At 33.9% G+C, this 1,128,786-nt stretch overlaps 45 protein-coding genes, 4 long non-coding RNA genes, 5 other non-coding genes and 2 pseudogenes across 72 annotated transcripts; 33 read left to right on the top strand and 23 right to left on the bottom strand.

Annotated features, from left to right (window-relative positions):
* Window positions 1–32,315: 32,315 nt before the first annotated feature.
* On the bottom strand, window positions 32,316–84,199 carry LOC149910652 (homeobox protein aristaless-like). Its single transcript, XM_090108246.1, has 5 exons — window positions 83,705–84,199; window positions 40,008–40,275; window positions 38,623–38,668; window positions 33,750–33,943; window positions 32,316–33,360 (listed from the first exon to the last, which is right to left on the bottom strand). Exons 1-5 carry the CDS (start codon window positions 83,889–83,891, stop codon window positions 33,045–33,047), a joined length of 1,011 nt encoding a protein of 336 aa, XP_089964372.1. The 5' UTR covers window positions 83,892–84,199; the 3' UTR covers window positions 32,316–33,044.
* A 24,280-nt stretch (window positions 84,200–108,479) lies between these two features.
* On the bottom strand, window positions 108,480–124,395 carry LOC149910651 (homeobox protein aristaless-like). The gene is made up of 5 exons (XM_090108236.1): window positions 124,214–124,395; window positions 114,214–114,407; window positions 113,777–113,822; window positions 109,492–109,685; window positions 108,480–109,120 (listed from the first exon to the last, which is right to left on the bottom strand). Exons 2-5 carry the CDS (start codon window positions 114,402–114,404, stop codon window positions 108,760–108,762), a joined length of 792 nt encoding a protein of 263 aa, XP_089964362.1. The 5' UTR covers window positions 114,405–114,407; window positions 124,214–124,395; the 3' UTR covers window positions 108,480–108,759.
* An 11,749-nt stretch (window positions 124,396–136,144) lies between these two features.
* Window positions 136,145–136,263, top strand: LOC149910650 (5S ribosomal RNA). The gene has a single exon (XR_016458251.1). It is a non-coding gene; the product is annotated as a 5S ribosomal RNA (ribosomal RNA).
* A 3,350-nt stretch (window positions 136,264–139,613) lies between these two features.
* On the top strand, window positions 139,614–143,127 carry LOC149910649 (uncharacterized). Its single transcript, XM_090108804.1, has 2 exons — window positions 139,614–141,074; window positions 142,890–143,127. Exons 1-2 carry the CDS (start codon window positions 139,614–139,616, stop codon window positions 142,902–142,904), a joined length of 1,476 nt encoding a protein of 491 aa, XP_089964930.1. The 3' UTR covers window positions 142,905–143,127.
* Window positions 143,128–143,227: 100 nt separating this feature from the next.
* On the top strand, window positions 143,228–143,346 carry LOC149910648 (5S ribosomal RNA). The gene has a single exon (XR_016458245.1). It is a non-coding gene; the product is annotated as a 5S ribosomal RNA (ribosomal RNA).
* Window positions 143,347–143,821: 475 nt separating this feature from the next.
* On the top strand, window positions 143,822–143,895 carry TRNAT-AGU (transfer RNA threonine (anticodon AGU)). Its single transcript has one exon. It is a non-coding gene; the product is annotated as a tRNA-Thr (tRNA).
* A 17,015-nt stretch (window positions 143,896–160,910) lies between these two features.
* On the bottom strand, window positions 160,911–208,258 carry Lrch (Leucine-rich-repeats and calponin homology domain protein). The gene is made up of 11 exons (XM_090115916.1): window positions 208,029–208,258; window positions 188,286–188,430; window positions 171,932–172,164; window positions 171,357–171,493; window positions 169,517–169,760; window positions 168,419–168,557; window positions 167,271–167,336; window positions 165,707–166,346; window positions 164,723–164,860; window positions 163,935–164,012; window positions 160,911–163,656 (listed from the first exon to the last, which is right to left on the bottom strand). The coding sequence occupies exons 1-11, from the start codon at window positions 208,216–208,218 to the stop codon at window positions 163,117–163,119; spliced, it is 2,550 nt and encodes an 849-aa protein (XP_089972042.1). The 5' UTR covers window positions 208,219–208,258; the 3' UTR covers window positions 160,911–163,116.
* Window positions 169,003–169,075, top strand: TRNAK-UUU (transfer RNA lysine (anticodon UUU)). The gene has a single exon. It is a non-coding gene; the product is annotated as a tRNA-Lys (tRNA).
* On the top strand, window positions 186,997–188,259 carry LOC149910645 (uncharacterized). The gene is made up of 2 exons (XM_090115906.1): window positions 186,997–187,244; window positions 187,641–188,259. Exons 1-2 carry the CDS (start codon window positions 187,064–187,066, stop codon window positions 188,153–188,155), a joined length of 696 nt encoding a protein of 231 aa, XP_089972032.1. The 5' UTR covers window positions 186,997–187,063; the 3' UTR covers window positions 188,156–188,259.
* On the top strand, window positions 192,665–193,786 carry LOC149910644 (cAMP-dependent protein kinase catalytic subunit 1 pseudogene; annotated as a pseudogene).
* A 932-nt stretch (window positions 208,259–209,190) lies between the features above and the next one.
* mEFG1 (mitochondrial translation elongation factor G 1) lies at window positions 209,191–216,277 on the top strand. 2 transcript variants are annotated; one of them, XR_016458115.1, is made up of 11 exons: window positions 209,191–209,397; window positions 209,613–209,759; window positions 209,954–210,273; window positions 210,546–210,784; window positions 211,017–211,396; window positions 211,659–211,897; window positions 212,700–212,861; window positions 214,077–214,195; window positions 214,772–214,984; window positions 215,256–215,607; window positions 216,057–216,277. XR_016458115.1 is itself a non-coding variant. In XM_090115770.1 (11 exons), exons 1-11 carry the CDS (start codon window positions 209,323–209,325, stop codon window positions 216,196–216,198), a joined length of 2,238 nt encoding a protein of 745 aa, XP_089971896.1. In that variant the 5' UTR covers window positions 209,191–209,322; the 3' UTR covers window positions 216,199–216,277. The 2 variants fall into 2 exon arrangements, 1 of the variants encoding a protein (XP_089971896.1); XM_090115770.1 differs by having other exon boundaries at window positions 215,256–215,457.
* Window positions 216,278–220,137: 3,860 nt separating this feature from the next.
* Window positions 220,138–262,612, bottom strand: Ndae1 (Na[+]-driven anion exchanger 1). The gene is made up of 13 exons (XM_090115759.1): window positions 262,419–262,612; window positions 239,486–239,584; window positions 228,836–228,943; window positions 225,721–226,215; window positions 225,228–225,302; window positions 223,688–224,754; window positions 223,451–223,603; window positions 223,223–223,372; window positions 222,478–223,143; window positions 222,158–222,400; window positions 221,617–221,822; window positions 221,059–221,155; window positions 220,138–220,574 (listed from the first exon to the last, which is right to left on the bottom strand). The coding sequence occupies exons 2-13, from the start codon at window positions 239,574–239,576 to the stop codon at window positions 220,488–220,490; spliced, it is 3,438 nt and encodes a 1,145-aa protein (XP_089971885.1). The 5' UTR covers window positions 239,577–239,584; window positions 262,419–262,612; the 3' UTR covers window positions 220,138–220,487.
* A 7,179-nt stretch (window positions 262,613–269,791) lies between these two features.
* On the top strand, window positions 269,792–271,076 carry Wnt4 (Wnt oncogene analog 4). The gene is made up of 2 exons (XM_090109688.1): window positions 269,792–269,865; window positions 270,131–271,076. The coding sequence occupies exons 1-2, from the start codon at window positions 269,792–269,794 to the stop codon at window positions 271,074–271,076; spliced, it is 1,020 nt and encodes a 339-aa protein (XP_089965814.1).
* A 24,479-nt stretch (window positions 271,077–295,555) lies between these two features.
* On the top strand, window positions 295,556–313,250 carry wg (Wnt family member 1 wingless). Its single transcript, XM_090115745.1, has 4 exons — window positions 295,556–295,692; window positions 300,316–300,578; window positions 309,778–310,076; window positions 310,831–313,250. The coding sequence occupies exons 1-4, from the start codon at window positions 295,604–295,606 to the stop codon at window positions 311,356–311,358; spliced, it is 1,179 nt and encodes a 392-aa protein (XP_089971871.1). The 5' UTR covers window positions 295,556–295,603; the 3' UTR covers window positions 311,359–313,250.
* A 1,824-nt stretch (window positions 313,251–315,074) lies between these two features.
* On the top strand, window positions 315,075–317,273 carry LOC149910638 (uncharacterized). The gene is made up of 6 exons (XM_090108220.1): window positions 315,075–315,138; window positions 315,721–315,906; window positions 316,043–316,227; window positions 316,298–316,439; window positions 316,511–316,644; window positions 316,710–317,273. Exons 1-6 carry the CDS (start codon window positions 315,075–315,077, stop codon window positions 317,271–317,273), a joined length of 1,275 nt encoding a protein of 424 aa, XP_089964346.1.
* Window positions 317,274–317,287: 14 nt separating this feature from the next.
* Wnt6 (Wnt oncogene analog 6) lies at window positions 317,288–351,896 on the bottom strand. The gene is made up of 6 exons (XM_090108214.1): window positions 351,656–351,896; window positions 330,803–331,023; window positions 318,741–318,847; window positions 318,378–318,584; window positions 317,932–318,072; window positions 317,288–317,661 (listed from the first exon to the last, which is right to left on the bottom strand). The coding sequence occupies exons 1-6, from the start codon at window positions 351,715–351,717 to the stop codon at window positions 317,341–317,343; spliced, it is 1,059 nt and encodes a 352-aa protein (XP_089964340.1). The 5' UTR covers window positions 351,718–351,896; the 3' UTR covers window positions 317,288–317,340.
* An 8,286-nt stretch (window positions 351,897–360,182) lies between these two features.
* Window positions 360,183–360,253, bottom strand: TRNAG-CCC (transfer RNA glycine (anticodon CCC)). The gene has a single exon. It is a non-coding gene; the product is annotated as a tRNA-Gly (tRNA).
* Window positions 360,254–375,920: 15,667 nt separating this feature from the next.
* On the top strand, window positions 375,921–402,715 carry Wnt10 (Wnt oncogene analog 10). Its single transcript, XM_090108207.1, has 6 exons — window positions 375,921–376,532; window positions 382,560–382,795; window positions 392,854–393,143; window positions 401,358–401,489; window positions 401,812–401,933; window positions 402,241–402,715. The coding sequence occupies exons 1-6, from the start codon at window positions 376,438–376,440 to the stop codon at window positions 402,473–402,475; spliced, it is 1,110 nt and encodes a 369-aa protein (XP_089964333.1). The 5' UTR covers window positions 375,921–376,437; the 3' UTR covers window positions 402,476–402,715.
* Window positions 402,716–406,029: 3,314 nt separating this feature from the next.
* ninaC (STKc_myosinIII_N_like and MYSc_Myo21 domain-containing protein ninaC) lies at window positions 406,030–415,479 on the top strand. Its single transcript, XM_090109576.1, has 16 exons — window positions 406,030–406,320; window positions 406,420–406,524; window positions 407,796–408,175; window positions 408,263–408,353; window positions 408,755–409,036; window positions 409,121–409,509; window positions 410,283–410,834; window positions 410,915–411,207; window positions 411,282–411,574; window positions 411,724–412,004; window positions 412,205–412,354; window positions 412,439–412,542; window positions 412,970–413,038; window positions 413,235–413,422; window positions 413,654–413,850; window positions 414,071–415,479. Exons 1-16 carry the CDS (start codon window positions 406,030–406,032, stop codon window positions 414,813–414,815), a joined length of 4,410 nt encoding a protein of 1,469 aa, XP_089965702.1. The 3' UTR covers window positions 414,816–415,479.
* Window positions 415,480–417,790: 2,311 nt separating this feature from the next.
* On the bottom strand, window positions 417,791–421,157 carry LOC149910633 (uncharacterized). The gene is made up of 6 exons (XM_090115882.1): window positions 420,905–421,157; window positions 420,602–420,811; window positions 420,362–420,508; window positions 419,811–420,165; window positions 418,679–418,793; window positions 417,791–418,161 (listed from the first exon to the last, which is right to left on the bottom strand). The coding sequence occupies exons 1-6, from the start codon at window positions 421,085–421,087 to the stop codon at window positions 417,942–417,944; spliced, it is 1,230 nt and encodes a 409-aa protein (XP_089972008.1). The 5' UTR covers window positions 421,088–421,157; the 3' UTR covers window positions 417,791–417,941.
* A 2,299-nt stretch (window positions 421,158–423,456) lies between these two features.
* Window positions 423,457–426,555, top strand: LOC149910632 (lipase 3-like). The gene is made up of 5 exons (XM_090115872.1): window positions 423,457–423,628; window positions 424,734–424,932; window positions 425,097–425,458; window positions 425,873–426,031; window positions 426,149–426,555. The coding sequence occupies exons 1-5, from the start codon at window positions 423,488–423,490 to the stop codon at window positions 426,527–426,529; spliced, it is 1,242 nt and encodes a 413-aa protein (XP_089971998.1). The 5' UTR covers window positions 423,457–423,487; the 3' UTR covers window positions 426,530–426,555.
* Window positions 426,556–426,606: 51 nt separating this feature from the next.
* Window positions 426,607–429,229, bottom strand: LOC149910631 (uncharacterized). Its single transcript, XM_090115865.1, has 6 exons — window positions 429,008–429,229; window positions 428,240–428,362; window positions 427,378–428,148; window positions 427,091–427,211; window positions 426,783–426,955; window positions 426,607–426,624 (listed from the first exon to the last, which is right to left on the bottom strand). The coding sequence occupies exons 1-6, from the start codon at window positions 429,227–429,229 to the stop codon at window positions 426,607–426,609; spliced, it is 1,428 nt and encodes a 475-aa protein (XP_089971991.1).
* Window positions 429,230–429,676: 447 nt separating this feature from the next.
* Window positions 429,677–441,869, top strand: LOC149910630 (uncharacterized). Its single transcript, XM_090109566.1, has 20 exons — window positions 429,677–430,024; window positions 430,102–430,143; window positions 430,218–430,250; window positions 430,325–430,348; window positions 430,425–430,448; window positions 430,906–430,929; window positions 431,126–431,225; window positions 433,271–433,356; window positions 433,431–433,550; window positions 433,626–434,493; window positions 434,568–434,744; window positions 434,820–436,276; window positions 436,346–436,474; window positions 436,573–436,774; window positions 437,015–439,698; window positions 439,820–440,083; window positions 440,162–440,309; window positions 440,562–440,697; window positions 441,098–441,221; window positions 441,562–441,869. The coding sequence occupies exons 1-20, from the start codon at window positions 429,677–429,679 to the stop codon at window positions 441,679–441,681; spliced, it is 7,110 nt and encodes a 2,369-aa protein (XP_089965692.1). The 3' UTR covers window positions 441,682–441,869.
* A 304-nt stretch (window positions 441,870–442,173) lies between these two features.
* On the bottom strand, window positions 442,174–447,515 carry LOC149910629 (integrin beta-PS-like). 2 transcript variants are annotated; one of them, XM_090115854.1, is made up of 8 exons: window positions 447,425–447,515; window positions 445,307–445,710; window positions 444,734–445,232; window positions 444,330–444,658; window positions 444,108–444,218; window positions 443,286–443,490; window positions 442,730–443,123; window positions 442,174–442,491 (listed from the first exon to the last, which is right to left on the bottom strand). In XM_090115854.1, the coding sequence occupies exons 2-8, from the start codon at window positions 445,606–445,608 to the stop codon at window positions 442,280–442,282; spliced, it is 2,052 nt and encodes a 683-aa protein (XP_089971980.1). In that variant the 5' UTR covers window positions 445,609–445,710; window positions 447,425–447,515; the 3' UTR covers window positions 442,174–442,279. The 2 variants fall into 2 exon arrangements, with proteins under 2 accessions (XP_089971980.1, XP_089971972.1); XM_090115846.1 differs by lacking the exon at window positions 447,425–447,515 and adding an exon at window positions 445,868–446,002.
* On the top strand, window positions 446,199–449,910 carry LOC149910628 (integrin beta pat-3-like). The gene is made up of 8 exons (XM_090115834.1): window positions 446,199–446,356; window positions 446,737–447,131; window positions 447,215–447,710; window positions 447,791–448,131; window positions 448,272–448,409; window positions 448,600–448,774; window positions 449,135–449,522; window positions 449,602–449,910. Exons 1-8 carry the CDS (start codon window positions 446,213–446,215, stop codon window positions 449,820–449,822), a joined length of 2,298 nt encoding a protein of 765 aa, XP_089971960.1. The 5' UTR covers window positions 446,199–446,212; the 3' UTR covers window positions 449,823–449,910.
* Window positions 449,911–452,226: 2,316 nt separating this feature from the next.
* On the top strand, window positions 452,227–488,630 carry LOC149910627 (integrin beta-6-like). Its single transcript, XM_090115735.1, has 7 exons — window positions 452,227–452,539; window positions 468,490–468,675; window positions 469,535–469,836; window positions 471,087–471,165; window positions 471,485–471,872; window positions 476,192–476,403; window positions 487,274–488,630. Exons 1-6 carry the CDS (start codon window positions 452,393–452,395, stop codon window positions 476,398–476,400), a joined length of 1,311 nt encoding a protein of 436 aa, XP_089971861.1. The 5' UTR covers window positions 452,227–452,392; the 3' UTR covers window positions 476,401–476,403; window positions 487,274–488,630.
* Window positions 488,631–492,542: 3,912 nt separating this feature from the next.
* GckIII (Germinal centre kinase III) lies at window positions 492,543–584,709 on the bottom strand. 7 transcript variants are annotated; one of them, XR_016458104.1, is made up of 13 exons: window positions 567,258–568,450; window positions 561,876–562,100; window positions 513,683–513,899; window positions 505,542–505,834; window positions 505,109–505,254; window positions 504,378–504,586; window positions 503,820–503,935; window positions 503,112–503,291; window positions 501,379–501,474; window positions 500,516–500,626; window positions 499,851–499,918; window positions 495,359–495,513; window positions 492,543–495,262 (listed from the first exon to the last, which is right to left on the bottom strand). XR_016458104.1 is itself a non-coding variant. In XM_090115660.1 (13 exons), exons 2-13 carry the CDS (start codon window positions 567,540–567,542, stop codon window positions 495,504–495,506), a joined length of 1,956 nt encoding a protein of 651 aa, XP_089971786.1. In that variant the 5' UTR covers window positions 567,543–567,667; window positions 567,983–568,450; the 3' UTR covers window positions 495,269–495,503. The 7 variants fall into 7 exon arrangements, 6 of the variants coding, with proteins under 6 accessions (XP_089971786.1, XP_089971788.1, XP_089971806.1 ...); XM_090115660.1 differs by lacking the exon at window positions 492,543–495,262 and having other exon boundaries at window positions 495,269–495,513; window positions 567,258–567,667; window positions 567,983–568,450; XM_090115662.1 differs by lacking the exon at window positions 492,543–495,262 and having other exon boundaries at window positions 495,269–495,513; window positions 567,258–567,667; window positions 567,992–568,450.
* Window positions 565,505–906,713, top strand: LOC149910613 (uncharacterized). Its single transcript, XR_016458112.1, has 4 exons — window positions 565,505–565,518; window positions 905,413–905,985; window positions 906,112–906,173; window positions 906,248–906,713. It is a non-coding gene; the product is annotated as an uncharacterized LOC149910613 (long non-coding RNA).
* Window positions 586,194–590,167, top strand: LOC149910625 (tubulin glycylase 3A-like). Of its 2 annotated transcripts, XM_090108197.1 has the most exons (10): window positions 586,194–586,390; window positions 586,490–586,686; window positions 586,805–586,980; window positions 587,063–587,503; window positions 588,056–588,267; window positions 588,335–588,425; window positions 588,503–588,673; window positions 588,756–589,009; window positions 589,090–589,430; window positions 589,517–589,695. In XM_090108197.1, the coding sequence occupies exons 1-10, from the start codon at window positions 586,267–586,269 to the stop codon at window positions 589,553–589,555; spliced, it is 2,046 nt and encodes a 681-aa protein (XP_089964323.1). In that variant the 5' UTR covers window positions 586,194–586,266; the 3' UTR covers window positions 589,556–589,695. The 2 variants fall into 2 exon arrangements, with proteins under 2 accessions (XP_089964323.1, XP_089964319.1); XM_090108193.1 differs by having other exon boundaries at window positions 589,090–590,167.
* LOC149910624 (tubulin glycylase 3A-like) lies at window positions 590,974–593,929 on the top strand. Its single transcript, XM_090108794.1, has 5 exons — window positions 590,974–591,012; window positions 591,104–591,196; window positions 591,322–592,438; window positions 592,520–593,035; window positions 593,106–593,929. The coding sequence occupies exons 1-5, from the start codon at window positions 590,974–590,976 to the stop codon at window positions 593,927–593,929; spliced, it is 2,589 nt and encodes an 862-aa protein (XP_089964920.1).
* Arglu1 (Arginine and glutamate rich 1) lies at window positions 595,041–599,748 on the top strand. Of its 2 annotated transcripts, none has more exons than XM_090115651.1 (6): window positions 595,041–595,287; window positions 595,368–595,524; window positions 595,638–595,838; window positions 596,677–596,760; window positions 597,934–598,260; window positions 599,633–599,748. In XM_090115651.1, the coding sequence occupies exons 1-5, from the start codon at window positions 595,127–595,129 to the stop codon at window positions 598,093–598,095; spliced, it is 765 nt and encodes a 254-aa protein (XP_089971777.1). In that variant the 5' UTR covers window positions 595,041–595,126; the 3' UTR covers window positions 598,096–598,260; window positions 599,633–599,748. The 2 variants fall into 2 exon arrangements, with proteins under 2 accessions (XP_089971777.1, XP_089971769.1); XM_090115643.1 differs by having other exon boundaries at window positions 595,368–595,533.
* Window positions 605,890–607,284, top strand: LOC149910622 (mannose-P-dolichol utilization defect 1 protein homolog). Its single transcript, XM_090108185.1, has 4 exons — window positions 605,890–606,180; window positions 606,265–606,463; window positions 606,570–606,774; window positions 606,988–607,284. Exons 1-4 carry the CDS (start codon window positions 606,093–606,095, stop codon window positions 607,237–607,239), a joined length of 744 nt encoding a protein of 247 aa, XP_089964311.1. The 5' UTR covers window positions 605,890–606,092; the 3' UTR covers window positions 607,240–607,284.
* On the bottom strand, window positions 608,160–623,763 carry LOC149910621 (uncharacterized). 4 transcript variants are annotated; one of them, XM_090115616.1, is made up of 19 exons: window positions 623,638–623,763; window positions 623,146–623,454; window positions 621,439–621,515; window positions 621,066–621,188; window positions 620,636–620,856; window positions 619,274–619,414; window positions 617,920–618,596; window positions 615,992–616,224; window positions 615,415–615,584; window positions 615,111–615,263; window positions 614,948–615,022; window positions 614,611–614,796; window positions 614,181–614,271; window positions 613,587–613,736; window positions 612,887–613,113; window positions 612,310–612,492; window positions 611,690–611,923; window positions 611,013–611,132; window positions 608,160–608,653 (listed from the first exon to the last, which is right to left on the bottom strand). In XM_090115616.1, the coding sequence occupies exons 2-19, from the start codon at window positions 623,444–623,446 to the stop codon at window positions 608,491–608,493; spliced, it is 3,525 nt and encodes a 1,174-aa protein (XP_089971742.1). In that variant the 5' UTR covers window positions 623,447–623,454; window positions 623,638–623,763; the 3' UTR covers window positions 608,160–608,490. The 4 variants fall into 4 exon arrangements, with proteins under 4 accessions (XP_089971742.1, XP_089971752.1, XP_089971748.1 ...); XM_090115626.1 differs by having other exon boundaries at window positions 615,992–616,215; XM_090115622.1 differs by having other exon boundaries at window positions 617,923–618,596.
* LOC149910618 (exocyst complex component 4-like) lies at window positions 626,290–657,904 on the top strand. Its single transcript, XM_090115604.1, has 7 exons — window positions 626,290–626,438; window positions 626,787–627,669; window positions 628,143–628,176; window positions 628,729–628,826; window positions 632,000–632,146; window positions 656,255–656,378; window positions 657,558–657,904. The coding sequence occupies exons 2-7, from the start codon at window positions 627,643–627,645 to the stop codon at window positions 657,689–657,691; spliced, it is 564 nt and encodes a 187-aa protein (XP_089971730.1). The 5' UTR covers window positions 626,290–626,438; window positions 626,787–627,642; the 3' UTR covers window positions 657,692–657,904.
* LOC149910620 (uncharacterized) lies at window positions 633,181–652,296 on the top strand. Of its 2 annotated transcripts, none has more exons than XM_090115585.1 (4): window positions 633,181–633,248; window positions 633,665–633,744; window positions 650,913–651,018; window positions 651,106–652,296. In XM_090115585.1, the coding sequence occupies exon 4, from the start codon at window positions 651,514–651,516 to the stop codon at window positions 652,288–652,290; it is 777 nt and encodes a 258-aa protein (XP_089971711.1). In that variant the 5' UTR covers window positions 633,181–633,248; window positions 633,665–633,744; window positions 650,913–651,018; window positions 651,106–651,513; the 3' UTR covers window positions 652,291–652,296. The 2 variants fall into 2 exon arrangements, with proteins under 2 accessions (XP_089971711.1, XP_089971720.1); XM_090115594.1 differs by having other exon boundaries at window positions 651,106–651,517.
* On the top strand, window positions 652,647–653,488 carry LOC149910619 (uncharacterized; annotated as a pseudogene).
* Window positions 727,235–728,692, top strand: LOC149910617 (uncharacterized). Its single transcript, XR_016457344.1, has 3 exons — window positions 727,235–727,531; window positions 727,863–728,107; window positions 728,595–728,692. It is a non-coding gene; the product is annotated as an uncharacterized LOC149910617 (long non-coding RNA).
* On the bottom strand, window positions 729,052–734,223 carry LOC149910616 (uncharacterized). The gene is made up of 3 exons (XM_090115567.1): window positions 734,102–734,223; window positions 733,681–733,898; window positions 729,052–733,311 (listed from the first exon to the last, which is right to left on the bottom strand). Exons 1-3 carry the CDS (start codon window positions 734,157–734,159, stop codon window positions 733,030–733,032), a joined length of 558 nt encoding a protein of 185 aa, XP_089971693.1. The 5' UTR covers window positions 734,160–734,223; the 3' UTR covers window positions 729,052–733,029.
* LOC149910615 (uncharacterized) lies at window positions 738,650–739,535 on the bottom strand. The gene is made up of 3 exons (XR_016458089.1): window positions 739,414–739,535; window positions 739,092–739,272; window positions 738,650–738,743 (listed from the first exon to the last, which is right to left on the bottom strand). It is a non-coding gene; the product is annotated as an uncharacterized LOC149910615 (long non-coding RNA).
* SoxN (SRY-box transcription factor soxNeuro) lies at window positions 860,991–862,885 on the top strand. The gene has a single exon (XM_090108165.1). It carries the CDS (start codon window positions 861,119–861,121, stop codon window positions 862,229–862,231), a length of 1,113 nt encoding a protein of 370 aa, XP_089964291.1. The 5' UTR covers window positions 860,991–861,118; the 3' UTR covers window positions 862,232–862,885.
* A 31,057-nt stretch (window positions 906,714–937,770) lies between the features above and the next one.
* LOC149910612 (uncharacterized) lies at window positions 937,771–939,410 on the bottom strand. The gene is made up of 4 exons (XM_090108154.1): window positions 939,285–939,410; window positions 938,859–939,023; window positions 938,158–938,287; window positions 937,771–937,924 (listed from the first exon to the last, which is right to left on the bottom strand). Exons 1-4 carry the CDS (start codon window positions 939,363–939,365, stop codon window positions 937,788–937,790), a joined length of 513 nt encoding a protein of 170 aa, XP_089964280.1. The 5' UTR covers window positions 939,366–939,410; the 3' UTR covers window positions 937,771–937,787.
* A 4,921-nt stretch (window positions 939,411–944,331) lies between these two features.
* On the top strand, window positions 944,332–947,364 carry Phb1 (prohibitin 1). Its single transcript, XM_090115549.1, has 5 exons — window positions 944,332–944,438; window positions 944,722–944,810; window positions 944,981–945,142; window positions 945,721–945,902; window positions 946,787–947,364. Exons 2-5 carry the CDS (start codon window positions 944,723–944,725, stop codon window positions 947,177–947,179), a joined length of 825 nt encoding a protein of 274 aa, XP_089971675.1. The 5' UTR covers window positions 944,332–944,438; window position 944,722; the 3' UTR covers window positions 947,180–947,364.
* A 90-nt stretch (window positions 947,365–947,454) lies between these two features.
* On the bottom strand, window positions 947,455–949,616 carry LOC149910610 (inactive peptidyl-prolyl cis-trans isomerase shutdown-like). Its single transcript, XM_090115538.1, has 4 exons — window positions 949,214–949,616; window positions 948,783–949,092; window positions 948,435–948,634; window positions 947,455–948,357 (listed from the first exon to the last, which is right to left on the bottom strand). The coding sequence occupies exons 1-4, from the start codon at window positions 949,267–949,269 to the stop codon at window positions 947,616–947,618; spliced, it is 1,308 nt and encodes a 435-aa protein (XP_089971664.1). The 5' UTR covers window positions 949,270–949,616; the 3' UTR covers window positions 947,455–947,615.
* A 1,176-nt stretch (window positions 949,617–950,792) lies between these two features.
* On the bottom strand, window positions 950,793–958,940 carry LOC149910609 (myosin-VIIa-like). Its single transcript, XM_090115528.1, has 11 exons — window positions 958,851–958,940; window positions 958,519–958,776; window positions 957,680–957,864; window positions 956,342–957,549; window positions 956,025–956,269; window positions 955,111–955,935; window positions 954,582–954,926; window positions 954,224–954,435; window positions 951,809–954,135; window positions 951,236–951,729; window positions 950,793–951,060 (listed from the first exon to the last, which is right to left on the bottom strand). Exons 1-11 carry the CDS (start codon window positions 958,872–958,874, stop codon window positions 950,860–950,862), a joined length of 6,324 nt encoding a protein of 2,107 aa, XP_089971654.1. The 5' UTR covers window positions 958,875–958,940; the 3' UTR covers window positions 950,793–950,859.
* Window positions 958,941–959,152: 212 nt separating this feature from the next.
* Rpn8 (regulatory particle non-ATPase 8) lies at window positions 959,153–960,721 on the bottom strand. Its single transcript, XM_090115519.1, has 2 exons — window positions 960,403–960,721; window positions 959,153–960,028 (listed from the first exon to the last, which is right to left on the bottom strand). The coding sequence occupies exons 1-2, from the start codon at window positions 960,575–960,577 to the stop codon at window positions 959,220–959,222; spliced, it is 984 nt and encodes a 327-aa protein (XP_089971645.1). The 5' UTR covers window positions 960,578–960,721; the 3' UTR covers window positions 959,153–959,219.
* Window positions 960,722–961,184: 463 nt separating this feature from the next.
* LOC149910607 (inosine triphosphate pyrophosphatase) lies at window positions 961,185–961,982 on the top strand. The gene has a single exon (XM_090115507.1). The coding sequence runs from the start codon at window positions 961,299–961,301 to the stop codon at window positions 961,875–961,877; it is 579 nt and encodes a 192-aa protein (XP_089971633.1). The 5' UTR covers window positions 961,185–961,298; the 3' UTR covers window positions 961,878–961,982.
* Window positions 961,903–968,814, bottom strand: atk (artichoke). Of its 5 annotated transcripts, none has more exons than XM_090115486.1 (5): window positions 968,684–968,766; window positions 968,587–968,644; window positions 966,187–966,378; window positions 963,495–966,118; window positions 961,903–963,414 (listed from the first exon to the last, which is right to left on the bottom strand). In XM_090115486.1, the coding sequence occupies exons 3-5, from the start codon at window positions 966,321–966,323 to the stop codon at window positions 961,919–961,921; spliced, it is 4,257 nt and encodes a 1,418-aa protein (XP_089971612.1). In that variant the 5' UTR covers window positions 966,324–966,378; window positions 968,587–968,644; window positions 968,684–968,766; the 3' UTR covers window positions 961,903–961,918. The 5 variants fall into 5 exon arrangements, with proteins under 5 accessions (XP_089971612.1, XP_089971617.1, XP_089971623.1 ...); XM_090115491.1 differs by having other exon boundaries at window positions 968,583–968,644; window positions 968,684–968,759; XM_090115497.1 differs by having other exon boundaries at window positions 968,572–968,814.
* Window positions 968,815–970,943: 2,129 nt separating this feature from the next.
* On the top strand, window positions 970,944–975,561 carry Tdh (L-threonine dehydrogenase). The gene is made up of 4 exons (XM_090115462.1): window positions 970,944–971,132; window positions 973,446–973,970; window positions 974,196–974,462; window positions 975,077–975,561. The coding sequence occupies exons 1-4, from the start codon at window positions 971,030–971,032 to the stop codon at window positions 975,211–975,213; spliced, it is 1,032 nt and encodes a 343-aa protein (XP_089971588.1). The 5' UTR covers window positions 970,944–971,029; the 3' UTR covers window positions 975,214–975,561.
* Window positions 975,562–977,905: 2,344 nt separating this feature from the next.
* On the bottom strand, window positions 977,906–986,807 carry Tmem18 (transmembrane protein 18). The gene is made up of 4 exons (XM_090115451.1): window positions 986,577–986,807; window positions 985,989–986,106; window positions 984,969–985,117; window positions 977,906–979,864 (listed from the first exon to the last, which is right to left on the bottom strand). The coding sequence occupies exons 1-4, from the start codon at window positions 986,631–986,633 to the stop codon at window positions 979,745–979,747; spliced, it is 444 nt and encodes a 147-aa protein (XP_089971577.1). The 5' UTR covers window positions 986,634–986,807; the 3' UTR covers window positions 977,906–979,744.
* A 483-nt stretch (window positions 986,808–987,290) lies between these two features.
* On the top strand, window positions 987,291–992,067 carry Glg1 (Golgi apparatus protein 1). The gene is made up of 7 exons (XM_090115428.1): window positions 987,291–988,285; window positions 988,395–990,094; window positions 990,176–990,323; window positions 990,414–990,637; window positions 991,209–991,392; window positions 991,662–991,768; window positions 991,851–992,067. The coding sequence occupies exons 1-7, from the start codon at window positions 987,532–987,534 to the stop codon at window positions 992,013–992,015; spliced, it is 3,282 nt and encodes a 1,093-aa protein (XP_089971554.1). The 5' UTR covers window positions 987,291–987,531; the 3' UTR covers window positions 992,016–992,067.
* Window positions 992,063–993,855, bottom strand: LOC149910602 (DNA primase large subunit-like). Its single transcript, XM_090115439.1, has 2 exons — window positions 992,562–993,855; window positions 992,063–992,328 (listed from the first exon to the last, which is right to left on the bottom strand). The coding sequence occupies exons 1-2, from the start codon at window positions 993,790–993,792 to the stop codon at window positions 992,087–992,089; spliced, it is 1,473 nt and encodes a 490-aa protein (XP_089971565.1). The 5' UTR covers window positions 993,793–993,855; the 3' UTR covers window positions 992,063–992,086.
* Window positions 993,856–996,082: 2,227 nt separating this feature from the next.
* LOC149910601 (uncharacterized) lies at window positions 996,083–996,622 on the top strand. Its single transcript, XR_016457337.1, has 2 exons — window positions 996,083–996,128; window positions 996,382–996,622. It is a non-coding gene; the product is annotated as an uncharacterized LOC149910601 (long non-coding RNA).
* Window positions 996,623–997,642: 1,020 nt separating this feature from the next.
* LOC149910600 (endoplasmic reticulum transmembrane helix translocase) lies at window positions 997,643–1,005,732 on the top strand. The gene is made up of 10 exons (XM_090115408.1): window positions 997,643–998,079; window positions 998,155–998,244; window positions 998,381–998,587; window positions 998,850–1,000,799; window positions 1,001,043–1,001,295; window positions 1,001,667–1,001,863; window positions 1,002,341–1,002,483; window positions 1,003,407–1,003,539; window positions 1,004,316–1,004,459; window positions 1,005,432–1,005,732. The coding sequence occupies exons 1-10, from the start codon at window positions 997,813–997,815 to the stop codon at window positions 1,005,540–1,005,542; spliced, it is 3,495 nt and encodes a 1,164-aa protein (XP_089971534.1). The 5' UTR covers window positions 997,643–997,812; the 3' UTR covers window positions 1,005,543–1,005,732.
* A 161-nt stretch (window positions 1,005,733–1,005,893) lies between these two features.
* On the bottom strand, window positions 1,005,894–1,007,234 carry LOC149910599 (uncharacterized). The gene is made up of 3 exons (XM_090115419.1): window positions 1,007,067–1,007,234; window positions 1,006,799–1,006,867; window positions 1,005,894–1,006,536 (listed from the first exon to the last, which is right to left on the bottom strand). Exons 1-3 carry the CDS (start codon window positions 1,007,082–1,007,084, stop codon window positions 1,006,057–1,006,059), a joined length of 567 nt encoding a protein of 188 aa, XP_089971545.1. The 5' UTR covers window positions 1,007,085–1,007,234; the 3' UTR covers window positions 1,005,894–1,006,056.
* A 7,815-nt stretch (window positions 1,007,235–1,015,049) lies between these two features.
* Window positions 1,015,050–1,104,293, bottom strand: LOC149910597 (LIM domain transcription factor LMO4). The gene is made up of 5 exons (XM_090115703.1): window positions 1,103,972–1,104,293; window positions 1,068,496–1,068,857; window positions 1,048,895–1,049,053; window positions 1,048,338–1,048,509; window positions 1,015,050–1,016,556 (listed from the first exon to the last, which is right to left on the bottom strand). Exons 2-4 carry the CDS (start codon window positions 1,068,783–1,068,785, stop codon window positions 1,048,380–1,048,382), a joined length of 579 nt encoding a protein of 192 aa, XP_089971829.1. The 5' UTR covers window positions 1,068,786–1,068,857; window positions 1,103,972–1,104,293; the 3' UTR covers window positions 1,015,050–1,016,556; window positions 1,048,338–1,048,379.
* On the bottom strand, window positions 1,076,531–1,077,313 carry LOC149910598 (uncharacterized). Its single transcript, XM_090109555.1, has one exon. The coding sequence runs from the start codon at window positions 1,077,311–1,077,313 to the stop codon at window positions 1,076,531–1,076,533; it is 783 nt and encodes a 260-aa protein (XP_089965681.1).
* Window positions 1,104,294–1,128,786: the final 24,493 nt, after the last annotated feature.

The raw sequence follows: 1,128,786 nt of genomic DNA, 5'->3' as shown, positions 1-1,128,786 counted from the left end.
TTACTATGGTGACACTCGTAATACTTGTAAATATTCTATAATTTTAAGGAAAAACGGCATTATTTCTAAAAAAAAATATTTTCCGATGAAATATTATTCCTTTATAAGTATAATTACAACTTGTGGAAGAATATCCGCAATGGGAATTGCTGAAACACACCATGTATACACTCATACGTCTCCAGAGCAACTGAACAGTGACGAATGCACGTGTCCCTTCGTCCAGCATACTCACCACAACTCACCATGGAATCCTGATATTTCATGAATGTCAAAAAACTGTTCTGAAATAGTGCTAAATAGTGCCCAAAGGAAAAAAATAGTGCTCTTGTACTTGCGAAGTTATAGCCATAGTTCGATGAGTATGCTGGACGAAGGTTTCGCCCAGCATACTCACCTCCGTCCGGAGAATCTGTATCCGCTTCAAACATAATTCATACTTCAAAAAATAGTTCCCAAATAGTGCCAAACGGTGCCCAAAAAGAAAAAACAGTGCTCGAATAACTTCGGAGTTACAGGCTTCGTTCAGTGAGTATGCTGGGCGTAGGTTCTACGCCCAGCATACTCACCTCAGTGCGCGAATATCGAACGAGCTATAGGAACAATTTACGTCTCAAAAAATTGTGCTTGAAATAGTGCCCAATATCAGTCCAATTTTTGCTTGACTTTTGACCTAGAAAACCATTAAATTTGATTGTAAACTTCTACTGTATACATTACATTGAGTACAGTCGAATACAATATTATTAACTTTCTTTCTAACAATTTTTGTCTTGTGTAAATTATTTGTTTTGTTATATTGTCTATGTAAGGGAGTATTTACTTTAGAATCGCAATATTATTAATTACACATTATTTTAATAATACTTTATAATAATATGATTAAGCCTTCGCGCGTCGCATGGGAGTTGGGACCCCGGTAGCTAGGAACAATGATTTTATATATTTGTCTAGATCACGGCGCTTGAAGGATTAAGATATCAAATGAAGTAAATCATGCATGAAAAATAAAGTTGCTGTTATTAATGCTTACATTACAACTGACAAAATTATTCAAAATAATCATTTTCCGGATCAAGGACGGTACCACAACGTTTACGGAATTGACCTGTATTCCTCATGTGATAAAGTTCAATATAGTGTGGCAGTAATGGATGCACGTACGGTCAATAGGTATGGGGCTTACGACGCGCGGCGCCCGCGACGCTAAACATTTTTTTATATGTATATTATATACAATATTAAAACTACAATTTTTTCTGTTTACATTGATTATATTATGAATGTTAACAAAAGCTGTGAACTAGTTAACTAGAATTCTGATTACTTTGGCCCTTTAAATAGTAATAAATAACGTAAGTAATTAAAAATGTTTTTTATTGCTAAACCTTTCATTGATGAAACTATTGGAAAGAGTTTTAAAAATTTGTATAACTATGTCACAGTACTAGTTTTGACTGGTTATAAGTTTTGCCTGCAACATATACTTATACAAAAAGAAACTGTATAATTTCCTTTTTACAATTTTTCAAGATATTAATTTTATTGGCTGCAAATGACTGTTTTTATTCAGACAAACACACAATGCAATGAAGTAATAGACTTCATTTACGCTTAAAGTTTCATTCATTTATTATTATTTATAAAATATATAATAATGCATTTAATCGAAAGTTTTTGACATGTGAGAAAATACCATAATTATTTCCAATAACATGAAGTCTACAATTAGAAAGTTTAATATTTTTGTCCAAAAACATGTGTCGACGACTGTACCCCATTTTACGTTAGTATGTAGAAGTTTACATTAAAATTTAATGGTTTTCTAAGTCAAAAGTCAAGCAAAAATTGGACTAAGTAATATTGGGCACTATTTCAAGTACAATTTTTTGAGACGTAAATTATACCTATAGCTCGTTCGATATTCGCGCACTGAGGTGAGTATGCTGGGCGTAGAACCTACGCCCAGCATACTCACTGAACGAAGCCTATAACTCCGAAGTTATTCGAGCACTGTTTTTTCTTTTTGGGCACCGTTTGGCACTATTTGGGAACTATTTTTTGAAGTATGAATTATGTTTGAAGCGTATACAGATTCTCCGGACGGAGGTGAGTATGCTGGGCGAAACCTTCGTCCAGCATACTCATCGAACTATGGCTATAACTTCGCAAGTACAAGAGCACTATTTTTTTCCTTTGGGCACTATTTAGCACTATTTCAGAACAGTTTTTTGACATTCATGAAATATCAGGATTCCATGGTGAGTTGTGGTGAGTATGCTGGACGAAGGGACACGAATGCACTGGTGATGTGCAAATCACCTGAGTGGCGACAAGGTCACGCACGCTTACGACTTCTAGTGTCTTGTTATTTAGATTTCTATGTATCTAATACACTGGAGATTGCACTATGACCATTAACTTGTCACAAGAAAATATAACCTTGAATGACGTCAGTGTTGTTTTTTGTCTCTTTCTGTGGGTGACCACACTGGTTTGTATATTCAGGATTTTTCGAAATAAAAAAAATATATAATAACGGCATTTTCATGTAGTACATTGACTGAATTCCACATAGGTCCCCCTGTGAAAACTGAAGCAATTTTTCATCCATTTTTTCTTCTAAAATACAAACACGCGTTTATTTGGTTAGGTTACAGCTTCAAGTCGAGTTTAGTGGAGCCGTTAACGAACATTCTTTATCGTTCGTTTTAACTTTTACTAAGCTAATCGCGCTCGGCGTTAAGGCTCTTAATAAATTTGTCTTGGTATTAAAAAAAAGCAAGGAACCATTGAGATAATATTACTATACGTATGGAGGAGACACCACGAACAAAATCTGTGCGCCATTTTTTTTGCTCTAACTAAGTTTTAAAAATTATTATCTAGTTAGGTTCTTACCGATGAAAGTTTCCTTTGCACATTTCCGTATTATTTGTATTACTTGTGCAATATCGTAACACACACGAAGGCATATTTCATGCGTTTCACTTTAAAACCATTAAAAAAACCGCTCAACATACGTCATGTGGCGTATGTTGAGCGGAACATAAGTGATGTAGGCGGTGTCGTCTCCATATATGTATATCTCAATGCAAGGAACAAAAAAAGTTAAACATCTTCGATCACTTCGCTCATTCTCATTGCCATAAATGAAAAAAAAGTCAAACCCTGAGGCGCGAATCCGAAACGTCAATCGAGGACCTTGCGTAATGTGTCTTTCGCCAAACAAATTATATTTTTATTAGCAATAAGCTTTTTGAGGCTTCAAAACTAAAAAATTAAAATAAAGACTTCAGCTTGATATATGTATTTTAATAAGTTAAGATTTTTTGCATTTTTTATAATCATTTGTATAACATAAGTCTACATATAACTAAATTAATAATAAAACGGCTATTAAATTACTTATACGCGATCCTTACTAACAGAGCCGTCAATTTATTCCATTTGTTGGGAATTCGCATCATTACCCTGTTCGAAAGCACGCCATAAATGACACCATTAAAATTCTTTTGAATGAACATAGGAAGTTGCTTTGTTTGTTTACAGCTGTCTAGGCTTGTATAATAACTTAATTAGACTTATTACATCTAATAACTCCGTAATAGAGCTTCGCTGCCTTTTTTCCCGCCAACCGTTGTTTAGTTAAGACCGACAAAGGATAATAACGATTACTGGGTTGTCCCTTGATTACCACAAATTGCTTAATCCTGGCCACTCTGTATCGCTTCTGGATAATTGCACGTAATATTCGGTTCTTGATTGAACTATATTTTTTGTATTTATTTAATATCCTTAACCTATGCGAGGGAAATATTAATTGAAAAAAATGTAAGCATGAGCAAATTGGTTTGAATCGAATGTCTGAATTTTATTATTATGTCTATTGACTAGAATAAAATATTTACCGTTGCGTTTAACAAGTATTTCAAATTATACCAATTATCCTAGAAATTAATAGATAATACCGTATGCTAATGCTAACTTCATATAATAAATATACCGTAAAATACTAAACATTAGCGTTAATTATTCGTCTCAGGCGTATATTGAGTGTTAAGTTAAATATAAGGTTTTAGCTAATGTGGTGGAAATAGCTGAGTTTCATTATCTTTATGTTAGATGTTAGTGTCAATCACGTTAACTACTTTTAAAGTTTCGAAACGTTTCTAAGGCTGTAACCGCTCTATATTTATTAACAACTAGTAATGCGTAAATTGAGACTAAGTGGTTGTGGTAATACGTGGTATTACAGTCACACCTACATACGGACTTTAAAGACACGTTCAATTACAGATACCTACCTACCATTATTAAAATTAAACTTGCTGGAGTTCAAAATACCCGAAGATTTGCTTTCCTAAATTATTGTTGTGTATTAACAAATTTAAACCATAAGTCTACTGTACATTTTAATATCTATTAGAATTACCATCTAATTAAGTCTAGGTAATACAAAAATGAATTTTATAAATCATTAATAAACACAAAAACCGGTTGGTACTAGTAGCATTCAGTGATGAAGCACCGAGAGGAGTTCAAAACAGGATATTCGATTAACAACCTCAAATAGCCCCTTTTTAATACCGTAAACGATATCTGCATCGTTTGAGATCGATATTTTTTGCAATCTTTGATGATACCTTAGTGGTTGTTGGTAATTTCATTATGCAAATGCAGCATAAAGTGTTGCCAGCCATAATCGTTCAAATTACAACCGCTACCAGAGACAAGTGGAGAAAATGGCGCCGCTAAAAAATGGCGGGAACCTGTAATGCGGCGTAAGTACAGCAATCAGTTGATATTGACGGGCTTAATAAGCGAATGTTTTTATGGTAATGGAAATTAGAGTGTAAGTGGGTATCCGAACAATATTATGTAAGATCATACCTGATCGAAAAAGAAAACTACATACAGCTATCATATGTACCTACTTACCTAGGTAATGAAAAAAAAACTACTCTCCAAAATAAACTTTCGAATAATTACAGATACAACATACAAGCAATGCAAACATTTTACATCATTTTTTTGCCAGTTAATAAAATAACAATTTGTGCATACCTATAGGTATTCAATTATGGTTACTTTACATTCTCAACATTATGAAAGAAGGTTCTAATTTCCCAAAATCTGAATTAGATGCTATTATGTGGACATAAAAAGGGACGTACGGAACACCTCGAATCAACAAGGCCTTCGATAACCGTCAGCGTGGAACGTCAGTAACTTGAAAATATTGGTTTTGGGGAATTTAATCAAAACAGCGCATAACACTTATTATATTCACCGGTTAATTTCAAATTTACGATAAAGGCAAGAATTGTCCGTATTTAAGCAAAAAGGAACCACCCAGCAAAAACGCACTTCTGAGATATCAAAGGATTTACAAAAACATTTGCAGCTCTGTCAGATGAAGTAAAATTAAAATTTATTTTATTTAAATTCATTGATAAATTACTTATTTAAGTATGTGTATATAAATTTGCTCTGAATATTCTTAAACTTTCTAGATAATTAAGAAAATGTGCATGTGGTTCCTTTTAACATTTATCAATTGATAGGTTTTCTCTTATACAAAAAGGAACCACATCCCAGGGATTTAATGATATAAATGAAACTATGTATTTATAATATCGTAATTAAAGCTTTAATTAATAAAATATATAAAATAATACTTATATAGGACGTTTATTCGACGTTATCATCAAATTGGATTTCGAAATCCACCGTGTCTAGTCCATCTATGTGGTCTTCTATTGCATCATCACTAATGAGACCGTTATAAAAACTGTGCATCTTGTGGAATGAGATGTAATATGGACTGAATATCGCTAGAAGGTGAAGAAAGCTTCTCCAGAGTTATCTTCTTCGTTATCTTCTGTAATAAAAAGAAAAAAGCTTTAAATCAAAACAATAAAGCCGCGTGGCTTTTATACGTAGGTAGGTATATGGCGACAGCAAAATATTATTAGTTCTTATAAAGCCGTGTCCCTACTAGACGACTAAGTATGTTGTATGTACATGCGCCATGTACAAAAAACTGGCTAAGTGCGAGTCGGACTCGCGCAACGAAGAGTTCCGTACCATTATACCGAGTTTTAAAATCAAACAAATAATTATATGCGCTGAATGATGTGGCTGAATGTACTGTACTGAATCTGAATCTAAACGTATTTTACCAAAATAGTATTTAGGTACCTAGATCATCGACAGTTATTTTTAAAACAGGGTTTAGACTTTAGTAGTTTCATCTTACAATGACAGATGAATCGTAACAAAATGACTCTTAATTCGACTCGCCTTCGTGAACAACGACATTGTCGTTAAAATACGTAAATCCACAGAGGATTCCTCTTGTACTTACTTAATGAACTATCTTCTTAAAATCACACCACAATCGGGAATGAATCAAAAGTGGATAAAGCGTACCTGCATCTCAGATTCAATAAGTACTTAAATGCATTAAATAAAACTACTTACCCGTTGTATCTTCATTATCTTCGGTGTTCGTCTCCAATGCTTTTCTTACCCATTGTTTGCTTATTTATTTATTACAAACATTTACACATTTAATTTTAAAGGTAATTAACAAAAACAATAGAACTTACTTCGCGGAGGAAAAAAACACCGTCACGTATTCGAACTACTTCGCTGAATATCACCTATATTGACAGATGTTCGACGTTTTACTTAAAAAAATTGGAGTTTTGCACTTTGAGCTATTTAAGTAATGAAATACGTTGTTTAAAGATGAGAAGAATTGTAACAAGTCAAGGCATTTGGTTCCATATAGCGATGATGGGTTTCAGAATGTTTTACAATATTTATTTATGCATAATAGAACCGAATGCTTGTGGTTTTATTTTGCAATAAAAAATTACAATTAAATTATGTATTTATTTTACGCAAAACCATACCACAGAAACCTGGTTCCATTTTGTGTATTAAAAATAATTGTTATTAATAGAAATATGTGTAATGTATAATGGTACCAAGTAGGTGTGGATCTGTTTTGTATAAAATGACATGATAGTTATATCGTTTATTTGTTTGAACAAAGCAGTCCCGTGGTGCTGTGGTTCGGTTTTGCTTAATATGGTATTATTCGTTGTTGCTGGTGGTTCCTTTCTGCTTTTAGTATACCTTGTTTCCAACGTAAAAATCATGTGGTTCTTGTTTGTATAAGAATTTAGACCACTTTTGGATGAGTATTCTTCAATAAAAGCAAAAAACGAAATTTGTCGAGTGGTTCCATTTTGCATAAATACGGACAATTATACTTAAAGCCGACGAGCGGGGTAATTTTGAAGATTGCAAGCGGCCGACGCTCGATTCTGTGAATTTTTTAATTAAATTACGAACCACCAGATGCGGCTGCATCTTATAATCCAGTCACCAGTGTGACCTTCAGTATTCATTTTATTGCCCTAGATTTTATTAACAAATACATTACAGTTTAAATGGATGCATATATAAACATGATAAGGATATGTTTTAAGCTCTTATGAAGTTGTTACGTAACTTGATGCTGAAATTTTCTGTATCGCCACAGTCGATGAAATTGAAAGGACATTATGGCAGTTGCTACAGAAATAACAAGAAATAATAAATTAAAATTATTTTATCAGTATATTTGCTGGGTGAATTAAGATTTCATTGTTTTAGATCAAACTAATTATTGTCGACTAAAAATTTAAAACATAGACTGCAAACTTTCTTACATAGAGCTAACATAGAGTGTAACTCAAGAGCGGGGCTGATGTTTTTTAAAAATAGAATTCGTTTCAATTCCATGATGATATTAAAACATTATGTAATTGTTAACAAAACAAAATGAGTAACAGTATTAGTAGGGCAATCCCGTAGTAATACGCGAACATAAATCTGTCTGGGTTCGGACTGGTGATAAGGAATTATCATCTCGGCTCATAACTCACGAAGAGTGCACATTCATTCTGTCTGATATTGTTACTGCCTTTCTTTGCTCTGGTGGCACTGGCTTTGCAAATAGTATTTTTTATGGTAAAATTCTAAATCAAAACCTGTTTAATGTTCCCAATTTTTAAATAATAACAGTAAACGTAAATGAGGAAAAGGGGAGAACTGTTAAGTCGTGGAAATAGCTTAGAATAGTTAAGTAGCTACAGATTATTTCATATTTTATCAACATTATATATATTTATTTTATATGTATACTTAGTTTATAGGTAGGACATACCTACGTTACGTTATATCTACATTTTAGACATAAGCGTAATGTTTTTATTACTTTACTTTTTGTACTTAAATTTGATAAAGCCTATGCGACGAATTTTTCGGAAAATAAACGAAAAATGAATTCTGATTAATAGATATAGATGTCAATTTTTAATTCTTCAATAAAGAGTTCAATTACATACATTAAAAATGCAAACAATATCATAATATTGACTGAATGAAATCCTTCAATAGATTTTGATATAAACGAGTAATATAAAGTCACCACGTGCAACATCCGACGGGCAACTGCATCTTCTGTGTAATTAGTGCCTCTTTTTATTAATTTAAAAGTTAAGATCGGTTATTCGATCTCCGAATACAATTGGCAATAAATCAATTATAGCGAACAGTTTGATTCATTCTTGCGATTTCGCCGTTTGTATGTTAATTACAAACTGGAGGTTTTTTTGCAGCAGATGGTCTTTCGCAGAGAGATTTCACTGAATACCGCGCATTCCTATATTTATAAACTGTCTTGATTGTCGACAGTAATTATCGGTTGATTCACCATTTTGTTAAGTTCAACGTATTATGTTGATGGAAAATTTGCAATTATATTAATTACAATGTTGAAACTTTTCAATCCACGTAGGTATCAATCATTTACGAAAGGTATCAAAATTCAATAACTGACTTCAAATGATTTTTTGTTCTTTTTATTTATTTCTTTTGGGTTTGGAGAAATGATTATAACAACGGCAGCTTATAGAGGTAGGTATATCTATACATATAATAAAATCGTAGGAAAGTCAAAACTGTACATTGAATATTTTTTTAAAAGAATACATAATCCATGATCTATAATCGTTACAGAAGCCAAAAACATAGTTTTTAGAATTTTTGTCTGTTTGTCTGTTTGTCTGTTTGTCTGTTTGTCTGTATGTTTGTCCAGGCTAATCTCGAAAAGTACTGCATAGATTGACTTCAAATTTTGCATGAATATTACTAACAGGTCGGGTGAGGCTTTTTTAAACATATTATCATGCTATCACCTCCGGGGGAGGAGCTGTGAACCTTTTTTTTTCTTACGTATTCCGTGTATTACGACAGCGTACAATCTAAAGACTCATGTTTAAATGTTGGTTTCGGGTAAGCGATGCTATTATCTAGCTTTACACAATAAAAACTATGTCATTTACGTAATTTGGGCAGCGAATCAGTTTAATGAATTTATTAGTATACAAATTTGAAACAGCGCCATCTATGAGATTTCGTAAAAATCAAATCAATTTACATGTTAACACTACTGAACACAATGTTAAAAATTAATAATTTAAATATAATTATGTTATGTTATTTATTTAACTCTTTAACCCATATCTTCCCTTCCCTATAAGGTGCGCTTATAATTCGTGTGAATATACTACATTATTAAAAGTGAGGGTAGATGTTTATTATTTTAAGTCAAACTAGACACCATTACAGTTAATCTAATATTGATTGTGTTCATTGGTTACATTTTTAAAAATCTTCGTGTTTTAAAAATTCGATAACGAGGCGGGACTCGAACCAGCATTCTTTAGTGGTCGAATTTTTTCTATTCTTTATAAATTTATTGTTTATGAATTTATACTTATTTATAAACAATAATACAAAAAGGTTACTTCGTTGATAATTATTATTCCTTCATCATTTACATGTTGTAAGTAAAAATATACTTTGACTGTTAATACTTTTGTTCAGTATTTACCTGTATGATTATTGCTTGGTAATTAATATATTTTCATGTCGTATACCTAATTAAAAACATAAGTTTGATGTGAAACTAGCTGGATTTATTTTTACACACTCACAGTCTTATATTTTGTGTTAATGTTAAAATAGTATTTATAGTGTAAATCATAATATTTTTTCACAATTAAAAATATTTCCTTTTTTTGATGGTGTTGGCATCGAATTAAACCGCGCTGTCGTTTCGTTCACAAAAAGTGAAGTTATGAGGACCGAATATGTAGCCGCCTCAACTTACGGAAACGAGAGTAACCTGCGTTGTCTGTTATTAGTTATTGTATAGTCGAATTTAACGTTACATGGAAATTGGCATCTAATTATATGAATAATACTTATATTAAATCTGTAGAGGTCAATTCTGTACATGAAATATATTTCCTAAATAACTATCACGAGGTGATTAGGGATCGACACTGACGCCAAAAATTTTTGTCCGTCTGTCTGTCTGTATAACCGATAAAGAAACAAAAACTACTCGACGGATTTAAACGAAACTTGGTACAATTATTAGTATGAAAGAAATGTTCTCCATATTATATAAAAAATATCTCCCGACATCATAATTAATGTCTATCTTTTATGGTTGAGCTTAGGAGTTCAAAGCTTTCTGATTATATTTGTCTACTAGCTGTGCCCGCGACTTCGTCCGCGTGGAATAGTGACTATGGGACCTATGACCATGGGCTCAGGGTGGGGCAACAATAATTTTTTTTTATTTTCATGCTTCCACTCCCACGCCCACTCCCAGGCCCACGCCAACGCCCACGCCCACTCCCCTTCACAATTGGTACCTACCAGATCAAAGCCAGGGTAAGCGCCCCACCCAGCCCCACCGTGGCTACGCCCATGCTGAATTACTACTTAACATACAATTATTGAGTAAATACGTACTACCATAAATAATTAAAAGAATTGTTATTAAAATTTCTTACTAAACTGAGCTAAAAAACTTACGTACCAACTTATTAAAGAAAATCAAGAAATGAAATGCCTAACCTATACCAAATAGTTACTACATAATATTGTAATTAAAAATTATGATTAGTATATAATATCGAAAATCAAAAAAGAAATGCCTATATAACTAATTCTACGTAAAATTTCTTTTAAATTATGTCATATTATTTTTTAGGAACCAGGGGGGGAGAGGAGCAAATTCTATTTCCTTCCTTTCTTAAATGGATGTTTTTAATAATGTATGGTGTAGCCACTGATCAGCTTAATCGATACTCAATTTTTATCAAATCCAGCAACAAATCCAAATTAGATGTTTCCTGTCTCACGCACGTAACTAAAGGCTGAAGAGAGAGAGAGGGAGCACGTAACTTAACCGTTTAGACGAAGAAAAGTGTATAGAAAAAGGAATAAATAATTTCATAAACTTCCCAACGATCTTTAAAAATAAATTATTATATCATTTTTTTCATTCCCACTTTTACCCCTATGTAGGTATAATAAGTGGATGAACCGATTTCGATACAATTTATCTAAGAACCAGCGTCGGAAAATATGCTGCCTAACAAAAAAAAGCCGCATCTAATTCGGTTTACCTGTTAGCCAGCTACGGTGCCATAGACAGACACACACACACACACAGAAATACATAGCAGTCAAACACATAACACCCGTCTTTTTGCGTCGGGGGTTAAAAATATAATACGACATAATAGGACATTTTGTGTGGAAAATTTACCTATTAGAAGTAACCATAATGTTAATTTGACCCCGCCCCCCCTACTACCTCAGCTTACCCCCAAACCCTTGGGGAATTTTGATATGATCATCTGGACATGTAAAGGAATAACTGTAGCGTATAACAGATAAATTACGTTTTATCGTACACTGTACAGTGTACAATAGAATGCCTTAGCAAATGTTCGCCGTGATTACTTATAAATTGTCATAACTTTTTTATTTATGAACCGATTGACATGAAATAAACACTAACTGTTAAATGAAGATTACCACAATACATTAGTGAAAACCGCATCTAAATCGGATAAGCCGTTTCTGAGATTAGCGTGCACAAACATACAGACAAACAGACAAAAAAATTTTTAACTACAGTTTTGGGTTCAAGATCGATTTAATAATAACACCTGCTAATTTTTTTCTACATATTTTCATTGTACAGACATCGCTTTTCCACAATTTTATTATATGTATTGATGATGATGATGATTGATGATTATAACACTCTCAGTCCGTTTTAACTTAATTTTTATTTACTCGCATCAGTGCCACCTAAAAAATCTTTATATCGAAATTCGAGCAAAGCTAAGAAAATGAGAAATAAGAGTTCTCAAGGATCGTTAGAGGTAAGAGGCTTACTATTGACCGAAAACAACATATTGTGTTATGCCGAGAACCTGAAACCGCTTCACAACGAGAATTGCGGCTCACAGCTGACCGCGAACGGCATGTACTATCCTGTGAGACCGAAACCTTCACTGAGAGGGTATAACGTCTCACAGCTGATCGCAAATGGCATATTTTATCTCGATAATCTGAAACTTTTATTCAATATGAAGACCAATTGACAAATGATAGGGTGCACCATAATATTATTCGATCTCTTGAAGATGAACATGAGCATAGGAGTAATTGTATTCTATGATAAGCAATGACTAGAGTAGGGACGCGAATATTACCATTATTTGAGACAAGATTATTTGAGACAAGTACGATTAATAAGTTTGTTTAATGAAAGATTAAGAATTGAAACTATTTGGTCTCTTGAAACGGACGAATAGCGAGAGGCCCGTCTTACTGTAGACAGATTTCGACAGTCTTAATGACTTAAGAGGTAAACATAGAAGATCAATCTACGAATTCGGTGGTGTGGTCCGACAAATATAAAAGTGGGTTTGCTTATAACCTCACAATTGATTACAGATCATCTTCTGTATAGGCGATATTAACGTAGTATGTTCTTTTTGTAATGCTTTAAAGAGGAGTAAGGAGTCGGCTTTCGTTTGAAGATGCACCAGAACCTTTGAAATCACTACTTTTAGAGGAACATGTGCAATCTAAACAGTTCTTAGACAATATTCGCCCTTATAGTAGTGCGTTTTAAATGATCCTTTGGTGCTCAACAATTATCAGAGGATCCTTTCATGCTTACTTTTAAGATACAAGGTCAAGTTTATCATTTGATAGGATCCCTTTTGCCTGAAGGCCAACCTAAGTTTCTTCAAATATATTTTGTATTCGACTACAACGTATAGTCGAATACAAGAAATCAATATTTCTCGAATTTAAAATATTACAATTTTTCCTACAGTTGGGCGACGAATGTATTTTCGCATAGTAACGGAGGGGAACTCGCGGGGGGTCAAGTGATGCGGGCCACGTACCACAAACATGCTTAGTTTGTTGTACCGAGCGCGAAAGAAAGTCATCGTGTTTTTAGTAAAATTACTATGTAAACTAACGTAATTTAATACTTAGGTACATATTATATAATGATGCGCTCAAACTGTTAATCTACATTTAATTTAGATTATTATTTGAATTACTAAGTAATGTAGAATTTAAATCAAATTCATGTTTTCCTCAGATTTTCGATGTCCTCCGATTTTAAGATTTTCTTATCAGAGTATTCAATTTTAATGTAGTTTATTTTTATAAGAGACAATTAAGAACATTCAAAAATAAAGTGTCACGTATTTTTTTTAAACGACGAATGACGAAAAACGACGTAATCACGGACGAAGTCGCGGGCAACAGCTAGTTGACAATAATCAGCATTTATGAAATCTCAAGTACGTACATTTTTTGGGCTTTTGGCTAAGTAAGTGTTTCAAAGATAAATTTTTCATAATAATGCAGTTCTTATATATGTTTCATACAACCCGATTTGAATAGGACGTCCCACAAATTGAAGTAAAGTTTTCATACATTTTTACGTAGTTATGTAAAAGAGATTAACAAGTGGTTATAAAAGGGTTACACAGGAGCAGATAAGTCAGCACTCTATAAGTTCTTGAAGAATAAAGGATGAGGGAGACCGAATAGTCTAGGAGCATGAGAAAGAATTTGTAACACTATCTAAAAAATTTTCTATCTATAGATTTTAGATTTTATCTTTAATTTTCTTATTCAAATTCTTATACATATTAAGATGTTGTAAATGACCTAATGGAAAAAATAAACTATAATGGAACAAATACTGTATGTGGTTATTCGTAATACGAATCTAAATAATTGTTGAATATGTAAATGTTGATGAAACTTAGGGACCACCCAAATTCATAAAAAAAACAATCATCAAAATCAATTCATAATTGGTTGAATAATCGTATAATACAAAAAAGGATTAGAGTCACAGTCCATTGGACCTTCTCAATAATGCAAAAAATAATATAAACATTGTTGGAATATACCTCCAATAAAGTTACCTCTTCGACTATATTATTATTATTTATTTTATAGCCTCGTGTTAAAAGCAATTTCGTTACTATGTTGGTTAAAAGATATTCTTGGGATGGGTTCCTTTCGATTTTAAGAAGCCAATTACACGTAGGTGTATGGTTCATTTTTCAATAATTTTTATGTTATTTTTAAGTACGTGTAATTTGTTCGAAGTTGACTTGTGTAGTTTTTAAGATGGTTACTGCATGTTTATTTTAATGGCAGAGGCTAATGAAGCGGTGAAAGATTCAATTCAAGAAATAGCACTTAATTATCAACACCATGTAAGTATTTGTTATGCATAATCAAAATTTTAGGAATCTAATCAAAATCCTAATCAAAATTATTTACAATATTATAGACAAATAAGAAAGTGTACGAAAGAGAAAACCTAGAAATCGGTACCAGTAAAACTACATAGATAATAGATATTAAACACAAAGATCATCCTAAAGTCTGTTTACCCATCGTTTTTCTTCTATATTTTAGTCGCGAAGTTTTTAATTTTTAGTAAGATTATGAAAATATTACTGTTTACCCCACAGGTTTCCCCATTCGTTTGATGCATTTATAAGTACTCGTTATATTCGTTTTATATATTATATCCCTGTCTTAATTATTAGGTAAATTATTCACATTGTGCAATTAATGTTAAGTGTAATTATTGCGCAGCAAGATTCAAAGTTTAATATGTAATCAGCATCCACCTTTATCAAACTTTGGCATTATTAAATAATTATATTAATTATTACGAACTTTGAGTTGTAACAGATAAATTTCAAATGTATAAGAATCTCGGTACAGTGATGTAGGCATGTATGCAATATCCACTCTACCAAGACCTCATGCCAAGAAGCCGTGAGAGTAACTTTTAATTACTTAATACCTGCATTCGTAATTCCCAAACCAAACAAACTCTCTTTCATTATGTGTCACAAATATCAATTAGTTGATTGAATTAAGATATGGAATTGCGATACGAAGTAAAAGAAAAAAAAACAGCCCGACGCTGCCAAGCTGAAATTTTAATTCCCACACTTATATGGCAAGTGTATATTTTAGCAGTTTACAAAAACTGAATCTGTTCCAAGCGCATTACATACATTGTGTTCGCGAACCACCGCCTATTAAACAATTTAGGACAATTAACTACCGGACTTTGTGCCTCATAATTATGTTTCATAACATGTTTCTACCACTATCATTATGCTCAAGTTCACTTTGCGCTAACGCACCTCTGGGCTTGTAATTGACACTGAATTTGTTTAAGATTGTCTTTTTTTCATATATTTTTTGTTACATTGTATTTGTTAATATTTGAAATGCATGTGTGGCGCATGTTTGTATATATCAACTACCTTTTTCTGTCTCTATTTGGATTTGATTTTCCGCAATGTTTTATAATAGTTTTTGACTTTCAATTTAACAGTTTTTTCATCAATCATTCATCTTAATATGTAATTAAATTCCCCTTGTATTATCATAGTATTTATATTATGATCTCGAATTTTGCCTGTAAGTTAATATGCTATAAGTCAACATTAAACACTATACTTACGTATGGGCTCTACCCAACGCTCTACCAAAATGGAGCATTTGTTTTCTGAATATACCATACCTATGTACCATACCTAATCTTATAATTTTTACGACTAGCATAGAATTTATAGACCCCGAAATAGCACTTAAAACGTCGATACTTCAAACGTAAAAATAGATGTTCGTTAAATCTATTGCTATTGAGATCGAATATGTACAATCTATTGGCACTAGGTACCTACAATATTGATCTTATAGGTGTACTGGACTTGATAAGTAAGTCACGTCAATAATTTCAATGAAAATGGACTAATTTGTTGAATTACCTATTGACAGACATGTAGATGCTGAGGTTAATGAACGGCGCATTAAATAAAGCATCATTACACTCGCTCCCATTCACTGCGGAATTATTTAAATGTCAGATAAATTGCTTTAACAGATCGAGAGCAGTAATAAGGTGTCCATGCAGGCTTAACCTATAATTTACTCTCGCATTCAATCACTGAGCTACACTTAAGGCGCGTCAAGTCAAAGAATAATTAAAGAGACGCACGGTTTGCTAAAGTTATGTTTAAATGTTTAAATTTGTCAAAGATTAAGGGAAAAGCTGTGGATCCTTATTTTATGTGTAATCTTGTAACAATTACCAAGTTATTTTACCGTGCTGTCTCTTCAGATTACAAAGAGAACGTACAAAACTAATCAAGTTTTGGATAGAGTTCAGAAATATTTATATTTAACTTAATTATTAAAAATAATTATAACTATTAAATATAACTATTTATTCGATTATCTTCTATAATGTTATGTAAACTAATTATACTGTCAAAGATACAACTTAATTTATATTGCGAAAGGCAATACCTATAACTCTACATTCTACACACATAAGATGATTCTTTGTCGTTGCTCAAACACATTTTTCATGTCCAACCCGTCATCATGTTGTGATAACTTAAAAGGCGGCAATCATAAGTCTATTAATAAATGCATTGAAAGGCGTCTTCTCGCTTTAATCAACATTCGTCAACGATTTAAAGATGGCCGCCGCTCATAAATGATGTTCGATGACACATACGGTAGATCAATTATTATAGGACGATTCTTCTTGGGACGATTATAACTATAACGTTTAGAGTACGTATTTTTAAAAATTATTATAATGTTTTTTAAGATTGAGAGAGTTTGGATCGTAATTAGGTTTTTCGTAAATTAATCGAAAATGAAAGCGATTCTCGACACCCATTTCATACACCGTTCTAAAACGCAAAAGATATATGCACAAATAGGGCGTATATAAATAAAACATCAAAAGTACAATGACAGCTTCACCAAGCAATCGCCTGCATAGCATCTCTGATTGTGAGTCTATAAAAACTAGACCAAATAGAAGCTCATTCTACGGAGCAGATAGAATACCCCAAGAGGTCTTTGTCATATAAATCGACGGATCGTATAAAAAGTAGAAGACATGATCTAATTTAATGGAGACTAATAAAGTCATCTGTATGTAATTACATTCGGGGCATGATTCTTGCATTGCTTTGTAACGTTTAACTGTAACTTAAATAACTTAATTGTGTTGCCGCTGAAAAGAAATGGGATTGATTAAGAGATACTTCTTAGATGCTTGTGATAGGTTTTAGAGGATAAAATTGAATGATAATAAATTTCGGAACGTGTTTGAAAGTCTTTGGAAAATCGAGTTAGATTTTACGGATCACGTAAAATCATTATTTGCGATAGTACATTGTACTGTCCAAAAAAGCAAGATCACGTAGAACTTACGAGTTCTGGGACAGTAACTGTGCCATTTTTAAGGATCACGTCGAGAGCCTAACCTTTTGTGTATTGATTTTTGTAGTAAAAACCCCAACTTAAGATCGATCACTGTTTATCAAAAGATCCAGGCCACGATTCGGCATTTTTTATTGCAAAGAGAATAATAATTAATGAAAGGCATACTAATTCTAAGACACGCTATCGTTCAGCAGCTAATTGCAGAAAACAACATTTAAACCGCGAAACGGACTATTTTCCAAACAGCCAGTACAACAAGAACCTTTGTTATGTATTATTGAGAGAAAGAATCGCGAGAAAATCGCGCGTTCAAAGGTCAGGTTGGATTGGTCGAAGTTTTCTGAACCCACTTGGGAGGTCTCTCGGTCACCTTACTAATTGAAAGTGTCAATCATTTTACAACGCAAATGAATGGGGTTTACAGGTTATCCGTCCATTTAAGCCTGATATCTGACTGTTTGAGTTTTATTTCTAATCTAAGGAGATATGCAGGGGTCAAGTTATTCTGGCGTGGAATGACAGATGCCTAGGGCGGGCCATCGCTCACCACGATAATAATATCGGCTTACACTGGACAGCAATAATCGTGGCACAGTTTTCCGGTAAATTATTACGTGTGGAGAAATCTATGTACCTAATGGCAAATTGAGCTGCCATGTTACTTTTTAACTACAAGGTAATTTAAGTGAAGTTTTTAGTTTATTTACGTGTAAGACATTAGTTGGTTTTACTGTTGTATTATTTATAATAAGTCACCTGTTTTACCTTAATTTCAGTATTACTTTTACATATTTTTAAAACATAGTAATATTTCGTATATCGTTTACATAAAAATGTTTTGCCTCTTTTCCCCTAAGAGAATAACAATGCTTATATTAAAAAGTGAATTTGATTTCGGCTTGCAGTCCACCTTCAAACAATATTTACATACAACAACCGATGGGTGGCGAAGGTAATAAATTATGTATGGGATGAAACGTCCAAGTGTGTTGTTATTATTAAATTTATATTAAATTTAAGAATTAGGAAAGAAATTGTATGTGTATTATTATATTTTTGCATTATTATGTGTTTATATTGTCCTCATAATGTTAATAAATTATTAGTAATACCTAAACAATGTATTAGGAGAATATTTACCTATAATTATGTTAGTACTGATAGTTTTTTTTAATATAAAAAGTTGTCAGTGAAAAAATATATAAGTATGTATTTATAATTCTGTTATTATAGATTCATCGTCAAGGATTATATTAAATATTGGAAATTTTATTATATTTCAAAGAATTAAAATTATCCAGAGTTCTTGAAAGATTTTTATGGTTTTATGTTGTTGTTATTCTTTATTATTTATTTTATTTTAACATCTTCATGTACTTGTTCAGTGATTAAATTGAAATAATATATTAGTTTAAATTTAAAGGTTCATCTATTTAAATATTTAAACAACGATAGGTATACATAATTATAAAAAAGTAGAGTTAAATAATAATTTAACGTTCACATTAAATTTCTTGTGTTAATATTTGAAATGAAGGTTGTTTTGCCGAGACATTATAATATAAATTTGATAGATCATGCATTTTAGTAAACATCTGCCTATTTTATAAAAAAATAGCACCTGCGAATCGTAATCGATTTTATATTAATAATTCTTTTGTGAGACACGTGAGGAAATAGACATCACGCTGAGAATGCGCGCCCTATCGCTGTTTTGTATTGATGTTATTATACGGGACTATTCTGAATATTAAAGATATACATATTTATTTATTTTAATAAGGTATTTTATTTGTAAAGAAATTCTGTTGATAGTGGAGGAATTTTTGTGAGTAGGTTTTGGTATCACCATATATAAAAGGGTGATAAAAACAAGGTAAAGGCTACAAGGTTACAACTTGTATGGACTATCGTTATTTTCTAAATTCCTAACCAAACCTAGCTCTTATCAATATACAAACACACAATAACCTAACAGCCCTAAATGCATAGGTAACTACTTTATGCCTATTGAACAAAATATGAAACAGACTTTGAAAAACTTATTTTTTTAACATAAATGACATCATAGATAAGTTCAATATCAATTTTCTTAAAGATCCACTGAGCAAATACAATTTCCAACTTATTGATTTACTGCCTTATTATTATTAAAAAATATAACCATCAGAATACGCCCATGCACATTGGTCCATTTTAATTTAAATGATAAATGTGTTTAATTCAATCAGTATGTTGCCATGTATAGTAGCCGATTATGAGATATGAAAAGACAAATCGTTTTTCATTATGTTTTATTGATTTAATTTATATTGAAATTTTATAGGAATATTCAATGATTGTTGGAAAGACGAATGTCAGACAAAATAGTATACTTGTTCTATTCGATCGATATTTATTTTACCTATCAATAATACCTACATGTTTAGTTAGTACCATGAACAAGCAACTAAGTACAGTGAAACAAGATTTTCAATATTGGACTGATGTTTATGGACTCAGCTGAAGCCTGAAACTCTGTGCTTTAATAATTTAAATATAAGAATTATTTACATTGAATACACTATTTACGATTATTACAGTATTTTCTAATACAAAATTTTCTTTCTCCGTTTCTTGCTAACCTTCAAATCTTGTCATACATATCCACATATATGCTCACAAAATATCATGTAACAAAAACAATAGCATGACCACGATTTGAGATATTATAGGCCCGGGTCCCAATAAATTATAGCGTTAATTATCTCGTGATCGGCGGCTCAAAGCGACCGGCGCGGGAGGCGCGGTGTTGATTTTCAGTTTATTTCATTAGATCGACGCCACGGGGCGTTCAGTCCGCCTCGATTGTGTAGAGTGACCATGCTTGCGGACTCTATTGGGACGAGAACATATGATTTTTGTGTATTTTGTAAATAAATGTTGCGGAGATATTGTTGGAGGTGTTCGAGTATTATAACTTAATTTCTAAGTATATAAGTTTAGTGCAAAGTTGTGTGATTAATTTTATGTCGTATATGCGAATGTATTAATCTGACAAACGAATAAATATACAAAATAAAGAATTTTAAATCTTTAATCTGTATCAATGCAATATGTGATAAATGAACCATACGATTATTTGTACAAAATCAACTGTATGATAATTGATAACAATCCAAATAAACTTGATTCGAAAAAAATATTTTATTCGACAAGGAAAATGTCATTTTAAGAAAACTTTACTCGGAATTAATTTCAACCCAACCTGACGGTACAAAAAGTACTGCCTAAATTTGGTCACCCGGTCATCTGCCGTAAAATTCACCTGCCCGTTTAAAAATGGTAAAATATAGTATTTATAATGAAGCGGCCTTTTCAATTTTCGGCTCGGCCCTTTATCGGCGTGACATCGGCCCTAATCACGCTCGTAGTTTGTTCCTGAACGATGTTTATTTTCTATTAATACCTTTTAATAGCATCTTTGATTGCCTTTCTTTTAGTAATTGAATTTTTCATATTATGGGACTTTCTATGTCAACAGGCATTATGTGTTGTGGGTATTTAAAATGGTTTACGTGGGATGTTTGTTCATTAAACGTAAACGTTTAGTGTTTTTTATTTGATGACATGAACTATAGGTTAAATATGCCCGAGGTTTTAAGTGTGGAAGATATAATAGTAGGTATGTGGTTTTGGATAGCTTTTCTTGATATACATAATATGCAAGAGTAACAAAAAGATTGTTTGAAAATTTGCCTTCATAAGAAAGAGACGGTTTTTGAATCAAGCTGAAGATTATTTACCGTTTAACTAATTTAAATCGTGAAACAACACACAGTTACCAAATTAATACTCAATTTTGAAACCTATCCACTGTAAAGAATGTGTTTTTTCATTACACACATTTCTAAGAGAAATCACAAGCAATCAAACATACGAATGCGATTACAATAGTCCGAGCAGATTGTGTACTTGTCAATCGTGTGGATGACGACTATATTGAGGTAATAATGGCGTATCACTAACGTACTTTTTGCGCCTCTGCTATAATAACTTTCTTTCCTGTCCGCTAATGTGTAAGGCTGATGGCAGACCTGACATGATGTGATTTTGCATATAAATATGCGTTTGTAAGCCACAGTCTTCTTGGTCTACATAGCTTAACGTTTAGCTACATAAATAATATGTAGAACCGAAATACATATAAGTAAAATTAAGATAAGGCTAAGTAGAGCTTAGTTTATGTTTATTGTTTATGTTTATTATTGCTTGAATTACGTAAAACCCAATTAAAAGGATGTAATTACCTATCTGCAGTGAATCTCAATAGAATTTTAAAACTGTTGTTTTTGTATGAATTACCTATTGATATCTTTAAGTGGGTACTTAATCCATAATTGCGAAATGTGAATACTTACATAAGTGCTATTAAACAATTGCAATTTTATTTGAAATCTAGTCATGCATAACATGGCTAGTCGGTTTATACCTTTATGTAATATAATTTACAACCGATCATTTCTCCCGGGGTATCTCACGTTTTTGTTGATTACATTTCTCTAATATTGCATTTAAAATGTATTGCATATTCTTTGATGCAAATAGACGGACTACAATCATACATATTACGATAAATAAATTACAAATCACGTCCACTAAATATGAAGAAGTCGGCGGCCGTTAGATGCACACAATAAATAGTTTCATAGATAATAACTGTATTCGGAATTAAATACAAATTGCATATTAGACATTAATGAAGGGAAATCTCACGAAATTAGCGAGGTTTTATGGTAACCAATAATATTGCACATGTATGCGAAGTCCTCTTATGTGCCGACTCTACAATGTAAGGTGAGGTAAAGTGATTGGCGATTGCACTTCATACTAAATAACTTAATACTAATTGTTTTTGTACCTACAATGAAGCTATTTTAGGTCATAACAGAACATCGTGTCAATATCAGGTAGACCTGTTTTTGTTTTGAAAATAATTAATCCATAAAAAAATTGGTTTTTACCAAACGGTCTGGAATGTATGATTTACATTTAAATATTTGTAGAATTAGATACAGACCATTGTAAAGTTTAGTCTGTAGGATGTGGTCACTGGTGATGAATAAATTTGAAGACTAAAAATAAGATCACACATTTCATGAGTCGGTTTCCGATGTAGAGAAACATGTAGATATTTAAGTACTATTCACTGTTATACTGTCGTTGGTTTATACTATACTACATACATATATACTATGTATAAGCTTCAGGGGTTGAGATAGATGGAAAAAACATGATAGACACATCTCACATTCGTTTCACAGATATAATATTATATTCTTAATGGGAATTAATCAGTTTTCTTTGATAACTAAAATAAAAATTTGATAAAAAATATATTACTATAGAGCATTTAGGTTTAGAGAGATATTTTTTTTCTAGTTTGAAGGTAGGTCATCTCAATATTCATACACGAATATGAATATTCTTTTTTCTACGTAACAATCGACTTTTAAATTAACATAAATTAATATAATTTAATCTTACCAAAAAATATAAAGGAGTTATTTAGTTAGTAAAAATCGTGGAATTTGCTACCCTTTCTCATTTAGTTTAACCTTGATCTCAGCTGGAGATATAATGAAATCAACAATTAATTATCCGCCCACTGAACCGTAGTAATTAGGTTAGTCAAGTTAGTTCAGAAAAAAACTAAAAATATGTAAAAACTGCATAAAAATATTGTTCCAAATACTTAAGTATATTTAACAAAATTACTATCATAATAATGGAAAGAACACATTGTTTAAAATGAAACGGTTTCCTTTTTAGTTATTTGCAAATAGGAAAATTTACATAGGTATACGTAATTTAAAAGTCACATTCGATTTCATAGCAATTATAAGTTTTATGATCAAATGGCATACTTAAAAATTAAAATTTATTTTTTACCATTGAATTGCATCATGCGATTTATGATTAAATGGTTATGTATAATTCCGTTTTGCTGTATGAGTATCTATAAATAATATTTATAAATAATATATTTTGAAAATTTTCAGTCAATTTTTATGTATAATTTTAACAATACATTAAATAACATAAACACGCAATATGCAAATGGACTAAACGCATTCTAGCTTGCACTATAATACAAAATTATACTTAAAGATATTAAAAATTAAAATATGTAAAGTGTGCTGTGTGTAGATATAGGTACCTACTAGGTATAGGTACACCATATTTTTTATCACTTTCTAATAAATTCTACATTTTATTTTACACAGAGCAATTTTATTTTAATTTTAATCTGTTGGTTAACTAATCTATGTCATTAATAATATTAAAATGTAATTAGCACAATCTAGAATAACTTATTTACTGTAGGGGTATTTGCTATATTACGTACGATAATAATTGTTTATGATAACATACTTTCATAACAAATAAGCGCTGCAACAATAAAAAATAGACAAACATACACGCTACGAATCTCGAATGCTACCCATCGAGTTAAGCTCATTTGTTACTGTTTAAAATGTTTTTTGTTTATAATAATCGCCGCTTTAATATGAGAAATGATATCCAATTTATTATTCCAATTTACGGCTCAAAACGTGTTTGAATAGACGTGTGATTTATGAGAGGGTGGCGCGTACATTATTACAAAATTAGTTTATCGAAAAATAACTGATTTCATTTGTTACCCTTTACGCTTTTTAGACTTGACGTTTCCCTTTTTGTACTGAATAGAGGGACTATTATTAAAATTTATAAATGTAATAATTTACCACTTGGTTTTGTTAATACGAACTTTTTATATGCAATTATCTTAGCAAATTCCTTAATATGAAATGAATGAAATGAAAATTCTTTATTGCTTATAAATAAATACAAATGCAAAAGCACACAACACATAATATAGAACAAGCAAAAGGCGGCCTTATCGCTAGGCAGCGATCTCTGCCAGGCAACCCTTAAAATATAGGAAAAACACAAAAGCAAAAAGTGGGTGAGCAAAAACAAGGCAATACGAATAAGGAAAACTAAATAAAATATTCTATTACACATATTACGTTATATTTAAATACACTATCTAAACATATATAAATAAAAATAAAAAATATATATATATAATATATATTATAAATATATATAATAAAAAATACATAAAAAATAAATAAATATCATGATAAAGTACATAAAATAAAATAATTACATAGTATAATATATTAATTATAATATAGGTATACTGTATATGTCATAATTATTATACGTACATATAGGTAATAGGTATAAATATAAACTGGACACATCTAGTTTAAGTAACACAATTATATAATTAACGAGACAGCTAAATTAGAACTAAGAAAGAGACATGAAATGATGTTTTACTAAAATTTTAAAAGAATTTAAGTTTTGGGCTCGTCTGACATTTATGGGAAGAGAATTCCACAATTGAACTGCACGAACAGCAAATGAGTTGTGGAAGAACTTAGTATTATGGGCCGGCATAAAAAGCAAGAGATTAGTGGAGGAGCGCAATGAGTTTACATATTTGAATTTCTCTCGAAGATAGCTTGGAGCTTTTGGATCAAACAACACACAGTACAGGAGATGAAGGACATGGGAGTTACGCCGCAGTCGGATAGGGAGCCATTGCAGCTTCTTTCGGTACTCAGAAACGTGATCATATTTTCTTAACCCAAATATAAATCGGATGCAGAGGTTTTGGAGTCTCTCAAGCCTATCCAACTGGGCTTCAGAAAGGTCAAGGTAGGTGACATCGGCGTAGTCGAGGTGGGATAGAAGAAGGGAATGAGCAAGCGCTAACTTTGTTGGAATGGGCAGAAGATTCCGTAGACGCCGCAAAGCACCTGCGGAAGCAAACAATTTCCTACTTACATTATTCAATTGAACATCCCAGGATAGTGTTTGATCGATGTATATGCCAAGATCTTTGACTTGTTTACTGTAGGGTATTAGAGTACCGCATAAACTGACCGGAGGAAGCGAAGCCCAGTCAACCTTCGCGATTACCGATGGGCTACCAACAATGATGACCTGCGTTTTTGATGGATTAACTTTCAAACCGAATTGGTTACTCCACTGTAGGACTGAACTCAGATCATTATTCATTGTTTGGATGGCATTCGGCAACTCAGCTAGGGATGACTGGGTATAGATTTGAACGTCGTCGGCATACATGTGGTAGAGAGAAGTTAAGGATTTTGAGATAGAATTGATGAAAATGGCGAAAAGGAGTGGAGACAAAACGCCACCTTGAGGAACTCCAGCTCGAATATCACACCATGACGAGGATACGTCATCACTGTGAATCCTTTGCTGACGTCCATATAAATAACTATGAAACCAATCAATACTAGTTGGAGATATGTTAAGGGAACGAAGCAGACTCACAAGGACATCGAAATCAACAGAGCTGAAAGCGTTACTAAAATCCAGCAACGTAAGCAATGTGAGCTGCTTGTTGTCCATGCCAAGTCTAATGTCATCAGTGACTTTAGTGAGAGCAGTAGTCGTACCATGACCTGGACGAAAACCGGACTGGAGAGGATTCAGCAAGTTATTTTTATTGAGAAAGGTGTTTAATTGGTGATGTACTAACTTTTCGAGGACTTTAGACAGGAATGGTAAAATGGAGATAGGACGGAAATCGGCAAAAGAGGAAGGGTTGCGTTTTTTCGGAAGAGGAATAATTTTAGCCTTTTTCCAAGAAGTGGGAAAGGTACCAGAGGAAACGGAATGGTTAAGAATATGGGTAATGACAGGAACAACTACATCGAGGATAGGAAGGATCATGCTACGACTTATGCAATCACTCCCGACGGCATTAGATGACAAAGACATAATATTCTTCTTAACATCACTACTAGAAAATTGATTAAGACAGAACGGAGGAAAATTAGGAGTTGGAATAGAGGAAAGAGTATTAAGAGTCGTAACTTTAGTAATGTTATCAAAGGGAGGAGTTTCAGCAAAATACTGATTAAGAAGTTCGATATTAAAATTTTTAAAATCTGTGTTAGGATCTTTAGAGCCAACTCCTAAGGTTTTTAAGAACTTCCAGACTTTAGCAGGGTCGCCGTTCTCGACCGACGAATGAATGTGGCGTCTTTGTGCATCTCTACAACATGTATTACAACGATTCCGAATCTTTGTGTACTTCTCCCTGTTCGCGTCGGTAATGTTCAGCTTCAGTTTAGTTTTAGCTTTAGACTTAAGATGTAAAAGTGACTTTAATTCATCAGTTAACCAAGGTGCAGGGAGGTGTTTGAGTTTAACAGGTCTCAATGGAGCATGCTTGTCATACAATTGTGTAACACGTGAGGTGAAGAGTTCAACCTTGGCATCGATATTGTGTTCAGAATAAACTACGGACCAGTCTATGTCTTGAGCATCACGACATAGTTGATCAACATCCATTCCAGCAAAGTTGCGTCGCAGGGAAATTTTGGATTTCAGTTTAGGAGGACGGATGTTGTAGGAAATATAGATAAGGTCGTGATGGGAAAAAGCATCGGCAGCAAATTGACCGTGCTTAAGGACGAGGTTAGGGGAGGAAACAATAATAAGGTCAAGGAGAGAGGGAGAGCAGTTAAGTAAATTATGGGTAGGATTTAAGGGAAGAAGGTGTAGGTTCGCTGACTCGACTGTAGAAAGGAGAGTCTTGGCTCGGGAATCATTTTTGATGATACAGGTATTAAAATCACCCATTATCAGGGAGTTTTCATAGATGGGAACATAATGATCGAGGATGGTTGAAAGGAGTGAAAGTAATTTATGGAAAGGGAAGGGCTATAAAAACACCAAGCAGGAGCTTAGAGTGATGCAAAGTAACCTCAATAATTAGATGCTCAGCAGCATCGGATGGCGGAGGCTGGGGGGACACGCTAATTATTTTGTAGGAGATTTGTGAGCTTAGATAGATCGCGACACCACCGCCAACTCTACCGATCCGATCGTTGCGTATTAGATTATAGCCAGGAAGGGAATAACAGGAGGAAGGAAGGCAGGGCTTGAGCCAAGACTCTGAGATAAGTATAGCGTGAATGTTGAGAGAATCAAAAGTTGTTAACAAATCGGGAAAGTGTGCAGGCACACTTTGCGCAAATTTTATAAAATTTAATACTTAACTTCCGCATCATAACTTTGGTATTTGCAAAATATAGAGTAGGTACCTACTTAATTTGTTGAAAATAAATGTTTGTTACTTTAGTCGATATGATTAATTCAATACCATATACTATGCTATCTTATCACTGAGTTCAATCATATTATGCTCAACCGAAATTTGAAAATTAATTTAAGAAAGTATTAATTTAACTTACTATTTTCGACACTTTTACATTATCTGCCAGTATCTCATCAGGCTCAAATATTAATTGACTAACTCAAAATTACTAATGACCAAAAACAATTTTCCAATTTACTTTTACCGGAGCTCGTTGAGAGCTTGAGATAAATCATTGTGGCGCTTCTTGATGCTTATTAGATGTAACTGTGATGGATCGATCGGAAGGACGGACGGACTGTAGCGATATGCGTAATACGGGTATATCATTTGGAAAGCTAGCTTGTTTAGATGTTGATAGTAATTATTTTTAACTTTTTAATTTAATTACCTGTATCTACGTTATTAATTATTTTATAGTCTTACCCCATTGGGTAAAATATCATTAAATATTTTATCTAAAAAGAAGTAGATAAATTATATAAATTATAGTGGTACGTCCAAATGTAGCTAATTAGCCACTACTTATTTCATTTGTCTCTTTATCACTCACGACAGTTTTATCATGCCATCTTATTTTGACGTCTAATCATGTGTGCGTGTGTGCAGTTTTTGAAGATCGAATGTTGTGTTATGTGACAATGATATTAGAAAAAATTGGTTGTCTAATTTGTTGAATTGAAGGCTTATAAATAATTAAAAGGTTACCTTATCAATTAGGTAACAACTATGAAACAATCTTAATTGTTTTTTTTTATTTTAATTATATGAAATATATGTAACTAGTACCTATGTCATTAACAATAATTGAACAATGTATAGTTCACCGGATATTATTTACAAATTAACAACACGAAAATCGATTTTAAAAATAATATAACCTTAACTCTCACTTATAACCTAAAACCTAAAGAAGATAAAGTCTTTATTTTTCCAAATTCTGTTTTGATTATACATTATAATTAATACTATCTCCAATCGAAGAACAAACAAATATTACAGTGAAATTGTTACTTTGTATAAATTAATTATTATGAATAGATATAACAATGCAAAACTCGTTAAAATTTATAGTGGTACCTACTAAATCTTTCACGCTCATAATAGGTTAATCGATCTTTCGAAACAATCGATAACTATCGAGTAATTTATTTTAACAAAGCCAGTTAAGCGTTTAACTCAAAATTTGCCGTAAAATGCGAAATTTAAATAAATACCGTGTGAATTTAATCGCTTCATTTGGTATTAGTTATATTTTTAATGGAGAAAATATTTTCTCATCGACTTTCTTTTGAAAGAAAAACTTATTTTACAAAAGTTTTGTCACTTTTACTTTTTTTTTAGTAAAATTTCCTTTGGCCTATTTTTTTTAAGATGAGGTTCAGTCTTTTGAGTAGCAAGTACCGAAAATCAAAATGTCATTTCTAGTTCTGTGTTCTTAGTACTTCGATAATAATTATAAGTACTAATATTAGACCACCCGAGTATGTATATCTACACTTAATTTTTTGCTTTCACCTTTACAAACGTCAGGAGTCACGACTCACGTTACACGAAGCGTTGCCAATTACCCGTGTTTATCGATCAAAGGGTAAATCATGAATAATCGATGTTTCATCTTGTTGGGGATATCGATTAATTATACGAATTGATAACCGCTGGGCGGGGCAACACTAACCTTACCCGTTTTAACTTTCATTCCGCCTCCACGAAGCCTCTTAACTCCTGGTCTTAAATGGTATCTGACGTTGTTAATTATAATTGCTGTTTTTATGTTATTATCAGTAAATATCCAAATTTAATTTAAAAGGAATGTAAGAATAAATCAATGTTTTAATAACCAAAAAAAATAATGGTTGTTAAGAATACGATTTATTATTTACTGCTTTGTGCGGTTACAATGTGCTTATATGGCAGATATGGCAGAATCAACGGTTTTCTGTGATTTAATGCAATGAGTATACTGATTGCTTCCTTAATTACAAACATTAAGCGAATTCGTAACATTAAATATCATCTTTTAACACACCCAGCGCTTATATCATAATATCTCTTCATGCTAAGACATTAGTTTTTGTATGAAATCTTACCCAACATACGTTTGACGTAATACAATGAAATAGCTCCCGCAAACAATAGCGAACTATTCTAAAAATAATGTTATAAAGTTTGCTTTCTTTAAAATTCACCATAAAATTCCTCTCCTAACATATTACAAAAACAAAATTGACGTTTCAGATACCACCTGTTTAATTATAAATCAAATAACCTCGGAGTTAATTAGAAGTCTTAGCTGCAGCCGCGCCTGTTTCACACGACCATCAAGATTTTAAAAAACATAAAATAGTTATTTTAGCTCAAAATTTATAATTAGATTTGGCGAACACACGCCTACGGCTTACCGGCGACCGTGCTCAAGGTGTGAGCTTTACGCTTACGCGCTTCTTATTTGTTTTTTATTGTACATTTGAATTGTATAAATGAAGGTTTAGTTTTAAAGTGTATCTCAATTCATTATCAATGATCCATACATTTTGATGAGGTAAGAATAAAAAGTAAATGAATGTTAAATACTTACATAAAATTTATCCTAAAGTAATTATTTTAGGGTTCATTTGAGTCTAACGGTTTATATGCAATAGATTTTAAATGATATTTTAAAATACTCAAATTTGGTGTAATCTTGTAAATTTGTTATTTAAAATTATTCATTTTTTTATTTGGGCACTATTTCTCAAATAAGTAATATATAAACGGAGAATTCTCATGACTTGTACCACATTCACACCGTAGCCAGAGGGCGGTTCCAGCAGATAACTTGGCCAGGATAAAAAACTTCATTTCAATAAAAATTAACTGCTTATTTATTTGTTTTATAAATTCCTAAATGTATACACATTCTGTTGTTATGAGTATAAATGAATTGGGTTTCTAAACTGTTCAAGAGTTTTAATAATTTTTAGTTTTATTTCAACCTTCAGGTACAACTTCCGAATAATTTATCATGCTCAAATAAAAGTATATAGAACCAATTCGAATCACAACTATTTCTCATTAAAATCGTTAGCTTAAAGCAACATTATAATTGAATTTTAGATTAATAACTCTTTTGAAATCAATCGAACCCACGCTCTTCCCACGAAGCTATGATGGGTAATTGAATTTCTTATTGGATTACATTTTAATTAGAAGTGATTATGTTATTAATGAGTGTCATAGATGTTGTATTGTCTATGTGATGGATAGAAGAATTGAACGGTGAGTTACTGGCCATACCGCGGGTCTGTCTGTGATTGATCACTGCCCTGCGGCGTTTGATGATCGCCGAAATTGCTTTGCAGGGCTGGATTTGAAACTGAGCTTTTAGGTTTTCTAAGACGATTGAAATTGGACTTCTGGATTAAAGTTTATTTGTGTGTGTGTGTAAATAATTATAATTTTGTTACATTGTATGCTTTTATTATATGTGTAGCTTTTTTTCAAATATAGAAGTGCAAATTATTAAAAATACTCTTTTGTAAAATGTATTCCTTTAAAAAGCTGTATTTTTAAACAACTGACTCTATACAACGGGATTATGTATTATAGTTATTCGTAAAATATGCAGATACTTACACGCTATGAGTCTCGTTACAGTCTATGTATAAATACGTTGCTGTGCTTTCTTAAAAAAAAAATATGACGACATATACACATTTTTCCATTAATCGAAATAACCATCACCGCGATAATACAGACAATATCAGCGATTTAATATGAAATTAAAATTTAATACTCCATATTTGTATGATATATCAAACAGAATGCGGCCCTGGCTGTTTCTCCCTTTAATTATCTACCATTTAGTGAGGACTCGAAAAGTTAATAGCTCCTCTTGATCACATTGAAATCAATGAAGTAGTTATGTAAATTAACAAATCGGATCAGCGGGGTTACATTAATCTTGTAATAACGCTCCAGTTTCTACTAATATATGCTATTAAATATTATGTAAATTTATAGGTTAGGTTGAGCGTTCACACACAAAAACGTTTGTGTCGATTTGGATGAAGTTAGTTATATGGAATTGTGGTTCAACAGCAACCTCATTTTATTTTTTGGAGCATTTCAGTTTCAAATGCTGTATTTTTATGTAGTTTAAATTGGTACGAAACTTACTATAAACTGTCATAGTATATTTTTAATTGTACTACGTTTTTTTTTTAATTTTGTCTCAGAAATATTAAAAAAGACAGACATTTCACTTCCATTAGACTTTTAAGTACAGGTATATGAGATATTGAAAGAATAATAATATCAACTTATAAGTGGTTTAAATAAAAGACACACAAAGCTTTAATTTTTTATTTCATACGGTTTAATGTATTTCATATAAAATAAAAACAAGACCATTTTTACACATAGTTTGTAATGTTTTACCATTTTGGAAACTCATGCGTTTCTTTGGTGCAAAAATATGAAACTCACAATAAATACATTGGCAAATCAATTTAAAATGAAATTATTACTACACAATATCAATGGTCCACAATACAATACAATTGTAATTATTCTAAACAAATACCATTGTCTATATCTCCCTTAGCACCTAATTATATACATCTATATTAAAACTAGAATAAATAACAGTAAGGCAAATAACTGGACGGATGAAGTAACTATATTAATTTTATTACAAAATAAAAACATCAATTTGTATACGATGTATTATTATTTGTATACAATTTGTATCGGTTTACACAGTCATAGCTCTATTAATTTCGAGGTATATAGTCAATTTATTACAAATAAGTAATTACAAAAAATAAATCCATAAACAATTAAGTTCTACTCAAAAACAATCAAACAAGTTTAAATACTGAAAAATAATTGGTCCCATTATTAGTATAGATAACACAAATGTAACGAATACAAAAATGTACAACATTTTACAACAAATAACCTATATTCTAAACTGTGTAAACCGACATGTGCGATCACCATATAAAATACAAAACAGCCCCAGATCACATGTATGCACCGAACGAACAAACAAAACCATTCGCTAATTGTACAAGGTTCAACTGATCATGTCAGTGTGGTGTCTCTGTCTAAGCATTTCGAGTCGTAGCTCATGTTCCCGGGCCGCCATTCGCAAGGCTGCAATGCTAGAACTCCTGCGTTCTACTTCTGGGGGATTTGGGGGGGATTCGCTGCCGGGGGATATGGGGGGAGAGACGGGGGGAGGTTCTGGGGAGTGACGAAGGGGAGCAGAGAGACCGGCTAGTAAGGAGTGGAAGGGGGGAGAGGATGTGTACATGGGAGCGCTGAATAGGGGAGGGCGAGAGAGGGGCGCGCTGAGGTACTGCGTGCCGAGCACTGGTGAGCCCGTGTAGCTGCTGAAAAAATAAGTTTATTAGACATTGTGATTTATAGTAAATTAATAATAATTAAAAGCTTTTAAAAGCTGAAGCTTTTGGCTTCTGAAGTAAATGCCATTGATTTATTTAGATTAGATAGAAATGACTTAAATTTAAAGATAAGTTTTTAAGCCAAAAATACTTTGCCTCAATATCCAATATGGATATTTATTTTAATTAAACTACAACATTCACCGTCACGATTTCATTAGTGAAATTAATGATTGATTGCTATCTCTAGCAATCTTTACATAATTATTAATATTTGAAAGCATTGATTTGTCTATATTAGATTAATTATATTCTCTACGCAATCATTTTGATATGTCCTACAATTTTCTCTATTATTTTCCATTTTTACTTACCGAAAAGACGCTAACGCATTGGCATCAAACGGTTTCCTGAAGCCAAAGCTGAGCTGCGAGAAGGGGTTAGGCATAGACGCGACCACAGAGGGCGGTGGGGCCGCTGCTCCCCCCAGGTACGGGTTGTAGGGGTGCGCTTGGGGCCCCACTTTCTCTTGTTTTCTCCATTTCGCGCGCCGGTTTTGAAACCAGACCTGTAAATGAGGGGAGAGAGGATTTAGTTGATATTGTTGTATCTTAGTTATTGTTGTATTTTTTAAATTCAGAATTTTTCTGTTGTTTGTCCGTTATTGGTTATTGTATGCAAAGTTGTGTTTAGAATAACAAATAATTAAGAATTCTTATTTACTCGCCTAAGATAAGAAATACTAAGACATAGTAAACTCTTATTAAATTTACAGTTTGAACAAGTTATAATAAACCAATTAAAAGAGCTAATCGGAGATTCTGGCATAACAATATTTTGAATCAAATTTATGGCAAATTTTTCTCTACCACCTACCAAACTTTACAATGTCCCTGCAATACACTTTGAGGCACATTGTCATTCAAACCACTTAAAAGTATTACGAGTTTTTATCCGTTTGATCCGGTTTAATTTCTTACTCATTCTGGCTGAATGTAGGAAGCAAAAACTACTGGAATTATTAAGCTTAATGAACGATCGGTAGAGCCCCCCGTTGATTGATTTTGCGATGCATTCGAGTTTAACAATCATTTACGGCCTACCGCCGTGTTTAAAATTCCAACTTCAGTTTTTGTTAAGTATTTAAATACAATTTATAATACCATCAATATCTGAACTAAAACACATAACAACTACATGTTCGTAATTTGTTCGTTCAAACGGTAACTTAACGGTAAGTAAATAATAATTCCAATATAGGTACTTTGTTATACTTCGATTAATGAATACGACTATTATCGATCTAAGTATAGTCAAATGCTATGTTTTCCATAATAAATGAATTGAAGCGTGTGTAGGTCACATAGCTTAATAGAAATGTAAATACAATAGAAATTATAACGCAACTTTTTGCTGAACTTTGAAGGTTACATTATAACCTCAAATATGCACTTGTACAGTAAATGCATCGTGCTAAGTACACTCCTGTTTAAAACATGAGTTTTGTTGTTGCAAAAAGCGCCAGACAACATGCCGTAATCATTATGTAAAATTTCATTTTATGGTGATTTAAATTAATTCACTTATGATAAATGTGCAAGTGTAAAAAATTCAGTACGTTTCTTTAAATGTCGACATAATTGATGCTATGTGGGGGAGCCGTGCGTTCGGCATTCTTGGGCTTTTGCTTTATATTGTACAAACTGATATTGTTCACTTAAGTAATAACAATGGGGTTTTAGGTTGTATCCTCACAGTATTTCCATCTATAAATTCTTGTTCAGGCTTGAAGAACTATAAAAAAATAAAAAAAGGATGAATTGGAACAGCTGTTCTTGTGTTTTGTGCTTAATAATACATCGACAGCATGAAATTCTTTACTAATTTATCGTGTACATTTGTACAGTAAGATATCAATTAGCTAGAGTTATCTAAAGTTAATAAAGAAACAACATCTTTGTTTATAAATGCAATTAAATTAATGTACCACACATTACATAATAAAAATAGCCCGTAATATCTGAAGTCATGGTCACCATCCGTCTATAGTTACGAATAGTTAGTTTTTCATGAGTCGGTGAATTTTAACGGCTCAATTTTGTACCGAGCATTTTTGAAATAAAGTCGCTTTTGGAACGCTGTTAATAACTTCATTATCGCGAACTGCGTAAGCACAGTATTACAATGTTATTTCCTACAGTAAGGAATCGCCTTTGATGTCGCGCGATGCCGCCGCCAGCGTAGGTACTTACACTGCCACACGAAAATACGCTAGGGTTGCAACAAATGGGAAATAAAACAATTGTGATTATTAATATTATGATGAAATCATTTATTCATATGTACATTCAAAATAATTGCAATTATTAAATCTGATGTAATTATTTGTTCATAAATATATAATTACAGATATTGCACTGCTAAATATTATTTACGTGGACACTTTATTTTTGGATGTTCTTAATTGTATATTATACCATTTAACTAAGTAATGCATTCGCATTGGGATGTACAATCTAATTAGAAAATAATGAGGACAACATATACATAGCTTTGATTTTAATTCAACAGATACAATTAATACAATCTTTCTGAAATATTGTTTCCTTCTGGGATTTCAATGTAGATTTACATCCGTAAACGCAACAGTTTTTGCGCGCCATAATGGAATATGTAAGTAACTATGTATAATAAAATTATTACACAAAAAATACGACTGCGTCGTCCTTTCGCGATAGTTAATGCAAACTCAGCGTGATTGCATTAAGCGGCTCGCGTCGCCCGACCCCCCGCCAGTTCCCCTCCGTTTCTCTGCACAAGTACATTCGTCGCCATACTGTAGGAAATATGGTAATACTGTGGCGTAAGTGTGTGTTGCGAATTAATTTCTCAAAATATCTAGCGTTTCTTTGAAATAATAACTGATTCTGAGCTGCTGTAATTGTTTCAATTAAAGTGTTTTAGCAGATCTTTAGTTTCGTTTGATGAGTGCCAATTAGTGCGAGTGATTTCTGTTCGTTGGAAACTAAAAAAGCGTTTACGAAGTTTACAAACGGTATGAAAGGTTTTTTCGACAAAAAAATTATGATTTCTATATTTTTTGTATTATCATTAGGTTTTGTTACGGGGCCGTATCGATGCTTGAAGTTAATAAATATTAATTTACAAAGAACGTAAATAAACTAGGCTAGAAGCAATTATCTAGTTTGTAGTTAGGTTCTTGTTTAATTTTTTTAATTTTAACAAAAAGTCTAAGTGAACAAGAGCATTTACTAACGCTTATTTTTTATTGAATAGAAGTCTACAAAGCATAGAAAATATACCTTCATAGCCGCATTTGTAACAGTAATGATAAAAACATTACGAGGGCGACATAAATTTATTACGCGTTATCAAATTTTAATGTTTCATTTTGTGTCCGTACAGCCTGCAGTACTATCTCCTTAATTTATTGCCGTGGATAGTGGACCAATTAGGTTTGGATTCAATACATATTTTTGAATTCTGTGTATTGAGACTGTTTTCATAGTAAACTTCATAGTTTTGATGATTATAAATGGTTTTCTTAAAAAAAAATAATGAACGGCTAATACACTTTGATCAATTATTATGAATTAATTTAAAAAAAGGTTATCAAAAACACAAATACATAGGAAATTAATAACTTTCGAAAATGAGGAGACTCCAAACCGGAATATCATCGAAGTATGGAATACCAACCAATATTTTTAGGTATAGAATAATGTATGAATATACCTTTATCTTGCTCTACATATAGATTGACAACAGTATCAGATGCTATAATGTATCAAAATTAGTTTAGGTACGTGAAGTAGATTTATAATTTATGTGTAACTATTATTTTTAGTAAGATTAAGTAAAGATATAATAGGAACATACAATATACCTAGAGTTAAAATAAAAAAATTTGGAAAATCCAAAAGTGCACGCCTCATAATTTTTTTTTAATAAATATTTATTAATTATTATTTTTGTTTATTTAATAACAATTAAACCACATCGAATCAGACCCTGAAAAATGAAAGGGTTCTATTCCTGAGCATACTCAAGCGTAAGAGAAAAAAAAAGACTCGATTAGTAAAGTATTTCGGTCGCTATCGTGTTAACAAGAAAAAGGATCCGCACATACAGACACACGGACGTCCAAGACAGAACTTTTTTAAACTGTTTTTTAACTAGTTTAAATAACAAAAATGACATCAAAAATATCATGAACGTTAAGAATAGTGTTTTTTCTTAATATGTGTGTGTATGTATTATCTTACAAGTGCAATGTATGATACATAAAGACATTTTAAGTTTGAAAAATCAGATGTTTTGCGCGAAGTGACAGTAGTACCCACCTCAACGCTTCGCTTATGAGGCGTGCAATTGATCTTTTTGTGAAGTCTGGTGTTCCCTTGTTTGGGGTATGTATTTAAGAAAATTAGGCGATCAGCCTTCGGTGTCTAGACCGAGATTTTTTAGTAGTATTTTTGTAGTGTCAAGTTAGATAATAAATCAAATATGTAGCGTTATTTAATAAATGTATTCAAATCAAACACAATTAATATGTTCAGAAATTGAATACGATTGCGAAAAAAACCGAGTTCCGCTGTTTGTAATAATATGGCGCTCTTATTAGAATAAATGTAATTAGTTTTTGCATTGATAAACGTAATTGCATAGTGTTTAATTGAAAAACTTATTGGAGCGTCAAATAATTTCCGTGAAAACAGTGTAGATCATAATAATTATATAGTTTTTATCTTTCCTAATGTCTACAGACATAATTAAGTCTGGAGGTCTGCCCTTCATTCGTTTTTCCAATATTTGAATAATTATATATTTAATTGTAACCTAGTGATTAAAAATATTAGTTATTTGGTATTGTGACAAAGATACGTTGATATTGAATGTTTATATTAAAATTTAAAGTATATATTTGTCACTTAATTAAAAAAAACAGTTTGTACCTAAAATCTACGAATATGGTATAAGATCAAATATGGTATATGGTATAATATTAGATCAAAGAGTGGAGGATTATAATGTAAACGGTCCTTTAGGTATGTGTTCAAGTTGTGAGAATTATATAAAAAAAGCCTTTTAAGGATTATAAAAATTTTCGGAAGAAGAAAGTCTTTAAGTTACTATGGAGATATATTCAAAGATCTTCTAAAGACAATGTTTCCAGTGCATACGTTATACGAATATCTACATATTGTAACAAGATGCATTTATTACCTGTATTCTTGCTTCTGTGAGACCGATCTTCATAGCCAGTTCTTCTCTGTAACAAAATGAATAGTATTATTCTTCATATTCAATATTCAAACGAGAAACAATTAACTGAAAACATTTTTAAGCTTTGTTATAAAACTTCTTTCAGTTCCAAATGTTGTAGGCAAATTGTAAATTATGCGCGTAATTTTTAATATGTATTAACATTGGAACTTGCCCAGAAAGTATTTTTGTTTGTTTGTTTGTTTGTTTGCCTATAATCTTTAACATAAGAGAAGCATAATTTAGCTAACATTATTACATACAAAAAAAGGCTTTAGAACAATAATTGTCTCAAGGCAAAAAGGAAAATACTAGAGTAATTTGAGATATAATACAGAAGATCAAGACAATCTCTTAGCCATAGCCCATAAGTAGGTAGTAAGTATTTCAATTTTCCTATATATTGTTGTATAGGAAATGCTTGAGAAGCCTTTTAAATATAAATACCTAATTATGTAGTTATTTAATTATTATCAGCCGCGTGCTTATGAGCAATTAAATAGCTTATTAAGATTATAATGAAAAATGTTTTTCTTATTCCCTTTTATATTAAATAAAAACAAGATTACGTCTAATTAAATTAACTATAATGATCGGTTGTTTTGCACTTTTTCTTATTTATATTTTATGTTTTTTATATACATAGGTACATATCCGTATATAGAGTATCAAAGAAAATGTAGCATGAAAAATAACTGATAGGATAATTGGTATCAAACGGACATCCTGTAATTGGTTTGATAGCTATCAACATCTGGCTAATTAAGTAATGAAATTAATGCTATGATAAGATATATTACCGTATTTATTTATATACCCAGGAAGTTTAGTACAAATTACCGTAATCTATCAATAATTAATCGAATTATCTTAATCTTGTTCAATTTACGCATTTCCGATATGACTTTACTATTGATAAAATATTGTGTTCTATCTTATCATGTTGGTTATGAAACAATAAGTAGCGGATGTTATTTATTATCTAGTTAAGGAAATGAGGATAAACAAAGGCTTTTGCAAATTGCTTTATCAGGGATTTGCGATGTGATAAATGTATTTTTAAATTTATAGTAAATATGAGGTAATCATATTAACTATGAATATCTATTAGATCCTGCGGTGAAAGATAAGGTTGATAGAAATAGAACAGCCATTTTATCTATGATATCATTTGGGAATCGAAATTAACTCTAGTATAATTGATCATTTAATATTTGTGATTTAGCTTAAATTTTGTGCATTTTATTATTACACGCTCTTATTAGTTATCTCTATAATATATTGTAGTTTAATATAGAAGTACCTTGAATGTAAACTAGCTTGTCAAGGATTCTTCGCAAACTCACCTCGTAAACACATCGGGATAATGCGTCCTGGAGAAAGCCTTTTCCAGCTCTTCCAATTGGAAGCTCGTGAAGGTAGTTCTGTATCTCCTCTGCTTGCGCTTTGGGGCGAAGTCGTCAGCGTCGTCACTGTCCGCGGAGCCCGGGGGCGGACGCTCTGACGGGGACTGGTCGGAGCGGTGTAACTCCGGCGTGGTTCTAGGAGAGTCGTCCTTTGTAAGCTCGGATATGCCCATGCTAGTGTACTTTTGGTACTCTTGTGCGTAGTAATCTGTGGAAGAGATTGTTAATTCTACTATAGGCAGTACAATGTTACAAAATGATTAGACGGAAGGAATGTATTCTGCGATATGAGTTGGTAGATTGATGCATTCTATATTTTTCTAACAGTGGTTTGAACGATCAGTAAATACTAAATATTAATATATAAGAGTAGTTTAATTTTGTCAAGATGAAGATTGTAGAGCACATTATATGGGTTGTGCGATCGATGTATTTTATATATTTCTTACTGATTGATTGATTGATTTATTTATTATTTATGTATTTATTGATTATTTATTTATTTATTGATTGGTGATATCACTGTTCTAAGAGTTGTTGTGTATTATGTTACTAAGAGTCGAATCAATGACATCCAGAAGTAACTATAACAGATGTGCATCCTAGACAATAAATATAGCACAATTTTTGAAGTAAAACTTCTTTACGCGCATTGTGACCAAAATTTCAAGGTCGCATCATAGCAATACCGTCACGTCATAAGTAATCCGACGATTTTGGTATCGTTGAATCTTGCGAAAGAAGTTTCACTTCTGGCACGTGTGCTCGTCACACACGCTCTTTTAGTAGATATCAAACCTATTTAAATGTTACATGAATGATGAAACCATGTTGGAATTTCAATTTAGATACCTTTTTTTTTTTTTAGTGGGGAAATCTTGCATAGATACCCACGGCCTCCAGGGAAGAAGGCCGTGGGTTATGTCGGATTCCTACCGACCAAAACCCCACTGTGTTAGATACCTACCTATATGATATCATATAATATTATGAATATACAATACGAAAATGATCAAGTCTATTTGTACCCGTAGTCCATACATTGTTTTCTTAAGACATTAATTAAGTGGTGTTCGTTTTTGTAGTCACAAACTGTATTACATTGTAACAGATAAAAAATATCAATTCCTTAACTTTGTAAAGCAATGACGTCTATCGTATCAGTATCGTGTTTAGCATCTATTATTCACAATGCAAATTCCGACCTCAGTTTCTCGTAATCAATCGACGTTTAATAAGTTAATGCTATTAACTTAATTACCGCTTGATTATAGTGTTGTCTTTAATTGGACCGTCATTACGGCTCCGAGAAAATAAGAAGAATGACAGACGTATGTGCTAGAATGTGCGTTAACGTATCCACGGCAAAAAGTGTTGCCATTTTCGATCGCTTTTTGTTGCCAGTTATAATAATTGAACGAAAATTAAAACTACTAACGAGTTATAAAGAAATAATTAAAATATCTCTTGGGAAGAGAAAAAAAGAACATCGTAAACAGATGGTTTAAAGAAGTTTGGAAAACCTAAGACCGGTCTGTTAAACTGTATATTTAAATTATTAAAGCTGCGAGCGGATGTCGTGAAATCTAATCTTATATATAAAAATGAATCGCAAAATGTGTTGGTAAGCGCATAACTCGAGAACGGCTGAACCGATTTCGATAGTTCTTTTTTTATTATATTCCTTGAAGTACGAGGATGGTTCTTATGTAGAGAAAACGTAAACATGTACCACGGGCGAAGCCGGGGCGGACCGCTAGTTACATATATTTTCGCCGAGTTATGAAGATCGCGTGTGATAATTTGACAAATTATTTAATTTAATTCGCAAATTGCTGATGCTTGCGGTGTGGGTGCAATTATGTAGATATATCAGGAATGCATCAGTGTTTACTTATTATAATATATTATTATTGTACACGAGGACCTAGTACAATAATAGCATATTAATAAGTGTGATAATATGAAGCTTATAAGAAAACTGTATTAATTATGCTAAATGTAAATAAAACCATTGTGATGTGTAAATAAATGTATCAACATTTTCTAGCTGCAGTTATAATAAACTAGATTTCCGCCCGCGGCTTCACCTGCGTTTTCAAAGGAAAGCCCGCATAGTTCCCGTATGATTTCCGGGATAAAACCTATCCTATGTGGTAATCCAAGTGACCCTCTATAAAGTATAAGTATGCTAAATTTAATTGCGTGAAAGAGTAACAAACATACACATACACATCCATCCTCACAAACTTTCGCATTTATAATATAAGTAGATATATCATAGATAGAGTGATAATTCTATTCAATGCTAACAATTATTATCTATATTTTGACAAAATGTGGTAATGAGGTAAGTAAATCTTCTGGGAAACATGAAGTTTATTAGGAACGTTCTTTGAACCGTATAAAATAATATTACGAGGCAGACCTTCTGGTTTTATAGAGTAGCAATGTTATAAATATAAGGTCTGAGGAATATTCCACTTGTTAAGAATTAATTGCAGAAAACTTGCTCAATACTAGAAATTTTAAGGTATCAGTTATGTAATTACATTCGTATTAATCGAAATTACTATTCACTAATTAAAGCAATAAATAATAATTTGCATAATTTGTGCGAGTCAAGTGTTTGATTGTAATTACAATATAATTCTCAAGAGTCACGAGAACGGAAGGATGTTTACGTAACACCTGATAATAATGGATATAATTTGATAATTATTTATTGGTAATTCGATGATAATTCCATTATCAGTTGTAAATAGATCAATTTTACCTCAAGCTATTATAGTACGGAAATGATAACCCCCCGAGTATTTATTATTTAGTATTTATATATCAAGTTTTATCTTTTGTTGATATGCTTTGGCTGTGTTAGATTAGAAAATAGTAGAATAAGTAATCCTGCCATACTATAATCCATACTAATATTATAAATGCGAAAGTAACTCTGTCTGTCTGTCTGTTACTCAATCACGCCTAAACTAATGAACCAATTTGCATGAAATTTGGTATGGAGATATTTTAATACCCGAGAAAGGACATAGGCTACTTTTTACTCCGGGACATAGGATAGGTTTTATCCCGGAAATCCCACGGTTTTTCTTTGACTGCGCAGGCGAAGCCGGGGGCGGAAAGCAAGTAATAATATACGTTATGGTTTAACCTTAAAACCCATACAGTCAAAAGGACAATTATATTGCACATCATGATTCGTAATTGAATAAATTAGTAAAACCACAAAGCGAGTAACGCAGAAATACGGGAAGGAAAATTTTAATGCAGAGGTTCCAGAACCTTAACTTAACCGATTATTAAGTATTAACTATTAATAATATCTATTGTTATAAAAATTGTCATCCAATACCTTTTCTGTAATATATTTATTTATTTATTTATTTATTCTTTATTGTACATAATATACCAAACATAAATAAGCTATTCTAAGATACAATGAAAACACACGGCACATACGTACTAAAAGGCGGCCTTATTGCTTAAAAGCAATCTCTTCCAGGCAACCCTGATTGGTAAGGAATGTATGCTAGAACGCGACTTGGCGCAAATTCAATTAATAAATTAAGCATTAAAATATAATTAATAAAAACAATATATACAATAATAACAATAAAAATAAAATAAAATAAGTATATAAATATAGTTACATTAATATATATTTTGTAAGTACATTAAACTAACTACTTATTATAACATTTATAAACAAGCAAAGTAAATAATATAGCCATCAAGTCTTAATAATTATAATATCAAACGTGAGATGACAGTGGGAATAAACATACATACTTATATGTACCTATTATGTACAAATGAAAAATCCATATTATATTGTTCATTCCATATTGATTGATCATGTCGATTGCAATGTTGATAAAATCTTTAAATATGACACATATCAGTATGTAATTTTTGCACAATTTTTCCTCATAAAAATATGTCGTTTCGCAATTTGTTTGTTTTCCTTCTCATATTTAATTGAAAATTATGTACTGTCGGGGATTCCTCAAAACTGTGTGACTAAGATTTACAACATCATAACAAATAAGTTTACTGAATCATCGATATACTTGTGAGTAATGAACATCTATATTTAAAACCAATTGTGTTTTATCAATTATTTACATTTGCATTCTGAAACGAATTGTTAATTAAATAAACTCTCTATTACAAAATGGATATTATCAGCAATTTTACAAGGTAGGTACGCAAAAATGTTTTGCAGATATCTTATCATTTATCACATTGTCAATTTCCTGTTTCCTTTTGTTAATATTGATAACGAATTGCAGCTAAAGTAATTTATGTTATTTTATGATTTTTATCAAGAATCGGTAATCCGCTCATTCATTTTTTAATCGACAGAATTTATGACATGAAAAATCGTTTTATCAAATTTTATTCATATAGGCTAAGATCCCACATCAGGATTAGTGCGTTCATAGTTTTTTGCTGAAACCAAAATTTTATGCATTGCGGCCAAATTCTCCTAATTATAAATATACATAAAATTTTGGATTTAGCAAAAAAAATATGAACGCACTAATCCTGCTGTGGGCTCTTGTACTAATACTCATTCGCAAAATATTATTAATGTGATAAGAATGCAAACCATAAACATAATATTATTAAGGAGTTAATTCATCAACTAGAATTTTATTTGTGACGCTTAAATTGCAGCATGCTGTTTGGTTCAGTTTTTAAAGGTCGCCAGATAAAATCGTGAGATCTCAATCAATATCATCATTGAATCTACATATTTGTTTCAAATATAGAAACGAAATATATATATTCAAGAACGATTATAGTCGGCCGCAAGATCATCTTTTTTGTATAAATTTTTACTGTTCTTCATAATTACCTATTAGTTAGGTAGGCTTTCCTTCCGCGGCTTCGCCCGCTTTTTCAAAAAAAAAAAAAACGCGCGTAGTTCCCGTTCCCGTGGGATTTCCAGGATAAAACCTTATATCTTATGATAAGATCTTATGTGTAAATCCAAAATAGCTATATAAGTGCTAAATTTCACTGTAATTACTAATTAGTTCGGTAGTATTTACGTGAAAGAGTAAGAAACATACATACAGACATACATAAGACATTCTCAACAATAAAATAAAACCTCAATGTTACACGAGCTAACGTATAAAAAATTGTTTCCAATTAAATTATAAATTCTCGAAACAATTACGTCTACAATTATGCATTATTTGTATAAAATGATTATTTCATTAAACAATTACACTTGGAGTTATGACCTATGATATGACATTTTGTATTCTCATATATAAATGAGTTTTACTTTGTTGCGCCACCATAATTTAAGGGTTTAATAAACCATAATAAAATCTTTATTACCCATGATTGCAGCTCAACTTGATTACCTACTTATATAATTCTCCGATGCAGAATGTAATGTAATTGAAATTATGTTAAATTAAAAATCGAGATCGGCAAAGGTTTTATTAAAAGAGTATAAACCTTATTTAAAAAATCAATTTGTTTCTAATTATTCTGTACTTACTTTATAAAATATGTAAAGTCTACTAGTATATAAGTTAACTAAACAATACTGGCTAAGTCTGGAGAGGAAGGCGTCGATCGTCTCTAGCACAGGTATGTTCCTAGTTGAGGCGATCGTCGTGTCTAATTTGTTTTGTATTTATGTATTGTTTCGAAATAAACGATTTTTATTTATTTATTTTATTTATATAATAAAATACACGTGCATTGGAAGGTCAAATAAAGAATAAAGTTGAATTGTTATCTCTTATTTGTGACATAAAATTCATATAAAATTGTGTTTATTGATAAATTCGATCAATTGTTTTTTGATTTGTTGCAGGGATCGAATTATTATATAGATATTACGATAATAATATATATATATGTTGCACTTCTAGCTAAACTTATTAAAAAAGGGTGAACTTAGACCGTTAATCACAAATGAGCCGCTGTATTACAACGATTGAAATTATTAACAAATAGCAATAATTTACATCGTAAATTATGCCTTAATAACATGGCAACTTATCTCGACCTAAGACATCTACTCTTACAAACATAATATTCAATTTTATAATTTCCTGTGTGTCGTAAGTTGTAGTAATAAAGTTCAAATTTCAACAATTGTTTCGTTTCGTATTTGCAAAAATAAGTTTGTTAATGTTAGCCATAAAACAAAAGGAATGATACGTGGAAGTTAATTACGTTCAGAAATGTAATTAGGTCTAATCAAATAACGTAATCTCTTTTTGTGCTTTTATCGTGTTAAAATTATTTTTTTATGTATGTTACTTTTTAATGGAAGCTCCTGTGAGAGTGAATGCTTAGAACGTAGTGAATTACTAAAAAGTAGCTTTATTAGCAAGATTCAATAAATCTATTGTTTGAAATGACAGCAACAAGCAAACAATTTTTCTGCATTATGATTAATTTAAACACACTTCCATTGTTATGGCATATTGAATGTATTGAGTTTTATAAGTATAAAAAGCACTCATTAATTCAACTGTATTATTATTGGAATGCCACTTTCCTTAATACCTACATGCCATTTTCAATAATATTATAATCAATACATCTTAGATACAATCATCGTATAAGAAATATTTTAATTCGTTTATTAAACACAACAAAGATTAACTTAAACAGATAGGTGTAATTAGGGCTGCAAAAATTTCCACAATGCAATTATAGATCATGTGAACGATAAGTTAATTTACGCATTGTAATATAAAAATAAAAGTCGCCAACCCTAACATAGGTACCGCAGGCTCTAGTCACGACTGACGTCGCATTTTTAATAAAATTACCCTATAAATTATTGCGTGTGCCTCGACATGAATGTTACTGTTTATTGACAGCACAATCAAGACTGTCTTAAGTTGTAATGTATAAATAGAATAATTACGTGCTAAGTGACCGGCGACAATAGAAACGTCGCGCTATCAATATATATCTGCAATATATAAATAACCCCATCAAAATTAACGGAGTCAATAATAATTACCATAAATTACAGCTATGACCGGTAATGTCGAGATAATGATGATAAGTTATAACATTCACAACACAATGAAATATAAGCATCGGATATAAAATTATGCGCATTGCATTCTAATTTGAAAGGAAAATTAATTCCAACGCGCGTCGTCGCATAAAATTGGAAAAATAACTGAATGGCATATTGTATATATATACATGGCTGCGGCGTTGGCCGGTTGATTTTATCTTCGACACTTATATGCGGGTATTGATCGAAATTTCTACGAATTTTATTAAATCATAATCAATGTTTCATTTTCGTTAACCTTGCTATAGCTTTTCCTAGAAAAGCAATCAACTCGCTGAATGTTTTAAATTTACATTAATTATTTATTTGTGGCGCAATTTTTATCAATCGCCAATGTGATAATTATTATCTAATGTTGGTACCAAAGAAAGTAATACATACTAATAATTTTACAAACTTTTTAAATGCAGAAAGTAATATTCTGGACTCTGGTAATAAATTAAAATTTTTATGTTTATTTAATTCTTTACGCTGTAGTGCGTTAACGGAAATTACATTATTCAACAGGATCCACAAAGTGGTAATAAATAAATCAAAAAATGAATTGATTAATAATTTCTTTTGCTATTTTATTGAAATGAAAAGTATTAAACAAATAGAGAATACGTTTACGAGTTCCTTTTTTTTATTCTTTATTAAACGAGCTTAATCACAAAATGAATCTTCATGTTTTGTGTAATGTTCATTGCTATTTATGTTTGGGCACAGGTAAGGGTCAGTGTTGAATGAAAAATGAACAATTTTATGTCGTAAAATAGTATTTTATGTGTATTAATTTTTAAGTCAACAAATAATCTTATAAAATAACGTTGCCTCACAAAATAAACACAAGTATTATAAGAATTACGAAGCAATATCCTTTATCATGTCAACGCGTATAAAAATGGCCATATCGCAATGTAAACAAACGTTAAATAATTATAAAAATATAATGTCCATAATGTGATGCGAATTGCGAACTATGACGCAGACATTTACGTGTTTCCAGTCAATAAAAAGAAGTCTCCCATACAAGAAGCAGCATTAATAGCAATTAATTTCTCAAACGCATATTCCGAACGGTTTCACATCTACTCGCGTTCCGGTTTCGTGCTAATGAACAATTATACAAACTATTATTTATATTTACACCGGCCGCGGCCGCGGTACGATCGATATTAGCAATTTTAAACAGACATTATATACACTCTCTCACGGATGCTACAACTACTGATAATTGTTAGCGCTGACAAGAAAAATAGGTGTCATTTTCTTAACGGTTCTCTTTATTGATGCAAAAACTTAATGCAAAGATGATCGTGCGTTTATTTCAATCTTCGTCTAATAACTAATTGTTATATGAGTTCTTGTGATATTGTAACGCAATGCGGTCGTTAACTTAATAAAAACTGCAAACTGCATTATACATTATTGTAATTCAATTGTTGTTTCTATTGACAATGTTGCTAATTGGTTATTTTTTTCCTTATTTGGAGTCACTCCACATTAAAGTGCGACAGCCTTTCCCTATACGTACTGTGTAACTTAAGAATTTACGAATTCACAAACAGGGATAAATATTAAATATTTACATATTATATTTGTTATTAGATAAAATAGAAATACTATTTGTTTACTGTACACAAAACTAATAATGTATAATGTAACTTCTAAGATGTTTTAATCACAAGCTAACTCTTTGTTATGCACACTCAATTTCACTCTATCTGATTCACACACACCTGACACTTCACATTACAAGACACCCCTCGGACTTTTTACTCCTCACTATATTACCATAAAACGAAGTTAAATACAATCGAAGTTACAAATCACACGCTACACTTGGCATTAGTATTTTTTCTATTACACTTTTTGTATTAATAATGAATTAATGAACGTTTTCTATCAGACAAATGACTCATATCTTATCAAAAGTATCTGAGATACTATGTATTAAATATCATCGTGATTTGGCACTTTTTTTGCAAAAAAAATTATCAGTAGGACTTTATAGCGATATGAAAACCCATAAATTACAACACATTTCAACATACTTTCTGTTATCAATTATGCGGCAATTTTTGGTCAATACAAACAAACAAATTCTTCAGCTTCAGCCATATTTTGTATATTATTACTTATAATATGATATATAAGTATGACATAATAATAAGTAAATATTTGTTTTACTTTTTACAAACAAATTAATCAAACAGTTCCAAACAAAACATCCCACATGCACAATTGCCTAAAAAAACTCATATTTACCCCCAGTAGCTGTATTTTGAAAAGAAAAACATTTCAAATCGAATACAACCGTTGCAGCCAACGGTTGAGCAATTAAAGTTAGTATAGCCGGCCCTTTCACTCGATTCGCAAGTACGAATTAGCAACGTGCGTCGGAGTGCGGGCGATAATTGCGTCCGACGCATGCGCACTGCGCACTGCGTACACATACAATTATAGTGTAAATGCAGCTTACGCGCGGAAGTTGTTAGAGATTCGAGCTATTTTAATGTTTCCTAACAATCTGTTCAAGGGTTCGGCTTACTAGAACCATTTTACCCTCATTTGGCTAGACTAGATCACAAGGTAATACGCTAAAAAGCTAGAAAGTCATTATGGGCTATAGTTAGGTTGAGCGTATTGTGTATTTTGAGAAGAAACAAATTCTATATATTATAAGTTAATACGATTCGTTCATGTATATATGACCTTCCTTTGTTTTTATTTGTGTGGTTATTGGATGATGTTTTTAAGCATGTATGAATTATTTTAAAATTAAAACTAGCCAAACAAGTCACATTTTGAACTTATTATAAAAATCACTGAATTATACATGTACCTACTTAGTACTTACCTAAAAATATAAATAAAGATTTTTATATATTTTCACTGAGTACAAGAGAACTCTATTCACTCTCTGCTAATTCATAATAATTATAGTTATGAGATTGATTATCATATTAAATTAGCTAAATTTTATTAGTCGGTGATCTAAATGTGCCAAATTTTATATTAAGTATAGTTTTGTCGAAAAAGAGCCCGCAAAAAGATAACAGCCCGCCTAATTTGAACTTATAATATTGGTATTTTGCAAGTACGCTAAGCTAGAGCTATTAGAATAATATTATGGAAAACCGATTCACGTTACCCTTGATTTAGAAAAGTAATAATATTATAATATTATTAATTGCCTGGTTTTATCGAATGTCGTTGAACAAGCGCTACCGTCCTTTTTGTGTCAGCTTAACTACCGACTCGGCTATCCATGTGAATGTTCATTTATTTATTTTAATTTAATGCAAGTACCTAACTAACTAATTAATCTACTTAGTACGACGTAAGTATGACATCAGGGAGGAAATCGACAGTAATTAGTTTATTTAATTTGCAATTAATGAACACAATTAGGTACTTCGTCATTTCCTTTTATTTATATAACTATTATTGGAATTTAATTTATGGGAAGATGAGTAAGGATACGTTGGTTGAAGTTGTTTTTCGGATTCATATTATATTTTAACAGGGTCATAGTGTTTTATTAAATTTAATATTTTTGTACGAATTTTTTGCCCCACTCATAATGCGTAGCAATAGAGATTGCTCTATAATCGAAAAATTTGTAAATATGAGAATAAATATATGTAATATTATATTGTTACATGGATTATTATAATTAATCCTGTTATATAGGGTGTCCCAACAAGAACGCAAGATTTAAATTTGGCGCCATTCGAAGTGTTATTGTTTGACATTTAAACAAGTGTTATTTTTTTTAGTAGAAGGTATAAGGTTATTAAAAATGAAACGCTAAACGAAGGATCAACGCATTCTCATTGTAAAATTTGTGTTTTACCAAAATGGTGAAAGTTTTGCGGCTACAGTACGCAAATTGCGATCAAGGAAATTGCGATCAGTAAAGAGATTAATGGAAAAATTTGCTGAAACTGGGTCTGTTAGTGATGTAAAGACAACAACGCGCCTTCGACCAGGTCGATCAACCGAAAATATCGCAGCTGTACGTGATGATGTCGCTCAAACTCCATCCATATCAATTCAACACCGAGCTCAAAAAATTGGTGTTTCCGAATCCACTATGACGCGAATTTTGACGAAAGATATGCATCTTGCATGCAGGAGGGGATGTACGGTTTCAACAAGACGGCGCCACATGTCATACAGCCAGAGAAACAATACAATTGCTGCATCAGTCATTTCCCAGTCGTGTTATTTCACGCTTTGGGGACCATAATTGGTCACCTAGATCATGCGCTTTAGGGTTTTTTTTTAAATCGATGGTTTATGCGACTAAGCCGACGACGACTCAAGCCTTAAACGACGAAATTGGACGCTGCATTAATGAAATACCGCAGCATTTATGTAAAACGGTCATTGAAAATTTCATTAAAAGATCGCGTATGTGCCAGCAAAGCCGCGGCGGCCATCTCCCTGATGTGTTGTTCCACACATAACCTCATCTTGTCTACTTTACGATATAATATAGTTTTCACGATTTTTTTTAAATATCTGCGTTTTATGTCAAATTTAAATCTTGCGTTCTTGTTGGGACACCCTATATATTACTGAATATATTTATTGGCCACTGTTGTTGATTCATAATGTGGATAGATAGATAAATAATGAATTAAAAACTGAAATGGTTGCTCTTTAGAAGTAAATGTCAATCGTCAATCACTATAAGCTTCTAGCTATCTATACTTAGAATAAGTAAGTATCTTACTTAGGTTCAGTAGTTCCTTAGATCAACAAGCACTAAATTGATTAATGATATTGGTAGTTAAGTAAAGGTCTGGTTTGGATAAGATAAAGTACATATAAACTTTACGGTACAAACTAATTGCTTATGTTAACAAGCTAATGTAAACCGGGGTTAAGTAAATAAGTTGTGATTATTTTATTTATAGCCTTGGGTTTTATTATTTGATGACTGGAATTAGTTTTACCGTCTTGGTCTACTGTTAAACTTTTATAATCACGTAGTGTTACATAATAAAGTGTCAATTAATTTATTCCTCTATTAATATAGGTACTTATAACTATGTAAATTTTAAAGTATTTTAAACAGTCACTTTCTATACTTCAGGAATTACATAGCTTGGAACATGATTTTTTAAATAACTTTCAGAAAAATAAAGTTTATTGTATTGTGACGTACCTGCGTATTTCCAAACTATACATAGCCAGAACGCAACCATAGGAAACTGCTCGTGTATACTTTGTAATGCTGTTTTTAAGTTTGTTATTACAAAATATACACGACTTTTGCGTACTGATCGTGTATACTTTGTAACGCGGATGCTTGCTTCTTCGTTCCAAACTATACACGATCAGTACGCAAAATATAACTAAATATACCTACTACACCACTTACGCTTGAGCGAAATAATAAATATATAGGCAATCAAAGACTTGTACAGCTATATCTATCTACTTTTATTCTTCTTGATTGATTCAGTAAAATATGGAATAAAAATATTATTAGGTGAGCTTACTTAAAAATAAATAGGTAACAGATATAAGGGTTAGGTTGGGTTAGGTTAGGTTCGTGTTTTTTTATAACTACACAAATATAGGAGCCCCGCGAAGCTGCTTCGCAACCGTCTTCTTCTGGACTTATTAGATTCTTTCATTTTAGCACTATTGTCAATTGTAAGTCGTGCAGTAGGTATATACGAAGACACAAGCATCCTCGATACAAAAAATATACGATCAGTACGTAACAATACATACACAATACACATGCATTTTAATAATAGATTTCAAAACAGCAATACAATAATATAAGCGCGAGCAATTTAAAGACGCCGCGCTTACTCCGAAACATACACGATTAGTCCGCATGCGTACTGGCGCTGTATATTTTGGAGCGCTATTCTTACTTACTTCACTACAAAGTATACGCGAGTATTTGCGTACTGCTGTTGTATATATTGGAAGAACTTTGTAAAAAGTTATTTCCAAACTATACGTGATTAGTTTCACACCATTGCGTACTGGCCTTGTATAGTTTGGAAAGACGCGACGTACCTACGAATGAAAATGTACCTAAAATTATAGTATCACTGTTTCGATAAAAATATTGAAAATCTAAATTATGCTTCTTTTGTTTTATGCAATCTATAAAAAGTTGCTCACGATTTGTCATTCGGATTTAATGTGACGGTTTGTTTTGATTAAGTTCAATTAAAGCGTAGGGTTAAGCGGATTACGGCGCACGAAAGGAGATGCAAGTAACAAGCGTCTTAATTCGCTACATCTACTGTGTTTATAGTATTAAATGCTTAATGCACCGGATATTAAATTTATTATTGATTATGTTATGGACCATAAAATTTTAATATGCTTTTTAATTATTTATAACCACATTTCCTACTTTTCGATATGTAGTGAGGATATTTTATAAGGGATAATTAAAAATAAAATTTTATTTGAATACCTATAGTCACATTTAATTAATACAATTTAAGATAAGTCGTAATTAAAAATTCTATACGCAAATACCTTTGCTGAATTGCGCATGCTTCTATTTGTTCCAGAATTCAACACAAAAAGTGAAAAATGTATTGTACAGCTTTTAAAACTTCGTGGAAGCTCATAACTTAACCGTAAACATTAAAATATTATCGTGCCTTTAACTACTCTTTGATAATTCCATAAAATTAAATCATTTAAGACCAAAGAAAAAAAGTCACTTGGCCTCACATATTTTATAGTAACAGTAATACCGAGCATGTTTATTAAATTACCTTTTAATGTAACTTAATTGAAAGCAAGCAAGTAATTTGCTAGCCTTCGGGCCAACTATTCAACATAGAGTAAGAACGGAACAGAACCGGCAGGATTCTTGATAAATACCCATAAAATAACTATTGATATTAGTACCTTTATGTTACGAATTAACGGTTGATGAAAATTATAGGCGAATGTCGTAATTAAATATCACACAAATAATGAATATCGTAAATGAATGGACATTAAATATGAAATTAATTAATGCGTTGAACTTTAAATGTGAATGGGCAACGTTGAATTGAATATATTTACGAAAGGACAATTTCTTTAGATTCTAGACTAGTAGCATGGAACTGCAGATTGAGGGGTAAATAAATTTAACAAATATCGTTATTTTATATTTTATCGCATTCTTATAAGGCCATGTCATTATCTAGTTGTTAACTTACTTAAAGGCAGCCCTAAACCAGCATCTGCTGGGCGGGACACGCGGTAGAGCCGTAACCGTTCCCACAGTTCCGTCCAAAACAGAGTGGTGTTTTAGTCGGTAGAAATCCGACATAACCACGGTTCCATCCCCGGAAGCCGGGGGTATCTAAGAAGATTTCCCCTCTATAAAAAAAGCCCTAAACCAAAATAAAGGTATGTGAAGGTACTCCTTTTAACATGTTATTGCCCGTGGGATTCCTTTCAAAACCTGTCCAGCCCTTTCAGAGATTACGCGGAACAAACCGATAGACAGAAAAAATGTTTTTTTGTTATGGATACCGAAATGACAGACGAATATATTTTGAATCATTTCTACCATTAGGTATATAGGAGTAATAATTAGTCATAAACTATTTTTAGTATTAAATTCAATTGGAATAATATAAAACTAAACGGTTTCACAAGCATATTAATGATTGATTAATTAATCTATGATAATTGTATTTTTGTCGTTTAAAAATAGACTTTATCTAGATTTTTTACTCTGCCATATGCTTAAAATTAAAAAAAAAGCTAATAACTTTTTTCTAGAACATTTTGATAAGGAAATACCGTTTCGATGTCGGAATGCCTTACAACCAAGTGTCTCTATGCATGCGACTATATTTTTACTTGAAAGAAATATCGCAGAAAAAAAAATCTGAAAATATCGGGGCGTAGGTATGGCTGATTTTGTAAAAATAAAGATTTTGTAAAATATAAAATTTCGTGGTACTGAAAACGTGTGAAAATTCTGTTGAAATATGTATATGTCTCAATGATAAACGGTAATCTTCATAGAACATCAACAAATACATAGAACAATTCAACTTGAAATTAAACGATTTTCCGTGCAGACTCTACCCACGAAGCTAGCTTAGCATTCAAAACGAATGAATTGTGTAAAAAGAAAAAAATAGATCGCGTTTTAAATTGTCTTTAATTAGTCTACTTTGTCACAGATTACGCAATTGTATCGCTGACAGATGGAAAGATTTACAACTCAATTAAATTTGGTTCAATTAAACCCCATTGCGGTATTGCACAGCGCTGTTATTAATCATTAAATTAATAAACATTTTATAAGGTATTGTCCCGGTAATTTATGGGCGACATTTAAGCGAACTGCATGATTGCTAGCCTTATTCATTACTCTTTTAGCCAGCGGCACAGTGGCCAATGTTAACAACTGTGTGTTCATATACCTTAACCTGACACTAAGTGTGGGTGTAAGTGCGTAGCGTAAGAGCTGGGGAAGTGCTTTTAAGTGTGTTTTATTTGCGACAATTTTATACATAGGTACATTTTTATAATTATCACAAATATGTGCTGTAATTATAATATGTGAGTGGTTTGTTGAAGTACATTGGTTTTGTGCATTGTACAAGCGATTTTTCTTATAATAATAATCAATAAAAATATGTATAATTAAAAGAAAACTATATTAATGACATAAATAACTCATTGAATACTTAACTCAAACTAAACTTTAATATAAATTGAAATACTTTTTTTTACAAAGCGACACAATATGTATATAATTAACACACATAAATTTTCAACTGATTACATCAATTGCGAAAGTCATGCGAGAATGCAGGCAATTCTTATTTATCACGAAAAAACAATTAAAACATCATTATTACATACCCCACTCTAACAATAAAGCAATAAAGATTTATCGGCTCTTATTCTAGTACCTACTTGAGGCATTACCGCGAAGTAGTTTATTTAATTAAACTAAGACAGCAATCAACGTGCCTTCCCAGCCAACGTACGAGGAACTCGACATCTGTCTTCTGCTGAATAGACTCCGGTACACGCGATACGGAGACGTGTAAAAATGCTTGTTATTGAGTATTCAGAGACTGTAATACGATAAAGTTTTGTTCCATTACGTTGTTAAAATACACCCTGTATAAAAAGTGTTTTTAAATCTGGTATAAATAGGATTATAGTCGGTTTCGAAGATATAAATATGTATGTCTACTTGCACCTGTATAATTTGAAAATCATAATTGCTGGTTACGTTAACCGCTTAAGTGATTACAAAATGTCACATAAATTATGCGTCAAAATGCACTTCCCTTTGATTTTGCATAATTAGGTGCATGCAAAGTTGTATAATGATCGACACACCCTTTCAATGTTGTAAAACGGCAAGTGACAAAATATGACCTGAAATGACAACAATTAGGGATATCTGCGCGTGCAAATGATGATCTTGAGAAAGAAACATAAAATTACGAAGACAAAGTTACAATACCAGTACAAAAATAACAAATTGAAGAAAAAAATACTGCAGAAAAAGTGATCTATTTTTTGGTCGTATTATAATGCCTTATTCGTATTACGCGTTTTAATATTAATACGGACACGAGCGCAAAATTGAACTGGAGTTATAAGGAATATTACGCCTCATATATTTTTTACCCGATCCCTCATATTATAACTGAACAATTCCGAACTGTCATTACCAATGTCGTTTATAGAGATGTTCATTTCTATTTCTTTCTTGTGGATATTGTTTTTGCGCAATGATCATTAGATGCCGCGTTTAGTGAAGATACTTATTTTCTTTTGTGCGACGTTCTTTTATAATGAAGTGATATTGACGAGGGATAGGATAGGAAAATACTAGACAAGTTGTTTACGTACATAAATAAATAAAATTAAGTCAATCTACACAGTTTTAAACAGTTAAACATTAATTTTGAAGAACTGAGAAAACCATCGCCTAAATAAAAAAATCCATCAAAACCTTTACAAACTTGAAGAATTTTGTAATGTTTTATCAAATATTTAAGCGTTCGTAGCATTGTATTATTAAAAGGCAGAACGAAATGAAGTAATTTATTCCATTTCTAACAAAAATAAATTAATCCTATAACAGAGTACGATTTATTATATTCTTCGCGGAATTGGTAACATCATTTCTACTACCAGTTTTTATCTCGTAAACCAGCCGCTGCTATACTGATTCAAACGAATTCACTTTTAAAAGGTCGGAACTCACGAAGCTTATTGATTTTAGTTGACGTTTGATTCCGTCTCTCTCAATATTAAACATCATCATCTAACAGGGTGGCAAATTGCTCCTTTTTCGATGCCTCGACTGTTTGCCTGACTGGAATTTATAACATGCGAAATCTCTAAGCTTGTAAAAAGTAAATTCCATTTAATTATGGACGATTTAAAAATCTGTGAACAATGCGAACGATCCTTTGAGGTTGCCAGCCGGTTTTTATTTATAACGAAACTAATTTTATAATTTCGTATTATTGAAATGCGAACTGGTTTACTGATAATAGTATGATGAATTGCGGAATTAATTGAGCGATTTTTAAATCAAATGTAAGTCCAAAATACGATGTTAATTAGACAGTATAGAAGTAAAATCCGCACAAAGTAAGCTAACTTATAAATAAATACTCGATCATTACGTTACTTTGATAGCACAATTTAATGATAAGTGATGAATAAATGATTACCAAGTAATGCTCAAAGGATTAATTCAATGTCATTCTGCGGTTATAATTAAATAAATAAGCGACTTTGTGCTGTATGAGAGCTATTAAGGTAATTATAATAATATTGCCAGATGTCAAAACAATTTTTTATTAAGAATGGACGAACAAAAAGGTTAATGGTAGCGCTAAATCTATATTGTACCTATAGAGTTGTAATTAATATAATATTCCTGCTGGTTCTGAAGTACACCGCAACTTCATACAATACTATAATTAAGACGGAAATTGTTTTAGCAGCTATTTTAATTGTTTAAGTAGTATAGTTTGATTTATATTGTATGTGAATTTCCCACACTTCAAATTTTATAACTTTATGGAACAGAAATTTAAAGAGTTAAGAATTGATTAGAATCTTCGTCGTTCTAGAAACGTCGTTCAAAAATTCGACTAAACTTAGTAGAAAATAATATGATGTGGGTTGAAGAAAACTTGGTGCTTTAGATCAATTTTTCGTAAATAACATAAAAGAGAGAAGGACAACATAACTAACCGTTAGTGTCAGTATTCGAATTTGTATAGAAATTACTATGTATCGCACAGTTATGTAATTTTCTGCTTATATCATGAGAATGTATTTTTGATTGACCACTGACCAGTCACCAAAAAACTTTTTTACACCACAATATATATCACCGACAAATAAAAATCTAAATATATCAACACGTCAACATCTATTTTGCCGAAGAGCGCTAAAATATTCCTACAAAGGTACATTAGGAACTCATATAGTTTAACTGTATTCGTCTTAATTTCCATATTATTGGTTGTTTAGTCAGCAGGCCATTGTCACGTATTTGCAATTAATACTGAGACGCGTCGCCGTCGAGGGCTGGCGTCACAAACGTAGATATTTGAAGATTTATTTCTCTCCATCGCTAAAAGGTTTGGGAGAGTCACCGCACGATAAGTAGTTAAGTATAATTAGTCGCCACGCGACCACCGGACGTGCTTTGATTTTGGTAGTATCGTATAATATTTATTTTTCAAATTACCGTTGTATACGAGCTTCATATCTTATGGCGCCGCCACTTGTGTCATATAATCATTTGCAGGAATATTTTAGTTGTCAGTAATTCAGATCCTACCTACTAAAATTTTTGAGATAACTTTGTAAACTGTTGATGTTGAATTTTGAAAGCAAATTTATCCATTTAAATGCGAGCGCGTGAATTTACATTAAATATCAGCAGGCTAATTTTCTTTTCAGTCTTAATTTCTACACACATCTTATTTATAAGTACCCTATCATTATCCTGTAGCTCATAATCAAATTATAACTTCAAAGAAGCAGAGCAAGAGGTCGATATAATGACATTACAATTAGCCGTCCCAAAAGATTCGGTCAAGAGCAGTGCGTGCCGACACGGCGACGTTGCGTGTTTGTAGCGGGCAGCGACAAAACTGTCATTCCTGAGACATACCCTGGGCCTCCGCGACCGAATCGCCTTTATCTTCGGCGCCTTCGACAAATTACGTCGGCTCCAAAAAGTCAACGAGCTTATCACAAAACGTTAGAGCGTGTGTTAGTTGCTTGTTCGTCGTTTCTTTTAATTTCGCCCGTATAGTTTTTGTTACGTCCTCATTTTAGGGTTATCTGGCTCGGTATGGCTGCGTGCCTCCGTCACATATTTTTGTCTGTTGCCCTTTTTGTAGCAATCTCAGCTCAGTTGTGAGTGCCCAAACATATTTAGTGATTATGGTTACCTACTCTTTTATGTTGCCTTCCAATATTTTATGTTCTTTCACATATCTAACTTTAATGATGGAGACAAAAAAATACAATGGTTTGTTTAATATTTCTTATTTTGTGTATATTATGATTTCAAATTTCTTACAATCTTGTCATACTGATGACAAACTCATTTTGTAAAATAAACCATAAAAAATAATAAATATAAACCTTTACTCATAAACAGTCGACTTTAGGTCGGAAAGTCAGGCAAATTATAAGTTTAAGGCGTATAAGCCCACAAAGAATCACACGTACTTAATACTGTTTTGATAAGAATAAGCAGTAGGTATCAGCCCATTATGTTCCTGCAGCGACACGGGCCCCCTATGAAGAATTGTAATAAACAGTATAAGTTAAACATATATCTATTCAAAACTTGGCTCCGCAGCTCAGCTTCATTGAAGATGAGATTTTAATGGGTATTTCTATTGTTTGCATCGTGTAGGAAGCTTCTTGGGATACCTGCCAGCTACCTACCAAAGTTTTTAGTGATCACTGATCATCGGTTCAAAACTTGTCAATAGCCGATCGGGCCCTAAAGAAAGAGAAGAACAAAACTAACTTCTACTCTAAGTGCGTATACTTACGACGTAGAAGTGGTGAATTACGAATATATTATTTGAAATTTACACAGGAAAAAGAAAATGAAACAGGGTAACTATTATTTACTTTTAATTTTATCAAAGTTACATTCAAATTGTAACCATATTTTCCTTCAATTTATCTACAGAAAACACACAAACGTATATACACCTGAAAATGTGTTGAGAACAGTTTACATAGTTACTAAATACCTATAGGAAGCTAATTACCTGGAAGATTAATTAAAATGATCAAAAGAACAAAATTCATATGTGTGTAAACGTAATTGATTTTTTAATTAGATGGCGAGACAGTAATTAACTTAATTGCAAATTTTACCTCATTTATTAAACCGTGTAAGCTTGGTTAAGTTGCCTTTTTGGTTTTATTAGCTATTGAATAACTTTTTATTGCAGTATATTTAAGCGATTACTTGTAGTAATAAACGATTGAGACATAAATGTTGTACTTAGCCGCAATAAATTCTTGACAGGTGCATAGTTAGAGCAGGCTCCAAGGAGATGTTCGTTTACAAAAATCGCGGACCTAAATCTGACTTCTGATATATATTGTATAGATCCCAGACATCCTATAGACAGATGTTGCCAACCAGTTTAGTGGTCCCCCTGCCCGCACCCCGGTAATTAAATATGGCATACAAAGAAAAAAATAAAAATTTCCAAAACATGCTGTGTGGGGTATCAAATGAAAGAGCTTATTGAGTAGATCACGAACATATAGCATACTATATACATTTCTTACACTTTTTCTAAGATTTTTTAGAAAATTTACGAAAATGGTCCATTTTTGAGTTAACTTTAAACCACTATAGATTGAAAACTCATGAATATATTTTTTAAATTATTATTTTAAATAATTAACAATAGTCCATTGTTTATGATTCAATAGTTCGTAATATAATATAAGTGAGCTATGTGGTGGATTTGATGAAAATAACTATATACTATATGAACTTGAAAATATACTCGCCATCTTTGAATGCTCCCCCCACTCCCCCATGCAACTATTTCACTGTACGAAATATTGAATCGTAAACAATGGACTATTGTTAATTATTTAAAATAATAATTTAAAAAATATATTCATGAGTTTTCAATCTATAGTGGTTTAAAGTTAACTCAAAAATGGACCATTTTCGTAAATTTTCTAAAAAATCTTAGAGAAAGTGTAAGAAATGTATATAGTATGCTATATATTCGTGATCTACTCAATAAGCTCTTTCATTTGATACCCCACACGGCATGTTTTGGAAATTTTTATTTTTTTCTTTGTATGCCATATTTAATTACCGGGGTGCGGGCAGGGGGACCACAAAACTGGTTGGCAACATCTGTCTATAGGATGTCTGGGATCTATACAATATATATCAGAAGTCAGATTTAGGTCCGCGATTTTTGCAAACGAAACTCCACTGAGAGTCCGGTCTAAGTATAGGTACACGTACACGAATTCAATTACGGGCTGTTCTTGAAACCACTTCCATCAAGATATGTTATTATTACAATTAATTAAATGTTTATGATAGTCAAAGGAGGAAGTATAGTATTGATTAAATATTTATTTAGCATTAGGTACCAAAGAGAATTCAATTAAACTCACCGAGGTTTTCCAAGCTATGCGTAACCAAGCATCTCATATAACAACTTTAGCACCCAATGTTAGATTTTATCTGATTCAATCTTCAATACTAAACACTAAATGAATTAAAATATCAATTAATTACAAGAAGAGAGGCGCGCGGGCTCGAGGCAGCACGTTCACAACTGGTTTGAAGAAGCAACTGCCGCGTGCTTCATCCATAATTCAAATAAAACATGGGTCCCAGACTCCGCCCCTGTGGCACACCAGCCAATAGCTCTACATCGGTCTAACTTTAAAACTCCGCCTGCTATAAATTAATTTCCCCTCCGCACTAAAAGTGTACTAGAGTAAAATTAGCCCTATTCAATAATCATTAAATAAATATGTGCCAACATTATTTATCCCAGTATGGTCGTCTCAGTCGAAAGCTGATCGTAATAGCTCGTGGGTGCCGATTGATTATTTGCAATATTCAATTAATAGTCTGCGTGGTTTTGAATACAACTTAACTGGTCTTTCAACTTCTGTATCTAATTTGTGAAGGGCTCGAGTAAGGAATTATAAATAATTATGTAGATTTGTATTGCAAAAAGTAATTAAAATTGTAAAAATGTCTAATCGAGTTCCTGAATCAGGCGCCCCATTTATATCTCTACAGTCTACTTGAAGTGATTGTTTTTTTAACTTCATAGGATAAATTAGAATTAGTCAAACGCCACGTTTATCAAACAGGAAATTCCACAAGTGTCATTGGATTATCTGTGCCAATATTTCGTAAAGGCGAAATGACATTACGATAAGGATTGTAGAGTGTGGACCGATCCGGGTTCAATGCCGTGACAGTCACGAGCTCGTCCACTTTACTTGTTAAGTACCTACCTTCTTGTTTATTTTATTTTTTGACCATTTTAACCTGATTTAATTATATCAGAGTTTTCTAGTCACAATTGGGACAAATCTTTGTTGGTATGGGCAATACTCTTGGTAACCCATCAGTAGCGTTATATAGTAGGTAATATGCGAAGATTACGTACCTACTTAATTTTAATCATGTTTTTCTTTATTTCTGTTTATTCAAAATAGATTTAACCAAAAACAAAAAGTTTTTTTTAAATCATTAATTATAAATAAATAATCAATGTGTACTCTCAGCGCAATTATACTATACGTAATTCAAGGTATAATAACATGACTTCTGTGGGTACATAACACCACCTTTATTAAAAAAATTACAGAGTATAGTAACTTATATCTATGTATATTAAAATATGAAATCAGTACATGAATACCATCCAACATTAGAAATCCAATAACATAAAAACTGACACTGCATATCTTTACCTTAAAGAATTAAAAAAGTAACAATCGTCTATTAGTACAAAGCATTAAGGTATTAAAGACATTTCCAGAATTTACGTATGCATAAGTTAGTTCAATTGTACAAAACCCCAAAGAGGAGTAGCTAATACTAATTACTTTCGCCAGAAAAATGTTGATACTTAAAAGGCGTTAACAAAAGAAATTCGGTAGGCAATTTTACCTGTTCGCTAAATCCGTCTTTGTGGACACTGATTCATGCTGAATGAATGTCTTTTTTGCTTTTAGTATTGTTTGTTGGCACAATTTGTCAGTTTGTTGTCCTTTTGAGGTTCAACCGCTAGACAGAGCAAAAAATAATGTCTTTCGGAAGTTGCTAATAAGAAGGCGCCTTCGGTAGTTTTTGGTCCTTAGTCGGCTGCGAATTACACTTCTTCGCACAAATATTTGACGCCCAAATTTAGCTTTTACGTCTATATGAATTTGGTTGGTATTGTGCTTAAAGTATTTTTTTAGACACGTGTCGGCATCGATAGAACAGTTCTTTCAAGATAATAATACGTTGAAATCAACACGTAGTGTGGTCCGGATGTTAACTCTGTCATCTAGATTAAGTTTTTATTTTTGTTTCCGATTTATTCGGTCTTGAACATGGCATTTAAAAATTAAAATTGACATTTATACATTCGTTGAAATCGAATTCAAAAAGCAATTGTGTTACAGCATCGGTAAATAAACTGTACTACTTTCACAATATAACGTTGATGTTTTTATTACGTGGAGGGACAGTCGTTAACTGCGTTGTAACACGAAATTAGTTCGAAACAATTACCCCGATAAACATCTCAATCTGACTTTTTATGTTATTCATCGTTAAAAATGATTAATTTCATCAATTTCCGTTTATGACATTAGCGGTTATTTGTTATTTTCAAATTAAGGTATGTGATAGTTTTCAGGATTAACTTATTTATAAATGTCTTTATTTTTAGGTGATAAACGATAAAACAAATATGTCAAAGTCAAACCCAAACATTTATTAACAACATTACTTTCAGTAGGGTATGTCTACATTCATGAATAGTAAAAATAGTTAAAGACGTTGTTTTTAGATAAACATATAAAAAGAAGGTATATAAATTGTTCGAAACAATAAAGCTCGCCCACTTATTTACATAAGACATTGTTACGCGTACTCGAAGTTTAAGTGAACCTAATGACGGCGAGGCAAGCGTCAAGCGTGACGCTGCGTTAGCGCACGCTTTTTACCCACCGCCTCTCTTCCCATCTCCGCTACCGTTCCACTAAACAAACGTCACGCAACAGCACCAAATCGATTCGGTCCGATCGCATCTCCATCGCATCATCAGCCCAATAATAGGAAATCACTTTTTACCACCGCCTCATATTGTTAACGAATCGACTATGAAATTATAGAGCCGATGCATTGTCTCCCTTCCGATCCCAGAAAATTCGCCCATCGAGGAGAAATGTGTTAACTCATAAATTCATTAACCCCGAATCAGTTCTGCTTTGTTTCTGTCGAACAACTTTGTCTACCAAATTGCCGTGTTCGAATCGTTTTCTGCGGTAACGGTATAACGCCACGGTGATTTGCTGAAAATTTAACGATTATATACAATCGATGCCATAATTGTTCGTCACGATGAAATGAGGCTATCGGTTTTTATGCACGCATAAATTTAAACAGTCGGGTGTTCCTAGTTTAGTTATTAATGAATTCTATTCAATTTTGATTGGAAATTGGAAATGGTATCGAATTTCGGTTTGTTGACCGAGGAGTTTAATGGATGTAAAATGGGAAATAAACGAGGAAAAAACAAAGATTGAGGACAGGAGGCAATTTAAACCGCCGTCCATTGACTGAGTGTAATGGAGCGGGGCGATCAGAGGTCTGCCACGAGCCAAACAGTCGGTGACGGGCAGCGGTTTCAAACACTTTTTGAATGGCAAATAAATTTAACTAGAATAGCATTATAAATAAGCACCTCAGACTTTAGTCAGTAATTATTTTGTAATATACATACAATATTATGATGAGTCATGAGTTCGATGACGATAAAGATTAACACCTATAGCTTAACCTTTTCTTTCAAGAGAACTAATTTAATTCATCACCGTAAGAAAGAAGAAGCTCAGTTATTTGTTCTTGCAAGCCAAGTATGCCATGTTTACGATACGACACGTCTATTAGTGTTCAATAGCCCTGCACTCGGATCACAATAAACGCAGTGGGACGTCAAATGGCGCTATTATTGGCAATAGTGAAAGAAATAAACCCCATTTGAGGTTTCCGCGATCCCATTGCTCTGCCTTTTTGTGCGCGCGCGCCGGATGTGGTCGAAGATGAATCAGACCAGTCTGAATCGACCTTTAATGTAAATATAATATCGACATAATTGCTTCGAATAATAACTTTATAATTTGCTTTAGAGTACGGGGAAGTTTAGATGTGTGGGAAATTTTGCTGAGGTCACGTGTGTGCGTTTTATCGACTTCCATCTCCGGCGATGCGATGGTGGAAATGAAAAAATAATTCTCTTTAATGGAAATAACCAATACAGATCTGATTTAATTACTGTTCAATGCGAATCTAAAAATAACGGTAAGCCTGTTCCAAATGTAAAAATTTTATAAAAGCGTCTATCAAAACATGGTGTGTAGTTTATATATTTTTAAAAAAGTTAATATATTGATCGTGTACGTAGCTGCAAATGTATCTGAAGAAAACACGCGTTACCTGTAATTACGACGCAATGAACTTTAAGCAAATTATTGCTTTACATTGTTTTGAAGAGTATGATGGTGGGTTTGTATGGTAAGGAGTCGTAAAACTTAATAAAATATTTGTTACAAACCTATTAATAAGAGCCATGTAGTTTTTAAAAGTGACGGTAATAATTTTTAATTTATTTTATTCATAGTTGCCAGTAAAAGGGTGTAATCACGCGATCATATTTTAACTTAAATAGTAGGTAGCTTCTACACATTAATAAATAATATTTACGCGCCAAATACGTACGAAATTAATGAAAAGGATTCTTTGTATATTATTTTGTTTGTTTCAAACCAGTTATTTTTAGGTTTTCGTATACTCTTAATGTCATACAATGTTATACCTACAGTCGAGATCACAGATATTGTATTTGTTTTTATATAATGATATGTTAATTTGCTGTTTATTTATATTCTTTAAAGTATCCTTGCTCTGGGCTTATATAAATGTAGATGCTGGGTTTGAGTGGGCGTCAATTCGCTCTTTCAAATCCAGTTTTTTATTTATACATACAAATTTGCAAGTAATAACTACCTACCTAAATGTATTTTACTACATTTGACAGCCAATTAGTGAAGTGGTTGGGAACATTCATTTTGCGGGTATGCGTACAATTGCCACTGTTTTCATGAGTCAGGGTCTTAATTTATTTAAACAGTAATATTAAAATATTGTAATTGCCAAACATTACCTGATGGATTTTTTAAAACTCTTTTATCATTAGAATTTTTTCTCTTTACAAAATAACATTGCCTCTATTTTTAAGGTCCCGCGTCATCTGGGGCAGAGCCGGGACAAGCAGCTAGCTTTTAATTATTTCGAGTTTTATGAATATTGCATACCTATATATTATTTAATTTGATATTTAGTTTATTTCAAATTTATAAGGATATTTATAAACTAATATATCACATTAACCCGTCCCCATCACGAATACGCATAGAAAACAAAACGACTCACTCAAATACTTAATGTTATGTTTTCGTGGAGAAAATTATCGTTCATTGAGCACCGCGTAACTGCTGATTGACGTGATTCGTACAAGTGCGTGTTTCAAACTTTGACCGACTTTGTAATACTTCTTTATTAGCATTGTGTCATTTAGACTTTGTAAACTTTTATTTCGCTTTTACTTTGAGTTTGTTTGATTAAACACGATTTAGGGCGTCAATTCTTGTATTTGGTTTGAGTAAACGAAGCATGACAATTCGGATTACAACTAGCTATGGGTTGATAAATACACTTTAAATTATCGTTTAACAATATTTGACTATGACTATACTTAGATACTGTTCAATACATACCTACATAGGTATAGTAGATTCTGGGTAGGTAAGTACGAATACACAAATTGCTTAATCCATAGAGTATAATTACCTAAATTGAGACGTAACCTAGTCAAAACCACCGTATTATGATTGTTTACCCTTCATAATCCATAAATAATTCCAACATTAACGACCAATGTCTAAAATTAGGTAATTTGGTAACATTAATCCAATAATGTCAGCGAATAGGCATATTACTTGATGAATGTTAGACAAATATTGTGGTTTAGACAAATTGACCATCAAATTTGATTGGATTGCTTCATTCGTTATTACTTTTGATCGTCTTTGATTGAGGAACATAAACGTTCAGAAACGATAATTAGATGGCATAATGAGGGACATGTGTGATTCAAATCATAATCAAAGTTAATATTTTCAAATGTTTTTCTTAATTGGAAAAATGTAAGGTTGGTATCTAGTTAAAAGAAAAATTTATATTCTGCAGATAAAAATTAACGATAACGTGGGTTCAAAATAGATTTGTTTTAGGGCCGATTTTTCAATGCTTGGATAAAACTTATTCGTCGAATAATGTATAAAACTACCATTTTAAAAACGTATTCTAATTGCCCGTATTTGACAGTTTACATGACATTATAATATTATCGTGTAATACTTTATTGGACGGATAAGTTTTATCCAAGCATTGAAAAATCGGCCCTTAAGAATATAAAATTCTTTCCACAAAAAGAAAATTGTTGCTTTATATAAAACTTATCTTTATTAGTCCTCTCTTTGACAACATCTTTAGCATCAGAAAGTAAAGAAGTACCCAGTCCTTTGCCTATATGTAAATAATGATGCTATCGATACATATTTACGACCATGATTCCTAAACTTATTATACTAAATACTTAAATAGATGATGTAAATACATTTTAAGAATACCTGACCGAAATAAAAACAAAAATCGATGCAGTGGAAGCGCGCCAAAAAAGCTGTACTCAAACAAAGCTAATTTGATCGCTCATCCTTTTTCAAAATCCACACGCATTTGGCGCGTTGACCTTACCCGTCGAACCCTTCAACGTTCGGAAACACGACAATAATTAGTTTAACATCAAGCCACACACGGTGACCGGCCAAATGAGTTTTTTTCCTCTACCTGCCAAATTGCTCGGGTATCGTGTATTAAAACAACATTAGTTGACGCTTATGTTTCGGTAACCGACGATTAGCAACTAGCCTTCCGTGCGCTTAGATGTCATTATGCGCTGATCTCTATCTAATAATATCGTCAGAAGGAAGCAAAGCAGTCATTTCTTTGGACAGTTTTTGTTTGACACATCTCTATGGTCTTGGGCTCTGTGTGGAAGTAAAAATCCAGTGTGTAGTCTGCATTGTATATCACAACTAGCATTAATTTATAGCTTTCGATTTATTATTGTTATCACTTAAAAATTGTGTCAAAAACAATTAACTACACTTTTTAAAAAATAATGAATTAGGTATTGTTGTAATTGTTTACTATAGTTTATAACACCTATCTTTTTTAATTAACTTTTTTGGTGTGTACCTGCTTTCATTATACTACATACCTACTTATTTAATAATATGAACAATTATTTTGAAAGCTTTCCAAAAGTAATATAAAATTGGTAATTACTGAAGATTTCAGCAAGGTAGCCACTAAAAAACTAAATATTATAATGTATTAGTAACCTCCTGAACGCACTTGTTACCTATAACACGAGTTGGATATATAGGTATGCGAAGTAATCATTGATTTAAAAAAGGGGATAAAAAAGGGAAGTGCCTATTTTCTTATTATTCATAAAAATGGTCAATGAAAATGAGTAAGTAAATATTAAATCAAGAGCAATTTGATTTATAGGGTAGGTAATAATCAACTTATACTAAGAAGTTAGACAACTATGAAGTTATCAGACACGTGGTTTTTTAAACGCACTGTTGTTAATATTAGCATTAATATTATGTTGAAAATGAAAGATCTATTTATAATTGTAATAAGAAACGGATTAATTCATATAATGGCACTATTAAGAAAGGTTCTTCACCTTTTCGCAGACATTAATTTTATAGAAAGACAACCTAGAAAACATACAAGCCGGCATAAATACTAAAAAAAGTAATTAGAAAACCTCATTCAATTATTTTCATTACAATTTAATTTATCATGTTTGGACTACATTTTTTTGTTGCGAGTACCGACAACTAATTTCAAAATAATTGACTTTTTTGTACAAAAACTCGCTGTTCTAGACATGAAATTGTTCCAATTGCATGTAATTGCGGTGATGTGTCAAAAAAGGGGTAAATTAGGTAGTGTGACGCGTTTATGATGAATTTGTAAATTGAATTTTATTATGGGGTATCGCATCGCCGGTGAGAAAGGACTGTTAGGTGCTTATTATTTAAATTACTTCACATCTGGTCCCTCGTGAATATTGAAACGATTTATTACAATAAGAAGTTTTTACAAGTATTTTTATTTTGTTCATAATAAAAACTTATTTGAATTTTTTAATACCTAAGCTTTTAAAATAAGAAACATACGTCTCATTGAGAATCAAAGAACAAACAGAAACTTGCAGTGTAGAGTCACAGATAATAATATAATACACAACTATGTAGAGTGAAAATTTAAATGGATAGAAATTAATCATTTTCTCCACGACTATCCTTAATGTTCAAAATAAAAAGGTATCTACTTATTATAATTTCTTCAATGCAAAAATAGCTAAAAAAATAAAACAGGTGTTAGAGACACAAACAACGGAAATGCTTGGGGTAAACAGAATCTATTTTGCTGCTTTCTATTTACACTAAGAATTTGTTTTATACATCCAATTATAAAGACCAGTGTAAGCTATTAATTATTTTCTACGAAAAGAAGCTAGGTACCATTTTAAAAAAAAAACAAGCAATTGATGTAAGTCGAAAATGATGAAACGTCAATATAATAATGACCCTTATTTACCTACATGTGGCCTCTAATTGCACCTTCATTAGTTCGCACAGTCGACACTAATTTTGTAAAATATTCCTAGAAACGTAACAGCAATCAGCAGATAGCGATCGAGTCAAAGTGACAATAATAAGATGTCGGTTGCCTACAAACGTGTGCCAAATCGTATTTTAATTAGCTAGATAAGACACGTCATTAGCTAGCAAATTACCTGCATAGCTGTTTGTTTTATTTCATTTTTCCTTATCTTTTAATGTTATATCTTGTCTGTAAAATTACCGGAACTTGAGGCGCGGTGTGAGTGCGAGCTAATGGCTTTTCATTTTTATGATGAACGAGGAACGAATTGTGCAGATCTTAATGATTCAGTAGGAAATTAATTTTTAACTGATGTGCATTTGCAACTAATGTGCAATGGTCTAATTAGTTTACTTACGTAGAGATTATATCGTTTGCGTAATGGTACCTAATGCATTTTTCAAGCGATTTTAAATAGGCTCATTTACATAAGATCCGAGCACGATTTTACCATTTTTGTTCTCGATTATTGGTATTCACGAGACCAATAAGGTCATCTTTATTATTCGTGTAGCTATCTAACCTATATCAAATTCTTTAGCGTCGTAAATACAAGATAATAACATTTTAATGACGTTTTAAAAGAGCTCAAACTGAAGGTGCGAAGGGTATGAGGAGACCAATAGGTCATAATTAATAATATGAATAATTCATAGTTATGCCTTAAATTATGACACCTGCATCAGAGAATACTAAGTATGCCTGCTCGCCGACTGTCTGACTTTATTATCACAATATGTCGATCCGTTATCTGATGGTTATTGTATGTACACATACGTATAATACTGTTTGTTACAGGCGTTGCGCAAAGTTTATTATATTTTTTGTTGTAGTCCATTGTTTATATTTAACTAGTAATTTATCTGATGTTTTGATTACATCTTAAGCAACTCAGCAACTGCTCAAAAGTAATTTGAAACTTTTTTTTAATAAATTACGTTGAAATTTACAATGTTGTAATTATGTTAAAATTTGTATCATTGTATTTATAGAATAAAAAAATTCGTCTCAGATATTATACGATACCTACTTACATAATATAATTTTAAATTATATAACATTAGCACGCCAAAGTAAGGCTGTATACATTTTAATTACGGAATTATAAAAGTATTAATTAGGTAGTCCGATGTTGTTAATTATTGGACTGGGAAAGCGAATGACGTCAGAGAAAAAGGCTGCTTATATAGGCTGTCATTATTGTTACGGTAAGATTCGTCATTATTATCTAAGTTTCGATAACCTAAAAATGTGTGGCATTCCAAAAGCCTAACCCGTAAGCCGTAGCATTCCAGTACCGTGTTTTCGATAAAGAAGAACAGGAGTCATGGATACTACCCGAGTGACATTATTTTTACGGGACACTAAATGTGTCCAATATCAGGGATCGGTAGTCCTATCCAAAAACCCTTGTTATTTGTCGTGTAGCCTTGCACAAACAAATTTATGTACCACCACGAATGTTTGTTTTGTGTCGGTTTTGTGACATGAAACATTAATGACACATTTATTATGTTTTGACGATAATATCTCATGAGCTTTCAGGTTTATGTGCTTAAGTAGAGTTTCTGTTGTTTTTTGTTACCGTCAGGAGTATAAATTTGTACCCATTTTTACGAAAATTACGCGGACGGAGGAGCATGAAATTTGGCACACTAACAGTTTAAATTTATGTAGGTAGAGTGGGAGTGTAGGATGGTAATATTGCTTTAAAATGATTAAATCTATAAAAAAATGCTTAACACGCACTAACATTGGGCACATTTTTTTTTTCGATTTTTAATGGTGAATTTTTTATTTTTAATAAATTGATAAATAATGCATAATTACTACCTTGTTTTCGTTATTTTCTTTCTTTCGTTACTCTGTCTATATTTCAGTAATCTATACCATTTTTCGCTAAGTATACAAAATTTATGTCATTTTAATAGATAATTACTTTTAATAACAAATCAAATATACAAATATATTATAAAACAATCCAACATCATACAAATATAAGACACAACATCCAACATTCCAACGGTTGCCTGTTGGAGATTGCTTATAAGCGATAAACTCGCATATTTTTCATGGTAAATGTGTGTGTGTGTGTGTCTTAAAATATAAAGTGTAATTATTGCATTGTAAATCAATAGGTCATGCGAGCGAAAAGTGAATTATGTGATGGGATTCAAATATCCCATATATTGTAAGTATAAAAGTGCTACAAAACCTACATAAGTTTGTTCTCTATTAAAATATTAATACGGAACCAAAAGCGAACATCATGTGACTGACTTTTATTTCTTCTTTTTCACGTCTGTGGGGCCGCGCGTGCGCCCTAATGGTCCACTGTGATAACTCTCACTTTTCGATTTTTTTATAACCACGTCACCCCTAACAAAGCACACATATCGCAAACAATAATAAGCTCTATCCTTAAAGGAATAAACGTGTCATTCCAACGCATAAATTTCGATGTAAATTCCAAATACGTACGTCATTTGTAAAGTTATCTGCACTTTATTTAGAGACAAGATTTGTGTACATAAAAGTTTATATTCTGGTCACATTCTTCGAATGTTTCGAATTTTTAACCATTAATTATTGAGTAATTGTAGAGGATTTAACGTTAAATGTAGAGGTTTAATTCTTTTGCTCTTTATTTAATCTTGTTAGGAACTTTTAGTCATTAGAAGGATAAGTTAATTACATAATACCTGAGATACTTGCACATGTTTACATGGGAAACTGTTATTCTGCTATATAAAGCGTTTAAAAAATGTTTGAAATGTAGCGATATTTTATGTGTAATTATAGCTATTCAGATAAATAAGATAAATAGAAGCTATTGCAAAAATGTTAATTATAAAATATTATCTTGTGTATTAATTATAGCTAAACAATTATAGTACACGAGTAAAGCTTTGATAATGTTATATGTGCATATTTGCAAATGTGCAATCATTATTATATGCAGTCAAACTTTATGAAAAAATAACAACGAAGCTCTACCTAAGTACACAAACAGTATGCATTTTTATGATGGTCAAACTTTATGAAAAAAATGCAAACTACGAATCTCTACTTAAGCGTAGGTACGAACAAAATGCATTTTTTAAATTAATTTGTACCCATTTCAATTATAATAATTATTTTAATATCGTTTTTAGGTACAGTTTACAGTTAGGTACCCATAAATATTGCTAAAACGAATTTCCTAATTATTTGTTCCTATATGTATATTTGTCTTATGAGGTTATAGTTTTTGTACGTCTTGTAAAAATAGGAGCAAAATAGGAGTTTGAATTGTTCCAGGTAAAAATACGAAAAAATTGTTTCCCAAGAATGGTTTTAGTCATAGAAATCTAAATAACAAGACACTAGAAGTCGTAAGCGTGCGTGACCTTGTCGCCACTCAGGTGATTTGCACATCACCAGTGCATTCGTCACTGTTCAGTTGCTCTGGAGACGTATGAGTGTTTACATGGTGTGTTTCAGCAATTCCCATTGCGGAAATTCTTCCACAAGTTGTAATTATACTTATAAAGGAATAATATTTCATCGGAAAATATTTTTTTTTAGAAAAAATGCCGTTTTTCCTTAAAATTATAGAATATTTACAAGTATTACGAGTGTCACCATAGTAATCGAAATAACAATGAATGACACAGTCGACCATTCTTATTATCACGTTTGTTCGTATTGGAGCAAAAAGTCTCATATACTTAGGGATGTTATTCTAAAATAAACCGTAAATTCGTGCGTTAGGATACATATTCAAAAGCTTAATTTAATAGTTAAGTTAGTTTTCACTAAAATCAAGCTGTCCAATAAAAGGCATAGTTTACTTGTGTGTGCTGTTTAGCTTTCGGTTTGAATGTGTTGATTTTGGCGACAGCGGTTTTCATACGAATTATGACATTACAGCACTTCTATGTGTCTTGTTATTTAGATTTCTATGGTTTTAGTGATTAGACGTGTCTGTGAAAGAAACGTCGATCGACTTGACTTATACAATGGTAATAATGTGCATATTTATTGGTTATGTATTATTCATCACCTGACATTGTTTACTAATTGAAAAGTATTGCATTATAGGGCAGAATTATTGCATCCAGTGTCTCTTTGTTACATCTTAAAAAATGCCCTCTAGATTCTAGAAGATTCTTGTACCTATGATGAAAAGCTTTCTTTGATTTAAACTGTTTGGTCGAAGATTATACATATTATTATGATTAACGAAAACGTTATTTTACGAGACCAATTTATTAGGTAATCGGTTATTTAATCTCTCATTGATATATTGTTTATTCTTTATACCATTGGCAATAGATTTTCACAATAATTATCCCTTTAAATTTATATCTTTTTATAGTATACCGTATAAAATATTTTATTTATGGATGAAATGTAAGTTAGTAGTCATGTAATCATGTTACGCGAAAGGGAATAGCATTTCACAATAATTGTTATGTTTGTGTTTAATTTACATTAAATTACAACCACTGGCCTTTGTAAATAAACTGACATATTAATGAGACTATTGACGTAGACATTAAAACATACGTTGGCTAATATTTCAATGCAATTCCTTTTCATAAGATCTTGAAAGTGAATAAGATATCAACATTCTGTATACCTAGAGTATTCATCTATTTGACGGTTGTAAATAAATTATCATAAATGTAAAATGTAAACTTTTTAAAAAGGTAAGTTGAAAAAAATATGTATTATTAAAAACTTTTTAGCTAGTTCGATTCTTGGTTTAGGCAATTTAATTTAGGAAAATCTCTATTTCTTTTTAAAACTTAAGGAATGTTTCCTTTCAGCAAAATTGCTATCTCCAGTATTTAAAGTACTTTCTCTCGATACGAGGGCACATGGAAAAATTCCACCCTGTATATAGTTATACACTTGGTATAGTTAGTTATACCCTGTATATACTCGACTTGGACTCTATTTTCTTTATTTCTATTGATAGATAATCAAGTGTGTAATTTTTGAGCTAAAATATGTTTTTATTTGCAGCCAAAAATTTAAACATTCCTAAAAAAACTGCATAATAAACAGTTTCTCATACTCTCAAAGACGGCAAAATACTATAATAATACGCTTAATACTTAATGAATAATGGGAGAATAGCTTTAAGTGTTGTTACATGCACGTCGGGTCCGTTTGGTAAAAATAATGTACTCGTTTGAATGCACCTGCGTACGAGAGGGTAATACTGTTTATTAATTAGTTTCGATGGCACGCGGAGGGAACATGAATATTACAATCAATGTTACGGGTAAATACTAAAATATGACTGATTATGAAGTTAACTGTAATTAGAAATGTGTCGTTAAGTCTATTGTTAACATTTTAACGGATAGAGTTTTGAAATACAGAGCGTTTTCTATTTATTTAGGATTTAATTTAAGGAAGAATTTTTTTTCGAAATAACTGCGTATGTAATTTAATTTTAAATCATAACACACGGAAAATAACAAATCTTGTGATTGGTATTTAACCTAAAAGAATAGTTCCTTCACAGCACTCAATTACATTGTCAGCTAAGAATTAAAAAAAGAATGAGGTCAAAATATTATAGAATTTATGATAAAATGTAGGTAGTAGGCATTCTCTTGAAACAAACTAATTAAATACCTATATGAATTGTAGAAAATTACAATAATCATCAAATTTAAATAAAAAAGGAGTCTCTAAGTAGGTATAATGCATAATTATAAATTCAAATTAACTTTACTTGCTGAATGTGATTACATGGTATGGATGGCGGACCGTATATATCATAAAATATGTCTAAAGTACACGTTCTGCGCGTAAATTGAGTGTGAAATATGAATAAATTAAAAATAAAATTACAATTAATTTTAAATGTCATACACTCTTTGAATCTAGACCATAAAAAGGAAAACGAAAAGTATATCTCGGCAGCGGGCAGCGCCGCGCCGCGGCCGCGGCCGCGCCACCCCTAATTACTTTTTAAATATCCGGGACATATAGGATAATACTACTTCATACGCTTTGCCTGTAACATGAATAAAAAAATTATATAAATTGTAAACTCCCAGCGCAATCCTAGACGGTTGAATGGCGTTATTGATTATGGCCATTTTAGAAATAGGTGCCTACATATTACGTATAATAATTAGCTAGTTGCATAAGAAATGTACAGAATTGAATTTTTTTTTTATTTAAGCTCTGATTTAGGTATGACTTTAAAAATTTTCCCACATAATGTGTACGTACATTAAAAACGTTTAAATGGTCATAATATCTATAGTAATTAAGTATGTGTATTGTCAATTGTGTAAGGTAAAGTTACCGATTGGGGTTTAAAAAATCTACTGTTATATCATAAATTATATTGTTTATTGATTACATTACGGAATTACAGTATAACGTTATAATATGCGTGTTTTCATAATTTTGCACAGGTGTTAATTTCCTTAGAAAGTTAGAATAAATTAAAGCGACAGGAACTTGGGTAATTTCACTTTAAGTATATGAGTTACAAAGGCCAGTAATAATTTATAATGGAAGGTATTATAAACTCCATATATGTATTTTCTGTATTAGTATCAGTAATTAATTGGTTTAATTTTCCGCGCGAAGGGACGATGTTTTGCAAGTCAATTTCTACAGCGAGCCTAGATCGACGCGATATGCTGCGTCTTAGTTTTTATAAGACTATTAATGTCATAAAATAATCGAATAAATTATACTTTGTAACGTACGCTGCGTTTTAATATTTATAAGCGTGCGTTTGCAGTATTGGTTCGCAGTCTGTAACGTATAAAACATAATTAAATATTAAAGCAGGGACATGTCAAATTTTATGAAGTGTCATTCTTCTAAAATTATTGCTTCATAAATCTTTTTTTTTGTAATACTTTATAGCCTAAATTTATATATTATTGCAGTTTCAATACCATAATAGACTGGGGTAGAAGCCTTTAAAAATAATGAAAAGATAAAAATATCACAGTCGGATGAAACCCATTAGAAAAGGACCCCTCCTTTTTTGTATGCATTTCCTGAGAACATTTACTATGGTGGTGTTTATTTTTTTTTACACCATATAAAATTAGAGATTTCAATGAATAAAAGGCATCCCAAGTTTTTGAAAAAAGCTGATATTTTGACGGGTGACTTTTCGATTGAAAATTAGGTTGTTTTTTTGGTATTAATTCAAAATAAGGCGAAAAAATAAATATTTTCAATCAAATAAATTACAGTATATTTGGGACATAATAAAGTAAGTTTTCATCAAATTTCGTATAAAAACAATAAATTTTGAAGTAGATAAAAATAAAAAACCAAAAACTTGGTTTTTTGAAATTTTCACCTAAATTTTGAGGTTATGTGAAAAAATTGTTAATACAAAAGTTGTAGATCCTTTTATTACCTACAACTTTGCCATTGAACTTTTTTCCGTAGGACTTGTAGTTTTGTCGGAAATCGAGAGAGACCATTTTTTTCTCTTAAAAGCTCCCCCCTCCCACTTCCTGAACTCGGATTGACCGTAATTAATTTTTCCTTACATTTTTATCATATTCCCTTCCTTTTCTAATGGGTTTCATCCGACTGCGATTTTTTTTTGTTTCAAAAATTATCTACTCTAGTCTATAAAGGTAATAATGGCAAATGCTTTTCGGGATGTGCCTATTTACAGAATACAGGCACTTAGCGTAGAAGGTCATAGGTACAATTAATTTTCAGTCAATTGGCAAAAGTGTCATAAAATTTTATGGTTAATGTAATAAAAATTCAATTAGCTGACGTAATGCTTTAAAAACCTATCGTCGTGAGTTGAGACACTGAAAAATTGCAGAAAAAAAACCTTTATTCTGTATATTGTTGTTAGGAATTTTTTTTTGACGTGACAACGTCTTATAATTCGAAAGAGCCGGCTGCATGCACGAAAAAAATTGGTGGTCTGTAAAGTTGCTCGCGTCGCTCTCGCTTGCACTTCAAGCCTTACATGGAACGCCTCAGAGCGAGGTAACGCCACATGAGTCATGTTTTTTCGTGCGTGCAGCCGGCACTATCGAATTATAAGACGTTGTCACGTCAAAAACATGACTCATGCGGCGTTACCTCGCTCTGAGGTGTTCCATGTAAGGCTTGAAGTGCAAGCGAGAGCGCGGAACGAACGACAAAGAAGCACAATCGGACGTTGTCACGTTCAACTATCGTCAGTAAACCGACTTTACAGACAACCATTTTTTTTTAATTGGAAAGATATAACCGTATCACCTTGACCAATTAAATAACTAAATTAAATTTTATTCTCTACTGATGATTATTGTAATATGACTACGATATCAGAATATTATACCTAGGTATTCAATGATAATTTTGTATAGAAAAAATGAAATGTGTTGATGACGAATTATCATTTCTGATTTTTTTAAATTGTCTAGAACACGAATAAAATAACAGGTTAAATAACAAAAAAAAATTATTTTAAAAAACCTTATGTAGGTACGTAATTTTATAATGTGATAGGTATTCCTATTTAAATATTCTTATTATGTAGATTCAGTGTCTCTTTATCGTATAATAGAAAGAGTAAAAAAGCTCTATAGAGTTCTTCTTATTAATCCTTTCGTTCCTTGATTGTTTTATTGTTTTTTAATTGTGTATAACTAACGCTTCTATCAGGAGCTTATAAAATAGAGCTTTATTGCAAGTTCGAAAGACACAGAAATTTAGTTTTTACACAAAAAGCTATATTTTAGCTGCAAATTGACATCCAACTGATAGTGTCGATATAATAGGTTTAATTTAAAAGCAAATAAGGTGATAAGATAGTTGAATTAAACATGTACATACATGCTAAATTCGAAGAACGTCAACAATTTAATAATTACTATTACTCGGCTGGACTCTTTGGCTCTCCGTAGAGATGTCGCATCTCTCTGCGTTTTTTACCGCATTTTCCACGGTGAATGCTCTGAAGAGCTGTTCGGTACAATACCAGCCGCCGAATTTCACCACCGAAGCGCACGCCACAAGCTCAAATTTCACCCACATCATCTCGATACTTGGCGTTCTTCCACCGTGCGTTTTAGGAGGCACTTCCTACCGCGCACTACTCCTCTGTGGAACGACCTTCCAAATTCGGCATTTCCCAAGGACTATAATTTAGAATACTTTAAGAAGAGAGCGTATTCCTCCCTCAAAGGCCGGCAACGCAACCACAATACTCCAGAGTCTGTGGTTGTTCATGGGCGGCGCCAATCATCGCTTTCTGTACGGTGACGCGCAAGCTCGTTTGCCGACTTATACATAAAAAAAAAAAAAAAAAAAAAAATTACTATTATGATAGCCCAAATGAGTGTAATGTTATAAAAACGATGACTCTACAAGACGTCAATTCGAATAGCAATTGCTTTTTAAATTAACCTTTGAATAAATTGCATTTTCTTAGGTGTCTAGAGTTCAAGTTACAACGTACAACTAGGTATGTAGAATTGTAGACGCTAGCTTAGTGAATGCTCAATAGAAACATGCAAATTCACCGTATAAATGTAACGAACAACAAAGCAATTACGTGCTAACATTTGTCGAGTAAAAAATATCAATTATTCGCAAATAAGACACAATGGGACATTATCATATAATTATTTGATGGTATGTGTTTGGTATGCGTTCGATTTTATAATGAGCATGCGTCTGGGGAATTTGATGTTTTAATTGTGAGAAAGTCTAACCGTGGCGTAACTCTTCCAATATAAATTAAAAAATGTTTGTTTGTATGCGTCTGCTAGTTGCTATAATTTATCTATGCACAGATAATAAACCTAATACGGTACTTACTTCTAACTTATATTCTGTTTATTTGAAATTTGGAAACTAGTTAGTAGTAAGGTATATTTCAAAGTAAATAAAATAAATAATACGTACTCGAATATGTCAAACATACTGGAGAACGGTTATTAACCCTCGATAAGTGTTCATTTATAGCTAAGATTGACCAAATTATACGTCATAACATGATCGGGTAATAGTGTAAAAAAACTTTGAAACATTGACAACAATTAAGAATAATTAAACAAAAATCCACTCAAGTGATTTGAACAATATCCAAATTAACATCGTATAAACCGACCAAATTTCCAAGCCTGTCACCTGTTCCCCTGATATTGTGTTAGCGTAATCGTTTGGTGTTCAATTTACCCCCGGAAGGCTCTTGTTAGGGTGTGACGTCACAGGCTGGTACGGACGGGGCGCAGACGATCAGTCTGCATTTTTAATTATGGCTTTATGTTGCTTATATAGCGGTTGTTAAGGGTTAGTTTCCTATGCAATTTGGAGGTCAGAGCTAGTTTATGTGAGCAATATAGTGGTAAAACAAAAGTGTTGTAAAATGGAGAAAATATTTGTTTTGTTTCCTACTTAAGGAATCATATTTACAGTAATAAAAGGTATTGAAACGTGAATAAAGCAATATATTATAGGAATATGCCACAGTAAAGTATTTTTATGGGTTCAAGCAGATCAGAAAATATAATTTTTTTTTTTATGTAGACGGTATTATAATTTGACTTTAAACAATTATTAAAACAGTAGGTATTGATTATGAAACTAGGAAGAATAATTTAAAACAAATTACAATAAAATATCCAGTCGTTTCAATTTATTTCAATAAACGTTTTATTGCTTGCGATATAAAATAATTAAATAGTAATCAACCTTTATTTTACATATGGAATAATCTACAACAATTATTATTGAAGTAACTACTAGAGTTAGGTAACAATTTAAACCTAATGGCAATTGAATTTCAAAGTAATTATATACAGATACGATAATTTTATATCTTTCAACTAGCTTTCCGCCCGCGATTTCGCCTGTTTTCAAAGAAAAACCCGCATAGTTCCCTTTCCCGTGGGGTTTCCGGGATAAAACCCATCCTATGTGATAATCCAAGTTACCCTCTATATGTATGTGCTGGATTTCATTGTAATCGGTTCAGTAGTATTTGCGTGCAAGAGTAACAAATACACACATACGTACATCCTCACAAAATTTCGCATTTATAATATTATACCTAGAAGGATACGACAGTTTTATCTTCCAGTAATTACCATAAAATCCTAACTATAGAAATGCAATAATGTATGTAATTGAAATTACATCTTTACATCTACAAAGTAAAATGGAAGTATATATGTTTAATCTATGGCGTCAATTATTTTAATATTATGAAATGTGATGCAAGGTTCCTAACTAATAACTGAGAAGTAAATGTAAAGTAAGTTACATTAAATATCGATTGCAATAAAGGGAAGCTTCCGTTATGTTTACTATTATGTATTTTTTTTTATTCGATTGTAAATATATATATATATGTATTTAATGTATGTATTATATTGTATTTAGGTACTTATTATGTAAATTTTATATTATTGTGTCTGTGTTATACCTATATTATGTTAGTACTTATATTATATATTTTTGCTAATTGCTCTGCCCTACTCCTTTCCTTTAATTTAATTTCTCTCCGTACGTCTGGTTGTCTGGAAGAAATCGCTGCATAGCGATAAGACCGCCAATTGTTTGTATGTATTCCCAGGTTAAGTTTTATTGTAACTTTCAACAGCAAGCAATAAAGAATTAATAAATAAATAAAATAAATAAGCTTCTAAACAAAACTATACACAATATGATTAAATTAAAATAAACAAGTAGGTAGGTACTTTGATTTAATTGTAGTTATATAAATTATAATTGGGAATTACTTTTCCTGCTCTAGGTATATAGAAATCCGTGACTATACATATATTACATAAGGTATTATTAAGTATGTATATCTAAAGAAATGGAAAACTACTAATACGTCCTCAATGTCAAAATAAAACCTAACTTTCAATTGTTCGTGTAACTACAATGGGATGAAATTAAAATAAATATTAAGGCTTGTCATAAACTTATTTTATACATAACACATTGTAATAATCACAAGTGATACTTTGTAAAATATTATTTGCATGCGTAGAGAATAATATTATATTGAACAATTTTTTGATGTGTAGGGCAGGGCTAAGGGCTTTCTATCATCTATGAACTTATACAAATTAATAAGTACCTAGTATTAGTTCAAAAATCATGTTTTTTACTGGTAATTAAACACTAAGTAAAGCTGAGTGCCATTGAGGAAATAACAACTTTACGAGCGATTTCAAAATATTTAATTACCTATTTATAGCAAGTTATGACACGGATAGAGCAGTTTATGAAGGGTTATAGGGATAATATTATAAAAATAAATGTCATTTTAAATTTAAACAAGGGAATAACTGTTTTACTTTATATGGGATCTTGTGCATAATTTGCATTTAGCATTATTTAGCACAACACTTGATACATTTGAGTTCCAAAATAAAGAGATTCCAAACGATATAAAAGAATATACCTACCTACAACCTAGGATTTAGGAAAAATGTTATTTTTACAAAAAAATAGTCCTACCTACCCTTACCTACCTACCTAGTTTGTGTGCGAAAATATTAGTGATTAAATAGGTATACATACAAAAACGCATTTTTTTCTATTTAACATAGTTACCTATTATAGATTCATGCAGCAAAGTAACAAATAAAAAAATCGACAAACTTAAGTTTTCAATGAAAAATGTAATTAAGAAAAGTACCTTCCTACGATAAATTTATTTCGCTTATCCAAAATATATTGGGAAATGTGAGACATATCTAGGTAACCATTATGTTTCTCTCCACGTGTACCTATTGTGTGAGACGAAGTACATAGGTACTAAGTACCTACCTATTTAAATAATATGATGAAATGTAGGTATTATCGTGCTTATCGTCTTAAATTTAAATACCTTGTTAATGGGTTAGGAATTAGGATAGCGCCAGTATCTATGAGCTATCAATATTTTATTTTCTCATTTGAATATGACAAAATAAAATAGGTATTTTTTTAATTGGTTTGCAAAACTAAGATTAAATGAAAAAACTCTTAATATTATGTAATACTTTCTTAACTCACCCTTCACCCTTTCTCATATGAAAAAATAAATGAAACAATAACTCAGGCCCCGGAATCACAGACACAATAGAAAATCTATTGTGTCGTGGACCGATCGGGCCGTTCGGGGCTCAATGGGTTAATAGGTAGGTACCTATAGGTTAAATATTTAATATAATTAGGTATGGTTTAGATACCTAATTCTTATCAAATCATATTTAGCTATCGCTTATTTGTAGTTTGGAATGGTGAAATCAAAGATTCCATATAAATCTATTGAAGGGTTTTGCAGATAGCCATGGAGGCAATTTTTTTTAAATACACATGTTAGGAGACAAAAAAACAGCTTAATAATAATAACATAATTCAACAAATTTGAGCATTGGCAATAAAAATATAATTTAAATCTGCTTATAAGTAATAAACAAAGAAATTTTTGTTTTTGCAAAAACGTACCTTCACTCACGTTCGCGGTGCCGTCGGCAGGCCGGTCATCTTCCCCGCCAACGAGGTTCCTTATGCTAAACGAACTGGTCTTCCTCGTGGACACTTCAGAAGCCATCCCAACCTCCCCGTTAACCTCACGGCACTCGCTCACTGTGACATTCACCCCATCGTTTTCCCGCCGTGTCGTCAAGTCCATTTTGATTTTTTGCACTGCTATTCCAAATTCGAAATTCGTATTTCTTTCTCTGCCACATTTTCACGCAATGGCCAGTTCGATATGGGAACTCATTTTTAAATGTCACAGATTAAAAAAAATATTGCATAAATAAAACGGACCTTCCGCACTGGTATTGTCATGCCAAAAATTTGTGAGCACTTTCAAATACAGAGTAATGTTTATATTATCATCGTGTTGATAAGATAAAATGAATTGTAAGGCACGTTTAAATTTCACGGTTGTTTAGCGTATTGCGATTGTATCAACGCGCGTTGAGTTTGCCGAGGTGAGCGCGACTGGTCCTCTTTCCTCCTCAGACATTACGATCGTGTGTTCCTCCCTACGCCCTCTGAGGCGGAGCGACCGCCTACTACACGCGTCATAAACGACTCTACACTGGGACTTGTCAAATACTAGAGTGCAAGTTTTTCACGCGGTTTGTTAATAGTCGTAATTGTTCTTATCATTTAAATGAAACTTATTTTTAACTAATAACATAATAAGCCTTACATACAGGTTTTAGCAAACATTGTGTTCGTGTATCGACAGTGCGACCATAATTTTTCTTCTGTTATTTATTTATGAACACGGTTTAACTTTTGTAATTAAATGTTGGATAATAAATTCTAATTTGATAATGTAGGTATTTATTGTATGGATAACAATTTTATTATGTGTACTTAATTACTGTGTTAATTTTTTGTAAACAAAAATTATCATATAAATATTCTGTCATACTCTTTTCCAACTACCCACATAGTATTTTTTTTTAATTTTTTTGAAAAAATAATTGAGAAATTATACCTAATTAGTATTTTATTCTTAGCATTTCCATTTTCTAGGTAGATAATAAATCAGGGTTGAATTTTGAATTTTACGCAAACTCAATAGCGGTTTCAGCACAGATTAGAGAATAGTTACTTCGTAACAGATAAGATTTCAGTTTAATTGTTGAATTTGAAATAATAGTTGGAAAATGGAAAGTAAGTAGGTAGCAGTCAGAACAATGACTAATGTGTTAAGTAAAATAACCAATAAATATGAGCACATTTATCATGATTTCAGCGCATAAATTGAGTTTTCAATGCATCAATGTAGAATTACCTCAGGGCTGAGAGCGAGTCTTGAGACTTGTTTAAATAACGGCTTTTTTATCGTCTTTTATTTATTAAATGTTGATTGAATTTATTGATGTAGGTATATTTAAGATAGAAATAAAAATGTATACATTTTGTAACAATTAATTTGAAGAAGAATTTTTAACATTTGTTTTTTAATATGTAGTTGATAAAAGCCAAAAGGTATGGTCGAAGGAAATTCTGTTTGGATTAACGTTTGATAAAATATAATTTTCAATAATTTTAAAATAATTAATTTCTTAATATGCTCCAAAAATGCTTCATTAAACAACCCTATAAAGCACAGACTACAAAACCAAAGAGCACAGAGTGGGCATAGACAGTAGAACATACCTAGTAGCCAATTCATGTAATGTCGCCAGGACCATAAATTCTAGTTAAACCTCAATTCCCACCTCACCCCGGGCTACGACTTAATTTATTATCTTATAACCGTTTGGCACAATGTTTATTTTGTAAAGACAATTGCAAATGTACTTGTTAAGATATTGTGATTTATATTTTAAAAGTGTGTACGTAGTTTCAAGATATAGTTAACTATTTTTAAAGGTTTATTTAGGAAAGAACTTCCTTATATACTGTACGATATATTTTATTTTGCTCCATCATACAAAGCCTACTTGTGGACGAACTCTGTGATGTACCTATGTAATATGAAGGTAACTGATTATTTTCTTTGGTAGGTCATGTAAGATCCCAAAACACGTGATGAACGAAATCGAGATTGTTTGATTTGTCCTTCAATCACTTTTATTAATAAACCATATTTTTTGTCATATATATTTTTATTCTTAGCAAAGAATTAATCAAACCAATCACATTATGCAATAAAATAATTGATATCATAAAAATAAAGTCTCGATCATAATAAATTCTAATTTAGAGTTCGTCTTGAATCGAATTTCGTCAAATTAAATTAACATAGACTATTAGCAATCAATATGAGTGTTTTTTGTAGTTGCCGCCATTAAGGCTTTCGGAATTATAATGTCTGTGTTATATAGGAACAGCGGGGCGCACAGGGGCAAAAACTGTACCATCTCGCTAAGGCAAGGAGCTGTCTTAATCTAGATATATCGAATGTTAGGCTTCCTGACCGCAAGTTGAACGAATATCGCATTAATAACTGTACGTGTGCGATTTTCATAGCCCATCACGTAACGTATTAAAATAGATTCTAGAATGTTCGTTGAATTGCGCTGACAAGGAAATATTGACACATGACATGTGTCAACGGCTTTGACATAAGCGTGTTTATATAACCACTCAAGTGCGGGAGCCATTTTGCAAAAATCGGGTCTTGTGCGAAACCGGCTCCCGGTGCCGCCGCAGTTGGGGTTTTTGGCGGTCCAATATTTTTTTAAAGTCGATTATCTCAGATTCCTTTATCAATAGCACATTTGCAAGTATATATGTATATTCATAGATAATAAAATAGTCTATGCCTTGTCAAAACATGGTAACATTTAAATAAATAAAAACAACTTGAGTCAAAGCAAATGTACCCTTGTAATTTTTGTTACATTTTGTCTGCTAATAAAAAATTAAAACAGCTGTTCAGTGAGATTTTAATATTTATTGATCCTTTGTTACACTCTTCTTACGAGAAAATAAGAACATCATACCCTCCCATACATTTTTTTTACACATTCCTTGTTTATTTTTTTGTACAAAAAACTACCTACTCAATGTGTCATGAAAAGTGGGCCACTTAAATCATGTGGTTATGTTGTTATCTTGATTTATAGCTAGCCTGTTCTTTCCTTAACATGTCATATAAGTTAGAAAGAGGAAGGTTATTAGACCGTTTTATAAAGCGAACGCAAAACCCACGACTGTTGATCGACCGGGAGCCGGTCGCAACGCACAAGCCCCTGAATGTGGATCGACCGGCTCCCGGTCGTTCAGCACTTGAGTGGATAAAGAGTATTTTCCCAAGGTTTTTTTAGGCTTGTTGACAATTCATCTAGTGCGCTTCGATGAATTTATAAAAATGTAGGTAGATAACAAAAAATCTAGCTACATGTACCTGTAATTTACTGTAAAAATGTATTCCAATCAAGAGGAGCGACTGATAATTCAAGAAATTGAGATAGAATTACTAGATATAACACAAATAGCCGAAATAGGTAGTTTATATACCCGCACAGAATAAGACATTATTATCAACGACATTTCTTCAAGCTTTCAGTGTGGGGTCACGTATCTCGACATATAAGGTAAGCATAGCTTATTGTTTAAAAAAATTAAGGCGCATTATACCAGTTAAAAATGAAATTAAATTTACATAACATTTATTTATATAACATTATCTTCAAAACTTTTGGGTGTCAGAATTCCATGAAATCTATTAACATGGCGCTTTGGAATTCGAAAGAAAAATCGTATTTTTTATCATGACGCAAAGGCACAAAGACAAATTACCATCCATCCATATGCTAACCATCTGTAAGATGACAGGTGACGTGTTTTCCCTAAATGTAAACCTTCCCGCCTAAAGTTTTTGTTAATCATCAGCAATGCATTAACATGATATATGACAACATCTTTAAGTGCAGTTAGTAAATGCTTTTTAAGTGCTCTTTTTATTCTCCATATACAATATATTATGTTACAATTTGAGGAATACAGCAGGTGGAGTTTATTGTTTATAACGTGTCAATTATAATGATTTATTGTACACTTTTAATAGCTAGAAGTTATTAATAATTACCTAGTATACATGGGATAACCAGATGTAGTTTTTGTTGACGATTAAATAGTTTTTTTTTTCATGTTTTTCTCTCAGCTTGTAAATATTTACACTTGCTTCTTGAGTCTTATAATATCGTACTTAATAGTTGTTTGTAATCCGAATCATTTTTGTAAGTTTCTATGTAAATCAATTATACCATTGAAACGACTGAGAAGCAATTCGACATATCTACCTACCTATTACAAATTAACCATCTTTTGGATTCTGTGTGTATGTTCTTACTTCTTTTTAACTTTACAGAAGAATTAATATAAATTGGTTAACGGTTAACCCTTCATTGAAGGTCATGTTTAGAATATTTTAAAAATCCCGTGCCGGTAAGAATAAAAAGATCTTATAAATTTGGAACTATTTATGGTTATGAAAGCTAATCTTATTTCTTCATTTTTTATTTACATGCGAAAGCACTACCACAACTAACCCAAGTTCGCGCGAAGCCTAGAGCAAATATTGTTCTCCCTACCGTTAATTAACAAATCAACAGCACGCTAATAGCCATCGGCCAATATTTGTGTAGCGATCGGCCATTCTCTACCAGTATAGAATAACGCTGGCGCCGGCGTTCACAAAGCGAGCGAACCAGCGGGGCGCCGATCTCAATTATACAACGCTACAAACTTATTCTATTTGTATGGTAATTTACTCATTACGAGATACAAAAAGGGTGGAGGGCTAAATCCGATTTATGAGTGGACGCCGAAAATCTTCACTAATGAAATGGCTTTCGGTAATAGTCGTTAGATTTTATTGTGAACGTGTGTGTCGTTTGTGTTTATTGAAAATATGGTTTATGATATTTTTTGAGGCTGTGTGAACCGAACAGTATCTACAAAGTTACGTGAAATATAGAATAAACAAATGTCCAGTTTAAAATAAATAATAATACCTATATGTACTAAAAGACCTGACCTTGATATCACAATTTCCCGAGATTTGAAAGAAAAAGGCAGATTATTTACTTCTTTATTTGTTTAGGACGACCACGCTTACGCTTTCCTTGGGGGTTCCAGTCTAAGGCTTGCCTTGGTATATGATCAGTTTCCCTTCGGAGCGTGTGGCCAATCCAGTTCCACTTGCGGCGTTTAATTTGCTGGTCAATCGCGATCTCACCACAGCGTACCCAAAGCTGGTCATTGGATATCGTCTCGGGCCAGTAGATACCGAGGATTTGACGAAGGCAGCGGTTCAGGAAAACCTGGATTTGCGAAGAGATGTTCTTTGTCACCTTCCACGTCTCGCAGGCATACAGCAACACGGTCTTGACATTGGATCGAAATAAAACAAACCTGGCGGCGGACAATCATAGACGAAGCCAAGAAAATCGGGAAAACCTGGAGCGAAATCAAAAGGGAAGCTCTCGATAGAAACGCCTGGCGGAGCACTGTGGATGCCCTCTGCCCCAGCTAGGGGACACAGGAACATAAGTCAAGTAAGTCATTTACTTCTTTGACGAATAAAAAAATTTGAAAAAAAAACCATTTTAATTCTACAACTTTACTCAACACACAGATTTATAATATTTACTTTCACATAGTTATAGGTACCTATTTGATATCTAAATATTCCAAGGCAGAAATCAAAGTCATCGTTCATATTTATTTCATGAAAGGCCGATTGAAGGAGCCGAGGTTTTTTGTCCTACCGTTGTTTGTTCATAAACTGATTGAAGTACCATTATGTCGGTAAATAGATTATAGTACATACCGCTTTGTAAGCGATACGCCGACAATTGTTTTTTGGAGATGCTTGGATTTTCTTGGTTTAATTTTCTTCTTAATCTATATAGAGCAGTACAGCATAGTATGTACTATGTACCTAGACACCTAGTACTCTGTACATTTATAGAGACGACGACGACTCTGTACATTTATAGGTCGATCAATTTCTGTTTTATGTATGTATTATGTGAAAATTTTAATGATTTGGAACGTAGTGGGACTAGCACCCGTGACAATCAATTTTATGGGTATTTTCACACAACAGAAAATGTCAACTTTAACAAACTGACCAGAACTTGAAAATTGGAAATTGGACAATATAATATATTATATATACCATACCTATACCTAGTATTTCAGATGTGGTAGGTAATAGAATCTTCCCCTATTCATGCGATTTTTGGCATATACCTAGTTTCACTCCTTTTCACTCAATTTATATAAATGTTAAACAAAATATTAATTTTATTACCTTCAAAATGTATTACAGAACCTCTGGAGGTGTAGTCCACAATTTCACGGCGCGTCTGCGCAAGCCGCAAGTCACTCTGAACCAATTTGCCTGCTTTGTTTCAAAGGACACCGCTCAGCGTAGAGCTGTTTAATTGAATCCATACTAATATTATAAATGCGAAAGTAACTCTGTCTGTCTGTCTGTTACTCAATCACGCCTAAACTACTGAACCAATTTTCATGAAATTTGGCATGGAGATATTTTGATACCCGAGAAAGGACATAGGCTACTTTTTATCCCGGGAAAATGACGCAATCCCGAAAATCCCACGGGAATGGGATCTATGCGGGTTTTTCTTTGACTGCGCGGGCGAAGCCGCGGACGGAAACCTAGTAGGTATTAAATAATTACTAATGTAATACGAAGTGCACGATTGTGAAGATTTGCAATTTGATACTTGGAAGTCGAATGTAATTGTTGGAACTCGGAAGCTTGGATATGTAATGTGAGTACTAACGATACACATTAAATAGATAATTTTATGAGTATTACTAACAAGTAAGTTCAAAAAATCAGTGTTGGTTAAAATTTCTTTAAATCTGCATGTTGTGCATGAATATACTTAATATATAAATAATATTGATATAACTATGATAGACATATCATCGTCTATCATACTCAATTTTTAAAAAACTAGGATATGCATCAACAATGTGCGATATGCCGTAAGATTTTTTAAAACAAACATAGATAACAATACCATCCTATTTACGATATTGCTATTTATGTATATTTTAAGAAATCCAATACTGAATCCAATATTGTTAATTTGGTGAATACTTCACCAAATTAACAAACAAATAATCTACCTATTTAAAACTATGATGTAAAATTCGTGCCAACAACTTTCATATTACAACACATAGACTTTAAATACACAAGCGTGTTTGTATATACTTATCTATATATAATACATAAGCGGCGGAGTAATTAAAATAAGATAAATGCGCTTTCGGGCGTGACAAGCTATTTAAGTAATTTATTATGTACTGTTTATTTAAATAGGATTCATTACGCATTCACTGATAAGAGGAACATTAATATTACTAGAGAGGTTTGAAGGCTTAACTGGTAGAGTAAATATTGAGTGCAGACTTTTTAGTGATTTAAAAATTATGTTTGTTGATTTGGATTGTTCTAATATGGTTATCATTATAATATAATTATTGCGAGATCGAGATTTTTTGACTCATTCGTATTGTCTTTTAATTATTTAATGCTCTGATAAGATTAGATAAATAAGTGGGAGATTTGGATACATAACTCCCGATACTATCGTTTTTCTGAAAATTGATCTGATTTAAATATCTAATAATAGATAATTCGTGTTGTAGACGGAATTACGTAGGTACAAAGTATCAGACAGATATAAATTAGCGACTGATAAATAAAAATAAAACTAAGATATCGTATTATAGTAAAATCATACAATGTGTTCACATTTACTTTTCTCATGAAGGCTTAATTTTTATTAATTTTATTCGCTACCTTTATTTCGACATAGTTTTCATTTAATATAACACGGGTACAGTCGGGTACAAGAGCGCTGTGTACACGCCCACTAATTCAATTTACATCGCTCTCGGTACCTGTACAGTCGTGTTAACATGTGCTTTTCTATTTATTATGTATTTTTAATTATTTTTGAATTATATGAAAATTAAGTTAACGTGAAAATGTAAAATAGTTATTAAATGTGTATAGTGTTTGAGTTTAATAATGATGTAGATTTTTAGATTATTAAATATTACAAAAAACAGAAGATGTAAGTCTTACCTATGGGTACATTATTTTTATTTTATTTTGAATTTCACCTGTTTAAGAATGGGGTCAAGTTTCCACAACTTAGAAAGTTCATATTCATTTCTATAATTATTATCTTTAAAAGAGTTTACTTTGGATTTATTTTGCAACTTATTTCCATTCCATACGTCCTTTTCGTTCGCGATTTTCTATGACTTCAACCAATTTGTTCTTAATCTATCGATATATTATCTACTCTTTATCTCTTTTTTCTGTGACTAATATGAGTATCTATTTGTCTCTTAAAAGTTATACATAATCAATTATAGTACATGTGCATTCGCTATCACGAGACACTTTCCTCCACGCCAGTACAATGTCAGAATTAATGAGCAGCGATGATTTGCAAAACAAGGAGTTTGTATGGGATATTAAATTTTGTAATTACGCTAACAGGCTCGGCCGCAATCTTATTCATTTGAGCTAATCGGCTGCCGACAGTAGCTGGATAGACTGTGGTTAATTAGTTTTCGAGCTGTTTGTTTAGGCAACTCTATTAATGGCAATTTCGGTGTGTGTGGATTTTATTTATGGCTTATAGGTTTATTTGGTTTTGCGGTCAGAGATGTCTTGAGGTTAAGAATATTAACTGTTTTTAATCTGTTTTGTCACTGACCTTTCCGTCACAAAAACGTAAAATAATATAATAGTCCATTGAAATGTTACATTTTTTAGGCCTGACCTTGCGTTTTTAAGAGCAAAAACAATCTACAAAAATGGTCTGATATAATTTCTTCGTAAACTTATAAAAAAAAGTTTTATTGAAAAATATAAACATCTCTAATTTCTGAACATTTTCGCTTATAACTTTTTAGAAACAAAAAACAAGTTGTTTGTTGACAAAAAGTTACTGAACCTAAGTTGTAGAGAATTTAATTTGAAACAAATAATGTTAAAATTGTTTTATTATCAGATAAATAGTTTAAGAGATATATCGTAAAAACCATTTCAACCGCTATTTTCAAGATGGCGGTCGTGGGACAAGGTTGGCGACCCCACAAACTTGGTGATAGCTTCACACTGACCCCCCCTACACATCAAAAAAATAAAATTGCGTCCTCTAAAAACGCAACCCCAAATGTAACTTTTCAATGGACTATAATAATTATACAACAAGGAACAAAACGCAAACTCTTTGTAAATGTGCGGATACGTTTTCGAGTTGTGAATTTAAACAAAATTTATCGATTTCTAGACAATGCATTAGGCCCTTTCCTAGGTATATTGTTTATTTTGGGTATGAATTAAACGGAAGAAATCCAGTTAATTATTGGAAAATGTCGGTCCTATTCATATATTTATTATTTCCCCTGAACTCCCCAATCTTACAAAGTTACAGGTTATAAATAAACATTCAGAAAATAGAAGTCCATCCCAGAAAAAGGTGGACATTCTACAATAATCGTATCAAAATGTAAAATGTAAATAAATTCCAGTTGCAAGAAACGTCAAGGACTTGATCCAAATTGAGTTATCTGAAGATCTTCATTAAGTTTTTGCCTCGGAAAGGGGTTGAATGTGGCCTCGTCATTCGATCCTCCATTTCTTTTGAGTTTGATAATTTAGAATACATTGAACTCGATTTATTTATTTTAGGTTTTTGTAATAAAACGTGATTTTAATTAAATATAAATTGAAAAGTTATATTTAATAAACTTAAAAATTTGTAGAAATTGTCTAGGAACCGATTTCACCAGTTGCATTTTTTTGGTAAAATTTATTGAATAATATGATTATATCATTATACAAATAAGTATATAATATATCATTTATACAAATAAGTCATAAACAATGACGTCATAAATGAAGTCATAAATATACAAATAAATCATAAACAATGCTAATTTTAAATTGTGTATTTGAACACATACAGTTAGTCCATTGAATAAAAAGTTCTAGAGTGCGTGAGTTAGTAACGTAAGATGTTTCTTCGGAAACATGTCAAGAGTCCCTAAGTAATAAACATACTAAAACCCCGGGCCACTAGGAGGAGCCCCGGAGTGGGGGGAGGGGGGAAATGGGTCCATTTTTTCATTTTTCGCTTAAATCTCAAAAACGGTACATGTTAGAGAAAAACTTTCAAGGAAAAGTTGAAAGGCCATAAAATTATCTACAAGTTGTAGCTGAATCATTTTTTCCTATATCCTACCGTTTCTGAGTTATACGCAGTAAAACATGATTTTGGCTCAAACAATTTCCACATCAATCGATCAAAAAATATTTCTTTCTTCCAAAAAACTCAAATGTGCAACTTGTGACTGGTACTGTTAGATTGCTCTTAATTAGGTCTATAATTGGTAAAATAAACACATTCCTCCATGGAAGCCTTTAGGAGGAATCGATTGTCAAAATATTATATTAGGGTAGTTTGAGTTACTGAACTTGATCATTTTATTTTTTTCTTCCAAAAAACTCAAAAGTGCAACTTGTGACCGGTACAGATAGATTGCTCATAATTGGGTCTATCATTGATAAAAATACCAGATTCCACCACGGAGGCGTTTACGGGGAATTGAATTTTATTAGGGTAGTTACGATACTTGAACTTTTTATTTTTTTTCTCCAAAAAAACTCAAAAGTGCAACTTGTGACCGATACTGATAGATTGCTCTTAATTAGGTCTATAATTGGTAAAATAAACACATTCCTCCATGGAAGCCTTTAGGAGGAATCGATTGTCAAAATACTATATTAGGAAAGTTTGAGTTACTGAACTTTATCTTTTTATTTTTTTCTTCCAAAAAACTCAAAAGTGCAACTTGTGACCGGTACTGATAGATTGCTCTTAATTAGGTCTATAATTGGTAAAATAAACACATTCCTCCATGGAAGCCTTTAGGAGGAATCGATTGTCAAAATATTATATTAGGGTAGTTTGAGTTACTGAACTTGATCTTTTTATTTTTTTCTTCCAAAAAACTCAAAAGTGCAACTTGTGACCAGTACAGATAGATTGCTCATAATAAGGTCTATCATTGATAAAAATACTAGATTCCACCACGGAGGCGTTTACGGGGAATTGAATTTTATTAGGGTAGATACGATACTTGAACTTTTTATTTTTTTTCTTCCAAAAAAACTCAAAAGTGCAACTTGTGACTGGTACCGATAGATTGCTCATAATTAGGTCTATCATTGATAAAAAAACCAGATTCCACCATGGAGGCGTTTAGGAGGTATTGAATTTTATTAGGGTAGTTACGATACATGAACTTTTTAACTAACTACCCTAATAAAATTCAATTCCCCGTAAACGCCTCCATGGTGGAATCTGGTATTTTTATCAATGATAGACCTAATTATGAGCAATCTATTTGTACCGATCACAAGTTGCACTTTTGAGCTTTTTGGAAGAAAAAAAATAAAAAGTTCATGTATCGTAACTACCCTGATAAAATTAAATTCCCCGTAAACACCTCCGTGGTGGAATCTGGTATTTTTAGCAATGATAGACCTAATTATGAGCAATCTATCTGTACCGGTCACAAGTTGCACTTTTGAGTTTTTTGGAAGAAAAAAATAAAAAGATCAAGTTCAGTAACTCAAACTGCCCTAATATAATATTTTGACAATCGATTCCTCCTAAAGGCTTCCATGGAGGAATGTGTTTATTTTACCAATTATAGACAAAATTAAGAGCAATCTATCAGTACCGGTCACAAGTTGCACATTTGAGTTTTTTGGAAGAAAGAAATATTTTTTGATCGATTGATGTGGAAATTGTTTGAGCCAAAATCTTGTTTTACTGCGTATAACTCAGAAACGGTAGGATATAGGAAAAAATGATTCAGGTACAACTTGTAGATAATTTTATGGCCTTTCAACTTTTCCTTGAAAGTTTTTCTCTAACATGTACCGTTTTTGAGATTTAAGCGAAAAATGAAAAAATGGACCCATTTCCCCCCTCCCCCCACTCCGGGGCTCCTCCTAGTGGCCTGGGGTTTTAGTATGTTTATTACCTAGGGACTCTTGACATGTTTCCGAAGAAACATCTTACGTTACTAACTCACGCACTCTAGACCCCCCTTGGAGGGACTCATTCAATGGACTAAGTTTGATATGCTAATAACATAAAATACGAGGTCAAAAACTTAGCCGGGGACTAATGGTAACCGCCGCAACCGCAGACTAATCGGGGCTTCAAACCACAAGCTTTTTGGCGATTTCCTAAATCATACTACAATGTGGGTTAACTGTCTCAATGTGAATAATCATTAGAACATTATAATGATGAGATGTAAATATTGTAGCATTTTAAAATCTCATTACAATATAATACATATTGGCTATATTAGTTCGTATTACAAAATAGAATTGTTAGAAAACTTGCGGGTGCGTATGTATCTACCTATACGTAGCGCACCATTTAGCGGTTAGTAATTTTATATTTATACTAGCGGTCCGCCCCGGCTTCGCCCGTGGTACATGGTTACGTTTTCTCTACATAAGAACCATCCTCGTACTTCAAGGAATATAATAAAAAAAGAATTATCGAAATCGGTTCAGCCGTTCTCGAGTTATGCGCTTACCAACACATTTTGTGATTCATTTTTATATATAAGAAGATCATCAATAATCTATATTTTCGCAGAAAATACCACAACAGTAATTACAGTATAAAAAAAACTACACAAATAACCCTAGTCATCTAATCCGATCATTTCAAATTATAGAAAGTAATTTGTATAGAAAGTTAAGTTTTTTATGAGTAATTATTAAAATTGCGTTGATCGGATGCTGAACGTGAAAAGTGTACCAATTTAGCAGATCATCGGTAATTGTGCTGGAACGATAGACAAATAGAATATCCAATTGCGGTTTTCTCACTGTCCTGTTGGTTTTGATTTCATGACTTGGAATTTAGAGCTGTAATAGTTTTCTATCAATAACTTTTTTAGATTTTTTGGGTCCTCATAATTAGTAACTTACTTCATATCTCCAGACTCCACCCTAACTAGGAATATTAAAAATGTTTCAATAAATAGGTAGGTAGGATACATATATTGTGATTCGGTGTTAACGAGTAGGAAACTTCTTTGTATTTTATTTCTGCCTGTACTTAGGATTTTCTCTTGCGACGCATGCGCGAAGTCATTTGATTTGAAATTGTGCCTCCTGAGCTCAGTAGGTAGCTATACTACCTACGCGCTCGTAGAATGACAACCCATTTTATTACTGCAGCCTATTAAATAACAGTCCTGGTTGATTCTTATAGATTTTGACTATATTTAGATTGCTCTAAACATAGTCAAAATCTAGACCTAGATACTAAAAGTAAGCGCTAAAATCAGTTTCAGTGTTTTGATTGTATATGTCTGTAAATAGCGTACAACGTTATTATTAATTATTCTTTTATTTAGAGAGCTAAGTCACAAAGCTATTATATATGTATGTCGTTGGCAAAATCTTGAGATTAAAATAAAAATATCAATCATTTGGTTTTTAAACAGAAAAACATTACGATACTCATAATAATATAATCAATTTCGAATAGTTGATCAAACATTTCGTACATGAATGTTCGATCACCTTGTTAAGATTATGATTACGCGATCTGTTACAATCGCACGCGACTTCCGCGCAACCACAATCATTTGCCGGCTAAATTGTTACCGACCATCGACCAGCGACCATCGACTAGCCATCAATGATGTTTGCTTTGTTCAAATCTTGATTGTCTGTGGTACTTGCGGTAATTTGTCTACTCTATAATACGCCCATATCGTAAAATGTTTACCTTCCAATTTTAAACATTCGAAAGCTTCTTTTTATTGCAAAATCGTGATGAATAATAACATTATATTTCACTGCAAATCAAATATACGTTATCTACTGAAGTCTAGACGCCATTTATATCGTCTGCCGAGACGTTCCAATTTCAAACGAATTCAAATCGTGTTCCTTTTAAATGTCATTTGTTTGTCGATTCGGCGCGTGCCCACTAATGGAAAGCTTTAACCAATCTTTGCTAAACGATTGCTTTGCGAAAAAAATGATAGGGTGCTATAAAACATACGCTCTATGTCATTTTAAACTTCAACGTATGAGTCATAGATTTCATTTTAGACTGTGGATGGAGACATTTAGGACTTTTCTGGAACATTTTCGATCGCGATATCAGTCAGTTTCGAGACTTCGAATACTTTTAACCTTTCATCGTTCGAAAGAGCGTCGAATTAAAACATTACATACATGTGTGCGATTTTAAAGTGTTTCTCGATTAATGACAATCGATTGGAAACCAATATTTTATGAAGGTACTCGTGTGTTGATAGTTTTCTATTATGAATTCAATCAACATAAATTAGTTTTAATTTGGCCGGCGGAATTCATGTCTGGGTTTTGTTGACCCAGCTTATTCCCGCTTCATTATGAGAAATATTTTTTGTTTGTATTAATTTAAAAACATACAGGCTATTCGATGTCGAAATAACCGGCATCAATTATAATTTATACTTTTGTTAGGTTTTAATTCAAACGTGAACTAATTGATGAAATTGTTTATTATAGCGCCGACTATTATACAAAATAGTTAAATATTATGATATTTAAATATTCTAAGAAACTTTTGGGGTGTAATGGCCGTATACCATCCAACGGCCAAAGCCAACCTCACCTGCTCGTGGTGCACCCTGCCGATCAACGGACGAGGCTCTGGCGACATTTTAGAGTGGTAGGACTACAGCTGCGTAAGATATTCTCTCGAAAATCGTATGCAGCATGAACTGGGCTGTAGTCCGTCCGGGGCGGTACCACTAACCCACGGGAAACCGGCGTAAAGCTTTCTTAGCGTTTCGCATAGGTGAGTGGGTCACACCGGATGCCCAATCCCCCCCCCCCTTCCCCTTTAAAACTATGGCAGCGGAATTTAAAGAACTATTACCCCAGGAGGGTACCAACACTGTCGGTGCTGGAGAATCCCTCCCTGAGCATCTTTGTTCAGGCTGCCCTGCGTATTCTGGGGTGGGCAAAATCCCGCTTGTTTCTCAAATCCGAGGCAACAAGAGCAAAAAGCTCAGCACATCCCCTTCCACGCACTGCGTGAATTTCTGCAACATTAGGGGCTTACACTCGAACATCAATGCCGTCCATTACCACCTTGAGACGGCGAAGCCGGCCTTGCTCTTCTTAACCGAAACGCAGATATCTTCCCCCTCCGACACATCTTATCTGAATTACCCAGGATTTACCCTGGAGCACAATTTTATTCCTCGCGCTGGTGTCTGCGCCTTCATTCGGAATGATATCTGCTTTCGACGCCTCGCTTGTCTTGAAGGTAGGGATCTATCCATCCTTTGGTTACGTGTGGACTGCGACGACCACCCTCGCGTCTATGCGTGCCTATACAGATCCCATAGCGGTAACGACGAAACCGACCGACTCATCGATCACATACAATTGACGGCTGACAATATGCTCAATCAGATTCCTTCAGCGGAAATCGTGGTCCTTGGTGACTTCAATGCGCACCATGTAGAATGGCTCAAGTCTCGCACAACAGACCACGCAGGGAAATCTGTTTACGACCTTGCTCTTGCCTATGGTCTTACCCAACTGGTAGCATCGCCCACGCGAATTCCCGATGTTGAGGACCATATGCCTTCCCTGTTGGACCTTCTGCTGACTTCCCATCCGGATAGCTATCAGGTCAATGTTGATGCCCCTTTAGGCTCCTCTGACCACTGCCTCGTACGGAGTGAAGTGCCAATCTTGCGCCTTTCACGGCTACTGAATAGTGGCCGCCGTCGCGTTTGGCACTACAAGTCAGCAGACTGGGACGAGATGCGCACCTTCTTTTCATCTTATCCCTGGGGCCGTGTTTGTTTCTCGGCAGAAGATCCTAGCATCTGTGCTGACTCTGTTGCTGATGTGATACTTCAGGGAATGGAATTGTTTATTCCAAACTCCGTTGTTCCCATCGGTGGCAAGTCCCAGCCCTGGTTTGGTCACTCTTGTAAAACGGCATCACGCCGAAAACAGGATTGTTACCAAGCCTGGGCCAATGCGCTTGTGTCTAGTGATCCAGACGCCCGTACTCTTAAGAGAGAACTTAACTCGGCCTCTAGGTCCTTCAAAAGAGCTATTGCAAGAGCTAAGTCTGAGCATATTGCAAAGCTTGGCGAGAAACTCGCCCGACTTCCTTCGGGAACACGAGCCTTTTGGGCACTCGCCAAAGCTGTGCAAGGAAACTTTTGTCGGCCGTCATTGCCATCTCTACGCATGGAGAATGACTTGTTGGCCCACACGGCGAAAGAGAAAGCTGATCTTCTTAGCTCCCTTTTCGCCGCTAACTCGACTTTGGATGACATGGGAAAATCACCACCTACCATCCCACGGTTTGAGGGCTCTATGCCGGACATCCGTTTCACCCAGAGCGCTGTGCGTAAAGCACTTTTCGCTCTAGACATCCACAAGTCGAGTGGACCCGACGGTATTCCTCCTGTTGTGTTGAAGATGTGTGCACCTGAGTTGGCGCCGGTTCTCACGCGACTTTTCCAGCACTCCTATTCCACAGGCGTCGTCCCGAACACATGGAAGACAGCTTTAGTACATCCCATCCCGAAAAAAGGCGATCGCTCGGATCCGTCCAACTATCGACCCATAGCCATCACTTCCTTGCTCTCCAAGATAATGGAAACCATTATCAATCGCCAGGTGCTCAAATATCTGGAAGAGCGACCGACAGTACGGTTGATTAGTGACCGACAGTACGGTTTCCGTCGTGGCCGGTCAGCTGGCGATCTTCTTGTATATTTGACTCACCGCTGGGCGTCAGCGATTGAGAGCAAGGGGGAAGGCTTAGCCGTCAGCTTGGACATAGCGAAAGCTTTCGATCGGGTATGGCACAAAGCGCTTCTTGCGAAGCTTCCTTCCTATGGGCTTCCTGAGAAATTTTGCCAGTGGGTTGCCAGTTTTCTCACAGAGCGTAGCATGAGTGTCGTAGTCGACGGTTCATGCTCCGATCCTAAGCCTGTGAATGCTGGTGTCCCACAAGGCTGCGTTCTGTCTCCCACTCTGTTTCTTCTGCATATCAATGATATGCTGCTAGACGGCAGCATTCATTGCTATGCAGACGACAGTACTGGTGATACAATATACACCGGCCACAGCAATATTTCTCAGGACCGCGTCATTGAGTGCCGGAACAACCTCGTGTCTTCAATAGAAACCTCCTTAGAAGAGGTATCTAACTGGGGCCGACGTAACTTAGTCCAATTCAACCCCAAGAAGACACAGGTCTGCGCGTTCACCGCAAAAAAGCTTCCCTTTGTCGTAACTCCTCGTTTTCAGGGTATTCCTCTCTCTGCCACAGCTAGCATCGGTATTCTTGGTCTCGAAATCTCGAGTAGCGTACAGTTCTCCTGTCATTTGGAAGGAAAGGCCAAATTGGCTTCACAGAAACTTGGTGTGCTCTGTCGAGCGGGGCAGTATTTCACGTCGCACCACCGCCTTATGCTTTATAAGGCGCAAGTTAGGCCGCACATGGAATACTGCTCCCACATCTGGGCCGGGGCACCTCAACAACACCTCCTTCCATTTGACCGTATTCAAAGGAGAGCAGTACGACTCGTTAACGAGCCAAGTCTTACCGATCGGCTTGATACTTTGGCGCTGCGAAGAGACGTCGCTTCACGGTGTGTTTTCTATCGCATCTACAATGGGGAGTGCTCTGAGGAGCTGTTTGGAACAATACCTGCCGCTGAGTTCCATCACCGTACTGCACGCCACAAACTCAGATACCACCCACACCACCTTGACTCCTGGCGATCGACAACTGCGCGCTTCAAAAGAAGCTTCTTTCCGCGCACAACGAGTTTATGGAACGAACTTCCTCATGCGGTGTTTCCAAACGGTTACGACTTAGGGACCTTCAAGAAAAGAGCGTACTCCTACCTTAAAGGCCGGCAACGCACTAACAATGTCCCCGGCATTGCTGGTGCCTATGGGCGACGCGGTGCACTTAACATCAGGTGACGCGTCTGCTCTGTTGCCTCCTCTTATATAAAAAAAAAAAAAAAAAAAAAAAAAAAAACCTTTGTTAAAAGTTCACATAAATAAAAAGTTAATCATGCGTATAAAGTAAAAACGAGCAATCGTAAACGGTGTCATAAAAAGAGATGCCATGTTGTAAGCTAAATAGAAATTAATTAAAAATAAACAGGAAATTTTGAAATCATCATAATCGTTCCCGTTTCTCATGGCCGGCCATATGTTATCATTAGTGTTAACGAGACGTTTACGATCCGATGTATCGACTACGAATATTAGACGAATATCGATTTTATTTAGGTGATATGGTTAATGTAAACGCCAACTTTGTTTCGTAATGAAAAGTTCATTTAAGGCATAAGACTGTATGTACATGGTATGTACCAATCTACGTGTCTTGACTTGGGTAATATTATATGTATTTTGTTTACTTATAGGAAAAAATATATCATAATCAGGTACCTACTTATTACATACTTTATGTAGTTTTAAAGATTAGGATAAAAATTCTTATCTTATAAATTTATAAAGAATAGAAAAATTCGATCACGAGGACACGAACCCGCATCCTTTCACGCCTATCCGGGGCGAACGCTTGACCAACTCAGCCACCCGAATTTTTTCTATTCTTTATAAATTTATAAGATAATAAGAATTTTTATAAAAGGGATTTTATCCTAATCTTTAAAACTACATAAAGTATGTAATAAGTACCTGATTATGGTCGTCTCGTGTGATCGAAATTCGAATCTCTTACTATGGTGAAAAAGCTCAAGTATTTTGAAATACTGCAAAAATTAAAAATGTTCTCAAATATGTATTTAGGTACTTTTATTGAATGTGATTTCCCAAAACTTAACATTGGAAAATGACATTTCAGAATTAGTCACTTTAAAGCTCTTCAAGCTTAATATTTGAGGATGGAGCTTAAGAAGATTTAGAATAACAGCTTAGCAAAATAAATTGATCTACTTTTAGCAGAAAAAAGTAATATAATATTTTTATCCGAAGCTCTCGGACTAGTTTATAGACATCCATCGGATCGATTAATTTCTATAAATGTAAATTCGCGGCGCGATCGTTTCACTAATCACTATATAGCGCCATAAACATTTTATGACATTATGTCGTAAATAATTTTACGATTAATTGGCACAAAGTACATTGTAACTAATGTTATTAGTTTTTAGCTTAATTGGATATTATTTATGTGCATATTTTAAAACTAATTTTGACTAATCAATTTAGGCACGGCTCATTAGCAGATTTGTATGGAAGATAATATTATATTTATTGTAATTTAGTATTGATTATTTTTTTTCCATATGAGTAGGTAATGTGGGAAGATAAAAAAAATTAAAATAACGAAATGCGTCAAATATCAAAATCATCATCATTCATTATTCATAGCAAATTTTAAGAAAATTTTATATTTATGGCGATTCATATCCATTATTAATGCTATTTTTAAGTATATTGAATTGATACTTGGTTTTAAAAACTTTGCAATCAATTTTAAATATAGATATTGTTGAATTATATGGTGTCAAGTTTTTATTTATTTTATAATCTTGATTCACAAAATTACCTCTTGGAAACAAAAGTACTTTTCGAAAACCTTGGATAGCCGATAGGTTTATGCGAAATGTGCTTAAATTCTCGAAATCAATGTTCTACATCCTTTCAGATACCTATTAGTATTAAGTATTGTAAATATGTATTGAAAAAAAATGACCAAGGAAACTGATACCTTACTAGTCTATTAAAATCCCTATATTAAGTGTAGTATATTAATATAATTTTAATGAAATTATTCCGACGTCGATTCTCGCCAACAAAACGTCTTTATTTCTTTGTATAATTTACGATGGGTAATAAACTCGTATACCTAAATATCGGTTAATAAAAGTTAGACAGAATATGAGAGAGCCTGTGTCTGACTTGCGCAGTAAAAATCCAATTTCACTAGTGATGTGCATTTATAAATCGACGTAATACTTTTTGCAATGTAGAGTTATTAGTATCTGTAACTTTTTCTGAGCCTATGAACGTCCGATTTGTTGATACGCATGCATTGTACCTACAGTGTACACACTTTAATTTTGTTTACTAAAAAACAAAATCGAAATATGATTAATCTTTTAACTGTTTAAACACATCTACATATTTCGGTAAACACTCGTTTTATAACAATTGATGGCTTTAATCAACGTTCAATAGCATTAAAGTATTTTAATATCATCTCTCGATATACCTTCAAGCTATTCGGGATTAGGCCTATAAAACATTCATCGAACAGTTAAACCAAAAGTATGCATGTTTAATATTCATAAATCTGTAATGCTTAATCAATTGTGATGAAGGCGATGAAATCCAATAGCTATAAGCTATATTCATCGAATGATGCTCCTCTGTAAACCCTATTGCTATCGTAATTTTACGAGGTGTGAGTGGTTTAAGAATTAAGGTTATTAAATATTTGAGAGAATTATCGATACCGTCCCATCACTAGCGATCTCAAAGACGATCGTGCCTCGTAAAATGTTATGATAACCATTATCATCACAAAAGACGCGTGTAATTGTTTGTCAAATAAATATTAATAAAAGTATGATGTTTATTAAATAAAATTTCAAAAATAACATGCTATTGGGTGTTGTGATATTATGAGCGTAAGCAAATTACGTACTATTTTGTCCTTCGTAAGTAAGATAAGTGTGGTTTGATATAAAATAAAAAATAAATGTTGACAATTTTTCTGTTCATTATTAGTTGTTTTAGTAGAATAATTTGTGATAAAATTAAAAAATTATGTTAATTATATGTTAATAATAAATGTAACGTTAAGGAATATACTTAAATAACAAAAAAAAAAAACTGCTAGTTTTCTATATAAAATAAAAAATAAATGTTGACAATTTTTCTGTTCATTATTAGTTGTTTTAGTAGAATAATTTGTGATAAAATTAAAAAATTATGTTAGTTATAACTTATATGTTAATAATAAATGTAACGCTAAACGTCTTAACTCTAAGGAATATAAATAAGAACAAAAAAACTGCTAGTTTTCTAATGAAATCATAGAACACTTTTTCAGTAGCAAACTTTACTACCTATAGATATTTGACATAGAATTTAAAAGAGGTCATAAGAGATCGTTTGAATTTAATCAAAAATAAAGCAATAAAAATGTCAACATAAACAACTAGCAATTTTATATTCCTATTTATATTTCATAAATCTTAGTCCTAAAATTGTTAAAAACGTTTAAAATAACATTTATTATTAACTGTGATTAACATATTGCACTAAATTACTATCCAGAAAACATTTACATATGTGTCAAATGTTTTATTGCAATTTTATAGGTCTAAATGATTTTTAGCATCGTTGAATCGAAAAGATTTTTTGAGTTTTGTCAAAATTAACGTAGTCGAAATTCGAAATTGTAGCATTTAGAAAATACCAAACAAAGGCAAAAATTTAATTCATATGAATATTGAGGTCTATATCATACAGAAAGCTGTTTTGTGATTATTTTTTCAAAACCGGTGAAATAATTAAAAAAAAAATGACTTGCTGATAGCACTAGTAGACTGTGGTGATAATATAAACATTAGTGGCATATCTATGATCTATGACTGATGATCTACGATTAGCAACTACATATGTCTATTATATACAGATCACTTAAAACGGATTTACCAATTTTCATCTTTGGTACATGATACATCGTGTAAAATAAAAACAAATAACTAAGAAACTAGTAGTTATTAAGTACCCCGTATTTACACGACCCCAAATTCGTCTGAGGTCGGAAGATCGTAATTATAGCACGTACTTATCCCTTCACCCGGCCTTGCATAGCATCTGTAATTCTGTAATTAGTGATTAGGTGGCCTGTGAGTCAGGGTAATGACTCATCGTGAAGATGTCTATATTGTTATAGGTAGTATGCGATGCTTGCTGAATAGATTTCACCCATACATCCTTAGCACTTACATTATAACCTGCATACTAACATAATAATATTGACAATATAGGCAGTGGTGTACCCAAGTAAGCAAGGGCTCAGCAAAATAACGTAATAGAGCCTCTTAAGAGCGCATATTCTATTTAACGCAAGTCAAAAACTCCGCGATCTATTACGATAGATCGCGGCTTGCGCTATCCTTTTACTATGAACAGCATAGGTCCACAGGAGAGCGCCGAGCAACATGTCCTCCCTCTGGAAAGGCTCGCTGCCGACTGATTTTAATCGGGTCGCGCGCAGTGTTTTATAGTACTTTAAAAAAAATTGTAGAAAAATAATAGAGGTACCTTAGTTGATTTTTTAAATTTTATCTTATAAGTAAGATATTCTTTTATTGCAATATGTATAAATTATCTATACTAATATTATAAAGAGGAAAAGTTTGTAAGTATGTATGTAAGTATGTATGTATGTATGTATGGTTTTCACGCAAAAACTACTGGACCGATTTCAAAAATTCTTTCACCATTAGAAAGCTGCATCTTTACTGAGCAACATAGGCTATATTGCATTTTCAAAAAAATTAGAGATCCTTACCAAAAATGCAATAATGTAACCCAAGGTGTAAAAAAATCCTCAATAAAACTTCTGTCATCGCGTGCGCTGCGGAATCTATTGAAGATAGAACAAAAAAATGTTCTACAGTATTATAGAATGGATCAATATCTACAAAAAAGTCCGCGATACCATATGTCCATCTTCAGTAGTTATGTTACTACAACAACTTTTTTACGTTTTCAAAGTAAATAGAAGTGCCGACAGTAATCAAACCATGTTATCCATACACATATATTAATCCTTATCCCATTAAATGATGTTTTATTACAGACTGTTTCAATACCAGCAAAATACTTTTTAAATGAAAAGAATTGGATATTCCATTCAAAAGATATAACGAATTTAAAAGTGTCAATCTACAGAAAATAGTAGGTATACTGTTCGAGCAGGCCGTAGTGCGGGGGTCACGGAGGAATTCTACCAATAAGCGTATTGACGGAACACAGTGGGGTTTTGGTCGGTAGGAATCCGACATAACCCACGGCCCCTCCCCTGGAGGCCGTGGGTATCTATGAAAGATTTCCCCACTAAAACAAAAAAAAAAAAGGCCGTAGTGCGGGACGGGAAAAAGGTGATTTTCATGTCCGACCTATAGTAGACTTTTCACTGTAAAGATATCGCTATCTATGCGGGTGAAACCGCAGGGCATTGCTAGTATTCAATAAAGTCAAATATCTTGGTGAAAATAATCATTTTGTCGACTATAATTTCTAAAAAAATTCACATTGTTCGGATTTTAATTTCGTAAGTTAGGAGTCCAAAATAAAAAAATCTTTTAACTAACTATTTTAATAAGGATTTTTGCAGTTAGTTAAAAATAATTGTGTGTTAGATCTGTCAGCAATTTCAGATATTTTTAGCTTCGAAATTGACACTAAAAGTGAAATCAAGTAATCATCGGCTCAGTTATCTTGATGGTATTCAGAAATACTGTATTAATTGAAAAAAACTCTTAACTAACTACATAGACAATAAAATTTCCTAAAATTATTAGTAATTCATATGTTTGTAAGATAAGTGGTTGATGGACAATCTGGTTTGAAAAATCACATATTTGAGCCAAACAGCGCACGGACCGCGTACACGGCCTTAACGAAAAATTAAAAAAAACCGCCATGACTACCTAAATTGCAATCTGTCATATATTTATTTTGAAAATGGGAGGAATATTCTAAACTTCGGTTCGGTCGAGATTTTCTGATAAGACTCGAGGGCCCCGTGAGCTTTAAGGCCCTAAGGCACTGCCCCACCAAACGCCTGGGTAAGGCCACTAAATATATAAATAGATTTACTAATAATTATAACTAACTTATCATTTGTTTTGTAAAAAGCAATTGATGTTTTGCATTTTGACAAATTTGGAAGTGTAGTGGGTAAAGCTTTACGGGTTTTTAAACATAATAGATGTATGCATAATGCATCTGCCCCTTACCCCAATTGGGGACATGGGACTTCACAAACATAGTAGAGTTTAATAATCCTGAAACCTCACATTTAAAATCATTCGAAGCAGGTTGATTTGCAGTATAGGTAATGAATTTTATTTATTAATTTATTATTTCATTAATTTATTCATAAGTCTTTTACCGACTCTACTATACTCGACTCTACTAAAGCCATCCTTCATTCAATTTAATTAAAACAAAATTAATAAAAAAAATCAAATGGAATTAGGACAAAAATTTAACCCCGGTTTAAATGAACACACAAAATAAACTAAAAATAGCTTTATTTGAAAATAACACAATTAAGTAAATTCACATTGGACGGATGCAATAATAATAAATTGATTTATAGATACTTAATAAAATTTAATACTTTAGCCTAGTTATTTACATTTCATGCTTACAATAATTCAATATAATACGTATAGGTAGGTTTTGTCAAGAATTTACAATATACCTACACACTGAAATAAAAACATATTTTCCTCATGTATAATGAAAAAATATTACAATATATTGTTGTGAAAGAGATATTTTTATTAGTTATCAAAAAATACTGGGAACTGATTGAAATAAACCAACTTTGTAAGTTTTTATTCTATTGAGCTACATTAAAAAATAATATAAATTAAAACTTAATTGTAACGGCTGTTTTTCATGTCAGTGCAAATAAATTGGTACCTCAATAGGATTTAAGGATAATAAACTGAAACTTTATTATTGTAGAGTACTGAAACAGGATAACATGAGCTGGCCAACTATATAAACAATCACATAAACAATAGTTCTACAAATGCCACATTTACAAAATTTAGAATTTTCATTAAGTCATAGCCACATATAAAGAGCACAGGCATTTGGACAGCTGCCACAAATAATACAATTTTACAACTTAACACATTAAATCAGCTCTCTGCCTTAACAACTCCAATCGTATTTCGTGTTCCCTGGCTGCCAGTCGCAGCGCATTTATACTAGAACTGGTTATGTCAACTGGTATCGACTCACTTCCAGGGGAAATAGGGGGAGAAATAGAAGGAGCAGGTGACGATCTTTCAGGAGATCTAGATGATGTCCTAGAATCGGATAGTTGAGGTTGTTCAGGGGACAGTCTTGGTGGTTCAGGTGCGGTTAGATTGGCGAATAGAGAGTGGAAGTGAGCGGGTGATGTAGCGTATAAGGGGGCTCCGAAGAGAGGCGGCCGGGATAGCGGGGGGAGGTACTGCGCTCCGAACAGCGGTGTGTTGGCGTACCTGAGGACAATAATAAAATATTACAAATAAAGCCGAAATGAGATTATATGAAAAATAAATAATAGACATGAATGTTAAATAATTTGTAAAAACACAGGTTAGTGACTTTGGACTAATAATAAGGTATCTTATTAACAATTATTGACCAAAAGTATGTGCTAATCCAGTATAATTAAAAAGTAACAATTTCATACATTTCAGGCCAGTTTTTGATGAATAAACACCCCTGACGAAAATTAATAATTGCCAATTGTTGTAATGTATCCTTAGATTAAGTATTATTGTAATGATTCTAAGAGCAATAAAGTATTAATAAATAAATAAATAAATAAATAATATGAATACATAAAAATAAAACATCTGCTCATTACCTAAACGAAACCAGTGCATTATCAAACGGCTTCCTCAAGCTGAAGCCGAGCTGTGAGAGCGGGTGCGGCGGCGGCGGGAGCGTGGTTGGCGCGGGCAACGGCTGCCCGCTGCCAAGGTACCCGCTATATGGATGCGCGTGTGGCCCCACCTTCTCTTGCTTGCGCCATTTCGCTCGCCGATTTTGGAACCACACCTGATGACAAGGCATGTGTAAAGCGACTGATCGTTGGAAAAAGTTTAAGGCCAGTTTCAGGAAGTCTCTGAAAGTCTCTAATCTCTATGCTTAAATTTTCGTGCCATGTTAAATGAAAAATAACAACGGGTCACCATGAAATTTGACTTTGTTTGCAAAGCATTAAATTTCGTAGTTTAGGTCGTAATTAGACGGAAAAAAAATATATGGCATGAAAAACTTTGCTTTTGTGCTTAGAAGACTGATTGAAGGAAATTTTTAAAAATCTCGGATTTTAATTTTTAATTGAAAATAAAACTATTGAAATAAAAATGTTTATTATTTTTATTGAGTTTTACTATCAAATTAGCTTACAGAAAAGTGGAAAATAACTTAAAAGTGCACACTTTTACTTTTTCTTTTATGTTCATAGCTACTTTCTCTCAATAAACCCCAAATATAGTCGCCCATCATGTTTTCATTGTATTGGCCTTGATAGCGTTGTTCAAAATTCATGATGTCCTGATGGAAACGTTCTCCTTGCTCTTCGGAATAGGATCCCACATTGTTTTTAAATTTATCCAAATGAGCATGCAGCATATGTACTTTGACATCCTGCAGCCCATGGCCTTAAAATTTGTAATTGGAATTTGCCTTACCTTCCAAACACCTTTTACAATATCTACAAGCAACATGTGGAGCCCATGGCTTATCTTGATTCCGTACAGGACAGTCAAAATATGCTTCATAGGCTTCACAGAGAACGTGAGATGTCTTTAGTTCATATTTCACGTCTCGAACTTTAATAAATTGACCACATATAAAACAAAATGCATCAGCATCGTATTTGCACTTTCGTGACGACATTTTAAGTTATTCTGGGCTTGTAAATAATACCTGATGGTTGTTTATCACTCGGGTGCCATCTAGCGGCACAGTGTAAACGTTAATATCCCACTCTCACCGCGCGGTTTTTTTAAAAAATTAAAATTTATGAAAAAATTGAAAAATTTATATTATTATTATAACTATCACAAAAGCAAACTTTATACCGAAAAAAGGTATTTTCTTTTCGTTTTTGTGCATTACTAACTGGAAAATAATAGTATAAACTTTAGGACAAAGAACGAAAATTTTTTTGTCGAGTCGTGTAATTTGAAGGACATATTCAGAGGTTTAAAAACTCAGAAAATAACTTTAAGATGAACTTTTATTAATGTAAGAAAAGCTTGTTGATAGGTCTTATATTTATGTAGGTATAATTAATGTTTTCAAAACGAAATGAAATAATATTTTAAAGAATTAGTTTTCCCGAATTTTGTTATGATTGGAATTCGAAAAATGATTTTTAAGACTTTGTTAATGATACCTACATCCTCGATTTAATTGCCTTAATAAATGACTTTAAGGCGTTTAGTCCCAGAAAAGATTAACAATATAATATTAATTTATACATATTTTTATGGTTAAGCCTTTAAAAAGTAATATTGAATCGAATACTGTACTGTATACTACATAACATTTTGTATGTTGCGACTTTAACGATAGTTTATATATTGGATTAAAACCAGTTGGACATCATAATCACGATAGATAGAGAAATTATAAACAGATTAATCTAGTCCCATAAAGCAATATCTTTATGGACACCGTTTAAACTCTCTTACGTGTCAACATAGTGATTAAAAACCGTTAAAATAGTTCTGCTATATAATTGAGACGTTATAAACCAATATGGCACATAATATTGCATTCTCTTCGAACGAGTACAGCGACCATGATTTCAGGCCGTAAACGGAAATTTATGGCTTTAATTATCTTTCAAACGGCCAGTTAATTACTTATCAAGAACTGAACGATTCTCCAGTTATATTGTTGGACATGTTTATTAAGTGTCATATTTCTTTACAATTTAATAATCATGGTTGTCAGTATAATCTTAAATAAACTTTTGTCACTTGAATATCTTAAGACCGAAACAATACGCTTTTGTAAACGCTTTAACATAGCAATTGCCAATTTGCTATAAATGATTTACCAAAAGCTACGTAATACTACTGGAATGTTATTGCTGAAAGTCTACAAATTCAGTTTATTGAAGAGTTAATAGTAAACGGGCATTGAACACTTAATAAATTATTATTATATGCTACTAGTACAGTATTGATCGAAACTGCACACTACTCTCATATAAAAACTAAGATCACCTTATTCATATACATTATACATTGTATACGTAATGACTTAATGAGACATTTGACTGCTCTTTAAATGGCGAATTTTCTAAGAACAAAGCGCACTTAAGTGGAAGGTATAATCATAATCGCATTTATGTGTAGGTAAAACAGAAAAACCTTGCCTTACTTTCATTATAATTATTTTAATGTCCGCTATTCGATTGTAATAGATGTGATTCACAAACCACAGTTTTCTCTGTGTTTTTATCATAAAGTCGTTAAGGTGTGCACTCAATATTATACAGTTTTAATGGGAATGTCCCTTTAATCAACGTTTAATGGGCACCTCATCACACAGTCATTAGTATGGACGTGAGAAAAATATTAACGTTTTAAACGTCTACAAATATTTTTTATTCCCTTTGTAATCGATCGTTATTGAGCTTTCTTGTATTAACGTCATAAATGAATATTGAAGTAATTTCTGTTTGGTCCGGGAGCCAGCAGCAGATTTTATGACCAAGTTCCTCTCAAGCGGTAATTAGTAAAATGCATCAAAGTATAGTATTATGAAGCCTCGTGAACGTCAGCTGGAGCTCGGTTGGGGGGAAGAGCGGTTGTAGCCTCCCGTATCAGCTGACGGTTTTTCCACCAAGATACAGCCAGCTGACATATATATTTATCCACAGTTACATATAAGCTATCATCAGGTAAATTTTTGTTTGAGAGGAAATAACGGAAAATAAATTTTTCTTTAAATTTAACTTTCATGTTCGAGACACCAGCTGACGTATAATACACCATGTTGTAACCAGCTGACTATTTTTTTTCGTTGAGATATTGGGTTAGCTACAATTTGACAAATTTTTAGCTGAGAGGAAATGAATGAATGAATGTATTTTTTTTCCTATGTGCGTGGGAGGCTACAACCGCTCACCCCCCCAACCGAGCGCCAGCTGACGTTCACGAGGCTTTATAATACTATACTCTGAGGCGTCTGACGAATTATCTCTTGAGAGGAAATAGTTAACCAAATTTGCACCTGGCTCCCTAACCATTCGTTATGAATGGGTTGTTATTTTGAATGAGTACTTGTGTATTCAGTAAAAACATTAAGTATATAATCAAGTAAGGAAGACACAATATCAATATAATATAATCTAGTTTTATGGTCCCTCCCATTTCCCCTCTTGATATATTTTAGGTAGGACAAAGTTATTTCATATCGAGTCGATAGAAAAGAGAAATCGAAGTACTTATAGGTAAGAAATATCCATTCCATGCTCTACCATTCTTATACCATATACAAAGAAGTATGTTTTTTGCGTTAATATTTCATGCTAAATGAAGTATTGTAATAAAGTATTGTATAAAAACTTCAGGTCATAAACTGATCATTGGTTAAAACACTATAACATGTTTCATATCAGAGCTGCTATCTATAAATCCAATAGAAAATAGCCAATAAATATGAACTGCATCCGCTTATATTGTCGGAATGCTAACTGCCTTTTACACCGCTATAAAAATTACTATATTAGCAAGTACAATGGCATAACAAAAACATTAACATGTCGGTAATATAGAGGCGAATCAAAGGCGGATAAAATTATTAGTTTTTACACAAATCCATATACGTCTTAAACGACTGTTACATTCGCTTGTTATTGAATTTTATCACGTGTTATGTTATTGCGTTTTTACTTTGAACAATTGAGACTATTGAGACTTTCTGGTTAAAACTTGGCCGGTTTTTAATCTGCGGTATTAAAATATTTTAAGTCAACTTATTAAATGAAAACGAATACCTATACCCAGTTTTCTTATCTGTTGCATGAATATTTAAAGTTCGCAAAGTAATTGAAATAGAAAAATTGTCCTAAAGCAATGTTCATGTTTAAAAAGTGAATATGGTGGTAATATTTTAACACTTACTTGGATTCTAGCTTCTGTAAGGCCGATTTTCAAAGCCAACTCCTCTCTATAACAAAGAAAAAATATTTAATAAACATTATATTTTTGAAATGGGCTGAAAGTAACGTAAGTTCACATTTTATGTTTACAGTTTGTATTAATCATGGTATCTAGAATAGGATTCCAAGTGAAGGTAGGTAAGTATCCAATTTTTCTAAGAACATTGTAACACCGAAGGTGTATTTAATCCGGAGCCTTAGCTTTTTTTTAATTACAACCCCGACAATGGAGCAGGAGATGATACTTGATAGTAGGTGATGGCCGCCCATAACATTTCACAGCATTAGGGAACACTGCGACCGTATTGCCGGCTTTAAGGAGGAAGAAGGCTTTTAAGATGAACCTTTGATGGTAAAGTAAATAAACTTTATAAAAATATTACTGTTTAAAATTTTCACCTAGTAAAAACATCCGGATAATGCGTCCTGCCGAACGCTTTCTCCAGTTCATCCAGCTGGTAGCTCGTGAAGGTGGTCCTGTATCTCCTCTGCTTGCGCCTGGGCAGGTCCTCGTCGTCCAGTCCGCTGCCGGAGCATGGCCGCTCAGGGTCATGGGGAGGCAGCTCGGTTAATTGTTCTGATACACCCATGGTCTGGAAGATTCGATTGGTTTAAGCGATTTTGTGATTTTTCGGTGAAAAGGGCACAGTCACAGTCTCAAATAATTTGGAAAATCCAAAAGTGCACGCCTCATAATTTTTTTTAATAAATATTTATTAATTATTATTTTTGTTTATTTAATAACAATTAAACCACATCGAATCAGACCCTGAAAAATGAAAGGGTTCTATTCCTGAGCATACTCAAGCGTAAGAGAAAAAAAAAGACTCGATTAGTAAAGTATTTCGGTCGCTATCGTGTTAACAAGAAAAAGGATCCGCACATACAGACACACGGACGTCCAAGACAGAACTTTTTTAAACTGTTTTTTAACTAGTTTAAATAACAAAAATGACATCAAAAATATCATGAACGTTAAAAATAGTGTTTTTTCTTAATATGTGTGTGTATGTATTATCTTACAAGTGCAATGTATGATACATAAAGACATTTTAAGTTTGAAAAATCAGATGTTTTGCGCGAAGTGACAGTAGTACCCACCTCAACGCTTCGCTTATGAGGCGTGCAATAATATAGGTACCTAATTATCTGGGGACGTTTAAGTTGCGTAAGTTTGGGATAGGTTAGGTTATTTAAGATTTAAGAGATAATTTAAAAGGCTATGTCACATAATATTACAGACTTAGTTTTTTAAGATAGATAAGTTGTGTAAATACCTACTGTAGTCTGTAGGTATGCATTCGTTTTTGAAATTAAATATTGGCTTGATAGACCGCAATGGAAAATTTTAATGTTTTGTTTTAATTACCTTTTTCATTTTAATTAATGCTGCAAATCGTTTGAATTTTTGATTAGGTACCTAAATTGGTGAAATGTTATAGAAACAGACTGTCCCTATTATCTACTATTTTTTTTATTAGTATGTTAATGAAAAACATTATCTAAATAGACCGTATTGAAAAAACTATTATTTAAATTATTGTAGCATGAACGTTTAAAAATTTTAAATTACCAAAATTAGTGGAATATCATAGAAATAACTGCATATCTTATAACTAGCTGCTCCGCGCGGTTTCACCCCCGTGGCTCCACCACTGTTGGTCGTAGCGTGATGATATATAGCCTATAACCTTCCTCGATAAACGGGCTATCTAACACCGAAATAATCTTTCAAATCGGACCAGTAGTTCCCGAGATTAGCGGGTTCAAACAAACAAACAAACAAACAAACTCTTCAGCTTTATAATATTAGTATTATAGATATTCGTTCTTTTTATTGGAATTGTTTCATTTTTTATTTTAATTGATATAACACATAGATAAAGTAGATATTTATCTAAAATTACCTACCCAATGAGTGGAATTTTATAGGAATACCTAAAATTCGATTTATTTTAATGGAAAATATTAATTAAATAGACCGGAATGAAATTGATTTCTTAACAATTTTTATTAATTAACCTAGTATAAACAGAGGCGGCGTAAGGCGTGGGCGACGTGGGCCACCGCCTACGGCCTCGCGGTACAAGGGGCCTCGCGCCTCAAATTTTTTTAAAGCGAGAATAAAATAAAATAAAAATAACTACGTTAAAAACAACCGACTTCAAAAACGGAAAAGCATAAAAAAAAAGATTTGATATTATTAATTACTACATATTATTTAGATGTGCTATTTACTAAAAAACTAAAAAGGTTTAATGTCGGTGCACGGGCTTAATACTAAGTGCTAATAGTCTAAGTGATAAGTTGAAAATGGCGAAAAATAGAGATAAGTCTCTGAAAAATACGTGCGATAGCTCATTTGATTCGGAATGACGTCTAGAAAAATGTATCGGAAATGTGTATTAGCACACAAAAAATTGCAAAAGTTATAAACAAATTAAGTTGCAAAAAAAAGGTATTTCGTTTTTTGTTAATAACTCCGAAATTATTAACATTTCAGAAATTTTGAAAAAAGATTCTTAAAGAGGAGGAAATTTACAACGAAAAACTCCCGACTCCCGGAATTCTATCTCCATTATTTATAATTTCAATTTAACGCTGAAAATAGGCCTCCGCGCGGCATTTTTAGGTAGCGCGCGCGGCTTCAAAACCGAGCACGTCACACTAATTATTTTTTTAAGGTATTAAATATTAATTTAAAAATTTAAAAAATGTTGTGTGGTTTTATGAAACCACGGTAAAAGTGAAACTGTTCGAACGGTTCCGAACACTGCTTTGTGTAGCGCATGTCGCGTGACGGTCTGGTCGCTGTCGTGATACACGCGACATGCGCTACACAGACCAAAAAGTTTGAGACGATGTAATAAAAGTTTCACTTTAAAAAATTATGGTGTATTCCGAACACTTCAAAGAATTTGCTCCCGTTGGAAATTTTACTTAAAGTTAATTTTTCAACAAATTAGACAAATGTTAACTAACGCAATTTTTTCGAACTTCCGTCCTTATTGCACATTAAAAAATGTTTAAATAATTGTCGTAATAATTTTTTAACTTGAACGAAAAATATTGGATTTCTAGTTTTTTGTTCAAGTTAAAAAAATATTATAAACAAAGTATTAAAATTAATTTTGCACGCCTCATAAGCGAAGCGTTGAGGTGGGTACTACTGTCACTTCGCGCAAAACATCTGATTTTTCAAACTTAAAATGTCTTTATGTATCATACATTGCACTTGTAAGATAATACATACACACACATATTAAGAAAAAACACTATTTTTAACGTTCATGATATTTTTGATGTCATTTTTGTTATTTAAACTAGTTAAAAAACAGTTTAAAAAAGTTCTGTCTTGGACGTCCGTGTGTCTGTATGTGCGGATCCTTTTTCTTGTTAACACGATAGCGACCGGAATACTTTACTAATCGAGTCTTTTTTTTTCTCTTACGCTTGAGTATGCTCAGGAATAGAACCCTTTCATTTTTCAGGGTCTGATTCGATGTGGTTTAATTGTTATTAAATAAATAAAAATAATAATTAATAAATATTTATTAAAAAAAAAATTATGAGGCGTGCACTTTTGGATTTTCCAAATTATTTTTAAACTTTTATGGCGCGATCTTGTTAAGTATATTTATTATTTATATGAAGGGAAAAATTTATACGAAAATTATTTAAACATTTTTTAATGTGCAATAAGGATGGAAGTTCGAAAAAATTGCGTTAGTTAACATTTGTCTAATTTGTTGAAAAATTAAGTTTAAGTAAAATTTCCAACGGGAGCAAATTCTTTGAAGTGTTCGGAATACACCATAATTTTTTTAAATTTTTAAATTAATATTTAATACCTTAAAAAAATAATTAGTGTGACGTGCTCAGTTTTGAAGCCGCGCGCGCTACCTAAAAATGCCGCGCGGAGGCCTATTTTCAGCGTTAAATTAAAATTATAAATAATGGAGATAGAATTCTGGGAGTCGGGAGTTTTTCGTTGGAAATTTCCTACTCTTTAAGAATCTTTTTTCAAAATTTCTGAAATGTTAATAATTTCGGAGTTATTAACAAAAAACGAAATACCTTATTTTTGCAACTTAATTTGTTTACAACTTTTGCAATTTTTTGTGTGCTAATAGGTACACATTTCCGATACATTTTTCTAGACGTCATTCCGAATCAAATGAGCTATCGCACGTATTTTTAAGAGACTTATCTCTATTTTTCGCCATTTTCAACTTATCACTTAGACTATTAGTGCTTGGCACCGATTTCAAACCTATTTAATAAATAGCACATCTGAATAATATGTAGTAATTAATAATATCAAATCTTTTAATTTTTTGCTTTTCCGTTTTTGAAGTCGGTTGTTCTTAACGTAGTTATTTTTAAAATAAAAAACTACATACTGGGCCTATCCGAATAAAATTTTTATGGGACCAAATCGACAACATTCTGCATCAAACAAAAAAAGAATCACGTAAATCGGTTCAGAACCCTCGGAGTAATCGGTGTACATACATACAAAAAAATATACCGGCCGAATTGATAACCTCCTCTTTTTTTTTTGAAGTCGGTTAAAAAAGATATAAATCAATTTTGTTGTGAAACATAGTTTCTTGGTCTGGCAACATTTGCTGCCGACCGACCAGAGTTCCAATGCCTTAATAAATTAAAAAAAAACAACCTGAGTGCTTACTACTTTCTTGACTAGGAAGACAACCAATCAAATCAAAGTACGCAATAAAAACTTGGCAGTGTTGTTTTTATTATTTTATAAAATCCGTCTTCAGGTCGCCATAGAACAGGGCCTCGCGAAATCTGTCTTGCCCACATCAAATTTAGGTCTTGCCCCGCCACTGAGTATAAACATTTAAATTGAAAAAATATCTAAATTAGTAAAATACTACAAATTATAATTCTTCCTTCATTGTTCTAAGACAATTATTGAACATTGTTTTTGTTCTAGGAAAGCTTCTTTCAAGCGTTGCATATTTTCCAATTGGTGTATAATGCACGTTTTAACTTTAATTTACCGATGACTGGTCACAATAAGACGGTAATAGACTAAATTCTATCAAGTGTTACGACACCTGTCGACGCAGCCATCTGTCGATACAAATTAACTTACCTATACTTTGTAAAATAAATGTTTTTGAGCACTAAAAAGGAATTGTTTCATTAAGTCTGTGTCTTGTTTTAATCTAGTACTTATATATATTACTTTGTAATGCATGTGAATTTCAATAAAATTTATTGTTGTGGATAATTTGTAAATGTATTGCTGTTTTTTAATATCTTATTTATTTATATAGATACCTATTCGATTAATGTATACCTACTGAGGTATATAGGTAATAAATCATAGGTTGTTTTTCACCGACTTACTAATAAACTTCTTGTTTTTAATATTTATAATTATTAATCACTTATAAAATTGCATTGCGCTGTTATTTGACTGCATAATTTTGTTTTTGGATTGCATATATTGTCTACAATGTATCGTCTACATTAAAAACAACGAATTGCGTGTGTTCTGTTCAATTTAACTATATTAGCATTAAAACCGGTACAACAAAAAATCATACGAAACAAAAACAGCAGTATCGAAGTTACCAGCCGTGATAAAAACTTGATTAAATTAAATAAAGTAATCAAGAAGTGTGTTTTGCCGGTTGGCTGGTTACATTTCTCATTTGCGTATTGGTCATTGATCCAATGTATCGAATGTCCTACTTCCTACTGACACAATAGTCTCCTGCAGTTGGCTAGTCTGAATCGAGATTGGTATTAAATCTGGTCAAAGGGACTTTTACTGTTATTATCTTTCTTTGTAAACTGACAAAACTTGATCCCCTTGAGGACGGTTATTGATATACAAATGCAAAATTATGAACACCAAAAAATGGTAATCATGTCACTATCATATTATTTAGCAAATTATTCAAATCTATTTCTGACCTACACTTGAAGACCAAAAAATCTATCTTTATATAGTCATTTCCTCAAACAAAACAAGTAAAACACTATAATGACATTTTTTTTTCAACAAAGTTGCGTAGAGTTCGTTTCCCTTGCCCGTACCGCTCCATTAACCAACTTTCCTTTGACAAAATCAATTAATTTCCGAAACTAACAATTAAAACTTAATTAAAATTGTAGGCATAGTTTAGATTAACTTATAATTACTAAACCATAAAGGCTATTTTGTTCACAAAGTACTACCAACCTATTATGAAAATAACATTTTTTGTTTTTATTATAATGGCTTTCTTTCTTATTTACCTATTGCTTATTTTAACAGGCAATTAGTTTGTTTATATAAGAAGTATCTATTCTTTGTCTTTTAAAAGAATGAGCATAATTATTATAACCCAATTAAAGGTGCTTTTGTAGAGTTGATATGTTTTTTTATTTATAAATTAATGAGTTTGGAAATTGTAATTTATTGTTTGAGTGTGACCCTCTGTTTCTATACTAAGTATGTACTTCTTAAGAACAGGATAAAGTGAAACGTCCTCGTTCGAATCCTGCTAAGCATTTACGGACGGTTAAAAAAGGTCTTGGTCTAACAGAACGGAAGGCTGATAACATCTTACATGCTTACGAAGAAAACGATCAGCGCATCGAATGTGAAATGCTTTTCTTAGAAATCTTGAGGAGAAGAGGAACTTTACGTTATAATTGGTAGAAAACAACATCCTATTTAAATAAAGGTTATCTAAAATGTAATGCCTTAGATACAACTTTGACTTCTGACTTAGCCTATAAGAAGATATTGACTATTGATACTTACAAACGTTCAAAATCTAAAGCACCTAGAGATCAAAAGATCTTCAGCATCTAAAGATTTGAATAGTACCATACTATTGTTCATCATTACCAGATATTTAAAAAAAAGTTGTTAATTCTAATTCCTAACGTATTTGCGAAAAGTCGAGAAAGTTCGAAAAATGTCCAGAGGAACCGCAAAAAGTTCTTAGATACGGAAAAATTCGCGCTAGCTAATTATGAGCAAATACGATACGTATTATCAGACAGGTTAATTTGAATTGTGCCATAAAGTTAATAACATTTTCAAGTAATTAATAATTTATTCAGATACAAGAGCCGTGCAGTTAGCGTTTTGCAATTAACTCCTAAGTCATAAATATTCGCCAACGTACAGACGTACATACTTCATTTCATACACGATTGCGCTTCAGAATTAAAAATAATGTCATGTGTTGGAAGTTGAAAAATTTATGTCTGGAACTTTGTGTATTTACCCAAATTTCTTAAGTCTTTGAAAAATATCAGATACCTAAGTTTAATAGAAATTGGCTTAATCTTTGCACGTGGAAATCGACCAAATTTTGGCTAAATAATAAATCTAGGATGATGTTAATCATAGATGTAAATATTATAGATAATTCAAATAAAATATCAGAAAATACTTTAAAAGCGCTTAGAATCTGCGGACCTACTTTCTTACCACTAGATACATAAAAAAGCTAATGCATACCTACTTAAACAAGGAATTATACTTCCGAGATAGAGAATAATCAGAAGCTTAAAAAATTTAAATCATGATTAAAACAACAAAAAACAAAATCTTCTTTACTCTACACCAATCTTAAATGCAAAAATTCCAGTTAAAAAAGCTCAGAACCAAACAAATTACGTTTTATGTTAATATAGAGCTGATTAATTCTAACATTGGAACTTTACTAGCTTTAAAAATGCGTAGAATAATGCGATTACTCATGCGTTAGTTATTTTATAGTATTTGTTGATACGCACGGCGCCTTCCCGGATTATACTTTATGTTCGTTCGTCCATTAGTCCGGAACAGATTATCAAATGTTTTGTCACCAGGCTCGTGACACATGAGTTATATCCCGTCTGAAAGTTTTAATGGTAAAGGTTCGGCTACTATTTTTAATTTATCATCATCAAACTAAGGTACCTACTTTGTCTTATGAATATTGGTAGTAAAATCTGAATTGCCGTTGGAATGTTTGGAAAGTACAATAAAACTGAATTACATGTGAATATCGTTCTTGGAGTTCAATGCCTTTGTTAAAAAAATACTTCGGAAAGTCGACAATGTAAATTTAACAAAAATATGTCAAATGCAAAATACCAATTAAATCGGCAATTATAAAATGGCATACCTACTTATTAAATGCGACAGTATTTTTCCTATTATTTACCTAAGTAATTACATACGATATTCCTTGGTACAGGAAACATTTGTTTTATCAATTTAGCAGACACGAATTAATAAAATTAACATATTAATAATATGTAATTATACGAAGGCAATGGAAATTGAACCCTAAGTAAAGGTCGTGTTATCAGCTAAGAGACAGGCATCAGTCACGGGTGACTCATCCACTTTCAGCTTATCTAAAGGTTTCAAATAATCCGAAACACCATTAACACCCGTCCTTACTAATGGACAAAAACATTTAATCCCTGAATTCTAAGAGTGCAAAAAGATTATATCGAGGAAAATATTATAAGTTTTAAACATGTTTTTCTTCAAGACAAAAAGATATGCAAACATAATACATATTAACCATGATGATCCCATTATAATCGGACCTAATACAATAATTGAAACAACATCGAATGCAGAACCCCACAAAATTGTATCAGATTACCAGATCAAATCAAACTTTAATATTACATTCAAAATTACGCCAATCATTAGCTGATATTAATCTCATACAAATCTACCCTAATTTCATCATCGAATAAATGAAACAAAAAATTTGATCACAATTAAAAATCGAGATATAAATCGTTCTGTAACCGACTTTCCTATTAAACACACCGCTAGTAGCCCAGAGTAGCGTGTAATGAGAAATCAGAATGTTAATTAAGATCTAATTAAGTCTAATACAATCAATGCTGCTCGCGTTCCGGAGGCTTCCGCAAGTCATCCAGTGGTTATCTAAACCAGCGCTACGAGACCCTTGACCTTCACGTATCTCTTTAAACAAAATCCAACCTATGCAACAACTGGATACATATACAGGGGCCACGCAAGCTGGTAACTTTAATCGAATTGAGATCGGCCAACCCTTTAGTAAAAAATTGGTTAGAATCACTCATTCGGGGAGCTATTGTGGTGCGAGAACTCAATTTAGTACACATTGTATTGTAAAACTACGTGAGATTGGTGTAAATAGTAATAAAGATATCACGTCGTATTAAAGGGAGATAAGTGAGATGTGTTATTTAATTTGAGATATAAAATCATAATTATTTTATTATCATTTTAATACAATTATATTATTACAATGACTATTCAAATTTTTTCATTATCGTGTGAAATAAAGTATACATTTTTCCTGTCTACCTATCAGTTAATTATCGCCAGCTATTATAATGGATAATAGCTGCCTTATCTTTGTCAAAATATTATCTAACTCCAGTGACTGTTTGTAAGGTGTCGCCTACACGGTTTTCTCCAGCAATAAAATATTTATTATCCAATATATCTACTGAAGCGTAAAATACAAATGTGTATTGTACATATTTATAAATAGATTTAACAGCGAGATGAATACTTACGTGGCTCAATAAAAGTCTAATAAAAAGGAGACCACTACAATGGCTCGATCTTTGTTGTTGACCCATACAGTAATCTAAAGAGCATTTATAGACCCCGAGATATGGACACAACGTACGGAGCTGAACATAATACAAGCTATAAACAAAATTAACAACACAAGGAACCCCGCTGATTTCAATTTTGGGTCTGACATCGGCCCTAATTCAATAAAGCAATAAAATTCACCTAATTATGCAAATGCTTTTAAAATATCGAATATTATACCTTTTCTGACTACAAAAATTATGATGGGTGCCGTCAAGTTAGCGTTGATTAATGGAAGCCGGTTCTTCCGTAATCAAAATAATGTCATTATAAAATTTAATTGTTGTTTATAATTAGAATAACTGCGGGGGGTTTGACGTAGTGTGTACTTAATATATTACCAATAAAATAATCTTAATTCATAATAATACGATACATATTTTACACCTTTTACCATAAATGGTTTGCCTAATATTTAAGAAATATATGAAATGATAGGTATTTCCTAAATAATATCTACAAAAATAAATTAAGAAAATATTACATCTACTTAAATTTTATAAATCAAGGACATGACCCCGACATGAATTTACAATCAAATGATTGATTACATGTGCGCCATTAATTAAAAGATAAAAATAATCGATAAAAATTTTATAGGATAAAATGAAATAATCCCCATACAAAAATAATAAATTAATGAAATAAACTATTTGATATTTTTGATAGTATTTAAATATCATAGTTATTAAAATAAAAATAAAAAATTAATAAAAAAAATTAACAATTATTAAAAAAATATTACTTATTACTCACATTAAATCACTTAAAATCAGCAGCAACAACTTAGTCCGCAATCAACAATTTATAAAATAAGTTCACACAACCTAAATAGGTGCGTCACAATTTACATGACACGTTACGAACACAACAAATTAATAAACTATGACACACCAACGCCTTCAATCGACTGGTTATGAATAAAGCGACTTGACTGCGATCACCTACGCACGAGTCAAAAATGAAGAATAAAAAATGTATCGGGCCCAAGCTCCGCCTTGCGGTACGCCCGACCAATAGCCGCGCTCAAATACATTGACAGTCGCGAGGGTGGGCTCGAATCGTTTGATACCAGTCCCAAGTTCGATACTGCTAATTGACTTTATCAACAAACTGACTTTACTGGCCACGGTCACGATATATGCGTTTGTCTGCCGCGTCGAAAGCCTAACTGCTACCCACTAGCAATGAAATTAAGTATCTACCAAGATTTTCTTGTAGCTTAATTTTTTGATGCAATAATTTTCACAGAGTCTTCAACAATCATTATAAAATGAATTAACCTATTATAAAATTAAAAATCTGTGTTCGACAAATTTTCGAACATTTTTTTGGACATATCTAATTATAAAATGAATGAGAAATATTATTTTAACTACATAGCAGTCATTGCTAATCATGTAAAAAAGAACAAGCAAATTACGCAAGTAATAACATATGAATAATAAACCGAGATAAAACTCTTGCTGTAAATTATACTAAACATTTCCCGCGCTCGCTCGAATTAGTCCGTATTTAATTTTGGGAAAATGTAAAAATAAACGTTTTTATTTGTGTAAATAACACAATAAAACCGTGGCCGTTATTAGGGGCACGATACAGCGCAAATTACAGAGATACGATCTTCGTCGCTGTAATTGTTATTTTGTGTCGTTAGTCGTCGATTGTGTAAATTCAGTTAGGGCATACATTTGTTCAATTCAATATATTATTATCAGAGTTCTGTTGGTAGAGTGTTGTTTTAATATTTGTTGGCAGTTACGTTTGTTAGGTTTAACAGATACCTAGGTAGTTCTGCATAAATGAATAATAATTCATAAAATATAATTGTCTTTATCAATCTACAAATTTGTACATTTAAACGAAATATTTTGAGTAAGCACCTACTGGCACCCTCTTTACAGTTCAAACATAATATAAATTCGAATACTGTATAGCTCCCTTACCAAATCTATCTCTTCTCCTTTTCTGGTTTAAACGTACACACAAATGACTTTTTGTTACATTAACATTTTCTCAAATTCATAATCAGACGGAACCCAAAACTTTTTCCCGCCTCTTAACTTGACACAAATTTCACCGCGCCGGAAACGGACGCGTTAGGGAAAAAATTACGCACTTCCCCACTTGCAGTTATTGCAATAAAGATAATAATTAGTTTACGAGTCCACAAACACTTCCGACACTCGTATTAAAAAAGTATTAAAATGTACGTGACATTTTGAAGATGGACAAGGTAGATTCTAATTTTATTGCTTTACAATAATAGCCCCTAAAATGATAGTAAGAAGAATGGTAATCGCTCATACCCTTTAATTTGTCGGCTAGACTATTGGTAACCAAAATCAATCAGTGTGTTATTATTTTTTTTAGATGTCCCAGTTCTCCGGATGTGACAATTGCTTCGTCGCCTACTTTGATAGATACTTAAAAAAATAACTAGGTCCAGCGTTAATATGCCTCTGTAACTACTAAATAGTATTAAATAGGTATGTCTGCTTTTTTTAAAAATAGAGTATCGAATTCTTATCTTTCATTTGGTTGGCTTCTCACAATGTGTTTATTTCTAGGTGTTAAATCACATTGAATCACAAAAAAACGTACATAATTTAACCGTTTATACCTACCATTACCTAGTAAGATGTTCATTAACATCTCAACTAAAAGATGGATTTACTTTTCTAACAAATATTTCACACTAAAGCAACAAACACACTTCACACTAAACACAAAGTAAACCAATAGGTACAACAGATGATTGGTGAAAGATTTGTAGGTACATTGCTTTTGTCTCAACAATTTTAAGCCTATGATTATATTTTAAGAAAAGTGCCACCAACAGAGCCGCGCAGTAACAACCGTCGCCCACGACCAGCCGCCGCAACGAAACAGTAACTCAATATTTGTAATAACATTAAATTGATCGACCACGCTTCGTCCTGCGGCCGTCACGATGTTCCCACTAACAAAGTTTACCCGCTTTTGTGTATCGAGCACAAAAAGCAAATCAAGTTACAGAGCAAAACAGATAAATCGACAAACAAATACCATTACCACGGCCATTTTCGACTGCCTTCCGCTCGTGATGATGTTTTTCAGGCCATCTCATGATGCTGTCACTAAAGTTGCTGTCGCTTCGCTGTACGTTTCATCCATCGCTTCTTTTGTTACTTCTTCCAACTACACTTATAAAGACAAGCAGCAATGTACATTCAAATTTGAAATATCCGTTATATTAGGCTGCGACGATGATGAGGGATTCAATTCTCGAGTTGTCTTTTTGGTTTGAGCTAAACAAACTGCGTCGTTGGCCTCAAATCGATTGGTCGCGCCGGATGGTGTACGGGAACGGAGGCGTGACACTGATACCGAAGATTCATTTCAAACAAATATTGATTTTAATTATTTACTTAAATGTTTACATAAGAAATTCTGTTATAATTTGGAGAGCCTTTCTTTTGAAAGGGTTTTCCTGCAATCAAGATTTTAATGGAATTGTTGGAAATGATAATTATTGCGCAACCATACGCAATTATTTGAACGCTGGTACATTATTGCATGATCCTTAATCAAGCAATAAAATGAATAAATAAAAAAGTACCATTTGTTTGCAAGGTGTCTATAATATATATATGTATTGAAGTTATTAGTTTCAAAGGAATCTAGAATATGGATAACATTTAGATATCTTATATACGTAAATTCAAATCCTAAACGACATTCAAAAGTAGGTATGCATACGAAAAGCTACTTATGAGTAAAATCTCTACGTTTTTTAATTTCATCCGAAAATTTTAAGATGAGCTATGACATGGTAACAAAATACCTCCTAAGACGCTGATATGAACAAAGATTATAGGCTTTAGGATACTATATCAATTAGTATTTCCGAAAAAGATAAATCTTTAATGAAAAATACGTAGGTAATACTTCTTGACACATATTACAATGGTTATAATACCTGCCTTCTTTGTTAAAGTTGGTAAGTAGATTGTCTTACAAAGGCTAACACCTTTCTAATTACAAAGTCTTTGTGTGAAAAGATTCCAGCTACTTAAATACTTACGTACTTTGTTAAAAACAAACCGAGCTTAAATTAAAGGTTGTTTTAATATGTTTTAAGTATTACATACATACCTGCTTCGTGAAATGGAGATTTTACATTTGAACTCTTTTTGTTATTGTCTATTGATTATTCACAACTACTATTTCGTAATCTTCGAAAGAACACATAACGCTCTTATCATAAGGATATTATTCATCTAATAGGTATAGGTAGATATGCCGTATGGTAGAAGACAAGCTTATTAAGTTTATACTTTGTTTGGTCTGCAACATGTGCTGTAACTTGCTGTAAGCTGTTGTAATATGGTCGAAGATATTATTATGTGATTTTTATAAATAACTAGCGGACCGCCTCGGCCTCGCTCGTGGTACATGTTTTCGTTATCTCTACAAGAACCATCCTCGTACTATTACAAAAGAAGAATTAACGAAATCGGTTCAGCCATTCTCGAGTTATGCGCTTACAAACACACTTGCGATTCATCTATATTCTATACTTATTTTATAAAGCTGAAGAGTTTGTTTGTTTGAAATCGCTAATCTCAGGAAATACTGGTCCGATTTGAAAAATTATTTCGGTGTTAGATACCTGTCGGCGCAACGACGATAAACGACTACCCTCACACTACTAAATAATTATAACTAGCTAAAGTTTACTTTGATCTTTTTAAATAAGTGGTTGATTCATTAATCAACCACTAATGAAATAATTAAATTAACGAAATAATTAATCTTTGTTAAAAATGATAAAAATTCATTGTAAAAATTCGAGTGGCAACACTCAAACTAATTCTTGTGAGTCATGGTTTACTTTAAATGCGATCGCCCGACGGCACAGAGCACATTCACTCGCCGGCCGTTGGAGCGTACGGAGCTCTCTCTAAAATTAGTAATTTCGACGTGGAATAAAAGGGCAGTAAAATACCTACGGGCGTTCTACTTCGAGTATGAGCGCCTGCTCTGATGATGGTGACGTCAGAATTGCTGACGTCACTCCTTTTAAAAATAGCCTTCGGGCCCTTCTCCCGTTATCAGAAGTGGGATAGAATTCAAGCTCTCTATTTTTAAAAATGTTAACGTTAACGTAGTTTTGTAACGGCATACTGGCGTTTGTGTTTTTTCGTGCGTTGTGTAAAGTAAAAGTTTATTACGTAACGGGAGTATAGTTCATCGAAGGAATAGAACGTGCTATCTGCGCCTCTCTTTGTGATAAGCATAAATCTACGAGAATCTACGAGAACCTTCGAGAATCTGCCTATGTCACAAATGAGTAGGTGTTGGTCGCATGATACGCGAACGGACTACCTCTGTCATGTGCGTCCTGTAAGGTCAGCGTGGCCGAGGCAGTGTGTTTTTGAAATCCCGAGATGAACTATCGTAGTGTTGTAATACGAGAAAAGGCGTACGAGGACGTACGATTGTCAATATGGCCGTGTTAGACTTAAAATCTACGAGAACCTTCGAGAACCTCCGAGAACCAACACAAAATACGCCGAGAATCTTTCTCTTCTTCTTTGTCGATTCACTCTTGGCAGAGTGGTCGTGGTCACGTTGAGACATCCACATCGGTAGTGGAGGCGGACACAGTTTTCCGCACGATCTCCCGCCATGTCTTCCTGTTACTAGACTGTCTGGTGCAGTCTGATACACAAATTCCTATAGCAGATTTCACTTGGTCGGTCCAGAGCATTGGTGACCTGCTTGGCATTGTTACAGACATTTACAACAAGGCTGGTGCAGAGCGCGCACCGCCTGTCAGTATGGCCGTGTCGGCGCAACGACGATAAACGACTACCCTCACACTACTAAATAATTATAACTAGCTAAAGTTTACTTTGATCTTTTTAAATAAGTGGTTGATTCATTAATCAACCACTAATGAAATAATTAAATTAACGAAATAATTAATCTTTGTTAAAAATGATAAAAATTCATTGTAAAAATTCGAGTGGCAACACTCAAACTAATTCTTGTGAGTCATGGTTTACTTTAAATGCGATCGCCCGACGGCACAGAGCACATTCACTCGCCGGCCGTTGGAGCGTACGGAGCTCTCTCTAAAATTAGTAATTTCGACGTGGAATAAAAGGGCAGTAAAATACCTACGGGCGTTCTACTTCGAGTATGAGCGCCTGCTCTGATGATGGTGACGTCAGAATTGCTGACGTCACTCCTTTTAAAAATAGCCTTCGGGCCCTTCTCCCGTTATACCCTATTCATCGAGGAAGGCTATCATCACGCTAAGACCAACAGAAGCTCGTGCGACAGAGCGCAGATAGTTTTTATAATATATGTGTAGCTACCAAAATACAAAGTAAATCATACCAACTTATATCAACAGATTATTGATAAAAAGTTTTAAATATTATAGGTATTAATAATTTTATAACCTTTTTGTTCTGATTTTTTCAGCTTACACGCTTACAATGTATAATAACCAAATGAAGTTATCGCTTACAAGGGGTCGTAAAATTGTCCCCACGAGCTTACAGTGATTTAGTAAGAGATATAAAACTTTATTGCTTCATTGCACTCAATGGCTAAATTAGTTTTAAATTTTAATACACCTTATTTGCCTCATATTATGTAATTTTGATGCACCACTATTACGTAGTACTTTAATGTAGTAATATTATAAAAAAATCACAAATTATTTTACGGTTTCTGGAAGAGTAGTGGATTAGAAATTAATAAATAGATGACTCATTGAGTTCTTTTCAACAGAATACTTATTTATGAAATATATTGTAAGAAAATCTTTAAAATATTTTTCTTTAATATTAAAATATTTGATGTGGATCACACAACAGAAGCTTTTTCTAAAGTCGAACAAACAAATTATTTCATAAATAAATAGGTACAGTAAAGACCTGTATTAAGAAATGTCTTAAATATTAAACTAGTAATAATTTGAAAGCATAAATCTACATGTAGATTGTAGATGCTAGAGCATCAAGATATAGGTAGAGGCTATAGAGCCTACGCCTACGCCTTCTCAAAAACGAATATATGCCAAAATAAGTATAGTAAATCATTTATTACATTATATAAAGAATGAACAAGTTCCTAATATTAATATATAAATAACCAGTTTATATAAGTGGACCATTCGTCACCCAGTTTCTTTCCGCGCCGCCGCCCACGCAGCGGATGTAGCAAGTCTTTAATAAATGACATTTCACGTAAATCCGGCAAGCAGTTTTAGTTTTGTATGCGATGTAGTTTCTCGCACAATTAACCTTATTTTTAGAATGAAAACTTTTCGACAGTAAGGTATATTATTTACAGTAACAAAGCAAGCGATTTTTATTAAAGTCTATAAGTGGACGTAAGAAATAACCTTTTTTACCTATTTCTTTAATTAAAACCAGAAAGAGACATACGAGTTTGAGACAGATTTCATGTTATATTAAATAATGTTATTCTTTATGATAAAGTTTAAAGTATGTACCTATTCAATGATCTATCGCTCCTAATTATTTTTTTACTTTCAATCATCTTAATCCGAATGCGAAAGAAAATCACTTTTGGTAATTTATTTCGCTACATTGCTATGCATTGTACTTTAGTCTGCTAAAGCAAATATTATATTACCAACTTCTTATTTACTTTTATAGAAAACGTATATATGTCGCCCCTATGACAATATGTATATGTTATCCAGCCGTATAGAGACAAAAGATACGTTCACACCGCGCTAAATATATTTCAAATTACAACAAAACTAGTGACCACCATTTATACATAATATAAAAATGTGTCATATTATCAGAATGAATATCAGCCATCAATCATACGTCTAAAGGGATTCGCCCACTTAGCTGTATTACCGTTTTATATAACCATAACTGTTTAGAAAGTCTAAATCGACTTTTAATTAGTGAGATAAGGGGCTCATTACACTGCCATTATTGTGACAAGTGCTTTTGTGTTTTACATTAGGGTTCCGTGTGCATATTTAATTTAATAAATATAATTATATTATATTACTAACGGTCCGCCCCGGCTTCGCCCGTGGTACATATTTACGTTTTCTCTACATAAAAACCATCCTCGTACTTCAAGGAATATAATAAAAAAAGAATTATCGAAATCGGTTCAGCCGTTCTCGAGTTATGCGCTTACCAACACATTTTGCGATTCATTTTTATATATAAAACTAGCAGTCCGCCCCGGCTTCGCCCGTGGTACATATTTACGTTTTCTCTACGTAAGAACCATCCTCGTACTTCAAGGAGTATAATAAAAAAAGAATTAACGAAATCGGTTCAGCCGTTCTCAAGTTATGCGCTTACCAACACATTTTGGGATTCATTTTTATATTATAGATTAATAAAAAGGAAAATATTCATCATTTGCATCACCATCATCAAATTTAGATAGGTACTGGCCTCCTATGTGAGAAAATACATTTCTTAAATTCACTACCTACTACTTTCAGTATTTTTAGTTCTTCAACAATTACAGCGAAAGCTCATATTAAAGAAGGTAGCGTATGCTCATACATTCATTCATTCTTTATGTGACAGATAAGGTTTAAATCCAGGATACATTTCAGGATGGATATTTATATCCACGAAAGGAAGAGTCGTTCAAATAAAATCATGAATGTTGGTTTTTCTTATAATATTTTTAACTTTCGTTGCATTTTTCCAATAGTTATAAACTTATAAACCAAAACTTAAAATGTCAATTACTTCACTTCTAGGAGCCATGCCCTTTATGTATTAGATAAATTACCTATATATTCATGAATTTATCTCAAATTTGACGATGAATAAGTGTACAGAACCGTCTCAAGATTCCCGTCTACAGATTATGTTACACGGAGAGCGTGACACCTCAGTAATGTTATTTTAACAGATGCTAATGCATTCCGCCTTTTGAAGCTTCCGTGGAAAATTGTTTAGTTCATTATTTTATAGCGATAGCAGATTTATGATTTGGTAGACTTTATTATATAACTACGTGTTGTTAGGAAAATTTCCAACTTACTCTACAATAGAGCTTTCATTGCAGTTATATTTTTAATATTTAAATTTTAAATTAATCATTATCTGCTGCGTAATAGATAAACAGTGCAAACTATTCATAATTTATATGTCACCTATTTCTTATCATTAAAACGACAATACACATAGGTATATACCTACAATACCCAAACTATATAACCTTGAATACCTCCTAGTAAACTAAATAATTGAAATTATAATAAAACAAGCCACATCGAATGTATAATTCATTTCTCGCAACAAGAATCAATAAAATATGATGCTAATTCAATGATTGGGCCCATTACCTACACTTAGGCATCCAGGGAATAGCACCAAATGATATGTTGGAGCAAGTCCCACGCCGTAATCTTACCAACACATTACGAGACAATTTTCACGGCTCGATAATTTAATATAATCCAAAGGAATAGAATTCGATAAAACGCGACTGCCAATCGATTCTCGCATCGGCCGTAATCGATTTCTTGCCATCACTATAACGTTAACAAAACAATGACTCTTAAATTGATGGAATAGGATTCAATTCGCGAAGTCTCTAGCCCGCCCGTAGAACATGGCTCCTATAGTGATGTAGATAGAGATGTCGATATTTTTAACAAAAATCGTGATTCGAATCATCGTATTGATCACGACGTTAAAGATTCCATTAGTTTGGATCGAGGATGGTTGTTTTGATTTCCAATTTGCGCTTGCACCGTTTGGGTGCTAAATAGAAGCACGTATATTATGGATACACTTTTGATTCGTATTGCGATTTTCGATTACAAATTGTATCGCTTTGAGCGTAATACTTCATGTAACTCCAATATTTGAAACGTGTGTGAAATTTTACGGCGTTCTTTCAAGGCGTGGAAAAATATAAGTGCTGCAGTCTGTGTGAATTGAGCGCCTTCTGGAAATAGGTATCTAAGTATGATCACAGCTGTTCACTGAATGAACGTAGATATGTATAATTTTAGAAACCAGTGGGTACATATAATAAGACTAAAGACACTTTGCAAGCGTGAATTTAAAATATAACATAATGATTAAATTCAAACAAAAAAAAATATACCCACACGCAAATTCTGAACCTTAAGTCCAATTATAAAATCGCAAGCCATAATTCACAATTATTAATACTTATTAGTTATTACAAAGCTAATTTGGACTTAATCACGATCGTAGTCGAAATCGATAAAGTCACGTACACGGCCCTAATGTTAGGGTTGTCTAATTCAAATGTGTAATTCCAACTCGTATTATTACTAAAATGGCCGTTTATGGCAGTCACATCCGCTTATGTTTTATATCTATAATGGATTTCAATTAGGTAATGGCGACAAGAATTCAGTGAATATCTACGAGTAGCTATTTATTTAACATTTTATCATATTATATAGATACCTACTATGTGCACCTGAAAATAAAGATAATATAGCAGCAAAGTAATGATAGATGAATGAACAAACATAAATTTATCTTATCTTCTACTTCAATTCCACGCAAATAGTCATATCAAGTTTGGTCATTTGGTGCAGTAAGTTTAGAGAGTAGGTAAAGTCTTAGCTAGTAGAAATATGATGCTGTGCCGCGCGGTTTCACACGCAGGCATTATTTCTATATCTTATGTGTTATTCTGATGTCCTATATTACTGTAAAGTTTCATCTAAAGCCGTCGGAGTACATTTTCTTGAAAGAGTAACAAACATCCCTCCATCTGTAGAAGGACTAGTTTTGCCGCGCGCGTTTCACCCGCGGAAAATCCCTCGAAACCGAAGGTATTATTAGCTACGCCGAAGGGCAAGCATTTCTATAAATTGTTTACTATTCTGGTATAGAAACTATTACAAGTATTATCAAAATCCGTTCAATGGTTTTCCCGTGAATTAGTAAGATAAAATAAGATAGGTACCTATAGTCTATAGATTATTGACTTTCTGGAGTTAAGATGTTTATCTTAACTCCAGAAAGTACACATTCCTTACTTCTGTTTTCTGAATTTGGTTTATCGTAGAAAGAATTTAAAGTCTTATTAAAGATCTTGCAATGTGTTCTTCTATACAGGGTGTCCCACTATTGGTATACTAAGCGCGAAGGGACTTGTAGTTTTGCATACACTGATCACGTAAAAAATACTTAAACAACAAAATTACGTCAAAAATTTTTTGCTAAATTTTTCCTGAAAATCCATGTTTTCTTCTCTAGCTTCGCGCAGCCGGTATATACCGCTTCTCTAATGTGAGCATTTTGTCTATGAAAACATAATATTAAACGATAGCTCATGTGCTGGTGACAAAGTTGGGCTTGTTATGGGTGTACACATAGAGTTTTAAGAATTCATCTACTTGAAAAAAAAATGCGTCTGGAATTTTTTAAGTATTTTTTACGTACTTAGCGTATGCAAATCTATAACCTCCTTTGTATACCAACAGTGGGACACCCTGTATAAATATTTTCGATTAGGTACGTAGGTAGGTAATTACTTTTTACTGAAACCCATAAAGTAAAGATAGCTAGATACCTACTAACAGATTCATACATTCAATTAATATAAATATAAAAAATACTATCTCTAATAAGTACACAAGGACAAAAATATTACAGAAGAAAAATAATTAGGTACATTCAAATAAAATTATAATCATTCATGTTTTTTATTTTTCATTAATATTAGGATTCCATTTTTTTATTATACATACGATCAATTACTCTACAATACTCAAAATATTGTAGAGTAATGATCGTAAAAAATTGTGAAATAAATTTTATCAACCTGTAGGCTGTAAGCATATAGATATTAATTTAAAAACTCACAAGTGAAGCAAAAACTGTTCTTGACCTTTATATAACACATTTAATTAAATAAGAATCGACAACGACACTTAACATTTAATTTTTAATGAATGATGGCTGATCCAATTTGCGGCATTGTTCTGAAAAGGTTCCGAATATATTCCAAAGTTTACACAATTGTTGATTTTAATTGTATGTAATTTTTACTAATTTAATGTCATGGTTACGAAAAACGTATATTTAACTTTATTATTTAAAAGAGAGGGTATAAAATACAAGGTATGTTCTATAATATTGATATTTTTTTCTATAACTTTGACATATATCAACCTTTTCGCAAAACAATGAAAAAATTGACACCGTAACGTTCTGATAGTAATTGTAAAATGCCACCAGACATAAGTATTACTAGCGGTCCGCCCCGGCTTCGCCCGTGGTAGTCTCTCCATAAGAACCATCCTCGTACTTCAAGGAATATTATAAAAAAAAGAATTAACGAAATCAGTTCAGCCGTTCTCGAGATAACTCATTTGGCGATTCATTTTTATTATTTAGAAGATAAATATGTCGCAGGTGATTTTTAATTTTTTAGATACCTACATATATAATTATATTGCATGCAATTTATTATCTAAGAAAGTACTTTTTGGCTTAGGATATTCTCCATATTACATACCTTATAGGTACTACTAAGGTTTAATCTGTAACACAATATGCTCTACGATAGATGAATTACACAACACACTTACACAGTTCACATACCAAAAAAATTATTGTAAGTACTTACGTGTTTTCATAAAAAAAACAAACTTTTATTTTCAGTTTAACTGTCGCCAACGTCCATACCACGTTGAATACACCGGTTCTCGTCTGATCACCGAAGTTAAGCAACGTCGGGCGCGGTCAGTACTTGGATGGGTGACCGCCTGGGAACACCGCGTGATGTTGGCATTTTGCAAGAATTTTATTGATTTTATTTTTAAATAAGTTGATACAAAATATGTTTTTGCTAATATTTCTGAAAGTTTATTTGCATTTAAAAACCATATTAAAGATTAAGCTGATTTTGTATGCAGATGAATATTATAGTCTTCTCTTATCAGGCAGCTAAATTCAGTTGTTCTTTATAAGTAACATTATTCACTTGAATGTATACGAAGTGTATCTAAACGTTATCAGTGGTAAATGAGACATGAAAGATAACAGACCTAGAGGGTCTTAATGAAACAAGGCACGCGAACCAATGTGTGTTAACTAGTTACTAAAACGTTATGGAAGCAAACGAACTAAAACAGATAATTTAGAATGATTTGATTTCAACAAGGAAAATAATTATTGGAAAAGACTTGTTGGTTGAAAAATTAAAAAATTCAAACACACTTCTTTAAATAACATTTTTTTAACACATCGCGCGTTTTTAAATAAAAAATAAAAATTATAAACCATTGTCTCCTTGCTTACAAGTTGCCAAATTTTGTTATTGTTCTCAACAAATAATAGTTTATAATAAATGTATCATAATATTATAAAAAATGAGCATACCTAGATACTTATAATATAATTTATCATTTTATGATTTCTTTTTCTTAGTAATCTTATATAAAATATGTAAGTTTAGACCTCATTCACACGAGAGCTTTTTTAACGTCCGTTAAAAAAGCGTCCAAATAGAACAAATGCATTCCCAAGTATATGTTCACACGTCAGCGCTTTTAAAGCGCGACGCTTTTTTATCGCGCAGTGTTCTATTTTCAACGCTCGGCGTTGGGCGTTAAATAAAATAGACCATAGGAAACTTCTTATGCTAGCTCTTCACTCTCGTCGAGGCTAGGCGAGGGAACGCGAGCACGAGAGTGTAGTCGGAGCCCTCGCGTCACATCGCCGTGCCTCGTCTCGCCTCGTCTGGTCTCCGCCTGGAGTCGGTTTTTTGGGCGCGAGTCAAAGGACGCGAGGCGCGAGAGCAGACGAGGCGAGATGCGGCGTCCACATTCTCGCGTTCAGTCAATCAGTATGCCACAAGACTTTTCGTTATCAATCAATATTTCGTTATCCACCATCGCCTTCTTCTCCAATGCTAACTAACTTTATAAAGTGTGATATACTTTAAAAAAATACTTTTATTGTAGTGATTAATTTTAATAAATTTTAATATAATTGTAATTGAATAAAATTTGCAATTTTAATAATAATTATTTGAATTCTGTATATAATTAATTACTCATTAAATTTTTATTATATCATATTTTTTTATAATTTGACGAATATAATTGTAATTTTAAATTTGTAATTGTAATACTTTTTTGGTTTACCTATATAATTAATTTTATTAAATTTCTTTAATTTTTTTTTAAACTAATATTTAAATTAATAAATTGACGAATTGTAATCGTAATTAACATTTTGAACGCTGTAATTTCCTGTAATTAGATGTGCAGAAGATCATGTACTTGGATTAGATGTAACGAATGGAATCTGTATCCTCTGTCGGAAATTCTAAAATAAATAAATAAATAAATAAAATTAATATACGCAAAGACGCATAGAGTTGCGGCTATTGTCACTTCAAGCACGTCCATTATGCTCGCGACACAGAGAGAACTGAACAAAGGCGAGAGTGAAGATGGATACAACCTCGTGTTGTCTCGCCTTGCTTAACCTCGCTAAACCTCGCCTCGCCTAACCTCGACGAGAGTGAAGAGCTAGCGTTACTATTATTCAGACGAGCGCTAAAAAAGCGCCGGCGCTGCGATCAGTATGCCGCACGCTCGCTCAGCGGTAGCACGTGTTTGTTGTGCTTATAATCATCAGAAAATCGATACGATGTCGTGGATTGTTGATCCCGAACTATTAATTATAGATGTGGAGTCTCGTCCGTTCCTGTATTCAAAATCGTTATAGACATTTGAAAATAATTAAAAAATTTCCGGGGTATTGCCTTAACTCTTCGTACAGTGTCACAAACTGCCCTTTTAAGTATCTCTGTTCATTCAGAGGATGTACCCAGAATGCCTTTTGTTTTCTTTTTCGTCTTTTAATAACACAAATCGCTAGTGCCAATCTTTCTTTCTTTCTTTCTTTCAAATATACCTAACATATAAAAATTAAAACAGTAGGTATTTTTATCATATTCCTTTAAGTAACATGTTTATCGATGACGAGTTTGAACAAATACCTAAGTAGGTACCTACAAGTGGTTTATTAAGAACAAACTTTCCGAGGAATTCTAAGCAAATATAATAATATAAATATCATAAAGATATTACGCAAATGACATTACGTAATTATTTTAGCAGAAACCATTTCCACGTCTTACTGAAGCGAGAGACGAGACATGAGTGATTTTAAAGCGTTAGTATGAACAACCACAGAGAGAACGTTTAAAAAGCGCCAACGCCGGGTTTTAACGCAACGCTTTTTTAACTCTCGTGCGAATGAGGTCTAAGACTTTGACTGTTTGATTGTTTGATTACTAAGTACATCATGTCTCGAAAACCCTAATTATTATCTTCTTAGTATAATTGCACTAATTTACTTAAATAAAAGGCATTAAAAGCAAATCTAATTTGTTTGCTGCATTACCGTGTGTTCTTTACTGCGGATTTGCATGTCCCAGTCACGGGTTAGATGCAATTAGTTTTATAGTCATAAGTCATGTTTGCTTTTTGTTAGTTATTTGTTAACTATTTAGTAATGTTTGATTTAACTTCATTAGAATAATAATTAGTTAAAACTTCAAAGTCGTTCTACGGCTCAGTTCTACGGTGATGTCATTAGATGAAGACTCCGTTCATTAATTTAAATAAAAAATATTTTATAAATTTTGAGATTCAAACAAGGCATCTATACGATAAAACAAATAGAAAAAAAAAACTAAAATAACTAATGTAACGGACAGTAATATGTATTATGTGTTCTGTGGTAACGGACGTGACGTCGCCTGTCACCCCCGTCAAGCCAAGCCGCCATGTTGACATCCCCTCCTGCCAGCCGCCATGCCACCGCCATGCCTACCAGCCAGCCACGCGGAGGGGATAAGCCTATATATTAGCTTGCCATTGCTAAACGTGGATCATTCTTGTTAAAACTTTCAAAATAAATAAGTGTGTCGTTACGCTGCAATTTTATTTTCTCCATTGCTTCACAAATCAGAAGCGGGATGAAACGACGTCGACCACAAGTTTGTCGACCTCCTGACGAATCAATGTCGGAGGAAGATGAGGGTACTTCTACACCGCCCGCACGGAAGTTGCTCAAGAAACTGCTGGAAAAAGAAGTAGTAAAGGCTTTACGCAACCTGGAAGATGACCCCCAAGCTAAATAAGTCAAAAGTCCATCGTGCTGCATCTTTAATCCCGGAATTTGACCCTGATAGTGAGGAATGCACGGTACAAGCATGGATTCGTAAAATTGACCAAATTGGGGAAATAAATGGATGGGACGATACAACTAAATCATTTTACCTACAAGATAAGCTGCGAGGTCAAGCAAAGAAGTGGTATAATCGTCTAGAGAACTACGATTACACGTGGGAACAATGGAAGGATATGCTATTGCGAGCATTTCCTCGATATCGCGATTATGGAAATATGCTTGAAGAATTACTACAAAGGAAGAAGCAACCTACAGAGACGATGACAAAATACTATCAAGATAAAATCGCCATGTGCTTCCGATGCAAGTTATCCGATAGCGCCAGCGTTTCCTGTATCATTCGTGGTCTGCCACTATCGCTACAACCTAACGCTCGAGCCTTCCAATGCCACACGCCAGGAGAGCTTTACGAAGGATTTTTATGTGCACTTGACGACTACCGTACTTTACCTATCGACACAAGGTTTCAAAAAAATTTGGTGAGTAGGCCATCTCACCTGGATAAAAAGTCAATGCCACCCAATGTCGAAACAGACCCGTGTCCGAGATGCAATAAAACTGGTCATTTACTGCGTGATTGCTCCCTACCTGACACACGTACATGTTATAAATGTGGAAATAAGGGACACATTGCTTCACGTTGTTCTACAATTGCCACGGAAAATAGAAGATCTATCTCAACCGACAACATAAAAGAAGTAAATGTACTACGCCCTTATAATGAAATATACAAAAAGGTCGTTAAAGTCGATGGCATCCACGTGAAAGCATACATTGATACCGGCAGTCAAGTTAACGTTTTAAACGAACAAGTATCGAACGCATTGTCATTGGATGTCAAACCGACGAGTGTCATTTTAAAAGGATTCTCCGGTGGACTCTCAACGAGTCGTGGAGAAGTCGAATTTCAATTAGAAATTGACGGTATAACCATGAAATGCCACGCCTACTTGTCTAGCATCAAAATGGCCGATGTTAATCTTTTAATCGGTCAGCCTGTCATCAACAGCGAAGGTATGACATTGACAGTTAGCAAAGGCATAATCAAATTTAATCGTACTCAAGATCCCAATCCCATTTGCGATATTGAGGCTATCGAAGACCATGATCGCTTTAAAGTCGTCACAGTCAACGAAGAGAGACTTCCACCTGGCTCTTCCATCATTCAAGTGCGGGTTCTCGGAAATAAGGTCGGCAACGATGCGGTTACACCGCCTCGGCATCATGAGCTGCAGGGAGTGGTCTACTCTCTTCCATCCACCCTGCTCACTGGTGAAGACGGGTACATCAAAGTCATCAACATGGGCTGCGAGGTTATCGTGTGGCCGCCGGGAGAGGTCCTAACCAGGGCTGAAAGCTGCCAGGAGTCTCCACTACAGCCAAATAGCCAGGTACTTACCCTTGCTTGCCATAGATTTGCCAATTATAATGCTAATAATAAAGCTTACTAGTGATCAGCCTATTTACCGCCAGCCTTATCGATTATCGCATAGCGAACAAGCAGTAGTTCAGCCTAAAGTGATTTATTAGATGCCGAGATTATCAAAGAGTCTGAATCTAGATATGCATCTCCGGTCATTTTAGTCAAAAAGAAAAACGGTGACAGTAGGATGTGTGTTGATAACCGTGCCTTAAATGCTATTACCGTAAAAGATAGATTTCCATTGCCAAACATAGACGATCAGGTTTCGAAATTAGCGGGCCACAATTAATATTTTACGAGTTTAGATATGGTTCAAGGCCATCATCAATAATTACGTGTTGTATACGTAGTATATTATTATTAGTCTGTGGTGTTAGTAATGAAGATACACACAAAACTGCATTCATAACACCTCAGGGTCATTTCGAGTACACTCGTATTCCATTCGGTTTAGCGAACGCGCCATCCGTTTTTATGCGGTTGATAAATAAAATAGTTGAATCTGTAGGTAGAACTAAAAATAATAATGTTAAAAACAAACATGGTAAACGTGAAATTTTGGCATTTCTGGACGATTTACTCTTACCCTCGAATGACGTTATGTCAGGCGATATTTTGCAAGCGGTACTTGTCAAACTTGAAGTAGAAAATTGAAAATTAAACATGAGTAGGTAAGTGTTCGTTCTTGCAAAATGAAATAACGTATTTAGGTCATAAAATATCGGCTAAGGGTATTCAACCGGGCGATTCAAAGTTATTAGCGGTGTCTCGTTTTCCAACACCGACCAATGTTCATAGTGTGCGTCAATTTATCAAGTTGTGTAGTTACTTTCGTAAGTTTATTTACAATTTTGCTATCATTGCCCGCCCTTTAACCGATTTAACTAAAAAGAAAGCTTCGTGGATATGGAGTAGTGATCAAAACAATAGTTTCGAACAATTAAAAAAGTGTTTGTGTTCCGAGCCTGTGTTAGCTTTGTACGATCCTGTGCTTTGTGTGTAAATTAGGAATAGCAGATTGATGGTACGTTGCGACCCGTTTTATATTTTAGTAGGGTGACAAGTAAAGAGGAAAGCATGTATCATAGTTATGAACTTGAAACTCTTGCCGTTGTAGAATCCTTGCGTCGTTTTCGCGTATATGTGTAGTAGAAAAAAAAGGTTAAGATTGTTACTGATTGTACAGCAGTCCGCGCTACGCTTACAAAACGTGACATTATACCACGTATCGCAAGGTGGTGGCTTTCTATACAAGATAACGATATAAGCGTAGAGTATAGGCCGGGGGAACGAATGAAACATGTAGATGCGTTAAGTAGACATCCAGTAGACACTATGAACGTGAATCGTCTCGAAGTAGCGGGTTGGTTTTATATGGTGCAATGTCAGGATACTAAAAGCGAGCGCTAGAATGAAACGTAACTTTGATAGGAAACGAAAATCCGCTCACATATATAAGAAGGGTGATTTATTGCTAACGCGTCAAGCACCTACTTGTTCAGCATCCAAAGTTAATACTAAACTTGACGACTTGCATTCCGGTCCTTATGTCGTAACGAAAGTATTGGGCAATGATAGGTACCAAATTAGAAGTATATAGGGTTTACGTGGGTATAAGAGTTTTAGTAGGTTAGTAGCTGCAGATTCGTTGAGGCCCTATAAAAGTATTGTTACAGTTTCTGATAGTGCTAGCAGTTCGGATGAGCAAATGGAAACCGAAGATCTTATTGATTTATTAGAGAGCTAATTATTTTTGTTGTTCCTGTGGGAACAACTGTTTCAGGATGGCCGAGTGTAACGGACAGTAATATGTATTATGTGTTCTGTGGTAACGGACGTGACGTCGCCTGTCACCCCCGTCAAGCCAAGCCGCCATGTTGACATCCCCTCCTGCCAGCCGCCATGCCACCGCCATGCCTACCAGCCAGCCACGCGGAGGGGATAAGCCTATATATTAGCTTGCCATTGCTAAACGTGGATCATTCTTGTTAAAACTTTCAAAATAAATAAGTGTGTCGTTACGCTGCAATTTTATTTTCTCCATTGCTTCACACTAAATTAAAAAAATAACATTATTTATTTCTTGCTTGTTATACAATACATTATTTCGAAATTTACTTCGCCAACGTCCATACCACGTTGAATACACCGGTTCTCGTCCGATCACCGAAGTTAAGCAACGTCGGGCGCGGTCAGTACTTGGATGGGTGACCGCCTGGGAACACCGCGTGACGTTGGCCTTTTGCTGTTTTTTTTTTAATAGTTTTTAACTTTTTTATAAATATTGAATTATTAAGATATGACTCAATTAACAAAGCAAACTAGGATAAAGTAGTTAAAAGTAAATCTAATTTGTTTGAAGATTGGCTGATGTAGACAAAGCTATTTACGTAAATTTATGGTTTCATCGCGTGATCAAACTTCTAAGATTTAAAGCCGCATTTCGAAATCACACGACTACATTATAATATTTTTTTCATTCTATAATGTTGAAAATTACTACATATTTCTTAATATAAAATATATTAATAAAATATTAATGCTAAGTATACTATGTATGTAATATGTTTATTGAAAAAGAAAATAATATATTGTTATAGATGCTCATTGGCGAAAATATTAAACAAGTAACAAAGATTCAAAACAAAATTGTAGATTTTTTATCAAAATCAACACGTATAACAAATGAAGAGCTATTTCAAACGGCCCCGCATCGGCACCGTGGCTTAGTTGGTTAAAGCGCCTGTCTAGTAAACAGGAGATCGTGAGTTCGAATCTCGCCGGCGCCTGATATTTTTATCCTTTTAACTATTTTATTTTTTAAAATTGTATGTAATTTTAATTTCAACCGATAATAGAACTTTAATCATTTGATTGCAAAGAAAAATATTACATCCAAATAAAATTAATTTTGTTTCAATCTAAAAAATAAATAAACCTGTCCAGTGTTCACTTAACTCAAAAGTTATGAATAGTATTTCCTTGGACAATCGTAGCCCATAACAATAACAAGGGTAATCAAAATAATAAATGGCGGCGGGGAGCGGATCGCTTTTTGTTTCCAATTATTTTTATTGGTGTTCTGTTAATTACATTCTTTAGCGAGAGCCGGCCGCGACCCGTAAGAACATTGAGGACCCTATTCTTAAATCATTCGATCATCATTAGAAAAATAACTAAATATATTATAATTTGTACGGAACCTTTCAAAAGTAAATTGTTTGATTTGACGAATTTCTTGACCAGTAATTAATGTATGCACCTTGAACTAAATTTGCAATTTTGCCGTAGGCGTTCTGCAACCTGCAGCTGTTCATAATAACATAAGTATATCTGTAATCATGATTAAAGCGTTAATTAATGATTCAACCTCTTTAATAAAATTATATCACCCTTAATATTATATAAAATATAAATAATTGGTAAAATTATAAAATTAGACTTAGAATTAGAGATTTTACTTACCTAAACCAACTTTATCTGTAGACCTAAAATCAAGATTCAAGTTTTTTTTCTAGTGGGGTTATTTTCCTAAGATACCCATGCCTCCTGAGGAAAGGGCCGTGGATTATGTCGGATTCCTACACACTGCTGACGGGATGCGATAACACTTCGTATTCTTCAATTTAAGTATCGCACGACACCACAATAGTGTACCCCATCGTCCGAGAATGCACTTAAAAGCGCCTGTTCGCAGTAACAAAGTAGAGTGTTATGTTTTTGCTAAGCATTTATTGATTGAGCTATACAGAGCCGCGAATTTTTATTGGCTTAATGAAAGCGGTGTCGGTAAAGGAATAAGCGGTTAGTTGTTAATGGCCGAGAGATGGTTATTTGAAACGATTAAAGGCAAAGCCAAGATTTCATGCTTGTTATATTTCGTTATACATAGGCTTATTATATGTATAGGAAGAAATATGGGAATGATATTCCTTACGATTAAGCTGATGCAAAGAAATCTATAAATGTGAAGAAAAGGTACGTACGTATTATGCGAAAACTACCTAAGGTACCTATTACCTATAGTGGAAATGGTGAGAAAATATGACTATGATAAGGATCATAATATCAAAAAAGCTAAATTGAAAATGTAAGAAGTTACCGTTTTGAGTGAAGTGGATTCAATTTCAGCGTGAGAAGATTTAACAAATTAATTCATAAATACCTAATAGGTATGTATAAATATGTATACTAAGTAGGTATATCTAGAAATTGTTTTTTTAGTATACGAATTTCACTTACACAAGTAAGTAGTAAGTAAGTACTATTTTTTTGGACAGGAATTTGATCTGTATTATTGAATACTAGCGGTCCGCCCCGGCTTCGCCCGTGGTACATGTTTACGTTTTCTCTACATAAGAACCATCCTCGTACTTCAAGGAATATAATAAAAAAAGAATTATCGAAATCGGTTCAGCCGTTCTCGAGTTATGCGCTTACCAACACATTTTGCGATTCATTTTTATATATAAAGATTTCGGAAATCCGATTTCAATTTTTAAACAGTCAATTTCAGATATCTACAGCCTGCTCTTTATTTACTTTACTTTTCGAGCTTTACCTATTCATTAAATAAAATGAGTAAAGCTCGAAAAGGGACTAATATTTAGATTCTGTTACCTATATCTCATGTCCTATTAACGTCATTAATTTGTTTTATCTCTCCACACAGTTAATGGTTTAATCATAAAGAGTAGACATGGCGCCAAACAAAGTTAATTACAAATAATAGTCTAATATAGCGTGTATAATCTGTGATATCCAATAATTCATAATTATCATTGCGAGCGCCTAACGAATGCGATTGGAGCTATTCCGGAGAATTTTATTAAGTGGCCGTGTAATTGGTTGTAATTAACATGTTTGTAGAAAAATCTGGAAATTATATCGATTATTTTGGGTTCCTTTTTTTCCTTCTGTGTAATCTAGCGCAGGAGTTACATATTCTGGTTTTGTTAAAATTTTGATATCCTCTATAGGTATGTGTGCTAAATTTCATTGTAATCGGTTCAGTAGTTTATGCGTGAAAACCATACATACATACAAACCTTTCCTCGTTAAATAATAAAAAGAGGAAAGGTTTGTATGTATGTATGTATGGTTAATAATATTATTAGTATAGATATACCTACCTAGAAAATATGTAAGTAGGTAAACAAGTTTAGAGTATTTTTTTCTAACAATATTCTTGGCGGAAGAGGCGAGTTCGAATCCCGCTTGCGCAATGAAGTGTTCGACCTTTTTCTATTCCTAAAAAAATTTAAACAATATTCTTGTTATTAAATTATAAGTAAAAAAATAGGTAGTTATATTTTATGTAAAATTTTATAAGTAGGTACATAAGTACTTAAACTTTAAAGTTTAAACCAAACAAGATAGATCACAATTCTAAAAAATATTAAGCGTTCCGCTTTCCTCTACACAGTCACAATAACATAACCAATAAAAGGATCATAAACAAATTTGTAACAATCAAATCGGTCGTAAAGCTCGATCTACGAAATTATATCACATCGGGAACACGGCCGCATTTTATTGCCTAATTTTCTTGATTTGTTTTGTCTAATGAGCGCTGTATGTTCCACTAACAATCGAAAAAAGCAACTTAAAACGGAAAAAAGACAAAGAATCAACCAATTTTTTACTCTATGTCAATGCTAATAAGATTCTATAACATTTTTGAAATAGCACACGAATTTTGTCGAACCTTATTATTAGTTTTATAGTCTCGTAATTGGATGAAACGCTTGCTTTGTTTCGGATGTCGGCTATTTAGATGTTTTCCCAATATCCATGTTGATATAAAATATAATGTGATTGTAATTTATTAATCATTCTTATTAAGCGAAGATGGTTTGACTTTGAGCGCACGAATAGATTTGTGTTCTTGATTATAATAATTTAAAATAGGAAAGTTTGATGTTTCGCTTGTTTCGACTAAATTATTATCTAAATATATATTATTTTATAAAATTACATAAACTATAGGTTGTGTTGGTACCTAACTATAAATGTAAGCTTTCCTAAACTTCAGTTTTGTATTTACACAATCACTTACACATAATTAATGTATTAATTACCAGAATATTAATTAGCCTGGGTATGAATTGATTGTCAATATGAGGGGCGGACAGCAGCGCGCCGCTCCGCCCAACGCCTACTGTGATTTACAAGGAATTATTGCGTAATAAAGTACAGTATAGAGCATTTTTTCTATTAATTAATATTAAGGGTGTTATTGATAAGGTAGGAGATAATTAACATCAAAGCTTTTTTCTGAAATCTAATAATATTTTTTTCTGAATAAAATTGCAGACTGTTCCGTCGCTTTCATGTGAAAAATTACCTACTTTTTCACATAAAAGCGTCTTAGGGAATAGGTATATATGTATAAGATATTATGGGAACATTTTAGGAATTATTTTGAAATACAAAATACAACAATTTTGAACATTTCAAAGCAAAATCTCTTCCACAAATAAGTACCTAACAACTAGGCACATCTAGGTATTTTTGAGCAAAGCACATGTTGTATTTTTACTTTGTTAATGTGCTAACTTCATAATTAGGTAGGTATTATAATATTATATTTGCTTATTAAATTTCTTTTCGATTCTTCATCTTTGTCCAGTGTTGCAATCGCTCTACATCTTGCAAAGATTCGCTTAACGAGGGTCTTATTAGCCAATTACCGGCTGTGGACAACCCGCGGAGAACGCCATTTTCAACAACCAATAATATATTGGATACTTATTTAATAACTGATATTCATGTGTTTCGCACTTGAGGGTATAACTTCGCTCGACGAAATCTAAAAGGAGTATTTTTTATTTAATTAATAGGTAGGTATACTAAGGTTAAACTACTTCATCGTAGACAGCTACTTGTAAAGATAATTAGAAATCAGTTTAGTAATTTCTAAGATAGAAGAGAAAAACTGTAATGTGTTTACATACCTACACCTAAGTACCTGTATATTAAATATGTTTTGAAACGAATTCTTACAATGGGTAAATACCTACAGTAAAGGTAAATATTTAGGTATTATTTTTTAGTGCTCTCTATGGAAAAATGTCTAAACTCTAAACTAATTAATCTAAAAATTTATTCCATTCCATTTTACTGTAAGTAATTTGACTACTAATTGAAATGTCCACAAATAAACGTTGTGTTTATTATAATTAATGTAGGTTGGGGCTAATTAATCCCATAGGTATCCAATTTTCGAATGATTCATACTTAAAGCTATAGGCTCTCTACATACCTAGTACCTCCTATTTAATCTAGTAATCAAATATGTACCAGAATTCTTGTATACCAAAATATAATTTTAACACATTTCCATATATAATAATGCAGTTCAAAACATACAATCTTAAATTGTAACATCGATACGCGTCAATTAGACACAAAACGAATGCTTTAAGCACCAACACAATAACTTAAGCTCGTACCCACAGAATAAGTTACTGTCGACGCCATTTTGTATTGAAATTCAAGCACAATATATTACGTTTGTTTGTTAAGTTAATTGCTAAATGGACTTCGTTATTCAGGCGCATATTTTATTAACTATCAGTGCTCGAGAGTCAAATAAATATCTTTGATTGTGAAAGATGTATCCGCTTTTCGGTTCCCTGAACGAAACGCCCGCGGCTGTTTATTTGAACAATATTTTTCAAAGTATTGAAACGTTTGAGGATTACGTTTTAAAGGTTTGGGTTGTCGATGTAATTAACGCTTTGTAAGTTATATTTAATTAGAACTCTACCTAGAGATCATGTTAATTCCTAGGTACATAGAGCTGACTGGAAGACTAGATATTTTATTTATGCCTTCAATTATTCAATAATATATATTCTTGTTTATTTTTAACATAATACTAACAGCCGCCGTTTGTGCGGAGGTTTTTCTGTAAGTCTGCAATGAGCCAAAGCACAAAATATCTACTTATTTAGGTTGGTATATTTTAAGTATCTTAACACAGCCTAATCTACTTACCTTAACATTAAAACTACTAGAAATTATTCCATAGTACGACGTTAAATGATCCTAATAAACACTAACACACTTCCTATACAAATAAACATTCGAGCATCCTATCAATCCGCCCGAGGCGAAGCAAGCAATTTAATTTATTTTCCGACTCTGACCGCCATTTGCATAAAACGTTAATAATTTATCCACATAAAAAATTAACCTCTTACCCCAAACTTAATTAGACTCCACTAAGAAAGGCATACTTAAACTTTAATTACTTACGAGTTTTATTCAGTTAATTTTGTTTTAGTGAACGTCATAAGTCAAGTTATCAATTAGTCAATCAGTATGATGGATGAACGTCGAATATTTTGGCAGTGAAGAAATAAAATGTACCTTCCTACGCGGGGCCCCGCTGTTCTACTAGCGTATTATGTTCGTAATTTATTTAAATTTATTTAAATCTTTTATTGAAACCTACAGCGATCATTCTCCTACACATGGATATAAGCTTCAAGTAGCCTGAACAATTTTGTAAAATAAAAGTAATTTTATAATATTTACATAGTTAGGTAACACTGACAATTTGTATTTTTTTAAATCTTTATTTCATTAAAAAACCAACATATTCCTAAATCCAATTTAAACGATTCGGTTGGTAACTCATTTCTCAGTATTTTGGACAAAATCCATTACAAATTATAATGAAAAATAGGCACGTTACATAATATATTAGACCGTATCCACACAACTAGAGTTGGTCAGCAACATAATTGGAAAGGCCCGAGGCTTCGTTTATTTATGCGCACCATACATCATCTGTTGAGACAAACAAACAATCACGCGCAAATACGTTTAATGTAATGATGTTTGTGATCACTTGTTGAGATGTTATATTTATGTTGATGTGTAAATTTTCTTTATCATTTAGAAGGTATTAGATATAGGTAAACTGTTTAGTGTTTAGGAATCACGTAGGAAGGTATTCTACAGGGTGTCCAACTATTGGTATACTAAGCGCGAAGAGACTTGTAGTTTAGCATACACTGATCACGTAAAAAATACTTAAACAACAAAATTACGTCAAAAATTTTTTGCTAAATATTTCCTGAAAATCCATGTTTTCTTCTCTTGCTTCGCGCAGCCGGCATATACCGCTTCGCTAATGTGAACATTTTGCCTATGAAAACATTAATCTTAAACCAACTCACGTGCTGGTGGTAAAGTTGGGCGGGTTGCTTGTTATGGGTGTACACATAGAGTTCTAAGAATTCATCTATTTGAAAAAAATGCGTCTGGAATTTTATAAGTATTTTTTACGAACTCAAGGTATGCAAAACTATAACCTTCTTTGAGCTTAGTATACCAACAGTGTGACACCCTGTATAATGGTAGAGACACTTTTATGATAATTGTAACGAGTGGTTTTATGTATTGGTAGTTGGTACCTAGTTGTACAAATTTAAACATTATTAGGCACTGCAAAATAAGCTGAATTTAAAAAAAAAGGAATTCTGATTAAGTCGACGAGTTATCGAGTATACCTAGTGATAGTGCTAGAGAATGCTCTACTTACAACCATATACCTACGGCTCTTGCTTGTTAAAAATGTAAACTACATATGTTAAAATATATTTATAGAAGATTTCCTCTTTCGTTTTCTCGACAGATTACGATCATCGATAAATGTAATATTAATTTAGTAATGGATTAGAATAAATACACATTACACAGGTCGCTCCAAGCCGCACCGCGTGACGCCGCGGTCTGCACCTTCCACCTACCTACTGAGAATTCTCACATTATAATCGTTTTATTGATAGGATTAGTATTATATTATCTGTAGTATTATTACTTATTGAACAAACCTTTTCTCGTCATAATAGAGAATGTTGATATGGCTCAATTTTTAATTGCGTTTATCAAAATACGATAGTGTTTCAATGTAGGTACCTAAAACAATAATTGCTAGATGAATTTCTGCTGATTGAATGATATGTTTTATTAGCGTAATAGCGTACACCTAATGCATTATGGTAAAATCTCTCCTCATTTATTTTATCTGCATAATTCAGGGATCTACAACATTACAGAATATTAATAATAGCGAGCAATAGTGACGTCATTAGGCAAAGCTCTACAATTACAAAATGGCAAAAAGTAGAGCAAATTAAATACTTACTTCGAATGTTTACAAGCAGATAACCAATGATAACGTTCAGTATGACTAACTCGAACTGTCATCTCAACAGCGTAAATCGTACTTATCGTTAGATTCAGTGAAATGTCCCATAAAGTGATAACATAATTGAATCGAACAGTGGTCTGCCCACGTATGGTAATTAGACAATTGCCTGCGTGGTGCGACGCCACGCTGGGTCCGTAAAGATAGTCCTACGATTCTATTAGGTCCAGTTAATATGGGTTTTGTTTTATATGGACGGTATCTATGCCTATAATAAAGACGAAGTATGAAGATTCAAGATATTCTATGTGGTGAGGTGCCAAAAATTGCACGGGTAAAGTTTTAAGAACGTTGTTTTTCAGGATGACTGGATAGAGCAAGGATTATAAATTTAAATAAAAATATAGTTAACTAACTATTCTAGGATTTTATTCTTACTATAAATTTACTTTTTTTATCAAGAAATAATAAAGAAATTCTTAAAATTCTATCACTTGTTTGTCACCTATGGATATAATGAAATATTTTCATAAATACTTCAAGAAAATGTCTTGTACCTAGGTATAATTGTACCAAGTTTCAGTATATCATAAATTATGATTGTCTTAAAAACCACAATATCATGGTCATAATCACATTGTTGTTTAGATTTCCTGTGAAATGTCTTTGAGAAAACTATCTAAGGACTGGCTTATCGTGACACAGATCTTCTGAATACACAATTGCTGCAATTTTATATGAAATATTATTAAGATTGTGTCGTAAAATAGGAACTAGACGACGAGGTAATAAAGTAGACAACGAATTAACAGTAAGATGTGTTAAGTTATTCATAGGTAAGTATTTCTTAAATAAGTTATGAATAGGTATGTTAATTGGTTATACGTAGCGAGAGCTACTTTGAAACTTGCATTATAATTTTATTAAGTAACTACATGGTCTACATCCCTAATTTTAAATACCTATAAATAAAAATCGTCGTGGGTCGTAACGTGTACATTAGGTACTCCTTAAATTAATACAACTTAACTATGTTTCCTTTTGTTGATACTTAAAATATTTAAATAAGTAATAAAACACGTAACAAACTTATTAATTAGCCATCGCAGCGTAAAGTTAAAGCAGCGATAATTGGCCTGTTTATTGCGCCTACCCACCTTTGCATCACCCCATTCAAACTAACCAATTTTCCGGTCGATTTACCAAAATACGTAGGTAGGTGCCCTCACGAAAACGCCACGGCAGGAACAAAAAGAAATCAACCTAACAGAACCTCATTGTGTATAATTAATTACTTGTAAACAAGGGCGATGATTTTACGAAAAGTAAATAATAATTGTAGAAAGCTAGCCGGTGTCGGAATAACAATGCTACTTGATTTTATGCTTTTTTTCTTGAATGGAGCAAGGTATTCATCAGAGCGATGTTTCCTTTGTGAACCAATGAATTGTTTGTTCCGTTGTGGGTTTATTTAATCACCTAAGGTGAAATAGAATTACCTAGTAGTTTGTTTGAGTAATATGTGCTTCATGAGGGTTTGTTAAGGAATATATTTGGACTGGAAACTTTTTCTTTATATGCTCTACAATTTATATGCCTATATAATTATTACCGAGTTTCAAGTTACTTTTTTTTAAACTCAACACATTTTATTATCAGCTTAATATGTTTTAAAAGTAGGTAATGGTGGTGGTTAATTAAAGTTAGCAAAATATTGCAATAGTTTATTTCTCAGTCTGAAAGCAACACTTCCTAGCACCAAATTTCTATAGGCGGCTTGTTCCTTGTCCATTGCTTTGAGTACCAGACTACCGCATTACCCATTATTTTCACAAATATCTCAGCATTTCTACAATTAAGACCATCTGTTAGTTCTGTTACATGCTTCTCACAATGAATAGTTGCTCCGTCTGGCGCCAGCCTAAGCCAAAGCAGGGCGGGGCCGCTAACTTGCTAGTCAGCTTCCAGCGATTAAGCGGGCACGCCTCGACATTCGACTATCGGAACAGAATTACCCGCAACTTTTTAATAAATTGAATTTTTTGTACGCCCGTTTCCGTATTAAGGTGCACGCGTTTTTTCTTTAACTAGCTCGTTGGTGTTTGATTTGAGGGTTCTATTAAAATATTATGTATAGAAGGGAAGTATCTAGTTACTATGTGCATTTTAATTTTCAGAGGATTGTAAAAATGGTGTATAATATTCTTATTTGGTTGGTGAGAGATACGTTTATTATATTATATGTAGGGACGCGCCACCCGTCCCGGTTACGCACGAATGCAGTGTTGCTCTACTATAATATTCTGCATGTTACATTTCTACATAATATAATTTTTTATTTTGAATGATTTAATTAAATATCAATCTCAAAATTGATGTGTTTCATTTCCATAAAAAATATACACTAGATAAACCAAGCCTTTATATTAAGCATATTAAAAAGTTATAGTATCAGCCTTCAAAGATTATAACGAAGACTTGAATGATTACATTCATGTGCTTGTTTTCATTTATGATTTTTCATGATTCATCATTCATGTAAGTATGTATGTATATTGTGCTGTAGCCAACCTATATCCCATATAGCCGCTGTATAACTAAATGGATCTTTTAAGGGTTTTGTAAATAAGTACAACATTTCAAAATTGTATAAGTATCTTTATTTGTATCTACATATAAACACGTGGGTACGATAAGAATTACACCATTCAAGACGAGTGCATTACGAATACATACAAGTCCGTTCCAGTCTTTGGCACAATCTCTTTGAAGACAAAGACTCCATCACTTCCTTTATAATTCCTAAATACTAGTTTATACACAACATATAATCAAATTCACAGGACATAAATATATTGATTATTATTTCGATATAATATGTTTCATTGCAACATAAAATTATTTTTGAATAATTTCGAACATAAATATATTGTCAGGCTCCTAAAAAGAAAAAACAAAAATTATAATTATTATAATGTTCAATAAAATATGCAACCAAAACTTTATCTATTCAGAAAAAGTAAAAAATACATCTAGCAAAATGTGAAGCCGACAAAAACTAAAGATATATATTATCTAAAGAAAATCATAATTAACATCACAACGTAAAAAGCACAATGTCATGGTAACAAACAAAATTTCGCATGAAAAAAATTACACCACATAAGTACATAGATAATACATTCTTATCTAAGTGCATATTACAATAATTATACTAAATAAAATAGAAATTATTAATCACAAAAATCGCATTACATAAAATACTTTACATCATATCCTTATAATAAGAATTGACTACATTAAAAATGACGAGAATCAAAATTATCCTACAAGTTTAAAGATCTATGAGTATTAAAAGATTTATCAAATCGGTGGTGAAGAAACTAGAAAATTTTGTGATTTAGAATGAGAATTAAAGACAAATATTTACATCACGTAATCGAAAATAATTAAATTTAACTAATAAATGTTTAAGTACGAGTAACTGTACGATATCTACATTACCATTTTGGGCGCCATTTTTTATCTGTGTCTACGCCGTAAGTGGCGCGAAAATATAAAGATTAACGTACACAGCCAAGATAATAATATAGGGTCAACCGGGGCAAATGCAACTATGGGGCTATGGCAACTAGTTATCATAACTAATTTATTAGAGTTGTTGTAATATATCGCCACCTATGATTCAATAACTCAACGACTAATAAATCTTACAAGTAATAGATGGTGCCACTACGATGAAAACTATTTGATTGATAGGCCATTGTGTCAAACCGCTATTTTGAAGTTGGTGTGCGTAAAAACAGGTGTCGAGTTTTACAGACAAAAAAATTGTTTAGGAGTGATTTTTTGCAGGTGTTTTTGATTGGACACGATTATCACAAGCCGTTAAGCATATTTCATTTATATTTTTAATGCGTTAGTTGACTCTATTTTGTGTTATTGATGCAGTTACATTTGCCTCATGAAAATTTAACTGTGGGGTTATTGCAACTGTGAGGTTAGTTACAATAGCCCCTTATATTTTTGTATGAAACTAAAAACACTAGTGATGTGACAGTGTCGATATTTTTAATTTATTATGTCCTTCTTGGTGGTCAAAATATACTTTCTTTATGATTAATTAAAGAAGAACCATCGATTATTTCTTCGATATTATACCCAGAGACGGGTTCATAAGTAAAATTCAAATTAGATAAAAAAAGCGTGGTTAAAGAATATAACTAAAAACGATAGGTAGGATAGTTCTGTGATTGTTCAAGTAATTTTTAGTAAACGGTTGATTAATTAATAAACGTATTTTGTTTGGTTTACGTTTTTAACAATATTTAACACAAAGAATATTATTTGTTCTGACCAAAAACTAAAATTGACTTAGTAGGTAGGGGCACTGTAATTTTTTTTTTGTTGCGATTTAAAGTGGTAAATCAAAGTACATGAGTTTTTCCTCTAAATAATGCGGCGCCATCTACGATCGCAACGTTATTGTAGCAATAGTTCCCTAATACCACAGACTAATAATAATATACTACGTATCTAATACACAATAGTACGATACAAATCACACGCAGAATAATAAAAAAATATCGATGAATAAGTTTTTTGCATTCCCCACACTAATTCTCTAACAAATAGTTGCATTTGCACCACAATCAGAAAAATAAGTTTTTTTCTGAAAACTAGTCCTTGCTACGCGGTAATACAGTTCAAAATCCTATGAATAACATGAAATCTCATAAATATATTCTATATTCGTTGTTTTATATGAAATAGAAGAAGAGCTATGGCAGTTAGTTGCATTTACCCCCGACTAGGGGTTAATGTAACTTTTTCTACCAATTTTAGGAAATATTCTCACTACCAGTTATTTATAAGACTACTGTATTGCTTGATTGGTTTAAAATAATCTTGAATAAATACAAAAAACAATAAATGGGTCAAATAAATGACCAAATATAAAAGGAGATAACTGTAATCGATCAAACTTGAAACTTGTTATTTTTTAGTTGCATTTGCCCCGGTTGACCCTACGGTTTATTAGTGTTATTATTTAAATAATGGTCAACGCTGACCAAAAATTACAAATTTGTAGGTAATTATCATAGTATGTTGTCAACACATTTTACTGCAATCGGTTTGGACAAAATCCATAACTTCCTAGTTAGTAAAACTACACAATATCTACGTAAGCTCGCAGACGCTGATCCCAATACTATGTTATTGTTATTGCCTTTCATTGAACTGTAAAATTACGAAACGTATCAGTTTTCTAGAAAACTTTAGAATAAAGTTCCCGTCGCCGTTCCCCTCTCACATCACTCGGGTAGTACGCTACAAACGGAGCTCGTTTTATTTATTTTAATTCATTTTAATGTTGGCTTTGTGGATTCTAAAAAGGTGTAGATGATCAATATTATATCTCATTAATATGATAGGTACATATTTCATTGCTGTCTAAAACAAAATATGTTCAATATCTTTACGTTTACTACCTATGTGTCCATTGCAAAAACAACTTATGAACCATTAAATCTAAGTAGGTACACCTTTTTAATCTTCCATTTCTTTCTTTATTATTTTTCCTATTTATTGTTATTTTATCCTCTTTTATTGATGTTTTTGCCACTTATAACAATTCCTACCGTTTTAAGGCATCTACGTGAGAGACATTACTGAATAACAGCTACGCAACGTGTGTAAATGTTCAAAAACGTCATTAAATTCGTGTGTGTTTCCTAATTGAAGCTAATAGCTACGCAACGATTAAAAATGAACAAGTGTATGTGCTTCTAAATTGTTTTAAATGATTACAACGAACAATCGATTTCGTATCACAATGTCGTGTCGTAAGATCATTTTCGAATTTTATTTTTTCCATTTTGTAACCCTTTATTTAATGGACCTAATTTCATAAAAAAACTAATGTTTTGGAAAAAAACGATCATTTCGCCTAATTCTTATGACGTTCCATAGTTACAACTTGTAACGCACTTCTCAATACAAATACATTGTATATAGATACAAAAATTGTGTAAAATATCACTACGTATAACCGGTGATTTTTAGAATTTTTTGTGCGTTCAATTTGCAGGCGCTAAGGTGCGATACCTTATATTTAAGGACTAATAATATGCTTTATAGAGCAGTTAATTTCAAAGTAACATCGTAATTTGTTACGTTTTTTATTATAATATAGTATTGCCAAACTATTAAATTCACCATTCGAACTAAAATTGCACCTATAATATTAATAATATTCTGAATCGATATACAATTCAATTTATGCTATAAAAGTATTGCTAATTTATTATTTAAATTTTACATGAAAAGCGTACCTACGTTGTTATATGTGCGAGTGAGATAGCATGGGTTCAAATGCTAATGTAGAAATGAGATGACATGAAAATGGTCAACGGTTAATGGAGTCCTAATTATGTAATAAAATATGTCCTAAAAATATAAACTTTAAGAATAATATGACACATGATTTAAAAGAACTAATTCAGTATTATTTTTACTTCTTATGCCTTCTATTTTTATAATACTACTAAAATTTTATTAGTAACATTGGACAGATGTTAGAAGAGTTATTATTTTTAATTTTCCTTATCAAATTTGGTTTAATTTGACTAGCTCTACTTCGATTATGAAAGTAGATTTATGGAAACAGATTGCAACATATAAACTGACATAAATTTATTAAAATTTATCTATATTTTTTTATTCATTTATCCATTATTCTCGTTTTATTTTTATATTTTGTTCTTTTCGCGTATTTCTCAAGTTCTACGAAGCCTTAAGAGCAAAAGAATAGACGAAGATAATTAATTATTATTATTACTAATAATTACAGGAACTATTCTAATTACCGATCTAAAACCGACATTTACGAATAAGGTAATTTATCCACAATATAGATATCGGCATATTATTCTGTAAGTTTAGTATGGTCACGCGACATGATAATTTTAAGTAAATTAAAATAATATAATATTTATCATCACATGAGAAACGAAAAATCCAATAATATTGCACATGAAAAAATATCAATTCATATGTAAGAGTATAGATACATATGAATACGAAGTGGAAAATCTTCCCTTACTTTATAGAGCTTTACCTTCACGTATCACAAATCAAAATTATACATAATATACATCGTAGAAATTAAAACCAAATTATCGAATGTCTGTTTCATATCAACACATACGAACATAGGATAAAGTTATTTGTAACGTCGACTGCTTTCCCTTATAGAAAGTCGAATTTCAACCACTACTCGACCACAGTAAACAGATACAAACAGTAGCGCAACTCCCTAAAAACGTTCAAAACGGCTCATTCACACTTACATACGTATCTGTAGTCAGTAGCTTGTTTTGTGTGGAGTTTCTAACTGTTCATATGTTTACTGTGACTCGATCCAACAATCACGCGACCAAACTAAAACCAGATTCTTCAATCAGAGTCTAGAGCAGGATATTAGATTCGGGTGCTAAAGCCAGTTTGCGCTAGGTGGGCGGAGTGGCCACTGGTATGGAGCTTGGTGAGAGAGCCTCCTTGATAACCGAATGTCTTCGTAATAATTCGGTTACTGTGATCGCCACTTGTACAGTTCCCTTGCCTTCTAGCACGTCCGCTGCGCAGCACATCAGCTTCTATAACAATGTTTTATGGTTATAAAAATTATAACGTTGAAGATTCTGTAAAAAATTGATGGTTATACGTATATAAATTTATAAAGAATAGAAAAAATTCGATCACGAGGCGGGACTCGAACCCGCACCATTCCGGTTATACGTCTTATAATCTTATATATAAAAATGAATCGCAAAATGTGTTGGTAAGCGCATAACTCGAGAACGGCTGAACCGATTTCGATAATTCTTTTTTTATTATATTCCTTGAAGTACGAGGATGGTTTTTATGTAGAGAAAACGTAAATATGTACCACGGGCGAAGCCGGGGCGGACCGCTAGTATCTTATAAGTTTGGTTATAAGACTGACTTATATCACAGCTAATATATATAGATAGCTAATCTTATAGTTAAATAGGCTGATTGTTAAGCTCTTAAAGGTGTGTAGGTCAAAATCAGAGAATATAGAAAAAAAATATCGTATTCCTACACAAATTATTTTTATATTGGTTTGTCTTATATGCAAGGAACATGCTTTTGTATAATTTGAATTAATAAAAATAAATTTTATTTTGTAAACAAGGGAAATAGAATAGATAAAATTCCAATTATTAATGAAATCTTATCAAACATCTGTATCATCATTTTTACTGTATACTGTCTACTGGTGATTTATAATTTCCTTAGGTAATCTTGTAGGACGGTAATTTTATTTTAACCCATTTAATTTGATATATATGTATCCAATTTTTAATCTATTGGTCATTAAAACCAAAGCGAATAATAAGGTCGATAAAAATAAAACAACAATTCGCAATAAGAAATGTAAATTTTAATTCGAGAAAAAAAACATTGTAAGTACATAAGAGACAACATACACTTTACAAAAATGAAAAAAGAAAATATTTCAAAACATACACCGAAGAAATCTCGAATAATTATAATATGAAATACAAATAACTTAAAATTTAATAAATAAAACAACGACAATTCAACGTTACACAAATAATTGCTTATTATAAATAGAATTGAATGAACGACTGGTTTTTATCGTAAATAGCAGAATCCATTAGAAGTAACAGTTATTATAAGTTTAGAAATAGTTTACGATAATGTTTTAGGTGTAGAAAACAGTCACAGGATGGATGTATGCAATAGGAAGACAATCTTCTTATAAAACTTCATATGTCGTTTTTGATCTCAATCTTAATGTAATGGTATATTGTTATTTGTCGTGTATATCAATTTATATAATTATATGAAAGAAATTATATGAAACTGATTACTTGAAACCAGTGTCTATAAAAAGTAACAATATATACTCCGAAAACATATTCAAGAATAGAATCAACACAAAGCTAAAGAAAAATAGATATATTATTTAAAACCAGTCATAAAATACACACCCAAGCACCAAACAAAAAAGAAGACAAAAATAATACAATCAGTAAGCATAAATTATTATTATATTATGTACTTTATATCTATGTAGTTGTATACAGAATATATTAAAATTGTACTTGTAATTTTAAAGCTCAAAAACATACAGACAAGCTTCGGAAAATCTTAGTATAAGAAAATAATATTCGTATTAATAAGGGCAAATATGAAAGGCGCAATTGAATTTTTGCAATATTATTTCATAAAGAAATCACTGCATTTATTACTATTGGATATTTACTCAGCAAAATTAAAAGAAGCACTCATTTTGAAACTAACTCATATGTAAACGAAGGTATTATTATAAAGTAAATAAAAAGTACAAGTCTACAGTCTTTGAATATAACATCTTTGGAATGCTCGTGACAATTTTAATATACAAACACATGAAACCTTTAGTAATTCCATAAATATATTATATAATGTAAATAAAGTATTATTCATTCAGTATTCAGTAAGACAAATCATTAAAAATGCTGTCTGTAGGGATTTTTGCTCTACAAAAAGTGGAGTAGAAGCTTCAAGCTATTTTGACTTATTTGATTTTTACTACGCCCCCATTCCTAAACATGTCATAATATGTCAAAATCACTTTTACTCCATATTTGTCAAGCAAAGGCTTTTGTATGCACCTACAGACTGGATTATACATCGTTTATTACTTTATGATTTCCAAAATTGCATTTAATACGAGCCTTTGTTTCATCGTCATAAAATCAGCATAATTATATTTGGTAATGATGCTTCATTTGCAAATACATAAAAATGAAACGAAACTTTTGGAAAATTTGTTCTGTCGAATTAAAATAATCGATTTTTTTCAATGCAGTTTGTCAAATAGCTGCTAATGTGTACAACCACTATGTTGAAAATTAGTTTTTAATACTCTAGGTTTAAATGCAATAAAAATTCTTAAATATTAAAAAATGTTAGTTGGCAATATTCGGTCTCCGATTGGCTTTTATTATTTATTACATTACATATTATAGTATATTATGTAATAAGTAGGTTAATTTTATAAATTAATAAAACGTGTCTTTTACAAATATTATTTCGAAAAGCCTCAAAATACAGTCTAATTATTATCACTACTCACTACTAAAACGACCGTTTACAGCATTTTCAGTACATTCTAAAACAATGTGAGTATTGCAGAATATTAAAATTGTTATATTTAGTGCATTGACCCACGAAATATATTGATTGTGGGAAGTATGAATTAAAAGTGACATTCCAATTTCTTATCGAACAAAGATTCATTTTCTTTAAAAAAATAAGTAAACTTTACCCAACAACTTTGACTCATTTTGACATATTTCTTGCATACCCAAAATTTGTTAAGTCAATGCGACTAAATTATACTGTAAAACGGTCCATAGTAAAACACTAATAAGTGCTTGCATCACATACAATAGATATGAATTCCATTAAGGCATACAATTCTTATTTAATAAGAAACATGTAACACATAAGTGGGCTTAATATTAAATGTATATAACACTTTTCGTCACTATGTTGAACGCACCAACATTTCATTATATGTTATTGTACTTTGGAAGTTATGATTTGTAGAGGATTTAAATAAACTTATGGCAATAATTTTAATATTTCGAATTAAGTAAGGTATGTGATAAAAATGGTAATGTTTCATAAATACGATTTATACCTTAAAACGGATTATTTGAAGGGCCAGCATATTTAATTGCAAAAATCGTATAAAATTGAACCAACGATATGTTTTAACTAGCATAAAATGTGCATCCTACGAATCGGCAGTAAAATTTAGAATATATTTCTTCAAAATTACCATTCGCATCTCATAGCTTGTAGATAAAACTTAATGTCTAACACCTATAACGTATAAAACCCTTAATTTTTAAAGTGCAATACTACAATGTGAATATAAATGCACCAAACCGTGTAAAGAACTCAAATTACATAATTCAAATGAGAAACAGCGTTGTACAAAGCACCATTGTCTTATCGTTATATGAACACTACCAGTAAAGTGATGTCTAAATGTTTCTATCAATTTAATCTGCTTTAGGAACTTTATTTGGCGTATTTTGATCCAATACCGGCGTTTTCTTAAGTGAATTACGTAATTGAAGTGTTGAAAAAGAACAACATAAATGTACACTTACACAATAAATTATGTCAACCAAAACTGAGATCCTTCGAAAATAAAATCAAGCAAACAAAACATTTTCCCGTAAACAATCAAAAAGCAATTTACACAAACGCAACACTATATCTACCGAAATGCCTGTATTAGGAATGAATCAAATATATCTTAAAACTATAACAGATGGTTAGTATAAAGATACAAATTTCAATGAGAAATATATTAAAAGACAAGCGTAAACAACATTTAGTTCATATCAGAAAATCCTCTACAGTGCCGACATTAATAATGTGCATAACCTTATTTAGCCAAAAACTACAATCGGAACATGTCAGTAAGTACCTAAAAGAACCTTAAAGCGCAAAAATGCAATATATTTCTAATAAATTCCATTCATACATTGTTTGAAAAAAAAAACAAAAAACAATCTAGCCACGATCGCATGATATGCTCCTAATACTGTCAAACCGAACTTAACTCGGGACAAAGTCCCTTTCAATGCAATACTAATCATTTCATCAGTCTCAACGATCAATTCTCAATAGCCTCACGTTAACGGATCACAGTTACACTGTTAATAAGGCAAATTTGTGACAATCGAAACATTACACAGCGAGACTATCCAAAAACCCTTATACTAAATTACAGAGGATAGATAATAAGAATAATAGTGGATACAATAAAGCTTCCGAGACACAGGACCGTGAAGAAAATTCGATTCTCAAATTCCTTGGCAGTCTCTCGGACTATCGCGTTCAAGTTGTCCTCAATGTCGAGGTTCATTTTGCCCCTGTCGTATCTCTGGAGATCTTCCTCTAACATGGCGACCGGAAAGTCGACTTCATCCGTGTCGTATATTTCCATATTCTCTCCTGTTAATAGACCTCCGCGTTTACAGAACGGCGTGACGAATTGTATCCTGTTGAACGCTTCTGGGTATGCGTCGTCTTCGTCCATTTCGTCGATGGTGTAATTAAAATTGGCTATATACCTGTCGTCGCTGTACCTCCTGTGGGGGGGCTCGTGCTCGTAGCTGAGGTGCAACGCGTCGGGGGGGTTATCCATGCGGTGCGCGTGTTCCAGGGCGGCGATCGTGTGCGAGAGAGGGACCAATGTACTGCCCCCGGCGCCCGGGAGCTCCGGGTGGTGGCACAGAATGTCCTCTGGCGAGCAGATCGCGTCCTGGAACACACGCCACCGGTCTCTTAGTTTATGTCATTTTGTCTCGATATTTTTTTTTTTTGTTGCGTACGGCACTCGATTTTACGATCCCGTTACGAATTCACGCGCGTATTATAAATATTTTTTTCGAACCGGGTTTATGGCTGAACACCGTATTCATAATTTTTCATTCGACGCGGTTTGTAAATCGATAAGTTTAAATAATTATAAAATGTTCGTAAAATAAAGAATAAAAAATGAGATAAAAATGAAAATGAAAACTAAAATGTATGCCTCACCTCTTCGACGCCAATCTTTCGACACGCCTCCAGGAAGTTGTCCACGTTTCTTCGACATCTCGCCATTGTAAGCTTCGGCTGAAAAGAAAAAAAAATATTATAAAAATGTACACGTTAATATAATATTTTCATATCAATCTATATTGTATATAAAAGAAAGTCGTGTTAGTTACTCCACTTATAACTCAAGAACGGCTGAACCGATTTAGCTGAAAATTGGCAGGGAGGTAGTTTAGAGCCAGGAGAAGGACATAAGATACTAAATATGTACAACATGAATTTTGGATTTGGTTTGTGCTATTAGTTACGAACATTTAACTAATACTTATGCCGTTAATATCTTAATAATATATTTTTTCCAGATGGACAAAATAATTATAGGTGTATTCGTAATTTTGCCATAATAATAGAGAACGCAACCATACATGTGATGTGTATGCATGCATGTTTATGTTTTCTTGCTAAAATCTCTGTATGTAAGATATTCACGCGTGGTACGTTTGTGTGTGCATGAGCGTGCGCATCTTTGCATGTGTTAAATGATGTGCGTACGAGTGTATGTTCGTGCGTGTGCATGAGATTACGCGTCTTGCACGTGTATTAATGACGTGTAGACGCTTGTGTTCGTGTGCCTGATCGTTTGCATTTTTTCATGTGTATCATGACGTGTAGACGTTTGTGTTTGTGAATGCATCTTTGCATGTGTTCCTGACGTGTAGACTCTTGCATACGTGTTTGCGTGTGTGTCATTTTTACATGTGTTCTGGCATGTACGTGCGTGTGTGTACCTGCGCGGGCGAGGGCACGTGCACGGAGGCGACAGCGCGCGGGCGCAGCTGGTTGGCGAGGTGGCACAGCACCACGCCGTCCGACAGCACCGGCGCCAGCTGCTCCGGCAGCGACATCTTGAGACGGCTCTCGATTATCTGCATCATTTAAAATAACATATTTATATTTTATTTATTTTTCAAAAAGAATAATATATTTTATAAATAAATTGACATGTTAAAAACCATAGAAATTTGTCCGGCATGCGATAGAATCTAACCACGACAACTTCGTTAAACAGCGCGCTCATGTGCTCGCGTCAAGTTATAGACGATTTTACTGTGTACACATATAGGTTGTTTAAAAAATACAATTTTTATTTTACTTTGACATTATTAATATTTATGTTCTTTTTAAAATTCAAATCGAGTTTATTTAATAATTTATATTATTATATACCTATTTCCATTGTTCCATTTAAATTCGCAATAAATTCAGTTTCGATCTATATATGTATAATGTAAAATTAATAAATTCCTTAGGTATGAAATTAGTTATAAACATGTTCGAACGAAAATGTCATTGTACTATACGTATGTTATCTATACTAATATTATAAAGCTGAAGAGTTTGTTTGTTTGAACGCACTAATCTCGGGAACTACTGGTCCGATTTGAAAAATTCTTTCGGTGTTAGATAGCCCATTTATCGAGGAAGGTTACAGGCTATATTTCATCACGCTACGGGCAACAGGAGTGGTCGAGCCACGGGGGTGAAACCGCGCGGAGCAGCTAGTAGTTAATATCATTAAAAATAATTGGATCACACATTACCATCCATAGCATTCAATTTAACAGTAAGTTATTAAATTTGTTTTGTTACTATAATCGATTCAGATAAGACTCTGGTTACTTAAAGAACTGGGTTGGTTAAGGAGACAATTTGGCAAAATAATTTTTTAAAATAACGTAACGTAAAACGTAATTAAAATAACTCAAACTCACCGTTCTCAACTGGTGCAACAGATCCGACTCTTCCTTTTGCTTATCGAACTCCCTCTTCATAGTGAAACTCAGCTTATCGGTCACCGCGTCCTTATTCCACGCCATTTTATTCGGCGGCTTCGCTCCACCACCTTTCAAATACGACACCGAGGTTGTTAACAATTTCGCGTCCCCATTCTGCCTGGGAATATTCGACTTATAGCCTAGCGTGTTGGTTGGAGATTTTGTAGGCGAAGTCGGTTTAGCGTACACAGTAGCGTCCGAACCGTTGACCCGCGTGTAGTCAACGTTCCCGTTAATTGGTGTGAATGTTTTGGCGACATTTCGAGACGGAACGACCTTTTGCACTGGCCGTTTATTTTCTTCTATTTTTTCAACACCGTTCTGGCTCTGAAACCTCCGCGGGGTCGAGTGGAGGAGGGGGGAGTTTGGCACGTTGGAATTATTGGGAGAGTTTGATGAAAGGGATCTATTGTATGATACGTTACTGTATCCGTTGACAGGCGAGCCGGACTTCTGGAAGTGCACGGGACTTTGGTTTTGGGATTGGGGCGAGGAGTCTAGTTCTGGGGAGGGCTGGTCGGTGCGGGGGCGGTACACGTCTTGCTGGCGTTGCTGTCTTAGGGCTTCTTTGTATTGTCTGGAAATTGATAAACGTTCTTATTATATTCTTGTTTACTATTTTTAATAGAAATAATTCAAGTTTAGTGTTTTAGTGCAGGATTGCGGTATTTTTTGTATTTTTTTATTGGCCAATGTGCAATCATATGAGTTTAAAGGTATTAAAATTTAACTCATAGTTAAGCGTGTGACGCTCCCGTACATTGCGTAATTAGTTACAATATGGTTATTTACAATAACATAAAACCAACTCTTAACATCTGTTCAGTTGTACGTTCACAAGATTGTACTGAAGCAAAGCACATTTACAAAGCCATACAGCGCAGTATATGTAAACGTAAGCGTGTTGTGTGTGTTTTGTCTTTATATTGGAGTTAATAAGTAAGTACTTTATATTCAATCGACATTGTAAAAACATAACAAGTAAACGTAGCAACATATACTGATCTACCTAAACAACGTAAGCATTTTATAGAGACAATAAATTATAGTTTGATAAACTTTCAGTTTTAATGTTTGGTGTTATTGTATTTTGCCGGCATTTGCTAAATACATTTAGGATAGTAAAAAATCTGCGTATATTTTAAATATTTAATTACATATTTCATAAAAATAAATAACAAATCCTACTAAATAAACCTTTACCTGTATATTCTCAAAACTACTCATCAAAATAATCAACCTAACTAATATCTACCTACCCAACAATCCTAACAAGCGATTCATCTCTTTCACTCTCAACCACCCGTTCCTAAGAGCGAAAGAGACAAACAGCTGATGCACAATTAGTAAGCACATAAACGCACAGCCTAACAAACCAGCGCATACTCCGCCCACATTAGTACCAACACATGCAACACATAGACGTTACATACATAACATACATATAGTTATATAATACGGTGCGTATGCGTGTGAGCGTCGTGCGCATGAGTGATTGTACCTGTACGTCTGTTGTTGTGCTAATTTACTCTTATCCTCGCCGTTCCCTTCGGGTGATATACGGACGCTGAAAGGGACAACACCGGGGTTAATATAAGGGGGGGGTGAATCCAGTAGGCCCTCGTACAATTCGCATTTGGTCATCAGCAACTCTTTTTATTTATATCGTCGCAGAGACGTCATTTATAATAACAGTTACAATACCACCGGTTAATTGCCGTTAATTACTCTTATACGCTGTGATTTAAAAAATCTGTTATACACTTTGAAATATGAGTCGCATTATTGATGTTTTTGCAATTGAATTTTACACGCAATCGATTCCATATTTTATAAACCAAATTATTAAAATCACAGACATACAACACATTTGTATTTGAAGTATATTGATTGATATAAGTTTATTGATTGATACTACGTTTCGATGAATATTAAAAAAAAAACGAAGAAAAAAATATTTTGTACGGGACCCTACTGTGCTTAATGAAGGGAGGATGAAGATGACATCTGATAACGACGGTAACTCAAACTCTTTACCTCTGCTCCCGTCAAAGGTGGAAAAATAAAAACAAATTAAATAAGCCAATGGTTCAATGTTACCCCATATCTAATAAAAAATAGAAAAACATAATATGTATAAAACCTCGCCAGTTAATTTATAAAATAAGTAAATAAAATATAAAATATAACAAATACTTTATAATGGTTATCAAAAACTACTCTCATATAGATTATAGAAATAATCCCAATTATATCTTATACATATTACAGTAGATAAAAATAAATCACATCATAACATCACCATCCTGTATAAATTCCAAATTCCCAAAAACCTAAATCTAAGCGTAAACAATATAAAATAACGCAATTAAGCAATAGGTATATTTTTACTCATATAATCCGTAAATAACTATTACAGTTATTTCATTAAACTCTTTTTAATTATTAAATCACAACCTATACTTTATATATTATACATTAAAAAATATACCTAATATTAAACCCTGACAGTACTACACACCTAACCTAAAAATGCACCTATCACATCATTATTTATCGCATCTGCAACGCAAAACTTCTTGAACATTCTAGAACGTTCCAGAACGTTCTAGAACGTTCCAGAACATTCTCGAACGTTCCCGTACTCACCCGGTGAGGATGGGCGTGAGGGGCGCGAGGGGGGACTCGCTGGACAGGGACTGCGCGCGGGATAGCGCCGCGCCTGGTGATAGTGTTGATGGCGTGCTTGGTGTCGACCGGCCTGACCCTCCACCCGCTTCGCCTCCCGCTAAAACAATAAAGTATTTTTTTTTTATTATTATTGAATAGATCCTAGAAATAGAAATCCCATACATATTCAATCTTTATTTAGGTTCAGGATCATCTAACATCTTAATACCTTCAGCCAATTTAGTCATTTGATACGGTAACGGTAAGTAACACTGATTTTACGTCATTAAATTGTTATTAGAAAATATTATATCAACCTAAAAAACATTTATGGATCATAATATTGTGTTAAATATGAAATTAAAACATTAAACAAATCCAGGAACTTTTGATAAAAATATTACCAGACCATACAATGTGTCGTTCAAAAGTTACACGAAAAAAATTGTAAAAAAAAACCATAAACAATTTTTATGCAGTCTGTATAAACATAAACATAACAAAATATGTATTTTCCGTGAAACTATTGATTTATAATACAAAATTTCGAAGACGTCATCATGGCCCGGATAGCTCAGTCGGTAGAGCATTGGACTTTTAATCCAAGGGTCCAGGGTTCAAGTCCCTGTTCGGGCGGCCAATATTTTTACTTTTTCTTTTTTATATTTTCATTTTTATATTTATTGCACGGTACTGTAATCATTATAATAATATATATTTCGGTTTTATATTTCTAATATATCGTATTTTTTAAACAATACATATTATTTCTTTAATCATTAAAATGTATGTACTTTTAGAAAAAGTATTACATATTTAAAAGTCACAGCACACATTAATAATTTTTTTAAGTTCAATGAAGTTAATGATTTTTTTAATATGCAGTTTTCATATCAAATCGGTCTTATTATAAAACTGACATAACCTTGATCCTTTTTAAAATGAATGAATCTGGTCCTTTATCTTGTCAATAACACAGTAGAACAAAATCAATTATTACTCAAAATCCTTGAAACTTATCTTCACACATTCACATTTTAACAAAATACCCTCAATTTATCAAATCTATTTACTCACCGTCATTCGACCACCTCTTATCCACGCCATCCGTACAATATCCGCTATCAACCACATGCCTGGGTTTATGCCTCAAGCAATCAATGGTGGCGTTACCAGACGTGATCTGCGCTTGTCCGGGCGAGTTGAAAGACGTATGTTTTGTGGAACGTCGGGTGTCATCCACCCGTCGGTGTGCTAGCGAGTCTTTATTCGCCATGTTCTCTAGGTATTTGAATATGTGCACGCGCCCGCGCATGCATATCTGTAATGTTTATAAGAGTTTTCATTGAGAATTTGGTCTACTCCGAAAGATTCTGCCGCTCTATCGGCCGAGCTTTTTCCAGCTAAGAAAGCTTTTATAAATTCATGGTTATTTTAGGTCGAGCCAATGATCTTTGCAACTGAACAGTCCTTTTAAGAAAAATATTTTCACACCAACACAACACAGTAACTAGAGAATAAGCTATTGCACGCCTCATAAGCGAAGCGTTGAGGTGGGTACTACCACATGAGTAGAAAGACGGAACAGAGACTAAGCTTCTTAAGAACGTGCAAAATTGTTACCTATTTTGGTAGGGTTGTCACAATAGGTTAAGACAAATTGAACAAAACATATTTTGTTAAATAGTTTTATAATTACACACAATTACATACATATTTACAAATGCGAAACTTGTAATAATAATGAAAGGTAAAAACACACCGTGTACAATTCTCTTCTTATTAAAAAAGGACCTAATAAAATAAACGCAAGTAAGTACTTACTTGAAAAAGTAATAATCAAAATATTTACTCACCTATTGTACTCCCTGGGATAGTTGAAGTATGATATATTTTTAGTTTTTCTAGTATTATTCATACACACAGTACAATAAACAACCATTTTTAACAATAAACAACCATTTTTAACAATAAAATATTACATTTTATATTAAAATATTCAAACTTGCAAGTTGCAACTAATAAAACAAACAACGTGCGTCGTATCAACCCTGAGACGGTCCTCTGCCTGTGCAAGCGCAAACCGGTTTTTTCCTAGAATCGCTGCGTACGCGACAAGCGGCCAGAGTCACACACACATGCCCCGCGTACTTGTAGTAGTGCAATCGATTCGCGCGTTTGTTCGAAGCTTAGTCTCTGTTCCGTCTTTCTACTCATGTGGTACTACTGTCACTTCGCGCAAAACATCTGATTTTTCAAACTTAAAATGTCTTTATGTATCATACATTGCACTTGTAAGATAATACATACACACACATATTAAGAAAAAACACTATTTTTAACGTTCATGATATTTTTGATGTCATTTTTGTTATTTAAACTAGTTAAAAAACAGTTTAAAAAAGTTCTGTCTTGGACGTCCGTGTGTCTGTATGTGCGGATCCTTTTTCTTGTTAACACGATAGCGACCGAAATACTTTACTAATCGAGTCTTTTTTTTTCTCTTACGCTTGAGTATGCTCAGGAATAGAACCCTTTCATTTTTCAGGGTCTGATTCGATGTGGTTTAATTGTTATTAAATAAACAAAAATAATAATTAATAAATATTTATTAAAAAAAAAAAATATGAGGCGTGCACTTTTGGATTTTCCAAATTATTTTGTTTTTTATCGTTTCTTTACCTATCAATTCAAATGGCGAACCTTATATTATACAGCCATTGATAAAGCCAATTAAAAATATACCAATAAATGCGATAACATTGACTTTATTTCCAGACTTCCTTGTAAAGAAGGCGGCCTATCGCACTGATAAAAATGAGGAGTATCTGCTAATATTTCTATTTCTGCAATTACTTTATCTTTGAAAGAACTTTAATTGGCTAAAATTTACATATAGTTTCTGAGATATACTTACAGTAGTAGGTGGTGAAACTAGCGGGTTATTATCCAGGTTTAACGTGACGATGGATGACATATTGCGCAGTTCCAGGGGCAGGGATGAGATACAGTTGCAGCTTACATCTAGGTGCTCTAGGCGGAGGTATGTGATTTCTGAAATATTTTTTTATTATTTTTATAATATAACCGTATCCGTAAATTAGTGTTAAAAGAACATTGAACATTGCATAGGTATTATAAATTAAACATTTGACATTTACGAAATAATACATATCAAATGACAGATTATATGTACAGATATACCTATTATTATATTATATTCGATATATATTCAAGCATTCAAACATATTTTAATGTATTATCAGATCGAACTGAGCGTGTCGTTCCACGCCTTGACTTTCGCTTAAATATCACCGAATATTCGGTATAGATTCAAGCAATCAATAAATGTACATTTCATTTCTCGTAAGTTGGAGTAATGTAAGGTAGGTAAGGTAGGTAGTAAGACGATTCATTTAAATTACATTGAACATTGCATTTCGACCAAACAAACATTATACCCCGATCAATTCCATTAGCAACAGAACTCACGCAGTGGCAACAATCCAAGTTGATTATTGCTCAGATCGAGACTCCTGAGGCCGGTGCAATCACCCAGCGTCATCGGCACCTGCGTCAGTCTGTTGTCCGACGCGTCCAGCTCGGCCAGCGTCGTCATCTTGCCGATCTCTTTGGGCAGACTGAGCAGCATGTTGTCCTGCACTAGAAGCACTTGTAGTGGCATCTGACATACTTCACGTGGTAGCTCCGTGAGCTGGTTTGAACTGGAATAGAGAAGTTCATTTGTGGATCAGACTTTTGTATTTTATGAGTCCGTATATATGATACTAAATAAGCAAACGCTTCTGCTTTGCTTCTATAATTAGGTACTCGTCTCATACGTATGCTCTACGTGTTTAAGAGTAAGTACCTACTCTTTCTATGGATTGTAGCTAAGATTGTATTGTATTAGAAATATTACCGTGAAAGAAGGTAGATATATGTATATAGAACTTGAAGAAATAAATCAAGTCTTCAATAAAACGGTAAATTAATGCAAGTTAAAAAAAAGTATTTGTTCGTGTAGTGCTTACACTATTTCAATATGAAGGAAAAATCTCAAGAGCCAACACTCGAGTGCAACTCTTTTACACGTCGAAGCGAGCTCTTGTAGTTACGGGCTATGAAGCCGATGAAAACATAAATACATGCACCTCATCAACACATCGCCAGCTATTTATAGTCCTGGAACCTAGTTTGAGATCGCGTGTTATGAGATCGAAGTGAGCGTAAATCGTTCCACGCCTTGTCTAGAGCGTTTACAGGGTTGCCTTTAATAAAAATAAGTTTATATCCTTGGCATTGATTCAATATAATTTTAAATACTGCAACAAAAATAAATACATAGTTATATCATCATAATATAACTGTAGACACTTAGAGAATTTATCATGGGAATACTGCGTTAATTTATTGAGCTTCCGCCCACGGCGTCGCTCACGTGCACTTCACGTAATTGTACAAAATTATTTACATCCCCCATTTCACTTAGATTTTTTTTCTTGACATAAGCATTAGAGTATATGTGTTATTTTCTAAAGTTATTTTGTTTCGGCCTGTTTTCTGACTCATGAAAGATCAATGAAAGATTTCTTCACTTATGAAGAATGATAAAATATGTCTTCATATTGAAATAGTAGAAGTTGAATATTTAACGAGAAGTGACAGCCCTGCGCGTAACGTAACGTTAAGAAAATATTATTATAACTAAACTACTCCATTAAAGCTTACTCTATATAGAAGAAACATTACTTAGTGTACTCATCTTAAAAAGCATGTAGCTAAAACTTCCTTACAGCAAACTATAGGAATACCTTATGTAAATACGTAAGATTTGATTTAGAGATACTCGTTTGAAACTACTCCTATTTTCAGATACCCTAGTTGTTTATTGTATGCATTAGACAATGCCGATGACATACATAATAGTTGATACCCATAGGAACTACTGTAAGTTGTAACCTTCTTTTTGCAGTCACTTTTAATTATGTCAGCTCACGCTAGTTGGTAGAGTTCCTAACACATAAGTGGCATACGTACCAAGTTCAATGCAGTTCAACGAATCAGTCAGTGATACAATCAACACGGGCATTGTCCAGTTTGTAAACAACATGGCCAAATAGCGAGTAACGGCTTTATGTGAAACATAAAAACGCTTTCACCGGCCGTGCGTTTATGCATTATGAATGTATGTAATAATAATAAAGTAGGATTTCATGGAATACGCTTCTACTATACATAATTTTATAGTCTTCCCAAAGGTTGTAAATGGAATTATTAACAGGGCGGGTGTTGGAGCTTTTTTATTAGTTTTAAGAAAGATGTAATATAATACCTGTATAAAAATTAAAAAGGTATATTCTAAACATGGTTAGCATAATTGTCTTCAGAGCTTAACAGTACTTAGAGGTAAGATGTTTACCATAATTGCTTTGACATGATCAGATGATTAGATATGCATGAAGCTTTCAAAAACGCGTAGGGTTTCATAAAGATGTTTTATGTCACCTAGTAGAGGTATATTATATAGAAGAATATTCGCAGGAATATTCTGTCCTCCAGACTCCAGTACACCTATTTCAATAAATACATTTTAACAGTAAAAATGGCTGTAAATTTAACATTTTTCACACACGCTTCTTGTACTTTTATACATTATTAGTTATTACATTACATTAAACAGTCGTTTAAACTGAAATAAGTTAATCATTTAGTGCACGTTCAGGCCATGCCATTTTATTGTTGTCTGAAACCCTATACATTATGTTCTCATCGAGCTTTAAGGTTAGCTTGTTCAGAACCTCTTCATCTGGAGGCTTCAGCCTTTGTTCAAATACTTAAGTTCTGTCTTTGTTCTATGGCATAGAATCTATGCCAATTGAAAGTCAACACAAATGCAATGAAGTGAAGAAATGGCATTTTTATTTTTATTCTTCTTGTTGTTGTTCCATCGATGTTATCAGTATATTTTTATGAAAAATTTCAATGATATTTCTACGTTAAATGCATCCATCACAATTGGAGTTTTATTTAGGGGTATTTTTCATTCAGTCTGTCCCGACACTAACTTCAAACTACTTTCTTTTAAAATACAAATTCATTACAAACTGCTCTACCGTCCATATTGACAACGATTGATGAAGCTACCACGATACATGATACCACGAAGTTTTACCGATATGTCTTTGGCATCACACGAACATCTGGATGCAGGCCGCCGGTGACCGGTCGTACTGGAAATCCTTGAGGGAGGCCTTTGTCCAGCAGTGGACGTCCCACGGCTGAAACGAACGAACGAACGAACGAACGATCACACGAACTGCTACATAAAGCTTAGTATAATACTACTTTTAAATCGATTAAACTTTGTAGCGATCTCGATGTCTTATACCGTTTTAATTCCATATATGGTACAGCTATGTACAAACGAGTGCCTATAAAGGAAATGTTCTCATCAACGCATCCGTAACAGTCATTAGGATACAATCAACGCCATACGTTTTTAATCGTAACAACAAAATCATTGATGTAAACTTAGACTGCGTGATATCAAATAACGTCTTTTAGAAACTATGTTGCCGCTCTGATAGAGTTACATGTTATTTATTACTTAATCATGGATTATTTCTAAAATTACATAATCTTTATAAGCTTAGCCCTTGGATACTTTAAATTCTGTTGAAAAATATTGCCAGGTCTCAAAGTAGCTATCCATATTTGTACATTTCAGAATAAAACCTGAACCACATTCTGAACCCAGTTTATAAAATTGCGATATATTGGTACTAGATCTACCTCCGGCTCTTTCAGATCAGCTAAATGGAAGTCTATTTCACGTGTATAAAACTAGTGTGGCTAGGGACAGGAGTTTTTGTTACGATACCATAGCGTCTAGACATTCTGCTTTGAAACTGGATTCAGTACCGGAGACAGGGATTAATAATAGACAGGAGGTCATTGGACGATGCATTTAAAGAAACATTTTCATACATTTCATCGTAGAAAAAAATAAACAAGTTTTAAGGAAAATAGTAGAACTACGAAATGTACGTAGGTCGTTTATCGTGTAAATAAACTTAGCCATTTAAAAAATAATCGACCTAAATGTATTGTAATTTTAAGATACAGTTTCCGCATTTTTATTGCTTACATAACCTCAGTAAATGGGTAAATTGAAGTAGCCCTGAAGATGAGCAAGTAGGCCATACATTGAAATCAAGGCTACAATACTATATGAGCGAGAAAACTGCTGTAGTTTTTCTTCTAGATTTTACTACAAGAATTTCTTTTTCAATCCTATTTAAAAGATTCCTTACTTATAATTGTGTTTTACAAGTATTAATACTTATTGCGCATTGTAATTTATGAACTGTGACATCTGAGAACGATTCCATATAATTAAATGCTTTACGAACTTATAGCAAGTCACCGTACATGGATCTCGACATGCGGTTTCACCGGTATGCTGAACTCAAGTTTGTCAACGGTCTCGGGTCTACTATGCGTTTTTATAAAAACAACTGTTTTTTATTTAATACGGTATTTAATAAAATAAAATTTGTTTTGAGCAAGGAACGAGTATTTATATCGGGACTTTTCTATGCCAAGGCAAAACTAAAATTTATCCTCGATTAATGTAAACGTTTCACGATTCGTCTGGAGTCTAGACTGAACACGCCTTGTTCATTTATACAATTAGCTAACGATATTAGATAAAATTCATCAAGGGTCTAATAAACTATTGCCATAAAGTGTTTAGGCAAATTTCCAATAATTCAGTTAAATTATAAGATTGATTATTATTATCCATTTGTTGATAGTATCTGAAAAGGTGATGAAAAGGTTTATACCTACACTAGCTTTCCACCCGCGGATTCATCCGCGCAGTCAAAGAAAAACCCGCAGTTCCCGTTCCCGTGGGATTTCCGGGATAAAACCTATCCTTTGTCCCGGGGTAAAAAGTAACCTATCCTTTCTCGGATATCAAAATATCTCCATACCAAATTTCATGAAAATTGGTTCAGTAGTTTAGGCGTGATTGAGTAACAGACACACAGACAGAGTTACTTTCGCATTTATAATATTATAGTATGGATTAATAGGAACAGATAAAAATTTGCAATCCCTATGGATAAAGTGTGACCACTAATACGACTTCAGTATATTTCTACAAGTACATATACATGGATGATACTCAAGTCGATACTCGATAATATGTTGGCAGCACACAGCGTGAGGTATACAGCATCCGCTCATTAACATGGAAGATATGTTGCTGTAATTACAGAGGCCAATAACACCTGCATCGTATTTATAAATATACTAACAAAAAACCTTTGAGTTTTACTTGATTGCATATTGGATACGCACTTACTACTTCATATGTATTAAAAATGGCGAAATTGATTACGAATTAATGACAGCTGTAAGCACCTTTAAAAGTCTGATTCAAAAAACATGTGCCATCATTATTAAATTTTAAATTACGTCTGACGTAACAGTGTAAACTGTAAACAAATAATATCTCATTCCAGAGAAGTTGGCACAGCAAACAATTTTCAGACGGTCGTGTAATTTTTAATTTTGTTTAGACGCAATGAAGGCGAGACTAGGCCATAACAAATGGGTAATTTTATCCACAACGTGTTTATTGAAGCGAGGGTCGATTGTAAACGAGGAATCTATTTTATGCCCGTTTCCCAGACATTACGCACTAATTAATTATTGTTTCACATTATATCATCAACTTATTTGTTATAAGAACATGACGCAAGTACGCGAATTCGATCTCTGTTGGATACATAACAGTTTCGAGTTGTTAAGAGCAAGTATGAAACTATTAAAACAAATAGAAACCAAAATACTCTGGAAGGCTTTGAATCAAACAGAATTGCTGCTTCGAAATTGAAATACTTTCGCTTGAATACTTTCGCAAATGATGGTACAAAAGGAAGCGACCCCAAAGCTATCTATTGATTTTCTTTACTCACATAATGATTCTGAAATATATTAGTGACCCCTGTTGCTGCCTATTAGTTTTTCCCCTCTAAAGTGCAAATTATATTCCCGTTCCTGCTGGGCGTTTCAAGGTCGATATAATATTGATTTATCTTTCACTGGGGGAACAGCGACACGTGTGGCTTAATTGCAAAAGATTAGTTGATAAGCATTAAGCATACGTCGTCATAATTATGGGCGAATTTTGGTAGCGTTTTTGTAACGGTTTAAGATTGTCATTACGAATGTGAGTTTCTTCTGGTTATGGTAGTCGGCTTTTAAAGACATGTTCATAGCCCTGAAGCAACAAACAGATTTGTTTTGAGACATATTTATTTAAATTGACCACATGAAGACCTATTATATTGGAATTGTTTCCTTTTGAAAAAGATTACTTTATATGAAATTTACCAAACGCAATTTTGTTCTACAAACAATAATGAGACCAAAAGTATCAAAAACAAACGAAGATACGGGACATGCACAGTCGCGAACAATACAACGGATGTAAACAACATTTTACTCTTCCTAATCTTGCGCAACACTTCGTTATAAGCGAGTAGGTAATTACCAATTATCATAATTATACCATTCTGCGTGAGCGAGTGTGAAATAACTTTCGTAACACACAAAATACAAAAATACACCTATTTTGTGGTTTTTGTGAAAATTGCGCGAATTCCCATTAATGCATCTGGCAGCTTTTGTTATTCTATGACGAGAGTTTTGTTCGATATGGTGTTTCGGTTCCACTAGCACTGTAGCCTATAGGCGTAGAGTGAGAATGAACCATAGAGGAGGCACTAAAATGACAAGTAATGCGTGAGAGAAATACACTTATGACTATAAAGCTAAGAGCAAGCGAGACAGAAACATTGTTTTTTGTTTCTCTCATGTTATGCGATTTCTTTTGTTGGGGACAAAGGCAGTTTGTCCCAAACAAGCGGCTACAGTCCATTGTTTTGCTAGTTTTCTGTTTTTTCTCGCTGTTATGTGACTTCAAAGTTTAATAAACATTGACAGTGATCTGTTTTAATCCGACTTTAAGTGAAAATATGGTGCGTTGTAGTGTGATTGGTTGTAAAAATCGGCCGGAACGAAGATTACCAAATATTACCTTTCACACGTAAGTAAACTTATTTGAAGTATATTGTTTTATAGAACTGGATATAGTTGATACATTTTCATTAACTCTAACGTGAAATTATCTACAAATATATAATATTTTCATCGAAATAGTCGTAAACATTTTTTTGTGTTATCCGACTAAATTACGAAGTGTTCTTGGCTCTTGCTGTTCAGGACGCCATTTGTTTTTACGTAGTTTCAAATTTATGGTATAATCATGTGATTAACATGAGGGATACCAGTACAGGGTAAAATTTTCCCCAAAATCGTGAAATGTTTTTTTTAATATTAAATGTTAATGTTTGTGTAAAGTTCGGTTCGGTTCGGTTTTCCGGTTCAGTTTTCCTCATTTGCATTGGTTTAAGTATTTTTTTTTCAATGTCGGTTTTTTTGTATATTCAAGGTTACGATGCACATCATAACGCTGAAGACTGCGAAGCTGGCCCTTCCACACGAGCTGCAGCTGCCACTGAAGGCAGCGAGGACGCTGCCCCGTCAGGAGAGGCCGTGTTGGAGTAAAATCCGCAAGGCCACCTCCCGCGCCTTCCTCACCGCGGTGCGGCGCGCTTTCGTCTGCTACTCGCGCGCACATTATCGCGGAACCTCTACCCATTTATTTCTACCGTCATTTTGCTGTTCATTTTCAAATAAATGTATTTCGTTTAATTTGCTTTTAATTTGAACTATTTCCAGTACTTTTTTATTATAAATAGGCACTAAAATGACAAGTAATGCGTGAGAGAAATACACTTATGACTATAAAGCTAAGTTTTTGATGTGAATATCAATTGAATACATTACAATATTTGCGTTCATGAGTAAAGGGGTTATAAGTTAAAAATAAAAATATTTTTTTTTATATAATGTAATAAAAAAAATTTGTCTTTCGTAATTATTCCCGTATCTGTTTTATAACATATTATTCTGTCTTCTGATTCAAATTCAATTTGAATTTGAATCAGAAGAAATAGCAATTAAAACCGCATATTCTGAAACTAGCAACTACTAGCAAGGGAATCACAACCTACAAGGTACTCCCCACGTCCTATAGCACAGACAAAGAAAAAATTGCTACAAGCAACATTTAAAGATACAACATAATAAAACAATTACCTAAGTTTGTTCGAAGCCCTCGGTGCGCGAGTCCGACTCGCACTTGACCTTTTTTGTCCTAATTTTACTGTATTTTCTATTATTATTTACCATTGATTGAAATGATATCTAAACTTTAGCCTTGTTTTTTTATAAAAAATATATGAACTGGGATATTTCGATATTTGTGGTTAATTGCGAGAAGTGTAAAAGCAAAAGTTGTAATAAATATTTTAAATACCTACAACTTTACCATTAAACTTTATTCCACAGTTATAGTTTTTTTTAATCCCGATCTCAGATCGATCGTAAATAACTTTTCCTCTAATTTTTGTTACGTATATTCTCTTCCGTTTGAAATTGATTTCATTGTTCTATAATATTACTTTTATGTTTCAAAAGTTAATAAAAAATCATGTTGAACAATATTACTTTGTTAATTTCAAAAGTTAATATTATATTGCCCGGCTATATATTTTATACCCGTGCGAAGCCGGAGCGGGCCGCTATGTTTTTATATACAACGTTCACAGTTTTTCTGTAGTGTATTTACTATTTAGTATCAGCATTGCACCCGTGCGAAGCCGGGGCGGGTCGCTAGTTAAGTTAATAAATAACAAAATCTTTTCAAATCTGTCTTTTTCTTCATAAACCTATCTTACAAAAAAATACCCAAACATTTATAGATATTTTGCCAGTTTTTCGGATAAAAAGTTTTTGTAATAGTTGGCAACATTGACGTAAGGATTCGCCATCTCGTTCGGGTATACGCCGATGTCGTCTCTATAGTTCATTCTCACTCTACGCCTATAGGAGAGCGGTAAAAACTAGCTCCATACAATTCGGCAGTTACGCAAACCGTCCATTGTAAAGTGACACGCGTGAACTACTTTCCGCCTGCATTTTATCACAACGTCCATGGTAACAATGACAACTCTTTCTATGGGTTAGTGTTATATTCCGAGTCAAATTAGGTAAATGGAATGATTGTATACAATTTTATACAGTTTTGCTACAACAATTTCTATTTTGTATATGAGATGAATAATTTTCTTTGTATTTAAATATAACAGGTTATCCTACTAGAGGAAAATGCCTCAATTCACTCCAGTTAAAACTACAACATTCAATTTGTTTTCGAAGAACCTTAAGTCTATACGACCATAACCATTACGACCGAGTATAATGTCACGGTGTACGCGTGCGCGTCGATGCGCACGCGCAACGCGTCGTTGGGGCGCTTTATGACTGTGTTTCGCCAACTCCATGAGCAATAATCGAGTTTTGATAGCTGAATATGGCTATTGTTTTCGTAACGCTTTCATTATATTGCTGGATATTTTCGATAATACTATAGTATCGTGCCTATAGGCACGATACCTGAGTGATTGACATCATTGGCATGATTCACAAGTTGCTTTCGGTAGAATAAACTTACAATACAGAAAATGATGTTGCAAAAACATAATATCGATTCGATAAGAATGTCTGAAAACATATCGTTATACCTTTACCACAAAATCTATTGTAATATCTCTAGAACTTTAGCAGATAGAAGGAAGTTCGATAATTGCAGGCGTACATACCCGGAAGTTGTTGTTAGCGTATGCTCAGCATCATACTATGCTCTATCTTTCAAATGAAACACACTCTAGCCTTATTCACAAAATCCCCAAAAACTTTACTCAGTATGATCCTTATTTCTCCTATGTACTTATTTCGAAACAAACCCAACTGCTCAATTACATAGGTAAGTCAATTAACGACGACAAATCGACGAAGCATATCTATCCACACGATACTAGCAAACAGTTACTATGGAAATAACACTTATCCTTGCAATGTGCACTTTACATAGAAACAAGCAGTTGTAGCCATCGTGATAACGAAAGCGTATAGCAATGGGAGATAGGCGGTTTTGTTTACATGCGTTAATCACCCCCCTAGCTTCCAGGAAGTGGACCACCCGCTGTCAATCAATACTGGAAACGAGGAATTAAAATATTTTTAACGTTGCAACTCGGTAGAGATTCCAATCCTGGTATGGAAGACCGTACACACTGAACAGATTTTATTTGAATATTTCTAGTTAGGAAGACGTTTGCATTTTGTGAATGCGTATGATATGATAAAAGATAAATTTTGAGATATTAGAGAGAGCCAATATACCAGGTTAGAGGACGAAAAATGTAGTAATTGGAGGAGGTAGTGACCTCCTCTACTTCTTTTTCCAGTCAATCAAGAAATATTTAGTCCCCGTCTTCTAGACTATATTGCAGCTCAAACTTTATTTTGGTTTTAGCTAGCTCTAAAATGTTTATCTTATCAATGTTGAAATAAAGAACATTGTGGGTGCACAAATTATAATAGTCAACTTATAAACAATGTAATTGCATCAAACTATGACGATAATCTAACATGACACTAATTTTGTAAGCCGCGCTTAACATCGATTACCTAACTATGCATTAGCATAAGTATAACAAAGTTTTTCTCAGCAGATAAGATGTTATGTAATTTATAACGCGCCAGACAGCACGTGTGTACACAGGCTTATAAAATTCCTTTTATGCAATGTTTAGGAAGTTATATCGAGTGTACACAACTCTTTATACGGGACCATGACACCACCGGTCGTTCACCCCGCCCACTGATCTTTATGCCGACCCACAAACGTGCTGCTATCAGACGACGTTACGTTGGTACGGCGACAATAGGTGTGAATATCATTTTAATAGAATGCGGATTATTACGAAATGGTTCGAAAATAGATTCTCTTAATGAATATTAGCCCGTCGCGGGTACAGAACTAGTACCCACCTACTGATCAATTAGTAAATTGAGGTGTGCCTGGAAACAGTTAGCTGTCTACCTTGAAAATGATATTAGCACTTAGCAGTGGCGTATGTTTTGCCCTAAAAGCAATAATGTGGCAACATACTTCCAGTATCAAACCTAACAATGGTAAAAAATAAATGATGTGTCTTTCTTGCTATAAAAGCTACGCGATCATTAGTTAAAATCTCGTTCATTACTGAAATCAAATGTATAGAAATAATATCAAAAATTGTCTACTCTACTTGGTTCTTACCGGAGAAACAGCATCATATTTGTATATGGGCAGATACTTATAGGGTTATCAGTAATTATATTCTGATCTGCGTGTGGCATTCAAGTATGTAGTCCGTTAAATTCCGTCATAAAGTGGGCTATTAAAAATAGCTGGGTGTTATATTCGTATCCCAAATTAACAGATGTGCGAGGCTTTATTTACAGAGTCGTTAAATAGATTTGGTAATTTATTTTATTATTGGTACACTTATGAACTAATAGAAAAATGTTGGTCCAAATGTATGGTACTGGTTAGGTTGGTAAGGCATATAGGCATAGGATATGCTTGGATATAACATTTACCTTATAATATGTAAGGACTTTCTTTAAGTTAAAACCAAGAAAAACTAGTATGACGTATATGATCATTCAACGTATTAAACTAATAAATCATCGTTAAAACAAACATTCATTCAATTCCACGATCTGCACCCCGCTTAACAAAACTAAGACAAACTCTGAATCAGACACACCAAGAAATACATCAGAAATGTAACAAACAATTTGTACCAACTGGAAACGACTCCCGGAGCAAAAAAAAACAACCGATACACAGGATCTTCTAACATAAAATCAACAATGAGTATCAGTTAAACATGTCATTGACTCGGGTAATTCGCAACCAGATGCCAATAGCGTCTCAATTCAGAAGCCAGTGGTACTCTCAGTTCAGTTATTTCCAACCATAAGTGCCATAATATCAAACAAGCAAAGGGCAACGTCTTTTGGAAACATTTTGTCTATTTATATTCGTGAATTTGGCGCCACGACATAATTAACGAGCAGGAGACGATGATTTTAAGGCAGCTTATCGGTTTGGTTGAAAGACTTTTCAGGCATATTTATGTTCTTTAATAGATTATGAAATTGAAAAAGTCTGACAGTGTGACAGATACTTTAAAGTTCTTCACCGTTAAAAGAAAGATTTGGCACCAAATTTATTTACCTGGAAATAAAAATCAAGCATCTGAATGAACTGAAGTTTTTTAGTTAGATTTTTTTTAATCTTAACAATGTACATCTTACATCTTAACAACAATCATTGCTAATCTGTTTAAGCATGTGCTTAATAAGATGAGATCATTGGCTAAAATTGTACTATCTATCAAAAATGTTATTGCAATTATGTAGGTCAACAGATTAGGCTTTGATCACGACAAAGATGAATTTGTATTTCAACTGAACCAAACATATTTTGTCTTGTATATACTTAGTTAGGAGTAACAATATTTCAAATAATAATAATATTACAATGCTTTACTAATTTTGTTTTGATAACCTTAATGACATCGTCGGTAAGGATGATATGGTAATGAAGTTGATTAGGTTTTATTTAAATTAACTTATTTAATAATTGTTATTTTGCAAACATATTAGACTACGAAGGAGATAATAGACAGATCACAGAACACAACAAGTCGTGTTATTGTACATTTTGAAAGGAGGCGGTTTCCTTAAAAACTAATACATATTCTGTTACAATAACCACATTGTGGACATTCGAAGGACCAAATAGAAACCGCGAAGTCTTATAAAGGAAGGAAATATCATTTTATATGAATTCTATCGAATGTTGTATAGGATTTATTATTATTCATCTTAGTTATTTCCCTATCTACCGAGTGGTAGAGTAAGGAATAACGTATGAAATACGTAATTCATTGATTAGGTACTTTATTTGCGTCTAACTATTGCAATATGTAAGTACCTACTGTAAAGTTTATACTTGTTTTGTCCCCCTAAAACTGTCATAACTTAAAACTACAAAATGAAAATTTAATACAATTTGAATGAAATGCTAACGCAGTTTCCTTTTAATTTGGTTCAGAGCTTAAATTCAATGGCACTTTCAGTTTCATTTCTATTTCAATACCACGAATAGGACTAAAAAAATCTCAATTAATTACTGCTATTTTTGTCATCTCCCATATCTAGGTCAAACTTATGTTATTCTATTTTTACACGCTTTATATTAGCTTCACCTGTATGTTTGTATGTTTGTAACCGACTTCTTTGGGCGCGATTTTGACCCACTTTAAACGGCCAGATTTCGTTCAAACTTTGTAGATTTATTGAGGACCAATGACAATACAATAATTTGATAAAATTATTCCATTTTTTGGTTCGGTTTCTATAAAAAGCGTGTTTTTTAGTTTTTTTAAACTATTATTATTATGACATCATTCCGATTACGTTACGTTGTTTGGCCATACTGAAGTTACCTATTTAAGCATTTCCTTTTGATAACTGTTATCGGTTATTTCAGATAGGTTTGCAATTTGTATAATCTCTTTAAATTTGCAGCCGACAAAGAATCATAAAAACAAATACTTATCAATGAGTACATTTGCTCCAACTGGTCATACGATTTACCTACCGAGTTGGTCGCTTTAACCGATGAAAGTTATCACTTATCTGCCCTAGCCTAATAATTTTATAGAAAGGAGGTTAAACTAACTGATATAGTGCATATCACTTGATTACGTTTTTTTTCCAGTCATAGGTACCACATACCGTTCTAAAACTAAAACTGCCGATGATCGCAAATCATGGGTAACGCCTTGGGGACGTCTTTGTCCATTGTCTTGTTTGAGGGGACACAATAGCCAATCGGCTAATCTATACATATAATAAATCTGTAGAAGGGTCAATTCTGTACATTGAAAATATTGAAAAAATAAATAGCAGGGGGTGTTACTGGATCGATACCTAACCCAAATATGTGATTAAAAAAATTTTTGTCTGTCTGTCTGTATGTGAAGACATCACGTGAAAACTAACGGTTCGATTTCGATGAAACTTGGTATAATTATACCTTATTATCCTGGGCGTAAAATAGGATACTTTTTATTCTGAAAAAATACGAAGAAAAAAAAATAATCTTAATTTTTCAGTTTTATCCATAGACGTTGTTCTGTAGAACAGCGAACACACGTTGGGTATTATTATAGGCCTAGCCGTATTTGAGTCCAATAGATATAAGATGTTACTGTCAGAGTTACTCAAAATGGAGAAATGCGAAGACCGACATCCGCGCGGACGGAGTCGCGGGCGGAAGCAAGTATATTATAAATTATAATATATGCTAAGGTACCATAGTTATGTTTACGTATCACAAAAAGCAATATGTACTTAAGAGATTAAATAGGGTATTTCGCATACTTTGTTATTACTTTTTATCTTATCTCGCGTGTTTTATTTTGATACCTGTGCTGTTTCAGATACATTTTCTTCGAAATATACCTACCTACGCTATGACTGCAAAATCCAAATGTATTGTTTAAGTAAATGGTTCCTATAAATTTGTATTTACGATTATATAACTACAGACCCTTGAACTTAATAGTATTTAGGTTAACGCCGATAAGAATTTAGGTTAGGTTATAAATTAAATTCTTACATGTATTCTACATGTAGGTTTGGGATAAGAATTAATTTATTTGTTCTGGTATAAAAGCTTCAATTCATCAGTATTCAGCGTATATTTTCAAAAGCTTTGTAATCAATGATTTGGTATACACAAACGGTCAAAAAAGTCACGTTCATACTTCATAGATTATACGAAACTACATTCAAAAGAACGGTGGTCGGTCATACAGAAGTTTAAAAAACTGCGTTCATAGCTGTTACGAAAAATAATTAAAACGAAGCATAACAAAAACGTCACACACAAAACGCCAAGTGTGTCGTTGACGCGCGGCGGCGACTCGCGATATCCCTTCTAGCCCGCCCGCCGCGCCGCACCCGTCGGCCGTCGCGATCGTTGTTCGCTCAGTTTCCATACATTTCGCACCACGCGGGACTTTGATTGTGCAACTTGACATGTTTTGATCATAATACATATTGTGAGACAATATTTGTAAGTTGAATTTGAAATTTTGTAAGAAGTTGAACGAATATAATTTACGTTGTGTTCAATATGTTCCCGGTTGTTATCGCATCAAAAATAATAATATTATGTACTTTTTTACACGATAAATTAAATTCCTACATAGAAGATTGGATTTAATTATTTTTTTTACAATAATTGACGCAGCATGTTATTTGTTAAAATATATATCTTTAATAAATAAGAAAAAATACTAATTTAAATATTATATAAGTATGTATCTATTAAAAACTTAAGCAATTTAAACGGGACAGTTCCCATCCAACTTAACGCGTGTACACCTCACCGCAAGCGGCCGCCATGATGGCAAGTAACCGCGCGTTCCCCCCGCCGCGGCCTGCCGCCTGCGCGTCAGTCGCCCGCCGGCCGCCGCGCGTACCCTGCATGCGTTCAGACGCCGCTAAACAATGCAATTCGAATACGAGCCCGAGACACTGATTGAGGCGGTGAAAAAACGCCCCGGCATATGGGACTTCGAGAACCGCGAGTACAGATCGAAAGCTGCGCGACACACGCTGTGGTTGGAGGTCGTGCGAGAGGTGGCCGGGAATGACGTCAACGTCACGAAGAGCGAGATGCGTGAGTTGGGTAAGCGACAATCACTGCGACTAGTTGCAAATCGGCGTGCCTAATCCTGTTTGTGGTACGGCAATGATATACATATTAAAAGTTTCAATGTTGTAGGTCCAACCGCATAGAATTATTAAGTACTTAATTTTTGTTCCATTGGATTTATAATGATTTTGGACTAGGCACATATTTACAAAATTATCTTTATCTTACTTTTTTGTTGTTGAATTGTTACAATCTAGGTCAAAAACGACTCGATCGTTTTTTTTTTTTTAATATTTTACCTTTAGATACTTCATCTTCGCCGATAAGCTATTCCATTGTATCTCTGGATCGAAGCCGGGGCAAGAGACTAGTAGTAGTAGTATTAGTCATTTAATAAATTAAAAAGTCTAATCGATGTTTTAATTTCAGAGCTTCAACTGCAAAAGAAATGGAAGAGTATACGCGACTGTTTTCAAAAATACATATCAAATCCGAACAGAACAAAAAAGCCGTACGTCTATTGTCGTCACTTAGAATTCCTGTTAAAAAATCAATCATTACCTTCCCGCGGCACGGGCGGGGGTAGCGACTCTGAAGAGGATCCGACTAAAAAGAAGGTATGGAGAAACGTGAAGAAATTAAAATTGACCAAAATGAGTTCAGATGAAGAAAACGACAATTATATGGACGATACACAATCCAACGACGGCATAGAGCTGGAAGTGACGCCATCGAAGCCAACTATAAACGAATTTGCATTCGCAAATGTCTCAGACATAGCCAATAAAAGTGAAAGCGAAGATCCAGACAAAATGTTCCTCTTATCATTACTGCCACATTTGAAAGCCGTTCCTGAAGAATTCCGCCTCAATGTGAAAATGGACATGATGCAAGTGTTGAGGAACGCTAGTTATCACATGGTGAACGATCATAAAATAATGTGAATTGTTATATTACATTTTGTACAGTAGTTATAAAGTGAACATTGAATTTGTAATACATACCGCCTTTAAAGGTATCAAACATTCCTTAATATAGAGTATACAATGTAAAAGTATTTTTATTTCGACTTACCTTAAATCTAAATATGTAAGCGACTGAAGGCCTCCAACGGCATCAGGTATACTCCTTATAATATTTTGTGAAAGTAATAACTTCTCTAAAAATATATATGTGGTCACTTCATCAGGCAATTCACAAAATCGGTTTTTTGATAAATCTGAAACAAACAAAAATCGTGATAAGTATATTGTTAGTCAATTTCATGTGTGATTATTTTTGTTAATAAATCACTAGCAAGACTCTTCGTTGACTTTTTGACAATTAAATAACCTTATTTCTCACTAGTGGTCCGCCCCGGCTTCGCCCGTGGTACATATTTCGCAATAAATGGTAGCCTATGTCCTTTTTCAGGTATCAAAATATCTTCATACCAAATTTCATGCAAATTGGTTCAGTAGTTTAGGGGTGATTGAGTAACAGACAGACAGACAGAGTTACTTTCGCATTTATAATATTAGTATGGATTAATTTGAAAGGTTGTCGATTATTTCTATGAGACCTGCTCCTGCCTCAAAGAAATACAAACAGTTTTTACTCCTAGTCATAAATAGCCCTATTGCGAAGAGTTACCAACTAAAGGCTTTGTCAGACAGGACGCGTACTTAGCGCGCGTCAGAGCGTTAAGTTGACGCCACGATATGACGCTAAGATGTGTTCTACTACCATCGTAGAATACCGTCAAACAGAGCGCCGGCGCTAGCAGTACGCAACGCTCTGTCGCGGCGTTAGAACGCTTTAACGTCGGGTGTTGTATTTTTTTACAAATTTTATTTTAGCGTCGGAGTTAATAGGCGTAAAATAATAATAAAATACTACATAATGACCGAAAATTTGATAGAATTGGTTAGAAAATATCCATGCTTATATAATACGAAGGATAGTTCATATAAACTATAAAGATATATCAATGAAGGCAAAATTGTGGGCACAAATCGGAGAAGAAATTAATGAAACTGGTAAGTAAAAAATTCTTCCGACTCCGGAGTTAATATCGCTGTACCTTGTTTTGTTCGTAAGTAATAATTATGTAAACAACATGCAGCTTTAATAATATCAATTGCTGTGTCCTAACGCGCGCTAAAGCGTTCTGTTTGACGAAGCCTCGCGCGACGTTAAAACAGGACGCTGTAGCGCTACTACGCAGTGCTAAAATACGCGTCCTATCTGACAAAGCCTTAACGCATCCACCCCGTAATAAATTTGCCGACATAATGTGCACACCTAAGGCGGTAGTAAAGGAATCACGAAATGGAACATTTCATTTTCGTAACGTACGAGAAACTAGGAGATAGCTTGCGCCGATTGCGTTTGTATACAAACAACTGCTAGATATTCTTACGCAAACCAGTCGATAGGTTCGTTGGCACCAAACGCTGAACGTCGGTGGTTAGATTATATTACTAAATCCACCGCAGCCACTTTGATTTGTGCGATCCGAGATAATTGCGTCAGAAAGGATCTCTATTACTGCTATTACCTAGTCGCTAGTTAGAGCGATAGTTTTATTAAAATATTCACTGGTCACTTCCATTAATGTGGATTATGCTCGTAAATTTTACACCTAAGTACCTAATGGTTTATGAACAAATCAATTTAGCAATATAGCATAGAAACAAAAGCTCTACATAATAGAGCTCTCTAATATAGCCTCAGTTAATAACACTATATGGGTGAATATACTACGGCTTTCAGGGCAGTAATTAAACAAGTTGGATTATAGAACTTCATAAATACTTGATACTTTCAAAGTTCTAGTTAAATGAACGCTTGAAGCGAGTAGGTATATGGCGAGGATAATCATAGAGAAGAGCACTTATAATAATTAATATGCGCGTTGGTTTCCGCTACATATCGAAATGCGGTCTATAAAGTTTGAGTCATGCTGTTTATTTGAGAATCTCGGCTAATAGGAACAATTCTTACGCCTAGATGACTTAAATATAAAAACTACGAATACTTAGACAGTATGGTACTTAAGCCGATGATGGCTATACAGTTTTTAAAGTTCATTGAAATTGTCGAGAAAAGATAGAATATTAAACTGCATTTTATGCTAACAGCCAGAAGAAAGTGCTTGAAAAATAATGTGCTACGACTCAGTGCTACAACCTACAACAGCTTAATAGTTGGATATTTATAACTCTTTTCATACTTGTTAAAATAAAATTGCTCTATACACATAGGTTACCGTTCAAAGGGGTTGCTTTTGCCCGATTAATTTCTGTTGCCTCCAGCTTATTTATGTTAAAGGTTATATAAAACAGATAAAGGCACGAGGGAGATCAATACGGGCCGTTATACGTGACTGACATTGCCACCATAAAGGTTACCTATATAAAGTAACTAATCTATATTACAAAATGACAGGCATAAAAGCTTTGTGCTATCTACTTTTAGTAAGGTCGTAATAATAAACTCCCCTAACAGATAAATATAAGCATAATTAAAACAAAAAGAGTGATATTCATAAATATTTTTTTCACGTTATATGTTTTAAACATGTTTCTCATTCAACATGTTCCTATCAATCACCCCAAACATCAACAAAATATAGTCAGTAGAAATAAAAGCATAATTTATTAAATTCTGGTAAAACCCCATTATGGTTGAAACAGTTTTGTCAAAAACTCTTTAATTAGCTTTGCCATTAAGGTCATATTTTTGCACCAGGGAATTTCATAAAAAACACGAAACTGGATTTCTATACTCAATATTAAAACGAGTTGCTATGAATTTTTTTACCGATGTTAATAAACGTCCTCGAAAAATAACCGCCACCACGTGGCATTAACGAGCGAGCTTTTTTAACTCTCAACAGTTGATTTCGCTCTTAGCCCCTGGTAGTGATTTATTAACTTATTCATACTTTGAATGGTGAGTATAATCGCCCCTCTCACAGCCTGGTAATTACAGCCTTTACGGCTATTCCTTATGGAATTCGCTGCTCCAGAATTACAGTAACTCTACGTTTTCAAAGGATATTTTTCCAGTATTCAAACATCAAAAGGATTCCGTAATAAAAGAAAACCGGATAGTGACACTGATAAAACTGTTACATTAAAATAATTTTCTCAGATTTTTTTAATAGGACATTATATACGAAGTTGATATACTATAGCTCTAGCTCATAGACAACATAATCATTTGGTACCCACAAAAGTTGAGACATTACAGATTACGACATACTTATAATACAACCGTCTTGCATTAGGAGTTGCGGTAATACACGATAAATATCAATGCGCCTGTCAGATGTGGTGCCAAGAGCTCCATTGCGGACTGCGGGACTGCTACAACCTTGACCGGCGATCGCGTGCAATCTTAACAATCAACTTAATATCTGCTGAATTGAATAGGTTGAAACTTTGCTAAAAGCTTTATAATAAGGTCATCTTTAAAATAGCACGTCCATATATATTTTCATTTTGTCTTCCACGTCATTTAGGTGAGTATTCCTATCTAGAGAGTTTTCTTGAAGTATTACTGTTTTATCCAAATTTTATTTCAAACTGAAGAGATTTGAAGGAATGTAAACTAAACTTTTTTCTAAAATAAAACCTATTTTAGTTCCAGCAAAATGTATTTATTATAAACAGTATTAATGTGGCATAAAGTGCCAATTATTTCAAGAATGTCGGACACGTCATGGAGTACGCGGTCGTATGCATCATCCATAGATTATGGTACCGACTTTATATTCGCTCATACAGTTGTAGAGCTAACGGTAGTATAACGTCAATGTTTATACTCATTCCTCTATTATCGACCTACTAACGTGACAGTTATAATTCATTGTCGTCAAAGAAATGAATCGTAATCACAGAATAGATATCGTAGCGGAACTTATGTCGAGATAAATGGTGTTAACATCGCATCGTTCTGTACTCGTTTATCTATATAGACTACGGAACTGAAGAAAATCAGGATACATTAAAATTTGAAGCATGTAAGTATAATTCAGATTTAATTTAAGAGACGTAAAATTTGAACTAGCTCTGATAACAGTACTATAAATAACAATTATAGAATAATTTTATTTCATACTTCAACTCAAAAGAATATTTCAGAATATTTCGCGGAACCGGCAAGTTTCACGTGTAGTCTGATCAATACATTAGTCGGGACGTCGACCAGCCGGCGCGGCATGGCGTGTCACCCCAAACACAGCTGATTCCACCACCCTCCGCCAGTGTATTCACCCCTCGCATCCACTCTTCAAGCCCTCGTGTACTTTCGATCTCAGCAAAATATACGTACAAAAGGCAAATCAAGATTCCCTTTTTCATTAATTTGCAGAAATCCTAATATTTGGGCAAATTAAACGATATTCGTCAATATTTTCATATCACCTCAAATCCAGTTGGCATTGAGCGAATGTCAAACTGTAAACAATGCAATTGAATAGAACGTATGTTATACAAGATAAGATGTCCTATAGAGCACTATCTCAGTCTTTGCCTTCTGATATACGCGATGGTTACACTGAACAGCAACAACAACAGTATACGAAATATTTAAAACAGTTACTAGGTGAATTTCAAGGACGATGGTGTAAGAAACCTCAATCTTCAATTAACTTTGGTGATCTCGATCACTTAAGAACTTTAGGTACTGGCGCATTCGGAAGAGTTGTTCTAGTGCGACACTCAAACACAAATAAATATTATGCTATGAAAGTGTTGGAAAAAGAAAAGGTAATAAAAATGAAACAGGTCGATCACACCCTGTACGAAAAGCGTATACTTGAAGCCATTAGATTTCCTTTTACTGTTTCAATGGAGAATTGTTTCAAGGACAACAGTTACATTTATTTTATAATGCCATTTGTCCCAGGTGGTGAAATGTTTACGCATCTTAGAAAAATGGGAAAATTTGAAGAACCTCTGGCGAAATTTTACGCGTGTCAGGTTGTACTGGCGTTGGAGTATCTGCATTTTTGCAATTTAGTCTATCGCGATTTAAAGCCTGAAAACATTTTGATTGATAAAACTGGTTATTTAAAAATAACCGATTTCGGTTTTTGTAAAATATTACAAGGTAGAACGTGGACACTGTGCGGCACGCCAGAATATCTTGCACCAGAATTGATTCTAAGTAAAGGTTATGGATTTTCCGTTGATTGGTGGTCATTTGGAGTTCTGTTGTTTGAAATGAGTGCTGGTTATCCTCCATTTTACGCAAGTGAACCAATGAAGACATATGAAAGAATTGTAGCTGGCAAATATAGATGTCCATCAGGTTTCAATACGGATTTACGAGATCTCATTCGCAACACGTTACAAGTCGACATAAGTAAACGATTTGGGGTGATGAAAAATGGAGTGATGGATTTTAAAAATCACAAATGGTTTAAGGGAATTGAATGGGAAGCAATTTTAAATTGCCGATGGCCAGCTCCATTCGTGCCTAAGTGTAAGCATTCAGGAGATTCAACGAACTTTGACCATTGCGATGAGGAGCCATTACAGCCGGCTTCATATTGTCGCTTTGAATCGGTGTTTATAGATTTTTAATTAGGCATTTTGTCATTCAACAGTTTAAATATAAAATAAAATTTATGATCACCTATTCGTTTTTCTGCCGTAAATTCTAATGTTCCAACAATTCTTCTTTTAGCTTATTTATAACAGTCATTGTTTATTCCTGACACGCAAACCTTGTCGATTTTAATGATGACAAAGGAAAACATCCTCTTCCATAATCGCTTATCTCCAAGGCTCTTCGTTTATTTTGTACCCGATTTGAATGTGTGATTGAGCACGTGCGTAGAGCTCCCCTCACGACATGCGCCGGCGCAAGGGACATTCACGCTGTGGGGCACACGACAACCATTTATTTTTAAACAACTGTCGAGAGGAACAAACAATTGTGTCAATAGAGTTAGTATCAATTTAAAGCACCTACCACTTTTGGATAGAATCTAGATTGCATTATGTATAAGTACCTACATGAATCTAAGTACACGTATATTTATAGTTTGTATTTATGTTGAGTGCATCTTTTAATAGGACGTATCAAGAATTAGCAAACAAACCAAAGCGAAATAGTAATCCTAATAGTATTTGACCTGAATATCATTGCTGTTGCCAAGATTAGCCCGGCTAATGAAATGTTTATTGCTCGCTTTTGAAGCGCAAAACTGACGTTTTGTTAATAATAATTCAAGCACAACAAAATGAGATAATAAATACACTATTGCCGAAATAACTTTCTCTTTTCGCTTGTGAAATTGCAGTTCCAGTCTTTCCATATTTTCAATTGATAAATACACATTGATGATGTAATACAATAGCTACTTTTTACTTGCATTGTAAGATAATCTTGTATCAAATTGCGACAATGGCATATCCGTGGTGGGAAAGGGTTGTTCGACAAAACCAAGCAAGTGTAACTAACGCAAAGGAAGCGTGGATCCGGTGCATTGACATAGCCTTGTAAACATTTTTTAAAACTATATTCCTAAAATAATAGCAATAGGTATATAACTAACAAGATAAACATGCCAAGATCTTTCCCGTTTAGACACACGATGCAAAATAATAACGCTATAAAGCATGCAAATATTTACTCGTCTTCTAGATCCCTATTTATTTTATAGCCTATAAAAGTGTAATAAGTGAAATGGGCGACGGCTATAATAATATCGGTATGGAATATAATGCCTTAATCATAATAAATATATTTTTAATTTATGCCCTCTAAGATTATCCCTAGGTCGTAGATCAAATAATTTTATTGTAAGAAATAAACTCGAATCACAGTGCAATATTTCAAATTTCAATTCCTTACTTGATAATTGTTATGTGAAATTCAGTACTATTAAGGCTGCAGTCTAGCAAAATTGCGTTTTCAACAAGTTATTTGACAATTTTTTCCCGGCTAATGAAATGATAAACTGAATTTTTTTTTCTTGTTTATCAATTAGTGTTATATACGCAATGCGCGTGAATTTTTTCACATTTGTAAAGTTACTTTATGTTACCTTAATCAGGCCTTCAAGATAAGTCTCTTTCCCCCAAAGACATTTCGAGCTAAGTTTGTGCACTCACTACGTTGCAACCGATTACAATTTACACAATCTGATCAGCACATTATTATCCTTATATAGTCGTTATTAAAAACTGCTGAATACAATTGCCGAAAAACTTATGATTTTCTTAATTAGAACGTTATAAATTCATTAAATTTCCCATTTTTTGCCTTACAAAATCTATTGATAAATACTGCTAAAACTTATTTTTTCCATTAATTTATTCGAGTTGGTTGAAGAGCAATGAGTATTAATCCTTTAAAAAATTTTTTTTTTAATTTTGATAATTCTTTAAATATTAAAAAAATATTTAAAATAATTAGGAAAAATCCTAGCGAATTTCTTTAGTCGCGCTCCTTGGGCCGGAGCGTTCTGACGTCTGCTCTACGCTCGATTTTCCTTCATACCGAAGTGAAAGTTGCTCTACTTCATTAAATTTAATATTTTTGTTAATTGATTATTTTTATCTTAGTTTTGTGCAAATATTCGTATTTTTAAACATTTGATTTCGATATGGAAAATAAACGAAAAAAATACGCGTGTAACTACATACTAGAAAAAAAATTATCTTCGAACATAAAGTTAATGAAACCAAATAGATTGCAAAGGTAACAATTTTTTGGCAACAATTTCTTTATTTTACGGGGTGTCAGTAAAGGGATGTATATTTCTTTAAAACTAAAGTAAGCTCATAAATTTTCTTATAATATAATTTTTTTGAAGTTCCAAAAATGTTTATTTTTAGTTTGAGAAATACGAAATATAATATAAACTTGTATTGAGAACTTGAACTTCCCAAGTTCATGCGAGGAAATCCCCATACGGGGAAAATGATTTGTTTACTCCAAAATTGATCCGAGGTTTTTTAATTTTTTCTTCTAGTCATTTTCAACGTAGCGGCATGTTGTTTGATTATTAATTTTGTAACTTAAATACAGGATGTTGGTTTTATATTCTGATCTTACAGACGCGCTGACAAATTTAGTCCGCCATTTCTAGTTTAGTCTACCAACTCTAAGTACCAATATTAAAACGAATGGATTATCATCACATCATCAAAACTCAGATGTAATGGAAGATCACAATAACATAGAAAATTCAGTGGGTGTTGAGAACTAAACAAACAGAAGTAACAGAGACGCGAAGAATAAAAAAAGAGGACGAAAACGATAATTCGTTGATGCTTTCCCTTTTCGACGTATTGTTAGGGTACATCACCAATCTGCAAAAAACAAAACTGATGATTCCCAATTGCTGATTAAAAATGAAAAACAAATAATCGACAACAGTGGTGAAAATTTGCTGATCACAATGAAACATCCTTCAGTAGTAGCAGATTTACTCATTTAAAATGTATCGGTGAACAGCGTAAAGGAGAGGAGGACAGGAAAACATTATGAATGTGGATGGTGGATTGTATACAGGGTGTAATCGATAAGTATGTGCAGGCGATTATGACGTTTTTATTGCAGGTATCAAAAAACTTAAAACTGATATCGAAATTACTTTACCTAATGAGCAAAATGACAATAATAACTTTTTAAAAGTATAACGAGAAATATCTAAAAAATTTACTTTATACACTCCCATATCAAAAAGGCAAAATGGGACTAGTAGAAGTTAAATGTCTAATTCCGGCAAAAGACATGAATGCGGAAGATGCGGTTAAAAAAAAATTTAATATTTGAAATACAATGCAAAAAATAACACTTTTGTCATAGATAAGAATCATGACTATTTTTTCCAAATTCAGGGACAACTAAACGTTGCAGAAGCAGAAGTCTGCTCATTTGCTGTTTGGACTGGAGTGAATCATTCGTTAAAAATAGAATATATAAAAAAGTATGTAACGTTTAGGCAAAATAAAATGATGGACCATTATCAAGATTTTACATAAATTGCCTACTGTCAGAATTGATTGATTCGAGACTTCAGCATTCGATGCCCATCAAGGACCCATCCTATATCATTCAAGCGATTGAAAAAAAAGAGATAAATCCAGTGCAACCGATAAAGCATCAGAATGCTAGCAAAAGATTTATTAGGTTTATCAATATAAATCTATATATTATACATAATATAATAAATCTGTAGAAGACGCGAAGACTGACATCCGCGCGGACGGAGTCGCGGGCGGAAGCTAGTCAGAAATAAATATCTTTTGTTTTCATTTGCGTATTTTTCTATTTTATAATTTTTTAACACAAACATTACATTTTTTTTATTATATACAAAATTTGTTTATCCGCTTTATTAGTTAAACTGAACAACTTTCACTAAGAAACTTAGGTCGAAAAAAATGTATAGAGTTATGCATTTTGTATGGAAAGCTTATTTTTTTTATATTTCGTCCAAATTTCTTTGTAAAAGTTGATCAGTTATATAAACATGAAGTTGAAGATATCAATAGAAAGTATTCGCAAATTTTGTGTACTGATAGAAAAAATCACCCGGTGTAATTTTCACGAAAATTGTTTCAAATTGTCATTTTTGGTACTTATTACGAATATTAAATTATACGAATGATTTAATTTTTAAAAATTAAGTGGAGCAACTTTCCCTTAGTACATTTGTATTATTTACATATAGTATGACAGGATGCATTTGTTTGCACTACTAGACCAAGCCCTTAAGTCACTGACTTTCAACAGTTGGCTCATAGATAAGTTTTGTGTGGGATTGATTTATTACAAGCGCTGTCCATAATTTACTGGTCAAAGTGGTTGCCATTTTATCAATCTGGGTTTGATTAACCAAATACGTGAATTATATACATTCAATCGGACAGGACCTTTATCGGATCGATGTCCCTATATGGCGCCAGAGGAACTTATCAATCTTGTCACAGACATATGCCAAGTGGGAACTGCAAAGGATACGAGTTATACAGTGTGGCATGGAGTATACAAATGAGGTGGAAGATTTACAGGCAGATTTTTATAACTTTATAGTCCTTTTCATTTAGGATGATTCCTGTGACACTTCATCGTGTTCCGAATTACGTATTTTATGTTTAAAAAGTCAAAATAATTTTAGTGCATAATATTTTTATTTTATGGCGGCATTAATACCAAAAATATAAAAATGAAACATCTTAAGCTTATAAATCAAAAACAGTATTGATTAGTTTAATATAATGAAAAATAAAATAAAATAACACAAAAATATAATACCTACGCAATTCGTGTACATGAAATGGATCGTTGAAAAATCATAGAGTTGGAAAATCATATAATCGGCGCCCATCTTGTGATCGTTTGTCAATCGAGTCAATCGTCTGTACGAGTACGTCAGCCTTGTATACAAGTTGCATTTTTATATTGATACTTTACGTGGTATTCTGTTATTTTTACTAATTGTTATTGTTGACTTTTTGTTGCTGTTGTTTGCTAAGCTTCCTTAGTTAATTGTTGGCGAAATGCCGAAAAAACTAATTTTGGTACTTTATTCAAATCGATTTCATTTCCATATAGAATATTATCGATTATCGGAAACAATTGATACGATTTCAGTAACCAACATCTCTACACGTGTCAAAAATCGATGTGTCACAGAAATCATCTTAGGTGGAAAGGACTATAGTATGTAGCGTATATGATGCAATGTACATACAACTACTGAATAATGAATTTAATTATGAAAAACAAATAAAACCATAAGTATATTAAAACATTACAACACGTACAGATATAGATAGGTAGTTAAACCGTATGTATCATCTTTATTAACTGAAGTCATAAAAGACAATTATTTTATAAGCTATGATAAAACTGTGGATCCCCGCATTTAGAATAGCTCAGATAAAATGCTACTTTAAATGATTCTACAATTAATGGCCATAAAATTGATCAAAGGTTGTTAGGAAGAACACAGTTTACACAGAACGAAATAAATCGTCAGTAGACCATTAACTAAGAAGAAGAAAATAACAATCATCCAAGTAGGCATGATAGGCACAAAGACTCAAGTGACTTCGTTGGTAATTGGTATGGTATTTGGTTACAAATAAAATATTAAATGAATTGACATCTCTCTGAAGCAGAGTGGTCCTCCTGAGTAGTAGCCAGTTCTTTCATGCCAGAAGATAAATTCATAAAGAAATGGGTCAGCGTGTCAATTAACTGTGCCAATTCAGTACAAAGAATGAGCATCGCGCTGTGCAATCGTTCATAATACAACAATATAACGAGGGTAGCACTCTTTAAGGCTTTTAAGTACTCAGCTGTTAAGAATATGGGTCAGTGGCTTTGCATCCATATGATCCAGTGAGTCGTACGGGGTGAGATGAGAGGGTCAGATTGGTACACATTATCTGAATTCACTATTCTACTATTTTTATGCAGATTTATGCACTGAGCGTAACGTATACTGAGCACAGCTGCGTGCTCAATTAACTCAGTATAAATAAAATACGGGGAAATTTACTAAGCCACTTACGACATTTAACGAATAAACTTTTCGGTACTTTTTTGTTATAAATTGATGTTATCACATACCATTTCTTGGTACTTAATTTTATTCGGTAGCATAAACAGTTGAAACGATATGGCAAAACGTTAACGTTAAGGCATACATATTTAAACCTAAATTTATTGAAACGAAAAGGCTAACTTTGAATGGGCAAACTTTTTAACATGTACAGTTAAATTAAAACTTTCTCACAATGTGTTTATTTTGCATATTTAATCCAGTTTAAATAAATTGAATTATACATTTTTTTACTCAATTTAACCATCATAATATAACATATAATATTCAGTAACAAAATACAAGCAACTCAATCCACATAACTACGAATTACGATACATAAACGAGTAAGTATGTGGCTGACGCAAATCGAAATGAAACCAATCCAATTTCCTTTCAATACCAATGTAATTCTCACGTTGATGTGAGTCTTATAACGGCTAGAAGCAGTATTTAATACTTGGTTACAGTTTTTGCTACTGAGCATGCACATCACCCATCAACTTGTGTGCCATAACTTCTTATTTACGATTCTCGTTAAACCAAAGCTTCAAATCATCTTTTGTTTTGCGAGAGATCGTGAAATTCGTGTTTTCTAATAGCACTAAACACTTTCACACGATCTCACATAAAACTGGAAAATTTCACGACACAACACTAACAAGATAGCCAATTTTTTTAGTCTGGAACATGCAAGGTACGTATGCAAATTTAAGAGGACACGACCAGACAAACCCGGCGCAAAGGAAACTTGGTGAGAGCATTTGATGCATACCAATTCGTTTCAATGAACGTACTAACCGACCGAATAAAAATGAAACCATTCAGTTGTATTGTCCTGGGATTCAACGTTATATAAGTTAAGTCGCACAATCATCAGTATTCTCAGTGTAGCTTCGATCCAACTGGAATAAAAATGACGTCCGCGCCTATTGTAATGTTGGCGTCGCTAAAAACATGGAGCCAAGAATTCAAGGTGCGATACAAGGTACCATTGAGTTGTTAATTATATAAACATCTAGCCTATATTCGATTAAAGGCCTTTGTTATAGCCCCCGTGGAAATTTGCCAACTGAAGCGGCGAAATGGAAATTTAAAAGGGTGTTATTTGTTTCGCTCGCTTTGCAACCTTATTAAAAATACATCGGCGGCACCTACACACTCTCCACAGAGGTCTGCATTTATAATTCAAAGAGGTCTGTAAAGCCTGACTTTTATAGCGTTGGTTATATTTGCACTTCCGTTGTGCTGTTATCATACTGAACGAAATCCAATAAAAAATGTATGCAAGGAAAAGAGAAAGTATAGTAACAAATAAAAATATGCTAATAAATTTTAATTTACATTTTCTGAATGAATATAGCAGTAATAAACATTATGCTAATGGATAGATTAAATCAATGTTGTCGAATATTATGTAAAACAATTTTGATTATAAATAATTTAGCGTGGGTATTGGACATCGGTTAGTAAAACGAATTTAAACGGTAACTAAGAGCTAGCGCGCACGAGCAACTTTGTCTCCGCAACTATTTTGTCTCTCCCATCAATTTGTATGGGGAGTTGCGTCGCTACGTGCGCGCACTTTCATACTAGCCCATGGGTGGAGAGACAAAATAGTTGCCGAGACAAAATAGTTGCGGAGACAAAGTTGCTCGTGCGCGCACTGTCTAATGCGACGGAACACTATCTGTTTACTTTTTTTTCCGGCACTCTTACATACCACGCCCATATCGAAACAGGTTATAGATACTTACCTGCATCGTGCCGTGTGAATGAAGATTTCTTAAAAATGTGTTACTCTGCCGCGCATTTAGATGTGTTCGATAGTACTTTGTTAATTAGATTGTCGTTTGGTAATTTAAATATAAAATGTAAAATAATAATTAAGTAAAATATAAACACAATTATCCTAAACGCTACCAAAAGTGTTAAAACATAAAAGTAAGATACTTCGCACATAATAATTCGCGAATGCAATACCTCCTGCAGTAAAGATCGAAGTGATTAGAAAACGCTTTGCCAAAAGACCACCAAAACTCCAGGAGAGAACAAGACCCCTGATTTCAACTAGAGCTTTATTTCAAAAGCCATAAGGTTGAATTTGTTTATGGGTTAATTAATTATATATTCAGTTATATTGCATGCAGTGGACTGGAATTGCTGGTACAATCGTCCCCCTATATCCGGAGTGTCGCAACGGCTCGGCGAGCACGTTTATGCACCTGTCGCCATCATTGTATGCTTTTCTATAGAAAAGTTAGCCAAGTATGGTACACGGCAACAAAGGCAAACAAAGTTTGTTAGTAAATCGTAATTCGTAACGTACTAGCGGCTCCGCCCTGGCGCCATAGCCTATAACTTATCACAGGTTAATCCTGTACGGAGATAAATTCGCCAAAATATTATGTTATAGTACACAAGGATAAGTCTTACCTAACGCCAAAAATAGTTGAAAGATGGAATTCTATGGAAATGCTCGAGGTTAACCTTAATAAATATTAAATACCGTAAAAATACGTTTCATCTTCCCCATACTTCTAAAATCAATTTAACGTGTTGCTTGGGTAAAATGAGAAGCTCTTTATTTTCAAGCATGACCTAACCTGCAACTTGCAAGTCCTTTCGTTCCTTTTAGCTGCTCATGAGGGAGATATCTAGATAACAGCGTGCTTGCTAATGTGACATGATTTAACCTTTGAGTGGTGGGAGGTTAAACGTATAAAATATAGACGTTTCTTTTGCTGAGTGCACCAACATCAGACACGAAGGGTGATCCCCTTTCCAAATACTTGACAAATGAGAGGTCCTTGGTGGTTTCCAGTCAGAATTAATTGTCAACATACTTCTTTAAAATATTTTTAGGGTAAATGTTATCACTTGGTGAATAATCTTTGTAAAACTGTTGCTACTATATTATCTAGTCTATACCCTTAAATTTTAACGGAAATGCAGAGAAATGAATTTAGTATCGTTACTTTCAAAGAAAGTTGAAATAAAAGAAGAAATAGATACTTTCTTTAAAGATTCATGGCTTTTTAAATTGAACAAATTTACATAAAAATATGGCGTAAAAGAATGTAGATTGTTATCAGTAGTGACTGCAGTGGCTTATAGTAATAATAAATTGGTCAGATGTAATTACAACATGGATTTAAATTTATAAATTATAATTTGTACACGTAGATAACGTGTAGAATGCTCATTCAGCTTTCGAGTAATTCAATTACGAATTATACGAGAAAGCCAGTTTCTCTACAAAGCGTAGGTTTGAAACAATAAATTCAACCATTCGTAAACATACCTACCCTCTTTACATGATAATATATTTAGAATAACAAAACTTTAGTATGTGTTTAAGCAAAAATACAGAGAGAATTAAATAATAAATTTAGATTTAAAGATTAGATTTTGAAATTATAGATGAAATATGGAAATTTTCAGTAGGTACACGAAGCAAGACAATTTTGAAGAAAATTGCACGTCACTCCGCAATATTTGGCGAATAAACAACAAATCTTAGAGCTTTATTGCATTATTTAAGATGGAGACGTCAACTTGAAGAGAAAGTGGACATGTTCAAGCGATTTCTGAATCTACAAATATACCTATTACTTGCAACCAATTTCTAAAAGCTAGCGTGATTTATTCCATCTAGATTCACAACCTTGATAGTGCATTCCAGTTATTTATTTATACACGATTCACCGCAATTTTATCATTTGAAACAAATAGATGTATTGTTGAGATTGCAATCGTCCTAAATAAATATCTACCAAATACCGCATTCAATCTCTTACTTAATTCAGTTACCTTAATGTTCATCTTCGATCATATATTTTTAAAAGAAAGTCGTGTTAGTTAGGTACGGTAGTAGTTACGGTTTTTACTTATAACTTATAAGTGGTGGTAATGGATTTTAATGAATATTATTTTCCTGTTCTTGTCGGAACTTTGATTAGACATTTTTATATCTCTTTCTCTTCGGCCCTTTTCTGGCCACTGCTGGGCACAGGCTATTCATGAAGCACGCTTTTTTTAATGTTTTATAGTATGTATTAGATTTTCAATGCAGATTTATAACAGCCTACATGTCTACTTTATCATAAAATTACTTTCTGAAAGATATTCAACTACTAAGTACCTACGGTTTAGATCGTCAAAAGATGTCTGATTGCGGCACTTGGAACACAAATGTATGGTGAAGTCATACTGAAACACTTCATTACAATTATATGAGTGCAATATTATGAAGTAATAGGTACTTTATTCTCATTTTATATAGCTTTGAAATTTGACAAAAACAACAATAGACCGGACCTTGTAGCCAGAAGATTGCAATCTTGGATAACATTGAGATCTCTAATAAGATATTGGCTGCATCCAATTGCACCAATTCCTTTATACTATATCTAGTCTATGTTAAGCAACATACTTTTTACCATATAGGTATACTGTAAGTGTACATACAGCAAGTAGCAGTAACATACATTTGTTTCCTTAGCTTCAACAAAGGCCTATCCTTTTTCCTCCTTCCCAGTCACAACAACAAAACACGCTGCGCAAATAAACGCATCTAACCCTCGTGTTATTGTATCTACCATTTGTAGCCACAGCCAGTAAAGAAAATTAAACACACTACGTCACGTAGTATAACATAAACATTCCCTAACGGTGCATTTACATCAAACGAACAGAGTTATAGCTAGAGCAAGAGCATTCTTTCGTGTTTCTTTTAGTGTAAACGAAAACTCGTATTCAGTGTTGTTCAATATTAGAACATTGTATGGAATCTTTTCGAAAGCACTAAGAACAACGAAATAATGCTCTACGTCTGTTTACACTCAAAGAATTTGACATAGTGGGTTTAGAATGAGCATTCGCTCGTTTGATGTAAATGCACCATAACAAAAACATAAGCACTTGTAACGTGGACTGTTTTAACAACTATCGGGATGACAAGCTATGAGTGAACACAGCTGGCTCCGAAGCGCTCATACGTGATGATTTATCGCCATAAGTGTGTTAACTATTTCATCTATGTGATATACAGCTATAATATATGTACATTTCAATACGTAATATTATGGAGTAAATTATCCATATATCAAGTTAATCTCGTAAATTTGCGTAGTTTTACTTCACACGCTAATAACAGTTTTGTCATTAAATTTAGAGGTACCTACTTATACTTCTTACCTAAATTCCTAATATCCAGGACATTAAAAAGTGCGCAGTTTTAGTAGGTTTACTAGGTATGTAAAAAAGAACTACCTATGTAATTGTTTTACAAATCAAAGTTAGGGCGTACCTACGTACAGTACAAATTATATGTATAGTTGAGAAGGGACTGGTACATTTTTTAAATCATTTAAAAGCTGTTGCACGTGAAAGCTCACTAAAATCTTCAGGATCGAAATAGCTTATCATTTCACAGTCAATTCACAGTTTATCGAACTTTACAGTCGAAGGAAAACTAACTTATTAAACCGACCTACGCGTTCTTTATGCAACTATAAAAATATACTGAAATAAAGTCTACTTTTTAACACCATACATGAGAGCTTTTTTCATATCATATTTAACATGAAATCTCTAAACTACGATTTCTTACCAACCAAGTATTTCTTATTTTCCACTCACAGGTGCCGATTCAATATGTCGCATCAATTCAAATGCGCGCGTGTCACATTCGCTCAAATATTTTCTATTCCAAATGTATGTAAACACGTTGAAAGAATCTGCATAATCTAGTACAATCACGACTATCATTCGTCACACAATCACATGCCTAAGGTGAAACACCTCCGCAGGCGCCTAATGTATACATACGCACACCACGTCACGTCAGAACTCAGACGGTAGCAAAACACGGCGAATTAAAAAGCTTTTTTAACGAACCGTTTCATTGCTTATTGTCGTAAAAATAAACTGCGAAATTTAACGGCTGATTGGTGTTAGGTGTTATTATTGAATTATAAGAAAACTTGATAAAAAAGGTTTGCAGCAACTTTCTTCATCATTGGCTATTATAACGAAGCTGAAGTTATTAGGTGGCATTATTAATTTTGTGAAAGAGCAAAATATGCTCTTTCTACTAATAAAACTAAAGGGATTAAATTGTCACACAATTTAATGTAGCAATAGAAAGCTATTTAGATTAGACTACACTAATCCTTATCAAACTAAATCAGTATTAAATCCATTTTATTATAATATGTAGTTTATCATAGATTTAATTTAATGAAATAAAGCTGTATTATCAATATTGACATACTCTCAATTATAAGTTGTACAAAAGCGTATCAATAAAAAAATTCTTCCGTTAACTTAAATAATATATGTGAGGTCCAGCCCCCCTAGCCAAGTGGCTTTCTGTTAGCGTAGCATTCAATAGAATAGACTACGAATGTATGAGATTGACGTAGGCTGTAGATAAACGTATCTACAGGTTACGTCAATCTCATACATTCATAGTCTATTCTATTGAACGCTACGCTAACAGAAAGCCACTTAACTAGGGGGGCTGAAAAGTTTGGACTCCAACCTTTCATTTGGAGATCCATGTCTTACGACAGTATTACGAAATAAAAACGAGATAAAGTTCCCAAAACACCAGGATACATTTGAAGTAAGAACAATACTTAAAAGTGATTAAGAATTTCCTTCCGATATTTATTGTCTCAGTCTTTCAATAACTTTAATATCAAACTACATGTATAACCAACAAAAAATCTACTGTGAGAATTCACAATTGAAACATTATTGTTATTTCCTATAGAATGATTGATATGAATACAGAAACACACCCATTGCAATTAATAGCACTATAGTTAGTCCATTTCCTACATTGTAAACAATCTTAATATAGTTGTTAATGTTTACAATTTTCATTATTTGCGTTCAATTCCATTATTATATTAGGTTACTTATCACAATCAGATTCATTGTTATTTATTTATTCATTCATTCATTGATTGTTCTGAACACAAGATATTAAACATAACAGAATGTTAATAATATATCATGAAACTTAAGCAAGACCATCATGCTACGATATTTAAAAGAATGAGGTCTTTTTAATGGTAGTGTAGTAATAAAATATGCCTGATATAGCTTCCACAATGGAGCTCTTTATAGTTTCAAAATGTCTTTGTCTCCAGGGATATGACAGTAACAACCCAGCTGTATTATGTGTCACCAAAAATAATTGGATGATGTGTTGTATATTATTTTAATGTAGTATGTATGCACATACTTCAATTAAAGACAAAATTCAATTTTCTAAAATAAAAACACACTCTTGAGTGCTTTTTTGGTTCTTGATAATGATTATTGTTATAAGGCTGAATTTAAATTACATATTTCTTCTTAATTAAAACTAATATCCAAATTAAATAAATGAAAAGTCATACCCCTGCCTGAAGCTAGAAGTAAAAGTTTGCTTTGCTCCTATTTTTTATGACTGAAAATTGTCTTTTGAAAATCAGCCTTCATTCCATTCTATAATATTAAATTATGTTACATAAAACTATAACGCGTAACATTTATTTAATACGGGCCTTGAACCTCATGGCTTCTGTTTTATAATGTATTATTTAGATGACCTTCATATTGGACACAATGAGGCACAAGAATAAATCTCATGTGCTCATATAGGTAGTTAGTTTACAATATTGTATGTTTGTATTTGCAATATTATATTAAATCAAAGGTTTTTTTTTGGGAGGAATTATGAATACTTACCAAATTTAATATAGGAAACAGAATCTTTTGAATAGTGAAGCCATATTGATAGAAAGGTTTAATATTCCTATAAGAATAGATGTGTTATTTGTCATAAATTGCCTACCGACTTAAATAAATTAATTATTGGAGTACTTCAACTTAAAGCGAATGTAAAATATCTATATTTCTCAGAATGTTTACGTTATATGTAACGATTGTTTTTGAATTTTTCATACAATAACTAACAAGTTAAAGTAACGAGTTACTGTAGAGATTGCAAATTCTTAAAATATTACTTTATAATATATTCGTAGTACTTATAAACATACAGTAGATGCAAAATTTCAAAATATCACGATCAAATCGATTTTACCACGCCGGACGCAGGTTCAAAAGCCGGTACATAAACAAAAGTGAATTAAATATTCACTCAGATAAACGATAAGATAACATAAATAACATCTGTGACAAAGTTTAATATATGAAATATTTATAAGTACGGTTTGACTTATTTATAAAAATCAACTTACCAGCAATAACTGTATCACTCAAGTCAAACTTCACTGGTTTGGGAAACTCCCGCAACTTACGTCCGCTCAATTTTAATTCACCACTTAAACAAGCGTCTTCCAAAATGCGTTCTAAGGATTTTGTTAACTGACTATGAATATTATTATGACCGTTCATATTTACACTCACATTTGGGCCTAACACGGCCATATTCTTTTTAAACTGAAACACAACTGACGTTATTCGTTTTTTTTTCACAGGGTCAGGAATACCAACATTCACAGCCAACATTAGTCTATGGACTTGAACATAGATTATATTACTAGGATACATAAATTGTTATGCCCGTAAGTATAATCTGTGCTATTGCAATACGTCACAGCAATACGTGAAATACACACTATTCAGAACTGAAACACAGGTGTGTGGGTGAAATCATCATGTAAATAATGATCTCAATCTGTAAAAAATCACATGTAATACCTATTAACAACTATTTATACATCATGATCACATTCCTTAGGCGATCTGCACACTGCGGGAGTGCAGATTTGCATCATCGTGCGGGTTTTTGCGCACTCACGCGCGTAGGTGCGTTTGTAGATTCACGCACGGCGGCTCTCATTTATTCGCCGTTCTCTGTGGTGGTCGTGCAATACTGAGCATCACGACGCGCGGCACTGCGGGTTCGGTGATCCATACCTTGCGTCTCGCCCTGCACCTACGCGTGTATGCGCGTGATCCGCATGAACGCGCGTGGTTGCATTTTCAGTGTGTTGGACTGTGCGTGTTTTCTATACAAACGGAGATACTTACAAGTAACGTTAAACACGCAGTCACGCAACATGCAGCGTGGTGGGGGGCAGTGTGAAGATCGCCTTAATCCTTCCTTTGTACTTTACATTGACTCTACTCAACTCTACTAGACTGACAAGTATTAAATTGTGAGAAAAGGGCTATACGTATACAATTAATATTCTCTGTCTATTTACACCTTTCTACATTATGATTATTTACCAAAATAATATAAATGTAGTATATACAGCTGCTTTATAGAAAAAAAATACAAGCGAAGGCAAAATATTTTTAAGTGACAACAATTGACATTGACACTGGCAAAAAGGCTTCACTCATTGTCTTATTTGAAAAAAAAAATATTTGACATTGACATACAAGTTGCGAGAAATGAGAATCGGGACGAGTTTTTAGGTTATAATTCGCGTCGGGATAAATCGGCATACAATATTTCTAGAATTTTTTATCCCTATTTATGTAATTTATACTGAATAACATAAAATCAACACACTTGATAAAATGACCGTGTTAAATATGTTACGAATAGGTCATTTAACAAAAATAGCAAAACAGTCGAGTGTATTACAAGTTCAGGTAAAATCAATTCATAGATTTTCTTTACGTAACTCATAAATGTAATAATTTATAGTTTTGTTACATATATTACAAGGTGTATTCTACATTTCTCTATCCCGAATGGATTTCACAATGATTATATGTTTAACGTATAGAAACTATTGCATTAGAATATGTGATGGTAAAATATTTTTATTTAACAGACCTTTAAAATGAAGTGAAATTGTTTACAGAATTATTCCTCACACGTTAAATATGCAGAACACAAGGCATTGGAAAAGATTAGAAATATTGGTATTTCGGCTCATATTGACTCAGGAAAAACCACACTTACAGAGCGAGTATTATTCTACACAGGCAGAATTGATCAAATGCATGAGGTTAGTATATATGACTGGATTAATTATTTTATCTATTGTTAACAGGTGCTTTCTACCAGTAGGTTATATTTGGAAAAAAAATCATCAATACTAAAATCTTATTGATTACAACTGATTGGGATTACATAAATAGTTTAAAATCATACCTCTCAAAATAGTTATCTACCAATTTAATTTATGTTATTTCATCAAAGGTAAAAGGCAAAGACAATGTCGGCGCTGTCATGGACTCAATGGAGTTAGAGAGGCAGCGGGGTATCACTATCCAGTCAGCAGCCACATACACAATATGGAAGGACCATAACATAAACATCATAGACACACCAGGTCACGTGGACTTCACAGTAGAGGTGGAAAGAGCGTTGCGAGTGTTGGACGGCGCTGTTCTTGTATTGTGCGCTGTAGGTGGTGTACAGAGTCAGACGCTCACTGTAAATAGGCAGATGAAGAGGTATAATGTACCGTGCCTCGCTTTTATTAATAAGCTGGATAGGTTGGGCGCTAATCCTGAGAGGTGAGTTTTGTATTTGAGTTTTTTTTTATTAATTTGTTGTTGAGAAAAGGAAGTTCCTTCCATTGAATAGTTCTATAAACAAGTTAACGTAAGTAAGTAAGTAACATTACAATTTTTATACAATTGAATTTTTTTAGCCTGTTTTTGCATTGATTATTTTATCATGCAGATTATTTGTTTAATGATTGTTAGAAAAAATTTAAAAAGTATATACATACTGTATTATAATAATATTGAATCCCAGAAAATGACATTGACTCAATTTTTTTTAGAGTTCTAAAACAAATGCGCACCAAAATGAATCACAATGCGGCATTCCTGCACCTACCAATAGGTTTGGAGAAAGATTGCCAAGGAATTATAGATCTTGTTGAGGAGAAGGCTATTTACTTTGATGGTGACTACGGTGAGATTGTGAGATGGGATGAGATCCCGAAAGATAGACGAGCGGAAGCAAGTGATAAGCGTCATGAGTTGATTGAACACTTGTCTAATGTTGATGAAAAACTTGGTAAGATTTTTGGAGATTTTTTAGAAAATTTGTAGAAAATCATTGAAGCTATTTTTTAATTTTATTGAATTATTCATCAATGAGGTTCTATTTGTCTTAGTCACAAGTTAAAAGCTCACACTTACAATGTGATAATTTCTGTATTTTTATTAATGATTTATATTATATTGGATTGAGAGTACAATTTAGGTCTAACACATATTCTAATCATTTACATATGTGTTGATTTCAGGGGAAATGTTCCTCGAAGAGAGAAAGCCAGTGATATCAGAACTAAAAGAGGCGATACGTCGCACGGCTCTCAAGAGAACATTCACACCAGTCCTAGTAGGCACTGCATTAAAGAACAAAGGTGTTCAGCCATTATTAGACGCTGTGTTAGACTATCTCCCGCACCCTGGGGAAGTAGAAAATACCGCTATAGTCGGGGAAAGGAAGGGAGACGAAGGGGATACTGTGATATTAGATCCTAAAAGAGATGGCTCAAAACCATTTGTCGGTTTGGCTTTTAAATTGGAGTTGAGCAAGTTCGGTCAATTGACGTATTTGAGGTGCTACCAAGGCATGTTGAAGCGGGGGGAGTATATTTATAATTCGAGGACTACTAAAAGGGTAAGTTCGAATTTACTCCAGTTTATTTGTTTAAAACTATTCTTTAAAACATTTGCAAAGTATGAAAAGTATGATTCATAAAAAAAGTACATTAGTATTCTTCATCGTTTTATATTATTTATTATCTATTTAACTATATATGACACACACTTTTTAAATGTTGGGATATGCATTTACGCAACCTATTAAATCTATTAAAATTTAAAATTATCAAAATATAAATATTTAAATATAATTTTTACAATAATTCTTAAAATTTCAGGTAAAAATCTCTCGCCTAGTGCGCATGCACTCAAATAACATGGAAGAAGTGACTGAAGTGCTCGCTGGCGATATTTTCGCGTTGTTCGGTGTAGATTGCGCGTCCGGAGACACGTTTGTTAACGACAGCAAGCTACAGTTGTCAATGGAATCTATACATATACCTGATCCGGTCGTCTCTATGTCGATAAAGCCAAAGAATAATAAGGATAGAGATAACTTTTCGAAGGCGGTCGCCAGGTGAATTTTGTTTTCATTTGCGTAGTGATATTTATTATCATTTATCATTTTATTATAAAATATAGTATTAAGATGAAGTAGATATAGCTGAAAATTATCCTAAGATAGAAAAAAAAATGTTCAAAAAAAAATTTTTGTGCACGTAGTTTTTGTTTTAACAATGTCTATTACATCTCACTTGTCAAATCCTACAAAAAATGTTTGAGGCTTAAAAATTTTTTATCTCTGTATTTTGTCACTCGCTATCTCTGTATAAGGCCATTCTCCCATTGCGATACACACAGGCGATTCAAGTATTCTGCAAGTATCGGAGACTAGTCGCCGCGGAATATCTCACATACATTGTACCGGGCGTAGTGTGCGAGCCTACATACAAATGTATGTGAGATACTCCGCGGCGACTAGTCTCCGAGACTTGCAGGATACTTGAATCTCTTGTGCGTATCGTAATGGGAGAATGGCCTTAATCCATAGAGTTACCATGTACTACGTACTAGAGAGGGCATCTCTAATGAACTATTTCTAACACGAGTTAGAGTCAATCGTCTCAAGCCATTTTTTTTGTTACATTGATTGGTTTTAATTGATAATTTAATTCATATTTTTTTAATAAGATAAACAATATTTATTTGTTACACTGATTGGTTTTAATTTATAGGTATAAAAGGCAGAATATCTACAAAGTGTCTACTGACTAGCGTGCCGGTGCCGCCGCCGCGCTTGTTACACAAATTTTGTTTGTGATGTCCTCTCTATATTATAATACTTCAATGCCTTAATCATACATTTTATTCAACCATAGATTTACAAAAGAGGATCCAACATTCCAATTCCGTTACGACGGTGACAACAAGGAAACAGTGGTCTCGGGTATGGGAGAGTTGCATTTGGAAATTTATGCGCAGAGAATGGAGAGAGAGTACAATTGTCCGGTTGAATTGGGCAAGCCTAAGGTCGCTTTTAGGTGAGGTTATTATTTAAAATACATACTTGTTGCATGATTTTTTTAAATATATTTTAAAGCATTTTAATGCTAGAAAAAACGAAAAATAGAAATGCAGGTTGCATGTTTTAGCAATAGAATAGTATATTAGAGTTTAATGAAATATGCAATAGTCATCTCTTCTTACCCTAAATATTTCTCTCTGTCAGGAGACAAGTATTATTTTGTTAACAAAATAATTTCTGCCAAGATGATATTTGATTTATTTATGATTTGTTTAATTCTGCATTTGTAAATTGCCCATAATACTGGCCATCCATTAATTACCATAAACCATGTTAGATATGTCGTGGTCATATCGTAGATTTGATCATTTCATGATATGAGTGGCCATTTCACGAAATGGTCGCATTTCATGAAATGGCCAACATGGTTTGATCAGATCGTTAAATCGTCAACGTTTCACGATATGGTCATCCACATTTGGGCAGATCGTATAAAATATATAAAGTCCATAAAACATTAAAAAATTCTGAATATTTTTAGCACTTGTTTATTGTCATATAAGTTAGTGCCACGGTAGTGGCCGGCGAATGCCAGAAGTGAATGGTTTTTGCAATAGAAAACATTTAGGTTAGGTTAGGTTAGACTTTAATAAAGAACGCACGAGCCGAGCGAGCAAAGCGAGCGTGCCGCGGTAGCGGCCGGCGAGTGCCAGAAGCGATTCGCTTTTAAAAAAAAGGAACAATTATAATAACATAGGATATATAAATATATTTATGTAAAGGATTTTAGACGCATTTTTTCCTCAATATAAGATATCCGCATTTTCCATAGTACTCGAACCTCTTCGTCGTAAATTATTTGCTATGACTTTCTTCATATTGTAATAAAACGAACTATGAAGTTTTAAATTGCGAATAATTAAATTTTTGCCAGCGGCCGCCATCTTATCACATAAACACAGCGCTTGCAGCGCCTCTACCAATAATTGTATGTAACTATTTTACGATATGATCAAATAATTTTGATCATTTCATGATAAAACCGCGCGTTTAGTTGGCCATATCGAGAAACGATTTCTTATCATTGATCTGCCCAAACCACATCATGATGTGGCCAATAGACATTCGAGCATTTCATGAAATGCGACCATTTCACGAAATGATCGATCATATCATGAAATGAGAAAACCTACGATATGGCCACGACAGATATATATTTATATTTTTACAGAGAAACAATGATGTCACCATGTTCGTTCGACTACTTGCACAAGAAACAATCAGGAGGTGCCGGTCAGTACGCTAGAGTTAGCGGCATTATGGAGCCGTTACCGCCACATCAGAATACATGTAAGTATGGGAAAAAGCTAAAGATAAGGCTAAAGATAGTCTATACTCTATAGGATCATTGTAATGTGTATAAGTTATGTTTGAGCAGTTGTTGCAAGTTTGAGTGTAGAAAAAGTGGTTAGAAGAATGAGGGTAGTTAGCGATTCTATCTGACAAGTGTAAATATGAAAGTATGGCGTATGAGTACACATAATACTAAAGATTTGACATTTTGAAAAAATAAAATAGATAAGTATTAAGTACTATCAAATTCTGAAAAATAAGAACATATTTACTAAAGTGGTGATTGGGCTGATTACGACTTATGTATACCCTTTCATCAGGGTTTTTGCATAAAAAATAATTTTTAAGTTTATGTATTAATTTTGAATTAAGTTAATTTCTAATATACTTATTGCTTTATATGGGTTTTCAAGAAAAGAGCTTATTTGTCCTTATGAAGCCGGCAAAGAAACAGTGACACCACCAGTATTTAGTGGGCGGTGGTCACTTAACATGAGATGTGATAACCGAACCGCTCTTTGCTTGCTCTGACATTATATAAAAAAATAATAATTAATAATCATTCAATTTCAGTACTAGAGTTCGTCGACGAAACAATAGGTACAAACGTGCCCAAGCAATTCGTGCCTGGCATTGAGAAAGGTTTCCTCGACACTTGCCAGAAGGGATATCTCTCGGGACACAAGGTGTCCGGTGTGAAGTTCCGGTTGCAAGATGGCGCCCATCATATCGTGGATTCTAGTGAATTGGCCTTCTTCTTGGCGGCCAAGGGGGCTGTGAAGGAAGGTATGTTTGATGGTCTGATATCTTATTTTTTTTTTTTAATTTATTGACAAGTTGAAATTTATCAACAACTTGAAAAAAAAAACGATATCCAGTATTGTAATGTAATTGTAATGTAATTAATGTATTTTGTCCATAAAATCAGCAGAAAATATTTTTTTGTTACGACGTAAATTTCTCAGCTACTCAAATAAATAGGAAAGTGTTAATTTTAAGTTTTTTTACCCCAGTAATTTTAGTTGCTATCATTAAATTAATATTCCCTTTCTTCCAGTATTCGACGACGGCGCGTGGCAAATCCTCGAACCTATAATGTTCGTCGAAGTGACTACACCAGACGAATTCCACGGCACAGTGATAGGGCAGCTGAACAAGCGCGGTGGTATCATTACGGGCACGGAGGGTGCAGAGGGATGGACCACTATATACGCGGAGGTGCCGCTCAACAACATGTTCGGGTATGCGGGGGAGTTGAGGTGAGTTGGAACACATATATTACTGTTCATAACGTTCGTCGAAGTGACGATAGTAAGCATCATCACCAGCACGGAGGGCGCGGAGGGATGGACCACTATATACGCGGAGGTGCCGCTCAACAACATGTTCGGGTATGCGGGGGAGTTGAGGTGAGTTGGAACACTTTGTAATTTATAATGTTCGTCGAAGTGACGACACCGGAGCCTAACAAAATGCTCTACAAAATATTCAGTTGTGCAGGGGAGTTGGAGAGGAGGAGAGGAGAGAAGGAACGCCTTAATTTATGTACATGGAATCTTCTTACTAATTTATATGATGTGCTTTTGAATGCACGCTCTGAATAACGCGTAATTCTAACTATGTACTTGCAATGGTACAGTGTTGCATTTTTATCATTATTTGAGTAATACAAGCCAACAATGCTTGGCTATGCAGAGAAAATGAACTAAGATGGACTCTTACTTCATTCTACTGTAACTACTTTTATTGATGATAGAAACACGTGTGAAATTTTGGTAAAAAAAAATGTTTTACGAGTTAAATTTTTTTTTTAGAATTTCAATAATTTTTCTTACATTTTTGTTAATTTTGTTTTCAGATCACAAACACAAGGCAAAGGTGAGTTCAGTATGGAGTACAGTCGCTACTCGCCGTGCTTGCCCGATGTACAAGAACAACTCATTAGGAAACATCAAGAGGAAATGGGCATTTTACCCGACCAAAAGAAAAAGAAGAATTAATGCCGCCTAGACCAATTAGGATAATTTATTTAAAGATATTGTATTAATGTTATTGTGTAATATACAGTTTTAAGATTTATTGTGGTTTTATTTCGTTGTCGATGGTGAAGTTATTTTTTTTTTATTTGTTTAGAGTTATTTATCTCGAAAATTACAAAAAACCATCTTCGTACCGAAAATATTAGCTCAGAAAAGCAGTAGGTACTATATTCGTGTTTTTAAATTGTATTATAATGAACGAAAAATGTACCTATTGAAAATAACATACAAAATGATTTATTTATTAAAAAAAAATTAATGTGTCTTCTCTGTAGCATTTTCTATCAATACGGTATTAGATTAGATAAATAAAACACCAAATACATTTATAAAAACATTTATTCTCAACACTCAAGATCAAAAAAATAAACGCGTAACAAACACATTCATCCAGGTACAATGATATTTAAACCGTAAACACACAAATCCAAATACGTATACAATACTTAAACTATTAAGCATACATAGAATGATACTTATTTCATGATTTATTTGGGAACATAGTGGCCTAAGAAATCATTATTATAGAAGGAAAATCGATTGTTAAGATAAACTTTAATCATGAATAATTTAATAGAAACCTTCACAGAAACTAAATCACAAATAGAAGTGACATGTCTTTTATTTTTTTGCAAACGTACAAAACATTAGGAAATGGTGTTTCCTTTCATGCTGAAATAGCAGTTACACCTTACATCAATAATGTCATTTTATTGAAGTGAAACTTCTTTATCGGGGTTGGAAAAAATGTAGTGTAACATTTTTTCGTCACGCGTGACATTTTTCCGTTACGCACCATCTTGTTCTTATCCCTACCACGCGTGACGTATTTCTGTCAAGATTAACCCGAGTCTCAGACATCTGGATACATTTTCCTAAATCTGTGTTTTTGTTGCCATGTTTGCGTAAACTCGGCTCTTAAACTCCCAATACTACTTAGTTACTAAAACGTGAATACACGACACAATATCTAGTACATTTAGATTATAAATTATAATAAAACTAATGGTGTTTCTCTATTGGCACTTGCTTACATGCCTACATAAACTAGTCGTTATTTCTAGACATTACCCATTCGGGTCGAAATAAATATCAAACTACTTAATAAAACATAATAGATTATATAACTAGCTATACAGAAACGGTAAATGGCTCATACATCGAGAAACGACATCAATGTTCACAATAATTATCATTAATTGCCTATTTTAATAATTGCTTACAAAGTTTGTGCCAATGTTTCAATTCTTAGTCTAGTACCATGGACTAATAGAATCTGTATTAGTCTATGCTAGTACTTAAAAAAAAATCAACAGTAATAATTCAATAAAATAGGACAACAACTAAGTGAAAAAATCTTCATGTGAATAGTGAACACAAAAAGCTTTAATTAACAAATTATAACAACGTATTATAACAAATTATATTAAAGTTACTTAATGAAAAAAATAACTACTTAGATACGACATAATTATATTAATTGAGGAGGTATTAAATGTAGGGTTGATGTACCACTAGTTGACCATTTAAGCGGTTTTATCTTTAGCTATATAATAAAAACGGGTTATTTGTTTTACGTTCAATGTTATTTTTGGGACACAGATAATTGAATAGTCACTGCAACTATTGTTCTTAGTATCAATTTGATAACCTTTATAGGTTTTATGAAAACTACTCTGAAAGTTACTTCTGCTAAAAACACCATTACCTGACCACTGATCACCAATATCTGACCATCATTGCTCTAAAAGTTGACCATTTTCAAAATGGACAAAATGTCCTTCTTCGAACATTAGTTTTGTTTAATAAATAAAAAAAGTCTGTACAGTGCGACACAAAAGAGATGAAAATAAATGAGGGCGCCACCGTCGCTCATATAGCAACACTGATACTGCGACGCAAGCGATCTTGATACTATAGAATAAAAATCCAAAAATCTATATATATAATCTAAAATAAATACCGCGATTTAAACCGTTATAATTGTTTCATTGTAGCAATAGTGTAAATTTAAGACAAAAATACATTAGTATTTTAATTGACCTACCTAGGTCAAATTTTACTTAAATGTATTTGGAATTAGTTATTTTATAAAAATCGGTCAAGTGCTTAGACTGCAGAGGCGCACATAGAATCAAACATACAAACAAACAAGCATACATGCAGCTCAAACACATTACCCTCTTTCTGGGTCCGTCGGGTAGAAAAAAACAAGGCGATTTGAAAACCACATATTTTTATTTTTTTTGTAGATAAATTTTGTACATTAATATAATTCATCAAAATCTAAATATTCTACTCCTTCAAAGGACTGATCATCACTCTGTTTCGAAGTACTGGCAAGAAGGTACGGGGCATCTTCAGTATCTGTAAATATGATACAGTAAATATGATTTTTTTTCTTATGGTTTGATTAATTAATAGATAGATAGCTGTATGAAAACAGTTATCACTATACTATGTAGTAAAATCTAAACTAGGTACTTTATTTGAGGCTGGTTGGATTGGATATAACTTCTTGACTCAAATTGTGCTGGTCGCACTATAAAAACTAGTTTTTGTTTACATACAAATAACCTCAAATTAAATTGCGAAAACGTAATAATCGCCATACATACATACATTAAACACTCGTCACTAATGGAATATTCTATTTTACGTAGTACTGAGCAAAAATAAATGGAATCTCACCGGTATATTCTGCTGTACGTTTGTAAACGTTTTCCAAATCAGTCAATAAATTTCCAGCTTGAAATTCGGACAAACACCGAATAAAAACTTTATACACCACATCACGGACACCGCTACGTTTAACCTTTTTCATGATGTGTCCTTTTTTATTTAAATTTCTTGTTCTAAATAACAATTTTATCTCAATAATTCTCCACTTCACGAAAAAAACAACAAATTTTTATTCAACTTGACAGCTACATTGCCAATTCAGGGTTGCCAGGTAATGAAAAACGAATTAGTTCCAAAATAATTAATTTCATCTCTTTTATGTCGTACTATATTTAAATTGAAGTTTTTTTTATTAAATGTTATATTCTATCAATAAAAGGATCTCTACGCCAACTTCAGTCTCCAATGTAGGTAGATTGCATGACAGGCGCAACTTTTCTAGTTTCGTGGTCCATACATCTCATAAAGTCTATTGCAGAAATGTTAAATGGATAAATTCCACACTGCCATGCGTTAAAGCTCTTCAGGTCTGTAGATAGGTTGATGAAATCAAACCACTTGGTCACGGAAATCAAGGGGTCAACTCAAGGTTAATAATATTCTCGGTCCCGAAACCTGACCAACTAAGTTCGGTACAAAATCTTAAGGTGGTCAGCTTTTGGAAATATGCAACATAAAGCTATGACTTAACTACGGCTTATATGGTTTGTTAAATTAGGTATAAGCACAAAACAAAGCAAGTCTTTCTTAACAAAATATAAAGAACCAAGAGCTGACCAAACTGGTCAACAATAGGCGAAAAGTTGTTTTCGTTGCTCCAAAAGATAACCAGGCCGCTAAAAATCATGAAAAACTGTTCATGCCAAAAATGAAGCTGAAAGTCTATAACAGAATGGTTTAACATTATGCCTATAACAAGAGATATAAAAAGTAATCGATTGCATTCAAGATTAATTAAGATTTTCCAATCAACTCCCGATAAAAATCTCTTAGTAAAAAATGTGATTACTTACGGGGCGCCACCTTCGTGTTGAAAGAATGTCAATATTTCTGACCAATGGCAGCAAGATTTGTTTTTTTTTTATAGATGATGTTGCTATACAGAAAAAAACAACAAACTATCATCTGGGGCTGCCGTATTTTCTTAATTGGCGCGTATATTTGAATTTCGGTCATGTATTGGCGCTTGGTCAGCTAGTGGTACACTGACCCTATCATAAAATTAATACGTCTACTCTATAATATTTAAAAATCTTAGTTTATGTACGTAGGTAGGTATAGTACAATTCTTAATGGATGCAATAAAAACGAACATATCAATATTTGATCTTATATTCTAAAGAGAATTTTGAATTTGGGACCATTTTAGTTCAGGACATTGGTAGGAAAATATCATTACATGAATTCCAGTAATTTGTAAAGATTAAAATTACTACAACATTGAACAACGAACACTTATTAAAAAAATAAAGACTTATACAATCTTGGGCTATGCACTATGCAGGTAATTGATCTCACACAAAATTGGTGTAGCTTATTGCCATTCTTTACAAATAATATCTAAGTAGTTAGACCGATGTCTCAGCAGATAAGTTTTTCTTGCATTCGCTTTTCCCGCTCAAACTCCAAGAATTTCTTCGCTTCAGAAGTTCGCTCTGTAATACAATTTCAATAAAAGAGAACACGATTAGATTAGTCGTGGACAGGTCTGATGACGACACAGACAAATTGCATGCAAAACAGCCAAGAAACATGCCAAAAAATCTACAAACAAATTTACGCGGCTAGGAATTAGGATAATCTAATAAGAATACATTGTACGAGTATAATAAGTTGATAATTAATAACGTCTAGGAATAATAAATCTAAAAATACAATCCTACAAAATAATTATCAAAATAGAAGATAATAATATTCATATAAAACTAGGTTTATATTGATGTGCTGATAAACGGGGCAGAGAGTTAAAAAGCACATAAACTAATTATTAGGTATTTGGACATAGAAAAATAAAATGAAAATTAAAAGAGATAATGCTTTGAAAGCCGATGCGTTTGCTCATGCTTGTGTGGGGTACCGTGTCATGCCGTCTCGTTGGTGCTACCGAGTCAATTAGAATTTCGTAACTTTGACGCACACCTTCATTGAGTCATCTTCCTCAACCTCGTCCATCGTGGAGAGACGCCTCTCGACCTCTGATTGGAAGTTCTTTGACATTAGCTTCTTGTGTTTGGTGCTAGAAATACAAAATACATAGGTATATTTACTAGTGGTCTGCCCCGGCTTCGCCCGTGGTACCTACATGTTTAAACTGTCCTATCTCTCAAGTTGGATCGAACTGCATATGGTGTGCGAATTTTATTATAATCGGTTAAGTGATTTAGGAGTCTATTGAGGACAAACATTGTGACACGGGATTTATATATATTAAGACTAGTGGTCCGCCCCGGCTTCGCCCGTGGTACCTACATGTTTAAACTATCCTATCTCTCAAGTTGGATCGAACTGCACATGGTGTGCGAATTTTATTGCAATCGGTTAAGTGGTTTAGGAGTCCATTGAGGACAAACATTGTGAAACGAGATTTATATATATTAAGAAGATATACAGAGCATATTCTTTGCAATTTTCGTTTAGATTTGTTGATTGTCATTCTTCTTTAAAAGAAGCATTTTAAATATTCTAGAATGAACTTACGACTTTTTCCCAGATTTGGCCTTTGAATTTCTCCCCTCATCGCATCCCTTGCTCAAATTACTGTTATTAACTTGCTTCCATATTCCAGTTTTATTCATTTCTTCAGAAATATTGATAGATGCCAGGGGTATGTTCATTATGTTCCCATTTATCAATGGGATTTGTAAATTCTCTTGATATTCAGGTGGATTGTTCTTGTTGTTGTCCTACAATTGAATAGCCTAAGAATTGTTTTGAGTAAGACATATTCTTAAATGATGTACCTTTTACTTGTGCATAATGCGCTACATGATAGTGTCGTGTATTTACAAAATTATACACAATTTTACATTAAATTTCTACAAACATGAATTGAGCGGGTACTGATCCAATAAAAAAAACACATCGAATTTACACATTTAAACATTGGCTTTATTTACAAAAAATAATTTGGGTACTAAAATACGTATGAGAACTACGTACGAACGATGACATAATCAAATTGCGTTGGATAAGCTTATTTCAGATGACAAAGGGTGAACAGTTTTGCATGCCATCCCACCTCTCCGTCACCAAGTTCCCGAAGCTCATCTTGATTCCTTTTCGTCATTTCAGGCATGACGTCATCTAGAATTTTAAGTTCTCTTCTCGTGAAGAATAAATCCAACGCCTTTCTGATACCTATCATCACAACTAACATAAGCGGGAACAAGATTGATGTTGAGGAAAAGGATTTTATCAACCAGAGGCAAATTAGGCAAGTCAGCTGTATAGCTGTGAATATATGTACGCGGCGGATTGGTACCTGAAAAATAAGACATTATCGTCAGTCATCGTAATTAAAAAAAAATAAAGGTCTATAGGAAATAGTATTATTCGTACCTGTCGAAGAAACATGTGATCCGGCTGATATTTTTGTGGCATAAACATGATCAAAATTCTATCAAAGAATTGAAGACCTTTGAGGGATGCAACACCCATGTAAAGGAAGACTCCGAACAGAACTGGCATAGGTATGTGTCGTAATACTGGTGTGAGTACAACGGAACAACCGATTGTCAAAAATATCAATATATGCGTGACCCTTTGTTCTCTTACTCCTAAGAATTGTGGCTTTTCACCTGGAGCAGCACATTCAGATTCAACTTTCAAGGAATTGACGTGGTTAATACTCAGGACAGTGGCCGCCACAAACCAGGGCAATCCCATGATCGAACATATTTGTATTAAAATAGCCAATACAAACAGATCTAGATGGTATCCACAGCCTTTCTTAAGTTTATTTTCTTTACGGTTAACGATAACTGCAGTGATCTGTTGATCCATAAATATCAGAATTGTCCCTAATAGTGCTGGTAAGATTGCGACAAGAGCGGACCAAATTGGATTGCCATTAAAAGGAGTGATCACCCATTGCCTCGATGGCAAAGTTGGTTTGAACTCAGATGGAACTTCAAGTTTTGGTGTTTTTACTCCAACTTTATAATCTAGGAAGGACATTGATAGAATAGCTATGATAACAGAAAAGTCACTTATAATTTGTCGAACCTAAAACAAACAGAATAATTATTAGTATGTTTAATTTCTGTGTAGGTATGTGATTAAATTGTATGATATTATTAGGTACCTTTGCTGGGAAAAACAATGAGTTCTTAAAGTCTTTCAAAATTATAGAAATTGCAAAAGTTCCGAGGAATAATATAATGGACATCAAAAATACATCTGGAACATATACTTTTGTATCGCATCCCCCGCCGGCAAGAGTACCATTATAGAACTGAAAAAAATTAATATTTTTTATATAATAGACGAGTAGTTATAACATGTGTCCATTGTTTGGAAAATAATTACTTACTTTACAAGACTCTTTATCAAGGGAGGTCCAATTAAATTGCTCAGGAACTCTTGAGTAATTGCTTGGTAAACAGTAACATTCATAATTGAGAATTTCATCAGGGCGTGTCTTTAGAGGGAATTTTTTCCCGATAGAAATAACATTCTCAACCGCCTGCAATTTTTTAAATTTATGGATTAATTATATCTATTCCTTTTATGCCTTTTAGTAAAATGTTGTATGTTTTGAAATGTTTACCTTGTAAATAAATATGAATGCAATTAGCGTGGCGAAATTTTCCTCAGTAAATCTGGTAATATAGCAAACAAATGCACTAGCATCAATTGCTACTAGTGTGATCAAAATAATAGTTGTCCAAGTACCGATGCAAAATCTAAATGACATATAGTTCCAACCGACTTGTTTACAGAATTCAAATACAATTGTTTCGAATACTAAAACAGGTCCCGTTGATCCTAAAATTGTCAAAGGTTGTCCTGAAAAAAAGCCATAACCCATTCCGCATACAAATCCGGAAACCAAGGATTCCATGGCTGCCATATTTTTGCCGGTCGCTTCGCCTAGAAGTCCCCCAAAAGTTATAATAGGTGATAAACAAGCAAAATACAAAAATATCCAGGACGCTATGCACTGTATTGCTAGAGCGTCTTTAAAGTCAGACCAATACCATGGCATTTTTCTTTTTAAATCATTTATTAAACCACCAAATAGTTTTCCACTTCGAGCTAAACCTGATTCTTCGCGTTGACGTTGTTCCTCCTCTTCTTCGTCAGGTTCTTCTTTTATATTATTATCAGTTGGCCGCTTACGAGGATCTTGAGATGGAATTGCTGCAGGAGGTTCAATTCTAATAGCGGGATCCCACTCGCCAGGTGGGAGAACTGTAACGGCGTCTAAAAACTCATCAATTCCTGCTAGTAAATGGTCACGTCTTTTTGCTCGATAAGCTACTTCGTGAAAGATCTCGTCTGACATTAAAGTAGCCATTGCCCTACCGATTTCATGAAAACTAGAATTACTATTGGGTGGACCTAGCAATACAAACATAAATCGCGTTGGTACTGGCACTTCCGTTAAATCTCCCATAATTGTTCCTGTTTTCAATCTAACAAACGCTGATAAGGTTTTTTCGAGGAAATCAACTTCGCCGACTAATATGTTGGAAGCTTCAGCGCCCGGTGGGATTTTGCGCATAAAGTGGGTATTACTTTTATGATTAACATCTCCATTCATTGTAACATCGTGATTATGTTGCATAGATGCACTGCTCGGACTTTTTACCATACCTTCATCGTGTGGTGCGCCTGAAAATAAATTAAACGTAAACTATCGTCTTTTATTGTATTGTGAACATGCGCAGTAGGTACCATAACAAGACTTATAAATCGATTTATATAGTGGTTAATTTATGTTGAAAACGTGTGATGGAATTGGAACAAAAGCATGGCCAAAATGATGATTGTAGTCAATTTGATAATAGTGAATAAATGATTTGATGGTGACATTTATGTGCATTATGTGATTGACTTCATAAATAATTATCATCTAGCAGTTATAAAGATGATGAAAATTTAGATTGATAAGCACGAGCAAAGCTTGTAATTTTGATGTGGCGAGAACACATTGATTTCACAACAACTATGAAAGTTAGCGTTTAGCCAAAAATAATATGGAGTAAAAACATATGTGTAAGGTACATAAAACATTAAGAGATACCAATTAATATAAAATAATAAAGTTTAGAGGAAGAAACATCAATAAAAATTTTAGCGGTTACCCGCAAGAGGGATGCCTAGGAAACGACCAATATCTCCTTTGTGAGATTGTCCACTGGTTGTACTGCCCTCTTCCACTGAAATATAATGCCATGTGATCGCAAAGGAAATCTCAATACGACGGAAATTGGAAATTTTGGTTGGGGTAGGTATATCATAATATATATACGAGTATACATAAAGATTACAGATACTTGGTGTTATGTAACTTAGGCTAGCCGAGTGCACGTGACTCACGCATTTTTACATAGCGTGTTTGGTGGAATTTGGTGCACTTTAATTGTTATACACTGAGCTGACCTGGGACAGCTAGATAGCAACCTCTTGTGTCACTCGCATGAAGAAGAGCAGTGTTAGGCGACGAGGTAGGCCCTCGACAGCTTTTTGAGCTACTTCTGACATCCCTTTCCTGTAAATCTGATAGGATATCGCCAAATATCCGAGTTCATTAAGAATAACGATTATTAATGTTTCAACCATACAAATAGTACTTACTTTTACACGAAGAATGGTTCCTTCCAATGTCGGCTAACGATCGAATCAACGGTAGCCTTGACATATTATTATGATGATGATGATGATTGCGTTTTTCGTGCTGATGTCTATGTCGTCTCAATAGAGCATCCTTAACTTTTTCCCTATTATCGTAGCCTAGAAATCCATCCATCACCATATTGTCTAACACATGTTCTGCTACTTGTTCTAATGAATTTGCTTCCATGTCAAGTATAACGGAACCGTTTAAAATGAGACTTCGTAGCTCGAACAGTGAGTGTAAAGATAGAGTGGCTACGTGTGGTTTTGACCATCTGTTGCCACCTTCTTCGACGTCTTCTTCGAACTTAATCCATCGTGCCGTTTCCTTCCATTCAAGTTCATCGCCGTCTTTTACAAGTTCTTCCATTTCGGAAAAAAGTGGATGGGATTCCATTGTGGAGTCATCGACATCTTCACCTAGAATAAACTGCACTCTTTGTGCTGGTGGTGTCACTGAAATATTGAATGATGATTACAAATAAATAATAGCAAAGACATCAGCTGTAATTTTGAACACAAAATATAAGAGAAACCAAAGAGAAATGAATGTCAGGTATTTTAAACGATAAAGAAAACAAACAAAATAATTTTTCAGTCAGTTCAATGTCTGTTCAATATATAATCCGTAAATGAGATCTACAGGAAGATGTTTTGTTCAATTAAAAATAACTGAAGACAGTAGGAAAATCGAATCTAGACGAGAACATGCTAAGTTTCTATGACATCTAATATCTAACCATGCTTGATATGGCATATGAATTGTTAAAGAGAAAATAAATTGAAACCGAAAATAATGAAATGGCTCGCGAATTTACATATTATCTTACATGTTTCTCCGTCATCCGTCACACTCAGCCTTCTAACGCGGGCCATTATCGCAGAGCCTACGAATCGAACATATTATGCATATGCGAAGAATATATGGAACTTAGAAATGTATGGAATACACTACTGTTTGATTATCTATCCAAACATTTGCCTGTTTAGTATCTATAGGGGGCGTGTTCGCTAATTGATTAATAGTTTATGATGAATATATTTTGTTTGTAACGACATAATTTAATATAGTCTGTTTATTGTATAATTAGTCAGTATTTTATAAATGTTCATAATGAATTATTACTAATACTTTTAATAATTACTAGCGGTCCGCCCCGGCTTCGCCCGTGGTACATGTTTACGTTTTCTCTACATAAGAACCATCCTCGTACTTCAAGGAATATAATAAAAAAAGAATTATCGAAATCGGTTCAGTCGTTCTCGAGTTATGCGCTTACCAACACATTTTGCGATTCATTTTTATTAATAAGAAGATTATGAAGCGAATATTCCGTATATTATAATTAGTATTTATAGTTCTAAACTACGGCTATAATGTCTAAAGGGTTCAAGATCAAAGTGATCATGGTTTGTAAGATGTAAAGGGTATTTCAGAAACTTGGCACCTTGTTAAAGCCTCACAAATACCTGCCGAGAAATAACTTTTGGAGTGTAATTTATACATAAGGTGCAAATTAAATCTAGGTTTAGATTTCACACTAAAGTGGAGATAAATCTCATTTTATCACATATTTTTATTATCAAGTTTCGTTTTTAAACACTTTATTTATATAGAAGTAGCTGAGCTTGAAAATAATTATGTATATCGCGTGTGGAAATAATGTTTTATAAATAGTAAAAATGTTGTAGGCATCGCTGTTCACGTTAATAAATTCTCACATATAATAACAATTTATCAGTTTATTTTTTTACTATTATTTTGTTCTTTTATATTTAAACGTAAGTATGTTGAAAAGGTGTATATGTATTAAAAAAAATTTCCTTTTTATTACGTCGCATAATATATAGTTAGTTACTAGTTAATAACATTTTATGAATATGATATTATTAAATCTATTTCTATAAGATTTCTATCAAACCTTAAGCGTTTATTATTGATATACTTGTTTAAAAGTTTATTAATAGGTATTTCATTTTAGACAATATTATTTTTAAATTAACCAAGACATATATAATATAACTTACCTATTATCTATAGTTAATAAATAATAATCAAATGAGTACTACATATTAGCATATAACAATAAGTCTATTCGGTTCATTAAGCGCATTCATGAATGCTTAGAGCTTATGAGCTTTGCTACAGCAATATATATGTCTATAAGCTATTTGCATCAGTAACTACCGTTTGTTTGTTCAGATTATATTTTGCATTGGATAATCTAAAAATACCTTGTTAATTTTCTATCTAGCTAGCCAGTGTGTTACGTTTTATTTCTTTTTATCTTCTTACATCTAATAAAACATTAGATTTTATTATTAGATAATAATAATTGAACAATTCATATTTTGTATCTAAATATTATTGTTACTATTTCCTATGATTTAAACACAAAATATGAGTGTTTTATTATGAACAATAGTGTTGATAGTAATTGATTCTTAAAGATTTACTTAACATTTGAAAACTCAACCTCTTTCGATACATCTGCTAAGATATGTACCAAAATGATTTCTCGAAAACAATGTTTTAGTAAATTAATTAAAAAAGTTTTCAAGGAGTCTAGACATCGTTTCATTTACATGTTTTTAGTGGTCGAAAAATTCCAATTTTTCCTTTAAGATTTAAATATTCAAACGGAGGTCTTACATCGTCTCCCAAGAGATAAGGGTCATGCATTTCAATGAAGGATCACTCGATCGCTCTCGTAAAAAACGAATGAAAAATATATTTTGCGTACAACTTGTAACTATGTGGTTTTTACTTTCGTACATTTTATCTAAAATCAGTTATCCCACTACAAAATTTATGCGGTGTAGATAAAATGTTTCCTTTTAATTTATATACTTTTTACTTTTGATGTTTAGAAAATAAATATTTAGCCGTTTAGATAATACACCTTTGTCCTTTACGTAGAGTTTTAATATTCTTATATTATTTACTAAATGAAAAAATAACGAACAAATTCAGTATTAAAAATATAAAGCTCTTGGGGTCCACCGTCCAATATACTTCATATTAAATAAGAACGAAACAGAAAGAAGGCATGCTATAACAACATAGTATACTTACTAGGTTTCTCAGGGTCCTTTTCAGTGCGATGGTGATGTTTGTGTTTCCTATGAGAGTGTCGGCGAGTCGGCACGTGAACTCCCACGAACACGGTGTGCGCCCGGTGACCTGTCAGGGACAATTCATTAATTAGACATACATTGACGCTATTATTAGACCAGTCACACAATACCGCCTGAAAATGCACATGACGTGTACTTCGAAAACATTTACGTGAGCGATACAGTCGCTTTATCGTTACACGTGCTGGATTTTGAACGGATTCTAGGAAAATAATTGAATTATGCGAACGGACATGGGATAATGGAAAATCGTTTTGTGAAACACAAATAAAGTAAGTTCCTGGTACATTCTTGTATCGTTTCAAGCTACATTTCTCGGAAATCCCTCGTCATTTGAAAAGTACACTGTACATAAACGTATCACGTGTATTGCATCCGTAACAGCACCATACCTATAATATGTAATAAAATAATAAACCTTTTTTGTAATTTTTAAATCGATCTCAAAGACTCCAAACCTAACAAAAAGTCTGATTTTGTGAACAGGCAACAGACAAATCATATTCTCTATTAAAGCAAATCAATAGATGCAACGTAACTGACCCAGTTTTATTCCATCATAAATTCATAAGAATAAATCGATTTAACACTTTTGATTTAACAAACTGACAGCAGCATTTAGGGGTAGCTTTAAATTTAGTGCCTCTAAGTGCTGGAATGACTTGCCACCACCGATCCGCAATAGCAACAATGTACTGGGCTTCAAAAACAAACTGAAGTCCCATTTGCTCTGCTTACAAAAAGGTTCTGAGGTCGGGGCTCCAAACACGTGACTCGGTACGGCTCTGGTAATCATTCTATTTGTAGTTGTTTTTTATTAATTATAATTATGATGTATCGCGTATTAGTATTGTATCTTCTTGTAGAATGTATTATTGTCTGTTACTTACATAATTCTTTATAATATATATATATATATATATATGTTTCCTATCTACTATATTATATTATTACTTTTATTTTTATTTTTATTTTTTCATAATATGTTCACTGCCACTGTCAGGATGTCAATGTGGTGTCCACTGAAAATCAGTGGAGAATCTAAGTGTCGTATAATGTCCTTAGATTCTCAAAGCACTGAGTGGATATTATCCATTTTGTGCCGTTGTAACTAGTTATAAGTTAATTTTATTTATTTTTTATTTATTTTTTATGTATTAATGTGCATCGGTACAAATAAATGTATTTTCTTTCTTTCTTTCTTCAAACTCAAATTTAACACATTTAACTGAAATCAGTATTAAATTAATAGCTAGAGTTCTACCATCAAATATTATAATTAAATAGACGATTTCACAGTCTAGAAATTGTTTGGACCACAAATATTTAACAAGAGATTTTCGCACCTATGCTAAAATTGTTTATTAAATATTCCATAGTTATAATTTGATTTTGTGGTCCTCCGTCTTTGTTGTCGCACGTCGGAAGGTCTTTATGGTGTTAACAACGGTGTTAGCTTTGATAATGGCCGTTTGGGAATATCATATTTTTAGTTAATTGGTCGGGCGGTCGTTAAATGTTATGCGTAGAAATGTTAAGAGAATAACAGTAATAACACGTAAGATATCGTGTAATTTATAACATCTAAATAAATTTAAATTATTATTTGTGTGTCTGAAATACTAGATCCCTAGTCAGATGAATCTAGTGATAAAAGATAAGAGCTACTTTAGCTACTATTTCATTGCATCCAAAATAAAGATAACTACGGTTAATCTATTCAAGGAAATATTTTCTTATCGTAATTCGTATTCTTGACTGAATTTGCCCGAAATGCTTCTTAGTATTTAAATTTTAATTAGTTGCCTATAGTTACTAAGAAGTCAAAATGTGATAAGCATTTGCTTGACTGATGTGCAAATATTCGCATCAAGTATTTCAATTCTTGCCAAACATTGCTCGCTTACTGCCAACAATAGCAACTAGGTATCAACTCAAAAATAGACATTAAAAGCATCGATTATAGCTACAGCTCATACGATTGTCTAGACTAGACTGTATTTGGTATTGATCGGAGCTGAAATCCGGTGTATTTTGGAAACTGTAATGGGCCCTCCTCACAATGGGCACCGATGGCCCAACAAATGATCGTCGATGTTTACCGCTTTTACTGCGATTATGAAAATACATCTACATCGAAGGCCGATCGTAGACATTTAGGTCCTCTACAGTATCGTTATTGCCTCTACTCGCCAAACGCTGCTCATTGTGTAGAGAGCCCATTAAAACGTTCCATTCAATTTAAACTGTTTTTGTTTTGTTCCAGTCTAAATGACATCCATACTAATATTATAAATGCGAAAGTAACTCTGTCTGTCTGTCTGTTACTCAATCACGCCTTAACTACTGAACCAATTTGCATGAAATTTGGTATATAGAGATACTTTGATACTCGAGAAAGGACATAGGATAGGTTTTATCCTGGAAATCCTACGGGAACGGGTTTTTCTTTGAAAACGTGGGCAAAGCCGCGGGCGGAAAGCTAGTTTAATAACTTTAGACCACTGAAATCGAAATATGAAAATAGAGTAGGTAACTAAACTAAACTCTGGAGACTGTGTCAATGTAAATCATAGATTCGTAAAATATTATTTCGATTTATAGCCTAACTAATACATAATCGTGATTATATTTTTATTGAAAAAATATACCTTTTCAAATTGTAGCGTTTGGATAGAGCTCATAAATAAAGCGATCATTTGTTATCGCAACAATCGGATAGAAGAAAATAACGTTCATTTCGGTACAATGTGTATTCCTTTGAACGTATATGTATTAGAAATGTAGGTAATAAAGTTAATATCAATAAAAACTAGAATAACAAAATAGATAGATTATGTTTATGGAGTATTATTTTATTGCTATAGTAGTTCTTAAGCTGTCGTTAACATGTTTGTCATGGCATTTTCATCCCTTAAGAAATAAGGGGATGAAAATGTCTCTCTCCCTCTCCAAGTACGTGTTCTTCAGAGTTTCAAGTGACGTAAGTCAAGAAAAAAAAAAACATGTAATAGCTAATTTTATAATTTATGGCACAATTCATGTTTGGTTTTTGAAATGGACTTATAAAATGAAGAAATGGAGGTATAATCATTTTTTCAACACAATATCTATACACATTCGTAGAACGTGAGAAAATTTAATGTAACATTAAATAATTTAAAGAAAGATCCCTTTATTGGCTATAATGTTGCCATCGCTACAATTCGTATTCGATTATTCAGCAGTATAATCGAATGCCTTTGCTCTACCACTAATCCTCTTTCGCCTTTAAATCACTTACACCTGACCTTGTAATACGGCTTCGTTGTTCACCTCACCGCATTTTTTATAGCTATTTATAATCTGTGGCAAGGTAGGATTTATAAACCTATCAGTATAATTAATTTTACTTAATACTTAATGCGAGTGCAATGTTAATAATTCAATTGATTCAAGAACAGAATTGAAGACGTTCAATATTGTTTCCTAAAACTTCAGGTACCTATTTATTATTAAACTTTAGTTTATTGAACAAAGTATCTACGTAATTAATCGTTAATTTGGATTTTATTTAAAAAAATAGAATTCTTTCGATCGTTAATTAATCTCTAAACTTCAAAAATTATTACTTATAGATACGAAGAGTTCAAGTTATTGACTTAAAATTTAAAAAGGACTGATATACAGGGTGTCCCACTGTTGGTATACTAAGCTCAAAGGAGGTTTGCATACGCTGAGTTCGTAAAAATACTTATGAAATTCCAGACGCATTTTTTTTCAAATAGATGAATTCTTAAAACTCTATTTGTACACCCATAACAAGCAGATCTTTAGGAAAAATTCAGCAAAAAATTTTTGACGTAATTTTGTTGTTTAAGTATTTTTTACGTGATCAGTGTATGCAAAACTAAAAGTCCATTCGCGCTTAGTATACCAGTTATGGGACACCCTGTATAACATATTAATCTGTTTCTATATATATATTTACATATTCCATCATTTCTTTGCACCTGACATCTAAAAGCCTCTACAAATGTATATTAGGTATTTTCTCGGTTTGATCCAGCTTATGAAATGAGCCTTTCAATATCAATTAATTAATCAACACCCGCCCATTTTAATCATCGCCTGATAAATTCAACTCAGAGGGTGTAAATCCTTTCCCAATCCAATGTTATAATGAAAGGATTTTGATGGAATATTTACTGTTCCCTAAATAGAAACCAATAAAATCGAATAGTTACAATCCGATTAATTGTGGAGAATTACCTATACGAGCATAATATATTGGTGTTAATTGGGAAGCCTTAATAAATCTTTGTACATATTATATTGTATTACGAATGACACAATTAGCATAATTATATACACGTGGCAGGAAATAACCTATTTGAACATAGGTTAAAAGCCTACGATGTAGCTGCTTTCAAGTGCCATCAATAGTCATTTAAACACTCGACCTTCAACGTTTTCTATAGCTAGATGAGCGAAAGATTATTCTCGAAGTTTATATTGTATGCCTGTATGGATTTAAAAGCACAACTCAAACCTAACTTTAAATGTCAGAGGTAAACAGCGTAACTTCTGTTCAAGTGGAGTTTATAACTTTGGTTCTAGTTATCTGGGTAATCTGTGTTTTATATGTTTCTTTAATATATCTGCGTATATTAAGCTAGCTAGTCGATCGCCTGGGCTAATGTTACTTTTTTGTAAGTTTTCTAAATCTATTATAGGTACTAATCCAGGAAATCCTATATAATCACTAAAAACCCCGTTTAACTTCAGTTAATAAATAAATAATCTATATAATATATAAAACTCAAAGGTGACTGATATAGTGATCTATCAACGCACAGCCCAAACCACTGGACGTATCGGGCTGAAATTTGGCATGCAGGTAGATGTTAGGACGTAGGCGTCCGCTAAGAAAGGATATTCCCGAAATTCTTGCAGAAACGGGGAATAACGGGGATGCACATACAAAGTCGTGGGCGGAAGCTAGTTATATATAATATGTAATTAATATCTATATATTGGTTGATTTATAATTGTTTAATCAGAGTATATTTTTAATCTTAATTCTTTGTAGGTATTTCTCAAATTAAAACCTAAGATATAAATTATTTTTCTGTAGCCGTCACGTAAATTACATCTGAGATAAAAAGAAACGGATAAGATAATGAAATTCTTTGTAGAAATAAAAATAATTTATTCTTGCTATTTTTTGAAGGTGAAAGTTCAATGTTGAGCCAATTTTATGAAATAGATTGACACGAATTTAAAGAGCATTGATCACTAATGTATTACGTAATATAAATTAATTTTCTACATTTTCGGGCCATTGAGAAAGTATTTCATTACACCATACTAATAAATCTACATATTTTTTTTGAAAATTGTCCTTTTTATTTGATATTTCTATTAGATCATGGTTTAGATGCCTTATATATATTTTTTAAATATTACGCTATATAATGTGTAAAAAACAGTTTTATAAAAAGCTCGAAAGAAATGAATTTAATTGAATAGGAATTTGTCGATGGATAATTCAATTAAAATATATGTATTTAAAAGATACTTTAAGCTCTTTGTGAATAAAACCCATCAGAAATTGAATAAAAGCCATCGAACAGTGCAATAGCGTTTCGATAATAAGAGCAATTAATTCGTTGGTTGTTGGCAGCTGTATGCCGTGAATTTTATATCAATAGCTCATAGAATATTCTTGTGGCTGCCACCTTTTAGTGGCAATTGCGATTTATTATGGAATAGAAAATGACTTCGTGTCTGTAAATGTAGAAAGTAAATGTGAAATAATAATGCTATGGTAATTTTAAATAAATAAATATGGTAATTAAAAAAAAAAATAGTATACTAGCGGTCCGCCCCGGTTTCGCTTGTGTTACATGTTTACGTATACCTCACCATAAGAACCTTCCTCATACTTCAAGGAATGTTATAAAAAAAGAATTAATGAAATCGGTTCAGCCGTTCTCGAGTTTTGCGTTACCAATACATTTGGTGATTTATTTTTATAATGTAGATCCATTAATAAACACTTTAATTCATCATAACTTGGTTTAATTTTGTTTATCATTTTTTGTCCAATTAAATTTTACGTTTTAAAAATACGATGTAAGAAAAATACGTACGTCTTTATAATAGCTCGATTTTTAAATGCAAATGCAATGATTAAGGTGATCAATTACTCCGCCTTTATTTACCAAAACCTCTGTATTCACTAATTGAAAGGCTCTAATGATTTCGGAATTCTATAGATCATTTTAATTCTTACCTCTTAGTTCTTAATTTATCAAATAAAAATATGTAGGTACATAATTGATTTATATTTTGATTCGGGATAAAAATATAGCAGATAATACAATACTTTAGATGTAGCCTTTGACACTCTATTAAAAATTGTAATCTTTAGAGAAAATTGAATTTGAGTAAATTGTTTAGGTGTTTTTGATTAAAATAGTAAACACACAAATCGAAATGTTGTTACGTTGTTCTGCGTAATACGTATTAACATAAAAAATTATATTATAAAGAGAAAAGATTGGACCTTTTGTTTGTGTGTTAACTATTTTAATCAAAAATACCTCAAAAAACATGAAGACATAATTAAGATACGTTCAGAAAAAAAATGATTAAAATAGATAATGAAAAACGTGTTATACTTCCAAGAGTTTTATATTAAAATGTGAGCGCTTTATTCACAAGGCTGCGTAGGTGTAAGCTTAGTTGTAAGCCTGAAGCGTAGTTCGATCATAATTCATACAGATATAGGTAGGTGCTTTTTAAATGTAATCAAAAACGTTAGGTTTTTTACTGCATATACATTTATACATTTCATTTTTTTTATTGATAACTAGCGGACCGCCCCGGCTTCGCCCGTGGTACATATTTACGTTTTCTCTACATAAAAACCATCCTCGTACTTCAAGGAATATAATAAAAAAAGAATTATCGAAATCGGTTCAGCCGTTCTCGAGTTATGCGCTTACCAACAAATTTTGCGATTCATTTTTATATATAAGAAGATTATGTAAAGTCAAGTCAAACTTTTGTTTGCGAACTTTTGTTTTTTACGAAAAAAGGTATGATATATTATAAGAAAGGATTTTAAACATTGACTCAATAAAATAACAGATAGTAGACTGTACTACGTTTACATTTTTTGTAACATTTCAAGCAGGATTAAAGGGGGATAGAAAATTTCATAATCTAGTGTCATTAAGTAAGAAAAAATGTATCACACAAGTCAATGAACGAAATGTCGTCCTAAATGTAACAATGTCGGTATCGATAATAGAATCACTCCATTCTCGGAGGATCCGAGCGTAAGTATTTGCGAAAACTCAATGTTTTGATTCAATTTTGTATATAGACTTAAGCCACTCTGTTTTCCGAAACAAATAAGATTATTCGAAATGCCCATACAAACATTACATTTGAGTTACATATTGTGCCCCGTGGTTTTACCCGCAGTACTCTGCTCCTGTTGGTCTTAGCGTGATGATAGCCTATAGCCTCCCTCGATAAATGGGCTATCTAAAACCGAAATAATTTTTCAAATCGGGCCAGTACCTAGTTCGTGAGATTAGCGCGTTCAAACAAACAAACTCTTCAGCTTTATCTATACTAATATTATAAAGAGGAAAAGTTTGTAAGTATGTATGTAAGTATGTATGTATGTATGGTTTTCACGCAAAAACTACTGGACCGATTTCAAAAATTCTTTCACCATTAGAAAGCTGCATCTTTACTGAGCAACATAGGCTATATTGCATTTTCAAAAAAATTAGAGATCCTTACCAAAAATGCAATAATGTAACCCAAGGTGTAAAAAAACCCTCAATAAAACTTCTGTCATCGCGTGCGCTGCGGAATCTATTGAAGATAGAACAAAAAAATGTTCTAAGGTATTATAGAATGGATCAATATCTACAAGAAAGTCCGCGATACCATATGACCATCTTCAGTAGTTATGTTACTACAACAACTTTTTTACGTTTTCAAAGTAAATAGAAGTGCCGACAGTAATCAAACCATGTTATCCATACACATATATTAATCCTTATCCCATTAAATGATGTTTTATTATAGACTGTTTCAATACCAGCAAAATACTTTTTAAATGAAAAGAATTGGATATTCCATTCAAAAGATATAACGAATTTTTAAAAGTGTCAATCTACAGAAAATAGTAGGTATACTGTTCGAGCAGGCCGTAGTGCGGGGGTCACGGAGGAATTCTACCAATATGCGTCTTGACGGAACACAGTGGGGTTTTCGTCGGTAGGAATCTGACATAACCCACGGCACATCCCCCGGAGGCCGTGGGTATCTATGAAAGATTTCCCCACTAAAACAAAAATAAAAGGCCGTAGTGCGGGACGGGGTAAAGGTGATTTTCATGTGATTAAAAATTAAACCTATAGTCCGACCTATAGTATACTTTTCACTGTAACGATATCGCTATCTATGCGGGTGAAACCGCAGGGCATTGCTAGTAGTTAATAAATTGATATTACAGGTATCTTCCTTTATGTCTGCTGCTGGCGGTGACTCAGATCGAATCACAGACAACGTTGGATCCTATAAACCAACAGTGGCTGGAAAGTTTTCTGAACACTCCAAGGCCAGTCCAGACCAAGTCTTTAGACCCCACAGGTATAAATAAAAAAAGCATTTATTTCAACACACAAACACACATAAATAAGTACAAGGTAAATTATAAAAATATAATCCATACTAATATTATAAATGCGAAAGTCCATACAATTTCGTGTAAATTGGTTCAGTAGTTTAGGCGTGATTGAGTAACAGACAGACAGACAGACAGAGTTACTTTCGCATTTATAATATTAGTATAGTATAGTATAGTAAAGTATGGATTATTGTATTTTCCCTTTATCTGTATTTTTAATTATTATTTTTCCTAAACTAACTGTATTTTATCCAAATGGTTGAACCTGTGGGTTGAACGTTGGAGAGCAAAGACAACCCTAAAAGAGATTATGATTTTTACCAAAGCAACCAAGGTAAGGCTTTTTCATAATAATAAATATAATTCGTGGCTAACAGAAACATAAATAAGACCAGTGAAACTTACATAAAATACGCTTATATTATGATAACGAACTAACATGAAAATACTTTAAATAATTAGTTTTTTCCTCTGTTAGATATTCATCATCAGCCCATACACAGAACACAGGCCTTCTATGTCATGACATGTCGGTTTCCTCATGATGTTTTCCTTCCCTCAAGGATAATATTTATTATTATATTATTATTGGTTACAGTCAAATCGGGTGACTGTATAACGAAAGATCAGCTACGAGGCCGGTGTGTGAAGCCGAGCGAGTGTGCAGACAAAGCGTCTGATGAAGAAATAGATCTGACCAAAATTGATGTATACAGGTGCATTACTATCTCATTAATATTATAAAGCTGAAGAGTTTGTTTGTTTCTTTAAACGTGCTAATCTCTCATCGCTAACTACTGGTCCGATTTGAAAAAATATTTTGGTGTTAGATAGCCCATTTATCAAGGAAGGCTATAGACTATTATATATCATCACTCTAATACCAACAGCACTACGGGTAAAACCGCGGGGCACAGCTAGTATATAATAATCATAAATGTAATGAAGCTTTTGGCCCACGACCTCGTTTGCGTATTTAAAGGAAATGCCCATAGCAATGAGATATTCCAATCCGGAAAAAGCAGCCTATATCAGTATGTCATGTATGTCATGTCTCCAGGCAAAAATAATCTTCTTATATATAAAAATGAATCGCAAAATGTGTTGGTAAGCGCATAACTCGAGAACGGCTGAACCGATTTCGATAATTCTTTTTTATTATATTCCTTGAAGTACGAGGATGGTTCTTATGTAGAGAAAACGTAAATATTATGTACCACGGGCGAAGCCGGGGCGGACCTCTAGTAATATTAGTAAAATAAAAAGGGCCAAAGGTCAACTCTAATATTTTGCTACATGCCCATAAACAGAATTCACTGAACAGATAATTGTAATAAATAAGGTTAATCACAATAGACAGGCCGTGGGCTGGCAATTACTGACGAAATCGTTTACGGTCTTTTGAATAAGTTTGTGGTAAATATAAATAAGCATTTTGTTTTTGATTAGCGACTAACTAAAATAAGATCATGTTATCTTGCCAATAAAACTGATTGGCAGCAATTATAATAATCCCTGACAGGTATTTTATTAGAGCGAACTCTTGAATTGATGAATTCAATTATTTGTTTGTAAATATCTCGCTTCCTTGTGGTTTCTCAGGAGACTATAAACCAAAATGAGAATTGTGAATATGGATTATTACTCTTTATATTTATAACGTTTATGTCGAAATATTAGAGACCTTCTTATAAATATCTGAGAAAATAAAACCGTACTAGTAACTCGAAATACTGCGGAGTTATTAATTTCTAAAATTATCTTCTGCATTTTTGTGGATAGACAGTTGAACTTTATCACTTTAATCAAATTGTAGAGCATGTGTTTTAAAATATATTTCACTAGGTACTTTTAAATAAAAAAACGAAAGTTAATACAAATAAGCCTTGCCTTCAAAGTCTTGTTCTGTGTAATCATGGTGGTTGTGCTTTCGCGCCGCGGGGTCCGGCGGGGGCTCGTCGTCGTCTGCTCTGGTGTCCATTGTTTTAACTGAAACAATAAAATAATATTAAAATATAGTTTATTTGTCAGTCACAATATGTTACGGCATATAAGTTTTAGTAGTTACCATTCATAAAGCAATTTAAAACGGACACAAAGTCTCAGAAGTTTGAATTATTTTTAGTACAATGTAGGTAATATATTATGTAAAGAAAGTATTGTAAATATTTTCTGGTCACAATATATTAAATGTTGTACCGTACTATATACCGTGTTTTAATCTTTAAACAACATGTATCTATGAAAATACTGTGTCGTAGGTCGTGTTTTACGTAAAGTTCTTTTACTAGAAACTTAGATTCGTAATAGTACCTAAGTATTAATTCGTATGTCTGTATATCTTGAATTTATTATCTGTGGTATATAATATGCTCTTTTAAAGATCCACATATAAATACGTAGATATGTATTTTAATCACTGATGTGTAAGATATGCGTTTGATGTTCTCGTTCTTAATAAGTGCGTAGAATGTGTATTAAGTATTTGGAAAGGGTTTTATTTTATACATTAAAATAACAGTTACTCATAAGATAGAATAGGTAGATAAAAGTGTTTTCATAAGACGGAGTTACCCGCAGAAATTATGTAATGACCGTGGCCTAGTCATTTGATTAAATTTAATTTCATTCTTATCTCTTTAAAGACATTAATTATTTCCTTTTATATTAAACTGTGATCATTCGATCAGAGTATAAAAGAGTAACTTCACTTTTTGGTAACCCGTAACACAAGTATTTTATACTTATCGCGGGCACCAGTCTCTCACAAATGTTAGTGTTAAGATATTATATAGATTAACAATGTATATATATTGTGCATTTGTGATGAGAAAATAAATAAAATTTAATTTAATTTAATTTAATTTTTAAATTCAGTCCTTCAGTAGCAAGAGCTTTTATTAAACCACGTTTATACAAAATAATTCAGTAATACGATAACACTGCGATAGCTTAATTAATATTTGGGCAATTAATAACCCTAGACCCAAACCAAGTCTTAGCAATATCTAAGATTTAGGTATAATAAATTATACTCTTAATTCTAAAGCCAGATGAATTTCAAGATAAACTCTAAACTTACGTTAATTAAGAAGGTACTAAATTAGCCCGTTTCATTAATTTTCTTCTTATTTTTATAGTGTTTTTTTAACAATGGTTTAACTTATATTGAAAATTATCAAGAGTCTACACTAAAGAAGAAGGTTTAAGAACCAATAAATTAACTCAAATTGTTATATCTCAATATTATAGACCGGGAGATACTGACACAAAATTTCGAGTCATTTGTAACAGGATGGCGGTTCTACAGGGTTCTTAGTACGCAATGACAAAAAGAAAAATGATGGTGTGAACGCTGGTACCGGTGGCTTAGTCGCGTGGGCGTTAGTCGAACTCATCGGAAAATAGTGAAAGTCAAACGATTTGTAACAGTATGGCACTTATTTCTCCTGTAAGTTTGAGGATCAACGAATATAAATACAAAATTTCAAAGATCTCGGTGTTGGAAATCTTCACTTATATAAATTAATAATAAATTTATTTTTCAAGTATGACAGCACTTTTTCCCCCTACTAGAAGTATGGCAAATATAATAATGGTCACATTTTATCAAATACTCTCCAAAAAGCCAAATGCAATACTGGTACAAAAAGATAGGCGAAATAAAAAAATTTTGCAGATTTTCGGCGGTATGGCGACCATTTGGAATCGTCCGAAGAGTATGGCATGGCGATTTTCGTAAATGGCTGCACGACGATGGTTACCTGTGCAAAAGTTAGCTTGGTACAAATGGTTGAATAATTGTTTTTTTTAAATCAACACATTCGCGTCGGTATGGCGGGCTGTAAGTCATACCGGAAAAGTATGGCATGACACTACCGCCTACTTCTTTTTTATGGGCTATCGGTAAATTCTAAAATTTTTGTGTTACAAATCGTTTGACTTTCGCTATTTTTCCGACGAGTTCGACTAACGCCCACGCGACTAACCCACCGGTACCAGCGTTCACACCATCATTTTTCTTTTTGTCATTGCGTACTAAGACCCCTGTAGAACCGCCATCCTGTTACAAATGACTCGAAATTTTGTGTCAGTATCTCCCGGTCTATTAGTCTTCACGATTGTCTAAAATAAGTAGATGACAGTTTTACATATAGTATGGGTATGGACTATGGATAGACTTATACTACGCAATAACGCAAATACATATAATTATAACATTTGCCAAATACATTTATGCTCATTTAGAAACAATAGTTCGCAGATTCACATGGACTGATGACGGCTTTATTCCTATTCAACCAGTGCTAAGTTAAACCAACCAGTAATAATACATAAACAATTACCTTAACCTCATGGAGAAATTGTCTAAGAGGCCCTAATCTAGATGGCTTTGAATTTACGTCACCTTTGATAGTAACTGAAGCCTTGCATGCGACTTACCGTGCAAACAATGTAAGGTAGATAAATGTCACGTCATTTATATAATGTCCAATAAGTCGGGTCCAAAGAGCGAGCAGCCTCGCGAGGCAATTACAGTACGAAACATCTAGGTCTCGCTCAGCCTATGTGCATGTGGCTCTGCCGATGAAAATGACAGCACTCGTCTATTTTTTCCTTGGCTTATGTGGTCGATCCGAGGTCGGAGACACGGTCATTGCGGACGCAGGGCCAACGAAAAGAACGTGTAGGTACTGTATTTTCCTTGGCCGAGCTACATCCACATTAACCGAGCCAAGTCCACACTGACCAAGCTACTTCGTTTAATTACTGCTTCGCGAGGCTGCTCGCTCTTTGGGGCCGCCTATTGGCTAACTATTATAATGTAGCTCATAGGTTTAATAATATTATATGATTTTATAGTCGCACGAGCGTAATGATATTCAAATTGGATTGCTATACGCAGTGTATTAAAATGTGAAATACTGACATCTATGTATTTAGAAACCAAACTTAATAAAAACTGATTAACGCTTTTATATAAAAGAAACAAAAACCTGTATCATTTATTCATTTATCATGACTGTTCAAAATTAGACTTAAATAAAACACTGTGATATAGCGTTGTGGCGATTGTGTGTTATAAAAATTGTTCCAGTAGTTTGGAGTTAAACTGGTATTTGATACAAATAAAAAAAATTACCTATATTCATCGTAGCACGTGTAGTTTTAGGTCTACATAAAAAAACTTCATTATCAAAACACATGCAAATGTATCCATTATTTCATTCAAAGGGAATCCGTGTAAAGCTTATTTGTTAACCGAAGTGAAAAAATCAGTGATTGGATGGAAATAGAGCGGAATCATCTATTTGCATGTCTGAAGCTCGTTAATTTGTAACGCGCTAAGGTATTCACGTGTGTACTGATAGATGTTTAATTAACAGCTACTTACATAATGGAAGAGATTTGTTTGTATTGGATTAACAAAAAATACGTTTATTTCGCCATTGCGAAAGTAGGAAGGTTTTTTTTTCGTGTGTATGTAAGTAATACTTCGCGTCGTAGCTTACACGGCTAGATGAGATTTAGCAACATATTTTTTCTAATTGATAGTGACATTAGGTACGGTACATACTATGTTTTTGAATACTGTATTTGTGATTTAGTCTTCATACATATTTCAAAATCCATCGATAATGAAAATTTCAAGTTTCAATTTTCAATGTATAGCCAGGGTTTATGTTATTTCACCTTCTGTTTGTTTAGACACTACTAAGGCATCTAAAATAAACTTGACTATAATTGAAACCAAGGCTTGCTGTGTAACCCCCAGGGGAACCGAAAACGTGGTTTTGTTCAAATACATGCAATTTCGAGTTTAATTGTGTTTGTGTATTTCTAATAAAAGCCGTATACTACACAGACAGTGGTTGATGCATGAGCGTAGAACCGAGGGTCCTGGGTTCGATTCCCGGTGGAGACGAACAAAAATGTCTCGGTCTGGCAGGACACGGAAGGCTGATCACCTACTTGTCCCTAAAGAAAATCAATCAGTGAAATAGATGTATGGATAATGCATCTGCCCCTTACCCCACTAGGGGACACGGGACTTCACTTTCACACACACTGTATGTGAAAGTGAAGTCCCGTGTATTCTAACTAGTATAGGAATATTTTCCTTTCATATTTAACCATAGTACTAGCTGTTAGCCTCAGCTTCGCCCATGTTGAACCGGTATAAAAAATAGACTGAATTGTAGCAAGCTTTCTATTCGTGAAATAATTTTCATGATCAGATCAGTTATTCGCAGATTATTCTCTACAAAATTTGTACTTACATACATTTAACACACTTACAATGCAATAAATATTTTATATGGATAGTATAGTACGTAGTTAATAGGTAATAACATAGGTACTGAAAATATTCTAGATAAATCCTATACAGAGAGAGAGGCTGTATTAAAAAAAATCCAATAGACATTTTGAATATTATACAACAGGTCGCTGGAGGGTCGGCATCGTCATGAATAAGTTAATAGCGTTTCTAAAATATCTGTAATCAGGTTACCCTAAAATTGACCTGTATTAAGTTTCTGTATTTTGTGGTAAATATAAACATTTATTGATCAAGTTACCTTGTAGCCATTTCACAATTATTATTTTGAGTGTCCATATGAAATCCACCACCTAACTACGATTCCATCATGTACTTATCACATTAACTAGCTTTCCGCGCGCGGCGTCGCCCGCTTTGTCTAAAACATAATAAATTATATACTAAAACCTGCCTATTGAATCACTCTATTAAAAAAAAAACCGTATCAAAATCCGTTGCGTAGTTTTAAAGATTTAAGCATACATAGGGACATAGGGACAGAGAAAGCGACTTTGTTTTATACTATGTAGTGAGTAGTGCAGATAATAGATATTATTATATATTATACATAAGAGCAAAGCTTTTTTAACAATTTTATTAGAGAATGGATTAATTTTCACTATAATATTAGTTATTATACAATACTACGTTACCTTTTAGAGCGTATTTAGACGTAAGAAAACATAAAAAAATATAACAAAAATATGCACATCCCACGATGTTTACTATGTAGTCATTAATCTTAAATGCTATTCAAAATCTACTTACAAAAACAATACACACATTTTAAATCCGAAGAAGCAAGGAAAAGCAATTTCTTCGCAGGACTGCGCTTACTCGGCTATTGTCACAATATGAAAGTATACAATGGTTCAGCTTCAACGGCTGCTAGAACGAGGCGTGTTATAGCCTATCACTGATAGGGCCTATTCATGTGAATGTGAACACATACAGTGATAAATAAAAAAAGCCGTACAGCAAAATAAAGATATTTGATTTGAAATATAAGTCATACTTATTTCGTTGTTTATAATGTAAGAATAAGGTAAGAATTATCTTAGGTACCAATGTATAAGAATTTCCGAGATACAGCCACAATATAGGAAAAAATATTGTAATACTGTCATACAAATCCGCCATCCATTCCGGGCATCCGCCCCGGAATGGCGCGAAAGGATGCGGGTTCGAGTCCCGCCTCATGATCGAATTTTTTATATTCTTTATAAATTTATACTGTGATACAGCTAAATTGGTAGTAGGTACCTACACAATTTTTTCTTACGATAAGTATAAAGTTTGTAACTTTCATGTTTTTACACAAATCGAATAAACATAGTGTTTTATGAACTTCGACTTTTGAAAAATAAAATACCTATCAAGGATTGACTTTTTCATCACATCGGTTTCATGTTGCCATCACGGTCACAGCGTCCAATTATGTTACAAATATGTAACTGACAGCTCTTTGATTTTTTGCAGATAGAGAACAATTTTGCACAAGTGGTTTTTGCTCTACCGAGAAATTTTACATTAATTCCTATAGAATGTGAATAAAATTCTTCCTAAGATTAAAGATTAAGAATTAGAAATTACGGACGAGAATTGCAAAATTAAGAACGCATTTCGGAGTGTTTTTAACGAGGTTACCATGGATTAGCTCTAGTTACCTAATGATTTTTAATTCTTTTTAAATCCATGCTAGAAGAGAAGAAATAAAATTTCATCGATACCAATTTGATGTGTAGGTTTATTTCTCACCCCTAAAAATAACAGTAAAATATTACATTTGAATTTTAGTATTAAATAAATACACAGAATAAAATGCTTATTAGTGAACGAAATTGTGCTAATTTTAGCGTCTTTTCTTCAGAAAATAAGATCCATATATTTACCGTAACTAATCTAACAAATTCGGTGAAGTTACAATGAGTTGTGAGGAAACTTATTTCATTACTTACTTTACAAGACAGTTTTTCCTGAGAACAAGATTTTTCCCTATTAAATGATCCAATTTTATTGTAATAATACTATAAGCTATTTTCTTTCCTAACTTATATTACTTCTTGCTAATATACTGAATATTTTATCTTATAAAATGTTTTATGATCGAAAGCATCAAACATCATTATAATTTAGTATTTACATATCCTACGATGTAAATACTAAATTATAACCTTACATCTAGGTAAAAGTATGGATGTAAAAATATTGCGGTTTATTTTTCTAAAAAAAAACAACTGAGAAACTAGTGATGATGGATTATAGACTTGAAATTGATATTATTGGTTTTATGGCATTCAAATGCTTTATAAATATAAATTTATAAAGACTAGAAGAAAATTATAAATTTAGATCATAGACTTTTTAAAGGAGTAGCTTGGAAAAATATGAACGTTTAAGCTATTTTTTCTTTGTTAACAAGCCCCAGGCTCCTAATCTTATATATAAAAATGAATCGCAAAATGTGTTGGTAAGCGCATAACTCGAGAACGGCTGAACCGATTTCGATAATTCTTTTTTTATTATATTCCTTGAAGTACGACGATGGTTTTTATGTAGAGAAAACGTAAATATGTACCACGGGCGAAGCCGGGGCGGACCGCTAGTTCAAAATATAATTATTTGTATTTCATATTATCAGGGTTTTGTACAATATTTATGTGAAACAGAGCAAATATGTTTTCAGATTATATTTATAGTCCCGGCAACCGTTCAGAATTTCATATGATTATTAAGTACACTTTAATAGCTTTCATTGTAATAGCTTTGCTGAACAAAATTCAAATGTGATATGATAATAAGATTGGCAATGAATTGGCATATTTATAGTTAATATTATAAATGAATGTTTATTACTATCACTACATATTTATTTATTTTATTTATTTATTTATATTTTTTTTTATATTATAAATCAAAGTCCCTGATCCGCGTCTATCCGTTTGCGATAAATTCAAAAACTGCATTATCGATTTTCATTCTGTTTTCACAAATGGATAGCGTGATTGTCATGGAAATTTTAAATATATTATTTGATAATGTTTAGTCTACATAGGCGAAGCTGCGCGCGGAAATCTAGAAATCTATATACATAATAAAAATGAATAGCTAAATGTGTTGGTAAGCGCAAAACTCGAGAACGGCTGAACCGCTTTCGTCATTCTTTTTATAGTATTCCTTGAAGTACGAGGATGGTTCTTATGGAGACAAAACGTTAACATGTACCACGGGCGAAGCCGGGGCGGACCGCTTGTTTATGATAAACATGAATGCAGAACCAACAGTGACAAATAGACATAAATTTTAAATTGATGCGCCAGAATTGACTAGGACACAAAACTTTGACAAATAAGGAAGCATTTATTTCGTTTACGTCTTCATTGTCGACAGTTTACGAGTACTTTATGGGACAAGAAGCCCTTATTAATGGCTTCCTACTTTAACTGGACACATTTTGTTGTTGACTGTCTATAAATGTTAGCGAAACTTTCCATAAAATAAATTGTATAGTTTAAAATGGGTCGAAAGGAGTCGAGTTGGTACATAGTACATACAAACACAAAAGCATAAAAACATACAGGTAAAACTATTAAACAGTTTTTAAAACGCCGTATTTTAAAATCATAGTGCAACTTAAGGTAAAATAATATTTTCTGAAAATTTTCTATTATACTACGTATATATTCGATTCATAAATATTCATAATAAAAGGCTTTTATAATTTTATAACCAGGCGTTCAAATAACATAGATATTTACCAGTTCCTTCACACAATTATTATTTGGCATGATTATAAAATATGATCTTACTCCCATGTCTCATTCAGCTTCTTTCCTATTATACATCCTTAAAGTGAACAAAGCCTTGAGCCATATAAAAAGGCGTTTTGCACTTACAAAGTGGACTTGATGCTTCTTGAAGTTGACTTAAACACTTTGGAAAACTGTTTTTACCACTTTTAAGGTCCTTCACACAAGGGCCTAAGTGTCAAAGTTTTAAGAGATGATTCTACGAGTTTTAAGTGTTAACGTTAAAAGAATTGAAATGGTTAATATCTTAGTAAAAAATTGTAAAAGCTAGTATGGTATATATTAGAAAATTTCGTGCGATTGCAATATTATTGTTGAAGGAGCGAAAAAAAACGAACATATTTATAAAGTAAAATTAATATTATGATAAAACAATATTTACGATGAAAAGATTCATTGCACAATCTTATTAATAAATATAAACCCTATATATTATAACCGGTGTTTAAGACTTATACCGGCATACGGGTATTTGTAAATAGACAAACTTCAAGCGCTAAACGCTTCAAACTTTAAACTAAACAAACATTATTGGTAGAAAAGCATTCTAATGTTAATAACAACAAGAGCCACGACAAAATCACTCAATTATTAGCAAAGCTTTTACGTAATGTAATTAGAGAATGTGTATTAAATTAGATCATTACTTGTTAGTTTTAGTAGCAAGGGAGGGTTCGCTAAATTTCATTTTCATCATGAGAGCGGGAATTACCTTTTTTAGTGGGAGACTGACCTACTTCAACACTTTACGACAACACTGGGCCTGGATTACTAATCAGGTTTAATCTTACATTTAATTAAAATTTGGTTTTTGTGTACTTAAGTCTAAGGTGCGGTAAGGTTTTGGTCTATTAAGTATATAATATTATGTATACACTGTGCTATGGTTTATAATACGATGTATACAGTGTACGTAAGAGTTTGTTGTTTCATATTTTACTTGTTTTTAACTTATGGAGTTGTATACATAGATCTTTATATGTACAATTATTTCATTTAGCGTCCTAATTTGTAAAAAATATTAGTTTCCAGCCGAGATTATAAGCTGAAAGCTGTAGGTACATTGAAGTTAACTTTAACTTATAATAAATATTAGGTATCTAATTTCACCTCCTACACATTATCTTTACTAGAGAATTAAAACAAATATCCTTAACTTTTAATCGTGAACTACAATATTTTAACAAAACAAACTTTATGATCTTTCATAATAAAGCCGACGCTAAGTTTTATTTTATTACTAACCAAATGCTTAAGGCTTTATGATGAATGTTAACAGGGAGATACGTAACGTTCCAATGTATAATGTAGAATAAACATCAACATCTTTATTATAAAGCTTATATGAAGAATAATAAAATATTTTTATGTGTTGGGCTTCTGACAGTTTTTCCCGGAAAAACGTTATTTAACTCTATCCTGCGCAATCTGTACCATAATGTATCAGTAAAAATATCGTTGTGCTCTACTAAACAGATAAACAATATCATTCATAATAATAGATTTGAAATCTTATCGCGAAAATGTTGCATCGTTGATGCTGTCATTTAAGTCATATTTTTACTATATTTGTAGTGCGAAGTTTTCTTGTTTTTTATTTTATATTTTCGTGTCCACCTCAACAGTAAGATAAATGCACATAAATTAAGGACAGTAAAAAAAGCCCGCTACGCTTTTATTTAAACTAATGTTAGTCAATGCACGTCTTATACACCCTATGAAAATTAATATGCTTGTACATAATATTATGCGTAAGATCTAAAATTGTTTTTATTCTAGCCATGTAACAACCACTGCCTAATCCTACTATATTTCTCGTGGGATTGGGACATTAAATTTTACGTGTGGTATTAATCGATATTCTTTCGAGCCAGTATTTATTTATTTATTTACAAAGGATAGCCAACAATTGTTAACACTATTTATAGACATACAAGGAATGAAGATGGTCAATCTATAATTGTGGATCGAACTCCGAACCTATCGACTCTATCGTAATGTTTAACCAAAAAGTATTAATCATATAGTTTCACTAGCTGCTCCGCGCGGTTTCACCCCCGTGGTTCCACTCCTGTTGGTCGTAGCGTGATGAAATATAGCCTATAACCTTTCTCGATAAAAGGGCTTTCTAACACAGAAAGAATTTTTCAAATCGGACCAGTAGTTCCCGAGATTAGCGCGTTCAAACAAACAAACTCTTCAGCTTTATAATATTAAGTATAGATGAAACAGAAATAGAAGTAATCATGTTGGTTAATGAATAAATGGCATTAGCAGGATTGATTCATTACAGTACCTACTGAGAAAATGGGCGATCTGTCTTCTATGATTTGTCACACTGTTGCTGTTATAAATAAATATGTTGTGGCAGTAACGTTATTTTCATAAAACATTTTATCTTCAGAATTATTCTTGACTTTATTTATATTTTCTGTATTCATCTATATGATGATTTGTTATGGACGCGGATGAAGACATATTGTTATTCTAAGATACATTGTATGTTTGTGGCATATTAATTAATAACACACTAGCTGTGCACCGGCTTCGCCTGTAGTATACGAATTGAATATTGGTCGTACAAACTCAGTAACCTTCGTGAGCTCATGTACGAACTTTACTGAAGATTATTATGAAAAAATGTACAGTTTACGATTCTATAAAGGACATACAGACAAACATTTATTATTTTGTAATATCGTGTTTTATAGTAATCGTTATCGTTTATTTATGTAGAACAATAGTTTATCTATGATACATCTGACATTACCCCAATGCTTCAAGCTGAGTACCTTTCAACAGACAGGTGGTTTTCTTTGTGTAACACAATAGCTTCCGAAGAGCCATCCACAGCAAACTGTTTAATAGAACAAATACTAACGATGTAACCTATCAACAGATTAGCTTGTAAAGCTTTGACTACAGCAATCTGTATGTATACTTGTTACTTAGGTACGGTCTATTTATTAATGAATTGCTGCTTTCCTAGTTGTGTGATGACTAGAACGTTAATTTATAGAGTAAAAACTTTTTACTTATCCATAGGTAATAGGTATGTTAATTATTTACTATTTTCCTAGTCATGCCGTAGATAGACAACGAATTTACTGATGTTTTTAATTTTTTTAGTATCCTTACATTTTGTAGGAGGTTAATACGGAATGAAAATTGAAGAAAATTTTCTCGGAAATATGGATAATTTCAGAAAACTTAACGAGTTTTTTTAACTTCGTGCGTTCATTTCGTGCGAAGATACATGGCCCGATCGACCAGTGTTAAATATAAATTTAAAGTAATCAGAGTTAATATAAAAAAGACTATTTTTAATTATCATTTGTAGTTATATTTCCCACATAAATTTTGAAAACAAAGTTACCTTTTAACCCGTTAATTAATTAAATAATTTACAAGCGACCTAAAATTCCATTAATTAATAATATTATATGGCAAGGTGTTTTTGCATTGTCTTATATTTATACGTAGTAACAGACTTATATGTATATTTTGGTTCGTATCTCTGCTCAAATTTTGTTATCTGCGGATGAATTTTATTAATTTTCAGAATTAATTAAATAGAAGGCTTGTTACAGGCAATTAGGCCAATGGACCTATTACGCTTTCTTCCAATTGTAATTGCGTGACCTTAGGTGCTAAATAACATCTAAAACCCAATTCTGTAACAAATAGAGAAAGGAGTAGAGCCTACATTTTTTCTTCGTACTATGGAAATTATTTACGAACTTTAGTTTCAACCAGTTTTAAATACCTATAACATAATTTAGTAAATAATCAAACGGATATCTAAAACTAAATAAAAATGCTAAATTACGGATTGTAAGTTTAGCTCTAATATTTATAAACCCATCGGGATTTTTGGCTCAATTATTAATTGAAACCCTTTATTACTAATCACTAGAGCAAACAAGTTTATTATAATATAGTAATAAAAATAAAAATAAAGCTTCCGTTCTCATTACCAAGTGGAAACAAATGAACGACAGCTTTGCGTCGCGAACAATGACTTTCTAGCTGAAGTGCATTCAACTGGAAGACAATATCGCTTAAAATCTTTTAAACACGTGTATCGTGTTTCCTTAATTATTTCAATATTTAGGGCAAATATATCTTAAAGGAGACAACCCTTAAACATATTTGCCCTAAATATATCATGAATATCCATGATGAAGTACAAGAAATAAATTTGTTTCATAAAACAGATTAACACTCCCGCATTTATACGAGTGTCATTACGGACTATTACATACAAAAATTCAACAAACTATCTTCTTACTGAGGTAGAAAATTATTATATTATGTACTGAATAGGTATTAGATATGGTATTCCTAGCCTTGAGAATATTTAATGTACATGCCTTAAAAGAGGCTTAAGATTTGCTCGTAAGATTTAAGCCAAGTTGAAATATCAAGATTTATCAATCTTCTTCATGAAGCGCTGTTATTTATACTACTTATAAATAATTAAAATTACACTTATATATAAGTTAATTCACGTTCACATTGCTTAAGTTTTCGTAATTTATTGGCAAGACATTCATAAAAAGTTACCCCTGTTTTTCGTTCTCAAAGCTGAAATATTCAAAATGTCTTTCGAGCTTGTATAAATATGAAAGTGTTGTAAATTTCAGCTCCTTAAGGCCATGGTTTTAATATAAAGCTAAAGTTCGTAGTAATATTATTAGTGCGAAAATCTTGTTTCCAAGTTGAACTTTGAAATGAAAATAGTTGAGATCCAAGGTCAATCATATTTATCAAAAATCGACCTAAAGCGTGAAATAGGGATATTACTTACATGTCTCACTCAATGTTCATTGAAGGTTTATAGCCAATTATTATCAAAAACTACTTTTAGATATTATGTACTTTTTAGCTTAAAATAATCTACGTAAACATACGTATCATACGTACACAGCAACAGTTTCTTAATATCTTATAAAATAAACGTCTATTCAAGGCAGTAGTGTAGATTGTTACTGGGAAATACAGCGGAAATAGGCACTTCAATCGAAAAGCCCGTAGCAATGTAGACACACGTAGCGCTACGTAGCTCGTAGCAGTCAATGTCAATTGAGTAAACGGAATTTTCTCATTAGGCGTGAGGGCAGTCTAATTATATATCTGTGCCCTTGTGAATGATGAAGCTAAAACGATGTGAAATTTAGAAAAAGAAAATCAATTTTATTAAAAAAATTAGAAGTTTTAATTAAAGTAAGACGGTACTGTCTCTATTTTTACGATTTTCAAAATACGTTTAGATAATATGTACTATATTATTACTGCTGTTGCCTGTTAGGTGTGTAAAAGGATTTCAGTTTTTTATTAATGTAAGATGAACGCAATTATTTCATGTGAAAAAACTATATGGTACTATGTGGTATTTCAATTGCCTCTTTTTAGATTCGTCTAATTTTTAAAGTGAAACTTTTATTACATCGTCTCAAACTTTTTGGTCTGTGTAGCGCATGTCGCGTGTATCGCGGCTGCCGAGTAGGTATACCTACTCGGCAGCCGCGATACACGCGACATGCGCTACACAAAGCAGTGTTCGGAACCGTTCGAACAGTTTCACTTTTACCGTGGTTTCATAAAACCACACAACATTTTTTAAGATTATTTAGAATAGCTTTTTTTTACTAAATCTACATACGCTTCATCTTCTAAAACCGAATAGATTTACTTTGTAAAATATCTTATAAGAACTTTCAAGACATCAGAAATGAGCAATTTAAAACCGTAATAAATAGTTATCTCCAAAGACAAAGGTCTCAGTAGAAACAAGTTGGGGAAAGCACTCAAGAATTCTTTGATGTGGCAAATTTGATTATTCCATTTCCTCGTAGTGAGAAATGTAGACCATGCTTAAAATTTTTGTGGTATTAAAATGAAGACAACTGTGGACTATAAATTGCAGGAAAACTTCGCATTTTCGTGAATTGTATAATTTTTTAACTGCTGCAAATCTATACTAATATTATAAAGAGGAAAGGTTTGTATGTATATGTATGGTTTTCACGCATAAACTACTGGACCGATTTTGATGAAATTTGGCACAGATAATCTGAAAGAACATAGGCTACCTTTTATTGCGAAATATGTATCACGGTCGAAGCCGGGGCGGACCGCTAGTACTTAATATTGTTACACTATAATTTTATGTTTTGGCATTTTTATGCTAGTATGACGTTACTATGTATGATATAATAATATGTACTTTCATACCTGTTAGTAAAAAACCGTTAAGAACGCTTTTTGAAGTGAAACTTCTTTATCGGGGTTGGACAATAATTTAGTGTAACATTTTTGCGTTACGCCGTACGCGTGACATTTTTGCGTTACGCCATACTCGTGACATTTTTAAGAAGTTTCACTTCTTACGTGTGTACTCTAGTACACGCATACATTTTTAATCTTTAGTACTTGCTACATGGTCTATTAAGTAGGTACTAAAATGTTGTATTCTTTGTTTTGTTATTGATCGAAAATATAAATTAATTTATTAAATGATAGATTGATTATTATTCAAAACGATGTTTCAATAACTTTACAGTGAACCCGGTTAAGGCACAGGTCCTTAGCTCGATTGCAAATTAATTTCGTATATTTAATTGAATTCATTATTGGCTCACTTTGACTTCTCTAGGGAATAATTTTAACTATTAGGATAGTATTGACCCTTATACTCGATATTAGGTTTGTTATTACATACATACTCACCACATTATTGCTCACATTATTGCTCACCAGTCTGGAATCCATCTTATCGATGTCACATAAAAAGACTTGAGTCTGTACAGAAAAAGTTTCTTTATCACTTACTTTTCATCAGCAAAAACTTAAATCTTTAAAATCATACGACCTCAGATTAAACTTTTTTAAAATGGAAAGTCTTAAACATCGGAGATGGATGGCAGATCAAATGTTGTTATATAAAATTGTTACAAATTCGTATATTTGTCCTAATCTTCTATCAAAAATTAATATAGCTGTTCCAAGGAGATACTCTAGGAAAACCAATGTATTTTTTGTCAAAAGATATAGAACCAATTTAGGCTTCAACAGCGTCATTGCTAGAGTTTGTCGGGAACATAATAGATTATTTAACAGCACTAAAGTTGACATCAACTTTCTTAGTTTGTTTGCATATAAAAGCGTTTTACATAAAAATTATACTGATGAGAATAATGTTTTCTGATTAGAATTTATACTACGATTAGAAGCTATAATTTGATACAACTCAAAAATGCATGTTGTATTTGCCTGTAATTGGACCTACATCTTGCTATGCATGCTAATTTATGTCACATACTCAAAATATATTATAAATATAAGATGTACATCTGTTGGCAAATCAAATAAATAAATAAATAAATACTCAAATAACTATACCCAAACTTAGACATTTTTCATTAAATAAGATGTCAGTAGCGTTTTTGAATCAAACTCAGTCAAACTGAGGTCAAACTACACAATAATAATTTGCGATACCAATTCGAACAGTATCTACCGAAATGCTGTACCTAGTTGCTTTTTAAAAACCATGTAAGCCGTACAGCTGTACAAATATTTGATCTTTTGCGTAGTTCTTTTCAACATTTATTAATTGATACAGATAATTTCAAAATAAGCTCTTATTCAGTTTGAAGATAAATGTAATAGTAATCTTTGAAACATTCTTTACAAATTTTACTTAATATGGACTTAAAAATAACTCCCTTATTTGACGGATAATCCTTCTCAATACTTTAGGTACATTTCAATAAAAAATATAATCTGAAAGTTAATTTAAAGACGGGAATCAAGTCACGTAGCGGCTCTCACCGGTGAGATACCTCTCTGAATATTCTTTCGAACACTTTCAGCTAAGGGTTCGTATTAATAAATTATTTATATTTATAAAATATACGTATAATATAATACTAGAATATAAATATAAACCTACACACTTATTATTATACCTAAAATAAAACGAACAGCTACACTATAAAAAAATATTGACAAAATATGAATGTTCAGAAAGCAGCCATGTTTATGCTGGGCGAAGCAGCTTGGTCACTGGTCAGTGTAGACGTGGCGGACCGAGAAAAATGGCAAATGCTTTTTTTTCAACCCAACGTAGAAAATGCTACGCGAAGCTGTTCTCTCTGAGTGGACCCGCCGAGTACAGATCGTCATTTTTTAGATAATTTTTAATTTGTATCAGACTTCCTTCTTTTCCTTTAACTTTATTTATTGTTAGAAATGCAATAACATACTTGAAATATGGTTAACACAACTCTTGAATGAATTTGATTTGGGTAAGGTTCAAACTCAATGGGTTTGGGATTCGAGGTGGGATTGTAAGGAAAAGTAAAAGGCCTCCTGTTATGTTATTTATTACACTTGTTTTGACTGGCATGAAAATATATGTTACAAGGCTGATCCTGAACAACTGCCACAGTGTAATATTTCTTAGGAATGAATTTATTTTCTCACGATAAAATATTATTTAAATACACAAAAAGGATTATGTTGTAATAATCGTAACTTTTGCAATTTATTAATATTTCAATGAATTGTGAGATATAGGGTATGTGCTCATATTATCTGTACCTGCTCTTTTAAAATTTATATTAGTTACCATGAAGCTGTAGCCGATTCGTTTTTTGTTGTAATGGCCTAACTTTAATTCGACACAAATTAAAACAGATAGTAAAAATGTTGTCAAAAATCTAATCAATGTTAGTTCACAGGTTTTTAAAGTTGTTTAATGAGGAGCACAAAAATACACGATAGCCGGAATTTGTAAGTATACATGTATCAAGAATAAAAAATCAAAAGCTTTATAAGGTACTAAGGTACTACTAACTAAGGTACTGCTCCGCGCGGTTTCACCCCCGTGGCTCCAATCCTGTTGGTCGTAGCGTGATGATATATAGCCTATAACCTTCCTCGATAAATGGGCTATCTAACACCGAAAGAATTTTTCAAATCGGACCAGTAGTTCCCGAGATTAGCGCGGTCAAACAAACAAACAAACTCTTCAGCTTTATAATATTAGTATATATGTTACCACAGAATACATAATAGTAGCTAAACGCGTATTACATTGTATACATATTAATTTCCACTTAGATCTTCGTGGTTGACTTTTTCAGGATTTTTTTAAGCCCTTTAAATTATTAAATATTTTAAAATTAGACTCAAGGCTTCTCAGTTGTATTTTTTATACACTATTTCTTATACCAAGGACATAAATTACACAATATAAATGTATATTTATGTCATCAGATAAGTAAGATAAAATAAAAACAGTGCTTGTTACGTGTATTGTGTATTTGTTCAATCAGCACTATTTGTTTGGTCTCTGAATAGTATAATTTATTCAAACGAACCGCAATCAACGTTTCATACGAAAATAGAAATATTCTTGTGATACACAGAAATTTTACTTGTATTTTCAACCGACTTGAAAAAGGAGGATGTTATCAATTCTCAGAGGTCACTACTGGGTGAACTGATTGTGATGATTTATTTTTTAAGCTAGTGCCTTTCGGTTGGTCAAATTTGAAAAAATGTTGTGTGGGATTATATTTTGAAGGCGGTTTAGTTTTAAACAAAATTGATATTGTATATCGTAGTTGATACATTTTCGGAGATATTTGGTTTTTAAAACACGTGTGATAGCGCCATTTTGTAGCTTTGCTTTTTTAGCTTAGCTTTTTTTTTTAATTTATTCGTATTATGTTATCTGTTAAACAAAAATAAATTGCTGGAATGTATGACTTCCGAATGACAGCTTAAAACGGGATATATTTTATTTCTGTTAGTTTTTATATTAAGAGGAATTTGTAGTATGAAACTTTGTTTTAGAATTGATTTGAATTGAATATGGAACAGAAATCCTAGGTGGATCCATGTCACACTGATAGTGTGAAATAAAAATAATTGCATTTTTGGTTTTAAAATCATATTTGCTTTCGTTTAAGTTTATAATAACATCACAGAACGAAGAAAGCAAAGTAAAAACATCAACAGATTCCCATCAATTATTGATAAACATATTATATGTTTATATGTATGGATTCTTCAAAGTATTAATGAAAGAGGACAAGTGAGTCTATTTCAAACAAATTAAGCTTCAGGAAAAGTATGCCAAAATAAAGAAAATTATAACACGCGACTGCCTCCATAATAATCCCAACAAAAGAGAAATATTTTCTTCTTCACTGAGTGTATAAATACTACCTTTGAAAATGGCTTTTGTTTTGAACAATAAATTGAAATACGATGGTAGTTGGTACGGTTTAAGTATTTTAAATCTCACTGTCTAATCGAATCCTGTTAATTAAAATATTCGAGAATGTTTGAGATGTATTCTAAATCATTGTTGGTTTTTCGAAATCTAGAAAATATTCATTTTGGGAAAGTGTAAAACCACGCGAACGCATAAGAACAACTTAATTTTTTCATTGAAGTCCAGTTGGATTTAAATCAAGCCGAATGAAATTCAGGACAACACACACTAGCTATCATTATTGACTTTTTTGTACCTACTATGTTTTTTTTCTGCCACATATCTTTACGTAAGAAGCAAAAATAAAACCTAATAACTTTAAAAGTAGCAAAACTTAAAAAAAATATCGATGTAGTTATTTGTTTTTTTGGTCACCCATCCTCGCATCGCAGGTTTTTTATAATTGTACCAATATAAAATATACAGTTACGCAATACTAGTTTTATAGACCCACCGTGTATTATAGTGATATAAAAGCCCATGTCCATATTGTTACACGCAAATATTTACCTTTTTTTTGGCTTCATTTTCGAGGTTACAGTGTATATAGACTTATCTTTTGTCTCGAAAGGCTTTTATGTAATCCTCGATCTGGTAAATGAATGAAAACAGCTTATGGAAGTAATGGTACACAGAATAATAAAAGAGTAACAGGTAATATTCAACAGGGGATGTCGCATAAATAATAAAAATGAAATACTAAAACAATAAGAAAATATAAACGACACTAATATTTTTCATGTCAAGTTTGATGAAGATATTAAAAGAAAAGTAAAGCCACAGCAAGCAAGTGCTTTGTTCTTTAAAAAGTATTATCATATTTTAGAAGACAGTCGTCGAGTTGCTTCGACGAATAGCCAAAGCATGTAAGATAAACCGCGACTCCTTGACCGCAAAACCGACGCGAACAAAGTCACAGACGTAGCCAGAAGCTTATAATCTTAGATTACAAAATAAAATACAGATGGAGCATGTCAATCATTCATCGCCCTTGTCAAAGAAAATACGAAATCAAAAACGAATACGAACCTCCGCTAGTGCTATAGCGATTTTAGTGTCATGCAATACGTCAAAATGGGTTTGATATTTTAGTAAAAAAATGCTGTCTTGTGATATTAAAACGCTGTAAAACTTGTTCTCGAAAACAAACAAAAAGATAAAACATCGTTTTACAGATTTTCTGTAGATTATTTGGCTTATTTATTTTTGTATACAAATAATAATTTTACAAATACGAAGGAATTCAAAACTTCAACGTATGCTGCCAGTATTTTGAAAATGAATTTGCCATTTTTAGGGGTAAAATGGTTAAAAGATCTTCGGGGTAGTGCTGTTGGATTTTTCGATCGTGAATGTGATTATTTGTATAGTGCAATAAAAGTTCATGGTCATTAGATTATTTTTAAAAGCATTATACCTACATTTTTTTGTTACTTTTATAAATAGCGTCGTTTTCGCTCGCGATTTAATTCATGTGAACTCCATGATGGATATGATGAAAATAAAATGTCCCGCATTCTCGACTAAAAACTACCGCTATTCCGCATACATATGTTTTGAAAAATAAAAACTTTTTTTAATATAATTTATTTAATAAAAATTGAATAAAATTATTTTGTCCATGTATAACTTTAGTAGATAGGTGCTTTATGTAACAAAATAATTTTTACAATATTATAAAATAATATCAAAAACCCGAATTTATATTAAAATAAAAATTAAAACATGACTGCTAATAATTTATGTAGCCTACGTCACTACCACCACAGCTACCTTCATAATTCAGATGATTGCAATGACAACTCACAAGTCACAACTCAAAATCGATCCAACAGTTTATACTGCAGGGCGTGTCAAAGAAATATTATACATACATACACTCGAAAAACATAACCCTCTTTCTTCCGTAGTCGGGCAAAAATTTGGGAAATTTTTCATTATCTGGTAACATAACACGCACACAGAAGCACCGTGTTCGTACAGTGCAGCGGCGAAATGACAGCACACATAGCTTTATGGAAATGACGATAAATCATTCGGTTTAGTTCGGCAACGCTCCATCTGCTTATAATATAAATTATTATTTTATTAACATAATATTAATTATTATTTAATTTTACATATTATCTTCAATCTCTGTAAGATATTCGAGTTTTGAATTTGAATTTATAAACAACTATCCGCACCTCACGGTTTCACCCGCGTGGTTCTGCTCCTGTTGGTCTTAGCGTGATGACTGATGATATATGTATAACCTTCCTCGATAAATAGGCTATCTAACACGGCAAGAATTTTTCAAATCGGACCGGTAGTTCCTGAGATTAGCGCGTTCAAACAAACCAAACTCTTCAGCTTTATTATATTAGTAGATATAGAAGTATAGTATAGATAAATCATTTTTTATATACGCCGTCACTTTTACTGCATATAAATGTAAAGTCGACTTCAAGAAGTGTGGACACAGAATTTTGTGCATTCACCGCTCGAGCTCGCCATATAGGATATTGGATTATCACATTATGCACAAACACGCTGCCCACAAGTGTCATGCAAGCAAGATGATCGTTTCATCTTCTTTTGTTCCTTGTTTCTCGAATAATTCTAGAATATTAGCTGTTGGTATTAAATACGAGTGTGTATGTTTTATTGTAATTAATTTATATGTTTAAAACTACCCAATCAAATTCAACCTAACCTTAACTCTAGTCGAACACGGACTACTTTTGTGTATAAATCAACCTCCTAAAGCTTGAAAAAGGGATTGAAAGTTTTTATTTTGTCCACAGGTCACCGCGAAACATAGCTAACACAACATAGTAAACGATATTTTAAGTAAAGAGCCACATTTATTTTATTATATTCTATTTAGCTATACATATTCTATGTTATATTTAGCACCAAATAAGAATGAAATTTAATCGTCCGAAATAGACCATTTATTTCACAGCTGGTTGTTGAAAATAGCGTATCGTGACTTTTGTCTAACGAATTAATGTTTTACATGTATAGATGTAATAACTATTTTATTAAGTACCTACTAGGTTTACTAACATTTATAACGAAAGTTCTGAATGTAGTGTTATTCTCGATCCGAATATCCTTTCCTAATCCATATTAGTTACATTATCTGTATCCATAAGGGCGACTATTGTGCAATCCATACTAATATTTTAAATGCGAAAGTAAGTCTGTCTGTCTGTCTGTTACTCAATCACGCCTAATGAAAATTTTCATGAAATTTGGTATGGCGATATTTTGATACCCGAGAAAGAAAGATAGACTACTTTTTATCCCGGGAAAAGGACGCAATCCCGGAAATCCCACGGGAATGGGAACTATGCAGGTTTTTCTTTGACTGCGCGAGCGAAGCTACGGGCGGAAACCTAGTTTATGTATATTTTTTTATGTTAAACTGTATATCTTTACTTTGGTGTGTACAATAAAACTTTAATTCATTCATTCATAATATCATCAAAATACATACTTCAGTTAACATTGATAACATTGCGAATTAATATTATGTTAATTAACTCAAGTTACCAAATATAGGTATCCGGAAAACGATCAATGGAAGAAGCCATGAATTTACATCATATGTATAATGTATCATATTATATACATTTGATATAAATTCGTGGAATGTATTATATACGGATTCTATAAATATGTTCGTTGATTTTGCTTAATGTGTAAATGTTAGATACGGTATTCATAAATAATATATTTTTGCTGAAAGTCAATAATAAGAAAAAACAAAAAACGCCACCAATCAAAGAAACAAAATAATTTCTAAAACTTTTTAACAAAGGTCTTCATAAAAATTCGTCTTAATTATTCATGAAAACTCCCGTAATTTAATTAAATTTAATGAGACAAAGAGAATTTTACTGTAAAATAAACGATTCTTTTGTTTTATTTCAGCCTGGGAGATGATGCTTATAATATTTTATATTATTAACTATACTGTAATAGATAACGTATGAAAAGTAAGTTCAAAATTATAGTACGTTACTTTTAATGTTAATATATTATATACTGTGATATTTCATTTGGTATTATTTATTTACTACATTTAAAATTTCTATAATACTTCCGATCAAGTAAGAATTATAACAGTGCGATCATAAACACTATTATAATAGGTAATATTTTGAAGAATTATGAAGACACAAGTTAAAATATGCTTGAACTATTATACGCTTTCAAATTTTAAAGCTGTAAAATATCATATATGAGAATTTCATCTCATTCAAAAATTAAAAAAATTAAACATGTACACCAGCTGAATAATATTACAAACATATACCTAATATATCAGAGAAATATTTAATTAAAGCGTATTTCCCTTTACAAACATGTGATTTATGTCTAATGGGTACATATACATTTTAAATAACTTACTGCTCTTGCCGGATCGCTCAGAGATTTCTCTGACCGAAATCACACATTCACTGGCGGTGGTGTATAAAAAAGTCCATTTCAGCTAACAATTCCCCAACACAACAGTACAATACAATGTAATATTAACGTATACACAGTAACACGGTGCCTTTCATACAAAATTAATTTAAAACTTGGATTTTTGAAAAGAGCGTCGCGTTGTAATGGTGCGCCTCGTCTGAGTCGAGAGGGTTGTTGTTGCGAACCACGCATGCGCTCAACTATCTCCGCTTTCCAACTACGTGCACAGAAATTTGTGCACGTTATAATGTACGTGGTTTTTATTGATAGGCAAACACAATAGAACACTGTGTGCACGCGAGATGTGGGTACGGAACGCAAAAATGGAGGTAAACTTGGATTATTCTAAAATCAGGCACGTTGTTATTCTATTCTGGACCTTCCTATTCATGGTTTTTCCTTATATCGATTGGATACCTATGTTTTTGTTTTATTTTTATGGCAACTTCCATAAATGGAATAATAAATTGGCATAGGTATGGGTAATCATTGACTTATTAATTATGGAATAATATGCCGGTAAAAAATATACTACTACCTACAAAAAATTTACTTTTTTTGTAAAAAACATCGAAGAAACTAGCTTGCATCAGGAATTATTCGTTCCAATCGACCACACTGATATAGCTGCTCATGACAGTAGGCATACATAATTCATTAACATGACCTGCTTTCTATCCACAATTTGTGAATAGAAATATCCTAAGTTAAGGAAAGGTCCCTCGGTTGTTTTCTGATATTAAATTCTTTCATATAAGTTATGTTATACGACAAAAACTACATTCTATGCTATTGTTACTTCCCAGGGAATTAAGTTTTATAAAAAATATATTTAATACTTAAGGTCAAATCTTTAGCATACTATAAGATACATAAAATTTGGGTTTTAGTTAAAAATATACTTTATATATATATAAAATATAAAAATATACTTTATAATATTTTATAGTGATTGCTTATTGGATAGGTCTGAATTCTGAAACGCTTTTTCTAAAATTTAAAGTGATCACAATTCTCAAACAATTCGGTTCAAATTACTGAAATTCTGTATCACCTATTTGTAATAGAAAGCAATATATTCGAAGGAAACACTACAAAGTCTCAATTGTCCTTGAGACTAAGATAAACGACAAGAGACACGCCTAAGGCTTTTAGCAAACGTAAAAATATTTTCTAATTTAATTGAATCGCTATTTCTAAAGACGATACTTATTTCTTGTGAAGAGCTTCCAAGAAATTCATTTGGGCTTCCCTTTATTTTGTTTTAGGTGTGTTTTTTAGGTCTTCAATCTTCAATTAACCTTTATATTTGAGGTAAAAATGATATAAAATACCAAGGTGTTATATCAGTAGGTATAGGTAATACTAGTAGTCAAACCTTGCTTTGTCGCTAAACTGAAAATATTTCGTAAAAATTCCGAACTTTATAATATTGATCTTGAATTTAAGATGTAGTTACACATTTTCAAAATTAGCTTCGAGTTCATGTCGTTATTGTTTTTTATGTTCAATTACCGATTGCGATTAGAACAAATGGATACCTTTTATTCAATAAAAATCGTTAAGCTAAGTCGAAGGTCTGAGGGTGACTTAATCGGCTGTATACACTGCTGTTGACCACTATTAACCAAACAATACTGAAAGTAAAATATTCTGTAAATAGAAAAAATACCGTGCTCCAGTGAATAATTAAATAATAAATGAAAAAAAATGAAAAAATGAATTTCTTTTTTGGACCAATTTTTACATGAGCCTAAAATATATAGACTGATTTTATTATACTATCATAAATTGATACGCCCATTAACTAGTTTGGAAACTGGCGGATTCTTTTTTATTGAAGCTGTTGTTGAATAAAATAAATACATTTATATTACGATTTACGTAGTAAACTCCTTTGAATTTAAATAAATACATTTTTATTTTATTATTTCAACGAACAGACGTAATTTCCTGTGGTTTTATAAAATTCATGTATATTATTTGTGATGAAATGAAGCAATAACACTTTTAAGGCTTGGAAAAAATGACAAAATAAATTATCTTTTGTATAATATTAGAAATAGAATTGTTTCTTTCTTTTCATGTAGTTTCTTTTTTTACCTCGGATCTAGGACCTCTAATTAATGAGTTCAATCTTATAAGTTAATGACTTTAAAATTATACTTAACTATTTTAAAAATATTCGACATCTGTTATCTGTATATTTTGTTTTATAGAACAAGCGTTAGTTTTATAGATTAGATTGCTCCATCAATATAAACTGTAGTGTTACCTGTAGGTACAAAATTCGCATTCAGTTAGACATCAGAAATTTAAATAAAAACCCAGACTTTTATATAGTACACTTCGTTTCACGATAGATTATTGCATTTGCACCTAATTCCGGGAACATTTTCATATAAAATCTACCTGAGATAGTTTATCTGCTAGACAATCTAGACAAGGGCATTGCCTGTCTAGCCAGGCTGGTTATCGACCAGGCTGGGTTCAGAAATGCAATAATGTCTGTTTCATTGTTAGCTACTAAATTTTGTTTATGTCCAAGTGTTGCCAGATTTGTTCACATTAATACATGTCCCGCAGAAGATATTTCAAAGCTATGGATATCTTATACATTCAAGACTGTAACTTATGAAGGCTGGTAGGCTTTTCTCAAAAGAGTGTGATTAAATATTTTATTGGCTGATAATAGCAATCAGTCAATTTATTGGCATCATGTGGTTCACAGAGCACGGTGTATGAAAGGTACGTTTATCAGTTATAAATGTGAAGTGAAAAATAGGAAACAATGAGATAATAGAAACAATCCAGTGGTTTCGAATAGATTTAGTCAGGGTCGACGTTTGAAACCGTATAGAAATAGGAACCCACGAAGCGACTCTGTAAGCTTACAACTTATGCCCAATTATAATAAAAATACCCCTATTTATCACAATAACACGTCCAAATAAGAAAAGATAGTACCTTTTCAATTTGTGGGTGCAAATTGTGAACGCTGAAAATTATCCATCAGGTACCTAATCTGTTCAAATGCCTTCTAAAAGGGAACTGGGAACTACAGAAACATATATTCCTATTCAATATTTACCTCTCATGAAATGTTCAATGGTTTGATAGAAATGGCGGCGTAAGGGTTTAATTTATGTTTTCCTTTTATATGTCTGAAAAACATGGCTAGCGGCTGCTACTTTAAGTGAGCAAGATACATGGGAAATATTTTGCTTGATTAAACGTATTGAAGGTGCCTATCTATAAAAGTAAAACGTATCGTTTGCTATAAATAATATTTTAATTTGTCATTATCTTAATATATATAAATCTCGTGTCACAATGTTTGTCCTCAATGGACTCCTAAACCACTTAACCGATTATAATAAAATTCGCACACCATGTGCAGTTCGATCCAACTTGAGAGATAGGATAGTTTAAGCATGTAGGTACCACGGGCGAAGCCGGGTCGGACCGCTAGTAGTCTTATAAAAATTACCACATATTATGTACAAAATACTGCAGCTTCAATACATACAGTATAAAACAAAGTCGCTTTCTCTGTCCCTACCCAACGGATTTTGATGCGGTTTTTTCAAACAGATAGATTCAAGAGGAAGGTTTTAGTAGTTTTTTAGTACATAACGAAATGAAATGAAATGAAATGAAATGAAATGAAATGATTTATTTTGCAAGACTTTAACTTATTAGGTTTTATATAAAGCGGGCGAAGCCGCGGGCTGGAATGTAGTACTTAATAATGAATATAATATAGTTTCCTAAATAAGTATTGCTGACTTTTGAAGGTTATCTTAACGTCTTTATTTCGGCAATGACCTACAAAGAACCCGCGAATAACCCCGTTTAATACCTATTATGATAACCGTCAATTGAATGTAAACACGCTACCCTTAAATAAATTCATTATAACTAATAAATATAACATGTACAAAACTATTATTCCTACTGGCTATCTGTTCACCCCTAACTCAATTGTTAATAGATAAATTACATCAACAATGTGCATTCAAAAAACAAACTCTAGGCTTTTCTAGGGTTCCGAACGTCAAAAGGAAAAACCCGGAACCGTTATTAGTAGGATCCAAGTAGGATCACATTGTTTTCCGTCTGTCTGACGGCCTGTCTGTCAAGACCCTTTTTTCTCCGGAAAGCGTGGAGGTATCAAGCTGAAATTTATATTGAATATTCAAGTCTACCGTCGCTCGAAGCTGTATTAAACTTATAAATGCAAATTTGCGAAAATTTTGACATTCGGAAGGGACTCAAAACTTACTGGGTACTCCGTGATAACAAAATCTTCAAATTAGGTTTAAGTCTTATAGTACAGATAAAAGAAAATTTATGAAAAGTAAACATTTACACTTTACAACATATATAAAACAGGTTTAAACAGAACCCTCTGTGCGCCAGCCCGACTCGCACTTGGCCGATTTATAGTAGTAATATTTTGAACACATAAAAATCAACCAATCAAACCGCCAATTTTCAATTTAACAATGCATCCATTACATGCCATCACAGATAATCTAATTCTGTTCTATGTCATCTACACTAATGTTTACGAGTAAAGAGTATAGACATGCGACGAAGGCACGACAAATTGTGTTAACCATAACATAACCTATTTGGCTATCCGCCAGGGTTGAATGACCCTTGGCTGGTTGCAACTTTGGTTTGGTATCGAACGGTTTGTACTTGGTGTGGTTTCGGCAGCTGTTGGTATGAGTTTTTCTTCTTAGTTTTGTTTGTCTGTGGGCGTGATCGGATTGTCATTTGTTATAGAAGTTATATTAGTTGAAAAAAATGTATAAGTATTAATTCATGTGATGTGTTGATTGTAGGTACAAACAAATTGTTTATAAGCAAAGCAACATAAATTGTTAGCCTTCATAATTTTAATGAGATTTTAATATAAATCAAAGTTTGTTAATTTGTCAATTCGGAGTTACCAAGGTTACCGTCCAATTTAAACTTTGATTAAATTTTATTGACGTTCAATTATTTTGCCAAGTAAAACAATAAGAAAAAAAAAAAAACAATTTAATTTGGAAAATTTGTTACACGTAAATGAAATAAATGTGTCTAAATGAAGAGTCATCAAGCTCGCTTATAGTGTCCAACATTTGAGGGTTCAATATTTACTCAGTCTAACAAACTTACTCCGATGTACGATGCGTTGGATTCGGCATATACAAACCGAGACATTAAAATTTCGGTTATACCAAATTAAAAATATTTGTATCAAAATTCCTATCTGTGTGTAGGAGCATTTCAAATCTAATGCTGTGGCAACATCTATATAAATTGTAATTAATATTCTAAAGAAGAAACAGAAGCGTACAGTGTGAAATGAAATTATTAAAAAATTATAATTTTAATTGTGTTTTATATTTATACTTCTAATAGATCTAATATTAATACAGAAAGCAAAAGCTTGAAAAATATATAGCTTATGATGTTCTGGTAAATAAGCTAAAGCGCTGTCAATCATCCTAATAATCCTTTCAGTTATACATTCAGTTTAAAAAAGCAACAAACATCTATCCACTATCAAAATCTTTCACGTTTATTATATGTATAAGTGGCATTTATTCTACCTTAAGAAATTATTTATCGACTTTGGTATTTTACCTCTAGTCTATAAATGTTGAAGGAAGTTCAATGAACAGATATATAAATAGATAAATAAATACCATATCCTACATTCACACATCGCCACAAATTGTGCGGATCAATACGCGGTCCCGGTACTCCGCCCGCGTATTCATCTGTGCCTAAGAGCTGAAAATCGACATATTTGCACATTAACCATAAAATTTACATCTCAACAGTAATTGCTAGAAAGTTCCAGAAAAGTTAGAGATTCTCAATTCGTATTATAATTCTTCACGGCAAAAATACAGCACCGATTTGGAAGACAAACATTGAATAACTATATTCTACTACTCAAACACGCGAAACCATGAGCAACAAATTGTTTTAAAATACACATGGTCCATGGATCACCTGGTGATCAACTTACGACCTTTTCACTCTCATCTGCGATCCACTGCACGATGAACGCATTTGATAAATCTGCGTTACAACTATGTTACAACTCTAAAAATAAAAAGATGGTGTCTTCTTTGAGACCGTCGTTTATTAACGATATGTATCGTCGTAACCAGTGGAGGCAACACTTAAAATTACACGTACAAGAGCCTAATGCTTTTTAATTAAAATATGATGGTATTATGAGCGGCTCTTTGATTCAAAATTACATAGTCGATTCTTCTAAACCGCTTTGGTAATTAATTATTGTATCTCTAATGACATAATCAGAGAAACCACATTAGCCAGAACAATATATAATATTTTGTATGTGTTATAGTGTTGGAAATGTGTCTTGTGAAATGGCCGTCTCTGGAATAGGTAAATATTGATATGGATTGAAGTAATTGTTAAGTGTATTAACTATATTTTCTTATATAGGATAGAACTCACAGATATTATGATCTATGATCTAAAATAATTTCAGTGTTAAAATATATTGTTTGGTTAAGGAAAACGTCAGCGAGGCATAATAGATGAGTAGAGATTTTAATGTTAAAAATAAAAGTTGGTGTTTACCTATAACAATATTAGTCTCTACATAATACATAACACACACGCACACACATTAATTGTATCTCACCGAAGGTTTTAATTCTTATCAATAAGTTATATGAAGTGTAAACGTAGCAAATTTTCAAACAATTTGCCAATGTACGCTCAATATTATCAACAATAGATAGCTGTTTTGAAATTAACTTTACCAGTTTATATCTGCTCAGCATATAAACTTGGCGAAAATTTGAACTTATTTTTCCACGACTCAGCAGAACTTGCAATACGTTTATTAAGAAATTGGAGTCACTAGGTTCTGTGCACTATTATCGCTATAAGATTGATCATTTCATCACCAAAAACGACTGACGATGTCTCTGAAAACCAAATGCTTTAATAATCATTTTAATTGAATTAAAAGTTTAAAAATACCTTATCAGCAAATCTTGAAATACCTAACGTAATATGTACTTACATTAAGTTAAAAATAGTAACTCCATTCAATATGGAATGCATGCGTTCGCTAGACTTATTGACTAATGTATGTACTTAATGATTTCTTAGTTTACTCATACCTTTTTTGGAAAGGTCCCACCCTCTGATTATCTATCGGTGACACCTTTGTCTCACTAACTATTAGTTCATTTAGTAATCGTTTTGTTGGCGGCGTCATTACTTTCAAGTCACTAATTATTTAATAATGTGATCGATTAATCATGTTTACTTCTAGTGTGATAACAGTTGTTGTGTATTTCACAGTTTCGTGTTTCGCGTTGCAAAATGTTCAAGGGTGAGGCTTTTGTAGTTGTATCTAATACCGTTTCCATTTATGCCGTGAGAATTATGTAGATACAATAAAAAATACAAATTGGGTTTAAACCCAATTTTAGCATAAGTTTACGCAGCAGTTGAAATAATATATCCTACAGTTTAGTCATTAGTGGATTGTACTATCCTTTTTATAGGATCAATTCTTAATAATTTAATGTAACCGATGAAACGCTGATACGATGACATTATTATTCTTATCAATAACGAAATTCTTACATTTTCAGAACAAAACCGGTACTCCAGAAAACTGTGGAAGCATTATTTATCGATAGATCTGATACAACATACCCCGGAACATGCCAAGTTTTTATATCATCAACGAAACAGACTAAAATTTGCAAACGGGAACCAAGCCTACCAAAAGTGTTGCAGACAGCAAAAGCACAGGCGATAAATGCTTGCATTGAAACGTTCCAATATGACCGATGGAATTGCTCTTTAGTCTTCAATAGAAAAGCTAATAAAAGTATTTTCAATAAGATATATAGAGAAACTGCCTTTATCCACGCTTTAATAGCAGCTTCTATAACTCATGCTGTCGCGAAAGGTTGCGCCTCGGGCGATATAACTAGATGTTCATGTATAGGAAGTTTCAAGAACGCGTCATGGCAAATAAAAGGATGCGGAGACGATTTCAAATATGGGAAGAAGTTGACGAAGAATTTTCTAGATCTGAAACACGCTGGGAACGATCAGATTGGCGAAATTCTGAAACAAGATGTTCACATAGGCATGGATGCGATTGGTGAACAATTAAAAGAGGTCTGCAAATGCCACGGTTTCTCTGGTTCGTGTACAACGAAAACTTGTTGGAAGAAATTAGCACCGTTCAACTCGGCGATGGGGATTTTAAAGAAACACTATCACCACGCGATTAAGAAGAAATTGGTAAACTATACGACGAAACGTGCTATAGCGCCAAAAGCAAGACGAAGATTGGAGAGAGATAGGAAGAATTTGCTGTATTTGCAGAAAACGCCTAATCTGTGTGTTAGTACGAAGGGCAGGGCTTGTAAAGACAGAAATAATTGTGCTACTTTATGTTGTGGAAGAGGCTTCGTGGTTACAAAAAGGTTTGTTCGTTCTAGATGTAGGTGTAAGATGGTCGATTGTTGTGTTGTTAAATGTGATACGTGCGTGGAAGAAGTAGAAAGTTTTACTTGTAAATAATGGTTAATATTTATTTACAATGTGGCAGATAGGTTTTGAGTCTAGGTGTTCAATGAGAAGTAAAACAAAAATGAATTTAAGAAAATATTATTAAAAAGGTTTTATTATGATAGTAAGCTTATTGTTACTAATATACAATGTGAAAAAAGGAATAGGAATCTGGATTTGTATGAGATATTGAATTAAAAAAGACTGTGATATAATAAGGATAAGGTTTGGAGGGAATATTACCTATCAAAGAGATTTTATTGAAGAACTAAGGAAATGTAATAAATTATTTTGTAACATATTATATATTATGCGCATGTAATAAATTATTTTTTAAAAGTATCGGTTATAAGATTATTATATTTTTCTGAAACATTATGCTTTTTATTTTATTCCAAAATAAGCTAACGACGCATGTTAAAATACATTAGTAATTCTATTTTAAACGTTTACGATAATAATTAACAAAAATTAACTTTATTTACACATCCCTATTTAAGTACTTTCAGTTCATTTATTTTCATACAATTTTAGGTGCTTTTTGCAGACTATATTTCACACTCATTAATAATAGCGCCATCTAGATAAATCTTAAAGAACTACAATCGCAACTGACAAGAATGTCTCGTCGTTTTTAATTTTCAAACAAGGTTTCAATAGTGATTTCAAGCTGTGATACTAGATGGCGCTGTAATAAAAAAAGTAAAATGGTCCTATTTTCTTCGTGATTGAGATGTTTGTTTGTATTATAATCAAATTGAAATTCCTGTTATTCAATGAAGACGTGCGTTTCGCGTGAATGCGGAGCATCGATGATAAGATCTAATGTTCCTTCGCGAAATTTTATATGCGTGAATTATCTTGTTATTTTGTTGCCTTGTAGTCAGAAGGACGTGTTTATGAAAAATAATATTACTTAGTAATACCTATTTGAATAGGTATTTTTTTTACGAACGCCTGCCATTAAAATAATTTATTTTCAAGTTTGATATAAATATGGTGGTAGATACATTTAATTAATTTTACAGGTATGAAAAGCTGCTTACTGTAGCTTCAGTTTATTTTTGTTCATGCCCGAGAAGCTACTAGAACATAATATTGTTTTATTATATTTTACTTAGACAAGTAAGTAGGTTTTTTTATTGCTACGAATAATAATTTTCATAACATTCTTAAATTTAATGTTATATCCGAGATAGTAAATATACACAAACATTAATTAATGTTCACCTAATTGTGAATTATACAAGAATTCGTATATTTTTTACAACCGTTTGTGTGCACAAACGAAATTCAAATATTTACTAAAAAATATTAAATGTAAAATAATCCCCAACCATTATTATTACATCTTAAAAAATTGCAAACTAAATATTCGCATCCGCGTGGGACTGGGCAAATTAATCAAAACGGGTCCGATTTACAAAAAACCTGGTCATAATGACTAATGAATACCACGGCCAGTGTATTACTGGCCTAAAGACCCAACATTATTATTATGACGCCTATAATTGACCCATAAACCATTAAGGCTGGCTCAGATTGTGGTTTGTTTTCGATGCCAACGCACATAATTATAGCGTTATTATTAAAAAGTTAAAAAACAGCAGCTTTGAGATTTATTTATTGAACTTTGGAACGGTACCAGTTGAAATCGAAGTTTGTTGGGTTTGTCGTTGTTCTCACTGTTTCGAGTTTCATGTGATAAAATGATTTTATTTTAGATGTTAGAAGGTACCTATGTTTTGAACTGACGTTCATTGGGATCTCTGAAAATAACATTTATGTACATACATAATACAATACACTGTAAAATTTATACGGTTAGCCTTCAGCTTATGGTATAATAGGTAGTAGTCAGTAGATATTTACTACAGTAATTTATTTTGTTATGCTTTTCTTTTAATCGATAAAACTTCCTGAAATATAATATCTCGAAAGAATACCTTTTCTATTTATAGGTATCTGATTCTTAATATACTTAGAATCGAGAACAAAATGAGTTCGAGTTACAATAGTAGTGTCTAAGTTGTGATGGCGAGCCGAGACAATGACTATAAAAATTATGTTATCCCGGCCAATTACAGACTATTATACAAAAGATTTTATTACTTAATGTAGTTTCTCACTGTTATACGAATGTTCGGTTTGTTGAATTGATTTTGTTTTAATTCAAATTCATTAGTTGATTATGACAGGAGTTTTATGCCTTTTATGGTAATGAGTCTTATGATCTTGCTGTGGAGTTTTGCGATTTAAATTTACTAGAAAATAATAATAAATTTGATATAGTGATGGTAATTATAGGTACCAAACAGTACCAAATAATAATGGGCTGATTCATAAGTGTTTCATAAGACAGATAATAAAATATGTAGTTTGAATCTTGAAGGCAACGACATCATTAACAATCGACAAATTAAAAAAGTAGCAAAACATAATGAGTACCTACTTACATTAGGTAGTTACTTATTTTATTTGACTATTTTACTTAACATAACCTTCTAAATAAATACCTAATACATGAATATGACGTCCACTGCGTTAATTGATTTTTAATGCTTTTAAGATACATCCAATAGATTCATTGTAGGTCCCTCAAAAATAGCTATTTAAAGATAATATCATTCATACGTTCACAATCCTTAAGCGAAAAGAAAGTCACAATTCCTTGCTTATAGATAACGCATTCCATTCGATGTATCGAATAAAAAATCGATTCGAACGGAAATCAAACGTCACGATCGATTATTAATGTACGCTTAAACCGATGAAGTTGTCGATAGGATGCATGAAAACGTTAACAAAATAAAAAGTTAAACACTACTTGTTGTTTTGTCCATCTGTCCTGAGTCTCGCTTAATTAATTATTTTAAATACGATATTATGCATATCGTAACACGCATCGATTAACTCGGAATTTCGGTTTATTTGTGATACAATTGTATCTGAGTTAGATACTAATGACATTTTTTAATCAACAGGTTCGTTATTCTTGTATTGAATAATCCTCTAAGATTTTTGATCAATTTTATTATAATCTTCTTAAAATGGACAAAAAACAATCTCGTGTCTTAATTCGAAGCTAATTCTTAATGTTTTTCTCGCATTAAAATTGATTAAAAAACATAGGTTGGTACTTCCAGTAAGTACCTAGAGCTTTTTAATATGTTTAAAAAACTCAAGATAACAATAGAGCATCTCACCAAAATGAATTGAGCATTCATTGTGATTCTTAAGTAGCATTACACCACCCACAATTTTTCTTAACTTACTAAATACTTAACCAAGTTTATTTAAATTATACAAACCTGCGCAATGCTTTGAAAGTGTACCCGAGTAATCTCTTAAATCAAGTGCTTACGAGTTTGTCCGAGGATTACAAAACAATGTCGTATTCATGGCAGAGTATTTAGTGAAAATCGACAATACGTTAACAGTCGACGTCACAGCTATAGATAATTAGGGTCCGAAACTGACGCTTTGCAATTTTTTCAGTAGTCAAAAGATTTAGCATCATTAACGAAGTCAGTGGATTGGAAAATTGGTCTCGTGAATGTAAGAGAGGGTTAATAACTTAAAATGCACAAATTGCAGCTTCTGGGAATTTTATTTGGGCTCCAGTTGGGTAACAATGAATTTTATGTATTTATTATGATCGTTATTTGCTGAATATCAATATAATATATGTATTTAATTATATAGGAACTGTATAAGGCCTTGTAGAAGTGTGCTTGAAAGCACATAAGTATACTTTACATTTAGATTATTATTTTGTAAATGAATGAGTTTAAGTTACTTACTTTGCTGATGATAATATATTTAGGTATATTATTATAATCAATAAAGCGTACTTTTAACACTGCTTAATTTTCATTAAACAATGAATATCTAAAAGCATTAACTATACAATAAATTTATCGAAGTTTCCACAAAGTTTTTGACATAAAAATAGCAGTTTGCAAAGTCCATTCACGAATACGTCAGAATGTTGAGCATAGGCGGTGTTACAAAAGATTACTATAAAACTCTACCAGAGCGAATCGTACCAATTATAATGGCTTTCGCATCTTTTACCTGATGTTAATCCTCGCACAATGTAGGGCTCAATATATGTATGTTTTTGTTTGTGATCCATTTTACAGTTATGGCTTTTCGTGGCTCGTGGACCATGATGCTGGAGATCGTCAGATCGGATTTTGTATGCTGGCGCCATATTGATTTATATTGAAGGATTTTGAAACTTCAGAATTTTAAACTTGTATGTTTTGTAATTATTCTATTATTGAATTCGAATATGGGTCAAAAAGATGACAATTTTACATAACAACGTATACGGATTAAAATAAAACCTGTGTATGTTACTTGTAATTTTCACGCGTTGAATGTTCTAAGGTATATGGTTGTGAAATATGACTGTTACTGATATATTTAGTCTGTTTTCTAATAAATCCTAAAACCTTGCTATAAAAAAAAATAGTACGTTATAAGTATTATTGCACTGGTACATAACTGAAACTTATCACTTAAGAATTGGCATATATAAAGAGAAAGGTTTCTGCATATTAATAAAATTAGAGCTTTTGAAAATAGTACTTTTAATTTGTAGTTCTATATTACAGTATACATACTTTAATGTTATTATAGAGGCGTTTTCAACTTTTTAATTAATTCTTGAGACGCGTGGATAATCAAGAACGAAGTCAGTCAAGTTCTATTAATGAATTAATCTCAACATTTGAAGCCAATAACTCATAACCCGTTGTATAATTGAATTACTCTTACTATGACGTGATAATCATGATAATCATGAAGCTGATGTCTCAATTAGACCTATTATAAGACATGTAACATCTGGTTGTGTTGTGATCTATGAATGAAACTTTTCATTGAAAAATTTTGAAGTGAAACTTCTTTAGGCGCGATAAGAGTAAAATTTCAAGGTCACGTCATGGCAATACCGTCACGTCATGGAGGCGACGATTATCAAAATCGTCAAAATCTTTGAATCTTGTCAAAGAAGTTTCACTTCTGACACGTATGCTTAGCACACACACTCTTTTTTATTATGACGTGTCATATTCTTACAATATAGGTACTCTAGCCTAGAACTTAAATAAAAAAAATATAAGTGTATTTACAATTAAAATTGTATACTTAATATTTTCAAGAAGCTTTCTACATTCTCCATAAGTATTTATTAAAATCAACAACCAGACGCCATGTGTGGTACAAAAACGTTATTTTAAAGTAAAACACCGTTTTTCCTTGCGCTACAATATTCTATAGTCTTTAATTATGTATGACACCGGCCCGGTTATGTATTATTTAACACGCTCCGTTTGGAGACATTTCTACAGGCACCCTTTTTTTTTTTTTTTTTTTTTTTTTTATAGTGGGGAAATCTTCTTAGATACCCCCGACTCCCGGGGATGGAGCCGTGGTTATGTCGGATTTCTACCGACTAAAACCCCACTCTGTTCCATCGCGCTGCTTTGGACGGAACTACGGGAACGGTTACGACTCTACCGCGTGTCCCGCCCAGCAGATGCCCGTTTCCAGGCCCACCACTAGAACCCCCCTCGCTGGCGGCTGCTGGAACGAAGGCTTACGCCACCAACGCGCAGACAATGGATCTTTCCCCGCTCCATCATCCGCGTTCCCCCGAACCCCCGACCCCATCACCGTCCGGCCGGAGGGTGCACGCCGGAAGGTCCTCCGATGTGTGAAATACACGTCGGGGGACCCTCCCGCGCACTTTTATAGAGATTAACCTCGCAGCCCCCACCTCACCAGAGGAGGCGGCCCTCGGTCCGGCCCCACGGACCGGATTACGAGTTGGCAGACGGCCGTTTTACAGCGGCCGCCGCCCCACACCTCTGCAGGAGTCTCCGCGCGTCATCACAATGACGCATCGGGATCCCGCCCTCCGCTGCACGGCGTGGCTTACTAAACCAGCGAGCCCGCCGCGCCGCGACCTCTGGCCGCCATCCACCGCCGCATAAAAGCCGGCTCCTCTCTGGCCCACAAACAGGACCTCTGCCGTCGGGTCAGTCGAGGCTTTCCAACCCCAACTGCCGTTCAGCGCCACCTTTGCCTAGTGGACACGGGGTCCGCCAAGCCACGACCTCTGGCCGCCATCCCACGCCGCACACAGCGGCCGCTGGGCCACACCTAGCCCTGGCCGTCGGGCCGGTCGAATCTCCCCGACTCTAAACCAGCCGTTCAGCCCCTCGCTGGTCCAATTTCGCTTCACTCAGAGGGCCATAACTCTGAGCTACTGAGCCCCTCCGCCGCGACAAGGCCTGGACCGTTGGGGGGTTCTACAGGCACCCTGCGGTTGTGTGGTGGAAGTGACAGCGATTTTAGAGGAAAGCGTATTTAGATGAAAAGCATTGGTATATGAACGAATAAATTACGCTAATTCATCAGACTTTAATTAAACATTAATAGATCAAGTACTTACTAACTTACTTAATAAGTGAAATATAAAGGTCATTTATACATAGGTACCTAGGTAATAGGTATATCTAGTCCATACATATATAGGTATTTCAGCCTGCACGTCTTTAATAAACAAAACAAACGTACTATTGCATTTATAATATTTTACTGCAAAGTCATTCGAATATTAAATATTTTATAGAAAGTGAATAAAATAAATTACTTAAAAACTTAATTTACGACTTTTTTATGGTACATAATAAATGCTAATAAATAGGTAATAATTACATAATGAACTCAATTTCTCGTCAATATTTTCTCGTCAATATTTTCTATAATTTAAATGGTGCACAAGAGAATGATTCTCATAACTTGAACCAAAGAAAGCTGCATATCTTAGCTTCCAGATTGACAGCAGGAACGGGTTACTATACTATACTGTTTTGTCAATCAAGTCGCGCAAGGGTTGGGCATGAATTTTTAGTTAATTCATTTCCTAGTATCACAACTCCATTGAGGCCATTGAAGAAGAAAATAAAAGAAAACACGTTTTATTCAATGATTATTTTTAAATAGGTACGTAGACTGTAGAGCTTGAATAAGTCATAACTTCTTATTTTTTACTTTTCATAGATTTGATAGTTATATTTTGATAGTAATAAATAATCATGATGGTTTTTTCTTATTAATAAAGTGTTTGATTCCAATTTTATACCATAAATTTTTAGTCTTTATAGACAGAATACAGATGCTTCGTATAAAGTTTCGAAAGCGCTCTCTCTATAAGTTACAGCTCAAACTTTAAATCATAAAAGCCAACATGACGCTTTTACGTCTTCTTAAATACCCTCAAATCAGTATTCACATTGAGTATTAGCATTCAAATCAGCAATAATCAAAAGCCTATACCCTTAATAAAATCCCAATAATAAACACATGAATGAAACTGCGTGTAGAGCGATTTGTATCAACATTACCGCGTATTAAACGCGACACTCGACTCCGGCGCAATCGTAAGATCTAGAACACACTAGATCGGTTAATTAACGCCTCTCTCACACCTCGCAATGATATATTTTATCAATAAATAACATGAAGTACGTCCGATTAAAGTTGCGTGCAAAATAAAATACGTTGCGGCGAGATATACATCAACACGGCATGAATGGTAAATTTTTTCGAAGTTACATTCTTTATTATAGATAGTGGATTATATTTAGAATATCATTTACTTTCGTTATTTGGCTGCGAGCTGATATGGAATTCTTGGGTACGGCATTTGTGGTGACTCTTTTTGAGATGTGAAAATTCTTCTGTTTTTGGGTAATTGGTCGATTGTGTTCGCTTCTGCTGTGAGTTAGTCAATTTGGTTTACAATGAAAATTACTGAAGGATCTATGCACATTTACAAAATTATAATATTGTTTCTCTGGATACTTAAAAATTGTATATCTATGTGTACCTTTTATCTTCAATGTACTAAAATACTTAGCTAGGAGTAAAGTAAATACTAGTCATTTTCAAGTGTCAATATTTTATAAGTAGGAGAGACAATTATTTGAAGGTGTGAAATAAATATTATTTTCAGATGGCCTTATGTGATACCGAGCGTTGGCAGCAAAAATTTAACATGATATCCGTATCAATTATAAGTGTAAAGTAAATGGATGTTTTATTATTTATTTACATTTAATTAAAATGTTGAGCTTGATCATATTGATCCTTGTATTGTGACGATGGATTAATGAGCACACATTACCTATAAGGTATTTTATGGAGTTTATTTTCTTCTTGATTATACACATTTTATATTTCTTCCAGATGTCTTTGACGTGACAACGTCGTTATAATTCGATAGAGCCGGCTGCACGCTCGAAAAAACATGACTCATGCGGCGTTACCTCGCTCTGAGGCGTTCCATGTAAGGCTTGAAGTGCAAGCGAGAGCGTGGAACGAGCGACAAAGAAGCACAATCGGACGTTGTCACGTTCAACTATCGCCAGTAAACCGACTTTACAGACAACCAATTTTTTTTTCTTGATCTAGGAAGATGAGACGAAGACAAATTTTCAATGAATTGGTATTAAATGAAAAATGTATTTGAAGTAGATATTATTATGTTGTGGCTTATTCTCGTAACGACTGCTCAATTAGAACTGTTTAATGTTAATATGGATTTCAACTCTTCTAATAACCAGAAAATAAAACTAACATTATCAATTATATCTTCATTACAGAAATCGTAGGTATATTCATCAATCAACAGCATTTTCTCACACTCTTTGTTATAAAGAAAAATGATGTATCCTCACTCTACTCTACAATTGTAACCCTGTACACTATGGCACTCGAATCGAACTTTCTAGTTAATTACCCCTTGAATTACGTAATAATGTTGGCGCCAAAGTAAAACCGTTGGGTTACCCTTTGTTCTAACGTTCATTCATCGGTATCCCATTAAGGCAATAAAATTTCATTCAAGTTTACCTGTCATGCGCTTCGTTGGTGGGAATTGAAATGCCGTAGTGCACATAGGTGGATAACATGCTGATTCCTGTAATGTTTTAAATGAATAGGCTCTAGTCTAGAGTCTAATGACGTCATTATGTACTTACATATAGCATTATAAAACGTCATTAAAATAACAACAATCTGGTACACATTTTGTAGGTACGTAGGTACATGAAAACAAACACAAAACCATATTCCCGGCCACCATGAAGCGCGAAACGTCCGAATCTAACACATTAATTTATTTATGTCAAGACAAGAATGAACAACACAAAAATAAATATGTAACCGACGCCCATTACGCGAAGGTACGCCTTAGAACACCTTTCGGGGTCCTTCGTGCCGGCGCTAGCTCTCACAAAGGTAACAAAGAGAAAAATAAGAAAAAAATATGTCTGTTCATTTGCGGTGCAAGGCAAGAGTAAGCGCGGACAAATGCATAGGTATATTATATATTTTAATATACTTGTAACCAACCTTGTAACTTTATATTTGAAGTATCTAATATAAGACGTATAAGAGTGATAATTAAATTAAATTACGAGGTAGTATGGATTTGAACTTTTCAAAACTTCAACAGTTTGTTGTGATTAAATATATAAATATTACTAAAGTACAAGTTGTAGTAATATTATTGAAGTTCAAATTTAATTTCTTAAAAGGATAAAATTGATACATATTACCTACATATTATAATACTGAACGTATAAATTGTTTAGCAACTATCACAGTTCTTAGGAACATTGATGACACCTTTTCATGCGTACAAAATCTTAAGTAAAATTTATATTGCTACTAGCGGTCCGCCCCGGCTTCGCCCGTGGTACCTACATGTTTAAACTATCCTATCTCTCAAGTTGGATCGAACTGCACATGGTGTGCGAATTTTATTATAATCGGTTAAGTGGTTTAGGAGTCCATTGAGGACAAACATTATGACACGAGATTTATAATATATATTAAGATAATTATATAATAATATAGATGTCGTGAATAATAAGTTACCATACAAGTAATGAAATATAGTTTTATTTTCTAACGCTATTTATTAAAAAGAAAATTTAGAAAAAGCTTAAGATTAAAAAAATACAATTTTCTACAAACGTCACCCGTACTTTTTCCAATCGCTTGCGCGTATCCCGAACACCACACAACGAGGCAATGGCGGGGCTTTAAAGAAAATTTGGATGAGTCTGGTGCGAGATTTTTTCAACCGTTCACGTGGGAGGTGGGATGTAATTGCCGAAATTCCTAATTTTTGACAATCAATGGACAGGATATTGCTATTATGATGTACCGAAACGATACCATCGTAAGTGGCGTGTTTTATAAAATATCAAGCGTTTTTGTTAGCTTTTTATCTTTTGACAGATTTGGATGTTTCACTTTGTTACTTTTTGAATTTGAAAAGGGTGGAATTTTATAAAATCATCTATGTATTCATAAAAAATAATACCTACATACAATTCGTATAATAGAAAATAGGTAGGTATATAGATCTGACTTATCGTGTAGGACCTAATATGCAATAAGATATCTGCCCCTGATGACTGATTTAGGTGTTGTTGAAAGCATTGAAACAGATACAATAAACACAATTAAATCTAAATCATCGCCACACTAAAATAAACTTACATTAACACTCGCCACAAAAACTTTCGACTTGAACCAATAAAATACATTTCATTCACCCCACAAAAACTATTCATAATTTACTGAACATAATAGAGGGCGGAACATTCCAGCATATTTGTACAATGGTTCCTTACAAACGAATCGTAATACATTAAATAATTTACACTGATTGTATCACCCGTCTCTGTTGGACCCACACGTTGAAATTGATGTTTTAATATCATCTTCTATCCCACTCTTTTAGGTGGTTATGAAAAGAGATACGTATATAAGGCTATTCTATGATTAGATTCGTTATTAATTGTTTGGCTGAAGGAATGTTTTGTGAAAAAATATCAGCCCTGTACGAAATAAAAGAAAACATCTCTGTTGTATTTAAAGCGATTGCTTAAAATAAGCGTTGTATTTTCAGGGTTTATGTATGAATGAGGCCTTCTTTATTTAGTTTTATAATTTTTGATTGAATAGATGCTTGATAAGATAGCATTAGAGCATGATAAGGTAGCATTGAATGATAGCATCTTTGAAACTGTCTCAGCTACAGCACAAAGGTTAGGGAAAATTTTGATTGCACCTAATCTACTAGTGTGTTAAAGATGCATTTCATCGTGTTCTCTTACAAAAGAATCCTCGTCATAGGAATGAAACACGAAAAATTTATTTACCACTTTGGTCAGAGTTTAGTATTTACACCCATTTTATAAAACAAAACAACATTCCTTAAACAAAGCGAAAACTACATCAAGTTTATCCCCAACATTATTGATTTCTGCCCATGAAAAATATGTCTTCACATTAAAAAAGCCAAACAAAAAGTGTTCCCATCCGAGAACCACGCCTCTATCCATTAATAACACGGTCGGTCCTTAAATATAACACTCATCTCACAGAATGTGGTGACTTTGTCGCGTAATTTGTTAAAATTGCTCCTTTTCGGAGCTATTGGCGAAATGAGTTAGCGATTATGACGCCCTGTGTGTTCGAAAGATTAATTATTATATGAATCATTTTGTAGTTTTTGACGACGGGATATCTTAACCTACCTGAGTCGTGGGAGGCGTGGAAGTAAGAAGCCTCCGTACGCATTCTAATTGGCTTTCTGATTTGAATTCTTACTGATGGATTGTTAACAAATAAAATATCATGCTATGTCCAATTGTGATGATGACTCGTATTTTATAATTTTTTTGGTGTCAAAAAATAACGCATAATTACCCAGTTTATTTTGTATTTTTTTAACGAAAAATAGCTTGATCTTGATCTATTTTTGGATAGAGCACGTCATGCTTAATGTTTAAAATTCATTAAATTTATCATACAGTATTTAGATTAGAAAAATATTTTTAAAAACCCTTTTTACCCTATATTCCGAAAATGTTTCTTAGATAAATGTTTTTTGAAACAATTTTATTTTACTCCTTTGTTACTTACTTCAATGCTTACTGTTTAAGGTCATAGTAACCAACCAGAATTCTATACGATGCTATACAGCATGCAACTAAACAAAGTACTATCTGACCATATGCCATTATCACCGCTAATCCGAGCCATTAAGGACGCTGTCACAAATCTGCGTTACTCAAATTTAGGTATCTTACGACGTAACTTTGTTCGCGGCAATATCACGCTCACGTAAACATAGCGCATTCCATTTTATAGACCATCTTCATACTTGATATTATTTTTAATTTTTGATATTATGTATTTTTATTGAAATTGATTCCAGAAGATTACTAGGAACTTTAAAAATTCATTTTGTTACTTTTATTAGTAGGTACGATCCTAATAAGTATGTTAGTATATTCAAACAACTTAAAAAAGTGTGACTATTTTACATCATTATTTCATTGAATAATAATCTATGAATTGTATACAATATCAAAGCTTTTTAAGAAATGTAGAATTATTATCATACATATGATGTTACCGGCACTGTATTAAATCCGGCATTGTATACAATTCTTAGTAAATGTATGTTATTCCGAAAAATAGTCGGAATGAAATAAATTATAGGTATTCGTCACATAACACATTACCTAGGATACTCTTAAATCTGAACTTTTCCTACGTAGCAAACACATTTGCAAGTGTGGGTAGTTTTTGGGGTAGCTATTAACCAATATGAGGTCAAAACTAAAATCCAAGATGGCGCCGACGAAAATTTTACATCTTTTCGTCATGGGTGTCATTTTCAAGGTTTTGGAGTAGCTCTTAACAAATATGAGGTCAAAACTAAAATCCAAGATGGCGCCGACGAAAATTTGACTTTTTTCGTGATGGGTGTCATTTTCATGGTTTTTGGGGTAGCTATTAACGAATATGAGGTTAAAACCAAAATCCAAGATGGCGCCGACGAAAATTTGACTTTTTTCGTGATGGGTGTCATTTTCATGGTTTTTGGGGTAGCTATTAACGAATATGAGGTTAAAACCAAAATCCAAGATGGCGCCGACGAAAATTTGACATCTTGTCGTCATAGGTGTAATTTTCTTAATAATAAAGAAGTAAACTAAAATAAAATAACAGATTTTCGTCGGCGCCATCTTGGATTTTATTTTTGACCTCATATTGGTTAATAGCTATGTTACGTATACCCCCAAAACCCAGTGGTCGGCGAACCACTCTCTGTATACGTACGAATTATGTATGTTATTTATTTCGCTCTGCTACCATTACTACAATAGTAATATCAAACCTAGATACATACCTGAGATTACCACGTTGCGTAGAACATAAACTGCACATAATATGTGGTGTGTCGGTCAGTCAAATGTTATAAAAACAATAGGGGCCCCTTGGGGAGGAAAAACTATATTTACGGGAATAATAGATAATAAAAGATAATGCAAAAGAGACAATCTAATGTGTAGGTACGTCACCACAGTACAGCAGCCATTGCCGTCGTCCTTCACTTGTCACATAAAACTCGCGGTCAGCGCGTGATTAATAATATCAATAAAAAGTATAATTAACAATTCCGCGGGCCGATTTTACTAATTTACTACGTATTCAGCACGTAAAACAATCGACGACACACTCCGATGCGCGCGTAAATAACTTCCGAGATGGCCGATAAAACACTAAATACACGACTTCACCCTAGCGGCGCGGTTGGCGGACACCGATAGACTCCTACAATTAATTAATGCGCACCCCGATTCATCGCCAATTGAACACATCGCGTTCCGCATCAGTGTGACCATTTAATTATTTTATCTATTCCGAACAAGCTACCCCAAAAACCATGAAAATGACACCCATCACGGAAAGATGTAAAATTTTCGTCGGCGCCATCTTGGATTTTATTTTTGACCTCATATTGGCTAATAGCTACCCCAAAAACCATGAAAATGACACCCATGACGAAAAGATGTAAAATTTTCGTCGGCGCCATCTTGGATTTTATTTTTGACCTCATATTAGTTAATAGCTACCCCAAAAACCATGAAAATGACACCCATGATGAAAAGATGTAAAATTTTCGTCGGCGCCATCTTGGATTTTATTTTTGACCTCATATTGGTTAATAGCCACCCCAAAAACCATGAAAATGACACCCATGACGAAAAGATGTAAAATTTTCGTCGGCGCCATCTTGGATTTTATTTTTGACCTCATATTGCGTAATATCCACCCCAAAAACCATGAAAATGACACCCATCACGGAAAGATGTAAAATTTTCGTCGGCGCCATCTTGGATTTTAGTTTTGACCTCATATTAGTTAATAGCTACCCCAAAAACCATGAAAATGACACCCATGATGAAAAGATGTAAAATTTTCGTCGGCGCCATCTTGGATTTTATTTTTGACCTCATATTGGTTAAAAGCTACCCCAAAAACCATGAAAATGACACCCATGACGAAAAGATGGCAAATTTTCGTCGGCGCCATTTTGGATTTAAGTTTTGTCAAATTGCTTTACCCCACCAATCCGTTCAACAACCCATAAAAAAAGAGGATCTCAGTCAACATAACATAATTATAAATTACAAATAACTGGAATATGAAACTTATACAGTTTACTCTTATAAAGTATCAAATATTTCAAATCACGAAAACGACAGTATACGCACAATAATCTTTTTCTAATTCGTTTTTATTTTTGGGACGAGGAGCGATACACCCGTCCTTCCAAGAGCGCTTCTGAGCGCGGTCTGACGACCCGCGAGAGCAAAATGTATGAGTAATCGACAAGTATTTTTAATTTAGCTTATAATTGAAATAAAATTTTGATTTATATACAAAAAAATTATCACAATCTATAAAGGACTATATATCCCTCAATAATTTATAGGTAAGAAGATAGATTAGGCTTTTAATTTTCTTAAAAGTGTACCGGTTTAGACCCCATTTTTTTGCATTTTATGCGATCATTGTGCTGGGAAAATCGTATTTCAGTGACAATTTTGTATGACGTCGTACAATTTTTATAAGATGATCGTAGAACTGAATATATTATCTTTAAATTAAGATATTACTTTGTTCTCACGTGTAAGTGCTTTGAGTTAAAATTGTACCGTAAAATAGCAGTTTTTGTTAAAAAACTGTTATAGCACCCTTAACATTTATTGCACCATTGAAGCATTCGCGAAGTTTACAAAACCATAAATAACTTTAACCCAAATATATGCAAAGACAATAGAGCCTAATCCTTTGTTTACACAATAGTTACGAAAATCCATTGCACTTGCGATTTCGGTATTCACAAAGATGTTTTCTAAGAAGCCTTATCAGTTAACATGTACACGATAATGACGCCAATTATTCTCCAAGGTGCAAGTGTCTACGTGTTTGGTTAAAAATTGTAAAAATCAAAAGGAGCTGGTAACCCGATCTATAAAGTTTACAACTTGCCTTACTGTTGAATAACTGTTCTGTTTTGGGTACTGGAAAGTACGTGAGGATTGGTAGCGAATGCTGCACTATTATGTTATTTAGAGAAACATATTGTTCTTTATTTGCTTATCAAGAAGAAGTTATATGCATGATTCAGCTGAATGAGTGTGCAAGCGTTCATTTAAAACCATTTCAATTGAAATGATCGAGTTTCTTTATGTGAAAATAAAAAATCTATCAATTCTGCATATTCTTTATTATATCTTTTCTTTACATATTATTCCTATAAATTGGAGACCTTGGGGATGTCTTTTCAGCATGTATCGTGTTGATTTGGATAGTAAATGCTCGTCCTAGTAGAGTATTTCAAAAATTTTGAAGAATTTTACAAAGGAAAGATTGCTTGTTCACATATTTGTAAAAAATATTGAATACATTTAAAAGAAGTTTTTCAGAAGTAACTCAGTTTATTACCCAGTATGTAGGTCGTATTCAACGACAGCTGCAAAATTTTCAGTAACGATGGTATTGTAGTCTAAAAGGATTAGCTAAGTACATTGTTTTGCTACAAAGAGGCCGGTGTTCCCATTACGACTTCGAGTGTAAACAAGAGATTCCTTATCAGATAAGGATTGTGAAATATAATGTATTTCACAGAGGCAAGGCACTTCCTCGTTGCACCTAAGTGATAATATTCATAGATAGTGGGTCAGTAATGTTCTTAGAAAGCGACACATTATTACCTTTGGTACAGTTATTTTTGTTTAGTTAAGTTTAGTTCTCCTTGATATTGTTTCTTCTTGTGTCTTAAGTTTATGTTTTATTTTTCAGTGTGCTATATAATTAAATACTATATAGATAATAAAGGGAAGTTCGACACAAAATGTTATTTAGATAAACAAACGTTTAAAAATGAAAAATGATAGAGCTAGTTTGCATCCAAATTATACGCTAAAATGTATCGTGATTAATCTAAATAACCTTTCACATACTTGCCATGATTTGGTTTAATTTTATTTCACTTTTTAAATAATTACAGATAATTTATACTCAAGACAACTTGTTCTTTTTCAACTAAAAAGTGTGGCATATAAACTATATCAATGTCAGCTCGTAATTTCACATGACCGCTGCAACTGGTTGCTGACGTTTTTATTAAAAAATGTAGTAAAAAGAAAGTGGCTTTAAATAAATGACCCTGTTATATTAATTTGCGTTACAATAATTTACTTAAAATTTCATTCTTTTGAGAGAAACTTCAAAATTAACCCAAGAAATCGAATTATTTCATCAAGGAATTGGAACATTGATCTGTGTGGTCTTATATTAATTTATATTATTTTAGTAAGATAAAAATAAAAGAATGTTCACGCAGCGGAAGTTTTCAACCAATCGACACGGACACAAGAATTCATCACGTTTTCTAAATAATATCGTCATTCTTTTTTGCTGTTAATTTAACAACTATTAATGCCTACCTAATTTCGGTTGTGGTCACGATAAAATCTTAATTTATGCGAGAAGTATCGGCTTGTGTGACTCCTGTAATGGATTTCGTTAATCGGAAATACCGCAGCGGTTTCCAGCGTTGGGTGGCATTCGAATGTAAAGATCACGCTAAATCGACTATAATTAAGACGTATTTATAAAAAATATCAAGACATAAATTTACATTTCGAGGTTAGATTTATTATATACCTACTAGCGGTCCGCCCCGGCTTCGCCCGTGGTACATATTTACGTTTTCTCTACGTAAGAACCATCCTCGTACTTCAAGGAATATAATACTTAAAAAAATAATTATCGAAATCAGTTCAGCCGTTCACACGTGATGCCGTGACAACGCGAAACGGGTTTCATTTATATATATACTAGCGGTCCGCCCCGGCTACGCCCGTGGTACCTACATGTTTAAACTATCCTATCTCTCAAGTTGGATCGAACTGCACATGGTGTGCGAATTTTATTATAATCGGTTAAGTGGTTTAGGAGTCCATTGAGGACAAACATTATGACACGAGATTTATATATATTAAGATATAATATATAGATTTTGAATTAAAATATAACATTTATTCTGAGTAGGTAGGCAAAAATGTTGCAAAAATAAAGGCAGTAAATATGTATATCATACAATAAACAACTTTAACCATAACTTTTCGCGCAGCCCAAACTATGTAACTGCAACAATATATCTAGCCTATAAATTAAAAAGCCACTAATTTAAAATCTGTATCAAAAAGATAATAAAATATAACATTTATTATAATTACTTAATAAGATAGCCCATAAAGATGTCATGTTGGCTATAAAACGTTTTGTTGACAAAATATTTACAAAATTTATCTATTTCGATCGAGCAGTTTAAAGTATATGGGGTAATAAATTAGTTGACTGGGCTATCTTAATTATATGTTCAGTTTTATCAAGCCTTTCCGGTAATAACACTATTTGCGGCGTTTATCATTAATTATTTTTCTTACATTAACGGCATTTAGTACAACGGTATATTTTTATGTTCCTACTAGCTAATTATTTATACGCACATAAGTAAGGAAATAGTAATTTTTAAGTATTTTATTGCGTGATATTAATATAAAGTAGTAATGTTATTTTTTGTTGAATCCATACTAATATTATAAAGCTGAAGAGTTTGTTTGTTTGAACGCGCTAATCTCGGGAACTACTGGTCCGATTTGAAAAATTCTTTCGGTGTTAGATAGCTCATTTATCAAAGAAGGCTATAGGCTATATTATATTATCACGCTACGACCAACAGGAGTGGAGCCACGGGGGTGAAACCGCGTGGAGCAGCTAGTTTAGTAAAAAACATGACATTTATTTTACGCCGAGAAATGATTTCTGAAGGTCTCTTTTTATACCAATTAATTCAGAAGAAATTTATTTTTTATTTGACATTGAGTATATTTTAAATTATTAATAATCCAATGTTATTAATAAACCACTTATATGATGACAGGAAGTTCGACCCCATACTTTTTGAGAGAGCTTCAGTTTGACAGGAGGGTTGAGCACTTGAGTTTGCTAAAAATAGAAAATATGCAAAATTGTTTTCGGAAATTTCTTATCAACATAACTTACATGCGTGTACACATTTTATATTTGAATATGGTCTTCAAATAATATTATAATTTTTATTGTTAAACAAAAATATCATCAATCAAGTAATTTTTATTTATTTATACTTTAATATATCTATTGATATCAGTGTAATGCAGCTTAATTCGAAGAAGCTCCAGTACCAAATCAAAAGCTCATATTATCCTATCGATAGTCAAATCACTCTAACATTGCTATAGACTTGATTAGAAATTCCTCTTTACAGATTATGAACTGACAATGATTGCGGGAGGTCGAACAACAAAAACCTACAAGCATCAATCGAAAACCTTGCGTAATCAATCCAATTTACTGTTTTAATAAGAGGATTAATATGACGTTCAGCCGTCTAGACTGATTAAAATCCATTCAAAAATGATTTTTTACGCGCCGCACTTTTTGTGGTCATGACTAAGGCTCGATATTAAAATGCTATTAGTATAAATGATAGTCAAGGGCGGCGATTTTATCGCTCCTAAATTTGAACAAGAATTTAGATGTCTCAATTTTTTGCGTGGTTCGGGTCAGATATTGTACCTGATTCGAAATGAATGGTTGTTGGTGTAAAATCTCACGGTGATTCCGATGAATTTGCTAATGATTAGCTAGGAAATGAGGCGCCTGTGGTCGCTGTAGTGATGAATATTGATATCAATCAATAGGCATGACGACAGTATCCATAAATGATCGAATTAGTGTTTTTAGGGGAAAATGTATAATAAATAAATTAAATATAGCGACTTAGAAATCTTAAAAACATTAAGATTAATGAGATTATCAATAAAATAAAACATTGAAATTCTGAAGTTCGCCATTTTGACTAAAACACGCGTGACGTCACGCATAAGTAAACAACTCACGTCAGATGTATTTTGTTGTTATGAATATGTTGAGAATACGCATTTTTATTTATTTTCTATTGTTTCACGTATGCTTTATCGACTCAGAACAGAAATATAATTGCGAATTCACGAATACATGGTTCGGGATTCTCCGCGCCAACTTTATACAATAATTTCTTATTATTTTTTCGCTTGAAATAATTACTAACACATTTTTGAGCATTATTTTTATGTGGATTCACACTGCAATACTGCACACCACTTATAAACTTTGTAATTCGTTTCTATAACACATATTAAATAAAGACTTTTTTAATTTTCTTCGCAATGCGTACAAATAAATACGTATTTACCAAAGTTTGACGTCACGCCTACGCCATGACACCTGCGAGCTGTTTTGGCACAGATATTAAATATTTTTTGAAAAATGGCTTTAATCTTCGTTAAATTTAAGTATATTACCGAAATATAGGGTTTTTCTTGTATAGTAAACGTATACACACATTATGGAAGAGAATTTCAAAATCTTTCGTCATGCCTATTGTAAGGTCAGTTTGGCAAAAAGTTGAGGTTGAGTGGATCTTTTTGCATTTGATATAATATGTATATGTAATATGATTATAGTATTAGTATCGTCACTTTTATGTTGGGAACATTGACTGAACAGTTTATATTTTATATGTATTTTTCTATTGATGGATTAAGTTTTTAGAGGTGATTTGCTGAACATAACAAGTTTGTCTTATTAATAAGTAGATAATATAGCATTTAGTTTTATAATTTTTTGTATTAAATATGATTCCCATCGTCCTTAAACCATGAAATAACGATCGGATTAAAAAGATGACATCGTATATTTTATGCTATTATTTGAGCACAAACTTGCTCCGTCATAGATAAATCATTACCCTAGTCCCTACCGAGTGTCGAATTTAGCGTTTCTTTAACAATTCCTATACAAAAATGAGCTACTAATACAGTTGTCATCATCATAAAACCCTTTCAAATTGATCGCGCTGGGAGGCGACCACACCGCTTTGAACTGCCAACCGCGTCTATCTGTAAACATAATAAAAATTATTACTTCCAGCAATAAACATACATTGAAAGGAGTATAATGTTATCCGGGAATACTTGCTCAGTAATACTCGACTGTATTATAAAACAATACGGTTTAAATTTGATCGTAGTGGTGGGGATCAGATAGGTCGTTCTAAAGGTAAGGTTTTATGGTATATTTGTTGCGTATTGTCTTAGAAGAGGGATTTTTGTTGAGATAAGCGAAGGATGGGAAAGTTGTGTGAATCACTTATAGTTTTTGGCAGTAAGCTGTTTGTTTTTCTTGGTAGAATGTTAGTTGGGACAATAGTTGGGCAAATAACGTCTCCGATTTCGTTTTCATAGCAATGTAAATATAATATCACAGTTTATTCTTTTCGTTTGGATGATGCGTGAGATTGATGTCTGACAGGAAATCGATATACATTGATTGGTATATAGGTAAGAGTATGAAGTTTTAATAAAATTAACAAAATAGATTATTCAACTTGTTACTACTTAGGTAGGAAGACTTCATGATATACTGGCATGCTTTTAAAAATAATACATCTTTTAGGCCATTCTCCCATTACGATACGCACAGGCGATTCAAGTATCCTGCAAGTCTCGGAGACTAGTCGCCGCGGTATCTCACATACATTTGTAATTTGTATGTAGGCTCGCACACTACGCTACCGGTACAATGTATGTGAGATATTCCGCGGCGACTAGTCTCCGCGACTTGCAGGATACTTGAATCGCCTGTGCGTATCGCAATGGGAGAAGGGCCTTAATTGCACATTTATGTGACAATTTAGTTTTTCTTTTTCAGGATGCTTCTTTTATTTGCACCTATACTTTCCTTTCTTGAAATTTATATTACACTATTAGTAACATGTACGAAAACGGAAAAAAACGATGATACTTTAGTCAGAGTAATAATAAAATAAAACAGAAATTAATCAAAGCGAGCTTTGAATAAAATTTTACGGTATCAGTTGGAGACTACACTTTAGAATCCATAGAATTTTTCGTAAGATCATTTGAACTTTAACTGTCCATTCATAAGGTTTAAAACTTATTGACGGCTGTTACAAAATAAATGCTTGTAATAATTGACACTTCTGTTTCACCAAACATTTAGCTAGCTTGCTTTTTTGTATTGAAATATGAACTTTATCGCGTTGCAATACAGTACATATTTCAATGAGCGTAACTTAAGTAGTGCTCAGAAGTGTAACTCTGGAATGTCATGGCAAATTATTGAGAATAAGTCCGTTAATTATTTCACTGCAGTCACAAAATGTTGTACATTATGATTGTTTCCTACTGTTCGGTTATTTAGAAACTTATAGGTATTGTTTATTGTTGTGAAGGTAGGAGTTAGATTCTGGTAGGGTAGGGTAAGGTATCAATGGACGCTCTCATTACAATTTTTATTATTTTCTTTTAGCTCATTGTTAAAGTTTATTGGCACATTATTGCAATTATCACTGTTGATTGATTATACAAAGACCTTAATTAGTCTTTAGATGGATAATGTAATAAATGTTTCGTATTGTAACTTAAGTTTGTTCTTTACTTCATAATGAAATAGATACCTAACCATTTTGGTTCGAATTTCTGGTTTCTGGTTTTTTTGTAGGTAATATTATTTAATAATTATTCATTATTTTATTAAATAAAAGCTCAAACGGTAAAAGTTTTGTGAGCTTGATCGCGAATATTTAATCGACTACTAGCTTATCAGCGAAGTGATAAAAAAGTATTTAATACACAACATAAGTATACACACTCCCAGCTTCCTCAGACATCTGTAGGAAACATGAAATAGCAATTAAGTCATAAATAACATATGTCAAATAGGAACATGTGTTTGAGCACGCGACATAGTTTTTGTGATTGTTTTTGTAATTTGAAATGTTGAAGTGTTACTTAACTTGAGTTCGATAAGATATTGAAACTGATTTTTTTCAAATGAAGGGATTTGAAAATGTGGGTCATGTCCTGGGTGGTTGTTTGTGAGAACACTATCTATTATACCTATTACCTATAGGTAACCTAAGAGAGAAGGAATACTTACAAAAGAGATCATAATAATTTAACATCAAATACCTACTACAGTTTTTAAACAAATACATTTATTTCATAATTACCTACAAAGTTCAATGGATATTGATGGACATAATACCTATGTAACCTAATTGAACATTTTGAAATTATTTATTATTTATTTGAAATTATTTTAGGAGCTTTTGTTATATTTAAAGTAACTTTTGTGACTGATAAACGGAGTTAGAGAGGAGAATGATGATAAAAGGAATGTGATTTCAATTATTGTAGATACCTATTCGGAAGGCGTGCATAAATTTTAGGAATTTATAGAAGAAGCGTGAACAACGCGTTGATGTCTTTTCTTTAGAACTACCACTCTCAACGATTATTTGAAAGCTTCCATGCAAAACCGCATATTATTCGTTTTGTATTCAGAAAAAAAAATATGAACAGTCAGAAATTTATTTACTACATGCATAATAAAATTTTCAATGAAATTTATGTAATCAAATTTATTTTTATAATAATTTTGTGTCAAATCATTCGAAACCGTCTTCTGTATAACAAATTAAAATATAACAAAAAATATAATTTTTTTATATTTCAAAATAAAATGCTTTATTAAAAAATCGTAAGGAACGCGCTACCCGCGCGCTTGGAGCACGTGTAGTGGCACTCGTGCGCAGTGAGCAAGCGTCCGGCGCTCTGATTGGTCGCCGCCGCCCCTCCTACTCGCGCGCAAGCCGCCCGCGCATTGCATACGAACAAATTCTGTAAGTGCAATGAATGATTTTAACTTAACCTTGATTGATTTAAATATTCGAATGCAAGAATATATGTGTGTCAAAATTATTATCTTTTCATTTTATTCAATACCTAGTAGAAACATGTTTTATATATTTTTATTTTTTTATAAATAATTTAATTGCAATCATTGCACGTATGTTATAAAATACAAACAGGTAGGTATATAAATAAGTAGGTATGTACTTAAAAATAATGTTACAAAATACAAACAATATATATTTTTTTTACTTAGATACTGTGATTAACGTTTGAACTTATTAAAACAACAAATAGAAAACTTAAAATTCAAAAACGAAAGTAACCAACCACATTCGCTCATAATTAAAAAAAAAATTAAGGCCTTTACTTACCCCGTTTCCATACCTTTAACGATAAAATATTAAATAAATATACCATACTTATAAGGAAGCGCACTTACTAGGTAATTCGCATACCCAGAACAACCCCTTAACAAACAGATATATAGAACAATGTAAGTTATTGCTCTATTGTGCTGTGCTCATAATGTATCTATTGTGAATAAGGTCAGAAAAGGTTATTCGCCATTTTTATGGTGCTGGATTCTACGTATTCGTGTTGTCGACTTTGTTAAAACATTACTTGTAGAAACAATCTTGCTAATATTTTGCTACCCCTTGTTATCAACCTCTTTTCAGATTCGTATAAAACACGTTCACATTTTTTAAAATAGTTTTTTATTAATGTAGTAAAATGAGGATGAGGAAAAGTAAGATTAAAAAAGTGTAATTTCAGAAATCGCGTAGTTATATTAATTATACTCTAAAATTAAAACAAAAAGAAAATTACTTAATTTTTTTTAATTATTCAAATTATATGCGTCATTTTAAAAATATATTTAAAATTAAATAATAAAGCTTCCTTATTAAAAGCTTAATTAAATAACAAACAGCTAATTCCATTTACAAGGTTCTAAAGTATCACCTAATAATATAAGAAAACGACTTACGACAAATTAAAAAAATGCCGTAACTATCTATAAACAATCGGTCGCATCGCTTTAATGAGCGGCGAACAAAGCTACTCATAATCCAATAGCATTATCTAACTGAATTGCATAACTCAATGACCGAGGTAAAAAAAGTGTGAGCGGGAACGGGCGGTGGCCGGCCGCAGGTAAACTCCCACCATGAGCGACCCCGCCTTGGCGACGTCGCCGGACGCTCGTCAGATCGAACCGTGCTGCGAACGATCGCGCTCATGTGAAGCCACGGGTCCGCCCATCGCAGAATGAAGTGTCTGTGCTTGTTTGTGCTGTTTCTGTGTTTGAGGTGCGAGGCCGGCAGCAAGCCGCGCAGGGGCCGCGGCAGCATGTGGTGGTGAGTGACGTCCTATGTTCCAATGTTTCGACGACGTGACATTGCACGTCAATGTCACTTGTGTTTATTAGTTTGTTGATGTCGCTGTTAGAATTAGTTTACGTGTTTATTGTGATTGTAAATCAACATTTGCATTAAAGTTAAACGATAAAATTGTGCGTACATTCCATCGCCAGATGTTAAAATATCTCCCATAATTAGCGGATCATTAACGAAGATATAAACAGAACCGCGTAAGATCGATAATTGCGCAGTAAAAGTTAATAACGAAATAAAATCCGTGTTCTACCAGCCGTATGAGTTACTGAGATGTTAAATGGTCGATACTAATCAATGGACGTACACTTGAATGTTGTAGTAATTCTTTAGTGAACGTTGAACTTATTATGGGTTTATTGCTTTACTTGGCTTTTAATAGTTCGACACAGATTGTTAAAATGATTAAAATATGTTGTAAGGAATTTTTTGTATTAAAATGTATAAAACTTGAAGTTAAAAATCTATAGCAATGTTAACTTGAATTACTTATTAATGAGAATATTGTACCTAGTTCCTAGTAATTAAAGTAGTAAGGTTCATAAAAAAATATCTACTTCAATCACGATATCTATTAGCTATAATAGACAACGAAATTAAAGTATAACAACATAATGCTTAATATAACTACCTAAATAATATTTTCATTAAAAATTACTAAGATAAAAGTAAAAGTTTATAAGTTAGCCAGACTGATGAGATGTCCCGTATGAGTGACAGGAGCGTCAAGTTATATTTGAATACACTATCAGTGTCTCTGGTATCTGTTGTGTATAATCTATCTCATAGAGTGAAGAATTAATAGAGTACCTAACATATTAAAAAAAACATAATTTGTAAAATTTAACAAGGATAATTCCTATAGAAGAACATATTCTGAAATTAAATCAAATGAGAATAAATTTATTTATTTATGCTTTATTGCTCTGAATAAATTACAAATTGAGACTTAGCCTAGAATATATTGTTACAAACGACGGCCTTGTAGCTAAATAGCGATTTCTTCCAGACACACAGAACATTTAATATTATTTAAAAATTAAACGTAAAATTTAAAAAGGATATCCAATACTTAAGTACTTAAAAAATAACATATTTAAATACATTTTGTAAACATTAATAAAAATAAAACATATAAATTTAATTACTGGTAACAACAATAAAAATAAGGTGTTACTTCATATCCGCGTTCATTAAAACAAAATAAAGTGCAAAGTAATTTACGAAGGGAACAGGGCGTAAACATTTTATTTACGGCTAATAAAATTAATCGCGTTTAACCATTAACGTATTTATGACTGAATTCTGATGCGATTTTTATCTTACTGCTTGTAAAAATTATGCAAACCCTTGAAGTAATACATATTCCATTATATTTAAAACAAACAAATTGTATTAATTTCATAAAAAATGATTATTTCATTATTATTTAATGGTTAAAGAAAATGTAATTTTGCTCATTTGATACGCATATCTGAGTATTATTTATTTATCAAGCGTTCTAATCAAAAATCGTATTGACTTCATATATGTATTTTAAACAGAATATAATAATAATGTTTACAAGTATTCAGGACTTGCGCCGGCCGTCGGCATCGCTTTATATATGAAGTTGTAAAATATTTGTAACTATTATTTATTATAATTTAAATGAGATTATAATATAGATCGAATGTAATTTAAATAATTATAACAAATATTTGATTATTTAAAGTTTTTATGGACTAATTAATAGTTCATAAATTATTGAGATTGACTTATTTATAAAACATTTTTGCATTCAACAAAATGGTATAAAATGAATGAAAGTGTTTTTTTCTAATATTAATTATTTATAATTAAAATTGTATTTAAATATTTTATTAATTAATAATAACGCATCTATAAAATTATAGATCTACAATATAACTTATCTCTTCCTATCATTTTGTTAACAAAAAGTGGCGCGTGCGCGTTACGCTGAACAAACATATACTTTTTTGTTATTAATTATTGTATAACTGAGATTTAATTCACAATTTACAAAACATAAATGTTCCTACCTATCTAAAAAATAAAAATTGTCTTTGCCGACGGAAAGATTTTGTACCTACTTAGTTATTGCTTACTGTTTTTTATTTTTATAATTTATGGTTTAAAATTTATATGTAGTTTATTCATTGCTTAGTAAAATAGTTTTTGCTTAATTCGATAATAATAATATAAGAGCCCTTTAAAGTAATTTACAAACATATACTTACCAAATCAATTTTACTATCTACTTCTTGTCATTTTCAACTGCTATAATTTCATCAATTTTTGTTCTTAGTCTCTAAGTATACAAAATGAATCTTTTTTTATAAATACATACCTATCTTATATGCTGTAGAAACTGTACTAAGAAATAACACCAACTCGGTATTATAGACGGTTGTAAATTTAAAAATAGTAATCAAATATTGAAATAATTTAGCAAAACACAGTTTGTAACCATAGCACGTACGTCATATTACATTACAATGGAAATCGTGTTGCGGATTATTTTGATAATACAACCATTGTAAGATGAACTTCATCTCAAGATATAATTCTCCGAGATAGGAACACGGTGACAGGTCACATTAGACTGGTAGAGAACTTGAAATTTTGACGCCTGCGATGGCAACAAATTAAATAATAAAAGCTTAATTTGTATTCAACGCGCGTGTCTCGAATCGCCAACACGCTGCAGACGTTTAAGAGGCAGTCTTGTCACAATTATCTTTTTGATGGTAGTTCTGTGTTATCGGAGTGATTAAGGGGGAATGTGATCCAAATTAATTACTTCATATAAAACGTTTGGATAAAAATATAATCAAAATATCCACTTGAATATGTAGAAACGACCAGCCAACGCTAAAGTACTTTGTTTGTTTATAAACCCTTAATTAATCATTAAATTGCCAAACCGACGATTATATATTTAAATGAATGCATCGTGTAGTAAGCTTGAAAGTATCAATTACTTACACAAGAAAGGTAACCGCTGTTAAACGAATAGCATTGCCATTGTCGGCTCGGTTAATTTATTCAAAACTTGGAAAAAGTGATGAATAAAGTAGCCGTGTACAACACGAGGTAATTAAGCATGAAACATTTAAACAAGTTGGCCGGCGAAAAACTAGTAACTGTAAACAGGTCACACCGTTCACTGAGCTATTGAATAAACGATTTCGTATCTAAAATATACTAATTAATCCACATCCAAATACGGATAACGAATGCTAAAAGAAGCAAAGAGAAATTTTAATTACCCAAGGCAAGAACTCGAAAAAATATTTGTTATTTTGACACATTCACACAGTCTTTATCACTGTCTAAACATTGCGTTTACCCGTGAAAGGTATTCATTATTTTTTCTTGAGGATCTCTGTTATATTTGATTTCCTACCAAAGTGACAAGTGTAGAGGACTTTACGCACGGATGGACAAATATGGATCCTTTGCTTTGTTTTTAGTTATGTCAATATGATCTCGCTGTAAGAACGGCCGCTCATCTTTCGTTTGTATTTTTCTGTTCAATTTTAAATTTACATACATCAACTAAAAGCTTGCTTATGCTATATATGCAATGTAATATTATAATATTAACATTTAAATTAACATTTAGAGATGTAAATACCTACATTACTAATTAATTAACCAATTTTACATGACATTAAATGGTACAGATGTTGTTTTTTTTTTTCGAGATGACATTAAATTACCGTTCTATGCGCTAAGAGCACTTCAATGTTGAAGAATGTATCCTAAAAACATATCATAGTTCTAAAACTCGAGCCGTACGAACCACAAATTCTCGGAGGAAACAGAATTTCCGACGAACACGTTCATATTTACGTAACACTTGACTACAAAGAAAGGTAAATATAATACGATTTCCAGCTCAGAGTGCACTACGTTTTTGTGAGACAAACCTTCATTATGTAATACTAAATACATACAAACATAGCTAGATATGAAACACGTAATGTGTATTGCGTGTTTGTGGATAGAATAAAAGAATCTGAGCGTGGGTGGCGAGCAATGGACGTTATATTCTATTTGAAAGCGATGTTTCGCATGTGTACGTATGCGGTGAGCCGGAGCGCGGTCAGGGCAGAGTCAATAGGTTGAGATGTGGATCGGCCCACTGTTTGTTCGCTTAGCCCTTGAGGATTAATGCGCGACGCAAATATTTATCTAAACGTCTGCGGATTGACAGTTCGGTCGTCAATTGTTTGTTGTCTTTGCCTTCCCAAATGAGCATTTCATTTTGAGTTGCACCCATTGCCTTAAGTGGCGTTCCGGTTTATTGGGATTATTTTTTTAGCGTTTCAGTGCATTTGGGGTGTTGTTTTTTGCATTGTTTTTAGATAACCGTTAAGCAACGTGAGCTTTTGTCTTGTTCTTGACTACTAATCTGCTGTTTTTTATGCGTTCAAGGAAGTTGATAGTTAAAACAATGTTTAATTAAATTCGTATACATAAACTACAATGTTAGTTGGAAACGTACCTATACCAACTATTCTAAGTATTTAGCAATTTCGATCTCGAAATCAACACACTAAGATCTATTTCCATTCGCAGGGGCATAGCAAAAGCGGGTGAACCGAACAATCTGTCCCCACTGTCACCTGGTGTGCTATACATGGACCCAGCGGTCCACGCCACATTACGACGAAAGCAGCGCCGCTTAGCGCGAGAGAACCCTGGTGTGCTAGCCGCAGTCGCCAAGGGAGCCAGCATGGCTGTCACCGAGTGCCAACACCAGTTCAAATATAGGAGATGGAACTGTTCCACGAGAAACTTTTTGAGAGGCAAAAATTTGTTCGGCAAAATCGTTGATAGAGGTGAGTCAAAAATTTCAAACCATTTTTATATATTGTATAGTTCACTTTGTAAAGATTTGTGCGTTTTATTCCCATAGATATAAATGTGTACCAACATAATCACACAATTTTTTCCAAATAAAATAAGATCCAAATTCCAAAGTAACTATCTACGTACAACAAATTCTAATTCGTAATTTTATTTCTATGTTATCATATCCATGAAGAACATAGTACCTACGTGGGGTATCACTACATAGTATAAAACAAAGTCGCTTTCCCTGTCCCTATGTCCCTATGTCCCTATGTCCCTTTGTACGCTTAAATCTTTGAAACTACGCAACGGATTTTGATGCGGTTTTTTTTAATAGATAGAGTGTTTCAAGAGGAAGGTTTATATGTATAATAACATCCATTAAATAGTGGAGAAGTACTGTTATTTTTGAGGTTTCTAATGTGATGGCGTAAAAAATTACATTATTTCCGCTTACATTGCAAACGCAGGCTGAACCCTACGAGTTTTATCAAAATAATGTACTAAGTATTATACACATTGAAAAGGTCTACAGAAAAGTCCGCGATGGTATATGTCTATCTCTTATGGATAACCCATAATAACTTTTTTTTGTCATTTACTTTTTACGACAAATAATCTAATTTTCGATGCGATTTTAACCAATACAGCATTAATTCTTAACCAATTAAATACCTTCAATACATTGTTCATTTAATATAGATCTATATGGCACTTTACACCGTATGATTTAAGTGAATATTTTCGAAGATATTACAGATTTAAAAATTGCGGGACGCAGCGTTTTCGGCGGTACCGGCCCGCGGGCTATCTATTTTATACCCGTGCGAAGCCGGAGCGGGCTGCTATGTTTTTATATACAACGTTCACAGTTTTTCTGTAGTATATTTAGTATCAGCATTGCACCCGTGCGAAGCCGGGGCGGGTCGCTAGTTTATAATATTTCGCAAGCGTAGACTCTAAATAAATCGCTGTTTCAATTTGTTTAACTAATTCTATTTCCTTTAAAGCGAAGTCGCACCATATTCGGATACTCAAACAACTAATGATGCAAGCCAAAAACTCAAAGTTTATAAATATTTATTATTACATAATATAAATATTAACCACAAAATGTCCTCAAGTATTTTAAAAGAATCATTATAGATTTTAATAAACAGAGAACTCGAATTCAATACGATTAAGATTTCAACAGCCGATTAACTAAATATCATTTGGATAACAATACTTAAAAGGTACTTATGGAGATCTTGACAAAACGACAGACGACAATATTGAGTATCATATAATTACGATCGCCTACCTACTGCAGAGCATATAACCCCAATAAACACAAAATTTTAGTTATATAAATTGTTTATTATGGACTTAATTAAGTATAAATTCTGATAAAGACTGACAAGTTAATGTCCGGACCCCGATTATCCTTTGCCAATATTAAATAAAAAACATAACAAAGAAACATAAATAGCGAATATAAGAACACGCGTCATTCGTTTGTCTCAATTTTGTCCTCACAAAAGGAACAAAACGTTTAAAATAACATAAGAAGATAAGCCGTAAATATCCCTGGCGATACTAAAGAACATAATATGAGACATTGAGACGTTTAAGTGAAGTAATCTCTTAAAAAATACGATCAAAACTGTATTTCAATGCAGAATTTGTTAAAAAACGTTGTACACAAAAAGGTTTGTATCTAAGCTAATCCCGGTTACAAAGAGTGGCTACAAATTAAGTGATATCTTTAGTTGGCAACCCTTTTAGAGATGTTATCTGCATTCACCGGGAGGGTAGCGCGTTGGGGGCACATATAAAGGGCTCATCAAGATAAAACATCCCGTATCGATTACACAAACGAATGACGTTCAAAATCCCGTTCGTGTATGGCTCTTTTTATTTTTAACTTCGAATTAGATAACTTTTTTATACTGGCAACTTTGATCTTAATAGACTCTTCGATTGATAGTTCGAATCATTCTAAAATCTTGCATTCCAAGACGTAAAAGATTGCTATTATCCATCAATAGCCATTTCATTCAATTACTTTGAATAGATGCGATTTTATCGATAGATACAAATCAGCAAATATATCCATTACCGTCAGAAAACCTGTTATACTACTAAATTCAGTGGGCACATACTAAATCTCAGACTTAATAACTCACTAGAGAAAGTCACATACATTTTATTTTGTATGGATAATGTTGTAATGGGTACGTTATAATAAAGAGGCGAGATTAAATTCATAAAAGGTGCACTTACGAAAATTAAAATGTTAACAACAAAAAGCTTTTTGCGTAAGATTTATTCGACATAGCGCGCTATTTATTGGTGATAAGGTTTAAAATTGTTGTGGCGTGTAGTTTTGGAACTGCATAAGTTATTTTGTAGCTTGAATCAGGACTGCCCTATCTCCGGTGTCCAATTTCGATGCTTTGTACGCGATACGCCTTATTATGAGCCTGCGAACTGCGAACATCTGGCTGGTACAACAAGACATTTAGCAAAAAACGGCTAGCATTGTAAATCAAATCTCGATCTTTCGATCTAATGTTATTTAAAACCAAAACAAACGCGAGTTGAATGAACGTAACGTTTTAGAAGGAAATGCATTTATCAGTACAAAAAAACGTTTCCCAGACATAGACCGGAGTTCAGCCTGCATTAAGGAGGTTATCTTCGGAATTAAGAGCATACGCAGCCGTATCTCGGTCTAATTCGATCTCATTTTGAATTCGGGGCGATATCGGGATGACTTAGGAAGCCGGGCGCCACGGTTATTGACCCTTGTCTCTTCTGTTAATGAAATGCGCAAACGCTTTCTGTAAATGATGTTTCTATTAACTCGCTCTTTGAACACAGTCCAGCGGTCGAGACGAGACACAGCGTCTGTTGCCACGACTTAAAAGCTTTCAAACGGAACAGATATCGTAATTTAAAGCGTACACATTTAAACAGCACGTTCATATTCGCTGTATGTGAATAATTATTCATAAATACATTAATAATCTATGAATACAAATTCGATATCAATCAGATCTATAAATAATTATGATAATATGGTCGCATGGAGGTCAATCGGAAACATACAAATTGATATTATGTCGCGTAGGCCACAAATATTTTGAACGTTCGTTTGGAAGATAATTGGTAACAAATAGCAATTAGATTTATATGTTTACACAACATTAATATTTTATCGATTGAAAAAAACGAGTCGGATCGAGCGCCGGAGGCAAGAATAGACCTGTTAGCTTCGAGAATGTACAGGTAAATCAAAAAGAATTGGACCCAAAGCGATTAGCTCCGTCTTATTTATGTAAGTAGAATAATGTAAATTGCTGAGACAGAACCAATTAAGGCGATAAAATTCATTAATACGAGACCAGCAATTACTCAGTTAGATAGTCTTTTTTTATTAGCCCAAGCGACGGACAGCGGGGCAAACGAATTAAATTATTATACCTCTGCCAATCATAAATCGAAACGCCTAGAGCATTTAAAATATTCAATATTTTTATTTGAAACCAAACGTAATACAAAAGATAAGAATAATTTTTCTAAATTAAAACGAGATATGGCGAGTATATGCGGACCACCGTCATGATAATTTAAGTCTATAAAAAGAGTAAGAGACGATACAAAATTTATGTTATATGCGTGTGCATTTAGAGAATATTACTTTATTAAGGGCAGCCAGGGCGGGCGATCATGCGGCCGGTGTTATGGCCGGCCGCAAATATCTCGCGATAAACCTTTTAATACATTGCAATTACGTTCATTTGAGAAAAACATAAAAACGCATGGCCGCACCGCGGGAGCTCGTCACAACGCTACTCATTAAACAATCGTAAATATGCGATTTCGTATCGCCACAGTCCATCCGATTCGCTGAATAGACTCTCCCCGTTATAATTACAGTCAGGGCTAACAAAGCCCCCCCAGACGGAACACGAATCATCGCTAATATACATGTCGACACGCCATTGATGAGTTGATGCGACATCTTCATCTCATTGTGGTGTAAACCTCAAGGATCGTATTAACACAAATGATGACGACGGTACAATAGTCCAGTTTTTATGTGACGGGTCATTGTTGACCCGAGAATAGAGAAATATATGGGACCGGGGTCCCGCAGGGAGGCCCCCTGTGGCGCGGTTTGGCGATGCGACTGTATCGCAACACGCTCCACGGAAGCCACGATTACACCTATCGATGCCCCTAATAGCAGGTAACTCGGCCAATAAAACGACCTCCACCAAACATTTCCTGTTTTAAGGTCTCGTACGCGGAGCCTTCGTCTCGTGGATTCCATCGCCGTGGGCGGATAAAACGTATAAAACCATATTAACCGAAAATAAAACGGATATAAAATTCCCTCGATGAAATATTTAATGCTCAATTAGATAAGCGTTTTGGGTTTTATGTTTTGTATTGTTTTCAATAACGATCGATTCGATGCCGGGTCTCATGCAGTTGTTCGCAAATAACGTTGTTTCTAGGGATGTAACGATACATGATTTTGCCGATACGATACCGATACCGATATTTGTGGTAATGTATCGGCGATACCGATACCGATATCGATGGCTTGGTAGAAAAATAAATAGTGAATTATACATAAAAAGTTACCAACATTTAACAGAGACAACTATTAATCGTATTCTTTTAAATAAAAATGCCAAATCAAAAAACAACAAAACCATTTATTTTAGTATTATTATTTTACAAAGTCAGTTAAACTTTAAGTTATACACATACAATCAGTACCTAATAAAAGCTTACTATTGGTAGAGTTTTTTCAGAAAACAAAGTGCGCACGCGCGGGCGGCCTCCTGCATCGTTCATTGGGCGCGGGTTTTTGAATTTTTTGATATCAAAAAAATTGGTTGTTTGTAAAGTAGGTTTACGATCGAGATGTTTACGTACGTGATGACATAATGCAGTGGCAGCGCTCGAGATGAAACGGGAGATCGGTCCGTCTCTCTCTCGTTATACCTGCGTTCGCGCTCGTGAGGTTTGGTGTGACACAAGTTTATGAACATGTCACCCGACTAAAACGATTTTTAAAACGTTATCACGTTAAAAATTAAAAAAATTCAAAATTATTTCTTTCTTTCCTTTACGTGACGTGATTGGAACACTCCTAGTAAGCAAATAAAATGCTTGTGTCAGGAGGTTCCGCTCTTCCTTAACACTATTACAGAAACAGAAATAAAACAATATGAATGAATACAATGCAAAAACATAAAAGAAAAGAAGGAATTTAATAAAAAAATATCGGTATCGGTTGATTTATTATCGGCGATACCGATATATCGGCTTGCCGATATATCGGCCGATATATCGGTATCGGTATCGGTATCGTTACATCCCTAGTTGTTTCATATAAAAGTTTAGTCTTTCAAAAGCGTCGTTCATTATTATCATCAGCGGACAGCTTGTTTTAAATCAAATTATTTTCGCTACTTTTTCTGTAGTATGGAAACAAATGTCTTTGTTCATTGTGTGAATGGGTAGACTGGTAGCGAGTGGAAGCTCGAAGTGCTTTGTGCCACTCACAATGAGTGATATATTGCTGCTCCGGAGTTTTGAATTGTCGCAGTGGCCACCGGTGCGCTGTTGTGAGGAAATTATCACCCTCAGATAGCATAACGAAAATGAATTATTGCTCTTTATTACTCTATTCAAACTGTTCTCCAAATTACTGTTAATTTACCCTTGTATGTAACGATTTACTAAACAAAAGCATAAATAATGTCACGATAATGTGCTACTAAGAACAAAAAACGAATATAGTAGCTTATAATGCAATAAAATAGTGGCATAATGCGCTCGTAAAATAAAAAGACACTGAATGAATGACTTCATTGCCCTTCTCTGATAGAACGATTTCTAAACCGGCAAAACATCGTATTATAAAACGCGGTGATTTATGGTTGTTTTGAGTAATTACGGCTCATCAAATTTGAATAATGCCACTTGCAATAAATAATAATGTGCAAGGAGCGCGACGCGGGAAACCGTCATAAGTCAATCCTTCAAATTAATCTTTTCGAAACACTTGGAAGTGATGGCTTAATGCGATGGAATATATTTAATTAGTACATTAATTTCGAATTATTTAATGGTCTGCTCTGTGAGGCCAGGTGTTCATCAAATGTCAACAGTGATTAAGTTTTATTTAACGCTCTCGCTCGGTTGGATTTACGATTTTTTGACTTTTATAAATCGTGAACGCCTCGCATTAACTGTCAATCGAGCAGGACGCATTATCGCTCGATGCTTGCGCTGTAAACCGCCTTCGGGATCATTTATTATCGACGCAGATAATCAACCGACAGCACTTTATTATCAGTTATAATAATAATTTACTTTTATAGATTCACATTACTCATGTCTGTTCTTATTTGACTGCGGTTTGATGGGGCTGGATTGTCTCAATAAAATAATACTGAGTCATTATAACGCATGTCTTACATAGACATAGATTCAGCGATTCCGGGCCTAATTATTATTTGCGTTTGGACATGAATAGTGCCAGATTATTTGGCCAGTTAATTAGCTGTATAGAATGAATTTGCATTTTATTTAATGCCGTGACTAATGCGTTCTCTCGAGCGAAGCCTTCTTACATCTGTCATAATTTTTCTACGTCGCGATTTATTCGCAATGCGACAATCGGCTTTTGTTGTCCCGAGAAATCGATGGTGGACGCCAGCGATATAAATTATTGAATTATTTATAGTTTTATATAAATATTTCGCGTCTTATTAGCGTAACAAAGAGTAGTCGAGACGTCGTCAGACGGGTTAGGCGTAGTGATTCACTCGCGGACCAATTAAAAATATTCCGGTTGCCGTTTAATTGGTTAATATTCCGTTATGTCATCAATAGATAAGTAAAAGTAGCGAATAAAAATCTCAGCGGGTGCACACATGTGGAGCCAGTCGCCAGATGTGTGGTGTGTGAAGACATGTAAGGCCCAGCACGTGGTAGATTCCACCTGGCGAAGGCGCCCCGCCGACAGACCTCCGATACACTGACTCATACCTCATATCCGTGTGTTTATCGCTTTATGATCCGATTGTAATCGTAGTCGATCGGTTTGTCTTCTAGAACCGATTACTTTGTTAACTTATTACTCGAAAATAGAAGATAGAAATACTAAGACAACTATTAATAGTACGTTAACGTTATTATTAGCTACACTAGAATCTCGAGACCCGTTGACCTATTGAAACGGATTTCGATTTCAAGTACATTTACAACTATCATCGGTTACTTCATACGCATTTATGACTGTTTTTTGCTCACTTTAATAGTCACAACCCACACGAATGTCCCACTTGCCAGTGAATGTAGTCAACTCATTACGTTGAACGTTGTTTAAATTAATGTCCTGCTATTGAATGACAAAATTGACATTAAAATTCCAAGTCCAACGTCCCAAGTAATTGCTGAATAAAATACTTTTCTGTTACATCCCAAATGGAAAGGCAAAAAGCGAATCGCGAACCTCAGCGTTGTGTTCAGGCTGAGCGTAATTTATATCTCCGAACGATGACAACTCAATAAAAAATGATTCCATTTGCTTATTGAGCCCTTAATAACGATCTTCGCTTGTTCCACATAATATTATAAATAACGAGAAATACGCGTCGTACTTTTTATTGCACAGCGTTTTTATGTACATGCGAGGTGGCCGGAAGCCCACCAGAGGAGATGTTTCATATCACGAATATTATGAGATGAATATTCAAATAGAATTGCTGTATCGAATTCGGTATTCATTAGTTGGTAAATTGTATTCATATTCATATTGCTCAGAAGTTAGTGAAGACATTACAGACAAACATGGGCAGTGTGGAGTGACATTAGATTGTAAATAAGTATGCGCACTGCGTGAATCTTTTGATGAGTCATGTTTGCTAGTCTATTTTTTGGTTATTAATTTAATATAAATCAACCAATTAATAAGCATCAGTCAAAGTATCAAAGTGACTTTTCTGAGATCGAAATTGAAATATAATGTATTGTGCATTGGTTGTATAAATAAATTTTTCTTTTAATTTTAAATGATTCCGGTTGTTGGACAAGGAATCATTGATAAAATAGTTAAATAGACACAAAATGTATTAGATAAGCAAATGAAGGAGAAATTTGAATAACAAGTTAGATGTCTGATGACACATTATATCATTTATGCAAATATAATATCATATAATAGAATAAATAAATTAAACGTATACCGTTCTGTCTATATTAATCGATGAAGAACTCAAATTTAATCGATGTTTAAGAAATTCGATGCGCGTCAAAATCGATTGTAATGACCAAATTTATAATCGCTCGGGTAGGTAAGTTTCCTTCTTTTATTTTCCATCGAGATATACTCTTTCTTTAATTGTATTTTATGAGTATTTGATTCTAATGCTGGACCATTAATTATTTATAGTATTCGATACGGAATATCGATTTATTCGTTCGAGATGAATGAATATTTCATCGATTATATTGTAATCATGTCTCAATTATAATTTCGGTTTTATATTTTGTACATAGTTACATGTTGTTGGAATAATATGTGTCACTTTGAAAATTGGATTGATTTTTTTTGATCAGTTATGATAACCTCATAGTTTTGTTTTAGAATAGAATGTGTTTTATTTATTTTATTTTCATAGAAGACTAACAACAACATCATTATAATAATATAAAGTAAAAACAATCTGCGTAATGCCATTCTGTGATCGTCGGGGTCTAATGCCCTTCCCACTGCAATTTGCTTGTTCGAATATTTTGGTTATTTTAATATCAAACATATTAATGTGATGAGAATTTTTTGTTCCTTTACCCCGAGCAGTAATAAAGTTTGATTAAAATATGGGACCCTCCGTTGTTGGGATGAATTAATTATACGAATACCAAACATATCTATGTGAAATACCATAAACTGTATATTCTTATTATCAAAACAATAATATTAAGACGAAAAAGAGACTCGCTACCTGCCTTTTACAGGTTTTTAGCAATCTACGTAATCTTTGGACACTTAAGAGTTGTTTCGTATAATATATTGCTTTTTAACAAAGAACGCTAATTGTAATGGCGCATAAAAATACGAAATATATTATATTTTTAAATTGTATATCTAAATATATGTTTTTGTTGTCCTAGGTTGTCGAGAGACTGCATTCATTTATGCGATCACGAGCGCTGGAGTGACACACGCAGTGTCACGCGCATGCGCGGAGGGTTCCATCGAGTCGTGTACGTGCGACTACTCGCACGTGGACCGCGCCCCGCACCGCTCCAGGGCGGCGGCAGCAGCCAACGTGCGGGTCTGGAAGTGGGGCGGCTGCAGCGACAACATCGGCTTCGGCTTCAAATTCAGCAGAGAGTTCGTCGACACCGGCGAGAGAGGCAAAACCCTCAGAGAGAAAATGAACCTTCACAACAACGAAGCCGGCAGAATGGTATGTATCTCGAATCACTCATCGGTCACTTACACTAGTCCATTAAACATCCAAGAAGCTGATGACGTATCATGTTTACATTAGCATTACGGGTGACGATCGTTCGTCAGCCACTTGACGTGTCGCTTATGACTAAAATTAATTATGCGCCGGATGGCTCAGCCCTGCGCAACAGGCACTCATTCGTTGCGCTCGGACATCTCCCTCCCACCGCACACCCACATTTGCATACCCACAATTCTTCCCAAAATTCATCAAAAGGGACATTTGGCGCCGCGAGCCACCCAAACGAATAATTAACTAAATTCCTGTCACGACGAACGAACTGGGTGTTCACCTGATGAATATTTACACCATTCTGACAATTGTTTAACACGTATTTGGATAATATCGTACGGCCACGCTGTTATCTACATGTGAAAGGCACAAAGAACTCTGTGTGCCCTATGAGATAGGAAAATATTTACTGTCTCCATCCTCGCGTCATTTATCTACATTCTGAGAATGATGAATGCCCATAGAGCATGATTTATGATCTGTCCACGCGTTGTGACGATCGGCCCACCTTCTATCGATTTGTAACAATTTGCTTGATCGTAAGATTCGATCGATGAAGTGAGCTTTTAACATCATCGATCACTCGCATCGACGCTTATCAAATGAGTCGATGATATTCGAACATTAATATGGATCCCTTTTATTTTTATCGATCCAATATAGAGACGAGCTAATTTTATTGTTTTTGTCCATACAGCACGTGCAAACGGAGATGCGTCAGGAATGCAAATGCCACGGTATGTCGGGGTCCTGCACGGTGAAAACGTGTTGGATGAGGCTGCCCAGTTTCCGCTCCGTCGGGGACGCGCTAAAAGACCGTTTCGACGGCGCATCGAGAGTGATGATGTCCAACACAGACTTGGAAGCGCCAGTGCAGCGGAACGACGCGGCGCCCCACAGAGTGCCGCGAAGGGATCGATATCGATTCCAATTGCGGCCGCACAATCCCGACCACAAATCACCGGGATCCAAGGACCTTGTGTACCTGGAATCATCGCCGGGCTTCTGCGAAAAGAACCCAAGGCTGGGCATTCCCGGCACGCACGGGCGTACCTGCAACGACACGAGTATCGGCGTCGACGGCTGCGACCTCATGTGTTGCGGGCGCGGCTACCGGACTGAGACTATGTTCGTCGTGGAACGGTGTAACTGCACGTTCCACTGGTGTTGTGAAGTTAAGTGCAAAATGTGTCGCACGGAAAAAGTGGTTCACACGTGTTTATAGACTCGCTGTTAATTAGTGAGAGACTATGTATCCAATCAGTGCCTCGGACTTCTTGTGAAGTATTTTGTATTGAGTTACGAACGGGAATCGTGTAATGATCACTTCCCATTTTGACTTATGTAAATATTTTTTAAACTGTTTATACAATTGAACAATGCTATTTATCTGGCGTGATATTAAAATGCTGTTACTCTTTAGAGTAATTTATTCAACTATTAAGTGTGAATGTGATCTAGTATTTTACACCGTTGTAGAGATACTAATAAGACCAGTTCAGGACGATTTATATAAGTCAAAGTCATCAATTTATAAATGTAACTGGATTTATTGGTTTCATTACACGGTGAAGCGTAATTTATTATTTATTTGATAAGGGACTTCTGTTATTAGAATTCACCCCAAGCGCGAATGTAAAGACTACTTTAAATGGTATTTCCTAATATCATTTCAAAGTTATATAAATTATATTGCAATTTTGTTATACTTCGAGTACAACATAAATAATTCCTGCCATCCCATTTAAAATTTCAATTTTATAGACGTTAGCGTTGGGTGTACGGTCACATTATCTGTTTTGAGGCTCGGGAGCGAAATTATCTTGTAATTAAAATTTTATATTAATTATTAAGTTGTTTTATGCAAATTGCACCTTTAATGCATTCGGATAAAGTGCCTTCTTGGGTGTTCACCTTCCGAGGCTGCTAGCTGTTCTTATCAGTGTATAAGTAGCACCATCGTAAAAGTGTCCCACATTACGAGATAAACGCTCTCGAGAATGTTAATTAAATATTAAAAGAATTAAATAATCAGTATTATACGTATAATATTGTATACGTGCTGCGGCCGATATTCGAAGATAAAGCTGCGCGTACAGTCCTGAGTCTTGACAGTTGTTATAGATTTTAAACAGTTGCTCGTGAGACAGTTGTTCTTTATTTATTAAAAGCATGTACAGATCGCTTTTATTGTATTTAATTAGGGTACGCAAACTGTTGATTTGGAATTACATACGTAACTTTCTAACCGTGCTACTGACTACCTCTGATAAAATATAACTACTAATTTATTCGACAGATTTAATAGAGCAAGTGCTAAACAGGTTTCCTTGATAATTTTGACAGGCCTCGTCAACAGTTTGCCAGTTGAAAATAGAGCTTTATTAGAGATATATCAACGTGAATGATATTTTCATACTATGTGATATAAAATAATTAACAAGTATTGCTAGGATAGGTCTTGTAATGTTACATTTGTATTATAATGAATTTAATGATAAAATAATTTCAGACCAGTTTTAAATTAAGGTATTTATTAAAGCTTTTGTTTTTGTAGGATTTTTCAATTGAAACGGTTGTGTTATTTGGAGTACTGTACAATGTACATATCTATATTTGGTAAAACGAACCTCGAATTTATAGGTATTTTAATGGATAGCTAAGACAGTGACAATAATTTTTTAAGTAGAAAAGTTTTGCTAATAAAAGACTGATGTATTTTCTATTGTTCCGTGCGATAAAGCTGTTTATTATTATTTATTTAAATGTGATAATGTAACTGAAGTATTATAAAATAGAATTGGATAGTAATATGAAATTAATTTGTTTCCATTACCACTTTTACAACCGACAGCTTTTTTTAATCATCTGCCAAAATAAAATTGTACTTACAAAATTTTAAGCATGTAAATAAAAATTTTATTCTTATTTTATTAAGTTATTTATGTGAATGTAGCATTTTAATTGTTAATATTAGTTTAATGCAATTAAAATCAGCTGAACTAAACTGAATCTCAATTCCTATTATTGTATAGTGAAATATTGTTGAAATTATTTCGTCCAGTGACCGTCTTGGGGTTGACGCATTATTATAATGCCAATTGTACATTAGTATCTATTTATGATTAAAATATTGATTAGTTGTTACTAAAAATATAAAATCAATCAAATATACCATTTTTTATTTCACCATTCATCTAATTTTTACACTTTGAATCTTATATAAATTTATCTTTCTTATATTTATTTATCTATCTTATATAAATTCATTAAATATTTTTGACATAGCTTTTATAAAAAAATTCATAAAACTATCAAGATTAATTTTATTTTTAATTTTTTACTAATTTCCATGAAAAATAGAAAGCCATAAACAAAAATTATTAACAGAAACAACACGCAGAGATCGATTCTGACAACATTATTACAAGCAATGACATATTATGGTCTTGAAATGTACAAGCCGAACCCATAACATTTATCTGCAAGCTACATGCTTGTTCCAGCGGCCATTAAAGGACTGTGATAAAATACACTACGTTTAGAATCGTGTAGACACAGCCTTAGTATTCATATGACTGAGTACTTATGAAGTTGCAAAAACGGCAATAGAATTTTCTGGATCTTATTCTAAATTTCTTTAAATATGTTCAAATTGAGTCCTGCTAGTGCTATAAACACGAAAGTTTGTATGTGTGTGTTGATTAATGTTTGTTGCTCTTTCACGCAATAATCTGTATGAAATTTGGTACTCAGATAAATCAATTATAATAGGGATAACAGTTACCACGCGTGTCACGCCGCCACTTCCAGTTCTAGTTCTTAATAATTATTATTGTTATCGTAATTCGGGTACCCATTACAGTACCTATTGGGATGTTGATTGATTTTTAAATATCATACTAAGCTACAAAAGATTATTTATTTAAGGTATTTAAATTCATCAAATTTGATGTCCTCCATAGATATTAGATACTAGCTGCTCCGCGCGGTTTCACCCCCGTGGCTCCACTCCTGTTGCCCGTAGCGTGATGAAATATAGCCTATAACCTTCCTCGATAAATGGGCTATCTAGTATCTAACACCGAAAGAATTTTTCAAATCGGACCAGTAGTTCCCGAGATTAGTGCGTTCAAACAAACAAACAAACAAACAAACTCTTCAGCTTTATTATATTAGTATTAGATATTAAATAGGTTTAAAGCTTATACCATAAATCAGTTTGGAACATATCGAAGTCATACTATTCCATATTTTGTTTTATTACGAACGCAACTATAGGGTTTTGATAGTGCAATTTTCTGAAACTGCTTTATTTCTAAATAGATGATGGTTATTTTTTAATGGAAATTGTATCTTAACCCGTAAACATAGGGTTGAAATTTGTAGGGATTGAACGTCGAAAGTGAAAAGTTTGTCGATCTTGGTGGTCGGCAGTGCCTCAAGCGTGTTCCCACGAGTATCGAGCGCAAGAGAAAATTTATGTTTACGAACTAAGAAATCTGTCATAAGAGATACGAATGGCGTGGCTGAATCTGAAACAGCGTGAATAATTTTTCACGCAGGACCTTGTATGTTGAAGTGGGTTGGATTTTTTGCGATTAATGCACTTTTTTTGTTCTATCGCTGTATTCATTTCTCTGTGGTCTGTGCTGGTTATATTACTTAAATCTGATAATCGTTTGATAAACATTTTTGTGTTTTGAAAATAATTTCAACATCAATGAGATTCTAAATAGCATACAAAAATGTTACAGTGTGTGAATACACACTGTAACAATAGAATTATTGGTATCGAATGGAAATAAAGAAATGCATTAGAGATAAAAATTCGTATATTGTAATTTTATTGGAGCATAAAATAAATCGCGAATCGATTTTATTGAAAAATAAAATAGGTACCTAGTTATTGATTTGAAAAATCAAATATTTTGTTCAAACATGAATCATCGGTCTGGTAGAATTTTCGGTGTTATCTTTGTCCTTTTTTATTCAATTCACAATAGTAAGTAATGTAACATTTACTAGTTACTTCTTGAATATATTTTGCACGCCTCATAAGCGAAGCGTTGAGGTGGGTACTACTGTCACTTCGCGCAAAACTTCTGATTTTTCAAACTTAAAATGTCTTTATGTATCATACATTGCACTTGTAAGATAATACATATACACACATATTAAGAAAAAACACTATTTTTAACATTCATGATATTTTTCATGTCATTTTTGTTATTTAAACTAGTTAAAAAACAGTTTAAAAAAGTTCTGTCTTGGACGTCCGTGTGTCTGTATGTGCGGAGGATTTTCTTGTTAACACGATAGCGACCGAAATACTTTACTAATCGAGTCTTTTTTTTTCTCTTACGCTTGAGTATGCTCAGGAATAGAACCCTTTCATTTTTCAGGGTCTGATTCGATGTGGTTTAATTGTTATTAAATAAACAAAAATAATAATTAATAAATAATTATTAAAAAAAAATTATGAGGCGTGCACTTTTGGATTTTCCAAACTATTTTAGATATATAGTTTAATGACGGTAATTTCAGAATTCTTCCTTTAATTTATGCTTACATGTATTTAATTCAGATTTCTACGTTCATGGAGCTATAACGCTTCTGAGACATTTAAGAAAGGGATCGGAAGAATTTAATCATGTTGACAAAGATGACAATATTGAAGAAGCCGGTTTTGATTTGGATCAAGATGAAATGAATAAATTCCACATTTGGCCTTTAGGAGTTATACCTTATTATATTGATGACTATTCCTTTGGTTGAGTATTCTTATATATCTTTTGTGAATAATTTTATACGAACATAAGTCAGATAATATGAGCATTGAGCATACGTCAGTTTGTCATCATCAATTTTAGAACAAGCTATGTTAATCAGTTACAATGTTTTTTCAGATAAAGTATTAAGGGACACAATTCGATCATTTTTGGACCACACAGGTCGAATAACTGGGTTGCGATTCCTGGAGTTGCTACAGCCACCAGAAGATGGCAGCCGATGGGTCTTCTTTATTAATCGTCAAGGTCTTTTAGGTTGTCAAGATCATCCTTTCAATAGTTTTACAAACGAAGGAGTACAGGTAAAACTATCTATAAAGAATAAACATTACTACAGTATCTTGTATCATTATATTCATAACTTTTTTTCAGAAAGTAGTATTAGGTTATGACTGTTTAAAAAGTGAAAACGGTATGGGGGAAATTATTTTATCTCTGGTAGGGGTACCTCCACAACACAATGCACCTAATAGAGATAATTTCATCAAAATTAAAAAAGATAACATTATGCCCGGTAAGATTTAATTTCAAATATTTTGAAGCGTCAGAACAATGACGTAAATATATAAAAAATATAATTTGCAGATAAGTTAAAATTGTTTAAAATATTGAGAGACGACGAGTGGCTTTTTCATGACATTGAGTACGATTTTAAAAGCGTTGGACATTATGATTCTCATAAGTATACACTGAATGGAGCAGCCACAATTTTGCCACAGGTAAATATAAAAGTGAGGTAAATCTATGAAATTTTAACTATAATTCAACATTGTAAATATTATAGGATGCTACATTGGACATGGAAATTGGACCTGGAAAGTGTTTCAGCTATAGAGATATCCAAAAAATTAAGATGTTATACAATTTTATTATATCAAAACATAAGGATAATGCGCATCTTCCTGAATGTCTTAAAATATTTTCACCAGGGCCCAAATTTAAGAGTTACAAACCAAAAAAGAAAGATGCAATAGCTCCAAGAAAGAAACCAAATAAATATTCAGGAATAAAAGATGAAGAGCCTGAAAAATTAGTTGACGTATCAGGTTCTAAAGAAACGAAGGATAAAAAGAAGTCTATTAAAAAAGAAGATACACAAGATGGAACGCTAGAAAACGTAAAACATGAATCTCATGAGGAGCACGACAAATCTCATGATGATTTAGAAAAAAATGGCAACACTGTACCAAGTGATAAAAATGAAGATAAAAATAGTGACCAATCAGATAAATTAAAAAGAGATAAGGATGATACTACACCACGGTCATTAAAATCAAAATATGATAAAAAAAACATAAAAAAGAATTTACTAGATCTATCTGATTACGCAACAGGAGAGGAGAATTAAAACGAATAAGTACATAGTTTGTTAAAATTATTTATTTAATTAACCATTTAATACATTATCTATCACATTATAAGCACGTTTGTATGTCACGTTTTACATAACATGTTTCACATATAACTTCGCAACACCATTTGAATTGACAATTACAATTTTCAGTCTCCCTAATTGTATTTTGTACATAACCTCTCCTACAGCATAGTTGATCGCAGCTGTCTGTGCCAGCTGAGCTAATATTACATTGGCGTCCTTGGGTGCCTAGAGATCCAGTCTTCAAATTTGGCATACAGAAGTCTGGCGATTCTTCAGAATATATAATATCCTTCTTGCCAGGCCGTTTTATGATTGGACTCTCTGGCATAAAGCTATCACCATCGTTGTTGGCGATTACCTGTTAAAATATCAGAACTGTAAATCTATTGATAAAAATTAAGTTATGTGTAGTGGTTGCTCACATTTCCGATTAAGATTTATGTCAAAATAGAAAATATTTTTATGCAAATATAAGCGGGACGTAATCTTCCACCGACAATAAAATTTTACAATCTGATAAGTTATAATAAAATTGTAATATTTTGAATTTTAAAAATATCGTTATCGCATTTAAATTCGTATACAGAAAACATTTCATTCTTATTTGTAAATATTTAATGTACTTTACCTTAGCAGCGCCTTCAAATTTGTCTCTTAACTTATCACCGACTTCTCTAAATGTTGGCATTCTCCACCAGCAAGTTCTGAGGGTGCAGGAACCTGACAAGCCATGGCACTTGCATTCTACCCTCATGTTGGCTTTGATTGCCTAAATAATAGAAATAGCAGTTAATAGTCATAGATAATTAAGTATGCTTGACACTTTTTGGTTTTGTTATAGCCATCTAGGTAACTGGATTCGATAAACGTCCGTTTATTAGATCCAGTTAACCGGTGATAACTAGATAATGTTAGTTTGGAGCAGATCGAAGAAGTAATATTTCTATATAGCATATTATTTCATAAATGGCAAATACTTTGTTAAATTTATTTGTGTGCATTACCGTCATCATTCATAATTTCTGCTACAGTTAAAACGACATCGAGAAACAAATTAACAAAATTCTTACTAACCAACCTCCCAGCGTTGTGATTATGGAGCTTTATAAGCGTTTTGATATCGCTTCGTTTTCTATATCTGCTGTCCATGAATTCCCTGGACTTTTGTAGACCGAAGCGAACATTGTCACTGCAGCCGCCCCACTGCCACCGGTCTGTTTGCGCTGGCGCAGGTGGGAGGGGTATCGTTGCTACGCGTCCACGACGAGGCTTTGGTACTTCCTGTTTATGGGAACATTCGATTTGTTATAAATTATAATTACTGCCACTTCTAATGCTCTAAACATAATAGGGAATCAGTGGTGATAGCTAAGAGGGAGTCAGATAAGATAGACAGATAAGATAGATAATAATTATCTTCGTGGATATATTGTTCACCTTTTCACACGAGCATTCGAGCAGTGATCCCGCCGTGCACGCTCTGGTGATAGCATAGGTGACACCGGCAGCTGTGATGGCATTCACGAACCCGGTCTCCCTGGTGTCTGTAACAAAAAATATTAGTCAGATTTCCATTTTTTTATAAACATAGTTGTTTACAACATATTACTTAAAATAATCCCTAGTATTTAGAATGTTGTAATTTATTTAGGTAGTAGGTAGAGTTTTCTCTCCCTTGAATATTTTTTCAAAAATTTTTATACCTCAAATATTAAAAAAAAAAAATATTTATAACCTGTATTAAGACTACATACCTAATATTAGTTTCAGAATAGAAACTGTGCGACAAAATTGAAACGAATTATTACTAGGTATTCCTAATAATTCGTTTCAATTTTAACCCCAATAGTGTTCTGTTAGACCTATATTCTATGAAATTGAATGTACATGATATTTCTATAGCATACTATTGGACTACAAAGTAAGGAGAAATATTATAGTTATTTAAAATTCACACTCAAGAAACAATGGAACCACAATTAAATATAACCATTGTCGTTCACTAAAATAAAGTTTAGTGTTACTTTGGCAGATTCGTTACGGTACCTAACTTAGGTTTTAAATGAATACTAACATAACATTACAATGTGAAGTTGTTGACCCAAAAATCAATATTCACACGGCCATAGTAATAAATAGAGATGGGCTTGACGAATTGCAGTTCGATACATAAAATATTTGAACATGTTACACGGTTCGTTAGTTACACTACTAGAGAGTAAGGATCATTTGACATGAAACTGTATGAGAATACATTTTTAGCAAGACTGGATACGAAATATGGACTAATTAATGATAATAATGAATAAATCGTTTAGTTAAAAACAGTTTAGCGAAGACAAACTGAGATCTCGATATTCATCAAACAAACGGTGCATATACTATCTAGTATTCATTGGTGTAAAGAAGTGTGAATTAAGTATTTTATATTACTAGACTACTTTTCTATTTCTAGTCTTTGTGGACAGCCGATCTTAAAGAAACAATTGAAGATAACATATTATAAGGTAATAATATACATATAATAACCTATTCAATATAAGTTAAATTCCAAAAATACAATATGGTCATTAGTAATCCAAAAAAATCTACAAATTGTTCTATTAATGTATTTCGCTCACAATTCTGTATTCGAACGGTCGTTACCACATAATTTACCATGACTAACCATTTAAAATCGTGTTTGCGGTTCTTAATTCTGTACTATCGCGGTTATAAAGATTAACTGACTAGACGGAGATTGGACCTGGACCATTTTTTTAATTGATTACCTACTGTCAAGACAATTTACGTGAATTTGCGTTTTTTGGAGATGCCCAACTTTTTATTTTTTTCGATTATGGTAACTAACTACCCAATATTTTGGGAATAAAAAATATTTTTAAATAATAATGGAATACGTGCCCACATACGTGCCCACGGGTACACACGAAAGTAATAAACATTGCTTCTTGGACTTTCTTCTATATGCGCAATAATTAACTGTAGGTATCTATTGTGGAAACAATGTATACCGATGTAGGCTGATTCATTGTTGCTCAAAAAAAGAAGAAGAAACAAATATTAAAAATTGTGTTCACATTTCAGTTCACATACGAGACAAGAAAATGTAAAAAAATGTAAAAAAGAAAATCTATTCCCAATTCAATATCATAAAATAGAAATGACACGCATAGGCGTCGTTACATTTATTAACAAATGGAAGTAATAAACAAAATTTTAAACCTATCTTAGGGCTCAACCGTTGGAGTGTTCATTAAATTGAGATTAGATAACTACGGGTTTACGCAATGCTACAGTTGACAGCAGATCGGCATCGCCTGCGCCTATCGATGCCATGCTAATTGGGCCTCATATACTCGAGGCCTCGTATCCTCGCATTCCACCATCCGTCCCCAAGATACAGAGAAATTTATTGCACAAACAATTTATATAATTGACGTGCGACAAAAAAGCGAGAGTGCACACCCATCAGACGCAGAATTCAAGCAGTAATTACAGCGCTTACCGCTGTAGTCTGCGATATTTCATGGGTATTTTTATCTTCGATTAAATTTCGCCCGGCATCGTCAAGGATGCGTCCTCCGCTGGAATTATGAAAGGAATGTCAATTTCGAAATATCTCGCTAGACATTTGGATGGTGGAAAAAGTTGAGGGGGGACGATGGGAACGGGAATGGCGCGGATGCCCGGCCCGTGGCCGACAAGTTTTAGGGAATTTCAAGAAGTTAACGTTAACAATTTACATGTTACTCTTCTTTTTATTTGGTATTATACGCTCGTTAAGCAATGTGGATTTTTTACAACACTAGAAGACGACAGTGTTTTAATATAAAACAAAAAAATCTGATATTACATTTTTGCCATCTAAAAAGTATTCGAGTTGCTTTAATTGAGCAGCGCTTAATAATTTATATAGACTGTGGGCAATAGCTGATTCACTTTATGAAATTCCTGTTCCAGCAGGAGGCGTCATTGTATTTTTTACGCTCAGTGCGATTCGCTGTCAATAGGACAGCGCGGTCGCGACACTCGACCGTCATTATAAATCTGTGGCGGTGAGCTCAGAGCGGAGCATTCCCCGCGAGCCTCCCGTGTTATGCACTGTAATTATCGCAAAACTCGACCCCGACTCACAAATATGTCGTTGGGAACGAGGGACATGACATTCTCATCACCAAACGCTAAGTTTTTTCTATCGTCTCCGCTCGTCGAGTATGCGGTGCCCTGAGACACTCCCACGACGTCCGTCTTCAATATTTGGCTGTTTACGACATTGCTTTTTGCGGGCGACACGAGCGCGCGGAATGCCGCTATTCGTGTCCGTCTGAATAATTCAGCGAAATTTTAAATCGATCAATAATCAATGGTTCGAATTGATTCACACTTGCGGGCTATACGGCTTCCATAATATCGGTTTTTGTAGCGTCAAAATACTTGGAGTCGTTCCAGCCGTGACATGCTGTCGATCAGGGCACGTGCTGAGGCGGCTTTTTGTACGTGTATTGTAAAATTATACTTTAAAAGACATGTGCTTGTTCATACATAATAATTGTTACCAGAGTTTACACTGAAATTATTTCGATAAAATAATGGTTATACATCAATTTTTTAAGAGTAGGTACCTATTTTTATAATTAATGAAATGAAAGTTTTTATTCTGCTGTGAAAATAATGAAATTTTCAAGAAAACATTAAATTACAACGAAAGTACAAATTATACACCTAAGCAAAAGTTGACAATGCATATCGATACTCCTTGACCAACATTTTGATTACAATTGTCATTACACCCAAAAATAAACATCGATAATATTTACTAACCAGAAAAAGCTTGATAAAATGTGAGTTTAAATTATATTATACAACATGGATCCAGTGATGATATTCCACTATTTTACTTTCGGAGTTGTTCTGTACATGTCAATATTTGATGAAAGGGGTCCTCCTTCACCGCACGAGTTGAAATTCTTTCAAGATCCAGATGATGAAGACGAGTGATAATGTTTATAATGATATTGTATGGTAAAATGTAAATTACATAAATTTATTTTAAAGGTATGGTCTATTTTCTAAATATCAGTTTGCCATAAACCCTGAAGGAAATGATAATAGAAGCATTTGGACATTTCCTGATACAGATGTTAGAGAGTGAGAGAGAACTTTAGTACCTGTGTGATATATTATACTTAAATAACTAAATAAAGTAACTACTTGTGAATGAATTAAGAAATTCTAATAATTGATTTTATAATTTAATTACAAGTATCCTTACCTTTCAATACCAATAAATATCATTTATTAAGCTAAACATTGTCGAAACTAAATATGGAGAACAATTTGTAAATCACATTCCAAATCCGATCATAATTCCAAATTCGCAAATGACTTGCAAAAACATACCTACCATGGATTAATAAAAACCCGCATTGTTTGATACCCTTTCACAATCATTAGGGGTCTGATAAATTTAAAGGACATCAGCGAAATAATTTCAAAAACAACATCCGCGATAGTAGCTGCAATCAGTATAAATGGACGCTAAAAACAAAGATTTAGGTCTCGCGACAGTTTCCTCTCGGATAAATTTTGATTTGTCCGTCGATGACGGCAGCCCAAACTTTTTTCCCGCCGACACGCAGTATGAATCACATGTAATTACCCTTAATAACCCGTTACAAGTTTCAGGGCTTTAATGATCGTATTTAAAAAGGTCCAATTACAACATTAATCAATTGCAATAGCGATATAAATTATATTGATATAAGCGGAGAGCGAATACCTCTGTGTACGTCAAATTGTGTAGATAAGACTCGCGGCGACCGAGATGATCTTTCGCAGGCCATATGTGAAATTGCTGGGATTTTGCAATTTTAATTTTATTTATAACGATGCGGTGAAAGGCAGAAATGTTAGCAAGAAGGGTTAATCTGAAGCGTAGAGTTTAAGTAAGATATTCCTGCATACAGGCGAATTATAAATTAAGATGTGCTGCTGAAATTCCGCATCCTCATATATGAACATAATATGAAAAGCTTCATTTATTTCATCTATTTCGTAACTTAACATCACGAAAATTAAATATCCAACGGACAATTTTCAATAATGTTCAGTTACATTTTTGTAAACGTTTCTTATGTTTTCACGTTAGAAGTCACAGAGTTCAAGTAGCGAATAGGTATATTAAATAGATTAAAGGCGAGAATTTATAATTAGTCTATCAAGTAATAGGAAGCTAGGAGGTAAATAAAAAAATTGAAATGTCATACTAAATAAATAAATCGCTATAAGCTCACACTTGGCCCACAAGCCAAGCGGACGTACCCGCTAGATAGTGATAACTGAAACCCGCTCTCAGATAATGATCGTGTTTGTCTGTGGCAACTTTAAATTGAGCATTCACGCACACCCCCGTAGGAATTTTAGATTTGATATGGACATCAAGCGACACTTCTGCCCTTTGTCGTTAACAACTTTCAGTTTATTTTATTGTAATTCCGGTTAATAACTGATATATTGTATTCATAATAAGCTCCGTTTTGGCTCGGTTCACTTGGCATTGAATGTTGTCACTGTTCTTTTGGATTACTTTTATTTCTTGTGGAAATTCATGAAATAGTCTACGGTATGTATGGACTCGAATTTCAAGTATTGATCGATTAAACTTTAACATGGTTTATGTTTAGCGTGTGATATACGAACCGTAGTAAATGGAATACTTTTGTAATTTAAAAATATAAATACAATTAATCTTATTGAAGATACGCTTAAGGAAAATATCAATAGCAATGGCCTCTGGTGAATTAACGATGCTTCCTAGATAGGTATTCAGTCCGAGCTATTACTATAAAGTAAGTAATATTTTTTTATAGTTAAACGGGTATAAACTCTAAATTCCTGCACGTAATACTTCAACCCCATAAGTTGCGAAGAGTGAAACATGGGTGATGTTTCCTAGACCGAGAAGAGCGTCGCGTATCGGGTGTCGCGCAAAACCGCTGTCATAAAACATGTATGCTGCACTACCTACGCGTTTGTGGAACTTTACCTTCATAAAATTATCATACTAGTTTTTACCGCGACATATAAATGAGACGACAACGCGCCATGGCCACAGCGAAGCCTCCACCGTCTCTGTCCAAACACAAGAAACAATTTTAATACTTTCCCCTTTGAAATTGAATTAAGATTACACATTTATGACACGCTCTTAAGCTTATTTATGCCACATAAATCGTCAAATATAACGACTTAAATTATCCAAGCGTAACACTATAAAAAGAGAACAGATGACTTCTTTAAAGAGGATCAGTTTAATACCGGGACAATACATCGAGTTGTCACAGCGACCGCATCGGAATGTTTGAACGAACACGAGCATTTTATCTCATCTGATTAATTCAAATATTTAGCGCAATAAATACAGGGCCGGGGTGGAGGGGGTGCGCGTTTCGACTGTCGGGTGACATGGTGGATGGGGGACGGCGCGCAATTGCGTCAGTGTCAGCTTGTCAGTGCGCACCCATTGTGGGCTCCTCTGGCCGATATACGAGCGCCGCAGTCGCAACGTGCTCTTGATTTATCGACGTCCCATAGAGGCTCTACGACGGGCCCCGCTGTCGCCGAATAAAGCGAATTCTCACGCTACCGATCGCACGCGCTCCCGTCTTCCACCCGTATTTAAATTGAACGATCGTTTCTCATTCCTTTCCCCCAGATATTTTACGTCGAGTAATACGATACGACACTGTCCGGCTCTTTCTGCAGTTTTCGCGTTCCTTTTTCCCCTCGGCCCGCTATTGTTCACTTGTCAATTTCTTTAGCTAATGCGAGTAAACGTCTCATTATGCGGTGCGGTGCGTCCGCGACGCGCATTGCGTGTTGTGACAGCAACCACCCACCGGAAGGAGCACCGTCATTCAGCCGCACACAAAACGCGAATACTTTATTCAACGTACGTCCGATGGCTAATTTGAATGGATTGTGCTCGCTTAATAGGAATAATTAGCTCTGTTAAAGCGTGCATCCCGAGACGACGCGACGCTGTGTCTCCGCTACGAGTGGTTTGTCCAGTTATCTTCCTTTTCCTAGTTAAACATTAACCTTCGAAGGACATGCGCGTTCGAGGTTGCGTCACATGGCATTAAATTATGGTTACGGATATTCAGCGACACGTCTTATTTAATACATATAAATAGCTTTTTGAAGTAATGAGCGTGTTTTAGCGCAGACATAAACCTCGACACCATTATCGTCACGAAGCGAACGATAAATAAAATTCCTTACGCTTCGGTTTTAATTTTATTATTATGCGTTAAAGAGTGGTTCATAAAAAGTAATCTTGATCTCACGCTATTTTGCCATAGTGAAGGCATTTTCTTTAATTTGGCGTTGGCTGAGGCGACGTTGACAAGTGCGGATTGTCGCCAGCGCGCGCGGCTGTCACGGCTGACAGACGGACGGCCGTTTGTCCAAAGAAAATACAAAAAATAAAGTGGAATAATCCAGTATTCAGTCGCGGGTGAAAGGGACGTATGCTCTAATATAGGTTTGAAAGAGACGTGGAATCTCGAATACTTGTCTTGTGGATTCTCTACGTGATGCTTGTGAGATATAGCATCTACTAACAATTTCGTGCTTGAGACGTCGATTACGTTCGTTGATGTTTGAATTTCAAATAGCCCAGTGGAGCTATTGTTTATTGCAGCATGAGCCAAAGAGCTGACATGAGTTATATCGAGTACTTATAAACATTTATTTAAAATACATTTGGTGATTTTCAATCAAATCGGTCTTACTGATTTCGGCACTTATAATTTTAGCTTCGAGTCAATAAAACTGTTGCGTTATAACAATCAACATTTTTATTTTAATACTTTTCAATCGTACGAACTAATTTATATTTAAAAGCAACGATTGAGCATTAAACTTTTTTATTAATTTCGAGAAATACCTTATCTCGTATAAAAACCGAAGTATCAAGTTTCCATTCGCTTATTGTAATCAACATTTAAAAAAGTATTGAATGCATCGAATCGAAAGCCGAATTAGTAATCAATATCGAAATTAAGACCATTATCCGCGTGGAGGCTGCATGGGAGCGACCATACGAGTGAACAGATTAGATATAACAAAAATACTCCGGATATTACACTATAATTAAGAACATTTACGTGTTTAGGGCGCCAAATTTATCGCCGAGTTTTTTGTTGATATGAAGCCATTCCTGGGTATTTATGGCTCGCTGTGCGGGTACGTGTGAGGTCCGTACGGGCAGTAGTCGGGTTATCGCGTGGTATCTTTATGTGATCCCGCTGCTCCTTCCAACCTGTCGACACTTAATGGTTCCCCGAGATTAGTACGCGATCCCAATATTTTGGGAGACCGTGTTGCGGGATTGTTTATAGCTTAATTAGGCTGTTTTGTATAACTCGAAATTGGTCGCTGCGGCTCTAGCCAGATAACGTGTCGGGGATTTACGATTTGATATCCTAGTACTGACGTATACCACGGGGTTTGGTGTACGTGTTTTGTTTTTATTCACTTTTACGATTCTAAATTCCCGACAAACTAGTAAATTCAGTGGGTTTGTATTTATTTACTGCTGGTTGATTTATGTTATCGTGAGATGTGAAATTAAGTTTAATAAACCACGTTAAGTGTTCGATTAATTAACGCATAGTTATAGACAGTTTTAAATTTACTCAATTGTGTCAAATATGTAAGTGTCGATATTGTTCTAGATATTTTAAAATACCTCCTCTAAGATAGAATTCCTTCCCGGTTCTGCTTAGTAAAGATTTCCGCGTTTTCTAGACTAGCGCGAACCAACGCACAGACAGACAAAAAAATCTAAAAATCACTATCAATTGTGCTTTAATGAAGAACCCGAAATTATATACAAGTAAAGGTGTGTGTGTGTATGTGTGAAAATCATATTTTTTTCGTCTTTAATGAACTAATTTGTTTAATTATACCTACAGACATACCTATCGATAGACAATTTTATAAGAAACTAATGTGAAAAATTAACGAATCCTTAATATATTTCAGGTTTATATAAAGGAAATAAAATTAAAATTACCTACAACCCACTTTTAGTTAATCGTTATAAAAATATATTTAATGTAAATTATACAACGGAATAAATTTTCTTAATACAAAGCAGGTAGGTACATAACTTTTATACTTTCTGATTTTTATGACATTAAAATTCACTAATTAATTAATTCAGTTCAATAAGTAATTGTAAAAAATATGTAAATAATAAAAAATGAAATCAAAATTAAATCGTCTTACAAGCACGATTAAAAATGTCATGAATTATAAACACACTAAATATAGCTCACAATATCCCCATACCTAAACATACATTTATATAATATGTAGATTTCTTGAAGATAACAGGATTATAAGTATTAAAATGAAATATTATAATTAAGTACCTATATATTACTTACGCTCGGTGGTCACTCGACAGTAAGTGAAGTGATAAGGTTGTTTAAGTAAAAATGAAATCCTTATACATTGATAACATTTTGACACAGAAAAAAGAACGAAGTGAGGAATGCACGGAGTTACTAATGAAAGGGACCAATTAACGATTTTTTTCCCCGTCACTGATTATACAGGTTGCTTTAATTTGTAAGGAAATGATTTATGAAGTTTTAAAGATAAAATTCATTAATAAGTATACTTAGATAATTAGATTATTAAAAATATTACAATTCATTTTGTTGTGTTTCAATAACTCTTAATTGTTCAAAGCAATCGTACATAAACTGAAACAAACTCAAAAAGATTCAGCAAAATACAGTCAATAAGATAATATACGATATATATATCTTCTTAAAGGTAATCTTCCAATATAAAATATATCGAATAAAGTTGAAATTATTCGCACTGTATTGAGGTTATTTGTTAATCTATTTAGTTGCGAGGCATTTGTTTACTATTTGAGTTTTGTACATTAAAAAACTAAAGAAGCTTTAAACTTTGGTCAAATTAAAAAAGAAAAAAACTGAAATACGAATATTTTGTGTTTATAATGTGTGCTTATAATTTAAATAGTAATTTTTTGATTTGTTTGAAGTATGAACAAGTAAATATACCAAAATAAATTTAATTTAACCTATGACTATTACTGTAAAATAATCGAATAGGTAGTCGTATCATTAGATTTAGTAGATACCTACATCATTTATAAATTTCATCATAAAAATAATTGAATAAAAAAACATCAGCCTGTATATAATACTGTCCCCATCAGCGTGTGATAAAAAACCGGGACTAATTCAGTTTTGTATCCCGAAGCCCGCCACCCAAAGCTGTTGGCAGCAATTTATAAGCTTTTAACCTAATTTGTTGCTATACCACCTTACTATAAAACACTCGTGTCTTATTCTATTTGAAGTGAAATTTTCCCATTGATATACAGGGTAGGTATATTTTTTAACCGACTTCAAAAAAAGGAGGAGGTTATCAATTCGGCCGGTATGTTTTTTTTTTTTTTTTTTATGTATGTACACCGATTACTCCGTGGTTTCTGAACGGATTTACGTGATTCTTTGTTCGATGCGGGATGGTGTCGAATTGGTCCCATAAAAATTTTATTCGGATAGGCCCAGTAGTTTTTATTTTATGAGCATTTTTGTCTGTATTTGTAAATGTTGCAAGTGCAAGTTTGAAGTCGGTTGTTTTTAACGCAGTTATTGACTTGTTACATAAATTAATTAACTACATACTAGGAAAGTTTATAGCGTTTTAGGACATGAGGACCTATTTATTATAAGACTTGATGTTCGTCAATCCAAGTCAATACTGATTATGACTATTATGATGAAGGGTTTTGTGTTATATTTTAAATACAAAATAAACAGTTTCATTCGCGCAGTGAGGCTTCCAATTCAAAACTAGACGGGATAATCAATTATTAAAACATGAATATCATGTATCTCAAATTTTATTACGAAAAGAAAAGAATGATATTTATTATCAAATCAATGCAGTATAATATAACAATCCTAAAAAGATTTAAAACTTTTTATTAATAATTGTAAAACTGTTACTCCAAATACAAGCTCTGCTTAATAAATTCTGTAATTCAAATTGAAACATATGGAAACTTGACCAGTCTCGTAAAAACATTGGGTGCAATAAACAAGCAAAAATAAAATACATTTAAAGTAGTCTAAAGACTAAATGATAAATTATTGCAGCAAAAAACGTTAGACCATAATTGCAAATCGCATAATGATAAATAACCAGATAAAACAGTAATTCAGTTCTTATTTCATATAAATATCAAAAACGAATAAATAAAGCAACGAATTAAGCTATCGTTCCAAACAATAAAACATTTAATTAATGTATTTTACATTAACAAAACGTTCGATACCCAAAAAACAATAAAAACGCGTTGACATTTCCAACGACTCATCTCACAATAAATATATTCGGATTAACATTATTTGTTTTCATTTCTCGACTTCTGGGTCAAAAAGTGAACAGTAACAAACACGAGAAAAAAATATTAATTTATTCAGGTTTATAAATATTTCTCGTGTCTGGCGAATTTGTGACAAATACCACTTAATTTACACTAATGAATCACGCGAATGCACGTAGAGTTAATTATCCTGCAAAAAGTTTGCATATTAATGAAAAAACAACGAAACTAACACATATTTTTGGAGCAAAAAATACGTCATCATATTCATAAAAAATATAAATCTATATTATGTAGTGATTAAATCATCAATAAAACGAAACAATCAAAAGTCATTAATGGGGTATCGATTTGGAAATCGTCAGACAGGCATAAATAGCGATATCTCAGCGCATTAGATATACGAGCGGGCGCATAAAATCAACTCTTTAGGACTAATCGAATTAGCCAGAGATAGCTTTTAGATTTAACACATTTTGCATTCTTTTGTCCATCGACTAATAAAGGTGGCAGGTAGCGATCCTCGCCCAAATTTTACAATATCTTAAATGCTGATGAACTCATCGCATCGTACCGATAAATCTATTGATGTTTCTTTTTATTTTCGTCTTTCAATAAAATGTTATTAGTGGCAAAGTATCATGATACATTATTACGTAAAGGCGAAGTGTACTAATTAGTTTTATATAGCAGTTTTTTGTGAGTTGATATTTTTTAAGAAGCGTCTACATTTTTATTCTATTATGGTGCTGCGTATAATATGAACTTTGGACATAAATGGTATTAGTTATTTAATTTTAAAAGAGTTTATGTGTGTGAATTAAAAGTGAAATCAAATAAATTTTCATCATTTTTCTTTATACATACTAAATATCGATGAGTGTGTGAGTTTCCTCTAAAGATCAAACTTATAGCTTCTTGGTTGTTCCTCTCTACTTACAACTATACCAAGGAGACGACCAAAGAGTTCCTATCGCCAGTTTAAAAACAGTATCGATATTCAATGTTTCTTTATTACAAAGATAATATAATACTATGTATAAAATCTAACCTCTCATTAATATTTTCCGCATACTGCGCCTTTGTGTAGTACAATTCCAACGTCTATTTCTGAACTGGTGCCCGCACTCCGTAGCCCCGAGGGTCACGCCTCGTGTGATCTCCTTCAGCAGACCAGTCTCGTTCCTGCAGATTTGCGCCAGACGGCCTCGGGTGCGCCGGTTCTTCTTGCAGACCATTCGAGGGTCTAGGATTACTGCGCTGCCAGACGCCCTGGAACGAATGACATTGTTAAGATAGTTGAGCTTTGAAAGATGTATTTGTGCGTGCGTATGTGTATGGTGTGTGTGTGTGAGTGTGTATCTAGATTGTTTTCTGTAAATAAAGCGAGGTTTTAAACTGTTGTGACTATGAATTATGATTGACTTTAATGTTTTAATATTTTTCATGAACGCTTTTTTCCTCCTCCGTGAATCTTCTTTGTAATTTTAAGTAATTTGTAATGTATAGACTGCGTTTTTATTATAATTCATTAAATTATCTAATAGCTTGTTAATGTTGACTTGGTTGAATTATTCAAGGCAGTGCTTTTGACTGGAATTGAAACATGGATCTGTGGGTGTTTTTGCATTGTGCGTTTATAATAACTAATACTGAATATTGATGAATGATGATAAATAACATGTTAGTGGTGTTATATACATCATACACCGTTAAACATCAGGAAAGCTCAATCTATAAGTTCTTTTAAGTATCTGGTCAAACAGCGTTATCTACACAACTAACGTTTAAATGTTTCATCCTTTCTTATCTATCTTACTTACTCTTATCCTGTTCTTTTACTTTATTTGCTATGTATATTTTAATATTTGTATGTATGTATATGTATCTATTTGCACCTTTTTTAATGTTTCGCTATGCTCCTTCTACTATCCTATTGTTTATTTTTATTCAAACTTTTCCTATTTCCTAAGGTTGCCTGGAAGATATCGCTTCTTAGCGATAAGGCCGCCTTTTTGTAGCGCTCTATATTACTTTGTTTGTATTTTGTTTTGTGTGTGCAATAAAGTGTTTATTATTATTATTATCATAGTTATTTGTATATTAAGAGAAATCTATTATTTATTTTTTTGTATGACCTATTCATAGAGGATAATCACTACTTTAATGACTTTTTTTATTTACTTTAACTATTAATATTAGTTAATGTAACATCCACACACATTTAATTGAATACGAATATTATCACCTACGTATATGTCTCCTTAAGTTCTACGTTTATTTAAAAAACGTAAAAATCTACTTTTTCCAAATATCCTACGCACAACAGTCGCAGCTAGACACGACAAAATTATTAACAAAACCCATTTCCTATCTGATACTTCTTAAAAATGTTGGGTAATTAAGACATAATATTTTAGTTATTGCATCTGTTAATTGCGTTTGAATAGATATTAGTCAATAGTTTTCACCCACGTAGCCGTGGGAGGTAAAAAACATGAGGCTATTATGTACGAGTTGTTTTTGATATTGAATAAAATGACAATCATTTTTATTGGTGTTTTGTATTGTTTTATGGCATTTTATTTGCTGAATGGCTTGGTCAATATGAAGACAAATTATTAGATAATATTTTATATTAATTACCATGCTATGATTAATAACCTAGTTGTATATAATTAGTATTATATTCTATGTAGGAGTTCCTACTGCTGAGGCAATTTTGGATGTATATTGAACATTTAGTCACCAATCTGTTTGCTGCTTGACTTCAAAATCAAAATAGCATTTATTATATTTTGCTACGTATTTATGTAGATACTTTTTTGTTTACAATATTTAAACAGTTTTAAACTGTTTAATTTGTGAAATTAAAATTCACAGGAACGTTATTTACATATAAATAACAATGCACTTTTTACAATAGTTACTAAATACTCACAAAACACCATGTACCAAAATAAACAAACTATTACACACATAACCTAAAAATTTCGCAAACTTCCCGCGCGTCACAATCTGTTATCATGCATGTTTGTTACTCAATCACTACGTCTAACTTGTGAATGAAGTTTATTTTAGCCTGTTTACATCACACGTCGTCTCAATCCGATGAGATGCAGATGGAGTTATAGGAAAACAATTTTAAGCGACGCTTATTAGCTCAATTGCTTTGTCGTACCAAGTATCATATCGCCTTGATTTTTTTGTATGAGCAAGTAGTGTAGAGTTTTATTTTATTTTCTCAATGAAAAATATATTTTGTTTGATTTACTGTAAGGAGAGTGATTTGGAGTTATGTGTATTCTGTTTGATTGTTCTTCTGGAAGGTTAGAATAATTGTGTTTTTAGTAACTATGTATTATACATATACACATTTTATGAAGGATTTATCAATCTTATACTGTTTTACAGAGCTTTGTAGAGTTTCCTTCGTAGAGCATTACGCGCTTTAAAAGTTTCCCCACTAAAGCTTTCCATTTCTGTTTGATAAATTTAATTAAATAAAATTGAGATATTTCTTACAGAATAAGATTCTTTACATCATGCAACATGTTTGCGCTTTTAACTGAACGGAAATTTACAGGGCGTACTCTATAAACACGATCATTTTAAGTGCTATGCAATGTAAAACATCTTCAAACAAAAATCTATGATCAATTTCAAAATCGTTACGTTACATAATTACAGAAACAGTCGTAAAAGTCGACTTTTACTACAACTAGTGATGTGCTTCTCGCCGGTAAATATCGATTTACGATCCGACTCGATTGGTGAGAGATGTGCGCCAGGACGCGCTGACGGATCGACTGTTTACTCGATAAGAGTTCATTGTCAGAGAAGCAGAGTGCAAAGCTAGTTCGAATAAATTTAGACACGTCTGAAGACTTTACCGAGAACCGGGTCTCGATACTGATCGATTGTTTTACATTCGTTTTAAGACTAACGATTCGATAATAACAGTGTGTAAGAATAGAATCGTTATTTGATCGATAAGCGGACTGGTTATCTTTTCCGCTTATTTTCAGATGTGCACTGTTTACCACTTTTTATGTTCTACAAAAGTAAAAAAGCGTGTGTGCCGAGCATACCTACTTGTATAAAGTGAAACTTCTTCGGCAAGATTCAAAGATACCAAAATCGTCGCTTTATAACGTCATGACGTGGCGGTATTGCCATGACGCGACCTTGAAAATTTACTCTTAACGCGCCTAAAGAAGTTTCACTTCAAAAATAAGATTTTGCTTATAATCATAATTTTTTTTAATATTTTGACTCGTATTATATGTATGTAGTGCATTAATTATTTTAATTCTTATGTATTATGCTTTGTATTCGAATACTAATTCCAGTAGGGTTATTTATAAAAATCGTCAAATAACGTCCACAGCATTGACAACTTGATCCGAATTATGACATTTATTTATGTGCTTGATACATTGCGCAATTAATGAGGAAAGTCTGATAACAGTCGCTCTGTGTGCGGGCGGACGACTTATTTTAATTAAAATTGTCGAAAGCGAAAGCCGTACTTGTTTTTTTTTATGATCAATTACGATTTTTATTATGTTTGATATTGATAGATGATTGGAATATTTATTGAATATTTTTAAGGTTGAGGTATAAGGTACAGGGCTGTGAGACGAAATTTGGATGTATTAACAGCTGATCATTCAATAATAAGAGTTTCTGGAAAATAACGTTTATTTAAATTATTATAAATGACGAAAAGTTTTAGTACAACTGATAACAAGAAGACGAATATTATTAATTGACTCCAAATAGCACACTAAAATATTTTTCATACAGTTTGCCTAATGATGATTTTATGTCCTCTTTTACTTACCATAAACGCAATTTTTGGAAATCAGTTTACAAAATCGTGTATAAACATACCACTTATTTACACCACAAAAAACTAACCTACAAGAATTCTACAAATATTTATATTAAACAATATCTTTTATAGTAACTTTTATACAAATAAAGCCATAAAACAAGGAATTTGCAACAATGAACCCGGTTTCGGGCCTTCTTACTCATTGCAAAACCATGAAGTTTACAGGAAAGAGTTTTCAATCAAGAATTTAATTAATATAAACAACTAGTGGTAACGTTGTTTTACTACAACAGTAAAAGTCAAGATGCGTCTGATTTACGAGCAAGCCGCGCGATTGCAAGCGTAGGAAATGATTTTATCAACATCATACTTTCAGTGTTTACGGGCTTTCATTAATGGTTACTGAGCTTGTGGTTAAGGCTTCAAAAAACCTTTAAAAAAGAACGTGTGTGCCGAGCACACGTGTCAAAAGTGAAACTTCTTTGGCAAGATTCAAAGATACCAAAATCGTCGCCTTACTGTCATTTAAATTATTTTAATATCATTAAAAATACTTAATGCTTAATTAAATAGCAGTAAAGTCCAAGTGAAAGAAGATTTTCACTTATGAAGCAGTCCTAATCTGTGAATGTATCCAAACAATCTTCCCTAAACATTATCTAATTTTGTTTATATGTACATCAGTAAGTACATGTATGTTTGTGCAGAAATAGCCCAACCCTTAGGTAATATAACAACATTTTGGTATATATTATTAGTTGTACAAATATTTACCCAATGCTTACAGAATAACAAGACCTCAATGTTCTTGTTAATATTTCATAGGAATCTAGCGCCTCACTGATTGAAAGATTTGCCAAAAATGGTCCGCGTATTTATCTACACTTTAGATCGTTTCACACGGCAATTTTGAGTTTATGTTCTTGTTAAAATTATTTAACGTTTAATATTTATTTTTCAAAATCATTTATAGATTTTGATTTATTTAAAAATCAAGTAAAACACTTAAAATGTATAGTTATTTTCATATATATTTGAAAATAACTGAAACACTTATTAACTAGATTTATCTCTATATTCTTTCCTTATGGCAATCCAAACTTTAGTGTTAAACACATAATTTCACTGATCATTATGTATTTTGTACCATATAAAACAATTATGAACTGGTAAATGAATCATTCTTCTTTTTTTGCAATATATGTTAATTTCTGAACTCAAAAAGATCTAAACTACAATTGATTTAAAATAGAATGAAACTCCTAATTGATTTTTGATAGTAAAATCATAAGTCCAGAGCGTTATCATCTGAGTAACAAAGGAAAACTGCCTTTCGGTAACCTAACTTTTAAACATTTCGTATAATAGTGCAAAATCAACAATTACTTGACCTAGCAGTGTTGCTATCGTTAATCTAGGTTCAAAGATTTAAATCTCACAAGATCAGGCGAATCATTACCGACGCTTACATTAGTTGAGTCAATCGTAGCAAGAATGGCATGACAATGGCAACTCAATGACAGTTAAGAGTTACGATATATGTGGTTAAACACATATGCCATTTTCAAGCTATTTCTGAGAAACTGTAGCTGTTTTTGTATGTATTCACGCTATTAATATGAGTTCAAATATATAAATTACGTAACAAACAGTTTATCGCACACAAGAAAATAAGTATAAGTAGAATTATTAGTAGAGTCAGTAAGTAGAGAGAAAAGCGTGGAAATAGGTCGACTATTTTTATAGACTCATTAATTCATTAGAAATATTTAATAATTTCTATGCCTCCCGACAATACTCTTTTACCTTGTTATTTTTTCACACGAAGTAATTATTATCTTTATTTTTAGTTTCAATGTGATACTAGATAAAAATATGATTAAACACGTATTAATGAACAGAGTTGACGTTAAAATATGTATTTTGTCTATTAACTAATGGTAGTCGGATAAATAAATGCTGATCTGTTCAATTTATCTCGAATGCCGGGAAATTTCTTCGTAACTCGTTTCGCATCGTCTAGGGTGGTAATTTTATTCACACTTATACAAGATTAAATGGCTGAAAGGCTCCTTAAGAAGCTATACGTTTATAAATGAATGAGATTAGTTAAGTGGTTTGAGGAAAAAACGTAGTTATCTATACACTTGTGTATTTATAGAAAAAAGAAGTAGTGGAACTTGCTTAAGAATTTTGTTGTGTAAGGTTATTCCCAAATAAGGTTTAATACAATGAAGGGCTTTAAATTAGGCCCGATCGAATGCACTGGTAAATTTCGACCTAGTTGTTTGTATAGGTTTCAGCCTTTTTGTTTACTCAGGCTCAAATTTGAGCTATACCTTTCAGTGTAAAATCATCAAAATCACACCATAGTTTGAAGCAATTGCGAATTATTATACATTTTTAGCATATTTAGCATAACTTTTCCATTTAAAACATTAAGTATATAATTTAAAACGATATTGAGGAGTCTATATAAAATTTATGGACCTAAGAGTAAATTTTTATATTATACATATTTTTAAAATACAATAAACATGTGTTTTATGGCGTGATAAATTATCAAATAATAAAGATTACATGGAACGCATCGTAAAACCACAGAGGATGATCACCATATCTAGCTGGTGCGATAACCATAAAAATATATTTCAAATATCTTTTAGCACATTGTCATCGTATTCAGAGTGACTAATTTTGTAGTCGACTAATATTAGCTAAAATAATTATTAAATATCGGCTCAAGAGTACTGTTACGAATTACGTCACTGAACGGTTTCGGTTTATTTTGGCTTCAATTTAAGTGTATCTTAGTGACAGGAGTGTTTCAATGAAGTAAGAAAATGTTATCACTTCGAACTGAGATCGAAAATGAACTTTATGCACCAGTGTTTGGGTTGACAATAGTGCGTTGCAGAGATGTGTGGATAGCTGCCAAGTCGGTGACAAACCTGTGTCTATCCAGACGAATAAATTAACTGTGATAAGTTGTATGTCAATTAATTATTCTTCAAAGCACCATCTGGTGTGAAAGTCGGCTAACCGGGGTGAGGAAGCGGTGTAATGATGGACAGGCGAGCGTAAGACGGATTACACGCTCTATATCTGTGGAAGTCCGGGATGGGTTGCGGACAAACCCGGATGTAGTGTGCTCGTGGCTTATATACGACAAAATTATAGAAGATTTACACTAGTGTAATTGCTTGTTCGAACATCGAGAGGTTCATATGGTAGTGTCCCTAATAGGTAGAAAAGAAAATTTTTAGGAATGTTTCAATTTCACTCAACGTCCTAATATTATGTGGTGGTTTTGGAATGGTGTGCATGTATGTAGAGCATGTAAGCAGTCGGTTCTTCACCAAATTTCTATATACAATCGTGGTATTCCGCCCTTTGAAGTTACCTTTGCATTATAATGCTTCTTGCGCATTAAGCTAGAGCCTAATTAGTCAAGAGTTATGAAACTAAATATGTAGTTCAGTTTAAAGAGGTGCTTAATATTTCAACTGTGTGCTCTCTGCTACACATTGCACATGTACTTACAAAAGGCGTTATTCTTAAAGCACATAATTTAAATTGTAATTATTGACATTTTGAAAAGCTTATAAGCTTATTAATATTTGATGTTGTCGGTGATGGATAAGTCATAAGATATAGAAACAATTCATAAATTTAAGTGGGCTGGAACCATTTTGTGTAGCGACTTACTGTTCTAGAATATCCTGATAATAAATTATATACAATTAAATATAGCAGGAGAGGTTTAAATATCATTTAATTAGGAACGAAAATATCGTAACAGGCCGATCGTATCTTGACCTAGGTTAACAATAAGATCGTTTGGCACAAACACAATTCTCTTTATCGTTAATACTGATATATTTACAGTCACTAATTACTGGGGATTTATGCGGTTCATTGGGCCAGGATTGGCGTGTCCTCTTTTCGTTTTAGGGTAGACAAAATTTGACCTATAATTAATCTTATCTTTAATTGAGTTTGCAACAATACTTAGATATTATTAAAATGTGTAATATTAGACTTGCATCATTTTATGTTTATCATTTTTTATACATCTACTAATAAAACTAATTGTAAGTCCCCTTAGTATTAAAAAGCTGGAAGTAAGACACCAAATATTGCCAAACCCAATGTACTTATCCGTAATAACGTCTGAATTATGAACTACACCAATCGTAGGTATTTCCTATTCATTCAACACGACATAGACTAGCACCAGGTAACATCCAAAATTGTCCCATCTACGTTACATTAAGAAACTGGTCCATTTAGCACCACTAGAGCGATGCCCTGCGTCGCACACGGCGCGGGCCGCCCGCGCATGTTTGTGTACCGCTTAGCGGGCGGACGCTAACCGGTGTCGTTGTGATATGGAGCGTCATAGATTAGGTAGGGGTTGCTTTGGTATATTAAAGGATATATTGAGTACTAGCGCTTCGCTCGCGCTGTCTAAAACTTAACACACTATATTATGTATACTTACCCCTCTTGAAGTAACAACGTAAAAATTCGTTCCGTAATTTTAAAGATCTAAGCATAAATAGCGAAAAGCAAGTTAAAATGAAATGAAAATGAAAAATATTACAAGAGCACAACTGCTTAAATTTATTAAATTACCGTAGAGTCAATCCCTTTTCCATATTTATCCATTGTCACGAATATTTTGTGTGCACATGTCGCAATATATAGTTATTACATCTATAGGTAATGTTTGTAATATTATTTACAATCACGCAAGATATTATTGAGTCATAATATAATGTTAATTATGAGCTGTAAAATATGAAATCGCTATTTTCTCGTGCATCTCGCCTTTACATTGTCTCCAAAGAAACGATTTTAAATTTACTGAACTTAATATGTTTGTATGTCTCGTGACAGTGTATTAATAAACTAACGAAGTAATTATTCTCATATACACATAATCATCAAATGAAATATATAACATACCTACTGAACATATTCCACATATTATAAAAAATTAACCGTAAATTGGGAAGACATCATTTCATGCAAAGCTTACTCTAATTGTAGAGTTTTTGGTTCGTTTTGTTTAATATTTATTAACAAAGAATATATCTTACAAAATACATAAATTTTACCAGTTCTGTTTATAACATAATCTTTGGCAATGCGTTCAGCGTACAGAGAACTTCATTGTGCGTAGCATCACCAATTATCGGAACGCAGCCATTATGGCTATGTCAGTATGACCTGCAATGGCGCTAAATAATATTTATTTTATATATTTTTTAACCTTATTAGTTATGTATTTCTTTAAGAATAGGTGGAGGTACAAGGTTATTATTGTAACTGAGTATTTCTCTCATATCACTACATCCATTATGACGCTAATAAATTAGTGTAGTGATTTATATACATGGAGAAAAACATATAGGTGAAAATAATCATGAATTTGTACGACACGTTTTTCATTCTGCTCTCCAGTTATATTATGAGTAATACAATAAGATAAATTTATCACGTATAATCTTAGTTGTCATGTCGTGTTATTGTTGACTATTGGAAATAATAACTGTAGGTTTCAGGTTTATCCTAAAAAAATTAAAATAAATATATATAACGGTATTTTATCATAGTGAAAAACTATTGGTAAATCAAACATACTTTATACTCCGAAAGATTTTTCGAATGTCGAGCACAAAGCGTCTATGAAAATAAGAAAAATGTAGCACCATTAAGATATCGAGCCTTTACCGCCATTTTAGCGCAACCGACAAAAAACACATTTTACAGGAGAAGGTTTTTTTTAAATATTTTTAAAAAGAAATGTTCTAGAAAATTGAAATTTTACATACATTAATGATTTTTAGACATTTACATATATAATGGAAAAAAATACAAAAATATTTAGTATTTAAGCTATTTATGTCGCTTAATTTATTTTTGCTGTCATAATCTAAGGTTGTTTTGGCATTTACGATAAAAATATCCATTAATATTAATATTACAATAAACTATGTTTTGATAAATAAATGGATATTTTAAAAGGTGTTTAAATGAAATAGTTATAAAATATTGAAAATGAAAGTTTATTTCTATTAAACAATTGGAGTAATGAGATCAATCAGCACAATTATAAACTTAACTAGTTATTTAAAATGAAATAAAGTATTTCTTCTCGTACGAATGATCTTAGTCCGTTTTCACTGAACACCAAAACAAAACATTAATTAAATAATTACAATCATTTGGAATAATGAGATCAATATTGTATTAATATAAAATTAAATTAAATATTTTTAATTCTCCTCATCCTCATCTGTTTCAGCTAAAGCATCACGTACGTTTCCATCATGCTTCATACTTAAATATTCTTGATGGTATCTGTTTGGAATCACGTTTTTGTTACACAGATCCTGTAAATCTTTGTATTTAGCTGAAGAAAGTTTGAGCTCTTCGACGTATAAAGGTGTAGGTCCCTTATCTACAATAGCTTTGTTTGCTCTCGATCTGATGATAGAATCCATGTTTATTTCGTATTTGTCACTATCTTCAAAAAAACCGTATTGAAATTTAACAATAGGATTATTTTTATGAAATTGTACCACCCTTAATGAATTAAAATTAATCTTAAATTTTGCAGGTAATAAAGCTTGTGAAAAATTCTTCCAATCCATGAAGTCTCCATATTTTAAAACATTTATATTGTAGTTTCTAGGCTTATTTCTAGCATTAGTAATCATAGTTGGCCACTCAGAAGGAGCCCATACTGTTTTATTACGCACAAAACTTTCAATAGTGCTATGAATAGAGTCAACAGGCATCATGGTGTGTCCCGGTAAAAGATAAATTACCTTTATTTGTGTAATAGTAATTGCGGTTTTCAAGAAATGAATTAACATTGACATCATGGCTCGATTCCTATTTTGCCCGGCACAGCTATCGGAGTATAAATTTATCTCTGTATGGGTACCTCTTTGGTCTACCATAATCAAGTATTTAAAAAGGACTGTAACAATTTCATTACAGCCCCTTTTTCCGTCGCATTCACCCCACAGGTAACAGTGACCATCCCTTGTACCACTTTCGTATATACTTTCATTATAGTATGCATACTTCCTGGAATAGTATAGGGTAACACTTTTACCGTGTGGTGTATTCAAGACTTTTTCCAAATCAAAGCTTACGCATAAGGAGTTAGAATCAGTTAATTTGCTCATTTTTTGGTCTTCTAAAAACAGTTGCTTACATTTTTCTTTATCTAGAATGTGATTTTTATATTCAGGGGTTTGCTCAAAAATAATTTTGTTCTCAGGTGATAAATTTTTGCACTTCTCACAAAAAGCACATTTATCTTTTTTAGGCAGATGGAATCCGATATTAAAATCCCTTTTGAAAATGTTACGAAATACTCTTTTTGATAATACTGATGATTCTGGATTATTTTCTTTCACGTGATTAACATACTGTAAATACAAAAACGATATATTTTGAAATTCTTGAGGTAAATATACTTTAGTGCTTTTATTGCGACAATAATGGGATGGAACAGCAGGCAACATCTCAATAAATGATTTTAACTGTGCGACTTCTACCTCATCAGATTTATTATGAGGACGACTAGTTCTTCTGCCATCTCGAGTGGTATTCAGAGCTTTATTAGCATTTTCGATGGTGTATCTCATAGACATTTGGGATATGTTTAGGGTCTTAAGCAAAAATTGTTGACATACTTTAATATTCTGTCCATTGTAGCGGATAAAATAATCGTATGATATTTTGCGAACATTACTACTGGATCTTTTTCTTCCAATCGGTTTTTCTTTAGCACAAGACAGCAGAAAATCTTTTTGTCTTTTATCACAACCTAATCCCCAATAGTTTTCAAAAATATTATTGCGATCATCTTCCGTAAATTTATTTGCACATGAGTTACCACATTTTTTATTTATACAAGGGTTTGGTTGTATAGATTTCCCTACAGCAGCCTTACGATTTTTTTTTGCTAATAGTCGTTTTGGTAAAGGTTTTAGTTTCCTATATCCTCTTTTACCAACACTTGTTTCTTCTTCTATTATTGGAACTGACTTATCTTCATCCGAATCACTGGACGATGAGGAAGGTTTCCATGAATCTTCGCTATCAATAGAGGCAATGCTGTCGTGGGTCTCCAAATTCTTGGACATATTTAGTTCTTGTTGGTCAAATAGTGAACTGGTGCTCGGCTGTATTAATTGATTAATGAAAAGTGGCATATTAGGATCATAAGTTGTTAAGTCTTTTATGTTCTGGTTATCTAAATCCATTAAAGTGTAAGTATTCTCAGTATCTGAATCACTGTATTCGACAAGTTTAGTTTGAGGTAATGGTGTTAATAATGCGTTAGTATTGAGCTCAGAATTTAAATCGGTATCACAAATATAATCGATCAACAAAGGTGATGTCGTATCAGTTAATATTGGGTCCATGTCAATATCGTTGTAGCTGTCTGTTAGTAAGAATTGATCTAGAGCTGGGGCCTTATCTTGCTGTATGTTCTCGGGAAAAGCAGTTCCGGGATTACTCTCTTCTGATATGGGAAGAGGTGATATTAACTCCATAATTTTCTTCATTCGTGACTATAAAAAAATAATAATAACTTAAAATGAATCACATAATATTAAATAAAGCGTTAATGGACAGACGTAGGCAGTGACCTACTACTACGACTGCTTATTTTATACCAGTGGTGCCTTCGCTTTGCGTTGGTTAATAAGATTTCCCATGGGAATTTGAGTTTGAGTTTGAACCCAGGGATAATGTAGTATTCTAATGGTTAAATGGAATAATAGTACACAGAAGAATAGTACATGGAACAAAATCTTACTGATATTTAAGTTTTTCTCAATTCAATTACCAAAATTAAAACAAAATACATACCTTAGCTGCAGGAGTCGACATTGCTGTTTTATTTGATGTTTTCGAGCTAACTATCTGTACTTTATTTAAAACACAATAAGGAAACAATAACGAAACAATAATAAATACAATTTAAAACGTTATTATGGCTGAAACTGTTTTTTTTTGCTACAATTCAACGAGAACGATGTTTTTGTCGCATAACTTGCACGAAAATAAACAGGTCACGACAAGTTTGTTTATAGTAAACGCCTCATAGTCCTCATACCTATGTCGGTTGCGATAACAAGTAGTGTCACTTGCGCTACAAAAAATTCATCGCAAGGCGCTTGCGATAAAAATGCTTGTTGTCGCTTACGTTATGGCTTTAAAAATATATGTATTTACGATAATTTTAGCATTTGCTACAATTTTATAACGGTTAATTTTTGGCGGGAAATGTCAACAGGGACAGATTCGTTATGGTTTAAAATACTACTTACGATAAAAAAAGCATTTTCGACAAAAGTGTCGCTTACGATAATTTGGCGGTAACGGCTCGATATTATTGTCAAACTATTTCAAAACCCAACTAAGAACGACTTCGAGACCATTTAAATAAACAGCAAACATAGAGCATGAGCATCTATGATGTGTGCTCTAAAATCTTGAGACAACATTGCTTATCGTCACCTTATACTTTTAAAAGCGTTTACATACTACAATGTGACAGAACTATCTCTGTCCATTGCTGAGTATTGACTAATGTTTCGAGTAGTGCGCCATTCTGGTATTTGGGTTCTTAATGCTTTGGGATAGGGTTGTGTTTCGTGTGAATGCGGGTAGTGGTATATTTGTGACGGTGTTGGTAATGATGTGTACAGTTAAGTCGTCATGTAGTCGCTAATCGTGGACAGTCGCGCGTTAGCGCCTCGCCCGGTGTCCGCAAACAGTGTAATTCATTGTCACCGGTTGAATGGAGATCAATCTGCGTTGATAAGTGCATGCTGAAGTATCTCACGATTTTCCTTGAATGGTGGGAGTGAATGAAAGCATCTTTACGTATTAACATGTTGAATCATTTGTCTTAGATGTGTGAAGACTGATAGAGTACCTAGGTACTATATAGTTTTCGATTGATATATTTTAGGATTTGTTCAATTTTGATTAAGTTCTAGTTGTGTAGTGTAAATCACCTTATTTTTTTTATTTGGTTAATAACAACATTCTATATTTCTAACCGATTTCTTAAAAAGTAGAAGTTTCAAATATGTCGTTTAATTAGAATGAAAACGTATCAACATATTTTCTTACATACATAACTCGATAAAAGATGATAAATACAATCAATTAAAAGCAAGTAAAACCCACATTAATGATGCAATAAATCGCTTAAAACCATATAAATAACGTCAAACCACACATAACAATGTTAGATAAATAGATCTAGTTTCAAATTGAAATAATCGATCAGTCGTTTTATTCGCTCATTACAGAATCGGCCGTTAAGTAAATATAATTGTGTAGACTATAAAGTTTTAATAACTCAACGTGTGCTACAAACGCCAGATTGGCCGAGAAAGCCGCTAATAAACACAGTTTAGCGGTTTTATTATGCGTTTCTACTTGTGTAGAATTATTAGTGATGTTTAATTCATAATCGTAAACTGAATAGAAAATTCATTTCATAAAATTGAAAAGTGAGCTTTACGTTTTACGTAACTTTCTTAAATCATAACTTTTATTTTTTCGATATATGCTGTTCAGTTGTACAGGAATCAAAAGAGACTGATAAAGATTAGATAATATTATATGTAGATTGTCTTATGTTATATACGTTCTATATTTTTCAATCGTTTAGCTGGTCATATAATATGTATATTATGACCCTATCTTATTAAATGCCCTATGTAATCATTAAAAATATGCTCTACATCTTCGTAGCACAAGCTAAGCAAGGAAGGCTAGGGCTTATCTAGCACTAAACTTAGAAAAGGTGCAGACAAATATACAATAAATAAACAAGTAAAATAAAGATACAAGTTGCATTGCGATAGCCTGCACCTGACACACTTTTATCGTATTTAATTACCGATGTCCGTCATTACGAAGTGGACATTAAAATAAAAACGTAATTAATTTGGTAATCGTTGTTTTGGCGGTAGTCTGTGGGCGAAACGATTTGATTCATGTACAGATAACATGATGTATGTTTTTAATTAGGTACCCGTTTTGATTGAAAAGTATCGGTTGATTTATAATGCATATTGTTTTAGTATAGAGTGGTTTAGAGCTAGAAATTGTGTGTGCTTTTATGTTATAGGATAAAGTAATAAAATGTATATAAGAAGAACAGATAAAGTAATAGAAAGTTATCTTTATAGCTCTTAAGTAGTCTAGACTAGCATTGATTTTAAACCCAATTAAAGTTTCTATTAAAACTATGTCTGGCATAAAGTGTTTATACTATCTATAGTATATAATATACTGTGTATAACTGTAGACTTTCTTACTATACAGGGTGTCCCACTGTTGGTATACTAAGCTCAAAGGAGGTCATAGTTTTGCATACGCTGAGTACGTAAAAAATACTTATAAAATTCCAGACGCAGTTTTTTTTCAAATAGATGAATTCTTAAAACTCTATGTGTACACTGTACACCCATAACAAGCAACCCGCCCAGGTTTGCTACCAGCACGTGACCTATCGTTTAAGATTATGTTTTCATAGACAAAATGCTTACATTAGCAAAGTGGTATATGCCGGCTGCGCGAAGCTAGAGAAGAAAATATGGATATTCAGGAAAAATTTTGCAAAAATTTTTTGATGTAATTTTGTTGTTTAAGTATTTTTTACGTGATAAGTGTATGCAAAACTACAAGTCCCTTCGCGCTTAGTATACCAATAGTGGGACACCCTGTATACGCATAATTTCGTGATAATATGACTCCAGTAGAAGATACCATCCTACTATTACCTACAAGACCGTTCCTGAAGGAACCTTTTGTAAGTTACCACTAATTAATGCAACTATACATCTGCATGTAACAATAAAAACATTCCACACGATTTCCTAGCATGAACTAACCCCTGTGCAAGCTATAAATACGTTAACCGGTCCAATAAATATGATAAATAAGTAATACCTACCGCGAGGCGTGAGACTCCCTTATCACACGGTGTATCTAAACCATTATGGAGTACATGGAACGTGACAGATGATTCTATGAAATAATCGCACGTTGTTATCAATTATGTTGTGGAAAAGTTATGGTTGATCCGGATGTTAGGAAACACTTTCGTTTACTGTTAGACGCCTACTTATTCCCATTTTTATTGAAACCACTAATCCATACTAATATTATAAATGCGAAAGTAACTCTGTCTGTCTGTCTGTTACTCAATCACGCCTAATCTACTGAACCAATTTTCATGAAATTTGGTATGGAGATATTTTGATACCCGAGAAAGGACATAGGCTACTTTTTATCCCGGGAAAATGATGCAATCCCGGAAATCCCACGGGAACGGGAACTATGCGGGTTTTTCCTTGAAAACGCGGGCGAAGCCGTGGGCGGAAAGCTAGTTATTTATGTTTTATCTAAATAGATTAAATATACATGTAATATGTAGTTTTACATTTAACGTGAATTAAGGTTAATTAATCAAATAGTCAACGTGCGGTATTCTGAATTTTTACAAGTGTCCCGTTTATAGATGGGCATACACAGACAGAAAAGCATGTATTTAATTTGTATATAATACTTGATGTAATAGATTTTTTGTTTTTCTATTTGAATGTGTGATCTGTACATGTGAGGTTAAAAAGGTAGTCTATATTTGAAAGAGAAGAATACCATAAATTTAATACTCAGACTTCGTATCCCATGAAATTTTCACGGGATAAAAATCGTCACGTAGATATATCTTATTTATACAATAAATGAAATAGGTATAATAATATACCGCAGTGAAGTTAAACTATAAAGTTATAAATGAATTGTTATAATTCATTTTTTTATAATTTAATTTCACTAAAATCCCTTAAAATTCATTCAATTTACATTCAGTTCTTTAGTAAAATAACAATTTGCAACCAAGTTGAAGATCTTCAACTTTTATTGAATAAGATATCTTAGTAACCTACGGCCGCAATTAGCCTTTAATTTTGTAAAATGACTTCGAATACTAGTCATAAAATTTTATCATTACCGTTTAATATCTCCGATATTAAATATAATAATTATTATTATGTATAGGCAGATAAATCCCATGATATAAAAGATACATTAATCAGCTGTGTTATTACATATGAAAATCACATGAAAATTGAGTAATTTTTCTTCATTATGACATGTTTTTTTTTTGATTGGATATCAGTGAATTGGCTGTCATTTTAAGATTGATTTAAAAAAAATATTATAACGGCCATGTGTGGGTTGGAATGAAAGCTTTCATATTTGTGTTGAACCTTCAGGATCACTGTAAATTTATAGGAAGGTACTATAATTGTTCTATACGTATTTTATGCATTTATTTTTCCTGTTTTAACTGCATACTTAATATATACAAAAAATATTTACAGAAGCCTAATTTCTTCAAATATTCAAGGTATCTCTTAAAAAAGAGCTTTTTCACTTCTCCATCGTATGATTATTGTACAAAAAAATATTTTAAAATGTTTTAACCCAAGTTAATTTCGATTTTCCAATTAAATATTTTATAATATATTCTAAAATGATAAAAAAGAGGTCGTATACAATTTACGTTATATCTTCATAATTAATTTATAGCTTCCGTTATTATTATATTAATTTATAATTATAATATTATTTACATTCCAATAAGTCATTCTAATTATTTTATAATCTTAATTGTGGCGCATTAATAATTAATAAATAATTGTTAAAAACGGCATAAAAATATATATCTCAAATATTTATTTTTATTTTTTGAAGCGAAATAGTAAATAATATTACATAATACATCTATTCTGTAATTATTGTTACGTATCAAATTTTATACAAAAGGACTTGGTAGGATCCGTATAGACTCTACAACTTTGATTATAAGCTGCATACAAGATCTTCTCGGATACATCAAACTTAATTAAACATTACATATACTAATAATAAACAAGTCACAATTATTATTTCAACGTTTATGAACTTTATAGGAATACATAACGAGTCGTTTTCTAGTAAAAATCTATTTTAGAGAGTGCTTAGTTGATAGTTCGTATTTATATCAAAATGCACGCAAACAGAGGTTTAATTCAATAAGTTATTCAAAGTAAAAAATATGAAAATTTTCAATTAAAAAAGAAAATCATAGAAAATTGCCAGCAACTAGATATCAAATCTTAACATATTTTTCAACATTTTGAACAATTAATTTAATTAGTAACAACCCGTTGTACCCTACGCTTTACCTTCTCAATTTTTGTTAATCATGCCCGAATCAGCTAATTTAGGGTCCGCTTTGATAAATTGCATATTAAACCCCGTACGGAGGTACCACGATATGACTTTATTGAATTTCTTACCGTGATTTATGCGATGTATTACAAATTTATTATTATCGGATGAAAGCGTTGCGATTATGGCCTTTTGTTGAAAGTTTTTTGATTGCGGTCTTAATTTTTTTAATTTTCGCAACGGTTTATTAAGTTGCATAGGGCAGATGTTTGTCTGTGATACGATTTTCCTTATGTGAAAATTTTGATGATTTTGATTTTCGAAAATGATGGAAATCTGAAAATTTGGTTTTTATTTATTATTTCAAGCTAGAGCGAACAAAAATCTAATTTCTATAGCATTAACAGCCGTATTACTATTACACCATATACTATATTACATACCTATACTATGATTTATACACATTCTACAGGTGTATAAATCATAGTATATTTAACGACGCATAAATCTTTTAGCTGTTAATTTATTAAATACAGCCAATCACGTGCTGAGTTATATCGTGATGAAATAATAAAAGACATTTTTAATAAATGATAGTAACTAATATAGGTGGGATAGTACATTTAATTTGTCTTAAATACTTACCTATGTACCTATAACATTCTACGTTGGATGAAAATGGTGATATTTTCTTCAGGTTAGTGTTTCTTGTCAAATATATGTTTCTTAGACTAAAGTAAGAAATAACCTACTGATAATCCTAGCCCCTAGGTATACATAAGAACATAGGTACAAGGGAACCATCAACTAAAACTGCATAAATATGTGCAAAACTTCTTATTTTTACAAAAAATGCTTGTGGTCGTTTTTGAAGATAAAGATTATATTACAGAAGATCATTAGAGTAAGACCACTTTTGGGATTTGGAGTAAGTATAGCCTAACAAGCGACACCATCTTCTATATTACAACTTCAATAGATATATTTAAGCCTTATTTTGTTTGTTTCTAGATATGAAAATATCATCAGAGTGTTATTGATTCAATAGTCGATAGTTTAATAGTTATTAGTTATTACATACCTATTCTTCTTGTTTACCCATTTTAAAGATACTCTAATAAACATATGCATTAAACTAGCTGCGCTCCGCGGTATCATCCGCGTGGCTCCGCTCCTGTTGGTCTTAGCGTGATGATATGAGCCTATAAGCCTTCCTCGATGAATGGGCTATCTAACGACGAAAGAATTCAAATCGGACCAGAAGTTCCTGAGATTAGCGCGTTCAAACAGACAAACAAACTCTTCAGCTTTATAATATTAGTATAGATAACAAACTTCAACCTAATAGTCATTAAATTATTTAAGAAACATGCAATGCTAAACACACAAACGCGGTACAAAACGTTCAATTGAGTTTGACATACAAACCTAGATCATGTACGCTGATTGTTTCATTAACTCCTGACATTTTGTCGACGCTTTAAATAAATATATGTATTTATAATTATATGTATTATCTTCTATCATAAATGTTAATTTATTGTGGAATTTATGTATACGTTTGTAGTTAACAGAGACTAGACTTAAATGAATTCGAATTTAAAATCATTCTGTGTTGCTAGCAAAATAAACTATCCTATTTTTTGTGAGTAAGTATATAACACTGGTAGACAATATTACTACAGCCTTAACCTATTGAAAGTACCTACTGTCCCTTGTTTATCAAAAACAAACTTTCTTTGAAAGTCTCGCTAGATGTAGTTGCTCTTGCTTATGTTTCTAAAAGCATTTAATTTTCCTATAGAAGGGAACAACACAAATTTATTTCGTGGAAAATGAAGAAAGTATGTACAAGTTACAGTGGCAAAAAAGATTATCAATTTATACAAGAGTAACATCATATTAACGAAATCAGAAACAGCACATTTAAACAAATAAGTGCATTAAATACTACATGGTATAGATTAATCTCTTTATTTTGTTATTATTTTATACTCATTATTCTTGGACGTCATAAAACGCCTTTGGGCGGTAGTACCTACGGTGTACACTTTAATGAATTGCTTCATTGATTTCTACATCATAATTACATTTTCTACACAATATCATTTGAAATATATAATTATACTTATTATATGTATAGCAGCTTTGCACAAACATTTCTTGGAGCTTTTTCAAATAACTAAATGTCAGCGCTAACCTACAAATAATATGAAACAATTATGTGATTATAATTATTAGTAATAAAAATTCATATAGCTTTTGAAATAAAAAAAGTACAATAATACCAAAATTTTCCTTAAGTCTAGTTGAGAAATATAAAAATACTAAAGTATTTTTTATTCTAATTTGAAGCCAATTAAACTTAATTGATAACATAAGATTTATAGCTTAATATATTCATTAATTTACTATTGATTGACGAGCTATTGTACAATACATGCGTTTAAAGAATAAAAAGGTCTGGCACGGTAATTCTTAGAAATTAATATATAAGGATTTTCCGCAACATACAAAACTATAGAAATAAGCTTTAAACGAATGATCCTAAATATAAATCTACATAGTTTTTAAAATTACTACGGTCTTAACTTAGTTAAAAATGTATTTAATTAACAAAATGCATTTTTAAAGCTCACTTCTCTTGAAAAGCTTACAAAGACAAAAGCTCTGCTTATACAGTAATTAAAAAATACTTTTTTTCTTAAGAACAAATATATTTTTCCTTACAGCTGATTAAGAATTTTATCAATTCACATAGCTGGTGGTACACCAAGAACTTACCACCAAGAGTCAGTGATGGGCGCAAGCAGCAACAAGCAGGCGGCGACGACGACCGGCCGCATTGTCCCGTGACATCACTGCCTGCCCCCTGCCCTAACCATTCCGTGTATACACGAACTCCATTCGAATAACAAGTCTACGCAAGTGCAAATTGTTCAATATCGTTCGGTACCGAAAATTCGCGGCGTGGCGTGCCCTGTCCGCGGGAGACCAAGCACCGACTGACGTTCACCTGAGAACACCCCGCCGCACGCGCACAGCAAAACAATTTTCGCGCTATTTTGGCTAATATTAAGCGAATTAAGCTCCGAATGATTAGAAATGCGGAGGGGATACGTGTGTGGGCGATAATAAATTAGCGCTTAGCTCCGATTAATGTATAATCCTGTTTTGGGGTGTAATTAAATTCGTATCGATGTCGATTGCCCGTAATAGATGTTTTATGTTCGATCTTTTTAGTTGAATTAGTATGATAGCCATAAAAATAAAACTCCTGTATTATTTTATATTGTTTATTGCTAATCGCTCGGCTTTAGTTCTCGAATAGATTAGCTAAGGTTATTTGTAAATTTGATGGACATTATAAACAGATGATGAGGCGAATCGTGCTCATTTTTCTCTAGAAATTTTAGCAAAGCTTAAGAGCTTACGAAAGTTTGGAGCTACTTCTTATATTTCATATTTATTTGCTGTATTAAAAATATAGGAATTAAATTATATTTCTAATCTAATAATATAAATTGATTACATTTCATGAATTGAAATTAAATATCTATAAAAATTAATCATATAACAGTAACTCTCTTTTCCTACATAAGTTTTGAAAGTCCTAAATATCCATAATACAGTCAGTTATTTAAATTTGATGGATATATTGTACACTAGCCGCTCCGCGCGGTTTCACCCCCGTGGCTCCTCTCCTGTTGGTCGTAGCGTGATGGTATATAGCCTATAGCCTTCCTCGATAAATGAGCTATCTAACACCGAAAGAATTTTTCAAATCGGACCGGTAGTTCCCGAGATTAGCGCGTTCAAACAAACAAACAAACAAACAAACAAACAAACTCTTCAGCTTTATAATATTAGTATAGATAAGAACACAAAACCATAGATACTAACAATTTATCCAACCATTATTTGGCCAACGCACTTATAGAACGTGAAAATCTCGCAATCTCTCCGCCTAACGAATGTATAAAACGAAACAGATTCATAGATTGTAAGCGTTTGATGGACAGCGAGGCGGGCTACAGATATAAATAGATCACAGGTGAGAAACAGTAATTGTGTTATACAAACAATTCGCAAACACCTGGCCCTAATGCGCCGAATTGACAAGAATACTGGATGTTTCCTTGTTTAGATACTGAACATTTTGTATACTAGACCCAGTGCAGCGGAAAGAGAGTATGACAACTAAGAAGAGTTATACGTGTTTTTATGATGGTTTAATCATTGATAAAGTATTTGGTGAAGAATTTTCTATTATATAGTACATTTTACTGTATGATGATGCATATAACGCTAAACATAATATTATATTATTATTTGTGAGTAGACTAATAGTATGTCTTTTAGAAAGAATACCAATGTAGAGCGGTGTATAGGACAGAAAAATTTTCAATCCGTTTCTTTTTGGTGCTCTTTAGATATTATGTGAAATATATACGATTATATATAATTATATATTCTAATTGTAAATTAGTTTTTGGTTATATTTCATTTAATAAAGTTCAGGAAATACTTCATTCAATTTAATATAATTAATCACCATTATGTAAGAAGTCAGACCACACGTACAAAACAGAGCTTTTCAAAGTACGATTACCTAATTCCAAAATCACCTTAACGGGAATACGACAGGGCAATACCAATCAAAGCTACACAGATGGATTCCAGACAGTATAATTTATTATGTCTTTGTCACTGACCACCTAACACAACACTACGTTAATATTTATGTAGTTTTCTATCAACGGGCGAAGCGCATTATAATACTGGCTCAATAAATCTAACCACTGTTTACAATAGTGTATGTTTTTGACATTAATGGCGTAATAAAAAGCATTAGTTAAGTGGGAGTCGGTAATGGTATTCAGGTATTATGTCTAATTCATGAAGTTTGTGCTTTTGTGGATTGGTAGTTGCGTTTAATTGGGTTATATATTTGTTATACAAATGTTATGGTGACGTAAAAATAAGATTTTAATTTCTAATTAAGGAGTCAGGAGTGTGATTTAAGTAAGTCATAAATCCCTTATAAATAATGATATTTGTAAATAATAGTTAAAATACCAATTATTCGAAAATATTAAAAATGTTATGATGACGTAAAACTAAGGATATAGTGTATTTAAATAAGACGAAAAAGTCTTAAAGTAATAACTAATAATCTTTCTATAGTTAAAATTTGTAATAAATTATTAAAAATTTGTAAATCCATATAAATATTATAAATGCGAAAGTAACTCTGTCTGTCTGTCTGCTACTCAATCACGTCTAAACTACTGAACCAATTTTCATGAAATTTGGTATGGAGATATTTTAATACCCGAAAAAGGACATAGGCTTTAAAACGCGAGCGAGCCGCGGGCGGAAAGCTAGTATTAAATAAAACGATTACACAAGTCTAAACAATAAAAAATTGCGAAAGATTATTCCAACTTCTACAAATATCTAAGAGCTGAACATCAAAGAACAAATGAATTGTTTGAAAAGTATTTTACAAACGGTTCGAGGAAAGTATATTTTGTATAGAGTATTGCGAAGTTCTGTGGATCAGTTGTTTGTATTAAAAGTGAATATTTGCAGCTGTGCGAAGTTGATGAAATCGTAATATTATTATGATAGACTAGATTTCCGCCCGCGGCTTCGCCCGCATTTTCAAAGGAAAACCCGCATAGTTCCCGTTCCCATGGAATTTCCGGGATAAAACCTATCCTATGTGTTAATCCAAGTTTCCCTCTATATGTGTGCTAAATTTCATTGTAATCGGTTCAGTAGTTTTTACGTGAAAGAGTAACAAACATCCATACATCCATACATCCATGCAAACTTTCGCCTTTATAATAGTATTAAGATAAGATGTAAAATTTGAAAATTGGGAATAAGCATTTCCTTTGTAAACTTTGTTGGTGAATGAGTAACCAAAGAACTAATGTCTTGTTTCGTTAGCTTTCAGACGAGACCAATTTTCCGATTTTCATTAAATATAAATAGACTAGCTTTCCGCCCGCGGCTTCGCCCGCGTTTTCAAAGAAAAACCCGTTCCCGTAGGATTTCCGGGGTAAAACCTATCCTATGTCCTTTCTCGGGTATCAAAATATCTCTATACCAAATTTCATGCAAATTGGTTCAGTAGTTAAGGCTGGCAGGCTATCCTTATTCTTCTCACATTTCCTTTCCTACCAGGTTGCCTGGCAGAGATTGCTGTGTAGCAATAAGGCCGCCTATTGTGCAAAATTTTTGAACATCACTAATTTGTACCACATTTCCTATATTGTTTTGTACAATGAAGTGTTATAAATAAATAAATAAATAAGGTGTGATTGAGTAACAGACAGACAGACAGAGTTACTTTCGCATTTATAATATTAGTATGGATTTTTAAAAATTACATGATAATATCATTAATTCAAAATAGAAATTTGGTTGGTTTAAACAATCATGCATACCAATAAGAAAGATAATTATAATTTAAAATATTTATTTGTTAAATACGTTTAAGAATTAAGTTCCTACTTTGTAACAAACATCAAATTATGTAAAAAGCTGTATTCGCATTTTTTTAATATTATATATACCTACTTACCTAAAGTTTTAACACAAAGTCGGGGTATATAACTAGTAATCCTGTAGAACCAATACTCATGACTAAATAGCCCACTTGTACGTAGGTACTTGGACGCAAACAAAATAAGTGAAGAATACTTGAGCACTTCACTTAAAACGATTCCGATGTACCAACTACTTAAGCTATTTAAACCTTTTTTCAATAAGGAAAATTATTTTATAGATATATAAGTTTTGATTTAATAATGCAAAAAAGTCTAAAAAATAAATGAAAAATATCAAATAAAGGTTCTGTAGGCCTATAAAAAGAAATATTTTTATAGGCCTTTGGCCTATAAAAATATTTATTTTTTATTATTACGAGATTTAACCATTTAAGTACGGAATAAAATACTTATCTATTACATCATTATGAGAAAGAATCATTATTGCATGACAGTAGGTATCTTTATTTTTTTTTGTAGAATATTTCTAATAATAGACTCTATAATACTAAATATTCAAATAAATCATTTTAAATTCCCAGTGTTAATTAATTCATTACTTAGATCAAGTTATTTCATATAGATCTTAAATCTTAATATCTTACTCATGTTCGAAGAATATAAACCATTTAGTTTACGACTTAAAAAGCTTAAAACTAATGGTTGTTCAATCATCAAATATAATTAAAGAATAATAACCAATCAATTAAAATTATGCTAAGAATTCATTCACCTTTAGTGACGTAACCATGCATGTAACCACATGTCGACAGAATAGATTATTATACAAAAGCCCGGGCTTTATTGACTCCTTGCTTTACATTATTTAAATTTAACTATTAAAAAATAAGCGTTAGTGATGCCTCATAATATGTCGATTGTAGGAACATTAAAGCATTGTGAAGACAGTCAAATCTCTAAAGTGGCGTTGGACAGGGCATATAATGAGGAATAAACAAGGAAAGTGGACTAAAGATCTCTTGGAATGGTATCCCAGGGAAGGAAAAAGGAACAGAGGGAGACAAAAAATTAGATGGGAAGATGATTTAAAGGAAATTGTAGGAGGAGTGACCTGGAGAAGAATAGCACTTCAAAGGCAATCATGGAAGAGTTTGGAGGAGGCTTTTGTCGAAAGACAAGCAAGATACCCAGAAGAAACCTAGTTAAGCTATAAATTATTGTTATTTGTAAATTTCTTGCAATAAAGGCTTTCATTCATTCATTCATTCATTCAGGAACATCGGTATAAGCCACAGAAATCAATTTTAACAAAAATCATAAGTACTACTTAATACAATACGTGCAATATGGTTATTTACAATAAAATTGGTCTTTGCATTTATAAATTATGTTAAGTCAAAAAATATTCAGTAACTGCTCTTAAATGTATAAGTCAAAGAGATATTTAATTATTTCAATCCTTAGATTATGATCCCTCAATTTCAATACAAAATTAATTATTATTGATTTGCAAGCCCATTCCACGGAAACAAATCACGATAGCAAAATGTTATTATTTTTTATATACATTGAATTAATTGTTCCTAAAGCAAATACAATAAAATATCACGTGATATTTTAATTAAAATTAAAAATACATCGATGTTCTAATGTGACATCACTATCGTTATCGCATCATCGATTAAAACATTTTGATTAGCTTTCAACTTACGAACGTCATCTCAGCTTAACAAAAACGTCGTAAACGCCGTGCAGGTTACTACAAAACCTGACATACCAGTTACGTTGGTAAATTAAATCCATACATTAGATCCATAATATGGTGCTAGATGGCTGTAACAGAATAAGACGTGATGCCACCCTAGTCAAGTGACTGTGCATGATTGTATCGATAAGATCTTAGATCAGTGTATCGATATGTCTGTAACGGACACTCGACATCCCTATTCAAGTCGTGAGCTTGACGAAAAATATAATGAATTGTGACTTTTAATGACTCGAATAGAATAAGATATGTATTGCTGATGGTCTAATGGAAGGATAGATATAATCGAATATTTCGAATGCTTTTAATTATTTCGATACATTTAATGTTCGATTACGTGGTAGTTTGATCATGGATGTTTTTCTCACAGCGTTATATTATATCATTGTAAGATGTACCTAGTAGTTAAACCTTCAACGTAGTTATTAAATATTTTGCAATACATGATATAAGTTATTATATTTTAACATATATTAAGATAGCCACTAGTATATTAGCATTTTTCATGATTAATTTCATAGGCCCGATGAAAATTAACGCATGAAAAAAAAATATCTACAATTAAATTTTAATTACTAATTTAACAAGAAATATTTTATATCACTCATATAAACACAGTTTCTGAAAACTCTATTGTGTATAGATTTAGGCTATAATGATTACTTCTTATACTAAACTAGCTGCTCCGCGCGGTTTCACCCCCGTGGCTCCACTCCTGTTGCCCGTAGCGTGATGAAATATACCCTATAGCCTTCCTCGATAAATAAGCTATCTAGCACCGAAAGAATTTTTCAAATCGGACCAGTAGTTCCCGAGATTAGCGCGTTCAAACAAACAAACAAACAAACTCTTCAGCTTTATAATATTAGTATAGATTAGTATAGATTAAAATTTTAAATTCCTAAATGCTTAAATTAAATTGAGATAGCTCCAGCTCTATAGTACGTAGCATTTTTCATTTTGTTTTCATGAATCAAATGTAACTTACGAGACTTTACTGACAAATAATTTATGACAATTGACCGTAAAAGCTATATAAAAATTGATTTCAGGGGCATTATCAATAAGTGTTTAAACCTTCTAACCTTCAAATTTCAATAAAATTAAACTTTTGGAATAACTTTAGTCAAATTTCCCACAGTAATGACCATAAAGGTAAGTGTCAAAGTGCGAAGCGGCAAATATATTGTTTTCCGATTTGCCGGTGACCGAATTGTGAAAATAATTAGCGCTTCAAAAATGGTATTTTGCTCTGCGCAATAAATGTTTACGATTCATTGTTCTGTTAGACGGCGAATACTGTGGATGTAGCTGGTAAATGTGGGCATTTTATTAGACATTTTCTTTACTGCCCTCTTGGTCTAGTTGATACTATGTAGACTTTGAGAACGGTGGCTGAATACAGTTAAGGTTTAGGAATTATAAAGCTCTTAAGATAAAAATTCGTACTTTTTACGGCTATAGTTGGTTAAAAGAGAGAAAGCTTTAAAATTAAAAAAAAGAGAGAGAAAGCTTTAAAATTTTCATTGATACACAGAGCGTGATAGAGCGTGGTTAGATAAAATTTTATGCCTTTACCAGAGATTTTTGTTAACATTTTCAATCTTATTACTCACATGATAGCAAATGTATGATTTAACCTTTTAACTTCAATTCGTTAAAATAATTACTAACATTAAACCGTATCCTCACTAATCTTACTCACTTTAAAACAAACGGTGTCGGAAAATTCATAACAACACAAGTATTAATATTTCATTAGTAGCAGACCATTAAAGAAATGTTTAACTAATTAGTCGAACAACCATTGTTTATGTTATTGGTGAGGGAGCGGGTACTTCTGTGGTGTAGTTGTACTCAATTAGTGAGCAATGTTGAATTGTGTCAGTTATTAATCTAGAACACAGGCAATGAATCCTAAGATAATTTATACTTTGTATTGTTACCTCTTTATGGATCTGCATTTTATATTAAAGATTTTTTAAAGAAACACACAATTCACTAGTTCCACTTTCATAATTGTAATAAAATCGAAATAAAAATGAGACTATTGAATGGTGTGTTGCTTTTAAAAATCTTTACTATGAATCCTAAGATATTCTATTGGTTTTCTTTAGCATACTCATCCAAAATTACGGATTATTTTTTTTTTATTAAATATGATGAAAGCAAAATTATTGACGCTGTACTTCTTCAAGTTTGCGAAAGAAAAATTATCTTAGGCTGGATATAAACAATGCTCTACGCCAGCTTAAAACTACTTTTATAAATGAAGCTATGTACTTACTACATATGGAAAGAATTTTAGTTGTGTTATCATTTTTAACATACAATCAAATAATGCTTTGCAAATAATACAAATCTCTGTTATGTACAGATGAAGACAAAAAACTTCATGATACGGTTAAAACTTAAAAATTCTCCAGCGCTTTGCAAAACTTTCCATACGTTTACCTTCCAATTATACCCGATTAAGTTAATAGTGACCCCTTCATGTGTCACATATATTTAAATGAGTCATTTGTATCCAGCAAATGAGTCACAATATGAATTCAACTAATTTGTTATGTTCCCATGGTTCTGTTGGTCGGAGCGCGAGGAATTTTGGCGCTTTCGACCATACTGTTCCCACACCTACCTACCGCGATTTGGCTAATTTATTGATTAATATGGGCCATTAATAATAATGTCCTCTGCGCTGAATTGCAAGGGATAAGCCTGAGGCGACAGGATGGGCGAAGTTAAAAATGTCTTAAGTACGTTCGTACTCGCATAACGCATTGTACATGACCTAAACAGAGTATTTTTCTCGATATCTAATCATTTTTCGTAAAGGTCTGCTCGCTATTTTGTTTAGCCTTTGACCGTATTTTATATGTACATAATATAATATTCTCATAAATTGATCAATTTATTTCTCGGCGAAAAAAAAATTTCCGTTCAAAAATTATGAATCAGACTACTTATAATTAATATCCAGTTACAAACAGTTCTGGGGTATGAAGAATAAAATAAAAAAAGTGCATGCACTGCCCGGGAATCGAACCCGGGTCGCAAGAATGGGAATCTTGCATGATACCACTACACCAGCAGTGCTTGCTGAGAGGAATTGAAATTATAGATTATATATCCTTATTTAAGCATCGGTTACAGTTTTTAAATTATTTTTTACAACGGAAATTACAATTGTTGTCCAATATTTTTTACGTATTTGTACTGTATTTTTTAATGAAAACATATTTATGAAAAAGGATAACAATTATATCAATATATAAATACCACGTAAAAAATGTACAATTTACTGTCAAGCGAACTAAAATACCACATGTAGATTGTAGGTATCATTTATTATCCTATATCTTTTATATAAAACCAACACGCCACCTACACTCCACAATCTGTACTTCTACCGGACGCCAGCATATAAACACGGTTCGGCGCGCGCGCAATAAAAACGCTGTAAAATTTTGATGTTTCTATTCAACATTATCCGTCTCTTTCCTCCCCATTCAACGTTGTACACCCATCCCGCTCCAGCACATGAGAATAGCCGAGATTATTATCAATGCACTTTACACAAAGCAGAAGTCCCGAAGTGAGCTGACGTTAATGTGATTTTGAAAGTAAATCGTGTAGGTTTAGTGGCTGATAAGTGGCACGTGAACGAGGTGTCAAGTAATAAAATTAATAAATGAAGCTAGATTTCATCTCTAGGAATTGGACTTCTGACGACGTATGCGCGCCTAGTACAACTGGGATGTAAATCGGGGAATAAAATGTATTATGAATTATCCATCTACGAATTTGTAGAGTTATACGTACATTTTGTTTACAAATTACTACAAATCTGTTATTATTATTGACTAGCCGTGCCCCGCGGTTTCACCAGCATTGCTTCGCTCTCATTGGTCGTAGCGTGACATGACATGACAAAATTAACTATGAAGATATTATTTAGAAAATAATTTACTTTAATCGCTAACAGTCCTTTTTCTTATGTCGAGTTAGAGGTAGAGCTTTAAGAATTTTCTTTCCTTAAACGAAACTTGGGAAGTTGATATTAAATTCAATCACCTCTCATACATTATGTATTCCGTTATTATTTTCAATCCCGTAATAATTTGTCAAAATATTCCACCAAACTTAACAACTTAATTATAACTGTTTTCAAAAGGCGGTCGCATAATAACGAAAAGGTGGTATAATTGAGGAGTCAACATAATTACCCCCCAGATCTTATCGCTACCAATATCAACGGAATGCTGAATTCGATATAATTTCTTAATGGACCACTAATAGCCTTAAATGGACAACTAAAATGCTGCACACAATATTTAAATAATGATGTGCGCTTTCAATTTTCTCTATTTCCGTCGTGTAATAAAATAATATGAAAAAATATATTTTGTGGAATGTAAAAATAACCAGTACCTAATATAGCTGTATGGTGGCATACAAATACTAAAGAAAATGGATTTAAAGGCAAAGAAATGTTTTAACTACGTGAATGTCGTTTCTACTTCAAAAAATTAACAAGTTGTATCAGAATTGTTTGATTTAGGTAAATAGTTTTTTTAATTTGATACTGCGTTAATTTTCACATGCCTTTATTTATTTTTGGAAATAGTTAATTTTAAAAGAAGGAAGATTCAAATCAATAAGGTAATAATGAAAATTGATAATTCATCGTTCAAATATTATCTAGTAATGCATGTACCTACATTGTACATAACAGTAAGCTCTATCTCTCAAGCCAATCATATAATTTTTATTAAGTTGTGAAAACCTGCATACCGTACCTACCCACGAACCGTAAAAACAGCACCAATCAGATCTTACATTTATTTTTATTACTCCTATTGTTGAAGCGTCATTTTACCGCTCTCATCAAGCGAAAGACTTCAGTGTGAAATCATATTAAATTAGTCATCGATGTTATTAAGTTGGAACGATTCGTCATTTCAGGGGGATTTCACATGAATCAGAATTTGTAGACATACTTAGTAATTAGGGATTTAAAGTACCTATATCCTATAGATGTTGTAAATTCTCGAGTTGGAATGCTCTTGCATTTGAATTCGAACTTTGTTATGCCTTGACGCAAAAGCTACTTACTGAATATTAATTTAGTATGCAGATGGATTTTAATTACCTAGATAATTAATGACTCTACATTTTTATATGTTTATAAAAGAAACCAATAATGCAATCTGTTAATCAGGAATATTATAGTGTTAACGATTAATCCCTTGAAAATAAAACATTATTAACATTTTTTTAAACAGCAAATTATTATAATTTATAAGCGTAAACATAACTGACAACACAAAGTGCTTAAATAATGCTTAATGAAACTATTATTCCATAAACCAAAATTACTCCTATAACCTATTCAATGTAAGAACATACACATTACAGATTAGTCTACCTATATTTATATCGCAAGCGAATCATCAATACGTCGAAACAAGTCCAACCCATCATCACAAAGCCCAGTGACGCAGCGGACTCCCATCGCAACTCGAAAATTAAATAAAAATTAATTACATAAACGCAAACTCGAACTGTCAATTACCCAATAATCTTTGTAATCGCGCCCAAATTAATAGTTACCTCTTGAAGTCATTCTCACGGGCGGATAGCCATTATTAATAACGTCTCTTCAGGGATTGACACGTCAATATGGTGGAATACAAACTTAAGTCTACACGGTGTTACGCGATTGTGAACTCTATTACGTTGTTATAGGGTTTATGGAACTGTACAGGTTATGTTTGTGCGATCCTTGATAGCATCGAGAGCTTTCCGTGAGACCGCGTCTCGTCATCTTGAGACAAAATGATTTTGACACGTCATAAGGTAATTATTTGCGTATCATTGGCTGGGGCTCCGTACTCATAGTGAGTGGACAACTTTTAAACTATGATGTTGTGATGGATATTGGTGGCTTTTTTGTTTGACATGTTGAGGTTGATGGCTTTATTTGATTTTGTACTTTAATGTAACAATCGTTTAGGAAGGGTTAGATTAATGTTGCAATGCGGTTAAATAATTTGCTCTATTTTAGTTATTATTACTTTTTACATATTATATGAATAACACATTATAAGATTAGGAAGTAAGGTTAATACTTTTATTTTTAACATAATCGATATAATGTAAGATACTTTTATGATTACGACATTACGCACTATCTATCGAAAATTATTTAATTACCTATTCGAGTTATTTGCAACAAGTATCTAGACTAGCAACAAAAAAACAGACTGATACGATAATATTGCTCGTGCAGCTATTTATAACAACTTTTCTTAAAAATACTTTTCAATAAAATAATTTATAGGAAAAATGGGAAATATTATGAAAATTTATACTAACTACGTAAAGAGCTCGACTCCGCCCCTTCACGCCCATCGCCCCCACTTCGAATTTCCCGCTTTTTCATTTCAAATTCCGAACTGTCAAAATCTGAATTTTTCAACGTCGAAAAATTCCGCGCTTAAATTAACTGGAAGCTCGAATTTCAAATTCATTTGTTTTTTTTTATTGAGGTAGGTAGGTAGGTAGTCGTGTGACGTGTCTACAATTTTTTATGGGTTTTAATTTTAAATATTCTAGAATAAAAAATAATAAAGCAACTGACAATCATTTCACATCTGGACAAAGAATATTTGAAATGTTTTCGTCGTATTTTTTTTTAGCTTTATGTTGTATAATATTAGAAGGTTATTTGAGGTACTAAAGCAATAATGCGAGTAAAACAATAAAATACATATTCATAAGCAATAATACATTAATCGTGCGTACAATAGCATCGAATCACGGCCACAATGGGAGGTAATTAAACCACAATCCCAATACTCTAGGCGGATCTCGGATGGTGGTCGCAATAATAAAATATGAATGTAGATTAACGACCATATGTAGTTTATGTTAATGCCAAATGGTGAAGAGCCTCTGAGATGCAATGTGTTAAAAATTGTGAAGGTAAAGTTTATCGCATCGTTCATCGTTTATTATCTTTAACGTTATGCTGGATATGAATATGATCGTAATTAAAAAAAAAAAGACGGGTTGCACTCCGGGAGTGCCGGCAGAAGTGAAAACGAGTAGTAGAGAGGGGATAGCTGTCTACTCTCCATCCGTCTTACGCTTTTTCGATCAGGTCACGTGTCCTGACGCGAGTTTAAGATTTTATACCCATTACAGAAAAAAGTGCTCAACGCCGCTAAAGAAGTTTTCACTTCAAAAACATGTGATTTTTTTCATTAACAGTGGGAGTAAATGTAACAAAACCTATCGTTAATTTTGCTATATCTGAGTGAAATAAGTGTAGTTTAGTAAAATATATTTCTTTATAAATTTTCACAATAAACAAACACAACAATACATTTCTCTTAATACAAATAACAATACAATAAGTCTTAGAATGTAATATTCTATACATCTTATGGGCCATCCAAGAAATCGATAGCTATGTGTGTAAATTTCTTATTCCATTAGGTACTTATTAAAATAAATATTCGACATATCTGTATATTCGTTAGTCTTTTATATTAGAATGACTACACAACCACGGTGGCTTTCCCACACCGACCTCCATCGATTCGAACTGACGAAATTCGATCGATTAACATGATAAACATATCGATATTATCGATTATTGACAAATCGATACTAACTGTATACTACTGACAAATTATCCTACCTGAAACATAGTTATATTTACATTTATCCAGGAACTAGGGATAGGAAAGTAATTGAAATTACCTTATTACTTTAAAAATTATTATATGATATATCTATGGGTATACTTTGAAACTGTTATTTTATTTTATTTTTTCATTGTAATCTAAAGTACCTATAACTATAACCTATGTAATCTTGGATTATAACCGAGGCTTTAGATTGAATAACCTCCTTATTGCTTTTAATTATTCGGTAGGTAGGTACTTATTGTTTTTATTGCGTTTTCTCTATTATGAAAAAAATAATTTTATTTAAGTCTAGAATTATATTGTTTCTACGCAGCATAATCCGTGCCACAAACAAGAGCACCATCAGTGGCAGCATCGCTCACTAACAAAATTCGATCTACTAAATCGATAATCTTATCGACTATTAACAAATCGATTTTATCGACAACGCTGACAAATTATCCTGTGCTGGTCCGTTCTCAAAGAGATCTGGAACTTAATAAAACAAAATAGATTTAAACACATTTAATTGCATTCATGCTAATGCTGGAGCAATTATTAATATCTTAATTTATGCGTTCATAAGTCCGTTTCAATTTACTTTGCAAATTGTCTTATTTATGTTCAACCAAGTTAGCATGCTTTTAATGTAGCGTATAAATTGAGATTATATCTGGTTATATCGTTTGTTATCAGTTAGTTGGTTACATCTAGGCTCTATAAATAATAGTTTACTTACTCAATAATATAGACAGGTTTCAATATCCAAGATAATTTTTTCAGGCAAAAATGAACTGGCGAAAATATATTTAATTAGCTTGGGATCAAGCTATGTTTTTGATAGGAATAGAGTCAATGAAGTCTACGCTAAATTTGTACAACTCTAATTATTATGTGTATCCTGAAAAATAAGTGGTAGGTACCAGTGCAACCTTAAAGGTATTTTCTTCAAATCTTCGTATTCATTGTACCTGAATTCTACTCCTTAAAATAAGCAATAAATTATTAATATGTACAATCCTAATAAAGACTACATCCGAACCTAAGTCCCTATTTCAATACCATATTAAAACTTGAATCTACAATAAATACGAGATCCCTAATAAATTTTGTTCCCACCTCACCAAACCACAGTCCCCGACCGGATAAACATTTTATTTATACAAATTATCAACGCAGCATAATAAACACGGACAAAGCAGCTGGACCGAAAGCGATGAAGTTTATAAGTTTATAGCTATGCTTCAATTATCGCTCATCCATATGGTATAGAATGCTAATAGAATCGATAGAATTTATGATTTATAGATCAGTTATGTAGACGTGGTAGTTGGTAGGATGTATTTAAGATGATGGATATTGAAATTGTTATGTTCTGTATGTATCTGTCGTAGGTATATAATGTACGTATGTATGTATCTGTTATAATATGTGTGTAATTATTGGATATTTTTAATTTCTGATGTGAAGACGAAGTTATAAGTTTAAGATATATCTGTGTGTTCGGCAGATGGGTGATTAGTTTTGGTAACAACATTTTTTAATAGAAAATTATGCTTCTAGGCAGGTTTTACCATGTTTGGTGCATAGAAGCAGCATGGATTAGTCGTGATAATACTTATTTTTTAAAAATAACTATCGTTCTCCATCCCTATTTACCCTTTCATATTGTATTACATTCACATTAGAACCTTTTTAATTTTTTGTACCCAATTTTACAAGAAAACTTATTAAAAATACCACGATATAAAGATAGTCTCTCACGAAGTATTAAAAACGCATCTGCGGTCAGTACTCAGCGAATGCAGTTTATCAAGATGGGTAAATGCTCGCAATTAGCCCATGTGAAATGTCGCATACACTTGCTAACGAGATCCCTGAGCTTAGCCGGCTACGGACACTATTAGCCACACTGTATTATAATATCTTTAGGGTTGGCGTTCATTGGAGGAGGAAAACTCAACTTTGTGAGGGCATTTTATTATTCTAATTAGATTGAATAGGCTTATTACATTACTCAAGAACCATATCAATTATAATTGGGAAAATCCATTCAGATCGCTACAGCACAACATCTACTTCGCAAAGGCATTGCTAAATATCCGCTTTCGATCACCGTTAGGTACCGAAATTAAAAGTCTCATTCGATATTAACACCAAATATTCAATACTTAATGAAATATGACATAAATTATATTTTAAATGTAAATTTTAGCAATCTATTGCAGCCAAGAGAAATTAATAAAATATTTACATTTGCATACCTACTTACATCACATTTTCGCGCTGCATTGTCGTTTTTTTATTCCAGTGAGCGCGCGTACTAAAATATCGCATTCGACCCTCCACTGATTTATAGCCCTTTTATATAGCCCCTAAAGTTTTCTAATTGTGTCTGTGTTCGACGTCATCTTAACAAACTTTTGTATAATTAGCACGGTTTTACAACAATTTTATATGAGAATACTATTTAATATCTAAATTATGTGATAATACATTGTATTATTGACTCATGCATACAATACTTGTTTCGCTCTTTACACTGAGAAAATTTTGCTTTAGCAAAGTACCAATTTAGCTCGGTTAAAAATTATTCTGCTGCATTCAATCAAGACGTATTTAAAATGTGTATTAAAGCTTTGCTAGTATTATACAAGCAAGTATTGCTAAATATTCTTGGCTATTATTAAAAAAGTACTTATTTATTTCAAAATTACCGACTCGGTCAATATTACCTTTACCGAATTAGGTTCAAAATAGACAAGCTTACGTTATTATTTAATGATAAGTAAGTTATTTAATTTTAGACTTAACCATAGTTGGTTACTATTTACACAGAGTTCGGTTAAAAATAAACAAGCTCACATTATCATTGAATGACAAGTAAATCATTTAAATTTAGACATAATATTATTTGGCTAAAATTAAATAACTTGCTATGATACATATAACCGTGTTTCTTACTTAAAAACAAACAAGTAACTTATCTATTGGTAGATAAGCACAGCTCGGCAATTAACAATGGAGCGAATACTATTTTTGACCGAGTAACTTGATAAAAATTAAACAAGGAATTGGCTGCGTAGCCCGCAAAGTCAGCCATTTCTATCAAATCATAGTCGAGTGACGAACGTGTCTGTTGAAGCGCCGCCTCAGCACCTACAAGGCAGATTCAAATTTACATTAAAAACAATAACTTTTCATCATCATTTTGATTCATCGAACTATAATAGAAGAGCAAGATGCAGAAGACAAACTATTATGGCTCAAAAACTCCTCTGAGCCATGGACAGCCGTAGAACTAAAGTGGCAAGAAACTACAGAGACGAGGCTAATTCCTGCAAAAGAGTTAACCATAGCTCCAATACGGTATAATACCTCAATACAATGAATATGCGGATCTTAAAAAACCCAAAGGATATCTTCTGGTGAGTTCAGTTTTTTTGAATTTATTGTCTGCTTTAGTTTAATTACTTTTGTATAAGTACTTAAATTTTTTTAATTTGTTTACAGCTAGAAAAAGATTTTGAAAACCAAAGGACAATATACCGAAATCACTGAAAGCTTCCCCACAATCAAGCCAAAAATATTTGAATCACTTAGTAAGTTACTTCTGATCAAGCAAGATATTGTCATATACCTATTACTTTAATATGTACCTAAATTACATAAGATACGATATAGTTCGGACACACAGTAACATTTTATAATAGAAAACGAACAATATGTAAAAAGCTTATTGTACTTTAATTTTTTTTGGTGCAAAAAATGTTTAAGTTTTAGCATTTATGATCATTTTCCCGACGACGAATGTGAATTATGTTATATAAATTTATAGTGAATTATGTTATATATATTTATAGTGAATTATGTTTCAATTAGATTAAATGTTAAAAAAAATGACGGTTTTACTTGTTGGGTTGTAATAAAATTATTAGATCAAAAAGATTACTTATTCTCCTTAGGGCATGCACCCGGGTTTACCCGGTTCCGAAAAACCCGGGTAAACCCGGGTTTTTTGATGATCTTGAGAACCGGGTCTGAATAGTATGAAACCCGGTTCTCCCGGTTCCGACCAAAATATTAAAATATAAAGTATTATTTATATTTTGCTGCATTATTTTAACAAATTTATTGTATCGGGCAACGTCAGACTCACGTGCATCGCGGATTTTCGTGCCACGCCTCAAGCGTGGCTCTGATTGGTTTTCTAACCTTAGATGCTATAAGTTTCCTACAAAAAATGACAAAAATTTGGAGAAATATTTTTATAAGATTTGTCGTGAATTTGAAAAGCTGTTGATTTTACTGTTTCATATAGTTCCAGTCATGTTTTTGTTTTTGATATCAAGCTGAAATTTATATCGAATACTCAAGTTAGACCGGACTCTCAGTGGAGTTTCGTTTGCAAAAATCGCGGACCTAAATCTGACTTCTGATATATATTGTATAGATCCCAGACATCCTATAGACAAATGTTGCCAACCAGTTTTGTGGTCCCCCTGCCCGCACCCCGGTAATTAAATATGGCATACCAAGAAAAAAATAAAAATTTCCAAAACATGCCGTGTGGGCTATCAAATGAAAGAGCTTATTGAGTAGATCACGAATATATAGCATACTATATACATTTCTTACACTTTCTCTAAGATTTTTTAGAAAATTTACGAAAATGGTCCATTTTTGAGTTAACTTTAAACCACTATAGATTGAAAACTTATGAATATATTTTTTAAATTATTATTTTAAATAATTAACAATAGTCCATTGTTTACGATTCAATATTTCGTACAGTGAAATAGTTGCATGGGGGAGTGGGGGGAGCATTCAAAGATGGCGAGTATATTTTCAAGTTCATATAGTATATAGTTATTTTCATCAAATCCACCACATAGCTCACTTATATTATATTACGAACTATTGAAGCATAAACAATGGACTGTTGTTAATTATTTAAAATAATAATTTAAAAAATATATTCATGAGTTTTCAATCTATAGTGGTTTAAAGTTAACTCAAAAATGGACCATTTTCGTAAATTTTCTAAAAAATCTTAGAGAAAGTGTAAGAAATGTATATAGTATGCTATATATTCGTGATCTACTCAATAAGCTCTTTCATTTGATACCCCACACGGCATGTTTTGGAAATTTTTATTTTTTTCTTTGTATGCCATATTTAATTACCGGGGTGCGGGCAGGGGGACCACAAAACTGGTTGGCAACATCTGTCTATAGGATGTCTGGGATCTATACAATATATATCAGAAGTAGGATTTAGGTCCGCGATTTTTGCAAACGAACATCTCCTTGGAGCCTGCTCTAAGTCTTCGGTCCCTTTTATGTGAAAAAGTCAAACTCACAAGCCAACGCATCAAAAGATACAGCCGTAAATGCTGAAAATTTTCGCAAATTTCGACATTCGCATGGTACTCAAAACCTACAGCTGGGTACTTTTCATGAACACAGACCCTTTAAATTTGGTAAAAGCAACGTCTTATAACACAGTTAAAGGAAAAATTGCTAGAAACATAAATTTTAAAGAACACAACATTATAAAAAATAGGTTTGTTCGGAGCCCTCGGAGCGCGAATCCGACTTGGCCGGTTTTTTGCTTTACAGTTTGCGCTTAATGAATAAGGTTTAAGTTTATATGTGATATTATGATAACAAGGTACTTTTATAAGACTGATAAATAAAGAGAAGTATTGAAAATTTTGTTTCTTTATTAATTTAATAAAATAAGACACAAGCCGCGTAAAATAAGAGGGCCCATCAGGTACTTTTACAGTTACTTTTGTTTAATTTCGTATTTTTTTCCGAAGTATTATAAAAGAACCGGGTAACCCGGTTCTACCCGGTTCTGAGCTCGATTTGGAACCGGGTTTCAGAAACTCGGAACCGGACTCGGTTCTGCATGCCCTAATTCTCCTAGCTTATTCTATAGTTTTTGCCTAAACTTTTGACTTATCAAATACATATAAGTACAATTTAGGTGTAGTAACTTGCTTACATTACCATAATGGTTGTTTGTTTTTTATGTAAACAAACCTAAACCACTTTCATTAGAGAACAAACTCCAACATCGTGAAATAAAATCAGCTGTTCCGTAGATTTTGACAGAGTAGATAATTCCACTTTTGTATATGAAACAGTTGATATTTCTTTTACGATGTTGGATTTGGTCTTATACCTAATATAAGTTGTTCTGGTTTGTACTTCGTAGTCTGAGTCATTCCTTAAAAGTTTGCTCATGATTTATATTTCATCCTGTTATTGTGCAAATTAAAACACAGAACACCAGTATCGTTTCTTGACATTAAGAATTGTGTACTATTTTTAAAAGTAGTAGTATTTACGTGTAAGTAGTATGTTACTTGAAATGATTGTATCGTGTACTGAATAAAGCTAATTTCATTAATGTGCATAATTTTCTTTCAGTTTCTTCTAAGTTTTTGGTGTGTCGGCAAAATGAGTGTTGTTTTCCTACATGAACGTTTCATTGGCTTTTTTTCCGACATGCCAAAATTTTGCCCTCTGCACTAATAATGGTACAAATTACAACATATCGAACTAGGTAAATATTTTCAGTATGAGCTGACCTCACATTGTATATAGGGTGTAACAGAAAGGGGTACACATCTAAGCAGGGCGTGATGTACTGATGAAACTGAACAACTTTTTCCAAAGAACATAAGGTCAAAAGATGAAAATAATGGAGAGGTTTGATTTTTTTTTTCATCTTTCGACCCATTTTCCTTAGGAAAAGTTGTTCAGTTTCATCAGTACATCACGCCCTGTTCGTATGTGTATATCCCCTTTCTGTTACACCTTGTATAGGTTTTACGAACATTTACAGGTCAGCTTATACTGAAAATATATAGCTTAATATGTGTCGTTTGAATTAGTACTTGCAACAAAGTATTTTAACTATGGTTACCTAATTAACCCGTCTAAGAATACAAAGTAACTTGGCTAAATATACCAATCTTAATTGACTAGAAAGAGTATATGTATTTAGTTATAGTTACCCAATGAACACGATTGACAGTACCCAGTAACTTGGCTACGTATACAAATTTTTAATTGAGTAGAAGTAACAAAGTAGATTGGCTGTCCCTACCCAGTAAATATGATTAACATTATCGTGTTACTTAGCTAGTTTTACTGAGTTACTTTGCTAAAAACAGCAGAGCACGTTGCGTATTATTAACAGAGTAACACGATTCAATATAGTAAATAGGTTTGTTATGTTTACTGAGTGAATAGGTTAAAAGCAACAAACCTTTAATACGTATTTTTTGACCACTTTAGTGGGTTTATATTACCAACATACGTTAACAAAGTTGACTTGTATAATTTTAGCAACAAACTTTGCAGGCTCCCTCCGAAGCAAGTTACTCGGTTGTAAATAGCAGCAACTTGTCTATTTATAGCCATTACGTTTTCTCAGTGTATTAACCCATTGAGCCCCGAACGGCCCGATCGGTCCACGACACAATAGATTTTTTATTGTGTCTGTGATTCCGGGGCCTGAGTTATAAATGTATGCATTATTGCTCTAAACAAATGATATAAAATAACGTATTTGTGCGTTTAAAATAACAAAATAAGAAGAGATATAATGTTGCAAATGAAAACCTATCTATAAATAAATATTAATAACATTTATAATTACTAATGAAAATAACTGTAAACAAAACGTTACGACCCTAATAATAATAAATAGTAGGAAAATGAACGTTAACTGAATACAAGTATTAAATTAATCCTTTCATTTCCCCGTAAAATTCATAAAATACACATTATGCTTTTAACCATAGGCACGGTGGATATTTGCATCATATGCCTCAGCAGCTGGTAGTATTTACTATTCGTAGCTCGAGGCACCAAACGGAAACCAAGACATAGCCATAATAACTGTACCTAACGGTTAATTTCACACCCCCAGGGTGAACTTAACATTCGAATTAAGCGTTCACCGTGTGAGAGAACAAATAATATAAAATTTAACACAAAACACGGAGATTACATTCTTGCGGTTGGCAATTTTGTAGCTGGCTACATTTCCCACCACGAGAGATTCGCAGAGTAATTGATAATAACAGAAAATGATCCGTGTCAGTAGCTGGCAGCTATGTGTTGAACAATTGCTGTATTGAGTGTTGCCAGTTTATTTTTTGTACGGAAAATATGGCATTGTTTCGACATGATGTATGGATAACACCGGTGGTCTCTCATCTGCATAAAGAACAAGCTTGAAACATTTACAGGATATATTTTATTTATTTATTTATTTATTTATTAAATCGAATCCGAGTATAAAAGTACATGGTTATCGAAGCACGAAATAATTATAACTTCATATGTTACATTGTTCGATAAAATCTATCGCATAGACCATCCCTGCAGATAGCTTAGAGCTTTTATAAATAAGAAGTTCTAAGTGCTTCAACAGTGTTTGCTAAATACATAACTTGTTATATTTATAGAAATTCATACAACGTTTACAGTATAGGTACCTACCTAGTAAAGAATACGTGCTACTTTTTATAGCCACTTCATAATATTGTTATTTCCTTGTGAAATAACTTTATCGCTAAATTCATAACAGGCCTTTAACTGAATCCTTTACAATATATGAATAAATATTAAATCAAAACTTTATAGACTTCTATTGAGGAAAGATTGTATTGGAACGCATTACTATACGATAAAACCTTTATACCGCTTATATAACTTTATGTTTAGTACCTCTAAGTAATAAAGAGAGAAGAGTGTCTGATTTAAGCTTCATACAATTTAAGATTATCATTTATGGTACCACCCGAGGTTTACAGTTTGTAATACAAGTGTTAATAGGATGACTAGAATCAAGCTTATCAGCAAAATCTGGTGCTAATTAGAGAAACTGTGTGCTCAGAGCAAAGCTGTATTGTGCTATACTTGTGTAGGAAGGTTAAAGATAAGTTTGATTTAAGTCATATTCTACATTGTATCAAATTGAATGAGATTTTGTTCAAAAGGTCCATTTGTAGCTATAAACTAGTGGTTATAAATTTTTGATAAAGTTACGGCTACGGCTCTCCTAGATGTCCAATCTGTAAAGAAGCTTCGTGTTCGCTAAATCGCTTATACCAATTGCTGTATGAAAACTCTATATTTTTTTAACATCTGGAACATAGTCGGAAATTTATCCTTTCCAATCTCAAGTCTCACACACACTACTATCGCCAACTCTACATTGTAATAATGTACAATTGTACAATGTAGAGTCATGTACCTACCCAATACAAAAATGTAGATATTATGATAGAGTGTGATAGATTTTACTATATGTAAATAAAGAGTGTAAAAAAACTTAAGCCATCATCGGTACCATACGCTACACTATCTGAAGACCCTTAATATTATTTATTATTGTATCACTGACCAACTATGTTTGGGTAAACAGAGCGGAATCTCAAGACTCTTCACTCGAGAGCGCACGCGTGGCGTCGACATCAAAGCAATGCCTGACTGTGCATAATGCACATTGTAATTTGTAACGAAGCCAATCATTTACTTGGACATGACTTCATTGAATACGTTGTTTGTTGAAGTTCTTGATAGCTATTAGAGCTTCTAGTTTCTTGAATTTGTAAAGTTAATTATATTGACTGTTGTATAGTTTTAAATACCCATGTGCTCGCACGAAAGCTCTTACATTATATTGATTCAGTTTAAAATGAAGCATAAGAATGGTTATGGTTGAATTACTACAGATATTTTCTTTTTGTTTTATTTTTGTTTCGTCAATTTAAGACTATAGCGTACAGGTTTTGATTTAAATATATACAGTTAATTCTGATAAGCTGTAAGTATGTACCTACTTCTGAAAATGCATTAAAAATAAATGTATCACCATACAGATTACAATCCTCCAGTATTTGCATTGTACTTATTTGAGACTAGCTGCTCCGCGCGGTTTCACCCCCGTGGCTCCACTCCTGTTGGCCGTAGCGTGATGATATATAGCCTATAACCTTCCTCGATAATTGGGCTATCTAACACTGAAAGAATTTTTCAAATCGGACCAGTAGTTCCCGAGATTAGCGCGTTCAAACAAACAAACAAACAAACTCTTCAGCTTTATAATATTAGTATAGATTATAAGAAGTTTAAAATAACCATTTGAATTGCTAACGTGGTTCTAACCTCCAAAATAGCACCCTCCTTGTTAAAATATCGGTCACATTAAAATGATTACAGTAGTACAACAATGTTATATTAATTATTTTTATTTAATAATGATATCAAGCCCTTCACATATTAAAATTCCTGGTATGCATGTCCCCGATGTCATTTATGCAAAATATATTTATTTAGTGATGTTTGTGCGCACGCGACTCACCCTAAAAGGGGTTCTAACCCTTAACCAAGGGTTGTTATCACTCTATAGTACAGAGCCCTCAATGGACTATTTACCCTTTAAGTGAATGGGATGACAATTTGTCGCAGTGAATGTAATGCGAATGGTTAAAATATAAGTTTAATGATAGTGACCAATTATTAAAAATATGAACTTATTTGAAAATATTTTGTTAGCTTTGTTGACTACAACATATTGCTATAGGTTTTACACTAAACTTTCTTTATCTATAGCAAAATTACATTTTATTAAGGTGAATTTTGTTTGTATGTATCCTAATTCCTACCTACTAGTATATATTGTATTAGATAAATCTAGAAATGAAAATTCAAGTGGAAAAAATAAAAATCATTTTTTTTATTAGGTTAAATAGCAATACGAATATATCTTGAATTATTGTTTTTTAAACTTTTATATCGCATTATATATTTTTTAGTTATTTTTCTATCTATCTATATATTTTACTTATCTATAAAATCGTCACGTCGTATTATTTAAAAAGTAATTGCTATAATCATTACACTTACAATGGGGAATTATTACCCGGGTAAAACGCGTGGGGCGGCATTTTATAAGCAGGGATTGCGTCCAGGGTGCCACTGTGAAACGCGGTCGCTTTCCGAACACACGGGCTTAGCTCATCAAAGCAACAGTTTTGTGCCGAAATATCGACGAATAATTGCGTAAACAAGGATAATCAACGAGTAGGTGGAGCCGGCGGCGGCCGCACGCCCCTCTAAACTTTTTTCTCGTCGTCTGGGCGGCGCGGAGAGCACGCCTCGCGTCCCACGCGAACATCCATGCCCGGCCAAAGACGCTCTATAGACAACCCGACGGCAACGCGCCGACGGCGTAACGTAAACAAACATTTGATACACTCCAATCGACTGTGGTGAATTCGAACCGAACTCTCCGATGCGGCCGTGCCGGTGACCCTCCCCCAATTAGCAATCAATAACGTCCATTTCAGCGATACAAATAGTTTTTAATACTTTTTAATTGACGCCCGATAAACCATGAAATTCCCGCACGGACTTAACTATTCGTAAAATGTTTCCGAACCAGTTTACACTCGTTCTTTAGTGTATTAAAAATGTGTGGCTCTCGATTCTGTACAAGTTGAGCAAGTGAACGGCAAACGATGAGACAATACGAGGATGTAGTGTTGCCGACATGAATATAGCTAGAGTCGCCGGGGAAAACTGCAGAATGTCCTGGACATTCCCAGCGATAATAATCCTATTCGTCCCACTGTTGAACATGGCGAGGTGAGTTTTTATAACTATTCACGGATCGATGTGAATTTAAATCACAATACCTATTATTGTAATGAGACGTGTGCGCGCGTAATTCACATTCAAACAAGCACGGTATTATGGTTCGTAGAGCTCGGTAATTTGGTTTGCATTAGCGTACTTCAACTAATCACTGAGATCGTAATGATACGAGTGTCAAACGATGGGGCGTCGCAGTGCATACGAGACAAAAACATCAGAACACTAATCATGCAAAACGTAAGTAGACAACGAGCGTTTAATGAATAATGCTAATGATAATGCATGTAAATTTAAGAGGTGACAATTATTAGTCGGGCCACCCAATAGACCGTAATGCTGCCGATGTTAATAGCCGTCGATATGCACGCGGCTGCATAATGAAGTATGAACAAGTTAACTGTGTGATTGATATTCCACCGATGGATGCCGCTGGCAGCCACACAAATTAGACTCAAGCCTGTCTATTAAAGTCGGCGACTGCTTAACATGCGCTAAATAATAAATATTGCAAATTGCAATACAAATAGATTAAATGAACAAGCTTTGTATTTATATAATAAATCGCAATGAAATTTCCATATTTCGCATTAATCAATCGATTACCTAGTAAATAACTTGATGATTTATATTTTGCAAAACTTCGATCGATTCTCAAATGTGATACTTATTATTTTTTTTGCAATATTGTGGCAACGGCTCAATATTATTGAAAGAGTTTACATAGAGTTTCCAAACTTTCTCAATTAATTACATTTTTTTAAGTATTATTTAAAATTTTCATTATTGTTAATAAGTAAATACATTAAAAGATAACAACAATTTTATGTACTTACTAGATTACCGCCCGCGGCTTCGCCCGCATTTTCAAAGGAAAACCCGCATAGTTCCCGTTCCCGTGGGATTTCCGGGATAAAACCTATCCTATGTGTTAATCCAAGTTACCCTGTATATGTGTGCTAAATTTCATTGTAATCGGTTCAGTAGTTTTTACGTGAAAGAGTAACAAACATCCATACATCCATACATCCATACAAACTTTCGCCTTTATAATAGTAATAGTATGTACTTATTCTTTTCCAAATGAACAAACAAATCATTTTACAAGATACTTATATCTTATGGCTTAGCCATACATAAGAAGACTCTACATAATTTAAAATCTATTTAAAACTAATGACTCAATAACGAATGTTAATTTGAAATTTAACGCAGTCAAAATTAAATAATAATTAATCACAAAATCGCTTCTAGTTTTATAAAATCCATGTTTAGTATTCAATTTTAAATGAAATTGATAATAATCTGCTCATTAATTGGCTTATTTGCTTAAATATATAATATGTTAATGAGATAATAATATATTCATAACATTATTAATCCCCGTATCTATCAATTAATTTGACATAAAAACATTTATCTCCAAAAGTCCATCCATTTCCCGTAGACAGCTAAAAGTACAAACAGTAATTTCTTATCAGACTTTCAAAGAAACTAAACCTAGACTAATTGCACTTTATCAAGCTCCAAAAGCCTAACCAATATAACAAATAAATTCCCGAGATATTGATTATCTCGAGAAATATTTCTCCCTCGATCGATTTCAATACACTTAACTCCTTTGCGTTAAGAATCCCTTATCTTTAGTACTAATTGCCTATATTGGTACTTAAAGGTTACGCCAACAAATCACACTGTATACTTATCCATTGTAGATTATAACCCGTACAAATAGGTACTAAGCCATCGTACACATTGTTGGTACATGGAATTTCAATCAGAGCTTGCAAATTCTACTACGGAACGTCGTAAGTTATTGTGACTTTCATGCAAATAAAGCCTCTATGTTATTTTGAGCAAGGCAGGGATTTGGACACAGTAAAGGTGACTTAGGATCATCCTGCATTAGAGCCGTCGAGAAAAGTATGTGCAGAATCGTCGGTATGCAGAGAGAGGCAACGCAAGTAGCTGTAATTTGTATTGAAATAACCTTTCTGAATGAGTATCTCTACGTTTCATCAGTCCGACTCAGATTTATTGTTTTTTACTGGCGTTCGCTTAAAGCACGAAATTATTGTTTTTATCTCGTCCGCGTGGAATTTTCGATGCAATTATATTAAGCTGAGCTCGGATTTTTAATTGGATCACTGAGTTTAACGATGCTAAAAAAGCCGTTGGTTACATCCGATAATTCTACTTCAGCGACAAAGTACTGTGTCATATTGGTAAGAAGTAAATATAGGCAAAATGAATGCCTTAATGGTTAAATGACACTTCTTTGTTTGCTTTTCTGTGATTAAGAAAAGGTTAAACAATAAGAGATATAAATAATATTTGTTTGCGTTATGCACCTGCAGCTGCGCTTGGAAATCATTCCAATAATAGGTGTGTAGAGTTTTTGCTGTCTTTAGGATATTTTTCTTATGTGGTTTTACTTTGACGTAAGTAATTACATTGTAATGATTTACTTCTGTAATATGTGCTCAATTCAATAAAGACAAATAGAAACTAAGTATATAACAATATACATAATATTAAATAAAACATGTGAATAAACGGCAAAAGTTTTAATTAAATGACTCTATCAAAAACTACATTGCATCTTTTAGATATTATGCTTTTTTTTACATCGTTTTTTAAGATAAAGTTAAAACGTGAAGATTCAGTTAAAAACATTTACATAAAACCTTATTATGTCAAAGAAACCAAATCCATGTTACAATGTATGAAAATTTGAAACAAATGATTTTATTGGAACGCGTATATTATAACCTCATAATCCTACTAATATTAAAAACGCGAAAGTTTGTGAGGATGGATGGATGAAATTTGGTATGTTAGCTGAAAACCCAGAACCTAGTATTCACAATACCTTTGAGTAAAGACTGCACTAGGAAACTACAATACATATAACTGTATGTGTAAGGAAAAGGCACATAGCATGCTATGTAGCTTTCCTTCACGTCGTGCGTCACACGATGTCACACGCAACATCCAAGCCGCGTATTAATAAATAGAAAGATGCAAAAAATGATAACGATTATAATGATTGCGTTTCATTAAGAACATTAAATGTATATAATTCGTTTTCCGAGCATCCCTTAATGATACGGCCGCATTCCCGGACCGTGGGAAGAGTTGAGATAACTTAAACAGTTATGCAAAGACGGAAAACACTGTTTATCTTTGTTACGATTATTTTTAGTGTTCCTCGCTCGGTGGAAATGTGTTTCCATTAGAAAGTGAAATAGACAACTGAAAAGTATAATATTCAAGTTATTGTATTGATATAATCGCATATAATGTATTGAAAAGGTTCTACTTTGATTCTTATTGTTTGATACTAGTTGTGCCGCGCGGTTTCACCCGCATTACTCCGCTCCTGTTGGTGATGATGATATATAGCCAATATTACTCGTGGATAATGTAGCTTTCGAATGGTGAAAGAATTTTTACAATCGGTCCAGTAGTTTATGAGCCTATTCATTACAATCAAACAAACAAAGTTTTCCTCTTTATAATATATGTGTAGAAAATACGGAATAGAATTTCCAGCGCAATCTATATTTCTGCTTTCGTATTTAAAATTACTAGGTACACACTATAAAAACGATCTCAATATTTTATATTTATAGGTATAAATATAAATAAATGAGCATTTAAGCTATCTGTTATCTGTTTATAGTTCCACCCAAGATTCGCACCATTTTCAAAGATCATACTGAGTCATACATACATTCAACAGTTCTAAGAACCACAATTATAACTAATATACAGAACCACTATAATATCTTGACAAACTCAACCATTTACAACAGAACTGATAAGGAACGCTCTCATTCATGGAAGTAAAATAGAAAAGTACACAGTCCAAACAATATGAGTCAGTAACGAGTACAAACAATTGACACGCGTGTTAGAATTAAAATAAACGGTTGTTTGAGTGAAAGGAATTAGATCTTGACCTCATATTATATTAACCTTAAAATAAGGAGCCAGATTTTTGTCTGAAAATGTAATTAGTAAAAAGCTCTTATTTCAAACTAGCTTTACGCTGCGACGTCGCCCACCTTGTCGAAAGTTAACAAATTATATACTAAAACCTTCTTTGAGAAATCACTCTATTAATTACCTAAATAAAAAAAACGTATCAAAATCCATAGTTTTAAAGACCTAAGCTTACATAGGGATAGTAATGAAAAAGCTCTGATTCCCAATGCTAAAAGCTTTGTGAACTAAAAATGAAAAATGACGAATTTTAACATAGAGCTAGATTTAATGTAGTTATACTTACTGCTTCAGCATTAACATGGAAAAATAGATATACCCGGTATCTACATAATACGTAACTTGCAAAGCATGCAAAAGCTCATTCTAGAGCATTTTTACATATTAATTATTTCATTGAGTTCTAAGTGTTACGTTTTTGACGTGTAACTTATAAAAGTACATTATCAATTCCCCAATAACATAAAGGAGCTTTTAAGTATTTATAACCACAATAAAGTTAAACCTATTTGAATCTAAATGGAGTAAAAATATTTAGATAAAATAATGAAAACAAGTCTTTTTCCTAAATACCAGTCACACATTGCAAGTAAATAAACATTAAAAAAATGTAACAAAAGCACGTCTCGCTCATATCAAAGTGACTATAAAGCTAAGTGTCGAATCACGTAGACACAAGACATCAGATCAACGTGAATTTGATGCGTGCTATCTTGACCCGGAAAAGCGGTTAAAATTATTTTATTAATAATTTTATTGTGACACTTTTTGAAAATTGTGCGTATAAATACCTATAAGATGTAATAAGAACAAGTCTGTGTATGTTTTGAAGCTCGAAGGCAAGGAAAAATAATAAAAATGCAGTGAGCATTAGGTACGTATTATCTATACAAAACACATAAAAGCTTTGCAACATAGCACCTGATATAAAAATTTTCTCCCCTATACTAAAATATGTCTTTCAAAAACGAATATATTCGGACCTAAAATTTGATGCTCTCACATTTATTATCCTATACAGGAAAATTATATTAAATTATATCGACATGTTCCAAACATTAAAATAATTTTCCCCAACACATTAATACCTCAACAAACGTTAAGTGTGGTAATTTAATAATATTAATATCCGTATTACCCGAAGTCAAAGCGGGTGGTCGCTCACGAGGCATCAACAGCAACTTTAATCAAACGAGATTCGAGAACAATCCATAACAGAACATTCCACGACCGAAACCCCGTACAATAATATTAATTAAAATCTTATACCGTCAAATACTTCACAAATATTTGTCGGAGAACGGGAGCCCTTACAAATTGTTTCATTTACCAACTATTCTCAACCCGTGCGATACCATCTGCTTGGAATAAATTAATTATAATGACGTTTATTTTTCGAACGGCTACCAATTAACGCGTAATATGTTATAATATAAAATGTACGATATTGACATTCGATGACTTTTAGATAATTATGTTAATTTTATTTATAGATGGCATAAAACTATGTTATACACCGTAACGTCTACATATTAATAAAATTAATCTTAATTAAATGTGTTCCGTGACTTATTGGTCTACAGGCTCGTGTAACTTTTTGCGATACGACATTTACAGCTTACGAATTAATAGTATGAAGCGGAAAATCTATTTATAAACAGTAAATCAACGACTATTTTATATCTAAATTTATTAGCAAATGTGGTATATTCAGCTCATATAAATAATAAACTTAATTTAGAAATAAACATAATTTGTATTAATGATAGACTTACCTGTAGAAATCATTATTCTCTGTTGCATCCAACATATAAAACAAATGTAGTCTTGCGTACCTACATTGCAATGATTTTAAGATTTTCTGAACTGAAATCATAATTGATTATTACGTGTAAAGTAATAAGCAATTTACATTTTACATGCATCTTCTAACTTTCGACTCAGAAATAGTAGGTACCTTATAAATAAGTACATTTTCAGTACATTATTTCAACACATTATCTAAAATTACAGCTCAAGAGGCGAACTTCTGAAACTCAACTCTGCGCTCGCGTGCCGTTTCGTGCGCGGCCTGACCCGAGAGCAGAGGACGATCTGCCATGATGCGCCGGACACCGCGTCTGTCGCCTTCGAAGGTCTGCAGCTAGCTGTGAAGGAGTGCCAGCATCAGTTCCGCTGGCATAGGTGGAACTGTACAAGCCTATTGACGAAAAGTTCCAACCCGCATGCTAGCGCGCTGATGAAACGAGGTGAGGTGCTTTTTGGTATTTTTCTTTAGTAAAGCTTTTAAAAAGATTTCATTCGCAATGGATATACTTACTTAATGAAACTATAGGCGCGTTTGATTATTTGTTTTTGTCTTTCGTTCCCATCAAAAGGGGATAGGGGCTAGTTTTCGTGAAATCATAATTCATTTTCAATTTGATATGAAACTTAAAAAATAAATAAAACCGTTTTATCAGGATATTAAAATATATACTTGTGTATAGCTTACGAAGGAAATAATATGTAAGCATTCATTTTAAAAATCCATATTAACAACTAAAATTATATTTCATAAAATAAAGTAAATAAGTTTCACATACGTCCTAAACGTAATAAATAACTTAGAAAATATAGTAAAAGCGGTAGCCAATATGGAAAAGACGCAGTAAAATAGTAGACACAAATACGTCTCTTTGTTTAATTATTTATCATTACAAGACACGAAGTCTAAGTACTTACAGGGGCACTACTGTAAAACATACCCATATTTTGTTCATGTCAACCTCAAGACGCTACTTCATTATGCAGGATAATAAAATATGCAAAGCGATAGTAAAACACACGGATTTATTTATGAAAGCCTTGTCGCAAACGGTTGACAAGCAATTACTTGGCCCGCGTCATTCCGCGTAGGTGGCAATCGAGCCAGCTCGCATATGAGCTTTATAAACTGAACCAATTGCAAGCGGTTCGATCCGAATTTATTACGACGAAAAATTATCTACGCGTATTAATACAGTCGGGAATGCGGTCGCATTATGCCGTGTATTTACAGATTTCTTTATGTCTGTATCTCTGGGTGTGAAGGGCTTTGTGTTTTTTCCATCGTCGCACACGTTGACGTGGAAATTTACGAGCATGGAAGATGGGAGACAACAAATAATAAGACGGACCTTCGTTGCCAGGTGGGTTCGCTCCCGAGGCCGCGATTTCACGCTACGTGTGGGTCCGGCCAACGCCCCTCCCTCACCTCACCAATTAATATTTTAACTGAAATTGTCTGAACGGATTCCAGTGAGACTTGTTTAATATCCTACACGTCCTCTGGTAAAATATTTTGTAATCGTGAACCTGCATTTTTGTGGTATTCGATTTTGGTTAGGGTGTGCTAAAGGGTGTGCTCATTTTAGAAAAACTGACGTTACCTACAAAACAAAAACAAATGATTTAAAATAATCTTTGAAATGAAATCGAAAATGGACATGCATAGTGAAATTTTTGACGGTAATTTTGACAGCACTACATGATTGCGATACAACTTGACAGGTTTAATAGATTATCCGTAAATACGTAAATCTGGCCATTGTGTGCGAGACACAGATCTCTATTAGTATTGCTAACGCGCCGGAACGACACCTTCCGGCCCTTCAACAACACGATTCTGTTTAAATTGAAAAATAGTGAAAAAATAGCGTAACTAAATACTTAAACATCTTTCTTAACTTGCCCATTGTTGGGGTCCCGAATTGAAACGTTGACGGGTGAAAAAAAGAGAACAAATCTAAGAGATGCTTTTAAATAAGATAATAGCGATCGATGATCGACGAAGAAAGATAATAATGATTCCGGACCGTTGGATTTTTTCATCGACGTATCTGCATCGATGAAAGAGCGCTCGAACGTCCCATTTTGTATGTGTTACGGAATTCGTCACGCTTCCCTGAGATCCTCCACACGTTGTTAGCGCTCTTGTGTACGTGACGCTTATGTAAAGGGACAATGAGGACAATTTAATGACTTTTGTGAAGCTAATGAGACGATTGTTGGAATCGACCTCGCCTAATAGCCAATGATGGGGAGATTAGCGCAAGATCTGAGATGACGCGTCAGATGTCGGCACAATGGGCATATAGCAGGGTGGCGGGACGACGTGTCGATACGATCGAGTGCACGTGACCAGCATCCACGCCGCGAACGTCATAAAAAAGTGACATTTATTGGCATTTTATATCAACAACGTGTCAGGTGACAGACAATGCGCGGTTATGATGCTGCAAAAACGAGCATGTCTTATCTGACAGCATGTCGTGGGAATTCTCTTGAGCGATGTGACGTCTTAATTTCATATCATCGCAGAACATGGCTCGCGGAATTAGAACGCATGTCAATATTTAATGCAAGGGGCGGGAGGGGTGTCATTGTAATGGCCTAAAATAACATTTTAAGACCAAAGGACGTGTCGAAATGTCTCAATGTGGCCGACATCTAATGGCCACGATAACATCTCCTTGGCGCGTTACCGAATCGTGCTCCTTCGGATGCGTCTCAACTGTGAGAAAAAACACAAAAGGGCCCATAAAAATATGAAATTGTCCAGAGTACTGCGTTCCCGGCTCGGACGTGACATTGAGTGTTTTTTTGTGAGCTTCCATTGTTCAGTGGATTGCACGAGCTTAAGTACTTAATTAGGTAAAGGTAATGATGTTGCAAAATTATAAGGAGGGTAATAGAAACGGTACTTCACGCTTGTTGTGTGAATTGTTTGGTTTCAAATAGAAGTAAATTTTGAGTGACTGCGTTTTGTACGTGTCTGGTTTCATGTAAAAATGAAATGAAATTAAGAATATAATTTAATATAATGTTCTAGTCTTAAAAAAATATAATATAATAAAAACATCTAAAAATTAAAATACTTACACACCAATTAGGCGGATTCTATAGGTTTTATAACATCAACCTTTTGATTCAAACATACCTTTACAAAAGTAGGTACTTAAAACTCCATAATTCATCCCAAAAATTCAAACAATTACGATTCCTTTGCATATAGCTAAATGATGGGCAAAGTTCTGGATAACCTTCAGCCGAGCATCGAACCCGGGGCGCGAGGACTCATTGTTCGGTTTTGGTAATTAGCAATTCGTAACGCACAATCTAAACCATTTCCACACGCCTTAATTGGCACAAAATTCTGGGCCTGACGCTTTCGTAAAAAGTTAATTAAATGTGGATAAATATTTATGTATGACGCGACTATTAAAATTGTGATATTTTCGGATTTATGTAGCGGGCGAAGCGAATTGCGAGCGTTTTAAACTTTTAATTAATGGTTTATTGGAAGATTGTTAATTTATCGGTTAGTAATTAGAGTCAAATTATGGTATAGAATAATCTCTAGCAATGTAAAAATTAATAACTGAAATGTCTTTCTAGACTATTTACGCATTACCTACGTAGATACAGGTGCATGCTATACATGTTATGTTTATTTTCAAGGTGTGATACATTCATACATGTCTTGACTAAATTAACAGTTATTTTAAGATTAAATTATTAGAAAATAATATAATAAACTAACAATCTTACTTACAAGTACTGACAATTTATAGTTACGCAGTATTTAATTGGAATACTTAAAAAAAATATTATTTTGATTTAAATTACAATACATATTAAATCATTTCATTCTTGTCCATTTGTTAGTCGGAAATACAGATCAAAGAATTCGAAGCTTTTGAGAGTTTTAAGCTTATTGTTAGATACAGGGCCGATTTTTCAATGCTTGGATAAAACTTATCCGTCCAATAAAGTATTACACGATAATATTAAAATGTCAAGTAAACTGTCAGATACGGGCAATTAAAATACGTTTTTAAAATGGTAGTTTTATACATATTATTCGACGAATAAGTTTTATCCAAGCATTGAAAAATCGGCCCTAAAACAACTTATAGGAAGTTGTCTTCGATTTCACGGTTTTAACGAAAGTTATAACTTTATACTTACTTACCGTAAAATACCTATTTTAAAATTTCATAAATACAGTGAATAAAATTACCTATATAATAAAATATTTTATCATGTTTTGTAAAACGATAGTTACCTAAAAATGATATTAATAAACAATAAATATACAACCACACGAAATACATCAAATAATAAATCTATAAAAATGAACAAAGGCAGGTTATATAAAAATATTGATTTCATTATTGAAAGCCAATCAGTCCCAGGTGTGTTTACGACGAAAGTCGTAAAGCTCAAGCCTTTAAGTTACTCTTTCACCTTAGATTCGTTACGAACTTCAATAATAAAAAGACAATATAAAATTACACACCTGTGATCTCTTCATTGCAATTGCAATTCCTACATGAATATAAATATACTGAAAACAGTGCTTCCCATGAAGTATGTCAATAAGAAGCCCACCGACTTGAGAACGGGATCAACACTCGACTTAATAATTAATTAATTATTCAACAAGCTGGTAACGTCCGCATTTACATAGTCAGATGCGTAAAGCCAAAAAAACCCGAATCACAATGGCAATTGCTGTTAAACAGATCACAAACCTTACCATACCCTTATTTAATTAGGTATACTCGACAAAAAAGTCGTTAATTCATTCAGTATACTGAGAAAATTTACAGTTTATACACACGGACGCGAGAAGCGTTGAAAAAACGTTAAATCGAAATCACGGTACTCGTAAATCACATCGAGTGACCACGCTGCGCACACGCTTCAAAAACTTTGTAGCACAATATGGAAAAAGCAGACCACCTCAAGCGGGTCTTGGAAAAACCTTGCATTATGCGCATCCGATTACATAAGGGTCTGTTAAGGTCCATCTTCTAGTGGTACGAGCGAAGAGCTTTTCAGCGTTGGCAAAAGATGAAGGATAGAAAAACTGAAATGTTATACTAGTTGAAATTTAAAGTTTCAATTAAATTCACGAGAAAGCTTTTGCAGATAATTTTATCAAAATGTGCTACTAATAAATCACATACCTTAAAAAAATTACATTTCGTTTTCATTGGGCAATAATTATTTAGATTGTAATTTATTAGCGTTAATACACATAATATCAATAAGGCAGTACTTTCTGAAGTCCAAAAGTTACCGTCGCTCACGCTTACGCGTATTCTCAAGAAAATTGTTCTCTCTTCGCTCCGCTCCACTGGCTTACTACCCTTATCAGTACTTTAAAACGAATTGGAGTTAAAATAAAACGTACGATATGATAATTGAAATTTGTATTTACTTAGGCGCGCTGTGAATTTTTTGCGCTCCGGCGCCGTTTCCATAAACGGCACGAATGGAGATTTGCCAATTTTATTTTATCCGCGGTTCTGGGAAGCGCGACGTGATCGTTTATCTACTCAAAGTGATATTGTTTATCATAATTTAAGTACCGTACCTATTAAATAAATATGGATTTATTTATATAGCAAGTATAAAAATAACATGTCACTTAGTTATGGCTCAGAAAAAAAAAGCTCCTCAAATTACCAATTCCTCAATTTCCTGTAAAAGAAATTATGCCACCTTCTCTTAATTATCAAATAATCTCCCTGTTCTCGTTTAATAGGATATTAAAGAATTTTCAACAGGTGACATGATGTTGTAAAAACGTAAATACGTTGGTACTTTTAAAATTATTAGATGTAGAGAAGATAAGATTAGCTTGATATTTATTTATGTCCACTCTCCAAATCCTGAGACATATTTTTTCGTGAGCGTTACCAAAAATAATTAAATGTCATGCATTATTGAAAGGTGGATAAAAAGCAAAGATACAAGTGTAAGGGAAGAATTTAAAATCTCTCACCCGCTCGCGATTCGCGGTATTTGGTTTAAAAAGCTCAGCGTATAAGTAGAATGCATTGGAATCGATCAAGAATCCAGATTGCGAGATAAACATATTAGTCTACAGGAATTAAATACACTACTCTTTATTCTTATGTAGTTGATTAATTTGAACAAATGTGAAACTAAAAACATTTGAAAGTGCTTCACAATCTCTTTTATGAGTTGTACAAGCGATATTACATAGTTTTAAATTTCACTAGTGTAACATTCCTTTCAAATTGAAATTAATGAATTTTAATAGTTTTCTATGCAATTCTAAACTACATTATTGAACTACCTTAAAAAAACCCTAAGCGAGCGTAGTCGCAGACACAAAGCCTGTGAAAATCTCTCAAATTCAATCAAAATAACGTGTCACAAAACTTTTAAATTCTTAATTCCACACCACTATTACTAAAACTTAACAGCTCTACTCTATAAAACATTCAAACAAAACAGCTATTATATATAAATCCTCAATACACACGTTCCGGTCACCCATAACTCTAACCTTCGAAGTCGATCAATCGAGCGTGGTATATATTGCTACAGATCGATGCTATCGAGTTTCAACGCATCAGCAAATATAAATTTGTCACTGGGCTCTTGGAAAAAGCGGAATCTTATAAATAAACAATAATCGCCCTATACGGCCGGTACACCGTAACATTCTTCGGAAATGAAACCGATGTTATTGATAACGTGGTCGTGTTTTATATGATACGATATTTTGTGGTGTCGTAGCGAGAAAATAATGCAGTAGGCAAAAGATGTATGTAACAAACGTTCAGATAAGCAACTGAAAAAAACATAAAGTAGGACCTCATCATCATCATCATTTCTGTAGAAATGAGGTCCTGCTCTCTACAGACTGTAATTACAAACGTTTAAGCTTATCAGCTCTTCTTTCCGTAGTCTTTAATTTTTTTGACAATATATGCAATAAAATTATGCCATTTTGCAACTTAAAATTATAATGGAATAAATTCTGTTTAAATTGGTCATGTTAAAATAATTTAACCAAAACTCTATATGTAAAATAATATAACAATAAATCTACTACATTTTATTCTGTACCACGTGAAGCATCACCTCTGTTCTTCCACGTCCATTATTTAAAACTTCAACTAAGCATTTCTTCTTAAAAGTGTCAAAACTTCACGACACGACAAACCGTATCGTGACGTCTAAACGTCCCTCCAATCACAAAGTATTAATTCACTTGACAAGAGATGATCGCAGCAGATAATGCTTGATTTATAATGATTATCATTATATTATACTTGAATCATCCTAAATCATGTGCTGTCCAGTTTTTGCTGTAAGTTTGATGACCTAGAATCGAGGACTTTTACGAACTTATGCATCTTTCATGCGCTCACTCGTACTGTATTGTACATTTGATTTATATGGCACGACTGCTTTATTTTTAATACTATTTTACTGGAAGGCAGAATTAAAGCGAATAGATATAGAATTTATGTTACTGGAGCGAACAATAGTAAAAAAATACCACGGAAGTTAAATCGAAGTGAACCTATATGAGAAATGTTCCTTATATCCTCCTCCTCTTCCATCCTATACTTATGTTTAAAGTTTATGTTATATGTAGTTTACACAAGTCATAGGCAAAATTAGTTAGACAAATTCAAAACACGCTAATACCTATTAACTCAGAATTCTCTATTAAATTTCATTTTCTTTTCGTAAGTTTTTATGGACGTCACTTTATACGTCTTTAATATCCCATACCCAAAAAAAATATAAAAATAACTGGTATTAATTAGCCCACTGTGTATGCATCATATCACGCTATCCCAAAATAAAAACTCCTTAATTCTAATCAACCGTATCTCGACGTCAATTAGACTGCTCACTATCCTAATCCATTGATAACGCGGCAATCGTATTAATCATTCGATACAATCGAATTAATTTACTCGATTCTGATATCGATTCATCAGCCCCGTTTAATGCACTGTGAGAATTATTTTTATTTTATTTTTTTCTTCTATAGGTATTCTCTGTAGTTTCTAATAGTAACTCGTCATTCATGAGACCTTTGTGCTATTGTAGTTATGACTATGTAAATTGGTACTTTTCTCCTAGAAGTAACTCTGATAATCATATATTTAGCATTTTAGTCTTCGTATTTTATCTGTTAATGTATGATGTACCTATTTATAAAAAGAGTTACAGAAAAAGAGTCTTCAAAAATATTGTAGCGTAGTTCAAACGTTATTAAGTAATCGTATTAGCACTCTTGTAAGAACAGTTTCTCAAAAAAAAACGTTGAATTTAATAACGTATCTTTTTATATTGGCTGAACAACCATTACAATATATCTCATTTATTTATAATTTTTAATTCGTCAAGTCATCCCATAGTAAAAATAAATTGTAATGTAAGACGCACAAATCATTATAAAGTCAAGTCTATAATTAAAACCCAAGAATTCTAAGATCAAATCAACTAGCTAAAGCTCTTAAGCCCTAGCATCTACATCAACCCTTTAATTTAAAACAACACGACTTTTTAAGACACTTTAAGATTACGCAGAGAATAAATTGCTTGTAGTATAAGGAAAAGAATTCCGCACATTTATCAATTACAGATAACCGTAAACACTATAAAAACCAGGAATCGAATCGGAGAGCAGGTGGTCGAACGCTTACAGCATCTTAATTGCCTATTAAAGCATGAGGGCTCTTAAAATCGTTTTAATACCAACATCACAGCGTCCATTCAGGCCGACACAATGAAATAGCCAGAATAGCACATTATTAACCTTCGGAGAGTTACAAGCGACAATTAACTGACCGAACATAACCTAAGTCAAATGCAAATACCCTATGATTCTGTTTAAGGTAAAAAGATTACATTGTCCGAAGGCAATAGCTTATCTTCGCATCTCGAATGGTTCACAGTTTAATTTATTGCAATAGAATAGATAAATGTTCGATCGAACGTCCGCGTTCTTTGGTATTGGCGGCAATGCGACAGATACAGCGGAGATATGCTGCCTACATCTTAGGATTATGTATAAGATTTAGAGCGAACTTAGCGGCTTCCTGATGGCTTGCGATATTGCTCCTGATATGCGCTAAACTTGTACGCTTCATAAATACCTCATTGTTTTGTTATATATTACTCTTCGCCGTTTTATACATTGATCTGTAGCTATTAAAATTACTGAATTGTGAATTATCGGTCGTAGCTGTAGGTGTAGACGAACGAGATAGAACTTTACGAACCGGTGTGGTGATACTAAATCTATACTAATATTATAAAGCTGAAGAGTTTGTTTGTTTGTTTGAACGCACTAATCTCGGGAACTACTGGTCCGATTTGAAAAATTCTTTCGGTGTTAGATAGCTCATTTATCGAGGAAGGTTATAGGCTATATTTCATCATGCTACGGGCAACAGGAGCGGAGCCACGGGGGTGAAACCGCGCGGAGCAGCTAGTAAGTGTTATAAAAATGTATGAATTTGGCTTCTAGATATACAAATTTTTAATTTAATAGTTATTGGTTAATATTTAATAAGTAGGTATTTATTTATCTCTATCACAAGAATAGAGAAAATATGTGCACAATTTCGTCATCCTGTATTACGAAATATTTTTAAAATTATGTTTATTATGCTAAACTTATAGGCACTACAAGTAATTAATCAAGTAAAAAATAATCTTGAAAAAAATATAGAAGTATAGTGCCGTTATTTAGTTATCATGCAATTATAATTTTTACGACTTAAGTGTTTATGAAAGTTATTAGTGATCAGAATAACATCTATATTCTATATCCTTAGTTTGCGTAGACCACACTGAATATATGGAAATTAAAGAAACAGGCTTTCATTGATGTTCCTGCATAGAGGCTTTTATTGGAAGTTAATTAACATAATTCTTGAATATATAGCGGACATAAAGGCAAAGACACTAATAGTTGAATGGGAGACTGGGAGTTCTAGTTGTTTGTAGAAAAAATTGTAATCACATAGAGTAACTTTATACTAGATATACGCTCTGTGATCAGTAATTCTATTTTCTTTTACAAATCGCTAATGCGTACGTTGCTGTACATAGTCCCATAAAAACTTACAAATTCTTTTAAAAACTGACTTGTAGTAATTAACAATTTATTGGAACATTTTCTCATTTTTTGATGTGAAACCATCACGTCATGGAGTAAGGCGAGTAGGCGACCATTTTGGTATCTTTGAATCTTGCCAATGAAGCACTTTGGCAAGTGTGCTCAGCATACGCTCTTTTTAACCGACTTTAAAAAAAGGAGGAGGTTCTCAATTCGACCGTATATATTTTTTTTAATTGTTATACCTAACATTACCTAGCATTACCATGCCTTCTATTTTAACAACAAATCTGCAATTTTATTTAAAACATACTGATTAAATGATCAGTATGTTTTAAATAAATTTACCAACATAACATAAACTTTAAATTCTAGGTTTCCGCGAGTCCTCGTTCCTGTACGCGCTAACCGCCGCGGGTGTGGTCCACTCGATAGCCCGCGCCTGCGCACAAGGCCGCTTGCTATCTTGCGGTTGCGACCCCGTGGGGTACCGGGCCTCCCACGACCCCAGAGGGCGGTTGCGCGCCAACAAATGGGAGTGGAGCGGCTGCTCGCACAACCTAGCGTATGGCATCGAGTTCTCGAAGAAGTTTCTGGATATTAGAGACCAGGTGGACGATCTGCAGTCGAAGATTAATGTGCATAACAATAATGCGGGTAGATCGGTGAGTATAGTTAGATTTCTACAATATTATAACGAAAAAGTTTGTCAGGTTGGATGGATGTTTATTACTCATTCACGAAAAAACTAATAGATGGATTTGGATGAAACTTTGCAGAGATGTAGGTTAAGTAGAATAACACAAAAGGCTTAGAGAAACCGCGCGGCATAGCTTGTAGCTTAAATAGTTATGTTCTTTGTATTAATCGCGTGCATACGTTATAGTTTATTAATTATTAAAACATAACCTAAAAATTACAACGTATGTTCACATGTTGAAAGTATACCTACCTTTCTAGTGAAACGCAAGTTTCTTCAGAAAGCGGCTCTACCTCGTTGTGCATGCTTATAAAGTTTATACAAGTATTTTTTTACATGTACCTTTGATTACACGAAATTTAGAATTTAACAATATGACATGTTCTTCTATCTTTGTCTATCAATTCAAAACCTTAAAACAGTGTAGGAGTATGAAAAATAAGAATTCTTTGATATCTAATAATAACACCGGCTGTATAGAATAAGCATAATCTATAGGTACATTAAAAGCGTATATACTATATAGACAGGTTAAGGGGAACTGTTTCATAATATATTACCTATGACTATTATAAGTACCCGCAAGGGATCACGTGACTATAATCGAGTAGCGTTTTTATCCCCAATAGAATAGAGTCAAGACGATTGAATTAATGTATATAATTCGTTTGATCTACAAAGAGAGCCAAAAGACTGCACTAGTGTTGATGGCCCTCCAATTTCTTTATTAGAGGAATACCTACTTGTATTGCCGCGGGGTGAATACAAAATTAACAACTAATTGGACGTGAAATCACAAAGCTTACTTTTAAATTTCTTTGTTATTTTTGTTCATGCAGAAATAATTAGGTAGGTACTCTTAAACAATATAAATGATTTAATGTGAAATAATTTTATTGCAATTATTTAAATTGTACGTGTTTATGTAATATTTTTTTGATTTCCATGAGCTTTGCAAGTAAATTTGACCCAAGAAAATGATAGAGTATTATTTATATCTAAAGAGAGACTTGCTGTACTTAGAGGTACGGTTTCTTAAAAAAAACATCGTTTCTTTATATCCATTTAGGTATTCTAAAAAACTTAAGCGACAGCTTTCAAGCTTATCAATCAGTAACATTTTAGAGACCAAATCCTATCACATTGAATTTCTCATCCAGTAACATAAGCATTTTATACCCTATTTCAAATAAGAGCATCATAATATTCTATTATTAATACCTTGTTTTTCACCGCCCACGTGTCGTATATAAACAAGGGCTAAACAAAATGGTCGACGAAGGCGTTAAAGACATCCAGAATCGAAGTGAAGGGGCGTGGCTGTAATCACAAATCTGGGTGGTCCCGTACATTCACTTAAAACACACAATTATATTGCGCAGCTGTGACGGCCTCATAAAATACAATGTTCATTATATCAATACCGAGGCTTAATCGAATTTTATTACGATAAAACTTATCAACTTGTAAAACGAGTTGATTTTTAAACTGATAACCAAAGTTTACCTTCACATGTTGATTGCAAATACAAAACTATTTGCGTCAAGCTAATCTAATATTAAACAAAATATGAAATAAAAACACGCAGCCCGCCTAAGTCCGCTGTTAAATCATGAGGTACAGTCGAGTCGAGCACGTGTCTCACACATAAATATGTCACTTACTGATTTGTTATTGTCCATCAACTAATCTGCCACGCCAGTCAACTGGGAGCTAAGCATAGCTAAGCCAAAATACCGGACCTACCGTACCGGATTACTTATTATAATTTAATAAGCCTCTACTAATAATAAACATGTCAAGTCGTTGTTAAATACAGTATCGTATAGTTTGAAATGCTGTTTGAATGTTTTACTTATGGAATTTGATCGTATACCATGAGTAATATCATAATATGACGTTGTTAAGAATATTATCGTCTCTACATTCTTCTAAAGTAGGCACTAAGGTAGCATAATAGATTTCGCATTGCATTTTTGAGAAAATAGCTATTACACATATACATATATATATTATATTTTCTGACTAGAAGCTAGAGAATCCGTTTAGATATATCCTTCTGTATCATTTGAGTAGTTTTTACAACTAAGTAATGCATAGGTACAAAAGTATTATCAAGAAAATCAACTAACTATAGTCTCATAATTAAACCTCAACACCAGAATTATCATCCACGCGTAATTTAAAAAATGTACAACAATTACTTAAACAATTTTATTCACGCCTGTACTTTTTTATAATACAAACAGCGCATAGGTACAAATTATTTAATTTGTGATTCGTTTATAGAGGTTAATTATATGGTGGAGGCGAGCGCCTAATTTATATCGCGGCTTCGCCCGCCGGTTGTCTGTGACATTTATAGTGAGATAATTACGTCTTCTACAACTATTATTATTTTTTATTTCACCTAAATAGTCTCGAAGCTGCGAAATCTTTTAATTATAATGTTTATAACGCCTAATAGATTCATTGGAAGGTGATAAACAGTTAACTTGGAATATGATTTATTTTATATTTTGTTTGATTTCTTGATAAACTAACTTTGAATTTTAGAAATCGTATAGAGACGTATAGAGGAAGTATCTACAATATAGCAGGTACTGATATTACCTACACAAGCTATTTTTCACGTTAATATCGTAATGCAAAATTGGAAAACTAAATATCATTGCCATTGAATTTTCAAGATATTTTTACTGTCAGTTTGTCGTAAATTAACAAAATTAATGTGAACAATTATACGACTAGCTTATCCAGTAGCGATGCAAAAAAGCAGTTTATTACATAAATTAATATAAACACGTGGTTTTATTTGACATTTTATGGTCGTCCACTGTGGCCCCTGTTTAACGATAATTAAGTAACAAAGTTGCGTTTATGGCACAAAGTGGAGATTAGTACTATATGAATTTCCGTGGATACAGAATGAAATATTATAATTATAGCCTATTCATTATGATAATTTATTTACTGAGATTATGCTCAATTTGTTAACTTTTATTAGCTTTTATGTATACGAAAGAGAAGGTGATCGTTTATTTTTTTTACTAGCTTCCGCCCGCGACTCCGTCCGCGCGGATGTCGGTCTTCGCGTGGATGGTTTATTTCTCCATTTTGAGTAACTCAGATGACAATGACATCTTATAAATATCTATTGGACCCAAATACGGCTAGGCCTATAATAATACGCAACGTGTGTTCGCGGTTCTACAGAACAACGTCTATGGATAAAACTGAAAAATTAAGATTAATTTTTTTTTACGTATTTTTCCAGGATAAAAAGTATCCTATTTTACGCCCAGGATAATAAGGTGTAATTATACCAAGTTTCATCGAAATCGAACCGTTAGTTTTCACGTGATGTCTTCACATACAGACAGACAGACAGACAGACAGACAGACAAAAATTTTTTTAATCACATATTTGGGTTTGGTATCGATCCAGTAACACCCCCTGCTATTTATTTCTATTTATTTTTCAATATTTTCAATGTACAGAATTGACCCTTCTACAGATTTATTATATTTTTTTTTATAAGTCTGAACAATGACTTTTATTGTTAAAAATTTTCCAGTTTCAATTTTGTACACATTAATATGTGTATGTACAAGTGTCGTTTATAATTAAAATTCTTGACATTTTTTCAGTACCCAAATGAGAAAAATCTCGCGGGTAATGCGTAAACTACTCACTCATTAGGTAGGTACTTGGTACTTCAATCATGATCAAGATACACTTCATAGAAGAAGTGATTACAGTATAAAATTCGTAGAGGCGTAAACTTTTTAAATTACATCTGACGTCATAACCATGACCTATCACGGGAATTAGCTACAAATATGTAACGCAGGCGGTGGTCCGGACCCCACACTTGACCATTGTTCGTTCTAATATTTTGTTTTGTGGGGATATAATTAACAGCCTCCCAGAGAGATCTCAGTTAGACACGCTCGCCGTAATAACCTGCGATGATATTTATATTAATGTCAAAATAAAGTCGGCTTCTATTGCACCGTGGTGTAACAGTTGGGTGACTTGGTGGAAGTCAGTTTGGTGTTAATCTGAACATTACAATAGAAGGATGATAAGGAGGATAACTTCTGCTTTTATTTTTTTATTAGAGAGCCCAAAAAATGTGAATTAACAATTGCACTATTACGAATCCCGAACTTTGAAATATTAAATAAAAATGCATACTTATTTGCACTAAGTTGGAATAACACTAAAAGAGTTCATGTAAAAATATTGTAATTATAATACAATCTTAACATACACCCATATTTTAACGCCTAATCGGTATATTATTTAATAATTGGTGTTTCAAAGTTTGTTTCGGTGTAACAACGGTCACTTTTCTTCAGCCGACTAACAAAAGATACATCTCAACCCACACAAAATTAGGTATCACATTAGAGAACCGAAGTGATAATTATATTACAAAAATCTATTCGAAGAGTTAATATTTTGTTATGCGTGTATTAGATTATGGATTTGATTTTAATTGCCCTTGACTATATTATGATATTGAAAATAACCTCAATATGAACATGTAGCCCATTTTATGAGTAACTAATAACACCAAATTGGCAATGAAATTAAGCTTATGGGGCTTCGTAACTCGCATTATCTCGAGATTATCTTCCAAATCTCGTAGACTATTGCCCTTATAATTCTGCAACACGCTTTATAACCACGAAATAATTACAGACACTGTTTCCTTCTGGAACCTTCATTGATATTCACCTGTTTCACATATTTACTCGCTACCCTACAGATCGAAGGTGTCTCAGCTTGTTTTTAAATAAACAACTCAATGCATGAACGAATACAATACAATTTTAGTTGTTACTATAAATCAATATTATATAGTACGTATTATAAGGCCATACACTACACAAAACAATTTAATTCTATTATCGGCTGGCTTATGCACGCATACGGCGTTACGTGATCGACAACACGGTGTAAATGAGATTTGAAATCTTTTATTAAATTAGAACTCGATGGGAATATATGTTCGATTTTGGATGTATAAAATATATTTTTGGGTTCATTAATTTTCGGAAAGAGGTACCTACCTACTGAAGAATCTCTATTCTAGAGAGACAGACTTAGTTTGCCTACATATACACACACATGTATACAAGTTACTCTATATTATATCTTAAGAAAAAGATACGAACAAATACTCAAAACAAAAAGTAACCTCTACCTACATTTATGAAATATTACAGATACATACTAAAAGCGTATCAAGGATTTTTCCCTAATCTATCATCTGAAATTCTAAGACTTCATTCAGGTCACTCGGAACCTCTTCAATTCAATTACAAATCAACTGCGTAGTTACAAATTAGCATCATCCAATAAGCGACTTCACCGATTTATTACTAGTTCCACAAAATTTATGAACCAAATGGAAAGTGGTATTTATTAATTAGATATATCCATCGAAATGCCTCATTGAAAAGATATCGCGAGTATTCTAAATGCAGTGGAGTAAACCCGGCCTACTCACCGACCTGCCGCAGGGGCAATATTATATTATATACAATATATTTTGGAACAATCTCGTTTGCGAGGCGGTTGGAGCAAAGTCAGCTGTTCTCGAAATTGCCCCTGCTTGCCCTATACAAATCACAATTACGAAGCCAATTAAGGGTACAATTCCAATGTTGCCCCAGCTGCAGATACGCGAGTAGGCGGCTTTATGAAATGACTAGCTTCGACTCTAGGACATTCCGATGGTTTAGTAATTCATTTGTCCGTCGCATTAGCTTCGGTCATCTCAAACCTATTAGCATTATTCAGTGCTAATCGCTCAAGAGATTACGCAAACATTCACGATAGCTGAGATATTGCTAAAGACAAGTATTTATTTCCTGTAGATTAATGGGTAAGTACGCAGCATGGATGACATTATGCTGTTTATGTAGTAGATTTGAACGAATCGAAGAGAGTAAAAATTTGTATTACATTACTATGCCTTCAGTAAAGAATACAAAATACCCAAAAACGTTTGTTAATAATAGACTTCTTGTGATTTATCAAGCATATTTATAAAACATGTATCTCTGAAAACAAGATATGTTGAATTATCGTCAACTATTGGCGTTAAATAGCAATCCTAATAAATAGGAGAGCAATATTGCATCGTCCAAATCTTCTTCCTATTATTTACCGAAAACAATACAAAAATTACCTATTTCAATCAAAACTATTAAAACTTTATTTCGGACGTTTAAAAGAAAATTACTTATTTATCCGTAAGAAACAATTATGTGACAATTGCCGTAAGATCGTATATGTATAAAACTCATTATTACAACGAAGTAGCGTTGTTTTATTTTAGCAATTTTCGTAATTATATAATATCTAAAGTTGTACTTAAATCCCAAAACAACCTTGAGACAAAGTCACCTCCGCGATATTTACAAGGCGCGTCAAACAAAATTACATACTACGGGGCATTTTTAATTGGGCTATTGTATATAATGATAGGTTAAAACATACTGTATCATTATTTGTCTAGTTTTTGCTACCATTTCTGAACCAGTTCTTAATGACATCATATTTACTCAGCGTCGGAAATGATGGTGTAATGTGTGCGTCCATCGACACTACATAAACACTTTATATTCATGAACGGCTCAATTAAAGTAGCTGATGACATGTACTTATGTATTTTTAATACTGCTTCACATTATGTACCTTAATATTCATACATTAATCATTACAATGATGTTAATAGCGAGAACAAAGATTGAAAGTAAACTCGGACGCAGTGCCTTTTTGGTTGTGTTTTATGATTTTTCATTAAAGTAAGTAGGTAGTGTACTAAAGGTATAATTTAAAAATAATACAAAAAGTGTCAATGATAAAAATCATAATCTATAAAAACTGAAGATAATAATCCATATATTATTATGTCTACACAAAATATGCAAATAAAACATGAGATACAATCGAAGCTCGAAATTACCTTATAATAAATCAATACAACGTAATCATTAGCCCCATCGAGGCCCGGCTAAAGTGTTATAGAAAGTGGCTTTATTGAAACTATTGATAGTCGGGCCGGCTGCGGGCCCACATTAACCCGCCGTATTTCACGAATCGCCCGCTGAGGTGAGAACATAATAAGCGGTTCGACTCCATTTTTAATATTCCAGCTTCATTACGTCGTATTACAAACGTCTTGGGTGGCGAATTCTATCGCGAACGCTCTTAATGCCACGTTATTAAGGCACCGGGATAGGAGGGCGGGCCGTTGCTCCGATTTATTTGAAGTTTTCGTACCGACTCAATTTGGGAAATTATTTCGCCGGCGGCGCTCGCGAAATTAAGACGTCAGCGTGATTGCACTGAGGCGTTTAATTATGTAAATGTTATGAGCTAGCGGTGGGTGGTTCGTGTAATTGTGGCGAGATGTGGTCACGTAGCTACAACAGATTTATGATTCCGTTCGCCGCCTTTGAAAAATGAGTGACGTGAATGCAATAACTTTATCGACTCGCGTCCCGAGGGGTCGGCTAAGATGAGCGGAATTACGGCGTGAATAGTATGAACAGAGACTACATTGTGTGTAATGGTATATCCTTAGATACGGATAAATAAAATTCATTTCGCTATTAACTAACTGCCCGAAGAAAATGTATGTTATCTTGATTGCCAATGAAAGGAAGATCGTCTTGTTTTCTTTATGGCATAGATATTTATATACGCTTTGTATGTAGGCACAAAGTACGATGTAAATAATGCAATTTACGAGTTTTACTTCAAATGAAGGCTTAGAAAAACAAAATATGTATTCATTCAATATTCGATTATGCGCAGATACCTTAATTTGATTCTATAGTAGGTATGTAAATGCTTACATCAAACGAACATAGAGCTAGAGCTAGAGCTAGAGCAAGAGCATTATTTCGTGATCTTTTAACGAAAACTCGCATTCAGTGTTGTTCAATATAAGAACATTGCATAAAATCTTTTCGAACGCACTAAATACAAAGAAAGAATGCTCTACGCCTGTTTACACTAAAATAATTTGACATAGTGGGGTTAGAATGAGCATTCACTCATTTGATGTAATTGCACCGTTAAAAAATAAGTTTTTTTTCCATCAATACTGTTTAATGATTTTCTTTTGTATTCCAAATCATTTTATTTTTTCAGATATTAGCATCTCACATGGAGGTCCGGTGCAAATGCCACGGGCTATCCGGGAGTTGCCAAGTGCGCACGTGTTGGCGAGCAACACCGGACTTCAGAGTTGTAGCGACCACTATTAAGAGGCAGTATCGTAAGGTAATTTGCGTTATATTATAAGGTATTTTCATAAAAGTTCGTTTCGGGAAAAAGCTTAGAGGTGAGTCACATGCGATACCCTAGATGTTACACCTTATTTTTGCTAATTTCAAATGGGATTAAACTTGAGGAAGGTATACTGTCATTATAATAAACTAGATGGAATAGACACGAAGTTATATTTCCTAATGAAAAATATTATATTCAAATATTCTTTTGTTCGCCAAAGTTGGATCAGGGCCGATATTTTAAGTGAATTTTCTTTTATAATTTCCATGTCTCATCAATTTATATTTCTATGTATAACTTAATTTAATTTCAGGCTCTGATGGTTGCTCAAGAAGAGCTTAACAACGGTGTGTCAATATTAAGAGGAAGGCCTCGCGGGAGAAGGAAGAGTCGACCGCGACCGGCGCCTAAAACGAGCCTCTTGTTCTTCGAAAAGTAAGCATACATAATAAACGCTTTAAAATATAAGTTATAGGTAAATGATTGACAAATCTCCAGAAATAATAATTAACATAATATTAAATATCATAATATCATAACAATACGATGATTTAAAATAGTTATAATAGACTAATTTTCTGTGGTAATAATAGATTCTAATAACTCTATATCTTACGAGAGAACATCACAGAAAATACCTTAATTCATCAATCATCACGCCATCCATCAGTACATATCCATTCAGTCCTAAAAAATCTTTAAAAACTTCCCAAATCTTAACTAACAATATATTTGCTCTTAGATCGCCCAGTTTCTGCGAAGCGGATCCCAAGCTCGAATCATCAGGCACATCAGGCCGAGTCTGCCGTACTGGCAGAACATCGCGGACCGGCTCTTGCGACTTGTTGTGTTGTGGTCGAGGCCACGACCTCATTAGGAAATCTAGCATCAAGCCGTGTAACTGCACCTTCCACTGGTGTTGTAGAGTTGATTGTCAGAAGTGCCAGGATGACAAATGGGTGGCGGTTTGCAAATGAAAATACAAAATTTAACTCACAGATCGAATTCTTCGCAGCATTCCACAGTTATTTGTGTTGTAGACTTCTAGACGACTCAAATATTGTAAACATTGGTTCTGTTGTTGGTCGTTGATGTTGAGAAAAGAATACACACAAGTGTAATATAACGATGCATTTACACCAAACGAACATAGAGTAAGAGCTAGAGCTAGAGTAAGAGTATTCTTTCCTGATCTTTTAGTGTAAACGAAAATTTGTATTCAGTGTTTCAGTACAGTTCAGTATTGGAACATAGCATATAACCTTTTCGAACACCCTAAGAACAACGAAACTATGCTATACGCCAGTTTACACTAATAGTGGGGTTTGAATGAGTATTCGCTCGTTTGATGTAAATGCACCGTGATATGAAAAAAATGCCTAATTTGAATGGCACATGGCACAAATATCGCTATTCAAGACACATTTGCACTAGACGAGTGTGTTATGTAAATTATTTTTTAGGAAAAGAAAACCAAGAAAACAAAAACAAAGAAAATATTATTTAAAAATCATCTCAGGTTGGATTTTGGGAAACCAGACTTAATTAAATTTGTGGTTTAAATAAGTACGTAGTAAATATTTTAATAGTTAAAAATCTTTGTAAAAAACATTACATATTCACAAATTTTTTATCCATGTAAAAAAGTGTATAAATATTAGCTACCAATATGTTAACTGTTATTAATTATTATGCTATCAGTATTAAATCTAGACAATACTTAGAAAAATCAATTATTTAGACTTGTATACATTCCCTGTTGTAAATAAGCATTCCTTTAAAATCATTCCAGTGCCGTATTATTTATTATTTTTAATATTTATTTTAGATTTAATGCAATTTGTAATGTTTTAATAAAATTTCCTAGAGTATCATGCAGTTTTAGTACCCTCTTTTTTTAAGTGGGGAAATCTTGCATAGATACCCACGGCCTCCGGGGAAGGGGCCGTGGGTTATGTCGGATTCCTACCGACCAAAACCCCACTGTCAAGCCCACTGTCAAGCCGCATCAACGACGGGGCCACGGGTATGGTAGATACCCTACAAAAGATTTAAAATTATTCCTTTCCATAAAATTTGTGATTTTTAGAACAGTACTTCTTTTTATGGAGATAGTGTTATAATAGAGATCCCAGTTTTTTTTTTGTTATAAAAATCACAATTACAGGCTATCCCTTGATTCTTATTTTTATTTTATTTTATTTTATTTTATTAAGGCTCATTAGCAGCAGTACATCGATTGTTTTACATAAACAGTACACAAAAAATATAGGACATGATGTACAACTAATAAAAAATGAGCACTGCATGCACTAAAAAAATTAATTACATTAAAAAAAAAATAATAATATACACATTAAATACATTTTAACTTAATAAAATACATTTTAAAATAATCACTAGATAAAATTATTAGATAGATTCTTAACAACAAGAATGTTAAAATAAATAATTAAATTGATAACTATGTAATGTTGACCTTTGTGTAATGTTACTTTTGCCTTTACATTGACATAATGTAGAGCACATTATGTCAATGTAAAGGCAAAAGTACCTCCCCATTTCCTTTTTAACATTTCCGAACTTTATTATTAAAGTACTGTTGTATAATGGTTGTATAATTATTGATGTAACAACGTCAAATGCTAAACACTCTAAAGAAAACAAATCCTTAAATCAACTAAATATAAAAGACGCATCGAATATCTATATATAACTAGCGGTCCGCCCCGGCTTCGCCCGTGGTACATATGAAAAATAGATGTTGGCCGATTCTCAGACTTACCCGATATGCACAGAAAATTTCATGAGAATCGGTCCACCCGTTTCGGAGGAGTATGCAGACTAACATTGTGACACGAGAATTTTATATATAAGATAAGATAAGAAGATATTATATACTCTATAAATCTCACTACACACGGATAATTTTGACTACTTGATCGTCGAAGCAGAAGCACTTACAAACAAACATGATAGATTAGTGATGTAACATTTTTGACAGCTGACTGGATACAAGTAGCCCTTTTGTATGTTTTGTACTGTATCCGTGTGTATTGTTGATTCTCAATGCGTTTACAAAGATGTCAAAACTGATTGTAACGGTACTAGGTGATCGATTTGATATGAGGCTTTTGTTTGGCAATCCGGTTAATGCTGTCGAAGAAAGTATACGACACATGTATTGATAATTCGCTACTGAATCGGTCTTCACTATTTCTTAGCATGGAAATTTTTGACACGGCATACAAACAAATTTGAACCTTAATAATAGAACAGGCGGTTCTGTTTACAATGCAATGATTCTTTATTTTTGCGAATTACCTACGAATCCTACTTATCCTTATAGCTTTTTAGGACGTAGGTAATTTAATTATTTGCAATCACTTGAAAGAAGTGTTTATATCATATCAACATAAAGGCAGGTAGCAAATAATAATGAATATCCTTTCAGTTTCAGACCACTTTCAGACAAACATAATATATAATACTTGTGCAATACAGGAAACTATCAGGTAAACAGTTTTAATAATATAGTGGTACAGTTTTCTTAGAAATATTCGATGATTCGATTTGATGGATTAACCCATGATTAAAGTTTTTGCATATGAGTAATTTTTTGTCAAAATAGAAAAATACGAAACAAATGAAAAAAATATACCGTATAAGCACAGTCATACGATTATTTATTATAGGAAGGTAGATATTTATTTTATTGATTAAGTGTTTCATACACGATCGGATTTTTAGTTTAAAAATAGATATTATAATCATTATAAAAATTATTTCTATATTATTAAAGTTTATGAATTACTATCGGTTCGTCCCCCCTTCGAACGTGGTGATCTTTGACACTTAGCAATCAATAAAGTTCAATGGTTCCTGAGATTAGCGCATCAAACAAACAATCAAACATCTATATATGTATTTTATAGTAAAAATATATAAAAGTTTTCATAAAGGAACTCGCTATTAATTGTTACTTTTCACTATACACACAGCTCACGAAGGCATTGAAAGAACTTAAATGTACCTATATCAACAATATTTGAACTAACCGCATATTATTTCAATTATTAATCTTCATTACTTACGAAAACGCAGATTTATATTTATATGGATAAAAAAATAAAATTGCGTATCTTTCCATCGTGTATGGGCGGCTTAATTTAACCTTAATAGCGTTACAATAGTAAAGAGATTATTTCTTTTAATACCATGAAGCCCCGGCACTTTTCAGGGCTCGTCGCTACTGGTTTAATTTCCCACTGTGAGTCGTGAAATCGCAACAAGCGGACACGGTAAGGTATTTTGTTTTATAGAATTTTAATTCATAAATTATAGATTCAATTAAGTTTGAATTATGATAGAGTTTATTTTAGTTGGTGTTTCTTTATAATTTACATTGAGAGCATATTTTTATAGAATTGTCTTTTCTTTTAAAGACTCACAAATTTAAAAATTATCATTTGGTAAATCAACGATAAATTGGTTAACCCATGAAACTCAACCAATAGAATAAGAAGTAAAGATGAGGGACGGATTGAGTATATCGTCCTTGGCGAGTCCACATGACCGCTACAAAATCGAAAAGAAACTTGGATCTGGAATTTTCGGAAAAGTTTTTCAAGCAACAGACGATCAAGCTGCAGGCAAAGCAGTTGCTGTAAAAGTAATTACCTTAACAGATTCAAAAGAACAACACATTCAAGATGAATATAAAATCCTAAGGGATTTCACTAAGCATCCCAATATTATTGACTTTTACGGCGTGTTCTGTGAACGTTCTGAATACGCTAAGAAAATATGGTTCGTTGTCGAGGTAAGTCCCCATTTCAATACAATATAAATTATGTTATCAGAATCGTTCGAATCGCCAGTATATTTTCCCGTATGTGGCATAATGCGTCGTTTCTTCCAGATTTGCGAATTCGGATCTGTCATCGACATTGTCAGAAAATTGAAAGCGGCGGACAAAAAAATGTCCGAGGAACACATCGCTTACATCCTCAAATATACGATCAAGGTAAGCCCACATCCGAATGACTATAAACATGTCGTTCGTCACATGCAAGTGGATGGCTGTTTATAAAACAAAGGGCCTGCCAGTCGAGCTTTCAGCGAGTGAATCAATTGGTGCTTACTTTGAATGCAAACTCAATTGTTCTCGGATCTGTGCTCTCCGATTGTTACTTGCGTGACATCGAATAAAATATGGCTGCGACCGTCCACGTACTAAAATACTATCTAGGGCCATTACTTAAAATGCACGCCGCTTTATTCGATGTGATTCGCGACGCAACGGTCGAAGTTGTCGATGTGAATGTCTGCGCTCGACAACACCGTGATGGCCCCCCATCGCGGAGCATCGCTCAATTATCGTAAATAATGCTCGCACACAGAAGATATACGGGTCCAAGCTGCGGTAGCCCGAGATCCCCCAGACCCGTTCCCACTGACACACGGCCTCTCTTACAGCCTTAGATATACAGCCTGGAATCCCTAACGCGGAATGATATTTAGAGCTCTGGCTGAATTAGAGCAGTTTAAATGGATATTATCTTTATGTAAGCCACTTGGTCCTCAATACGCGATGCCTCATTTACGTCGTGTCGAGTGTATTCTTCATATCGATTTTGTATTGTCTATCTAATCTTAGGACAGAATGTATTTATGTTTGCCGAGCAAAATCAATTTTAAATCTTGTATTGTGTTGTACATATTTTCATTACGACCGATTATTCGTTTCATTACGAAACGCATTGCGATGTAGCAATAATAGAACATTAGATAAAATTGCATACGTATTTGTAGGTAAAAAAAACATTCCGCGTATAATGGTCATCATCACATTACGTATCTTATTTATAAAATTATCTTTCACTTTTATAAGTCTTACGTCCCGCTATTGCATATAGAGGCAGCCCTATTACGAGTTACAAACGCATTATCCAACTGATGTATCAGACAAGAGCTGCGACAGGCCCGCCTGATATGTATGCAAATAGCTCCCAATGAATCACATGGGCGTGGGCCATTGAGTGACGTTGATGGTAGCGTCATTGAGGCGTCACAGGCCATTTGTTAGGGCGGTCGCTCCATCACTCCGAGTCATAGCTTTTCTCTCGCTATTGGCTCAATCTCTTTAACACAATGCAGTCATTTTTAATGTTTTTTAAAATTGACTTTAATTTTCGTTTTAAAACTCATCATGATGTTACTAACACGACATTGTGTTTAAATACATGGTTATTTTTCTTTTTATGGGAAAAAAATTACATATGAATACAATTTTAGGCACTCGTATATCTACACGAAAATAAAGTGATGCACCGCAACATAAAAGCTAGCAACATTCTAATAAAGAGCAATGGTGAAATAAAAATCTGCGATTTTGCATTATCATGTAAACTTAATGATGCTCTCGATAAAACGACATCATATATCGGCTCGCCAAGCTGGATGGCACCAGAGATTGTTATTGGAGGCGAAGAAGGGTATGATAACAGAGTTGATGTCTGGGCACTTGGAATTAGTACAATCGAAATGGTTGATGGTAAAGCACCTTTCGAAGACATGCATCCTACCGGAGCGCTGTTCCAAATTGTCAGGAACCCTCCACCAGGTGTTGCAAAACCAGCAATGTCATCCAACGATATTAACGATTTTATCAACGAGTAAGTATAATATCAATTTCTATTTAATCAATGAGTAATAACACCTTACATTAATTTCTACAACAAAAAAGGTTAATTATGTTTTAGGTGCCTTGAAAAAAATCCGGAGCATCGACCCTTCATCATGGAGTTGGAGGAACATCCATTTATTCAGTCAGTCCCAGAAAATGACTTCCATGTAAGTAAATGTTTATTTTAATCTTTTATGAATTTCCATGTATGCTTAATGTTCGAGCAGCGAACAAATATTTTATTTTAAACATTTATTACTTATTATCCATAGCTACATTAAATATGACAATTATTGAGCAATAACGTAATGAGGTCAAGCTGCCTCAGCATTATTATCGTGCGACGGCCGAGCCGGCCGGAAAGCGCAGTTCTTCCATAGCAGCGCCCGAGTGCTAATCTATCCGCTCGAATCCGCGTGAATTATATATAATTATTAGCGATAATTAAAGTGTTCCCAGTTATCCCATAATATCATAGCATTATTAGCAGCATATAACGCGACCTAAATACAGTCCACATTCGATGTAATACGTAAACCGTACACTTAAAATTGCTCATATGTTACAGCTATCCACTGAGATAAAAATGTTAGCTAATGATCTTCAAGAAAAAGAATTACCACCAAAAAAACCTGAACGTATCATAAAAGACGGTCTTCTAATCACTCAAGGAAGACACGAACCAGAAACAATGCAAGTAGAAGATTTAGCAGCATTAGAATACTTATCTGAAGAAAACATTTTAACAGAAATTCACACAAAATTAGAAAAGGGCTCTTTTATGTCCTTTATTGGCGATATATTGCTTATTCTAAATCCTAATTCCACTGATGACATTTATAATGAAGAGGTAAAGTAATGTAACTTAATTCTGAATAGGTATCATAATTGAAAAAAAACTATGATATTAATAACAACCTTAACGTTATTTCAGTATCATAAAAAATATGAGTGCAAATCTAGATCTGATAATGAGCCCCATATTTTTGCTGTTGCGGATAGCGCATATCAAAATGCTTTACATCACAATGAACAACAGTATATTGTATTTTCTGGGGAAAGTAAATCTGGCAAAACAACAAATGTTCTTCATGCGCTGTCCCACTTAACTTATTTAGGCGCTATGAAAAATAACACAGGAGAGAGAATAAAAAATGCAACAACAGTAATTCTAGCCTGCATTAGTGCTGCCACTCCAATACATTCTAACTCCACACGAGGAATTTTCCATATACAAGTGACATATGGAAGCTCAAGTAAATTAAGCGGTGCTATATTTTGGTTATATCAACTCGAAAAATGGAGGGTGTCATCTACTGACATGTAAGTTACCTTAGAGCATCTACAGACGCTCCGATTTGGTTGGTGCCAACCATATTGGAACCGACATGGCAACCATTCCAACATTGCTACAGATTGTCCGACGGTTGGCCTTCCAGCTGTCAGTTGACCATAGGGTAATATGTCAGTTGACCATAGTACGAAGAGAATGGGCTAAATTCTACTATAGAAATAGAGAAAATTACAGTCATATGCGGCTCTTACAACTTATTTTTTAAGGTTTTTAATGTAGCCGCACTGTCAATTTTTTTTAATACTTCTAACATAATAAAATACGCTTGATTTCTGGCATCTCTATTTGTGTAATCTTTGTTACTTAAGTCCCACAAACAGGGAAAGTCTTTATATAGTTCCAGCAATTTTATTAATATGTCACGTTCGGTGACCGTAACTCCCTCGGCGTTCATGTTGACGTCCTATACCGGCGGCGTTGCGAATGTGAATGAGCCAATTACCTATATATTACTCTATGGAATGAGCCGATTTGGTCGGAGCAAAGCTTCCAAACGTTCCAATTTGATTGGATCGGATAGGAAGTTGGTTTGGTCGGTATCGCCGGCGCATCCGACCACGTCAAACCAATATTAATAATAATTATGTCGGACCGGCCGCTCTCTACACTTTCCGATTTGGTCGTGGTCGGATGGTTGGCTCCAACCAAATCGGAGCGTCTGTAGATGCTATTAACTTTAACATTTAAATTATATATTAAATAAACTACATATTAATTAACTATAATGGTTGAAATTATACAGGTCACATGCCAATTTCAACATTATGTATTACTTCTATGATGCGAAGGAAGCTGATGATAAATTGAGTGAATTCAGCTTGGAGAAGAATAGAAAACATCGGTATTTGAGAATTTTAGACGAATCAGTAAGGGGTGTTCAAGGAGCACGTGAAAATCCAAAAGATGTGAATGCAAAACGCTACAACGATATTGTTGAATATTTAAAAATGTTGGATTGGCAAGAAGATGAAATTAAATTTTTCGAGACTGTGCTAGCATCGATACTCGTACTTGGAAATGTAAGATTTAGAGATGGGAAAAATGGTTCTGCTGAAATAGAAAATCCAGATGAAGCTAAGAAAGTTGCAAAGTTGTTGTCCTTGGATGAAGTAAAATTTTTGTGGGCTCTACTCAACTACTGTTTAATAGAGAATGGATCTGCTGTTAAGAGGAAGCACTCCACTGATGAAGCTAGAGATGCTAGAGATACGTTAGCAAGTACTCTATACAAAAGGCTTATTGATTGGATGATAAATCTCATCAATGCAAAATTATCATTCATGCGATCAGTCTTGTAAGTTGGCAAATACAAAGAGGCACTTTGTTTTTTTTTACCATACTGTTATTTTAATTCACTGATCATACTTCTTTCAGTGGTGATAAATATTCCGTCAGCCTAATCGACATGTTTGGTTTCGAATGCTACCATAGAAATCGATTGGAACAGTTGCTTGTGAATACAACTAATGAACAACTCCAGTTCCTTTACAATCAGAAGATATTTGCTTGGGAGATGCAGGAAGAGGAGGAAGAAGATGTTCCAGTTTTGCCTCTTCATTACTATGATAATAAGAACTCGGTTGATCAGCTAATGGCAAAACCTCATGGCATATTCTACATACTAGATGAAGCAAGTCGCACTGGCAGTGGGCAGGAATTTATAATGAGTAAGTAGCTTTCAATTAATTGGATTGTGGGTGAGGTATAAAAGATAATCCAATATGTACTTATATTTTTTTAGGTACCATACGAGCATCCTGCAAAGGTCCATACGTAAAACTAGCTGGAAGTCACGAATTCAGTGTTGCTCATTATACTGGTAAAGTCAACTATGATACCAGGGAGATGGCTGATAAGAATAAAGATTTCCTACCTCCGGAAATGATTGAAACAATGCGAGTTTCCACTAATGCAACGATGCAGCAACTGTTTAAAAACCGGCTCACAAAAACTGGAAACCTTACTCTTGCTCCATGCGAATCTTCTGCAAATCGAACAAAATCACAAAAAGAAATGGAAAATATTAAAGCACGGGTACGTAAGCTTAATATTGAATTAACGTTATTTAACTGTTAAACCGGACTTAGTTAGATACGTATTTATAAGAGTAGGTACAGCTAGGAATAAGCCAACGAACAGTTAAACTTGCGTCCTAATCCATGAAACCATATAAATTCTTTCAGAAATTCAACACCGTGTCCAAGGGCCAATACTCGCAAGTGCGTCGAATGAGGACAGCCGCTGCTACCTACAGAGTGACAAGCTTAGAAATTCTGAAACAACTGTCAGCTAGTGGTGGAATACACTTCGTTAGATGCATCAGAACCGACTTGAATGATAATCCCCGCGGCTTCCAAAGCGAAGTTGTTAAGCAACAGCTGAGAGCAATGGCAGTTTTGGACACAGCAAAGGCTCGTCAATGCGGTTTCTCCTACCGTATTCCATTTGCTGAGTTTATTCGAAGGTTTATATAAATTACAATAAAACATTTTCTTACCTTTATCGTTTAATAATATTGATTGTTGCTCTGGATTTCATCATTTTTGTTGATGCGACAAAATTTGGAGTCATCACCTTTTATTTATCTCTAGAAATAATCTTATAATAAATACATAGTATACTAACCTAAACATCAAATTATTGTATGTGAATTTTGCATTTCAGATATCGTTTTCTTGCATTTGATTTCGACGAAAATGTAGATGAGACTAAAGACAATTGCAGGCTTTTATTGATTCGACTTAAAATGGAAGGCTGGGAGTTGGGAAAATCAAAAGTATTTTTGAAGTATTACAATGAAGAGTTTCTATCCAGGTAAGAAAATAATTTTATTTTACATTCATGGCTTTTTCCAAATAGGTGAATTGTAAGTAATCGACATAATACTTAATTTTACAGGTTGTATGAGACGCAGGTCAAGAAAATTGTAAAAGTGCAGAGCATGATGCGGACATTCTTAGCAAAAAGAAAGGCCGTGCAAAATAAATCGAAAGTGATGCATAGTGAGTGAAATAAAAAGTTATAAATAAGGGCGCTAAACAGACGGACGGAATGTTGCCACCTAAAGTGACTGTGACACAAAGAATCGTAGCGCCTGTCGGAAGATAAATAAAAAGTCCGACGTATGCATTTTTGCTAACATAATATAGCAGGCGAACAATTTTATAATTAAAAGAAAAGAGGAATGGATGTAATTAAAACGAAGTTGTGATAGTTTTAACTATTAAGCTCACTTTTCTTTCAAGTAGACCAAACAAGCGAAGCTAGTCTATACGATTAATGAGTAACGATAGTTTGCTTTTGAAGTATGAAAATATTTAGATATAACATAAATAAAGAGGCTATGCAGTCACTGTTGGCAATGTTCCGTCCGTCTGCGCCTCATCATTGCATAAAACCATAACTACCCACTTTAAAAATCTCTTTCAGTCAAGGAGTTGAAAAAACAGAAGTCCGCCGCAATGAATGACGAGGAAGCTGCTTTAGTGATACAGAAAGGTAATTTTTAATAATCTAAGTATTCGTCCTATTTTAGACAGCTCGAGTCGCGATAATATATTACGTCCTACATGTCTTTAACATTAAACTATTTTGTTTATCATCGAAAATTTGTGTAGTAACGAGATTATCTTACTTCAATACTTACCATATTTAACATTTTAAGAACTCACCCATTTTCACTCTGTTTTTCCAGCATACAGAGGATTTGTCGTTCGCAAAGCATATGGTCCGCTTGTTAACAAATCTACTGGACAAATAGACGAAGAGACGTCGTCTTTTCTGAAGCGCTTTGCGAGAAAGTGGAAGAGCAGATCGCTGTTCCAAGTGCTGCTGCAGTATAGAGCAGTGCGGTACCAGGACTTAGTGAATCTGTCCCAACAGGTATGCTCCTGCACAACCCTGAAATATAATAAGGTTTATTAATTTTAGTAAAACCACTAACATTGTATTATTCTGACACAAGTACTTACATGCTGATTTTAAATACACTGCTGTCCATATGATACATTTTCTTTTTATCTTTCACGTTATTTGAGGAACACTATAGAAAATTTATACGTTAACACTATGTTAGGTTCAACTTGAAGATTTATATCATCTTTGCTTTTACAGATACACATTTACAACCAAGCACTCGTGGAAGGCTTACTAAACACAAACTCCTCTGTATTACTAGAGCGCATAGATCCTCACGCCAAAAAAAACTTCCTCGGCGACCCCCGTCCCACAGTTTGGAAACTACCCTTCCGACTTGACGAAATCCAATATTTCGATACATCGCATATGTGTGATCCCAAAGTCAAAAGCAAGTACGTATCAAATATTAATTCATTTTCATAATAATTATCATTGGTTACATTTAAATGCGTTCTTGTATACCAGAAAGTTTTTAAGAATCTTGAAGGTAAACTGCGACTTACTTTACTTAGTCACTATCTTGAATACAAAAACGTATAATATGCAATAAATTTCTAATTAAGCTCGCAGCATACCTCTCTCTAATTCTAACTAACTGGTTTCTCATTATAGTGACACATTTGCCAGTCAATACGATTCCGACCACGAGCAGTGGGACGAACCTTTCAAACATCGGTTTAGTTCTTCAGGCTCAACGACGAGCAGAACGACGAGTACACAGACCCTCCTTAGCGTGCCCTTCTGCAGAGATCCAACGCAGCCCATGCCAAAGCTCCCCGACGAACCCAAACGCGTGGAGTACACTCCCAACAGACCTGTGGTCTACAAAAAGAAATACGTCACTTCCCCCCAGAAATTTTACCAACCACCTACACCTTGGGCGTCCAATATGGACGAGGATTCTGATAATATACACAGGCGCAGAGCTAGCTATGGGGTCGATTCTGACGCGTGCGATCCAATACGCGAACTGCAAGCTCTGGCCAAATCTTCTGGGGAAGGAAACGACGATGACAATCCCCCGTTCAACTTTCAAGCTATGTTGAAAAAGACGCCTAAAAATAGAGCGTCGATGAAGCGATACGGAGAAATGGAAGACATGCTTGAAAGGAAGCAAGCTCCACCCAAACGACTTATTGCGCCGATGGGTCAGACAAACGCTTACGGACCAAGGCGTTCAGAAACAGCTGGAGATCTCACATACAGTGCTAAATCCCCGCCTCCTACCCCAACCTCACCTCAAGGCAGACACACATCTAGTAACTATAAAAATAATCAAAATTACATCGACAACAGAGACGAGAAAGTTGAAATAGCACCGGGTATTTCCGTAGAGGGCACCGTGACTGATTTGTAAAAGAAAATGCTTTTGACTTTCGTAAAAATATATTTGAATCTCGTTCTTAAATCTAATTACTCTAATATCATGGTGTTACATATACATCTGACAATTTTATTGTTAAAGCCATAAGTTACGTGTTAATAGGTCAATAGATTGTTGTATCAAAATTGGAAATTTTCGTTCTGAGTATGAAAATATAACCTCTATACAATTAATTGCTAAACTCACATTTCAAACCGCGACATATTCACGACATCATACAAAAATATAATATGCTTTTGACTATAATTAATCTTAATAAATTGCTTTGGTAACTTATTATTATGAGTACTTAAATACTATCTATTCTTAATTAAGTGGTCGTGTTCTTATAACTAAAAGAAAAATTCAAGGAAATTTCAAGTTTTAAATGTTTTTTGTCCCTTTAGTTAATTGTTCCTTAAATATAAATAAATTAGTACCACATTGTCATGTTATAAAACGCTAGGCTTTTTGGGGTTGTATAATTCTTAATACTGTATCCAAATTTATTAACCTTATTTATTCTTTTGTTTAAAAATATTTTCAAAGGCAATTTCTTATTTATTTACGTATGCGTTAAGCTCATTCCTATCATTTGTACAATAATTTGATATGTTATTCAAAATATATAGCGGTGTGATTTTACATATTTATTTAAAATGTAATAAAGTAATAATATGTGTTACAAATTGTTGTTTTTATTAATTGACCCTAATTCGTTTGGAACAAATGTTTTCCTGTTTAGGGATTATAATAATTCAAATATGATTAGTTATGAAGGCTATAACACAATAGTTACCTTATCTTAATGGCATACAGCAACATGCTGCTTATGTATTTTCTTGGTTATATTGACAAATAGCGTATAATACATAATACAATATTATGGAATCCGAACGAATTTTGTAAAAACATCGCTGAATATAATTAAAGTTTTGCATATTATTAACGCCATAAAACATGGTACTCGACACGAGTGAAACCGCACGACACAACTACTTATAAATTGAATCCCACACAATAAAATAGTTTGTATTGAGCTTTAGCGCTTCGTTTTTGTAATGATAAAAAATATATAAAAGGGTACATAAGATATTTTTGTTACAAAATTTTTATATAATTGATAGTCACACCCTTAATATTATTGCTTCATAATTGACTTAAGACTAGTTGAATACAATAAAAAGCATTATAAAAATATTTTCTAAATCTTAAGCTCTATCCACACAGTCGATTCAGTAGATAATATTTTTAATGATAATCTTTAATAAGTAATAAAATATTTAATGTTTATATAAAATAATACAGAATACTGTAGATATGAACAAAAATTCCTTCAAATGTGAGAATCTAATTCATTGATAAAGCGAAATACATTGAAAAAATGTCAAAAAATATCGCATTAAAAAGAAAAATCATTTTCCTCAAAAAATGTAGATTAATAAATATTCAATTTTATTTCATAACAAATGAAATTTAAAACATTGAAAAGTAAATTAATGACTGCTAAGTGCCAGCCTAACCATTACAATATAATTCAAGGAATTTTTTTTTCTATTCTAAAAACATTAGAGTGTAGATATTAATTACTACCTATAAAAAGGTAATTCGTATTAATTATACATCGTTCGAAATAGAATCGATCCTTAATTTAAATAATAAGCACACAAACCACAATGCATTGAGGTAAATTTTATATATTTTATAGATATTACTTATCTAATCATAAGATTCTTAATCTAGACTCTGACTTGCGTTATGTGAGATCAAAATTAAAAATACAAATTAGAATAAACTTAAAATATTTACTTTAAAAATTTAAACGCATTATGCAACTGACCAAAAAAGTATTATTATTTTATTATGGCAACTTTTGTCATATTGACAACTCTAAATTAAACAAGGTTATAATGATTAACCAAAAATGTGAAACATTACTTTAAATTATAATAAACATTTTATAAAACGACCAGACTTATCTCACTAATATTAATTTACCAATCTCCCTATAAAAATATATCAAATCCCATTATGAGTATATATTATAAATAAATATAAGTAATTCATATGAAGATTATTGCTTACCACATAGTATGTAAATATTCATCCAAAACATACATTTATATCAGTGTACAAAAACCACAACAATGACGTCACCATATTGAACGACGCAGCTGCAGACAAATATGACGCAGTTTCAACTTTCAACACGAGAAAGTTTTTCTTTACGCGTCGAATTTTATAAATATTAATATTATATACCAATGGTATATGATAATAATATTTATGATGGTATAATACCATCATAATTTAAAAAATAAACACTATATATGTATTCTTTAAATAGTAAAGACGGAAGAACTATAATTTTATGAAATCTTTAAACTCATATTTTTCTATTAAATACATATATTATTTTATACTTTTACTCTATAAGATTGTTTACAAAATCCGACACGTACAAGAAAATAAAATCGCATTAATAAGTCGCTACGCGCGTATACCATTGAGATATCTGCGAAGATATTTGAGTAATAATACATATATTATAAAGTATGGACCATATTATATTATCCACAAAATTATGATCTCAAAACTTATTACATTCAATATGTTATTCAAAAAATACCCCTCCCTACACATAAACTTACTGGCACATATATTAAAAATTTTCAAGAGACTCTCAATATCAAACTGTTACACACAAATATCATTTCATTGAGAACAATAATATTATAAGTACAAAGGTGTAGATAGTTTACCAATACAACATTCGATCATCAAAAACGGTATACTAACGCACTCACGATTAGACGTCATAGTGAGATGGCATGATTCAACTATTATGAGCGAAAAAGAGACAACTGAAGTAAATTCTAGCAAATTGGCATCAATTCATCGTGCCTCTAACAGACTGAGCACTTTTCCTATCTACACATTTCTACTTATAATAGCTATTCTCTTTAACATTATAAAACTTGCATAAACAAAATCAATTTATCTGCAAGTTTTCAAAAGTTTTACAAATCATACATTTTATAGAATAGAAAAAATCATGAATAGCAAAAAGTATCCTGCCTTCTTTAATATTTCATCCTTAAAAATGTATCAAGTAAATAACTAATTAGTCTTCTCACTCACGCCTCCATTAGCGTCCATACCGACTTGTCCCAGTAGTTGTGCAACACTGGGCTCGTTGAGAGTCAGTACAGCGTGAGCTTCCACCATCACTACAAGGGAATTCCTCGCTTCTTCGTGTGGAACACCGTGCGTTTTGGTCGCGTGGGAATACCACGCGCCTGTGGATGGCAACACTGATACGCACCACTTGCAGGATAATCTGAAATAATTAATATAGAGGAATAATCTATACTAATAATAATTCTGAAAAGTTTGTTTGTTTGAATGTGCTAATCTCAGGAACTACTGGTCCGATTTTAAAAATTTTTTTGGTGTTAGATAGCCCATTTATCGAGGAAACCTATAGGCTATGTATCAAACTCAAACTCAAACATTTATTTATTCAATTAGACCTCTTTTAGAAGCACTTTCGTATCATCATTACATATTTTTGGAAAGCAGTATCTATGGAGAAGAACCGGATAGAAACTCCATAGTTGCTCTTTTAAAATCATGTCAATATTACAATTCAATTTGACATAATATGTAACTTATATCTAACATAATATATCATATTATTTAAAGCATTTGAATGCTTAAAACTAAATAACAAAATTGTTTACAATATTTATAACAATTGTATGAATTTATGCACCTGAGTTGCACAAGTGCCAATGTAAGTATGTATTGCTATACAGAAAACAAACAATCTTGTATAAATGTAATCAAAGACTTACCTGTTGGTCATATGCCGTGACTTAACATGTCTGCGTCTATATCCCCAGCTGTTATACACTCGGGGACAAAATGGACACGGGAATGATGGATTTGCATATGTTATACCAGATTTATCTGAAAATCAGTGGAAATATAAATATTTATTATCTATACAAATATTATAAAGAGGAAAGGTTTGATTTTTTGTTTGTTTGTTTGTATGAATTGAATAGGCTCCGAAACTACTTGGCAGATTTGAAAAATTCTTTCACTGTTGGAAAGCTACATCATTTCTGAGTGACATAGGCTAGGTTTTATCCCGGAAATCCCACGGGAACGGGAACTATGCGGGTTTTTTTTTGAAAACGCGGGCGAAGCCGCAGGCGGAATGCTAGTATGTATAATAAAGTAAAAAATGTTCAATAACTATTAACATGTACAATATTGTTCACAATTATGACATAACTAGATTTCCGCCCGCGGCTTCGCCCGCGTTTTCAAAGGAAAACCCGCATAGTTCCCGTTCCCGTGGGATTTCCGGGATAAAACCTATCCTATGTGTTAATCCAAGTTACCCTCTATATGTGTGCTAAATTTCATTGTAATCGGTTCAGTAGTTTTTACGTGAAAGAGTAACAAACATCCATACATCCATACATCCATACATCCATACATCCATAAATCCTTACAAACTTTCGCCTTTATAATAGAATTAAGACTAGCTTTTCGCCCGCGTTTTCAGATAAAAACCCACATAGTTCCTGATCCCGTGGGATAACCGGGATAAAACCTATCCTATGTGTTAATCCAAGTTACCCTCTATATGTGTGCTAAATTTCATTGTAATTGGTTCAGTAGTATTTGCGTGAAAGAGTAACAAACACACACAAACACATCCTCACAAACTTTCTTATTTATAATAATAGTAGGATATAGAATTAGATTCAGACTATACATTACTAGTTTTCTGCTCAGTTATCGCCAGTAGTTAATATTATATTATATGACAGTCAGGGATCATGTAAAAATCTAACAGCAAAATAATTTTTGTAACTGGTCTAATAGTTTCTAAGATTTGAATGTTCAAACAATCTCTTCATGTTTATATTGTTTAATATACAACTATACAGAATATTATTAAGTTCAACTTACCCTTATCATTAAGTTCATTGCTAACAAAACCCATGTTATCTGTGGCTATATTCAAAGACTCCACTATTGTTCCACTCTGCAGTACCGTCTCAACTTCTTTATCTATTTCAATTTCCTTTTCATCTTTGTCCTTATCCAAACTTGTATTTAAACATGGCTGAGTGCTGCTCACTTCATTTATCCATTTCTTTGTTGTCTCATTAGATGTAAGTAACTTATTAGATGGGGTATCGGAGGTGACTGAGTATTTCTTCTCTATATTATCATCAAGCACTGCAATGTCTGTGTCATTTGTGTTGTCGCCAGAGTAATCAGTCAATGGGGAATCAATGGGTTCTATTTTGGGTGTTATATTCTGAAATAAACATAATAAACATTAATATGATGAATATGACAATAGTTAAGTTAAAAGAAAAGTATTAAACATAGACTCAACGCAACAGAAACTAATGACCTACATAAAATTATTATAAGACAAAAATTGTGGACATGTGTGTGGGCTGGCCATTGCACATTTATTTTAATAATTACAAAGTATTTTTTATACTTACATGAGCTTTAATACTGTCAGAATTAGATACATTACTTGTTGTTTCTGACTTTTTAACTTGCATAGGTTTCTTTACTTTATTATTATTATCTTCATGTTCACTTTTTTTACGTTTTTTTGTGTTTGTTTGCATACTTGTTGTAGACTTCTAGAAAAAATAAAATCAGTAACTTAGTATTTATTTGATAAAAGTTATTATAATGTAATGACGTACAAACTATATATATTTTAGAGTACAAACCTCTTCTTTTCTTGTATTATCTTCTTCACGACTAGTTTCGCTTCCTGTAGACAATCCACAGATCCTTAAAGTCTCAGCAGTTTTTAAAAGAACTGGCAGAAATTCTTCGGTTACATTAACTTCTCCATTATACATAAAAGTTAGAAGAGTACGTAAAGAGTTCGTGTTGATGTCATGAAGCACTATAATTGGATCCTTGTGGGGGTTTTGCTGAGAACAAACGTGGGCGTTAGATATATGTTACTCACGTACTTACTACTGCCAAATGTTCAAAGAAATCTGTTACAATATACTATTACTTACCTGAAAGATAGTTCTAAATACTGTGCTGTTGGCAGAAAGAATAACTTTATGAGCTTTAAAGCTATGCCCATCTGAAACTAGAGTGACGTCCGATAAGCCCTCGTCTTTAAATAATTCCTTCACATTGTATAATATATTGTTCTGATAGCCATTCCACTTTAAACTTATTTCTTGATTCGACATAATGTGCCTTCATGCAGATTGTTTTTAAAAACAAAATAATACTAAACGTAGAAAAACAAACAACTAACAATTAACATGTATCAATAGCGCACTGAAAGTTATCAATAAATGTTGCCATTGCATGATGGCTTTCATTAATTTGCCGTTGTGTTACCATTCCTAAAAAACATATTACCTACTCAAATATTTTGTATGTTGAGAATAAATTGAATTATTTATTATTAATAAATTTGTGCATACAATAAATTATTACACAAGATATTCGTAAAACGCTTTATACATAGCATTTACCGTATGGTTGTTGACTTTGCAGTGTTGCACTGTGGATGCCTTAGAGTATAGATATCTATAGAGCGCGAACAACCAAGTGGGAACAGTAGGCACAGGTGGGAACAACACGACGTTCCCGCCGCGCGCGCTCGTAGTCGTGGTTGAGTGCTGACGAAGTGCGTTGCTCTGGAATTTTATTCATATTTACGAATAAACATGCTGAAATGTGCAGTGCTATCTTGCAAAAACGATACTAGAAAAATCACAAAATTGAAATCCAGTATCACATTTCATCGGTAAGTCGATTGTTATAATTATTTTTATGAAAATAAATCTAGCATCGCGGGGGTGAAGGGAAAGTGGGAGGGGACCCGCGCAGGCTCGCTCGCGCAACTCACGTGATCGTAGTGATGTGACTTGACCAACGCTGTACTCGATAGTTTACTAGAAGAACTATATTTTAACTTATTATTTATTTTACTTTAAAATTAAAACTCTTCTAGAAATGTATTATAAATAATTTTGTGGTGTGTTTGGTATGATACAATTTCTAATATTATGAATGCGAATGTATTATAGTGTAAATGAAAAGTATGTAATGTTACGATATATGGACCGCTAAATTGATTTTGAAGATTTTGGTAGGTATAGAATGGATAAAATTAAATAAAAAATTATTAATATTATTTATTAGTTATTTCATTTTAAATTATTAATTATTTCTCATTTTAAAACATTAATATTATTGATCTATTTATTATTGAAAAAAATAGCACTAAACCCGATCTTTTATTTTATTAATTTTAATATTTAAGAAGTGCATACGTTTTTCTGATATTCCAATTAAACATATTTTTTTAAAGTGCTTATAATTAATACAAAAAAATATTCAAATGGAATAAACACACTTTATTCACTTGGTAAACAAATTTAAAATTACATATTTATACTTTATTCATACATTTCTCCTTTAATAACATATTGAACATAAAATTTACATATGATACATATTTATTTACATAACTTATCGATAGCTCATCACGCAATTGATATCTATCCATCCCTATTTGTCACACACACATCTATATAGTAACTATAGCTCATCTGCCTACGATGTGCACAAAGCAATTTGTGCAATACACGCGCTCTATACTATATATCTATACTCTAAGGTGGATGCAATAAGTTTATTCGTAAGTTCGTAAGTGGTCACCACACCTTTAAAAATGGTTACACACCTTTAAAATATTATTGACAATATTATCATACTCTTCAATCACATCTTCAATTAAATCATATTCTAATGAACACTTTTTTTTAAAATAGAAGTTTCCTTCCAAGCCACAGTAAGAAAATATATCATGTTTACGAACAAAAATAATATTCTACAATAAATACTTAGATAAGTACCTTAAGTTAAGCCTGAGGTAAAAATATATCTAATTGATTTGAATTGATTCAATTCTAAGGATAAAATGCAGATGAAAAAGCCTTGACCGTTTTTTTATTACCGATAAGAATAAAAAGGCCGATTATCAATTCAAATTTATTTAGTTAATTAGGTACTAATTTCGCAACACAATGATATTATCTGTAGGTAGGACTGTGATTATGTTTTGTTTATTCACATAATTCCAATCGGAAAAAAATACATATAAAAAAAAATTAATTATAATATCTACCCTTGTTTGTACACTGTACAATGTTTCCTTTTTTTTCGTGATCCGCAATTTGATGTACCTACTTATTTAGAATAAATAAATATTATTACATATATTAAAAAGTGCTAAGTGTCCTTTCTGTATTTCTTTAACAATAATTAATTATGTAGTGTGTGGACGATAAATACCTACTTCTATTGAAAAAAATTGGTTAAATGTTGTTGTAGCATTGTGAGTATACTCAACAATAATAAGAAAAAGTATAATAATCAGTACGGCAAATGCAAAACACTCAACGTGAAGTCTAGACTACATCAACACATTAAAAGCAAAGCGAACCGAGGACAACTAACTAGTTAAACTTATAATAACAATTAATCCAAAATATCAAAGATATCATTGAAGGGTTACTTATCATCGAATAATCTCTGAATTAGTTACTCATTAGTTCTGTGAGAACAGTTCTTACATGACGAAAATGTTGTTTAAACTTTGTATGATAAAAATTATACTAGCATTTCATGTTATTTACGTACATTTAGAAAATACTGACGATTTCGACCTAAGGGACACATATCCGAGTATTATAGAAGATGCTACTTTGGATACGGTGAGATGATGAAAATATATGTTACTAATTATTATGCTATGTATTTTATGTGCTTCTGGATTTTCCAATGCTATCGTGTTTATAGTTTCCTATTTACTTACGTACTTTATTTTATATCAGTAAATACCTAATACGAATGTATACGTAATAATCAAGAAGCTTATATCTAATACACTGGAGATTTCAGTATGAACATTAACTTGTAACAAGAAAATATGGCCTTGAATGACGCCTGTATGTTTTTTTATCCCTTTCACACCCACTTGCCAAGTTAGGTGTGAAAGGGATAAAAAAACATACAGGCGTCATTCAAGGTCATATTTTCTTGTTACAAGTTAATGTTCATACTGAAATCTCCAGTGTATTAGATATAAGCTTCTTGGTAATAATATTTAAAATGTTATGTGACTAGAGTCTGGCCAGCCAAAGCTGAACCCAGTGTTTTTTGTAGCGGCCACACTATCTGGAATGTCATCATGGCGTTTCTGCGTAGTTAGTTGTCAGTTTTGTTGAAAACGGTTAAAATTTTCATATATAAAAAAGTACTCTGTGGTTCAAATCATTTGCTTTAATAACGTTTAAATCCTGCTGTGTTGTGTACCTATATACTATGATCACCTTTATGAATATCAAAAGTATCAAAATGTTTTTTTCCTACTAAAGCCGATGTTACCAGGTCCATACCTATTTTTTTAAATTTGCCGCCCTTTACTGGGTTCAGCTTTGGCTGGCCAGACTCTATTAATTAACAACCGTTAAACACAAAATTAATATTTTTTATATCTGTCGTGGTCTTGCATTTATATAATATCTACTCCAGTTGAAGAGATTTGAAAATGTTCATTCATTAGTAATATTAATTATAAAATAATATGTCTGTGTACCATACAAATCGGTTCACCAGTTAATTAAAAAGCCATACTGCCACACAGACGACAAACACACAAACACAACAAAAATAAAAATGTAGAGTCAATCCTAAAAGACGGCGGGATTTTTATTTTGCTTTCCAGTTCGCCTCTGAACTCTTCTATATTCTTCTCTTTTCTTTTAAAGTCAGCACGAGGTTTATTTTTTTATTTTTTAAATAACATACTTTTTTTAGTTCACGTTAATTAAGAAATATGGATTCCCTTGCGAAATACACAGGGTGTATACGGAAGATAAATATATTCTGGAAGTACATAGGGTTCCGTATGGCAAACGTAATTCAACGAGAGAGAATCGTCCTGTGGTATTTTTACAGCACGGTCTCTTATCCTCGTCCGCAGAATTTGTGCTAATGAGACCCGACAAAGGACTAGGTTTGTAAAAGCTATACATTTCTATATTTATTTATCTATCCACAATTCTAAAGAACACAATAAGTAATATGTTTATATGCAAAACAAATGCAACAGTATTATATTTGTTTACTTCAAAATATATACATGAGTTTAAGTACCTTCAACCTTGAACATCATTACAGCATACCTCCTAGCTGAAGCAGGCTATGACGTCTGGATGGGTAACGCAAGGGGAAATACATACTCTCGGAACCACGCGGTTCTAAAGCCCACATCGTCAGAATTTTGGAAGTTTAGCTGGCACGAAATTGGCCATTACGATGTCCCTGCTATGATTGATTACGTCATTAAGGAGACGGGAGTCCAGAAAATACAATACATTGGCTTCTCCCAAGGGACTACCGCGTTTTGGGTCATGACTTCTACTAGACCGGAATATAATGACAAATTTCTAGCCATGCATGCAATGGCGCCAATCGCGTATGTTGGAAATATTCGAAGTCCTTTAATTAGAGCAGTTGCCCCTTTCACAAATTCTTTAGAAGTGAGTTTAATTATTTATTATTTAATTAAGATTGTACGGATAATTTTATATATTAATAATTTTATATATTATAAAAATTTGTTTTTATTTTTCTAATGTTTGACCGGTTACAAAAAATACCTGCACATTTTATTGAAGACGATATTCCATTACTTTAGAAATTATTGATATTAAAGGGTGTTACCTCAAAGAACTAGAAAATGTTTATATGTATCCAATGTACCTATAATAATTATAGGTAAGTAGGATACAATAGGATTGGATTAATAAAGGATGTGTCATCTCTCATTCGGTAAAAGCCCAGTTCTTTATCTCAAGTGTTTACTTGTTGACACGTACAATATACCTACAGTGCTTAATATTTTAAGGGTCCTCCAGTTTATATCGGTCAATAGATATTATTATTTTTTACAGCGTATACTAAAACTCATAGGAGCTAATGAAATCTTGCCAAATGGGATGCTTAACAAATTAGCTGGTGAAAAGTTGTGTCTCGAAGAAGCGATAACTCAAGTTCTCTGTAAAAACTTACTGTTTCTTTTCTGCGGATTTGATGCAGAACAATTAAATACTGTAAGTGTTGTGTTATCTTTGAAGACATTGTAAATTTTGATCATGTTGGCAATAGAATTTGTGACTATAATTAAATCTTCTTTTGTGTATATTCTCATGAATTATTCTATTTTTCAGACCATGCTACCAGTTGTTTTAGGACACACACCAGCAGGAGCGTCAACGAGACAATTCATACATTTCGGCCAAATGTATAAAGCGAAGAAATTCGCATACTTTGACCAGGGTTGGTTTCGTAACAGACGCAACTATGGCACTTTTAAGCCACCTTCTTACAATATTAGTGCCATCAGAACGCCTATCTTCCTGCATTACGCTGACAACGATTGGCTTTCAACCCCAAAAGATGTCGACAAATTCTTCAAAGAAGCTAAAACAGTGGTCGGAAAGTACAGAGTGCCGTTGGACAAATTCAACCACTTGGACTTCGTTTTTGCAAATGACGCCAAAAAGTTAATCTATGACCGTATTATAAGAATCATGTCACAGTTTATATGAATTAATAAAAATATTTAAATCTATAATGGACATCATTTATTAACGAAATACATAACGGACACACATTTGCTCTTGAATTATTCAGTGGTTGAAACCTGAAATAAAAACGCATTAATACATAAATGTATTTTTTATTTGATTATACCTATTGAATTTACATTGACAATCCAATAAAAGTTAATGTGACTCATAGTTTGTTTGAAGCTACAGTATAAAAGGTATGGTTTTATTACTTTAATAACAAAAAACTTACAAAAACTGAAGCCGAAGACACCGAATGCACTGACATTGTGGTACGTGATGGCGCCGACTTACTAGACGTTACATTGAAATAAGTAGCATTGATTAGAGACGTCTTCTTCCTTTCTGGTCTTTCAGTCACTATAGAAATTTCCCGTTTAACAATAGATCCAAAGGTTTCTTGTACTAGAAATAAAACATTACTCATTAATACACGATACCTTAGTGAATTTCCTGCAGGCTGACAACACCGATCTAACCATAATAATCAACGCCGTATCGTATTTTTAGGTTTTTTTATGGAAGAAATAAAAAAAATACCTTTATTCAAGAGATCGATTGGGTCTTCTTGCTTATTACAATATTGTTCTTTAAGAGATCTTTTTACCGAAGGCTCGTTTGATTTATGTATCACTTGTAAAAGTGATATGTTTTTATAATTCTAAAAAATAACAATGCTGTTATAAATTATACCCCGTTTTTTTCCAAGTTCACAAAAAAGTAAGTTCTAGAAATGTAGAAATATTATCTCTTTTAAAAGTGAAATGAAACCAATCATAAAACATTTACTAAATGACAAGCTACATTATGAAAATATTATGCGGTACCTGGTTTTTGCAATTCTTTAACGTTATAATCATCTCTGAATCGGTACTCATAGGTAAACTCTCGTCACAACTCTCAAAGGGTTCTGGAATATCTTCAATTGGGTTTTGCAAAGCTGGCCGTGAATTGTACGCCTTATCCCAATTATGCGTCCTATAAATTTGCTGTAATTCCAATCTCATTGATACATTTTCTTTAGTCAGTCTACTCAATTCAATATTCTGCATTTCTAATCTTTTTTGCAAATAATCAACATTATTTCTATACGCAACTAGATCGCTATTTTCAAGATCACATGTTTCACCACAATCGATTGTTTTTACATTCACAGATACGCTTTGATTAACCTTCTTACATGACTTTTTGTTTAAAACAATGTAACTTCCTCCTGTTGCTACACATTTGTCTTCTTTTATTATAATATTTGGTTTACTTTCTATTGGTGTGAGAATTTCAATATCATTGTTATATATTTTAAATCGTATGGAACTTATCGGTTTATCTATTTTTCCATGTGGTCTTGTATCGTCGTCTTTAAAATGATTGTTTCTAGCCGGTATTGAATTTTTTACATAAATAGCTTGTTCCACAATTTCATCTTGAAAAGTTTTAGCTATATTTTGAACACTAGTATAATAAGCACTCTTACACTCGTCTTTAGTTGGAAGATTGATACGAAAGATTTTTTCTAAAATTATTCTCCAAAACATTTTTATATTCTTAAATGCTTCTAAACATTTTTCACATGGCCAAGTGCTTGTTTCAAATTCTTCCTTAAAGGATAAGGAATTTAAATTAATAATTAACAAGGAGAATTATAGACAAATTTGCTAATTCATGATACAGAAATTGTAACAAACTTACATCTTGAAAATACTTTTCAAATGCTTCTTCATTCTTCAGACACTCTTTGATAGCATGAGTAGACTCGCAAATACTCTCAAGGACGACTTTAGATTTACAATTTGGATGACAGCGTGGAGCTACCTGTAATGCATGTATAGATTGTCTAATCTAAAAATGAACGCCCCTCCACTAAACTTAATTGTTTCAATGTGTGAGGACAAATAATTATTGAACCACTTTATATGTGTGCGCGCGTCGATTCTACTGCAAACTTTGACACTCGCGCACTGATTTGTCAACTAATCGGGCGATCAGTTCAGGTGCCTAGTATTGTATGGCGGGGAGAGCGCGCTATGTACGGAATGACACGTCCGTTCTGTCGTGCATCGCGTCATTTATGCACTAGTTGGCCAACTGGTCCTGTCGTTCGGGCATGGACGGGACTGGAGGACTGAACGACCAATGAGGCAGACCAATTTGTGTGTATTGCGTCTATACACGTACTTTGAATGTGAGCGTAAACACAGTGGAGGGGCGTTCATTTTTAGATTAGACAATCTCTACATAAATATGATATTGTAGTACATTGTCATACTTTATCATCCAAATTTTATAGGAAACTAATGAACGTCATTTAAAGTAGCATTAAAATGAACCTTAAACTGATGGGGAGATTAGCTGTTAATATAATAAAAAGCAAAGAAGATTATTTTAGGTCTTGAAGCTTTGAGGTCCTGGAATTCAATAAATATTTCAATTCAATACACCTATCAAAAATATCATTACCTTCGCTCGATTCCTCCAAGTCATATTTCTTAAAAAGCTGGACACAGTACTTGTGGGTAAAACACAAATTGGCATGTCGCTTTTCATCCAATCCCTAAGGTAACAGTTTCGTGTTTGTAAATCATGACTCCATGCTCTAAGGTCGACACAAGAATCATAAGATTTTATCTTGCCTTCGTTTCGTGACAATAAGCGCAGCTTTTGACGATGTGAACAGTTCATTGAATACAATATGGACGAAACAACCCTACCTACATCTTTATTATGAAATTGTTACGCAAAATTTCGAGTTCACATGAGATGTAAAAATCCAATTGTCACATTATGTCACCGATGATCAGCCGAGCAGCCGAAAGAGTTTGTATTTTATAGGTAAAATATAATAATTTATTATGACTGACACCTTATTGTATAAAATATTTTCTTGTTTATTCAAAAATGACATTCTATTTTAACTCACTGTTCCGTGACGATTTTTCAATGACAGTCCAAAATATTTGCTATTTTTCGATATTTACATTTTACAGTAAGATATTTTAAGATTGTAAACAATTGTGAGCACAGATTTATCATCGCATAGTAATGCTTAAAATGGATGGTGACGAAAAGTAAATTTAATAAATAGTAGTTTGTTTTTAAATCTATTTAATTGTAAGTTGACCGTTGGTGATGTCGTTCATAACAAAAAGAGAAAGAGTATTCAATGAATGTGATCTATACGATTTACCATCGAGGAATGAGGGGAAGATAAAGGCATATGCGTCGTGCACTGACGCAAGAGCATGGTCACATTTCTGTTCCGATAAAACTGAACATCTGGTAGAAATTATAAAGAGAAACAATGAAACCTGTAGACCCAAGTATATTCCGACTGATGTTATCGTAAACACTTTGATGGGGGCAAAGAATGCAGAAATTAGTCGCCTCAAACGTAAGATTGGTGAATTTGAGCAAATGATAGCTGCTTACGACCAGCTAGAGCTTACATGTGATCAGAAATGTGATATAGCAAATGCTGTAAGTATCAATGAGGGAAAACAAATCTATCAGCTAAAATACTTGTACATGTAGAAAATAATCGCATCTCTTTTTAGCATGCTGCAATTAGAGCTGCGAATAAAGAGCTCGACGAAATGGTAAGTTTCAATACACGTATTATGATATTTTGATACGAAACTTTCAAAGATAATTTAAATTTGATTTATTACAGTGCTTGGATCTGGACTTATCTGGATTTACGGAGGTAGATAATCCCACAACACTATAAATTATATTTTTATTCAGATTTTACGTATTAATATTTTACCTTTTTTTCAGGGAATTGATTCAGAAGCATTTGAGGTACAGTTTACTTTAATAATAAAAATATTATTTAAGCTTTCGTTAAACTTTTTTAATATTTTCAATATTATTCCAGACGGGTAAATCGAGAGGTGACGATGTAAGTTATTGCTATATTACATATTATTGTATATTATGTTTAAGGTAAATTATAATTAATAATTCAATTTTAACAACTTTTACATGAGTATTATTTCTTTTTTAGATCACTAGATCGATCGGTGATGAGGTGGGTATTGTTAAAATGTATGAGGTATGATGGTAAGTGATGGAATGCATCAAAAATTAACTTGGTTCAATGTGATGATTGTATAAATACTTTTAAAACTTTTAAAAATATTTTAAAACAAAATATATAGTAAAGATGAAAATTTTAATTTCAGACAGGAAAATCTAAAGGTTACGAGGTAAGTGTTCCTTTCTTTTTTATGACAGAGCATTACAATTATAATAGCCGTTTAAATAACCTATTTTTTTCGCTTTTAAATTTGTAAGTCTTAAATTTGTATGTTTAAATTCTCGTACAATAAATAATCCTACTATTAAATTATTTTCAGACTGGTAAATCAAAGGGAGACGAGGTATATTTATTAATTAGGAACTTTATTATACTTTTAAATTGTAAACATTTTAAGTAATACTTACAATTTTTTCAGACCGAAAAATCAAGAGGCGAAGATGTAAGAATCACTGGCTATTTTAAAGTTGCTTGGTTTGCATCTCAAATAAATATTCCTAATGCATCGTATTAAGTATTTCATTAAACTATTTTTATAGTGGACGCTCATAAAACCGAATAGATCAACGAAGAAGGAATCTAAGAGCAATCAAGTTGGTGAAGGAGCAATATTATCATGCCCTTGCGATGCTAGTACATGTAAGAAATGTAGCTCGTATTCATACAGCAAATTATTATATTTAAGAAGAAGAAGCAAATATAATTAAGAAGAAAGAAGAAAGTACAGAGTAACTGCAGAGGAAGTTAATAGATACCAATAACAGTGACTAAAAAAAGAGTATTTAGCATTAGCTATATAATTATAGTATTAGCTTTATGAGGATAGTTGAGTCAAACATCGGTTCACAATATACGGTCACGGGGCATAATCTTTGATAACGCGCCCCGATGTAATGTGCAGTCACTTTTCTCTATATTTTATACAGAAAAATAACCTACTATAAGAAATAACAAGCGAGGCAAGGTTAAATATTAGTTTGAATGTAATAAGACTGTACTGCGGTTCTACACAGCTACCTAATTGATGTAGGTAGTTGATAACAAAACGCAGCTAGTCAACGACTATTAGTAAAGTGAGGGTAGTTGGGTCGAACGTCGTATAAACAGCGTCCGAGCCCCTAGGCACGATTCGTACGAATGCGCCACGAGACAAAGGAACGTGGCAATTTATAGTATGCGACAGCTAAGCATGTTCGGACAGGAAACAGTGACAACTATATTGACAACTTCTCATCCACAAAAATATTAAATCAAAAGTTACGTCTAACACGGCCATACTGACAATCGTACGTCCTCGTACGCCTTTTCTCGTATTAAAACACTACGGTAGTTCATCTCGGGATTACACAACCATCCTGCCTCGGCCAGACTGACCTGACAGAACAATAACCACGTCCACATGACATAGACACTCCATTCGCGTATCTTGGTATATCTACGCTCGTTCGACTAGTGAAATACATCACTACGATACGCCAGCGACTAGATAATACCTCAACGCCAGGGTTTGACTAGCGATTTGGATCACTACACACAATTCCTTCGATGAACTACATTCCCGTTACAATAATCCACGTAACAAATTTTTACTTCACACAACGCACGAAAAAACACAAACGCCAGTATGCCGTTACAAAACTCAAAACAATTAACAAGTGTAGGCTTGAATTCTATCCCACTTCTGATATAAGAAATAACAAGCGAGGCAAGGTTAAATATTAGTTTGAATGTAATAAGACTGTACTGCGGTTCTACACAGCTACCTAATTGATGTAGGTAGTTGATAACAAAACGCAGCTAGTCAACGACTATTAGTAAAGTGAGGGTAGTTGGGTCGAACGTCGTATAAACAGCGTCCGAGCCCCTAGGCACGATTCGTACGAATGCGCCACGAGACAAAGGAACGTGGCAATTTATAGTATGCGACAGCTAAGCATGTTCGGACAGGAAACAGTGACAACTATATTGACAACTTCTCATCCACAAAAATATTAAATCAAAAGTTACGTCTAACACTACAATTATTATCTAATACTAATACAATTTTGATTACTATTACTAAAAACCGGCCAAGTGCGAGTCGGGCTCGCGCACAAAGGGTTCCGTAGCAGCAAATATAATAAATTACAGTTAAATCAACCTATCTCAAAAACTATAAGAGATACTTTGATCAAACCAAAAATCGTTGAAAGAGTTAATTAGCATGCATCACCTCTATTTTTTTTAGAATTTTATACCCCGTAGTTATAAAAATAGAGGGGGGGGGACATACTTTTTACGACTTTGAGAGCTGATATCTCAAAAACCGTTCACTTTAAGAAAAATGTTTTTTAGAAAACTTTATATCATTTTAAAAGACCTTTCCATTGATACCCCACACGGGTATGTACATCGAAAAAAAAAATTTCATCCCTCAGTTACATGTATGGGGGGCCCCACCCCCAATTCTTTTTTTTACTATTTAGTGTCATATTTTTGTAGCGGTTCATACAACACATATTCCCATCAAATTTCATCACTGTAGTACTTATAGTTTCCGAGTAAATCGGCTGTGACAGACGGACAGACGGACAGACGGACAGACGGACATGACGAAACTATAAGGGTTCCGTTTTTGCCATTTTGGCTACGGAACCCTAAAAATGAATAAATATTAGGTTTAATTAGCCACATTTCCATTGCAGCTGCCTACGATACGAGATTGGATGACATGCAAGAAACAATTATTAGAAAAGATGCCAAATTGAATGCTATGCAAAATAGAATTGCAGTGAGTACTGCCTTGAAAATATTTAGAATAATCATTCGTAACGCACATTAATGTGTAAATAATTGTATTTCAAGGTAATGGAAAACGATGTGTGTGAACCGTATTGCATATATGTTCATATATACACTGCATTAGAAAAAATATTTGGCACGCTTTGCCAAAATGGAAAGTATAAACAGTACTTAAACTTACTGGTAATAATTATTATTTCTTAGTACTACTTACTTACAGCACTTGATAAGCATCTGATATTAATATTTTTATTTTAGACGGCTGGAAAGGATACCCGTTGCTTAGATATAAAAGGCAAAATTCTTTTTCAAATGAAAGTTTTGGAAAAGTTTTGTCTTGCTCTGATCGCACCGTGCTCTCAAGAATTTAGCGAACACACATCAACACACGATTGTTCCTGTTACCGCGCTGAAATAATTGCCCATGTAGAACCCGCATTGGCTATTACTTCAACCGAGTCGAACAAAAATCACTTAGATGATAGAAGAGCTCAGTTAGTAGCTGATATCATTGATAACGAAGAAATGAAAGAAATCTTAAGTAAAGATAGCATTTTAGCTAAGAATGAACAACGTGATGAAAATTACGGATTTGATAGCTGCAGTATAGATACAGAGAGTCTAAACAGGTTAAAAAATTTACAGGCAAATTATGATGAATTATTAACTTGTTACGATAATCTAAAACATGAAAAAGATTGTTTATTTTTACGATGCCAAAAATATAATGACCTAGAAAAAGAATGCGAGTGTATGCAAAATCGCTTGAGAGAATACAAACAACTTTGGACTGAAAAAGAATATTATCGAAAACGATCAGAAAATCTAGATACATTAAAAGAATCATACTATGTTTTATCTGAAGAAACAACTAATTTAGAAACGAAACTTAAAGCAGAAACGGAAATAAATAAAATAAAGTGTAATAACATTACACGCTTACAAAGCGAAAATGTTGCTTTAGAAAAGAAACTGCAGGAATTAAATTTAGCATTTGAAACTGAAAAAAATTCTTTAATCTGTAAATTAAAGGAATATGAATGTAATGTAATGTGTCAAGATCAACAAATTAAAGCCTTGTCTCGACAGATAGATAAATTTCTTGAACAAGGCCATGAAGAAGCAAGTATTGCAATTTTTTTGTTTACCTATATTATCCATCTTATATGAATTGGATTGTTTTGTTGTAGATGCAATCAGATGAGGCAGCGAGATCGGTTGAATTGTTGAATGAAATTGAATCACAAAAAGAACAAATAAGAAATTTAAGACAGGCATTATTATGCAATGAAGAAGAAAAAGAGTTGCTGCAGGAAGACTTCCAAACAAAACTCGAATTAATAAATGAATTGAAAATGGAAATAGAAAATTTAAAGGGTAAATTACATACAGTAATTCAAATTTAAATAAATCTTTAATTACTTGGCTTTGTCATACTTTTTTATTTCACAGATAAATCAGAAAAACTTCTTCAAACTAACATATGTCTGGAAGAATATACAAGAGATTACCAAAGAGAAATAAAACAGCTTCGAGATCAAAATACAATGTTGGTCCAAGAAATAGAAGATAAAAAATCTAGTGTTGAAAATTTGAAGGAAATAGTTGATTCAAAATCACATGAAATTAATAACTTAACAAACATTGTAGAGAGTAAGAGTAGCAAAAATTTAGAACTTTTACAACAATTAAATAATAACGAAGAAATGTACAACAAAAAGTTATCTTTGATTAATCATGAAAATGAAAGAGCAATTGATTCTCTTAAATCTGCACAACGTGAAAGTTATGAAGTTTTAGCAGCATTTAGAAGCTATATACAAAAAAATGAACCTAAGCAATCAGAAAGTTTATCTAAAGAGCAGAAAAATATAAATAACGACGAAGATGGTGGTGATAGTTTAAATAGTAATAGTTCTGTTCTACTACATGAGATTAAAAAATTCCATGAAGTAAGCATACATAGTTTACATTCTTTACTCGATGAAAATATTCGAAACAAAGAATCTCTAGACATTTCCAGAAAAGAGAGTAAAATATTGGCGAAAAAAGTACAGGATATTGAGGAACTACGCGAAAAATTAAATGATCTGAAACATTCTCATGACAATCTATTAAAAGAAAAGAGTACACTTCAAAATGAACTGAATGACAAAAAGCGGGAACTCGAGGACTTAATAAATTCTTTTCTACTGACAAAAAAAGAAAGTAATGAGTTATTAGAGCGACTAAATAAGAATGAAAATATAAAAGACGAATTTCTAAAATTGAATGCGCTATATCAAAAATTGGGAAATGAACGAAACGTTTTAAAAAAAGAGCTTCAAAATAAAGAAAAGGAACTAGAAAATTTAACAAATGATTTAGATTGTTGCAGAAAAGAAAATGCTAAATTACTTTCAGAAAATAAACGCATTCGAGATCTGGAAGCTAAGCTGATAGAATTAGAATCAGACTATAGAAATCTCAATACCGAAAGAGAACGTTTACAAGAGATGTTTGATGCAAAAACAGAAGAAATGAATAATTTATATAATAACTTTGAACTCAAAATTGAAGAAAACAGGCATTTATTTGATAAAATAGACCAGTTGCAAGTTAACGAATCTATGGCGCAGAACAACATTTTAGACCTAAAGCATGAAAATTTAAATATCAAAAATAATTTGATGCTCGTTAAGAAGGAAAGTGCTTTAATACTTAAGAAAGTAGAGACCGATCTCGATAACTTGAAACATGCTTATGATACTGTTAATAAAGAAAAGCAGCGAATCGAAATGGAACTTGAGGCACAACAAAAGCATTTGCAAAAAATTAATGAAGAGAATAAAATGTTGTACAATCAAAAGCAGGAATTAATAATGCATTCAGAAGATCTAGAAAACTCACTTATTAATGCTCGAACCGCGGTAAAGACTTTTTTATGATTAATTAAGTAAGATTAAGTTTAAATGTTTATAGTTTTAATATATTTATAGTTAAAAGAACAAGCAAGTTCACCCAAAGATTATTTCAAAAACGTGAAAGATGAAATAGAAGCGATGAAAAATGAGAAAATACTGCAACAGAAAAATATAAGGGAATTAACTGATAGATTAGATGAATCGGTAAGTTGGTAACATGATTTACTTACTATTTTTCTCTGGGTCCCATAATTTTAATATTGATATAGTGATTATTTTAATGTTTCATTAATATTATGCAGGATTTAATAATATCAGACCTCCGAGAAGATATATCTATGCGTGACAGTAAAATAGCCACCTTACAAAATTATATAAATGAATTAGAAGAGGAAGTAAGGCATCTAAATAATAATATAGCGGTTGCAGTGGAATCCAGTGAGCAAATATTGGACAATAGTCATAAAAGAATAGATGAATCTTTAAAAAAGTTAGATGCACATCGTAAGTTTAATTTGTTTTGCCGTTATACGATGAACACATTTAAACTTTTGAAAATAGTTTTCAAGCGATCAAAAATCGCTGCAAAAATCGGCTGCTTTTAACAAATTCAAAATTTGAAAAAAAAAAACTCAATTCATTCTTAATATAAGAATTATATTTTATTCCTCCTGACATGATAAATTGAAAGTAATTTTATAGTTGTTTTAAATTCTAAAGAACTACTGTAAATCTCTTTTGTAGATTCTAAGACAACTCATAACATGAAAATGGATTTAACAAAACTGAAAAAAGAATATTCTCTCTTAGAAGATCAACTTTCTAATACAAAAAGCCAAATCGAAGAGGTAAATAAAGAGAAATACAAATACATGAATGACATAAGAGATTTACAAGACGAAAGAGATGTTATGTTACAAAATATTAAAGAGTTAGAATTAATATGTGCAGGAGATAGCAATTTATCAATCAGTATATGCACCATTAATGATATTCTAACTTCATTGAATCGAATTCGAAAATATGTAGTTGTTAGAAGTTCTAAAAGTACTTCGCTTGAACAAACATTGCTGACAGTTCAGAATTCATCTCGTTTACTTTTAAGTAAAGCAGATGAAGCCAAAAAAATTGCTGAGAACGAAAAACAAAAGATAGCAGCCGAAAAAGAGGAAGCAGTTCGAGAAAGACTTGTAATGGAGAAACAACTAGCTATATTAGAAACAAAATTGGAAGATCAAATAGCTAAAGATCAAGAGCTAATAAATAATTTGGAAGCGAAACTTTTAAATCAAAAACTAATGTTTGAAAAAATTAGCGAATCGTCACAAATTTATATCACAAAATTAGAAACCGAAATAATAAACCTACAAGACTTGTACAATAATTCACTCTCAAAAATAGGTGAACTACAAGAAAAGACTTTCTCCGTTTCTGAAGAAAATAATAAAAAGATAGAAGAAATAGAAAAGGTCACTAAAAATTTAGAAAAAAAATCTAAAGAAATATCTCAGCTCAGAAAATTTATTGAAGATCTGAAAAACAAACCAATGGAATGTATTGATACACAAACTGATAAATTTGTTTCTACGGTGGATGTTTCATGTCAAATTGACTTCAATACAATAAATGAAAATGATACACGTAATAATTTTACTAAAAGTAATGAAAATTTGTTTTTCGTGAAAGACAATGTTGAAAAACTTACAAATGAAGTAACACAAGTTGATAAATTAATAAAAAAGGATGAGTACATTAGTTTAGATTTTATTAAACATGTTTATTTGAATTACAAAATCAAAAAATTGAGCCCGACTATATTAGAGCAATGTTCTATATCATGTACTAATATCGAAGAAAGTAAAAATAAAGGGAGTATTTCTGAAGTTGAAACATCTGATGCTATAATATCCGAAGAAAAGAAAGATAATGTAAATGATATTCGACATCATCACAAAATAATAGATATCTACAACACGCATTCAATTTTTACCCATAATACGGAATTAAGCAGTAAAAGTCCGGACATGGGTTCTACTTTCGAACTGACCAACGAGATATTTGAGAATGAAAATAGCCGCAAAGATGGTAAAAAATTAAACAAAATTGATAGTTCTGGGCAAGCTACAGATAATGATTTATTTCTCATTTATAAGGATAGCGATGTAAATCAATCTGATTTTGATAAAAAATCGTGGCCTAATCAAATGCAGTCAAAAGTGGTTGTGGAGGCTGCTACGGTTGATCACACGATAGATTATGCTAATGCAAAGATTAAGACTTTCCATCAAAGTAACGAACTGACAACTTATAACCCAGAAGTGGATAGCAATCAAGATGATGATAGCGTTAAACCTAAACTGACTCTCAGTTTACCGAGAGTCTATACCGATAGCTTATCAAAAGCAACAAATTCAGAGAGTGATAAAAAATCAATGTCTTTAGATTCATATACAGGAGCTATTTATGCATCAGAAAAATATACACAATCTGATTTGGATTTGAATGCTTCATATTCTAGTAAAAATAAAAAAGTTTCACGAGGATCGATAGAAAATAAGGACCGAACGGAAGATAATAATGACGATACGAATCAAATTATTGACAGTGTATCAATTAAGCCCGAAACCCTTAAGGAGTATAGAAAACAAAATCAAAAACAAATATCATCACATAAAAAACATAAGTCAAAATTAAACGTTTACATGGATGAACCTGAAGACGGTGTTAATGAAGTTGAGGATTCTGAAAAATATAATATGCCAAATAATATGTCTAAGAATCAAAATAGAAATCTAAACAATTACAAAAAAACTAACAAGAAAAGTTCAAACTATGGCTTAAAATATATTTTAGAATCCGTGCAGCAAGGCGTCAATGTTAATAATTTTAAAATTAAAAGTAGTAGTATGCGGAGAAGTCAAAGTGATGATAATTTCTTCTTTACTAAAGATTATGTCAGTGAGCGCAGTGGATCAAGGTCACTAAGTCCTTTCTTGAGATCATTTACAGACAATAGAACTACTTCAAAAGACGTTAGTAAAACCAGTAAAAACGGTCCATCTAGTTTTTCAATAGAACAGGGTGTACTTGCAAAGTTAGATAACATTCAAGAATATGAGAGTAAAATAAAAGAACTCACAACCACCTTAGATAATATTGAAAGGCATTATAAAATGAAAATTGAAGCAGTAAAAGCACAATATGACAACAATATAAAAAACATTATTAATGAACATAATCAAGGTGTCGTTAGTATACAGAGCTTACACGAAGAAACACTTAGCGACGTTATAAGGAGTCATGAAAGTGAGGTTGAAAACTTAAGATCTATGAGCATCGAAGCAATGCGCAAAGTGGAATTACTTGAGAAAGAAAACACAATATATAAACTGAAACTTCATGAGCAACATCTGAATGATAACAATGAGGTATGTAGATGAATCAGGGCGGTGGATTCGCTTTACACCAGGCGAGCCTGTTTTCAAATAAGCGGCAAATTGTTTATTTTTATCAGATGTAGTAAACTGAAAATATTATTTGTTATTTCAGGAACCCGTAAAAATGCCTTCCCCTGAAATGAGAAAACGTAAACATAGAAGAAGTGATACAAGACTGTTAACGAAAACAAATATAGAAGCGTTCAACGTTAGGCCGAAACCTCGGTCTCATGGACCTTGTACATGTTCTTTAGATTCTAAAATTTCGGATACAATTCGAAATATTTTCGAACAAGTAGACGTAGACCAACGACGTATGGCTGAACATGCATATATTAAATATATAGCAAATAAAATAATAAATAATAATGTAGAGGTAATTAATCTATTTTTTCCTTGCAATATAAATTGGCTTCTGTCACCGCAGTCTTTTTAATTAATTTATTATTTTAAGGGTTTGGACGCACAAGAATTAGCATTCCTCCATTTAAAAGTATGTCGCACGTGGAAAACTATGCTAAGTAAGGAAGAGGTGCTTAAAAAACGTATTGATTCATTGGAAAGCGAATTAATGAATAAACAACGTCAAACACAAAAACACAGTATGTTTTTAATATTTAATGAAATGAAACCTCTGACTAATATTTAACTTTTTTTTGATTTAATTTTTTTTAAACATTTTTAACCTCAAACTTGAAGTCATTAAGACGAGCTATTTATCCTATCCTATGATCTAGATAAGCAAATACTTTCTAATAGGGTGCCACGCGAGAAGACAGAACTTTCCATTGAGAATTAAAATAAGTGAAGATAGAATCTCATATAATTATTATGTTATTAACATCACAATGTAGTAGCAGAGCTGGACCGTAAAGTGGCTGAGGAGAGGCGGCGTTTACAAGAAGTACGTGAAGCGGTATGCAGAAACACCCCGGCCAACTCCCGTGAGAGTAGCCCTCAGTCGCATCTGCCTGTTCCAGAAAAAGATGTGTACGTATCAAAACGGAATACACAACACCTAACCCTAGGTTCACGTGTCACGGTTTTTTCTACCGAATCGGTTTTTTGCAGGATTCAGTTTAATGGTACCAGTATTTCAATGAAAGAGTACACACAAACAAGCATTCGGTTTCAAGATCAAAGAAAAACGGAATCTTGCTGAAGCTAAGATCCGATTTTGCGACTACAAACCGATCTGGCCGAACTGCAAAATTTCAGATGGTGCAGTGGTTCACAGGGAGATACGATTTGCCAAATATTATTTTCATCGGATCTGGAAAAATCGAATGTTGTATTCACACAGCGCATCTTGGAATTGTCGTATTGCTGTGTAATGCTCAACAAATATTTACCATAATATGAGGCTTAATACTAAATTTTATCATTGCAGTTGCAAATGTTGTTCAACATCATGCAACACGGACGTGGAAGGAAGACTATCAGCTGGAGACCTGCAGCTCGGCGTCGCGGCCTGCACGCTGCGCCCGCGACGGCAGAAACAAGAGAGTAATCGGGTAGGCTTTTAGGCATAAATTTATTTTAAATACAAACAAAATATTCATAGTCGGTTACATATAAAATGATGCATCATTTATAACGCAAGAATGACTCAAGAGACGCAAATTCGCAATCTTTAAAAATTCTGCGGGTTAGGTATTTAATATGATGAAGATAGAAAATTTAGGACGAGATTCCAAGCTTGCAGTCTACCTACATCTGAATTGTTTTTCCTATTTAGTGGTTTAAAACTGATTGAATTAAAAATACCCTAGAATTAAATGGAAATTCTCTAAGTGTAAAGATTTCCGCTGATGAATGTATGTGTATTGTGTATATGTGTGTTTGTTTTTACAGGCGGTATCAGCAAAATTGGATTTGCACGAACGCAAGGAGAAAAAACATTATCACGATGAGCAGCCTATTCGATTGAGGCGATCTCAAGACCGTCCTACTAAGAGCGGTCATAAAAAATGACAGTGTTAAAAATTTCATAAAAACTGGTCATATTTAGCTATCATAGTTATGTTCTCACAATTCGTAACACGAATTTTTCTATGGCTAAATATTGACCAGGGTTTATGAAATTTAAGATTTCGACTCTATTGGCAACGCACACTCGATTTGATAAGGTAATCTATATAAGTCAAATTAAGTAGAAACCATTTTAAATTTCTTGGAATGATCAATGATTGCTAGTAGATCCAGATGCATTTTTTTCGAAATTAATAAATGCTTTTTGAATTGTTTTACAAAGTTTTGTTATTTATACGTATTATTTATATTTATCTGTGTGTAACATTGTAAATTATCAAAGTTCGTATTAAAAAGGATTAAAACCTTAGTGTGTATTATTCAGTCTTTGCCTCAAAATTACAAACTACACTATTTTTTTTAAATAAGTAAATTTATTTTAGTTTTCCATCAGTGACAAACATGAGTAATAAACATGCATGCAAAAAAACCCTTAAATATTCCGACATTTTTCTTGATTTGTTACTCAAAAACTGGATTTCTAAACCTTTTTTATTATTAAAAAATTTCACTGAACAAACGTACTAACTTATTAATAATGTTACGAACGCGCACAATTAGGATTATACGCAGGATTAGTAAAGTTTACAGCGGGCGGCTGGTAATGAGGGTTGTCTTCGTCAACACCGGCTGCAAGAGCGCTCTCAAACTTTTGGTACTCCCGCTCGTCGTGGAGATCAGCCAAGTACTTCCATACCACCAATGTTAGCAAACCAATGAGGAGGACTGCGGCTATCGTACTCACGACGGTGACTGGAAAACAATTTCGTGAATAGGCAGTGATGTGCTAACGTGCTATTATTCTTAGATAAATTAATACCAATAAAAAAAATACCTCTAGTCTTTTTCCAAGCCAATAAGTTAACAAAATATTATTACCTATGCATTAATTATAAAGTTAAAAATTAATTAAAAGCAAACAACTTGCAATTTAATCAATCCTATTGTATGCTAATTTTTACAACAAATTTAACTATTTAAGAAGCCTTACCCCAAACATCAGCCTTAATAGGTAACTCCAATTCTTTCTGTATCATGATTTCCAACGTATTCGTGGACGATGGCGGATAATAATAAATGAAAATCAAGAAGCTGTCATCATCCAAGGCTTTACGACACCATTTAGCTTTATGTTGATGTTCAAGCGTATCTATTTCAGTTTTGTTCACAAATGTTACACCAGTTGAAGTTTGATTATATCTTTCATCACATTCAGTTTTATTAAAATTATAATTGCAATAGGCATAGTCTTCTAGTTCCTTGCATCGCTTTTGCTTCAGTTCGTCGCAGTCATCGCAAAAGCGTCCCGAGCAAATTTCATTCGTATCCTCCATTTGTTCGCAAATACATACGCCACATTTGCATGTACCTTTGCCAGAGCATTCCTAAACAAAACCACATCTTAATTTAGTAACTAAAACAAAAAACTATTTAAGTTAAACTTTTTTACAATAAACTCTAACGACTTATTTTCAAAATTAACGAAATCGGGGGAAATGTAAGGTAAATATAGCTGTGTCTTGGACAACAAACAAAATACCACTTGCCTCGTTAGATATCGGTGCTATACAACTTCTATTATTGTCTGGGCACTGACAGTCGTCTCCAATCCAATGTGGGTTACATTCACATCTCCCAAACTTGCATTTTCCGTTGCCAGCACAAAGCAAGCTGCCAGGTCGGGGGCAAGCGTTGTCATCAAACTCGCAATAATCACCAGAAAAACCGCTTTGACATTCACATTTCCCACATCTATATGTAAATACAAGATTAGGTAAATAGTACAGAGACAAAGCTTCATACATGAAAGTGTAGATAATTATGATGAGAATAGTTAATTGAACATCAGAAATTAATAAAATGTTATAAACTGGCTCTATCGCATTTTCATTTTCTCATCTTACGCAGCAATACCGAAATTCATTGTACATATATGTAACTAGCTGCGCTTCGCGGTTTCACCCGCGTGGCTCCGCTCCGTGGCTGTTGGTCCGTAATATATATTATATACTAGCTATCCGCCTGCGGCTTCGCCCGCGTTTTCAAAGAAAAACCCGCATAGTTCCCGTTCCCGTGGTATTTACTGGATAAAACCTAGCCTATGTTGCTCAGTGAAGATGCAGCTTTCTAATGGTGATAGAATTTTTGAAATCGGTCCAGTAGTTTATGCGTGAAAACCATACATACATACATACATTCATAATTACAAACCTTTCCTCTTTATAATATTAGTATAGATAGCTATCTAGAGTTAGTAGAGAAGAATTTTTCAAATCGGACCATTCGTCTGGAATCTGGATGCCTCTTACCGCTTAAATGAATAATAATTAATGATTGGAATGATATGAATCATGAATTTTCTATAATACCTGCAAATACCACGGCCACTGCAAAAATTTAAGTCGGTAATATTGGCTTTACACAGATCTAAGTCATTTGTTTCTGATGATGCACCGACGCAACTACAGGTACTGCCATATCTAAAAAAATAATGCATACTTTAATATGAATGTACGATATCATTTCATTCACTTAAATATATCTTACAATAAAGTACCAAATCTATTAAATTATGATTAATACAACTTTACCTTTTTCCTTTACAGTCACATATACCACACTGGTAAATACCAGCATTACTACATTTTGCCGAATCTTCTTCCCCGTGCTTTTCACAATCACACTGGCATTGCGTTTCTACTTCGATTTCCAATTTCTCGTCCAACGATACTGGTCCGATACTTAATAAATATTTCATCTCTTTGTCAGTAGGACATGTCTTTATCTTCAAGGTACCTTTAATGTTTACAGGTTGTTCATGCCTAACTCGGCAATTATCCTTTTGTGAACAGTCTGGATCTAGTTTTAATTCCATAAAAGATGGCAGATTTGAGTCAATACTCAACGTTCTTACCAATTCCTAAAAATGATATAAAGTTTTTATATTACACACCAAGCAAACAATGTAGTTAAATGTAAGATTTCGATAACTTACTAAATATTCGTTCTTAATCATGTCAACAACATCGGTGTTTGCATTAAACGGTACATACTTTGACCCCTGTATACTCTTCTCTAAAGCTTCATAGTGTCGTTTAGCTTGAGAGTCAACGGCGAATATAATTTTAGTATTTGTTTCTGTCGCTACTTTATTAATTTGACTAACTGATGGGTAATCATAAACAAGTGACATGTCTTTTCCTTTACTATCCATGTAGCACTCCATAGTGTGTGGTCGTATAGCTCCAACAAATTTTCCATCTCCCGCGCTATGGTATGTCGAGTCGGAACACACAACAATAATTCGTCTGGCTCCACTTCGCCACCCTATCTGTTTAGGACAAACCATGACTTGCATTAAGGCGTCAAAACTATCTTCTGGTGTATCATAATTCGTACCATTTGGGCCATGTTTAAGAGCATCCAGGAATAATTTCGTATTTTCCGTCAGAGATATATGATTTTTAAATGAATAAGATATTCCCTTACGTACACTGCAAGATGAAATTAAAATTAATACTACTACTACTTGAAAGATCTGAATCAAAATTATCTAACATATACATACTCGGCAAATGGCATCGCAGGCTTTTCAACAAAACTGCCAATTCCTAAACGAACGTTGTTGGTTAAACTTGTGAGTTCTTTATATATCTCTAGTCCCTGATCCCGTAGGACAGAAGCATAATCTCTCATGGTGTATGAATAATCCATTAGATAATAAACATCTAACGGATAATCTTTTGCTGGCTTATAGGACATGTTTATTGGAATAGAAACACCTGGACGTGCTTTGATTTTGAGTTTTTGCGGTGCAAATTGAACAACACCCGTGTTATTTATTCCAGGACTAAAATTGCGATTTTCCATTACGTTAATGGTAACTTGAGGGTCATAAACAGGTTCTTTACACCATCCCCTATTTGCATCGGCTTCCGTTTTAGATTGACATCTTCTGCCTTCATGTTCTGCCTAAATGAATAAAAGATTGATATTATGCAAATGAATATTTGAACACATACACTTTTTCAATGGTTCAATGGTTAAATATGTTTATATGTAATATAAAAAGAATTTAAAATGTATTAGTTCCCATAATTTGGTACATAAATAAAAATATTCTACTTACAGCGGAACACCACACACATGTATCATAAGCATATCCGATGCATCCACCACATGTTTTAAAGTTTTTACATTCTGATTCACACAAAATTACACCTATATTTAAATAAACGCACGTTAGTAATATTATAACCTTCATGGTCCCAGAATTTAACTACAAATGAATATTATAGCGAGTACTTGTTATAAATTTGTTTTATACAAGGATAATGCCCGTTAAATTTCAACTATGACGTTATTATAAATGTATTTGTTTATTTCTGAAAATAGAAGCTTACCATTTTCCTGTATTGTCAATTATTATACCCAGGAATTATGTAGAATTAGTTCAATGTAGTGCGTGGATCAAATGACAATAAAATTAAAAATGAACGTCTTATTTATATTAATAGTCTTTTTAATTAAAAAATCATACTCTCTTGATGTCTGTGAAAGTCAGAAAACATGCGAGGAATGTATAAAGCAGTCATACGATTGCATCTGGTGTTCCATGGTAAATATCAATGTTTTACACTTTACAAGATTTACAGCCTATTCTTCAATAAAATTCAGGAATTTAAGATCAGAGATAAGTACGCTATCTCTGGTCGCCAGCGGATTAAAAGTAAAGCTTTCATAGCGAAGCATATCATCATCATCATCATCTTATCACAACTTAATGCTTATCATTACATTCTTATTATAATATATCTTATTATATACATTCGCATTTTCTTTGTTGCATTTGCACATCATATTGTTTTTATCGAAAATGCGTTTGTCTATAATATAAATTTGAACAAATAACAAAGTGAAACTAGCGAGGCTACATGAAGGACCATTTGGGTGTAGTGGTCAGTGGCTTGTTGGTAATAAAATTCTACTTAATTCCAGGATAACATCACAGATCGATGCAAATCAAACACTGCAGACCTCAATAGCTGGTGTTTAGATTTAACGCATAGAATCAGTCCTCTTAACTCACGTACGATCGAACAAAATTTAAACTTTTCTTCAGATATCGGTCATATTATTCAAATGAAACCACAGAAGATAAAAATGGACTTGAGATTAGGCCACCCTTTACCTTTTGATTTTTCATTTAAAAGCGCAAGTGACTACCCGGTAGATCTCTACTTCTTAATGGATGGATCGATATCAATGAAATTAATAAAAGAAAAAACAGCTTACCAAAGTGAAAACATATACAATATGATGAAAACCATAACTAAAAACGTATTTTTGGGAATGGGTACATTCGTGGATAAAAATGCTTTGCCGTTTACACAGTGAGTTTACATTTTGAATTTTTCTTTATTTCTTTTACTTAAATTATCTAATATTGTTACATGTATTATAATTTATGTTTCAGAAAAAAAAATAGTACGTTAACATATTCTTTTAAAAATCACTTAAAGTTAATCGATAATTTTGAAATCTTCCGTAAAATTGTGCATGATACACCATTCGGAATGAATCATGACGAACAAGAAGGGACTCTAGATGCACTTGCCCAGGTAATAGTGTGTAAAAAAGAAATTGGTTGGCGGAGTGAATCAAGGAAAATTATAGTTGTTCTCACTGGAGGCCCGTTGCATGCTGCCGGAGACGGTCAGTGGGCGGGTATTATAAAGCCCAACGATGGTAAATGTTACACAGAAGATGGTGTCTACACGAAGGAACTAGAAATGGATTACCCATCTATCAGCCTCATAAATAAATTGGCATCAGACGAACAAATGACGATCATATTTGCAGTCACTAAAGATATGCATAATCTCTACAAAGATCTGAGCGATAACATCAGTGGATCGAGGATAACAACATACGATAATGAAATTGTCAACATTCTGAGATCAATTTATGAGGTTAGTCCTAGTGAAATATCCCTTCATGTTCTTTAGCAAATTAGGTTAGGGTTTTTTTTTATATTTTATTTTTATTCCAGGATATTACTAGTAATTTAAAAATAAACATTAACATGAAAAGAAAGTATCGAAACATGCTGAAAATAACAACTGAGCCGGATTGTATTACAACAAACAATGACAGACAATGTGTGGTCAAACAAAACCAAGAAAAGAAGATAAATGCGACGATTGAATTATTACAATATGACAACAATATCACAAAAATGTCTATCGATATTGTTGTGGAAGGTATCAAAGAAAAACTAAATCTCGACATTAATCTAATAAGCACGTGCGATTGTGAGAGCGAAGTTAATTCAAAAATGTGCTCATATAACGGCAAAAAAAGATGTGGTATTTGTGAGTGTAGTGGAGGAAAGTGAGTAAAAATTAAAGTTGTTATAATTTATACAAGTTTAAATGAGAATAAAGCACTGAAATAATCATTAGATGATATTTTATCACGAGTAGACCTTCTAATTTTATAAAATTTTATGTACGAAAATCAATATATTTTAGCTGGGGAGATAAATGCCAATGTTCATCGAGTAATTCAACATCGTTTTATGACAAAACAATATGCAAGGCACCGAATTCTACAGACGATTGCAGTGGACATGGAATTTGTAAATGCGGAACGTGTGTATGTAGGAATAGGTAAATATTTTCCAAACATTGCTATTGTAATTTAAGTACAATTTGAGCATTAAATTAAATTTAATTCTTTCACAAATTAAAATACTATGAACAGAAGAATTGTCTTAAGGAGTTATAAAGATCCTAGGTAGATACTACATATATTAGTGCTTTCAGTAATACAATCGCCTTTCTTTTCTCAATCTTACAGATTCGAGGGACGATACTGTGAATGTAACAAGGACAGCTGCCCAAGAGGGGACAACAACGCTCTCTGTTCCGATCAAGGGGACTGCAACTGTGGGAAGTGCAAATGCAATCAGGGATGGACCGGTGACGCCTGTAACTGTGTGACGTCATCCGCTAGATGTAGCACTGGTGATACAGTAAGAAGATGTTACGGTCTAATAGCCTGTACCTAAATAAAAAAATAAAAAAAATATCTTTATTGAGTACAAAAATTAATACAGTATTCTGTCTTTATTAGTATAATAGGACAGTATGATATGGTGTAATACCTACTTACTGATATGATGATCATTAGAGTTTTACTATTCCGTAGAACCATATTTTTGGATTAAAATTAACTACATGTCTGTATACAAAACTTAATCGAAATCGTTTATGACTTAAGTAGTTTATCACCAAAGCTCATGGTCATGACGTCCTCAACTCTTTTTGTTTTCACTACGATGAATCGTTGTCCTGAAGGACAACTACAAAGATTTATTTCCTTACCTTATCAGATCTGCAACGAGAGGGGTAAATGCATCTGCGGTAAATGTGACTGCAATCCCATCGCAGAGTGGGACGCGAGGAGCGAACAAGACATCCGCTGCGTAGTACAGCCCTGTGACAATAACCAAGACTCCTGCCATAACTCACAATGTAACATACTCGAATCCTGCGCAATTTGCAGTAGAGAAACAGAAAATAGTACGAAATGTGCCGATTGCTTCGACTTTAACGTCACAGTGGTCAAAAACATCACTGATGAAAATTCGTGGGCCATATGCCCCGATGTGCCAGTGATCGTCGGATGCGAAATGAAATTCGGATATCGATATGCTGCGAATCGATACGGTATCGATATTATAGTTCAATCTGATATCAATTGCGCGAAAAGTTATTATAGTAAGTTTTCCCTATACTCATATAATTATAAAATTACATGATTATGAAAAAATAGATAGTATTTATGTAATTGTTTTAGTGTTCGGGGGAGGCGTTCTAGCGGCCATACTTGCTATTGGCATAGGAACGATTTGCCTTTGGAAATGTATATCTGATGCTCGGGACAAGAGAGAATATGAAAGGTTTCTAAGTGAAGTAAATAATCCATCGTCTGCTGTCAAGTGCGAAGAAAATCCAGTATTCGCATCTGCATCTATGACGTACCGTAATCCGGCATTTAGAAAAAAATCTTTATTTTAAGTAAATGTATTAAATAATTTTGTAAAAAAAATCTGTGTCATATTGTGTATCATGTTATATTCATTTCATAATAAACAATTGAAATTGACAGATCTTTTTTTTTTAAATCATCTACCAAATTATTGTTTTTAGCATATGAGCAAATATAAAAATCTGTTAATGAATATAATGACAATGATTAGCTTCGAATCTGGAATGAAAATATGAATAAGAAGATAGGAACTTCTAAAACTTTTGAATGAAAAAAGGGACAATATTTTTATTTAAATTGAAAAACATGCATTGTTATAACAGACAAACTCTTCATATAATTATGTACTTACTAATTTATTATATCGTCTACATTTAAATTTTAAGTTCGAGTAAGAATTAAGAAAAACCTAAGTACACATAGTTGCTCCCTACAAGGGTTAAGTGCTCAAAAAGTTATGACTCCATACTGCTAGATGGCACTGATCTAATACAATACATACATACGATACAAAAGACTAAAATATTAAAACGAGGATGTCTATATTTGTGGCAAATCTTTCATTTTGTTTTTGTTAATTTTTTCCACGTATATATTAATATAATATAATATATAAAAGCCAATGGCTTTATAGAAATATTAGTATTTTGAATTTTCTAATGAAAACATTTCGCCACTCATCCAGAAGATGTCAGTTTTGTGTTTCAATCACCACCCGGTAGATGGTGCCGTTTGTAGTTTTACTTGAAACAATTTAATATCAATTTTAAACAGTCTATATTATTCATTTTCCAATAAGAAAACACATAACTTTTCTAATAAGCAAGATGAAATCCAAAAAACAAATTTTAGCGCCTGTTATAATTGTACAGGCAATAAATTGCTAACTCGCGCTATCGAAGTGCGTTGCTCCGCGCGGTATATAAGGAAATTACTTGTCCATAGTAAATGGAGTCCGATTCTACTCAGTAAAGCAGATTCCTCGGTCAGATCTGTGCTAACGCTGACCTGAAGCAATACGCTAACGCGGTTGTGGATCCCTCGGACGCAACGCCGTCAACCTACAAAGCAAAAGAAACTAACACATCGTCAAATTAGACCTAACAATATGAGAAGAGTACACGAATGAAAATGAAAAATGTAAATAATAAAACGAATAAACTAAACATCAAAATGCGAATCATGACACCTACTAAACACTGACGTAGAACACTGAAGTAGAAGCTTTGACTCTATTTTGTTTTTTTTTTTTCAATTAAATATTATAAATCAATTGCAATTTCAAAAACAAATTTAAATATTATGTTTTTTAATCAATGGCGTATCATACTATTTTAAGAGCAAAAAATTTAACTTACTAAGTTTTTAAATAATACTAAATATAGGTAGGTACATATATTTTTTTAATCTCGTCACTGATATCTTGCATAAATAAAATATCCATATAACCATAAATCACCCTATGTTATCATTTTTATAATCTATAATACAAAATAGATTTAAAAATAAAATTAAACATAAAACAAAAATTATGAGCAGTTCCAAAATATAGAGTAGGTACTAGTTTTCCGCCCGCGGCTGGGCCCGCGTTTTCAAAGAAAAACCCGCATAGTTCCCTTTCTGGGATTTCCGGGATAAAATCTATCTTATATGTTAAACCAAGCTACCCTCTATATGTGTGCTAAATTTCATTGTAATCGGTTCAGTAGTACCTATTTGCGTCAAATAGTAACAAATAAACACACATGCATCCTCTCAAACTTTCGCTTTTATAATATAACTAGCTTACCGCCCGCGGCTTCGCCCGCTTTGTCTAAAACCTAATAAATTATATACTAAAACCTTCCTCTTGAATCACTCTATCTATTAAAAAAACCGCATCAAAATCCGTTGCGTAGTTTTAAAGATTCAAGCATAGGTACAAAGGGACATAGGGACAGAGAAATCGACTTTGTTTTATACTATGTATTGAAGTAGTTAGGATATGATAATTATTTTAATTATACGTATAAAAATAAACATTTTTTATAATTGATTGTAAGGTACAATATATATTATATACATGTCTGTGGGTACAATCAATTATAAAAAATGTAAATTTTTGTTTAAGTATTTGTTAAACTGGTGTTTTTAAGGTTCTCATAGTAGGTATACCCATTCGTAATTAAATTAATTGTTGTCACAAACTGTTATGTTTCATGACTAATTTCTTTATTTTTCTCGTTTTTAAATGATGTAAATCATCCACACATAACCAAAACAAACAATAAAATAAAAATAATGGTCTATTAAAAGTAGAAACCCAAAAACGCGCGCCATACCGTTACAAATACCCCCGAAATCCGAATCGCTATTAAGAAAAAGCAATTTCCGCGAATTTTTCTCAGCGCGACCCGATGATTCATCTCGTCTGATGCAGTTAACGATGTCGCGTAGTCGCAACTCACAATTTTGTAGTCTGTGACCAAACGCGCTTCGGTTCGCGCGTATTCTTATTTGAATTTCGAACGCGTCAGTTTGAATACGACTTCGATTTTTATTAGTGCTCGAGTGATTTTTTTTTAAATACGGTGCGCGTTTTATAAAAAAAACATAAAAAATGGCGGCAGTGTGGTTGGTTGTGCTTACACTTTTTTCGAGTCAGGAGATTTTTGCAAGTTATCGTGACTGTTCGAATATTGGAAATATACGGAATTGTGACGAATGCGTTCGATGTGCTGGCCACTGGTGCAACGATCCTAATGAAGTAAGTATATTAATATCTTATTAACTAGGTTCACTTTAAAATGTGGGCACTTAATGCATTTCACGGAAAGTTACTTGTTATTATATTATATTGAATCAGATTATCTGTAAAAAAATACAATTGTATTAATAATTGGTCAGGCTGTTTTGTATTGCAGTTGATAAGTTATTCGTTCTATATCTATTCTGCTTGATAATTACGTGACAATATTATGTAAACAGATTCACGGATGGTTATCGCAAATTTATATCTAAACATGACCATATTGGAAGAGTCTAATAATTCACAAGCGTTGATAATTTTTTATGACACTATTTCAATTTGAAACAGTCGTTATTGGATATAAATAAATTGGTATGTTTGTTGAGATAGGACTATAATATTTATTGAATTATGAATTAATGAGATCTAAGAAAATATTATATTTACAATAAGTATAGATGTAGTTATTTCCGAAACTCTACATAATATTATGAACATAACTACCTAATTGCCTGATAACTTTAAACCACTCCTTGTCATAATAGAAATATTTACATTTAACGGGATATTTAAATTATAAAGTAGGTACCTGAATCAATAAAAGTTGAAAATATAGAGGGTACCTATAATACCTATATTTATTAAATTTATTTTATTGTGCTATAGACTATTATTTTGTATTCTGTTTATTTATGGTAGTCAACATTTTTATAGTGCCAATGTAATTGGAATTTTCTTCTCTTTAACTATTACCTATGTGAATCGTCAGTTCATAAAGTTTTAGGTAGGTATTGATTGTTTAAATTTTCCATTCTTGTCAGTTGTCTGAAGATCCAGAAAGATATCTAAATGAATGACTAAATACTAGGTACTAGACTAAAGAATACAAGCGATTCTATATGTTATATGAAAACTGTAATCTCATGTAATAGTTGAGATAAGCGCTAGAGAAAACTTAGAAATGGGTTGCTTATAATAAAAAAAAGATAATATAAACGAACGGAAGGAAACAATTGAGTCAATAAGCTGGATGCGATGGTCAAGTGCACAATTGATCTTTATTTTTTTATAAATCGGCGAAAGACGGTTGAACTTTATCCTTTCATAATTATCTTAACAAGCCGCGCATTTAAGATTATTTTTCTTTACTTTGTCCTGGTAATACCACAGATTATTAATAGTTACTTTCTAAGTGTAATGCGAACTGAAAAATCGAATTTGATGCAGTAGTTGAGAAATTAGGCGCGAACATACGTGTCTGTAATTATTTTTTATTTATATTTTAGACTAAAGGTTTAATAAAAACTTACTTATCACATAAAATATTACATATTAAACCATCGATTTTATATTTTCATTGAGAATAATATTATATAGGTTCGTATAGAGGTCGTGGTTGCATTGGTCAGTCCCTATGGGAACTGACGGCCGTTGCATTATTCCAATTGGTATGGAGTTATCTACACTCCATAGCAATTGGATTGATTCTCATAGTGGAATAGATAACATTTAAAAGTCCGTATAAATAATTGAGGTTTTAAACTTTTGCATAAATATCATTTTTTATTTCGGCTTCAATAAATAAAAATACAAAAAGAGTGGTCGTATTCATAATAATTTATGCACATATTTTTATATAATATGATAACAATACGCAAGTTTTCAAAAATCGTCACTTCAGGCCTAATGCTAATAAATACCAATGTCAATGAACTAGAACAATCGATAAGCAATTAAGGCGTTACCCGGCAATTTCGACTATGTTCAACCTCTATAAAGTCTGGTACAACATAAAGCACAATACCGAAAAAAATATATAAAATAGGATGGTCTTTGATCTTTAATTGCTCGCGAGGACTTTTTTCCAAAGTTAATAGATTTCTAGAAAAAAAATGTGCCGTGGTCATCGATTTTTCCGCAAATACTCTATAAACTTCGTAACCTGCTGACTTAGAGCTCTGAAAATTTTATGTTTAATAAATTATCAGTTACACAACAGTCCCTGACGAGGATTTTTTGTTTCACTGATTGGTACCTTTTTAAATACAAAATGCGAGGAAAAAAGAAGGTGCAGCGGGAGAGGTTTGAGATCCGTCAAGTATGGTCAAGGTTATTAGCGCATGTATAAGCCTTAATCGTTAAATTCCCAATCAGTCGGATGATTTAGTTCTTAATTGCTGACGGTACTTTCGTTTCTACGTCTTATTCTTTTGAGTTTTCAACCAACTTCGAAAAAAAATCTCTGAATCCCTTCTATGCATTAAAAAGCAAGAATGCTAGTGAAAAATCAAGTGTAAAACTACATTTCTTACAAAATACGTTTTAAAATAATCGACGTAAAAATAAATAATAAATCAGAGATAAAATACTGATCGTCTGAGTTCATTAGTAAATGGCTTTAACCTAGATTCATATTTAATCTATACTAATTGTTTGTTTGTTTGTTTGAACGCGCTAATCTCGGGAACTACTGGTCCGATTTGAAAAATTCTTTCAGTGTTAGATAGCTCATTTATCGAGGAAGACTATTAATAGGCTATATATCATCACGCTACGATCAATAGGAGAGGAGCCACGGGGGTGAAACCGCGCGGAGCAGCTAGTTAAATATCTTTTTATGAGTAGCGTGATGTATTGTAGTTAACTAGTTAGATAATATACGACAAACACATAGAAGAGGTTAAATAGAAGACTTATAAGTAATGATGATTAATAATATTGTATCTATGTTCATATTACAAAACTGAAGAGTTCATTGTTTTTTGTTTGGTTAGTTGAACGCGCAAATCTTAGAAACTACGGGTTCTATTTAAAAAAATCTTTCAGTAGTAGATAGCCCAATTATCGGGGAAGGCTATAAGCTTAAATATATCAATCTGCTAAGACATAGGAGCGGAGCAGGGCGGGACACACCTATAGTTTGCTAAATAAAAATTGTATGTTTAACATGAGCATCAAGGATTATAATTTGTTTTTTTTTATATAAATAGAGAGAATATTATTGAGGACAATAACAATTATTAACTAATATTACAAAAATATAATATTCTATTCCTTGTTTACTAACGAAACAGTGACACAAGATTGCATTGGGTTAACGACTTAGTTATTTGATAACTGCCTTATCTGTTAATATCGTAATGACATTTCGAATCACATTAATTTAAATATAATTGCTCTAATTATTTCCATGTATTTTGTAACTAACACTGTACAAAAATCGTCGGTCAAAAGTTCTTGTTATTTGATAAAGCGCGGAAATATGATATAATTTATTTCCTATGATAATATTAATTTTGTTTACAGATAGAAAGTTATGCGAGGTTAGTAACAAACAAACTCATGTAATCATATTATAAACACTGAAAGAGAAATGAGTTGGAATTTTATTTCAATTAATTATGTGCATTAAAGTAAACAGAGATAAATTAAGTTAATCGATAAAATAGTTTAACATGAAAAGATTACATTATACATATATGTAATATTGTTTAAAGATTTGAAACTCATATATGTACTTAATAATATTATCATATTTTGTACTCTCCAAATCATAGGTACGTTTATATGATTACGAAAACTGACCTATAGCTATACAAACGTACAGCCAGTCATTGACCTCAATTGGCCATTTTTCACCATCGAAGTGTGGCTACAAATATTTGGCTACACACAATTACTGTATTGTAAGTACAGTAAAGTGTACATTCGCTTGCACAATATTGTTAATTGTAATTTACAATTTTGTATGAACCTGACCGTCTAATAGGTAGGCTAGCGCTAATGACCTGGCTAATTCTTACATAAGCGTAGTAATTGTGTAAAATTAGGATGTTGCAAGATGAAATTGATGCTGTCGGGGTTAATGTATGAAAATTAATTCTAAAATAGAAACTTTTTGATAAAGTCTATCGTATACAGTACATCTTTAACCATAAATAAATTAAGTATGTATTCTTACAATATTCACAAAATAAGATTGAAAGCAACTACAGATATATTCGTAGTTCATTGATGTATTTCAATGCCTTGACCAAAATAAACAACCTGTAAAATATCTGCATAATGATGAGTCTACACAATCAAGAGAAATGGTTCCGTGGAGTGGATCGATACACAAATTTCCTGAGTAACCCCATTTTCCAATATCCTGTCTTGTTTCAAACCTCTTGGTTTTACCTCATAACTTAATTTGTATCGTTAATGGATTTTTAAATCATTATAAAAGACTTGTTACCGCGTAGAATAACATTAAATTAGTGATGCAACGAATACGAATACGAATATTCGTATTCGCCGAATAGTAGACATTTACCGAATATTCGTATTCGGCGAATATACGAATATTTAAAAACGAATATTTTTGTACGCAACTCTATTTAATACAGTCCATTTTCCAAGTCAGAAAAAACTCGCTCAAAAATATTTTTCACTGAAGCCATGTACAGTCACTTCAGAAAGACTTTTTTCAACGACTGAAAACATCCAGACTGAAAAAAAATCGCCTAAAACCAGAAAATCTACGAATTTAATGTTTTTTAAATAAAAATTTGCCTATTGTAAATTTTAATTATTAGAAGAGTAAACATTCATTAAATAAATAAGTCTTTTATTACCAAGGCGAGATATTCGTATTCGTATTCATATTCGCCGAATAGTAGGTTTGATATTCGTATTCGTATTCGTATTCGTAAAAGTAGTATTCGTTGCATCACTACATTAAATTAAATAACAGGCTTGTGTAGAAGGAGCTAATCAATTAGGTAAAAACAAACAAAAAAATATTCGTAGATGTTTGTTGTTTCGACTAGGATCGTATTTCATAATAATGTCCCCAAAATAGGTAATAATCTGTACTCTACCTAAACTCCATATAAATTTTCAATAAACCTTACCATAAACCCACCGCCTTGATTACTTATGTTTTGATCAAATCGTTTTGCTCTTAGTGAGTCATTTAGGGCCGATTTTTCAATCCCGAGATAAACAGTCTAATAACTACCCCTCGAATAGATTTATTCAATTATTTATCTAACTCATAACGGCTCGCCTATTTTTCAATCGTGATTTATTTGATGAATAACTATCTGACCAAATATTTCCATATTGGCAGCTCTGCTCTCGGAGTGGCGAAACAAACATATTAAATTAGTCAGGTTAGAGCGGGATAGAGTCAACTCTTGCAATTTGTCAACAACCGTCATTATAACTCACGTCAGGAGTGCATTTTAAGTTTGTCTTGTATTGCTCTTATCTTCTATGATTGTTGATTGTTGTTTTGATTCGAGTAAAGAGTTTGGTAAAATTTGTGTTTCAATTTATATATTTTACGATGGAAACGACATACTTAAAGGAAGCGTTCGGCAAATTGTCATCAGTACTATCAAAAACATCAATTTCAATATGATTTTAATTTATAATAATTATATAGAAAGAGGTTTAATTGTTAATAATTCTACGCTCTATGTTATGACATACGAAAATATCCCAAATTTGAGGCGTCAGTTGTCAACTCGAACGCCTAACCGTCGAATAGCGCGCTATCTGGCCGTTGGAGCGGCAAATAGATTTATTCCTCAAATAACGGAGTTCTTCGATAGATAAGTCCTATTCGTCTATTGAAAAATTGAATATTTTGTTAACTGAAGAATAAAGTCTATCTAGCTGTTTATCTGGGCATTGAAAAATCGGCCCTTAAAGGAATAAACCGCTGGCGTGTTGCCATCTCCACGATATGAATGTTCATAGTCAGCATTTGCATAAAATAATTGTACGTAGGAATCGATTTATACCCATATTGTATGAATCCATAATTGATTAAGCCGTGTCGGAATGCTAATTGTTCATCGAAATGTTGAAACAGTAGATCGAAAAGCGTGTTGTAATTGATACAATGTACCTCGGCTACTATTTCTCCTCATTCATTCATTCTTCGAGGAAAATATTTTCTAATTGTTTCATAGTTTGTCCTTATTACGTAATGTGTATAGAGATGTGTAGAAAGAGAAGGTATAGGAATGTGTACATTCATTGGGTAATATAACAATAATTAATAAAGCATACTTCAACAAACTTTCGTTAAAATAACACTTAAAACAAATGTTTACAATCGCATATTAAGAGGTTCTCAAGACAATATCTTCACGCTAACATTTCTTTTCCCAATTAACGTCATTAAGGCATGTTTACAGAATCTATACAATGAAACCCTCGTGTATGCTTCGTATTAGCGCGCAAACATTATCGAAACACACAAACATCCGATACGGGGAATATTAATAACCTACTAACCCAAATCGGCTATGTTTTGGACATTAACTTGCATAATTTTATATGCGGTTGACTTCACATGCAACCGTGTTAAACGAAATTAAATAGGTACAGATGAGCTTTTCATTTTCCAAGAACCTAATCTACGTTATCTAGGCGTGTGTATATTATATATCATTATCGAGTTTTTGTAACATTTTGTCTCATTTCGAGGTGAAGATGAGAATGAAAGTATCATAAAATATAATAATAAAATATCGTTAAAGTTGTACAAAAAATAAAATTACAAAATCCTTTAAATGATACATTACCACATTTAAAATAACCTTTCGTAATGCGTTAAACTTCTCTCATTTGTTAATGCTTTTACTTAATTAAATCGCTTTTTCATGAACTTTACGTTACAACTTGCAACATATCCGATTCAGCAAATATATATTTTTGCTCAGTGATTAAGGATAATAACCTACTTGAGTTATGATTTATTGTGGGCTGGTAATTATTGTGCGGGTGTTACCACATTGAAGTTGGCATTTCCAACGGCGCCTTTGACCTGTTTGCTTTTGATTGAAAATTGTGTAAATTTCACTTAAATTGTGCCACATGTAGCCGTTTAAAAGAGTAATTTGTTGTGCAGAATCACCATGGTTAAAATGTTCATAAGAGGTGTTTATTGTGTCAGTAATTTATCAAAATTATTGAAGCTTTCATTCACATTATTGTCACTGGTTAAAATATACAAGCTAGCTCGTGGCTCAGCTTACTGTTTCGATGAAAAGTTTATTCTATGTACCTAATGTTAATTGTCATTTAAACTTACACTTTAACTTAAAAGTTTTTGGGAATAAAATTAATTTAATCATCCAATTACATTAATTAATTACTACACATTAACTAATAATTAAAACTAATAATAATTTTAGGACAACTCCGGCCAAATCCAAGGGTCAAATAGATTAAATTATTATCAAAGGGTGGTCGCAAATGCCGGTTTCAAATATCTGTATAACCAAGTGGTGGTGATTAGTGTGAGTTTTATTACATTCTAGAGTTACGAAACCACCAATAAAACAACATAATATCATTAAGTATATACACGCTAGTTTCAACTTTCAATCATTATAAATATATGGTCGTATTAATTCGCTTGATACATAATTTGTTTGAAATTCAGCATACAAAAAACATATTTTCAATAAACAACAATTGAATGACGAAGAGCCAATTATAACACTTTCTCAGTAGGTAGAGCCTTAATATATAAAATTGTCGGTTATTTCTATTCTATGGAATTATATTATGTGTAAACACTGAAAATGTTAAAAAATTAAAGGTACTGCTCTTAAATCTTTTATTTTCACGAATTGAGTACTAGACGCTTAGGCTAGAAGCCAACAAAATCCAGGTATTTAGGTATCAGCTAAAAGTATTACAACATGAGTAATTTGAACTTTCGTACGTTTGTTTGTGTGGCTTCAGTTCACAGATCTTTTTAGTGTATTCAAGTAATACCATCTGCCTGCTCTTTGTCCTAGATTAAATTTTATCCAATTACTATGAAAATTGCACAACTTTGTAACATGACGTGCTATTATAAGCTGAAGTATTATCACAGATTATTAAATAGTTTATTATGCATATTACCTATGAGCCTCAAGACGATCTTATAATTGTCAATTTGTAATTATTTTAAAATTAAAAATAATAGAGTTTAAAAACTAAGGTTGAAATTCATGTCAAGTATAATTTGAGTATACCCTGTATACATTTTTATTAATTGAAAAAAAAGTAAAAAAAATAATTTTCTGAGCGGCTTTTTGAAAGCTGTTATAAAGAAAACTTAACACCTGGCCGCTAAACACTCGATTTTATTAAACCCTTCTAAATAATGCATAAATAACTGACCTTATGTTTAATGGGCAATGAGATTGTGATTTAAAAACATTTTGTATTTGAAATATTACTTTTAACTATATCTACCTATTTATAACTTGTGTATGAAATAGAAAATAAAAATAGGAGGTAAAGTGGTAGTTTTGATCATCGATTAAAAATACTTATCTAAATTTTTTGGTAACGATTATAATATGTATTTAAAATAACTAGTGATTCTCCTGTTTTAAAAAAATGCATAAAAATTAAGTTCGAAACTCTATCATGATATATTATGATCTAGTGACTTTCTCTAGTATATCTAAGTGCAATATTATTATGTTTTTAATATAAAATAACATTAAAGGTATACTTTTATAAGCAAGCTCTCACACTAAATAACCTTTGAACTCGACAAGCATCGGAAACGTTTTATCGTTGAAGTGCTCTTTAATTTTAAATAAAATTCATTATTAGGGTTGATGAAAAGCTTAAAATGCCTTTGTTTATATTTGTACTTAAAACTGATCCCATATAATAACTATAACCTACATTATGTATTTTGAAATTAACAAATGTTTTAAGCAATCTGGTCTTAATGAATGAATGGTCTTAAAGATAACAATAAAAAATATATACATATATTAAAATAGATATCGTTAAGATTTATTTTCTACTCTCGGTTAAATTTAACTTTCAATTCACAAACCGGGTTAACAGCTCGATATCACTAACACATTTCTAACTGGAATCCATCTTGGAAAGTTTAATTAATATTTATTTAGATAATTGTATCACTTTTTGTTCATAGACAGACTTTTTAATTTGTAAGATTAAGGAATGTCGTTTCTCTAGAATGCTTACCTATTACCTACATATCTACGAACAAATTTCTTAAGTACATGTTATGTTTAAACATAACTAATCCTTTCTCTGATACAATTTATTCGTATGTACGTTATCGTATAATATGATTTTAAGATTCTACACTGTATACGATAAGATTTCAGTTAACAACATATTTCATAGGTAATACTTATAATTATCATTGATATATTTATCAAGTATCATTTATTAATAAAGCTCAGAGTAGGTACATTGGTTAAAAACATCTCAACACAATCAGCAAATCAATTTATCAACAAAAACATGAAGCATTGACCGACAATCTTCGACCATGGCTCGAATCTATTTGGCAATTATTCTTGTTATGGCGATTAAGTGCTGTCATGAAAAAACTGGTCTTCTACCAGTCTGACATTGGAGATATTCCATCAATGTTTCAAATAGATATATTATGTATTTTGTATATGGGTACAATTCTTAGAATATACCGTTATTGCTTTAGAGTAATGTACCTATAATAAAGATAATAATAAATACACTGTATATATATCGCATTCACGTAAAACCTTTATTTAAAGTCTTTATATAAATAAGATAACATGTTCAAAATATTATGTAGAGCTCAGTATATCACTCTTTCATTTAATTCATTCCTGTTGCACTGTTATATGCATATTAAAACCAATAAACATCACATCAGACACGTTCCATAAATAAATCAATGACAACATAACACCTTTAAAAATTCCTAATTACTTGCAACACATACGAAACGTGAATTATGAGTTCTTCACCAATATCAATCAAGGCAATTAACGACCCCAGTGTTCCACTTACCTTTAACTTATTAACACGATGAAGAACATAAAACATCGGTGAGATATTAACATTTTCGCAAGATAAAATTGACTATAAAGGCCGCGTTGTCCGAAATGCAATATGACTATCTTAATGCAATTCCGTGTTCGGTGTAAGTGAAAAACGTATGTAGTTTTGTATTTTGTGGCTATTAGGAAAAATATATCAAAGGTTTATTTAAAACTAGCTTTCCGCCCGCGACTTCGCCCGCGCAGTCAAAGAAAAACCCGCATAGTTCCCGTTCCCGTGGGATTTCCGGGATAAAACCTATCCTATGTCCCGGGGTAAAAAGTAGCCTATGTCCTTTCTCGGGTATCAAAATATCTCTATACCAAATTTCATGCAAATTGGTTCAGTAGTTAAGGCGTGATTGAGTAACAGACAGACAGACAGAGTTACTTTCGCATTTATAATATTAGTATGGATGTAGGAATCCTTTGCCGATAATTGAATTTCAATTTAGAGCTTCGCCTTTTAAATAGCACATCAAATAGTTTATCGTATCATCTCCCGAACGTTTTTTTATATATTTCTTTGCTCAACATGGCATGAATATTCTTTAATTAAAACATAGGATATTTTCAAAATATTGTCTCAATGTATTGTCTATCTACCTGAAAGTCAATCTCCTTAAGAAACTGTAACACTTCACCTAAAAATAATATATTAACTATACTACCTTAGTATTGGATGTATTCCAATTTCCAAGTAGTAGTGTCTTTTCGTATGTGGGTCAACTCTTTGAATGAGAGTCAAGTTCAACGAACTACAACTATTTCTATCAATGCAAAAAATATAAGAGCTTTGTTTGTAATTTTTATATGAACACAATTTCTTTTTTATTAGAGTTCAGTGACATTTTGCATCTTTCTTGTTTGTAGTTTTTATACTTATACTGAAATTTTCGCTTCAACATAATATGTGAATAATTGAATATACAAGAATATATTCCAAACCTAAAAACAAAGTTCATCGTTCTCCCGTCTACTTATGAATACTTGCGCTATGCAGGAGGTAATTGTATGGTCTCTAAGAAATATTTTAATCGCTTATAACTTAACAAGCTTTAGCTCGCGCGGATCATATTTCTTATCTACGAGTAAATATAGTAAACTTCCTACTGTAAGGCGTCTGGGTTGCAGCCAAGAACCTATAGATTTTTCTTGCGCTTTTCCTACATTTCAGTCTAGTACAGAGGGCAATGCCCTTTTAATATTTATGTGGAAGACGAGACGATGTGTCTAGCCTTTAGTCTCTTTGTCCCGTTTGTTATTATTTTTATCTAATTACAAGACAAGGAAATTTCATCTCACATTCATTACGATCCAGAATGTTCGTTTATATAGCTATTTTCATAATTTAAAATAACACATTATAAATTGTAATGTGTACGTGGTGTGGAATTACCAACAAACGCCCGTGATGCGGGTGATTTCATTATTCGCAAAACAATAGTCTTTTGTTGGAAGTAAATTATCAATTTAAAAGCTGTCGTCTCATCTTGAAGTAATGGGGAAAACATATGAGGAAAATACTTGTCCTTGTTTTAAACTGAAAAATCTATGAAGCGTTCTTTATGGAAATGTTTGCGAAATAAGGACCGGATAGTGTAATATTTTGTTATTTTTTAAACTATTTTGAGATGCAAGTTCAATGCCTCAAGATTATGCTTTTAATAATATAAAAACTGGTTACTCCGAGTACTTACTAGTACCGTGGGTGTTACTCGTAGCAGGGATCCCACTTAGGTTATAATGCCACCTACACAACCTTAAAAGGCTTGACGTCTTTGTGTTGGGAACAACGTGAAATTACTGTAATTTTGTACCGAACTATATTTTACACACGAGTAATTGGTAATGATCTAAGAACTTCGCCTTAACAAATATACCTTAAATATACATTACAATATATATTTTGCTTTATAGAGTTTATTAGATGTTGAAACTTCTAACTTTGGGTAACTTTGGGTAACTTTCCATGTGTGTTGTGTCCAATACACATGGAAAGTTACCCATTTTAATTTAACAGATACATAATATGTTTTATTAGTTAGGTACAAATAATATGTTTCAATAATTTGAAAACATGCTCTCATAAAATATATTTATTTATGTTATGTACTTTGTCAAAATAGGATATGAAATATAACGTCATATAAGGACTAAGGTGCAATAGGATCATTTGTATCGTATGGTAATGTAATTAGCATGTTACAATTCACATGACGCAAGAGAGATAATTGAAACAATATTCAAGATCTTTTTGTAATGTAGAGCGAAAGAAATCGATGAAAAAAAAGAAATAATCAATATTTATATGATTAAAAATTAAAAACATTACGAGTGGAATTATTTAATTAGGCATAGAGATAATTTATCATTCCGTTATGAATTTAAGCTTATTACTCTCGATTTAATCCGAATCGGGGAACAAATCTTCATAATTGTTTTTTGTAGGCGTTTTATAGGCATTATAATGTGCTCTATAATTTATGTTATATGTTCTTAATATTATATTGTACCATATATATTGTATACAAATTGGCCTTTTCTAGTTACTTATATGTAGTTTTGCGGCATACTTTTTACCTTACATGTAGTTTTAAACCATACTATCAAGTTTCTACAAATTATATTGCACATATACTATGTAGTTCTATGTTAAAGAAAGAAAGGTAATAAAAAGTACAATTTGAATACGAAAAAGTATAAAACATGCTTGTATATTTTTACGGAATTTTACGAGACTAAAACAAATAAATCGTTCCAGCGAGCTATTTCTATCCCGGTTTTACAACACATATATTACCTACGACACTTGATTATAAATTATATTTTACTGCATATAAAATATAACATGGGCTATAATGTGGATCACTAATTTACATAAGTCCCTAGACACGATTTCATCACACTACATACGTGACAATAATATAACTGTCATTTGAAAATGCATTTGTCCCTGTTGTTTTATGAGTGAGCGAAAGGAATGGAAGATTCGATTAAAATGAGTATGATTCAAAGGGAATAATCAGTGAGATCTCGGCTATTATTGCTACACCCACACACCCCGTACATGCCGAGAAGGGTTTATTGCCCTTGTAAGTATCATTTCATAACGGTTTAGGCGTTAACTTTCTCTAGTTATTAATAGTGATTATTTATTTAAGATTGAAGAATTCAAAATTGATTATTATCTGGATAATTTATGTACTCTAAGCTTGAGAGACACGTACCTACCGAGCCTTTCATAAACCAATTTATGAGGGTAATATTAACAAGACGTCCAGTAAAACAGTTGTCTGGATCATCTAAGTGATTTCAAGATACATATTAACAGTCATATTAAACCAACAACTAACTAGTATTGCAAATAATTTGTGTTTTATATAAATTCTCATGTCCCTTGAAAATGTTATTCCTCGACAAATTACGACTGCAGTTGCAATAATTTTATTGCAATCACCATTCGCGAACGATAATCTGAAATTGCATTACTCCACCGTTAATTCTATTTTCAAATTGCTTGCCCAATAACGGACGATAACTTTAAATTCTTTAGAATTTATCATTCAATGACTCACTCACACGGTTCAACAATAAACTATAGATATTATAGAGAATGAGCGAACGAATAAAGAATGTTTTGATCTTTTTAAATCAATTAGTTCTTTTTATATTTAATTTATTCGGATAGTGTTATGTTCTAGAGTCAAGATATTCGGAGAAAAGGAATGAATGAAAGGGATAAGGGATTTAGGTCGCCGTCTCTACTTGGCAAATGAAATGGCGATATAACACGAAGCAATTAAAATGCTAATGTACCTAAGTAATAAAATTGCAGACAGGATGGACTCGTGACTACGCTGTATTCTCTCCTTCAAAATATTTTACATTGGGGAAATTTAAATATACCTATTGCTCTTTTAGTGCATTGTCATATTATGATTAAAATTATCATGTGTGAAATTATTTCATTAATAAATAACAAAGGGAGACAATAATTAACGTGGATAAAAATGTAACATTTACGACGTAGACGAAGACTTTTTCCTTATATTCTGTCACTGAGAAAGATTGAACTGGAAATGAACAGTTCATTAATTATAATTACATTCAAAACATTCTGGTTCACGCGTTCAGGATTATTAAAAATACATTTCAAGTGCTTGAAGGCGGTCATATGTTTATCTCATTAAAATAACGAGTAGTCAAGTAGCAAACCGGTCGGTTAGCCACCTGCTTTTTACCATATCGATGTAGCGATTTAATGGATAATGTATGCGAATAAAAAGCTCAATATTATATGCACTGATAGGTGTATTGATTAACTTACTGACTGACTGACTTAATCGTTATTCATTATGATACATCATGTATTGAAATGAAAATGAAAATCTATATTTCGGAGTATGTAGGTATTTGTAATGCATGTATTCAAAATGAAAATCACAATCTATAATTTGGGGTACCTATTTATTTATTAAAATGATTCATAAATTTATCTTACTCGTGTGGGAACCGTCAAATTATATTATTTATAAGGAAATTTTATCACCACATAAATAAAATTATTATAACTGACGTAAGTATGTATACACATAATAACATAATTACCTCGCAATTAATTACAAATTGGGTACTTCCGTTCTTTACTTGTGACGTGTCCTGTCTAAATTAATTCTAGAAAGTCCTAAAATAATAACAAGGTTGAAAGTACCGCACAAGTTTATCATTCGTTTATGTTTGTATGTGTCCACGTCGCGGCGCCGCGGCCGGCCAGCGTACACCGATATACAATTGGCTTGGAAGAACCCAGTCATTATTTACTCCTGGTGTATAATATTTGCAAATATAAATAAACTGGTGATAATTATTGTGTTTGCTGTACACGTCGAGCGATCACTGATAGATTAAATTCCTTGTTAATTTGTTAGAATATGGTAAACACATGTGGTTAGGCACGGATAAAGAAAATCTTCAAGAATTATAGATATTTTCAGTCTTACTAAATTTATGATTAAACATTTAAACATTCAAAAATATTTGATTAAAACTAACCTATTGCTATTTGAGCAACCTATATAATAGGAAACGGCAAGTTTTTCAATATATTAGTTATATGTACTTGTTATTTAAAACTAGTTGCGACTTTATCATACTTCTGTTCAAACAAATTATAAATAAAATATTTCATTTAACTATGACATAAACAATGTTATTTTAATCAATCATGTATATCTTTTACATAATTGCTTGTCTTATAATGGCTATGAAAATTAATAAGCAATTAACATATTCCAAGACAATTATTATAATGTATTTTGAATTTCGTATGTAGATCGTTGTATAAACCAAGAACGCTTTGTATGTAAATGCTCAATACAATTACATTCTTTCCAATGATCTATATTGAAAAACTGACAATTACGTATATTATATATAATAGTACCTCTTGTGTTACTAGTATAATAATTTCCTTGAAATTAAATCCTTGAGTTGTAGGTACATATTCACCTACAAAATATTCGAAATATTCACAGAAGCTTGCCGCTTCCACAGATTTTAACTCTTGGAATGCTGTTATTTTAACTAGTTTCAATCTGAACTGCACCGTGCTAGCAATTACGTTATTTTATGTCTAGATCCAGATGCCAACTTCTCCATATAAAGAGCTCTTTGCCATAAAGGCGGAATTCAGTCCATTACCTTGCTTTTAATCTTAATTAAAGAGTAGTTCTTTGTTAACGAAGGTATTCAAACTTGTAGGGGTGCATGGTAGATTGTAAAAGTTTTTCCTTGATTAAAGTTGTGAAGAAGAAGATGTGATTGAGTTCAATTATAAAACGCTTGTAATTTTAAAAATATATCTATCAGTATAACTTCCTACGTTATTTTATTATGTGTTGAAATAGAGAATTTTATTATGTAGATAGAGCTTTTAGTTTTAATCATTTATTTTCACGTATTTGTTACGTTTTTTGGTAGTATGTACCTATATTTTTAGGTATTAAATTAAGATACATGTAGGATTTACTTTCCTCGTTGAGAGTGACCTCAAAACCTGATATAACATGAGTTTTAAGTATCAACAAATCTAATGTAAATTATCTTTCACAGAGCAGAAGATGTACGATGGAGCGGTTCGATGACTGGTGTCCTGGACAGCAAGAGACGCTGACATATCAGCAGGAAGTCACTGAACCTGGACAGCACTTCAAGCCGAAGTTCATGCTGAGAAACATTCGCAGCGGCGCGGATGACAGCGTGACGATCGATTTTAAATCTAGTAGTAAGAACCCAAAGGTATGTTTTTTTTACAATTAATTTTCAAATAAAAAACCACATGTTGAGAAAACGTATTCAGTCTTAATCTAAGCTGAAGTGTTAGGACCATACGGTTTTTTCTCGATGTAAAATATTACTTCACACATAACTATTATGTCTCAACAATTTTTTAAATACTTATCAAGGGCTAAAGGGTTTAAAGCTTTTCTCTGTTGCTATCATTAAATCATTATAATATTCCAAGACCATATCATTAAATCATAAAGTATTGTTATTACAATTAACCAGAAAATGTACCTACCAGGCCTTATTATTATATACTTAGAGAAACAGAATTATTTTCTCACAGTTTCTGATTAAATTTTAATTGCACATGCCCATAGATTATGAGAAATATGTCATTACGTGCAAGCATAATCATCAGGTAATCATTATTACCATAACAAGATTATAATGATGTTTTTATAAGACTCGTGAACGTTGCTGTAGGTAATTTATAGATCATACACCTATTTTATTTAGCAAATAAGTAACAATTCTTACCGCCTGTATTTATTTAAAAAATATATTATGACCAAGTAAACAATTTTAGAAGTAGGTAAGACATAAATTTGCCACCACCTGCTCTTATTTGTAGAGCGGTTATTATGTCTCTAATTCTCTATATTATGTATTTTGTATTATCTTCCCTTAATTTTATCTATGTATTATGATAAATTGTTCAACACACATGCTACATATCCCCTGCGTAGTCTCCGTTGATTAATCGCAGTAGACAAGTTGAAGTTAACGCATTATCTAACTGTTAAAAAAACTATTTATATTATGTAAAACAATCGTTGACTTGAAATCTTTTTAACATAATCTTTTATTCTAGATTGATGTTGTGTTCAACACAACACAAAGCAATTTGAGTCCTGAAACGAGCGTCAAATGCGAGAATGGAGTTTGCCGTACCACCATCGAGATTCTAACAGACACCGACTTCTGCGAGGCCAAGGGACATACTTCAGAGTTCTTCAATATAAAGCTGAAAGTTGACAATATAAGTGAAGAAGCAGTTATGAAGTTCCATGTCCCTTGCGCGTGCGGTTGTAGTGAAAAAGTGGAATTACGGTCGCCAAGGTGCAATGGAAGAGGCGATTTTACCTGTGGCGTGTGTACTTGCGATAAAGATTGGTAAGATATTTTTTTATCAGAAATGTAAAAGGGATTTAACACTCCACAGATAATATTAATTACATATTCATCGCTCTACAAAATATTATTCATGTCTCTACATATTATTCCTAACGCTTCAAAAATTGAGAAAGCCTGTGATGTTCAATCTTCTAATTTTCTAAAGTTTCATTTTGAGGAAATTTAGTTTTTTTTATGCTAATCACAAGCACTTCTGTATTTACATATTTAAAATGTGTAACCTAAAAAATAACATAAATTTAAAACCACTTCATTAATCAATGAAACGAACTTGCAATCATTTTAATGCCCAACCAACTCTCTAAAAGCCATCCATACGCATTTCTCTTTTATCCTTTTACAAAACAAAGGTAGGTATACATTATTCAAACTAAGTAGCACATTTGATTGCATTTACATTGATATGTTCATTGCTATTGTCCATTTAACTAATTCCAATTGCAAGTATAAAAGATCCCTTGTTACATCGCTGCGAAGTTAATTATAGAGATGAACAGGCCCACTTTCCTCTGTCGGCATCATTAAAAATACTCCATTATGCTTAACTAATGACTCCTTGTTTTTATAATCAGGAGATGACATAAGTAGATTATTCAATTCACACTAATTTCTATGGAGAGTTATGTAACCCTCAATATGATGTCGCGTCTTAGAAAACAAGTCTAAATTGCAAAAAATACATAAATATATTCGAATTTCAAAAAACTTTACCGTGTTATAAATGTTTATTTTTATGGAAAAAACCTAATGTTAAACGCAACTTATATTACATTATAAAGTTGAAAAAAGACAGAATAACTTAACAGTCAAATAGCTGTTTATTCTGATCCTCTATTCCTTTCATATTCTATCATTTAGGTATATATCCTGCATCCATCATCCTTTGTTTACAATAACAGTATAATAATATTATATTATCTAGTATATCGACATAGAAACAATTGTACAAATCAATATTCATCTTATGTATCGCAAAAAGCTGTTAAAGCGCTATAAACATTTCACCTTGATGTGAATATCAATTAGCTGTTCTGAATACGACTGTTAGCTTGAAGTATTGCTTTTTAATGGACATTAATCCTTAAAGCTATTTGCATAAACGTTATATTGGCTTATATTAAAATTGATTATAAATTAACAATGTAGATGAAAAAGTTACAAGCGTTAAAGAGGTTAAGAAAGATTAAAAAATGAAAGTATGTAGTTCACAATTATTTCTTATTCTTTAGGACAGGAACGTTCTGCGAAACTCCGATTTGTCACAAGAAACGCGGTGATGTCCCTTGTACTGACTCCACTCGAAGCGATGTAAGTACAACAAATTATAGCATTCGTTAAAGCCTTTGTGATGTTTAATTTCTGCCTTTCATGATTGTTTTCACTGTAATTTTATTTTTTTGTAACAAAAAGAAACTTAAATTAAGAAGCCCATAACTTCTACTTTATATTGATTCTCAAGATGTCTATCAAGATCTTAAATAACACTTGTATTTTTTATCTGACTACGAACTAGTTCTTCGTCCTCTAATATTACAACCACATTACTATTAGCAAAAAAATCTCACTAAACACACCATCAAACACTAAATCATCATAAAAAAAATATATAGCATCAAATCTCCCTCAGGTGGAATGCTCCGGCAACGGAGTGTGCAGCGCTTGCGACGAATGCGTCTGCTTCACCGACAGAGTTGGCTCCCAATACTTCGACAAGGACAATTATTGCGCTGACATTTGCACAATAACAAACGACTGTGACGATTGCTTCAAAAACCCGATGCCTGGGAGATGTGATCTATGCCATTTCCCCCTCATCCATAAGCCTTATAACCAAAGTTTGATCCAGGAAAAAGATGATTTCAATAGAAATGTCTGGGTCACTTGCAATGATACGTTGGATGGATGCTTCTTCGAATACGTAGCGATGAAAGACGCGAATGATGATACGTATTACATGGTCACCAAGTCCTGCAATCCTGTTGAGGAGAAACAAGTCGTTGGAGGCGGTGTTAATTGTAAGTTATCTATTAAATATTATTTTTACATAGTGTAGGTACTAATATTAAGTTGGTGAATTGATTTTATGAAGCAGTTTCAAAACCCTTGTATAAAGTTAGTGAAACAGTTTCATAAAATTAAACTGTTTCAAGACCGGCTGGCGGCTAGATAGTTAATATGAAGAATATTGCAAATTAAAGACACAACCTTCAAAGTTTAGTCAAGCGAAAGCAAATCTAATTGGTAGACTGCCTGTTTATTTATTTACTTCTTTTCACAGCTTCTTTTTTACAGTTTATTTTTTATAATAATAATTATTGTGCAGTCATGGGCAGGCTGCGGCTAGTGTCCCACAACACATTAAAATTTTCGAAAGGGCCTCTGCGTGTTGGGTCCGTGTCCCCACGTAAGCCTTTCAAAGATCCGGGTACCGTCCTTCTGGTGGTACCCGAGTATTATGGAGATGAGAAACTAAAACACTTTATTCTACAATGCAAATCTTCACCGTACAAATTGGCGGCCTTATCGCTTTGAAGCGATTTAAAAATTAATAAATTAATTAAATTCAATTTAATATTTTAATTAATAAAAGGCAGTACAGCGTTGCCAGTGGTTGCCACAATTTTGCCAATGCAATGTCCTGTAGTGAAGTCACAAATTCATAAGTGGCAACATTGACAGAAATGACAAGTAGGAATGTGAGTCTGACATAATGACATTTCACAATCAAATTTCAAAACAGCGAATTGCCAATTTATATTTTATTGAAATGAAGGAAATCCGAAATTCAAAAGTGTCCAAAAATTATTAAATTTTACGTGAAAGAGGGTAAAAAAATTTATAAGCAGGTATAATACCACAGATTAAGAATAATTTAGAAAAGAATGAGATAAACAGATCGTGAGCTAAAATAAAAATAATGATTTAAAAGGAAAAATATTACATAAGCATGGTGGTATAACCTCAAAGAGAACACAGAAATCAACTCGAAATTCACATAATAAGACGCTTGACTCGAGAGGTGACTGTACCCTTGTCCTTAGTGTTGATAAATGCAGCAGCAGATCCCTGTGTGCTATCACAAGCGATAAGGTCAAGTTCTTCGGATATAACGACTCTGTGGCGCATACTGTCAGAGGTCCGGATACTCCCCTCAAGGCTCCAACATCTTGGAATACCGAACTCGTATCATAATTCAGTCATCTCTGTCAGTGATTGCTTGACCGCAGCCATTGTGACTTTGTAGCTGATGAAAGTTTAAAAATTTGTGAATATTTATATATAACTAAAGGAAACAAGATGCCGTCAGGTAAAGTTTCTACTCAGACATATATTTGTACTCAATAAACCTTAGAGTATGTATTAGTAAGAGTGCGTGCATTGCTCTGTGTCAATTTTACCAAGTGTAAGCAATGTTATATAGATGAAGCGTTTCAATAGTGATGTACGCATCTATGACCAACGCATCTGTGGGTGAATGTAACTTTTTAACAGTTATGGTATTTATTATTTATGAGATGTTATCAAGGGCTACTTACTAAAAATTCAGATCAAGGGCCCGCTTGAATGTACTCTAATATTATTTTTATTATTAATTAATTTTCTCACTGCCTAACACTAGTGTGTGCTCGGTTGATCGATCTTTAAGCCCAAATGAACATAATGAAATGTAAATTCAATATAAAAGTAGCAAAATACATATCTTAATTTTAAATTATTATTTGCAAGTTCACAGAATTTCGGAAATCTGCAATTAGATATTTAACCCTGAATAATTTTCAAGTATAACAATTCAATGCAATTTTCTTACTGCAGACATTGAGAGGTTAATATTTATTTCTAATACTACACTAACATTATCATGAATGCATCACCGCACAACACTAGTTTTTACGCGGGGACGGGTGAAGCGGAAGGCGTGGTATAATTTTTTTTTATGTAAGTATTACTTACTGATGAAAAGACATATCATTGTTCTTTTTAGTTTGCTTCCGAGAATCATGTTTACACCTTGGTACTAATCATTTAACCATTATAAATGTAAAATTTTGATACAACACCGTCAGAGTGCGCGTGACCTTCGGTGACTAATGGCGTCGGCTGTAGCGATAATTCGCATTGAATCGCGCAAGCGAAATGTTTTCGCTACAGAGCACATATACAACTCTCCGACATCATACGTCGGGGCCTTAACGGCCAGCCAGTTGAGTAGAGTGGTCGAGGATCCTCCCTTTTTCGATGGAAGAATTCCACCTTCCTTCCTCTACATCGACCTCGCAAGTTCGGGACTTTTTATACCGGTCACGGTGCTTACAGTTCATACTCGCGTGCCCGAGCTCTATAGTAATACATACTCTAAGCAATAAACACTTTAAATATGAAAAGTTAAATTATTTTGGAGAGCACACAAAAATCCGTCAAGCAAGGCACACACCTACCCTCAAAAAAAACCTACCTTTCAACATTATGTAGAGCTAGCGCGCAAGAGCAGCTTTTGTCTCTGCAACTATTTTGTCTCTCCCATCAACTCATGGGCTAGTAAAAAAGTCTCCCGGGAGTTGCGACGCTACGTGAGCGCGTTGATGGGAGAGACAAAATAGTTGCGGAGACAGAAGCTGCTCTTGCGCGCTAGCTCTAGGTATATTATGTTTAAAGGTAGCTTTTTTTTTATTTAATATTTTTTTAGATCAATAGTTTTCACTATTTCCTGTCAAAACATGTTTAGCTGTCGAAAACTATAAATTGCCGCTTTCCTCGTGCCCAGGGGCTCGGACGTTGTTTAAACGACGTTCGACCCAACTACCTTCACTTTGCTAATATAGTCGTTTACTTGCTGCGATTTGTTATCAACTACCTACATCAATTAGGAAGCTGTGTAGAATCGCAGTACATTCTTATTACATTCAAACTAATATTTAACTCGGCCTCTCGTGTAATTTTTTACAATATTATAAAAATATATTGAGCGCAGGTGATGGCCATTCAATATTAAATATCAAGAATATTTTTGACGCTCAAAATAAGCTAGTTGCGAGTACACCAAAACCGAAACTTCTCACAACAGAAACGAAAATAATGTGACTGGCGAACATAAATATGCTAATACAAACGCTGCATTCTTTACTATCCCTGTTTATTTTGTCATCTGTAATTTATGATTCTTTGTAATGTTTGGCTTATCCATTCAGGAACCAAATATCGTTCATTATAAACATTTCTGTATGAATAAATATTACAATTTATGGTCTCATAACATCACCAAGCGTGATATTGTGTAATCCGTTTACACAGTTGCAACTTGAACGCAAAACAAATACTCGACCACCAGCTGTCTTGTCTCATATTTTTTGTCCCTGTCGGTTGTATTCAATATTCCAACCCTGGATATATCGTTCTCTGTTCCACAAATGGTAACATCATTAGTGATATTATGATAAAGTAATTATGTATTTGTTTGTCCGTGCCACCATAACTGCATAGCCGTTAATCTAATTCTGTTTAAACGACAGCGAGTTCATAATTATTTATACGGGATTCGTATGTTTATAATGTATTATTATGTATTTAATAATAGGTATAATTATTAAAGACAATTGCATTCAAAGAAGGATTTCGAATGTAGTATTTTATATCACTATAGTTTCGATATCTGTATTGATTTTAAGAATTGCAGATGGTTTTAAAAATAGATTTTATATTTTTAAATTGAAATTTAACACAGATTAAACTATTTTCACGCAAATTTTTGTGCACCACATCATTTCGTGCATATTATTATCCAGCAATCGACGATGCAATAAACGTGTATATCGGACTAAACTCTGTGTTCCGTTGAGCTGTCCTGGGGGATCACTGATACAGTTTAGAATTCATTCAAGATTGTTGATTATCGTTTGATGTCGATTAGGCGGCCGCGGGTCCATACTGAGCTAGTTGCATTGTGAATCATTTTGCAGCTTGGCCAGTGTGAATGTGGATAGGCAGACGAAAGTGTGTGCGCCATTTTCCTCGGCCGAAATGCTTGTGCGGATATTCGCTCTATGTGAACCCGCCTATTGGACACAGCTAGTTAAACACCAAGGCAACATGCACTTTGGCCAAGTCACGTACACATACACTGCTTCGCAAGGCTACTAGGATTGTTTGGACCCGTGTATTGGACACAGCTAGATAAACACCAAGATACAGGCAAATTCCTCGGCCGAGCTACGTCTTTATACACTGCTTCGCAAGTCTGAGTAGCCTTATACCTAGGTACGACGTAGACCCGCCTATTTTTTTCTATACACCTTGAACTATCATCACAGCTAGTTAAACATCAAGGTGTTGTCCACAGTGACCCTCCCCATCGTGCTGTGCGCGATAGTCGCAGTACTAGCACTCGCGGCGACGGGCGGCTACCTCGTGTACCGGTCCCGGCCGCCCGCGCTGCCGCTCGCCGACCCGCTGTACCAGAACATCGGCGCGGAGGACTGCACGGGGGAGAACCCGCTGTATAAACCGCCTACGTCGTCCTTCAAGAATCCTACGTATGGGAAGTGGTAGTTGGTAAGTTTCCTTAATATACTTTCTTATAACTAGCTGCGCTTCGTGGATTCACCCGCGTGGCTCCGCTCCTGTTGGTCTTGCGTAATGATATATAGCCTTATAGCCTTCCTCAATAAATGGGCTATCTAACACCGAAATAATTATCCAGTAGTTCCTGAAATTAGCGCGTTCAAATAAACAAACTCTTCAGCTTTATAATATTAGTATAGATTTTAGACTATAAAGTACAGATTTGTCATTGGTCTCGAAGGACCAATCAATACCACAATGAATGGGAAGTGGTAGTATATTGCTCTATTTATTTATTTTTCAAAACCTCGGCTTCATCCTCAATGACCACATCAATCTTAAGATTTGAATATTAATTTGGTTTATTAGATAAACGTACGTAACTCTCAAATCTTATCTAGGACGACTTGTTCAAATGGACTTATTAATTTGACCTTGTGTACCGTAATTGTGTATGGGCAAAATGACTCACAAAAATATTTGTTTATCCATACTACATTTTTAAATGAACGCATTTTATTACAAGTTCCGCTATGGCTTCTCGGAAATTGTTTTTTTCCTAGAAATTTTCTCTATTTTAAATTATTTTTAATATTTTGACGGAAAAATACAAAAATATGATTACTTAGTTGAATATTGTTTTATATTCGATGGACGTTTAGAATTGAGGTAGCGAAAATTATAATTACATTAAAATTAAGTTAAATTAACAAAATCTGTTTAAAATTTTTGTTATTTTAAAGTGAAACTTTTATTACATCGTCTCAAACTTTTTGGTCTGTGTAGCGCATGTCGCGTGTATCGCGGCTGCCGAGTAGGTATACCTACTCGGCAGCCGACCGACACGCGACATGCGCTACACAAAGCAGTGTTCGGAACCGTTCGAACAGTTTCACTTTTACCGTGGTTTCATAAAACCACACAACATTTTTTTTTATTCAAGTTCGTATAAATTATAAGCAGGTAGCTTACAGTTTCATAGGGTAAAAAATATTTTTCTCGATGCAAAAAGTTTTATCCTGTTCACAACTATTGCATTATCACCTGCGTAAAAACATAAAATATCTCCTCTAAAAATAAATGCATTATTAAGTACACTGCAACCACAAAACAAGGTCGTTTAAGTGAGTTGAATATCTCAGATTCAACCTACTTTGGCTCCGTTTTATCTCGTACTAAAGGTCAAGTAAATATAATAAACAAAATACTCGAATTGTTCGCACTATCGCACTATCCATTATAGATAGCACTGTTGCAACATTTGGAATACATTTTTATCCCTCATTAGAACGGAAACTTTTGGAGTTTAGGATTTCCTAGCCAATTTGTGACAACGACACTAATTGCAATTTATTAAATTCATAGCATAAGATATAATTAATGCCAAATTCCTTGGATATGCACCACATAATACAATTTTTTTGAAATCGGTCCGTTGTGCTCATGTTGTGCTTGTAACATGAAAGAAAGATAAATTAGAATACTTTTGCATTTATAATTTTAATAAGGACACAGAACAGATATAGGTACATATCTATTATATATTATAATGCTATACTGCAAGGATAAAGTGTTTATTTCACACAAACAGTAAAACAAGTATAATAATGTATTTATGTGTAAAACATCGGAGGGGTCGGGATTGGTTTACTACTTGCAATAAATAGTAGCAATCAAGTCGCGAATTGGGGTACGTGACTCGCTGCAGACGTGCATTGTGGCTCTACTCTACCACATCGCGCGGGTTTTATTATTTTGAATAGGTTTATTTTTTTATAAATTTGTCATATTATATTGTGCGCATGTTAATTTCAAGTTTCCAAATATCAAGGACATGTAGCGAAAGTTTTTTTTTTCACTATAAGTAATGATCTCATTAATTTTTTAAACGGAGTGAAATTTATATGTACGAAATATGACATATTATGGATGTTTTGACTAGATTTAAACATTGTATGTATTCATGTACCCAAAATGTATACATAGCAGTCTATTTTAACACGATGTGTCACAGAAAGTTAACCCTTTCATTCTTTCTTGAGCATCAACTTTATACTTGGCGTAAACTTGTGTATTTTATTTATTTTCCTCTGTTCATCAGTCATGTGTTGACGTAATATATCTTCAATATGGATAAAAAAAAATCTTCACAACGTCCGCATTATATACGGCAAACTCATTCAATTATCTTTATGATCTTAAGGAAACATTTACTACAATATATCCTTATAAAGAGAGCATAAAAAATTAATACGGTTACTACGTCAATGAATTTATTAAATTGTAGAGACGTCCCTTTTCTTTGTATATTCCATGATATTTATTTAAAGTACATAATATATACTTAACTTGTATCAAAAGCTTGCTTAAAAGTCTTTTAAAAGTAGACACAAGAACTACAATACTGTATTAGGATAAGAACTTAAAATATAACGAGATTCACACATCCACATTCAAAAAGTTTTCTGCATTTAGTCCGACCCATCCATCTCCGAACTATAAATAAAGTTTACGCGCGAAGTTGCAAGAAATAAAAAAGTTGAAAAGAAAAAAAAACTGTCCGCGCATGTGTGAGCTCCAAGTATGCACCTTACTCGTGAATTATTTCGCTTGAAGCTTGTCAACGACCCCTTTTATTCGAGATAACTGTACAGATTTTTTGACAGTCACTTGAGACGATGTGTACATTTCTTGTTGAGAATCCTTGAGTGACCTGAAATTATTTTATTTTTAAAGTTTCCAGAATCTTCAGTTGAAATTTTTCATGTTTATGAAAATAAATCTTTAGCTCTGCAATAAGAAAATAATCATAAACCATCTTGTTTATAAGGATTTTAATTATTCAGCCTTCTTTTATATTTATTTATTTTATTAGGCTTGATTTAATCCAAACATGTTTGCCTTTTTTGCTGTCGAAGGTAGTTTCAATGAGCTGTCGCAATATAATTTTTATATGTTCATATAAATTGTAAAGCGTTCATAAAAATTATAAAATATACAATAGACTTTTTATTGCCTTAATATGGAGCATATAGCTGCAATAAATTATATCAACTATATTATATCTTCTTATATATAAAAATGAATCGCAAAATGTGTTGGTAAGCGCATAACTCGAGAACGGCTGAACCGATTTCGATAATTCTTTTTTTATTATATTCCTTGAAGTACGAGGATGGTTTTTATGTAGAGAAAACGTAAATATGTACCACGGGCGAAGCCGGGGCGGACCGCTAGTAAAAAAATATATCTAACATTTGCTACTAAATTCAGATTACGTGATAAGTCCTTTAACCATAAGCACTAGGTATATCTATGTAAGTACATATATTAATATTGTTTATTTTATAATATTTATATGTATATATTATGTACACAATATGTAGATGTATTTATAAATTTTTATATTTATTGATAGGAACAGTTATAGATGTAATTTTTTATTAGTATTTATATAAATGTAGGGCCTCGGAAATACGCGGGCAGACTGAAAATCAGCGCTGTTCGGGTGTTAGACCGCACAGCATGGCTGAGTCTGTTCCGATTGCCTAATATGTGTTTACTTTTTAAGTTAAGATAGTCTTAGTTTTTGTTGGCAATAAAGCTTTTTTTCTTTCTTTCTTTCTCTGTAAAAATGTGTACGTCTTACTAAATAACCACATAAAATATGTACAGGCTTAGTGATCACATTTATTTAAATTACTTTGTTGTCGGTAAAATCTTGTAGTATAGCAACCGAAACAAATATATTCTAATAAGTATTTTGCTTTATTATTCTAACCTTAACAATATGCATGTAATATTATGTGCACAACAAAATAATAAGTGTGACACATTATGATTGCTTATAGGTAACTATTAAATTTATAATCATAGGTTACAATAAATAACTTTATGCAGAACAAATCACATTCTTTGTTTAAATTACACTCGATTATTTATTAAAAAGGCGCTCTGGCGCGGCGCCATGGTTTATCCTTGATTGAGTTATGTATAATTACAAGATTAACAAGTGCACTGAATGCGAAAAAAATCATAAATATTTAATATGCATTATGATGTGGAATTGTCGAGGAAATATTACCAGCATGTGTTTTTATATTACATATACCAAGAAGCAAAATATTGCAGTCATTCTCATAAAGTTTCTTCATACTGCGACTTTTCCGGATAACATTTATCACGACTCAACAGTTCTTTTAAGATGTGCATTATATTTATGCTCGGAAATACGTGTAAAATATTCTGAAGATATAAATTTTATTATTTTTTTTTAACATAATATAGCGCTTCGTTCCAACTCTGTAACGCTGCGTTGATATTCTTAAAAAAATCCTGACCCTACTTCATATACAATATTATATTTTACAAAATTAATGATATCGTACCTGCCTACTATATTAGTATTTTCCACTTTTAATAATACATCAACAACAGTATAGTATTCCATTTTAGATAACCAAAACGGTATCATCTTTACAATCGAACCGCAATGTTCATTGAAGTGTACTCACTATTGAGTGTTAAGTTAAAGTGTCGTCTTAACGGTACAGTATTGTTGTGCGATATTTATCAGTCTGGAGACAGTCACCTCCCAAGCACGCGGCCTTCCGGAGTTCAACGTACGCATTCTACACTTGACCTTACTAATATGATTGTAAAATCAAACAAAGATAATTAGAATTTGATGTTAGAAAAACAAAATCCTCGATCGACATATTTCGATCCGTTATTTCAATAATATTCAATATGTGACAATCAAAACTCGTTGTCGGTCAAAACCACTTTTGACAAAATCAGTTAAAAACGTTTTTGATCGATGCCCAGTCAAATAAGTTTGGCCTTAGGCAAAGAGTTCTGACTATAACAGTTATACTTACATTGAATATACATTGATATCAGGAAGATCTAAATTGTAAATGAGTGAAAAGCTGACAGGTAAATGTTAATCTAAAAACATTAACAACAACTTAAATTCCTCTAATGTTGACGTTAACATATTCTCCTTCTACATGCATCGATTCTATATGACAGCCACAAATTGCACTCATTATAACCATGCGTAAGATAAATATACTTCTCTATTTAGCATTTATAGGGAAATATGTTTGTAAATGCAATAACTATAAACCAATTTATTCCTATTACCTAACTTCTTTAACAATTTACGAGTTGTAAACGTATTTTATGACTCCTATAAATTATATGTGTAAGGTTTTAATAAGTAATCATATTGGTCATTAAATTTTGAATTTCTTAGCGACGCGACGCGGACGGGACAAATGATTTACAACTACGTATAATTTACGTTTTTGTGCCCATTGTCTCCTATAAGTATATTGTATAGTAAACAATACTAATCAACACTTCTTAATATTTTTTATTGGATAGCTCGTAGGCGTTCTTGTTATTAACAATGCATTCTATTTATCATATAATAAATTTAAAGTGGCTGTCAATTGTTTTATAATAATAGTATCGATTTATAAACTAATTAATATAAAGGGGAATTGTGAAAGTCCGCTCACTCGACCTTTCCGGCTAATGTTGATAAAAGTCAAGGATACGATTGCTGACGCCGAGTAGCGATCACAAAAACTTCAGCCATGAACCAAAAATTATAAACAAATGTATATTTTATAAAGCTATAATCATAAATCCATACTTACTAATATTATAAATGCGAAAGTAACTCTGTCTGTCTGTCTGTTACTCAATCACGCCTAAACTACTGAACCAATTTGCATGAAATTTGGTATGGAGATATTTTGATACCAGAGAATGGACATAGGCTACCTTTTATTGCGAAATATGTACCACGGGCGAAGCCGGGGCGGACCACTAGTATTATATAAACCTATTTTTATAAACATAACGTAGCATGAGTACAATTACACGTTTTACTCACAACGTGTTCTCTACATAATTATTAAAATTGTAGGCTCAATTGCTGTAATTACAAAAATATGTTACACTTATAATAAAGATAAAATAAACACAAATTACCAAGTGTGGAAAGATCAAAAGCCAACTTGCGTAACTTGCATTTGATTTTATTGAACAAAACAAAGCCTATAATTTTACTTAAAACGCCAATCTTGTATAAATTAACTTGTTATGAAACACTTATTCACTATTACCACCTCGCCACTGTAATCAGAGATCATTAAAATTAAATGTTACGTCTAGGCGTCCATATTAATCGTTTAGATACAAACATTGCCCATACATAGCACTCAATACTTCAAAATAGACGTTTCCTACAAATCTCTAACATGCCTAAGTAAGGGTTTTAGACGCATGAAGTGAGAGACTACCGCATGATTACATTAATTTATACGTTTTAGGATTAACTATTGCAATCAATTACATTGTAATGTACGAGTATTAATAAAAAAGATAGTAATAAAATACGTATATTTCAAGTAAGGTTTGCTTTCATACAAATAGTGTTTGCGTATAAAATATGAACGCAATATAACTTGTAACTTCATCATACATTTGTCTTTAAAATAAACAAATGCGTCAATCAGAAACCACAGGAACAGATGAAGTCATAGTGTCATGTTGAACTCTCAATGACATCAACCACAACCCATATTTAATTCAATCTGCTTTCAAAGGAAGTGTTCGTAGATAGTAAATCCCTAGAATTATTACGTTGAAAACAACTTGAATACATCTTTATTTTAAGGAAACAGTCAGTAACAGAATATATATATCATTTGTTATTAATTTAACTATATTTGTTCATAAGGTAGAGAGGTAGAGATGGACAAAATAATATTTAGAGAATAGAGATGGTACCTAATGGACTATTGGTTAAGTATAGGTACGTGTAAATACTAAAAAAAATTAGATTCCTTATTCCTTAAGATCAAGCATCACATATCTTTTTATTACTTTGATCAAACTTTCTTGTAAAATTACAAAGTACGTGACTTGGATTCACAATTATTTTGCTCGACGTGCTTATTACATACTACGGAAAACATCAGTTAGTTTCTTGGAAAGATCGCAGTTCGAACATGTGCTAATATTATTCAATTTAGAATGATCATTAAGTTCAAAATAGCAAGACATTTTGTAAGTACATACATAATTGCGGTTAATTCGATTACCTATAATTCGCTCTATATTTGATATGGAATGGTATGTTGGATCTTCTTGTAAATGAATAAGTATGTTTAAAGTTCTTTGAAGTTTGCACTATGTAGGAAGATATAATTAAACGAATCCACAATAGAATTCATGATTCACACATATGTATTTGCATAAAAATGTTTGGTAGCGTCTATTGACAATGTGACAAATTATTTCGGCAAACACTATCTCGACTCTCGAGTAACTACCTAACTATAAATTTGCTTATTATCTAAACTTTTATGAATAATATCCTATCGTGGAATAAAATAAGTTTCAAAACATGTTCTTAAATTATGAAAAATAATGGCGTCTTTCTGGATTGCACTTTATAGTTACTTTTAAGTCGTCGTCTTACTTCATTTTAATGTGTTTGCTTCCAATAAAAAACGCATACCTATCTCAAAAAAAATGCATCGATTAATCATCGCAAAAACCAAAACGCTTAAATTATAAGAACATTTGTTGCGACACAACAAGATGCATGAAACATGGATGTCAGTTAATCTTTAGATAACCAATAGGCGAGATAGCTAGTAAACTATTTAGTAATCTGGCTAGCACGAGTACCTGCTAGACGCCCACGCTGTGGACAATTTGTGATCGTTTCCCGTTTACCCGACACCGTGTGGGAGGAATCCAGTTCTCAAACATACAATTACTACCGCGATACATATTTCAAGCTACGTAATAACCGATAGCGATACTTCGATACTCCTATCTTTCGCTGTCAGTTTCTATGCAAGCTATAATATAAAATATTGTCCAGAGTGATAGTGGTTGTAAATAAACATAAAAATATGCGCGAAATATGTATGAATCAGATTTGAATATTTATATAAATTTGCATAATATCATTTTATCGTATTGGCAAGATAATGCAACATTTAAAACTCTCAATAGTTATGGACTTTAAATAAAGATGATTTAAAATAATAACACAACGTTCCTTTTAAAAGCACTTAACTCTTTTTTGCCAGCTCCGTGAAAGTAGAATGCGCTACACATGACCCCATTTTTTATTGAGCCACTCGAAATGTTCTGAAAAAAGTGCCATAGTTTTTTGCTTGAGTGTATAAATCAATGTTAAGTTAAGTATTGGTACATAGTTCAACACTTAAGATTTAAAAGTTAATTAAAAAAGTACAGAGTCATTTAGATTTTTGTTTTTACACACCTACCTACGATTAACTAGTTCGGAAATAAGTACTATAAGAGCCGTAAGCTTATGAGTATCAATTAATTTTATAAGCTGACTAATGTTCTTTATCAAACAAAGGCTTAACGCGATGTTTAAACGCATGTTTATACACTCAATACCTGTTTTGCATCTCTACACTCAAGAATGGACTTAATTTGTTTCAACCAAAGCATACTTTCCTTGTTTGGTCCTAAACGATATTTCGTACGCGCAAAAACAAACATTTACATATTTATCACGAACTGACTCATCCTTCAATATCGTCTTTATGGCAATTCATCAAACGTGCCTTCCTTTTAATCGAATAAGACAGCTGCAAATTATAAATTGTAGTTATTAAATATACGATTATTATTCCACATCGTAATTTATACATGTTATTATTATATCCACTGAATACAGGATTCAAATCCCTTCGATATATTAATATGCTTGGTCCGGGTTCAACAACTTGCTCAATAATAGTCTCACTTTACGTGAAGGAAATTAAAGTCAATTTATAATCATTTTCGATCTTGTTTTTCTCGTTATTTTACTGTCTAAAAAATATAAACAACTACCTAGCAAGTTATTTACTCTAGATACGTACATATTTTTCTTTGTCATTATTTATTTTGAGTCACTGGCATTCGCAGTTAATCAAATTCGATTAAAAAGGAAATTAGATATTCTTCTTTCTTGCGCATGAATATTGCTTCAAATACATACGATGCTTTTGATAATATTAAATATATTATGTATTTTACAGCATATAAAATAACCACCCAAGTATTGCACCGCCCATGTTGGGCACATAAAGTATATTATTAATTCCTTATCTTTATATTAAACAAGGTTGCACTTTATCTCCCAAAAGATAGTGTCACTCAATCACAAAATAATTACGTAGTTTCGGCCTTAAACTTTCTCTGGATATAATATTTTAACAAATTTACAACGTGTTAAATATTTACGAGGTGCAATGATACTGAATTGCAATTTATTTAAGGCATTAATTAATTTTTTACATATTAAGTTAATCAATTAATTTTAAATCCATATTCACACTGAGCGCAGTGAACAAAATATATGTGACGATAAATGCAATATTATTAAGACATCGTTATTCCCTTGTCCAATAATACATTTTTATCATTATAATTTATTATCTTATTATAATTGTATCTAATATCTATCGACTATCGGTGCCTTGAAATGACGTTACAAGTATGTACGTAGACAGTGCGTTCGATAGTCACCAACATTTTATACCGTCAATAAAAGATAAGCATTTCCAGGCACCGCTCCGACAGCCCTAGTTAAATATGAACGTGGTCATTTATGCAGTCTGACTGATACGAACTCAGATAAAGGGTCAAGACCCGCAGGATGTCTTCATACAATAAGCGTGTTTGTTACGGATTCCTTCCCAAAGTGATCAGGATGTGCGAGGTGTCGTCTATAAACATTGATTTTTATTGCCATAATGCACTGTCGTAAAACTATATTCAATATCCTTTTATAGAGCCAATTGACGTTTACAACCAGCTTTTACTTGTGGCCTCGGGGAATAGAATCGCTTGCTGTACGAGTTATAGAATAATATCATGTATTTCGATACGTGCAAAGTCTGATTTAACTGTTGTAAATTATGTCTTTCTCATAAAGTTGTATAGTTATTAGAAATTTTTATGCAAATCAGTAGATTTTTTACAATTTTTTGTAGAGATTGTTTAATTATAAGATAGCAGATAGAAGTTTCCTTAACATTATAAAGATTAAAAAAAAGTTTCATTAACTTTAAAATAAGCTTACAGCTTTTTAAGCTTTTTCTTAAATTGTGAAACTGGCTCTGGACTCACGAAAATAAGCCGTTAAATACAGAACTTAATTATTTACCAACTACTTCGAACTATTTAGTGATGTAATATTAGGTATACGATGCAATTGCTTCTAAAAACAAGACATTGCGTAATTGACAATGACAAAATCAATGTCCCGGCACTCGGCAATTCAAGCAATGTTCAATCAAATTAAATCAGTCGCCTCTCCGTGTGACATCAATTAAATTCTTGATGCCTACATTATGGAAAATAGCGATTCGCTTTGCGTGCTCTTTCGTTCAATTATTTATTTTAAAGCACATAAAGATCGAGTGTACTTATACTTACGTACTTTAATATTGCATGTTATATTCTAAGTATTATGTATGTTTTTTGCAGACTCATAATAATTATACTGCGGATATACAATTATTTACTTTTTGTGACTATGAATCATTTCATAAACTCACCACATCCGAAAAAATATTCGAGGATGTTATTGAATTTCCTATCAATTCATAGTTTAATTTTGTTATTTCCCTAACATAGAACCGGTCAAGCTCGTCATTGCGATTGGATATAACAGTTGGAAGGCCTCTAACAAACGTCAATGGTCATTGTGACCGCGAAATATTCTGACTCACTTTTACGTCATGAGATCCTATATGACTCACGCTAATATAGTGGCATACTTAACGTTTTCTTTTCTCCATAGGTGTTACCTGATTCACGCCTTTCGGCACAGCGAAGCATTGGGCTGAGTTCAATGTAACCCATTCCAACACTGCCTGTGATCAACGCCGTATGATGGGAAAATTGCGAGCGTCCGGTGTCAACGCCGCAAATACTACGTATGTATTATATAAGCGCGTTTATGCCTCTGTGATATTTAAGACGATTAAGTAATTCGTATGACTCATTCATTATCATGTTTGATTTGTAATCTCGTATAGTAAATATGGTTGACGCATCGTATTGTTCGACCTTACTTACACTCGCCTAGAAAAATTATTGTATTTAATGTGTACCATGTATCGTTTATGAAACCATTAAGTAGTGAGCTCATTAGTTACTCATGGTCTAATAACTGGACGCGTGTCACCAAATGATAAAAATACTCTCCCGATATTATGACAGTGTGATCTCAAACTGTTGTCGAGTTATTCGGCTATGAGTAAGTATTTATATTTCGTAGATTTAAAAAGTAATTACTAATTAGGAATATCATTGTAAAGTTGATCTGGTGCTTAATTTAGTTTCATTATAAGTAAGAAAACTTCTGCTATGAAACTTTCGTTGTTTTCGTTTCATTACGAACCGATTCTGCGACTTTGTTACAATAAATAGTTTGTATTGACATAGTAATGTATCATGTTAAGTTTTAATTTTTATTGAATTTCTAATCTTGGCACATATTAAAGTGTGAGTGGTTCGTACATTCGTTCCACACCTCGGATAAAGATCTTTTTGCATGCTATGAATCAATAAGAGAAAGTCGAAAGTGGGGTGCTCCGAGCTAAAGAGAATTTTACAAAGGCTTTTATTGGGAGCGACGCGTGTGGGATGGCTCATGGCGCGAACCACGCAACGGAACTCGTATTCATGACTAATGATCTTACCGCGAACTCTGACACACGAAATATAGAAAATTAGCATCCAATTTAAGACGTTAATTTACGAACAATAATACCATAATCATAAGCCGGTAAAGAAAACTTTGTGGGTTTAAATAATGTTGAAATACAGATTCAGAAATTACGTTTAAGAATCACCAGAGAACAAGAATGACAATTAATTAAGTTTATTTAATGTCGAGTAGAAATAATATGAACCTACTTGTATTGGGCCAAAGTTCTAACATCGATTTATTATTATAAACCATTGGCAATAAGAATAACATTGTTGAATGATTAAAAAATCTGTTTCGCTCAATTATAAAACATGCATTTGTCTTTTAATTTTATGCAAGGATTTTTTGTAATGGAAAACTTGTTCTATGATTGTGTGAGCTATTGTTGTGTATATTTTTATTTTAGTTAGAACAATCGAATATAATTTGTAACATTCTGTAGATATAATAGACCGGGATCCCTCGCCCTTTTTCGTAAGTGATTACTAACAAGCTAAATTTTCGTCAGTAGCTTCATTTTGACGAGACGCCCAACATTAGCTAGTACAAAAATTTCGTAAGTGGTAGCTAACAGGGGTAATGAGAACATAATTTGTTGATTTAGTGGTTATCAAAAATTCATTACTAACTGGTTTTTTTATTTATAATTCTTATAATAATAATCTAAATTAGCCGAAAAAATATTTGTCCTACAAAATGCTAGGTTTGATCAACGAGGTCCCATTTTTGCAACATGTACTATTTACAAGGTCATGAAAAATTATTACTAACCAGCTGATTTTTTTTTTTGTTGGTTAGTTAATAATTATATAATTTAACGCCCACATTGTCCTACACATTACGTGGAACGTTTTTCTAGTCCTAGACTCCTAAGTTGTCCATACCACAGGACCATTTTTTTTATTAGTAACTGTAGGACAAAAGTATCACGTGATACATTAGTGTGTTTTTTATCCGAATAAAACAATGTCCTACAAAAAAACTGGTATGCATCCGTAGTCCTACAATAATCGTAATTTTCCTTTTTCCTATGTGCAACATGAGGTAAAGTGAAAATATATTTATTGAAATAAATCAACTTTATTATGTAACATACATGAACTATCAGTTTCGGCCAGTTCCGTGATCTGTTAACACGTCCGAAAAAAACCTTTAAAAAAAAGAAACAATGGCTCCTTGTAGTATTAAATGGTGTGGTAAAACGAGTAAAACCTCAAGTTTGCAGAAGGACGGGATTACTTTTCATATTTAAATAGTTTGTTTGCGTATAATTTAAATATTATTACGAACAATATTTTATCGGAGTTCTTTTTACGCTGGTACTGGTCAATTGACAAAGCGCGTCGATTATATTTGCATCTCTTTCTTTCGTATGCACCTGATTACGCATCCCTTTTCTTCTATGGTGTGGCACGTGTAACTAGTGACATACCAGTTGTGATTGTAAATTGTATCGATAATAATAATTATCGAAAACTATTTAGGTTCGCGATTTTATACTATAATTAATGACATGAATGACGTTGCATAACATAGTTATATTATAATATAAAATGTTAAGTTTTTGTAATAAAATAATATGAATACTATAACACTAAAAATGAAAATCGAGGTTAAGCAAGGGGCATAATTTAGATGGGTGACCGATTTTTTGCAGATTTGTTGTTCTTTAGCCTGTTTGTACGGAACTCTCAGTGTCGCGAGTCCGACTCACGCTGGCCTTATTTTTATTAATATGTATTAACATCGTATTCAATTTCCAATGATAAAGTATGTGTATACAAAATACCTATATCGATAAAGTATGTGAATACAAAATATATCGATAAAGATATCGATATACAAATTTACTATGTCTCATCTCTAGGACATTTGGTGACCTTGAATTAGCCAATGAGAATGCAGCGCCCCGCTTCACCATACCTCAAGTTGACAGATTGAACTTAGTACATACAAGCTAACATTAGGCGTCTAGTGGTTGTGTGGTCGATGTTTCAGAGCGTCCAACACGTGGTCAACAGAAAAAAACAGCACGGTTATAGTCGGCTTCAGCATGAGTAACTAAACACAGTACGCAGCATCGCGCGCATGCGTACTAATATAACTAAACTCCAATAGAAAAATGTACAGAATGAATAGATTTTTATTGTTATGAATTTCAAATTCCATTGGAGGATCAGCAAAATATACCATGCAATTTGTAGGACAATGTGGGCGTTAAATTATATAATTATTAACTAACCAACAAAAAAAAAATCAGCTGGTTAGTAATAATTTTTCATGACCTCGTAAATAGTACATGTTGCAAAAATGGGACCTCGTTGATCAAACCTAGCATTTTGTAGGACAAATATTTTTTCGGCTACTTTAGATTATTATTATAAGAATTATAAATTAAAAAACCAGTTAGTAATAAATTTTTGATAACCACTAAATCAACAAATTATGTCCTCATTACCCCTGTTAGCTACCACAATCGAGCATTTTCGTAAAGGAAATTCTTGGGCGTCTCATTGAAACGAAGCTACTCACGAAGTTTCAACTTGATACTAATTATTTTTACATCTAGTATTTGTACTACAACCTAAGAGTGTCGGACTAGAAAAACGTTCCACGTAATGTGTAGGACAATGTAGGCGTTAAATTATATAATTATTAACTAACCAACAAAAAAAAAATCAGCTGGTTAGTAATAATTTTTCATGACCTCGTAAATAGTACATGTTGCAAAAATGGGACCTCGTTGATCAAACCTAGCATTTTGTAGGACAAATATTTTTTCGGCTAATTTAGATTATTATTATAAGAATTATAAATAAAAAAACCAGTTAGTAATGAATTTTTGATAACCACTAAATCAACAAATTATGTTCTCATTACCCCTGTTAGCTACCACTTACGAAATTTTTGTACTAGCTAATGTTGGGCGTCTCGTCAAAATGAAGCTACTGACGAAAATTTAGCTTGTTAGTAATCACTTACGAAAAAGGGCGAGGGATCCCGGTCTATAAAATTAGGCTATGATGACTGCATTGTACTTGATAACGTATTATTGTAAATACTGTTAACCTTAATTTAAGTTGCTAACATAATGATAATTAAAATATTTTGTTGTATACTCTACCGTTTAGATTCAAATTAATATACTTTTAGTATTTGGTTAAATTAACATCACATATTATAACTACGTCATACGTTTCTTAACGAGATCTGTCCTAAAGACTGTCCATTTACATGTTTGCACACTATTTGTATCGAATCTCCTAAATAATTAGAATTTAAGATTTTTTTTTATAGAGATGATTGTAATCGAGTAGATTTTTATACATTTTGTAATTCTGGAAACGTATGATAAACTAGTCAATAAAAAATTAAAGAAATATATATTTAGTTTTATTTTAATTAAGTACCTACCCTTCCTTAAGTTATAACCTACTGCTAAAAATACTTGCAAATTCATTTAACTACCACAAATTTTCTCGCACATAACTACAAGCTCTTCGAAACACTATATATTCTTGATCATCAAAAAACTGCAAAAATTAGAGAAACCTCTCGTTTCAAGCAAATCATAGTTGCATACTTTTTTATACTTATTTAAAGTTTTTCCTTGTGAGTTGTGATACCTAAGCTGCTCAGAATACATACCTACAGTTTTATTACCCACTGCATGAATCATTGCAGAACCTTTGTTGTATTGTATATGACTGATCCGATCCGGGGTTTTTTACTGATATATATTTAGGTCAGCGAGGAAAGTGACATATTTTTAACACTATGTTAGGTGATATCCTTCCTTAAGAAAAATATCATTGGTACTTTAACTATTAAAATCGCATTCGACGATTTGACGATTTCAGCAAGATTTGCGCGACATAATATTTCAGTAGTAAGAAATTCGACATAATAAATAAAATAAAAGCAAGCATCTTACTTTCTTAATAGAAAATTATTAAGTAATATTTTGATTGTCTTGCTTATTAATTATTAATTAAATGTAAGACCGATTATGATTCACATTAAGAGAATGAGTTATAGAATAGTCAATTGAGCTGTACCTGAATGTAATGAAAACTAACTACTTGTCCGGGTAGACTTTTTTAAGTTTCTCAATTTAGTTCCATCATAATCTAGGTAGAAACATACCATACTGTTCAGTCGTTCTTAAGTTAAAGATTTAACTATTATGACATTCTTTTATACAAACCGATGAAGTATGAGTCTGTAAATGGTTTTGATTTACTACTATTATCCATTCAAACTACTACAAATTATTTGTTACAATTTCATGTCATAGTATAATAATTAAAAATAATTTGATATTGCGAGGTAAGATAAAATAAAACAAAACACATCCAAAATTAAATAACTTCTTTTATTTCAGAGTCAAATTTGTTTCTACATAAACGTGTTAGAATGATAGACGCCGTAACATTAATTGACCATCACTAATGGTACGCGTCGATGTTAATACAGTGCATCAGTGGAGGGCCTTATTTTTTATTTTTTATATTTTATCTGTAGCGCGCAACTTCACACGTCATTCTGACAGCCCGCATGCGCATACCACATGTATTTCGCAACGTCCTGTATAAAACGCTATTTTATATCACAGTTACAGATGTTTCATAAGAATATTTATACGGCTCGTATCGGAATGACGCACGCAGCGACGCTTAGCACTATTACTTTAATTAATATAGATTTATCGACTATGCGCATTCACATAATATATCCGTATGACGCTCACCCGCGAACGGTAACAACTACGAACCACTACCGAGCTTGGAGCCGTGCTTTCAGAACACCTTCGGACGAACCCTCACAACACTCGCTGTTTCAGAACGCGAGTTTCACACGAACGAAGGAAACACGCGTATACGGTGAAACAGGGAGTGTGAGAGGGACGGCAACAACAAATATATAATACAAAGCGTTTAGTTATTGGTCATTCCGGCCCCGTCTCACGCCGACGTCACATCAACTACCGACGCTCGAACACCCTAATTTTAATCAATAATCAACAATTATTCGCCCTTCTAACGCTACACGCTTTAATATCGAGTGGAAAAATATTATTTTTTCTGATTATTTTCTCCATCCAAATAAACATAACATCTCCATGCTGGACACACATGGCAAAACAAATTACAAGGCGAGGCGCGTCGTGGAAGAGGCAAGGACTTAAAACTACGCGTCTAAGGCAGCGTCTGTTCGCACGGCCGATGGGTTGATGCTCTTGCTATTTAGATTACAGATAAAATAAAACGGCTGTGTATCTTTTAAGAAAAGGTAAGTACATACATGAAAGAGAAAAGAATTGAAAAAAAATATACTCTTACAATATTATTACAATTTACAATAGCATTATCAGCAAGCGCATCGACACATCCACCGTCGCGAGAATGACATTTACACACTTGTGAAAATAAAAAACAATCGTGCCGTCTCACTCTGCCCTAACGCATTTTACAGTATTGGAGCGAGAGGGCACGATTTTAATTTGGTTCTCTCCTACGATTCACAAGAATCACCTTAGATTAAGGAAATCGGTAATACTATAGTGTATGAATTCCACCAGAGCGTTTATATGATGTATTGAAATGTTTTGGAATGTGTGCACCGCGCACACTATCACATAAGACAGACACACATATAAACTCCTTTGGTGCAACAATCTCGCTATACAAGTAACATCGAGCCGCTTCCACGACGCGGTTTATTGCTAATATACTATATTCGTACGCTTATAAGAACACTTCATAAACAGCATCTCTTTATACACTACACAATTTACACATTTATATGGTTTACAATTTTTACACAGCAATAATAATTGTTTTTGTAGTCTTCATATTATATATAAATCTATAATCCGAATCGCTAAATATTGTCGCATATATAAGCATGTTCATACAGACACCGAATGGTCGTTGGTGCCTCAATACTATAAATTCACAGTATCAGTTACGCCTCCCCGTAATTGAATAATAAAAATTAATATTTAGCAACAAGTGATTCGATATTACACATCTCCGTTAGTCGCGGATTTATATTTCCCTAAATAACCACTAAGAACGCTAACTCAAAACTAGACTATGAAAAAAATAATAACAAAAAAAATTTTTTTTTTTTTCAAAACGGTCACAGTGCATCTCCACAATGAAAAAAGGACGTAATTTCAATAAAATGGGAACAATAAAATCTATAAATGCTGACAATTCTGTCTTTTGTCTGGAATGACACTAAGAAACACTAGCGAAAAATCAACACATTCAAATTTTTTAATAAATACAATTAATTTTCAAGATACCAATACCCCAACTACGGTTAGTAAATTTTAAAGACGAACGTATGGCAAAAATATTGGCGATGTCCCTCACGAATATAAATAAAAGTGTGACGAACGAACCGAACCTCCAAACGACAGGAATTAAACTAAGTGACAGGGCATGCGTTACCACGTATTAAAATTAAAATAAGTGAAAAAAATAGACAAAAAATGGTACGAGAACAGATATAGTATCCGTTGCATGATATTTACATAAATAATGCACATAATTAAATAATAAGACGTAAAAATCTTAAGCATTCATTACGTTATTTCTCTATGGCATTGCAACTTTTGTGACTCGATTGCGGCTACACTACTCCGAACACAATGTTTTCACATATTGCTTTTATAGGAAGACCATTTTGGTATAGTTACAATATTTTAAATTTTACACACGTAATAACAAATTGCAATTAAAATAAAGAAAAATGCTAACACAAACACCAAAAAAAACACAATTGATCACTAATAAAATTAATAATTATAATTTTAGAAAAATATTTTATCATTAAATAAAACATAACAAATTTAAAGCAGTTTTATATCGCATTTAATTATCATGTAAACATTTTACTTTACAATACTGAAGAGTCGTTAGGATAGAAACAAAATTTTACATATTGTCAATTGGATTTACGAATGTATTGTTTGTTTGTCTTATTTAGTACGTATGCGTGTGAAATTTGGTGAGATATCATAATAGTATTATGGTACGATAAGGCAGTGCCGTACCGTACAGTCTCGTGCTGTACGTACGGTACAGTCTCGTGCTGTACGTACGGTACAGTCTCGTGCTGTACGTACGGTACAGTCTCGTGCTGTACGTACGGTACAGCCTCGTGCTGTACGTACGGTACAGTCTCGTGCTGTACGTACGGTACGGTTTCGTACTGTACTGTACGGTACGGTCGCAGTGTGTGACTGTGTAGCCGCGGGAGTGAAACGAGAGCACAGCGACGCGGACGAGTCCAGTAGGGTAGGTTACATGTCCCTGGAAAATAATATTATATTAGTACACATACTTTTATCAAATTTAATATGTATTTTAAAGTTAAAATAATTTTAATATGACCTATTAGAGTATTAAAATTTAAGATTCAGTTGAATACTAACGAGTTACGACATCGATAGTGTTATAATTACTAGATAAAATACAAAAAGGCAAAAATCTACATTTTTGCCTGGGAGCTTATAAGATTTTAAGAACATTAAATATTTTAAAGTTTAAACAGTTTTTTGAATAATTATAAATCATATCCCGATGTACAAGTAACAAAAGCATATTTTTTATAGTTATAGACCGGGAGATACTGACACAAAATTTCGAGTCATTTGTAACAGGATGGCGGTTCTACAGGGGTCTTAGTACGCAATGACAAAAAGAAAAACGATGGTGTGAACGATGGTACAGGTAAATTAGCTTGGAGAAATTTTTGCGTTTGTAGTAGTGTATGGTCAGCAAATAAAATAAAACAACATTTTATTTTTAGTTTTTATTTTATACAGGGTTACTTGTAAAACACCAGCAACCTCGCAGGACAAGATAGCTAACATCATAAATAACAACATTTGTTCTACGACTTTTGGCATAACGCAATAAATTATTTTTAAATGATTTTTTAAACTTTTATTGTACTCTCCTTACATTTGTAAGTCTATGTTCTATTAATTATCGGATGGACGACGCGACGCCCCCTTCCCCCTCTCGTTCGCTTTTTGTTTACGTAATTTTTGGGAGGCGTAGAGTTTATAATATTCAGACGGAAAATTAAATGAATATTTATTTTTGTATGAAAATAAAATCTAACAAATTATCAAAAGTCGAAATGTTGTTACTTATGATGTTAGCTATCTTGTCCTGCGAGGTTGCCGGTGTTTTACAAGTAACCCTGTATATATAAGGGATTTTAAATTAAACTATATGTGTTTCTCCTCTGAAAAAGATGAGACTTTATTTTAATATTTGCACATTTAACATACATATAACTTTTACATTAACAATGTTACTAAAATGAAAAATTTACTAACCTGAAAAAGAAACGACATTTTAAGTTTAATTCTTTAGTTTGAGAAGTCAAAGGCTTGCCTCGACCATGTTTTAACACTGGAGCCATATTGAATTAACAATATAAAGTTACAACACTTACACACAAATTAAACACTAGTTATGGCCCTGCCTTCATACAAAACTGCTGAATACGCCGTTCGCACGGGAATAGAATGTGGATGCGATTTCCCTTATAGCATCCAAGCTTACGTCTTTATAATTATTAAACTGTATAAATTCATTCTTTAACTCCGGTCTGCATCGTGCAGACATGGGTGTAAAAGTCTCATTTTAGCTATTAAATGTAGTTTTTAACCCGTGACACGTTCTACGCACAATATTTGTGTCGTAACGCAAATTGTACTGTAGCGTCCTGCGCACAAACTCTGTGCCTAACGCGGCCCGTGACATTGAAGGTCATCAGTAGAGACTTACAAGTGAATGTTTCCAGTATAAAAAATATTTCTCTATGCCTTAAACATTTATAATTCGAATCGACACGACTCCGAGACAGGCAATAGAGACCAAAACCACAAAATAAAAAAAAAAAGTGAATCATTGATTGAGTTGCGTCATCGGCCATAGTTTGTGACATTTGTCTTGTTCAACGAATATTTGGATTGTGAATTATGCCGAGAGGAATAATTAGATGAGTGATAATTGAGACGTATATTACTGGAAATTGTACGTAGAATACGTTTATGATATTGGTTTTAGGGATATTTGAAGAATACTCAGTGAAAAAGTGTCTCAACTTTTCAGTGCGGAAGACGCAAAATGGCACTTTTTTTCTTGTTTGTGAATAATGGAGATTTGTTATTATTTATAGTGAAATACGTTGTGTTAAATGTGTGAAAACATAAGTGAATGTATTTGGCAATCGTGTAGTGATATGAAAACGTGAATATGATCATTTGATAACTCAGAATTATCATGTAAGTGTTAGTATGTAAGCAATTAAAATTAAAACAAAATTAAATCAATTTCTATAATTATATAGAAAAAATATATCGTCATGATTACATTTTTATGCTATAACTAGTTTCTTCTTCTTTCCAAAAATATATCATACATGGCATATAATTATAGAACAATAGGGTAAATAAAATTTTCAAACTCGGTAGTCATAAAAAAGCTAGATTTCGTGAACTCCCTTGACACTATCGGGATCGGTGCCGGCTGTGCGCCAGACGCGTGATAGGTTAAGTACATCTGAGTTTTCATTTGGGGCCTCCGGCTGCGGGACATGTAATTCACTTCAACAAATATTATAACAATAATAACAAATAATAACAACAATCAACAAATACAAAATTTATCAATTAAACTACGTACATAATAATTATAATTTTTGAATGAAATGTGCTTTATGTTCTAACGCTACCAAACGACTGCACGTGGCACCTGCGGACAGCGTAAACTGGTTTATTCTGGTTTTGTGCGTGTTTCCACTTTCCACTATCAAGTGACGATTTATTTATTTGTTTTGTTTCGTAATTATTATGGTCAAATATTAATTATGAAACAAATTATTATGGACACGATATTTTATTGTTTCACGGTAGTCGCCTTGTCGTTTGCTCAAGGACGTAAAATTGAATGATATATTTTTTTTTATAAAGTCAAAACCATTTTCTTTCAAATAAAAACTTGTTTTTATTGAAAACAAAAGTGTTGCTAGGAATAAGTATAAAGTTAAATAGTAATGTTAGGATATCGAAACATTTTTGTATAGGCCAGAACGATATAGTGGAAACGCGCTCTAAGATCTGAGTAATATACACACCACTACATATGCAAAAATTTCTCCAAGCTAATTTACCTGTACCGGCGGCTTAGTCGCGTGGGCGTTAGTCGAACTCGTCGGAAAAATAGCGAAGTCAAACGATTTGTAACACAAAAATTTTAGAATTTACCGATAGCCCATAAAAAAGAAGTAGGCGGTAGTGTATTGCCATACTTGCGAAAAAAAAAATTTGCAGATTTTCGGCGGTATGGTGACCATTTGGAATCGTCCGAAAAGTATGGCATGGCGATTTTCGTAAATGGCTGCACGACGATGGTTACCTGTGCAAAATTTAGCCTGGTACAAATGGTTGAATTGTTTTTTTTAAATCAACACATTCGCGTCGGTATGGCGGGCTGTAAGTCACACCGGAAAAGTATGGCATGACACTACCGCCTACTTCTTTTTATGGGCTATCGGTAAATTCTAAAATTTTTGTGTTACAAATCGTTTGACTTTCGCTATTTTTACGACGAGTTCGACTAACGCCCACGCGACTAAGCCGCCGGTACCAGTGTTCACACCATCGTTTTTCTTTTTGTCATTGCGTACCCCTGTAGAACCGCCATCTCGTTACAAATGACTCGAAATTTTGTGTCAGTATCTCCCGGTCTATTACGTAGTATCATCTATTATAATTTGGTTTTAAAATGGGAAATATAAACATTCAATTGTATTATTTTAGACTATAAGACTAAAATTATAAGTAGCTATAACGAAAATGCTAAAATGACTGAAGTTCTGGAAATACACATCAAAACACGTTAGCACAACATTGTTATGAAAACAATATTAGCAGAAACATCCTGTTTGACCATTATAATTTATGTGTGTTTTCTTAATAATATTCGAGTGCAATAATAGCAATATAATTTCTACATAATATACATATTAGTCTAATTACCTGAAGCAAATAGAACCTACTATACTTTATTTTATGGGAGAAACAAAGCAATGCATAAAAGCATGTTCATATTAATGTTAACTGCGAAGGGATTGATTCTTATTAGTTCTACAACTTTTTTTTAAAACAACCGCCTGACCGTTCTTTTTTTGCGAATGTATGTATATTATTTGGCTAAACTTCTGCACCGATTTTCATTTTGCTATCACTAACGGAAAGTGCGGTCCTCGAGGAATATTTAGTATATGAATGAATGTTACAATAATGCTATCTTATTATATTTGTAATTGTACCTGTGTGTTCTCCAAATAAATAAATAAATAAATAAATATATTTTTTTAGGTTTCAAGGAAGGTTTAAGTATATAATTTGTAAAATTTAACCTGCGGGTGGAAAGTTATACTAATATTATGATAAAGAAAATGACATGTGTAGTGTATCCATGAAATAGATATACACATTGAATGTAGGAGTAAGCCAGTGCAATTCTACAGTTAGAACAATACAACATGTATATTAAGTTTAAAGCTGCGGGTGGAAGATTAGTAACACTAATATAATAGAATAAACAAAAATGGATACCGTACCTACCTCATCCAGTGGTGCGAGTTGTGTGCGGGCGGCGGCTGGTGGGACTGGGTCGCCACCCTCTGGACCACCTGCACATTGGAAACAAATCAAAATTATAAATTGTAAACATTCATAGTGAATCTAACTTTGGAAAAGTTAAGAAATATTTTAGGTACATACATAATATTAGAATACAGACATTACTAGCATACAGTAACAGCATATTAAATTTACAAGTTCTGGCAACGCCAGAATCTAACATTATCGGCACGGAATAAGTTATTTCAATTATTGCTTGTTGCAGCGTTTACTCTGCTCAGAAATCTTTTCAGCGCATACTTGCTGCACGCCGTTTAGATGTACCAGGCTGTAAGGATTTTTTTTATTAGTAATAGGGAAGCGCTTGACCACAATCTCGCCTGATGTTAAGCTGAGATGTGGTCTAACATGGAACACGTTTCCCTAGAAGGTACCTGCCCCCCTAGACAAGCGGCTTTCTATTAGCGTAACGTCTAATAGAATAGATTATGAATGTATGAGATTGACGTTTGATTACGACGACGACGACGATTGATTACGTCAATCTCATACATTCATAATCTATTCTATTAGACTTTACGCTAATAGAAAGCCGCTTGTCTAGGGGGGCTGTTCACTCTACGCTTGAAGCTAGTGCATCAGTGTACCTGCTGCACGAACGCGCGCGTGAGGTGCGGCGCGCTGCGCTCGGCGAGCTCGAAGGCGCGTCGCAGCTCTTCGATCGCAGACGCGCTGCCCGGCCCGTGCTTGCGGGATAGCTGCAATGGATCACATTATTATTATTTTATTTTATTTATTAAGCTATTGAATCCAGAAATTCCGTAACGAAAAAAACCCACTCTCCCCACAGGGACGGACACGGAGGTGTGGCTTGAAGGCATAGCATGCAATAGCTTTACCGCAGCAGTGCCCGAGTGCCACACGTTGTTTATTGACGTGACAACGTATTATAATTCGATAGAGCCGGCTGCACGCATGAAAAAACATGACTCGACCGACTTTACACCCAATTTTTTTTTAGTAATCCAACAGCTTTACATGTAATAAGATTTCACTGTTTTATTGTTTAATTGTACAAATTGCCAATAAGGCCATTATTATTCAAACTTTTCTTTCTTAAAATCGTTCTCCTGACAGTAAAGAACACATAAATAAAGGATTATCGAAATTATTTTTATATGCAGAGTAGTTTCTGTTTTAACAATGTTCCATATAGAAGCAAAACTTCACATCCCAAACGTGAAATATCGTAGATCTCGCACAAGTAGTACTTGCACTATTGCATTCGAGACAGGGAATTTATGCAGAGAGTACATAAATAGCAAATTTTATCCGACTCGAAGGACCAATATATACGATTTTACGGTGACTGTGCAAGAATTATACTATCGTCTTTAAATTATTAAAATGTAGTATCATATAATAAAATTAATATTTTTTTTTATACTTAATATTGTCATTAAGTATGACTATATATATGATAAAGAATAAAAGAGAAAAATGTTAATACCTCATTGAGTAACGGGTAAATAAGTTGCTGTAGATAGGCGTGCCGTCGCACTTTGTTCTCTTCGTTATTTGATCCTCTGTGGTCCAACGGTGACGCCTGGAAACAATGGCAATAATATGGTGAGCAATTAATTCTTTTTAAGTGCTTATTACAGCGCATATGACTGTAACTTTAATAAACACAAAAATATAACTAAACGATTGGTATTTCAAATCTATATTGATATCATTTTTATTAGCAAAAAGTTATTATTAACTAAAATCACACACATCTACAGTCACATTTATAATATGGACCCACAGAACAGTAAAGTAGATAGAAGTGGGATGTGGGCGTGGCCCACGTGTCAATGATAAGTTTAGATCACCTTACTTGCTCTCAGTTGTGCGCAGAAAAATATTCGAGTCGGTTGTCAGCTGTCAAACCTTTTTTCCATATTTATTCATTAATAAGGACGTGTTGTTCGGTATAAAGAGTGCAAAAATGATAGCAGACGAAATAATATCAGCAATGAAGGCATTTCATACTGTCGGTAAGTCTTATTTTAATTTATTTTAATTATATTTTATGTTATAACTTCGCTTGTCGTAATTTGTCAAAATTGTATACAAATATCTAGTCAAAATGAACCTTAATCCATAAGAAATTAGTACTATTATAGATTGAACAGCAAACAAGACTTTCTGGAATATTATTGCAATAAACAAACGAATTTCGCTTTAGTGATGCTTGTGGTGCATATCGACAGTATCGATACTTTAGAAAAGACAAACATTATAAATATTAAATTTTATTTTATTTTTCCTTAGCTTTCATTTGTCTAATTTATTTATAGATTTCCCAAAGAGGCTAATTTAAAAGAGAAATGGATAAATGCAACGTGACGAGTTAACTGGATGCCGAACAGTACTAAGCGGTCTAACAAAGGCCACCGATACATCAAACCTACAGCAGTTCCAAGATTTAAAATAATGCATATTTTCTGTTTGTATTTTGTAAATATAGATTTATACTATTCTATTCCGTTTTTTATTTAATAATAATAATATAAAAAGACGTACTTAGTAGTAATAAACATACTCCAAAATGTGACGCATTATACTATACTCATATAAAAGAAAGAAAAAAAAATACACAAAAAATATTTATTTGTGAATTATCGATAACAAGGCTGACATCCCTCAGAGCATAGCATCAGATAAATATCAAGTTAATGTCATTAATGTTGAGTTACACAAATTTCAACCTTATCTCTATGTGTTGCGTTTCAAATTTATATCTATCGAAAACTAACGCCCTCTGTTGTGGAGTAGCTGAATGTTTTCGAATTTGGAATTTCTGTGCAATGAGAAACAAAACAGCTAATATACCTAGGGATGTTATACTAAAATAAACCGTAACATGGTGCGTTAGGGTACATATTGAAATGCTGAATTTATAACCTAAGTCAGTTTTTACTCAAATTAAGCTGTCCAATCAAAGGCATAGTTTACTTGTAGTGTACTGTATAACTATCGGTTTAAATGTGTGGGTTTGGCGACACTGGTTTTCATACTAATTAGACATTACAGCACTTCTATATGTTTTTACTGTTCTGTGTATGGACCAATCAACAAATATCAAAAAATGTTCTCTTTTTTTAATCATTCCAAATTCAAACGAAACACATAAACCAGTCGAAAGTTAAACGTTCCAGTTTCAAATTTTAAAAAATATTCCAAATCCAAACTCACTGGCTTATTATAAACGCCACTATCCCTATTGGCCGCGTGTTCCCGTTCGGTGCGCTCCTTCCTCTCCTCGCGCTCCCTATCTCTGTCCCTTTCCCTCTCCCGCTCGCGGTCGCGCTCTCTGTCTCGCTCCTTCGTGCTTCTCTGTTCGACGGGAGTGGATAAGATTGGCGACTGTCGAGACTGGAATAGAATTAGTAATTTGTTTAGTATTTTAAATACATTTATTGATATGTGGCGATATACAGATGTACAAATATTTTTTTATGAAATAAAGATTACATGTAACGAAATATGTACTGGAAAAATGCATGTGATTAAATTAATAAGAGTTGGACCAAACAATAAGTTGAGGTGCAGCACCCGCAATGATTAAAGTGATTAAACCATACCAAAAACAAATGAAAATAAGCTAGCATGTGTCTTTGCTATGCATAAACAACGTTACAATACATTTACTCCTCTCTGGTTGAAACGCAGCGCATCGTGTGATATGTCACAAGTATGATGTTAGACAACGCAGTGACATCGCTCTAGCACTGCACCTTCGCTACGTGTGTTCTAGCACTTTATTATCACTTTATGAATTAAGGGAGCAGGACCGGTGAGAAATATTTTACACGTTTATAAAACTAAGTGTTCTCTGCATATTTATCGAGGTTCCAAATTCAACTGCAGCTTGTGCTTCGGCTATATGATGTATATACATACGGGCTGCTTGTCCTGCGTGTTGTTGTTGAGCGGGCGGTCGGCGGGCGGCTCGTCGCGGAGCAGCGCGCCGTTCTGCTTCGGCGCCGCGCCCGTTGGGGACGTTGGGGACGCGGGACCTGGAATACACATACATATTTTAATTAAAACTTACATGCTATTAAAACTCTATATCAAATTCTAATCTTCACTAATAATATTATAAAGCTTAAGAGTTTGTTTGTTTGTTTGAACGCGCTAATCTCGGAAACTACTGGTCCGATTTGAAAAATTCTATGTTAGATAGCCCATTTATCGAGGAAGGCTATAAGGCTATATATATATTTCATCATGCTAAGACCAACAGGAGCGAAGCAATGCGGGTGAAACCGCGGAGCCCAGCTAGTTGTAAATAAAATCCCCGTTGTCATCAGTCACATCTATTCAAATCCCCACATCTAGCTCTCACAGTGAGCATTGATTGTCCCTGAATCGGGACCAAAATCATTACCAAGGAGAAGGAACTCAACAAATCTCATAACTCACACGGGTAAAACAAAAGAAACAACAAAGATAACTCACGCGGGTCATCATGCACGCGTCTCTTTTCATCGTCGTGTACGCGCCGCTTCTCGTCGTCGTGTACGTGCGAGTTTGCGTGCGAGTGCGAGTTGGCGTGCGAGTTGGCGTGCGAGTGCGCGTGCGAGTGTAACGCTCGCGCTCCGCCCGCTCCTCGCACTGTCATTATCCACGGCTCATCCGCTTCGCTGTCGCCGCGGCTCATGTCTTCGCTGTAATGTGCAAATTCAAGTTTAATATATCACATAAACTAATTTTACTATTGCATAGCTTCTATCGCGGGCCTTGAGCGCGGGGACCGAATCCAGAAATTCCGTAACGAAAAAAACTCACGCTCCCCACTCCGACGGGCACGGAGGTGTGGCTTGAAGGCATGCTATGCAATAGCTTTACCGCGGCAGTCCCCGAGTGCCACACGTCTTTTTTTTTATTTAATTTAGAGACGCTTTTAAAAGTTTAAAAAAAAGGATAATTGGGCAGTGGTAAATCATTTCGATCGACGTACTTATCATTTCTATAATTGACAGTTTTATTAAGAAGCTAGAGAGAAGAAGACATACATACGATAAACTCTCTTCATGGTTACACAAATAAACAAAAATCCTTTCAAATACTATAATAGTAAAGATAAATATTGCCACGTTAATTTAAAAGTGAATACATAAACCAGAACATTTACTTCGAAATATATAACAAGGTTTATTATAAAGAATATGTAGCAATGCAGTACTCACGAGTCAGAGTTCTCAGATTCCGTTTCGCTCTCCTCGCTCCTCTGCGACTTCCATTTCTTATACCTATCTATAAGATCCATTAGATACGAATTCTTTTTCGCCTTTCTGATGAATTGAAATTTTAGCAGCTCCTTTGCTGTCGGCCTCTGAAATATTACAAATAGTTTTTTAATATTGTTTTATTTTTAATAATTTTTATATGAAAACTATATTGAGATGTTAATTGCATTCATCTATACATATATGCGATAACATATAAAGCATAAGTATACATTTAATAACAAAGGAAACTAAGAAAATGTCACAGAAAATATAAATCTCAGATAACCCAAAAGAAAAATTCCAGCAATCATTTCACGCCAAAAAACACCATAAAATGAACTACCACTAGACCGCTATATCCCCTCGAGGCCAAACGGAATGGACTACATACATTTTCCGGGTCCTTATTGAGGCACGCCTCGACGAACTCTTTAAACGGCTTCGAGTAACTGCCGGTCAGTTGCGGGGGGTTGTTCTTCGGTATGAGGAACAGCACTCTCATGGGGTGCAGCTCCGAGTTGGGCGGTTCACCTTTGGCCAGTTCTATGGCGGTGATGCCCAGGGACCAGATGTCCGCTTTGCTGTCGTAACACGACTGTTTGATCACTTCTGGCGCCATCCAGAACGGCGTGCCGACGAATGTGTTTCGTTTGCTTGTCGTGTTTGTTAATTGGCCTGCTACACCTGAAATTGTAATAAAAGGATATTAATTATTTAACCGACTTTTTTAAATAAGTAGGAGGTTCTCAATTATATCGGCCGGTATATCTACAAAATGCGGTTGTGAGCGTATGAGCTAAATTCGTATTACGTTCGTAAATAATAGTTATTAATCAATGCAGAATAAGCACATTTCCATAGATATACTATAATAATAACATTATAATATAACATCAAATTCAATTACTACAAATTGTGAAACAACAGCGCTCAAGTTTTGATTTCTTTACGTTAGTTTCAGTTGAAACTTGAAATTTTAGCGCAAATGCCTCGGGCGAGGACCTATCATCGAGTTTGATTAACTTTATGTACTAAGTAAATATTATATTAATAATATAACAGTTTCTAAGAGGGACCTTGCTACCTGGTATGACATTAAATTCATCGAGATAATCAACCCTAACAAGAAGAGCATACGGCAAAAAGCTTATTACCCCAACAACGATAACTAAAGAGTCAAAAGCCTTTATGCAAAATAAGCTCATTTTATAATCAAGCGCCGTCCAACTTTAAGAATAACCAATATCACAGAATCATAGGCTTGCAAGTTTTACAATAGATTTAAAACGAGATAACAGCAACTTTCAAACACGTCCGATGAACAGCCCAAAGGCAATTGCCGTCTAACTTTTATTTCCTCAGACATAATAAAATAAGTTCAAGCGGTGCCAGCGCTTTACAACTTGCAAATAGCACGCTACATACAAGGGTGATGTATTGTGTACATGTCGTCGTCATCTGGTTGAATCTGCTATTTGATTGAATGACTAGCGCGTTTATTGAATGACGACATTCAATTGAATGGCTAGGCCGAACGTTTATTTTAAAAGCGTCACTCAACGTCTAAATATTTATCGTATTGTTACATAGCCACAGTCATGTTACATGTACAACTTGACGAGTTGTATTTTAGTCATTCAATCAAATAGCAGATTCAACCGGATGCCTGCGACATATACCATCATATACATTATACAGTCGGTCCCCGAATGGCGCTAATATTGAATGTTGGCTGTCAGCCAGTGCGGGTCCAATTGAAGGGTAACGCAGTGGGTGTTGAGGCCTCTATCAACAGTACACCAGCATTGAAGTATTCGTCAACAAAATTAACGGTTCCGACGTCTGTGTACATACACGGGATACGTAAGTACATATTAAGATACATTCCGAGTAGATTAAACACACTTTCGGGCCATTGGATTAGTTCAGTATCTTTGTCGCGTTAGAAATAATCACTACCGATTATGAAAAAGCAATTTAATGTAAACGATGTCTTATTAATTATTATTAATCGTAATTACATTGAAAACATTAGCTTTTTATGTTTTTAACGCTATTAATCTAACATACACAAACTTTAAAATGTCGTCTTACACCAATCTACCAAGGAAGGACATAATTCTTTAACTTAAGGGGGCGCATAAAGCAAAATAACCAATCTTCTATTAGATGATACGTGTAATATGCAAGACCAAATCTAAAAAATAAAATATATATCAAACTAGATGATATGTTCAACGATTCTGTTTAATCAAAAACATAAAATATTAAAATTTACTCGATAAAAAAAATCACCAAGTTAGCTCTAATTTTCACACTTTTACGTTTTCTACTTGACATGGTAATACTTATTATGATTTTTTTTTCATAAACAATTATATTAAAACATTTGCAAGATATTTGTCAGAGCATTTTGTGTAATTACTTTTAGTTTTGGTTTTATCTGCGATAAACCACTTTTATCGTGACAAAATCAAACGTTTATCTCGAGAAAAAAAGAGCGCCAAAAGTGGTTTATCGCAGATAAAACCAAAACTAAAAGTAATTACACAAAATGCTCTGACAAATATCTTGCAAATGTTTTAATATAATTGTTTATGAAAAAAAAATCATAATAAGTATTACCATGTCAAGTAGAAAACGTTAAAGTGTGAAAATTAGAGCTAACTTGGTGATTTTTTTTTATCGAGTAAATTTTAATATTTTATGTTTTTGATTAAACAGAATCGTTGAACATATCATCTTGTTTGATATATATTTTATTTTTTAGATTTGGTCTTGCATATTACACGTATCATCTAATAGAAGATTGGTTATTTTGCTTTATGCGCCCCCTTAAACTATTCATTGTATTTAAAATAAATAGATTTCGTGATCAATCTTCGCGCACCGCTGATTTCATCCCGGAAGAGGTGCAGCGATCCGTCTTTTAGCTGGTGACGTTAGTCGATCATGATTTATGGACTTCGAATGGTTACTATCTACTTTAGATTCGTTTTTAATACTTTTCTAGCATAGGCAGCATCTTTAATATATATCATTTTTAGAAAAATGTAATCGACCCTGAGTCGACCCTACACAACGCACACAGTACGCTTAAAATTTGAAAAATAATTTGTTCTATGTTTGGTTGGTTGAACGACCTAAACTTAGGCACTGTGATGTACAGGGAACACGTATTAATAACTCCAAGTCAAGCAGACAACTGTTTATTGTTAATTATCTTAGAACTACCTTCACATGTACATATCATTATACCACATCTTCCCCTTTTAACAATTTTGCCTTACTACGAGTAATAATAGGAAGTGAATAAGAAGTTGACAATAAGTGTCGGCGATTACGGCGATATAAACCTTTTTTGTTTTTTATTATTTGACCGAGGAGTGTTCGCATGACCGATTACAGTACCAGAAATTCGTTTATTATTATTTTCTAACATTATCACGTTATCGCCAACACTTAATTCTGACAAAGGCTTAGAATGCTTATCATAATATTTTTTATATTTTATTTGCTTATCTATTAATTTTTTATGATGAAACTCATGATTGTTTACATAACTGGGCTTAAGTAAATCTGGGTGAACAGGTAATCGACAATTCAATCGACGACTGAACATTAACTGTGCAGGAGAATCCAAATTTTCGCGTGGTGTATTCCTTAAACTTAATAAATTTAAATAAAAATCGGTATTGCTATCTATTGATTTTTTAAGTAATATTTTAATAGTTTGAACTGCCCTCTCGCTTTTTCCATTGGATTGTGCGTAATATGGCGATGAAGTTACATGATTAAATCCCCATTCTTGTGCAAAACTTTTAAAAACCCGACAAGAGTATTGAGGCCCATTATCACTTATAACTGTTTCTGGAATACCATAACGCGCGAAATTATCTTTTAAAATGTTAATAATAGAATTAGCGGACGTATCTTTTAACAATCCCACCTCGATAAATCCTGAATAATAATCAACAAGAATTAAGTAACTTTTTTTTCGATATTCAAATATATCCGTACCAACTTTGTTCCAAGGAACGCTTGGAATTAGAATAGGAATCATCGGTTCTTTACTTGGCTTATTTAGATTCTCCTGACATACTTTACATCGCTTAACAAATAATTCTATATCTTTAGAAATACCAGGCCAGAACAACACCTCACGCGCACGTCTCTTACTGTGGTCGATACCGGGATGACCGTCATGAATAATACACAACATTTCGTGTCTTAGTGATTTAGGAATTAAAATTTGTTTATTTTTAAATATCACTCCATCAACCGAATACAGTTCATCTCTCATAGACCAAAAATAGCTTAAATCACAATCTAAATTATACTTATGATCGGGCCATCCCTCAAATATACATTTTAACAATCTATTTAACAATTCATCTTTAGCTGTTTCCTGTTTAATAAGCGTCAACTTACTTTGAGAAATAGGTATATTATTAACAACCATTTTAAGTTGATTCAACACTGCCGTACATATGTTTTCATCATATAAATCCGGAAGAGGCGCGCGTGACAATGTATCGGGAATGTACATATATTTTCCTGGTTTATACGTAACTACTAAATCGTAACCCTGTATTTTTAACATCATACGTTGTAAGCGTGCTGGGATTGAATTAAGTGATTTTTTAAAAATACTTTCGAGAGGCTTATGGTCGGTTTCAAATAAAATGCGTTTTTTACCGTAAATATATTGATGAAACTTCTCACAAGCAAAAACGATAGCTAACATTTCTTTCTCGATTTGAGCATATCTAGTTTGAGTATCGGTGAGCGTGCGCGACGCGTACTCGACGGGGCGGCCGCGCTGCAGCAGCACGGCGCCCAGCGCCACGCTGCTCGCGTCCACCGACACCACTACGTCACTGCCTACGTCAAACAACGCCAACACGGGAGCCGAGCTAATTATTTTTTTTAAATCGTTGAAACTTTTTTTATGACCGTCTTCCCAACACCACGACACATCTTTCTTTAATAATCTGGTTAACGGAAAGATATGCTCCGAATAATTTGGAATAAATTTAGATAAAAAATTAGTCGTTCCTAAAAACCTTTCTAGACCTTTTCTGTCCTTAGGCTCAGGCATCTCGACGATTGCTCTCACCTTCTCAGTATCAACTTTCATCCCGTCTTTATTAAAAATATAACCCAAATATTTAACCTCATTTACGCAAATTCGACACTTATCTTTATTAAATTTTAAATTAATTTCTCTAGCTCTCTTAAATAATGCATTCAACCTTATATCGTGTTCTTGCTTAGTAGATCCCCAGCAGATTATATCATCAATAAATGAATCGATACCGTCGAGACCTTCAAATAATTGTTTTATTTTTGCATGAAAAATTTCAGGTGCGCAGTTCAAGCCAAAAGGCAATCTTAAATATTGATACCGTCCAAACGGTGTATTAAATGTACACAAATCAGCACTTTCACTATCTAATTTTATTGACCAAAATCCAGAATTGGCGTCGAGAACTGAAAAGAATTTCGCGCCATTCATTTTAGAAGCTAATTCGTTTATGGTTGGCAACTGAAAGTGTGATCTTTTTATTGCTTTGTTAAGAGGCCGCGGGTCTAAACACACACGTAAATTACCGTTTTTCTTAGCCACAACAACTAACGCATTAACCCAAGGAGTGGGATGTGACACTTTTCTTATCACGCCTAATTGTAACATTCTATCTAACTCACCCTGTAACTTATCACGCAAACCTAAAGGCACCTTGCGTGGCGCACAAATAACCGGTGCTATGCTATTGTCAACAACAATATGATATTCACCCGGTAAACATCCCAATCCGCTAAATAAATCTTCATTACCCGATATATGTAAAGAATGAATTCTTTTAATTAATCCTAACATTAAACACGCCTGCAATCCCAACACGCTTTGACAATCAATATCAGCGATTGCAAATTTTAATTCATATTGAATATTTTTATGCCACCATTTTAAATAACAAGTTCCCTGAATGGGAATACAATCACCGCTATACGATTGAAGTTTAATATTTTTGTTAATAGTTAAAATATTAGACTTATAGCCTAATTGTAAGAATCGTTTATACGACAAAACATTTATATCGGCCCCAGAATCCAATTTAAATTTCTCAGGGCCGTACTCGCCTATAAGAATCTCAAACCAGTCATTCGACAAACCATTGATTTCACAAACATTATTAAGAACGGATATAAAAAATGACTCACAGTTTTCGTCCACGTTATTTTCTAGCACACTAATATCGTGTAACTTTTTAACACTTTTTTTTACTTTGCACATTCTAGCAAAATGACCATAATTTTCACACACAAAACACTGCACCGAAATAGCCGGACACTTAGTAGAATAACCGCATTGCCCCCCACATCTGGGGCAGAAGCCCGTCGCCGAGGTGGAAGCGCGATGCTCGTCGGGGCGGTCGCGGGGCGCGCGCGTCACGCCGCGCCACGCTCGGCCGCCGCGCCCACGCCCACGCCACGCCGCGGCCGCTCCATCGCCTTTGCTTCCGACGCCGACAATGTCCACATGGCTAACGTTTCCATCCGAGCCACGCGTATCCAACAACCGACCGCTGTCGTGAGACAACTCGTCGACTTGACAAATTTTTATCGATTTTTCTAAAGATAAATCATCCGTTCTCAATAGACGATCACGAACCATAGCATTATTAATACCACACACGATCCGATCGCGTATCAGTTCTTCCTCCAATGCTTTAAACTCGCAGGTCTTGCTCAATAATCTTAGCGCAGTTACATATTGATTTATAGATTCACCGACTTCTTGATTGCGCATAAAAAAGTTATATCTCGCTAATGTTAAGTTTGGCTTCGCACCAAAATACTCATCAAACTTTTTTATTAACAGGTTCACATTATCTTTGTCTTTTTCTTGATCGAAATGAAATGTTTCAAATAAATCGAAGCCCTCCGGCCCGATAAGATTTACAAGTAGACTTGCTTGCACCGCACTATCTTCTTTGTGCACGCCGGACGCCTTTAAAAACAGATTAAATTGTGTCCGCCATTTTTTCCACGCGTCAGCCCGGCTGACGGAGTTGCCTTCTAATACCAATTCGGATGGTGGCCGTGCGTGTTCCATGATTTTAATATTATATTGCAATTCCAAATAAATACTTTAAACGAATAAGTAATCGAATCACTTCTATATTCGCAATAAGTAATAACAACACCGCTGTCACCATGTGATGTACAGGGAACACGTATTAATAACTCCAAGTCAAGCAGACAACTGTTTATTGTTAATTATCTTAGAACTACCTTCACATGTACATATCATTATACCACAGGCACTATGGGTCCGATTTGAAAATTTATTTCAGTGATAGCTTAATTATCGTGGAAGGCATATATATAGGCCTATTAAGGCATATATCATCATACTGAGACCAAAAGGAACGGAGCAACGTGGGTATATAGACATAAGTAAGATACCTATAAGCGAAAATTAATAAATAATAAAAGCATACATGAAAAGCTATATTAAATATAACTTTTATGCTAAAATATAATTTAATTGCCTGACGTATAATCAACAAAGACGCCGGAAGAATAGAGCTATAAATCTATAATTATATCGGAAAAATAACTTTCAGCTGTATATAATAAACTGGCAGATTTATTGATATTTAAAACTATCGTTAGAATATTTTGCGATGAAATATTTTAATGAACATGATATTATGAATAGTAACGCAAATTATACATTCTTCAGGGACTCAATTAATTAATTACCTACGTTATTTATCAATTTATCATAAAGGTCTGTTTAGTTTTAATTTATAGATAAGAATTACAATTAACGTATATTCTGATTTCGTGTATGACGATTGTATAACGATTTTTATTTACAAATAACACATTTTTTCTTTTTAAACAATCACATGTTTTTGTTTTCTTTTTATTTTAATCGCTCTTTAAACGCACACTGGACCAATGGTAACCGATCGTGATTATTCTATGGCTAATTCCATTCATAATATATTGTTAGACGAAAACAAACAAACCCATGTTTATTATTTCAATGATAGTAATATAAATAAACCAAGAAAAGTCGAGTCGAAATACATTTGCAATAATTTATATTTCCAACATCTGCTGATCAATAATATCCAGCACGTACTCAACGGAATCTCGATGTAATACCGATATTATATCCGCTTAATAACTTTGAAAGAAATCTACTTTCCAACTATCTTTGTCGGGAATCTTTCTTACATAATGGGAAAATTCTCATATCAGCTGACGAAAAAAGGATTTTCGATACATATATAAATTAAAGGTACTTGGGTTACCTAAACTAAAGGTATATTATGGGCTACTTTAACATAATATGTAATTGCATTAAAATTTATCACAAAATAAAACTATTAGGTACTATGGCTATAACAATTATCGCTAGACCCAGATAATTTGTCCATTTAGAACACTACCTCGCGTACAAAGCACTCCCTAATCCGTAAGAAACAAGCCTAACATTCAAAAATTGCTTACCAAAATCCGCCAATTTGACATCTCCCATTTCGCTGAGCAACACGTTCGCCGCCTTTATATCTCGATGCAGCTTCCTCTCCGAGTGCAGATAGTCGAGACCACGTAGAACTTCGCGCAGTATGACAGCTATGTGCATCTCTTCGAAGCTGCCGGCCTTCATCAGGTCTAAGGCAGACCCGCCGCCGAGGTACTCCATTATGATCCATAGTTTTGTTCCCTGGAAGGAGTAACATAGAATTTAGTAAGCTAGTCGATAGTAGGTTTTGTAGAGAATATTAGCTATAGGGAGTTATTAAATTATCTGCATCTTGAAGTGCAATAAAGATTGGTCTTTTATTGCTTCACGAACTAAACTTCTTATTATTTTTATGCCAAAAATTTCATAAGTCCAAAAATATACAAATAAAATGTTTGTACACGCATTACAGTCAAGATACGAATGTAGAAATTTTAATCAATTCTATAAATTCCGTAACATCGATTCACATACGTTCCCTGCATCCGAGTGCACTCCACAATTACCTACAGAGCGATCGATCAGAACACATCTCAAAAGTCACTCAATTAACGAACTGTTACCGTACGTACAGAGGAACAAGATCGACTCGAGCGTAATGAAGATTAACGATCACGTCACACTGGTCCACCGTGTTCTGGCCACTGCTAAGTAATCATGAGATTGATTTTAATTCATCTTCATGATGGCGATAGAGATTAACATCATTGCGGCTGCCAGTTTTATATGTAAAGATAGATAGATACCTGAGCAAATTATGTATGCCTATTGCTTAGTAATTGCTAACGGTCTTTAAGGAACGTTAGAATCGAATGATGTTGTCGTTTTACAAGCTTGTTCAAAGGCTCGTTGTCTAACATTCTCCATCTATATGTGTAGAAGTTATTAATCATCAAAACCACATCTTTAACCATTGCATTAACTTTTTTTGTCTATGAATATTAGATTAACGTTTTAATTTTAACTGCAAATTAAAACTCAAAAACATAATTAACAATTAGGAAGTTCACACCAAATACGTAGTCCTCATTACGCGCTACGCTACATTATACCTCCAAAGTTTGGACGCATATTTAACAATAAAACCGTCGGCACCGTGGGGAGTGCTCAAAATATGGTTATGATAGTCTCGGGTTATATTTTACTGGCATCCGCACATGTGAATGTTATACGGAAGAGGACAATAGCAGGAAAAGCGGTGGCGCACGGTTCCGGTGCAGTTAACGCCCCATCGGCTATCATGACAGGGTCTGCTCTATATAATATGCGAACGAGCTAACTGTACTTTGAAACCTTCCTTAGAACGTTATGGTAGTAATTTAGAATGCAATGTTGCAGCAAACTGCATACAAACATGAAACATAACGAACAGAAAATTGATCATTAACTTATGATAAAATGTTTAAAGATACATTTATCATAAAGTAAAATATAACATGTGTTAAATATTACATGGCAGAGATTGCTGTGTAGCAATAAGGCCGCCTATTGTGCAAAATTGTTGTAACTTACTAGATTGTACTAAATTTTCTATATTGTTTTGTACAATAAAGTGTTATAAACAAATAAATAAACATGTGTTAAATATAACATACGTTTATAAAATTACATTTAAATATAATAAATTATAAAACACTTTATCCTTTCCGTAGAGAATCATACCCACTTTCCTATAATTCCACAGAGACAACATATTTTTTCAGACCGAATACTAGATACAAAGGAAAAATTCAGAATAGCATTTACATAATATGAAGTATGACGAGCTCGTCAATCGCGAAACATGTTCCGTCACAAAGGACGACACAAATCCAAAATAATATACATAATGCCGGTTTGTTACATTCCTATTTACATAACACGAGGGACCGGTGTGTTTAATTATTAAACCCGTACCAAAAATTTGCAAAAACTTTTTGGGTCTGTTTATTTTTGGCAGCCCTAAATCGGAAGTTGTAACCGCATGCAATATTTTATATACAGTATTACGTATCCCAGGTACATTTTATATGAACCCAAATTGCGTTTCGTTTACATATATATTGAACAAAAACAAATATTCTCTATTTCATATGAAGATACCGCGCACAAAGCAAAATGTTGGTAAACAATATGACAGAGACTATTTACTCACACGACATACGAACACCGTTCTTATTTGACGAAAAAAATTCGACAGAGATCCTTAACCGCGCGGCAAAAGGTATCAACACAAAACACCTGAAGATAATGCCGTGTAAATACAACATTTATACAGCGTTGTAGCTATCTCGTCTGGCAAACACGCTTTAACGAATGTTAAATAAAATGAGAAGAACAAACGTAATATTCTTCCCGTCAGATTACGCGGCGTAGCGCCTCAAAGTAAACTCGGCATTTACTCAGTCGCAGGCTGGCAATCGACGCTCTCTTGTTTTAACGTTTGCGAACGTTTCATATTAAAAGTGAGCCCGAATTAAATTAACTTCATGTTAAAAAAAGTACGAAGACCGACTACGGCACTTGTATGAATACATACTGCGTCATTTACATACGTACGTAAATAGCGAAGACATACAAAGCTTTCGTTTCTTACGCGTTGATAATAAATAATAATTAATAATTCATTTTTGTTTGGTTACTATCATGTAGAACTATCCATTCAACATTTGATATAGTATTTACTATTTATTAAAATTTAAAATATTAGGCAAAATCTTGAAAACCCTTCAAAATTTATTAGTTAACGTGTCGTGTGGTGGATTTTCTTCAATGTAGAGTATGTGAACGTGAAGCCCTTTGTCCTGGAACAACCTCACTTGACCCCTCGCGAGCGAACTTAGATTAAAAAAAAGTGTAGGTATAACTTCAAAAGGAGGCAGGTAAATCTCTTTGTAGTCGCGAAATCTTAATCAAACACTCCACTACTACGTTACTTTGCCGTTATTTTATTTTTTGAAGCAATACGCGAAAGCTCTCTGTAGAACTTTCAATATGTATATGTAGTTTTGTAAAGGTGTATTAAAGCTACGTTTGTTAGAGTAAAACGAGGCAACAACCTGACTGTTTAAACAAAACACAACGAACGACGACTAATATTTTAATAAAAATAAATACTTACGTAATTATAGTCATAAGATAATTAAGAATAGGAATAATATTAATCTTATTTAATAACTCGATATTATTCAATCAATACTGGAAACACTAACGCATTTTAAAGCGTAAATAGATTAAAATGAAAGACTATTTGCCTATAATCGGATTTAACGCATTGGTAAGCACGAGCCATTTTAAAATATATATATGTTTGCAGTATTTCTAGATTTTCTCGGCTTCAAACCTATTATGCTATTTATATTAAAAGTTTTCCCATGAAATAAGCTTAAGAAATGCACATTCAGTCTTTTGCTGTATACAGTTTCTGCAAAACGTGCAATTTAAAGTGGGCCTGTATATAATTGCGTATTATTTTAAATGTGAACATTAAGCATACGTTATAAATACACGTGAACAGTTTCATATTTCAATTACCAATGCACACTACTTTTTTCCAATTTTTAAAACTACTCCGTTAAGTAAATAACCATAAATTAATCCATCCCATAGGTATCCGTTACCATGGCAACACGGAGCGTCGGTCAAAGACCTCTCCGTCGCGACATCCAAAGTAAAACAAGAATGCAGAACTATCAATTCTAGAGATATTTAAACAGGGGTGTATTTACAAAGGCAATGTATTGTGCATACTATTTGTGTATTAATTGGGGATGATCTCAAACTCGCATGATGAAAAGCGAACTCCAAACTCGTTAATTCATTATTAGTCCGTTTTCTTATGGGAAAAGGTATACATTTTTGAGTAAAGCAATGAAATTTGGTTCGAATGTTGTACTCGTCCACCTAAGCCCAAATCGCCTGGTAGCCAGTGTCTACTCCCCTGCAGAATGGAGGGAGGGGGGGTTATAGAACAGAGCGCCCGGCGCTCGGAAAAAAAACTCTGGCGGATTCATTTGGCCCTTTGAGTCGAGTTTGGTGTCGTTATCAGGTAACTAGATGATGCCCGATTCATTCCCCATACCAGTTTTTTAGGGTTCCGTAGCAAAATATGTCACAATCTTTAAAATAATAAACTTTTGGCAGTGGCAAAATCCAAACAAACCAGTATATTTTTATATTTTTGTATCAAACTTGGTTTATAAAAAAATACTGACTGAAAGGCCATTTCATGCAGATTATAAAAACATTAACATGTAACATATATCTTACCATTTTCAATGTGAAATAAATTATAGAAAGTACAGGAACGTTCGTCAGCGCAGCGTAGGGGACGGCTAATAGACCCGAAAAATAAGCAATAACATAAAACAAAAACCAGTCAAGTGCGAGTCTGACTCGCCCATCGAGTGTTTCGTACTTATTTGTCCTATACCATGTTATCTTATCTGGTAGGACCCGGTTAACTGATACAGACACACTTTCGTCTTTATAATATTAGTGTGATTTTTAATCATCTTTAAATTATAAATGAAGTCAGGTAACATTGTTAAAAATAAAGATAGATAATAATAGAACGTTTTTGTATTAATAATAATAACAACCACCTCCACAATTACATAATTCGGTACATTTGAGCTGGCGTATAAAACACTTCAATCTGGAATTGCAAGATTTCACGCACCGACATCTTATCAATTCAAAGCTTCTCTTTTCTTTTTATTTCAGATGGGCAAGGAATATTTTTATTTTTTTAGGTCCCTTAATGTATTATACAGCCTGTAAAACTGCCCTTAAGGTGTGTTGTTTAAGGGCAGCTTCTGTGGGAGGCAAATTTTCGATTTGCCTGCATCGTTTGCCTGTCCGTTTTTAAATTTGTTTGAGACCCTCAGTTACTGTCACAGCGGGGTACAATGTGAAAAACAAACATATAAAAAAATATAAGTTCTGGATAAGAGTATCCTTAAAATATCGTCACCGTCCTTACCTATCATGCATTGTAATCACAAACTTTTCAATTTCACTGTCTGCATATTTGCCACTGTAAAGTGCTTCAAATCCTCGTGTGACATTCGGATATGCCTTCCATACCTCAAATGCAGGTGTACCTATAGTTCTTTTAGACCTTCTAGCTTTGGAACACACGATATAGCTATACTAGCCAAAATAATGTTAAAAACAGTCGACAGATATGGCTAGTACAGAATATCATGTATTCCAAGCGACGGTGACGATATTTTAATGATACTCTTATCCAGAACTTATATTTTTTTATAATTATTATAAGTACATGTTTGTTTTTCACATTGTACCCCGCTGTGACAGTAAATGAGGGTCGCAAACAAATTTTTAACAAAAACGGACAGGTAAATCGAAAATTTGCCTCCCACAGAAGCTGCCCTTAAACAACACACCTTAAGGGCAGTTTTACAGGCTGTATAATATATTAAGGGACCTAAAAAAATCAAAATATTCCTTGCCCATCTGAAATAAAAAGAAAAGAGAAGCTTTGAATTGATAAGATGTCGGTGCGAGAAATCTTGCAATTCCAGACTGAAGTGTTTTATACGCCAGCTCAAATGTACCGAATTATGTAATTGTGGAGGTGGTTGTCATTATTATTAATACAAAAACGTTCTATTATTATCTATCTTTATTTTTAACAATGTTACCTGACTTCATTTATAATTTAAAGATGATTAAAAATCACACTAATATTATAAAGACGAAAGTGTGTCTGTATCAGTTAACCGGGTCCTACCAGACAAGATAACATGGTATAGGACAAATAAGTACGAAACACTCGATGGGCGAGTCAGACTCGCACTTGACTGGTTTTTGTTTTATGTTATTGCTTATTTTTCGGGTCTATTAGCCGTCCCCTACGCTGCGCTGACGAACGTTCCTGTACTTTCTATAATTTATTTCACATTGAAAATGGTAAGATATATGTTACATGTTAATGTTTTTATAATCTGCATGAAATGGCCTTTCAGACGGTATTTTTTTATAAACCAAGTTTGATACAAAAATATAAAAATATACTGATTTGTTTGGATTTTGCCACTGCCAAAAGTTTATTATTTTAAAGATTGTGTCATATTTTGCTATGGAACCCTAAAAAACTGGTATGGGGAATGAATCAGGCATCATCTAGTTACCTGATAACGACACCAAACTCGACTCAAAAGGCCAAATGAATCCGCCAGAATTTTTTTTCCGAGCGCCGGGCGCTCTGTTCTATAACCCCCCCTCCCTCCATTCTGCAGGGGAGTAGACACTGGCTACCAGGCGTTTTGGGCTTAGGTGGACGAGTACAACATTCGAACCAAATTTCATTGCTTTACTCAAAAATGTATACCTTTCCATACAAGCATGCCCATAAGAAAACGGACTATATAACTTGATTCATTATGGCCGCCTTTTATTGTGCAAAGTTTGGGAGAAACGTTTAATCGTATCAGGCGCTAACGCCTAACACGCGACAATTATCTATTATTAAAAGGGGTAGATCCCTTTAAAAATAATAAAAAGTGCAAAAAAATCGCAGTCGGATGAAACCCATTAGAAAAGGAGGGGAATATGATGAAAATTAAAGGAAAAATAAATTACGGTCAATCCGAGTTCGGGAAAAGGTAGGGGGGAGCTTTTAAGAGAAAAAAATGGTTTCTCTTGATTTCCGACAAAACTACAAGTCCTACGGAAAAAATTTCAATGGCAAAGTTGTAGATAATAAAAAGATCTACAACTTTTGTATTGACAATTTTTTCACATAACCTCAAAATTTAGTTGAAAAATTCAAAAAACCAGGTTTTTGGTTTTTTATTTTTAACTACTTCAAAATTTATTTTTTTTCTACGAAATTTGGTAGAAACTTGCTTTATTATGTCCCAAATACACTGTAATTTATTTGATTGAAAATATTTATTTTTTCGCCTTATTTTGAATTAATACCAATAAAACAACCTAATTTTCAATCGAAAAGTCACCCGTCAAAATATCAGCTTTTTTCAAAAACTTTGGGAGCCCTTTATTCATCAAAATCTCTACTTTTATATGGTGTAAAAAAAATAAACCTTACCATAGTAAATGTTCTCAGGAAATGCTTACAAACAGTGTCATAATTAGCTTTTTTAGCTTACTAAATCAGGCACACTTCTCGAACTCTATATCTTCTCTTGTATCGGCTTTTCGGTAATATTTCAAAAGAAAAAAAAATATCTGTTCTAAGTATAATATTTTACAGCATATTCAAAAGCAAAATAATGTCGATAAAAACATTTCAGGTAGTTTGAGAAGTGTGCCTGATTTAGTAAAAGCTCATTTTCACACTGTTTGTATGCATTTTCTGAGAACATTTACTATGGTAATGTTTATTTTTTTTACACCATATGAAAGTAGAGATTTCAATGAATAAAAGGCTCCCCAAGTTTTTGAAAAAAGCTGATATTTTGACGGGTGACTTTTCGATTGAAAATTAGGTTGTTTTTTTGGTATTAATTCAAAATAAGGCGAAAAAATAAATATTTTCAGTCAAATAAATTACAGTGTATTTGGGACATAATAAAGCAAGTTTCCACCAAATTTCGTAGAAAAAAAATAAATTTTGAAGTAGATAAAAATAAAAAACCAAAAACTTGGTTTTTTGAATTTTTCACCTAAATTTTGAGGTTATGTGAAAAAATTGTCAATGCAAAAGTTGTAGATCTTTTTATTATCTACAACTTTGCCATTGAAATTTTTTCCGTAGGACTTGTAGTTTTGTCGGAAATCAAGAGAAACCATTTTTTTCTCTTAAAAGCTCCCCCCTACCTTTTCCCGAACTCGGATTGACCGTAATTTATTTTTCCTTTAATTTTCATCATATTCCCCTCCTTTTCTAATGGGTTTCATCCGACTGCGATTTTTTTTTTGTTTCAAAAATTATCTACTCTAGCCTAATTGTTCCGTCAACATATATATTTATTAAGGCATTTTTACGACTTATCACTACATAGTATAAAACAAAGTCGCTTTCTTTGTCCCTATGTCCCTTTGTATGCTTAAATCTTTAAAACTACGCAACGGATTTTGATGCGGTTTTTTTTAATAGATAGGGTGATTCAAGAGGAAGGTTTTAGTATATAATTTATTAGGTTTTAGACAAAGCAGGCGAAGCCGCGGGCGGTAAGCTAGTAAATTATAAGACCTAAAGTTAACAAGTTCGGAAATTAAACAGTTACCATAAATAAATGTATTTATTCAAATTTCAAATGTAACAATATTTATTTATCACTTAATAGCTTACTCAGCACTTTTTTTCATCGACAACTTCTTATAAATACGGGTTTAGCCTAGTTAAGACTAAGGACTAATAACCACAGCAATATCGTGGTTCAATGTATGACAAAATTTAGCGAATTTTATTAGACATTCTGATTGAAGAATAGCTTTTCTGATTATCCATGTAATTAATATTCAAAACAGACACACGGACAAAAAAGAATTACATAGTAAATCACGGAAAACTACAACTACAGCAACCGTATATTACATCCAATAACATTTAAGTAATAGTATCCACTGAAGCCCCTAGATCCTTAGACTTGCACGCAACTGAACGAGTAGCGAGGGGCAAATTTTTCCGTTTAACTAATTCAAGAGACACGTCGCCATAGCAACGCTTAGAGGGCGTCTCCTCGTCTTCCATCGGCCTATATAATTTACCGCGTGATTGGATTGCGCTAGTGGTGTACAAACTTCTGTTTTTGGAACATCTAATGTAATGGAATTCTTTTTGGTGGCTGCAGCCTGCAGATAAATTTCTTACAAGATCGTGACTGAAATCAAAACTGTAGTCTGAAAACTAAGAAATGATTTTTCTTTCCTTTATTTGGAAATTGGGGTATTTATCCATGAAAGATGACTCAAAAAAAATTGCTCCTATAAATAAGTGCCTATACACAATTTCTATAAAGCACAAAATTTAGTCAAGTTATTAATTTCAAAACATATTCTGAGATCTATGATTAAAAAGAATTTATAATACAGCAGACGAAATACAAATGTATACTAGTCTGGCTTGAATTCAATCGAGGCTGGATTTTATTCAGTATGCTTGACAAGAAAATCAAATTGAAATATGGATTTAATATTTGCCGTTCCATTAAATTTCATAGAATCACTCCATTCTTGAGCTACTCTATCGAAAGGAAATACAATTGTTAGTAAACAGGCACTGTAAACATTCCGAAGCCAATTTCCAATATTTGCTATTGGAACTTCGAGATCCAACTTTTCAATCAACAACAAAATTAATTCAATTCACTTCAAATCTACACCAGCGGCGTACGAATGAATTCTGATTGAAAAGTCGCTAATGGATTTTTAGCACACGTTTCCCTTATCCTGGCGTAGAAATAAATTGATAAAATCAATTATGCCTGACAAAAATTAGTGCAAAACTTTTGGTGAAACAAACAAACAAGAAGGTAATTTTTGGATTGATTGATAAAACTTTTCCGAAGGTAGAACGAATCAGGAATTTGGACGGAAACTTGCTACTTCCAAAAATTGGCAACAACGCATTTAGTTATATTAAATCTTTGTTCCTACTATATGGAGTGACGTGTCCGCAAAGTTAGGCTCGTCAGAGAAGTTACTCCTCGGACGTCGTCTCATTTGTCATCTGGGGCAACGGGACCAAAGTTCGGTATTAAACCTGACATTACACGGAATTATACCTCGGGGGTCTTGTATTTCGAAGTAACCACCTCGAAATGATGTATTATTACTTGCGAAAGCGTACGAGTTTAACCACTCGAGACTGTGTAAGGTTAATGTAACAATAATTTTACGTAGAGATGTGTGAGTTGGAAGTAATACTTTTCACAGTGTTCAAACTTTATTCTTTTATGAACTTCTTTTTCATTTTACTTTTGGTTATAGATAAGGATGGTGTCAAATAAAAAGGCATCATCGCAAATCGCAATATTAGAATTTTATGTTCTAACTGGTAATATTATAGCAAAATATAAACAAGGATTTTTATACTAAATCGTTAAGGGGCCAAGTGAGGCTACGATCATAAAACATTGATACCCATCCCATAAAATCCCCCACAAGGACCCTCGACGGTATCACAACGTAAGGCGAAAACTGCAAATAACGTTGCGAGTGTCAAAAGTCAAAACATAAAAAGTTTCATATTGACGAAGCTCGTAATATCATTATAATTTATAACATTGTACTTTAAAAAATTCATCCGTAGATACTAAAGGTAAAGAAGATACATGTTCTGTAATAATTTCAAAGCAATAATTGATTCTTGTCGTTGTCGAGCAAGAAACCAAATCCGTATTCTCAGAACAGAAAAATCCTGAACATCCAAATTGCTAACCAAAAGAAAATCCAAACAAATGCAAATAAGACAATTGCACGGATACACTTTAAGTAACAATTTAAAATGGTAGGGGAAGGAAATCTGAAATAGCACAACTTTTCAGACACCATTCTCTGTATCAGACATCGAGGGTTCGGCGACTTTGTTCTAGACAAAATTAATGCGTCTGGGTACATGGCAAATAGAATTTAATCTATTAGCGCTAACGGCAATCTTATTTTTACGATAGAACTTTATAGGTGTTAATTTAATCGAATGATACACAGAAAATCGTGAATTGGAATCAATATTTCACATTAATTTTTAATACTTAAAGTAGTGCAACTATTGTTGCTTTTTTATGTAAGAAATATTTAATACGTATAGTATGAAACATGAACATTTACTACAACGATTTATCTTCTGTTATATTACAATTGGAACCATTTGAATATCTCATCTCATAAAAGGCAACATCTATTACAAAAATCAATTTACCTTCTGAAGATTAAGCCGTTGTACATTTAGTCACATTTTTCCATCCGTAATAAATAAATATATCGAACTCGAATCGGTTGGAGAGACAGCGGATTTCATTTCACGAGTGATCGGCTTAAGATATTTATTCAGCTTCACCACAAAGGGATACGGTTTATATCTTCGGTTATTACTCACGAACTCAGTCTATGAATTTTTAATGGCAGTATTTTATGTACAAATAACTTTCCCCTACGTCTTTTTATGAACATCGATAATATTATTTCCATAAAAGTAGAGTTCTACAAGCCAAAAAAAACTGTAGGTAGTTACTACAAGTTCGCAGCCAATTTTTCGAAAAGAGTGTAATTCACGTCTAACAATCATAATGTATTTATAAAAGGTTCAGGTCCTGAGATAGCAATTGACATTCAGAAACAGCAGTATTTTATCAGATAGGGTAAGGAATGAGGCAGTGAATACCAAGTGTAAGCCAATGAAATCTCATTACAACATCACTCGTGTTGACTTTTACATGAGGATGACTTCAAAAAAGCCTTAAAAAAGGTTAAATATTTCCCTTTTTTGTGCCATCGCATTATCATCTAGTTAAATGAATAAGGAGCCATTTTGGCGACTATATTTCATACATAAGATAACAAGAATGTGCCTTGTCCGAGTTCGTGATAAATAATAGAACCTTTTAGAGCCGTTTCTAGGAAAAGCTTTTAGAACTTCGTATTACAAGAAGGATAGCTTGTGCTTTCGAGAGCCATATAACATAATCTGTTGCTTTGGGACCGGAGAAACTATTGATAAATATAATTCTGAAGTTTACACTAAAATAGTGTAGGAAGATTGAAAATGGAGAAAAATTTATAGCGGAGAAGATATTATTACATTTTTAATAATGATTTTAACAAGTAATTTTAAATTTTTGTACATACAGAACTTCCCGAATTGCTTCTATCTAACGGCTATATCAGCAAAAGCGACACATAAAATACTATACAACAAATTACAAACAACAATTCATATCATCATAACAGGAAAAATAAAACCATAATCCCCAAACATTAATAACGGCCAATTTTATTGCGACTTATCCATGAAACCTGCACGGGCGTTGTAATGACCTTTCCCAAAACCATATTCCAAGAAACCCTTACTAATTTCGTTTCATACCAATGCTTCCCTTCGCTTCCCTTAGCGTGGCGGATATTGGGAGAATACGAATGCTAAGGTAATATTGCGCCATCAGGACTGACTCACATTACGAGACTCATAGGCCACGTGCATTGGGACACGATTTAATGCCAGATTAAGTGGGTCAATCTTATATTAACTGCGGTATTTAAACGTGCAGTAAGCAGTTACATTGTCTCGTTGTAATGTGCATGTTGCCTATGGATTGGGAGATTTAATAAAGTACACAGCATTGACAATGCGATTATAGAGTAAACATTGTTGTGTAGATATAATATGTAACATGTCTAATTAATTTGTAATCAATGTTTAATTTTCGTACACATGGTGGTCACTGATGGTCTCAAAAATAATACGGAATATTATGTTTTAGGCGCTTATTTTAGTTTGTATACAAATACGAGAAAAATAATCTAAACAAAGCGCTCAACGCAAACATCTATTTTTCAATAAGAAAACATTACTCACCATTATCTTATTATAACTGTTATCTAATTTCTCTCTTCATTACGTAAATTTGTCACTTAAATTAATTCCATAGTTTCGGGCCGGGCGCGTGCTACATTTCGCTTTAATTCCGTCATCCCCTCATTATCTGAATAGTCTAATGAATGAGTTTATGTCCCAGTAAACGACGCCATAAACACTTAAGAGCGAAGTCATTAATCATGAGGGAAACTTTTTTTCTTTCCTTCAGCGACTCGAAAGGGAATCGGGGATTCATCATCGTTTTGATGAATGTAAATCAGTTTTAATAACGCCGTCAGGATATTTTTGTGGCATTTAATTAAATTCTCGGATAATATATAAATCCACTCTTATCTACAATACATGTCATGATTTACTTCAACTGGTATTAAAAATCCTATCATTTAGCCAATATCCTCATTATTCTAATTGCACTCACTCAGTAGCTTCAGTTAAACATATATTATTATAAACGAAGCTTATAATTATCACCCGCTCATCTCCATCTCATAGAGCAAAAACTCTACTCGCCTGCCGAGAACTCGCACACCAAAAAAAACACTGTCATGCCGATCTGTAATTCGCTTTACCGTTCATTAGTTCAATGTACCTCAAAGCGTTACTAGAACAATTAAACACATAAGGCAATTCCATTGAACCATTAGCATTAGTGCAATCGGCAAACCATTGCCAATGTGAACGTAAGCTCGTTAACAAATCTCATGGTCCTTGACCCACCCGCAACTAGCCGGTTTCGTTTCATATGTTTCGATTCGCACGACGCTTCTATCTAGACAAGGACTAAGTGATATGGATATTTGTATGAAATCCGATGCAAAATACTATAGACCGGGAGATACTGACACAAAATTTCGAGTCATTTGTAACAAGGATGGCGGTTCTACAGGGGTCTTAGTACGCAATGACAAAAAGAAAAACGATGGTGTGAACGCTGGTACCGGTGGCTTAGTCGCGTGGGCGTTTGTCGAACTCGTCGGAAAAATAGCGAAAGTCAAACGATTTGTAACACAAAAATTTTAGAATTTACCGATAGCCCATAAAAAAGAAGTAGGCGGTAGTGTCATGCCATACTTTTCCGGTGTGACTTACAGCCCGCCATACCGACGCGAATGTGTTGATTTAAATAAAACAATTATTCAACCATTTGTACCAGGCTAACTTTTGCACAGGTAACTATCGTCGTGCAGCCATTTACGAAAATCGCCATGCCATACTTTTCGGACGATTCCAAATGGTCGCCATACCGCCGAAAATCTGCAAAAAAATTTTATTTCGCCAAACTTTTTGTACCAGTATTGCATTTGGATTTTTGGAGAGTATTTGATAAAATGTGACCATTATTATATTTGCCATACTTCTAGTAGGGGGAAAAAATGCTGTCATACTTGAAAACTTAATTTATTATTAATTTATATAAGTGAAGATTTCCAACACATAGATCTTTGAAATTTTGTATTTATATTTGTTGATCCTCAAACTTACAGGAAAAATAAGTGCCATACTGTTACAAATCGTTTGACTTTCGCTATTTTCCGACGAGTTCGACTAACGCCCACGCGACTAAGCCGCCGGTACCAGCGTTCACACCATCGTTTTTCTTTTTGTCATTGCGTACTAAGACCCCTGTAGAACCGCCATCCTATTACAAATGACTCGAAATTTTGTGTCAGTATCTCCCGGTCTACTACTTTACTATGTTTGTGAAGATGTCAATTTTAAAATGATTAACCATTCACATTTACGAAATATGTAATAGTTAAGATTATAGCATCATCAGAAAAAAAGATTGAAAATACATACTACAAGTAACTATATTCTTGCAATTTTTCTTCAGAGCGATCGCGACTATGTAAAGACTAAGGAGTAAACGCCATGCATATTTGAAATACACTCATGCTAATGAACACAGAAATCTCCTTATCATAATAATTATACCATTGGTATGAAGTAATTTGAAATAAATTGTACGAAACAGGTACTTACAAAATTGTATTTTGTAAAGTCACGATATTATCTTGCATACCTACTCAAGTCTTATTAAATGAAGGGGAAACACCTAATATCAAGCGAATGATGTTATAATGAAATTTTCTATTAATTGGCAATCTCATACTTAGAGGAAAGTAAACATTTATGAAACTGGCAATAAAAATATTGTACATACTTAGCATTCCAAAACTAACTATTGAAATATTTGCATAAATATATAATATCGTGGGAAGTAACAGTAGCATGTAGTCCAAGCGGGTATGCAAACGAAGACAAGTTTTACCACAGTAACACAACTATGCTTATAAGTTAAATTTAATTATGAATTCTTATAAAATTCGTCGTTCGAGCACCTGCTTAAGCATTCACAAAGCAGAGTTTCTTTTTGTTGCTTCATGAAAATCCAAGTCGAAAATTTTTGATTAAAAATTTCCAGAGGTGCCCTATTAACTCAACATTATTAAAAGTTTGATAACATTGCAGACGAGAGAGAACAAGCTGAAGATTTTCAAATGACGCCCATCAAACTTGTAATTTAATGTATAAAATAAGCTCTGAACATTATTTCGTGTTTATCTGCCATAATATACCTATGTAAAATATTTTTCTCTCGAAACCGATACGATACGATATGTACCTTAAATTGATTGCAAGAGAAGTATATTTTTTTATTATTTTACAGGATGGCTTTATTGTTCGTCTTTTGAATTATTTGTAAGTGCATATTGAATAATAAACGGAAAATTCTTTAATATCAGTCACCATGTTTGTCCTAACCACATAGTACTCACTTCTTATAAACTAACCACAGCTCAAGTAGATACTCACAGATTATGAGACATCTTTGTCCTTTATTTACAACTAGAGGTCCGCCCCGGCTTCGCCCGTGGTACATATTTCGCAATAAAAGGTAGCCTATGTCCTTTCTCGGGTATCAAAATATCTCCATACCAAATTTCATGCAAATTGGTTCAGTAGTTTAGGCGTGATTGAGTAACAGACAGACAGACAGAGTTACTTTCGCATTTATAATATTAGTATGGATTTATATTTCAATCCTCCTACAACTACTTATTAATAAACTAATTTACTAACACAATTGTATAAATGGACCAATAAAATCCTTAATTCGCTAGTCTATAAAAATAATCAAACAATTAGAATTTTCTTTGTACTAAAGGACTTCTTTTTTTAATTCCTAGTTAATGCTTATTGCTTACCGATAAATATAATGAACCTAACCACATTTAATAATAAGGTAGATAATTTCAAATTAAAAATGCCACATGATCGTACGTAAACATCAGAAACATCTTGTAAGTAGAGTACTACTTAGTAGATGCCCTTCTGGCTTCTACATTTGAAACACGAGTTCTCAAAACATTCGATAATAAGATCCAAGATCTCTCGACAATGATCGTCATAACTACAACGTAATATTTACCATGTTAAGTACACCCACAAATCATACAATACGCGAATGCGAGTCCCACGCAAACGGAACGCCTCTAGTCTCTACTCCTCTCGAGTACACGTGATGTCACCTAACTGCCCATTATTACAATGAATAGCTGTTCATGACGAAACATCTTACTTTCTAATGATACAATGCCCTGTTATTTCATCTGTTTGTTGCTCGTAATGAGCGATACAGTGTAGGTACCTAGGTGAACAAAGCGCACCGGTTGTAATGTACCTGTAGTAAAAACATTCCAAATTGCATACATATTTGGTGAAATAATGCGATGTAAATAATGTCAAACTGCAATTAAATATCCAGCGCGTTAATTGAAAGTTCCGAACGCAAACAATAACTTTTATACATGACCTGAATGAGGTTATCTGATATCTCATTAAGCAGTGGCATACTGACCGACTGACCTTGATTCGATTATATTTTAAATGAAAATACAGCGATAGTTCTCTCAATATCGGTGACGCGTTACGTAAACTATTACAGAGGTTTATATTAGAGAGGAAGTGTTGCGGTTAATTAAAATATGAGCCAGATAACACTGTTGTGTATCAAAGTATAATGTTTGCGTTAGATACGTAGGAGTACGTGTTTCGGTATGATTAGGTAATCTACTCGTAAGAGAAACATAAATAAAATATAAAAATAATGTTACGTAATAATATATCGGATGTTGAGCATTTAAAATCTTTTCCACGTGTTTACATCTACGTAAACGAGCTTACTAATGATTTCTAGGAATGTATTCAAACAATTCATATACATGTTTATAAGTTTTGCTCCATACTCGCGACAATCTCCCTTAATTAAATTACCTACTCGTAGAAACTCAACATCAACACGCTACTCAGAGATACGGTCAATAAACTACTAATTTATTCGCAGCGCAGACAATCAACAAAGGGCTTATAAGTTAAATAAACAAACAGCGGATTCCCCCATCCCTTCATCTAATCAGTCGGCATCCAAAATAAATAAACTGTATTTCGGTGAGGTGCTAAATCTTGAGTCGCCGGCCCACAGTGGATCCAAATTCAAGTTTCATGGACCTAGGATTCAATATCGGTTTATCGCGCTGATTTTTTTTTTCAAGACAGATTTTTGAACACCGATCAACTTTTTCTAATGGTAAAAATCCCCTAGGCGTATAGTTTTTGAGAAAAAAAATTGTTGAGTTTTTTTTGTATGGAGAAAAATCTTTATTATTTTTTTTCTCGCGTTGCTTTAAATTGCGAATGCTTAGATTCATATATTAAGTAAGTCCGGATGATATAGTATCCAGAAAAAAATAAAATATCTGCATCGACTTGCAACCCCGCGCAGGAATGATCGATAAAAATTTCAATTTTCCTATGCTCTTTTCTCTTGTATTACCTGCGTTTTGTTGCTCAATACTTGCTTATTCGTACTCCTTACATGACATTAATGAATATTGAGAACATTTCAGCCCACTAAATACGTTAAGTAATATTTTTTTATCTTAAAAATTTTCAAAAACAGGCAATTATAAAATAAGTCACAGTACAACGTAACCCGTGCCTAGAAACCAATTAGGTAACGACAACAACCTATCTGGAATGCGGTGTTAGTCCCAGTTAGTTCCGAGTATATAAACAACCTCGTTAGTGCCCAATCGTTAACGAGGTCCAAGTACATAAACAACCTCGTTAGCTTTAACGAGGTTGTTTATATACTTGGAAAGATTAAGAGATGTTAAAACAGCCAAGGATTTGTCTTCTGGCTTCTTTTTAATAAACAAAAATTCTGATACACTTGGTATAGTATCAGGGTATTTTTCCAAATGCTCTAAAATTTTCGCAAAAGCTGCTTTGCCGTTAGCTTTTAATTTTTCAGTAAAGCAATAAAAAAGTTCCTCTTCATTTTTTTCACTCATAGTAGAGTCGGATCGTCGTTTTTTTTGTTTATTGCTCAAATCTTGGAATGGAACTCTAGATATCTTTTCAGTGGATGTACTTGCTTCAGCAGTGGACGTTGTTGGAACTGATTCAACTATAGAAGAAGAAAAGTTGGTCTGAGTTTCTTCATCTACATCCGCACAATCATCAAACAAAACATTCAAGTCCACCGAATCACAAGTAGGCCACTGGATGTCAGATTCCAACCACCTTTTATTGTTTTCCCGAGTCAGAAACGTCTTCAGAGATCGGCTTGACTCAGACCATTTTTTCATTATAATGTGTATAACTCTACGAGGAAAATCTATGTGTTTACTGCGATCTTCTTCAGACAGTTCATATGGGATTTTTGAGATGATAACTTCAAACAAATGGTTGAAATTCTTCAAATCACCAAATTTCCTCATAATCAGGAACATATCCAAATTAGTACTCAAGCCAGCCATTGTATAGTGCGTTGTAATGTGCGGCTTATTTATATCAATTAAGAGTACTAGGTAGTAAGGGCATGCAGGATTAAATGCGACCGAGTATATAAACAACCTCGTTAAAGCTAACGAGGTTGTTTATGTACTTGGACCTCGTTAACGATTGGGCACTAACGAGGTTGTTTAAATATACTCGGAACTAACTGGGACTAACACCGCATTCCAGATAGGTTGTTGTCGTTACCTAATTGGTTTCTAGGCACGGGTTACGTTGTACTGTGACTTATTTTATAATTGCCCGTTTTTGAAAATTTTTAAGATATAAAAATATAACTTAACGTATTTAGTGGGCTGAAATGTTCTCAATATTCATTAATGTCATAAAGGGGTACGAATAAGCAAGTATTGAGCAACAAAACGCAGGTAATACAAGAGAAAAGAGCATAGGAAAATTGAAATTTTTATCGATCATTCCTGCGCGGGGTTGCAAGTCGATGCAGATATTTTATTTTTTTCTGGATACTATATCATCCGGACTTACTTAATATATGAATCTAAGCATTCGCAATTTAAAGCAACGCGAGAAAAAAAATAATAAAGATTTTTCTCCATACAAAAAAAACTCAACAATTTTTTTTCTCAAAAACTATACGCCTAGGGGATTTTTACCATTAGAAAAAGTTGATCGGTGTTCAAAAATCTGTCTTGAAAAAAAAAATCAGCGCGATAGACCGATATTGAATCCTAGGTCCATGAAACTTGAATTTGGATCCACTGTGCGGCCTCGAGGCTTCGGAGCACATCAATTTTGAGCGCTCCCCTCCCGCCAATCAAATCCCACTTGCTCAACTCCTACGGTCGTCATTACAGCTTATATTGACTCCACTTTTACGAGCTTCCTTTAAATTTTCCCCACTTGAGTTATTCTTGGGAATGCTCAAAGTTTTTAAGGCTGTAGCCTGTATCTGTTACTGTGATGAGTTTAATAAAACGGTTTGATGGAAGATGTTATAATAAGTTTGGGCAACGATTATATAAGAAACAAGTGTTATGTATGCATTTCATCTAGTAAATGGTAGTTTAAACTGTCCGTGTAAGTTTGCTTCCAAATATTCCTTTCATGTAAATAAATAAATAAATGTAGGTTCCTAAATACTTAACACAATATTATATTTGATAATAATGGACTGTTCATATCTTTACTAGCTATACATATAGACATCAAGTAACACAAAACGCAGCGGTCCGATAGAGACATTTATTCCACGGCAACTAGGATCGTCCTTGGCGTGAGGTTTTATTTACCCTCGCCAGTGTTCATTTCCACACATTTTCACTCTTGTTTATTTATACTGCTATTATGTTTCCCGTTCGCAACTTCGTAAGGATGCCTCGTGGAATAAAGTGGGAGTTTTTCTTTCATTTCTTACAATATCATACATCATACAAATATCATTTTTTGGTACAGAAGACATTAAAATAATTTCTAATGGAACCAAAATGTTTGATTTTATATAAGGAATGCTCTACATTTAATATTATTACAAATTGTTTAATATTAAATGGGATTGCCTGATTTTTCATATACATCAAAGATGTAAAAAAAACTGCATACAAACTTAGCAGGTACCTACGTCTAAAGCTAATCAACATCAAGCTTATCGACCTCGAACATTCTAACTCAATATACTTACCAATAATCTCACAAGTCCCTACACCTAAAAATACCTCAATAAAAACGAATCAAAATCAGCATTAGACCGCTAACATACGCAAACGCGAACCCTGGGAGCATCGCGTGCGCTCGCGACATAACGGGCCCGGCACCGTTCAGTGCATTTTGTGTTACGGCTTGCTAACCAGCCGCTGCATTGTCGACTGCCATAACGATCTTGTTCCTATGTTTCCTAATATATACCTACGTGTATATCTCGTAGCCTGTAACAACTAGGAAGCGTACAAAAGATGATTTTATATTTTTGTGGCGTTTCATTTTCGACTGTTCGTTCAAAAACAGTTCGTACTGTTTCTGTTAAAAATATCTGTTTTATGAAAAAATGTTAAAGCTTGGCAAAAAGTAAACAATATTCTAGATTACGATCGTAAACGGTTCACCAAATGCTCATTTGGTAATGTTCCTACTATTGACATAGTAGGACAAAAGAATTGTTATCCACTACACATATAAAAACACTACACTATAGGATATCGCAATTACCTAATACCTATTACAAAATGATAGTAGAGAACAACTGTGTACGTAATTAAGTGTACGTGTACACATTATTATGATGTACCGTCATTTCTTGGTAAGCGCTCAGCACATTTAACAATGGCACCTTCATGAGTGATTGAATTTCTTACATTAATAATAATCACTGTAACATTCTCACTGTCGTCATCTTAAGAAAATCCGTTGTACTTTGTGCCTAATCGTAATAGTAATACAGTACCGAATATTATCATTCATATTCGTTCAAAACCACAAGTATAATATAGTGTATGCACAACTGTATCAAGAGACGCGCGACGATAGTCACAACATGATCCATTATATGAAAATTCATAAGCCACATTCTGTCTTCAAAGTAATATATAATATGTTAACCAAATGGGGGAGCGAGCAGCGAGGTTTACCAGTCATTAATATTACGCTGTGTAAACTAAATTTGTCAACACGTCCGTTGTGATTTTGGACATTCAATCGTTCACCAGACGACTTAATTAACTGTACGAATAACGATTATCCTTCTAAGATCCTTCTAAGTGTAATAGGATTATCTTAATACTGAACAACATAAGTTTATTCAATTATGTTTATTATGAGACAGACAAAGAATTACATACGTGTGGGTTCAGAGTTAATGGTGAAAGGTTTCACTCACACCCATCCAATTAACGACGCTAATGTAACGTAATAGCCAATATTAGAAATAATATTTCAAATAATTTGATAATAGAAAATTTTCATACAAAAAATGATTGATGTTTTATTCAATCAAATTCCAAAACGAATCAACAAAAGTGGAACTTTTTATCGTATTATCACTTTATTCGTGTTGTTAATGATAAATTTGAAAAACATCTGCATGTCGCTATAGGGGAAGAACCCTCAAATTCAATAAACAAAATATGTTACCCTCTTTTAAAATTGAGACGTATTCTTATTATACTTTCAACAAACGTTACCATCGCAATTGCTTATGTTCGAAAATTATTGTGTACATACTTTCTTTGAAGTTCCGACTTCCTTCTACCCATAAGACACCCTGTATGAAGTCATTCCCGATACATATAAAGCCATAGATTCAAAGTCTATTTATTACATGCACAACTAGTATGGCAGTGCGATACGTGCGCTGAGTCAATCTCGAGTCTCGAGTTCATTGTCATACCACCTAGAGAGACCGCCGCTTGAACTGAGATTAATGAGTTCAAATACCGTGCTTACATTACAGGCCTTCAGTTATTTGCTACAAAAGCCACTATAAATAATAAACAATACAATGATTACTTGATGATTCACTCCGCGCTAAGAATCGATTGCATATCAGGTTTTTAATGTGATATCTGTGTAATCTACATCAAATCGTGTAATAAAAAAATCCCTTAACGATTTATAAAGAAAGAATAACAAAATGAGCAGGTAATCACAACCAAATCAACAAAATACTAATCACTTCCTGATATAGAGCGAACAACAGCAAACTATTCCACACGGAACAATAAACAACAGTAATACTTACGTAGAAACGTGGATTTTCATCGACTGTGAACGTAGCCAAGGGCCGGGCGCTCCCACACGAGGTAATGGAAAATCATATCTTACAAACGTAATAAGATGTAAGCCGCGGAAAGGTTGTAAGAAGATAACGTTGAGGGCATCATAGGTAATGATGTAACTTGAACATTCCTACAGTATATTGAACATTATTACCTTTCACAAAGGAAATTGTTACTTTCTCCCTTTGTTACAGAAATACATCAGATTGACATCGCAAATAAAATATGTATTCAATTTCACTTATGCATCTTGAGCGTACATACAAGTTTTGCAGCAATGCAGAAATAGAGGAAGTATGAACTAGGATGTCTGTTAATAAAATAGACTTGACTCCATACCCCCCAACTCCCTGACGCCGACACAGACTGTCTACAGTCTACGCTATAAAATTATCAAAAACTAGACGACAACGAGGCGGCGACATGAAACAGCTCAATAAAATCGAAGGCAAAACTGCAGAAAATTTTCAACGGAGCGTCAAATAAGTGGAGACGTCGCCAGACGCAGGGAGACGTGAACAATTTAGCGCCCAGCGTGCTGTAGCCGAAGCAACGGCCCGAATAAACGCAGCCCCTATTAAATGTACATTAACTGAAGGCCTTTGCACCGAGCCACTGTCTAGTGCGCCAATAAAAAAAGTTCCTCCTCTAAATTGGACGCCCCTTTGAGCACTAGAATTCATTTTATTTGCTTACTTACTGAGTGCATTTACCGGCGCGGTAAAGATTTATGCTCGTACAAAGACAAAGGTACTGTTTGAAATGCATTCTCACTTATTCGAACCATATTATGGATATAAATTTTATATTTTATTTAATATACAGGGTGTCCCAGCAACGGTATACTAAGCCCCAAAGAGGTTATAGTTTTGCATACGCTGAGTACGTAAAAAATACTTATAAAATTCCAGACGAATTTTTTTGACAAATAGACGAATTCTCAAAACTCTATGTGTATACCCCTAACAAGCAACCTGCTCAACTTTTCCACCCACACGTGAGCTATCGTTTAAGATTGTGTTTTCATAGACAAAATGCTCACATTAGCGAAGCGGTATATGCCGGCTGCGCGAAGCTAGAGACGAAAACATGGATTTTAAGGAAAAATTAAGCAAAACATTTTTGGCGTAATTTTGTTGTTTAAGTATTTTTTTCGTGATCAGTGTATGCAAAACTACAAGTCCCTTCGCGCTTAGTATACCAATAGTGGGACACCCTGTATAACAATGTTTGAAGCATTTTATTATTTATGCCTTCATAAAGTTGGAAACGTATGAGCTTTAACGGCAACGCGCTTTGTAGAACAGCGATCTAGTAAAATATACGGAATGTAACTCTTAGAGAGGATCATTAAATTTTAACACCAAGAAAAGAACATTTAATGAAATAAAATTATAGTAAAATATTTTACACCTTACTATATTATTGTAACTACTATGCAAATATTAAAAAAGGGCTGTAATAATGCTGCGATACAACTTACGTTCAATTTTACGAGTATCCTTGTAATATTAACAACTCTTAAAATTATATCGATAGTCGATACATTGAAATAAACAAGAGTACTACTTTCATCAATTTTATGATAACGAAACGTATCGTGAATAATGCATACATCGCGATAGCAGGAATCCAAACCATATCCTAAGAACATAGGGCACAATTTCACTTGACACATATATGTAACTATTAAAGGCATGTTCCCGCTTCAAACGAAACTACGCACTATAAAAGCACGCGAAAAACAAACACATTAAAATGTATTCAAGTGTTCACAATAAAGTTGCGTCACAGACCTTGAAGCCGGTTATAGTGATAAGCGTAAAATGTTTTCACGTTACCTGTAACAATAAGGAATAAAAGATTAACATTTACATAATTAAATATCATGTGCAGAGAATACAGAAATAATATGAGAGAAGTTGTATGTTTATTTTTCAAAATAACCACTACTCACTAACGATATCCTACGTCTACATCAAAATTTTTAGATGGATTAAAAATATTAATAGAGACGAAGGTAAAAAATTCTTGAACACAATTCAACATGACCACTGGTTAAACAGCCAACCAACTTGTACAACATTTAATATGTAAACTATAACCTGTTAATCGAGTTTTGCATACATTCTATATCTGCGATTGAATAACATCTCATAATTCAATTATCATTCAGCCACATTTGTGTACACTGTACACACTTCGCATGTGACGCTTGCGTTTATTTTTAAACTTATTAACGTTAATTAATGTCAGAGCGGATTAAGATTTTTTTTTAATTATCCTATAATCCAATCAAGTTAGTGACGAAAACAAACAATGAAATACAGATTTGTTTACACGTTGGTATTATTGGTATGACGACTACGAAGGCTTCGTGACTATTCAAAATTTCAAACCTTTCAAATTATTACTCAATTGAAAAAAAAAAAGATTTAAATATCAAAACATACATTTACATTTCAAACTTATTTGAATAGTAAATATTTAATGAATACTACATAGTTTCAGTTGATACAAGACGGTAGTCGGTACAAAGGTGTCATATGGGTATGAATGTTGGCACCCAAAACTTAGCAAAGTTAATTATCATACGGAACATTCGCTACCGCACACAGCGTTGACATGTTCTACCCCAACAAGGAAACTACTATGAAAGCAATAAATCAGCAGTGCCATTTCGCAAAATTGGCCAAATCTTCAAGGCGTCACCTTTCCTTCCGTCCTTTTCACCGCGGATATAATGTTTTATGGCTTCCGACCGCTTCCACTTTACAAAGTGCACTAAAACGTTATTAAAAATTTAAGGACCTTTACCTTTCATTGCGGAAGCTTCATACACATAGTCACAAACTATGTAAGAAATGGGCTTCATGACAATTTGATTGTCTATAATTTATTCATTGAGCAGTAACCAAGAGGCTCGTTTAAAATATTCAATTGTTCGTTTGTCTTCATTCAACCAATAAACTAAATCAAATGACGAAATATTTTTGCCAAAATAAACATTGAATTATATCAGGTAGTTTTTCTTTACCATAATATTTCAAACTCCAAATACCTACGAGCTACGTCCAAAACAAAGTTATCTTCGAACATCTTAAACGAAATCAAATAAGCTGTAACTGCAGCGGCCATCAAACATTACGGGCACATAAATTCAATATAAACGCGTAGCTCGGGAGCGGCTCCGGCGCGGCGTCACAATGGCATACTGTCCTTGAATTAGCACCGGAACCATTGTCAATGCGCACAATAACGAGGGATAGGCTTCGCCTAGATTTTACCGGCTCGCGCTGTCCGACTGCCAACTATGCAATGGATAGTTCAAAACTAGTGCCTAGACCTTGATGTCAATTCCATGCCCATAATGCGACTAGAGTATAGCAAGGAACTTAGATAAAAAACGGTTATGCAAATTTCATTTGTATAAAGTATGTAAACATGTGAATGTGATTTATATCGAAACAATGTCCATAGCCGGTCACTTGACGACACGGTTCGGGTGGCATTTTGATGGCTTCAATTTGTTATCTTCATTTGAGCGCTCCATCAAAGTCCGAGGGGCGACAGCTAGGGCAGTCAATAGGGGTAATGAAGTCTATTATACCCCGTAATTAACTCACGCTATATGACATTGTAAAATTAGTGTAATCAATAAATCATGGATTTTGTCTCTGGTTTCATATAAGATCACGTAATCCGAGCATTGTTAAATGTTAATTCTGGCGGGAACCCGTCCATCACCTAGAAAGGTGATGGACGGGTTCCTTCTGATTAATAATGTAAAGAACATTTAAATGCACTCGAATTTTCCTCAGAACCGTATAAATAATATAATGTGGGTCAGTCGGCCATCGTACCTGCAGCCGACAGCGCATCCCTTCGTAAATAAAATCAACCTCACGTGCCCCTAATTATAGCAGTTGCGAGAGAACCCACTCTGCATTAAAATGCAGTGTTTTTAGGAAACAAAATTCTCAACTCTAATAAAAAGCGAGAATGGTAAACCATGCATCGTAAACTATATTGCGCCAGGCAAAATACTGAATATATTCTGGCAAACGGTGGTAGCGTTCGCAAAACAAGCGAGTTTAATAAATAAAAATACAACTTTATTTACATCGTTGGCTTTATAGGTTTATCACAAAGTTCATCTTGGCTTAACACGTTTATATTTAGCCCCTAGAAATATCACGAACTACGATAGGCTATAAATAAGTTTGTGCATTAGATTAGCCTGTGTGCCACTCGATTAATTATTCGTTGTAGCGAGCACAATTAAGGTTTAATTCTACATCTGGAAATGGGGTCCGATCGATCGATACCTATAGGTGCAAAACTGATTAAGATAAAAGCTGTGTAATTTACATCAGGGCGATATTGATGTATCGAGATAGCGCTAGTATGCGGCCTAGTAATGCGTCATCGTTATCGATTTACTAGAGAATAAGTCTCTTGATATAGGCTCGGAGAATAGAAAGGTTGTTGTCAACCCACACACCCGCCAGAAGGACGTGGAGCCACGGGGGAGGCGGCGGAGGTCATGTTAGTCAATACAATTAAACGTGATAAGATAAAGGATATCTTAACAAATCGTACGTTGCTTAATTAGCCGTGTGTAATGAATTTCAATAAGAGAAAATGTACATACGTATATAGTTAACAATAATATGATTAAATTAATTGTCAAAATATAATGAAGTAGGGCCGATAAATATTTTCCGTATATCAAATGTGAACGTCAAAACAGGCCATGTAAAAGTGAAATAAAAATGCTTTGTAATTAGTCAACGAGTAAAATATTCAATATTCAACACAAAACACTATTACCGGACGGCGGACGCAAAAAAAACACTTTTCCATTGGCACAATCAGAGGATTTACTCTGATCGAAACTAACTGACCCAGAAACAGTGATTGAATTCCAATGTAGTACCTACCTACCTACAAACAACGGGGCTATTTATACTGACTGATTATTCGCTTTTCAATTTACAAAAAGCTTATTTATATGTTAAATGGGAGTAAACGCTTAATCGCTTCATTATTAAGCAGGGTAATGAAACGCGCATCTCCATTAATTAAGTATCAACAAACACCGAATCTAATAATGTTAAAATCTCTACCGCCCGCTCGCCATTAATTATTTATTATACTCTGGGATATGAAAATTAAAAAGCTATATTTGGTCATAATTTTACCACCGTGCAGAGTAAACGTAAGCTTTATGACGTCATAAATTCCACTACTTAATCGCGTCGTTAAACCTACGAACTGCGAACTTTGTTGCACATTAGCATAGTAGAGCAGTTATTGAAAATCCGAGAGCACATCGCGCAACTTCTCGTCTCAATGTCTGTACACTGTAGACACAACTCGTGTAGGATTTCACGATCGCAAGATCAGCGAAAAAAAAACAACGTATGGGACTATTCAGAACCCTTTATCGTTGGTTGAGTCACGGCCGCCCGCGGCGTCGTATTTAGGTTAAACATGGGCTGTTGCAACTCGATAACTTGACGCGTCGACGCATATCGATATACGGGTGTCGGGGTGTATGATACGTGTTCGATGGCCCTTTCCGTGTTATCATAGTAACTGTACCTATCAGTTTTCACTAATGTTTAATGGGCTCTGGCTCTATGGGGGCTACAAGTGGGAATAATAACGATTATATGTATAATATCTGTTATCATTTAGGGGTAGATAACCCTAACGTATTGAATAGAAAGCAAATATATAATTGAAATAATTTTCAATCACAATATTGATTTGCATATTTTTTTTTCACGATAAATCTGAGACCTGAGTCAACTTATAATTAATCAGTCTTATAAAGATTACACTATCTTCGAATCTACAGCTATCAATAATCAAAATCTAAATATCCGTTGTGAGCATATTGTATGTATGAACATGTGATCGTCAGATAATTGCCAATACGACCGAACACCATTCCGGTAATTGAATACATCGACAATGAATCTTCAACCAGACGGGAGTGAAACCACGATCCATATACCTACAACGCTGACAAACAGTACATTGCGTAAACAAAATACATAATGACAAACATCGATGACTAATTAATTTTAACTTACACCCATAGGTAGTGCTAGCAACTAAATAAGTCTGTCGGGAGACACGTCGGCGGTAAACAATACCCGCTGATTCATGGCGTGGATAATGCAACTGTTTTGTATACAATGCCAGTACATAAGCCACTTAGCGTCAGATGGTGTTATGACGCGAGATGAATTTCGAGTGGCGTCACATGCACAAAGAACAATTTTTAGTAAAAGAACTTTGTTCATAGAACTGCGAGTGATTTATTCTAAATCATTAAAGTTTTTTCTGAAGCAAAAGTTCAAATTTCTATAAAACTATTCTGCTTTTAATATACTTTATATCATTCCAAAAACAATACTTCAGTATGAAAGTACCTACATAAAATTTATATGTATACAAATACCATTTTAGAGCATCTTTTCAAAACTCCATTGTCTATGCCGTTGACCTTAATAAATTCTTAATTTTTAACTTGACAGCGCAGCACTTCGCAAAATATATTCTACAGCCGAAAGTGTAGAAAAATCATTCTTAGGTGGAAGTAAGAAGGTTTATTTCCAAAAGAGCGTTAAGTCTAGAGGCTAAGCGCATTAATAGCACTGATGCGATTATGTCACCTGCACTAACTTGATTAATAAATCCAGGTTTATAAGTCAGAAAAGCGAAATACCGAGGAAGGAATTCAATTAAACGCTGCCGTAGCGGTACGGGCGAGCGAGCGGTCACTCTTCTGTATAATGAAAATTTCGATAACGGTCAAATTGCCTGCATGATTGCTACATACAGGTTTTTGCAGTGCCGTAAAGGGTTACCGATACCCCCGTTTATTTGGTATGCGATCAAATTTGGGCCGTGCAATTAAAGAAACGAACTTGATTGTCCCGTAATATGCTTGGTGCGTTGACGTACCTACCCAGACCATGTAGTCATTGCGATATGTTTATCGACTCGAATAGAATACAACAAATTTGACATTGATATATGTACAGTCAAATTCATTAACAATAATTGATAAGATAAGATATGAAAATTCGAGCTAAATAATAATCATAAGTACATACTTACAACGAACAAAGACAGTGAGCCTCAATAATCGGGGACAAGACCCTATCTAATAATGTGACTAATGATCCGTCAATGTCAATTCATCAAAACAAATATTTGCGCGGCCTACACCTTAATGAATAAACAAAGGGCCGATAAATTACATTATTAATAACGACAACGCTTATGAAATTATTGTTATTAAAATTATATTTATGAACAGAGATTTCGGATTTAGGTTTTTCCGTCTTCCCAGATAAATACAACTTAAACTCATTCAAGGCAAGAGTGAATAGGCTCTATCTAGGCAGGCATGCCCCTTCATAGACTGCATCGCTACTTACCATCAGGTAATGGTGCAGTCAAATGCCTGGCTATTCCTATATAAAAAAAAAAGGTTCCTACTTGTCCATTATTTCTGCTTTTACATGTTTTACATTTTAATTTAATTCTGTCTAATCAATGGAATTTTGCAGATATCATCGCATCAGATAAATATCTACTATGATTTCTATCTAATCTATTAAAGAAACATATATCTGACGTCGAAAAAATATATAAATCTTTACATTTACTAAAATATTCGGCACATTATCCCGCAACCCTCAACACGATCGGAACACTCCACACCAGATGTTTCCTGACGCGCACGAAATTGTATAGAAATCAGTGGAAATGAAAAGATGAAGAAGGAAACTAGGCATCCAGATGTTAGCCCGTATCCGTAATAACTACACTCGCAAACAAAATGAAAATATACAAACGATATTTATCGGTATCGCATTTCATTACGTAACTTGTTAATAAACCTTTCAGCGATGGAACTATCGCCGGCCGTAAATCAACAGCGAATACGATGAAACAGTCTATATTTTGAATAATTAAGAGAAACATTAGATTACATAAGTAACTTTCGTATTCAAGCTTCAATATAATGGAATCGTTTCAATTGATATCATCCCGATTGTTTGCCCAGACATGTTTGGTTTAATCTGGGTAGACAGATTTCCTCTAGTCCCCCGGCCGATATAACAAAGAACGTTTATCGCTATTATAACGTACCAATTATTAGTTATCTCCCCTAGCTTATATCAGGGGGGCTCCACTCCAGTCCATCATGCGATAGACAACGGAAGAGATGTGAGGGTTAGGAAATTGAATCCCATTCATCGTTCAATCCGTTCAGTTGGCTATAGATAAAATTCCAACTTTACCGGGATGACATTTCATCGTGATATATAGGTTTCATTCAGTATGTATATCTAGTCAATAGTCATGCTAAAGTTTTACGCACACGTAGTTAAATATGTAAAAAACTCAAACATTTATTCAGCTTTTCTATCGTTTTATAAGTATGTACAATGTACATATATCTTTTAACGTTCGTATATAAATCAATAGTATTCTTATTACATAAATCTCTTAAAATAACACAAATCATATTTCTAAATATCTATTACCATAATTAGAATCATAAAATACGTATGCATCTTAAACGCCGTAATGTATTTGGAATGCATCCAAACATGCTTCGTTGATTAATATCTACCCAATAATTTATACCCAAATTACCTCCTATTGGCTGTTATTCATACTCATTAATCTACTCAAATAGTTATACCACTCCAATACAGACGTATTTTAGAGTTCGGAAATAGATACTTGTAGTTATGGGATACTTTTACAATTAATATAAACAGCAGGAAATTTTCGAATGGATCATAAATAAACGTTGATATTATGCAACCCTATCACCTAGCACTGAAGATTAAGATCAACTGAACGATATTATAGGTGAAATCATTCATTTATGACATATCGAATGTATGAGTTATTAATAACAAGAGAAGTTGCAACCCATTAATTAAAAGACATAATATGTAATTAACCCTTCAGCTCCAATGAACAATTGGCTATGACGTCTACTAATGAAACTCTTACTACTGAATGTTTAAGTACGACCGAAATAAAAGCAATCTATTCGTTCATCTGTAACTTTCAGGCGTGTTGAAACGTTCTTTTTCTCTTTGGAATAAGCTTCAAAGTTCATTAAGAAGTGGGACCAACTTTTTGTAGCGTATTCAGCCAATTGGTTAAAATGCACAAGACAGTACAAACAAGCTTGAACACAAAACACATGCAAATCGTTTATTGGCCGGACAATCAGATCGCGACCATCCAGTCAAGCGTGCACCGGTCATTGCCTCCTGTGACACGACTCCGCGACTCTAATAATTATTCAACTAATGAGATGCAAGACATATTGTTTGTTAATGGGCGCTACGAAATAATCGAACGGGGGCAACATTTAATTAATGCGAACGGAACTGATAAAGTCAAATTATTACGAGTAGTGGGTATCGGAAATTTAAGGAAAAGGAACGAATAAAAATGGAATAAACATTTTACACATAAACCCCGCAAACTCAAAGTTCAAACAACTCAATATTTCTGATAATCAAGCTTTAACATTACAAATTATACCATTATCTTTATTGTATCGTAATTTCCATAAGTACAGCAAGAGCAACGTCTTGAAAGACGTCGAGCATGGTATACTTCAAATAAATTATTAATGAACAACTCAATTTATCTCGTCAAAATACCGACATCTGCCGAACTCATTCAATATTCCAAGCCACCACGCAAATCATCAATTATTTACACGAAGGTGAGTTTGCACTTACACTTAGGTGATAAGGTAAAGGCTGAATACTGATAATGTTTTAATATAAATGGATATCTTCCCTGGCTCCGTCAGTTCCATTAGGGAAAGTAATTGTAGACGTCATTCAGTGTTTACGGGTTAGAAGACTATATATTACCATATTGTTATATGTACAAGATGTTTAAGCTTTAAATGCACTCCTCATGAATCCTACTGAATATAAAACTAAGGTTTAATAATTATCTTTATATAACGTATATTCGCTTCGTCACATCACATGTGTGAGAGCCTTCTCCATTTCATACAGCCTACATAAATACCATCTTAGTGAGATAGATGGCAAGTCCTCTTTCAATTAATATTTATGTTTATGACGTCATTACTGTCCACCGTAAGTGCACGTAGATAAGGAGCACTCGACTATATTTTATCTTATAATGTTTACGAGTGATACGGTGGACTACCGGATTCCTATCACTAACACATCCCTATAATAATATCCATATCTAGTTCAATATAATGAGCGTCAATTTATGAGGCATATCGAATAGTTATTATACCTAAATAGGCAGTGCGTCGTCTTATCTTTCGTATGTTAAGGTGTTCTTTGCACATGCTGAAACATATCTATACTAATATTATTATATATTAATATTTTTGCAAAGAGTTTATTCTTTAAAGTCATCAAATTTTCGGCTAAAGTGATACTTGCATAGTATAGAATTGTTATAATATTCAGGTATATATCTTGTATCAACGGACGGATAAATGTCTCCTGTAACACAGGACATTTCCTAGCATAGGAGACATTGTTCAAATATTGCAATTAATTGTACCTACAGCTACGATTTATGTTTTACTTATATGTAAGTTATCCTATAATTGCATGTACATGTATATTTTTTGTTGTCAAATAAAGAAAAGAATTTATTTATAAAGAGGAAAAGTTTGTAATTATGTAAGTATGTATGTATGTATGGTTTTCACGCATAAACTACTGGACCGATTTCAAAAATTCTTTCACCATTAGAAAGCTGCATCTTCACTGAGCAACATAGGCTATATTGCATTTTCAAAAAATTTAGAGATCCTTTCCAAAAATGCAATAATGTAACCCAAGGTGAAAAAAATTCCTTAATAAAAATGCTGTCATCGCGTGCGCTGCGGAATCTATTGAAGATAGAACAAAAAAAAATGTTCTACGGTATTATAGAATGGATCAATATCTAAAAGAAAGTCCGCGATACCATATGTCCATCTTCAGTAGTTATGTTACTACAACAACTTTTTTACGTTTTCAAAGTAAATAGAAGTGCCGACAGTAATCAAACCATGTTATCCATACACACATATATTAATCTTTATCCCATTAAATGATGTTTTATTATAGACTGTTTCAATACCAGCAAAATACTTTTTAAATAAAAAAAATTGGATATTCCATTCAAAAGATATAACGAATTTTTAAAAGTGTCAATCTACAGAAAATACCGAGTAGGTATAATGAGCAGGCGTAGTGCGGGACGGGGTGAAGGTGATTTTCATGTGATTAAAAATTAAACCTATAGTCCGACCTATAGTAGACTTTTCACTGTCACGATATCGCTATCTATGCGGATGAAACCGCAGGGCATATTTGCTAGTATCTTATATGATTATTATTTATTTCACCGTAACATATTCGAAGAAGAAAGTCCATTTGCTACCAGCCGATAATTCAAGTTGTAATTCTCACATCGTCGTGTTTCCTTTTTCTTTATTCTTATTAACAATTAATATCAATTCTATTCAACAAAATTAATCCAGTGTTTTGCCGATCCCTAACGATACATCATTTATTTTTGGCCATCGGCAACAGAATAACTATTAAAATGGATTATTTCATGCTGGTTAGGTATGATAAAAGAAATTCATTAAAGCAGGCTGGTGGTATGCCTATAATAGGACTGAGGGGGAGCGAGCGTCCTTGGTATACACCTGTCATATTTAATTGACCTTTAAGTAAAATATATTTGATCTATTTATAGTACCTATAGTGAACCCATGCACAATAATGATGATAAACATATAATGTATAGTTATTCGACATATCCATATCTTCACAGTTTAGGGGTGAATCAAATAATAATAAAATGTATCCAATAAATAATTATTTAGAATACAAAATTTGTCTTCAATTACATATATGTACTTAATAAAATATATATTTTTTCAGAAAACCAGCCAAATTACCAAAAACGTTATTTTCAGCACACACATCATATCGAATGTCGCCAGGCCTTGGCTTAAATGGGGGCACTAATAAAGAGACACTTGATACCACGTGTAGCGCAAATAGACCCCATACAGCGGGGCCCGGGGACAATGGATCGTTTCCGTGCCTTGCCACCTCATTACTTGTAGGATGGGCCTTTTAATCTAATTTGTTTGATCTCGTTGTAGGTAATTTATTCAGACTTTATAACGGTGTGTATTTTGCACGATTACGACTGGCAAGGTCCGGATATATTCCGTTTCGGTGTGTTGTCGGCTTTCAGAGTTAACATTACGCATCTTCTACAGAGTTTAATGTGTTTGATCATAGTCTTTACCACTTATCTTTTACAGTCTACGAACATTTAAAACTTTGCTATGAGTCAGCTTATTATCGCTAATGATGCGTCCCCATGTAGAATGGCAAAAGTTGGGTCGTCTTTCTTTTTAACACTTAATACTTTTTACTGTTTGTTACTTTAACAGCTTCATTCATCGTAATTTATTCTTTAACATCGATAAATTAATGATAAAGCGTCTTCAAGGGAGGTGTGTGAGTTGCGATAGTTTTATTGATATGATTTTAAAAGAGCAACTTTCTTGTCCGTTCATCTCCAAAGATACTGCTTTCCGAATTGATGGTAAATGGTAAAAATATGTTATGACAATCAATGATTGAGTTTGAGTTTTTTAACCCGTCTTCGAGTGAAACAAAAATGCGGAACACAACGGTGAGGGCGGCTATTGTGCTCGGCACTTAGCAGTTAGCAGCTTCGGCGACATCGGCCCACTGGCCGGGGCTCTAATCATATCTTCCGGCCAATAAACAGCTAGAAACAATGTCTTTAACGACAGCTTTGTAAAAGTATTGGAACGAGGAAAAGTATAAAATGTTCAAATAAATTCAATATTGAGCAATCAGAAACGTTCTGCTTAAAGATCTTTGACATTCCATCGGTATGTCGTAAAATAATGTTGTTGGGATTCAATTATAATTTATAATTGAGCAACGTGTATTCTTATATTCAACAGTATATTTAATAATGTAACAATAGTCTTTGAAAAACGTCTGTATTCAGATAATAATTTAGATTAATTAGTTATTTGCCTTTTACTTTTACGTTACATAACTCGTATATTATGAAACATTTAAAATTCATCGTTGATATAATAAACCGAAATAGCAATGTTTCACTTTTCGCATCTAAATCTTCCGAGTGCAAACTGTAAACAAGTTTCACTTCTAATCGTTTAGCCAGCTCATCTAATCACGGTGATAAATAATACTTCCTGGTGTGTCTACTTTCCGCGTACACTGCTTTATTACAAAACCACATCATATTATGTGATCGAAACCTCATGTGTGAAACTCCAAGCCAACATCAATATGTATTTTATATCTTATCAAACGGTCTCAGTTTTCGTAATGACCAGTGCATCAACCGCAGAGAAACGACCTGTGTTAATGGCAATGTTTTATTGGCTTGGCCTAATTGCCTCCCGCCCCGCATTAACATCGTTTTCGTGGCGACCTAGATAAAATATTGTGCGACTTGTTTTCCGAATTCTCTGCGGTTTCTTGAGAAATAACGTTGGTGCATAAATCACTACGCATTCTTCACAACTGTATTTTATAATCCGATTATACCGCTCGATTTATTTTGAATCAAATTCCGATCGTGAGTTTATCGCGTCAAAACCACGTGGCACGTGCGATCAAGGAAAAGATATGTAGGTCCAGTAGCGGCGGCAACATTTTCAATTTTCCAAGCGAGCAGTCAGCTGAGCCCGAAATGTATCCAACGTTTTTAGGATGGATGAGAGCCCGACGCCTTTCAATCACCTGCCCTGACAGTCACACAAAAGAAAAACGAAATAGCAAACGCTCTACAAAGTTATCGATTTTATCTTCAATACATAATGGATGAAACGCCGAAGCGCGATACCTACACGTTATAGCGAAATCGTTAGGGCTTTACTAGACTTCTCCTATATATTACGAAGAAATAGATAAAGTTAAACGTAAATTACGTTATACGATAAAATAAACGTGTTGTTAATAGCGACAGTGTATTAAACAAATGCTATAAATAATAGACCTACCTCCGGACCGGTTGCGACGGTCGTGAGGTAATGCGTACATATCAACATTACAGTTGTAGCTGTAAAAACTAGTATCCGCAACAGGTGGGATTACATCTTAGGCGAGGTAGGTATAACGAGCGCACAGCGAGCCGGTTCTGTCGTCGATCGGCTAGATTGGCATCAGCAGACGTTCGCATTTAATTCAGAATAAAACACTGGGACAAATATCTGATCGGACCAAACGATGTGTATGATGCATTGAGTGCCGTCGATTGCCTTGAATGAAAAGGAAATCCTCGAGTAAGGTGACTAAGTTTACATGCGTAATGGCATAAAACAAGTTTATACCAAGTCACGATGTAGCCCTGATTAATAACGAAGACAAGCAAAAAAGCTTTCAATTATAAACGATTGTACTTATTAACTATCCATGTCTGAATGACGACGAAAGAAGTCATAACTTAGAAAGCAATTTCATGCAATGAAGTATGAACAGAGAGCATCGGCCCAAGTGACGCATGCGCGCCTCCTGCGCAACGGTCAATTTACTAAATTTATAGCAGCTGCAAGGTCGCACAAGGATAACGACCCGGCCCACATATTACGAAACAAATATTCAGGTATGAAAAAACTTTTTCGTCGAGATTATCACGATTCACGATTACCGTCTTCCTCGCGTAACGATGCTCTCCAAATCGATTAATTAAATTAAATTTCGACTCTGACCTCCACAATTATTAATCAAAGACGAAATATAACGTAAAAAATAAATTACTCAGAGCAGACAGATTGTCGGCATAATTGAATCGCTCTAAACGAAACGTGTTCATCCCAAATTGAATGGTTAACAAAAAAAGCAGTGGATTTAACATCGTCATCTCCGCTAACTCGTTCCCAGCTCGGAGATTGATCTATTCCATTTCATTACAATGTGATTCGAAAAAAAGATGAATCATAAAATGGACATTTCCAAGATTCGTTCAATAAAATGGAGTAGAAATCTTTACAAGAATTAACTTGTATAACACACCATTCAATTTCACATCATCGTATGTTTATCCATGCTTTAATTATTTAATGGCTGCGGTAAACATCATAACTGAATCTTTTGTGATGTAAACAGGAACGCCATGTTAACGGGTTAAAACTGATCGGTCGAAAGCGCTCGTTATCGAGTTAACGCTAATTTTCTCTAATAGCATTACCTCCAGCCCGATCCATGTACTGCTCGTATAACCAATTTACAATCACTAATAATTTTACCCATATTTACTGACTTATTGATTAAATTATTAGTAATTAAGATGGTTAACTTCTTAAAGACTGTTGACATGCTGCTGTTAAAGACACATAACAATAGGACATATAATATCGTAAACCGATATTGAAAGAAGTAAAATTGGAATGGGCAATATGCTGTAGAAGGATATAGGTACGATTAATGTCGAAGTATAATCACATGCATTTCTCATGGCGTGTTTAGGAACTAGATTAGCGAGAACAAGCATTACTCATTCAAATATGCTTCCTTACAAGCTCACAAAGGACCTCCAATAATGTTTGAAACTATTACTTACACGCAAAAACAAAGGGACCATATTGCTATCATAAATCCCTTTCTTACAACGAATACGATGCGAACGTGGTCCCATTTCATAACTAGTATTAGATTTATGACCATGTTCTCATTTTTTGTTTTAGGTTTTATCCTATAAAATTAAGCCTGTAAAGATAGGTTACCCATAAGTAAGCGACCATTATCTGAAGCACCAAAAACAGATATTAAAATTATCCCGATGGTCATCCATTAACCCTACCATACATTCGCTAATCCCACAATATTTTTCAACGCATCCCCTTTATTACCCTACAAAAGAGAATGAGCAAGAGCAATATAGGTAGCTACCTACCCACATACCTACACACACGGAATACGGATAATTAACAGGAAATGTAACGTAGGTACGCAATATTGGATTGGCCCGTCGATTCGTGACAAGTGAGGCATTAGAGGCCACACCGTTTAAGTTATTATGGAAGCCTCTTCAGTTCTCCATCTAATGGGATTATCCAACTTCCCTCTGACGTGAGCCGACGTGTGGCACATTACACCGCTGTTTCGATTCGCCTCACTCATGACCATTTGCTTATTAGATTTATAATAATCATGAAATAAGCGCTTCGAGATTATGACATAACCGAGCGTTTAAACAAACATTAATTGAAGATTCTAGAAAATTTTTTTTTGCGTTCTTAGTTCAAATCATAACCAATCGTAACTATGTAATAAGTTTGGAGTTACAAAAACACGCATGTCTAAATTTAATAAAAATGCGACGCATTAAAAATTGAACCTACTTGTGTACAATCACTATTTCATGAATCATGCATTCTGAGAGCAATTCCTACGCAATATCATATTTAAAATATTACAATGCAACAGAGCAATTTAAATCGAGAACAATTACAAAATTTGAAACACGTATTTCACTAACGCAGACCATAATGTGTTTAAATACAAATATAAAATAATGCTATTTAAACTATTCGCTCGTACATGTTTATCAACACAGAGCATTTTCTTAATAATAATAGTTCCCGTCTTTTCAGCCAGCGCAAACAATACAATTCGTAAAGTAAACGTTATCACCGCGATCCTCGAGAGGAGAGCATAAATACGAATTGTTTTAAACTCCAATGACGCCCGCGCCCGCTTTTGTAAACATTTTGAACGCTGCATGCAATTATATTTGAAACAAAAGCAGAAATATATTCGCCCAAATTATTATTGCCAGTAATTTTTAAACAATGAAAATCTTTATGAATGGCGCGAATGTTGCGCGCGATAAAAGATTAAAGACTTGCTATAGTCCAGGAGGAATCGGCGCATGAGTACCGAAAACTATTCCACCTCAATTTTTTTACGTGATCCTCTTCAAATTGCCCTACTGATGATATAAATGCATGTTGCCATGGGGCAACCCGGTGCCATATTGTTTAAACCGAAATTGTTTAAACAATTGCAAGGAATTGTTATTTTTCAACCGGACAAATTTTTTTTATATTTTTTATCGAAATACCAATAAAAAAGGTCCAATTACTTTTCACGATAAAGTTAATATTTTCAAAGATATGAATTTTTTAAGGTTTGAAAAATCTCAAATTTGGGTACTTTCGACCCATGAAAAATATATTTAAAAAAAAAATAATATATAAGTAATATTTTTTTTTCAATTCTCTATACAATAGTTAATAATATTGTTAATAGAGATTTAAGAAAATTTCATTGTTTATATCTGTTTTTTAATTGTTAACTTCGCGCGCTCACAAGTACGCGCCGCTTACCTGTATCGCCGTCTCTCTCTTACTCATGCGCTGCATCGGCCTCTCTGTGTCTTGAATCATTATTTATCATTTATCTTAAAAACTATCAACTTTATCAAGATTTCTAAAGAGAGCAATCTTATTAATAATTAAATTGTCTACAATTTGTTTCTTATATATTTTTTTCTGAAATCAATTTTTTTAAAGTTATTTAAGCATAAATTGAAACATGTAATTAAAATTACTTTTTTATCAGTTTATATTACTTTTTTGTTATTATCATAAGTAATTTTTGCATTTATCTCAACAATAATAAGATATAATAGTATTTGAACATTTTTTGAAATCACAATTATTTATAAATAATAAAATTATATTGGGTACGCACTTGGATGTTTAGAAAAAACATTCAAATAAATTGAAAAAAAATAAAATAAAAACTAATTTTATAAATATATATCATGGTGTGTGTATGATTGTGTCTAAGTAAGAAAAAGATTCTTTTCTTTGTTTTTTATTTTCTCAAGGTTACTCTTTGTATTAAACCGCAAGATGTTTGTTTGTTCTTGTGACAAAATTATTGATTATATATAACATTTAAAATAAAAATACAAGTTAGTGCATGTCGATTCTCAACTGATCATTCTTTTGTTTTTTATTCATCGTTATTCAGTCTTTTTTATTTCGTTCAAGACTTAAGATTGTTAAATGTTGTTGCACCCATTACAGTGATTTCGTGTGTTATTAACATTTTTAGATGGATATATAACTGGGTCTTTTACCTTACTTGCTGTTTCAATAACAAAAAAGTAATATAAACTGACAAAAAAGTAATTTTAATTACATGTTTCAATTTATGCTTAAATAACTTTAAAAAAATTGATTTCAGAAAAAAATATATAAGAAACAAATTGTAGACAATTTAATTATTAATAAGATTGCTCTCTTTAGAAATCTTGATAAAGTTGATAGTTTTTAAGATAAATGATAAATAATGATTCAAGACACAGAGAGGCCGATGCAGCGCATGAGTAAGAGAGAGACGGCGATACTTAAAGGTAAGCGGCGCGTACTTGTGAGCGCGCGAAGTTAACAATTAAAAAACAGATATAAACAATGAAATTTTCTTAAATCTCTATTAACAATATTATTAACTATTGTATAGAGAATTGAAAAAAAAATATTACTTATATATTATTTTTTTTTTAAATATATTTTTCATGGGTCGAAAGTACCCAAATTTGAGATTTTTCAAACCTTAAAAAATTCATATCTTTGAAAATATTAACTTTATCGTGAAAAGTAATTGGACCTTTTTTATTGGTATTTCGATAAAAAATATAAAAAAAATTTGTCCGGTTGAAAAATAACAATTCCTTGCAATTGTTTAAACAATTTCGGTTTAAACAATATGGCACCGGGTTGCCCCATGGCAACATGCATTTATATCATCAGTAGGGCAATTTGAAGAGGATCACGTAAAAAAATTGAGGTGGAATAGTTTTCGGTACTCATGCGCCGATTCCTCCTGGACTACTAGTTTATAGCATGTTAACGGTCGTACTAAAATCTATTTTATATCTTCGAACCGTGTATGAATTATATAGCCAGTAAGTTTTAATATGAAATTATTTTAAAACAAAAAAGTAGTTTTATGTGTATAATTTCGGCCTCAAGACCAGGACCAATGATGGATGGAATAAGATAGGAAAATATCAATTTATAATAGATTTTAATGAAATACATATTATCAGTGTTTCATACGAAAGACAAAGCATCGAATACTATGTTAGATGTTACGCATTCCTTCACTCATAAAGGCAAGTACGTACGAATTACATACTGCAGTTAATGTACCGTAAACACCCATAATACCATATGTCAGAGGTCGGGCCAGCTATCAACGTCAATATTCTCGTAATCTTGTTTACCGTTCCGTATGTTACATGTTTATGTGTCTATCGAATTATAAACACACGTTACGGCAGCTGTAAAACTCTCATTGAATGGCGGACGTTCAGAAATTATTTACGAGACGCGCATTCGCTTGGACTTCAGCATGTTTACACTGAGATTCGCCTGTCAAAAGCATTTGTTGATATCTCTTTCAAATATTATCGAAAATCGAAATTAACCATATTTTTTTAAATATAAACCGTTGATAAAATTGCTTGTAATACTTCAAATTTATTAAACAAATAAGGTCTGAAAAGTCCCAATATTGAAGACCCTCTTTTCATCGAATACAAACGGGAACTTCCATTAGCAAAGTCAACTATAATCACAAAAATCTTTAAAAAGAATTTCATCAGAACAATAGCCAAATGACAAATGTCTTTGTGACCGGTGACCTTAACCTCAGCCGAACTCCAATTGAAACTTTAAGCTTGCCCTCCAATTACTGGGATCCAATCACTTCACAATCATTTCTGCCGTTAAGAACCTCTGAACTTTTTACGTTCATTATAGATTGCAATACCATGATAAGTCTTTATTTGAAGAACAAAGATATTTCAAAAGATTCCTTCAATACCATAGGTGGTAAACTATGCATTTGATCATTTGATGATCTTCAGCATAAGATGAAGAAAACTTTGACAGTGTACCAAAAGCGAAACTGGATTGCCCAGCTAGTTTATAAAACAATTTCCTTCATTTTGAAGTGTAATCTGCAGTTCAGTTAACATATGCGATACATCTTACTAATCTAAAATATCACAGTTTGAAACGACGATGTAAACGCTTGGCCTCGTTTCCCAAGCCATGATAAAGATGTATAGCTACACAAAAGCATCTTGCCAAATACTCATGAATAATCCGTGTTTACGAAGAGATTAAGATAACGGAATCTCAATAATATTGAATCGATATTGCTTGCTTACAAGGAACCTACTTCATGCATCGAATTATTCAAAAACGTAAGAATCAAGGAAGTAAATCTTAAATATGGCAAATTTTCATATTTTGGTATAAGTAACAAGGCTTTTGGTTTTAATGAAGAATACATATAACTTAAAGATGGCTTCCGTGATTTTCATTTATTATAGGGTTAGCCATGAGCAACGCCTGGTTGTATAATTAGGAGCCCCTTCCCAACTTAATCACAACTCAATTTTTTTAAGTATAAATAAAGCAAACCGTACCTACCAAACCCTAAACTTCGCAAAGTCAATAAAACGTTTAATAAAATAATAACTTGGTCACAATCGGGTCCCGATCGAATCGTTGGCCTCCGAACTGTCGATAAAGCAAATTTGGAAGTTTCATTGCGACCTTACAACTTCGAGCGCGAACCCCGCCTCTATCCCGCAATGCAGTCTACATCAAGGACGAATAGAATCCCAACTTGACAACCTGGGTGAATCATGCCTTCATGTCTTTGCTCGGGACGAATAATTCGCGACGGTCATCGACCTATAGTCTACACTGTATACGAATGGAAAGCGAACTCTTTATTAGAGAACGTCCAGACAACAAAAACTAATTTATGTGCAGTCCCTCAATAGATCGAATGCGAAACAATCAGCCGCTCGTGTCAGGGTTGGCGCCGCCATTCAATACTTACTTAATTTGTTAACCGAATATGACGATACTACCTATAAAATAACTAATTTATTAAAATGTTATGTATTGATAAATTGCTTCTTCATTGAACATCGTTTAACATAATATAGTATTATGCGACTGTTTTCACTAAATGAAGAACAGACGATTTCGTTAATAAAATGGGGGCTTAATCGATAGTCGACATAATTATCATCCTTGACCTTTTGCATGAATAGGTTTTGGTACGCATAGGGTATTTCCGATTACTACGCGAAAATTAACTACCTCACTGAAACAGGGAAGTGAATGTAGAACTGTAGTGTTAATGGAATTGTAAATACATACATAGTAAGATAACACTTCAAGAAAACTATGCAATTCTCATTAGTTTCGTACAAAAAGGCGATTGTAAAATCATAATTAAAAATATAAACAATTCATAATATAATATATTTAAATCTGCAAAACTCTCGAGTAAAAGTCATTGTGCCGTACAGCGCACCTCTACAAAAAGCAATTCACCTTAAACAATACGTATTTCTTTGCCGAATACCCAAAGATCATTCACGCTGACGTACAACCTTCTTCGCGAAGTTTTACTGTTGTTCGATTGTTGTTCCGCAACTTTCAATGTACAAAACTTATTGAGAGAATAAATCTTGAGCCATTTTGATTAAGCAACCTCTCTAATTGCGGGTACTTTTGTTTGTTTCAGAATCGCTCCTCCCTAAAGGATAAGCGCTTCAGTAATCTAAATTAATCAGCCACCGAGAAATACAAATTGGAATATAAAAAGATACCAAAATTTTCTCAAACACTTTTTGGCCCGAGTACCTTTATCTGCCTCTATTCTTCAACACAATTATATGTACTAGGTATATAACTATCGGATTCGCGTAACGTGTGATATGGCATACGTGTAACATTAGCAATTACTTTTCCGCCACAACCAGTTCCGTGGGTCGAGTAAAGCTTCCAACTGCGTGGATCGTTCACATTTTTTCCTTAAGGTCGAACGCCCCGTGACTCATCGCGACCTTCACCTCACTCGTTTTACATCCGTCTTCCAAATACTGCAGTGTGTTTTTGGTAAAGTCCACTGGCATTTACAATTTATACACACACATTGCAGTTTTATATCGCTAAATATTCGTAATTAGTACATTCATAGTATGAATATGGTATAAAATGAAATAAGGTAAAAACAGGCCACGAAAATCATCTTCCAACTTGAGCGTCGGTCGTGGCCTTTACGTCACATTTTAAATAATTGCGCTGATGTAATTGACGAGATTCCTCTCTTTTGTACTCTGACCGCCTGGTACTTTAAAGTGCCTTCATTACGTCTTTCTTAATAATTTTAAGAAATATACAGTTTGTACCTCTCAGGTAGGTACGCAGAAGCACTTTTTTGTTGAATGAATCCTTTTAGCTAAACAATTCTTTACAACTGTCGTAAACTACCATTATTTTTGAAGTGAACATTACTATTACAACTTCCTCTTGCAAACAAGTCTGTCTACGCAAACAATTAAACTAAACTTCCTATAGTAACGACACTCTCGTTGTCACCCATTAAGTGTCTACTTGATACCTGGTAAAAAACCACCAGGTGGACCGTCACTTTTCCCTATAATTAACCGTATACCTTTACACAAAAAACTCATCAAGCACGACAATACACGAACCGTTTCTTACGACACGAAACCAACATAACACTTTCTAAAGACGCAAACCCACTACCCGCACTAAATTAAACGCTAAAAATGCGGACGTTAGTTGTTTTAAATCTATTTTTATGTCGTGTTAATAATGCGTATGATTGATGTATGTAATTGAAAGGAAAGTTATTCGAGTATTGTAAGCATACATTTTCAATTGGTTATATTATATATATGTAGTACAAAATTAGTGGTACAGAATACCGCGTGTAAAATAAAGTTAACTGTGATGCGGTAGAATAACATTAACATAAATGGAATGGTATTCTACTTTCCTTTTATACGTAAAGATGACTTTATTAATCTAATTGAGATAAAGAACCTTGTTCTTGACATGATAATTGTTATCATGATTCTTAAACGAAAACTCAAAAAAAAAGTTTTAATGTTTTGGTGAATTTCTAACTGTTAAATTATGTGTTTGACCTACTCTAGTCACAACTAATAATCAAACTGAATGCAAATGATCTAAGTTATACAATTTTATTTAATTATAGGTAATTAATTTAGTAGGTAGTTAAATACTTATTGAAGTAGTTACGTATTTATATCGAGAAATAATAATCGCCTTACGAACGATTGCTTTTAATAAGAAATTCGTTTATTTACCTAAAAATAACTTCAAAAAAGACGTTTACGTATATTTTTGCGCAAATGGTTTTTTATCAAGGACAAATCGCATTAATTAGTTTGACGTACGTTCATTACATGCAGAAAAATTACCAACACATGTGATTTTTAACATTCTTTCGTCAGAAATCAATTAAAAATATACACTCTACTGTTTTGTATTCACATTATATAAAATCATACTTCAACCAAAATTGAATTGTACCTAACTACAATAGCCAATAACACTTCTAATTCTAATAAACTAGCACAAGCGTTTAATCCACGTGTAAATTATATGATCTTGAAAATACGTTTTCCCTGAGAAAACTTTGAGCGCGTCATACCCTTAACATGGTTGTAATGTGACAAAGCTCTCGATACTAAAAGGATCGGAGCGTAACCGGGGCCCATAAACATGTTTGTCACATCACACGTGTCTCAAGTTCATTTTGCTAATTGAGCCACGCTCTTCCCTTTACGTCACATAATACTCACTCGTGCGAGCGAAACTGCCCTGCAAATGACTTATATTTCAGAAGTCATAAACGCCATATATATACGAACAATCATAAACTTCGCCCATAAGTAAGATACTAAATCTCATATTAAAATTCATAAATCAACACTACCTATCGTTTATCTAACCGTTTAATTATAGCAGTGATGTACAAACATTTTAGGAACCTGATATTTGACATAACTGATGCCGTCAGCAAAGCCAAAAATTTACGTAAAAAATTATTTGTGAACTTTATTTATGGTGGTGTGTCAATGTTAGCTATTTCACGAATAGAATTAAAATATACGTTTCTTGCTTTACGAATTTTTCCCAATAAATTTAAGGCAATTTGTAAAGTAAGCGAACTGTACCTAACATTAAAGACAAGGAAGATGACTACTGCACTAATGTATAATAAATAAGTATAAAGTATCGCAACCAACGCTCCGGGTGCCTATGAAATGACGTATTGCGAATTCGAGTGCCGACTCGTTTACATTGCATCGTATTTTGCAAGGCACGCATAACAACAGCTTTCGAAAGTATGTCAAGATTGCAATAGCAGTACAGCCGACTCAATCAACAAAGCGAGAAATGCAACGCATCAAAACCTTTCATTTACTAGCATTGCAACGTGAACTTAATAAAATATGCACTTGAATTTTTTACAATAAAACACCGACTTGTTTGACGACGTCGTTCTATAAAATGGGATGGAGGTCTGTGTTTGTTAGTTGACGCTATATAGGTATCTGTTGACGTATTTAACATACTGCAGCAGTGTTTAAAGATAAATTAATATTTCAAGATGAAGTCTTTATACGACTGCTAGACTGTAAACATGAGATGAAAAATCGATTATGATATTCATAGTGCAGACGCTATTGTCAATTCTGGCTGAGTGCCACCAATTCTATGATCAAAGGGATTATCATATATGAAATCCTATCGTTTCCATTGTGACCGCTATCCCGCAATAACATAGAATGGCGACCACAAGCCACTACAATCAATAAACCTGACAACGGCGAGTAGATATAACGGGACTTCGACAAACGTGGAGCGTAAATAGTACGCCGAATTACCGCTCTATGAATAGTCGTATTTACGAAACAATCAACAGCCCATTGTTTAATACGCCATTCGAGGCAACACCCACATAGAATCATGACTCTCATCGTGTCAGGTAAGAACTACAATGAGCGTGAGATGACGAGCCTAACTTCGAGTCAATTTGTTTCCGCACAAATTTACCGAGATCGGGGTAAATCATGACTAATCCTCTCCTAATGGGAACATATTGTCCATTAAGCTTAAGATAAACGCCAAAAAAGCTTTTATTTAATGCATTGTTAGCTGAAAGATGTAAGAAACCGGTTTTATGTTGATGTCGTGTTCTGACCTCGAAGAGTTCGTGACGGAGTGGGCTGTTACTGCACCATAGATCACGCGAACGCAATGCACGATCGGGCGAATGGACTTTAAATTTTGCCGCCGATACAGCACCAGTGAAACGAATATTACGTAATCGAGATCTCAGATACCGCGATAAAGGCCGCTTTCAAAAATCCGCCGCAGACCGCCTACCTTCCGAGAATCTACCCAACTAGCTCAATAAGCTTTCGTATACCCACATCACGGAAGTATAGGTAATAAGAAGTATACTACATTGGTTTTGGGAAATTAACATACCTAATATTATTTCAATACAGAAAAAGCGTATATATTCACAACATATTGCTTTCTAACATTAGCCAAAGTCAATCACCAAATAATAGGATCCATTAAGTATGATCCTTTCACTAAAATGTCTGTAGTTTGTAAAATATCCTGAGACAATGATTGATGCGGGGTTTGAAGGAAAATGGTAATATTGGACTGAATACTGATATATTCTTATATGAAGAACGCAAATATAAACTATCTTGCTACTGCCAAATACAACATGATTCGTAACTATTTCATTGAGATGTAATTTTGTAAAATATTTGATCTCTTATTTCTCAATTATGTAACTCGTTAAGCACACAGCAGCTGTAACATTGATCAAATTTATTTATGTCGTATTTACTAACTTGTTCATACATTTCGGTACATAGGTACTTTGCTAACCTAATCATCGTTTCCATTAAAAGACCCTCATTATTATGGGCAAATTCTTTTACAACTTTTCTGCATTTAATTCCTATGCATTTTTGCGTAATCTAGTTATCAAATACATTTCTCCTCAACTTAAATAAACTCAAATAACTCACCTTCAAGTATGATCCGTAATATTTAGTAACGTACGGGCTGTCACACTGGGACAGCACCATAATCTCCTGCTGTATGTCTTCGATCTCATCTTCAGCCTCTTCTAGATCTATTATCTTGATGGCGACCACTTGCTGTGTCCTATTGTCTACACCCTTGAACACCTCGCCGAACGATCCCTTGCCGATCTTCTCTTGCTTCGTGAAGATCAGCTCAGGGTCGACCTTCTGGAACAATGGAGGGTTCTTGAATATCTTTTTTATTAATATTTCTTTCTTATACATGTATTATAGTAACAAAAACAAACGTCATTGGAATTTATGACACCGAGGACAAAATTAATGTTATTTTAATGATAATGTAGGATAGGTTGATATTATTGAAATCATAATAATTTTATCATTGAAAACAATATTAAGAATTTTAATATTATAATCAAGCATATTCTGATAAAGAATGTTATTAGAACGACACGTCAAATAATAAATATTTGTGGCAAATTTATAGGAATAGATACTTTATCAAATAGTACATGCTTTTCGATAATAGAAACACATTAAAATATTATCTTAAAACGAAATATATGTCCTACAATGATATGCGCGTGTTATGTTAGAAAATTCAATTTAAACAAACACCAAAATTGTACGGATTATACTTATCAACACATCACGATTAAGATAATCACTTTTTAAAAGCATTATGACACCATTTCCTATTATAGGTACAGAACAAATAGGAATACAGACAAGATGAAAAATGTTTTTAAAAATAAACCGGTGTTTTGAATTATGATAGGCAGTGTGATAAATCATAGTACCAAATTGAATTCCCACCAGCTTTAAAAATCTGTTTTTGTTTTTATACGTTCTTCGTACCAAAGTTTGAGCTATCTTTAATACTTGAACAATAAATACGTTAACTTTTTGACAAAAATATGATGGTTTGATACAGTATAATAATCATGGCCATTTTCGATTCATTAAGAACCTAACAAGTCAAATCACGATACCAACATAATAATAGACGTCCTTGGAAATACGAAAATAAATTGCTACCCCCAATTCTACCTCTATAATCACCTTCGCTATTCCTCAGTCATAAGCGTGTAGTATAATTCAAAAACCTTTTGGCATTTGGCTGACATTGCCACGGAGTCAAGGTTTCTTGCGAACGCAAAGCGATCCAACATTTCTCTACGTGACACCTTTACAAAACACGCTACACTATGCAAATGGCGGATACTAAGGCGGGAAAAACTGCTACCAGTTATGTTAATACTGGAACTATTTTTAAACTATATATTTCGTTTTATTGCTTTGATTGATTTGCATAAAAATTTAATGATTATTATATGTATAACAAACAAATCGTTATAGGATAATCTTATAAACAATCGATTTGACTTCCAACATATCTAGAATGTAAAACTGAAATAGATTAGTAAATAGGATGCTAATAAGAAACGCAACGAATTTTCCAGAAATATCTAACTGCCAATGTATTTTTCGAAACACGTGGATCATTTTATCGGGTTTAGCCGGCCGAACATAGTGGGGCCTGGGGGAGACGTGACACGAATGATAAATAGTACAAAATTGGAGCACATTGTGATATAAATCTTATAACATTCATAATCTGGAGGTGAAATCTGCGAGAAGAAAATGGAAAGTGACGCTCTTGGTGGATAGTTCAATACGATTACATTCCCAGATGAAATATCAAAGTGTGAACGTACTTCTAAACATGATTACCACTTAAAACAAGCATGATCTAAACGAGCGTAATTGATTCATTGAAACACACCAGAGAGCCTTATTTTGTATGCAATAAAGATATATTTTGTGCGATGAGTAGGTATGATTACAAAGAGGCGGCAATAACGACATTACGCCCTCTTTAAATTCTACTCGTAAAGGAACCTATAGGGAGTCATAAAACGAAAGACTCATTGCAGAGAGGACAAAAACGTTTATTATGTTTTGCTGGGTTAATTCAAAAAGTTTAATATAGCAGACAACAAGATCTGACGTAGCTGTGCTGTTTTATCTATCTCTTAATTAAAATATTTTGCAGATCTTGGATTCTTAATTCTTACACAATAAGTGCCTGTGATATGTAAAACACGGAAGCTTAAATGGGAATGGACTGGCCATATATTAAGAGGATGTGAAAAATGGAATAGAACATTGATTTTCTGGTATCCCAAAAATGGAAAAAGGAAACGGGGGAGACAGATTAGAAGGTGGGAAGACGAAATCGTAGCAACAGCGGGAAAAACATGGACGAGAACAGCTCTGAACAGAAAAGAGTGGAAGGGAATGGAGGAGGCCTTTGCCAAATCAGGGCAACAGACCAATCTGCCGATGTCGACTCATCAGAGTCTTAATTAAGTTGTTATATGCACATATTGTTTACCATTGTTGTGTCTGATTAAGGCTAATAAATAAATAAATAATAAGTGCCTGACGAAACAAAAAATATAAACATACACAATTTTAAAAGTTTTTAAGTAGTTAAAAATTTAAAATTTGGAATTGTATTTGTAATGAGCATTTTATTTAAGCATGACTCACTTTTCTGTAATACTTAGGTAACGATATTTGAGTTGTAATAAAAAGTACATGGGACTCGTAAATAAAACAGAATCTCAGTTCTATGTATCATTTCAGTAAGGGTAAGTAATAAATTCAAATTCCTCTTAAAGATAACAGAATTTACGACAAAAGTTGCGACAAGAAATAATAATGTGTGCTTCGTTATAGTTATACAATATAAAATATTCTTGTTATTTTTGTTTTAAACGACAATAAAAGTTATGTTTCACTTATTTTATTCCATTTTTTTGTAATTAAATTTCATCATACTTTAATCATTAAGATAGGGGAACATCGTAGGTACATATGTGGAAAATGCATCATTACTCTTATCAGCTATTTTTGATAATTCAACAATTTTATTAATGTTATGAAAATCATAAAATTAATTCATAATATGAATATACGTCAATAAGTGATTAAAATGTTTACTTAATTAATAATCAAAGTTCTATAAATATCTATTCTTTCAATGATAAATGTATTCTCTGGGTAATTAATTTAAGCACTTAATCGTTATAAACCAGGGCTTTTTACTTTCCAACGAAGAATTGATTCTTTATTTCATTGAACTTACTTATAGCATGAACTTATACTGGAACGATTTCAATCTGGATTTTTATAATACTTATATGTGATTCCTGAGTGTTTTGAATACGAGTATGGATTACGGGCACACCACTAGTTGGCGAATATTAAAATGTTGTAGAACAAGAAATTATAACACACTGACTTATAAAAAAAAAACGTTGCCAAAACATAATGAAAGCGAAATATCCATAAAAAATATAAGACCAACTTGTAAAAGACATTCATATCTTCAAAACGTTCATGTATCACACAAAGCAAGAGATACATATTAAAATAATCGTAAATCAATACTGGTATGGCAACCACTAAATATACTTTTCTTCCATACAATTACTACATACTTTACAGTTATCATGTCTAAGCATTCACCAAATAGAAGCTGGTAAGATGCGGATTGCGACAGTAATTCATTAGGTGATGGTGAGCCCCTTTTAAGAAAACCTACAATCTGTTTAAGGTATGTGAGAACCCGTTTGGATACTTTTTGTACCTCGAGCATTACGCCATTATACCATTTAGTAAGTAATTTCACCAACGCGTAAATCCATATTTTAGCTGATTTTTTTACTCTAGAATATTATTGGAGGTAGGATTAGGACAGATAGTAAACCCTGGCGAACGGCGAATGGCGGACTTAATACTAAACCAAATGCCAGTTTTTATGTTCACTGTCCTACGAGGGTAAATCTTAAGTAGAGATATAACCTGAAACTTCCTTTCTATCGTAATATCTTTTGTACATTTATTGTTACTAAGTATATAGAACACCTACATTTAATTGCACAAAACCTAATGAATAAGCAAAACGATGTTGAAATACTATTAGCATTGCAGAGGCGTATTCAAGAGATAAAAGGTCGGCTCTGATTTGCACTGGGTACATCTCTAGTCTATGTATTATAACACAAAGAAAAGAATATTGCAAATCGTTTAAATAAATATTTGGTACTCAACTGCTTTAATGTCAATTTTAAATATATTTTGTGATTTAAAAAAAAAGCGATCTGACGGATATAAGCACCTACCTAAATAGAGTTTAGCAGTACTGGTTTATAACGTAAATTTAAATATGTATATAAATAATTAAATAACAATGAATAAACAAAATGAATCCTTTCAAACGTCTCTTCGTTTCATAATAATCGTCGTACAATTGGTTAATCAGAAAGAATTGTAAAATAACACTTATATAACTTCCTGGCTTTAGATTATGCGATTATCACAACTATTTATAAGGAATATAATAACGTACTATTAAGCGACAATAGAGCGGTGTATTATTAATATCAAAAATATTTTTATATACTGTCGGAGTGTATGATATAGCAATTGCTTTATTTACTTCATTTAATAGAAAGCGTCGGGTATAGCTGTAAGTAATTATTATCAGCCGGAGTAACGATTGTAACTTTAACTAGATCCACCAGGATTTAATAAATTACCTGCAATGAAAGGGCGTTACGACTTGTTCGCGATTAAATGGCGCTGAATTGACACTATCCGCACGCAGCGTTTCCAGCTATTAAAACCTTACTTTTTCAAACCTGTTTTCAATGAAAGTGACGTAGTTCCTCGTTTCATTGTTTGAGTGATGAGTCATGCGAATAGGTGATTTATTGCTGCAATGCAAGCGGAGATTGCAGCTATAAAGATTTAGACTACGACACAAATTGCGACATAAATATAACTGACATTTTCAACGACACTGATTTCACGGCGCGTACATGTCTAATGTGCACGTAATGGACACAAAGAAGAGTCGTATTTATATCGAATATGTTGTACATATATATTGGAACAATAATCACGAAGTATGCTGATTTCATAGTGTCACAGAAGCCGCATACCTTGGGTGTATATTAGAAACGCATTCGTGTCGGGTGACGCGTGCGCAGCCGACATCCGACACGCATTGCGAGAGACGAGGAAATAAAGTTGTATGTAATTCTAAACGATTAATAAACGCGCGGAGCGTAAGAAATTATTGCTTTCTTATGCGTTCACGGTGTGAATGAAAAAACCAAATGAGAATGTAGTAATGGAAGTCGTTATATAAATTTTTACATTTTTAATATCTTCTTTAGATCTAGTTTCCATTTACATAATTAAGAAAAAGGCGCACATTTGGCACAACCAAATTTAAATAGGTACCTAGTTATATCAGTAAAATGAAATTGAACCAATCGTCAAACTTACGTTAGCGGCATGTCGATTATGCGACGGTCGATGTGGTGCCGGCCTGGCTGGCTGCGGAGGCACTTTGAGCTGCCTACGATCAAACGAAGACGCATTGCTGCCAGACCAGCTCCACCGACCGGGACCGTTGCTCCCGTGCGGCAGGGAATACGAAGACTGAGGCCTCAGATGCCTCACACTGGGTCCGGACAGTATTGGACCCGCAGGACCGCGTTGCGGCATCGGCCCCGCTTGACCTTGGACGTAATGGTAATGAGGAGGAGTAGACACCGCAGCGCCCCACATTTTGTATAACTTATCACTCACAACACTTTGAAATCACAATTCACATCACCTCATTATATCAGCAGTGATTGCTTACTGATCCACATTACACTACATAACTGGCCGCTGCCTTATCATCCCTACACCTGATAATATTATAATTAGCCGATTAATTTTTATTTTTATGGAATGATAAGTCGCGCAATACCAGAAGCGAGCGAAACTGGCCACAGTTTGAACTATAATGACTACTTGGAAACGTTGACACTTTGAAAGCAAGACCTCACCGGACGTAAGTAAGACGCGATTGGAATTAATTCACGTTTGATGGACAATGGTCTCACCGAATATGGTCGCTAATGAACCTAAAGTAATTTAAACGTATTTTTGTTTAGAAATATTGCGGTCAGTGAAGTCATTTAAAGTCACTACACTGTTAAAGGCCAAAATTACAACGGTACCGCGTCTACCAGTAGAATATAATGGGAAGATCCGAAAACGTGGCACTGAACTGCGTTTTAAAGTTCACGTCACTGAATATTACAATCCAATGGTAACTTAAACAACAGCCACACGGTTTCCACTCCGTCGAACAGCACAAGAGAAATCAGTCCCGACACGACAAATCCATAGTGATGGATGGCGTGTGAGTTACAACGCATTTGAGTGTAGACTGTTGCGTGCTGGCTGCGGTCGTAAAGCGTTCCACATCGGCCGTCCTGGCAATTGCATTATAATTTTTCGCAAGGGAGCGCGGGGGCGCAACCATTGCGCGGGCGGCGGGCGGAGAGCGGCGCCAACAGACCGTGCAGCACCAGCTGCTTCGGCGCGCCGCTTCGCTTCCACGCTAAACATTACACAGAGCACCGCGGTGAACCACCAGCCGCGTGAATCGTAACGCGACCGACCGCAATCACCGCTAAACTACGAATTGCCCACTCTAAAACTGTAAGCCTGCAACGTTATCATTGCACGTAACGCTATATTGTCAGCTGCTGAATAAAACTAGGCCTCAATAATGGCACCATAAAAAATACCCGCAGTTGAAAGAGAAAGTTAATGAACACATTTGCAACACAATCAAATCTGTCTGTGGACTGCTACAAAACAATAGATGCCCTCGTGTCAAAATAGTACCTACTACGAGAAACATGTATAGGATGAATCGTTCTCAAAACAAAGAACAAATTGAAGGAACAATGACAAATTGGTTTTAGGCGTTCCCGTTAACGAGCGCGAAAGTCAGTGAAACAAAGGCATTACGAAACTTTCGTTGACCTGCTCTAGCAAGTATTTGGCTTGACGCACACTATGTACAAAGGATTAGTATTCCGTTTACGACATTCCACGGCAATGGCAGTGGCTTGGACTGTTCTGAGGAGTCACCGGCCTCAGCCGTGATGTGAATACCGACCGATGTCATTCCATACTTTTACAGCAGCGCTTCACATCACCATAACCGTACGATATTGGTCGACGTGACCCACATATATTATTTGGGCTTAGGTCCTTTTTTTGGGATACATCTAAACTGATACAGACACAAGCAAAATAAAACTAATAAGAATATGGCGTTTTAGTCATGATCTACATGATCATAATAAAACCTACACAAGATGGCTCTCTCTTATTTAGATTCCGCATACGTATCTTAATCACCTTGACAAATTTTAGGCGTTATCATTAGCTTAACCAAGATAAGACGAGAGTGAAAACCTTGTCAAATTTATAAAACACACACACCGAACGCTAGAACAAATACTTGTTAGTGCCAATAAAAACGAAGTATAAGACCTCAAAGTCTAATACCTTAAACAACCGATAGACACCGAGGCCTACGCGTGACTAAAAGAAGCAAGGAGTAATCATTTAACAATAAATTCTGAGAATAATAGAAGCACGTATCGTAGGATGTACGCATTTATACAAATATGGACCTTAAGATGTAAAATTGATTGAAGATATTCCAATCAATTGTACATGAGTACTATTACGAAAAGTGTTAAATGAAATTTCCTAACTATCCATTGATCTCCACTTCAAAACAAGATAATGTTATCTTGATTCATGACATTCCATGTTCTATCTATAGAAGGAAAAGATAAAAGATTAACCATATAAAATGATTGTGCAAAATATTGTTCGTTGTTTTAAAAATAAAGGAAGTAAATTATACATGCTCATACCATAACAAAGCTTTATGAAGCGATGGCAAATGGGATCAATTTTGCAAAGAAGTTAGTTAATAATATATAAACAGATCTTTTCTCAAATTGTAAACATCACTGTATATACCTTACGAACAAAAGTCGAATAAAAATAGCCTCAAACGCAATATTTATCCATCATTTATAAACAACTGGATTGCAGTAAAATTAAATACCTGTGTACGCTAGGAAGCTGGATCTAGTTGCCGGTGCCTCAGAACATAAATCGTATAAACACAACAGTTCCAAAATTTATCGCCACGACTTAAGTATTCACTGTACGCGGAAATCGCCCGACTGTTTCATTTACCATTAAATAACATTGTTATTGGACGGGAATAAACGGCGATAGAAATACATTGAAACAGTTCCGATTCACCGCATACGTGCTTTTGATCGGTGGAGAATTGAGTTCGATTAAATAGAGCTGTTTCGTGTTACATTCTTTTTATAGCGATACAGCATATCGTTTTGAACTCGTCTAAGTAAACAACGAAAATGCAATGCAATGCAGTAAATTGTTTTCAACTGGTTGTGAGATTATTTTAAATTCGACTAAAAGTTCGCAAAACAGCATATCTTCTTCTTCTTCTTCTTCTTCTTATATATATATAAAAATGAATCGCAAAATGTGTTGGTAAGCGCATAACTTGAGAACGGCTGAACCGATTTCGATAATTTTTTTTTTTATTATATTCCTTGAAGTACGAGGATGGTTCTTATGTAGAGAAAACGTAAATATTATGTACCACGGGCGAAGCCGGGGCGGACTGCTAGTTTCTAATAATTCTTGATTATTTTACAGACAAACCAAACAATAAAACTTAGCCTTTATTTTTATACTAACACTCACACTAAAAATAAAGATATAACATTGATTTAAAACTATTATGAGGCAATTATGTAACCATTATCTTATATAACAACAAAGTAAACTATCAAAAACCGTGTGAACAAGAAAGAGCCAGCGTCATTAGCTTCGAATGATGTAAGAAGTGTTATTGAAATGATCTAGTTATTACTTATTAGACAGTCCGCACCTGACCATTGCGAGCACAAAACATCCCATTTGCGTCACATCGGAAACGCATTAAGTGAACGAGTACAGCGCCATGAAAGCGCAATATCCGACCGACACACCAGCACCCGGTTATTGCTGTATTAGCGTCGATATTAAACATCGTATGAGACCAATGACAACGAATCAACTTACAATCACCGGCTCGCCAGCCTTTCCATTCAACAAAAAGCCAATTTGCTATAACAACATTCACGTCTTAATAATTTTCAAAAAACGGACTTTCTGAAACGTTGGCCAGAATCCCATAAAACTTAATTTAATTTTCTATAAAAGGCGCTTAAGGAAATTAAATCATTTTAATGTCATAACTTCGGACGATTCTCTAATAATCCCTAAAAGCTGTCCCTGTTAATTAATGTTAATTTACCGCTTCAAGCAGAAACTTAAATGATTTCAAAACTCTGCCTTCAAATTAAGCAATGGGCGATTCAATTAAGATCTACAAGCTTTGTGTTTTGCTTTAGGCTTTAGAGGCCGATTAAATTTAAGAACAGTTTTTATGTTGGTGTCCTTTTACAACATGAACAATCAAGCTATGTTATTTTGTTTATTATTCTTTGAAATTAAATCCACTTTAACCATACTCAATAAATTCCAAAGATTTCAAACATGTTATCTTTCACTTCCACATAGCAGATACATATATTTGTGAGCCGTGAGCGTATAGAGATAAATCGGATGTTCCGCAAAAAGGAAGACCAATAAAATGTTCCCATTCCGACGGCGTCTTATTTAAGAGCTCTCGATTATTCAACGTGAACCGACTCGTGTGCAGTGAATGCAGCGGCAATGGTCCGAAAACAGCTATTTCCACCTCGCGCCTCGCGAAGAAAGAGAAAATCGATGTTCCACCGACGTGCTCCTCCTGTCGCTGTGTAACAACTGTGTTCGACAAACTACAGGTGACGACATACGTGTTATGACTGCTCCAGCGCTTCTACCTACTTTAAACTTCAAACAGAACTGAGAAATACAATCTTATTCTTACGTATGCACTAATTGTGTTTGCAAAATTGGAAATGCAGAAGTGAATCAATTATTTTACATGACATACCAACCCCATAAGTATCCACAATAATTAGTATAGGGTGATTGACATCGGAAAATGAGAGAGTTTGGTAGGCGAAGAAACGAAGGGGTTGTATATTCGTTTATCTCGCCCCATCCATCACCGTAGGAAACTCTATAAGAAACCGTTAAGATACTTTCAATCATTATCCAGAATATCTATATAAATAACTGCAATAAATAGTATGGGATGTTTACGACAAAAAAGCTTCCGAAACTTATCACCAAGTTTGCCAAAGTGAAGCTGACGACTGGGCCACTTTTGTCAATATTAATTTAAGATACCATTTGACATGTGTACATAATTTGGACAAGGTGTAGACGGCACTTGAAAAGGAAGTATCAGTGTCTACTTTAATCACCATTTCAACATGTTAGCTGAAACTTGTGGGTAGCGACATCACCGTTATTAAAAAATGTCATACAGACGAGACGTATTTATTAGGAAACTTTCAATCGAAATTTCCATTCAGATCCATCAATATTTCGGAATAATTAAATTAAAAACATAAAATTATAATTAAAAAAATACAAAAAATGTAAATACTTTAGTTTAAACAAGTACATAATGCTGCATAAATATACAATGTGTAGTAGGTATATAATCTGTATGGTACAAGCGTCGCGACCTTAAAATACGATAGGTTATGCGGCTTACCACCGAGATGAAAGTTCACACTGTATCTCATTACCTAGGTGTTAGAAAGCGGAGCAACCAGCAGGTCTATTATAATCTATTGATGTATATAAATAACAGTAATTAACTTAATGATGTCATATTACTTCATAATAACAATTGCTTTATAATGGCATCATATTGTATGCTTAATATTAATTTGATTTTTTTTTATTTATAAATTCCATTAGTTATTTTTAACGATATCCAATAGTATCTTACAAAATAATTTCCTCTGGGACAATTTCTACTTTACTAAAGCTGAAGTAACATTGCTTCCGCATGAATAATATACTCCCGAAATGTGTTACAAAAATATCCTCATGTGTCATATTCAAGTCGGATTCGTGCACATATTTTCCTCTCAAGAAAATCTATTTACCTCTAAACAATACTGTGAATGAAAGTAATTTTTGAAAGTGGCCGCGGTGCGATCACGCAACCGAAGAGCCGATTAAATGGACGCAATCAGTATAAACTACAACGTTATCGCAATAATTATTTTACGAAATTATTACACATTTGTGTATCGTCTTATATAATGGCGGATTATATTTTAAAGTAGATTTTTTAAATATGTAAATAACATGTGCTTAACGGTGCTCGATTAAATTAGTACATATAAATTATTACATTTAATACATTCAGTATACAAATATATCAGTAACTATAAATATACCTACACTTTAATAATGAGGTAGATTAACGTGATAATATTATGTATATTGCCATTTCTTGGGACATATTTATGTATTATCAATTTGATATAAGTAATAAAAAGAAGTGAAATCATCAATAATATATATAAAACCTATTACAAAATATATTTAATAACATCCAGGAAAATGTACTAAATAAGGAAACTTGTGTGATTTAATAACGCCATTACAGTTTAATTCCTGATAAAAAGAACTGTTTGTAAAAACGTGGTAAATTCCGAGTTATTATTATTGTAAATCTATCTTATATTAAAACTATTTCGTATCGACACTCAGAAACATTTCCACTAGTTTTTAATCACTTCATATCTAACTTATCTCTGTTATAGCCGATAATCTATACTCTATAGGACCTGTGAATCATTAAGTGTATGTGAATATTAGTCACATTTATTTACAATACTAAAATAATTTAAGGATTTCTTTATAATATGAACCTAAGTATATATTATAATTTAAGTAAATGAACCTAACGATAATAAGGAACGCGAGTCGTGTATGATTTCTGTTACTATTCAATATTCATCTTAGCAATTACTATCTTTTTTAAACAATGTTCCTAACAAACATGCAGCGAAAGGTATCAACACCTGATTTTATCTACAGTTGTATATCCAATCAATTTTCATAATAGGGAAGCATAGCGTTTCGTTCAGAAACCGGCATTCATTATCGACCTAACGACATAGTAATAATTATGTACATTCTTTACACTAACACAATCTAATGTGTTTGTGTAACGAGTAAACTATGAGTTAATAGCTTACTCAACACAAGCATTGCCGTGAGCGTGAAGATGGCACGGCTATTGAACAAACGGGGGACCTGCGCCCGCGCAAGGTCACTGTGACATTACCGACCGGACAATTAGCATGAATTACTGCCATTTCGCAAAGGAGTTGTAAACAACAACACGGTGGAATGTATCGACAAATATGACAGATGTAAAACTTGTCTCAACTAATTATAATAATAACCTATTTGTGAATGTGTACTGCGATATAAATTTGATATTTTTATCTTTCTCTTCTTTTGCAATACAACAAAACGATTTGCTCTAGATTTCATAACAAAAAATTGCCTTCATGGTCGTAGAAATTTAGACAAATTAAAGCAAATCAGTAAAATAGCATGAAATATTTATCCTTGAAAGTTGGCAACTTTTACATTACCAACATTAGGTAAACTCTGATAATTTCTGTCACGAATTTGTAACTCCACGCTAACAGTAGTTTGTTTACTACGCACCTCTGCACAATATTTTTAGCATAAACAAAGAATCGCGTGTACTACAATAATCTATAAGGCCAAGGGCAGATGGGCACGCAGAAACAATTATTGCATTCATTATTTTATCATACTATTATTTTATTTCAGAGAATTCTTGACATTAAATGACCAGAGCCGGGGACTTCCTAAGTTAAGCGCAAAGGAAAATGCTACTGAAATTGCAATCTCATGACATTGAACATTCATAATTTGTGTTATTCCGTACTGCAATAACTAGGTATTAGTAGGTTAATATTATAGACTAATAAGATATAGGCCGGGAAATATACGTCCATCATACCTAGTCTCACGCAGTGGTATAAGATAAAATATAATCAACTGCATAATGCAAATACATACAATTATTTGGTCCGTCAATATAGCATCTAATACCGAAGATCAACAAAGCAAAAACTGAATGTAATCGATTTATTAAAATTGAATCGCTCCGGCACGTGGACCCACTACATGTGATTACAAAAAGCGCAATCAAAGGAAGATAGATGAGTTCCATGTGCAGGTCTGTGATTAGGAAGCCGCTCTCTTATTGCATAATATACTGGTATCGAACGAAGCAATCTATGTTATTTAGCACATTTATTGCCAAGCCCACCAAGACAGCTTCATTATAATCCAACGCTGTATACTGACGCTGTTCCATATAGTAGGTAATATAAAACTGTATTTAATGTGTGATTTTTTAATAAAATTGCAACACTGTAATTTAATACAAATGTTTAACGTTTAAGCTTCATCCAAAGCTATGTAATTAGTTATTTTTATAATTAAACTAGCGGTCCGCCCCGGCTTCGCCCGTGGTACATATGAAAAATAGATGTTGGCCGATTCTCAGACTTACCCGATATGCACAGAAAATTTCATGAGAATCGGTCCACCCGTTTCGGAGGAGTATGCAGACTAACATTGTGACACGAGAATTTTATATATAATAGACTACAAGCCCGCATAGGACAAAAATATGGGTCAAATGAACCACCAGGGGACATATCTAGAACGATAGCAGAGCAAAAAATAATAAGATTCATCACTATGCCGTCACTTGTAAGCTGTCCAACTGAGTGCAGATGAGAATTGAAAAGTACAGGTAGACTCGGTAAATTTTGGTCATATATTTTTGTACGGCATTCTTAACCATCGATAGATCCATTAAAAATAATAAGAAACCGCTCAGTGCCGTACAAAAATGTTGGTCCACCAAGTCGGAATTTTTATTTAATTTCCGAGAGTTACCGGGGGTAAATTTGGTCATTTGACCATGTACGGCATCTGTGTCATACTATTGCTATACTGCTTTTAATCCATTATTCCGCAACGCCGTACAAAAATCATGGGGACAAGGGGGAAAAATCGAGAGTTGCAATCCCCTCTCTTTCCCCACTCCAGGGGGTCATTTGACTAAGTACGGCTTCGGTTCCAAAACATTATCTAGCACTCAAAAGTACTATTAAAAGCAATGCCGTCAAAAAATAATTGTTCTTTTAAATGTATACCAATAATCATCTTAATTTCATCGAATTCTTGATATAAAGAGCTGTAAGGTCATTTGACCCTGTACGGGAACTTTTTTTTTAACATGATATTGTAAAATTCAATTGTTGTATAGTATTGCCGTTCAAAAGAAACCGTTCTAAAAAAAGTAATAGAGAAATGCAAAACCAGAAATTTTGTTAAAGTTTAAACATCGTAGATTAATGAAATATAATAGTTTTCTACACTTTATCCGTTGTTTTAAATAGTATTAACATAGATAAATTAGGATAAAACGATGCCGTACATTTTTGTGCAGACCACATCTTTTAGGCTGATGAAAGCGACGAAAGCTACAATTTTAAGGGTGCTTTATGGCCATTTGATACAGTACGGCATTAACATATTTTTACCCAACTACGGCAAAGCAAAAGGAGGGTTATGGTTGTTTACAGGTCATGTATGTATGTTCATCTATTCCCTCGTAACTTCTAAACTACTTATCAGAATTCGACAAATGACATATCATTAGAAGCGTCTGAATTGTTCACTGGATAACCAGCGACCAGCTAGCTAAAGGCTATATGGGGTTTCACAAAATCTAATGTGGCGCCCTCTAGCGGACAAAACAAACAGAGTAAAAAAATAAAGTTAAGATAAATATGTAGTGTTTGGTATCATTTGAAAGCGCTTTACTTGTACATTTTGAATATGTATATATTACTAGCATTTGCTTGTGACTTTACCTGTATTCATGGACTGATTGCATATAATTCACATCTTTTCGTTCATAGCTTTTTTATTAGTTCATCCGACTTTCCAAGGTGATAATTAACCACCTCGAGCTTCTTAATATTAATGTATATTTATATTTTATTATAAAAATATAAAGCAAACATTTCGTTATATGGATTTTTTTCTTTTTCAGATTTTTCCCCTTTGAACCAACGAAAATGTACGGCACATGAAAAAATATTATCTATGCATAAAATACTTTAAAAATAAATTTATTTCGTGTTGTGTCAAATGACCCCCTGGAGTGGGGAAAGAGAGGGGATTACAACTCTCGATTTTTTCCCCTTGTCCCCATGATTTTTGTACGGCGTTGCGGAATAATGGATTAAAAGCAGTATAGCAATAGTATGACACAGATGCCGTACATGGTCAAATGACCAAATTTACCCCCGGTAACTCTCGGAAATTAAATAAAAATTCCGACTTGGTGGACCACCATTTTTGTACGGCACTGAGCGGTTTCTTATTATTTTTAATGGATCTATCGATGGTTAAGAATGCCGTACAAAAATATATGACCAAAATTTACCGAGTCTACCTGTACTTTTCAATTCTCATCTGCACTCAGTTGGACAGCTTACAAGTGACGGCATAGTGATGAATCTTATTATTTTTTGCTCTGCTATCGTTCTAGATATGTCCCCTGGTGGTTCATTTGACCCATATTTTTGTCCTATGCGGGCTTGTAGTCTATAAGATTTCGTACTGACACGTGTTAAATATCAAACTCGTCTCTCGTTTCATGCTCGTTTCGGATCCAGATGACAGATCGTAATCACAATGCATATTTATAATCTTCTCAATTTCACATTGCATTAATATTTATTAATTAAAAAAAATTTCAATGTTTTCTCCACAAGTATGTATAGAAGTTAGTATTATAAGTAATCGAACTTTTTGGCAGGTACAATGGTTAACAGACAATAATTTAGGAGTTCAAACTTCTAACAACTATGTTTTCTCAACTAACAAAAAAGAAATCTCGATCCCATGGGGCAATGAACGCTGCCACCTCATCTGCCCTGACCCAATCTATCTGCCCCATTCCATACCTCACTAGGGAACAAGGGGTTTTATATTTCTATTCGATTATAGACAGTCCCATTGTATGAATCGGCTTATAACATAAATGGTTGTGCAAGTCTAAATATTTTTCATGGCAAAAGAAAGACCATTGTTTCCGCATCTTGAACAGCCGAAAATAAAACATTTATATTCAATTCGCTTCACTCGAATTGCTTAAAGTATAATCTGATTTGTGTCCCGGAAATGAAGCCTTATACAACCGTATCGCGATTTATTGGGGAAGCCTAGAAACCTTTTAAATTATAAAAAATAAATGCGAAAGTCCACCTTGCGAATTGCTTAACAGATGGACGCCTTACACAATTTCATGAAAAAAAATATTTTGCTCTACATTTTCACCCAATTACTATTTTGTCATGAATTCTAAATGTAAGAAAATATGTTGGCATGTATGTGTGTGTTTTCTTATAGAGAAATATGACGTCATAATCGTTACGTTTTTATGGTTATAAGTAGGGATGTAACGATACATGATTTTGCCGATACGATACCGATACCGATATTTGTAGTAATGTATCGGCGATACCGATACCGATACCGATATCGATGGCTTGGTAGAAAAATAAATAGTGAATTATGCATAAAAAGTTACCAACATTTAACAGAGACAACTGTTAATCGTATTCTTTTAAATAAAAATGCCAAATCAAAAAACAACAAAACCATATTTTATTTTAGTATTATTATTTTACGAAGTCAGTTAAACTTTAAGTAATACACGTCATACAATCAGTACCTAATAAAAGTTTACTATTGGTAGAGTTTTTAAAGTGAAACTTTTATTACATCGTCTCAAACTTTTTGGTCTGTGTAGCGCATGTCGCGTGTATCGCGGCTGCCGAGTAGGTATACCTACCGTCACGCGACATGCGCTACACAAAGCAGTGTTCGGAACCGTTCGAACAGTTTCACTTTTACCGTGGTTTCATAAAACCACACAACATTTTTTTCAGAAAACAAAGTGCGCACGCGCGGGCGGCCTCCCGCATCGTTCATTGGGCGCGGGTTTTTGAATTATTTGATATCAAAAAATTGGTTGTTTGTAAAGTAGGTTTACGATCGAGATGTTTACGTGATAACATCATTATGTGTCATCAGTGGCAGCGCTCGAGATGAAACGGGAGATCGGTCCGTCTCTCTCTCGTTATACCTGCGATCGCGCTCGTGAGGTTTTGGTGTGACACAAGTTTATGAACATGTCACCCGACTAAAACGATTTTAAAAACGTTATCACGTTAAAAATTAAAAAAAATTCAAAATTATTTATTTCTTTCCTTTACATAAACAAATTTGTGATTGGAACACTCCTAGTAAGCAAATAAAATGCTTGTGTCAGGAGGTTCCGCTCTTCCTTAACACTATTACAGAAACAGAAATAAAACAATATGAATGAATACAATGCAAAAACATAAAAGAAAAGAAAGAATTTAATAAAAAAATATCGGTATCGGTTGATTTATTATCGGCGATACCGATATATCGGCTTGCCGATATATCGGCTGATATATCGGTATCGGTATCGGTATCGTTACATCCCTAGTTATAAGAATTTAGTTATAACGTAATAAAGTTTACATCTTAATTTGTAATGTTTTACAACTTTCAATTCAATGTTTATTCTAGGTACCTATATGCCTGATCGTTATTAAACTGGTGATTTAATTACACTGTAAAATTTGATTGGTCATATTATATGCCATAACTTTCAATGAAATAAATAATAATATTCAAAAAACATAACTCACAAAGTTTCACATAAACAATTTATAAATAGTAAGAGACAATAACCGCTTTGATTGATTGTTCTTAATTAATTTTTCGTGACCTTCGATAGTGCGAATGGTCTGAAAAGAAATTGGGAAATTAAAATTTTTTATCGTACTTTTTATCATAAGTCATAACTATAACTTGCTTACGCGATATACCAAATTAAACATAATGTGAATGGTCGAGCATGTAAAAACCCCAAGCAATTTATATCATCAATAAATTATAAGTGACGACTTGTTAAATGGTTTGTAAGTAGGACAAAAAAGGGGACGGTGGGGTTCCTGCGACTCGGCTAAAACGAATGGTGACAAAACCTTACCCCACCACCTCTCACCCGCAGGTCAAAGGTCATTTATGGCTTGTACCATAAATAGAACCTTTCAACACTGCATTTTTCAATTTTACACCAAATCCCTTAACTTTGCCATAGCCTCAAGATGGCTTATTATTGACTGCTCACGCAGCCAGGGTGTTCACAGCACACATCCTCTTCAATACAACTAAACTACTTAGGTTGCACGAGTATTTATAAACGATCGTTTCGTTGGCTTCACGTTGCAGTCAAAGGGTAACTTCATTCAAAAAGGTTAAATATAAATGCAGCGTTGTCGGTTGTACTTGTACTGTACCTACTGGCAATTTATTAACAATAGCGTCGACCGAGTTTGTCCGCAACTCTGGAATTATGCACGATTCTATACACAAAAACTAACTGTTAAATTTTGTCTCTAGTTACCGAAAATTTTGAAGGTGCGTTTTGTTTTTAAATATAAATCACATAAAGTGGGGTATTAATTAGAATGTGAGATAAATACATTGATACATAATTAATTTGAACCTAAATGATGCAATTGATTTCAATTAGGTACTTTCCCGAAATTTAAAACAATAGAATTTGTAATAAACAAGGTACATCGATAGTTGAATATGTAAATATTTTAACTTTATTCATAGTTTCCTATGAAGTTGATTGTTGATAAATCCGGGTCAACGACCTATGCGCACGACTGCCTTACTGAAAATGTTTTAAATCGACAAGATGACTAACAATAATTTTGAATAGACTTTTTATTAACACACTGCACCACTACGACCACAGCAGTAGTAAGTAAAAAAATAAATTAGTTGGCATAATATAATGATGTAGCTAAATCTACAATTGAACCACATAAATAAAAGAAAATCAGATAAAGATTATCGCGCAAAAAAACCTTTTGTTCGACGTGTGTGAATAACAATCGTGGTAAATATAATACGTATATAAATGCGCAGATAAAAAATAAAAATGTCCTTTTAAAAGTATAAATCGCGAATTGCAATTTCCTGAGAGTAGACGAAACAAGTTTATGTTTCGTTAGCTACAGTCAAGTTTAACTTCTTTGTTCTGTCAACTCCAGTCCAAGGATTTATTAAAGACTTGACCTTACATGTTTTGTAACAAGTACACGCTGTAATAATTGAAACAAGAAACTCTCGAGTGATTTAAAGTCTATAAACTCACGCACGGGCAATTAGGCGGTTTCTGAATACAAATGAAATTTTCTACAACAATGACAGAGAGCTAGTAAGGCCAGGACTAAAAAACAATCCTAAGGTTTGTTTTACTGATTACTTCTATACATGATCAATATTTTTATTTCAATGCTCCTGTTTAATTTATAAAATATGTGAAGTCGTAGTTTCAGGCTTCGTGTATTTGAAATGGGATATGCAAACGCATGGAATATATCCAATATCAAGACTTTTAATAAAATATAGTAGTATCGGAATGCAAACATTGAAGCCGTCGACGACATTTACAAAGCTTATTTGGTTTGCCTAACGCAACCAATTGCGTGGGACACGTCTGAATGCGCCTTGCATTGTTGCCTCGATACAAAATTCTATTATTCCTGAGCCATAACAGTTCAAGCTGAGCTGGTCATATGTGCCGAGTTTACACTGATGTACGGCCACGGGTGCAACCGGAGGCCCTGTGAGGAAACCACGGCCCACATAGATAACGCTAGTCACAATACAAACATCACGACCGCGACGTTTGTTTTAACGTGTAGATGGTACCGTTTTTTTCGCTTCCACATGTAAAAAAGCTGACTCATAGAAGCTTACAAAATGATCATTAATCCGCATTAATAAATGTGCAATCATTGTATCCCATGGAATTCCGAACATTTCATTAGACGCTCGACAATTATTAACTACACAGATTAAATATGTACCCTATAATGATAAAAACGTAATAACGTGTAGTCAATTAACTTGAGCTGACTAGGGCACGCTGCACGCAGCGGAATCACATCTTGTCCGTTAAAGACGAAATCATTGACGGCTCGCTAACAGGGTCAACAAGTACGCATTTTGCACGCCTCATAAGCGAAGCGTTGAGGTGGGTACTACTGTCACTTCGCGCAAAACATCTGATTTTTCAAACTTAAAATGTCTTTATGTATCATACATTGCACTTGTAAGATAATACATACACACACATATTAAGAAAAAACACTATTTTTAACGTTCATGATATTTTTGATGTCATTTTTGTTATTTAAACTAGTTAAAAAACAGTTTAAAAAAGTTCTGTCTTGGACGTCCGTGTGTCTGTATGTGCGGATCCTTTTTCTTGTTAACACGATAGCGACCGAAATACTTTACTAATCGAGTCTTTTTTTTTCTCTTACGCTTGAGTATGCTCAGGAATAGAACCCTTTCATTTTTCAGGGTCTGATTCGATGTGGTTTAATTGTTATTAAATAAACAAAAATAATAATTAATAAATATTTATTAAAAAAAAATTATGAGGCGTGCACTTTTGGATTTTCCAAATTATTATAAACTAGTTACAGTACAATCTGACCTCCGAAAATGTAATAGTGGGGTCTCACGATAACCGCCTCAGCGGCCGAGCCACGCACACGCTCTCCTAAGAATAACAATTGTATCGTGGGAAACCGCAAACAAATGTTACAATTACGAAATGATATCGCTAATGTAAAGTTTACCGAATGTACCGCATTATATCCAAATTACGCTATATTTATTTACTGTTATTTCCTGTACAAATGAATGGAAATAGGTGCATATTGGAGTATATTCAACATATTTAGTAGCATATGGTAGCATTCAAGTTACAGATCCACAACAAAGCAAATTTTCCATTTCTGAGAAAATTTTAAAAGTACATATCCAAAATCTATTAATAAAATATCTTAAATATGTATTGTAAAAATCAAAATAATTGCTACTGACAGAACTACATAGTTATTTGACCATTATTTAATTACCTGTCTGATATCATTACTGTACTATTATAGATACCTAATTTCATCATTCATGAATTGAATAGTATTTAGGTAAAGCTAAAGGTATTTAACTAATTAGTGATGATTTAATTCCAAAAAGTCCAAGTTGAATAGAAAAATACTATGTTTTGGCCTATTGGTATTAAAATCTGTATTGTATAAACCACTTATTCTTGAGAATACCTAAGCAAATCTTTGAAGAACAAAGTTTGAGTCTACATTGTTTTGCGATAGCAGAAAGAAATAGAATTTGTTGAACCGACATCCTTATTTCTAAAAAATTTACCATATTATTACATTCTCAATACAATAAGTGTTATTTAAGTTAATGAATAATTCAACCATTCTTATATAAATCAAGAAAATAATAGAATCAGTATGTAAACTATTTGTTGCATAATAAGAACATGATCTAAAATTTATGCCTTGATTCTAGAGTTGTCAATATGAAACAAGTATTGAAAATACTATCTATATAATTATAAAGGGATTAAAAAAATAGCTTTTTATTTCTCATGGATTAAATAAATATTTATTTATAGTTACATTAACTTTAAACTTAAGTATAACATTAGTTTAATAAACGGAAACATTTAGTTCCGTCAAAATTTATCAAAATATTCTGAAATTATTTTCCCGGATAACACACCTGTGCTGTGTATCAATTAATCCAACAATAATTTCTAAAAGATAAAATTATCATACAAAATAATGATAACTATTTATTGTAATTCTAAATATAAAAAAAACTTTATTACATATACTGATAAATTAAATGTTCAAACTATCAATGTTCTATACAAGATAAGATGTATCACATATTTATATTTGATGAGGCAACTGATGATGTTACTATTAAAATATCTAAAAGCAGGCGAAACTTTTTAAACTATCTGATTAAATTATGGTCTCACCAATTTAGTTTTATAAAATAAATATCTTCATTCATTTATATTAGTTAAAAACTTCACTATCAACCAGAAGTTGTGTTTATCTAGAGGGATATAGATATAATAAATTCTATGAAATTATCAATTATCAGTAGAATCATACATTCTTTGTGGGATTTACAGTTGATAATAACAATTGCAAATACATTGACTGTGGCTGCAAAAAATTGTATCACATGGTTACACATCACTGATTAAACTGTCCACAGACTTCAATAAATAATTTTCACTTCAATGAAGCTGATACAATTTAAAAATCTAGTAAGACAATATAGTAGACACAAAAAATAATAAGAATGATTTTTTATTCCACTTAAAATATAAAACAAACAAGTTATCTTACCTCACAGGCCATCACTCCTGTCGAGTCCGACCTTCTCAATGTAATTTATCACGTTCTATCAAAACAAATAGTTCACGCTTTTGTTTCCCAACATTGAAAACAGTCCCGACATCTAACATCCCCACGACACAAAAACATCTAAACTCTGTAGCTTCACTCACTGCGCAAGAACAAAATTTTAACTCGAAAACGAAAACACCTGACCGAATCACAAATCACTGAAAAAAACCAACATTCCTCAGGTGGGATAGATGCACATCTAAGTTATAAATTATGCCAAAATCCCGAAATCTGAACAAACACTTCGCGACTTTTTAAATTTATATATTGTTTGTAAATTCAAAAATATTTAAGAAACCAAAACGACAAATGACATCAAATGTGTGTTGAAGTAACACGAAGCGAACGATCAACCGGAGATGAACTCGCCATCTTGCTTTCATCATTTCATGTCATATTCAGGAGCAGTGTTAGCAACCTGAAGTGAGCTGATTATCGTACCAGGGGCGTAAAATTATCGTACATTAGGCGTTTTTGGTTCGAAATTATCGTACTTTTTAGAATAAAGTCAATTATAAATAAATAAATCATATAAATTGTAATATTGATATGTATGCAAGTTCTCTATAATTAGTCTTTTTTTAACTACCGCTGTCAAATCAAAAGGACACTGAAACCCAAACGTTTTACGTACCCTACTATACATTATACTCTTTGGTTTTACGCATGGTACAGATTACAGACCTGAACCGATTCCCTTTCCACTTTATGTTCAATAAACGCGCCAAGTTTAAAATTCAATCTGAAAAAATTTCACTGTTCCCATGAAAGTTCGATATGAAACACGTCAAAATTTCATATTTGTATGGGTGAAATAATATAAATTCTCGAATTTTGCCTGATAGAAATTATCGTAAAATCAGCGTACGATAATAACATGCTATCGTACATCGTACGTAGGCACCAAATTATCGTGTTTGTACGATAATTATCGTACGGTTGGGAACGCTGTTCAGGAGCACCAACTGCACGGAAAAAGACTGTCAAGTGCTATCGGATACGACAACATAACGACGTGATGCGTGAAGTTAGCCGTGGTATTGCCATGTGTAATGACCTTTTCATACTGTGTTTTCATACCATTCACTGATTCCGCAACACCCAAAACATGTTGTAATAATTTAATGTTATATTTTGCTTTATTATGATAATGATATTGTAATATTATACATAGTGTAACATTCTACTCAACATATTATCCAACAATTTGAAAAAATCCTGTTACATGTTTAAATTTTTATTTTTTACAATAGTGTATTTAAATTTATAATAAAGAAAATATATAGAATAATATAACCCAAAGACTCCTATGTAGTTAAATTTGAGAAACATTATAGTTTTGTCGTTCAGATATTATTACAATATTATATATTTTTACCGTACAGTGAAATAGAGCAATAATTGGTCTTACACAGTCTTATACCTATAGGACCTTCTTCAATTATTCAAAACTAATGTTATTGACTATTTGACAATTTTAACAACAATGCATAGTTGAATAGCATATCAGAATAAATTTGCAGTTGAAAAATTATAATAACAGTCATTATTCTAATTTTTGTGATCATTATCTACCTTTAACCCAGTTTTCTAATTACCGTACCAGATACATTCTAAAAACGGTGAGAGTAATTTATTGGTTTTACTAATTTCCGTATACATTTGCACGCTCCACGAAGGACGTATGTTTGTGACGTCATTAACACAGTGCCAGCCCGTGATGAGTACGGATGCCTCCATACTAGGAAGGAACTCCTGATGTAGGTTAAATAAACTAGGTTATTGCACTGTAAATCTGATCCGATATAAAGTCAGTTCCTTATCATCAGGTGTACTGCACAGACGTCTGCACAGACGATGAAATAAATTTTAACAATGACCCCTACGATCTATAAATATTTTTCCAGAATACACATAAGATATAAACGTTTCCCATGGCTGTAACTATGGATTTGGAAGAGAGCGTCTCTGACTCGAAGCTTCATAAGGATAGTATAGCGAAAAAAGAATTTCGACCAACTAGCGCTGTATCTCTATCGAAATCTGATCATGGCCCAGGTTTAGTCATTCTTAAACTAGTTTGATACTATGATGATTTGATGAGATTTCTCATTCTTATTTATCATTAAAACACGAATAACCATTTTCCTATTTCAGTGGAGACAACGTCTTCTTTGGAACAGTTGAAGGAATATAAAAGTTGGGTGAGTCCAGAAAGATGGAATGAGTTAAAGAAGATTGCGGACACGGCAATGAGAGAGCGTAAAGTATTTATGATAAAGGGTGGCGGATTTCCTGCTGTTCGGCGTGCACTACTTGAAAGAGGTTGGATCGAGAAGTATGAATCTCACAAGGTAGCAGAAATATATCTTAACTTCATTATTTTTTTTTTTGTACCTATACCTACCTTCATATTTTTTCGTTCTAATTCCGGTAAAATTATTACCTTGAAAAATATTTGATCGTGTGCAGGTTCGTCATCCACCAGTGAATGTCGATCCCAGAAAAGTATCTGGAAAAGAGTTGACGAAAGTAGAAAGAATGATTTTATATAAATTTATGGAACACCATTCAGTTGATTTTCTTTGGACAACCAAGCGAGATAAATACGATTGGTTGCTCAGTAACAAGGAAGTTATTATAAGCAGGTATAAAAGTTCTCTAGGTGCGACATAAATCTTTAATATACTTACATATTTTATAGCGTTTAACTAAAATAACTTTTTTTAGATTCTGTAGATCGATATTCACTACTAAAGAAGGTTTAACGTCTTCACTGACGCAAATGCATTGGTATACGGATCCAGGAGTAGCATTAACGCGGTTCCCTCGTTGCTACAACATTTACAATTCTGATAGTCTGGAAGAATTTATCGATGACTTTAGAATCACGGCCTGCATCAGTGTCCTTAAATGGCTTTCCATCAGTCTTCAAGCGAAGGGAGACCAAGGATTAATATCAGCTCATGGAAAGGTCCCATTTAGTTCTATAGAATTCGCAATATCGAGACTCAACGAATATATTACATTCTTTACGCATAAAGATATTGATGACACAGAAGATCAATCGCCACACGTTTGGGAACATGAATGGGATCAATTCCTCACACACCATTATCTCCTGGTACACGAAAATTCTAAATTTTCTGAAGACAAAAATGTAAACATACGGTATGTTTATTTTCCATAAAGATGCAAATTAGATATTAAAACAAACACGTTCGATAATAATCGAATTATATCGTAGTGAGATCACTAATGGTGCGTCATTAAAAACAATTATGATAACATGCTATGTAATGTGCGCTTGTTTATTGGAATGTAAATATTAATTCTGATTTTAATATGATATCAGATATGTTCATAATTTATATACAACTGCACGACATATTTATTTAAAAAAATTGGTAGAAAAGAAAATATCTGAGCGTGGGGTGCGATTTGAGCCTACGCCTTTTGCTTAGCGAATTTCTTCAATTCTCTCGGTTTTATGTGTAAGATGATTGTTATATTATCATAACATCTGCACCGACACCATACATTACATTCCAATTTCCAACATATCTTTACAATGTTGTATCAATGGAACTCGAAAATTTTGAGAGACAATATTTTTAGTATTTTCACGATATATTATTTCCATTTTTTTCAAATTACGTGTTATTGCGTAACCATTTAATGATATTCAAGCAGCAAAAATACTAAAAAGTAAATCATTTGCAGGCAATTAGAACGTAAAGCAGCTAAAACATTAGGGACAATGGTAAAATTTTGGCCCCAAATGGATATCGATGGAGTGCTGAATATCTGGATAGTGAAACCTGGCAATAAATGTCGTGGCAAAGGCATTCAGTTAATGAACAACATTAAAGACATAATTGGTCTCATAAACGTTCCCGCGCAGAAGACTAGATATGTCGTTCAAAAATATATTGGTATTAATATTATTAATAGTTATAAGGCACTAGTTTTTCACAATAAAATATTGTTGCTTATTTTCAGAAAATCCTTTGGTTATTTATGAAACAAAATTCGATATACGACAATGGTTTTTGATAACAAATTGTCAGCCGCTAACAATTTGGGTTTACAAGTAAGAAAGTAGTCAAGATTTTTAATTAGTCCATCGTATATTACTGAGAAATTTAGTAACAAGCAATCTTTTTTCAGAGATAGTTATTTAAGATTTAGTTCTCAAATATTCAGTTTGTCAAATTATCACGAATCAGTTCATCTAACGAACAATGCAATACAGACGAAATATAAAAATACTGGTGAACGGGATAAAGCTCTGCCCGATGAAAATATGTGGGACTGTCACACCTTTAAAGCATATCTGAGGTAAATATTAAAATTTTAAATCACTATCACTAATTATTTAAAATTTCACTAATGGTTGTAATTGCGTATTCAATTTTTGAAGACAGATAGGTAAATATGAAATGTGGGACACCAAAATCTACCCTGGAATTAAACAATGCCTTATTGGTGCTATGTTAGCGTGCCAAGATTCGATGGATAAAAGGCAGAATAGTTTTGAATTATATGGTGCTGATTTTATGTTAACAGAAGATTTTACTCCGTGGCTTATTGAAATTAATTCTAGTCCAGATTTAGCGCCCACTACATCGGTGACAGCAAGGTTATGTCCGCAATGTCTTGAGGATGTTGTAAAAGGTATGAGTTTTGAAAGACTTTAAGACTATTATGTTTCAAAAAAGTTACACAAGCAAAATTTATGTAATTTCTTATTTCAGTGGTTTTAGATCGACGTGCCAATCCAGAAGCTGATACGGGAACCTTTGAATTAGTTTATCGCCAAGTTATACCAAAAGCTCCTGCTTATCTTGGTTTGCAATTATGTATCAACGGCAAAAGGTTGTTGAAAAAGACTAAAGACAAGAAGTTTGAACAAAAAAGTGTTACACCGTTCAATCCCCCATTACCAGTAGGCGATATAACTCTAGATGTAGATCAGCCTGTTCCAGCTGAATACAGTGGTCCCATAATAACAGACTTTTTGACGTGGCTTAATCCCTACGATGCTTTACCCACTAATAAAGACGGTATTTTAGTAGGTCCAAAGGATTCGCTCACGGTACGCCAAGCTGTCACTGCCATGAAAACAAATATCAGTTTAAAAAACGGTTCCAAAAAGCGTAAAACATCTGCCGTCTCTTTTAGGACACATCGAGGAACACGAGAAAGAAACACAGAATCTAAACGGCGGGTGAAGCCCCATTCATGCTGTCGTCCTGAAGATAACCAAACACTCAACCACGTTAGTAAATACCGTACCGAGTCAGCGAAGAAATCGGAGAAGCCAAAGATTGATAGGTCGGTTGGTAACAAACGTTGTTACATAGATCCTATTGAATGGGAACGGGAAACTGCAAGTATTCTGCGATCTACTATTTCTGTACAAAACAAAATTTCTGATAGGAATGATGCTATGACATCAATACGACAAACTAAATCGAGCGTCACGCCGGGAAATATAAAACAAAATTTGGAACCATCATTTTCCCGCAGTTTTCCAAACGATTTAAATCCAATTAAAAAATTAAGTGCTATCGGTAGAAGCATCAGTAAAATGCGTGAAGAAAATAAATCAAAACAAAAACCCATAACATTTTCAAAAAGCTGTACGTCTATTTACGCACCATACAGGGTTATCGACTCTCCTTTAATCGAGGAAGAGGATTTGTTGTTTAAGAAAAGTAATAAAAATATGTTCTCATGAAATCTCAATAATTTTTGCATGATCCTCACTCGTTGTAGTCTTTAAATTGTTACAAAGCTTCTAAATTTTAAAATTTGTTATCCAATACAAATTCTACTTAATATAAGGAAAATATAGTAATCATTATTTTATTCATTCTACTTTATTTACCTATTCCTCATAGTATAGGTATCCCATTCGTATAACCGTACCCTTAGTCCAAACTCCAACCCACACCAAGGTCCAACCATAGGGCGTATTCAGAAAGAAAGCTTGAAACTTATAAGCGCTTATAAGCGCTTATCGGCGCTTGTCAGCGCTGGTAACCCGCGCAGGAAAATATATGAACATGACAAGCGCCGATAAGCGCTTATAAGTTTCAAGCTTTTTTTCTGAATACGCCCTTAGTCGTTGCTTTTCGTAAAGGTCCGCTTCACACTGGCAATAACCGTGCAATAAACTCTTGAATAAACTCATTTACTTGAAAGAAAGTGACGATAATTGACATATATTGTCTAATCTGTAAATTACATCACAATATTATTTGAATTAATCATAAAGATCAAAATCATTTAAATCAAAAATATGTTTTAAATAAAAAGCAACACAATAATGATTTGGATCGAAAATATAAAGGTATTAAAAGGTTCTCATTATCCGCAGAGTTATGACTTCTATGATTCGTTTGATAATTGATTATATTATGTTGACCAACGAAAGGCACATGCAAATCTTAGGCAATCACAACGATATGTACCTAGACCGAAATAGAGTTCCCTAAAAAGATATGCTTAAATAAATTATAAAGTGCACTTGCCAATGATCACCTGTTTTACACTAAAAGTAATAACATATATTTTTCAGAAATAATTATTAGTATCGTAAATCTATTGGGGATGAATAAAGAGCCTTTATCACAATGCCAATAGGAAAAAAGAAATATGTAAAAAGGAAGAAAGTGAGCGTTTAATTTTTAATTAATCTTTAAACATACCATGATCATAATATCAAACGTTTTACATATTAAAGTTACATATTTTTATTCGTAGAAAATAACGAAATCAAAATCTGTTCCTAAAGAGGCTACAAGGCTATTGGCAATTGAAAATTCTGCCAGTGCTTCAGGACCGGGGCTAGTTAAAGTAAGAAATTCCACCCAATTCTCGATCCTAATTTATATAATTATCGAATATTATTAAATATTTATAAATACTAAGTTATAACTATATAGTTAGTAAAGTAGTACGTACAATTGTTATAATTTCAGAAATTTTATGACAAAGTTGGTGTCAAACGAATTTATACTCCATTTCATACGTTTGGGTATAGCCAGATAAAACGAATGGAGAAGAATCAAATAACTTCTCACGCAGGGCTTTCTCCAAAGGAGAAAAGCTACGTGATTTGCACATGTGAAGCAAAATCTACGAAGTATGTAAGCCTGAAAACAAAAGCAGCTGAAGCAATACGAGAAGCTAAAATATTTTCCATACAAGGGAACTGTAGTCCCGTTCGAAAAGCTCTTCTTGATCGTGGATGGCTGGAGAAGTTGCCTCCAAATCGAATGAATCTAACAAAATTACGACGTGGTACATTTTCCAATAAAACGGATGTGCAAAGTGAGCTTGAACGTTTGCTTCTTTCAAATTTTGTTGAAAAATGCAGTCCCAATTTTGTTTGGCGCACTCGCGATGATCGAAGAGACACAACAATAGACATGACTAAAGATTACAATACTATTATCAATAAATTAGAAATTGATGCTATGTGGACTTCTAAACAAGGGTTATGCTCTTCAATGAAAAGAAATTACTGGTTCTATATTGAAGATATTGCAGAAGTAAATGGTCCGCGATCGTATAATATACCTGAGCCTGGCGAAATAGAAGGGTTTATAAAAGATTACAAAATTACTGCCTGCACTAGTTTATTGAAGTGGTTACTTTCAATGGTAGCGAATAACAGAACAGTATTTGTTGATGATGGCGAAATTTCTATGAATGTCATCGTATTTGCTTTAAAAAGATGCAAAGAGTATTTGCTACGTAAACAGCATAAAGACATTGATCGGGAGATAAACATAATAACTAACGAACAGTGGAATTCATTTTTGAAAAAATACTATTGTATAATTGCTAAAGACGAAATATTTCGAAAAGATAAGTATGATAAGTTACCGTTGTATTTATGCTATGCTAAATTTTTATTAAAAGAAATTCATAGATATAGACCACAATTAAGTTGTGAAGGATGTCATAATATTTGGATAATAAAACCTGCACATTGTTCAAGAGGGAGAGGCATACGAATGGCTTCAAAATTAGGTGTTATCACCGATTTGTTGAATAAAGCAAGTGCAAAACATGTTATTCAAAAATATATTGGTAAGGATGAGCTACAATTTTGCTACAACTTTGCTAACAAATATTCTTCGTTTATTATTAAAAAATTCTTTGCGTTTTCAGAAGAACCACTTTTAATCCATGATACTAAATTTGATATCAGACAATATTACTTGGTCACCAGTACGTATCCTTTAGTTGTTTGGATGTACAAGGACTGTTATTTAAAATTTAGTTCACAAAAGTATAGTCTGAAAAATTACCATGAATCAATCCATTTGACGAATAATGCTGTACAAAGAAAGTATACAAATTGTGAAGGAAGACATTCTGAACTTCCATCGAATAATATGTGGGATTTAGACAAATACAAAAATTATTTGGATAACATCGGAAAGGATAAAGTTTGGGATAACATTATTTACCCAGGAATGAAAAAATCAATTATTGGAATAATGCTTAGTTGCCAAGACACCTTGTCCGTTTGCAAAAATCGATTTGAATTATATGGATGTGATTTTATTTTGGACAAAGAATACAAACCATGGTTGATAGAAATAAATTCATGTCCCGATCTCAATAGTACGACTCTAGTAACTGGAAAAATTTGTCCAGCTGTTGTATCCGATATAATAAAAGGTAATAAATATTTTTAAATTATATGTAAATTAATTAAAATATGTTTACGAATATTATTATTGCTTTACAGTTGTTATCGATTATGCACATAATCATAAAGCTTCGACCGGAAAATTCGAATGTATTTATCGACAACCTATGACACTACCGAAATATGGCAATGCAGCGGATATGACCATACAAGGTCATTCATTACCCTATGACTATTTCTATAGAGGTAATATAGAAATAAAAGAATCTTATGATGACATTGAAATTGGGACAGAGTATAATATTCGTGCCGTCCTAAACAAACTTAAGCGTTTACATGGAACAGACACGGTAATGAAAAAACCTATCGAAGACACTAATTATGGTAATTCAAAGGAAAGTAATGACTCTTGCACTCATAGTACTCTGTCAGAAAATGAAATGAGTCCTAGTTCGGAGAGGCAAAGCGATAGATCTGGAGATATTCTTGTAATTGAAGATGTTAATTCTGACAAAAGTTTGTCTTCAAAAAATATTCCGGTAACAGACTGTTCAGTTTCTCACTCTAGCTCCAATCATTTAAAACGAATACAGAACGTTTGTAGTGTTACGGATCTCAATACATTTCTAAACCGCTATCAGAACACGGAAATAAAGCAATCATTCAGTTTCAGTAAACTAGATGATGGACCTCTTGGAAAAGCAAGTTTTAATGATATTTTATCAGAGAAAAAGAAAAAAATGGATTCGGCACTATCATTATATTATGACAAGAAAAGTGATAATTTGAATATCACCTCATTTACACCAAACGGAGAATTATTGTTAGCTAATTTTCATAAAAATGATAGCATGTTTAAAGCGGCATCAAAAATAATAACATTTATTAAGGAAAAAGAAAAAGAGTATGAAGCAGAATATTAAATAATTTCTTTTTTCCAAAACAATGCTAAGTAAATAATTATTAATAGGTATCAATTAAAATTATACATGTTTTTTTGCACCCGTGTGTTTAATTTAAATCCAAATAAAATATGTATTCATAGCCCGTTTCAAGACTTCAGGGTTTTATCTGTCAGTTAAGTATTAAAAATGTATTAAAACGATTTCTTGTGTCAATGGGAACAGGCCGAAAAACAGTCGACTAAAGATTAAAGCTCATTAGACCCACCCAGCACCCGACCAGCTACTCCTCCTCCTCGCTTGGCGTCAACTTCTTCTCCAAGATGGTCCACAGGTGAACGACACGTGGTCAATGAGTGGATATCGCTTGGACCACGTACTTTTGAGTAGTCTGTTTCCATTGGCACTAGATCTACACGTGTTTATGATAAAGAAAGGCAAATAATGAGAGGGAGCGGCGCATTGCCAACGCGTGGTCCTCTCGTGAATTATTCGCGGCAAGCGTGAGAGCAGCGAATTGTCACCGAGTCAACCTGCAGACCACGGGGTCGGGGGTGGTCCTTAGAGCCTAAAGTAATCTAATCTCTCAATATATGACTACACTTGGGTTGCTTTTATTACTGTTGTTACAACTATCAAATCATAAAAATGGACACTACGTATGATCCGGTAAAAATAAGTACCTACGACAGTTGTTCAATGATAAAATATTTTAACGATACTGAAAATAATAGATGGACCCTTGGGTTATAACCTGTGGTTATAACATTTTGATATAAACAAGTAGAAACTACACTCGTGATTCGTGAGTTTTCCAAAGATAAAATTAATCATCACGATAGAGTGAGAATGATGATGAGTTATGTTCCCTTATATTTACACCTTCATAACCCGTTGATCGAGCAAATAGACAAGTGAATACAAATTTATGTGTATATGTATTTACAATACAAATTTTTGTAAATCAATATAAATCAACTAATAATCAATACAATTATTATTAATAATACACTAGAAATCTTTAGAAATACACAAACGCATTACAAATGTTGCCGTTTTAAAAAATTCTGTTTGCTTTACTGTATCTGTTCTCATAAAATTATACGCTTCTATTATTTATCTGTATCTCGTTTATTAAAAAAGTCTAATTTTACAAGGCGGAGTGCATCTTGCATTGTTGTAATTTTAAATTATTTGGACTGTTAATATAATTACTGCATGATAATGGGGCGCTCAAGATCAAGAAGTAAATCCCCTCGTCGGCATCATAAAAGTAGTAAACATTCAAGGAAGAAAAGTCGATCCAAAGACAGATCCTCATCGCGTAGTAGAAGCACAAAACATGCCGAAAAATCAAGAGAAAGAAGTTCTAAATCACGGTATTTACTACATTCCATATGAATTTATTTTTATAATGTTACAATAACCAATAAATCATCGGCTTATCGATTATTTACAGGAAAAGGTCGCATTCAGTTTCTTCTTCTTCAAGTACTGGTGGATCTTACGATGGCAGCCGGGGTAGGAAAAAGTCAAAAGGCCGTAGCAAAATGGATGAAGTGGATCGTCTAGCTGAAATGGAAAGACAAAGACGTGTGAGAGAAGCGGAACAAAAGGTAAATATGGTAATAATTTGTAGCTATGCTTTTATTTGTATATTTGAAATTGCTACCTTTGTATTTAATTTCGTCATATTTTACACTAAATTTTAAATTATCACGTTATAAAGGTCGTTGAAGAAGAAGCGGCGAAAAGAATAGAACTTCTCGTGAAGAAGAGAGTAGAAGAGGAATTAGAAAAGCGAAAAGATGAAATAGAGAGAGAAGTGGCAAAAAGAGTTGAAGAGGCGAAGCAAAAAATGGAACAAGAAATGATGCAAGAACTGGAGAAACAGAGGGAACAGCAGAAGCGGGAGGAAATGGCCAGACAGGTAACTGCCACTATCATCTATCAGTCATATGTAAAAGCAATCATTCACAAAATTGCTGTTACATGTGACATCCGCTAAATCAAACTTGCTCTTGCAGCCCAAACATATAAGTATACATCCTTGTGTTATATACAAATGTATTCTGCAACACTAATAATCGAATTCTTTCGATCATATCTGTTAAAGGTCCAGTCAGGTGTAGTTCGAGTTTACAAGAACTTAAAAAATTGTCACTTGTTAAGAATATGTATATATCCAATTAACATGCATATCATTTGCACTCACCAAAATAGACTTGTTATTATACTATAAGAATGCCATTAAGGCTTTCGGCTAGCATTTTAAAATTGTTCGCTTGACTGTCCTTGGCAGTCACGTAGTGTATAAGTCAGGTCGGAAGACTGCGCAAGACGCGAAGCTGTAAGAATTTTTACGGAGTTGCCGCTTGAGGATCAGCCCCTGAAGCCGAAGGTATTTTTTGAATCTATTTTTTGTATAACAATTTTTTGTTTCATGCTACTAAGGATTATGTAAATCAAGTTACTCTCTGCTAGCTATGATGATTTAAAGATAATGTTATTGTGAACATGTTCATTTGTACAGAAAAATATATTATGATGTATTTTACAAAACAAAATTATTTGTATACTTTTATATCAATGTAAATAGGCAGTTTCAAATGTTTCATAAGAGTTGTAAAGATGAATATAGAGACACGCAATATAATACACACACCAAGTGTTTTAGGGATCTCATAATATGGTAGAAATAACAAAATACAATATCAACCAGGTGACAGTGCTAGTATATGTGATAACATGATGTTTTTATTATACAGGCTGAAGAGGAACGTAAAAGGAAAGAGTTGGAGGATATCATGGCTGAAAATAATAGAAAGATAGAAGAGGCTCAACGCAAGTTGGTGAGTAACCTGTTTATTAACATACTAGCTGCGCCCCTCGGTTTCGCCCGCGTGACTTCAATTGGTTGTCCGAGAACTCCTGTTGGTTATAGCATGATGATATAACCTTCCTTGATAAATGGGCTATCTAACATCAAAAGAATTTTTCAATTCAGACCAGTTGTTCCTGAGATTAGTGCGTTTAAACAAACATATAAAATCTTCAGCTTTATAATATTAGTTTAGATTCAATCATTTACAAGACATTTATTATTTAACTTTATTCATTACACATTAGAAAAATTAGTAAAATTAGTAAAATGTGTGTTGTTTTCAATTTATTCATGTGCTTTTAAATCATTGTAAAATAAAATTATAGTACCGGTTCTGAAAGCACTTTTTGATAAACTTTTGATATGACCCCCATTACATCTAAAATTAAATTAATTGTATTTCAATTCACATTCATAAATTTACATTTTTTACAAACCACAAATAACTACAATATCATTAAATTTGTATTGCCATTTTGTTGGCATTAAGTCATCCATATATTTAGCAGTATGAGGAAGTCATTAAAAAACTGGTTTTATTTCTTATCACAATATGTATAATATAGTCTACATAAGTATAATTTTAATTAAGAAAGTACAGTAAATTTTTCTGTTTTATTTAATACTAGCTGTGCCGCGCGGTTTCACCCGCATTGCTCTGCTCCTGTTGGTCTTATCGTGATGATATAATATAGCCTATAGCCTTCCTTGATAAATGGGCTATGTAACATCGAAAGAATTTAAACCATATTGGACCAGTAGTTCCTGAGATAAGCGCTTTCAAACAAACTAACAAACTCTTCAGCTTGATAAAATTACAGTATAGATGTGTATTGTGTAGTTCTAAAAATCCGAAGAATTCAACGGATTATTTAATACATTATTTAGCCCGACATTGATTGAACACTACAGCAAACATGGTCACGAGGAGGATGTCAAAATTTTGGCGTGAAATAAAACTACATATTTAAATATAACATTTACTTCACAATCATTAGAATAATTTGGATTGTATTTTATGACTTGGTACTCATTTTTATTGGTAAACTTTTCAAGACAGAGTGGTTTAAAATTATCTATACTTTTTGATGCGAACCATTGTGGGCATAAGTTATTGTAACATAAATTTTTATTTGCACAGGCTGAAGAAAGGCTAGCAATGATAGAAGAACAACGAAAAATGGATGAAGAACGGCAAAAGTTGAAGAAAGAACAAGAGAAGAGAGTAAAGGAGGAACAAAAGAAAATATTAGGCAAAAATAATTCAAGACCCAAATTATCATTTTCATTGAAACCACTTTGATAGGTCTGTCTACGTTTTAATTATTCAAATACTTCCCAGTTAGTTTCCCGCGCATTTATATGTATATTTTTTTAAACTGGCAACAAAAATTTGCAACGGTTTATTTTATTCACCATTATTTCTATGGATAACTGTAAATATATTTTAAGGTAGTATTTGTTGTAGGCAATGATATTTTATGTATAGATACGTTATATACTCACAATATATCCAAAAAAAAATGCTTCATATGCAGTGTCAGGCACACACAAATACAATTTTCATTTTACTTGATTTATTACATTGACAGACTGTATAAGAGAGATGGCTCTAATAAAATGATATAAACAAAAAAGACAAAGATAGTTTGTCACTTCCGCGCAGGTGTAAGCAAAAGTCATAAGAATTCGCCAATTAAATATAAATAAACAAATAGTTGCCATGGTAATTGGCATAGACTAACGACACAGAAGGTTCAATGTTATAGATATAGATGTTAGGTTTCCTGCACAAGTAAATAAATGTGACAATTTCATTTACTATTTTATGATTATTATGATGTCGTAACTATTACAATGAAAAAAAAAAATTTTTGGAGATATAACTGTATTAAGTATTTATTACTAGCTGTGGTGTTCGTTTTCGATCATCATCATTTCACCCGATAAACACCCACTGCTGAGCATACTGCATAATCCTCCAGAACTCCATAAGGACCGATCTTACGCTATTCGTTTCAAGGCAGTTCCCGAAACCCGTACAAGGTCATCACTCCAACTTGTAGGATAATTATAATAATAGTTGTGCCTAGATGAAAAAAAGGATGAAATAAAAGAAAGGATGAAGTATAAGCCTTTTTTATCTAAAACACAAATAAAATTTATGTTCAATAGCTATTTACAGAAAAGCAAATAGCATTTTTCGTCAGTAGCGATAATCTTTTCTTTAATGTTTACGTATATTCAACATCATTTTATTTTTATTTATCATTTTATTATTGCAAACAAACATTTTTGCCATCACGATTTCATTGTATATAATAAATAGCTATATTTGTTAATTATATGCACTGGATGTAAACTATAAAAAAAATCAAGTATTTACCAAAATCGAAATTAATAAAATAACCGTTCTATTTTCAATAATCGTATCTACATGATAATCTTTGAACACAGTGTACGCTAGCTTTGTCACACTAGTGATTGAAGCAATGTTTTATCCCTTTCATTATTTCAATACACGTGTCAAGCAAGTGTCATTCATAAAGAATTGTAAATTGTTATTTTTACTCTTAAACTGTAATAATTTAATATATTTTGCTGTGATATGATATTCCTTTATCTTTTTTTATTTTTTTACACGAATACGTGCACTTTCTGAACACACAGGAAGGCATTTTCGACAACTTTAATGTACCTATCGGCATATACGCTCACTGGGACCGGTGACAATCGGACTGATTGCATTGGTCCCAAATAGGACCAATTCACGGAATCAGTTTTGGTGCGTTGATGACGTATCTACCTCTTGTTTCTATATATAATATCATTGGTTGTAGGTTAATAAAATTGCGGTATTGTTTATTTTGTCATCAATTTAATGTACAATAGTATATGTATGTGTATATCACAAATGTATGTAAACATATTGAACAAAGAATTCGTCATTTTAATATTTGTTTAAGTATCACCATATTTTTGATTTTGTTCTATAGGTCTAGTCCAGCCTGATTTTTCTCTCCCAAAGGTGATGGTCAATTATCTAAAACCAAATATTTTGTTTGTTTCTATATAATTTGGAAAATTAAAATACATTTAGTTTCAAATGTTTTTCTAAAATTTGATAACATAATAAAAAAATGTTTGCATTATTGAGTCACTTTTTTTACTAAGTATACATGAAGATTTTGAAACCATACACTAGAATTTTTTTCCGAAATAGTTTTTCAGCTCAATAATGTAATTGGTTATTTAATTCTTCTTATTTAAAATCCTACACAGTATGAATTCTTATACCTCAGAATTGTGGAAATCAATCAAGTGATGTACGATTTGTACATCTTCAATTTTGCATAGTAATTTGGTTGTTTAAAATTTTTTTTAAACTTGTGTTGAATGGAATAGTTTTATATAAATTAATAATAATGATGATGAACATTGTATCAATATTGTATGCATCTTTATCTGATCTTGAAAAACTCATCGCCTAAAAAACTAAATAGCTGTGTGCTTCCCAATAGTAAAATATATTGAATATTGACTTTTAAAATGTAAAAGATTTGCATAAATAAATTAATTATAAGTACACCTATTTAAAAATATTTGTTTTTTAATTCTAACATGAAGTAACAAATAAAAATATAAAGCTGCTGTACATAACTATTTATTGGTTGACTTAAAAAATTAAATTTAAGAATGTTTATTATATTTTTTTCAGAAACAATACAAGAATTAATAATAAAGGAAATAATTAAAAAACGAGTGCTTTGTATAATTTTTTATTATCTAGCAATCACCACATGTAAGGGACTTTTTTCAATAAATTCTAATGCCACATATTCGTGTTTTTATTTTTTACCTTATTCCTATAGAAATACAGAATACGGTGTATTATGCTTTGGCCTTTGATCGAGAAGATGGCTGTGTCCGCACAACGATATTTCACAAGTAGTATGCGAAACAGTGCGGTTTATTTCCGCTTGAATATTTCGTGCAGTTTAGACTATAAAGTAAGTATGGCTATGTCCGCACTGCGGATTATAATTCGCGCGTTTCGCTCTGTCGCGTCGTACAACGCAATGGCGCTATTAGTCCGTTTTCTTATGGGCATGCTTGTATGGAAAGGTATACATTTTTGAGTAAAGCAATGCCATTTGGTACGAATGTTGTACTCGTCGACCTAAGCCCAAATCGCCCGGTAGCCAGTCATTACTCCCCGGAAGGACGGAGGGAGGGGGGGTTAAAGAACAGAGCGACCGACGCGCAGAAAAAAAATTCTAGCGGATTAATTTGGACCTTTGAGTCAAGTTTGGTGTCGTTATCAGGTAACTAGATGATGCCCGATTCATTCCCCATACCAGGTTTTTAGGGTTCCATAGCAAAATATGTCACAATCCTTAAAATAATAAACTTTTAGTAGTGAAAAAATCCAAACAAACCTGTATAGGTTTATATTTTTGTATCAAACTTGGTTTATAAAAAAATACTGTCTGAAAGGCCATTTAATGCAGATTATAAAAACATGAACATGTAACATATATTTTACCATTTTAAATGTAAAAAAAATTATACAAAGTACAGAAACGTTCGACAGCGCAGCGTAGGGGACGGCTAAGAGACCCGAAAAACAAGCAATACTAATAAAAAAAACAGCCAAGTGCGATTCTGACTCGCTCATCGAGTGTTTCGTACTTATTTTTCCCATAATATGTTAATTGGTCTGGTAGGACCTGGATATCTGATACTCACAAACTTTTTCGTCTTTATAATATTAGTGTGATTTTTAATCATCTTTAAATTATAAATGAAGTCAGGTAACATTGTTAAAAATAAATATATATAATAATAGAACGTTATAGTATTAATAATAATGACAACCACCTCCACAATTACATAATTAGGTACCTATATTAGAGCTGGCGTTTAAAACACTTCAATCTGGAACTGCAAGATTTCACCTATATCTTATTAATTCGAAGCTTTTCTTTTCCTTTTATTTCAGATGGGGAAGGAATATTCAGATTTTTTTGTAGGTCCCCAAATATACACAGCCTGTAAAACTGCCCTTAAGGTGTGTTGATTAAGGGCAGCTTCTGTAGGAGAAATTTTCTATTTGCATGGCCTTTTATGTTTAAAATTGTTTGCGACCCTCATTTACTGATCTGAAAAACAAACATGTACTTATAATACTTATTAAAATATAAGTTCTGGTTAAGAGTATCTTTATAATATCGTGACCGTCCTTACCTATCATGCATTGTAATCACAAACTTCAATTTCACTGTCTGCATATTTGCCACTGTAAAGTACCCTCGTGTGGCTTTAGGATATGCCTTCCATGCCTCAAATGCATGTACATATATGTATACCCATAGTTATTTTAGACCTTCTAGCTTTGGAACACATGATATTCTGTACTAGCTATATGTGTCGACTGTTCTTAACAATATTTTGGGTACTATTACTATATCGAGTGTTCCAAAGCTAAGGTCTAAAAGAACTATGGGTACACATCGGCACAGGACGAAATAATCAATACCTGGCATGTAACCTGTGCATGTGTAACAATGCTAGCTTCATGTTTAAATATTGGACTTATTAGTAGTTATATATTACTATGTAAAATTAAATTGTACCTTAATATTGGCACGATTTTAAAAGAGCAAATAAGGAGTTTCTTTTTTCCGGTTCTTCTCCATACATACTGCTTTCCGAATCGGTGATAAATGTTAAAAAAATGTTATGACGATTCAAAATTGCTTTTATAAGAAGTCTAATTAAATAAATAAATGTTAGAGTTTCAGTTTAGTACCCAAATTAATTTCTTGACAAATAATACTCAAGAAATGGTTTCCTTGTATCAGGTCCACAAAGAACACACGTTTTGCCCTTATTTCATTCTTTTACCAGATGTTACACAAACTCATATTTAATCTATTTAATGCAAGACGCAAATAAACTGCATTTGAGGCATGGAAGGCATATCCTAAAGCCACACGAGGGTACTTTACAGTGGCAAATATGCAGACAGTGAAATTGAAAAGTTTGTGATTACAATGCATGATAGGTAAGGACGGTCACGATATTATAAAGATACTCTTAACCAGAACTTATATTTTAATAAGTATTATAAGTACATGTTTGTTTTTCAGATCAGTAAATGAGGGTCGCAAACAATTTTAAACATAAAAGGCCATGCAAATAGAAAATTTCTCCTACAGAAGCTGCCCTTAATCAACACACCTTAAGGGCAGTTTTACAGGCTGTGTATATTTGGGGACCTACAAAAAAATCTGAATATTCCTTCCCCATCTGAAATAAAAGGAAAAGAAAAGCTTCGAATTAATAAGATATAGGTGAAATCTTGCAGTTCCAGATTGAAGTGTTTTAAACGCCAGCTCTAATATAGGTACCTAATTATGTAATTGTGGAGGTGGTTGTCATTATTATTAATACTATAACGTTCTATTATTATATATATTTATTTTTAACAATGTTACCTGACTTCATTTATAATTTAAAGATGATTAAAAATCACACTAATATTATAAAGACGAAAAAGTTTGTGAGTATCAGATATCCAGGTCCTACCAGACCAATTAACATATTATGGGAAAAATAAGTACGAAACACTCGATGAGCGAGTCAGAATCGCACTTGGCTGTTTTTTTTATTAGTATTGCTTGTTTTTCGGGTCTCTTAGCCGTCCCCTACGCTGCGCTGTCGAACGTTTCTGTACTTTGTATAATTTTTTTTACATTTAAAATGGTAAAATATATGTTACATGTTCATGTTTTTATAATATGCATTAAATGGCCTTTCAGACAGTATTTTTTTATAAACCAAGTTTGATACAAAAATATAAACCTATACAGGTTTGTTTGGATTTTTTCACTACTAAAAGTTTATTATTTTAAGGATTGTGACATATTTTGCTATGGAACCCTAAAAACCTGGTATGGGGAATGAATCGGGCATCATCTAGTTACCTGATAACGACACCAAACTCGACTCAAAGGTCCAAATTAATCCGCTAGAATTTTTTTCTGAGCGTCGGGCGCTCTGTTCTTTAACCCCCCCTCCCTCCGTCCTTCCGGGGAGTAATGACTGGCTACCGGGCAATTTGGGCTTAGGTCGACGAGTACAACATTCGTACCAAATGGCATTGCTTTACTCAAAAATGTATACCTTTTCCCATAAGAAAACGGACTATATTGAGAAGATCCTTCTATTTTACGCCAATTTTACGTATAACTCGCTTGGAAATGGAATTTTTATGCTTGAATTTTTATTTATTGAAATTATTCTTACAAATTATTACAATAACTTAAGTCTAAGTCCCACAAAATAGCGCGAAATTTTATTCTCAGTGCATACTAAATTCTGCCTGCGTAATTTAAAACGCGAGAATAAAAACTTCGCGGTTAAATATCGGTTAGGTGAAATATCGCGTCGCGGAATGATGAAACTTGGATATTTTAAAAGTACAATATATTGTGAACAAAAGTTATTATGGACATAAACCTCGAAACGTATTAGGAACAGAGATATTTGGTTTTGTATTGTTCATTTAGGTACCTAGAATCTAGATGATTTAAAGATTTTTCGGATTTTTTTTAGGTTTTTCCTTTTTTTTTATTTAAGAATTACTTATATAATCAAAACGATGTATATATTGCTCTTTTAAAATATTATCCAAGTTTCATCAGTTACCGATACCGCGAAAGTCATACGCCACTAGCCCATACAAAAGTACCCAAACCCCTTTGTAACCATTGAGTTACTATGCACTACTTTGTACTACCGACTCTGCCCCCCTAGTCAAGTGGCTTTCTGTTAGCGTAGCGTTCAATAGAATAGACTACGAATGTATGAGATTGACGTAACCTGTAGATACGTTTATCTACAGCCTACGTCAATCTCATACATTCGTAGTCTATTCTATTGAACGCTACGCTAACAGAAAGCCACTTGACTAGGGGGGCAGGACTGTCACGACTCACGAGCATATTTTACTGTTTGTAGGATTGTAGGTAATTCCTAATAGAAAAAATCCTTTTATCCATTGGTCATTTATTTATTTATTTATTTATTTATTTATTTATTTATTACTATAGCATAGTTACGTACGTTATATGTATAAGTTTTTCTACGTATGTAAAAATTAGTAATCACATACTATGATCATCACTGCTACTAATATTCTACAACTGTACTTTTTCAGTAAATAGTTATTAACTGCATGTATGTTTTAATCACAGTTTTAAATTTTAATGCTAGGTAGATATGTATATTAAATTACTAGCGGTCCGCCCCGGCCTCGCCCGTGGTACATATTTCGAAATAAAAGGTAGCCTATGTTCTTTCTCAGGGTCTAAAGATTATCTGTGCCAAATTTCATCAAAATCGGTCCAGTAGTTTATGCGTGAAAACCATACATACATACAAATCTTTCCTATTTATAATATTTTGTACCTATCTAGATTAAAAAGAAAAATAATTAACATTTTCGTCAAATGGTAACACCGAATTTATGCCGCATCAAAATTTGTAAAGCTACACGTCAGCCGCTTTATTTAGGGCTGCTACAAGAGGAAAAAAATTGAAGTTGAGTCAACGTTGAGTACGAACAATGAACATAATATTTTGCGTTCATCGTTATTGCTTGTTACAGCGCGGCGTACACGTTTATTGGGTATCGAACGTGAATAAGATGGAATATTAAACACATCTACATATATAAATAAAATATTATATATTCATGTAAAAGTATAGAAATATAAAAAAGCTACATATAACAATGCATATAACAAACAATGTATGCAAGCCAATGTTTTATGTTTCCTGTGTTTAGGAAAAAGAGCTTGCCTCAATAAAAATTATGTTTGTATAGTTAATACTGTGACGAGACTGACGACAATAATAGATTATATATAATTACTAGTTGTTACCAATTTGAGTTGGTTTATCTCGGAGTGACAATGAAATAATATTTGTATTTAATATGTTTCTTTTATGCTAGTTAATGATCCAGGTTCAGCCCTATGTTTACAATGTTGCAAGTGACATTTTTTCTGACAAATCAGTAATGTCAAATCGGTTGAAATCATTACAAATTTACGATTTGTACTTGATGAACTCGGGTCATTTGAATTAAATTAAAAAAATTGAAGATTATTAATATTTTTCAGTGTCATGAACGAAACTTTTAAAAACTTTACGCGTGTTATTACATAGGATAAAAATTGGAAACTTAAGCCTTAGAAATTATACCTCATAGTTGTAAAAGATATTCTCAATATGGGGGATTTTATAAAGGGTTTATTGGTATCTGCTTTATCTAAAAAGTGTTTTGATGAGTACTTTACAAAATACAACTTTTTTGATGGTAAGACACTGTATTAATTATTTTTATTATAATTATTTATGTAACACAATTCGTATGTATTAACGTTGCGCTATTTATTTTCAGTTCCCTGTTTTAAAAGTTCGCTAAGTACAGGTCTGGGTATCGGCATTATTGCTGGATCTATATTGGTGAAAGTACCACAAATATTAAAAATCCTTAACAGTAAGAGTGCTGAGGGAATCAATATTTTTGGTGTATACTTGGAACTGTTTGCCATAACTGCAAATTTCACATACAGTTATGTTATGAACTTTCCCTTTAGGTGAGTTACATTAATTATTGAAAATTTTAAATTTCAATATAATATGACTGTGATACGTGTAGGTACTTTCAACAAGATTTTTAAAACAGATATGTATTTATTGCAGTGCATGGGGTGAAGGAACATTTCTTGCGATTCAAACAGCAACTATAGCTGCTCTAGTATTGCACTATGGTGGATCTCCAACACAGGCTGCTATCTTCTTATCTACTTACCCGGCGGTAGTATCTGGGCTAGTCAGTGGGTACACTCCATTAAATGTGCTATGGACCATGCAGGCTGTGAATGTGCCTATAATTTTAATAGCTAAGGTAATGTAAATGGTTATTTAATTCTTTTAATTTAAAATCCCGCTCAGTAAGAATTCTTATACCTCAGAATTGTGGAATTAAATCAAAAATGACCACTTATTTTTAACTTTTTAATATTTAAGAAAACAAAATATATACTTAATATGACCTAACTATTAACATAATTACTATTGTAATGATTTCTCATTGTATTTAAATGTATGTTTATTTCAGGCGATTCAAGTAGTCACTAATTATAAAAATGGCAGCACTGGCCAGTTGTCAGCAGTAACATGTTTCCTTCTATTTGCTGGAAGCATTGCGAGGATATTCACATCTATCCAAGAGACAGGCGACATGATCATCATTGTCACATACTGTGTGTCAACTATAGCCAATGCAGCATTAGTCTTCCAATTATTCTGGTATTGGAATGTTGATACAAAATCAACAAAAAATAAGAACAAAAAGAAGAAGCGCACATAGGCTGTGGATTTTTATAAGTGGAACAATAAATGATTTTATTTATTACTGATTTTGTTTTATTTCCTAAAAAACATGTCTTTGCTTATTGCTATCGCCGCAATCAATATGATATGGATTAAGAAACATGGTGAACAACAGATATAACCATTTAATTAAATATTTTTTTCAAGTTTCTGTTTTAGTAAGATTTGTTAGTGTAAATAAATCTCCATACCAAATTTCATGAAAATTGGTTCAGTAGTTTAGGCGTGATTGAGTAACAGACAGACAGAGTTTACTTTCGCATTTATAATATTAGTTTGGATTTTGCATGATTTAAATTAGGTACTGTCGTGCAAATTGCGTACATTTTATTGCTTGCTATAACAATATAATATTATGACAGTGACGCCAATAAATACTAACCAAGATACTAACCAAACCTGTTCAAAGGTCAAATAAAGAGAAATAAGTACAAAAGCCTTTTTGCTGATTCGTTATACCTATTATGTTGTTAATGCCCTACACAAAACATCATTGTTTCAAACTCATCTCAAAAATAATATTTTTCATGCTTTTGCAATAAGCATCTATCTACGATTCTTCCCTAATTTGCATGACAATACAAAAACAATCCTACAATAATTATTAGACATTTTTTTAGAAAATGGATTACTAGATCAATCTGTGATTGCGACGTTCAGTTTAAAATTGATTTTTATTATTATCATTAGGCGTTAGCCGCCCTTGATAAATGGAACATAGATATAAAAAGTTGTTTTTCGAAGTTTAATTCGAGCCGAGTGTTCTTGAGATTGATGCGTATTAAACCAAAAAAACAAATTCTTCAGCTTTATATTGGCACGATTCCCTGATCATTGTGAGTATATTTACTAGTTAATAGGGTTTTTGGGATGCAGGTAAAATAAAAGAAATTTACTTTTTTTAATATTTATTAATTCATGTGCTTGAAAACCACAATATTTAAAATTTCGATTGGAATGAACGAACATTTGTTAGCGACATTTGTAGTGAATTATCAAAACGCCAAACTTGACACAAACCATTACAATATTATTCAAGCGACAAATTGTATTATAATACCTTTTATATTTACATATGTATGGCTAAATGAATCTTACTATTCTAAAGGCAAATGTGCTTAGTGAAGCAATGTCCTAAATACAGAGAACATCTAAAACATTTTTATTAATCTTTGAACCATCAGCCTATAGTTTATACTGTCAGTATATTGTTCAGGGCGCTATATATCTATTCCTTTGGCGGGGGTGGTTCGGGCTGCTCTTCCGTGTGGTTCCTTTCGGGCTCGTTGCCATCTGCCCACTTGCCGTCGTACTCCTTCCTGTCCACGTATCTCTCTTCTTCGTATTCGCCTTCGCTGCGGTGGCTGTCACGTTCAGAGTAGCGGGAGTAGCTGTAAGAATTGCATTTACATTATACATACACGTATGTAGAAGTTAACTATTTGATGTGTTATGTTCCCAATTCCCATACATTAGGATCCATTAGATTGATTATTATCAAAAAATTATAAGAAATTTACACATTCTGTTACACAATTACAAGTATTCCTAAATATCAATTTTAAGATGTTTTAATCAATTAAATACCCAAAAACTTGTTTTAAGTATTGATAAGCACCATTTGAACAAAATTACAAAGATTACAGGTAAATTAGCTTGGAGAAATTTTTGCATATGTAGTGGTGTGTATATTACTCAGATCTTAGAGCGCGTTTCCACTATATCGTTCTGGCCTATACAAAAATGTTTCGATATCCTAACATTACTATTTAATTTTATACTTATTCCTAGCAACACTTTTGTTTTCAATAAAAACAAGTTTTTATTTGAAAGAAAATGGTTTTGACTTTATAAAAAAAAATATATCATTCAATTTTACGTCCTTGAGCAAAAGACAAGGCGACTACCGTGAAACAATAAAATATCGTGTCCATAATAATTTGTTTCATAATTAATATTTGACCATAATAATTACGAAACAAAACAAATAAATAAATCGTCACTTGATAGTGGAAAGTGGAAACACGCACAAAACCAGAATAAACCAGTTTACGCTGTCCGCACTCCGCAGGTGCCACGTGCAGTCGTTTGGTAGCGTTAGAACATAAAGCACATTTCATTCAAAAATTATAATTATTATGTACGTAGTTTAATTGATAAATTTTGTATTTGTTGATTGTTGTTATTATTTGTTATTATTGTTATAATATTTGTTGAAGTGAATTACATGTCCCGCAGCCGGAGGGCCCAAATGAAAACTCAGATGTACTTAAAAACTACATTTAATAGCTAAAATGAGACTTTTACACCCATGTCTGCACGATGCAGACCGGAGTTAAAGAATGAATTTATACAGTTTAATAATTATAAAGACGTAAGCTTGGATGCTAACTAAGGGAAATCGCATCCACATTCTATTCCCGTGCGAACGGCGTATTCAGCAGTTTTGTATGAAGGCAGGGCCATAACTAGTGTTTAATTTGTGTGTAAGTGTTGTAACTTTATATTGTTAATTCAATATGGCTCCAGTGTTAAAACATGGTCGAGGCAAGCCTTTGACTTCTCAAACTAAAGAATTAAACTTTAAATGTCGTTTCTTTTTCAGGTTAGTTTTTTCATTTTAGTAACATTGTTAATGTAAAAGTTATATGTATGTTAAATGTGCAAATATTAAAATAAAGTCTCATCTTTTTCAGAGGAGAAACACATATAGTTTAATTTAAAATCCCTTATATATACAGGGTTACTTGTAAAACACCGGCAACCTCGCAGGACAAGATAGCTAACATCATAAGTAACAACATTTGTTCTACGACTTTTGATAATTTGTTAGATTTTATTTTCATACAAAAATAAATATTCATTTAATTTTCCGTCTGAATATTATAAACTCTACGCCTCCCAAAAATTACGTAAACAAAAAGCGAACGAGAGGGGGAAGGGGGCGTCGCGTCGTCCATCCGATAATTAATAGAACATAGACTTACAAATGTAAGGAGAGTACAATAAAAGTTTAAAAAATCATTTAAAAATAATTTATTGCGTTATGCCAAAAGTCGTAGAACAAATGTTGTTACTTATGATGTTAGCTATCTTGTCCTGCGAGGTTGCTGGTGTTTTACAAGTAACCCTGTATAAAATAAAAACTAAAAATAAAATGTTGTTTTATTTTATTTGCTGACCATACACTACTACAAACGCAAAAATTTCTCCAAGCTAATTTACCTGTACATGTAGATAAACTTTATCGCAATCACAAAATGAAAACTAAGAAAATCACAGATCACAGAAACTAAGAGCACTGTCGACCAGTCGCTGTCGACCAGTCGCTGGCGACTCAGTCGCCGGCGACTGTGACTTACTATAGTTTATATAGGGGCTTGCGCACTTAGTCGTCAGTCGTCCAGGAGTAAGTCCAGTCGCCGGCGACTGGTCGACAGTGCGTAATAGCTCTAAAGGGAGATATGGTTAGGGGGCGGGGCCGGTGTCACAGCAATATGCCCAAAAAAAGAACAAGCTGTAGTGGTGCTGTATACGTACGTCACTTACAATCTAGTGTGCGAACGAATAGTCGCTCTCATATTTTTGTGTGATGACACGCACACAACGCGAAGTATTGTTTTGATTTTGTTTACTGTAGTTGTGTGCGTAAATTTGTAATGAGACACAGGTTTCGTACTCAGCGCAAGCAATTGGCATCTCTCTAGATCTCTATGAAGAAAATATTTGAAATAAAGCTCGTCTCCATACCTGTCCCTGTCCTTATCCCTACGCTCGGGGCTGTATGACCGCGAGCGGCGCGGGCGCTCCGGGCTGCGCGAGCGCGAGTAGCGCCCGCCGCGACGCTCGCGGAAGTCGCGGAAACCACCCCTGTGTATAATAGACAATATATTAGTGGTGTATAGTGTCATAGTATAGTGAGTCAGGAATTTGCATTCTTTTCTAATTTATAAAATACAATCATCTATATTGCAATGCTGAATGTTGTATTAATTAGCCATTTGGGCATTTGTTGTAAGGCTAGATTTGGCATGTTTTGTGTGTATCGAAAATATAATTTTACAACAAGCTAGAGATGAATATGACAAGGAAAAACAAAATTAATCCAGGATCATACATGTTGTCCTACAAATTGCGTAATAAATATTTGAGAACCATCAAATCAATACATTTTATGCTTGTTACCTCTGTTAGCTACCACAATCGAGAGTTTCGTACAGGAACTTATGGGGCGTCTCATTAAAATAAAGCTACTCACGGAAAATTAGCTTGATAGTAATCACTTGAAAAATTGGGGGATGGATCCTGAACTAAATCAGGTCAACAATAAAAATTGCAATATTAATCCTACATAACCTAATGGCTTGTATATTACTGAACAAAATGTTCATCAGCATGTCTTATAGCACATTTAGGCATTTACATACCTGAACGGTCTACCCCGTCCGCCTCCCCCGCGTCTCGGTCTGAAGGGTCTCCCACCCCTCGAGCGGTTATCCCTCCACTCGTGCTGAAAGCGTCGTCCGTCATCACGCCGAAAGTCCCCTCGACCGCGCCCCCGCCCGCCGCCGTTGTACGCGTTGAAGCGCGGCCGGTAGTACGTGCCGCGCTCGTAGCCGCCGCGACCGCGCCAGTTGCCGCGACGGTTGAAGCGGCGGAATCTGCGTGAAAAATGTCACATATTATATGAATAAATATAAATACATAATACAACAATAATAACAAGTGATATTGTACATTTTTGTGAGTAACTTACAGCGATTCAGTAGGTCTTTTAAAACAATGCATAACCAGTAAAAATTAAGCTAATAAATACTTTCCATTGTTATATTTTGATTAAACACATGATGAGGTATAAATTTACATAGCATCCAACATAACACACTATGGAAAAGAAAGAAACACATAGCTAACCTAACTGACATTCTCTGTTTCAATTGTATCATGTACATTGTACATATACTTTTCATTCCAATTTAAAATTAAACTAATGAAGCAATCGTCTAAGTCTAGGCTTATAAAACAGCAACATAGTATAGCTACAAACCTTTCCCTGGAGCCAGAGCGCGAGCGGGATCGACTCCTCGAATAGTAGGAGCGGCTCGCGTCAGACCGTGAGCGGGAGCGCGGCGAGTTGGAGCGGCGGCGGCGCGACGCCACCGAGCCGCTCGCGCTCGAGCCGGAGCGGGAGCGCGAGCCGGAACGCGAGCGGTACTTGCGCGGACGGGACCTGCAATAATATAAGCATTACATACTCGTAGTTTGCAAAGACAAAACACTATTTCAGGGGCTAATGTAATGGAACATAATATGCAATAGTTGTATTATGAAAGTCCATTTAGTATTTTAGAGTTTATAAGTTACAAGCATCCAAACTTTTGCTTTGTTTTCATTATATGTAAAGATTACGATAATTATTAATATAGTTAAAAAAAATATCTCCAATTTATAGAATTAAAGCAAAGAACCATGATACATTTATCAGCAGCAGTATGCAGTTTGAATTATGTTTTTCTATACTATCAGTTTGTTTGAGAACTTATCAATTTATAGTTTTAATTGTTTAGATAAAATCTCAAAACATACTCGAACGTATCTACTCTACTCTATTCAATAAAACATACCGGCTGCGAGACCGTTTCCCTGACCGTCTATCGTCCGACGAGTTGGAACCGCTGCGGCGGCGCGGTGAAGGCGGCGATCTCGGGCGACGCGACGTGGGCGATGGCGGCTTGATGCGCGTCACAAACTGCTCCGGCCGCTGCTCGCCCACTGAGACCGGCGTCTCGCCCTCCTTGGCGAGCCGGAACGAGCCGAACTTGTCCAGCACTATGTTGCCTTTGCGGACCATCTATAGGGAAATAATAAATGGGGTAAGAAATAGTGGTCAAACACAACGTATTATTCTTATCATAGACATGAAAGTTACTAAAGTTGTAGAAACAAAGATTATTAGGGATTATATCATACTAATATTACAAACTCCGAAAATGGATAAATGAATGATTGTTACTGTTTCATATAAAAACTACTTGAAAGGAATATAGGTACAGTACGCGCGGAGAGTTTGGCTTTGACCTTCGGGTGGAGTGGATTACTGCGCAACGCACACAATATTTTTCCCCGCCCCCCGCTAATTGCACGTTGATACCCAATTTCTGCGCAATAACGGTCAAAGCCAAACTCTCGCCGCGCGATCTGTAACATCACAATAAAACGTGAAGAGCTATAGATTGATTTTGCAAAGGTTCGTCAGCTGGCACAGCTAGCTTCATCTAGATACAATTATTTGTATAGTATCGTTCGTATCGGCGGGCTGCTCACCGGCGGGTGGTGCGCGTGGTGCGAGTGCGGCGTGTCGACGCCGGGCGGGTCGGGCTCGCGGCTCTTGGGCGGCGGCGCGCTCGCCAGCGGCGGCGGCTCCTTCATCGCCATCGCGCGCCGCACCGACACGTTCTTGTCGCCCGGGGACGCCTACCAATACAAATACACATTTATATAAGCTGACTAGCGGTCCGCCCCGGCTTCGCCCGTGGTACCTACAAGTTTAAACTATCCTATCTCGCAAGTTAGATCGAACTGCACATGGTGTGCGAATTTTATTATAATCGGTTAAGTGGTTTAGGAGTCCATTGAGGACAAACATTGTGACACGAGATTTATATATATTAAGATTAAAGAAAATATGTTTTATAGTGATTAAGAATTTTTCATTAAAAGTATTTACACATGCTTAATAAACCTTAATGTTTAGTCAGGCACTTTTCTTATATTTATATTGTAATCTGGCTAGAAGTCTTAATGTTATCAATAAAAAACAATAACTTTATTTTTAACATTACAGATACTGAACACCTTTGAGGAAAATTTTAGTACAAAAAAAATACATACAAATAAAAACAAAATTGTAAAACTCACCTTTGGTGGTTCCTGAGAATCATCAGAACTATCTTCAAATGCATATCTCTCCTTGTATCCCTTTTGTACTGGTGTATCTTTTTTCTTAACCCTGTTTTAACATAGCATAACATTTTACAAGTTAAAATTGCAACAATAAATATTTTTTTATGAGTAACTGCATCTTAATTCTTAATACTATTATAAAGGCGAAAGTTTGTAAGTATGGATGTATGGATGTTTGTTACTCTTTCACGTAAAACTACTGAACCGATTACAATGAAATTTAGCACACATATAGAGGGTAACTTGGATTAGCACATAGGCTAGGTTTTATCCCGGAAATCCCACGGGAACGGGCACTATGCGGGTTTTCCTTTGAAAACGCGGGCGAAGCCGCGGGCGGAAATCTAGTAATATATAAAAATAAGTTAAGACAAAAGATGCTCACGGTTCTTTAACTGCTCCCATGGTCATTTTCCATTTGGGTTTCTCTAACGGTGGTGGTGGTGCTTGGTCTAAGGGACTTATTGATGATCTATCTCGTTTTCCCAATACTTCCTTTTCGACCATAGAATGGTAGGCGTTTAGTTTCGACTCCAGTTCTTCCAAGCCGTGCATGTCATCCATAATACGACTAGAAAATGATATTATGTTTAATATTGAATCAATTATTGATAAAATAAGGCATACTGGACAACATTTCCCTTCCCATGTAAACTTCAGTAAACTGTTATTACTTTTATAACAACGAAATTGACTTAAAATAAACTATACTTTGAAATTACCTTTTATCACCATGTTTTCTGTCATATTCTCCATCTGAACTCAGATCCCTCTTTGATTTTCCTTTTAATTCTTTCCTGTAGAGGGAAGTAAGATAAATTTTAATATAGGTAAAATTCGATAGACAATTATAAATGCAAATTTTAATTGTTAGAAATAACATACCTAATGGCATCTCTTAATTTCTTATCACCAATATTTTCCAATTCCCGTAAACTATAATTATCTGAATTATTCGACATGCGCGACAATTTCGCCTTTCTCTTTTCATCTCTTTCTTGCTCCTTGCGTTTCCGCTTAGACTCTTTCTTCTTTTTCCTTAAAAAGAGAATTTAATAATAATTATTATACCTTAATACAAATTGATAACATGAGTTTTAAAAAGCATTTAAAGCACTTATTTTGAAGTATGTAGTGCGTAATGAATATTTAAAACGTATGAATACATACAATTTTAAAGATAACTTACTTATCCTTCTTTTTCTTTTTCTTCTTTTCATGGTCAGCAGTGGGCTGCGGCTGCTGTCCAAGCTCTTGCATTTTACGATTCCGTTTATATTGTGCCGTTTCCTCTAAGAAGTTACGCACCTTCTCTTCGTAATCCGAATCTTCTTTGGTCATTTCAAGGAACTTGCGAACCTATAAAATCAGTATTTAATTATGGCATTTGTTGTACAATGTAATTTATATACACTTGTGCACTCATTTAGATTTGTGCTACTTTAAAAAAAATCTGAATAATTACTTAAAAAAAAATATAGCTGTAGCTCTGAAAATTAGCAGATACTTACATACAATATACCGAAAAAAATGAAAAGCTAAGAATTTTGTCCGATTTTTTATTTATTTTTTGCCTTTGTATAAATTTTCTTTTCATTTTCACCTTTATCAAGGCCACAATGTATTAAGGGAAGGGACTGGCTTTCTTAACACAGGCTATGCCTAGCAAGAGAGCCAGAGACTCATAACCAATATTGTATATCCTAAAGGTGAAATAAAGATTTATTTATTTATTATTTACGACCATCTGAATTTTATAACCATACCTTTAATTCATAATCAATATCAGCCTGCGATCTCATAGGAGCAGCGGCCGGTTCTTCTATCGGCGGTGGGGGCGGCTGGTACCCATACGGATGGTTAAACTGCGAGTTATGTGTCCGCGACGCAGAGTCCCCATCGCCCAGCATTGCCATACGCTTGCTGAGAGGTGACAGTGACCGCTGCCGCTTGTTTGACTGCGAGCGACGCTTCTTCTTGCGGTTCGGACCTTCGGAGTCTATACCAGTTATAGCAATTATTTTAGATAATGAGAGGCACGTGGTTAACATAGGTTGTGGAAATATAATGGAATAAGGGCCGATTTATCAATGCTTGGATAAAACTTATTCGTCGAATGCTGTCGAGAGCTGTTAATGATTTGACAGAAAGTGAAATAGAGAATAATAAGTGATAAGAAAAACAGGAACACACAAATTGTAGCGGCATATACTTACAAATAGGTAATAGTAGTTTCTTAATCTACAGGGTGGAAGGTTAAGATGGGGCATGAAGGGCAGGTACCTTAACCGTTGTAGCTACATGAAAACGTTCTTAGGAGACTATCCTTAAATTCTTGAGAAATTTTAATCTGCATTCACAGATTTTTGAAAAAATGTACGGTCAGCAAGTAAATCGGCAGTTTTCAAAAAAAAAATTTTTGATGCCAATCGATCCAGTTTCTCATGGGGATCAAAACACTCTAAAAGACCAACTGAGGTATGAGTACTAGAAAAGTCAGAAATCGCGAAAAACTATTTCCACACATTCACTAAGAAGTGATTCAACAAAAGATGCGCTAATAGAAAACTCCAAAGAGATTTTCCTGTTTCAATATTTTTTGTTTCTGATTATTAAAACACATATCTACTGATAATAAGAAGAAACATTAATTTAATTAAACGGTTGTCAAAGGAAATAAAAAATAACAAAATAATAACAAAAAACAACATTTAAAGTGGTGATAATTCCAGAATTTCTGAAATAATTTACATAAAACTTATAATAATATGAGATGCTCAAAGTGGTCACCGTTTTGACGTAAACATATGTTTGTTCGTTTTGAACGACGCGGACGTGTCAAGCTTTTCTTAAATGAGCCACTTTCTGCTAGATTTTTTACAAGATTCGCAATTACCTTTCGCGTCGGTACATGTCGCATTGGATATTTACTCCTGTACCATTCCAATGCAACTGTTGGGTTTTTATTATTGAAAAAGTAAGCCTATATCAGATCTAAACGTTCCAAATTATTTAAGGACATTTTTAGTGAATACAGAGTGACTTTTGGTAACTTTTGTTTTCTATGTGTTATTGTTTACATAAGCCATAAAAATGTGACGTGTTCGTTCGATATTCAAATTTAAATAATTTTTCATCTCGTGCACGAGCTGCCATCACCGCCCGCTCATGCGCCGCGTCGCTGGCATGTTATGCTGCTGTGCCTTTGTCTTTTTACTTGTTCATGAATGAAAATAGTTTTTCGCAATTTCTGACTTTTCTAGTACTCATACCTCAGTTGGTCTTTTAGAGTGTTTTGATCCCCATGAGAAACTGGATCGATTGGCATCAAAAAAATTTTTTTTGAAAACTGCCGATTTCCTTGCTGACCGTACATTTTTTCAAAAATCTGTGAATGTAGATTAAAATTTCTCAAGAATTTAAGGATAGTCTCCTAAGAACGTTTTCATGTAGCTACAACGGTTAAGGTACCTGCCCTTCATGCCCCTTCTTAACCTTCCACCCTGTATACTTAACCCATAAGTATATATTAGCAAGCACTTCTCATTGCTTTATTCAAATTTTAAATGACTTTTTTTGGTTAGATTTTTTTGTATTAAGCACTTTACTTATAGTATGATAAAGAACAGTTGTAAAACATATTGTATATATAAATAAACATAATAAAAGGGGCACTATGTTAGAAGTGTTTTACCACTAGTATCCGACGATGACGACGAAGACTCTGAAGAATCACTAGAGCTGCTCGAATCGCTCGAAGACGACGACGAACTGCTGGATCGTTTCTTCTTACCCTTGCCTCGCTTCTTCTTTTTCTTCTTTTCTTTCTTTTCAGTTAAATTCAACAATTGTTTTAATGTCTCCTTCATTTCAAACGATTTTGCTCCCGTCAATCCAGGCAATAACAATTCTTCAGGCTCTATCAATGGTTTTGTAGTTGACGTTTTACTTTTGAGGAAATCAAGTGAATTCTGAGCTTCCTCATGAAAAGGTATGATGGCTAAACAGTCTTCGTAAGCTTTCTGTGCCTCTGCAATTTTATTTTCATCTTCATAACTTCGTCCTAGAGCAACTAAAGTCTCTCCCAAATATTTTCTGGCATTGGCATGATTTGGATTCAATTTTAATGAAGTTTCAAAGTCTTCAATAGCCTTTTTAAATGTTCCGCTGTTGGCATATAGAGCTCCTCTTGCAACTAGACCTTCTACATTTCTGGGATCAATACTTAATGCCTTATTGAGACATTGGAATGCTTCAGAATGTCTTCCAGCCTTGAAATGTTCTATTCCTTCAGCAACTGATCTGAATGCCCATTTACTTGCTTGAGCTTGTCTTAATTCATCTGCATATTCAGTTGTAGGAAATCCGCCTCTGTTAAAATTAGATAATAAAATTATATTTTATAACAATTTAAAATTAATATTATCATAAAAATGTATCATAAGGTGGTTATTTCAAAATCAGGGATACCTCAGATAACAAAAGAGAAAAATTTGTACCATATTATTTTGCACATTTTATGCGGCGATTACACCTAACGAGTACAGTGGCGAGTCAGTGTCCTCGGCCGAGTGCTCGGTTGGTATAAACACTTCAACGAGTGCTCGGCCGAGTACTCGGCCGAGAAGAGCGGCGAGACAGTCACTAGAATCCCAATTTGTTTACTCGGCCGAGTACCCACTCGCTATCCCGCTCGGCAGGTATAAACACGCACTCGTCGCGTCACTCGGCCACTCGCCACTCGTTCGTTTCGTCATTGTATTTTTTCAAAGAATTATTATTTTTATTTATTATTTCTAATAAATCCCACAATTCGTTAATAATATCTGGTAACAGCCGATTTAGAACCCGTTTAAATTCTTTTTTTTTTCGATCCATTGCAGACGTCCGCGTCCGCGTCGTGATCAAAACTGAACTGACTCGCCACTAGTGAAATACGTGTAAACACCCACTCGGTTCGGCAACTGTCTCGGCCGAGAGCGTATTTACTGACTCGCCACTGTACTCGTTAGGTGTAATCAGTGCATTACAAAAAGTAATATAATTACCTCAAAGACATGAAGTTTGTGCAGTGCATGTTGGAGATTCCAAGAAGTTCTGACAGATATTGTATACAGTTGGGGTTATTGAAGCCTGGACTCTTCTCTAATATTGCTTCATAGCTTTCACCCTTCATTTCCATTGTTTTCCTAGCACAAAAATACAATAGTTAGTAATGAGAAATTCAGCAAAAAATGCCATGTTTCTTTGATTTAACAGTGCCATTATATTTTGACTGTTCCTGAATTTAATGTTAATGTAATCTCAAGTATATCCTATCAAAACAGTCAGTCTTTAATGTCACACATACTTGTCCTCACCTGTTCCATGGAGCTGTTCAAAAAATGTTATTTAACTTGTTTTTATTGCTTTCACACACAAATATAACATCATATATTAGGTGATGTCGCCTCAACTATGTGACGTTAATATTACCAGAATGTTTCAGCTACAGTCACAACACAATGGATATAGATAGATTGGGACTCGTACTAAACCTAGAAAAAAACACCCTAAAATAATGGAGTTGTATCTTTGGACAATTGATGTTTTTGCCATTTCAGGTACTAAAGAACTGAGTCAGCCTGGTTGATAAACATAAATCCATGTCCAAAAGTCTCGCATCTGCTAAAACTGATTGCCTGGCTTATATTCCGATAATTGTATAATAATTAAATAACGCCAACATCCAACAATGTTGAATACATAAAGTCCAATCAATTGTTTCATATAATGCTGCAATGTTAAACATTAGCTTTAATACAGAGTAACAAGGTTTCTTTTCAAAGATAACAGAATATGACCCTACATTATTGTACTGACCTTTTCCACTATATTTCATATTTGATTTCTAAATAAAAAATAATCCTCAACAAAAAACTTGAAAATCGAAAACACTTCATGGGAGAGTTGGCCGAGAACATCCTTGTAATATGTAGATTGAAAACTGATACAAACAGGTGCATTGTCATTCTTAATATTGGTGTATTGTGTTTTAAAACTGAAAAAGTGATCAAAAATGGTGAAACACATCCACACTTGCTGCATAAATAAGCAACGGAGACATCACTCAAATGATAGTTTGTGAGTTCCAGATACACATATAAAACAGAGGTATTCTTTATTTTCCATGTCCCGCAATATCCTGCTTGATAGATAAGTGTTCATAAGTTTTATATTATTAAAGCAGCCAGCTTCATTACAATGTCCACATCTAAACACTGTCATTCACAAAACCAAAATATCACTGTTTTAACTCCACCAAAATCTTCACAAAACAGATTTGAATACATATATAGAGTACAAGCTGTGTTTAAACCTGCAAGTGTATGAATCTGAGAATTAGTCACCATTGAGTTGGATATACATACTTGTATATAAGAGGGAAGTCATCAGTGCTCAGGAGGCCTAGGGGTGGTTTGGGGGGAGGGTCATCAGGCCCTCGAGTAACACCCTTCATGCCGCACACCATTTTGTCCGTGTCAGGAATAACTTCAATGACTTCACAGCAGACAGTATCATTCATTAAGTAGTTTCTTGAGACATTTTTCTTGTCAACCGCTGGTATGATATTGGCAACTGGCAGAAATGCCTACATTGAAAAACAAGAAATAATTAGGTTAAGAGACTTTTATTTCAAAGAATTTTACAATTCACTTATTCTAACGTTTCGTTTAATAGTATAAAATTAATTTAAAAGATTTTGTATTATAAAAGTTATTTATATTTTAACCATTGTGTTTCTTTGTTATACAGAAAGTTCATATTTCAAAATATTATGCAATAAAATAGCACAGTCACCTTAACATTGATATCAGCTACATATCTTGAAGTGGGTCCTGCGGTGCAGAGAACTTTCAGCATCATACCAGATGCTGTCCTATTGATGACTGCTCCAATAATGAGCTCTCCTGTTTTCACATTCTGCCAAGAAGATGATATTTAATATATGTGAAGTACTAAATTATCAAGACCACAAATTAAAAAACAAATTATTAATTTATTTCGCGTTCGCTTTCCATAGTTTCACCCTTATGCATTTCCAAACATATTTCATTAAAAGCAGTACAACATAGCATGTTTGTACCTATATGGGTAACACAATTATTTCAAATCTAGACACATTTAAGATAAAAGTAGTAATCATATCTATGAAAAAGTAATTTAAACTTACATCAAAGAAATGGCGTAACCTTGCAGACTTGTCCACATTTAGGAATGTTTCAAACGGTGGCATTAATGCATACAAATCTGTAACAAGGAATAGCAGTTTAGATTTCAGATGAAGTCATTGATTTTATAGTCTGTGACTATGAGAGAAAATATTATTAATTATTATATTATGTAGATCCTTGCATTAGGTGAGGATATTCACATGTGTACATGTACATCAATAATTATTAATGTTTATACAGTGAAGAGATCAATGTCCAATTTGAGTGATAAGGAAAATACAATTTATTTTATTTACCTCATATTTTAATCACATCAATAGGTAAATAATACTTAAAAACTTCATAGAATTAGCATTCTTGTATTACACAAATATAAATTAACAACTCAGTTGGATTTATTTGAATTTAACTCAAGAAAAAGTGAACAGAGCATATTTTAAAAGGAATACTGGTATTTCTTTAGAAATTTGCGGCACGAATTAAGGGGGGGGGAGGGGAGGGAAAGGGAGGGGGGAGGTAAGGGGAGACCCCCTATAAAGTGGGGGGGTGAGGAAACCCCCCTTCTATTTTTTTTTAATTTTTTTTTAGATTATATTTATACTAGCTTACCGCCCGCGGCTTCGCCCGCTTTGACTTAAACCTAATAAATTATATACTAAAACCTTCCTCTTGAATCACTCTATCTATTAAAAAAAACCGCATCAAAATCCGTTGCGTAGTTTGAAAGATTTAAGCATACAAAGGGACATAGGGATAGAGAAAGTGACTTTGTTTTATACTGTGTAGTGATGTGTAGTTAGAAATATAACAAAGATTATGGCCTTTCTTGACTGCTCCGGCGCTGCAGAACGTGGCGCTTGCCCCCGTGTACCTCGTTGCAGGCAGGAGTCTTCACTCGCCTTCGTAGCTTCGGCTTTTTGGTCGCCTTTGGCGACCAGCCTCAGCCACTCCGGGTCGCTTGACTCTGCCTGCTCTCAGCACACGCGGGCGCCACGCTCCTCCGCGCCTCCGACTTTTTTAATACACTCTAGTGTATGACAGACAAGTACCACGTGGAATCGGGGTGGACAGATTCGGTTCTGTGATTAACAATTTGTGTGCAATATACATACAATAAAAACATTTTTTTTAAATAATTATTTTTCAAATCTTGTATACATGTTTGATACAATTTACAATGGCAATGAATGGATCCATTTTATTTTTTTCCACTCATCGTCTCCACATATTCTATAATATTATCACCGAAGTTTGCTGGGTGGTTATAGTTATCTTTTTTAAAAAATCTTTTTACAACATGCCACTGGGACTCAAATGGGTCAGAGGCAACAAATGGGTTGTCTGGGTCTGAGTGATTAACTTTTTTATGAACATACCCATATTGCCCCAAACAATCATATGCTCGCCAATAACCCGTATGAATTGTTGTCCCCTCAGCAACATGCTTTTGAATGAACTATGGTTTTTAATATGTACATTAAGACATTTGTTACCTCTTTCAAACACAATTCTTGTAGTTTTGTCAATGTAACTCAAACAATTTTGAACATAATCTCAAAAATAAAAAAAAAGATTTCTCTGTAATTACACGTTTCCGCACGAAAAGCCGCTAATGTATGTTTCGGGGCATCATTATCGATCGATAAAAATTAAAATCGCGCCGAAATTCGTGCCGCACGTTTCTAAAGTCAACCCGGAATACTTACTGTCCTCTGGTGTCAAAGAATCAGCTCCTAAACTTGAGGATGATGGTGCCTCTTCCAGTAACGATGCATCGAACAGAGCATTAGCTTCTTTGGCAATGAATTGGTGAAGTTTTAGTCGCTTTCCTCGATCTTGGAAAGTTAGGTGCTTATGTCGCGACTGATATACGGCGAAATCTAACGCCCCCACACCTAACTTAGCGAGGTCATCTTCTCCTCGCTCATTCTCCCACGTTTTTTGTAACTGCTGCCCATGGTAGTTTATGGATTGCGCCACTAAGGACGCATCCAATGATGGTTCCATCACGAATCCTAAAAGTTATTAAATGAATAGATTAAATATTACAGCAATAATTTTATGTATTTTACGTAAAAAATATCTAAATAATTTTATATGGCGAAGTTTGATCCTCCGCCATTTTGATCTCTTCCATTTTCGGAATAATTTTTTGTAATTAAATAATATATTAAAAGGTACAATGATTGATAAATTACCTTCAATACCTAATTATAGGTTTGTTAATATAACAAATTATGAACAATTAACACTTTTGTACGAAATATACCACAGAGCACTTCAAACAACACATTGTGTATCGCTTGCAAGATGGCGTCTGGCCACAGAACAGTGTTGCCAACAGAACTGGCCCTAATGTCGCCGTTTTTCATGCATGAAGTAGCCTTTATTATCGCCGAATTTCAGTTGTAGTAGCCTAAAGTAGCCCAAACACCAAAATATCAATATGAATAAAATAAAATGTAGTTTTCATCAATTTATCTATACTTACTAATATTATAAAGCTGAAGAGTTTGTTTGTTTGAACGCGCTTATCTCAGAAACTACTGGTCCTATTTGAAAAATTCTTTCGGTGTTAGATAGCCCATTCATCGAGGAAGGCTTTCTGCTATATATCATCACGCTAAAGCCTAACACTAACAGGAGCGGAGCCACGGGGGTGAAACCGCGGAGCGCAGCTAGTTTATAATATGTTCCAGTGTGATAAATAGACATAAGCCATCTTTAGAACACTCTATGAGCGTGGCGTTACTCCCGTTCAACGCGTACCGGCCGCGGCCACAGACATGCGGACATGCCACAGAGCAAGAATTAATATAGGTAGTACCAGCCGGCCGTCCGCGTCACTGAGCGCGACCGCAGTATTACGATAATGTATATTGTAATACTGTGGCGCGAGTTCATTTTAAGCTTAAGTTCATTTTTTATCCGAACTGCGAGGGACTGGACTGCTTCCTGTGTTCTGTGTTCCCCGACGAGTACAATAGGGGGGTCTTGAAGTGAAGAGTGAAGGTACCTTCTAGGGAAGCGCGTTCCATCTCAGACCACAACTCAGCTTAACATCAGGCGAGGTTGTGGACAAGCGCTTCCCTAGTCCCAATAAAAAAAAAAAGCTGTATTTAGAGCAATTTAAAAAAAAATCTACAAAAATATGCGTGTTTGAGTGGATTGTTTTTGAATGAAAATTAAATATATTGGAGTATTTTTTTCAGCCAAGTACTAGTAAATTAATCGGTTAATTGAAATACAACGTCAAAATAGACGGGAGTCAAATAATTTTACTAATATCTGGCGTCTGCGTAAAGCTTCGACCATAAATTCCAAAAACGGCCTGTGTCGGATTCTAGGACATGAACTCTCTTATTGAAATGAACGTTAACATTTTAAAAACTACATAATTTTTTTTTTGAAGTGAAACTTCTTTATCGGGGTTGGAAAAAAATTTAGTGTAACATTTTTTCGTTACGCGTGACATTTTTCCGTTACGCGCCATCTTTTTCTTATCCCTACCACGCGTGATTCGACGTATTTCTGTAAAGTTGCATATAGTAAATTATTTTTTGAAAAATAAGGTCATAAAGAAGTTTCACTTCTTACGTGTGTACACTAGTACACGCACACATTTTTTTTAATTTGTTTATATAATAGATCCATCATTTTAAACTAGTTTCAAAATGAGTTAGTAAAAGTGAAGTCGAGGGCATAAATTTGTGGTAATAGAATTAAATTTCCAGAAAATCCGTCCAAAAAAAGTACAATTAAGTATTTTTTTTTTTTAATAAATTAAATTATAATAATAATAACCGTGCGGCGTGACCTGTCCCGATAAAAACGTTCTATTTAAAATCTAATTTTTTTTCTAACCCCGATAAAGAAGTTTCACTTCAAAAATTTTTCCCTAGAGTAGCCTAATCGGCGACCAGTCGCCTTTTAGATTTTTTCGTCGCCGATTCTCGTTCTGAGTAGCCTAAATGGCGAAAATTCGCCTACGTTGGCAACACTGCCACAGAACACTATTATGGCTTTGTCAGACAGGACGCGTACTTAGCGCGCGTCAGAGCGTTAAGTTGACGCCGCGATATGACGCTAAGATGTGTTCTACTACCATCGTAGAATACCGTCAAACAGAGCGCCGGCGCTAGCAGTACGCAACGCTCTGTCGCGGCGTTAGGACGCTTTAACGTCGGGTGTTGTATTTTTTTACAAATTTTATTTTAGCGTCGGAGTTAATAGGCGTAAAATAATAATAAAATACTGCATAATGACCGAAATTTGATAGAATTGGTTAGAAAATATCCATGCTTATATAATACGAAGGATAGTTCATATAAACTATAAAGATATATAAATGAAGGCAAAATTGTGGGCACAAATCGGAGAAGAAATTAATGAAACTGGTAAATAAAAAATTCTTCCGACTCCGGAGTTAATATCGTACCTTGTTTTGTTCGTAAGTAATAATTATGTAAACAACATGTAGCTTTAATAATATCAATTGCTGTGTCCCAACGCGCGCTAAAGCGTTCTGTTTGACGAAGCCTCGCGCGACGTTAAAACAGGACGCTGTAGCGCTACTACGCAACGCTAAAATACGCGTCCTATCTGACAAAGCCTTTACTCCTAGCGGAGAAGAACGTCATCTTCATACAAAAATGATGGTTTAAAACTCGTTTAAAAGTATGACTACTAGCGCCGCCAGTGGGACCCTTTGGCAACTTAGGCATAGCGCGAAATTTGAAAATGTTTTTGGTGATTTTAATTTCTTCCCCGGCACCACACGCTTGCCAAGTTTGCCAAACAGAAGGAGACGGCGCTATACTAAGAAAAGAGATATGGGGCAAATGCAATGGCGGCAGGCGGATGTTTATGTTCATTTCGTGAGTTTGTTCTTAGAAGTTTGTTCTTTGAACATAGCCAAAATTAATAAAAATGGTTGTTAAATATTTGTGCGTGGTTGCAAAAGTGAGTGGCATCCAGGATGTGATATTATATTTTATTCGTAAGTACAAAACACTACCCTTTACCGATTAGACACCTCAAAATAATGAAATTCAGGGAGCATGTTTCAAAAATTTAACCATAATGTCTATTTCATTAAATCTGTCATATTTCAAATCAATATTGAAAACAATTAATGTAAAGTTTTTTAATAAACTAGCGGTCCGCCCCGGCTTCGCCCGTGGTACATATTTACGTTTTCTCTACGTAAAAACCATCCTCGTACTTCAAGGAATATAATAAAAAAAGAATTATCGAAATCGGTTCAGCCGTTCTCGAGTTATGCGCTTACCAACACATTTTGCGATTCATTTTTATATATGTATAAGATTAATATTAATTGCTTCAGATCAATGTGGAACTGGAAAAAAATACACAGTAAACTAGGAACTCAAGAACAATGTTTACAGGCTGCTGAGGAGCGAGGAATGATTTCCAAGGATAAAAAATGTCGTATTCACAAAACCCCTATGTGTCTGGAAGCTAATGGTCAATTCGGAAGGTTTCGCTGCCGTAAAATTAGTAACTGCAGGTCAAAACCTGTTGCCCGTGCGCAAGGGACTTTTTTCGAAAATGTGCGCCTAAAAATCTCTCTTGTGCTGCATATTATGTATACCTATAGTCTTGGATTATCTTATGAACAGACCCAAATTCAACTAGCCACCGATAATGACCTGGTGCTCTCAGCAAAAACAATAGCAGATTGGTTTAATTACTGCTGAGAGACGATCGTTGTTTATGAATTAGAGCACCAAACCTCTTGAGAAAATCGGTGGACCAAACAAAGTTGTACAAATAGATGAATCTAAGTTTGGCATTGGAAAATATAATAGAGGCCGAAATATAGAAGTTCATTGGGTCATAGGAATGATAGAGGATGGTCAAGATGATTTAAGACTAGAAGCCCCGATAATGAGTGATTGGCTGATATATTGGCCACTTATAAAGAAACATGTTCAGGAAGGTTCAATAATACATATATATTGGAGAGCATATTCAAGCCTTTCTGAACATGGTTTCATTCACAAACGTGTGAACCACAGTGATCCTATTAATAAGTTTGTGGCACCTGATAGGATACACACACAACGCATAGAGAGCCATTGGAGAGAACATAATTGGTTAATTGAGTATTATTATAGAAGAAAGATAAAGCTGTCACAAAGACACTTTTGAAGAATTAAAGCTATATTATATGTGTATGGATGAATGCAAACACCAAGGCAATTCAAGTAAATAGATAATAATATAATAAAATTGTAGAAAAATGATGTCTGTATCATGAAAATATGTAAAAAAAATTAGGAGGTGTTATTGTAAAATCGTTTCTGAACCCAAAACTGTAGTTAATATTTTTTTTTGTCTGTTTATCTGTATGCTAATCTCAGAAACGGCTTATCCGATTTAGATACGGTTTTCTCTTATATATTGTGGTAAGCTTCATTTAACATAAATTAGTGTTTATTTCATGTCAATCGGTTCATAAATAATAAAAGGTTATGACTATTTAAGGAAGCAGAAGCACGGCAAACATTTTCTAAGGCATTCTATTGTACCTACAGTGTTATTCCTTGACATGTCCGATGATTATATCGAGAGTCCTCAAGGGTGGGGAGTAAGTTGGGTTTTTTGGGGGGGGGGAGTGGCGAAAAAACCCTATCATCATCATAATGCTAAAAATAATTCCACTTTATCAAATGTGTAGGAATTAAAAGCAGCTTACGAGCGTGAAGCTGAACCAGAGGCGGCTCGTGACAAAATTTTATGGGTGTTCACTTGAAATAAAACACTGAAAATACATGGTGTAAAGTAGTACATTTATCAAAAAAATTACTTATAAAGGAAATACATACGTCTTTCTTTTTGGTGTGCAAAAATATCTATAACTTAAAGCGACCGAACCGGCAACGTTTGCGGGAGCGGCGCTCCGAATTTTGCTATTTTTACATAGAAAATCTTCTGTTTCACGCGCGCAGGGCACTGGCAAACCCTCTCTTTCACTCCTATTGGATTTCGTATTAGGAAATGTACTAAATATTTTTTCATTGGAGCGCAATCGTGAGCGCTCCGCTTCGCGCGTTACTGTTTAATACAGTATTATTCAGGTGTATGGAATGATGGAATGATGGATATATTCATTGGTATTGACAGTAGTTTTTTACGATTACGATTGATTTTAAATAGTAATAATTAATATTAATAATGAAATTAAGGAGTATGATTTTATTATAATTATTTATGGGAGTTCACTGCACCAGCGCTCCTTAGGGCGAGCCGCCTCTGAGCTGAACTCCTCGGTTCGAGTCTTGGTGATGGTGAAGTTACTATCAAAGAGATAGTCAGCGACATGCACCAGCTTGAAGTGCTACCTTTGCTTGCTGAAACTATGGTAAGTCAAATCCTACTAATTTAATTTATCCATACTAATATTATAAATGCGAAAGTAACTCTGTCTGTCTGTTACTCAATCACGCCTAAACTAATGACCCAATTTGCATGAAATTTGGTATGGAGATATTTTGATACCCGAGAAAGAACTTAGGCTACCTTTTATTGCGAAATATGTACCACGGGCGAAGCCGGGGTGGACCTCTAGTAACATTATAAATGCGAAAGTTTGTGCGGATGGATGTATGTGTATGTGTAGGTGTGTATGTTTGTTACTCTTTCACGCAAATACTACTGAACCGATTACAATGAAATTTATCACACATATAGATGGTAACTTGGATTAACACATAGGATAGGTTTTATCTCGGAAATCCCACGGAAACGGAACTAGCAGGTTTTTCTTCAAATAAAAACTCAAACTCAAAAAAAAATAAATACGCGGGCGAAGCCGCGGGCGGAAAGCTGGTGGCAATATAATATGAAGCATTTTAACCCATATGATAATTTAAATAAAAAGCAAAATGCCTAAATTAACATCTTACCGGTTTTAACAACATTTATTACTTTACTCTTTTTTTTTTTTTTTTTTGTGTGGTGTCTCTCAATGTTAGCCAGAAGGGCTTCTACATTTTAACGCGGACGCGGGGGTGAACTGAAGGTTCACCCTGGTAGCGACATGCACAAGGGCGTCCCCCCTTGACGGGGACCACGAACCTCGGCTTGAGCTGTCGCTTGAGTGGAGGAGGCCAGAAGGGCCCTAATCGGACGGGCGCTCACCCAGGTGGGCGCGGGAACGCGGAACAAGGGACCTCGTCTTCGCCGGCGAAGACGGTGTACGCTTTCTGCTGTGGTGTGTGCGGTGTCGCGGTTGGTTCGACGTTGGGCTTCAATCGCCGAGTCTAGCCGTGCGTTAGCTTTGGTAATGTCGTCGTCGGAGTCGTCCAAGACGTGTCTCGGCCGCCTGCGACGACGAGTGGAATCGGGATTCGCGACGTATGCGATGGCCTTTGTCACCAATGGGTTGGGGTGGTTTTTAGCCTTGTTGAAGTAGCGCTTAGACGCTTGCATTACTTTACTCATTTTAATTTTAACTTTTATAGGTTATTTTTTTAGGAATAACCTAACGGGAAATATTTTGTTATACAGGGTGTACCAAAAAGTAGTGATGAACGGAAGCTGAGAGGTAGAGGACCTAGAGGGCTATCCGAATCACCCCCATGTATGTTATGCGATTTTTCGTATTTTCGGAGTTATGACGTTTTTTTTCAATTTTTCACCTATCGCCGAGTACGATGATATTTTCACTCATGCTGACGTCAATGATTGCGGAAGATGCTTGATTTTTTTTGTGTGCTAAGCTGAAAGATAGGCCAATTCAGTATGGTATCATTTACTATCGTTAGATCTTTGAATGGAATAAAAAAAAGAATTAAATGGCAAGAAAGATAAAATTACCCAATATGTTCACCACTTTAAGGGCCCGTAAAAAAATAAAATCACATAAAAAAAGTTTTCCGTTTGACTTTTAAAAACTTGCTCTATCTATCAGATAGCTACCCTGAAAATTTCATTTAATTATTCAGAAGGCTTCAATCGAAAAATTTAAATCTAAATGTGGTAAGTGCAAAAATTGAATTAACTTGATGATCATTAAAACCAATAAATAGGTGTTTAATTACCAGAATTTTTTAAAATAACCCCGCTGTTGCTCAATGCAAGTGCGACATCACCGTAAAAAGTTGTCTTTTAAATGTCTGAATGCCCTTTTATCATTTTTAATGGTTTCTTCTGCTACTATGAATTTCCGGGTTATTTCGTCCAAATTGTGGCATTTTCTCAAGTAGCCGAGGTCTTTTTAGTATTCCCATTGAAACAAATCAATGGGGTTTAGGTCGAGGGACCGTGGAGGCCAGGCTTTAAGGCAGGCATCACCGGCGCATGCGCAGGCTGCAACGACCAATCCATCTTTCAGGGTATCTTTGCCCTTTAGCCTGGCCTGCACGGTCCCCGGACATAAACCCTATTGATTTTTTTCCTTGGGGATACTACAAAGACGAGAGACTGCCACAATTTGGACGAAATAACCCGGAAATTCATAGTAGCAGAAGAAACCATTAAAAATGATAAAAGGGCATTCAGACATTTAAAAGACAACTTTTTACGGTGATGTCGCACTTGCATTGAGCAACAGCGGGGTTAATTTAAAAATTTCTGGTAATTAAACACCTATTTATTGGTTTTAATGATCATCAAGTTAATTCAATTTTTGCACTTACCACATTTTGATTTAAATTTTTCGATTGAAGCTTTCTGAATAATTAAATGAAATTTTCAGGGTAGCTATCTGATAGATAGAGCAAGTTTTTAAAAGTCAAACGGAAAACTTTTTTTATGTGATTTTATTTTTTTACGGGCCCTTGAAGTGGTGAACATACTGGGTAATTTTATCTTTCTTGCCATTTAATTCTTTTTTTTATTCCATTCAAAGATCTAACGATAGTAAATGTTACCATACTGAATTGGCCTATCTTTCAGCTTAGCACACAAAAAAAATCAAGCATCTTCCGCAATCATTGACGTCAGCATGAGTGAAAATATCATCGTACTCGGCGATAGGTGAAAAATTGAAAAAAACGTCATAACTCCGAAAATACGAAAAATCGCATAACATACATGGGGGTGATTCGGATAGCCCTTTAGGTCCTCTACCTCTCAGCTTCCGTTCATCACTACTTTTTGGTACACCCTGTATTTATTTGTACTGTCTACAGGTACGTACCTATTTAAATTAACTCATAAAATACGTACTATTGTAAATTAAACCAATATTTACTTATAAGAGAACAATGTACACAATTGACTTGAAGGACTGCACTTATTTTTATCCGGCTCGAAGGACCACGCACAAGTTCCACAACGAAAAACAAAACATTATCAATTTAAACATCCAAATAACGATGAATATTCATAAATATATTAACACAACTATTGGTCCACCCCGGCTTCGCCCGTGGTACCTACATGTTTAAACTATCCTATCTCTCAAGTTGGATCGAACTGCACATGGTGTGCGAATTTTATTATAATCGGTTAAGTGGTTTAGTAGTCCATTGAGGACAAACATTGTGACACGAGATTTATATAATATATATTAACACAATTATTTTTCAGGAATGGATAAGCGCTAACATTCTACCACTTCCGAACACTTTGAGTCCAGCTCTGCAATTAACTGATAAGTTTGTGAACGACTTGAACGCGGCGGCGGCCATCTTTACTGAACTTTGCCATAAGTGCTTGCTATTCTTGCATCTAGAGGTCAGTTTTTTTTTATTTAGTTCTCCCCATCAATATAATTTGTTTGGTTTGTAATTAACATTAAATTATTAGAAGTTTACCAATTAAAGTTTTAATTACCAATTAAATATGGATAAAAGAAAATCGTTAACTTAATCAACATTTGAATTATGTTCACAGTTGACAGATATATACGTACATACAGTTAGGAAACTAATGCCCCTGCGATGAAATTATGACGTTAGCACTGTATAACTATAGCTATAGGGCTTTTTTTTTTTTTATTCTCGATAGGGAAGCGCTTGACCACAATCTCGCCTGATGGAAAGCTAGATGCGGTCTAAGATGGTACGCGCTTCCCTAGTAGGTACCGGGCTGTTACCTTTTTGATATTTAACCGACTTCAAAAATAAAGGAGGAGGTTATCAATTCGGCCTGTATATTTCTGTTTGCTTTTTTTTCACAGTCGATTTTGTGGTAATTTTTAGATTAAAACTCGTTAAGGACGCGTTTACGAATCTGACAAAAATAAGCAGTTTTTCGGTACATTTTGCGGCAAAATAATACAAAACCAAATTAAAGTAATAATTACCATAGATAGATTACTCCTTAATCTTTAAATCGTAGCAATTTTTTAGTCGAAAATTTTGGTTTATAATATTGTAAAAAATAATTTCCGTTGCCTCTTCACACAAAATTGACAATATCGTGCTGAATAAAGGAACATTTTTCTTTTATTTAGTGAAATAAATTTAATTATTTAAAAATATTTTAAGTAAGCAGACATGTTCAACTCAAAAAGGTAGAAAAGAAAACTATCAAAATGTTACAAATAGGCTGAAAAAAAAATTAAAATCAAATCTTATTTTTTCACATATTTAGCTGTAACGCGTGATACTTATTGCATTGAAATAAGGGTTATTTTATTGGTCACTATCTTGATTATTGCACAAAAATTTGTAATGAATATTTTAGTCTGCGCTCGGCCGCCGTTGTGAGTGGACACTGCGACGCTTGTAAACAGCTCCTCGTTTACGAAGAGATCGCTGTACGAATACAAAATATTTGACTCATTATACTTGATACTTCACGCATTCTCCACCGACAACCAAGGCGCACCAAGGTAAGATTTTATTTATAGTTTTTTTATACGGGATTATAAATTTCATATTTAGTTTCTTACTTGATGGAGGGACCTGACATGTACTTCGAAGACTGCTACTGGAACTCATAGACAAGTAGAGCTAGATGTACCGAGATTGGTCTCGTTTTGTTAATTATGTTGAGACCTTACCTCCGGACTAGATGGAGTGACCTGCAGGTGTACTTCGAAGACTGCTGCTGGAACTATTATACTAGTTGGAGCTAGGTCTACCGAGTTTGGGCTCGTTTTGTTAGTTATGTTGAGACCTTACCTCCAGACTTGATGGAGTGACCTAAATGTTTACGTTGAAACTACTGGAACTATTAAACGAGTAAAGCTAGCTGATAAGAGTGTGTACATAGTCTATAGCTCTTATAACACAATTTTGGTTTTAGATGCCAAGGCCTAAGACGTTCGGGACAAGCTCGCGTAAGAAAGTTCACGCTTGTAGACGTAACTTAGAAAAGAGTAATCGGTTAGTACTTATATGATTATTAAAAATACATGCATATTTGTGAACATTTATTGTCATAGCATGTCTGGTGCACTACATACAAAAGACGATTAATGCCATCCGTCTACCAATAGATGCCGCTAAGTGTATCATTTTAACCAGCAAAAAATAAAATTAGATTTAATTGCAATTTCATTGCTTTTTATAATTTTTTACATACTTTTGTAAATGGAACCTACCTATTTAATTTAATTTTCACTCGATTTTAACTAATTTTACAGAAAAGTTTATATTCAAAACAACGCCATCTCATGAAACTACTATAAACAAGTTATTCTCCTCCGATTTGGCGATGCTAAACGAATACTAGATGGCACTACAGACGTTTTTACGTTACTTTTCACGTTTTTAACACAGACTAATAATAATATCACAGACCACAGACTAATAATAATATACTACGTTTTTAATACATAACCTCATTGCCTTTGCAGTACCTATAAAAAATATTGTAAATGGGTTAAAGCCGTTATTAATTATTACTAACTGCGTTCCTGTAGCGGCTTATATTTGGTAGGTACCTAGTGTATTGATCGTTTTCATACGAAAAATGAATTGTCGGAAAACTTGCGAGATTGTGTGAATATTTGATTGCAAGATCTCATTACAAAATAATATACATAATACAACCTATACTTAAACCGTAGTAAGTATATTATTTCTAGTCACATTTAATTATAAGTATATAAATTAAATAAATATTAAAGGACAATATTACACAAATCGACCTAGTCCCACAGTAATCTCAATTAAGGCTTATGTTGTGGGTACTAGACGACGATAAATATAATTTAATATTTTATAAATACATATATAGATAACACCCAGACCCAAAAACAAATAATCAAGTTCATCACACAAATATTTGCCCTGACCGGGGATCGAACCCGGGACCGTCAGCTCAGTAGGCAGTTACTTTACCTCTGCGCCAAATCAAGAATTCATAATGAAAACATCATAATGATAATAAATCGAAACTAAAGTTAAATACCTACCTACGTCATCTTGTTTTATTTTCTAAATAATCCTATCAGAATACCTTTATAATTTATATGAAGTATGAACCAAAAAGTTTTGAGATTTAAACCGTAGAAAAGGTTTTGAATGATCCTTTGCGTTTTTTTTCTTTATGCGCCTAAAATGAAATATTTCGACATCGATTCCCATAAGAATGAAGTATTTTCCCGTTATAAAAAGTAGCCTATGTTCATCAGGTAGGTATAATTTTTGCTTCGAATGGTGAAATAATTTTTCAAATCAATCCAGTAGTTTCGGATCCTATCCAATACAAACAAACAAACAATCAAATCATTTCTGTTTTGTAGATAAATACGAAAGTTACTCCGTCATAGTAGGACAAAATAGAAAATAGTGGGACCACAAGAAAATAGGTATTCCCGCACGCGTCTGAACCGATTTTGACGGAAATTTCGATATACATACACGGTACATAGGTACCTACGTTGAAAAAGGACATCTCAATTTTGTTGCATAAATAGGATTCAAGGTGTAGGAACAGGGATTGAATAAGGCACACGGTTGAAGCCGTAGAATGAAAGTTGGTAATTTATAAGATTAATTTATTGTAAAATAAACTACTTCATTTTACTTAAACATATTCTATTTATCATTCATTGACTTATCATAAACTTTTGAGTCTAGTTAGGTACTAGTACCTATTATGTGAAAATTTTGAAAAAAATGTTTTCTTTAGGAAATTATTAGCATTAATTACCTTGTCTTGTCATTAATTTATTTACCTACTTGGTAATAATCGGTCGAACACTTGTTTAAAGTTTATTTTCCTTGTCTTTTCCAGGTAATCTAAATTATTTAATTTTTGCAGTAGGTAATTAATTCATTTCGGCTTGAACAGACAAGGCCATTAGGTGAAGCGAGATTGCCAAATATGGGTGATCTGTAGATTGCCGTCCTGCTGTCGAGCGTTCGCGGTACGGACGCCGCGCTGTTGCCGCACTGTGCATTTTGTATGAAAACAAACGACCGGCCGTGCGCCGTACGACAAACGCACAGCTTCGGCACTGTAGCGACTAGCGGTCCGATACGAAACGCATAAATTGAAAGAGCCATAAGTGTTGGAACAACATTCCACCACCATTTAACCAGTTTGACAAATATTAATAATTTTCGTTTCCAATACCGGAGACATATTTTAAAATCCTGTTCTAACCCTGCATTTGTATCGAATTACAGTTTACACATAAACTTTAATTAAATATTTATTTTATTTACTGGTTATAATATAACATAACATTATATAGACCGTTATTTTCTGCCTATTTATCATTATAATTATAAACATTGTAAGTATATGTTAACGGAAATGTATGTAATCCGTCATTGTATAAAATTCCCAGGAAATGTATGTAATTCCTAAAATCGCATGGAAATGTGTGAAATAAATTATTTTATAGTACACATTTCCTAGGAAATCCATATATTACCTAACTAACAGTCGGAAATGTAAAACATCTAAGATATTGGAAGGTACGCGGGACGAGGGGTATGTATGTCGCAATCGGATTGTATAATCCGCCGAATTACAAACGGCCGGCATTTTGTAATATGCCGAAAATTCGTAATCAGAAATTTTTGGTTTGGATAAGGGGGTGGGTTAGGTTAGGTTCGTGTTTTTTAGAACTATACAGAAATAGGAGCCCCACGAAGTGGGGCTCCGTCGGCTCGCGACCGTCTTTTTGTAGAATGTTTGAAAAAGACGAATTTCGGCATATTACAAAATGCCGGCCGTTTGTAATACGGCGGATTATACAATCCAACTGCGACATGTACACGGGGACAGCAGGACGAGGGGACTGATTACCTTAAGGACGCTGTCACAAATCTGCGTTATAGTCCGGGATACATCGTCCATTTTTGCAAGTGATTACTATCAAGCTAATTTTTCGTGAGTAGCTTTATTTTGATGAGATGCCCAATAATTTCATGTACGAAACTCTCGTTTGTCGTAGCTACCAGAGGAAACAAGGATAAAATATTTTGATTTGATGGTTCTCAAATATTAATTACCAACTGAATGTTTTTTTTTGTTCAATCTCAAGATTATTATCTAAATTATTCGAAAAAATATTTGTCCTACAAAATCTATGGTTTGATCAAAGAGTCCCCCTTTCCAATGTGTATCGATAACGAAGTCATCATAAATGATTACTAACCAGCTGATTTTTTTATTTTCACTTATTTAATACTTGTATAATTCAACAGACATATTGTCCTACAAATTGCGTAATAAATATTTGGGTACCGTCAAATCAAAAATTTTTATCCTTGTTACCTCTGTAAGCTACCACAATCGAGAGTTTCGTACATGAAATTATTGGGCATCTCATCAAAATAAAGCTACTCACGAAAAATTAGCTTGATAATAATCACTTGCAAAAATGGACGATGTATCCCGGACTATTACTCAAATTTAGGTATATTTAACGTCGCAACGTGGTTCGCGGGACATCACGCTCACGTAAACATAGCGCAATCCATTTTATAGACCATCTTCATACTTGATATTTTTTTTTTATATTTTTATTGAAATTGATTCCAGAAGATTACTGGGAACTTTAAAAAATTCATTTTGTTACTTTTATTAGTAGGTACGATCCTTATAAGTATTTTAGTGTATTCAACCAACTTAAAAAAGTGGGACTATTTTACAAAAATTTGAATATGAATTGTACAATATCGAAGCTTTTTAAGAAATGTATAAAATACTTTTTTAAGGACGCTGTCACAAATCTGCGCTACTCAAATTTAGGTATTTAACGTCGCAACGTGGTTCGCGGGACATCACGCTCACGTAAACATAGCGCATTCCATTTTATAGACCATATTCATACTTGATATTATTTTTTTTATATTTTTATTGAAATTGATTCCAGAAGATTACTGGGAACTTTAAAAATTCATTTTGTTACTTTTATTAGTAGGTACGATCCTTATGTGTATTTTAGTGAATTCAACCAACTTAAAAAAGTGTGACTATTTTACAACAATTTGAATATGAATTGTATTATTGTATATTGTGTACATATTATTCATATATCGAAGCTTTTTAAGAAATGTATCTATAAAATACTTTAAGAATTATTATCATACATAATATTATGTTACCGGCAATATATTAAACCCGGCATTGTATTTGTATGCAATTCTTAGTAAATGTATGTTATTCCGAGAAACAGTCGGAATGCAATAAATTAAATTCGTCACATTACCTATATCTTTAAATCTGAACTTTTCCTAAGTAGCAAACACATTTGCAAAGGGCATTGAAACTTTCTGGCATATCAACCCGCCGCCATTTTGATTTTTTTTCAAAATCGCGGCGCACGATTAAAGTGGTATGTATGGATAGAGGACACATAGACAAACAAAAAATGTCAAATAACATAGTACCCTAAAGCGTCACATTACTGAGATATTTGGAGGTAAATATTCACTTATGAGTACAACGACAAACACAAAAAATTGACTTATTACGTGTCTATATGCATAATATTATGTAAAAATAATCACTCCCAGGTAGAATATTATTCTCAACAGTTTATTGGAAGAAAGTAGGTAGATTCATTACATAAAAACATACATACATTACATAAAAATGTAAATAATGTAATGAATACCTACTTTCTTCCTGTAATAATAATAATATACCTGGGAGTGATTATTCGGACATAATATTATGCATATAGACACGTAATAAGTCAATTTTTTGTGTTTGTCGTTGTACTCATAAGTGAATATTTACCTCCAAATATCTCGGTAATGTGACGCTTTAGGGTACTATGTTATAAGACATTTTTTGTTTGTCTATGTGTCCTCTATCCATACATACCACTTTAATCGTGCGCCGCGATTTTGAAAAAAAATCAAAATGGCGGCGGGTCGATATGCCAGCGTCCATACAAAAAGTTTCAAACCCCTTTGGGTGGTTTTTGGGGTAGCTATTAACCAATATGAGGTCAAAACTAAAATCCAAGATGGCGCCGACGAAAATTTGAAATCTTTTCGTCATGGGTGACATTTTCAAGGTTTTTGGGGTAGCTATTAACGAATATGAGGTCAAAACTAAAATCCAAGATGGCGCCGACGAAAAATTTGACATATTTTCGTCATGGGTGTCATTTTCATGGTTTTTGGGGTAGCTATTAACGAATATGAGGTCAAAACTAAAATCCAAGATGGCGCCGACGAAAAATTTGACATATTTTCGTCATGGGTGTCATTTTCATGGTTTTTGGGGTAGCTATTAACAAATATGAGGTCAAAACTATAATCCAAGATGGCGCTGACGAAAATTTGACTTTTTTTCGTGATGGGTGTCATTTTCATGGTTTTTGGGGTAGCTATTAACGAATATGAGGTCAAAATTATAATCCAAGACGGCGCCGACGAAAATTTTACATCTTTTCGTCATGGGTGTCATTTTCATGGTTTTTGGGGTAGGTATTAACCAATGTGAGGTCAAAACTAAAATCCAAGATGGCGCGGACGAAAATTTTACATATTTTCGTCATGGGTGTCATTTTCACGGTTATTAGGGTATCTATTAACCAATATGAGGTCAAAACTAAAATCTAAGATGGCGCCGACGAAAATTTTACATCTTTTCGTCATGGGTGTCATTTTCATGGTAATTGGGGTATCTATTAATCAATATGAGGTCAAATTTAAAATCCAAAATGGCGCCGACGAAAATTTGACATCATTTCGTCATGGGTGTCATTTTAATGGTTTTTGGGGTAGCTATTAACCAATATATGAGGTCAAAACTAAAATCCAAGATGGCGCGGACGAAAATGTTACATATTTTCGTCATGGGTGTCATTTTCACGGTTATTAGGGTATCTATTAACCAATATGAGGTCAAAACTAAAATCTAAGATGGTGCCGACGAAAATTTTACATCTTTTCGACACGGGTGTCATTTTCATGGTTTTTGGGGTAGCTATTAACCAATGTGAGGTCAAAACTAAAATCCAAGATGGCGCCGACGAAAATTTTACATCTTTTAGACACGGGTGTCATTTTCATGGTTTTTGGGGTAGCTATGTAGGTATTATCAAATCCCCAATGTAACCGTCGATAAATAGGTATATTTTTCTTACTCCTTTAAAGTAAACTTAAATAAAATAACAAAAACGTAAACAACTACAGTTTTGTAGAAAGTCTTAAAAAAACAAATTTAAAGAACATTGAAATGCATATTTAGAATTTAGAAATGTAATATAAAACGCAACTCTGTGGCAATCATCATCTGTGTTTATATTCTGACAGATATTATTAACTTTAAATATATTCGCTAAACTATATTTAAAATATAGTTTATCTAAAACATTTAAACGAAGAGAATAAAATAAAAAAGAACGTGTGTGCCGAAAAAAGTGGCAGGAGTGAATTTTCTTTGGCGAGATTCATAGATACCAAAATCGCCGCCTTGCTCCATAACGCGACAGTATTACCATGACGCGATCTTGAAATTCGATGACCATCTTGGATTTTAGGTTTGGCCTCATATTCGTTAATAGCTACCCCAAAAACCATGAAAATGACACCCGTCACGAAAAAAGTCTAATTTTCGTCAGCGCCATCTTGGATTATAGTTTTGACCTTATATTCGTTAATAGCTTCTCCAAAAACCATGAAAATATGACACCCATGATGAAAAGATGTCAAACTTTTCGTCGGTGCCTTCTTGGATTTTAGTTTTGACCTCAAACGGGTTAATAGCTACCCCAAAAACCATGAAAATGACACCCATAACGAAAAGATATACAATTTTTTCAGTTTTGACCTCATATTGGTTAATAGCTAGTAGCTACCCCAAAAACCATGAAAATGACACCCATAACGAAAAGATGTAAAATTTTCGTCGGCACCATATTGGATTTTTGTTTTGACCTCACATTGGTTAATACCTACCCCAAAAACCATGAAAATGACACCCATGACGAAAAGATGTAAAAGTTTTGTCGGCGCCATCTTGGATTATAGTTTTGACCTCATATTCGTTAATAGCTACCCCAAAAACCATGAAAATGACACCCATAACGAAAAGATGTAAAATTTTCGTCGGCACCATATTGGATTTTTGTTTTGACCTCACATTGGTTAATACCTACCCCAAAAACCATGAAAATGACACCCATGACGAAAAGATGTAAAATTTTCGTCGGCGCCGTCTTGGATTATAATTTTGACCTCATATTCGTTAATAGCTACCCCATAAACCATGGAAATGACACCCATCACGAAAAAAAGTCAAATTTTCGTCAGCGCCATCTTGGATTATAGTTTTGACCTCATATTTGTTAATAGCTACCCCAAAAACCATGAAAATGACACCCATGACGAAAATATGTCAAATTTTTCGTCGGCGCCATCTTGGATTTTAGTTTTGACCTCATATTCGTTAATAGCTACCCCAAAAACCATGAAAATGACACCCATGACGAAAATATGTAAAAGTTTTCGTCGGCGCCATCTTGGATTTTAGTTTTGACCTCATGTTGGTTAATAGCTACCCCAAAAACCATGAAAATGACACCCATGACGAAAAGATGTACAATTTTCGTCAGCGCCATCTTGGATTTCAGTTTTGACCTCATATTCGTTAATAGCTACCCCAAAAACTTTGAAAATGACACCCATCACGAAAAAAAAGTCAAATTTTCGTCGACGCCATCTTGAATTGTTTCACCCCACCAATCTATTCAACAACCCATAAAAAAGAGCATCTCAGGCAAGGTCATTTTTAAAACATAATTTAAAATTACAAATAATTGGAATATGAAAGATAAACAGTTTACTCTTATAAAGTATCAAATATTTCAAATCGCGAAAACGACAGTGCACGCACAGTAATCTTTTTCTAATTCGTTTTATTTTTGGGACGAGGAGCGATACACCCGTCCTTCCAAGAGCGCTTCTGAGCGCGGTCTGACGACACATGAGTAGAAAGACGGAACAGAGACTAAGCTTCAAACAACCGCGCGAATCGATTGCACTACTACAAGTACGCGGGGCATGTGTGTGTGACCGCAGGCCGCTTGTCACGTACGCAGCGATTCTGGAAAAAACCGGTTTGCGCTTGCACAGGCTGAGGACAGTCTCAGGGTTGATACGACGCACGTTGTTTGTTTTATTAGTTGCAACTTGCAAGTTTTAATATCATATATATATAAAGCTACACTACCACTCACTGACTGACTGACATCGGGTTTCTCGGAAACTACGCGGAAAGTTGGGGGGATTTTGACGTGATCGTGTAGAGGTGCTCCCAGTGACCACCGGAAAAATATAGCGATTTCGATCATCTTCGAATACCGAGTGGACCCCTGGAGGTGCGCGAAAACGGTGGTACCTGGAGGGGGGGTGTCTGAACAAAAAATGCTCGGAACTGGTGGCGATTACCAGGGGTGGTGGAAAAAATGGCGATTTTCGCGAAAACAAGATGGCCGCCGTACTTTGCCAAAATCGCCGTATATGAATCCTTACGTCTCAAATTTGGCACACGTGCTCTGTTCGAGCCGGCAAATCGATCGGTGCCCCGTTCGAGTGGCTCCGGGCTCCCGTTTCCGACTTTCATACATTGGAAAATCCAACGGCCCGCGGAAACGGTGCGAGTTGGGTGGGGGGTGTCGGAACTAAAAATGATCACCACCCTGGGACGCTACCAGGGAGCCATAGTGGGTCGCTCGATTTTGGAATTTTTCCATTTTTGGCGCAAACATAAAAACGTAAATTTAGACGAGGTGGCGCAACGGAGAAACACACCAATGATGCATTCATACTCGCCTAGCTCCTAGGATATCCAGAAAAATCCGAAATTTTGAACTTTCTCACAGCCCGCGGAGACGGTCAACGGCCCGCGCAAACGGTAGCAGCTACATCTGGGGTGCTCAAACTAAATGTGTAGTAGACCTCGAGCAATTACCACAGATGGTGAAAAAAATTCAAAATGGCGGAAAAAATGGCCGCCGCCATACAAATGCTAAAATGGCCATTGCTGGGCCGATCGCGCTGAAACTTGGCACAGGGGCTTTAATCGAGCCGCACATTACGTTGGCATACTCATCATCGAGTTTCCATCGCTGGTTTCCGAGTTTCATACAACGCGAAATTCGACGGCTCTCCGAAACGGCGCCAGATAGGTGGGGGGTGTAGAACTAAAAAATGATCAGGAAGATTGGGTGCTACCAGGGCAATGGAGAAATTTCAAATTGGACGCAATTTTTTTTTCAAAAATGGCCAATTTTTCAAAGCAAGATGGTGGCGCCGGTTACTTTACGATCGGTATGAAAATTTACTTCTATGCTCTAATCGGCCAGATTTACAAAACTGCATACTCAGAATTTCTCTCCGACCCTCAGTTTCCATTTTCCATACATCACGTAATTCAACGGCTCTCTGAACCGGTGGCAGGTAGGTCGGGGTCGCCGAAGTAAAAAATGCTTCAAAACCTGGTCCGCTTCCAGGCATATAAAAATTTTTGGTAAAAAGCGAATTTTTTTTTTCGAAAATTTTGTATGGAAATTTCCATAGTAGGAAGGGTAATTGAATAGCAACGGCAAAAGACGGCGCCGCGGGCTGCTTGCTGCCCGCGCACCGCGCAACCTCGAAGGTCGACAGCCTCCCGCAGTAGAAAATATTTATTAACTTTTGAACTACCACACGAGCCAAGCGAGCGAAGCGAGCGAATCACGGCAGCGGCTGGCGTAAATATTCAAATAGGTAGCGAGGAGCAAAGCGACGAGCGAGTTAGGTTAACTTTTGAACTACCGCACTAGCCAAGCGAGCGAAGCGAGCAAGTCACGTCAGCGGCCGGCGTAAATACTCAAAACGATGCACCCTCATGCTTCAAATACTCAAACAGCTTTATGTATGCCGATGACATTAAGTTCAGTAGAGTGATTGAAAATATTGAAGATGCGTTTAAATTACAAACCGACCTAAATAGTTTTGTTGGTTGGTGCCAACAAAACGATATGGAGATCAACGCAAGTAAATGCTACTTCATAAGGTTTACTAGGAAACTAAAATCAATAAATTACAACTATAGTATAGGGGACCACAAGATTCTAGAAAAAGAATTGGTCCGTGATTTGGGTGTACTTATAGATAGCAAACTAACATACATACAACACATAGATAACATTACTACTCGTGCTTCTAAAATGCTAGGCTTTATTATGAGAAATTCTAAAGGATTTAAAAACTATAAAACTAAAGTCACATTGTATAACAGCCTCGTGCGCAGTATACTAGAATATTGCTCTACTGTCTGGAGACCACACTACGCCACACATATTTTACGGCTCGAACGCATTCAGAAGAGATTTTTGTGGCATTTGCTATACAATTGTAAATCACCAAAGAAAAAACTAAACTCTTATAAAGACCGACTCTCTAACTTTAATATGAACTCACTCGAAGATCGAAGAGACATTATTGATTTACTTTTCGTATCTAAACTTTTGAACAATAAAATAGACTGTTCCCAATTGCTAACAAGACTCAACATTCGTGTCCCAGCTAGATATCCCCGCTGCAAAATAACCCCATTAGCTCCTCCTCTCCGCAAATCCGTCTCCGGGGCCAACTCGCCACTACCCAGGCTATCCAAAATTGTAAATAAATACAGTGATAAAATCGACATCTTCTTCCATACACCCAACAAGCTCCGTTCTATAGTGAAGGATATACAAAAATTAAAACCTTAAATTGTTGTCATCACCTTAATTAAATAATTCTTATTCTTTTAATAATATTAACAATATTTTAAGAACTAACTCTGTATAATTGGCGCATGCTGTGTCAACCTCTAATTATTTGTTACTTTATCGCAAGAACTATATGTTATGTAAAATTTATATTTAAGAATCATTGTAAACAAATGTTGGTTGACCAAATAAATAAAATAAAAAAAAAGAAGTAGCGAGGAGCGAAGCGACGAGCGAGTTAGGTTACTTTTGAACTACCGCACTAGCCAAGCGAGCGAAGCGAGCAAGTCACGTCAGCGGCCTGCGTAAATATTCAAAGAAGTAGCGAGGAGCGAAGCGACGAGCGAGTTAGGTTAACTTTTGAACTACCGCACTAGCCAAGCGAGCGAAGCGAGCAAGTCACGTCAGCGGCCTGCGTAAATATTCAAAGAAGTAGCGAGGAGCGAAGCGACGAGCGAGTTAGGTTACTTTTGAACTACCGCACTAGCCAAGCGAGCGAAGCGAGCAAGTCACGTCAGCGGCCGGCGTAAATACTCAAAGAAGTAGCGAGGAGCGAAGCGACGAGCGAGTTAGGTTACTTTTGAACTACCGCACTAGCCAAGCGAGCGAAGCGAGCAAGTCACGTCAGTGGCCGGCGTAAATATTCAAATAGGTAGCGAGGAGCGAAGCGACGAGCGTGTTAAGTAAACTCTTTAACAGTTTATTATGAAAAGTCACTGCCCACTATCGATTAGACACCTCAAAATGATGAAATTCGGGGATCACGTTTCAAGAATTTAACCAATATTTGAATAAGTAATTTATAAACAGTTTCGACTGACTGTAGAATCGCTGTTAGCAGATGTAACAAATGGACAGGAAATTCAAATGCATTTTCAAATGACTGAAGATTCCTGCCCTGGGATGAGCCGCGAGCTGCTTGCAGCTCGCGCACCACGCACCCTCGAAGGTATACAGCCCCCCGGAATAGAAAATATTTGAATGGGAAATTTATAAGCACTTCCGATTGACTGTGGAATCGCTGTTAGCAGATATTAACAAATTGACGGGGAATTTTTATGCATTTTCAACTGACTGAAGATTTCTGCCCTGGGATGCTTCGCGGGCTGCTTGCAGCCCGCGCACCACGCACCCTCGAAGGTGGGCAGCCTCCCGAAGTGGAAAATACTTGAATGGAGAATTTATAAGCATTACCGACTGACTGTAGAATCGCTGTTAGCAGATGTAACAAATGGACAGGAAATTCAAATGCATTTTCAAATGACTGAAGATTCCTGCCCTGGGATGAGCCGCGAGCTGCTTGCAGCTCGCGCACCACGCACCCTCGAAGGTATACAGCCCCCCGGAATAGAAAATATTTGAATGGGAAATTTATAAGCACTTCCGATTGACTGTGGAATCGCTGTTAGCAGATATTAACAAATTGACGGGGAATTTTTATGCATTTTCAACTGACTGAAGATTTCTGCCCTGGGATGCTTCGCGGGCTGCTTGCAGCCCGCGCACCACGCACCCTCGAAGGTGGGCAGCCTCCCGAAGTGGAAAATACTTGAATGGAGAATTTATAAGCATTACCGACTGACTGTAGAATCGCTGTTAGCAGATGTAACAAATGGACAGGAAATTCGAATGCATTTTCAAATGACTTTCCTATTGCTTCAACCCAGAGGCAAAAGAGGCTCGCGGGCTGCTTGCAGCCCGCGCACCACCTACCCTCGAAGGTCGACAGCATTTCAAAATAGAAAATATTTGAATTGGGAATTTATAAGCACTTCCGATTGACTGTGGAATCGCTGTTGGCAAATAATAACAAATTGACGGGGGATTTTGATGCATTTTCAAATGACTGCCCTATTGCTTCAACCCAGGGGCAAAAGGGGCTCGCGGGCTGCTTGCAGCCCGCGCACAACGCACCAGCTAGTTTTAATATAAAACGTAATATTGTATTGTTAAAAATGGTTGTTTATTGTACTGTGTGTATGAATAATACTAGAAAAACTAAAAATATATCATATTTCATTTATCCCAAGGAGTACAATAGGTGAGTAAATATTTTGATTATTACTTTTTCAAGTAAGTACCTACTTGCGTTTATTTCATTAGGTCCTTTTTTAATAAGAAGAGAATTGTACACGGTGTGTTTTTACCTTTCATTATTATTACAAATTTAGCATTTGTAAGTATGTATGTATGTATTGTAAGTGTGTACATACCTACCTACTACAACCCAACCCACCCAGGTTGGGTTGTAGTAGGTAGTTTTGTTTAATTTGTCTTAACCTATTGTGACAACCCTACCAAAATAGGTAACAATTTTGCACGTTCTTAAGAAGCTTAGTCTCTGTTCCGTCTTTCTACTCATGTGCTGACGACCCGCGAGAGCAAAATGTATGAAGAAATCGACAAGTATTTTTAATTTAGCTAATTAGACTGGGGTAGAAGCCTTTGAAAATAATGAAAAGATAAAAAAAATCGCAGTCGGATGAAACCCATTAGAAAAGGAGGGGAATATGATAAAAATGTAAGGAAAAATAAATTACGGTCAATCCGAGTTCGGGAAGCGGGAGGGGGGAGCTTTTAAGAGAAAAAAATAGTTTCTCTCGATTTCCGACAAAACTACAAGTCCTATAAAAAAAAGTTCAATGGCAAAGTTGTAGGTAATTAAAAGTTCTACAACTTTGGATTCACAATTTTTTCACATAACCTAAAAATTTAGGTGAAAAATTCAAAAAACCAAGTTTTTGGTCTTTTATTTCTATCTACTTCAAAATTTATTTTTTTTCTACAAAATTTGGTGGAAACTTACTTTATTATGTCCCAAATACACTGTAATTTATTTGATTGAAAATATTTATTTTTTCGCCTTATTTTGAATTAATACCAAAAAAACAACCTAATTTTCAATCGAAAAGTCACCCGTCAAAATATTAGTTTTTTTCAAAAACTTGGGGTGCCTTTTATTTATTGAAATCTCTACTTTCATATGGTGTAAAAAAAAATAAACACCACTATAGTAAATGTTCTCAGGAAATGCATACAAACAGTGTGATAATGAGCTTTTACTAAATCAGGCACACTTCTTGAACTCTATATCTTCTCTTGTATCGGCTTTTCGGTAATATTTCAAAAGAAAAATAATTATTATCTGTTCTAAGTTTAATATTTTACAGCATATTCAAAAGCAAAATGATGTCGATAAAAACATTTCAGATAGTTCGAGAAGTGTGCCTGATTTAGTAAAAGCTAATTTTCAGACTGTTTGTATGCATTTCCTGAGAACATTTACTATGGTGGTGTTTATTTTTTTTACACCATATGAAAGTAGAGATTTCAATGAATAAAAGGCACCCCAAGTTCTTGAAAAAAGCTGATATTTTGACGGGTGACTTTTCGATTGAAAATTAGGTTGTTTTATTGGTATTAATTCAAAATAAGGCGAAAAAATAAATATTTTCAATCAAATAAATTACAGTGTATTTGGGACATAATGAAGTAAGTTTCCACCAAATTTCGTACAAAAAAAAAATAAATTTTGAAGTAGATAGAAATAAAAGACCAAAAACTTGGTTTTTTGAATTTTTCACCTAAATTTTTAGGTTATGTGAAAAAATTGTGAATACAAAAGTTGTAGAACTTTTAATTACCTACACTTTTGCCATTGAACTTTTTTCTATAGGACTTATAGTTTTGTCGGAAATCGAGAGAAACCATTTTTTTCTCTTAAAAGCTCCCCCCTCCCGCTTCCCGAACTCGGATTGACCGTAATTTATTTTTCCTTACATTTTTATCATATTCCCCTCCTTTTCTAATGGGTTTCATCCGACTGCGATTTTTTTTTGTTTCAAAAATTATCTACTCTAGTCTAAATAATTGAAATAAAATTTTGATTTAGATACAAAAAAATTATCAGAATCTATAACTATATGTATATCCCTCAATAATTTATAGGTAAGAAGATAGATTAGGCTTTTAATTTTCTTAAAATTGTACCGTTTTAGACCCCATTTTTTTGCATTTTATGCGATCATTGTGCTGGGAAAATCGTATTTCAGCGACAATTTTGTATGACGTCGTACAATTTTTATAAGATGATCGTAGATCTGAATATATTATCTTTAAATTAAGATATTACTTTGTTCTCACGTGTAATTGCTTTGAGTTAAAATGGTACCGTAAAATAGCGTTTTTTGTTAAAAATCGGTAATAGCACCCTTAAATACTTAAATGAAAATTTGATTTGATTGAATATAAGTTGATTTAAGAAATGTTAATTAGTAAGATAATATGAACATATTATTATTATTTTACGGTAAGACTGTTACCCGATTGTCTCAATAAGTGCTATAATAAAAAAAATAACAACGTGTTTTATTACAGAAATCATTTACTTTATATACATTTCCTAATACGATATTGGAATTATATATAATTCCAAGGAAGATTATACATTTACTAGGATATGTATGCATTAAATAGTTTATTAAACAATATTTTATACATTTCCCAAGTGGCATCGGCATTGTACACATTTCCTATTAGTTTGAGACCCATTCGTTAAAAAGTCTTCAAATAACGTTTGTTTTATTATCTCGAAACTGCAATTAATAAAAAATGAAAATATTTTTTTTTTAATAATTAATAAAAAATATCCTGTCCAGGATTTTTCCAGTCAAACCATTTTTAATACACTTAATTTATTATAAAATTGGTCTCATTCTATTATCACGCCGTTGCATTTCGACTTATATTCGGATCTTAGACCACTAGGATTTGTATACAATTCCTTGATTTCATACATTTCCGGTAACATATACATAATTTAATTTTATTTATTTACATTAAGTATATACATAATTACATACTGATATTATATCTACCTATACATAATATATATATGTATATATATGTATATCATGTTTTAACTGATGTATTTATTTATTAGTATTTATCATATTAATAGAAATATATCTTTCACATAATATACTCATGTTAAATTATCATTATATACAATTCTAGACTGAAACTCCAATAGTCACTTGGGGTCACTGAAAATCAGTGGTGGTGAGGTATTAATCACCTTGCCATCATATACTGAGTTGGCTCCATTTGTCAGGTCACTCACTGCCACATTACAGTTCTTAGGAATAAGATTATTTTTATTTAATTATTTTTCTTTTTATTTCTTTTTGTTTTTCCTTCGTTTATAAATGTATCTCGTGTTGTGATCTTGACAATAAATGTGTTTTATTTATTTATTTATTTAATGTCCCTTACTGCATGCTTTTCATGCAGTTGTCCGCACCATATGTATTGTGGTCTTTGTCCATACACACTTTCTCCAAAGCCCTGCTTTGGTCTTGTTTGATGTATAAGCTCCTGTATATTAGTAAAAGTTAATCAAATATTTAATTCTTATTTCTTGAAATTTGGTATAGTATTCTTTGTGTGATACAAATCAAAACCAACAGTCAGGTTAGGTAGACTACAATTTACAAAACTGGCAGGGTTGCCATGCAATGGTTGGTGGTTAATGAAACACTTGACTCGACTGTACGCTTGTATTATACTGCTTAAACTGTAGAACAACAGGACTATATATTCTAGACGCACACATACAATAGATTACACACTACACTGTAAACTGTAGAATTAATATTAAAGACATAGTTCACTATATATTTTGTAGTCTTTGATTATTTATACAACAGACTAGAAATAAATACTATGTATGCGATTATACCAGCTATTCTAGCCATCCATTTTAGTGTTCCTTAAAATTAAGTACATCTTAGTCAAAGGACAACTTATTGTGCCCTTGCCCGTAATGCACTCATAATAATTTTAAGTTGAATGTTTGTCATTCTTTATGTACCAAACACAGTCACGGCCACGGCGCTCATTCCATTTTACTGGTATTAAAACAGATGAAATCCTTCATGATCCCATATCCTTCTTAGTAGCAAATGTAGAAATCCCTTTCTTGTGTCTACAATGTTTTTGTGGAGAATCGTATTTAGTATTTACATTAATTTAAAAATCCGAGTAGGTACAAAATATTATGTTGACAGTTGACGTTGACACTTGACAGTTGACGCCAAAGACTTGAAAATAAAAGGTACGTGTACATATATTTACATTAGTGCCATCTAGTGGCTCTGGAAGGAAAAGAACATCAAGTCTGTGTTTAACGTGCCATCTAGTGTGTTAAAAGCAAAAGACTAAGAGATATAATCGAACACGTAGTACGTTATTTCCCCACTGGCGCTTTAATTGCGTAAATTCATAGTGCAACTTTTTTTGTATGGAGTGCACCGTCTGTTGTATACGTAGTATATTATTATTAGTCTGTGGTCATAGGATCTTTTTTCACAGGCAAAAGGATGAAGGTAGTCATGATGATACACCCGAAGGGCATACGGAAAGATATGAACAACAAAGTTGTAGTACTTCTGATGATAACAATTTGGAAATGTCTTACGTAAGTTATACTTTATAATAATGCATTTCAAATGACTGATTTTATTTGTAAAATAACTAGTAATTTTTTTTCCTATTTTGTTTTTAGAACACGAACTATGAGGAAACAGAACCGTTCCAGGTTTCAGTTAGAAGGGTCGTAGAAATAGGTTATTTTATGGAACAGCTTCAAGAAATCAGTAATCATAGTTCCATGTTTAATTGTAATTTAGGTACCGTTGAAATGTTAAATGAAAAAAGGACTGGATTTAACTCAACTTTTCATATGAAGTGCCGAATGTGCAGCAAAGAGTTTGAATTAAAATCTTCCAAATATTCGGAAAATAAAATGGATGTGAATGAGGAAACCGTGGCCGGTATTATGACTATTGGTGCCGTAGTTACCCAGCTAAATACGGTTCTTTGTCATGTAAATATACCACCTATGTCAGTACGATTGTATCAATGTAAACATGATGTTATTTGTTGATGGTGGCACAAAACTGCCCAGCACTGTATGGCAGAAGCTGGTAAGGAAGAGAAGAATCATGCTCTATCTATTGGACGCGTAAATGATAATGGAATACCAATGATTCCTGTATCGGGTGATGCATGTTGGTCCAAACGTTCGTATGGAACGAATTACAGTGCGTCTTTTGGAGTTGGTGCTATTGTAGGATTTTTTTCTAAGAAAGTTCTTTTCTACGGAGTAAAAAACAAGACTTGTATCATCTGTTCACGAGCACATTCCAAAGAAGTACAACCACCGAAACATAAGTGTTTTAAAATTTTTCAAGGGCCTTCTACTGCAATGGAAGCGGCTATAATAACAGAGGGTTTCAAAAAATCTATAGAAAGTCATGGTCTCATTTATAATCAGTATGTAGCTGATGGTGATTCAAGCACATATGCTAGTATACGAAATTCTAGGCCATATGAGAATGTGACCTTGGGTAAAGTCGAGTGCAAAAATCATTTGCTCAGAAATTATTGCAAAGGGCTTTTATCAATATCGAGTAACACCATATATCCCATAAGAGCCCGAAAAATATTAAAAGACAATTATTTGCGGATACGATGGGGAGTAGATAGTAGTGTCAAATATTGGGTCAAGCAAAATATTCCATTTTCCGAGAAAATGGAAAATATAAAAAAAGATATAACTAATGGTCCTTATCACATTTTCGGGGATCATTCAAAATGCGCATCATATTTCTGTAACGATGAAATAAAGAAACGTACCGAAAATATGGTGCCAGAACTGAAAGCAAATGGAGTGTTCCAAAAAATTTAAGATTTGGCTCATCGTTTGTCGTTCCACGCTTATAGCTTCGTACACAACGAAACAAACAACTTGGTAGAGAGTTTTAACGCCAGAGTAGCTAAATTTGTTGGCGGAAAAAGGGTGAATTTTTTGCAACGGCGATCGTATGCTGGCCGCTGTGCCGCAGCCGTTATATCGTATAATTCGGGTGCCTTACAGTCAACTGTTCATAAATATATTTTTGGCACTGAAGCAAACCATGAGATAGTCCGATTAGAAAACATTCGTTAAAAATTAAACGTGAAAAAAGAATCAAAAAGAAAAAAGTTATCAAGCCTACCACTAACAAGGACGTTCATTATGGCGAAGAGTGCCTAAAAGTTGACATGGACGATAACCAATATGAAATAGCTAAAAGGGACTTTTTGTTTAGATTAGAAATCACTTCTGAAGAAAAAGACAAGATCGAACAAGACACAATCTTACAAAGTGCTAGTCCTTTATGGTTGGAAACCAGAAGGAAATTGCTTACAGCTTCATGGTTTTCTTCAGTATGTAAACGACGCCCAAGCTCCAATTGTGCACCATTAGTGAAACAAATTTTATATGGAAGAGATTTAAGTAATGTTCCGTCCATCAAACATGGTAAAAATAATGAGTACGCCGCACTACGCGATCTTGAACAAGTGCTGAACACGGAAATTTTGCCGTGCGGTTTGACGATAGACAAAGAAATTTCTTTACTCGGTGCAAGTCCGGATGGAAAATGTGCACACGGCATAGTGGAAATCAAATGCCCGTCGTCAGCTTATGGAATGGACCCAGAAGAAGCAATACGACAAAAAAAAGTCGACTTTTGGAAATACGCTTCGACTTCGAAACAAATAGTAGTAAACACAAAACATAAATGGTATTTACAAATTCAAGGTCAGCTAAGAATTACAGGGGAAAAGACTTGTCTTTGCTATTTGGACGGGCCCTGGAAAAATGAAACATGAATTTATAGCCAGAGACGATCAATTCTGGAAGGAGAATATGGAAACACATTTACATAATTAGATTTTATAAGAACTGTCTCCTTCCAGAATTGATCGATCCAAGACTTAAAAGAAATATAGAACTACGGGAACATTCGACACATTGCCATAATAATATAATGAAAACTAAAAATTAATAAAAAATAATATATTTTTCGTGAGTTTTATTTATTTTTTTATCTTTTACCCTACTCTACCCTACCCTACACTATACACTACTCTACTCTACACTACTTTACCCTATTCTACCCTACTATACCTTACCAAACTTCACATAAACCATAATAACCAAATAGACCGGAAAAAGCCTAAACATTTTGTTTGGATAGGTGAGCCCGTTCTTGAGTTATAAAATTACAACGCAAAGTGGCATTGATTTTAATATTTATAGATTAATAATGTTTCACTTTTCAGTATATTGGAACCTAAAAAGTATTTGAAAGTACGTATCAGTAGTATATGTGTGTGCCAAATAAACGTATTTTATTTCTAGTTTTTGAAAACCCACTTGCATTTGATACCACAACAAAATTATATACTAACAAAACGAGCCCAAACTCGGCACACCTAGCTCAGCTGGTATATTAGTTCTAGTAGCAGTCTTCGAAGTACACCTTCAGGTCACTCCATCAAGTCCGGAGGTAAGGTCTCAACATAACTAACAAAACGAGCCCAAACTCGGTAAACTTAGCTCTATTCGTCTATTAGTTCCAGTAGCAGTCTTCGAAATACACTTTGGCACGTACTTGTTTACCAATCAATCACTGTCCAATGAAATTATCTATAATGGTATCTACTTCTGTGACGATTCAACGTTACAAACTTTTTAAAAACAAATCAAAGTAAAGTTAAAAAAAACTGCAATAAAAATAAGCTCAACTATCAAGTCGTGTTAGTTTACTCATAATTTCGCCGCTTCGCGCATTTCGCTGTGTGTGTGAACCGTGCACGTGTAGTAGTAAGACCCAATATCTAAAATTGATGCGCGTCAATTCGTAAACGCGTCCTTAAAATACAAAAATGGTGTAGCCTAAATATGAATTTACAAGAAGAAACAATCCGAATTAATACACCTTGTAAAAGTAAATACCTACGTTTTTATCAGTTCTATATTTCGAAATCTTGTTTTGTTATGGACGCCGAAGGTTATTGTACCTAAATTATTTATAATATGTACAGTTTGATATTTGTATTATACATATATTCAATAATTATTTTAAACCAGAATTTACAATACTCGTATGTAGGTATACCTACTAAATTATTTTTAAAACGATAAATTAAATTAAATTAAAAAACACAAAATATGCAGAAATAAATTAAAATTATTATTATACGAGCATAGAACCTCCACCTTTTTGTTTTAGGAATAAAAAGAAAATAGTTTGACAGGCTTAGTGCTTGACAAAGTGGTGACGTCACGTATCGATAAAAATACAATAATTATAATATCTATCTTTTATGTATTTATGTTTTAACATTTTGGTGAAATATATTATTTCAGTTTAATTTGAACACGTTCTTGTAGATAAGTTGATTTCGGTGATCATTTTAAAAATGCCACGTATTATAATTGCGCAGTATTTGGCTGCTTGAATTCAACTATACCAATTATACCACCATATGATTTTGTGTAATATGTCGAGAAAATGGATGACATTTTCGTTGCTGCTTTAAGAGAACACATAAACTGTAAAGTGGCTGAATTAATTTTCAACGAATTAAACATAAACAGTTACTTAAAAAAACTGTTCATAAGATTGAGAATATTTTACACTATAAAATTACCAATAAATTCCGAATTAGTCGTAGTAGACGAAAGTATTTTTCAGTAAATAATTTGTAATTTTTTTTCGAATAAAGGCATATTTATGTAATGGTTATTTTAATATCTGTACATATAATAAAATCGTAGGAAAGTCAAAACTGTAGATTGAATATTTTTTTAAAGAATACTTGTGACAATCTATTGTCCGAAGCCAAAAATATAGTTAGGCTACAAACTGAAACAATCGATATTTATTTAACGTGAAGTCATTGACATCACTTTTCTATACTATGTATCTTTGTATCTATCATTCAAAATCTGTGGATGTGTCACCCGCTACTATCGATCCCCCTGAATACCCCTAAATCATAGAAATCTAATTAATAACAAGGCAATAGAAGTGGTAAGCGCGCGTGACATTGTCGCCGCTCAGGTGGTTACCATGCCACATGACCATGACCATTCTTATTATCACGTTTAACACAAATTTCAACCTTATTTCTATGAGTTTATGTTCAAAGTTATATCTATTGAAAATTGACAACCTCTGTTGTAGAAAAGCCGAATTTTTGCGTATTTGAGCAAAAATAAACAAAACGTCTCATATGCTTAGGGATCCGGATGTTATTCTAAAATAAACCGTAAATTCGTGCGTTAGGATACATATTAAAAAGCTTAATTTAATATTTAAGTTAGTTTTCACTAAAATCAAGCTGTCCAATAAAAGGCATAGTTTACTTGTGTGTACTGTTTAGCTATCGGTTTAAATGTGTTGATTTTGGCGACAGCGGTTTTCATACGAATTATGACATTATAGCACTTCTGTGTCTTGTTATTTAGATTTCTATGCCTTAAATTCTCGTAAACACGCTTGCTTGCAATTTGAACGTTTTGTATGAAGTTTCCTTACTGTATGTAACTGTATATTGTGTTATGTTAATACATTAAAATGTCAATTGTAACCTGTGTTGATCATGTCAATACGCGTTATGAAATTATTGATTACGATTTAAAAAAATAAGTGTATCCGAGCCTTATTCCTGTGACTTTGAAACTTTACTCTCAACGCGCCCAAGTTTCACTTCAATTGAGTTGTACTGAGGACAACGAAAGGATTTCAACAAATTTTTTTAAGTTATACATGCTTGAAAAAAAAAAGAGAAATTTATCTTCCAAAAAAACATTACAGATGCGCATCGAATGCTTCCACTACTTGGACCAGAAGGGCGGTGAAGGTGAAGCGGGTGGTACAGCGCGACTAGCTGCCAGTCTGCAGTCAGAATTTAGCGAGATTGGAGCCGCAACGTCTTGCTGTGAGATAATACACAACACACACAAACATTCACATGCACCAAACACCAAACTTTCATACTTTCAAATTCATACATACACACACGCACACACACGTGAGTACAATAAAATTTCATACACACCACTCACAGTTTGAGTTTTACACACACATACGTACACAGCGCATAGAGTGCTTCTGCTACCTGGAACCACCAAACTCCAATATACACAGACACACACAGTTTGCATATACCAAACTTTCATAAACACACATACACAAATCCAATCCACACACACACATTAAACTCACAGATACAATTTATATTCACTCATAACAATACAATGGCATTTACACTCGCCCATACGTTATTGTGGAGCCAATTTAATAGGCAACATTTGACGTCTATCGATTTTATTTTCGTAGAGAGGTAACCTGCTAAAACATCGAATAAAGTGAATTAATCGATACGGACTTGAAACATATGGCAATTGTAAAATTCATCAGCAAATCCCTGTCCAAGTAATATATTATTTTCTTTCGTAAATTCAAGGAGCAAAATGAAACTATTATCTACATAATTTAAAAAAATGCGTTTATTCAGGTGTCATAGATATAATAATAATAAATAAAATTCTGTTTTATTATAAACACAACGCATTTATTAATTTCGAAACGTGACGAGTGACGAGAAACGTCTCTTTTATTTAAAAAGTAAAAGGTTAATTGACACATCATTGTAGCGACGGCAGTTCTTTAAATCTGTAATTGTTTATTATGTTTGGAATGTTTATCGGTCATTATTATTATAAATATTTAATTGTTATTGAAAAAAGTTAAACAAATGTACAGTTCTAACAAAACGAAATAACATATTATTATTCTATGCCGTTGTTACTAGGTTACGTTGTTGAATTTTGTTGAACTGTCGTATGTTGCCTATTAAAATGACTACTATAACATTTACATTCGCTTTTCACACCCAATGGGATGGTTATGTCGGTAGCTAAGTATCTTATTTATTCTTTTTGTTGATGTTGCAGTAATTATAAGTCTGTAGCCAAAACATACTATTGTTTTTACTTCATTTAAATTTTACATGAAATTTTAATGAACGGTCTATGTAAACTGTATTAAACAATTATTACGTGTAGAATGAATACTTTTTATGTTATCCAACACAACACTCTCGCTCGTGTTACAGTACATAATGAACGGCATCAGCGAGAAGATGTCCGCCGCGGTAGTATGGCGCTGGCAATCAGAGCGCGGGGCCACAGCAAACAGCGTGTGGTGCGCAGCTCGCGGGTGGTGCTGATGCGAGACTCGCAGCGCTGAGGCGCTGTCTCGCAGCGCTGAGGCGCTGTCTCGCAGCGCTGAGGCGCTGTCTCGCAGCGCTGAGGCGCTGTCTCGCAGCGCTGAGACGCTGTCTCGCAGCGCTGAGGCGCTGTCTCGCAGCGCTGAGACGCTGTCTCGCAGCACTGCGACCCCCGCACGACGGGCTCCACGCTGCCCAGGCGTACTTGGACCTGCTGGCGTGCACACCCGAGGTGAGGCTCTATGGTATGATTATATGGGAGTGTAAAAATGGTGACCAAAATGTGTTAACTGCACCTACTTGCGTGGTTATGTGAGTTTATGCTAGAATTATACGTCACTGTTGCGACGAGCTGCACGCTGCGCATGCGTACGCGTTGCTGGCACGTGCGGCGGCACGCAATGCACGATTTTATGTTGCTAACACGTTACGCGGCACGCAAGGTACGATTTTATGTTGCTAACACGTTCGGCGGCACGCAAGGTACGATTTTATGTTGCTAACACGTTCGGCGGCACGCAAGGTACGATTTTATGTTGCTAACACGTTACGCGGCACGCAATGCATGATTTTATGTTGCTAACACGTTACGCGGCACGCAAGGTACGATTTTATGTTGCTAACACGTTACGCGGCACGCAAGGTACGATTTTATGTTGCTAACACGTTCGGCGGCACGCAAGGTACGATTTTATGTTGCTAACACGTTCGGCGGCACGCAAGGTACGATTTTATGTTGCTAACACGTTACGCGGCACGCAATGCATGATTTTATGTTGCTAACACGTTACGCGGCACGCAAGGTACGATTTTATGTTGCTAACACGTTACGCGGCACGCAAGGTACGATTTTATGTTGCTAACACGTTACGCGGCACGCAATGCACGATTTAATGTTGCTAACACGTTCGGCGGCACGCAAGGTACGATTTTATGTTGCTAACACGTTCGGCGGCACGCAAGGTACGATTTTTTGTTGCTAACACGTTACGCGGCATGCCATGTACGATTTTATGTTGCTAACACATTCGGCGGCACGCAAGGTACGATTTTATGTTGCTAACACGTTACGCGGCACGCAAGGTACGATTTTATGTTGCTAACACATTCGGCGGCACGCAAGGTACGATTTTATGTTGCTAACACATTCGGCGGCACGCAAGGTACGATTTTATGTTGCTAACACGTTACGCGGCACGCAAGGTACGATTTTATGTTGCTAACACGTTCGGCGGCACGCAAGGTACGATTTTATGTTGCTAACACGTTACGCGGCACGCAAGGTACGATTTTATGTTGCTAACACGTTCGGCGGCACGCAAGGTACGATTTTATGTTGCTAACACGTTCGGCGGCACGCAAGGTACGATTTTATGTTGCTAACACGTTACGCGGCACGCAATGTACGATTTTATGTTGCTAACACGTTCGGCGGCACGCAAGGTACGATTTTATGTTGCTAACACGTTACGCGGCACGCAATGCACGATTTTATGTTGCTAACACGTTCGGCGGCACGCAAGGCACGATTTTATGTTGCTAACACGTTCGGCGGCACGCAAGGTACGATTTTATGTTGCTAACACGTTACGCGGCACGCAAGGTACGATTTTATGTTACTAACACATTCGGCGGCACGCTAGATACGATTTTTTGTTGCTAACACGTTACGCGGCACGCAAGGTACGATTTTATGTTGCTAACACGTTACGCGGCATGCAGTGTACGATTTTATGTTGCTGACACGTTCGGCGGCACGCAAGGTACGATTTTATGTTGCTAACACGTTACGCGGCACGCAATGTACGATTTTATGTTGCTAACACGTTCGGCGGCACGCAAGGTACGATTTTATGTTGCTAACACGTTACGCGGCACGCAATGTACGATTTTATGTTGCTAACACGTTCGGTGGCACGCAAGGTACGATTTTATGTTGTTAACACGTTACGCGGCACGCAATGTACGATTTTATGTTGCTAAAACATTCGGCGGCACGCAAGGTACGATTTTATGTTGCTAACACGTTCGGCGGCACGCAAGGTACGATTTTATGTTGCTAACACGTTACGCGGCACGCAATGTACGATTTTATGTTGCCAACACATTCGGCGGCACGCAAGGTACGATTTTATGTTGCAAACACGTTCGGCGGCACGCAAGGTACGATTTTATGTTGCTAACACGTTCGGCGGCACGCAAGGTACGATTTTATGTTGCTAACACGTTACGCGGCGCGCAATGTACGATTTTATGTTGCTAACACATTCGGCGGCACGCAAGGTACGATTTAATGTTGCTAACACGTTCGGCGGCACGCAAGGTACGATTTTATGTTGCTAACACATTCGGCGGCACGCAAGGTACGATTTTATGTTGCTAACACGTTACGCGGCACGCAATGCACGATTTTATGTTGTTAACACGTTCGGCGGCACGCAAGGTACGATTTTATGTTGCTAACACGTTCGGCGGCACGCAAGGTACGATTTTATGTTGCTAACACGTTCGGCGGCACGCAAGGTACGATTTTATGTTGCTAACACGTTACGCGGCACGCAAGGTACGATTTTATGTTGCTAACACGTTCGGCGGCACGCAAGGTACGATTTTATGTTGCTAACACGTTCGGCGGCACGCAAGGTACGATTTTATGTTGCTAACACGTTACGCGGCACGCAATGCATGATTTTATGTTGCTAACACGTTACGCGGCACGCAAGGTACGATTTTATGTTGCTAACACGTTACGCGGCACGCAAGGTACGATTTTATGTTGCTAACACGTTACGCGGCACGCAATGCACGATTTAATGTTGCTAACACGTTCGGCGGCACGCAAGGTACGATTTTATGTTGCTAACACGTTCGGCGGCACGCAAGGTACGATTTTTTGTTGCTAACACGTTACGCGGCATGCCATGTACGATTTTATGTTGCTAACACATTCGGCGGCACGCAAGGTACGATTTTATGTTGCTAACTCGTTACGCGGCACGCAAGGTACGATTTTATGTTGCTAACACATTCGGCGGCACGCAAGGTACGATTTTATGTTGCTAACACATTCGGCGGCACGCAAGGTACGATTTTATGTTGCTTACACGTTACGCGGCACGCAAGGTACGATTTTATGTTGCTAACACGTTCGGCGGCACGCAAGGTACGATTTTATGTTGCTAACACGTTACGCGGCACGCAAGGTACGATTTTATGTTGCTAACACGTTCGGCGGCACGCAAGGTACGATTTTATGTTGCTAACACGTTCGGCGGCACGCAAGGTACGATTTTATGTTGCTAACACGTTACGCGGCACGCAATGTACGATTTTATGTTGCTAACACGTTCGGCGGCACGCAAGGTACGATTTTACGTTGCTAACACGTTACGCGGCACGCAATGCACGATTTTATGTTGCTAACACGTTCGGCGGCACGCAAGGCACGATTTTATGTTGCTAACACGTTCGGCGGCACGCAAGGTACGATTTTATGTTGCTAACACGTTACGCGGCACGCAATGTACGATTTTATGTTACTAACACATTCGGCGGCACGCTAGGTACGATTTTATGTTGCTAACACGTTACGCGGCACGCAAGGTACGATTTTATGTTGCTAACACGTTCGACGGCACGCAAGGTACGATTTTATGTTGCTAACACGTTCGGCGGCACGCAAGGTACGATTTTATGTTGCTAACACGTTACGCGGCACGCAATGTACGATTTTATGTTGCTAACACGTTCGGCGGCACGCAAGGTACGATTTTATGTTGCTAACACGTTACGCGGCACGCAATGTACGATTTTATGTTGCTAACACGTTCGGTGGCACGCAAGGTACGATTTTATGTTGTTAACACGTTACGCGGAACGCAATGTACGATTTTATGTTGCTAAAACATTCGGCGGCACGCAAGGTACGATTTTATGTTGCTAACACGTTCGGCGGCACGCAAGGTACGATTTTATGTTGCTAACACGTTACGCGGCACGCAATGTACGATTTTATGTTGCCAACACATTCGGCGGCACGCAAGGTACGATTTTATGTTGCAAACACGTTCGGCGGCACGCAAGGTACGATTTTATGTTGCTAACACGTTCGGCGGCACGCAAGGTACGATTTTATGTTGCTAACACGTTCGGCGGCACGCAAGGCACGATTTTATGTTGCTAACACATTCGGCGGCACGAAAGGTACGATTTTATGTTGCTAACACGTTACGCGGCACGCAATGCACGATTTTATGTTGTTAACACGTTCGGCGGCACGCAAGGTACGATTTTATGTTGCTAACACGTTCGGCGGCACGCAAGGTACGATTTTATGTTGCTAACACGTTCGGCGGCATGCAAGGTACGATTTTATGTTGCTAACACGTTACGCGGCACGCAATGTACGATTTTATGTTGCTAACACGTTCGGCGGCACGCAAGGTACGATTTTATGTTGCTAACACGTTACGAGGCACGCAATGTACGATTTTATGTTGCTAACACGTTCGGTGGCACGCAAGGTACGATTTTATGTTGCAAACACGTTACGCGGCACGCACTGTACGATTTTATGTTGTTCACACATTCGGCGGCATGCAAGGTACGATTTTATGTTGCTAACACGTTCGGCGGCACGCAAGGTACGATTTTATGTTGCTAACACGTTCGGCGGCACGCAAGGTACGATTTTTTGTTGCTAACACGTTACGCGGCACGCCATGTACGATTTTATGTTGCTAACACATTCGGCTGCACGCAAGGTACGATTTTATGTTGCTAACACGTTACGCGGCACGCAAGGTACGATTTTATGTTGCTTACACATTCGGCGGCACGCAAGGTACGATTTTATGTTGCTAACACGTTCGGCGGCACGCAAGGTACGATTTTATGTTGCTAACACGTTACGCGGCACGCAATGTACGATTTTATGTTGCTTACACATTCGGCGGCACGCAAGGTAGGATTTTATGTTGCTTACACGTTACGCGGCACGCAAGGTACGATTTTATTTTGCTTACACGTTCGGCGGCTCGCAAGGTACGATTTTATGTTGCTAACACGTTCGGCGGCACGCAAGGTACGATTTTATGTTGCTAACACGTTACGCGGCACGCAATGTACGATTTTATGTTGCTAACACGTTCGGTGGCACGTAAGGTACGATTTTATGTTGCTAACACGTTACGCGGCACGCAATGCACGATTTTATGTTGCTAACACGTTCGGAGGCACGCAAGGTACGATTTTATGTTGCTAACACGTTCGGCGGCACGCAAAGTACGATTTTATGTTGCTAACACGTTCGCCGGCACGCAAGGTACGATTTTATGTTGCTAACACGTTACGCGGCATGCAGTGTACGATTTTATGTTGCTGACACGTTCGGCGGCACGCAAGGTACGATTTTATGTTGCTAACACGTTACGCGGCACGCAATGTACGATTTTATGTTGCTAACAGGTTCGGTGGCACGCAAGGTACGATTTTATGTTGCTAACACGTTACGCGGCACGCAATGTACGATTTTATGTTGCTAACACATTCGGCGGCACGCAAGGTACGATTTTATGTTGCTTCCACGTTACGTGGCACGCAAGGTACGATTTTATGTTGCTAACACGTTACGCGGCACGCAATGCACGATTTTATGTTGCTAACACGTTCGGCGGCACACAAGGTACGATTTTATGTTGCTAACACGTTCGGCGGCATGCAAGGTACGATTTTATGTTGCTAACACGTTACGCGGCACGTAAGGTACGATTTTATGTTGCTAACACGTTCGGCGGCACGCAAGGTACGATTTTATGTTGCTAACACGTTCGGCGGCACGCAAGGTACGATTTTATGTTGCTAACACGTTACGCGGCACGCCATGTACGATTTTATGTTGCTTACACATTCGGCGGCACGCAAGGTACGATTTTTTGTTGCTAACACGTTACGCGGCATGCCATGTACGATTTTATGTTGCTAACACATTCGGCGGCACGCAAGGTACGATTTTATGTTGCTAACACGTTACGCGGCACGCAAGGTACGATTTTATGTTGCTAACACATTCGGCGGCACGCAAGGTACGATTTTATGTTGCTAACACGTTACGCGGTACGCAAGGTACGATTTTATGTTGCTAACACGTTCGGCGGCACGCAAGGCACGATTTTATGTTGCTAACACGTTCGGCGGCACGCAAGGTACGATTTTATGTTGCTAACACGTTACGCGGCACGCAATGTACGATTTTATGTTGCTAACACGTTCGGCGGCATGCAAGGTACGATTTTATGTTGCTAACACGTTACGCGGCACGTAAGGTACGATTTTATGTTGCTAACACGTTACGCGGCACGCAATGTACGATTTTATGTTGCTCACACATTCGGCGGCACGCAAGGTACGATTTTATGTTGCTAACACGTTCGGCGGCACGCAAGGTACGATTTTATGTTGCTAACACGTTCGGCGGCACGCAAGGTACGATTTTATGTTGCTAACACGTTACGCGGCACGCCATGTACGATTTTATGTTGCTTACACATTCGGCGGCACGCAAGGTACGATTTTTTGTTGCTAACACGTTACGCGGCATGCCATGTACGATTTTATGTTGCTAACACATTCGGCGGCACGCAAGGTACGATTTTATGTTGCTAACACGTTACGCGGCACGCAAGGTACGATTTTATGTTGCTAACACGTTACGTGGCACGCAATGTACGATTTTATGTTGCTAACACGTTCGGCGGCACGCAAGGTACGATTTTATGTTGCTAACACGTTACGCGGCACGCAATGTACAATTTTATGTTGCTAACACGTTCGGTGGCACGCAAGGTACGATTTTATGTTGCTAATACGTTACGCGGCACGCAATGTACGATTTTATGTTGCTTACACATTCGGCGGCACGCAAGGTACGATTTTATGTTGCTAACACGTTACGCGGCACGCAAGGTACGATTTTATGTTGCTAACACGTTACGCGGCACGCAATGTACGATTTTATGTTGCTAACACGTTCGGTGGCACGTAAGGTACGATTTTATGTTGCTAACACGTTACGCGGCACGCAATGCACGATTTTATGTTGCTAACACGTTCGGCGGCACGCAAGGTACGATTTTATGTTGCTAACACGTTCGACGGCACGCAAGGTACGATTTTATGTTGCTAACACGTTACGCGGCACGCAATGTACGATTTTATGTTGCTCACACGTTACGCGGCACGCAATGTACGATTTTATGTTGCTAACACATTCGGCGGCACGCAAGGTGCGATTTTATGTTGCTTCCACGTTACGTGGCACGCAAGGTACGATTTTATTTTGCTTACACGTTCGGCGGCACGCAAGGTACGATTTCATGTTGCTTACACGTTCGGCGGCACGCAAGGTACGATTTTATGTTGCGCACACGTTCGGCGGCACGCAAGGTACGATTTTATGTTGCTAACACGTTCGGCGGCACGCAAGGTACGATTTTATGTTGCTAACACGTTACGCGGCACGCAAGGTACGATTTTATGTTGCTTACACGTTACGCGGCACGCAAGGTACGATTTTATGTTGCTAACACGTTACGCGGCACGCAATGTACGATTTTATGTTGCTAACACATTCGGCGGCACGCAAGGTACGATTTTATGTTGCTAACACGTTACGCGGCACGCAAGGTACGATTTTATGTTGCTAGCACGTTCGGCGGCACGCAAGGTACGATTTTATGTTGCTTACACGTTCGGCGGCACGCAAGGTACGATTTTATGTTGCTAACACGTTACGCGGCACGCAATGTACGGTTTTATGTTGCTAACACATTCGGCGGCACGCAAGGTACGATTTTATGTTGCTCACACGTTACGCGGTACGCAATGTACGATTTTATGTTGCTAACACGTTCGGCGGCACGCAAGGTACGATTTTATGTTGCTAACACGTTACACGGCACGCAAGGTACGATTTTATGTTGCTAACACGTTACGCGGCACGCAAGGTACGATTTTATGTTGCTTACACATTCGGCGGCACGCAAGGTACGATTTTATGTTGCTAACAGTTTACGCGGCACGCAAGGTACGATTTTATGTTGCTAACACGTTTGGCGGCACGCAAGGTACGATTTAATGTTGCTAACACGTTCGGCGGCACGCAAGGTACGTTTTTATGTTGCTTACACATTCGGCGGCACGCAAGGTACGATTTTATGTTGCTAACACGTTACGCGGCACGCAATGTACGATTTTATGTTGCTAACACGTTACGCGGCACGCAAGGTACGATTTTATGTTGCTAGCACGTTCGGCGGCACGCAAGGTACGATTTTATGTTGCTAACACGTTCGGCGGCACGCAAGGTACGATTTTATGTTGCTAACACATTACGCGGCACGCAAGGTACGATTTTATGTTGCTTACACGTTACGCGGCACGCAAGGTACGATTTTATGTTGCTCACACGTTACGCGGAACGCAAGGTACGATTTTATGTTGCTTACACGTTTGGCGGCACGCAAGGTGCGATTTTATGTTGCTTACACGTTACGCGGCACGCAAGGTACGATTTTATGTTGCTAACACGTTCGACGGCACGCAAGGTACGATTTTATGTTGCGTACACGTTACGCGACACGCAATGTACGATTTTATGTTGTTAACACGTTCGGCGGCACGCAAGGTACGATTTTATGTTGCTTACACGTTACGCGGCACGCAAGGTACGATTTTATGTTGCTAACACGTTACGCGGCACGCAATGTACGATTTAATGTTGCTAACACATTCGGCGGCACGCAAGGTACGATTTTATGTTGCAAACACGTTACGCGGCACGCAAGGTACGATTTTATGTTGCTAGCACGTTCGGCGGCACGCAAGGTACGATTTTATGTTGCTAACACGTTCGGCGGCACGCAAGGTACGATTTTATGTTGCTAACACGTTACGCGGCACGCAATGTACGGTTTTATGTTGCTAACACATTCGGCGGCACGCAAGGTACGATTTTATGTTGCTCACACGTTACGCGGAACGCAAGGTACGATTTTATGTTGCTTACACGTTTGGCGGCACGCAAGGTACGATTTCATGTTGCTTACACGTTCGGCGGCACGCAAGGTACGATTTTATGTTGCGCACACGTTCGGCGGCACGCAAGGTACGATTTTATGTTGCTAACACGTTCGGCGGCACGCAAGGTACGATTTTATGTTGCTTACACGTTACGCGGCACGCAAGGTACGATTTTATGTTGCTAACACGTTACGCGGCACGCAATGTACGATTTTATGTTGCTAACACATTCGGCGGCACGCAAGGTACGATTTTATGTTGCTAACACGTTCGGCGGCACGCAAGGTACGATTTTATGTTGCTAACACGTTCGGCGGCACGCAATGTACGATTTTATGTTGCTGACACGTTCGGCGGCACGCAAGGTACGATTTTATGTTGCTAACACGTTACGCGGCACGCAATGTACGATTTTATGATGCTAACAGGTTCGGTGGCACGCAAGGTACGATTTTATGTTGCTAACACGTTACGCGGCACGCAATGTACGGTTTTTTGTTGCTAACACATTCGGCGGCACGCAAGGTACGATTTTATGTTGCTCACACGTTACGCGGAACGCAAGGTACGATTTTATGTTGCTAACACGTTCGGCGGCACGCAAGGTACGATTTTATGTTGCTAACACGTTACGCGTCACGCAATGTACGATTTTATGTTGCTTACACGTTTGGCGGCACGCAAGGTACGATTTAATGTTGCTTACACGTTCGGCGGCACGCAAGGTACGATTTTATGTTGCTAACACGTTACGCGACACGCAATTTACGATTTTATGTTGCTAACACGTTCGGCGGCACGCAAGGTACGATTTTATGTTGCTAACACGTTACGCGGCACGCAAGGTACGATTTTATGTTGCTAACACGTTACGCGGCACGCAAGGTACGATTTTATGTTGCTTACACATTCGGCGGCACGCAAGGTACGATTTTATGTTGCTTACACGTTACGCGACACGCAATGTACGATTTAATGTTGCTAACACGTTCGGCGGCACGCAAGGTACGATTTTATGTTGCTTACACGTTCGGCGGCACGCAAGGTACGATTTTATGTTGCTAACACGTTACGCGGCACGCAAGGTACGATTTTATGTTGCTAACACGTTCGGCGGCACGCAAGGTACGATTTTATGTTGCTAACACGTTCGGCGGCACGCAAGGTACGATTTTATGTTGCTAACACGTTACGCGGCACGCAAGGTACGATTTTATGTTGCTAACACGTTCGGCGGCACGCAAGGTACGATTTTATGTTGCTAACACGTTCGGCGGCACGCAAGGTAAGATTTTATGTTGCTTACACGTTACGTGGCACGCAATGTACGATTTTATGTTGCTAACACGTTCGGCGGCACGCAAGGTACGATTTTATGTTGCTAACACGTTTGGCGGCACGCAAGGTACGATTTTATGTTGCTTACACGTTCGGCGGCACGCAAGGTACGATTTTATGTTGCTAACACGTTACGCGGCACGCAATGTACGATTTTATGTTGCTAACACGTTCGGCGGCTTGCAAGGTACGATTTTATGTTGCTTACACGTTACGCGGCACGCAATGTACGATTTTATGTTGCTTACACATTCGGCGGCACGCAAGGTACGATTTTATGTTGCTCACACGTTCGGCGGCACGCAAGGTACGATTTTATGTTGCTAACACGTTCGGCGGCACGCAAGGTACGATTTTATGTTGCTAACACGTTCGGCGGCACGCAAGGTACGATTTTATGTTGCTAACACGTTACGCGGCACGCAAGGTACGATTTTATGTTGCTAGCACGTTCGGCGGCACGCAAGGTACGATTTTATGTTGCTAACACGTTCGGCGGCACGCAAGGTACGATTTTATGTTGCTAACACATTACGCGGCACGCAAGGTACGATTTTATGTTGCTTACACGTTACGCGGCACGCAAGGTACGATTTTATGTTGCTCACACGTTACGCGGAACGCAAGGTACGATTTTATGTTGCTTACACGTTTGGCGGCACGCAAGGTGCGATTTTATGTTGCTTACACGTTACGCGGCACGCAAGGTACGATTTTATGTTGCTAACACGTTACGCGGCACGCAATGTACGATTTTATGTTGCTAACACATTCGGCGGCACGCAAGGTACGATTTTATGTTGCTAACACGTTACGCGGCACGCAAGGTACGATTTTATGTTGCTAGCACGTTCGGCGGCACGCAAGGTACGATTTTATGTTGCTAACACGTTCGGCGGCACGCAAGGTACGATTTTATGTTGCTAACACGTTACGCGGCACGCAATGTACGGTTTTATGTTGCTAACACATTCGGCGGCACGCAGTTGCTAACACGTTACGCGACACGCAATGTACGATTTTATGTTGCTAACGCGTTCGGCGGCACGCAAGGTACGATTTTATGTTGCTAACACGTTCGGCGGCACGCAAGGTACGATTTTATGTTGCTAACACGTACGGCGGCACGCAAGGTACGATTTTATGTTGCTAACACGTTCGACGGCACGCAAGGTACGATTTTATGTTGCTAACACGTTACGCGGCACGCAATGTACAATTTTATGTTGCTTACACGTTCGGCGGCACGCAAGGTACGATTTAATGTTGCTAACACGTTACGCGGCACGCAAGGTACGATTTTATGTTGCTAACACGTTCGGCGGCACGCAAGGTACGATTTTATGTTGCTAACACGTTCGGCGGCACGCAAGGTACGATTTTATGTTGCTCACACGTTCGGCGGCACGCAAGGTACGATTTTATGTTGCTAACACGTTCGGCGGCACGCAAGGTACGATTTTATGTTGCTAACACGTTCGGCGGCACGCAAGGTACGATTTTATGTTGCTAACACGTTACGCGGCACGCAAGGTACGATTTTATGTTGCTAACACGTTCGGCGGCACGCAAGGTACGATTTTATGTTGCTAACACGTTCGGCGGCACGCAAGGTAAGATTTTATGTTGCTTACACGTTACGTGGCACGCAATGTACGATTTTATGTTGCTAACACGTTCGGCGGCACGCAAGGTACGATTTAATGTTGCTAACACGTTCGGCGGCACGCAAGGTACGATTTTATGTTGCTAACACGTTACGCGGCACGCAAGGTACGATTTTATGTTGCTTACACGTTCGGCGGCACGCAAGGTACGATTTTATGTTGCTAACACGTTACGCGACACGCAATGTACGATTTTATGTTGCTAACGCGTTCGGCGGCACGCAAGGTACGATTTTATGTTGCTAACACGTTCGGCGGCACGCAAGGTACGATTTTATGTTGCTAACACGTACGGCGGCACGCAAGGTACGATTTTATGTTGCTAACACGTTCGACGGCACGCAAGGTACGATTTTATGTTGCTAACACGTTACGCGGCACGCAATGTACAATTTTATGTTGCTTACACGTTCGGCGGCACGCAAGGTACGATTTAATGTTGCTAACACGTTACGCGGCACGCAAGGTACGATTTTATGTTGCTAACACGTTCGGCGGCACGCAAGGTACGATTTTATGTTGCTAACACGTTCGGCGGCACGCAAGGTACGATTTTATGTTGCTAACACGTTACGCGGCACGCAAGGTACGATTTTATGTTGCTAACACGTTCGGCGGCACGCAAGGTACGATTTTATGTTGCTAACACGTTCGGCGGCACGCAAGGTAAGATTTTATGTTGCTTACACGTTACGTGGCACGCAATGTACGATTTTATGTTGCTAACACGTTCGGCGGCACGCAAGGTACGATTTTATGTTGCTAGCACGTTCGGCGGCACGCAAGGTACGATTTTATGTTGCTAACACGTTCGGCGGCACGCAAGGTACGATTTTATGTTGCTTACACGTTTGGCGGCACGCAAGGTACGATTTAATGTTGCTAACACGTTCGGCGGCACGCAAGGTACGATTTTATGTTGCTTACACGTTACGCGACACGCAATGTACGATTTAATGTTGCTAACACGTTCGGCGGCACGCAAGGTACGATTTTATGTTGCTTACACGTTCGGCGGCACGCAAGGTACGATTTTATGTTGCTAACACGTTACGCGGCACGCAAGGTACGATTTTATGTTGCTAACACGTTACGCGGCACGCAAGGTACGATTTTATGTTGCTAACACATTCGGCGGCACGCAAGGTACGATTTTATGTTGCTTACACGTTACGCGGCACGCAAGGTATGATTTTATGTTGCTAACACGTTCGGCGGCACGCAAGGTACGATTTTATGTTGCTAACACGTTCGGCGGCACGCAAGGTACGATTTTATGTTGCTAACACGTTACGCGTCACGCAATGTACGATTTTATGTTGCTTACACGTTTGGCGGCACGCAAGGTACGATTTAATGTTGCTTACACGTTCGGCGGCACGCAAGGTACGATTTTATGTTGCTAACACGTTACGCGACACGCAATTTACGATTTTATGTTGCTAACACGTTCGGCGGCACGCAAGGTACGATTTTATGTTGCTAACACGTTACGCGGCACGCAAGGTACGATTTTATGTTGCTAACACGTTACGCGGCACGCAAGGTACGATTTTATGTTGCTTACACATTCGGCGGCACGCAAGGTACGATTTTATGTTGCTAACAGTTTACGCGGCACGCAAGGTACGATTTAATGTTGCTAACACGTTCGGCGGCACGCAAGGTACGATTTAATGTTGCTAACACGTTCGGCGGCACGCAAGGTACGATTTTATGTTGCTTACACGTTACGCGACACGCAATGTACGATTTAATGTTGCTAACACGTTCGGCGGCACGCAAGGTACGATTTTATGTTGCTAACACGTTCGGCGGCACGCAAGGTACGATTTTATGTTGCTCACACGTTCGGCGGCACGCAAGGTACGATTTTATGTTGCTAACACGTTCAACGGCACGCAAGGTACGATTTTATGTTGCTAACACGTTACGCGTCACGCAATGTACGATTTTATGTTGCTTACACATTCGGCGGCACGCAAGGTACGATTTTATGTTGCTAACACGTTACGCGGCACGCAAGGTAAGATTTTATGTTGCTAACACGTTTGGCGGCACGCAAGGTACGATTTTATGTTGCTTACACGTTCGGCGGCACGCAAGGTACGATTTTATGTTGCTAACACGTTACGCGGCACGCAATGTACGATTTTATGTTGCTAACACGTTCGGCGGCTTGCAAGGTACGATTTTATGTTGCTTACACGTTACGCGGCACGCAATGTACGATTTTATGTTGCTTACACATTCGGCGGCACGCAAGGTACGATTTTATGTTGCTCACACGTTCGGCGGCACGCAAGGTACGATTTTATGTTGCTAACGCGTTCGGCGGCACGCAAGGTACGATTTTATGTTGCTAACACGTTCGGCGGCACGCAAGGTACGATTTTATGTTGCTAACACGTACGGCGGCACGCAAGGTACGATTTTATGTTGCTAACACGTTCGACGGCACGCAAGGTACGATTTTATGTTGCTAACACGTTACGCGGCACGCAATGTACAATTTTATGTTGCTTACACGTTCGGCGGCACGCAAGGTACGATTTAATGTTGCTAACACGTTACGCGGCACGCAAGGTACGATTTTATGTTGCTAACACGTTCGGCGGCACGCAAGGTACGATTTTATGTTGCTAACACGTTCGGCGGCACGCAAGGTACGATTTTATGTTGCTCACACGTTCGGCGGCACGCAAGGTACGATTTTATGTTGCTAACACGTTCGGCGGCACGCAAGGTACGATTTTATGTTGCTAACACGTTCGGCGGCACGCAAGGTACGATTTTATGTTGCTAACACGTTACGCGGCACGCAAGGTACGATTTTATGTTGCTAACACGTTCGGCGGCACGCAAGGTACGATTTTATGTTGCTAACACGTTCGGCGGCACGCAAGGTAAGATTTTATGTTGCTTACACGTTACGTGGCACGCAATGTACGATTTTATGTTGCTAACACGTTCGGCGGCACGCAAGGTACGATTTAATGTTGCTAACACGTTCGGCGGCACGCAAGGTACGATTTTATGTTGCTAACACGTTACGCGGCACGCAAGGTACGATTTTATGTTGCTTACACGTTCGGCGGCACGCAAGGTACGATTTTATGTTGCTAACACGTTACGCGACACGCAATGTACGATTTTATGTTGCTAACGCGTTCGGCGGCACGCAAGGTACGATTTTATGTTGCTAACACGTTCGGCGGCACGCAAGGTACGATTTTATGTTGCTAACACGTACGGCGGCACGCAAGGTACGATTTTATGTTGCTAACACGTTCGACGGCACGCAAGGTACGATTTTATGTTGCTAACACGTTACGCGGCACGCAATGTACAATTTTATGTTGCTTACACGTTCGGCGGCACGCAAGGTACGATTTAATGTTGCTAACACGTTACGCGGCACGCAAGGTACGATTTTATGTTGCTAACACGTTCGGCGGCACGCAAGGTACGATTTTATGTTGCTAACACGTTCGGCGGCACGCAAGGTACGATTTTATGTTGCTAACACGTTACGCGGCACGCAAGGTACGATTTTATGTTGCTAACACGTTCGGCGGCACGCAAGGTACGATTTTATGTTGCTAACACGTTCGGCGGCACGCAAGGTAAGATTTTATGTTGCTTACACGTTACGTGGCACGCAATGTACGATTTTATGTTGCTAACACGTTCGGCGGCACGCAAGGTACGATTTTATGTTGCTAGCACGTTCGGCGGCACGCAAGGTACGATTTTATGTTGCTAACACGTTCGGCGGCACGCAAGGTACGATTTTATGTTGCTTACACGTTTGGCGGCACGCAAGGTACGATTTAATGTTGCTAACACGTTCGGCGGCACGCAAGGTACGATTTTATGTTGCTTACACGTTACGCGACACGCAATGTACGATTTAATGTTGCTAACACGTTCGGCGGCACGCAAGGTACGATTTTATGTTGCTTACACGTTCGGCGGCACGCAAGGTACGATTTTATGTTGCTAACACGTTACGCGGCACGCAAGGTACGATTTTATGTTGCTAACACGTTACGCGGCACGCAAGGTACGATTTTATGTTGCTAACACATTCGGCGGCACGCAAGGTACGATTTTATGTTGCTTACACGTTACGCGGCACGCAAGGTATGATTTTATGTTGCTAACACGTTCGGCGGCACGCAAGGTACGATTTTATGTTGCTAACACGTTCGGCGGCACGCAAGGTACGATTTTATGTTGCTAACACGTTACGCGTCACGCAATGTACGATTTTATGTTGCTTACACGTTTGGCGGCACGCAAGGTACGATTTAATGTTGCTTACACGTTCGGCGGCACGCAAGGTACGATTTTATGTTGCTAACACGTTACGCGACACGCAATTTACGATTTTATGTTGCTAACACGTTCGGCGGCACGCAAGGTACGATTTTATGTTGCTAACACGTTACGCGGCACGCAAGGTACGATTTTATGTTGCTAACACGTTACGCGGCACGCAAGGTACGATTTTATGTTGCTTACACATTCGGCGGCACGCAAGGTACGATTTTATGTTGCTAACAGTTTACGCGGCACGCAAGGTACGATTTAATGTTGCTAACACGTTCGGCGGCACGCAAGGTACGATTTAATGTTGCTAACACGTTCGGCGGCACGCAAGGTACGATTTTATGTTGCTTACACGTTACGCGACACGCAATGTACGATTTAATGTTGCTAACACGTTCGGCGGCACGCAAGGTACGATTTTATGTTGCTAACACGTTCGGCGGCACGCAAGGTACGATTTTATGTTGCTCACACGTTCGGCGGCACGCAAGGTACGATTTTATGTTGCTAACACGTTCGACGGCACGCAAGGTACGATTTTATGTTGCTAACACGTTACGCGTCACGCAATGTACGATTTTATGTTGCTTACACATTCGGCGGCACGCAAGGTACGATTTTATGTTGCTAACACGTTACGCGGCACGCAAGGTAAGATTTTATGTTGCTAACACGTTTGGCGGCACGCAAGGTACGATTTTATGTTGCTTACACGTTCGGCGGCACGCAAGGTACGATTTTATGTTGCTAACACGTTACGCGGCATGCAATGTACGATTTTATGTTGCTAACACGTTCGGCGGCTTGCAAGGTACGATTTTATGTTGCTTACACGTTACGCGGCACGCAATGTACGATTTTATGTTGCTTACACATTCGGCGGCACGCAAGGTACGATTTTATGTTGCTCACACGTTCGGCGGCACGCAAGGTACGATTTTATGTTGCTAACACGTTCGGCGGCACGCAAGGTACGATTTTATGTTGCTAACACGTTCGGCGGCACGCAAGGTACGATTTTATGTTGCTAACACGTTACGCGGCACGCAAGGTACGATTTTATGTTGCTAGCACGTTCGGCGGCACGCAAGGTACGATTTTATGTTGCTAACACGTTCGGCGGCACGCAAGGTACGATTTTATGTTGCTAACACATTACGCGGCACGCAAGGTACGATTTTATGTTGCTTACACGTTACGCGGCACGCAAGGTACGATTTTATGTTGCTCACACGTTACGCGGAACGCAAGGTACGATTTTATGTTGCTTACACGTTTGGCGGCACGCAAGGTGCGATTTTATGTTGCTTACACGTTACGCGGCACGCAAGGTACGATTTTATGTTGCTAACACGTTACGCGGCACGCAATGTACGATTTTATGTTGCTAACACATTCGGCGGCACGCAAGGTACGATTTTATGTTGCTAACACGTTACGCGGCACGCAAGGTACGATTTTATGTTGCTAGCACGTTCGGCGGCACGCAAGGTACGATTTTATGTTGCTAACACGTTCGGCGGCACGCAAGGTACGATTTTATGTTGCTAACACGTTACGCGGCACGCAATGTACGGTTTTATGTTGCTAACACATTCGGCGGCACGCAAGGTACGATTTTATGTTGCTCACACGTTACGCGGAACGCAAGGTACGATTTTATGTTGCTTACACGTTTGGCGGCACGCAAGGTACGATTTAATGTTGCTTACACGTTCGGCGGCACGCAAGGTACGATTTTATGTTGCTAACACGTTACGTGGCACGCAATGTACGATTTTATGTTGCTAACACGTTCGGCGGCACGCAAGGTACGATTTTATGTTGCTAACACGTTACGCGGCACGCAATGTACAATTTTATGTTGCTAACACGTTCGGTGGCACGCAAGGTACGATTTTATGTTGCTAATACGTTACGCGGCACGCAATGTACGATTTTATGTTGCTTACACATTCGGCGGCACGCAAGGTACGATTTTATGTTGCTAACACGTTACGCGGCACGCAAGGTACGATTTTATGTTGCTTACACGTTCGGCGGCACGCAAGGTACGATTTTATGTTGCTAACACGTTACGCGACACGCAATGTACGATTTTATGTTGCTAACGCGTTCGGCGGCACGCAAGGTACGATTTTATGTTGCTAACACGTTCGGCGGCACGCAAGGTACGATTTTATGTTGCTAACACGTTCGACGGCACGCAAGGTACGATTTTATGTTGCTAACACGTTACGCGGCACGCAATGTACAATTTTATGTTGCTTACACGTTCGGCGGCACGCAAGGTACGATTTAATGTTGCTAACACGTTACGCGGCACGCAAGGTACGATTTTATGTTGCTAACACGTTCGGCGGCACGCAAGGTACGTTTTTATGTTGCTAACACGTTCGGCGGCACGCAAGGTACGATTTTATGTTGCTAACACGTTACGCGGCACGCAAGGTACGATTTTATGTTGCTTACACGTTCGGCGGCACGCAAGGTACGATTTTATGTTGCTAACACGTTCGGCGGCACGCAAGGTACGATTTTATGTTGCTAACACGTTACGCGGCACGCAAGGTACGATTTTATGTTGCTAACACGTTCGGCGGCACGCAAGGTACGATTTTATGTTGCTAACACGTTCGGCGGCACGCAAGGTAAGATTTTATGTTGCTTACACGTTACGTGGCACGCAAGGTACGATTTTATGTTGCTAACACGTTCGGCGGCACGCAAGGTACGATTTTACGTTGCTAACACGTTCGGCGGCACGCAATGTACGATTTTATGTTGCTGACACGTTCGGCGGCACGCAAGGTACGATTTTATGTTGCTAACACGTTACGCGGCACGCAATGTACGATTTTATGTTGCTAACAGGTTCGGTGGCACGCAAGGTACGATTTTATGTTGCTCACACGTTACGCGGCACGCAATGTACGATTTTATGTTGCTAACACGTTCGGCGGCACGCAAGGTACGATTTTATGTTGCTAACACGTTCGGCGGCACGCAATGTACGATTTTATGTTGCTGACACGTTCGGCGGCACGCAAGGTACGATTTTATGTTGCTAACACGTTACGCGGCACGCAATGTACGATTTTATGTTGCTAACAGGTTCGGTGGCACGCAAGGTACGATTTTATGTTGCTCACACGTTACGCGGCACGCAATGTACGATTTTATGTTGCTAACACATTCGGCGGCACGCAAGGTACGATTTTATGTTGCTTCCACGTTACGTGGCACGCAAGGTACGATTTTATTTTGCTTACACGTTCGGCGGCACGCAAGGTACGATTTCATGTTGCTTACACGTTCGGCGGCACGCAAGGTACGATTTTATGTTGCGCACACGTTCGGCGGCACGCAAGGTACGATTTTATGTTGCTCACACGTTCGGCGGCACGCAAGGTACGATTTTATGTTGCTAACACGTTACGCGGCACGCAAGGTACGATTTTATGTTGCTTACACGTTACGCGGCACGCAAGGTACGATTTTATGTTGCTAACACGTTACGCGGCACGCAATGTACGATTTTATGTTGCTAACACATTCGGCGGCACGCAAGGTACGATTTTATGTTGCTAACACGTTACGCGGCACGCAAGGTACGATTTTATGTTGCTAGCACGTTCGGCGGCACGCAAGGTACGATTTTATGTTGCTTACACGTTCGGCGGCACGCAAGGTACGATTTTATGTTGCTAACACGTTACGCGGCACGCAATGTACGGTTTTATGTTGCTAACACATTCGGCGGCACGCAAGGTACGATTTTATGTTGCTCACACGTTACGCGGAACGCAAGGTACGATTTTATGTTGCTTACACGTTTGGCGGCACGCAAGGTACGATTTAATGTTGCTTACACGTTCGGCGGCACGCAAGGTACGATTTTATGTTGCTAACACGTTACGCGACACGCAATGTACGATTTTATGTTGCTAACACGTTCGGCGGCACGCAAGGTACGATTTTATGTTGCTAACACGTTACGCGGCACGCAAGGTACGATTTTATGTTGCTAACACGTTACGCGGCACGCAAGGTACGATTTTATGTTGCTTACACATTCGGCGGCACGCAAGGTACGATTTTATGTTGCTAACAGTTTACGCGGCACGCAAGGTACGATTTTATGTTGCTAACACGTTTGGCGGCACGCAAGGTACGATTTAATGTTGCTAACACGTTCGGCGGCACGCAAGGTACGATTTTATGTTGCTTACACGTTACGCGACACGCAATGTACGATTTAATGTTGCTAACACGTTCGGCGGCACGCAAGGTACGATTTTATGTTGCTTACACGTTCGGCGGCACGCAAGGTACGATTTTATGTTGCTAACACGTTACGCGGCACGCAAGGTACGATTTTATGTTGCTAACACGTTACGCGGCACGCAAGGTACGATTTTATGTTGCTAACACATTCGGCGGCACGCAAGGTACGATTTTATGTTGTTTACACGTTACGCGGCACGCAAGGTATGATTTTATGTTGCTAACACGTTCGGCGGCACGCAAGGTACGATTTTATGTTGCTTACACGTTCGGCGGCACGCAAGGTACGATTTTATGTTGCTAACACGTTACGCGTCACGCAATGTACGATTTTATGTTGCTTACACATTCGGCGGCACGCAAGGTACGATTTTATGTTGCTAACACGTTACGCGGCACGCAAGGTACGATTTTATGTTGCTCACACGTTACGCGGAACGCAAGGTACGATTTTATGTTGCTTACACGTTTGGCGGCACGCAAGGTACGATTTAATGTTGCTTACACGTTCGGCGGCACGCAAGGTACGATTTTATGTTGCTAACACGTTACGCGACACGCAATTTACGATTTTATGTTGCTAACACGTTCGGCGGCACGCAAGGTACGATTTTATGTTGCTAACACGTTACGCGGCACGCAAGGTACGATTTTATGTTGCTAACACGTTACGCGGCACTCAAGGTACGATTTTATGTTGCTTACACATTCGGCGGCACGCAAGGTACGATTTTATGTTGCTAACAGTTTACGCGGCACGCAAGGTACGATTTTATGTTGCTAACACGTTTGGCGGCACGCAAGGTACGATTTAATGTTGCTAACACGTTCGGCGGCACGCAAGGTACGATTTTATGTTGCTAACACGTTACGCGGCACGCAAGGTACGATTTTATGTTGCTTACACGTTCGGCGGCACGCAAGGTACGATTTTATGTTGCTTACACGTTACGCGACACGCAATGTACGATTTTATGTTGCTAACGCGTTCGGCGGCACGCAAGGTACGATTTTATGTTGCTAACACGTTCGGCGGCACGCAAGGTACGATTTTATGTTGCTAACACGTACGGCGGCACGCAAGGTACGATTTTATGTTGCTAACACGTTCGACGGCACGCAAGGTACGATTTTATGTTGCTAACACGTTACGCGGCACGCAATGTACAATTTTATGTTGCTTACACGTTCGGCGGCACGCAAGGTACGATTTAATGTTGCTAACACGTTACGCGGCACGCAAGGTACGATTTTATGTTGCTAACACGTTCGGCGGCACGCAAGGTACGATTTTATGTTGCTTACACGTTCGGCGGCACGCAAGGTACGATTTTATGTTGCTCACACGTTCGGCGGCACGCAAGGTACGATTTTATGTTGCTAACACGTTCGGCGGCACGCAAGGTACGATTTTATGTTGCTAACACGTTCGGCGGCACGCAAGGTACGATTTTATGTTGCTAACACGTTACGCGGCACGCAAGGTACGATTTTATGTTGCTAACACGTTCGGCGGCACGCAAGGTACGATTTTATGTTGCTAACACGTTCGGCGGCACGCAAGGTAAGATTTTATGTTGCTTACACGTTACGTGGCACGCAATGTACGATTTTATGTTGCTAACACGTTCGGCGGCACGCAAGGTACGATTTTATGTTGCTAGCACGTTCGGCGGCACGCAAGGTACGATTTTATGTTGCTAACACGTTCGGCGGCACGCAAGGTACGATTTTATGTTGCTAACACGTTACGCGGCACGCAATGTACGGTTTTATGTTGCTAACACATTCGGCGGCACGCAAGGTACGATTTTATGTTGCTCACACGTTACGCGGCACGCAAGGTACGATTTTATGTTGCTTACACATTCGGCGGCACGCAAGGTACGATTTTATGTTGCTAACAGTTTACGCGGCACGCAAGGTACGATTTTATGTTGCTAACACGTTTGGCGGCACGCAAGGTACGATTTAATGTTGCTAACACGTTCGGCGGCACGCAAGGTACGATTTTATGTTGCTTACACGTTACGCGACACGCAATGTACGATTTAATGTTGCTAACACGTTCGGCGGCACGCAAGGTACGATTTTATGTTGCTTACACGTTCGGCGGCACGCAAGGTACGATTTTATGTTGCTAACACGTTACGCGGCACGCAAGGTACGATTTTATGTTGCTAACACGTTACGCGGCACGCAAGGTACGATTTTATGTTGCTAACACATTCGGCGGCACGCAAGGTACGATTTTATGTTGCTTACACGTTACGCGGCACGCAAGGTATGATTTTATGTTGCTAACACGTTCGGCGGCACGCAAGGTACGATTTTATGTTGCTAACACGTTCGGCGGCACGCAAGGTACGATTTTATGTTGCTAACACGTTACGCGTCACGCAATGTACGATTTTATGTTGCTTACACGTTTGGCGGCACGCAAGGTACGATTTAATGTTGCTTACACGTTCGGCGGCACGCAAGGTACGATTTTATGTTGCTAACACGTTACGCGACACGCAATTTACGATTTTATGTTGCTAACACGTTCGGCGGCACGCAAGGTACGATTTTATGTTGCTAACACGTTACGCGGCACGCAAGGTACGATTTTATGTTGCTAACACGTTACGCGGCACGCAAGGTACGATTTTATGTTGCTTACACATTCGGCGGCACGCAAGGTACGATTTTATGTTGCTAACAGTTTACGCGGCACGCAAGGTACGATTTAATGTTGCTAACACGTTCGGCGGCACGCAAGGTACGATTTAATGTTGCTAACACGTTCGGCGGCACGCAAGGTACGATTTTATGTTGCTTACACGTTACGCGACACGCAATGTACGATTTAATGTTGCTAACACGTTCGGCGGCACGCAAGGTACGATTTTATGTTGCTAACACGTTCGGCGGCACGCAAGGTACGATTTTATGTTGCTCACACGTTCGGCGGCACGCAAGGTACGATTTTATGTTGCTAACACGTTCGACGGCACGCAAGGTACGATTTTATGTTGCTAACACGTTACGCGTCACGCAATGTACGATTTTATGTTGCTTACACATTCGGCGGCACGCAAGGTACGATTTTATGTTGCTAACACGTTACGCGGCACGCAAGGTAAGATTTTATGTTGCTAACACGTTTGGCGGCACGCAAGGTACGATTTTATGTTGCTTACACGTTCGGCGGCACGCAAGGTACGATTTTATGTTGCTAACACGTTACGCGGCACGCAATGTACGATTTTATGTTGCTTACACGTTACGCGGCACGCAATGTACGATTTTATGTTGCTTACACATTCGGCGGCACGCAAGGTACGATTTTATGTTGCTCACACGTTCGGCGGCACGCAAGGTATGATTTTATGTTGCTAACACATTCGGCGGCACGCAAGGTACGACTTTATGTTGCTAACACGTTACGCGGCACGCAATGCACGATTTTATGTTGCTAACACGCTCGGCGGCACGCAAGGTACGATTTTATGTTGCTTACACGTTCGGCGGCACGCAAGGTACGATTTTATGTTGCTTACACGTTCGGCGGCACGCAAGGTACGATTTTATGTTGCTAACACGTTACGCGGCACGCAATGTACGGTTTTATGTTGCTTACACATTCGGCGGCACGCAAGGTACGATTTTATGTTGCTCACACGTTCGGCGGCACGCAAGGTACGATTTTATGTTGCTTACACGTTACGCGGCACGCAATGTACGATTTTATGTTGCTTACACATTCGGCGGCACGCAAGGTACGATTTTATGTTGCTAACACGTTCGGCGGCTTGCAAGGTACGATTTTATGTTGCTTACACGTTACGCGGCACGCAATGTACGATTTTATGTTGCTTACACATTCGGCGGCACGCAAGGTACGATTTTATGTTGCTCACACGTTCGGCGGCACGCAAGGTATGATTTTATGTTGCTAACACATTCGGCGGCACGCAAGGTACGACTTTATGTTGCTAACACGTTACGCGGCACGCAATGCACGATTTTATGTTGCTAACACGCTCGGCGGCACGCAAGGTACGATTTTATGTTGCTTACACGTTCGGCGGCACGCAAGGTACGATTTTATGTTGCTAACACGTTACGCGGCACGCAATGTACGGTTTTATGTTGCTAACACATTCGGCGGCACGCAAGGTACGATTTTATATTGCTAACACGTTACGCGGCACGCAATGTACGGTTTTATGTTGCTAACACGTTTGGCGGCACGCAAGGTACGATTTAATGTTGCTAACACGTTCGGCGGCACGCAAGGTACGATTTTATGTTGCTAACACGTTACGCGACACGCAATGTACGATTTTATGTTGCTAACACGTTCGGCGGCACGCAAGGTACGATTTTATGTTGCTTACACGTGTGGCGGCACGCATGGTACGATTTTATGTTACTAACACGTGTGGCAGCACGCATGGTACGATTTTATGTTGCTAACACGTGTGGCGGCACGCATGGTACGATTTTATGTTGCTCACACGTTCGACGGCACGCAAGGTACGATTTTATGTTGCTTACACGTTACGCGGCACGCAATGTACGATTTTATGTTGCTTACACATTCGGCGGCACGCAAGGTACGATTTTATGTTGCTAACACGTTCGGCGGCTTGCAAGGTACGATTTTGTGTTGCTTACACGTTACGCGGCACGCAATGTACGATTTTATGTTGCTTACACATTCGGCGGCACGCAAGGTACGATTTTATGTTGCTCACACGTTCGGCGGCACGCAAGGTATGATTTTATGTTGCTAACACATTCGGCGGCACGCAAGGTACGACTTTATGTTGCTAACACGTTACGCGGCACGCAATGCACGATTTTATGTTGCTAACACGCTCGGCGGCACGCAAGGTACGATTTTATGTTGCTTACACGTTCGGCGGCACGCAAGGTACGATTTTATGTTGCTAACACGTTACGCGGCACGCAATGTACGGTTTTATGTTGCTAACACGTTTGGCGGCACGCAAGGTACGATTTAATGTTGCTAACACGTTCGGCGGCACGCAAGGTACGATTTTATGTTGCTAACACGTTACGCGACACGCAATGTACGATTTTATGTTGCTAACACGTTCGGCGGCACGCAAGGTACGATTTTATGTTGCTTACACGTGTGGCGGCACGCATGGTACGATTTTATGTTACTAACACGTGTGGCAGCACGCATGGTACGATTTTATGTTGCTAACACGTGTGGCGGCACGCATGGTACGATTTTATGTTGCTCACACGTTCGACGGCACGCATGGTACGATTTTATGTTGCTCACACGTTCGACGACCCGCAAGGAACGATTATATCAATTGCGGGAATAATATTGTTTGTGATCGTTTTTTTTTGTCTAGTTGTGTTATGTCAAGTTATTTATTTATCTGTATTTTTGTGCAGGAAATAATAGCGTCGGTCCGCGCTCGGGCCTGCAGTACTTGAACGCGTTCAAGGTGACCGGCGCTCGGCCATGTGGCCACTGGGAAGGGGGTTGTTTTGGAAAAAAGGGGGACGAAATAAAGAAATTTGAATTTGACGCCACGTTGTAGTTTCTGGGAACGGGGGGACGTCACTGAGTCGGTGTTGGAAAAGTGGGGACGCATCACTCTCCTCTCTCATCCTTACACAGGAAGTGTAATTGTGTACTTCCTGGAGAAATGGGGATAGGAGAGTGCGTCACTGTATAGTCACTGTATGGTTACTGGTTACAAGTAGGGGAAAGCGGGAGCTTCCCTGTCGTTATTGGAAAAAATTAAATATGTATATATTTATTTATTTTGTTTTATTCAGTAAAAAGCGTAAGATAAAATCAAGTATTAGTTTGTAAAAGAACAAAGATGATCCCATTGTAATCATTGTTAACTATAATGAATATGATAATATTACTTACTTACTACTTATTTAATAAATTTATTAAAAAATTACATGTTAGTTTATTTTTTGTTAAGGCCCCCTTGTCCCGAAAGTTTAGTCATTTTAGGCACTGAAAAGGCTCGCGTTGCGTTGCGCCGGGCTGGCTCGACATGGACTCCGGTGACCTTTGGGGCCGGCGAGCACGCTACAGTATAAATAAATCAGTAGTTTGGTTGGACTCTGGCGGCATTGGAATGGTGCGCGCGAGTACGTTTTTATAATATTTTATATAGAAAAAAAATAAGCACCCAATTATAAATTTATCCAATAATATCCGTTAAACCTGATTAGAAGATGAAATGTAAAATTTTCATAAAAATAGCGTTCCCGTATTTCACATAACTGAAAATGCTTGAAAATCTATGTTACTTCTGATTTTTTTTTATCGAGTTAAATTATATAATATTTTTGTTTTTATCCAAAAAAAGTCAATAGATCAGACGTTTCTGTACTGTATATTTTTTTAGGATTTTAAATATTTCTCTGAAAACAACATGATTCAGAAACATACATTTGGGAAAACGGGCCCTTTCAACGCATGAAGCCGATCTATTATGTATTACCAACCTACAAGTTGGATCGGCGAAAATACTTATTACTAACCTATCTGAAACTGATTTTATACACGACACACAATCTTTCGTGTTATTAATAATTATTATATAAATAATTCCAAAATCTGCATATAAGTGTACAATACTGGCTCCGGCTCACGCAAAAACTACTGTACAGATTTTGATTTAATTATTTATGTACATATCTAGTTGTCCTCGACAACATATAAAAGTCTTAAAAATTATAATTTTATATAGCACGAAACTTTCCTCGATAAATGGGAAATCCAACACCGAAATAATTTTTCAAATCAGATCAGTGGACCAGTGGTTCCTGAGATTAGCGCGTTCAATCGTATAGATGTAGATTATTTAGTTAATGTACCTACTATTATGTTATGTAATAGCACAGACTAATAATAATACATACTACGTATACCAGTAATAGGGAAACTTTGAAATATTAAGGTCTAAAAATCAATCTACCTCAGAATATGTAACATTTTTTGAAACTAATAAAGAAATTTTTCATTTTTTTTTCATATAATATGAAATTATATTATATATAATATTTCATATAAGTACTACGCACAGAAGGTTCACACGAAATAAAACACAGATTGTACTGAATACACTTTAATTTATTCTATACTAATATTATAAAGAGGAAAGGTTTGTAATTATTGGTAATTATGTATGTATGTAATATGTATGGTTTCCACGCATAAACTACTGGACCGATTTCAAAAATTCTTTCACCATTAGAAAGCTGCAGCTTCACTGAGCAACATAGGCTAGGTTTTATCCAGGAAATCCCACGGGAACGGGAACTATGCGGGTTTTTCTTTGAAAACGCGGGCGAAGCCGCAGGCGGAAAGCTAGTTTTAAATAAAAAGACATGTGGCACTCGGGGACTGCCGCGGTAAACCTATTGCATAGCATGCCTTCAAGCCACACCTCCGTGCCCGTCGGAGTGCGGAGCGTGAGGTTATTTTCGTTACGGAATTTCTGGATTCGGTCCCCGCGCTCAAGGCCCGCGATAGAAGCTATGCAATAGCTTAAAATATGATACTTAATATTATTATGTGTTCATGTTATAGAATTTGTAACATTATAATTATTGCACGATTTATTCGTGATATAATGACGAACGTCCAAGTTTGCATTTATTCTTTATGGGACGTGCATAAAAAAACTAGCCCACAATATTGTTGTCGCGGAAGAATTCCAACCAATACCCGCGGCCCTATCATTAAAGCGGCTCGACGGAACACAGTGGGGTTTTAGTCGGTACGAAATAAGAATCCGACATAACCCACTGCTCTTCCCCGGGGGCCGTGGGTATCTTTGGAAGATTTCCCCACAAAAAAAGGCCACACTTGTTATAGTGTTTCATAAATAAAAGGGTAAGTAGGAAAATAAATGTAGAAACTATTCAATTTACTAGTCTATGATATATCTAAGGTATACTAGTGGTACTTGTGGTGGCTTCGCCCGTGGTACATATTTAGTATCCTATGTCCTTCTCCTGGCTCTAAACTACCTCCCTGCCAATTTTCAGCTAAATCGGCTCAGCCGTTATTGAGTTATAAGTGGAGTAACTAACACGACTTTCTTTTATTTATATAGACTAGCTTCCGCCCACGACTTTGTACGTGCATCCCCGTTTTTCCCCGTTCCCGCAAGAATTTCGGGAAATCCTTTCTTAGCGGATGCCTACGTCCTAACATCTACCTGCATGCCAAATTTCAGCAAATTTCAACGTCCAGTGGTTTGGGCTGTGCGTTGATAGATCACTATATCAGTCACCTTTGAGTTTTATATATATAGATTATGTATAGCTGTAATTAGTATAATTATTGTGTAATAATTATTATTTAGATTTCTATGGTACCTACTTACTTATAATTAAATGTGATCCTTGCAAAGCTTGCAGCAATACAATCCCTGTTTAAATTTATGAACCTTTACAAATAGACTCAATATAAAATAGAAAAATTAAAAAAATAAATATAAAATAAAATAAAAAATTATATAATAAAATTATAACCGAACCTAGAATACTCGCATATTTGTTATATTAACTAACCTACTTCAAAAAAAAAGAGGAGGTTATCAATTCGGCCAGTATGTTTATTTTTTTTATTCCATTTTACTACGTTTAACATAGTTACATTACAACATTTATTAATAGCTAACCTATTGTATTCTCTGTCTACGATTGTATTCCATTTGGATTTGTTTTTTTCTCTACTAAATACCTGCCATGTCAAAATTTAAAAGAATGAGAGTTGAGACCTATAAACACAATGTAACATAATATGAATATTCTAGTAAAAAAGTACGTGTAAAGTATGTACCTATAAGGCTTTCTGTTGTTAATAGCACTTCAGTGCAATCTAGAGATAAACTACGATAACATGGCGCGCCCCTCCAAAATTCAAAACGTTTGAAAGTATTTGTGAAAGTATTTACAATGCACCACCAAGATTCACAACGCATGTGTGCGTAATGAGACGGCCGTCAAACAAAAACAAATCCACGGATTTGTTGCTCGACTAGTCACGCTCTAATCGCTCATTATTATTAGTAATGGCGCTGCACTGACGTATTCTATGAAAACGACACGTGCGTTGTCTTGGGCGCTCGGCAACTTATGACACAGAACACTATTACTCCTAGCGGAGCAAATGCAATATCTATCCGCCTGCCGCCATTGCATTTGCGTCTGGCGACTGAAAAATGAAAATTCAATGATGGCGGCTAAAATGGCGATTGGCGTTCGAACTTCAAAATGTCAAATTAATGTTGCCATATTCCTATATCTATTTTTATCTGTGATTTTTATGTTATATATTATAGTCTGGCCGAAAGATGAGACTGGAAAAATGCGGCAAATACAAAAAATCATCCTATTATTGCAACTTAGGTTTTAGTTGGAAATATAGTTTCGATACTTTTATTTATTATTTTCTCGTACGAGTAAAAAAAAAAAACAACAAACTCTTTAATATTATTATGCTATAAGTAATATAATACAGTTAAGTGATACAAAAAAAATAAATAAATAAAAATACAATTAAATTTTATTTAATCAATATAATCATAATTAAATATGAAAATTCAGCCGCGAACGAAGAGTAAGAATCACTATCGTTATCTCTGATTCTTATTATGAACTCTTCCATTTATGCAGTTATTCCATCTCGTTTTTTGTACTGCTCTTCAACATGAATAACATGTTAGGGTCATAGAAGAAATCTCGTCAAGATACTGATTTTGTGTCTTTAAACATTCTCTATGGAACAGATCATATTTTAATTTTTCAATCTTTACGAACACTTAAAAAGAACACAGGACCTCACATCGCATTAAGACATTCATATTAAATTTTAAGTAAAAATTACCGACAATGTAGGTAAAATAATGTGAATGCTGACAACACTGATTATGCCTAATTAATTTTTTGGAAAAAAATGGCCAATTTTAGTAAAAATCTATTAAAGTTTTCTGAAAAACTTTTTTTTTTCTGTTATGGCAAGAAGGTAAAACTATTTGCCAGTGTCAAGTAAAAGGTAGGGAATCCATACACGGGAAAATGGGATAGGACGATATTTTGCAAGGTGATGAAGAGTTAGGCCAAAAATAATACAAGTTACATTATATTATTAGCCTATGTCCTTTCTCGGGTATCAAAATATCTCTATAGCAAATTTCATGCAAATTGGTTCAGTTCAGTAGTTAAGGCGTGATTGAGTAACAGACAGACAGAGTTATCTACTTTCGCATTTATAATATTAATAGTATGGATTTTTTAGGATACATAAATAGATATGACATACGAGTAGGAAGATCCTAAATATCCAAGTTCCGTGGTGAAAAAAAATTAACATTTTTAAGGAAAATAAAAAAATATATATGAAATGTTTTTATTTTTTACTAGCGCCGCCCCGGCTACGCCCTTGGTACATATTTACGTTTTCCGGGATAAAATATAGCCTATGCCCTATACGGATTCGGAAGAATCCCTCTAAGTAATGGTAAAAGAAATTTTGAAATCGGTCCAGTAGTTTTTGAGCCTATTCAATACAAACATACAAAAATACAAAGGTTTCCTCTTTATAATATTAGTATAGACGTAGTATATTATTATTAGTCTGTGGTATAGATTAAAGACCTTTTAATATACTATAATTCTACCATTAATTAAAATATCACAAAATTCTCAATAGATTTTGAGATATCCTACCTGATGCCTTTTTGATGCAATGCCAAATATTATCCCTGGACTTTGTTGATGTCCTAACAATGTTTAAACGTGGGGTAAATTTAGCGCGAACAATGATTTATTTTAAGTAAAAAGGGGTAGTTGAATAAAAACATTTGAACTTGATAGCTTAGCTTGATAGTATGATGGACGAGAAATAAGTACATCTTCTGACCTATTATTTCCAGACAGTTTACGCGGTGAATTGAACTGACAGGCAAATTCATATTATGATCCCAATAACCAGGCAACCTGCCCTGGTTATTGCGATCATAATATGAATTTGCGAAGCCCAACCGTCAATTTTTTATTGGCCTTAACCACCTTACCGCCTTGCCTCGGAAAACTACCAATATTTGAACTAGGGCAATATATTTACTATACTAACTAGGTACTTCCAGTGAACATAGTCTTGAAATTTGGTGTAACGCAAGGTCTTTAAAAAATTGCTAAAAACATACATTATAAAGTTACAACCTAATAAGAAATAGGTTTGTTGAGAGCCCCCGGGGCGCGAGTCCGACACGTACTTGGTCAGTTTTATTTAAAAAGGAAAATCTTTACCAAGTAACCGGGCGAAGGCAGGAAAAGCGGTTAGTGAGTTGTAGGTACATAAAAGAAACAGAAGAAAGAACTAATTTTAGATTTAAAGAACATTCTTCACATTTTTTCGAGAATGTACTTGAATATGTTCTAAATGAATAATTTAATAACATAAGGACGCGTATGGCTTTATCTCTCATACTTCAAAGCCATAAAGCGTCATTGGAAAGGTCTCACTTCAATAGAAGTAGCGAACACAAAAGACGAAAAGAGCTGGGCTAGGTAATGGTAGACACAATGGAAACACTGTTTGGACTAAGACCGCCCTCACAATTGTGAACCGCGAAACTTATTTTATTCTTTACATTCATTTAATATATTATGATAGGTAGATTTTTAGTACTTATGTGGGCGCTATAGAATGTAACTTTCCTTCACAATAACGACGTTAAGTCAGTTTGTTTGTTATTTCACAATAATTATAGAAGATTAATTGCTATGGTATACGTATAAAAAATTTCTAAATAGACCACGTGGTCTATTTAGAAATTTTTTTTTCAAGACGTAGAGCTTGCATATCAGGATTCATTAATAAATCAGGCATATTTTTGATTCATATTTCGAAAGCACACTGTACCTAACTAGTACCTGTAAATAACTATGTACCTACTTATAAATTTTTAATTTGTTAAATGTTACTATTGGCATAGCTGGTGATAGCCAGAAATTATAACTAAAATGCATAATTTCTTTCAGACCTACTTACTTTAATGCAATATAAACATAGAGCACTAATTACTAATTAGAACATATTCGTTTTTGATTTATGGGCTCCTTATGATAATTTATTGTAATTTTGTTGATATAAAGCACGACGGTGATTAAATATCTTCAGTGACAGTGAGTACCTAACTACGAATGTATCGAAGTTTGAAAATGATTCAAGAAATATTTAGTTGAAATACTTACCAAACATTGTACACTGAACAGTTACAAATTATTTCCCGTTTTTATAAGAACATAATCTTTTTAAAGTGAAACTTTTATTACATCGTCTCAAACTTTTTGGTCTGTGTAGCTCATGTCGCGTGACGGTCGGCTGCCGAGTAGGTAGGCAGTGTTCGGAACCGTTCGAACAGTTTTACTTTTACCGTGGTTTCATAAAACCACACAACATTTTTATTACTTACCACTTACTTTCATTGTATACAATACAAAAATATTTTTAAATCCCAATTGAACGCAAGGTATGTATACCTACCTATAGGATATAATTTGTCTCGTAAATCATATATCATCAATAGGAATGTTTTTTCCATTTTAAACGTTTTATGGGTATTCAAATAGCTGGTTATGATTTCTGGCCCTTATTCTAACTGTATAAGGTAGTTAATTGCATGTCAATTTCTTTAAATAGTAAAGTAAATTGGTTATGTTTGTATGTGCAGGCATTGTGCGGGTTGACACAATACAGCGCGAGGCTTTGTGCCGTTCGCGCCATTGTCATCGGACATATTACCTAACATTTTCACATTATATCAAAACCCGCTGGATTCTTTTCAGACACTTGTCTTGTTTGTTAAACCTTCAGAAGTCTCTTGAACATTTGTACATTTTCTTATAAGAATTCAAAATGAATGCTGAGGGATAATAAAGAATGTAGAGCCAAGGCTCTACATTTCATATTTACAAATAACATTTGGTAAAAACTCTACAAAAACGTAGATACGTTAAAAATTAAAATTAACAAGGTATATGCACGAAATTTTCTTTGGTTTAAAATTTAAATTATTTTTTTTATAAAAAGAAAATCAATAGAAAATTTATTGAATAAGTATGTCGAACGATATGACGTCTTAAAAATCATATGAATATATTAGTACATATAAACTAGGTTATTTTACGTTTTTCGTAATACTAGACTAGCCAGACTGAACACTTCAGTAAAATGCATAAAAAGTGCATAGATAGGGTGATCTGCGAGGCGCGAAAGCCAAAATACGAAATCGCGAGGGGCGGCCGCAAAGGGTGTCAGCGAAGCGTAGTGCGCAAGGATTCGGCGCGGCAAAGCAGCAGCACATTCTGCCGGCCGGTAGTTTGACACAGTCGTTCACACAGCGCGCCTGAACAGTCGCGAGGCTGAATGAACTTTTTCGCTCGCACCGATTCCCGCCAAGTTATTCTTTTTTTAAATTCCCTTTTTTGATCTGTGATTTTTTTTATGTGAGCAACATTGGTGGCGACGTGAGTTTTTATTAGTGGTGTTGCTAATTGGAAAATTGGATTGGATTACGGAGAAATATCGCGGTAAGTTTTAGATTTACTAATTTATTTAATTTCAGATTTTTTATAATGTAAATTTTCAGTATTCCTAATATTTCATTTATTAATACTTTAAATATTAATATTTATCCTCGTATGATTCAATTAATTATTTAATCAGCCTTTTTTGCGTATTTGTATCATTAAATAATAAATATTATTTCGTGATTATCTACAATCATTGTCTAACTAGAAAATCTTTGGAATTTAAGTTGATATGAGCTTATTTGGCCTTTTGTGATCAACCACATTAAGTTACTTTTATTATTAATCTTTAATCTCTTGTAAGAATCAAACTTGTGACTGTTTCTTGGTAATGAACGTGATGTTAGTTGGATTCAAATTGTTTTGCACAGGAAGGTAAGTGTTTTTGTTAAGTTTTTTTTAAATAAAATACCTATAAATATAAATTCAAGTTATCGAGACTTCTTATCTACTTATTACATTGTACCTGAAATATCGTCAAATAATATCATATTTTCAATAAATCTGAAAAGAGATCATCAAGGATGATGATCCTTGATATCATCATCGAGGTGATGAGGCTCTACATTTTTCATGGTGGTGAAAAATGCAGGCTCTACAAAAGGCTCTACATTTTTATTCCGGCATTCCTATTGGATGTAGGTATACAAGAAAATATACAAATGTTCTAGAGACTTCTGAAATCAGAAAAATCTTAACTAAAATATTCGATAATATAAGAAAACTAAATTTCAAAGCAATACATATTTCTTTTTAAAACATCAAAGGCGAAAAAAGTACATAGATATACAAATGTTATTTTTGGGGTTAATAAATGAGATTTTAATTGGGCAGATACTATTGCGTACAATGTTGATTTATAATATGTAAAATAAAAAAAAAAAACAATATTTGCTGTTTCGGCTCTTCCACCACCAGCAGCTCGTTTGTCATCTACTTAAAAATAATAGGTAGCAAACAATGCGAACAGTTGCAGTGCGCTGAATGGCGCCAACAGTATAGCGATACAAAAGCCGATCGTGATCAAATCGATTGATGCGATAAAGTTACAAACAACAAAATAATAGCAGAGTCGGGGAATTAACGCTTCTATTGTGTTAGTACAATAATCCGCTATCTAGGCCAGGCTCAGTGCTGCAGACGAACCTTTTGTCTTTCATGTTCGCCGTTAATAATGGCGGGCACCGAAACAGCCGCGCACAATACCGCGAAATTTGCGCGTTTTCATTTGCAAGACAAAACGTGCTTTGTTGTATGTCCGCTCAATACTGAATTTATGGCGGGTGGACCAAGCCGTATTGACGGGCCGCTAACGAATTGGCACCCGTTACACGCTCAATCCAGATCACGATCCAAGTCAGGTGACGGATTGACGAATCTTTATGTGGATCGTCGCGACATTAGATGGTCAATCCAGATCATATCAGTCCACTGTTCGACATTGTCAAATGCACACGCATTCACAACCACTAAATAGATCTGAATTCTTCAAAGCTTGTGCAGCAATAATTATTGCCTGTTATTTGAAAAAACGCGTGAAGAGGAAACGCTGGGTTAAACCGTGGCTACTAAAAAGGAACATCTATACACATTCGAACTTGTTAGATGAAATTTATAGTACGGAAGAGGAAGAGGATTACGCAAATTACTACAGGATGAAGGAGGCATGTTTTGATCATATGTTAAAAATGGTTACACCTGTGTGTTGTCGTCCCATACCATCGCGCTCCGAACGCAGACTGACGTAATTTGACAGCATGTTTACATTACACGATCAATCTGGATCTCGATCAAAGGATCGGGATCGTTGATTTCTAAAAATCTAGATATTTTCTGATCAGGTTTTACGATCCGTCAATCAAATACATTACACAGTCAATCTGGATTGAGATCAATGATCATGATCAAGGATCATATTCTAGATTGAGCGTGTAACGGGTGCCAATGGCCGATGCATTTTGATCGCCATTCGCCCATCTCATAGCGAGAGCTATTAATACTTGCACCATTAACGATCGATGTGCTGCATTTTATATATAAAAAACTGGCCGAGCTTTAGAAAGCTCTTCGTGGACTCGAGACATACAACTTTTCCTAAGAAGGACGATAAAGTAATTCTTCAGTTCTGCTATACATTATTGATAAAGTTTTGCAAAGGATGTGAAAATGTGAATTCCCTTTACTGCCCTCTATTATCGTCAGAGTATTTCCCTTATAATATCCTTTTTGTCCGTAGGTATTTTTATTGATATTTTGCAATTGGGAGCTTATATTCTATTTCAGTATTTGTAAACAGTTGACAAACATATATAGGTCGTCGTCGTCCTTACCGTTACCTGTAGATAAATATTGCAAAAACAGTAAAGGTATTAAAGCGATGATTTCAATGCATCAACAGTGTAGGGATTATTTAGAACAATATACATCATTAACTATCTATACCAACAACCAACACAAAGCCCAATCCCTTACAAAGTATAATCTAATAAAAAATTCTTTAAGAATTCCAAACAATAGAAACTAAATAGAAACTTAAAATTGGCTATAATAAGCGTGATAAACGAATCGAGTAACTCAAAGAGCCATTGTAACGTCGTCGTCACTTATTGGAAAATATTCTTATTTAATAGATCCGTACCTAGATCTTATTATATAGAGACGGTTCTTTACATTCGTCCGAAAGACTTCAATAGAAAGGGAGGCGAAGAAACGGAAAGGTAACCGCAAAAGCTTTGCGTTCAGTCGGTTGGTCAGCCAAAGGATTGCTTACTCTTTGGGTTCTTCTAAATATTTTAATATATACTTTATACGTTAAACATTATTTAAAAGGAATGTGGAATGCACGCTTCTATATCTGTAAATATGTTATGTTATGTATGTTATGTTTCGTTAGTATTTAAAAGGCTCTTATTTTTCTAGTTTAAGTTGGCAAATGCTTCTATAATTTGTTTAGAATAATTATTAGGTATTTTTATAAATTGCCTGCGCTTTATTTTAAAGTTACCGATTATGTATTCCCATATTTTCCTTTGCTTGAAGGAATTTCTGATAAAAGATAAGGCTTGGTGATCCCTGTTGTTGGACATCTGTTAAATCTGGTACATTTAAACAAATATAATATTTAGTACAAGAAAACAAATATATCATTTCGCCGTTAACTATCTCTACATCTCTATATTGAATCTTTATGTATTCATCAATCTATAAGGCTAATAAAAGATCCTTTATTTACACGCCAACATAAACACGTATCTCCTACATAATGGTTAATTACATTCAGTACTAACTGAATATCCACAGAGAAATCATCAAAACTGAACAGAGGCTTCCCCGCACAAAAGTTACTCTCAAGTCTTCGAGAGGTCGCGTCGCCACAAAAGCGTCGTAATTGGCCCGTACTTTTTCTACTTCCCTGAAGCATTCATAGCCAATGAAACGTGTGCATTTAAATGACGTTCCACAGCTTTGTGGGGGTCACACTAAAGTTGTTCGTGAAACCGCGTATACGACTTTTGTATAGCCCGCGTCGGAGGGACTGGTAAAAAGAACCTGCTCTTTACTTGTTAAGAACTCATTAGTCATGCTTATTTGAAAATGTAATAATGCAGTGTAACTTTGTTCGCTGTAATCTGGATGCAAAATTGAAATCATTAACGCAAAGCTTTCATTTATGTTTTACTTTTATAAACATTACCTACCTACACATATTATATCGAATCTTGTTAAAAAAATATTTTCTTCGTCATAATACAAATTACAACTGCACAAACAAATGATTTGAGTACATTTCTTAAATACCTATAGACCGGGAGATACTGACACAAAATTTCGAGTCATTTGTAACAGGATGGCGGTTCTACAGGGGTCTTAGTACGCAATGACAAAAAGAAAAACGATGGCGTGAACGCTGGTACCGGCGGCTTAGTCGCGTGGGCGTTAGTCGAACTCGTCGGAAAATAGCGAAAGTCAAACGATTTGTAACAGTATGGCACTTATTTTTCCTGTAAGTGTGAGGATCAACAAATATAAATACAAAATTTCAAAGATCTAAGTGTTGGAAATCCTCACTTATATAAATTGATAATAAATTAAGTTTTCAAGTATAACAGCACTTTTTCCCCCTACTAGAAGTATGGCAAATATAATAATGGTCACATTTTATCAAATACTCTCCAAAAATCCAAATGCAATACTGGTACAAAAAGTTTGGCGAAATAAAAAATTTTTGCAGATTTTCGGCGGTATGGCGACCATTTGGAATCGTCCGAAAAATATGGCATGGCGATTTTCGTAAATGGCTGCACGACGATAGTTACCTGTGCAAAAGTTAGCCTGGTACAAATGGTTGAATGATTGTTTTATTTAAATCAACACATTCGCGTCGGTATGGCGGGCTGTAAGTCACACCGGAAAAGTATGGCATGACACTACCGCCTACTACTTTTTTATGGGCTATCGGTAAATTCTAAAATTTTTGTGTTACAAATCGTTTGACTTTCGCTATTTTTCCGACGAGTTCGACAAACGCCCACGCGACTAAGACACCGGTACCAGCGTTCACACCATCATTTTTCTTTTTGTCATTGCGTACTAAGACCCCTGTAGAACCGCCATCCTTGTTACAAATGACTCGAAATTTTGTGTCAGTATCTCCCGGTCTACTAGTTTGAAATTCACAAACATCAAGAGTCAAGACATAAAAATATAATATTACATATATGAATGCTCCACGAGCTCTTTGTTAAAGCTCAATACCTTCAGGCTTCCACATATAAAAATAAATTTATGATCCATTGTTAGTATGAAGCACTAAATACACTTACGTAACACATCCCTTTTCTGCTATTCAATAGTCATCTCCCACCTCCCACTTCCATTCATTCTTCGTAGCTTTTGTACAAACGCTGAGGCTTTTTGTAACATTCCACTGAGAATATCTCGCTGACGAAATATTGTTACATTCAAATGTACAGGAATCTATCAATATTGAAACAGTATATGGACTAATGAAGTGTACCTATGCACTTGTTGCTAACTAATAATATAGTTTCTATAGTAGACCTTAAAATCTCTACATCTCTATGCATACTATAAGTAGGTATTCTGCAAATGTATTTTAATTTTAACATGTATTAAAAAGTAATCGCGTTTATTGATCAATTCAGTCCACACAAAATTATGTTTTATTTATTGTTTCTGCGTCTTATCAAAATAAAACATACATATCCAAAAGATGAATACATATGTAATGTGGAGACATAATTGCTAAAAAATCTATCAGGTGGCTACGCGTGTAAACCCACGAGGCGTAGCTATACAATATAAGCTGAAATTCGAATTTCCTTCCACTTCACTAATTCAATTTCGCGATTACATTGTCGCTGCCATCGATAATGTACATAAAAGAAGAGTATTAAAGTAAACAATGGTTAGTCACCTATTCGGGTGGGGAAAGGGGGTTTGGACGATCGGTATTTGGTGCTCGCATTGTCGTTGAATAACTTTTGTCCCTATTGTGTAGCTGAAAGAGCCACAAAGACTCGCGGCGTTGAACGTAAACCGAAATTCATCAGGCTGCCGAACTCCTATCTCTATAGTGTTTGAAGCTCAAGCGTCAAGTTTGTTGAAGGATTTTGTAAAGACCGTTCACGTTTCTTTGTAAAATACTTCTATTATGTTATGACCTTTGCTGTATATTGATAATAGGTAGATACGTATCTTACCCATTCAAGTGTCTATACATTTGGAAATAACGCTATTAGACTACAAGCCCACATATGAAAAAAATATGGGTCAAATGAACCACCACGGGACATATCTAGTACGAAAGAAGAGCAAAAAATAATAAGATTCATCACTATGCCGTCACTTGTAAGCTGTCCAACTGAGTGCAGATGAGAATTGAAAAGTACAGGTAGACTCGGTAAATTTTGGTCATATATTTTTGTACGGCATTCTTAACCATCGATAGATCCATTAAAAATAATAAGAAACCGCTCAGTGCCGTACAAAAATGGTGGTCCACCAAGTCGGAATTTTAATTTAATTTCCGAGAGTTACCGGGGGTAAATTTGGTCATTTGAACATGTACGGCATCTGTGTCATACTATTGCTATATTGCTTTTAATCCATTATTCCGCAACGCCGTACAAAAATCATGGGGACAAGGGGAAAAAATCGAGAGTTGTAATCCCCTCTCTTTCCCCACTCCAGGGGGTCATTTGACACAACACGAAATAAATTTATTTTTAAAGTATTTTATGCATTGATAATATTTTTTCACGTGCCGTACATTTTCGTTGGTTCAAAGCGGAAAAATCTGAAAAAGAAAAAATCCATATAACGAAATGTTTGCTTTATATTTTGATAATAAAATATAAATATACATTAATATTAAGAAGCTCGAGGTGGTTAACTATCACCTTGGAAAGTCGGAGTCAAGTGGAATGGACTCCGTTAAATTGATGAACTAATAAAAAAGCTATGAACGAAAAGATGTGAATTATATGCAATCAGCCCATGAATACAGGTAAAGTCACAAGCAAATGCTAGTATATACATATTTAAAATGTACATGTAAAGCGCTTTCAAATGATACCAAACACGGCATATTTATCTTAACTTTATTTTTTTACTCTGTATGTTTTGTCCGCTAGAGGGCGCCACATTAGATTTTGTGACGCCCCATATAGCCTTTAGCTAGCTGGTCGCTGGTTATCCAGTGAACAATTCAGATGCTTCTAATGATATGTTATTTGTCGAATTCTGATAAGTAGTTTAGAAGTTACGAGGGAATAGATGAACATACATACATGACCTGTCAAAACCATAACCCTCCTTTTGCTTTGCCGTAGTTGGGTAAAAATATGTTAATGCCGTACTGTATCAAATGGCCATAAAGCACCCTTAAAATTGTAGCTTTCGTCGCTTTCATCAGCCTAAAAGATGTGGTCTGCACAAAAATGTACGGCATCGTTTTTTCCTAATTTATGTATGTTAATACTATTTAAAACAACGAATAAAGTGTAGAAAACTATTATATTTCATTAATCTACGATGTTTAAACTTTAACAAAATTTCTGGTTTTGCATTTCTCTATAACTTTTTTTAGAACGGTTTCTTTTGAACGGCAATACTATACAACAATTGAATTTTACAATATCATGTTAAAAAAAAAGTTCCCGTACAGGGTCAAATGACCTTACAGCTCTTTATATCAAGAATTCGATGAAATTAAGATGATTATTGGTATACATTTAAAAGAACAATTATTTTTTGACGGCATTGCTTTTAATAGTACTTTTGAGTGCTAGATAATGTTTTGGAACCGAAGCCGTACTTAGTCAAATGACCTCCTGGAGTGGGGAAAGAGAGGGGATTGCAACTCTCGATTTTTTCCCCTTGTCCCCATGATTTTTGTACGGCGTTGCGGAATAATGGATTAAAAGCAGTATAGCAATAGTATGACACAGATGCCGTACATGGTCAAATGACCAAATTTACCCAAGGTAACTCTCGGAAATGAAATTAAAATTCCGACTTGGTGGACCAACATTTTTGTACGGCACTGAGCGGTTTCTTATTATTTTTAATGGATCTATCGATGGTTAAGAATGCCGTACAAAAATATATGACCAAAATTTACCGAGTCTACCTGTACTTTTCAATTCTCATCTGCACTCAGTTGGACAGCTTATAAGTGACGGCATAGTGATGAATCTTATTATTTTTTGCTCTTCTTTCGTTCTAGATATGACCCCTGGTGGTTCATTTGACCCATATTTTTTTCATATGCGGGCTTGTAGTCTATATTCTTATTTGAATCTTATTAGTAGCTAATTTTCTAGTTTTGCAATATTTATGAGTTATGTGATATAAATAACATTGAAACGCCATTATTTAAATAAAATAAATAATTATATGACCATACCTACCCATTGCATTTTACACATTAACTCAAGTACCCATTCGTTAATGTTTCAAGGTTTTTGTCAATTCTATACAAAAAGATCTCTTGTAACCCTTATGCAAGTCGTGGTCTATCTCGGATTTATTGAACTATAATCTCTTTGTCTGTGATAATATTCCTACGCGTTGTTAATTTAAACTGACCCAATTTAGAAGCGTGTTTATATTGCATTTTGTAGTTCACGTTTAGTTTGTGTCATAATCTTAAATAAATAAATAAATAAATAATCTAAACATAGAATAGAATTTGTTATTATGATAATTAGGTACAAAATCAACCCTTATTTATAGTATGCCATGCCACCAAATATCTTGAAAAATATATTCGTACATCAGAATTCCTGAAAAATCGTATTAGATTTTAACAAACAACATCTACAAATGCGATGAGGGGTAAAAGGAAATAAATCACCAATAAACAAACTTAGGTACCTACCTATGTTGCTGAAAAAATGACCTCTATTTTTAAGCTATTTAAGTGAAGCCAATGTCTCTAGAATAGCATTCGTGCTATAGCCGTAGGTTACGTGCCTACAGGTGGCACGGCAATTATGTTTCTCCCAAAAATAAGCCCTAGCCTAGTCTGTGCCCTAGTCAAGTTGCAGATCAAATAGCACTGTCTACCTATACGTCACGTTTATATTTCCCGATTTTCAAGTCTTCACAAGTGTCACCTATTTTCCATTCTTTGAATGTTGTCCTCATTCTTTACATCTATTGTGTGATCCATTGCGAAGCGACTTCTAAAGTAAAGAATGTAAGAAAACTGAATGTTTGCGTCCGTACCTACTAAGTATACAATTTACCTCCATGATATATTATTGACGAAGACTACAGTGTTTTCAGAACTTCTATTGATAACATGAATGGTTCATTTGAGTGAAGAAATATACTGACAAATGAACTATTATATCAATATTCATTTAAAATTTTTGCTCTATCATATAAAAAGGACTGGAGGGTAGGTTCTAGTAATATTTTGGTCTCCAGTTTTTCACAAGAAGCAAAATGTTATTATTAATTTTTCAACGATTGAATACTAATTATAAGTCATGCCACAAGTGCATCTGCATCGTCACCTATTGAACCTGATTTATGAACGTTTTAAAAGATTCTTGAAATAAAATTTATGTATTGATAACATGAGTAACGAGGAACAATAGTGCAATAATATGTAGAGAAGATGCAGAGTATTCAATGTTACAGTTATAAAAAGTCCAATCAAGCTCACCCACATAATTTAGTCACATTACGTGGAATGTGCAATATTGGGCTATTCATGGATGATAATAACTTTGCGTGGGGTGTACGCATATTAACTGGGGGGCACGCGATGGTCACGGTACGTAATTTTACCATTTTTAGTATTATTCCTATTGTCATTTTTGTTTTTTATCTGATATGTTTTCGGTAATATGGTTGGAACTGTAGGACGAGGTGAGTATAGATACAATTTTCTTCTCTACACTATACAACTGATCGCGTTGTGTATATAAAAGCAATAAAAACAGTCAAGTTTCAGTACCTATACATATATTTGTGGGTAGAAAACCTTTTCCGATTAATGAAAAAGTCATAATTCGTATAAATACCAAAAAGGTGGTATAAATACCACCCTGAAAAACACTTGATATTTTCATTTGTAATCCATAAATTAAGTTGAAGCTTGAGTTGAAGCAAGTCCCACTTGTTTGGTATCCTTTTTAACAGCTACAGAAAATTCTTATTAACACGAACGAATCTAATAAAAAAGCAAGCATACACTTCATACAAAAGAATTGCATTATTATAAGATTAGAAGATATCAACGACTGTTAGATGAACTTGATTGTGCACCAATAAATGCTATTAAGACGATGAACTTCACATGAATTCCAGTGTTACCCTTACACGGTTCCCTAGTTGGAAAAACGCCAAAGCTTTTTATCGTATGCCCTAAACAATAGCCATGAGACACAATAGTTGTGAATGGCACGCGATCATAGATTAGTCATGGCACCCTTATACTTCCAGAGATTAAGACTTCGGATTTAAATAATAAAAGACGCTATTATTGCATAGATCCTTTAGAATGAAAATGAGTAATGAAAATGGGAAATAGGGTATAGAAGTTGGGAGTTGGGACGCTACAAAGAGCAGATTGATGCATATTTTTGGAGCCAGTGTTTCTATTGAATGTTTGTTTACCCTTTTTAAGACCATATAATTTTGTAATGTTATTATCTTAGAATAATAACACATAGAAACCAAGTCCGCGCGCCCATTTTGAAGCACCTTAATTGGAGCCATAAATGGCTCCAAACGCCAGGCCGCTACGTAGTGTTAAACGTCAATGCAAGCCGAACGTGTCTCGCGAAAAAAAAATTATTATGACGGTTTGTGCAGTCAAATTGTGTCACAACACATCTGAAAAGCAAAAGAAAAGTGATAACATCACTTTTTACAGGTTAAGCTTTCAGAATTTCATAATATTTTGTAGTTAAATAAGTTAAGTAAGTCAAAATAAATACGTTCCAATTCTATGCTCAGTGTTGCCCGATTGTGAAAATATTTTCCCATTAGAACTGACTAGTTAATTTTAAAACAGTTGTTATTGCTGTTTTTTAATATAGGTGTTTGTTAGAGATATCATATGGGTACCTAAAATGTGTTAACCCAAAAATAAACATTCCCGTATAATAAAAACTTGAAATTACCATATCCACACTTTATCAAACACCTATTTATAATAATTGCCAAAAACAAATGGTTATCAGCGACCGAATGATTACCCCACTTTCGGGCAAAATGGACCGTCACTGACAACATTACACAAGTGTATGTGTGCGTGTCGCCGAGCGTAAGCACGTAATCGTCATCTGTGTGTGAACCGATTTAGTGCGTCACTTTTGAGATGGCGCTTGTATGAAGACTATCTTTCTATGTGTAATTATTCTAAGGTTATTATGATATATTCAAGCTATGTTTCGTAAGAACGATGAGGTGAGAGTCTGCATTTATAAAATACTAGCTTTCCGCCTGCGGCTTCGCCCGCGTTTTCAAAGAAAAACCCGCATAGTTCCCGTTCCCGTGGGATTTCCGGGATAAAACCTAGCCTATGTTACTCGTGGATAATGTAGCTTTCGAATGGTGAAAGAATTTTTAAATCGGTCGAGTAGTTTATGAGCCTATTCATTACAATCAAACAAACAAACAAAGTTTTCCTCTTTATAATATTAGTGAATAGTGTAGATAAAAATTAAACGAGATAAAATCTATTAAATTTTGAACTTGCCATTTTCATCGTTTTTGGTTCGACTGTTCGATACACGATTTGGTAAAATGATACAATAATAACATCACTTAAGTATGTGTAGGAGGACGTCATAAGCAAATAGAGTAAATAAAGATGGAAGTCGAGGTAAATGCTTTTTAAGTGAGATCAAATAAAACAACTTCCTATGTCGCTGGAGCCTGGAGGACTTTGCGTATTTCACTTTTACCGATTAAACGCGTAATGGTAGTCGATATCTGTGTCGATATTTTGTAAATAAAAATAAACTTATCTAATATTCTTGGTAAATTAGTAAAACCAGATGGTAAGTAAATAAATTTTTAATTGCTTCAACTAGGTATTTAACCGAGAAGAAAGCAATGTATGGAATATTGTTATACCCTTTGAAGGTTCGTTAATTTATTCTTTATTCATTTACAATAAGAACGGAACAAGAATTTGTAAGAAAAGCTACCTACCAGTGGCTTTACAAACGTAATCAAAGAAAGAATGTTTTAAAATTTACGTAAAGATGTTTTACCTCCTATAATACATTGTGCAAACCGAACTGAAAGGCGGGTTTCAGAATACCTGCGCAGTAGACTATATTACACACTTCATTTGTTTCAAGACTTAGCCAAAAGTTAGCATGAGCCAAGCTCTGAACAAAAGCATTTCGCCGCTCTAATTACAACATCCACGTTGTATTACTATATCATATTTGTCGACAATGGCATCCTTTATGTAGCAAACAATCGAGTTGCTGATGAATTTCGGTCTATGTCTGCGCCGTGTCTTTGTGTAAGCCTCCCTTTAGTGGACAACACAATGGAACAAAAGTTGTTCAATAGCGACGCAGCACCTAATACCCAAGCCCTCCCCTCATTGTTTCGGGTAATGTTCGACTTTTATGGATATTTTCAATGGATCGCTATAATCTGGTGAATGAAGTTGCGAACTCTTGGCCATTAATCGTTTCGTCGAGAAGTGGTTTCTGAGGTTTTGTGCTTGCTTATCACAATGCGAGTTTATACGCAATTAAATTATACAAAAAAGGTTAAAGGTTGTTTTAACGATTTCTATTCTTTTTAATGTTAGGTATGTATATCCACATTGAGATACATGTACTACGTAGTACATATTAACTCAATGTATATCCACGACAAAAAAATACGTGGCTCTGCGAGTGGAGTACAAAGAATAATTGTAATGTTCTTAATAATGCATGGAAAACAATGTAGGCTTAATGGAAACTGTCGATGGACTTTAGAACTTAGTGTAGGAAGCGTGCAGATTATTTTAGTTGCGTTCGCCGCTCAGATAACTCATAATGCAGTTTGCCGCTGAAAGCCACACTTTCCTCGATCGGATTTTCCACGATAATCGTGACAAAAGAACTTTGCGGACTATATTCTATGAAGTTGTGAGTTAACGCACACAACACACAGCCTATTCATATCGAGGCGACGGATAAGCGCCATAGAATATCGTGTTCATTCGTTTATTAAACAAAAGCGAGTAGATTTGCAGTAAATACACATACAATGAATGATGATAATGGAAACGCTTTGTATGGTGCGTTTGAATTCATAGATTTGTGATTTACGGACAATACTTGATTAACTGTTGTGAATATCACAATACGGATGATAATAACGCCGCTGAATTGATTTGTTAATCACGATTTTCTGATGACCCGCTTGTAAAATGGAAATCAGTATGGAATCGGACAGGTATTATTTGGCCTGATATTTTAACATCGAGGAAAATGTTCGATTTTATTTTTCTGTGCCATTCACTAAAAACTGAATATGTGTGAATTAATGTATAATATGGGGGAGAAATTGTATCTATAGGTATATATATTGTCATTTGTCACAATATGGGGGGTTGATACCGGAAACACTTCAAATGAAGTGCAAAGCAAACAATCAATTAGCGAATCGTTAAGGAGGAATGATGGCGTAAAATTACACGTTGTTTGCAACAATTATAAATATCTAGTGTGTATCTAGTGTGTGCGCTGAAAACATGAAAATGAAGTAATTTGTTAAAAAAATCAGAAAATGCATGCATAACTTATATTGGCGGATATGAAAGTATATATGTATGTATAATTAGCTTTGCATAAATATTTTTTGATATTTAGTGTTGCTTGGTCAAATGCGAACATTTATATTTAAAATCGTCTAGTTGTAGACCGGGAGATACTGACACAAAATTTCGAGTCATTTGTAACAGGATGGCGGTTCTACAGGGGTCTTAGTACGCAATGATAAAAAGAAAAATGATGGTGTGATCGCTGGTATCGGTGGTTTAGTCGCGTGGGCGTTAGCCGAACTCGTCGAAAAAATAGCGAAAGTCAAACGATTTGTAACACAAAAATTTTAGTATTTACCGATAGCCCATAAAAAAGAAGTAGGCGGTAGTGTCATGCCATACTTTTCCGGTGTGACTTACAGCCCGCCATACCGACGCGAATATGTTGATTTAAATAAAACAATTATTCAACCATTTGTACCAGGCTAACTTTTGCACAGGTAACCATCGTCGTGCAGCCATTTACGAAAATCGCCATGCCATACTTTTCGAACGATTCCAAATGGTCGCCATACCGCCGAAAATCTGCAAAAAAAATTTATTTCGCCAAACTTTTTGTACCAGTATTGTATTTGGATTTTTGGAGAGTATTTGATAAAATGTGACCATTATTATATTTGCCATACTTCTAGTAGGGGGAAAAAGTGCTGTCATACTTGAAAATTTAATTTAGTATTAATTTATATAAGTGAAGATTTCCAACACCTAGATCTTTGAAATTTTGTATTTATATTCTTTGATCCTCAAACTTCCAGGAAAAATAAGTGCCATACTGTTACAAATCGTTTGACTTTCGCTATTTTCCGACGAGTTCGACTAACGCCCACGCGACTAAGCCGCCGGTACCAGCGTTCACACCATCATTTTTCTTTTTGTCATTGCGTACTAAGAACCCTGTAGAACCGCCATCCTGTTACAAATGACTCGAAATTTTGTGTCAGTATCTCCCGGTCTATTGCCTATATGACAGTAATGTTACTTCTACCATTTTGAAAGGATTACCTAAATAGTAGTAAGTAGGTACCTAAGTGAGAGAAGACCATTGAGATTCTTTGAAGGAATAAAGATCCTCTTCTTTTTTCTTAAAATTTGAACACGTAATGTAAAATTAGATATACAAATTGGGTCAGTTTATCACTTGATGTATGCCTCGATGGTAGATATACCTAATTAAAATTCTGGGTCCACCATAGTACCAGTGCAATATATGAACAATAATGGGAAACTGGTAACAGTGACATTAATGAATTCATTGAAATCATTACTTATTATTAATACTCAGAGGACTTAAAGCTGCGAATTGTTGAAGATGTAAAAAAAATCTAGATGTTTATTTAGATTACGCCTTCTGACTGATGTTCAAAGAAACAATCAAATCTTCTGTTTTTCTCATTAGCACAACGAGTATTCGACAGTTTTACATGCTTGAAACTCTTATTGTGTACCATCATGTGAAGAATATGCTTTTCTCCTCCCTACATTCATTTGTAGTAAGCACTATTCAAGAAAAGCAAAACAATAGTGTTGAGCGTGGGCGTGTATGTTAAGAAGCATGTGTTTGTTTCAGTCTATTTACCTTAAGTCAACAATACATTACAGTACATAGTGATTGCGCTACGTTTCAATACACCACGTATCAACATAGATCACATCTCAAAGACAACAGATGCAAGTTAGGTATATTATATGAAATAGTAATGTTATCTAATTAGATCGCGACGGCACCGCGGTCTATTGTGGCAAGGACAATGAGTACTAATTCCTGATCCATGTAACTTGGCATTGTTCTCATGTTGACAGATTTTCCTATTATCATCCCTAACAATGTGCCCACTTGTGGTACATTGATAATTTAGTACGTGACTGATGTATTATCTGTGCCACGTTTCTGAAAGTTCTGGAATCAAATTTCGTGAGATTGAATAAAACGAATGGGACAGATAATTTTGTGAACGCTTTGTCGTAGGATTTACCTAACTAACGTATTGAATTTGCTGCTAACTATTATTATATTAAAACTAATATCTTAGATATTAGTTTTAGTATAAACTAGAAAAGGAAAGCTCTGAAATCAAGCCTTGATTTGTAAAGGCCATATTGCTAACTAGTTTAAGGGTTATTTATTTGAAATCAGTTTTACCTACCTAATCTGAAATTTATTTGAAGTCGTGATGGTAATCGAGCTCTTAAAAAATTCGATAGCGCTAAATAATATAAAATGAAAATAAAACCAGATAAAAAAACTACTTACTCTTCATGAAAAGAGAGAATAAGAGTTCAATACATTAAGATTCATAACCGGGAGTCTTACAAATTAAATATGAATAGGACGTTAAAAAAAACAACCACCTATTTCAGCATTTGTTCAGTACTTCCTGATTTGAAACTTGGTAACATTATAATTGTTTACGCGAGTGCAAATCAACAGCAGAGCGTGAACGATAACACGCCAATAACCAGCGATACATGATGACCCTTATCTATGAAATCCCTCATTGATAGGGTTGCTAAGAGTGCTTTATTTGTTGATCTCTGAATCAATTTTTAAAAATACAAATTATTTTATAATCTGGTACCTAATGTGGTTCTTAAGCTAGTTAAAATACTTATACAAAATATTACTAATTTTAGATTTTTTTTCATATTATTACCTATGTTTAGACTTTAAACTTTTAATACGATCCTGTATCACACAGTGCTTTATATTATACCTACTCTACTCAATAAGGGTTGTCAACGAGGCAAATATGCCTAAAACCGTCAATACGCATGCCTCTATCAGGATATCTTAACTCTATGTCATGTATTTCTCGCAATTTTCTTCAATATCCGGGTCTTAGAATAAATTCAGTTTTGGATGTCATTGCCACTTGTAGTTCACTGACAGCCCTACGTGGGTCATTTCAATATACCCTCGGATAACAGCACGTATATTTGTTTCCTGACACGAGTACACGATATATCATTGATTCCGCTTTGATTCCGCTACAGGTCTGGTATTGTGACATGTATATGACAAATGGGTAGGTACACAGACTAATAATAATATACGACGTATACAAGTAGGTAGGACCTTTGTGTTTTAAATTTTATTATAAGTGTTCCTTGAGTAAAATAATAATAAATAGTTTGGAAAATCCAAAAGTGCACGCCTCATAATTTTTTTTTTAATAATTATTTATTAATTATTATTTTTGTTTATTTAATAACAATTAAACCACATCGAATCAGACCCTGAAAAATGAAAGGGTTCTATTCCTGAGCATACTCAAGCGTAAGAGAAAAAAGATGTAAAATTTTCGTCGGCGCCATATTGAATTTTAGTTTTGACCTCATATTGGTTAATAGAAACCCCAATAACCATGAAAATGACACCCATGACGAAAATATGTAAAATTTTCGTCGGCGCCATCTTGGATTTTAGTTTTGACCTCATATTGGTTAATAGCTACCCCAATAACCATGAAAATGACACCCATGACGAAAATGTGTAAAATTTTCGTCGGCGCCATCTTGAATTTTAATTTTGACCTCATATTGTTTAATAGCTACCCCAAAAACCATGAAAATGACACCCATGACGAAAAGATGTAAATTTTTTGTCGGCGCCATCTTGGATTTTAGTTTTGACCTCATATTCGTTAATAGCTACCCCAAAAACCATGAAAATGACACCCATCACGAAAAAAAGTCAAATTTTCATCAGCGCCATCTTGGATTATAGTTTTGACCTCATATTCGTTAATAGCTACCCCAAAAACCATGAAAATGACACCCATGACGAAAAGATTTCAAATTTTCGTCGGCGCCATCTTGGATTTTAGTTTTGACCTCATATTGGTTAATAGCTACCCCAAAAACCACCCACATTTGCAAATGTGTTTGCTACTTAGGAAAAGTTCAGATTTAAAGATATAAGTAGGTAATGTGACGAATTTAATTTATTTCATTCCGACTGTTTCTCGGAATAACATACATTTACTAAGAATTGCATACAATGCCGGTTTTAATATATTGCCGGTAACATAATACACTGGTCATCAAAAAAATCGACCCACCTACACTATGTTTGCTATTTATCGATTATTTCACAAATAAGTCGTCTTAGATTGTTGTATTTTCTTGTAAGGGTCTGATAACATGCTAATCATTATGTTTGTCGAAAATTTTACTGCACTTAAAGATTCTTAACAAATTTTTATACAGAAATACTGTACAGTGTTGATTTGACGGTTTACGGCGGGACAAATTATGCCCGTGTTCCCAGTTCAAAAATGACTTTTTTTGGGATCTCTTGTTCATAACGTTAAGTTTAATAATTGATGCTGTAGTTTTGATAAATTTTGTCTCAATATAATGGATACTACTCTAGCTGAGGGGGCCCAAACTGTGGCTCTACTAAAACAGGGGTTATGTCAACTTGCCGTGGCTAAAAAGTAAAATCTGAGCTGTTTTGCAGTTCGATGAGTTTACCAAAGGTTTCTAGAGAATGGGCAGTATCGATGAAAATATTGATCTGCAAGAAATAGGGCGGCAACTCAAAGGGACGACCCCTAGATAATGTAATCAACTCTACAAAATCGACATCTGTCTGGTGTAGATCTCTAGTGACGCCTGCGTGAAGATAAGGAGGTGGGTATAAATGACAGAACTGTTAGAAGAAGACTTTAGGAGTAGAACCTAAGACCACACAAGCCAGAAACAGGGCCACAATCAGCCACAGCTCATCGACAAACCAGACTTCAATTGACTCGAAATCACGTAAACTGGACTATAGGCCAATGGGAGACAGTACTTTTGGGTGGCAAGATGCGAATGACTTTATATGGTGCTGATAGACGTCTTTATGTCATGCGATGACCAGATGAACGATTTGTTCAGTGCTAGGTAAGAGAAACGGTCGATTATGATGGAGGCTCTGTAAAGTTCTAGAGTGGCATTTCTTTGACAAGACGCACGGAGCTTGACGATAAAAAAATGCTCATTAAATGCTGTTCAATACATTACCGAGGTTTTGGACTATCATATGGTGTAATATGCCGGCTGTATCTGCAAAAACTTTGAGTCTATGCATGATAATGCTCGGAAGCACGTAGAGCGAATCGTGATCCAGTATTTAGAAGAGGTCCGCATTAGAGTTACACTCTGGTTAGCAAAAAGTCTCGATTTGAAACCTACAGAACACATGTGGGACAATTAAAAAATAAAGCTTAGAGCTCGTAATTCAGCCCCTACAACTATAGGAGACCTGAAAACCGCCATGAGGGAAGAATGATAACGAATTCCTCAAGAGACCATCAAAATCTTGATTATTTCTTTAAAATGGTGAACGCAGGCTATCATTCCAGAAAGAAGAGAAAGTACTGAGTATAAATTCGAAGGAAACATGATCATAAGTTTCATGATTACAAAATAAACTGCATTTGAAATTTAATAAAGAAAAAGCTGAAAATTGAGGATTTTGATCTTTCTTCGAAATTGACAATTTTTTTTATGATGTTAATGATTTTATGTGTTTATATTCGTGTAAATATGCTTGTTTAATTAATCAGTTCAGTTTCCAAACAAATTTTTTCTTTAGTTTGTGAGAAAACCGCAATTTTCCGTAAAAATGCAGGTGGGTCGATTTTTTTGATGACCAGTGTATTATGTATGATAATAATTCTTAAAAAAGTATTTTATACATTTCTTAAAAAGCTTCGATATTGTATACAATAATACAATTCATATTCAAATTGTTGTAAAATAGTCACACTTTTTTAAGTTGGTTGAATACACTAAAATACTTATAAGGATCGTACCTACTAATAAAAGTAACAAAATGAATTTTTAAAGTTCCCAGTAATCTTCTGGAATCAATTTCAATAAAAATATAAAAATTCACTTCAAAAAAAAAAAAAAAAAAACAGCCGAGTTTTTTTTTGTTTATTTAATAACAATTAAACCACATCGAATCAGACCCTGAAAAATGAAAGGGTTCTATTCCTGAGCATACTCAAGCGTAAGAGAAAAAAAAAGATTCGATTAGTAAAGTATTTCGGTCGCTATCGTGTTAACAAGAAAAAGGATCCGCACATACAGACACACGGACGTCCAAGACAGAACTTTTTTAAACTGTTTTTTAACTAGTTTAAATAACAAAAATGACATCAAAAATATCATGAACGTTAAAAATAGTGTTTTTTCTTAATATGTGTGTGTATGTATTATCTTACAAGTGCAATGTATGATACATAAAGACATTTTAAGTTTGAAAAATCAGATGTTTTGCGCGAAGCGACAGTAGTACCCACCTCAACGCTTCGCTTATGAGGCGTGCAATATTGCAGAACATTTTTTCACACGGCATAATCTGATCCCATACTAAGCTTGTGTTATGGTTTCCTAACAAATAATAAGACAAATGGAACAAATGTTTTTCATTGAGTCGGCACCGCTTGCGGGACCGCTTTTTCGACACCTCTCGAGAAGCTATATCTGAAGATTCTATTAGTCCATGATCTGAATGGAATTGGATAGATTATTATCAATTATCATCTCTCTGACGAATAGACAGAGGGACCCTTCGACAGTTTTTGCAAATACTTTCACTAGTCTCGAAATAAATTTATCAAGCACTAAAGGAAAGCCAATTTAACATCATCGATGACATTGTACCAGTGATCTAGGTTCTCAATAAATTAATACAATATATCACAGATTAGTAACTAGTTACTCCGTAACAATATATTTTGAGTTTATTCACTCTGTACCTATTCCTCTTGGCAAACTTGGCATTGCCCTTGGCCACGGACACGGTACAACCTGTGAAAAGCGGTTTGGCGTAGTACCACTCCAGGGCTTTCAATCCACTACAAGAGTCCTCAGATTCCTGAAATATAACTGGATATACCTACAATTGTTGCAATGTCATTATATTGTTGAATGCTACTGCCTACTATCTTATGTACCCGCAAGTAACTTCTAAGCAGTTCCTTAAGCCAATATCCTTTCCCTAATAAACTTTTATCATTCCACGATTAGATTTACCAAAGTAGTTGTTATTTTATTGGGCTATTGTGGAAGAAAATAGTAATGAATCCTAACTTTTTTCATACAATAGTTCGGTGGAGCTCAACAGTAGCAGATCGAAGTCCATTGTTGGAGGCGACACCTAAAAGCATTGTGCCAAGCACAATCGCACCATTACCGCCTCTATTGTGACAATGTTAACATATCGTTATCTAGATCAAACGCCATCTATTGTCCGCCGACGGGAACTTTTGTGAAAGAATTCCTTCTTTTAGCGGGAGTTGGATGACTTGATGTGATACCGTACCTCACGACAATCGTCGAACAAGTGTTGACCTTAGGATTGAACTTCAAGATTCAAGAACACAATAGTGAATAGACTGTTCCAAGAAGAAATATACTATATTCGTCTCTGGAGTCAGCACATATGTTTGTATTGAAAGTTCTTTGTATAAAGGTAGGTACTTTTGTATGATACATACATACAAAAGTACAGCTTATACATTCTATATCCAGCTTATACTGGACACTGTTTTCTATTGTTTGATTTAAATAAAGTAATCATTGTTAGGATAAATATTATAGAAATTATACTTTTTAATGAAACAGATGGGACCCCTTACCATAGTGATGGTTTTATCTCACCATAAGGATTTAATTTTATCCACAAAGAAAATTAATTTAATAATTATCCTTACCTTGGCCAGCCTGGAAGGGAAGCGTAAAAGGTAAGCGATAAGGCCGCCACTATAGTACTGTATCAATCTTAATTTTAAACAAGTGTGGTACCCTTAGGTGGTACCACATTAAATTGTTAAATAAATAAATAAAAATTCAAATGAACCGCACTTCACTCACACTACAGAGACGTGTACTGTACTGAAATGAGAGTCGTTGGTTGGTGATGAGCATATTCAAGAGATCCAATAAAAAAGTTAGTAAAGCATTAATACCTATTAGCCATTAGGTAAATAAAACGAACCCTAACAATAAACATCATCTATTGAATTCAAACTTTGCCTAAGCTCTATATTAAAGAGAGAATACATAAAATATAGAAAAAATACCAACTAAACCTGACCCGTAAAATAATTTTAATTACGAAATGATTTATAACTCCAATAGAGCCGAAAGCCTAGCATAATAACCCTTTGTGGCACAAGTATGGAAGGATGACGCGATTGCTTAGGTGCGCGCTGACCACTGCCTTTGTTCACCACCACCACAATGACTCGTTAATGAGATCAGATCCATCCTTACTGGACAAAAGCCACCCCCACCCGTCCCCTTTATTTTATTAATTAATTCATTACAATAGAACCGAACCTGAGCTTCGGGAACTATCAACCTATTGTTCGACTGATAGTGACTTAGCAACACAGATCGCTAGGAATGCTGATACGTAATTGGATAATGAATAAATTGAATATTGTTTAGCTAGTTCTGCGCTTTGTTACCTATAACCTTAGTGTAAAATTGAGTTTCTCATTAATTCATTGGTTATAATTTTAGATAGCACAACTTTAAATACTGTCTGTGAAAATTTGTACGTCTTCTATTTCTTCTTCACAGGATATTTGCACTCTCAGACCTGGTATAGATATTTTAAATGAAAACTTGATGTAAACGATAAATCTATTTGGCTCTATCTACCTACTGAATTTCATTTAACAAGTTATACATTTAATTAGTTAGACGTATCATAGCAATATCACTACAAAGTATAAAAGAAAGTAGCTTTCTCTGTCCCTATATCCATATGTATGCTTTAATCTTTAAAACTACGCAACAGATTTTGATGCGGTTTTTTTAACAGACAGAGTAATTCAAGAGGAAGGTTTATGTATATAATTTATTTGGTATTAGCACAGAATAGTAAATAGTACCTACAGGTATTAGGCAAAGCGGGTGAAGCCGGGGGCGGAAAGCTGGTTTATTATACTTTCCTTACTTCGTTAATCTAAATTATAATACATGCGGACAAATCCAATAAATGAAAAATAAAATCTTGACTCATGCTGTCTGTACGATATGCTCAATAATATTTTTTTTTTTATATATTTTGCTTCATAGGTAGTGATTATGGACAAGACACACATTTTAACTAAGTGGTAGAGTTGCTTGTAGAGTCAGGGCATGTTGAGTTACATATGATAACTTTTTGGCAGTGAGTGGTGAGCTGATAATATTTGGAGACAGACTTCCTAGAATTATAACCAAATTGAGTATACAGTATACTTACTTACTAATTTGGAAAATTTTCATCGAATTTCGTCACGCAATCAATTTTTTTTTTACATTTAACATTTGTTTTGGTCTCATACACATTTGTTCGTACCGCGCTCCAAACATTTGTACTTGCCACTCTTTCGCTATGAAAATGTTTAGGAATGTGTAGTTTACATAATCAAAACTGATAGCAAAAACACATAGGTATTATTATTCAACCAAAAAGCTAGTCCCTACAGGCTACTGCACTGATAAATCAGAAAATGCATTCGAAGCAAAAAGAGGGAAAAATCAAATTTCAATTTGAATATGGCAATGTAATAGTAAAAGATTGAATTTTGATACGTGCCCGCGAGAGCCGGGGCCATTGAAACTCGTCCGAGCGTGGTGGATTCTGCTTTTGGTAATATTTGCTTGAATGTGGTTTGCTTATTTCATTTACATGCAAAATATGTCTAATCTGCATCTTTAGTGAGTGCTTTGGAAATGTGGTTCGTGATTTTAGTGTTATATATTATATGTAGGTATATGTCTATTGTTGTATTGTCTTCATTTGGGAAGTATCTCGAACTATTCTTGATGAACAAATCAATCAAGAGCATCATTCTGGTTGAAAAATCTGTGTTTTTTTCTGCTTATAGCATTTTATTATGTTAATGACATTTTGCTAACATCAGCAAATCTTGGAGTTGAGATACTTTCGACTTAAACAGAAAATTCTAAATACATACTACATCTGCATTCATAACTAGTACTATAATAAGCACAAAAACCACAAAAAGCTTTCAATTATAATTTTCTAATAAAAATGAACCCTTACATTCTATTAAAATTCATCCCTTTTTAGCCGATAGCACTATAGGATTCATAAGGCGTAAGATCAAACGTTGGTATATCTTTTTGCCCGTAACGAAATGATGCTCCATTCCGCTGGACTGATATGGACAAATAATAAAATATAGTTAGGGTGAATGTAGGTAGGCTTCGAGAATGAACGGTCATAAGCACAATTTTATAATGCCCATTTTGAGAGACACTAATTGACTCCTTAGACGCTTCAAAGATATTTTTTACAAAATATGTTGAGGAATTTCGTGGTAATCCATACAAAACAATAATAATCCAACAACATAGGTAATAACAATAACTTTATGATGATTAATATTTAATCTATATCACTATGCTTTATAATTAGATAGAGCCTATTGAGTAAGAGTTAGGCGACATGTTTATCACATCCTTTCAAAGTTCAAAAATGTGATGGGAACCTCCACTGGAAAAGTGACGAGGTGTAGGAGTAGAAATACACTTAGATGATAGTACGTTATTTAATACGGACCTTTTTTTCTCGTGGTACCAAATTATACAGCTGGTAAATTTAATTTAATATGGCTTATTAAATCGGAGTGTCATTATAACTTCCACTGGATAACATCATAGTGTCGTTGCAATCTCGAGCTAGACCACAATACAAGTAAACAAAGTAAATTACATATAATCATGACCCAGTGAGTGCGTTGCGCACAAAGCTCGTCAAGCAAGGCCATCACAGCATGTCAAGTTCGCGTACATATTTCGCTAAAGCGTCGCTACAGTAACAATAATGGCTGAGTTTCCATTGTTTGGGCCCGTGGCACATTACGCTTTTGTCTCTGCCCTCTCCCGTTCCTCACAATGCGGCCAGGAAACAAGTGAGCCTTTATTTCGCCTCTTTTTGTCTCCGAGTATCGCTGCTTATTGTCTTCATTCGATTGTTCGGAGCTCTTCAGAGGGCACATTGTTGTGGACTCCGTTGTTAGTGCTGAGCTTGCGGATGTTCTATGTTCTAAGTGCCGTTTGGATTTTAATATGCCGATAAGTGTGTGTTTACTCCCATATGTGCGGCCCACAGTATGCCCTTGCCGCAATTTGTTATATCCTGTATTAAATTGATATAATGAAGTTGAAGAAGATATAATGAAGAACATTTCTGGTTCTGAAAATATACTGCATAAGTGAAATAAATCTAATATGATATTAATTAGAATTATTTTGTAGCTGCCTTAACATATTAGGTATAATTCTTAGGTACAATTTTATTTTTTACACGTGGTTCCCCTCATCTTTCAACAGCGATACCTATAGCCTAATTATGTGCCATATAATTAGTCAGAAAGTGGTTCTTGGCAAGTGCCGACTGTTGTGTCGATGGTGCCGTCTTTATCTGCGAATGATACAAGCGCCAGCATCTCTAGTTAGCATTGTTCCCGCGGCCCTATTGTATAGGTGGCTTTGTTCAGGCACGCCCCGATTTTTCCTTTTCGCTTTCGCAGCGATGTAGCACTGGAAAACCAAGGGCCACAAGGGTTCCCTGTGATATTTCATGTTCGCAACGAATGTTTGTGGTGTCATTGTATTCGTTATAAATTTTAACAGTACCTACCAACAGTCTATACTAATTTATAGTTACGCTAGTTATGCTTCATTAACAGGTAAATACTAGTACTTACCTCAAATTAACTTTTGCTGAATATAAGCGTAGGTAATTGTTGGCGCACATTGAATGAAACTTTCAGAAAGCAATTTGCGCTCGCATTTATCACGTAACAAAATGCATAGAATAGAAGCCGAAGCGTCATAATGTCAAACGTTCTAGTGTGAGAATTGTTGAATATTCTCGTTGAGAGCTCTTTAGAAAACCACCCCATTGCGTGTCCCTTTCCACGAAACTCCATTCATATTCCCCGCGTTTTCCATACACAATATTGCGACTTTGTGAGGCTGCACGCTTCTCAAGTCTCCAAATAGTCCATTGACGAGCGTCGAGCAAGTTCGCTATAGCGAATTAACACTATTCACGAGAAGTTTTGAAAGAGGACTACTCTCATACAATTTGGTGGCATTCAAAGATTCACTCCTTAGCTAGCTCGATGAATACCTTTGTGGAAAATGTTCTATATTTTAGTTTGAGCACGAGTGAAGAACTAATTTCAAGAAAATACACGGAATTTTTGATATTCCAGTTTTATTATAATTCATTTAAATGATGGATGTTTTGAGGGCACGTATTATAAATCATAACGTTGATAACATTTAAGAGATGAGCCTTATTAAATTAAAACATTTGGGTAAATCGTTATATTATTAAGTTCTTTCCTGTAATCATAATTACAAATTCACCTTACATAAAACGTAAACTATAAATAATTAAACTCTCACACTTTAACTTTGAGCAATAGTTTCTTTACAACCAAATTGATGCCTACCCTCAATGGTGCAGACTCAACACCAAATTACCGAGTCATTAAGTAACCCTCGAGTAGCAAGGAACAATTAACTCCGCGACAATACTGTACCATTGTAAGGCTATCGTTCTAACAGTTGTTGCAGGCTTCTGAAAGAAGGCGAGTTCAGAACAAAAGATGGCCCAATTGTGTTACCAGCCACTTTCTCTCTCTCTCACTCGCTCAATTGGAATTAATACAATGGTAGAGTCAAATATGAATGTTTTTTATGAAATTTTTAACTTTGTACAAAATAAGTTTTTCTGTAGAGATGTCATAGAAAGTTCTTTTTATGTGTAACAGACTTGAAAAATTCTAAAGTATTATGTAGAGTGTAGACTCTACTTTTCTGTATTAAAGAAGACCATTATTTCTTGTATTTTTCACGGATCAGTCATTATTTTTGGAAAAGTTTAAAGATAGCTCGTATGGAGCTAATCAGCCCCTCGATAGACATGACGGAAAAGTTGGTAAAGGCTTATACAGGGTGTCCCAAAAAGTAGTGATGAACGGAAGCTGGGAGGTAGAGGACCTAGAGAGCTATCCGAATCACCCCCATGTATGTTATGCGATTTTTCGTATTTTCGGAGTTATGACATTTTTTTCAATTTTTCATCTATCGCTGAGTACGATGAGATTTTTATTTATGGTGACGTGACTTATTGCGCTAGATGCTTGATTTTTTTTTGTGTGGTAAGCTGAAAGATAGGCCAATTCAGTATGGTAACATTTACTATCGTTAGATCTTCGAATGGAATAAAAAAAGAATTAAATGCCAAGAAAGATAAAATTACCCAGTATGTTCACAACTTCAAGGGCCCATAAAAAAATAAAATCACATAAAAAAAGTTTTCCATTTGGCTTTTAAAAACTCGCTCTATCTATCAGGTAGCTACCCTAAAAATTTCATTTTATTATTCAGAAGGCTTCAATCGAAAAATTGAAATCTAAATGTGGTAAGTGCAAAAATTTTATTAACATGATGATCATTAAAACCAAATTAAAACCCATAAATAGGTGTTTAATTACCAGAAATTTTTAAAATAACCCCGCTGTTGCTCAATGCAAGTGCGACATCACCGTAAAAAGTTGTCTTTTAAATGTCTGAATGCCCTTTTATCATTTTTAATGGTTTCTTCTGCTACTATGAATTTCCGGGTTATTTCGTCCAAATTGTAGCATTCTCTCAAGTAGCCGAGGTCTTTTTAGTATCCCCATTGAAACAAATCAATGGGGTTTAGGTCGAGGGACCGTGCAGGCCAGGCTTTAAGGCAGGCGTCACCAGCGCATGCGCAGGCTGCAACGACCAATCCATCTTTCAGGGTATCTTTGCCCTTTAGCCTGGCCTCGACGGTCCCCGGACATAAACCCTATTGATTTTTTTCCGTGGGGATACTACAAAGACGAGAGACTGCCACAATTTGAACGAAATAACCTGGAAATTCATAGTAGCAGAAGAAACCATTAAAAATGATAAAAGGGCATTCAGACATTTAAAAGACAACTTTTTACGGTGATGTCGCACTTGCACTGAGCAATAGCGGGGTCATTTTAAAAATTTCTTGTAATTAAACACCTTGTTATTGGTTTTAATTTGTTTTTATTAATCATCATGTTAATTCAATTTTTGCACTTACCTCATTTAGATTTCAATTTTTCGATTGAAGCCTTCTGAATAATAAAATGAAATTTTCAGGGTAGCTACCTGATAGATAGAGCAAGTTTTTAAAAGCCAAATGGAAAACTTTTTTTATGTGATTTTATTTTTTTACGGGCCCTTGAAGTGGAGAACATACTGGGTAATTTTATCTTTCTTGGCATTTTAATTCTTTTTTTTATTCCATTCAAAGATCTAACGATAGTAAATGTTACCATACTGAATTGGCCTATCTTTCAGCTTAGCACACAAAAAAAAATCAAGCACCTTCCGCAATAATTGACGTCACCATGAGTGAAAATATCACCGTACTCGGCGATAGGTGAAAAATTGAAAAAAACGTCATAACTCCGAAAATACGAAAAATCGCATAACATACATGGGGGTGATTCGGATAGCCCTTTAGGTCCTCTACCTCCCAGCTTCCGTTCATCACTACTTTTTGGGACACCCTGTATATGAAACGGTATTGTACGGTTCCAATACATAGTATGTTACTTTTCGCTTCAGATTGACCTGACGAAAATATTTATGGAAAACCCATGTACGAATAAACATCACTACAATACTGCTTTTCTATGTGTTTGAGTGTAAAGATCTATAATAAAAATGTATTAATTAAGCCCTTATGAAAACAATATGTTTATCAAACTCCTATTAGCAATTCCGATAGATATCCATTACAATTACAATTATACTAATTATCTCTAATTATAATCTGTAGACGTTTTGACAATTGGTTACCTACCAACATCAAATTTGTATCCTTCAAAATTATCATCTGTAATCCGTTGTTGTTATATAAATATTACAATAAATGTTTAATATTTACATGTAAATCGTCGAAAGCGTTGACCATGTATTCAGTATTTGATTGGAACGTGTAGACATGCCTTTTCGTTTTAAAAAACCTCCATGTGAAACCACATATGTAGAGGAGATTGAACCCGATAGTGCTTCGAAGGGCTTGGATATAAAATGTTGCTTGAAAGCAGGAGTTTTCGCAGTCATATTAATAGCTCAGCTTGCTTGCTTCTTTATTTTCTTCTGGCAACGAGGTCCACCATAAACTTTAAAGCATATGCATTTTATATTAAATAGATTGTAATTTATTCGATTTTTATTAATTGATATTATTACAGCATTAGATTGATTATTTTTAGCTCTTCTACAGATCTAGCTCATGCTTGCGTTTTGGGCAGACTTTTCTTATCACTTTCCTGTGTCGGCTAAAGCCGATACTTATAGGCTTTATGGAGTAAGATTGATTTTACGAAAATGACCAGAAACCTAGTAACAAGATTAACAGCCACCTTCCACATACTCAGTAAGATTTGTTTAAATTAGCCAAGGATAATTAATATGTTTCAATTTCCTTGTTTTATAAGCGTTACAAAAATATTTATATTTCATCAAAACATAAATATAATTGGTCTGCTACTTATTGGTTTATACTCTTAATTAAAGTAGGAATAAGTCAATTTAATAATATGATAGTTTCAACCTCAGGGTTCAACGTTTAGGTAGTTCGCCCGCGTTTTAACCAGATACAACGTACCTAATCTACCCACTATTCCAAGCACTAATTTTAAATTTATTTACCTCCCATCTAATATTAGTCAAATACATACGTACAGTACGTTTACATAATATAATGATAGTAATAATATGTTTATATTCATGCTAATTGTACCTACGTAGTAGAGTCCACAGGTACCTAGAGTCACTTTAATAGATTATTCTTTAGGTAGAGATTTAAATTATTTAGAAATACAATAAATACAGTTCACTAACTGTATTTATTTTATTTATACCCTAACACCCGAAACCGAATACTCTAACACTGAACCAACACTTTCTTTGAAAACGTTGGGAATTCGACATTAAAATTTTTGCAAATTGTGCATGGCATGTACAAAATCCAAAATATACGTGCAAAGAATGTATTATGATGATGAAAATTGACAAAGCACTTCATAATTTACTCATTTATCCCTATATTTTCCACAAGCAAAGATATAACTTGATTGTAAATTGAATATTTCTTAACCCTGGTTTCCAATGTGAATCTGATGAGTGCTGTATCAGTCTAATAAGCTCACGAGTTCGATTTTAAGCCTTGAATGTCAATAGGTACGGGAGGAAACGTGGTGTAATCACGCTTGCTTCCAATTTTGCTCTATTCAACCGATCGCGACTCGTATCGAAGACCTATTTTGCTTTACGCAATAACGCGCTTCATTTTTATGGTGGTTGAAGTATGGTATCTAATCAAACATTTGGATAAATAGCTTTGTGGTTGATTAGTGTTATTTGCTTAGGTATTTATTAGTTAGTCGTTAGAAGGCTGTGGAGGAATTAGAGGACGTTTTATTAGGATATCCACGTGTAAATTGTACTTCAAATACTCTCTCTAGTATTCTATCCACGCGAGAAATAACAAAGTTATTGTTTTGAGCGTAAACATTGTTATTTTGGCGATGTGAAGGTATATTATATAATATGATTGATAGTGAAAATAACTTTTACAATATTATGTATTGTCATATTTCAATACAATAACTATTTCGATTTGTACCTATTTTGTGTTTGATTGAAATGGAAGTGTATGGCAATTTCCTATTTTATCTCCTATTTTTCCTTATGATCAAAAACGTGATTACAGGCTATTATTATATAAAACGATGTCTTTTTCTACAATGGCAACACTGCGCAACCCGCAATATCTTTGATTCCCGCCTTTTGTACAGCTGATAAAAGCGACACTTCGCGCCCATCTGGTTGAATGCACCCATTATACCAACACAAAAGTGGATATTACAAACAAAACAATCGCTATCATTACCGCGGGGAACAAATGTAAATTTCGCCAACAACATGAAATCGTAATAACATTTTAAAAGTACTTACCTATCTCAATAAATTGAATAGGTACTGTTTTTAGTATGGCTTTAACTAACAAGTACCGAGGTAAATTGCTGTAATAGTCAAATTATTATTATTTTGACTTTATAAAATCCTGGAGGAGGAATTTATTAAATGTAAAGCTGAGTTCTGCAGTTAAGATATTTAAAGGGAAGAAATTTACTTTGAAGCCCACTACCTCATCATGGTTCTTTTATACTGAGTAGGTACCTATCAATTCTACTTAGGTACAGCTAGAAAATAATTAGTAACAAATAAAAAGTGAAGCTTCATAAAGTTCTCAATCATTCAATTACAGTATCATAGATACCCTAACTAATAACTGTACCAAACTAATTTTCAATAAATTTGTTTGGTTGTAGAATTTAGGAGATTATTGAGATTAATATTCCAACTGCATATTTTCTTAGGCATATTTACATTTGCTTATTCATTTTTATTTTTCGTAGAGATTATTTCACCTAACCATAATATAAAAAATTTAATTGAAAATTAATTTGGCTCTACACTCCATGATTATGTATAGGTTTATACATGCAAAATAAATTTAGCCAGATCTATTCATCAGATGTCGCGATATGATTGTGAAATAGAAATCCATCAATCGAGGTATGTTTGAAAATATTGAGTACATTTTGAAATCTTCTATGGCTGATACTAATTATTTACCTAGGAGATACGTGTACTTTCCTACATCTGTGCTGAAAATGAAAGCTGAATATAGGAAAGCATCTACTATAGTGAATACGAAAATAAGGTGGTTGCACAGAATTATCCTTACTTTCTATAGGTAATCGATAATCTTTTTAGGGTTCCGTACCGTAGGGTAAACTCAAACTCAAACATTTAGTGCCATATCACACTAGCGGATTGCGAGCGGTTTCAAAGCGGAGCGGGTGCGCAACGAATACGTTGCGGTTGCGCAGCGAATTCGTTGCGGACGCGTGGCAGATGCGCAACGTTTACGTCGCAGTCATGTACACTCATTAACAAAATGGAATCCGTGCTGGTTGTTACTTATAACTTGTGATAGTATAATAATTATGAGATCATTATTTTTTACGAGTTTCATAACATGTTAATGTTTAGGGTATTGTTTTATCTATTAAATCTTGGTCGAAATGCAATCAGATAACTTAATTGCTCATTAAGAAAGTTCATTAGTGAAATAAATGTTAAAGCTCCTTAACTAAAACAGGGCTATCTTATTATTAGATAAATAGCAGTGAATAGAAAATTTTATCAAGCAACCAGCAACTCACTATCACTTTGCTCATAATTAGGTTCACAAAATCTCTTTATAACATACGTTGCTATGGGAGAGATTATACTGGTCAGTCGTTACATACTTTTGGAATGTATGGTACATTCTAAAAGTCCTAGTAATTCAATTTTATAGCACCTTTTTTTAACAACTCCAGTTGTTATTACATCTTTAGTTAACTGTTAAGTAAGTGCATTTCCACAGTACGGTTAAAAAATTGAGTGCTACAGAAACGATGGAAATATTGAATGGAAGTTAGGCAAGGCGGAAGGGCTGGCTTTTGTGCGAGAGTATACAAAATGACGCGTCCGCAACGAATTCGCTGCGCAACCGCGGCGTGTTCGTTGCGCGCCCGCAACGTATTCGTTGCGCACCCGCTCCGCTTTGAAACCGCTCGCAATCCGCTAGTGTGATATGGCACTTATTCAATTAGACTTCTTCTAGAAGCACTTTTGAATCGTCAAATAAAATAAACTACCTACAAAATTGTAATAAGTAGGTAAGTACCTATGTAGTGATCAATTTTTTCTATTCTTTAGATAATAATTCATAACAAATATTTTTTTATTTAAATACCTATGTACCTTTACCTTTTCATTCTCTTTGCACATTTATATCCTCGTGTCTTTCATCTATACTAATATTATAAAGAGGAAAGGTTTGTATGTACATGTATGTATGGTTTTCACGCATAAACTAATGGACCGATTTTGATGAAATTTGGCACAGATACCTAATCTTTAGACCCTGAGAAAGAACATAAGGCTACCTTTTATTGCGAAATATGTACCACGGGCGTAGCCGGGGCGGACCGCTAGTAAGTAATAATTTTGTAATCTATACATGTCTTTATCTTTATTATTATAAAGCTGAAGAGTTTGTTTGTTTGAACGCGCGCGGTAATCTCGGGAACTACTGGTCCGATTTGAAAAATTATTTCGGTGTTAGATAGCTCATTTATTGAGGAAGACTATAGGCTATATATGTATTATATCACGCTACGACCAACAGGAGTGGAGCCACGGGGGTGAAACCGCGCGTCGCAGCTAGTAAATAATAATATATAATTATAAATTATTGTTTGAAAGTACTAAAGTTATATTGCAGATTCTTAGGATTGCATAAAGAAAACGGCATTATTTTTGAAAAGTACCTAAAATATCAATAAAAGTTTTCCAAAAATTTCATTTTCCAAACCTGCGAATCGAAGCGACTGAAGTCTGTAAAAATTATCTAGGTACATCCTGTATTTTTATATACTTAGGTACATAGATCGTTAGGAAAATTTCTCTAATAAACTTTATAAATCAACTAGAGAAAAATGATTTTCCCGGTTTTCTTTTGAAATGTTTACTGAATTTTCTTTGCTACAAACCTCACGAAGCCAGAGACCTTTCCAACGAATGCAAATCCGTGGAAATCGGTTCGTGCGTTCTGGAGTTATAGCGTCAGGAAGGAAAACCCGACTTATTTTTATAAAGTAGAGAAGATAATATAAGTCACAGATCACAGAAACTAAATATAAGTACAATTTTTGAATTGGGCTCTTTATCAAGTCATAGCAATGTTTTTTTTTTTTTTTGCAAATTAGTTACTTAATTAAAATACCTATTTTTCTATTTTTAGTTAAGTAAAAAAACTCTTTCATAAACCATGTTATGCAGTCACCAAGACTTATAAAAAATAATAATACCAAACAAGATACCATGTGATACCAAAAAACAACATTGGCGCCACTTGCCAGTTCCTATACAGTACCGACCACCAAACTTGGAGTGCTCAAATCGTGCAAAGCGCCATCTATGTGCAATGGAAGCAAATTACGTTCTGTAAAATACCCTCTCAGATTCGAGTTTCAAACTTCCCTCAATAGATGGCTCTGTACCTCGTTTTATTTCTTAAACTATTTTGCTAGATGGCGGTAGGGTGCGACATGACATAAAAGTTCAAGGCAATTCCAATAGATGGCGGGTTTAATGTAAAACAATTCCAGTACTGTAATTCAAGTCTCAAGTGGTCACGGATGAATTCATTATGAGGATCCATAAAAAATAATAATATGTTATAAAAAGAACATTACACCATTTATTTAAATGTTAGTTAGAAATAATTTTATGTTCATTGTTAGGTTATTCAATAATTCTAAAAACGAAATAGAGACCTAGGTAAGAACAAAAGAAGGGTAAGAACTCTACTAAGTACTAGGTGGGTACTTAAGTACCTATTATGCGTTTGAAAAAGACATCGATTTTCCTTTTTTCAATTATTTCCACAGGTTTACAATTTCTGCGTTACCGTCAGGCGTCAACGAATCTAAGCTTTTATATTATTATTAGTCTGTGCTTTTACCTACATAACAAATAACTAAGCCAAAAGTAATTAAGTAGGTAAGTACCTAGGTATGTTTGGAAATTAGACAGTCCAAATCTTGATGACAATATGAAAAAATAAATATTGATATTATGAGGTACTTATATATTATGCGAGGTACTTATGATATGATATAATATACCTATTGACATCATAATATCAAGTACCTAGGTACCTAGATGAGATGAATCCTCGGGCTGAAAGCTACCTAGGTATTACTTGTATACGTAGTATATTATTATTAGTCTGTGGTATTACGTTTTGCGATTCACAGTGCACAATTAAACATAGGTCATGTCGCATCAGTCAAGACTTGACTTGAATTTCTGCTCTTGACTCTTGAAATTTACCAAATGACATTTTTATTACATTTTTATTTTATTTTAGAAACAGTTGTCAATATGTAATTACATTACAATATACCAACAATATACACTAATATCCATCGAGATAGTACATAGTTACTATCTCTATGCTTATATCTTATATCCATCATTCATTAAATATTTAATAGTAATCTGAAACCATAAAAGTGATAAATTCAACTTATACTAAAATGTACCTACCACAAATGTGCATACATTTAAACCTAAAAACACGATCAATTAGTTAATTATTATCACCAGTATAACAATAATGTTATGAAGGAAAAAAAAAAGTGTGTGCGTGTAACCTTTACGCGCGATTGAAGTAAAACGCACATGTCAATATAACCTTGATAATGAATATTATAAAATGTCGCAATTGTCAGAAAATTTATTTTTAATTTACTTATTTTAAAAGTAATAAATAAACAAGTATATTTAGAGATTTTCAAAAAATTTTGCAATTTAAAATAATGTTTTTTAAACTGTTGAATTTTTCATTCACTTTGCTATTCACAATTGATCCGTTTGAAAATTTGAAAATAAATAATCCTAATTGATATGATATTTGCCACTAGCTGGCGTATAAGTCAAGAAGCGTGTAGTATATGACATATACTTACAAGTTACAACCAATCAGAATTATTATTTTTAAATGGCGGAAACTACACAGCGTTACTTCCGTCAGAAAAAAAAATCTGAGTTACTCCCTAGTCGCGCCTAAAGAAGTTTTACTTCAAAAACAAGAGTGTCGACCTTCTAGTGATTAATCCGCACATATTACGCACACAAGGCCTTGTCGTAAATTCTTAGCGACATATTGTCTGACTGCTAGATTATTTTTAACCTCGTAACGCCCAGATACCTATTAAAAGGCATGCAGCTCGATAGTGGTACCGGCCCAAGCTGTTATCCAACTTTATGACATAAACGCCCACGGTACCTTTTTAAAGGTATCTGACAGTATCTGATTTGAAAACGCCGTAACATTTTAAATTACGCGCCAAATCTAATTACTGTTTTTTATCCGGCTACTGGAAAGTATGTTTTTGTCTATGGTTAAGCAATAGTGCCAATAGAAAAATAAAATATATGTAATTTCCGGCGAAAAGTCTGGCCATCTTGACTGACTAGAGGACGTGGTAAGTTCAATCCATGATTATTGATGCAATCTTAGGTTTTTAACTGAGAGTATCTTACTCTGCTTGTTGACAAATAAGTAAATATTATAATTACATTTAGATTTACGCGAAAATAAAGAATATGCGTGTAAAATAACCTCGTAAAATCTGGATACCTTTTAGAAGGTATAAGAGTATTAACATATTATTGGATTTTAAAAGGTATAAGGGAATAAACCACTAATCAATTTGATTTGCCTTTGAAACTTATGACTTAGACCGTTTTCTCCTTCATAATATAAAGTAAATTATTTAGTCTGTTACAGAATATTTTAGTACCTATCCTTTTCAGGTAACCCAATGAGAGATGAGCAAATCGAAGAAGCTTTAGAAGTATTAAATCAGTCAGATATAGAAGAGTATGAACTATTTGGAGATGAGGATTACAACATATAAACCAAAACCAAGAAAGCTCTTCCAGTTCTGAAGAATCTGAAAATAATATTTTTTTATTAAAAACCAACTCTTATTTGCGAAATTATTTAAAATTTCTATAGAAATATATCAATTTACCTACTATCATTCTGATTTTAAAAGGTATACAGGTTGCTATTATATAGTGTTTTTGGGTCCAATTTAGAAACTTGCTAATTTTTGCTTCTGTCATCTGTTGGAAGTGGATTTCTTCTGATAGAAATCCTAAAACACGTGATAAACTAGCCTTTAAAAATAATAAGTACAGAAAATAATGATCATATTGTTCAAAAATTGATATTTTTTTCTCAGATTGTTAGTGTGAGATATCTTTTTGGTCATTAAAATTTTGGAAGACATGTATTAATCCAAATATTTATGTTCATTGTTTTTTGTAATATAAAATAAACCCTATATTGTCTACCGCTAATCAATAATTTAAAAAATACGAATTTTGCGAAATCGGGTTTTGTAATACATTAAAGCCCATATGCCTAAATAAAGAATAACGAATTTGGGGTTATTTAGTGTCTCAAAACCTTCCACTGACATACATTTACATGCAGAAAAAATCCCACGCTCATACGGAAATAATAAGGCACTTTTTTAGATTTCATCACCTCCGGGTCCGCACCATGTGAACCTTTTAAAAGGTACTTGGGCTGCAAGCCAATGTTTGGTAAAAGTAGCCTGGGCGTTACGAGGTTAAACTATATACCACAGCTATATACATTTACTAATGCATATTAAAATAATAAAAGCGGTAATTTAGAACGTTCAAAAATATACACAATCTTCGTTATTCACCCAGAACGTTCATTTTTGGCAGGGTGCCTGTCTTACATTCAGAAAACGTGACGGTAATCACATGCTTGGCTTAAAAATACGAGTTTATTTCTGTATGTATTTAACAAACAATGTTTGTTTACATTGTGTTTGTATAGACCTATGTGAATCATAATTATGCTAAGTGGATTGCGTAACTGTAAGCTTTGATTTACCTTGTATGTAAATATAGTCAGGTATGGTCGGTACATTAAGGGCGACTGCATAATAAAACGACAATGTTTTACATATAAAAATATTTATTAAAAACATTTTGGTAACATTTAATAAGAACACTTAGGTAAAAATAAATCGACCTCAAAATTATTTCAAAAGAACAGCCTGGACTGGAAGTTCACGGAGGAAGCCGGAACAGCAAAAAACTAAAATAAATAAAACAATGATAACACTCTAGGCAGAAGTCTAATTGACAACCAGAATTAAGGCATCGCAAGAATAATTATTTAAGTACGATAAAATACCTACGGCTATTATTATAATTACAACAAATAAAACGCCTAACGTCTATTCGTTCAGTAAGGTCCGCGCGGCGCCGTGCGGAGACCGCGCCGGCGACCTGTACAGTCTCTTGGCAGAATTTATCGGAGTATTATTGCCACTAACATTATTTCACTCACGAGACATTTTGCTTGCCACTACGCCGTAATTATACAACTACTAAATACTAAAAACATCCCAATTATACGAAGCTATGTTAAAATTTTACCTAACTAATAATATTAACATCTTCGGCTAATTTGATACTAGAATGATATAACATCCTCTCATATTGTACTCTTAATATTACGCTTGATTAAATAATAAGTGAGGAATTAACATGTTACACATAATATTGCAAGCATTACTGAGATTGTGCATGTTACGTGATTTACAATTTACATGTATTTTGAAACTTAGTGTACAGGATGGAAGTTTGCTTATACTGTAGTTATCGAGGGTGGAAGGACCTCGGCCTAGACCGAGCTCTTACAAAAAGCTACATTAAAGGAACAGTCATAAAGATTAAATTACGAGCATTGGCACTTTCAATATTAAATCTTAATTACACTCTCGAAATAGCACTGCATATTAATCAACTTAAAAACTAAATTCAGATCAGTCATTTATGATATCACATCAAAATAAACAGGGAAAAATACATATGTGATAATAGTTTGGATATATTATAATATATATTATATTCTTTTTAAAAGAGGTATTAATTTTCTTAAGGGTTACTAAAATATTGAGCTCTGCGTCGCTCGCGACGCACTATATCACCATAATACGAGAACAACATTAAACCAATAAAAGTTTTGGTACTTGGAGTTTGTCTCCTCGTTAATTCTATTTCGCTAAACCTACATAATGCTTATCAGATATATGTAATACCGGCGAAGCGTCTTTTGCCCGCAGGCGACCCGGGGCCGCGTGCAGGCATCCGACACGTTTCACCTTCAACCCTTCAATCCCCGTACAATTTTCATTATAAAAATACTGTCATTTGACTACAGTTCAATGAGAAAAAATATTTATCATAAATACAAATGAACAATAGATAAACTACATCATACTATATAATATCATGTATATGATTTGACTAAACAAAATAAAATGCATAAAATTGAAATGATTAAAACATCGTAAAAATATTTGACACTAACAATGGAAGGTACTAAATTTGATTATTACATGAAACAAAAAATAACTCATTCAAATAAATAAATAGCACAACAACCAAAATATTTGGCAATGCGGATAAAATAAACATTAACAACTATTACCCTCGGCTGCTAACTTAACACAAAATTGGAATGCAAATATTGCATCGCACCTTGGCCTCGCTGGGTGTAGGGCTGGGCCTGGCAAGCGGCCGCTCGCTGGGCCGATCATACAACTAACTTAACATCCACTACAAGAGCTACTGTGTAAAATGTGCGTATCGCTCCCAATACATTACTTTGCACTACATTCGATTTAAGTTTTGTCATATAACATTAATTTATTAACTTAAAATATTCTGAATGCAACATCTGATTTACAAAATCCATAACGACCGCTTTGTATGCGTGTGACTGAGCAGAAAGCACACTAGATTGACTAAACATACACAAGCGTTGAGTGTATATTGATTGAAGAAAAATGTCATTTGTTAGGCAAAGTATATTCATTAGCTGCATTCTGAGATCCATGCTATTATGTTCAGTCGAGAAACACTGAATCATAATTATATTAAAATAAAATTTTGTAAATTATTCACTTATTTGATTACAACTTATTTAGTTCATAGCCCAGCAATAGAAGAGGAAGAAAGTATAATATAATATTGATGACTCAAAACAATAAAAAACGATAATAAAAAGATAAAGCAATTGATAAAATGCAATGTATACTTGGACTGATAAGACGCTGATTTCAAAATGATAATAACTACTGGAAATAATCATGTTATGATTCAAATAATTATAAATTTTGTGGATGTTGGTCCCTTCCAGAAAATTGCCAAACCTCACAGCGAATTAACAACAACATTATAAAGAAAAATTTTTGAAGACTACAACTGTATTGTCACTTATCAACATTTTTTATAAAAATAACTTTGTGTGAAATATGTCAACATTATCATGTACAAATACTCCAGTTCCATTTTAAAGCTGTTCACAACATAGCAGAACCAAAGTTGCACAGAAGGACAGTATCAATTGTTAATAGTTAGTATAAATATGTTACACATTACTTACACATACTTTACGAGACTCACACTATTATATATCTTGACTAAGTTAAAGAGACCATGGATATTACAATTTATATATGCATTTACATAGAGATATTTACCAGTCTGTTCACGACACTTACTATAATTTCACTAGAACCCAGTATCTGGGCACATCAATGACTTAAAACATTTTAAAACGGTCTGTAACAACTACTAATACCTTAGGACATCTAATCACTGTTTAAATTTGTGATGATATGCACTGATAACCCATTTGACTTTGTTTTATATGGGCTCGTCATATTTTAAATGAGCTGAAGCTTTCACACTGAGTAAATAGGAAGTAGATAGGGAGACATCAAGATTGTATCCACTAAATTATGCAATTACCTACTATTATAATGTAATGCACGGACGGTACAACCAACAAACACCAATAATTAGACCTTAAAATTAACCTACAGCTTGGCTTAAATTCGTGCCTTCTCGTCATATCGTTTATGTTAACGAGAAGCAGACTTTTGGTTTAAACATGTCGATAATATCGAAAATGACTGTGGAATATATCAAATCCATAAATTAGCTCTAGGATACTCTGCAGTGGTACTTACAAAACAATATTTAAATAATAACTATTACGATTTAATGGTGGGAATAGCTCATAAGGAAAGTTTAAAATTTAAATATTGCTTCAATAAATCCAACATGTGACCACCTTAAACAATTCGATCTAAGTCACCAATTCATACAAATTGTATATTCCAACAATTTATAGAAAATATAATTTGAAATATTAAATAATTAAATTCTTTGGACAATAAATTATTAAAATTTCTAAGAGGAACTAATGTAGTGTACTAATAGTATAATAAAATTAATTTTCTGTCTTTAAATTAACTTACGATATGGAATTTGAGGTTTGAGTAGTGATCCCTATATGGATCTAAAATGCCGATTTCATATTTGTAGGTATATCATTAACATAATAAATATATAAAATAACCTTAACATTATCACACAATCAATAAGTTAAAACAAAAAAAAAAACGAAAACATATATGCATCGTCACGCGCTTATAGAATTTGTCAAAAATTGCTTTGTTTAAATTAAGATCACAGTTTTAAGTCACATTTAAAATGTAATTCTACAATTTCACGGACGATAACCATATACATATTCCACAGTCATCCATAGCAGCATAGACTCATCAAGACAACATTATGGTTTATAATTTAGGAATGTCAAAACCAGCAACTTTAGTTTATGATAAGAAATACTAGTCACAAACATTTACTTAAAATCATAATTATTATAGTCTAGAGGCATTTCCTGGCAAATAGCTAAAGACAGGTCTTCATAGAATAATATTAATAGTTCCAACTAAAATTGCTGGTTCGTTGTCAAAAGGTGGTTGGAGCACCGTTTTGTGACTGCACCAAAAAGTATCTTGATGTGTTCTAGTTGCATTTTGTTCGGAATTTATGCTGACGCATGGTTTTGCTAATCTGTGGCAGCTACGACCCATGAGAAGCCGCAGTCGCGACAGGAGTCTTTTACATACTGTGTGCGTGTCCCATACGGCCCCAGGCGGTGGTATTGAGAGCGATTTGCGAAGAACAGTGCAGGGTTGTTGGGAGGCAGCACTGTCGCGCGGTAGTTCCATCGCGGATCTCTGAGATTGGCCATTAAATTGAGAATGTCACGGCCTCCGGATACCACTTTGACATCCTCTTTTCTTTCTTTTGGACGTGGCTGGGGTTGCACAACCGAATCAAATAATTTCTGAAATGTTAATTAAGTGTTGATTAAGTATTAACATTGTTTATATTAAGTAACCATAAATCACATTGGAATATTTAATTTCAGTAGTTGATAGACGAAATTGGCACTAGCAATTGTTTACGCAAATGGATTAATTATATATTCAATCGTATAAACATATAAATACATCAGCACTTTTATAGTTGATAAAGATAATAAACAACGTGTCAAACATAACATAAGGTCTTCAAAAATCTTTCCATTATCACACGTCAATTACACACAACATTGATAGCATAAGACGTTCGCCATTACGGAATATTATGAAAATAGAGAGGTCAAGGACAGGACGAACGCAAACAAAAAAGCATAATAATATAATTAGCTCACCTTCTCTGTGGTTTGAGGACTAGATGGCAAAGAGTCGCTGTTTACAGACTCTGATTTGAGCGAAACCAATGAGCCGATACCGCTAGATTCACTGGATACAGACGGGCTGGGGCTCGTTTGAGACTTTGATAGGCCCGCTATGTTTATGATATGGCTGAAGGAATTGAAATTTTCTGTCTCCAATCCCGATAAAGGTAGTGCAACTGATAATGCCATGTCTGTAAGACAAAAATAACAGTTGAATTTCGTTTACACGTGCATTTAACGCCACTGCGTGCTAATACAGCTATGTTGACAGAATCCAACGCGCCAAATTTTTCCGCTCACAATACAGCATTTTAATTATCACATTTAACTCTAATCGTTATGAGTATAAAAATAACAACAATAAACACTACATTACAATAAAAACAATAATTACCGAAAAGCGCAATTCCCAAAACGTACAAGCCTCGACGTAGCGAAAAGAGATCGAACATTTACGAAGTGAAGTTGGTTACATTACAATATTATCTCGCGTTTGCGTGTGCGTGATGTAGTTTAAGCGTCTTATTCACGGTCAATCCCCGACGTACGTCGGCTCAAGGCCGCGGTGCTGGATGTATCCTACTGACGATCGTGCGCGCATCAAGCATGGCTAGGGTTGCCAACTTTTATTTGAAGAAATAGAGTATATCTGATTTTAAAGGAGGTAAATAAAGAGTAAATAAATATTTTTAAAAATGTATTTTTTTGTACTTTTTGCAGTAACTAAGAATTTTTCATTATTTTTAAATGAATTATATGAATCCAAACATTTCAAATCTAAATTTATATATTTCAAGAGCTCATTTTTAATTAATTTTTAATGAAGCTCGGTTTCTCTCTTCCCGCCACTTCACATTCATGACCGAAAAGACTCTTTCAGTAAATGCTAAAGTGGCGGGAACAGAGAGTACATAGCTTATCATTTTTTTTAAACAAACAAATTCGTCAAGATATTTTTTTTAAATAAATTGCCATTTTTCTGCAGTGGACTTTTGCATAAAATCTGTGTTATTCAACAATTCGCCTTGGAGTTCTTTTAAAATAATAACTTCTGAATATAAACTGTCCATGTGTACAAGGTTGATCCAAAAGTAATGATAATTGGGATTTCCTGTGTACAAAAAAAATCATATCAATAGGCCACGTTTCCAAGTATTTACATTAATTTCTGTTGGCAACACTAATCTGCTGTACGTCCGCGCTATTCACTGTCCATCTGCACGACGTTCGCGGTGGTGGGGGTGCTTGCTGGATGAAAAGTTGGTCGTGCACATCCAGCAAGATAATAATAATAATTATTGACGTACGTCAACGCTATTCACTGTCGTTTTGCGTCGTGCATCGTGTATGACCTTGGCGGGACGTACGTCAAGATGGACCGTAAATAAGACGCTTTAGCGGGCGGCAAACGGAAGTTACCAATGTCGGTAAAACAGTTTATTACGCAGCAAACAAAGAAAATTTCAACTAAATATTAAAAAGTATTTGTAATGTAGTTTTGATTACTGTTTGAAACAAACCATTTAATTTCATGATAATATTAAAAATTATTAATCGATCTGATAAGAAAAAAATGCAATCTTTGCATGTAAGCTAACGCCATCTATTGAAAACAGATAGAACTACAGTTACAACTCTCGTCTGCAGCTCACATCTCTGACATTCCAAGTGAAATCGATGTTCCGTGTGAACACGATAGATGGCGCTTTATAACATAATTAAAAAATATTTTATTTTTAACTTGGTTTTGACAATAATTGTCAAAACCAAGTTAAAAATAAACTCGAATAAAATATTCAAACCTCGATCTGTGCACCTCATTATTACAGTACGTCTTGTTCTTGTAATATAATTTTACAGGGAAAGCTTGGAAAATATTTGTTTTGAATATAATGGTATCTAATGGGTAGGTATTTATAATTATATTAATTAACGAAATTATTTCGGTATCTTATATTATTATCATTTATATTATAGATGAATAAAATATTAAGATAGGTAGGTAGTGTATTTTCAAATAAGTATTTACTTATTCTAGTGTAGAAACCACATTGAAAATATATTTTATGTTTTTCTTAAAATATAATCTATAGGTAGGTAGGTATATCGTATACAGTATACTTTACAATTTCAACGTACCTACCTACCTACCTAATGGACAAAATTATGATTCTTTTTTAAGTGAAGCTTATTTATGCGCGTTGTGAGGAAACATTTGGTATCTTTGAATCTTGCCAAAGAAGTTTCTCTTCTTACACGTCGTGTGCTCGGCACACACGCTCTTTGCTTAAAGTTGTCAGAACTAAACTAAGATGATGATTTAGATGGGATTACATGGCAGTTAACAGTAGATCTATCGTCTGTGGTCGACAGCTTTCAAATAAGTAAGTACCTAAAAAAAATAATTATTATCAAAATCCGTTCACCCAGTCAAAAGTTCTGAGGTGAGAAGTCTGTAAAAAAATATCTATATATGTTCTAAGCATGGACGTATAAAAAAAGACGGACGCCGTATTACGAACAAACAACGTGAAGCCACAATAGTAAGCTAGCGATCGTGTAAAGACAATGAACACGCACACACTCTCACCATAGTAAGCTAGTCGGCCGCCATTACGTCGTGAACTACCGACCGATTAACTGCGTCACTGTTTCACAAAAAATATTTAAAATGCTGTCTTGCGTGGTTAAATGGTGTCGCAATAGTACTATTTTAAATAACAAAACACAAGGGATTACATTCCACAGGGAAGCAAGTTATTTCATTAATGTTTTAATGACAAAATTATTACGGCAAAATTTATAGAAAAAAAATACAGCCGCCATTGTCATCAGGACAGCTGTTGCCATCCCAAGTTTTTGAAAAAATATCAAATTTTGACGGGAGAATTTTCGATTGAAAATTAGGTTGTTTTTGTTTTAAGTTGAAATAAGGCGAAAAAATAAATATTTTCAATCAAATAAATTACAGTGTATTTGGGACATAATAAAGTAAGTTTAGTAAGTAGATTCCCATTCAAACAATATTATATTTTATGAGAAGGTAGGTACCTACCTATAGGTTGGTATTTTCTCAAAGCTCAATCCATGAAAAATATAATTATAAAGTTACCTACTAATGCATTGGAAGACCATTATATTATATTATAGTATGTAATTTAAATTTTTTATCACAAAACCTAAATATACCCAGTAAAAGGATTTTTGCTACTTATTCATAATTTTATATCCGAACTAGCTGTGCCGCGCGGTTTCACCCGCGTGGTCCGCTGCTGTTGTTCTTAGCGTGATAATATATAGCCTTCCTCGACAAATGGGGAATCTAACTCCGAAATAATTTTTCAAATCAGACCAGGGGGGTAACCGGCACCTTTAGAATAACAGTCTTATTATGGGTACGTTTTGTTGCGTTCATAAAATAATCTTACTTTTTTGGCACCGGGACCTTCTAAAACATATGAAAACCAATTGCAACAAGACTGTTTCGAGCGGTTTCGAGACGTCAATCGAAAAATTGGAACCGGCACGCTCTCTTTGACATTTAGCATTCTTGTTATAATGTCAATAATGACAGTTTTAAGCAATTTTAGTGAAGTTGTAAATATGGAACTTTTATAACATTATTTTGAATATTATTAAAAGAATACACATCAAATTTAAGTGAAACGTATGTAGTTGGAAATCTATTTAATAAATGAAGCTTTTAAAGAAGATAATACATTTATTATATTAAAAATGCAAAATTAACATAACTACATCGGGTTGTTCCAAGAAAAGGCTTCAAACCTTTTGATTTAAGAAGAATCGTGTAAATAATTTATTATTGCGAAGTGCGCAATCATCACGAGTCTCTATGAGATATGGGGGCAGCATATGAAGATACAGATTTATCTGTGTAAGATAAAAGTAATGTAAGTACCATACCCAATGCAAATCTTAAGAGTATATTAATTAAAAATACGTTTGTTTATGTACACATTCTCCACTTGTTATTTCTCTATATAATAAAATGCAACCCTACTTATTCTCTAAACATAAATTTTATCTAATACCTACTTAATGTAAATCTATAAAAGATTGTTTATTATTTCTTCTTGATTCAATATATTTTATCATGTTATATTATTTATATAATAAAACACTTAAAAGTAAATCTACACTCAAATGCACTACCCATATTTTACTTATGTTAGGGATCTCATTTAATTTTGAGAAGTAATACCATTATTTATTTCCAGGTTCTACAATCAATTCCGAGCACTAGGGATAAGATTACCCAGCGTAACCACATGGAAGCATTGATAGTATTCAAGAAACTATAAAGTGCCAGCGCAACATGAATATATTTTTTTCAATAGGAAGCAATATCATGCTTTAAATGTATTAGTGCAATTAAAAACATATTTTATAAATCCAAAATCTTTATTTAGTCCTTTTTATTTATTCATTGACAAAACATTTGCTCCTTTACTTCTCTTGATAACATTTATATATATATAAAAATGTAATAAAACATGGAATTATTTGAAAATAGATTCAATTCTATTTTGATTAAATATTAATTAAAAACAATTAGGTATATTACTCAAATCCAAATTTGTAAGTAAATAGCATATTAAAAAGACCCTTGATTAAAAAAATAAAGTCTTATTTATAATACCAGCCTTTAAAACTTAAAATGCAATAAACAAAAACTTTATATTTACATCACAATGAATAATTCCTGCACTAATAGTTTAATGGTATTTATATTTTTATTTTAAATTTAAATCAATTATTGTATTTGCATAATATAGAGTAGATAAATAATTCAAAAACTTGCAGTACTTATGTATACTTTTAATTTCATTTTTACTTAAAATGAAAACAATGTAGGTACTATATTAAGGTACAATTAAATTTTTACATTTTCTTTGAATATTTTAAGTGTAGACATGGTGGCGCCTCCCCCAACTTGAAGTTCTCACTACCACATGATCATCTCCCAAGCCGGTACTTCCTTGTTCAATGTTTGGGCAAGCCGGCAATCAACACAACTGTGAAAGATAAATTGGATTTAAACTGATTCTTTGTTGCTTTAAAATTTAATAAGTACATTTAATATGTTTACTTTTATTATTAAAGGGCTTGTCATGGTGTATGTAATTTAAGATGTTTTTTTAAACAATGTCGGTATAGTTTGTTAAATAATAAATACTTTATTTGTTAATCATTTTTCAAGTATTTTAACATTTTAGTTGTTTATCTTGCAATTCTTAATATCGTATTAAAAAAAAAGTTAAATGTGTACAGTGTAGGTGTGTAATTCCTTACAAAACTGTTAATATAAGTAGCTTCTAACCAAACATAGATAGGTTTCCTTATAAATTAATATAAATATTTACTTTTGACCAGCTGCTCCAGTTTTTGTGAACTCCCAAATCATTTGCACTTAAACTTTCAGCAGAGAATTCTATCAACTTCGTCTCATCATAACTTTTACCTCGTTGGGAGTTATTCATGTACCTATCTTTGTCTTTGTAATTTCGGGGTCAGGGAGCTTCGCGCACTCTGCACAATGTTCTGCTGTAAGTTAAATAAAAATTACTTCAATTAAGTAACAATAATCAAAACAGACGAAATCATGCAAAAACCAAAACTTTATTCGTAAAAATATATCTCTGTAGTCTGTTATCATAAATCGTCCTTACTCGTACTTTAACTTACCTTGCTATTTCAATATTGCTTTTTCGCACTTTCCCATTTATCCAAAGATGAGATTCACATATTTAAGTTTAAGTTTATCTGAAATTTTAGATAATAAAAAAAAACGATCGATTTTATTATCTAATGAGGACAGTGACCAAAGAATACTTATTACTTATACTCTAACAGTGACATGACATTTTGATTTTTGACGTTTAATGTTCGATACAAATCATTACGACTTGGCCTAAAAGCCTCGTAGCCAAGCCATTAATCTTAAAAAAATAGACAAAACTTCGGAATTCATTCGCTCTTTGGACATTGTAGGCAATCGTATAGTAATCATGTTGAAAAGGCTCCCGGTAACAAAATAAAGTAAGATTATTTTGTGAACTCAACAAAACAAGGTTGTTATTATAAAAATGGCGGTGATTGAAAATTAAACGTCAAAAATCCAAATGTCATAATCACTGTCCTCGTATTTTTATCTAAAATTTGGATAAATCAAATTGAAAAATTGCGAAAGATAAGTAATATGCATTAAAGAATGCATGAAAGAGGCATGAAAGAGCAATTGAAATAGCAAGGTAAGATAATATACGAGTAATAAATATATCTAAAACATTGGACGATTTATGATAACACAGATATATTTTTACGAATAAAGTATTGGTTTTTGCATGATTTCGTCTGTTTTGATTATTGTTAATTGAAGTAATTTTTATTTAACTTGCAGCAGAACATTGTGCAGAGTGCGCGAAGCTCCTTGACCCTGAAGTTACAAAGACAAAGGTACATAAATAACTCCCAACGAGTTAAAAGTTATGCTGAGACGAAGTTGATAGAATTCTCTGAAAGTATAAGTGCAAATGATTTGGGAGTTCACAAAAACTAAAGCAGCTGGTCAAAAGTAAATATTTATATTAATTTATAAGCAAACCTATCTATGTTTGGTTAGAAGCTACTTATATTAAAAGTTTTCTAAGGCATTGTACCTACACATTTAAGTTTTTTTAATACAATATTAAGAATTGCAAGATAAACAACTAAAACGTTGAAATACTTGAAAAATTATTAACAAATAAGGTATTTAACAAACCATACCGACATTGTTTAAAAAACTTCTTTTTAGACGTTTACATACACCATGACAAGCCCTTTAATAATAAAAGTAAACATATTAAATGTACTTATTAAATTTTAAAGCAACAAAGAATCAGTTTAAGTCCAATTTATCTTTCACAGTTGTGTTGATTGCCGGCTTGCCCAAACATTGAACAAGGAAGTACCGGCTTGGGAGATGATCATGTGGTAGTGAGAACTTCAAGTTGGGGGAGGCGCCACCATGTCTACACTTAAAATATTCATATTTGTATCATACATCTGAAAATGTAAAAATTTAATTGTACCTTAATATAGTACCTACATTGTTTTCATTTTAAGTTTAATAAAAATGAAATTAAAAGTACACATAAGTACTGCAAGTTTTTAAATTATTTATCTTCTCTTTATTATGCAAATACAATAATTGATTTAAATTTAAAATAAAAATATAAATACCATTAATCTATTAGTGTAGGAATTGTGATGTAAATATAAAGTTTTTGTTTATTGCATTTTAAGTTTTAAAGGCTGGTACTATAAATAAAACTTAATTTTTTTTAATCAAGGGTGTTTTTAATATGCTATTTACATACAAATTTGGATTTGAGTTATATAATATATCTACCTAATTGTTTTTAATAAATATTTAAGCTAAATAGAATTGAATCTAATTTCGAATACTTCCATGTTTTATCACTTTTTTTTATATAAATGATATCAAGAGAAGTAAAGGAGCAAATGATTTGTCAATAAATAAATAAAAAGGACTAAATAAAGATTTTGGATTTATAAATGTTTTTTATTGCACTTAAACATTTAAAGTATGATATTGCTTCCTATTGAAAAAAATATATTCATGTTGCGCTGGCACTATGGCTTCTTGAATACTATCAATGCTTCCATGTGGTTACTCTGGGTAATCTTATTCCTAGTGCTCGGAATTGATTGTAGAATCTGGAAATAAATAATGGTTTTATTTCTCAAAATTAAATGAGATCCTTAACAACAGATTACATAAGTATAATATGGGTAGTGTATTTGAGTGTAGATTTACTTTTATAGTCTTATGTTCTATATAGGTAAATAATAACATGATAAAATATATTGAATCATGAAGAAATAATAAACAATCTTTTATAGATTTACATTAAGTATTAGATAAAATTTATGTTTAGGGAATAAGTAGAGTTGCATTTTATTATACAGAGAAATAACAAGTGGAGAATGTGTACTTATACAGACGTATTTTTAAATAGATTTGATTGGGTATGGTACTTACATTATATGGTACTTACACAGATAAATCTGTAGGTTATATTGTATTTTCAAATTGTTCATATGATGCCCCCATATCTCATAGGGACTCGTGATGATTACGCACTTATTTACTATTTAGGTACACGATTCTTCTTAAATCAAAAGGTTTGAAGCCTTTTCTTCGAACAAGCCGATGTAAAGTTCTATTGTTATCTCTTATTATCTGATAACTGTCAAATTGTCAAATAGATCGCAGTTCGCACCGGTCCCAATAATTGAGTGAACTATTACGAGTGACGTCATCAAAATTGCTACAAAAACAAAATCAGTTTAACGCTGCAACAAGCTTGCGTTAAGGGTGTCACGGTACGAAAAGACATAGTAATGTTATAATAAGCTTGCTATAAGAGATGCCGGTTACCCCCCAGTAGTTCCCGAGATTAGCGCGTTCAAACAAACAAACAAACAAACTCTTCCGCTTTATAATAAATACTAGATTTCCGCCCGCGGCTTCGCCCGCGTTTTCAAAGGAAATCCCGCATAGTTCCTGTTCCCGTGGGATTTCCGGGATAAAACCTATCCTATGTGTTAATCCAAGTTACCCTCTATATGTGTGCTAAATTTCATTGTAATCGGTTCAGTAGTTTTTACGTGAAAGAGTAACAAACATCCATACATCAATCCACACAATAAAAACCTAAATATACCCAGTAAAAGTAGCAGCTAGGTAGGTACTTATTCATAATTTTATGTCCGAACTAGCTGTGCCGCGCGTTTCTATCGCCTTAAATACGTATTTTATCATAATTTATCTATAGGTAATATTATTTTTTATTGACTTATCGAAATTTTCCTGACTTATAGAAATTTTCCCCACAAAGAGATATTTTCCTGACGTATAGAAATTCTCCTGTCTTATCGAAATTTTCCCGACTTATGGATTTTTCCTGACTTATAGAAATTTTTGCGGCACAGAAATTTTCCTCACGTATAGAAATTTTCTTGGCTTATAGAATTTTTCCTGACGTAAAGAAATTTTCCTGGCGGATATAGTTTTTCCTGACATTTACCAATTTTCCTGACGTATAGAAATTTTCCTGGCCTATAGAAATTTTCCCGACCGATAGAAATTTTCCTGACGTATACAAATTTTCCTGGCATATAGAATTTTTCCTGACGTATATAAATTTTCCAGACTTATGGAAATTTTCCTTTCTTATATATATTTTCCCGACTTATGGAATTTTTCCTGACGTATATATAAATTTTCCGGACTCATGGAAATTTTCCTTATAGGAATTTTCCCGACTTATCGTAATTTTCCCGACTTATGGAATAAACAATTTTATGACTTATACAAATTTTCCTTATCTATATAAATTTTTCTGATGTATAGAAATTTTCCGGACTTATAGAAATTTTTCCGGCTTATAGAAATTTTCCCGACGCATACAAATTTTCCTGACGTAAAGAAATTTTTCCTGACTTATCGTAATTTTCCCGACTTATGGATTTTTCCTGGCGTATAGAAATTTTCCAGACGTATAGAAATTTTCCTGTTTTATCGAAATTTTCCTGGCGTATAGAAATTTTCCTGGGTTATAAACATTTTCCTGACTTATACAAATTTTCACCGCTTTCACCAGGGCCCTGGGATTATGGAATTATTATTAATTTCATGAACAATATCATCATCATCATTTTTATTGAAAACAATATTCATATATTTTTCTTTGCCCGCGGATTCCCCTGAATATGTTAAATTCGCATTAGTACCTATGAGTCGTTTCACCGCTGTCAAAAGTTACCCATGGCCATGTCACATTATAACGAATAAACACACTTTCGCATTTATAATATTACTAGAGGTCCGCCCCGGCTTCGCCCGTGGTACATATTTCGCAATAAAAGGTAGCCTATGTCCTTTCTCGGGTATCAAAATATCTCCATACCAAATTTCATGCAAATTGGTTCAGTAGTTTAGGCGTGATTGAGTAACAGACAGACAGACAGAGTTACTTTCGCATTTATAATATTAGTATGGATTAGTATAGATATGTAAATAGATATGTAAAGTGATATATAGGTAATATTAAAAATCTATTAAGTAGGTACCTACCTTATACATTAAAAAATACCTAAGTACTTATAACCTAAACGGTACGTAAACCTTTCCGGCTCTATGACGAAGCTCTAGGTACATAAAGTTTAAGTTGGCAAAGCAATAATACCTAATTTTATATTATGTACTTTATTCTTAGTTAAGTAGGTACCTACTTATAATTAGACAGTGACATCCATACTAATATTATAAATGCGAAAGTAACTCTGTCTGTCTGTCTGTTACTCAATCACGCCTAAACTACTGAACCAATTTTCATGAAATTTGGTATGGAGATATTTTGATACCCGAGAAAGGACATAGGCTACTTTTTATCCCGGAAATATGACGCAATCCCGGAAATCCCACGGGAACGGGAACTATGCAGCGCGGGCGAAGCCGCGGGCGGAAACCTAGTAGGTATTGTATAAATACATATATTATGAATAAATTGAAAAACTTGCTACCTATTCATTTTTATTTGGATTATCTCCTCCTCTTTTATTTATTTCATGTTAATTATAAGTCAATGTTATGTAGATACACATTTATTATGTAGACAGGTCTTTATAACTTTAAAAATACGAGTCTGTGCCTAAAGTTTATTCTGAAACTTCTTAGACTTTCATATTATGTATTCAAAGCGAATATATTAAATAACAAATCGCCATTTTCAGTATGAATTCCTATCTTAATATAATTCCGAGATAGACTCATGCATGTAAAATGTAATCAAGTCAGCGAGCATCTCCGAGCGTCATTATGCAAATGTTTGGTACGAGTCAAAGATCGGAAATTCGGTAATTGCTCATCTCGGTGTTCCGATACGCGAATTCTTATTTCGCCACTTAGTCCGTTCAATAAAATAATAATAGTAAACATCCGTGCAAATGGCCGGCGGGCCGAGGGGCCGGCGAGGCGCGCGGGGTGGGCCGCGCGGGGGGGTGGAGTGAGCTTATCGATTCGCGCCCGCGCGACACACTGTATCTATCCTCTCATCGAAGCCCGTTTGCGGGCCTCACAAAGAAAGAGATAGGTTTCGCCGACTTTGATCCTTTTGTTTTTGGGCAGCGTCCGGCGATGCGGGCGGGGGCTGAAAAATGTAAAGGGGCGCTGATTGGCCGGGCGAGCCCCGCCCCCCGCCCGCTCAGCCTCCGCGAGAGCCTCCGGACCTCGTCTCAGTCAGCTTCAGTCTAAGGCCCTCAGTTCAAGGGCGGTTGTCGCAGTGACGATTTGTTTGGGTTCATCTATTTATAAACTAGCAACTTATAATAATACTTTCAAGGACACCACTAAACGCATTTATGACTATGAATATGCCAATCATAATTTGTATGAATAAATATCTGTGTTCTATTTTTAACAAATCTCTACAGGAGTCCATAAATTTTACAATCAAGTCTGCACTCCATAGTCTATTTCCTTGTTCTCTTGCTCCACTTATGTAAAGAAGAAAATGTTATGCGATTTGTGTAGATTAGAATTAAAATTATTGTTATTCATATTTTAAATACAAGAAATTTGTATTTAAAATATGAATAACATAAAAAAATCATACAAAGCTTTATTATTTATCTTTTTATTGTTAGGTATATTTTTTTTGTTAATTCAGCTCTCCCTATTAGGCACTGACTTCCTGAATAAAAAAATTCTACCGCATTATACCTTATTTACTTTAAAGTTAATTATTATCAAGCAGTCAATTGATAAATAATAACACATCTATTTAGAGATTTCATTCGTACATAGAGATGTAGAGCGCAAATGCAACTTTCTCTGAATACGTAATGCCTTTGAGCCGTTTGCATTCTATTATTGTTATCTCATTCCACATACAGACAATATAAATTTAATGTTATAACTCATTTTAAATAAAAAAGCCAAAGCGATAAAATAAAAGTATGACAGAAATAGCTCTAGGAATCATAACATGTGATAATTTTATTAAAGAGTAACTATTACTATATGACTATACTACCTAGTAATAGTATATAAATATATTATTAAGTTTGTGTTAATGCAATAATACAGGAAAGAATTAAGTTATGTTCATATAATTATGACTAAATTATTTTTGCTATCATTACCTGCTTCTATTAAAAAAACTTCTAGTAAAATAATGAAATTATTTATTGTTTACATCAATATAAATTATATACGCACTAATACAGTTACCTTTAATCTGTTTTTCATGAGCCTATGTTTATATAATTATGACTAAAACATTTTTTGCTCTCATTATTTCTATTAAAACATGTTCTACTAAAATAAATTATTAATTCTTTACACCAATATAAATTATATACGCGCTGATACAGTCTCTCTGTTTCTCAGGAGCCTGAATATTTTAGCCAATATGTTTACTGAACCAATCTACATCCTAGTAGGTAGGTATAATGTAGGTATATTGTATCCATAAGTTATTGGTAATTTTATTTTTGTGAAAATTTTGTTTGTAAAAGTTTGTTGTTGTTAATGAATACCTTTGTTAGGTACCTATGTAGGTTCCTACTTTCACGACATTTGGAAAATTTGTTGTTAAGTAGGTTGTTGGGTTATTTTGAGTGGGATATTTGATACAATACAATTTTTTTTAATATCTATCTTTTAATAGTGATCACAAATTATAATGCACTGATTAAAATAGTAATTAAGAAACAATTAAATAATTTCCAAGCTATTTATTATTTGAGAATTAATTAAATAATGCCAAAAATTGGCAAAAAATTCAAAGAATGGAAATATTCATTTACAATAGGTATCTACATAAAAAAGTTCCACAAGTTATAGATAGTAAAATATCACTGTCTTCTTAGCTGTTGGAAATTGTTACGTAGGTAATATTTCACAGCCATAATAATAAGCAAGTGTATCGACTGTGTTAATGATATACAACGTTAGGATGACATTTAAACTGGCTAGGCATATCGAATGTTTCAGGCTGTGTGATAACAAACGGGCCCCGGTGTCGCGTCGATCATTCCTCGCTTCGATGAAACGATGTCTTTCCACGGAATTTGTAGATACGGTCCTGGAGTTGGTGCGAAACGCGGCGTTTTTGGAATGTAGAAGCTAATGTAATATTGGAATCGTAGATATGAATACCGAATACTTCACTTGGTTTACAAATGAAATTACATATTTTTCTGATAATCAAAATTTATTCAAACTAAGTAGGTAAGCTTCCAATATTTATATCAATATCACAACCCCAAATCTCCAATCTCTCATGTAACATTAAAATCAATATGATGTACCTATTAGGTACATTGTATCCTAAGTACCTACTCTACCTAAATAAGATTGTACAGATACGGCTACATATTTATATAAAAATAAATAAATATGTGCGTAAACCTATTTTTAGCTGTGTAAAAAACTCTTAAACTTGTACCGTTGCATTTCGCGTCTTTAGGTACTCTTTTGTCTTATATGTTTATGACGTAGGCTGTACGGTCACTGATCGACTACGGCTCCGTATTTGTTCACTCTGAGTTGTGAGTCGTGACAGAGTGACAGGTAAATGAACGCGACCATTCGAGACTGCGACATGTCAATATGATGATATGTACGCGATAAAATGTACCCTTTTGTGTCGCAATAGAATTTAAAATGCAATACAGTGAAGAATACGCGTATATCAAACCGTTCTATGATTTCTGACTGAGATTGATTTGTCCATTTTGTTTCGAAGTTCCGCAACGAAAATGCAATCGTTTTCACACAAAAAGAAACTAAGCGGAGTCAGAAATATGGAACTGCAAATTTGAATGTATAATCTTAACGTCGTTAACGGGTAAGGGTATATTTACCTTGTTTCCCTAAGCGACGAAATATTTAAATAGATATCCACGATCCATCCATGGCTATCTTTAGATAAAACGCCCCAATTCACATGCGTGAGCTGTGTGATGGATGAGTCCGACGATCAGTCCCTTGCCCCCCCTCCCTCCGAAATTTGCCTTCCTCACCCCCTCGCCGACAACAACCCGGCCTAAGTCCTGTAGGTGATCCATTACGCTGGCATTTTTGCGTAATCCTCGTTTATAAATATGAAATTGAAGGAAGACCTAGTGATGCTTAATCGACTGGAGGTCGGGGTCATCCCGTCCCTCTGTTGCGAATAATTTATGGCCTGCGGAAAAAATATCGAAAAAATCGTGTCATTTTACACCTCCTTCAGCGAATGAACGATGAACGATCGAACGATGAACGATTACTGAAAACAAACGTTTCAGATTACCGCAACGGCAAGGGGCAGTTAATCGGGATGCAAATGATAGTAATTGTAATCAATATATTGTGCAGTGATTATACACGAGGTATGCTCTGATTATAGATAATTATAGTTGGGGGAGGTTGGGGCTGATGAGCGATTTGGGTATTATTTGCGCTTTATTTGGGTATTTAATGCGCTCGAGTGACGACGCAGATATACGTCGGGTTATACAGCGTGTCCCCTGAGGGCTTCACCCTTCGACTGCGCACCGCGGACATTGATTTAGTAATGTTAACAGGGAGCGAATTTAAATATTTTAATAGCTGATTATTGCAAATGATTCGGATTGTAAACATACTTATCTGGTTGTCGAATTAGGTAGAAAAGTACCTACACATGTACACCTTATTACATTACATCTTATTTCACTACACATGCAGTTTTATGGTCCAAAATTTATACAAAATTATTGGACAGTAGGTATAGGTATACATGAATATATTTTATAACATTTAGTTTCAATGTTAGGTACGTCAGAGTCATTGTATATACTTTTTCGTACCTGGGTATAAATATCTAAGTATTCGAAGTTAGATAATATTAAATCTTTAATGTAAAGTAAAAAGTAGTAATAACATAAATAGTAAATACGTATTACGCTGAAAATAGCATGTAAGAAATATGAATATGAAAAAGGAAAACGTAGCTATTTTTTATATTTAAAGATGTAGATGTATTTATATCTAATAACTAAAGAACTATCATGATATTAATTATTTAAAACTATGCATCAAATATTCGAAATGCAATACAATCACCTAACGCTTATATACCATAACGATAAATATAAATTAGTCTATACATAATTGAGAACAATACACAGATACTGTTACCCGACCTGAGGCGCATAACAATCAAATTTCCACACGAACGGTCTCATAACAATATCCGACACTAATAAAGGTCTTAATCCTTTGAGCTGTACAATATTGTGTACTCTAATTGGCATTAAAGTCTGTTGAAAGAATTGAGGTAACCCCAAACAGGCGCTTATCACCACATCACCGAACCCTTGTTGCATCACAGATATAAAATATCGCCCCCAGGTATTAACCACTACACACCGCATACCTATTTTGTTTTACGAATTTCAATGTTTATGTGGCTTTAATGTGTACATATATGGATTGTTTCCATTCGTATTGTATTTAAATATTTCTTCTATAAATACGTAATTGCATTTTATTTCTTTCATTTCATTTAAGGATTTTTCTTTCTTTTCATTTAAGGTCAAGGAAATTATTTTCGAGGATACTTATAGTAAGCGAATTCATTTTTAATACGTTATTTATATTGCTTGTTGCAAAAATACACGAAGAAAATCATTGACCTTTAAATTAAATGTATGTTCAGGATTTTTTTCGAGAAATGGAAAAAACAAGTCATTAAATACAAAAAGCTCTTATCCAGCGCACTGATAATATATTACGACATGAAGTTTCAGCTTTTACTAAACGTTTATATTATATCATCGCCAAAAAGCTCCAAAGACACGTTTAATATAAGTACAGTAATCAAAAACAATCACTCTTACCTCTAATAATGTAGTAAATAGATAAAAAAGCTCCGATTTTGAAGTGATTGCGTTATAGCATTGTATTGTGGTAGGGAATTGGCGTAATCTTCATAATTGTTTGCGGTGTAGGTACTCGCTCCACTGCGCGTTTCGTAGCAACGCATAAATTGGACTCGATCGCTTTGTTTGCTAAGATGTACATAATTCTCCAATAAATGTATTCGATATTATGGACATTGAATTGTTTCGGAATTAACTGTCAAGACGCCAATTAAGGTTTTTTGAGTGTAACAATTTCCTTGTAGAACTCTATAAAAACTCTACTATTGAAATTTTAAATTCGTAGTTTGAATTTATTTACGAATTTTAACTACGTTTAGTCAAGCTCAGTAATATTTAATACATATTTTTCGAACCATCATTTTCTGTTCTTACTTAGAGCATAAACGAATAATTTTTTCGTACAATGAGGGAAAAAGAAATCAATTGTATAGGTATCACAAAATGCATTTGTATGAAAGTCTTTGAAAAGCTTATTATTGAAATGAGATAATCGATAAAATACATTTAATATTCCAAAACAATTTCTTACATTATACATCACATTCATCAAAACATTAATCTGAGATGATGGATCGTCAATACATTTCGCCCCAAACATGGTTTTTTAACAAGTGCGTATTTCTCACGATGCCGCTATAAAACAGTATGGTTAATTAATTGCATTATTTCGTGTTAGATAAATATTAATGGTTAACTATTAGGGGATGCTGCACCCTTCTAATTATTTACAGAGATCGTTTGTTATATTGTAATGGTTATATGAGTTATTGGATTAATTATCGCTATGATTGCGAGCGAAATTGGCAGCGAAATTTTACGTTTTTGTCTGTAAGATATTTGTAGAATTAATTTATCTAAGATTGAATTATTTACTTAATTACATGAAGATGTTTAACTATCCAATAAAATATTTTGTTGTTGGGATATATTTTTGCTACATTTATCGAAATCGTATAAAATTGATCAAACAGATCAAAACAAAAAGAAGTTTTACACATACAATACACTTCGTTATTTAACCCGTTTATACGTAACATTTACCAGTGTACCCGAACGTGACCATTGGAAGGAAGCAAACTAATCTTTTGTTTAGCTTAAACTGATTGTCGTAGAACGATGTAGCAGTCCCCAAGGGGCCTGGCGAGCCGCTGTCCGGGGCGCAGTATTTCACGAGCGGCTGCCCGTCTGACCTTTCCGACTCCGGGGACCGAAATGCCATCATGTTTTCATTTTTTCTGCAACGCTCACTCGACGACACTCGATTAATTTTTCACGGTACGCTTGTCAAAATGTGATTTAATATCGCACGCAAGGGTTGACCGTGCTTTGTCGTACGATGCGTGCAGTGTGCACGTCTAGCTGGCTAGCTGCAGTGGCTACGTTTTCGTTGCGAACAACCGATTCTTTTGATAGTGTAGACTGTAGGTAATAGTGAATGAATTCGCATTTATGATTTTCGGTTACGAGTGGCATTATCAATAACGCCAAAAATAGGTACCGCAATTTCCAATTTGCCGCGTCACTCCGGATTCCAATAGGAAGCGGGGATAAATGGAGTCACATTCCAATATGTCACGAGCGGGGTTCGACCATTTCGCTTTTCGGCATTCGGCATTCGCGGTTTCAGATATTCGCACCGAGGTACATTCGTGGAATAGTGCCCGCGCATTCCGAATCCGCACCCTAATGAGATCCTAATTCCTAACGCTCAATACACACCGTAATTGCTTTCTCACTTGCTAATTTTATGAGCTAATTTTTTGGTCTGATTGGGAAATTTTTGTAGTACTAATGTGCTGTATTGGAATGTTATAACTTTATTGATCTATTGTCTCTGACAATACATATTTTAACATTCATCATAGCAATATAACGAACTGATTACTTAAGTGATAATTTTGATAAATATGTAAGTATTTCGGGTAAGCTTTTAGTTTTAAAATTCCTACTCTACAATTCATTCCTCGATTTTCCAATGTAATTCCACTCATACCGTATTCAGCGCACTCATATCAATCTTTTACAAAACACAGACTAAATAAGGTGAAAGGCCCTACGCGACCCTTTCAGGGCCGCATTAGGCAGGCTACACACGAGCGGCATGCATGTCACGTCAATCGTTATTGCCTGTATATCGCCGCCATTGCCCGAACTGATTTGAAATATTTTCACGGAATCACTTATACGCCTCGCAAGCACGTTAAAAGGAGGTGTACGCAGTGCCTTAATATAGTAATGTAATTTGCATTGTTTTGGTATTCATGTGTAGTGCCTCATAATTCTTCAAATGTGTGACTCTACGTTGCATACCTCTTGTATAAGTTACTTTATGACACGATTTTTAACATAGAACATTTCAGCTATCTTGTTTTGCCCATTGTCTTATAATGTTATGAAGATCTAATTAGAGTTTAATGTTGTTCATAAATATATGAATCGAATTGTAACACCCAGTATACACTTTTACACAATGAGACAATTTTTCGAGTTCCAACCTATGTATACCTGACCTCCTATTCCCTACCTAATTTTGTTATTGTTTTTATTATTGAAAGTCACCAATATATGTATGTATAAACAAACAATTTCCATTCATCTAACTATAGCCTTTACTCTTCTATACCATTTTTAACTTTTATCTACGGTATTATAGTGTCAAATTCAGTAAGGTGTATGTATTCGTGTCGCGTACGATCTAATGGGGTTACGATTCGTACCGGCACTTGTAGCAATCAGACCTCGCGTATTACATGTGCCCTTGAAGTGTAGGTGTGTAGGCTTTCTTACGATGTTAATGGTTGTATGTATTGTTTTAAGTGAATGATTTTCAGTAGCTTCTTTAAGGCGTTTCTATTTAATCAACGCTGGAATATTATGTGAAATTATTTATTAGATTGCGTTGTTTGTAAGGGGAAGAAAAAAATATAGTGACGACCGGGAATCTAAATCTAAGCTAAGTTATGTACAAATGCGGTCATAATATATTAATATCAAATTTTACTAACATTTTCATTTGTTTTTTTTTTGCATTTATTTCGAGGTTATTTATCAAAAATATTAAATAAATTAAAATAATTCTTTACCCATTGTACACAAACGTGAAATAATTAAAATCCGTATCCGTGACAAATCCGAAAATATCAAAAATGATTTAGGCGTAAATCAGAGAGCAGATGGCAACCGCGGGAGTCCTGTAGATTGGCGCGAAATACCTACAAAACTGTCATCGTTAAAAAATCGATTAAATCTTACGCAAGCCGACAGAGCCTTGAGCAGCTGTGCGCGTGCGCATCACCTGTCCCACGTGGCAAGAGATAATAGCGATCACAAAGCAACCGAAAACTCCTATTGTTATGGTCCTCACGCGCTTTGATTTTAAGAAAATGGCAGTTCTATTCTTGGGCGCTGGGACACCTGTCTGGTAAATGGTTCGCTTAAATATTTGCATTTAATTACGTTTAGTTAATACTTTAGATTTGGATACTTACCATTCAATTACAACAAGGAAATTTTCAATATTCTTTGCTTTTACAAGGAGATAACTGCAGTATACATACAGCCTACAGGTATACGTACAACCTTTCCTATCTTTCCCTACTATTAGAAAATACTCGTTAATCTTCCAATAACCATTTTCCAAAATGATAGTAAGTATTCAAATACCTATGCTGTAGCTATTTTTATAGGGACTAGGGTTTTCAAAATGGCTACATTCGTCCTTAATAATGTATTAATATAGGTACTTACCTACTTTCGAACTAATAACTGGTCTGGAGTAGGTTCCTAATATAATATTGTAATGTATATTAAAAATTAGAACAAGAAAAAAGTTGCCAAATCCTAAATGTTTTATTTGCTAATTTTATTTCACTTATTAGGTATGAAACATACATTATGTAATTTTGATAAATATATATTCTTGAAACATTTTCTACTTGATCATGAGTCAAGTTTTTTATGACCTACACACTTGTAGATTAAACAAACCAGAAAACATCTGTATGTATGCTGTTTATTGTTTATCTTTTTAAACAAAAGGTGTTCGGTGTTCCCCAAAACCACTGAAATAATATATTACACAAGTTGCGTTTGTTACTACCGCTATTAATTCTTTTCATTCATTCATAGATCACGCACCGAGTTGCAAGAAGCTATACATTTACCTGTACGACTTTTAATTTATAGATATTATTGTTTAACTGAAATTGAACCTTAATGGGTGGTTTTAAAGTTGTTTTATGAATGTTGTTAAGGTGCTAGAGTATTGTCCTGCAGTGCGATCGACAATTGCTTCTCGATTGTCACCGTTGATGTGAGTCGTATTTTAAACATTTTTACGACAGGTCGTATTTTATTAGATCGCCTGTCGAGGTGGCCCGATCTATATTATGAAGAAAAATGTATATAATGTACATTAATCTCTCGTCAACTACGCGTTACCAAGATCAAGTTTCTACGGTTATACCGTTATACATAGAAAGTTGCATATTTTAGTATACAATGTTCCATAATATTATAAGCAACTAGCGGTCCGCCCCGGCTTCGCCCGTGGTACATATTTACGTTTTCTCTACATAAAAACCATCCTCGTACTTCAAGGAATATAATAAAAAAAGAATTATCGAAATCGGTTCAGCCGTTCTCGAGTTATGCGCTTACCAACACATTTTGCGATTCATTTTTATATATAAGAGACTAGCGGTCCGCCCCGGCTTCGCCCGTGGTACTTACGTTTTCTCTACATAAAAACCATCCTCGTACTTCAAGGAATATAATAAAAAAAGAATTATCGAAATCGGTTCAGCCGTTCTCGAGTTATGCGCTTACCAACACATTTTGCGATTCATTTTTATATATAAGATTGCGATTCATTTTTATATATAAGATAAGATAAGCATATTATTTCCAATTCGAAATATTTCAATATAAAACCCTTGTAATAGAGATAACGAAAATTATGCAGAAATATTTCAAGCAATCAATGAAAAGCAATTTAGTTTTATATTACTTGTTTTGAATTTATAAAAATAAATAAGGAGCTTTCAAAATTTCACACAACATAAATTAAATTGTAGTTTCAGTGGATGCATTCATGTAAAGCTTTTAAATATAAATAATAAAAAAATAATAATAATTAGTATCTTCGAACATGATTTGCAAAGCCGAAGATTATAAAAACCCTTAAAACTTAATAACACTAAGTCTTAATTTTTTTTACAATTTTCGTTCAAGTACACGTAATTAATCTTTGGTTACCTACCTGACTTGCGAGCGCACTACGCAGAAACGCACAATGGTCTTTAAATTTTTTTCGGACTTCAAGCGAAGTTTTTCGGCACACATTCCAAAAGGACACCTGGTCGGAAACGAGCCCCGGGGGTCCCTGCCCTGATTGATAGAGGTCCCGTCGAAAACGTGATTTTCGCAACACAATACCAGAAAAATTCATGCTCGCTTGATTTGAAACGGTCGTCGGCGTCGTGGAGTCTGTAAAACAATGAATGATAGAGTTTGTGAATGGTGTGTGAAACAAAGATCCTTTTTCGCCTGGAAGTGGGTGGGCAGGATGGCAGGTGAATTGTTCAGTGCATCGCCAATTGGATCAATGAATGACGTCGCTTTAACAAAGGTTGTAGTAATGTTGGCTAAAATAAGAACATACAGTGTAATACGACACTAAGTTCGAATTAAAAATGTAACTTGATAACTCAATGTTGAAACATAACATAAAATCAACTCGCGTAAAGTTGAAGGCAACTACAATATGTGTAAATAATGACACGCCCCTTTCATAATTTATTCATCCAAACGCATGACACACATATCTCATTTGCACCCCTTGAATCGAAATTTATGCCCAAGGAAGTAAACAGCAGGGCACCAACGCTACCAACACATTCATGATTGATCTCATAATGAATATGCAGATATGTTAAGTCAAGATAAGATCCCGCAAAATAAAGCTGACTCCCAGAGGAGTGATTGTCGACGCCTGCTGCCTACCTCAGTGCCAACCAGATTTTAATCTCAGATAACTGAAACGAGCTGTGAACATTTTACATAAATTCTAAAGTTACTACCTTGTTAACAAACTGCAGCATTTGATTATGAGATTGTTGATAAATATGCGAATTGTTACTGCCGTGGGAGTTAATTTGACTCTGAAGAATGGAACTGTATATGCCCAAATGTTATTGTATAACGTAATAAATTAAAAATTAATTGAAGTAAGCTTTAATTAATCTAACGAAATTGTTTTAACATAGGTATAACAATTTTAGAATGCATACATTATTAACACATTTCTGATTATTAAACACTTTATATAAACATACCTATTGTTAAAACCAAATTCAGTTACTCTCCTAAGACTAAATCATTTAAATGAACGCCATATTTAAAACTTAGCAAGATATAATATTTTCAACCCCTTCTAATTAATAGCCATCACTGTCTCTTCCACTCTCGAGGGCTGACAACGCTTTCAAGTTTTTTTAATATGCTTCCTCACCTCCGAGAAACAGAAAGGATAATTGCTTTTTTCCACTAGCAACTCTCAAGTATAGGAGTACTTCAATCTCGTTACAATTATGAACTTTCATATTTGGAGGATATTTAAAGAGTTCGTATTAGCTCTAATTAACGAAACATTTTGGGAAATGCATCGCTTAAGTTCGTACTTGTGGTCCAATTGAATAAAAGCAATTGTGACCGAAATAATTACCAAGAATATTTTTTTTTGATTGAATGTCATAAAATTGATGTTATTTTTTACCAAAATTTGTATGTATGCAATTATAAGTTAATATGCAATTACTGACGTATAATAAAACATATACTTACCTACTACATTAAATATTTTATTGTAATTATATGGAATTATATGGCGTAATAAACTTGTCCTGCGTCTGGATATAAAATAATAAAGAAAAACCGTAAGACGTGGACAATTCTATAGGCTGAAAATTGAATAGTTGGATTACGAGATCTGCTAGGGTGGGCTTCATCAGGGTTGACTGTAATATTGTTTTATTTATATAACTATATAATTAATTGTTTGTCAAGTCTGTTTGGTAAAGGAGTTAATGTTATATAAAATTGTAGGCAACATATTATAATATCGATTCACAAAATTATTTATTCATATTTTGAAATAATTCATTTCATAGTATAGGTAGTTATTGTATAAAAATTGCTTGACGATGAACCAATTAACTAATACACTGTTAAAACAATAAAGCAATGAGTGTTAATTACTGAATATGCACTCGAACAATGTGATCGCTATGAAGTAATTTCCTTTTAAAAAATCTTTCCCCGTTCAACCCTAACGACAACTGCAGGTATTGTAGAAGACTCGCGGCCTGATTACTCCTGCTATTGTGTCTCAGACATAGGACGCAATTAAGTATTAGTCTGATTTTTTGTATACTTTAATACACAGGAAACAAAATATAAACCGACAAATTTACTATTAGACAACTGTTTAACTTGTTTTACTTTAAAATAACCTAAAAACAATGGAACTAATTCTAAAATGAAAAATCGCGCAACCGAATTAGTAAACATTGATAAGTAAAACCGCAGACTTGTTAACAAGTGCAGTGCCATTGCACGCCACTTAAGTGGTAAATTTGAGGAAGCTGTCATCTGAACACAGCTCGTCGCGATCGCTGAAGTGGTCTGCTAACGAACACGCGTGTCAAAGCGAAACACTTCATTAGGTGAGCGATGCTCCCCGCCCCCGGCCCGCGGCCCCTCGCCGCTCCTTGCTCCAGCCTCTATTTAGTGGGCGTCTTACCGACTCCGCTGCGCTAATTAGACGACGCCGACTCTCTTCTCATTAGTGGCGAAATTATGCAGTTTGCTGGAATTCGGGTTAAATGTGAGGTCGAGATGTCGAGCGCTCAGAAAATATAAAATATTTTCAGGCCGAAAGATACCCGATAATAAACATCAAATTCGCTTTTATCTCGGCATTTTTCTGAATACCCAACCCACTAGAAGTGATATGGTACGGCACATAAATTTAATTAGAATAAACAAAAGAACGGCAGCTAATTAAAATGCGGAGCTGAAATGTGTCCGAAAATGCAAACGATAAAATTCCCTCCTCATTTAGGTAAACTGGCGAAAACCAGCATATTTGTAAGGGAACGTCCTCTCGGGCAAACAACGTTTATCTACAGCACATTGGGTTAATGAATAGGGGAGGAAGAATGAGAAGTAGGCATTATTTTAATTAGGAAAAAATGTTGAACATTCCTACGGAACCTAGGGGAACCTCGTGAGCGCGATGAGTAGGCTAGGGTAATGGATGCATCAGTGATGTTGGCTAACTGAGCAAGTTAATAAATTGCGCTCAATTCTGACGGTGCCTCTTTATAGCAAAGAGCTTGCATGCGCTGTGTTTTCGATGTAGGCAAACAGCTAGAAAATAAAGATTCCGATTCAAGGGGCCGTGCACTAAAAATAAACAGGTGAGTTTAAGCTTAAAGTAATTCGCCATTAGTAAAATGAGGAATGTAAATCGACAACAAAATATTATGATTCGCTTGTTCTCGGTAGCGCTACTACGATGAGTAGAGGTTTTATGTAATTTAATGGAATCGGCTGCTACTATTACCTGTCCATTAGGCACCTAAATAAACACAACAAAGTGAGAAATTTAGCTGCGTTAACACCGCCCCACCCATTTTCTAACAAAACGGAGAGCGCGGTAGCGACAAAAAACGCCGCATCATAGTTAAATCATTTACGAAATATTGACAACAATAAGCGACGAGGACTTTAAAAAATGCCTGTTATTAATATTTGTTTTCTTTGTCCGGGACCACGTGTCCCCACACCTGATCTCTGCGAATGACATTGCCAAATAAAAAATTGCAAAAAATATCCGACGCCAGGCGAAAAGAGCAGAGGCACAAACAGACAACAGGCCGTTTGAATGATTGCTTCCCTGAAAGAGCGAAGTCCATTTTTCACAAGTGCCATTCACCGCTTTCATGTTACCTACGCACTGTGTATTTATGTATTTTTTTATTTATCGGCCTCCCTCCCGCGGCCCTCCGCCAAATTGATATTCCAAATGTGAATTTACGCCGTCCAATTTCTCACTGTTTTATTCATTTAGTGATTTCGCGATGGTAAACTCGCAGGTAGATGTGTTTAATTTCGAAATGAATGTTTATTGGCGCGTTTCCGTTTTGTTTTCCATGCTGTTACGCGATGTATGCGCTGCAGCGGACAGTGTTGGTGTCCGTGTCGTTATTTGTATTGTAACATTGCTATCAATTAATGCTTTACTGGTCAAATTCCTGACGCTAGTTTAATTGCGGAAATCAGACGTCCGAAATATTTGTAAATGTTTCTAGTGGATATAGATATTTCATATTAATTGCTATTTCAATTAGTTTTAGTCTGTATGCTACTCTAGAACAATAAATTTTTATTTCAAATCAACGTTTTAATAAATAGTTATTTGAAACTGGTAGGTATTACTTTGAAAAAATCATTATATTAATTATATTAATATGTTTTGTGCTCAATTCAAATTATTATAAAAATTCAATAAGTTGTGTATAGGTATAAAATAAATATTTCACGTAGGTTGTATCAGCAGCGTATAATAGTGGCTTATAAAAATCTTAACTGCGGCAAAATGGATTAAACGTTACTCAATTTTAAAATAAATTATGTCACACATAATATAACCGAATTTTTATAAGCATTTTATGATCTCCAAAAAGCGTATAAGCCACATCTCTGTCCTTTCAGCTCATAATCGATTCATCGCAACCGTAACTCCCTGATCCAGTGTGATGTCTAATGACGTAAAAAGTATGTCCCCACTGTAATACTGAGGCCAATTTATAGATTATTTATTATAAATACGCAGATACAACAATATTTAAATTCGTTTTTGGTAGAGTCGTTTTATGAATTGTACCTATGTGAATTTATAATTAATAAAAATAGCATCTGCGTTTAATTTTCAATACGATATTATTAAGTGATTTATTAAATAATACTTGCTATTGAATATAAACTAACCTACAATAATTTTACGCATTATGTTCTTTCAGTGATTTTTATCCTAAAGAATTTACACTCTACATTTGCTCTCCTCAATGCAACTCTTTAATATAAAAACATGACAGTCATTTAAAAAGAAAACTTGGTTAAATATGTGTTTGGGTTATTGTTCAACAATGAGGATCCCGGAAATCATGACAAATAAAAAGGTTGTTTCTACACCTCACATGAACTAAACGTATCACCAAAAAATTTGCTCTCGATTTTAACCAAAAACCCGTTCTGCACTATCTAATCTATGCAGGTTATAGACAAGGCAGGGGTCGCGAAAGCACGCCGTCATCGGTCGGCAATTTGAATGTGGCCGCTTAGCCGCTGGCAGCTATGACTGATGAGGCAAGGGTGAAGATCGCCCGATCGCCTGTCATCCACCCTGTATATAATTTTGCATGTCCCCCCGCACCGAGGTCACGGCATTATATGGCTCAGGTGGATTTATTGACATAATAATGTCGCGCGGGTATGTGTGTTTTTTCGTCAGTAACGGAGTTACTCTAAATAAGTAATCTGTGATGTAGAATTCCATAATTCATTTGCATTGTTTAAATAACAAAAAAGCGATCAAATAACACTATCGTATCTGTTTATTTCATAATACCTAATGATATTATAATAATTATCTTATTAGTGTTGCACTATGGCTATTGCAAAGGAAGCTTTTACTCATTTTCCTCCATGTTTTATTTACTGAAAGTGAAATTAGATTCTTGTATTTAAATAAAACAACACAAAAAGTGAAAGCCGTAAATGGCAGCGGTCATCATTGCTTCGTAAATGTCTCGAATCCATTTTGCGATGTCGAACGCGCTTGGCTATGCTAATGCCTTCCCGTTGTGGCATTTACGGCTTATTGCTTTAAAGCAAGGGTGAAAGTAAATAAAATACAATTCATTTAATTGATTTTATTTCTTTATTATCTTTGATACGTTTTGTTTTACATTTCTTATCGTGAAATGTCGCTTAAAATGTTTGTCATAATATGCAAATGCAGTAGTCCGACTGATGTATTCGATATTGGATATAGGATCTGGTAGAGATTGGTAGTGAGAGCTAAAACGGTCGTCCGCATAAACTTCTCAAGATAGATCATAGAACAAACACGAAAAATATGTTCATAATTACGTTCTTCAGGTTTGGCATTTAATCTGTAATACGAAATAGATAAGCATCTAACCTAAATATATTTATACCCTATCCCAATTCGTAACATATTTCGTTTAAACTTACAGTTGCTCCAATAACGCAAACTCGACACGATTTCCAAAACACCTAAGATAATGGAATGCACTCGAAGGCGAGGTGGGCAAAGTGAGGTAAATCTAACCACGTCCAAGGTGCAATCACGGCGTAGATTGGCTCCAAATATATAGCCGGGTAAATTTGCGAGCTCAACGTTGAATTGCAATGAGTCGTGGCGTCGACAATCGGGCAGGCCGTTTGCGGCGACGCCAATTCGTATTCATTCATGGCCCATTGGCGCCCGACTCTAGTATTCGACCATAACGTTATGGGAATTTAGAAATGTGTCATACGGTAATGTTTGGTCATCAGTCAAACGTAGATTATTGTTTACAGTTCATGTAGAAATTATGTATTTGTGTGATGTGATTTAGCGTTAATCTAATAAGCACGCTTTTCAGTGGTTTCATCCCAATTGTTTACAATTTTATTGTACTCGTAAACGAAATATGTATGTAAATTAAATAGGTATATGAATTTCAAGAGCTATACTGTATTCATTAAAATATCTAAATACTTGAAAAATTTGTTTTCGCAGATTTGAATAACCTTTTTTGATAATGAAATAATCCTGAAAAGTGCTTACTTGTTATAAAATTAATACATGACATTCGCTTGTTTCATTACAACACATGTGCATGAAAAATTCAAAACTGTTTCAATTAGCTTTTATTTAAATTCTAATTAGTTGATGCAATGCATTTTAAACTCTCACTTTTAATTAAAATAACATTAATTTAATAAATCGTCGCTCCGCTACATGAAAACATTGCAAAACAGACACTACTTCAGCACCGTGCTTACTAAGAAAATTAAGCAGTATACATAAGCAATAATTACCTACAGCTAATTTATTACCTTAAGATGCGATAGCTAATTTTCTCAAAGCGATTTTCCTCGCAACACCAAAGTTATTATCTGACTAAATATTATGATACAGCGCAAAATTTCGCCGTGGAAATAAATTAAAAACGCAACAACAAGGTTGTAACGAGCGGTGAACAAAGCCACCCAATAAATCAAGGCGGGCAGGTGAGGTAGGCGAGTGCTGTTTGTGCATTAAGAAAGCCTTTCCACACGGCCTTTCTCGGCCCTTTCTTCGCGTTTTAAAAAGCAGTCGACACCCGATATTTTCGCGTAGTCATCGACATCACATAAATATTGGAAATGGGGCGGCCCCTTTTCTTGTCTTGTTCGAATAATTAATGCGCCATTCGTATCTATGTCGCGACTTGTTTTGTTGCCAGCAACGATCGCTGGAAATTGGCCGCACCAACGGGTTGCTTTATTGTTTATGGAGACTAATTTAAGTCTGTGATAAAAAGACATGAAGAATGTTTGTTGATATTACTTGTGAAGTGAATGATTTTTTTTCTCGCTGTTATAAGAGATTAATTTAATAACTTATTTTTGTTTTAATGTAAAACAATGTTAGCAACATCACACAACATCACACAACACACACATCATAAGCAATAACTTCAGTAGAAATTGAGATAAAAATAATAAAAGATTCAATGAATATTTTCTCAAGTTTTATCTTAACGAAAATAAGATTAAATTTATTTCTACATGTCTTAATCTTTCACTTTTTATGAAATATTGATACAAAGCTTATTCTTACTTTTACTTAACTCTATTTCTTATTTTAAAAATAATTTAGCAGTAGTAAAACGTGCTTCGCAATGTTTCAGATTCATTCTATTTATACATATAACACATCCTCAAATTTTCATTAAATATGCCGTTGCCTGTCACATTGTTAATTTTCTATCAATTCCTAGAATTGGAAAATACAGGGTAAAAATTGTGTATTACGTCAGAGAAAATTTGAAATGTTTTAAAACAAAATAATATGACATTCACATACAAAACAAACGAATCTCTTATCGGCCCTCACGAAAGCGGAACGGAAACCTCAAAAACAAAAGGGCCAAATATATATCAAAGTGTTGTTCGCAAAAAATTGCCTTATCTCACACACGCAATTTGAGCCGACAATTTTCGTCGCTTCCTCTCATTACCCTGCCGTGATATATTTGCGTGTTTATTACTGCAATTACTTAGAGTAAATCTCACGTCCTTCCTCCCCCCCTCCGGCCGGAGGGTCGCGCCCTCCACCGCCATTTTACCCTCTTTCCGGCCGGCCCTGCCCTTAAGTCTTATGTACCTCGTAAGTTTCTTCGCGGACTCGGTAACCGGATTCAAATTGGGGCGAATTTAGTAGCAATTAATTATAGAGCCATGGAAGTGTCGCCAGTACTGGCCGTACCCTCGATTCCCGTTATTAATATAACGATTCTGAATAATTTTATGATTTAGTGACGGAAAAGGTCTGTAATAATTACCGGGTTTAGCGACTTTTCTAAAGATTCGATGAGCGTGAAGGAAGTTCTGCTAATGATATGCGTGATTAAATGAATATTAAATTATTGAAACTTAATTGTAAAATACTTCTTTGTCGTATAAGCCTAGAATATTAATATAGTATGTACCTACTACGAAATTATAAAATATTATTTATATTTATTTTGGAAAGTGTAGGTATCGACATTGAAATTTATTGCGGAGGCGATGAAGGTAGAGCTTTATATGAATAAACACAACTGTTTTTTATATATGTATTTACTTTAAAATAATTTTACTATTGGCTTTAGCTTTTATTTTTTTATATAAAATTAAGTGCCTATGCACTTAATTTTATATAAAAATAGTAATTCGAGCCATAGTGGCAATTTATCTAAAATTATTATAAGATTTAATTTAAAGTATATTTCCATTATAAATTAAATGTATGATATTTATTAAATTATTCAATAACAAACTTGTTGACGAAAATTAAATTAAAAATAAACGTTATTTCATAATTTTTTATTTACAGATAAAACAAAATTTCATTTTGACGTTTCCAGCCAGGTAAAGTATTAGACCAAACATTTCCTTCACTGAAACTATTAACTCGCAGTCCTCGAAATCCCTCAAGCATTTTGCACGTTATAAACAGTGACATAACAATTAAAACTGTTAAGTTACAAGTTATTCACAAGAAAATTCAACGCAGCGAGTTAAACCCAGATATTAATCTTTCGACGGCATCCGAGCGCTGGATTCGCCATTTTGCGCCTAAATATGATAAACTTTCCCCCGAATTTCTTCGCCCCCACCCGTTTCTTGGCGAGAAGAATGCCCCCTGTGGGGGGCGATCCCTCCCAAGCCAAGTCTTACGGCCCTGCTTTTAAACTAAGCTCGTTAATTAATTACAGCCAAGTCGACTGCCGAGGGTACTGGCTTACATAGCGTTATGTGCCAGTTTAATATCGAATTGCCTATGTATATGTTATATTGTAAACTAGCTTACTGCCCGCGGCTTCGCCCGCTTTGTCTAAAACCTAATATATTATATACTAAAACCTTCCTCTTGAATCACTCGTTCTATTAAAAAAAACCGCATCAAAATCCGTTGCGTAGTTTTAAAGATTTAAGCATACATAGGGACATAGGGACAGAGAAAACAAATTTGTTTTACACTATATATATGTAGTGATTAAAGCACAATTTTATCTATTAATTAACATAATTGAAACTCTAATGTGATGTATTTGGACCTCGCTAACCTACGTATTACATTTACCTAATTACTTTGTCTGATCCGAGTTTAATATAAGTAATGTTCGTAAATTTTCGTAAAATAATTATAACCTAAAAGTATTTTCTTTGTGAAATAATCATAATCATCATAAATTGACCTTGAATAAACCTCTAATAAATTTATAAGGATAGGTAGTTTTATTAAAGTTTAAACATATTCCACTTACGAAATATCCCAAGTTATTATTAAGAAAATTTATAACCTCAGTATTTTCTTCATTCACAACTCAAATACGCTGCTAATTTTAGCGCCATTTTTCACAACCACTTCTGGCACAAAAACTAAAAAAACACTATTGAAATTATGAAAAAACATACTCCGAATGAAAGAATCGTCAAGAAAACCTCCTTATGCAGATTTCTTTTTAATAATTTATGAGGGATTTTTTTATTTTATATTCAGTTTGTGGAGTATCTTAAGCAAGAGTGTTGTCGTTTTGAGGCCGCTGGCGTGATGTAATGTACGACTTATGAGTGAGTGTCGAGAGGTACACGTGTACGTACATTGGTACGCACTCCCTCACTTGCTTATTTTAATGAGTACTTATTTTCGTTGGTTTTATTTATATTTCAAGTATTTTGTGCTTACAGAAGAGTTCTATGACGGTGAAATGCCACTATACTGCATTATGCAGTTACATGGGTTTCATCATTAATTTCATGAAGTTACAAATCTAATTAAATACAACTAGTTAAAAAGAGTTTTTATTTGATTTAAATTTGATATTTTATAATAGGATATTTCTAAAGAAAAAGAACGGAGATGCGATACACACGTATTAAAAAATGAAGTTTCTATCTCTTCATTATTCTGTTTAAGAAGTATCATTTAACAAAAATAATAAAATAGCATACAGAAAAACAAAAAAAGTGATACATTTACGTCTGATATAAACCCATTGCTCAAATAAGTCTTAATTTCCTCTGAACGAAGTTCGCAGACGAGCGGCCGTTTCATTAAAACTTGTGTGACGTGTCATTAAGTCCCCGCTCGTGATAATTATTAATATTCAAATCATAATTTCGAGTAAGCGGAGTGAAAAAGCAAAGACGTGTCAGGTTATGAATAAATTAAATAAAAGTTTTCGTCGTGAAGTTGTTTAATCTGTACAAGTATGTTGGGTGTGTTTACATCGCTGTAACATGATCTTTGTGGGTAGTACCGTTTTGTTAACATAGCCCGTTTGTGTGTGTGTTTTAGTCTAGAAATATTGTCGAACTATTCATAGGTACACTTTTTCCTAAAATGATGCACCTGTCTATAAAAAAGAGTCAATATTCAATGGAACATTGATTCAAATGAATATGATTAAAACATTTTTATGCTTAAGAATATTGTTTAATGATGTTCATGTCGGCTGAAAGAAATTTATTAACAGAAAAAAAAGGATGCAATACAATATTTTAAAGCAACAACTGTTAAAGTTCATGAAAAGTCATCTACCAGCTACCTATGTCCATACATGCTTAAATTATATTACGTATGATATTAAATATTGAACTCCAATATAAGAAGGCAATCCCAATAAATACCACTTTACAACACGAATATCAAATGTTCCCTAATCTATTCACTGGCAATTTACCAAAACAAAACTAAACAGCTCATACAGTACATAAACATACAATATTAACACGATTCGCGTTTTAGAGAGCGAAAAATAAAATAACACAGGATAGGCGCGGTTTCTCGCCTGGGGGAAGAGGTTTGTAATTTTTCTGGATATTTCATATTTTACTCGTAGACAGCCGCGGGCGTTACTACGACGTAGCGCTACGTCAGCGCGAAATATAATATACGTAGCGGTTTATTTGCGGCGAACATAATTATTGTTAATTGCTTAACTTGTATATACATAGATTTATTACACGTTATTTCGTTAAAATATTTATTATTCAACTGTCATGTAAGAGGTAGGTACGTTATATGTAGATACAATGCGACTGTGCAGTCATAGAGCCAATGGTATTTCATTTCGAAATGTGGGTTAATTTTTATGAAACACGATTTTAATAGCGAGCGAATGAGATCATCAAGATAGGTCGTGGATTATTTTTTTACAAAAAGCACACAAAAAATCGATCGATTAAAAAAGTGTTTCCCTTATACCATAGTTAATTGTATTATCAGATTTTATACATTTTATGGATGCAAAATATTATTAATCTACCATGATTTTTATAGAACATAACAATTAAAGCCTAAAAATAATGCCTCTTAAATACAGTAAACGAAAGAAATTTTCAACATAATAATATATAAAGCTTAAAATAATGCCCATTAAAGATAGTAAGCGAAAGAAAGTCGCTGCCGCGTGCCGTACCCGGGCCGGGTCCGGACTCCGGACGTCGGATCAGGAAAGCTATTACGCCCAAATGAATTCCCCGCCGTTTCCGGACCGCGACAAATCCGACACACCCAAGATCCTTTTTATCAGGGCTACTGTTTCTGAAAAATAATTAGATGGAGCAGCTTTGATTGTTTATCTCAAGTCTGTTTACTAAATGTTTGTTTAGTAGAAAATTATATTCATCGATATGTTTACAATATAGTAAGTAATTTTATGTTTATATTGTTATAACTTATAAGGTTCAAGATTGAATGATAACCGCGATGAAAAATGATAATAAAGAAGATAAGCCTTTAACAGCGATTTAATATGGGCTTATTTAAATAAAAATTCTGTTTTAAATTGAATCAAATTAAATAAATTAACAAAATTATTATTAATAGACAAAAAAAGGAAATAATAGAGTTTTTCAATATTACGTGCCACTATATAATGCAACTGATGTCTATACTTCTACTATTTCTATGTATGTAAATGATAAGAATAGAAAATATCAAGAATATTAATAGAAGTATCAAAATAATTATCATAAAATAATATCTTACAGTATTTTGGAATAAATATTAACTTTAATATAAAATGTCAACCCTAAAAATGATCGCCCTCAGATTTGACGAAGCGGAATTTTAATGAAATATCTAGAAATCACTTTCACGTCTTTTGTTATTTATTCAATTCTCGTAACGATTTTCATAAATAAACTGCATTATTTCTTATGTAGAAATAATCATGTATTTCAGTTATTTACGTACCTATAATTAAAAAAAAGCATATTGCCTATGAAGAGAATCTACTTTATATGTAAAATAAACTGTTGTTTTTACTACACTAAGATTGAAGATGTAATTTACTTAAATATGAAACATCAGCGTATCTAAAATTTCATTTGCTACATACAACAATAATGTTCTATCGTCATCAACAGAAATACTTTAATAATTAGCCCATTATATTGTCTTTCATAATTAATTTCCATTTAACAAAAATATTTAAACAAAATTCCTTCCAAAACCAGTTTATATATTTGCTTCTGTCGCCATGAATATGGTAAAATGAATAGCCAGTTGCAAGGTAGCGTGTCGCGCGATGACGTCACTGTATTGTTACGCGACTCACAAATCAACATTTCCCTTTCGACCGACGCATCAATCTTGCTGATATGATTTATCGCTACTGTAGTTAAAATACTGCCCTCATTAACTCAACCGAACAGGTAAAAATGTCACATCGTAAAGAATTGCCTCGAAATTTATTGACAATTCCACCGATGTGGACAAGCTTTAATTGATTCGGATATCGCTTATTAAAAAAGGTACTTTTCGACTGGCGAGGATGCGGTCGCCATGGCAACGGAGGGGAGCCTCGTCATATTTATATGTATTTCGTGATAGCTTCCGAACCCCGCCTGAAAACAATTTGTGATAATATAACAGAACATTAACTAACAAGCTTCATTCAACGTTGTTTTTATTTATTTAAGCATAATCGTTTATTTATTTGTCTATTATATTTGTATTATATAATGTGTTTGTATTTTATATTTTGTATATTGGAACTGTTAACACGATATTACAAACATAAACAATCTGTTTATACACATATACTTACTATATCAAATATATTTCATGAAAAGCGTGAAGAAATTAAACGGAAAATCAATTCGCGGAAATATAAAAGCCGCTTATTGGCAATCTTCTATTTTAATACAATGCTTATAAAGACTTCAATGAGGAGCGTTAATAGGAAAACTTTGAAGGCGGGTTCTAGCCGATTTCCATAAGCCCGTTCAGCGATCGACAGGTGACAGAAAAATAAATAGCTCTAATAACTTGCAACTCGACAGTTTCTAATTTGTTCTGTATCCAGTGAAAATATAAAATGAGTGGATATATTCGATCGGAGCTTTGGAGCGTTGAAAATTGGTTTTCTATTTGGCCTTCGCGAGCTCGGCTGACGTGGTGCCTATTTTTTCAGTTGTATTTCTTTTCACGAAGCTCTCTCGTTTTATGGGTCATGCGACTATGCGAGACTATTTTTAATGGACGCGTAGATACCAGTTTTCATTTTTCTCCCGGTGATAAATTGACTCCACGTTCACGATGAATGATCATATTTTTGATGCGGTTTCCGCTTTTGATTTTGTTCTCTTCGTTGTGTAATCACAATTCATTCTCGGAATTGCGTTTTCAAAGTAGTTTAATATGAAATGCAGTTTGTTATTTTTCTGTGGGACGTTTAGGAAAAATGTTGGTATATTTTAAAGTACCTATGTTTATTTGATACGTTCTATTTATGTAAGTACTGGTGTACACGTGTAATTAATTAACATTTACAATGTTTTGAAAACATAATTTAAATGTTTTTAACCATATTAACATATTTTTAACAATTCCTTGCGGTATTAGAAGTAAACACCGCAGAGTGCGTTCGAACAATAGATTGTTAGGAGTAGCAGGAATAAAAAAACGAACACAAATTCACGTTCAATTTAGCTTGATTTATATGCAGCGATAGTTGAAGCACGTATGCGCCGGCGCTTCCTCCGTGTTATTAGTTTAGCGAGAAGTGATTGGACGGCGCAGCACTCCGGTCGGACGTGACCAGACTCTGCCTAATGGATGGCTATGGAGTGCTTATGTTATCCCCGTAAAAGGGTTTCGTTTAGTCCCACTTCACGTTTAGAATCGAAATTTTTTCCTCAATGACAAATGCGCACGTGTGTTTCATTTCATTGAGTTGGTATTGGGTATGCACGACCTTCTTGTACCCACCTATAAGTTGAGTATAAGCGAATTTTATAACGTGGATAGTATATGGAATTTAAAATTTTTGAATAAAAAGTTAAGATATTAGACTGACAGTTATTTCTTCCTTCACCAATAATAATTAATATACACAAAATCTATAATTATTATTGCTTCCCAAAGTGGTCCTTCAATTTTCCCATGCGTTATCGAAACATCTTACAAACAATGTTGGACTCTACGAAAAACATTTGTCGATGTTCGACATGTCAGGCAATTGTCGAAGACACTCGCTATCTCAAGCATCATGTCCTGCAAATTGATAAGATCAAGAGAGGGAGGGTCGTGGGCCCCGCAGCTTAGCGCAGCCATTACGCCGCATCCACGATTTGTCTCACAACTTCGTGGTATTATGGCAAATTTATGTCAAGTATTAATAATAATTTACTTCAGTTGTCGCACGGCAAGTTTGCCGGGTTCCGACGACTTCGAGAACTTCAGACTTTCCACGATTAAATATTTATTCGACTTCGAATAGTAACTCGGCGTTAACTTGTCAATGTAACTTTCCAAGTTTCGCTTTAATAATACGAAAATTTTTGAGTTAAAAGTGAGTTCGCGAGTTTACACTTTCGATAAGATTTTGAAATGGATCTGTTCCTGCAGAATGTGAATTTTCTTTAAGGAGTTAGTTCATGTTGTAGCATTCGTTAAATCTTAATAAGATGCTTCTACTGACAACATCCTTCATTCGAAAAAGTCATATATAATTATATATGTTGAATATTATAAGTGGGTTCATATTATTTCAGTTTATTTATTTTGACCAATTACCTATATCTTACTTAGGTACTTAAAAAAGTTTTATTCAGTTTAACAATGTGACATTATAGAGTTCTTAAACTTCCTAAAGAAACCAATACCTCAGCTGAATATAATTTTGAAAACGTATGTATTTTATAAAACAATTTAGTTATTTGAGCGTTAGGGATGAATCTCGAAGGGGGTTATTAGCTAAATAAATTTGCTCACCCAATATGCTCGGTAACTCGATTTAATGGCGATAGAATTGATTCATTCAATTATGAGGAATTTTTAGTGCCCCAGTGAGTGTAACTTTGGGGTGCGGAGCGAGGGATAGTTTCTCACGATTTCGTTACGTGCATGTGGATTTGAATAAGGATTTTTCTTATTATTTAATATTGATATATGTTTAATTTCAAATTGTGAAAATAGGTCTTGTCTATAACTGATTATTGGCTTAGAAAAGAATATTTTCGCTCTAGTAAACTTTAAGGTATGACTTTGTGATCATGATGTTTTATACACTCAAATGTCTTAAATACAATAACAGCGTTGCTCAGTCAAAAACTACAAACAATTTTATGTACCTACATCTTTATGTTACAATTCTATTCAAGTCAGAATATCCGGATATTATCAGACATCTTATCCTATATACCTTGTACATACTACACACTAGATTACCCAGCGTCGCCTAAATTTGACATGAATTTATGTGTAAACGTCACCGACCAAAACCATTAGTGCTGCTAATGCCGCCATTACCGGCGGGGGGGCATCTGCCGCTTGTTTTAGTTAATTTATTGCCTGCCTGGAAAGGTGAGCGATGTATATGAATGTGCGTAAAGATGTGCTTCATTGGGATATGGATGTGTTGTAAAGAGGGTTTGTGTTGTGTGTTTGTTTTTTGTTTGATAAAAATGTTGTGTTTACTCAAGATTATTTTTTTTATTGGATATAACATGTAGTAACTTAGTAAGTATATGGTTAGAATATATTTTAAATTTTTGTATAGATAAGTAAATTGTGATCGTAGATATTTTGTTTAAAATGGCGCGGGTCAGAATGCTATATTTATGTACCAATCATTTCTTTTGTTTATTAAGCATACATTATTTGATTACTAATACCGTTTGGACTAGACATACCATTTAAGATTTTTTTATTCTGTTTACATGTAAATGGCACAGTTTATTGTCAGTATTTAAAAATTCTTTCTATTTATTGCCACATTCGAAATGTTTATGTCCCATTTAAAAACCAAAAGAACGTCTTTCTAATTAGAACTAACAAGTGGCCCAGTAAATTTTATTTCAATTACGATTGTTAACGGCATAATCAGCAGGCATTTGGTACAATCGTTGGGCAGGCTAATCCAGATTTATAGGAGCAGGGCCGGATTAAGGTGGCGTGAATTACACGTTTATAGGCCATAAAGAGTGATCCAGTGGCGTGCAGGCACTTCAGATTTAGTTACGATTTTGGTGCGCACTGTCTGAATACAGGGTGCTGTTTTTTTCAAGAGTTTTGTATTTTTGTTCAGTTTTTGTGCACTGTAATTGTTTATAGGGAAAAAGCACGAGCACTGTAAGCATAGCAGATGCTATATTGTACAATTTATTTTATTTGAATGTATGGGTAATGTAAGTTCTCAATTGTTTTACTTGTTAATAAAATTGATTTACCATTAATTCAGATTTATATCGGGATGTAATTCCAATTCAGTTATTATAGATACAATTTAACATAACGCATAGAAAATAAAACGTGAGGCACACAACCGTCAATATATAGTTAAAAATACGTAAATTTGCTTCTATAAAATAATCTACCTGTATAGTTTGTCCAGTAGTTAGTGGGCACGCATCTCGTTGGTCGCAAGTTATGGCACGCCCACGCTTCGCTCGCGCGCGTATGAATGACCCATTCAATCATTGCTAACTTATTTTTGTTTACTTATGCTGTCCGCTAATTATATGGATGTCTTTGCTACTAGTATAGGAGTTTAGTATTTTAAGGACTAGGGTTTGAGAAATGGGGAGGAGATAATTAGATTTAAGTGCTCCATTTAAGAAATATATGCTGACAGTTCACTGTTTTTAATATATGGATGTTATTATGGAAGTTTGTAAATTTTTGAAGTTTTTGTAGATTATCTGACCATAAATAAATATAATGAGGGAAATGTAGCTCTATTGTCTCAATGTAGAGTCAATTATTGTGATATAAGTCAATATTCTATGCGTAACGAACATTGCTTTATCTTAAATTAAATATTTTAAATGACTAGGCATTTACATAATAAGATTATTTTAATAAAAAATAGAATTCTGTATGACGTCAATCTCATATAATGTTCAACACTACTGAAATAAGGTGTATAAAAAAGATACGTTACACGAGCTACACTTAGGAAAAAATAGTTTCCTGACTAGTTTTACTTCCCAGGTACACAGGAATAAAAAGGAAAAATGTTCGTTTAGCGTCGCTTTAGAAGCAGGATTTGGTATAAAAGCCTTGTGAGACAATGTAGCCGTACTTCATGTTTATGTGCTCATAAACATCAGAGGCCGTCTCACTTTATATGCTCAACATTTTTGCAATTTATTGCCGATTATTTGATATTTTGTTTGTATTTCTTAAATTGCTATCGCTCTTTGTAATATTATACAGAAATGGTTACAAGAAAGCTTTATTACTGCGATAAGCAATATATGAAAATTAATGTGCAGTGTTTATGCGATATATATACCTACAGCGTCTACCTTCCTTGTAAAACGCTCCATTCACGATGAATAACAATTTTGTATTGCAAAATATTTTTCAAAAGATTTTCAATACATTTTAAACTGATTGTGTCTTTATTTTATTCCAAAATCAGTTCGCCAAATCCGTGGGTGCAAAATCCAAGTAGCACAAATATCGAGGAAAAATAAAAGAAGTAAAAATGACAAGACGTTATTTGCATCCCGCTAATGGCCGCTACCGTCGTAATGCGGGGGTAGATGAACAAATATTGCTTTATCCAGTCGCACAATTTATTCTTACAGGTTTTTATACGCCATTCCAACGGCTCGAGTCAGGAGGGAAGTCGAGATGGTGGCATTTAGATTTTTAAACGATTCACAAATCATTCCGCTTAATCGAGTGACCTTATTTGTTGTTTGCCTTATTTTTAAACGGTATTAGCTTATTTTTATTGTTTATGTGTCGACATGAACAATCAAAATAAGCTAATACCACTCTCATAAAATTTTATTAACTAAAATGAATGTTTTAGTTCTGCATTCGTAACTCTGTCTGCGTTTATACGGCATAGCGTTGCATCTCTTATCTATTTATGTAGGTACTACGCTTGTGCAATTTTCCTCTTTCACTTTTACGTTTTTGCTGAGGAAGATTGTCGCGTGAAAATGACTCTTCGTAATCAAGTATACCAATCTGCCGCCTGTAAAATCTCAAATTGACATGGAAACGTTTTGCAAAAACAAAAGCATCCAATGCGTTTTTCGTGAATTATACGAAAAAAAATGCAAATTAAAATAAGTCTCAAATCCCAACTCAACCGTGTCGGAGCTTAATCCGCGAAGTGACAACGGCATTCTGACGAGGCGCCGGAGCTGGGAATTATTAAAACGAACGCCAACTTTTTCACTAAGCCCCGTCGCAAAGCCGTTTCAATTGCGCTGCGCTGAAGATAATTCCGACTGACGTCATCTTTTTTTTCAAATTCTCGACTCGGCTACGTTTCTCTGTGCAGCAATTATAACATTTCCACCGACTAGGAAAACAGAAACACGTGAGAGCGCGTCGAATCGTACCGTTAGTAATTTAAATTTAGATGGAAATTTAATGATGCATTCACAAAGGGCGCTCGTAAAGTCGGTTGCGAGATATTTTTTTACGAGGATCTCGCGAACTATTGCGCGCTTAACGACTCCGAAGCAAGATCGCCCTCGCTTTAATGAGCGCCCGATAAACGTGTAAACTGCCTCGACCTTATTTAATGTCGATGTGAAATTGCTGAAAACGGATTCATTACCGCGCGTCAAACTGAACATAGGCTGCGATTGTAGAGTTTTTCTCGCCGCTGTTTTCGATGTTGTGGGTGTGTAGCTGTGGGTATGTAGGTAGTGAATGAACGCTCGGGAAGGTAGACCGTGGCTATGTTTAATATATGAGGGCAAGCGACGCAGCATGGGTAAACACGAGGCAACCTTCGCTCCTGTTGGCCGCTGTTTGCTCACCGTTCTAGTCTCGAGAGAAAATATGTTTGCTCTGCATACCTAACTGCAACATGCTCTGAGCCAGAATATACCTGTTTTTCCTTGACATGTTTTCTTAGACATTTTGTAAATATTGTGGCATATAAGCTGTCGTTATTTTTTTTTATTTGGAAAGCAAAGAATATTGCAAGTGTGAAAAGCACCTATCATTTTACGATTATTTTTTTTGTATTATTTTTTGTGATTTTTTTCAAGCGGCTATCAAAATGATATTGTACGAACCATCGAATGCGACTCATCAAATCGTGAACTTCTTTCGATCGATATTAGAAATCATAACCGATGTTTGTTGAAGTGCTGAGCACCCGGCCATAATCCTCTCCGTAGCTCCACTTAACAAACGTATAAATAATATTCAAGGAGGGAACATATTCAAGGGTAGTGAGGGTAGTTTGACGGCGTAACGAATCGAAAAACCAAATCATCGAGTAGCACCCCTGCTACACCGCTACATGATAGTTTACAATCGAATCCATGGAGTCGATGTTGGTGCTTTTATTTTTATATTTTATTTTATGCATACAAAAATATTGCTCATTGTTAACGATACAACAAGCTATAAAAATCACATTGGTAAAGTATTTATGTTGTTTTTGGTTGGTGTTTGATAATTTTACATTAAACGAATAAACCGAATTATAGGTAAAATGTAATAAAAAATATTGAAAAATTTATAAATATACACTTAACAAATAAAAAAAAAATTTGGAAAATCCAAAAGTGCACGCCTCATAATTTTTTTTTAATAAATATTTATTAATTATCATTTTTGTTTATTTAATAACAATTAAACCACATCGAATCAGACCCTGAAAAATGAAAGGGTTCTATTCCTGAGCATACTCAAGCGTAAGAGAAAAAAAAAGACTCGATTAGTAAAGTATTTCGGTCGCTATCGTGTTAACAAGAAAAAGGATCCGCACATACAGACACACGGACGTCCAAGACAGAACTTTTTTAAACTGTTTTTTAACTAGTTTAAATAACAAAAATGACATCAAAAATATCATGAACGTTAAAAATAGTGTTTTTTCTTAATATGTGTGTGTATGTATTATCTTACAAGTGCAATGTATGATACATAAAGACATTTTAAGTTTGAAAAATCAGATGTTTTGCGCGAAGTGACAGTAGTACCCACCTCAACGCTTCGCTTATGAGGCGTGCAATAAATAATATTTGCTCATTTCTGTGTTCTGCATTGTGTTAAATAATGTTGAGAAAATTAATTTTTGACGACTCTATCACACTCTTGTTCTCTTAAATCTTTAGGGCTGCCCCTTAGCGGTCTGTTGAGAGTACTCGTAGTAGTTTTATATATATTTTAATTTTAATTTCATATCGGGCGCTAATGGCGGGGCCGCAGCCCTGCGTGCCGAATCGAGCCAAATGTATTCATGCCGTAATAAAACTTAATGTAGCGGGTGAACTAATATTGTTTTATTCAATATTTAATTTTCAAATAAAAATTTGAGCAATTTTTGCGATTCATAAATTTTATTAAAGTGTTTGATGGGAAAGGGAAAGGCGAGATTTATCGTTCATGTAAGCGGAGTATCCGGCGATCGGCTCTAGTTGTTATTGATATTTTGTTTGACATTCGTTTTGGTAAAGGGTAGTTATATTTCGTGAATTTTGCTTTTGCGTCGTGAATGTCCATCCGCTATGTTACGATGCATATTGTTGTAGATAAAGTGGAGTAAAGTGGAGCTACATATAGTAGAAATAAATGTTAAATAAATTCTGACTTTTATAAATAAAAAATAATATATTTAGGGAGGATATCTATATGAGGCTCATCATAAATTTATCGAATGACGTCTTCGACGTCTGACTTTCGAAACGTTTAAAAATTCTGCTTTATTTTAAAAGCGGCGATGACCTATCCGTTAACCTCATTGCATACGCATGACATGTTAAACTGAAGTAAAGCAGATAGTGTATCAAATAACCTTTAAGCCGTCAACCCTCACGTACTGAGCAAACACTGGAGTCAAATCAGCGCTAAGTTAATCCGTTTAGGTGTGCGAACCCACTTGATTAAGTTTAATTTATTTTTAAAATCAGCGCGGGCCGTACGCCGCCTACGGCACTGGGTCCCTTCGAAATACATTATTCAGTGTTTTAGAATAATTTTCAAATTCGATTACATAGGGCCGACCCTTCGTAAGTGGGTGGGCCGGGCGACGCGGCGGGCGTATTTAGCCAACACGGGGGTCTCGCGCGTGCTATGCTGATTTGAATATACGCCGCACGTGGCTCCGGGCCCGCGGCACCCGAGGGACTCCACTGATCATATTTCAAATGTCACCAGCGATGTCTCACTCAGATACTATCGCGCGATAAACGGCTAGAGACCGGCAAGGGTGGAATAGTGAGGTCTGGGAGCAATTTTTTACTCCGCGATTATCGCCTGCGTTTGACACCTAGATATTACTTTTCGCTCAGCGCACTCGTACACTGCGTATAAAGGCATTTTGCGGGTAAGCGTAGTGTGCTTGAAGTTTATTGGCATGGCAATTTTCTTGATAAAAATTTTTCAGCTGAATTGTATAGGTATTTTAGCATAAACGAACATATTCTATGTCTAGTGTAATTCAAATAATTTATTAATAGATATTATCCACATTTGGTTTAATATGTACTCGATCCTTCTTCAACTTATGGGATGTTTAATGTTCTTAAATTACATAAAAAACATTTTATTATTTATGTGAATAACATCATGTAAATAAAACCGTGACTAGATTCCATCCATAAATCTAAACAAATGACACAAAGGTACCTAATTTTATACACAAAATATTTTCAAAAAGCACAAATCAATGAAGATAAACGTGATGCTAAAGTTGTGGCACATTTAATTTGCGAAAATTCTCACATGATGGTAGCATATAATCGGTGGGAGTGCACGCGCGAGCGGCGCCGCGGGTCGGCACGTGGCTTGCCACTCCATTACTGCAGCACATCATAGCTACCGAATATTAAATATTTTTAAGCTTGAGATATTCCTGGGATTTGGTTGTGGTAAATATTAGAACACTTTTAAATTCGATAGCATAGGTGGAACATAGTTGATATTTTGTGTCTCGACTATTATCAGGTAACAACTCATAGTTAAGTAAGTGGTTAAAAATTTCCAAAAATGTTATATCGAATTTTGGAATATCGGTTATATCGAAAAAATAATAAAGTAAAACTAAACCAAAGTGTGGTGTTAGAGTGCAGGCAGAAATACACAGCAAATACTATTATTGTTATAAAGTAATGTAATATAAACAAATAAACACAAATCAGAATTGTTAAGAAATTCAATAACCGTCTACAATTCTTTGGATTGTCACCCCAATGGGAAGTCCCTGCATACTCGTTATTTGAATGCAATAAGATTCATTTTCGAATAGCAAAGAGGGACAGGAAAATTTTCGTAATTTGGTACAAATCCCTTCGATTGAGGGCTAGCTCACGATTATTACTTGAATCTCGACCTCACTACAGTCTACACCATTCGATGTATTGCACTTTATTAAAACAAATACAGTGGAAGAATGTAGCTCTTGGTAGATAGAAACGCAATAGATTTTACGTATTTGTCTCTACATAGAGTTTCATTAATATTCATTTAACGATAAAATGTGGGGTAGGTAAAATAAATATATATTCGACTGCATACATACGTAATATGATAATGAATTGTGGATTATATTACGATGTTATAATCCGTTCTAAATTCTAAAAAATCATCAAAAGCGGTTCAGCAATTGCACAAAACGAAAGTTCGCATTTTCATACACACTATCCAATATTGCACGGAGCTTACCATCCTCCAATCGGCCATATGTTGCGTAGAATTGATTATTTTATTATATTTTTATTTAGCATCCGCGGGGACGAGTGTTTAAGCCGACATTTATGATATTCTCATGTGGTTACAATCAGAGGGGTGTAGATGCGCTATTGTTTTCACCCCACTTCCCAATGATTGATTCATTCACTTTTGTTGCGTAAGTTTAAGACAGACGCTGTTTGATTTGATTTGGAGATATTTGTTTTATACGTTCGAGACGTAATTAAAAATGCTGGTGGTAATCTTTTTGAAATAATAAAATAATGTTTCATTTGTCGTTAATAATCTTTATTCTTGATGAAACAATTTCAGTAAAGTAATATTTCAGCCCTTCTAACATAAAACAACGAAAGTTCGCATACAGAGAAACTTGGATATAAATCCAAGTTTCTATAGGTACGTTTTGTATGTATAATAAAACTTTATAAAAAAGCTTCACCTGATTAGTATTTATTGTTTGAAGTGCTCACAAGTTGTAAAAATATAAAATACTAATAAAAAATCTCTATTTTTTTCAATAAGTTGGGTTTTATAACTTTAATCTTATTGTTATGATATGATAGTTGTTAACACCGTATAAAGACAGAAATGGAATCAAAACCAACGTCATTCAGCATCTATAAAATCAGTACAATGACGTACTTTCCGTGAAGTACAGTTCAATAACAGTATCGAGTATCGATTTAAAGTATCGATAACGTCGATTCGAATACTAACTCGATGCAATATTTTAAATCGCTCCCCATTGTATAGTTGATAGCAGATGAAAATGCTCGAAAGTGCGCCGATCCCCGTGATCCGCGCTTGCTTCGATATTATTTCCATAGCACAAAGGGACCCATCAAATCACGCATCGACCTCCGGGTACTGAAAAATGAAACTTGTAATCGGAATAGCTGATGACGATATTTTTTTATGCATCATTGGTTTACGTCAGACGGAACGAGGTATGTTATTGCGCAATCAATTAGTTAATTTGTTTCTGGATTGCTTTGATCGCTGATTAATATAGTTTTATTTAAATTCGTAGCTTTCAAATTAAATATTTTAAAAGTGGTTCATATAACTGTGATATGGGGATTTTCAGCCATATCGTATTACTATAAGGTACTTAAATTTGATTGAATAATTTTAAACATTGCAAACTTTATGTATGAAATAACGTTGCGTTAAATATGTCGAGAAGGTATAGATACATAATGTAGAGGCTGAGTGTAGAGACTAGAGGTTCATGCATATTCTATTAATGCATACAAATAAACATCTAAATATAATTTTGTAAAGACGTATTCAACAATCATTGGCAAACAATATATGTATCAAAGGCAAATTAAAAAACTATTCATTCATAAGTTTGATCAAATATAGATAACTTTACCACTAGCCAATAGCCATTTATACAAAAATGTGATAAAAACTGTGTCTCCTAATATAAACATATCAAGAATTTGAATAAACACATTCGTCAATATGAAATCGTAGATCTGTCATGTGCAAATTAAAAAAATATTCATTCATAAGTTTGATTGACGGTGGTGCGTCGAGCAGCTCTGCGGGACACCTTAAGGGTTGTTGGGAATGCCACCGACCCGCCTTGTTTCACCATAGTGGGGTAAGACTCACTCGCAGGCGATCTCATTGCTGCCAATTTATTTGGGAGCAATAGTATATAGGTACGTTCTTCTTATATATAACTCTATAAATATGGTCAAATAATAGGTAAGTACATATATTAATAAAATATGGAGTGTAACTGAAGTATAAAGTTGAGATTTAGTTTCGCTTCTTAGATAAATTATAAGCTGTTAATATATTGATAAGAAAACAGGGGTCCAAATTAAATCGTATATAAATGATTCAATTGTGTTGTTATATTTATCTACGTGTTTTTTCCTCAACAATATACTACATAATTGCTGCAGTATTTTTATGTATTTATAAAAACCATACTTTAATTCATTATGAGATATAAGTAGAGGTATACACTAGATTTGCCAAGCTCATTAAGCACCTGTACCACCCAGGTACCTGACCACAGACTCAACACCCCGTGTGTTTGCACATGATTTCATTAGATCCCCAAAAATCTTTAGATCGGGTCCCTCTCAGATGAAACTGATAGATAATAGTATGGGGTCCGTTAATAGATGAAGCCTTATTTGAATATTGTCCCCGATTCGCGGGGGGTAGTGTAAATTAAATCGCTAGGTGCCTATTGTACTTATACGTGAATTTTATTAGGATGAGTAATGAAATTAGATTTGCTCGGTTTGGTTTTCCTTTGATGGTTACTATGGCTTTACGGGAAATGTTGTTGTTTTTTCTTCGCGATATAAATACGTGGGCAATTTCTTGCAACATTTACAATGGAAATGTTTCAGCTAAAGTTTTCGCATTGTAATGTTACATTTTGAGTGAAGCAATGTTTTAATGTAAAAATATACCAAAGTTAATTAAGTCACACAAAGAGGTATCAGTGTTCTGGATAGAATCAAAATTGTTTCTATAGACTTATTTGTAAGAATATTTAATCAAAATTCTAAACAACACACAGTGCAATACTTACCAGTTACCACTCAATAAATAGGTTTATGGGAAATGCAATAAGTGGCGAATTCTCGAATGTATTGTAATGTAGAAATGACATGACTTTTCTTTAAATAGGTAGCTCATTTTTTTGAATATTTTTAACATAATCTGAATTCGCCATATTTAGGGCGAGTTCTCACAGTTTGAAAAATGAGGTAGCTGTGATAGCGAGCGCGTGGCCACCCGCCTAATGAACTAGAACACGATAGCGTGTGCGCGCACCCTTCTTTATAGATAGAATTTTGAAGTCAAAATTTGATGATATTGTTTTTCCATAGTGTAACTATTTTACAATTTATAGGAGGAATCCAAAAGCATTTGTGTTGCAGTATTAAGATTGTATTACAGTAATTGTAAATAAATAAAAAACCAGATTTGGAATATTGTTACTTTTTTGGGAGGTATAAATTATTACGTAAGAGGATTTTTCTTTAATTTTTTTTTAGAATTTTTTCTTTGAAAATATGTTATAATAATATGTAATAATAAAAATTACAAGCCCCTTAGTTTTTCCTTACCGTATTGAATTATCTTGTTTCGTCTCATTGTCTAAAATTACAAATGTGAAATATCCAATATGAAACTTATCCAAAATAATACGTAATTATATATTAGCCTTATTACATTATGTCTGACTGACGCACTCTATAGGTTTATTATGTATCTCCATAGGCTCCATATTTCCAAAAAGCAAGCGCAACATCTAATAGATATTAAATCTATATTTGGGCAATATTCTCGGAAGAAATAACAGATTGATGGGATGGAAGGATGTGGAGCGGTCGAGGAAAGAAATTGTCAAAATCCGGGCGCACATGGGCCAATAAGCTAAATTGAAATAGCTTCCAATACGACTCTCAGAGTAATTGGTTGTCGGAGCTTCGTTACGATTAGGGAAGACATTTTACATTTCAAGCGAATACAGGTAATGCGTTTAAATTGTTACTGTATTTGGGTTAGTTTGTACTTAGAACTTATAGGTACGAGGAAGTAACAATAAAATGTTGTACAAAAAGTGAAATAACTTATAACACAATTTTAATAGATGAGTTATTACTTATTATATTTTATTAATCTATAATATAAAACTAAAAACTTCTGGAATTTGAACGAGTTTTCATAATGTAAGATTGAAAAAGAAAAAGTATGTATGAGGTAAGTTTTTTTAAAGGTAATAAATGGGGTTGTGAATCCACTGTAATCTTAATTCTAATATATATATATCATAGTAAATAAGAAGGTAATATGTATGTTGCATTTAAAATTACGTGTGTCGACTAGGTATGCTAAAACAGCTTATTAGAGCAAAAGACCCAATTATATTATTTTATAAATAAAAGAACTAGTTATAATAAGCATTGTAATACATCTCAATTACTTCACATCATCATTTAAAAAATAATTTGATTCCAAATAAACTCCCATTACAACTACGTACAAGATGAATATCTAAAATAAATTGGTACACCGATTACATGAAGCATGAACATTTTCTCAAGCAGTGATTTCCTCAAAAAAGGGGCGCTTTCAATACATTAGCAAGGACATCTCAGTGCCGTCCTGCATTCATCTACTAAGTGAAGGCAAACTGCTTTGACGAACATTGCTAAACAGACGATTGAAGCTTGAAAACGAGTCTAGACTTTTTTTAACTCCTTAAACGATTTGTGAGTTTATTGGATTAGTAATGTAGGACAAATTGAATGTTTGAGGGATTGTAGTTATAGGAATACATTGTCTTTCATAAGTTAAAATATTATCAGAATAATAGCGAACAGGTTAAAATGGACATTATAGCAGATTTACATAAAAATAAAAATTTTAAGAAGTTTTGGAAAGCCACTAACAAATTGAATTGTAGGGCGGGCCTCCCTATGAGTGTCGATGGAGAGACGGAGCCAAAAGGTATAGCAAATATATTTAAAGATTATTTCCATGTACATTCAAATACACCATCGTCCCAGCGGATGTCTCATGCTTGCTTACCTATAAAAGAAAGTGCATTATCTTTTAATGCCAATGATGTTAAGTTCGCTGTAAAAAATCTAGCGAAAGGGAAAGCAGCAGGGCACGATGGTTTATGCGTAGAACACCTTTTAAACGCGGGACAACATATTTACAGAGTCTTAGCAATGTTGTATACTTTTTGTATCCGTCATTCCTATCTGCCTGCAGACATGATGGAGAGCGTCGTCGTTCCAGTAGTTAAAAACAAATCGGGCGATATCGGAGATAAAGGTAATTACCGACCAATCTCACTAGCCGCGATTCTTGGCAAAGTTTTTGACTGCTTGCTCGATCGACGCCTCCAAAAATATGTAAACTTTAACGATGCACAGTTTGGGTTTAGGCACGGCCTCTCCACAGAGCATGCTATATTAGCATTAAAACAGACTGTGAAATATTACACAGACAGGAAGACACCTGTTTACGCAGCTTTTCTTGATCTGTCTAAGGCTTACGATCGTGTTTCTTACGAAAAGCTATGGGAAAAACTAAGATATCTTGAAGTTCCTTTTGAGATTGTTAGAGTGTTGCAATATTGGTATAACAACCAGTTTAACTCAGTCAGATGGGCGGGGGAGTATTCTGATAGATATGTATTGGAGTGTGGCCTTAGACAGGGCGGCCTGACGTCTACGACACTTTTTAACATATATATGAACGAGCTGATTGATGAACTCAGCAAGACTGGTATCGGGTGTTCTATAGATGGACTAACCATAAATAATCTTAGTTACGCGGATGATATGGTCTTGCTGAGTCCATCGATTGGTGCTCTCAGGCAGCTCATTAAAATTTGTGAGTCATATGCAGCTTCGCATGGTCTAGTATATAATGTAAAAAAATGCGAACTTCTTGTGTTTAAAAGTAAGGGAGTCCCTGTACATGACATACCACCTGTGTATATTAATGGCAGTCCTCTTAAACAAGTAGTTGAGTTTAAATATCTAGGGCATATTGTGACAGAAGATATGAATGATATACAAGATATTGAGAGGGAGCGTAGGGCATTGGCAGTCCGCTGCAATATGCTAGCACGGAAATTTGCTCGTTGTTCTCCACAGGTTAAAGTAACTTTATTTAAAGCGTACTGTCAAACATTTTATACTTGCAGCCTATGGCTATCTTTTACGCAGCGGGCTTACAATGTCCTACGTGTACAATACAATAATGGCTTTAGGGTACTATTGGGGCTTCCGCGCTTCTGTAGCGCGTCTCAGATGTTTGCAAATTGCCAGACCGACGATTTTTACGCGATAATGAGGAAAAGGGCAGCATCTATGATGAGGAGAATGCGTGAGAGTTCCAATGGTATTCTGAAGACATTAATTGAGAAAGTAGACGGTCCATTCCATAAGCGGTGGGCAAATTTACATTGTATGCAATATAATAATTATGATAATGGATAATTTTTAATGGTTTTAATCTTGTTTTTTTTTTTTTTTTAATTGTATGATTTTGATTTGTATGTAATTTAATTATAATTTATGTATTACTAACATAGTTCCTAAGTTTAATGTATACTAACACAATTATGGATAATTATCTGAAAATAAATATATATTATTATTATTATTATAAGGTAAAATTTATATTATAGCACTTCTTAAAAATGAGCAGTAAAAAGAACACAGTTTATTCTATGAAGTTCTTTAACTACACTTTATTTATAACTTATAGGCAATTTTTTAACTTTTCTATTTATACAGGGTTAGCTACAGGTACCCAAGCAATATAAGCACGTTATTTCGAAGCAAGACTTCACAGTGAGTGAGGTTGTAAGTACAAGATAAGAATTCTCTTTATAGAGTTAAAGCAGTATATCAAATAGCAAGGCGACATATGGAAGGGTGTGCAATGGTGCATTAGGGTGGTCATAGGAGCCATTGACGTGGCATGTCATGCTTCATCAGATCGCCTGAACGTTGGCTTGTGGACTCACATACGTATTGATTTAAAGTATTATTGATTTACTGTGGTATTAAATGGGTTAACTGTCTATAATCTATATTGATGAAAATGATGAATGAACGATTTTACATTGAATATCGGCTCACAGCTATTAAAAGACAACGATGACAATTTGCGCACGTACAGAATGTATAAAATTGTCTTTGATTTTTAAGGCTGCAGTCTAGCAAAATTGCGTTTTCAACAAGTTATTTGACAATTTTTTCCCGGCTAATGAAATGATAAACTGAATTTTTTTTTCTTGTTTATCAATTAGTGTTATATACGCAATGCGCGTGAATTTTTTCACATTTATAAAGTTACTTTATGTTACCTTAATCAGGCCTTCAAGATAAGTCTATTTCCCCCAAAGACATTTCGAGCTAAGTTTGTGCACTCACTACGTTGCAACCGATTACAATTTACACAATCTGATCAGCGCATTATTATCCTTATATAGTCGTTATTAAAAACTGCTGAACACAATTGCCGAAAAACTTATGATTTTCTTAATTAGAACGTTATAAATTCATTAAATTTCCCATTTTTTGCCTTACAAAATCTATTGATAAATACTGCTAAAAGTTATTTTTTCCATTAATTTATTTGAGTTGGTTGAAGACCAATGAGTATTAATCCTTTAAAAAAAATTTTTTTTGAATTTTGATAATTCCTTAAATATTAAAAAAACATTTAAAATAATTAGGAAAAATCCTAGCGAATTTCTTTAGTCGCGCTCCTTGGGCCGGAGCGTTCTGACGTGTGCTCTACGCTCGATTTTCCTTCATACCGAAGTGAAAGTTGCTCTACTTCATTAAATTTAATATTTTTGTTAATTGATTATTTTTATCTTAGTTTTGTGCAAATATTCGTATTTTTAAACATTTGATTTCGATATGGAAAATAAACGAAAAAAATACGCGTGTAACTACTAGAAAAAAAAATTATCTTCGAACATAAAGTTAATGAAACCAAATAGATTGCAAAGGCGATTGGCAACAATTTCTTTATTTTACGGGGTGTCAGTAAAGGGATGTATATTTCTTTAAAACTAAAGTAAGCTCATAAATTTTCTTATAATATAATTTTTTTGAAGTTCCAAAAATGTTTATTTTTCGTTTGAGAAATACGAAATATAATATAAACTTGTATTGAGAACTTGAACTTCCCAAGTTCATCCGGGGAAATCCCCATACGGGGAAAATGATTTGTTTACTCCAAAATTGATCCGAGGTGTTTTAATTTTTTCTTCTAGTCATTTTCAACGTAGCGGCATGTTGTTTGATTATTAATTTTGTAACTTAAATACAGGATGTTGGTTTTATATTCTGATCTTACAGACGCGCTGACAAATTTAGTCCGCCATTTCTAGTTTAGTCTACCAACTCTAAGTACCAATATTAAAACGAATGGATTGTCATCACATCATCAAAACGCAGATGTAATGGAAGATCACAACAACATAGAAAATTCAGTGGGTGTTGAGAACTAAACAAACAGAAGTAACAGAGACGCGAAGAATAAAAAAAGAGGACGAAAACGATAATTCGTTGATGCTTTCCCTTTTCGACGTATTGTTAGGGTACATCACCAATCTGCAAAAAACAAAACTGATGATTCCCAATTGCTGATTAAAAATGAAAAACAAATAATCGACAACAGTGGTGAAAATTTGCTGATCACAATGAAACATCCTTCAGTGGTAGCAGATTTACTCATTTCAAATGTATCGGTGAACAGCATAAAGGAGAGGAGGACAGGAAAACATTATGAATGTGGATGGTGGATTGTATACAGGGTGTAAACGATAAGTATGTGCAGGCGATTATGACGTTATTATTGCAGGTATCAAAAAACTTAAAACTGATATCCTAATTACTTTACCTAATGAGCAAAATGACAATAATAACTTTTTAAAAGTATAACGAGAAATATCTAAAAAATTTACTTTATACACTCCCATATCAAAAAGGGAAAATGGGACTAGTAGAAGTTAAATGTCTAATTCCGGCAAAAGACATGAATGCGGAAGATGCGGTTAAAAAAAAATTAATATTTGAAATACAATGCAAAAAATAACACTTTTGTCATAGATAAGAATCATGACTATTTTTTCTAAATTCAGGGACAACTAAACGTTGCAGAAGCAGAAGTCTGCTTATTTGCTGTTTGGACTGGAGTGAATAATTCGTTAAAAATATAATATATAAAAAAGTATGTAACGTGTAGGCAAAATAAAATGATGGACCATTATCAAGATTTTACATAAATTGCCTACTGTCAGAATTGATTGATTCGAGACTTCAGCATTCGATGCCCATCAAGGACCCATCCTATATCATTCAAGCGATTGAAAAAAAAGAGATAAATCCTGTGCAACCGATAAAGCATCAGAATGCTAGCAAAAGATTTATTAGGTTTATCAATATAAATCTATATATTACACATAATATAATAAATCTGTAGAAGACGCGAAGACTGACATCCGCGCGGACGGAATCGCGGGCGGAAGCTAGTCAGAAATAAATATCTTTTGTTTTCATTTAACACAAACATTACATTTTTTTATTATATACAAAATTTGTTTATCCGTTTTATTAGTTAAACTGAACAACTTTCACTAAGAAACTTAGGTCGAAAAAAATGTATAGAGTTCTGCATTTTGTATGGAAAGCTTATTTTTTTTTATATTTCGTCCAAATTTCTTTGTAAAAGTTGATCAGTTATATAAACATGAAGTTAAGATATCAATAGAAAGTATTCGCAAATTTTGTGTACTGATAAAAAAAAATCACCCGGTGTAATTTTCACGAAAATTATTGTTTCAAATTGTCATTTTTGGTACTTATTACGAATATTAAATTATGCATACGAATGATTTAATTTTTAAAAATTAAGTGGAGCAACTTTCCCTTAGTACATTTGTATTATTTACATATAGGATGACAGGATGCATTTGTTTGCACTACTAGACCAAGCCCTTAAGAGTTTTTACTCAGTGACACGAAAGTTTTATACATAACATGTAATATATCATATTTAAAATATTAAAAATTAAAACCAAAGACAGCCTTATAAAACTTTTATTCACAGCACATAGTAGTATAATAAGTAAATAGAGATTTTACAGTTCAATATCCTCATAAAATTCCCATTCTTCGTTCCCAATCATTGAATATTAGGTATTTTTCCCGATTCTGAGCACTTGATTAATTCTCGCTAGTAATTATTTCCCGGGCCCGCCCGCGGGGGATTTGTATAATCCTGATTGGCTGAGTGTAGCGAGTCGATGGAGTGTGGCCTCGCACGTGTCCTCCGCGATAGAAATGATCAGCTCATGTTAATTTTCTTTAAACATCACTCGGATAGATTTAATTTGGAGATAGGGATTAGATGCCAATGGGGATTAATAGCTCGTGAGACCTTGGTAATAGTTATATTCTGGGCATTTAAGTTTAGTATGACCGTACTACGAGAAATATTTTCAGATATGAGTTTGCGTACAAAACGTTTATTTTTAGTCATATGTGGAATACATTATTTGTAGGGAGAGTAAACGAAAGCTTGTGAGTAAAACTTCTTTCTAGTGAAAGTTGTAAGTAGGTACAAATATTTAAACTAAAAAGGAATGTGTTAACCCTCGGTTAGTTATGCTTTACATCACTGCAAACTCTACATATTATAACGTCTCTGCAAACACATTTAAACAACAAATACACAAGCTTTATTCATTTAACATTATTTTTTATTAAAAAAGAATATGATTCCAAGATAAAAGTAGAATATAATTTAATTTACATAATATATTGTAATATACTTTGTACCTACTACAATCGACATAACTCTATAAAATACATGTTTACAAAACACGCAATTAACCGAACGCAATGAACTCGTCACGAATGTTTGTACAATATTTAACTGATGAAAACCAAATTAAAAATTCGCTTAGCAGAATGGTATTAAAGTTGCAGTGCAGGCCTGAGGGTTGCCGATAACGCCACAATAGGAATTTACCGTTCGCACCGACCCAGTGTTATTGCTATCCCATAACCCAATTAGTGGTGTATTTCTTAATGAAATTTCCAAATTATTTGTCAATTATTTGTATAACTACGTTTAGAATGTGGTGCGTTTGGTAGTAGTTAGGTTATATTCTGTTTTAGTGAGAAGGTCGTATTTTTTGTACAACTTATAAGTTTTATACGTAGACGCAGGAACATTTTACATAGGAAGAGGTCAAAACCAATGTTGGTAGAAACTTTCCCTCTCTATTTTCCTACACATTAATACGTTAGGTAACATTGCATAATATTATATGTGCAACTACTCTAAATACTTCATAACTTCAGTAAAGTATTGATACATATCTACCTATACGAATTGTACACCTACTCAGAGTTTTACTTGTGTTTGTAAATTCTTTTACGTGTACATTAAACTGCACACATTTTAAAAAAGTGAAACACAACATTGTTTGTTGATTTTTACACAAGCAAGACATCATTTCAATATCCAACAATACTTGATATTAATATAATTATTATATAAGTACTAGGGTCTAGGTGTATGTCAAGTCATGCTCGGTCGGGTCCAAGACACCCCTTCGATGTTCGCTCGGTTGAAACAAAATCAATTTATTTTTCCTGCACCCACCCCGTTGTTTCTTACCTGTGAGAAATTAATCAAGCCGCTGTATAACATTTGATAATATTAGATGAGTTTTGAGAATAATTCCTAGTAAATAGAGTTCGTACTTCGAAAGCTGTTGCTTATCGAGATACACAGGAAGGAACACACACATGGAATAATCTTTACTAATTATTTTTCTTAAGTATTCTTCAAAAGCCGTTTTTATTTTGATGAAATTTTTCAGTAATAGGTTAATACGAACTTTTGGTGATTAAAAGGTAATTCGAAAGAAAGTACAATAATTTATTTCGATATACACATATTCAGAAGCAATAATTAACAATTAATTTTGTTTTTTTTTTCAATTAAAGGTACTCCAGAATAGATAAGAACAAAAAAAATATTGGACGAGCATAAAAAGTTCAATGAGCTTATTCAATATAACTTTAATTGATAATTTTCTTGCAAATAACTTCACCGGTGATTTTATTCAATAAATAACTTCCGACCAATGAAGACATCCAAGTACCATCGAACGCACTGCAACTAGTAATTAGTTATCAATACCCTCGATCTAATATAACGCGTATTGAATTTAATCTCAGAAAAAAATCAAAGTAGAAATTAATTAATCGTCAAGTGCTCCCGGCGACCAGTAAAATGTTTTCTCATTAACGTCTCCACTAAGATTATTTTGCCATAAGCCCCCGCCGCATTACTAATCACTGCTTCAAACAGCGCCCCCATGCGGCCGTCGGCGGAACCCTCCCTTGGCCGAATTGAAAACGTATAGCACACACGGTATATCAAAGCAGTCGTAAACAAGCTAAGATTTATTTAAATTTAGAAGGGCGCCAACCGAACGCCATTATTGCTCACCCAATATAATTAAGAGGATTGCTCGCTCATTGTTCTATGTTCTGAGTAATTTCAAATTAATTTTTCTCCAATTGTTTGGAGCTCTACGTAGAGTATGAAATATTACATATTTTTATGTCATTGTGATTAATTGTTAACACAAGAAGCTAGTCACAATTAAAACATATCTATTGAAAGTGTAGAACTTTCTTTCTGTATTGTTAAAAAGTAAACAGAGTGATCGACTTAATGCTCAATTTCGATTGGTTCGAAAAGCAGCAAAGTGAATTACTTGTACTATTTGCAATCAAAACTACGTACAACTGTACAATAAACGAACGGACGCTTGGAAACATTTTCTTTCGTTTGTTTCCATTCACATTATCGTAGAAGGGGATGGACGTACGGATTCTGCATTTAAAAGCAATATAAAAAACTTGAGCCTTTATTTCGCAGGATGACCTAAGTGGCCGGGCGGACCGTACAAAACCCCTCTTCTTACCTGTGTTTTTCCACTTATTTATCCAGTGTTTTTTTACATCGCCATTTGTTGGTATGCGCTTTGTCCGTTTGGGAAGATCTTGTTTTTTAACGAGTACTTAGGGTCTAATTAAAAGGAAAGCTCCGCACGGACAGCCGAGACCTTTTGATGCCCTCTGTTATAACTCGTATGAATTTAATTTACCTGGAGTTTGGAGTGGCCGTTTTTTATACATTTCGGAATAACATGAGTGGGCTTTAAAGATCTTAAAGATGGTAAATCTTCTGAATGATTATACTTTGAATTTGTTTTATTTGAGACAACATTATATAGGTATATGGACGCGTCCAGTATGTTGATGAGAATATTTTAATTCATCAAATGATATGTATAGATCAATGGTAAGTATGATTTTATATTTCTAATATTTAACATAACTACATATGTGTTGTTTTAAGTAAGCGCGAATTATTTTTTCCATGCATATAAATACACAAGCATCTACACAACTATATAGAAAATAGGTCACCTTCTACGACCTTTCTATAGAGACACTACTCTAGCGATTTTATATATTTCGTGCACCCTCATATTTTTCTGAGGCATCTAAACAAAACCAAAGGCTTCCTTTGAAACGAACGCTTAATGTCAAGTACATAGACGCGAATGAATGGTTCTAAGTTCAAGGATATTTTTCAAAAGACAGAACTGATCCGAAACGAGCGAACAAGGTCAGTGCGTGTGCTTACATCTCCACACTGTATTAACGTTCGTCACACTTGTGTAGAAAGCTTTCGAAGGTTTTCGTGTCTAATCCACACCTCAGTTTGGTGTATTGTGAGGGACGAGAGATTAATTCGTGGGCTAAAGGACAATGCTAGCAACTATATAAATTGTTGGTCATGGTCGCTAGTTACTAGAATTGAAATGTAGGCCAAGATAGTTGTCGCGGACTTTGTGGTAAGGAATTTGAAGGAAGAATGCAATAATAAACTGAAAAACTCATATTTTAACGAAATCTGTTGTATGGGAGATTCCTGCAAATAGTATTTGATAATTTATTCAATGTTGATTATTTTTGAAACAAGAAAACAGTTATGTGTATAAATTGCATCGTACCAAAACACTAATACTTATACAGAGAATTACACTTCAACTTGTCGAATTACATGAACAAAAAAAGGCATCATTTTATACGCACATCATTACCTAATGTTCATCAGGTTTTTATCTTTTGACATGTAATAAATCGGCTGTCGGCTCAGTAATGAGGAAAACATCGGTTTAACATTAACTTATGCCCATCGACACTAAATGTCAAGGAACGAATGACACGAGCCGAGATGACTTCTGACCAATTTCAGTTTTATCTCCAGTATGACAGATGGTGCTATAAAATTTATACATTTGGAATTACAGCGATCCCCGTGTAATGAGATAGCACGTGGCAGTAAGGAAGATATTGGTTTGCTTCGAGAATCTTTGATTTATCGCTTGACTTTAGAACGCATTAAATCATCTTTATATGGAACTTAAAAAAACTATTAGCTTATTATTCGCGAACTTCAAGCTTTGTGAACTGTCTAAGGAACTTTTATTATAGGTACTTTCATGGAAGTTTGCTTTTCATGTGACCACAACGCTACATTCATATTTTTAATTAATGCATATTTTTGTTTATAGATGCGTGAAAATAATCTTTTATTTTTTTACATAGAAAAAGTATATTTTCAACCTAAAAATAATAAAGTTCCCATAAAATATTAGCACAAATGAAATTTAGAAGGCATAAATTATCGCGTATTAAATTAACACATCGACACCTACCTTTTGTGTAGGAATGCAAAAAGATGAATGGCTTTTAGGAATTTTATTTACGACGACCATTAATTACCTCCGTATCATTTTTAGAAACAATTTCTGCTATGGATCGTCAACATTCCAAACATTCCAAATTAGGTAGAGTTGTCTAGAGTAGATATCTAAAATTAGTCGATGTTGCATCAAGACTTGAATAGAAATAGTCTTATTCACTTGATTATTTAAAATGTTGTTTTTTACGCGATTGGAAGATTAAAAGGAAAAAAATTCGTTAATTATTGTGGCTCTTTTCAATCAAAGCCTTATTTTTTTTTAATTCTACCAAATAATTTGAATTTATATCATAATGGGTATCATAAAATACGAAATACAAATAAAAACATGTTGAAGGTTTATCCTTTACAGCCGATATTCCTACAAAATAAATTAAAATTAAAATACAACCTTACTTTCATATTTCGCGAATCTGGTAGAGCACCCAAAAAATATTGAGGATCTATAAAAAAACAACGCCGCGTGGTGCCACGCTGTCTGGATATAATATCGTGTGGGGTCTTTGATTTTTTCGGGCATTCTTTAAAAAGAACGCTATAAAATAACAATTATTAAAATAAAAATTTAAAATGTTAAATCACCCACTTAATTTAACGTACAAATAAATGAAGAAGGTTTTATGTTAAGTATTTATGAATAACGGTGATAATACAATAGTATTTCTTAATATAGCCGTATATAGTTAGTTCTTACTTAAAAGAAATCAAAGTTGTGACAAAAATCTGTAAATATGAGAATGAGATGCATGCTACGGTACTTTTAAAAAACCAATGTAAAGAACACCATAGTCTTAGAATTTCTTCATATTTTTAAGTATTCATATGCCTGATATATGTGTTTTTAAAAATACGATTGTAGTGGAAGTTTTAACATACCTACCACAATTTACAAAACAATGCTCTTACGATTATCGAAAGCACCTATTATCTATTTTTATAAGAAAGCTTGTTTACTATAAACCAGAACAAGCATGTCACCTACATTAAGGGTACGAAAACAAACCTACTAATATATTGACAACAATTTTAATTGCTCTGTGAATGCGGTGCAATGACCTCACGTACTGCGGCACAACAATGGGCCAGTGTAATGACGCTGTTTACTCGTTTAATGTGTTTTGCTTACGTCTTTCCTATTATGTTTCAATTATTGTACCTGGAAGAGCAACTTTCACTAGTATATTGTAGTTTGAAAGTCCATCTTCCAGTTGGGTATGAGATGTTAAAAATTAAGGTACGTGGATACTATAAACAAATTCTTCAATTATAAGGTTCTACGTTTTAAGTAATTATTCTTCCTATATATCTAGATCGATTAAATTTTATTTGATTTCTTTTTTTTCGAATTATTTATTTTTCTTTGACAAAAACACAATATTGCCTTTATTACCTCCACCATAAAACATTATGCTCCAAAAAACCCAGCTAAAGGGATTTTCATAAAGATAAAATTAACGATTGTATTGACAATATATGATAACACCTCGACGTCGAATGTATAATTGAAATTAAAAACAAACCATTAAACCATTTTAAACGAGAATCTCTAACAAGGACGCTTCCCTTAACCGGATCGGGAGCACACCTGGGTACTCGAAATTTACCCTAAAAGGTCCCAAACGACAATATGAATTATTATCATAATGTCATATGTGAATAACTTTGTTACAGAAAAATGAATTTTACCTCAGACAACACAGAGCTGTCATTTAGCTGTCAATGTCATAATCTGTAGCAGGGTATGGACATAAGTCATTCCGGAAGCAAGGAGATTCGAGATGGTAGATTTTAAAAATGGAACGTTTGATTTGCATTTGAATGAATGCCCCTGGCGACCCAGGTGCGCCGGTACAGTCAAACACCAAAACTTTTTGTTTATTTCCATGCTAGTTAGCAAAAATTAATATGGATGACTAATTGTAATCGACAGTGTCCGATTAGCATACAAATGTATATTCGACGTTCAGGAATTGAAATTGGGAATGGATATACATTTATGTGTTTAATTTCTAAAATCTGAATTTGTCGAAGTGTACAACAAATAATCCACTTTAATTTTTTACAGTGATTGTTGATGTGACTGTACACTTATTATCTTGAGGCGTATGTTATTTTGCACGTAATCTTATTTTAGGGGTGATGTTATAACACGTGTACAATACGCCTACTTACTTCTACTCATTTATTTCCAAATTTCATTAAGGCTGTGTGAAATAGTCATTCAAGATTTTTAATAATAGAATAATCATATACAAAATTACAAGTACCAAGATTTCAGCTACAATAATTTCGTAGCGGTCGTTGGTCCATATATTTATTAGCGCTTAATTAATATAAAGTTAGTCACGTTATATCTTTATATAATTTAACAGTTTTGTAATAAAGATAATATAGTTATATTTTTAGTAGTTTTGTTTAGGTACTATATAAAACTCAAGAGAATAATTTCTAAGTCCTCAGTCCTTAAACGGAAACTTACGTATGTAGGTAATTTCTTAGATTCAGATTTCATAAACTTTGAACATTACACACATATAGGTACCGTAATTATCTCGCCAGCACGATCTCAAACTGAGTACATACAAACATCCCGATTTCGCTTGGGAACGTAATAAGAGAAAGACTACACATAATAATTTTTATCTTTCAAGTGGGGCGTGTTGGAGGCGACTCGGTCTCTGTGCCCTCATTGTTTGAGTTTTTATTATTATCGTGAACAAAGCGCGTAAACGGTAGCACAAGTTATCGGTGCCTCTGATCAACCTTATACCACAGATATTATAATGCTGTACTAGTGCGTACTGATTTATTTTTTAGTAAGCCGAGATGCGTTTGTGCGGGCGCGATATGTGATACGAATCGGTTCATTCGTGTTTGATGCTTGAGTGATGTTACTCAAATGCGCCTTTTTGATGACGTTAAACTTGCGGTGAAGTTGGGGAATATATTTAACAGTCGATGATTTGGTTTGGTTTGGTTTGGTTTGGTAAACTTATTTACTATTTATATGTATATTGTACTGTATGATTTTGTCAATAAATATATTTTTATTTTTTATAGACGAATAGTAGAATGTAGAGAAAATGTAGAGTGTACTCGCATGCGGTTATTTTTTTTACATAATATTGTGTATAGATAATAGGATTTTTTTATTTGTTATTTTGCACATAGTCACTGAATCATCTCTAGAACTAGTAGTACTGATGCTTTCGATAATAATGTCTTAAAACAGTCTAGGGACAGTATGAAAAATGACAGACATACGTATTTAAATAATTATTATCTATAGATTAATTAAAAGTAACCGCATATACCTAATATTATAATGTAATTTAATGAAGGGAATTCATTTTGTTAAAATATAAACAACGTTTACCTTAGAATTTGTAAGAGCTGTGCATAAGTTAACAGTAAAAAATAACCTTCATAATAATAAAAAAATATAAATATTATATTCTTTTATAAATTAGAAAATAATATTAAGCGCCAAGAGCCCGCATGAGTCCTTTTATAATGTTGCTTTTATAAACATTGTTGCTTTTATAATTACCTGCACAGCCATTTCAATAAAGAATAAATATAAATAAAGAAATCAAACTAATTCTATAAAAATCTTTCGGATGTAATATTTCAGAGCTCTGAAATGGTAAATTATTTATTATCATATTGGTTTTTAACTACATATATGCTAGTTTAACATGTATTTTTTTATAAATTTTCCTTTGTACATCCCACAAAGTAATAGAGTCAGATGCATTTTGTATTTTTTTTAATAAAGTAGGCATTCGCCTCCAACCTTCACTGTCTGAAGATTTCTCTTTTTGTCATACGTCTTTAGCCTTTTTCTTTCTTCGCATAAATAGGTATTGCTGTAAGTAGAACATATCCATCAAATTAATAGTCAATACACCTCAAAATCAAAAAATAACTACAACTTCTAAACATAAGGGGAAAAGCGAAGCCAGCGCTGCAATCCCATTACATCGGGATAGACACAGCATCAAAATAACAAATGTTAAAAATAAACACGACGAATAAGTGTGATCTCAACACGGTGAAACTTGTTACTGGGATGCGGACTCTCAACTATTGACCTCGTTAGTTTGAACAAAGCAGCACGTAAAACAACCGCGACACTCAACGCTTGCCTTTTCTCAAAAATAACTCATCTCTTGACGAGGTATCATTAAGTCGGGCTTTGCGTCTGCAACCGCTTGCGTTACGTTAATGGCGCACTCAACGATCCTTGTTTTTTTACCTCATTAACAAAACGTTTTAATGTTTTGCTGTAAATGTTAACGCATTAGACTTGTCTAGGCGGTAGGGTTGTTAATTAAACTCTATCGTTTCGCGGAGGCTCCATTGTCGTGAGCCCAGTTCAGCGAGCAGCCACGCTTCAATGGTAATGAAACAACCAATCACTGGAATTTGTGATATACATCAAGAATCACCTTGTACCCTAATACATGCGTGGGATGGAATATTTTTCCATATGTAATGTTTTGTTTAAAGTTTTTCTATGGGGAAATTTGTAACAATTTATTAAGGCGACTCTATAACAGTTTCTATAACGAAATGATTAATTATGTGAGTATATAAGGTAGAAATATTATATTCAATTCATTATACTCGTAATGGGAAAGGCGAAGTAATAAGAAATTGTATTTATAACGAGCCCGAAAACATTTCTTGGAAAAACGACATAAATATGAACGTTGTTCTCTGAATATTCAAGAGCCATTACATATTAGACGCTGTAAAATTATTTAATAACTACACATATTATTTCATAACACACATTAGATTAAAGCTAGACAACATAGTTCACAAAAATATTATTACAACTATTCCATTAATAATGAAAACTACCAGAATCTCAAAACAAAGCTGCACAGAACGTTCTAGAAAGCAATATTGCATAACTCGCCTAAGAAAATATGTGCGGACAATAATTTTTGATTTTCCCGGCCTCGGCCCTCAAGCCAGCGACCTCCAGCTTTGCTTTTAATTACTGAGGCCGCCTCGAGAAAATATTTAACCACGCGTCCGCACCAACCACCCTTAATTACTAATGAGCTTTTATTTCTCTATTATACTGCATATTACTTCATTATTATTAGAAATTTATGTGTTTTTTTATTATTTGTTTATAATTGTACTGGGTGATTGATGCCTTATCCTTATTTGCTGGGAAACACACACAACTCAGATTTAAATTAAATTATTATTTATTATAGAACAAAGTTTATTTATAAAAAATGTGTTACTGTAATAATAGTATGTATTATATCTTCTTTTATTATTCATATAATATGTATTTTAATTACTCTCTTTTATCTTTATTTTCATTGCCACCCGTGTACCCATTTAATATCAATCTTTATCCTTTACCCTGGGCAGCCTGGAAGAGATCGCTGATAAGCGATAAGGTTGCCTTATGTGCTGTGAATGTTTCCTTTTTTTTGTAAGTATTATATGATTGTAAAATTTGTAATGGTACATAAAATTGTTAAATAAATAAATAAATAAATAAATGTAGAGGTATTAGAAAATCTTTATAAAATTGCGATACTTATCACTGTGATCAAATGAGTTTAAAACCATTATTAGCAGAGGAATGTACAATAAAAACACAGCACAGACGTGTACACAAAAGCATAAATCCACGACACGAACACACACATAGTCGTTTTCATTTCAAGGAGTACATCTTCGTCGGGCGACGGAAAAATAAGAGGAAACCTCCGGGAGCAAATTAGAGAGGCTCGCTTCCGTAATAAGAGTGGACCCTGGGACCCTATTAACTGAGGCCCATATTGTTGTATTATTTTTTCATCTGCTCATACCTATTCTCCGCTTTTGCATTTGTGTTTTTTAATTTCGTTTCGTAAATGCGCTCTGTTTAAGAACTTCACAAACATTCGCAAATATGCAATGCTATTTTAATCAACGTTACAACAGTTTTCTTTTATTAAACGACGTCGGTTTAGTTAGTTTGTTAGTTTTAAAAGTGTTTGTTGTGAGCGAAGACCATAAATAATATTTTGGGGATATCCAGCATACATATTATAAGAGTTTGCATGCATGTGGTATTGAGTCTAAAGTCCTAAGTACCAATCTTAAATCATAGCAAATTTAGTCTTACTGAAGCTCATATTATATCAGATAGTAAAAGATTAGAATATGTACTTATTTAAACTCTATATACCTACCTTCCTACCTATTGTAATGTCTGAACGTCTCGATACTCTCCTAAATATTCTTTATTATGTACCGTATGTGCGTTAAAATCGTATTTATTTCTTCAATATAGGTAATTAATAAACACTTCTAAATCCATCGTACTTTGTAGGTGATCCTGAGTGGATAGAGAGGGAATATTCGTTTGATCAAACGCCTACCAACTACTAGCATTATTTCATCTCATTTGGCATTAAATTAATTAGTTATCGCAACCATAGCTCATAGACTGCACTCCCGCTTCGCGTTAATTTCATAGCAATTAATAAATTCGACAATTAATTGGTACAAAAAGAGGCGGGGTGTAGCTTTGGAATCGCAACGGAATCGCGGCGGGATCGCAGTAAATCACATTCGCACAATGCCGGCAGGTGGCGGCAGCGTCGCACGATAATGCTCGCGTTTAATTACGCGGAATAATTAGTGAACGGAATATTTTCCGGGCCCTAACTATCTCCGCCTTCTTCCGGCGATAACTAGGCGGTAATTGCGGATTAACCTTGCATTCAGAATTTAATAGGTGCTCGAATTGAAGCTCCACGCTCCCACTCGTACCCCAATAATGCTATTTGTTTAGTGACGCCGAATTAATCGCACACCATATACGAGATTCACAACATATTCCGAACGCGCCTTAATGGATATCGGTCGCGAAATGTTTCGCGTTTGCGATATTAAAAACGTTTCGTACGAGTGCAAGTCAATAGATATCGGGGAAATTTAATATGCGAAAGTGGTGTGTGGATTTGCAATATTTTAAACTGAGCCGCTCGGCACCCAGTGGCGATTGTTTTAGATCGCATCCTGCGGGAGCGGCAGTGTTGCAGGCGGCACGTGCTGGCGATGTAATTTGCGCTTTATGGCACGTGAATAATTCGCGATAATCCCTCACCCGACCCGCCCTCCCACCTTCCACGTAACCACGACGACGTTTGATCTGTGTAATAAAAACTGAAAAATAATAATATAAGCGCATTTGACGCTCACCTGCGACAATTCCTCCGAAGTGTAGTTATTGCCGACCCGGGGGTGGCTAGTTGAGCGTGAACTTTTGATATTGGCGCGAAATATTAATTTCTCAGCGCCAATAAACAGCCGAGCGTACGTAATGCTGGCAAATTAAGCTGAGTGCCTTTAATATTATTTCGTAGAAAATTTTAATTTATGGAACGATATTACCGCGTAGCGACGTCGATGGAATTTATTTTAGAGCTAATTATTTTGTTGTGAAATATTGAGGTGGCTATTTCAATTGTTAACGCTTTTGAATTACCAAAATAAGGCTTGATTTATTACCAGCCATAATGCAAAATGTTTTATAGCGTAATTGTATGTACCTAATTACATTGCTAATTACAATGTTTAGAATCAATATTAGTGTACCTATGTTTTACATGTTAACAATTAATCTCTACAATATTTCATTTACTCATTGGTTTGATGTCAAGTCTAATAAATGTGCGTTCGCATTGTACCTAAAATCTACACTGATATGTGCGAACACATGCAAACATTTATTCATCTTCAAACAGGGGTAAGAACTAAGAACAGGTAAAATACTCAAACATTTTTAAGCTACGTACAAAAACTGAATAATATGCAACCTGCTGGCAGTCGATTTGAATAATAAACAAAACGCCCGGTGAATTTCAATTCTGAAAAAGTTTTTGAACGGTACTGTTGTGGGGCAATTACCAATATTACTTAGTACCTAGTCGGGCTTTGAGCGCGCCAGATGGCGTTAGGGTGATGATTTAAAAATCACTGCACATTGTTCAGAGAGCAACTAATTGCAGGGAAAGTGGGGTCGAATGGACTCCGACTAAATCATTTACTAATAGAAACGGGCGGAATGTACGAGATGCGTTTTAGAGTAATCGGATGATTGAATTTGCGCAATATTCGATGTATTCATTTCGTTTTGTTTGTTTCAGATTGGATTTGACGAATTGCTATTGGATTTACGTTCATGTAAGTATTGTTGGTGTTTATCATAGATTTCTGTTGAATATATGTATACAAAAAACAGTATCTTGATATTTTTGATGTTGAACTTCTATGAGTCATGTAATCTTATAAATTGTAGTTTATATTAATGTAGTATTTAGCAATTTGCATGAAATATACCACTGTTTAATTGTAGTAAATCGTGATACTTAATAAACTATTAGGAACATTATTATCAAAGTATGTGTGGTATTATGTATAAGTTATAGTAGAATATTTAAAAAGAAGATGTCTACTGCATGTTAGAATGATCAAAGTACCTATAGGAATACCTGTAATTTACATTAAGTAATTTTGTAGAATTTAGTAGAGCTTGAAGTATTTGATTGTAACTAGTTGTAATATGTATAATATTGTATTATCTGTGCTATTATGATACAATAGTACCTAGTAGTACCTAGTATGTTAAAATGTAAAATTAACAAGTTAAACAGATCGTCATATCCCACACTAGATTACATAATTTAACAAGAGCAGTTAAAAGTGACCGTGTCGGTTGAATGAACCGAATTGGATCACTGAATAAATCTCCTATTTCCTGTGAATCAGATTCATTTCCTTTTTACTAGGCCGATGTACATTTGTCAATACATTTCGGCTACGAGGCCTGTAATTTGTCGATTGATTTTAATAATGCTAAGTGCACTTGTGTTTTTTGTGTTTTGTCTAGGAGAGAACTGCGAGTATTATGGTTTTGCCTCTTGATTGAATGCTTGATGCAAATTAGACGTATACTTTTATTACTTTAACTAGGTAAATATTATTAAAATTACTTTTTACTAAATATCTTAAGTGAGCTTATAGATTGAAGACACTTAACGAAAGTAGTTGGATGGAAAAATTTTCGGCACGATTGTTGCTTCTCTATTACCTAATGGTCAAAGTAACTTGCACCTATATGTTTCATAACTTATACTGTTAATACTTTTAACTCATTAATATATTGATAGAATAAGTTTAATTCATGAATTAGCTATCGATTTTGTTTGTTTAAATTATCATTACTTAAACAATAAAGATACTACAACAATTTAGCACCAATTTTTATGCACCGTCCAGTGAACCACGAAACTGACGTACCGCTATCGTTCCACTCGATGGAACAGAACCCGCTATCCAGACCTGAAGATTATCTGAGAAATATCCTCAGCTTCCGCGCCATCGCCGTCCGAATGCTTTTTTAGCTAGAGCTTTATCACTTCCGTGGGGACGGGTACGACGGAACATGGACGTAGAGAAACTAGATTGTTTGTACCTACTATTTTGGTTTCAACTTTTAAATAGTTATTGTATTGTATAGAGTAGTACTGTATTGTTAATTGTTTGTTATTAACTTTAATCTAGACTTTGTCGTGCATATAATCTAGAACTTTAAATCTTACTTCGTGTTTGTAAATAACCACTGTAATATGCTTTTAGTACTGTATGTAGTTCTTGTGTGTATGTCAACGTACTTTTGAATATTTAATGATGTGTGTTGTTTTGATAGTGTGTATGAGATGTACCAGACTTGTGTTGGTATATTTTGTGTACCTAGAACACATAATTGTAGAGTCAGTAAGGGTAAATGTAGTAACAGTAGTTATAGTAGATTTAGATAGCAGGTACTAATTTAACTGAACAATAAACGTAGGTAAATTATGGCACTAGAATATTTCAGATAGGTACCTAATAAATATGATATTCAATTTAAATGCAGGTAAGAAATAGTGTCAACTCAGTTCAGTATTTTTCATTTTTATATATTCATTTGAGAAGGTAGATAAAATACCACACTGTGAGATATGTAAAAGTTATAAGGACATAAATTAGTTTATATTTTAGATCAAGAAGCTAACTATCTGAGAAAATTGTTATTTTAAAAGCTCATTGAGATTAAATATAACAACTTAATTAATGAAACTTAATACGACACTAAGACTCTACGAATAAAATGGCACATCCAGTAATTCTATCAAATGCTGGCTAGTGCAGAATGCAGGCATTTGATCACTTTTATAGCCGGATGCAGTAAAATAAATGTCGCGGTCCATCGCTGGCCCCGTCTAATGATACCCCACATATTATCTACTTTGTATGTTGGTAGCAATGGATTGACCAACATACTCACTTATATTGTTGTTGTTGTGTGATAGAATCTGTACTTATGTCTTATTGATGATTTGAAGTTGTTTTTTTCGAAAAAAAGAAAATGGGACATATATATATTAAAATCTCTTTATCGACAATGTGAAAGTAGTGGTTGTGTGTACTTTGGAATGAATAATTAGAACACTCGTGAAATTTTTTTCACTAACCAGGACCATCGTGTATGATATGACCAATTAGTAGTATGTAAAATCAGGTTTTAAATACATCATACATCTATCTAATTGAACGAGTATTAATACAGCTAAAATATTATACTGTATATAACAGTTTCTCAGTTAACAATGAAGCAATAAACATGCAAGTTTGATTCAAACATTTGAAATATCAACACTAGCGTGGCTGATGTTCATAGGAAACCTACTTCAGGCAGCTAAACAGGAAATAGTTTAATGTTACGTATAAATCACAATGTACATACAATGATACATTATTTATACATGTTGAACGTGTTTCTATTTTGTGATATGTAGTGTGGATGATTATATTTTTAAACAATTCTTAATACCTATTCAATTTGTGAAAATATAATCATAAATTGAATGTGGTTCAAATTCTTTAGATCACAACCTCTTCGTGTATAATTTTAGACGATTTTATTTTGGTAAAAAATACACCATCAGACTCCAATTTTCGAAACACAGGCCACGCTCACAGGCGAATCAGAAACTAGTTTAGAATAAACATTTCCTTATCAGGCGGGTAGCTGGCGATCGGCAATATATTGCAGATTTCCTGCCCTGCTGGCGAGTAATGTGCTTCCGCCCAGCCCCGCCCTGGCTACGTTACGCACGGCGTGCCTAAACTTAATTTTACAACGGAGTATAAATATGCTTTGATTTATTAGAATTTAGCTTAAATAAATATGCAATAATATTTTTAAGATAATATTTTCTGGTGAAGAATTCATGGTTTTGTGATACATATTACTTATGTCAGTATTTGTTGAAATATAGGAATTTCATTTAACTAATCATATTCGTCTTTTTAATAATTTGTTAAATGTTACAAAACTTAAAATTGAACTCTGCTTTGTAATATTTAATAAATTATATTTTAATTTTTAAATATTTTTTTATACTTAATAACAATCACCTCTATCGATAGGTACCTATAAATATTATTTCTAGTGCATCATTATCAAGACACACGTTAAGGCGAAGCATCTTATTTTATATTTACATCAGAACTTATCGTATAACCGTATATAAAACGCTCATATATCTTGGAAAATGTGCATCTTAGAGCGGTCATTTTTCACTGGTCACATTAAGGTCCAAGGCGGAAGTGGCGACCCTAAATAAATATATTCTATGGGTAATCGACGGTGAACTAGCAAGGGGCCATTTGTTACTTGATGAACTATACTGTTTTAATAGAAAATATTGACTGTGAAAATAGATGATTGTTGTAGTTGGTACGAATTACATAGCAGTAAGATTGTAAGTATGGTAGAGCTAAAAAGTACAATTGACTATTACTAAAATGTCGTTAGATTTTTATGTTAAGATGAGACTTGATTATGATTTTAGATATTAATAGATTCAAATGAAAACTACTAAACCGGTTTGGTCTAAACTTATAAAACATCTTACAATTCCTGCAATCATTAGTAGAAGACTTTTAAACTTAGTTTTCGCATGTTGTGTTTACCTGTAAGTGTTTTTTTACATTGACCTCATAATTGTGTATATGAATTTTGATATGTTATATGTAATGTAAACAAACGTTGGTAGACCAAAATAAATAAAATAAATAAATAAATAAGATAAGCTACGTTTTTGAGATAATGTTAAGTTGAGTTCGGTGATTTTATAGAGGACAAACGCCAACTTATTCAATACATACACATCAATTGAATTATTATTTAATTGTTTAGTTGAAATTATGTTCATTTAGATTTTTTAGAACTGAAACTTTCGGCAGTCACGCTCGTTTTTTTTTATTTTAATTTTAACAGAACATAATAACTATAAATTTTTGAACCAGCTATTAGTATTACATGTTAAAACATGGATAAATGATAAATCAATAAAACAATATTAATAACAAACATTTTGACACAAGTCGGTGTCATTCCGTGCCTCGAGCGTGACTCGTCACGCAATCTGTAATTTCCGCTCACAATTAATCATTTCACCTGATATTACTTTAATAACACTTCAATTCCATAGTTTATACGAAATATAAGTCCAATCAAATAAAAAACGGGAATAATTGAAAATCATGAAAAATTAATACATAGGTAGGTATACTATATCATCATCTAAGAAGAATTATATGAGACTTGAGAGGGATCGGTTTTCATGCACACTTTATATATTGCACGGGACTATGTATGTATGACTAATAATACAAAGAATAATCATTGTTTGTCTCCCAATTTTTTAATTCCAAATATGGCCAGACTTAATACCTTCCTTTAGTAAATAATTGGAACAAGAAATAATTACGCGCTTCTGTTATTTTTTTCCAGAAATATCAGAGTTTTTAATTAGTAGAGTAAATAATTTATGCGGATTAGGCCATTCAATCATCGATTGATAATTTTCAATTCGCACTTCCGATACAAGAACAACTCCCAACGTGCAAGACCGTATAAACTAATAAGCACGCACAATTAGTGGTCCCTACCAGGCACCACTGCCACGCGTGCCCTCAAGAACACTCCGCCGGCCACCGACTGCGGTTGCTAATTGCCTTATTGATTCCCTCCGTAACCGTATCGCTTGCTAATTATAACTGGTGCATTGTTATTGGTTAGGTACATTGAAAATTTTTATAGTTAAGGTATCGATTGCATCGAGGGTAATTATACATGATACATCTGAAAATTTCAATATTTTTTTCACATCTCAACGGCAATCTTTATTTTTAATTATACTAAGTAACTGTTTTTAAAAAACACTTATATTTTACCAGATAAAAGATAGACTTACATATTTATATACAAAACAATTCAATGAAGCTATAACATTAACATCACTGGAAATTAAAAAATAATTCGTAAAGATCATTTAATTCAACACTTCATCCATTTCAAATCTAAATCAATCTCCGATCATGAACGGATATATTTTCTCTCGATTCGTAACGGGCCAAGAACAAAATGGTGTCTTGCTCTCTATAGTATACCTAGCATGATTGATAGAACCACGCGTGATACCAAAAAGCTCTCATAGCTGGCTTTAAAAACATACGATACTCCATAATGGCGGGCTTTAAAAATATACGATAGTCGTCACCTCGGAGAGCTAATGGCGTCGATATGTTACACGCATCAATCCTCTATTCTGTGCATGTCTGCGCGGCGGGATCTAATTAATTATGGTAATTAAACAGCCTGATATAGTGTTGCGGACGTGACAGTTCACTGGGGATTTTGTCCCGCTAGATTTTGGTTTACAACTGATAAATTGGATGGTGTTAGAGATTTTTGTGAAGTTTTTTTATGTGGTAGAGTGGTTTTAATATCGCTCTTTTAAAACGTTTTGTGGGAAAGTCGTAACGCATATTTTGCACTCGTAATATTTCCAAGGTGTCTAATATTAATTTTACTTGTTTATCTAAACAATCAAGAAAGTGCAAAGAATAAAAAAACTTAAGCAACTAAACCTAAGAGCCACTGACTATATTATTTACTGAAAGGACTTTGGTTCACGATCTGATTCTGAGATCTTGATGTCTGCTAAAATCTTACATGATTCTTAATGAAATACCTACCTGTATATAATTAATATACCTTACAGGCTACAGCTACTCTATAACAATACAGTTATCGTTTTATTTAGAAATTAACAATGTTATAAAATAAACACAACTTTTTACCTATATACCTATATGTGTTTATACCACATATACAAACATACACATACAAACCGTGGTACACAGTTATGTTGTAGCAAGACAGAGTTATTATTCCCTGTCAACACTTAATAAATGAAGATGAAATTATTTCTCAGTACGTCTGCGAATGCAACGTCAATAGCGATCTTTGTACCTCGCATTCGTAGCAGAAAAAGTTCATACGCACGCCTGCGATTCTCCAACTCTGTAATGACGGGACTCAAGTTATAAGTGAAACGTTTCGATTCTAGCGGAGTATCTTTCTAGTTTCGTAACGTTCATGGATACATGATTGAAGAAGTGTAAGTATAAATATTTCTTTTATGAATGAGCTTTTTCTGTTTTCAAATTCTTTAAACAATGCAAAGTTTTCTAATTTTAAATTAGATATAATATTCCGATGCTGAAATGGGTTATTTAAATAGTTGGTATTCGATTTGAATTTCCGATTTATGAAACCTTACAAAGAACTATTCAAACAAAAATAAAAACATTCGAATATTTTCAGACGTAACTAGTCCATATTTTTGTTTTCCTTACTCATATAATTGATTTAAATTAATTGAATTATGCCAATCTAAAATTTTTGAATAAAAGACACCTTTATTGATCGGAAGTCTAATACAGTTTCAGCTCCATTTTTCCCAGTTCCCTGGCCATGTAGCGTCGCCGCTGCGTGTCCCTTGTAACATACGAGCACATTCCTGACGAAGAATGATGCTTTCGGCTGCTCGCGAGTAGGTAGTGCTTTGTTCGAGTGATTAAGTACCTCGGGACGGCGTTCCTAAGCCCTTCAGCTAATGAGTTGAAAGTCGGTATTAATCATGATGACGAACCGGACGAGCCCTGACGGATTGTGGGTGGTTTTGTTGACGGCTCTGAACTTGAGATGTTTACGTAAAAAAGTGTGATCAATGATCTTTCGGCGGCGGTGCCTTTTGGACACTTGTAGAATTTCAAATGGATTTGTATCATTTTAATATATGTACTTAAAAGTACTTAGAGTATTGAAGCTTATTTGTTTTATTATTACGTGACATGATAGGTCGTGATATGTAGGCCTTAATAAATAGATAATCGTGGAGCATTTTCGACTACTTCTGTTTCAGTTCAAAATTTTTATAAGGCTTTTTAATTTTCGTAAGTAGTGAATTTATTAAATCTTTCAGTACCTATATTATTGTAATAATGTTCTTAAATAATAAATATTCACCAGGTTTCGTCGTTAAGTTTATAGGTACTTCTCTGAAACAAAAGAAAAGCAATCTTATGAAAAAACCAAGTTAACCTTCAGTATAATGAAGTAATTTTATGATATAGGTAGTACTGTTTCTATTATAAAAGTATTCTATGTTGTGAGGGTGACTAGTAAGTACGTATTCAGAACATTGAGACGTGTCGCGCGCGAAGACGCGCGGATGACTGAGCCGTCGCGCAAATTAATGTTCTTTTTTAAGAGTTTATTTTTTAAATCACACAAAGGCAACGTGAGTAATGTCTTTTGGTTTTTTAACGGATTAAAATTTTATATTCGTCACAATTTGATCGGGACGTGATGGCATGTGACATTAACATGATAAATTGGCTAATTATTCTTAATCCGACTTGAATCCGACCGAATCCTTTGTGCTACATGAACCGCTATGTGAAGGAAATATATTTTTTACTTCTTAGACCTATGTACCTACTTATGTCCTATGTAGTTAATTAAAATTGAAAAACCCGTATTGAAGTTCAAAAAATGTTCCACAATTTAAATAATAGGTAAGGATATAATTTAAAAGGCGCAGAAAGTCCGTCTTTTCATTTATTCGGAGACAAAAGTAGCGTACCTATATGCGTAAAATTGCAAGCTCCGGGAATTTTGTATTCACATTAATGTCGCGTTTTATTATAATAATAAACGGAGACATTACCCGTTTAGTTTGCCACGAATGCGTACATTTTTCGTTGCAACCGATCTGCAGGTAAACCGAGGTCAAATACTTGGACTGACTATTCTTAATATTATGAAAAAAATTGGAATAAGTTTATGTTAGAAGGAAAATGAAAATATTTTATTAATGCCACAAATACACCAATTAACTATATTTCATTTTAAATGAAAAATGATAAATAACAATAAACAGTAAATATTAATTATATTTCACGGTCACGTAAACATTCATGTATCGTTTTTCATCATAATAATCTGCAACAGACTTCATTGAAATTTTCCATAAATGATTATTTCAAAAATAGTACCACAAGTATCATAACCATTTCGTCCTTAACGAACGTCAGCTGACAATAGTCAAGTAACGTGGAAACAGTGGCTGAGATTCCGCGCCATTCCGCGAATCCCGGAAAAACTGACGAATATGTCCCCGCGGATATAAATTAAAGTGAGTGGCAGTTTATGGTAATGCGCTCTTGTCATAGTTTTGTTCCACTGTTTCGTACCGTGGTTTGTTGCTATTTAAAACGGGACTATTTCCATGTAAAATCCACGTATATTGCTACGCTGCATGTGAAAATAACATGCACTTTTAACCTTTATCATGAATGCGCTTCACTCGTGGGTCTGAGCCTCGTGTCTCGTCGATCGATTTTTGTCAATGTTTTAAGCTCGTTTCTGTAAAAGGCATAAAAATGTCCTTAAGCATGTTCGAGCTCAAATCGATATGTTTTCAATTTTATTAAAATACATACTTTCCTATCCTTATATTCATGTTTTTCCATGACTTAAAAGGATCCAATTTCTCTCAGATATACATCTAAAGACATAAAGTGGGAGAAATGGTATTAAAATAGAATACAGTATTACACATCTGTCCTTTGAAAGGGCATTTACTGGGATGGACAATAGGCAGTGCCTGGATCGGCGTCTTGTGAGAGCATACATCATGTATGTAGAACATATACATGCCAATGCGCATTCACAATAATAGGTCATATGCTATAGCATTGTGGGCGTCCTGTGTAGATCGTTGTAGACGTTTGCGGGATATAATTAGCGTGAAACGATTAATTCCATTATTTAGCTGGATTAAATGGTGTGTGGTGGTCCTAGAATTATCATTGAATCGGAATACTTATTTTCGTTGTGAATATTTCTAGAAAGATTTGTTTAATCTATTTCTAATATGTATTTACTGAGAGTAGGTAGTGTCGTAAATACATAATCAGTAGTGTTTATTGTGACAAATATGATTTAATAAAGAGTTGAGAGGAACATTGATCTAGTAAAATAACGACTATCACACTATACATATTGTACCTTCTTATAACACGCGAATTATCATCATCGCAAGGTACCCGATATCTCATATTCACAAACGCTATGACGTTCAATAGTCAATGCAAGTGAAACGAATGCTTAGGGCGTTAATTCAGCGGAGACACCCAAACAAGTGCTTTGTGAATCACCTGTTGGTTCAATAGGTCAATGTTACACAAGGAGTTTAGTGAAACAGACTTTTGTGGCTGTTGAATGGTACGCAGTCGCTATTGTGATCGCGGACAAAGGCGTATGCGCGATTGAATCGTTTGGTGCTTGCGTCTCCGGTGAAATTGAGAGTGCCGAAAGATTCGTATTGCTGTTGTATGGGTTGGCAGTGTTTAGTTGCAATTTTAATGGTGTTATGGATGTGTTGGAGTTGATTGTATCGTAATCGTAATTTCGGATAATGTAATTTCATTTTGGTTTGCGACTAATTGCAAATTAGATTATTTGGTAAAAATTTATATTAGATAATTATAAATATGTTCATAGACGAAGTACCAACATTTGTCGATTTAAGTGTAGTGTAAAAATAGACAAGTTTGCAATATACCTACCAATCTTAGGTAGGTAGAGTCAATTAATTATTTAATGTATACTGTTTTTAATACTGTAGTTATCGTAAACAGGACTACACTCGATTTAATAAAGCCTTAAAAAATTAAAGAAACATTTCACATAGTGTTTATTTCGTATCGTACAGGCTAACATATTTTATAGAAACACATACTTACATATACAAAAAAAAAATATAAAAATATAAAAATCTTTATTTATCCATACTTACCTTCAATTACACTGTGTATGCCACTCAATTTATATAAACACAATACTTAAAACTATGGACATTATCGTCTAAACTAGGCCGAGCCTGTATCTTAGACAATAATATCTTCCCACTATGTAATATAAACTAATTATTCACAATAATACAAGCGTGGTACAAGCATAATCTTTTATATACATAGTGACTATAAATAAAACACATATATACCTACAGAAAATAAGAATGCATTTTGCAATCGAATACACGATTTCATGCGAACTAGTCTAGTATCCGTCAAACGCGAACGGATTACCGGCATTCGATCCTACAAAAATATCTCACGGGCTGCAATAATATCTAAGTAAACACACATTTATTATTCTCGAAAGATAATATTAATAAATACCGGTACCAATTCAAACATTTGCGGAGAAAACACGCTACTGCCCGCCGAACAATGGCTATGAGGTTCCTTCAAAACCACTTAACATGGGGCTGACAGGTTACTTCGATTACTATTATACGCCCTCAGGCAAGCAATTGGAGTTTATTTTTTGTCCATAAAAACATTTTTCTGATTCAGGGAGTTATATCGGTAAGCTGTTCTCACGGCTATATTCGCAGCTTTGATGACGTCAGACCGAGGGTGGACAGTAGTTATCAAATATTGCATAGAGATTCATCATGCATATTTGAACTCTGACTTGAAAGATTTGCTACACTGCTTATATATTTTAAAATTTCGATTATCTGTTTTTAGTTAAATTGTAAAGAATGAAATAATTCATTAAATTAAGAGCTTACAGGATTTGTCGGCATTAGCGTATGGAATTAGAATGAATTATTATAATATAGATAGAATTTTGTTTATATGATCATGAGTCGATTCGTGATTGTATTGCAAAATATTGTTTATATATTTATTGTAATAATGTTTTCGACAAATGACAGCTTGTTTTGAATACAAAACTACGAAAATTCAAATTTTATTGTAGCTTTGTTAAAGATAAGTATTTTTGGGGTCTGTAATTATTAAATGTTTCATTATTTTATAAAATGAATTCCTACTCATCCTATATAAGATCCTACTATATTTAAAAATACACACCTATCCGTAACGCTTTCAAAGAATTGTCTTATTGTTAGCAGAGATATAAATCCGTACATAACCAGAAGCCAACACCAAAATAGCTGAACGTGATGTAAGTATTGTTTCTAAATTATTACGTGCAAAAACTTCGGAATAAGTTACCGAGGGCTGTTTTGAAATGTAGCGACGTCATAGCTAATCGATCCGACGAACAATGACGTAACGGAGTGGGGGAACGTCCACGGTAAACATTTACTCAGAAATGCTTGGTTTCTTTCCTCCGCTTCATATGTTTTCACTCATAATGGGAGCCGGAGGCGATGTGGACAAATAGGGAATAATTTCGTAGTAATTATGGGTGGTTTAATTTTTTGTCTGGATTCGTTTTGAATGGAATTGTTATATTTAACTAAATATTTTAATATAAATAGATAAAATATATAGATGTTATAATTATGACTTAAATTAATATATTTTTTTGTTTTCAGGCTTCTTAAAGCCTTTTGTGGTTGAGACGACCACAATTTTATTTCGTAAATATATATGATATTTTTTTATTGTAATAAGTACCTACAGGTTTTTCGAAAAGCAGGGATTTCAAAATAAATTAATATATCTACTTTTTTATTACGATTACGTTTACGTTATCAAATAAATTTATGTAGTGAGTGTTTTTATACCTCCAACTACAAGCATGTTTCACTAGATATGGTCTACTAATTATTTTAGATTTAAATACGCATATTCCTAAAATTTCACTATAAAAAATTGGTGACAAAAAAACTTAAAAAATAAAGGCGATTCTCAGTAGCTTTTCCGAGGGGTGGTACACACAGTTGCAGGTTTAATGAATTGCATTAATATTGCATTACCGGGTTAGTGGCCCCTCCTACGTAAACAATCATTAGAGCGACTGCACTGTTTGCAAACGAGATTTGTTTGCGAATACAAATTGACATTAAGATTTTTATTTGTGCCACTTTAGGATGATTCTTCGAGTGGCTTTGTGATCATCGATTTGGATTTTGTTTGTTTTGGTAGTAGCATTTTAGCATTTCTTGCATAAGAATGTATTATTTATTGCTATTTGAAAATTGCACCTAAACGGGAAATATATAAACTTCTTTACTTTCACGTATTCTAAGAGGTTCAGTAAATCTCCACGTATTCTAAGAATTTCACTTGTAATATTATTGTTAAACTAAATTAATTATACCTCTCTATTATCTAATATAGTCAATACTAAATTGTTACTGATATATTATAAAGAAAACGTTTCAGTTGTTCATCTACTTTCTACATAAACATCGTCATCAATACATAGTACCTACGTCATGTAAAACTTTTGTTGTAACATTTTAACTTAAGCTGGCGCTGCTGTTATTTTGTACATATAATCTCTAATCGGATCATTACCTACTACATCACCATAATATTGCTCGGTATGTATTCCATCTATAATTCTTCAGAAATAACTACCTGAAAATGTCAGTCATACGCTGCTGTAATATTACATCAACGACATAATTTACGTTCAAAGTCTGTCATTCAACTCATAGCGTTGTCTGACCAACAAATATAGTCCGCAGCCGGAAAATTGGACATCGCCGTCTGCCCAATCACACGCGACACTCCACGCAGATTAGCACTCTCCCCCTAACCAGCTCTGAAATACTATGAAAATTCCCACACGGCCGCTGTCCATTGAACCCTAATTCCGGCGTCACCGAACACCTTCTGCAGATAAAGCCGAATTGTACGTTGTTACGATTATTATTCGACCAAAAGCGATCAGGTAGTAACCGTATATGGCTTTCCGTGCTTGTCTGAATATTATGAGGCGCGAATATTGACTTTGAAATGTGAAATATGTGAAGTACGTGTTGAATTTGTTCTTTGAATGCCATTCACGGGCGTTTTATGGTTGCAAGGAGGTGTTTATGTGTTATTTTTAATGAAATTTAAATATAGTTAGTGAAATTTAAATTTGTTATTACTTATGCAAATCTAAAAAGATGTGGGTAATTTAAGAAATAAAAAGTATAATCTCGATATTCAATTTTTAATCAAAATAAATAGTCAAAAAATCAAATAAAGTATAACCTTATCCTTACCATATAATATATGTATGCCAGTACTTTTTGTAGGTACTACATACTTACACAAAGCAATCCCCTTGCCGTACCAACCATAATCGTAAACTGAAGCTTGATTCGATTCGATTCAATTCAGAAAGGAAGTCAAAGCTTGTCCGACTCCGGCTAAAAAACTAACCCACAGACGTGACACGCCTAAGTCGCCATCAGGTTGCGCCGTGCGTCCCGACCCATTGAAATCTTTATTTAGCATTCTAAGTACCGGCGGCTTTAATTTTTACGTTCACTATAACGTCCATACCATATTCACCTCGCGTTCCCACCACACTTACAGGTATGTACCTAGTTAATGGTGGACTGTGCGGAGTGGATCGACCCCGCCGGATTTTATGTGACAAGACGATCAATGGATATTGTGTCCTGCGGTCCAAAAGTTAGAGTTTAAATTTACCCGTCGAAGCTGATGAGTTACGGCGTTTGTTCACGAGACCGCGCCGGGAGAAGTAGTTTGCATAGTTATGTGCGCGTTTATCTAAGCTATATCGGGCGGTAGCGTCGACATGGGCTCGGCATTTGACTGGGCGGATCGACGCTTCATACATGTCTGAAACAATCAATTGTTTTAAGGGAAACATTTTTTTGTGTTTTTTGTTATGATTAAAAATTTGTGTCTTTTTATGCTATGGAGAATGTGGACACAATAAGAATAACAAGTATTTGTATACAACAATAGCATTCTAGAAAGAAACTGTTTTTATTATTTTTTTAGGTTTATAAGTAAAGTAAAAAGTATTTTTTTCCTCTTTCTGTTTGATGATAAAAAAAAAAAAAAAATGATGAAGTTACGCATTGTCTGAAGTAGGAATATATTATATAAGATAACTTTAAAAAACTATATAAACAACAAGAATACATTCACTTTTTTTTTCAATTCCCGATCAATACACAATCCAGCATGCAAAATGCAGCACAAATTAGGCAGGTTCTCCGTTGTATTGACTCCATTACCCTGCGAGGCTCGTATCAAGTATTTATAGTGTTTGAGGTGCTTCATAAATATGCAGCAGTAGGCGCTCGCCTTACACACCAGCTATTCAGAAGACGGGTTGCCGCTAGTTGCGAGCGGTAAGCGGGTTTGGTGATTAAGCGTATCATGTTAATGTTAATTGGGAACGATCCTAGAAACAGATAGGTTTCCATAGATAATTAGTGTACAGTTTCTACATGACAAAGTATAAGAACAAGTCATGATGGATCTTAATTCTAAAGTCAAGATTATACCTACATCTTCCAATGGAAATTTTATATTATCACTCTTTATATTGCTCTATTTAATATAATTTGAGATTATTATTTTTTATTCCTTCAATCAGTATTCTACCCCATACATGTAAACCTACCTGGAAATTACCGACAGGAATGAATCCACAGTCCAGCTACTATATATTCAGACTTAAATGTTACATCATATAATTTACAGGAGAACTATAATGATACAAATTTAAACATTAAAAGCTTTTCCATGTTCATAAAAATTCAAAATCTTATCTTTGCTATAGATACTATACGATACTAACTTAGACCTAATAGTTTTCCATTGAAAATATGTATAGAATCCTAAAATTAGGATTTGGCTCTAGCTAGAGCAAATTAGTTTTTCCTCAGGTCGCAGATTTTAAACAGGAGATTATTTTTAAATCAAATCAACTTTTTTATAGTTTTTAAAGTGAAACTTTTATTACATCGTCTCAAACTTTTTGGTCTGTGTAGCGCAATGTCGCGTGTATCGCGGCTGCCGAGTAGCTACACAAAGCAGTGTTCGGAACCGTTCGAACAGTTTCACTTTTACCGTAGTTTCATAAAACCACACAACATTTATTTTTAGTTTTATGTATATTTTTCTATAAAAGTATGAAAACGCTGTTCGCTCGTACGTTCCCCCGTTTCCTTAGCGGCACGGTTGGTTAGTTGCAACGCTCCGTGCGTTACCTCACTTTCAACAGAAACTTCGCGATGTATTTTCCTGTGCATTTTTTAGAGGATCGCTTTTGTAGGCTCTACTTGTTTTAATACTAAAGTAGTGTGAGATTTTCTCAATCCTGTTTTTACTAAGCGCTGTTTATTTTTTAACACTCCAACTTGTTAAGAAAACCCCGAGTAAAAGATTAATATAAGTATGTTTATTTTGTGTAAGGCTCCTCGTTTTATAAGGCTTTAATTTAACAAACTCATTAAAGTCGACGTGTTTCTTGAGAAATGTTAAAAAAGTATTTAAGTTACGCAAACAAATTTAGCTGAACTGAAATAATCTTAAGATAAAGTTTAAAAAAGCCATGTTGTATAAGAAGGCGTCATAGTGATAAAAATAACAAAGTTATAACCGAGTGCTCTTTGTAATTTAGTGGCGAATAAAAAGTTATATATAACCTAGAGCAATGTGAAAAAATACGATTATGTAGATATTGAATGCCTCAATATTACTCACGACATAAGTCACAGGTATAACATGTTTTATTAACCAAAATACGTAAACATGTACCTGTAGGTTAGATGTTAACAATGGCAGCTATCTTATCAGGCCGCCCCAATACCCACTGATTGTACGCACTCGCGTAACCCCATTCACGCGGTTGACATCTCACCTGTCAGTAACCTCCGACGATAGTTATCGAAAAAACCCATTCCCGAACCACCGATTGTTGGATTTTCAAAGACCGCCCCCGAATTATAAAGGTTTGATAAACATATCAAAGACTCGCCCATTGTACAGTAAGTACAAGTTTTTAAGACATACGACACCTGTTTTTTAACAGTCTCACGGATTCAACGAGTCCTTTGTGTACACACAATCGGGACAAATATCGATTATCAGCATTCAATACGAATCGAACGAGGTTTTTATCGATTATGAGACCTCCCACGAGCGATTATGACTGCACAATCATATTCTGCTATTTCATAAAGAAGTATTTGTAAGAAACTGAAACAATTATAAAAACGGACCTAAATAGAATTTCGTTGTTGTCATTACCTAAATAATTGTAAAAGTTGTTGCTTAGCCCTTACAAATAACTTAAATGAATTTTTGTTTGAAAAGTTGTTTATAAAACAGAAATCTGGCATTCTGAGTTGAAAAGTTACGTCTTACTTCCAACTCCCTTTAATCGGTTACCTAATTTTAGATTCTCTTTGTGAAGGTTTCATAACGTGTCAGAAATACTCGAGACTTAGAAGGTTTGAAAAGTAAGAATATAACGATTCACGTGAATTCGAATCTTACGTAACTTTTATTTCAACGAAGCGAGTTTCTTTTTGGCAATTCTTATTTTGGATTAGGCTTTGGTAACCTTTATGATAACTTAATTATTACGAGTTGGTTTTGAGTTGTAATTTTCCATAGATTGCTGAAAGAGTTATATACTTAAGTAGGTACCTGTTATTTCTGCGTTAGGAAATATAAAGATTGAGTTACGTTTATATTTGGGAGGTTCAATAGGGTTACAAGACTACGAAACTTATCGCGATTCGCGATCGACGTACCTACATAACAAAGAGTGTATTAATCACAACAATGAAATAAATTTTACATGAAGTTTTATGTTATTGACTGCAATAACTTTTACCTTAAATTGTTCATGGTTGGTCTTGTCGATTTTTTAACGAATCACTATAGGTACCTATGTTCGAAATAATTTTATTCATGATTATTATCTTATATTATAAATCTAGTTTTGAATTATTCTTCCAAGTTGTAAATAACTAAACAAATGGCTGTGATAATGAAGTGAACCACAGCAAGGGGTACACCGCAAGCACGTGGCCGAGTGTGCGTGACGGCGACGCGACGTGACGGAGTGCCGATTAGCCTGGCTCTGGTGTTTTGCATAACTAGCTGTATAGGTTGCCGTTTTTCTAGATTGAGAGGTGAATATTTTTTAAGTGGTTTTTTTTTTTTCAAAGATTAATAAAGTTTTACATTGCATTTTCAGGACTGACGATTAGCCACGGTATTTTTTGCGTAAGAAGCTGTATAGGTTGCCGTTTTTATAGATTGAGAGGTGAATATTTTTTTAAAGGTTTAATAATTAATTCAAAGATTAAAAAAAAATTACATCGCATTGCCAGGAATGACGATTATAGCCATGTCTACGCGGCATATTTTGCATAACTAGCTGTATAGGTTGCCCTTTTTCTAGACTGAGAGGTGAAGATCAAGGAATTTTCTACATTTCATAATCCTGTCTGTATATTAATATATTTCCACTTAAAATTATGTCCCGGACAAAACAAAAATATATACGAGATAATATAATCAATATTAATACACCTATACCTTATACGGTACATACTGGTATACCTATGTAAGAAAATCGAATATATTGTGTATTTGATGGCAACATTTTAGTTACCTTTTAATAATTAATATACGTTAATTTTTGTTTCGATAAATAAGATAAACAAATGTTATAATTTTTTCATTGTGTACTTAAATAATATATATCTATTAATTAACAAAATAATAAATCAAAGCCAAATTAGAGGAATAGTTGAATAAAATCGAAACGGCGTCTCTGCAAACTTGGGCAAACAATCCGCAAACTTGCTAACTCCCAAATAGTTTATCTTCGAACATTGCGGCGCAAACATTGAACAAAACAAGAACTTGTGACACCTACCTACTGTTTTACACAGATTCCTATCCTTAACTACACACTTGAGTGTTCTGTCTCGCTCCCGCTAAGAAAATGAAGCGGACCAATGAGGGGGTGGGGTGACACGCATTTCCGTGCCCGGCTCCAATCATCTGCTAGAACAAAGGAGTCGCGATTGCTACTTACCTACGAGGCTACGAGTAGCTACAGCCCAGGGGCTAAGTAAAACTTCATTCCGGTCCTCGTGCGCGAAAAAACACCATGTGTTCACATGCACACTACGTATTTAAGTGTTGTGTACCTACACTTGTTACGATATATTACTATGTAGGCGTTTTAGTCTAGCGCCCGAGTAGAGTACCTACTTTGACAACGGCAAGGTTTGAAAACATCGCGTTAAATATACTTTCATGTTATGCATTTTTAACATACGTTTTAAAACTCTTAATTTTCCTTATAAGATGTACCTAAATGACTTAAAATGAACAATTCAATATTTATTATAACTATTGTACTCTCATCTTAGTTGAATATGGCTAAAATGCTAAATTAAAATAGCATTAAGCAAATTGAATATAAATTCGCATCAAGAGACTATTTGTCATAATTATCCTCGTCTGAACGAAACCGAGTATTACACTTTAATTTGTTGAGAATACAAAAGTAAAAGAGGCATTATCCTGAATGACATCCTGTTACGGCTTATTTCGACTTCAGAATCCTCACGTCGTTAAAGGTACATTTTTCTTTCGCAGTGCTCATGTGTCGTACTCGCCGTATCCAAGGACCCTTCCTCCCGACTTTGTAATGCAAATCGAGCCTTATATGTCAGTAACAAAGCTGCAAATGTAATAATTTAATAGCAACGCGCTCGCTAAGACTACAATTTGACTATCGCGAATTTCCTACGTGGCTGCAGCTTTAAAATGTTTGATGAGGCGTAGTAATCGCAATGTGAATTGTACTTTATATTTCCGTAAGAAAGTTTAGTTTTCCTTGGAGGTCGTTGAGACGGTGAAAACAAATCTGCGTAAGGTACGGGGTGTCGAGTAACTCGTGTTCTTACCCTCTCGCCTTTGTTCGGGCCGGAAGAGTACGCTAGAATTACATGCTCGAGTCTGATGTGCGCTTATTTTTTACGGCGCTGTATGGTGCTTCGAACTTAGTATAGTTATGCAGTTCAACGACTGAAGAAATAAGGGGGTGGTTGAGTAGGTAAACAAAACATGTTTGCAGTTTTGATTTAGGGAAACGAGAAAGCTATAGCTTTTATGAAAATAGAATAGGAAAGTTTGAATCTTACATCATTCCATTGTTTACAAATAGGGATGGGTTCATAACATAATTTAACATACGGCTTTTAAATTTTATTATAAAATGATACTTACCTAGGTATATCGCTTTATAAAAAGGTATCTTTCTTAAAAAATAGGTACTAAGTATGTATAGTTATAAGTAGATTTGTAGCTTGAGTAATATTGCGTTTTATCGAAAGTCAAGCAAGACCTTTTTGTTGATTTTCCCGAAGGTCCAGGGTCGATTGGTTTTCATGAGTCGTTGGTACGCGCCGCGCCGCATACTGATATCCGGATTAAATTACTCACCCAACTATTTTACACAAAACCAAGGCCATAATTAAAGTCCGAAGCGAAAATGGGGGGAATCAAACGTCTTATCTGACCAGCGAGAAATAGCGTTTCTTCAGTGAATAGTTTCCGACTCTGCTTGGGAGTGAGCGGAATAAATAATTATTACGGCAATCTAAAGTTGGTGTTAGTTGCTCGAGGAAGCGATAGTTACTGAGATATCTAATGAATGAACTATCCGTTGCTTCTAATATATAATTCAATGGAGATTGTCGTATTACCGAGAAGTATGCTTTGAATACAAACTACATTAGATTTTAAGTCTTGATGCAGATCTGCGAAATTTATAAATTCATAAGAAAAAGGATAGGACAGAGAAAACACGTTTCTAAGAATCTGATCAATGGAGAAAATCCACAATCTCATTACAAGTTAATTGATTCAAGAACTGTAATTAATTTCAATACATACCCTCGCATAAAATCAATAGGCACAAGGAAATACAATTCAGTATCACAGTGTCTGAAATAAACCATTCTTTGCATTGAAAGGGGAATAATCTCGGCATAGCAGCGGGGGTTTAATCAGAATCCGTGAATTGCTTTAAATCGAGGAAAACGCAGGAAATCTCTTTGTGTCGACAATTTCCCGACATGCGTGCGGATAATGTGTTATCGGCGCGTAATGACTTCCCTTATTAATTCGTAATATTGCCGCGTCTTGCGAGCGCCAAGCTTTCACTTTCCCACTATACTAGCGGTGTGTGGAAACTGAGAGGAGCGAGCATGTGTCGTCTCAATACAACATGTCGGTTTGACCTTTGACCCTAAATATATATCTGACGAGATACATACCTACATTGAATAAGTATATAGCTTCTGACGCTCATCTCTTTTTGTGGTTTATTCTTACTGAAATAGCTAACAAAGACCTTTGTTTTTAAATATTTTTTATAAAGTTCCCTTTTAAAAGTTCGCATTAATTTTAACAAAATATATTGTGTTATACAAAGCTTCTTTGCGTAACACGTAGGTAGGTACAATTTATAATTCGTTATCCTCATCCTCAAATAAACTTTATACAACTTCGTTTGATAACAATTACTGACGCATGTAAACATCTCATAACATTCTGTTTCAAATACGAGATTGTAAAACATGAAAAATCATATAAATCAATACTTTATATAAGCATGTACATAAGTTCGCGAATAAGCGATCTCAAGTAGGAAGAGGGCTCGTCGCCATAGCACCGGAGGCAGTAAGAAGTTATTTTAGGGGAATATTACGCGACATCAGAGGCTTATCTTTACGGCAGGTGTTCCGTCCCCCCAGTGGGACAAATTCGCCAAATATGTACCGACTTATGAGGATCATAGTGACGCCTGGGATCTGTTTATGAGATATGCTACATATTTTAGTACTGTCGTTAAAGTGTTGTTGTTCAGGAAAGTCTTATTCATTTTATAATATGTCCTACTAATATTATATAAATGCGAAAGTTTGTGAGGATGTGTGTGTGTGTGTGTGTTTGTAAATCTATTTCACGCAAATACTACTAAACCGATTACAATGAAATTTAGCACACATATAGAGGGTAACTTGGATTAACACATAGGATGATAGGATAGGTTTTAAATTCCACGGGAACGGGAACTATGCGGGTTTTCGTTTGAAAACGCGGGCGAAGCCGCGGGCAGAATTCTAGTATTTTTATAAATATCACCTTCATTTTCACTTCTTTATTAATTATTACCAATGGAAATACCTTCCTACTTTTATTATGAAACCGAAACTTTTTAACGAAAGTAAAAATCTAATTAAGAATTTCTTTTGCAATTTTGTAACTTGTTGTTTTACTCTCATAATGTGTTTAAATAATAAAAACGATTTTCCTTGAGTTGGTAATACCATGAACGTTCTATTTTAAAACATAATTGGACAATCGCGGTTAATATGCGATTAATTATTAGAGCTATAAAGGGGCTTTATTGATGTATATTTTGATATAAATTTGCTCGCACAAGGTAACTTACGTAAGTAGGTACAAGCGATTCTCATGACACGTTCCCCGTTCAAAGCTACAAGATTTCTCATTAATTCACGCCACTACACATGTAAGCGAAGTCGCTGCGTTAATAAGCAATTAAATAGATTAATAAAGATATTTACGGTATTCTACCAATTTACTATTCAGCCTTTGATTTTGCGCTTTGATCTTGAGAAGCTGGCACATAAATGATTTTACGCATTGTTTTATTGTTTCGTGACATTCAACTTAATTCATTGTTGTGGATCTAATATGCTGATATTTGTTAGGTAAATATTACAGAAACCGATTAATAGGTAATTAGGTAACTATTTATTTAGTAGGATAGAAATCTTCAGAAAATGTTACAACACAAACAAACAACCTAGTTCAGTAGCTTGTGGGTATAATGTACCAAAGAACATATATATCTAACTTCGTTCTGTTGATTTTATTTGTTTATTTAGATTTAAGGACTTTCGAGTTCTTCAATGTGCTCATAAATAAACTTCAATTTGCATTAAACAGTAGCGATTATTATTTTTCTTTATCAGGATAAACAATTACTTTATTTTCATTGTAACAAGCGCAGCGGTACGCCACGGTATTTGTTGCGGTGCCGAGCAGTGAAATTCTAAACGTTTACTCTTTGTTTCATAACAGCATACAAAAGTTTGTGAAACCTAAACATTCAAATAAACTGTTGCGCACGTCAGTTAAATAAAAATTACGCCAGAGACGTCCCCAGGGAGCGGTTTCATTGTGAATGTGTCCACAATGAGCGCGCCTGATTGGCGGAAGGATGTTCTCACTAAATAAAAAATATCGTCGCGTCATTTCGTGCAATTTTCGTCGAATTTTCAAACGATAAAACCTGTCATTTCGCTGTTGACGCGCCTATAAAATATTCATGCAGACGCGAGAGATGAGCGATTTTTTCTTCGATTTACGCGTCGAAATAAGATGTCATTTTCCGTCTCATTAGCGGCGACTTGGAACGTCGCGGCACTATTTATACGCAAATACGATAAAAATGACGCCCGGCCGATCGACTGCTTGACACGCCATTGATAAATTGCGATCTTTTCAAATTTATATCATTTTTTCCGGTACCTTTCTTTCCCATTTGCAATTGATTGCCGTTTTTGGGCTTGTTCAGATATGACAGTTACGCATATTTTATTTACACCCCTGACGACTCTTTGCATTAAGAGTGATTGCTTTAAAGGACATTTATTTATATAAATAAATAAAAGATATCAGTTTCTTTATCGTCTAGGAACTTTTTTCAATTATAATATTATGAAAATCACTATATCATATTTTACTGTTTGCATTTGAAACACGTTGACAGAAACATGAAAAACAAAATATAAACTTATCAAAGCTAATGCCATAACGATTTAACCGCACACGAACAAAATTCAGTTCTGAAAATGATTACGGATCTCTCGATGCACGGTATTGCGTTATTTCACGATAAACATGTTCGGTTAGTAATAAGATGAGTGCAGGTGTCGGCACTCGTACGCTCATAGCAGCAAATTCGATTGGAATAAAACTCAGATAGTGGGAAGTGGGAGCGCTGAGCCATCTCTTTGTGGCGAAATCGGGCGGACTGGTTTATCTCGCCCGCTCACTTGCTCGCTATCGACAAGCAAAGGAATCTAGACTGATAATCTGGAAGCTATGACTGTCTATTGCTGTAATACGATGGGCATAAATGTTGAATTCTATGTAGTTGTGGAAGATGTACTTGATTTATACGAAAAAAAAAGCTATAAAAGTAAACGCTTGAATATCCTTTAGAAGTCAGAAGAAATGTTACTTTAAGTGAACAGGAATTCTATTTGAAATAAAATATATATCTCTAAGCTTTGATCAGCGAATTGCATGTGTGTCCCTACAATACTAAGACTAACTTCTACAGTTTAATATTAACAACAAAACAATCCTAACTGATTATTGTATCACGTTTGTCAGAAATCCCAAACATCCAAAGCTCCAAATCAAAACTTTTTACGTAAATATTCACTAAAACTTCAAGTGAAACTATACAAAAAGTGGCCTATTAATAAAATAATATCCACATTCGTATTCCGCAGTGTTTGGGCGGCTTATTACGGCCCCACATCGGGCGCCAGAGCCACGACAATATTGCGCTGCCCGTGTCCCCGACTAATCCGAGGATTCATTTATTTTTGACAACGCAATACGATTTTATCTCACGGCTTCTGATGCTGTTTGCCGTCTGTTATTATGCTCCCACCATATTCGGACTACTTATTTATTTACTTTATCACCCCTTGTTGGGGTTTGACTTTTAATAACCCGCGTTTAGTGGCTGATTCAATTTTGAGATTTCGGAATACTCATTTCGACGTCGCGTGTTGTCAACTTAATCAATATTTCATTACCGTTTGTTTTCATTTGTTGGTTTAAATATTGTGGAAGAATGCATTATGATGGTGTAAATCTAAAACATATCATCTAATAACATCTGAAAAATAATTAAAATTAGCGTAAGGCACTTCATGTTAGGTACGCAGACAAATGGACTTTTTCAAACACAAAAAAAAATTAAATGTGAAAAATCTCTAAAAACTCTCCCATCTAGAGTTCGGAACTACACATATCAACAATTATTGTAATTATTATATTCCCGAAAATCATCTTCACATATTTTATCCAATACATTGTGATCATGAATAATCTATAACATTTTCGAAAGGAGGCATTGCCTAAACAGCATGTCAGAAATTTGCATACCTTATTAAACTTCTGACGCGGACGTCAAGATAAAAATGAAAATGAGACACCTCAACGGAAGGAACGTCGAAATACTCACGGAACAATAGTTATTTTGGGTGATGAGAAAAAAGCGAAGGTTTTATTATGGAAAATACGGGTAAATACTTTGCATTTTCTTTATTTTCTCTGTCCTCGAGCAAGAGATCTGTTTTTTAATTATCGTGTTTGGCAATTAGTTTCGGGAAACGGCCCTTTTTTCCCTATTTCCTCCCATTCGCAGACAACTTGTCTACGCTTAATGAGGTAATTTATAGTCTAAATACAGCCGCGCCTAACTTCAAATTGGAGTTTTTCTTTTTGCAGTGAAATGGATTCGTTTGAACTTAGCAGATACTTTTTTGGTGACCTCGTTAGTTTAAAATATCATTTAAAAGATTAAAACCTGAAATCAAATAAAAGAAATAACGTCCACTTATTTGCATAATATTTGCTTAAACCCTTTCAAGTCTAAATGGAAATAATTACTGTCGCAATTCTAAATAAAAGACAGTTACATCTGCATTTTCGAGAATGATTTTGCTTGACGTTTGGCAAGAGATGTTTTAAATAAATGAAAACATTTAAAAAGTATCCATAATGACCACGCTTAAATTGAAAATTCATTCTGTGTTCCACTTTTTGTACTTTTTGGATGTTATGAAATTTCGTTCTTTCAAAACAGTCGTTCCAAAATTTTGATTAATAGGCGTACAAAAAGCTCCCGAGCTCGCTTTAGTGCGGTTATAATTAGGCTTAAAGCGAGAAATTTAGTTCACTGTCGTTTATATTCCTTACTATACAGCTTAAAAAACCTTATCCCAATACATTGAAACCTAATTAATCGGGGAAGCGTGCTTTGAAGTGGGCAAACAAATTGCGAACACTTGACAGGATTCCAACAGCGCTGTTCCCCAAATGACACACCGGCAAGAGTGGGATTATATCGATTGAAGCCGCAAGAATTATGGAAAGTGACCGGAGTTTGATTTGATAGTGAATATTATGATAGTGATAATTGATATACATAATTATCTATAGCAAGAAGTTTTTGTCGTGTGTTGCTGCATTGCATCTTAAGTATATAAATGTAAAATGATTATTTTAATAAAAGTAATTTCAACTGCTTGTCGTGTTTGTTATAGGTAATCCTTATAGGTTGGTATAGGTACATTTACGTGACGCAAAATGATAATTATTGACGTATGATGCATATGTTGCTAAAATTTTTCTTGTTTTCAGGAAATAATTTCGTGTTCCGAGGCTACTTTTAGCATATTACTGATTTTTAATACATAGAATATTACATAATCTTCTTATATATAAAAATGAATCGCAAAATGTGTTGGTAAGCGCATAACTCGAGAACGGCTGAACCGATTTCGATAATTCTTTTTTTATTATATTCCTTGAAGTACGAGGATGGTTCTTATGTAGAGAAAACGTAAATATTATGTACCACGGGCGAAGCCGGGGCGGACCGCTAGTCTTATATATAAAAATGAATCGCAAAATGTGTTGGTAAGCGCATAACTCGAGAACGGCTGAACCGATTTCGATAATTCTTTTTTTATTATATTCCTTGAAGTACGAGGATGGTTTTTATGTAGAGAAAACGTAAACATGTACCACGGGCGAAGCCGGGACGGACCGCTAGTCTTCTTATATATAAAAATGAATCGCAAAATGTGTTGGTAAGCGCATAACTCGAGAACGGCTGAACCGATTTCGATAATTCTTTTTTTATTATATTCCTTGAAGTACGAGGATGGTTCTTATGTAGAGAAAACGTAAACATGTACCACGGGCGAAGCCGGGGCGGACCGCTAGTATATGAATAGAATTCAATCCCTCGGAGTTGTCAAACATAGAAACATGATTAAGAGAACCTAGTTACAACCTCAACAATTCGTATGCAACTGTTTCAACAGATGTCTTACAAGTACCAAATGATGACAATATCCGAACCGCAGTGCCCTTGTTTTTTACGGAGGGTTGCGACTAATCCGCGACGGAGCACCTATCATGTGGAGTAATTCCTACCCCTGTATTAGTGTTCTCGATTTAATGGGGACAGCTATTTGGAAATTTACAAGCTTCTTTATTATTTTCATCTATTTCTATTTCAATGTTTTAATTATTCACTACTACAGGTTTTCATTACGAGGCTTTTGATATTATGATTTAAGTCTGATTTATTTCTATGCTAACAAATTTAAAATAATTCTCTATAAATGAATGAAAGGAAATACCTGTCTTTTATCGTTAACAAATCTAATCATCGCTAACACAATTTTTATAATAATTAAGAAATTCAGGACCATAAAGCGAGGAGCTTTCGTTCATCGACAAGAGTGACTCGAATCAGGGAAATTAAAATTCTCAAACAGAGGGCATTTACACGAAATCCCGGCACTAAAACTCATATATATATAGCTCGGCGGGCGTTGTAAAAAATCATTGCCTACCCTCGGCCCCAGCGAGGGGAAAATCTAATCTGTGCATTTTTTGCGGGACCGCGATGCCACAAAGAATTTCATTTCCCACTGTTCATCTATCTCTATTTCACTGACGGCTCTTGTTCTTCATCTTCCCTCCCGCCCGCGCCCTCCCGCGTCCTCCTTCCCCGCGAGGCCCTCAGCCGTTTTTTAGACTTCCTCGATCGGAGATAAGGTTAAGCGAACGTCGTCTTATTAGTGTTTTGTACGAGTAGGTATACGACATTCGCAGTCTCGTTTTAATTTATTACGGCTGCATCGCCTGTCTCCCGGTTTTTGTGCTGGTCCTGATTAAATTCCAAACGTCGTGACAACAAATAAAAAACTCAGATTAAATGAACGCAGTTCTTATTCAAATCTTCACAGTAAGTATGTACTCATACACGACTCAAGTATTCATAACAAAATAATGAATGTAAAAGTTTTCAATGCACAATTTTACCTTACCTATGTACAAACATTTAATGCTGTAGCCATTCGTTACTTAAAATACGGAAGCTACCAATCATAAAAATGAAATAAATGATCGATGTCACACGAGTTTATCATAATAATGGATAACAAAGAATTCGATGAGCGAAAGTTAAACTATAATTGTGTTCCTGCCACAATCAAAATGAGCCTCCACGAAAAACAGCATTATACAATTGTATACAATTGACATTCAAATCTGTGGACATTGTCGCTTTGTGCTTTTATTGCCACTTATTGACGCGTAATTGTCAATAAATTCCTACGGGATCGGAACTTAATGTGGGTTTGGGTGAAAAAAGTTATGTTTTATTAATATTTTACGAGAGCGTTTAGGCCCGATAAGATCTGTCGTTGGCAAGTTTTTTCTTTCAATTTCCGTCACGATTTGTAGACTCATTATTGGTGAGGCGATGGGGGCGATAGGGGCACTGGTCGCATGCTATCAGACGCGATGTTATCGTATCTTAGCGACTTTCATCGGGCTTTCGATTGTCCCCGTCTCCTGCTTTATTGTACCTATCAAATGTTATTTTAATGACGATCGCTCGCTTTTTGAAATATACAATTTTATTTGAAATGGTCTTATCGATCGTTCTGTGGTTCTTGTTTGTTATGTTGCAATTAAATTATCACGTGTTACTTCGACATAAACAAAAAACAAGTTTCAACTGCAGTTTTAATGGTTTTTAAATAAACCAGATGATAATTTGCATCATAATTGCGTCGGTGATAAATGTAAAAATTTAAATTTAATCAATAAAGACATATTATCTTATTCGTTTAAAAGCCAAGAAACATAAACACAATAATAAATTATAACTGCGCTCAAAAAAATAAGCTTTTCTCAATTTTTCCCTGCCACAAGTGTGTGTCTCCTAGCAAAATATTTCTGCCCTTATCTTGGGTATTATATTAACATCCAAAATTCAGTATATTAAAGCGCAATAAGAGAAGACAGTCATATTAGTGTGCGTGTATTGTTGTGACGTCATATGTAAGGATTAATTCAGGGCACGTCGGATGATATCTGATCTTAGGGTCCTGTAGGGGCTCACTGATACCGCGCTTATTATTTACTCGACCATATCATTTCATGATGAAGTTGCCGCTTATTTCAGCAAATTGATCGCTAAATTGTTTTATTATGGTGTAAATTATGTTTTATTTTATTGTTCTGATAATATTGCTGTGCTAGTTCATTTGTTTAATTAAATAAATTACCGTATTATAACTTGCTCTTATTGGTCAAATACAATAGAGTTAATAGTTAGTAATTATGACATAAAAGTTATAAAATGAGGGTAATATTTTAAAAATGTTAATTTTCGTAATACTTATAGCATGTTTTCGCTAAACAAACATGATTTAAAATTTCATAATTATAGAACTAAAATTAATATACACCGAAAATTTAACATCATTCATTAAACTGAAAGCGTTTCGCGGAATGTAGTGATAAAATTAATATTTTAACTATATTATGGTTCATTATTCGGGCACTCAATTTCGGCTTTAGTTAGAATATAGCACTTAAACATTTTCATGTAAACCTAACAAAAATTACATAACCAAAATGATTTGTACATCAAACAAACGGTTTGGTTGAATGTTGTACGCAGTCGGTACAAGATAAAGCTTATTAACCACGTCGCTCCTGATGACACTATCTACCCTCAATCAGTGCTAGGACGATGCGTAATAGAAAAATGGTCGTCATTTTGTATTTAAGACTTCTGTCAACTAAAAATTTCGAAACAAAAGACTTCGGTTTCATTGTAAAAGTATATTTCAAAACTATATTTCCTGGTAATTCGATATTAGACGTTAGCAGAATACTTCATCACGTCAATTACATTGATTGATAGCATTCTTATACGGTACACGCCCACGAAAGGATAAATATATCCAGGTAAAGTTACAGAGAAACTATGTCATCAAAGTCTGAAAAAACGTAAATAGTTTCAAAGGTTGGTCAAGATCTGCTTTGCTTGTATCGTAAATAGAATGACATCAAACAGCATTTTTTTTTCAATCATCAAATTGATCTATCCGCGTGCCATCTGGCCCGTGAGTAAAATGCTTTCGAGCGCCGTCAGCCGAGGAATTAATTCATATAAAACACATATCGTTTCGTTGAGAGGCCGGTATCACTCGATATACGGTCGATTGCGAGACATTGTTGCTGAAATGTGATGGGTTTTATCATTTTTGGCTGGTCTGTCGAAGTTTGTGAGGAAGGGTTATGTGGTTTAGTTTGAAGTAGATATGTGTTTTAATTAAATTTGTTACTTGTGTTTCCTACTTACTGGGTGAATTAAAAAAGTATAGAAAATATATAATAGTGTAGGTACCTACCTACATCAAATTTTCGATGTATTTGTTGCGATTAATACAACGTACAAAGAAAAAGTTGTAAAGAAATCTCATGTACATTTGTTGAAGAAAAAAAATTGTATTGTAGCTTGTGCATTTGTCAACTCTACACTGGTAATTTGAACTTTTTAATGATGCATTAACAAAAAACCAAATGAGACTTTTAAAATAATGAACGCGTATGGTTCGTACGATTTTAAAGCCTGGTCAAAATGCTGCATCAAAGTTATTGTGCATAAAAATACTACTTTTAGTTAACATATTTTTAACAGAAAGCTACAAAACATTTCCATATTCTGGCTCTGGAAAATTGTTACTTTTTCCTGGCGCAAGCTCGGGCGTCTGGCGTAACGTAGGGCGTGTACACACGTGCGCTCATCAACTAATGGTCCGTGCGCGCATTTGAACCGAGCCTACATTCACAAAACAACTGGCTGACTATAGTCGCAGGCCCGCTTTCGGCGAAAAATTATAACGTGTAAAACACGGCCTCTCCTTGCATTCCGCGCACGGGATTTTTATGAATAGCGCGATTATTATTCGCATTTTAAACTCGAATGCAGCGCTATTCTCCCCGAGACGTATATAGCAATATTCGTAACGAGTTTTCTCAACGCTGCTACCTAATTTCAGGTCGAGGGCGGCAGCGGGGCGATGAGTGTAGATTGCTATGCGGCGTGCCCCGCTGGCGTCCATTTGCCGTGCGCTGCCGTGCTGCAGGCGGACTATGGAATCAAACGCGATTGCAAATTTATTAACGGCGAGTCGCCGGTCCGCGGGCGCACGTACGCGTACTTGTTTTCACTCTTCGTGTATTTTTTTCTCGACGTGGCTCCGCTCTCCCCTTTTGTTCTCAAGTGGACCAGCTGTCATTATACGCCATGCTACTGTTATTTTTTTCGACGTTTTTATAGAGCTTTGCGTCGAGAGGGCGTTCCGTTCGGAAAAATGTTCGTTTTGCGTGCGTCCTGAAAAGTTTGCGTGCTGAGTGACGTCGACGCCGTCGATTGTAAATGAGTTATGCGATTTCATTTCATATTTAATTCTCGTATAGTTTAAGTGCGCTTTGTTTGTCGACTACAATACACGCTAGAGCCACGTTGAGATATTTTAATACAGTTTAATAACAATTTGTACACTTGAGAGAGAAATCGCGCAACTGATCGTCCAACCCCACAATTACACGACCGAAATGTAACATGTGTCATTGCAGTTTTCAAGTGGTTTCTGTTTGATAATTTAAGCGAACCCTTTCAGCTGTGGGTCCCTCGAGTGTGTAATCAATGAAAGACATAGTTTGCATCTACATTTGCGTAACGAGGATGTTTATAACAGTTCGGCTTGAGTAGGGCACACACGGTCTAATTGAAACCGTTTTAATTTGAGTTCGGCAAGCAAGAAAATTTTCATTTAAATTATATTCAAAACTACTCGAGGACTTTCCAATGCTTATATAATTAACACTTGAAAATATTGAAAATGTTTCCAGATTAAAAAACAATAATGTACCTAAGTACTATCATATTTTTTTTCTGAAACCTACTTCTCAAACAAGAAACTAACTAAACAGAATATCTCTATCATTTACCATTACCTCCAGACTATTTTGCCATACTTTAAAACATTTGATAGTAACGAAAGGATGAGATATGAGACGCTCCATCAAATAATGTTGGCTTTTGTCGAGTCCGTTACTCGTAAGCGGTGTCATCTTTATAAGTAGAACATTATTCGTGAGACTCAGAGCATTCCCTTGCATACAAATGACACTGAGTCACGTTTTTCACGGACGACTTATAACTAATTTATGTTAATTATACGTGAGTGAGACATAAATATGGGCATCACGTACTCGTGTGGAGTTTCTCGTTGCGAGATGGACAATAATACGAGTGTATATTTCCTTATATTGGTTCTTCAGCAGCTATATTACGGTTTCAGGAAAATATTATGTACAAGGGATATACTATATATATTTATATTATATTTTATTTAAAATTGCAAAATTATACTACCTCTACTTATTACTTAACGTATTTTCGATGGATGATAATATAAATAAAAATATGGTCAAAGATTTATCATCATTTTACATTTCCATGTCACGAAAACGTGGGCACCTGAAAACGTCAAATCGTATGTTCTTTGTATAGTAATTATATAAACACGAAAAATCCTGTTTATATAATTACTATACAAAGAACAGAATACATACACAAAATCAACCTACCTTGCATCTTCATAATCACCAGTTAGTCAGTACATACGCTTATATAAGTCCCAAATAACCTCGTGAGGGTTCATAGACCGCGATACACTTATCTCAATTTAGGGCTCCGAGTTCGTCTCAGACTGTAGTGTCAGAGATACAATGGAGCATTCCCGACGTCTTATCGATCTGCTGGGACGTCATCGATAGCTGGCGCAAAAAGCGTGTCAGTGTGGCGGACAAAGCCTTTGTGGGGCCGGACGCCGCTCGCCGTCAGCTTTGTTTGCGTTCGAAGTGGTGATGGACCTGTGATGAATATTCGTAATTAATAGCAAAAGAATATACAAGTAACAGAATTTGACTGTACCTGTGGAATGTTACGTCTCGTACTTTCTTTATACTTATATTTGCTACAAACTTTCATGAAGTAAGTAAGGCATTATTAAATTATCACAGAAATAAGTTAGGAGGCTATAAATCCTAAAGTGGACGTGACCTTAGAATCTATAAGATTCACTAATCTATTTGGGTATTTATAAAAAATGTAGAGTCTATCTCCTGGTCATTGTAAAAATGTGTTAGAAAACTTGTTTCTGCGTAATGTAAACCATCGTATTATGTTTTTAACGTATTTGTGTTACTTCTAAAGAGGAAACCTCTACATAAGGAATGATAAATCACAACTAAATAATTTGTATATGTGTACAGACACCTGAAAACCGATAATATTTATTATTTACTTGACAATTACAAATTTATTTAGCATAAAATTTCAAGGAAAAATACGTATGTGCCTAGTTAAATATGAAAGCTAACATATTATATAAGTACATAGAGGCGAGAACGCTACCCTATCTAAGCGGGGACAAACTTACTTGAGGCGACGAAACTCCAAGATGTTTTCACTCAAAATAATAACTTCCAAGTAAATTTTTTGCGAAACTCGGTGTAATGGATTGTTGGGAACTTCGATAACTTGCGGAAGTTGCTCTTCGATTTTATTTTGCTAAGGAATTTTTTAGCCAATTTCTCTCGAACTTAGAAATCTTGCAGTCACCCTTCAGTGCCTGGCGCCCCAAGATTTTGTTGGTGGTTATCGTTGGAAAATCTTTTATTATGTACGAGGCTTGTTGTGAGGACGATACTAATTAACTATATTGGTTATAGAATCCAACCTTTTTTTACAACATTTTTATTTGACAAAGACTAATGGTTAGTATACACATAATTACAATAAGCTCTGTTTTTTGCAATGCTCTAGCCATCGGCGTAATTGAAACATGTCCAATGGAAATAATATAGTGAATAAAATTACAATTCTTGTCCAAGATAAGATCTCTAAAAACAACAACACTACTACATCAATTAAAGAAAGAAAAAAGTTCAACTCAACACGATAACATAATATTTAATTAACGCAAATGATAAAAGATGGCGGCTGCATTCAAAGAGAACAATAATGACCGCAATTATGAGTTCCAATCACATCATAATGAGCGTTAGATGGCTTGTCAGGTCCAAGCATATTCGTAAATGGAATAACTAACGTTTTCTACCGAGGTCGTAACCCCACAATATCTGTGCTTGGCACATTGATGGCGCGTAAAACAAATACCAATACTGAGCCGCGAGGAGGCGCTGGGGTGCGAAACTTAATAAAATTCATGTATCGGAAACTTATAGCCGTAAAATATTGTTTGCGAGGGCACAACCCTTGGCTTTCTTTTAAGAATGAAATTACGTCAAGATTCTGAAAAGTTGGCTAATAAAATTGACGCTATGACACGGAAAACGAAAACATTTTTATCGCATTTGTCTGTCTGTCAAGTTCTATTATATTCTTTATATTTTGTTCTCAACTTTCAATATCTGTTATTTTAGTAATTGATTTGTATATTTTGTTATAATTTGACATCTATCGTCTATAAAACACCATAATAACTCAACACATTCATACCATAAACAAGCAATATAAATTGTAAACTTCGTGCATTAGTCCGGTCTCCAGATTAGCAAGGAAACGAGACACGTTGGCACCGACCACATCAGCATTAAAATAAAAATAAGACTGGTCATAAATAGCCGGTTACAAAGACAAGATATACGGTTATAGCTGGTCGCGCGTGCCCGCCTCCCGTTCCTAGACGTATTAAAAACAATCACTTTTCTATTACAATCGTACTTTATCTGAACGATCTAATAAAACGTTATTTAAGGCACTGAAGACATTTATTTTATTATTAGAATTCAGATAGGAATTTCACAGAAACCTAATATATGACCTACCCCTATAAAATGCTTTTCTAGACTATTGATGAAAATTTACGTAATAAAAAACCACTTTTTTACCAGTCTACGTATTCTAAATGAAATCCGTATTTTAAAGTGATTGTGAAACCATGTTTAAAAATAGTTTCCAGCGACTTATAGCAAGTTATAGTTGTTGAAAAGTCACGTTACCCGAAGCTATCGGTCATCGTACATCCCTTCAAAAGGTCGTACTTCAGTTTGGTGTAGAGGACCAGAAATAAATAGCTAAGGCTTCAATCGCCGTCAACCCCTTACCCTTTTATAGCCCAGGTGATAGATGAATGTTCTTCATTACGGTTTGATATTTCGACAAAAAATGTCTGGTGTGAAATATTTTAAAGATTTTATATTGCGTCGTTGTTACGTGTGACGTCATTTCGAAAGTGATACATAAATTTCGTAAAATGACAATAAGCATTATCATAAAGCTTTCATTAACTATTTATGACTGTTTAACTAATAATATAAAAGTAAGTATTTTTAGTATAACGATTTACAACTGAAGATCGGGTGGACGGATTTTTTGGTAGGTAGGTATCCCATCGTAATATTGGTCAAGTCACCATAAACATACATACGAAGCAATACATAAATTAATTCCAAAATAACATAAAACTCAATCCCAGTAAAGAAAAGCGGAGTAAAATTTAATAATGATCGCGAAAGCTCAACCGAACGGTCCGGAAGCTCGCACTCACGCGACACGACTTACCCATTTATTTTGCCAGAACTGCTTGACGTTGGACTATTTTATACTGTTTGTTTTATGGCAAATCAAGTATTGGACGTATAAAATTCAGTCATTTCTTGAGTCTAACAAAATCTTGCTCAAACCCACCTCACTCATAAGAGTCCACGTCGAATATTGGAAATGAAGATTGCTTTTAAAATATTTGTAAATTAGTTAACCAGAGACGTACTTAATTTCCGTAAAATGTAATATAACTTGTTTAATAATTTCCAAATGGAACAAATTTGTACGTATTTCACTTGTGGTACTTTCGAGAACACCATACCCAAAAATAAACATACAAGCTCCTCACAGCATGAGCACTAAAAATGTTGAGAAAATATTGATAGTAACATTGTGAATATTCAGTAACAATGCAGCTAATGAATTGATCGCGTGCTGGCCGAAGGGACGAATGCATTCGGATGCATTAACGCCGTTTCCGGGTTCGCCCTAACAAAACCTACACTTTTTGGGGTCCCACTCATAAAAATGCTAACACAGATATAAATTCTATACAGAAATATTCATGACGTAATTTGCTTACTTAGAAGCTTTAATGATGGCTGAAATGAGATGGTTTTTCCGGAATTAAACAGTTCGCTCTAATGTAACCGAGAAGATTGCATTTTTGATGATGTTGGAATGGTTTTTTTTTAAATCTAGGTATAATTTGCAGCAAGCAATTTAATTGAAGACTTTAAATTTAATATATAAAAAGAAACATCTCAAATACGTGAAAAATGGCTTTAGTATTGTAGAGTATATTATAGATAATATTACGACTTACGAATAGACAATATTATGTATCCTTGTGGATGTATATAGTTTCATAATATGAAACTATGTACATTGTACATGTCATGTTCAGCATATTTTTGAAACAACTGTGACGTAATAAACGCTTTGAAACTTTTAAAATATTTAAAATCGTCTCAAATATTCAATTAGGGCGGCACAAAGTTTGTAACAATTTGTCATTAACATACCCAAAAATACTTTTAAATTCTCGTTCTTGACGCGGGTAGCTTGATAGAAGGGTAGTGTTTCCTTTTCCTGAAAGGGCCGTGGGTGGGAGGGGGAGGGGGGGAGCGGTCCTCTTTGTGTTGCGATAACCGGAACCGGAGGGCCCGAAGGACCGAGGGTAATGTCAACCGTGAGGCATTTTTTAAGTTTCTTCCCAAAGTGTTGATTATTCTCGCTGTTGGTTTATGTTTAATGTAATTAGTGTTGCGTGACGGTGTGGTTACGAGTGTATGTTTACGTAGTAACGTTTCTGTTTATCTGAGGACAATTTCTCTTATAGGTATTAGGTACTCATCTCACCATCAAATCATTTCCTTAAACTTATCGAATCCTTTTTATTTAAATTTTAAATCTTTCTTAGGTATAATTAATCTGTAAATGGATTGGATGGATAATTTGATAGAAAAGGGAATTTGTTATAGAATAGGTAATTTTTGCGCAATGAATCAGTTTTAGCTTTTTACCGTTATAGACCAACGACCACCTGATTATGCTAAAAGTCTGACCAAGAACAAAGACAAACTTAATTTAAATACGCTCCCATATATCACTATGAATAATATATGAAATATTACAACAAAACGAACAGCTCAATCAATTAGGTATCGTATTTTAAATGCTTTCTGCATTTAAGCAGTAATCGCGTATGAAGGTCCGTCAGCAATTGAGCAAATGGCTACTTTTAGTGGACAATAATATTTTTTAGTTCTGCCGAGTGCCGATAATGGCTACAATTTCCGACTATTAGCCGAACGATGGCTACACTTGTAAACTAGGCCAGTGGAAATTAACATTAAATTCGCAAAGCACGATGTAGATTTGAATTTTTGGTATGTTGTTTGGATCAGTTAGGGTGATGTAAATCCCAATTTGCAACTTCGAAAAAGTTGTGCTCGCTGCGCACCACGTGATAAACTGCGAAAATTTTGGACTTTTTTCACTTTTTGCTCTAAAAGTCATAAACTATGCGTTTTCGACAAGTATGATTCAGTACATAAATTAAGGTTATTAAATTTGCAACAATTTAAACCTAACCGCAGCTCTCTAAACCTTATAACGACTAAACTGTGGCCATTCGAAGATGGTTCATTTTTCCCGAAATATTGAAATTTTTAGTTTTGCTCCCGTTTGAAGCAAAATATTGGCAAAAACCGCTCGTTCTATGAGAAGGTCGTATAATAAAGTTGTAGTGCATTTAATTTTCTTTCATTAGAGCATAGAACAAAGTCTGTGAGACAAATAGTTCACTCACAATATCTGAAAAACAAAAAGAAGGTAGAAATAGATTTTTAAAGAATTGAAACTGAGGGCATATAAAATCATAAAAAGGATAATACTTTTTCATTTGCAGTATAGGTAATTAACAAAATTACAAAGCTAATTAAATTTGCAACAATTTAAGCCAAACCGCAGCTCTCTAAACCTTATAACAACTAAGCTGTGGCCTTTCAAAGATAGTCAGTTTTTCCCGAAAATTTCAAATTTTTAGTTTTGCTCCCGTTTGAACCAAAATATTGGCAAAAACCGCTCGTTCTATGAGAAAGTCGTATAATAAAGTTGTAGTGCATTTAATTTTCTTTCATTAGAGCATAGAACAAAGTCTGTGAGACAAATAGTTCACTCACAATATCTGAAAAACAAAAAGAAGGTAGAAATAGATTTTTAAAGAATTGAAACTGAGGGCATATAAAATCATAAAAAGGATAATACTTTTTCATTTGCAGGATAGGTAATTAACAAAATTAAATTTTCTACAACTTTATTTTATGACCTTCTCATAGAATGAGCGGTTTTGCCAATATTTTGGTTCAAACGGGAGCAAAACTAAAAATTTGAAAATTTCGGGAAAAACTGACTATCTTTGAAAGGCCACAGCTTAGTTGTTATAAGGTTTAGAGAGCTGCGGTTAGGCTTAAATTGTTGCAAATTTAATTATCTTTGTAATTTTGTTAATTACCTATCCTGCAAATGAAAAAGTATTATCCTTTTTATGATTTTATATGCCCTCAGTTTCAATTCTTTAAAAATCTATTTCTTCCTTCTTTTTGTTTTTCAGATATTGTGAGTGAACTATTTGTCTCACAGACTTTGTTCTATGCTCTAATGAAAGAAAATTAAATGCACTACAACTTTATTATACGACTTTCTCATAGAACGAGCGGTTTTTGCCAATATTTTGGTTCAAACGGGAGCAAAACTAAAAATTTCAATATTTCCGGAAAGATGAACCATCTTCGAATGGCCACAGTTTAGTCGTTATAAGGTTTAGAGAGCTGCGGTTAGGCTTAAATTGTTGCAAATTTAATAACCTTAATTTATGTACTGAATCATACTTGTCGGAAACGCATAGTTTATGACTTTTAGAGCAAAAAGTGAAAAAAGTCCAAAATTTTCGCAGTTTATCACGTGGTGCGCAGCGAGCACAACTTTTTCGAAGTTGCAAATTGGGATTTACATCACCCTAACTGATCCAAACAACATACCAAAAATTCAAATCTACATCGTGCTTTGCGAATTTAGGGTTTTTTAGTGTCGATTTCTACTGGCCTAAACGGCTAATGACTCCTTCAAGTGCACGTCTGACTTTCTATGTGTAACGGTTACAATTTTGTGTTACTTTAGCCTTTTTGTTGTTGAAATATCAATTAACAACAGTCATGTTTTATGAGTAATCATTAATAGAAGTAAATAATATCACTGTTATAAATTGTAACAGTGTAAACTTACCTTTTTCAATAGATCTTGGAGGTGAAATAATCTTTTAACGTATATTATTTGATAAACTTTTGACATTTGTAACGAGAAACTATTTTAAAACGGAGCGTTCAAGGTCTTTTGAGTATATTTTTATTTTTGATGAAGAGAATCGTTCATCGTGACATAGATATAGATAGATTACGAATTAGGGATGAAAGTTAATAGTGCTTTACAGTCTACATTTCAGTTTTAGCCTAGCTCTACAAATGTTTGTCCTCTCTCAATACTCTACATTTTTTATTTTCTTACGTATTGAACAATTTTTGGATGTATTTCCCTTCCATCTCACACTCTATTAACCTCCTCTTTTTCTTTCTTCTGTATCCAGCAACAGGTAAACTGAAAAGTGAAAACATAAGAGAATCAATTAAGTATGCAAATCTTAAAAGGTTACACATTTCTTAATTTGACATAACATAATACAGATACCGGTGACTATAATGTTATCAATAACTAAGATTTTCATTTTATCGTGTTTGGGTTTTTAAGTAGATTTTTTTTTGTTGTCGTCAAACTAAAAACATGAAAAATTTCCAGTATTTAACTAATCAACCTTTTAAGGCAATATAAAAACACATAAACAAGTGCAGTAATGAAACCTAATCTTTTCAAGTTTTCAATAACCTATGGAATCCACTGTACCTACCCTATAGCTACAAAATGACGTCGATTTAACCCGTAACCAAAACTAAAAGTCATATCAACAAAAGCGCCTATCCCCGTGACATCACACCCCGTATCCGAAGCAAAGCCACACTTTGATAAATATTTGCAATTTATTTTATTCCTGAAGCAATTTTTTGAGAACGCGTCGTAAAGAGGCGAAATGGCGTCGCGCGCTGTGATCGCCGAAGCGTCACTGAAGTTTGGCGGGAAAATAAAAACGCGTTTAACTTTGTGTTAATATTATATTGTGCCATTATTACGCCATTTATTATAATCCCGCGGAAGGGATGGGGTTGAGAGTTCGCGTTTAATGGACGTTTTGTTTGGGAAAAAACATTTTTAACGATTTTCAGCAAACATACCGGAAGGGAATGATTTTCATAGCGATATTTTGTGCGTTTCATATAATTTGATTTGGGTATTGTTATGATAATTGCGTTTTGTTTCTAATGTTGATTTCAATATATTTGAATATGAATGGTGTTTGACGTCAAATAGCTTATACCTATGCATGTTAAAGATTTATCATTTGTTTATATTAAAACGTTTCTTATATTTCGTTGTTTTTACCTGCCATAAAATATATACTGACCTAAAATAGTAATTAATGTTTAAAATTTCTTAGAATTTTATTAAGTCCTATTAAAACATAGTCATAAACATGCGGTTAGCGTGCTACATTATAACGGTACGATGAACACTTTGTACAAAAATCATTAATTATCATCGCAATCTAACCCTTTACAGCTTTAGCCCCGCGGTTAAGCCCTAAGGACATTCATTATACCTCAAAATGAGGTTAGTAATGAAAATCAGAAAACACTAGATGTATACAAGCCATTGCTTGTACTGACTTTGCGTTTTTACTTTTTGCATAATATAAATAATTATTTAAGAAATCACTAAGTTTAATATGCTTGGAATGTATTTGATTGGAAGTTGGAGTTTTGATTCAATGAAGGACAGGGTGAAAATATTACCTAATAAAATATAAATAAACTAGCATTGCCCTGCGGTTTCACCCGCATAGATAGCGATATCGTTACAGTGAAAAGTCTACTATAGGTCGGACTATAGGTTTAATTTTTAATCACATGAAAATCACCTTTACCCCGTCCCGCACTACGGCCTTTTTTTTTGTTTTAGTGGGGAAATCTTTCATAGATACCCACGGCCTCCGGGGGAGGGGCCGTGGGTTATGTCGGATTCCTACCGACCAAAACCCCACTGTGTTCCGTCAAGACGCATATTGGTAGAATTCCTCCGTGACCCCCGCACTACGGCCTGCTCGAACAGTATACCTACTATTTTCTGTAGATTGACACTTTTAAAAATTCGTTATATCTTTTGAATGGAATATCCAATTCTTTTCATTTAAAAAGTATTTTGCTGGTATTAAAACAGTCTATAATAAAACATCATTTAATGGGATAAGGATTAATATATGTGTATGGAAAACATGGTTTGATTACTGTCGGCACTTCTATTTACTTTGAAAACGTAAAAAAGTTGTTGTAGTAACATAACTACTGAAGATGGACATATGGTATCGCGGACTTTCTTGTAGATATTGATCCATTCTATAATACCGTAGAACATTTTTGCACGCCTCATAAGCGAAGCGTTGAGGTGGGTACTACTGTCACTTCGCGCAAAACATCTGATTTTTCAAACTTAAAATGTCTTTATGTATCATACATTGCACTTGTAAGATAATACATACACACACATATTAAGAAAAAACACTATTTTTAACGTTCATGATATTTTTGATGTCATTTTTGTTATTTAAACTAGTTAAAAAACAGTTTAAAAAAGTTCTGTCTTGGACGTCCGTGTGTCTGTATGTGCGGATCCTTTTTAGGGTTCCGTAGCCAAAATGGCAAAAACGGAACCCTTATAGTTTCGTCATGTCCGTCTGTCCGTCTGTCCGTCTGTCACAGCCGATTTACTCGGAAACTATAAGTACTACAGTGATGAAATTTGATGGGAATATGTGTTGTATGAACCGCTACAAAAATATGACACTAAATAGTAAAAAAAAGAATTGGGGGTGGGGCCCCCCATACATGTAACTGAGGGATGAAATTTTTTTTTTCGATGTACATACCCGTGTGGGGTATCAATGGAAAGGTCTTTTAAAATGATATAAAGTTTTCTAAAAAACATTTTTCTTAAAGTGAACGGTTTTTGAGATATCAGCTCTCAAAGTCGTAAAAAGTATGTCCCCCCCCCTCTATTTTTATAACTACGGGGTATAAAATTCTAAAAAAAATAGAGGTGATGCATGCTAATTAACTCTTTCAACGATTTTTGGTTTGATCAAAGTATCTCTTATAGTTTTTGAGATAGGTTGATTTAACTGTAATTTATTATATTTGCTGCTACGGAACCCTTTGTGCGCGAGCCCGACTCGCACTTGGCCGGTTTTATTCTTGTTAACACGATAGCGACCGAAATACTTTACTAATCGAGTCTTTTTTTTTCTCTTACGCTTGAGTATGCTCAGGAATAGAACCCTTTCATTTTTCAGGGTCTGATTCGATGTGGTTTAATTGTTATTAAATAAACAAAAATAATAATTAATAAATATTTATTAAAAAAAAATTATGAGGCGTGCACTTTTGGATTTTCCAAATTATTTTGTTCTATCTTCAATAGATTCCGCAGCGCACGCGATGACAGAAGTTTTATTGAGGATTTTTTTACACCTTGGGTTACATTATTGCATTTTTGGTAAGGATCTCTAATTTTTTTGAAAATGCAATATAGCCTATGTTGCTCAGTAAAGATGCAGCTTTCTAATGGTGAAAGAATTTTTGAAATCGGTCCAGTAGTTTATGCGTGAAAACCATACATACATACATACATACATACATACATACTTACAAACTTTTCCTCTTTATAATATTAGTATAGATAAATATAGGTATAATATATTACTAGTGTGTACCTAATAGTAAATTTCTTCATACATGGGTAAGGCATTAATTAAACAACTTTATCAGTAGGTAGGTATAGTACATATTAGCAATTAGGCATTTGAGTAACACTAGAATACGTACAATAATTTTAAACACTTAAAAATTATAGGTACCTACCTACTAACTCTGTAAAAGAGAAAAAATAAACTGGTTTAGAAAATATTTCATCACTACAAAATAGAAAAAATTATCAAAGGCGCGAATCGGTTAACATTAAACTATCTCGTCACAAGCCAATTAAGCATAAATTAGCCACCGCTATATGTATACTAGATAACCTTCATAGTATCCGTAGCTGCGACATTGACACGTCTCTTCGCTGGATGGTGCTCAGCATAGCCGCCACTTGAACCTGTCGAGAGCCATCGTTGCACATTCATGCCTACCATGCGCTTCTAGTGGCTATATACGTTCGTATTAATAACCAAGTTACAATCAATGGGAGATTTGGTCACTGGAAAAAAATAACAACGTCAAATGGTGCTTATGTAGGTATAAAATAAATCTGCTCTTCTTTCATTCGTGTACAATTTTATGATCTAAAAAGTCTTTGACATTGTGTAGGTATTTATTTCAACCATGTAAGCTTTTTCCTCTACTTTCATTCGTAGCGACCAAAGTTTATTTATAAGACTTGCTAACTATGTAATCCTTCATAAGTAATTTTTGACTAATTTTTAGGTACTTGCCTTATTATTTTCGAGCACCTAATCTTATACTTAGTAGGTAGGTTACCTATATTAAAGTTATACCTAATTACCAATTTTATTATTAAATATTTTTTATAACAAACTTAGGTAGGCACATCAAATATTTGCGACTATAGTTAAAAACCTACCCTTACATGAATATAAAAATTACCATAGAATATCATAAACCACACATATAACCCTACAGGGCATCTCAAGTAGCCGCGCGCCACCCACACCCCGACACCCTTCCCGGCAACCTGCAGAGTCTTTAATTGAATAATCCCATTCATTAATCATTACACCCCGTCTGGAGGTGAGCTTCAATTATTTTCAGTCAATCTACTGGATTGCTTAATACATTTTTATTACTTAGGTACTTACTTACCTAGAAAATTTCAAAAGTTCCTCAAATTTTTATTGTAAGAAATGTCAAAAAAATTTTCAAAGTTAAAAATCTTATAAATTGTTAATAAACAACTAGCATTGTGGTTAAAATAATTTATGTCGATGAATTTCTCTTAAATATTTCGATCACTATAATATGTTACATAGGTAATCTGAAAGGGCCGTACCTACATCAAAATCAAGACACCGAACACGTACCTACTCGCCAGTCGCCACATAACACGACCCGTGCCAGCCCACGCCTTACCTACCTTACCTACATGCAGACAGGAAGCTTTACTCCTTAACGCACACAACAAATACTACACTATTAAATCACACGCACACAACTCATCGCCCCTTTGTCTTAGCTAAGTGTCAACCAATAAAAACAAAGGATTCGAAAATGGAACAAAAAGAGTCGTCCAATCGCGCCGCGCGTCACGCATGCTGATGCGCGGCTATTGGCTTGAAAAATCCGTTTAGCTCCGATGACTTTGGCTAGACGCCGAGATTGATCGGAGGAATTTTATATTAATTCTTTCTGCTGATTCTTGCATGTACACATAACTAGTTCATATGCATTGAAACGTTTCTCCGGAAGCAAATTTAATTTTTATGACCTAAAATCTACGAAATGAGAATAAAATATTATATACGTATATATCTATAATATTTCTCTACAGCCTTTCTCATTATGTTATCAATATTCGTCACGAGTCCTTCGGCATTCAAGCCGTTATCACATCTCGTTTAAATGCAGACTTATGTAAGTAGACACCCAGAATAAGGAGAATGCCGCGTGTGTTCACGTGTGAACGAAGGCCGGGGAGCGGGGAGGGAGTCTTCGGAGGGTCATTTATCATTCATATCATCTTCGCTCCACTTCGCTCGCCGCACCGCTGTAAATAAATAAGAACAGACTCATCTTTTACAGTCGGAATCGACAATTGGAATAGAAGAAGCACTCTAATCACATGAGGATAGAGACGATAATCATTTGCGATGAACAGTGTCTTATGACGTTACATTAACTAGGTAATATATAGGTAACTATGCGTGTTTGTTGAATATATTTCTGCCAATATTTGTATTGCTTGTGAATCATACAATTAAGATGAAATTAATACTTTATAAATTCTCTCCAATAAAAGTTATTTTGATAACTCTTAAGTTTCATAACAAATTGAAATTTTGAAATGGATAAGGTAAAGATGAAAATAAACTCCAGGTTAACATATTGATGTATCCACTATTAAAATAAGTACCTACACGACTTAGATTTGGACCAGGTATATAATTATTAACCATACAATAAATTGAAATATTCCAAACCTCAGACCAAATATTGGCTGTCTGTGTTCTTATAATAAACTATTAAATCTAATCATAGGTGAAAAAGTAATATCCTAAAATAGATGTATTGTCGAATAGCGATGTATTGATAACAATTTGATTTAGTTATACCTTACAACAGTATATCGTGAACAATTGGGAAACCTTCTATTATCTAAGCATATTAGATGCTTACAGTACAAATAATTCCTTTCGCTCGTCTATAAGAAGATTAAGAACGATTGGATGTCCCGACGAGGTCGGTACGACACGATTTCCAACATAATGGTGAGCTATAGGTACTTAGAGAACGGTTCATCAATCTGGGCAGACCACTCTAGATCGATTACTGACCGCCTCGAGCGTCGGCTTAGGAATTGAAACACACCTAACTGTAACACAGACGCAATCACCGCATAAGACAGGACACGTTACATTAGTTGCGTCCCAGTAATTGAAAGGTAGAACGTGTATAAACTCAAATCGTTTGTTTAGTCCGTCATAATTGCTCGGCTGCACCTCTGAGCTGACGAGTCGCCGGCACAAAAACTCCTAAATCCAGTTCATTAGGGCTCTATTCACAGCCCACCCCTGGATGGAGATACGCGGTGATTACTGCAACCGCTCCCGACGGCTCACGAATAAAGACTGCATCATAATTTCACCAGATACACCCTCGGGACGGATAACGGGGAATATAAATCTTAATCCGCGATGTTTAAAGTTTACTTTCGAGCGACTTGCACGCACGCCACTTGCACAATGACATGTAAAAATAATGAACAAACTTACGCTTTCTACGAAGGAAGTTAAGTCTTGGTACGAGAGCGGGAAGAATTATTATCACGTGAGATATGATTTGTAAATTAATAAGAGGTAAAGTTTTGCGGGACGTCGCACCGGCAAGGTTGTCGCAGTTGTGATTCAATTTGGACGCTAATTTAATGACGTTGTCGCGGAGGCAAACAAATTGATATTCATATGGGACCACCGTCGCTTTCATTTTGTTTATATTTTTATTTTATGTCGATTTCCTTGCGTCATTAGTTGGAAAATATGAGCTTTTTTACTTAATGTGATGATTTATTATGTAGGTATTTAATTTTAAGGTGTGTGTACACTGGAGTTATTATAAACATGAATGCTGAATACATTTTTATTTAAAACTAAATATTAATATATGAAAATGAGCATTTCAGCACTTTGCAGAATTAACTTTTCCTGGTGGAAAATAAGAAACCAAAAACCCAAACATTGCGACAAACATGATTCAAGGATTGATATCATACATTACGGTCAATATTCGCACCCCGGAACATGACAGTTCTCAGCTCAACGAGGTAATTGGCCTCGCCGACTGCGTCCGCGCATTGTTGGTGTCGTCTTTATTCAATTCAACAATTGCTGCGCCTTGTTTCGTAGACGTATTGAGGCTAATCTACTTAGCGTCCAAGTCTTGGTACGTCTGACATCATGGTAGACGTTGTTAGGTTTGAAATAATTCTCTTCAGATAGAGTCTTCGAGATCTCCTTTTTGATATCAATATTATATATCAATATTATACTCCTTTTAGATATTTTTATATCAATATATATTTTCTATTTGAGTTGAGCATAATTAATATAGAGAGGTATATCATTACAAATACCTAACTCCTGTGTGTCCACCATATTAAATTTGATAATTCTGTCTATGGCCTAAATAAAGACTCAGTCTCATCGAGGGGTACCGGCCACCGGGTAAGAGTCATAACAATTAACACACCACCAAAAATTGCAGTTCCATATGCAATTTTGTTAAAAACGTAATACCCAATACCTATTAGGTAAATCGGCTTACATTGAAGGGGCGCAAGACACTAGGTATCGAGACTGCTAGGTACCCGTAAAACTCGCGCATTCAGAGGGTATTTAGGAGGCTAAGCCGAGCTGTAAGGTGCAGATAAACGCGGCCAAAATAATCCTCTTTGTGTAAAAATGTCCCCTGTCGCCCCCCATCGACACAGCTTTATTAAAAAGCAAGTAATCTCCACTACTGGACTGGGTAACGCGATTATACTCTATAACAACTCACTATGAATGATATGAAATTGAATTTTTAAATCCGTTTGGGTTGATGACATTGTAGTTAATTTGGGCATATGTCGGTCCGTTTGTAGTAGAAACAGTTTATTAAATTTAAATAATTGTATATTGAGTTTTATATTTTCTAGTTAGTTACTGCGATCAATTTATTGTGTTTAATACCTAAATTTGATATCATAAATTACTAGATAACGGATAGATGTAAAAATAAAAGTACACATAATAATTATACCTATCTCGTTGTTCTAATACAACGAAAATGAAAAATACTTTATACAAATATCTTTACAAATTTCTATCCATTTTTCATCCTTTATATTAAATACGACCAGTCTGATATTAAATCCTATTAGAAATACCGTCACGTCAATTCCAATAAGAATCACGTCCGAGATTAAAATATACGAAAATAACGCATTATATTACGCGATTCAGGAAATAGGGAGGAATATCCTTCATTACGCGCACATCAAACAATCGTACCGTCGCCGCCATCTTAGCGGAAGTGACGTCACTGACGTGCCGCGATCTCTTTGATCTCACAAAAATAACGCTCATTCTCTAATTCTGTCCCTTGAAAGCCTCCGTCAGGTTTGCGTTTTAAATGTAATTGCTTTGCTATCATATAAGTATGCAAGTCATGTGATAAAAAATAGAATAAACTAACATTTTTTTTTAATAATTTTTCAAAAATAAAAAGTCAGTAAGAATATCGTGCTCATCACACACAAAAAGCGATAAAAATTAAAAAAAATGACAAAATTTATACTAAGTATCCACCACAGTATCCACGCTACACCGTACACGTCACCTTCAAAAGAAAACTCAAAAAATTAATATTCACACCAGTAGCCTAAGTTTACACTGACGAAGATTTGTTAATATTTTTTGTTTATCACCCACATCTCAGGACACCTGTGTAATCCCTTCATCGTACATAATATGGCTTTAATTCTCTTGATACGCCATGACACCTACCGCTTTGTACCACCGGTCCTTCCCTACCACAATTAAGGATATTCCATTGTCTTGATATGACACACTTTTTACTAAAACTGTTTAGAATAAAATGATTTATACGTTTTGTTTAGATTTATTGTAACTAGAGTGTCAAGTTCGCGGCTCCTCGTGTGAAGACGGTTTGGTGGTTGATAAAAAATACCTAGATAAAAGGAACTGATACAAGCATATAATGATTGAATTTTACGGATAAAATGTTATTGTAAGAGGATTAATAAAAAAAATGTGCTTTCTTTGTTTTATTATTGTTTAATTACGTGACCGTCGTTTCTTATCCCTCACAACATAATATCACTATTAGTTTTATTTCCAATTTAACACAGTATCTAAATTGCAAAATCTCCGTAGATGTATCCTTATGAAAATTAGAAATTCACACAGTTCCAATGGAAAGAATACAGGAAACCCAGAATTTCGTTATTTATTTTGTTATATGTTTGCTCTACTTTTTATATTTTATAAAACCTATGTGTTTAAAAAAAATTAAATATGGTACCTTCTATTTCTGTATCATACACTTTTGTAAGACTTTTGTTAACCGATGATCTAGAACTAAAAACTGGATCATTCGTATTGTACATTCGTGTGAAAGTCAAAATATGTTGACGTTCGATATTTTGCACGTGTAGCGAACCGACCATTAACCTCCATCAAGTAAACTCCACGAATGTCATTTGCGATGCACTTTGTCTAGCATCTCACGTTACCTGTCACAGCCACCCATTAGCTCTGACCTCCCTAACTTACCCTATGGAAACTTACCCTCTACGTCTTACCAGAACATTGCGGGGAAACAAAAATCCACCACGACTCAAATATCAAAGCGGTAAGGTCTCATATCTCTCGATGTTTCGTTCCCAAATGTTTGCAAATGAATCCTGACCCATAACTTGTCATTTGCTAGCGATTTCTCGCTATACAGAAATCTTAGTAGGTACATTTGACATGTTACATCGGTAGTTATTAGTGAGTGTCGGTTACAGCTTTGATATTATTGACGTTTTGTTTTGAGGAAATACTGATATTTTAGTTAAATAACATGCTCAATTAATGGATGTTGATAATATAAATAAATATCCTTCAAATGATTGCATTAAGAGTATAAATGATTTAGGTATTTATGTATTCTGGAATAGGTACACATTTTAAAATTTCTAACGCTACGAAAACATCACAAATTAATGACCGGGCACAAAATTACGTTTCCATAACTCGAGCACTCTTATTTAAATTGCGGAACGCAAACGTCGCGAAAGTGTCGGTGAAAAAATCACGAATTCCTTTACACGACAACTCCACTCTTGTTCAGTGCAATTCGAATAACAATATTATTCGTTCACCGCAGGAAATGACAATTATTTTTGGTCCAATCCTTAAGGACTGAGAGAATGTTTTTTCACACGGGCAAAATACCTTGAAGGACCCCTTTGTATGCGAGTGCACGACACACCGGGACAAAAAATTGTCCATTCACAAAAATAGGTTAGTCGCGAAACTTATACGATGCATCAGTCGCACACAGACTCATGTCAGCGATCGTTCGTCTCAACAATCAGCCTTATTATTATAACAGTAATTTTCAAATTAGTTAAGCACTACGTTCCTTTTAAGCGAGCCGTCTTTAAACTTAATGACATAAATCACGAACGTGTCATGTGAGTCATTGATGAGACTCGAAAGTACCTAACAGGTAAGCAATTTTAGCCGTAAATTGTATCTATAATTTTATCTAATATTCACACTATCGTTAAAACTAATTTATAGATAATCACTGAAGTAATAACCATCATTAGACATGACACCATCGAATTACGACCATAAAGAACATGAGAATCGGTGTTAATAATCTTATTCAAACGGCTAAATGATTAAAATACGTATATAATATAATGATGATGAGAACTAAAGCATTTCATATCGTTTCGGGGCGGTACAGAATTAAAAATAAAAAAAGTACCTACGAAGGAACAATGCCACGCTGTCTGCCGGTGGACAGGTATATGACGGGGCGCATTTTATTGGTTTTCCGAAACATTCTCTTGCCCTATTAATAAATGAGTGGCGGGATAAAAACTCTTAGAATCCATTTGTCAGGAGTTCGGTGATTTATGGGCAAGGACTTTCTGGATTCCTAGAAGAAGACTATTTTGTTCTATTTACTTACCTGTCACTATGATTTAGAGCGGGACTGGTAACTTTCGGTTTTGCCGCATAAAATACCTATCATTAAAAATTAATGTCGCATGGGTTTTTGATTCCCTATAAATTTAAGTAGTGAAGTTACGTAGAAACTTGTAAGTATGTACATATATCAAAATTTCCAAAATATCGTTGTATCTCTTGCTCACCTTCGATAACAATCGTGCTCAAAATAATTACAATTAAACACAATGATTTAAATGAGATTAAAAACAACCTTAATTTCCGTCAGAATCAATACAATTACCTAATCCAAATAATTTAATAGAAAAATCTGGTTTAAAAATATAAAATGGGACTTTCAATTTCACCGATAACTGTTATCGATTGTACCATAAAAAAGCAAATAACATGTTAGACATAAAACAGCATTCCCTTTCATGAACTGGACAGTTCACGGAGTGTTCGAATTACCGATATCGCATCGTCACGGCGATACCATCGATACGTCGGCGGTATCACACCGCGATCGCGCCGAGAAATGTGCTGACCTCATCTAGGTGTTACTTATCGATATTGGAAATGTTTTAGCATTACTTGCCATCGATTTGTACTTCAAAATTTATGAAAACCTCCAAGTATGCTCTAAATAATCACATTGTCTCTACATGGTCTCTACACATGACAAATAAATGTAAATATTGAACACTAGAGATTACCTCGTTATCGATACGATCAACATACTTTCCCAAGAAGAACTCGATCAGGGCTTATCCTCTCACGCAATACTTCAACACTACCCGGAAGACTATTGTTCAATGGACTCTGAAAATATAGAGATGCGCCAAATCTCTCGACTAATCGAAAACGGTTCGAATTTTTGCACACACAAAAAATAGCTAATCCGCGGCTCCTTTGATTTAAACATAGACAAGGATGGATGCAGGTTTGTTTCACGGGATATCTTTAAAAAAGTTTCGGATTATCGATTTCTCCGAAGTGGATATGGCTTTGTGCTTTACGGACCGGGAACGAATTACTCGTTGAGGGATAAACTTACATATTAATATAATTTTCGTACAAATTTTAACAATCTTGTTCCATAATCTGAGCGGTTACCTGCGAATTTAAGACCAGTTTTAGCATCGATGATCAATCTACAATAATTTAGACAGTATGGCTGTGAGGGTATCCGAAATATATAGCTGCACAATTAATGATGCAGTCAAAGAGTCCGACTCGGGTGTACGGCGAAGCGTGATCGATCAAAATAATAATTAATAATAGATCGCCTTCGAGTGCTGACTGTGGTGGATCCCGCCACTTAGTCATCGTCTTTAATTAAAAATTGTGGCGTAAATTAACGGTTACATTAAAAATTTTGTACTCTTCATTAACGCCTTTCTTTCACTACTGTCGTACAATAAAATTGCGCAATTTGAAATAAATAAGTGGATAGATTTATAATATTATTATAATCATTAATCAAGTTTTGCAAGAGCTAGCCTGAATAATATTGCAGCTTCCAATAGTGTTCCACTCGTTAAAAATGTCGCAAATCACAATTATGTTTGATTGTGAATGATTGCCTTGAGTTTAATTTTAATAGATAGGCAAATCTTTATTTTCGTTTTAATGCACAAAACAGTTTGATGATATTTGAATCTGATTTCCGATGAAAGAAAAGAGACTAGGTGGGTACTCGTAAATTCGAAAATTTCAATTAGTTTAGTTTAAAAGCCATCATAATATGACCTTATTAATTTAAAAGCCATCTTTCTCAAATGTTTTAATTGATGTTTTTATTGGTACATAAAAAGAGGACTACAAAAAATTGGACCGAATTACTTTGGCGTAAAAGCTAGGCGTACACACGTAAGCATGAAAGGTTTGCGGTTAATACTAAAGTGCAGAGGTGTTGTAACATAATAAATGAGCGGTTTCCTATCAGCGAATGATCGATCAAAGACAAGTGCGTTAGTTGCAGTTATATAATTGGATTATCTTCGATGGAGTTTAATTGCTGAGCGCGCGCATCGGCTGATGGACGTAGGTACGCCGCGGGGCGCTCTCTTGCGACTGCGCCGACCAATTATATCGAGCTAGATATTATGCTTGTGGATAATTCTTTGAGTACAATAATTTTGTTGATACTTTTACTATAATATTATAGTAAGCAAAAATAAAAACACAATAATCTTTAACTCTAGCATAGGTTGCTATTGAACAGAAGTAAAGATCGTAAAATAGCCTTCTCTATATTTGAATGTTTCCCTATTTTGCATATTATCTTTCAAATTGTTAAGAAGTCTTGTTTCTATTATGATATTTTTTTTAACTTTAATCTCATTATCTCAAATCAGATTTAATAATCTAAGTTTGAAATATGAGATATCTTACGTTGTTAGGGTGTCCTTTTTGTATTGATTCCGGAATCATGAATCCGGATTTTTTTTGTCTAATACCTAAATATATTCTGCAATGATTACTCTATTAATAGTATTAATATTTAGTTAATGTATAAAAAATATAGAAATTATGAACTCGTAATTGCGAAGCCTTCCCAAATCACATAAGGTCAGCAAATTCAAGCTCATCAAGCGTTTATCGCTATTTATAATATGTTACATTAAAAATTAAAATAATCACATACTTAATAATAAAGTGTAATGTCCACAATAATAGAGTGCGCAAAGGCAATCTGCAGAGCGGCGGGAGGTGCCCGATCGAGGTAATGATAACGGTCGATCGGATTATTACATTACAACGGCCACTTCGCACCTTCTAGACGTTTACTATGAACATCGTGACCCTTCAGCATTTTTCTTTTCGATCTGGTCATCGACTCTAGTCATCATTTTAAGTTTTAACGTTTTTCTATCTTAAAATTACATAGGTATGTATATCGTTCAGGATCAGTAATTAATTACATTACATCTGATTAATGATAAGTTTTCGTAAATTTTCATAGGTTAGCTTTTCTACGTCATCTTTCTTATATATAAAAATGAATCGCAAAATGTGTTGGTAAGCGCATAACTCGAGAACGGCTGAACCGATTTCGATAATTTTTTTTTTATTATATTCCTTGAAGTACGAGGATGGTTTTTATGTAGAGAAAACGTAAATATGTACCACGGGCGAAGCCGGGGCGGATCGCTAGTTTGATATAAATGTGGCGAATACAGATTATCGTACCTAAATGTTTAAAATTTTCTTCTTAAACTTATTTAAAGAAACCATCCTTTACTGAGAAGTCAGTGTCACACATTTTCCGTGGAACCTCAAAGAGGTCAAACGGTAATTAGAAAGTCGGAAAACGAGACAATACTAGTTGGAACGCTCTTCCTGCTCAACTCGTTGAACGCTCACGATATAAGCGATCATGATAGACGCAACAATCGGTATCGTGCGATATGAATACTGCGTATTCGAATGGAGCTGATTAGCAGACGCGGCGATGAATGGGCGATCAGGGCGCCGCGGCCGCTGGCCAGGCCGACAAAGGCTCACGCACGGAATCCACAGACAATCCGCCGAGTATCGATCTCCCGCGACCCTTCGAATGAACCGAGCCTAGCACAATGCCGCAGCTCTTTATTATAGCATCTCACATTGTTGTCATTGTTATTATTATGATTCTTTACCGCTTTCCATTGTCGGCTGGCGTTGTGGCGGTGCTTTTTCATGGCCCGCGTTTAGTCTGGGCATTGGGATCGCGACGCTCGCACGCTTAGTCGCGGAAAACGTGTTTTCCATGTGGAAATTTCGATAGTTTTGTGGTTTTTGCTTTGTGTGCGGAATGCGCGCGCAACGCGCTGTGAGGATGGAAGCGATCTGGATGTCGCTCGTCAGCTGATTCTACGCAGAGGACAGTAGAGACAACAGATTGGACTATATGTTGCTAGTCAATGACGTTCTACTATTTTTGTATGTTTTCCTATAAATAAATAGTTGCTAGTGTGCCAAACACAAATATGTACCTTTATAAAATGTTAAGAATTTCCAATTAGAAATCTGCGCCAGGTTTCATCTGCCACCTATTTTTCATTGATATTTTTACCATCTGTTTTTACGACTGCTTTATTTCATTCTTGTGTGTGTTGTTACAAGAGAAGTTATACATGGTTGTACTTAAGTCTATAAAGATTAAAGTCGCTTTCTGGATGTTTAATCAAAACCGCAAAGATCTAGTTTGAGTGATTTATTTATTGTTTTCATCGCTTACAGTATATTTATTAAACTTTCGAATGTTGCAAAAAACAATAGCATAAATTTGCAATTTTTAAATGCAATGAATCGAGTACCGAACTTATACATAGATTTTAGCTTGTATGTCTATTTTTTACTCTAGGTATGCTATTTATAGTTTCACAATGTATAATTTAAGCCTTATAACTGTGACCTTTACAAATCCAAATATACATAACGCTCATAATTATACATTACAATAATGTTAAAGAAATAATTATTTTATTTAAACGTCCATGTATGTAATCGTTGAATGATGTGACCTTATATCTGTCGACTTACGTAGAAGGTCAATTAATTAATCCTGGTTATGACTTATGAATATACAAATGAGAAAATATGTTTTAAGCAATATAAATAATAAATATAAATTATGAAGGCGATGGTAGATGACATACACTTTTTGTAAAACTAAAGTAATGAAGAAATACCTACCTATCCAAAATAACAAAGACTACAATCGCACAGCTTTGTAGCAATAATTTCTCCATTTTAGAAAAAACATATGGGTGGGTTTTAAAAACATACCTACTTACATGTACCTACCTGCCGAAATATTATAAAATCAAATAGGTATAGATATTATAATATATCATATTACTATAAGGTATTCCAGTTGAATATAAGTTACATTTTAAAATAACCACTTACCTTTTCAGGATGTTCATACAATTAACTAAACAAATCAATCTAAAAGTGTAACGTACAATAATGGAATAAGGACAAAGGATTGTATATATTTATTAAGCTAGGAGCACACGGCACAGGCACAGTTCAATGCATGTCACCATTTAATTTGCGGATGGCTCGCCTCCAAGATAGGCCTGATGAGTCGGAGACAGTGGCCGGAAGGACCCTCCCGCCTCCAACCTCCAGCCGACCCTCCGACGTAGATAATGTATGTACTGAGCTATTCAAACCTTACGCGTCACAAATTCTACTAAATGTTAATAAAACGAAATCATTTCAACATTTAACGCATAAATAACATCTCTTTTTAACCATTATGAAATGACGCTACTAAACTGCTTCGCCTAATTTATTTTAATAGCACCTAAACGATACAAATTTTTCTAATTTCATAAAGTTTTCACTGTACTATAGAAGTATAATTCTTGTTCAAATATACAGGTATAATGCTAAATGTTTTTAAGTAATTTTGACGGTTGTAAAAAGGATGTAAATTGTGAAAGCGAGCGCATATTCAATCAAGCAAATGGATTCAGAACGTTAAATAAAAATGTTATTTTCTATCAAAACATTTTGTATATTAAATGAATATTCTTTAATTTTTGTTAATATATTCTAATCTAAATTAAATGAATGTCTTTTATGTTTCTTTTAGAAAATAAGTCGAAAAGGTTGAAGCTCTTGTACGAAAAGCTATTTCGTAGAGACGCAGTCACTTATTTTATTCAGTAGTTTTGTATGAAAAAGGACAACCCAATTTCTTTATCTACGAATTTATCATGATAACGAATTTACTAAAGGAGACGTAATTCATTAAGGCTTTTGATATGTATTGTGTATCATTCATCGTTTTATTTAACGCATTTATATTGACTTTAATTGCACCTACTTTTAATTCAGACGCGATTTGAAAAAATAATCAAGTTAAGCATACTAAACAATAATGCATTTCTATGTATTCATAATGTGAAATATATAGAAATTTTGTATCTAAGTTTTTTGTTAGATCTATGAGGCAGCTAGTCTGTAGAAAGAGGGAGGCACCCCCCTCACAAGGAGCCAAGATAGCACTTACGTATGCGGTCTTGTTTGTGTCCACTGCTCTCCTGTCCAGCCTAATATTAGGCTTTCATTAGCATACGGGTGATTTTGCAGTTTTATATTAGGTATCTATCTATTCATGTTACGACTAAGTACAACAAGCCTTTATGGTACCTATTGTTTTTCTTCTTCTTTGTGTATTTATTAATATGACATGTAGCCTGTAGGTACCTGTAAATTGAATATTTAATTACAAATAACTCACTTTTCAAAATGTAGGTAAGTATCCCATTTTCACTCAATACCAAATTAGCAGTAAAAATAAAATGGCATCCGCAAGCATCCGCAAGACGTACTTTTTAATTATAAAACCACCGGTAATGAAGAGCTGAAATAAAATTGCAATTAAAACTTAAAATTAGTCATTACGACAAATTGATAATTGGGAAATTAAACCAACGATTCCCGCCAACAATGCACGGCGGCCATATTGCGGCGTCGCGTCACCTCAGTGTTGCCAGGCGTGATAATTATTAATTTGCAGCGACACTCGCGCCACTCGCGGTTGTCATTAGTGACACCTGGCACCAATTAGGACGCCTAGAGTGTTTGATGCTCGCTTTTTATTTAACACCAGCAATTATTGAATGACTCGCGATGCGTTGTCACTAGTGGTTTTCAGTTGTTCGGAGGTGTGAAATTTTATTTTTTGCACCCAACAGTCGATATTTTTACTGCACTTAAATTACCGTCGAGTGTGAATGAGCGCTTTTGTAGAATAATGTGATACCTAACTGCATTTTTAAAGTTGGGAAATTGAATTTTTTCTCGTTCTATCTAACTACAAATATTTAAGTCATAACGGGTAGAATTTTCTTATGAAAATGGCAATGCTTCTTTAAATCAACAAGGCATTTATTCAATCACGTAATATTTAGTACATCTTCTTGAATTTTTAATTTAGTATTTTTTAATTAAAGTTACAAATTAATTAATTACCTTTTTTTATATACCGAGTGATAAAAAATAACACCTACCAGTCTTATTTTATTTTCTCGTAGTAGGAACTAGGAACCTACAGTAAACTTTACAATAGACAATCATACGATATGTCTATGTGTGCCTACTTCTATGTACCTATTTACCAAGGAGGTATATTTATCAAAAAGTATAAGTAGGTAATTTTAAAAAAGCTAAAAAAATCATTTTTAATGCTGGTAACAAATCCTATGAAAAAATAAATGTACCTATAAATAATAGGTATTTATAATGAATATTGAATACCTATTTTATTCGGTGCTTTTATAAATAGTGTGTATAACATTGTATTTTTCCTGAAATGTTTTTTATTTAGATACATAATAAACTTAACATGCACTTGTCATGTTCAAATAAATGTTGTTGTATTATTTTTGCATTCACCCAACCACCCTTCCTCCATCCACTCCATACACTCCTAGCAAATATTTCAAATATGTGGTTAAAAGCTACCAACATTCAGGCATTAGCTCATAAAAAAATATGTTTTATCTTTCTCTAATGCCTGCAATAAATCGATTACATAGAGCTAACACAGATGTTTACAATAACAGTGAAAGTATCAAAACCGCCGACTAATTAATAATTTACAAATGAAGAAATATTTGTCTATTTTAAAACATTATCTCAAATACAGATATCAGTTACGGGAATCGCTTGAAACAATGGGTCCTTCTTGGAGTTAGTAACTCTAGAGAAATTAAAGATTCCCAGAATTGTACCTGAGTAACCCGTCTCCTTTGTCTGTCCATTTGTTATGTACCGTTATTTATATACCTACCACGTTATGGGATAAATAAATCATTTAGTTGAATATTTATGCCAATTGACTTCTGAAGTAAACTGTAGGTACATTTCAAGTGATTGAATTTTTTGAAGCATATAGGTATTTTGTATTATTTATTTATTTATTTATTTAACACTTTATTGTGCAAAAAACAAAATATACATAAAGGTTACAAAAATAAGATTAGAAAGCACAAAGGGCGGCCTTATCACTATGCAGTGATCTCTGCCAGGCAACCACGGGGAGAAAGGCAAAGAAGCGCAAAAAGTTGTCGGACAAAATAAAAACATATTTTTAGTATAGGGTAGAAATAATAAGAGAAGTAAATTGTATTTAGGTAGTAAGTTGCAAATTGCAATAAATTTCAATATAAGTAGGTATGTACATGCAGGTGTACCTACCAACTAGTTTATCGTATTATTAAAGTGACCCATAATAACATAGGTATGTTATCTATCTAATTAGTTTCTTTTTTTTATTCATCGCGTTTAATTTTTACCTACCTATAGGTACATCTTCAATAATAATAGATAGGTAGGTAATAGGTACTCGTGGTAGATAGGTATCTAGGTATCTTACAAACGCCAAAAATTTACTAACTACCTACGTGAACATTTATAAAAACTTGTGGCAAATTTATAGACCTAGGTATACGAGTTTTCTCATAAATAACTCAATAAAATAACATAAAGAGAATTTAAAACTAATAATGTACATCTAATTCTAATAATCTAATTTAATAGTCAGACAGATTTTAATGTTAACAAAGTTAGTTATAAACAACTCAGTTGTTGCTATGGCAACACAGGTAAAAAAAGGTAGGTACATACCTACATAAAACAATGTAAGAAATATAAGTAGATAGGTAGATAATATCCTTGGGCAAACTATTTTAATATTTTTTTTATTTCATTAAAAATAACCTTCTAAGGCAAAAAGTATGTAGTTAGATAGGTACCTACCAGCTACCTACCTAGTCTTCATACTTGAAAAATTGTTTATTCAGATACTTAGGTAGGTAAGTATACAATTATACAGAAATGCCAACAGGTAAATCCTCAACATTTTGTTAACGAAAAGAAATGATAAATTCCTTTTTTTCCATCAAGAAAGATTAAAGTAAATTTTCAAAACAGTCACATATTGTAAGAGTTCAATGCTTTGTCTTGCAAAAATAAAAGATTTCAAATTATTGATTGTTTACACACATTATGCAACAATTGAATGAGTGGCTGAATTGAGTAGTAGTAGCTATTGTCAGATTTTAACAAAGAAGTTTATTGTAAGTGATCATCAATGATTCTCCAAAACAATATAGAGTTTCATTCTTATCATTCTGGTGTTCAGAGCCTTGACCTTAGCCGTGCCAACTGTGTAAACTGTTCTATTGTTATTGAATAACTATTTTATACTTAGGTAATTCATGCGTTAAGGACATTTATAAATGAAGATCATATTAAATTACTACTTGTCTTTTCAGTTGCTAGCTTATTTAATATCAGTTTTAAACATCTGAAAACATAAATAATGTACAAAAGAGCTCGACTTAGAAATTTCAATTTCAAATCACATACATTCAATAAAGAAAAAGATAACATATTGTTTACATCATAAAACTGAGGTCAAGAAGGATCAAACACCGTCGGCAAACAGAAATTGTGATTTGCATGAGGCGGTGCGGACGAGCCGTACGATCGCCTCGCTCGCCACGCGATTAAAAATGCAGGGCGCGGCGGGTGGGAGCGCGCGGGAGGGGCGGGGCCAGCGGAGCGCCGCCATTGGCGCGCGCGGCTCGCGGGCGGGCCCGGGGCCGCGGCGGGGGGGACTCCGCAGGCACCGCCGCCCGGCCGTCGACCACCTCACAACGCACGTAGCCTTCGCGCCGTACGGTATCGCGACACGTACCCCGACGCGCACCGCCGCGAGTCCATGTGAGCGACCGACAGTTCTCTTGTTGTGTACCGTGAACGAAGGATCGGCAAGCTGTACGCGCCGCAGGAAGACGACATGTTGACGATGGAGACGGATCTCAAAGGCGGCAGCCTGCATGCCACGGTGCCGCCGCATCACGCGCTCCAGCACGGCTACGGCTCGCTGGGCGCGCTCGGAGGCATGATGTCTCTGCCTCAGCAGCAGCCGCTCGGCCAGCACCAGCCGCTGCAGCACCACCAGCACCAGCCGCTGCCCCAGCACCACGCGCAGCCCCAACAACAACACCATCAACCGCCAAACAACAACAACAACACCACCAGTAAGAACTCTAACGCAGAACGTGTCAAGCGACCGATGAACGCGTTCATGGTGTGGTCGCGCGGGCAACGCAGAAAAATGGCTTCCGACAATCCTAAAATGCACAATTCTGAAATATCAAAACGCCTAGGTGCACAGTGGAAAGATTTATCTGAATCTGAGAAGCGACCGTTCATCGACGAAGCTAAGAGATTGCGAGCCGTTCACATGAAGGAACATCCCGATTATAAATATAGACCGAGGCGGAAAACGAAGACCCTCGCCAAAAAACAGGAAAAATATCCGTTAGGAGGTGGAGCGTTATTGGGTGCCAGTGACGCGCAAAGAACGGCTGCCCCGTCGGCGCAACAACCACGCGACGTTTATCAAATGACTCCAAACGGTTACATGCCCAATGGATACATGATGCACGATCCCAGTGCATATCAACAGCAAGCGTATGGATATCCCCGTTACGACGTATCGCAAATGCAACAAGGTGGATATGGTGGCGGCTACTACGGAGGTGGCCAAGGATCGCCGTACCTCCCGCAGCCGCCCTCGCCCTCGGCGTACGGGCTGGGGCCCGGCTCGCCGGGAGGCTATGCGCTGCCGGCGTCCTGCGCCTCGCATTCACCGAGCGGCTCGTCGGCCAAGTCGGAGCCCGTGTCCCCCGGACCGCCGGGGCTCAAGAGAGAGTTCGTGAGCCACGAGCCGACGGCGCAGCTGAAGCGCGAGTACGGGCACGTCCCGCAGGGGCACCCGCACGAGCAGCTGACCATGAAGCGCGAGTACGGGCAGCAGGACCTCAGCCACATCATCAACATGTACCACGTGCCCGACGAGCAGCGGTACGCGGCGGCGGGCGAGCGCGCCATGCCGCTCATCTGAGAATCACCCTTCGCGTGCGACATCGACATCCCGCCGCTATGAGCGCGCGTCGCACGCCCAAGTGACTTACAATCGCGTTAGGACAGTGATCGTTAAACCCAGCCGTACATACTTCTAGGTATGTCAATTTATTTGTTTTATAAGTAGCCGGGAACGGCTCCTGTTAGTGTTGCGCGAACTGTTGACTTTAGATATCGGTCCGCCGTCGGCCAAACGTTCAATTTAATGTTGTTGATTAATCTTGTATTATATTACGATTATTGTATTTTTTCATGGTTTAAGTTAAAATATTCTAAGTTGTGTCGTGCGGACGGAAGGCTGCGGAGTGATATTTGCGTGAGAGACGATGTAGTGAAAGAGATTATTTGAATACCAAAAAATTTTTTGATCAAATTGTAAATATAGTGTTAAAGCTAGAGAAGTTGGAGTTAGTGGATAATCGTAGGTAGATAGTATTAAGACGTGCCACGGCGAACACTCGGACCCGTCGTGTATTGTACAAAGTATTTGTTATATCGAATCGAAAGTTATAGAGCCTCGAAAGACTAAAATATTGTAATACGAAAATGTACAGTGAGTGTTATATAGTCAGTGGACACAAAAGTATATTGAAAGAAGATGAAGTTATCAATAAACGACGCGTTAAAATTGTAATATGCTGTTTTGTTCCATTATCCCAAACAACCCACACAAAAAAAAAACTTACCACACACACTATCCATGAGTGATACAAATTTTAAAGTGATGTTATCATTTAAAATAGTTTACAGATAAAAAATGCACTTATCAATCGTATAAAAGATTTCAACGCGTCATACTATTCATTCTTAACATTCTATGATTTTTATTATAATATTCTTTTGTATTATAATTAAAAGAATAATTTTCTTAATATCTGTAAATCTATATTGAATTAAATTGCCTATATTCATGTGTTCTGGTCAATTAATTGCTTGATTTTACCTTTTAAATGCCCCTTTAATTACGTTTTTATTGTGAAAACTGAAAATATTTTATATTAAGTAGGTATAAACACAAAATTTGGAAAATTTAATACATTTAGCAAAAGTGCAATTTATTATTTAATAAAGTATTCAAAGCATTTGAGAAATTTTAAAAGCCTTTCAATACTCACTGTTAAGAAAATGCAATTTATTATTATAAAACTGCGAAATTAATATATTGCAAAAGTAAATGCCTTTTTTAATTTTAACACTATTAATATTGACATTATATTATATTCCTTACAGTATTTAAATTATTATTTACACAAGTTTAATTATCTCGATACTTGCAAACTGGTCAACATAGAAAACTAAATCAAATTGACGTAAGTTAACATGCAAATTTGGTTAAGTAGGGTATTATGCTGAATTCAATATATATCTGTCAACACAAGGGGTGAATTTAATCAAATACCTTCGTACTTGATAGATTCGGGCACTTTTCCTCTGGGAGATAACGCCCCAGTGTTCATTCTAACACTACACACGTCAACAAAGTGTAGGGATATTTTGTGTTTTACAAATTATGTATCCCTGGACTCTGTAGAAAATAATTTTATTTTGCATAAAAGACCTTTAAATAAATAAATAAGCTATATATCTTCCATTTAGGTACAATTTCACTAAATTATTCACTGCAGATTTTTAGATACATATTTGTAAAATACAAAATATCCCTATACTTTGTTGGTGTGCATTTTCAATTATGTATGTGAATGATTTTGAGGTCTTTTAATGACTCACAAAATATATTAAATCATTTATTAAAATAACTGGTTTGAGGTGGTCTCAACCGGAATTTGTAGTTACTAAACATATTACCATCACAAGTTAAAGCAAATACAAATTATGGGTGTGTTTTACGACCATTTATTAAAGTTTTATACAATTTTGGTTAACGTTCTCTCAGAAACATGAAGTGATTCATTTATTGCTTGCTTATCTGCATCAGTATAAAACAAAAAGTACTTACACATTAATAAAACATACCTACATTTTATTAATTTTTTTTTCAGAGCTTTCTAAAAGCTATATTTATGTATGAACATATAGCTTTTTGAACTAGGTAATAGTTTATAATTAAATTTATCAAGTATTAACGGTACTTGTTATTCAGACAAAATCAACATATTTATTTTATCTCTCTTTTTACATTTAACAAATGATATTGAAATTTTAAATTAAAAAAATAAATTAGTGTAATACAGTATTTAGCAATAAAATAGTGTTTAGTAATACAAGAGTGTACATTACTTATATTATTATTAATATTCTAATGTCTCAAATATCGAAACATAAAACAAAACCCGGATAAGAACGCATTTCGCACCCCACCGGGCGTCGAACCCGCGGCCGAGGGTGGACAATCACGTTCCCACGGCACTACATTGTTTTCTCTCACGCTTGGCGACATATCACTGATTACTGTTATGCTCTTATCACGCAATGATTGTCAACGTCTTGTGGGTGTTGCCAAATTATAGTTTGAAGTTTGAATTACTACTATTTATCTTCATATTAATATATGTACTTAGACTTCGTTATGTACGAAGATACAACAAAAAAAACTCATAACTTATAATAAATAAGTAAATATTAAACTTTCAAATCAATCAAACAGCTTATTTGCCTAAATATTGATAATTGATAATATATTTTAATCTACAAGAAAGTTTTTGTAGGCTCAACTTTAAAATAACTACCTATATCTACCTAAACTAAATTATCAAATACTGAAGCTAAATGTATCATAAGCATCCACGCATGAAATTACAGTCAGATGAAATACTATACTAACATCTCTATGAAATATTGGCAATTACAAAAACGTATACTATTTCTCAACTCTACAGATTGAAGTTTCACAGCAAACTTTAACATGCGTATCGGGTTCCAATCTAATCTTAACTGCATCTGTTCGTACATCCGCTGCACATTTGCGTTTTTTTTCAATCTAATTTCCTAAACGCCGACGGGCAAACAAACTAGTGTTGTCACGTAATTCGTTCGTCAAACATTCGTATTTGTTCTTTAGATCGACACCCTTCGTCCCTTTGTTTTTATGTTCCTTGTCAATATTTGGTCTCATTTGTCATTAAGTGGCTTCAAACGATTCGTCGCCAAAGTGGGTGGTGTTTGTATGTTTAACTTATGTGATATGTGATACATGACACCAGTCTTGTCGTATTTAAGGAAGCGTGGGTGGGGTCAAAGTTAGATTGACGTGTATACTGATGTAAATAAGATAAAATACTACCAGAGACGATGTTTGATACAAAATAATATGTTTGTGTGTTGATTGAAATTGTTGTTCGCGTATTGGATTAAATTTCTAATAATAGGTACTATGAAAATGTATTCAATAGCTTTATTAATTTACTTAAATATTTCCGTATGTAAATAATTAAAGATTCAGGTACCTAGGTAATATCTAAAAAGAATTAATCAATTTGGTAGTTAAAACAAAGCCTGTTAATGGAAAAATTTAACTATGTAGGTATGTAGCGTGTAAATGATTATGCAAACTGCAAGGTATTAGCTGAAAGAATTTTCAATTCCCCGAAGAGTCGGCCATTCTCTATTTACTTAGAATTTGGCCATGTCGCAGTTGCTGTAAGGAAAAAAATAAATGGAGTTTTAGCTTTAGTGCGTATGACCTTCTTGGAATCGTTGCTAACGGTACTTACGCCGTCCTATAGGCTACAGGTAGGCTTTTGCTGACCACTGCCGAGGCTTACGTTTTATTATGATGGTTTAAGTTGTTGTTATTAAAAATTTTCACAAACGAGAAAATAACTTGTACGTTTGCGAAAATTATCTAGGCTTAATAGTAATCCAATTAATCTAGGCCAAAGTATTATAATTATATAAAACTAGATTTCCGCCCGCGGCTTCGCCCGCGTTTGCAAAGGAAAACCCGCATAGTTCCCGTTCCCGTGGAATTTCCGGGATAAAAACTATCCTATGTGTTAATCCAAGTTACCCTCTATATGTGTGCTAAATTTTATTGTAATTGGTTCAGTAGTTTTTACGTGAAAGAGTAACAAACATCCATTACACATATACATTATATTAGATTTGAATATCTTTGCAAAAATAGGTACATCTCAATAACTTAACTTGTTTGTAAGGAAAAATAAATGAAAGATTTGGTACGAAAAGCTAATTAATTCTAATAATTACTTTCTCTGTGTGAAGTCTTAATTTCTTTCTTTCCGCATACCAGCTCTATTTCATCCAATAACCGATGAAAAATGTTGTATCCTATGTTTTCTCAAATATTTATTTATTAGATAATAATATAGGTATATCTCGGTTTTGAAAAAAAATTCATAATAGATTTATTAAAAAGCAGGGTCGATTTAACGGTCTCAATTAGTTATAGATGATTCTCTTCACAAATCACTTTGCTTTGGAATTCCCAAGAAACAAATGTATGTAAAGCTATTGATACACAAGGGTGGTCGAGTATTTTTTCTTTAAAAACGACACAACTTTTATCACACATTGTCAAACACGTAACAGAAAACAACAACAAAAAACAACAGTGTTTGTTCTCTTACGTAGAGTTTAGTTTGTTCAAGAATATAAAGTAATACCTACATGTAACAAAAAAATAATGTAATTAAAAAATATCGTTGATGAATGCTTAAACACAGCATACAATTTCGTCAACAAACTGATAGCATAGTGATTTTACCACAAGAGAGTTAGAGAGAAGTGGATTTTACCATAGATAATATAATAGGTAGGTACTATGGAAAATCGATTGTATGTTTACTCAGTAAATCTTGTATAAAAAGAAACATTTATCAAAGTTGTGTAAACAACATTTATACGTACCTATAGATACCAAATAATCAGATTTGCGGCTTCATAAAAATATATTTTTCAATAAATAAAATTTGACGATAGCTAAATTTCTTATTTAGGAACAAATGCCACCATCCCGCGGTAGTCCAACAGAAAAGGGTAATAAAATTGTTTTTTGGAAAGTTTTACGACGGCAAGGGTACGTACCGTGGGGCAGGAATTATAAAACAATTTGACTTTGACCATAAACGCACCGCCGTGTTTGCCTAACTGTAATCGGTTTTGTTTTCAGAAATTACCATGTCCATGTCACTTTTACGATTTATTAACTAATGGTTGATGCTCTTTGTTTTGACTAAATCCGTTATCGTGCGGTCTGGGAGTACATAATTAGCAATGGGAAAGATGTTGCCAGTAAATATTATAAGATAAAGCTTTAGTATCAATTGCTATGACACAAAATGGGTATCTGAAACAGAAATTGTCATATTGTCCAATCGCAATTTTAATTGAATGTATAAATTAGGAAGATAACTGTGGTATTTTTTTTTATCTATATTATTTAGGTATAGGTTTGTACAAAATTTTCAAAATTATCTAATAGGTATAGATTATTATTAGTATAGATGATCTAATCTTATGCATAAAATTCCATACAATACAAGTATGTACTTATTTTCATAGAAACTCATATGTTCGTTATGTACCTACAAGTAGGTACAAATACCATACAGTACATAAGTACCGACTTAACTTATGATCATATTATTTTAACATCCAGTACCAATTTTCACAAATTAATATGATGACGAAGAAATATTTATCTTGAAAAATAAATTATCAGTACCTTGTCATGCAACCTTCAAATTCCTTTAAACTGGTTAATGAGCAATCAATTTTTATCTGACTGATAAACTTACTAGAAATGATAAGAAGCTTATCAGTGACGATTTCATGTAAGTACTTTATGACTTATAAGCTTACCTTAAAGCTTAAGTATTATTCATATTATTGAGCAATCACTTATGTCGTAGCATCTTTGTGTATAGGTACGAATAATCTATACTAATATTATAAAGCTGAAGAGATTGTTTGTTTGAAAGCGCTAATCTCAGGAACGATGGGCCGATTTGAAAAATTATTTCGGTGTTACATAGCCCATTTATCGAGGAAGGCTATCATAGGTATATTTTTTGTTCTTAACTAAACTAAAATATAAAAATTCAAGAATATTCAGGATTTGGTTACAATTATACGTAGGGTCGTACCTACTAAGAATTTTTTGTTTTGTAGGTAAGTAGGTACTAATAATTATTCTGGCTTTCATGAAATTTGTTTATCTAATTTTAGGTGATAAAGAAATTTGTCATTAATCATATTAATATCTTTACTTATATTATAATATTGTATTATCATAGTAAAATTAGCTTAATTTTTAAGAGAAGCCCCGATCAAAACTAAGTATTCAAAACTCTACAAACTTTATCATGAATATAACGAAATACATAGTTTCCTTATTTAATTAAGGGCCGATTTTTCAATGCTTGGATAAAACTTATCCGTCCAATAAAGTATTACACGATAATATTTAAATGTCACGTAAACTGTCAAATACGGGCAATTAGAATACGTTTTTAAAATGGTAGTTTTATACATTATTTGACGAATAAGTTTTATCCAAGCATTGAAAAATCGGCTCTAAAACCATTAAAACACTAATTGCCAGAACTGTCAACATTTTTACAATGCCATCAATTAGTTGTCATCTTATTAAATAATTTATAGATTCGAATTTAAATTAAATGTTAATATCATTGAAATATGTTAACTTGATGTTGACATCACGTTTACGTAATGTGTATTTTTATGAATGAGAAATATAATTATTGAATTAAAACGTTTTACAATAAATATTTAAGACTCATAAAATCAGCAGCAACTAAGCTACGTACAGTCATTTACAACTACGAGTAACGTTGAAGATATTGCTTTACAAACTGCTTATAACATGAGTATAGATGTACATGATACATCATCGAAGCAATGAAATTATCAAGACTTCGCTTTGTAATATTATTGGCAAGATCCAAGCTTGTCGAAGGAATACTTAAATACTGCATGTACATTGCTCGGTATTCATAATGCACTGATTGCGTGATCACTACGGAGACGGTAATGAAACACTAAAAGGTTTTCAAACTACCCTCCGAATTCCGATAGCGTAACTTAATAGCCGGTAGTTTTTAATGAACTTTATTACGATTTTTATGATTTAATGTGTTGAGGTTGTTGTGTAGTATTATGAATGAATTTGGTGTTTATTTTACTTAATATTACAGTAGAAGTAAACTTTTAAAAGTAGGTAAAGTTGTGAACGGGTAACTATGTTCATAAAGTTATTTACAAGGAATGGTAGGTATTACAAAAAAATTCCTGTAAGCCAACTAAACCACTCTATTTTACTACATCATAATCATTAGTTTTTATTTTATTACTGTCGTGGTTAAAATATGTATGCCCAATAACAACATTCACACAATCTGTTCACTAATAAACAATTAAATATTTTGTTTGTTTTTATACAGTTCTTAGGCTAGTCCATCAACAGAAACAAAAAACAAAGGGCTTGGGGCCACTCGTAAATCGGCCGATAGAGTCATTATCCAGGGGCGGACTTGAATAATTAAAAACAAATAAACTCGACACGGATTACCTTATCTTGTTCAATCTTGATTTATATTTTTCGTTTTCTGATTGTTCACGGATATGACTGTGGTTTGTGTATAATTGATGAAAAGGACGTAGTTAGGTTTTTATGGCGATAATGTCGTTTGGGTCACGCTTGCGTGTCCGACTTTCTGTTAAGTTAATTTTAGTGGGTTTGATTTTTTTATATTTTTTTATATTAAATTCGCATTATAATTCAGTAAATATGTATCCAAGGATGTTTATTTAATCTTTGTAAAACTTATATGTATACAACCATTAAATCGATGTCTAATGTTTGTATTTATCTAGTTAAATGTACCTATTACAGTGTAATAATTCTGAAAGTTTTTGCATAATCGTAGATACATATTTTTAAAAAATCGTATTCTGCTTCCCACCTCCGCTGCGCCGCGCCGTCTCTGTAAATAATAATTTACCTTCATGATATGCGATGAGTCTTAAAAACTATGTTTATATTTTTTATTAAAACGTTATTAATTCAAACTTGCTACTTTATACCATTACAATCATAATTTATTATAGCATCTCGAATAAAATTAATTTTCATATCAAAGAATTAGGTTTATAGGTGGATAAAGTTTGTATGTTTATAAATATATGGCACAACTTTGTCAGTTTTAAGAATACATGATTTACATATATCATCCCATTACACGCTTGTTATAAATAGTAAAAGTTGATCTGAATTTCGACATTCGACCCGCCCACGGCCCACGGCCGGAGCAACAACCAACATAAATCGGCCGAAAAACTCCGACAATGTTATTCTTACTTATCTCCAAATGAACCATAACAAATACGAAGAAAATGTAACGGAATTAAAACAACGCAATAGTTGTGTGTGTGTGTGTCCGAGTGACAGATAAGTGTTTGTTCAATTTATATGTGAAGGGTGCTCCACTCTGAGACGCGCCGGCGCCTTATGGGCTCACAACTGATCAATATTTTTATTATTACAACTATTATTTTACTTATATAATTTTTTATTTTATAATGTACAATTTTTGCAATCCTCATGGGTCGTGGTGATCGCCTCATCAGGTCAGACCTATGCACCAGCTTGGTTTCCCGCAGAAATAAAAAAAAGCTTTATAGAATATTTATTTTTTCAGAGTGGTGAAAAATATTACAAGTTAAATCACTGAAAGTTGTCTTTATAATGTTTTAAATTTAAATTTCAGTTTTGCTTCTTCTTGTAGGGTAGAAAAACAAACAAAAAACTGAATTTTAATTAATTGCGTTAGGGTAATAAAATCTATAGTTCCTTAAAAAATTTACATAACCCATTTAGATATTACAAAAGGTTTTAGAGCCTATTACTTGACTCTTGAGTAATATATGTCTGTATGTATTTATATTCTAGATACGATTGTATTAATAAACACTTCGTATAGTGTTACAAAATTAATTCACTAAACGGTTTAAGTAACGGTAGAGTAAGTGCGCCAATTATGGACTGGTTCCGTAATATGGACTACCTTCATTTCTCGAAAACCATCAGTTATAGGTAGGTATCGGTCTCCGCAAACTAAATTCCACCCCACCAGAGCCTCGCCAGTCGTTTGTCGTTGGGCAGAGAGCACGCACGCATTAACGGCAGCCATTTTTCGTTTTTGTCATCGCGCGATGTAATTTTTTACCTAACTTCGTAAGCTCATAACTTCATAAAATATTACTGTTTGGAAAAGTGAATTACACCAGGGGAAAGGTGAGTTGCTTTACAATCATTCATAATAAGTTGATATATCTAATAGTTTAAATATTTTTCTTAGCAACAATATTACCGTAAAAATGTATGTGTATTATAATATGGACCACCGGCATGTTTTAAATATGGACTAGTGGTCCATCTATGTAAAAGTCAAATAGTTTTATTTTAATTTATTTTAATTTGATTGTTTAAGGATAACATCTACAAATACAGACAAACATGGGGTAAAGAGGCAATGGCTAATGCAATTAAAGCACGTGTTTAAAGCAAGCAAGCGCGCGTTTGCATTATGCGGTTTTCGTGCCACACGGATAAATCCCGTTAATAGACACGTCTTCGAAGATCATGGCTTTATTGACGAAGACCTTCCAGCAGTAGAGGGGCCTTCTAATGACCCAGCGCGCGATATAAGGACACCAGTTGATATAATTCCTGATAACCCGATACCTCAGCAAAGGGCTGTTTGTACCTGAACCCGATAACTGCTTACCTGAGACAAAGGCTGTTGCATCTCCCACACCTTAATCTGTAATTGAACCATCACCCCAGACCCGTTGATGGACATTATGAAGCAAATGCACAACCAGGAGTGTCAACACTGACTATGACTGATTCAATAGTTAGTCCCTCTACATCATCTAAATCATATTTTTCGCAAAAAGTGTTTCAGCCTATACCGCATTTAAGGAAAACTGTCAGCAACAGAGGAAGAACTACCAAGCCTACAATCTTGACATCTTTTTTTCAATAATTTTGTACCAAATTCACTATGGTCCATATTTAAAACCATGTGGTCCATATTTTGTACACTTTTTTCTAATGAGCAAAAATGACATATTTTAGAAAATGTTGATTATTTCTAAGATGTTAATCTTCCTTAAGAATTCTAATATTTGATTTTGTTCCTAAATAACTACCGAACCTTTTAAAATATATAAGGCTGATTAATCTTTATAAATCTGAGTTTTATTACAAAAAAACCTTATGGTGGTCCATAATTGGCGCACTTACTCTACGCCTGAAGACTCATCTCCTAGTTCCTCTCTCCTCCCAATGTAGTATCTGTATCGACTAATTTGTCAAGCGATTCACATCTTACACTCTATTGAAATACAGGTGTAAACAGCTTGTATGCATTAAATACGGCAAGCTAGCTTGAAATGGTCGACGGTAAATAAACAGTTGATACATACGATACATTATTGCATCAAAGATGCTATCCTGTTTGTGATCAAAATGGCACTCATTGTTGTTATCAATAGAGGTGACAATAGCGTGAATCGATAGAATTTCTTATCGTAGTGGGTTAGTGGGCAAGAGTAGTCGGGTCAAACGTTTAGCAAACAGCCAGAGCCATACGGATTCGTTTTGCAGACTATTTGTAGTGGCTACAACGAAATGGCTAGAAAAGCACTCGGTCCTTCTAACAATGTTGATCGTGTTTCGTTTCGCTGAAAACCTGGTGAGGTTTCGTTTAGAAAACTCCGTTTACTAGCACTCTGTAACTCCCAGAAGGAAATAACACTTACATTTCAAACTCATTCGACTGTTGCAAAATTAAATGTTTGAAACATTTTAAGAACGTGCACCTGACATGCAAATTTAAGTTAACTTCAATAGCTATTACAAAATAACGAAACATCCACGTCGTTAAACAAACAAAAAACAACATCTGATGAATCGAGGATATATAAAGAATCAATAGAAAATTAATCAAACAGCAAACTTTAAAACATCGCTATGTCTTAACCGAGCAACTCGGAAGCATCTTCGGATCACATTCAAAAGTAATCGCCCATCAATCAACCTTCCCAATTCCAACAAAAAACTCTTTGTCGGAACAAAACCGCCAGTAATTGTTGGCGAAAAAACAAAAGTGGGAATTTATAACGAGATGAAACTTCTAAATCATTCCGTTTAGTGCGAAATTATAGTGTTTTAAACTGGACGTTTAGGTGATTTGTGCGTCTGTAATAGTCTTATATTGAGGTAGCGTGCCTCTGCCGAAACTCAATAATGCCGCAATCTATTAGCTGAACAAAAAGTGAGCTTAATTTCACACCTGTTTACCTTTAATTCCATAATAAGCAGGCCTCGAGAGTTTTTACGGATCCTGTAGTGGCTTTTAATTTTCACGGAGGTTTGTTTGCACAGTTTAAATTTCACTGCTTTTTCGATTTATTATTTATGCAGTGTAAATTAATATATCATTAATTTTGTGTAAATCGCCCATTTTACTCGAGCGTATTCGTGTCAATTATTGCATGATTGGCACAGTAATTATTGTGATGAAATTAAATGTACATATATTTTAAACCACTATTTTGTACAGGTAATAAAAAATATACCTACTCATATTTATAATGTAACAATAAAGGGAGAACTCAAATATTTAATCATAAATCATAATCACTACAACGATAAATAAATAGTTTGGAAAATCCAAAAGTGCACGCCTCATAATTTTTTTTTAATAAATATTTATTAATTATTATTTTTGTTTATTTAATAACAATTAAACCACATCGAATCAGACCCTGAAAAATGAAAGGGTTCTATTCCTGAGCATACTCAAGCGTAAGAGAGAAAAAAAGACTCGATTAGTAAAGTATTTCGGTCGCTATCGTGTTAACAAGAAAAAGGATCCGCACATACAGACACACGGACGTCCAAGACAGAACTTTTTTAAACTGTTTTTTAACTAGTTTAAATAACAAAAATGACATCAAAAATATCATGAACGTTAAAAATAGTGTTTTTTCTTAATATGTGTGTGTATGTATTATCTTACAAGTGCAATGTATGATACATAAAGACATTTTAAGTTTGAAAAATCAGATGTTTTGCGCGAAGTGACAGTAGTACCCACCTCAACGCTTCGCTTATGAGGCGTGCAATAAGTTGGTAGATACCTCTTAATATAATTGGATAGAAACCTATATGACTTATTCTTCAAGGCAAAGAATTCTAAACGAGTGTCTATTACTTAGGTATTTAACAATATGTTTTTTTTTCATCTTACTTGAACAGAAAGATTGCAGTTTTTATATTCATCTTCTTAAACAAGATTGAATATCTTTTTCCAATGCCAGTTTGCTATTTATTATCGTCGTGGCAATAAAATTAGAGTGTGCGAATCAGGAACACCATCTTTTATTAATTAATAATTTCGTATCGGGAGTTACTTAAATTTGAAAATTTATGAGATATATTTCTGTATGTTCTGAATGTTTTTAATACCACATAATAGGTATTATACAATATATGAGATTCAACATCTGTCGCGTGGACCTATATGACACTGCTTCCAAAGATTACCCAGGACAAACAAGCTACCAATAAATTTTCCTGCATCTAATACCTATAGTCTACCATATACAATTGTTGACCGGCGAGTTAAACAACTCTGCTTTCCAAAGATGCCTTCTTGACACAAACCTTTTAAACAGACTTGTGCATCTAATATCTACCCACAGTTTCTCAAGTAATCATCAAGTGCTGACCGGCCGCAGGACGCTGACGTCACAGCGTGGGTGCCGACACGTCGTCGTCACGCTCCACAAAGCGCGAGGTTAGCGCAGCCTTGGCGTCGCCTCACATTGCGCACCGGCTTAGAACAACTGTTTTTCAACTGTATGATCGGCGATCAAGGAATCGGGTCAAGTGGCTTCCTGAAATGGTTACAAAAGGTGTAAATTAGCTTGCCATTTTATCTCCATACGTAAAGTAACAATGTTGTAGAATGGTAATACCTACCACCAGTGATCAGTCGGTAAACTATGAAAAATTAAAGCAGTTTACTACTTATTAACTATACACATAACAAATCATAATATAAAAAAAAACATTCAAGACACCAGGGATAGCGGTACATAATATTCAATCATCGGGCATACTTGGTATCATCTGGTAAGTAATGCGATAAAGTGTTAATTTAATAGTTTCAACTCATTTGATATACCTAATATAATTTTATATTATATACAGAATAAACGATAGAATTCTTGACCCATTTGTATTATTTAAATTGGGATATAAACAATCCAGAAACAAATAATATTAAAATTCACTTAATTAAAGACTCCACAATACCCTAAAACTGTCGCTTTAATAACTTAATTTACTTTTGTCTAAGTAATAACGACTTATTTTCGTCTCAATACACAGCATAACAAGCAGTACATTAAACATTACCTATCACAAAAGAAAATAATTCCAAAGAGAAATAAAATAATTTCACCATGGTCACCTAGAATCAGGCAGTAAAGAACAAAATGGCCAATAAAGTAATAAAGGAAGAGCAATGTCATAAATCGCATGTGTCTCGTCTTGGGCATGTCTAATGACTTGTCGATATTAAGACAATGGCTCAGCGTGATCCTCATAAAACTGGGCCCGTGACGACAGCGTCGTCCAAAATATTTATACGCGTGACAAATGTCCTTTTTGTCTCTAAAGGCCTGTCTCGCCGATTGGACATGGTCTTAGGTGCTCTTCGCTGAAAATATCCGTTCCGTATTAAATTTACTGTGAGTGACGCATGTGATGTTCGAACCTAAATGGTGGTTTTGGGAAAGTTCTTTTGATAGTTATTTCAAATATTATTTTAGATTTTAATTAAAAAAATATTTAATTTGTAAAAATAACTCCCGGCTAATGAGAGCCCTGATGATAATTAAAATTTATGACATCTCAACTGTTATAAAAATAAAAGACTAAAAATATGGAAGATAAAATTTATTTTTCAATTCCTCTTAATAAAGATAAGAAACGACTTTGAATGAATATAATTGGTAAGTGTAAAACTTTAGCTCTAAAAGGGACAAGCTTTTATACGTTTGTTAAAAACAACAGCGCTGTAATATAAAAAGATTTGTAGCAATAAATATTACTCTTAATCTTGTCTTAATTAAGTCGTAGCACGTGCCAAAGCTCCGAGTATTCACATGTAGGCGTTTTATATAATCTCTGGCATTTGTCGTTTTATTTCGAATTGTAAGTAATAAATCCAGGCAGCGATGACCGATGGCTGTGAAAGTTCACACAATAATTTAAGTTTTTAACACTACGCTGCCACCGGCAGATGGCTCTCATTAGCCGGTAGTGCTAATATGTATCGATACTATAATATTTTGTAGTTGTTTTTCTTTTTGGAGATTGTAAAAACAATGTGTCATCTTTACTTTAAAGTTAAAAGACGTACGAACATAGTCCATACACATTACTACACAAGATAACGTTTACCAGGAATACAAAAAGCTCTATTCTTTTTATATATAAAAATGAATCGCAAAATGTGTTGGTAAGCGCATAACTCGAGAACGGCTACCCCGATTTCGATAATTCTTTTTTTATTATATTCCTTGAAGTACGAGGATGTTTTTTATGTAGAGAAAACGTAAATATGTACCACGGGCGAAGCCGGGGCGGACCGCTAGTACTTAATAAAGTTAATAACAATGAAGCAAAGGTAGAATGTACTGCATGTCTAAATATAATATGTAACTACCCATACTAAATTCGATAATGACTTAATCCCTTTCAAAATCTGACACAGGAAATAATACATTTCCGATACACCTAACAACACGTCACAGATGAGTACATCTTAAATAATCTAATGATAAACCGAGTTTCGTAAGCGAATATTTTCTATCTAGACTCTTTAAAAAACGACCTCCATCACGAATGTCATTTGCACGGCGTGCCGTTGAAAAAGCAATTATTTCAATAGCCCGCGCCGGCACCCAGCGACAAAAAGTGGGCAGCACGCGCGCCGTGACTGGTCAGTGGTCGGCAAGAAAGTTGGGAGACGAAGGACACTGCTGGTTTGGGTAAATACTGTTTAGAGTTACCGTGTACTAGGTGCATCGTGAAGGTAAGTAGAGAAAAGTATTTTGGGTCATATATGTTACAAGGTAAAACTGGAAAAGAGAAACGAATTATGATAACTGATTATATTATCTACCTATTAATCTATACTAATATTATAAAGCTGAAAAGTTTGTTTGTTTGTTTTTTTAGCATTTATCATCTCGCTAAGACCAACAGGAGCGGAGCACTGCGGGTAAAACCGCGGAGCACAGCTAGTGCAAGATGTATTGACAGTAAACACAGTATGTTAGCACACATAAGACACTATTTTGTAGGTGTGGGTAAATTCATTTTCTGTGCAAATTGGAATGCAATAAATGTTATGTTATGAATTATGATAAGTAATCCTCTATAAACATAAATACGTTATCAAGATACCTTAGATCATTAAAAGATACTCATAAAATCTACTCTGTCTATACTCTATAGCTAATCAAGACTATAAAATGTATGTCAACAAGTTAATCGATGAAAAATTAAATACAATTTATTCATTACAACAATAGTGCTTATCTTATTTTTAAATTCTCGGCAGCAAAAACTAATTGGCTTTCCACTCTGCTTGGTTTTGATAAACTCCAACAATCGATCGTCTATTTCCGCTCATCAATTAGCCTTTTAACGAATAATATTACAAGGTTAAACTGATTTTATAACATGCTTAACTAGGTATATGATCAAAAAATGTATCCTGTATTTATGGATATTGGAATAAGTGCTCGGTCGCTTAAGTGGCAAACTTTTACGAGTGTCATTGGGATGACAATGCAATAGGCATCGAGTGGCCATTGCCTCTACCACAGTTCACAAGTCACAATCAATGATTTTACTTCGAGTAGCTACGTATTTTATTCGTCCAAATTTAAAACATGTTTTGGACTGAAATAAATAGGTATGTTGTACACGTCTTAATGATTGATTGTTTAATATCATAGTAATTTGATCCTGATCTACCAATTAAATAGTTTATTTGAAAATGTAGTTTTACTGTCTCTTATAAAATACACGATTTAAATAAGAAATTACATTAAAAACAAAGCAACGGTTGTCGTAACAATAAAAGCAATCGTTCGTCAAACCACAAACACCCTTGGCACGGATTGTTACCGGTGTTACGTTGTAATGATCTAAGAAATACTTTTCTTGATACATTTTCAATTATAATATGAATATATTTAGAAATGTGCATTGCAATTGAAAGCATATTTTTGCATTTTCTTGCAGCATTTTAAACTATTGTGTAAGGTAAACTGCGATTGATTTTTTTCGCTTTCACGTCATAGTCGTTATCGTTTATAGTTATCAGTATAATAGCTGGGTCATTTGGTTTGATTCCTGCTTGCGATACAGTGAAACAGATGCTCTATTTTCACTTTCTTATAAGTACCAAGAAATAAAGTCTCCGAATTTAGTATGGTATACCTTATCGTAATTCATAAATATTTTCTACTTGCCTTATATTAATGTCATAAATGTTAAAAATTAATAATTTTTAAAGCTTTCTTGAAAACTGCATTCTAAACTTAAGACTGTCGTACGAAAAGTAGGTTAGGTAGAGTGTAGACTGATTAAAGGTCAGTTTTCCTTCAATGACCCAGAATTTAATACAGAATTTTTACAGATACGCTTTTTGGCCTTCAGGCAGATTTTTATAATGTGGTTAACTATTAATTTAGTACCACACAGCTGACGACACCATAGTAATTTCCTGAAAAGATAGGTTTAGTTTCGAGTTAATTACAAAATTACATACCTACTAGGCTACTAAACGTATGGAAGAAGTTAATGCAATAACAAAAGAGGAAACAGCGGCTAGTGAAACAATAATTGAACTTGAAGACTGTTTAGTACGGCCACAACGAGCTAATCCATAGCCGACAACAAATATTTACTTATTTATTTTTATTTCATCTTAAACCTTAAATAAACATTCACTGCACAACAATGATTTCAATCACATCTATGAAGATAGACTTTCAACTGAGAAAAAAAGCGCGCAAAAACTTTCTACGTTGAATTGTCCCATACCTAATTTCAGTTACAAAGCATATTCGAATTATATTAGGAGGCGACAAATAGAGCGGATTACTGTTATCTCGTGATTAATAGTAGGGCCGTAACGGGACGATGCAAGTGTGTCGCCCGCCAATCACTGCACTCTGCTTGTAAATTATGTTCTGTAGAAAGCACTGGCGCGTCCGTTGACATCGTACATAGTATGTTCTAGAATTTCGTTTTTGTTCGACCTCTTTTGTATTTAAGACGTGAACTGGCAGCTAAGATTTTGTGTTTTTAAAAATGAAATTATCTAAGAAAAAAGAATAAATTGTTTTGTTTTTAAATATGTATCTGTGTATTTTTAATACGCAGTGGGTACTCTTGCCGTACGTATTTTAGAGAGTTCTCACTGAGTTTTGTCTGATACATATTATATGGTTGCCTTCGTGTTAGAATGCAGATTTCTCGAATGTATTTAATCGCAATATGTGCAGTGGAACGCATTGCAGGCAGGTGAGAGTTGTTCGAACATTGTCAAGCAAACATTGTAGATTGTGTACCTATCTATTATTTTATTATATTGGTGATAGAATTTGTTACTTCTTTGAGTTTATGTCTGAATGATCAAATTAGAAGAACAGAATACAAACAAATCATAATATGTGCATTGAGCCAAGGCGCAAGTTCTGCGAGGTGTTATATATAACTATAACTAAGCAATTGAAAGTACCGTCGAACGAAAAAGGTTTTTACTATTAATAAGCATAAAAAAGTCTGATTCATTTATCTCGTAGCGTCATAGACATAAACCTGAAATGCTCTAGACGCCCTCAGCCACGGAGGCTACTTAACACCATGCCAATTGCACGAAAGTGCGCTCTCCATGGTTTTTGCGCCATTCCTACTTGTAAATTATTTGCAAGTACTTTGGGAATATTTTTCTCGAATATCCGTGGAAGTCGTTATGTGGCAATTCAGGTAAAGCTCGATAGGTAGGTCACATAGAACATGCGTTGTCACCTACGGAAGAGAAACGTCACTGAACGTCGAACATGAAATATGATAAATGTTTCTCAGAGGTACGGAGTTGCTACACACTTGTATAGTACTGGAAGCGGCCTGATGTTCATATATTAGGTATTCCGAGAGTTGATTGTACAAAGCCGAATGCATTTGAAATATTGGTAACATTTTGCATTGATTAACATTTATTTAAAATATTTATTTATTTATCTTAAAATAAGCATATTACGTTATATGATGAATCATATCTCATAATATCATATATCCCTTTGTGTTGTGAACATTTTTTACATAATATGGGACTCAATGAATTTGTGCCCAACTTTCAGATTGGTACGTTAATAGTTTAATTTAATTTTTCCATGAATCAAAATGTTAAACTGTTATACTAAAATAAAGTCTATAACATTAGATTTTATCACGAGACCCAACTACCCATAAAACTATATAACAAACATACCAAACTACCACTGTTACCCATACAAATATATGTGCACATCCAGTACTCTAACCCACTGGTATGCCAATCAGCTATACCCAATGCAGGTCTGACAGCGAGGTTAGAGCTTGCTGATTCCTTAATTGGCGTGACGTTTTGGTGTCACATTCCACAGTGTAGATGCTACTTAACACTACCAGTGTGGAAACACCTTTATATTGCTAAATCGCGGTTGAGTGTAACGAAACTAACCTTACTTAATGTATTGGGAAATATAAAATGGTTTATGGATCTACCTAATGCATTGGCAGATTTATTATGTTTGGTTTATGTGATGGTTTTAAAACATTATTTGTGATATGGAGCACTGGAGGTAATACGAGGCTTAATAATCTATGATAATTGAAGGAATGTTACACTTTATACATAATTTTAAATTAATTTATATCTAGGTACTTGAACAATAATTTACAAAGAAAAGGTAAAAAATTGTCTATAAAAAAAGCTTTTTAGTAGATAGTCTTGACAATTTGCTACTTCTTAGCCAGAATAGTATGGTATATTTCCCGCAGATTTACTTTTCATTGTTATCCTGCCATAATAAACAGTAAACCTTATTTATTACTCAATCAACATAGCAACGCCTTAACGTGTACTTGGTAAAATCCAAAAATGGACATAACATTGTCACGGTTATGAATCGACAAATGAATAAAACTATTATAACAACATTATTAAGCGTGTCTAAACATTTATTCCGACTGTAAATCCAACGTGCTAAAGAGGGCATGAATAAATTACATCGAAATCTATAAAAAACGTGTTTCAAAACAAAATTATTTGGACGAGGGTATCTCATTCACACATTAGTGACGCTACTCGCCGCGTCCGATGGTAATTATTAAAAAGTTACGTTCAGTTTTTCATTTTTTACGTTTTGTCGTTCGGAAATTTCGTGTGTCGTGAGCGTTAAGTAGTATTTATGCGATATCCAGCAGCGATGAGGTGCAAGGAACTCGGACAGTCTACGCAGACCTGACTTTGGAATTATTATTAAAAATCGGAGCAGATATTGATGAAGGTGAAACAATTTTAAAATGAAGTAGAATCTTAAAATAAAACTTCCTGATACATATTTTAAAATGATGTTTTGCACAGAACTGTATCGATAGTTCTGTGATGTTCTGCCAATTCAAAAATGGGCCAAAGAAGTAATTTAACTTTTTGCGTCTAAGTATTAAATAAAGTAGGTATTATATTCTACGAGTATAGGAGTACCAATAATTTCTGTTTTTATTTCAGTGTGTGTATTTATAAGTACAAATTTTTGTACCTATCAAGTAGCTGTTCCATTTTTATGTTCTCCAATTTACGAACAATAAAAAGTACTTACCTACAAAGAATATTTTCAGTAGCAAATACGAAATCCGCCCATAAATCAGAAGCAACGTGTCAAATAGACTTTCCGCTATATAACTTACATTATCTTACCTGCCTCTGCGATATTAAAACATTTTAACTCTTTACCTCCTCGCGGCCCGGCATAAATTCAGCCTGGACACTACGGAGCGGATCGCCAGGGCTCATTCTGTTTTGATTAATGCTCCTTGCACATTGCCACTCTAGCACACATTTACCAACTTATTATATGCCCCTAATTGTGGATAGATCGAATTTCAACTCTATTACGATTAAATAGAATTTTTAGTTGCAAAGTTCAGGTCTGTGCAGGAAAAAGGAACTTGGCCTGAATAATATGTAGATCCTAAAAGTATCTGGCTACCGAACGCTCGCGTTTCTCACGCAAGAGCCAACAATTAAATAAGCCTGCATGTTATATGATTAAAACAGTGATTGGTCAAGATTTGTGGACGATACTTCATTTGCAGAATCGCTCCCGGCGGTTTTTTATGCATATTGATTGTTTTTGAGTTCATTCTTACTATTTTTTTTTGTTTCAACCATTTTATATCTCGTTGTTAAGTTACCAAGTTCAAAAATCATAAAATTTCATATAAAATTTACTAAAATGACCACCCCGATTTTTTTTTTTATTTTATTGTATATGTAGTATGTACCTAGTGATTGCTAGGCTTGGCTTGGTCTAAAATTTCTTATAATAATTATTTCAAAAGTTGCAAGAACAATAAATCTATTTGACATTTTGTAGCTATTTTGTAACAATGACATTTCATTTAATTATCAGCATCAATCACACAATAATTTCGAATCATAATTACAGGTGAAACAATCACAATGTGATATCAATAACTTATATCATGTCTTCAATATTACAAAGCAATTATTCTTAATCCGAGCGACACCAAGGTGATTATTACGCAATCAATCACTCAATCTCGATACGTATCAGAACATTTATCTCTGAAATCGAATGGAAAAGGTACATTTATCACAAACATCGGACGACATCCCTTGTAGCGTTTCTCGACATAATTTCATATAAATTACTTAAAATCAAAAGGGGAATTAGGAAGGACTAATGCCCGTTTCGCATGTTCACTCTAACCTTTACGTAACTTATTATTTCTAATTTAACCCTGTTTTGTAGTGGGCGGTATACGTTTAACTGTAATACGTCATCGCGCCGGGATGGCTATAATCGTTTAGTTATTATTGGAAGTAAATGACTTTTTCCATTTTGTATAGCCGTGCGACACAATTCACACGCTTGTTTTGGGTTCAGAAGACAGCTGACAAAATTGTATGCGAAACGATGTTTTCTATTTGCTCGCAATCATTTACTCCTTTTGTGTTTAGTTACGCAATAGGTATGACTTTAATGATGTCTGCATCATTTTTTACCTATGTAAATACATATGAGAAATGTTATTATAAGATGGATAGTAACTCATAAACTGCCTAATACATTGCTTTGTCATTAAATCCCAACTAGAAGCCCGGATCACGTAGAGAAAAGATTAATTTAATAAAACGCACGAAATGATTGATACTGTAAAAACGTACGTGTAATGACTGATAAGTACAAACTTATACCAATTCGAAATATGTCGAAAATATCCTATAGGTACTAACATAACTACACGGGCCTCAAAGACTTTAGGCTTTCAGTCTTAAAACATTACTTACCTTACGATATTTAATCAATTTTTTTAATTCACGTCATCATCAATACGAAATACCTACATAACGTAATTGACTATTACGGCAACGAGACATATCACATTACATTTTACATCAATACACGTAGTATCGCTTACTCGCAATTAATACCACTTCGCTTATAACTTCACCAGCTCCTAATAACCCCCTTCGATGCGTGATTGACGTTCGGTTTTAGGCAGCTAATGTAATTATATATTATTATAACGGAATTTTAATAGATCGCTCAGTACGGAGGCGTCCATGGGTCACGTGTAGCGCTACTTTGGCAAGACATATGTACCTACTTCCTCATTTGAATATTGTACCTATGTAATTTATTTTTTATACAACGCCGCGCCGCTAGGTTGGCCTTTATACAGAATATTATTAAAACACGAGAACGTAAACAAGGTTGAACTCAATGACCTATTATACTAGTAGACGCGGCATACGCCAACATCATTGCACTAAAAAACAGCGTAATTAATACATACCTACTTACTAACGCATTATCACCAATACAGTTGTTCTCTCTTTCACTCTCACGCACGAGACACAATACATGTCTCACTCATGTACTTCGTAATAACAACTGCCGATTAAAATATAAAAAGAACGTCCAGCCACGACGCTGAATGGTGCGTGACTAAGTGAAACTCGGGCACTTAGCTGAGTTTTTTCTTGCCAAAATAGAGAGCGGGTAACGTATCTAGCTTTTTTATATATCATAGGTTGAACTACTTAACTCATATCAAAGTTTGTACCTATTTAAGATCAAAAGAGATCACGAGATATCAGATAAATAATTTCTGTAGTTCTTACCATCGTAGCTATCTTACTTAAAAACAAATGCTTCATTAAAATATATTATGGCATCACAACTAAGTTAAAGCTTAATATTTATACATATTAAATCCTTTAAAACCCACTTACCATTCATCAAACGAATATGCATTCATTCATATGCATTATCAAGAAATTGTTACGTTAATTTTTGCCAATCGGCAACATCAACCAAAAATAAATCATAGGATAAATAAAAATCAAAACTATCCTAATTTCTATATGAATAGAGCATAATTTTGAAGTACTTATTGCATTGCAATTTGTAACAAAGCTTTTTCAATCGTATACCTGGTGCAATACCTTCCTGGAAACAGTAATAGCGAACGCAGTAATCCTCTTCGACTGAATCTACGATCTGCGAAGGTAAATTGATAATTTTTAACTAGAAACAGCCAACAGGGCTGCTACACGTGTAAGTACAATAATCTAGTTATAAGAATATTTTATTATTGCAAAGAAATCATGAAGAAATTAGGTCTAAATAAAAATGCGATTATGATGTATCTTTTTCTTATTACCTAATACATTAAGGTTGTGATTCAGACCTAATTGAAATGTATGTAAATAACATTAAAGAAGTAAAAAACGATGCACGAAATTTGTATGTATCTGTGATGTAAACTTTGAGGCTTTAAATACCGTTTTCCATATGTAATTGATAGAAACAGACAACAGTCAACCCTAGACACCTGGATAATTTACGCGAAGCGATTAGCAATTTCATTTCGGCGTCACAAAGTCTGCCGAAAGCTGGATGCGCCGGAAAGGATTACGTCCACTTTTTGCAGATTAAACAAGGGTACCTGGAGATCAATCATCTATGTGTTTACTGTTTATAAGCCGCTGTTTTATTGCTTCCCCGAAATATGTACAGCTATGTAAATAAACTGAGGTTATTTTCTTAGTTATGTAAGTGTTGGATAAGAGGGATTGTGAAGTTTCCAATTCCGCAAAATACTTTACATAAAAATATTTCCAAGATAAAAAAGTGTAAATTACAAAATAAAAGGCTAATTTACTAGTTTATAAGGAAACAAAACATACATTGTTTGTTAATTATAAATTCATAACACTTTTATAACTGTAAAAGCTGCATTGATAAGTTACTATTCACACATAGATTTTAGGGTTATTTTATTGGTATGCCATGTAAATATTTTACACTGAATTATAGTTACAAAAACAAAGAATTGTTTTGTATGTATAATGGTATAATTTGAACTAGGGAAGAATGTAGAAAGGCCTAAAACATGACACTGCCAGAAAAACAACAAAAACACAAGTAAATTATATTTTGAGTTCCGTAATACATTAAATCAATATCCAATAAAACTAATTTAATACTTCTTATTAATATTGCATTACGTTTATGTTGTTTGACATTTTATTACCGCAATAAAATAATATTCAGTAATAACTCACTAGGCCATGTTATGAATAAGTAAATGACTTGATTATGATTTTAATTAAGTGCCAATTATAATGTCGGTGGTCCAATGATATACGTTGTTTAGAACGTAGAAGTTTATCATAAGTTACATAATAAAGTTACAGTATGATTATATAAACAAGTAATTAATCAATTATTATTGGTACCTAACTCTTTAGGTGTATGAATTCTTTTCATTTTTGGAATGGCATCCCAAGACTATTGACAGATTATTGAACGTATCGAATTAAAAGATGATTGTTAACAAATTCCCGCATCCCTCGAATACCGACATCTCACCTCCTTGACAAGACAAAACGTAAAAAGCCACGGTACATATGACAAGATAGCAACCAATTACTGGTCTGGTGCAGTTGTTTATCAGCCGAGCTTACTCATCTTAGCGTAGGTACAATTCACACCATCATCTCGCAAGTGTCGGGGGTTTTTCGTTTTTTTGGACACACTTCAATGGACGAGCGAACGTTCTGGAATCGATACGGTTAGTAACTTCTAAATTGTGTACTTTTTAACTAGCTAGATATCTGACGTGATGAAGAGGTGCTCTTACCGATTTGTGTTGTCAAAATTAGCAGCATTGAGGGACATGATTCAAATTATTATATTTATGAAACAAATCTTTTTATCTGTATTTTATAGGTATTTAATTCTACTTAGTGTTTTTAATACCCTGCTTTCAGTGCTTTTGGAATGTATCATGCCTTCAGAGTAAAAATATACTTAGGTACTCTAGTTTCGTAAATTTAAGAAAGTTTAAGCTCTAGTCGTAGTTACTATTTTGTAATCTGAGTTATAGTTTACACGCTCTAACTCAATAATTGTACCATCACCACCTCATGGTTTTGTTGCTGATCGAGCGATGTCGAACGTCGGCTGCCTTCAAAGGTTTTGGTCTGCGCCTGCGCCGGTGACTCGGCATTTTGCTCTTGGACGATGTAAACTTTTCCTCAACGCCTATAAAATACTTCTAATTTCAAAATAAAATATCAAGTTTTGATTACCATTAATCACTGTAAGATGAGTTTATTTATGGAAAATGAACTACAAAGTACAAACATTAACCTTTTAGTGCCGTAGTAAGTTTGGTATTCTTCTTCCTAATAATGGCAGAGATATACCTAAAAGTGATAGATTTGTACCATATTAATAAACTTTATTAACTCTGTCATTTTAAAAAATAAGTACCTATAAGAAACTACTCAAAAAACGCTAAGGACATCTTCAATTACATATAAAGAGTCCCATTCGTCTACCTGATTTCAATTACATCCGTTCGGATATGCTAACAAAATAATCGAGGACTTCCTACCGTTACACCCAAACATACTCAATTTCGTCTTGTAAAAAGCAACCACTCATTATAGATAATCTGTGCAACGGAATGGGTTAAACTTGAGCGGGAGTTTCCGCTCCTTTGTCATTGGGATTAGACTGATCCCGATAGTATAAGATACTGATCAGCCATATTCCGAATTTAAAGACTGCTTTGTTTGTACAAGTCGTTAAGTTTTGCCCAAGTGTTTCCAAGTATCTGACTAAAACTTTTTTTTTACTTAAAAATAACAAAATTACATCTCAAATTGTCACTTTATTTTATGATCAAAAACTAAAAAGTAAAACGAACAGACGCAAAAGGCAACTTTTATGTAGCAGAATTGAAACGCGATTCCGTGAATAACGTAAGTCGTAAGTTCGTAATTCGGCAGCCATTTTGTGTAAAACGTCAAACGTACACGTGCAAGTGGTGTAGTCTTTCAGGCAGTAACCTAACCCCGCCTTTCGGTCTCACGGCTGAAGCAAAAAACGTTGGTAACTGAACACCGGCGGGGGTGTGCGATATGTCATGATTTTGGAGGGGGTCTGAATGTTCCACGCTATATAGAAATTGTTTGTTTTATATAGCAGGGGATTTTAGGCTAAACGTTTCCATGTGAAAGAAAGGACTAAATTATTAATTTTATTAATTATTGAATTTAGTAACTTACAAACGTAGTTTGATTGAACATTATTCAAGGAGGTAATCAAAATATGCATTAGGTACTTTAGGCACGATAAGCAAGAGCCATACGCACCTAAGTAAGTATATATTTAACAAAACAAAACGAAAATATAATCAAAAGTTAAACAGAAGCATATCCATTCCACGAAAATCTACGTAACTAAAGTGTTTGAATCAATATTGTTCATTAAAAGCAGACAAATGAAAACAAGACATTGTGCTATAATTCGGGCAATCCCAAACAGTGGCTGTACACAATCTCGTGCCAATTGTTATGAATGTTTACCACATAATTACGTTAATCGTCGCACAAAAGACACAACAGACAAAATGTTCGCGACTATTGATATTACAATATCACGCTTTTAAAACCTATCCAACGTAACGCGACCTCCGCGGCTACACTCCTGCGAACAAAAATGGTCCAGGGAAGGGTAAATGAACTGAACATCAAAGGTCTTAATAAAAAGGTTGAATTATAAAGAGCTATCGCGTGAATTGTACACTTGTAAAGTTGCTTTGTTACACGGCGCCTGGCATTGTGAGCTGACAATACAACTTGTAAGGAATGTTTTTTAGAAATACTCCATTCACGAAACTGTTAGATGCGTTGGTTTTGTGGCAAATTTGATAATGTAACCTGTTGCTTTATTCAATGAGAGTGAATTCATTCAAATCATTGACAATGTCGCTTTATTGCCTTTTGAGGTTTATCTAGTTCCGCCTTTATTGGTATTTTTATGTTAATACATTGTATATTGTAGCTATTCATTATTCAAGGAGGTAATCTTTTTGAAATTAACAATTTTAATATATTTGAGTCGCCTTTAACCTTTAAAATAAACACATTTTAGGTTAGGTACCTATATTATTGTAAGATTATTAAATTACGATAAATGGGAAGTCATACCTAGGTATGTTGTCGTCCAATTATTTAATCTGTATAATTATAATCACTTAAAAAACATTTCTGCATATTTTACACATTTTACTTTATTCATATTTTACTTTATTTCCCTTCAAAATAAATACGGGCAATTTTTTACATTTTATGTATTATGTATTATGTACATATCTACATTGAATTCTACTTATGTATAATCGTAATACACCAAACTATCATACTCAAGGTTTCAACCTTTTTATCTAAGTCATACTGTATACCTACCTACAGTTTTAAACACATAAATCTACACAAACATCTCGCAATAACCTAAATAAACTCACCTATTTACTACATACATACATACCCACGTGTGTGTGCATGCATGCGTGTGTGTGTGCGTGTTCACGCATGCGCGGTGAGGAAGCTGCGCGTGAGATCCGAGGCGCGCAGCTGCGGCGGCCAGGTGTTCGGAGCCCCTCATGGCAAGTACTATCGTGGTGAGAAAGTGACTTGATTTTGGATGAACAGATTTATTTATGCCGTATATGTAGAATGAACGAGATAATGTTGTTTTTATAAACTGTTCGATAGGATATTGCGTTGAAGCGATATGTTGATTAAATAAAAATAAATGAATTAGTAAAATCGCGTGTGTGCTTATTTATTAAGAAGCAATTTTTTTAAGTGTCAATTTTTGTAAAAACTTTAACTGACACATGGTAGGTATATCATTGGTTTACAGTTACTGCATATTTATTAGATAGATGGATATTTTCATTTTATCTTATTTTGTTTTAAACATGACACTTATGAAGAATAAATACAAACTTATGGATAAGCTACGTGATGTTCGGCTTTCTCATAAAAATTTACTGTAAAATATTGAAAACGCACGCTAAACATAATATATAATTCAATACAATCATCATATAATCATATATTCATAATTATGCATACCTATATTTAAAATGGAAATTAAACACAACAACTTCCGATCACGACAGTACCATACAACCCCAACTAAATCTGTGAATGCTTGCGCAAACCCGCTTCCATGACATAAACAGTCCATCAAGTATAACATTTATTTCGACCGCGCCGGGCCAAAATATACCTTAAAAATCAAATACTTACTCGGAACCCTCGTGGAACCCCGAGCAATTATCCTACATGTTTTTATATCTGATTCTAGTGTATTATTATTCACGGTTTTAGTTAATATGACGGAATTATTCAAATGCATGGAAATTATTTCGATACTGGACTAGCGACGCTTTGTATGTTGAATTTTCCTCTTGTATTTTATCATGTTGTTTTGCCATAACGCGAAGTATATTTTTAAAGAGATGCTTAGCGTTTTTGCATTTTTTTATAAAATATAGGTGATGAATTTGTATTTGTTTTCCGCATTTGGCTTGGTAAAAAGTTATAGTACCTACTATAATTTAATAATCTATGTACCTACTGTGTAGTAATCGTTATCAATATTGTAGATATTTATAAATATTGAGAGAAGTCAATCCATAATCACAGACTGAGTTGTAAATATAACTAGATATACATAGATATAGTATATAAATAGATATACCAATTTAAAATAATTTATCCTACAACGGTCCTTTACAATACGGCTTCCCCATACTAAACCAACAAAGAAACAAGGAAATTCACGAGTATTATTCAATGATTCAGAAAAACAACAACAAATTACGATACGTCATTAGCTCTACGAACTCTTATTTAACTTATTTGTGGCTCTCATAATATAGATGCCTACAGGACATAAATAACATTAACATAAATTATTATTAGATGCACGTATAATAACTAAAGTTCTATGTTTATTTTTAATATCATTTTGGTCTTTCATAATATGTTTAAAAACATTTATTTAGTTTCTTAATCTATTTACGCCTAATCCGTTTAAAACGCAATGTTTTAAAGTAAAACACCTGTGTAAAACACACATAATAAGGTATATGAAAAAAAGATCATAGTGGTTGGAAATAAGCTTCCACTCTATGGTCGCAAAATCCTTATAATGTGCTTTTAATTACTTTTTAGGGTTCCGTACCTCAAAAGGAAAAAACGGAACCCTTATAGGATCACTTTGTTGTCCGTCTGTCCGTCCGTCCGTCCGTCCGTCTGTCAAGACCCTTTTTCTCAGGAACGCGTGGAGGTTTGAAGCTGAAATTTATATCAATTACTCAGGTCTACTGTCCCATGAAGCTGTGAAAAAATCAAACTTCTAAGCCAACGCAATCAAAAGATACAGCCGTTTATGCCGCAAATTTTCGACACTTGCAAGGGAATCAAAACCTACAGGGTGCTTCCCGTGAACTCAGAATCTTGAAATTTGGTACCAAGCAACGTCTTATAGCATAGATAAAGGAAAAATTACGAAAACCATAAATTTTTAGTTACATCACATAATATATTTTTTTTTAATAATTTTAAACTTACTACCCATTTCCTCATAAACGCGTAGAGGTATTAAATTGAAATTCATACCAAATACTCAGGTCTATAATACCTTTAAGCTGTAACAAAATCAAACTTCTATGTCAACGCAATCAAAAGAAACAGCAATGTACGGAACCCTCGGTGCGCGAGTCCGACTCGCACTTGGCCGGTTTTTTAAACTGACACATTCTACGTTTAAATAGTCATGTATTTATTCAAAGACATTATTATTCTTGTTATAATTTATTTAAAATATAAAGACTCAGTTGGATCTTTTACGAATTATGAATACATAATTTGATTCATAAAAATTTAAATTCATACTCCATAAAGAGCTAGCCGTGCCTAATTGTATAATTTAAAAGTCCAAATGTTCTGATATTATATGCAAAGAAATTAAAATGCAATAAGATTAAAAGCTCGTTTATTATGTTCCGCCTTTTTTCTATTAAGACGATACACAAAAAAAAATCTACTGCTTGGCGGGCGGAGTCTAATAGCTCGCTATCGCGAACGCGGGTGTGCGCGAAGTCATTCTTGCAAACTCGCCGCGCTGCCGCTGGCCGACTCGGGACAAACATGTATGGAGTCGTCATACAGTTATAATATTCTTATACATATATTTAATTGTTGATTTATTGGTTTTATTTTCTTGCTTATAAACAAATAATCTTCTTTTTAACAACTACTTAGACATTATTAATAATTATTATTATTTCGTAATGTTTACTTTACTTATTACAAAATAATACAGGTTATAAATAATCTTTAAAATAACAAAAAATATTGTTACTCTGAAAAAATGAAATGGTACTCAATAACGCGGACTACTGAATGGATTTAGATAGAATTTGATGCTGACGTAGATATTACGTCATGCCCAGAAATGAAAGGTAATATTTCTGAAAGAAGTTATTAACTAACCCTAATTCTTCTCAGTCAAAGTCAAGAGTGGAAGATATCACTAATACAGTAAAACTGATGCGAAACTTTGGATGTTAATTTGTATATTTTTTTGTTAGTTGTTACTTAATCACGTCAAGACTACATTACCAATTTTGATAAAATATAGCTAATTGCCTGGTTTTACACATAGGATACTTTTTATCCGAACTGAACACTTCTGTGGGATAAGACAGGATTCACGATATAATCTAATTCCACGCGGGCAAAGCCGCGGTCGGCATGATATTTTTTTAAATAAAAAAATTGTTTAAAAAAAACACAAAATATATTGACGCATGTATTTATTTTTTGCACTCTATTATAATTGTAATTATTCATTACAAATAATCAAAATAAAATAGCCAGAACAAAGTTAGGCCCTGGTAGGGTAGGTAGGCAGGTACAGCAATGTGAGACGAACACTGGCTTATTTATACCAATAATAATGTATTATAAACATTAAATTAAGTTTACTTTCTAACAACAAAAATACATAATATTAGCTAATGTGAAAGCGAATCAACCAATCATCCCACAAAAATGAAATGTGCACACAAATATTCATCCAAATCGGTTCATGTCATTAGGAGGAGTGACTGCAGCGCCATCTTCCGGGCCCAATTGTGTTTCCAGATCACCCAGGAACTCAATTTAATATACTTACACAAAATTTTTCGAAATGAAAACTCACATTACTATGTAAATATGAATATAAACCTGTTTTATTACTAAGCAATTTCCCGCACAGGTGTAGTAAGTATAAATGAAATAAATATCAACATCAAATTCTTTATACAACATTATCTACCACCTTCTAAGAAATGTAATTCTTGAAATTATTTCGTATTTTTTTTAAATATACTCCACTTTAAACTACTCCAATGAGCTCCTGTTCCATATTATGTCCGCCATACTTCCACTAAGTTCACCATGATTTTTTATTTCTTTGCACTTTGTTGCTTTTTGCTAAAAATGGAATCATGCGATAAAACCAGTAGAGCTTTGATAACATACATTTTTGACTGAATAAAGGTACTTACGAAGGAGTGGATTCACATTGTGAACAATCAGTGGGTTTATTTTCCTTCTGGATTCCGGATTTCTGAACAGATTATTTATGCTATAAATGAAAAAATCTTACACATTCGTTATGTACTTAAAACAGGGGTACATATCAAACATCGTCTATAATACAATTATCATCAAATTTAAAATAAAACCAACTTACTTCATTAATTTGTTCCAATTGTAAGCATTCTTTTTCCTCCAACCTTTATGTTTCTTCTTCTTATTTTCTTTATTGTCCCCATTTGTCTCATTTTGTCTTATCGTGTTGTCACCCTATGATACGATTGCGCGAGCGACACAAGTTCCCCGTGTGACGGCCGTAGCGGGAATGACTCGTGCAGCGATCGGGGTAGGAAGGTACAGGGCGGCTCTCGCTATATTGGCTGGTCGCGCGCTAATTTCAAGTATTTCTTGTTTATTTCAAAACCATCGCATATTTCAAAATTCTAACACGGTAGACGTATAGGTTGTATATTTTATAGTTAATATCCAAAAAGTCGTAACTTTACGTTTGTTATTTTGAAGATGCCAGAGATTAAAAAAAAATAACAATGATAACTTTGTATTTTTTTTCTATCGAGAAAATATCATGGAATCATGTTTCTAAAACGGTAGACGTATTGTGTTACTATTGAACTTTCTTGTCAAGAATTTTCATCACGACAACTTTAATAATATAAAAATTACGAAGGTTTGAAAAGGGCCGTAAATGTTAGAAAAATTAATTCATCACCTTAAGTAAGGATTCGCTCTTAAATTATCTAATCTAAAAACCGTTAGTTGAGAAACTCCTTTAGTTGAGAAACTCCTTATACAAAATAGATAATTCATGAATATTTTTTCAATGATATCTACGTAGATATTGTAAGTTAATCAAAAGTTTAAAGCCTTGTATATTCGACACAGGAATTGTTTATTTTATTAGCTCTTATTTTATCTACGTAACGTGATTACTTAGCCAATAAAAAGTTGAGCATCCATAAGGAAGTGATAATTAGGTATTACCTACTTATTACATATTAATTTTTGATTTTGCTTCGTAGAAATTGTATAAATAACCGACGATTATCCGACTTTTAAATTTAAAATCATGTTATTGAATATTCATGTTCATGAAACACGGATTTGCTAAAAACTGTACTTAGTACTGGATCATGGAAACTCTTTGTCTCAACCACAGGTCTCAACATTTTACAACACAGCAGTGATGAATCACCCATAAGACACACGTACATTCATAAGATTTAACATGTAAATCTCTAAATAATTCCAGTGCACATTAAAGTCATAATATTGTAATTGCAAAAGTGTGGCGACGTTTTGTCTAATTCCCTGAGCGATTAGGAGCGTGCGAGCTCGACCCGGCCACACATGCTCATCTTTCTTTTGGACTGTATATCATTTACACGGCACGATCACGATACGATTATTTATTAGTGAATACGTGTGTAGTAAATCTTTCTTCATTGATTTTTTTCCATAACTTGGAATTAAGTTTTGGGTGCTAGACACTTTCTGTTTCACGTTTTGACATTTTAGATAGTGTTATGTTAAATAGTAAATACTTAACTGTAATCTGATCTTTAAGGATTTGGCTAACAGTCACAAAATTATTAATAAAAAAAATGAAGAATTAATTGTTAAATGAAGAGGGAACAATTTTAAAGTGAAAGGAATGATGATGTTTCTTCGTAACTAATCCAAATTCGAAAGACATTAAAAAAATAAAAAAAAACTTTCTAATTAAAGACACAATTACTGTTTAAATCATCGTAAAACGATATCAAAAGTGTCGTAACATATAAAGCATCGCTAGCGCGTATCGCACGGTATGAGGACCGAAGCGCGAGCGCACGGCGATTTGTCGCATTTCACGGAGGTCACGGCGGCCGCGGCGGGTCACGCCCGCTAATGTCACGAGGAGCTTTCCAAACTCACGACACGCTAAACTCTTCCGATTATTGTTTCCCGTGTCGTCGACAGTTAAGTGCTTTTCCTCATTTCAGATTTATCATGAAGTTTCAAAGCTATTTGTTACGTAAACGTTTTCGTAGCTGCTATATTAAAACAGATCAAAATGAAAGTTTGTCATGCTTTAATATATTATAATATACGAGCTTCATAATTTAGGAGATAAGTAAACCTTAATGTGAATATTGAGGTAAAATACGACGTTAGTATGAATAATTGAATAAGTATGCATTCATTGTTTATCATAAATAATATCAAGAGAGGAACGCAAAATGGAGGTAGGTATTATACCTACGTGATATGCAATTTTCATAAATCAACATAATTGTTGACGTTAGACATATAATTATTATTAACCCTATCTTATTTATATCACAAAGTTTGTAAGGGTGGATAGATGCTTGTAAAACTCGAGAAACAGGCTCCCTCGAAGGCACAGAGATAGACTATAACGGGCTATAACATAGCCTCAGATAATATAATACTATACTGTTACTATAATTAAGATTTTACATAGGCCTTTTATCTGACGTCCACGAAACCGCAGGAATAAGCCAATTAAACAACTTTTAATCAAGTCAGTTAAAAAAAACAAATCGAGTCCATCCTCCACACAACGATGATTTTAATTGTATCATGTCGTAACGCGGTGACCAACCTAGTGATTCGACCAGCAACCAGCGCACCCGTGCTTCCGTTTCCGGCGGCGCGGGCGCAGCATCCGCGACCAACAGACCGACACAATCTACGTGTGTGTTAGTTAACATGAATTTTAATGTGGCTATATTTCCTGAAATGGACTTTGACCTTGTGAGTGAACTAGGGAAAAGATAGAAAAAATACCTATACTAAATACTAATATTATACAGCTGAAGAGTTTGTTTGTTTGTTTGAACGAAACTACTGGTCCGATTTGAAAAATTCTTTCGGTGTTAGATAGAATATTTATCGAGGAAGGCTATAGGCGATATATCATCACGCTAAGACCAACAGGAGCAAAGCAATGCGGGTGAAACCGTGGAGCACAGCTAGTATTCATATATATAACATATCGTACAGTTTGCTACAAAATATAAAAAGTGAAACATGAAATCAACACATGCATATCCATAATCCATATAAAATTCGTATGCGTCAGACGTCGGATGGCTGCCCATTACGCCGTCCGTCCGTTTCCGACGCGCGACATCGCGACGGACTGAACAATGTGTGACATTGTGCTGACGTCACACCCTCCTAAATGTGATTTGTTTATGTTTATCACACCTATGTGCGTCAAACGTTACAAAACACGTATGTAGAAACAAAAAAAATTGTTGTGTAGGAAATAACTAAGCTTGATATATAAAATAATAAAGCTAGACGTACTTAAACATCATTTACACAGAGCTTATGTTAGAGCTTTCAGTTTTAACTTAAACTTAAGTATATTTAATGCTTCATAGAATGATAAATAACGATAATCTGTGATATTACTTATCTTTGAAGATAGATCATCACATCTGTGATGAGGTTTCATTAGAACCATTGATTTAACATTGCAACATCCATGCAATCGGATATAGTACGATCGTCCGGCTAGGCTAAGACAGAACAGGTTTGTAAGGGGATATAGAGGATAGCTGGCATAGCGGGCACGCGCCCGCATCCTGCGCGAGATGAGACGCGCCTTCCGCCGGGCGGTTGCACGCGCGGCCGAGCGCGACGGGGCGACTGGACCTATTGGACAAGGGTTGTTATATTTTATCGTAAATAAAAACAAATATAAAGAGGGAGTTAATAAAAACTACAGAATCAAGGTACAAGAGAAAGTAATAAAACATGATGTGCTCTTTTCTTAACATAATGATGATGTTTGCTGCAGACAAGAAAGTGATCGAACTCGTTCACCTAACTCCTACATCATTGGTTTTATCTTGTTCATTAATTTAGCTAAGAAAAACAGTGTTTAAATAGGTACTTATATGAACGGTATATGGATTATAGTATGTATAATTCGTTCTCAATGCAAAGTAGTATGTAAAATTCGTTCTTAACACAAAATATGTAGTAGAAATAAACTGAGAATGCCACATTTGTTCTGCAAACATTTCGCACCCGTTTAAGTCAAAGAAATTGAATAGGAAGCCACTAAAGCTTACTCTGAAAATAGTTGCGGTAATAGTAAAATAGCTTCGAGTATAATATATCCACTTGGTACCTACATAAACATATAAAAATAGAATACATTTGGTTCATCGTTAAAAATTAAAATCAATTATTAATTTATTATTGAATAAGTTTCTTCAAAGAGTTTTGAAGCAATTTAAAATTAAATTGATTGACCATTTCACCTCAAGCTCCCCAATAGCTCACATCTGCATCGGTGTAACATTACTAGCCAGCCGCTGGACATCACGCGCTCACCGTACAATCACAAGTCACAACCATTTGTTAATTATCCAACCATAGGTATGATAATTAATATACCTACAGGTATCTTATTTTTATGATTATAGAAGAATTACTAGATGAGCGATATTTACAATGTAAGAAACAAGGTCAGGTTCACGTCGATTATCATCTTTGGTACTAGAGAAACAAAAGATTATCTTAATTATCTATTAGAAGTAGGGTACACACTTTCCCCCCAACGGTCCAGGCCTTGTCGCGGCGGAGGGGCTCAGTAGCTCAGAGTTATGGCCCTCTGAGTGAAGCGAAATTGGACCAGCGAGGGGCTGAACGGCTGGTTTAGAGTCGGGGAGATTCAACCGGCCCGACGGCCAGGGCTAGGTGTGGCTCAGCGGCCGCTGTGTGCGGCGTGGGATGGCGGCCAGAGGTCGTGGCTTGGCGGACCCCGTGTCCACTAGGCAAAGGTGGCGCTGAACGGCGGTTGGGGTTGGGAAGCCTCGACTGACCCGACGGCAGAGGTCCTGTTTGTGGGCCAGAGAGGAGCCGGCTTTTATGCGGCGGTGGATGGCGGCCAGAGGTCGCGGCGCGGCGGGCTCGCTGGTATAGCAAGCCACGCCGTGCAGCGGAGGACGGGATCCCGACGCGTCATTGTGATGACGCGCGGAGACTCCTGCAGAGAGGTGTGGGGCGGCGGCCGCTGTAAAACGGCCGTCTGCCAACTCGTAATCCGGTCCGTGGGGCCGGACCGAGGGCCGCCACCTCTGGTGAGGTGGGGGCTGCGAGGTAATCTCTATAAAAGTGCGCCGGAGGGTCCCCCGACGTGTATTTCACACATCGGAGGACCTTCCGGCGTGCACCCTCCGGCCGGACGGTGATGGGGTCGGGGGTTCGGGGGAACGCGGATGATGGAGCGGGGAAAGATCCATTGTCTGCGCGTTGGTGGCGTAAGCCTTCGTTCCAGCAGCCACCAGCGAGGGGGGTTCTATTGGTGGGCCTGGAAACGGGCATCTGCTGGGCGGGACACGCGGTAGAGTCGTAACCGTTCCCGCAGTCCCGTCCAAAGCAGCGCGATGGAACAGAGTGGGGTTTTAGTCGGTAGAAATCCGACATAACCACGGCTCCATCCCCGGGAGCCGGGGGTATCTAAGAAGATTTCCCCACTATAAAAAAAAAAAAAAAAAAAAAAAAAAGGGTACACACTTTCATCTCTCAAATCTACCATTATTGTCTAGATTACATTAATTTAAATTTATTTCATAAATTAATTATTGTAAATTGTAATTTAATTAGGATCATGTTTTCTTGACAATATAAAGATTAGTTATTTTACAGTGATACCTAAATCACCACAAACAGCATCATTGTCGAGTATTAAAGAGTCACTATAAAATTCCATTCATATAATCCTTGAATGAAGACGCGCGTTGAAATCTTTTAAAAGTATCCTATTTGGCCCTTTATCATTGATTCCGATTTCCATATGAAAGTGCTTGCGCTAAACTTTAATATTATATAAATTGGCTATTAAATGAACATTAACTATTGATGTATAAAATCTCTTAAAGTACAATGGACGATCAATGCGGTAGCTTCCAATTCATAGATGATTGTCAATGGATATCAAACTTATTGAAATTATGTTAATTCCTTGACACGCGCTGTTAAAAGTATTCATTTGTATCTTTTTGATGGGGTAGCAATAAACTGTACAATTAATTTGCATAGATATAGGTTTATTGATGTACCTATGCGAGATAATGAATAATAAAACCGGCCAAGTGCGAGTCGGGCTCGCGCACAAAGGGTTCCGTAGCAGCAAATATAATAAATTACAGTTAAATCAACCTATCTCAAAAACTATAAGAGATACTTTGATCAAACCAAAAATCGTTGAAAGAGTTAATTAGCATGCATCACCTCTATTTTTTTTAGAATTTTATACCCCGTAGTTATAAAAATAGAGGGGGGGGGACATACTTTTTACGACTTTGAGAGCTGATATCTCAAAAACCGTTCACTTTAAGAAAAATGTTTTTTAGAAAACTTTATATCATTTTAAAAGACCTTTCCATTGATACCCCACACGGGTATGTACATCGAAAAAAAAAATTTCATCCCTCAGTTACATGTATGGGGGGCCCCACCCCCAATTCTTTTTTTTACTATTTAGTGTCATATTTTTGTAGCGGTTCATACAACACATATTCCCATCAAATTTCATCACTGTAGTACTTATAGTTTCCGAGTAAATCGGCTGTGACAGACGGACAGACGGACAGACGGACAGACGGACATGACGAAACTATAAGGGTTCCGTTTTTGCCATTTTGGCTACGGAACCCTAAAAATGATATGTATTTGTTAAAAAGACTGAAAGTCGGTGTAGTGCTACAACAAAATTATTTTATTACGTGTAAAGTATCGTAAAACTGGATTACTAATAAACATATAGGCATAAACATATTAAATCATTATCCACTTGAATATTACCAAGGTACTCACGCTGCGGCCTCGGCCGTTACGATGAAAAGACAATGTTGATTTTATTTACCTTCTTAGCTGAAATGTTAAAAACCAAATCTCTTCTTTCTATAGTTAACTTTTGTAATATTTTTTATTCACATTACTCTAAATAATATCCAACCAATATGTAACCACTTTTAAAGCCAAACATAAATTCAATACTTGAATATATTTGTAATTGTGTCCCTATTTTCCATATTCGGTTCAGAGGTAGGTAATGGATCTATACAAGGTTGTCTCATATAATCGACCTTTACCGCCTATTCTATTATCACCTTAAACTTACACGCCATCTGATAGCATTACGAACAATACATATTTAAATAATTATCAAAACAACTTAACAATGAACAGGTGGAGCAAAAAATTCGGGTTCATTGACACCACATCTATACAAACGTGTCATTTTAAAGTATTGTATTGATGAACATTTTAAACGCATCGGCACCTCGTGGCTCTTTGTATTTGTAGGTATAATAAGTATTGGCTTAATTGTTTGGCAATTAAGATGGTCATTGGGTCAACTAAGACTTTGTAGATCTGTTTGTTTATGATTATTCGATTACATTGTAACACATTGTAATGACTTTTTGTAGTGGTTACAATATTACCTAACTGAATCGCTTTCTTTTGGTGTGTTTTGTAAGTTTTATTGTCTATGTGCATTTCGAATTTACCCAATTACCAAATTAAAGTGAAAACTTTTAATGCATTTATCATTAATTTTATATGGAAAATAATGTAGAAGATTATCTTCTGTTCTCTTCTGATCCTGATTCTCTCCTTCTTCATATTTATTTGTCATTTTTTTCATAAATTATTAATATCATAAAGATAAATAATATTTTATAACTTCGTATTTAAATACATATATATCGATATGCATCGCATTTATTATTGATTATTTAAACACGTGCACATTCGTATTAGTTCAAACTTGAAATAAATATCGCACAACAAATTATTTCTGCTCTGAATAAATTTTATACGCATTTTAAAATATCTTTTGAATACGAACGTGAGATTTATGGCGGCGAAACCCGTTCGAAGGGTGGCTTTAAGACGAAGGGAGAGTCTCCCTTACCATTTTCTTATATTTTTTTCGCCCTGACAAACCCCAGCTGCTTTAATACATGTTATAAATAAAAATCGCGATTTTGACCCGTCACGCGTGTAAGGATCGCAATATTTCACAAACTTTGATTTACAATATCACCTTCCTTTATTAGCTTGTATTAAAGTTTAAATTTCGATAACAATGTTTTTTACGCGTGTTATTTCTTTTGGCGCATTCGGCACAGAACATCCTCTCTGCTTTGTCGTAATTATTATTACATCAAACCGGAACCGTTTGGAACGGTAAACTTATACTATTTAAGTATTTAAATTGATAGGTACTACAACTACTATCCGATGTGATGCCATTACACACTCATTCCAAACTGCAAAAAATTGTTGGAATGTTATGAAAATTTAAAATCATTATAAAATTAAAATAATATGTAAGTAGGTACATACCTACTATGTATCCAAATATTTTATAAACACAATTAAAGAAATATTATTTATGAAATACCATTTCCATCTTTTACCCTTGTAAATATGGTGTACTAATTCTAGTTGTATCCATAACAAATTTCAATAATAATGTGTGATAAGACTTTAAAAACAAACACACGACATCGAGAAGCTTCTTGAGCTATCACTTAGGTTTGCGATAGGCCCTTAATTGCAGTCCCTGATACCGCAGCCTTCCTGCACACCGTGGGAACAACCACCCCTTATAGCTGCAACCCTGGTACCCTTACGACATTGTTACACTCACCTTACAACTGTTTGTATTTAATTAATCGAATTACGCCAAGTTTTTATATCAATTCCGACATGGAAGTTTTTGAAATTAATATTTTAATACACACGATTTATTTTTCAATTTATTCTCATAAAAAATCGCAAATTAAAAAGCATTTGCAATACATGTTTTTGTCGTTCTCTTGTTACCTCATGAATTTTGCAATATCCTCGTAATGAAAACTATAATTTGTGATCGTACGACCGATCGAGTGTGAAATCACATCCACGAAACTAAATTAAACATCAAATGATGTAACTTACCGTCTCTTGATGTGTCTTACTCACTACGCAACGCGATGTCGCGCGTGAATGTACAAACTCACATTGGAGCACTTTGTGTATGAGTCTATATCTAAACCCTGAACAACAGTAAATATTATAAGATTAAGAAAACGCATATTACGCACTGCGGGGTCGTGAACTTTATATTAAAGTTTATGCTATACTCCAACATGCTGGCCGTTCAGATTGACTTAAAATATATTCAGTTTTTGCATGTTCACCTCGAACATTCGACGGTCTTAACTGGACTGCAGAACCACCACTGCTCTGTAAAAAGAATAAAACATAGGTTTACGCCATGAGAAGGTAGTTTTTTTACTGTAGTTGACTACATGTAAGGTTTAGATAAAACATTGCTTGTGAATAAAATATCGTTTGAAATGAATTATGATGCTGTATTAGTAGGGAAAATATAAGGTGCATAACACATTTCTGGATAATTTTAGTGATATTATTTCTAAAGTAAGGTAATAACTATGATGGCGGTGCGGTTAAATGATTTATTAAGTTACAGTATAATGCAAGTTTTATTTACTACTAGCTTTCCGCCCGCGGCTTCGCCCGTGTCTTCAAAGAAAAACACGTTCCCGTAGGATTTCCGGGATAAAACCTATCCTATGTCCTTTCTCGGGTATCAAAATATCTCTATACCAAATTTCATGCAAATTGGTTCAGTAGTTAAGGCGTGATTGAGTAACAGACAGACAGACAGAGTTACATACTTTCGCATTTATAATATTAGTATGGATTAGTACATATTATAATAAATCAATAGAAAGCCACGGACAATAAAACGCACAGTCAGTAAACTACTCGAGCATAAGTTTTAAATATCATAGTAACAAATAACAGCGACTCATAACGAATGAACCAAAAAATAAGCCAGATCGTGACGTATTTTAGATCAATATAACGGTAAACTGTCTCAACTTTACTTTTGCAAAGTTTTTTCGAAAACAACGTTTTACACGCTTAATTTAATTTAATTTTTATTTAACGATCTCGCTTGATGATAATGGGATGTTTTCGTGAAAAAGATAACAATTAGATACCTGACGTTAATCAACAAATACCAACGTCTGCACGCTTAACTGTTCAATTTAATTATTTTTCAAAATAATCGGGAATGAAGTATCAACAAAACACGTGTTTTTTTACTGCTAATAGTGAACCATTTTTCAATATATATTTGATTGTTTAAGTATTTGAACCGTAGATTTTTCTTATCCTGAATTTTCATGCAAAACATTGGTAGTTCATTAAAATGTTTTTTGGCATGTGTCACTTACATGATAATAATAATGTATAGGTATGTAATATTTTTCCGAGCTTGAGTTCTTACCCAACATTTCAGTATAGGTATCCTGAATTAAAAAACAAAAAATAGACAGTTGAATGAATATATTCTACTACAGATACGTTATAATTTAGTTACTAGTAGGTATATCTAGTTTATCACATTTCACTCCGTACAACAAAACGGTCGCACACTGTCTCAAAAGCATGCCCTATTACCCAAAAATATTGTAATTTAATAACCCCATCGACCAAGTTCAACTGGTCCCAATCTATTCACTTGTGAAAATCGCACAATTGATCACTTGTCAACCGACACCCATTGTGAACGATCAATGCTATGCAAATTTTTATTATAAGAACTGTTTTCGGTCGTAAATCCGCAGAGAATCGCCAAATGTAGATTCGTATCATAACACGTGGTAATTTATATGGTGATTCCAAGATTCTAATGGCTCATTGCTTAACTAATCGTTTGTTCAGGTTGTAGATAATATCGCCCTACTTTTTAACTTGCTAACTTGTTGCTAAGAAAGGGAGGAACTGTTCCGTACGTTTTAATGGTGTGTTAACAATAATTTAGGTATGTTTGGTGGACAAGTAGGTACTCAAAATGTATGTAGAGTCAAATAAATATGATTGATGATTGAATATAAAACTCGTAAGTAAATGAAAATTAACAAATTATGTAAAATTTAGTACAATAATTATAAGTAACTAACAAGGTCCAAAATACAAATCGAATAATTAACACATACCTCAAACATTAAGTACTTAACATTGCGATCCCAGCCTCTTTTTAAGAACATGAACATCCACAATGGGTTACCTACTAAATGACCAATCCATACAATAGGTCCCAATAAAAAGCGATGTGAAGTTCAAGGCCGAATAATCGAACACACGATAGCACAAAGGGTGACCTTGGCGGCTTATCATAATAAAAAAGGTTCATTTACACTGCTGCAACTGTTATTTTGAGGAGCTATTGTGAGAGGACACAGCGCCCACACGGACTAACAGGTGTTGCATTGTTATATGCAAATTACACTTTCGCTCTCAGCCTATATGATTTTTGGGAGTAACGGACACTAGACAATAGCCAATTTTATTCAGTATGATTTTTAAAAGAAAGTAAAACTGATAATGTGTTTTTAATATCACAGGTTTTATTCGGAAACGCGCAATCTTTTAATAAATCGTAATATATTTAATAAATGTTTATAATGTATGTTTTAATAAATGTTCATAAAAGTGAGCGTAATTTGACTGGAAAGCGAAAAATAATTTATTTAAGTTTCTTATCTTTATGGTCTGTCCTGTAAAGTCACAATTTATAGTTTCTGAAGGCATACTTTATCGATTAGGTAGGTAATAGGTACTAGGAACGGATAAAAACTTAATTGGCAATACCGAACAGTACAACTGAATCTAGAAATAGAATAGAATAGAAAACACTTTATTGTACAATGCACACAAAAACAAAATTAAGGTGATGAATTAATTTTTCTAACATTTACGGCCCTTTTCAAACCTTCGTAATTTTTATATTATTAAAGTTGTCGTGATGAAAATTCTTGACAAGAAAGTTCAATAGTAACACAATACGTCTACCGTTTTAGAAACATGATTCCATGATATTTTCTCGATAGAAAAAAAATACAAAGTTATCATTGTTATTTTTTTTTAATCTCTGGCATCTTCAAAATAACAAACGTAAAGTTACGACTTTTTGGATATTAACTATAAAATATACAACCTATACGTCTACCGTGTTAGAATTTTGAAATATGCGATGGTTTTGAAATAAACAAGAAATACTTGAAATTAGCGCGCGACCAGCCAATATAGCGAGAGCCGCCCTTTACCTTCCTACCCCGATCGCTGCACGAGTCATTCCCGCTACAGCCGTCACACGGGGAACTTGTGTCGCTCGCGCAATCGTAAAAAAGGGTGACAACACGATAAGACAAAATGAGACAAATGGGGACAATAAAGAAAATAAGAAGAAGAAACATAAAGGTTGGAGGAAAAAGAATGCTTACAATTGGAACAAATTAATGAAGTAAGTTGGTTTTATTTTAAATTTGATGATAATTGTATATTAGACGATGTTTGATATGTACCCCTGTTTTAAGTTCATAACGAATGTGTAAGATTTTTTCATTTATAGCATAAATAATCTGGTCAGAAATCCGGAATCCAGAAGGAAAATAAACCCACTGATTGTTCACAATGTGAATCCACTCCTTCGTAAGTACCTTTATTCAGTCAAAAATGTATGTTATCAAAGGTCTACTGGTTTTATCGCATGATTCCATTTTTAGCAAAAAGCAACAAAGTGCAAAGAAATAAAAAATCATGGTGAACTTAGTGGAAGTATGGTGGACATAATATGGAACAGGAGCTCAGTGGAGTAGTATTATATTTAAAAAATATACGAAATAATTTCAAGAATTACATTTCTTAGAAGATGGTAGATAAGTATGTTGTATAAATAATTTGATGTTGATATTTATTTCATTTATACTTACTACACCTGTGCGGGAAATTGCTTAGTACTAAAACAGGTTTATATTCATATTTACATAGTAATGTGAGTTTTCATTTCGAAAAATTTTGTGTATTAAATTGAGTTCCTGGGTGATCTGGAAACACAATTGGGCCCGGAAGATGGCGCTGCAGTCACTCCTCCTAATGACATGAACCGATTTGGATGAATATTTGTGTGCACATTTCATTTTTGTGGGATGATTGGTTAATTCGCTTTCACATTAGCTAATATTATGTATTTTTGTTGTTAGAAAGTAAACTTAATTTAATGTTTATAATACATTATTATTGGTATAAATTGCCCGCGTGGAATTAGATTATATCGTGAATCCTGTCTTATCCCACAGAAGTGTTCAGTTCGGATAAAAAGTATCCTATGTGTAAATCCAGGCAAATTAGCTATATTTTATCAAAATTGGTAATGTAGTCTTGACGTGATTAAGTAACAACTAACAAAAAAATATACAAATTAACATCCAAAGTTTCGCATCAGTTTTACTGTATTAGTGATATCTTCCACTCTTGACTATGACTGAGAAGAATTAGGGTTTATAACTTCTTTCAGAAATATTACCTTTCATTTCTGGGCATGACGTAATATCTACGTCAGCATCAAATTCTATCTAAATCCATTCAGTAGTCCGCGTTATTGAGTACCATTTCATTTTTTCAGAGTAACAATATTTTTTGTTATTTTAAAGATTATTTATAACCTGTATTATTTTGTAATAAAGTAAACATTACGAAATAATAATAATTATTAATAATGTCTAAGTAGTTGTTAAAAAGAAGATTATTTGTTTATAAGCAAGAAAATAAAACCAATAAATCAACAATGAAATATATGTATAAGAATATTATAACTGTATGACGACTCCATACATGTTTGTCCGGAGTCGGCCAGCGGCAGCGCGGCGAGTTTGCAAGAATGACTTCGCGCACACCCGCGTTCGCGATAGCGAGCTATTAGACTCCGCCCGCCAAGCAGTAGATTTTTTTTTGTGTATCGTCTTAACAGAAACGATATGTAACTTAAAAGAATCTATGAATCTTTTTCGATATTAATTAATGTCTCAGATATTTAAGACATCCTAATACATTTACATTAAATGTGAATAAAGTATGATTTTACTTGCATATCAATCTTAAAAAATGTCTTTCTGTTTCAGATTCGCGAAATTCGATCAACTGGACAGCAAAGCAACATTTGTACAATAGGTAATTTATCACTTTACATGTAACTAAGTTTAACACCTATAACGGTCAGCGAAACCAGTTGATACCCTCAAATCATAGCGAAATTTAAATTAAAACTAGTTGTGATGGACGGCTTGTTAATCGCCATTGTTGGTCTATGTATCGAGTTAAGGAGTTTACACGCCATTTAATTCGCATAAGATGACAACTGTCTATTAATACAGTATTATGTCTAGAAGGGAAATTTACGGGTAGCCGTAGCGTGGGAATGAGCTATATTTATATAGAAGGGTTATTTTTGCACGTAGGTATCTTTATTTAGATATTTTATTTTATTTCGGGTTTATTTTTGTGTTTGTTTGTGAGTTTGTTTTCGCGTAAATGTGACCTTTGTTGCTAAGTCTTTCAAGGTCTTTCATGAAATTTTCGTATATTTTATAATAACGATCTTCTGTCATCGCGTGCACAAAAAGCTTGAACTTTTTGTAATAAATAGCCTTTAATAATTATACATAAATTAAAAATAATATAAAAGCAATGATTTCTTGTATAGATACTTAACCATCTCATTTTTCAATCAAAAGTAGCAAATCTGAATAAATACTTAAATTCACATGTTTAAATATGTCCTCTAGATGACGGTGGTTTACAGTTGACACAGGTGCGCTCCAGATACGTACTTCATCTGTGTGTTTATGGCAACGTAACCACTCAAATATGTTGTTTCGTTATACTTGGCAAATATGAGAACCTTATCTATACTAGCTGTGCCCCGCGGATCTACCCGCAGACAAACCTGAATTTCTATAGTTTGTGTTACTCTGGTACATAACTGTAGGTAGCTGCCAAATGCTTTTCATGGAAATTCACTGGCACATAAGATAGATCACTGCCAAATCATCATCAAAATATGTTCAGTGGTTTATTATCGGACGATAGGGAAGCTTTTGACTACGATGTCACATACTGGTTACCTTAGGTAGATTCTATTAATTGTATTTATTTTGCGACGTTACTAAATTGTGAAAGCTTATAAGTGATATCTACATAATTTTAAATACACAGATATAAAATTAAAAAAAAAATTATCAAGGTACCTCAAAGAAGAGCAGATCCATAGATAAAAAATATTTATAAAACACACAATAGAGTGATTAACTATTGCTAAAACATTAAAGCTCAATCTATGTAATGTGAGTAAATTCGTAGTTTTCTTGATAAGTTTATTTCAATTTTATTACTTACTGTTTAAATATATGCATATTTATTTGTTTAACATTAACATCAATCTATTTAAAACATATTACAATTTACAAGTCATAATTTATTTCATTTTTAAAGGCTAAGATGTTGGAAAATTTACAAGCATAATGTAACTCGGTAACGTTTTCGCAACAATAAAGCTTTTTTACATTATACAATGGTTTATTTTTAGAACCTCAGTGAAATTAACAAGAGATGTAATTTATTTTTCTCGACCATGAATTAAACAAAGTAATTTCATCACCTGAGTATTTAGAAGAAATTAAAATTAAAGGCTTCTTAGTAAACTGTTATAAAAATGTAATTGTATATGATTAGAGGCCGTAAGTGATTTCCAAAAGGGATGTAAAGCTAATATAACAATGAAATATAATTTTGTACGTAGGTATGTTAATATTTTATTTTAAGGAAGGTATCTCTAAATTACTCTTTCCCTTTTTTATAATAAAAAAAACTTTAACTTAAGAAAACTGCCACTTGAAAGCTAGATTAATCTGGAGTAACCTGGTTTATTGATATAAGGTATTACTATAAATTCAAATACCTAATACAATTTTGATAGGTTCATATTCAATATTCATTTCTATTTTCTTAGCATACCTAATTCAATGTCACGTTTGTTCGACAAAAGTAAAAAGGTCATTGCCCAAGGTTTATTCCAATTCTGATACATCAAAGAAATGGTTCAATACAATATTTGATGTATGAAATGAGACGTGTCGGGGAAATAGGGAAAATGTGTACCTAATCCAAGTTCTACGAGAAGTTATAATTAAAAATGTTGTTTCTTCCCTTGTTTTTTTATTAGGTGTATCTTACGTGTTTAATTAAAAATAATAAAACTTATCTAATATTAATTATTATCAATTATTATCAATCTCTTGAGATACGAAACAGCACTGCCTTCTAAGTTCTAAATATAACGTTCTGAAAACTTATGGGTGTTAAAACCATTGTTATCTTGTGTGTAGGAAATTAGGAATATACGCTCGTTCTTACGTAGTCTTTGTACTGAATGACGCAAGAAAAATGTATCTATTTACAGTTAATTAAATCTGCCCACGCTAAAGTAGAACGTTCGACACGCCTCACGCCGCCGCGGCGCTTAGATAACTTTTAATTAGTGAAAGGATTAACTTTACAATTTCTATTTTGATTCGCTCCATTATACTCTAGTTTCTCCAAAATCTACATATAGAATAAATGACTAGAAATAAATACCACTATTCCAAATCATTACCAAAACAATCCATCCAATTCACTTGAAACTGATAAGTTACTCTGTAGTCTATACAAATCAAATGGGGAAAGCATTTTCTAATCAAATCAAGAAATTAACATCAAATATGGCCAGCACATTATATTAATCTAATGAAAAGTTAGCATTAGAAAGGCAACTGCGAAGGAAATGCAATTTTCAAAGTCTAGCTCTGCGTGCGCGTAACGAGCACTCGTCAACACCTACCGATAGCATCGCTATGACTGGCTGGAAATTATTCCGAATGGTAATTACGGCGATTATTCACGGCCGGCCGGGGGCGGCAGCCATTTTTCAACAGTCACCATTCTTAATTATGAGCCGCGCTGGACGCCTGTCGAAGCTTTGAGCCGCGCCGTCACCTCGGGCCGACTTTTGCTATCGTAAGACGACGACTATTCTCAAATCGGACGATATATTTACGCAGATTTTTATATCTATATAGACATTTATGGAATAAAATTTCAAATAAAGAGTAGTCCATATTCCAAAACATAGAAACGTCTTTTGTAAGAATATACAAAAGTTTTCTTTTTTATCTTACACCTTCTAGGTATTTATCTCTATCCTGTACCTAACATATTATCAAACGCAGCCATGAAAATTTACTGGCGTTTGAATCTCCTACAATTATCGCATACGAAAAGTCACAATGCTCTATGTGTAGAGCGATACAATAATAGCCCTCTTCAGTGAAACTCCACACGAGAACTTGACTAGTGTTTATTTATCGTTTTTGAAGGCTTAAGGAAGACAGATGGAATGTGTTTTTTACATGGACATGAGGTGTAAAATAAGATTTTTAAACGATATGTAAACACTGAACAGACGCGAGATGCAGTCTTTACAAACACTTCCAGTGTTCCTAAAACAATGCCTTGTCAAAATGTATTTACTCTACATGTTATATTCTTAATTTATTGCTAAAATTGTTTTATTTATTATTTGTAACCAATGTATTAATATTGTGATCTATAAAAAAATACAGCAGTTTCTTTGGATGTTAATTATCAGCTAGACCAAAGATTCATCAAGCCATATCCATAGGCCTGGATAAGACCATACACGAATGAAAACTTTGATGTGATGTAATAGTTAATACTAGCCTCAGAGTATTTTATGTGTTGTGGCAGTAAATTACAAATATATACCAATTGGGAATCGGATTCGAATTCGGATCCTCAATTTTTTTCTTTTTCTCGTTCAATTTCTAACGGTGTGAATGTGCAGTGAACAGCTTTGGTGTCTATCACACTAATCTTCTTATTGTTCTTTAGCATTCTCAAATTCGGTACAGAAACAATTTGTATTTATCAAGTATTCTTAACTTTAAATTTTTCAAAACTGATATATTGCAATTAATGCTATAAGAATTGAAATTAGAAACGATATCAATTAATTTGGATACCATTTCGACATATTATAACAATTGAATTCTAAGCCCAAGATGCCCATTATGCATCTTTATGGTATCATCGTAATATTTAACCTTTATTAATTTTGAGTTCATAAATAAAACATTACGTTATAAATGTGTTTTTAATAGCACTTATTTTGTTTAAAATTACTTCAAAAAGTTAAAATTTCACATCTTTTCTGTTTCTGTTTTTCGAGATGTTATCCTTATTTTTTCTTTGTTTCGATTTCTTTTCTTCTTAATGGAATTTTTATTAAAAATATGCTATGGCTTAAATTAGATGTTGACTTTGCCAATTATGAAATGTTACAGCCAAAGAGTGTTATAATCAAAGTTAACTTAAACCTGAACTCAAATCTTTATAAGGTCACACTTTAGTCTAACTTCCATTAGGCCTTACCCAAGTAGGTACGCAAATTGTTTTATGCAACGGTAATTTTAATCCAATTTTTTTCGAAACTCAAGTTTTTGTTTACGACATTTATGTCTATATAAAAATGGGATAACAGTGTGATTAAAATTACAACCTCACTGAGAAACGACTTCCAGATAATAATTGAAATTGCCGTTTGGTCACGACCATATCAAGTACAATCGACATCAAAAGTCTATTTCATATTGAACCATCAAATTCCCTATGAATAACATCACAAACACTTTTCTCGAACCTTTTATTCAATTTATAAGATTATGTGAAAGGTCCAATTCTGAGAAATGCTACCCTATGAAGAATACAATTTTATTTAAAAATTGTGAAAATTTTATTGGTAAGACATGGCCAAAAGGTTTATTCTATTCGTTTTATCCAATTTCCATTTTTCATCCATACCCACCTACGTTATCCTGGGTCTTTTAATCATCATTGTTCTTGAGAAAAATATATTTTACACAATTGCTCAGTCACGATGCGTCGAATTTGTGAATTTTATTGTATACGTCTTTTGTTCATTTTTTGTGTTAAGTACTGTTTTTTAACCCAAATAAAGAAAAATAAAATTTATCCCAAATAAATATGAAGTATGGAACATAAGTCCTCATTTATCCAACATCACTACAATTTTTCGATCATAAAACATCTTATCCTTTACAATTTTTCCACTAAAAACATTTAAAAGGGGAATGCACTTCTCTACACGCGTGTACTCCCCGATTCCCGGGCGTGCTGACGCCGGCGAGTCTAATCGGCGTTTATTGGAGAAAACCGATTACTGGCGACCACGGCCGAAACCGTTTCAACATGTCACCATCACCAGTGACAGGCCACTGAAGAGTAACTATACGGAATACAAATTAATTCTCTCCATACTGGATTTTACGGCGAATTTTGGCGTGGTGAAAATTTGATAGCTGTCGCATTTTAGTCCTCAATTTTCATATGCAAGATACAATGATCTTTAAGTTCGGTTCAGTTAATTAGCGATAAGGCCACCGTTTGTACACTTTGTTTTCCTCTTACCTGTACTTTATGTGTCTCTATTTCCTTTGTGTGTGCAATAAATAATTAAATAAATAAATAAATAAATTAATTACGGATACTACAAATTACCTACTATGTTATTATTTGTAGTTAGTAAGAATAGTAATAAGATTAAGAAACTATATTGAAAGTTTATATTGCAAAGCCTATTAAAGTTTTTTTCAATCATCGCCTCCACGGTACAGTGGTCAGTGTATTAGCGAGTTTATAATTGGAGACCTCAATTCGATCCTCTGTGGAGGCTTATAGATAAATAACTTGGTGTAGCAAGGCACAGCTTAAATACTGCTACAATGATAGCAAAAAACAAAATCCATTTGGCTTTGCAAATATTCTTTCTGTTTATTGAAAGTCAATAATTGTCAAAAAAACATTTCATCTCCAAAAACTAGAGATTAATAAATTGACGACAGAATCAGAAACAATCAAATTATTAATGAAAGCTCTCGTCACAGTAATAACAAAACTGTAATCATTAGAGGACGTTGACTTGCCGTACTTATAGTTATGTGGTAACAAAAAGTCGAAAACAAACGCAATGAACATTGTGTAATTGAAACTAACATTTCGATATCGTAACTGGTAATTGATATTGGTTTTGTAAATCATTAAATTGATTGAAAACACTATAATGTAGTGTGCTTGGTGCCTGGCGCAAAACCGGGCCACAACATGCGGAGTCACGGCTTGCTTTCTGGTAAAAACTACAAAAACTAAATTATATTGATGGAATCGACTCCATTTGATTGATGATGAGTGAGCATTTTTTAATTTATTTCGAGTATTTCGGTCCTCACTCCCCGAGGTCGGTGCGGATCGATGTTTTGTTGGATAAGTTTATTTAAGGTTCAGTACACACGTTCTGTATGGAAATTCAGCAGAATGAAAGCTTTATAATATTTTGGTGTAGCAAAAATGGAATGTGTTTATAAAATGCATTGTTCGGGAAAGGTTTTTGATTAGGCGTTTACTAAACGATTAAGCGCAAACCAAAACTAGAATTTCTTTAACAGTAATCTGTTAAGAAATACTACTTTATATCAATTCTACACTCTAAATTATCACACAAACGTGATATACTACTTATACTTAAACTTTAAATTAATTTACAATCGTAACGGATCCCCAATAAAAAGTAAAACAAGAGCCGCGTGGTCTCGGGCGGACGCGCGGTTTTTTCTAACCGAAATTTTGGCTCAGGTGTCTATTAATATTAATTGACGTTTGTGAAATTTGGCCTCCAATATACTAAGAACAATGACGATGCATACTTGCCAATGATTGATAAACGTGAGCTCAATTTCTTTTTAAAAACATTTAATTATATGGCGTTCGCTTCCAGGTTTAATGATATTTCATAAATGTGTATTTGAGTCGCTTATAACTCAATATTAGATTCGCTAATTGGATAGATGAGAGAAAGCAACTGCTAATAGATTTCATTCTAAAGAATATAATTCACTTTTCTTACGTATTCACTATTCTTCACACACACTATTCTTACTTCACATTCACTATTCTTACGTATTCCATACGTACAGTTTTCATCCTTTCGTCAATCCTCGTTTCCACTATAAAATATTATCTTACGGGTATAAAAACAAGTAATTTTATTTTCGTTACTAAGAACACACTCAGCCATGTATCTTCGATAGTCTCGCATGTCTTTTTGCCCATTGCCTTTTCCTGTTTGGGTTTTATGTCAAGACCGTTTAATTGCATCAAATACTTTACCTACATTTTTTAGGAGTTAATATTAAAAGAGCTTTATCAGGGAAGTAAAAGCTTTAAAAAGATACGTAAATAAATATCCAGCTTATCAACTGCTTGAACTCTGAATAAAAGATTCGTTTAGTTACCTACCTAGTACTTACCCATCAAATGTGTACCTAGGTATATAGCTTCTACCAAATGATAAGAAATACACGCTAATTAAATACCTTACCTACATTATTGTAATAAAAATTATATTTTTTGTTGTTTGCGTCATTTTACAAAGTCTAATCTAACCTTCAAGTAATGAGTTAATGGTCCATACTTACAAATGGCAACTTTAATTGACAGGGTTCAAGTACATTTATAATGAATATCAAGTTAAGATTAAGATTATTATAATTAAATATTAAAAAATCCAATAAAATAACCTCCAATGTCATATCAATTATGTCCCTATATTTAAGGAAATATGAGCATTGGGCTTGCATATTTATTCATATATTTGTGACGCTTTTGGTTACTGGCCTTCGAGTTAAAGAAATAATAAATATTTAGGAATTCTGTAACAAATTGTTTTTCAATCTTTTAGTTAAAAAAAAGTTGTATGGTAGAGGTCGCTAAAAACTGCGTTTTTCACAAACAAAATTATACCTATTATTGCTGTAGGTATCATGTTCATTTGCATTTTCCATTCATTTCTTCTACTATTGAAGATATCTTAAATATTATTGATAATGTTTAATACTGATATATATTGAACAAAAAATATCTAGAACTAAAATACAGATTATTAATATCGTTGATTACGAAATATTTAGACATAATAACAACCACTTTTCTAAAACCAGTAAAGGACCACTTGAGGCAGATTGATGTTTTATAAAATAATAATTCGTAGGTATATTCTTCTTATTTTAAAAATATAAATTGTACCTTAAATCTAGGCCAATGAAATATTCAAAAACCTTGTTTATTTCAAATCTCCGTGTTAACTAAGTAGGTTAAAGTATAGAAAACGCGTCTTGATGATAAATCACAACTAATCGCTGGTCTCGTCATCCGTAACGAAAGATATTATTTAGTATTTTTAATTATTTACCCGTCCTTCCAAAAGTAAACTCAATAGAACATACTGGAAGGGCTAGATGAATTTTTAAAGAGTTATTCGATTGTAATTATTGAAGGATGATAAAAGGTATAGTGGGCATGTTGGGTATCAATGCGTTGTTTTCTATTCACATAATAATCTATGTAGGTATACAGATATTATCAAAACCTTAATTTTCGGTACATTTCTATCGGAAAATATTATTATGCATTATTCAAGGTATATTAATTGTAGAGTTTGATATGTATTTCTAGTCTAAAAGCGATAAATCTTTGTTCTCCTAACGATCAATATAGCGGTAGCCTTTTGACTTTGCAATATGTTTTGCTACAATAACATAGAGTTAAAATACTAAAATACTAACGTACATAATAATGAATATTATAAATATAGTTAATAACAACAATATAATTTTAAATATAATAAAGCATTTATTTTATTATCTCTTCCAGATTTTTATATCCACTTCAAGGTCAGCTACCGTCCGTGCGTGTTATAATGACTGTAATTTTAACTCTAGCCCTTGTTTTAATTGAGTTATGGTCACTTTCACGCTTATAATCTCTCCTCCATAACTTATGTCTACAACCACTCATTAATTTTCGAAACTAATATGCAGCGCATCTATTACCACATTATTTTGTTCTTCTAAACATCAAAAGATTTTATGACATCATCATCAGTACATAATATAAAATAAAGTCGCTTTCGCTGTCCCTATGTCCCTTTGTATGCTTAAATCTTTTAAATTACGCAACGTATTTTGATGCGATTTTGTTATAATAGATAGAGTGATTCTCGACGAAGGTTTTGGTATGTAATTTATTAGGTTTTAGACAAAGCGGGCGAAGCCGCGGACGGAAAACTAGTTGTCTATAATCTAAACTCTCAACTTTTTTACCCAACTGGCAAAATGTCACGGTTGAAATTCCCTTATAACAATTACTTACTCATATTACCCATTAACCTATTTGTACACGTATCTTTCACATATTCGCCGTAATTCCCGTTAATAAAGCTGATTACATATCACATAAAACAATACGTTCTCACGCCGCGACACATGTATTTTGAACGTAGCTACGTAATAACGTAATGATATCAGTTTTATTATGCACGTGAAAGTGTCCTTCTCATGTTTATTTTGTGATTTTGCATAAATGAAAATCGGCTGTTGGAAATTTGGAGCGATTTCGTTTTAATTTGTGACCCTGTATCTTGTTATGCTATAATAACAATGTCTATAAAAGCAGTCTTAAAAGTCATACGTCTGTAATTTGGCAATAATATTGTCACATTAGTAGGTAGTTGGTAGGTGTTGGTAGGTACTAGGTAGCTTTTTCCACGTTAAGACTTTCTTACCAGAATTCACATTTCACTGTCACAGTGGAAGTATAAAATATGAATTACGATGAACAATGATTACGCACAAGGCAGCGTATAGTAAGTAAGGTTTCAGTTACATAACGCCCCAAAATAAGTCTTATTCGATTTAGTTAACAATTTCTTTGTTGTTTGTGAAAAATCGCATATAATCTATTAGCTTCTGACGTTACATCGTGCGTCATAAAACGGAATAGGATACGAATTGAGGATATCATATTTTTGGAAAATATAGAGTTATAAATTCAAAGGACCGGTTATACATTGGTAGATTTGATTGATATAGTCTCTGTGTGACCAATTTATATTTTGTTTGCACAATGAAATTACATCTAAATATATCTATTTCAATGTTCAGACTAAACAAGTAAACAATCACCACGTAAAGGAGTCCCAATTAAAAGGCAACAGAATAAATCAGAAGTGAAATATTGGTCGATAGTCGAATAACGAGCGGCGGACTCGCTTCCGAAAACCATCACGCCACGACCACGGCAGAAACAAAAAGACACTCGTCCCCACTGCACTTCCGATTGCTGTGCCAACGCTGAAAAATTACAAGCCAAGTGGAGTTAATATATTACGAACGCTGCAACACAAATCATCTTTTTGTACGAATGTTTATATGGTAATGGGGGTGCAGTGAGATTCAGTTGCAACTTCAATGATGATTACTTTTAAATTCTGTTAAAACCCTAGTATTGGCTGATAATTTTCTATTTCAATTCTATTAAAGATATTCTTCTTTTTCTTTTTTCAAATTTCCTTCTAGTATTTTATTTTTTACTATAGCCATAAAACTTAAACAAACTTATCCAAATTGTATCCAAAAAGGACCAACCGGGCAATGAACTAAAATTAAGATTTAAGAAATTAAGACAAGGACGCCATTACTCACGTCGTTTGATTTGTTTTTAATGTAACAACACGATATATGATGATGAACCGTAATAAACAATGCAATTTGTCATTAAATCTCAAGAAGGACCTAATTTAAAACCGCAAATGTTAATACAGTTGCACTAATTTCGCCCCTACATAACAGAATATGTCCTTCAAACCTTCCGAGAAGCAATGACGCACGGAGATTTTGTAAAAAATACAATTACAACTTTGTTGTTGCGATGGGTCGTTCGTGGAACAAAATACTGTTTTGTTTCCTAGCGATAGCCGCAGCAAATTGACTTGGCGACTTTCAACAATATTTGACGTATTTCTCTTTATAATTTCTGGACCACTTAATGCGTTTATTGCCGTTTATAAATCTTTTAGTATTGCTGCAGTGTAAATGTTTATGGTTAATTTAGATGTCTGCTAGATAGTTATCGACGTCTTAAACTAAGATAAAATCGCATAAAGAAATGGTTCACTGTTTATTATTTTGACGACCCGATTGGCGCTGATCATCACAACATGTACAATTTCATTGTACAATATTATAATAGAAGTCATTGTCTTTGTTACGCACATTGCGTACTTAAATAAACTTTTATTTTTTGTAATAATTGACATTAAGGAGGTGGAATTTATTTTTTTCGGAAAGAAAAATGAGAACGAGATTTTTCGCCTCCTTATTTGGCCTCCTATCTCCAACAAACATAAAAATCATATCATGAATTTGCTGTAACGTGAAATAAAGACAAAGAAACACTTTCGCAATTATAATATTAGGTAAAAGGAATTGAGAAGGTAGTGTACCAGGAAGATAAACACTACTTTAGTGTCACAATTTAGGTACTCATCTTCTGTACACAACATAGTTAAAACATAACTTGCCTCGCAACACCTCACTCGCGGAAGACCTCACAATGTCATTTCAACCATGTTTCAACTAAGCAATATTTCGCAATAATTTGTCCTCTGTCAAGTCTGTCATTATTGCCTTCACATATCACTCATCGATACGACATTGTAGCAAGTAAACACACGACTAATGCCCACTATAGCATTAAACAATCAGCCATAACAATCCTGGTTACATTTAATGTCTTCCAATTACAGTCTTCATCGGTTTAACGATTTCGCTGAGCGCTAACTATTCCAATTTTATGTTTGTACCGAAACGCGAATTCCTGGACTGTGTTAAAACATTAATGTTTGCAAATAAATATTCAATATGTAATTATATAAATACTAGCGTTTCCTTTAAGTGCCTATAAAAAACAATTTTAAGATGAAGATTGTTGTTAAATGTTTCTTTCCTCTTGATTTATTTGGTTAAGCTGGTGACTAGACATGGGTAGAATTGAAACGATATGGAAAATTGTATCACTAATTTAATTTCATTGACATATTTTATACTACATTTGTCGTAATTAATTAAACTGTTTTCCTCATTTCCTGGGCATATAATAAGCAAGCCTCAATTTTTAGTATTAAAGGTATTAATTATTAATAACCTGCTCTTTCCAATTAATTTGCCAAAAAATTTGAAGGTTTAAATTCTCTAGGCATTAAAGTTTTGCATTATAAAATACCGGCACTTTCATACAGATTCCACAATTTCACGTCGCATGGTAAGTACCATGATTTCCCAGGAATTGCATTTAATCCAGATTTGTCAGATCTAAACTGCTTTTGCACTTTTGTCTTGCTCACGGTGACTTACGAATTTTATTATCTATGGCTTAAAATGATATATGGCCGCTCTTAACTGGAGAATCATAAAATATTTTCTGTTTGTAAAATATTTCTGAAGCAATAAAGCAATAATTCACTACGGGACTACGGGAAAGATGGCGAGCTTTATTTGCTGCCATAAACGGCATTTATGGTGTACTTTTTTGCTGGCCGTACCTTGTGCGGTGCGTACACGCACATAAAGAGCGGTATAACACTGAAATTAAAGATCTCGTGAAATGCAATTACTTTTTTAAATCTAATAATGTTAGCCATTTCCAAAGCTAAACCTTAATGTTTATCGTCGGACAGTGTATTTTACATATTTACGTAAGTTAATTAGCTTTGCTCATCATAGGTGAAAAGCGTAGGCATTTTCCATACCTAGTCATTTCAAGAAACTATCAACATTGTTATCTCGAAATAAATCAAAACCGACGATAGGCATCGCTCTGTCGGCGTTCACACTTCGCTTGTGTGAAACTTTGGAAGTGTCGACGGGGGGCTCCATTAGTCAGCGTGATTAGTTCGAGTTATGTTTCAATGAGATGAATAATCGCCGGTAACAGAGACAAATGCGTTATTGCTCGTGCGCACCTGTACCTCTGTACCCTTTCCATCAAATGCACCGCGCTATCACTCAAAGACTGTGGTGTGAGGATGAAGTTGTATTCTCACTTGAAATACTTTCCTAGACTGTTTACTGTAAATAATAATATTATAATACCTAGTATGGAAATGTTAATGCTTAAAATTATGTCCCTAATTTATGTGTAGATATACTATCTCTTTCGTGTATAGAGATAACAAAGAGCAAAAATATCGGAAATGATCTTATTACGAAAATATAATGAAATCAATTTAGTTTCTTCACTATGCTCTTTTAATATGAGAAGCGAAATGTTAAATGAAGGTCGTTTGAGAGATACCATTTTTAAGTCCAGTCCTTAACACTGCCCTTTAAATTACTCCTTTGCTTAAACAGCGATTAAAAAAGTAATATCGATGTAAGATCGTACATAGTGCGTCGTTTGAACTCGGCCGCTGTGTCCAGAAGATTTACAACAGAGGTAATAGCTACTGTGATAATATTGCACTATCGATATTGCCCTCCCTTCTCAGAATTGATATGTTTCATAGCGATTTTAATATATGCTCTAGATTTTAGATGGAGTTGAGTTAAACTGAATGACCAAATTCATAAATCATAAATTTCCATAGTCGATTTTCCCTTGAGGCTTGATGTGTTTGGGAAAATGTTGTAATATGTTATCGTAAACTTTATTATAACCGCTATGACCCTAAGGAACTGTGCAGGTCTTCCGAGTTCCATCTTATTAAAAATACTCCTAGAGCCTATGATATTTTCGACTTATAACGGTAAAATCAAGGGCGTAAAAAACAATGAAAATCATAAGGTTGAAGAACAAATCAAGTGATCAAATCGATGGAATTATATCACCGGCAAATCAATTAAATTATCTTACTAGCTATTATACTCCAATTGATAACACAAACCAAAATTTTCAAATTATCGTTTTACGCTTGGATAGTACGTAGTAGAGATCCATTAATTTTATACAACATATTATGATTTTAAAACAAATAATAAATTTTACTTTTTAAAAAAATACCTCTGAAAATGCTCATCATGTCATTAGCTTCATTTCCTCAAATATATAAAATATGATCAGCATCAAATACTAAAGAGACGTGTTATGTGATGAAGGATACATCACTCAAGAGGTCCAGGTAGGGATGATACAAGCCGACTCATCAATTGAGATGCACCATAAATCATTGCGTTGTGATTAATCAAGTGCCAGCAACATTTAACTATCCAAAAGATATTTATGGGATAAGATGTTGATATGACTGGTACTTTCTACTGAGCTTTTAAAGTTTAACATGTACTTGGCTTCAAATGTAATTGGAGTACTAGTTTTGAGGAAAATTGGTTTTTATTATATTGCTATAAATTGTCATTCCTCACAAAAAGACAGATCGCGGAAGACATAATATATCCGGGAACCTCGAGAGCGAAATAACTTACTATATTTACATAGTTATAATTTGTCCAAATGTTTTTAATTCCTAAAGACAACACGATAGCAATAAAGGAGAAAATCAATAAAATTATAACGAAACTAAATCAAACATAATATTGTAATTTATAAGTTAGGCGACCAACTTCACGTCAAGATGATGTTGCGTTTTCGAGCGTCGGCCTCATTTGTAAAATGGGTTGTTTCTTACCTTTTTTATGTCTATAAATATTTTATGATACATTCCAGACTGCCATTCGATTGTAATCAGATTAATATTCATCGAACGCGATCAAAGGATAAAAAATATTGGGTACATTGAGTTATTTTAACAACTAAAAACATTCCGATGCTACAAATCATTTTATGATTGGACATTTGGACACATATCTTAAATATTAATGATATTTGTATTCATTTATGCAACTAAGTGCTTAAAATATCTTTGACTAAACTATAATTCCTTCGGATAACGTTGACAGTAACAATATCAGTAGAGAATTAGGTTCGGCTAGATTTATATGCAAAAGTTATAACAAGCACTGGGGTAAGTCCAAAGACGAATTCATCGCCGTATAAAAACTCTACTGAGAGCTTTGTTTCAATATGTGTAGGTCATGGGAATTTATTCCGAAATACGGCACCAATTTGTACGTAAATATCTTTGTAATTTGAAAATCAATGTTTTTTTTTAAATTAACATGTTCAGATTTATTGAGATTCCCTTGATCTGTAGGCTTATCGTGTAGTTTTTGCGCTAATATACATTCATATCGAAAATGAATACTATCGTTGAATCCATAAAGTTGAAATTCATTGAAGATAATGTAGATTCCAGTGAGGTTCGAGTGAGTCCATCCACGAATGTCAAAGTTATGACGTGTTAGATTGATTATCGGATGGATGTTAAAATGCGTTTTATGACTTTTTATGACGAGCTTTCTGTATAAACGTCTTAGCAGATACGTTCTTGGCCACTATAGGTATATCTGTAGAAATGAGAAAATATTTTATGCTCATATAAAAATAACATACTTACTTACTATTAAAATAAGCAAAGTTTATGCGCCATTTCAAGTGTGTCTTTTTTTCAACGGTCATTTTATGTACTAGACATATTTTGAGGTCAACCTTGTGGGCAATCGAAAATTATTCAGCCACTAAATGTAAATAGACAACTCAAAGCATTTTTATTCTCGACTGTTATTAAAAAAAAAGATTCTTGTTTAATTAGACAATCTGTTTGATAAGTTTTATTTACTACACGTCTGTGTAAGATACATTTTTTCTTTGAACTTCCCTGAAAAAAGCGTATCTAGAGTAACATGTCGAACTGACCAACCACATACATTCAACTTGCCTTTAACTTTCAATTGCGCACATGTTGATATCTTCTCACTATTCGTTAATTTATTGCGCAAATTGTCTGATAGCCGGTGGCATGACATGCCTCTACATATCCGGTAAAAATGGGTTCATTGCACGCGACCACCCATCGGCCCGTGACGCCTAAACATACTATCCAGTTTGTGTATCGTTATTTATAGGAGACACAAATCATAAACAAATTGATAAATATACCTGTATACTAACATCCTGGGTCTTTAATGCAAGGCTTTGCCAATTAGATATATTTAATGTATTGGATTGATCATAGAAGGCGCTCGCCTATGTGACTAATGATTTGATGTAGATAAACACCGGGATAAATTGATCACAGATTCACAGTTAATATTGTGCATCTAGTTATTAGGCTAATCCAAGCCTATAAAATAGGTAGTAATTAGAAGTACTATATCATAAGTACCTTCTTATGCTACGGTGGTCAATGTGACCATTATAAAACTACAGATACTCTTGCTCTCCGCCTCTTCTTCTGTAGTATACAAATATATGTTGTACCATTCCAGATTATAACTTTTTTCTGCGTCAAATTGAAAGGACAACTAGTTAAAAATGATAAAACATCATCAATAGATCAAGTTTATCATTAGTGTAGCACTGAAGTCCAATTTTGGTGTCAGTTACTCAAAACAAAATAGACTAAAATTGGACTCAAGAGATTCATCAAAAATAAATAACAGATTTAGAGATTTACACTAGATATTTTTACATTAACTTGGAACCGGAAGCTGCTCCTACAGCGTAGTTCCAGTGCGATTCGTAGCGAACGTAAATCTTGTTATCCATTGGTAGGCGATACTTTATTTCTACGCACCTAATAATTAATGATTTTTATTACATGCTCAATATTATATTTTGACAAATTATTGGCAGGTAGATATATGTTAGGACGTAGGCATCCGCTAAGAAAGGATTTCGCGAAATTCTTGCGGGAACGGGGAAAAACGGGGATGCACGTACGAATCATATGATTCAGTCTTTTTTGTATACTTTACTACTAGCGAAATGGTGTCCTTACATAGATGAGTTTTATAAAATTTTACTAGTCTCTGGTCTAACCCTAACTTTGTCGAATCTTACTTTTGTAAGATTCTATAATCATACCAAGTTTTCTAAAACACATCTGCAACACATATAGGTATTTAAATAATTTATATAGTTAAAGGAAGATATTATTTTCACCGTATAAAAATATGGATGTATTATTTGCAAATCATAATTTGAAGGTATTTCAGTGACATACGTACACATTGAAATTGTTGTTATTTTATTTACATTTAAGATATTTAAAAGTAATAAAATAGTAATATCTTTATTCTGGTATAATGTTGCAAAAAAGCTGGTTAATATCATAGCTTGACGTGGATAAACAGCATTGCCAACTTAACCATGTCACTTCCGGTTTTACCTATAACGAGCTAACTGTACTTCGTGTTATTTTTATATTTTTGATTTTTTAATCATTACTGAAGTTTTTACTTCGGCATTCGGATATTAAAGAATTTGTAATACCATGATAACATATTGTTTTGTTCGATTTTAAAATGCTGCAACCATTCAGCATAATGCTTTTTTTGCTTCGTACAATTATAAAATAACTTCAATTTCAAGTTATGTATATGAAACTGTAAACTGTAACTGTAATGTACTTATGTATAGTACATATTATATGCTACATGTTATTTATTTTGTGATTATTAAATTGAAACCCGATTTTTCAAATTTTATTCAGACCACGTACCCACTTGACAAGGCTGCCGAAAGTTCAACATTTAACCCATATCTACCCCTAGTATCTACCTTTTTTAATCCGTCATCATAAACGTCTAAAATAGACTAATAAACCGCCGCGGAAGCGTCTAATGACACGAACCACCACGTGCATCCCAATTTACCCTTTACAAAGATTAAACATGTAAGACCCCTCATTAGTATCGGTAGCGTGCGATTTAATACAATTTCTTTCACGAAATCATTTCTGGTTAAGGCGCCATTTGGCTAAAAAGGGTGGTTAGATAACACGCGCAATTTTCCTTTAAATAACTCATAACACGATTTCAACCTAATTACGAGCTTCGTGCGATTGTTTCATTATGGTAATTAGGTCGTTTCTTGCTCGTGAGAGATTCGAGTTATGAAATTGGAGTAAAAAATATGCTACAGATTGAGATCCTCCTTCGGTTTTTGGGAGACGTACAAATGAATTATGTCACGTCACGTCAAGTTACTTACTGTTTAATTGAAAATTCATATAATAATAGTACTTATGACTATGGGTGTATCAACGTTCACTTTTACTAGGTAGATAAACAACTACCACCACAGATGTAGCACGTTCTTTCCGGGTCTGCGGTTGTTATCTCCTCATTGGAAATGTGAAAAGAGAAGCCACTTAGTTTGTCATATTGCTCCGGGGACCCTATTGCGTTTCATGTTAGATCCCCGCGTTCCTGTTATATGTTTTGGGATTATCCATCGTGGAGGTTTTAGTGCGTAAGAATCCCATATGCTTTTCCTCCAAAAGACAGAGTATATGATGAAGATTTCCAGTTTCCAAAAAACTTTATCATAATATAATATGTTTTTAATACAGTTCAAAACGGTGTTTTACCTTCGATTTCTACCTTTCTAACAAAGGTAAATTATTATCGATATACTTTGTACGGTTCTAAAACCTACGTTGGTAGGAGGTACATCGTTCATATCTTACCTGGTTTCCCATGCATCATTTCAAACGACAAAAAATTGTAAACATAAATGTGTCGTATTACGATGAATGGTTGTTCCTGTATTACGTTAAATCGTGGCTAGCTCTCCGCCCGCGACTTCACTCGAGTGCATTTCCGTTGTTCTGCTCTCAACATTTCCCATCCTTAAAAATCGGCATCAAAATTCTTTGCGTAGTTTTATTGATCTAAACATACTTAGGTACAGATAGCGTGAAGCGACTTTTTTATACTATGTGAGTTATTTTTTTATACATTTCAAGTTTCTGAGGCCGTATATACCTTTTTTATTCCCAGTCAATTTACGCCAACGTGAATTGTAATTCACGGCGTAATCTGTCTGGAAATAAGAGTAGAATTACTTTCAGATTTGATATCTATTCATGTTGGACAGGGAAATTTGTAGTTTGCAGCATAAATAAAAGCTTGTTAAAAATGTAAGCAAGCATCTTATCAATATTCGCGTTCTAGAAACAATATCGCTAGACAGTGTGTCTACACGGTGCGCAGGCATGAATGGCCGGTACCCCGCGGCTCGTGAGTTATGCGCGGCCCCCGGGGTGCGCCGCTGCTTTCACACCTCCGCCCGCGTGTGGTCTTGCTTTACGAGACGGGCTCGGCTGCTGCGCGCGCGCGGGATGCTGTGTGCAAGAATGGAATAATAAAGTTGCTAGAAAATATGCTCATAGATGAATTTGGGGATAATTTTTTGCATTTGTGGATGTCCGACTTAAAAAGATGCGCATCTTTAAGAACGACATTAACCGTAATGTTTTCCTAATTTTAGATTAATTTGTAACTAATTAAACAAACTGAAGAAGTAAATCAGTTAATATCAAAATATAACCTGGTTCAGCTGCGATGAGTAAAAAATATATTTTAAATATTTAGAATCTGCATATAGGTCCCGTAAAATAATAAAATATGACCTTTTCTACATCCGTAAAATCAAAGGGTAGTACTGTACACTGCACAAAATTGTTTGTCCATTTATTTCTACAAAAATCACCTCTTGCATACCGCCGTCCAAACCGCACCTAAATCTTGCTGCGTACTACTAGACGTCCAACGCGGCCGATATTATAATATTAGTCGCATTAGTGTGTATTACTTACACTTTGAAATTATTTTATTCCTCAGACTTATTACGACCTGCCGGCTCCCCGAGATACGATAGCCGCCGTGCTTTTTATTGGACAGGAAGGAAATTCTTACATTCAATATACTAATGTTATTTATTCAAATGTCCAGGAATATCGATCCGGTAAATGCGATGCATTTTATAGTAGCCACGAGACATTGGAGATATAATGTTTCAGAGTATAATGTGACGTCTAAATGTGACAGCGGTAGATTCATGGATGAGTTAGGAGTATGACTGAAATCTGAGACAGATTCATTGGTGTTGCACACCATCTAATCTTCCTTAAACCTTTCTTATTATGATTGACTATTTATGCCAAATGCAAATTAGGTACTGATTCAAAAGACGATTCGTATAAAAATAAGCTCATAGATGTCCTTGATGGTATTCTTTATAATATTTTTGAAGTGAAACTTTGAGAGTAAAATTTTATGGTCGTGTCATGGCAATAACGTCACGTCATGGAGTACGGTGACGTTTTTCTGTATCTTAGAACCTTGCCAAAGAAGTTTCACTTCTGACACATGTACACTGAACATATTTTTATTGGCTATGAAGAATATGATATGGAGATTGCTGGATGCGATTTTATTTGTTTTTCTTAATTAGGTATTTCAATTTTAGGGGCTTCTTAAAAAACAGTTAATATAGTATTCTACTCTCTACACTCGACACCTATAAAGTAACAGAGGTCTTTCTTCTCAATAGTAAAATTTACAATTACAAAATCGTTCGTCTCTTCTCATTTCCCATAGGAATTCCCCAGGTAGTTAGGTAGGTCCAAAATTCAGTCCCATAAAAATTTCGTGACTTAATTATCTAATGATTATACATTTAACTGGGTACGTTACGTGCATTATGCATCTTACGGTTTGCGGCTCGGCGGTTGCGTTAAGCCGCCTTATTTATCGCCGTCCCTCTGCCCGTGAGATATGCGGCCGCGGGAAATCACTGCGATTCTTTTATTTTATTTTTTTAAATTTCGAATGTTTATTTGGTGGTCACTCTATAGTTTATAGTTTTGATTTTTTGTGTTTATTTTAAGTGCGTATAATAATGTTGGTATGATAGTTCGCGTATAGAAACAAATAATATGATCACGTTGAACTACACGAGGTACGGTTACCTTGAAGCGTTTACAATATTATCAAATTAGTTGGTCGTTTAAAAACTCTTTTTTTGCTACTTTTATGGTTGCTCATATATTTTTCTGCAATAGTAATTATTTTATGTAATATTATTTGAAATTCCAAGAAAATATTTCATCACGCAGAAATAAAAATAAACAATAGCTTGAATAAGTACTTCTTATAAAAAACAAAACTAATGATTTCGCATCCCATTCTTGATATCGTTAGTCTTAGTAATGAATGCGGGAGTGCGGGGGCGTCGAGTGCAGGAGATTTATTGAACGGCTACTTGTATTTACTTATTTAGCATATATACAGATAATATATTTTATTTCGGACATTCGAGCCCATACTCGTTCATGTATGCATTATAATTTTTGGAATTTAAATTCCGATCTTTTACAAATAGAATAGTTCTAACGATTATATAGTTTCTGCGATTTTCTGTAAGAATCCTATAATTCATAAGTACACTAGGTATGTACCTATATCTATGAGAGAATAAATACAAATCAATTTGTTAGTAAAGCATGTGTAGTAACTAGTAAGTTCTTAGATTTTTTTTTTTTCAATGTAGGTATGTAATCGCCAATCCGTACCTACCAACTTACAAGTTACTTTCTTATATATATGTTACGGCTAAAGGTAGGTGAGAACATAAACTTAAGATTAGCCGGCTAAACTTAGGTTTATTATCGACGAGGTGTTAATGTTAGTTTGTTCTATCTTTAGCCGGCTAAACTTAAGTGTAACCGCAGGCCCGTGGCTAAAAATGTCGGGGTGGGTAGATTTGGTTATGTAAGGAACAGGGCGAGTGTTTTCTGGCACTTCGCCGGCTGCTGCCGCAGCACGCTCGCTGCGCTCGCTCGGCTCGTGCGGGTCTTAAGAGTTCTAACCTAACCTAACCTAGCCACCAGCTTTCTGCCCTGAGTCGGGGTGGGTAGATTTGGTTACTATAATACATGTAAGGAACAGGGCGAGTGTTTTCTGGCACTGTGCGGGCCCCTCAAGCCCTCCACCGGCCCGGCGCTAACCAAATCTACCCACCCCGACATTTTTAGCCACGGGCCTGCGGTTACACTTAAGTTTAGCCGGCTAAAGATAGAACAAACTAACATTAACACCTCGTCGAAAATAAACCTAAGTTTAGCCGGCTAATCTTAAGTTTATGTTCTCACCTACCTTTAGCCGTGACATATATACCCTTTAGCCTTCGCTTCTTTGGAATGAGGTAGTGTTCATGTAGTCAAATAATTTCAAAAATACGTTAATTTTTAATTTTTATATTTTAATCATAAATTAATACATACTATGCACACATCTCAAACCATAATTGAACTCCTCAGGCCTAGATATAATATTACAGCAGAGAAGATAGTGGGAAATATTACGAGCATATACAATCGGCGACAGGCGACAGCCAGAGAAATGACAGTGAAAAACGCGAACAACCCAAGCCCAGCAAGATTAAACCCCGTTCGTAGATTTCATTTGCAGATTTCATTCTCTTAGATTAAGTTGCTAGTGCGGCTCTTGGCTCATTGTTCAGTTTTCATGAGAACCTTATTGCATGCTAGTGGGGACGCTACTGTATCATACCTACGGGCTACGGCCAGTGTATAAAAGCAGGCCCTCTAGAGTGCAGCTAGGATATTTTTAATCTGTGCTTAAGGTTTAGCGCACACAGCACATTGTGTATGAATGTTGTAATAATAATATGTAGATACTTCCAATTGAGTAGGGATATGAAATAATTAAAATTGCCTTGTTATTTTTCAAAATATTATATCCAATTTATACTTACAATTGTTATGCCGCAAAAGTTGAATAAGTAAAACCAAAAACTATACACATACTTATACCTACGTTTCAAATTTACTCAAATAAAAGTAAAATTATTAAAAAAAAAATAACATATTTTATTATTTTTAGTTGCCGGCTTACATTATTGAGATAAACAAGATAATTATACACATAAGCAAAAATGTTAAATGAATATCAATTCAAAGTTCTACCTCACATCAACCACGACCAGAACTAATAATCACAACATCATAGTAGAGCTGAGTATCGATGTAACAGTTCAATACAGGCTGTACTGTTTAAGTGCAAGATTAATTGGGGAGCTATCCTATAATATCTCGCTAATAAGCACCAATATGTTAACCATTGTTAACGTAGCTGATAACAAGTTCCCCGTAAGCGCGGTAGGCTGGAGTATCGTGTTAAGACATTAAGCTGCTGTATGTAGATCCAATCTCGGTAAACAAATAGCGTCGCGCTCTGTAGGCGATTGAGTTATTACATCTTCCTGTTGGGCTACTTGTTTTTGTAGAATGCTTGTTTTATTAATTACGCGTCATAAATAATAAATATTTTATGTAATGCGATACGCAGGTACGATGCGGGCGATAGGACGCGACTCCATTGTGTCATTAGTCAACTTTTTATCGATGTATTGTTTTTCTTGTGGTCGTTTAATTTTTATTGATTTATTTGAGTGTCTTTGATGTGTTATATTTTTGGAAAATTGTAGCAATTGTAAAAATAGAGTAAATAATAAGGCCTGTTACTTAGTAGGTACTGAGTATTTTTATTGATTAAGTAAATTAGTTACATAAGTATGTTTTATAAAAAAGTTTAAATCAGAAATGGCAGAGGATCTACTATAACTAGGTATCCAGCATTTTACGTAACTAAACCTAAAACCATTGAATTTCAAAGATTTTAAATGTTTCGTAGCTTTTAACTAGATTTTCAAAACTTTCCCTTCTAGATCTTTCTTAGTAACTACAGTGAAATATAGTTATTAAACAAATATGAAACTAAAAGATCTAGAACCGTTATCTTGAGGCAAAGAAAATCTAGCATTTATATTTTAACACTAACGACGCTTCATTACAAGTCATGACTGTGCAGGCGAGGGTCTCGTTATTTCTATCGGGACAAACTTTATTTCGCATTTTATTATGAAACGTCTATTTATATCCTAAAGAAAAATATTTTTTTATTGTTTTAGAACAATAAAGAATATGCTATAACGTTATAATTTATTTTTTCTTATTAGTGAACGAAGTTACCTACTTACTTAAATTTTTTCTGTAATCGATTATAATTAGCTCTTATCAAAAATACTTTGTAATGTTAAATGTAATGTTATCGTATTTTCAGTAAAATAAGGAACTTATTCGTACGATAATGTATGTAGAGCACGTTTTGACTTTTTAGTCCGCGGGACTCCGGACTAGGTAGTTTTATAAATTATAACTATTGGAGTTATGCCATATTAATGATACCTAGTTTATATTCTCAATTAACACAGAGTTTCACATTATCTGTTTAAAGGAAAACAGGCGAGTGGCTAACTGTGACATTTAAATCACATAACATCGAAATCCATACTAATATTATAAATGCGAAAGTAACTCTGTCTGTCTGTCTGTCTGTTACTCAATCACGCCTAAACTACTGAACCAATTTGCATGAAATTTGATATGGAGATATTTTGATACCCGAGAAAGGACATAGGCTCCCTTTTATTGCGAAATATGTACGACGGGCGAAGCCGGGGCGGACCTCTAGTGTGTGAATAAATCATTCCCCGAATATGCCTAAGTGTAACCTGCGGGCTTCCCATACGAAATAAAATAATAATATGTATTGTACAAGTGAGACTCCAAGTTTGTCATTACCCGCCATTACCATTTACCGTCGCTAATATGCCACTGTAACATGACGAAATTATTTCACAAATTCCACACGTATTTTAAAACATACGTGCCTTAACATAACTGCGTGAAAGTATGTAATAATTTAAGTTTTTCATGTGGTATAAATGCCTCATCTTATTTCACATATAATATAGCTATCTACCAACAATAAGTAAGATTTATTTTATTTATTGATTTTTATTGCGATATATTCTCGGTTCATATTCTGTCATTTTTCTTCTTGACTAATATGAGTTGCAAAAGCAGAGCATACCTTCTTAAATTCAGTTTTGTGTGCTATCTTTATTCAGTTTAGAACATTTAATTTTAATTATTTGCTGGTAATTATAGCTAGTAAAATAATATACCATGTACCGTGCAATGGTAACTATTTCATTAATAATTTAATCTGTAGTATTGCTGTATACTAAATCTTAATGTTATTTATGCTACACACTTCTATTCCTATTATACCAATTTATAAAACTCGATTTTATTTAAACTTCTGTTTGATACTTTGAAGTTCAGTCCGAAGAGCCACAAAAAGCGATATTTTGACGCTATTAATACTAAAATAGTGATGGTTAACATTGATTAGGCACGTCACATTAAGACGGGGGTCTGAATCGCGACGTCCGAACACATGTCGATTTCAATCAGTCGATTAATGAACAACCTCACCACGGGTCCTCGACCGAACTCCTTTGAAATAAATGGATTCCGTTCTTAGCTTATTACTTTAGTTTTGGATATAGGTCATCGATTAGTCATAGCTTAGTATTGTGTTTTTGTTTTTGATTACGAATGTATCAGATTGTAGAGTTTGTGAGCGTACCTGCCTGTACGCTTTACATTGTATGTATACTGTATAGCCTATGCCTAGGAGATATCCGGAATACTTCATTAATAAAAACTGGGAATACTGTCACAATAACATTACAATTAGCTGTATCGATTCGATATATTTTAAGGTTAAATCATGTTTTTGAAAATAATACCAATACCATGGAATAAATAAGATATTTTCCGTTGTTTCAGATATCTCATCGGGTGTGTGACTTCAGCGATCGTTAAGGACAGACAAAAACTAGATATGAAGTTGTAAATTGTATAAAATGTTCAATCAAAAAATTATGTATTACGTTTTAATAATATTTCCATTGTTAATATGTATCATATAGTTTAAGCATTAGGTATTATGAGTTAGACGGATGTAAAACATCTGCATTAGTAAAAATTATAGAGTAGATAAAAAATACATTTAAAATGTGAATCTATAAAATAAATATTTTTATTAAATGTATTGTTTTATTTTGAAAAATATCCCAATGGCTACGTCACATGCGACGGACGTGCATAATAGGTATAACTTAGTCGAAATTTTTTAATAAAAGACAATTATTTTAAATATTATACTGCATTCGCAACAAGAATCATATTCATTCAATAACTTTCGGACCAATCCTCGAAATAATACTCTCAAAAAGGGGTATCTGTATTTTCCAAAACGTCAAACCGAAATCACGATTCGTTTCAGTCTCGCTTTGTCTCTATTAATGTGCACACGTCGTCACCCTCAGCATCACATTAAGAATAGATAAAAATGGTCCTGGTCACGCCTGTCTGTGTTATACGTCAAATTAATATTGAATTAATGATAGCTTGTTTTTATTAATTAATAACTTCTGGACTAGTGTTTTCTTTACCGATGCATAAACACAATAAGATTTCATAGAGCAACATGTTGACTACCTTATTCTTAGAAAAACTCCATCCCGAACCAAGCTGCTCGTAAAGAATGTTTGATTTTTTTTAATTTTATTTTACATACAAATACAAAATATTTAAAACTATTTAATTAGGTACATATTTATTTAAACCACATAATATTTTCATAACAGATTGTAAATTAGTGAGAAATTAAACTAAGATGCTTGTAATTTTACACATGTCGCACTCTTCAACAAAAGATCTTATCAAGAGGGCGTAAAAAGGAAACATGACTAATTACTACTAACTACCGCTACTAAACTATATTTTAATTCGCCGTTTTACAAAATTGTGTGTCCGAACAAATGAAACATTTTCATTACACTGCTGCAAATTCAACGCCTATATAACTTGTTGTCTTGTTATGAAGCAGCAATGGTTGTTGAATATAGTTTATGGTCGTGGCTTCGCTTTTGTATGAATGTTCATCGCGTGAGTTGTAGGGAACCGATGTTGGTAGTCGACATATGGGCATGACCGCTGTCAGGTGGTTTGGAGGGCACCTGTCAATATTTTGAAATAAATGAAGAACTGACATCTAGACACCCAACGGAGTTCCTTGGGGTCAAATCAACTTGAACTGTAATCTTTATATGTAGCTCATAATCAGACGGTGTACCGACCTATTCACCATTTCTGGAGAAATTATATTTTTACTAGTAGTTAACAACTTAAAATCAAACCAATGTCAATAAGCTGACTATGACTGTACAAAAACTACCTATATGATAAATCTTCTCATTTATTAAGCATTTGAATTCTATAAAACTAAAAATTAAATACTTACCTACCTAAACCCAAAATTAAATGAATCTGAAAATTATGTCTGAAGTAGGTTAGTATTAAAAATTTGTTAAATAGGTCAACACCATATCTATCCCAGCATTAATTCCCCAAGATTTCATATTCGTATCTGAGTCCAACGATCCAAAAAAACTAGTAAAACCTAAGTAATATTTTCAAACTTCAGACGTGTCCGAGATAAGTGCGTCCTCTCACAGCATTCAATTGTCGCTACGAATTCATTTCACAAACTCATCTTGTGAGCTCTGACTGGACCATAGATTACAATTCGATAAACTCATGGAAGTGACTCCATTTTCATCTAAAATTAGATGGCAAAAATCACGAATTCCATTTTTTTCTATTTGGTGACTTCATAGTAGAATTTAAAATTTGGGACAAATAGTTTTTAATACATTAGTTACATTAGATGCAGTACATTCAAATAATTTTCCTGAAATCGTTTTGCAATAAGAGATTGTTTTTAAAACACATACATTTACTTTAAAGCTTACCATTAGTCACTTAACCTTCCAAAGGCCGTCATATGAATCGCATACTGTGTATACAGTGAATTAAAACTGCAAAAGCCATAGTGAACCAAAGCGTGTCCGTTCTAGATGCATCTATTCCAGTGTCAGCGACGGCGGCGACGCGTGCCCGGAAGCGTCACGGCCGCGTGAAGACCGGAAATGGACAGGATGACCGGATCCTATCTCCGCTTGCCTACCTGCCGCCATGTTGTGACGTCACTCACTGTGAGATCGCTGATAGATTTTGGAACCGTTGTGTTGTTGGACACAAATCAAATTGTGGGGCTTTTGACGACTGAAAAAGGGTGAAATCACTTGACGGACTATTTACTTTTCTGATATTTCCTCGCATATTTTGTTAGAAATAAATAAACAAAACCTCTCCGACATGCATATACCAATAACTCGTGTATAAAATTGCATCAAAATATTTATTTGTACGTCATAATGCGTCAGAAGAAAGCACTGAGTGCTTCGCATTGAATGAATGCGAACGTAAGAAGCTTATATTTTCCAGGTAGAATTCCAAGAAGCGGAGATTTTTAAAATCCCCTAAGCTAGGCTCCATTCCGAGACGGTTTGGAGGCAGCATCTACCAGTTATCATTGCGAGAGTATATAATTGTTGGCAATTTTATGTCTCCATTCAACCCATGAATAGCAACCATTAGTCAGAGCACTCACTGCGCCCTCCTCAGCTAATAAGTGCATTTCGCTTTACAGGACTCCTTAGTGCCATTTACCTACGTAGTTTTTAAAATGCCCAGAGAAACCATTCCGCATAAGCTAAATTGTAATACGGATTGTTTAATTGACGCCATTAAGCTATTTTGTTGCTTGAGTAATTAATAAATGAGGCAGTATGGCGCGGCTGTAGCACTGTTAACATCGACCAATTATGTTTAATTTACAATTAAGGTATTAAGCTTTAAAATGTCTAATTTTTTATACATATTTTGTAATTTTTTTTTACAATAAGTTATAGATAATTTTTTACAAGTATAGGTACCTACTTACATAATTGATTACATAGGTATAATATAAGCTTCTTAATATTCAGCGTTAAGGGAAACCATGCTTTATATTGGCGCTGAAAAAACCTAGATGAAACATGAAATTGAACTATGTAGCTATTAGATATTCTTGTTTTTTTTTTTTTAATTAATGTTTTAAATCCATATTCATATCTACGCTAATAAGACGACTCTACACAAATAATAAGGACCCGTTAGTTAGTTACCCGCTTTTAAGGGATTGACGATAGGAATAAGGTGAGGTAAAGGAAACGGACCTCCATGTATGACTAGTTCTATCATTCTATTTCTTAAAAGAGATATTGAAATTTTAATAATGTTATGGTACTAATGTTATTGCATATTTTTTTTTATTCTGAGACAAAATACTCGCATTTAAAAAGGTGTGTCCTTGGCAGTTGATACGTGATAGCGATCGTGCGCACCGCCCAGTTGCGGCTTTCTGTGTTTTCTCATTCGTACACCAGCTGCTGTCGATCATTACAAGCTTAATATTTACCGTATCAATAATTACAGTAATCATTCCTTACCGGTAACGATTATCCCCTCTTAGGACCTATAGTTTTACTTTACATAAGGTACTTCAAGATTCGTATGTTCATATTACTTAGATTATTACGTTAACATAATATGTATTCCAAATTCCAATATACTATATAAAAATAACTGGCCAAGCCTGAGAATATTCGGTTAATATAAAATATCGGTTATATCGGTTCTGTGGTTTCAGCTATGAAACTTAGTAAGTATTGTTAGATGAAATCAAGAACGCACATCACTAGTCGCGGACACGTCCCCTCCCTAATGCTGGCAGATGTCAGTCGATTGCGCGGGAAGAAAGCAGTGTGACGCGACATTCCTTTTGGCTAGATTAAAAACTATTAATTCATTTATAGTCTTTTTAATTTCCTATTAGTATGGAGATACTTACTAAATATGTATTCGTAAGTATGGAGTCTCTTCGAAAAATATCTAAATTTTCTAGGTCCGTTGAGCTTTCGAAATAGATACCTACCTACATACATATACAATAAATTATTAGATACGAAAACAATAACAAAGCGACGTTAACTTTAAGTTCGAATAACTATTGATAACAAAAAGCAACATAACTATTGATAACAGCAGCATAAATTAATTAACAATAATTCTAAAATAGATCAACAAAAAGTTACACCTTCTCCTCAGCACATGATCGCGTGACAGTTCAGAGATTACGTAGCTACTTAATTGGCAATTTAACTTACATTGTACGAGTAAATCATTTAAATGATATTCTTCATTATTTCAATGGGTGTTATGCCACACAATGGCGGACCGAGGTAAGTCACGACTTAGTCCCGCGGGTGCCCACCTGTGCTCCCGAAATGAAAATTTAGTTATATTTTCTTAAATTTCAACTCATTATGGGTACACGACGGGATCGTGCATGGAGCGGCGTCTTTGAACATTTTCGGAATGCTGAGATTGCAGTATGGTTTTTGAATGGAGATTATTAATTTACGTTCACTGCCTGATGTTACGTATGGTAATGGCAAGTAATGAGTGTTGTTCCGCTGTAGGCGAAGTAAATTAAACATATTTAAATTTCATCACACTTATAATAAAGTGACAGAATCGGGTACATGTATAGCCTCTTGGGCGTTTTCGTGTTCATCTTCACCGCGGCAGTACAGCTTTTTTTCTAGTTTCACAACCTCGCTACGAACCAACATGATCACGTAGAATTGCATTGCTGAAATAAAGACAAGTTTTTTTAATTACATATTATGTATTTTGTAATTTTTACTACCTTATAAATAAAATTGAACTTATAAATAAAATTTTAATAAGTGCTCTACAAGTAGGTAAGTATGTAGGTAGGTACTTATTTACTGACTGATTATTTTCTTAAATATACATTGATGTAAAATACATACAAAAAAGAATACAACAAATTATGTTAGCAAAGTAATTGAAAATGCATACCTATAGCGAATAATGAGACAGCACCGTCAATATAAACTCGACGAGATATAAGAAAGAACGTCGGCACCAGAGCGGCCAGGGACGTCGTCACAGCGTAGTAGTTGAACAGACGTAACATTGAGAGATCCTTCTAAAATATACATGTATTTTTTACATATTATTAAGTAGGAAACTACAGTATTTCTGTAGGTTTTATGCTTAGTATGGCAATTAAAATTTGAACTGTTATAATAATTTTAAGTACCTATTGGATAATATTGTTATTTTTACCTACTTACTTTAATTAAATCCTATCTTATGTAGTCCTATCCTTCCTACTACATAGTAATATCAGTAATATTATAAATGCGAAAGTTTGGGAAGATGGATGTATGTGTATGTATGTATGTTTGTTACTCTTTAACGCAAATACTACTGAACCGATTACAATTAAATTTAGCACACATGTAGAGGGTAACTTGGATTAACACATAGGACAGGTTTTATCTCGGAAATCCCACCAGAACGGGAATAATGCGGGGTTTTTCTTTGAAAACACAGGCGAAGCCGCGGGTGGAATGCTATTAGTTATTAATATATTTTTTTATTAAAAGGGACACTTTACCTTAGATCTGTACCTACCTATTTTGTATATCAGTTCTTTTAAACAGAATGTTTAATTATAGAATAAAAAAATATCCATTAATATATTAATAACAAACCTGATAAGCGGCTACTAAAAGTAGAAAGTTAAGAATGACTCCCATCCCGAGTATACTGAACAAGATGGTAGAGGTCAGGACCTCCACTGAAGAATCATTCGTTAGTGTGTACTTCTGCATCTCTGTATTTATTACCAGTACCGCCACCGTTAAGACGAGGAAAATCTAAAAAAATCAGATGTTTTGCGCGAAGTGACAGTAGTACCCACCTCAACGCTTCGCTTATGAGGCGTGCAAAATAAAAACCAACTTTTTCACAAATAATAGGTGATTAGAAGTTTCTCGAACTATTCGCAAAAAAAAATCAAATTTTTGCCGCTTAATTACCTAGTTACAAAGAGAAATCAATCAGAAATATATTTTGAAAATCCAGAAAATTCCTATCATCATCATTTTTATTTTTTATAATTGGCAAAGAATACTTACTATATTTATGTATGCAAAAATTATAATACCAGACCGTAATGGAATACAAAAACAACACCTTTTTACATCTGGAACCTTCATTTTTAATTCAGTACAAAATCAATTAAAATCACCGCACACAAACTAATAACAAGTTGAATTAAATACGATTACGCAAATAACACTGTTTGAATTATTAAGACTGTGTACCTACTAAAATATAGTCAAAGTTAGTTGCAAGCGCAAATCAATTTTATTTCTTTGTATTAAGAACTATAATCCAAATTCCGATGCGCAAAGATGACATATACCTAAGATCATAAAACACATGAACCAACTTCAATAACCTTTTAAACAAAAATAATGTGATAAACGTGCATCAGTTCAATGACACATTAATGCAACAATAACTTGCAGACGACACTTATCGCATAACTTAATCCAATTAATATTTACGATTTAATTTTGTATAATCCAATATTTTGGATTCCTTGGGTAAAAACAGACATCTTGTATTTCGACTGTTTTTTGAAGTGAAACTTCTTTATCGGGGTTGGAAAAAAATTTAGTGTAACATTTTTTCGTTACGCGTGACATTTTTCCGTTACGCGCCATCTTTTTAATATCCCTACCACGCGTGATTCGACGTACCTATTTCTGTAAAGTTGCTTATAGTAAATTATTTTTTGAAAAATAAGGTCATAAGGAGTTTCACTTCTTAGGTACGTGTACTAACACGCACACATTTTTGAAGTGAAACTTCTTTATCGGGGTTGGACAAAAATTTAGTGTAACATTTTTGCGTTACGCCGTACGCGTGACATTTTTGCGTTACGCCGTACGCGTGACATTTTTGCGTTACGCCATACTCGTGACATTTTTAAGGTCCTAAAGAAGTTTCACTTCTTACGTGTGTAATCTAGTACATGCATACATTTTTTTTTACAATTATTATCTAGGGCCTAGGCCATTAAAATTCAATGCTTTATTTCTTTTTTAACATTAAATGAATAAATTCCATTGATAATTCCGCTAATAATTGCCCCACATGTCCTTTCCGTTGATCAACAAAATATATATATGTATAAACAATAAAATGTCTCGAAGAAATTACAAGGCATCAGAAGTAATAAGACAATCGGTCCTAATTCAATCGACCGCGGCCAGTGTCTTGACAAGTTTCATAATTCACTTATTATTGTATATTGCATAATTGAGCCACCCATGTTCGACCCTCAACAGACTTGCGCAGATTATCCCCTCATCGTTTGTTTATTTTTCGTTCAATTACCATCTGGTTACTGCTAACGCTAATTCGATTAACAATATGTTTGGGTTAAATATTGCATTGCAATTTTCAGTAGGGATATAGAATGCCAATTTGATGCTTGAAATTGGACTTAAATGAGGATTAATAAGATTTCTTTATAATAAACTGGACATAGCTATGTCTATTAGAGTTTTTAGCATCAGAAAGTAGAAACATATGTCTCTATAACAATACCTACATAATATTGTAGATCAATGATTAAAATACCTTGTGAACACTGACTGAAATAGGGAAAAAATAAAGCGAGAACATTATTCTGCTATTGTAGGTATTTAATAAAATTGAATTGAGCTGGTGGTCGGTTCCCTGATGGAAAACGACCATCACTGCCTGAAGCTAATAGGTTGTCATGATCATTTTAAGGGTTCCGAATCTCAAAAGGAAAAAACGGAACCTATAAAAGATCACTTTGTTGTCTGTCTGTCTGTCTATCAAAACCCTTTTGTCAGAAACGTGTGGAGGTTATCAAGCTGATATTGATACTCAAGTCTACAGTCCCTTGAAGCTATGAAAAAAAAATTAAAAAATTAAAAAATTTATTAAAGCCAGATTTAACAGCCGTCTAAGTTGCAAATTTTCGTAAATTTCGACATTCGCAAATCGCAAGGATATCAAAACCTGGAGGCAAATAAAAAGTATCATCAAAATCTCCTCCTCCAAACTCAAACATTTATTTATTATAAGACTTCTTCAAGAAGCACTTTTAAAACGTCAATACATATTTTTAACATTTACCACCGATTAGGAAAGCAGTATCTATGGAGAAGAACCGGCAAGAAACTCCATAGTTGCTCTTTTAAATCATCTCCTTTATTGAAATCGGTTGAAAATGAAATAGGTAAAATATGTTTATAAATAATTAGGTCTTTTTTGGTTTTTTACTAAAGTAAATGTCATAAAAAAATGTAGTTTATAGTATGTTTATACGAGCGAAGCTCCAGGCAAAAAGCTAGTTTTAAAATGAAAAATAATAATCATCAAAACATATTTAAAAAAATTGTATTTAAAAGTTTTATATGGTATAAAACTTTTAAATACAATTTTTTTAAATATGTTTTGATGATTATTATTTTTCATTTTAAAACTAGCTTTTTGCCTGGAGCTTCGCTCGTATAAACATACTATAAACTACATTTTTTTATGACATTTACATATCCATAGAAATCTAAATAACAAGACACATAGAAGTGCTTTATTGTCATAATTCGTATGAAAACCGCTGTCGCCAAAATCAACACATTCAAACCGAAAGCTAAACAGTACACACAAGTAAACTATGCCTTTTATTGGACAGCTTGATTTTAGTGAAAACTAACTTAACTATTAAATTAAACTTTTGAATATGTATCCTAACGCACGAATTTACGGTTTATTTTAGAATAACATCCCTAAGTATATGAGACTTTTTGCTCCAATACGAACAAACGTGATAATAAGAATGGTCGACTGTGTCATTCATTGTTATTTCGATTACTATGGTGACACTCGTAATACTTGTAAATATTCTATAATTTTAAGGAAAAACGACATTATTTCTAAAAAAAAATATTTTCCGATGAAATATTATTCCTTTATAAGTATAATTACAACTTGTGGAAGAATTTCCGCAATGGGAATTGCTGAAACACACCATGTATACACTCATACGTCTCCAGAGCAACTGAACAGTGACGAATGCACTGGTGATGTGAAAATCACCTGAGTGGCGACAAGGTCACGCACGCTTACGACTTCTAGTGTCTTGTTATTTAGATTTCTATGCACATAACCCTCGGACATAACCGCACATACCCATACAAGGTTTAATTTTTGACAGTGGTATTAATTATCTACATTCTACACTGCGAGATTATATTTTTGATATACTCTGTGCGAATTCGGAGTTAAGCGTCTTATTCACGGTCAATCCCCGACGTACGTCGGCTCAAGGCCGCGGTGCTGGATGTATCCTACTGACGATCGTGCGCGCATCAAGCATGGCTAGGGTTGCCAATTTTTATTTGAAGATATAGAGTATATCTGATTTTAAAGGAGGTAAATATAGAGTAAATAAATATTTTTAAAAATGTATTTTTTTGTACTTTTTGCAGTACCTAACAATTTTTCATTATTTTTAAATGAATTATATGAATCCAAACATTCCAAATCTAAATTTATATATTTCGAGAGCTCATTTTTAATTAATTTTTAATGAAGCTCGGTTTCACTCTTCCCGCCACTTCACATTCATGACCGAAAAGACTCTTTCAGTAAATGCTGAAGTGGCGGGAACAGAGAGTATATAGCTAATCATTTTTTTAAACGAACAAATTCGTCATGATATTTTTTTTTAATAAATTGCCATTTTTCTGCAGTGGACTTTTGCATAAAATCTGTGTTATTCAACAATTCGCCTTGGAGTTCTTTTAAAATAATAACTTCTGAATATAAACTGTCCATGTGTACAAGGATGATCCAAAAGTAATGATAATTGGGATTTCCTGTGTACATAAAAATATAAAATAACCGTTTCTTGCTTGCTCATGTACTCACTAAGTTATCACAAAAAAATCATATCAATAGGCCACGTTTCCAAGTATTTACATTAATTTCTGTTGGCAACACTAATCTGCTGTACGTCCGCGCTATTCACTGTCCATCTGCACGACGTTCGCGGTGGTGGGGGTGCTTGCTGGATGAAAAGTTGGTCGTGCACATCCAGCAAGATAATAATAATAATTATTGACGTACGTCAACGCTATTCACTGTCGTTTTGCGTCGTGCATCGTGTATGACCTTGGCGGGACGTACGTCAAGATGGACCGTAAATAAGACGCTTTACAGTTTCTCACAGTGTTGCCAATTCAGCTCTTTTAGAGCTTAATTTGGCTCTATTTATCAATTATCAGCTCTAAAAAAACCATTTAGCTCCTTAGCTTCTTTTTACGACTATTCTAGCTCTTTTTCAGTTTGCCATACGACGGTAGCTTTTTGGCTTCGAATCCACAATCCACACACGAAGTGAAGGTTAATTATTATTGAACGCAGCCATTTCGTATTGTACCAAACCATAGATCATATAGAGATTTTCCCCGCCCGCCCGAGGGAATTCCCCCACATTCGCCGTACACGATTTCTTTCTTGCGCTTTCTTTACAAATGGTATTCATTCATCTTACGTATGTGGAAACTGGAAAGTTTAGTCATTTGAGAGATTAGTGTTTGTTTTGTGATAAAGTTAAGTTTGTTATAAGAAAGTGACCGAAGTGAAGACTTTATTGTGAAATTATGTCCTGTAGTAAACCATACACCCAGAAATTCCGCCAGGAATGGCTCTCTAAGCCCGATTTTCAGGGCTGGTTAAAAGAAGTCAGCAATGATAATACAAAAGCCTTCTGCAGTTATTGTCGATGCGAAATAAACGCAAAAAAAATGACTTAATTAATCACATAAAGCGCAAAAAACAATGGCTTCATACAACAAGGCTGCAGCAGGCCCAAGTGGAAGTTCCTTGGTGATTGATTTTCACGATGATGACAACATATATTACTTATGGTCAGATGAAGATAAATGATACCTAGTGCCCTAGTGCTATTATTAAGAACAATGTTTTTTATTGATTAAAATATAATAAGTTCGAATGGTTTTATTTAGCTCTCTTTAGCTGATAAAGTTAGCTCTTTTTCAGCTCTTTTTTGGCACAACACTAGCTCTAAGCTTGACTACCAAGTTGGCAACACTGGTTTCTCAATCTTTTTAGTTTTTAATTCTTACGTGACTGAGAATAGTGAATTTTAGATTATATTTAGGGAAATATTGATATATTCTACTATAACAAGTTAAAGTTATAAATTACACATAATACAGGTAATAAATTTCGATGTTTTATATTCCAAATAACTTACAAACTTGACTCTAATGCGGTTTTGAGGTTATGTTTCAAAGATTGTAGGAAAAAATTCTACATAAATCTACTACACCCTTGGAATTTCATAATAAATTTAAAATTTCACAATAATTACTGTTTAATTTACTTTAAACAAGTAAAGATCGATGCCATGATAACTTAAATTTATCTACAGCAACGCCGATCAACATCAATATCCAAAAATTCCTTATTTACTTTATCAATCTTCAAATACATTTTCAGAATGGCTGGACAGCTTTTCAATCGCATCGGCCAACTTGGCTTGGGAGTTGCTCTGGTCGGAGGAGTCGTAAATTCAGCTTTATATAATGGTAAAAAATAATAAAAATCTTTCTTAGCTTTTATTCTGAACTAAATAAAGGTAATAATCATAATTAAATAAAGGTCACCCATTGAAATAATATTAATGCAGTATGTGCCTACCTGTTTAACAATATTTTTGTTTTAATTTATGCTATAATTTCAATCACTATTCTTTCAGTCGATGGTGGCCACAGAGCAGTTATTTTCGACAGGTTTCAAGGTGTCAAAAACTTGGTAGTCGGTGAAGGTACTCACTTTTTCATACCCTGGATTCAGAGACCAATAACCTTTGACATAAGATCGAGACCTCGTAATGTTCCCACGGTTACAGGAAGCAAAGGTATAGTAAATTATTTTTTTCAATTTAAATAATTAATTTTATAGCTACTTATGTATTAGGACTACTACTAATGTGTAATCGGTGTAATCGTTAAGTGTGCACAGGCGATTATTCCGTAACTATTACAGATATCAAAAAACTTTAAACTGATATTGAAAGTACTATACCTAATGAGTATAATGACAATAATAACTTTTTAGAAATAAAACAAGAAATATCCAACAATGTTACATGAAACACTCTCATATATTTTTTTTTAACTATGTTACATGAAACACTCTCATATATTATCGCCTGTGCACACTTAACGATTACACCTTGTATAGAACAAACTGATAATAAATAGTTTTAAATATACTAGGCCAGTTTTTTGTAAGAAAACAATATAATTAAAAAACACACTTGTACCAATGTTTACATACCTATGTAATTAATTTACAAAAAATATTTCTATTAATTATCACATTTCAAAAGGGTGCCTTTTAATTATTATATTTATCATTAATATCTTTTAATTTAATATAATTAAAATAAATAATGTATTAATTATTTATTTAATTATAAATTAAATTTTTCAGATCTTCAAAATGTAAACATTACCCTGCGTATCCTGTTCAGACCAGTTCCTGACCAGCTGCCAAAGATCTATACTATTCTTGGTGTTGACTATGATGAGAGGGTGCTCCCATCCATTACAGCTGAAGTCCTAAAGGCTGTGGTTGCGCAGTTTGATGCAGGAGAATTGATTACACAGAGAGAGGTAAGATTTTACAGTTCCACCACCGGACCACACGCCGTAAAAACCAGTTCCATCCGCACCACCTGGATGGTTGGCGCTCCACCACTGTCCGCTTCACCCGCAACTTCCTTCCGCGTACGGTGAAACTGTGGAACGATTTGCCACCTGCGGTGTTCCCAAACAACTACGACATTGGGGCCTTCAAGAAAAGAGCTTATTTGTCCATAAAAGGCCGGCAAAGCACCTGCAACACTTCTAGTGTTACAAGTGTCTATGGGTGGTGGTGACCACTTAACATCAGGTGGCCCACCTGCCAAAAAAAAAAGAATGCCCGGTCGTACACGGACTGTTAACGGCACGGACGGCAGTTAACGGTTGAGCAACTTACACGGACTGCTTGAGCTGTCGGTTGTTGACTGCGAGCTGTCGCTACAAACCGCGCAGTACCGTACACAGACTGCTTGAGCAGCTACGGCCACCCTATCTAACAATTTTCTCAAAAATCAGAGTTTGTCAAGTATTGTATAGGTGGTAAAAAAGGAGAAGGTATATAGATATCGAACAACCTTTAAACTTTAATTCATGAACTGTCAGACACATTACTACACCTTCCTGTTATGGTCATAGTAATTATATGATAATATGTTGAAGTGGGAAAATTCCTTCAAAGTTAATTGTACATTTTCTTTATAAGCATTTTCAATATGTTATATAAATTGTAGAATAAAAGATATGAGAGATCTTCCATAGTCATTTTAATAGAAGTTTACATTTAATAAAAATATTTATGAACAATTTCTTTTTTTTAATTTCAATAATGTATTATGTACAAGTTAAGTTATGTGTAGTTAATGCTCATGAGAACATTAATTCCATTTATTAATTTTTATTCATATTTATTTCAGATTGTTTCACAAAAAGTAAATGAGAGCTTAACAGAAAGAGCAGCCCAGTTTGGTCTTATTTTGGATGACATTTCCATTACACATTTAACATTCGGCAAGGAATTCACGCAGGCCGTTGAATTAAAGCAAGTAGCGCAACAAGAAGCTGAGAAGGCTAGGTTCCTCGTAGAGAAGGCGGAACAACAAAAGAAGGCAGCCATTATTACCGCGGAGGGTGACGCCCAAGCCGCTGTGTTATTGGCCAAGTCATTCGGCACTGCCGGTGAAGGTCTCGTGGAGCTTCGACGTATCGAAGCCGCCGAAGACATCGCCTACCAACTAGCCAAATCCCGTAATGTTACTTATTTACCTCAAGGCCAGAACGTCCTCCTAAACCTTCCAACACAAAACTAAATGTGTTCATAACTATAATTCATTACTGGTGTACAATAAGATGTGATTGGCACTGTGCAATTGCATTTGTAATTACTTTAATGATAAGATAACTGCATTTGGAGATGTTATGGTTACAACAATAGACTGTAGTATGTATTAGCTTTATAAAAATTATAATTATGCAATAAACTATTCTTTGTTGAGCTTTGTTTTTCTTTTGAAACATTTAATACTAGCTTATTTTCGTGTTTAATTATTGTAAGGAAAATTTACCAATTACCAAGAAAGGAAAATCATTATACAATATAATTTTTTATTTAAACAAAATAGATTACTGCACTTATAGATGATTTAGATTTTATCAAAAAGATATTAATTTTTCCTTAATATAATATCACAAAAATGCACTCCTTGCTTCTTACTGTAGATAAAAAAAAATGTTTAAGATTTTCAATTACATATAGTCTGAAACATCATATTCGTTTTCTAGCTCTGCAGATTTTGCATCATCCTTATCTAATAAATAATCTGCTTGTATTTTATTAAAAAATACATTTTCTCGAACACATGCTTCTTTTATATATTCTATTTCTAAGGAATTCATTCCTGCTGGCAAGGTTAACTTGCACAAATCCATATTTTCTTTGAAGTTTTTAATTAAACTATCAACTTCTTTTTTAAAATCGCTGTCCACTGTGTCCCTATCAGCCGGTCTGTTTTCCAATGATATCTTTAGATTATAATCATTACTCATTTTTTCTAGTAAATCAAATTCAACCTTGAGCTCATTATTATTGGGACATAGGTTTATGGCACGTTTGAGTTTTTTCTCAGCTAAGCCAAATTGTCCTATCATTCTCAAAGCTTTAGCATTCTGGTAAAGCACTTTACCGTTATTCCACAAACTTTCCAATCTATTCAGCTCATTACATGCAATGCATACTTTATATGGCTGTTTGGTTAAATTATAACATATAGCTAGATTAGTGTATAATTTAATTAACAACTTCTTCTGTATTTCTTCTTCATCCTCATCTGCTAAGCGGCATCTGTGTAACATACTGACACCTTTCCTAAATAGTTGTATTGCAGAGGTATAGTTGTTTAATTTATGCCATTTTAAGCCTGATACATATAACATTTTTACTTCTTTGTGTACTCTTACAAAAGTGTTCGGCTCTGATAGATTAAGTGGTCTGAAAATAAAAAATATTGGCTAAATAATTATGTTAAAAGTTACCGAAAGTATTGAATGAAGTTAAATAATATTTACCCTTCTATTGGTGTAAGTATACTCTTCATTAATTTTACATAGAAAACACATTTTGCCTTAGGTTTAATTCTAGGAGGCACTCCCAGCTCACCATACATTAATTCATGAGACAAAAGGAATATTGAAGTTTCTCCAACTAACATAGACTTAACTGCGAGTAAAAGCCCAGGCAACAAGCCATTGTCTTTCAGATCTACCACCTGTAATAACAAGTATTAGATTATGTATATATTTTAAAAACAATGAAATTTAGACATGATACCAAAATGGAGGATTTTATAAACATTGATATCTTTTTTTAATAAAAAATCCTACAAAAACTAACTAATAAGAAATAGAATTACCAACCATTGGTTTACATGGTTTTTGTATATCAAATGGGTCTGGTTCATTTTCCCAATAACCAGAAAATGCTATTGAAACGGTGCATCCTTCATGCAAAGGCATCCCCCCACCTTCTTCCAAAATCTTTTTCTTCACATAGCCTTGTTCATCTACATTCATTAAATGTTTTTCAATTGTACTGAATGATTTCACTGGTTCACCAATAATATCAAGATCTTTATTTTTAGTGTCTTCATTTACTGTTTTAACATTATGGTCTAAATCATCGTAATCTTCATTTATTTGTAAAACAGATCCAGATGTCAATAACTGCCTAAAAGTATGTAATCAATTCATAATTATTATGTACTATGTTTAAGATAAAATGAAATTGTTACTATTTAAAATTAAAAGTAATTCAATAATATACTAGACTAATGTTTGGAAATCCTTACTTTATATCCAGTCCATTTTCTAAAGCTACAAGAGGCGCCGTTCCGTCCATTTTCATAAAAAAAAAGTACCTCCAAGTGAAGAATTAAATCGCCTAAAGTTTCTTCTATAAATGTAAATTCTATCAACAACTGCTTATGAGGTAGGTACGATTAAGATGTGGTTTTGCAATGCAATAAAATGTTTGATGAAATTAAAAAGAGGATATATATATATGATAATACTGATTTTACTGGTTTTTGTATATTTATAAGTTATACATACTTTGCAATGTAATGCAAAAATGCAATGCAAATGAGCCAAGTAACATAAAAAGTACTTTAAATATTGCTAAATTGATTCAAATTTCAAATTGGTGACAAGTTTATTTTTTACATGACATTCGCAAGCGGCAAGACGCAAATGGACGCATCACGCATGTCGCATCGCATCACTCGCATACTGCAAAGTGACATTTATGCTTTGACATAATAAACGTCACTACGCACACGGCACAAGGTCGCTATGAAAGATGTCCCACGAGCGACGATTGACGAACCTTTAAGACCGAGCTTTAAGAACTCTAGCTCTGAGTGATCTAAGGCTCTGAGTATGAACTTAATAGTTAATGCTTCTTGCCATAACAGAAAAAGAAACCTATTTGAACCGAACTTAATTTGACAGGTCGGCCATATTGCAGAAAAAGGTCAAGATTTGCCACCACCCTCTGTTTTTTTTGTTCTGAGTTCTTTCTTTGTTCTGAGCCACCACCGGCCACAACATTGCGACTATGAATTGAACACTAAAAAATTGGATATGATAAAAAATAAATCCCATTCTATACTTGCGCAGCGGTATGACGGCTTCACTCGTGATACATATAATATTATTACTTAAAAGCATTCTCGAATCACGGACAAATCTAAAGGTGATTTTTTTGTTAAAGCCATGGACGTATAAAAAAAGACAGACGGTATATCGCCTAAACATTGAGTGAAGCCTAGTAATGGCGGCGAAACATCCATGTGTGTGTGCCATGTTGCCATGGCAACAGCTGTCCTGATGACAATGGCGGCTGTATTTTTTTCTATAAAATTTGCCGTAATAATTTTGTCATTAAAACATAAAAGAAATAACTTACTTCCCTGTGGAATGTAATCCCTTGTGTTTTGTTATTTAAAATTGTACTGTTGCGACACCATTTAACCACGCAAGACGGCATTTTAAATATTTTTTGTGAAACAGTGACGCAGTTAATCAGTCGGTAGTTCACGACGTAATGGCGGCCGACTAGCTTACTATGGTGAGAGTGTGTGCGTGTTCATTGTCTTTACACGATCGCTAGCTTACTACGGTGGCTTCACGTTGTTTGTTCGTAATATGGCGTCCGTCTTTTTTTATACGTCCATGGTTAAAGCATTTAGGATATTATTAGTACCTATACATAACGTATAGATAATATAAAGCTAATTATATCATTATATACACAACGGCTTAACTTACAACGTACAATTTAGCTGTACCTAACATTTTTAACCCATTATGAAATTAGGGTATTAATAATTATTAAAACACACAAAAAATTACGTAGATATTATTTATTTAATGTTTAAAAATATAATCTGTACAAGATTGTAAATTAAAAAATAATAATAAATATAAAATATTATTATTGCTTGCGTGTCTTCTGGTTTAATGCTTGTCTCAAAACAGCAATGTATGAAGAAATAAGGTCATCCATTTTATATCCTAAAGATGTTTCACATAATATTTTTGTACCTCGCATAAAACTCCCCATTGTCATATGAAAGAATGTATTCCCTGATGACCAATTCGACAATTGTGAAAATGGATATGTTACAAGTACATCCTGAAAGTAAAGATTTTATTGATTACATTCGACGAGTTTTTCAACAAGCAATACATATTTAAAAAAAAATCTATAGATACTATATGCCTAACATTTTTGGATATACCCACCAGATCAGGATATAACCAGTAATAAAAATTTAAAGAGAAGAAGTATTAGTAATCCATTGACTAACCCGTGTTTGTGGGTGAATCACACTAACGCCTTGCTTATTTATACCAATAACAACCATTTCCGGGTACGTTGGATCCGACGTCTGTTTTACTTCAAAAAAAGCTGTACCAAATGTAGGTAATTGATAAATTTTCTTCAAAAATTGTTCTTTAGCCTCATTCTCCGTCATTTGTCCGTGCTTAAAATATGCCGCACTTATCGAAGATTTCCACTGAGAATTCGACATTATTTTTAACATATCTACGGGTACAAATTCTTCGAGCATTTGTGTGATTTGCGGTAGTAATGACTGATCATCTCCAAATCTAGATCTGTAAATGAGAGCAGCTAATTCGACTAATTCATGCTTCGTTGTCTTGTGATAGCCACGCAAGTATTTTGGAAGTTCTTGCGGAAAATAAAAAATTTCATCTGCGTTCTTGTCTTTACCAGGAACTGTGTTTATCCACAATTTTTTCATGAAGAATATTTGGTAATTCATTTGTAGTTGGCCACCTACAAATAAAAATTGATATTGATTATAAATATAGCTATACGAAAAGGAGCTTATCAACCAATGAATTTAATACATTACCTCCACGAACTGGGCGAGTCTGTTTCATCCATTCAACAAGTTCATGTATAAAATCAAAGAAATAGTAATTTTCTGGAACTGAAAACACCTTATCTGCTATTTTAACGAATAAACTAAAGCCATCACTATTTCTCAGATTAAGGCGACCAGTTATCTGTTCGCACAAATCTCTCGCTTTTGTCGAAGAATCAACTTCAAAAGCTTCATCTGTATCGTCAGGGAAATACACTTTATGATAAATTTGCATACTTCTATGTTGTATAGCTTCCACCTCAACAACATACGGCGAATAAAATCTTGGTCCACCTCTTTGAATTTTAAACACTCGTTTTAAACAATCTTTCGCTATAGGATGTGGTCTTGTCTTTAGAAATTCAACTAATTCTTTCATAAGGGTTTGCCCACAAGCAAAAACACCAGTAGCTAGCCACATTAACTCCCATCCTCTTTCTTCACTCAACTGTATTCGATTATTTGTTAGTTGTTTCATTATTTGGCAGTAAATTTCGTCACGTAATGTAAGATCTTTCATTCCTGGCCTAAAAATGTCATCGGTGTATTCTGTGGTTGACCTCGCTTTCGGAGAAGGCATGTCACCCATATATTTCAAAATAGCAAAGAATGATGAAACTGCAGCCTTACACAATTTTTCGTTATCCATCAGCTTTTTCAATAAAGGCATCCTAATTGGTTCACGCGTGTGAGCCCATAAGTCACCCAATACAGATTTCTTAGCCATAGTGAGCGTTGATTGTTTGGATACTGTAGTTTGTATGTCATAGTTTTCCCTAAAGTGTTCCTTTGCATATTTTTCAAGTGTGTGCATTCTTTTCCGTTGCAGCGTGTTGTATTGAGATGTTACCTTCTTATCATTATTTATATTACCCTTCTTGAAAACTTCTAATATAGAGTTGGACGGTAATGAAAGCGTGGGCAATATATACACCTGTTCTGTGGGGAACAAACCCTCTTTTCCGTTACATAGTCCGTGTCCCCATGTTGCATTCATAAGCGTTTCACCATTAAAGTCTTGTAAGAGCGTAATTAGATCACCTTTTTTGTATTGTAAAAATGAAGCTGCATCACTATAACCTTGTGTATCACTTTGTGCAATGACATATATCGAACGCCTTTTCAGACCATCAATAAGATATATTATAAGTGAGCTCATTTCACTAGCTTCAACGCTTTGGAATACAAATTCTTCCTGTTCTATTGTTTTAATCGTCACTCTTCCAATATTATCATAATCTTTATCATCACTATACGCTACATATGTTACCTCAGCATACGACATTTCTAAAAGAATATGCTCTGATTGATCCACAATATAAATTCCAGTCCAATTGATTGCTACTATAACAATGTCTTTGTTTATTGAATCGCCTTTTAATTTTATGGCCTCAAAGAATCTGGAGAATAGCATAGGCCATTTTATTTTTGCAAATATTACGATGTCTTCTTTACATCGTAAAGGATCTACTTTAGATTGTATACTTTCGTTAGTTTCAAATGCTTTCGTAACGAGATGCTCCCACTTTGTTAACGCTGCATCATTACTTTGAATGAATTGGTTGGGTATATAATTGACAATTACTTTTCTCAGGACGTTTGGTTCAATATGTGGTCCATATTCAATATAATGCTGTTGTGCAGCAATCATAGCTAAGTCTCCTTCAGAACTGCAGCGGTATTCACCGAATTTTACTCCTTTAACAACTTGGTGATATATCAAAGTTGTAGCGACAGGATCGTCGCAAGGATTATGCCAAGGAGTGAACACTTCCTTGCGATAGAACAATCGCCATGGTGCATTCTTTTCTGGTGTACCTTGCTCTTTGGCATATTGTTCACATTGAGAAATTGCATCCATGATATGCTCTCCTTCACTGCCTAAGGACAATACTTTATCATAGAGTGTTATATAAAGCGAAAATCCAAAAGTATCAGTTAAACCAATATTGTCGGCAATTTGCAAGCAAACTTCTTCAGACGTTGTAGCTGAATCGGATTCAATTGTTTTTAATGATTCATCCATAAGTGTGACGGTCAAAAGTATGGGTTTTTTTGATTTTGTAGCTTGCAATTCGAGACAGCTGGGAGGTTGAGTTCTCGCACCATTTTTAAAAGTTCTCATAAGCCGTCCCTCGCAGTAAGGAGCATAACCAGGCGGACCATCCCTGATAAAGGATCTTAAATATTTGACAAATCTTTCTGAAGGTGGGAAACAGCCAACACACAATGATAATAATATCCAACCACGGGCGTAAGATGCTTTTGACGGATTATTTGTAAGCTGTTTACAAAGCTGACAAAATATTTCGTCTCTGAAACATATACATATATATTTTTAGTAGTTACTTTAACAAAAAAAAAATAAGTTAACAATATTTACGATTAGTTTTTAATTGTTACCTTAGCTCTTTTCTTATTATTCCGTGACCTATAATGAAATGTAATTTTTCCAGATTAGAGGTACGACGTGAATTTAACCAATTGTTATACATCTCTGAAGTTTGTTCATCATTATATAATGACTTCATAAATTCTTCATCTAATTTTGACTTATTTTTTAGGGTCCTTTGTACTAATTTACTTTTAGTGTCACTGTTATCTTTTAAATATTCCTGAAATATATTAACGTTATTATCAAAAATAATAGTTTATTTACAATTTTTTTGGTGAATGTTTTTTATATGGCTACATAACTAACTATCAATGGAAATTCATGAAATAATAATTGTAAATAAAATATTAGATACTAAAAACCTACCTCAAATTCTTTGCTTTTCTGGAATGCGCGACCCACCGTGTCGTTCAATTTTGTCATAATTGGTACATTATCTTTCTTATCATCAATATATTTCGGTTCAGCAATATCACCCATAAATCTCAAGATTGTAATCCACAAAGCATGCGACGCTGCCTTATCAACTGGGGACGGTAAATCGAGTAAGGAATGTTTCAGAGGTTTGCGAGAATATTGGTGGCTCATATTTCCCAAGAAATACGTCGCAGCAAACTTCTTGAAGTTAAATTCGTCGAATGGCTCTTCTTCAAACTCTTTCTGTAAGGGAATGTTTATGACGTCCACAATTGAGGGTTTCTCAGTTGTTTCCTGAAATAATATTAACAATTAATAATTCAACAAAATTAAATCTCTCTTGTCTATAAATTGTTTACATTTAATTACATCATTCAAATATTCAGTTCCAAAATAATTAAATGCTTATTTCTTGAAAGAAAGTCAGTAAAGTCCGTGATAATCAATCGCCTATAAAATGTATATAAAAGGAACTTACTACACCGAATCCTGTCCCTCTAATCGTCCCCGCTGGCGTCGCAGTATCCTTTAAAAAACCAAACACATCATCAACGTATCTATCATCAATAATTGTTGTATTTTGCGCATTTCCATCCACGCCCAAATCTTTTCCTACCCACACAGCTCTCATAAGATCGGAATACTTTTTCTCATATTCATCCTCTCCCCTACTAGTATTCTGATTGTTTTGTTTTTCATTTTTAAATTCTGCCAGTTTCATTTTAATTAGATGCATCTTATCATTTATCATTCTTCGTACGAGATAACCTTTACATTCAGCTTGGAATTTTGTGAAGAAAACTCTCAAATTTAAGAATGTCTTTCTGAGTTCTCGCGACTTCAATGTAGCCTGTAATCGCAAATAACCGCGTCGCATAGCCAAATATTTACTTCGATATCCGCGCGCTCGGAAATGTTTTTGTACGGTAATCGCTGCGGCACGTAATCGTAAATATCTTCGTCGATAGATAAATCTCCGTCCATTCGTTTGAACCCTTATCACTGCAGCTATGAGTATTTTATGCCTTAATTCTTCTAACATACTATCGTGGTGATCTTTGAGAAACACTTTCGTGTGCCCAAGTCTGAAGTCTTGATCTTTAAGTACTTCTTCGCATATCTTTTTAGCAGCCTGTTTACAATCAGCTTTTTCTACAGGTGGTATCCCTGAAACTACGAGCCGGTAGCGATGTACAAATTCAGCATACGAATATCTAATAGGATATCCAGCTTGTCTTATTTTTGCAGTTTCCATTAACCCGGCGTAACGTAACTGACGAACACAAAGGGGTCGATCAAAAATCTGAAAATAGTTAATGCAGAAAATTAAATTGGTAATTCAAATAAATAGTTATTTATTTATGAATTAATAAAAATAATGAAAAATCATACTCTTGGCTTTTTTAATTCATTTGGCTTGATGCAACGAACAAAAAAGGGGTGACATGCGTACAACGTTTTCATCAGCGATTCGAGTGATGCCTTAAATTGGTGACTCAGCGATAAAGTTTTACGACTTCCACTATGTCCAGTCACTGAATCCAAATCAAATATTTTCTTCAAGAATGTATTATTTGAATCTATTAACAGCTCCCGTAAGTCGGTTGTTAGCATGTCTCTATTCTTGTCTAAGAAACCTAAGGAAAGATATAATATATTAGGGGGTATATTTTGTTTTAAATTTCTTAATTTAATGAAGTCATACTAACCTTTAACGTTATAATAAACGTCGCCAGCAAAATGTTTTACACCAAACCTGTGGTCACGTGTTGACTTAGGAGACACATAACATTTTTTACTGCTATGGTTGCTGTTTAATTTGTCCAGTAAAGTTATATCTGTCCCTTTAGGGAACCTGGACTCTTCATCAATCAAAGATAACAAATTCATAGGTTTTATACCAATTACATCGAGGTTTTCTTGATTATCGACATAGTTAATGTTTGTCCATGTTATACCTTCTTTTTGATACTGTTCTTGTTCAAGTTTAAATATATGCCTTACAAAAAATTGTTGAAGGTTTTCATTTGCATAATTAATACAAAGTTGCTCAAAACTATTACTGTCGAAATTTTCAAAGCCGAAAATATCTAATATACCAATTGAGTTATTAGAGAGCCTTTCGTCCTTGTGTAATGTTTTATTTATATTTTCAACGATATAAACGAAAATGTGTCCATAAATTGCTTTAACTAATGCGTCTCTCCCCTCGATTGCAGAGGATACAGATATAGTGGAAACAATTTTTTCCCCGTGAGCAATTAATGTTTTCCTTGTCAGGGCCTCGCATAATTGTGCTTTATTTACACCAAGTAAGCTAGCAATTCTGTTCGCATTTACAGCGTCCGCCACTTCTGATGATTCAATATTATTGGTGCTATATGACTTAAATTTTAAATTTCCCATGTGAAGAATACCTGCCAATAAATTGAATACGCCCCAAACTTCCTCATCTGCAAAATTCAATACTTTAAATGCTGATCTGATATCCGAAAACTCTATAGCATCATTTCGACCATCGCACGTTAACATATTTCCGGAATTAAGATATTCATAGTCTTGAGGTCTAGTAAGTTCCAGTTTCTTTTTTTCGTCAGCCGATAAGCCCGTCACAAGTGAGTAGAATATGTGGTAATTCCTCTCCCCTTTGTTTTGTCGGACGATACGAGATTTTTCCAGTAAGTACTGATCAATGTTACCTCCTTCTATCACACCCTCTTTAGTGAAATAAATATTTATATATTTTCCAAATCGGGACGAATTGTCGTTTTTTACCGTCTTTGCATTTCCAAAAGCTTCTAAAATTGGATTGGTCTCTTGAATTTGCTGTTCTATCCAAGAGTGCTTGCCACTTGCTGCTGCCAAATACTGCAGCAACAATTTTGTACTTTCGGTTTTTCCCGCACCACTCTCTCCACTAAAATTAAAATTTTGTTTATTTACCATATAATTAAATATTATGATGCTTTTGCTAATCAAAAATAAAGTTTATCATTGCAATTATAAGGAGATAATTGCACTGTGATTTAATTAATTCTTAATAATACCTGATAACAACACATTGATTTGAGCCAGATTCAACCAATTCTCTATAGGAATCACTCCCAATTGCGAATATATGCGGCGGCATGTCCCCAATGTTTCGTTCTTGATAAAAATGAATTTGATCCATCGTGTATATGGGCAATATTTCGTAAGGATTGATGGCAATTAACATAGATCCAGTATACGTCTAAAAAGTTAAACAAATAATTGTAAGAAGAGTCCATAAACGATATTATCATGTTAATTGCAACCCTTGTTGCAACACAAGAACGACTGAACTGATTATAATGAGTTTTTATTTGTTGGATTTGTATTCGACTGAATGAGGATATAATGACTTTTAAAAATTTTAAATACTATCTACAATTAAGATGGACTACCCGGGCAGTGGCGGGGCAAGCAAAGTGTTAATATAACAAACAGCAAATCAAGAGGTACTTATATTACCTACGTGTCAGTCATAGCTAAAATTAATGCGATTAGAATTTACGTAAGTACGTTATACGTTAGAATTTAAAATAGCAAACTATGGATAAGTACCTACAGCAATTGGCATTTTGAGCATCACAGTTTTATAAACTGCGTAAATCATATTGATAGTTAATCCAGCTCTGTTTATTACGGTAGTATTAAAAAAAAAGATAGAAACGGAAACGTAAACATTACACAAATAGCTTTAAATATATAAATGCTTCTTCAATATTTACGAATAAAGTTCGTAGTCTGTATTGAAATCGACACGACTACACAAATTCCGGAAGTGCACCGAGTTAAGGCCGGCGAATAAATAGTACACTGTTACTGTTAAGATAAAAATATAATATACCTATTAGATACTTACATAAATTAGCTGTTCATTATAGCGTATATGCAGATTACGTAAAATTGTAAACTCTTGGAGTTCCCCCAATGTGATCATATCTTCGACGCTTGAGATCGATGTGGCATGTAAAGGTTTGAGAACATTCGACACTTCCGTAACAAATTTGCGTCCATCATCATCCCTCACTTCAAGTTTCCCTCCAGAACTGTTTAAAACCTTTACCGCGAGGGGTATGTCGAATTCGGACTTCCCCTCCGGTTTCAACCAGACCATATCCTACAAACATCATAATATGATAAGCACACAATTCATTGAAATGGGAAAATGAAAATGAAACTATTTATACTTACTGATAATTGTATGTGTCCTGCCATTTTGAGCTTTTAAAATATCCTGTTTATGTTAAATTTCATAGTCACCTCAGTACACAACCACCTTGCCACATGATATCACTATAAAAACTGACGTTATATTATCAATGTTCTAGATTACTTATCATTATTGTGTTCATGATAAGTTAAGTTATCGAAAGTATTTCTCGATACTAGATGGCTACCTATTAAAATATCAATGATAATGAAATTATTTTTGTTTTATAAATAATCTATAAATTACACTAGTACAGGATCCACCCAATAATAAAACAGATAAGTTTATTAATTAAATTTATTATTATAATTTGAATTACAAACAAACTTAAAACTATTAGTTAATTTAGTTTACTTCTTTTTCTCTTCTTTCTCTTTCTTGTCTCCTTTTGCTTTGTCTTCTGACTTTTTATCATCCTTTTCATCTTTCTTCTCTTTCTTGTCCTTGGCTTCTTCTTTCTTTCCTTCTTCAGCATCTCTATTTGTGATTTTGTTGTTAATAAGGTTGTGCAGGGCTATGATAGATCTCACAAGGGCAGCAAGGTATACAACAAGGGATTGGTCATTTGTTTTAATGTAAAGATTGTCAGCAAAGTTATCACTGGCTATATCGGGTAAAAGGTTGAAAATATCTTGCAATTGGTAGATAATTTGATGATTCATTGGGAGAGAGCCTTGGCCAACTTGTACTAGGTAATCTCTAATTTCGCTCAACTGTGAATGAAGACCTCTGAGCCCCAGTAGCTGGTTAGTTATTCGCTGAGATAGACTTCCCACAGTTGTATCCTTAATATCTCTTAATAGGTGCTCAACACCTACTTCTTCAGCCTCTTCCGCACCAATCTCACTTGGCACATGCTCAAATGTGCGTGTAGTAGGACTGCCATCATCATGAACTTCCTCCACTGCTTGGTAAGCCTCAGTTGGTAGACCTAAGTCTTTTGGTTTGGCATCAATGATGACAAGGACTGAATTTGGACAGTACCGTCTGATCAATTCATTTATAGCAACATCATTTTGATGAAGTTTAGGCCCTGTGTGATACCACCCAACTACTTTCTCTCTTGCATTTACCTTTTTGAACATGCCGTACATGTTTTCTAAGTAATCATGATCCAAGAACCAGACAGATTTATCTTTGTCATCTTCATCAAATGGAACTGAAAACATAAAGTAAATCTTATTTATATAAAATTCTCGTATTACGATGATAGTTAACATTTACCGTTACCATAGTCCTCCATAATTGAGTTAGGTCTACATATAATTATTAATATTGTTAAAAGCTACTTTTATTTGTAGGAAGTGTATGAAAATTCAAATATGTTTCAAACAAAAGATAACCTCTTGGAATATTTTATTATAAATCCATAAGATGTACTGTATATAATTCATACTACAATTATAAAAAAATATAACATCACTTATTAAAATATCATGTTTGATATTATGATTTCAGCAAAAGTTCAACAGTCTGTTTGTTTTGTGCAAAGTAACGATCTAAGTTTAAAATTTATTTTATAATTTAACAAACCTGCAAAACTGTTGGACACATCCAGTACTCCTTTTGCTCTCCAACAGCCAAGAAGTACCCCTACAACCCGCTTTTGGTTTCCAATTTTGCCCATACGATTGAAATGGTCAACAACACTAAGTAATACGAGTGGATGGACCACAACTTTAGTGGTTACAACTTCTTGACTAGGCATTGTTATGCTTATTGAATTTAAAACAATAAAAATGAAGTTTCACCGATTATTCAGTACGAATGAGTACCTACTTTTAAAAAATAAATCGGCAATTATTCACGTAAACGAAGATGAAACAGCAAACTAAAATTTGACAGTCATTACAGAAAAAGAAACGGCTTGTTTATGCCACGGCATAGACTAACTTATGTTGCGTACACACAGAATAAAAAAAATAGTTAAGCTGATAAATATGTGATTATTTGACGATTAGTTGATATAATATTGAGATTTTCAATAAATGCAATATATAGTTTTCCATTGGTAAGTTGCTTTTTTATGTTAAACTCCGGCTTCGCCCGTGGTACATGTTGACGTTTTCTCTCCATAAGAACCAAAGAATATACTACTCACCTTCGGCGAGATAAGAACCATCCTCGTACTTCATGGAATATTATAAAAAAAGAATTAACGAAATCGGATCAACCGTTCTCGAGTTATGCGCTTACCAACACATTTTGCAATTCATTTTTAGATATACGAAGAAGATAAAGCAATTATTGCAATCCCAAATGTCACCGTCACCAGTGTATCGTTTATCGTAGTACGTCAATGTCGTTCTAAGTGTCACTGTCACAGCTGATTTTATAGGTCAATAAATGACCAATCTGCAAGATTTACATATAAAATAAAGTTAAATTCAACTAAATAACTACCATTTCTGGAATTCCCAATAATCTACATGAAAATGTCACATAGAGCCTTGACATTTGTTACGGGAAACATAAAGAAATTAGAAGAGGTTAAGGTTATTTTAGGGAACAATTTCCCTCTTGAAGTAACAAATCATAAATTAGATCTACCAGAATTACAAGGTGAGATCAATGAGGTTTCAATTCAGAAGTGCCGAGAGGCAGTGAGACGTCTTAAAAAGCCGGTGATAATCGAAGATACATGCTTATGTTTTAACGCTTTACAAGGGTTACCGGGTCCATATATTAAGTGGTTTTTGGATAAATTGAAACCCGAAGGCCTACATCAACTACTAGCTGGATGGGAGGATAAATCTGCAGAAGCAGTTTGTACATTTGCTTACTCTCCTGGTAATCCTGAAGATGAAGTTATTTTATTTCAAGGAATAACTACAGGCACAATTGTTTCTCCTAGGGGAACAAGAGACTTTGGCTGGGATTGTATATTTCAACCAGATGGCTATGATAAGACTTATGCTGAATTACCAAAGGAAGAGAAGAATAAAATCTCTCATAGATTCAAGGCATTAGATAAGTTAAAATCTTATTTTGCTCAAAATAGTAGCTAATTTTAATAAATAAAAGATAATAAAACATAGTTTAATCTATATTAAGGCAGCAATGTTAATGTACAAAGTATAATACTTAAAACAATATATGGTTTTGATATAACATTTTTTGATGTTCTTGATTTATGTATACCTGGTGCTATGTAGGGTTCTAAATTAGACTTATTATAGTTTTTGAAATACCATTCCTTGTCAGCCTCATGTAGTGATTTAATTTTAGTATTATCAAATTCTGAAAACCTAGTCTTTGCTTCTCTGTTTATAACTGGAGAGTAGGTACTGCGTAAATCATAATGTTCTGCATGGGGCATATTGACCTTAGTTATTGTTGCTGCTCTACTGTTATTCCATTTCAAATCATCATCCTTTGGTAAGAGAACTGCAGATAAAGCTATAGGCTGACTTTCAATATGCTTCTTCATTTGAGGCTTTGTTATTGAACCAGGAGTTGGTATAGGATTACTAGTTGTATCGAGCCATGTTGGTAGTAACATGTCATTACTTGTATCTGTAGTTATAATTCCTTCCTTTTCTGTTACATGAGTTATTGTGAAGTTGGATTCCATCATATTGTATTTGCTTAAATTTGTTGGGTCACTGTTTTGCTCCTCTACATTCTTTGTTCTGTTATATGCTATATGGGTGCTATTATCATTGTCTAAATAGGCTTGTACTTCATGAACTTCACTTTTAGTTTTCTTGTGTGTTGTGCTATTTTTAACAGTATTCACAGGTGGTTCTTTATCATATGCCATAAAACTTTTATTGACTGTTCCTACATTTGCATAGCTTATTTTACCTCCATCACTTACTACCATTTTCGTAGCATTTACATTTGTAGGATGTGGTATTGGTAGAAATCCACCAGATGTAGGAGGCAGCATAGGTGTGAAACCCCCAGTTTCAAATTTCGGTTGTTCTGTTACAGGATACTTTTTGTAGTGCTCTGGGCCTTTTTTATCAGACCAGTCTATTTTTCTGCCTGTATTCAATAATTTTCCCATGTCTATAGAAGGTATAGGCAAACCAAAGAAGGTAAATCCACTCTTGGGCGTTGATTCAGGGGGCTTTATGGTACTCGCCTTTTTATCAGTTACATTATTCATGGCAGCATATAAAGTTGGCGTATTTCCGAATTTCTTAATGCTGTTTGTTTGATTAATATTATTGTAATCAATTAATGTTTCATTGTAAGGATAGTCTACATAGTCATCATAAAAATAATCAGATTCTTCTGGGGAAGGTTTATTGTTTATTTTATTTGCATGATACTTGTTTTCTATATGTGTAGCATAATCCTTTATTTTATCGAGAGAGGAAAACACCTGTGATGTTGCCAAATTTGGAAGCAATGCTTCATTTTCATGAGTCAAACATCTCTTTTCGTCATTAACTATTGGAATATTTTTGCAGTCATTTCTATCGAAAGGCATCTGTTTCACGTATGTACCATCCGCACATCTCGGACCTATTGAAGATGACTCAGAGAGCCAAGCTTTGAACCATATAATCCCACAATTACAGATGATCGGATTGCCTAGAAAAGTTAAAAACATTGAAAATTTTGTAAATATACTTAATCCTATAAATAAAAAATCGTTACATTTTAACACTTACCATCAATATCAAAAATTGCAATATTATGTCTTAGCTTCATAAAATTATTTTCAAATACAGTCGTTAATTTATTATGTCGTAACGATAGTACTTTCAATCTCGGCATAAAATCAAAAGGATGACCATTTATGGAGCAAATATGGTTGTTATCTAGATTGAGTTCAACAAGCCATTCCATGTATTGAAATGATTCCTTTGTGACCATAGTTAATTTATTAAAACTAAGATCTAAAACTTCTAGTGTTGTTAGTTGCTTGATGCCGGAATTTTCCAGGTTGGTCAGTTGATTATTACTTAGATTTAAATACTGCACATAAGGCAAATTTTCAAACGCCCTCATAGAAATAAATTGGAGTCGGTTCCCTTGCAGTTCTATTATTTTTAATCTATTAAGATTAGAAAATACTCTGTCTGGTAAATCGATTATATGATTCCTGCTCAAGTAAATTGATATTAGGTTCGGCAGATTTGTAATTGCAAGAGGATGTATCACCTCAATCTGATTATTATCTAAATCAATAATTTGTAAGTCCTGTAGATTTTTAAATGTACCAGTGCGTAACTCAATTATCTTGTTGCTTGGCATTTTTATTTCTTTAAGAGTTTGTATATTATTAATGGAATTTCCGTCAAAGTGTTTCAAGTGGTTATTGCTAATATCTATTACCTTTAAATTGGACAGCATATTAAGGCTGCTGGGCAATTCATATAAGTTGTTTGAAGAAATGTTCAAAATTTCCACGTCCACAGCCTGTTTTATTATACTAGGAGATATACTTTTTAAACGATTTTTACTAAAATCTATAGCTGATAGTGCAGCATTGTCTTTTATTGCGATAAAATCAAAATTTTCCATATTGTTTCCATGCAAGTTTACTTGTTTTAATTCAGTCAGTTTATCGAAACTTCGCGGATGTACCGACATTATTTGATTTTCACTTATATCTAAAAGTTCTAGGTGTTGTAAATCGCTAAATGTCATAGCTTCAACCTGTTTCAATCCATTTCGTTTCATAAACAGCCTTCGTAAATTGTGCAAAGTCTTCATTCCACCATACGGTATCTTTTGAATACCGTTATTAGAAATATCCAATGTTCTCAGAGATGGAAGATCTAAATCCGGAGAGGGAGGTGCGGGTAAATTTGTTATTTGGTTTTTCTGCAAATACAGTTGCTCCAAGCCACGAGGAAGACCCGGTAGGAATTCAACTAATCTGTTGGAACTTGCGTCAATCTCATATAAATTAACCAGATTTCTAAAAGTAGCTGGATGTACAGATATAAGCGCATTACCAGAGATATTAATATGTTCTAACAGAGGAGACTCCATGAACGTTATTGGGTCAATTATGGCTATTTGGTTATCGCTTAGATTTATTCTTCGTAAAGCTGGTAAATTATAAAAAAGTTTCGGCTGAAGGCGTTGAAAATAATTCTTGGACAGATCTAATCCTTTTAAGGTAGGAAGATTCCAGAATGGTCCTTCGCTAATATCACTCAGTGAATTATTACTCAAATGCAATTCTCTTAATGCAGGCATAGCTACGATGGCATCGGTTTCTATAAAATTGATATTATTTTTATTCAAATGCAGGCGTTCTAAACTCGGATGTCCGCGAAGTGCACCCCTCGGAATATCCTGAAGGAAATTTTCACTCAAATCCAAAAACTTCAGTCGAGGCAAAGCGTCGAGTAATGATCGAAATTCTGATATATGCCTTATTTTGTTTCCAATAAGAGTTAATTCTTCTACTCCACTTCCAGATGGTTGTAGAAAAGATTCAGGATGAATTCTGATTATTTCATTGTAGTTTAAATCCACTATTCTCAATTTAGGAACACGGTGAAAGGCTCCATGGTGTATGATATTTATATTATTGTGGGATAATAATAAGATTTCCAACATGGGTTGATCAACGAAGGCACCTTCACTTAATTTAGTAATATAGTTGTAGCTTAAGTTTAACACAGAAAGCATTGGCAAGTCTCTTGTTGCTCTACCAACCATTGAAGCGTCAGAAATAAAATTGTTACTAAAAGATAATTCATTCAATACCGGTAGTAGCGAAAGAGCTCGCATGTGTATATTTGTAATACCACAATTTTTGATTTCAAGCTTCGTGAGTTTTGGTAAATCATAAAAGGCATTTTCTTTAAGACTGTTCAAATTAGAGCTCCCTTCAATGAAAAGTTTATCCAAACTGGGTAATTTTTCAAATGTATGTTCTTTAATACTGCTTAAACTTTCTGACTGAATATTTATATATCGCAATCTGTCCAAATTTTCCAAGATGGGTATTCTTTTAAGACTTTGAGATTGAATAGTGATAGCTTGTAAATTTTTAAGTTTTGTTAAACTTTCCGCTGGTAGGCTTTTTAAATCATTTTCTACGATAAATATCTCAACTATATTATTTTCCTGTGTTTCAAGCCACGCTGCCGAAACTCTCTCTATTCCATTATGTCTCAACATTAATCTAGCAATATTTACATTTTGAAACACTTTTCCAGGTAGTGAAGGAAGATAGTTATTTTCAACTATCAACTCGTCTATTGGTTTTTTTATTATTTGGCCCACTTTCTGAATACCCTTCATCACTTGTATTAAGTCGCTGTGCGTGCACCTGAAATCAGATAAAATTTATAAGGAGTGCAATATAAAGTAATTTAATATAAATATCACATCTCTTACCATATTTGAAGATCTTCGTTTCTACTTGTACAAATGCATGGTAGGATGCTCTCTGGCGCAGGACATAATGTCCCCAGACTAATTGAAGATTGTGATATCAAGAGAGTAAACCACAATAATATTCTTTTAGAATCCATTCCTTAACTTTTAGGCTTGTCATTGTATCATAGTCTTGATTTCTGGAAAGTTTACCTGAAATAGAATTACGTTTTAATACCTACTCTCATTTACTATCGGCAACCTCTTCCAATTTATAAGATCCATCTGGATAAATTCATACAGTCAAAGATAATTATTTCGCAAGACAACGAATATCTTTGCTGCGTTCTGCGAATACCAAAAATAAAGTAAGTGTACCTTCCTAGCCAAAATAAAATAACGGATAAATTATGTTTAAATGTTATCCGGTTGCGTCAAGGCCGGTGCCGATTAAAACAATAAAATCGGGAAACAATAGCCCGGTGGATCAACGTGATTGTTGGGTTACACTTTCACTATTGTTCTTATTTAGTAGTTTAGGTGTTGGGTCGGTACGTTATCATTAAATGTTACACAATAAATACATACTTCCAATAGGAAGACAACAAAGATACTCCAGCTACAAAAATTGATCGATTAGTCTAGCTTGGCACGATCAAGATTCAGGACTGCTGGAGTTCATGGATTCATGGACTGTAGTTTTTTACAAGGAATTAAAAAAATATTGAAAAATGAGGGTAATTATTGTTTTCTCTCGTTGAATTAAATTAATTGCAAAAACTACAGTCATAAATCGAAGTGTAGGTAGCTAGTGTATTTTATATTTTACTAGCGGTCCGCCCCGGCTTCGCCCGTGGTACCTACATATTTAAACTATCCTATCTCTCAAGTTGGATCGAACTGCACATGGTGTGCGAATTTTATTATAATCGGTTAAGTGGTTTAGGAGTCCATTGAGGACAAACATTGTGACACGAGATTTATATATATTAAGATAGTTTGTGCATAGAGACATAGAGATTAGTAATAAAAATGAACTATTAGGTAACACCTTCTCGTTTTTGTGTAAAATTAAAAAGAGAACTAGAAACCGCAATACGCATCACAAACAATTTGATTGGTCTAGACCTTCTCTTATTTGTTCTTACTATCCACGTACCGTAATGTGTCACATAATAATCTACCTATATAACGTAACCCATAAGCAGTCATTGAGACGAAAGATCATTGTGGTACAGTTACGCAGTTATCTCAAACTAACTGTCATCAGTGGCGACTGCATCCGTGAATACGATAAACATTTGATTATAGTCTTCTCTATGTATGGAGACTAATAATAGTACATACTATAAACTTGGCTTTAGAAAGCGCCATAGATACATAATGCGTTGTAATTATACGCACTTTGTGTTTGTTCTGGTGAAATCTTATAGTATATTAAAAGGTTGATATAATAAGTATTAACTACTATATTTCCGCCCGCGGCTTCGCCCGCGTTTTCAAAGGAAAACCCGCATAGTTCCCGTTCCTGTGGGATTTCCGGGATAAAACCTATCCTATGTGTTAATCCAAGTTACCCTCTATATGTGTGCTAAATTTCATTGTAATCGGTTCAGTAGTTTTTACGTGAAAGAGTAACAAACATCCATACAAACTTTCGCCTTTATAATAGTATTAACTATTAAGATAACCCAAATAAAATTATGCATCTGCATGCATTAAACCATTTGGCTACAGGCGTGTACACGTAAGTTCCAGTTTATCTCTTCTACAGATGTACTTCCCTATGCCTACTTCCGTTACAAAGTCAAGTTTTAAAATGCTGATACAGAAACTACGATTCATATTTATTATTATAGCTCAAACCTCCACTTATTATGCTGGTAGGTAACGCTAATTATTTCACTAAATTTAAAAACAACCTACTATCCTATATCCATATTATTATATTATAACAGATCATACCGTCCATATGTACTAAGGCACAAGCCTGAAGCCACAAGCACAGATTAGCAAATAGTTACTACATACTTAGATAAAAAAAGATGAGAGGCAAAAACGATTTCTTACAATTTAGACTATAATATCATATCAAGCATGAGTTTTGTGTAACATATTTATTTGTAATTATAAATTTGGGAAATATGTACTTGTAATTAAAAACACATTTCCTCCTTTCATGAATGCCTGCGTCATGCATTAACATACTCGAAATCCTACATTAAACTGATGTAATATAAATAATAATAGGCACAAATAATTACAATATTAGCTAAAGCAATACAAAACTACTGAAACTCTATCGCCGGGCAGAACTCTATCTTCATATAACACATTATTACGTGATTGCAGTAACCACAAGACCAAGAAATAACATTACAAACAATTTGTACGTGTATCAATTACCATAAACTTACTCACGTAAATCACTTTTACTTTTATTTCATTCACTTCCAATTTTCTGTAAATTTATTAGGACTTAAATATCACCGATCAGAGATAATTACGCAGAGCTGTCAAATTGTATCGAAGGATTGTAATAGAGCACAAAAAAATGCCACCCTTGTTAAAGCTATGATAGACAAATACCGACTGGGATGTTGGGTGTATTTCGCATGCAAACACCAGACTTTCGGTTCATGGCTCGATGCGCACCAAGTAACTTATCTTTCACCATTGTGGCGCGTGCCACCAGCGCCAAACGTAGTCCCAACTAAGTATGGATGGAGATGTGTAAATTGGTATAAAACTAAAACTGTAATACATAGATATCTGTTTTTTATCATTTTTATGATTTTATAAAACAAAAATATTCAGTAGGTACCTATAAAGTCAGGAGCACAGGCTACAAAGGCTTTAATCATCAGTTCTCTAAGTGCTATTGCTGCCTAAGTGCAAGGTGGCGGATCATTGCACTTTTTTTCCAGTGCCCTGAACATTTCCTGTGTTTTCCACGAATGAAATAAATCCACATCACCTATATTTCAACATACGGAGATATATGAAACAGAACACAATTAACATCGTGTCTATTCAGTCACTAATCTTTGTCTCAAGTTACAAAATAAAGATTGCACACTCGTTTATCTAGATTAAATCCTTTGATGTTGTAATAAGGAAGGGTCGCACAATGAAATTGACATGTGTTATTTCACATAATTACTCTGTTCATAAAATTACGATATGATTAAGTAGATGTTAACTATTCAATAGAGAAATATTTTATGTGAGGGTAAAATATATGCTTGATAATTGTAAATTATACCAGGCGCGCATATAATTTAAAGCGCGCTTGGCAAAGAACTTTTTTTAAAAGGCTTGCAGCTGATTTTCAACAAAGCAATATTTTAATACATTTAAAATTGAATAATGGGGAAAACTATTGTTAATACAAAATATAAAGAGAACAACAGATAAACAACAAATACGAGGAAAGAAACTATGTAGGTATATCCCAGAGTGAGTAAGCAGGTTCCTATCCACTTGAATGTAGGCTATGGCCTTGCGATGGCATTCCCATAGAGATAATTTTCTACTTGTATAATTTAGTATTAATTTTTAAATTACTATATTAATTAGTTCATGACAGTCCTTATAGAATAAAGTGAAACTAAAATGGGCAATTATTTCTTTCTTCACTAATTTTGAGGGTAAAATTGCAGTAATAGGTAAGTAACTGCAATTTTACCCCAAGTAGGTACCTATTATTTTTCCACTATTAGAAATTAAAAATAATTAATTCGTGCCCGTTTTTCGCGACTACGTTTCGCAAAGTTTTAATGGGCAATTTATTATTAGTCAAAAAAACCGGTTGGTAGAGCGTTGTTAGCTATTGAGATTCGTGTTTGTAAGGTAGATCGCGGAAACTTTACCGATCAAATTATCTATACTAATATTATAAAGCTGAAGAGTTTGTTTGTTTGTTTGTTTGTTTGTTTGAACGCGCTAATCTCGGGAACTACTGGTCCGATTTGAAAAATTCTTTCGGTGTTAGATAGCTCATTTATCGAGGAAGGCTATAGGCTATATACCATCACGCTACGACCAACAGGAGAGGAGCCACGGGGGTGAAACCGCGCGGAGCGGCTAGTTACATATAATATGTTTTGAAAAACTAAAGATTTTCCTCATTCCAATTATTATTGATTATGCTTCTTATTGAGATTTTGAAAAAGATATAGCGGAACGGAGAATAGTTTACTTTCATTATAACTACCGAAATTCAGAAATATTATGAATTAACAATGAACTTTTAACTGTGTTTTTGTACTTATGTATTTAAATAGGTCTGTGAAAGTAAAAGCCACTCGATTAGAAAGTGTAAAGTGCATCGTACCTTCTGGACTCATACATAAAATGCTCTCCTAACGCTTATCCTTACAAAATTTTATATTAATATTTTTTTTCTGACTCTGTTAACATCCAGACTATTTGGTGTAGGTACTGTAAAATGTATTCAATTGTGATATTTTGAATGTCAATAGAATTTAATTAGCATATGCGAACAGGTTTTTTTCATAGATAACCTTGTCGTTAACTTCAAACAGCACTCGACTCGCAACACCTTAATGTCAACCTCTCAAAATTCTTATACGTAGAATTAGACACACCCACCTCGGCGTCGAATGAAATTGATTAACCACGAACGGCTGTGCTCTGATAAGGATTGAAATAAAGTTCATTTTCCTGTAAATTTTACATATTCTAACGTTGAGGCTTGTGAAAATGACGCGACCTGGTATAACCAGTTCCATTTGAGGCTCTAAATCATATAAACCATTATTGCTTTAGTATGCTATGATCGTTTGTGGAAAGCGCATCTAAAAATTGCTCCTAATTATTAATTATATTTTTTAAATAAGCCATGACTTTTCTACGAAATTTATGTCAAAGGACTTTAGCAACGAATTTACGTGCATATTCTGTGAAAGCGATTATTAAGAAACCGCCAAAAATTTTGATTACCGGTAAGTCATAGATTGATAGGACAAGAAATATTTTAATAAACTAGTGCTTATAAAGTACATTAAAATTCTTAGCAAGTCAACATCAATATATCCTACTTGTTTATATAAATAAAATGTTTCCAAAATAATAACCATGCGCCACGCCACCATAAATATGAAAAAAAAAAAACAAACTCAGGTAACTATCTACATATAATATTTAAACATCATATTTTTTTTTTCTTTCGAAAATATAGTTTTTGTACTTACTTAATTTTTCTTTTTTTAGTAACTACATAATATTATCACCTTTCACTGAAATTGAAATAGGTCGACTTATTTTATGAAAAAATTTCTACCGGATATTCTAATAGTTAGTTGAAAAAATAAATTCATCCGTAAATTTTAATCAGCAACAGATTGTTATAAACATAGAGCTATAAAAAGAGAGGTAAAAGAAGTGATCCTATTTTCTAAAAGGTGTCAAAGAAAAGTATTAATTCTTACTATGTAGGAACTAAGTTCGCACGTGTAACTTTACTATAACTTATGCCTAAAGAATGTAAAAATAGCCATGGCCTTGACTTCGAAAATTTATCCGGTTCCGAACCTACATTCTATACTTGATTATAGACAGTAAAAAAGTGGCTTCATAATATTATATAACACAAAAAATTTATTACATTCCGTTTGTGTGCTAGTTTTTACACGAACACGATGTTAATTATTTAATCGCAATATAATTTACGTCGATATATACCTAATATTTGAAATATAGGTACCTAATACTTAGTTGAATATTAAATTATTTCTTATTAACAAATTATTTTTGAAAATCAATTCACACAAATGTCCTTTTTGGTGGTCCTTTTTGTAGTATTTGGTTCATAAAATTAATAAGCATAATTTTGCCGCATAAATCTTTATGGAAATCTCGTCATTTATTTAAATGTACATAACTATTTAGTGTTGGAAAACATGTTATTTTTTGACACGTGTTTATGAATGTTCAACAGCTTGTGATACAACCATAAAGGAATAAAGATAAAATGGATATATCCTCTAAGATGTTATTATTGTGACGTTTTTCATGCATGGATTTAATATAACTTAAAATTTGCGATTAAAGAATAGTTCAGAGGGATAAATATGCAGAGTCACAGTGATAAGCATACGTCGTAACATTTGTTTAATAATTAGATATTTAAAAAAATATAGTTTTTGGTGCTGGCATGATAACTTGGATATAAAAAGGTAGAAGAACTAAGAAGAACGTTATATTGTTTGTCTGGTTGGAAGTTTTCTCAATTAAAAGTTATTTTATTTAAGACTCAGGCGCTACGTAGAGTCTGTGTAAATATTAAATACAGATGGCTTTATTGTAATAAATAACATTTACTTAAAAGCAGGAAGTACCTATACAGATGCGTCATAGAACTGCAGACTATTGGAATATAATTTATTCACACGTTACCTAATTTAAGTAGTTATGTCACTTGCGTTTGGGTTGTTGTCTAGGTAAATGATTTAATATATGCACTATAATATTGAAGACATAATATTAAATATTATAATATTATTGTGTAGGTTTTACACGTTTTACACATGTAATTTCCCCGAAATTATGCATAATTATTTAGGTGCACTGATTTTTAAAAGACTTTTGTCTGTTCTGTACCATTTCTAACCCTGAATTGCCAACCCTGATATTATAGTATTTACAGTTCATAAAAGATGCATATCATGTTTACATTTGTCTCTTGAAAATACGACGTATTTATTACGTATAGAATGCCATGTGGTTATTGTCGCGTAAATACCATCTACGTAGAACTTGAATAGCTGTTTATGTTGTAAAGATATCAAATTACGAAGCAGAAATGTGTTTAGAAAGGGAACCTACTTGAGATATAGTAACTTATGATCGGAAATCATAAAATTACAGTTATAGTACGCGTAAGGAATAAGATAGAGGTCTAAGAAACGTGCTCTTCAAAATATAGTTAGTAGAAAAATTTGTGCATTAATATACACTCAGCGTATTCACAAATTCGCATATTTTAGGATACAACCGGATGTTTTTATAGCGATCCTTGTATGACGTGATTAAATTATGTAATGTTATTTTAATTTATATTAAGCAAATTAAAGACGTAAAGGGAACCTTTTTAAGTTGAATTTTATTGCTATAATATAAATAGGCTATTTGTGTGTGCTTTTCTAGCGCCCCTTGTCATATGACGCCTAAATCGACCACTCCTCTCATTCTAACTACTGAGAACTACCTTGAACTCATTTGAGCGTACATATATTTACTAGTTTTATTATTTACAGGTGGCCTCGGACAACTTGGTGTAGAGTGTGCAAAATATTTAAGAAGGAAGTATGGTCAAGAAAATGTTATCCTATCGGATATAATCAAGCCATCCGCAGAAGTTGTTAACGATGGCCCCTATATATTTGCTGATATTTTAGATTTTAAGGGACTCCAAAAAATAGTTGTGGATCACAGAGTAGACTGGCTGATACATTTCTCAGCTCTGCTTAGTGCCATTGGCGAACAAAACGTCCCACTAGCTGTTAGGGTTAATATAGAAGGCATGCATAATGTAATTGAACTGGCGAAACAGTATAAACTAAGAATTTTTGTACCAAGTACAATTGGGGCTTTCGGACCCGACTCACCGAGAAACCCTACGCCGAACATTACAGTGCAGAGGCCTAGAACAATATACGGAGTATCGAAAGTGCATGCGGAACTATTAGGAGAATATTATTATCATAAGTTTGGTTTAGATTTCCGCTGTCTCAGATTTCCTGGTGTTATTTCCAGTGACCCACCTGGTGGTGGTACTACAGGTAAACATAGATTTATTTTACTACATATTTTGTTGTAGGTATATATTTCTAACCCATTTAGTCCGATAACATTAGGTACTTATTTCTCATAAGGTATTGAGTTACAGCAGACCCAGATTATCTTAAAGACATTTGTCAATCATATAAAGTTATTGCCGATTAAATTACAGGCAACAAAAATTGCTATTTCATAATCACATCAATATTCCACATAAAATTTTCCAGATTACGCCATAGCGATTTTCCACGACATCTTACGTAAGGGCCACTACCAATGTTACCTGAAACCAGACACGAGGCTTCCCATGATGCATGTTAAAGATGCTCTACAGGCCCTCTCGAACTTCTTGGAAGCCCCAAACGAATTACTCAATAGACGTGTGTACAATGTCACATCGATGAGTTTCACTCCTGAAGAATTAGCTGAGAAAATAATTAAATATGTCCCTGAATTCAACATAACGTACCAACCTGATAGTAGACAAGATATAGGTAAGGAATAATGCTCCACTGCTGTTTTTCTTTGCTTGTTGTGATATTAAAATAATTAAAAATGGAAACTAAAAAAAATCAAACAAACTATATATATATATATATGTACTTTTTTTGCACAATAATATTAAGTTCTAAGTCTCCCAAACACAGGCTAATGAATAAATAACATCTTAACATCTTACTACTATCACTTACCCAGTGTCAACAAAGACATGGTGTAGATCGTGCTTTGAACAACGCCTCAAATGTTCGAAGCCGATTAATCCCCCTATCTTCTAGAATCCAGTCAGAGTTTAACAGTAGTAACAGAGGAATGCTCGCGCAGGCACTTTATACGAAGCCGCTTACTGCCCCGCATGTGTGCGAACTGAGATACTAACTATAAAAAAATATTAATATAATCTTCCACTTTTCTTACAAAATAAATATTTAATTTGATTTCATTTCAAAAAATTGTGTCACACAGTAAAAATGAAGCTTTCTACTTGTGGCATAATTTTCATTTTGGATACGTAGTTTTTGAGTTAATCCCATACAAAAATACGGACATACTTCCTCATGGTAAGCATGACCAATAAGTAATAACTACATTAAATTGTATGAATTTCCAGCCGACTCTTGGCCCCAAGTATTTGACGATAGCGAAGCAAGGAGGGATTGGAATTGGCGGCCCTCCGTGGACTTGGACAATCTTGTTGAGCTTATGATAAAGGAAGTCAAGGAGAAGATAGCTGCCAATGATTGTTAAAACTGTGTCATACGTGTCCATTTTACCACTTTATAAAACTGAATCTAGAAAGTTTATTGATAAATATCTGATACTTCAGAATAGCACTTAAGTTGTAAAGGGTTAATGTAAATAGATTTTCTTTGCTGGACACATTTTGAAGTGAAACTTCTTTAGCAAGTTAAAAGTAAAATTTCGAGGTCGCGTCATAGCAATACCGTCACGTTATAGTATATTTTGGTATCTTTGAATTTTGCCAAAGAAGTTTCACTTCTAACATGTGGTCGGCAATCACGCCCTTTTTTGTAACGAGCTTAAATAAAAGGACCTAAACATTTATAAGTAAAATAAAAAACGTATTTAAACAAATGCATTTATTTTGAATCCAATAACCAATAAATCTTAATTACACTTTCAGTTAGTACGCCTTGTGATTGTATACAAAATTTACAAACATATATCCGATATATCCATTTGTTACTTATAAAATACATATAATATAATAAAAATAAAGTTTCAGTGATGTTCACAATATTATGTAAAATAAAGTTCAGTAATAATGTGCAACGTTCAATTGATAACACTTCGATCAAATAACTATACTGTATAAGTAGTATATCTCCAATCCAATGACATTAAATAATAGCAACTCTAGATAAATTAATTATAACATGAACAAATACATACAATTTCTGCATGTTTATGCAAGCTCCTATAGTAACTGTTCAAATAAATTTAATTCCATAGACAAAATAATATATGCGTGTGTGTCGACACACACGCATACGCATGTGTTTGTGTCATGTTTTAAAGTATTTTTATACATTATATTCTATCCTTGGCCCGCCTCGTCAAAGAAAATTTCTATGGGAATGAGAGGAAATCATAGTCATCAATCATAAGTGAGGATACCTACAGGCACATCTTGGCGAAAGAAATCAATCGCCAAGATTATCACCAACTACTTGGCTAGCGTGGTGAAATATGGCCTAAACCATTCAAGAACTATTTTTCCTATTAAATAAATCTCCTATCTTTCAGACATAAACAGCTAATCAACGCATATGTTTGAATTTTTATTGAATAAGAAAAGAAAACGTCTAGCACTAAAATATACATTTGATCGAAGTATTATGATTTATGACCATTTACTTCTACAACGAAAATATGTGCATTCTATATTCACATTGTAAGTGATTTAGCAGATCTGCCTAGAACACTATTTTGAGTTTATTTAACTTTCAAACAATAAACTTATTAATTGTCACTTTTTTTTTAAATCCCAACTGGTATCATCTGTTAAATTTTAATAAAACAATCTAAACTATAATATTAATATTATTTCCATTATGACTTAGATAAAAATATGGTAAGACTTGTTAAAAAAATTGTGTGATCTCAAATAATGCCACCTCGAAACCTTATAATTAAATGTCCGAATCGTAATGGTCAAAATTAAAATATTCTACCTACTAAACAAATATATTGACTGTTCGTTTTAACTCTACAGCATATTGCACTATAAAATTAAAAAAGCATTACAACTTAGTCTATACGCTTAATTACTATCTAGCTTTACTATAATGAAAGGTGAATTACGAATCACATACACATTCAGTCTTCCATATACTAGTGATCGGCAAAGGTGTCAGTTTATACATATAATGGACAATTTTGTAACATTTATTTAGGCGTAGCTTATCTAGTATTTACACAGGGTTAATTAGAATGTTCGCCAAATAATATGACACTTTACAATATGGATTATGGTGTTATAATATACTGTTGTTAATATTGCTGGTCATTGATAGCACTTGATAATGATAGTTTTAATAGGTATTCTTTAAAAATGAAATGAAATCAATGCGTAATATATACATGTTACATTCTAGAATACCGTTATCGTATAAGTATACAGAAAGCAGATAATAATTTGACATTCAATATCTAAGTGGCAATCTTAGGACAACTAATATTCGCATGAAAGTGTACCTATTTCTTTATAATTAGTGTTTATATGTGCACCACTTTTCAAGATATTTTATGCAAAAAAGTAATTTTTATTTTCCATTAATAATTAATTGGAAATAAATTATGACTTTGTAAATTTGTTTCAAAAAATTGTAAACAGCGCCGACTTAACCAGCGAAAGGTGTTGGTCTGAAATTAGTGTACGTAAAAAATATGTATAATTATAATCATATTATACGTATACAATTTCAATTTTTATTACATATTTGTACGTATGTAAGAAAAGGATAAAAACAAAAAAATCGTTACTCACCTCACAAATTCTGTTCACGCGGATTAAGAATGTGGGTATTTATAAAAAAACACTTACCGGAGTAACCTTAACCGGAGGAGAAAAATGTTGTTTCCTACATAATTCATAATTGCCATAACCAAAAGTATTTGAATGATTCAAATATTTTTTAACCGACTTCAAAAAAAAAGAGGAGGTTATCAATTCGGCCGGTATGTTTTTTTTTTTTTTTTTTTTTTTATGTATGTACACCGATTACTCCGTGGTTTCTGGACCGATTTACGTGATTCTTTTTTTGTTCGATGCGGGATGGTGTCGAATTGGTCCCATAAAAATTTTATTCGGATAGGCCCAGTAGTTTTTATTTTATGAGCATTTTTGTCTGTGTTTGTAAATGTTGCAAGTGCAAGTTTGAAGTCGGTTGTTTTTAACGCAGTTATTGACTTGTTGACAAAGACTAATCAAAATTCAAAGAACACATAACATCTGAATTTTTATTCTTATTAAAAAATTATAAAGTCAATAATAAAATCATGCTTTTTATACGAAATGCCTCAACTCCGAACCATTAAATAGTTATAAATCGTTAAATACTCGAAAAACAAACAAAAAGGACTGAATATTGTTATCTACCTCTCTTCACACTATTATCTAATATCTTAAAGGAATTGTTAGAAATAAACTTGATAGGGAAATTGGTGAAAACAAAGTTTTTCATGGAATAATAATTTAAGCAAGACTATATGAATATATTATTTTGCAGAATTTGTTTATCACTATAATCAATAATGCATCACAAGCAAGGTAAGGTAGCCTGATGAAAAGGTGGCCTGGCAGATACCGCTTATAAGCGATAAGGCCTACTGTTGAACATTTTTACACTTAACGTTTATTTTGTTTTATATATGTATTTGTGTGTATATATTTATTTAATAAAGCGTACATATTGTATTGTAGCCGACGCGGACGTTACCTATAACAATGGAGCGTCAATCCGTACCATATTTAGTTATTTTGTAAAACGTCGGCGAAATATATCTGCTGTATAAAATACTAATATTTAAATAAACATGTACTTATAAATATTTATTGTTAAGCTCTTAGCATTAAGTACATATTATCAATTAAAGTTGTTTCATTGAACACATTCAAAAATGCCTGGATAATGTTAATGGGCATATGAATACAGCTATTGATAACAAAATTATGTGATGCGCTAGGTAATTAATAATTATACACATTTTGTTTTAAAATTTCACGCATAATGTACAAGTGACATGAACATATCAATGATAAATGTATATCCGATTAAATAGTTAGTACTACCGCAAACTAAACATCGATAAAAAGTCAAGGTCAATGTTAAAGTAGCGTACATTATTAATACAAGAATTATAACCCATAGCGGTCTTAAAACATCATAATGTAAGTTTGATAAAACGTAAAAGAATCAGCTGGTTGAATAATTTCAGCTTTTCAAACCAAACAGAAAAGCAATGTGCCTCGTTAAAAAAATAAATTGTTATTATTACATTATATTAAAAATATAAGTATAAAATTGACAAGGCAATTATTGCACAATTATTCTATTTTACGCCAATTAGTCCCGAGCTAAAACAATTATTTTATGCACACAAAAGCTACACGAGTATAAATTATCGAAATAAAGCAAAAATTAATGTACACGTATATGTTCATTATTAGGCCGTTTAAGGTTTACCTATATGTACAATATTTTCTTGTTTTCTATTTAATAAGACCACATTTCAACCAGTGTTGTATCTTACTCAAAGGTACATTAAAAAAACTCGATTAGAAATAATGAACATCTTAAACCAGGACAAAATTGAAAAGAAAACGTCTTAACCCAGATCTATATCTCTACTATTTAAGTATTTAGGGTCAATGGTGAACCTTACGCGTAGTCTTGAATAAACTATGTGCTAACATTCCTCAGAAAATAATTTAGAATCGTGTGTCAATCCCTGTATCTCTTAGGACTACTATGGCAAATGTTCAACCTTGCTAAACATTTAAAAAAATCACCATTAACAAAATATCCAAATTATTGATTTAACGCAGTGATGTAACAACTTGTGCTTCAACATTTACGCGTACGGCAAGTATCGCAAAAAAAACATCATTACGAATAATTAAAATCCTATACAAAAAACAGCCAACAATTTTATTTCTATCACTAGCAATTTTCAAACTCCTACGCAACGTTGTAAACCACGAACGTTCTAGCAAAAATAATTACCTCTTTACACTAAAATTGACTCGAGTACACTAATCGGACTTGGCGTGCTGCAACGCCTCCCTGTTCATGTTGAGCTCTTTGAGCCTCTGACGTAGTTGTGCCTTCTTCAAGTTTGCCATGATCTGCGTCGACTGGTACAACCAGGAACTCTGAAAGTTTTGTTTGATCGATTAACGTTACGTCTTTAGCGTTGCATGAAAAATTAGAAGGCACCGACTTTTTTCGCGTGGTACCAACTTGCGAAAATTATGTGATAAACATCTCATTAAAGTTTGCGTAAAAACGTTACAAGCTTACAAACATTCTCACAGAATTTCGTATTCACAATAGTAAAATAATAATAGGGAGGACAGGATGTCATAAATTAGTATCTTCGTCTATGATTGCCATAATAGTTACATTTAACTATTTAATTATGCTTCATACTTAGTTACAATTATTAATGGGGTAATTATTTTTAATTTTGTGAATTTTGTTTGTTCTTACACCATGTTAATATGAAAATTCATTATTAAATTAGGCATCATTTATCACGAAGTAAAGTTTAGCTCGTGACTTAAAATATCGTACAATCGTATTATATTAGTGATGTCACTTCTATTTATACCAGAAATTATTTATATAAAATAATTCAAAATAAAGCACGATTTGAGTAGGTAGAAGCACAGAAGGAAGGAAGGAACTAGTGATATGAATTTATAATTGTGGTTATAATTTAATAATTAACACTAATTGCTTTTTATGTATACCCTACTTGTTTTATAATAAGCTATTGTATAACCTTACGAAAATTTATAAGGATTTGAAAATATAAAGGTAAAAATACGGCCAATGGTGTGCCATGAGTTACATAAACAACAAGGAAACAATCATGAATTAGTTGATTTGGTTAAATAGGAGAAAATAGTGAACAATAGATTTTTAAAAGAACAGCTGAAAGCTGATCATATATTTGGCGGATTCCAATTCTACAAGGAACTTACGAATAGATACTTAAAAAGAATTGCTAGAAATAAGCGTATAAATACTATGGCTTATTTAAATTTTCGTAATGTTGCAATAGAATACACTTCTAGGCTAGATCCTAGAGGTGAGCTTGATTAGAATCAACTTAATTATTGGTTAATACGTTCGTTGATTAAAGAGGAATTCGCATGTTGTGATAAAAAGATTTCGTTTAGATAACAAGTTTTTACATTAAAATAATTCGAGATAATACGATTTGTTTACAATATTTTATCTCTGGTAATAAAACATACATTTTATTTCATTTTTATTTTAAACAGGATAAAGTGAGGTAAATTAAGTAAATTAAACTTTATTAAATTATCATAATTAACCCTTTAATTGACTGCGTCATTCCTGAACTGAAGTCTATACCACTGAAAATAACTTTGTTTAAGAATTCTAACTAAACAATAAACATAAAACAATTAAAATGCAAAAATTATTGCGTAGGACGAGTTTCAAATCTGCGTGTTACGTAACATTATTTATGAACATTGTTAATTAATAATTACATAGTTTGTTTACGTATTAATTAAAGACTAATTTTCGACAAACGCTAGTAAAAATTAAAATTCTCAAAATCAAAAATAGTATACGCCGCTATGTTTTAATCGAGAATGTATACAATAGAGATGGGTCTAACATCGGTTTCACCGTATACAAACATTCGGCCAAATATTCGGTAAAACTTTTACCGAACCGAACCGAATATTCGGTATAGCTAGATACCTATATAATGGACTAAGTTATTATCTTTTGACCAACCTACTTTTATCTATACTAATAAATATAATACATATTATAAAGCTGAAGAGTTTGTTTGTTTGTTTGAACGCGCTAATCTCGAGAACTACTGGTCCGATTTGAAAAATCCTTCGGTGTTAGCTCATTTATCGAGGAAGACTATAGACTATATCATCACGCTACGATCAACAGGAGAGGAGCCAGGGGGTGAAACTGCGCGGAGCAGCTAGTTCAAAATAAAGCTTCAGTGACTACAAAGCAGAGAACTACGCTCTAAAATACTTACTTCATTACACTGTACTACACTGTACACTCAAATTATGATACTACACGGGTCTTAACAGTAAAAGTTTTGAGTATCACTTTTCCAAACATACGGTGATTCAGCAGAATATTCGGCCGAATATGAATATTCGGTAAAGCCTCCGAATATAAAACGAATGTTCGGCCCATCTCTAGTATACAATACATTTATAAATGGGTTTATATAATGTTAATTGATACAATGTGTCATGTATATATCGATGCAATCTATCATATTATCTTTAAGAACGGGTACTCGACCGTTATCTATTATAGAAAATGACTTCACGAATACATTTAGATCCAGGAATAGTTAACGTGAAATGTATTTATGAAATTATAGGCTCATCTCCAAAAATAAAGGATTAAAAATACTATAAAATAACGTCGGTGCCTTTAAATAGAATCAAGTGCTTCAACCTTTGAAAGTCCGAGTGTACGCATCGCCGCGGCCGGTTGCTTACAAGGTTATAAATAACAACGCAATCACATCCAGTTTAATAGTACGTTACACTCGTGACTCGTTTATCCATTTACAAATCGAACAACAGCTGTTTTTTAATGTTTTCTATCAGTCAATTACGATTTGGATTGGGATAGGTTTACTAGCATTAAACTGTATGAACTACGTTTTTAAAGTACGAAAAAACTGTTGTATTTTTCGCGTCGCACATTTTTTATATTGCAGAAGAAGTTATCCTTAAAGATCTGTGGCCTTATTCACAGACGACTTTCTGATGGTAAACATATCGGAAATTATAAATTTTGATACTTACCCATTTTTGTGTACAACGGGTTTTCAGGGACGTCTTTACCCTATTGGGAACACTAGAATCTGGACATGTCACTCGAAAAAGAAAGTGATTATCGTGTTATCAAAGCTATACGATTCTTCAGATAACAATGAAGTCAAGTTGCAAAAAATGATAAATGATTTTATAAGATAAAGCGAAGAATGAATGTTTGACGATGCAATCGCAAAAATATACTAGGTGCCTAATTTGTGACTTCCAGTAGGTAATACAGTGTTTATAATAATATGCTATACAAACACATGCTCAACTTTATTTACTATGATAGAGCTGATCCGCGATCTCAATATGTTCATTAATAAAAATAAAAATAAAAAGTATAATTTTTCCCCCTGTGTAGGAACACTGAATAGGTACGGTACAGTGTAGGGTTCTAGGATTTATAAAGACAGTAAATAATATAATATATTGGCAGCGACGCACGTCCCCTCATACATTATTGTGTTTGAAGGTCGCAATTTATTTCTTTTAGTACGCACTCATGATGATAAACAAATATTATATGAGAAACAAAACATTTGAGAAACCTTTAAAACAAATCAGATAGGTATTCAGATAGTATTTTCTTATTTCTAGTATTAGATTTTACGCGAGTATTATACATTAATTAGAAATTCAAGATTTATAACGGATTTTTAACGTGATAATGAATAAATCTTTAATTTACAAATCAGATACATCACTTAAAAAATAAATTACTTTAAATGTATCGATCATATTTTGAATGATAAACTTGGCAAAGATCTCAAAATTCCATTCTAGCCTTCATCTTCTCAGAAGTTATGGGAGTGCTTATAAATATTTTCCTAAAAATTTCTGTTATTTTTTTTCTCTATAATATGAACCTTCCATACCTCAAGGTCAAGGTATTTTGCGAATATTTTCGCTTAGCAACACTATTGGGCGATTCATTTCAATTTATAAAGCAAACCGTTTGAAATGTTAATTCCGTCAAAACAGTGAAAATGATTATATTTTGTTAGATTTACAAATCAGATAAACTATGTTCCTAGCTTCAGTACCCCTAATAGCAGACCTTAACTTTATATACCAATGTATAATATTATGTAAATTATAAATAATTTATGCATAGGTATTATTGACCTTTCGATCGCGCTGATCTCTTGGCATAGTCTGCCGATACTCGCCTACAATCACAACGAACAGAATGTCACACTTGTTAGCTTCTTTCAATGCTCATGATGTGTACTAACTACTAATTACTAAACGCCTGATTGCTCTTCTGTTTTTGGATGAATGCTATAAGATAAGCATCGCACTATTGAACATGTAGGAAAAACATTGTACATATTTAAGTTTTTACTAGCATAAGGTGCTGGAAGGTGCTCAATTCGTAACTTGTTTTGGGTTCTTTAAATCATTCCTAGCATAATAAATGAACAATACACACTACAAAAAGCAACATTCACGCAAGCTACGAATTTCGAGTAAAGAGCGGTATATACATAAGGGATATTCACCAAGCTGAATGCTAAATGATATATTGAATACATAATATAATCATTTTTTTCGCCGAAAGTTTTAAATATGATATTTCATGGTGTCAAAGCTAGTTAATATACCTAATACATATTTAAATGTACAGTGTACACCTCGCTGTTTGCTTTTTCCATTAAATATGATAATCTAACCTTCAAATGAGGTGTAAACTGTAAATAGTGTGGATATCAATTTAAGGTGTGGATATAGACCACATTTCAAGTTATATGCTTCAAATACAGTTTTTTGTTAATTAATTCATAACCGTTTAATACTGAAGATGATAATAAAATTAGTGGCACCACTTTGATAATTACAACATTCATTTAATCAAAATATTCTCAGATAACCTAAATGTTTATTTATATTATATTATTCAACAATTTGGTGCCAATAAATTATTATTATCTGTATGCAAACCAGACAGAGAGATAAATGACTAAACAAGTGAAAACAAATATATTGGCGAGCCATCACCTAGACAAAAGACACAGGTGCAAATCCTTCAAATAATCTAGTTACATAATAATTAATTATATTCCAAAAATAAGTTCCATTTACATATCTTATTTAGTTCTTCAGTGCAAGTTACCTTATTAAGAGAATTAAAGAATTAATGTTATAGGGTTTCCAATGTCGAAACAAACCCATATATGATTACATGACTTATACACTTAGATTTATGACGCTTTTATTTCTAAAAATGGTAGCAATAAGCACTTTACTTCTAAAGTAATTACTGAGACATTGAAATTATTTTAAATATGTATTAGTACTTTTTTAATATAAGTGAGAAGATAGTAGTACTTAGGACTACATAAATTTTTATACTTAATAGCTGATAAGTCAAAATAAGGACTTAATAAAAATATGAAAAATTACTTACCACCATGATCATGCAGTTCAACAGTATTGGTATACAGAATACCACTGATATGAACAGTCCTTTGCTGTCAAAATATTGTTGTCTTGAGAATAACATCCAGTTTCTTGCCGCCACTTCATTGATACTTTCAGAGAAGTACACTAAAAGTACTGGAAATGTTGTTATTTATTAGTTTTATTAAAAAAAATAATATAAAATCTACACGTATTATGTATTTTTGTTTGCATCAAAATGGAATAATAGATGAGTTGTTTTTTTTTGTTGTTATTGTACAATTGTGTGCAAAAAATGTGTTTAGCATTATCACAACATCATTCCATTATCTGTTGAATAATTTACTTAATAGTTAGTTAGGAAATTTTTTTTCAATGATAATCTGTCTTTAATCAAAACAAAATAACTAAAACTATACACAACATAACATTTTTTTCAAACAATTGTGACTTGATAATATATTTAAGCAGGTTTATATAGGTATAATAACCAAGCTATTTTTCATACAATGTGTTTGCATAATAAGTTCCACCTTCTGACCTTGACAGTTTAAACAGACGTTAATAATTACTCAAGGAAAAAAAATTAATGCAGGTCTGTTGCTGATTTACAATCTTATATTTTAAAAATGTATTTAACTTGAAGTAGGTGTATGTAGGTATTATGTTATTTAATAATATACCTATGATATTTTAGATAGTGACTTTAAAGTAAACAAATTTATGCCAATCTAATCTCAAACTAAATCAGATTTTTTAAAAACAAAGCATAATGCAATACACGTAGTGCTTAAAGAAATATATAAAAGAAATATAGAATTCAAAACTTTAGGCACAAGACACTTAAAAGATTATTTGCTGTATAAAGATGTTGATACCTATAACACATAGACCAATAATTATAAGGCATACATCTTATAATTGGCATATTAGTTTTTCACTTGAATAATTTTGATGTAATTGCTACTATGGAGTAATTGATATTTATGAATAAATAAATAAACATTCAGTGGAGAGGAGAACTCACAGAGAGTTATGAAGAGAACAATTTGAAAGTTTCCATAGTTCCTTGTTGAAAAGCAGGTAAATGTGACCAGAACATGAAATGATAGTAGGGCCATTAGCCAAGGGTCACGCCATTCAATCTGAAACAAAACATTCATAACTCACCTTCAACAACATTTTTTTTTTCAATTTTTATATGAAGAAAAATTTAGCTAGAGTAAAAAAATTATGGATTTTAAAATTATTATTCTTATGACATCTTTGAATTTGGAATTATAATCAGATATTTTTATTACTGGTGAAGTGAAGCTACCTGCGGGGTTAAAATATAATTATGCAATATACTATTAATGTAATTTAACTCTTAAATTGAAAACAAGTAGTTTTCTTGAATCTTATGATGTTAAATATCTACCTATTTCATCCACAAATACAATAGAATAAGTTTTAGCATTAAATATATCAAAACACAATATTATCACCTTGTATTACTATGATGCACGAACATAATATATATTTGATTATTCATAAAAATTAATTTACACCCGAAGGATACAATTCTTATGAAAACACAAATACAAATTTCCAGTTACTATAATTGTATACTCACACTTTTTATGTACGAAACGAAATCCGAAATTTCGTTAACTTCAATAGGTCCTTCCATATCCGTTGTTTTTTCTTATGAACAAAACTTTATCAAACACTTTTTATTAACTTAGTACACCTTTTAAAATATGTCACAATATGAAATAAACACTAAACAGTCAATTCGTGTACAATAATCACTAACACTGGTTAAATCAATTTATTTTTATTCAACGCATTTACGGTATAGCTATGCCAAATGCCAATATCTGATGTCAATAATTATTGTGGACTGTCAGGCGTCAGCCGTCAGGACACGGGTCACCACAGATTCACACTATTCACAGAACAACAGCTGTCACTGGTTACAAATCAAAATGATAGTCGCTGTGGCTGTGCCGTCTAGCTCATAATAATATAATCAAAATCATGATTAAAATAAAGATCCTTATGTTACAAACAAAGGATTTGCAAAACCGTGGTCAACAAAACAAGATATTAAAAATTATTGATCAAATCAATACTAAAATTATAATATTTCGCATTTAATTATTAAAAAAATTGTAGAGTACCTACATATTTTGTATAAGTTGGAAATATAGCTGCAAATATATATTATGGGTATAAAAATATATTTTTAAATACATTTACAAAAATGTATATTTCAAAAAAGTTTTTTTGTCTTGTAACTTGATGATGTTGTTGTCATTCCTCATTCCTGATTGTTGTTCTTTGATCAACTGTCATTGCATTTCTACATCAAATGCCAAATTACAAAAAAGCTTGTATATTTTTGCTGATACTTAATGACAAATTTTTCATAAACTGAATAAAATGTGATAGCGAAATAAATCTTGAACAAGTAATAAGTTGTTACAGAATAAAAGTTTTTTTAGTATGTGTAGTGCTACGCAATTGTAATAATATTTTAAAAGAAAAAAAAAAATAACAACGCAAACTTTGACCGGTGCTTCAAAATGACCTATTCTAGAATTATTTGTGTTCTTGTGATATACTTACTAAATTGTTTTATATGTGCTCAGTCCTTTGGAACTTTTAAATCTGCAAGAGAACGATACAGAGCAGATTTAGGCGAGTGTGGGCCGTTTGAAAAGCAATGTTCACATTTGGACGATGATTTAGCTCTACTTTCTTGTGCACTCAATATAACACACAGTAATAAAACTCAGTTACCGTTTATTTGCCAACATAAAATATGGTTACATCAATCAGAACTCTTGGACAATGTTTTTCTTGAAAGCAAAATAAAAACATCTTGTTTGAATGAACCAATCATTTTAGATTGCTTGAATTCTGTAGACAATATCATTGACTGTGTTTTAAAACGAAAACCAAGTGTCAAAGATAAGACTTGTTGGAAAACAATAAACAAAATTGAGTCTTTAATATTTAATGATTGGCAAATAACCAAAAGTTTTTTGAAGAATTGCCTTGATGACATACAAGCATTATCATGTGGGCGAATACCCCCAGACCCAAGAAGTCTTTCTCAAATGCACACATTAAAATGTATTCAAAACCATGAACAAAGTTTAAAGCCTGAATGTCAATCTGAAATAACTGTACTTCAGGAGATGAAATACAGTACCCTCCAAATGGATAAATTAGTATTTGCTGCATGTAATTTAGATCAGAAAAACTTTTGTCCTGATGAAGTACCTGGAACTCTATCAATGTATAAATGTCTGATTAGACATAAATATGAGAATGGTAATAGTTGAATTTATTTAAAGAATAATTATTAATTAACTATATGTTTTTTTTCTTGAATCATAGAAAGTTTAGATAATTTAAATAATTTTTATTTTTTTATTTTTAGGTATGTCAAAAAGATGTCAGGACCAACTATTTTATGCTCAAAGAAATATAGTAATGAACTATAGAATGAGTAAAGGTTTGGTTAAATCATGTAAAGAAGATATAAGAAAATATCATTGTCGTAAAGGTGTCGTTGATGACAAAGATGTGCGTCTTGCTCAAATTTTGCTTTGTTTAGAAAATGTTGCAAGAAATGAGTCATTGAGAGTAACACCAGAATGTATTTCTGAAATGACAGAACATAGAAAGATGCTCATGGATGATTACAGACTTTCACCAGAGCTAATGCAAAATTGTGCAAATGACATTACAACTCTGTGCAAAAGTGTTGAAACTGGTGGAAAAACCATACACTGTCTTATGGAACATGCAAGACCAAAAAGACGTAAGGACAAAAGAATAAGCTTAGCATGTCAAAAATCTTTGGAAGTTTTAATTCAAGAGGCAGATCCAGCTGAAGACTGGAGGGTAGATCCTATTTTACGTAAAGCATGCAAACCAGTTGTTGATAGAGCCTGCAGAGAGGTCAATGGAGGCAACGGTAGAGTTATGTCCTGTCTAATGGAAAAACTGGGCACTGCACTAATGAGCCCAGATTGCGAAGCTGCTTTGATACAGATACAATATTTTGTGTCAAGGAACTTCCAATTAGATCCACAGTTGTACAAAGCTTGCAGATATGATGCAGTCACTCAGTGTAAAGCTAAATTGCAGTGGGCTGATGCCAGTGAGCATCAGTCACAAAAGGATCCACTAATTCTCCCTTGCCTATATAAATACGCTTATGAGTCTGAGTTAAAAGGAATGTTGTTACCAGCATGTGAACAACAAGTCAGAAGAGTAATGCAACAAAGGGCAATAAGTGTTGACCTACTCCCAGAAATAGCTGATACTTGTATAGATGACTTGGCAAATTTATGCTTTGAAAATACAGACAAAGGTGAAGAAATACAATGCCTGCAAAGCAAAATAAAAGAATTGGGACCGAAATGCAGGGAGATAGTCACAAATTTTACAGAAACTCAAAGTGGTCACATAGAACTAAATGCAATAGTTAGTTCTAATTGTAGAGTACCTATAGAAAAATTATGTTCCTCTGAATTGAAGACTAAGACTGAAATGGATGATGGCATTTTAGATTGTCTAATTAGACGAAAAAGTGATCCAGAAATAAAAACAAATTTAAAATGCAGGGCTGCTATTGAGCATGAACAATTGATCTCATTGAAAAATTATAGGTTTACAAGAAAATTTAAAAATGCATGTAAGTCTTATGTATTAAGGTTCTGTCCCAAAGCACAAACAAAAAGCCAGGTTGTGACTTGCTTGAGTGAAATAGTGAGAAATGATACGATAAGTAAAAGAAAACATACAATTTACAAGGAATGTCGCCAACAATTAAGAAGTCAGCTCTTTCAACAAAAGGAAAATGTGGATTTAGACCCTGAACTTAAAGAAGCTTGTAAGAAAGACCTCTTTGAGTTATGTCCTAGAATCCCACATGGGGAATCAGCAGCTTTGGAATGCCTACAAACAGCAAAAACTAAATTAAGCGAACCTTGTCGAAAAGCTATATTTGTTGTAAGAAAACAAGAATTCACTGATAATGCAATTGATTATCGTCTTGTCACCACTTGTAGTGATATGATTGATTTGTATTGCCATAATACTGATCCCTCCACTTTACTGGATTGCTTGAAGGTAATTTTAAACTCAAAAAACATCATATATTACTTTTATACTAGCAAAATGATGTTAATTCAATATTTATCTAATTTTTAGGCTCATCGAGAAGCAGCAGACTTCGATAAGTCCTGTAAATATGTTGTGACAAATAGAATGATCGAACAAAATATGGATTATCGTTTCAATAATAATCTTCAGAATGCTTGCCAGGGAGATATACAAAAGCATTGTTCACAAATTATTTGTAAGTATTCCTTTATTATTAAAAAAAAAAACACCTTATTCATAAAAGATTGAATTTCTGACATATTATCGTTTCTTTATTTTATTTCAGTAAACGAACCACAGGAGGAATTACAAGGAAAAGTCTTATATTGCTTAAAAGAGCAATTTAGAGCTTCGAAACTTGAAAAGGCGTGTGAGAATGAATTGGCCAATGTACTTAAGGAGCAAGCATTGAACTATCGCCTTGATCCTCTGCTTGGAAAATTATGTAAAGCAGAAATACAGACAATTTGTGCCATCCCAAATGATTCAATAACTAATTCTGATGGACAGGTAAGTTTTTTTTAAGCTATTGCATAGCTTCTATCGCAGGGACCGAATCCAGAAATTCCGTAACGAAAAAACCTCACGCTCGCCACTCCGACGGGCGCGGAGGTGTGGCTTGAAGGCATAGCATGCAATAGCTTTACCGCGGCAGTCCCCGAGTGCCACACGTCTTTTTTTTATATTTGAGCTTGAGCTCTGATGCGAATTTAGTGGTTTTCGCGTGATAGAGTAACAAACACAAATTCTTACAAACTAATATTTTTATCTCTAGTGGGATTAGTAGGATATTGCAGGAATTTTTATTTATCTTGCCAGTAAATATTATCAGCCATAAAAGTATCTGCATGATTTAAGCGCTTAAAATTTATTACGAAAATTACTGATAACGTATTACGTACATACACGTTTTATTTTATTTTTGAATGAAAATAATCTATAACTATCAATTATTTTATTTTCATTCAAAAATAAAATAATTGATAGTTCTAGTGGTTTGTGTGGTTGCTATTATCATTTATGTAATTCTTTTTGTTATTCCTTGAATTATGTTATGATAAACAACATTCTTTCCCTACAGGTGGAAGAGTGTTTAAAAAATGCTCTTTTAAATCGTAAAATTGTATCAGCTGAATGTAAAAGAGAAGTAGTACAAATTATAGAGGAAACTGAGGTGGATATTGAAGCCGATCCACTACTGGAGCGAGCTTGTGCATTAGATTTGCTTAAATATTGTAAAGATTTGGAGCATGGCTCTGGTAGACGTAAGTATAATTAATAGAGAATACGCCATTTTTTTTAAATAAAGAATCACCCAAAATCTAGTGGTATATTTTTATGAGTGTCATCAGTTGCTCTATAGTTGAAATTCGACCTTAACTATAAACGCAGCGTACAACAGTGATTGTGATTTGGGTGTAATAATTTTTTATTCATTACATTTTTTATGCTTATTAATAATTTCATACTCGTCTGTACACGTAATTTTAGAAAAATTTTCACATACACATGAAATTAATATTAATTTTTTCAGGTTTGAAGTGCCTAAAAATAATACTCAACGACGGTAATAGGAAACTTGAAGCAGAATGTGAAAAAGAACTATCTAGTAGACTAGAGATGTACAGATATGTTGCAGCTGTAAGTAATGGATATCACTTTACTCAATACCATTTTAGTTTAGTTTACTGAATCTGTTGTATTAATAATTTAATTATTTCAGGTAAATGTTGTTGAAAATCTGGGTGATGTGTACAATGAAATTTCAACGTCGCCATCAAAAAAATATTTCTTAGTTGTAGGCTTCTCAATTATAGGTTTAATTTTTATATTTGGTTTGTATTGTGGCAGAGTAACAAAGAAAGCTATGTATGTAAAAAGGAAATAGATAAAATAAGTATATAACTCAATTTAGTATTAATAAATAAATTGCTATCATGTTCAAGTATTTTTTATTTATTAAAAATTTTCATCGAAATCCATTTCTTCTATATTGCTTTGCTCATTCTTGATGATAGGTTTGTTTTCCTTTTTCGGTTCCAATTTAGTGCCGCCTTTGACTATTTTTTGACTTTCCTCAAAGTACTGATTGGGATGATTTATCCCTAAACCAAGATCAGAGTTGTGCACTGCATCAAAGTATTTACTGCACGCTATTTGATAATGACCTTTCTTTGCCATTTCCACAACTTCATTGATTGCTGAAACAATAAGATAAAAAAATTGAAAATATGAATACTTGCAGAATCTAAACATTTCATGTTATTACAATAACAAATGAATTAAAATTGTCCCAGTGAATGTACTATTAATTGGCTCAGTTGTTCAAACCCCCAAGCAAACAATAAATATAAAAAAAGTTATTTATAAAAATTACTAATGCTTGAAATGAATATTATTTTGAAAACACCTCCATTTACCAATATAGATTTACCTTGACCATCATATCCATATCCTTTTAATTTGTTTTTTAAATTACTTGCATCACAGTGTTTAAATGGACAGCCATGGCAATCACCAGGACCCACATTGCCGTTAATAATTCTTAAACAATTTAATGGGGAGTAATTCTTTTTACTACCCTCTTTACCATAATTGAATCTGACATTATAAGCATACTGCTTTTCAAACTTATCTAAATCCATTATCTTTGTGAACTCGTCGCGCCAGAACTTTAAGGAATCTTCTAATGTCACCCCTATGCCCTTTAGGAACAAACCATACTGAAATCTGCCTCCATGTTTCAAATGATGAGCCAATCTTAGATTCTCATGAAGTTGGCGCATACATAATGGGAATGACTTAACTGAGAGTGAATCAATACTTTCAATTGGAATAGCAGCTTTAGAATCACTATAATCATTTCCTGCATAAGACTGATGCAATCCCTTCAATAAGCAAACTAATCTCTCATCCTGTTCTATTTCACTTAAATGATGGTATGCAATTGCAAGACTTTGTTTTAAGTGTGCTCTATATTGTGCTGTTAACACAGATATGAAGTCTTTGTGTGGAATGTATGCATACCCTCCTTTTATATAAACCTTCCTAGCTCTGACTAAATCAAGAACTTCATAAAATTTTACTTTGTAAAATTTCATATTATCAATGTTTTGATGATGGGTTGATTCCCTTAGATTTATAATAACTTCATTTTTCTCTTCATCCGATATATTTGTATAATATAGATGGTTTAGGGTGAAAAATTTGTCAACAGCATCACTGCTCATGGTCATAAATCGCATCCTGAATAATTCTAATTCCCGTGAAATAAACCAACGCCTGAGTTCTTCAGTTCTGCAATAGGCAAGTCGAAGTATAAAATGAGCTATATGATCTTTGCGTCTTGCTTCTAAATCTGCTTCTGATATACCACAAGCGGATTTTTCACACAACCTCACATAGTACTTTATTCCCTGGCTCCGTAATTCACTTATAACAAATTCGTTCCATTCATCTGAATACATTCGCAGACCTTTTAAAGTAGTTGCAGTAGCTAATGTTCTTAATAATGTAAGCCTTTCTAGAGCTAAAGTTTCAAATTCTTGCAAGCTTATATCTTCAATAGGGGGAATTTTATACATTTGTAAATCATGAGGATATGTTTCTATGCGACTTCCTGTCACTGCAGTTTTCACAGACTTTCTTTTTATTTTAAAATCCATTTTGAAATAAACACTTGATAATCCTTGTACTAAGTTCAATAGCGAATTTTAACTTTAATGAATAGTGAATAGTCAAACTGTAATAAATAGTGATCGATCAATTCGCGCCAAATTTGTTGACAATTGAACAAAACAATGTCATGTGACAAATGTGTGAGAATTGACATTGACTTGTACATATTACTTACTCTGTGGTACCTAAATATTATTAGATCTGTGGACTGTGACTGTTCCCTAAGGGCGTATTCAGAAAGAAAGCTAGAAACTTATACGCTTATAAGTTTCCAGCTTTCTTTCTGAATACGGCCTAATATGTAAACCGCAAAACTCGTGCAATGTGATACGTTCTGTAGGACACATACGATTATGAAACTACATATTATATTATGCCGTCAAAGTAAAATAAGTGCCTACATTATAGACCGTAAAATTGTGGCGTGGAATTGCGGTGTATATACCCGCGAGCATATTAATCTGCGATTTAAATCGGTCGCGTGATAAAACCACAAATGAGGCCGCTTATTTCGCTTGCCTTGAAATCAGACGGTTAATAACCGCGCGGGAGGTTTAGCCATAACGTAGTGCAGCTTAATCCTAAATTATGTTTTTTTTTTAATCCGGAGTCATTGATGTACCACACAGATGTACCAAAATTGAAATTAAATTATTCACAATAAATTATAGTCTTCATGTTTCGAGGACTAATATAGATTTAATCCCAAAAAAACAGTTTTAGGCCGCGTATCCTGCGTATATCTGCAAGAAAGTCTGTCGGACATTTCTTGCGGAAGTTTTCTTGCAGATGGAAACGCGGTCTTAGCCAATGTCTTAGCGCTAAAGCCAGACCATGATAGACAGATAGAGAAAGTTTTTTTGTTTCGTTTTCGAGTAGATGAGTGAATAGCGCTTCGGTTTTAAGTGCTTATTGTTTGTTATTTTTTTTAACGTGATAACGTTTTTAAAATCGTTTTAGTCGGGTGACATGTTCAGAAACTTGTGTCACACCAAAACCGTGCCACGTAGACAGAGAAACCAATAGACAAATTGATAGTTTATGTCGCATTCACACAAGAAAAAGAGCAACTTATGCCGGTGTTGTGTAAAGAAATGAGAGAGAACGATAAAATTTTTTGTTTCACCCAGCGTGCCACTTTTTTCAAGAAAAGAAACCTACTTTGCTAAACAAAGTTTGACAGCTAACTATCGTCTTCCCTAAAAATATAGTTTTTACATGTTCTAAGTTACGTAATTCATGGTATGTTTGGTTTTTAATGATTTAGACTTACTGTTAATACCTTATAAAATAATACCATGGTGCGGTGTAGCGTTAAAGGGTGTTAACCCGCCATTGGTGACGTGAATTTGACTTACAGCGTTGGTGACCCCGGTCTCACGCACCGGGGTTTTTGACTATGAGTTTATCTGTAATTTACGGTTCATGCTACTTTTCATTGGGATAGATATAAAATTTGATCTTTTATTGTCAATAAAACAAAGGTATTTAATAAATCAAATCTCTTTTATTAGCATAAGACAACATCTTTGAAATAACTAAAATTGTCAAGTATTTTAACAAAGTTTTTTTAAAACTCAAAAATAAAGCATCAATCTTAATTATTTAACAGTAAAATTAGGCTTAGTCAGTCTTATGACACTGAAAACATAAAATGAAGTAACATAAATGGTAATACTTCGACCAAAAAAAAAATATACAATACTAAAATCACTCATCTTCAACAGCCAAACAACTAGAGCAAGTTATTGGTACTACGTGCGATCTGGTTCGAAATTATCTGGTTCGAAGTCACTTCCAGATTCACTTTCCGATGACGTTTGTAATCTGTCCTCATCAGATACTGCTTCTTGCAAAAGAGCCTCGAGACGACACTGATTACTTTCGTAAGACATGCTGAAACAGTGTTCACAATTTGAACAAAAAACACGGAATTTCTTGTAAAATATCCATCAAATCTAGCAAAACGCTTACTAATAATAGAATTATATGATTAAACTATAAATTACAACAACAGCTTTATCAAAATAAGTAAAATAAAAAAAATACACAATAACCATTTTACTTACTCAGTTGGTGACGCCGGTCTCACGCACCGGGTTGGGGCCAAAACTCAGTAACGTGCGCCCGCGTCGCTGTCGTGGGGTAGGGGTAGGGTAGGGGGCGCGAAATTAGGCAGCTACTCGAAACCACAGTGCAATTCGATAAACGGTGACAAAAATATTTGGGTTTCTTTAACTGCCCGGTCTCACAGACATATGAGGTCACCAATGGCGGGTTAAAGTGATAGTGGAACGAAAATGCCTGGATTGTCTTTTCACTCGTAAGTATACAACTCTTTATCAGTTTATAGGCCTTCATGATATTTCAGCGTGTTAATATATTGTGTATCACGTGCTGTTGACTTGAATACATTGTTTAAAAACCACAAAAATAACAATTATAAATTTTAACCTAAAAAATTTTGTGTTGCCAACTTTTCTACAAATTGTTACCCACTATTATGGGAAATAATAATATATATTCTGCAGTGTGTATTTAATTAAATATCTGAAATATTCAATGGCTTGTTCCAGTTTTCCTGAACCGGATAATTTACGACAAATTTGGATTGTAGCTACAGGATGAACAGATTGGAAACCAAAACCGAAGGTTAGAAAGTATTACGGCAATCACCACCACCGCGACGCTGCCCCGCCGAAGACAATGGACACTCTTGGTTCCAACTTCCAACATTGAACCGGAGGGACGTAGTTAATTAAGTTAGAGATAATTTAAATGTAATTTTTTTATTACAATAAATTATTATTAAGTAAATTTCGTTTTTTTTTTGCGCGTTCGCGGGTCGGTCAATATAATTATCGTGTGTATCTGTTAATACTTACGAAAATAAACATTCTTTTATTTTTTTTATTTTATTTTATAAAAAATAATGAACAATCGAGTTTTCATCTACATTATCATTACATACACATTTTTATATGGGATTATGATAATGATATATATTATACATACTAGTGGTCCACCCCGGCTTCGCCCGTGGTACATATTTCGCAATAAAAGGTAGCCTATGTCCTTTCTCAGGTATCAAAATATCTACATACCAAATTTCATGCAAATTGTTTTAGTAGTTTAGGCGTGATTGAGTAACAGACAGACAGACAGAGTTACTTTCGCATTTATAATATTATATAGTATGGATTATATAATATATAGGTATGTGTATATACATAATATGTATTACCCATCTAAAAGTAATATGTTTATTATATACTAGCTGCGCTCCGAAAACCATACATACATATGTACATACATAATTACAAACATTTTCTCTTTATAATATTAGTATAAACATGTAAGTATGTAATGTGGATATCTCATTATTATCCACTTATGTTATGTGAATAATGATATTGAGAGATTTGTATCTTACAAATTGCGGGGTAAATTTTCCCTCACATGGTAACCCTAAATATTGTGACGTATTCTTTTTTTATCTCTTTCTGCGACACGCATTGCCGGTGTCTATTGGATTCTCTGTCTACGCCGTGCCAAAACCTCACGAGCGCGATCGCAGGTATAACGAGAGAGAGACGGACCGATCTCCCGTCTCATCTCGAGCGCTGCCACTTGGCTGCCACCAATAAGACGTTATCACGTAAACATCTCGATCGTAAACCTACTTTACAAACAACCAATTTTTTTGGATAAATAATTTATAAGAGAATGTTTAATTTTTAGATTAATTTGGACCACAGATTTGGACATTACGGTCATAGACAAAATGATATTCATGACAAACGTCAAATCTATAATTGTCATCTGTCGACTGTCAATTCGTCAAATGATGTGTTCTCGTGTCACAGGTTATTTGAAATCAGTATTTGTGAATTTTTAATTCATTCTTTGACTATAATTATGCACGACATGTGTTAAGCCATGAACATAGAGATATTTGCTAAATAACTCTTGCATTCAAACATATTGTTTAATACAGAGTTTGAAAAATGGTACTCAACAAGCAATCGTCATTAGACGATTTAGTCCAATACACACAGTTGTTTAAGCCGGTGGCGACTGTTTTACAAGGAACTATATTGCCCTTTTTGATTATTTATCCTATCATTTTCTACTGCTGGATATTTGTATACGGTTTCAATGAGAATTTCGAAGCAGGGTTTGTAACAGTTGCTGTTGTGGCAACTATTCAAATTTTGATTTGCCTTTGCTGTTATTGGAGTGTTCATATACAATGCTTCCTGTCTTGTTCACCAGTAAGTTAAATTATATTAGTTCTTTTGGTATGGCGAAATTTTGATGAGTTACTGAACTATAGGTTATTGTTTCAGGAAACTGATCCTATACGAGCTGAAATTGTTAAAGTAGTTCCAACATCTAATAATGGCTTTCCAGAAATTGTTAGACTACATCATACAAAGGTAATAACAACGATTGCCTTATCTTATATTATAAATTAAATAATTATAATAATTAATGTTTGGGTATTCTGCTATGCTTTAAATAATAACTAGGTATAATATATTGACTAATGTGATTTCATAAATTTCATTTCAGTCAACAAAAAAAGGCAGTCCCACTCCAGATGTATGGTTTGTGTTTCAAAAAAGCAAATATCTATATGATTGGGATAAGAAATCTTTTCACACTGTTGAATTTCCTGTCAACAAAACATATGAAGAATACTTGGAATCTAAGGGCTACTTGGATGATGAGTCTTTGGAAATTGCAGAGAAGGAGTTTGGCAAAAATGAAATGATTATGGTACATTACTTTCCTCTTATATTTTACTAGCTTTCCGCCCGCGGCTTCGCCCGCTTTGTCTAAAACATAATAAATTATGTACTAAAACCTTCCTCTTGAATCACTCTATCTATTACAAAAAACCGCATCAAAATTCGTTGCATAGTTTTAAAGATTTAAGCATACATAGGGACATAGGGACAGAAAAAGCGACTTTGTTTTATACTATCTAGTGATTCAATCTGTAGGATATTAAATCTAAACATGTTCATTTTTCTTTTAGGTGGTACCTGAATTCATGGAACTATTCAAAGAAAGGGCCACAGCGCCGTTTTTTGTATTCCAAGTTTTCTGTGTTGCTCTATGGTGTCTGGATAAGTATTGGTACTATTCTATATTCACTCTTGTGATGTTGGTCATGTTTGAGTGCACACTGGTACAGCAGCAGTTGAGAAACATGGCAGAAATAAGGAAAATGGGAAATAAGCCATACAACATCAACGTCTATAGAAATAGGAGGTGGCGACAAATAATGAGTGACCAATTACTACCAGGTGATATAGTTTCCTTGACACGCTCTGGTAATGATAATTTAGTTCCATGTGACATTGTTTTAATAAGAGGTTCTTGTATTGTTGATGAATCCATGTTGACTGGTGAAAGTGTTCCCCAAATGAAAGAACCTTTGGAAAATGACAAAGACACAAAACAGAATTTGGACCCTGAAGGTGATGGAAAACTGCACATGCTCTTTGGTGGAACTAAAATAGTACAACATTCCTCACCAAGCAAGAATGTAACATCTGCTCTCAAAGCTCCAGACAATGGCTGTATTGGTTATGTTGTACGCAATGGATTTAACACATCACAGGGAAAGCTTTTGAGAACAATTCTCTTTGGAGTTAAAAGAGTAACTGCAAACAACTTGGAAACATTTGGTTTTATACTGTTCCTATTAATTTTCGCAATTGCTGCTGCAGCATATGTGTGGATAAAAGGATGTGAAGACCCTGAGAGAAACAGATATAAACTATTTTTAGAATGTACTTTGATATTGACATCTGTAGTGCCTCCAGAACTACCTATAGAATTATCTCTAGCTGTGAATACCTCTTTATTGTCACTGTCTAAGTTAGCAGTGTTTTGCACAGAGCCATTTAGGATCCCGTTTGCTGGCAAAGTGGAAATTTGCTGTTTTGATAAGACAGGCACATTGACTAGTGACAACCTGGTTGTAGAAGGAGTTGCTGGTGTTAGGGATCATACAGATGCTACTGTAATACCACTTTCAGAAGCACCTATGGAAACTATTCAAGTACTGGCATCATGTCATTCTCTAGTTCAACTTGATGATGGTGTAGTGGGGGATCCTTTGGAAAAAGCAACTCTGAAAGCTGCAGAGTGGAATTTAACCAAGGGAGATGCTGTTGTGCCAAAAAAAGGAAAGTCCCCAGGCCTTAAAATTGTACACAGAAATCATTTTGCCAGTGCTTTGAAGAGAATGTCAGTAGTGGCCAGTTATCAGGTCAATGAAAGAGGTTTTGTAGAATCACATTATATTAGCAGTGTAAAAGGCGCACCTGAAACTATAAAGACAATGCTGAAAGAAGTTCCTGAACATTATGACCATGTCTACTTGACTTTATCAAGAAGAGGTGCTCGGGTCTTGGCACTGGGTTATAGAAACTTAGGAAAATTGAACTCTCAAGAAGTGAGGGAGTTGTCTAGAGAGGATGTTGAATCAGATTTGACCTTTGTTGGGTTTGTCATTATATCCTGTCCCTTGAAAACTGATTCTAAAAAGGCTATTGCTGAAATAGTGAATGCATCTCATTCTGTAGTGATGATTACTGGTGATAATCCTCTAACTGCTTGTCATGTAGCGAAAGAGCTTAAATTTACGCAAAAAGACGAAGTTCTTATTCTGACCAAAGGAGATGATGATTGGAGTTGGAAATCAATTAATGATAATGTTGATCTCTCTGTTCAACCGTTTAAAACATCCAAAGAATTGACTACCAAATATGATCTGTGCATAACTGGGGAGGGGCTTACATTCCTGATTGAGAATCACTATAAGTTTCTATTAGAGATAATACCATCTATAAAAGTGTTTGCGAGATTTGCACCAAAGCAGAAAGAATTTGTTATAGTTACATTAAAGTCACTGGGATATGTGACATTAATGTGTGGTGATGGTACAAATGATGTTGGTGCCTTGAAACATGCAGATGTGAGTAGATTTATACATTATTTATGTCAAACTTCCTTATATACTGTCAGGATAGGAGAAGTTATTAAATAGCAATAATTTAGCATGTATATATGAATACAGATAATTTTAGTTCAAAAATGTGCTAAAAATTGCACATTTTTTAACTAAAATTATCACAATACAAATATTGCCCATATTAACAAAAATTAAGTACCTAGTACTGATTTAATGCCTATATTACTATAATTTATAATTTTTTAGGTGGGTGTGGCCATATTAGCCAACGCTCCTGAAAGACCCCGCGAGAAGCCTCGTGAACTACCACCTCCAGAGCTAGAGATCCGTAGACCACCAGGTCCTCGTGACCCTCGCGCGGAAGCCAGGGCTGAAGCAGCAGCTCGTCTCCGGAGAGCCATGAAGAAGCTAGAGGAGGAAGACCAGCCGCAGATCGTGAGACTTGGTGACGCTAGTGTAGCTGCACCGTTTACTAGCAGACTGTCGAGTATTTTTTGCAGTGAGTTGTGCTTTCTTTTCTGTGGTATTGAGATTATTTTGACTTAAATATCAATAATTATAATCATTTATACACAGTAACGTTTATGTGGCAGCTAACTACCTTAATAATTAAGAGTCTTATTAATAGGGCAGTTTTTCTAAGAAAAAGAGACATTCAATTAACAGCCTGAATGTTATTCAGTCATTTAATAAAATAACTAAGATTAGTTATGATCTATGATCTATGATCCTTTTATTTGCAGTAGTAATTAAGTTTAAATCTGATCACTTCTCCCATTAAAAAAATCGATAAGTGAAACAACTCTACCTCTCAGTTCTAACTATATAAGATAAAGCTTATCAAATTAATTTTAATAATTTCTTTTCCAGTATGTCACATCATCAAACAAGGACGCTGTACACTGGTCACAACACTGCAAATGTTTAAGATCTTGGCTCTAAACGCACTTATATTGGCCTACAGTCAGTCTGTATTGTATTTGGACGGCATCAAGTTTAGTGATACGCAGGCAACTCTGCAGAGTTTATTGCTTGCGTCGTGTTTCCTGTTCATATCACGGTCTAAGGTAAATTTAAATTATTATACTATTTTCCTTAGTATTAAGTGTAATTCATACATTTATTTAAATAAGAACCTGATGAAGTTGAGATTTCTAATAGATAAAAAAAAAAACTCTAAAAAGTAGAAATTGATAAAATTATTTTATTTACAGTTCATCACTTTTTATAGTATGTACATTTATTCTGATATTCATGTAAAATCTTTTATCCTCAAATGAAAGTAACAGTCTAGAATTATGAGTACTTGTTTATTGTTTACAATGTAACCAAAATTTTATAAAATAAATTATGTTTGGCTGTTTGCAGCTGCCTTCTGCCATATTTTGCCAATTGACTTTTATTTCATTTGACTAATTAAATTTTATTCTAGTTAATATTTTTCAGTAATAATAGTAGTAATCAACCACAAACGTATTCAATTGCTATACATTTAAACTGAAAGAAAATATACTAACTGATACTAACCAATGCAATTCTTACAGCCACTAAAACAACTGTCGAAGCAGCGCCCTCTACCGAACATTTTCAACATGTATACAGTAATGACGGTACTTTCACAATTCGCTGTACACTTCGTATGTCTCATATATTTGGTGCGGGAAGCGACGTTGCGATCACCAGACAGGTAAAGAGATATTTTTAAGCTATTGCATAGCTTCTATCGCGGGCCTTGAGCGCGGGGACCGAATCGAGAAATTCCGTAACGAAAAAACCTAACGCTCCCCACTCCGACGGGCACGGAGGTGTGGCTTGAAGGCATAGCATGCAATAGCTTTACCGCGGCAGTCCCCGAGTGCCACACGTCTTTTTATAAATTTCTAGCTCTTCCGGCAAACGTTGTTCTGCCTTACTCTTATCACTTAGGGGTATCAAAAATAGATGATTCTCCGACCTACCCAATAGGGACACAAAATTCATCAGAATCGGTCCAGCCGTTTCGGAGATATATGCTACCTATATAAAATAGCCTAGCTGTGCTCCGCGGTTGTACCTGCAATGCTCCGCTCCTGTTGGTCTTAGCAAGATGATAAAGCCTATAGATAAATGGACTATCTAACACCGAAATAATTTTTCAAATCGGACCAGTAGTTCCCGAGATTAGCGCGTTCAAACAAACAAAAACTCTTCAGCTTTATAACATTAGTATAGATATACATGCTTTAATGAAATTGATGATTCAAAATTATAACATAATTGGACCTTACAACATCTGCCTGTTAAGAAACTATACTTACTAGTTTTCCGAAAAAAATAACATCCTTAATTATTACAATATTTTTTTTACAGGTAAAAAATAATACCTATCTTGCTACAGTGTCCGAAATTACTATCTAAGCTATATGATGTCTCATGACGTAAATTTCTTCAAAATTATGTCATCTAATATTCAATTTAAAAGGTCCAAGAAACAGCGTGATATTTTTGAGGGAATTTACGTCATGCCCTTTAATTATTCACTCATATAATTTACTATACAACCATAAACCAAATAATAATAAAACTATTATACACTTATTATTACTTTTTTGAAAATAATTAATTTTTTAGAGACACAACACCAAAACTGGACATGGACTTGGCTGAAGATGAAGAGCGTCCGTTCCAACCAGATCTGCTCAACAGCACTGTGTACATCATATCCATGGCGTTGCAAATATCTACGTTCGCTATCAATTATAGAGTGAGTCTAATTATTGTGATTGATTTTTATGTTCTATCTAAACTTGCCTTCGGGATCGTTCAAGTATGAACCAGCCCCCCCCCCCCTCCCCCATTTTTATGTACCCCAGTAACATATTAATAACTCAGGCCCCGGTACCACAGAAATAATAGAAAATCTATTGTGTCTGGGACCGATCGGGCCGCTTGGGGCTCAATGGGTTAAAACAAAATCATTTAATTTATTTCATTTATTTCTATGTATGTAAAAATAAAACGAGCCTTGTATGTTTCAAGAACGAGGTCGTATATTTCGGTGAAAAGAAGATGGCAGTTTTCTCGAATATTCAGAAAACTTCATTTATATTCTTCACTTTTTGTGAAAAAAATGCACATCGAGAATGTAGCTTGAAGATGATTCAAAGTAACATAATAACCATTCCTGTGAATGTCTACAGATTAAATTAGAAGACGTCTAAAAAAATTAGCTTGTCCTGCATAAAAATGTTTTTAATCCATACTAATATTATTATAAATGTGAAAGTAACCCTATCTGTCTGTCTGTTACTCAATCACGCCTTAACTACTGAACCAATTTGCATGAAATTTGGTATAGAGATATTTTGATACCCGAGAAAGGACATAGGCTACTTTTTACCCCGGGACATAGGATAGGGATTATCCCGGATATCCCACGGGAACGGGAACTATGTGGGTTTTTCTTTGAATGCGCGGGCGAAGGGTGGAAAGCTAGTATTGAAATAAATTCGATTTCTAAACCCACTATTTTCTAAACAGGGTGAGCCGTTCATGGAAGGTCTGCGCGACAACAAGCCGCTATTGTACAGTATCCTTATATCTGGTGGAGCGGTGTTGGCGCTGGCCGCTGGCGTGTTCCCGGACCTGAGTAATATGTTCGAGATCGTGTATTTCCCACCTGATGTGAGTATCCTATTAATATTATAAATGTGAAAGTTTGTATGGATGTATGGATGTTTGTTACTCTTTCACGCAAAAACTACTGAACCGATTACAATGAATTTTAGCACACATATAGAGGGTAACTTGGATTAACTCATAGGATAGGTTTTATCCCGGAAATCCCACGGGAACGGGAACTATGTGGGTTTTCCTTTGAAAACGCGGGCGAAGCCGCGGGCGGAAAGCTAGTTTTAAATAAAGATGGACTCCATTTTTTACATTCTTAGCAGTACAATTTTCTAATCATTTTTAATTTTGGTCTATGTGAAAAATGAAAATCAAATTAGACTTACGGCCAGTTTCTGTATTGAGTATTTGACGATAAAAACGTCTGAAGTTAAATGCTCTTTCAGCATTTTCTTGTATGAGGCATAAGCTTAATCAAATCAATTCTCAATTCAGAAACCGGTCTTTAAAAGTAAATTTATTACTTTAGCACAGAATACATAATAGTAGCTAAACGCTACAGAACGGACACTCTCCGCCTCCCGCCAAAATTAAACACTTACCTCACCCCGCACGATCATGCTAAAAATGGTCCACATTTTTCTACAAGGACGATACGCAACGAAGATTGACAACATTAATCAAATTGACTTAAAGTAATTTTATTATTTTGGATTTGTGATTATCGTTTTTCGTAGAAAATGGTTAGATGTTGTGCTGTTTACGGATGTATTTCATCAGAAAAACGCGAACTTTTTAATTTACGCTAGTCACCGTGTCCTGTGCCAACTACATATTATAAAGCGTTAACACACACATTTGCAGTCTCTACAGTGTGACTGTCAAAACGATAATTTAGTATGGAGTGTCCGGGGTGTGACTTTAGTATATTGATTATTTTTAGCTATTACTTATGTCTGTCCTTCCTGTCATCATTAAAATGTATCGTGGTGCATATTTAAAGTAAATTATACCTTTTTGTTACAGTATCGACTAATTTTAGTACAAGTACTGATAGAAGACATGCTGTTCGCGTACTTGGCGGATCGCGTGTGTCTATGGTTGTTCGGTGAAGGGAGGGGCTACGTATCTACGTAGCATAGACAAGGGCACGCACACATCGATATTTAAAGAAAATAATTTATTTTATATACATTTCCAAGGGTATGTCACTTTCACACTGTATTGGTGTGAGTGTTTGTGACTACCCGCTCAAATAAGATGTGCATTTAATGTATGGATGTGTCAGTGGTATTTTATTTATGGTAATAAATGTGTAGTTAATTGTCTTGCTAGTTTTATTCACTTCATTTCATGCGTTATGCGTGTATTGGTAAATATAATATACATAAATGTAAATAATATTAAAATAACTGTATGAATAATTAGATAACTACCGGTATGGATTTTAATTTCCTGTTTTGAATAATTAATTAAATAAAAGAAAAGTTTCACGCAATATGTACATATATTTTAATTAATTTAGGGTCATAATTACATAATGCCTACCTTAACTAAACTATTGTTTTCACACATTATACCTTAGCGTTCGACTTTCGGAAAAGCAATAGTTTATTATTGACTATATTGTACATGCCCTGTTGTCTTGCGTTTAGCGTCCGTAGTATCCGTGCCCGTGGCCTCCTAGATTCCATGAGCCGTCAATATGTCCGTTGTAACCGAGTCCATCGTGGGACAAACCGCTAGCCCAGTTGTATTGGTCGTATCCGACGTTATTGTAGTTGTCGTATCCGCTGTTGCTGGTCGCGAAAGATGTCGCGTGTGAAATGGGCGTGTGCGAGATGGGCGCGTGTGAAATAGGCGCGTGTGAAATAGGCGCGTACTGAGTCACAACGGGTTGGACGACTGGTCGGGCGACCTGTGGGTGAACCGCTTGGCCGATCCGTCTGACGATCGCGTTGAAGCCCGATACGGGATCGGCGGTGTAGTCGACTACTCTCACGGTGCCGTCGGGCTCAGCTAGAGAGTATGAACCCCTGACGTAGCCTCCGTCGCGGGTTTCCGACTGGTGCTTGTTGTCACCCGTCACTGGGTCGTTGACGGCGTAGTTGAAATGGTAGCGAGGTACGGCCTGCAAACACAAGTCGTTATAAATCAAATGATTAACAATGTAAGGGTAAATTGCTGTTAAAGTGTATTTATAAAGACAATAAGAATATCTTAATGAGTAAGTACCTACTAATATTTCTGCTCACCATTTGGGATAGTAAAAGAATCTTTAAAATGGTAGGTATTTTTTCTAAGCTTTAACTAAAAAAATATACTTATTTTTTTTAGATTCTTAACTTGAAGCTTATCTACTTAATTAAAATTATAGGATAAGAGAAACTTACATCGTAGGTGGCATATCCGACGTCGCCGTGATATGGAGCTGCTGTAGCCGCAACGACGAGACACGAAAACTGACAAAGAAAACATACTTCAGTAATATAATGCTTAATAAATTAATACGTGCATGTATTGTTCATATTATCCGCATTTTTATGTGTAATTAATTAGGTTTAATGGCACTGTTTCCTTGTTTTTTTAATATGCTATGTTATTAACTTTTCCGATATTTCCACCCGATAGATTTCTGAGAATCTAGTTATATATTCTTACCGCGATAAACAAAAACATTTTTCACAAAATTTCTCACTAGTATCACGTTACTAAACGTACAGTTGCAGTGTGCGATGCTTATTATTTGGTCCGGTTTTATACTAGTTACGGCTCCTCGTTGGTTAATTCCTAACTATCCTTCAGTTCACGCTTATTGACTATTCGTACTACAATATTTTCGTAATATCATAAGTTTTATTTATAACCACTACTTACTTACCTATCATGAATAATTGAGTTGAGAATAGCTGATGCGCATAAGTGGCTCCAGTTGGATTTACGTTTTACTTACCTAGTTACATTTCATTAATGAAATACACAAAACATCCTACTAATATCTTGTTACTTATGATACAATTAAATGTAGTACCTAATAATTTATATTATGGCTCGTATAAATAAAAAAAATTAGAAATAGTTTATTTCGTTTCCAAATTTTACAAAATATGGAGTAGTTAGTAAGTTTAAGAGAAAACCTGTGTCAGGAGGACCTGCTCTTCCTTAACTTATTTTCATGAAAACATTGAACTGCTTATAACGTAATATTTATTTATACTACTTAATTGCTTAAAATTAAAATTTTCCTAGTTTACAAATCTGTGTGGACATTAAATATGCCAATTTCTTTCTTCTCACCTCACCTTTTTTATAACGGAAATTTATTTGAGTTGGTTCTTATTTCTTATTTTATATTTGAGAAATAGATCATATTTTATGAATAGGTACATCAGACATTTTTGGCAATAATTCTGGACATAGTGTTGATATGATTCATGATTAATTTGTAACAATGAAACAGATAATGTGAAGTAATGTTTGATTTATATTCATTATACTTTGAACTGTAATTACAGTATAAACAATTTTGCTTGTCAAGTTTAACAATCCAATTAGTTAATTAGGTTTCTGTGGTATGAAAATGTTACGCAAATATCAGTCAATGAAATTGTATTCATTTATTCGCAAATTAAATTAACAATTTCACAAATCATTTCTTCGCATGTTAATTTAGAATTGAGGCAAGTTTTTAGCGATTCTAAATGTAGCAATGTTAGGTATATTTTCCGGTAGGACGCGTACATTTACGGAGTCGATGATGAAGTTACTACGACTAATGAATTCAATTGTGCATATTTTTGTATAATCGATGAATAATTGTATGTAGGTACCTACCTACTGTCATAATGATTTGCCATATTTGGTGTAATTTACAATACTGGTGGTTATTCGTAGGTTAAAGTAAACCAGCTGGAGTGCAGAACCATATATTACCTAATCTTAAGTTTATTTAGGCGTAATTCATAAAAACATTATGTTTGAAAATGCAGATTTTTATGAGATGTTGAATGTGCAACATATTTTTTTTAAATTTTGTAGCTCATTAAATATCCAATTTTCAGTCTGGAATAGGTAAATGTTGTTTGTTAGTTTTCTTTGGATCAAACTTCTAATTTAACTAGGTAACTACATATTAAAGCAAATTATAATAGCCACTTAAAAACACATTGAACCTAACGAACCATTAATAGGTATAAGGCATAACATTGTCTAATCTTTTTTATGTATTTATTAATTAGTTTATTCAAGGGACACAGTTCATACAACTAAAATAATAAATTCAATAATAAAAAATAATAAATTTCTTTCATACATTTTCAGTTCTTTAGGTATATTATTTGATACGTCTAGTACTACATTTCACAAATTTTCACAATTTGCTCGCATTTAATTCTCTAAAACTATAAATAATTAAATCATAGTACGACGTATACAAAACATAAAGCGGATAATTAAGCAATTTTGCAAGCAAATTGTAATTTATACGATGCAATTGCAACTAATTCGGCTCCTCTCGACCGCCTCATTACCTCTTTTCAGTGGAAACACTCTTTCCACTCAGACTTACACAAATTCACATTTGCAATCAGACCTCGGAGAAAAGTTCGAGCCACCCCGCGGCCGCGCCCCGCTCCACGCCGCCTTTAATTAACAGAAAGTGGTTCATTAGAGCTTATTCATTAAAGCAAGGAGTAATTAGCGAACTCTAATGAATGCTGTAATAATGTAAGAGCGGCCGCCACGGACTGCGCTCGACTTCTAGATTAATCTAGGAGCTGAGTATAATTTAGTAATGGCGTTAATTTATTAGTGATTGCGAGATAAACGATCTATTAAAACTTCCAAATGCCGATGCGACTACATTATGACGTGGTGTTATGCACATGGCACGTAATTAATAAGAAATGGAAATAGTTTCTACTATTAGATAATACTTACGGTAACTATTCGTAATCGATATATGTTAATGAAATATCGTTATTTATTGGAATTCGGAACTAACAAGTATCTACACGTGTTTATGTGGAATGAAATAAACTAAGGATTAATATTAACAGACTTTTATGCATATTTATGAAACAAACTTACACGTTAGCGGATGTTACGTAGAAATATATTATTTTAAATAATATATTATTTAAATATTTATAAGCGTAAATAGCAAAGGATAATGCTAAGAATAGAACTAATTTATTATTTAAGTATGAGTAAATGAATGAATACTTTTGATTCTTCTTGGTCATAGGTATCACTACCACAATATAATTAGGATGAAATTCGAAATATTTTTAAAGAAGGTTGCTACATTGTTTCAGTTCGTGACTTCGTTCATTTATTCACGTACATTTTTCTGCAAATATCATTAAATTACATACACCATCATTGCCACCGAGTCTTGATAAGTGTTCGTGTGTGTAAAGTTTGAAATAAATTACATAAAACATTCAGGCTGAGTTAATAAAAAAACATGTTAAATATTCTAAGTAATCCCTTGTTTTATTTGTAGTATATTAACCACACAACTTAGTCAATTAGTCTAAACAAGCAAGTCTATCCATAAACAGACCTAATTAGGTTGGCCTTTTATTACTCTAGTCTACTATACAACGATAGTTGAGAAAAAACGGCCTTTTATTTATTTAAAATAAATTCACCAACTATTTTCCTACATCTCCATATATCTCTATTAGTACACGTGCCCAATTAGCATAAAGAAAACAGAACAAGGATCTGTAACAGCGGTCCTGAAACGACTTGTTATGTCGTTAGGTAAATTTTCTTGCGTTATAGCATGTTCCGTATGCCTGGCTGGACCGTGGACAAGTATAATGATGTATGCTGAGATTATTAAAGTGTACCTATCATTATAAGTCGTGCATGAAAATACACGGCGGACATATTGACGGCAACGCAAAGTACATATTATATGATGACGTAGTTGTTGTTTGGTTCTGAGGTTGATAAATGATAGTCGATACAATTCTATGAATGTATTCAGTAAAGTACAGGAAGTAGAAAGAAGGATTCGTGTGCGTAGGAGTGTACGTTGGATGGAAATTACTTCCTATCACTAGAACGTTATTTCAATTTCGATCTTATGTAGGTATGTGTTAATGTTTAACGTTGGAAAACTTATCGCGTGATCTGCGTTGCGTTGATTAATTATTATTATTTGCGTGGTTTTATGTTTTAAATTAACGAAGAAAGTTAGATATTATTGTTTTATTAGTCTAATTAGTTAATACAATGATTTTTAAAAGTAAGTAATGCATATCTTAATACATTCTAGAACCTAGATGTATACGAATATGGTTCATATTATATTACATTATAATATAAACGTAATCCAACTGTTAAAATAGCATTAAAGCAACTTATCGAGCGTTCCTCTTAAAATGTCCGTAAGTGTACGATATGTTTTGTAAAAGGGTCAGTAAATAACTAAATAGTAATCTATAAATCAACTGAGAGAATAAGTACCAATTTTTTGACAATATGAAACACTAGTATTTGTCCCCATAGTTTTCTTATTTTATATAGGATTTGAGAATTGATTTTATTGTTTTCATAATATTCATCTTCGATACGTAGCTCTATTCTTATAAGTTTATAACTAGTATATCTTTTATCAGCATCACGTGAAATTACAATGCTAATGGATGATTTATTTATTTTGATATTATGTTATACATAGTTACTTTAGTAAACGAAACGAGGCAAATTTTGTTATTGAATTTTCACGATAAAGTTACGCTATTAAAAGTTCAAAAAGGGATGTTTTTTCCTCTACGTAATAATTTAAATATGTATCTCCTTATTGCAGTAAAAAACATCCCTTAACACACAATTATAATACAACAATGTATCCAGTAGGTATGTATGATTAATCAGGTTTTTTATATTGTAATGATACCATACCTATAATTTATACCAATTATTCAATAAACATTTCTTAAGTTCAACAAAGGGGAAAATGAAATTGCAAAATTCGCAGTATGATACGAGGTTGATTTTATTTGACGAAAAAACAAGTCGATACGCATCGATTCAGCACGTTATTGTAAGTGAATACTAAGACAGGTTCGTGGTAATGAACTTTGTGAGAATATTAAATACTTATGGTCAATTGGATTTGTAATAATATTAAAAAAAGGGCTTGAATTTGGCTTGAATATACCTACTTCTTAAAAAACTAGCTATATTCATCTCCATAGATATTAACTTGTGTGATACGTCGTGTTAGTGTATTTTTATTTCGTACATATCAAAAGATTGGCTTTCTTATGGACGGTGCAAATCGCCAATTATTTTGCTTTGCATGTTTTGCCGCCATTTTTGTGTGGAACAAAAACAACTGTCAACCACTAGAACACTTCCAAAGAACTTGGGTCATCTGCAAGCCGAAGGAAGACGTTAGAAGACATTGGGATTCAATTTAATAATGATGATTAAAAAAAACCTAAGCAACGAAAAAAAATATTAAAAAATATTTTTATTAGTCTTTACTAAAGACTTTGAAGGGAACAAATCTTAATTTTACTTCATGAATTTATAGAAAATATGTGTGAATGTGTGAATGTCGATGGGTATTTACTATTTATACAACAAAGTTATATCCAATTTAAATCGTGAATTATAAAAACAAGCCATAAAATATTTATAACTATGCAATTGAAACCCCGCAACTAATGTTTGCTCACTAATTGAGATTGACCTTTGATTGGCTAGAAAAAAAAAAACATTATTTCTTGCTCCACGTCTAGCCTTCTGCTAACAAGGCAAGCCGCAGGCGACTATTGATTAGTGACCGGCGTTGCACCCATCATTCATTCATAGCGTCCACACGTCACTCAGGCATCGCACCGTTTTTCGCCTATTTTCGTCTATTTTCGCCATTTCGCGCCGGATCGGGGTACATATTTGATGCTGCATCTGCCAGGAAGGAAGCTGCGTTCGGTAATTGGTCCGGCCTGCGGTAATATTATTCGGATCCATTAAATCACGTGGAGATTTAATCTTGCGCTCGTACAATTTTAATGCAAATGTTGATGTATTAAAAATGTATCTTTGGAGCGCAAAATACGAATACAACGTTTGGCTAGAGAACCTGCTATACCTTTATTCTGGTCTGCGTTTTAGTTGTTTATATCATACATTTTTCAACGTTCGTTCGTTCGTTTAACCTCAGAACTTTCGACTGGGTGAAAAACTAGTACCTACCTTCCGGTTTTGGTAGGTACCTACCTACCATTTGAAAGCGGTTTATTTTTTTTTGTTAAAAAATAATAATTATTTCATTAAAACACCTCACCTCTAAGTTGTCATAAAAGCTTTTTTGTAAAATGCAGACACTGTGAACAATTCATTTAGTATGTAGGTAATTTAATCAAACTGCATTTATAAAAGGTTTACCTTTAAACAATTTTGATCGACCATCAATAATGTATTTGTAACACAGACCAACAAAAAGGTAAGTAGGTACCTACGTTTTCTTCTTTAAATAAACATTTACATTTCGCTTTTATTGTGCTACAAACATCGGGAAGTTACTGAAATCGCACAACATTATTTAAAAATGTTTGCGTATTTATTTCCTTTCAAAATATTTATTCAGTGAAGCGATCATACAATGCGATAATCCAATTGTCGCAGTGTCCAAAACTCGTGCTCAATACGCGAAAAGTGCTTTCAAATGGAAAAAATGTGTACATGCTTATTCTATCATTATGTAAGTGTATAGTGTACAATTTTCCTTTATTTTATTTTTATATGCAGTATGCTATTCACAAACAAAAGGTATTCGTATTTTTCAATTTTTTATCATATTCGATGTTGGAACACACTTGTGTCTCTGAAAATATATACAAATGTTTGTCCTGCGCTTGATCTGTCCCCGAATCTTCGAGAGGGACGCAATGTGAAATGCACTTGTGCTTGGACAAGGGAGTTGGTTCACATAGGCTAGGGATCTCCACCTAGTTGCCCGTAAAGAAAAGCAGTGAGATTAGAGATACCTATGTGTGAATGTGAATTGTGATTATATTCGGCCCCGTAAGTTTTTAGGTGACTTCACTGTTTCTCGAAGCGCGTATGATATTATCAATACTGTTATGGAATCAGTGGTTCCTATTCCCTGGTTATGCATTATCTATATAATTCGTACTTTTGGTTTATCGCATCATCGCGTTTGGCAGTGTAATAGATACCTACTGTTTCTCTAAAAAACGTTCAACTAGTCCATCATCGAGAAATTAATTAACCTCATTTTTTGCTTTGGTCGCTTTGCTCTTTTTTTAATCGGAACAATGATGCAAACTTAATTCAGAAAATAAACCAAAACAATTATTCAGCGTACCCTTTTTTGTTCAAGGGATGGCATACTATTGAAATATATTTAAATAATAATTAAACATCCCCACTAATTTTATCATGATACCACTCAAAAAAGGCTTTGGCGAGGCTTGTTTACATAATCATTCAATTTGCAATGTTAAACAGTGCCGACCATCTGGTTTCTTGCTTTTTAATTCAATATACTGTAACTGTGCTTTTTTCTTAGCCGAATGAGGTAACTCAGCATTAAATTATAATAAACTTAATTTTTACTTTGGCTTTTCATTTAACAAAGTTGTAACCTCATTTGCCATATAAGTGCGACATTAAATGTGTGTTGAGTCGTTGAGACAAGTTAAATGTACAAATTTCACCTCAGTTCCATTTTGAAATTATTTATTTCTTTATTAAACGCTTTATCGAACAACGAAAACGAGAAAAAGCCGTGTCCAATTGATTAGTGGCCAGTGGGTTAAAAATAACTGCTTTAACGACTGCAGTTATTTTTGCTTACATATTCAATAAGGCGTGTAAAACTCATTCAACCGTATACGGATAAATTTTATATTTTTGTATGATTTTTGTTAAGGCAGTGTAAAAGACTGGGCTCAGTTTATTTCTGCATGAATTGGAAATATTTATTTCAACAGAAAGTGTAGGGTATAGCTGCTATACTGACTTCAACACAACTCTCTTCTCATATTTTTGAGATGAAGAGGTGTGATAGATCATAGAGGGATAGCACAGCAATAATTTATTGAGCATATTTTCCAATTAATAATCCCTGGTGAACCACTCTGATAAAGGCGATTAAAAAAGTTTAATTTTATGTATTGCAGCAGTTCACCGTTCTTGTCTGATGCTTACCAAGTAAGATACATAATATTTGTAGTTATCTTTTAACACAAATCTTTTTAGTGATCCTTTGTAGGTGTACAGATTACAGGTACAAGATTTAGTTTAATAATTCGCTATATTTAGCCAAGAGTATGCTTCAGAATAAAGCAGTTCTTCGAATAAAACATAATATTCCCACATGATTGTATAATTTTCTATATACATTTGCTACACGAGATCATTTATTTTATTTTGAAATCGGTTCAGACTGGATTAGTAGAGTTATATGATGATAAAATGGAAGGAAATGGATGTTTTTCATTTAAAAATGTTTTGTTTGAGTGTATTGTTGTACTATTTTGCATCTTATTTTCATTTTTGATATCAATGACATTGCGTCATTCATGAAAATTTGTGAAAATGGTCAGCATCTTTCATCGGTATTGTCATGGGTAAGGAAAGAAAACAACACAATTAATTTACAAAATTTAATTTCTCCTGTCGCCATAACTTAGGCTAGATGCAAGTTCTTTCTGTATAGATAAATGTTAAACTGGTAACACGGTAATTGTCTACGTGTATATGTTTATTCTTAACTTTACAACAAGAAGATATTTCGGAGACCACCAAGTCGATTGGTAAATGAATGGCAAGAGTCACTAAACGCTAACATTATGTACGAATGCAATTATACAATACAAATCATAAATGATCCTACTATCTTTACATTTCTCTTGCATACAAAGAGTTCATACTTGTATTTCTTGATGCACTGACACTAAATGTAAAACATATGAAATATGCACGATGTTTTAATAATGTACCTAATAAATGTTAGCGTTTAATATTACATATACGATATTGTAAATACTTTAAAATTTGATTTTATCAACGAATATAATAGTAAATTGTAGTATATAGTACTATATACACAGAGAACATGAGTAACTCGAGTTAAATTTCATTGATGTTGGCATTCCGATTATTGCTACCAATTTTGCGTCTTAGAAGGTACAAGATGTGTCTACTTAAGTCTAAAACGTTTATGCTAGTATGTACAAATTTACTTTTATAAGACGCTATTCGAAGTTTAAGTAACAGCTCGTCAATTAAAAACGAAATAACAAATTTATTCGAGAAATATTTACATAGTAAGATTGGAAATCACAGAGATGCGTATAAAGAATTAAAATACAAAAGGTACTCTCACTGGCAAGAATTAACATAAACCGTCACTTGGCTAATATTACAAAACGTGCACTTCATCGAAATAAATGATATCGGAAGAATAGTCATTGTCATAATCTTTCATAGTAAATTCCATATAATAATAATATAAAATAATTTATTTAATATTAAAATTATTTCGTTAATACAACATAAATTACACAGTAGAGTCGGGTACAAAATGACAAGATATACAACAAGCGTAGCTCCACGTTACTGCTATTTTACGATATGCAATTTCATTTCCATTATTATCACTTTAAATACAAACAACACGCTTGTGTTTAACACATTCCTTAAGATTCTAAGTAAGAGAATCGAATGATTTATAGAGCAGAGTAAATTTTACATAAATTGCGATTTCACAACCAAAATTAAATACCAGTACAACCGCCATATTCAACGCGAATGTGAATGGTACTACACTCGTCGATATTAAGGGATCCCATAGTAGCATTCACATCGAGGTTTGACTATGAATTATAAATTAACAAGAGTCGAGACGTCGCGCGGGAGCGTGTGACGTCGACTGCAGTTCTTTAGTCTTTGCACAACACTGTCACTCAGAGTCGTCGTCGCTTGCTGGTTTGCGAGGTTTGAGAGACGTGGTGAGGTCGAGCGCTGGCTCCATGGTGCTGGTCTCCGGAGCGGGCCTGAAGCTGTGACTCGGCTGACCGGCGTACGGGGGGTTCCAGCAGCTCGTAGTCGCGTCAGGTTTGACACTCGTTGTGCTCAAGTATGAGCAGGCCATCATCTGGAACAATGTAAGTGAAATTTAATATACATTCTACAAGAATAGATACAATCAGATTTGCCATTAATTATAATATTTCCAAAGAATTATATATTTATAAAATAATTAACATTATACTAAAAAAAATATGACAGACATGTAATAAACATTTATACAGTATATCTCCACAATAAAAAATGAAACAGTAACATAATCTAACAAAGTGTACCATAATAATTTACAAGAGCAATTTGGCACGTCAAAGATCATCTTTATGTATATTGTGAACGCAATCTCCGGGAGTAGATTGAAGTAAAACAGAGGTTACATAAATAATGAAATATGTAGGTGGTGTTATGAGATGAGGCCTAAAGAATTCGCGAGTGTCGGCTCGTCTAATCATGCTAATAGCCAATGCGCAGCTTCCCCCGCTTTAAGGCTTTTACGCTAATGTGGAGCGAGTGCAAGAGCAGTTGCCCTGAACGGGAACTTCACAGCTTTTATAAGTACCAGATAGGTTTAAAGTTTCAAATGTTTTTAAATTCGAGGATAAAAATGTTTCTGTCTATTTAAACACGATTAGAAATGTTCCTGTTTTTTGAACAACTTTTTTTATTGGTTCATTAATTATCAAAATAGAAACTGACTAAACTTCTAATGTTTATAGTAAACAAATATTTATGTTCGCTTTCTAGTTTCTATACCGCTCGAAGTTATTTTTTGGAGGTAAAAGGATTCCGAGCAATTTATGGGCTCAATAGACTATTATAACATTTTCATAGTTGATGTTGCGAACAAAGGTCCCCACACAATTGGCAATAGTTCGCGGAAACAGCTGCGCGTATACCGAGTGTTCTAACAATGATATTGTAACTTTAATATTTATTGCACTTGATGAACTCCGCGCAAGTTAGTGCAAGTAACTACCTAGGTATAACCCGGCTTCGGGCACGCTATCCTCGCATAAAAAGACACGTATGAGACCATAGGTTTATGTGCCTTCTAAGTGCCTCAAAACAATGTGTACGACTTAATTAACCCGGTGCTCACAGTACGTATAGTGCATAATTAAACCCTTCACGTAAACGCTTTGGTTAATATGTTTAAGCGTCGCTATTGCTTTAGGAGACCTAAACTCTCCTATGAGAATAAACAATCGCTACGGGCGGCTCGTCCTGAGTTTCGCCGCACAAATGAATTAGTGGTGTTGTCCCCCCGCGCTGCCCCCGCCCGGTCTCTGCATAGGGCGGGGGTCATGTTGCGATTAAAATATAATTAGGCGCTCGGCAATTGTTTCGCCATCGAGCCAGGTGGCGCGGCCCGCTAGGTAAATTAAATAGCCGTATAGAGTTTCCAATTACGCTCGCGCGGCCGCGGCGATCGCTTATTGTCTAATAATGCCGATGAACAATATGGGGATCTTGTAGCTGATTAATTATAACGCGGGCTCAAGTCCGCAGGAAGCAGTCGGCATTTGATTGATACAGTAGGCGACGGGGGTCGATAACGCACGTGTAACGCGATATTAATTACGATCGCTGAGACACGGCAATAAATCACGCTCACCTAGTACTTTCGGCAATAATGAATTCAAACGGGCCGTAATTGCGTACCTAATTACGAGTGGACGGGGTTTAATTTATCACTGTCGGATTATGAATTAGAAATGGCGTTAATTAAACATGCATAATATCGTGGAGGCGACGTATTGTCGTGGACGGTGCGCCGCGGGCTACGCCGCGTAACAATTAGGTTTCAAACTAATACGGACGCTATTGAAACTTACCCGGCCGTGTGTGCTATTCTCTGCGGCAAGTGGATACAGTCGGCCGTGGCGGTACAAGCTTTCCATGGAAATTATCTGTTTGTGTTTTGGAATTTCTGTATTTTACATGATTTATCAATTAGGCGAGCGTTGTATTATGGATGTTCCCAATGAATTTAGATCTGTTTGAATAATGCGGCTTTTCCATTGAATTATGGCTACTTTAATTAAATAAGTTGGTATTATATTTACTATTCATTGATTTGTTTAAAGATTGTTTAATATTTTAAGAGCTATGTTGCAATAAAGCTTTAAGATTGGATATTTGGTGTACCTATATGTTGGAAAACATTGATCGAAAATTTTCATGAACACTAAAAATAAATGTTAGGTAATAAAATTAATTGTCTATTAATTAAGAAAAATACATTAAGCGCATTATTTCACATACGTGAGGAACTAGCCTTACACCAATACAATTTTATTAGAGGTAAACCATTTCATTACACGGCTAATTAAATTAGTTAGTTAGGAGAGAGGCCCTTGGGCGTTTCTTGTACACATAACACTATAATTGGGTGAACCTTATATTCTTTATTGCTCTTAGTAAACGTGTTTAATATCTAACTTTAGATTGAGAGTAATGAACGCTGTACGAATGACCTTAGAAGACTGAGGTTGTTTGTTTGGTCTTATTAGATATATTTGATTTCTCATAGATTTAAGAATAGGTAAATTAGCCACCTGGTTGAACTAGTATTTCTTAATGATTGGATTATAGTCGGACATTTACAAGCTTTGAAATAATCATAGACTGATCAGTGAATTATTGCCGATAATAAGCTGATAACTATATTATTTTGTTATACATTTATTTATAAACATAAAATTTTTGTTGTGACTTGTGAAATTTATATGTGGTCTTAATTTATTGACTCTAGATACTAGACTTCATATTGCACACTAGAAACATGGAACTACAAACTAGTAAAATGGAAATCAATAATTTAATGTTATGCTTGCAATGTTAGATAGATAGATTATATTATTTATTCATGTACACGATACGTTGATAAAGAAGCTGTCAAGATCCGAAGCAAGTTTAATGGTGTTCAGGTGGACTCAGATTTCGATCATTACAGATGCAGTGTGAGAGCTAGAGTCTGGGGGTCGTGGTCAGGGCGGTCAGTTTGTGTAGATTATTTTAGATAACATTTAAATTGAATTAAACTAGTTTTTATGGGTTTTAGGGCCGATTTTTCAATGCTTGGTTATCTTGGTATCCGTCCAATAAAGTATTACATGATAATATTAAAATGTCACGTAAACTGTCAAATACGGACAATTACAATAAGTTTTTAAAATGGTAGTTTTATACATTATTCGACGAATAAGTTTTAACCAAGGATTGAAAAATCAGCCCTTAGAGATTTTGTTAAGAATAATTTAAAAGCTAAAGTTACAGGGAGGGAATAGTTTCTGAAATTTGTCTATTGTAGTATGTTTCATGTAAATACATAAAAATTAATAATCATGCCGTATCTCCATTCTTCATAACCGATGTATTTTCTAGGTGAAATTAACTTAAATTTTTACCTCGAATTTACCTATAAATTTAAAATATTGTTCTAGATTTTACTCTGATTTTCAAATCTCTCATTAGATAATGTCTATCGTCTACTACTTCTTATACGATGTTTCTAGACAACCCGATTAATTGTTAACCGTCCTCTCGGTTCCACGCACGACCATAATGGCGATGTTGAAATCGGTCCAACGCGCTCAATAGTGTACAGGACTACAGCCCATCGGTATCCCATTAACTAGTTGGACAAACATAGACGTATCCCCGGAATAAAGACGGGACACTATTATACGACCAGTTCCAGAAAGCCATTAAACCTGTCTTTATGTTTACTTAAATAAAGCACTCTATTAAGGGTTGGTTTATTGATTGGATCAATGTTTTGTATGGGATAATAACATACGTATATTTTTAGGCTGGGAAACACAGAAGATGACACATTTGTGTTTGTACTTGTCTTATCTTAGGATATATATTTCTGTCCTACAATTATTGCGTTATAAAGATGGCATTTGTTCAAACTGTTATTTATTTAGCGTCTATAAAGTTTATTATTTATTTGTTCTGGTTTACGTCAAATGTGATATGAATGGGTTCTTTTAGGGACACATATTTCTCTAAATGACTTTTTACACCATAAATGTAGTTCTACATAATCAAATAAGTAACAATACCATTGTTCCTTTCTGCGATATAGACAGTTTCCACAATTTACCTAATTCGTTTGATAAACAACGTCGCAAATTTTCCATAGTTTCCCGCCAAAACTGAATAGATACAAACGGTAAACATTAGGGACGTCACACTAAACGGTATCAAAACTGTTTATACAACGATGGGACCAAGTTCGCGAGACAATGCCGCGACCGCAGCTAAATAATTTAATAGTGCTCATACCGTAGAGCCAACAATCGCCTGCTATTGGGCTTTGCGTTTGCTAAATTGTACTAAATACTAATGTTTGAATAATTGATAGGTATTTTGTATATAATGAATGTTTGCATTGTTTATTGTATCTGTTGTGGAGGTCGGCTTCTGTCCGATTAGTTTGTATGCGATATTGTAAGGATAATTGTTTGGAATTTATGGGGAATATTAGTGTTTGTTTTGTGGCCAATTACGGCAGTTTCTAATATTAGGTACCTACTCGATTATAATTACTAAGTATTTACTTAGTAATTATAATCGAGTAGGTACTAAATTTTATAAATTTTATAAGGTATAAGGGTAGGTATTAAATTTTATAAGCATTACAAATATTTCCCAAAACCTAAAGTATTATGCGTAGAAGCATATTTCTCATATAAAAAGTTTGTAATTAAATCTGAATAAGTATGAAGATACTCGACCAGGCCAAGCTCTCAGACGGTAATGATCACAAAAGTGGTCAACTACAAACAAACTTGATACCTGAAGTTATTTTTACAGAACTGAAAAAATAACAAGCGAAAAATAATTACAGAGACGGCGAAGTTTCGAGAGGCCGCAGATAATTATTGAGGAGGTCCTTTGTAAAGTTTCGCTAGCCTGTAGTGCTGATTCTGACGTCATCTATCGCCATTTGGTCTACATGGGTTCTAAACTTTTGATCTAGATAATTATATAAATATTACAGAAACATTGGCTACCGCCAAAGAATTGTTTTCACAAAATTTTATGCCTACGCCATTTCAAGAGAGCTTCTAAGAAACGGATTTTCATATTTTGGAAGGCCTTCATTATAATGGAATTGTTCTGCATTAAAACATGTTTTGGTGACCCCAATTTCGTAGTACATACCTATAGTGCTCGGTTACTGAGGTGAAAATTATCAAATCTTCTTTTGTATAATTTTATAAAGATGTATCTAAGGGCGAATTATAGGAGGAAAGTTTTATGTAGCAAATAGAGATTTGAAAAATTCCCCCAAAATAATAGATATATTTTATGCTTGAAATATAAATTGGTCTGTTGTTATTACTTTTTTATATCAGTAATATATTTGCTATTAAAATTACTTTACTATTCTATAATGGAACTGAAAGCCTATTATATTGTGAAGTTAATGTTAAATTAAATAAGTTTAATAAATCATAGCCAAAGTTTTCCCACAAATCCGCCATTATTCCAAGTTAGCCGCGAATACAATTAGGCATCCGTACATTCGTTTATCAGAGATATAGCAAAGAGAGATACGGAGTGATAATACAGGGTGGATATAAATTAGGGCGGCATGGGGTAGGTAGCGTGCAGGCCGGCCGTTTGTCGCGTCGCGTGCGCGCGCGCTCATTCCGTATTCATGCCGCCGCGGCACGCGATGCGATAGCTCCTCGTGTACGCATTAATCATCGCTCGTCTTCAGTTTCAGGATGCCCGCTTTATTGATATCTTTGTACGGTATGTGTGACAAACGTTTACGTTTTCATTGCTTTGTAAATACCTCGTCATTAATATAAAAATTAGTTTGTCAACGATAATGTTCTTACTTAATTAATTATTACATAAATGCACGATAAACCTATTAAATTCCCACAACATTATTTTAATTGAACATTAATAAATAACAATCCAGTTGCCATCAATTTGAATAATTCCCAATAAGCGTTCAAGTCTTTACATGAAAGCCGCAGTTTCAGTAACAGTTTATTATTAATAAAATTGGGTCGGTTTGTGTGCGGCTCCGGCGGCGCAGCCCGTAACGATGCCCGCTCGTTATCGGCCGGCCGGTCAGCGCCGCGGAAAATTCGCCCGAAACTGACGCGCGTGAAAATTTAATGAACGGCCGGACGCTAGTTAACTAAAAGGTAAAGTGCACCCTCTTGACGTGTTCGGTAAATATTAATAGTGAGTGTGCTAGCGTAAACCATTAAAAATGCACGAGTCCGCGGACACGGAGCCCCGGTAGTGTTCATTAGCCTCTTTACACGCGTCCCTCCCAAATTAACTATCGCGATATGCATTCGACGTTCGCTCGATGACACAACTTTTCCACCGGCAACGCGATGCCGTTTCTTTCCGCCGGTTACGCTCCGTGATTATCGAATTCGCCCAATAAAATGCGACGTTCAATATCCAAGTTCCGCGAGCCCGTTCTCTCCGCGCTGGAAACACTTCCTGAGCGGAACAAGTTTCGTATCCAAACCATTTTAAAACTCTTACGACCACTATTAAGGATAATAGAAACTGTCTAGCTCGAACGATGAGTCAAGGAATTATGTGTTCTGCTGGAATGATCGAAGTTAGACGTTCGTTTTGTTTTATTTTGCGGCAGATTAAGGAAATCGGGGAAGGTTTGGTTGAGGGGAGTGTTTGTTACAGAGTAATGAGGATCGTTAATTATGTATCGCAAGGTGCGTTGCCGTTTCAATTCGAAACGGTTGGTCTCAAGCTCTCATGAACGAGGTCAAGGGTTCGCAGCTCTCAACTTTTAAGGGCTGCCAAATTAATGAGGCACTCCTTTGTAATAAAGATATAACAAGAACTGCGCACGCGAAGCCTACTGCCTTCGATGTCATTAGAGGCGTCGCGAAGTCTCGACGTGAGTCGTTATCGCTTCTCTAAACAACTGCGCTTTATTATTTTCAAATGAATTTCTCAAACTAAATGATAGGAAGGAGCGTCGTTAGTGATCTTAATTTAAGGATGCGAGGTATACCTTATAGTTAGATATTCACTGGTTTCTAAGGGCGTCAAATATAGTATTAAGTCGGGCGTTTCTTTATAACTAAAATAAAAACAAAGTAAAATATGTATCTTAAAAATGTGTGTAGTTGTATGTGATTTTTTATTAATTAACTGAATACTGGGGATATAAAAAGTTTTCATTCATTTGTAAATTGTTTCACAAATTCTTTCTCTACGCCGCGGCCGCTACGAAAGAAATAAACAGCATAGCAAGAAGCTGATTTCAGTTGTACACAATTAAATGGAAAATTAAAATTCGAACAAAAAAAATTACTTTTTATTCTACATACGATTTTTTATATAGTAGTAAAATAATAATTTTTTAACATAACTAATTTTTTGTAAGAGAGAACCAGAATAATGAAAATATGATAATGAAATACTAGCATTATGTCTATAACATTTAACATTATTTATTTAGACCTCTGTAAACTTTGATTATATTACAAAATACCTAAGTAAAAAAATCTAGACAAATTACTTATAACTAATATATTTTGTGATAAGTGTATGAAAGTGTCAATCAGCTACTAAAGACGTAACCCCCATGTACACGAACTACAAAAACGCGCAGTTTATACGTCATGATCTCACGAATCGCATTCCATCAGTTCGGGGAGAGATTACCACAGGGTGGCTTGCGGCCTGGGGTTTCTAAGTCGCGGCTAATTGGATGAGCCCGGCCAGGCCCAATTAGCACCGCTGTGATTCATTTTAATCGAGCTCTCATCACTGCGCTCGCGGATTAAGCCTTACAATCTCACTTTCGCTATGACATAGATCTCGATACCTGTTGCGAGCGTGGAATAGTTTGGTTTGATTTGTACGAAATTGAGTTTGGAAAAGAGAAAATTTTCAATAATGATGACAATTAATGTTAGTTCTATGATTGAATTTTCAATTTTCGTGTTATTTTAAACCCAAAAAAATAAATTAGTAGGTGAAACTATTTATTTCAGTTTTAGTTGGCATAATATCCAATAATTATATCCAATTTTGTAGAAATATTAATCATTAGTGACTTGACTATACCTTCATATTTAATGAACTTTTTACGATCCATTTCAAAAATATATCAATCACATTACCACATTTCAAAAGTTTCCATCAAAAAATAAAAAAAACCAATAACATTTCCCGCTCTAACAAATGTTAACCGATATTATACGAACGCAGCACTAGGCAGTACGCAGTAGGCACGTATCCGTCAATCCGGTTACGTTGTTCATAATGCTCACAAGATTGAATTCGGCGAGCCTACCGTTTTCCATTGCGAAATGCATTCAATCGACGCATCAAGTCGTATACGTCCATTAACGGGCGAGTTTACAAAACACGGTGCGAGAGAGGGACGACAAGAGAAACCACTTCCGCGATGAGATGGCGCACTTCCTGTGATTGAGCCGAGCCCGTGATATCCTTTTTTCCTCGCAATAAGCTATTAGTGAATGCTTAAGTGCATGCGCTTTAAGAAGTGCCATAAAATGTGTTCCCCAAATATTTATAGGCTATCATATGCATGGACCAATTTGTCTTAAATTACTTGGACGTATTTTTTATAGCTGACACGTAATACGCTTTCTGAAAGCCTTTTTATCTCAACTGGATATTATCATTACAAAACAGCGGAAAGAAAAAAGGAAACGACACTGCAATACACAAAACACCAACGCAAAATGCAAATTAAGAGCCGGTAATAAAGTCTCTAAAACAACACTTGTCTTAATGTATATTGTCGAGTCTAACAGAGTAGACCATACGAGCCGTAAGCCTAACACAATCGTATATGCAGTTGTCGGCACCAGAAATGAATGTTGTACCACCCCGTGTAATTTCCACTACAACCCGTCCCCATCTCTCTCGCTCAGCTAAGTAATGACTTAGATTCATTCTCAGATAAATAGCAAATTGAATGTGTTGACTGCCACTATCTTGTTTCAAATAAAACTTAATAATTAATATATTAAGTATGGACGTTGAATTATAAATAACATCAGACGAACTCGGAGAAAAGTGCACTTAATGAAACTATAGTCTGTCTATAAGAACTTTTACCACACGTATTTAGAAACGTAAGCTCGTTCCGAAATGGAAAAACAGGTAATTTTGGGTGCAACGAGCATCGTTAAGACTATGTTTTAAAACTAATTCCCGCGGGTAATACCGGTTGCTCCGATAACCGGCGAACGTTTACAATGTTTTGGCTGCTCGTATTTTTTGGTTGGTTTTACGGTCGGGAAATATGAAAAGTTTTGAGAGGCTCTCGCGGCGAGGCGTAAAGGCGGTTTACGATGCGTCTTCAAGTTGAATGCGCCACATGTTTGCGTGTAGCGCTGAATTGCTGAATTTCCACGCGGTAAAACCGCATTACACATGCTATGATCTGACCATGAAAATTTTAAACGCTGCAATTCAAACTAAAAGGTTTTCTGTGGCGGCAGTAAAAAGGATAACGTTGAATTTTTTATGGAATTCACTTTTTCTATTTACACGAGCGAACGTTTGTTTACTTTTAAAGGACTTTAATAGGGTCCAGCTGCAAAAATGTTCTCTAAACCGAAACCACATCTTATAAATTCCCGATTAAATTTTGGATACGAGCGCCAATGAACACAAATTCCTAGAGTCGGTCCAATAAAGGACGCCGTGCAGCCGCGTTAGGAGCCCATAAACGAACGTATTATCCATGTAAGGCGGAATAGCCGTTGCACAATTAATTGTTTCATTTTGGGAAACAATTCCCGCTCCTCATTCAATTAAGAGCGGCGAGTGCGGGCAGAGGGAGACGTCGGGGGCTCTCCCGCTCATGAGACGGACGTATTAATAGCGCCTGCAATATTGATATACTCGTATCGTATCCTACCTACCGCCCGAATACGATATTGTTTGTTAGCGAATTCGATTTGTGTCGATCATAAATCTTGCGCCTTATGTGAATTTCGACTTGATTGAATTCGCACGGAGGGACATTTCTTGCCAAACGTAATTTAAAAACATTTATCTATTTGTTTGTTTCATTTCGTAATGAGCGTGTGTGAGGCGAAGTCGACGCGGGACACAATTAGCAAAAACACACAGAATTAAGGTAGACAAATACTGGAAGCGAGACGCACGATGGCATGCTCTCTGAATTTTATATCATGCATTCGTTATTCATTGTGTTTGTCAAGAAAATTACTGCGAACCTTTTAATATAACTTGTAGTCGCTCAAACGGGGCTACAAATTGGAGTTCTTGAACAAGTTCGCAAGTCACGCTTTAACCTTAGCGATTATTAGTACCCGCGTGTCAACTGGCGAACAAATTTAATTTGCCGCTGTATTATGCGGATCATTAAGTGTATTGAGTTATATTAATTAAACAAGTTTTAATTTAAAATAATTGCTGCCGTAATTTATACCCGGGTTGACTTTAATCAAAACAATAATACGAATATGAATAGGGACCTTAATTTCTCAGTTGATTTCGGCCTAGCATAAGCGTGTTTAAAAACATAGAAGAAAAGCTCGATTCATTATTCAAATAAGCAAATTTTAAAGGATCGTAATACATTAGAGTTTTTAATTAATTAAGCTAATGTATGTAATTCAATTAATAAAAAGATACGTGACGTAGCGAGGCTTTCAAATCAGCGTTCTTAGTTGAAGATTCGAGAGCAATCTGTTAGATTGGTTCATTAAGACCTCCATTAGTGGAGTAATGAGTCGCGATGCATGTTGTTGGGACGAGTGCGAGCAAACGAACGAGTTCTCAATGGAAAAAACGCCCGGAAAACGCTCTGTACTTAAATCTTTAGGGTTACGCACGTTTTTTACTGTATAGATATACCCCATTATATTGGGTCCTATTAAAAATAGGACAAAGCTAGTCGTCCGCTAAACGGATGAATAAAATAAATTAGTCGTCCGATTACCGGATGAATAAAATAATTTAATCGTCCGATAACATCTATTTATCTATTGTAGTTAGGTTATCGGGGTTTCTTTAGAGAACTGCCGCACGTATTATAGGTTTTTTGTGGGGGGAGGAGGGGAGAGGAGGGCACACGTTGGTATTTGATTTTTTTTTTGCGCGTCGACGGAGCCCCGCTTCGCGGGGCTCCTATTTCTGTGTAGTTTTTTTTTTAAGAAACCTAACCTAACCTAACGGCTAACCTAACCTAAAACTGATTTTTTTTTTGCGCGTCGACGGAGCCCCGCTTCGCGGGGCTCCTATTTCTGTGTAGTTTTTTTTTTAAGAAACCTAACCTAACCTAACCTAAACTTGTTTTTTTTTGCGCGTTGACGGAGCCCCGCTTCGCGGGGCTCCTATTTCTGTGTAGTTTTTTTTTTAAGAAACCTAACCTAACCTAACCTAAACTTGATTTTTTTTTTGCGCGTCGACGGAGCCCCGCTTCGCGGGGCTCCTATTTCTGTGTAGTTTTTTTTTTAAGAAACCTAACCTAACCTAACCTAACGGCTAACCTAACCTAAACTTGATTTTTTTTTGCGCGTCGACGGAGCCCCGCTTCGCGGGGCTCCTATTTCTGTGTAGTTTTTTTTTAAGAAACCTAACCTAACCTAACCTAACGGCTAACTTAACCTAAACTTGATTTTTTTTTTGCGCGTCGACGGAGCCCCGCTTCGCGGGGCTCCTATTTCTGTGTAGTTTTTTTTTTAAGAAACCTAACCTAACCTAACCTAACGGCTAACCTAACCTAAACTTGATTTTTTTTTGCGCGTCGACGGAGCCCCGCTTCGCGGGGCTCCTATTTCTGTGTAGTTTTTTTTTTTAAGAGACCTAACCTAACCTAACCTAACGGCTAACCTAACCTAAACTTGATTTTTTTTTGCGCGTCGACGGAGCCCCGCTTCGCGGGGCTCCTATTTCTGTGTAGTTTTTTTTAAGAAACCTAACCTAACCTAACCTAACCTAAATCTAACCTAACGAATTAAGGGCGAATATCTCGGCCATTTTTGATTTTAGAGAAAAGTTGTTCCTATAAAACATGCTTATATAAGCGTAATCTTTACGATAAAATAATAATAAATAGGTGTTATAATGACACCAACTCCATCAAAAATTTTCTAAGTCCTGCGCCCCCTTTGCTTTAGTCCAACCCAACTAGCTTTAGTGTTAAAAGGTTATCTATTAATCCGAATAATCGGACGATTAAATTATTTTATTCATCCGGTAATCGGACGATTAAATTATTTTATTCATCCGGTAATCGGACGACTAATTTATTTTATTCATCCGTTTAGCGGACGACTAGACACTTCGTTAAAAATAACTGGCTCATAATATGTTATTAAGTATCTGTAGAAAACGTTGTTGAATATTTTTCGTCTAAATGAATATAGGTTGATTGTTACTTTTTGTCTAAAATAAGTATTCAATGATCGTAGATAAAATTAGCTTCGTACGTTCATAAAATAATGTTTTTAGAAGTAATTAGAAAATATTCTCTAAGCAGTAATGTATATTAGGACTAAATCAAAATAATTTCCTATTCACATTTCTACCACATTCCATAGCATTAAGCAATCTATAGCCACACAAGCGTCACGGCAGTCCGTGTATAAAGCGCCTGACGTTTAAGACCAAAATTAGCTGCAGCTTGGAAGATTCCGAGTATGAATGCAGGTCGGGTGCTGTCCATTAGCCTAATTGGAGAAGCGGGTTGTGGTGCCACCTCCTCTTTGTTATCGTCGTGCTATTCGACTGGATAGGAAACGAATAACGCAGTGGATTCGCTTGTTTAATTTTATAACGGTTTGGTGTGGTATATGGGATTTTTTATATAAATTAGCTATGTACGTTTAGGGTTATACCGTTTGAAATATGTTTTTTATCAACCGAGCTTATTAGGAATGCTTTTTGTAATTAATTATAAAATGTGCGTAAAATAAAATTAGGTCATCTCTCTCGTCGCATTATCTTTTATGCAAAGTTAATTCAAAAAATAGGAATTTAATTTTATTATTATTTATAAATCTATTCCCGTTTTTGGCCACATTTATTACGTAACAAATTTTGAATTAAATATATAAAAGCTTCACGAAATATCAAAAGTCGAAAAATGAAAAATTGTTGTATTTTTTTAAATTAATAGGTACGCCAATCTCTTTAGTTAAACCTACAAAAAGTATAAAACGAGCCAATCACTTCATTAATATTTCATATATTCTTTTTCGCCGCAGTGCTGCGAATTTTATAAGGAAATAGGTCGCAGATTGTAGGCGGTAACAGCAACTACATATTTTATATCGCAAAGTGGTAGCGGGCTGGAAGCAGGCATCTTCAATACTTTGGTCGCACTGAAAGTTCTCCAACGCTGTTTTTTATTGCGCGAAATTTAAATGCATTTTTGATGTAAGGAGATGACATGCGGACGTCCGCCCTGCGCCCCTCGGCTACGTCCTATAATTTTCCAAGTTGGACTTCACTACGGTATTAAGAGTTGATTGCTTCAAGAAACTTGAGACATTTTGGCGTATTCTTTAAGATTCCCAGGATGCTGCGGTGCGATGTTCGTCTTTGTTGTACATAATACAGTAAGCAATAATTTGGAAATTTTTCAATTTTGTTTGGACCTTACTGCGTGTTTGTTTAATGAATATTTTTATGAATTTCCGAGGGAGCTTTTCTAAGGCTGATTAAAATATTTAAGGAAGAGAACTTTTAGTATAAATATCGATTTATTTAAAGAAATAGAACGGTATATTTGTAATTAAAGAGAAGTATTGAGTTGGGCCTGTGACACGACAATACGTTTAGAGGCAGGTAGCAGCTCCACCACGGATTGACTTCCTCCAATAGTTTTTAGCGCTTGCTAAAAGGATTGCCGTGTTCCATTGATGCTTCTCCGTAGTTTTCCTTGAGTTCTTATTTATGGCCATTTTAATAATAGTGTTTTGTAATGCTTTATGTTTTATATAGAATATTTTTTTATGTATGTGCTTTCATAGTCTGTAAATGGAGTTTTCGTATTCAAGATTTTTCTCCTTTTTAATAAATCCTAAATCAATTATGTAATTAGTATAAATGAGAAGCATTTTTCTATTCGAAAGCTTAAAACGACTTTTTTTTCTAATGCAAAAATAACAAAATATTTGCACTATATTTAATATTATATATATGGAAAGTAAAAATATGCAAGAGGTGTGGGCGGTAAGTTTGCGGTATTTAATACATAGTCGGTAACACTGCGGTAATCGAGCCGTGTAATAATTAGTTCAGCCGCAAGTGATTGTGCGAGGTGATAGCATTGTTTTCGACCAACATTTTTGCATATTTTCAACGCCCGTCGGAAATTAGTGGTCGATGCGTGCATATTTTTCGTTGTCGGGGAAAATGTAATATTATTTTTAAGGCACCTGCCGTTTATAGAGTTAAAATTGTAAAAGTTTGTTTATAACAATACATTAATACGTAATTTGAAATTTCTAATGTTTAACAATTAAACTTGAAAATCAAATGTGTTCCTTATACGTAGTAAATCACAGGAGCAGTGTAATAAAATTCTCCACCGAAATATCGTATCAATTACGAAGTGGCTATGAAATCGACCATAAGCGTATTATTCGACAATTTAACAGAAAATTAAAGTAGAGCCGCAAACCGCGGACGTCATTTCGCTATAGTTTGTCCAATTTATCAGTGCCCAGAGTCGTTGGGAAATAATCGTAATCGAAGCGAGCATTGCGCCGAACAATATGGGCCGATGTCGGCCTCTCTAATTGGCCCTTACCTGGAGCGCACTCGAGAATGATAAAGCCCCCATTAGCTGCCCTATTATTTACCTACTCGTCATTAGCGTAGACTTCATTAGGATAACGAGATAACGGAGCCGAGACTCGAGTGGGGAGCCCGTGCCGTATTTTTGGTGTTTTTGAACGGGATGACAAGACATTTGTGAGAGCTATCGAACGACGGACGCAGGCCAATTATTGCCGGCTTATCCTTGAACGTTAGCGCACTTAAAATGACGAATACTCGAAATTTATGACGCGCGAAACGGCCATAGAGCACCAACGCGCGTGTCATTAAGATTTCGATCGTAACGCCGAAACAGTGTGGTTTCATTGAGCCCACGTTCGACAAAAAACATGCCGAATTTATTGTTAATTATAAAACTCTGGCGGTGAACATTAACTTGGAGATACGATGGCCGATAGCGGCCAGCCTATTTATTTATTATTTAGATATCCGCCGGTGCGGTCACGACTCCATATTGTTTCGCTGTAATGGCATTAATGACCTCGGTTAAAAGTTGAAGTGTTAATTTGATTTAAAATTATGCCCGCGATTACGATCTTTACGTGCAAGTTTTACCCTAAGCTTTAATTACGATCCCTGATGGAATTGCTGTGATATGTTTTACCTTCATATTGCCGTACCTTAAACTGGGCTACGATGTTATGAGTTAATACTTTTTGCAATATTAAAATAAAATAACAAAGCATTTTTTCTAGACGCTTGTTTTTTGTTTAAGCGGGACGATTTGGTGTTACATTTAATATTATACAATATTCATTAAATTTTATTTATAAGCGTGTAAAATTACTTTTCGTTTCCGTGTTTCTAAGAAAATGAATGAATAATAAATAAAAGGCAAAGAAGCTCGTAAAGAAAAACGCTAACTTATAACGATAGTTTAGTAACAAGTTGGAAGTGAAACTTTATGTTATGTTGTCTCACATTAATTATTCTATTACTTGTTTACCAATTCAACGGAGGAAAAATTAATAGTAAATAATTCCACATATTATTTTTTAAACTATATATTTTTATTTTATTTTCGTATATGTTTATTAATTTTTATCGTGGCATCTTATTTAAAATTCGGCTTATTTAGATAACGCAGTATTCGATTTATTCTAGAAAAAACAGATATTATAAAACATGTTTTTTAGGTTAAACCCAAAAATGGTACCTTATCTATATGACTATTTATTTCGTGCAGCATAGTTGATAAATATACGGTTTTAATTAACCACGTAGGGCTAATAGCATAATCAGAATAGTTGAATGTATAAAAAATTAATTACATTAGATATAACGTTATACAGGCTCCATTCTAATTAAGGCAACCTCAAGTAACTGTTACATTTCATTACGTCTAATTACGTACCTAAGATACACTTTATTGGCTTATTTACATTAAAATCGCTAACGGTTTGCATAATTTGTCACTTAAGCTAAATACTTGAGCTATTAAATAGTAGCCGAGATAATAAAATACACTACTATATTAACACGAGTACGGAATACATTACAAAACATAACGTTTTGTTTTTGCATTCATGGGAACTTTATTAAAATTTTATTGAAATCTTGATATACTAATAAGTTTTATTTTAAACAAACAATACTTGAAAAACAACAGAATGTAGATGTCGATATACGAAACATGGTCTGTAAAATATTAAATTTTTAGGTCATATCAAATCAAAAGGGATGGTGTTACCCTTTACATTTTTACCGTACAATCTTCTATGGCTCCTATATGAGCTAAAGCGTATTCATACCACGTATAAATGACAGAGCATATGCAACTTTCTAAGCGGCACAAAACCAAGTAAATAATCACGCGCATTCGAGTTCAAGAGAAAGTTTTAATGTCGTTAATGAATTACATTGAAAATATAATTAATCCATTTGAAGAAACTCATAGAGGTGAGGAGATAAAAATGTTAATTAAGGCTGCAGTCTAGCAAAATTGCGTTTTCAACAAGTTATTTGACAATTTTTTCCCGGCTAATGAAATGATAAACTGAATTTTTTTTTCTTGTTTATCAATTAGTGTTATATACGCAATGCGCGTGAATTTTTTCACATTTATAAAGTTACGTTATGTTACCTTAATCAGGCCTTCAAGATAAGTCTATTTCCCCCAAAGACATTTCGAGCTAAGTTTGTGCACTCACTACGTTGCAACCGATTACAATTTGCACAATCTGATCAGCGCATTATTATCCTTATATAGTCGTTATTAAAAACTGCTGAACACAATTGCCGAAAAACTTATGATTTTCTTAATTAGAACGTTATAAATTCATTAAATTTCCCATTTTTTGCCTTACAAAATCTATTGATAAATACTGCTAAAAGTTATTTTTTCCATTAATTTATTCGAGTTGGTTGAAGACCAATGAGTATTAATCCTTTAAAAAAATTTTTTTTTTAATTTTGATAATTCCTTAAATATTAAAAAAATATTTAAAATAATTAGGAAAAATCCTAGCGAATTTCTTTAGTCGCGCTCCTTGGGCCGGAGCGTTCTGACGTGTGCTCTACGCTCGATTTTCCTTCATACCGAAGTGAAAGTTGCTCTACTTCATTAAATTTAATATTTTTGTTAATTGATTATTTTTATCTTAGTTTTGTGCAAATATTCGTATTTTTAAACATTTGATTTCGATATGGAAAATAAACGAAAAAAATACGCGTGTAACTAGTTACTAGAAAAAAGATTATCTTCGAACATAAAGTTAATGAAACCAAATAGATTGCAAAGGTGATTGGCAACAATTTCTTTATTTTACGGGGTGTCAGTAAAGGGTAAATGTATATTTCTTTAAAACTAAAGTAAGCTCATAAATTTTCTTATAATATAATTTTTTTGAAGTTCCAAAAATGTTTATTTTTCGTTTGAAAAATACGAAATATAATATAAACTTGTATTGAGAACTTGAACTTCCCAAGTTCATCCGGGGAAATCCCCATACGGGGAAAATGATTTGTTTACTCCTAAATTGATCCGAGGTGTTTTAATTTTTTCTTCTAGTCATTTTCAACGTAGCGGCATGTTGTTTGATTATTAATTTTGTAACTTAAATACAGGATGTTGGTTTTATATTCTGATCTTACAGACGCGCTGACAAATTTAGTCCGCCATTTCTAGTTTAGTCTACCAACTCTAAGTACCAATATTAAAACGAATGGATTATCATCACATCATCAAAACTCAGATGTAATGGAAGATCACAATAACATAGAAAATTCAGTGGGTGTTGAGAACTAAACAAACAGAAGTAACAGAGACGCGAAGAATAAAAAAAGAGGACGAAAACGATAATTCGTTGATGCTTTCCCTTTTCGACGTATTGTTAGAGTACATCACCAATCTGCAAAAAACAAAACTGATGATTCCCAATTGCTGATTAAAAATGAAAAACAAATAATCGACAACAGTGGTGAAAATTTGCTGATCACAATGAAACATCCTTCAGTGGTAGCAGATTTACTCATTTCAAATGTATCGGTGAACAGCGTAAAGGAGAGGAGGACAGGAAAACATTATGAATGTGGATGGTGGATTGTATACAGGTTGTAATCGATAAGTATGTGCAGGCGATTATGACGTTATTATTGCAGGTATCAAAAAACTTAAAACTGATATCGAAATTACTTTACCTAATAAGCAAAATGACAATAATAACTTTTTAAAAGTATAACGAGAAATATCTAAAAAATTTACTTTATACACTCCCATATCAAAAAGGGAAAATGGGACTAGTAGAAGTTAAATGTCTAATTCCGGCAAAAGACATGAATGCGGAAGATGCGGTTAAAAAAAATTAAATATTTGAAATACAATGCAAAAAAAAACACTTTTGTCATAGATAAGAATCATGACTATTTTTTCTAAATTCAGGGACAACTAAACGTTGCAGAAGCAGAAGTCTGCTTATTTGCTGTTTGGACTGGAGTGAATCATTCGTTAAAAATAGAATATATAAAAAAGTATGTAACGTTTAGGCAAAATAAAATGATGGACCATTATCAAGATTTTACATAAATTGCCTACTGTCAGAATTGATTGATTCGAGACTTCAGCATTCGATGCCCATCAAGGACCCATCCTATATCATTCAAGCGATTGAAAAAAAAGAGATAAATCCAGTGCAACCGATAAAGCATCAGAATGCTAGCAAAAGATTTATTAGGTTTATCAATATAAATCTATATATTACACATAATATAATAAATCTGTAGAAGACGCGAAGACTGACATCCGCGCGGACGGAGTCGCGGTCGGAAGCTAGTCAGAAATAAATATTTTTTGTTTTCATTTAACACAAACATTACATTTTTTTTATTATATACAAAATTTGTTTATCCGTTTTATTAGTTAAACTGAACAACTTTCACTAAGAAACTTAGGTCGAAAAAAATGTATAGAGTTCTGCATTTTGTATGGAAAGCTTATTTTTTTTATATTTCGTCCAAATTTCTTTGTAAAAGTTGATCAGTTATATAAACATGAAGTTGAAGATATCAATAGAAAGTATTCGCAAATTTTGTGTACTGATAAAAAAAAATCACCCGGTGTAATTTTCACGAAAATTGTTTCAAATTGTCATTTTTGGTACTTATTACGAATATTAAATTATGCATACGAATGATTTAATTTTTAAAAATTAAGTGGAGCAACTTTCCCTTAGTACATTTGTATTATTTACATATAGGATGACAGGATGCATTTGCTTGCACTACTAGACCAAGCCCTTAAGAGAAAAATGATGTAAAAAATAGTACAAGTAATGAGGCTCGGAGGGCGGAGTGACTTACGAGTGTCGGTTGTAACCGTCGCATTAATTAGCATTCCGCTAATGAGGAGTTATGGCGCTCTAATGAGATCACTTCAATCAGACGTATTTATTAGCCCCGACAATTATTGACGTGCATTTGTTGCTGGGACATTCTGGAGTTGCTATTTTATTAATTTATATCTTATTGGACGTTTTCAACATTCCTTGTGTTATTGATCCATTTATAGACGTCTTTTCGTTCGAAATGTATATAAAGATAAATAAGGAGTTTATATTAAAGCTTAAACAAAATACAGCATAAATAAATTATAGCAAGCTGTACTTGTAAGTAAAAATACAACTCGAGTCGAACTTCATTTTTCAAAGTACTACGGATAAGTGTGAACCGCTGTTACAAAACCGCGCAAAACAAAAGCGTCTCCACTGGAGGGGCCGTAAAAAGACGTTAATAATATTCGTCAAAGCACTCTGGTTACATTAAATCAATTTGCCCTTTCCGCGCGGTAAGTAGCGAACGGTGTAATTGATAAGTTGAAACCCTTGTAGCGCGGAGGCTACACTGCTGCTACGAGGCGCGGCGCTCACATGTGTGTACCGACTATTCGGATGTTCCCCCGAATTATGTGTACTATTTCTTTATTTGATTAGTTGTATTGCGTAATAAGTTGAATTAACTGAATAACGGTCTGACTTCTGCCATTATTATTGATATTTCTATAGTTGATGCTAAGGAAATTTGCTACGAGAATGACGTGAAAGGATTTTTTTGTAGAATTGTTTTGGTAAATTTTAAATTAAAACCTATTTTTTTTAATATTTGTTTTATCATAGTATTTTTATGTGTATATAATATAATAGAGCGTAATTTCCTAATTTTTTAAGATAAACATTTTTATCATGAAAAATATGCATTATAAATGTTTATTCTTCCAAGATAAAGTAAATAAAGATAAAAAGAATTTTATTAATGATTTATGTAAATGTGATATTTTATAAAAAGGAAAAAAAAAATAAAATAACAAATTTAAAAGAAAATAATTTAATTGATTGAACAAAGTTGAAAATTTTCCATCCTCTGATCAGATAACACAAAAAAAAAACACATTACATAATCTGATATTTTCCTGTATACGAGGAATTTTAAGAGCATAGTATTTCTATGGGTACCTATATCTGTTTGAAAGTAGAATGGGTTTAAAAGTGAAAGCAACCAGAGACAATCTTATACAACCACAATCAATTCATTTATCTTTAATTTGTATATGTAATTAATCATTAGAGTGTACTTAATGAGGCTCACCTACATATCAATGTAAGATTTATTATACTATGCTATGCGTGTTGTAATCAAAATAAGAGTTATTGAGATAAGACCTTATTGATACGAATTTGAGTGAAATATATCGTATAGTTTATTTATTTCTTAATTCTTAATATTTAACTAAATCTACACTAATATTATAAAACTGAAGAGTTTGTTTGTGTGAACGCGCTAATCTCATCAACTACTGGTCCGATTTGAAAAATTATTTCGGTGTTAAATAGCCCATATATCTAGGAAGGCTATCATCACGGAGCGGAGGAGCAGAGCAACGCGGGTAAAACCATGTGGCATGGCTAGTAATATTATATTTACGTTCAGAAATAAATTTATAGGTACATGATTTAGTACTAGATTTATTCATTAGCAAGACCCTTCAATCAGACGGTGTATGGACTGTAACCAAACTAAATTTTCTAAACCTTACGTTGAATATAACTTAATTAACGATTTAGTTCTAAATTAGCATTTAAATTTATAAAATAAAAAATTCACTTGGCTACAAATTTTAATTAGAGCTTTCCAGTACATTATATTCAAGTATTGCGTAGGTACGTAAAAGCACTTGCCCAGTTTCTTGAAAACTTTAACTAAATATAATTGCTGTAGTCAAAGTATTTATATAACAAATAAAATACATTTTATCAAAACTTTCTAAATTATAAGTATTTCATTATTGAAAAACTCTTCTTATAACTCTTTGAATATAATTTGACATTTCGTATATTTAATAGGATCCAAATAACTTATAGAATACTTTTATTTTAAAGAAACAATAGTGTGGTCATCTCCTACAAAAATAAATAATCCGTATTATTATTTAATTTTACAACTGCAACTAAAAAAATAAAGCAGTAATAATTTATTAATCTTGAGGATTAACATCGTTTCCAACTTATTTTATTGTTTCATAGTTTTACAATAATAAAAATATTTACAATTACTATTATTATTTATTCATTTCCGAGCAGCTTTTTACCCTCCCCTTTACTATTTTAAAACATTACTTTGCGAATTAGCGAAATGAGCCTTAAACCAGCAACATCAAGGTATGATTTATTAATATTCAATTTCCAAATCGGACAAGGACATGTATAAAGGGAGGATAAAGGAGTGCAGTGGAACAGATCGCGCGACAATATCCTAATTCAGTCGCGCGAATGTAATCCATTAGTGCCCCCTCCTCAGGGCCTCCCTTTCCGCGGCGGTCTGTCATTCATAAACCTCCATATCATTTGTATTGGCACATGTTTCATATAACTAATGGACGGGGACACATTAAATACAGACATCTGCTTATTGCAATCAACAATATCGATATAAAAATCTGAATGTATTTGACTGCGTGTAAATCAACGTTTTATGTAGAGAGTGCTGATTGGTGAATTGGTTAACAAATCGTGCTGTTTTTGTCTTTAAAGTATTGATTTTTTTATTTTGCTAGTAAAAAAATACGTATGATATGTGTGGCTTATCTAAAATAGATCCGACTCATATATTATTTAGACCGAATTATGCAATTTTTTTTCCTAAAAATATATTTTACCTATTTAAATAGCTGTATCAACATACACTGTAATCATATTATCCGATTTGTATTTAAGATAGACTTAATTAAAATTTCCTATGGCGATTACTTTCAATTAAAACTTTTTACATAAAGTTTTCATAAGAATGTTCTAGAGTGGTAATGAATAGCGTCTATTGTAATTAGCGAGTGACCTCGACAATTGTAAGATTATCTTGCCAATTATTGTGAGCGGAACACGATCTTTAAATTATCTTAATTGATCTCGGTATGTCGACGAGCTTATTTAATAAATGTGTAGACATTTTCACGATTATTCACGTTGCGTTAGCGGGAACTTGTTTTTAAACAATGTTTGAATAGTCGACGACTTTAATTAAAACAAAAACCGATCTATGTGTTCTCCGTAACTTTAGTTGAGCATAATATAATACGCCTTTAACGTCGCTTCGAGCATTTTAATGGGAAGCGTTGATCAAGATTTTATTAATGAGTATGTGCAAATTAAATGAGCATAACTTATGGATGTAATAGCGAATACTTCAAAGAGTCGTGAAGATTTTTTGCTTTCATTTAGGAGTAGAAAAAATCTCTGTATAAAATAAGTTACTTTATCGCTTTTGTTTTTGTAAGATTTGTGGTATTGATCGTGATAATAACCAGTGATTGTAACATCACTTACGGTAACAACCTAAGCGCAAAATGTGAAAGTTTAATTATTATATAATTTAAATGGTTTTAATATGAGTGTTAACGATGTGAAATTAATGTAAACACGACCGTTGGGGCCGGAGACCGCATAGAGGCGGCTGGTACGTTAATTAATTAATAAATAAGCCCCGTGAATAATGGCCCTTGTGACAGGCGAAACTTTGTACTTATTATAGATTTTTAATTATTTCTTGTTCCAGTTAGAATTTTTTATATTTATGTAGTAGTCTTTTTTATACACATTTCTATGTTACAACTACACGCACAGTATTAAAAGATTAAAAAGCTCATACTTATATTGATCTTTTTTTACATTAACTTTTTAATATTACTCCTCCATTAACTGATAAAATATTCACCAAAACCTCAATAGTAAATAGTAATGAATATTCACTCAACGTAATAAAAAGAACGCTTTGATAGTATTTACAATTAATTTTATTAACACGAAATGTATTACTTAACTTTCCATTCGGATGTTTGCCCTTCGCAGAGCTTTAATACACTCCACCTATCTACACAGACCCCAGCAGATAACGTTTTCAGAAAAATTAAAGAAAGTAATCAGCGGAATTACGTCGGCTACTAAAATATGTATTTGTCATAAAAGTATGAGCCGACTTCTGAATAAATATTCATTATGACGGTTCGCGTAACGTTTTAGTGGAATTAAATGCTATTATCAGATACGATGCGATGCTCTCCGCCGAATCAATCAAGTACATTTGTTGTTTCGAGACGCATCAATATGTATTCATGATTAATAGCTTTTACATTAACTCCTGATTGTTATCGATCGCTTTCTTTTTCGTATATGCATTAGGGATTCTTGCTCATCTTATATGTACCTAGTTATGGCATTCCGTTGATGACCCCTGCAATTCAAATGCACATTTTTTGTTATATTTAAAATATAGCGTATAACGCGACACAAAAGTAAATAAAACAAAAGCTTAACATCCACAAATACGACTCGGCTCTTTAAAAAATCTGTAGGTTTTTATTTCTTTGTAACTTACGATAAAAGGCCTCATTGTATGCGAGTTAACCACGCTTAAAAACTTGAGTTATTACTTTTTAAAATCAATGATATATAGTTGTGGCCGATTCAATTGAAAAGCCGGTATTTATGGCGTATAAGAAAAGCATTTAGCAAAAACCGGTGTAATTTGTCGAAGACGTCGCTCAATATGTATGAGTTGTAAACAGTAGTAGGGGCCTTCATCCGACTGAAAGCTTTCATTCGACACTAATTAATTACTCAACTCGGTTTCAATTAAATTAACCCGAGAACGGGCATCGACACGCAATGAATCGATTGCGGGCTACGATTGAGATCGTTAATGTCGATCAATTTTCCTTGTTAGCGATCGATAAAGTTATTAGGCTCGCAATGCTATATTGCTATTCATAGAAATACCGATGTTTATTCTTTGAAAGCTTGCAATTAAAATCTCGAACTAACTACTTGTAATTGCCACTTTGAAACAGGCATCGACTATATAACCACTTAATTAATTTATTAACCTTAACGATAATTTAAGCCGAGCAAAATAGCAAAGAGGTGCTTTAAATATGTAGCACTAAAATTAGATTGCCCCTCAAACTTTAACAGAGTTTTGGTCGATACCCAGTGGAGAGGGACGTTTTAATTACGGCGTTTAAGTAAAAGCGCCGCATCTAGCTAGGTGCATTACAGAGATTCAAACCACCAAAAGCCTCCCACTTAGCTAATGAAACATGTTCACGTATAGTGTTCGAGCGTCGTCGCAGAGAGGCCTTCCGAGCATTGTGAAGGGAACGCGATTCGGCGACTCGAGTCCGCAAATCCTCATTTACTTGCATTATTTTAATGGAGCCATTGTGGCCGGATGTCCTTTGTCGCGTGCAGCGGATCCGGCGCACCGGGCTGTGGGAAATGTGCCGGTGCATAGTGCATAAGTGCATCACTGGCCTGGTTCGGCCGGCCGGTTCCGATGTCGGCATAAAGCGCTCCAAATTTAGGGATTCAATGGCTTCCTCGATCCGCGTATCAAAGAGTGAAATGTAGGTTTATTGTAGTCGTAATGACAGAATAGACGCGTCCGGAAACGTATCCATTAAATTAATTGAGTGGAGCGCAGTCGTTCGGGACCGCGGAGTCCGTGGAGGGATCTCGGTCTTCTAATGGCTCGGCTTCCCTAATAAGCTAAGAGGTTGTCTTACTCGTATAAAAATGCAATCGCCGGGCCTCCGCTCCGCTGGCGACGTCGTACAAACTTTTCAAATTTTCCACCAACGCTGCGGTATTAATTTTAAATTAGAGGCGGAGACGTAAATTGTGCCCACATGTGAACGATTGGCGATGATTAAAGTTCTTGAGTTTTTAACTTTTAATAATTATATTTTCTTTCAGTGATTTAATTTCATCTCAGGATATTTTTTTTCCTTTTCGGTATTTATTTTCTTCCTATTTCGTATTCCAGATATTAAATTTCGTTCTGTTTTGAAGCTGGGTAACATAGATTCAGAAATATAATCTTGAAAATATTTACATTTTTCTAAGCAAGCTCGTAGATTGTGAACTTTTATGGATCATATGACGTAATTATACCTAATTATAGCCCCACACAAACATAATCAATGCAATAAAAAGCAGTTCCTATTCGTTACTAAAACGTTCAATCAATTTTAATCATAGGCGATTGCTTTAAAAATACAATAATGAGTATAATGCGACCTTCCTGTCAGTGGATTGATTAATTTCTAAGCCAACCAGCATCGCAATAACTAAACCAGACACGGAGTGGAGCCCAATGAATAAATTAAACACTAATTTCTTGACATACTTTGTTTGAAGCGGATTACCTTGCCCGTAATGCAATTTATAAAGTTTATACTTTGATACTTTAGGTGGATATATTTAATAATTATTCGTCTATGATTTGTATCGCCATCTAGTTAAGAGTATTGTTGTATAGGATTTTTTAATAACTACGAGTAGTACGAATATAACGTTCGATTAGCGGTTATGGATTCTTATAAATTATATTATATTTATATTTATTTACATTAATTTATCAATTTGATAAAACTCCGTGTGTTAAACTACAAGCGTTATTCAAGCAAGAGAGAAATCAGGTAAAGTCACATTATATGAACATTCCTATTTCACAGATATTTTTTCTTCGCCAGACATTCAACCTAACATTTAGAGAAGAAGAAAGATGTTAAAAATATAGAAATCTTATTTCAAAGTATGTTTAAATTAAATTGAAATACGCAAACATCCCCGTTTTCATTAAACTTACTAATTCTAAGAATAAATTGTTCACAGATCTCGGTAATGGATCAGCCACGGCAAACACTGATTCTGTTTACAACCGCATTTAACTGGAAACTGGTAATTAGTATGAAAATGATTAAGGCGAGAGTAGATCATTAGCGGCACGCAACGGTAGCGGGTTCGATGCCCGGCCCGATCTCACGAAGGGCGTCGGTTTCAACAAAAACTTTGTACCTACTTTTAATTAGTTTTCTTACGACATTTTATTTAGAAGACAAAACAGTAATAGCGCTCTTTTAGTAATTCAGATTTCGTGATGAATTATTTAAATTATTGTTCTGACATTAAAGACACGCCATCGCTAGAGGGTAACATTCAGTTTGAAATAAGGACTGCAATTAGATGCAGTATAATCGCATTACGTTATAAAAATAAACATTATACATTGTAATCATTATTTGCACGTTAATTGCATATAACGAAGAAGCTGCGCAAACAACAGATCGGATTTTATTCGTCTAAGCACCAATATTCGAAGCGAGTAAGAACTTTAATAATTAAAGCGAGTTAAACACGTAGTTAGGTACTTGAGCGCACTCACTTAGCCTTTGACTGAAGATCACCTGTCCAGCGCACAGATCAGAGGGACAGAGTTAGCCCCGAGCTATGCCCTTTGTGAAAAGATTCCCAAAGCGACTTTGATGTCGAGCCCAGCGGGTAATTTGGAAAAACGTTATTTAATTACCTTTCGACAAGTCCGAGTTATCGCGTTACAAAGCCGGAACGGTCAAGTCTTTGAGCATTCATTTTTACACCAGCCAAAGGTGCTGTCATGTCCAGCTGTTTGCCAATTAACTACGCGCTTTGACCACTACGTACAAAGTAATAGTTGGCTCCCGCTCATTACCGCGCACTCCCTTTATGGGGATATTAACATAACTAATTGCTTCTTGTTGATCATAACTTTTTCATGCTGAATTATTTGAAGAGCAATTAGACGGCAAAAACGGATGATGCATTTATCGCATTGTTTAAAATTGTCATAGTCAATTAAAAGGACATTTTTTCGAGACCAAAACGGGCCTGCAATGCAAATGCAACAATATCTTAAATATCTGAGCAACATTCAAGTAAATTGAATGGACAATAGTTTTATTAGTTACAAAATAAGTTACCAAAATAAGTTGAGAGTACTTAAACTTTGGAATTGGTTAACAGTGCATTTTGAGCGCCGTAAGCAAGCAGTGTGGGGTGGCGCCCGCGGCGGTTGGCCACTGGTCGCCTCCGAGATAATTAACTCTATGAACTATCCGAGAAGCACGCCAATTAGAAATTCGCTTTAGAGCCTTAATAAATATCATTAGTCAACTATACTAAAGAAATTGATCAGGTTTGATAATTCTATTTTTCTAGCTTCAGGGATCATGCCATCCAGAGTTTAAAGGGATGAAAAAAAACGCAAAGTTTTTGTGAAATTTCCGCCACTTCCATCTATCGAACAAATTTTTGAGAAAAAAAATAATTACCCAAAAATAAACATAAAAATGGTCATAATAATTTAAACAACGTATTTAAACATTCGAAATTCGTCTTATCGTAACATCTTGCCTAGTTTTTGATGTATAAAATAAATATGCTACGTTACACAATCAGCAAAAATAGTCATATGGACTATAAATCACCTAAAGTTAGTTTTATAGCGCATTAATTTAATTAATGGACAAGATTGCAAGAATTCAATATCACGCATCAGGTTATACGAAAATAAATCAATCAAATCTTTATATATTTGATATTGAGTGGGCAATTGTATATTTAGCGTTCCATAAATATATTTTTTAAAGGACAAACGATGTTCCTCAGTAATAAATTTGTTTAACTAGATATAATCCGATTATATTCAACACTAGCTGTGCCCGCGAATTTATCCGCGTAGCTCCGCTCCTGTTGGTCTTAGCGTGATGTTATATAGCATATAACCTTCCTCGATAAATGGGCTATTTAATATTAAAGGAATTTTTCAAATCGGACTAGTAGTTCCTGAGATTAACGCGTTCAAACAAATAAACTCTTAAGCTTTATAATATTAGTAAAGATTAAATTCACACACAAGCTTAATAATAATTATGAAGTTTAAAATAAGCGATGCAGATGGTATTCCAACTTTGTGGGATTCGCTCGAGTGAATAGCTCATATAAACAAAGCTAGACTCATCCGCTGTTCAATGAACAGGCTAATATCGTGTCTTCGCCACTTCTTTGTGGTTCATAATTTATAATTGAATTTGTACTTTGGTAATGAGCCTTTCTAACTGCATGTGCAAGGTGGAATAAAGGATTTCGCAATTTTAATTTTATATATTTAAATGTATACGTAATAATTTTTGTTATTTGTTCAAGATTAATAAAATTAAGTTTTACTTGCATTTAATGTAATTATTATAATTATTCTCATAGATTAAAATAAACATATAATATGTTATAAATTATTCGTTTATGTAAATTATTAATCATACACTAATTTTATACAGTTTTACTTACAACATTTGTTTGTATAATTACGAAATTAAAGATATTTACGAAAATATATTAAGCAAAATGATTTTGAATATTACCACATTATCTTTAATATACTTACAACATAATAAATAATTTAATTTAATTTCAGAACATCCAATTTTTATAAAGTTCTGTTTATTCACACTTTTAAGTCCTCCAGAGATGACATGCATTTTGTTTTTGTTATGCAAATAAAATAGCTTACCAAGTGGCTGCGGTAAAAGCTTCTTTTCAACGACAATATGGAACCAGCGACGAAATATTAACTTTGGTGAACATATAACTTATATTTATATATTAATACGCAGTGGGTGTTTTTGTATGTATGTTAGAGTTTATCGTGAAAGTGTTGTGTTGATACGGGTGGATTTGTTTTTGTATTACGCTTTGTAAAGGAATCGCGATATGTATTGGATGAAGTAGTCGAGAGTAAGATGGTCTTATCTGAGTAAGCTCCAAGCCAATGATAATTGGCAAGAGACCGCTCAGGGGCCTTAGACAAAGTAACAATTAAAAAACGATAACGAAGTTAGAAAAGGAAAAATGTATGGGATTGACATTAGATAGACCACGTGATCTAACGCGGCGTATGTCAATCCCATACATTTTTGCCTTTTCTAACTTCGTTATCGTTTTTTAATTGTTACTTTGTCTTTGGCCCCAGTACCGGGAAGGTGGAGTTCTCGTCTCGGCGGCCAAGACCCACTTCGGGGTTTCAGCGCCACAGGAGTAAGTAAGTAAGTTTGTAAAAGTTACAAAAACTTAAAGATAAATTAATATTTCAAAACATTTTAATAATGAAAAGATTATTAATGAATATCAATTAGTTAAAGTATACACGAGGACACGACATAAAACTGTCACAGATTCAAATGAATGCAATCTAACTCAGGTAACAGACGATCAATATTAATTATTTCTTAACGTAAACTTTGAGTCACGACTTAAGCGCTAATTAATTAAATAAAGGTCAGAGCGTGTTTCTACATTTCACGCGATCATTAGTTGAGATGTTTAAAAGGAAAAGGGTAACCTTAACGAGTGTTTATTTATAGAGAATATAAGATGTACCGTGTTTTATTGTTTCTTATCTTCGTATCGGCTTCCTCGTCATAAGAGGTGTTTCTAGGCTGCTTCATCTGTTCGAAATTATATCACGATCTAATTTTGATTGCGAGAGTGATCCTTGCATCCTTGGCTTTCATTAACACGCTTATATTTTTAATATAATAATGTATTACATGTTGTTTCGCAATAGCAACAATAAATTTGCAATTGATATATGCAAAATAAATAATCTTGAAACTAGACTTATTAGAATAACGATTTTTGAAAGAAATGTTTTTAGATTAATTGAATGTAATAACAAACAAATCAACTTTTTTTTTTTTATTTTTTGTATAATTATATTTGCATATTGAACAGCATGTTATTTTAAGTTAGCTGATTTAATATTTATTATTTAGTTAGCAGTAGTATTACTAAAATATAAAACGTAAAATATAAAATAAGTTACGCATACGCGTTGGCGTACTAATAAAGCTTGACTTATTGCCTATTAACTACATATAATTAGTGTGCACTTAAAATAAATAAATAAAAATATTCGTTTATTATAGATTATTTTCTCTTAAGAAAGAGTTTGATTTAAGATAAGATCTTTTAATATTACTCCGTAATTAATAATTATTTTCAATACATAGATAAATACGATGATCAAATTCAATACCCATAGTTTAGTCAACACAATTAATTAAAGAGGGTCCAAATTAACGGGCTACCATTCTGCATAACCAAGCTTTACAAACCGTGAATACAATTGATATAATTAATATAGAATATAGTATAATGTACGTTCAATCGTGGCCTATTTCAATTTATAGACGGGACGATAATTGCGTCGCAAATTGCCCATTTAGCAATGACAACCGAGTAGGTGTCAGCATTAAGAATTCTAACAGACGAACGGCAAGTTGTGAACGGCAGAGGCTACTTCAGCCGTCGCAACCTGTCGACGGCAGTCGTCGAAGCATTGACGACAGCAGTTAATACGTCGACGGCTGCCGTCGACAGGTGGCGACGCTTGCAGTTTGACGTCGACGGCAAACTGCAAGCGTTTGACGTTTGGCGGCATCCGTTTTTGCGCGTCGACGGCAGCCGTCGACATATTCACTGCTGCCGTCGACGTGCCGACGACTGTCATCGACATGTGGCGACGGCTGAAGTATCTCCTGTCGTTCACAACTTGCCGTTCGTCTGTAACAACTCTAAGATATAACAAATAGAAATAAACCATGACTTATTATGAACCTCGTTTTCGAATAGAAAGTTGTGAAAGGTCTAAGATTTATAACAAAGGGAAGGCAGATAAGACGGAAAATATTAGAAGTGTATAATTTATTGATATAATAGCCTAAATAGCTGGTTGCGTAAACAGAATTCGATTATCGACTGTAATGGCTTGGTGGTAGATAGAAGTGATTTAAAACTTTATATCTTGACAAGGTGATTTTGCTGCAGTACCTAATTTATAGATAATTTTGTCAAGTGATATCTTGGTGTCTCCAGGTGTTAGCTGTATCTGAAGTTTGCATAATCAAAACAAAAATATGAAAGCCCTATACCTAGTCTATAGTATCTACAAATTACAATAAACAAAATAATTGAGTATACTTTCAGAAAATATAGTATGTAGTTCTTTTAAAGATATGTATGTACCCACAAACATTCAAGCATCTTCACAAAGTCTTTTCAATGTGAAGCATAAAATATATGAAAGTTTGTATTTTTAATATGGAAATGTATATCGTAAAAAATATCTTGTATAAAATGTATGTATGTAGTAAATAATGTACATAAAGCATACCTCTTCAAAGTCCCTGTGCGAGTGTTGCGCAGGCGCGGGCGCTCATTCCCGCGACCGCCGCGGGCGGCCCACCTTGCCTTTGCGCACGGGCGCGCCGGGCGCGGCGTTCGCGCTCTTCATTAGCTTCTGCCAGTCTTGCTCGCACACTAGGGACCCGGCTAGCATGTAGTACCTAGGTACAGGAAATATTATGTGGGTTTAACTATTGAAGCAAACTTTTTTTCTTAGCTGAAGATTTTGGTAGCAGTCAGCAGACTAGGAAACTAGTCTGGCAATTGGAATTTGTGTGTTTGTAGTCAGAGTTGGTGTATCGATTTAATATAGTATTTACATTGTTTTGTGGGCAGTGGAAAAAAACGTTTTAAGTTAATATGTAGGTACTGTACAAGTCTATTGCTTTTTTATAAAACATACAACTTTAATCTCGAAATATGGAAAATTTCAAAATTGAAGTATCAAATGAATGTCAACCTTTTTCATTCCTTATTTTATATGTATAGTACCTACCTACTGTATACCTAAACGTCTACTTTATGAAGTATATAGTTTCAACATACCTATCACCCTGCATAAGGTGTGACCCGCATTTGGAACACGCGAAGCACTTTATGTGGAAGACGTGTAGAGGCTGCTGCGGCGCGTTCGTCCGCATCACGAACTCGCTCGCGGGGATCGCCTGCCCGCACGCTGCGCACGCGCCGCCCGTACCGAACATTCTGGAACAAGGAACATTGTATTGACGTTACATCGTTTAAGGTACTCTAAATCTGTGGTTATAGTAAAATGGAATTTTTGAATGTATAGGGAAATAAAATAACCTTTGTTTACAGATATTTTAGAAGATTTTTTATTTGAGAAGCGACAAATTATGGGATGGTTGTGCTTTTTATTTAGGTACTTATTAATTATTTTACACGATAAACATGCTATAAATACTAATGAAAGTTATTTTTATTTATTTTTCAGAACGAAAATATATAGTTCAAAATTAAAGCTCATCCCTATACAATATTCAGTCCAGTACCAGTCAGGAAAGTATGTACTTAAATAAAATATTGTTTATTGCTAAGTAATTATTAATAAGTAAATACTATAAATAATGTTAAACAATTAGATTGATTTTAGTCTTGATATTGAGGTCTTTGGCAAGTTTAAAACCTGTATGTAAATGCTATGAAAATTATTAAATCACGTGTAATAATTTAGCCAATTTGTCTTTAAACGGTCCGTAATTATTAATAAGTAAATACTATAAATAATGTTAAACAATTAGATTGATTCTAGTCTTGATATTGAGGTCTTTGAAAAGTTTAAAACCTGTATGTAAATGCTATGAAAATTATTATTAAATCACGTGTAATAATTTAGCCAATTTGTCTTTAAACGGTCCGTAATATAGGTCTGTATAGGTACGATTGTACATGACAAGGCTCATATAAATAATGGTCCCCAAAATGGCTTTTTGATTTGTACATTCCCAACCCTTATAACTCGAATGAGCTGGAATATAACTGGTCAAAGCCTTTACAGAAATATCGAAGGAAAGCTTTCAATTTATCGGTTCACTTGAGAATGCTAAATTTAATGTTAGTTTGATGTTAAGATAGCGGTAACGGGTAACAAGCGCACGATTATTGCCTCTAACTTTGATAAATGGCTAATAAAGCAATGTAATGACAGGGGTGATAAATCATACGGACGAGAACGTGTAGATAGTGTGGCTTAAATAGCAACAGTTTGTATTGCGGACAAATTATTTTGTAACAAAAATTACCGCGAATCATAAATAATTGTTGCCAATGTTTGGCAACTGTAGTACTTAGTTCAAATCTAGACTAATGGAGTATATATTTAGTTAAAAGCTAGTAAAATTGTTACTTATTTTATGAAAGAAGGGATTTTAAACGAAATAGCACCTTGACTTGTTAACATGCGTTTCCATGGTAACGCAATGGACTCAGAAACAATTCATTTCTCTCAAGATTTCTCTCAAACAAGAAGATTATAATTATTATTACCTATATGAATTCACTTCAAACTATACTTTTGGAAATCTAAAGACCTTTAATAATCTAATGTTATATTTGCGCGCCGAATTAAATTAAAATCACAATGGAAGAGAAACACTAGGTTAGTTTTAAGCATACTTTTTGCATAATGTTATGACGCTGGTAGAAAGAGATTGCAGGGTAATTTTGCTAACGAGGCTGTTTTGGACATCTTAAAATGGAACGGGTTATTAAATTGTTTTTCCTTCAAACAAATTATAATATTATCCAATTATCACTGTTTATACTTATTTGATAATTTGTAAAATAAATTAAACACTTAATTTCAAAACTATCGTCTACTAAATAAGTGATTTAAAGGAAAATTAATACATACTAATTAGTATTCATCAAAACGGTTATACAAAATCTACAAGCATTTTTAGGCTATCACAACTGTTGTTTCCCTATACACTATCGCGTTTAACCACTTGTCGAGTATTTAAACGCTATCCTTATTTAGTGCGGAAATAAATCACAATGACCATACACGGTTCGGTTTTAGTTCTATTATATTTCATGCGGACGTAAATGCCGCAACACGGGGTATAAATCTTATGCACACATTTCACGAAGGTAATATTCGAATTAGTAAATTCTGTCGTATTTTTTTAAATTTTATAACTTTAGTTTCTGGGTCTATTGTGGTTTTAATATGCTTGTTTGGTAAGGATACCTATATAAAATAATAAAAAATGTGTTCATTTTCCCGTTTTTATTGGGATTCTAAAAAAACGGTATGCTACGGTAGGTATAAAACAATTTTTTTTATTAAAGTAAAGGTAAAGGTGTTAACAGATGTGAGATGCCACATGTAGGTATTTTAATGCTCATTCAATTTAATTGCTTTTGAATTAACGTTCGTCTTGAAACAAAAACCGACAGCCGAAGTCAATTAAGAAGAAGTTAATTTGACTAGTGCAGTTTATTGAGCGGCCAACAAACACGGAACATGCATGAACAACACGGCAGGTTCGCATACAATGTGGACGATATTGCAACGTGTCAATTTACTCAAAGTAACCCTACGGCTGTGAGAACATCGCTGCAGCTGTTTCCCGTTTAATAGCCCTATTTAATACTTAATGAGTAATTATTGCAATGGCCATTAGCGGCGCGGACGTCCATATTATTTACAGCCGGACGGAATATTAATAAATTGAAACAATCCGCCCGAAAGCAATCAAAATTTAATTACCTGACTCTTCGTTCTGAAATTATTTGGGGCGAACATCGCCAAAAGATAAATTTGAAAGTCTTAAAAGATAAATTCACTTCAATCACTCGCAGCAAATAGGATTTCGTTTCATTTACTCCGGTAAGAGCGTTTTCAATTAAGGAACGCCCGACAAACAGTAGGTATCGGTGTATGAAGGTAAAATTAATTAAACCGAGCCAAGACAAACATGTACGAATCTATTTGTGTTGGTCGCTCGCGGGAACTGATGCGATACTTGATATAAATATGTCAATTTATAAAGTTATCGCATACGTGCTTGGCGCGTAATCGACTGACGGCTTTCTGCGACTTGAGCTGCCTTCTTTATTCACATTTCTAATATGTAATGATGCCAATAATTCAGTTTGAATAAGACCTCACAGAAAACTAATTTTAAACTGTTTCAATTCAATTTAACATTTTGTAGTTTCATAAATTTGTACGATATTTCAAATTTTATGAGAAAAGTAATGTAATATCACACAACGAAGACAAACGACAATAAAGACCGTACGAAACTTTCTGCTGCTTATAATTCTAGAACTTAACATTTCATTAAATAACTTACGTATTATAGTATAAAGTAATATGAGGGACGTGTATGAATTTGTTTTATTTATTCGGCCGTAAATTCCGTAACTTTAATCAACTTTCTTACATTACGAAGGGCTCGGAGCATCTCGAAACTGATAAAAGGATTTAGTTGGAAACCTTTCGCATTCGTGATTTTATTTACGCACGACGCAAAATTACAATTTCTAATCGGGAATAACTTTAAGGTCTGATATCGATATTAATTAACGTGTGCGTGAATGAGGAAGTTTGTCTCTAGTCGAACTTTGCTCGCCCTCGTTACGTGTAAAATTGAATACGTTGTGAATCCTCATTAATTTAAGATGAAGACTGTATCTTGACATGTTATTTTATTCATTACGGGAACGTCTCAGAACGAGTGTTGTATACGTGTCGACTTCAGATTGTTATAAGGAACATAATTTAAAAGCTCTCAGCGAGATCATTAGTGAGAGAAATAAGAACAGGTGAAAGGATTCTATATAATATCGCTCGAATCCTAAGTGTGAATAAATGAATTCTATTATAAATAAATAAGGTATTCACCATAATTGGTAACAGCATCGAACGAGACGGTAGTTAAATGTTTCAGTTATGAGTACGTAAAGTTATGTTTGAATTGCTAAAAAGCTATTGATAACTGCATCGTGTTTTATTTGTCTTTCGTTGTTCAAATTTAATAGCTACTGAATAGTATATTTAATTGACAACATTCACAATGCAAACCAATTAATTAAAAGACGTCTTTACACTACTCATATAATGAATTCATTTAGTCTGTAAACATTTCATCACAAAAAGTCTTACAAAAAGTGGAGCATTATTAAAAAAAAAAAACGCAAACTCGAGTTATTCGGGTAAAGCGCGCTAATATGAAATCAGTGACGTAATAAGGCCGTGATTGGGATCGATTGGGCGCGCGCCGGGCCGCGGGACTTGTTGCTTCCGATCATTGGGCGAAGACGCTGAGTGCCGCTTCATCTGTCAATCTGGGACACTTGGGATGTGCCAGTATTTGGCCTGTTAGGAAAATAATGTGAATGGAGTTTGTCTTTTGATGCGGGTTTAGGGTATTGTTTCCTCAATGGAGCATTGATGGTTTGTCAAATATGCAACGTGTAATTTTTTTACGATCTGTTAACGCACAAATACTTCTATCTTCAATCTACTACTAATCTTTTCTAATAAATAAACACTATTTTTAAAGGTAGACTGGCTCATTAATCATATTCGAATATTATAAAAATATTAATTTTATATTTTCAGGATTGCATCCAGCATCAAACAGAAAAACGAATAGAACTCAAAATCGTATGCACTCTAACAAGTCGCGAATCGCGAAGATTTAACAAGTTACGCTAGTTACCTCAACTAGGCATAAAGTAGAGGTGTTATCGGATGTCGTTATAATCACAATGCATGTTGGGAGGTATCGAGTTCGCACGTCGTTAGCGACACTCGTTAGGCGCGTGGCGGACAAGCCAAGAATCCGCTAATGATTCAAGATGAGTGATACGGTGACGGGAGGAGCGAGAGCGGTTTGGTTTACGCTCGAGGAATGTGTAAAGCGCGGCTTTTTGTTTCATGGGCCTCGTCACAATCGAGAGCGTTGGCCCAATAAATGATCGTCGATGTTTTCTGTCGTTACGACGATGACGAATAAAGATCTACAATGAAGGCCGATCATAGATATTTAGGCCCTCTACACTATCGTGAGTGCCATTACTCGCTCAACTCTGAGTATTTTGAAGAGGGCTGATTAATATCATTCTATTGCAACTTAATCAGCGTTCCGAGCCACTATTCTCTTTTCATAAATAAAATTTATAAAACGCTTCACTTATGAATGTGAACTTAGAAACGCCGTCTGCAAATCTTACTGTTGACAAATGACTTAACTTACACTATAATTAATAGGCAAGGAATATTATTAAGACTTTTAATAAAATCAAATTAACTGTTTATCTTGGTAATTTGCAATTTCAAACATAAAGAGACATAATAGTGACATATTTTGTGTAACGAGGATAATTTCGACGTGAAAACTCTATAATAAAAATAAATTCATTTGAGTTAATGAATTCAATTAATGCAATCACCACGTCGGTGGTTTAATTAATTGCAATAATTTTAAATATCCTTAGAGGATTTTATTTAATTTAATTTGATATAAGGCTCAATTAATTCAAGTTAAAAGAGCACTTTCAAAAAATATAAACAGAAAAATTATAATGACGGCAACAAACTACCGGGTAGCTGTGAAGCAATCTAGTATTCAAATTGACATAGCTAGTAAAACAACAGAGCCTCCGGACTAAGTTCCATAAACTCGTTCCCAACTCCCCTACACACTCTATCGGCGATTTTTAATTAAGTCCCTTGCGAGCGTCGAGCAAAGTAACACCATCAATTCATTATCCTAAACTCCGGCCCGATTGTTCCTCGCTCGCTACTTACGCAAACTTTCATTTTAATCAAGCGTTTAATTAAAAATTATCCGAGAAAAACAAAATAAGCCCGTTAGGGCGGTCTGAAACTAATTAAGGCATGCGATGAGCCGGCCGACAACGGGCCGTGAGGTGAGCGTTCTTTAATTAAACGCCTTGTTCCAGTACAGCGGTCGCTTAGCGAAACTATTAGTGAGGCGTGGAAAAAGCTCACAAGTGTTAGGGCGAGCTCCACTGATTGCGGCTCTCCTGGCCGTGTACTCATTGTTTGTCGTTCGTTTACAGCTCTGTTGCAATCCGCTCCCGCTGTGTACTAAGATGTTTCAGCGGTTGTTAACTAAAGAGATACGCAGGCTAATCATTCGAATAATGCTGTCATATCGCGTTTTCTTGTACATTTAATCATCTTGTGCATGTTGTACCAGATGATCCTGTAAGTACTGATTATTGCTTGTGACTTAGAAACCTTTTTTCATTAAATAGTCTATTTATTAGAACATTTTTCGATTTTAAGAAAAGGAAACATTGATAGTGTTCCTTAAATCCACATACCTATATATGTAGGTAGATAAATTGGTGCGTAGCACAACAGCCTTATCCAATAGCTATAACGAGAGTTGGTTCAAACTTTTCTAATTATTGTTAATTAAGCAATTAACTTGCGCTAAAATTGATTATCCTATATCCCTTGAGATTTTAGACTTTATTAATAACCTTCAATTAATCAATCTTATAGAATAGTTATAGCCAGTATTGTTAAGCGAATCCGTTATGCCTTCTATTATCTATTTCTATCTTCTTGTCGTATTAAAGATAATTGATAGGTCATTAAAAACATCTAACACATAAGTAATGCTTATATAAATCAATTAATATTTATTGCAAATACAACAAGCATTTTATGAACAATGAGAGAAACAATAAATCTGAAATGCACTCATTTCGAGCATTTAGCTCCAATCGAGCCATTATCCTTATTTGCTTACTTAACAATAGCATACTGCACATAAAACACTAATTATTACAGTCACAATTAATTAAAATAATAGGCATCGGTCAAACCCATCAAAATTAATTGGCCGCGAGCTCGCGTATTAATTACACCAATTATCTGTAACACTCATAAATAATAATAAATTATTACACGTAACATTTGTCAAAAGCCGCGCTCATACGATGAGCTAATCGACTATCACCGCTAATTGCCCCCGCCGCCCCCTGCACCCCCCTGCCCCGCGTCCCCGCGCCCCCGCCGCCCCACCGGGCGGTTTCCCTCCAACTAATTAGATAAGTTTGCAACTCCACTGTACTTCTGGCGCCCCGCTACCGGTAAGCATCAATCTTTTTAATTAAACATTTTTGACGCTGCACCGATTAGCCATCGAACTCGTTTCTATGCTAATATTAAATAAATTCATCATTTATATGCTTATTATTGTCGGTATGGCAATAATTGAAGCGCCCGTCTGAGTTTTCGACTTTTAATTAAGAACTAAGCATAAAATAACGTTAACTGAATATTAAATAAACAGAGATGTTATTATGGCAGTTAATTAAGATTCGAATGTTTTATTTGATTTCAATTATATTTATGTTATTAAATTTCAATGCGTAAACAAGATGTTATGTTGTCGACAATAATTTAATAAGTGTTATAAGTTATAACATTTTCCTATTATCGAAAATACACGTGTAAAGCATACAGAGGCGTGTCATGCAAACACTGAGCAAAACGAGTGTGGTCCTATTATAGATCAGCGGGAAACACTATATCAAGACGTTACAATAGCACATTGTCCGTCGCTCAGGCTGATTAAATAAATAAAGGGGTGCCGATGCGAGACGATCGCGCAGATATTATCGCATTTCGCGACATTTAGACATGACGGAGGACGCCAAAAAGACCTCTAAACCGAACACGGTAAGGGCCTTAATAGTATCGAGTAAATATTGCAGCTATCTAATCGGTAGCACGGGCTCGAGGGCGCAGCGCGACACGAGATCGAACCTTATTCTGATTGTTTTCGATTGCGTCTCGCGCGGCACACGTCTCGTTAGCTCGCCACATCGGGACGGAGATGGATGGCGGCCGGTAACTGGGACGGCGAAGGATAGCACTTCATTCTTCATCGATGCGAGCTCGATGACGCGTGAGCTTGAATAATTGCACAAAAAATAAACTGCATAATAGAGAAGGCTGTTCAATTAAGCCAATTATTAACTGAAGCACTGTGAAGCGTTTAGAGCGGATTCATATTTTTTGCATCATTAATGAATCTGTGCACATTTAAGCGGTGTCCGGCGAGGATCGTTAGGGTGCTTTATTTAGGGTAAAGGGCCCAGTAATTGGACAGGCCGGATGCAGCACTCACAGGTGCTCTGCTGTGCATGCGCCCTTGCGGGACGGAAATGAGGCCAATTTAAATTTCTCCTGAGTGGAATTGATTAATTATAACAAATTTGAACGAGATTTCAAAATAGCTTTCCATAAATTTTGAACATAGGAAAAATTTTATTTCGCTAGGAATATCTCAACTGGTAATTATCGACGATAATATGTCTTAAACCAGAATTGTTATTCGATGTTTGTAAGTTGCATCTATGAGTGAGTAAACTGAAATCACATTTAAGAAGGAAGTTCTTAATGTAATTTAAAGTACACACGCAATACACTACAATATACATTATTAACATAACGTGCAGGTGCTTGCTCATATTGCTATCGACTTTCGTTAATACCTCATTAACGATAAAGATTTCATTAATTAATTTCAGGCAATCAGAAGATTACAGATTACTTGAGAAAACGCAAGAGGCTAGCTCAGTTAATTAATTGATTCAATTACTTTACAGCCCACGCATATGAGACTTAATTATTCAATACTATTTATAACATTATAATAACTGGATAATTTCTAATAAACTATTTTCTTAATACAAGTTATTTAAAGAAACGTGATGATAAAGCTCTAGTAAAGCTTTCATATAAAACGACATAATAAACTTGATCACAAAACGAGTTAAAATTACAGTGTTAATATTTTCCACGATCTCAACGAGGTCTATAAGCGAGTTCATTTTTCAAGATAATAAATTATATCAGCCGATATCAGAACCCATTCCACGGATACCTACAGTAATGAGGTTGTAAACAACGATCTAATTAAACTCCTTAATCGCAAAACTCAAACGGTTACCGCTTTTAAAACAAAACCTCGCAATTTTCAGAGCGACCACCGCGTAAATAGCCCCCGTTCTATCGGCCGATCGCGGCTCATTACCTGCAGCCCTCCCTAATTAGACACCCTTCCGTTCGCACCCCACTGACCTTTCTACCTCCGAGATTGTTTTCAAATAAATCCTTTATTTTGACCCGTTTAACTCCTAATTACCGCTGTCCAGGATTCTAACAGGATACAATAAAAGAACCTACCGACACCTCCCTCAACGAGATAACTGAGATATTACGGTATATTGTATTTTTTTAATGCAATGTCGCATTAAATAGCCGGTGGCAATAAATTTTGCATTAGAACAGCTAACGATGTCGTTGACTCTCAGTAAATACGACGCTAAAGTCGTAATAACTCGCAAGAAATTAGTTCATTAAGAAAATGATTTCCTTTATCCATTTGTTCAGGTTGGATTGGGCGGCAATCTAATGTGACCTTCGAAAAAATTCCTATACAAGTCACGTGGTCGCAGTTCAATGAGACAGCGGGCCCGGCGTCGCGTCCCAACTCCCAATACAAAAGGGTTTTTTTCCCGTAATAGACATCCCGACATCATTAACGTATCGGCGAAGTTAGCCTCAGTTATTCGCTAATGTGACAACAACAGAGAAAGTCCGCCACAAATGAGGGACCATCTTTTTGGCTTAGGTCTTGGGTACACGTGGAACGTTGAGTTCTTTGTTTATACACAAATGTTTCTGTTAAAATTAATGAGAACAATTAAATAGAATTGTAGGAAAATAAATTTGAATGATTACAAATAGCTTAACTCGATGTAAAAAATTCATCTTATAATTTTAATTTTTCTTCTAAAGAGCATTTTACTTACTCATTAATTAAACAAGCTACTCATAGATCGATAACGGTCTTAACTTTAAGTTCATAGAATATTTAATTTATATCTTCGATAATGACGGTAATAACATACTAATAGCTACATTCGTACAAGAACCACCATTAAACGAATAGAAGTCCGTAAAAAGAGTATCTATCGATCATAAGTTAAGCCATTATCACACTAATGAAGTCGTACCCAGTGTGTCCCAGTTGTAGGGGTGTATTCTAATCGCGCGTAGCGTAGCCCGTTTTTGCGCTAACGAACAGGTTGCGTTAAGGCGACGTCGGCGAATCGAGTCGGACGGGGAATTTCGCCTCATTAAAAGTTGTGACCTGCAGAGGAGGCAATTTAGAGTCGCGACTTTGTCTGAAACTTATTAAAGATCCGACTTCACACTATCACTCTCGATATTCGCTCGTTTATTTGGCTGGAACACGTTTGGGGCATAAAAAGCAGTTCTAACTGTATAAAATTTCAGTCGATATTTTTACTGCCTAATACGTGAAAATAGATTATGATATGCACTGAAACGTTTCCAATAATTAATACGCAAGAATGCGCTACGGTAGCGCACAGCGGTCACCAGACGCGTCTATTTCGAAACTTTCTAGTACGTAGTTCATCAACAAATTCATTATGTCGTAAAAGAGCGTGCGCGAGACCGAAATATCGTGGGGATCGTAAAACCGCTCGTAAAGACGTTTGTTTACTAATTCGAGTGGGGCAGGTGGGGCGGCACGAGGGATGCTGCAAATAATAACAGCACTAATATACTACACATAAAATTGAAAAAATTCTGCGCTGAAAACGGCATGCGGGGACATTGCGCGTGCTGAGCGCCTAGGCCCTAGACGTTACAACTTACATTACGACTGTTTTTGTACTAGTTACTTTGGTATGTGCCTGGTGTCTTTATTAATTACAGAGATAGCTGTAATTAAAGTTGTGTAAGAAATTAATAAGGGAATGGATGCGCGTTGTTATGGCCATTTAGTGGAGATGTATATGGTACCTTGTCTGTCATTTGTGACAACCAATTAAATATAATCCATACTAATATTATAAATGCGAAAGTAACTCTGTCTGTCTGTCTGTTACTCAATCACGCCTAAACTACTGAACCAATTCGCATGAAATTTGGTATGGAGATATTTTGATACCCGAGAAAGGACATAGGCTACCTTTTATTGCGAAATATGTACCACAGGCGAAGCCGGGGCGGACCACTAGTTTATCATAATTCTTAGAATTTCAATTAATTGTCAAACAAATAATAAAAATGAACCGAATTAATAAAAATGAACTTGTCATATTAAACAAACTTTAAATTTTTTATTCTTCGAGGCAAGTTTTAATGATTTTAAACCGTCACTGATGTGAATTTAAGACAAATAACCGATTTAATTTACGACATTAATACACTTATCTATCTACATCAGAAACGTCTCATTATATCTCATTACCTAATTCCCACTGATATCCAAGTTCAGGTATCAATAAGCGACTCGTTGAAAGTTGGGTAAAGCGGTAGTTATGCCAGGTTAACACATGAGGTTAATTAAGATCAGGCGTATCGGAACCAGTTGCCACTTGACGCGAGTTAGTGAGGCCTTAATTGACGCGATTTGATCGTCATCACACTCGTATGTCTAATCTTTACTTTGAAATATGGATGGTGGAAAGTTGGGTTAAATGAGTAGTAGTAGTCGAAGTTTAAAAGATGGGACAACCAATGTTGATTTGAGATGTAGATCTAATACAAAATATAGACGTATTAAATTTTACATCTCTTTCAATTTTGTAACTCGGAGAAGAGCATGTACGCGCATAGACAATCAACTTTGTAAACATTATCAAAACACGAATAAATTCTAAGTCCACATACCTACCAACTCCAATCTCTGAATTCATTTTTACTCAAACAAAGCTTAATTACATGTCCGACATTTGTTCATTAAAACGTAACCGTTTTGTTTTAATTTTAATTATGTGAAAATGAGTGTAGAGAAAACGATTTAACATAAAAAGTTACAAAAGATTCCCCAAATGCAATGAACCCACTTCTTTAATTGTTACTTTTTACACACGAAACAAGAATGTGAGAACAGTACAATGCTACTTGGAAAGCTAAAGGCACTGGATCAACACAAACAGAATATGAAAAACGGATTAAGCCTGTCAACACTTATACCCTTTCTGGAATTTCAATATTTTTTTTCCAAACATTTGGAATGACAAGTTGATACTACTCCATTCCAATTGAATCTCGGCTAGTTGTATTAAAAATTCCTTTGACAATGCCGATCCAATAATGATTCGTGTACGACTGACGCTGTCATACTTGCGCCAAATTTTCACCTGCGATTTTTTTAATTTTTTTGACGGCTGAGCGGCGGGCTCTGTGTTTATTTATTAACAAAATTCGTCTCTACCTATCGTCTCTTTCGCTTTCTCGCAGTGATCTAATATAGGCTGTGAAACAATGAGATAGAGTTTTGTTTCGTTCGGTGGGCGGCACAGAGCGCTTTTCCACCGCGCTGGCATCGTTTACGAGGCTGCATAGGCGCGACGCAGCAATGCGCCCGTGTGCTCCACCCATATCAATTTCGAAAAGGTTTCCTATCCTATTCGGTCGGCACGTGGAAATTGCATTTTGATCGTTTTGCGTGTAAAACTGTTGCCCTAAATTAAACGCTTTAATAATAGAATAGAAAAAAAGCGAAACTTTCGATTCTGTTGACGGAAGCATCTGCACGTGAAAATGGCGCGGCCGTTTAATATTTGATGAATTAGTCGCTCGTAACTTTAATGTAAATATTGAAGCGTATCGGTGATCGACCGCGTCAATGGTGTATCATTAATTACAAACGAGTTCCAATTAGAGATAGTGCAGTTACAAATCAAATTTAACTGAGAGTCCTGTGCGAGAGCCGTTCACTAATTAGAGTTGCGGGCGAGGTGCCTCCTGCGAACTAATCAGGTGGCTAAATAATGTAGTCGTGACGGCGTCGTTAGCGCTCGTGAGACAGACGTTATTAATTAACATCACTCCGGCCCTCCCCCTCCCCCTACACACATATCCCCCACCCCCAACTGCCCCATTCTCTGCGTGCATAGGATCGTCTCGTCTACGATATTAATTAATTGGAAAACTTAATAATCTATTATCACGTTTAGTGACGTATTAAAACTCATACTGTGTGTTCGTTGCAGCTTTTAATTAAGTACATATTTTATATCCTGTAATTACTGTTGATCACGATGCGATTTTTTTTATCCACATTCTCTTCAGAGCGTGCTTTTCTTTCCTGATAAAGTGTTTAAATATTCATTTTTTGTTTACCCGTATTCTGAATATGAAAGATGATCTCTTGAAATGTGTCGTGCGCTAGATTTGCAAACTGCAAGACTCCAATTAAGAAGCCGAAGTCAATTTACGTAACAAAGACTTCGGTACAAGCGACATGATTGAAGCATCTCCTGAATTTCTCTCCTCTTGAAACATGAGTATGTCAACTCGGCGACGACGCTACATGACCGTCTACACTTACATCGTTCAATTGATTGCTACAAAATAACAAGTTCCGTACGAATATCGGTTTAGTTTTTATCTGCCTTCAACATTGTATTTGATGCTCCCGATCGGTATCTTCATTCTGCTTTCATTGTTTCCTTATAATTTAAAGTTAAATTGTAGAATATTACCTGGCCTGGGCCTCGATAAAATTTTACTGTTAAGTAATTTCATTAAAATTGTACACGTTAATAGGCTTTTATGAGGCTGAAATTTTAATATAAATAAATTGCATAATTCGATTTGGGTGCACTATGCTGGTCTTGGCTGGAGGGCGCGCTTCATGTCGCACGCAGGAGCCGCGCTAAATTCATCCTGACAAATGCTCCATTACTGTCCGCTTTTAATACGTACAGTACGTACTGCATTATCTGATCCTATAAATGAAATGTAATTTAATTTCATACAGACGTAACAATTACCAGCATGTTTTTCACTGTGATTTTTTTTTTGTTGGATTATTTTATTTCCTACATTGGAGCGTTTCCTGTTTAATGTTATATAGGGATTTTTAATACAATATTTTACAATAAGTAAATATGTATTATCACATTATAAATAGTTAATTATCATGTCGCTGTCGTTAAGGCAATAATTGATGAAATGAATCATTTCCTCTATTACGGTAGGCAGCGGTTATGTTATTAAGCGAGGTCGCCGAGTTCGTTTAGGTTAAGGGAAACACTCGTATAATTAGAGCTTGTTACACGATATTACCTTATTCAATTTTGCATGATACTAATTAGCAATAATTATTTAGTTATGATTTATAACAAATGTACATAGCAACTGTGTTAAGTCTATTCTCACTGAATATAAATGAAGAGCCAATCTGTAATAGCGTACCCTAACGATATAACTAACTTAACTTCAAAGGTTTGTAGTGTAGTGCAGTCTGGTTCCGATCTGTACAAGTGGTCATCGATAATCAATTTACACATACATCATACGGCCACGTCCATGTTTAGACTTTGTGGCGGCGCTGCGACGGATATACAAAGAGACAAACGAAATTAATTGGTCATGTTGGCGTAATCCAATCCTCTCGAAATACGCCTTGAATGGACCATGGCAAGAAACTTTGTCAAAACTTGCCGGTAAATTGGTTTTGTGTATCGTTCATTCGATGCACTGTGGCTTGCACACATTTGTTGAACTCGTCGAGAGTGCAGTTATAATAAGAACGATTTGCTTTCTTTCTTTTTGAGTATCTAACCAGAATCTTAAGCAGAGCTCTCCATACAATATTGGTGTATAAACCTTTGGCATCTTGATGAGAGTTTGTCGACATCAATTTACGTACAATGTCAATTTGCACAAGAGAAACGTTCAGAGCTGGGACACAGTGCCTCATTAGAGGCGAGCGGTTGCAATTAAAGCGTGCGTCTTTTGCGTTAACGAGCGACCAAAATTGGAAGCTCGGACAAGAGCTTAATAAAATATATTTGGACGTCGTAATAAATATTTAGCACGATAATATCGTGTAATACGTTCGAACAATGTTGGCGGTTGTTTATATCTGATTGATGGTCCATTTAACAGCCTGTATACTGATTATCTGATGATACGGCCTCCCTGATTGGCTCGTTAATGTCGGGACTATTTGATATTTATAATCATTACTTGAAAAATCGTTTTCTTTATTTATTTAAGAGAAGACGTAAAGTGGGTATTATTATGGAAGCGAAGTTATTTTTATTAAGCTGGTGATAATAAATTATTTATTCGGTTTGAAAAATATGATGTGTTCGATATATTTAGAAATTCTTTTGTACCTATTTTATATCTGCTCTTCAGTGACTCACTGTGTAAAATATATTTTAATGTAAAAATAAAATTGTGTGTATTTAAAAAAATGTGAATGACTAAATACTCAACTTTTTAACGCGTTCATAGCGTGTTAAGATAATATTACTCCTATAAATTCCACACCACACGAAAACCATATCCATAAGCAATTCGCAAAGTTATAAGTTGCAAATGTGGCGAGTTAACAATGAAAGTGTGAGGGAGTAAGAAGTTGGTTTTAGAGGCGGCTCGTTAGCGGCGGCCTGATTGCCGATTGAGCAGCAATTGCCTTGATTGACGCAGCCTAACGAACCTGCTTCAAGAGCCTGGACGTGCTCGTCTTTCGCTGGGAGATTTTTACTTCATAAGGCAAGTTTTGAGGGATCGGTTTCTGGGTATTGGTGAATGTTGATCAGCTGAAGTGTGGTGTAGTGTTTTATTGTTTTATGTTTTACAATCCGATCTACTATGTCTAAGTAAATTATTACGCACTATGTATTACCTATAGTTTTTCTTTATTAATTTTATTGTTGTATGTAAAGGGTGATTTTTTTGCTGGTTTCTTTTTGGCAATACTGTTTTTGATAGATCACGCGTGAATCGTGTCTTGTGTCTTTATCAAACTTGTTCAGTTTGGTCTATAATTTAACCATGAATCGACTTACGAACGAACAACGCTTGCAAATTATTGAATTTTACTATCAAAATGCATGCTCGGTTAAGAGAGTGTGAAGTCGGTTAAGAAGTGCGCGATGCACTTCATCGATTGGCGATTTTATTTTTTTTTGCCCAAAATGGAAGAATTGGACATGCCTCACACGTGGTTTCAAAAAGACGGTGCCACATACCACACGGCACGCGAAACAATAGCCCAATTGAGAGCCGTCTTCGGCGAACAGTTTATCTCACGTTTTGGGCCCGTCGATTGGCCGCCTAGATCGCGTGATCAAACGTCTTTGGACTATTTCTTATGCCTACAGGGATAAACCAGCAACGATTGACGCACTGGTAGCCAATATTGAAGCATTTAAGTATTCGTGATATACCGGCCGATATGTTGTAGAGAGTGTGCCGAAATGCGAATGGGCCATCTAAACCGGAGCCGTGGCCATCATTTGCATGAAATCATCTTCAAACATTAAATTATATTGATCGTTTTATCAATTCCATTATAGATTACATCAACATTTTCAAGTTTTTTGTGTTTTTTTTGAAAATCAAATCCTATACCTCTTAAAAAATCACCCGTTATAAGGTGGCTACTATAAAATAGAACGTTATCTATAGTATCATACGTATGATACTATAGAATATAGATAACGCTGTATTTTTATTTCTTTAAGGAAGTGATCAGAAAAATAAATAAAGCTAGAGTCATTATAATAAGATGTGTGTTATTATTTGAAAGGGATGGACAAATAGTTAATTCAGACTTTGAGAATTGATCAGAATTGGTCAGTAATTCCAGTTTCGATAACAAAAGAGAGTTGCATTTTTGAGAGTTTTATTAAGCACAATTCGTAAATGGTCTCTTGATGAAGTGCTACGAATAGCGTCAAATAAACAAAAAAAGTGAGTTGCTGTTTTCAAATGCTAATTCGAAAACATGCCGCTGAATATTTCGAGTTTCAGTCTCACTGCGAGTTTTCTGATTGCTTAAAACTTCAGGAGAATAATTTTGTTCGATTGAAGCGAGCGAATCACAACGGATTGAGTTTCATAGTGTAAACGTGTCAATTTTCGTTTTTAAGGATTAATATGCAACTATTTTGAAGTGATAATTAATAATAAACAGCTATTTTCGGGTATCTAATTAAATGAACGTTATTTTGCTATCTACATTTACTACTACTTTAAGGTAATGCTCAATTATTTTATCAGCACAATTTTTTATAGAAATAAATTTTTAGAAAATGCAATTTCAATATACATAAATCTGTGAATAATAATATAATATAAGTATAGGTATTGTTTGTGCGCCATTAAGGGCAATCAAACAACCCGATACACCATTAGCGGGACTAAATCTTATCCTGTATGCTTAACAATTGAGAGGAGAAACACTACAGAATACTCTGGCTCACGGCGCTATAATCATATTCCTGATGGTACTTTTAAGATGGGGATTAATCATATCCAATATGTTTACACAACAATTATCCGGCAACAGCATGCGTACACAGTAATCAGCCACGGAACATCAGCAGCGTCGTTTAGTCACAATCCATCATGCCGGGACAAAAGGGGGATGAGCGCAGCATTTGTTTGCGTGAGAACGTTAATTTCGTTAAGGAGTCTCAATCAGGGAAGACGTGTAGTCGCCGCGGGAGCGATTCGAGTGAATTACCTTACCTGGAGGCGCGGGGGCCGACTCGTTAGTTGTTGTTTGCCGAGTGACGCGGGTCAATCAGCAGAGACATGCACGGAACCGCACTTCTTCAGCCCCCTCCCCCTTGCCGCTCGTTAGGCCGCGCCGTCTCTGTCAACTGTGAGACGAGCTTTATCGAATCTACGACGCACGAGCGTCGCGGTCGGCCCACTCTTCTCTCCTAGTTAGGTTCACGACCGCCGGTAAACAAGGGAAATCAGTGTAAAATGAATTCGTATTTCCTTTTGAATTCCGGCGCATGGATTAACTCGGTTACGTTGCGTGAAGTAGATAATGCGAGAACGATTATAGAGCGCCGTGGAGAAAGGTGGACTTGGCTAATTGGGTCGGATTCCTTGCGTATAACTAATTAGCGCGGAGGTGTCTTGCAGCTGCGGTCCACGTGCGAGCGGCGAGCCCCACCGGCGCCTACACTCTACACCCGTACGATACCAATTACTGCACAGTTTTTATAACATTTTTCACATCATTCTAGTTAAAAATACTTTAATTAAAGTTGAAGTGTTTGTCGAACTTTTATGCTTACAATATCTTTAGAGTTTCATGTTGAGCAAACAACTTCTTTAATTAATTGCTTCCCTACAATTTTTACAAAGGAATACTAAGTTTTTAATAGGAGTTATATTAATTTTATCTATTCTTAACTTTTCATGAGATAATTTAATTAAGACGTAACAAAAACTACAAGAAATTTATGGACAAATGTAATTAAATGTGGTTCACATATCTGGGCTCATCAATCTTAATCCCGCTTGGCTCATGTATATCTTTCACGTATCAATGACAATAAACATGAAGTTTCTTTGTTTAAAAATTACTAACGCAACGTGATTTATAAATGAGAACAAACGCGGGAGGTACAACAACAGCAGTTAATTAGTGACGAAATAAACTAAAAACTTTGCTACCGTCGACCTAAATTAGCCCTTAACGTTTTTTAACGTCTCCAATTTAGTCGGCTTGAGAGATTCCGTCGATCGGCTGCTGTGTGCAAAACTGTACTTTTTGTCCCACACTCAGGTAGAAATACAACGGCTTAAAGCATTTTCATAACAATGCCCGCGGCTTTCTCGGTATTCTTTTTTTGGTTTTCAAAACGTTTGACAGACACGCTATTGTCATCGTTAGATGACGAACTAAAAACTAAACTTATTGACAATCGATGGGAAAGATCGGAGGCATCGTATGCCAGAATCGAATGTGGCACTAATTAAATTTTTCAAACATGGTAAAGGCACGCTATCCCTTAATCACTTGGAGTGGACTCAGTTTGAATTAATACAGTTTATGGAGTAATTGAGGCAAATTTATAATCTCATTACCGTCAACTGCTTTTATAGCATGCGATGATTACAATAATGTTAACATGTTTTATGCATTTCAATTTTTTGCTTGCAATTCATTCAATACTATAAGGTATAACTATGGTGTTATTGCTGCACTACCTTCTTTTATTGAGTCTATTTGCGAAATTTATTCAGTTACAAGTTAATTTAGGTTAAATGTTAATACAACAACATTAAGTAATATAACAAGTTTTTGTACGAAAATTAATTTTTATAACGTTGTGTCACTAAACATGTACCTAAAGGAGAATAAATATAGAAAGAGCTTTTTGTCATACGCCAAAGTAATTATTTTAAAAAGTCATTTCGAAGCAATAAAACTTATCCAGTTAAATGGAACTCCATCTAATAAATAGTGCAGAAACCTAAAACTAAATCGTAAAGTGTATTTTTACATCGGTATCTGCAACAATTTATTCTGTGAAATCAGATAACTAGCTTCACTGAGAAGCCAATTATTTTGTTAAGTTTTCTTTTTCTTCTCTGCCAACGTATTCGGAATAATAATCACTTTACACTGTTAGCATTATAATTCCAAATAGTTATTTTAAGTTTGTCGATGTAGTAAAATCTATTAAACTAAAATTCGTGTAAAGTATCATATTCATATTACCTATTCACGTGTACTGCACTTTGCACAATCATCCCGATAGAGAGAAAAAATTAATAACGAGATGTGATCAATATGATTTAAATAACTTACCTCGTGTAGTCGCTTTTGCATAAAATCATTCCGGATTTGAAGTAGAACGATCTGCCCATATCCGCGAGTGCTTGCGCGCAGCAGGCGCACTTTAAACAGCCGTGGTGCCAGTATCTGTCCAGAGCGTGGAGGAGGAACCTTTCGACGATCTTGCCACCGCAGCCGGCGCATTCTTTGAGAGCGGGGTTGTTGTTGTTGTGCGGGTAGTCGTGGCCGTTGGAGAACGCCGCTTCGGGGGACGGCGGGTGGGGCGAGCTTAGCTCCGCGTACCCGTGGTAGTGCGGGTTCATGCTCAGTGCGCTCGCAGCCAGCTTGACGGTTGGAGCGGGGACCGCTCGCACTGACCACCACAACTACACGCCCTGCAACAATTCAAACACACGATTAATAATTATCTCACACAGAACTGTTTTGATGGACGAAGATTAAAATATTTTATGCATCCCAGCTCTACGAACCTACAAACAACAGACATGTGATCATATACGTCGCGAGAGGATTTGTGTTTATGACTCGGTAAAATATGCACTTTATACGTCCTGGAATGTAATGTGGAGGTTAGATTATGCAAACTGCTCCATCTGTTTAAATTCTTGCATAGCAAATATTATAAAGACTTCATTTTCGCAACGGTTTTTACTCTAAACAATTTCTGTTTGACCTTCCGGGTCGGCGTCGCCATAGGCCTGCGGGCGGCCGCGTTTATAAAATTTTCCAATTAACAATTTGGTACAATTAGAGACGGGGCGGGGGTCGGCGCGGGACGGGGTGCGTCAACCCGATCCAATTAGCCAGCGGCCGGCGCAGCGGCGGGACGTCTCAACGCTGTAGCCATAAAACTTAATTAAACGTTTAAAACAAGTATTCATTAAAGAATAATCAAGCTTATGTAGTCATAAATAACAGGATTGTCCCGCGCAGAACGGGTGCCGTAATTAAGACTGCACAGAGTTGATCAAACGCACTGATTTGAAACTACCCTTCATTAAGAGAACGCGAGGCGGGCGCGGGAGCTTCCGCTGCGGTGCAGAAACTAATTAAGAATAACGGACGCTTTAAAAGCGTAATTAATTTAGATTGTAATTCTATTTCTCCGGGAGTAAAGTAGACAATTATTTCAGTAGCCCTTTCTTTTGAAGCGATTTGCTTTGAATCTAATTTGGTTAATTTCTGTGTCCGACGTAATAAAAGGTTGTAGGTGCGGATTATGTTTTTGTAGGTTGACGTGTACGGAATAAAACATCGTGGGCAGAGAAGCGTGTCGGGGTTCGTGAGCGATCTCGAGTCTATGGCGTAGAGCACAGAGTCATTACTGGTTGTCGGGTATGTCTAATGAAGGTTATAAGGTATTGGTGGCGTGTAAAACATAGCACGGTCGACTTGCGTGCGTACTAATGAGCGGCGTCGCGTGCGCCTATCGAACTTCGTTAAATCGCACCCGCGGTACGCGCGCCTTTAGGGTTGTCTGTTGCAATCCTATTCATCTCTCAATTTTGCTCAATATTGCTCAATTGGTATTTCAGAAAATACTATGTAATCATACTTTATGTATTAAACTTGCGAAATAACTTCATATCAAGTTTTTATTTTATGACACACATTTTGTGAAGTTGTCAACCCTGGATGCATACCAAACATTAACGACTTGGTTTCGGTGATACTTTGAACATGTGTTTTGTTACCATTGTATTTGAGATTATGATTTGAGAACTGTGATATGGGTATGACAGCTTTCACTTTGAATATTTCTTACCTATGTTAATTTTAATATAGATCTTTAATTAATTTCAAGGAATGCAGTTAGTAAATAAGTGTTTTCTGTAAATATATAACATTTAACCATAAAAACAAACCAATTAATTATAATTTTCCTATAATTTGATAAGCTATATGAACATAAAAACAATAACAATATGACAACAAATTATTTCGGTATGAAATTTACTAAATAATCTTATTAACAATATATTTTAAGACAATAAAATAAAAAATAAAAATAATTTTCGCATTAAAGTGAAAAGAAGATAAAATGACAGTTTTTTCAGAGCACGAAACAATTGTGTATAATTACACAAATTTATTTTATCGTTTCACCCGACTCTCGAGCAAGGAAAAATGAAATGTATTCATAAATATTTTGAGTCTTATATCGCTTGCGTCAGGCTAAGTTGTGCGTGTTTAGGCAGGGGGTGGCCTGGGAACCTGGGCAGGTGCCATTTTCATTATTCAAGCCCCATTGATTGGATACTTTGTTGGCGTTTAAAAATCTTATTAGCAACCGCCCGACAACAAAGAGGAACGACGAGCCTCCTCACAACCCTCTTATTTACCTGTTAAGTGATTTTTTTCAATTACAGCGATGAACTGCACATTCAAATGTTTGTCGAAAGTGTAAGTCATCTTGTTAGACGTTTTATTAAGCTCCCGTTGAAACTTTGCGTTTGTAAGGAATGACGCGATGACTGGCCACTTTGCGAAATGAACTTTTCATTGCCTTAAAGAGGTTGGAAATCTTACTTTCCACTAATTTAATAGGCGAGAAAGTTTGTATATGAGTTCTTATAATTGTATGGACAGGTTATCCAAAACATTATTCAGAAGATTTGAAATAGGAACTAAGTAGTTAAGCAGTCTGTGAACTCGGAATATAAAACAAATTACAAACTCTTCGAATTGCCCCTTTTATTGCACTGATAGTAGATTAGTTACTTGTAATATGTATTTTCTTCCTTCTCTATAAGGGGACAAGAAATGTCTAGGCGTATTTAAGGTTAAAGTCTTGTTCAATCGGTCACCAGCTTTTACCCCGGGTTAAGAACAACAGCGGCGCGCGAATAACGTAATTAAGGAGAAACCGCCGGCGAAATTAAACTCGAAAACGGAATGAGAATGTGAGCCTAATTAGAGCTGGGGGCGGGAAGACGTTGCATCGCCCCGTCTCATCCCCACATAGGGTTACCAACTCTGAGTATACACTAAAAATTGGCAATTTTGGACTTTTTATTGTGTGATTGTGCTGATGGTATGTCTCAACTAATGTTGATATGGCATTATCTATGGCTATGGCTATTGGCAAAATCATAGTTCGAAGTTATGTAAATAAGCCTTAAGTTTAGATAGTACAAATTATTCAATTTAAGTTTAAATATTGACCTGTAGCCTTATTATTTATTTTATTTCGATTTTTTTAAACCGTATTCACATGTACGAATGGTAACCCTATCCTTAAACGGGCCCGGACCACAGCGAACTTAGCTAAAATGTAGCCGTTATGGTGATATTAAAGATGATGCCACGTTATTGTCAACTTAATACGCGGTTATATTATATTAGCATATCGTGGACGTCCTTTGAGAATTAACGACGTAATTCCTGTTTTGTCCATTATCGTTATTTCAGCAGTAGTAGGTAGTGTAGTAGGTGTAGTAGGTATTTATATATAGGATCATCTCAAATAATCGCGTTATAAATATTATGTTTAATCCATACTAATATTATAAATGCGAAAGTAACTCTGTCTGTCTGTCTGTTACTCAATCACGCCTAAACTACTGAACCAATTTTCATGAAATTTGGTATGGAGATATTTTGATACCCGAGAAAGGGCATAGGCTACTTTTTATCCCGGGAAAATGACGCAATCCCGGAAATTCCACGGGAACGGGAACTATGCGGGTTTTTCTTTGACTGCGCGGGCGAAGCCGCGGGCGAAAACCTAGTTTGAGTATATTTCAAGATCTAATTAATAATTGACAACGTCTGAAACATCTCAATATGTATCTTTTAATCATCGTTTAGAATTAATTTTAAAGAATGCTTATCTACTTCTAGTTCTTACCAATTTGAAACATTCGCGATCATATTTAGATACTACAATAAAACTACTCCAATAAACCATTAAGTCGCAACTCGCAAGTCACTCGAATATATAAAATTGAGTACTCGCGTCAAACAACTCGAGCCGCACTACTGCAAGCATAACAATTCGTTTTCTCTCACATCCATACTAATTAAAAACTGCGGACAAATTGGAGCCCACTCCTCGCCCACGGGAGAATAAAATATCCATGCCATTGAGGCTGCGTCCGCTATTCAATAATTTTATCCAATCCAATGAGATTTTAACTTGTCTATGTTGTCGCGGGTTATTAATTAGAGAATGTCATGCTACGTTATACACGATGTTTTCATGTTGATTTTAAATGCTTAGCTGTTTGCTTTGGTGAATTTTTGGTTATATGATTTAATTAAACAGGTTTTTGGCATGATAGTTAAATTCGTTATGTTCCTTATGCTGTTGTTTATTAGTTCTTAGATTGTTCTAAATAATATGAAGATCATATCATAATTAAATTGCCGTAGCTATTAAAATATCACGTGTTACATTTCTTGGATATTCCATCAAGGCGGGTTTTTTTTAATTGCCCTGTGCTGCAAATTACCTACAAATTACAAAGTTAACGGATTTGTAATATCTATCAATTAAAAAAAAAAACTATAATATGAAGTTTAAGGTTTTATAAGACGAATTTGCTTAACATATACAGGGTTTATAAGTACAGAACACGCGGTAAATGTGTAATATTATTTGCATATAATGACCGCTAATGTCTCGGGCGCATTATTCATCGGACGTGACCTCAATCGCTCGAAGAACCGTTGAATGTACCATTGCTTTATACTCTTAAATTTTTCTTAAGATTGATTGTGAGAATGTCTTGATTGATTAGTTTAAAAGCCTTTATTAGCCTTAATTTAACTGACATGTTATAACATGTTTTAGTTCGTTTCTATAGAAACGAATTTTGTTTATTATTTTAGTTTCAAATATTGAAATGAAAACTAAACAAGATATTGTTTTTTTACCTACATGGAAAGTTTTTCCTATGTTTATAAGAATATTCAAAATACATGCAGTTTATTTATTTATTTATTTATTTAGGTTTACCAGTAATTGTTACACAAATGAGCAAGTATACAAAAAAATAATCTTAAAACTAAGTGCACAATTTAAGTAGGTAAACACCACATGCGTACAATTAAACTATAAAAGGTGTTATTATACAGTGAGAAAAAAAAAATAGTTATACTTAAATCTAAACAACAAATCAACATCCATTAGTCTAAGTGATTAACCAGGTACTTGTATTTATTTAGACTAAGGGAAAACATATCACAATCTTTAGCATATTTATTGTAAAGTCTACATAGTCTGGGAATCGGAGAGTTGGAACCAAGGACAGTCTTGCGTAATGGAGGAGATAAAAGGTTAACGGGATTTCTGGGATATGTAAAAGGAACTCTAAATTTGAATTTTGATAGCAACGCCGAACAGTTTATATGACCGTTTAAAATTTTAAATAAATACATTAAGTCTAATGCGTTCCTTCTATTATCTAACTTTTTAATTTTGAAGTGGGTTAGACGGTCATTATAGCCTTTTAATTCTTTTGCTTTGCCTACAGAAAACGCAAGATGATTTAAAAATCTCTTTTGAATACGCTCTATCCTGAGACTGTGCACTGCATAGTGAGGTCTCCACACAACAACACAGTACTCCAGTATACTGCGCACCAGCGTATTGTATAGCATTATTTTGGTTTCAGCATTTTGGAACGATTTAGTGTTTCTTATAATAAAACCCAAAGATTTTGAAGCCTTATTAATCGCTGCGTCAATATGAGGAACAAATGTTAACTTTTTGTCCATAATTACCCCTAAGTCTCGGATAGATGATTCAACTTGTAAGTGTGACCCATTCAATGTATAATTATGGATGATTGGATTGGTCTTGCGTGTGAATGTAATGCACGAACATTTTTTAATATTGAGCTCCATGCAATTGCTTTTGCACCAGGTGAACAAATTGTTGACATCATCTTGTAGTAACAAAGCATCATCAATGCTACCTATAGTCATGGTTAACTTAAGGTCATCGGCAAACATGTAAGGAATAGAGTTAAGAAAACAATTCGGCAGATCATTTATAAAAATGTTAAACAGGATGGGCCCTAGATGTGAACCTTGCGGCACGCCTGAGGTTATATCAAATATGTTAGATTTATAGCCATCAACAACAACATAAAAATACCTCTTTTCTAAATAAGAGTTAAGCCATTTAAGAAATTGTCCTGTGAACCCATAAAGAGATAGTTTATTAATTAGTACACTGTGTGAGACTTTATCAAACGCTTTGCAGAAGTCTGTATAGACGACATCAACTTGCCCATTAGCATCCACAGACTCAATAGTATTTTCTACAAATAGAACCAGGTTAGTACAAGTAGACCTCGCAGTAGTGAAACCGTGTTGGTAGTCGGATACGTATTTTTTAAAGTAACTTTGGATATTCGGACAAACTAAACTTTCGAAAACTTTTGCCAGAGTTGAAAGAATTGCAATAGGCCTATAATTGCATACATTATCTTTTGAATTAGATTTGTGAATGGGAACAACCTTTGCTAGCTTCCACTTATCTGGGAATATTCCAGTGCTAAGCGAAATATTAAAAATGATGTAAAGAGGAATAGCTAATTGATCAGCACAGTTTATCAGAAAAATAGGGGGTATGTTATCAGCTCCTGACCCTTTAGAGATATCTAGTTTTTTAAGCTTGGTAATAATAGCATCTTTGTGAATATATAAAGAAGAGAAACAGTCAGAATTATTTTTTATAATATTTAAGTTGGCGGATGACGTATTTCCTTCGGAAGACTTTCTAACTGGGCAGTATACAGAGTGGAAATATGAGCCAAACAAATTGCAAATATCCTGTCCAGTAGATGCTGAATTCACTCCATTTGACATACATTTTGGATACGTACTCGATCCGTTTCGCTTAGCTTTTATATACGACCAAAAATACTTTGGTTGTTCCTTAATTTTATGTTCCATTTGACTTATATACCATTTATAACATTGCTTGGATAACTTCTCACAACGCTTACTGCATAAACGAAGAGCTATTTTATCGAGGGGGTTTCCATAAAGGTTAATTTTTTTTATGTACTTGTTTTTCTCCCGAATACATCTCTCAAGTTTTTTATTAAACCAAGGTGGCTTATTACGTTTTTTATTAGATATTGTAGGAACAAATTTTTTTATTAGATCATTGACATGATCATACAGAATATCAACCATCAAATTTGGATCCCTAAGGTCATTAAATAGTTCATGCCAGTTAATCAATCCTAGCTCCGTATTGATATTCGTATAGTCTGCTTTATTAAAGTCAAATCTGACAGATTTGTTCGGTTCCAAATTGCTATCTAAACTCAAATTCAATGTTATATCAAGTGGGGGATGATAAGGATCAATTTTACACAAACAATCTGTAGCTTCTGTTACAAGACAACCAAGTACATCCACAAAAATCAAGTCCAACAATTTGTTATTAAAATTACGGACATAATTACACTGTTTTAAATTATTTAAATGTGTAAAATCTATAAAATCTTGATATAATTTAGGATACGCGTTGGAGCGAGAAATATTTACGTGAGACCAGTCCAAACAGCTCATATTGAAATCCCCAATGAGTATTATATTATGCTCGTCATTTAATCTTTCAGTAACAGAATTAAAATTATCCATAAAATGATCTAGAATTGGTTTTTGTACAGGTGGTGGTAAATATACCACACAAAATGTAATTTTAAGTCTAACACCAATATTGATTGAAACCCATAGGTCCTCACAGTCACTTTTAAAATTTACGAGTTCACTAACAGCGAACCTCTTTGAGACAGCAATCAGAACGCCGCCACCTTTAATTTTATTATTGAATTTAGTAAGCGTTCTATCTCGCCGGAAAACAAAATATCTATCGTCAAAAAGTTCACTGTTAACGATATCCTCATTGAGCCAGGTCTCTGTCAAAACAATTACATCATACATAGAATTACACAAATTACGATAAAAATCTTCACATTTTGATCTCAAGCCGCGAGTGTTTTGATAATATATCCTTAAATTATTGAATTTTAATGCTTACTAACAATAAATATAACTTGCTTATAGATCTAAATTATACAAATCAAACTATTTTATTCAATGAGTCGATGTCTCTTATTAATATGTAATCAGTAAAGTCCGTTTTCCTCACGTAAATGCGACCACTTCTGACCCAAACATGTTTATAGCCTTTTTCTTTTGCCTTGATGCGGGTTGCTGCATGCAACGCTTTATTTGAGGGACTTAGATGTTCAGTGATATATATAGGGGATTTAACATCATCAAGCCCCAAGTATGAAGTATTTAATTTTTCAGTAATAGATTTAGAACGATTGAAGTTAATTGAGGCTGCAAGAAACGAGTCTCGGCGTTTCGATGTACTAAACTGGACAATTATAGACTTAGGACGTTTACTGGAATTATTGGATTTCATAACACGCGTGCAGTGGGATATCTCTTCTTCCTTCACATCACTATTTATAACTTTCCCTATTTCCTTAACTATTTCGATTAAATTCTCATTTTTCTTTTGAGGAACACACTGCAGCTCAATATTGTTGGCCCGAGCCTGCTGTTCCAAATTATTAAGACGCGATGAGACATCTTTCAATGTGGCTGACAGAACATCATTTTGTTCTTGCAGTTTCTTGATAATTGCTTGGTCCTCTTTTCTGTCTTTCAAGATATCCTCATATTGGAGGCTCATAAAACTCACAGAATCTCTAATATCCTTAATTTCTTCGCGCATCGATTTAAGCTCGCTGTTTAATATATCTTTCATAGCAGCTGTGAACTTTCCGATCAGCGTATCAAATTGATTTCCGATTACCTCCTGTATGATAGCACGTACACTGTCCTCAGCCATTGTTGTTGACGTTCCCGGTGGCGATTGTAAAGCTTGTCTCTTATTGCCACGAACAGTTATATTCGGATTGAAACGAACGGGTGTATTATCGTTATTTTTAGTTTTAGGTGTTTGGGAGACGCAAATAGGACATATCCACGCAGTTGGTTCACACGTTGTTGAATCCAGATTCATGCATTTACAATGAAAAGATTTTTTGCATTTAATGCAATGTATATATTCTTCATTAATATCAATTAAGGAACAGCATCCCCACTCCAATTCAGATGCAGACATAATTAAGAATTTTTATCTATCTTATTTGCTTTCACAATTTAAAGCAAAAAAGAAATATAGCAATAATTTAATATTTTTGGAAAAGCTCTGCAATAAATGCTCCCATATAAAAGTACTTTCAGTCAGAATATTAATCTCATTGAATTTGCACGGAAATAAATGCTCACGATGCGTTGCAGTACGTCCCAAGTCCCAACGTTGTGGCTAAAAGAGCTTAAGCGCCGTGCAGAACGTGTCGCTTACGCGTTTTGTCCGCGAAGATGGTTGTGATTCTCGTTCGGGTAGATAAATATAAAAAAATTCTTACGGTTCGATATTTATTTGATGATTATGGCACTTTGTAGACGGAAACTAATTCAGTTTATTTAATCTTTAGATAGAACACAGATTAAAGCTTAAAAATTTCACAGTCACTGTAGTTTAACTTTAGAAGAAGCAATTAAATATGAATTTTAAAGTAAGAACTTTTGACAACACACTTGCACCGTTAACCTGTTAATTTTTTTGAATACGATTGTTTTCAAAATACTGAACATTCGTAGTACGCTCGTCACCTTGGCCCAATAAAACTGATACAGCCGTACAAATAAAAACTTGCTTATTCAAACCTTATGCAATGCATAGATATGATAAGAATAAATAAAGAATAAGGATGTCATAATTTCTTACAAATAAATTTGGAATAACGTCGATGTATCTATGCTCACGCTATGCAATAGGCGCGAAGCGGCAACGTCGCAATTCATTCACAAAATTATGAAAAACATTGAAATTGTCTACGGTTAAGCCTTGGTGCTGTCATTTTGCTGACGTTTGACTTCGTCGAATTTGTTGTGAAGTTTCATCATACGATGTTCTGTTTATTTATTTTTTAAATATTTATTCGAAATAATTTAAATATATCATTAAATATGCAAGCAAATGATAGATAACGCGATCCGCTATACGAAGATAAACCCACCTTGAGATAGAGAGTTGCCAAATAACTGGTACTCAAAACATACAACTCCAGGCTTAGAAGATTTATATTTTCAACGAAAGTGTATATATTATTGTGATAAGTTTAGAAATAAGTTTTATGTATGTATGGTTTGGCGCATGTTGTAAATAAATAAATCATTATAAATATCAAAAGGGTTTTTCATAATTTCGTATATTTTGACATTTCATACAAAATTTTCCATTTCAATAGGTACGTAATGAAATTATTAATTTGCTCAACTTTTTCTACTTCTCGTATTACTCTCATTGCTATTATCTCAAATTTAGATTGAAAATTGCTTCTAAAACTTGTAAAACACAGCACAATGTACTAAAAGATATGTTATAATTCGGTTATGTCAGACTTATACTAGGGTGGTAGCCGTAATAAGGACGGAATAGCATTAGTATGAATACTTATTACGAAGTTATACTAGGTTACATTTATTTCGTGTTTATTTGTATGATTTTTCCTTATTCTTAGTTTATTCTTTGCATAAAATGTTATAACTCGTTTATTTGTAAGGCTGTTAGGTTTTAAAGTAGTGTCCGTATAGATGGCCTTAGAATGCTCATTTCCTTGTTCATCAAGATCAGACTGTAATACCTATCCTGCATTCATTTATTTACATCCGATTATTAAATACGACTTTTTATAAAGAAATTGGTTCAATAAATAAATGTGAAAACTCATATTATAAATTCGAAAGTTTGTAAGGATGGAAGTTTGTTACTCTTTCACGCAAATACTACTGAACCAATTACAATGAAATTTGGTATGTAGGGAGCTAAAGAAAAGGGAGATAGGTATATTTTAAAAACATGGTCAGTAGGTACATATTGTGTATTGAAACTTATAGATTACAATAAGCTATGTTTACATAGGGTAGAGTAAGTTGTCACGGCTGTATATTATCTTGTTGTTCTACAGAGATAACGCATTCCTTTGATACCAAGATGTGGCCACTTAAAAATAATAAATCATTACGTCATTTTGTTTTTAAATGTGTAATAGATAATCCAGTCTGTAGGTATTTATGCTCTACAAAAGGTGGCGTAGAAAATGTTTTGAAACGATATTGTTTAGGTATGAAAGGTTAATAAAAATCCAAGTTTTCGACCTTGACGGACCCAGGCGCTAGCCGCCATCTTGAATTAAAGGTGCTAAAATTAGGTATATTTTAAATAACTTCTCAATTGTTTACTAAATCACAAAAGTGTCTATGAGGGGTTCAAAGAAGACAAAATTACCTACATTTTTTTCATACATGATTATTCTGTAAGTCTTAAAGGTAAAAAGTTACAAGCGACGGAAATAATAATATTTACAGAAATCATATAATTTTAATTTTGTTTAAAAATTGTACAGCTATCATTTTTTTAATTCTCTTTGATGGCCCGGGCTGGTTAATGGTGGCTTCTTCATTATCGTCGCTGAAATTTTCTGTTTCATTGTCTGTAATTTTAGTTTCCAACCATGAAATTTCGTCATCATGACCAGAAGAAATCGAAGACGCTGGAGCACGCTTTCTAGTAACTTTTTACGGAGGGGACATGGATAAGGAATCCTTAGAAGATATCCGATATGAACGATTCGTAAAGTTATCAATAAAAAGTAAATTTAATCGACGAAATTTCATGGTTGGAAACTAAAAATACAGACAATGAAACAGAAAATTTCGGCGACGATAATGAAGAAGCCACCATTAACCAGCCCGGGCCATCAAAAAGAATAAAAAAAGATTGCTGCACAATTTTTAAACAAAATTAAAATTATATGATTTCTGTAAATATTATTATTTCCGTCGCTTGTAACTTTTTACCTTTAAGACTTACAGAATAATCATGTATGAAAAAAATGTAGGTAATTTTGTCTTCTTTGAACCCCTTATAGACACTTTTGTGATTTAGTAAACAATTGAGAAGTTATTTAAAATATACCTAATTTTAGCACCTTTAATTCAAGATGGCGGCTAGCGCCTGGGTCCGTCAAGGTCGAAAACTTGGATTTTTATTTACCTTTCATACCTAAACAATATTGTTTCAAAACATTTTCTACGCCACCTTTTGTAGAGCAGAGGCTTTTACATTTCCCCACAGACTGGACTAAGATGTAACATGTCAGTTTTTACGCTGCTATCTACAAGAGATTAGAAATATAATGAGTAATGATAACTTAAGAAACTTATATTTAGATTCTGTAACTTATTATTGAAAAGAAAATTACCTTCTTGAATATTTACAATCCATACTAATATTATAAATGCGAAAGTAACTCTGTCTGTCTGTCTGTTACTCAATCACGCCTAAACTACTGAACCAATTTGCTTGAAATTTGGTATGGAGATATTTTGATACACGAAAAAGGACCATAGGCTACCTTTTATTGCGAAATATGTACCACGGGCGAAGCCGGGGCGGACCTCTAGTTTAAAATAAAATTAAGAAAATATACTTATCCGCACACAAATGAATCGGATTTAACACAGTCATAATAATAGACGCAAATAAAAAATAATTTAACATTTAAATACAATTTTATAGTTGCCAAGTTACGTGTGATGCATGACAAGTGGGTCGTTGATCGCTCATGGGCCAAAATCATTGTCATCAAACAGGTATGTGACGAAATCAGGGTAATGACCATATAAGTATAATACCAGAAAACTTTCCTCGTCTTATTCTTTACAATTATTATAATCATTGTAACTGCTAAATTTTAGGAAATACATAACGTTTTATAAAATTTAAACACGGCAAAAAGCTAGGAACAACAATTTAAGATAGAATCGAGATAAGTTTATGATAAATTATACTATACCATATTTAATATACAAAAGATTCAACGTTAATGACTGAGAACATATAAAATTTTTAATATTATACCAAGGTCTTTTAGGTCTTTTGGGGTAAACGCTTTTATAATTAATTATTTACCAAGCTCAATTTAAGGTTCCATATTTAGCTGGCATGTATTTTTTGAGACTATTGAATGAGACAAAGAATCATAAGTTGATATTTGTTTTCATATTCTGAATTTTTATTACTCGTTTTATAATATCTGAATTAGTTTTATATATTAAAACTATACTTTTCGTAATTATATTAAAAGAAAACAGTTTATTTTCAAAGAGAGCGTTATCACGGCCTTCCTAAGTCAATTGTAGTTGTCATTGCTGATACGAAGTCAGCGATAAGAATGCATTTATTGTTCAGACAGTCAATGCACTTTGCACAATCTCAAATCCATTAGCAAATAACAACACAAATAACTAATTAACCAGATTGTATGCGTTACTGTCAATATTTTTGTTTTTATTCTTTTACATTTTGCTGTCTTTATTTGTAAATAAATTTCGTATTTAATTACACAAACCTACAGATGAAAACAGAATAATTAAATGTAGATCTTACATTGAAGAATATTTAAAGAAATTAAAAGTGTAATTATATTATAATCCATAGCATTAAAAAAGATAAATGTCGAGTTAAGAAAGATACACTGTATTCACCAGTTTTTAGTTCATAAAGAATACGGAAAGCTATGGTACTGTATTATGCATGATATTTAAATGACTGGTGAAAATGAATTTCACAAAATAACAGTTAATTTAAGCGGTAAATAACATCCAACCGTTATTGCGCGTGCGATGTCAACCGCGACATTTGATATTATAACTGGATCGGAGCTTTTTTGAAACAAGTGTACCTACTGTAAATGAGAAATAGAATTAAATTTAACGGGTCTCAATTGTAATCTGCGAATATCGTCTGCTTCTAAAACACCGCTTCGGGCAAATAAAATAAAGCAATCGATGGAAAAAAACAATCCGCAAAATAATTTATATTTTATGTGATTATAAAATATAACAAATCACATTCCTCTTGGCAATTTTGTCTCATAATTCTCCTTTTACATTGTAATTTATGGCGTACAGATTATTAATAATGGGCGATTAATTACGGGGCTTTGAAGATATCGTATTGCCCGGGGCTATTGAGAATATAAAAGGTTCAATTATAATAAATGTAGCTAATTTCAATCAAATAATACTACTAATTAGCTGACATCGGCGTTCTTTGAGTGCGGCTAACAAATGACTCAATTGACGTTGTTAATAGTCTGGCCTCCGTGGTCATTATAAGTCGACTTAAACCCGAATAAGTCACGACACACTCCTCCAACAATTAAATTTAGATTTAAAAAGTAATAATTTCTCACGGAAAATTATATGAGCGAAAAGATAGATATAAAAGATAATATATTTTAGTTTAGCAGTAAACATTTTAGTTGAATTTTCCATTTGACCGTGTTTATGAATATTATGTTTTAGTTATATCCTATAAGTATCCTATAGCGTTTTCTATGGGAATTTACACTTTCCAAAACAATACATTTAAAACTACCTATTACTACAAATATAAAGCATATTCAATTATAAAAATCAATTTATTAATTCTCATGCAATTATTACAAGTTTATATTTCAGAAAGTTAATTATAATTGCAAAGAACTAACTCACGTCGAAATTGATCATGAAATAAAAGAAAGTCAAATACTATTTAAGAATTTCTAATAGAAATCGTTCTTATTACCATTAATTATGAATATAATTTACCGCGGTTGAACATCGTTAGCCGAAGTGGCATTAACTTATTGCTAACGTTACTAACCCAGTTAAAACATTTTATGGTAATGTCACATGCAATACTTTTTAATCGATTTAATCTTTAAAGAAAGTTACCAAAGTGTAAAAATTATAAAAAGTTTAAATTGTGCTGGTCTATTTTTAACTTAAAGAAAACGTTAACAGGTAGTTTAGAATTACAAAGCATCGAGTTTTTATAATTAAAAATTAAAAACCTTCAAAACTTCATTATTACAAGGTGACCTTTATCATTTTTAATACTGACATCTCAGTTTATCTATGAGTTAGTGGCGTGTGAGTCATTTTAAATATATTTTTCAAATGTGAGAGGCTGCAATGGGTTTAAGAGATTTATTTGTTTAATACTTTTAAAATTATGAATTCACTATAAGGTCGTAAGTACATATATGCATATTACATTCGTCATCTAAGGTTTTTTTTTTTTTATTTTTTATTATAGGACATTATTACACAAATCGACCTAGTCCCACAGTAAGCTCAATTTAGGCTTGTGTTGTGGGTACTAGGCGACGATAAATATAATATTTAATAAATACATATATAGATAATAACACCCAGACCCAAGAACAAATAATTGAGTTCATCACACAAATATTTGCCCTGACCGGGGATCGAACCCGGGACCGTCGGCTCAGTAGGCAGTTACTTTACCACTGCGCCAACCGCGTCGTCGTAAGGTTAAATATGCCATAGGCAATCCATTCGTAAATTCAAGCTGATAATGAAGGCCATAGTATAAGAGTTGTTTTTGTTAGTAACTATCGCAATTTTAATAGTTTTCTAAACCAAAAATCCAATCTCTTAGCACCATGATAAATAATGAATTTATTTAAGAAATCAAATATAGCTGTATAGAAGTGTAGTGCAGTCCACAGAACAGTAAAGTCCCACGCAAACAATCAAAACGGATTAATCGAAGGTGCCTCATTAGCTCCAGCCGGAGGCATTTGTGTCATTCTATCCAAATGCTTTGTTTTAACTAATTAGACTTCAGATTCTGTTCTGCTTATATTTACAACACTCATTAAGCATTCTGCCATCATATTTGCTTCACGTGTAAACAAAGTTCAAGTCTCCTTTGCGGTCCTTTGAAACTCTTATTATATTTCTTTGATATTTAAGATCATTATGCTGCTATTACTTCGAGGTATTCTATCGAAAAAGGACATCTAATTCTATGAAATTTTTTATACGGGTTTTTATTTAATAATTCATGAAAATCGGCAAGTTCAAATGTTTCGAAGATTTGCATCGTGGTAATTATATTTCAAGGTTTTTCATGCGGATACAATAGTTATCTCAATTTCACTCTACACTTGTACAAACAATGTTGTTTTCAATCCATGCCAATTAAGCGTTTAATGTAGAAAATTAAGTCAGACAACGTCAGTTTTGAATTAACATAAAGTATTAGTCAATTATTTTTTATTAAGATTTATAACCGCTTAACATAATATACCACAGCGTTACCGAAAGTGATGCGTGCCATGAAGTGGCCATAAAAATAAATCAGTTCTAGTTTATGTACAAATGCAAGAATGACGGATATTTTTTGTTCTTGGTACGAAGTGACATTGATGGACAGCGCGGCCAGCACTGGTGGGTGGTCTAACCGGAATATTAACTGCTTCTAATTTACCAGCCTTTTCTCTCAATCGTAACTGAAAATCCGTTTGAACTGTCAGATTGTACGTACGAGATTGGCAGGTAACTTTTTGCTTTTTGCTCCTAATCCAACAAATGGGTTACATTATTTCGATTTGGGTATCGATAGGATTTTAGTAGTTCATGCGCAGAATTTCTGGAATGCTATGTATTTGATCCGGGTGAAACGAAAATTGAAGGATCACTTTTCTGCAGTCAACAGGTACTTACGACACACATTAAATAACTCAATGTTAACACAAAGTTAAACTATTAAGAATAAAACCGTTTTTTATTGCATCCATATACAATTTTCAAACACATACAAAGGGAAGAATAAAAATAGAATTTTAATATGTTCCTTTAAAAATATATTCTAATGTAAAGGGATTTAAAATCACTAAATAACACAACACTAAAGACAGCAGACTAAAATATTCCGACAATAGAAAACATATAAAATATAGAAATCTAACGAACAAAACGTACTGCGGGCATTGTCCATCACGCTTCGTCGCCTCTGACGTATGGATTAAAACATTTGTAAAGTATTACAGTAGTTATAAGTGATAGCGGTACCACAATTGACAGGACGTCGCCAGGTGGCCCCCAGCATTTTTACGGCAACCAGATTTAGCGACCTAATTAAATTCATATACTAATGTGTTATTTATGTCGTGGACATAATCGAAATCGATGCCAAGCTTTTATTAATGGTTATCATTTGTGGGTCTATTTTAATTATGTTTACGCACGAGATTGATTTTATAAAAAAATGGCTGGAAGTACTTTATTGGTTGAGCTAGGTCATAGTAAAATAAATTATTTGATACATAAACATCGTCATGCCGTATAAATAATGCTTACAAAGCTCTTAATCAAGACAGATTCGAAGTTTGTATTAATTAACATTGACAGTGAAATCACAAGATACGACATTACAAGTAAATACGACATAAATTTAAAAGTAGTAATGAAGCGTTATTGGTATGATAATAAAGCTAAATTGATTAGCGGTGGTCCCGCGCAGGTAGGCCGCATTCCTGACCCGGCCCGTCCCTGCATGTTTGTCATAATGCTAACAGACACAGTATTAATAAAAAGTATTATACAAGTATACAATTCACTTTGACGACAGCCGGCTAGAAATTCTCTCTCCGAGAGAATACACTCAATATTTCGGTTTTAAAATAATTGCATCCAGCACAATGGAGGTAATATGCATTTAGGTTACGCTTGCAGCTCATGTTGTGTTTTCTTTTCGAATTTCATACAATTACTACGGCGGTTTTAATTTATTAACATCTTGCGTTTAAATTAGCCTCTAAGTGCAGTTATTTAATGAAATATATTACATATAGCAATTGCAATGATTATAGATTTGACAAAGTATTATTCTGAATTCGTTTGAAAGAAAATATTAGGTATAGGTAGGTACTAAATCTAGATTTTGGGCGGTCGAGCAGTTTGGCCTTCACGTCATGTTTACATTCTAGCAGAAGCTCTAATTACTATTTTTAAATTATGACATGTAAATCATAGGAAATATGCGCAGGCGCATGCTATGAAAATGAGCGTAAAATTAATATTAGGTCAAGGATGCCATCATAGTAGCACTTGGCTTCAGACCAGTGTGTATATTTAATGACACTGAGAAAATATTCATTTAATGCAATTACCGCATAGATGATGTAGTTTTTTTTAAGTCACATTTTTTTTCATTATTGATTGAAGGATTTTATCATTTTCAACGTGAAGCTGATGAACTAATTCTCTAAATAGGTAAATCATAATATTCAGAATTAACATATTTTATGTTTTCATTTCATTTTACTTAAGTATTAATAAAACTTGTACCCAGACCCTTTTAAAACAATAAAATATTTTTCATACTTCCGCTACAATATTTGATTAACATAAAATAATTGCAATGTCATTTACACATATATTAAACAAAAAATGTTGAAATAGCATGATAAATAATTAATAAAAACTAATTTAAAATGCAACGTTTTAATTGTATAACCCTCTCACATGATGCCCTTTATGAATAATTTGTTAACCCCCCGATTCAACCCCATTTTCATTATTACTAATTACATTTTCTACATTCTACTATTGTATGTAATGTAAATGTTAGGTAACCAATCAGTTATATTAATAACGTATTGAAATGGTAACGTTTCATATTTTAATGTAAAAAAACTTTTTAATTGCCGAAATCTTTGTATGATATCACATCAATTGATTTATTTTTAATTTATAAAATACTGGCCTTAAAATCAACGTCATATATCATCTAATTAATAAGATATTAAATGATTTTCAGAACGTCCTTGTGGCATACAATTTTAGTGGAGAGCGATTATTTTATTGACTGAGCGGCTGCGTAGGCGCAATAGGTATCCCTACAAGCCGTAAATATATTACGAGCAGTCATAAAAATACATCTAACATATTTCCAACACTTTGATTTGACCCGTTTACACAGATCAAAGCGGATAAATAAAGATTATCAAATCCAACGTCATAACTGCAAGAGAATTTTTATATTGGCGAGATTTTTGCGCCACTTGCTTATTGAAGCTCGGCTTCTATTGGCTCATTAAATACGATAGTGTGATGTTTTGTGTTGATGAGTAAATCTGAGTCCAATTTGTTGGACATTTATCGAAAATTTTAATTAACCTAATGATATTTTTTTCTTGTATTTTTTAGCATAGCTTTCAAGGTATTCCAGGGACAAGTCTACATTATTATAAATGGACCAACACAAATATATCAAAAGATGTGTAAGCAATAACTTTTAAAACTTCTTCAAATAAATAACAGTCCACTCTTCTTTATACGAGCTTCAACCGGGATTAATCAAAAGATCGAAGTCACGTATACGGCGTGGAGTCATCGTCTCAAATCTCAATGAACTATCTTCGATGGCGCACTCATTCACCAAGATTGGTCGCGCACTGATTACCACCTGGCCACTTCAAGTCTTATCTACCGCAGTACGACCGTACGACGCCGGACAATCTACGACCAGCCGATCTGTCGCACGCCTCACAAAAAGTGCCCACAGCTCGTTTTGACCGAATTTCCTCTTTCCATTCACACCTTTTTATGAGTCTTTTTTCATGAATGAAGTCGTGTTCGGGATAATTATTGAATTTCGCCGATTCGTTACGAATATCGATGAGCCGGAAGCCTATTGGCGCGGGTGATTGCATCGAGTGAACAAATTCCGAAGATCAGAAAGTAATTTTATGGTTTTTAAAGACCATTTCTGTTTTAATCTCTTACTTATGTTGATTAGTTTTTTCGTGCATACATTATTGTTGAATCATACGATCAAATTAAAATTAAAATTTTACGTTATAATACGTACTCTGAATATGTACATTCAAACAGATTGCGAGTGAATTACCAATTATATTACATTGAATGTTAGAAACTTTGATATTAAATATTTAATTAACATAATGATTTCTCAAGAATGCGAACTTGATCTAGATATTAACGGCTCAGTAAACACAGCAATCATAACCGGACCGAACTATAATAACATCGTGAGTATTCTACAATGTACACTCTAATTAGTTCTCAATAACTGTAATATGTATTGTATAATATATTTAGTACAACAAACAGTTCGCAGCCGTCGGGTAGATATTAGAGCGGTATTATAAAACGAATCAGTGGTAATAACGCAGGGGATCTAATTAAATTGCCGCCGATAATAATGGCACTCGGCTTCCCCTAGCAGACCCCTCGACATTTATTATTCCTGCAACAGTTCCCCGGAACCGCGTGCTCCAGTTTGTTCAACATGGAAATGAAGAATTGTATGTGCAAGTAATGACTTTCATTGAAATCTTGCCGTTTGTCTGATGGAGTTATCATCCTTTAATTGCTCTCCATTGAAGCTCGGCTAATCAACGTGTTTAGTGTGCTTCACTTTGTTTGTTGCGATGTTTATCGTAGATAAAATATTTTAATCATAATTAATTGTATACAAAAATGCAATCGAATTCTCGTTAATATGTGATTAATTAAGATAAGAATTTTTTAAATTTTCGACGGCAAGGTTGCTTTAAAAACTAGATTATACAATTGCGTAAGCTGACGAGGGATTTGTGTCAAGCGATTTGATTCCAGCATTGTATTACCCCCGATTTCGCACGTCCTGCACCGAACTGTCGAATGCAATCTACGGTAATTCATACGCACACCTTTATATTGTTATATCTCCATTTCATTGCTCGCTTGGGACTACATCTGCTCCACCCCACCCTTCCCCCTACGTCCATTAGTGTTTTGTGAATGATTTAAAAGCTCTTTCGGATAACTACTCTGTAAGTGAGTAATTTAAGACTTGCTTCCCATTTTATCAGTGCTCCCTAATTTTGAGTGCGCATTAAAACATTATATGACGGGAATATAGCTGATGTTGGCGTCGGGAATGATTCGAAGTGCTTTTAAATTTTTAATCTAAAAACATCCGTGGAATAAAACACGGATGTACTGCATTAAATCAGCATAAAAGTAAATGTTTTCATTACATTACCTTCAGCTATAAAGGGCAATAGATTATGAAAATCTCAATGCCGATATGAACAGCATTTAGCCTGAGTGCTTTGTGAGGCCCTTCTAATTAAGTAAAGGTTAGATTAGATTCATAAGAGTAATGAGTAAAGAGCGAAGTCCAATTAATCAAAACCTGGTATTTACAAAATGTACTAAAAGACTATTAATAAACCATAACATAGTAAGTTCTTGGAACTATTTATACTTACAAATGTGAATAGCAATGTTAATAATCATTACCTAAATGGACTAAATAGTCTTGAATAAGGTCTTGAAGCACTAGGGAAAGTTCAATACTCGGTCCTAAAAGAAATGACAGCGCGAAGTACAGGTACCTATAGCTACTTAGTAGGTTGTTTAGGTAACTAGTCGTTTCGACAACTTGTTTCACAATACGGTCACTGGTACTTTAATGCTTTGCTGGTGAATATTATTTGTACGTTATTGCAATCATAAGTCATAACATGTATTAATTGTTGGGTATCGTTTGAAACTCCTTACATAATTTTTGCACGCCTCATAAGCGAAGCGTTGAGGTGGGTACTACAGTCACTTCGCGCAAAACATCTGATTTTTCAAACTTAAAATGTCTTTATGTATCATACATTGCACTTGTAAGATAATACATACACACACATATTAAGAAAAAACACTATTTTTAACGTTCATGATATTTTTGATGTCATTTTTGTTATTTAAACTAGTTAAAAAACAGTTTAAAAAAGTTCTGTCTTGGACGTCCGTGTGTCTGTATGTGCGGATCCTTTTTCTTGTTAACACGATAGCGACCGAAATACTTTACTAATCGAGTCTTTTTTTTTCTCTTACGCTTGAGTATGCTCAGGAATAGAACCCTTTCATTTTTCAGGGTCTGATTCGATGTGGTTTAATTGTTATTAAATAAACAGAAATAATAATTAATAAATATTTATTAAAAAAAAATTATGAGGCGTGCACTTTTGGATTTTCCAAATTATTTTTCATTTGGTACAGTGAATACCTACCTTCTTTGAACTGATCTTTGAGAAATAAAAATAATTTCAGCATACGTCATCAAAAATTAAATTTATTAAATTAAATTAACAAACTTTATGAATCAAATTCGATATAACCGAACAATTTACGCATATATCATAGAAAATTGTATTGGATAAATATCGAACTCGAATCCATTTCATAAAGCCGGTGTTACGCTCAATAATTTATAGGGCCTGTAAAAATGTCTGACAAAAGGAATAACCCCCTACCATTGGGAAACGGAAGAAAATCCGTCATCTCCCACTCGTAAATAATACGCGTCGGTACATGCAAATGAGTGTTATGTTAATTTATCGGTGGGATGGGGCGGTAATGATAAGATAAGGCTTTTGTTGTGGCAGGAGATACGCCTCGTGGGTCGCGCCGCGCCGCGACGCTTGTTCTGTTTGCCTGGATGTATACCAGCTAGAAGAATTCAAAGCTTGGTGATACATGTAAAGTATGATGTAGGTACGTACCTATTTGTGAGTAAGTAGCACATATTTTGTCTTTAATTTGCACTATGGTTAATCTGTTAAATAAAGGCACTTGTAAAAGTTGTGTTTTGAATTTACTGCCATGATCCAAGATATTGTGTACACCGTATTTACGCGAAAGCACCCGGGTTTCGGATGTCGCACGCAACACGAGCATTAAAGTACAAATAAATGACTCATAAATGGGCAATCATACATGGTCTACAACAATCGTATCAAATAATCGTCAATAGATTTACCATCGAGATATCGCTTCATAGGGCGCTAATAGCCCAACAATTCTCGAGATAAACTTCGCAGAATCGATTGTCGCTAAACGATAGCTGTCATCGTGTATCGACAATAGAGTAGATTGGGGTAAATTGCCAGATAAAAATAATTTATCTGTGTTTGTGTAGTTAACGAGCGGCGCAGCGGGATTCCCTCACCCCACACTTCCCCCATAGACTGTACGACGCCGTAACTATTATTATTTTAATCATTTCTATAAGACAAATCTGTATTCACATGTGCACTATCATAAATAAAGAATATCGGTTTTAAATTGCGCATACGCAATGAGGCTTTGTTTTGAGTTGAGGTGAGTAACAAAGAAATGTCAAGTATGCTAATGTTCGAGGACATAATAGTTTGCCTTCACTTCTAAATATGTGAGAACGGTGACACAAAATTGTGTATTCTTTTTCGTGTTACTGGAAACACGTTTTGAATGAATATTTCAAGTACATTTAAGAATTGTATACTTCTCGCATATGAGTAGGTTCAATATAAGGTACTAACTTGGTACTAACCAACAAGGGATTGTTAACATCATGATTTAGCGTTAATATAACAATATTAATAAGCAAACAAAAATGATTCATAGTAATAAAGCACATAAGTGATAAGTTACAAATACATTAGCGAGTAACCGTCATAATATTGATATTAATAATTTATAACCAATTGGTTCGATTCACACACATCTTCGCTAATTATTATGATAAACGCAAAAGAGTGTTCTGTTAAAAGGATTCAATAAAAACTCAAAAGCTCCATTATCATTATTATATCATTTTTATTTTTCCTAATATGTAGCTAAAAATCGTTTCTTAGTTGCAATACATTTGAACAATTACTAACATGTATACCTTATAGCATTTAAATGACTACATGTATATCCTATCACAGAATTGTACAATACAGAATGGAAAAAAATCACAAATCAAATATCCACATAAACATTTGTATTTCGTAACAAGTTCGCAGTAAAAAGATGCGTAATTGATTACATCGACGCTCATTTGGCTGATTGTATGGGACTCCAAATTGCGTATTTAACACACGGGAAGGACCCTCGTGAACGTTGCCAATTTAGACACCCCACTCTCGCACTTATTGAACTTATATTTAAATAACTTTTATATCTTCCATGTATAGAGGAAAACAATGCTTAATTATAATCTAGCTTAATTAATAAAGCAAATACATACATTTGTTAACGAAAAAACCTCTCCCTTAAGAGCCCCTTATACTGAAAGTTTAGGCATTTTAGGCACTGAGACGGCTCGCGCCCGCGTTGCGCAGGAGCCGGCGCGACATGAACTCCGGTGACCTAAGAAAGCGGGCGATTACGACACAGTATAAATAAATCAGTAGTTCGATTTTATTTGCTATCGTAGGAATGTTGTTGATAAATAAATTTACTACTTATCCTATACCATTAAACGAGCAATATTTGCATATTTATATATTTGTTTGTATATATACAGTGTGGAAATTTTCGATGTGCCCTGAATGGAAAGTACTTGAAATACTAGGGATAGCAAATTTTTCAGAAAGGAAACATTCCTTTTTCAAATTTTATTTTATTATTCAAATCGATAGAAACAATATAAAAGATAATTTATTGTTAATTTCTCGTAAAATTATTTGCTCTTAGAAATAAAAATATCATGGAATCGAACATTTTTATTGTAGTATCAACATCATCTAAAAATAAAGAACGCTTCTGGTTTATTGGTCTATTTTATACATACATTTAAAGTTTAAAATGAAACTCTCGTTCTGGATACATTAATTTATTTTCTTCTGAAAATATTGGTAATAATAATTAAAAGTAAAACAAATAAAAAAGGCAAAATAATAATTGAATATAAGTATGTAATAAGTAAGTTAGTGTATTCAACCAACTTAAAAAAGTGTGACTATTTTACAACAATTTGAATAATAATCAATTAATGATTTGTATTATTGTATACAATATCGAAGCTTTTTAAGAAATGTATAAAATAATTTTTTATGAATTATGAATTATTATCATACATCATAATATTATGTTACCGGCAATATATTAAACCCTTCTTAGTAAATGTATGTTATTCCGAGAAACGGTCGGAATGAAATAAATTATATTCGTCACATTACCTATTTACCTATGATATCTTTAAATCTGAACTTTTCCTAAGTAGCAAATGTGGGTGGTTTTTGGGGTAGCGATTAACCAATATGAGGTCAAAACTAAAATCCAAGATGGCGCCGACGAAAATTTGAAATGTTTTCGTCGTGGGTGTCATTTTCAAAGAGTTGGAGTAGCTATTAATCAATATGAGGTCAAATCTAAAATCCAAAATGGCGACAACGAAAATTTGACAAAATTTCGTCACGGGTGTCATTTTCATGGTTTTGGGGTAGCTATTAACCAATATTAGGTCAAAACTAAAATCCAAGATGGTGTCGACGAAAATTTTACATCTTTACGGCATGAGTTTCATTTTCAAGGTTTTTGAGACAGCTAATTACAAATCCCCAATGTTACCGTCGATAATTTGGTATATTTTTATTACAACCGTTTACATATTTTTCGAGCAGAATTCAGAAACCTTGAAAATGACACCCGTGACGAAAAGATGTAAAGTTTTCGTCCGCGCCATCTAAAATTTTAGTTTTGACCTCATATTGGTTAATAGCTACCCCAATAACCATGAAAATGACACCCATGACGAAAAGATGTAAAATTTTCGTCGGCGCCATCTTGGATTTTAGTTTTGACCTCATATTGGTTAATAGCTACCCCAAAACCCATGAAAATGACACCCATGACGAAAAGATGTAAAATTTTCGTCGGCGCCATCTTGGATTATAGTTTTGACCTCATATTCGTTAATAGCTACCCCAAAAACCATGAAAATGACACCCATGACGAAAAGATGTAAAATTTTCGTCGGCGCCATCTTGGATTTTAGTTTTGACCTTATATTGGTTAATAGCTACCCCAAAAACCATGAAAATGACACCCATGACGAAAAGATGTAAAATTTTCGTCGGCGCCATCTTGGATTATAGTTTTGACCTCATATTCGTTAATTGCTACCCCAAGAACCATGAAAATGACACCCATGACGAAAAGATGTAAAATTTTCGTCGGCGCCATCTTGGATTTTAGTTTTGACCTCATATTGGTTAATAGCTACCCCAATAACCATGAAAATGACACCCATGACAAAAAGATGTAAAATTTTCGTCGGCGCCATCTTGGATTATAGTTTTGACCTCATATTCGTTAATTGCTACCCCAAAAACCATGAAAATGACACCCATCACGAAAAAAGTCAAATTTTCGTCGGCGCCATCTTGGATTGTTGTTTCATAAAAATAATATTTGTCATACTCATTGAATACAGATCAACCAACATCATAATAGTCTTTCTACTAGTACTTCAAAACTTTGCCGCTATTCCTATTCAACAACCCATAAAAAAGAGGATCTCAGGCAAGGTAATTTTTAAAACATAATTTTAAATCACTACATAGTATAAAACAAAGTCGCTTTCACTGTCCCTATGTCCCTTTGTACGCTTAAATCATTGAAACTACGCAACGGATTTTGATGCGGTTTTAATAGTTCTTTCGATTCCCGGTCGAAGAAAATGAATTTTTGAAAATCTTTGAATGCAGTTCTATTTCTTTTTAAAAATAAAGGAAATTTGCTATCTCCAGTATTTCTAGTACTTTCACCCAGGGCCCATCGAAAATTTCCACACTGTATTTACAAACAAATATATTAATATGCAAATATTGTTCGTTTAATAGTATAGAATTAGAAGTTAATTTATATTTACAACAATAATCCTAGGATAACTAACAAAATCAAACTACTGATTTATTTATACCGTGACGTGCTCGCCGTTTTACTCGCCGCTCGGTTCTAATACGCGAGCGGCGACTACAACGTGGTCGGGAGCAAAACTAGCACAGGTCCTCCTTCGATGACGTCCGGCTGGACTCTGGCGGCACTGACGTGGTGCGCGCGAGTCGCATTTTACGTATTATATTTTATATAGAAAAAAATAAGGGCTAAATTATAAATCTATCCAAAAATTTCCCTGTAAAACCTGATTAGTAATGAAATGTAAAATTTTCATAAACATAGCGTTCCCCTAATTCTCATAAAACTGATTATGCTTTCAAAATCGATGTTACTTCTGATTTTTTTTTGATCGAGTCAAATGTTTAATATTGTGTTTTTATCCAAAAAAGTCACTAGATCAAACGTTTATCTGTGCTATATATTTTTTTAGGATTTTAAATATGATGATTTCTATCCAAAAACCATGATTTAGAAACATACATTTTGAACAAGGGCGCCTTAAATGACTAATTTTCGACTAATAACGTGATTAGGCCGCCTAATAAACTATACTGTTTTTTTTGTAACTATATACATTAGCAATAGTTTCCCATATGTACTTATAGTTTTATCGAAGAGTAATATATGTATAAATAAATAAAATAAATAATTTTCAACGATCAAAAAGCGTCAATATTTTCGCGTTTATTATAAACTAACAAAAGGCTTATAAATTTATTAAAGAAATAAGTATATGTTTAATATATAAACTTTCAGATTTAAAAATATATTTCAGAGAAAAAAAATATAATGTACAAAATAATAATGTGGTACTAGCCAACTTGGTGATCAAAATCCGGTGTAGTGGCCTGTATTCTGGTCGTGCTCCTTTATGAAAGGATTTGTTTATAATAAAATCGTTGAGTAATTGACAAAATTTCAAAATTATATTGAGAAAATTTGAGTGCAAAGACACTCGCAAGACCGTTCTTGTCGCATGTCTATTTGCACTAGTTGTTTTAAAATAACATACAAAAATAGACTTCACGATTTTTTTATGATAATGATGTAATAGTTGTGTCGGGTTTATTAATAAACAATATTGCTTTTATCTATACATCGCTTCAAGTGCCAATTTATTATGTTAGTACATATTTAAATTTCAAATGAACGCAATCAATTTAAAATGTGTAAACTTTTTATGTAAACAGTGTTATTTTACTAATATGTATTAGGAAAAACATTTATTTTTTGTTTGAAATGACTTCATAATTGTATTTAAAGTCAAGGCATACATCATTTCTACCTCTAGGCTCTAAGTCTAATATATAAAGTTATTAGGTGTTCAATTATTTAAAAGTCCACACCATGGAAAAGTAATAATAATAAAATAAGTATTTGAAATGTAACAAATCGTTAGTGTAAAGTTGCGAAGTATAATGGGTCAATTGCTATATTATCGCAGTGCAAATAATCCCGCCCTGCACAGATTAGATAACTCCATAAGACATCAAACTTTGTGAGAAATAGCCTTTTAGCAATAACGTTATACTGATATATAATTTACCGTTTTAATAACCTGGTTTACATTAAGAACCAACTTTGAACAAAAACAAGTTGACGTATTTTTCCGCGTTTCATTAGGTATTGCATTTTTACTTCTCAGTTCCTTCACAATTATTCAACATTTTTCTGTATATGATCGCTTCATTAGAACGCTTACGAAACATCGCATAAATTTACAATTAATAAAGAGTCACAATAACAAACAATTAATTTAAAAATCCAAATCAATTTAGACATAATCTAAATCTATTATTGGGAATGAATAATCAAATAATAGAAGTGAACAGCACACTACAATTTGAGTGGAACACGGAAACGGTTTGTCAAAATTTGTATCATTTAATGAATGCGCATAAATTGATGAAAACGGTATGATTTTGCAGGAAGCGGCCGGTAGCCATCTATGCACATCTAAATTGAGAGTAATCGCTCGTTTTAATATAATATGCGTCAGCTGCGATCTATTTGCAGGCACACCGGCAAATATTCGCAGTTTTTACTATTGTTCATTATGACTTTGTAACTATCACAGCGAAACGTGATTGCAATCGTTTTTGTTTTAATTTTTTGACATCCTATCTCGAGAGTTGATTACAATGTTTAATGAATTAATTTGGGTTAAAATATAGATACCGAACTATGCCAATTCTCACTTGTTTTTTAATGAAGTACAATAAATAATTTGTGATAACACAATCAATATATTATGTTCTTAAATTTTTAACCATTCATTTATAGAAAAGATTTCAATACAACACTTTTAAAACCGGTTCAAAACTGGAAAGACACTTTTGCAATGTATAATTACCCACATCGGAATGGAGGCCCAAACGTGGACGAATGTGACTTATTATTCCACAAATATTTGTCGTGTTTATCATCTGTGTCCTCAAGTGGTATCTGTCAATGGGTCAAGGACATCGTCACTCGTCACCATCTTCACAGATGCCTTGTATTGTTTTACTCGACAGATAAGCCGTGACGACGTGGCGCAACTCTATGTTGTCATACTAGTACATGTACATAGTTCACTATACCGGAATATTTATACAAACAAATTAAGCATCAAAAACAACGCTAGATAGAAACGCAAGTTAATATGGATATTAATTTTAATTGATTAAAAGCTTAATGGGGCTGAATAAAGTATGGTTATCAATGACTCAGCCATAAAAGCAAATAATACCATTGTCTTCATTATTATAAAATTAATATCAGAGATGACTCAGCCATCAAAATAAATCAAATTAGACGCTTCACTATATAGGAAACAATGAAACAAAGTATGATGTTAAAAGTCGCAATTAATGGAAGACAATGAGGCAGAGACTAAAGACTGAAGTCTCATCAATCAGCGATTCAGCTCTTCTATCTTTGCTTGTTACACATAATTATTAATCATGAAATATAATTAAAATTCTCGATGACACGCCACAGTCCGTAAATTTGTTTGAAGATTAAAGGACACGGAATCCTTCGATCATTCTTGAAGTTAGTCCCGGCCTTAGCAATGTTAATTGAAATTTTAGTTGGAATTTTTAATGTCGTCGCGAACGCTTTTAATTTTAGTTACCTCGGCGTTTTTTTTTTGTTTCTTAGGTAGGTACCTATGGATATTAAGGCATATTGTTTTTTTAATGGATAAATATACAACGTCAGGGTACGTGGTTAATAAAAAGGACGTTTATAGATTTTAATTTGAGAATTTTACATTCGAGTCACGTAAACTTTCCAGTTAGATCGAGACAGAATAACGTACAATTACATTACTTTCTTCTGAACTATGAAATGATTATAGTTGTAAATTCCTTTACAGATTATCCCGACAGTTATGGCATATCATCTATTCAAAGTACCACTTAACATCTGCTCTAATTGCATTCATATGTTTGTTACTTTCATACATTATTCGCTCCGGTAATCAATTTTTCATTGCAATGTATGTTGTTATCAGTATAAGTGGCCGTGCCTTGTCAACACCGTAAAGTAACATTAACGAGTGTGAGATAATGTTAGATTTGAGGCGCCTGCCGTCTGCCACACTGTAATTACCTAGTGACTCAGCACAGCTTTGTTCAGCATAGGATCCGCGAACAAACTTGTTTTAATTAATTTCGTGTCTCGAACAAGCCTGAAAGCTGATTGTTATCTACTTAGTTGCTGTTAGCGCTCCGGACTCTGATAATGAAGCAACATATTGTAAAGTTATGATGTTGATGGCGATTGTCTTCGTAGAAGGATCTCCTTAGTTAAAGTGGGGTCTTATGTCCCATTATGGATATATTATGTAGTATATTCGTTTAGTAAGATAGGCTTTTGTACGTCAAATGGGTCGCAAGAGCTTACGATAAAGCTATCAAAATTGCTACATAAAAGAAAAAAAAAAATAAGCATCAATTGATAACAAAAAAATATTCTAGAAAGGAGATTCCGCAACTGCTGTGATTTCACCCCAAATAAGATCATTAAAGCCCTCTGAAACTTTGACTTGCATAAAATTTAATAATATTGTTTCGACAAGGTTAATATAAATGGAGGAAATATAAATAAGAATTTACTATAAGATAAACTCCAATTTATTGATGCATATTCCTATTGATAGTTATCCTCCATCTTCCTTAGTGCGTTTATAATTTCACCAAGTTGGACGGACGTGTTTGGGGCGCCGGTTGCCATGGCAACGGGTGAATTATGGACTGTCTTTATATCGTTAGTAGCAATTCGCTACGGACAGTAATTTTCTAATATATTAAGGCACATAAAAATTAGACTACCAACTAATGAAAAAATTTAACAAATCAAAATAATTTTTATCTATTTCTTAATATAAATCAGAATTAATAGATATTTATAGTAATCGAGTTGTATAAACTGGTTCGTGTTATTAATGTATTTAATGTAAACACATATTTATTAATGTAATATGAATAAATTTATGAGACAGATTAAAAGACTTCTTTGATAGCAGTAGGTAGTCACATGTTTCATTCGACTAATATTAAAATTAAATGACACATCCAAATCGCTTAAAACCAACTTCTAACCCATTCAATGACAAAACTAGATACTGCTTTCCGAATCGGTGGTAAATGTTAAAAATACTATGTAATGACGATTCGAAAGTGCTACTAAATAGTAGTCTAATTGAATAAATGAATGTTTGAGTTTGAGTTTGAGTTTGAAACAAACTATAAACATTAACAACATTAAACTTATTCATCATTAATTTTAATAACAACCTTTTTGATACGCCTTTATATTATTTATTGATTCTTCAAATTATAATTAGTAGCAATTACGATACCAAATTCTTGACCGCACCACAATTTAATACCATGACTAGCTAAAGTTGATTGCCCGCACACAGAGTGAGGCCATATCTATGTCATCACGGTTTACATTGCTGCGGAAGCATGAAGTCTCTCGGCTAGCTGGCTCATAACACAGCAATGGACTAAAAAACTTTGACTAACGCTAGGTGACTAATAGTATAAGGATGAAAGGTTAAAAAAGGTTCTCGCATTAATAAACGAATTATAAGTGGCTGTTATATCAAATGTAAATTTTAATAACGTTTTAGCTGGCCTATGATTATGATCGCACGTGATAGATTCGACGATGGAGATTTTCCTATACATGTTTGTGTATCCTTGTTTGTTTAATTGTGCAGAGGAAACCAGACGTCACTTTCTAATCTCCTTATAATGTATTATCATCACCGGGTATTATTGCGAACTGTTTCAAGGAAATTTCAAAACAAAACGCTCGCTTGTCGAATACTTCCTTTTCCTATGTAATCGTGTTTGAATTAGTATTAATTATTGAACTAGATTTTAATGAGGTCGAAAATCTAAATATATGAAGAGTAATGGATAAGTTCCTTAAATAAATTGAGAACTCCAACGATATCTTACAAAGCATGCTGCATGACCCTTCATAATTCGTTAAATATAATTTTAGGGACCCTAATTTATTTGTACAATTATTAGTTTCCGTAACAGGGGACCGTCATTCAAACAGAACAAATAAACTGTGGGAGACTTTGTTTATTTTTGTTTAAGGCTAAATTGGTTCTTCTGAGAATACGCGGTAAGATCGGTAATCGCTAAGTAAATAAGTGAACACTATGCCCACCAAAATACAGAATCCTTTTGGAAAAACTAACATTCCAAAGGCAATCTAGCAATATATATACATCCTCAACCAATTTGAGTTTATTAAGATTTTATACAATTAAAGTGGCACGCCCTCGCTTCGGTTGGGAGAAAAGAAAAAATATACGTTTTAATAAAACAACCAGTACAAATTGACCTCTCTGATGTATGACAATGTGAACGTCAAAGAGACCAAGCTGTTATTCCGGACCTAAACAATTCTATTATTTTTAAAACTGGCACTTGATATGCATAGTTTAAAGTTTTATGAATAGTTTGAGTAAGGAAAAATATGAATAATATTATTATCTAATTATAATTTTGGTTCGGTTAGTCAATATTAAAAGATAAGCTTTATCAGACAAAATAATATTGAGATTAGTTGCAATTTAAGCTTAATAGTGATAAGTTCCATGGAAATAACAAGAAATATTAATTATATATATTAATTATATTGTAAGATTCGCTGCCAAACGCTGTGGCCGACTTCGTAGTTTATAACCTGTAATCCAAACCAGTTTGCCCAACGTGGCCTGAGCGGAGAGGGTATGATACCAAAGCAGGTGTACTGAGCCTACTGACTCAATGAGAATTCCAATTCAACCATATATAGCCTTTAAAAGATTTATTTTACTCGTCGTTTCATTTAAATAATGTTCCACAACAATTATGCGACATGCCCGAATGTAGGTTTATAACGTCTTGAGACTTTCCTTCGGTAATTAAATTGTTTGTCAGAATGTGCAAAATAAAATACATTTGTATATTTTTTTGTTTAGATAATCGTTGTAATCAAATCAATATTATTACCAAACAAAATCCCATTTTTGATACATCGGTCTTTAAGAAGTATTATGTAAAGTGAATTTAAAGAATGCTAGACAAATGTTTCTTGTATCAATCAGTAATAATGGATTCAAGAACAAGTTTGGGGTGGCGTGTCTATAACGCATCTTTAATAATTTAGCGGCCCGGGTCCCTGCCGGCCCTACTTGAATAATGGATGCAACGATAATACGAGTAGACCGTCTGAATATTTTCATGCATATGTCTATATTATACTTGGATTATTAAGTAATGCATTATAGACGTTCAGCGTTTATAGACGAGGTCATGGTATGGTGAGATTGTAGAATTTTGTCAATAAAATCATTGATTGTTTGGTGTTTATTGTAGAACATTGATTTTCTTGTTAATGCGGACATACTTTTCTTGATTCACAATAATGAACATTTTATTAAGGAAAGCAATATCTATAGTCTTCATTCTTCTACAGTAGTCTATATTCTGTTGCTTTATCCGTCAATTAAATTTAAAAAATGTTAACAAGCACAAACACAGTCGTCTGACGTCTCTAATTGGGGTTAGAATTATTGGTTGTTCTGTTATTATTTCTCAATTTGACCGTTAATTTATAGACGTATCGTATATTTGCATGAGGGTGCACCAGAATGCATTTAATTCGTTAATAAATCAGACGGCGGGGGTGGTCGGGTTCATTAGATAGATCGCCTGGGGCCTTCCGGGCTCTCCTGCCCACTCCATCCGTCCTTCTGTTGCTCCATACATTTAATTTGGCAAGGCTAACGCGTGATAGCCATTTCTTGAAATAGATATTTCACGTCTACAATAAGATGAGGGTTTCCCAAGTTTTGGTGCTACCCAATCATTAATAACTTTGGCACCGATCTCAATTCAATCATAAGCAATTGACGATTATAATTTTCCGTGATCCGTATTCGAACATTAACAAGCGCGCTTATTAAAGGCTTGAAAAAGTTTTAATTTTATCTTCTATTAAAATAGTTGTACCGCGTTGAAAATCTTACTTAAATAAGTTATTAATTGGCTCTCATAACTCGAGCTTATCGCTGGCATAAATTAAGGTAGATATTCGCGCGCGGGCGCCTCGTCCACGCACGTAGTAAAACTTTTAATTGCATTCGGCTCTGTCAGTGTCGTCAACACTGAAAGTTATGAACACCCCAACAACTATACTCATTAAATACATAAAAATGTTTACTAAACTTATAATAGAATGTTTAAGGACGACATAAGAAAGTTTTTTCAGCAAATTAAATTGTCACTGTTTACGCAGTGGGCAGGGTAAACATAAAACAATAGAGGCCAGGACCGGACGAGAGACTCATTAATTTAGATGATTGTACAATTATCTAAATATAAGCGGAGCGAGACGCCCATGCGGGGGCAGGGTGTAGTGTACTTCAACCCGAAAAGGAGGGAGGGGAGCGGGCACTCGTTTTTAATTAAACCGGCGATGAAATGAAGTGGTCCATGTAATATTACTTATATATATTGTAAAAATTAATTTCAACTTATCTCGTTAATAAAGTTTTTATAACACCCAGCACAGGAATTTCACTTTATTGCCATCTTTATTAGTTTGTAATAGTTTGACGTGTTTACATTTATTAAAATAATTTATGGCTTCGGGATATGGCATACATTCTAGCCCAGTATTCATAACTTGAGTAGCTGCGAGTACTTGGGCAATAGGTACAATTCTTAAACTCCGCTATATTGAAGTCTCTGCAGAAGGGTTGTACGCCACGGTCCGCTTCTTTATTTGTTTTTCGTTAAAGCTTTAATTAAAAGTGGGATTATTTTAAAGAAAACTGCTGTTCAAAGTAAATAAATCTGTGATGGTTTAATTATCTCTTTGTAATTGAGTTTTACCTTGTTATTACATGTTTCATTGAAATTAACAAAAAATCTGTTGTTGTTAGAAAGTATTCTGACTCTTTTTCATAAATAAAGCATTGTGATTCGTATACCTACCTCAAATATCTACGTCTGTAGAATTTGCATAGCATAAGTAAACCCTTGTAAGTCCCTTTAGCTAATAATAATAATGTAAAGTACAAAGGCTGCCGATGCTTGTAACGTCAATGTTTTTGCTTTTAGTTTATGACGTATTGTTTAGTTTCTAAATAATAGTTGATGTTGTTGGCTGGGACTTGGTGGTGTCTCGAGGCTGCACGTGGTGTTTGTTCGATGCTCCGTGATATATTCATCTAAATTCTATTCGGCTGTTAAAATATTTTTTAATATAACTTATTTATTACTACAAGCACGCAACGCAACAAAATTTGATACTTAATACAAGCAACTTCACTACAATGCAGGACTATTGTTTATTTTACCTGAAGGCTTTTGTCCTCAGAGGTCCGTTAATCGTAAGTCCAGGTTTGGTGCCTCGTGGGGCCGCCGGTCTCCGAATCGACACGATTCACCAAACAAAAAAAATCAACAATAACAAAAAATTCACTAAACTTGTTAACTTAAACTATTCCACCGAAAGTAGTCATGTACTTTTTAAGTTCGACGTAACAAAAGACTCAATGCACAAAAACTTTCTAACAAACTTTAAAACAAAAACTGTGTGTAAAGAGAACTTCGAAAAAAGTAGTTGTTTATGGGGATCGACGACACTTCCCCTCGCAGCGATTCGGTTGCGACTGAAGCACGCGGTCGCTCGCGGTGGGGAGGGGAGCGGAGAAGGGGTCTCCCGGCCCCGCGCCTCACCGTATTATTTGATTAATTCGCCTCCCCTTGTATACTCGGCAAGTCGTCGTTAAGTTTTTAAATTTTGAATAAGAGAAGCCACAGCCTTCACCTACACTGTTTAATTATTTAATTGAATTAATTAAGATCTACTGACATAAACCAAGATTAGACGTTAATAAGCAAAAAGTTGAAGGATCCGTCCCGTTCTTGGTTAATTACGACGACCGTGATACTACGGCAAAAAATCCTGCTTGAAATAATGAGTAATACCAACCAAGAAACATAAGTCCCGCTAATTGGAGTGCATTTGCATACTGAAGTTAAATAAAGTCTGAGTGAGTTATTTTGACGTAGCGAATACCGGCAAATGGCGGGTTAATAAGGAAGGAATAATAAAGTGTATAATAAAAAATGTTACGGTAAAATATTATGCAGTTTATTAAGCGGGTGACACTAAGGCCACAGCTAGGCTTTTTATCGTTTCCATTGTTGGTGACAAATTAATGAAGTAAGTAATCAAGATTAATGGCCTATTCATCAAAGTTTAACTTGCATTAGGTAAATAATATTACAATCGTCCTCTCCATAATACACGGGTACCACCAGAAGGAAGATACCCGGTCCTTTGGAAGGCTTACGTGGGGACACAGGTCCAACACGCAGAGGCCCTTTAGAGAATTTAATGTGTTGTGGGACACCAGCCGCAGCCTGCCCATGACTGCACTATAGAGATACAGCCCTGGGCAGTCCGCGGCCAATGTAGGACTATTGCAGAAAAATGGAAAAGAACAAAACTGGGTTATGGAAGGGGGTGTTAGATGGACTGGTATATTGGTTCTATGGGGACTATGGACGTCTGCCTTTTCAATATTAAAAATTGAAAATAATGGCAGACGGTGACTCGCCAGTTCGGTCGATGGGCTCCCAAAAAGGTTACCGAGAATGGCAACAAGGGGGCAACATCAGCTGAACGGCTAGGGGTGTAGAGAGGTGCGGCACCGGTTTCACCATCGCGGGCCCGCGGGCCCGGAGCGGGTTTCCCCGCTATTACAATCGTCCTTATTATTAGTAGAATGTAAATAAATAGGTATACACCGTACAAGTGATAATTAAAATTTAAAATATATTTCAATAACAATTCAAATTATTTTTTACAGTCGAATAGGTAGGTATTTTTGTAATTTTCACTTTTATACCTACCTACTTATAAATTCAAATACAACATTGTAGATTATTTTTTAACCTATATAAACCTACCTATCTAACTATCCTTAACCTAATTAATATTTAACGAAATTATCACGTTAATCCTATTAAATATTTATTTTCTCCTTATTTCTTATTTTTGTTCTACAAAAACAACAAGACAAGCTCGATTACGTTATCCACAGAAAATATAAAACTATAGGTAGGTAGGTACTAGCCGAAACTATGTGTGCTAGAAACGAAATAAAATTTTGTTACCTTTTAAAATTTCTTAAATTAATAATTAAAAGAGAGATTGACGACAAACGAAAACACGAATGATACAGGCAAATACCTACGACAATTTGATGACAAATGATAAAATAATAATTAATAAGTAATAAATAACACCTAAACATAAAAGTTGGTTAGTTATTGCAACTTTGCAAGATTATTTTTTTGTATCTTACTGCCCAGAGTCCAGAGTCCAGACCAAAGACAGCCTAAAATTATGATCGAAAATGTATTTCCAATCTATAAGTCAAATGCCTCTACACAGAAAATTTATTACACGTTTCGTGTCGGGTTACGAGGAAAGATCAGGCTTTAAGAGTTAACTCGGTAATTTTAAGAATCATTGAGCCGATACGCTTTGCCTTGATTGGATCAGCGCGGGCGCATCTTTTGTGGCCAATCGGTAACATATACGTGAGTAATGGTGGAGAATAAGTGTCTATTGTTTCTTATGCTGCTTTTTTGCTTTGATTTTTAGTTTAAAGAAGAGATAAATGTTGCATGCAGTATTAAAATTTGATAAACCGATTTAAGTATTGTGATGAAATCTATCCGATCTTAATATGTGCCATGGACTTATGCAGGATATTATAAAATCTAAAGGTAAGAATCGGGCATATTTTTCAGTTCATTCGTATCCAAAGATTTTTAAATTTTTAGACGGAATGCTAGTTTCAGCTATTTGTTCCTAACCCAAAGAATAGAATATTTAACGAATTTACAACCTGTAGGTATGTCATTAACGTTATCCTATCCTACTTCCTACTATCCTATCCTTCTATCCTATCCTATCCTACTTCCTACTAATCCTTATTATACATAAATGCGAAAGTTTGTGAGGATGGATATTGGATGTGTATGTGTATGTTTGTTACTCTTTCACGCAAATACTACTGAACCAATTACCTATAATGATATTTAGCACACATATAGAGTGTAACTTGGATTAACACATAGGATAGGTTTTATACCGGAAATCTCACGGGAACGAGAACTATGCGGGCTTTTCTTTGAAAACGCGGGCGCAGCCGCGGGCGGAAAGCTAGTTTTAAATATCAGTGCAAACAGAATATTTACGTGACACCCTCAACTAATATGATATTAAAATGCTAATAACAACGAATATCTTGTTTAATAAAATTATATAAAAACAAAACTATAACTCCCAGATACAAATTATGATGTATGCAATACACATACAGGGTTAACGTGTTTCAGCGGCACGCCGCACGACCGATATCCGCTTCGAAATTAATCTTAGTTTAAAATTAATGGATCTTATTTATCACGGGTATTACGTTTGGCTGTATAAAATGCTAATTGATGACTCATATAATACTCTAGATATGATGCCTTCGTTGTGATTGTTCTTTTACGAATGAATTAAGTAATAAGAAGCGTGCGTTGAGTTGAGTGGAACAGCATTGTGTAAAAAAATATTATGAAAAATGCATGAGATTTCACTTCTAAGTTGGTATATAAATATATAAAATAATATAAATGTACATGAAAATTTTGAAAATGCCTTTGGCCACGTTTGCGTAAAAATTATCGACTACCCTATTTTTTCAAATAATTTAGATCGCGTCCATAACAGAAAATGGTCACAGTAATGATAACGTGGTATTTAAACTAGTGATCTACAGGACCGTGTTATGATAATTTTCCTTCACTTTTTGTTTACAACACATACATAATATGAAGTTATTAGTGATGTGTCGTTTACATGAATTGAATTGAATCACAGCTGGCAGCTGGCTAGGCGTTGTTTTTCCTCCTATTAGGCAACTCTTTATTATTTATTGTTTACGTTCTATGATCTATCTAGTATAGTATTATATTATCTGTGGTTCGAGGTAACTCAAGTATATAAGTACCTACTATAAATCACACAGGCCTCCTAGAAGGGTTAAATATTTTTTTCAAAGATTGTGGCAATGGCAAAGTGGATAATGTGCAGATAAACTGCCATGTCAAATATTTTTATTTTTTTTACACCCAAGTCCTAGTATCAAACATTAGAGCTTTTTTGCAGTTGGAGACCATAAACATTGATACACCACTGCGTAATAGCTGATACAAATGTAATTATTGAGTTTGATAAAAAAAAATATAAATGAACAACAACATTTTATTACAAATTTAAATTTGTCAACAAAATAGACAGATTACAGACTGTCCGTGACCTCGTAGGAAGTAAAAGATAATTACATAACTTGTTATTTCATTAAAATTTGTTTTGTTTCTTTTTTATCTAAATCTGAACACAAGGTAACTTTCCTAGTGCGCTAATAAGTACATAATAATATAAGTAGGTAATATAATTTTATTATAAAATATATTGTTTTTAAATAAATATGTAGCTCTACTGTGAGCTCTACCGTCATTTTCCTCATCCATATTTTTCATCTTTTCAGCTAGAGATAAATACGAATAATCTCCTTTTGCATATTTATAAAAAAAGCGTTGCAAAATAAAATTGAAACTATAGGACGTACTAATGAATATGTCCAAAAGTACTTAGTTCATTACATATAAAAGATGCAGCAATGATTGTCAAGTTCCAGAAGCTTATACGGTTAGAACAGCAATTGGGGTTTCATCATTTCATGTGTTTACTTTTCAACAATCATCGCGCACTCAGAGCTAATAATGGTAATCATAAATATTATAATTTCTGTTTATAACTAAACAATGTTGCATGTAACCTATTTACCTCCTCGACGGTCGGAATATTTATTTTCAGATGAACAACTTTGTATTAATTATTTTGTTGTCCTGAGCTCAAATGAATCATTTTTATGCTTTGGTTTGTTCGAATTTTCTAAGTAGGTAAGTGAAATACCTACTTACCTATTAAAAATTTTAAGACATTAAAAAATTAATACTTTCTTTCTTACTTAGTATATATCCGCCGTGAAGTCATCCACGCTGTGTTTTTATGCGCTTTTCAACAATCATTTGTACTATTGTAGCAAACAGAGCCATGATTTTATTGAAAAAAAGAATCTCTATATAATAGTAGGTACCGAGCTACCAACCTGAAAGCTAGCTCATTCATTTCTTGTTTAACTCTATTAATTAAAAGTCAAATCATATCAAATAAGGTTAATTAAAGTTCAGTATTTTTAATTTCATGTTATTACGATATTACTTTTAAACATGAAACCTTAGTTACTATAACCTATAAGCAATAATTTATGTTATCTTTTGAGGTCTCTGCAATAAATACACAATGTAAGCAAGCCATAGAAGCAATAAAACTATGATTGTAATTGTACATACTACAATTAAAATTAATGAGTTTCAATGTCAATGAATTCTGTGTTCAGCCATCGGAAAATCTTCAATCATTTTGCCAGGTGAATCTAATATTATAGCTCTTCCGTACCGACTCCAAAAGATGACACAATACGGTTGATTTAAAGCCGTGCAACTTAGGACAGAGTAATTCATTTGTAGATCTGCGCCTATTGAGCCTAAAATGAAGCTTAACCGCACATAAGTGAAGTGTAAATTCTGCAGCCTGCATGCAAACAAGAGTACAATTAAGGCAACGGCACACTGCATCTGCAGTAAGGGCGGGCATCCAGCTTCGTCCGTCACAATGCGCCAAATGACGGCCGCCCCGTACGCAAATGAAGAATATTGTCGGACTCTCTGAATGCTCCTTAATGATGTACCAAACGCCCGTGTGTTAGACTTCACCCACACAGCTTACATTTGCGTGATTGTTAACTTGTTAATTTAGCATTATTGTACTGTTTTGTCGATTGCTTTCAATGTGTTTCCAAAAGATTTAGCCATCTTCACATACCCGTATGAACTTCGGGGTGTTTTATGTTTTTGTTTCCCACTGAATGCTTATAAGTTATAATGAAAGAATATGGTGAATAAAAGAGTTTCGCTTTATAAACACGTGAAAAACACACCCATAAACTTACGAACTTATAAGGATTTGAAGCAGCTGTTGGCTATTAAAGCGGAAAAAAATATTACAGTTTCCATTATTACACCTACAGTAAATTCAAGAAATTGTCTATCGTAATCAGATAAACAACAACAACACCACAATTACTTCAAACGAAACTTAATATTAAGAGTTTATTAAAACAGCTGTAACTCAACACGAGTCAAGTAGGTGGAAAGATTTACTGTGTACAGTTGACCCAGACCTCTGCCTGCAAATTGCCTTTACAAAGGGAGCGATGACGCGGCGCACAAAACGTTTGACCCCACGACTTAGCCTCCACACTACAACTTAGTATATTACAATAAATAATATTACCAATACCGTTAACCTTTACATCGAAAATAAAACAAGATACGCAGTGATCAACGTAATTGGAATATTATCTGAAATGACGAATGACTGCCATTACCCTCCATCACAATTCGGTTAATCAATCAATGAATTTGTCGACCACAATGTCGTGCATTAATGGAGCAGGTAGCGTGGAGCTTTAGTAGGCATCAGTGCGAGTCCCTGGATCTTGAAGGATGTGCAAGGCGATGAAATTGGCGAGACAGGACCGACCGGCTTAGCGGCTTCATCGAACGAGCGCGCATTACATTCGATTGTAGGGCCTGTGCGGCCTAATTGCCAGCATTGTGTCGGCATGCAGATGTGAATGGGCTTTGATTTGGGCCCGGGGGCGCGGGGCCAGGGGACAAATCGCTCGTTACGGCTGCAGGTAAACTTTCATTGAGCGTCGGAAGGCGTCGGACGTGAGAGGCGGCGGACAAAATGCCCTCGTTATTCGCCGCCGAATCACTCGCTCATTGTGTTCAGGGAAACGGTAGACGCGGTCGCCGAATAACGAAAAAGACTTTAATGAGGCGTGTGAACGCTCCAAATGAACGATTGTACGAAGGACTCGCATTAATGAAGGATTTATATAAAGAACTATGATTAAACTTTGTTACAACTTACAATGATTAGTAGATTATTTATTTCAAACAAATTAAATAAATAGATGCGCCGAACATGCTTTATAAAATAAATCTATAAATAATCTGATTATTAAAAAAATGCCATGAACATTAGGTGTAAAAAGATTCATATTTGGCTACTTGTCGGTTCATCTAACCACCTGTTGTATTTTGGGAGTGTGAGAAAAACTGAATGGTGGGAGACCGGGAGATACCTCCACCCTCTCGAGCTACGCCAATTAAAACATGACTGTTAGCTTTTGTCATGTAGCTGGGTACATTAGAGCCATCGTTAGTTTGTCATACGAATAAGTCGTAATTGCATGGCCAATCTGAAATAAAAATATTATAAAATAACTTTGTCACTGCTGTCACGATTAAAATATTATGATTAGGTACTGAAAATGAAAAATATTTTATGGCGAATACAAGAATACTCTAGTTTGATATTTATGATTATTATAACAAAATAATTAAGGCCAATAAAAAAGAGACATAAAACCGTTTTGTCCCTTTGCATTAAAGTTAAAATATTGGAGAGTACGTTTGCTGGTTTTGCACCTTGCCTAATTGCCTTTTACTGGTCAGTGTTTTTATAATTTATCTACTCAATTTAATAACACAAGTTGGAAGCCTTTGTCATTGAGTTTTTTAAAATGGAAATTTACCTCGAAATTTAAATGAAATGCATTTTATGTATATTATTAAGGGCAATATAAACAACAAGACTCTAATTATTCATGTAATATAATTTAAGTATTTTTTACAATCATTAAAGGTATAGAAGAGGTACCTACATTTTCCAATTGCCTGCAAGTTACCTCTATTTTACTGCATTAATTATTTGTGCGCCATTTTTAAAAGTGTTGCTTTTTTAGATATATTTTTTTATGGACTCTAGTAAAAGTCTAAGTATAAGTTTTAATTGTAAGGTATATATACTATATCGTGTAGATTTAAATGTAGGCATATTTTTAATAAAAAAAAAAACATTTATAATCTCGTGAACGTCATACGAGTATACCTACTCTTTTCTAATCAAGAAGTTCTAATTCTAATGCGTGAATTTGCTAAACAAATCTAATATTGAGTTGTCAAGAAAAACATGATCATATTTCGTTTCTCATAAAAAACTAGAAAGACTACAAAACCAAATTGCAAGCACATCTTGTGTCCAACGTTAGCGCCGCAAGCAAATCCTGTCCACAAGTACATTTATACAAACCACAGAATAAATAATAGTGGATACTACGTAACAATACTAGGTCATTTCTGTTTTTATTTCTGTATCTTCTCATTACTGGGACAGGTGGTTCAAAGCCTGCGGCATAACCGCCTTCTGGCGGTTGAAACATATGCACCCTAGTCCGTGTATCTTATAAAAAATTTAAACTATTTAGTAGTATGTAAATTTGTTGAGTATAAAACCATGTATTACTAATTCATTGACAGTTCAGATTGATTAAGCTATAAAGTGAAAGATACATTAATTTAAGTTTACACGGCAATCATTTTAAATTTTGGTAATAAATTTTCCAACTGACCAACTTTTACTTGAGTTATTTCAATAATATTTTACTCATGTAGGTAATGGACATCGACATTGGTTGAATAAAATTGAAGTAAGTACTAAGGAAATAAAATAGATCTTTGATAATAATCATTACGTTTTTATTCTTCTTTATCGTATTTTTTTATGTGTGTATTAAAAAAATAAATACATAATAATAAAATTCACTTAGATTAAATGTGTAGACAGATTTAATGGCAATTCACTCCTTATCTGAGTAATTTGCAATGCCGTGTATTATGTATGTCAGCAAAGACATACATATCAAACCCAACCCGTAGATTACAGGCTTGGAAAATTAAGATACACAAATTAAATTTCTATAAATAGTTAAAAGTAAAACATATAACGTGAAAAAGTGAAGTCCCGTGACCCAAAGTGGGGTAAGGGGCAGATGCATTATCCATATTATATCTGTTTCACTGATCGATTTTCTTTAGGGACAAGTAGGTGATCAAACTTCTGTGTCCTGTTAGACCGAGACATTTTCTTCTTCGTTTCCTCCGGGAATCCAACCCAGGACCCCTCGGTTCTACTCTCACGCGTCAACCACTGTACCTATAGGAGGCGGTCAATATAACGTAAAAGCTCAGTATTGAGATTTGAGAGTGCAGCGAGTAAAAAATGCCGTCACAGATAATGAAAACAATTTTTTTTTTAAATAGGTAGATTTGTTGATAATTCTAAAAATACACATTATTTTGCAACTGTTTTCTTTTCGTAGCCAGACTGTTTTAAAGGATACAAAAATGGTTTTGTTGTATATATTCATACTAGTTACTTAATTATTATAAAATTAAAAATTTGTTCCTAAAAATTGAGTTGCTGAAATTATTGCGACTCACATACTGGCCGGATGCAAAAAATGAAAACAAACTCTCAGAAAGACATATATATATATATAGGTATAGACATATATATAGGTACTTACACAACGAGGACATTTACTATATTATACACGTGGAGGACTACGAGTATGAGAATAAAATTGTTGACAATAGAGCATTAAGCGTGAAAAAAAGAAACAAAAGTATAATGTGTTCAGTCATTGTTTAGTTACATAAAAAATAAAAAAGTTAACTCGTGTCAAACACTTGACACCACGATTACGACACTCGGTGAAGATTTATTTATTTTACCATGTTCTTAAGTTTCATGGTAATAAATTTTGATATGAATATGAATTCGTGTAGACTGTAGAGCATATTTTAAGCATCGTATTTTTGTTTTGTCATATTTGTCAGCTAGTAAAAGCACTAGCTTTTAGATACTAATCTAATGTGTGGTAAAAGTAAGTATGTTTATAATACCATAATAAAAACCACTAAAAACGTGGACTAATAAAAATTCTAAACGATTATTTTTATATTAATTAACGAACGACCTACTTTCATTGCACTACTCTGAAACATTATCGTTCTACATTGCAAAAACGAGCATCGATTTGTATTCACACATAACGAAGTTTATACACCGTAATCCTAGCTCACCCAATCTAAAACACGGTCAATATTTCATCTCAAAGTCCGCTCAAACGTTCGTACTGCGGTCGGGCCTCACGCGTTCCACTCCTACAATTACGCGCTTGTGTCATATTTACAGCCCAGGTAATTGCCATTCAATTACGAAGAGAGCCTGCTGGGTGTGCGAGCGGGACACCCGAGCCCGATCCGTGTCGTCCTCTCGCTCGCCCGCGTCGTGCAGCCGGCTAGCTATCAATCATCGAACACCCCCCGCTGGGCTATAGGGATGGGAATTCACAAAGAGTATCTCGGAACAATGCTCGATAAGTGGGCAAACGACACGGTAAATTGATTTGAAAGTGTATCGATTTTGGATGTTATTTAACTAGATTAATTTGGCTTGTCCTTTTTTGTTGTTGTGACACCGTGGAAATTAAACGTTATAATTGGAAATGAGGCGAATATTAGGGTAATTTGTTTTGAGTTTATGGACAATACCTCATCTTTTTATTTTTGTTTTGTTGAAAATTTAATTACAATACAATTAGAATCCCATGCATGATGTAAATTGTAAATAAACCACCTTAATGAATATGGAAACGAATTAAAATATTGTTATGCTGAAACTACACTCACTTGCTGTATTTTTATATTTATTTCTTAATTAAATTTAAATTAACCGCTTGTAAAACACATTGGAATGAAACTAATTATTTCCTGTTGAATATTTTTCAACTTCGTTACAACTTTATTACGTACACATTTTCTATAACTTTTTAACATTAAAATAATTTCAAGGTTAGGTGTAATAAGTGAAAAAAGAAAGTTGGACAAAAAGTATCGATAACGTTGTACATCCCTAGTAGCTCTTGGTTCCAAGTGCCACAGGTATGCAATCTTTTGCTTTTATGCCTTCACCCTATTGCACTTTAATTTGATATTCGCTCCAATCTTTTAAACCGAGTATAATTCGATTCAAACATTAATAATGTGAGTTCATTTTTTGCAAACAAAAATATTTTTGATTTTGCTCATCCGAAGTACGTACCTACGATTTACTGTTTTTTATACCGCACTCAAGTTTAAAGATTTTGACCTCAATCCCCGGAAGATAAAAGGTTAATAATTATAAGACCAGTAATTCTTAATAAAATTAGATTTGTTGAATTTAGAAAAGTTAGCGAGTCTACAAAAAAGGAAAATTCTGCAACCATTACATTGTTATGATATGTACTTATTTAGGATAATATAGCTGAACGTATATATAACATTATAAAATGTTATATTTGTCTACAAAAGACAATTTCTACAAAAACAAAAAGAAGACATAAATTATACCTAATTCATTTTATAATGACTCTATTTAGACTAAATATTATCTTGCTAGCCTTGCACTTTTTTCCGTTTTATAATTATCTTAATTACTGTAAAAACATAGAAAAAATACAAACCATAAAATATTAAGATATTAAAACAGCAAAAAAGAAATTAAGCTTGTATAATAATCAGTTTAATTAATATAATTAAAAATAATTTCAATGTGTACAGATTCGTTCATTATTAGGCAACGTTCATGTAACAAGGCGAACCCGTTGATTAATTAGCGAGGCTAATTAGCAGGCACAAGTCAAGTCATTAGTAAACGTAATTGAAACAAGCAAGACTCGGACTTTTCCGAGAAAAACCTCCGATTAATTTACCTACAGCGACTAGTTAACCTCATCTCGCAATTTGAATATTAAACCTTTTCATATTTTTTTTTCAGTTCGTTCGACTATAAATGTAATTTGAATTTTTGTAAATTTAACTAATTACGAGGTAAATTAATAAACGAAATATTATTTGTGCCGTTCTTCAGACGCCCGTCTGCTACACGTGAATATAGCTTAATTAATGTGATACAGATACGTAAGAAATCTTTATAAAACCGTAGTACGTACATCTATTTCACTAATTGGCTTCGTCACACCAGTCAACAGGATCCGATTTCAATTACCTTTGCTTTGATAACTCAGTTCTGATAATGTTTGTCAGAACTCAGAGCTCTACGGTTTCGGTAAACCGTGGTTAGTATTCCTAGAACACCATAGTATTTGTAATATGGACATTGGACGATACAGTTGTTAAGCTTCAAAGTTATAAATTATGAGGTTATTAAAGGCTTATACGGCAATTAGACGGCTTTGATAGTGTTTACTTTCAATTGTTTCGTTCAAAAACCCATTGCTTGTTCAAAGAACAATAGCTCTACGTCTTTGTTATCTGTGGCGTTCCTATCTACGAAATGATAGATCGCTTTCACTTCACAGCGATAGTGTGTCAGCACAAAATTCATTACAACCAACATTAACTTATCCAATTAAGTGCATTACGCTTATCTAAGCCCTCTCATTATGGTAAGTAATGGTGTTGTAAGTGGTACGAATGGATGCTTCATTATTTAACGTCATAGATCGGGCCCTACGACAATCGGTTACTCGGGGATTAGGGCTGCTACAAATAATTACAGATTATAGATACTATGTTCATCCTAAACGAATCAGATAGCGTACGGATTGGATAAATAACATGATCAAATATAGATAAACGTGTGTATCTTTTTTAATTGCTTAGTATCAATAAATCATTTGTTTTGTCTGCACAATCGATACGCGACGTTGCGTTGTGAGGATTGAAATAACTATTTATTTTAAATCAGGTACATTTCTGGTAAAATTTCTTCAGAGCTTACACTTATTTTATTGAAAGTTTACGAAATAAGGATACAATTATTTTGTTTTATTTTAAAAATGGATAGTCGATATTCAAACTTAGGTACGGAGTCGGGCATGGCTAGTGTAAAATATAAAAAAATATTTTGTGCGATATACATAATACGAGTATACTTCAGTAACCCTAAACAAGGTGAACAAACTATGCACGCAATTGTGAACCTTATGTCCTAAAAACAATAAAATTTTAAATTACTTTTTTTAACCAAGCACTTATCCGTCGACACTTGTAGAGAAAGCTTGGTTGATATTTCAATCGACAATTCATAAAGTGTACAATGCAAATAGAGTATTTCAATAGTGTCGTTAATTATTTAAAAGATAGCGAAGGTGGGAAAATGTATTTTTTGCTGCACTTGTTAGAAACAATTATTGTTAGAATAGACATAGTTTTCTTTAGCAAGGCATGTTTATAGTTTATGTAATACACAGTCTACGATATTTGTATGGTACATATTAAATTATCTGTGGTATACGATGTTGCCCGGGTAGTACAGAGTTTTTACTCACAAGATAAAGCTTGAGTAGAATAAAGAATGTAGATATCTATCCTGAAAAAATATACAAGAAATAATACAAATGTTATATTGAAAGAATGAGAACACAACAGAAAAAATAAATTTATTTAAACCACTTGTCTTGATATTTTGAAGTTTTATTTCTATTTTTGACTTACTATTAAATTAATATTGAAACATATTTAAATTTTTAATAAAAATCACTTTACCTTCTAACTAAAGCTCCGGCAAGTATCATCTTACTCCAAGACAATATTCAAGAACATAACAACTCAGAACATGAAAAACAACGCATTCAACTTTAATCAGATAAAACCAGATTGGACAGAAGTTGTTTTTAAATCAATTTGCAATATATTCAAAGGATCGGGTTACACTGTATAAATGCAATAAGTAAATATCATTTTTAAAAACCACTATATTTTATTGTCATACATTGATCGTTCAACCTTTAATAATGTAGAGGCACGTAAAAGCTCTATTTTTACCTTGAATTTTATTGACCAAGACGTTTTATTTTTTAGAAATATGTAATCCATTTCAATAATGCAAACTTAAACGACACTAAAATAAACTTAATGCATACTTTGAATTGATAATTTTGTCGATTTTGGAAATTAAAAAATAATTGAATATATTTTCATTCATATCTATATATTTAAAGCATTTCATCGTTGGTTCTGTTGGTTTTGAATAATAAGTAATTTAAACTACCAACTGCAGTTTTGTTAGAATTTATTCATAAAAATACAGCTTTAATTTTAATTAAAATAATTATGAATATTCTTATCTACGAATTAAATAAAGAAATTAAAATCAAATATCCTTATCTTATTTTAGAAATATAATCAAACATCTCATTTACCCCACGGACTTATAATGATCATTTATATTCAATTATTCATGCACCGAGCAATGTCAAAACAGGACATGACTTCGTAATTAACGTGTATTCATTAAGCAAGATATATAATTTTATTACATTTTATACTTAATTAACATTATTCTCTTAAGTTACGTGACTGGAACAATTTTAATATTTTAAACGCATGTCAAATTGTATTGAAAATGCAAAGATGTGCCTTTTATGCATACAATATTTACAATGAATAATATTAGTCTGCACAGTTATGCATGCTTGTACAAGACATGGTCATTTGCATAAATGTTTAACCAAGAAGTACCTACTCGAACCCATACATTATATTAATATATTTCATTATTTAGATGTTACGTAACTCTGTGTTTTTTGTTTTTATCAGTGTGTTTGTGAAACACTGGAAAAAAGTTATATAATTCTTTTTATCGAGACTATTTGTCGATAATTCGATTTACGTCATTCATTTATTGCATAAGAATACATAAGCATTCATATTCACCTAGTTATCTTAAATTAATTCTGTATTAAAAAGTCGCATAAATGAACCGTGGGAATAAAATAAATACAACATATTTTATAATCTTTATCTAACTCGGATCAGAAGACTGGAAATCGAACCAAACTAAAATTGCCTCCGTACGTCCATGTTAATTACGTAGGTATGCAAAAAAATTACACCAGAGGTCATTGAAATGTAATGGCGAATATTCAAAACACCATAAAATTTAAAATGTAATATAAAATATTAACAAAAACATAATGAAATAAATTGAGAACGTCGCGGATGCGGCCCACGGCTCGAAAATGAATCTAATTACGTATTTGCATATTAAATGATATTTACCTATCAGGAAATATTTCAAGCGAGTCCAACGCTCGGTCTCAGTAATTAAACTTAAGCTTTTACTATGGTAATGGTATTCAATTAAAGGGAAATTGCGCGTAGTTACTTGTTGATACTAACTTACGATTGGTTTCTTCCGTTGAAGTTATTTTAATAGTGAGTAGTTAGGTTGCGCGTCTCGCGTGAAATTTTTGCATACGTTAGTAAGTCGTTTTTATTTATAGTATTTAACCGACTTCCAAAAAAGGAGGAGGTTATCAATTCGGCCGGTATGTTTTTTTTTTTTTTATGTATGTACACCGATTACTCCGAGGTTTCTGAACCGATTTACGTGATTCTTTTTTTGTTCGATGCGGGATGGTGTCGAATTGGTCCCATAAAAATTTTATTCGGATAGGCCCAGTAGTTTTTATTTTATGAGCATTTTTGTCTGTATATTTGTAAATGTTGCAAGTGCAAGTTTGAAGTCGGTTGTTTTTAACGCAGTTATCACTTGTTAATTGTTTCATGTTTGTTGAGTGTTGCCATGGTCATTAACACATTTGACTATTATCTCATTTCTCATTATTCATTAAAAGTTTTTAATACGTGATTACAATGTTAGATAAACAAAAGTTCCACAAGAAAATTGTTGTGATTATAAAGATGGAATCGTAAATAAATAAAAATATTCCGAGACTCATTATAGGTTTTCACGGTCATAAAACTATAACAATTTTGTTATAATAAACTACGTTAGCTGCGGTATGATGCTTAATTATTATCTTGATAATTTTCGTTACAATTATGTTAGTTATTCACATTAAATTAAACGATCTGTACACATTTATATATAAATACACATCAGTTATATTATGTGAAAAGGAAGTTTATTTAAGTGTATATCTCAAAAGTTTATATTCTTTCTGCCAAATTTCATCCATATCCATTCATTCCTTCTTAATCTCTTAACAAACATCCATCCCATTTACAATATCAAATAAGATCACAAGAACTATATTCGCATATCGATCAATACGCACCCCAATCAGCTCCATCAAAACTCGGGCTCATTACTCAAAATCAATTAGCGTTATTAGTGCGGCGCGTCTTCGTTAGCCCGTGATGGAGGGTAATTTATTGGCATCTCTTAATTAGGGATAAGTCTAATTGGAGGCTTAGTCGTAACGAGGCACTCGAAATCTGACGTTCCGGCAAATAAATTGGTCGGCCGTAGCGGCCCTAGCACGCACTCCAACCGTTCTATTGCCATGATATTTTGACGCGCCAACTCTTGGTGTGCGGAGAAAGCGTTTGGTAATTGGTTATTAACTATTACTCCGTTGTTGTTAATTAGCGGCTTTAATTGCGTTTACCTGTCTTGGATCTTAATGAGGATGATGGGTTTATCTAAATATGATGCATTAGATACTTTGTCGATGCATTAGTTGTATGTTTACGTAAGATCATATTTTCTTCAAGAGACAAATCACAAACTATTCTATGTCTCCTCTATTAGGTACTTAAAAAGTGAAGGTGGAAATAACAAGAATTAAATAATTTGTTGAGTTGTTTTCCTCGGTTCTAGGTCCACCTTTCCCACATTTTGTGAAAGCAAAAGAGTAAGTTTTTTACGGGATGAAACTGTTTTAGAACGGCGATCTATTTTTGCTCTTCCACAAAAAGAAAATGGAAAATATTTTATTTAAATAGATATGCAGAAATATTGTGGGCTTTATGTGTATGTAATAGTGTACGAAACAGTCGAGCGGATATACGAGCGGAGCATTTTTGGTACAGATATAAAAATCATATCAAGTCTTTTATCTACAATTTTCTTCACATTACCCAAACTACGTTACTTCTCATTGCCCAGACTCATTGCCCAGACCAGCTTGGCAAAAGCTATAGTTTTGCAAAAAAAGAACAACCAACACTCTCTTCAAGTTCAAACCACAGATGATTACAGAAACGACCATTGATTTAAGGATGGTTGTAAAACTGCATTTGTGGCTAACTTCATTGCTGAACGATCCGGTCGGTTCCCAAAGCAATATGAAGAAAAAACACAAATAAAAGAGTAGAGACAACGGCAACATCAAGGGTATGGATGTAAACTGATATTTTGTGATGCGCCTCGTCCTGGTATCGTCGATGGCCCGAAAATATGATCTGTATATGAAATATCATATATGCTATATTATGTATAGTGATGTATATAGGAGTATATGATGAAGATGAAGGCTTCTTATGTATAGGTTTATGCATACTATTAAAACTTGATGGTTTTAAATCAGGAAATAAAAGAATGGGCTTCTTTGAAACAGAATACGCTCGCTCATGTAATTTACAACAACATAATATTTTTGGCATCACAACTAAGTGGTGATTTAAAAAAAATAGAGTTTCGTATGAAACCAACGAGCTTTTTATCTCTAGTCTCATTTGACTGAAAATTATTTTACTCCCTTCCACTTTTCCCATTTCTTTAATTTAAAGAATAATCTCTATATGACCTTATTTTGAAATTCGAAATTTTCGTAATCGTAACAAAAAGAGAATCAGAACAGAACCTATTGTATAAAGTTAAACATACAATAAATTAACACCAATGATATTTTTGTATAACACAACCAAAAAAAAAATCACATTTTCGTAAATTTTCCATAAACTTACTGTTGTTCACAGAAATGATTAAATACCAAACAATGATCAATAACCGCAAAAACAAATCTGTTAAATACAATACAATATCTATGTAAATAATTATAATAAACGACAACGATTCGAGCATTAAAAGCCCGCGTTAAATGGAAAATTTCCCAATAAAAGTTAGCGAAGATTCCACGCATTATCCCCTCAGAACTTCGTCTCAGACTAATGCCCACAATGCTATAATGCATTTAATTTAATAATAACGTAATGAAACGTCTCGTTCTTAGCGCGAGGGGCGTGGGGGGACGGGGGGGAAGGAACCGGTCTCCTGAGGTCATCGCCTGCGAGCCTTCCGCGAGTTGCCAGCATAGACCTCATTGAGTTGCCCATTTATGTAATTATTCAAACGAGTGTGATCTGGGACAGTTCAGCACACTGCGCCTTTTTTAGACATCAGTTAAGCCGTGGCCTAGCGGATTGTTCATATTAACCTATTATGGGATGGCAGAGGCAACTTTTGTTTTTATTTCTGTTATATTATTAGGATTGTATATAATTTTATATTTGGATTTATGTATCATTAAACAGAAATTAACGAATATGTTCCAGAAACTTGGCGAACTTTGACAAATATATTAATGTACGCTATCATTCTTTAATACCGTATGTATAAACAAGGCAATATAATTATAAAGGCGGTGAGTAAACTTATTATTCATTCCACTTATGAATATCCAATTTAAAATTAACTTGGAACGCATTAAGCTCTATTAATAATCGATCCAGTATAAGTAAAAAACGCGCTAGCAACCCGACGACACTAAAGAGGAATCGAGCGAGCCGCCCGCGCATATTATGTTAATGCTCCATTAAGATTATACTAATTGAAAGCCAATAAATACAACGGCTATGAATATTAATTTTATTTGGCTTCGCGTGGTTACTTCCAAGGCTCGGCCGGACCAGTTAAATCGCGTGCGATAAATTGCCGAAGCCCATTTATATTATAAACAATTTTTACAACAAATATTTGTTATTTGCAACCGAGTGCTTTCGACCGTTATTTTTGAAATTAACTTTGGTTACAATTAGGTTTATAAAAAGATTGAACTTTTCGTGTCCGTATTTTATCTTAATCAAACGCGTCGCGCTCGTGTTAATTTATTAATAAGTTCGCGTAATTTATAGTTGACCGGATAATATTTATAGCGAGTAATCGCTAATTGTAATTTCACGGCTATAAATCGTCCGCAAAGGTCAATAGAGTGTGTTGCGCTTTATCTGAGATGTGTATGACGTCTCGATTCCCGTCAATCTCGCTCGCCGTCGATTACGCAGGACAAATCAATTACCGCTCGCATTCCGCCGGCAGCCGACCGACGAATTCTCTGTCACGATCCTATCGCCCAACGACCACCTCTCATCCAATATGCCACGTCGTCAAGCAACGGAATTCGGGACATTGCGCGGCTAACTAGCCGATCGAAATCCTAGATTGGCAGCTCCAGATCGATGGAAGACGCACTTCAATCTGCTCGCTGGGCATTCCTCGCATTCATCGAACGTACACGCTGGATAGCGTACAGTTACCTGGGCTCCGTCAGATTTGACCACGTCAAGAATTCCGTGTTCGAATCCTGGCCCGGAATGTTATCAGTGCGTCGTATCGGCACTCGCCGTCGGACATGTCAGGCAACATTTGTAAACCGCTATTTATATTGAACGCATTCATTAAAACATTACGAGTGTAGCTTCGAGTTCTCCTCGATCGCATCCTTCGTTAATGAGTTAATTGGAAATGATTTATTGATGAGTAATTGTAAATTATTGTTATTAAAGCATTTATTATGTCGACGTTTCACATATGCATTGTGATTACTGTCATGAATATTCAGATAATTCCCTTCGTAAAGCATACAATAAGAATAAAAATGAGTAGGTAATCGATACCAGGTGCAATTGCGGATGCAGTAGAAATATTTTTGAAATTTACTTTATTGAATGTCGAATTGAATTGTGCTGATATGAAATAACAAGCTTTTCCTCTTAATTTTATTGCTAAAGGGCATTAACTACACGCAAAGTTTGATTTCACAACGGTTGACAGTCATAAGCACGCGGGTCAATGTTGTCTGGTGCGGTTTTAGTCGCGGCGAGGTCGACCATCTCCTAATTATTTTTAATTTTATGTCGCAATTGGCTAATCTTTGAGAATAGCGGGACCGAATAATCATACTTATTTCCGTAAATCTGGAATAATGCGGTACAACATCTAATACATTTGGGGAACATGTATCCCGTAGCCTAGTATCAGATCCTGCGCCCACGCGGAGCCGTCTCGATTTTATGTTAATCGAAGAGCCATGTTCTTCGTTGAAATGTACACAGGTTTAAGTATTACGGTACATGGAGCTACACAAATGTATTAAACGCGCCATTATCCACAAGCGAGGACAATTTCACATTTACGACTCTATACTGACACCTCGTAAATACTTTATTGATTCTATCCCGAGCTGTACTCTATATTATCTTTTAGCACTTCATAAAGGTTCAGAGGAAACAAATTGTTGTATTAATCAAATGTAATGGCTTACTCAAATTGTTACTTAAAACACAATTATGCAATGAGCCCTTTCTGTAGAATTATTATAAACAAAGAACTAGAACTTATGAAGGTTTCATCCTACACTTTCACGGTGAAGCAGTTTCTTTTAATGCTCGATTATACCGATAAAAGTATAAGTTTACATATTTTTTTATAGGTTTATGTCTTTTTAATTAAATCCTTCATCCTCCGTACCTTCATTGTTTTCATTTTCAATATTTAGGTCGATTTGAAACGTTTTCCATACGCCATAAACCACATAAAACTATCCACTAAAAAAATTAAGTTTGGAATAAATCATGCCTAATGCCAAAGGCGAGTAAAGACCCTTCACTTCAAGGGCTAAGTTTTATTTAAGTACAATTTAAGATAATTAAAAAAATATTCCGATGTTTCAGGTATGAAATATTATGTAAATAGTCTAACACTTACTTGGTATATACATTTGAAATAATACGAAATGGAATTACATAGGCAATACAATAATTTCTGCTTATATTTGAACAGTAATTAAACAATTGAAACAAAACAGGCAAGGTAAGCATAAGGGCCTCCAGCCCAAATGCCTATTAATTAAGAGGGTTGAACCGCTCTGCCTCTAATTAACTGAAGACCCTGGCCGCATTCAGTGTAATTAGTTTCCTAAGGAGTGCTGTTCTCACGCTCTCGGACCTAAAATACGTGGAATTATATGAATTTCATCGATCCAGCTTATTTGTACAACAAAAGTTACAAAACAGAGTTAACACCGCGCGAAGCAACTCGTAAATCGTCGCAGCGCGCAATGCATGAGTGAGATGTCATTCTTGTACCGTCATTACCAGCGGTCAGCTGTCGCAATTTGTCCGCCCGTACGTGGATGGTGTATTAACCCTGTGTCTACAATAATTATTAATATTGCTTTCTTATCTCTATTTCATTAACTTTAAATTAATTGCATTTTCTTCTCACTTCATTGTTGTATTTTATGCACCCATTACATTGTAATCACTTGCTAGATAATCGCAAAACGACCGGCAATCGAATTAACAATTCGACATTGTAAAAACAAAGAAAAACTTAATAAGGACTTTCCAAACAACAATACTCCGACGAGGGTGGTCGAGAATCTTTATTAAAATCTCGAGCGAGTAATAAAAGCACAGTTAAATGCGGAGAACTCTGATGAAAATATTAATTAATGTTTCGAAATGGGAAACATGTTGCTAATTAAATGGCGATATCGCATAAAACGTAATTAGAGGTCGGAACATACGTTTCTCACGGGGCGGGCGATGCCCCGTGCCGTACCGGGCGTGCGGCGTGCGGCGTGCGGCGTGCCGGCAGTGCCGTCCCGTGCATCTCCCGCGGAGGAATGCGCCGGCCGCCGAGACGTGCTCCCGCAAAAACAGGTTACGACTCCGTCATACATACTGACATTCAAATACATACGTTTCATTTTAACTTTTTGTTACGACTCCTCGGAGCTTTAAATATTTATCGCTTTCGTCGTAACGAAATCTCAGTCGACGGTATCGATACTGAAAAATACTATGAATTGTCGGAGTTTATAATAGAAATTCCGCGAGCGAAACTATGAACATTCCGAAGTCGCTGCGGGCTTTATTAAATGCACTGACTGGCAACTATTAGCAATTATGATCGACGCCTGAATGGGCGGCGTAATTAAAAAAGTCAATGATCACTTATTGTAATTAGCGGTGTATCGAGTTGCCGACAAAAAGGTAATTGTTTCCCGACGGCTATCAATCTGGCTGGCTCAATGGAGAGTCCACGTGCGACTCGCCGCCGCCCGCCGCTCGCGCTAGTCATTCGCTCTCTCCAACTCTCTGACGACTGACACGGCTTTTTGTTAAGAAAATTATCGGTATCTGAGGGCCGGCTTATTCATTGTAATAGAAGATATTGGTTTGAGGCATTATCTTCTTATAGTAATAAACTATTAAATTATATACTTACTTATTTTGATGTTGTAATTTTGTATAAGATTTTATACACTCTCTTTGTACAAATTATTTAAACTCGAAAAGATTTGGCTAAGACAACACAATAGTACATTATTTTGTGTTTGCTTTAACCTTTGGCATGTACAAGCAAATCGATTAGATTACACAGTTGCAATAAATTTTAATTATAAACTTGGAAACTCCCACAAATGATAAGCTCACGAAGCAACGATCATTACAAACGAAACAGATTTTATCCACAATCGAACGGCAGAAGCCCACTTATTTCATAATGAGGTTATTGCCTAGCATTCTGGTCCTTATCTGTCTAGTTTCCCTTAGCGAAGAGCAGCGCCAAATTGGCGTGGAGAGGTCCGCGGGCGAAGCGATGGGCCCACCGATACAGCTAATTACGGGCCGCGCGCTGATCTATTTGGCCAGATCTGGCCGCTGACGTGTGAAAATATCCAATTAATTAACGCGAAACGTTCGGATCGCGGCAATCTACTCGCGTGCTATACACCAGGTCAGCTCCCCGGTTTCAATTGCACGTTTCCTGAACGGGTGACGGAATAATGATGTTGAAGCCATCATTTCGAATGCAATTAGTTTTGATTTTAGTTGGCTAGTAATTGGCGAGTTTCGTTTATATTTGCGAATTACTAGTGATATAGGTATGCTTTGCTTTTAGACTACAGGCCCGTGTTGAAAAAATTATGGGTCATTTGACCCACCACCTGACCTATCTAGAATGATATAAGAGCATAAAATAATAAGATTCAGCACTATGACGTCACTTGTAAGCTGTCCACCTGAGTGCAGATGAGAATTCGAAGGTTCAGGTAGAGATTTTCTCCCCTTGTCTCCATGATTTTTGTACGGCGTTGCGGAATAATTGATTAAAAGTAGTATAGAAATAGTATGACACAGATGCCGTACAAAATCAAATGACCAAATTTACCCCGGCAACTGTCGAAAAATAAAAATAAATTCCGACTTTGTGGACCACCATTTTTGTACGGCATCTGTGTCATACTATTTCTATACTGCTTTTAAGCCATTATTCCGCAACGCCGTACAAAAATCATGGAGACAAGGGGAGAAAATCTCTACCTGAACCTTCGAATTCTCATCTGCACTCAGGTGGACAGCTTACAAGTGACGTCATAGTGCTGAATCTTATTATTTTATGCTCTTATATCATTCTAGATAGGTCAGGTGGTGGGTCAAATGACCCATAATTTTTTCAACATGGGCCTGTAGTCTATTTGCGCGTTTGCATTACCACACCCGCATTGGTAATCAGCGGTCAGTGAAAGTTTATACATAATTATATCATTGCGCTTTTCATACTGTCGAAGATCGATTTAGACTCTGGGCTTTGATCTTCTTTTTATAGAAAACCTTCCATAATCTATCCGGGTTTTATATTAATAAGATGGCTTAATATTTTGTAAGTATACATATATTTATTTTAATTCTTATACGAGCAAAAAAACAGATAAATTCCTATTAAAACGTGTACCTTATAAATAATTACTTATTTGCTACAAACGCGAATTAAATTATTATACCCAATACTTACTCACGTCATTAAAATGCCAAGAAGACCCCAACAATTTGTCCGTATGTAACATTAAATTTAATGAAAATTCTAATAAATAAAATAAATAACAAAGTTCGATAAATTGCACAATTATCTAGTCGCTTAGATAAACAGCAGTAAGAAGATGCACTCGCAGTGTAAGCGAGTGTTAATAGGCTATTAACCAGAGCCAGTCTAATTGGGCGGCGCAGGCGCATGCAGCCGCTTGTCGATTCTAGTCACGCTAAGCTTTACCTCGAAGCTATGCTCCGTACATGCGTTTGAAGTAATGTACAATGTACATTATAATAAATTAAAATAAGAAACTATGCAAGATACGACACTAACTAGATACGATAAAATCTTGTAGGGTAATGTATTAGTTGCGTACATGGGCATAATTTTATAGGAACTAGAGGGAGTAATTAAATATGAAAATTATTAAACGTGAAGAAGGGAAGGTAGAAAAAGTTAAAATGAAGTTTCCTATAATTTTCAGGGTTAATTTGTATGGATATTTAAAAACAAGTTACAACATTAAAATAAGTGTAATGTAAAATTGTACAAACTTGACATAAAAGCTTCACAAACATTCAAGTGAAATAGGTTCCAGTTAACTAACATCTATCTGAAACATTTTAAACCACAATAGTTGAAACGAACACTTAAACGAGTAAATATTGTTAATTAAAGCAGATGGAAAGAGAATACGTTGAAAGTCCATTAGTTAATAGAGTCGTAAGCTGAATGACGTGACGTCGCAGGGCTGCCGTCCACTCGTTTTAATTTCCTGGCGACGGATTGTATCGCACTCCAACGAAGAACCGCAATCCATGCATTTTGGATACAGTTTGTAGCTACTTTAGCCATTTATCTAGTAATGTAAAGAAGATTAGCTGTGTATTCTTTGAACTATTCCTTTCTTATACTAATAAAACTACTTCTTTCTTTCTTTATTTACTTACAATTTTATTAAAATTGATAGGCGGACGGATAGGCGGGCGGCTAGACATTTGTGATTAGAAGCCTTTGGTAGCCGTACTATAGTGCTTTGTTGTTTGATAATTTTAAACTTTCATATATTTTTTCGTAAATTTAAAATTATGGTTTACCAGAACGCATGAATGTCAGCTTCATTATGAATAAACAATATCAAATACAACGGAAAATCTAGTCCTCACTTCCCCATTCCCCAATCTATCCAGTATATTACCCACCTAT

The sequence above is a fragment of the Colias eurytheme genome, chromosome 2 (genome assembly GCF_061535395.1).
Source record: "Colias eurytheme isolate Ceu_HAF_F1 chromosome 2, ilColEury1 Martin Lab GWU primary, whole genome shotgun sequence".
Lineage (NCBI taxonomy): Eukaryota > Metazoa > Arthropoda > Insecta > Lepidoptera > Pieridae > Colias > Colias eurytheme.
This window is presented reverse-complemented; position numbering and strand designations above follow the sequence as displayed.

Coding starts and splice junctions, on each gene's coding strand:
- LOC149910625 (XM_090108193.1), top strand. CDS start 586,267: ATGGCTGTAACTATGGATTTGGAAGAGAGCGTCTCTGACTCGAAGCTT. Junction 587,504..588,055: donor GACAAAAATGTAAACATACG/GTATGTTTATTT, acceptor AATCATTTGCAG/GCAATTAGAACGTAAAGCAG. Junction 588,268..588,334: donor TGTCGTTCAAAAATATATTG/GTATTAATATTA, acceptor GCTTATTTTCAG/AAAATCCTTTGGTTATTTAT.
- LOC149910618 (XM_090115604.1), top strand. CDS start 627,643: ATGAATGCAAACACCAAGGCAATTCAA. Junction 627,670..628,142: donor CAAACACCAAGGCAATTCAA/GTAAATAGATAA, acceptor TCAAATGTGTAG/GAATTAAAAGCAGCTTACGA. Junction 628,177..628,728: donor TTACGAGCGTGAAGCTGAAC/CAGAGGCGGCTC, acceptor TCTGAGCTGAAC/TCCTCGGTTCGAGTCTTGGT.
- mEFG1 (XM_090115770.1), top strand. CDS start 209,323: ATGACCGTGTTAAATATGTTACGAATAGGTCATTTAACAAAAATAGCA. Junction 212,862..214,076: donor AAGCCTAAGGTCGCTTTTAG/GTGAGGTTATTA, acceptor ATATTTTTACAG/AGAAACAATGATGTCACCAT. Junction 214,196..214,771: donor ACCGCCACATCAGAATACAT/GTAAGTATGGGA, acceptor ATTCAATTTCAG/TACTAGAGTTCGTCGACGAA.
- LOC149910599 (XM_090115419.1), bottom strand. Junction 1,006,537..1,006,798: donor TCGGATATGCCACCTACGAT/GTAAGTTTCTCT, acceptor TTGTGTTTGCAG/GCCGTACCTCGCTACCATTT.
- Glg1 (XM_090115428.1), top strand. CDS start 987,532: ATGACCTATTCTAGAATTATTTGTGTTCTTGTGATATACTTACTAAAT. Junction 990,324..990,413: donor GCATTGTTCACAAATTATTT/GTAAGTATTCCT, acceptor ATTTTATTTCAG/TAAACGAACCACAGGAGGAA. Junction 991,769..991,850: donor TGTACAGATATGTTGCAGCT/GTAAGTAATGGA, acceptor TAATTATTTCAG/GTAAATGTTGTTGAAAATCT.
- LOC149910598 (XM_090109555.1), bottom strand. CDS start 1,077,313: ATGGCTGAGGACAGTGTACGTGCTATCATACAGGAGGTAATCGGAAAT.
- LOC149910652 (XM_090108246.1), bottom strand. CDS start 83,891: ATGGACTTGACGACACGGCGGGAAAACGATGGGGTGAATGTCACAGTG. Junction 33,944..38,622: donor TCACAGAAGCAAGAATACAG/GTAATAAATGCA, acceptor CCTCATTTACAG/GTCTGGTTTCAAAACCGGCG. Junction 33,361..33,749: donor AATGCGTTAGCGTCTTTTCG/GTAAGTAAAAAT, acceptor TTTTTTCAGCAG/CTACACGGGCTCACCAGTGC.
- LOC149910616 (XM_090115567.1), bottom strand. CDS start 734,159: ATGTTCGATCTCTTTTCGCTACGTCGAGGCTTGTACGTTTTGGGAATT. Junction 733,899..734,101: donor TTTGGGAATTGCGCTTTTCG/GTAATTATTGTT, acceptor TTTGTCTTACAG/ACATGGCATTATCAGTTGCA. Junction 733,312..733,680: donor GTCCTCAAACCACAGAGAAG/GTGAGCTAATTA, acceptor TTAACATTTCAG/AAATTATTTGATTCGGTTGT.
- LOC149910633 (XM_090115882.1), bottom strand. CDS start 421,087: ATGTCGAATCAAGAAATAAGTTTAAAGTGGAATGGCTATCAGAACAAT. Junction 420,166..420,361: donor CTGACAGTATTAAAGCTCAT/GTAAGTATAAAA, acceptor TGTTTATTTCAG/AATATAACACCCAAAATAGA. Junction 418,162..418,678: donor TCACGGCATATGACCAACAG/GTAAGTCTTTGA, acceptor TAATTATTTCAG/ATTATCCTGCAAGTGGTGCG.
- Rpn8 (XM_090115519.1), bottom strand. CDS start 960,577: ATGCCTAGTCAAGAAGTTGTAACCACTAAAGTTGTGGTCCATCCACTC. Junction 960,029..960,402: donor TGTGTCCAACAGTTTTGCAG/GTTTGTTAAATT, acceptor TTATGTTTTCAG/TTCCATTTGATGAAGATGAC.
- LOC149910638 (XM_090108220.1), top strand. CDS start 315,075: ATGAATCATCGGTCTGGTAGAATTTTCGGTGTTATCTTTGTCCTTTTT. Junction 315,139..315,720: donor TTTTTATTCAATTCACAATA/GTAAGTAATGTA, acceptor TATTTAATTCAG/ATTTCTACGTTCATGGAGCT. Junction 316,440..316,510: donor AAAAGATAACATTATGCCCG/GTAAGATTTAAT, acceptor TATAATTTGCAG/ATAAGTTAAAATTGTTTAAA.
- LOC149910632 (XM_090115872.1), top strand. CDS start 423,488: ATGACGAAAATGTTGTTTAAACTTTGTATGATAAAAATTATACTAGCA. Junction 425,459..425,872: donor CTTTCACAAATTCTTTAGAA/GTGAGTTTAATT, acceptor TATTTTTTACAG/CGTATACTAAAACTCATAGG. Junction 426,032..426,148: donor ATGCAGAACAATTAAATACT/GTAAGTGTTGTG, acceptor TCTATTTTTCAG/ACCATGCTACCAGTTGTTTT.
- LOC149910612 (XM_090108154.1), bottom strand. CDS start 939,365: ATGAAGGTTCCAGATGTAAAAAGGTGTTGTTTTTGTATTCCATTACGG. Junction 938,288..938,858: donor TTTTAGTAGCCGCTTATCAG/GTTTGTTATTAA, acceptor TGTATATTTTAG/AAGGATCTCTCAATGTTACG. Junction 937,925..938,157: donor TGTCTCATTATTCGCTATAG/GTATGCATTTTC, acceptor TCTTTATTTCAG/CAATGCAATTCTACGTGATC.
- LOC149910651 (XM_090108236.1), bottom strand. CDS start 114,404: ATGGGTGTATCAGAACAATTAACCGAGCTGCCTCCCCATGACCCTGAG. Junction 109,686..113,776: donor TTACAGAAGCTAGAATCCAA/GTAAGTGTTAAA, acceptor CCTTGTCATCAG/GTGTGGTTCCAAAATCGGCG. Junction 109,121..109,491: donor AATGCACTGGTTTCGTTTAG/GTAATGAGCAGA, acceptor TATTGTCCTCAG/GTACGCCAACACACCGCTGT.
- LOC149910602 (XM_090115439.1), bottom strand. CDS start 993,792: ATGGATTTTAAAATAAAAAGAAAGTCTGTGAAAACTGCAGTGACAGGA. Junction 992,329..992,561: donor ATATGGATATGATGGTCAAG/GTAAATCTATAT, acceptor TTATTGTTTCAG/CAATCAATGAAGTTGTGGAA.
- LOC149910610 (XM_090115538.1), bottom strand. CDS start 949,269: ATGAAAATGGACGGAACGGCGCCTCTTGTAGCTTTAGAAAATGGACTG. Junction 949,093..949,213: donor GAAAATGGACTGGATATAAA/GTAAGGATTTCC, acceptor ACATACTTTTAG/GCAGTTATTGACATCTGGAT. Junction 948,635..948,782: donor AAAAACCATGTAAACCAATG/GTTGGTAATTCT, acceptor TTGTTATTACAG/GTGGTAGATCTGAAAGACAA.
- Wnt10 (XM_090108207.1), top strand. CDS start 376,438: ATGAATATAGCTAGAGTCGCCGGGGAAAACTGCAGAATGTCCTGGACA. Junction 393,144..401,357: donor ACAATAATGCGGGTAGATCG/GTGAGTATAGTT, acceptor TTATTTTTTCAG/ATATTAGCATCTCACATGGA. Junction 401,934..402,240: donor AGCCTCTTGTTCTTCGAAAA/GTAAGCATACAT, acceptor ATTTGCTCTTAG/ATCGCCCAGTTTCTGCGAAG.
- LOC149910624 (XM_090108794.1), top strand. CDS start 590,974: ATGCCAATAGGAAAAAAGAAATATGTAAAAAGGAAGAAA. Junction 591,013..591,103: donor AATATGTAAAAAGGAAGAAA/GTGAGCGTTTAA, acceptor TTTTATTCGTAG/AAAATAACGAAATCAAAATC. Junction 593,036..593,105: donor TGTATCCGATATAATAAAAG/GTAATAAATATT, acceptor ATTGCTTTACAG/TTGTTATCGATTATGCACAT.
- LOC149910620 (XM_090115585.1), top strand. CDS start 651,514: ATGGCAGAAGCTGGTAAGGAAGAGAAGAATCATGCTCTATCTATTGGA.
- GckIII (XM_090115660.1), bottom strand. CDS start 567,542: ATGTGGGGCGCTGCGGTGTCTACTCCTCCTCATTACCATTACGTCCAA. Junction 505,255..505,541: donor TCAATAAGGACCCGGAAAAT/GTATGTAGTCCA, acceptor GTAATATTTCAG/AGGCCGACAGCAAAGGAGCT. Junction 503,936..504,377: donor ACGCGTGCATGATGACCCGC/GTGAGTTATCTT, acceptor TGTGTATTCCAG/GTCCCGCGTCCCCAACGTCC.
- Tmem18 (XM_090115451.1), bottom strand. CDS start 986,633: ATGGAAGGACCTATTGAAGTTAACGAAATTTCGGATTTCGTTTCGTAC. Junction 986,107..986,576: donor TCGTTTCGTACATAAAAAGT/GTGAGTATACAA, acceptor GTTTTGTTTCAG/ATTGAATGGCGTGACCCTTG. Junction 985,118..985,988: donor TGTTCTCTTCATAACTCTCT/GTGAGTTCTCCT, acceptor CAACATTTCCAG/TACTTTTAGTGTACTTCTCT.
- LOC149910622 (XM_090108185.1), top strand. CDS start 606,093: ATGGGGGATTTTATAAAGGGTTTATTGGTATCTGCTTTATCTAAAAAG. Junction 606,464..606,569: donor GTTATGAACTTTCCCTTTAG/GTGAGTTACATT, acceptor TATTTATTGCAG/TGCATGGGGTGAAGGAACAT. Junction 606,775..606,987: donor CTATAATTTTAATAGCTAAG/GTAATGTAAATG, acceptor TGTTTATTTCAG/GCGATTCAAGTAGTCACTAA.
- Wnt4 (XM_090109688.1), top strand. CDS start 269,792: ATGTTTACTTCTAGTGTGATAACAGTTGTTGTGTATTTCACAGTTTCG. Junction 269,866..270,130: donor GCGTTGCAAAATGTTCAAGG/GTGAGGCTTTTG, acceptor TTACATTTTCAG/AACAAAACCGGTACTCCAGA.
- LOC149910597 (XM_090115703.1), bottom strand. CDS start 1,068,785: ATGAACCCGCACTACCACGGGTACGCGGAGCTAAGCTCGCCCCACCCG. Junction 1,049,054..1,068,495: donor TGCAAAAGCGACTACACGAG/GTAAGTTATTTA, acceptor TCCTTGTTCCAG/AATGTTCGGTACGGGCGGCG. Junction 1,048,510..1,048,894: donor CACCTTATGCAGGGTGATAG/GTATGTTGAAAC, acceptor TCCTGTACCTAG/GTACTACATGCTAGCCGGGT.
- LOC149910630 (XM_090109566.1), top strand. CDS start 429,677: ATGTCGTTCATAACAAAAAGAGAAAGAGTATTCAATGAATGTGATCTA. Junction 431,226..433,270: donor CCCTTGCGATGCTAGTACAT/GTAAGAAATGTA, acceptor TTTCCATTGCAG/CTGCCTACGATACGAGATTG. Junction 433,551..433,625: donor AACAGTACTTAAACTTACTG/GTAATAATTATT, acceptor TTTTTATTTTAG/ACGGCTGGAAAGGATACCCG.
- LOC149910629 (XM_090115846.1), bottom strand. CDS start 446,002: ATGAAGGTTATAATATTACTAACGTGCGTTTATTTAAATATAGGTGTA. Junction 444,219..444,329: donor TGTGACTGTAAAGGAAAAAG/GTAAAGTTGTAT, acceptor TTATTTTTTTAG/ATATGGCAGTACCTGTAGTT. Junction 442,492..442,729: donor TATTAAGGCTGATGTTTGGG/GTAAGGCTTCTT, acceptor ATTGTTTTCCAG/TCACCGTCGTGAGTACGATA.
- Ndae1 (XM_090115759.1), bottom strand. CDS start 239,576: ATGGACACCAGAGCAGACGACGACGAGCCCCCGCCGGACCCCGCGGCG. Junction 223,144..223,222: donor CATTGTTTTTCCCAGCAAAG/GTACCTAATAAT, acceptor TGTTTGTTTTAG/GTTCGACAAATTATAAGTGA. Junction 221,156..221,616: donor GCCAAATCTGGGAAAAAGTC/GTAAGTTCATTC, acceptor TTGTATTTCTAG/CACCAAACACAAGAAGCTAA.
- LOC149910621 (XM_090115616.1), bottom strand. CDS start 623,446: ATGGAACCATCATTGGATGCGTCCTTAGTGGCGCAATCCATAAACTAC. Junction 615,264..615,414: donor AAAAAGAAAAAGAAGGATAA/GTAAGTTATCTT, acceptor TCTCTTTTTAAG/GAAAAAGAAGAAAGAGTCTA. Junction 612,493..612,886: donor GGGAAACGGTCTCGCAGCCG/GTATGTTTTATT, acceptor ATATTATTGCAG/GTCCCGTCCGCGCAAGTACC.
- Lrch (XM_090115916.1), bottom strand. CDS start 208,218: ATGGCCGTGTTAGGCCCAAATGTGAGTGTAAATATGAACGGTCATAAT. Junction 172,165..188,285: donor CTTACATATTTAGATTTAAG/GTAAGTCGAAAT, acceptor TCTCTATTCCAG/TTCAAACCAGCTCACGGAGC. Junction 164,861..165,706: donor TGTTGCACCAGTTGAGAACG/GTGAGTTTGAGT, acceptor TAAATGATGCAG/ATAATCGAGAGCCGTCTCAA.
- SoxN (XM_090108165.1), top strand. CDS start 861,119: ATGTTGACGATGGAGACGGATCTCAAAGGCGGCAGCCTGCATGCCACG.
- LOC149910607 (XM_090115507.1), top strand. CDS start 961,299: ATGAAAATGTCACATAGAGCCTTGACATTTGTTACGGGAAACATAAAG.
- Phb1 (XM_090115549.1), top strand. CDS start 944,723: ATGGCTGGACAGCTTTTCAATCGCATCGGCCAACTTGGCTTGGGAGTT. Junction 944,811..944,980: donor AAATTCAGCTTTATATAATG/GTAAAAAATAAT, acceptor CTATTCTTTCAG/TCGATGGTGGCCACAGAGCA. Junction 945,903..946,786: donor AATTGATTACACAGAGAGAG/GTAAGATTTTAC, acceptor TATTTATTTCAG/ATTGTTTCACAAAAAGTAAA.
- Wnt6 (XM_090108214.1), bottom strand. CDS start 351,717: ATGCGGCCGGTCGTCGTCGCCGCCTGCTTGTTGCTGCTTGCGCCCATC. Junction 331,024..351,655: donor CCCATCACTGACTCTTGGTG/GTAAGTTCTTGG, acceptor CATTCGTTCCAG/GGCGTCTGGCAGCGCAGTAA. Junction 318,073..318,377: donor ATCACAACGCTGGGAGGTTG/GTTAGTAAGAAT, acceptor TCTATTATTTAG/GCAATCAAAGCCAACATGAG.
- LOC149910645 (XM_090115906.1), top strand. CDS start 187,064: ATGCAATTCGAATACGAGCCCGAGACACTGATTGAGGCGGTGAAAAAA. Junction 187,245..187,640: donor GAGCGAGATGCGTGAGTTGG/GTAAGCGACAAT, acceptor TTTTAATTTCAG/AGCTTCAACTGCAAAAGAAA.
- LOC149910628 (XM_090115834.1), top strand. CDS start 446,213: ATGACAATAAAATTAAAAATGAACGTCTTATTTATATTAATAGTCTTT. Junction 446,357..446,736: donor ATTGCATCTGGTGTTCCATG/GTAAATATCAAT, acceptor ACTTAATTCCAG/GATAACATCACAGATCGATG. Junction 448,775..449,134: donor GATGTAGCACTGGTGATACA/GTAAGAAGATGT, acceptor TTACCTTATCAG/ATCTGCAACGAGAGGGGTAA.
- Tdh (XM_090115462.1), top strand. CDS start 971,030: ATGACTTTTCTACGAAATTTATGTCAAAGGACTTTAGCAACGAATTTA. Junction 971,133..973,445: donor GCCAAAAATTTTGATTACCG/GTAAGTCATAGA, acceptor TATTATTTACAG/GTGGCCTCGGACAACTTGGT. Junction 974,463..975,076: donor TGATAGTAGACAAGATATAG/GTAAGGAATAAT, acceptor ATGAATTTCCAG/CCGACTCTTGGCCCCAAGTA.
- atk (XM_090115497.1), bottom strand. CDS start 966,323: ATGGATTCTAAAAGAATATTATTGTGGTTTACTCTCTTGATATCACAA. Junction 966,119..966,186: donor AACGAAGATCTTCAAATATG/GTAAGAGATGTG, acceptor ATCTGATTTCAG/GTGCACGCACAGCGACTTAA. Junction 963,415..963,494: donor TGCAATTTTTGATATTGATG/GTAAGTGTTAAA, acceptor TAACTTTTCTAG/GCAATCCGATCATCTGTAAT.
- ninaC (XM_090109576.1), top strand. CDS start 406,030: ATGAGGGACGGATTGAGTATATCGTCCTTGGCGAGTCCACATGACCGC. Junction 411,575..411,723: donor TGGAAAATATTAAAGCACGG/GTACGTAAGCTT, acceptor AAATTCTTTCAG/AAATTCAACACCGTGTCCAA. Junction 413,423..413,653: donor TAGTGAATCTGTCCCAACAG/GTATGCTCCTGC, acceptor TTGCTTTTACAG/ATACACATTTACAACCAAGC.
- Arglu1 (XM_090115643.1), top strand. CDS start 595,127: ATGATAATGGGGCGCTCAAGATCAAGAAGTAAATCCCCTCGTCGGCAT. Junction 595,839..596,676: donor GGGAGGAAATGGCCAGACAG/GTAACTGCCACT, acceptor TTTATTATACAG/GCTGAAGAGGAACGTAAAAG. Junction 596,761..597,933: donor AAGAGGCTCAACGCAAGTTG/GTGAGTAACCTG, acceptor TTATTTGCACAG/GCTGAAGAAAGGCTAGCAAT.
- LOC149910649 (XM_090108804.1), top strand. CDS start 139,614: ATGACCCCCAAGCTAAATAAGTCAAAAGTCCATCGTGCTGCATCTTTA.
- LOC149910631 (XM_090115865.1), bottom strand. CDS start 429,229: ATGAACTGTTCACATCGTCAAAAGCTGCGCTTATTGTCACGAAACGAA. Junction 428,363..429,007: donor CTTGGAGGAATCGAGCGAAG/GTAATGATATTT, acceptor CATGCATTACAG/GTAGCTCCACGCTGTCATCC. Junction 426,956..427,090: donor AATCGATCTCTTGAATAAAG/GTATTTTTTTTA, acceptor TTTTATTTCTAG/TACAAGAAACCTTTGGATCT.
- wg (XM_090115745.1), top strand. CDS start 295,604: ATGAAGTGTCTGTGCTTGTTTGTGCTGTTTCTGTGTTTGAGGTGCGAG. Junction 300,579..309,777: donor CGGCAAAATCGTTGATAGAG/GTGAGTCAAAAA, acceptor TTGTTGTCCTAG/GTTGTCGAGAGACTGCATTC. Junction 310,077..310,830: donor ACAACGAAGCCGGCAGAATG/GTATGTATCTCG, acceptor TTGTCCATACAG/CACGTGCAAACGGAGATGCG.
- LOC149910627 (XM_090115735.1), top strand. CDS start 452,393: ATGGCGGCAGTGTGGTTGGTTGTGCTTACACTTTTTTCGAGTCAGGAG. Junction 452,540..468,489: donor GGTGCAACGATCCTAATGAA/GTAAGTATATTA, acceptor TATCTTTCACAG/AGCAGAAGATGTACGATGGA. Junction 471,166..471,484: donor CTGACTCCACTCGAAGCGAT/GTAAGTACAACA, acceptor AATCTCCCTCAG/GTGGAATGCTCCGGCAACGG.
- LOC149910609 (XM_090115528.1), bottom strand. CDS start 958,874: ATGGCAGGACACATACAATTATCA. Junction 954,927..955,110: donor GAGGGACAGGATTCGGTGTA/GTAAGTTCCTTT, acceptor ATATTATTTCAG/GAAACAACTGAGAAACCCTC. Junction 954,136..954,223: donor ATAATAAGAAAAGAGCTAAG/GTAACAATTAAA, acceptor TATATGTTTCAG/AGACGAAATATTTTGTCAGC.
- LOC149910600 (XM_090115408.1), top strand. CDS start 997,813: ATGGTACTCAACAAGCAATCGTCATTAGACGATTTAGTCCAATACACA. Junction 998,245..998,380: donor TTAGACTACATCATACAAAG/GTAATAACAACG, acceptor ATTTCATTTCAG/TCAACAAAAAAAGGCAGTCC. Junction 1,002,484..1,003,406: donor ACGTTGCGATCACCAGACAG/GTAAAGAGATAT, acceptor TTAATTTTTTAG/AGACACAACACCAAAACTGG.